The 955,372-nt window shown below is 36.2% G+C and overlaps 1 protein-coding gene across 8 annotated transcripts; it reads left to right on the top strand.

The window, feature by feature from the left end:
- Window positions 1–58,673: 58,673 nt before the first annotated feature.
- SEMA3A (semaphorin 3A) lies at window positions 58,674–619,569 on the top strand. Of its 8 annotated transcripts, none has more exons than XM_055590101.1 (21): window positions 58,674–60,260; window positions 105,192–105,240; window positions 232,767–232,843; window positions 306,490–306,581; window positions 362,682–362,874; window positions 430,534–430,691; window positions 439,063–439,125; window positions 459,116–459,235; window positions 503,087–503,180; window positions 521,128–521,247; window positions 557,905–558,047; window positions 559,786–559,900; window positions 560,000–560,069; window positions 561,647–561,791; window positions 565,542–565,761; window positions 569,685–569,776; window positions 579,151–579,192; window positions 584,328–584,485; window positions 587,067–587,134; window positions 608,395–608,537; window positions 609,909–619,569. In XM_055590101.1, the coding sequence occupies exons 5-21, from the start codon at window positions 362,763–362,765 to the stop codon at window positions 610,362–610,364; spliced, it is 2,319 nt and encodes a 772-aa protein (XP_055446076.1). In that variant the 5' UTR covers window positions 58,674–60,260; window positions 105,192–105,240; window positions 232,767–232,843; window positions 306,490–306,581; window positions 362,682–362,762; the 3' UTR covers window positions 610,365–619,569. The 8 variants fall into 8 exon arrangements, with proteins under 8 accessions (XP_055446076.1, XP_055446075.1, XP_055446073.1 ...); XM_055590100.1 differs by lacking the exon at window positions 105,192–105,240 and adding an exon at window positions 313,675–313,786; XM_055590098.1 differs by lacking the exon at window positions 105,192–105,240.
- The last annotated feature ends 335,803 nt before the right edge of the window (window positions 619,570–955,372 follow it).

The raw sequence follows: 955,372 nt of genomic DNA on the forward strand, positions 1-955,372 counted from the left end.
TTTACCTAAAGAGGGTAGGAAACACAGTAAAAGCCTAATGTTTCAGAAATCTTATATGAGAAATATGTGTGTGGGAGGGAATATTTAACGTGTTTGTCTAAAAGAAAGCAGATGTGTATTTATAGAAGATGCACACCTTTGAAAGCAGTATAAAATTGTATACTTATACATCTTTAGGTAATCAGTCAGTCGGTTCAGTCGGTCAGTCATGTCCAACTCTTTGCAATCCCATAGACTGCAGCATGCCAGGCTTCCCTGTCCATCACCAATTCCCAGAGCTTTATCAAAATCATGTCCATTGAGTCGGTGATGTCATCCAACCATCTCATCCTCTGTCATCTCCTTCTCTTCCTGCCTTCAATCTTTTCCAGCATCAGGGTCTTTCCCAATGAGCCAGTTCTTTGTATCAGGCAGCCAAAGTATATATTCTGTTTAATAAATTGGTTTCTACCCTACCCATATTAGATGGATATTGCCAAAAATATAGAGAAAAAAAATGGTGATTCTATTCATATAGTTAAAAACAAAATTTAAATAAATGATGTATCAGTATTCTGACAAATTACCAACTCTACTTCCAAGTACTTTTATTGATGAAAACTGCATCACTTAACAAAGTAAAGGAATGTAAGATTTCAGTTTTGGATATCAAAACCTTTGTATTTCAAAGTTGAACCAAAGTTTAAAACTATTTACTGTCAATTCATGGAAAGTTAGGTATACAAGGCAATAATACAGGTCAGCACTTTTATCTTTCCTATATAATATTCACTTGAGAATCTAAATACAAGGAAGGTGTGTTTATCTGCATGGCTTTTAAGTTTGCTTTAAAAAAAAATGATTACAGGAACGATGGAAACCTAAATTTACCATAGTCTGTCTCTTTTTTCAGTCCAAGCAGTGTTTTCAAACTAACAAACTACTGATTTAGCTTATGTTCAGCAAAACATAAATAGTAAAAATATTTCTTGTTGTCTTGTTCTTTGACAGCATTCATTGACCCAGAAGTTTTGCCAGTTTAAATGTATTATTGCATTAGTAGATATAAGATACCGGATAAGGCAATGGCACCCCACTCCAGTACCCTTGCCTGGAGAATCCCATGGACGGAGGAACCTTGTAGGCTGCAGTCCATGGAATCGGACACGACTGAGCTACTTCACTTTCAGTCTTCACTTTCATGCATTGGAGAAGGAAATGGCAACCCGCTCCAGTGTTCTTGCCTGGAGAATCCCAGGGACAAAGGAGCCTGGTGGGCTGCCGTCTATGGGATCACACAGAGTCAGACACGACTGAAGTGACTTAGCAGCAGCAGCAGCAGATAGAGATAAGGTACAACTGCTGTCCTAAAATGACATTATTGGGAACAAAATCAAGGTATTTCCAAATACAGAAACTATTTTTGAACCTCTCTCCAATAGCATCAGTTGAAAATTATTTGCCATCTTCAAATTATTCCTTTGAATTATTTTTTAGTGGCATGAAATTTCAACTATATTTCTTCCAGGTCTCTTTCAAGGCTCATTTTACCTATCTAATTTGGGATTTTTTTTTCTTTTGTTATTTTTTACATCTAAATAATTTTTCATTTACATAAGAAGGGTCTAGCGACCACACAGAGCTAGCATATTTTTATACATTAGTTTTCCTTTTCATCTTTACCTTGTAGCTCATATCAAAGCTGTAATTGTTTGCTAGCCAGCAAAATCTAATGGCTCCCTCTGGTCAAAAGCTGTCAACAGCAATCTATCCAGCAGTGGGGGCATTGCCTGAAATAGAAAACATCGCATATGGTCGTATTCCTTGGTGGGCTACAAACAAGGCAGGGCTTAACATTTTCAAATACAAAACCATTACTAACCCCACATAATAAGGCTGGGGCACTAACATATCATTATTAGAGTCTCGTGTATCATTACTAGAGAATATCACTTCTTGCTTCATTACTGTCTATAGGTGAAAGACAAACCAACCCTTTATACTGTTTTCTTCTTTCCTTGATTTAGCAATGTGGCAATAAGTCTGTTTCTTAGATGTTAAATCATGATTTATTAGGTGTCCAAAAGTAAACCCATACTCCACAATGGATAAGGAAAACAGGCCTCAAATGATCAGTCCAGATTTCCTGCTAAGTATAAAGACTGCTAAATTCATTAGGGAATTCAACAAAGACAAACACTATGATACTGGGGGAAAAAAAAAATGTCTCCAAAAGCTGTAAAGCACTGTTTAGGAAATTCTGAGATGGGTGATTTGTTTAACATTTGTGTTATCACAATAGTGTTGTGTGATCCTACTGACACAGTCCAGTATAATGACTCTGAACATCAAAACAACTATTTAGCCTCATGCTGAGTTTCCCATCCAGGCTAATTAGAATCCTTGTCTTCTTAAAACATTTCCACTCATGGAATTCCAATGGCTTTTCCACTTGTAGCCTTTTTGATATTTCTAAATCAGAATGCACTGATTTCTACTACCTTTATACCACTTTTTTACTTTGTCCTCTTATCTGCATGCCAAATTCTTTTACTAATTCCCCAGAATGAACCCCAAGAAAGAGTTCCTATTAGCTTACAGTCTCAAATTTAAGCAGACAAAAAACAAAGTATTCTTCAAGTAGTTTTCATACATTCTACATTTTGTACATTTATACATTCACTTCTCTCCTGTTTTCAAGTTAGAAGTAAAATTTATCATACAATAAGCTATACTGGGCTGGTGTACAGGATAAAATATATGTCTAATCTTAATTCATTGAGTAGATAGATTATCAAAGGTATAGGCTTTAGGGAATAAATTGAAGGAGAAAGCAAAGATAGTGTTAGGTCAGATAGAGGGCTTCCCTGGTGGCTCAGACAGTAAAGATTCTGCCTGCAATACAGGAGACCTGTGTTTGATCCTTGGGTGGGGAGGATCCCCTGGAGAAGGGAATTGCTTTCACGTCTAGTACTCTTGCCTGGAGAATTCCATGGCCAGAGGAATTTTGCGGGCCTCTGGTTCATGGGGTCACTAAGAGCCAGACACAACTGAGCAAACAGCACTGCTACTGTTACTGCTAATTCAGGTAGAAGAGGAACTGCTGCTCATTTGTTCACGTTTAGCATCGTGAAAGCAGAGAACTACGTGAAAGTAGGGTGGTGTTGTGGCCTCCTATAGAGGACATAAGGCGTAGGGAGTTTCTGCAAATAAAGCATGTGATGTGTTTCTACTAATTTCTTTTTAATTCAAAAACTTCCATTAATCACTTGTAGGAAATTCATCCCCCAATATAAAGTTTATACAACTCATTAAGTGCTGTCATGTCCTTTAATGGAAATCTTGAAAAAAAAAGCATGCACGATTCTATTTACGAGACTAAGCTATTGATAATAAATCCTATTGGACCAGCCATTTGTTTAGTCAGAGTAATGCATCTCATAGCTGAACTTAACATGGGAGAAGTCTAAATTCAAATACATGAGATTGGCTTTGGTTTAGTGAAAGGGTGGAAACATAATTGGTATTTTGTCTACTTTCCTGACATATAACTCTAAGGTTCAAGGAATTGGTGGTATGTTTTGTTCATTATAACATCGTCATCACTTCTAAGATATCTGGAGTTTTGGAGACTCCAAAATTATCTTGCCAAGCACATTTTCCATTAACATTTGCACCCATATGTAATTTCAGGGGAACAATCTGAATGTTTCTGATTGTACAGAGCTATTAAATGTGAGAATGGTCCCTTGAATACATTATGATGAGTCACAACTTACTTTTAGGAGATAAATGAAAAGTCATAAAGAATTCAGATTTGCCAATGAACGTCAAATTGAAAATATTTGAATTTTTTTCTAACCTTAAATCAAAATATTTTTAAACCCTGGAGTTGAGTAAACTACATCCTTGTCATACATACCATCCACATAGTTTCTATTCATTTTGCCATCTGTCTAATTTATCAAATCTCATCTAACCCATGACATTTTAAGTACTTTGACAGTATGTCATTTTATTATCAGTGTTTTTCTGATTGCCTGTTAAGTAGTCTGAGTTGGAAGTAACAGAAACAGTTCAAAGAGAAGGTCATAGTTCAGCCTGCCATGAAAACCCCGAAAACAAAAAATTAGGTAGAATTGTATATGGTGTCCCTTAGGAACTAATGTATATTATGTCAAGTAACTTATTAAATATGTACAGTAAAGTATAGGGCTTCCCTGGTGGCTCAGTGGTAAAGAATCTACCTGCCAATGCAGGAGATGTGGGTTCAATCCCTGGGTCACAGGAAGATCCCCTGAAGAAGGAAATGGCAACTCACTTCAGTGTTCTTGCCTGGGAATGGGGTCACAAAACAGTCCATGGGGTCACAAAAGAATCAGACACGACTAAGTGACTAAACAACAACAACAAATAGTAATGAGCAAGTATACATAAACATACCATGGTATTTAAAGCACTGTATTAAGGCATTTCTTGCTAAGTCGCTTCAGTCATGTCTGACTCTTTGCAACCTCGTGGACTGTGACCCTCCAGGCTCCTGTGTCCATGGAATTCTCCAAGCAAGAATACAAGAGTGGTTGCCATGCCATCCTCTAAGGGATCTTCCTGACCCAGGGGTGGAACTCAAGTCTCTTGTGACTCCTACATTGGCAGGAGGATTCTTTACCACTATCACCACCTGGGAAGCCCATATTGAAGAATCAATACTTAGTATATAAAGATACTAATCAGTTCAGTTCAGTCGCTCAGTTGTGTCCGACTCTTTGCATCCCCATGAACTGCAGTACACCAGGCCGCTCTGTCCATCACCAATACTCTGAGTTCACCCAAACTCATGTCCATCGAGTTGGTGATGCCATCCAACCATCTCATCTTCTGTCATCCTCTTTTCCTCCTGCCCTCAATCTTTCCCAGCATCAGGGTCTTTTCAAATGAGTCAGCTCTTTGTATAAGGTGGCCTAAGTATTGGAGTCTCAGCTTCAACATCAGTCCTTACAATGAACACCCAGAGCTGATCTCCTTTAGAATGGACTGGTTGGATCTCCTTGCAGTCCAAGGGACTCTCAAGAGTCTTCTCCAATACCACAGTTCAAAAGCTTCAATTCTTTGGCACTCAGCTTTCTTTATAGTCCAACTCTCACATTCATACATGACTACCAGAAAAACCATAGCCTTGACTAAATGGACCTTTGTTGACAAAGTATGTCTCTGTTTTTAATATGCTGTCTACGTTGGTCATAACTTTTCTTCCAAGGAACAAGTGTCTTTTAATTTCATGGCTGCAATCACCATGTGCAGTGATTTTGGAGCCCTTTGGAGCCATAAAAAAAATAAAGTCAGCCTCTGTTTCCACTGTTTCCCCATCTATTTCCCATGAAGTGATGGGACTGGATGCCATGATCTTAGTTTTCTGAATGTGGAGCTTTAAGCCAACTTTTTCACTCTCCTCTTTCACTTTCATCAAGAGGCTGTTTTGTTCTTCTTCACTTTCTGCCATAAGGGTGATGTCATCTGCACATCTGAGGTTATTGATATTTCTCCCAACAATCTTGATCCCAGCTTGTGATTCATCCAGCCCAGCATTTCTCATGATGTACTCTGCATCTAAGTTAAATAAGCAGGGTGATGTTATACAGCCTTGACATACTCCTTCTCCTATTTGGAAGCAGTCTGTTGTTTCATGTCCAGTTCTAACTGTTGCTTCCTGACTTGCATACAGGTTTCTCAAGAGGCAGGTCAGGTGGTCTGGTATTCCCATCTCTTTCAGAATTTTCCACAGTTTATTGTGATCCACACAGTCAAAGGCTTTGGCATAGTCAATACAGCAGAAATAGATGTTTTTCTGGAACTCTCTTGCTTTTTCCATGATCCAGCAGATGTTGGCAATTTGATCTCTGGTTCCTCTGCCTTTTCTACAACTAGTTTGAACATCTGGAAGGTCACGGTTCACATATTACTGAAGCCTTGATTGGAGAATTTTGAGCATTACTTTACTAGCATGTGAAATGAGTGCAATTGTGTAGTAGATTGAACATTCTTTGGCATCGCCTTTCTTTGGGATTGGTATGAAAACTGACCTTCTCCAGTCCTGTGGCCACTGCTGAGTTTTCCAAATTTGCTAGAATATTGAGTGCAGCACTTTCACAACATCATCTTTTAGGATTTGAAATAGCTCAACAAGGAATTCCATCACCTCCACTAGCTTTGTTCATAGTGATGCTTTCTAAGGCCCACTTGACTTCACGTTCCAGGATATCTGGCTCTAGGTCAGTGATCACATCGTTGTGATTATCCGGGTCATGAAGATCCTTTTTTGTACAGTTCTTCTGTGTATTCTTGCCACCTCTTCTTAATATGTTCTGTTTCTCTTAGGTCCATATCATCTCTGTCCTTTATTGTGCCCATCTTTGCATGAAATGTTCCCTTGGTATCTCTAATTTTCTTGAAGAGATCTCTAGTCTTCCCATTCTATTGTTTTCCTCTATTTCTTTGCACTAATACCTATTAATACTGAATACAATATTTATTAAAATTTATTTCTTTGTCTTGTGCTTTGTGAGGTCTAATTGTTATAACTGGAATAAGCTAATAATGATCAAGTGTCAGTGTAGACACTGAACCTTAAACTTGAAAATCTTTTCATGTGCAAGGCCTGCTATATGGATCAAACTTTGTTCATCTAAGGAACAATAGGTTCCAACCAAATAATTTTAGAGTCTTTTCAGGAAAGAAAGCTTAAAGTCTTCTATAAGATTCAAGAGAATAGTGATATACCAGTTGAAGTGTTAGCTGCTAGGTTAATTTCTTATAACATTTCAGCATCTCTTCTGTCAATATTTTCTTTAAACTCTGTGAGACACAGTACATGACTTTGTTATGATTTATGGAATCTCTCAAATTGAGACACATTTTCCCTAGAAAACATAGTTTCCAAGGGAGAGACAGGCATGGGTGGTGCTAAGGAAATCACTTTCCAGCTCCAATTCTCATTTTTCATAAATACTCCTTGCTAAAATTTATTTACCTGAGGACACACGTGCAGTCAAGATGTTGTGCCAGTTCCCTTTTCTGACCACCTCCCCCATCACCATCCCCTACTTACTCTCGCACATCTTGAATCTTGGTATGGTGTATTTGAACCCATGTATAAAAAAGTCCATGTGAACCAAACAAAGACACCAAAACAGACCATTGCCTGAGTAACCTTTTTTATTATCAAACACTTGTACAAAAACTATGAAACTCAATTCAGTTCAGTTCAGTTCAGTTGCTCAGTTGTGTCCGACTCTGCGACCCCATGAATCACAGCACGCCAGGCCTCCCTGTCCATCACCAACTCCCGGAGTTCACTCAGACTTCTGTCCATCGAGTCGGTGGTGCCATCCAGCCATCTCATCCTCTGTCATCCCCTTCTTCTCCTGCCCCCAATCCCTCCCAGCATCAGAGTCTTTTCCAATGAGTCAACTCTTCGCATGAGGTGGCCAAAGTGCTGGAGTTTCAGCTTTAGCATCATTCCTTCCAAAGAACACCCAGGGCTGATCTCCTTTAGAATGGACTGGTTGGATCTCTTTGCAAACCTATTTTTAGACTTTTCAAAAGTTGAAGATATGCATGACTTTCCTAGTGAAGTGAAACTTGCTCAGTAGTGTCCGCTCTTTTCAACCCCATGGACTATACAGTGCATGGAATTCTCCAGGCCAGAATACTGGAGTGGGTAGCCTTTCTCTTCTCCAGGGGATCTTCTCAACCCAGGGATAGAAACCAGGTCTCCCACATTGCAGGTGGATTCTTTACCAGCTGAGCCCCAAGGAAAACCCATGACTTTCATAACTGGGTAACAAATGCTTTTATAATTCAAGCAGTTTCCAATGTTTGCTTTTGACAAAATTGAAGAAGGACTTAATCGAGATATCAGCTAATAAATCATTAAAAGTAACTTTGGTAAAAGAAATAATTTTGGCATACAACACAGAAGGAGTTTAAATAGTTGAGTGATCTCTCTATACAATAACAAGTTCATTCCCACTTAGTTATTTTTGAAATGTGAAATATGTTGCTTACTCAAACATCTTTAAAAATAAAAAAGAGGAGCAAGATTGAGGCTGCTCTGGGTGATTCTGAAAACGAATTATACTAATCAATGTCTGCTTAGAATAATTAGATGAAAAACACATGCATCTCACTAAAAATGATAAAACTTTTATTTTACAATTATCAAAACTTGATTATTGTAAAACATGGGAAATATAGGCAATGTTTTATGATATTAATTATAAATGGAGTATAACCTTTAAAACTGTGAATCAGTATACTGTACAGCAACCATATTTAAATAAAAGAAAAATTTTATTAAAAATAAAAACCTTATCATTATACTCTTAAACCATTAAGTTTGATTAAAACAGTTAACAACTTAGTTATATTAATTAATTGTATACTACTAATAATACTAATACAACTTAATATAGAAAATCTTTTAAAATCAGAGCTCAAAATCATTAATTTTTTCAGATTACATACACATTTTTATTGAATATAGTTCTAGTTGAGTTTTCTTTGCTTCTCTGTAATAAGGGAACAAGTATAAAGAGTAGAGTGATACATGTGTCCTTAAAATGTCTGATCATATGGTTTTGCATTATTTAGGTTGGATAGGTTAGATCCTACTTTAACAGTGATGTAAGTAAGTTTTAAAAAATAAAATTAGAAGAAAAATGCCAAATTAAAGGTAATTTTTAGAAGAAAATACCTGCAATTCTAGCTACCTTGACAAATACTTTTTCTATTGTTTCAATCCTCTAGTCAATGTATTATTTTTTATCAAATATATCAAACTATTATAAAGAAATTAGTCCCTAATTTTTGTTATATAAAAAAATCTCAAGGGAAAAATGCATGACATAGAGAGAGATTGTCTATGTTAACAAATGTAGTAGGTGATTTTAGCATCATTAATAGTAGGTAACCCTGATACTGCGTAACTTCTGCTGTAATGTAACAGGAAATACGTGATTCCACCAATGATAATTCTAGTCAAAAAATGTCTCATTTGATGCCTCAAGCTTTCACATTTAAAAGAGAATAAACTAAAGGACATGAAAGGGAAGCATGCAGGCAAAATCAGAAGGCAGAGTATCCTTTTGGACAGCTGGCCTATTTCACATCAACAAGTCAGCGTCAATTAAAAACATACCTCATAACAAGACTCTGGAAATGGTCCAAATTGAGAATACAATATTAACAAAAGGTAAAAATGGCATCTCAAATCAGTGAGGAAAAGATACAGGTTTTTAATAAGTGAGATTTTGTAATAAAAGCAATGTAGAAAAATAGTAAATTTGGATCCAGTCCTCACATCACGTGCTGGGGTAACTTCTAAGTAGGTTAGAGTTTAAAAATTTTTTTTTAAATTGGATATACCAGTGCTAGAAGAAAACCTAAGTGAATTTTGCATCAAATCTAAAGTGGATAAAACTGTCCAAACTTAGATTTGATCTATGGACAGAATAATGGAAAATATGGATAAATTCATAGGTTTGTCTACATAAAAATGCAAAGAAAAGTGAACAAAAAATACAAAAAACAAAAGGCCAATGCTTCCAGCATTACAAAAGACAAATAAGAAACTGAAATAAATGCAATATATACTATAAAGGGTAGTATAATAAATATATTAATATCTAAAAGAAAAGCCTCAGCACTATAGAAAAATGGACAAAATATACAGACAGCTCAAAGAGAATTGAAATATACATGTCCTTAAAATATAAAAAGATGTTCTGCTTTGTTCATAATAAAAAAAACTGCAAATTAAAACTACCCTGAGATCCCATTTCTCACATATTGAATTGGCTAAAATCCAAAAATTTGGCAATATCCTCTGTGGGTAAAGATGAATAAAACATTCTCCTATGTTTGTAATGGAAATGCAAAATGTTAAAATCACTTTGGAAAGAAATTTAACAATGTCCATCAATATCTATACATTTGTCCTGTGACCCCATAATCCTACCTCTAGGAACATTCTCAAAGAAACACTGATAAAATATGAAAAATAAAATGTTTTCTACAAGTCTATGTATGGCAGCAATATCTAAATAATAAAGTCTGGGAAAAAAACAAATATGCATCAATATGGAACATGAATTTTTGAATACATTCAATAAAGCAGTACAATAGAGTTATAGGTAATACTAGCATGACAAAAGAAATATGTTTATAAACAATTATGGATTTTTCTCCAGTCTTTTTTGTTAAATAAGACTAGGTGAAGAAAAGTGGGTATATTGCGCTATTGTTTACCTAAGAAGGGGACAGTATAATGCAAAATGTTAAGTACAAAAATAGCAATATGTTAAAATACAATCAACATACATTGACTCTTAGCATATATATATGTATATAACTTGGGTTAAAAGTTGGAAAAATAATTTTAAAATTAAAAGACATGGATACTTAGAGGAATAAGAGAGAAGATAATGAAAAGGATAGAACTGAAATCTCAGAATATGCTTTGTTTTGTAGGTTCTTTTCTAGAACCATGTAAACATTCTGAATAATTATACATCAAAATTTAGTCAAAATTGGAAAAATAACAATTCCTAAAAACTGAAAGCAAATTGAAAGAAACAAAACTATGTACTAAATTGATGGTACAGAGATAAAGGGTGGAATTATTCAAGTGCCCTCTCAATTAAAATTTTTTTGTTCTAGTTCTATGAAAAAAGCCATTGATAGTTTGAGTGATTGCATTGAATCTATAGATTGCCTTGGGTAATATCATCATTTTTACAATATTGATTCTTCCAAACCAAGAACACAGTATATCTTTCCATTTGTTTGTATGATCTTCAGTTCTTTCATCAACGTCTTACAGTTTTTGGAGTACAGGTCTTTTGTCTCATTTGGTAGGTTTATTCCTAGATGTTTTATTCTTTTTGATATGATGGTAAATGGGTTTGTTTTCCTTAATTTTTCTTTCTGATGTTTCATTGTTAGTATATAGAAATGCAACAGATTTCTGCACATTAATTTTGTATCTTGCAACTTTACCTAATTTATTGATGAGCTTTAGCAGTTTTCCAGTAGTGTCTCTAGGATTTCTTATATATAACATCATGTCATCTGTAAGCAGTGATAGTTTTACTTCTTTTCCAGTTTGGATTCCTTTTATTTCTTTCCCTGATTTCTATGTCTAGGACCTCCAAAACTAAGTTGGAAGCATTTTTGTGGATGACATTATGTAACAGAAATAATTCAGTTCTGTTTGGGCAGAGCAAGTATGTCTTTTTGAGCTTCCTTTATGGCTCAGATGGCAAAGACTGTCTACAATGCCAAAGATCCAGGTTCTATCCTTGGGTCAGGAAGATCCCCTGAATAAGGGAATAACTATCCACTCTAGTAAATTCTTCCCTGGAGGATTCCATGGATAGAGGAGTCTGGTGGTTATAGTCCATGGGGTTGCAAAAGATTCATACACCACTGAGCAACTAAACACACAGTATGTCTTTGGGGATACAGCTACAACAGAATTGGCCTGAGTTAATTGTTGAAGTTAGTTGATGAGTACATGGAGAGTTACCCTATCTTCCTATTTTATAAATGCTAGAAATTTTCAGTTATACAAAGGTTGTAAAAAGTGGAGAAGTAGGCAAATCTGATAGATTAAAAGAAGTTTAAGAAAACATCAAATAAAAATGAAAGGAGATGTTAAAGACAACAAAACCGGAAACAATGCTTTATCTGGAATTAGGTACTGATTTTCCTCTATTTCTTTGCATTGATCTCTGAGGAAGGTGTCCTTATCTCTTCTTGCTATTCTTTGGAATTCTGCGTTCAGATGCTTATATCTTTCCATTTCTCCTTTGCTTTTCGTTTCTCTTCTTTTCACAGCTATATGTAAGGCCTCCCCAACAGCCATTTTGCTTTTTTGCACTTCTTTTTCTTGAGGATGGTCTTGATCCCTGTCTCCTGTACAATGTCATGAACCTCAGTACATAGTTCATCAGGCACTGTATCTATCAGATCTAGTCCCTTAAATCTATTTCTCACTCCCACTGTATAGTCATAAGGGATTTGATTTAGGTCATACCTGAATGGTCTAGTGGTTTTCCCTACTTTCTTCAATTTAAGTCTGAATTTGGCAATAAGGAGTTCATGATCTGAGCCACAGTCAGCTCCTGGTCTTGTTTTTGCTGACTGTATAGAGCTTCTCCATCTTTGGCTGCAAAGAATATAATCAATCTGATTTTGGGGTTGACCATCTGGTGATGTCCATGTGTAGAGTCTTCTCTTATGTTGTTGGAAGAGGGCATTTGATATGACCAGTGCATTTTCTTGGCAAAACTCTATTAGCCTTTGCCTTGCTTCATTCTGTATTCCAAGGCCAAATTTGCCTGTTACTCCAGGTGTTTCTTGACTTCCTACTTTTGCATTCCAGTCCCCTATAATGAAAAGGACATCTTTTTTGGGTGTTAGTTCTAAAAGGTCTTGTAGGTCTTCATAGAACCGTTCAATTTCAGCTTCTTCAGTGTTACTGGTTGAGGCATATACACAATGGAGTATTACTCAGCCATTAAAAAGAATACATTTGAATCAGTTCTAATGAGGTGGATGAAACTGGAGCCTATTATACAGAGTGAAGTAAGCCAGAAAGAAAAACACCAATACAGTATACTAACACATATATATGGAATTTAGAAAGATGATAACAATAACCCTGTGTACGAGACAACAAAAGAGACACTGATGTATAGAACAGTCTTATGGACTCTGTGAGAGAGGGAGAGGGTGGGAAGATTTGGGAGAATGGCATTGAAACATGTAAAATATCATGTATGAAACGAGTTGCCAGTCCAGGTTCGATGCACGATACTGGATGCTTGGGGCTGGTGCACTGGGACGACCCAGAGGGATGGAATGGGGAGGGAGGAGGGAGGAGGGTTCAGGATGGGGAACACATGTATACCTGTGGCGGATTCATTTTGATATTTGGCAAAACTAATACAATTATGTAAAGTTTAAAAATAAAATAAAATTAAAAAAAATAGACTTGGATTACTGTGATATTGAATAGTTTGCCTTGGAAATGAACAGAGATCATTCTGTCATTTTTGAGATTGCATCCAAGTACTGCATTTTGGACTCTTTTGTTGACCATGATGGGTACTCCATTTCTTCTAAGGGATTCCTGCCCGCAGTAGTAGATGTAATGGTCATCTGAGTTAAATTCACCCATTGCAGTCCATTTTAGTTTGCTGATTCCTAGAATGTCGACTTTCACTCTTGCCATCTCCTGTTTGACCACTTTCAATTTGCCTTGATTCATGATCTACCATTCCAGGTTCCTATGAAAGTGAAAGAGGAGAGCAAAAAAGTTGGCTTAAAGCTCAACATTCAGAAAACTAAGATCATGGCATCTGGTCCCATCACTTCATGGGAAATAGATGGGGAAACAGTGGAAACAGTGTTAGACATTATTTTTGGGGGCTCCCAAATCACTGCAGATGGTGATTGCAGCCATGAAATTAAAAGATGCTTACTCTTTGGAAGGAAAGTTATGACCAACCTAGATAGCATATTCAAAAGCAGAGACATTACTTTGCCAACAAAGGTCCATCTAGTCAAGGCTATGTTTTTTCCAGTAGTCATGTATGGATGTGAAAGTTGGACTGTGAAGAAAGCTGAGTGCCAAAGAATTGATGCTTTTGAATTGTGGTGCTGGAGAAGACTGTTGAGAGTCCCTTGGACTTCAAGGAGAGCCAACCAGTCCATTCTAAAGGAGATCAGTCCTGGGTGTTCTTTGGAAGGAATGATGCTAAAGCAAAAACTCCAATACTTTGTCCACCTCATGTGAAGAGTTGACTCATTGGAAAAGACTCTGATGCTGGGAGGGATTGGGGGCAGGAGGTGAAGGGGATGACAGAGGATGAGATGGTTGGATGGCATCACCAACTTGATGGACCTGAGTTTGAGTGAACTCTGGGAGTTGGTAATGGACAGGGAGGCCTGGCGTGCTGCGATTCATGGGGTTGCAAAGAGTCGGACGTGACTGAGCAACTGAATTGAACTGAACTGAACTGAGGTACTGATTTAAATTGAGATAATTTAAATATAATCTGTATACTAAAGAGATAGAAGGCAATGGCACCCCACTCCAGTACTCTTGCCTGGAAACTCCCATGGACAGAGGAGCCTGGTGGGCTGCAGTCCATGGGGTCGTGAAGAGTTGGACACAACTGAGCAACTTGACTTTCACTTTTCAGTTTCATGCATTGGAGAAGGAAATGGCAACCCACTCCAGTGTTCTTGCTTGGAGAATCCCAGGGATGGCGGAGCCTGGTGGGCTGCCATCTATGGGGTCACACAGAGTTGGACACGACTGAAGTGACTTAGCAAAAAAAAAAAAAAAAGAGAAAGTACAACAGAAATGGGAAAACATGGAGATAAATGTATAGTACAGGAATGGAGAAATGGACATAAATGATGATAAAAAAGAAACCACAAAAGAGTATCTATAGTAAGATCTCAAGATTTGGAAATCAGTAGTCTCCTGTGCTTTGGATTGGGAGAATATTAATTTTGTTGTTGCATTTACTTTCTAATTTTCTACAATGAATATTTACAGGTCAACATAAATACAGTTATTTTATTTTAGAAATGTAGCACAAATTGTTTTTAACCCTAAAGCCAGTGATATTTCTCTTACATCTTAATGGATGCTTGGGGCTGGTGCACTGGGACGACCCAGAGGGATGGTGTGGGGAGGGAGGATGGAGGAGGGTTCAGGATGGGGAGCGTATGTATACCTGTGGCAGATTCGTTTTGATGTTTGGCAAAACTAATACAGCGTTTCAGGTTTAAAAATAAAATAAAATCTAAAAAAAAAAAATGAGAAGAAAAAAAATCATTCCCTATTTCTCTTGTTACATTTGAGAATGTTAATAACCTATTTTTTAAAAAAGGTCATTTGGAAGCAATAATATAAATCTAATTGCACTGAAATTAAAGTCTTTACCACGTATTCTTTTATTATTTTAAATATCTAAAATTTCTCAAATCACTATTTAAAGACTAGTTTTCCTGAATTAGTTTATTTCTACTACTTATCATTTAAAATATTTTAGTTTTGTAATTGTTGCTATGGTACAAAACTAGTGATAAAAATAGGTCTTTATTTCTACCTGTACTTTTCTTTACAAAAGATAAAAATATATTTTTACCTTTTTATGTAAGTGGTGAAAAAAATCACCATCACTGCTAATTGATTTTTAAAATATATTAAACCAATTATTATTATGAAGACATATTCAGTGATACAGACCACACATTTACTTTTTAGAGCAGTATAGTATGTTACCACAATATATGCTGTAGCTGCTCTGTGTAGTCAGTCATGTCCAACTCTTTGCGACCCCATGGACTGTAGCTTGCCAGGCACCTCTGTTCATGGGGATTCTCCAAGCAAGAGTACTGGAGTGAGTTGCCATTTCCTTCTCCAAGTAATGAAGTCTTAGGCTGTTGAAATCAGATATTGTCCCCGGCCAATAGTGTATGCTAAATGACAAAGTTTGAAACTAGTTGATGAGAATTTTTCACAGCCCAGTGACATAAGTGCTCCCAAAAATGTTTGTTTTTTTTTTTTTGAAGGAAAGAAAGATAAGAATCCCTTTTATGCAATTCCTTCTTGCAATAATTTTTCTTTATTAATATCATTATTTACTATAGATGTTTCCAGACTTAACGATCATTTAACTTACTATTTTTCCACTTCGATGTTGCAAGAGTGCTGTGCATTCAGTACACAACATACTTTGAATTTTTTTTTAAATTTTATTTTATTTTTAAACTTTACATAACTGTATTAGTTTTGCCAAATATCAAAATGAATCCGCCACAGGTATACTTTGAATTTTTATCTTTGCCCACGGTTGTGGTATTTGGTAGAAGTGAGCTGCTCCCGGTCAGCCATGTGACAGTGAGAGCAAACAACTGGTACACTTAGAGCATTCTGTACTGGTGCATCTTTTCTGTTTTTCACTGTCAGTACAGTATTCAGTCATTTGCATGGTATCTATTCAACACTTGATTGTAAAATAGGCCTTGTGGCAGATCATTTTGCCCAACTATAGACTAACATATGTATTCTGAACACATTTAAGATAGGCTAGACTAAGCTATGATGTTTGGTAGGTTAGATGTATTAAACAAATTTTCAACTTAAGACTATTTTCAACGTATAGTGGGTTTATTGGGGTGCAATTCCATCATCAGTCAAGGAAAATTTTAATTTGTTTTGTACCTATTATATTTATTTTTTACATCTCTGTTTCATAGCCCTTTTCTCAAGTCTTTCCTTCATATTATAGTCAAAATTGGAAAAAAAGATATATTTATTATAAGCGATAGTACTAAAATTCCCAGAAGCACAATTTAAAAATGAATTTTAAGCACCAGTCCTTTGGCAGACTGACAAGATATTGAAAGTTAAAAAGAGTAATATATCATGCTCATTCCAGTTCTCACTCTGGTAAGCAATAGCTCTTGGTTCTTTAAGGACTGGCAACATTCGTTGTCAGTAGTTGTAACTTCAGCATACGTTATTGGAATTTCTTTCTGCTTAGGGTTCCTGCATGGTTGGACAACTATTTGGTTTGGGTATTGTGATTAAGATGAATGTCATTTTGGCCATAAATTTTTTATAGAGACTTTGAGGGCCCAGGTTTACTGCTTACTGAACTGTTCTAAAATAAAGTGTGTATCCTTTGTAAGAATCACATCTTAGAAGAAAGTGTGAGTCTTATAAAAATGATGCAAGTGATTTTAATAAAGGAGCTGCAGAAAAGGGAAGCTATAATCTGCTCCCCCTTTTCATGGTGACCCCATCTGTTGTAAATGAATAAAAGCACAAATTGGGTTTTATGCTGAACACTTTAAAGTCAGTAGTAGTTTCAGGTTATAAGAAAATGAAAACCAGAAGGAGACTTGCAAGTTATGCAGACCTATGTGCATGAAGATTTAAATTTTTACCAGGTAACTATAGTGAGAAAAATGGTGAGAATGAAGCTGGCAAGTTAGAGAAAGCCTACTTCAGTATTACCAAGCACTCTGTATTTTGGAGTCAGTCTGTGAAGAAATATGGACCAAATGAAGGCTAAAAGATGATATAAGAAAACTTATAAAGCTAAGTTTATTTTAATGACATTCTTATTCTTTGCTTCAGGAGACTTTCTACATTTTTTGTTATTAAAATGCTCTGTCCTTTGTGAAATGATTATGCTTAGAGTTCATATTGCTGTTTTTTTTTATTCTTACTTGTAACTTCTTATTTATCCAGAATACAAAAGTCAGTAACTGTGTATAGATTAATAGTTATTTTTGACATTATACTGACAAGTGAAATGGCAATTTACTCATATAGAAGGGCTGTAACCAACATGACACTCCTGTTCTGGCATAGCTAACCTGTTTGAGATTGATAGACTAAATGTGAAATACAGAGCATGAAACATTGAATAGCTCAGCCCTGAGACACTCAGGAATAGTAAAGGAAATGCATTTAAGAGCACTATTGCCTCAGCCTGGAAAGCTCCTCAGTAAATCCTTACTCTTTGAAAGGTTCTCTCATTTGATATTTGGGTTCTTTGTTAAGTCTTCTGAGCTATTGCCCTTTAGGGTAAGATCTACCCCATAATACCACTAGAATGTCTTCATAGAAAGCGCAAGTTCTTTAAAAACAGTTTAGCTCAATGTGGACATTTATCAATTCAAGTGTTGGCTGAGTCGGACTGAGTTTCTCTAACTCATTCTGCCTAATTTGGCTCTTGATTACAATTACCGTCGATTTTTCCTATGTCTCATCTCATTTGGGAAAGAAGAAACTGGCCCCTTGTAGTTACTCTGGGCTCTCTTTGTTTGACTTGCTTTCTGCCAAGATAGAAGCAAAGCCTCTAAGTTCAGAAGGTGAACTAGGATATGGTTACTAAATTCTGACCTAATGCTTTTTTCCTAATGACTTAGGAGAATTAAAAAAGAAAAAAAGACTGACTTTATATTATGAAGATTCATGTATTATCACAGCTTTTAAAAGAGCTTCTCTCAAATATAGTAAATAATTTCAAAATTTTAAAAGAGAGTAGTAGGACAGAAAAAAATATTATTTTAAGATATGGAATTTAGAAAGATGGTAACAATAACCCTGTATACGAGACAGAAAAGAGACACTGATGTATAGAACAGTCTTTTGGACTCTATGGGAGAGGGAGAGGGTGGGATGATTGAGAGAATGGCATTGAAATATGTATAATATCATACATGAAATGAGTCGCCAGTCCAGGTTTGATGCATGATACTGGATGGTTGGGGCTGGTGCACCTGGACGACCCAGAGGGATGGTATGGGGAGGGAGGAGGGAGGAGGGTTCAGGATGGGGAACACGTGTATACCTGTGGCAGATTCATTTTGATATATGGCAAAACCAATACAATATTGTAAAGTTAAATAAAATAAAATTTTAAAAAAATAAATAAATAAAATGCTGCATTACACCTGATTAAAAAAAAAAAAAAACGAGTTTATTGGAGGGTTTCTCTAAAAAGATTACTTACTTGTTTGTAAATTACCCAGAGGGGCTGTTTAATATGTGAAAAGACAGCATTCATATATTTGCCTAGACTAAAGAGACTGGCCAAAGGTGAAAAAGAGAAAAGAAAGAGATGGTAAATTTTCCGCTAAGAAATATTCAGATGTCTGGAATATTATAAACTCAAAGAGATGGCTCTGAAGCTGCCAAATCTTTGTTTTTGGGGTTAAAGTAGCAGATGTTAAGCTCTAAGTGATACCTTTCACTGGTCCTCTTAGATTTTTGATATCTTCTTCCTACCTAGCTCCAGGCTCAAGTCCTCCCCAGTGACCAAATCCTTTCTTTCAACTTGCTTGGATGCTTTTTCTTTTTTAAAAATTTGTGTCTAAGTCCTGGAACACTTGTCATATACAGAAGCTGAAAGCAACAGAGTGGTTTCTTCTTTCTTTGAAAGTGATCTTATCTGTGATAGGCCAGCTCTGAAAGGATAAGGCCTTCTTACATTTTAAAGGGCTTCTCTGATAGCTCAGATGTAAAGAATCCACCTACAATGCAGGAGACCTGGGTTCAATTCTTGGGTTGGGAGGATCCCCTGGAAAAGGAATGGCAACCCACTCCAGTATTCTTGCCTGGAGAATCCCATGGACAGAGGAGCCAGAGGGCTACAGTATGTGGGGTTGCAAAGAGTTGGACACAACTGAATGACTAACACTTTCACACTTCTTACATTTTACTAATCACTTAGAGAGAATTTCATAAAGGAATCTTGTTCATAGATGAATTAAGCAAGGAATAAGTATATAAATATATAAAGAAAGAGGTTTGCTAAGAAGAATGAGAATCTATGTGGTAAACTAGGGGACACTGATAAAACAAGACAGTTCAGGGTTTTGAAGTCAGGTAAACATTGGAATGTGTCTTCTGTATCAGGGATGGAGAGCAATGTGCGAATGCAGCAGTTTGTGCTGTTCTGCTCAATATTCTTTAAATATTAGGTTGCATATAAAATGATGTTTGTTGTTTGTATTGCAGTGGAATAAACAGAATAGTTTTGTCATGACTGTAGACATCCTTCTTAGATATTTTAGGCACTACCCAACAGTTTTGAACCTAAAGGATGAATGTGTATATGTGTGTGTCTGTGTGTACATCTCTCTGTGTTTCTGCGTATGGGTACCGGAGTACCATTTTTGGTATGCCAGTTGAAAAAGAGGATAGGCTTCCTGGAGCAGTTTCAGTAGACTCTCAAAGTGGACACATTTTAGGATTCCATAACCTAGAGAAACCTATCTACCTATAGGGTGGCCTTGGATACTTCTGTTTGTGCTTTACCCAGCCTCAGAGACACATTTATGAGAGGCTGCTTAAAATTAAGACAGAAATAAGGTCCTTTTAAAAAGCTAAGTTATAGATTTTTGAGTTAAATTATTAATGTATTAATATAAGTTAAATTATCATCAATTCTGTGAATTAAAGCAGCAGTTGCTTTTGTGGTACTGACAGTCTATAATCAAGTTAATAAATAAAATAATTTCTGAGAATGAAAAGCTCTTGGAATAAAATAAAGCAGAGGCATTAGGAGGCGATGGAGTTTGGGAGGCTGCTTCCGACTGAACCATTGCAACAAGCTTGCCTTAAGGTCTGCTGAGCCCTGCACACTACAGAGAACCTATGCTTCTATCTGGAGAATTGCACTCCAGCTCAGGGCACAGCAGACACTAGGTGGGGGGTAAGCGCCACATATTTGATGAACAGAAAGAAGGTTAATGCAGCCAGCAGGTAATGAGATGGAGAATGAGAGAAAAGAGATGAGATGAGAAAAATAGCTAGGGGCACATCCCCTAGAGTCAAGGTAAAATTTGACTTGTAGCCAGAAATTAGAGGATTTGAAATTGTAAATCAGCATGATATGATTTGCATGTTTAAATGATCATTGTGTGAAAAGTATATTGCAGAGGAACATGGGTAGAATCCAAGTCTAGATAGAAGACTAACAGCAAATTAGGCCAAAAAAAAAAAAAAAAAAGACAGTTTGAACCAACGTGGTAGTACATGAAATGAAGAAAATTAAATTCTAGCTATATGTTGGAGAATATATCTTTCCAGAACCAAAAATTCAAAATTGCTAACATCCAAAGTTGATTATATCTACTTACTTACATCACCAGAGACTGATATATAAAATTAGAATGCTACCTTTTTAAGAAGGAAGATAGCTGTCAAAATAGTCTGTCTTTGTATGAAAAAAAAAAAAAACAAAACTTGGGAAGCAAACAATAATTGGGTTGAATTAAAGGTAGATCAGTACTTGTATAGACTCTGACATTGTTGTGTTTTACATCTTTTCTTAAATGGTTTAAAAATTGACAAGTCCAATTTGGTGGATTTAAAATATACAGTCTGGTCACAATAGTCTTCTCTTTATTTGAGAATTCTTCTTTCTCTTCAAATAGAACTTGTTTCTCTTTTCTAACCCACTTATGATATGATCCATTATGACACAAAGTCCAATTCTGAGAATACACCATTCTCATTATGGACATATTCCTGGTGAATATAGCCTAGTAGAATGCTTCTTAGTATTTTAGCTGAAAATGATATTAGGAAAAAATAAATTTCATTTCCTCAATAAAATAAAACATAGTAAACACCAAAAATATATTCAAAAAAGCCTAGTGTTACATCCCAAATACTCTTGTTTGTGGACCAGTAATACTGATTTCAGATTTCTGGTCTCCAGAGCTGTGAGAAGAAATTTCTGTTGTTTTATGCCACGCAGTTTGTGATAACTTGTCACAGTGGCTACATGAAAATAATACAAGTCCACAGTTAGCATTTTCATAAAGAATCTGAATTTTCAGAAATGGATTTCTGATGTCAAGTAAGTGATGTGATATATGTATTTCCCAGTTTCTTGGATAAAAGCCTCCTTTTGTAGCATATATACCTTTTATGTACCCTATATTGTGATTAAATTTAGCCATAATTGCTTACTCTGCATTCAAAAATGAACCGATACAACTTTCTCTTGTTGTGACCATTTGTTTAAACCTTTGACCTTGTGTTTCTCCAGGCCTCTGATTTTGTTCCTAACCCACTGCCATCTACCACTTAAACTACCTGGCTGGAGGTAGAGGGTGTTATATATTGAAGACCAGAGCTTTAGGATATATAGAAAGAAATCTAGTCACAAATTATCTATGACTTGACAATAAGTCACCTAAAGTTTGATTATTTTTTAACAAACAAAGCATTTATGATGAAGAATTGTCCCATCTTGCTGTAATGTGTTGCCCAAGTATAATTTTCAAAATGTTAAAGACACGATTTTCATGCAAATATAAAATCAGTGCATATCAAAGATATTCCTTGAGTATCACTGTCTTCCCCATTACCCCATGGCCAACTTGGGACCTTCTTCGGTCACACTGGTTTGGAATATGTTGTCTTTCAACCCTGTTTTGGCTTGTCCATATATGTAACTTCCGCTAGTGGCTCCTCTCACTCTGCTGATTCCTCACAGAACAATTGCTACATTTGGAGTTATCTTTTCCACCTAGTGCAGGTCGATTGTATCTCAATCAAACAAAATTAATTTGCGCTGCTGTAGACAGGCATTCTTTGCATTGATTAAAGGTGAAAATCATTTACAGTGTTATCAGTTTTCTACCAGTTAATCTCACTCCACAGAGCTATAAAACAGCCTAGACAATAGTCACACACACCCACAGAATCAGATACTCTCTGAGGGTCAATCCGATAACACCCAATACTTCATGAAAAGGATACTCAGTAATCTCTTCGGTAAATTGTCCCAAGTATTATTGATTTACTGAGCTGTCACCTGTGGTTAAATATGACTCAGAGTATCGCCACTCACTTTTGTCACCACTCTTGGTTTATTTGTTTCTGTCTCATTATGGTGGCCCACCCCCATTATTGGAATAGATCCAGAACGCTCCACCCTCAAAATGTCGGCCCAGTCTCATACTGCATCCAGATAGAGTGGACCCCTCTTCGCCTCAAATCAGAGACCTATAGTATCCTGGACTGTAATTAACCTCTTCCCAGGATTATAAATACTAGGAAAATCCTGTTCTCACAAACTGTGGTATGGCTTTCCCCGTGGACCTGAGAAGGCGGTCACCTTAGCACTGATGCTGATGCAGGGCAGCGCAGCGGTATGCACAGGAGCCCATTCCTCGAGTAGTCAGCATGTAATGCACCAGCTGTAGAAAACTCTGTTCTACACTGCCACTGGGGGGCGGCAAAGAAAGTCAATGTCGATGTTTTGGATGACAGGAGAGCAGAGCTAAACTCCCCTCAAATAGGAATTCTACACTGAAATACTGTAGATGAAAAGGGGTGATTTGTTTTCATGATCGTGGTCTAGTGAGGGTCACAATAAATGGACCATACATTAACAGGAATAAAAATATTTAACAATAGTTCCCCCAAAGAGGGGAATAGAGTGAATGATTTCTTAAACTAATAGATTAAAAAAGAGTAAAAATTGGTTTGTATATTTAAGTGAGTAATAGTATTAATATCCAAATTGACATTACCACTTACCTGCTAGGTGACACTGTGTAAATTATATAATCTTTCTAAGCTTCAGTTACTTCATCTTTGAAATAAGCATTTACTCATAGGATTAGATGATGCCCTTGAAATAGATAGGATGCATTATAGAATATTGCAAACAAACACTGTTTGCTACTGCTGCTACTACTTTTTCTCATCTTCCTCCTCTTATTACTATATCAAACATTTTATATTCTCAAGGTGTTTACTATTAGATGCACTTATTGAATAATGGAATTAGGTGCAAAAGGGAACCCAATTAAGGCAAACCAAGCAATCTAAAAGAATATTTGTTTTATTAGAAATAAGATGTTAGAGCTCTTTAAAAGTGCTAAGACTTAATTATACCATAAACAAATAATTTAAATGACAAAACTTTTAACCTGAAATTGAGATTGCAGTGATGGAGCTGTCAAATTTAAACTTTTGAGACACTAGCACCAGTACATAAAAAACAGTATTATTAAGGAGTCTGTTGAAAACCATTCTTGATATTCTTCTATCATAAATGCCTAAAAAAGAAGCAATTGTCCTTCCTGAGTCATACTAGATACTTGATAGTTGTTAAATGAGTTATCTAAACTTCAGCAATATGTGAACCGTGAACTTCCCGATGTTCAAGCTGGTTTTAGAAAAGGCAGAGGAAACAGAGATCAAATTGCCAACATCCACTGGATCATGGAAAAAGCAAGAGAGTTCCAGAAAAGCATCTATTTCTGCTTTATTGACTATGCCAAAGCCTTTGACTGTGTGGATCACAATAAACTGTGGAAAATTCTGAAAGAGATGGGAATAACAGACCACCTGACCTGCCTCTTGAGAAACTTGTATGCAGGTCAGGAAGCAACAGTTAGAATTGGACATGGAACAACAGACTGGTTCCAAATAGGAAAAGGAGTATGTCAAGGCTGTATATTGTCACCCTGTTTATTTAACTTATATGCAGAGTACATCATGAGAAACGCTGGACTGGAAGAAACACAAGCTGGAATCAAGATTGCCAGGAGAAATATCAATCACCTCAGATATGCAGATGACACCACCCTTATGGCAGAAAGTGAAGAGGAACTCAAAAGCCTCTTGATGAAAGTGAAAGTGGAGAGTGAAAAAGTTGGCTTAAAGCTCAACATTCAGAAGATGAAGATCATGGCATCCAGTCCCATCACTTCATGGGAAATAGATGGGGAAACAGTGGAAACAGTGTCAGACTTTATTTTTCTGGGCTCCAAAATCACTACAGATGGTGACTGCAACCATGAAATTAAAAGACACTTACTCCTTGGAAGGAAAGTTATGACCAACCTAGATAGCATATTCAAAAGCAAAGACATTACTTTGCCAACAAAGATTCATCTAGTCAAGGCTATGGTTTTTCCTGTGGTCATGTATGGATGTGAGAGTTGGACTGTGAAGAAAACTGAGCACTGAAGAATTGATGCTTTTGAAGTGTGGTGTTGGAGAAGACTCTTGAGAGTCCCTTGGACTGCAAGGAGATCCAACCAGTCCATTCTAAAGGAGATCAGCCCTGGGATTTCTTTGGAAGGAATGATGCTAAAGCTGAAACTCCAGTACTTTGGCCACTTCATGCGAAGAGTTGACTCATTGGAAAAGACTCTGATGCTGGGAGGGATTGGGGGCAAGAGGAGAAGGGGACGACAGAGGATGAGACGGCTGGATGGCATCACTGACTTGATGGACGTGAGTCTGGGTGAACTCCGGGAGTTGGTGATGCCAGGGAGGCCTGGCATGCTGCGATTCATGGGGTCACAAAGAGTCGGACATGACTGAGCGACTGATGTGATCTGATCTGAAACTCCTAGAATACCATGGAAGCAATTATTACAAAAGAAAGAAAAGGATCATTTCATTTGCTTTTGAGTTAACAAAAGTCTTTAATCTTGTTCCAAGTACAGTCATTAAGAGCAAGAAAATGTATCAAGGGAGAAAATAGATGCAACATATTAAAGTAATTAGACCATTTGATGGCTTCTATTAATAATTATGCAGTATATGGGAGTATCCATCATCTGGTTTCTAACCCATTAGTAATGACCTAGTTTTGATACTCCCTTTTGCCCTTCTGTTTCCTTCACTTTTTATCACATGGGATTATGCTTATAGCACTGGCAAGGTACCTTCTTTTCAGTTTTTGTACCAGCTAAGTGGAAAATATTTTTGAACTTGAATACTGATACCTACTATGTTCTGACATTCAGGACAAAGTCACAGTATTTAATTTTTTGAAGATATCCTATTTTTTGCTGAACTTTAAAAACTTTTCCAAATTCCCTCAACTGCTTCTGACTTGAACATGTAAATTCATCATTGATTCCCTCATACTAGATTCAGTGTTTAACTTTTACTTAAGTCATTAAATAGGGAAAAAAAATAAGAATGAATACACAAATGTAATTTGATTTTTTAAATCGATGTAACTTTTAAGATTCATTTGAATTTCAGTTTTGCTGGCTACACTGCCATTTGAAGTAATCCAGACTTGTGGTTTCTTTAACCATTTTCCTAATGGTAAGAAATATTATGTGAGATCACAAACAAATTCTACCCACTTAAGGGCCTGGAAAAGACTGATAGTAATTGCTTCTAGAATAGATTTTCTGAGAGCCTACACAATGGAGGAGGGATCTAATATACATTATTTTTTCATTTTAAAGTAATTCTCTAAATTATATAGTTATGATTATTTTAGAAATGAGCATTCCAATTCTTTTGCTAAATCTAAATTCAGAGTCTATTTTAGTTTCATTCCACCAAACTATTCCCTATCATAGAGGCAGGAATAAAGAAGTGCAAATAGAACAAATAAATCATGTGTCAAAAGCCACAAAAAAGAAGGAATATATGGGTACAACAAAAAATGAAATGGATAATGACTAGTATTATCTATTGAGAAGTTTACCTGGAAGGCTACTTCCTTTATGGCAGAAAGTGAAGAACTAAAGAGCCTCTTGATGAAAGTGAAAGAGGAGAGTGAAAAAGTTGGCTTAAAGCTCAACATTCAGAAAGCCAAGATCATGACATGTTGTCCCATCACTTTATGGAAAATAGATGGGGAAACAGTGGAAACAATGGCAGACCTTATTTTGGGGGGCTCCAAAATCACAGCAGATGGTGATTTCAGCCATGAAATTAAAAGACGCTTGCTCTTTGGAAGGAAAGTTATGACCAATATGATGCTGGCTGCTTGGGGCTGGTGCACTGGGATGACCCAGAGGGATGGTACGGGGAGGGGGGAGGGAGGAGGGTTCAGGATGGGGAACACGTGTATACCTGTGGCAGATTCATGTTGATATATGGCAAAACCAATACAATATTGTAAAGTTAAAAAATAAAATAAAATATATTAAAAAAAAAAAAAAAAAAAGCAGAGACATTCCTTTGCCAACAAAGGTCTGTCTAGTCAAGGCTATGGCTTTTCCAGTGGTCATGTATGGATATGAGAGTTGGACTATAAAGAAAGCTGAGCGCCGAAGAATTGATGCTTTTGAATTGTGGTGTTGGAGAAGACTCTTGAGAGTCCCTTGAACAGCAAGGAGATCCAACCAGTCCATCCTAAAGGAAATCAATCCTGAATGTTCATTGGAAGGACTGATGTTGAAGCTGAAACTCCAATACTTTGGCCACATAAGGCAAAGAGCTGACTCATTTGAAAAGACCCTGATGCTGGGAAAGATTGAAGGAGGGAAGAGAAGGGGACAACAGAGGATGAGATGGTTTGATGAAATCACCGACTCAATGGACATTAGTTTGAGTAAACTCTGGGAGATGGTGATGGACAGGGAGGCCTGTTGTACTGCAGTCCATGGATTTGCAAAGAGGCAGACACAACTGAGCAACTGAACTGAACTGAACCTGGAAGACTGTGCTGTGCTTCACCATTCAGTCATGTCCAATTCTTTGAGACCCCATGGACTGCAGCCTGCCAGGCTCCTCTGTTCATGGAATTCTCCAGGCAAGAATACTGGAGTGGGTTGCCAAGCCCTCCTACAGGGTATCTTCCCAAGCCAGGGATCAAACTCATGTCTCCAGCATTGCAGGCAGATTCTTTAAACTTCATGGGAGAGGCAATCTTTTATTTTTGCCAAAGGATCCTGGTAGGCTGCAGTCCATAGGGTCACAAAAGAGCCCAATATGACTTATCAATTAAATAACAACAACAAAACATATGTGTTGTTTGTAATTGTGATGGAACCTCATAAATATACCCTCACAGATTTAAAATATCTTTTAAGATCATATATTTTACTTTTGTTGTATGTTAAAGCCATATTTTAATAATTATTTGAATTTCAATAAATGTTTTACTAATATTACAACAATATCTTAGTAGATAAGGTGAAACTGTTCTTAAAAGATACTACTTCATCTTTCATGGGTTTTACTCTACTATAAGCTGTTCTTTGAACTATCAGTACAATTATTCCAAATAGGATTTAAAATTAGTGACAATTTGTGTCCACTTTTGTAATAAGCATTTGAACATTTAAAAAATAAATCTTTCATACTGTTGTCACTGATGTTTGATTTCATGTAACATTCAGAGGCTTCTCTGTACAGATGTGATAAACTCTCTGAAAACACTAAAGTATGGTTGGGCTGATCTCAACTGTTCTGTGTACTTGAATCTTTTAATCATTTTTTTTTAAATTGTATTATTTATGGCAACCCAAACTCAAATTATACGTTAGGTCTTTCTTGATAAACTTGGTTTTGTATAAAAATAAGCCATTAACTAGATCTCTTTAAGAATATGATAGAAAAATTAGAAATCCTGAATGACCAACTTGCCAGCAAATTCTCACTTTAGTTAATCTTAAAAGTATGTTTTTTTGAATGAATCAGATTTGCATGTATTTGGTTATCATGAGACAGTAAAACTACCTAGTGGTTTGAAACTTAGCTTCTGACCTTAATGAAAAGACGTTGAACTTGGTATAGTTGAAATACACCAAGGCTCCTTGACCATAGATCCCAACAGATAGGTAGCTTCTGAAAAGTTCCTCCATTTTCTGAAGACTTCTTATAAACATTTATATAGCAATCATTCTGGAATTTTAAATGATAAATAGGTAAATAGAATTTCATTTTGCCTTTTAAAATTGTACCATTTTCAACTGTTTTCCTTTTCCCATTTGTTTGGAGCCTTTCATAACCTCATTTATTCCTTCATTAGATATATATTTATTATACCTTTATGACATGCAAGCCATTTACTGTTCTCATGTTCTAGGTGCTGGGCAAAGTGTGGGTTTAAATATAAAATCTGTTTATCTTCTTTTCACAAGCAATGAATTTCTTTAAAAGATTTTCACTCTGTATGTAAAATCATGTTTAAGAATAGGGCTTGAGTCAATATCTTAACTGCAGTTACATTGGAAGAAAGCAGCCAGACAACAGGCTTTGGATTGTATCATTAAATTATGTCTGATTATGCAGTGGTGAGTATAAAATAAACAGTAGTAATCACATATCCAAGCAGGCATCATTTCAAGGCAGAAATATGGCAGAGCTGGGAAAGCGCATAAGGGTAAGAGCAGTAGAGTAGCCTTTATCAGTTTACATCAAGACATGGAAATGTTTATGTGCAGGTGTGGGTGTGTGGGTGTGTGTGTGTGTGTGTGTGAATTTGCATATTGTCCTGGGGGAAATCTGTAAAGAGATTCCATGAGCAAGGTTTCTTCAATGCTGTCTATGAAGGCATCCTCTAAATTTTCAAGAAAATGATTTAAATAATTTGCTCAAATTGCAAGAAAGTTACAGCATCTGGTTTAAACTCATCTATCATGCACAGTAACATGAATAAATGGAGACATTCATCACTAGGCACACAACAGAAATTGTGTTCTCCTATTGATATAATTAAATACTCATAGAAGCCCAAATGCATAATAGCTTCCAGACCCTTTGTTTAATGCCAAAAATCAATGGCTCCGCTTCCAATGAACTTGATAGGCATATGTTCCTAGTCAGAACCATTGTGAACCCTCTCCAGTTTCTAAACATTTATTGCTGGTACTGTAATAATAAACATCTTGCATTTATAAAATGTAATGTTGCTGAGAATTTTTCATTTTTCAAGAATGCAGAGCACACTATCTAATGGCTCTCATATGTCCACCGTGCCCACGGACAATTTGTCTTCCGAGTGGAGTGTTAATCTGACACCTCAAGGACAGACCTGTTTTCAGAGAGACTGAAAGAAAAGCTAGAAACATTCATAGGCTTCAATAACTACTGAAAATCCTAGTGAACTGTGGCTGGGATTACTCAGAGTTCTGGATCACATTACTTCTTCATGCCATATTTTGCTTAAATAAGAGTTATTAAAGATGCTATGAGATTATTTTTTGACTTATTGCCAAATATGTACACTAAACACACATTTAATTTATGTGCATATATATAATATCAAGCTAATGATGACATTTATGGTCCAATTGTTTTGTTTCTCATCTGGACTCAGAGATGGGTGTGTAATAGTAATGTACTTTCCATTTGCTTAAGCCAGTTGCATGTGATAACCCCACAGCAGTGACGGAGGAAGCAAATATATTCTTTGGTCATAAACACTGCAGGGCAGAACAAAATCCCTCCATTAAAGACAAATCCAAGATTTTGATCTCAGGTCAAGGGTAGCACATTAAACATAAGCCTTTTCTATTTTTGTAAATTAATACATTCCCCCCCCCCAAAAAAAAAAAAAAAAAAACACACATACACAAAAACTGGAATTTTCTTAATGACAGTATTCTGCTTGGAGTAAAATCTTATAAACTCATCTCATCAGTGTAATAAAAGATTACTTCCTGTAAGAAAAATTTAATTGGCAGAGAGAGGAAAAATACTGAACTAAAGCTAGAAACAAGACAAACATACTCACACCTGGATCCATACTGTTTGCTTCTCTTATTTGACATGCGTTATTAATCTTAACATTCCCTGTTGGCTTGAGTAAGACTTGAATATTCACACCAATATCTTTAACTATAGCAATGTTTTATACAGGTGTGAGGATAAAATAAAAATTATATCCATCAGGCTCGCATACACATTTTGCTCATTACTTTGTCATGCGTTATACTTAACAATAAGGTGTTTGGTCTCCAAAATTGCCTTCACAGCAATTTTTAACACTCTTTCCATATTTCTTAATCCAAGGAAATACTCAATTCTATGCTTTGAAATAATGACAGCTTCTCAAATGGAAAAAGCAACCATGCTTCTCATATATGTTTATCACAATTATTGTTTTCTGTACTAATACCCTAGGCTATTCACTTCCTACCTACAAGCAAGTAGGCAACAGTTATGATGTGTGATATACAAAATGCCAAAAGAATGTTTAAACTAAAAAACTTCTTTAATATGAGTTTAATATTTTAGACCATGTTACTTTGATTTCAGCTACAAATGTTTTCATACAGGCTAAAATGATTCACCAGACTTCCAAAGTTCATCTTTGTGTTCAAACTCTAATAGTTGAGAATTCAGCATTAATACACAGTAAGCTGGAAATATCTCTGGAATAAATATGTGAAATATGGCATAAGTTCTGTTGTCCCATCATGAGAACAACAATCTTGTCTCCTGCCTTCTTTTTTTTTTTAATTACTAGCATATAACATTATGTGTATTAAGGTACACAACATTATAATTCAATATCTGTACATATTGTGAAATGATTACAGCAATAATTCTAGCTAACAGTCATCACCACACATAGGCTTTGTTATTTTTCTTGTGATGAGAGCTTTTAAGATTTATTCTGTTAACAACTTTCGACTATACAATACAGTATTATTAACTAGTCACCAGACTATATGTTACATCCCGTGACATTTGTTTTATAACTGGAGGTTTATATATTTTGACCACTCTCACCCATTTCATGCTATCCCAACCCCCTGCCTTTGGCAATCACTAACATGTTCTCTGTATCTTTGAGGTTGTTTTTATTGTTGTTGTTGTTTTGCTTTGTTTCATTTTGTCTTTAAGATTCCACATGTAAGTGAGATCGTATGGTATTTGCCTTTTTCTAACTTATTTCCCTCAGCATAATGCCCTCAAACGCCATCCATGTTGTCACAAATGGCAAGATTACCTTCTTTTCCTCTGTTCATAGTCTATACATTTAATCACTTAACATTTAACAGTCTTATGGACTCTGTGGGAGAGGGAGAGGGTGGGAAGATTTGGGAGAATGGCATTGAAACATGTAAAATATCATGTATGAAATGAGTTGCCAGTCCAGGTTCGATGCACGATACTGGATGCTTGGGGCTGGTGCACTGGGACGACCCAGAGGGATGGAATGGGGAGGGAGGAGGGAGGAGGGTTCAGGATGGGGAACACATGTATACCTGTGGCGGATTCATTTTGATATTTGGCAAAACTAATACAGTTATGTAAAGTTTAAAAATAAAATAAAATTTAAAAAAAAAAACAAAAACATTTATAACATTATCTTGTGGGCTTCCCTGATAGTTCAGTTGATAAAGAATCTGCCAGCAATGCAGATGACCTGTGTTAGATACCTGGGTTGGGAAGATCCCCTGGAGAAGCGAAAAGCTATCCACTCCAGTATTCTAGGGCTTCTCTTGTGGCTCAGCTGGAAAAGAATCCACCTGCATTGCAAGATACCTGGGTTTGATCCCTGGGTTAGAAAGATCCCCTGGAGAAGGGAAAGGCTACCCAGTTCAATTTTCTGGCCTGGAGAATTCCATGGCCTGTACAGTCCATGGGTTCACAAAGAGTAAGACACGACTGACAAGACTGGATGACATGATAACCTTTATAACATTATCTTGTGTCTATTAAGTAGAGCGAACAAAGTTGGGCCTGTTTAACTTAACCAAAAAAAAAAAAAAATTACTGTCTGCCAATGAGTACTATACAAAACCAGCCAGCTGCCTGACACTAGGGTGGGAAGATGTGAGAAGACCGGGTACCCCTGGTCAGGGGCTGGGAAAGAGAAGGAAAAGGAGCATCTTAGATGGGAAGGGAATATCTGTCTTAATGAGAGGGGTCAAAAGAGGGGCTTGAGAAGCATGACAGTTCAGCGCTTTCTCCAGGATGGCATAGTGTGTGTGTGTGGGTGGGGTGGGGGAGTGCTAAGTGTCTTTGCCTTTCCTAGGGCCTGCCTGGCCCACCTGCCTCCTCAGATCTTGGGGCCCAACTACTCCTGACTCCAACAAAAAAGAAGAATCTTCAAGGGTTCATGTCCAATTTTTAAAATCTTTCAAAACCATTTTCCTCCAAAACTCAAGTTGATTGGCAGGACAAAATTTAAGGCAACTCCAAACACAACTTCCTATGTTTACTAAGGAAATCATGGTTAATGAAGCAAAACTGAGAAAGAGGTATTTTTTGAGCTAAACATAGCTTCAACATTCTTTTCAAAGTTTTTTTCTTTTTTTTAATAAACCTTGGCAAAGAGTTTTCTAATCAAATGAACAAATCCAGAACGTAGTAAAACGGCCCATATAAGTAGATGTTTATTCTGAAGAAGTTTTCAGTGCTGTGGGTGACCTCTTTGTTGAGTTTCTGATTTTATTTGTTACTCTTTTCATGCCAAGAACTGCTTACTTAAAGCCACATTTATCTGCAATCTTTCTACTGGCGTCATGCAATCTTTTCCGTTAGTAAAGTGATAAAGGCTATGGCTCATGAACATGTATAAATATTTTGTTAATTCAACGTTAACACCCCATAGAAATTAAAGCACTTTGCATTTAACTACCAAGTATTTCTCCTCCAAAAATAGAGTGTATAAAAAGGGTATACAATACAATGCAAGTATACAATATCTGACAATCAAGTTTTATCAGAGTTGTTATCTCTAGTGTTAGACGTCTGATTATTGTTTTTTAAATTAAATTTTTTAATGTTTTTCTAGAAACATTTGAATTCATGTATATTTCATTAAAAGTAAGATTATACTTCACATACTATTTTATAACATTTTATTTGGTTGATATTGTAAGAATGGTGGCTCAGTGTTAAAGAATCACTTGCCAATGCAGGAGACATGGGTTCAACCCCTGGTTCAGGAAGATGCCCTAGAGGAGGAAATGGCAACCCACTCCAGTATTCTTGCCTGGAAAATCCCACAGACAGAGGAGCCTGGCACGCTACAGTCCATGTAGTTGCAAAGAGTCAGACATGACTGAACAACAACAACAAATTATAAGAACGTCTTTCTAGGTAAAGAAATATGTACAACATCATTGTAGGGATCAATTAATGCTTTCTTAATTATTTATCCATTATTCCACAGTTAGGCTGTTGGCAGCTTTTTCCTATCATAAATAGTAACATGATAAAATCTTTATAGCTATTACTTAGAATCTACAGTGCTTACTTCACTCAGTTCCTTTGTATTCATTCTTAGGTGTGAATATAGTGCAGTCAAAGGGAAATATATATTTTGTCAATGTCTTCTATAACTGGTTTACTGAGTTACTTGTGTATAAACAGTTTGACTCAATTTGTTAGGCGATGTTCATAAATGTCGGAAAAGATTAGAAGACCATTTAAAATCTACAAATGATAAATTTTTAAAAATATAATAGCTGCTCATTTTGAATTAAGTCTACAATTAATTTTTATACAATAAAGATATTTAGTATCTCTTTCTGTCTCTATTTTCCTTCTCAATTTTGCTCAGGCAATATCATAAGATTTCATTTAGAAGACAATAAAATAAATTTGTGGAATTGAAACAAATTAAATATGGAAGACAGACAATCCTTTGAGATGAAGTCACCTGCTGTCTTTTTAGACATCTGTATGAAAGTCACCTCAAGGACTTTATCACTCAGACTGAATTTCCACATCTTAATCTCCACAAAGTCTGCAAAGTCTACCCTAATTGTAGATCCTTCAAAAAACTGTCATGCTTCTTTAACAGGGTTAATACATAGCATATATGATTAATTCCTGGGAACTTAACAGTTCTAATATAAGGCAATACCTCAAAAGTGGTGCAAGGGAATCCTGATCAGTTTTTACAGTCAACTATTCTACAGGGGAAAAAAAAAAAAGAGAGATTAACATGCCATCAACATTTTTCCTTTGCTCCCACTGTATGTTAAAATAATTTTTGAGTGAATAAATTAAGGTGGAAACATTATCTTCCCCACTCTCACACACAAAAATCATACCTGCAAGTTGTGTTGGAGTAAACATAAGGGCATGTAAATTGGTGAATACTCCTCTATGAATAAGAAAGATTCTGCACAGTGAGTGTCCTAAACATTGGACAGTGATGCCAAAGCCAACTATTCTACTGTGAAGTTTTCTTATGGCTATAGAGATTGAATAGTAACAGAACATAAACAGTACTTAGACCATATATATGGCATATTACTTAAATTCCACAATATTATTCATGACTCAGACAGGGAAATAGGACATGGATGCTGTGTAAGATAAATGACAAGAATCCCATAGTTCCTAGGTCTTTGGTAATATAGGCATTGCTTTACATCCCTTACATGTAAACGAGGAATTATCATCTCAAATCCCACACAAACAACATGCAAGAGAATGCCATTCAATCATCTCTGTAGCCTTATTGGCCTTAATTGTCATGGGAGACAGATCCAAGGACAGAATAAGATTGCCCTAGGGAAAATAATAGATTTTCCGTTAACTTTACCAAGAATTGCTAGCATAACTTCAGGTGTTGAAAAGTCTTCAAAAACCTCATGTCCCTCTTTCTGGATACATTTTTTTTCTAGCAAAGGAGGGAAATTGATTGCTGGAAAGAATTCTTGACATCTGAATGTTTGGCAAGCTGTCTAGTTCTTTCTTGTCTATTTCTTTGTTTTTTAATTTTGTTGATGAGTTTTTAAGACATCACTGTACACGTTCTGCCATTTGAATCAAAAATACCAAAACCTACATAAAAATGACTCAGCAAAATGCAAGTTTGTTCTAAATTATTATGCTCTTATAAGCCATTGATATTATTAGTAACTTCAAATGAAGTGCATGATGACATAGGCAAAGATCTCCTAAGAATTATTATTTATTTATAGTCATACAGTACTCTAGGCCGTGTTTGATTATACAAGCATGCTTCTAATTGTAGCCTTAAAATAAGTAAAAAACAGAAAAAGATGTAAACCACTAATGAAATTACTACTTTGGGGACAAACACACATTTTTCAGTTTAGTTTTCAAAATGTGCTTATTCAATTAGTGGTTTAACCACATAAAAATTAACAGCAAGTTGTTCCTGTTCTGGCTGGGTAATAATTACTGATACCTATGGAAAAGTACATTTTAAAATATATAATAAAAAGGAAACTAAGAACATTATTGATTTTTTTCACTGCACCCTCAATGGTTCATGAAATATTATTTTAAATGATGTTGTTAGGCAGGGTTATTTACAAATATATTTTCATTATATATCATATATGCCATCAAAGTCTGTGTTTGTCTATAATATATTTAAGTTTAGAATGAAAACTTTTGCCCAAATAGAAATTACTTGGTTTCTATTTATTTGTAACTGATATTCTGAAAGTAGCTTAAAGTATTGTGTTGAGAAAATAAAAATTTGGTAATTTATTGTACTGATATAATAGTTTTCACTTAATTTTAATTAATTTTGTTTCAATTTTATGATGATGAATCATTATAAAGTAATTTAAAATAACATAATATGCAATGATGATTGGAAATCACACTTGGTAACTTTAACTACCAAATAAAAAAAGAAAAAAAAAAACCTTAAATATCTCAAAGTGACTCCAAGATAAATTAGTGTCATGATGAGTTCTTTTAAAAATTAATAGTATCTTCATTTCCAAGGTAAAAAAGGAAAAACATGAAAATTATACACCTTGATGCCTAGATGGATGTGATTTTTTTCATATGTTATCACTTTATGGGCAAAGAGCAGTAATTACACTGTGAAGGCATCATGGTAGAAAAGACAGGTTCTCAATTCCACCTAACAGACATCTGTTATGAACTTACCATATGTCTAGAAGACGTCAGGCGAATGGACCAATATACAACATATATGATATGGCCCTGTTTTCATAGTTTTATAATTTCTGTGTAAGGAAGAACTTCACACAAACCAAGTGTAAAGTAAAATAAAAAGTAATGACAAAATTTAGCAATCATACCGTATGTTAAAGATTCTCAGGGAAGAAACACAAACAAAATTATAAAAACAATTAGCATATTTGGAGGTTAGACACAAGTTGAAAATTCTGCATTCCTAATTTTTTACATGACTGAATTTAATTCTGACTTTCTCAATGGAAAAGCCAAACATTTACAAGCTGAAATTTCTGCACAAAAATGTCAATATATTAACTTGCTTTTATAATAGTTAGAGTAGGCTAAACTGCCATAACAACCAAGCAGTTTATTTCCTGTTCACATAATGATGTAAAGTTGACATTCCTGGATGGAAGGCAGCTCTCTTTCATGTGATGCAACAACCCTCAGGATCTGCCTTTTCCTAAAACCATTTCACCTGCCACCTCCAGTCAGCAGAAAGGGTGAGTCAGGGTGAAGGAGACACATATATATATATACTTTTATAAGCCCAGACTTTTGCGCTATTGAAGAAACTTAGTAATTAGGCCACATCCACCTTCAAGGAGATTGGGGAAGGTAGTTGAGTCCTGTGCTATCTGTTACCACGGAAGATAAAAATGCAATTTTGTGGACAGCTAGTGGTATTTGCCACGGCTTTTATTAAAATACTTGATTGATAAAAACAAGAGATTACTCTGATTTTCTTGACTTTCAGTCTCAGATATCACTGACACAGTTAGGTCCATATTCTGCATATGCTGTTCATTCTGTCTATAACCAAACTGCATCTCTCATATTAAGATCATTTTGGTGAGTGTCGCAAGTGCTATTTATTTAATAAGTGAATAAAGAGTTATATATGGTTTGTAAGTTATTATCTCAATTAATTTTTCATGAACACTTTTTTAATTAAAACTCTATATAGTCATATACTATAAATCCTGTCTTCAGTAAACTTCCTTGGTGGAACATACCTAGTTTTTAATATCAAAATTCTTTAAAACATATATATATCTTTGATGTAGCTTTCTACTGATACTTGTTGAGGGAAAAAATGTATCTATCTTCAAATGTAAAAATTTTAAAAATTATAGGGAGGAAGTTTCATTTTACATTCCAAATATAACTGTAGATTAGCAAAATCGCAGGTAGATGTTTTAAAAAGTATTCTGCGTGCTGATACAGGGGATGTGACCACCAAATGTTGCTACCACTAGAAAGGTCATCATGGAGTCATATTTAGTGTTATTATTTTCTCTCCTTGTACAGATATCCTGAACTAGTTTTAATAATGCCTACTTTTACTTAGCCCATGTTTTTGGCTCATGTTATAAATTGTCTTCAAAAGTTTGAGAGAGCTTTGAAGAAAAATGTGGGGGAGTAAGTAAAGTATGTGTTAAGAGTGCCTACAATAGAAGGAAAAAATGAATATAATATTGTTTGACAATGTAGAGCCACCAAAGACTTCAAGTACACGGTTATTATTTCAGTTACCACCTTACATACGCTAATAACAAGTAGTGGGAAAAAAATAAGCAAAAGGTCATAAAGCATTTGGGGAGTAAAATGTGTAGTAGGACAGAAACACTAACATTTTATGTTAGAAAAGATTTGGGTAAACCTAAAAAAGTGAATGTTAAGCCCCAGTGATCAAGACTTGATCCTGTAATGTGTTGATCAAGAAGTGAATAACGTATTTGAAAAGCTAAAGGTGGTCAAGGATAAACTATTAAAGGAGTAAGTCCTGAATTTTGCTACCTCTTCAAGCCATATTTCTTATTATTAAAATGGTTGAGAAAGCAGCTGCCCTAAACAGTGAGGTGAATGTCATATTCCTGTTTCATTTACAATAAAAGAAAAATTATTGATGAAGAAGGCTCTATACCACTGAGTAATTATTCTGTGTTTAAAAAAAAAACCAAACAACTTTTGTTTTAGAATGCATGCCTTTTTCAACATTTATCTTACAGCAAGAAGAGAAAATATCTGATCACAAAGCCTCTAGGTGAGATTGATTTAATGGCTGGGGCTTAAGGTCAAACCCTTTCTAGTGATCATTCTGTAAGACTCTCTTCCCTCAAGAAATGCTCAGAACATCATCAGCTGTCTAGAACGTCAACATCAATACTTGTTGATGAGACAGTTTTTGTGACTTGTATTCAATGCTAATTGGTGCACACCAAGGAAAATATACACAAAAAATCTCACAAAGAAGGCTTTTCACAATATCAATAATGTTCCTGGATATTCGTGCAGTGTTGTAACACGGTGACAACATTCAAGTGGCTTTCTTCCTTTCACAGCCCACATTTCATCCCGTGGAATAGATGAGTATTACACCCCTTATGACCTATTATATTCATTTTCCTGGGCGATATGTAGTTTAAGTAGGCTATGGATGCCAACCAAGAAACTTCACTGAAAGACCTTTGAAAAAAAACCTTTTACAATAAAAAGAAAGTATTAGAGTTCTCTGATGAGTCATGGCAGAGAGTTTTCAACAAATGATAAACTGTACATGGACCAAATGAATTCCTTCATTTGTGGCCAATTTAAAAAGCTTTGAAAATGTGGTTGATGCCAATGGGGAAATTGTTGCATTTGCAACCGTAACTAACTTGGAGGTGATCAAAGAAAATGATAAGAGCTTTTAGATTTCATCCAGAGAAACAGAAATAGTAGTCAGAAGAAGACCACAATGGTAAAATCATGAAAGAGCAGTAAATGAAAACACTGGAAATCAATTTAAAGAAGTATGGATTATGTGACAAAAAACATCATCTTTGATTGTACCAGGATAGCCTTTCTTTGAAAATGGTCAGATGTTTCTTATAACACCATTCAGAGATGATGTAATACCATTATTAGAGAAAAATGAAGCAAAAAAACAAAAATAGGAGTGTAAGCAAAGCTCCATTTTGTATTAATTTTAAAATTAAAAAGCCTTTCTTAAATCTCAAATATTCTAAAACCTTGTTCAATAAGGCTAACAAAAACATAAAAATAATGGGAAAATCTCAGTTAGATCTCCTGAGTCTAATAGTTTACCTAAAATTGTTTAACTAAAATATCCCTCTTTCACCCAACCCATTGTCTTTCACATCAAGTCACAATTTCTGCTGCCATCCTTTCACACCTTATTTCTGAACTTTTCCCGAAGTTTCAAGGCCCTACCTCAGCTAGCAAGTTTATTGCTGGAAATTTCCACATAAGATAGAAGACTTTTTTCTGATCATAAATATATTTAGATAGTAGATATAATCCCTGTCACAATTACCTAATACTGCCCAACTCAGGTGGCATGGTTGATATTATCTGGGAGCTTGTAGTTTGCCAAATTTCATGATAGATAATGTTCAAATATGGTCAATTACTTCACTTCCTGCATGTGCATACTACCCCTGATACCAAGAGGAAACATCTACTCCCCCTCTCCTTTATTTTGAGCTGGCTTTGGTGAATCACGTATAACTAAGAGAATACAACAGAAATAACACTTTGAGGTTTCTCAGGGCTAAATTACAAATTCTGCCGGGACCTCTTGCAGTGCTTGTTCTTACAGTGTTTCCTATCTGAAGTGAGCCAGGATGCTGTGAGAAGTCCATTGGAGAGACCAGGTATAGGTGCTCCAGGAGACAGTTCCATTCAGCTCCTGGCCAATAGACAGATCAACTGCCAGCTATGTGCATGAACGATCTTGGAATCTTTCAATAACTACAAGGAAGCTGCCATCTAACTGCAATCACATGGGAAACCCTGAGCTATGACACTCAGCTGAGCACAATCAACTAACTACTGGGATTGTAAAAGATAGTAATATGGTTTTAAGCCATTTCTTAGGGAAAAGAGATAGCCAGAACAATCATGTAGTATCTTTTGATCAATAGTTGTAAATCATTGTCTGCAATTTTTCTAAAATATATTCATTACATTGTATTTGACATGTATCATAAATGAATGTTTGTTTTAGGTTGCTTGCAAGCAGTACAGTTCAGTTCATTCGCTCAGCCGTGTCCAACTCTTTGCAACCCCATGAATCGCAGCACGCCAGGCCTCCCTGTCCATCACCAACTCCCAGAGTTTACTCAAACTCATGTCCATCGAGTCATTGATGCCATCCAGCCATCTCATCCTCTGTCGTCCCCTTCTCTTCCTGACCCCAATCCCTCCCAGCATCAGGGTCTTTCCCAATCAGTCAACTCTTCGCATGAGGTGGCATAAGTACTGGAGTTTCAGCTTTAGCATCAGTCCTTCCAAAGAACACCCAGGACTGATTTCCTTTAGAATGGACTGGTTGGATCTCCTTGCAGTCCAAGGGACTCTCAAGAGTCTTCTTTAACATCACAGTTTAAAAGCATCAATTCTTTGGTGCTCAGCTTGCTTCACAGTCCAACTCTCACATCCATACATGACCACTGGAAAAACCATAGCCTTGACTGCTGCTGCTGCTGCTGCTAAGTCACTTCAGTCGTGTCTGACTCTGTGTGACCCCACTAACAGAAGCCCACCAGACTCCCCCATCCCTGGGATTCTCCAGGCAAGAACACTGGAGTGGGTTGCCATTTCCTTCTCCAATGCATGAAAGTGAAAAGTGAAAATGAAGTCGCTCAGTCATATCCAACTCTTAGTGACCCCATGGACTGCAGCCTACCAGGCTTCCCTGTCCATGGGATTTTCCAGGCAAGAGTACCAGAGTAGGGCGCCATCGCCTTCTCCGAGCCTTGACTAGACAGACCTTTGTTGGCAACATAATGTCTCTGCTTTTCAATATGCTATCTAGGTTGGTCATAACTTTCCTTCCAAGGAGTAAGCGTCTTTTAATTTCATGGCTGCAATCACCATCTGCAGGAATTTTGGAGCCCAAAAAAACAAAGTTAGCCACTGTTTCCCCATCTATTTCCCATGAAATGATGGGACCAGATGTCATGATCTTCGTTTTCTGAATGTTGAGCTTTAAGCCAACTTTTTGACTCTCCTCTTTCACTTTCATCAAGAGGCTTTTTAGTTCCTCTTCATTTTCTGCCATAAGAGTGGTGTCATCTGCATATCTGTGGTTATTGATATTTCTCCTGGCAATCTTGATTCCAGCTTGTGCTTCTTCCAGCTCAGCATTTCTCATGATGTACTCTGCATATATGTTAAATAAGCAAGGTGACAATATACAGCCTTGACGTACTCCTTTTCCTATTTGGAACCAGTCCAGCATACTACATTTAGTTCTTATTTTTAAACAAGTCATAACATTTCTGGTCCCATCACTTCATGGGAAATAGATGGGGAGACAGTGGAAACAGTGTCAGACTTTATTTTTTGGGGCTTCAAAATCACTGCAGATGGTGATTGCAGCCATGAAATTAAGACACTTTCCTTGGAAGGAAAGTTATGACCAACCTAGACAGCATATTAAAAAGCAGAGATATTACTTTGCTAACAAAGGTCTGTCTAGTTCAAGGCTATGGTTTCTCCAGTGGTCATGTATGGATGTGAGAGTTGAACTATAAGGAGGGCTGAGCGCGGAAGAATTGATGCTTTTGAACTGTGGTGTTGGAGAAGACTCCTGAGGGTCCCTTGGACTGCAAGGAGATCCAACCAGTCTATCCTAAAGTACACCAGTCCTGGGTGTTCATTGGAAGGACTGATGCTGAGGCTGAAAGTCCAGTACTTTGGCCACCTCATGCGAAGAGTTGACTCATTGCAAAAAGACACTGATGCTGGGAGGGATTGGGGGCAGGAGGAGAAGGGGATGACAGAGGATGAGATGGGTGGATGGCATCACTGACTCGATGGATGTGAGTTTGAGTGAACTCCGGGAGTTGGTGATGGACAGGGAGGCCTGGCGTGCTGCGATTCATGGGGTCGCAAAGAGACATGACTGAGCGACTGAACTGAACTGAACTGAACATTCTTTTGTTGATCAGAAACTAATGTTTCAAAACATATTACATCCTTTCATGGTAGTTTGTCATTTATAGTCTACAGTCATTTTAGAAAATTGGTTGACGTTTTGAGATTGATGAGTAATATAATTTCTCCCATTGAAACAGTAGGGAATGGGCTTTCAGGAATCATTTTCACACAGAACTTTGATTTTCAGAAATGAATTGCTGGCACTGGTGGAGAGTGCCTAAGTAACCTATTTTAGGCTATAATTGTTAGTGAGACAAAGAATATTAAATTTTCCATTATTCAGTCTGCAGACATGGCTCCGTTTAAATACCATATTATTTTGTCCACGTGAATAGTCGCGTGAATGAATTCTGATAAGCTTGTAATCAAATTACATCCACACTATTTGAATTTTAAAGATACTGGTACCAGATTTAAAGATACTGGTACTAGAAATAAACTGAGAAGCTATGTGAGTTATAAGAAAAGTTTCTGTGTCTAGTTTCTTTAGGTTTTTAATAAGAAGTGACAAGTCTGGGAAATGATTATTTACATGCCCAAAAGTCATTTTTCATTGTTCTTATGTCACTTCCTTTTGAGTAGAGGGCTGTGAAAGAGAAAGAAAACAAAAACAAGAAGTGTGTACACTGTTTGGCTTTTAATGAGAAGTGCCTTGACCTAGGCCACTCTTCTGTTTACAGTCATTCAAGATAAAAAGAGAAAGGTGAATATGTGATTCACTTATAGTAATATATAACACTCTGATTGAGAAAAACACAAAATAAAACCTTGGTATAGACCCTCCAGCCTCAGGTGAAATGCAGATTTAGTGAAAACACTTGCTCTTCCCCTGAGCATTACTTTGACCTGAATATTTAAAAAAAAGTCTTTATTCCATTGTAGAGTTCTGAAAAAAACATATGTCAGGCTTGGCTTGTAAAATCAGCGGACACCTCTCTATGCTTGGGCCAAAAACCCCTGAAACAGATCCAGAGAAAGCAATAGTTCTGATGGGAGATTGCAATATGTTTGAACATTTCATATTTCACTGAGAATAAGAAGCGTTCAACTTACCAAAAAAAATAAATAAATAAATAAAATGTGTACCTGTGCTTGAAAAATTTTAAACACCTAAATAGAAGAACAGATGTCATGTATATTTGGATGCACTGTAAACAAAGGAAAAATATCCCAACCTAAAAAAGACATAATTTAATACTATTCCTAAAAAGTAAATAGTTACTTATCAGAGTTAAGACAATCATAAAATAGTCACAAATTCTATGACATATATTTAAACTGGCATGTGTGTAAAATTTGAAGAAAAAGTATGCCACCTATAAGTTGAAAACTTATCCTCAGACTCTATTATCACTGAACTTTGAGAAGTATATTTTGGCAACATTATTGGATCGATGTCCCAAGGGTTGAATTAAAACAAGACTTGCACCATATGTAGTCAAACAAAATCTTGCTTGTGGGATACCACCATAAATAATATACTACATCCATTTCAACCTCTTGCTTCTTTCTCTGGGGCTCCCAATGGTAGGACAAGTATTTTTCACAAAACAGAATTTCTTCCTAAGTTCCAAGACATAGCAAAGGAATAAATAGAACTGTGACACAAGCAGATACCAGATCCCAGATATCAGAAACCATAAAAATGCTGGTGTGCCCATAGCACTGAGGCAGCATTTAATTGGGAGAAACTCTATAGGCAACAGGGAAAGGCTCCTCAAGGCTATAGCTATGACTCAAGGAATTTCTTGAAGCAATATGCTTCTAGGTGAATTTCCACTTCATATTTCATTTTTTTTTTATTTTTTCATAGGGAAAATAGATAAACTCCCAAATTCTAAATGACCACCTCATAAACTTTAAATACAATTGGAACTTTGTTCACAGAAAATATAAATTTAATTTACAGTACAATTAGCTATTTTGGATGTATCATCATTTAATGAAAAACATCTGGATTAGTTTACTTATTAGTACATCTGATGACTGAATTGCCAGAATTGATTAGCTGTTGTGTTATCAAGATTCAGTGTGCTGTAAGGAGAAAATGATGCCTGCAAAAAGGAATTTATATAATCTGGGTTTTATTTACAGTTTCTAATATATTCTTCAGCAGGAAACAGAAAAGACATTGAAAATAGTCCTTTAACACTGAACATTATTCCCCCAAAACTTGTGTCTGACTACTGCCTAATATGTTCTAAGTGAGAGGAAGTGAACTGCAAGTCGCTCAGTTTTGTCCGACTCTTTGCAACCCCATGGACTATAGAGTCCATGGAATTCTCCAAGCCAGAATACTGGAGTGAGTAGCCTTTCCCTTCTTCCCAACCCCAGGGATCGAATCCAGGTCTCCCACATTGCAGGCAGATTCTTTACCAGCTGAGCCACAAGGGAAGCCCTGAGGAAGAGGAAGGGCGCTAAAAAACTGCACTATGTCACTGGCCATGATATAGAATATTTCACACAGGCTAAGGTCTTAGTTGAAGGTCAGCTTGTATTTGTGGTAGTGTTTTTGAGACTCTGAATAAGAAATCTTCAATGTTTCTAGAAAGTATTTTCCCCCATTCTTGTTGACCATTTTTCTTTTTAGAAGCACATATATTAAATGTAGAAACACATGAATATGCTAGATAAGCTATATAATTTTTGTGAGTTTCCAGATTCTGACTATTTCCTAGGATTCCTGGTATTCCTCTCCAACTTTTCACTTAACAACCCCTTAAGTGATATTTTACTTATTTTAGATAGGTAATGTTTGATATTTTAAATTAAAATTTAAAAGTCTCTCAGATTAATTTATCACCACTTGCAATAAATTTCCTTTTAAAATAAAAGAACTAAAATCAAGGTTATAATTTTGAGACTCACTGGAAAAATATATTATTTTTTTTTCTTTTAATGGGACAGATACAGCGATGATGTAGTTGAAGTTCACTTCAACTTTCAAACAGCTTGTATACACTTACATGTGGAAACCTATAGCAACAGGGCAGTAAAACGTTACTGCAGTTCACTTGAGATTTAGCTAGAGCCTTTTACAATATTAGGCAACCTCCTGGAAATGTGATTCTATTCTACCTTTGCTGAGTCTAAGATGCACTGAAAAGAGTTGAGTCCCTGGAGAACTGCATGCTGCCATAAACAAAATTCACCATTGTTTTTTGAAACTTATCCCATCATTCTTGAAAAATGAGGAAAGATTGCTTTTCTTTCCCATATTCCATCATTATATAAATAATGGAATTTGTAGTAGAGTAACAGCGCTCTTTGAATAATATTGGTAAATGCAGTGCTAAAGTGCTACATGCAATATAAATCTTACCAGTTAAAATGAAAATTCAAAAGGAGTTGCTTGAATTTGAATGTGTTTTGTGACAATTTATAACTCAATTATTGATTCATTTTTTTTAGAGTAATGTATATAAAAATGGTAACAGAATACTACATTGATTAAAAGCATTTGCTTTTGGAATCAGAAGAAAACCTCAGTTCCAGAAAGGGCAATGGGACAGATAATTCTAACCTCAAGTTCTGAAAACTAGGTTCCTGAAATAATGAAGGTCATGAAGGAAAAGTAAGGGGCAGCAGGAAATGGAGATAAAGAATGAAACCAACATTAGATGCTTATGTTTACTTAGTTCTCTTCTGTTTCCATTGTATGTCCATAGTCTTACATTTTTATTTTTACATTTTTTAAAAATTTACTTTTTTTAACATTTTGTGATTTGCTAACTTTCTCTAAACCTGTCTTCACACAGTCTTCTCATTATCTCCCTTTTCCCACGAAGCCACAATAAATGGAGGTGCTATTTTCCATCACTACAAATACCCTAATCTAAAAGCTTTAACAACTTCTAGCTCTCCCTAACTTTTAGTTCCAACATCTCTTTGACCCTTATTTCAACCAACTGCTTGGTTCCTGCTTAGAACACACTAGCCTAGAACACTGCCCAGTTCCTGGCCTTTCACCTAACTCTGCTTCCAAGGCTAAGTGGTGACTGCTTCACTACTAAATCCATATCCTATATTTACAAAATATTCTCTGGGCAGCATGAGCATATTATTTATTGAGCCACCTGGGGCAACCAACAGAAGAGGAAACTGTCTGGAGCAACAGACAGAATCAGAGACTGTTCTGGTCACACCTACCTTTAGGGAATATATCCTGTTTAATATGTTTTACTGTTGTCACCTTAGTCCCTTGAGAATATTGTCTCAGGGTTTACATAGGATGTTTTCACCCAGGGCATTTGGAACAGCAGCAGCAGCCAACACTTACTGAAGCAAGGAGTATCAGTCACACGCGGCTAAGCATTTAGCTTTACTCTCGGATATGCACATAATTATATCAATTGGCTTCAAGGTCAGGGAGAAAAGGCAACTGAAACTTCACTTTACATTTATCTAATGACAAATAAAATAAAATAACTGCTATATATAATCTGAGGGCTAAAATTTGTCAATTTCCAGTTGAATTGTTATATATATATACATATAATTTGAAAAAGGAATTACCTTTTTTCTTTTGTCAGTGAAGTTCTGTCAACGTTTTATACAACTACAGGAAAAGCTTCCTTATAGTAATGCAACTGTCTCATAATATCATTCAGCTTAGCATTTTCTGAGACCTACAGTCAATTCTTGTTATTCATGATAGTTATTTTCTGTAAAGTCATTGCAAATATTGAATTAATGAATACTGAACCACTGCTCCTAGGGGAAATACAGGCTTAGGTTCCTATGAACTTCTGGTCACAAAATTGTCATCACATGAACAACACATAATCTTGTCTTAGGTGTATTTCTCTTAAAGACATTTATATAATATAGATTGTGGAGCCATAAACATTGAACTCACAGACAACATTATTACTCATGACTAACAGAGCTTATCTAACACATGTATTTTCCCCTTAAGGCACATCTCAACCTTTTTGAGCTTGGAAACACTAGCCAGCACTTTGGTACTATGCTTGGGGTCCATTTTAAACAGCAAAATCAGCAACATAAAGCTTGAAAATGTGAAAGTGTGGCACTGAATGTACCACAAGAACAGCACACTTATTTACAGTACAAGATCTGAAATAAGTAGACAAACCATCATGTTCAAGAGCAGAGCAAGTACACATCTGGAAGCTCAAATTTTCAGTTTTGTGCACATCTGCAAATGACCAGGAAAGTCCCACAACTTTGACTTGGGAGTTACAAATGTATTTTAGTGAGTAGAAAAGACAGAACCATGAACAATGAGGGTCTACAAATAATAAAGCTCAACTGTAATTTGAATTTTGGCACTTTCCGTTGCTTAAAAATCATGTGTGTGTGTGTGTGTGTGTGTGTGTGTGTGTTTAAGGAACTTTGCATTAGAAAGTAGGATAAAATGAGTCAGGCCCTGAGTGTTGGGGCTGGGGGGTGGGAGAGGGACACGGGACAGTATCCTGCAATTGCTTTATAATATATTTGCAGCAAAACAGCCCATTTAACGTGGCTGGTAAGGCCATGCATCACTATACTGTATCTACTTTTCAAAGTTCCCACTGTATCCAAGCACAGTGATTTTCTATGATTCCCTCCCAAATCTGTCTTTCTTTCCCTCTTACTAAACTCTAAGCCACAGTCTAATGTATTCAATTCCATACTGGAAATCCTGGTTCGGATGCCTGAGAAGCAACTCACACTTAAAGCAAACAGAGCTCGTGACATTTCTTCCCAGTTCTGCTCCTTCCTTACTCTTGCCTTTCACAGTAAATGGCATCAGCGTCCATGAGGCACTCAGACCGCTCCAGCCGTTTTCTGGCTCTACATCCTGCCAGCCTTACTCCAACTCTGAGACTTGGCGTTTGCTCTTTCTTCAGATTGGAATTCTCTTCTGATAGTTTCAAGACTATCTTCATTACATTTAGATCAAATGCCACACACTCACTGACTCCTTCCATGACTCCATTCCCTCCAAGTCATACTATCATATCAGTGTGTTTTATTTTCTTCATAGCATTTCTTACTATCTGAAATATTTGTGTCACTATATGCTTGTAACATTTTTAACTGTGTCATTCCATTGGAGTGTATTACCCTGGAGTCGTGACTTTTTCACTTTTAGGAAAAAGAACAGACCCACCCAGTACACAGTAGGTTCTCTGATATCTATTGCTACCTGGCCTTTTTTATTCTATCTAGTATAATACTAGCTATTGATGAAGTGCTACATAGAAAAGTTTTGTGTGAATATTTTGGAGCCCTAGATTCAAGAGATGTGAGTTTGTTTCTCCTGTGTCCTGCTGGCATACAGGTATCATTCCCCACTCTTTTTGGTAAAGGGTTACTATAGACAGTGTTTCCAGTACTAATTCAAATCACCTTTCCTCTCATTATTATAAATATTTCACCATTGTGAATCCTTTGAGGTTAGCTCTCTGTCTTGCATTGCACCACCTTGAATTTGACCCATCTGAACTTCATTCAGTTCATTTCTCACTGCTTTTCTAATTTGCAAAGTTCATTTTGAACACCGAATCCGTCTTTCATGAGCAGCCCTGTCTTTATTCTCTTCAGAAGATTGAACTCATCTACAAATTTGATGAGCCTATTCACTATTTCATTTTCCAGGTCATTGAAGAAACACTTAAAGTAGCCCTGGAACCCAAGGTGACCTCTTCATGTTTCCCCAGGCTGACACTTACTCATCAGTAATCTCTCTCTGGGTAAAGACAGCCATTCAATCCACTGACTATTGCTTGCTCGAAGTAACAGCAGAAAAAAACAGTGTTTAGGAAAACTATTTTACCTTCTGCTTCCCTAAAATAATGTGGAAATGTGGATGACTGTTTAGAAACTGAATCTCTTTTGTCTACGCAGAATTACATTTTTTGTGCAACTCTGTAGTGCGGCCTTTCATAAACACTGTGATTAGCTGATCATTCTTGTTTTCTCAAGAACAGGCTCATATATATTCAAGTTGTTTTTGTAACTGTATCCTCTGTCTCCTGTATTTGAATAATTACCAAGTCTTGTTCATCATGTTCATCATACACTTCTTGAAATTTTCTTTTGTTCTGCTGTTATAGCCTCAGGTCAAGCCATCACCACCTCTAGCTAACTTACTGGAAAAAAATTAATTAATGATAATCCATCTAGTCAAGGCTATGGTTTTTCCTGTGGTCATGTATAGGTGTGAGAGTTGGACTGTGAAGAAGGCTGAGCACCAAAGAATTGATGCTTTTGAACTGTGGTGTTGGAGAAGACTCTTGAGAGTCCCTTGGACTGCAAGGAGATCCAACCAGTCCATTCTGAAGGAGATCAGCCCTGGGATTTCTTTGGAAGGAATGACGCTAAAGCTGAAACTCCAGTACTTTGGCCACCTCATGCGAAGAGTTGACTCATTGGAAAAGACTCTGATGCTGGGAGGGATTGGGGGCAGGAGGAGAAGGGGATGACAGAGGATGAGATGGCTGGATGGCATCACTGACTCGAAGGACGTGAGTCTGAGTGAACTCCGGGAGTTGGTGATGGACAGGGAGGCCTGGCATGCTGCGATTCATGGGGTTGCAGAGTCAGACATGACTGAGTGACTGAACTGAACTGAACTGAACTGATAATCAACAGCACTGAAAAAAAAAAAAGAGACACTTAAAGATATTTATGTGTTTAAAAATTCAGAAACCCAACATGAAAAAGGAAAATCTTTTTTTAAATACTAATAATTTAAGTGCAATTTAAATTTTATGAATAAAATTAGTAATGTCAATTTTAAATGATACTAACTTTAAGTGTTTACTAATGTTAAACATTACTAATGTTTCAATTTATAGTCACCACACTGCCCTTAATAGATTGCATATAGTAGATTCTCAGTAAAAAAAAGATGTGCTGGAGAATTATTTGAAAGTGTAAGTATATAAAGGTATACATTTAGAACTCCATCTTCCTATATTAGAAATGTATTTGGGGAGCTGAGAGGATAGAGAACAAGGAAAACTTACAGAAATGCTGTTTACATAGCACCCATTAAACACTGCACTCTGACAGTGTAATGGTCATTTTGAGATTCACTAATAAGGGAAAGTAGAAGGATATGTAAAAGTTTGCATAATGACTTCTACAGTTAAAGAACCACTTTGATGGAAAAAATTACTTTCATTTCCTAAGCAACAAAAGAGTACAAGATAAAATTTACATGGGCATTGGTGCTAAAATAGCACATACTAAATATTCAGTGTTTAAAAGTGCTAAACATTGTAAGAACTTGATTTATCAAGACAGACTCTCTGCAAAAGAAACTGAAAAAGAAGATAGAGGGAAAGGCTCATATTTATGGGTAATCTAAGATATTGACAATTCACTTTTTATGAACAAAATAAAGATAGGAGGAAACTTGGATGCATTTCCTACAAAGTTATTAGAAAAAGTTTATAATTGGATAAAAATATATATATATTATAATAAAGATTTAGTTCTTTATTATTGCTCTATGAAAATCTGGATTTACTAAATAGGTTGTACTGCTTTGTACTTTTCCATCACATAAATATAACGACACATGTAACATGTCACTGGGAATGTTAAAGTATTGCACAATGATTATTTGAACAATGAAAACCAGCTTTCACTCCTCTGATACTTCCTGTCTAGAATACTTGTAGCATTTGCTTTAGTGTTTTTCAGATTCCTTAAGTCCCCTTTAAAAAGCAATGTCTAAATATGTATAATCAAAATGTGCTGTAGTAAACGTTCATAAGTCATGCGATGAGCTTTATATCTTGATAGAAAAAAAGTTTTTAATAAAAGCTTAATGAAACATTCTTAAAGTATGGGAATACAGTTAACAATAATTTTCTAATATGTATAAGGCAGGAGGTAGAGATTTAGCAATCATTCTTGGTTGAGAATGAGAAATCTGTATGCAGGTCAAGAAGGAACAGTTACAACAAGACATGGAATGACAAACCGGTTCCAAATAGGAAAAGGAGTACGTCAAGACTGTATATGTCACCCTGCTCATTTAACTTATATGCAGAATTCATCATGAGAAATGCTGGGCTGGAGGAAGCACAAGCTAGAATCAAGATTGTCGGGAGAAATATCAATAACCTCTGATACGCAGATGAAACTACGCTTATGGCAGAAAGCAAAGAAGAACTAAAGAACCTCTTCATCAAAATGAAAGAGGAAAGTGAAAATGTTGGCTTAAAACTCAACATTCAGAAAACCAGGATAATGGCATCTGGTCCCATCACTTCATGGCAAATAGATGGGGAAACAATAGAAACAGTGACAGATTTTATTTTTTTGGACTCCCAAGCCACTGCAGATGGTGATTGCAGCCATTAAATTAAAAGACACTTACTCCTTGGAAGGAAAGTTATGACCAACCTAGACAGCATATTAAAAATCAGGGACATTACTTTGTCAACAAAAGCCCATCTAGTCAAAGCTCTGGTTTTTCCAGTGGTCATGCATGGATGTGAGAGTTGGACTATAAAGAAAGCTGAGCACCAAAGAATTGATGCTTTTGTATTGTGGTATTGGAGAAGACTCTTGAGAGTCCCTTGGACAGCAAGGAGATTCAACCAGTCCATCCTAAAGAAAATTAGTCCTGAATATTCATTGGAAGAATTTATGCTGAAGCTGAAACTGCAATACTTTAGCCAACTGATGTGAAGAACTGAGTCATTGGAAAAGACCCTGATGCTGGAAAAGATTGAAGGCAGGAAGAGAAGGGGACGACAGAGGATGAGATGGTTAGATGGCATCACCAACTCAATGGACATGAGTTTGAGTAAACTTCAGGAGATGGACAGGGAGACCTGGCGTGCTGCAGTCCATGGGGTCGCAAAGAGTAGTAGGACATGACTGAGTGACTGAACTAAACGAACTGAAATTCTCAAACCAGTTGACAGATCTCAAGCAGTCTCTGTCAAGATTCCAATGATGTTTTTTGCATGAATAGAAACATCAATTGTAAATTCTTGTGAATTTCAAGGGGCTTTAGATAAGCAAAACAATTGTTCAAAAGAACTGTGCTGGTGGTCTCACATTTCCTATTTTAAAATCTTTTACAAAGTTACAATAGTCAAAACAAGTGTATACTGGTTTAAAAACAGACATACACCAATGGTGAGCACAGAAATAAATCCTCACATATATCATCAAATGAGTTTCAACATGAGTGTCAAGATCATTCATTGGGGAAAGGATAGTCTTTTCAACAAATGGTGTTGGGGAAACTATGGGCCCTTTTCTCCCCCTTCCAACATTCCTTCAGGTCACCACAAAAAAAAAAAAAAACAATGACCAGAATTCCAGCAGCTACTTTGGGACTTTGAAAATGACATCTATTATCCAAGAATAACAGAGCAAAAAAGAAAGATTCTTGGTTGTCTAATTGCTTGAAAAATGATGCCATATAACTTGGAATGCTATTTCTGGATTTCTCTTATTTTTGTACAAAGAAGAAATATTGAATAAATATTGATTTAGTTAAACCCACTATGATTTTCTGTTACTTGTAGAGTTAATTTTCACTCAATATTTTCCTTCAGTTATGAAGTTTCATTGCTTCTAGCTTTGAAATTTCTTTTGAATTCAAGTGATTTTTGTTCTTTTTAGTATTTAACACTATTATCACTACCAAGTACATTTACTAGTCCTAAAAAATAAGTAGATTTTGTATGTGTTTCTGAGAAATACTTTGAGAAATACAAAGTTTGATAACATATTTGTGACACTGTCACAATTTCATAGAGACAAGGAAGCCCTCCTAAGTGATCAATGCAAGGAAAGAGAGGAAAACAAAAAATGGGAAGGACTAGAGATCTCAAGAAAATTAGAGATACCAAGGGAACACTTCATGCAGAGATGGGCACAATTAAGGACAGAAATGGTGCAGACATAACAGAAGCAGAAAATATTAAGAAGAGGTGGCAAGACTATACAAAAAAAAAAAAAAAAACTATACAAAAAGATCTTAATGACCCAGATAACCAGAATGGCGTGAGAACTCACCTAGAGCCAGACTTCCTGGAGGGCAAAGTCAAGTGGGACTTAGGAAGCATCACTATGAACAGAGCTGGTGGAAGTGATGGAATTTCAGCTGAACTAATTCAAATCCTAAAAGATGATGCTGTGAAAGTGCTACACTCAATATGCCAGCAAATTTGGAAAACTCAGCAGTGGCCACAGGACTTGAAAAGGTCAGTTTTCATGCCAATCCCAAAGAAAGGCAATGCCAAAGAATGCTTAAACTACCACACTATTGCATTCATCTCATGCTAGCAAAGTCATGCTCAAAATTCTTCAAGGTAGGCGTCAATCATACACGAACTGAAAACTCCCAGATGTTCAAGTTGAATTTAGAAAAAGCAGAGGAACCAGAGGTCAAATTGCCAACATCCACTGGATGGTAGAAAAAGCAAGAGAATTCCAGAAAAACATCTACTTCTGCTTCATTGATTATGCCAAAGCTGTTGACTGTGTGGATCACAACAAACTGTGGACAATTCTTAAAGAGATGGGAATACCAGACCACTTTCCCTGTCTCCTGAGAAACCTGTATGCAGGTCAAGAAGCAACAGTTAGAACCAGACATGGAACAATGGACTGGTTCCAAATTGGGAAAGGAGTAAGTCAAAGCTGTATATTGTCACATCACCTTGCTTATCGCCAGCTGGATGAAGCATAAACTGGAATCAAGATTGCTGGGAGAAATATCAATAGCAACAGATATGCAGATGACACCATCCTTATGGCAGAAAATGAATGGAAACTAAAGAGCCTCTTGATGAAAGTGAAAGAAGAGAGTGAAAGGCTGGCAAAAACTCTACATTCAAAATTAATCATGGCATCCATTCCAATCATTTCATGGGAAATAGATTGGGAAACAATGGAGATAGTGACATACTTTATTTTCTCAGCTGCCAAAATCACTGCAGATGGTGACTGCAGCCATGAAATTAAAAGACGCTTGCTCCTTGAAAGAATAGCTATGACCAACCTAGAGAGCATATTAAAAAGCAGAGACATTACTTTGCCAACAAAGGTCCATCTAGTCAAAGCTATGGTTTTTCCTATAGTCACGTATGGATATGAGAGTTGGACCATAAAGAAAGCTGAGCACTGAATAATTGATGCTTTGGAACTGTGGTGTTAGAGAAAACTCTTGAGAGTCCCTTGGACTTCAAGGAGATCAAACCAGTCAATCCTAAAGGAAATCAGTCCTGAATATTCATTGGAAGGACTGATGCTGAAGCTGAAACTCTAGTACTTTGGCCACTGATGCAAAGAACTGACTCAGTGGAAAAGACCATGATGCTGGGAAAGATTGAAGGCATGAGAAGAAGTGGAGGACAGAAGATGAGGTGGTTGGATTGCATCACCAACTCAAAGGAGATGAGTTTGAACAAGCTCTGGGAGATGGTGATGGACAGCAAAGCCTGGTGTGCTGGAGTCCGTGGGGTTGCAAAGAGTCAAACATGACTGGGCAACTGAATTGAACTGAAGTTTGATAAAATATTTATGACATTGTAGTAAACCAAGTTAATATATCAGTAATTGAAGATACAGAGAAAGGCATTGAGTATTTATCTTAAGCTATACTCATCCCTTGTATTAAGCTCTAGTTAGTGATCTCATTATATTTAAATTTTACAAACAGGGATTGGAAAGCCATTTTTTAAAAATGATTTTGGGGACAGTTAATTTGCTATTAAGCAGCAATATGTTAACCGTGAACTTCCTGATGTTCAAGCTGGTTTTAGAAAAAGCAGAGGAACCAGAGATCAAATTGCCAACATCCGCTGGATCATGGAAAAAGCAAGAGAGTTCCAGAAAACATCTATTTCTGCTTTATTGACTATGCCAAAGCCTTTGACTGTGTGGATCACAATAAACTGTGGAAAATTCTTCAAGAGATGGGAATACCAGACCACCTGACCTGCCTCTTGAGAAATCTGTATGCAGGTCAGGAAGCAACAGTTAGAACTGGACATGAAACTACAGACTGCTTCCAAATAGGAAAAGGAGTACGTCAAGGCTGTATATTGTCACCCTGCTTATTTAACTTATATGCAGAGTACATCATGAGAAATGCTGGGCTGGAAGAAGCACAAGCTGGAATCAAGATTGCCAGGAGAAATATCAATAACCTCAGATATGCAGATGAAACCACCCTAATGGCAGAAAGTGAAGAGGAACTAAAAAGCCTCTTGATGAAAGTGAAAGAGGAGAGTGAAAAAGTTGGCTTACAGCTCAACAAGTAGAAAACAAAGATCATGGCATCTGGTCCCATCACTTCATGGGAAATAGATGGGGAAACAGTGTCAGACTTTATTTTTCTGGGCTCCAAAATCACTGCAGATGGTGACTGCAGCCATGAAATTGAAAGACACTTACTCCTTGGAAGGAAAGTTATGACCAACCTGGATAGCACATTCAAGAGCAGAGACATTACTTTGCCAACAAAGGTCCGTCTAGTCAAGGCTATGGTTTTTCCTGTGGTCATGTATGGATGTGAGAGTTGGACTGTGAAGAAGGCTGAGCGCCGAAGAATTGATGCTTTTGAACTGTGGTGTTGGAGAAGACTTGAGAGTCCTTTGGACTGAAAGGAGAACCAACCAGTCCATTCTGAAGGAGATCAGCCCTGGGATTTCTTTGGAAGGAATGATACTAAAGCTGAAACTCCAGTACTTTGGCCACCTCATGCGAAGAGTTGACTCATTGGAAAAGACTCTGATGCTGGGAGGGATTGGGGGCAGGAGGAGAAGGGGACGACAGAGGATGAGATGGCTGGATGGCATCACTGACTCGATGGACGTGAGTCTGAGTGAACTCCGGGAGTTGGTGATGGACAGGGAGGTCTGGCATACTGTGATTCATGGGGTCGCAAAGAGTCAGACACAACTGAGCGACTGAACTGAACTGAACAGAATAGTTATTTACATTGAAAAGCTTTTAAAATTCAGCAGTTTCCATGAAGCACGAGGACATGGCATGAACATAGGAATAGAAATGGGAGTGGAATGTAAGGAGGACTAGAGTATTTCAGTAGTAGGGATAGTCCTACTCAGAGGGAAAAGTGATGATCTAGTGAGAAATATAGGTCAGTGCCTGAGTTATTGCAGCAGACTCCAAGGTTGCCTTGCCTTTTTCTAATCCCTTCCAATTTTCTTTCCAAAACATATTTATCATGCCAGGTGCTTACCAGAAAACTTCCAACAATGTTTCTTTGTTCTACACAATCTCACCCCTCCCAGACATTCTCCTTGATTCCCCAATTCAAACCCTCTATTTGACAGACTGTTTTTGTCATCATTTCCGAACTGCACAGTATCCTTATCTACCTCAGAATCCATGCAGTCCACACTGTTCTCTCATTTTTCTGACCTTTCATTAAATTTATTGTCTGTATCATTCTTTCCAATCATAAACCCTCATTTAATTTATTGTGTATATATATTTTTTCTCAAGTAGTTTGTAAAATGTCTTGAGGTCAGTTGTTGGGTCTTGCTTTGCTTCGCTATGAAGTCTACATTAGTGATAGCTTATAAGAAGCATCTATTATTTGTTTAGCTGAAATAAAAACTGCCTGACACATTTTGAAGAATTATAAACCTAATCATTTTTATTCTATATTTTTAGTGTTTGGATTAATCGACTCACAAATATTTTGTGATAAACTTGCACAGTTTCTAGTATTACCCTAAGTAAAATTATAGGGTTAGTAGAACTACTTTTTTAGATCTCTTTCCTTTAATGTAAATTTCCCCACCCCTCTGTTCCTTACTTCCAAACTTAGACTAACTTTGCCCTTGCCCATACATTTTTTTTTTTTTTTTTTTCAAAATAACTCTCCTTGTTTCGCCTCCTTAGGGGGATTTATAGTATAGGACCTCAGCCAATCTGGAGCCTTTTTGATGACTCCTGTATCTTTTTTAACACAACAGACTATTCATATTCCCCAAGAAAACTCTTTTGTCCTTTGAAGGATGTACTATATACCAGGCTGACGGGGTCAACTAGTTAACATCCTAAAGTAATCCAGAAGATAGAGAACAAATCAAGAAAATGCCCTAGGTAGTAATTTTTACCTTTCCCCTAAATCACCAGTAGGGCTTCCCTGGTGGCTCAGCAATAAAGAATCTGCCTGCAACATGGGAGACCTGGGTTCCAGCCCTGGACTGAGAAGATCCCCTGGAGGAGGCAGGGCAACCCACTCCAGTATTCTTGCCTAGAGAATCCCATGGACAGAAGAGCCTGGCTGGCTGCAGTCCATAGGGTCGCACAAAGTTGGACACAACTAAAGCGACCAAGCAACAGCAGCAAATCACCAGCATTTTTATGAAAATAAAGTTTTTGGTGAGGATGTTTTTGACCTTGATCAGAAGCATCTTTTAAGGACGATATTTTAAGATCTAAGAGGAAGAAAATGAGCAGTGTTGGAAATTGTTTCCCATGCCTCATCTCATAAAAGGAGTTGCTCCTAATTACTTGTTGAATTCTTGATTACACACCCAGTTTACAAATCTCTGTATATTTATTCAAATCTGCTCATAGAAATATTTCCTCTGCTCTAATTTTATGCATCCTAGTCTAGTGATATTTTTTCTATACCATTTTAATAATAGGATAAAGTCAGTAATAGAATACTTACAGTTTGAGACATACATTTCTTTTCCTGCCTAATAGATGATATTGTTGATGAATCAACAAAAACAAAAAATAGAGAGAGAGAAAGAGAAAGCCACCTTTCTCATATTCAAGAGCTGATTTATTAGCAAAAACATAAAATTTTCTGTCCCATCTTTACCTTATATATAATTGCACCCACCTAAACCACATAATTTAATGAGCTCCTTGTGTTTTATCTTCTTAGGTTAACAAGGCCCAATATTGAAATCATGGGGTAGAAAAATTCAAGTATATGAAATATTTTAAAAGATATTCATTTAAAGTGTATTTACATTTAAACATTGATATAGTTTTACAGAAATTCTGACTAGCTGCTAGGGATCAGCACAAGGGTATTTTATTATTATTATTATTATTAACTTAAACTCAGAAATAAATAGCTTGAAATTCAAATTATTTACCATTTGGGCTTTAAAATCTTGACCCGGCTGAGACACATGTTTAAAAATAGAATTAAATTTTGAATCAGATAATTTAAAATGCCATGAATTGGTTTCAATGACAGTTCAGTTCAAATATTTTAAATAGTTGAATATATCAAATAGGAAAATGCGTACACAATTTCTAACAAAATATTTTGTTACTGAGTTGGAAATGGAAAATCACATTTGGAATTTATTATTAATCTTATATAATTAATATAGCAATCTTATTAATAACAAATTCACAGATAATGTAACCATAGTAACTATCAGAGAGGTAACTGAAGCGAGGAATGTGTGTAGAAGGGACAGTGATAAACCCAATGGAAGTGGTGGGGATAAGCGATGAGAGAGTTTGGGAAAATTCTGGTTTCTTACCTTCTTTAAAAAAAAAAAAGCGAACAGCAAGCACTGGATCATTTGTTCATAAATTAGATAACATTTGGTATAAAGGACTCTCTTGAGAATAGGCATATGTGATGGGTTGTTTAAAAAAAAAAAGCTGGAAATAAAGTCTGTATGCTTCTCCAAATCAAACTCAAACTTTGGTGGATAAGTTGGACTGGAAACTCTTAAGAACATTGTTTCTTGGGACATTTCCAGTATATCCCATTTTTAGTCAAGATAGAAAAAAATTCACTGTGAAAGTATTCATAGCATTTTATGTGAAACCATGAAAATATAAAAGTTTTATTTGTTTTTCCAATGAAAAATTTTGAAATCTGCAAATCTTAATTTTTGGCTGAATTTCACGAAAGAAACTAGGTAGTCACAGGTAAACTTAATCTGGCTTACTGAAATACAGTTGTGTTTTTTTTTTTTTTAATAATATGAATTGCTCTCCTATGCACTATTTCTGTAGGCGTTTCTGTACTTTATCAGTAGTATATTTTTTGTTACTTTAATATTCATGTGTGCTTATAATGTCTTTAAGATATCAAAACCCTCACACGTACATACACACCCTCAGTGTGATTACTTACACACTTTTGATGCTCAAAGAGTGTGACACAGACAGCCCTGAAGTTTCCATGGGTTAAATTGCTTGAGATAATATATGGTATGAGACACACCTGCAAGAGGATATTTTCCTAACAATTGGCTTCAGTTACATCTTTAAAAAATGCCCAATTGCAGAATGTCAATCTGTCTGACAGTGTAAATCTCCTTAAAGCAATTTAATTCAGATTTAAAAAGATAACCAGGGCTTATACAGCAGAATGAGGGATCTGTTTCAAATCCATCACATTAACATTATCAGTAACCCACTATGACCCATGATTGAGTAGTTTTAATTAAGTTCAGTTAGAGTGTGTGGGGGAGGGGTGCTTCATTTAATTCTTCATTAATAGTTAAAGTGAATATTATAAATATCTCTATAACTTTTGTTGCTCGAACATCTTTCTTTTTTATTGGATTTATTGTTTTCCATGCTATAGAGCAATGCCATTTGGGGAACTCCAGTTCCCAGGAGCTTTAAGGCTACCCCACTTCCAGCACTATAAAACAGAGGCCTGCTGTTTTAATCACGCCTCTCTCTCTTTCAATGTTGTTTGCGCCCTGGTACAACCCATCTGCCTTGAATCTAGTGCTCCGCTGGGGCTGCACACATCTGCCAGCCAGACTACCTTCGTACACAATTACTCAATCCACCGTAAGGCTCTTTAATAGGAAACAAGTGTGACAACGGCAAGCCTCTTTTTTTTTTTTTTCCTTCTGCCTCTTAAACCACAGAGTCAAATAGCTCTAATAGAGATGAAGCTTGATAGATCCGCCCAGGTGTAGGTGAAATGGTAGAGCCTCAGGGGTAATAGATGCTGTGCTCTCGGGCTGAAGTTTAGCACTTTGTCCTGACCGGCTCTCAGGCAGCAGCGCGATGGGCTGCTCCTTGTACAGTTACAAAGTCAACATGCTTCTCGCCGCTCACGTTTATGCCTAATCCGGAGGGCAACCTGGAGCTAGGTAAGGATCGGCAGAACCACCCTTTCATTTCAGCGTGCGGACAAAGGACAGCAAATGAAGTAAGTGGAAAATTTATCTTTCCTTCTTTTATTTGGGAATTAATTAGGGATGTTTACTCTCAGGGAATCCTCTGAAGACTGTGCAAAAGTGAACTAGCAAAAAAACCTGTGTTGATAACCCTGTGGATTTCCTCCGGTTTCATTTTCCAACAGTGCCTTGGCACTGTCACTGAAGCTTAGACTCCGAAGTAACTTCCTCATTCAGAAAGTCTTGGAACTGAAATGTGGTGCTAATCATATTGCTAATTCAATCCTGTAACCTAGCATACTACCCTCTCTTTCTGGATGAAATGTCCTTTATTGCTGTCAAATGATGATGGGCAAGTGCTTTGTCATAGTTCTAAGAATAGGAAAGTAATTATTTAAGAAGGCACATACTCTTCTTGAAGATGGATTTCAACTTTTACACATAGCTATTCGGTTACATCACTAATCAAACATTAATGGGAGAAATATGCTTGTAATTTTTCTTAAATGCATTCTATAGCTCGGTCCCTTACCAAAGAAGTGATCTTAAAAATTCTAAAAACAGTATTAAGCTGTAGCAGCCATGACAATGATAATGAATTTTTAAAACAAAACAAAACAAAAGGTCATTTGTCTAATAGCATAAGAAAAGATATTAAAACCAGATGTGGCAAATCTCAACTTTGACTTTTTCGTCTTTTGTGCGTGGTTTCAAGCAGCCTTCACATTGAGTTTACTTTGCATTTACAACTTTAGATTCACCATTAAACTATGTTTGAACTTGAAATTCAGATTTGATCTAAGTACAGCCCTGTTCCTTGAGCCTCCTACTCCAAGTTTTACTTGGCTATGGGGAGTCTTTTTACTACTATACCATATATCCTGAATTGTGTTAACAAGCTAACTGTGGTGGACCTTTCAGGTGGAATGTCAACCAATGTGAAAGAATGTGTTTGCTGTTCATATGTATGATGTTCCATGTAGGAAATAAGCACATGGGACATATGCCCTGACAAAGATTCCAGTTATGATTCCCAAATTCAGTCCATCAAATATTGCACAAAGATGATCATATTAAAAGAGGATACAATAAAAACTCTCAGCACATCGTATCTATTTGTAGCCTTTTGAGGTTTTATCTTGTTTTCTTAATTTAGGCATTTTTTATTTAAAAAATTTGTCTGGAATGCATTGTCATCCCAAAAGACATTTCACATACATAAGGTACATGGACAAGTGAAACTAGATAAAACATTGTTGCATTGTTTAAATAATTCCCCACTGGCTGCTGTTTTGTTTTTGTTTTCTAACTATTATAGATGGACATCATAAAATTGATGGTTTAAAAGCCATGACGGTAGAATCCTGATGACTCCTTTGTGTATTTTCAGAAATGATTTAGCTTGGATAAAGTTGCTGCTATGAAAGGTTTAATTAATTACCAATAGTTAAATATATTTCTTTAACAATTGCATTTGACATTACTGATGGTGGAGTAAATGCAGTTAAAAGTCATTCTTCATGAAATACTTTAACCGACAATTGTTGGCATTGAATAGCGGTCAATGTCTACCCCCTACAGGGAGAGAATCTAATTTCACTGTGCCTTCGCCAGAACATGAATACCACAGAGTACAGTTCGCACATGTGAATGCTGTAACCGTGTCAATGACTCCAACAAGTGCCCCTTAATGAAAGGTCAGCTGTGTGATTAATAGGAAGCCAGTTTGAATGGCTGGACCTCACTTCAGCACTGCATTTAGATTTGTTTCTTCTTGATTTACTTCACTTGCTTTTCAAAGTGTAATAAAAATCAAGTGGAACTATACCACACTTTTTAAAAACTTCATAAAAGTGAAAGTGAAGTTGCTCAGTCGTGTCCGACTCTTTGCAACCCTGTGGACTGTAGCACACCAGGCTCCTCCTTCCATGGGATTCTCCAGGCAAGAATACTGGAGTGGGTTGCCATTTCCTTCTCCAGGGGATCTTTCTGACCCAGGGATTGAACCCAGGTCTCCCACAGTGCAGGCAGACGCTTTAACATCTGAGCCACCAGGGAAGCCTTCATAGTTGATATTATATGATAGCAACACAATGGTTAGTATCTTTAGTTCATATAAAAAATAATAATTAAATGAAAAAGTCAGTCAAACCAATTATTGAGGGCATAGGATGATGAATGAGAATTTTATTCATTAAATAGAATATATAACCTTTGCTTCAATTTCAGTTAATTTAATAAACTTTAAGAGGCACTCTGGGGGTGAAGATGAAGTGACAGAGGAGTTTGATATTTTTACCTAAGATTTATTATGTTTCAGTGCTAACTATATGTTAGAAAGTGAATTATAAATGCGTCACTTCTGCTGATAATTTTATGTCACCAATAGTGAAATTTATTGAAGACGATAGCTAAATGGCAGAAAAGGCAATGGCACCCCACTCCAGTACTCTTGCCTGGAAAATCCCATAGATGGAGGAGCCTGGTAGGCTGCAGTCCATGGGGTCCCTGAGGGTTGGACACGACTGAGCAACTTCACTTTCACTTTTCACTTGCAAGCATTGGAGAAGGAAATGGCAACCCACTCCAGCCTTCTTGCCTGGAGAATCCCAGGGACGGGGGAGCCTGGTGGGCTGCGGTCTATGGGGTCACACAGAGTCGGACACGACTGAAGCGACAGCAGCAGCAGCAGTAGTAGTATAGCTAAATGGAATTGAAGATGGTATAAACCTAGTGACATCCTCAGAGAAGTAATTTAGTCATCTAAAGCTTATAATGGTGGCTTAGTTATAACTATTCCAATTAAAATTTGTGCTAGAAAGCATTATGGTTAAGTCCAATTTTTTAAAAAGCTTTTAAAGGGAACTGTGTTTTGCTAATAAATACCATGTTAAAATTTGTGAATTCACAAATTAGATGGTCCTTAAATAAGGACCATTTCTTTTCATTTAACTATGTGTTTTGTGTCCCTGTGGCTTTATCTGAGCATGTTTTCAAGTAAGATTGTAATGAGTAATTAAGTAATACAAATAATGTAAGTATATATAGATATATATTAGATGTGAAAATTCTATATGTTTGGAGGAAATTTTTTAGCAATCATAGGAATATATCAACTTATTCTAAGGGATATTCTCTTTTAAATAACTTTTTTTAACCTTAAATCAGCAATTACAGGATTTAATAACTCCATTTTCACTCATAATAAAGGAACTATATTACATATCAAGGCAGAAATTGTAGGAAAAAATACAGTCCAATTTCAATGATCAATCAAGGAGGAAACAGTGTAGTTGACTTTATAATGGATACAGTACATCCTAGATGTCCTCCTGCCTTATCAATGACAGCAGCTGTATCTTCCAGATACTGTTCTATTCAGGGTTCTATTTTTTGCTCTGAATTGGAAGCCACCTACTTCCAGATAGGGTTCTAATGAATAACATGAGTTAGGGATTCCTCAAGGAACCAGACACTGTTTTGAGCATTTTTTGCACATTATTTATTTAGTTCTTAGAGCGTACCAAAGCAGGTAGTTTCTATTCATGTTTATAAATATAAAAATAGAGTGGTTTAAGGACTTGGCCAGTGTCACACAGCTAATAGGTAGTGGAACTTGGGCTCAAATTAACTTCCTCCAAGGACAAATATCTCCTCCAACCACTGGACTTTACTTCTTCTCTAAAAAGTGACTTCATTTTCAGTACAGCTGATTTCATCTCTGATCACTTTAAAAGGACTGCTCAATGAAAGGGATTTATAAATGGAAATAACATCCAGTCAAACAATTTAAATAATTAAATGCCAATAAACATGACCTCACTTCAAGTTACATCACTCATTCAGCACTTATAGATGCTACTACTTGTCATAGTTTTTTATTATAGGTAAAGAAGGAGTTGCATTTAACCCTAGACATTTGGGGAAGAACTGATCCATTCACTCTTACTCAGTTGCCAAATTTCCATTCCTATTAATACTGAGTCTCTGAGAAGAGTCTGTTTCCTGAGGGTATTTCCAATCACTGTTTCCAACCACTGTTGACTTTCAGAGGTGACTCTAATCACAGGGACCTCCCAAAGAGAGTCACCAAAACACATTCCCCCCTCCAAAGCACTGAAAAATAGCAGCTCTAAGTTACTTACCCTCAGAGATTTTTAGGCCTCAGTTATTCAATAGGAACACCTGGATATTTATTTTTCTTTTTAAAGATAAAATGCTAATTGGATTTTTTCTTATCTGTGGAGAGATATATATATATATATGTATATATATATATATTTGTCATGAGAACACAGCCTGGAAAGCACATATCTGAAAATTTTCACTTCATATACAGATTTTCCAAGGGCCTGCATCTGTGGTTTCTCTATCAGCAAAACACTTTCTCCCTAAGATAGACATTCATCAGTATGATTGAGAGTACTTTGTAGAGAGATCAAAACTAAAATATTTTTGATAAAAATGCTCTATTTCATAACAAAACTTGTATCGTTATAGACTTATGTATTCACTCCCTGATAAAATCAGAATATTCAGTTTAAAAGGATTTTTTCAAGTCCGTATTATTAAATTTTTAAACCAAACATTAGTTTCTTTTATAAACACAAGTAGATTTAGGCAAGGCAAATGAAATGAACATGAGGAAATGCCTTTAAAATGTTAACAACCTCTGCCCATTTTTTTCTGAAAAAGTAGGTAGATATGTTACTATAATTCTAACATATCCTTTTGGTTTTGATGAAAGGTATTTGAAAAAGATTCTTAAATATGATTGGCATATATAAAACCATAGACTATTATATAAAAGAAAAAGAAAAACATCTTTTTTTTTTTCAAATTAATCTTAAGATCTTAGAAAAATTAATCCACGGTGACAAGATCTGAAAGTTCTAAATACCTTGAGGATTAATGATTACTTAAAAAACACTAGTCAAAGACTTCTTCTGTCATTATCATTACTCAAAGAAATCAACAGCCTAGCTCCTTGAAGTTAATCTGATCCTCATAAATCCTTTTTGAATTATCCAGAAGCTGCTTTTATTTGTAGACTCAGCTTGAGTGGGAAAGCCTTCCTTTCCCCTATCCCAACTCTTTACTTGACCCATTCCCAACCTTCCTCTAGGGCACCAGTTCACAATTATTTCTGATGCTGAGTATTACTGGTTCATGTTCTAGGAAATATTAGAAATACTTAGGTCATACTTTGTGCTGGTGGACAGTTCCACCTATATCTGGTGGTTGGCTATTGTTCAGTTACTCAGTCATGCCCAGTACTTTGCGACCCTATGGACTGCAGCATGCTAGGCTTCCCTGTCCTTCACCATCCCCTGGAGTTTGCTCAAATTCACGTTCATTGAGTTGGTGATGCCATCAAACCATCTCATCCCCTTTTGTCCCCTTCTCCTCCTTCCTTCAATCTTTCCCAGCATCAGGGTCTTTTCCAATGAGTTGGCTCTTCGCATCAGGTGGCCAAAGTTTTGGAACTTCATCAGAATCAGTCCCTCCAATAAATGTTTAGGATTGATTTCCTTTAGGTGGTGGTTGGCCATCTCTACTCACTTCCCCAGCTTCATACATCCTGAATCCCAAGACAGCAATCAACTACAACTCAACTCATGATCCTCCCTTTTCTATGAAGGGTTCTCATTCCTAGTTTTCCTACACCTTTCAGACTCCTGGCCACCTTGTTTCTATTTCTGTAGCCAATATCCAAGAGTTCTTGGTTTCTGTTCCTGCTTAGCAATACATATTCTCTTCATTTTAGGCCCATTGAAACCTGTAACCTATTTTGAGCAGGACACGAATTTTTCATTTTGTAATAAAGTACTATTTATCATAGCTCTGTGTTTAAAGTATGTTTTGTTAAAATATTTTAAGTATGTTAAAGCTCTGTCTGTAGGCTTCCTGATAGGCTTATGTTTAAAGTAAAAGTTGCAGGTGTGACTAACTCAAGAATTCAGAGACATCTAATTAGCAGACAACTTCATTTTGTTTTATTCCTTAATATTGTACATTCAAACCTGGATGAATAGCAGAAAGAGATGATTAGTTTTCTATTGGTATTACTATTAGAAGTTTGAGGTTTTTGACTCTGTTTCTGGCCAGATGTGCTGATATGCTTAAATTTTACATGCTAGATAATCATTTTCCCAATAAATAGTATTTTCAATCATTCTAGAGTTTATTTCCCTAGATTAAACCTATGCTATTAATTGTATGTATACATTTTAGCATTTTAATTACACTTGACTCAATTATAAATTTAAAATTCTGCATAAGTGGGTCACTGAATGTGAAGGAAAACACTGGGGTGAGATACTGTTTTTGACAATTTGTAGTTCATTTTCCAAATGTGGAGAATGTGCATGATGTGACATTTTGGTGATTTACATGTGGAAGAATTTTGCAAAGTTCTTTGTAAAGTTTCCAGGAAGAATTTTGAAATTTTATCATATGACAAAAACATATGAAAAGGCACAAATCATATATATGAGGCTTCACACAAGACTACCAGGCTTTTAAAAGGATTTTGTATGTAGTGCAGCACTGTATGTTTGATGTAATTTTTATATCACAGAAAGCTTAATATTTATCTTCTCCCTTAGATTAAAATATATTTCAATGATGTTTAATCAGAAAACTTGTATCTGAATCTGAGTTACACTTAACAGTAAGTTTAAATAAATAACTATTTCCTGGGCCAAACAACAAGCCTTCTCAAACCTTTTCCCAAATTGTAAATTTAATGAAGAATTCATATTCGATTATTGTCATTTCTTAATGTGTCCCTTCCTTGCCCAATTTTGAATAATTTAAGTAATGAAAGAAACTAATACAATTATGTAAAATTTAAAAATAAAATAAAATTAAAAAAAAATAAATAAAAAAAGAAAGTAGATAATTGAAAAAAGTGCTTACAATTGAAGATGGCTCATTTTTACCATGGGCAAAATTTTTCTAGTGATTCTAATTTTTATCAGAAGAATAGAGCTAAACAGTTCATAAAAGATCAAATTGTCATGAAAAAGGGGAAAGCATGTTGTTAGTCCTTTATCCACAGGTAGATAACATGAAGTTTGAGATTAATTTAAGGATCGTATGTGTGCTCAGTTGCTCAGTCATTTCCAACTCTTTGTGACCCCATGAATTGTAACTCACCAGACTCCTCTGTTCATGGAATTTTCCAGGCGAGAATCCTGGAACTGTTTGACATTTCCTACTCCAAGGTATCTTCCCAAAAAGGCATAGACCCTGGGTCTCTTGTATCTTCCTGCATTGGTAGGTGGATTCTTTATCACTTTGCCACCCGGGAAGTCCCCCGTTTAAGGGGTAGTATTGCATACGTCCATCCTGTCTACAAAAGCATACCTCACTTTATGGTTTCAGTTATTGCAGAGACCTGCTGTCTTTTGTTGTTTTGGTTTTGTTTCTAAAACATTTTAAGCATTTCTGCCTTCTCTGTAAACTTTAAAAACCATACACACATATACACCAACCAATTTTGAAGGGTTGAAAAAGGTCTAGATTCATTAATTAAAATATCTGAGGAATTTTTGTGTCCTTTATATTTGACTAAATTAGGTAAAGACTATACTTTAATGGACTAAAACTCAGAGTCAATTATATAGCTGCTTAATATAAACAAGGCTTTATATAAGATAGGCATAGAATTGCTTCCAGAGCTCACTATACTATAATAGTTTTGGAGAAACACTTTGACATGGGAAGAGGCTAATAGCGCCCATCATGGCACATCAGCTGTGGCCACAGTCTTAACGTTATATGTGACCACACATGAGGTAAGCATGCCTTTGGGGAAGGATGTGAAGTGGCAGGAAGGAAGCAGTGTAACGAGCAGATGATATCTTTTGAGTTCCTACAACATAATCATTAGCATTTAAGAATTAACTCCAGCTATTTTTATCTGAAAGGACTATGGGTTGGGCAGTTTTAGAGCATCTTGAGTACTTTTATTACTGTGGTTGTCAGTGTTAATTACTGGATTTTAAAAGTACTACTAAGAAGTTTAAATAGATACTTAAGTAAATGAATGCTAAGAGACTATATGCAATTCAGGTTGAATCCATTAGTTTACTGTTTAGGAACAGATATTAACTATACAGTTATTATAAAATGTGTGCACATTGTCTTATAATGTGCAGAGAATTTACCAAAAGTTCGTAGGTTTTACTTGCCATAAGTTCAAATTAACAGTATGACCATGGTCATGTTATTTAATTACACTACCTCAATATTTTCAACTGTAAAACAAAAAGTTTGAAATAGATGATGTATATAGTTTCTTTTATGACTAATTTTTTAAAATGTTTATATATTACTTCATTTATGATATTTAACATTAATCAATAGTAGTACATAAAACATAATTTAACAGTAAACATTTTGTTAAAAAATTATTCTTACAAAGATATATGTTGATTTTTAAAATTTATTTTTATGATACATTTTAAATGACTTAGTCAATCTTGACTGAATTAATAAAGTCTTGAGTAATTAAATATCCTCAAGTTACTTGAATGTTAAAAAAATGAGGTCATTGATTCAGTTAATTTTGCTAGCTAGCTTCTGTTAAGTGCTCATCATGAATTAAGGAATTCAAATGCATTTCTTAGACTTTAAATAGATGATAATTTGGCTTTTTTCTATTAAAGATAATTTTTTATTCTGTCAAGCCATAGACATAATCAAATGGAGGTGGTAAAATGTAATTAGCTGAAAATAGTGAACTTAATTTATCTTATATTATGTATAATAAGAAAAAAAACATGAAACCATATTAAGGATGCTATTTCTTAAAGAAATATGAAAATGTATTATAATTATATCATATTCCTTTTTGAAATCAAAACTATAAATCTTTAGAAAATTTCTCAGATGTGTACAGAATTTGTTACATATTTTTTCTATTCATTGCATTTTTTATTTGAAATATTAAGTTTTAATATCAACTCTCTTAATTTGGGGCTTCAAAATCTTCAGATTTCCAGTTTCTGCAGAACCTGAACTTGTGCCCAAAGCACAGTTTTCAGTTCAACAATCTCTGTACTCCAAAATAGCCTTTATTCTTTGGCTAGCTATCATTATTCATTGTTGTCCTCCTCCTGGTAACTCCTAAATCAAAGCACTCATTCCATTGGTGTAGTAATGACAGCTAGCCAATTTACACAGACACAGCAGATTGAAAATACAGTTTGGATACCTTTAATTAATAAAATTTCACCCTTTCCGAGGTGTTTACATTTTATTAAAAGCTTGGCTCTAATTCAAAAAGGGTCTCTAATGTCTTAGCTTCAGAAAAATTCACAAATTCTTGAATTTCAGGACAAGGGCTGAGCACCCTTCCATTCCACCTCTGAGTGACCTTCTGCCTCAGGCAGGCCCTGACCCAGGAAGCTGTTTCCTGACCAAAACCCCCACTATCAGGAGATCAAGATCTGCTATAATTCAGTGTCAGTTTTTGGTTCTCCTTTACTTTTGTCTGATTTAAGCTCACACCCTAAACATTTTGGGGCTTCCCTGGTGGCTAAGTCAGTAGAGAATCTGCCTGCAATGCAGGAGACCCAGGTTCAATCTCTGGATTGGGAAAATCCCCTGGAGAAGAGAATGGCTACCCACTCCAGTATTCTTGCCTGGAGAAGTCCATGGATGGAGGAGTCTGGCAGGCTATAATCCATGGGGTCACAAAGAGTTGGAGATGACAGAGTGACTAACACGTTCTAAAATTCTGAAATTAACCAAGGGGGAAGAAACTTATTGAATGAAAATATTCTTTAAGAGAAATCTTCAAATTTACTTTTAATGACTATGCATATGTAAGAGTCTATTTTTCACCTTCTCTACCATTCCAAGGGTTCCTCCTTAGCCCCTAACCCCCACATTCTCCATCCCTAGCATATATTTCAAAATCAGTTGGAAATACAGGGGGAGTGAAAAAAAATTAAAGAAATACAATATACTCTGACTGAATGTTGCTAATTGAGTGAAAGTGAGGCTGCTCAATGTTGCCAGTGGCTACTGCGGAGATGAACATTAATCTTGTTTTAGTAAACTTCATTTATGTAATTAATCATGTTGTCATTCAGAGGTTAGTGATGGAGTTTGCCTTGGATAACTGCCGGATACTTCAGAGCCTTACACTAGCCTAAACTTTTCAGATGTGCCTCATCTAAGTAAGTTTAAATAGAAATCGAAGTTAGTGTGCTGAAGTTATTGTCTCTAGTCATTTTTGTTGTTATTGCTGTCTTGCTTTAAACCGATCTTGAGAGTTTCCATGTGAAAAGAACTGCAAAGCTTTGCCAAATACAAGTCTGTGTGCCTGATGCACAGCGAAATGAAATAAACCAAAAGTTGAAGTTAAGAACTGAGGCTTATTGTAGGGCCAAGCAAGGGGATTGGGTAGCTAAGCTCAAAAGACACAAAATCCCTGATGGTTTTCAGGGAAGCATTTTTTAACATACAAAATTTGAGCTGTGGGCTGCAGTCTGTGACATTCTTCTGATTGGTTGGTGGTGAGGGTAACAGGGCCATGTTCCAGGAAACATGAGCTGAGTCTGAAGTTACCATCCCCACCTGGGTAGGGACTTTTGTTGTTATTCAGTCATTCAGTCATGTTTGATTCTTTGCAACCCCATGGACTGCAGCACACCAGGCTTCCCAGTCCTTCATTATCTCCTGGAATTTGCTCAAACTCCTGTCCATAGTGTTGGTGTTGCCATCCAACTATCTCTGTCATCCCCTTCTCCTCCTGCCTTCAGTCTTTTCCAGATCAGAGTCTTTTCTAATGACTCAACTCTTCACATCAGGTGGCCATAGTATTGGAACTTCAGCTTCAGCATCAGTCCTTTTTTTTAGGATTGATCTTCTTTAGGATTGACTGGTTTGACTCTTTTCTGTCCAAAGGACTTTCAAGGGTTTTCTCAGAGACCACAGTTCAAAAGCATCAGTTCTTCCATCCTCAGCCTTCTTTCAACTCTCACATAAATACATGACAACTGAAAAAACCATAGCTTTGACTATATGGACTTTTGTCGCCAAAGCAGTGTCTCAGCTTTTTAATATGCTGTCTAGGTTTGTCATAGCTTTTCTTCCAAGGAGGAAGCATCTTTTAATTCCATGGCTACAGTTATCATCCACAGTGATTTGGGAGCCTAAGAAAATAGAGTCTGTCACTATTTCCATTGTTTCCCCAAAAGTTTGCTGTGAATGATGGGACCGGATGCCAAAATCTTTGTTTTTTGAATGTTGAGTTTTAAGCCAGCTTTCTTACTCTCCTCTTTCGCCTTCATCAAGAGGCTTTCTGGTCCTGTTTACTTACTGCCATTAGGGTGGTATCATCTGTATATCTGAAGTTATTGATATTTCTCCTGGCAATCTTGATTCCAGCTTGTGCTTCTTTCCTGGCAATCTTGATTCCAGCTTGTGCTTCTTCCAGCCCAGCGTTTCTCATGATGTACTCTGCATATAAGTTAAATAAGTGACAATATACAGCCTTGATGTACTCCTTTCCCAATTTTGAACCAGTCCATTGCTCCATGTCCAGTTCTAACTGTTGCTTCTTGACCTGCACACAGATTTCTCAGGGGGCAGGTCAGGTGGTCTTGTATAGCTATCTCCTGAAGAATTTTCCACAGTTTGTTGTGATCCACATAGTCAAAGGCTTTAGCATAGTCAATGAAGCAGAAGTAGATGCTTTTCTGGAATTCTCTTGCCTTTTCTATGATCCAAAGGATGTTGGCAATTTGATCTCTGGTTCCTCTGCCTTTTCTAAATCCACCTTGAACATCTGAAAGTTCTCAGTTCACACACTATTTAAGTATAGCTTGAAGAATTTTGAGCATTACCTTGCTACCGTGTGAAATGAGTACAATGTACAATAGCTGGCGCATTCTTAGGCATTCCTAGTCTTTGAGATTGAAATGAAAATTGACCTTTTCCAGTTCTATGGCCACTGCTGACTTTTCCAAAATTGCTAGCACATGTAGTGCAGCACTTTCACAGCATCATCTTTTAGGATTTGAAATAGTTCAGCGGGAATTCCATCACCTCCACTAGCTTTGTTTGTACTGATGCTTCCCAAGTACCACTTGAATTTGCACTCCAGGATATCTGGCCCTAGAGGAGTGATCACACCGTCATGGTTATCTGGGTTATTAATCTTTTTTTGTGTAGTTCTGTGTATCTTGCCACCTCTTCTTGTCACTTCCACTGTATAATCATAAGGGATTTGACTTAGATCATATTGAATGGCCTAGTGTTTTCCTTTACTTTCTTCAGTTTAAGTCTGAATTTTGCAATGAGGAATTCATGATCTGAGCCACTGTCAGCCCTCAGTCTTATTTTTGCTGCCTGTATAGAGCTTCTCTATCTTTGGCTGTAAAGAATATAATCAATCTGATTTCGATATTGACCATCTGGTGATGTCCATATGTAGAGTTGTCTCTTGTGTAGTTTGAAGAGGTGGGGGCCTTACTTCCTCAGTAAAGCTCATTGTTACATATATTCCTTGAGGAGGAACCAGGATCCTGTTTTCTTCTTTGCACTGTTTCTTGATTGCTTCTCTTTGTTTTTGCCTTCCCTTACTTCTTACTTAGAAACTGTTTGAATCAGTCCTTTGGTGAAACTCGGGGATGGTCTAGGGTGCGGAAACCTTTTTCCTACAAATAAGAAACAGTGGACAAAGAGGCATTTGTACTCAGGAGGGCCCCCACAGGGTCCTGATCAGTTTCAAAAGGAGTATTTTTATCTATTGAACTTCTTACTTATTAATATTTGTGCTAAATTGTTCATGTACTCTTTATCTTCTGCTCGGTAGTATACCTTCCTGCTTTGAATTTTGTAACATGTATCTTTGTTGTTGTTGTTGTTTAGTTGATAATTCATGTCTGATTCTTTTGCAGTCCCATGGACTACAGCCCACCAGTCTCCTCTGTCCATGGAATTTTTCAGGCAAGAATGCTGGAGTGAGTTGTCATTTCCTTCTCCTGGGGATCTTCCCAACCCAGGGATTGAACCTGCATCTCCCACATTGGCAGATGGGTTTTTTACCACTGTGCCACCAGGGAAGGCCATAACATGTATGACCTGTGTCATTTACTTTATAGCTCTTTGTACTGAGATTTTCATATTTCCATATCTAGTTCCATTCCCTGCTAGAGGCTAAAACTTCATGGACACAGGTCATGGGTTCTACGTGCTACACTGTCATGACAAAGTAGGTGTTCACTAAATTCTTGATAGAGAATTGGCAATTCTGCCCTGTAAATGTAGATTGAAGGGTCTTTACCTTCATTCTCTATGCCTTATTTTCTGTTTAATTGGCTATTAGCTGGAACTGATTGATAGACATGAAGACTTTTTTTTAAGAGAATTGGCAGCTATGTAAATATAGCACTTAACCTTGAGCACTCAACCATTAACCTTAATCTCTGTCCATTAACCTTAAAGCACCCCAGGTTTCTCCCTTTACAATCCCCCAAAGCAGACCCCCTGAATGCATTTTTTAGCATGGAAAAGAATTTTAGTAGAATGCTTTTATTGTTCTGTGAGTGGCTATAAAAACATATTTGAAAGAGAACATTTGACTCCATTTCTTTGCATAGGTAGTAATTTATTTTCCAGGTGTTCAAAGATTCAAAATTGAAAAATTATTTTGAGGAGCTTGTTAGTATATATTTGAGAAAAAGACAAAACAATGCTTTTTTTAAATGAACCACTTATAAGGTTTATAATCACTGCAGTGTCATATCACTTTCTAAAAACCTATAACTTTATGAAAAATAAATAAAATTTTCCTATAGTTCTTGCTAAAATCTTATTTAGTATTAACTCCAGACATGGAAAAATAACCAGTTATTTCAAGAATAATGACTGCCTGAAATATATTCTATCCAATTTCAGATAATAACCAAGAGAAGGCTAAATGGAATTTTTTCTTTAAAAACAATGCTTTAAATTTGTTCTTGGAAGTTTTCTTGTTTATAGATATAACCAATACTGTTGAAATAATAGCACCCATTTTCACAATCCTTTGTAGTCTGCAAAATTTATATTTTCTCTTTTGGGTGTCTCAGGAGAAGTATGTATAATAGCAATAATTGTTATTGGAAAGAAAATGTTGTGTTAATTAATGTATTCCAATTCATTGCATTTGTTTTATACCGTGGCTTTATTTTTGCCAAGATATACATTCACAACCCTTATAAATGTAGTAAAATAATGTTACAAATTTGCAAAAAGTTTTGTATGTAATTTTATATGCAGTTTTGTTTTACAGCTTCAGTCTTAAAAGGAAAACAATAAGTCAGAGAAGTTCTCATTGTATTCTGAACATAATACATCTTAGGATGGTGGCTGGGGCTGAAGGAGGCACAAAGAGCACCTTGCTATATTCAGGAAAGCAACTTGATACTAATGGACTGATTATTTTTAGATTTGCAAAAGTGCTCAGTTTTGCTGCAAGTCCCAGAGGGAACTGATACTAGGATGTGTGAGCAACTGAGGGCAGAGTAGGGTCTCCTTTACAACTGCATTTCAAGGTACATTTTATGAATGTGAAATCTCATTGGAAAAACAAGCCAGTGTAACACTATGACTTCAACTGTAGAAGGATGTTACCTCAACATCAACTGGTTAGCAGTTCAGTTGGAATTTACAGTTACCTGAGAAAGAAGGTGATAGTGAGAGGGAGACTTGGCTGGAGAGTCCGAAGGAGCTCCACAAAGGCAAACCAAATCCAATATTGACCATGTGTTTTGAGAATTAATCAATAGCTTTCATAGAAATTACTCTCTATATGTTTACTTCACTCTGAGCATTTTTGTCATTTGTTCATTCATGACCCAGAGGATGCTCTTACAGGTATAAGATCCTAAGGCTGTAGCAATAAGCTGTTTTGTTTTATATTTAATAGCTTTCATATTCCCATGTCACTATATATAGCTTAGACATATCTGTATACATTAACATTGTTTTGACACAAAGTGATGAAAAATATATGCAGATTTAGCTCTGACCTTGAGCAAATAACTGGAAGTAAATTTTTGTCCATTTTGTAGACCTTTCCAATGCATACATTTATTCTTTTAGTAACATTACTTGAGGAACCTTGTTACTTCAAGTGCATTTTTTGTCATTTCTGTTATTGAATCAGTATTATAAACATATTTGGGATGTATTTTTTAGTTATTCTAATTTTACAAACATGTTGCAGTTACTGTTCTATAATGCTTTTTACTTGCAGAGGGACAACTAGGAATAATACAAGTTTCTTTAAGATGAATTGAATATTAAATGCTGTCATAGAGGCTGGATACTGGAAAACTGACTAAAATGTTCTTAATTTTTCTTCCTATAGAACTTGGTTAGGAATAAGTAGTAATGGTAGCCATGTCCCTAAGTTATAAGAAATAGTTAAGTTTATGATAACACTATTAAGTGCAAATTAAACTATCTGGACATCAAGCAAGTTAATGTCTTAGACTGGGTTCTCAGGGGCAGTTTAAAGTCTGGATTATAAAAAATGTAAATTATTTTCTATGCTTTTAATGTATCACTTTTTGGGGTATTTGTTAGTTTTCATGAGAAACACAAGATTGTAATAATTTAATAGATGAATATTTAAATAGAAAATCAGTTTACCCAGTATTAATAAAAGACAGAATTTTTATATTTGTTATGTTTATCTTTTAACTTGGGCACCTCAATATCTTGCATATATTAGGCATTCATATTATTTGTTGAATAAATTAATTATTCTGATTAAACACTGACTAATTTAATAAAGCTTAACTTCAAAGTTTATCACTCTACTGATGATTAGCTCTAAATGTTAGCTCTACATTTGGGTAGCTGCAACATATTTAAAACATTATTTTTGTAGCTCACTTTTCTCTTTTTCTTATTTTTGAAAAGATTCTTAAATTTTCCGTGAGGTTGACTTTATTTTCATGCTCTTCCAAAATGAATTTTAACCTAGATTTGTATTAAAACTGGAGATATTCTTATCAGGAGAGCAAAGCAGCCAATAAGATTAATGCTGAAGCGTTTTAGGGAAAACTACAAGGGTAGAGGCTATTCTATAAGGAGGAATAGGGAAGAGAGCTGTTTTGCTTTGACCCTTGTGTTTCATGTGAGAACAGGAATGAGTGCCCAGGTAATCAGGAGTTGTGTAAGTAAATCCATATTTCTGTGCATATCACCCATCAGCTAACAAAATATTTGTTCAACTCTAATTACTTATCAAATACTGAGGAAAAGAAAATAAATAGGGATCTGTCCTTCCTACTTCCCAACTAAACCACCAGGTTGCATGTCATGTGAATTTTCTTCCTTAAAACTGTACTTGAAATTCATCTTGATTTTATCTGTAAAAGAGTTAGGTCAGAGTGTCCTGCCCAGCCCAGTGAAGTCTGTTTCAACATCTATGTGACTGCATTTTCTCACTTGATATTTTTTTAAACATTAAGTAGGAAGGAATTTAAGAAAATGGCATCTGTTTCATATGGGTTTTTCAACCTTAAGACAAGAAGTCAACACACCAACCATCACTCTAAAACCAATGACAAGAAACAGTATAACAGCTCATCACATGCACAGACACCCTTGCAGCAAATGAACAAACAAACACACAGCAGATACAAAAAACAAAGCAACTGCAAAAACGATTTCTGCCTCTCTAACAACTCATCGTTGCAAAATGAATCTCAAATTGAATGTGTATTGTCAAAATACACTTTAACCAGGGAGTGTGAAAGGGGCTATACCCCGCTGCCCGCCCCCCACAGCACTCCTGGGACGCAGCACTCCTGGGGGTGGGGGTGAGAACTCTGGCGCCTTGAGCCCATCTGAGGCCTTCTGAAAGAAAAATGATGTCACAGATGTTTCACTGTTTTTTCCTCATCCTCTCTATTTCATTCTCTTGTGCTGTTAAAGATTTTGCCTCTCTTTCCAGTCCCTTTTCATTTTTTTAAACTTCTCACATTCTCCGATGCTCTCTGATTCCTTTAAACAGAGGGACAGTTCTCCTGACCCAGTATAAACATTCATTCCCACTGGCCCTTTGTACTTTTTTCTCAATTTTTGCCGTGGATGGGGCTTTTCCCCCCAGGGTAAATGTGCAGGTGTAGGGATCATCACCTGTACTTGCCCTGCCTAGGGATTTGCTGAAAAACACTGGCTATTAATTAGCATTTTATGATGTGCTTTGCACCCTTCAGAGGAAACTATCTAAGTGCCAAATAGTAATAATTCAGCTCTCTTCTCTCCTTTGGGTTCTGTATGCACCAGTTCTCACCCTCCTGTAGGAGGAAAAAGGTCGTATTCCTTATTATACCTACCTAGAAGATAAAACTATCAAGTGTAAAAGCTGCTACAAAGAGGAATAGTTGTACTCATTTCAAAATGATTTTTAATACTTCTCTGGAAAAAAGAGCAGTCGGCATAACTGTTAGAGGAGGAAAGTACACCACCCACCCACCCCACCAGGCCGAGAATTCTATGCAGTCTGGGCAGGGAGCAGAATTTCTCACCTGTGCTTCCTGTAGTCCTTTCACAATTTGGGAAATCATTTCTATCCTTTATTGTGCTCATCTTTGCATGAAATGTTTCCTTGGTGTCTCTAATTTTCTTGAAGAGATCTCTAGTCTTTCCTATTCTATTATTTTCCTCTATTTCTTTGCATTGATCACTGAGAAGGGCTTACTTATCTCTCCTTGCTATTCTTTGGAACTCTGCGTTCAAATGGGTAAATCTTTCCCTTTCTCCTTTGCCTTTAGCGTTTCTCCTTTTCTCAGCTATTTGTAAGGTCTAGTCAGACAACCATTTTGCCTTTTTGCATTTCTTTTTCTTGGGGATGGTCTTGATTACTGCCTCCTGTACAATGTCCTGAACCTCCATCCATAGTTCTTCAGGCACTCTGTCTATCAGATCTAATCCCTTGAATCTATTTGTCATTTCCATTGTATGATGGTAAGGGATTTGATTTAGGTCATACCTGAATGGTCTAGTGGTTTTCCCTACTTTCTGCAATTTAAGTCTGAATTTGGCAATAAGGACTTCATGATCTGAGCTATAGTCAGTTCCCAGTCTTGTTTTTGCTGACTGTATAGAGCTTCTCCATCTTTGGCTGCAAGGAATAAAATCAATCTGATTTCAGTATTGACCGTCTGGTGATTTCCATATGTAGAGTCTTCTCTTGTGTTGTTAGAAGAGGGTGTTTGCTATGACCAGTGTGTTCTCTTGGCAGAACTCTGCTAACCTTTGACCTGCTTTGTTTTGTACTCCAAAGCCAAATTTGCCTGTTATTCCAGGTAGCTCTTGACTTCCTACTTTTGCATTCCAGTCTTCTATAATGAAGAGGACATCTTTTTTGGGTGTTAGTTCTAGAAGGTCTTGTAGGTCTTCATAGAACCATTCAACTTCAGCTTCTTCAGCATGACTGGTCAGGGCATAGACTTGGATTATGGTGATATGAATGGTTTGCCTTGGAAATGAACAGAGACCATTCTGTCATTTTTGAGATTGCATCCAAGTACTGCATTTTGAACTTTTCTGTTGACTAAGATGGCTACTCCATTTCTTCTAAGGGATTCTTGCCCACATAGTAGATATAATGGTCATCTGAGTTAAATTCATGCATTCGAGTCCATTTTAGTTCACTGATTCCTAAAATGTCATCTCCTGTTTGACTACTTCCAATTTGCCCTGATTCATGGACCTAACATTCCAGGTTCCTATGCAATATTGCTCTTTACAGCATCAGACCTTGCTTCCATCACCCGTCACATCCACAACTGGGTGTTTTTTTGTTTGTTTGTTTTGGCCCCGTCTCTTCATTCTTTCTGGAGTTAAATCTCCATTCTTCTCCAGGAGCATATTGGGCACCTACCGACCTGGGGAGTTCATCTTTCAGTGTCCTATCTGTTTGCCTTTTCATACTGTTCATGAGGTTCTCAAGGCAAGAATACTGAAGTGCTTTGCCATTCCCTTCTACAGTGGACCATGTTTTGTCAGAAATCTAAGATCAACATTCAGAAAACGAAATCATGGCATCCAGTCCCATCACTTCATGGCAAATAGATGGGGAGACAATGGAAACAGTGAGAGACTTTATTTATTTATTTATTTGGCTCCAAAATCACTGCAGATTGTGACTGCACCCATGAAATTAAAAGACGCTTGATCCTTGGGAGAAAAGCTATGACCAGCCTAGACAGCATATTAAAAAGCAGAGACATTGCTTTACCAATAAATGTTCATCTAGTCAAAGCTATGGTTTTTCCAGTAGTCATGTATGGATGTGAGAGTTGGACTATAAAGAAAGCTGCACACTGAAGAACTGATGCTTTTGAACTGTGGTGTTGGAGAAGACTCTTGAAAGTCCCTTGGACTGCAAGGAGATCTAACCAGTCAATCCTACAGGAAATCAGTCATGAATATTCATTGGAAGGACTGATGCTGAAGCTGAAACTCCAAGACTTTGGTCACCTGATTCGAGGAACCAACTCGTTAGAAAAGACCCTGATACTGGGAAAGATTGAAGGTGGGAGGAGAAAGGGACGACAGAGGATGAGATGGTTGGATGGTATCACTGATGTGATGGACATGAATTTGAGTAGGCTCCAGGAGCTGGTGATCAACAGGGAAGTCTGGTGTGCTGCAGTCCAAGGGGTCTCAATGAGTAGGACACAACTGAGCAACTGAAACAGCTTTAGGTTCACTTGTCTCAGTGATCGCCTTCACCATACAGAAAGGCCCTCTTGGTGCAGTTTCTGCATGGTGCTATTTTTGGCATACACACAATTTGTATCTTTCATCTATTTTTTTTCATTTAAAATATGGGAAGGCTGTTTCTGTTAGCAAGGAAAGTTCAGGTTTAGCTCATTTGTTTTTTTCTAATTATATCATTTTTTAATATTATGTTATGGTCAGAGAAATCTGAAAGAAACTTTTTTCCAAGGCTAAGAGGTTCTTTAGAGAGTTAGGACTTTCCCACTTGCTAACAGATGAGACTGAGTGCCATTGCTGCAATGATGTAACATACACAGCTTTGTCGGGTGTTGAACTGTACCAAGTCTTCAATAAGATCAGGAACTGTGAGTCTCAGGCATCTGGATTCTTCCTTCAATATAGGTATGGAAAACAGAAGTATGATTCTTTCTTGCCTTAGTATAGTGTTTTTAATTATATTTTTCTTTTTAATTTTTTTTAATGTAAAAATTTCCTCTTAGAACCAGTGTTTTAAGATAATTCTCATAGTATTAGGGCTCACATTTATTAATTTAAATGCTTTCCTTAGTGTCTTCACTGACTGAATGATTGGATATTTTTATCCATCCATTTTCATGGTAATTACAACATGTATTCCATTTGACAAATATATAATACTAAGATTTATTCATGGATGGCATTTTAATGTTTTCCATTTCTTTTGTTCCTATACTCTTATTCCTTTGTAAGTTAAAATTATGGAAAATAAAGTGATTACACATAGAAATATTAAAACTTTCAAAGGGAGTAAGAGGGAGGAAACATATTTAATAAGCATTGGGTACTCTGTTTAACTCTGTATATAGTTTGTTAATGTAATCTTTGTGTGTATCTGCATAGTTTCTTTTTTGTTGTTGTTTTTGTTTTAAACCCAAGCAGTATCTTCATGAAGAAAACATATGTGATGATTCAAAGAGACTAAGTAAATTATTTAGGTTCGTGTCTAGAGTTAGTGGTAGAGCTGGGATTCAAACCCAGACCTGCCTAACTCCAAAGGCCACTTTTGTAGCACGGATATACCATATACAATATCCTTCTTACTGCCACTCTCACTGTCATTGGATGTGTTACCAAGGATATGTGCGTCACTCAGAACTTACAGCAATTTTAAAAGCTGTTGCTAATTATATTATCTGCCATTTAGGATTGAAGTACTACTTTACTTTGTGAATGTCCATGTTTTACTGTGTTTGAGATTTCCCTTTTCCAGTCTTAAAACCTACTGATATGACTTTATCTGTAGCCTTGGTTTAGTCTGCTGATATTCCCCTGAAATAATGTGGTGAAGTACATTGTGGTAAAAGTTTAAGAGCAGAATACTGCTTTACCCCTTACTATATTATGTGATCTGTTTTGGCACATGGATTTGTTTTTGAAATATTTTTGTTTAGCTCTAAAGAATTTAAATTTATTTTGTTTGACAAACATTGAATGTCTTATCTGGTAAAAATGGAGGGATAGGGGTAGTTTTATCTGAAAAAGATGAGAATTTGATGGGATAAAAGACAAGCAAAATATAGGTTAAAAAAAAAAAAACAAAACACCAGTGGTTAATGACCAGTAAAAATGCAATGAGTTTGAACCATTTTCTCAAATAATTAAGATGTTTCCTAAAATTTCCTCTCCTTTAGTGTCTAGACGTTTACTTTAACTCCTCCTTATCCCACATTCAAATCTCATCTAAGTCCAAAGTCTTCCTCAAATTTCTGCCTGTTCCTGAAACATGTTTGTATAGGGTAATAGGACAGTAAAACTTGTGTTTTTCTTTGTAACTGACTTTTTGACTCTCAGCTACTGTTTCTTCAAATTTGAAATATGTTCCATTTCTCTTAATTTTACTTCCATGGATACATAAGCACACATATATATTCACATATGCCTTTTTTTCTAGTACAGCCATAAATATTATTTTTTTTTTTTTATAGACTGGGCACTCAATTTGAAGTGAAGTAATCCCCAGAGCCATCTACTACTGTTCATTGAGTTAGTCTCTTAAAACTCTATTAAATTTAGTTAGCGATCAGTGTCAAGTCAGTACAATTAATAATGATCCTGGGCATTAACCTAAGCTACTGAGGGAACAAAAATGTGTGAGTCAGATGATTTGAAGGACCAGTATTCCTAATGTGTTGTTCACAATTAGAAGCAGCACATTTTTATTGGAACCAGAGATCTAAAAAAAGGATTTCCCAAGTCAGCTGTAGGTATAAACGCATGTTTCCCTAGAAACCAGGGTGGAAAAAAAAATGCTCGGAAATATGGATGGTTTAGACTATCTCTTTTTGGCTGCGGGAATTGGGGATTTTGTTGCACTCTAGCAATTCCAGGTCTAGGTTTCATAACACTTTCATTCTCTCTCTCCCATGAGGATATAAAGCCTTTGGGGTAAGTTGCTAACACAATCTATTTTTATCCCTCAAAAGACTGGAATTATTGTCCTACAAATCTAAGCTTTGCTTTTTTAACATTACCGTAGATGTCAAGGTCTTTTGATTCTTTCTGCATCTATTTATTCCTTTGTCCTGTGGAAAAATGAGATATAGAGCAACTATTCCAACATTTTATTAAAAATCTCATACAGAAAAAGACACCTAAAGACCCTCCTTTGGGGATTTCCTTGCACTCCTTTAAAACTTTATATATCTGTTTAATAAAAGAGATATAAATATGTTGAGTCAGAAAAATGTTATTATTTTAAAATGATATTGGGTCAAGAAGTCACTCTGATTTCTAAAAAGAAATATTTCCAGGAAAAAAAACACGCACCCATACAGTTTAATATCATTTTGCTTGCAAGGCCACTCACAATTGTTAACATTTTATGGCTCATGGCTTGGGACAGAAAACAAACATCACAAAAGATAGAGAAAATGGTTGCATCCCAGTGTCTGTTGAGCTTAAGGAAGCTTTTTGTGTGTGTCTATTGCTGGTTTTGAACTTCAGAGTTTTTGCTGGAAAACATGACTAGCATATCATAATTCCCCATTTTAGTGTCTCTACTTACTTGTTGAAAGGCCTGGTAAACAAGAGATTTCTCTCTCTCTCTTTTTTTTTTTCTTCCTCTGTCTGCTCTAAGTGTTCCTGTCTTTACTGTTTGCTAGCCAGTAGAGAATCATAATTATTTGTCCCACTGACCCAAATAATGTTATATATGAAATCCAATTATTTAAAAAAAGATATTAAGTACAGTCTTGAAGGAGAAACAATTCAAATCTCACTCAGGCAGCCAAATGGGTGAATGGGGGCAAGATTGGGACAGGCCTACTTTTATCCCCTTGGACTCTTTGTAGAGTTTCTGCTAAGGAATATTGCTAAGAAACATCAAAAATTTAAAAGATAATTGGAGGAGGAGTTCTGGGATTTGTGTATAAACGTGGCTCTGTACATACATAAGTAACTGTTAACTCTTAGCTGTACGGAAGCCTCAGGTTTTTAGCAATAACTGACGGTCTCATTTCTAAATTCATTATACTTTTTCCTTAAGTTAACTCACTGTCTCAGCGCAAGGTGAGGACCACCCACCAAGGCCTAGTATATATTCTTCCATGTTCTCACCTTCTTTAGTGTTTGGTTTTTTAAATTTTTTTATTATTATTTTATTTTCTAGCAATATTTCATAATTCTTACTATCTTCTATTGACTACAAGATCATTTATTTCTCCTCAAATATTTTACCACATAGCCTAGTTATAATATAGAATAAAATGTAGTTTTGATTAGGAACACAAGTTTAGCAAATTAAAGAAAAATAAAAATGAGGATTATTAAGGACCTTGTTTATAAGAAAAGCAATTCTCCTTAGTTAATTTTGACCTTGAAACTTCTGATAACAGAAACAATAGAGGATTTATGAACTCTTTATGAATTATAACCATACAGGAATCCGAAGCACTTAAGGAATCTCTGAATGATTTTTTCCTCTTCTTCCCATTCTTTATTAGATTATCTAGCAGTAAATTTAGTAATTGGTGAATATTTGGTCATTGCACTAGTCTAAAACATAATGAAACATTTTATGCTTTAATTTTTGTTTAAACTATTAAATGTTTTTGTTTCATTTTACTCTTTTTATTTCATTAACAATTTGAAAAGAGTAATAGCACAGATAACTGTTATTTCCAATTATTTTTAAGTTCATATTTTTCTTTAGTCTATATTCTTCATGAATAGAACACATATCAGCATGGTTGGGAAATAAAATTAGTTACTGTGATTATATGAAGAACTTGCTTTATCACTAAGACATCTCATTTTACATAAGTAGTTAAACTACCATATAAAAGCAATGTGGTAAGTCATACAAATTGAACCAAGTTACAGCCATATTTATTAGAAGAATGCTTTTACATCTTTTAAAAGCACTTTTTACACATATCCCATTTAGCACATGTGGGCAATCATTTAGATTAACAACAACAAAAAACTTTCCTAATAATCACCAGGTACCATGTAAAAACACAAAAACCTTCCTTATGTTTGGGGACACAAAAGAAGGAAGTAAGGTAACCTGTACTTTATTATTTTGTATCAGATACAAAGCTCTTTCTAAACTTTAAATCCAACTGAAAGCAGCTGCTGGAGAAATATCATTACCCTGTACCTTAAGCTACAAAAACCAATTTAATGGTGACATTTTATTTTGTTCAGATGGTCTACTCTTTTCTTCTGTTTAAACCAGTAAATCCTATGGAAATTGTATCTGGATGAAATCACTGGAAGGTGAAGGCCCATGACCAAAAACATTCTTTAAAGATTACAGGGATGTAGCAGAATGGGATAGCAGCACTAACAAGAGCAAAGGTCTCCCAAAGACAGGAAGTAATATTACATCATTCAGATACACATCCACATTTTCCTTTTCCTAGAGGGGATAGAAAGTTTACTTTTCAAAATATCAATACATAAACCACGTAATTACTTTTAAGACACATGTGCTGTGCTTTACAGCTCAGCCTATTTGTATTTGAAATTTTATAATAATTACTTCTAACCTGTCCAGGTTAAAGCTTTTTCATAAATATTTCTTCAATTTTGACCATTTATTTGTTTTTACTTAATTAAAATGAAAAAAAAAAGAAAATCACCACTCTCTCTTTACACATGCACATATATATATAGAAAGTCACAATCAAAATTTGAAAAGCAAGCAAAATTTAACACTAAGACTGACCTAGCTTTTTCAAAAATAATATTTTACTACAGAAAGACAGCTTTAGTAAAAAGAAAACAAAAAATACTTGATATGAATCTAATAGTCACCTTTTTAAAAATTTTTTTAGTTGGAGGAAAACTGCTTTACAATATTGTGTTGGTTTCTAATATACAACAGTGTGAATCAGTGATAATTATGCATGTATTTCCACCCTCTTGAGCCTGTCTTTCCCTCCCTCATCCTAGCCCTCTAGGTCATCACAGAACTCCAGGATGGGCTCACTGTCATAAGACTTCATTAGAAAAACCTCAGAACCAGATTATTTAATCTAGTACCAACTTTCACTGAAAATGATAGTGAGCAGTGTCTCTACTTCTTTCACGAATTTTTGTTTTTAATTTTTTCATTCTTCTTAACTGGTAGCATGCGTTTGTTCATTCATTTACTCATTCATAATTCATAGCTTATCCCTGGAAAGCACTTAAAATAAAAGTTGTAGATAACAAAAGGCCTTTGACTTAAATAGTTGATAAAAAAAAAAACAAAGAGAGGGAGCAATTCTGGTTAACACTGTTACATTGATATGAGCATGAAATAAAGATCCGCGTTTCATTGCATATAAGAACCTAGCAAAGTGCCTTTGTAATGACCCTAAATGCAGTACACCAAGCACCTGCTGTGGATTGTAGTTATAACCTTTACATAAGTGAGATAGCTTTGCCACTTCAGAATGACTCCCAGGTGGTCCTGGCACAGCCTGGTCACATCTGCTAGGTCTTAAAAAGATGAGGGTGAGGGTTCTGCATGCTGGCTTTGTGCCATATGACCTTGCTGAAAGTTTTGGGCAAGCAAGGAAAGCAAAAGTTCCCATTATATGGAAGAGAGAGTTCCAAATTAAAAATGCTGTATTTGGTGCCTCCAATGGGTGACGTTTCCTTTCTGGCCCTAAATTTTTCTCTTAAGTGAGTTTGTTGTGATAGATCATTTCCAAGGATATGCTCTTCTCTCAGAGTTCTTAGCAAGAATTTCATTTCACTTGTGGTGACTTGGAGCTTCCCAGGTAGCACAGTGGTAAAGAATCTGCCTGCCAATGCCCAAGAGTTAAGAGACTCATGTTCAATCCCTAGGTTGGAAAGATCCCTTGGAGTAGGAAAAGGCAACTCACTTCAGTATTCTTGCTGGTGAAATTCCATGGACAGATGGAGATGGAGCCTGGTGGGCTACAGTCCATGGGGTCACAACGAGCTGGACATGACTGAGCATGCATGTAGTCATAGTCATAATGGTGGCCTACACTGAGTCTGTCATTTGTTCATTCAACAAACATTTCATATAGGGCTTGATGAATTATGGTTTCTATCTGCTTCAGGCTTAGACTTTTAGCAGGAGAAACAGAAATGTAAACAGATTATTAAAGTATAGAAAACGGTACTATAATATTGTTACTTGCAGTTATGTTAAAGGAAGCATGTAACTCGTCTTTTGAGCTCAAGAAAGCAGCTGTCTTGAATAAGAGTGCAGTATGTAATCACTATCAAGGAAAGAGGGAATGCCATTTCTGGAAGAGAAATGGTCTATGTGAAAGGCAGATGGTGAAAGGTTGAGAAATGAAAAATAATTCTTAGAAGGTCAATGTAGTTGGAATGCACTGGAAATGTGAAAGTGGCTTTAAAAATAGATAGAGGCCAGATCATAAAAGGAATGTCATGAAAATTTTGCGTGGTTCAGTGCTTAGGGTCATGGACCCCGAGTCCAATGCCTGGAATGGATTTCTGACTTAGTCATTATGTGGTCTACATCCTACAAAAATGTATTTAACACCTCTTAACCTCAGTTTCCACATGTGAACATGTGATTAGATTTCTCTCTTATAGAATTATGCTAAGGAATAAATTAACTCATACTAAAACTGAAACTTGAAGTACACAACAAAAACTGAAACATGTAAAATTGCTCACTGAGACACCAAATCACAACATGTAGATTTTTAAAGGGAATTCTTGAGCACTGATAATTCTTTGAAACACCTTTCACTTTCAAACTGTTTATTGGCTGAATACAAAGAGAGAGGAGAAGGGTTCATGAAGAAATTATGATCACAACAAACTGTGGAAAATTCTTAAAGAGATGGGAATTCCAGACCACCTGACCTGCCTCCTGAGAAATCTGTGTGCAGGTCACAAAGCAACAGTTAGAACTGGACATGAAACAACAGATTGGTACCAAATCGGGAAAGGAGTACGTCAAGGCTGTATATTGTCACCCTGCTTATTTAATTTATGTGCAGAGTGCATCATGAGAAACACTGGGCTGGAGGAAGCACAAGCTGGAATCAAGATTGCCGGGAGAAATACCAATAACCTCAGATATGCAGATGACATTAACCTTATGACAGAAAGGGAAGAAGAACTAAAGGGCCTCTTGATGAAAGTGAAAGAGGAGAGTGAAAAAGTTGGTTTAAAACTCAACATTCGGAGAACTAAGATCATGGCATCCAGTCCCATCACTTCATGGCAAATAGATGGGGACACAATGGAAACAGTGAAAGACTTTGTTTTTTGGGGCGGGGCTCCAAAATCACTGTAGATGGTGACTGCAGTCATGAAATTAAAAGATACTTGCTCCTTGGAAGAAAAGTTGTGACCAACCTAGACAGCATATTAAAAAGCAGAGACATTACTTTGCCAACAAAGGTCCATCTAATCAAAGCTATGGTTTTTTCCAGTAGTCATGCAAGGATGTGAGAGTTGGACTGTAAAGAAAGCTGAGTGCCAAAGAATTGATGCTTTTGAACTGTGGTGTTGGAGACGACTCTTGAGAGTCCCTTGGACTGCAAGGAGATCCAACCAGTCAATCCTAAAGGAAATCAGTCATGAATATTCATTGGAAGGGCTGCAATAGCTGCAAAAGCTGAAACTGCAATACTTTGGCCACCTGATGTGAAGAAATGATTCATTGGAAAATACCCTGATGCTGGGAAAATTGAAGGCAGGAGGAGAAGGGGACGAAAGAGGATGAAATAGTTCGATGGCATCACCGACTCAATGGACATGAGTTTGAGCAAGCTCCAGCAGTTGGTGATGGACAGGGAAACCTGGGTATGCTTCAGTGGGGTCACAAAGAGTCAGACATGACTGAGTGTCTGAACAGGACTGTGGGCATCCATTCTCATGGAATAAGGGATGATGTGGTACCACCTGCATCACTTATGACCTAGAGAGCGGAGCTGGAGGTGGGGCGGTCCCAGCTGTGAACATCTGAATCACTCCCAAAGGTGCTTCAGTAAAGGTGGTCACCTTCTACTACCTTCCAGATCCAAAGTACCACCAGTGCTCCAGCCTGAGGCTGACCTAAGCAGGTAGTTGGAAGATCTATTGCTGAGTCAGGTTCATCTTAGTTGGATATGCATGTTCTAATACTATAAGGACACTGACTTAAGGTGATCAAATAGTTATCTTTTATGGGCAGAGAATTTGTGAGCTTGTCAGAGTTTTCTTTCATGGTTTATTTTCGCAGGAAAATAAAACCTTCCTTAACAGTGTTTTTGAAAGGGAGACAAAAATGAAGTTTCATTTTGATATCATAAATGAACTTGTTCTACTTACAGTTTAACATTAAGGCACCAAAATGAGTGATTGGTACATAGTGATTAAGTTTTGTGAGTTAGCAGCTATGCCAAGCTATGAAGTATGTCCTGGATAAACTGGAAAGCCATTATAAGGAGAGAAATATGATTGGAAAGTTTTGAGATAGTTTTGAGCTGAGGTTTGAACAAGTGTGTTGGGGGAGGAGGAAGGAATTAGAGGAGGTCATTTAAGAAACTAATATCTCCCAAAAGAAATGTTAATGCTTACAATGAAAGCAGTAGCCAAAGTGGATGGAGTAGATTTGGTAGATATTTAAGAGGTAGGATATAGGACTCAAGAACATATAATGGAATGTGAAAAATGAGGAATCAATGACTTTTCTGGTTTTCTGACTTGAGTGATAAGACATAAATGAAGAGGAATTGGTATTTTATTTTTAGTTTCTTAAGTTTGGCATCTTTCTGAGAGATTCAGATAAACATATAGTTGGAAATCATCCATGACCATGAGTCAAGGCTGTATTAGAAATAAAAAATAAAAAGTATACTTATCTGTATAGCAATAGCATGCATGAGAACACCTATGAATAATATCTATCAAAGGAGAAAAGAAAGGCAGTGGTAGATCATGATACTGTATCTGAAAGAAACCTCAGAGATAATTTAACAATGATTTGCAATATGCTTTAGTTTTATTCAAGTGAAACAGTACAAATCTAACATATAAAACCAAAAATATGAAGCCAGTTAATTGAGGAGGGAGCCATGGGGAGGGCCTTACCTGTACAGTCAATCTTCACCCATTTAGAAGACCCCTCCATTCCTTCAGGATCAGTCAGGGCTAACAGGAACAACTTGAAAATCACTGGTCTCCAATAATCTTCTCATATTTTTGTGCTATAATTGATATTAACCCCCCCAAAAAACTTGGCACATTTAATGAGTTGGGAATATGCATACAACACCTATTAAACCATTACAACAGTCAAGGTAAGAAAAATATTTACCAATTGCAAAAGTTTTCTTCTGCCTTTTTGGTTCTTTTTTTTAATGTTTATTTTATGGTAAGAGCACTTAACATGAGATCTAGCCTCTTAACAAATATGTATGTCTACAGTACTGAATTGTTAACTATAGACACTATGTTGCACGGTAGATTTCTTGAACTTATTCATCTTTCACAACCCAACATTACACCCATTGAATACAAGCTATGCATTTTCCCTTCCCTTGCCTCATCACCTTTCCATGTAATATACAAGGAACTGATCATAAAATAAACTAGGTGATTTAAAGTTGGACATAATCCAGATGCATTTATATGTGTTATAGAATTCAGTAATGGTAGAGTCAAAAACTTAAGTCTCTATCTCTCAGAACCATACAGTAGATGACTTTCATAAGACACTCTGTGAGTCTCTATGTTTACTCCTCAAATAGCTCAGTTCCATGTTAAAATTTAAGGGGAAATGTCTGTATAATCAGGTAGCTTTGAAAGAGCTCTTCCTACTTCAATCCTCTCTTTATTTTGCGAATAGTAATGCATGCTCCTGCTTCAGAAAATTTTAATGGATTTTTATTGGAGTATAGTTGATTTACAATGTGGCATTAGTTTCTGCTTTACAACAAAGTGAATCAGTTATACATATACATATATCCACTCTTTTTAAGGTTCTTTTCTCATATAGATCATTATAGATTATTGAGTAGATTTCCCTATGCTTTATAACAGGTTCTTATTAGTTATGTATTTTACATATGTGTGTGTGTTCAGCCGCTCAGTCATGTCTGACTCTTTGTGACCCCATGGACAGTAGCCTGCCAGGCTCCTCTGTTCGCGGAATTTTCCAGGCAAGAATCCTGGGTTGAGTTATCATTTCCTACTCCAGGTGATTTTCCCAATCCAGGGATTGAACTCACATCTCTTGAGTCTCCTGCATTGGCAGGTGAATTCTTTACCACTGGGCCACCTGGAAATATATTTATAGTCGTGTGTATATGTCAATCCCAATCTTCTAATTTATTCCTCCTCTTCCTTTCCCCCTTGGTAACTATACATTTGTTTTCTACATATGTGACTCTATTTTTGTTTTGTAAATAAGTTCATTTGTACCTTTTTAAGATTCTACATATAAGTGATATCTTATATTTGTCTTTCCCTGACTTCAGAATTTAAAAATAGGTTTATATAATAAGTCTTCCCCTACCTCTGTGCATCAAAGGCAACTAAAAGAGACTCTCTTCAGTATCATTCTTTTGTAACTTTCCCAATTTTTGCTATCTTTTTTATATTCTAATCTTTATGCATCAATTACAGTGACTTTTTTCAAAATGAAAGATCATATCATCACTCCATACCACCAGTCTATTATAATGAATTCCTATTACAATGAGGCAGAAGCAAATTTTACCCCTGACTCGTAAGGCCCTAAATGGCTTATAGCTGTCTGTTTCTTTGTCATTATTTCAGTTTAAGAGATAATTCACTACTTTTATTAACCCTATCAAAAATACTGTTTTGGCTTAAGACATTGTAGTGATACTACCTTCTTTCTAAATGTTCTTGCCCCTATCTGAGAAGATAAAGATCCTTCAGAAATCGGCTTAAATGTTCACTCTTCAGAGCATAGTTTTTATTTGTTTGTTTGTTTTTCTGTCTTCCCTCCATTGTAACTTTAGTATACAACTTTAGAGAGAGAGATTTGAGTTCTGCTCTGAACTCATACACACTCATTTGCCTCAGGCCCATGACTTTCCTGGTCCTTTTTAAAGATTAAAAATAGGGATATCATTGGTATTATTGTCAGAGTTGTTGTGAGATTAAGAATTCAATAAATTGAAACTCTTATTTATGTTAATCTCTGTCTCTTTTGGGCTTCCCTGGTGGCTCAGAGGTTAAAGTGTCTGCCTGGAATGCAGGAGACCTGGGTTTGATCCCTGGGTCAGGAAGATCCCCTGGAGAAGGAAATGGCAACCCACTCCAGTTACTCTTGCCTGGAGAATCCCATGGAGGGAGGAGCCTGGTAGGCTACAGTCCATGGGGTCACAAAGAGTCGGACACGACTGAATGAGTTCACTTTCACTGTCTCTTTTAACTAGAAAAGAATTTAAGTTGAATTTCTTTTATTAGAGTTTAAAATAAGAAAAACTAGGAATATGAATATCTCAATGGAAAATGATATTAAAAGAAGATTAAACTTAACAGCCATGCCCAGGACTTGGCATTAATTAATTAATTATCCATTAATATTTACTATAAATTATCCATTAATACTTACTAATAGTTACTAACTTTGCTGCTGCTGCTGTTGCTGCTGCTAAGTTGCGTCAGTCGTGTCTGACTCTGTGCGACCTCATAGACGGCAGCCCACCAGGCTCCCCCGTCCCTGGGATTCTCCAGGGAAGAACACTGGAGTGGGTTGCCATTTCCTCCTCCAATGCATGAAAGTGAAGAGTGAAAGTGAGGTAGCTCAGTCGTGTCCGACTCTTAGCGACCCCATGGACTGCCGCCTTCCAGGCTCCTCCATCCATGGGATTTTCCAGGCAAGAGTACTGGAGTTACTGAATTTAGTCCCTGTGAAACAGAAACACACATGCTCTGTAAAAGAAGTAGGTATGCGGTTATGTTGTAATATATTGATACCGTAGTATAGACAAGTGCAATATTTAATCAAAACATAGAGTGAGGAAGATAAAGGTTTATATAAAGGTTTGGTTTGATTTGATTCTCAGATGTTGAAGAGGTGTTCAGCACAGAGGAAACATCATTCCAAGCAGAAAATCATGGGTAGAATCTCAGCCAGTTCTAACCCTTAGGAGAATGCAGTGAGAAGGTTCAGAAGGAATTTTTTTAGGAATAGTTTTAAGGAATAGGAGTCAATGAAGTCTGAAGAAGTCTTAGTGTTAGTCTTAGTCTTCTTAGTCTTAGAAGTCTTAGTCTTCCAATGAAGTCTAATGAAGTTTTAAGGAATAGGAATCAATGAAGTCTAATGAAGTCTAATGCTTCTGTGGTTAAAAAGTTTAAAATTTTTGAAGTCGTTATAAAATTTGAATATGTGGAGATCACTGGTAAATTTTTCAAGAATGATTGCCTCACACTAGTGCAGGCAAAATGCAGATTCTGTGTGTTGAGGAATGAATGAAGTTTAAAATGGAAAACAAAGGGTTAAATTACTGTTTCAAAAAGGTTTATCTATCCAAAGGAGAGATTGAATGACAGTTGTAGGAATTGGAATATTGATGGAAAATGTCTTAAAATGGAGGAAGTTCAAACTATAAGGGAAGAAGAAAAGTTAGTATAGAGAGGACATTTGAAAATAAAAGCAACACGGTTAACCTAGGTAGATGAGCTCAGAGACACTTCTGTCTCTGGAAAGAAAGGAAGATGCCAATTTTAATTTGGGAGGTAATGAATTGAATAGCTCTTATGGAAACATACAAGGAAGACTCACTTTTCTTTTCTCTGGAGCCCTCCTGTCCTTTTTCCTTGGGTCCACTCCGATTGTGTGCTATAAACAGAAACTCTTCTACTCAAGTGAAGTAGGTGTCTACACATGGTAACTTGCTTCTGCATTACAAGAGGCCATAATTATTACAAACCCATTCAAAATAAAGATCTGAGAAACATGAAAAATCAAGAATGCCAGACTGTGAGGAAGAATAAACATGACTTAAAGGAAGCCAGCCAGGCAAAAAAAAACAGACCATAGCTATTCTAACTTCAACAATAAGAGTCTTTAATGATCCTATGGAGCTAGTGTCAGTATCAATGATCATGGAAAATTAGTTCCTCACATTCTTTCAGGGATACTTTGGCTTCTTTACATAAAATTCTTTGGGAAGACTCCAGAAGTCACAGTTGCTATATGTAAAATTTTGTCATTTCCTCTTGCCTGATTAATATGAACCCCTGAATTATATGTTGCACTATAAAATATTGCAGCAGTGGTATCCTGAAAATGTAATACAAGCCAAAAATCAGGCCATACATCTTTTGTTAATTCCTCAGAATGCTTCAGTAATAAGGTATATTTTTGTGAGATAAAAATAATTATTCAGTATGTAACATGTCAATGCTTAATGCTGCATGGGAAAATGGCTTATAAGTTCTAAGGTGCTGCTGCTGCTGCTGCTGCTAAGTTGCTTCAGTCGTGTCCGACTCTGTGCGACCCCATAGACGGCAGCCCACCAGGCCTCCCCGTCCCTGGGATTCTCCAGGCAAGAACACTGGAGTGGGTTGCCATTTCCTTCTCCAGTGCATGAAAGTGAAAAGTGAAAGTGGAGTCACTCAGTCTTGTCCAACTCTAGCGACCCCATGGACTGCAGCCCACCAGGCGCCTCCAATCCATGGGATTTTCTAGGCAAAAATACTGGAGTGGGGTGCCATTGCCTTCTCCGTCTAAGGTGCTAGTCATCATATAAGAGGCATTATATACTAATGGAGAGATAGGCATAGTTCAGATATATCACCAGTACTTTTTTTTTTTTTATTTTATTTTCTTTTTAAACTTTACAATATTGTATTAGCTCTGCCAAACATCGAAATGAATCCGCCACACGTACACCCGTGCCCCCCATCCTGAACCCCCCTCCCTCTCCCCTCCCCAAACCCTACCCCCGGGTTGTCCCAGTGCACCAGCCCCAAGCATCCAGTATCCTGCATCGAACCTGGACTGGCGACTCGTTTCATACATGATGTTATACATGTTTCAATGCCATTCTCCCAACTCTCCCCACCCTCTCCCTCTCCTGCAGAGTCCATAAGACTGATCTATACATCAGTGTACTTTAAAAAAATAAAAGCTCACTTAAAGACAACTTAGCATCAAAAGAAATCCAAATGACTGAACATCACAAAATTTTAACAGTATTGCTAAGGTAATAGAATGTTTAAACCTCTAAATCCTGCCATTGAAGCAATGGTGTCTGTGAGACTGTAAATGTATAAATATGAAAGAATTGAACAACACAGAATTAAATGAGAAATTAGAATAAGAAAAGTAAAATTAATCATAAATTTGTATAAGCATGAAACAAGTTCATTTAATCTATGTGGTTTGGTTTTCTTCCATTTAAATTGATTCCACCCTAAAGATAGTCAAATTAGCTAAGCATTAACAGTTAGGTATTCTAAACTGGATTTAACCCTTCTCAGAATGTCTGTCTGTTTTGGTCCCAAAAGGTCTACACAAAATTTAAGGGAAGATGAAGAAGATACATATCTCCACTATTTGTCCATGGCCTCTGCTTGATTATAATACACAAAATATTATCTCTTCATGCACAAGTGCCCTAAATTATGCATCCAAAGTTTGCCTTATTTAAAAGATGTGAAGACAGCTGTAAAAAAAAGAGCTTTCCAAGTATTTGTGCGTCAAAAATACATATTCATGATGGAAAATTACCCACCCAAAATGTGTTCTTTGCAAGAGGAAATATTATAATTTAGCAAAAGTTAAATTCTGTCTCTTCATAACTCTTTATTTGTGTCACTCCTGGTGTGACACAGCAGCGCATTCAGTGGCGATCCTTGAAATTTTGCTCTGTTTGAATGTTTAAACATATTGAACTTAAGAACCAAATTCTAAGGATATAAATGACTGAAACATAAGGTAGCTTCAGACTGCTCACTAAGAACATTTATCAACATATTTAATCTGCAATTCATTTCACATCCTATGTATAGAACATCATGTCTATTACATGTCATTTATAATGGAATATACTTAAAACACATTATGCTTTCTTAAATTTAAAAAAAAAATGACATATACCCTGTGAATTTTAAGGTTCTATTTAGAATGTGAAAATAATATTACAAAAAGAAAGTTATTTTGAAAGTACAGGAATAAATATGTTTGCTTTTCAATTGCTGTCTTGGGAATTCTTACTTTGAAATGTAAGGCGATTTGAATGTGTGCATGTAGGCCCTGCAATGAAGCTGATGTGACTCAGTTTTGTACTTTGGTATATTTGGGTTTCAGTTGCAGAGTCACAAGTAACACCTGAAACCAGGAGTCTAAAGCCCTGGCCTCTCCACTTCCTACATGTACTTCCTTTTTGCTTTCTTATTCTTGAGGGGAAAATTGATCCATATCTAGTCACAGAGTTTAGTGTGTCTTAAATTAGATAGCATACAATAAAGTTTTGAGTAAACTGTAAAACACTGATCAAATGGGACAGCATATTATAATTCAAATTGCTGGTATTCAAAACAACAAACTGGGAAAAGTGTAAAGGCTATGAGACCTTTAGAAAGTGAAAGTCATTCAGTCATGTCCGACTCTGTGACCCCATGAAATTCTCCAGGCCAGAATACTGGACTGGGTAGCCTTCCCTTCTCCAGGGGATCTTCTCAACCCAGGGATCGAACCCAGATCTCCCACACTGCAGATGGATTTTTTACCAGCTGAGCCACAGGGAAGCCCAAGAATATTGAAGTGGGTAGCCTATCCCTTCTTCAGGAGATCTTCCCAACCCAGGAATCAAACTGGGGTCTCCTGTATGTCAGGTGGATTCTTTATGAACTGAGCTATGAGAACTTTAGATGGCACTGAATGGCTAGATTTGAGGGTGGTGGTGGTTTAGTCTGTCAGTCTTGTTGGACTCTTGCGACTCCATGGACTGTAGCCCACCATGCTCCTCTATCCATAGGATTTTCCAGACAAGAATACTGGAGTGGGTTGCCATTTCCTTCTCCAAGATTTGAGGGTAAATGCATTTATATTCTTTGCTTCATAGCTAGATGAAAGAGGAATAGAGGCTGGAAGTTTTGTTTTTGTTTTTTTTTTTAATGCAACTTTTGCAAGTTGCATAACATTCATCCCAAATGATTAGTACTGTTGTTATTCATCCTCCTCATGTTAATTTTTTCTGATAATTGATTAAAAATTACAGTTTCCTGTGCTTCATTGTATTTTTGAAAAAATTTCCCAAAACTTAAGTTTTGACACAGAGATAGCACTGTATTACTAACTTCTGTACCTGCTGAGTTAAGGAAACAAAGCCAAACTGCTATTCCATTACTTTATTGCCTTTTAATCTGCATTTGTGATTATCATACATTTCTTTAAATTAATTGTAAAATCTCTAATGCCAAGAATTCTTAACATTTTGAAAATGAGAATTCCTAGCATTGTTGAGTTGATGAAAACCCTCTTTGATGCCTCTAAAAAGTTACATGTAACAATGAATGAAATTTTATTAAATTAATTGGAGATTTTTTTCCTTAAGATTTATTGAAGTTATATGAGGAAATTCGAAACCTGATATTTAATGCAAAGATTGTTTTTCAGAGTGTCAAGAGAATCTTTAGAAATTTCCTAATTCAGACCCTAGCTTTCTTTGTATTCCTCTGCTGGCATTGTCATGAATATCCTCACACCGTTGTCTTGAATTATATCTACTTTCATCTTGTCTAGACCTGATAATATTTACTGTCCACCTGCTACAAGGTTACTGAAGTTATTTTTATTTGTTTGAAAAACTACTTGAATTTTTAGAAAGAGTTTTAAGACATTGCAACTCATCATTACTATGCTTGTTTTATCATAAAGAAATAAAGCACAAATGAAGTGTAATGATCAGCATTCTGCAGAGACTTTTTTTTTGTATTAAGATCCAGAGTGAATTCTTGGTCTTATGGTTCAGTAGCTACACTCTTTTTCAATACTTGACAGAGGCTGTTTAGAAATATGAATATGTATTTTTAACTGCAACTAATTTTACATCTTACATGATCTTTTTTTCCCTGAAACCACAACTTTCTACAACATGACAGTGAGTCACATGTTAGAAATACAATGGGTCTTTAGAGGATTTTTATAGAGAGCAAAGATGAAATTGTATATATATATGTATGTGTAAAATTTAAAAAGTAAGTACTGGGAGGATGATGGTGTTAGTGCTACACACTCCAAGAATTTTTTTTTAAGAGCTAGGAGATGTCAAGTGAAAATGTGAGATCTGAGGGACAGCCAACCAGAGAGGTGGGAGGACTTCTGTAACCACAAAGCCCACAGGATAGGCTCTTTCCTCAAGAAAATTCTAGGCAAAAAGCAAAAATTCTGTGCTCTCATGTGGGCAATCACAGTTCACAAATCGAAAAAATGAATAATTTTGTTAGAATATTTTAGAGAATGCAATCAAAATGAACAAGTAAAATGTTTATCCCATTTATTTGTTTCCATGATTTGCATAGCAACAAAGAGCTTGACTAATAACTGTTTTCTCTGAAATAATGGCATCAATATGTTAAATAGTAATTATGTAAAATGTTTCTTTAAATATTCATTTCTTCTCCTTGAAAAATGAAAGTGAAAGTCACTCAGTTGTGTCTGACTCTTTGAGACCCCTTTGGACTCCGTGGAATCCTCCAGGCCAGAATACTGGAGTGGGGAGCCTTTCTCTTCTCCAGGGAATCTTCCCAACCCAGGATTCGAACACCAGGTCCCCTGCATTTCAGTTGGATTTTTTATCAGCCGAGCCACAAGGGAAGCCCAAGAATACAAAATAAAAACCGCTTTGTATGTTAAATGAACAAGTAAGACAAGTTTCTTTTACCAAAAAAGCTGTAGAGAAAAAAACCACTCTCTTGGTATAAATGCAAGGTACTGCTTTCTCATTTCTATGTTGAGAAGATGAATAGTTATTCACATAATTTAAATTGTCATCTTCCAACATTAGTCAATGGAAGAATTAGAACTAAAAGTCAAGTGCCTTTAGGCCTACACCACTCACCAAGATGATTCCCCTCATTGCATTTACATTCCTTTGTATGTATGTATCTATTTATTTCCTATCAATATAGAACATAAGTGGATTATTGACTCAATAATTGTGTTTTCCCCAAATGACTAATTTGCTAATATATTTGAGAAGAAATTGAGAACTAGCTGGAAATATTTTTTTCATATTTATAATCAAATATCTTGGTATTCTCAAGTTGGAACACCTCAAATGGACCTTCAACAGTTTATGATGTTAACTAACACTTCTATCAATCAGTCATTCAAATACAAACACTTGAGATTATTGCTTTATTTAGAAGAAATGACTCATTTAAACAAACTATATTCTACCTTTATTTTTAATGATTGTTGCAAAAACATTGAATTAGCATTTTTTTAGTAATTATGAAAAATCAAAAGTAGCATTTACTTACAAAATTTCAAGTTATTTGAATATGTGTGTGTGTACACCTGCATGTGCATATTTAAATTACTTTAAATTTTGTAAAGTAAACACTACTTTTGATTTTTCATAGTTACTCAAACAAACTAACTATTAAGTATTTCATGATCTCTGAGGCCCAATAACTAATATCAGCATGTGCCCTAGACTTTGCCCTATTCTCAAATTTTGATCACCCATGATAGAACAGAAAAGGTGCAGACCTGAAATTAACAGATTGTCATACATCCTTATGTATGGATATGGAAGGTATTTGTATGTAATGGAAAAAGAATATTATTCTGTACTTAAAGGATAAATGATTCAAGAAAAGATAAAAAATTGCCACTTTTCTATTCTCCAGGCTTTCTAATATTTCATTCCACAGTGGAGTTGGCATTTGTTCATCATATTTATTTAATGATATTAGGTGTTCATTTGTGAAACTGAGATTAGAGCCCACTTGTTTTTATACCAAAATTCAAATTTTTATACCAAAATTATGCCTATTTACATAAGATGCACAGATCAGTATAACTCGTATCTGGAGGCCTGATTTTGATTGTCCCAGTTTTACTCCTTAGAGCTGGCATTAGACAAGTCACTTAGGTTCATTAGCCTCAGATTTTTATCATCATAGTTGGTAGGAAATAAGTCTTTCTAACATACTGTATAAATGGGGATTGTTTGTTTGTATACCTCTACAAAACACTAAAGTGACAATATAGATGTCAAATGTAAGTAAAGCCAAATACATCATGGTTATTTGTATAAGTTGTATGAGAAAACAAATTTTTTGTTTTTAACTGAATTTTATTCCATGAAGTGATTTTTAAAAGCTTTACTATAAAAACACAACTATGCAGGTGTGTGTGTATATATATATATATATATACACACACATACTAGTGTTTATTAAACACTAAGTATTTGGAAAATTTAAATCTTTCTACCTGGTTGTCATTAGGTTCTTAGTTTTCCATGGTACAATTTTTATTATTTTTGTATCCAGCCAAATCAAAGTTAGCCATCATAGTAAACAAAAGAGTCCAATATGCAGTACTTGGATGTAATCTCAAAAACGACAGAATGATCTCTGTTCATATCCAAGGCAAATCATTCAACATCATCATAATCCAAGTCTATGCCCTGACCAGTAATGCTGAAGAAGCTGAAGTTGAACGGTTCTATGAAGACCTACAAGACCTTCTAGAATTAACGCCCAAAAAAGATGTCTTTTTCTTTATAGGGGACTGGAATGCAAAACTAGGAAGTCAAGAAGCACCTGGAGGAACAGGCAAATTTGGCCTTGGAGTACAGAATGAAGCAGAGCAAAGCCTAATACAGTTTTGCCAAGAGGATGCACTGGTCATAGCAAACACCCTCTTCCAACAACACAAGAGAAAACTCTACACATGGACATCACCAGATGGTCAGCACCGAAATCAGATTGGCTATATTCTTTGCAGCCAAAGATGGAGAAGCTCTATAGAGTCAGCAAAAACAAGACCAGGAGCTGACTATGGCTCAGATCATGGACTCCTTATTGCCAAATTCAGAGTTAAATTGAAGAAAGTAGGGAAAACACTAGACCATTCAGGTATGACCTAAATCAAATCCCTAACGATTATACAGTGGAAGTGAGAAATAGATTTAAGGGACTAGATCTGATAGAGTGCCTGATGAACTATGGATGGAGGTTCATGACATTGTATAGGAGACAGGGATCAAGACCGTGCCCAAGAAAAAGAAATGCAAAAAAGTAAAATGGCTGTCTGGGGAGGCCTTACATATAGCTGTGAAAAGAAGAGAAGCGAAAAGCAAAGGAGAAAAGGAAAGATATAAGCATCTGAATATAGAGTTCCAAAGAATAGCAAGTTGAGATAAGAGGCCTTTTTCAGTGATTAGTGCCAATAAATATAGGAAAACAATAGAATGGGAAAGACTAGAGATTTTTCAAGAAAATTAGAGCTACTAAGGGGACATTTCATGCAAAGATTGGCACAATAAAGGACAGAAATAGCATGGATCTAACAGAAGCAGAAGATATTAAGAAGAGGTGGCAACAATACACAGAAGAACAGTACAAAAAAGATCTTCACGACCCTGATAATCACGATGGTGTGATCACTCACCTAGAGTCAGACATCCTGGAATGTGAAATCAAGCGGGCCTTAGGAAGCATCACTACAAACAAAGCTAGTGGAGGTGATGGAATTCCAGTAGAGCTATTTCAAATCCTGAAAGATGATGCTGTGAAAGTGCTGCACTCAATACACCAGCAAATTTGGAAAACTCAGCAGTGACCACAGGACTGGAAAAGGTCAGTTTTCATTCCAATCCCAAAGAAAGGCAATGCCAAAGAATGCTCACACTACCACACAATTGCACTCATCTTACACACTAGTAAAGTAATGCTCAGATTTCTCCAAGCCAGGCTTCAGCAATACGTGAACTGTGAACTTCCAGATGTTCAAGCTGGTTTTAGAAAAGGCAGAGGAACCAGAGATCAAATTGCCAACATCTGCTGGATCATCGAAAAAGCAAGAGAGTTCCAGAAAAACATCTATTTCTGCTTTATTGACTATGCCAAAGTCTTTGACTGTGTGGATCACAATAAGCTGTGGAAAATTCTTCAAGAGATGGGAATACCAGATCACCTGACCTGCCTCTTGAGAAATCTGTATGCAGGTCAGGAAGCAACAGTTAGAACTGGACATGGAACAACAGACTGGCTGTATATTGTCACCCTGCTTATTTAACTTATATGCAGAGTACATCATGAGAAATGCTTGGCTAGAGGAAGCAAAAGTGGGAATCAAGATTGCTGGGAACTATATCAATAACCTCAGATATGCAGATGACACCATCCTTATGGCAGAAAGTGAAGAAGAACTAAAGAGCCTCTTAATGAAAGTGACTAAGGAGAGTGAAAAAGTTGGCTTAAAGCTCAACATTTAGAAAACTAAGGTCATGGCATCTGGTCCCATTACTTCATGGCAAATAGATGGGGAAACGATGGAAACAGTGGTAGACTTTATTTTGAGGGGCTCCAAAATCACTGCAGATGGTGACCGAAGCCATGAAATTAAAGGACTCTTGCTCCTTGGAAGAAAAGGTATGACCAACCTAGACAGCATATTGAGAAGCAGAGACACTACTTTGCCAACAAAGGTCCATCTAGTCAAGGCTATGGTTTTTCTAGTAGTCATGTATGGATGTGAGAACTGGACTATAAAGAAAGCTGAGCACCAAAGAATTGATGCTTTTGAACTGTGGTGTTGGAGAAGACTCTTGAGAGTCCCTTGTACTCCAAGGAGCTCAAACCAGTCCTGAATATTCATTGGAAGGACTGATGCTGAAGTTGAAACTGCAATACTCTGGCCACCTGATGGGAAGAACTGACTCATTTGAAAAGACCCCAATGATGGAAAAGATTGAAGGCAGGAGGACAAGGGGATGACAGAGGATGAGATGGTTGGATGGTGTGTCTGACTCAACGGACATGAGTTTGAGTAAACTCCAGGAGTCAATGATGGACAGGGAAGCCTGGCGTGCTGCAGTCCACGAGGTCACAAAGAGTCGGAGACGTCTGAGCATCTGAACTGTACTGAAATCAAAGTTAAATGATCAAGAGTTGATAGTTATTCCTTAGTCATTTATTTAATCACAGTGTATGGAACATAAATACTAAAAAAAAAATTGATGAATGCCTTCTGTATTAATATCGAACATCTCTTTGGGCTTTCAAAATGGTGTAGTATGATAGATATGTACCATACTGAGAGTTTATCCATGTTCCTGTTCCCAAGTTGACTTGACTCCAAAATCCTAGATGTCTGAGTATCTAATTTACTTTCATAGACATATATTTATAAGCATGAGTAAGTAAATGAAGTTGCTCAGTCGTGTCTGACTCTTTGCAATCCCATGTACTGTACCCTACCAGTTTCCTCCATCCATGGAATTTTCCAGGCAAGAGTACTGGAGTGGGTTGCCATTTCCTTCTCCAGGGGGTCTTCCCGACCCAGGGATCGAACCCAGGTCTCCCACATTGCAGGCAGACACTTTACTGTATGAGCCACCAGGGAGACTTTTATAAGCATAGGTGATTAAAAATAAGAAAGGGGGATATTTTCTGCTTTTTTAACTACTTTTTTTCCCCATAGGAGAACTTAACAAGTTGTGAAGTACATGAAATAATTTTAGAATATCATCTCAAACATCCTTACATTTAAGCATCTCATTCACAAGTGTTAAATCTACTTTAAGACCTGAATTGTCAAGGATCACATGAATTGGGTAGCTGCCAAATTTCCACTTCAGTTTATGCTGTATAGACAGAACATGTATCCAAATGACCTGCATGAATCAGCATTCAGCTGTCTCACAATCTATTTCAGCCATTGCCCATTGCCAATTAGGTAAGAAAGAATACTCATTAGAATGAAAGTTGGAGTATATTTTGGTTATAACAATGGTGCAAATCTTTTTCTAATCCTTCCTTCTCCTATATACAAAAGAGAAGGTTTGGTCTTGGAATTCATAAAAATACAACATAACATTTTAAAGTTGTTTATCGTTATCATTTTTAAAAGCAAATTCTCAAAATTTAGTTCTAAACTCTAAGTAGTAAACTTAAGATTGTTCTTTTAAATTATATGCAGATATACTGATAAGAAGCCTCAGACCAATTTGCAAAGAAAAATGCTCACCGTGCAAGTTCAGAGATTATATCTTTAAAAAAAAAAAAAAAAAGCTGTCCTCCTGTGGGGAGCCTGTCCTCAAGTGGGGAACTGATTTTCTGCTGCTGTCATTGACTCAGATTGCCTAACTGAACTCAGCATTTAGCGTATGAAACCATCTCTTATACCTTGAAGTTTCTGTAAGGAGGTTATAAGACTCTGTTATTTCAAATATATTTGTTCAATAAGATGTAAAATATTAAATGAAATGGCTATTTTAAGATACATTTTGTACTCTCCTTTGAAAGGATTACATTCAAAGTAATTATTGTAGCCAATGTTTATATAAAATTATATTTATTTTTATCTTGAACTTCCTGTTGGAATTTGTAAATATCTTCAGGAAAAGATATTTGTCCCAACCCACCATATACATTTAAGAAATTAAGAATAAAAGTTCTATGTTTCTAGCATACGCTTACATTTTAAATATCTTTCAGTTTTTAATCAAATTTAATTCTCCATCAAAAGGAATTAATATAGTATCATACTGTCCACTAACTTTGTAGTGAATATTCAGTGTGATAAAATGAAAAGTATTATCAACATATGAATATGATGCCAGCTAGATTGTTAATTATTAAGAAAGTCTTATTAACTTTATTGTAATAGTTTCAAAGATCATGTGTTGTTTGTTAATATAATTAAAATCACTTTTTATTTGGTTTATACATATAATTACTCAGTATTGAATAAATTACTGGGATCGTATAAAATTAATTTGAGCATACTCTGACAGTGGTAAAAGATTTAAAGTAAGAGTTCATTGTTTATATGGTGAATATATATTGTCTGAGTTTAGATCTTGCCACCAGATGGCAGGAAAAATCAGAGTCAAATAGTTCTGTTACAGTGTGAGTAAATGATTTTTTTTTTTTCATTGTGGGTGTTTTCTATTATTGATGTTTGGTACAAAACCTAAGACATCTTAAGTACAATGTGAATAAATATGATACCTGACAATTACTGGTGAAAAGTTTTCTGTTTTTTCAATGCAATCATGCTATGAATAATTTTTAGTATAATCATGCTATCATTGATATGATGAGTTTAAAAATTATAATTAATGTTATTATTTTAGGAACATTCAGTTTGCTATAATAGCTGAAGCTGTCAGGCCCTAGAATCCCCAAAGTAAAACAACTGGCTCTTAGTTCCTTTATGCATACATCTTTAAAGAGTGATATGACAATGAAACTTATAATTAATGAATACTCAACAAACAGATGATGATAAAGAAAGCTAAACTCTCACCTGAAAGTTAGTATCTTTCAGATCAAGACCAAATAGAAACTTATCTATGGCTGATATATGTCTGACTATTTCACAGAGTAAACACTTTCAAGTCTTGGTGTAATGGCACTTGACATCTTCTGTAAATAAAACCTAGCTTAAGTATAACACAGAATAAAGGCAGAAAAAGAATGTGTTCCCCAAACTGCAGTAAGTCTCCACAGCTCCCTTTATGCTTGATACAAGTATGCTTTTTACAAGTATGCTTTTTTTGCTTGTATTTTTTCAGAAAAAGTTCAAGATCATCTTCACCTTAAATATATGTGGAGAGAATTGAGGTAAACTTTAGAAAGAATTAAGTCAAATAACTGGTGCACATGTGTTGTGGATACATTTTTCATTGCTCTAATGATCATAACAATTGCTTCAATACATCTGCTTCACTTTTGTTATGGTGGTTTTCTTTATCTTGCCTTACAGTGTCTCTGTTATATCAAGAAGGACAAGTATTGTTTTCTCCCTTTTATTTATTTTTTTAATAATTTTGTTTTAATTATTTGAGCGTACTGGGTCTTTGCTGCTGCACGGGTTTTCTCTAGTTGCGGAGAGCAGGAGCTCCTCTCTAGTTGCAATGCCCAGGCCTCTCATTGCAGTGGCTTCTCTTGGTGCAGAGCACAGGCTCTAGGGCGTGCAGGCTTCAGTAGCTGCAGCACACAGCTCAGTAGTCGTGGCTCCCAGGCTCTTGACCACAGGGTCAATAGTTGTGGCCCATGGGCTGAGTTGCTCTGCAGCACGTGGGATCTTCCTGGATCAGGTATCGAACCCATGTTTCCTGCAGTGGCAGGCGGATTCTTTACCACTGAGTCACCGGGGCAGCCCTCTGTCTTCTAAAAGAAAAATTGTAACTGGAATTGAGTCCTCTAATCAGGTCAAGTTTAATTCATTCCTTTCTTTGACGTATTAGCAAATCCACTATTACACTTTTTTTTTCTTTGCACAGAAAGGCAAACAGCTATTCTTGATAAATTCTAGATTACTCCTTACTGTGATAATGTTAACAATGGAAGACTATTTAATACAGAGACTGTGACCTTTAGGGAAAGATGAATGTTTCTTTCAGGTGGCTCCATCGTATGCCAATTCCTGGCCTTGCACAGAAGATTGTAGCGCTGCAGTGTGGATTAGAATGAGGTCCACCTGTCATTCAAACTGAAACAGTCTCACCAACCCTAATATGCGCTGAAACCAGATCTAGAGGCTCTCTTTCTTCCAGGGTTCTCACTGTGTAATTTGTATAACAGCAGGTATTCAGTGTGTATAAAGGGACATTTTTTTATTTTCTCCCCAGATTTGCTTGTCTTTTATAAAGATAAGGCAAAAATTGGGGAGTTGGGAGAAGGTTAACATAAAGATTTTAAGCTATCACTCATAAAACGATCTGCTACAAATTTTATAAGGATGTTACCATGCAAACTTCCAAAATTAACAAGAGATTGTTAAGAGATAGAAGTGATCTCAACAGTTTATATAGATTTACTTCTGAAAAAAAGACCCCTGTTTACTTGTACAAATGGTCACAGAGAGTGACATGTGACCTAGAATACCTAGTTCAGGCAGGTTGCAAATGAAAAAGAAAAACGACAGCTGTGTCAGTGACAGGTGAACTTTGCATCCCTCATGCTGCTGTAGGGAAAACAGGTAGGTGAATTGCTGTTGTCTGCAAGTCTTTCATCAGCAGCACTCCAAGAAGCAGTGCCAGGGGCAAAATGCATAGTTGCCCTGTGAGTGTCCTACTATGAACTTTGGCTTTTAAAGACTTTTTAAACTAATTCTTAATGAATAGTTACCTAGCATTATTTATGTTTCATGTTGAGGGTCAATTATTGAGTTAACCAAACGGTTCTTTGTTTTTTTCCATACAATGTCATATGGAAAAACCTGAACAAACTTTTTGGCCAACCCAACAAAAAAGGAAGCAAGTAACGGGATAGAGATTATCGTGAAATTTACCTGGGCCAGGAGAACACCAGATTAATATTAAATATGCCACCACAAACTACCTTTATGGAATGCTCCTGGGAATAACACACGAATACTTTCAGATGGCTACAACATATTCACAAGGTGTATGACACCTAGTTGGATTGTAGACATCATCAACTCTCAAACAATAGAATTCATTTCTCTGTAATGATTCTCATGAATTTCTCTTTCATTGTTTTACAAAATAAGTATTATGACAGATCACTAACACAGAGTAACATACATCCTAGTGAATTTGTGTTAGACCATTTTTTCAGTTACTGTCTATTTCTTAAAATCTGGCCTTAAAATAACAATCTTATGTTGACTTAGTAAGTCCTTGTTCTGTTTTGCCAAACATTGAACGTGTAAGCTTTACAAAGGGAAGGAACATAAGTGTGGTCCTAATATGAATCTCTTTATTCAGACTCAAGCCAGACAGTAAAAAAATAAATAAATACATAAAAGGTTAAAAGTAGGTTTAAAACTGTAAAGATAAAAGTAGAAAATTTTAGATAATTTGCAAATGTCAAGTTAAACAAATTCTAAATTTATTTAGAAATTAGGAATATTAAGAAGAGGAACAGAAATTACAAATTTCATGTAAGTACTGCTGTAACTGCTTCTTTATTTTAGAAAAATATAATGGTACTGAATACAGTTGTAGTGCTGGTTGTTTAGTCACTAAGTTGTGTCCAACTCTTGTTGCCCCCATGGACTGTAGTCTACCAGGCTCCTCTGTCTATGAGATTTCCCAGACAAGAATACTGGGGTAGATGGCCATTTCCTTCTCCAAGCATCTTCCCAACCCAGGGACTGAACCCATGTCTCCTACATTGCAGGTAGATTCATTACCACTGAGTCACCAGGGAAGCCCACTGAATATAGTTATGTAAACCAAAAAGTAGGGGGAAACCCCCAAGATTTCCAACTTCTTAATATTGCCTAACTTGGAAGAGAAGAAGTTAGAGGGACAGTGTACATTAAAACTGTATACTTGTTTCTATTTCCAATGAGCTATTTATTGAAATATGAACTCAGCATACAACTGGATCATCAATGATATTTAAACATGAATTTTGCCAAGGCAAATGTGCTCTGATGAATTTGCTTTAAATCTTCAAACCATGTCACTTTTAAAACAGTACTGAATTTCAGAGACTGTGGAGACTTAAACACAAGATCTTAGCTACTTCTGCATTAAATAATTACATATAAAGCACATTTTTATCTATTTTATAATGTATATACTCTATAAAAAATCACTACTACCATTGAAAAGTAGTCTGAATCTCAGGTTAATGTTTTAGTTTCATCTATTCAACAATAATTTATGGCTCTAAACATCTGTAGTCAATTTAAGAGTTATTTGTGATAGCTGGGCAAATTTGTTCCAGAATGATTCAGAATTGATGACAGAGGCTTTTCTTCATGACTTTGATTACCCATGGACCTGATTTTAAATATCACCCAAAGGATATATTTGGCTTTGAGAGGAAAGCAAAATAGTTTCTGCATTGGTCTAGGAGAAATGTTATTTGTGTTGTACAAATTTTTAACCCAGTAATTTTGTTTCTGATAATTTAAGTGTATACTCTAATCAATTAGCAAAAATATATGTACCAGGGTATTCATGCTTAAGGGGCTTCCCTGATGGCTCAGTGGTAAAGAACCTACCTGCCAATGCAGGAAATGGAATGCGGGTTCGATCCCTGGGTCAGGAAGATCCTCTGGAGAAGGAAATGGCAACCCACTCCAGTACTCTTGCCTGGAAAATCCCATGAATAGAAGAGCCCAGCAGGCTACAGTCCGTGGGGTCACAAAAGAGTCAGACATGACTTTGCAACTGAACAACACTCATGTCTAAAACAGATTTTCCATCTACTCCATCCCTGAACCCACTCAGCTTAACAGAAGTAGAGAAGGCTGCACTCATGCTGACTGGTCTCTCTTTAACTTTTTTAAAAATTTTTATTGAAATATAGTTGATTTGCAATGTTGCATTAGTTTCAGGTGTACAGCAAACTGAATCTGTTATACATATATATATACCCACTCTTATTTATTTTTTTTTAAGTGTTTTCCCCGTATAGCTCATTATAGAGTGTAGTTATAGTACCCTGTGCTGTGCTTTACAATAGGTTCTTGTTAGTTATCTATTTTATATATTGTAGTATATATATGTCAATTCCAATCTCCCAATTAATCCCTCTCTCCCTTATCCCCTAGTAACATAAGTAACATCCTCATTCTACTTCTATTTTGTAAATAAGTTCATTTGAACTCTTTTCCTTAGAGTCCACATCTAAGTGACATCATATGATATTTGTCTTTCAATGTTTGACTTCACTCAGTATGACAACCTCTAGGTCCATCCATGTTGCTGCAAATGTTCTTTTTTGTGGCTGAATATTATTCCACTGTATACGTGTACCACATCTTTATTCCTCTGTTGATGGACATTGAGATTGCTTCCACATTAGTCATGTTGAGCATTTTTTCATGTTCTTGTAGGCCATCTGTATGTCTTCTTTAAAGAGATGCTTATTTAGATCTTCTGTCCATTTTGACTAGGTCTTTTTGGGGGGACATAGAGCTGCATGAGATATATATTTATATCTGCCTGATATATATATATTTATATATTTTGGAGATTAATCCCTTTTCAATGGCTTCATTTGCAAATATATTTTTCCCATTCTTTGGGTTGTCTTTCCATTTTGTTTATGGTTTCCTTTCTGTGCCAAAGCTTTAAGCTTAATTAGATCTCATTTGTTTATTTTTGTTTTTATTTTCATTACTCTAGGTGTATCAAGAAACATCTTGCTACTATTTATGACAAACTGTTCTACCTATGTTTTCCTCTGTGGTTTATAGTGTCTGGCCTTATATTTAGGTCTTTAATCTGTTTTGAGTTCATTTTTGTATATGGTACTAGGGAATTTTCTAATTTCATTCTTTTACATGTAGCTGTCCAGTTTTCCCAGTGCTGCTTACTGACGAGGCTGTATTTCCTCCATTGTATATTCTTGCCAGCTTGGTCATAAATTGGGTAACTATAGGCATATGAGTCTCTCTCTAGGCTTTCTATCCTATTCCATTGATTAATATTTCTGTTTTTGTGTCAGGACCATACTGTTTTGATTACTGTAGCTTTGTGTTGTAGTCTGAAGTCATGTAACCTGAGCCTTCCAGCTTTGCCCAATATTGCTTTGCCCAAATGGGGTCTTTTAACAATTTGTATGGAAACGCAAATTTTTTTGTTCTAATTCTGTGATAAGTGTCATTGGTAATTTGATAGAGATTCATTGAGTCTATAGATTGCTTCAGGTAGTATAGTCATTTTGACAATGTTGATTCTTCCAATTCAAGAATATGGTATGCCTCTCCACCTCTTTGTGCCATTTATTATTTATTTCATCAGTATCTTCTAGTTTTCTGAGTACAGGTCTTTTGCCTCCTTCAGTTCAGTCACTCAGTCGTGTCTGACTCTTTGCAATCCCATGAACTGTAGCATGCCAGGACTCCCTGGCCACCACCAACTCTCAGAGTACACCCAAACTCATGTCCATCGAGTCGGTGATGCCATCCAGCCATCTCATCCTCTGTCGTCCCCTTCTCCTCTTGCCCCCAATCCCTCCCAGCATCAGAGTCTTTTCCAGTGAGTCAACTCTTCGCATGAGGTGGCCAAAGTACTGGAGTTTCAGCTTTAGCATCAGTCCTTCCAAAGAAATCCCAGGGCTGGTCTCCTTCAGAATGGACTGGTTGGATCTCCTTGCAGTCCAAGTGTCTCTCAAGAGTCTTCTCCAACACCACAGTTCAAAAGCATCAATTCTTCAGCATTAAGCTTTCTTCACAGTCCAACTCTCACATCCATACATGACTACTGGAAAAACCATAGCCTTGACTAGATGGACCTTTGTTGGCAAAGTACTGTCTCTGCTTTTGAATATGCAATCTAGGTTGGTCATAACTTTCCTTCCAAGGAGTAAGCGTCTTTTAATTTCATGGCTGCAGTCACCATTTGCAGTGATTTTGGAGCCCCCAAAAATCAAGTCTGACACTGTTTCCACTGTTTCCCCATCTATTTGCCATGAAGTGATGGGACCAGATGCCATGATCTTAGTTTTCTGAATGTTGAGCTTTAGGCCAACTTTTTCACTCTGCTCTTTCACTTTACCTCCTTAGATAGATTTATTCCCAGGTGTTTTATTCATTTTGGTGCAATGGTAAATGGATTGTTTCCTTAATTTCTCTTTCTGAATCTTTTGTTGTTAGTGTATAGGAATGCAAGAGATTTTTATGTATTAGTTTTGTATCCTGAAACTTAACCAAATCTATTAATGAGCTCTAATAATTTTCTGATAGCATCTTTAGCATTTTCTGTGTATAGTATCTGCAAAGAGTGACAGTTTTACTTCGTTTCCGATTTGGATTTCTTTTATTTCTTTTTCTCCGCTGATTGCTATGGTTAGGACTTCCAAACTATGTTGAATAATAGTGGTGAAAGTGGGCATCCTTCTCATTTTCCTGATCCTAAAGGAAGTGCTTTCAGTTTTTCACCACTGAGGATATTTGCTGTGGATTTGTCATCTATGACCTTTATTATTTTGAGGTAGTTTCCTCTATGCCCACTTTCTGGAGTTTTTTTTGTTTTTGTTTTTGTTTATCATCAGATCAGATCAGATCAGTCGCTCAGTTGTGTCCGACTCTTTGCGACCCCATGAATCGCAGCATGCCAGGCCACCCTGTCCATCACCAACTCCCAGAGTTCACTCAGACTCACGTCCATCGAGTCAGTGATGCCATCCAGCCATCTCATCCTCTGTCGTCCCCTTCTCCTCCTGCCCCCAATCCCTCCAAGCATCAGAGTCTTTTCCAATGAGTCAACTCTTCACATGAGGTGGCCAAAGTACTGGAGATTCAGCTTTAGCATCATTCCTTCCAAAGAACACCCAGGGCTGATCTCCTTTAGAATGGACTGCTTGGATCTCCTTGCAGTCCAAGGGACTCTCAAGAGTCTTCTCCAACACCAAAAGCATCAATTTCGGCACTCAGCCTTCTTCACAGTCCAACTCTCACATCCATACATGACTACTGGAAAAACCATAGCCTTGACTAGACGAACCTTTGTTGGCAAAGTAATGTCTCTGCTTTTCAATATGCTATATAGGTTGGTCATAACTTTCCTTCCAAGGAGTAAGTGTCTTTTAATGTCATGGCTGCAGTCACCATCTGCAGTGATTATAGAGCCCAGAAAAATCAAGTCTGACACTGTTTCCCCGTCTATTTCCCATGAAGTGATGGGACCGGATGCCATGATCTTTGTTTTCTGAGTGTTGAGCTTTAAGCCAACTTTTTCACTCTCCACTTTCACTTTCATCAAGAGACTCTTGAGTTCCTCTCCACTTTCTGCCATAAGGGTGGTGTCATCTGCATATCTGAGGTGATTGATATTTTCCCCGCAATCTTGATTCCAGCTTGTGTTTCTTCCAGTCCAGCATTTCTCATGATGTACTCTGCATATAAGTTAAATAAGCAGGGTGACAATATACAGCCTTGATGTACTCCTTTTCCTATTTGGAACCAGTCTGTTGTTCCATGGCCAGTTCTAACTGTTGCTTCCTGACCTGCATACAAATTTCGAAACAGGTGTTAAATTTTGTCAAGTTTTTTCTGCATCTATTGAGAAAATCATATGGTTTTTACTCTTTAATTTGTTGATATGGTATACCACATTGATTGATTTGCATATACCAAAGGATCCTTGCATTCCTGGGATAAATCCCACTTTGTCATGGTTTATGATCCTTTTAATGTGAACTGAATGCATTGTTAGATTCTGTTTGCTAATATTTTCTTGAGAATATTTGTGTCTATATTTGATATCACCAGTCTTTTAAAAATTAGCCTTTTTGGTGGATGTATAGCAGTATCTCATTATGTTTTTAAATTGCATTTTCTTGATAATTTTCAATGTTAAACATCACTTCAAATATGCATTGGTTAACCTTACATTTTATTTCACTAAGTGGAACTTCAAGTCATTTTCTCATTTTTATTAAGTTGTCTTTAGTTTATTCCTTAGAACTTACTATGTATATTTATACGTAAATATACATATGTATATTGGATAATACTGTTTTGTCAGATGTTTGTAAATGTTTTCCTTCCAGTGTGTGGCTTGCTTAGTTCTTATTTTTAAATGGTGTATTTTGGATGAACAGAAATTTCAAATTTTGATCAAGTGCATGTAATTAATTTTTTTATGATTCATTTATTTTTTATTTTCTCTAAAAATATTTGTGTCTCAGATTTGCAAATATCTTCCTATATTTTCTAGCTTTTACATTTAGTTGTATCTTATATCTCAAATTATTTATTTTGTATATTCTGAGGTAAGGGTCACGGTTCATTTTTTCAATATAAACTCACCTATTTTAACACAGTATATTAAATAGACTTTGATTTTAACACTGAACTCTCCTGATGCCTTAGTGGACATTTGAACATACACAGTTCCTTAGCTGGAACTCTTTTCTCTCACAAATATGCATTTATCTTGTGTGTGTTCATAACCTTCCACCCTCACCACACTGCACTGATGAGCACAACTTTACATAAGCCTTTTAATCAGATAGTTTAGGTACTTCAAAGTGTTATTCTCTTTTAGAGTCTCATTTTGTTTCTTTTATTTCTGTAAAAATGCCTATTTCTTCAAAAAAGCTTGCTAAGTTTTTGATTTGGAGAACAAGGAAGCCTGACATGTTGCAGTCCATGGGGTCGCAAAGAGTTGGGTATGACTAAATGACTGAACAGCAACAACAGTTAATCTGTAGGTCAGTTTGATGAGATTGGATATTTTAACAACACTGAATTTCAGTTCATTTAGATATCCTTTAATTTTTTTTTTCAGCAATCCTTGGTAGTTTTCAGTGAAGAGGACTTGACAGCTTTAATTAACTGCTAAATAGTTTTATGATTAATGTTGTGGTAATTTTAAAAATGTATTTTTAAATTAGTTTTTGCTAGTATGCAGAGTTTAGTTGATTTTTATATATTGAATTTGAATCCTGCCACTTATGCTAAGTTTATGCGGTGGTCTAGCTGTCCTATTTTAAAGCTTTCATAAAGCTTCCTAACTACACAATCCCATTTCCCGCAAAGAAAATGGTATTCCTAGTTTTTTCCATTTTTTTTTTTACTGTTATTAATACTATTTTTTCTTTGGCTTAAAATCACAATGTAATGTTGTTGGTGAATGGTTGATGATGATAATGATCATGATCACGATGAATGTATTTAAAAAGAGTAGACATCTCTTTATTATTCCTAATCACAGAGGATAAATATTCAATACTTCACTGGTATTTTGATGTGGATTATAGGATTTTCACAAGTGGTCTTTATAATATTAATAAACATTGCTTCTCAGCGTAATTTGAGAGTTTTGATCAACAAGAGTATTACATTTTATCAAAAGCTTTTTAAGTCTCTATAGATATGATCATAAAATGTTCTTCTATTATTATAATAATTGGTGAATTGCATTAATTGGTTTTGGAATGTTTTACAGTTTTGCATAATAGGGTTTGTTGGATTGCGTATACCATTTTACATGTTGTTACCTTAGATTTGTCAATGCCTTTCTTGGGTGTTTTCTATGTTCAGGATATCAGTCTATAGGCAATATTTTTCTTTCTGTCCTTGTCAGGTTTTAATATCTGGTATGTTGACCTCATAAAATAAATTTGATTGTGGTCTGTTTCCTATTTTATGAAAGAGTTTCTATAGATATCATTTCTTCCTTGGTTTGAAAATACTCACTGGTGTATCCATCTGGGCCTGGAATTTTCTTTGTGTGAAGGCTTTTATAATGAAGTCAATTACTTTAGTTGAATTGGGCTATTCAGCTTTCTTCTTTTCTTCTTTTGTCAGTTTTGGTAGATTATGCTTTATACAAATTCACCTATTTCATCTAAGTTGCAAACATGTTAGTATAACCGTCTTCACTAAATCTTCTTACAATACCCCCTTTTTTAATGTGTGATCCATAGCGATGTCTCTTCTTTCAGTCCTGTTGTTTATAATTTGTGACTATTTCTGATCAGTCTAGCTTAGAATTTTAACAACTTTAGTAACTACTCATTAATTATTACTTGTATTAACTTTAGACTTCTTGATTTGTCAGATTTTGCTTCACTGAACTTTTTCCTCTTCTTTCTTCTACTTATTTGGGATGTAATTTACTCTTCTTTCTATAGCCTTCTAAGATGACAGCTTAGGTAAATTGATTTCACCTAAGAAAGTGATTTCATACCTTTCTTCTTATCTATAAAGTTCATTCAAAATCCTGCTTGAGGTCTATTTCACACATCTTGGTATATTGTCTTGATTCCCTGATTGAGGAATTTGGGGAATGCTTGGCTGGGCACTTCTGGATGAGATCTTTTATGCAGTTAGAAGGTAGCAGAAGCTAGGATAGTGAAATGCTAAAACTGAGCCTCTCCCTCTTCTCTCTCTCTGCAATCTCAGAGTCTCTACATGTGGTTTCCCCACCATAGTTTAGAATTGCTCACAGTGTGATGACTTTAAGAGATGCATTCTGCTTATGCAATGGCTCAGAACACCAAAGACAAGTGTCCTAAGCACACCAGGTAGAAGCCATAGCACTTAGCCTTAATGACCTCGCCTTGGATATCACATAGTGTTACTTCAGTTGTAGTTACAAGCCTTCTGAAATTCAACGAATGGGAGACTAGACTTCACCTTTTGATGACAGAAACAGTTATATTTCTGGAAGAAAAAAAGTCGTATTTTAGGAAGAGAATGCCAGGTGAAATATTGTAGTAGGGTTTGGAAAATACAACCTGGTACATCAGCATTTTCATGTCTGCTCCAAATGTTAACTTCCTTATCCCCTTATTAAGCACATGGTACTTCCCGACCCAGGGATTGAACCCAGGTCTCCTGCATTGTAGACAGATGCTTTAACCTTTGGCCCACCAGGGAATCAAGCACGTGGTAGGTGCTCCTAAATATTTGTATATATAAATACTTTTTTAAATTTTGTGTCATACATTACAAATTTCCTAATTTGTGTTTTCTACTTGCAATTTTTCAACTTTTAAATATTCACCTGTGTTGCCATCTCAACCCTCTTTGTATTGACAGATTTAATCCCTTTTACACTTTGTAACAGTTGGTAATTCCACAAGCAAGCTTTATATAGTCTTCATCTAAATCTTCTTTGTAGATGGCTAACCTTTGGCAATCACTGTTTGAAAAGTTTCATCAGAAATATCTATTTTCATGGCTCTGTTTTAATACAGACATAATCCAGAAATTTTCATCTTTGTTGTCAAAATAAAGTAATTAAGACCACTGTCTTATGTATGCTCAAGAGAAACACTACATAAAACCAGCACAGCAGTCAGAAATCTAAATTAACAAAAGAGTTTTGTTTCTTGAAATACAATCTAAAGTTAAGAGAGGCATGAAAATAAGACAAATTTCATCCAAGTTGCCACATGAATTTTCCCTTGTCCAAAACCTTTCCTGTTTTGTGTGTGTGTGTGTGCACGCGCACGCGCTTCCTGTATCCTCTTCACTGATACGTAGTATTCTTGGTTTTAGAAGGAAAGAGGGGAATGGAAAAGGAGGATTTATGTATGTATTATACCATCTCTAATTTCTGACCATTTAAGGACACACAGGAAGAAGAAGAGCCATTTGTAATTCCCTTGAAGTCTTTAAGTCACAACTAAGATACAGGTAGTTAATGTTCATTATTCCAAGTCCATCCTAGAGTCAGCAGGTAAGTTATTAAATGTAGAAGTTGTTTAAGTTTTTGATGCTAAGTATTTAGTTTCCTCATCCTTATTAAAAATAAGCATTTTTCTTATCATTGTCGTTCTGAAGCTTTTTAGTAGGGACCTATAGAAGGAAAATTACCAATGACAAGAGGAACCTGAACAAGTGTGTTCCCATCCTATCTTCCTAGTTTTCACCTTATCAGTGAAGTCTTTCAACTTGGTTACCAGAGCACCATCCTGTTTGTGATACAAACAGTATCTGGAGAAAACCCCCTTTCCTTTAGTTTCCTTTGCACAACTGAGATATATTGATACTTACAAAGTGTTGCTTTATTGCATATTTAAAAAGCATAAATGATAGTAAGGAAGAAACTTCAATGACTATGTTATAATCTGAATTTTTAAAAAAATTAACTTTAGGGGCTTCCCTGGTGGTTCAGTGGTAAAGAATAACCCTGCCAATGCAGGAAACACAGATTTGATATCTGATCCAGAAATATCACACATGCCAAGGAGCAACTAAGCCCACAGACCAAAACTATCGAGCCTGTGCCCTAGAGGGGCATGCCTATGGAGCCCATGTGCCTCAACTACTGAAGCCCACATACACTGGAGCCTGTGCTCCACAACAAGAAAAGCCACCGCAACGAGAAGGCCCCGGGCACCACAACTAGAGAAGAGTCTGTGAAGCAATGAAGACCTGGCACAGCCAAAAATAAAATAAATAAAATTATAAAAATAAACTTTCACCAAAGTTAAATTTTAACCAAATTTAGCAATATAAAGATTACAGGCCTTCAAGGACCATGAAACCCCAAGGTATAGGTCATTACCTTGATGACAATCTTTGGTTTCTCAGACTTTTGACTGTCTCTGATGGGTGCCATCTTATTAAACAGAGACAGTAAAAGAGTTTCATTGAAGGCCCAGATGCCAGGATGTGATGGTTGGACAGCAACACTGACTCAGTGGACTTGAGTTTTAGCAAACTTCAGGAGATAGTGAAGGACAGGGAAGCCTGGCATGCTGTGGTCTATGGGGTCACAAAGATTTGGACATGACTTAATGACTGAACAAAAACAACCATCTTATTACTTGCTGTACAGAAGCAGTATTCAGGAATATGTTCTTTGTCCTTACTCAGACTTGGTAAAATGTACTTGTTACTCAGTTTTTAGTGTGAAAGGCATGCTTTCCCATGGTATGCTGGCAATCTTGATGATACACATAATGAAATAGCCCGTACTTCAGCCTGGCCCCAAAATTCTGTGTAGGGAAAATTTATTTGACCCATTACAGTTCCATGGACCGAACAAATTTTAACTATATGGTAGCCATATTTACCATGGCTGACCTACTATAATTATAGGCTTGATCTTCTATAGATTCCGTTGTGTCAGTAACACATTAGCCTGATGCCTTAAAGTTGGAAAAACTAATTGACTTGGTCAGCCTAACATACAATGTATATTGTTCTGACTATTTTTATCTCGTTTCATACCACACACACATTATCCCAGAGTCATCTCTAACATACTATAAGCTTTTTGAGTGCAGTATTTGTATCCACTTCATTTTAGTTATCCTATTTTATGTCCACAATAGATAGAAGGCCAATACATATTTGTTGACTTCTGTAAGAGTAGCACTTAACCTCCTTTTGATTAACAAAGCAGCCTCCATAGTCTGTGGTTTCTAGAAGTCCCTGAAAATTTGAGGTATTTACATAGATTGCTTGGTTCCCAAAGATTTTCTTCCATTATTCATCTGTTAAAAGTCAACTTTCATTTTATATATATATATATATATATATATATATATATATATATATTTTAATCAGCTGAGTTTAGTAGTGAAGCTGTTAATGCTACATTGGCCTGTGGAAATATCAATACTGGACTGGTATATAATTAGAGAAATTAATTTGAAAAGTAGCATCTTGAGATTTATTGATTATGTCAAATATTTTGGTAGATTCACACATTTTACTCTTTTAATGTTCTATTTGCTTTTATTCTGTCAATCTGATTACTGCATATTTTAAGATACTTTCTTGTTGGCATTTTCTGTTTAAAAATTTTGACTATCTGACATACACTGTTTTCATGTTTCATAATGCAATATCCAGCTTAAAAAATTATTTTCAACTTTTTTAAGCAACTCTCATGTATTAAAATAAAACTGAGCTAGAAACAGAAAATGAATGCTATAAGAGCATCAGTTAATTCTGAAGTTAAATTTATAAATTAAAATAATTGAATATGCTCTACTAAAAGAAAAGTGAAAATTGTATCCAATCCTACAAACATATTGCATAAAACTATCTTAATAGCAATACCAATTTAAGTAGGCTATGTTTAAGCTAGACTTTTAACTGGAAAGAAAGATGCCAAGAAGAATGGCCAAAGTATGGAGTTACTTTGAATACTAGAGATAAAAGCTAACTATTAGCACAAATACTACAAAATCTCACCTTCCATTTCTATTTCAGTTCATCTTATTTTTGTTGGAGCTGGTCTTCCAGGGAAAATTAGCCACTGAATCTTGCTTGTATTTGGCTTACCATGAAGGAAATGGCAGCCCACTCCAGTGTCCTTGCCTGGAGAATCCCAGGGACAGGGGAGCCTGGTGGGCTGCCATCTATGGGGTCACACAGAGTCGGACACGACTGAAGTGACTTAGCATAGCATAGCATAGCATAATATTCTTCATTTGACCCCTTTGGAAATCATCTCAATCTTCCAGAGAATCTGTTGTAAAACTCCTTGTGATCTTTTATTCTGAAGAATAATTCATAAAAGTATATCGAGCTGAGAAGCAGTTTTAGATGACAGTCCCTGGGATTCTGCTTTGTCTATGTTCCTGTCCTGGAATTGAATTATTGGAACTTAACATAAATGCAGTTTAAAACTATTTGGGGAGGCTGAATCACTTTTGGACAAACAATATCAGTTTCAGAAAAAGTAATTTTTTCTTTGTTTCCACATACAATTTCATATTTAGCTCCTCAGAGAAATGGAATAAGTAGATGTTGGAAACTGTGGCTTAAATTCAGTCACAATAAATTGTAAATGTGTTAATATTTTCCCAATTTGCATAAGAGAAGCATTCAGAAATAATCTACCTTCTGATTGACTAAAACGAGTATTTTGTCATGTGGCTCTGTGTTAAGACATTCATTGGCTCCCATTATTATTAAGCTGAATCCAGACTTACTTACATGACCTCTAGGGATCTGGCTTATGTTTCCTCTCTACTAAAATCCACCACTGATATATAGAGTATATTTTTCTTATCTATTAATAGCACTCTCTTCGTCACTGACAGCACCTGCTGATGGCACTTTTTTTGGTGTAATTAATCCATAGTCTTCCTTTTCCTACTTGGAAACTTCTATTCACTGTTTAATGGACAATTACAACTACACATTGTCTTGTATAATCTGCTGACTCTAAAAGAGGCAGTCACTTTCTCCTGTGTTGCTCTCTGCATGTAGTTCAGTCAGTTTACTTGAAATCTATTTTGTGTATATGCATGCTAAGTTGTTTCAGTCGTGTCCATGTCTCTGTGACCCCATGGACTGTAGCCTGCCATGCTCCTCTGTCCATGAGATTCTTCAGGCAAGAATATCGGAGTGGATTGCCATGCCCTTCTCCAGGGGATCTTCCCAACCCAGGGATCCAATCTGGGTCTCATGCCTCCTGTATTTGCAGGCAAGTTCTTTTCCACTAGTGCCACCTGGAAAGCCTAAGTATTTGCTTACGTATATTGCTCTGCTACTCAACTGTAAGTGCTTTGAAGGCAGGATACACATAAGTCTTTGAATCTTTGTAATGTAAATATCAATGAATGCTTGTTAATGCTCCTTTCTGCTAATAATTCCTGAAGTTGGCCTCAGGTATTACTCTGTACTGCTTAGATTAAATCTGTAGAAAAATGATAAACCCACTAATCTTCTTGGCCCGGATAACCATGATGGTATGTCACCTAGAAGAGACATCCTGGAATGCAAAGTCAAGTGGGTCTTAGGAAACATCACTACAAACAAAGCTAGAGGAGGTGATGGAATTCCAGTTGATCTATTTCAAATCCTAAAAGATGTTGTGAAAGTTCTGCACTCAATATGCCAGCAAATTTGGAAACCTCAGTAGTGGCCACAGGACTGGAAAAAGTCAGTTTTCATTCCAATCCCAAAGAAAGGGAATGCCAAAGAATGTTCAAACTACCACACAATTGTACTCATCTCACATGCTAGCAAAGTAATGCTCAAAATTCTTCAAGCCAAGCCTTCAACAGTATGTGAACCATGAATTTCCAGATATTCAAACTGGATCTAGAAATGCAGAGGAACCAAGATCAAATTGCCAACATCCGTTGGATCATCAAAAAAGCGAGAGAGTTCCAGAAAAAACATCTAATTCTACTTTATTTACTGTGCCAAAGCCTTTGACTGTGTGAAACACAACAAACTGTGGAAAATTCTGAAAGAGATGGGAATACCAGACCACCTGACCTGAGAAATCTACATGCAGGTCAAGAAGCAACAGTTAGAACTGGACATGGAACAACAGACTGTTCCAAATCAGGAAAGGAGTACATCAAGGCTGTATATTGTCACCCTGCTTATTTAATTTATATGCAGAGTACATCATGAGAAATGCTGGACTAGATGAAGCACAAGCTGGAATCAAGATTGCTAGGTGAAATATCAGTAACCTCAGCTATGCAGATGACACCACCTTTATGGCAGAAAGTGAAAAAGAACTAAAGAGCCTCTTGATGAAAGTGAAAGAGAAGAGTGAAAACGTTGGCTTAAAGCTCAACCTTCAGAAAACTAAGATCATGGCATCGGGTCCCATCACTTCATGGCAAATAGATGGGGAAACAATGGAAACAGTGACAGACTTTATTTTTCTGGACTCCAAAATCACTGCTAATTGTGACTGCAGCCATGAAATTAAAAGATACTTGCTCTTGTAAGAAAAGTTATGACCAACCTAGACAGCATATTAAAAAGCAAAGACATTATTTTGCCAACAAACGTCCATCTAGTCAAGGCTATGGATTTTCCAGTAGTCATGTATGGAAATGGGAGTTGGACTGTAAAGAAACATGAGCGCAGAAGAATTGATGCTTTTGTACTGTGGTGTTGGAGAAGACTCTTGAGAGTCCCTTGGACTGCAAGGAGATCCAAACAGTCCATCCTAAAGAAAATCAGTCTCTGAATATTAATTGGAAGGACTGATGCTTAAGTTGAATCTGCAATACTTTGGCCACCTGATATAAAGAACTGACTCATTCCCTGATGCTGGGAAAGATTGAAGGCAGGAGGAGAAGGGGACAACAGAGGATGAGATGATTGGATGGCATCACTGGCTCAGTGGACATGAGTTTGAGTAAGGTGTGGGATTTGGTGATGGAGAGGGAAGCCTGGCGTGCTGAAGTCCATGGAATCACAAAGAGTTGGACACAACTGAGTGACTGAACTGAAGTGAACTGATTTCATCCTCATCAAGAGGCTGTTTAGTTCCTCTTCAGTTTTACCATGGTATCATATGCTTATCTGAGGTTGTTGATATTTCTCCCAGCAGTCTTGATTCCAGTTTTTTATTCATCTTGGCATTTCACATGATGTATTCTGCTTATTAATTAAATAAGCAGGGTAACAAGGAGGTTTGACATACTCCTTTCCCAATTTTGAACCAGTCAGTTGTTCCATGTAAAATTCTAACTGCTGCTTCCTGACCAGCATACAGGTTTCTCAGGAGACAGGTAAGGTGGTCTGGTCTCCCATTTCTTAAGCATTTTCCCCTGTTTGTTGTGATCTATACAGTCAAAGATTTTACCATAATTAATGAAGCAGAAGTAGATTTTTTTCCAGAATTCTCTTGTTTTCTCCATGGTCCAACAGATGTTGGCAATTTGATCTCTGGTTCCTCTGCCTTTTCTAAACCCACGTTGTACAACTGGAAGTTCTGGATTCACATACTGCTAAAGCCTAGCATGAAGGCTTTTGAGCATAACCTTGCTAGCATGTGAAATGAGCATAATTGTTCAGTAATATAAACAGTCTTTTTCATTGCTCCTCTTTGGGATCCAAAAATCACTGCAGACAGTGACTCCAGCCCTGAATTTAAAAACACTGACTTTTTCCCATCCTGTGGCCACTGCTGAGTTTTCTAAATTTGCTGGTATATTGAGTACAGCAATTTAATTCAGTTCAGTTCAGTTGCTCAATCATGTCCAACTCTTTGTGACCCCATGGTGTACTGCAGTACACCAGGCCTCCCTGTTCATCACCAACTCCCTGAGTTTACTCAGACTCATGGAGTCGGTGATGCCATCCAACCATCTCATCCTCTGTTGTCCCCTTTTCCTCCCGCCTTCAATCTTTCCCGGCATCAAGGTCTTTTCAAGTGAGTCAGCTCTTTGCATCATGTGGCCGAAGTATTGGAGTTTCAGCCTCAGCATCAGTCCTTCCAATGAACACCCAGGTCTGATCTCCTTTAGGATGGACTGTTTGGATCTCCTTGCAGTCCAAGGGACTCTCAAGAGTCTTTTCCAACACCACAATTCAAAAGCATCAATTCTTTGGTTCTCAGCTTTCTTTACAGTCCAGCTCTCACATCCATACATGACTAGTTTCATGTCCTAATTTCCTTTAATATGGAAGAATAGTCCTTCCATTTCATCCTGCTGGTTTTGTTTCTCACGATATTGATTTTTTTAAAGAATTCTGCCTATTTTATAGGATATTCCACCATCTGGATTTGTCTGTTTAGCTGTTATAAAATTAAGTCTAACCTACTTTGACAAGAATACCACAAGTGATATTGTGTACTTACTGTAATGTCAGATTTGCTTAATGATAGTTTGTCTCTTTTTTCAAGGCGCTAAGTTTGTTCACATGGTGGTTAAGGTGATTTCTGTTGAGATTTCTGCATTATAGCGTTCCATTTTATTGCACATATTTATCAAACTATCTGAGGTATTATTACTCTGAGACTGTAAAGATCAAATTCTCCAAAAACATTGTAACCAGTGACTTAACCTGTTGAGATGATTGTTGCTTGGGCCAATATTACACTGATATTCACCAAACTAATTCTTTATTTTTAAAATGTCAGTATTTTAAAAAATATATTTATTTTTGGCTGTGCTGGTCTTCACTGCTTTAAGGGCTTTCTCTAGCTGTGGCGAGCGGGGTCCACTCTCTAGTTGTGGTGCTCCAGCTTCTCGTTGCAGTGGCTTCTCTTGTTGCTGAGCACAGGCTGTAGGGTGCATGGGCCTCACAGTTGTGGCACACGGGCACAGGAGTTGCGGCTCCCGGGATCTAGAGCTCAGGCTCAGTAGTTGTGGCACATGGGCTTAGTTGCTCTGCAGCATGTGGATCAGGGATCAAACCCGAGTCTCTTGCATTGGCAGGCTCTCTTGCACTGAGCCACCAAGGAAGCAGTAAAATTCAATATTTTTATGAGTGCTAGAATGGTTAAAGGAGCTCAAGACTGGAATCATAGATATACATACTCAGGTGCATAGCTTCCAGATTTCAAAAGTGGTAAACACATGAGTATAAAATATTTAAAAAAATAGAAAACAAATAAACAAGTATCTATTTTACTTCCTTTATAAAATGGTGTCAAAGAAGTTACTCAGGTTAACAATGCAGGGGTTAAGCTATAAATACCATTTTAAGACTCAAAAAAGAGTGGTCAGGGATCAGGAATTCCTACTGAAGCAATATGAGCCTAGTTTGCTTATCTGCTAAGTTTTGAATAATAATATCTACTTCATAGGGTTGTATTGAGGATTAATTGTGATACTAGATGTAAAGCACAGATCATATATTCTAGAATGTGATAATGGTTTTTAAATCTTAGTTATTTCTTCTGTATTACATTGTCCTACCCATCATGTGACTCAAAATTTTTAATTTTTAAAAATTACTGTAGGATACAAATGAATAGAGGGAATAAAATCTAGGCTGCTTCAGGTTTTTTCTCTCTACATATGCAGTTTCATTTGATGGATTTGCTTTCTCCTGTATGCTCTGTTTCTTACCTTAATCCTTTGATCATTGTTTTGAAATGGCCCACATATAATCTTTGAAAAATGTGACATTCATTCTTAAAGACATTTAGATAGGAGGTGGCAATAATAACATTATTGTATGCATGTGGTAATACATTCTGTGATGTCATAAAAGTTTTAGTTATAAACAGTAAGTTCCTAAATGGAAGTCTGCTGTAGAAAGAAAGGAATATAAAAAAGAGTAGTAGTTCCAGGATCATGTTTGACAAATTAATTAAATGAAAACCATTAAAATATTTAATCTATTTGTAAAAAGTGGTATTTGTTTCCAAAGATAGAAAAGTAACATTTGATAATCAGAAATGGAAGTTTGCTTTCTGCATTAGAAATGCAGGTGCACTTACATGGGTGTATGTGAGTGCGTATGTGTGTTGGGTGAAAGCTGTGTGCTATCCTTATGCAGGACAGTTTTTTTTTTTTTTTAATTTATACAGGCTTTATAAACTTTGAATCATTCCTATCTGGAGTATGATTGACTAGGAAAGTGTCAACCATAGTGTTTGCTTTTGTATATTTTTAGTTAAAGTGGAAGAAGTCGTGGTGCAAGTTTAGAAACTTTCCAAATTCCTCATAGACAAATAAATGGGCTTGCTTTTAAAATAACCCATTCAGCCTAATCTTTACACCACTTAGAGCACAACTACGAAGATTGCTCATCAGGAAAGGATAAAAGGAATCTAGTGATGTTTCTTTGTAAATGATCTAGCTCTTATTTTATTTGCCTCTTACTTTGAACCATTTCTATATCAAAGTCATGTCTAGTAATGAAAGAGCTTTGGGGGGATTTCTGACTGACAGGTACCATTACTAATAAATTGCCTCAGAATGTAAAAATGTGACCCCTCAGGTGGTTCAACCACATTGTTTGCAAACTGTGACTAAGTATCAAATTCCAGCTTTTTTGCTAAGCACTCACCATGGAACAATACAGTTACACTCTTTAATGCTTTGACACTGATTGTGTAGGTCATAATTAGAGATTCAGCTGGGGTTGACTGGAGAAGAATACAGCCATGCAATTGAGTGTAACCAATTTTGACCCTGCTTGATCCTCACTCCTTAAAAACCTGTGACCTCCTGTAGCCTCTTGCATGATCCATGTATGTGGTTAGCACTGCCTGCCTAACAGCCTTTTCATCAGTAGGCTTTTCTAGCCATTACTTTGCTTTGTAGCCTTATCAAGGCATTCATTTTGAGCTGTCATAAACAGCATCTAGTGCTTCAAAGTTTGCTCAGCACAGTAAGAAAAGTCACAATGGGTTTCTTAGGAAAGAAAGTGAAAAATGTTGTAGAAATCATGTATATTAAATAAATGCACATTGGAATTAGGAAGGAATTACAAAAGAATGGAATAATGGGGAGAGAGATACATGGTGCCTACTTTATAGAATCCAATCTGTTACCAGGATTCAATTTCACAAGTTTTATTTAATCCATCAAGTTTACAGGTGGTCCATGACCTCTTGGTTAAAGAAAGGAGAAAGAAAATAAGCCTGATCTACAATACTATCTTTCTTAATCCAGCTGTTTCATGTTGACAGGACAGAAAAAAAAATGAGGAAAATGATCAACGTTTTAAGGGAAAATTATGATTTTCAATGGGATTTTTACATATTCTTAATTTTTAAAACTTTGAATTTGAGCCCATCCCACTTTATAACATCATACCCGAATATCAGAATTTTAAGACATGGATGTACATATGTTAGTAGTCTATTATTTCAAGTGGGTTTAATATAAAAGATTGTTTTGATGGGTATTTTGGAAACGCCATAATGGAAGTCACAGTACATTCATCATAATTAGGAAGCAAGCAAGGATAGCATTCTAGTGTCTCTCCAAGATCAGTTATTCCTGACAATAAAATGTCTTAATATGTCCCACTCAAGCTTCTCCTCCAGTGACTATATTTTCTACTTTGTCTCTTAAATATGTTTAGTTGTTAAAATAGAAATTCATAGTCACAATTTCTTACAACATTATAAAACAGACTCCAAGTAATCTGCTACTATTTTTCTCATCTTCTAGAAATCAAGTATAGCTTAGGGAAGAGGCCTGTCTCTCCATCTTTGTTGATGGTTCTGAAATACAGTTAGCTTTTTCTCCTAAACACACACCCACACACAGGCACACAAATGCACATGCATTCAAACATTTTGAATACACTGACTTACTGCAATACATATTCTTCTTAAACCTTAATTAAGGTTTGGGAACAATGAAAAGTTACATCTCCTCAAGAAAATCTGGGAGAAGTTGTAGCTAATAGGTGCCACTGTGTCAATATAGAGCTAGTCTTGTAGATGCAGATATCCTGGGAAAATAGTCAAATGGCTTTTATGAGTCCAAGTGTGGAGAAATATAAATATTTTGAATGCTTCAAAGGCACAGGGTTAAATGCTCCCCCAAGCAATTTGCTATTTCCGTGTTAATTCAGTTTGTAGAAACGTATAATTAGAATCTCTAATACCTGCATTTTTCTTTTCTTTATGAGAAAAACATGTGGTAGTACACAGAGCAGTGGATCCACTGGGACAGAAACCCTTTGTGGGGTGGTTTTATATCTCTTGCTGAAAGGCCACAATTGCTATATTTCCAACAGAAAACAAAGCAAAATAACACTTTTTTCTTTATTGGAAGCTAGCACCTTTCCTTAAAACTAAAATGAATGCTTTCATGTAGTATTAGTAATTTTCTTCTTTACAGGTGTTGAACAAAGTAGCCTGGGGAGTGTGCAATCTGGGCTGGGAATTAAATCCAGGTTTGCTTAATAGTATAATGCATAACCATATAGGCACGGTTTGACAATAAAAGAATGCCTTTTATCTTTAAAATTATAGAAAAAAAGGTGCCCTCTGATGAATAACCACAATCACTACTTGTGAAAGAAAAAATACGTTGTGTATAGTTTATACACACACACACACACACACATATATATATATATGAATTATATGTGTATATATCGGTATATAAAAACACAATGATTCATGTGAATTTATGTTTTCCCATAAATAGTGAATAGTTGATCATATAATACAAGAAGATAACATTTATTTACTTTTGTTTATTCTTGCACAGGACTACAGAAATACCATCTTCTGGTAGTCATTTACTTTGTCTTCCTCAGTATAAAAATTGTCTTGAAGATCAGTTATCATATAACAACTGCTACTTCATAATGTGATCTATATTAATCATTCTTTTCAAGCAGAAAAATTGAAAACTTTTGATAAACAGATAAGTATCAATACTTATATTTCTTTAATGTATTAACACTCTTGAATTTTATACCTCATAAAAGAAGAAACTTGGAAATCACTGCACAATTCCTGAGAAATGAAATTAGGACACAATTTTTAGAGGTTCTATCTAATTTATTTTAAAAGATACCTGTTTTCACAAATCATGTGCTATCATAGCACAGTTTTTCTTACCTAACTTAGTCCAAAAACGTCAGTGATTGAGAAAACACATTAGCTTTCTCTTTCTAATTTGGGAACAATTAAAACAATCACAAATAAGTTAAATTTTGTTTTTTAACTCGAGAATAATTTAAAAGTAAGTTTTTTTCTATTAATGAATAAGTAAATGAATTTCAAGAAAGTCAGCAATCTTCAGCTGTGAATCTCTAATAGATGCTAAGAAAGAAAGTGAAGTCACTCAGTCATGTCCGACTCTTACAATCCCATGGACTGCATCACACCAGGCCTTCCTATCTCTCACCATCTCCCAGAGTTTGCCCAAGTTTATGTCCAGTGCATTGGTAATGCCATCTAGCCATCTCATCCTCTGATGCCCTCTTGTCCTTCTACCCTCAATCCTTCCCATCATCAGAGTCTTTTCCAATGAGTCGGGTGTTCACATCAGGTGAGCAAAATATTGGAGCTTCAGCGTCAGCATCAGTCCTTCCAGTGAATATTCAGGGTTGATTTCCTTTAAGAGTGACTGGTTTGATCTCCTTGTTGTCCAACGAACTCTTCAAGAGTCTTCTTCAGCACCACAGTTCAAAGGCATCAATTCTTCAGTGCTCTACCTTCTTAATGGTCCAGCACTCACAACCATAGGTGACTACTGGAAAGACCATAGCCATGACTAAACAGACCTTTGCTGGCAAAGAGATGTCTTTGATTTTCAACACACTGTCTAGGTTTGTCATAGCTTTCCTGCTATGAAGCAATCATCTTCTGATTTCCTGGACACATTCACCATCAGCAGTGATTTTAGAGCCCGAGAAGAGGAAATCTGTCACTGCTTCCACCTTTTCGCCTTCTATTTGCCCTGAAGTGATGAGGCTGGATTCCATGAAGGGGAGACTTATATTAGCCTACCTCAATTTACTTTCTGTGTCTCATACCACTATTTGATATTTTAACTTCTCTTTGTGGATTGCCTCATGAATATTTTCTTTAGTTTATCATCCAGCTCTTGCTTCCACCTTGATGCACTGAAGTTTTTACTTTACTTTCTCCATTTCTAAAACTTTAAGATTCCTTTTTAAGTCCCTACAGAAACTTTAGAGTCCCTTGCTGTTCATTCAGATTTTCATGCTTGTTTCTAATTTTTGAAACAGGTGAAACATGAATATTTAAGTTATTGTCTTATGCATCTAATACATGATATCTCTGCACATTTACTTCTGCTAGTTTTACATTTTCCACCATGTGTTTCTTGGGTTTTGTCTGTGTATGAGAGTTTCAAATTGAAGGTAAGATTTACTAGTGTAGATTCTGCATTTTTCTTGTTTTGGTTGCTTGGGGGTGCCCCCCCACCCGCCCCGACCACCAGCTAAGTTGTATAAAATTGAGAAAATAATCTGCATGAAAACCAAGTTATGGTTATGAATTCTAAAAGGATATTATTTTTCCTTCACACAATACCAGTGACATAAAGAAGTTTATTTATTGTCCCTTCTGCTGTGGGTTTACTGCAGGTGTAATCCTTTGGGAATTCAGCTTTATAGAGCAATCTCCTATCATTTTCTCTACTTTAATCGTACCTGGGACTTTATCTCTTGTCTTGCACACCCAGAGCAGCCATCAAAATAGAAAATTAAAGTCCCATGGGTTTGGCTCATCAATGTAAAGTAAAAACTAGCTTTTAAGCACACCTAATTCCTAGGTGTGCTTTGTTCCCACTGATTTTAGCCTCTATGGATTTTTAAATCTATTATCATTACAGGAAGGCATCGAAAAGATGCCTGCTGCATTTTATTTGTAAAATGTAAAATCAAATAAAAAGAAACATATTCTCTTACATATGCTTATTGGGATGTCCGTTAAGTTTTGTCTACATGTTTCATTGAAAATCCTATTTTCAAAACTTGAATTATATGTGCCTCTTATTATTATATGCTAAAGTTGTATATTTTAGTTTTTAGAATTTTTGTTTGTTGTTTCAATCAGCTATCAACTATGAATGTTACTAACACTGGGTTCTTTGTTAGAAGTGATACAAAAGACAAATGAATGTTGATATACCATATGTATGAAATCAGCCTCTAGAGAATGAGAATCCTGTGAATTATACCTCAGAAATAACATCCCAGTTTAACCTTAACTATTCTTCGAAGATTAGCAAACAATATACAGAATGCCATTACCTATTGTTTTATATGAAAATCTTTCTTTAAAAGACAGTTTGTAAATTCTTAATTTTTTTAAATCACATGGTACACACTGGGATGAAGTTGATTTAATGATCTGTCAGTATTTATCAGTTAAACTGTGAGTAACAAAATACCTGACCAACAGTGGCCTCAAAATATAATATCATTTATTGTTTGTTTAGAAACTGTCTAGAGGTAGATTGTTTCATAAATGATTTAGTGATTAAAGAACAGTAACACCTGACCTATTTTCTTTCTTTCTTAGCATGCTGATTATTTGTCTTAATCATTCTTTCATCTTGGCTATAAAGATGGTTTCCATAGCTGTAAGAATCACATTAGCAAGGCAGAAACAAAGAGGATGGAGGGATACCAGCAGGCTATTTTCTTTTATTTCTTTGCATTAAATTATCTTTTGAACATAATCCCAGTAAAATTCTTCTTAGGTTACTGTGATTATAACTGAGCCTCATGATTAGTTCTTGCTTCAAGAAAGACTAGAGAAATGAGGATCTTTGGTGAAGCCATAAGGGGAAGGATGCTGGGAATGGATTGCTGGAGGCAAACTAATGCAATCTGATATAATTCCACCCTTGCTATTCAGCATCCATACTCATTGTTCATGAAAGATCCTCCTCTTCCACAAGAGAAACCACCCCAAAGGTCGATCCAATTACTATTTATTGCATATGGCTCCTTTCCTAAAATATGTTGGTGATATGCCTAATCTCTGACAGCTTAGATGCTACTACTCATGATCCAGAAACTGAGTTGAAACAGAACATAATTACCTTTATCATGCACAATATAAAAGAAGAAGAAATGCTATAACTTCAGTTTAGTTTAGTCGCTCAGTCGTGTCCAACTCTTTGTGACCTCATCGACTGTAGTATGCCAGGACTCCCTGTCCCTCATTAACTCCCGGAGTTTACTCAAACTCATGTCCATTGAGTCAGTGAAGCATCCAACCATCTTATCCTCTGTTGTCCCCTTCTCCCACCTTCAGTCTTTCCCATCGTCAGGACATTTTCCAATGAGTCAGTTCTTCATATCAGGTGGCCAAAGTATTGGAGTTTCAGCTTCAACATCAGTACTTCCAGTGAATATTCAGGACTGATATCCCTTAGGATGGACTCTCAAGAGTCTTCTCCAACACCACAGTTCAAAAGCATCAATTCTTTGGTGCTCAACTTTCTTTATAGTCCAACTCTCACATCCATACATGACTACTGGAAAAACCATCAATAACCTCAGATGTGCAGATGACACCACCCTTATAGCAGAAAGTGAAGAGGAACTAAAAAGCCTCTTGATGAAAATGAAAGAGGAGAGTGAAAAAATTGGCTTAAAGCTCCACATTCAGAAAACTAAGATCATGGCATCTGGTCCAAACACTTAATGCGAAATAGATGGGGAAACAGTGGCTGACTTTATTTTTTTGGACTCCAAAATCACTGCAGATGGTGATTGCAGCCATGAAATTAAAAGACGCTTACTCCTTGGAAGGAAAGTTATGACCAACCTAGATAGCATATTCAAAAGCAGAGACACCACTTTGCCAACAAAGGTCCGTCTAGTCAAGGCTATGGTTTTTCCTGTGGTCATGTATGGATGTGAGAGTTGGACTGTGAAGAAGGCTGAGCGACGAAGAACTGATGCTTTTGAACTGTGGTATTGAAGAAGACTCTTGAGAGTCCCTTGGACTGCAAGGAGATCCAACCAGTCCGTTCTGAAGGAGATCAGCTCTGGGATTTCTTTGGAAGGAATGATGCTAAAGCTGAAACTCCAGTACTTTGGCCACCTGATGCGAAGAGTTGACTCATTGGAAAAGACTCTGATGCTGGGAGGGATTGGGAGCAAGAGGAGAAGGGGACGACAGAGGATGAGATGGCTGGATGGCATCACCGACTCAATGGATGTGACTCTGAATGAACTCCGGGAGTTGGTGATGGACAGGGAGGCCTGGCGTGCTGCAATTCATGGGGTCGCAAGGAGCTGGACACGACTGATCGATGAACTGAACTGAACTGACTAGATGTACCTTTGTGGGCAAAGTAATGTCTCTGCTTCAATATGCTGTCTAGGTTGGTCATAACTTTCCTTCTAAGGAGTAAGCGTCTTTTAATTTCATGGCTGCAATCACCATCTGCAGTGACTTTGGAGCCCCCCAAAATAAAGTCAGCCACTGTTTCCCCATCTATTTGCCATGAAATGATGGTACCAGATGCCATGATATTAATTTTCTGAATGTGGAGCTCTAAGCCAACTTTTTCACTCTCCTCTTTCACTTTCATCAAGAAGCTCTTTAGCTCTTCTTCACTATAACTTAGTTTTTCATTTTAACTGTGAACAATTTGAAGCACAATAATTGTTATAGAGAGCATATATCTTACCCTGCTATTTAGTAATGGCAGGAAATCCTATCCTGGCAATGAAGTAATTTTCCTGATTTCCACTTCATTCTGTCTCCAATTCTGTTCTAAAATCTTTAGTTCTATCACCAGGAGAGAACAATTTTCCTTTGTGTCTTCCTTCCCATTCGTATCTGAATTGGCTGCTCCTTCCGGAGGATCCACTTCTTTTAGCATCTCTCTTTGATGCCACCTCAGTGGCCCAGGGATTTTCACAGATGTTTCCTAGCCAGATTTCCTATTTTATTGCTAGTATATTTCCCTCAAATTTTAGTATGTTCAAATTTATTTACTTTTAATCAATTCCATGCTCCTATGTCTATGGTCAAAATGGCTTAAACAAAGTATTGAATCTAGACTAGGTAGACCATAACTTGCAATTGGTCAAGAGGGTGTGACCCCTTGAAGAAAGGTGTTGGGGAGAGTCTGAGGCACCTCCTTATCAAACCTGCTAATAAGGCTGATGTTTCAATGCTGGCGCTTATACTAGCTTCAAGCTGGCAAACAGAAGTTGCTTTTCCTTATCGTTCGAAGTGCTGAATTATGAGATGAACTCTCAGTCAGCCTGGATTACAAACCATAGGCAGAGAATGTCAGGCCTCAAAGAATAACTAAACGCTGGCTACCATTCTGAGTTTCAACTCTTCATTCACCTGCAGTTCAACTTCTGCTACTGTGTTGTCTAGATCCCAAAGTAGTTATGTAACAGATTGAGGAATTGTTTCATCACATCTTAACAAATGTCCCTAAAAAGTAGAAATTGGTGATTTCTAGCTCTTCTTCATCCTATTATCAAGCTGTAGCACATTTAGAGGCAGTTCTAAACAGTCTAAACTGTCAACCCAATTCTCCTACTCTGTTGAGTATATGTACTGGCACTCACTGAAGACTTGGAAATCTTACTGATGATTTGATGCATCTGCATTAGAATGTTTATAGTTAAGTGTAAGCCTAATTGCTAAGTGTGCTAAACAAAGTAGCACTTCAGGGAGAAATGATACAAAAAACAACAGGAAAACTGGATAGTGTGCTCACAGACTGTATTTGTGACCAAAAGGATGATTTCTTATTACTAGTATTAGAAGAGTTAACACTCTCAATATCATTAAAATTGGCCTAGCAATTGGATCCCAGCTGTTAAAATGATAATAATTCTTGGATATCTCCAACTTTTTTTTTTTTTTAGTTAGTTCAATATATTCACTACAAACAAAGCTAGTGGAGCTGATGGAATTCCAGCTGAGCTATTTCAAATCCTAAAAGATGATGCTGTGAAAGTGCTGCATTCAATATGTCAGCAAATTTGGAAAACTTATCATGGCCACAGGACTAGAAAAGGTCAGTTTTCATTCCAATCCCAAAGAAGGGCAATGCCAAAGAATGAGCAAACTACTGCACAGTTGCACTTATTTCACACGCTAAGAAAGTAACTCTCAAAATTCTCCAAGCTAGGCTTCAACAGTACATGAAGCAACAAATTCCAGATGTTCAAGCTGGATTCAAAAAAGGCAGAGATAGCAGAGCTCAAATTGCCAACATGCAATGGATCATAGAAAAAGCAAGAGAATTCCAGAAAAGCATCCACTTCTGCTTCATAGACTACAAGAAAGCCTTTGACTGTGTGGATCGCAACAAACTGCAGAAAATTCTTCAAGAGATGGGAATACCAGACCACATTACCTGCCTCCTGAGAAATCTGTGTGCAGGTCAAGAAGCAACAGTTAGAACCAGACATGGAACAATGGACTGGTTTAAAATTGGGAAAGGGGTACATCAAGGCTGTATATTGTCACCCTGCTTATTTAACTTATTTGCAGAGTACATCATGCAAAATGCTGGGATGGATGAAACACAAGCTGAAATCAAGATTGCCGGGAGAAATATCAGTAACCTCAGATATGCAGATGACACCACCCTTATGGCTGAAACTGAAGAGGATCTAAAGAGCCTCTTGATGAAGGTGAAAGAAGAGAGTGAAAAAGCTGACTTAAATCAACATTCAAAAATCAAAGACCATGGCACCCAGTTCCATCACTTCTTGGCAAATACATGGGGAAACAATGAAAACAGTGACAGGCTTTATTTTCCTGGGCTCTGAAATCACTGCAGATGGTGACTGCAGCCATGAAATTAAAAGATGCTTGCTCCTTGAGAGGAAAGTTATGACAAACCTAGACAGCATATTAAAAAACAGAGACATTGTTTTACCAACAAAGGTTTGTATAGTCATATCTATGGTTCTTCTAGTAGTCATGTATGGATGTGAGAGTTGGACCATAAAGAAGGTTGAGCACTGAATAATTGATGCTTTTGAACTGTGGTTTTGTGAGTCCCTTGGACTTTGTGATATCAAACCAGTCAATCCTAAAGGAAATCAATTCTGAATATCCATTGGAGGGACTGATGCTAAAGCTGAAGCTCCAGTACTTTGGCCACCTGATGGGAACAACTGATTCATTGGAAAAGACCATGATGCTGGGAAAGATTGAAGGCAGGAGGAAAAGGGGACAGCAGAGAACAAGATGGTTGGATAGCATCACCAACTCAATGGACATGAGTTTGAGCAAACTCCGGGAGATGGTGAAGGACAGGGAAGCCTGGTGGGCTGCAGTCCATGGGATCCCAAAGAGTCAGACACAGCTGAGCAACTGAACAATAACAAAAAATTAGAAGTAGAAATAAAAATAATCTTGTACTAGCAGATATGCAGGTGGTTTCCTACCCCACTGGCAATGGATTGAAAGGAACTTTACAAGTCTCAAGAGAGCTTAAAAACAGCCATGGTTGCACTTGCTTTATAAACACAAAAGTGTCTCAGAAATGCAATCATCTATTTTATTGTTATGTTATTTTTTATTTTAGGCAGAGGATACCTGTGCCTTTTACTTTGATACAAAATAATCATGCCAAACTGAGTTTAATATGTCAACATATAGAATGAGATGGACAAAAGGATTAGGAAATTACCTGTATTCTTTTCATCTCAACTTGCATAGGCAAAGTTAAATTATATAAGTTTCTGAGTGCCCTTGAATGTATTCTACATATTTTACAGTCTATAATTTCTCTTTCTCTTCTCTCTCTCTTGTTTTACATGTCTGTAATTTTATATGTTATGTTTCATGTGTAAACATTTATTTATCCTCATTCTGTGTAAGTTTACTCATAAGTTTTATAAAGTAACTGCCAGTATATGGTGGCAAAAAATAGGTGCAATACATTTTAATTCAAATGTGCAATTTCATTCTTTACCATGATGACTACTTTAACGTTTCTAAATAGAATTCCTTAGCTAAACAATGGATCTTATGTTATGTATAGGAAGGATATCTCCGGTCAGTATTCAGCAGATTATGTTTAGGATCTCTGTACAGTTTTATTAAATTTGACATATTAATGTTGCCAGGACTTTAGAGATTTGTGAATTGTTTTCCTACCAGCCTCGGCTAGACTACTCAGAAGCCAGGTGTGTACCGTTGAGTTACACAATTACATACTCAAAAATCAAAAGGGGGAAATGAAACCATAAAAGCCGAGTAGACAGGAAAGCCAAATGCACACTCAGGGTGCATCATTACATACTTCAGACTCAGAAAATAGGCCTTCCTCCTACAAATAGTGGATAGGGAAATCAGAGAGTGCATCCTATTGACAAGTGGGGAGAGATACAGGAGATTAGATTCACTCTAGCAATTTTCTACCTAAAAGGAGCAATTCCAATATACCTGGATGTCAAAGCCAAAACAAACTCTGATTCTATTTTATCTAATCAAGAAAATATCTACTATTCATTTTTTTCTTCACTTGATTGGTACCTGACAGAAACAAGCTTTCTCTGCAGAGAACTTTACTACCAACATTTCTAATCCTCATGATCTGAGACATAGAAAAGTGTTCTTTATCTTTTTCCTTCCCCCTCATATTTCCTTTTCATAAATTGTTCCTTGTAATTTGTTCCTTTGTAATTACAAAAAGCAATTTTGATACCCTAGATTGCTACCTATTATCATAACAGTAAGTAAATACTCCAACTAACTTTCATACTTCTATTTTCCTAATCGTATTAATGAAATTTGTTACTACACAGCCTTTGGGGAAAGCTACACAATCAGGAAATTTTCCTTCGATCATACAGCAGAACTTCAGGGAAAGCGCTTCTGAAAGCTCCTCACATACAGTATCACTCTGATAATTTACTAGCTACTATACAACATATTTATTTTTCTATAATTTGTGCTTTCATTCTAGGTCTTAGTATAGTTTTAGACCCACAGAAATTCTTTAATAAAGAGTATTAAGTTTCCCTTTGTATTTCACATTTTATATAAAGTTGCTTACTCCTTGGAGGGAAAGTTATGACCAACCTAGATAGTATATTGAAAAGCAGAGCCATTACTTTGCCAACAAAGGTTCGTCTAGTCAAGGCTATGGTTTTTCCTGTGGTCATGTATGGATGTGAGAGTTGGACTGTGAAGAAGGCTGAGCGCCGAAGAACTGATGCTTTTGAACTGTGGTGTTGGAGAAGACTCTTGAGAGTCCCTTGGACTGCAAGGAGATCCAACCAGTCCATTCTGAAGGAGATCAGCCCTGGGATTTCTTTGGAAGGAATGATGCTAAAGCTGAAACTCCAGTACTTTGGCCACCTCATGCGAAGAGTTGACTCATTGGAAAAGACTCTGATGCTGGGAGGGATTGGGGGCAGGAGGAGAAGGGGACGACAGAGGATGAGATGGCTGGATGGCATCACTGACTCAATGGATGTGAGTCTGAGTGAACTCCAGGAGTTGGTGATGGACAGGGAGGCCTGGCGTGCTGCAGTTCATGGGGTCACAGAGAGGCCGGACACGACTGAGCGACTGATCTGATTTGATCTGATAAAGTTGTAGGAAGAATTACTAACAATCCTGGTGATAGTTATAGTCCAGTCATCTGGGAATATAAAGAGGGTGGATAAAATTGACATTGAAAATTAAACAAAAAAAATTCTGGGATCCAGTCTATAATGGTTTAACAGTACTCTGAATTACTGTTCCTCCACCCCAAATGAAAAAAAAAAAAAAAAAGTGCTTTAAAAGAATATGAATTCAAGAGAAAATATCCTGTAACTCTTTCAGTCTTCAAAAAGCACATAATTTTCACCCCTGTGGAGATAAGTATAGAAGCAATGAAGTTATAGTTATTTAACTACCAACTTCCCAAAAAGCATTTCTATCCAAGATGGCTTCAAGTAAATGTTTTAGAAAAGCTTTTTAAACTCAGGTTTCTTATATGACCTAAGAACCTACCTCTCAACTAACAGATTTTTCCAGAGACACTGAAACTCAAATGTTTTGAGATTAGGAAAAGTCCTTTTTTGGTTCGTTTTTCCGGTTTAGAGTAAAGATGCACTCTACCACAAAACATCCTTTCTTTTCAGGGTCATATTTCAACATAAGAAATAAATTGAGTTCTATCTTCTATCTGTATTTTTCATGTTTCCTTTAAATAGGTCATTTCCATTGCACACAGGTAGTAAATTTACCTCACGTGGTTTTTATACAACAGCCTAGAAGAGCAAGCTCCAAAGAGGAACATCTAATGGTATCATTAAAATGATTGTAAACATGCCTGTTGTGGCAGATGTGAGCATTCTTTCTGTTGAAATACATTCAAATTGTTTGGTAAGATCAAACAACGTAGAGTTTTAATATGTCAAACATGTCTACATTCTAACAGGTTCTGTTTTTAAAGAGATCTGTTTCTTTAGAAGTCAGGACAGCTATAAAAGAGCCAGACTACAGATCAGATTCAAAGTCGAAACTTATTTTCTCTGATTAGGGCAGAATTCTCTGTATCTGTATCATTTAGCCAACAGTTTTCAAAGAAAAGAGATCAAACAGAATAATATTGCAGATATTAAATTAAGATGGTAGAGGCATGTGGACCTATTAATTAACCTTAATTAGTGTTAGGTTTTGCCCAACACAAAATTAAATATTTTTAGTTATTAAGTCAAATCTGTCCTTTTCCTAATCCTTTCACCTCTCTGCCATCATCCCTCTTCCTCTAATTTATTAATTTACTTAGAATAGTGTCATACTACGTGTTCTAATTTTCAGACTATTTAAAATTAATTCCAGGAAAGTCAGTTCAATTTTATGTTCTCAAGCAACAATTTGGCTTTATTTTTTCCAATAACAACATAATTAGATTTCTCTGGCAGGTTCACTAATATGATATTTTAAAATTTATCAGGAAATTGTGAATTAAATATCTATATTATTAGTATGAGAAAATATACATAGAATGAAGTCTCCAGTTAAAGTTAATAACCATAATATACTTCATAGATGTCTGGTGTTTTATATAAATTATCTCATTTAACCTCACTGGATCCAAAATTACAGAGCTAATTAACCATGATTATCTAAAAAACAAAAAATAAAAAGAGAAACTACACTCTTAAACTTGTTTAAGTTTTCACTTGAGACAGTGTTAGTTACAGAAGCTTTTTTTTTAAATAGGTCAACATATGACAATTTTATCTCTACAAAATATAGGAGATTTTCTCTCTTGTGGCTGACAGTAAGAATCACCAAATATTCTATTTTCTTTGTTATATTCCTATGCTCTATTACAATTATTTTGAACCACAAGAATATTTTCGGAGAATAGAGTGAGAAAAAGTGTCATGTGACATTTCTACGCTAAGATAGTGGATATCTCAGGCGCCATTCTTCATTTTCTCTTTTGCTCTACTATGTACCTAAGGCCTTGTGTTGTGAACCCAAAACATAAAAACAGAATGGATCACTGAGTTACTGCAAGGTGAACAGTGCTCAAAGAATTGCTCAAATATGCATTGAATTCAGAATGAACCTGAAGTAAGCCTTTGTTGTATTGAACATTGTGATGTGGCATTGTTTCTTTCTATCTAATCTATCCTACCTAGTTGTCTGTCTTAGCTAGCCTATCCTGGTTATGGTGGAAGTTGGCAATAGAAGTGAGAGGATGTCTTTAAAAACCTAATCTATTTGGCATTGACCTAGTGATCCAGTAGTGAATGAGCAGAGAGAGAACTGTTATTAGAAGCTTTTGAAAGATGGAGATTTATTTTATACAGTAGCAAAGCATTAGAATAATGTAAGCAGCAGATCATGTGCCTAACAAACGGGATCCTAGTGTGAAGCAGGATGTTAATAATGTGTGTGATTTGCTATTAACTCTATTCAGCAAGGTATATTAAGTAATAAATGAGTTCAGAATAGAATTGGATACTTTGTAAGCAAAGGTGAAATGAGTAGAGAAAGTCAATACAAAGTCTTTCAGTGTTGGTAAAACAATCACTTCATAACCCTGATAAATGATAAGGGTACAAAAGCCTTTACAGATAAATGTCTGGCAGTATAGTTCCAACTGATTAAATTGCCTCAAAGCAAAGAACAGGTTAAGAATGTGCACTCAATAATTTGGTAAAATGATTCAGGGCAAAGATCAGATTAACAGTGTGGCTTTGCCCGGAAATTCAAACAGCTTCTGTGTAACCCTGTTATATAGAGAGAATGAATAATGGAACGAAAGAGTAGATAGGTACAAAATAAAAAAGAGCAGGGCATTTTCTGTGTGCATGGATAAAATTGGAATGAAAGCTTACTGGATTTTTTTTAAGTTCTTCTGGTAAAGAAACTGAGTTTGGAAACCGCCCCCCCCCCCAAAAAAAAAACAAACAAACAACTTTACAGGCTTTAAATAACTCTAAATTACCAAACTTTCTGTGAGAAGAAAGCTGGCTGAGCAAACTCCTCAGATTGCAACTAGGGTATATTCCCCCAAACCCACATCGAATCAGAACAAGGCTAATGGGAAAGAAAAAGCATCCTTAAAGATGCAGCCATGAGGTACAGAGAACAATGGACTTTATAGAGGTTCCCAAAAGAGTCTAGACCTTGGAGGAACATTCTCCAACCCCAGTTTGGGACCTCTCACCAATGCCTGCTTCCCAGGTGGCACAGTGATATAGAAATCACCTGCTGATGAAGGAGACACAAGTTTGATCCCTGGGTCTGGAAGATCCCCTAGAGGAAGAATGGCAACCTACTCCAGTATTCTTGCCTACAAAATCTCATGGACAGAGAAGCCTGGTAGGCTCTATAGTTCATAGGGTCATAAAGTGTAGTCATTTAGTCACTTAGTCGTCATTTAGTCACGTAGTCCATAGTCACTTTTCCTATGGAAAAGTCATTCCATAGGAAATGACTGTGTGACTGAACAGGTACAAATGTTTGCTCATGGGGAGTGAGATATCTATGTATCAGTGACTAAGGCGTGTCTGTCTTTTCCTTTCTTTTCTTTTTTTGGAATATGATTGCTTTACAACGTTGTGTTAGTTTCTGCTATACAGCATCATGAGCCAACTGTGTGTAATACATATATCCACCCCCTCCTGAGCCTCCCTCCTACCCTCCCATTCCACCGCTCTAGATCATCACAGAGCACCAAGCCGAGCTTCCTGTGCTATGCAGCAACTTCCTTCTAGCTATCTGTTTTACCCACAGTAGTATTTACCTAGAGCCTGTCATACAGACTGAAGTAAGTCAGAAGAGAAAAACAAATGTTGTGTATTAGCACATGTATATGGAATCTAGAAAAATGGTATTGATGAACCTATTTCTGCTCTATTTTCAGGGCAGGGATAGAGGCAAAGACATAGAGAATAAACTTGTGGACACAGGAGAGAGGAGGAGTGGGGATGGATTGAGTCTTCTCCTTTCTAAGTAGTATCTGTTCTGTTTCTGTTCCACCATTATTAGTAGTGTTTTTTTATTGTCATTTATCATTGAATGTTCATGTATGTGTATGGGGAGGTTCCCTTAGCTTGTCTTTTTAGTTCATATGTATCACTTGAAAGCACTGACATCTGAAACTGATATAGAGACTTGCATGTCAGCCAGAGTGTTCCACAAGCAGAAACTGGATTGGACCTTTGAGTTATCTCACTTGGAGAGTAATGTTTCTGTGCACATTAATGGGGGAAAAAAAGGATATTGGGTGATGGAAACAGTCCTCAAATAATAATCCCCACATATTCCATTAGTTTTCTATATCCCCTTGCTCCAGAGGTTAGGTGGAGCCAAGAATTATGAAAGCTGATATGGTCAATGAAAGGTGAACAGAATTGACACATAAAAATTCAGTCCAACAGAGTTTGGCTCATATTTCATTTTCCAGTCTCTCTCCCTCGCTAGGCAACAGTAAATACTTGTGTTGAGATAATGGTCATGTGGTTGAAGCAGCCTGGATCACTGAGTTGCTTGCTATAGAGAGAATATGGTCTTGGGATGCTATGCATTCCCATAGTGCATTTGTGGGAAAGAGAAATAAACTTTTGCTGTTTCAGGTCTCTGAGGTATTTTGAACTTGTACGTAACCTCACCTTTCTTATCTAAATACTGCTACTACAACATTTAATGTAAATTTTGGAGAGACATACTGCTTTCTGGTTTCAAACTGAAATACTGTTTGAGTAACATTCTTAACAGATTAATGTTTGTTCATTTTCACTCTTACATATCATAATAATTATGAAATCAATCTGTCTTCTGAAGTCAAAATGTTGGAATTATTTTGTATTTTTAGAGTTCTGTAATACATAGGCCTAAAATAAAACTTAACCCATAATAACAAATCAAAAATAGCATGAAACCTGCAGATGATAATTATTTTCATTCTCTCAATGTCATAGCAAAGTGATCTCTGCCCTAACATCTTAGTGAAAATAAATGGAACAAGGAACCAATGAGTTATTTAAAGGACTCATTAACTTTCACATGACCCTATTTGTAACTGAGACCGTTGTGTCCTAGAAGTACCCTCCAAGAAATGATTAATGAGGTTTTCAAACATTGTAAATTGACTGACATAGAAGGGAGTGATCTCGTTCTTTAGCCAAATCTCTGGGAGATCCAGGTAAGAGAGAAGACTTATCTCAAATAATTCATGATAGTGCCTCATATAAGCATTCAAACATGTAATTATTTTTCCTAAACTTTAAAGAGCTCCATAAACTAGGTCAGTAAGGAGGAACATTTATCAAAGTTTTTCTCTAACTTGATCACAGGTAAAGCAGGTTTAAATATACAAATCTTTTAACTTCACTCATTAGTAACAAACTTTCCACGAATGCATTGAATTGCACATAATAATTTACTAGAAAGTTTTTCTGCCCTTTTGTTCTTTGAACTAGTTAGAATTCCATCTATATCACAGAAGTTTGAATGGCAATTTGATATGTTTGATCATAACATATGGCTCATTTGAATAAATTATAATTAGACCCCTACTTGTATTAAACAGTAGGACCTAAGGACTGAAATTACATGCATCAGTGGTTCAGTTCTCCCTTCCCTAGTGTAAGGTGGTTATAGATGTTAAGTGTGAAGTTAACTGTTAAGGGTGATTGTAAGAAAACATTAATATAGCAGTGTATTGTTGCAAGTGAACCAAGAAATTTTTTTCCAAATTAACTAAACTTTGGAAGTTTCTGGTTAAAAATGAGTTAAGAATTCTATATTTTATCTGTATAACCTGTACTCCTTTTTGAATTTTCCATCTAGTAAAGTATAAACATTAGTTATTGTGTAGTGGGAATATTCAGTTGTATCTTATAGCATTTATTTAATATTCTCTAACAGAAAAGTAAATTGGCCTAACATACTTCTATTTTTTGTTTTTGTTAAATATGTATTATAAATGTAACTTAATTTTTACAGTTTATTATTCAAATTAACAGCTTTCTGTGTAGCACAAGGATTTTTAAACTATTGCTCTTCATATATTCTTACACTAAAAATTTAGAGAGAATTCTTTTTTAAAAGTATATGACAGAAGTGTTTAATATAGATGTTGTAGGAAATTATTCTGGTTCACTTTACATGCATTTCCTTGATTATAAGGAAAATGATTTCACTGTAATCAATAATGCATTTTCTTAAAATAGTTAAATTTTATGATATAGGATATTTGTGCACAATTAAACTGTGACTAACTTTAATAACAAACAATATCTAAAATGGTAAAATTATTACTCATTCATCTCTCTGAGTTTTTTAAGACTATTTCCATTTCACACGTACACATACATCAAAACCAGAACCTAGTCTATAGTTTAATTAAAAGCTGTATATGAATTTTGAAAAGAGAAATACTACCATTAATTTTTTTGTAAATTTCTGAATTAAGCCAATGTTTCTTTCAATTTATACAATTTTGATTTTCTCACCTAATAAATCACATACCTGGTCTCTAATCTGCATCTCCCCATTTCTTGTTTTTGCTTTGCTTTCAGCAGATATATATATATATACAATCTTCCTAAAATATCTTTTAATCACTGAAACTTCCTTATTCATTTTGGACTATCTCATCAAGACAAAATTCTCTCTCTAACATATATAACCCCTCATCAAATAACTTCAAAATAATCAATTGTATTTCCTATTAAGAGTCAAGTTTAACTTTTGTTATTAGGGATATCTTCTTACATTCTTTTGTGAAAATTCTAGCTTGGACAAGAAAAGAGGGGCCATTCTGAGCAGGGCAGGTATTATAGATCACAGCATTTATGAGTATGAAGCCAAATACCCAAATGTAGGTTAGCAAATGAAAGATCAAATTGGGGAATTTTGCAAGACAGGTGGGACCAGGAGAATAGGAGAGAGTGGTAGGCAGAAATCTAATGCTTTTAGCAATTTTTTGAGCATTTAAGTCTCTGTGTGTTTGAGGTCTAAATGAGTGCCAGAGGGACCTATCTGAATTTGACTTTTTTGCAAAAGATATCCACACCTGTTCTTGAGGGAATCTTGATAACCAAGACAACACAAGAGCAGTGTCTTGTCCTATCTGTAAACAACTATCACCAAGGTCATTGTATACTATACTATTATGTGGATCAAGTGGGGGCTGCTAGATGGAATATTCTTATGATCATGGGCTTAACTTCTCTAGGTGCACATCATGACTAACATGAAGCAAAATACAAAAATTATTAAAATTGAGGTCCTTTTTTTTCCCCTCTGCACCTTGACTATGTCCCCAACCTCTATACTCAAACTAGAATCAGCCTATATTTATTGGGTGAAGCTTAGTCTAATATAAAGTTCAATAAACAACACACTAGAAGTTAGAAAACTTCAAGAAAAAGAGAGATTATCCCATCTCATGCCTATGGTATGCTAGGAAAATAATGATTCTCAAAGATGTCCACAATCTAATCTTCAGTTCCAGTGAGTGTATTACCTTACTTGTCAAGAAGACTTTGCTGATTTGAGTAAAAATAAGGGCCTCTCTGGTGGCCCAGATGGTAAATAATCTGCCTGCAATGCAGGAGACCTGGGTTCAATCCCTGGGTCAGGAAGATACCCTGGCAAAAAGAATGGCTACCCACTCCAGTATTTTTACCTGGAGAAGTTCATGGACAGAGTTGCCTGGCAGGCTACAGTCCATGAGGTAGCAAAGAGTCAGACACTGACTGCATGGACTTTGTAATAAGGAGATTATCCTGAATCTAATCTAATCTAATCTAATCATCTGTGTTCTTAAAGCAGAGACCTTTGCTATCTGTGGTCCAAGAGAGATGGCCATATGAGAAGGATTCAGTTCCTGTTGCTCATTCTGAAATGTAGTGGTCTTTAAGCAAGAACCAGAGAGAGACTTTTAGAAGCTGGAAAAATTAAGAGAAAGAATTCTTCCCTGGGGCATCCAGTAAGGAGTTTAGCCAGGCATACACCTAGATTTTAACACATGTCACCAAACATCTGACCTATAAAACTATAGAAGATAATAAATGTGTGCTGTTTTCAGCTACAACTTTTTAAATTAATTTTCCTCAGCAGCAATAGAAAACTAAGCTCATGCCAAATCCATTTCATTTTTCTGAATTTGTTCATGACCTCTGCCACAGCAGCCTCATGCTTTCCTTGCCTATCCAAAGTGCAGACGTGTTCAAAGTTTGGCCTCTGTTACTCCCCTCACTCTAATTTCCACTCTTGAGCAGTGGTACCTGTAGCCCATAGCATCCAATAGAGCCCTGGACTGCCATCTGAAGATTTTGTCCATTTTGCTTTTACTGCCGACTAGACTATAAACATATCACAGATATAATTTAACGTTTTGTTTTGTGTCTTTCAGTGCACCTGGAACAATGCATTTTTATTGCTCAAAATCATTAATAGTAATAAAATTAATCATTTAATCTTTTTCTAATCCAGGGATATATCCTTTTATTTTCATCTAATGTCCTATCTTTTGTGGTATTGTGTGATAAAGTAAATATTTGAAATAAATTTCATTTTTTAAATTTTTTTCTCTTTTTATTTATTTTAATTTATTTTATTATTATTATTATTTTTTTTTTACTTTACAATATTGTCATTGGTTTTGCCATACATCAACATGCATATGCCACAGGTGTACACGTGTTCCCCATCCTGAACCCTGCTCCCACCTCCTTCCCCATACCATCCCTCTGGGTCATCCCAGTGTACCAGCCCCAAGCTTCCTGTATCCTGCATCAAACCTGGACTGGCAATTCATTTCTTATATGATATTATACATGTTTTAATGCCATTCTCCCAAATCATGCCCCCCACACACAGAGTCCAAAAGACTGTTCTATACATCTGTGTCTCTTTTGCTGTCTTGCATACAGGGTTGTCATTACCATCTTTCTAAACTCCATATATATGTATTAGTATACTGTATTGGTGTTTTTCTTTCTGGCTTACTTCACTCTGTATAATTGGCTCCAGTTTCATCCATATCATTAGAACTGATTCAAATGTATTCTTTTTAATGGCTGAGTAATATGCAGATGACACCACCCTTATGGCAGAAAATGAAGAGGAACTAAAAAGCCTCTTGATGAAAGTGAAAGTGGAGAGTGAAAAGGTTGGCTTAATGCTCAACATTCAGAAAACCAGGATCATTGCATCTGGTCCCATCACTTCATGGGAAATAGATGGGGAAACAGTGGAAACAGTGGCTGACTTTATTTTGGGGGGCTCCAAAATCACTGCAGATGGTGACTGCAGCCATGAAATTAAAAGACGCTTACTCCTTGGAAGGAAAGTTATGTCCAACCTAAATAGCATATTCAAAAGCAGAGACATCACTTTGCCAACAAAGGTCCGTCTAGTCAAGGCTATGGTTTTTCCTGTGGTCATGTATGGATGTGAGAGTTGGACTGTGAAGAAGGCTGAGCGCCAAAGAATTGATGCTTTTGAACTGTGGTGTTGGAGAAGACTCTTGAGAGTCCCTTGGACTGCAAGGAGATCCAACCAGTCCATTCTGAAGGAGATCAGCCCTGGGATTTCTTTGGAAGGACTGATGCTAAAGCTGAAACTCCAGTACTTTGGCCACCTGATGCGAAGAGTTGACTCATTGGAAAAGACTCTGATGCTGGGAGGGATTGGGGGCAGGAGGAGAAGGGGACGACAGAGGATGAGATGGCTGGATGGCATGACTGACTCGATGGACGTGAGTCTGAGTGAACTCCAGGAGTTGGTGATGGACAGGGAGGCCTGGCGTGCTGCAATTCATGGGGTCGCAAAGAGTCTGACACGACTGAGTGACTGAACTGAACTGAACTGAATACTCCATTGTGTATATGTACCACAGCTTTCTTATCCATTCATCTGCTGATAGACATCTAGGTTGCTTCCTTGTCCTGGCTATTATAAACAGTGCTGTGATGAACATTGGGGTACATGTGTCTCTTTCAGTTCTGGTTTCCTCGGTGTGTATGCTCAGCAGTGGGATTGCTGGGTCATATGGGAGTTCTATTTCCAGTTTTTTAAGGAATCTCCACACTGTTCTCCATAGTGGCTGTACTAGTTTGCATTCCCACCAACAGTGCAAGAGGGTTCCCTTTTCTCCACATCCCCTCCAACATTTACTGCTTGTAGACTTTTGGATCACAGCCATTCTGACTTGGTGTGAAATGGTACCTCATTGTGGTTTTGATTTGCATTTCTCTGATAATGCATTATGTTGAGCTTCTTTTCATGTGTTTGTTAGCCATCTGTATGTCTTCTTTGGAGAAATGTCTATTTAGTTCTTTAGCCCATTTTTTGATTGGGTCATTTATTTTTCTGGAATTGAGCTGCAGGAGTTCAAAAGATCAATCTCATTTCTTTGATAAATATATGCTACACTCAATATTCTGAATTCATGCAAAACTTGCCATGGAATTTCTCATATTGCCTAATAATTCATTGAAACAGTTTTTCCAAAGTCTAGTATACCAAACTCAGCCTCATTCTGAAATCATAATTTTCACTTACATTTTTTAGCATTTGACAAATTAGTTGCCAAGCAAATCTAATTTATGTTTTTAGCAATTATGTATGAGTCATGCTGCCAGTGTTTTTGTCTTGTTACAAATTGCCCCTAATTGGAAAGTACTGAGCAGTAAAATATGAAAAGAAAAGCCATCGGTACTTTGAAGTTTATTGGTTACAAAAATGGGATGAGTCTTCCCATAATAATTTTGATGAGCATGGAGCTAAGTTTATTGTTTTTTCCTGCTTCAGAGTTGTCAGCTCATTTTAGTTACGGAATAAGCTGGTGGTGTGGAATTTGCAGGAAATTTTTCAAGACCAAACTATTTCCTCAAATAGAAGCTTTGTTCTTATAAATAGATAAAATTATGTTCATATGTTTGTAGATGAATTCAATAGTATGAGTTGTTGAACAGAATTTCTCATGAATAGTTTCCTCAATTCTTTGGAATTTCACTCTTGAATGTGATCAGAAGAGGCAATTCAATCTGAAAAATAATTTTTAATGAAAACAATATTTTTTTCCATGAACACATACTTCATCTTCTATGTATATATTTAATTGTTTTATGCAAGCTCTGTGGACGTTAACCATAGAGTTATAAATTACCTGCATGAACTAATAAATGAATTCTTAATTACTACAAACCTTAATGCTTCTTCCAATTTATTAAAACTTGGTACAAATGCATGAAAATATGGTAATCAGTTTTAATTTTTGCATTCATAAGAACAAATAAAAAATATTCATTTATAATTTTTCCAATTTTTAGCTTTTAAATAAGTACACTGTAAATTCCCTGGTGTTTCAGATGGTAAAGATTCTCCCTGCATGCAGGAGACCTGGGTTTGATCCCTGGATCAGGAATCCCCTGGAGAAGGGAATGACTACCCACTCTAGTATTCTTGCCTGGAGAATTCCATGGACTGAAGAGCCTGGCGGGCTACAGTCCATGGGGTCACAAAGAGCTGGACACAACTGACTGGCTAACACTTTCACTTTTCACTGTAAATTATATAAAAGTATTTTGTACAGCCACTATCCAATCCAGTACTCTTGCCTGGAAAATCCCATGGACAGAGGAGCCTGGTAGGCTGCAGACCATGGGGTCATGAAGAGTCGGACACAACTGAGCGAATTCACTTTCACTTTTCCCTTTCATGCATTGGAGAAGGAAATGGCAACCCACTCCAGTGTTCTTGCCTGGAGAATCCCAGGGATGGGGGAGCCTGGTGGGCTGCCATCTATGGGGTCGCACAGAGTCAGACACGACTGAAGCAACTTAGCAGCAGCAGCAGCAGCATGGAGAATAGTGTGGAGATTCCTTAAAAAACTGGAAATAGAATTGCCTTATGACCCAGCAGTCCCACTACTGGGCATACACACCGAGGAAACCAGAATTGAAAGAGACACGTGTACCCCAATGTTCATCACAGCACTGTTTATAATAGCCAGGACATGGAAGCAACCTAGATGTCCATCAGCAGATGAACGGATAAGAAAGCTGTAGTACATATACACAATGGAGTATTTCAGTTCAGTTCAGTTCAGTCGCTCAGTCGTGTCCGACTCTTTGCGACCCCATGAATTGCAGCACGCCAGGCCTCCCTGTCCATCACCAACTCCCGGAGTTCACTCAGACTCATGTCCATCGAGTCAGTGATGCCATCCAGCCATCTCATCCTCTGTCGTCCCCTTCTCCTCCTGCCCCCAATCCCTCCCAGCATCAGAGTCTTTTCCAATGAGTCAACTCTTCGCATCAGGTGGCCAAAGTACTGGAGTTTCAGCTTTAGCATCAGTCCTTCCAAAGAAATCCCAGGGCTGATCTCCTTCAGAATGGACTGGTTGGATCTCCTTGCAGTCCAAGGGACTCTCAAGAGTCTTCTCCAACACCACAGTTCAAAAGCATCAATTCTTTGGCGCTCAGCCTTCTTCACAGTCCAACTCTCACATCCATACATGACCACAGGAAAAACCATAGCCTTGACTAGACGGACCTTTGTTGGCAAAGTGATGTCTCTGCTTTTGAATATGCTATTTAGGTTGGACATAACTTTCCTTCCAAGGAGTAAGCGTCTTTTAATTTCATGGCTGCAGTCACCATCTGCAGTGATTTTGGAGCCCCCCAAAATAAAGTCAGCCACTGTTTCCACTGTTTCCCCATCTATTTCCCATGAAGTGATGGGACCGGATCCCATGATCTTCGTAGCTCAGCCATTAAAAAGAATACCTGTGTATGAGACAGCAAAAGAGACACTGATGTATAGAACAGTCTTATGGACTCTGTGGGAGAGGGAGAGGGTGGGAAGATTTAGGAGAATGGCATTGAAACATGTAAAATATCATGTATGTAACGAGTTGCCCGTCCAGGTTCGATGCATGATACTGGATGCTTGGGGCTAGTGCACTGGGACGACCCAGAGGGATGGTATGGGGAGGGAGGAGGGAGGAGGGTTCAGGGTGGGACACACATGTATACCTGTGGCGGATTCATTTTGATATTTGGCAAAACTAATACAATTATGTAAAGTTTAAAAATAAAATTAAAAAAAAAGAATACATTTGAATCAGTTCTAATGAGATGGATGAAACTGGAGCGTATTATACAGAGTGAAGTAAGCCAGAAAGAAGAACACCAATACAGTATACTAACACATATATATGGAATTTAGAAAGATGGTAACAATAACCCTATATGCAAGACAGCAAAAGAGACACAGATGTATAGAACAGTCTTTTGGACTCTGTGGGAGAGGGAGAGGGTCGGATGATTTGGGGGAATGTTGTGGAAACATGTATAATATCATATAAGAAATGAATCGCCAGTCCAGGTTCTATATAGGATCCTTGGGGCTGGTGCACTGGGATGACCTGGAGGGATGGTACGGGGAGGGATGTGGGAGGGGGGTTCAGGATGGGGAACACGTGTATGCGTGTGGCAGATTCATGTTGATGTGTGGCAGAACCAATACAATATTGTAAAATAATTAGCCTCCAATTAAAATAAATAAATTTAAATTTAAAAAAATAAATTGATTGAGTATGCATTGTTTAGTTTCTTTGTAAAAATAAGGAACTTCAGATTGCTATGAATTTTGAAAATACAGACTGAGGGGAATTGATATTATGGACAACTCTATTTGCCCAGAAAATATTGGAAAATGAGATTTTATGTTTGCCTATGATGAAGTGTTGTATCATCTACTCTTGCCATTGTGTGATAATGAAATTGCCATTCATGGGATGTTCCCGGGGAACCTTCTGGACCATGGGAAAGGGCTTTGGGGTGTGTGGTTAGATGAGCCTGAGGGGATTTGTATAATTCTATTCCCTAAGAAATTACCACCTATAACTGGAAACATGGCTATGTTCAGGTAAATGCCTTTTGATCAGTGATAGTTGGAAGAGATTCACCAATAAAAATATGAGTCTCTGCCATCCTAAAGGAGGTCATTTGGTGAATCACATCTGGAGTTTAATTAGGGCCTTATTTTGGATGGGAACCTCTCCCTTTGCCCTGAGATGTTTTGCATGTCGGAAAGTTCTGAGTTTGGGTAGTGTAGACCTGGAATAAGAATATCTACCACACTGGGTTGGAATGTGGATTATGTGAAGTAACACCCCCACAGCACTGTATACAGCTCTGATAAAGAAGAAATTTTCAATCAATGGAAAGACATGAAAGACATGCGTGCATGCTAAGTTGCTTCAGTCATGTCCAACCCTTTGCGATCTCATGGACTATGGCTCACCAGGCTTCTCTGTTCATGGGATTCTCCAGGCAAGAATACTGGAATGGGTTGCCATGCCCTCCAGAGGACCTTCCCCAACCAGAGATGAAACCCAAGTCTCCTACACCTCCTGCATGGAAGCTGTCATCATATAGGGTTATTAGAAGGATGAGCAATTTATCTTAAGTACACAATAGAACTTGGTACTTCTCACACTTTATGTCCTCAAAAGTATTACTTTTCCCTTGAAACTGCCTCTTTTAAAGTGCCAGGCCATGTTTCAAGCATCCACATCTCTCCTTAAGCTTGTAAACAAAGCCTTTGCACACACAATTCTGTCATATGTAGATGATATGATGGAATGGTTGGTCCAATTTATCTGTCTCATCAACATATGTAAGGCTCTCTGATTCAAATATATCAAGTATTGCATGTCTAGATAAATACCTGTTACCAGTCCATTAGGCCAATTATTATTGAATGCTTGGTTTTTCAACATTTATGTATAATTCTAATTCTCTAAAATATATTTTTTAATTGTTTAATTGTGATTTTATTCTGGTAATAATAATTCTGGAAGATTATTTTGGCCTAAATGTAAACAGAGATAAATATAAAAATGATAGAATAAGCTGAATGCTTATAAGCCTGAGATATTTTTAAACAGATTGTCCTTTTAAACTTTAAACGTTGTTCAGATGTATATCCACACATACACACACTGTGCATACCATGTTCCACACCTAAGGTCATATTGCATAAAACATAAAAATCATATACTGTTTTTTAATTTTTCCTTAACAACATATTATGTGAAATGTACACGTTGTTATAGAATATGTGTGTAATATGTACATATATAATGTGTGCATATGTACACTAATAATACACATATATACACATACATTCATTAATTATATATGTCGTTAATATGTATGCATCCTTATAGATGCATAGTATTCATATTCTGCAACTTACTTAAATATTACTTTTTTGATAAAGGTGTGTGTTTTCCATTTCCACTATTATTAGCAGTGCCACAGTACACATCCTTATGTAAATGTCTTCGTATACCTATTTATTGCTAGTCTTTGGATGAATTCTTTTTTTTTTTTTTTTTTTTTAATTTTATTTTATTTTTAAACTTTACATAACTGTATTAGATTTGCCAAATATCAAAATGAATCCGCCACAGGTATACATGTGTTCCCCATCCTGAACCCTCCTCCCTCCTCCCTCCCCATTCCATCCCTCTGGGTCGTCCCAGTGCACCAGCCCCAAGCATCCAGTATCGTGCATCGAACCTGGACTGGCAACTCATTTCATACATGATATTTACATGTTTCAATGCCATTCTCCCAAATCTTCCCACCCTCTCCCTCTCCCACAGAGTCCATAAGACTGTTCTATACATCAGTGTCTCTTTTGCTGTCTCGTACACAGGGTTATTGTTACCATCTTTCTAAATTCCATATATATGCGTTAGTATACTGTATTGGTGTTTTTCTTTCTGGCTTACTTCACTCTGTATAATAGGCTCCAGTTTCATCCACCTCATTAGAACTGATTCAAATGTATTCTTTTTAATGGCTGAATAATACTCCATTGTGTATATGTACCACAGCTTTCTTATCCATTCATCTGCTGATGGACATCTAGGTTGCTTCCATGTCCTGGCTATTATAAACAGTGCTGCGATGAACATTGGGGTACTCGTGTCTCTTTCCCTTCTGGTTTTCTCAGTGTGTATGCCCAGCAGTGGGATTGCTGGATCATAAGGCATGTCTATTTCCAGTGGATGAATTCTTTACGATGAAATTGTTGGGCAACAGTTATACACATTAACATTTTTGGTGCACATTGCCTTTGGCAAATCTGTTACCGATTTTTTGCCACCATTGCCAAGGTAATATCCTAAAGTTCGTATGAATTTCATTCTCTGCCCCCACTGATTTTCTCCTTCAGGCTACTGCCCATGAGATGCTGCCTGAGATCCTTTACTCTTTTCCTGATCTCCTGCCAGGTCTTCCTCAATGACGCTTTCCCAGTAACTCTTAGCTGGGTCCTTTCTTCAACACTGAGGACTCTCTTGCTGACCTTCTCCACCTCTTAAGCCAATCTCACCTCCAGGCATATTTTCGACGACTGTTTTTTAAAATAGATAAGAGAAAATAAGGATAAATATTTGGGCTTCCCCAGTGACACAGCAGGTAAATAAATAGTCTGCCCGCAATGCAGGTGACAGAGGAGACTCAGGTTTGATCCCTGGGTCAGGAAGATCCCCTGGAGGAGGAAATGTCAACCTACTCCAGTATTCTTGCCTGAAAAATCCAATGGACAGAGGAGCCTGGTGAGCTACAGTCCAAAGGGTCGCAAAGACTTCGACATGACTGGGTATGCATGCATAATATTAATGAATACAATTTAAATTTTCTTTGAAAATAATAATGCTCATTTTAGTTTGCCGATAGTAAGCTAAATGCTGTATATGCATTATATAAATCATTAAGTACTATTATTCATGTTTTCTTTTGCAATAAAAAACTGAAGTTTGGAAAATCTTTATTACTTTCCAGGTACAAATAACTCATGAGTAGCATGCTGCTGCTACTGCTAAGTCACTTCAGTCGTGTCCGACTCTGTGTGACCTCATAGATGGCAGCCCACCAGGCTCCACCATCCCTGGGATTCTCCAGGCAAGAACACTGGAGTGGGTTGCCATTTCCTTCTCCAATGCATGAAAGTGAAAAGTGAAAGTGATGTTGCTCAGTCATGTCCGACTCTTAGCGACCCCATGGACCACAGCCTACTGGGCTCCTCCATCCATGGGATTTTCCAGGCAAGAGTACTGGAGTGGGTTGCCATTGCCTTCTCCACATGAGTAGCATACATATTCTTATATCCATAATTGTATGATTTCAATTCTACTCTCTCTATCTCTTTTTTAATTGAGCTTCCCTGGTGGCTCAGTGGTAAAGAATCCACCTGCAGTGGAGGAGATGTGGGTTCCATCCCTGGGTTCCCTGGAGAAAGAAATGGCAACCCACTCCAGTATTCTTGCCTGGGAAATCCCATGGACAGAGGAGCCTGTTGGGCTACAGTCTATGGGCTCACAAAAGAATCGAACACAACTTGACAACTAAACAACAACTAAACATTAAAAGAGAACTTAACGAGTTATCCTCTTGCTGCTGCTGCTGCTGCTAAGTCGCTTCAGTCGTGTCCGACTCTGTGCGACCCCAGAGACAGCAGCCCAACCAGGCTTCCCCGTCCCTGGGATTCTTAAGGCAAGAACACTGGAGTGGGTTGCCATTTCCTTCTCCAATGCATGAAAGTGAAAAGTGAAAGTGAAGTCGCTCAGTTGTGTCTGACTCCTAGCAACCCCATGGACTGCAGCCCACCAGGCTCCTCCATCCATGGGATTCTCCAAGCAAGAGTGCTAGAGTGGGGTGCCATTGCCTTCTCCTCTTAGCACAGCTGAAATGTACAATACATTATTGTTAACCATAGGTTCAGTGTTATAGAACAAATCTGTAGAGCTTATTCATCTTATCTTAACAGAAACTTTATGCCTGTTGGTTAATAAGTCCATGTTTCCCTCTCCCCTCAGTCCCTGGAAACCAACATTCTGGTATTTGACTTTATGACCAATTCTGTTCTTAACTACCATGATATATTGCCAGTATTTGGTGATGCAGAAACAAATTAGGGTTTTGCAAGATCTTCAAAGGCAAGATTCTAGAAACTAATTTGACTTATAAATTAGTATGTGATGAAAAATGTAAATTTAGATCAGGATAAATCTAGGCTGATATTATTATTTGAGAAAATGTGCACATATCTGGTATTGGATTTTATTATAAAAGGTTATTGCTCATATATTTTCTTATTATAATTGCATATATTTTCTAAGAGATACCTAGTTAAAATAAATTCACATAATTATGATAAACTTTGGAATTTAGGCGAGCTTGTAAGTAATTCTGTACTTATCTGACAGACTATTCAGTTTGTACTGAATAACTGTTATGGTGTAGTAAGGACTGTAAATTCAGTGCCTTTAACAACCATCTGTTCAGACAGCTGGAGTTTATCTAATGTAAGTTCCTACTAGTTTCTTCAGGTTGGCTCAGGTCATTGATCTAGTCTGGGCAGCCTATCAGGACAGCTCTGTTCTACATGTTTCTTATTACCCTTCTGGGACCAGTGAGTTAGCCCAGGTATACCCTTCTTATACCAGTGACATGAACAAGGGAGGATGTGAAAGCACGTAGCATTTCCTAGGCTTAGAAATGGCACACTATTTCCTTCACTCTGTTCTATTGGCTGAAGCAAGTCTCATAACCAAGTCTTATAACCAAACTCATAGCCAAGGGATAGAAATACAATCACCCCACTTTGTGGAGGAAAAGACTGCAAAGTCATGTGGAAAAGAGCATGATGATAAGGAGGGAGGGAAGACTGGGGACGCTAATGCAACCTACCACCAAAACAATTGCATATTATTTAAAAATGTGTTGTAGTTTCCAACTAAATTAGTTTTTAACTTATATTCTTAACCACTTCATCATGGGATACAATGAAGCTTTCTGATTTCCTGAGGGAAAGAGGAGATGGTGAAAACGTCTTGGGTTTTGGTCAGGCGTTTTCTTTTTACAAAATGATATTGCTCATGTTCTTTAAGAACCCCTTGCGTGTCTCTCCGGGTTCAGTTTTCAGCGCTAAAAACCTCTCAGTGCATGACTCATTGAACGAGTCACCATTATATCCACCCCCTCAACCTCATGCTACAGCCTCCAAATCTGCGGCTGCTGTGTCACATAGCATGAAAACTATAGAATCTGGAATTCAACTGGTGCCAAAAAATAAAGCCTGAAAGTTTGAAAGGAGCATTTGAGGGTAGTTGTCTGTAAGAAAAATAGCTTGATTGCTGGGGAACCTGATCCTAAGGTGACTATTACTCACTCCCAGTGAGTTAAGAGGAAATTGGAGGAGGGAATCATAACCTGGGAGTATCACTGAAGATAGAGAGCCGGAAATGTCTAAAGCAGCTGAAGGGGTGAACACATTTTGTCTAAAAAAGATAAGGCAGCTGAAGAAAGAGTGAAAAGTCATGAGCCAAATTTACACACACAAACAGTGGAAATAATCTTACAGCATCCAGTTTGGGAAGAGGTAAGGAAGATAACAGTGCTCTGAGTGGCTAGTGATGAGAGAACAAAAAGGTTAGTGATGCCTGAGCGAGATCAGCAATGATTCCAAGGTATACAGTAGTTCACTGGCAGTAGGAAAGAAGTATTCTGTTTTGTCTTTTCTCTTTTTTTAAAACCAGCTCACTAAGAAAGTTCAAGTTTTGGTAGAAGTTCAAATATGAAAGACTTTTGCTTGTTTGCCTGCTTGGGTTTTCAGAATATTTTAAAATACGTCAATGGAACAGTCTTTGAGGTAACAAAGGAAAGAATTCATTGAGAAGAGGCATGTTAGCAGGCACTTTCTAAGAGCTCTAGGTCTCTTTGTGTTTGATTCTGCTGCTGCTGCTGCTGCTAAGTCACTTCAGTCGTGTCCGACTCTGTGCGACCCCATGGACGGAAGCCCACCAGGCTCCCCTGTCCCTGGGATTCTCCAGGCAAGAACATGGGAGCGGGTTGCCATTTCCTTCTCCAATGCATGAAAGTGAAAAGTGAAAGGGAAGTCGCTCAGTCGTGTCCGACTCTCGGCGACCCCATGGACTGCAGCCTTCCAGGCTCCTCTGTCCATGGGATTTTCCAGGCAAGAGTACTGGAGTGGGGTGCCATTGCCTTCTCTGATGAATCTGGCTACCACCTATCTTTCTGAGGTTTTATCCTCTACTTCTGTCAATAAGAGTCTCTACTTTAGTCAGATAAGCCTGTTCATGCCACCGGCAGACAGATAGCATTCTCATTTTTATTTTCATAGCTTTCATTCTCACCTAGATGCTACATGTCTTGACCAGAGACTATTCATCATACATCTGTTTACTGATACGTCTAACCTCTACCTACTGGCATTTCTGCATTGTCCTAGCTGATGACTATCACACTGTCATCAGAAAAAGTGATATATATATTACTAATTTTCATTAGTAGAAAATTAAGAATTTACTAATTAGTAATAAAATATGATGTGTTTTCTGCTAATAAAGATAAAGTTTATTGACTAATATAATGAGTGTTATAAAAGGGATTGCTAGGCTATGCAATGCAAATTTTTATAAAGTAATAAGGTATTCTCTGAGTTATATTGTTATTCTTTTTCCACACTAATGTATCTTCCCAACTTATGGAAAATGAAAAGCAGTGTCAGACGACTAGTAAAATACTATTTATTACTTGAGAGAAGGAAGTATTATCATTTCTTCTAACCACAAGTGCCATATCATATCCTCTAAACAGCAGAAACTCAGGAAATAGCTATTTGCTTTCGAAATGCTAATAGTTGAAAATGACTTTTAACTGTATAGCTTTTCTATACAAATTAAGTGTTCCATTTCTCAATACTTCTCTCAGTCTTCTGTGCAGAAGCCATCGTCTCTCACCTCAAGCGGACTCACTGCTTTCACTTTTGCCTCGACCCTGCAGTCTCTCCACAGCAGCTAGAATTAGGATTTTAAATGTCCATATGAAAATGTCATTGTCCAAACATGCCAATGAAGCCCGTTTGCAATTTAAAGTACAATCCAGGCTTGTACTTAATGACTTTCATGCTTTGACTCAGACTTCCCCTCACCATATCTCCTGCTTTTCTTTCCACTTGAACAAGGCTGGCCTCCTTGCTACCCCTTGACCATGACAAAGCAGTGTTGCATCACAGATATGAGCACTGCTCATCCCTCAGCTTTCATCACACATTAGAGAAGCCTTCCCCACCCAGTCTCAAAATACATATCCCTATCATTGAGTATCCAGTCACACTGTTTTATTCGTAGTTATGACACTGATTACTACCTGACATTATATTTTATATTCTCTGTCACCACATTAAAAAAAATGAAATATCTGTGCATGTCGAGTCTTTGTTTTGTCACTTTAGTCACAGCACCCTGGTTACCTTTGGCATATACTATATCTTCAATTAATTAATTTTGAATAAATGAATATTTCCAAATACCTAGAGACATCCATTTGTCCTTTCTAGTTTGCAAAATTAGGGTTTAATAGAATTTTTTAATCATAATAAAATACCATTTAATGTGATATTTCTTAAAAAGATTTCCTGGTCTAAGTATCCAAAGATGAAGCTTTTTTTTTCCCCAGGTCTGCAGCTTATTGTAGATAACATAAACACCCAGTTTCTCTTCATGAAACAATGATGAATATTACTTTTCTTCTTGGTATCCTGAAATTGATGAATGAAGTATTTTAAACCAAAAGACATTTTCAACAGAACATTATTATTAATTCCTGCACATGACTGAATATAATTCTTCTATTTGATTTCCAAAAAAGATGATAATGCACATTTGGTAAAAATCCCCTAGAACTAAGTCCATACAGATACAGGATATTAAAATACATTTTTTTAAAAAGAACTTTCCAGACATATTAAACTGTAAAATGTCTGGCTCCAAGCTGGTTTGAGGTTTTACTTGGACTCCAGATATGTTTGTGTGTTTTGTATGTTCATCTCTATAATTATTGATTTCTCTTAGGATGCAATTTTGGCAAAGTGGGCTTATTGTTTTCAGGCAGAACAACAATAATGTAATTCTAAATGAGATGGATTAATATTGTACTCTAGTGATAACTTCAATTTCAAGGCAGGATGTACATTTGAAAGAATATCTTAACTAAAGATACATCAAGATAAAATCTAGTCACTTTGTAGACACAAATACAAAGAGAGATAAAGAGATAACGTGTGTGTGTGTATATATATATATATGCACATATATATAATATCATATACATATGATATAAGAAGATAAAAGCAATATGTTGTTCATTTGCTCAGTCATATATTATCTTTTGCAACCCATGGACTGCAGCATGCCACACTTCCCTGTCCTTTACCATCTCCTGGAGCTTGCTCAAAATCATGTCCATTGGGTCAGTAATGCCATCCAACTATCTCATTTTCTGTCATCCCTTTCCCCTCATCCCTTCAATCTTTCCCAGCATTAACGTATTTTCTAATGAGTCAGCTCTTCTCATGAAGTGGCCAAAGTATTGGAGCTTCAGCTTCAGCATCAATCCTTCCAATTCAGGATTGATTTCCTTTAGGATTGACTTATTTGATCTCCTTGCAGTCCAAGGGACTCTCAAGAGTCTTCTCCAGCACCACAGTTCAAAAGCATCAATTTTTTGGTGTTCAGCTTTCTTTAGGGTACAACACTCAACACCTATACATGACTTCTGGTAAAACCATAGTTTTGACTAGATGGACCTTTGAAACTGTCTAGGTTTGTTATAGCTTTTCTTCCAAGGAGCATGCATCTTTTAGTTTCATAGCTGCCATCTCCATTGCAGTGATTTTGGAGCCCCCAAAAATAAAGTCTGTCACTGTTTCTATTGTTTTGCCATCTATTTGCCATAAAGTGATGGGACCAGATGCCACGATTTTAGTTTTTGAATGTTGAATCGAAAGCCAGCTTTTTCACTCTCCTCTTTCACTTTCATCAAGAGGCTCTTTAGTTCTTCTTCACTTTCTGCCATAAGGGTGGTGTCATCTGCATCTGCTGAGGTTACTGGTATTTCTCCTGGCAATCTTGATTCCAGATTGTGCTTCATCTAGCCCGACATTTCTCATGATGTACTTTGCATATAAGTTAAATAAGCAGTGTGACAATAAACAGCCTGGATGTACTCCTTTCCAATTTTTGAATGAGTCTGTTGTTCCATGTCTGGTTCTAAGTATTGCTTCTTGACCTTCATACAGGTTTTGCTGCACAGAAATTGATATACCTATCTCTTGAAGAATGTTCCACAGTTTGTTGTGATTCACACAGTCAAAGGCTTTAGCATAATCAATAAAGCAGTAGTAGATGTTTTTTCTGGAACTCTATTGCCTTTTCTATGATCCAACAGATGCTGGCAATTTGATCTCTGGTTCCTCTGCATTTTCTAAGTCGAGCTTGAACATCTGGAAGTTCTTGGGTCACATACTGTTGAAGTCTAGGTTGCAGAATTATGAGAATTACTTTGCTAGCATGTGAAATGAGTGCAATTGTGTGGTAGTTTGAATATTTTTTGTCATTGACCTTCTTTGGGATTGGAATGAATACTAACCTTTTCCCATCCTGTGGCCAAAGCTGAGTTCCAAATTTGCTGGCATATTGAGTGCAGCACTTTCACAGCATCATCTTTTAGGATTTGAAATAGCTCAGCTGGAATTCCATCATCTCCACTGGCTTTTTTGGAGTGATGCTTCCTAAGACCCACTTGACTTTGCACTCCAGGATGCCTGGCTCTAGGTGAATGATCACACCATCATGGTTATCTGGGTCATTAACATCTTTCTTATACAGTTCTGTGTATTCTTGCCACCTCTTAATGTTTTCTACTTATATTAGGTCCATACCATTTCTGTCCTTTATTGAGCCCATCTTTGTATGAAATTTCTGTCCTTTATTGAGGCCATCTTTGTATGAAATTTTCCCTTGGTATCTCTAATTTTCTTGCACAGATCTGTAGTCTTTTCCATTCTATTGTTTATTTTCCTCAACATTTTCACATTGTTCACTTAGGAAGTCTTTCTTATCTCTCCTTGCTATTCTTTAGAACTTTGCATTCAGATAGATATATCTTTCTTCCTTGCCTTTCACTTCTCTTCTTTTCTCAGCTATTTGTAAGGCCTCCTCAGAGAACCATTTTGCCTTTTTGCATTTCTTTTTCTTGGAAATGGTTTTAATCACTGCCTCCTGTGCAATGTCATGAACCTCCGTCGATAGTTCTTCAGGAACTCTGTCTATCAGATGTAATCCCTTGAATCTATTTGTCACTTCGACTGTATAATCATAAGGGATTTGATTTAGGTCATACCTGAATGGTCTAGTGGTTTTCCCTACTTTCTTCAATTTAAGTCTGAGTTTGGCAATAAGGAGCCATAGATCATATCAAGGAGCCATGATCTGAGGTACAGTCAGCTCCCACTCTTGTTTTTGCTGACTGTATAGAGTTTCTCCATCTTTGGCTGCAAACAGTATAATCAATCTGATTTCAGTATTGACCATCTGACGATGTCCATGTGTAGAGTCATCTATTGTGTTGTTGGAAGTGCATGTTTGCTACGACCAGTGAATTCTCTTGGCAAAACTCTGGACATCTTTTTTGGATGTTAGTTCTAAAAAGTTTTATAGATCTTCACAGAACTGTTCCGTTCAGCTTCTTCAGCATTAGTGGTTGGGGCATAGACTTGGGTTACTGTGATACCAAATGATTTGCCCTGGAAACAAACCAACATCATTCTGTCTTTTTTGAGATTACATTCAAGTACTGTATTTAAAATTCCTTTGTTGACTGTGAGGGCTAATCCATTTCTTCTTGCCCATGGTAGTAGATATAATGGTCATCTGAATTAAATTCATCCATTCCAGTCCATTTTAGTTCACTGATTCCTAAAATGTCAGTGTTCACTCTCGACACCTCCTGCTTGACCACTTGCAATTTACCCTGATTCATGAACCTAATACTCCAGGTTCCTATGCAATATTGTTCTTTACAGCATCAGAGTTTACTTTTACCACCAGACATATGCATCACTGAGCATTGTTTCTGCTTTGACTCAGCCTCTTCATTCCTTCTGGAGCTATCTCTCTACTCTTCTCCAGTAGCATATGGGGCACCTGCCAACCTGGAGAGTTCATCTTTCAATGTCATATCTTTTTGCCTTTTCATGCTGTTCATGGGGTTCTCAAAGCAACCATGCTGAAGTGGTTTGCCTTCCCTTCTCCAGTGGACCACATTTTGTCATAACTCTCCACCATGACCCATCTATCTTTGGTGGCCCTACATGGCATGGCTCATAGTTTCATTGAATTAGGCATACCCAGTTTTACTCACTGCTAGTCTCTCCCACCAGGAAGTTTCCCCCTGCCTCATATATTCATCCATCAGAGGCCAGACAGAAAGATCGATATAAAGGAAAGCAAAAGTAAACTTGAACAAAAATAAATGCCTTACCTAAATGTTTAACATAATATTCTCAAAAATGTTTTAATTAACACATTTTTCACTAGAAAAATCACTGTTATCATCTGGCTATACATCTCTGAGATAAGACTAGATTCAGTGTTTTGAGGAATAAAACCTTCAAATATAAAATATCTGGCTTTTCATTTTGTAACAAAATTGTGAAAGTATGATGTGATTTTGACCAAATCAGCAAAAGATGAAACTAATAAATCAAAATTCTGGCATAGCAATATAACATGTAAATGATGTATGAAATAACTGCATTGGTTTTAAAATGATCTTTATCCTTTCAACCCTTATCACAAAGATAAATAACTTGCTTTTAATTACAATTCATCTAGAGAAAACAATGGTTTAACTCCAGAAGTGAGTTTGATGTACAAGTCACCTCTTTTCAATTGCAAAAGGAAAAAAAAAAAAAGATTATATACAATGAGAAATTACTGGCTCCTAGTCAGAAACTTCAATCTATTTGGTGAGCAAGATTCACTAAAAGTACTTTAAATTAATTTTCATTCTATTATTGTAACAAAAAAAAAACAGACTTTTTGAAGTTCCTATTATATTTTTAAAGTCATATATTGTATTATTTATAAGCTTAAATACTCTGTGTGTTACATTTTTCACAGCACCTATAGCATTACATGGAGAAGGCAATGGCACCCCACTCCAGTACTCTTGCCTGGAAAATCCCACGGATGGAGGAGCCTGGTGGGCTGCAGTCCATGGGGTCACTAAGAGTCGGACATGACTGAGCGACTTCACTTTCACGTTTCAGTTTCATGCATTAGAGAAGGCAATGGCAACCCACTCCAGTGTTCTTGCCTGGAGAATCCCAGGGACGGGGGCACCTGGTGGGCTGCCATCTATGGGGTTGCACAGAGTCGGACACAACAGAAGCGACTTAGCAGCAGCAGCAGCAGCATAGCATTACATCATGATTCCACGTTTACTCAATAAAACCATAATATCCTTGGGAGCATTTACTCTGCCTTACTCATGTTTGTATTTGTAGTACTTTCTATAGAGTATGTGTAAAGTTACTATGCATTTGTTGTCATGTTACCAAGAAGGTCTAATATTTTATAAACCTAAGACTTCTTATAGACCATTTAAATAAAAACAAGATCGTAGATTTGGCTAAGGAAAATCATATGGCTCTCAAAGAATCAAGACCAATCTCTAAACTAACCTTTGTATTTCATACTTGGATTTCAGCCTGCTTTTCCAGCCTGATCTCTCTCTACCTGTATGTGTATGGGTCTACTCATTATTCCAAATGTATCCCTTCCCTTCTCACCTGTATGAAAAGGCACTCCATTTTTCCTGTCTAGGAGAGAGGACAGTAGGATTAGTACGTTCACAGATGTATTTAAAACTCCAGGAGATAGTGAAGGATAGGAAAGCCTGGCATGTTACAGTCCATGAAGTCACAAAGAGTTGGATACAACTTAGCCACTGAACAGCAGCAAACAACATTTTCAAGTAAAAAGTTACTTAAATTCTCAGGACTTCATTTTGTATGAAAACTAAACTTGGGATGAGACGAGCCTCCCTTGTAATTTTTCTTTTGTGTCGTCTTTTGTAAATTGAATGAGCTATATGTAAATTATTTAGAACATTGACCTGCTTAATACCTTTAGTAAGTTTCTGCCATCATTAAATGAGACCACAATGAGGAATCCTGTATAACCAATAAAATAAATTGTAATCACCTTTTTAATATGGTTAGCTTTGGAAAAATACCTGCCAGTATGCCTGTCGTCTTATAAAACCTAGAAAATGACAGGTGGATTTTGACTGAACATAAAAGCCTTTTAAGTTGTTGTTTATGACAAACCAAGTAAATCTCTTGAGGGAACCTGAAGTCATTCTGCTTTGGAATACTCATCTATTAAGGCAGAAAAAAATGTATGTTCTTGCTTGATTGGGCATGAGGTACAGTTGTGACCTACAAAGTCATACAAGCCCAAGTAAGAATTGGACAGCAAAGATACATTTTCTACTATGGTGGTTTGCTCAGAAACATAATTGGTTATATTTAAAAATGAGTATTTTACTGTATTACAAAATGAATATTGAGCATGTCATCATAGTTGATGTGTTAGTAACACATTTTTGTATACTTTCTTTCACTAGTAATTGTTTAACGCCTCTATTTCTCCACCGCTGCTGCTGCTGCCGCTGCTAAGTCACTTCAGTCATGTCCAACTATGTGCGACCCCATAGTCGGCAGCCCACCAGGCTCCCCAGTCCCTGGGATTCTCCAGGCAAGAATACTGGAGTGGCTTGCCATTTCTTCCTCCAATGCATGAAAGTGAAAAGTGAAAGTGAAGTTGCTCAGTCGTGTCCGACTCCTAGCGACCCCATGGACTGCTGCCCACCAGGCTCCTCCGTCCGTGGGATTCTCCAGGCAAGAGTACTGCCTTCTCCTTTCTCCACTAGACTATCAAATTTATAAGAGAATAAAAGAATTTTGCTTTACTCAAAACTAAATATGGGCCAACATATGGGTTTGTGGCACCTACTATTCCTTCTTAATAAATATATGATGATGCAAATTTCATTCTTATGGCTCTGTAATGTATTCCTCTGGCTAATTGATCAAATTAGATAATCAGCTACAGTAAAATCAATAATTAAAGAAAAAAGAAAGCAGTTGGCTTCCTTCTCCATCTGTACATGGGGGCATGAGGGATATTATAAACCAAGGACCAGAATATCTCTCTTCTGTTTTCTCAACCACATCATGAAAAAAATAATTATTTTTTTGTTTTTTTTTAACAAATTTGTCTGTGGTGGCTTCAATGTGAGCTTTCAAAAGCAGTGGAGAACCTTCATTTTTCCTCATAAATATAATATTCAGATGATTTAGATGAACAGTAATGGATCCAATTCTGTTAGTTTAAATTTTCTAATCATAATTACTCAAATATAATTCTAATATTACATTTTATCTCTTTCAAGATAAAATATTTCAAATATGAGCTAAAATTCATATTTCTGATCACAGGTATATTATCTATTCACAATCTCTTAGAATTACTTATTAAACTTTTAGAGAAATATTAGCTTATAATGTCTGTATGAATCTTAGTATCATAGAGTAGTTCTGGTTCTGCTTATAGAAGTAAATATGTTAAACGTATAATTCATTTAGGAATATCTTATAGTTATTCTGAAGTTGTTTCCAAAGATAAGGACATAACAAAATGTGAATTTGGTGAGTAGTAAGGGGTAACTTGGAGAAGGCAATGGCAAGCCACTCCAGTACTCTTGCCTAGAAAATCCCATGGACGGAGGAGCCTGGTAGGCTGCAGTCCATGGGGTCGCGAAGAGTCGGACACGACTGAGCGACTTCCCTTTCACTTTTCACTTTCATGCATTGGAAAAGGAAATGGCAACCCACTCCAGCATTCTTGCCTGGAGAATCCCAGGGACAGGGAAGCCTGGTGGGCTGCCGTCTATGGGGTCGCACAGAGTCAGACACAACTGAAGCGACTTAGCAGTAGCAGCAACAAGGGGTAACTAGAAGTCACCACAATAAAAGTGTGGTTACCAAAAAAAATGAGCATATCAATGGAAAAAAATGACAAAAATAGAGTGTCAGATACAACTTAGTTTGGGAAGAAAGAGTCTTCCAAATGCGATGGACTGATTTGAGAAATAATTTTTGGAGACTAAGAGATAAGAGCTTGAAGCGTAGATTCACCCCTAGAGAGCTGTGTGCCTTGGAGCAAGTCAATCTTGTCTCTTTTTCAAGTATAAAATGGGCATACCTATAATGAGTGCAAAGAACACAAAATAAGTGCTCTCATACTAGACTATTCTAACCATAAAGACACCAAAAGAGTAATCGTTCTTTAATTCCAAACCCTAAATATGTGCAGGTTCCCTTCCAATCACGAATATTTCAGTAGCCTGGGTAAGACGGTGTTCTCTCCAGCATGCAGGCTAAAGGGAATATGAGTATAATTCCTTCTTGTCATATCATTTATTTTCCTGTGGCACAAACTCCACCCAAGCATCCCTCAGTTCTCTCTGCAGGGTTGCACTGATTCTCACCTCCATTTCTAATCCTAAATTATTATTATAATATAATTGTCATATATTTTTATTCTCTTTGTAGTGTCATAATCAGAAAGTAATGGTGAAGCAGCATGCTGCTGCTGACTTACTGCACAGCTCAGCTTTGATCAGGGATTGTAACTCTCTTTGGTTGAAGGCTTCTGTGTTTATAACTGCCCTCATTCTTGTGGTTAAAAGAATGCAAACAATTCTACAGTTCCACCTCTTTTTTCCCCCTCTTGTCCTGTTGTTTTTTTTTTCCCTCTCCCTTTTCAAGGTCTCTGTCCTCAGGGCCTGCCTGACCGGAAAGGTCTATTTAGGATTTACTAACTTCTTTTGCTCACAGAAATTACTCTTGGTTCTTTCTTTTCTCCTTCTTAGAGAAAGAATTTTACCTCTCATCTGTAATTATTAATTAACAACAACAACAAAACCCTACAGCACAGTAATGTTAATAGAATATTGGTTTTGCTGTTTAGAAAATGTAAATATTTAGATTCTTTAATCACACAATGAAATACATCTTGGGTTATAAAATACTTTGTTTCTTATTCCATAGAACAATGTTCTTCTTTTGTGAATAAAATAAATACAAAAAATTCAATTAGAATGTTAGAAAAATAAATGAACATAGCTTGAATCCAAAAAGATCATGGATTTCTAATCCTAAATGACAAAAATACATTGTAAGGAAATGAATAAACATTTGATAACACAAAATTAAACTTTCATTTGAAAAAAATTGTATTTATGTGTCTATTTTCGAATATTCATATTTCAATTTCCAATGTTTTCCAATATTCAATATTTATTTAACCAATATTCATGTGCAAACTAAAAATTAAGACAAGGTTTTAAGGACTATGACAAAGGATTATGTTACCATATAAAAGTATTGGTTTCAGGACCTCTTTATATATATATTATATTTATATATATATATACATATATATATATTTAATTATTGAAAATCCTAAGAGGTTTTGTTTACATCTATAAATATGTGCTATAATAGAAATTAAAATACAGACATTTAAAAACACATATTTATTACTTTACTTAGAATTTTAAGAAACTCATCACTTGTTAACACAAATACCTATTTGAATGAAAATGAATCTCCAAAATCAACTAGTGAGAATGTAGCATTGTTTTACATTTTTCCACATTTCCTTAATATCTGGCTTAATAGGTTGGTTCTTATATCAGCATCTGTATTCAATTTGTGGTGACAGCCCTATCTATAACCTCTGGAAAACTGCACTGTACGCTTACCAGAAAATGAGAGCAAAAGAGGCAGATTAGATCTTCATATTATTTTGAAAGTAATTATGAATTTACAAAGCCCCTGAAAATTTATTGAGGAAACTTGGGATTCTCTAGCTCACATTCTGAGAACCATTGTCCTAAATCAATCAGATCCATGCAAGGAGGGATGAATAACAGTGTCACGAAAGCACCATTGTTACTACATAATTAAGCAGGACTATAAGAGGTGTGAAAGTAAGTCACCAAGTTCTCTAAACTGCATGGTTTATTATTATGTAACCATTCAAACTAGGTTAGTCACATTGATTAAATGGAAACATTTATATTATAAAGTTGAATGCAAAAGGATGTGAAATTAAATGTTTTAAGGTGGCCAATTAAAATATCTATCAGATCAGATCAAATCAGTCGCTCAGTCGTGTCCGACTCTTTGCGACCCCATGAATCACAGCATGCCAGGCCTCCCTGTTCATCACCAACTCCCGGAGTTCACTCAGACTCACGTCCATCAGTCAGTGATGCCATCCAGCCATCTCATCCTCTGCCATCCAGCCATCTCATCCTCTGCGTCCCCTTCTCCTCCTGCCCCCAATCCCTCCCAGCATCAGAGTCTTTTCCAATGAGTCAACTCTTCGCATGAGGTGGCCAAAGTACTGGAGTTTCAGCTTTAGCATCATTCCTTCCAAAGAAATCCCAGGGCTGATCTCCTTCAGAATGGACTGGTTGGATCTTCTTGCAGTCCAAGGGACTCTCAAGAGTCTTCTCCAACACCACAGTTCAAAAGCATCAATTCATCGGCGCTCAGCTTTCTTCACAGTCCAACTCTCACATCCATACATGACCACAGGAAAAACCATAGCCTTGACTAGACGAACCTTTGTTGGCAAAGTAATGTCTCTGCTTTTGAATATGCTATCTAGGTGGATATTCCTGTTTTTAAAATGTCTGGAAGTTAGATCTAAATAAAGCTATTTTTTAAAAAACCTTTTTTTAATGGAGTGGGGAAAAAAACAGAAGCAAATACTCTGTCAGTGATGCCTTTGAGACATAGATGTGTATTTCCCAATGTCCAATGGTGAAAAGAGTGAGAATCCAGTCTCCATCTCCTGGGCTCTCATGGAATTTTAGGCCACTGAACTGTTTTCTTTTAGATTCCTATTTCTCTCACCTAATGAATCAGTTCTTTGATTGGTTAGAATTAGACCCAAAGAAGTCATTTTCCAAATAATTCATTTCCTTTATCTTTGATGGATGGAATTTTCAATAAGGTGTGTCAGGAACTTGTCAGATGATGTAACTTCGCTGAAAGAGAATTTCAGCAGATGTCTATAGACTGACTCTCCCATTGCTACTGTGTTTAGCCTGTGAGGCAGCTTGGTGATCTGTGTCAGGACACGTCATCCATTTCCTTCCTCCGGCTGTTGCTCCATGGTACCCTCCCACACTGCTGTTTAATTTGTAATTTTCCCATCTTTTCCTCATCCATTTGATCTGCAGCATGTTTCCCTACCTAGATTAATGAATGGATGTCTCTTTCATGCAGGCACAGTGTGTGTGTCTCTCTCTGCTCATTCCCTGGACTAGCTCAAAGTTTTCAAAGAGTACTCCTCCAACACTTGGTTACCATTGCAGAGTCTGTGGACAGATTGATTGCTTCTGAGAAAACACATGTGAAGCAAATTTGTGAATGTGTAATATACAAAAACAATGTAGAAATGTAATTTTTCACAGAACTCTCATAATAGTCTTAGTTGTTACATTCTTAATATATGTTCAGATATTGAACATATTGAATTGGTTTCTTTGTCTCAGCTAACATTCATTTATGGTATAGTTTATTTCATTAACCCATTTTCATGTACATGAGCAATTACTTTGTTGTTTGAATTATGTTTTCATCATTATTGTGTCACATTGTGATGTGCATCATTAATGTAAAAAAAATAGATAAATATATCAAAGCTGGTTGATGGAAATGTAAAATTACCAGGGAAAATTTTATAGTTCTATGTAAGTATGTAAATACTAATAGTTAACATAATTCTATTAAAAATGTAGTGTAGAAGGAGATTCCATGTGTTTGTCTATGTGAAACTTCAAGGCTGTAAATTTTCAAAAAGCCATGACTGAAAGGTAAGATTAGAAAGTATGATAAGGATGAGCTCTCAGTGATATATTTGCCCTTGGCCACCATCATATTCATTGTTAAACAATTCTGTCAAATAGTTCCTGGATCTTTCTGATATTTTCAGAACAGTTGCTAAAATATGACTTATAACATTATAGATGGACCTATAAAATCCTGGAATAATCAAAATAAAATTAATCTTTTAAAGCATTTATTTTGTGATGGAAAATGAGAATTCTCTGCTTTAATTCTCTCATCATCATTGTGAAAAGAAAAAAATCTGAAAGTGTTAGTCATTCAGTCATGTCCAAATCTTGCCACCCCATGAACTGTAACCCACCAGGCTCCTCTGTCCATGGAGTTTTCCAGTTAAGAATACTGGAGTGGGTAGCTATTCCCTTTTCCAGGGGACCTTGCCAACACAGGAATCAAACCTGGGTCTCCTGCATTGCAGGCAGATTCTTTACTGTTTGAGCCACCAGGGAAGCCTACTATTTTTATTGCCATATTATAAATATGGTAACTGAGTTTGGGGAAATTAAGTAACTTATCCAATGTCATCCAGGTATTTAGTGATGAAGGAAACATATTTATCTCAAAGATGTCTTCAGGCCTCCAATTCTTAACCAGTGAATAAACCATCCAAAACTACATGAGCATCATTAAAAAACAACAGACAAACTATTTTCAAGAACTTACAAAACTATCATAAGGGTGGAGGAAGGGATGGCCTAGAATCACATTCACCTTCAAATTCACTTGTAGGAATGAAGGAATGAAAATGCAGTATTCTCCCAAGTCTTCAGTAAACCTCCCAAGCCTAACCCTAAAGATTCTTCTCTGGCTCCCAAGACCATGTCATTTGTATCCACGTGATTTAGCAATAGGATGTTTTCTGGGAATTTTCCATGCTGTTCAGTGCATGTCATAAAATTCATTATCAGGGCATCATAAGTAGTCAGAAGTTTTTCTTCAACTCTCCTGCTTTACCTTAGTCCTTCCTCCCGATGATGTCCACTTACCGTCTTTGAATATTGACAATTTCTTCACATATAAAAGAGCTAACTCCCATGCTTAGTAAAAATAAATGTATTTATTTGAATACATGCATAAATCCATTGCTCTAGTTGTATAATCTCCTCTATTGTGTGATAGCTCTCAATTTTTACTTTTCTATTCTGTTATTTTCATCTGTTCCTGTCTACCATTTAGGGAATATTATAACCACTAATTTTAATTATGTATAATTTCTGCGATTCATTATAAATATTCTTTCTTTCAAATCGTAAAAGTTTCTCAAGTCCACCTAGCTATACACCTTCAAAACAAACTCTCACAGCACTTCACAAGAATGTGCTCCTAATTTAGTCATCTCGCGATTGGATCATAATCTCCCATAGAACTATGAGCCACTATGATGCTAAAGCTGCAACTCCAGCACTTTGGCCACCTCATGCAAAGAGTTGACACATTGGAAAAGACTCTGATGCTGGGAGGGATTGGGGGCAGGAGGAGAAGGGGACGATAGAGGATGAGATGGCTGGATGGTATCACTGACTCGATGGATGTGAGTTTGAGTGAACTCCGGGAGTTGGTGATGGACAGGGAGGCCTGGCGTGCTGTGATTCATGGGGTCCCAAAGAGTCGGACACGACTGAGTGACTGAACTGACTGACTGACTGACTGATGGTTTTCCTTGGTGATTACTTCAAATATTCAAAAAAATGGTTTAATTTTCCCGCCAAGATCTAGTCATTCCATGTTCCAAGAACTCCTGTTTATTTTTTAGTTTTTTTTTTGTTTGTTTTTAACTAGTTTCTGAGATCCACCAGGAACCAATTAACAGTAATTAACACCAGCCTTTGAAAGTCAATTAGTTGTAAACCACCCAAAAATCAGAACACAAGATCTTTAAGAATTATACAAAATCAATTAAACCCACTTTCTATGGAAAAAAAATAATCTTGGTTCCTACCAAATCTAAGTATTCTGTAGGAGATTTGAGATCTTGTATTTTCTTTCTGCCTTTGTGGCTTGGCCACCCTGCCAAGAAAGGAAATTACATTTAATTTTCTCCTTTTAAAACTACCCATGCTCTCTGAGATGATTAAATAAATTTCTTCCTAATTAACTTCCTGGTTAATTTCTTATACTGCTTGTGAAAAAGTTTCCTGTTTCCTAAAGTTACATGTCTTTCCTGTTGCCTCTGTATGTGGCTAATAGCATATTCACTGAAATAGTATCACAAAAATCTTTTTTACCCTTCTTGACATTGTTATGTGTAGTTACAACTCTTCTGTTGATTTCCCTCCTTTTCATCCTTCTTTTCTTTCTTCCTTTGGTAGACTGCACATTTGTTTACCATGTGTCCTCATGTCTCAGAATTTATTGTCAATTACATTTGATGTGGGAAAGAATGAAGACAACCCAGTTCTAATTTTGTTTTGAACAATTTAATTTTATTCCATTACTACTAGTAGATGACAAGCAATCTAGAATACCCTGTTTTGCTTCATTCCTATATTGTTTCCTTTCTGACTTGTCATAGTTTTATAGCAAAAGTTAAGTATACTTATACAGGTTAATAAGGCCTGCTGAAAACATCTCTCAATAAAATTTGTAATAAGCATATGAAGTTAAAAGACATTTTCAAGAATTCAAGTGAGAAAAAATATAGAAAAACAAACGGTAAACTTTTAATTCCTGATAATAAAGTAATGATATTACAGCTGTACATTCTTAAAATTCAAGTTAGGTTTTAGTTCTTGGTAGCAGAATTTTTAAAGAGTTATTTAAACTTGTATTCCACCCCCCACTCAAGGGCTGTAGATAAGAGTTGCCGATTCAAAAGTGTGATTACTCTATTCCTCTTTAAATTCTATACACATTAGCAAAACCATACTAGTAAACTATATGTTCTAGATTCCATTCTGATGCTATAGCAAATTTAGGCAAGTTAAATATATGCTAATACCTTTGCAATTATAATATATTTCAATGTAACACCTCCAAATATATCAGTGCAAGGATTCTGAAGTCGTTAGTCTGTTTAGGAATTAATTTGTCAACATTAAATAGAGAAAAAGGTGTCATAATGTTCTTATGTGGTTTTCAGATAGACTTAATCAAAACTAAGCTTCTTTGTGATCATTAAAGTTTTCATAGTAATTTTTTCCTTAACCTGGAGCACAGCATCCATACCTGGAATTTTAGAATCTATCATTTTCCAACATCAATAAAAACTTAAATATCAATCTGTAGAATTATCACAACTAAATTTTTAATTGTATTAAAATTGTGTTTCATAATAAAACAATTCTATTTGTATTTACTTAAATTGAAGACATTTCAAAAACTGAAACATATACAGAAGTTAGATGAAATGACCCAAATGAAATCTTTTTATACTTAGACTTACTTGCAGGTGCAAAAATTACTTTATATGAAAAAAAATGCAGACTTTCCAAACTGCATATTTTTCTCATTAAAATGCATGTTGTAAAGGTTCTGATTTCATAGTGATTTAGTTTTACTTTATACAATTCAATTTACATTCATTTAATAGGCTTCTAGTAAATCACTGGTTATAATTAAAAAACACATTTCTGAAACTGTTATGTTTAAAGATATATTTCAGATTAACCTAAAAGGTCCAGGCTATTTTCTTATAATATGGAATAGGTTGAGAATAGAGTGCTGATTATATTTTTGGAATTAGAACAAATTCAAGTGAATAAGATCTGATTTTGAATTTGATCATAAGAATATATTAGAAGTAAAGTTAATTAGCATTGAGGTATGATAAATAAATTGCTATCTTACCTCTAAGTTATCTTTTTATTTTTTATTTTTTTAAAATTTTATTTTATTTTTAAACTTTACATAATTGTATTAGTTTTGCCAAACATCAAAATGAATCCGAGGACAAATTAAACTTATTACATTGCATACACTATAACATCAGTAAGACTCAAATCCTTATGTACTTTTAAAAGATTAATTTAAAAAGAAATATATAATATTTTAATATTCATAGATACATCATTTAATGTACACAGTAATTAAATAAGTTCTGTAAAACAATGCATGAATCAGAAATGTAGAAAAAATTTGTATGGCATTGCCATTTCTTGTTAAAACCATTTTTGGAGACTTTTTCTTAACTGTTTCATTTCATTCTAGAATATTTCCATTTATACCATTATGAAGAGCTATGTCACTTGAGACAAAACAGGTTTTTCATTCACATTTTATTGATCAGGGAATACACATTAAGAAATTACGTTCTCAAGAGCTTACCAATTTGTCCTTTATTCCTGGTTTTAGGAATAAAGGACACTTTAACTTGAGCTCATATATTTTTCAGCTTTCTTCAAAAACCTCCTTAGTTTTGATTATCTGGATTCAACAGACAAACTTTTCAAGTAGAAACAATATGATCATACCCTTGATCAAATAAAACATACCAAAAAATAAATCATAATGAGAAATTATTTAAAAGTTGTTGACTTAGTAAATTCACACTTTTTAAAAAGCATTTATGTAGATTCAGATTATCCAATTATTACAGCATCAACTTATATAAGTGTGGTATATATCTATACTTGAATATAGGTTAAATTTTAGTTTATTGAAGGAATGAAATTTTTATTTCCTATAAAACAGCTGAGAAATTAAGCAGAGCCAAAGACTTCAAAAGCAGCTTTGTTTTTGTTATACTGAACTTGTGAAACACTGGAGCCTTTGTTTCTGGTCAAAACAATTGTTTCTGCCTTCATAATGTGCACATTCTAATTTAGGGAATTCCACTCTGTATACTTAATTTCCCTGAGAATCATAACTGGAAATGATCTGTTATCCTCAGTTGGTCATGAAGGTCTGGTGTGCAGATGCTATATTTCATTCTCATGAAGTTATGGTAGTAGATAAATTGATTTCGTGATTTGGTTGGAGGACTAAAATTTCCTATGATATAAAGAATAATGCCATATTTATCATCATTTTTGGAGGAATGACTTGAATTTAGTGATTCTAAATTATTTATACCTTCTGCATTTTCCTACCAAATACTAACTATATATCTATTTGTTTCTCGTGGTGGTGCACACACAGCGCATGAACTCAGAAAATATGGCATGTGTAAAGAATCATATCTAAAAGGACTAGCACCAAATTCTTTTTTTAGAGAAACATTCTTTTAAAAAGTGATATAATTGAAGAGTAGTTCCTCCCACCTCACCCTGCCCCAAAGGCAGAAAAATTCCAACAGTATTGCTTTGTCTCTCTCTAGGTTTGGCAAGATAAAACCTATTGTGCATATGATTCAACATTCATTTGCTGTTGGAAATGTATATACTGTATTAGAAAAATCTCTTAAGAGAAACTCTGTTCAAAATGCTGGCATCTTAATGGGAGATGTAGGGAAAGAAATATGAATAGGAAGGAAGTGGAAATTGAATGAGTAGGATAATGGTACAGATACATACCTTCATATAGTTAAAAATAAAATCTATTTTTAAATGCTACATTTCTCTTGTATTAAAAAAGGAAATGAAAAATGGTTTGTTTATTAAGGAAATGAGTTCTGAGCCATCATACCACTTAAGGAACTAGCATCAGTTCCGATGAACACAAATCGTTGGTTGAAGTTTTCTTAGCTGTGTAGATCAAGTAAAGATTAAGCAATGACTTCACATGGAGGGAGATACATTGCCAATGCTCTTTAACATATCCCTTTGTGTCCAAGAACTCTATGAATGTGTTATTACATCATTATAGGCTTTGCTTTAAATTTTAAATGTTCATAGTGTCATTTTGATGAAATTTTATTTTCATCTAGAACACAGTGACATTTTTATTTCTCTATTTTTTTCAGAGCATTAAGCTTATAATAAATGACTTGGGAGTAACATTAGTGTGTCGAGATAACATATGTTCTTAATAGGTAACTGACACATAAAAGAAGAAAAAATGTGATTTAATGAAGCAATTTCAGTATTTGTAACTTAACATATGGTTTGAAAAGAGGATAAAATCAATAAACAATGTGGACTTAAAAGCTCACAGACAAAACTACTTCTTCGGTTAGATTCCACGTTTTATGACACTTTAATGTTGTGCTCATCGAGACTTTACTTATGCTTTCTGAAAAATATACAACGGAAGAAAAAAGTAACATTTCAAAATTTTATTTCAGTTCTATAAATAGCATAGCACGTGAGTTTCTACTCTAATATGACAAAGAAAATGAAACACTTTTCTTCCATATTTCATATTAATTCATTCATCTATGTTGAATTATGCTTTACCCATCTGTATCTTTATATCCACTATATATGTTATGTAGATCATGAAAATATATTAGGCATCTGGAAGATATAGAAAGAAATAATTTATCTCATAGAAAAGACTCTCTTGTGTTGAAACTTCTTATTTTTTGATAACTTGTCTTTTTTTGTTTCAAGATATTCTGAGAACTGGTACAGTTGATGAACATGTTTTCCAAATCCTTTTATTTTATTCTAGAAAGGAAGCTATATGTTTATGTATTTGTATGTGCATTTCTGTATTTATATAAAATATGTTGTGTGTAGTATATAATTGTTCCCAGAATCAGGGTCTTTTCCGGTGAGTTGGCTCTTCCCGTTTGGTGGCCAGAGTATTGGAGCTTCAGCTTGAGCATCAGTCCTTTAATAAATATTCAGGGTGATTTCCTTTAGAGTTGACAGTTTTGATTTCCTTACTGTCCAAGAGACTCTAAATAGTCTTCTCCAGCACCACAGTTTGAAAGCATCAATTCTTTGGTTATAATGAATCTAAAAGAATGTAGCAATATGACTCTGATTTGCTTGCTTTCTAATAGTTTCAAACGTGTTTCAGGATGCAATAGCATATTGTTACAGGCATCCAACATCACTGCCGATGGTGACTGCAGCCACAAAATTAGAAGACACTTGTTCCTTGGAAGAATAGCTGTGACAAACCTAGACAGTGTATTAAAAAGCAGAGACATCACTTTGCCAACAAAGGTCCATATAATCAAAGCTATGGTTTTTCTAGTAGTCATGTATGGATGTGAGAGTTGGATGATAAAGGCTGAATGCCAAAGAATTTATGCTTTCAATCTGTGGTGCTGAAGAAGACTCTTGAGAGTCCCTTGGACAGTGAGGAAATCAAACCAGTCAATCTTACAGGAAATCAATCAATCCTGAATATTCACTGGAAGAACTGATGCCGAAGCTGATGCTCTAATACTTTGGCCACCTGATGGGAAGAGCCAACTCATCGGAAAAGACCCTGATGTTGGGAAAGATTAAGGGCAGGAGGAGAAGGAGGTGACAGAGGATGAGATGGTTGGATGGCATCACCAACTCAATGGACATGAGTTTGAACAAACTCTGGGAGATAGTGAAGGACAGGGAAGCCTGGCATGCTGCAGTTGATGGGGTGGCTAAGAGTCAGACATGACTTAGCAACAGAAAAATAACAGCACCAACAGAAATGCATCCTCCTTTTTCTCCAAACCTCTAGCCATGTTACCTAAACATGTTCCTGAGACATTCTACAGACTATGCTCAGTCTTGGCCCTTAGTATACTGTCAACATGACCAGACAGTTTCTTGCCTTATTATAGGAAGGGATAAACTTTAAAAATCTGCTTGAATTTTTGAAGTTCTATTTGTATCTTCTGAACTAGAGAGGTGAAAGTTATCATGCTGGGTTCTCCTAAAGATCAGAAAATTCTCAATTCCTAATAAAGTACTTGGAAAAATGAATTGTGAATCTGGGGAGCTATCTTTCAAAGGCTTATCCAAGATATGATACCACTGGAGGAAAGCAAGCTAGATCAGTCCATGTGTAAATAAGGATATAGGTCTTATGTATGAGAAGAATGGGAAAGAGTTTTGAAGGCCATCTAAATCATTAAGAATGTTGACACTGTCTTTATATAAGTATTGTGAATAAATATTTACCCTCTGCAAACTTCCAATACCTGACTATCCAAAAATGCTTTCTAACGCATTGCTTTAAGACATACCTTTGTGTGTGTGCACACACTTGCACACATGCTTTTATACAACTTTGTATTTATAGTGGAAAATTTTGGTCTGGTTTCCAAGAAGGATCACAGATATGCACACCTCATCTTATCTTCACTCTGTTCAATCACTACTAATTCTCAAAGAATGCCAAGGGTCATGACAGATCAAGATGACTACATTTCAAAGGTTACTTGATTTTTTTGGAAACAATAATTGATAGATAAGAGCAGTTAGGAAATGCAAGTGATGAAAATAAAATAGCAACCATGGTAATTAAGGGGCTTCCCTAGTAGCTCAGCTGGTAAAGAATCCGGCAGCAATGCAGGAGACCCTGGTTCAATTCCTGGGTTGGGAAGGTCCCCTGGAGAAGGGATAGGCCACCCACTCCAGTATTCCTGGGCTTTCCTGGTGGCTCAAATGGTAAAGAATACGCTTGCAATGTGGAGGCTTGGGTTCAATCCCTGGGTTGAGAAGATCCCCTGGGGAAGGGAATGGCTACCCACTCCAGTATTCTGACCTGGAGAATTCAATGGACAGAGGAGCCTGGCAGGCTACAGTCCATGGGAATGCAAAGAGTTGGAAAGGACTGAGTGACTTAGACTTTCACTTTAGGCTTCCCTGGTGGCTCAGGTGGTAAAGAATCTGCCTGCAATGTGGGAGACCTGGATTAGAACCCTGGGTTGAGAAGATCACCTGGAGAAGGGGACATCTACCCCACTCCAGTATTCTGGCCTGGAGAATTCAATGGACAGAGGAGCCTGGCAGGCTACAGACTACGGGATTTTCGAAGAGTCAGACATAACTGAGCAACTTTCAGTTTCATGGTAATTGAGGATTTATGTATTTTTGGCATGATTGTGCTCTGCATCATTCTTTGGTTACAAAGTAGCCTTATTAATGGTGCTTTCTAAGAATTCTAAATTTAGATTTAATAATGGTATATTATTAATATACCATTTAATTAATTAAAATAACTGTATTTTTAAGCGAGATGAATGGAAAATAAAAGTGAGTATATCCACTGTTACTAGTAAACATGTTCAATATAGGGGAAATGAAGAATATAAATAACCCAGTAGCAATATAAGTATAATTTGGACCACTGATATATTACTCTCACAGGATACATGTTTAATTACAAAGAAAATGTTTTTCCAGCTTTAAAAAAGTGTATTGTGTTAAAACATACCTGTTAATACATAAAACTCTATTGTGTTAAAAATATGTGTATTAATTGTTTTCAGTGAAAATTTACTGCTTTATGTATGATGAAAAAGAAATACTATATCACGCCCACCCCTTCACCCCATTCCCTATTCCACAAAGCATTGGATTGGGTTCTGTAATGAGTGATAAGAAGCTACAGACAAGTATGTCAGAGCACAGTGAAGGGATGACATGATATGAACAAAGATTAAGAAAATGAAAAAAGAAATTCACATTGATCTGAGGGACATTTCAGTGATCAGTGCAATAGAGATTGACCTAGATTAACTGAAAGATCATAGAAGTATATTAATGTGGAACATAAAGAAGAAAAAAATGTTAATGTTAAATTCTAAGTGTCCAGCTTTTGTGACAGAGCAGATATAATGCTGAAATAGGGAACACTAGTAGTCAGATCAATTTGGGGTGACTCTGGGCAGCAAGAATGTTATCTCCAATGGACAGGGAGTTGGTGATGGACAGGGAGGCCTGGCATGCTGCGATTCATGGGGTCACAAAGAGTCAGACACGACTGAGCGACTGATCTGATCTGATCTGATATATGGTGGAGATATCAAGAAGGCAGAGAGAGATATAAACCTGGAGCTTAGAAGCAGCCTGGCCTATAGATCACATTGTTAAAAAAATCTTTAAAGTTTCTCATTGAAATCATAGATGCATGTGAGAATATCTGGAGATTATAGTAGAAAAATAAAGGAGAACTTGTAAAAAAAATTCTAGGAGAAAATATCAGTAAAGTCTAATGCTCTTAAGATATTAGATAAATTTAGGCTTGAAAATATACTGTTGAGATTATTAACATAAAGGCCATGGGTAAACAAAGGACATTCAGTTCTGGTGGATCCAGACTGAAGTGGAGGGAAGCTCATTTCTTCATATTGATGATTTTCCTCCAGCCACAGTGTCTATCCAGATGTTCTGTATTATGCAGCCAATATCTTCCTCCCCTCTTCATCTTCCTACACTCACTTTTTCACTAAAACCTTTCTGACCTTACAGCCTAGTTCCAAGCTCTTTATTATATGCTTTTCAGAGCTATTTACTATTCTCCCACTTATCTGAGTGTTTTTTTAAAACTGATATTAGTCTCCTTTCTTAGAATTTAATCTTCATGAGAGTAGGACGATGTCTGTTTTTCAGTTTAGTTCAGTCATTCAGTCGTGTCCAACTCTTTGCGACCCCATGAACTGCAGCACACCAGGCTTCCCTGTCCATCACCAAATCCCAGACCTTACTCAAACTCATGTCCATTGAGTTGGTAATGCCATCCAACCATCTCATCGTCTGTAGTCCCCTTCTCCTCCCGCTTTCAGTCTATCCCAGTATCAGCATCTTTTCAAATGAGCCAGTTCTTCACATCAGGTAGCCAAAGTATTGAAGTTTCAGCTTCAGCATCAGTCCTTCCAATGAATATTTAGGACTGATTTCCTTTAGGATGGGCTGGTTGGATCTCCTTGCTGTCCAAGGGACTCTCAAGAGTCTTCTCTAACACCACAGTTCAAAAACATCAATTCCTCATCTCTCAGCTTTTTTTATAGTCCAACTCTCACAGTGATACATGACTACTGGAAAAATTATAGCTTTGACTAGACAGACCTTTGTTGGTAAAGTAATGTCTTTGCTTTTTAACATGCTGTCTAGGTTGGTCATAGCTTTTCTTCAAAGGAGCAAGCTTCTTTTAATTTCATGGCTGCGGTAACTATCTGCAGTGATTTTGGAGCCCCCAAAAAATAAAGTCTGTCACTGTTTCCCCATCTGTTAGGCATGAAGTGATGGGACCGGTTGCTATGATCTTAGTTTTCTGAATGTTGATCTTAGATTTCTGATAAAACATGGTCCACTGGAGAAGGGAATGGCAAACCACTTCAGTATTCTATTTTTACAGTTCATTTATTCCCCTAGCACCTAGCCCATTTTTGGACATTGTAAGCATTTTAAAATATTTGTTGAGAAAAAGAGGAGATACAGGAAGGAAAAATGAAGATGCTGAAGGAAGGGAAAAGGAAAGACAGAGTTAAAACCAAAAAGTTTTATTCACTAGGGAAGGGAATAAATGAAGAACAAGAAGCCAGGGAGAATTTATAGACTTTCAGAAAAATAATGAGTAGATTATATAACTTCAAAACAGGAAAAAACTATCTCAGAATGTAAGTATAAACTACATGGATCAAGGAAACAGTTCAGTTACACAATTTGATAAATTATATAAGTTGATATACACAAACTCATGTGACTACTACTGAGATAAATTTATGGGATTCTTTCATGTCAGTTTCCAGAAAACATTCCCCAATTAAAGCTAGCATTCTGACTTTTATCACTATATATTAGTTTTTCCTTTAATTGAAATTTATATAAATGGGAACATACATATTTACATGTGGAGTCTGGCTTTTACTCAACATTACGAGATTCATTTTGATGTTTTGATCATTATTTTTCTGTAGAAAGTAATCCACTAAAATCTCAAATCATGACTTCAGAAATTTTAAATTATATTTTTAGAGATATAATTTCTCAGGCAAAAAAGAGAACAGAAAACCCAGATAATTTTGAGTGAATTTACATTTTGTAATCTATGTAAAACTAATTTTTTGCTGAATATATATTCAAAAATATTTAGTATTTTCTCTCATATATAATAGTCCTGCTGCTGCTGCTAAGTCACTTCAGTCATGTCCGACTCTGTGTGAACCCATAGACGTCAGCCCACCAGGCTCCCCGTCCCTGGGATTCTCCAGGCAAGAACACTGGAGTGGGTTGCCATTTCCTTCTCCAGTACATGAAAGTGAAAAGTGAAAGTGAAGTCGATCAGTCGTGTCCGACTCTCAGCGACCCCATGGACTACAGCCCACCAGGCTCCTCCATCCATGGGATTTTCCAGGCAAGAGTACTGGAGTGGGGTGCCATCGCCTTCTCCAATATAATAGCCCTACAAAAACAATAATCTTAATAATCATGTAAATTTTATCTACTTCTCTTATACGAGATAAGCCACATTAATTTTTTATGATGAAATTTACCTTTCATTAATATTTGCTGTTGACTTTGTAAAAATAGATTTTAGTTTTATAGAGAAGTTTTAGGTTCACAGAATAATTAACTGAAATGTACAGAATTCCCATATTTGCGCTTTCCCTCACATGTTGAGCCTCCCCTGCTGGCAACATTTACATTTAATTTTAAAATCACTTTCATTGGATTATAATGTACATATAATAAAATTTACCACTTTTAATTGTAAATATGCTAAGTTTTGACAAATGTATACAGTCACCTAGCCACCATCACAGTCATGGGGGGAACATTGCCATCACTTCTAAGTTCCTTACGCCCTTGGGCAGTCAATTACCTCATTTCACCTCTGGCCATTGGCAGTCACTTATGATAGAGATTTTATGAATCTGAAGCTCTACATGTTCTAGGATTCAAAATAGTATCATCGTAGTGGATATATCCTATTGTGGCTCATTTTCTCTACCTAATGAATTTTTTTAAGAATCATTTTTGTTGCATGTAGTCTGCTCCATTTGATTCTTAAGTAGTTTTTCATTGTATGGATAAACCATAATTTATCTAGTCACTAGTTGATGGAAATTTGTTGTTTTTTAGTTTTAATATAATAATATAATGTTATTAATAATAAAGCTACAATGAGTTTTGAATCCACATCTTTGAGTAAGTATGTTTTCATTTCTTTGGAAAAATTACCTAGCACTTAGACTGCTGGATTATATGGTATGTGATGTGTATAAATTTATAAGAAACCGCTGATTGTATTTCTTTGCTAAGTAGCTATACGATGATGTTGCATTCTCACAATTAACATATGCAAATTCCACATCCTATCCATACTTAGTGTTATCAGCATTTTTCAGCTCAGTTCAGTTCAGTTGCTCAGTCGTGTCCGACTCTTTGTGACCCCATGAATCGCAGCATGCCAGGCATCCCTGTCCATCACCAGACTCCCGGATTTCACCCAAACTCATGTCCATCGAGTCGGTGATGCCATCCAACCATTTCATCCTCTGTTGTCCCCTTCTCCTCCTGCCCCCAATCCCTCCCAGCATCAGAGTCTTTTCCAATGAGTCAACTCTTTACATGAGGTGGCCAAAGTATTGGATTTTCAGCTTTAGCATCAGTCCTTCCAATGAACACCCAGGACTGATCTCCTTTAGGATGGACTGGTTGGATCTCCTTGCAGCCCAAGGGACTCTCAGGAGTCTTCTCTAACACCACAGTTCAAAAGCATCAGTTTTAGTGATAGCCAAAAAATAGTGTGCAGAGGTAGCCCATTGTGTTGATATTTTGTTTTTTTCCTAATGACTAATGGTGAAAGTTGCTCAGTCCTGTCTGACTCTTGGAGACCAACTCTGTATAGTCCATAGAATTCTCCTGGCCAGAATACTGGAGTGGGTAGCCTTTCCCTTCTCCAGGGGATCTTCCCTACCCAGGGATCAAACCCAGGTCTCCTACATTGCAAGTGGATTCTTTACCAGCTGAGCAACTAGGGAAGCCCCATGTGCTAAGCCTCTTGTGCTTATTTGCTACTTGTATTTATTCTTTAGTAAAATGATCTGTGCACATATTGTATATATTGTTAGAGTTATATTAATATTATTGAATTGGAGAAATTCTTTTTACATTCAAGATGCAAGTTCTTTTTCAGACATGTTTTAAAAATACTTTCTCCCACTGTTTTAGTTTAGTCTTGCCTTCAATTTTGAGTAAGTCTAAGGGTATTAACTCGGAGAAGGCAATGGCACCCCACTCCAGTACTCTTGCCTGGAAAATCCCATGGACGGAGGAGCCTGGTAGGCTGCAGTCCATGGGGTCGCTAAGAGTCGGACACGACTGAGCGACTTCACTTTCACTTTTCACTTTCATGCATTGGAGAAGGAAATGGCAACCCACTCCAGTGTTCTTGCCTGGAGAATCCCAGGGACGGGGGAGCCTGGTGGGCTGCCGTCTATGGGGTTGCACAGAGTCGGACACGACTGAAGTGACTTAGCATAGCATAACAAGGGTGTTAACTGATGGTTTATATCCTGCTAGGTCTTTCTATGATGGAGAATAAAAGCATGAACTATGATCCTTTAGCTCCAGATTATTTTTCTGCCTACTGTTTATAAAATGATTCCTTCTAGTTCCTAGAGTAGTCTACTCTCATACATGAAGAGATCAGTAGGTCTGTCTCTTCTACTGTGGAGAATTTTCTTTTCCAGAACTCTGGTCCACAAAGTCTAACTTTCTCAGTTTTTCAGAACTTGGTTCTCTGTATCCTCAACTCAACAAGAACTTTGTTTTATGCTTGAGTCTTCTAAGCCTTTCTGCATTGAAGTCAGGATACTGATTCCGAGCAATATGGTGATGTAACTATAGGGTTCATTTTATTAATTTTCCTTCTCTGAGAGACCACAGTCTTGCACCACCTTTTGTTCAATGTTTTCAAATCATTGTTCTCTGATTTTGTGTTTTCTTTACCTAGTTGTTTAAGGCAGAAGGGTCAGTCTGGTTCCTGTTATTGCACATTGGCCAGAAATGTTAGTCTTTATCTTCCATAATGTTGGTAATATTGTAAAAAGCCCATATTGAGTAGATTGACAAACATTTCCATTTGAATAAATTTTATTGTAAGGAATATCCATATTCAAATAGATTTTAATAAATTCTTTGCAAAAGTATAATGCAAAAGTGTTAAAAAATCATATAGCCAGATTGCTTCTTTAAATAATTTGTATGTTTAGACTTTAATTGTCTTTTTGTATCTTGAGTGACTCTTCCTTTCCTGATGAATATTGTTAACTTTTTTTGACATCTCCACTTGGCTGTTCCATAAGCACATCAGCTACCTCTCAATACTAGATTATCCTCAATGGACAAGTGTTTCCTTAGAGAATTGGTATTTGGCAGATGATGAGGTAGGACTCAATAATCACTCTAGAAGATTTAGTTTGAGTAATACTGAATCAAATTGCTTTTAAGTATCCTAGCCTATCTCAGTTATAGGCAATTTAACACAGTCATAGGCAATTGAATCAATCCACCTTCATTTTCCATATGTTCCACCATAAAATCTTTCTAAAAATTACCTTGGATCCTGTAATCCCCCTCCTTACAGACCTTCCATTGTTTTCCATTGCCTGAAGGACAAAGCTGAAACTGTTAAACACCATATCCAACCTTCTTCACAAATGTGACTCAAGTTTTCAGCTTCATCTCTCTCTACCTCACTCTCCTCAAGAATAGTATAATCTGGTGGTTAAATCTGTGGGCTCCAGAGTTCATGTTTTAATTCCTTACCATACATTCATGCAAAATTTACCAAAATGCTCTAATTCTAAATTTAGAGTACTGATTGTAAATGAATTGAGGTAGTATCAGTAGTTCCTGCTTCACATGCTTGCGAATGAGAATATACTTCTCAAAATACATAATGTGATGTCTGGCACTTGGGAAATGCTCACCACATACATTTTATTTGTATTATTCATCCCCAATTATAAGAATTATATCAGTAACTATTTATAACCATTTTTACTAATCTTACCAGATAGTGTGTTTATTCAATTGATGTGGAAAATCTTAAAGTAATTCTACTGACAAATATTGCAACCCCATGCACTGTAGCCCACCAGACTCTTTTGTCCATGGAATTCTCCAGGCAAGAATACTGGAGAATACATTCCATTCTCCAGGGGATCTTTCTGACCCAGGGATCAAACTCAGGAGGCAGATCCTTTACCATCTGAGCCACCAGGTACATCATGTATATACATACCAGTTCAGTTCGGTTCAGTCGCTCAGTCGTGTCTGACTCCTTGCGACCCTATGAATTGCAGCACACCAGCCCTCCCTGTCCATCACCAACTCCCGGAGATCACTCAGACTCATGTCCATCAAGTTGGTGATGCCATCCAGCCATCTCATCCTCTGTTGTCCCCTTCTCCTCCTGCCCCCAACCCCTCGCAGCATCAGAGTCTTTTCCAATGAGTCAACTCTTCGCATCAGGTGGCCAAAGTACTGGAGTTTCAGCTTTAGCATCATTCCTTCTAAAGAACACCCAGGGCTGATCTCCTTCAGAATGGACTAGTTGGATCTCCTTGCAGTCCAATGGACTCTCAAGAGTCTTCTCCAACACCACAGTTCAAAAGCATCAATTCTTCAGCACTCAGCTTTCTTTACAGTCCAACTCTCACATCCATACATGACCACAGGAAAAACCATAGCCTTGACTAGATGGACCTTTGTTGGCAAAGTAATGTCTCTGCTTTTGCATATGCTATTTAGATTGGTCATAACTTTCCTTACAAGGAGTAAGCGTCTTTTAATTTCATGGCTGCAGTCACCATCTGCAGTGATTTTGGAGCCCCAAAAAATAAAGTCAGCCACTGTTTCCACTGTTTCCCCATCTATTTCCCATGAAGTGATGGGACCAGAGACCATGATCTTCGTTTTCTGAATGTTGAGCTTTAAGCCAACTTTTTCACTCTCCACTTTCACTTTCATCAAGAGGCTTTTTAACTCCTCTCCACTTTCTGCCATAAGGGTGGTGTCATTTGCATATCTGAGGTTATTGGTATTTCTCCCGGCAATCTTGATTCCAGCTTGTGCTTCTTCCAGTCCAGCGTTTCTCATGATGTACTCTGCATATAAGTTAAATAAGCAGGGTGACAATATACAGCCTTGATGTACTCCTTTTCCTATTTGGAACCAGTCTGTTGTTCCATGTCCAGTTCTAACTGTTGCTTCCTAACCTGCATATAGGTTTCTCAAGAGACTGGTCAGGTGGTCTGGTATTCTCACCTCTTTCAGAATTTTCCACAGTTTATTGTGATCCACACAGTCAAAGGCTTTAGCATAGTCAATAAAGCAGAAATAGATGTTTTTCTGGAACTAGCTTGCTTTTTCAGTGATCCATTAGATGTTGGCAATCTGATCTCTGTTTCCTCTGCCTTTTCTAAATCCAACTTGAACATCTGTAAGTTCACGGTTCACGTATTGCTGAGGCCTGGCTTGGAGAATTTTGAGCATTACTTTATAGCATGTGAGATGAGTGCAATTGTGCGGTAGTTTGAGCATTCTTTGGCATTGCCTTTCTTTGGGATTGGAATGAAAGCTGACCTTTTCCAGTCCTGTGGCCACTGCTGAGTTTTCCAATGTGCTGGCATATTGAGTACAGCACTTTCACAGCATCATCTTTCAGGATTTGAAAGAGCTCCACTGGAATTCCATCACCTCCACTAGCTTTATTCATAGTGATGCTTTCTAAGGCCCACTTGACTTCACATTCCAGGATGTCTGGCTCTAGGTGAGTGATCACACCATCATGATTATCTTGGTCATGAAGATCTTTTTTGCACAGTCTTCTGTGTATTATTGCCACCTCTTCTTAATTTATTCTGCTTCTGTTAGGTCCATACCATTTCTAAAAGTCTCTTTTTCCCTGCATTTAAAGCTCTCTTATTTTCCCTAAATGTTTATTTAGTTTAAAAAATGGAATTTGAAGGCCTGTGCTCTTTATAAATTAAAAATTTTTTTTCTTAATTTTCTGTACTTGTTCAGAGAAACAATATTCTTGTGCTCATAGCAATCACAGTGTGGATGTTAAATAAATTATCACAAAAATGCATTTACAACCTTTGATAAGAATTCCAAAGAGAAGTAAAAAAAATGTTTCTAAGACAGCAAAGAACAAATGACTTGAGAGTTTAGGAAAGGTTTCTTTGAGATGGTGAATCATAAGATGACATGTAAAGAATGAATAAAAGTTCATTTTTTTGGGAGTGGGAAAGTAGGAAATGTATAGTAGACAGAGATTCTAAAGTGTGAGGGAACATAAACTTCCAAAATGGCAATAGAAATTTTTCATTAAAAGAACGGTTTCTAGAGTTATACTGCTATTTTCAAATATTTGAAGGGAAGAGGAAGTGGATTGTGTAGGTAGTGTGTCCAGAATAATAATTTAAAAAATAAGTTTTGTGGAAAGCACTGTACATTGCAGAGCAGATAGAGTGAATGGGAGAATAAGGAGGCTGTTTCAGTCATTCAGGTTTGAGATGATCAGGGCTTGGATGAAAGCTATCAGTGAAGATGGAGAAACTTAGAGATAATAAAAACATTTTCAGAAGGTACTATCTGCAGGATCTGCTGATGGGATGAATGTGGGGTGATAAAGAATAAAGAATGACTTCTAGGTTTCAAGCACCTACATTCATGAACTAATCTGAGAATTATAAGTTGTAAGCAACTTGTTCATGTTTTATCCTTTTTAATTCCAAAGAAATTATCTTGGATGATTTGGAATTTAAATGGTGTTTTCTTAAAAAGTAGAAGATATAATCTTACCTTGAAATAGTATTTGAAGATTGATAAAACAAACATACAGACCACTATTTGAAAGCAATAATTAAATATTTATAACACACATTTAGAAATTACTTAATAAATGGGTGTTAGCTGAATATATCATAGTGGACACATGATCATATTAACTGCAGGGAGAGCAGAGAGTATGTGTTTATCATATGAGTGATATTGTGGTAATTTGTGTCTATACAAAGTTAAATGGAGACATTACTGATCAGATTATTCTAATAGGTTCACATCTTTTCAAGTGACCCTTTTATTCTTTTGAAATTGCCTCATTTCTCTATTGTACTTTGTACATGGAGATATAACCACTGTAAAGGTTAAGGAGCTTTGACTTTTAGAATTCTAATTTCCCTTTTATAAATTCAATTTTTTATGGAAAATATTTTTAAAACAATTTTACTATTTTGTTTTTATACATTCAACTGTGAATAAAAATTTAATATTTTCTCCCAAAAGACTACACATTTTCACTAGAAATGCCAAGGCGGTTATAAATGTATTAGTATTATAGTTGACCTGACACAAATATTTCTGATGCATATATACCTTTTAAGTATATCTGCATAAATCTATCTTGAACTTAGTATAATCCTATGACTGAATGTCCTAACTAGGATATAAAATCGCTTGTTGTTGTTGTTGTTCAGTCACTAAGTCATATCTGACTCTTTGCCACTCCATGGGCTATAGAACACCAGGCTTCCCTGTCCTTCACTATATCCCAGAGTTTGTTCAGACTCATGTCCATTGAGTTGGTGATGCCATCCAACCATCTCATCCTTTGTTGCCCCTTCTCCTGCCCTCAATAAAATTGCTAGACCTAAAAAATATTCTTTAATCACAAGTGTTATTATAAATCAAGGAATAGAATTTGTTTGAATTATTAATAAATTTTAATATATTATCTTAAATTTACCTAAAAAATACCACTTTTTCAAATTGCCTCTTAAGAGCATTGAGAATTCATAGCTTATAATTACATTCATATAAATATTCAATTAAATAGACACCTAGATAAATCACTTTAATAATCTCCTATATAGGAATTATAGAAATATATTAAATATTTATTTCTATAAGATTTAAATAATTCAAAAATAAATTTTATTATATCATATCATGGTTGTTTTTGAAAATGTGTTTCTGATATAAAGTTAAAATCACTGAATTTAAAAATTCCTTCCTGCTTTTTTTTCCTCTCTAAAATGTTGAATAATTATCCTAATTGATGATTTGAGTATTAGAATTATTCTTTCCCCAAAACTAATTCTTGTCAGTAAAATACTTTGTCTATGAATGTTGAAGCTTTTTTCAGGAATACCACCATCAATACATTCTTTAAAGATGCTATTAGTGTAAATTATCATGTAAAGGTTTTGAAAACTGTTGTTGAAATTGAGAAAAGGAAACATTCTTTGGATTTAACATCAGATTTTCTCTTGGCTCTATTTATCAAAGAAAAAACAAAATTTAAGCAGCATCTCAGAATATTTTGCCCTCATGGTATGAATGGGACCCAAATGCCCCAATCAAAATAACCACCATTATATTCTTTGACTCCATACCTCATGTGCTCAGGCCACAACTATGGGGAAAAGTTTTACAAACATTTTTAAGTCACCATACCCTTTCCACAGTTCTTGCCAACTTCTACACAGTAGGAACTATGAAAACGAGTGCCAAAACCTCACGTTCCTCATATAGCTTCTAACAGCTGCAAACCCTTAAGCTTCAAGTGCAGCTGCCTTGAGTAGAGCTATTGAAAGAACCCACAAAGGCAGATACACAGATTACATATGTTCAATAATTTTAAAGCAATAATAAGAATATGTGGTTATATTAAGGCCATTAGGCAAGAGGGAAATTACACAAGCAGGCTCTAATTGACCTTGCAGGAAGAGTCTAATATCCTTTATTGTGCCTTCATTAGTCCCCAAATCATCTACTTTTGTTAGGATTATATATCTTTTCAACACACAAACCCACACTAAATACAGTGTAATTACATTGGTTCAGTTAGTGCACGATCTCTGATTTGTAATTTTCCAAGGGAGCACCATTTGGGCAGTTAATTCTTGCCAAGTCTAAACAATCCCTCGTACCAAATTATTACCAGGGACTTGTACATGTGATATGTGTATATATATTTACATACACACACACATACACATACATACATGAACACACACACACACACGCCAACATGGAGAATGGAACCTACCACAGACATCTGAGCTACACCATATAAAAACAAAGAGAACATTCAAGTAAAACTCCAGACCTGATGGAAATAACTTAAAAACGTGGTTTTCTTCCAAACTTTTAAAAAATAGATTTGCCTCGCATTTCTCTTGTTTCCAACAAAGATCAAAATAAGTTCAGTTAATACTTTATTTTTTCCCTTTGCTTTTTAATGATGATAGAAAACTGAACACTTGTGAATTACTCTTCTATTCTTTCAGTTTCTAACTGCCTTTATTCAGTTGAATGAACACTATTAGGTAGGTCCATGTGAAGACAGAAACTGGCATTTAAACATTTTTTTCTTGTGGACACAGGCAAGCTGAATCCCCATAGCTGCCATTTTAAGCCTATTATATTATGTCCAATCTCTGTATTTAAACTTCCCATTTCTTCAAATATTCATCCTTAGAGGCAAAGGTGTATTTCTGAAGTTAGAAATAAGTGAAGTCTAAGAATAATTTAAATGTGAGCTCAGACTAATGTTTCTTTAAACTCTTAGGCATCATGTGTTTCAACTTATAAAATACAAAAGACATCAACATTGTAATGGTCAACTCTTTCTGCCTATTCTAATGCAAGGCACAGACACAACATTAAAATTTGGGAGGGGGAAATAATTCTAAACAGTTACTTAATTTAGAGTTTAACTTCCTTCTCCACCTAAATTTTGCCTGCGTGCTTAACCTGTTCAACTCTTTGAGATCCTGTGGACTGTAGTGCTCCAGGCTCCTCTATCCATGGGATTTCCCAGACAAGAATCCTAGAGTGAGTTGTCATTTCCTCCTCCAGGAGAACTTCCTGACCCAGGGATCAGTCCTGTGTTTCCTGCAGCTCCTGCATTGGCAGGTGGATTCTTTACCACTGAGCCACCTGAAAATCCCTACATGAACTTTAGTTAAAGTCTAAATAAACAGATTTGTGTTACTATAGCTTTTTTTTTTTAACTTTACAATATTGTATTGGTTTTGCCATATATCAACATGAATCCACCACAGGTATATACGTGTTCCCCATCCTGAACCCTTCTCCCTCCTTCGTCCCCGTACCATCCCTCTGGGTCGTACTAGAGCTTTTTTAATGGCTATCTTTTATTCTGTTCTATTTTGTAAGTATTTACTTTTCATATATATTTATATATATATATATATATACATTTATTTACTTTTCATTTATATAGATAGATAGATAGATAGATAGATAAGGTAATGGCAACCCACTCCAGTATTCTTGCCTGGAGAACCCCATGGACACAGGAGCCTGGCAGGCTAGGTCTATCGTGCTGTAAAGAGGCAGATGTAACTCAATCAATTTACCACGTGTGTGTGTGTGTGTGTGTGTGTGTGTGTGCGTGCGTGTGCGTGCGCATGCGCGCGTGCGCGCGTGCGCATGTATGCTAAGTTGCTTCAGTTGTGCCTGACTCTTTGGGACCCCATGGACGGTAGACCGCCAGGCTCCTCTCTCCATGGGATTCTCCAGGGAAGAACACTGGAGTGGGTGGCCGTGCCCTCTTCCTGGGATTCTTCCTGACCCGGGGATCAAACCCAAGTCTGTTAGATCTCCTTCGTTGACAAGTTCTTTACCACTAGCACCACCTGGGAAGCTCATATGTGTATATGTGTTTGTATATATTATACACTTGTATTCAGTCACATCTGACTCTTTGAGGCCCCATGGACTATAGCCCTCAGAATTGTTCTGTCCATAGAATTTTCCAGGCAAGAATACTGGAGTGGGTTGCCATTTCCTATACATATATACATAACATTGTGATGAAAATCTTTGTAAAAACGTTTTGGTGAGGTACAGTGTTTCTGGCACAATGAAATTCTTATTCAACTTCTGCTTGAAATGTTCTCTCAGAAGTCTCATTGCTTCCTGAAATTCATCATTGGAAAATCTGCTAGGTTTTTTTTTTTTTTTTTTTTTTAATTCTTTCTCTCTTTGTGACTGCTTTGGGTGTAACATGTAGATCAAAAGGAAAATGTGCCAGCCCTCCTTCCCCACATTAAATGTAGTGAGAAGTATGACATCAAACTCCAGCTGCACAAGGTATTTAAAGATCTAGAGAGATTCTTTATCAAGGAGTTTCCAATGATTAAGAATGCAAGCTTGCTTCATTCAGATCTCCACACAATTCCTCTCTCTAAATCTTTTTTATATTAAATAGAATTTGAATCCATTCCTCAGTGAACTTTCATCTTGAGCTAATCATGACTCAATGCTCCTCAGTCTCAATAGTCTTCTGTGGTGTAGGATATGCTTTTAATGCAGTGCCCATGAATGCAGCAAAATGTTTCACACATGGAGTACTGGCATAATGACATCTGAGGAAATAAGATGAGCGCTCCCTGTCTTCTTTGAGTATGTCTTTTTTTTTTTTCTCTTTAAAATGCATGTTTTAAGAGATGAAATACATAGATAAAGAAGCAGTCAGAGGTCTGTGTATGTTTTGTGTTTGTGATCACATATATCAACAAAAATGTGCTAGGCCATAAAACAGTTTCAGTATTTTTCTTGACCGCTATTTTGGAATTAAATCAGATATTGCATAAAAATAGTTCATTGAATCAAGGAACAATAGTGTAACTAAAATGTATCCATCCTAACTATGTGCCAGTGATCTTTAATTTCCTAACCCACAGAGCAATCTAGAAAGTGGCACAATCTTATCCCCTCTTCAAAGTGAGTGAACTGAAGTTTAAGAAGTGTAAGTTACTTTTCCCAAGTCACCTGATGAGCCAGAATTCAAACACCGGCTGTCTGCATAACATGTCTTTTTCCTAACCACAACACTGACCCGCTTCTATCGCAAAGATAACTTTAAGTCTAGAGAAGGTGTTGGCATAATAGAGATAATGACCATACTATTCTTAGAAAAATTGTATATAGGCTGGGCTTCCTAAGACAAGTTGAGGTTGTAAATAGTTGCATTTTTTTCCCCCCATAATTTAACTTGGGCAGGCTACTTTAAATGACTGTAAAACACTACTTTGTGTGTGTCTGTGTATGTGTGTGCACATATATAATGGTAGCATTTGTCATCCTTAGATAGGCCTGCTTGGAGATGTTCCTCCCTAGTATGGAACCCAGTTTGTGTGCGGTGTGGATGGCAAGGCCTGCTTGGCGGCTGGTCCCTCCTTCTCAATGCTTTTCTCCCACAGGCGCATAGAACACTGTCCTACTGTATGGAGGTAAAATGGAGGTTGTGAAATGCAGTTCATGTTTTCATTCTTGCTTTGACTGAACATCTGCTCACCCAAGACCAGCTTTTTTTAGTTCCATCTACTCATTACTATGGTTACCATGGTATATACTCTATTTTAAGCCTGTATCTGTTGGCGTGTGGCCATTCTCTCTGGGAGGAAAAAAGAGAAAGTTTTCCAGAGCCTAACCGGCCATCTATTCAGTAAATATGGTAATTTTTGCCTATGTTAAGTTTCCTCCCCTCCCCTTTCCTTTTATGTTTGGTGTTCTTCTGTTTGGAAAAGGATCTTTCCATCCAACTTTTTTGTGTGGATTTAGCTACACATTTTCTACTTAATTACTCCCTCTGTTTTGAAAAGTTTCCCCTTAATTGCACTCATATAGGGTTTGTTTCTATAGTCACTGTGATATTTAAATGTGACAGTTGCTTGCTTATATTCTTCCAAATATGGTATCTAGGAGGAAAAAGTTCTGATATTTCTTGAAGATCATTCTGTTACTTTGTTAGTAGACTTAACCACACTGTAGACCCATGTTGTTCAATAGGATGGATAGCCAGCAGTCTTGTTTGATAACTGAGTTCTTCAGTTGTGCTAGTCAGAGTAGAGTTTTGCAGATTTTGAAGCCCTAATAGGAAAGAAAGAAGATAAAATAGCTCAATAATCTTATATTGATTATATATTGATTGCATGAAATAATATTTTTGTTATACTAGATAAAGTATATTATTAAATTAATTTCACTTATTTTTTCTTTTTTTACATTTGTAGTGATTGCTAGGAGGTTTACAATTAAATAATGACTCAGATTGTAAATACTTCTATTAGACTTTGCTGTTTCAACCACTTCTGAGAGTGGAGATGTCAGGAAGCAAACAAACAGATAACAATAATTAGTATATTCATTATTTGGGTTCATGTTGAATTTTTACTGTCATCTGTAGTAATTACTTTCTTAAATGCATGTCTCTACAATTCATAAATATCTGTCATTTAAAGATAATATGTTTGAATATCCTAAGACAATGTGAATCTCATCATCTTTACTTTCCAGCAGGTAATAAGCAGTGTGTGTGTGTGTATAACTATATGATTGATAGATAATATTATAGATAGATAGATAGATATACAGTTTGTCAATTAAACTAATAAATTATTATCTTCCACAACCATATCTTATATATGCCACTGTAAAAATATCTTCTAGCGGGAGTAAAGCTTCATAGTCAAAATATACATGCAAAAGTCCTGAGGAATAAAGACATAAAATTCTTGTATTTTATTATGAAAAGGGAGTGTGCCATCATATCAAAAAGGATTAAATGTGTATAAAAATATAAGTATGTACATTTTTCAAGCATATTATTTTAGGTTCTACATGCAACCAACATTAATGATAAGTTTATAATAGGGAGAAAAGAATTACAAGGAAATCATAGGAATTTAGAGAATTTATCCTCCCTGTCTCATAGAATAGACCCAGATTATTTCAAGTACTGTAATTGAAGTTTATACAGGTGAATCTGAGTCAGTAAGGACATTTCAAATTACTTAAAATAGGAATTATATACCCAACACTGGAAATTGGCAATACATTTTAGAAATAATTTAACCCCCCAAAAGACAAAATAAAATAAATTTAATGTTATTTTAAACCATTTATTTAAATGTTTCTTATTTAGTTTTCTTATTTTATTATAAATTATAAATAAGCTTTCATTTTCTGGAAATTTTTTTCACCCACAAAGCATGACCTCAGGTTTTAAAAGGTTAAATTTTCTCTAGAATTATTTGTAGAATACTTTTGACATTACTTTGAAATCTATTTCATATATATTAATAAATTTATAAAAATAAACTTTATATAGTAAATGTAAAATTGGCAGACAAATTTGCAATTCCAAAATATTTACTTCTAGGAAAGACCAATCCATACATTTGCAATCATGTACTCCAGTACTCTGGAAAATCCCATGGGCAGAGGAGCCTGGTAGGCTGCAGTCCATGGGGTCGCCAAGAGTCGGAAACTACTGAGCGACTTCACTTTCACTTTTCCCTTTCATGCATTGGAGAAGGAAATGGCAACCCACTCTGGTGTTCTTGCCTGGAGAATTCCAGGGATGGGGCAGCCTGGTGGGCTTCCGTCTATGGGGTCGCACAGAGTCGGACACGACTGAAGCAACTTAGCAGCAGCAGCAGCAGCAGACAGAATTTAAAATAGTAAATTTAGTCTTTGACTGTGCTAGTCACTTCAGTCGTGTCTGACTCTTTGTTACCCTATGGACTATAACCCACTATGTTCCTCTGTCCACAGGGATTCTCCATGCCTGAATACTGGGGTGTGTTGCCATGCCCTCCTCCAGAGGCTCTTTCTGACCCCAGGAATTGAACCGCTGTCTCCTGTGTCTCCTGCATTGCAGGCAGATTCTTTACTGCTGAGAAACTGGGAAAGTCTTTGATTACCTGCTGCTGCTGCTGCGTCGCTTCAGTCGTGTCCGACTCTGTGTGACCCCATAGACGGCAGCCCACCAGGCTCCTCTGTCCGTGGGATTCTCCAGGCAAGAACACTGGAGTGGGTTGCCATTTCCTCCTCCAATGCACGAAAGTGAAAAGTCAAAGTGAAGTCGCTCAGTCATGTCCAACTCTTAGCGACCCCATGGACTGCAGCCTACCAGGCTCCTCTGTCCATGGGATTTTCCAGGCAAGAGTGCTGGAGTGGGGTGCCATTGCTACCTTTTAGTTAACTTTTAAGAACTAATGATTGTTTTTTGGCATTTAGTCAATTGTAAGAAAAGGCGGGCATGGTTAGTTACTCTCTTTGTCTGTTAAACTTGGTAGGCTTTAGTTATATACCAAAATCTGTTAAATACAGGACAGTACACAGTCTAGAATATGAAAATTGTCTAAAAGCTATATAACTTTGAACGTGCCTGATCTCATCAGAATCTGAAAATTACTTCTCTTCAATACATAGTTTAAATTTCTGGCAGTGGTACACAATGTAAATGGGAAATTTTAAAGTTGTTTCCCTTTAAGTTTTAAAAATAACTTCCTTGATGCCCCAAGGCTTAGAATTCATTTAAATTCTAGCAGATACTTAGTCTTTGTATGTATAGCATATGTCTTGGATAAAAGTTTCAAACTGAAAACAAAAGAGAAAAATGTCACTGTTCATAGGCATTATGCCTTTGAAAATTTCCTTTCTCTAAAACATTTCAAATTAGTACATGTAACAAACTGTATCTTCTGACTTTCTAGCCTTGGAGCTATATTTTTTCATCTGAATTTTTTGTTTGTTTTGAAGTGTGGGTTTTTCATGGCAAGCAGAAAGAGTGTGAAATTTTGAAATAATAATGAGAATATTTTGGTTTCTTTCTATTAATTAGAAGCAACTACTTTCCTTAGATTTTTTTTTTCATTTTTTTTGTGGGGAGGGGTTTGTTAATTTATTCTATGAGTTCTGAGGATTTTGATAAAAGGCAAATGAAAGAGTACACAAGAGTATAAATGAATATAAGAGTATAGAATTCTGAAGCATCATCATTTTAAGGTGCAGTGTTTTGAGGGTTACATATAGCCAATAGAGAGTCATTTTCTTGTGTTGCATTTCTGCAATCTGGTGGAAGTATGAACACTAAAGTATGGGCAATGAAGGGAGACTCTAAATGAATTTGTGATGAGGTCCTTGATTATAGCGTCAGCTGAGGATTTTGGAAGATTGTGATTTTACCCACGCATTTCCAAATTGACACTCACATACAGTACGTAGGTACTATTGTCATTTTCCATTTTACATAAGAAACCATCAAAGCTGGATTTTTGTCTCAAAAATAGTATTAATGAAGATAACTAAAGAGCTAATTAATGGACCCCCTAAGCAAGCCTGAAACAGTCTCCAAGGCAGTAGTCTTAGGTTGAATCATGACTTTAAAAAAAAAAGGCATTATTTCTCTTTCTTAATACAATGATTCATAACCCTATGATGTTTAATTGTTGTATCGATAACATGCTTGCTATGAGTAGAGACTTGAAAATAGTTTTTTTGGGTGTAACAAACTTACTAAACTTATTCCATCTTTAAATATGCTCCAGAAATATGAATATTTATTCTGGACTAAAAGCTAATGTACAGTGATCATTTTAAATGTTTTTTTGTTTCTTTCTATAATTTTTTTCTATGACAAAGATCTCTCTAGATACCTGCCTATCCATCTATCTATCTGTATCTCAAGGCATATTAACACCTATGTCATTAGTAGGCCATATGAAAATAGATAAATATTCCAGTTTATCAGTGCCTTAGATTATATGGTAAGCCATGTGTTAAGTTTATAGTCTTTTGACTAGACTGAATCATCACCAAAAACCCAAAAGATTAATTTCTTCTTATGAAGAAAATTTCAGTTAATCTTGTCTTAATTTTGGCACTTACTTTGAATGCTGACTCCAGGTTTGGCCCAGGACCTAATATACTGGAATTCATTCATAGACCTTTACTTAGACATTTACATTCCTACAGATCACTGTCCAAGAGAGGCTAGACTAGAATTATGTACATCTCTCCATTGGCAGTGCATCTGAGATAGGTGACTGCTTAGTTGCTCAGTCGTGTCCAACCCTTTGTGACCCCACAGACTGTAGCCCACCAGGATCCTCTCTCCATGGGGTTTCCCAGGCAAGAATACTGGAGTGGGTTACCATTTCCTCCTCCAGAGAATGTTTCTGACCCAGGGGTCGAACCCAAGTCTCCTGTGTCTTCTTCTCCTGTGGTCTACATTGCAGGTAGATTCTTAACCCACTGAGCCACTAATATGGGTTCTATGAAAAAATAAGAAGAGACAATTATATTTCCCTGAATAGGAATTTGTAATTATTTATAACCATGTTGATCGCATTTTAATGTGCATTGAATATAATGCTTTTTTTTTTTTTTGGTAGGGGGAAATGAGTCATTAGAATTTGGAGTGTTGGGCTTGTTTGTAATATCCTGATAAAAACATCTGGAATGAGCCACTTGTAAAACTCATAATGCCATGCCAGTACTTATATTAGCATGTTGTGTGATTCAGTAACCTATGTAGTCTTTGGCTCCTTTGTTAGAACTCCCTCTGAAAGAGTACCAGTTAAGGAGTAATGAGTAATGGTAAAAACACATTACTGAGTGAAAAAGGAAGGCAACTGAATCCTGCTTATGACAGTTTTGTGAATGAGCTGTAAAGGTACTAGCAGGAGTCAGAGATTTTATTTTTGGTTCTATACTTCACTCAGGCAAATTGTATTCTTCCTAATGTGCCAAAATGTTTTGTTAATAACAGGGAAATACCTCATTGCCAGCAGGTTTGAATAGGCTCTTTTCCACATTCCTATTTTATGTCAGCAGATTGGACTCCCCTTCTTTCCATTTCTCCTCGTTCTGCCACTAAAGGAGCATGCATGCACGCACACAGACTTCATACTCTCTTATTACTTGCCAGCTGTAAGACTGAAATGCCAAACTCTAAAATGTGTTTTTTCAAACAGCAGCAGCAGCAACATCTGGATCTATGCAGCTTTAATCTTGGCTGGTTTCCTTCTTTTCCTTTTTGGCCTTCCAGGCACCTGTGGACGTCCTGTACATACACAATGACATCAAACCATAGTTGGAAATCTGATTCTCTTGGTATAATGAACAATGATTAGTTAGAAGCATATAAAACCACAAACAGCTAGTAATAAAGAACATGTTCAATGCATTGTAGATACTGGGTAATGAAAACTCCACTTAAAGTTAAGTGAATTTAAAACAGTTAATGAAAGCTAGAGTCACCTGAATCATTTATTTTCAAACTTTATTATGAAATTGTTAGCTTGGATTAAAAGCAGAAATGCACCTTTTGTTTAAGGGAGAAGACTCACATAAAATATCAAACTTTGACTTGAAACTAGAAGAACCTGGGAAGGTAGCCAAAAAATTCTTCCAAATACCCCTGGCAGATTTCTTAATCATCTTGATACTTCTGCTTTTTTGATACCCGAAGGCTCCTAATGTCTGTCTTTTTCAACTCCAAGCTAAATGACTGCAAAGTAGGATTTGGAAGTTATTCAGAAAAGCAATCAATAGTTACAAACAGAAAACCAAGTCAGTCATAGGTATTGACTGCTTGAAACTCCATTCATGTGTAAAACCTGAGATAGAGACTTTGTTGTATAAAACCTAGCAGTATGTGAGGCTGGCCTCTCTTTCCATAGTAGGGAGGCGGATTATATTTTCAGTGCTTTGGTTAACTACCTTCAGGTATGATGTCAAAGAGGTAGATATAAGACAAAGTCCATTCCTATACTTATTGATTCTCTGATTTAATAAAATCCAAACCATTCTTACTTCAGAGTATAAAAACAGGATCATTGTCGTTGTTAGCATGAGCTCATAGAAGAGTTGGCTGAAAAGCTGTGCTTATAAAATTCTAAAATACCTAATCATTTAAGTGTGCAATGAATAAATTGAATTTCCCCTACCATGTACCATAGGGGGGAATAAGTTGCGGAAAATAAGTAGTACAATCAATGGCAGATGACTATTTTGGGTGGCAAAGGAAAAATACATTTTGTAATATCCTTTCAATGGTAAAACATATGTAAAAGGACATACTTTTCTCCTTTTATCTCCTTACAAACTTTGACACTGTCTTTAAAATGTCTACATATGGTACTTACCTAAACAGATGATATTCATTGGAAACATTTAAAAATAAGTAGATCTTATTATTTAATGTTTTGTTATATATTGTCTTCATTTTTTTTATTATTTCAAAATTTTGAGTTTGGGTTCCCTCACTGTTTAATAGACACATTTAAAATGTCATTTATCTCATCCATTTTTTTTATTGTTGAGATAGAGATTATTGTCATCCTCATTTCATGGATTATGCTATAAAATATTTAAGAAATTACCTAAATTATATCATAGAGGTTTTTTTCAGACTCATTTTGAATTCCCAGTTAACACAAAATTGGACTATGGAACATATATCTAAGGCATAAAGTATTTACTTCTGCTTATTAGTAGCTACTATTGCCATAAAATTGAATATAACTGACCTAATGTTTCTTTTACTTGACTTCTTATGAGACTCTTTTTTCACCCATATATCATATCTTTGTTCATTGTTCAGTCACCGAATGTGACCTCATAGACTGCAGCATGCCAGGCCTCCCTGTCCTTCACCATCTCCTGGAGTTTGCTCAAACTCATATCCATTGAGTGAGTGATACCATCAAAGCATCTCATCTTCTGTCGCCCCCTTCTCCTCCTATTCACAATATTTCCCAGTATCAGGGTCTTTTCCAATGAGCTGACTCTTTGGAAGTCGCCAAAGTATTGGAGCTTAACCATCAGTTCTCCCAATGAGTACTCAGGGTTGATTTCCTTTAGGATTAACTGGTTTGATCTCCTTATTGTCCAAGGGAATCTCAAGAGTCTTCTTCAGCACCACAATTCAAAGGCATCTATTCTTCAGTACTTAGCCTTCTTTATGGTCCAGCTCTGACATCTATACACGACTACTGGAAAAGCCATAGCTTTGACTATATGACATTTGTTGGCAGAGTGATGTCTTGGCTTTTTAATATATTGTCTAGGTTTATCCTAGTTTTTCTTCCAAGGAGAAAGCATCTTTTCATTTCATACATTTCTTAATCATTATGATTGTTTCAAAATATCTGAATAAATCATATTTGGGGGCCCATCAATTAAATAAGTACAAGCCCTAAATTTGCCAGAGCAATAATACCATAAAGTCATTTTAGTGTAGGTCAGTAATTCATTTAAGGGTCACAGAGGACTCATGTGAAGGCATAAACAGAGAAATACAAATACATGAAATAACATAACTTTTGGAATTGTAAACTATATTCTCTTATTTTTCACTAAAACATATTATGTCTCACTGATATTAATGATTGTTTTTAGATAAATTTAGGGTGAAAGTATATTTTATAGGGGTTTGGTAAACAAAATCATGGTTCCATGTTATTTCAGATTTTCATTGTTGTTCACTTCAACTGTTACAATAGTTGACTGACCTGATGGCAGCTTCTTTCCTTGGTTTCTCAGAGAATATGCCTAGTAAAATTCTGCTACATATAGCTTTCTCAACTCTTTGCCATGGCAACCCCTCAAACTTCATATTTTGCCTACTTATATCATTAAAATGTCTTCTGAGGCACAAAGCTAGATATAATTCCTTGAATATTCCATCTTTTATGCCTCCATGCCTGTATACTTATTATAACCTCTGCCTGGAATGTCCTCCTTGAATCTGACCCTGCGTAGCTACATCCCTCTGTGCCTGGCACAATCTGATTGAAAAATTCCAGGTTAAAATTACTTCCTAAAATTACTTCCTTTAAAATCAGGTACTCTGTGAGCCTGGGTTGGAATTATTCACCCTATACTACCTCTGTATCTTTCCTTTAGTCTTGTTTTTTTTTTTTTTTTTTCTACTCTTCTCTCTAATGAATTTACATTTTCCCTCCTATGGGATTTTGAATTTCTTTAGGGTAGAAATCACATGCTATATACTCTTGGGTATCCTGTGTCTAGTACAGTGCCTACATGCTTAGTAAATTTCTTTTTATGAACAAAAAAAGTGAATGGGTCAAAATTAAGAAGTCTGTTCACTAAAGGGTGTTTTTACTGCATATAAACTTGCCATAGATTGTTGAAATAGATCAGCTATAATCAATTGATTCAGTGTGGATGAAGGTATATCTCATTAGGGGGGGAAAAAAAAGAAACCTTCAAAGATTTTATGTAGAGCAAGTAATGTTTCATCTTTTACAAAGACAGAAATTTTCCATGTATAAAAGCTTCTTATTCTGAAAATTGCCATCCATTTCCTCTCTCTCTCCTTCTTTCCCATATGATTTCTCCTTTCTCTCTCTTTTTCCCAAGAGCTGAACATTTATTATATACCAGAAATATCTCTAGAACATGGTGTTAAAGGGGTCATTAATGTTTATTTATGGTTACCCAACTCTCTTGTGACAGTGTAAATGAGTTTTTGAAGTGTAAAGATGGAGACCCTAAAATATTTTCTACATAGACTGCCATAAAAAATAACTGGCTTCTATTATTTCCAGTCCTTATGCATTTGACACTTTTCTGATTCTCTGAGTAATTTTCCTAAAGATTATATTGGCCCTTATATTTCTTTATAATTAAAAAAAACACTTATTTGTACAAAGGGAATTATATGCAATCCAAAAGAGGCAATCCAAAAGAGTTCTATTTATGTTCTATTTAAACATAAATAGAAACACCCATAAATTAAAGATTTAATTCATAAAACTCAAAACTTTCATCTGCCAACCATCATCCCAACAAATTAGAAAATACTATAAATAACCTTTGTGTTTTATTTATTTTGTAGCAAATGCATACAAATATTATGTGGTTGCCATTAATCTAATATTGAATTTTATCGCAGGCTAAAGGACCTTGCAAAAAGGAAAACAGCCATGAGCACTATCCATTCATCAAAAAGATCTTGTACCATAGCTGCTTTTCTGTAGTTTGCTTTTTCTGTAGTTTGCTGTATGTGCATGCTTTTAGGCTTGAAATTTGTGATTAAATGCTACATTCTTACATTAGCTAGCAGAGTGAAAGTTACAAAACTGGGACTAGTTCAAAACAATGCTGCTTTGAAAAGATAAACTCATATCTATAAAATGATAGTTCTAAGGTACAAATAGTAATTTCATAGATTTTTTAAATGTCTCTTTATAGAATTATTCTAAACTTACAGGATTCAATAATACTTTTACATACTCTCATGCTATCACTGTTAGGAATTACACATGGTCTTTGATACTACATTGAGTATATGTGAACAATCCTAGTATAAGTCTTGGCATATTTGAGAGTTCAGTTTTTCCCTGCTCCTTTTGCCTGCCTGCGTTTCTTTCTCCCTCCTTCTCTTTCACTATCCTTTTCTCTTCCTACTCATCACAACCACTACCTTTACAGGAAGTCTTCCCTGATTGTTCCAGTTAAAACTGACCACTTGCTTCCTAACTGCCGTTCAACATACCTACTGGATTAGAATTAAGTTATGTTATGAATTTTATCTTGAAAGATCTTTGCAAAGTCTCTTATATATAAATTTTCACCTCCCTGGAAATAATGTAAATTGATCAGGGGTCATTTGTTTGGCAGATCTTGCACATTTCAGATTATCGTACTTAAGTGGGCCTATCACAGCCTCCAAAAGTATTTTAAGAACAAACATAAAACATTTAACAGACACATATCATTGATAAATACTGTTTTTTCACAACTTTTACACAGTAAAAATTAATTACTCCATATTTATATCAACCATAGTGTGATTATCGGTTTTACCTATATATCCCAACCTGAAATAAGTCCAAAGTAAAATAATTAAGAACATTTTATTTCTTTATGGTTTTAAAACACTTTAAATTAACTTATAATATATTTTTAAATTATAAAATTGGCCAATTTTGAATTTAGCCATAAAGTTTTGTTTAGCCATTACCTCTATGAATGCCCTTACATAGGTAATCAACATCTCTCCTCTCAAACCTCTTCTAAAGTGCCAGAGTCCTCTTAAGACATGACAGGTCATATCACTGCTTTGCTCAAAATCTTCCAATTACTGGCAAAGCTCCCATGGCCTGTTGAGTCCTTCAAAGTTAACAAGGCTCTTTATGTTCAAGCTCCCTCATACCTTTCTGATTTCGCCCTCCACCATGTCCCTCTCAGGCCACTGCAGCCACACAGGTCTCCCTGCTGTTTCTAAATACTTTGCCTATATACTTTGAATCTCGAAATCTTAGATTCTTCTCTTAGATATCCTTGGCTGACTTTTTCCCTTAATTCAGATCTCTATGCAAATGTGACCTCATTAGAGAAATTTTCCACCTAAAATAGCACCTCTCACCACCCTTTCTCTCTTTTGCTCCACTTTGGTAGTTTGTAGTTTTTAAACATTACTTAATTTATTTATTCATTTATCTCTCTCCTTTCCCTAAAATTCATGTTTCATTAGGGCAAGGACTTTCCTTGTCCATTGCTTTGACTCCAAAGTCTAGTACTGTGCCTGCCCCATAGTTGACATAAAATATTTGTTTTAAAATATGTATATAATATATGCATACTATATGATATATATCTATCTATATACACTTGTGTATTCTTCTTTGTTGTAGAGGTGTAGGCCTATTATGAAAATAAAGAGAAATATAAATGATTGCATATAAACCATTTATTATATTAGCTGCGATACCTCTTTCATTCTCTGTATTACACAGTGAATATCTTTTTCCTTTCTACTCAAATACACTCTTTTAATGAAAGGTTGGTTATATCTACTTACTGTTGGTGTTACCTACAAAACTCAGTACATACCTTATGCATTTTATCAAAAAATAATTGTCTATTTAATGTTAAACCATTATTTTAAAATTATTTTTGTGGCTGAGAATTATTTGCTTACTTTATTGAAGTAGAGTTGATTCATAGTGCTGTGTTTATTTCTACTGTACAACAGAGTGATCAGTTATACTATATATATATATTCTTTTTCATATTCTTTTCAATTTTGGTTTATCACAGGATATTGAATTTGGCTCCTTGCGCTATATAGTAGGATCTTGTTGTTTATCCTTTCTATATATAATAGTTTACATCTGCTAATCCCAAACTCCCCGTTCCTCTCTCCCTCATATCCCCTTACCTTGGCAACCTCAAGTCCGTGCTCTATGTCTGTGAGTCTGTTTCTGTTTTGTAGATAGGCTCATTTGTGTCATATTTAGATGTGTAGTTTATGATTGTAATGTACTCAGGGATGTTGTGACTCTTCTTACCATTTTCACTGAGGTTGCAGTCTATTTAGCGAGACATGATTTTGATGTGTAGAGCTGTCCCCCATTCTCCATGGTTTCCCTTTCCACATTTTCAGCATCCACGGTCCACTGCTGCCCAAAAATATTAAATGAAAAATACCAGAATTAGACAATTCATTAGTTTTAAACTACCTGCCATTCTGAGAAGCATGATGAAATCTTGTGCTGTCCTGCTCCATCCCTGTGTTCATCATATCCTGTCCTTGGGTCACTTAGTAGCCCCCTCCATTCACTGCTGAGATATGAGAGTGCTTGTGTTCAAGTAACCTTTATTTTACTTAATAATGTCCCCAAAGCACAAGGATAGTGATGCTGGCAATTCAGATATGCCAAAGGGAAGCTTTTAAGTGTTTCCTTTTGATGAAAAGGTGAAACTTCTCAACTGTAGATGAAAGAAATAAAATCATTTGCCAAACGATAAGATCTACAGTAAGAATGAGTTTTCTGTCTATGAAATTGTGAAGAAGGAAAAAAAAATTGTGCTAATTTTTCTGTCCCAACTCAAACTGCAAAAATCATGTCCACAGTACATGATAAATGCTTAGGTTAGATGAAAAAGGGAATTAAATTTGTACAAGAAAGTTTAAGAGAGAGAAAGAACATATTCAAATAACTTTTATTTCAGTTTATTGCTAAAATTGTTCTATTTTATTATAATCTTAATATCTCACTGTACCTAATTTATAAATTAAAGCTTATCATATGCATGTATAGGAAAATACATAGGATATAAGTTTCACTACTATCCACTGCTTCAAGCATCCCCTGGGGGTCTTGGAGTATATCCCCTGAAAATAAAGGGGAACTACTGCATTTCATTTTTTATAAGAATAGAGGATGTTTTTAAAAAAAACACTTCATAATAAATTTCAGTCACTTTGAAAAAATGAATTCAGAAGCTATTTTGAAATTTTTGTTAAAGATATTTAAAAATTACATATTTGTTATTTAAAATTCTTATTTGGTAAAATATCAATATGATGGCAATATATATATAATCATCATTTTGCTATTTATCTATCAGCCAAAAACAGCATTTGCTTTGTTTCAACCATATGTTCTTTTCTTTTTGCTGTACAACAATCTTGTTTTTGTTCATTCATTGGAGCTGGCAGATAGCTATAAGGGTTTGAATTCCAAAGTCAATTCAGCATTAACTTTATATCCGTGACCAATGTCAAATCTGAACTCTATCTAATAGAAATATTGAGTAATCTCATGTTAATCTTCTCTGGGTACCAGTTCTGACTAGCACTAATGAACAAAGTTTGATTGGAAACCCTAGTAGATTACTATCATCCTAAGAGTTTACTTTTTAAGAAACCACCCTATGGATTTATCCCACCCACCTAAGTCTGGCTGCTGTGTTCAACAGTATTCAAAAAGTTCTTCATACACCCTCTAATTAAAGAAATCCTTGACTCATGGTGCCAGGAATGTAAGTGGGTTCAACTACCCCACTGGTAAATACCAGTTCTTCAGATAATTTTTTATTTATTTACACATTTTGACATTGCTTTGATTTATCTGTTTTCACAATAGTTAGAAAACGTAATACATAATTTAAGACTTTAAAACAATTTACTTTTAACTGCATTTTTAATAGCTAAAATGTACTTACTCTCTGGAAAGAGAATAAACAGACTTATGCATGATTTTAAAGACACATTTAAAATAGAAATATTTGACATAAATATTTTTATTGTGCAGATGTTGTGTTATAACAAAGAAAAATGCATAGGATATTGCTTTTTTGTCTGTAATAATAACAAAGAAATTAAATGTTGAATTAAAGAATAAAATTCTTAGCCTGTGTTGCATAAACCTTGAATGATGGTAATCGACCATGATGCGTGACTAAGGCACACATCTGTCTATATGATTTATGACAGAATATAATCAGAAAATAAGCTCTCCACTTTTTAAGGGACTATAGTTCATTGTTAGGAAAGATCATGTTTAGCATGGAAGTTTTTTTCATTTATATTCTTTCTGTAAGGTTCTTTTCATATTTTTCCTTTAAATTTACTCTTTTTTCACTCATTGCATACTGCAAGTACCCCATTGTGAACTTCCACTCAGGAAATGACATAATTTCTTCTCATCAGAGAATTGTTTTCTTTTTAAGAAGTGAATAGTACTTATGTTCTGCTTTAGCAGGAGGTGGTCTGTCTGTCATACTTGGCATGTTTGATTATGTAGTGATCAGTGCCAAAAGAGCATATAGAGTAAGAGCCTCACGAAAATGAATCTTAGCAAACTTTCCAGCCATACCGCAGTGAATTGTATCTTCTGAAAAGGGAATCATCCTCCCTTCAAAATTCATGCCTTTGATTGACATAAATATTACAGTATAGAGAAAAATGCACAGTTAATTTAATGTCACTCTGTTGGTAGCTGATCTTCAGAAATTATGAAGAGTCTTAGCCTTGTTGTTAATACTTATTAAGTATTTCTCATGCATTTAATTATATTCAATATTTGATGCATTTGTTTAAAGACTCATTTAATCTTTATTACAAGCCAGTAAGAAGTGTACTATTATTTCCTTCACTTTATGGGTTAGGAAAATGAGGCTACAGCTGTCGTTGCTTGCCTGAGGTTATGCAGTGAGTAAAGTGTTGGCTTCAAGTTTCCGCATCAGTGTGTATATTTTTCTTGAATATAATTGAAATACAAATGATAATGACAGTGGTTTATTTCTGATAGTCATTTGCTTTACGAATACTAACTCACTGATCATCACAACAACACTACTAGGTAGGTAGTATTACTGTTCACATTTTACATGTCAACAAACAAAGGTCACACATTTAGTTACAGACAGAGCAATAATTTGAACACAGGCAGTCTGATTCCCAGATCATGTATCTTAAAAGTGATTATGTTATTATTGCTGGATTGTATTGTGAAGAAAGATGGTGCTTTACTTAGATTCTGGAACACTTTTATAAAGTAGTATCCTGATATTTTAATTTTAGTGATAATTATATCGCATCTTGTTTCAAAAATCGTATAAATATAACTCAGGAAAAAATAATTAGCAAAAATATACAATAAAGAGCACATTTACTAATCAATGAATAGATATTTATTGAATTAAATATGTAATAATATGATTGATTAAGATAACCATTACATAAAAATAAAGATTATGAGATAAAACAAGTTTTATTAATTAGAATCAGCTTTAAAAACTGTTTTCCTCCATTGATTATAACCAAACCACTTCATTTAATCTAAATAAACTGGAATTTAGGAAAATGATAGTAATCACAATTGTTATTGCACTAAAAGTCCTATTTTCTAAAGTCAACAATGAAGAATAAAATTTAGCTAAATACATATTTTACTAATGTTAGGTAATTCACCAGTATTAGTGGCCACTATGTATTTAGCACACTTGGGGTGCTGATATTTTCATATGTCTTATCTTTTAATGTTCACAATAATCTTGAATGACAATCATAGTCGTACTCATTTTGTGGAAGAAGAAAATAGAGGCATAAATAAACAAGTAAACTGCACTAGGGTAGCAGAGCAAGTGAAGGAGAAGTCTATCTCATTTCAAATCTCCTACTTTATTATTACATTGTTTCAACTTTTGTAATAATACTCACAGTTCAGTTCAGTTCAGTTAGTCGCTCAGTCGTGTCTGACTCTTTGCCACCCCATGAATCGCAGCACGCCAGGCCTCCCTGTCCATCACCAACTCCCGGAGTTCACTCAGACTCATGTCCATTGAGTTGGTGATGCCATCTTCTCCAAAAGTTTTCTAGGAATCATATATATTCAGAATAAATAATTTTATATTTAGACTAGGTGATCACATATAGTCAGATGGAGATAAGAATTCCAAAAATTTTGGTGGTACTAAGCACTTGGATTATTTAAAGTTTAATTAAAACATTTCAAAATATGTACAAATCAGCTAAGGATTCTCCATGGAAAGTATGTGTATGTATGTGAGTAAATGCACATGCTTGCCTATGCATATGTGTTTTGCATGCTTAGTTGCTTCAGTCACATCTCTTTGCGACCCTATGGACCACAACCCGCCAGGCTCCTCTGTCCATGAGATTCTTCAGGCAAGAATACTGGAGGGGGTTACTGTGCTCTCCTCCAGGCAGTCTTCCCAACCCAGGGATTGAAACAACATCTCTTATGTCTCCTGCATTGGCAGGCAGCTTCTTTACCACTAGCACCACTTAAGAAGCCCATGTGTTGGACATATGTGTTATATATAATAATGTTTATTTTATAAAGTATATATTAATATAAATTATATCTATATATTAGGAGATATATATATGAATAAACGTTTACAAGATAGAATTATTAACATGAGCAAACTAAGGCATTTAAGCTGCAGGCAATTAGTTTTATAATAGTTCATAGAATTTCTGTTTACTTTATTAGGGGAAAATTGTTTCCAGTGTAATTTTTTAAACACCTTTAAGAATTATCTGTTACCACTGGGGCTCTCTTCATGACCTTTTAATGACCTAAAACTGCCCCAAGAAATTTTTCCAGGCCAATTTAAAGTCTCCTGAAAAGACAAAAAGAAGTTTATTTAAAGAAACAATTATTCTGAAGGGTATTAAACCAAGGGTAAGGACAGATGCTCTAATTTTCTATACTTGGTAATCTCATTGAAAAAAATTTTTTTAAAATGATAAAATTTTAAGCTTCAGGTTTAAATTCTAAATGCAAGATAATCAATGACACTTTGGGGTTTAGAAATTGCTTAGTTAGAGGATACATGGCATGTGATTGTTTTGATCAAATTATATATATATATATACATATATATTCAGCCAGTGTAAGACTGGATAATATGGGCCTATTTTAGGTCCACTGAAACCCTATATGTCATTTATTTGGTTTGGTTACTTCACTCCATAGAATTTCAAATATATTAATTCTACCTTTGTTCCACATTCAGCATCTGCTTTTTAAGAATTTGAGGAGTCTTTATAAATGTGCCCTTTCATTTCATTATCATTTTCTGTGATTTTTTTCCAACAACTATTATGCTTATTTAGAGGTACTAGCAGAGTAAAAGAATCTTAAATATTTTTTAAGTTTTCAATTTAACAATTAATAAGGCTTTAAGAATTGATGCTTTTGAACTGTGGTGTTGAAGAAGACTCTTGAGAGTCCCTTCGACTGCAAGGAAATCCAACCAGTTTAAAGATCAGTCCCGGGTGTTCATTGGAAAGACTGACGTTGAAGCTGAAACTCCAATACTTTGGCCACCTGATGCAAAGAGCTGACTCATTAGAAAAGACCCTGATGCTGGGAAAGATTGAGGGCAGGAGGAGAAGGGGATGACCGAGGTTGGATGGCATCACCAACTCAATGGACATGGGTTTGGGTGGACTCTGGGAGTTGGATGAACAGGGAGGCCTTGCGTGGTGTGGTTCATGGGGTCACAAAGAGTCGGACACGACTGAGTGACTGAACTGAAGGTTAAATTTAACAGAAGTCTACTTAAATATTTTTAATTTCTGATTTGCATCTTTTTTCATGTTATAAAAGCCATTATATTTTTGCAACTTAATCTGGGAACTTGAAAAATGTATGTGTCTTCCCTGAACAGTTCACCTCCTGCCCCCAATCCCTCAATGAAAATCAAAAGATATTACGCTGAGCACAGAATCTGGCATAAAAGCAGCTAATTTATTTATTTATTTATTTTTAATGGTGGTAGCTAAATAGTACTTTTTGGTCATAATCTAGTAGCCCTTACCACAAAATAAATGTTAGCTTGTCATTTCTTATTTTTAGTGATGTCATCTGGCTTCAAAGAATTATCTCATTTTTTGCTAAGTACTTAAACATTATCTAATAATTTGCTTATTTGTTTCTTTCAAAGTTTGACAAGTCTACTGACTCATTTCTTCCTTTAAGAGACAAATACACATCAGTTCAGTTCAGTCGCTCAGTCGTGTCCGACTCTTTGCGACCCCATGAACCGCGGCACACCAGGCCTCCCTGTCCATCACCAACTCCCGGAGTTCACTCAGACTCATGTCCATCGAGTCGGTGATGCCATCCAGCCATCTCATCCTCTGTCGTCCCCTTCTCCTCCTGCCTCCAATCCCTCCCATCATCAGAGTCTTTTCCAATGAGTCAACTCTTCCCATGAGGTGGCCAAAGTACTGGAGTTTCAGCTTTAGCATCATTCCTTCCAAAGAAATCCCAGGGCTGATCTCCTTCAGAATGGACTGGTTGGATCTCCTTGCAGTCCAAGGGACTCTCAAGAGTCTTCTCCAACACCACAGTTCAAAAGCATCAATTCTTCAGCACTCAGCTCTCTTCACAGTCCAACTCTCACATCCATACATGACCACAGGAAAAACCATAGCCTTGACTAGATGAACCTTTGTTGGCAAAGTAATGTCTCTGCTTTTGAATATGCTATTTAGGTTGGTCATAACTTTCCTTCCAAGGAGTAAGCGTCTTTTAATTTCATGGCTGCAGTCACCATCTGCAGTGATTTTGGAGCCCAGAAAAATAAAGTCTGACACTGTTTCCACTGTTTCCCCATGAAGTGATGGGACTGGATGCCATGATCTTCGTTTTCTGAATGTTGAGCTTTAAGCCAACTTTTACACTCTCCACTTTCACTTTCATTAAGAGGCTTTTGAGTTCCTCTTCACTTTCTGCCATAAGGGTGGTGTCATCTGCATATCTGAGGTTATTGATATTTCTCCCGGCAATCTTGATTCCAGCTTGTGTTTCTTCCAGTCCAGCATTTCTCATGATGTACTCTGTATATAAGTTAAATAAGCAGGGTGACGTACTCCTTTTCCTATTTGGAACCAGTCTGTTGTTCCATGTCCAGTTCTAACTGTTGCTTCCTGACCTGCATACAAATTTCTCAAGAGGCAGATCAGGTGGTCTGGTATTCCCATCTCTTTCAGAATTTTCCACAGTTTATTGTGATCCACACAGTCAAAGGCTTTGGCATAGTCAATAAAGCAGAAATAGATGTTTTTCTGGAACTCTCTTGCTTTTTCCATGATCCATTGGATGTTGGCAATTTCATCTCTGGTTCCTCTGCCTTTTCTAAAACCAGCTTGCACATCAGGAAGTTCACGGTTCACAGTTGCTGAAGCCTGGCTTGGAGAATTTTGAGCATTACTTCACTAGCGTGTGAGATGAGTGCAATTGTGCGGTAGTTTGAGCATTCTTTGGCATTGCCTTTCTTTGGGATTGGAATGAAAGCTGACCTTTTCCAGTCCTGTGGCCACTGCTGAGTTTTCCAAATTTGCTGGCATATTGAGTGCAGCACTTTCACAGCATCATCTTTCAGGATTTGAAATAGTCAACTGGAATTCCATCACCTCCACTAGCTTTGTTCGTAGTGATGCTTTCTAAGGCCCACTTGACTTGACATTCCAGGATGTCTGGCTCTAGGTTAGTGATCACACCATCGTGATTATCTGGGTCATGAAGATCTTTTTTGTACAGTTCTTCTGTGTATTCTTGCCACCTCTTCTTAATATCTTCTGCTTCTGTTAGGTCCATACCATTTCTGCCCTTTATCGAGCCCATCTTTGCATGAAATGCTCCCTTGGGATCTCTAATTTTCTTGAAGAGATCTCTGGTCTTTCCCATTGTGTTGTTTTCCTCTATTTCTTTGCATTGATTGCTGAAGAAGGCTTTCTTATCTCTTCTTGTTAGTCTTTGGAACTCTGCATTCAGATCCTTTATCTTTCCTTTTCTCCTTTGCTTTTTGCTTCTCTTCTTTTCACAGCTATTTGTAAGGCCTCCCCAGACAGCCATTTTGCTTTTTTCATTTCTTTTCCATGCAGATGGTCTTGATCCCTGTCTCCTGTACAAAGTCACAAACCTCAGAAGAAGCTGAAGTTGAACGGTTCTATGAAGACCTACAAGACCTTTTAAAACTAACACCCAAAAAAGATGTCCTTTTCATTATAGGGGACTGGAATGCAAAAGTAGGAAGTCAAGAAACACCTGGAGTAAGGCAAATTTGGCCTTGGAATACAGAATGAAGCAGGGCAAAGACTAATAGAGTTTTGCCAAGAAAATGTACTGGTCATAACAAACACCCTCTTCCAACAACACAAGAGAAGACTCTACACATGGACATCACCAGATGGTCAACACTGAAATCAGATTGATTATATTCTTTGCAGCAAAAGATGGAGAAGCTCTATACAGTCAGCAAAAACAAGACCAGGAGCTGACTGTGGCTCAGATCATGAACTCCTTATTGTCAAATTCAGACTTGAATTGAAGAAAGTAGGGAAAACCACTAGACCATTCAGGTATGACCTAAATCAAATATTACTCACAGTTAAGCAATTATACATGGTTTAGCTTTTTACTATGAAATATAATTGTTTTGTGCTCAGGTCTTAGTTTATAAAAGTGAGGGAGGCAGCCTTTAATGGAGTTTTTACAGGAAAGGCATTATTTAAGAGTAAGCCATTTAGAATTGGCTAGTTTACATAATTTGTAATGACTTTGGGCTTTCAGGATAGTTCCAAGTTGTCTGGTAACTGGCTGGCTTTGGGTTCATTTGAGTGAAAGTCACTCAGTCGTGTCCGATTCTTTAAACCCCATGGACTATAGAGACCATGGAATTATCTAGGCCAGAATACTGGAATGGGTAGCCATTAATTGTCTTCTCTAAGGGATCTTCCCAACCCAGGGATTGAACCCAGGTCTCCCGCATTGCAAGCAGATTCTTTACCAGCTGACCCACTAGGGAAGCCCTGGGGTCATTTAGAGCAGGGAAACACTGGTTAAAAAGAATTAAGAAGGTAAGTGGGAGTGTGGCCTTGGATCTACTGCTGTGAGCATGAAAAGTGTGTTCCAGGCTTCTGTCTACCATTCCCAGGAATTAGCTAGTTCTGGGAGATAAGTCTCTCTCTGGGTCTACAACACTCTCAAGAAATGTCAAAACATCTTAAGTTATAGAAAATAATAATAATAAAGTATTATTGTTGTTTAGTTGCTAAGTCTTGTCCATCTCTTTGGGGACCCCATGGACTGTAGCCTGCCAGGCTCCTCTGTCCATGGGATTTCCCAGGCAAGAATACAGGAGTGGGTTGTCATTTCCTCCTCCAGGGGATCTTCCCAACACAAGGATCAAACCCTCAACTCCTGCTTGCACTGGTAGTGGGTTCTTTACCACTGAGCCACATACAAAAAATACTATTATGAGCTTCCTTTTTATGAAGAAAGTGACTTAATAAAGTCCCTAAACTGATTATTGCTGCAATTAAAACATATTTCCTTTAAATTTTTAATAAATAATTTGGTATATCCAACTACATGCATTTAATAAAATAAGTAGCTGATGCTACCAATATGAAATTTGTAATTGTGCTATCAATAGGAAATAAACTTGATTGCTTTAATATACTTACAGCAATTCTTCTTGGGAGAAATTCCTGCTAAAACTTAGGAACTTTTTTTTAGTATATGGAAAGGAGAATATTATTTTTACTATACACAGACAAATTACAAACTCTATAGATAGCAGACAAAGCAGTAATACATCATAATTCTTAGAGACAATTAATCATTTTCTGATAGGAGCAAGAGAATTGAAATGTATGACTCCTATTAAATATTGTTAGGTAGTGGTATAATATTAGTGATTCTATCGTCAATATAATAGTATGAGTTCAGTAAAGAAGAAAGAGAATAGAAATGGGAATGATGTCAGACATAGTAACAGAGATGTTGTTCAGTTGAGCTCTTTGCTGCCAACTGGGCTCTTAATTTGGCTTCACGTACAAGAGAGATTTACTATTTTCATTTCTCTGGCAAGCCGCTTGGACTACGTGAACTGCTTCAAGTAATGATGTTTTTAGTGCAGAAAATAAAGTATATAGCATTACAAGGAAAGACAATTATATAGAGAAACTTGTAAGAATATTAAAAAGAACAATTTTTTAATTTAGTTCAGTTCAGTTCAGACACTCAGTCCTGTCTGACTCTTTGCAACCCCATGGACTACAGCACGCCAGGCCTCCCTGTTCATCACCAACTTCTAGAGTTTACTCAAACTCATATCCACTGAGTAGGTGATACCATCCAACCATCTAATCCTCTGTCATCCCCTTCTCCTCCTGCCTTCAATCTTTCCCAGCATCAGGTCTTTTTAAAAGAGTCAGTTCTTCGCATCAGGTGGCCAAAGTATTGGAGTTTCAGCTTCAGCATCAGTCCTTCCAATGAATTTTCAGAACTGATTTCCTTTAGGATGGACTGGTTGGATCTCCTTGACATCCAAGGGACACTCAAGAGTCTTCTCCAACACCACAGTTCAAAAGCATCAATTCTTCAGCACTCAGCTTTCTTCACAGTCCAACTCTCACATTTCATACATGACCACTGGAAAAACCATAGCCTTGACTAGACGGACCTTTGTTGGCAAAGCAATGTCTCTGCTTTCTAATATGCTGTCTAGGTTGAGTCATAACTTTACTTCCAAGGAGTAAGTGTCTTTTAATTTCATGGCTGCAGTCACCATCTGCAGTGATTTTGGAACCCCAAAAATAAAGTCTGTCACTGTTTCCACTGTTACCCCTGTGTTTGCCATGAATTGATGGGACCAGATGCCATGATCTTAGTTTCCTGAAGGTTGAGCTTTAAGCCAACTTTTTCACTCTCCTCTTTCACTTTCATTAAGAGGCTCTTTAGTTCTTCACTTTCTGCCATAAGGGTGGTTATCTGCATATCTGAGGTTATTGATATTTCTCCTGGCAATCTTGATTCCAGCTTGTGCTTCCTCTAGCCCAGCATTTCTCATGATGTACTCTGCATGTACGTTAAATAAGCTGGGTGACAATATACAGCCTTGACATACTCCCTTCCCAATTTGGAACCAGTCTGTTTTTCCATGTCCAGTTTTAACTTCTGCTTCCTGACCTGCATACAGATTTCTCAAGAGGCAGGTCAGGTGGTCTGGTTTTCCCATCTCTTTAAGAATTCTCCACAGTTTGTGGGATCCACACAGTTAAAGGCTTTGGCATAATCAGTGAAGCAGAAATAGATGTTTTTTTGGAACTTGCTTGCCTTTTCAATAATCCATTGGATGTTGGCAATTTAATCTCTGGTTCCTATTCCTTTTCTAAATCCAGCTTGAACATCTGGAAGTTCACAGTTCATGTACTGTTGAAAACTGGCTTGGAGAATTTTGAGCATTACCTTGCTAGTAGCATGTGAGATGAGTGCAATTGTGCGGTAGTTTGAGCATTCTTTGGCATTCATTGCCTTTCTTTGGGATTGGAATGAAAATTGACCTTTTCAAGTCCTGTGGCCACTGCTGAGTTTTCCAAATTTGCTGGCATATTGAGTGCAGCACTTTCACAGCATCATCTTTCAGGATTTGAAATAGTCAACTGGAATTCCATCACCTCCACTAGCTTTGTTCGTAGTGATGCTTCCTAAGGCCCACCTGACTTTGCATTCCAGGATGCCTGGCTCTAGGTTGATGATCACACCATCGTGATTATCTGGGTCATGAAGATCTTTTTTGTACAGTTCTTCTGTGTATTCTTGCCACCTCTTCTTAATATCTTCTGCTTCTGTTAGGTCCATACCATTTCTGCCCTTTATCGAGCCCATCTTTGCATGAAATGCTCCCTTGGGATCTCTAATTTTCTTGAAGAGATCTCTGGTCTTTCCCATTGTGTTGTTTTCCTCTATTTCTTTGCACTGATCACTGAGGAAGGCTTTCTTATCTCTCCTTGCTATTCTTTGGAACTCTAATTTAGTAATGCTTGCCAATTTAAATTTAAGTGTTAAAGAAGAGGATATAGTGGAATTTTTGAACAGCACCACAATTTGAAAGAGATGATCAGTATAAGTGACACTGTAAGATTTCTGGAAGAAATGTGATTTGAAAATATCTGATCCATTTTTATGGTGAGCCCCCGGCCGCTCAGATAGTAAAGTATCTGCCTGCAATGTGGGCAACCTGGGTTTGATTCCTGGGTCAGGAAGATTCCCTGGAGAAGAAAATGGTAACCCACTCCAGTATTCTTGCCTGAAGAATCCCATGAACAGAGAGCCTGGCAGGCTACAGTCCATGGGATCACAAAGAGTAGGATATGGCTGAAAGATAAACACTTTCACTTTACTTATTATCAGTGAGACCACTGTGCTTTATTATGTACCTTCAAAAAAAATGAAGAAAAAGCTAAATATCAGTTAAAAATTAGTAAAACATTTTTTTCCAGTCCAAGTTCCTTGGAAGAAAAGTTATGACCAACCTAGATAGCATATTCAAAAGCAGAGACATTACTTTGCCAACAAAGGTCCATCTAGTCAAGGCTATGGTTTTTCCAGTGGTCATGTATGAATGTGAGAGTTGAACTGTGAAGAAAGCTGAGTGCCAAAGAATTGATGCTTTTGAACTGTGATGTTGGAGAAGACTCTTGAGAGTCCCTTGGACTTCAAGGAGATCCAACCAGTCCATTCTGAAGGAGATCAGCCCTGGCTGTTCTTTGAAAGGAATGATGCTAAAACTGAAACTCCAGTACTTAGGCTACCTCAAGCGAAGAGTTGACTCATTGGAAAAAACTCTGATGCTGGGAGGGATTGGGGGCAGGAGGAGAGGGGATGACGGAGGATGAGATGGCTGGATGGCATCACCGACTTGATGGATGTGAGTCTGAGTGAACTCCGGGAGTTGGTGATGGACAGGGAGGCCTTTCGTGCTGCAATTCATGGGGTCACGAAGAGTTGGACACAACTGAGCGACTGAACTGAACTGAACTGAACTGAAAACATTTTTTTCCAATCCAAGTTCACTAATCATCTGAATTTTATACCAGATTCTAGGTGGTGTTTGAGTCCTTGGTTAAGAAAATTTGGGGTTCTTAGTAATCTCTTTTCATGAGGTTAAAGAAATGGTTATGTCAGTGAAGTATGTCTTTGACACCATCTGCTTCTTTATTTGCTATCCCCTTCCAGCTCATTGTGCCCCTGCTTATTTATACTCAAAACAACTATTAGATGGGTTGTTTTGTTGTTGTTTTTTTTTTTACAAAAATTGCCAGACACATCACCAGGGTCTAACATCACATGAGCTGAACATTCTGCATTTTATCTAGCCTTCCATCTCCCCCTTTCGCACAAAATGTCCCAGCTGAAATATTGATGCTAAAAGCCACAAAACCAAAGAACTGAGTCTTTGTACTCAATTTTATAGTCTAATATCAATTATGTCACTGATTATCCATGTTCATTGAGCTTTCTCTCTTTCAAGTTTTATTCCTATAAAGTGAATTTAAAATATTGAAACTGGAGTGTATTATAGAGTGAAGTAAACCAGAAAGAATAACACCAATGCAGTATACTAACGCATATATATGGAATTTAGAAAGATGGTAACAATAACCCTGTATACGAGACAGCAAAAGAGACACTGATGTATAGAACAGTCTTTTGACTCTGTGGGAGAGAGAGAGGGTGGGATGATTTGGGAGAATGGCATTGAAATATATATAATATCATATATAAAACACGTCGCCAGTCCAGGTTCAATGCACGATACTAGATGCTTGGGGCTGGTGCACTGGGACGACCCAGAGCGATGGTACGGGGAGGGAGGATGGAGGAGGGTTCAGGATGGGGAACACATGTATACCTGTGGTGGATTCATTTCGATATTTGGCAAAACCAATACAATATTGTAAAGTTTAAAAATAAAATAAAATTAAAAAAAAAATCTGACCCAAGTGTTGACAGAATTAAAATAGCTAGCTAATTGTCCCAAAGTCCTTTGAACAGAATTTATCTTATACTAAATTCCCAGTAATAGGAGCTACTGTTATCCTGACCTCTGATGTGTAATAAATTGCAATACTAATCAGAATCTAGGTGGTAGATGAGGAGACTTGAAATCCCTTCAAATCAGGGTTCATGTTTTATTCAACTTTGTTATTTGCGTTATCTGGTGAGTGTGTAACATCTGTAATAATCTTTTACATAATATATTTAAAGAAATGCATTCCCAAGATGATGCCTAAAAGTATAGTAATCTCTGTGTGGCTACATTTCAAGCAAGTCTGGTGGAAATATATCCTGTCATTCACACATAGGTATGATAAAGTAGCTATATAAAAGAAGTTATTGAATAATGCAATGGTACATAGAAATTATTTTATGCCAGCTGACCAACTTCTACTCTTTTATGTATCTTATTGGATACAAAAATAAAGAAATCATTTATTCACACAATAAATGCTAAGGACAGAGCTTTGAACAATTTCCTTATTTAAACTATGGTTCAAAATTGAGATGTTATTTATTTCTTAACCATAAGTTGTTATCAGTTTGGTTTAAATATCTCATAGCTAAAGAAAGACTAGGACTAAATATTTTTTAAATCCATATTTCTATTTTTAAAGCTGTCAATGCTTAAAAACCTATCAATTTCATACTAAATGCCCCAAAATTACCTATCTATTCTAATGAACGGGAAAAGAAAGCTCATATATGACCTAAAAGTCATTTGATGAATGATTTTGCATATTTTGTCATTCATGCTTTGCATATTTTACTGCATAAAAATGTAGTGAATATCTCTAGATAATTGAATTTTAAGAAACAAATATATCTGTTAAAATGATGCTTGTTTTGAAGCTTATTTAGAAAGTAGGCATTTCTAATACGATTCTACAGTTTCAGGACTTCCCGAAGTAGTTGCATTTCCATGAAGTTTGTCCACCAGAGTAAAGATATTTCAGTTAAATAATTTATTGGCAACTCAGCGACCATAATAACTGATGAAATATGTTGAGACAAGGAGTAGTCAAGTATAGTGAATGTGAAATGTACTGCGAATTTTAGAATAGGAAGAGCATATGCCATGAAAAATGAAGAATAATACCTATAAAATAGTAAGGTTATATTTGCCTTTATATTTTTAAACTGAAGAAGTAGTGATATTTAGATAAAGACAAATTTTGTTAAAATATAAGTTAAAACTAAAAGAAAAAACATAAGCTCTATGACCCCACCCCCCAAATAAAAGTATTGGTCTATTACCTTTAACATCCAGATAGGCTGAGAAGCAAAAATAAATGAATTATGATAACAGTATGTGTCAGTGAATATATAATACCATGGCTAAGTATCATGTAGCCCATATTTAATTTTCTATACACAGCAATCTTATCTCTAGAAAATCATGATAAAACTAAGGAAGTTAAATGAAGAGAAAGAAGCAATAGTGCATTCTTAAGTTTACTGTTTTAACAATCACCATCAGTGACCCAGTTTTGTTTTGTCTTTTTCCCTTCCAGGGAAAGTATCTATACATTACTTCCACAAGTTTTGTATAAAAGTCCCTCAAGGCTACATGTGACTAATGCTTCTTTGGGACAAATGTAGCCCGAGGGATGGAAAGAGTTTTTAGGGTCCAGAAGCTGACTCTCACATTAATATGGAGAAGTGTCTTATTAGGATGATGGGTTCCTGCTAATAGTATAACTTCCTAATGTGTGAAAAAAATTTTTTTTTGCTGGTATCATGAGCTTTGTGCTGGGTGTACTGGTTTATTTGGAGCCCGTTACTTGTGAAAGCTTCACCTTTTCCATTTTTAGAAAATGTGAGGCAGCAAAATGGTTTTTGACAAACTGCAGATCCTGCAGAGTTTAATCAGCTTGATTGTAGGCACCGCATGCCTCTCCTTGTCCCTTCTTTTATTTGACCACTGGCAGTTTGGGAAAATTTTCCTGCTACTGGATTATAGTTTTAAAAGAAAGTAAAAGAAGGTGATTCCTGAAAACAAAGCAAAACAAAAAATTGCTTTATCAAAAATCATCAGCAAACAATAGGAAAAGAAGATTCACAGGAGCTCCAAAATGGTAACTTATTTTCTCTCTGTCTCTCAATGTTTCCAAATATATTTTTAATTTATAGACTTAGAACAGCTCTTTTATCTTGTTAAGGACTAAGATGATACAGTTGTAATATACTCTGTGTGATGCAAAAACAAAGGAGTTTTTTGTATGTACGGTAGTTAGTAGATTTTTTAGTTTGTGTACCTATATTCTTTATGTTACTAAATAAGTCTTTTTCCATGTTTGACTTAAATTATTATAATTTGAAATTATTAACTGACTTGCTACCTACAAGTTTCTTTGCATCAGTTTTAATTTCATTACATTGATACTGAAAGTTAAGAATAGTACATAGAACTTAAGGGAGTGTAGTCTTTTTAGTTCAAATAATTTTATCTTAGTTAATTTCTTTCAAATGGAAGTGAAAAAATATGCAAGAAAATGGCTTAAAAATGATTTGTATGAAAACAGGGAATGCTTTTAAAACAAATAACAAAAGAAAATATATAAAGTTAAAGGAAAAGGACCTCCAATTACAAAAATGAAAATAAAAAAATTAGTAACACAAAAATAGCTAAAACAGAATAACCCCAACAGTTTTAACCAATAAATCTATTTAAACTTGAATAATCAGAATATTGAGTAAATTCATAGTCAAAAATCACTGGCTTCAAAATGGCTCGATGTCATAAGATATAAGTATCAAAGTAAACTATTTGAATGTATTTAAAGTAAGTTTTATATAAAATTTTTGAAAGAATTCTTAACCCTAAACCTGAAATATTAGTTAAATATATTATTGATGACAAGAATATGTAGTGTTTTTTTTTTTTTCATTGTTGTTTGGTTGTTTTAAGTATTATTGGTTTATATTAAGGATGAAATTTGAGAAAAACCTTAGTCACCAAAGATGGCTTACTTAATTGTTTAAGGAGATAAACTATGACAAGACTGGTTTTAACAGAGGCAGTTTAGTTGAATACTTATTGTTTATTTCCATTCTGTGATTTGATGACAATAACCATAACTGGTATTTTAAAAATAGAGGTCAAAATTGTATCTATTATTATTGTGTCAATCATCGAAGAAGAGTAGAAAGTATCTAAACTTTCATTTCTTGAGGTCTTTCTTTACCAGGGCAGTGTCCAGTGTGGAATCATTAATATAACAAGTTCCTCAAAAGTTAAAAATATCTAGTGGAGAATACTTCCTGCTCTTTTCAGCCTAACAGGCTACATTTGCATATTTTACCTGTTTACTGAGCTGACAAATTGACTGATTAAAGTGATATATTTTAAAATTTCAACTTGATACAAAGCTTTGAAGTCTTCTGAAGTTTTATTTTGGTAAAGTTGATTCCCCATTTGGAAATGCATGGCTTGCCAATCCAATATCACCAGCTAGAACAATTACTAGAAAATTATTCACAACAAACCAAAACTTCTCCAGATAATGTTATTTTCAGTTAGTTTATTATTTGCTTATTGTCCATAATTCTACAGCACTGTGAAAGATTTATTATGAGATTAAAACAAATCAAACTACTTTCTCTTTTACTGTTAGAACATTCATTTCTTCTTTTTGTACTCAGGGAAAATTAGCTTTTACTCTGAATAATGGCTCTCTGACCAAGTCTCATCTTCTAGTCCGCTGGAATTCCTGCTGTCCTAAGGCAGACAGGGCATAAAGTGAATTCTTTCTGAAGCAGGTATTGCGTGGCTGAGCAAAACTGACTATTGTCTCTGCTGTGTTTTCTCTACACCTTTTGATTCCGGGCACTTTCTGTTATATTGTTCAGTCAGTGAGGCAACCCTGAATTGTGCTCTGGTAACAGACAATCTCAACATCTAGGTGGCTATATAATTAAAAAAAAATATAGATGCACATTACTACCTGTCATATGCCCATCATGGGACAGTTTAAGCTCAGCTTCATTATTCTAAAATAAGGAAGCCTGCCCTGTCTGAGACATACTCATCTCATAGCAGAAGGAAGAGGACAAAGGCAGAACCATGAGCTGTGTTTTAAAGCTATTGCACAAGTGTTGCACATATTACTTATAGTCACATGTCATTGTACAAAGCAAGTTACTTGACTACATATAAAGTCAATGGTCTTTGAAGTCTAATCCTCCTACAGGGACTGGCCCAGCTGAGAGCAGCATATAGCGACAGCAACAGAACCTACCAAAGTCTGTTCACATATATTCATGTTCCTCTCTTACTTGCACAAAAGGCCTATCTACTCACAGTGTCAAAGTCTGGAACCACATAATAGCACAGATGAGGATCTTAATCTGGAGAATCCTAATTCTGAAATTCTAACTAAAAAGGATCACTTATATACTCAATCCCTCCCCGTTCACCCAGTACCACACACACACACACACGCACACACACATGCATTTCTAATATACTATGGTGGAACAGCAGAACACTTAAACAGAAAAGGGAAGAAGACAGACACAAAGCAGTCACAAGTAGATTAGGCAAGTCTGAAATGCTAGTGGGAACGCCCCTTTCCTGGTGATGGGGAAAGCTTCCTGAGGACCACCAGCTTTGATGCCTCCTTGAGGTTGTCCACCCTGTTATCTCCACAGCTCTTAGCTCTGCCTCTGGCAGATCTTTTCCATTTCTCTGCCCACTCAGCATTATCTGAGGAGGGTATTGTGGAATACCCACCTTGCAGGCCAAGCTCCTTTCTTGGTCTGGTTTTTCTGCCAGTAGAAATTTGGTAGGCCTAAAGTTTATTTTAAATCTTGAATACTCACAGTCTCTTTTATTCCAGGCTGATGGTTCTTTTCGCAGTATAACTTTCTCAAAACACAGCAGGCTTTTTACTTATAGAATTTTGTTTTATTCACAATCATGTATGAATAGCTACCCACATGATATTCCATCTAAACTCTGGTTCCTTGAGCTTACTGGGCTTATAGAAGACTTGTATCCTTTTTTATTCTGTTTTCTCTGAGTCATTCTATCCTGAGGAAAGTATTACTGGCTGTTATAATAAATAACAATACCTGTCTTAATTAGAGGTGGTGACCAGTTGTAGTCACTTCAAAAAAATTTTTTGTAGCTATGTTTAAGAAATAATAGAAAGATTAACAGTTTTCTGCTGCTGCTGCTGCTAAGTCACTTCAGTCATCTCCAACTCTGTGTGACCCAATGGACTGCAGCCTACCTGGCTCCTCCATCCATGGGATTTTCCAGGCAAGAGTACTGGAGTGGGGTGCCATTGACTTCTCCGAAAGTTTTCTAGGAATCATATATATTCAGAATAAATAATTTTATATTTAGACTAGGTGATCACATATAGTCAGATGGAGATAGGAATTCCAAAAATTTTGGTGGTACTAAGCACTTGGATTATTTAAAGTTTAATTAAAACATTTCAAAATATGTACAAATCAGCTAAGGATTCTCCATGGAAAGTATGTGTATGTATGGGAGTAAATGCATGTGCTTGCCTATGCATATGTGTTTTGCATGCTAAGTTGCTTCAGTCACATCTCTTTGTGACCCTATGGACCACAACCCGCCAGGCTCCTCTGTCCATGAGATTCTTCAGGCAAGAATACTGGAGGGGGTTACCGTGCTCTCCTCCAGGCAGTCTTCCCAACCCAGGGATTGAAACAACATCTCTTATGTCTCCTGCATTGGCAGGCAGCTTCTTTACCACTAGCACCACTTAAGAAGCCCATGTGTTGGACATATGTGTTATATATAATAATGTTTATTTTATAAAGTATATATTAATATAAATTATATCTATATATTAGGAGATATATATATGAATAAACGTTTACAAGATAGAATTATTAACATGAGTAAACTAAGGCATTTAAGCTGCAGGCAATTAGTTTTATAATAGTTCATAGAATTTCTGTTTACTTTATTAGGGGAAAATTGTTTCCAGTGTAATTTTTTAAACACCTTTAAGAATTATCTGTTACCGCTGGGGCTCTCTTCATGACCTTTTAATGACCTAAAACTGCCCCAAGAATTTTTTACAGGCCAATTTAAAGTCTCCTGAAAAGACAAAAAGAAGTTTATGTAAAGAAACAATTATTCTGAAGGGTATTAAACCAAGGATAAGGACAGATGCTCTAATTTTCTGTACTTGGTAATCTCATTGAAAAATTTTTTAAAAATGATAAAATTTTAAGCTTCAGATTTAAATTCTAAATGCAATATAATCAATGACACTTTGGGGTTTAGAAATTGCTTAGTTAGAGGATACATGGCATGTGATTGTTTTGATCAAATTATATATATATATATATATATATATTCATATTCAGCCAGTGTAAGACTGGATAATATGGGTCTATTTTAGGTCCACTGAAACCCTATATGTCATTTCTTTGGTTTGGTTACTTCACTCCATAGAATTTCAAATATATTAATTCTACCTTTGTTCCACATTCAGAATCTGCTTTTTAATTTAAGAATTTGAGGAGTCTTTTTAAATGTGCCCTTTCATTTCATTATCATTTTCTGTGATTTTTTTCCAACAACTATTATGCTTATTTAAAGGTACTAGCAGAGTAAAAGAATCTTAAATATTTTTAAAGTTTTCAACTTAACAATTAATAAGGCTTTAAGAATTGATGCTTTTGAACTGTGGTGTTGAAGAAGACTCTTGAGAGTCCCTTCGACTGCAAGGAAATCCAACCAGTTTAAAGATCAGTCCCGGGTGTTCATTGGAAGGACTGACGTTGAAGCTGAAACTCCAATACTTTGGCCACCTGATACAAAGAGCTGACTCATTAGAAAAGACCCTGATGCTGGGAAAGATTGAGGGCAGGAGGAGAAGGGAATGACAGAGGTTGGATGGCATCACCAACTCAATGGACATGGGTTTGGGTGGACTCTGAGAGTTGGATGAACAGGGAGGCCTTGCGTGGTGTGGTTCATGGGGTCACAAAGAGTCGGACACGACTGAGTGACTGAACTGAAGGTTAAATTTAACAGAAGTCTACTTAAATATTTTTAATTTCTGATTTGCATCTTTTTTCATGTTATAAAAGCCATTATATTTTTGCAACTTAATCTGGGAACTTGAAAAATGTATGTGTCTTCCCTGAACAGTTTGCTATATTTTCTAATGATATATTCTCCCCAGATGTGTATATTCTAAGTCTTGAATATGTTTTTAATCCTCTGTTCATAGGCTTGGAGCTCTGAACACTCGTGTAGTCTGACATAGATTCTTATCTCTGTGTTTCCTAAACACATGTGACCATCATTATATTCTTCATACTGAACTACATTATTAATTTAGTTGTCTGAATTTTTTAGTAAAATAAAAGAAGGGCAATAGGAACATATAGTCTTTCATTGACTCAAATATATACATTCATTCAAATATTTACATTCACTTAAAATACATATTTACTTTATGTGTATGTACAAATATAGATATATAGATATAGATATAGATATATATTTGAATGCTCCTTTCTATCAGACATTGTTCGATTCACTGAGGATTAAGTGGCAAATAAAAAGCAAGTCCTTCCCCAGAAGTTATATTTTAGCTTGCATGCCTAACTTAATTTTACACCTAAAACTTTGACAAATTTCATGTTTAATGAGTATTTAAAATGTATTAACAAATAATTAAAATGTGGAGACTGCATAATTAAACATGATAATCTTTGAAGATACTTAAATGTACACATTCTAGACCAATTTAAGTATTCAGAACAAACACATATCTTTAAGTTATTTAAAATATATCTACCAATTCTATTCAGAATCACTTTGAATTCTGTATCATAAAAGAAATTAAACCTCAAATGATTAGTTTTCAATGTTTTCATATCTGTTTCCCACATTACCTAATCATTTCATCCACTCTTGAGAGAGAAAGAGAATTGGAGGGAGGAAATGAGAAAAAATAAAAGATCAAATTTGGAATGAACTTTTCTAGAAATATTAAAGATAATTTTAAGTCTTTGCAGTAAATTTGCTATGCTATTTTTAAAGAAAATGACCAATGCATGTTTCAATTCACCTGACTCCCACTAAATCATTGTCTCAATGAAAACAAGTGCAGCAGAAAGTAGAATGTTGTAGTTGCTCTTAGTACATCCCGGTAGAAACGAGCAGACATCAGATTTATCACTGTCACAACTTCTTTAGAGTTTCTAGGAGAACACCAGGATCAAAGCAAAGAAGTAGATAAGATAAAGAGTAACAATTTCTCTGCAATAGGAGTTTCCCATTTAAGTTTTACTTATTACTATCATTTTAGAGCAAGTTGAAAGTATGCTGGCTAGTAATCTTTACCTGACACTAATGGAAACTCTTCTGACAGATATTTTGTTGAAAAATTACATGATGTGAGTGAAAAAAAATAAAAGAACTGTTAGGTTAGATCAGATGTTCTGTATCTGCAGGTACCTACTTGGCTCATATAATCTTCCCAAAGAGAGTTGGGAAGACTCAATATGCTGGAAGATTTTCTGCCTTATCAGAAAGAGGCATATTTTCATTCTATCAAACAAGTGTATTTTAATCATACTTTAAAAGATATTAATTATGTTTAAACAACATAGTTTAAACAAAATGTAAAATTTTTTCCACCAACATGATGGTTCCATTGTAGTTAATTTGATAAAAAGAGAAATGAAGTACTAAAACTTCCATTGTATAAATAAGAAATTTTAATTATGTTATCCATAGTTGGGGCTTGTTTTTTCTTTGGTTGCTTGTTTTGTTTTACAATATTTTGATTTGAGCAATGTATTGTTATTATCTAGAAAATTGTGTTCATGACATAGATTTCACCTTTTTTATTTTTTTAACCAGTTCAAACTTATATTTTGCCTCTCCACATTTAAGTCATTCTTCCATCACTCTTAACTCTGACTTTATTGGCTTTTCTGGACCATATACAATATTGCCTCAGGACTTTTGTATTTATTTCTCCTTTGGTTGTACATACTCTTTCCCAAGATAGGCACATGTTTTTTTTCCTTCAGACCTAAGGTAAAACATCGCCAACTTAGAGAGGACTTCCCTAACCATCTGAAGCAAACTAATACCCATCTACCTTCTATAGTCTTGCTTTATAACACATATTGCCTGACATTGCATTATAAGTTCACATGTTATTTTTTATTATTTTTATAAGGCCAGACACTTTAATTATTTATCACTACTGTCTAAAATAGTAACTGGCACATAGTAAATGGGCTTCCCAAGTGGTCAGTGGTGAGGAATCTGCCTGCCAATGCAGGAGACTCAAGAGATGCGGATTCAATCCCTGGGTTGGAAAGATCCCCTGTTGTAGGAAATGGCAACCTGCTTCAGTATTCTTGCATGGAAAATTCTGTGGACAGAGAAGCCTGGCAGGCTACAGTCTATGGGATCACAAAAAATCAGACACAACTGAGCACGCACATGCATGCGTAGTAAATACTCAATAAATGTTTATTGAATTAATAATATCTACAAGAGTTATGAACAGTCCAGTTACAGTTTATGTAGCTGTAGTTTATGTAGCTGTTCATGAAATAGTTAAAACATTCATAACATCAGGACAAGAGAAAATTCAAAGATAGAAAAAGCAGAAGCCTTTATATTTGGAACAAAACGAGGCTTCCTTTAGTAAAATTCAGAAATCAGAATGCTGAAATATTCTGACCCGCCCTTCAGCAGGCCTTTAGTCTTCATATGCAGAAGATTCAACCATATGGTAGGTATGGCCACCACAAGCAGGGCTCAAGAGATTGGCTGTGCCCTAAATGTAAGCTGATCTCTAGACTGGCCACTGGGATTTCTTTTGCACAAATCAGAAGGAAGCCTACATGTGGTGTACATTCCTCACCTACAGGCCATTACTGATAGAGGTCAAGGAAGAAATATAGCCCCCATGTTAGTCTAACAGTGTCCATCTGAAATCAAGAGAAATTCACACATGATTTGCTGGATCAGAGAGCACTATTATCAAGAGTCAAGTGGACACCCTAAAGCCTTGAACACACCTGACAAGACCTCACAATTCTTCTGTCCTCATTGACATACACAGCCTCATCTCTGTGGCCTATTTTGGGAAAATGAAGATTTGACTTATCATGCCTATTTTTCTCCTTTTATGTAGTGACCAGAACTTCCATATCATTCGTGATTCTCAAGACTCTATTCCTCATCCTCAAATTCTGTTTAATTGCATTCTTTCTCTATGCTCTGTTTAACTCACCAACCATGCCTCTTTATTTTCAACTGCTTTTTTGTAATTTCTTCTTCTCAGTAAATGAAGCCTAGTTCTTCCCTTATAACCCTGCTTTTCATGCCAGCTTTCCAGAGATGGCTATATTCCTGTCACACCACTTAAATTACTGGGCTTGAGGTGGGGTAATGTTCTGTTGTTTCTCAATGTCACTTCTAGAGCAGTCTCCCTCCTCCCTAAATTCCCTAGCTGTGATCTCATGACACTGGTAGATACCACCTGCTACTCCTCTTTACAGAAGTCTTCCACCAACCTCTGGTCACTTCCTCTCTTCTTTCAAGATTTTAGATTTATCTTACTGTCACTCTTTCCAACTCCATTCTTGACATATAGTATGGTAATTTCAACATCCATAGAAACATCATCAAAAACTATTTGCTCAGTTACTTGATTCCTGTCCTGCAAAGATCTCATTTTCCACCATGAAATAATTTCATCATCTTGTGATGTATGTGAACTGGAAATATTTAATATGCTATTGACATTTGAGTTATGATGTCTGTATATATATCTTTAGGTTAATAAATTTTCTGTTTTCTATCTATACTGCTGCTGCTGCTAAGTCGCTTCAGTCGTGTCCGACTCTGTGCGACCCCATAGACGGCAGCCCACCAGGCTCCCCCGTCCCTGGGATTCTCCAGGCAAGAACACTGGAGTGGGGTGCCATTGCCTTCTCCAATGCATGAAAGTGAAAAGTGAAAGTGAAGTCGCTTAGTCATGTCCGACTCTTGGCGACCCCATGGATGGCAGCCTACCACGCTCCTCCGTCCATGGGATTTTCCAGGCAAGAGTACCGGAGTGGGTTGCCATTGCCTTCTATCTATACACCTAACATAAATTCTTTGCTTACATGAACTTTTTTAAGTTATCTCTAATCTTATCACCTTGGTAAAGCATCCAGAGAAGCATGTTCAGTTCAGTTCAGTTGCTCAGTCGTGTCTGCCTCTTTGCAACCCCGTGAATCGCAGTACTCCAGGCCTCCCTGTCCATCACCAACTCCTGGAGTTCACTCAGACTCATGTCCATCAAGTCAGTGATGCCATCCAGCCATCTCATCCTCTGTCGTCCCCTTCTCCTCCTGCCCCCAATCCCTCCCAGCATCAGAGTCTTTTCCAATGAGTCAACTCTTCGCATGAGGTGGCCAAAGTACTAGAGTTTCAGCTTTAGCATCATTCCTTCCAAAGAAATCCCAGGGCTGATCTCCTTCAGAATGGACTGGTTGGATCTCCTTGCAGTCCAAGGGACTCTCAAGAGTCTTCTCCAACACCATGTAGGATAATATATTCTGTATTTCTCAAAAATATATTAATATAGAAATAATCTATATTTCTCAAAAATGTATAGTAAAAGAAACAGGATTAGAAATAACTGTGAAAAAATGCTACTTCTGTATTACTATAGTTTTTATTAATAAATAATGTTTAATAAGACATACCAGGCTAATAATATTTATACACTCTTTGTTGCTTTGACAAAATGAGACTCTGTACTGTTCAGTTTAGGGCCCAGGTCTGAATTGTCTTTATTTTGTTTTCTATATCTTTGTTTTATTTATTCAAATATGAAATAGTGTGTGATTAATGTTGAAAAGCATCTATTTTAGTAAAGTAAAACTATTCAAAGTATACTTTAAATTTCATTCTTAAAATATTCAGTTATTTAAAAATTTCTATTTACTTTATATATATAGTATATTTTCTTTATTCAGGGGGAAAAAAAGCTTTTGTTAAAATGTAATCCAGTTACTTGCTGGCAGCACCGTGAAATTACTTCTTAGCTATGTTGTCAGTTTGAGCCTTTCATCATCAATTGTGAAAAAAGTTAATGACATCATAGCATTATGGACAAATCAATAGAGTGTGTTAGAGTTTCAACTAATTCTCAAATAAATCAGTTATTCTTTAGCAGAGTCAGAGACTAAATAATGAATTATTTCAAAGCGCCTCAAATCCAATTATAATTACAAATTGTAAGTTGTTTAGAGGAACCAGAGTGAAATGGCTGTCAGATTCAGTGTCTGCCTCCCAGAATACCTTTTTCCTTCTTAAATTACATTTTCCAATGCAAGGAATTAAGATTGTTTGAAGAAATTTATACTGATTTTTAAGCACCTATTATTTAATAGCTAATTATTTGATTTAAATTGAACACTAAGACTGAGCTTATTTATTTTTATAGGGTACTTAATATGCCCAGATACTTAAACAGTTGGATTGAACAAATGTACCTCAGGAATTAATTCTTCCTGGAAAGAGGTAAGAAAATATGCATGTTTAAATGTTAATAAGTTTTAGTGAAAATTTTAGATTTACTAGTACATTTCTTTGGAGAAGGCAATGGCAACCCACTCCAGTACTCTTGCCTGGAAAATCCCATGGACAGAGGAGCCTGGTAGGCTGCAGTCCATGGGGTTGCCAAGAGTCGGACATGACTGAGCAACTTCACTTTCACTTTTCACTTTCATGCATTGGAGAAGGAAATGGCACGCCACTCCAGTGTTCTTGCCTGGAGAATCCCAGGGACAGGGCAGCCTGGTGGGCTGCCGTCTATGGGGTCACACAGAGTTGGACACGACTGAAGAGACTTAGCAGCAGCAGTACATTTCTTTGGCATGTAATTTAGAGTGTAATTTTTAAAAACTAAGGGCACTTTCTATTTTCATTTGTATAATTTCTATTCTGTGGAATGATATGGTTATATGAGAGGGCTCCAACATGTCAGACAAAACCAAAACCAAAAAAAAAAAAAACAGTTTTTAGGGAAGCCTGCCCTGACCTGCTTACTCACTCAGTTATGTCCCACCCCATGCACTGTAGCCCGCCAGGCTCCTCTCTCCATGGGATTTCCCGGGCAAGAATACTGGAGTGGGCTGCCATTTCCTTCTCCATGTAGGGAAGCACATTGCCACTTTAAAATGTCAAGATCTGGATTGCTAATATTTTACTTTTCTTTCTTTCTTTTATTTTTATTTTTTAAAAAATTGCTATACTTAGGATTAGACTGGGTTTGCCGTGTTCCTCTGGAGTCACAGAGCAGAGATAGCTGGTATTGTGGACAGATTACCATCCAGAAAGATCCTTTGGCTAGCCTGCCCTTTTACATTTCCTCGGCCACATATGGTTACTATCAACTAGAATGCATTCTCAGGTTTAAGAGCCAAAACCGGAGGGAGGAGTCAGTTTTTAATGTGTTACACTATCTTAATTTTGACCTAAAATGTGAGATTAAAATATGACCTTTAAAATAAAATATGGTTAGGAAATCTGAATGTATTTATATTGACTTTTTTTAACCCTCTTTAACTCTAATTGTTGCTCAAACTCATTTCATTGTATCAAGAAAAAAGAAAATTTATCAACATTAGATTTATCATTCCCACTGCATTACATATATTGCTATTAGAAGGAATGAAAAAGGAGTGAAAACATATACTTAAAGATCTATGAGTAGTAGTATGAGATTAGTAGGAAAAAATTGAATATTTTAAAAATTATAATAATATAATAATTTATATTATATATTATATATAATTATATAATAATTTAATAAATTAATAAAAATTATTCATTTTTTTCCTTATGGATCTTTGAGTAGAATAAAATGTGTGGCTTATCAATTTTAGTTTGACTTTTATTTTAGTAAAACTAAAGGTTTTCCAATTTTATTGGATCCCTTTAAATTTCAGTTCAGTTCAGTTCAGTCGCTCAGTTGTGTCCAACTCTTTGCGACCCCATGAATCGCAGCACGCCAGGCCTCCCTGTCCATCACCAACTCCAACTAGATGATTATTTCTACGTAATATGAACAACTGCTTTTTTTCCAGATTTTTCATATTTAGTATCAAGAAAAATAAGAGTCTTATGAAAACTGCATTATAATTGATATATGGAAGCTTCCCTTATACATGAAAAACATGTACCGTGTAAGGTAAAAACTCACTGACTTGAGATATACATTGGAATTGTTAAAGTTAGTATCAAGTCAGTATGTTTTTTTTTTTTTTTATACAGGAAAAATCTCATATCTTTAGTATTGGCAGGGCAATAAACACTTTGCCAGTTCTCTAGCACATGCATTTACGTATATACATACATATCAGCATCTGTATACATACATATATATATATGCATTTGGGGCTAGGTTAATTCTTAGCATTTCACAAAACTAATTTCTTGGATTATATTTTTTATTAGTGCATCATATACACAGACAGTAAATATTTGCTGTCTTTTTCAACAAACAAGAACACTGATTTTCCCATTACAATCGTCTCATAAGGCACCAATAAAGGAGGCATGGTTCACAAAGTGAATTTTCTGGGTCCTAATTGAAATCTGTTCCAAATTTATGAAGATCAAAGTCATACATAGTGGTGGTTGTTTAGTTGCTAAGTCATGTCCAACTCTTGCGGCCCCATGCAGTGTAGCCTGCCAGGCTCCTCTGTCCATGGGATTCTCCAGGCAAAAATACTGGACTGGGTTGCCATTTCCTTCTCCAGGGGATCTTCCCTATCCAGGAATCATACATAGATTTCAGTGTCATTGCCATCATTGTCTTAAACGTATACTTGAAAGTCAAGTCAGTTTTCCAAATTTAATTTATAAAAACATCAGCAGTCCATGCAGAAGAGTCTTAAATCACTGGGAACAATTAACTGTACACTTACACATTGCACTGAAGTGAGACAGGAACTGGTAGTCAACTCATGTAGAATTTATAAAAGTCAGAATAGTACATCCAGCTAGCACCTGATCAAATTTACTTCCAAGTATTAGATCTAATAGAACTATTTGCAGAATTGAACTTAAGATTCTAGGCTTTGAGTGATACGTATACAAACTGGGGTAGATAAATATCAGTTTATTTGAAAATGCTATCTGGTTATTTCAAAGTGGAAGCCCCAAGAGCTTTTTTTTTTTTATCAATGTCCGTTTTCGTGACAGTGCTACTTTGTCCTTTATTTATTCATTATTTCTTTCATAGAAGCAACCTGAAGGAGAATTTTTACATGTAAATGTATTAAAATATTTAATATAAATAATTATTTTAAAGAGTAGACAATCAAAATTTTGCTTGTCTTGCTAAATCTATTATTTAATGACTTATTTGCTTAGGGAATTCCAAGATCCATAACACTTTTTCCTTTCCTGAATCTGAGAACAGTTCTGCAAATGTTGACTGTTTCCTCCTCATGGCTTCATACAAGTTTGATTCTAAACGAATTCTAGGTTGAATATATATGAATACTTTACTAGGAAGCTCATGACATAAATTTTAAGCATTCATAAAAAAGTAGAAGACAATTAAAAGAGATTGTAGTTAGGAAAATGATGTACTGATTTTGGAAGAGATGAATATGAGATAAAATTCCACATTAACTAAAAAAGTTGAAAATGTGTGGGTAAGAAAGGAGATACAATCAGAATGCTAAAAAAAAAAATTAAGAGTAGTATATACAATTTATTATTTCATTTGAAGTTCATTCTCTTATGACTGTTGAACAACTTTGGCCTGTTTTATAAGATAGAATGAAATTATACTTCAGACTCACATAGTCTGGATTTTAAGGTGAATTATTGTGTGACCTTGAGAAAATTATTTTACTTTTATCAAATTTTCTTATTTATGTGGGACTAACAATATTTTTTAATTTTGCTTGTTTTTTTTTTACATATTTTACATATTTTGAAATACTTCATGACTTACTTTAAACCTTGAATTTTATAATGTACAGTATAGAATTCCCTTTCTGTGACTACTTTACAAATTACTTTTTTACTTACCTTATCTTTCAAAAGAGTTTTACTCTTTTCATGGATGTTTAAGTATGTATTTTTTTTTACTTGAAAAATTCTTTATTCTATATGTCTCCCCCACCTGCCAATTTAAGGAACAGACAATATTTAGTGAGTGACTAGAGGAAAGAGTAAGAACATTTATATATATATATAAGTTGCTGGTGATTTGAGTCAAAACAGAACCATTTATAGCATTTAAATTCTTTAAAGGATGTCAGTATTTATTAAAGACTTTTTTAAAAAAATGATGAATCCTTTTGACTCAAAATAGTCACCTATTAATTTAGCTGTTATTTAATTTTGATTTTAAAATAAATTATCTTCAGCTTTTAGCATATTAATGTTTCAATATTTAATAGCCACTTCTAAGATTTTTCCAGAAGTTAGAATATCTTTTCCTTATCAGAGAAATCCATAGACATTTTTTCCTTTTTTTTTTTTTCATAAAGGAAGAAGTTGAGCTAAGACATTCATGCTGAACTGAGCTCCTACTTAGCTATAGTGACAAGAACCTTGGTGACCTGGGCAGCTAGGCAAGCACTTACCTTATCATCCTGGCCACATATTAGTTTCCACAGGATCAGAAGGAATGCTTAGAGCATAGCTTTTCTCCTGAGACATTCTAGTACATGCCTACCTTCCTCTGTACTGAGGGTAGGATTGGAATGGCCATGAGTAGAAGAAGAATGTTTCCTACCTCTTAGAAAAACTTAATTGTCTGTAATGTTTGCATAGACTCTACTTCAAATTCAGACTGACTTATTACTTTTTCTGGGCTAATAATTCCTTCTTTCCCTAAACTGATTTTTTTCTTCTATCCTTGTTAATCTATGCGAAATGATTTTAGGTCCACAGAATTTCTGAGCCAGCAGGGATTTAAGAGATCATTTCATTGTTTACATAAGGAAACTAAGGCCAATAAAAATGTAATATAAGTCACAGACAGTAAGAACCTAAATTCTAAACTTTCATTCTCCAATTCTTTCCTTTGTATCATCATATCTTGCTTTCAAAATACTACTTTGCTGGATTTTCTTCCTTTTTCATTTTAGGAGTATCTGTTGATAATTTCCATTATTTATCAGCATTGTTTTCAACTATGCTTTATATCTGTGTGAGCAAAATAAAGAGATAACAGTCTCATCATTCACAGACAGAAGTCTGTCAGTGGATAGAGATAATTGAAAAGAAAAGGCTGGATAATAAGATAAGCACATACGTACTATGCTACCTCAGTGAGTGAGTGAGTGAGTGAAGTCGCTCAGTCGTGTCCGACTCTTTGCGACCCCATGGACTGTAGCCCGCCAGGCTCCTCTATCCATGGGATTCTCCAAGTTCAGTTCAATTCAGTTCAGTCACTCAGCCGTGTCTGACACTTTGCAACCCCATGAACCACAGCATGCCAGGCGTACTGTCCATCACTAACTCCTGGAGTCCACCCAAACCCATATCCATTGTGTCGGTGATGCCATCCTCTGTCGTCCCCTTCTTCTCCTGCCCTCAATCTTTCCCAGCATCAGGACCTTTTCAAATGAGTCAGCTCTCTGCATCAGGTGGCCAAAGTATGGGAGTTTCAGCTTCAACATCAGTCCCTCCAATGAACACCCAGGACTGAGCTCCTTTAGGATGGACTGGTTGAATCTCCTTGCAGTCCAAGGGACTCTCAAGAGTCTTCTCCAACACCACAGTTCAAAAGCATCAGTTCTGCACTCAGCTTTCTTTATAGTCCAACTCTCACATCCATACATGACTACTGGAAAAACCAGAGCCTTGACTAGACAGACCTTTGTTGGCAAAGTAATGTCTCTGCTTTTTAATATGCTGTCTAGGTTGGTCATAACTTTCCTTCCAAGGAGTAAGCGTCTTTTAATTTCATGGCTGCAGTCACCATGTGGAGTGATTTTGGAGCCCTCCAAAATAAAGTCAGCCCCTGTTTCTACTGTTTCCCCATCTATTTGGCATGAAGTGATGGAACTGGATGCCATGATCTTAGTTTTTTTGAATGTTGAGCTTTAAGCCAACTTTTTCACTCTCCTCTCACTTTCTTCAAGAGGCTCTTTAGTTCTTCTTCACTTTCTGCTGTAAGGGTGGTGTCATCTGCATACCTGAGGTTATTGATATTTCTCCTGGCAAACTTGACTCCAGTTTGTGCTTCTTCCGGTCCAGCGTTTCTCATGATGTACTGTGCATATAAGTTAAATAAGCAGGGTGACAATATACAGCCTTGACATACTTCTTTTTCTATTTATTGTTCCATGTCCAGTTCTAACTGTTGCTTCCTGACCTGTATACAGGTTTCTCAAGAGGCAGGGCAGGTGGTCTGGTATTCCCATCTCTTTCCGAATTTTCCACAGTTTATTGTGATCCACACATTCAAGGAACAAACCTTTTTGGGGAATGGCGTTTTATGACTGGCTAAATATTTCTTTTATATACATATCTGCATATATACAGATATATATGTGTGTGTGTGTGTGTGTGAAATGTGTGTGTAGATTACTCCCTCAGTCATGTCCGACTCTCTGAGACCCCATGTACTATAGTCCACCAGGCTCCTCTGTCCATGGAATTCCCCAAATTCTCTAGGCAATAATACTGGAGTGGGTTGTCATACCCTTCTTCAGGGGATCTTACTGACTCAGAAATCAAACCTGGGTCTCCTGCATTGCAGGCAGATTCTTTACTATTTGAGCTCCCCAGGAAGCCCATATATATATATATATATACACATGCTGCTGCTAAGTCACTTCAGTCGTGTCCGACTCTGTGTGACCCCATAGACGGCAGCCCACCAGGCTCCCCGGTCCCTGGGATTCTCCAGGCAAGAACACTGGAGTGGGTTGCCATTTCCTTCTCCAATGCATGAGAGTAAAAAGTGAAAGTGAAGTCGCTCAGTCATGTCCGACCCTCAGCGACCCCATGGACTGCAGCCTACCAGGCTCCTCCATCCACGGATTTTCCAGGCAGGAGTACTGGAGTGGGGTGCCATTGCCTTCTCCGATATATATATATATATATATATATATATATATATATATATATATACACATATAAATGTAAACAACTATAAATTTTGTGTATACATATACATACATATATACATATATATATATATATATATATATATATATATATGGCAAAGTGCTGCATGAAACTTTGCCTTTGTTAAACTCTCTGATATGTGTACAACTTCTTTGGGCGAAGGCTTTCTATTTATTTTCCCTTACTAACATTATTGATAATTTAGGTAATTGGAATTGCATCTTTGTAGAGGTCCAATTCTATGAGTTTTGACAGTACTGTACATACATTAAACCACCCCTATAAGCAAGATTCAGAGCATTTCTTTACCCTGATAAGATTCTTCCTGACTTTTTACTCTTTTTGTATTATGCATCAGTTTGCATTTTGTACAAATGAAATAAGTATACATGTTTGTGTGTGTGTGTGTGTGTGTGTGTGATGCTACTTAGCATAATGATTTAACGATTTATTGGTTTGTATCAGGAGTTCATTCATTTTTTATTGCAAAACAGTATTCCATTGAATAGATATACATTTGTTTATCATTCACTGGGTTGTGGATATATCATCTCTATCTTTTGAGTTTTCCAAATTAATTTTCTCAGCATTTGTGTGCAAGCCTTTTTGTGGACATATGTTTTCATTTCTCCTGGAAAAATACAGAATATTAGATATTACAGTTGGTTGGTAGGTGTATATTCATTTTTTTTTTTTTTTAGAAATGACAGTTTTCCAAAGTGGCTGTACCATTTGTCATTAGCCTGAGCAGTGTATGAGAGTTTCTGTGTCCAGAGTCTGTAAACTATCACTCTTGAACCAAATTCAGCTATACTTATAATAAAGTTGTATTGGAACATAGGCACACTCATTAGTTTATGAATGAGCTGCTTTCATGGTACAAAAGCAGAATTAACTAATTGTGACAAAAACCATATGGCCACCAAAGATTAAAATACTATCTGGTCCTTTAAACAAAAATTTTGCTAATCCTTGCTCTGTATCCTTGCAAACCTTCATGTTTTCAGTCTTTTTAATTTTAGCCATTTTCATGTGTATAGGGTGATATTTCACTGGGGCTTTAATTTGCATTTCCCTGATAAATAATGACATTACATGTTGTTTCATTTATTTGCCATTTGTATGCCTTCTTTTCTAATGTTGATGTTCAGTCACTAAGTTGTGTCTGATCTCATGGGCTGTAGCACACCAGGCTCCTATGTCCTCCACTATCTCCCAGAGTTTGCTCAAACTCATGTCCACTGGGTCGGTGATGCAAAGTAATCATCTCATGCTCTGCCGCCGCCTACTCTTTGGCCTTCAATCTTTCCGAGCACTAGGGTCTTTTCCAATGAGCCAGCTCTTTGCATCAGGTAGAAATATTTTCTAAAATCAAGGTGAAAAGACAGCCTTCAGAATGGGAGAAAATAATAGCAAATGAAGCAACTGACAAACAACTAATCTCAAAAATATACAAGCAATTCCTGCAGCTCAATTCCAGAAAAATAAACGACCCAATCAAAAAATGGGCCAAAGAACTAAATAGACATTTCTCCAAAGAAGACATACAGGTGGCTAACAAACACATGAAAAGGTGCTCAGCATCACTCATTATCAGAGAAATGCAAATCAAAACCACTATGAGGTACCATTTCATGCCAGTCAGAATGGCTGCGATCCAAAAGCCTACAAGCAATAAATACTGGAGAGGGTGTGGAGAAAAGGGAACCCTCTTATACTGTTGGTGGGAATGCAAACTAGTACAGCCACTATGGAGAACAGTGTGGAGATTCCTTAAAAAACTGGAAACAGAACTGCCTTATGACCCAGCAATCCCACTGCTGGACATACACACCAAGGAAACCAGAATTGAAAGAGACACATGTACCCCAATGTTCATCGCAGCACTGTTTATAATAGCCAGGACATGGAAGCAACCTAGATGTCCATCAGCAGATGAATGGATAAGAAAGCTGTGGTACATATACACAATGGAGTATTACTCAGCTATTAAAAAGAATACATTTGAATCAGGTCTAATGAGGTGGATGAAACTGGAGCCTGTTATACAGAGTGAAGTAAGCCAAAAAGAAAAACACCAATACAATATGCTGCTGCTAAGTCACTTCAGTTATGTCCGACTCTGTGTGACCCCATAGATGGCAGCCTCCAGACACCCCCATCCCTGGGATTCTCCAGGCAAGAACACTGGAGTGGGTTGCCATTTCCTTCTCCAATGCATGAAAGTGAAGACCCCATGGACTGTAGCCTACCAGGCTCTAACACATATATATGGAATTTAGAAAGATGGTAACGATAATCCTGTAAGCGAGACAGCAAAAGAGACATAGATGTCTAGAAAAGTCTTTTGGACTCTCTGGGAGAGGGAAAGGGTGGGATGATTAGGGAGAATGGCATTGAAACATGTATAATATCATATATGAAATGAATCGCCAGTCCAGGTTCGATGCACGATACGGGGTGCTTGGGGCTGGTGCACTGGGATGACCCAGAGGGATGGTATGGGGAGGGAGGTGGGAGAGGGGTTCAGGATTGGGAACACGTGTATACCTGTGGCAGATTCATGTTGATGTATGGCAAAACCAATACAATATTGTGAAGTAATTAACCTCCAATTAAAATAAATAAATTTATATTTAAAAAAAACAAAAAACACACACACAAATAAAATTTTAATTTGTTGTAAGTCTTATTAATTTTGATTTTTAAGAGCATTTTTATTGTCTGGATACAGGTCTTTTTGTAGATAAATATGTTTTGTGAATATTTTCCTCCACTTAATAAGTTTCATTTTTTTAAGTTTCTTTTGAATAGCAAAAATTTCAATGGGGAGCAAGTGCAATATTTAATCTTTTTTCTTCTTTTATGATTGTTGGATACTAAGAAATCATGCTTATCCCAAGGTTACATTTTTTCTCCAATATTTCTTCTAAGTTTTATTGTTTTAGTTTTGAAGTACTATGACACATTTTGAGTTGATTTCTACATGTAGGGTAAGTAAGCGTCAAGATTAATCTTTTATTCCATGTCAATGTCTAGTTGTTCTAGCGTCATTTGTTGAAGACATGTTTTTCTCCATTGACTTACCTTAAGAACTTCATGAAAAATCAATAGCTGTTTCTCAATTATCTAATTTTCTCCATTGAACTATGTGTCTACCCTTTGCCAATAATATAGTGACTTGATTTTAGTGACTTGATTTTTGTAGCCTTGAAATTAAATTGTATAAGGTGATGAACTCAGCTACATTTTAAATTTTAAATTTTCTTTGATTCTTCTAGATTGCTTTCCCATAAAACTTCCCTCCCCCTCAAAGAAAGGCTTCATGAAATTTTAATTATGATTTTGTTGAATTTATAAATCAACTTATATTTCTTTAGACATTTCATTACTTACATATAATTCCTTTGTGGCCAGAGAACACACTCTGATATCAATCATTTAAAATCTACTGAGAGTTTTTTTAAGTCCCACCATAGGTACTGCACTTTATATGCCCTGTGTGTTTACTGATTTATTTCTGTCTAGTTATTCTAATAAAATCTCTTACTGTGATTAGGCAATTTTAATTTTCTTACTTTAGTTCTGTCAATTATTGTTTCTCATACTTTGTGGATCCTTCATAAGTTCATACACGTTTATGCTCAGTATATCTTCCTGCTGAATTGATCCTTTAATCATTATGTACTGTTTCTTCTTATCTTTGGTAATGCTTATGCCTTAATGTCTATTTTAGATGATATTCACATAATCAGCACAGCATTCTTATGCTTAATACTTGCATCTGTTTATTTTCAAGTCATCAATTTAATGCTGAAATTGAACATTTAATGCATTCTGATTTCTATTCTTTTACCACGTATATCCCTCAATTTTCTACCAAAAAAAATGGGAAGGCATTTAGGATATGATACGTGTCCCTGGTAATCTGGCATGTAGTTATGTTATGCTTTTCGGGATTTGTTTTATTTTGTGATCTTTGCCGTTAGTAGTAAGCAGACCCTTTTAATATGAAATCCATGTCCTTCAGTTATGGGAAATATATATATATATATAAAGATTTTTATACCTTAATATGGGAATTCCCAGGTGGTGGTAGTGGTAAACAACCCACCTCCAAATGCAGGAGACGTGGAAGACATGGGTTTGATCCCTGGTTGGGAAGATCCCCTAGAGGAGGGCATGGCAACCCACTCTAGTATTCATACCTGGAGAATCCCATGAACAGAGGAGCCTGGTGGACTACACTCCATAGAATCACAAACGGTCAGAGATGACTGAAGTGACTTAGCACACATAGTTTATATCTCTCTCTGCATATAGAAAGATATTAGTAGATGGAGATTGATATATATATATATATATATATAATTATCAAGATATATATATAGATAGATTTGTAAAATATATATAAGAAATTATATATTGTATATATTGCAAATGTGTATGTTTCTTCCCTGATTTTTCTGTCTTTCCATTCTATTAGTCCTAGAAATCTGGTATTTGACTGCTTTAATTGATCCATTCATTTTCGTTTACTTCTCATCTTCCATTTCTTTTTCTAGTTGTCATAATTTTAAGTGCTAAGAGCTCTTTTTGGTTCTCAGTTCCTTTTTTCTTACAGTCTTGTTTGCTTATTTATTTTGAACAGGTTAAGTACATTTTCTTATTTCTGGAGAAGGTTCATTCTAGTTTTGAGATGTTCATGTCTTTCATTGTCTGTTTTTTTCAAATTCCTTCAGTTGCTATTGGAAATTTTTGTTCTCCACTCATGTTGTCAGTTTTCCTCTTGAGTCAGGTAATTCTGAATTGTCCATCAGTAAGATGTCAAACCATTTTTAAAAGCATTGTATGGGTGGGATTTGGGTGGGAGAGATTAGAGGGTATTTTGTGTATCATTAGATTGCACTTTGTATTGGCCAGTAAGCAAATCAGTCTTTTCACAGTGGACCACCAAATGATGATATATGGGATACTTTCTCTAGTGCGGCTTAGCAGGAAAAATTACTGACACTGATTGCTGATATTTTGGGAGAAAAATAGGAGAAATATTGAACTCCTGATTTTTATCCTGGTAAGGTATCCCACTGACCATTGATCATCTTCCCTTTTCTTTAGAGTAAGTGGATTTGCTTTTCTTCAGAGGTCTTCTAGCTCCCCTTTGTCAAGTTTATGTGAATTCCTTATTACCAAATTTCCTTAAAGTCTTATATTGATGTGATCACTTTTATCATTCTTTTTATCCTAGTGGTTGAATATATTTCTTTTTGTCTGTTAATTCTCTTATATCTCTATTCAGGCTAAGGAAGAATGAAGAGGTGAGTTTGTATGTTTAATCCTCTTAACAAATAATCAGATTTGTTTAAATAGATTTATTTAACTTACATATAATTATGAGTGATGATTATGTTTTTCCAGAGGTTTGATAGGCAGAAGAAAGAATTTCTTAAGTTTCTCAGGAAGAAATATCTGTACCAATGATCAATTATGCTTTCTTCCCTTGTGGCCATATCTTGAGAATCACTTTATAACTTATTGTCACCTTTAGTATATGAAGAGAAAAAAAAAACAAAAACTTCACATCTGTCCATTATAATACATTCTAAGACATTTTACTAAGAGATTTGATAGATGAGGGATTCAAAATTATTGACTAAAGTGATGCTTTGAGATTATCTGCAGATTTCATTATTTATGTTATTTCTGGTCTCCTATTACCATAGATAATTGTCTATAGCTTAAATGCAAGTATTGACGAAAATACAGTTATAACTCATCTGGGTTTCATCAAAACTGTATCCCTGTTGGGACAAAAGTGGACTTTGGAACAACTGATGTCCAGAAGTGCTACCCATAGTCATCAGAGATTTGCCTGAGGTCTGAGTTGGTTGCTGTGGAAACTATCACACTTCACTCTTTTTAGTGAAACTTTAACCAATAGCTGTTAGCCAAAACTGAAAATAAGAAATGAAGAAAAAAGCAGAATGATGTGGGTATTAACATTAGTTGAATTTGTAGACTGTTGTACATAGATCCATATAGATTAGTTCTTATGAGTGGAGTTTCTGGAAAAATTAATTTTAATCTACACTATAAACATTAAGATCAGATCCTCACGTTTTTGAGGAATTTAGGTCCACATCATTCCAAATATGTGGTCACAAATTCCTTTGAACTTTCTTTGTTAAGGACAGTTATGTTTTGTTTCTAAAAGTGAAGCTAAAAAATTCAGACTGAAACATAGAATTAATTTTTAATCAAAAAAGTACAGCAGTTCAGATGAAATTATTTAGCAGTTTGTATTTTAAGTAGTGTTTTCCTCAATATTATTAAAAATATCAAAAAATGTATCAAATGTTATTCAGAAAGCCAATTTACTGAATAATGTAACAAAAATGACATGATTTCAAGTGGTGTTAAAGTAGTAAATACACTATCAAATTGCCAAGTTGTAGATGCTTTATGAGGAGGAGTACTTAGGAGTTTTGTAGTGAAAATATATTTTTTTAAATGATGGCATTTAAAGATTTGTAACCTAACAATACTCACGATTCTAAATTCTCCTTGTACAGTGATTAAAAGCTATAAAAGGAGTTCAGTTCAGTCCCACAGTCATGTCCGACTTTGCAACCCCATGGACTGCAGCACGCCAGGCCTCCCTTTTCATTGCCAACTTCCAGAGTTTATTCAAACTCATGTCCATTGAGTCGGTGATGCCATCCAACCATCTCATCCTCTATCATCCCCTTCTCCTCCTGCCTTCAATCGTATCCAGCATCAGGATCTTTTCTAATGAGTCAGCTCTTCGCATTAGGTGACCAAAGTATTGGAGTTTCAGCTTCAGCATCAGTCCTTCCAATGAATATTCAGGACTGATTTCCTTTAGGATGGACTGGTTGAATCTCCTTGCAGTCCAAGGGGCTCTCAAGAGTCTTCTCCAACACAACAGTTCAAAAGCATCAATTCTTTGGCACTCAACTTTCTTTATAGTCCAACTCTCACATCCATACTTGACTCCTGGAAAAACCATAGTTTGACTAGACAGACTTTGTTGGCAAAGCAATGTCTCTGCTTTTTAATATGCTGTCTAGGTTGGTCATAACTTTCCTTCCAAGGAGAAAGCGTCTTTTAATTTCATGGCTGCAGTCACCATCTGCAGTGATTTTGGAGCTCCCAAAAATAAAGTCAGCCACTGTTTCCACTGTTTCCCATCTATTTGCCATGAAGTAATGGGACCACATGCCATGATATTAGTTTTCTGAATTTTGAGTTTTAAGCCAACTTTTTCAATCTCCTCTTTCACTTTCATCAAGAGGCTCTTTAGTTCTTCATTTTCTGCCATAAGGGTGGTGACATCTGCATATCTGAGGTTATTGATATTTCTACTGGCAATCTTGATTCCAGCCTGTGCTTACCCAGCCCAGGGTTTCTCATGATGTAGTCTGCATGTAAGTTAAATAAGAAGGGTGGCGATATACAGCCTTGATGTACTCCTTTCCCAATTTGGAACCAATCTGTTGTTCCATATCCAGCTCTAACTGTTGCTTCCTGATCTTCATACAAGTTTCTCAAGAGGCAGGTCAGGTGGTCAGGTATTCCCATCTCTTGAAGAATTTTTCAGAGTTTGTTGTGATCGACACTGTCAAAGGTGTTGGCATAGTCAATAAAGTGGAAGTATATATTTTTCTGGAACTCTCTTGTTTTTATGATGATCCAACAGATGTGGGCAATTTGATCTCTGGTTCCTCTTCCTTTTCTAAAATGAGCTTTAACATCTGGAAGTTCATGGTTCATGTACTGTTGAAGCCTGGCTTGGAGAATTTTAAGCATTACTTTGCTAGCATGTGAGATGAGTGCAATTGTGTGGTAGTTTGAGCATTCTTTGGCATTACCTTTCTTTGGGATTGGAATGAAAACTGACCTTTTCCAGTCCTGTGGCCACTGCTGAGGTTTCCAAATTTGCTGGCATATTAAGTGCAGCACTGTAACAGCAGCATACTTTAGGATTTGAAATAGCTCAATTGGAATTTCATCACCTCCACTAGCTTTGTTCATAGTGATGCTTTCTAAGGCCCACTTGACTTCACATTCCAGGATGTCTTGCTCTAGGTGAGTGATCACATCATCATGATTATCTGGGTCTTGAAGATCTTTTTTGTATGATTCTTCTGTGTATTCTTGCCACCTCTTCTTAATATATTTTGGTTCTGTTAGATCCATACCATTTCTGTCCTTTATTGTGCCCATCTTTGCACGAAAATTCCCTTGGTATCTCTAATTTCTTGAAGAGATCTCTAGTCTTTCCCATTCTATTGTTTTCCTCTATTTCTTTGCACTGATCACTGAGAAAGGCTTTCTTATCTCTCCTTTCTATTCTTTAGAACTCTACATCAAATGGGTGTATCTTGCCTTTTCTCCTTTGCCTTTCGCTCCTCTTCTATTCACAGCTATTTGTAAGGCCTCCTCAGACATTTTGCCTTTTTGCATTTCTTTACCTTGAGGATGGTCTTGATCCCTATCTCCTGTACAAAGTCATTAACCTCCATCCATAGGATGGACAGAGGTTCTTCAGTTCTTCCTTCAACCACAAAAGGAATATGGAAATACAAAATGAAAAAAATAAAGTCATGTTTAATCACAGAGTATTTCCAGGATATCTAAGATCAGTCACACCGAGAGAAAAATCAGTTGCAGTTCTATAATTAAGAACAACAGTCAAGAAGTCACTCTGTACTTTGACAACTATAGCTGCTATGTAGACTGCCATACTGCCATAGATTCAGCTGGTAAGGAAATGATGGATCAAATCTACTGAAACACATTGTTATTACCAGATAGTATGCAAAACTTATCCATCCTTTACCATGGATCTCATCCAACTTTTATACTAGTTGGTGAATATGATGCTCAAATTCATAATTAAAAAGAAGTTACACATATTAAAGTGGCTATTTTGAAGAAACCACATGAAATGTTTTTATCAATTGCTCTGCCAAAATGCTTAATTTCAATCTCATCCCTTTATCTAACTAATTCCATATAACCTTTCATGTCTCAGCTCAGTATTACTTCCACAAAAAAAACCTTCATGTTTTACAGTATCATCACACTTACAACTTCTTATTCAATGGCTACTTCTATTAATTATATTTTCAATTAAGTTGGAGATTGTGATTCTCTATTTACTCTTTTATTCACCAGAAGTTGCTCAATTAATATGTTTATCGTTTGATTAGTTGAGCATGTATTTAAATATTATATATTTTGTTTAATTACTATCATGATTTCTTGCTGCTTTCAGTAAAATATGAGAATATCTGTGAAAGTGGCTTTGACTTGTGCATTTATGATCATGTTTGAATTATCAAAGCCAACCATGATAATGACTATTTTATCACAAGGTTTTACAAAGCTATCTTTAATGTATTGTTGACTTGTTTTCAGAATCATAATAAAAATCCTTGATTATTATTGAGTTAAATGCAACCAAAGAGGAGTAAGGAGTATACAATATAGTAAAAAAATAAATAATATGTAATACTTTGAGTATCAGACAGTGTAATTTCCTTATTTTACTTCCTAGTTGCTTTGTTTTACCAAAGAAAGCAAAGTTAGAACAGGAAAAGTTTTTAAAATTATTCCGCACAAATTTTTTAGGTATACGAATGAAAAAAATGAGAGAAAAGCAAAATGATTTGTCCCATATAAGGACAGTCAATAGAAAGCATAGATATAGAAATCAAAATTTTGGAAGCTATAAAGATATTTTTTCTACTGCAAACATGTGGACTTCATTTCAGTTATTTCTCTTCTTAGAAACTGTATTCTTTACAAAAGTTGTGCCTCAAGCAAAAAATGAATGATAGCATTCATGTTTTGTGAATGAAGTAAAATCCTTACCTCTACAGCCGAGTCACTTAATGTAAGAATATCCAACAAAAATAGCAAACTTAATGCCACTCATGTAACAAAATGATACTGTCAGCATTTTGATTAAATGATACTGTCATCTATTTTGAATCAAGAGACCATTGTCTTATAGATAAATTCTAGAGCAGTTGCCAGTCTAGACTCTGAAGTTGGATGATTGTGCCTTCTAAATTAAATCCTTTCATATCCCACAGGCTGAGATCATGCACATCTGAGATGTGTTAGTTGAAATTCCACACAATCCTCAGTTGCCAAGTTTGCATGGAATGAACATAATACTAAAAGTAAGGAAACTAAAAAAAAAAAAAAAACATTAAAAATGAATATTATACAACGGTCCAACATACTGCAGTGGGAAGAGAAGAGCCCCTAGCATTCTCCATTCACAGATTTAAACTTGAAGTTGAACTGTCTTTAATTCCAAGAGAAAATTGTGAAGGTGGGGAAAAAAGTTGCAAGATTGAGCAACCAAAAGTGAAATAAGTCAAGACAGGAAAAACAAATGCTGTGTTATCTCACTTATATGTGGAAAGCTGAAACAAAGTAGATTGGTAGTTGCTAGGGATTGGGAGAGCGGAGAAGGCAATGGCACCCCACTCCAATACTCTTGCCTGGAAGATCCCACGGACGGAGGAACCTGGTGGGCTGCAGTCCATGGAGTCGTTAAGAGTCGGACACGACTGAGCAACTTCACTTTCCCTTTTCACTTTCATGCATTGGAGAGGAAATGGCAACCCACTCCAGTGTTCTTGCCTGGAGAATCTCAGGGATGGCGGAGCCTGGTGAGGTGCCATCTACGGGGTCGCACATTGTCGGACACGACTGAAGCGACCTAGCAGCAGCAGCAGCAGCAGGGATTGGGAGTAGGGGAAATAGAAGAATTTGGTTAAAGGATACAGACTTCCAGTTACAAGATGAATAAGTTCTAAAGACCTAATGTGCAGTGTGGTTAATGATACTGTACTGTGTACCTGAAAGTTGTTAAGAGTATATGTTCTCACCATACACACATGCACACACACACACAGAGTTATAATGAGAGGTTCAGTTCAGTCGCTCAGTTGTGTCCAACTCTTCGTGACTCTGTGGACCGTTGCAGCACTCCAGGCTTCTGTGTCCATCACCAACTCCTGGAGCTTGCTCAGACTCATGTCCATTGAGTCCATGATGGCATGTAAGGTTAGAGCTGCGTTAACTAGTTTTATTGTGATTATCATTTCACAATACATATGTGTATCAAATCATCATGTTGCAAACCTCAAACATACACAATGTTATATATCAGTTATATCAAATAAAACTGGAAAATAAAGACTGAGTTACCAGTTGATACATAGTCATTATTTGAACAGATTTCTGCTGGGGACATATAAATACAAGATGTGATTCTTTCCTTAACTATCTGGCAATTTAATTGAAGATGTACTTTTCTCACCATTTTACGTTCAACATTCATTTACGGAATATTTAGAGTATTCCAGATATTATAATAAATTATTGGTACAAGAGAAATAAAAATAAGTGCCTACAATCAGAGCAGTGTCATCATGGAGCGATATAGTAAAACTTTCAGTAAAATATGATAAGTGCTAAGATGGCACAGTGCCCACTTCTCTGTCTTCACTTAGCCTTCGTATACCTCCCATGAGAAGAATATAGGGATCTGATGTATTTAATTATGGTGATAAATATAGACAAATAACCTAATATAAAACTGGGCAAAACATACAAATAGGAAATTAGAGCAGACCAGGCTATAATATGCAGCAAACATAGAAAAGGATGCTAAAGCTTACTAGTAGAACCTGCCAACTGTATAGCAGTAATGAGATGCCATTTTTCTTCCATAAGTTGATGAAAATTAAAAAGAGGAAATCTAGTCAATGATTCTAGGGTGCCAGGAAGTGGGTCTACTCATTGCTGGAGGGAATCCAAATGGACATGAATTCATGAAAACTGATCAAAAAATAGCTACTAAAGTGAAAATGCATCTATTCTAATAAAGTAATAGCTAACAAGTAGGGCAAATCAACAAGGACAACAGGTAAAAACTTGTCCAAGAGTATCCAGATGTTTACTACTGGGGACTAGTTAGGTCATGTGGTTTTAATCTGTACTATTGAATACAACACACTGATTAACAGCACGGTTCAGATATATGCATTTGACTAGAGGCCTATTCATGATTTATGGTTCATGATAAAACAATTTTGCTAAACAGTGTTTACATTATGATGCTGCTTTTGTTAAACTGATCACATAAAACTGAATCTATATGATATATAGGCATATATGTGTTCATCAGTAGAAAGAAAGATATGGAAGAGGCTACTGCTGATCTTGGCAACCTGAAGGAAGGAGGTGATATACGCAATTTAATTTAAATTTTTCCTCTTACATAACTTCTTATATTTCCACTAGTTGAAGTGAATACATGTTGATTTTGTTTGAAAATATTTATTGTATAACAAAACATGGATATTTTGGAAAACATTCAGATGAATGCACTTGAAAAGTTTTTGGATTACTAATTGTAATTTGGGGCTTCCCTGGTGTCTCAGAGGTTAAAGCGTCTGCCTCCAATGTGGGAGACCCGAATTTATAGACGTGTGGTTTTTCCCCATCCATCTGTACAGGTAATCAAGAATTTGATAATATTACTCCTAAAATTAAGATATTGTAAACCAAAATAGAATTGTTAGGGGTTTTTGCATTAATGTGTGAAATAGTTTTCTTTCATCCCACCTACTAGTAAGTATTTTGGAGTAGGTAGTATTGTAACACTTTACAAATTACTTTCTCTAGTCTATACACCAAATGTAAGAAATACCATTGAATAATGTTCAGAAAGAGGCCCTGAAAAATCTACATAAATCAGTATGCAATTGTGAGACAGTAACTCCAGCTCCTTTGAGAAGATATTCTCTCAGTGCCTGACGGGAACTGTGGGTAAAACCGTGACGATGATGCTTCACAGCAGTGATTGGTCCAGATGTTTGAATTTTGATTATGCTTAAGATGGAAACATTACAAATATGTGCTTTAATTATAGATATGGAAATAATTATTTCTCTGCCTCATCCATCACCCTGCCAAGGCAGAGATTTTTGTAACTGCTGCTTTGTCCAGTGCATTTGTAAATAGACATTCCACAATTCTGCTAGAACTGTTTTTAAATTGCTACTTGTAGACGATTTGCCTCAAGAAATATGTAAATAAATACTCCCGTACATACATTAATATATTCACTGATTATTTCTCTACTAGCTGGTCCATGTGAAAAGTTTTCAAAGAACCAGGAAGACATTTTTCATACTAAAATAACCAACTAAACACACTCTAAGCTTTGACTTTTAATATACATCCAAATGTCTTTGTTAATGGCTAATTCCAATTTCCTAATAGACAGAGATACACATTCCTATCACTTAAACATTCTTTTTAAAATTTTATTTATTGATTGATGTATCAGATCAGATCAGATCGGATCAGTCGCTCAGTCGTGTCCGACTGTTTGTGACCCCATGAATCGCAGCACGCCAGGCCTCCCTGTCCATCACCAACTCCCAGAGTTCACTGAGACTCATGTCCATCGAGTCAGTGATGCCATCCAGCCATCTCAAGATACACATAAGTTTCAGGTATACAACATAATGGTTCACCATTTTAAAGGTAATGCTCTATTTATAGTTATTGTAAAGTATTGGCTATTCTCCCTATGCTATACAGTATATCTGTATCAGTTCAATTCAGTCACTCAGTCGTGTCCAACTCTGAGACCCCACGGACTGCAGCATGCCAGGCCTCCCTGTCCATTGCCAACTCCCGGAATTTACTCAAACTATATATCTGTGTAGTTTTCTTGTCTTATACATAGTAGTTTGTATCTCTTAATACCCTACCTCAGTCTTGTGAGTTTTATGCATTCTTTATTTATATATTCTGTCACTACCAACTTTGGGGATCTTAAAGTGACTAATGCTCCCTACCGTGATAAAGTTTGATAGAAGAAATTAAGAATATTTTAATTTGTGTGGTTTTTGCTTCCTACACATGTTTATATGATATTACCTTCAACTAAATAAATTATTGTGCATTGGCTTCATTTTCAGAATAAAAGTTACCAAATATTCTAAGTTTTATCTACTCAGGTGATTATACTGGACCCATGGTTTTCACTAAAAAAAATGCTGCATATCATAGTGATAGACTTTTTTTTTTAATCAAGCATCAATATATGGCAATCTAAATTAATTTAAATACACTCATGAAATTAGCTATAATTTACATCAGCAATTTCTGTATCAAATCTTAAACCGTGTATCATAATATGCACATATTCTACTTTCCCATTTTACCTTCCAAATTAGCACTGACTATTAGGCAGCATTTAACATTTGTCATGCTTCTCTTCACAGCTGCAGTGGCTCTAAAGGTGACTAAGAATGGCAGAAGAGTTTTTTGGAAAGAGTAGAAAATAAAGGAAAATAAGGATGATTCTCCTCTGCTTGTTGAGTGGTTGGAGGTAGATAAGCGGATTTGTAGTGAGGTCATCAGTCACAATTGGATGGTAATTTGAAAATGGATTAGTTTAGAAGTAGCAATTTCTGCTCCATGGGTTTCGGTGAAAAAGTCTGCCTAATTCTGTAAGAGACCTCATAAACTGGCAGAGATCAATGCCTACCTAATGTGCCATTATGCACTGGGCACACTTCAGTGATTACAGCACAGCTGTGGCGGGGTTTTGCTTGATACTCTTTAGCGCTTGCACCGCAGGTGCTCCGCACGATTATTTTGCCCAAAGGAATAAACTCTTTAGGGAATTAAAGTGGACAAGAGAGGCTTTTCTTCCTAAGAAGCTTTTCACTTTTGAACTGAAGAATGAACAGTGTCAGATGTCAGTAATGTCAGCACAGTATCGAATAATGACTAAACAACTTATGAGAAGGAAATCATCCTCTATTATATGTGTGCATGACACTTCCTTATGTTTAAAATTGTATTGCATAAGACTACCTGACGGTGTGGCTTGAAAGAACTTGGTAGTACAAATTCCAAGTTGGAAATGTTTACTGTTATAAAGATTATAGTTTCATAAATAGGTGGACATTTTGAGTTATTTTACCTGCCTTTAATATTTTATCCTTGTTCCTACCCATAATATTTGCAAGCAACAATGAAGAAATCTATGGAACGTAAGAATCTAAAGATTATTAGCAAAGGATCTCATATTCAAATTTTGTTATAAGTTCATTTGACTGAATTCCTTTTCATTCTTCATTGCCAGCTAGTTTACATGGCCTATAAAAAAAGCTAAACAAATGTAAGAGCATTATCACATATTTAAGTTGTTTAGCTTTTCTTACACGCCATGTAAACTACCTGGCAATGAAGAATGAAAGGAATTCAGTCAAATGGACTTATAACAAAATTTGAATATGAGATCCTTTGCTAATAATGCTTAGATTCTTACGCTCCATAGATTTCTTCATTGTTGCTTGCAAATATTATGGGTAGGAACAATGGATAAAATATTAAAGGCAGGTAAAATAACTCAAAATGTCCATCTATTTAGTATAAATGAATAAATTCTGCTTTATACTTTAAACAAAGGAGTATCAATAATATTACTTATATGAAACTTTCCATTTTATATTGCTTTAAATTTGATATGACATGTAATGAAATGGTATGAACAGAATTCCAGAGTAATGCATCACACAGAAAGAAATTTACTGAGAATAAATTGTGATTAATTTCTTGGCACTTGTCGGAATAATATTTGGTATATGTTCTGAACCCTTTCATGTCCTTTTTTCTTCTTCTTTTATATAAGGTAGTTGATGTGTTTATAGTTAATAGCCAAATTTATCAACAACATCAGATTTCATTCTACTGACTGAATTGTTCTAGGGAAAAGAAATAAAATTTGATTAACCAAACAATAACCATTAAGATTTTAGGGGCAAAAAAAGGGTTTCTCATCCAAATTATTACTCAGTCTACTCATGGAAAATCCTTTCAGAAAAGAACATTCATCTAATCCACAGTTAAATATTAATCTCTAAATTAAGTATTCCTCAAAGAGGGAACATACTACCTTGAAATAGTTTAGTTCATATAACAGGGAAGGTGACACTCTATTTAATAGTTTCAAGGAATTATGTTCAAACTTTAAGTGGATAATTAATTTTGAAAAAGGAATTCAGAAGAGAACTGTTGCTGTGGTTAGGGGACTCACCATGCCATTTGGAAAAACAAAACAAAACAAAACTCATTGGGAAAATGGGTGAAAACAGGCATTTTGAAGGCTATCTTGTGAAAGGAAGATGAAGCTTCAGCTGTGTGAATCCACCAAGGAGTACTTAGAACAGTTCATGGCTCTTTAGACATAAAAGATAAATAGAAAGAATAAAAATTCAGCTTATAGAGCAATCTGAAAGCTATAATGAGTGGAATGAGCTATATTGAAATTATTTACAAAAGGTAATCCTCCACCAAGGGTACTGAGTTCAGAGACAAACGCTTTGGGTTCTAAATTAGCCATGGATACAGGCATATTCTTTAATATTTTGTGACATTATTAATTCATAAAATAAATGGGTTAACCCTATCTTAAAATAATAGAGGTTATCTCAAAGGTGCCACTTATTTGGTTGACCTAAATTTAGGATTAATATATACACACTACTATATATAAAATGGGCTTCCAAGGTGGTTCTAGTGGTAAAGAACCCACTTGCCAATGCAGGAGATGCAGGAGACATGGGTTCAATCCCTCGTTTGGGAAGACCCTCTGGAGGAGGCATAGCAACCCTCCATGGCAACTCCAGTATTCTTGTCTGGAGAATCCCATGGACAAAGGAGCCTGGTGGGCTACAGTCCATAGGGTTGCAAAGAGTCGGACACTACTGAGTGACTTAGCACACACATATATAAAATAGATAACAAGAGCATCCTCTATAGCAGAGGGAGCTACACTCAATATTTTGAAATGAACTTTAAAGAAGAGAATCTAAAAAAGAATATTTATATAATCTGTTCACTTTGTTGTACACCTGGGGCTCACACAACATTGTAAATCAACTATACTTCAAAACTTAATAATTTTTGAGTAAAATTTATCTGAAATTTATCTAAAGTTTATCAATGAATAGAGAGATAAATAAATACTTTGTGTATTACATTTTTGAAATGATCAAGATGGAACCACCCATTGCCTGAAGTATAGGAAAATGAGACTCCACATTGTGTTTATCTATGGAGGGAGTGATGATTCTCAAAGACAAATATTGGAATACAGAAAGTAAATTTTTCTTTCCTTCCCATTTTTCTAAAACCAGCATTGATTCTTGTTATTGTTTTTGTATGTTATCATGAGTTTAATGAAATTAATCTAAATTTGTTAAATACTCACTCTCACCATCCTATCATAACTTTCTATGCGAGGCAGACTGCAGAGGCACATGGTGAGCATGCAGATATTGTGGCAGACCTTTACCATCTAAAATCGCTAAAGAGCATTCGAAGTGTCTTGGTGTAACTGCTTTACACGATGGCACACTGGACCAAATATGGAAGTACAAGTTTTTCCAAACTTGCCTCCATTTAATATACATAATGATAAATATGAAAATCACTGGTTTGGCATACTTTTCAAGGTAAAGAAATACATAGAGAAGGATTAAAATAAACGCATTGAAGAAATTGTTGCAGAAATTTAGCAAAGAAGTTAAAGGTTTGCATTGTTTGAGACTACAGTAAGTAGGAGCCTCTGTCAGAATGCTAACTAACAGTTCCTCATAGTTCATTCTTAGCAAACTGATTCAATTAGGCTTCTCAACAACATTTTATAGTTATTGAAAAATGGGAAAGAAATCAAGTGGAATACCACCTTAAAAGAGAGCAAATACTATTACTACTAATAGCAATAGATACAGCAGGCTATGGGTTTTCAGAAATAGATTGGGGGAGTACAGTGAAGAACAGAAAGGAATCAGACCTGGTAGAAGAGGAACAATTTTCCCATGATATTTTTGGCAGAATGAATCTAAAAATACATCTTCTGAGTAGAGTTTGGATTAAGAGAATGGTAGAAGAAAAAGAGAGATGATGATACATTGGAAAACCAAAAGTAGATGATCCTTTTCAGCTTTCAAAATGCTAGGTTTTAGACGGTTTGGCAAGAAAAAATAAGAGAATATAGCAAGTTTATTAATAACAAAGTAAGATAATGCAAACTTTATTGAGTTTTTCTATTCATTGAGATATGAAAATAAGTTAACTCTGGTATAACATAGACAGAGCAAAGCTAGGAAGGTGCTGGTACGTAGTCAGGGAGAGTCATTTTTTAATTGAATTATCCCACTAATTTCAATAGATCCTAAATTAAATACTTAGGGAACTCCTTTGCTCTATGTTTGTGTGTCTTAGAGAAAATACATGTGTTTTCTAAAAATTGTTTAAGTATAGATACAATATGTAAATTATTTACTTTAAATATTAAATATGAATTATTGATATACTGCTACTGCTGCTGCTAAGTCGCTTCAGTCGTGTCCGACTCTGTGTGACCCCATAGACGGCAGCCCACCAGGCTTCCCGTCCCTGGGATTCTCCAGGCAAGAACACTGGAGTGGGTTGCCATTTCCTTCTCCAATGCATGAAAGTGAAAAGTGAAAGTGAAGTCCTTCAGTCGTGTCGGACTCTTCACGACCCCATGGACTGCAGCCTACCAGGTTCCTCCATCCATGGGATTTTCCAGGCAAGAGTACTGGAGTGGGTTGCCAGTGCCTCCTCCTATTGATAATATGAATTGCATCAAACATTAGGATCCTTGGGAATACATTATTATCATCTTCTTAAGTGGTGCAAATGTAAATCCTTGTATTTAGAAAATTGAAACATGTAAAACATAGTCAAGATCCTAAAACAGCAGAGCATAGCATTAACAAATCAGTCTTCGGCACAGAGAGAGGGTAGAAGTAGGGTTCACAATTTGCCTACTTTTTGGTGCTGGGCTGTTTCTTTGAATTCTGTCTGTGATTTTTATTAACTTTTTTTCAAATTCTCTAAGACTTGTTTGTATAGAATGGGAAGAAACCATAGTTCCTACATCATAGAACTATTCTGAGGAAATGAAGTAGTAACAGGTTTCCCCCCCTCCCCAAGAAATGTTAGCTATCATTCAGTCAGTTCAGTTCAGTCACTCAGTCATGTCCGACTCTTTGCGACCCCATGAATCACAGCACACCAGGCCTCCCTGTCCATCACCATCTCCTGGAGTTCACTCAAACTCAAGTCCATCGAGTCAGTGATGCCATCCAGCCATCTCATCCTCTGTCGTCCCCTTTTCCTCCTGCCCCCAATCCCTCCCAGCTATCATTATTTAATAATATAACAATCCTGTTAAACTAAGGTAGGAAATGGAGAGCTTTAAATGCTGTTTTCTTTTTCTTTACTAGACAGTCATATTTGTTATTAATTCTTTGGTTAACCAGGGTCTGTTATTTTAGTTAAAACTCTTTCAGTAGTCCTTGAGTAATTTTTTTTAAAAGAAAGGTAATAACATACATACATACATACATACATCAGAATGAAATTCTAAACTCACTCCTTCCCTTGTCTGCTTTACTTTCTACCTGTTCTACATTCCTTCACTGTCATTGAATTCAATGAGTCTTCAAGATGTGAATGAAAGAGTTTGAATTGGATTAGTGTCAAACCAAAGCTACCACTGTTGCATTGAGGTTCCTTATATTTATTTCCTTTTTCTTCTCTTGATGTAAAAAATCCACTGCCTGGAGGAGGAGGTAAACGAAAATGTTTTTAACAAAACTGAACATGTCAAGACTTCAACAGAATTTGAATCATTATAATTTATGCATATTTACTGAGCCCTAGTTTTTGGCTAATGTAAACTGCTACTTTTTTTCTTTCCCAATAAGTTGTCTGTTACCAAAGAAAACATTGCTTTATGTGCAGCTTCTTTTCTGAGAACCATCTTCCTAGTTAAAGACAAAATGAACAAAATATTCAATGAAATCCTCAGAAAATAAAAATAATTTAGTTTTTTATGCTAGCCTTTATATTAGTTAAATATCTGGCATCACTAGCCTTTGTGTCTAATATTTAGTTGAAAAGAAATATAACTTTACTCTTAAATGATTTGGATTTATTACTTCCTCTTGTCATAATCACATATTTTAGGAATTTCATCACGTGTGTGGATGTTTGTGTGCATGCATATGAACATACATATTTTCTTTCTTAAATACCTTTGTTATATCCATATTGCTTTCATTTCCTGGAAAGACCTTTAGTAGAGCATAATGTCAAAATTCTTTGGATTTCCCTTTTGCTTATTGTCTTCACTGAGGTTGTCAGGCACCTGCTACATTGTCTTCTTATTTAAACGGTAAAGGAGGTAGACTCATTATAGAAGGGAGTTTGATTTTCCTCTCTGAAACCAGCTGGTGAGCGGCAGTAAATAGTATATGTAAGGTGGGAGAAACTTTTTAGGATCACCACAATTACAGCACAAATAATAAAATACGATGAGGTTGTGGTTACATTGTCAAACATAAAAGAGTACAAGAGAATAAATAGCAGAATGTGCCCCACCAAGTACACATTGAGACCTGCTGTTTTCCCTTTGGGTACCCACATGGCTTTGATTTTCATCTAATTGCAAGAAAACAAACATTGGCAATGGCTTTACTGGATGTTTGGTGACCCCTCTGTGTTAAATAGGACTTGAATTTGAGTGCCTAAAGAAAATCTGTGTATGATATGTTTGTTAGGCTTTTATTCCCAGAAACTTAACAGGCCCATCAGTCAAAAGAGAAACATCATCAAGAAAACAGGAAGTGTTTTGATAGTGAGATTAAAAAATAAGCACATTCTCTTTCCTCATAACGTTTGCTATTAATAACTATGAAAAGTCATTCCAATCATAGCACACAGTTGGACTTACTAAAGACGTCCAGCCTTCTGTTTGAATTGCTCAATACTCTTTATAGGATAGGATACTCAAGTTGAAGGTCAAAAGTTGTTTTTGTTTTTTGGTAAATGTGAGGAAATGAAGCAGATTTTTACATCCTACAGTTGACCATCTACCTAGCCTTGTCTCTCTCCCTCTGAAATGTTGTAAGTCTAATGATCTTAGGTGGTGATAAATTGTCAACTAGGATAAATTTAGGGCTGCATCTGCTGTTTTATATTTCAATTTCTCATAGTGTCATTTTCACTTACTTCCTGAGTCATAATACTTGAAAGAAAGGAGAATACAAAACTTAGAGAATGATAAGAGAAGCTAGACTTTGACAACAGAAGAGCCAGGCTAAATATTTCCTTAATAGATAGTCCCTTTGCTCTTCCTGCGAGTCAGTGTCAACTGGCTCTTGGAGAAAACATCTTCTCAGAGACAGGTACACCTAGCATTTACTTTAGAAGAGAGTGTAGGTACTCAATTTCTCGTCAATTTAGACTTTATTATAAAATAGCAATCTGATTTCCTTGTATAATGCAACTATCTAAAATTTTTAAAAGAAAATAAGGCTCATTTTTGCAAGTGGTATTAATCATAACACTCTCAATTAAATATTTTGTATGTACTTCAGCATTAGTTTCCTCTCCTGATCTAAAATAGTGATTTTTTTTTACCATATTCAGTCAGTTGTCAAATTTTATATATTCTCTAAAATATTATATTTTTCTATTGTTTTATTTTCACTGATATTGCCTTTCTTTGGACCTTTTTGACCTTTCAGTTAGTAAAGTAGAGCACTAGGAAGGAATTACATATTATTTTGAGTATTTTCTGGAATTTTAAGCCTGAGAATGTGACATTTAAAGTAATAGTTAAAATAGAAAAGTATAAGAGAAATATGAGCTTAGTTTTGACCAGATTCAGCTTGATACAGTCAATCAGAATTACCAAAAAACACTTTGATGCATGCACATATCTGTATTTGCATGTATCATGGAAAAAGTCTGCATGTGTGTTTTGAAATACTGATTCTAGAATGGTAAAATATGGGTGTTCTGAGAACAAGAATTCAAGGTTTGAAATATTAAATAGGTTTGCAAGCCAATACTCATTATAACCAATGATACTTACACACACAAACATACACACACAGTTTTTGAAGATTAACATCCAAGTTAACCTAGTAAATAATTTACATAATTTTGCTGTTATTTATATAATTTTACTCCCATTTCCAAAATGTATTTCATCGTGATATTAATAGTTTCTTTTTCATTTTTTAAGAGAGAGAATGCAACTGTTACTATATAGAAATATAAACATTTTTCCCTTAGAGAACTCTGATTTACATTATTCAACGAGTAGAGAAGTCTGCAAAAAAGGAATCAGAGAAGAGGTGTCCAAACTTTAAAAACAGTGACAACAGAAAAAAGCAAAAAAAAAAAAAAAAATTCAGTTGGAAATTGAGGGTAAATAAAAGTATTGTTAAAGCAGCTTTCAGAGTCCAACAGTAGTTTAAAAATCTGAAATTCCTTGGAGCTAATTGAAAGTGGTAGATTTATTCCAGTTGAGGGTGATGAGCTGGTATAGTTATGAACAGGTATCTCCGTGTGTCACCTTTGGCAATGCAAGTTTCATGCCTCAAGGTCTCAGATGATTTTGAATGTTATGGAAGAAATCATTTAAAATGGATAATCAAGAAATTCCATTTCAGCCTAACTTCTGGATGGCAGACAAATGGCTACCTTCTTTGTGCTCTTAAACATACGTAAAGATATGAAAGATGAAGAAAATACCTCAGCACTATCAAAAAGCATTGTAATAATAACTGAATATATTGAATTCTTACTGTTTCAACCCAGCATAGTCATATATATTGATACAATTTATCTTGGCAAATAGGTTTGCATAGCTAGGGGACAAGAGTCAGATTTGAACCTAGTGAATGTGGCTACAAAGTCTGTTCTTTTATACATAACTTAATATTGTTTAATTTCAAAACCTGTAAAAAAAATAATAATGATTTTAAGTTGGAACAAGGTGAGAATATTTGAATGAGAGAAACCCAATCTTCTGTTGATGACCTAAATTGTTTCCCCTTTTTACTTGGAGAAAGAAGTAGGTCATCCCTCTCTAATCCTATCTAAGTATAGGGTAACTATACAGTGAAATAATTATATAGTGAAAGTGAAAATTATATTAAATATAAACATATATATTAATATAGTATATTCATGTATAATACAACATAATTATATATAATATATTATTACTATATAAAATATATAGAAATTATTACATAGTGAAAGTGAAAATCAGTCATGTCTGACTCTTTGTGGCCCCATGGACTATACAGTCCATGGAATTCTCCAGGCCAGAATACTGGAGTGGGCAGCTGTTCCCTGCTCCAGGGGATCTTCCCAAACCAGGAATCGAACCCAGGTCTCCCACGTTGCACATTCTTTATCATCTGAGCCACCAGGGAAGCCCATAGTTTATCATGCACTAACTTCAGATATGGGCTAACTGCCACACAGCTTGCCATGTGAATCCATGAGAATCATGCTGGATCATGTACAGAAGTCTGCCCTGGTGCCCTGTTTTCAAGTGGTCACCCTAGGAGCACCATAGATTTCTTCTATGGATTATTGCTATACCAATCTTACCCTCCTCAGTCCAACTCTTACAGTAGTGGAAAAGTAAGGAGGCAAAGAAAATATAATCCTTATATCAAAATTGAGTTTTCCAAGAAAGAAGGCTTAGATCTCAACAATTAGAGAAAATGCTAGTGGTGTCTAAAATGCTTTTGAAAAACTTAAGAGCAATTATTGGGAAATTTTAAGCCTGATGTACATCCTCTTTAATAGCAGTGAATTTAAAATCAAATTGCATGTGGTCCATGTAGCCAAAATATAGGAAATGTCAAGGACACATGAGATTTTTAAAAAAAAATGCAAAGAATAAATACATTAGTTATAGTAGTAAATTAGGAAAATTTTATCTTAAAAGATACATTCTCTCATTTAAGGGGAAAACCAACTTTCAATGATGCACTATTTGAAAGATTGAATGCCTAAAATTTGGTATCATGAAGATTTCTTAAATTTTAACAAAAAAATGAAAATCCAAACACTGGGTGAAAGTCTATCAGGTCATTAAAATTAGAAGAAAAGTGACATTGCAATTTTAATATTTCTATATAGGCATTTCAACAAAAAAGATTAAATGGGACAAAGAGTTACATTGATTAGAAAATACATAATTCATAAAATGGACATAATGTAGCTTTAGCTCTGCCAAGCATTGCAGTGATATAGTCAGTTCAATGGCTCAGTCACATCCTACTCTTTGCAACTCCATGGACTGCAGCATGCCAGGCTTCCCTGTCCATCACCAACTCCGGAAGCTTGCTCAAACTCATGTCCATCAAGTCAGTGATAGCCATCCAACAATCTCATCCTCTTCCATCCCCTTCTCCTGCCTTCAATCTTTCCCAGCATCAGGGAAATTTCCAATGATTCTGTTCTTTGCATCAGGTGGCCAAAGTATTTGAATTTCAGCTTTAGCATCAGTCCTTCCAATGAATATTAAGAACTCATTTCCTTTAGGATTCACTGGTTTGATCTCCTTGCAGTCCAAGGGACTTGGACTTTTTTCCAAAACCACAGTTCAAAAGCATCAATTCTTCAGTGCTCAGCTTTCTTTATAGTCCAACTCTAACATCCATATATGACTACTGGAAAAAAACATGGCTTTGACTAGACAGACATTTGTTGGCAGAATAACGTCTCTGCTTTTTAATATGCTGTCTAGATTGTTCATAGCTTTTCTTCTAAGGAGCCAGCATATTTTAATTTCATGGCTGCAGTCACCATCTGCAGTGATTTTGGAGCCCCAAAAAATAAAGTCTGCCACTGTTTCCCCATCTATTTGCCATGAAGTGATGGGACCGGATGCCATGATCTTAGTTTTCTGAATGTTGAGCTTTAATCCAACTTTTCCACTCTCCTCTTTCACTTCATCAGGAGGCTCTTTAGTTCTTCTTCACTTTCTGCCATAAGGGCGGTGTCATCTGCGTATCTGAGGTTATTGATATTTCTCCCGGCAATCTTGATTTCAGCTTGTGCTTCATCCAGCCTGGCATTTCCCATATACTCTGCATATAAGTTAAATAAGCAGGGTGACAATATACAGCCTTGAAGTACTCCTTTCCCAATTTGGAACCAGTTGTTTCATGTTCAGTTCTAACTGTTGCTTCTTGACCTGCATACCAAATTCTCAGGAGGCAGGTAAGGTGGACCAGAAGTAGATGTTTTTCTGGAACTCTCTTGCTTTTTCTATGATCCAAATTTTGAAGATCTTAATTTTTTAGAGAATTTTAGATTCACAAAAAATTTACTATAAGGTACAGAGATTTCCCATGTACCCCCTACCCTTATATATGCATATCCTTTCTCATTATCAACATTCCCCCACCAGAATGGAACATTTGTTACAATCGATGAGCCTGTATTGACACAACATAATCACCCAGAGTCCATCATTTACTCATACGGTTCTTGACCTTAGTGTTTTATCTAAACGGTCATTACCATAATCAAGAAAATCATCCTGATTCTCTCCTATGTTAGTTTTTAAGGAGTTTCACATTGCATCTCTAATCCATTTTGAGTTAATTTTTATGAAGGGTACAATATTCATGTCTAGATTCAGTTTTTCTTTGTATGGGGATGTTCAGTTCAATTGTTCTAGTACCATTTCTTTAAAAAACTACCTTTTGTCCATTTCATTGCTTTTCACCATTTGTCAAAAAAGAAGTTGACTATATCTATGAGATGGGATTCTATTTCTGGGCTTTTTATTCTGTCCATTGTTCTATTTGTCTTTTTTCCATCAATAGCACTCTGTTCTGATTACTGTATCTTCGAGATTGTAATCTTGAAGTCAGATGGTGTCAGACCTCCAATTTTGTTATTACCCTTCAATATTATATTGGCTGAGCTTCCCTGGTGGCTCAATCATTAAGAATCTGCCTGGCAATGTAGGAAACATGGGTTCAGTCCTTAGATCGGGAAGACATCCTGGAGAAGGAAATGGCAACCATCTCCACTATTTTTGCCTGGAGAATGCTATGGACAGAGGAGCCTGGCTGGCTATAGTCCATGGGGTGGCAAAGAATCAAACATAACCTAGTGACTAAACAATGATAACAACATTGCATTGGCTATTGTGAATCTATATAAACTGTAGAACCAGTTTGTCACTATCAGTAAAATAACTTGCTGGGACTTTGACTAAGATTGCATTGACTTTACAAATCAACTGATATCTTGACAATATTGAGTCTGTGCTGTGCTGTGCTCAGATACTCATTCATGTTTGACTCTCTGCAACCCCATGTACTGTAGTCCACCAGGTTCCTCTGTCCATGCGATTCTCCAAGCAAGAATACCAGAGTGGGTGGTCATTTCTATTCCAGGGGATCTTTCCCAAAGTGAAGTGAAGTCGCTCAGTCGTGTCCAACTCTTTGCGACCCCATGGACTGTAGCCTACCAGGCTCCTCCATCCATGGGATTCTCCAGGCAAGAGTACAGGAGTGGGTTGCCATTTCCTTCTCCAGGGGATCTTCCCAACCCAGGGATCGAACCCGGGTCTCCTGCATTCCAGGTAGACGCTTTAACCGCTGAGCCACCAAGGGAAGCCCCTATGGCTTTCCCAATCCAGGGATCAAACCTGAATGTCCTGTCTCCTGTATTGGCAGATGGATTCTTTATCACTAGCACCACCTGTGAAGCCCCAAATTTGAGTCTGCCTAGCTATAAACACAGACTGTTTCTCCATTTATTTATTTATTTTTTATTTTGTTCATCAGAGTTTTGTAGCTTTCCTCATATAGCTCTTATGCATATTTTGTTACTTATATCTAAGTACTTTATTTTTGTGATGCTAATATGAATGGCATTGTGTTTAATTTCAAATTCCACATGATCATTGCTATAAAAGAAAGCAACTGACTTTTGTATTTTAACATTGTATTCTGCAACATTGCTGCAATCAGTTCCAGTAGGCTTTTATTTTTTTTCTGTTTTTCCTTTTGATTTTTTTTTCTACATGTGCTCAGTTGTTCGTTTGTGTCTGACTCTTTGTGGCCCCATGGACTGTAGCCCACTGGATTCCTCTATCCATGGGATTCTCTAGGCAACTGGAGTGGGTTGCATTCCTCTCCTTCATGGGATCTTCCCAACCTGGAATCAAACCTGCGTCTCATGTATTCCTGCATTGGTAGGCAGATTCTTTATCACTAGCACTACCTAGGAAACCCAATTTTTTTTGCATAGACAAAGTTTTGAGTTTTTCACTACTAACCATAAAGTTAGATTTTATTGGAGATATTCTTTATCAAGTTTAAGAAGATCTTCTCTATTCCTAATTTACTGAGTCTTTCTTATCATGAATGTTGGATTTTTGTCAGATGTTTTTTCTGCTTATGTTGACATGATTATGTTATTTTTTATTCTTTAGCCTGTTGATATGATTGATTACATTACTTGATTTTCAAATGTTGATGCAGCCTTGTATACCTAGGATAAATCTCACTTGACTGTGGTATATAATTCAGTTTATACATTATTGGATTTGGTTTTCTAATACTTTGTTCAGGAATTTCACATCTGCTTTTATGAAAGCTATTGGTCTGTAGTTTTTATTTCTTCTAATGTCTTTGGTTGCATTATTAGGGAAATGTTGACCTCATAGAATGACTTAAGAAATATTTTCCTTTTATCCATTGAAAGAGATTATAGAGAATCAGCATAATTCTCTTTTAACTGTTTATGAGAATTCATAATTGACTCCATCTTGGTCTGGTGCTTTCTATTTTGGAAGATTTAAATTTCTTTAATATGAACCTATTCATATTGTCTGTTTCTTCTCATCTAGATTACAAAATTTGTGGGCACAGAGTTTTTCAAATAGTATTCTTTTATTATTCTTTTTAGTATCCATAGGATCTACAAAATGGATTGAAATTTAACTTATTAGTTATGACTGTGCAATGACTTCTAGACAGAAATCAGATTGAGGGAAGAAAAAAAAAAGAATTAAAAAGGCTTTGTTTTTGCTGATTGTTTTTTAAGGCTTAATTGTCATTTCCTAATAGTCATTGATTTTGGAACAATAGAAGAATTTGGGTTTTTTGGTCTCATCCCCTCATTTATACTAAAAAGATCGAGAGGAAAATGGGACTCCTTGTTAAAGCAGTACATTTAGATAAACGTAAAGTTACACATTTTACTCAGAACATGAAAGTGATTTAATGTCTTACCCACCAAATGTTATTTTATATCTTGTTACTGAAAAGAAAATAAGATAACTAAGACTTACCTAGTTAGATTTCATATTTATTGAGGGACTTCTATAAACCAGGAACTGTTTAATAAATTGAATCTTTCAATCTTTTCAACAAAAACATGCAATAGTAATTAAAAATCCACTTTACTAATGTGGAGACTCATTTAGGATGACTTAATGAATTGCTTAAAGTCAAATAAGATCATCAAGTATGGCTCAAATTTTGCTGAATTGATTCTAAATCTGCTGAGCTTGATAGTACATTACTGAATAAGATGTTTGTAAAAACAGAAAGAGGGCTATAGTGAACCATGCCAAATGGCAATCAAATTAAAATAATCATTGATTTTAAATGAAATTCAATTGTGGAAGTGATTGATGTTTATTATTACCATCTTATTTGTGAAATAATTAGTCTACTCAAAAACTGCTTTAGATAGCACCTACTACGTGCTGGACATCATACTTTTAGTGGACAATTAAATAGTGATTAAATCATACCATCAAAATCTTGACAACACATATGTGGAAATATGAGCCAAATCTATATTAAGCATATATAAGGAATGCTTTATTTGTGAAATATATAAAAAATGCTATAGAAGTTCAGATTAAGGAGACAGTAAGTACTTTTTAAAAAAGAGACGGATGTAAGGAATAATATAATTTTTTCTTTTTATGAAATAAGAAGAGCTAATCAGAGATATGTTTAGTGAAACTGGACCCCATTTATCTTTTTTAACACTCCCATTACCTACTAATGTTATGTGCTTCAGTGTAGACACTCAATAAATACTTAATGAATAAATAAATAAATAAAAGAATAAATATTGAGTGAATATCAAATAGCATTATATAGCTGAAACTTATGGGATGGCAGAAGGCAAATTTGGAAATATTAATTGAGGCACATAGTGAATATTTTCACTGCCACTTTTCATAATCAGGATGTTTATTGTTCTGTGATCTCATGCAGCAGCATCCAAAGTAAATATAATGTGAGCCACGACAATAATTCTAAATTTTCTGGTAGTCACATTAAAAGTTATTACTGCATTCATACTCTGTATTAACTGAAATTTATATATCATAAGGATCCATATTATTCTGACATATCATCAGTGTTAAAATTATTAATGAACTATTTTATATTCTTTTTTGTACTTTTTTGAAATTTGATGAGTATTTTACATTTACAGTAAGTCTCAGCTTGGATTAACCACATGTTAACTGCTCAGTAGCTACATGTGGCAGTGGTTAGTGTACTAAGCAGAACAGGTCTAGGGTTTTTGCTACTTATAGTATGGTCCTTAGATGAGCAACACTTAAAAAGTTGATAGAAATGCAGATTCCTGGGCTGCTCTATAGACCAACTAAATTAGAACGTGAATTTTTCTCAAGAACTTCAGAGAGTTTTATGTGCATCACAGTTGGAAAAACACTAGTCTAGATAACCAGCTCTAAAGGTAAGTGTGTCCATTCCAAGGAGTATAGCAGATACGTGCTATTGGAGTTTAGAAAGTTTAGATCTAGTAGATTTATTATTTATATTAATGTTGTTTTAAAAGTCCAAATTAAGCTATATATATATATATATATATATAATATTGTATTCAAACTGATAACTTTAGTTTATCCAAATGTCAGATGACATTGTTTCTTACCATTAATGTCTGGTAAACTGAGCTAGTAAACTGAGTAATCCCTGGTGGCTCAGAGGATAAAGTGTCTGCCTGCAATGCAGGAGACCTGGGTTCAATCCCTGGGTTGGGAAAATCCCCTGGAGAAGGAAATAGCAACCCACTCCAGTATTCTTGCCTGGAGAATCCCATGGACAGAGGAGCCTGGCAGGCTACAGTCCACGGGGTCGCAAAGAGTCAGACATGACTGAATGATGTCACTTCATTTCACTTCACTTCACTTCAAACTGAGCTAAGAGTTGAAGTTAAACCAAGGGAACAGCTATTGTGTCTGTCATCTTTACTTTTAAATGGATTTGTAAATTTTATTGTCGATTATGTTTCTAGATATTAATTAAACTAATGAAGTGGAAACTGTAAAATATTTTTGTAAATACATTTTTGCAAATATAAGGAAACAAAATAGAAAAGTGGCAGAACTAACTGTTCTCATTCTCAGAGAAAGTCTTCTTTAGTCTCAATTATAAGTAGAAAAAAAATGACGATGATATAAACAGACTCACTAAGCAATGAGTTGAAACCTCTAAAGTTATCAAAATATCTACTTGAAATATAGATTAAAACCCCTACAGTTAATGGTGAACTTAGCCCCCAGTGTGTATTGTACTTTGTGATATTACCTGGTGATAGTAAGAAGCCATAATAATTAGTAAGACATTGAAAAATGCCTTCAGTTTAATCTTTGTTAGGCATGTTCTATATCCAGCTTTGCCTAGGAGGGTTCCAATTCACAACAGTTGTCTCAATATAATTATAAGTAGTGCTATCTTTTGATCTCAAAAGAGGTTCTGTTTGGAAACAAAGGCATTTGGTCACCCTGTTTATTGCACGCACTTAAAATTTGTCTTTGAGTGTCTTATAAAGTATGCAATGTGTAAATATAGTACATAATACATGTACACAATTTTAAGATGACTGATCGTATATCCTGGTAGAAATCTGTTTGTTCATTTTTGTTACATTGACAATCACAGAGTGAAGACCTGACTTGCAAGAAGCTGGACTGTTTCCCAGGTTCACTCCTAACCCCCATGCTTAATTGTTCTCGGCATCCCCTTTCAGGCCAGATATATGTGTTTCCACTCAGACTGATGCAAAGTGACAGTTTAAGCAGAATTGTGTATTTTTCTCTCCTCTCTTTCTTCTAGCTCCTCCCTAATTGTAGAAAGAGAGAGAAATAATTATTAGGCATTTCAGAGGTCTTTCCTGCATAGCCAGTTGTTTAATGACCCAAGAAAAGGCAGAGTTAACAGAAGGCAGCAGCTTAAGCAAGTTGGGTGATGCCCTGTGAAGCTTTGAAGACACATTTGCAGACTGTAAAGGGAATCCATCATCCACACATAGTTCACATGGGATAAGTTAAAAATCTGGGATAAGATTTAAAAAATAACTTGGATATGGAAAATTTTATGTTTAAGCAGAAAAAGTAAAAGATAAAATTTAAATGGTTAAAAATGGATTGTGTCCAAATAAATGGATGTTTATATAATCTGTGGGCTTCCCAACTAGCTCAGTGGTAAAGAATTTGTCTGCCAATGCAGGAACTGCAAGAGACATGGTTCTATTCCTGGGTTGGGAAGATCTCCTAGAGGAGGAAATGGCAACCCATTCCAGTATTCTTGGTTGTGAATTTCCATGGACAGAGGAGCCTGGTGTGCTATAGTCCACAGGGTCCCAACAAGTTGGCCACCACTGAGCATGCAAGCCACTATATAATCTCTGAAAATCTTTTGGTGCTCTATGAGTATATATTAAGAAAATAAGACTTATATATCTGTAGTGTTCCATTATATGTTAATATATTATTGTTTTTTATATAAGCTAAAATGAATGAGATGATTTTGGAAAATGAGAGATACTATTTGAGTGGCCCATATAATAAAACCAGCAAGGCATCTGGGGAGAGGTCAACTGAACCAGCAATTAAATGAATGAAATGTTCACAAATTGTGGAAATCAAAGAAACATAAAGTTACTTGTTAAACATGACTCTTCATAATGAAGAAATTGGAGCAGGACACAAAGCCTAACAAAGCACAGGAGAAATTTGGCAGGGAATGCCATCAAACCCTTAAATTATAGGTACGTGTGTTCTGCAATAGCAGACCCACACTCTTCCCAGGTGGCGTTAGTGATAAAGAACCCGCCTGCCAATGCAGGAGGTGTAAGAGACATGGGTTTGATCCCTGGGCTGGAAAGATCCCCTGGAGGAAGGCATGGCAACATACTCCAGTATTCTTGATTGGAGAATCCCATGGATAGAGGAGCCTGGCAGGCTACAGTTCATCGGATCACACAGAGCTGGACATGACTCAAGCAACTTAGCACGTATTCTACTTAGAGAATATCCAATCATATACAACTGCTTTCTAGCATTTCTGGCACTACAACAGATTTTGGTATTTTTCACATTATGAAGGTTTAGATGGGGCAACTTTTCTCAAGTGTGTTCCTTGGAGCACTAGTTTTTCAAATGTGCCTTAAGGAAACGGTGCAATATTTAAGTAAATGTAGGAAAACTTTCACACTCTATTACTGTCACATTGCACATTCACGTACTTAATAGTGTTAGAGTTAATAGTCTTAACGGTCTTGCAGGGGCTAAATTAGTTGTTCAACTTTGTTCATTCCACATTACCTATGCATCTTAAATTTCAGAAACTAGTGTCCTACAGAAAACATTTTTGGAATTTCTGGGCTGGAGGAATGTTGCTGGTGTACTACTATTACTAGCAAGCTGTTGACCTTGATATGGATATCTAAGTTTTAAAACAATCAAATATAGTATTAGAAAAGCATTTCAAAATATTTTAGCTGAATTTACATTTCTATTGCTCAGTTATTTGAGATTTCTGGTGTGTCTGAAATCGCAGTGCTATTTCACTGCTTTATTAATGTATCAGTAAAGACCCAGTTAATAGGGAACCTGACAAATAATATTAAACTATTCTCAAATGTGAAATGTGATTTTATAAATGTTAGGGTGTGTGTGTGTGTGTGTGTGTGTGTATGAATCTAGTGAAAAATATAGGTATGCATGCATGTGTGTATCTAATTATTTGTTTTAACCAAACTTCATATTTCTGAAATGAGGTAGACATACCCCCAGAGGTACAATGTAGAAAATCATCATTGTTGCTGTTTGGATGATATAATATACTATTAGAAAATTATTGTATTTAAACTTCAGCTCATGTTATATATTTCTTAGGTGAAAAAGAATCTGAGCTAGAAAAACAGAAAATTCCCTAAAGAATTTATTGTTGGTACCTAGAGACCAAATAGTATAAGTTTTCCAGATGCTCAAGAGATAATGGTGTAACCTGACCAGCCTATACAATGGTTACCTTGGTGGAAGTGTGGGGAAATATCTTTCAGCACTGGACTTTGTAATCTAATCTCATTTATAATTAATATACATGATTCAGCTTAAAGAATAATGCCAATATTATTAGGGAAAATTGTGATATTTTAAAATGTCCCAAGATGTCATTACCAATATAGACTTATTTTTGTTGCCTAGTTCATCAGACCCAAGTTCTTTTAGCCAAAATTATTTAATATATTTGAACTCAGAAACAAATATATTTATTTCAAAACTGCTATTTTTCAGCTGAATCTAGTATTAATCAATGATTGTAACAAATATAAATGACCCATTACCTGATAATAAACAGTTAAAAATAATTGAATTAACAAATTAGTAGTGAGACAAGCTCCTAGAAACATAATGTTCTTAATTGTCACCAAAAAAAAATTCCAAATTTTATAAAAATCTGCAACAGGTGCATGTGAAATTACTTCACATATTCATTCTTTTCACAGGTTCTGTATTTTCTATGATTTTAAGGCTTGTTCTATAATTAATTGTAATGGTCCTATTGATATAAATTATGCTATTACTTTTACCAATCTAATAGAATGTTTTGTTTTAGTTTTCTTGTTCATTCCTTCCATCAAGTATTCAAACATGACAGCCAAGGGGCTAGACACTCTGGATGTATCTATAGCAGGACAGACATGGTACATATCTTAAATAAGCTTATAAACTGGTGAGAAAGACAATGACAAGTAAACAGGCTAAGTAATTGCATTTAGTAATTGAAAGGAGTGCAGTGAGATATGACATGTTATCTTGCATCAAGGACAAAGGTTGAATTATGAGGAGCATGTTATGATAAATATATTTGCATTTTGGTAGTGTGTTTTTCTGAATTTCTGAGGATGATTTTCTGACTGAATTTCAGTGGGATGCGACCTTTGTAGAGCATTGACAGATTTGTGCCGACTCTACCAGGCCCTCCTGTATCATTAATGGTTAAGGTTAAAGGTGCAGGTCTTGGTTATAAAATAAAGGACAATTGGTAGCTTGTTAAATGTGCTTGTGATTGTTAGTTTCCATTCCATTTCGAAGTTTGTTAGTATCCATTCAAGTATCCATTGGGCTTCCCTGATAGCTCAGTTGGTAAAGGATCCACCTGCAATGCAAGAGACCCTGGTTCAATACCTGGGTTGGGAAGATCTGCTGGAGAAGGGAAAGGCTACTCACTTGAGTATTCTGGCCTGGAGAATACTATGGACTGTATAGTCCATGGGGTTGCAAAGAGTCAGACACAACTGAACGACTTTCACTTCACTTCACTTTTCATTCAAATATCAGAAATACCTGGACACAAGGAGTTTAATAGTACTCAGAACTAGATAAAATGTTTTTATAAGGCTAATCATCTTGTTTTTCCTTTATTCACATTTATGTTTCTGTAAACAATTTAGTGAACATGATTTCCAGAAGTTGCAATTCTGAGTTAAGAGAAGCAATTCTGACTAAAGTTAAAAACTGATGAGCTACTTTTATTTTGTGTGGCCATTATCTTAGTAGTTTATATGGATGTATATTTGTGTCTTTGAAATTAGTATATTTCATAGAAGGTAACTACAACTAGAGAGAGAAAGAGAAAGAGGAAAAAGGAACTCAGAATTAGGTTAGGAAAAAGATGATATTATTTGCAATATGTGTTTCCTAGAAAAAGTTAGTGATCCTTAAATTTGTCCAATAGGAAACTGCTTCAGAAAGATGAATGAAATTGGGTAATACTTATGACAGATCCCAACATAGTCACCAGGTAAACCAGACAGCCCCAGAGATTTAGAGAAATAATCTACCTGAAAATTTCCATTTTCTAGAGACTGCCCTATTGATAAGACTCATGAAACACAATTTCTGTCTACAAACTGTGTTTCTATTTATTTTAAAGTTTCCTATTAGAGACTGTATTAAAATTTAATATTTGAAACTATTTATTATTCCTCTAAAAACTAACACAATCCTAATATATTCCTGAGAGTTACCAAACAAGAAACCAAGACAAACCAGTAAAAGATGAATGTGTATAAGAATAGAAAAAAAGAAAGCCTTTGGCCCAATGCCAATAAACGTCAAACTAGATCCTAAAGAATAGTCAGAGCTATTCAGACTTGCTGGGAATAAACAGGGGAAGGAGATTTATTTCTCAATTTTGTCATCTTCCCTTAGCTCATCCCCTTCACTTGTAGCCTTTCTCATAGCAGGTCAAATAAAAGACGCTGCAGAGGGCTTCCCAAGTAACACAGTGGTAAAGAAGTCACTTGCCAGTGCAGGAGAAATAGGAGATGCAGGATTGATCCCTGGGTCGGGAAGTTCCCCTTAAATAGGAAATGGCAACCCACTCCAGTGTTCTTGCCAGAAAACCCCATGGACAGAAGAGCCTGGTGCGCTACAGTCTATGGGGTTGAAGAGTCAGACACAGTTGAGCACACATACACACAAATACTGCAGAGATTCTGCAAAACACATAGGTGTTTGCAATGAACACAAAGACATTTAAGTCTTTATTTTCCACCGTGCCAAGAGCAAATTTTTAAAAGAAAATAATTTACAAAGGTTTCTCTACCTGGTTCCCAGAGTTAAGCCCACCCAGGCTGACGAGTAAAATAAGACTTAGTGCCATCTCAGTTCTCATGGTCAGTCAGACAAGCAGGTAAATCACTTGAGATTTCAAGCTTAATCCTTTGAAAATTGATCCCACCTCAGGGGATACCGAATCATATTCTCCATCTAAATGTTTCTGCTGTAAACCACACTTGCTCAACAGGTTTTGTAGGGGAGAAAAATGCTTTTGTTTTTGAACAATATGAATTCATTATAAAGAAAATGCTTTATTCTTATTTTCAGAAATTATGCATTTTAAGTTCATTTTTATTATAAAATGATTACTATAATGTGTTTATATACTCATAAAGAAAAGCATGCATATTTCTGAAACACCAAAGTAAATATCTTAGCCAAATTAATTTCAGCCATGGAGTTGAAGAGCAATGAAATAGCAGAGACCGAGTGTTTTTTAAGAAAGTAAAATGCTACATGAATAGTTGCTTGTGCAAACCTCAATTAATAATAACAATATAATGCTTATCTCCTTAACATTATTTTAGACTAACATAGAACGTGTTACAGACGAAAAATGCTTGACTTGTGAGATAGGTGACCCCGATTTTAATCTGTGCTCTGTCATCAATTAGCTGTTTTATTTTATATAATTCCCTTAACCTCTCTTGGTTAAATTCAATTATCCTTAAAATTGGAGAATCTGACTGTATTATCTCCTAAGTCCCTGGAAGCTCTAAAATCTCTATGATGCTAAAAGGCCAATATAATATAATTTCCACTTTCATCAGTTTAGATGCATCTGTCTGGCCCAGTTTTGATCAGAGTTTGTATGAACTAATGACATGCGTATGGTGTCCTAGGATAAACTACTTCAAAGTTATGTTACGCTTGTTAGGGTATCTTAAAATATGTTTTAAAATATATGTACCAAATAATTAGCATTTTGATTCCAACAATTAAGCCAAATCATATATATTAGAAAGCATCTTCTAGTTCTGTAGGATTATAAGGACTGCTAAACAATCCTCTGTGTGTGTGTGCTTTTTTAAGGCACTTGATAATTTAAGGCTATTAATTTATTTAGAATGCCAGAGAAAGAAGAAAAATTGTTGGGAGTTAGCATAAGGAAGGACAGGAGGGAGGGAGGGAGGAAAAAAGAATGGAGGGAAGGACAGAAGCGGTAGTAAGGGCAAGTCTTCTACTAGTTGTACAGTAAGGTTTATTTTGTTAGCAAGAGGAGTCACTATGAGGATGCTCATTGATCAGCCATATGTGTTAGTAGCAAATTAGAACCATTCGTTTTCCTTGAGTTGGAGTTGTAATTCTCAAGAGGGGTATGGATACACTGATGGGTCATGATTAGCTGGAAGTGAATTTCAAGTAATTTGATATTTGTTAAAGGAGCAAACTTTGCAAATGATTTTCTTTAGAGTAAATCAGAACACATTTAGGTTAAGCCTATAATAATAACCCCTCTGCTTCTATTCTGACATCCTATCTAGAGGAGAGAGAAAGGGTAGAGTCATAGAGGGCTGTAAATCGTTTATAACTCTGATAGTGAGTGCCTCTCAAGCTGAGAGAGTCAAGGAAACTTTTTGGATGAAACTTACACAAACTGAATTTGACTTAGCCTAAAAATTGAGGTAAAATATTGGAAAGGACAGAGTTAGAGGTTTGCCTCAGATTTAATGAAGCAGGCAGTCAGATGCTGAGCCTTTCTTTCTCATTTTCACCTAGGCCCATCTTGGTTTCACTTCTTTGTTAAAGATCATGTATTCCACCAATTTGGAGGTGTGAGGGCAAATCTTGTAATCAGTCTCATCCTAGCTTAGATTCCAAAGAGAAAGCAGAGTTTTGTGTCTAAGCATACATACGAGCATACATACTGAGCATGAATACATCCTGAGCACTTAATAGACAGATGGACAAATAAGGTAGAGAGGGATACATATATCTCAGGGGGGAAAAATCTGTTTCACTCAGTTGGGTAATTTACCAATACTTCTGCCATACAGACAAATCACCATGTCTGTAAAGGAAAGGCCCTGTATCCAGAGGACCACATTACAGTGATACACAGCCTCCCCCTAAAAATAAACAGAGGTGGGGAACAAGATGGTGGAGGAGTAGGTGGATGTGGAGTACATCTCTCTTCATGGATACATCAGGAATACATCTTCAGACACAGAAGTGCATGTTGAAAACCAGCTGAGAGCAAACAGGAGTACCTGACCAGAGGAAAACAATATACAGAAGGCACACAAAACTTGGTAGGATGAAGCAACTAGGGGGGAAACAGGAAAGTTAGTAGGACTGAACCTGCCCTCGGCAGGTAGGGGAACTGAAGCCGGGGTCTGATACCCACATCGCGGCAATTGTCTGAGTCAGAGGAGAAACATTTAAGGCTGAGAGTGAAACACCTGGTCTGTGGCAGCCTAAATAGAATGAGAATCAGGCAGTTCTTGCCACAGCCATACATACCTAGGACAGGGCTACAGGTCCTCTGGAAGGCGAAGCAGCTGCAAGCTGGAGTTTAGGGATCGTGGCGCAATCCCACAGCAAGGGCTGCTGTTGACTGTGGAGAGACGGATCAAGGGGATGTGAGGGAGAAGACTGTGGTGTGAAATGCCTGTGAAGGAAAGCCAGACAGCCATGGAAGCAAGGCAATACCACTGAGTCACACATAGCGGGTGGAGCCATCACCATAGGCTCTCTCTCCCCACAGGCCAGCATCGGCAGCTGAAAAATAGACAGGCTGGCCCATCAAATGCCTGATGAACTGAACTACAGAGCAGTAACCCACCCAAGGTGTTCCTTTAAGTGACTGACACGCAGATCTAGAGTAGGACCCCAGCCAGGGGGGCCCCTCTATGTGCCTGATGTACTGAACAACAGAGAAGGACCTGAAGCAAGGGAGCCCTCTAAGTGCCTGAAGAGACAGAACTGTGGAGAAAGACTGGCCAAAGAGGCCTTCTGATCACCAGTTACAAGAGGCTGGAAAAAAGATTCTCATAGGCCATAACTCCTGCAGTGGAGGCAGTCCATGTCCCTTCACATTTGGTGCCGCCAGGGTCTTCACAAGCCAAGCAGGTGCGGCATCATCACACTCAACTCTCACTGGGGCAGAGCTGCTGCTGCTGCTAAGTCACTTCAGTCATGTGTGACTCTGTGAGACCCCACAGACGGCAGCCCACCAGGCTCCCCCATCCCTGGAATTCTCCAGGCAATAACACTGGAGTGGGTTGCCATTTCCTTCTCCAATGCATGAAAGTGAAAAGTGAAAGTGAAGTCTCTCAGTCATGTTCAACTCTTCATGACCCCATGGACTACAGCCTACCAGGCTCCTCTGCCCATGGGATTTTCCAGGCAAGAGTACTGGAGTGGGGCAGAGCTACCAGAGGCCAAACAAGTCTTGCGTCTATGCATGCAGGGTCACTCAGTAGTGTCTGACTCTTTGTGACCCTGTAGACCATGGCCTGTCAGACTTCTCTGTCAGGGAGGGGGGTTCTTCAGGCAAGAATACTGGAGCATATTGGCCAATACTGGTTGCCATACCCTTCTAGAGCACTATACTTCCTGCTGCCCTAGTTGCCAACTCCCCTGAGTACCTGGTGCTGCCAAAACCCCTGCAATCCAAGCAGCTGCACCACCTCCATACCTGGCCCTCACAGGAGCAACCCAAGTCCTCCAGGGCAGCCTTGGGAGCAAACTCCATTGGACGACCCACATGCAGAGGTGGACATAAAACCACAATTGAAACCCAGGGGCAGTGTGGCTAAGGAAGAAGACCTAAAACCTTCCCACCAGCTGTACAAGCTGCAGATTAAATTCCACATGATCGCCAAGTCAGATTCTGTGTCTCTGGAATATATAAAAGGTCACTGAGAGCTCCCACAAAAGAAAATGCACTAGTTATGATAGCTGTGGACATTGGAGGAAAAAAAACACAGGAGTAGGACCAGGTTAGAATCTGAGCTGCCCCCACAGAAGGTCCAGAGATCAGCCCATTTGGAAGGCATCCTAGGGAGGTAAGGTGGACTGTAACTCCCAGCGAGGGAAAGGACTCTGACAGCAGTCACTCAAGAAAAACACTTATTATTCTTATGTTCTGACTTGTTTTATAGATTCTTTTGGATTTTTCTTTTTTCTTTTCTTATTTTTCCTCCTCTGTTTTAGTTGTCTATTTTATTGGCACTCAGTTCAGTTCAGTCAATCAGTTGAGTCCGACTCTTTGTGACCCCATGAATCACAGCACGCCAGGCCTCCCTGTCCATCGCCAACTCCCGGAGTTCACCCAAACTCATGTCCATCGAGTTGGTGATGCCCTCCAGCCATCTCATCCTCTGTAGTCCCCTTCTCCTCCTGCCCCCGATCCCTCCCAGCATCAGAGTCTTTTCCAATGAGTCAGCTCTTCACATGAGGTGGCCAAAGTATTGGAGTTTCAGCTTTAGCATCAGTCCTTCCAATGAACACCCAGGACTGATCTCCTTCAAAATGGACTGGTTGGATCTCCTTGCAGTCCAAGGGACTCTCAAGAGTCTTCTCCAACACCACAGCTCAAAAGCATCAATTCTTCAGTGCTCAGTTTTCTTCTCAGTCCAACTCTCACATCCATACATGACCACAGGAAAAACCATAGCCTTGACTAGACGAACCTTTGTTGGCAAAGTAATGTCTCTGCTTTTTAATATGCTGTCTAGGTTGATCATAACTTTCCTTCCAAGGAGTAAGCATCTTTTAATTTCATGGCTGCAATCACCATCTGCAGTGATTTTGGAGCCCAAAAAAATGAAGTCTGACACTGTTTCCACTGTTTCCCCATCTATCTAATTAAGCCTTTGAGCCTGGTTTTTTTTTGTTGTTGTTTTTTTTTCCCCCCTCAGTCACATTTTTTATTGTTGTTATAAACCTCTGCCTCTACTTTGGGATTTTGCAGTTCTTTGGAGTTTTCCTTTTTTTTCTCTCTCTTTTTTTAAATTATATATTTTAAAACCTATTATTATTTTTCTACATTTATTCCTTTATTTGCATTTCCTACTGTTCTTTTCCCCTTGCAGTTAATCTTTAACATATAAATCTTTTTCATCTACCTCTGTTTAACTTTGCATATATATTCTTTCTTTCTTTCTTTTCTTTCCTTTCTTTTCAACATTTTGTTAGTTTTATTTTCATTGCTTTATTCCCCACTTGGCGCCTTGCTTTAGTTTTATTTTCCAGTTTGTGCTTTAGTTAGTTTTGTTCTGGTAGATATGATTTTTGGTTTCCTTTGTTCACTGGGTCCAACTATTGTACTTTATTTTTGTTAGACTGTTTTGACTTTTCTCATGGGTGTATATGTATATATTCCATTATTTTAATTATTATTTGTCTGATTTTGTAATTGCCATTTGTCTGGCATTCATCTTTGGTTTCTCATTTTTTGATATTTGTTTTAATCTCACTTAATGCCATAACAAACCATTTGTGGAATCTTCGTTCCTGACCAGAACTCAAGCCCTGAGCTTTTGGAATGGGAATACTGACTCCAAGTTCCTAGACTACCAGAGAACTAGCCCTAAGGAGAATTAAATAGTGAGAACTCACAAGAAGGAAACCACTTGATACAAGACCCAGCATCACCCAACCACCAGTAGCACCTTGTGCAGGATGCCTCAACTAAACAACAAACAAAGCAAAAATACAAACCCAATCATCAGCAGACAGGATTACCACCACACTCAGCCTTGCCCATCAGAGGAAAAACAAACACACAAACAAAAACTGAGCACAAATCTCACCCTACACAAACCACTGGACCAACCTTAGGAGGGCAGAAACCAAAAGGAAAAAAAAAAATCAACCTTGAAGCCTGGCAAAAGGAAACCTCAAACACAATAAGTTAAAAAAAATAATGAAAAAGCAGAGAAATACCACACAAATGAAGGAACAAACTAGAAACACTGTAGTCCAAATAGATGAAGACAAAATAGGCAAACTACCTGAAAAAGAATTCAGAATAATGATAGTCAATATGATCAAAAGTCTTGAAAACAAAATGGAGAAAATGCAAGAATCAATTAACAAAGACCTAGAAGAATTAAAGAATAAACATACAGAGACAACACAATTATTGAAATTAAAAATACTCTAGAAGGAATCAATAGCAGAATATCTGAAGCAGAGGAACAAATTAATGAGCTGGAAGATAAAATGGTGGAAATAACTTCTGAAGAGCAGAATAAAGTAAAAAGAACGAAAAGAACTGAGGATAGTCTCAGATACCTCTGGGACAATATCAAATGCACCAGCATTTGAATTATAGGGATCTCAGAAGAAAAGAAAAAGAAAGGGTATGAGAAACTTTTTAAGAGATTATAGTTGAAAATTTCCCCAACATGGAAAAGGAAATAGTCAATCAAGTCCACAAGGCACATAGAGTCCCATGCAGGATAAATCCAAGGAGAAACACTCCAAGACACATACTATCATACTAATGAAGTCTAAACACAAAGAAAGAATATTAAAAGCAGCAAGGGAGAAGCAAAAAGTAACATACAAGGGAAACCCCATATGCTTAACAGCTATCTTTCAGGAGAAACTCTGCAGGCCAGAAGGGAATGGCAGGATATATTTAAAGTACAGAAAGGGAAAAACCTACAACCAAGATTTCTGTACCCAGCAAGGATCTCATTCAAAATTAATGGAGAGATAACAAGCTTTTCAGAAAGGCAAAGTTAGGAGAATTCAGTACCACCAAACCAGCTTTACAACAACAGTTAAAGGGACTTATATAATCAAGAAATAACAAGAGAAGAAAAAAGATCTACAAAATCAACCCCAAGCAATTAAGAAAATGGCAAAAGGGACATATATATCAATAATTACTTGAAATGTAAATGGATTAAATGCTCCAACCAAAAGACACAGACTGGCTGAATAGATACAAAAACAAGACCCATATATATGCTGTCTAAGAGAAACCCACTTCAGACCTTGAGACACATATAGGCTGAAAGTGAGAGGATGGAAAAATATATTCCATAAAAATGGGAAGCAAAATAAAGCTGGAGTAACAATCCTCATATCAGACAAAATAGACTTTAAAATAAAAACTATAAGATAAGGAAGAACACTACATAATGATCAAGGGATCAATCCAAGAGGAAGACATAACAATTGTAAATATCAATGCACCCAACATAGGGGCACCCCAATACATAAGACAAACCCTCACAGACATAAAAGGAGAAATTGACAGTAGCACAATAATAATATGAGACTTTAACACCCCACTCACACCAGTGGACAGATCATCAAAACAGAAAATTAATAAGGAAACACAAGTCTTAAATGATACATTAGATAAGATGAATCTTATTGATATCTTCAGGACTTACCATCAAAATGTAGAAAAATACACCTTCTTCTCAAGTGCACATGGAACATTGTCCAGGATAGATCACATCTGGGGTCACAAACCAAACCTCAGTAAATTAACAAAAAATTTAAATCATATCAAGCATCTTCTCCGACCACAACACTCTGAGACTAGATATCAATTACAAGGGAAAAAACTGTAAGAAACACAAACACATGGAGATTAAACAATGCATTTCTAAAAAACCAACATGTTACTGAAGTAATTAAACAGAAAATTTAAAAATTTCTAAAAAAATAATGACAATGAAAACATGACAGTTCAAAACCTATGGGATACAGCAAAAGCAGTTCTAGGAGGGAAGTTTATAGCAATACAATCCTATCTCAAGAAACAAGAAAAACATCAAATAGACAATGTAACTTTACACGTAAAACAACTAGAAAAAGAAGAACAAACCCCCCAAAGTTAGTAGAAGGAAAGAAATCATAATGATATGAGCAGAAGTAAATGATAAAGAAATGAAAGAAACAATAGTAAAGATTAATAAAACTAAAAGCAGGTTCTTTGAGAAGGTAAAACAAATTGACAAGCCTTTAGCCACATTCATCAAGGAAAAGAGAGAAGAATCAAATCAACAAAATTAGAAATGAAAAGGGAGAGGTTACAACAGACAATGCAGAAATACAAAGGATTATAAGAGACTATTATGAACAACTAAATGGCAATAAAATGGATAACCTGGAAGTAACAGACAGAATCTTAGAAAAGTTCAATCTTCCAAGACTGAACCAGGAAGAAATAGAAATTTTGAACACCCAATTACGAGCACTGAAATTGAAGCTGTGATCAAAATTCTCCCCAAAAACAAATGCCCAGTACCAGATGGTTTCACAGGAGAATTCTATCAAACATTTAGAAAAGAGCTAATGCCTCTCCTTCTAAAACTCTTTCAAAATATTGCAGAGGAAAGAACACTTCCAAACTCATTCTACAAGGCCACCATCACCCTGATACCAAAACCAGACAAAGACAACACAAAAAAAAGAAACTACAGGCCAATATAACTGATGAACATAGATGCAAAAATCCTCAACAAAATTTTAGCAAACAGAATTCAGCAACACATCAAAAAGCTCATACTCCATGATCAAGTTGGGTTTATTCCAAGGATGCAAGTATTCTTCAATACATGGAAATCAATGTGATATACCATATTAACAAATGGAAAGATAAAAACCATACTATATTCTCAATAGATGCCTAAACAGCCTTTGGCAAAATTCAGCACCCATTTATGATTAGAACTCTTCAAAAAATGGGCATAGAAGGAACCTACCTCAACATAGTAAAGACCATATATGATAAGCTTGCAGCAAACATTATTCTCAATAGTGAAAACCGAAAGTATTCCCCCTAATATCCTGAACCAGATAAGGGTGCCCGCTTTCCCCACTATTATTCAACATAGTTCTGAAAGTCCTAGCTATAGCAATAAGAGAAGGAAAAGACATAAAAGTAATCCAGATCAGAAAAGAAGAAGTAAAGCTCTCATTATTTGCAGATGACATGATACTGTACATAGAAAACCCTAAAGATAGTATTAGAAAATTACTAGAGCTAATCAGTGAATTTAGCAAAGTTGCAGGATACAAAATCAATACACAGAAATCACTTGCATTTCTATATACTAACAATGAAAAACGAGAAAGAGAACTTAAGGAGTCAATCCCATTCACCATTGAAACAACAAGAATTAAATATCTAGGAATAAACTTACCGAAGGAGATGAAAGAACTATACACAGAAAATTATAAGACTCTAATGAATGAAATCAAAGATGATGTAAACAGATGGAGAGATATTCCATGTTCCTGGGTAGGAAGAATCAATATTGTGAAAATGACTATACTACCAAATGCAATCTACAGATTCAATGCGATCCCTATCAAATTACCAATGACAATTTTCAGAGAACTAGAGCAAAAAAATTTCACAATTCATATGGAAACACAGAAGACCCTGAATAGCCAAAGCATTATTGAAAAAGAAGAATGGAGTTGGAGGAATCAACTTTCCTGAGTTCAGATTAAACTACAAACTACGGTCATCAAGAGCCTATGGTACTGGCACAAAAACAGAAATATAGACCAATGGAACAAGATAGAAACCCCATAAATAAACACATCCACCTTTGGGTACCTTATTTTTGACAAAAGAGGCAAGAATATACAATGGGGGCAAAGACAGCCTCTTCAATAAATGGTGCTGGGAGAATTGGACAGCTACATATAAAATAATGAAATTAGAGTACTTCCTAACACCATACACAAAGATAAACTCAAAATGGATTAAAGACCTAAATGTAAGCCTAGAAACTATAAACTCTTAGAGAAAAACATAAGCAGAACACTCAATTACATAAATCAAAGCAAGATCCTCTATGACCCACATCTTGGAGTAGCAGAAATAAAATCCAAAGTAAACAAGTGGGACTTGATTAAACTTCAGAGCTTTTGCACAGCAAAGGAAACTATAAGAAAGGTGAAAAGACAAACTCGGAATGGAAGAAAATAATAGCAAATGAAACAACTGACAAAGGATTAATTTCCAATATATACAAGCAGCTTATACAACTCAATGCCAGAAAAACAACCCAATCAAAAAGTGGGAAAAAGACCTAAACAGACATTTCTCCAAAGAAGACATACAGATGGCTAACAAGCACATGAAAAGATGCTCAACATCGCTCATTATTAGAGATATGCCAATCAAAACTACAATGAGATATCACTTCACACCAGTCAAAATGGCCATCATCAAAAAGTCTACAAACAATAAATGCTAGCGAGGATGTGGAGAAAAGGGAACATTTTTGCACTCTTGGTGGGAATGTAAATTGATACAGCCACTATGGAAGACAGCATAGGAATTCCTTTTAAAACTAGGAATACCTGTGGCAGATTCATTTTGATATTTGGCAAAACTAATACAGTTATGTAAAGTTTAAAAATAAAATAAAATTAAAAAAAAAAAAAAAACTAGGAATAAAACCACCATGTGACCCAGAAATCCCACTCCTAGGCATATACCCTGAGAAAAGCAAAATTGAAAAAGACACGTGTATCCCATTGTTCACTGCAGCACTAATTACAATAGCTAGAACTTGGAAGCAACCTCAATGTCCATCAACAGATGAATGGATAAACAAGTTGTGGTACCTATACACAATGGAGTATTACTCAGCCATATAAAGGAACACATTTGAGTCAATTCTGATGAGGTGGATGAACCTAGAACCTATTATATAGAGTGAAGTGAGTCAGAAAGAGAAAGATAAGTTATATTCTAACACATGTGTACGGAATCTAGAAAATGGTGCTGAAGAATTTATTTACAGGGCAGCAATGGAGAAAGAGACATAGAGAATAAACTTATGGACATGGGGAGAGGGGAGGAGAGGGTGAGATAGATGGAAAGAGTAACATGGAAATTTACATTGCCATGTGTAAAATAGACAGCCAATGGGAATTTACTGTATGGTTCAGGAAACTCAAACAGGGCTCTGTATCAATGTAGAGGGGTGGTATGGGGTGGGAGATGGGAGGGATGTTCAGAAGAGAGGGGATATATGTGTATGCTGCTAAGTCGCTTCAGTCGTGTCCGACTCTGTGTGACCTCATAGATGGCAGCCCACCAGGCTCCACCATCCCTGGGAATCTCCAGGCAAGAACACTGGAGTGGGTTGCCATTGCCTTCTCCAATGCATGAAAGTGAAAAGTGAAAGTGAAGTCGCTCAGTCGTGTCCGACTCTTCGCGACCCCATGAATTGCAACCCACCAGGCTCCTCTGTCCATGGGATTTTCTAGGCAAGAGTACTGGAGTGGGTTGCCATTGCCTTCCCTGATATATGTGTATACCTATGGCTTATTCATGTTCATATTTGACAGAAAACAACAAAATTCTCTAAAGCAATTATCCTTCAATAAAAAAATTAAGTAAAAAGAAAAATAAGTAAACAGAATACTAATAAAGGAAGGAGTGTCCAAAAGCACTGGTTCTCTGCTGAGTTGAATACATAGAAGTTTTTTATGTTTAATTAGTTGTATTATTACCTTCAATAATGGTTAGAAAGTAGAAATAGAGTTACATAGTCACCATCTCATTTTTATAGCTGCCCCCATACAATTCAAATATAGTTTGCATATATATTGCTATAAAAGAATCAGACTCTTTACAAACAAAAATACAAATTAATACACCAATCAGCACTTCATAGCTATGACTTAAGCAAATACTGATTTAATTTGGATAGTCTACCTGTATGTTTGTATGTGTGTATGTTGAAGAATATTTGGTGATTTTGGTTAATATTTTAGATAACTAAATGACTGCAGAATCACTTTTAGCTTTGGTTTTCAAATTGTTTGGTACAGTCATAGTCACAAAGCTGAAGGTAATCTTCTTTAAGCAACAAGAATAAATCATACAGAGTGGGATAAATATCAATAACCTCAGATATGCAGATGACACCATCCTTATGGCAGAAAGTGAAGAACTAAAGAGCCTCTTGATGAAAGTGAAAGAAGATAGTGAAAAAGTTGGCTTAAAGCTCAACGTTCAGGAAACTAAGATCATGGCATCTGGTCCCATTTGATCATGGCAAATAGATGGGGAAACAGTGGAAACAATGGCTGACTTTATTTTTAGGGGCTCCAAAATCAAAGCAGATGGTGACTTCAGCCATGAAATTAAAAGACGCTTACTCCTTGGAAGGAAAGTTATGACCAACCTAGATAGCATATTCAAAAGCAGAGACATTACTTTGCTAATAGAGGTCTGTCTAGTCAAAGCTATGGTTTTCCCAGTATTCATGTATAGATGTGAGAATTGGACTATAAAGAAAGCTGAGCGTCGAAGAATTGATGCTTTTGAACTGTGGTGTTGGAGAAGACTCCTGAGAGTCCCTTGGACAGCAAGGAGATCCAACCAGTCCATCCCAAAGGAAATCAGTCCTGAATATTCATTGGAAGGACTGATGCTGAAGCTGAAATTCCAATACTTTGGCCACCTGATGCGAAGAGCTGACTCCTTGGAGAATACCCTGATGCTGGGAAAGATTGAAGCCAGGAGAAAATGGGGACAACAGAAGATGAGATGGTTGGATGACATCACCGACTCAATGGACATGAGTCTGAGCAAGCTCAGGGAGTTGGTGATGGACAGGGAAGCCTGGCATGCTGTAGTCCATGGGGTTGCAAAGAGTTGGACACAACTGAGCAACTGAACTGAACCTATATAGCACAGGAATTACAAGCTATGATGGAGTACAGTCTGCAAACAAATGGCATGACTTTGTTATATACCTGTAAATTATCTATACTTCAATAAAAAATAAAGATCATCTTGTTAGCTGGAACATTATAATGTCTTCATATTTTATTAAGGACTTAGCAAGTAAAAGTATAAGTCTTTCTACATGGAGATACTTAGAGGAAAATGTTTCATTTTTAAAGACCCAAGAACTGTTGCTTATAAACCGTATTTATGCATTTGGGGGATAAGGTAAGGGATGTAGTTTGGGGCTTCCCAGGTGGTACGAGTAGTAGTGAATCTGCCTGCCAATGCAGGAGATAAAGAGACTTGTATTTGATGCCTGAGTCAGAGAGATCCCCTGGAGGAGGGCTTGACAGCCCATTCCTGTATGCTTGCTTAGAAAATCCCATGGGCAGAGGAGCCTGATGGGCTACAGTCCAGAGTGTCCTACAGAGTCTGACACAACTGAAGTGACTTAGCATGCACGCACGCAACAGATGTAGTTTATTACTATTTTCTGACAAATGTAACCAGTGTTAGGCAAAATAATTAGGTTCTTAGAATTAAAATTAATGATTCCTACCATGAGAATGAGATAATTGTGCATTTCGTGTGTGCATGCACATTTGTAGGGTAGTTACATAGAGATAAATGTCTCAAGAACATATTTTTAAATAATATACTTAGATGTGTAGATATTTTAAAAGATGTCATATCTTCTCTAAGATTGATGAAATTCACATGACAGGTATTCTTACCCAAAATACTGAAAATTAAATAAAGTAATATGAAACGATGTTCATAAATTTGTCTATATTTTATTTCTAATCTCTATTATATCAGTGTGCATGGTAAATAATCTGTAACTGTGATTTGATAGATGCATCAATGACTAGGTAATGCTTACACGTAAGGTTGTAAATATTCTTAATAAGCTCTTGTATTAATATTCACAGCATTCTTGAAATGTTCTAGCAAGTCCTGTGGTGACCAAACCTCAGCTAATTCATCATCCCTATTTTCTCACTCACCAACTTGAGCAATTTCCTCCCATTTGTGTGCCAGTTGGCACTTCAAGTTTCTTTTCAATTATGTTTTTAATTTTTTTGAGTTGTATTTGGCCTCCACTTTTATTGCAATTTTAGGTAGTACCTTTTCTCACTAGATGACTCATAAGTCATTTTTTCTTTTTAATTCTTAAAAATGTAAGTTCCCTAAATTTGCCAAAGGATAATAAATTCATATTCTACAGTTACAGACTCACACCAAAGCTGTTTAATTTTCAAAGTTACTTTCTTGTATCCATTCCCACTTACACTGTCTAAGGTTGAAGTGGCCACTTGTCTTTTCTGCTACTTTGATACTGTTAAAAAAACCTTCTCTAAAACACCACTTTGACCTATCCAAAAATGAGTCGACCCTCATTTCATACTAAAGTATGTCCAAATTCTTAGGCTAGCAATGAAGAGAAATCATTCAGGCTGTGATCCTAATAATTGTATACCAGTGTTTTTACTGTTTATTTTACGTAGCCCATATATCAATTATATCACATGTGCTCTAAAACATATTTTGGGCTTCCTCTAAGCAAGATGCTTGCTTACAGGAGGCAAAGTATTGAGGTCCTGGGGGAGGTGGCCAGAATGATATCTATTATTCATTTTTTCTACTAGGCTGAACTGAGTAGAGCGGACAGAGGTATGTAAGGGGAGATTTTTCAAATAGACAGGCATGATGGACATAGCAGAACATAAATATTTAGTTCTGGTTCATTCAAATTATTTCTTAACTGAGTCGTCTAGACCTCTGAATACCCAAAAAGAAGAGCGGAACAGAGTTGCAATGGGTTCATGCTAAGTACTGCTTCTTTGGTGAGGCATTAGACAGTGTCTAAAGGGCCATGACGCTTACTCCTTGGAAGGAAAGTTATGACCAACCTAGACAGCATATTCAAAAGTAGAGACATTACTTGCCAATAAAGGTTCTTCTAGTAAAGGCTATGGTTTTTCCTGTGGTCATGTATGGATGTGAGAGTTGGACTGTGAAGAAGGCTGAGCGCCGAAGAATTGATGCTTTTGAACTATGGTGTTGGAGAAGACTCTTGGGAGTCCCTTGGACTGCAAGGAGATCCAACCAGTCCATTCTGAAAGAGATCAGCCCTGGGATTTCTTTGGAAGGAATGATGGTAAAGCTGAAACTCCAGTACTTTGGCCACCTCATGCGAAGAGTTGACTCATTGGAAAAGACTCTGATGCTGGGAGGGATTGGGGACAGGAGGAGAAGGGGACGACAGAGGATGAGATGGCTGGGTGGCATCACTGACTTGATGGACGTGAGTCTGGGTGAACTCTGGGAGTTGGTGATGGACAGGGAGGCCTGGCGTGCTACGATTCATGGGGTCGCAGAGAGTTGGACACGACTGAGCGACTGAACTGAACTGAACTGAAAGGGCCATTACTTGCAAGTTTCCATTCTGGAATTAGGTTCAGAGGACTATTTCCTTGTATTTACAGAAAAAAGATAAACGAGCTCAAGCAAATGCAGCAGCTTAGAGAATATGCTCATGAGCTTTGGAATCAAAAGAATATGATTATATGTAACTATAAAATCAGCCTTACCATTTATTAGCCCTCATTCCTGAGGTAGTTCACTAAGTTTCGAAGCCCTAGTTACAGTTTTGGAAACTTCAAAACAAAACTGAAGTATAAGTCTTTCTTTTTTGTACTTTAGTGCCCTTTTCCTTTTTTTTTAAGAAGTGTTAAACGATGACATAGGCTACTGTTTGATTGGAAATTGGTGGCGAACCTTAGGTTGCTAGGGAAAGGGGCACATAAGATGACCACTGGGATAGGAACTCAGAAACCAGGCAAGAAACCTGGTTCAGAAAATTGGGCAAGAAGCTTGGAAATCTTCAATTCTTACAAGAACCTGGAAAAGAGCTAGTCGATATTGAGATACCGTAACCCAGGACAACTTACCAGAGACAATGACTTGGCCTCTTAATTTTTACTGCAGTGCCAAGGAAAGATCTAGAAGAAGAAATATGTCTTAGCTCAAGTAAGCTTTAAACAGACTGAAAAAGAGCTCCCAAACTCTCCTCACTCCAAATTAAAAGCTGAAGTTTGTTTTTTGAGGTATGGATGTGGCTCATTCTCAGGATGAATAATGCTCCAATGCGCTAGAGATCAGTTTGGTTATGACAAGCATCTCAGATCTGTATATATGAATGTGGTTTATCTGAACCACATGGATATACAATTGGGATAGAAATCTAATGAAAATGTGTTATCTTAATATATCTGGTATCTCTGAATTTATTGCTGTTACAGAAGCCAAAAAAAGAAAAAAACCGAGGAAAAATTTTTCTTATTGAATTTTGGCTCTTCTACTGCCATGCTTAGCCAGAAGCAAAATGCATAAATATTCTGGAAGAGTAAAAAGAACCAGGGGAAAGAGTTACCCACATTACTGTAGGCCCCCCAAGTAGTCGGCTTCAGGTTACTATTTATTTTCCTCAAATATTTACATTCTCTCCTAACACATTCTGGAATCATCACATTGAATTGTCTAAAATATTCCATTTTGTAAAGAGCTGAGACCATATCTGTAAACTTGTATTAACAGGAAGACAGACTGATGAACATGTAAAATATTTATTATCTGATAAAAACAAAAATAAAGACTAAATACAAGGAAAAGGAAAAACAACATAATATCATAAACAGTAATCATATGTCTCTCTTTGATGGAAGCAGTGGCAATGCTAACTCATTCATAATTTGTTTGCAAATTTCATTTAAAAAGAAATTAGTTTATGCTATGTTGTACACCTAACAGTTTCATGTATGCCAGAATACAATTTTCCCCATTATTTAACTGTCAATTCTAACACTCTAAAGAAAAGTTTCACTAATCATTAGTACAGTTTGTATTGAAATATATTGAAATATATTATTCCCATTTGGGACCAAAAGTCATGTATATCTAATTTGTTGTTTTCAGCTGCTAGGTCGTGTCCAACCCTTTGTGACCCCATGAACTGCAGCTTGCCTGGCTTCCCTGACCTTCACTATCTCCCAGAATTTGTTCAAACTCAAGTCCATTGAGCTGGTGAAGCCATCCAACCATCTCATCCTCTGTCACTGCCTTCTCCTCCTGCCCTCAATCTTTCCCAGCATCAGGGTCTTTCTGATGAGTCATCTCTTCCCACCAGGTGGCCAAAGTATTGGAGCTTCAGTTTTAGCATTAGTCCTTCAGTTTCAGCTTCAGTCCTTCCAGTGAACATTCAGGGTCGATTTCCTTTAGGAATGACAGGTTTGACCTCCTTGCTATCCAAGGACTCTGATGAGTCTTCAACATCACAGTTCGAAAGCATCAATTCTTCCGTAGTCAGTTTTCCTTATGGTCCAACTCTCACTCCGTACAAGACTACTGGAAAAAAATGTGCCTTTGACTATATGGATCTTTGTCAGTAAAGTGGTATCTCTGCTTTTTAATATACTGTCTAGGAGAAGGCAATGGCACCCCACTCCAGTACTTTTGCCTGGAAAATCCCATGGATGGAGGAGCCTGGGAGGCTGCAGTCCATGGGGTCGCTAAGAGTCGGACACGACTGAGCGACTTCCCTTTCCATTTTCACTTTCATGCATTGGAGAAGGAAATGGCAACCTACTTCAGTGTTCTTGCCTGGAGAATCCCAGGGATGGGGGAGCCTGGTGGGCTGCCGTCTATGGGGTCGCACAGAGTCGGACACGACTGAAGCAACTTAGCAGCAACAGCAGGTTTGTCACCACTTTTCTTCTAAGGAACAAGTGTCTTTTAATTCTGTGGCTTCAGTCACTTTCCGCAGCCCAAGAAAATAAAATCTTCCACTGTTTCCATTTCTTCCCCATTTATTTGCCATGGATGATAGGACCAGATGCCATGATATTAGGATTTTTCAAATTTATTTTTAATTGAAGTATAATTGCTTACAATATTGTGTTGGTTTCTGCCATACATTAGCATGAATCAGCCATAGGTATACACATGTGCCCTCTCACTTGAAACTCCCTCCTACCTCCCACCCCTCTGCTGAAGCCCAAGTTTGATTTCCTTGAGTCATACAGCAAATTAACATTGGCTATCTATTTTATATATGGTAATGTATGTTTCCAAGGTACTCTTTCCATACATCCCACCCTCTGTTTCCTCCCCCGCCCTCATGTCCATAAGTCTGTTCTCTATGTCTGTGCCTCCATTGCTGCCCTGCAAATAATTTCATCAATACCATCTTTCTGGATTCCATGTGTATGTGATAATATATGACATTTGTTTTTCTCTTTCTGATTTACTTCACTCTGTATAATAGGCTCTAGGTTCATCCACTTCATTAGCACTGATTTAAATGTGTTCCTTTTTATGGCTGAGTAATATTCCATTCTATATGTGTGCCACAGATGCTTTTTCCATTCATCTGTTGATCAACATCTAGGTTGCTTCTATGTCCTAGCTACTGTAAATAATGTTCTAGTGAACATTGGGTGCATGTGTCTCTTTCAATTTTGGTTTCCTCAGGGTATATGCCTAGGAGTGGGATTGCTGGGTCATATGGTGGTTTTATTCCTAGTTTTTTTAAGGAATCTCCATACTGTCTTCCATAGTGGCGGTATCAATTTACATTCCCCCTAACAATTACCTTCCCACTAACAGTGTAAGAGGATACCCTTTTCTCCACATCCTTGCCAGCATTTATTATCTGTAGATTTTTTGATGATATGGCCATTCTGACTGGTATGAGGTGATATCTCATTGCAGTTTTGATTTGCATTTCTCTAATGAGCGATGTTGAGCATCTTTTCATGTGTTTGTTGGCCATCTCTATGTCCTCTTTGGAGAAATGTCTGTTTAGGTCTTTTTCCCACATTTTGATTGGGTTGTTTGTTTTTTGTGGGTTTTTTGTTTTTGTTTTTGGTATTGACTTGTATGAGCTGCTTATATGTTTTGGAAGTTAATCCTTTGTCAGTTGTTTCATTTGATATTATTTACTCCCATTTTGAGGGTTATCTTTTCACCATGTTTATAGTTTCCTTTGCTGTGCAAAAGCTTTTAAGTTTAATTAGGTCCCACTTATTAATTTTTGTTTTCATTTCCATTACTCTAGGAGCTGGGTCATAGAGATCTTGCTGTGATTTCTGTCATAGAGTGTTCTGTTTATGTTTTCCTTTAAGAGTTTTATACTTTCTGGTCTTACATTTTGGTCTTTAATCCATTTTGAGTTTATCTTTGTGTATGGTATTAGGAAGTGTTCTAATTTCATTCTTTTATACATAGTGGCCCAGTTTTCCCAGCAGCGCTTATTGAAGAGACTTTCTTAGTACCATTGTATACTCTTGCCAGCTTTTTCAAAAATAATGTATATATTGTATACATACATTATATACATTATTTCAATATATATACATATGTATATGTATATATACATATGTATATGTATATATACATATGTATGTACATATGTACATGTATACATTATGCATAATATATACATATACACAAAATATATACATACAAAATATATACATTATTTCAAAAATAATGTGTAATGCATAGGTGTGTGGGTATATTTCTGGGCTTTATATCTTACTCCCTTGGTCCACATTTCTGTTTCTGTGCCAGTACCATACTTTCTTGATGACTCTAAGTTTGTAGCATAGTCTAAAGTCAGGAAGATTGATTACTCCAGCTCCATTCTTTCTTCTCAAGATTGCTTTGGCTATTCAGAGTCTTTTGTATTTACATATGAATTGTGATATTTTTTCTTGTAGTTTGGTGAAAAATGCCATTGGTAATTTGGTTAGGATCATGTTGTATCTGCAGATTGCATTTGGTAGTATAGTCATTTCCATAACATTGATTTTTCCAACCCAGGAACACGGAATTCTCTCCATCTGTATATGTTATCTATAATTTCTTTCATCAATGTCTTACAGTTTTCTTATACAACTTTTTTGTCTCCTTACATAGATTTGTTTCTAGATATTTTATTATTTGTGTTGCAATGGTGAATCGGATTGATTCCAAATTATTCATTTTGATTTTTTATTGTTAGTATGTGAGAATACATATACTTATGTGTATGTGACTTTGTGTATTGATTTTGCATCCTGAAAATTTGCTAAATTCACTGATTAGCTCTATTAATATTCTGATAGCATCTTTAGAGTACTATGTATAGTATGTATTCTATGTATAGATTTTCAAAAGATGGAGAGCTCTATAGTCAGCAAAAACAAGACCAGGACCTGAGTGTGGCTCAGAACATGAACTCCTTATTACAAAATTCAGACATAAATTGAAGAAAGTAGGGGAAAACATTAGATCATTCAGGTATGACCTAAGTCAAATCTCTTACAATTGTACAATGAAAGTGACAAATACATTCAAGGGGTTAGATCTGATAGAATGCCTTGAAGAACTATAAATGGAGGTTTGTAACACTATACAGGAGGCAGTGATCAAAACCATCCCCAAGAAAAAGAAATTTAAAAGGCAAAATGGTTATCTGAGGAGGCCTTACAAATATCTGAGAAAGAAGAGAAGCAAAAGGCAAAGGAGAAAAAGAAAGATATACCCATCTAAATTCAGAGTTATTTGGAAGGAGAGATAAGAAAGCCTTCCTCAGTGATCAGTGCAAAGAAATAGAGGAAAACAATAGAATGGGAAAAACTAGAGATATCTTCAAGAAAATTAAAGATGCCAAGGGATGTGAGAGTTGGACTATAAAGAAAGCTGAGCACAGAAGAACTGATGCTTTTGAACTGTGGTGTTGGAGAAGACTCTTGAGAGTCCCTTGGACTGCAAGGAGATCCAACCAGTCCATCCTAAAGGAGATCAGACCTGGGTGTTCATTGGAAGGACTGATGTTGAAGCTGAAACTCCAATACTTTGGCCACCTGATGCAATGAGCTGACTCATTTGAAAAGACCCTGATGCTGGGAAAGAGGGCAGGAGAAGGGATGACGGATGACGAGATGGTTGGATGGCATCACTGACTCAATGGACATGAATTTGGGTAAACTCTATGAGTTGGTGATGGACAGGAAGGCCTATGAGGTCACAAAGAGTCAGACACGACTGAGCGGCTGGGCTGAACTGAACTGAACTTAAGGCAACATTTCAAGCAAAGATGGGCATGATAAAGGACAGACATGGTATAGACCTAACAGAAGCAGAATATATTAAGAAGAGGTGGCAAGAATATACAGAAGAACTATACAAAAGAAACTTAATGACCCAGATAACCATGACGGTGTGATCATTCACCTAGAACTAGACATCTTGGAGTGCAAAGTCAAGTGAGCTTTAAGAAGCGTCACTAGGAACAAAGCTAGTGGAGGTGATGGAATTCCAGCTGAACTATTATAGATACAAAAAGAAGATTCTGTGAAAGTGCTGCACTCAGAATGCCAGAAAATTTGGAAAACTCAGCAGTGGCCACAAGACTGGAAAAGTCAGTTTTCATTCCAATCCCAAAGAGTGTTGGGCAGTGCCAAAGAATGTACAAACTACCAGACAATTGCACTCATCTCACATGTTAGTAAAGTAAAGCTCAAAATTCTCCAAGCTAGTCTGCAACAGTGTGTGAACCGAGAACATCCAGATGTTCAAGCTGGATTTAGAAAAGGCAGAGGAACCAGGGATCAAATTGCCAACATCTGTTGGATCACAGAAAAAGCTAGAGAATTCCAGAAAAACTTCTGCTTCATTGACTACGCTAAAGCCTTTGACTGGGTGGATCACAACAAATTGGTAAAATTCTTAAAGAGATGGCAATGCCTGAGCACTTTACCTGCCTCCTGAGAACCTTTCTGTATCCAGGTCAAGAAGCAGCAGTTAGAACCAGACATGGAACAATGGACTGTTTCCAAATTGGAAAAGGAGTACATCAAGGCCGTTTATTGTCACCCTGCTAATTTAAATGCCATGCAGTGTACATCATGAGAAATGCCAGGCTGGATGAAGCACAAGCTGAAATTAAGATTGCTGGGAGAAAAATCAGTCATCTCAGATATGCAGATGACAACCATTCTTATGGCAGAAAGCAAAGAGGAACTGAAGAGCCTCTGAATAAAGGTGAAGGAGGAGATTGAAAAAGCTGGCTTAAAACTCAACATTCAAAAAATGAAGATAATGACATCCAGTCCCATCACTTCATGCAAATACTTGGGGAAACAATGGGAACAGTGGCAGACTTTATTTTGGGGGGCTCCATAATCACTGCAGATGGTAACTGCCACCATGAAAGTAAAAGACATTTGCTCCTTGGAAGAAAAGCTATGACCAACCTAAACAACATATTAGAAAGCCAGGACATTACTTGGCCAACAGTGGTCTGTATAGTGAAAGCTATGGTTTTTCCACTTGGCATATATGGATATAAGAGTTGCACCATAAAGAAGGCTAAGGGCCAAAGAATTGATGCTTTTAAACTGTGATGTTGAAGAAGACTCTTGAGAATCCCTTGGACTGCAAGGAGATAAAACCAGTTAATCCTAAAAGAAATCAGCCCTGAATATTCATTGGAAGAACTGATGCTGAAGCTGAAATTCCAATACTTTGGCTACCTGATGCGAAGAACAGAATCATTGGTAAAGACCCTGATGCTTGGAAAGATTGAAGGCAGGAGAAGGGGATGGCAGAGGACAAGATGATTGGATGGCATCACCAACTCACAGGACATAAGTTTGAGCAAGCTCCAGGAGATGGTACAGGACAGGAAAGCCTGGCATGCTGCAGTCCATGGGATTGCAAAGACTCAGACATGACTGAGTGACTGAACAAGAACAAATGTATGGTATCATGTCATCTGCAAACAGTAAGAGTTTTACTTCTTTTCCAACCTGGATTACTTTTATTTCTTTTACTTCTCTGATTGCCATAGCTAGGACTTCCAAATTTATATTGAATTATAGTGGTGAGAGTGGGCACACTTGTCTTGTTCCTGTCTTGGAATGCTTTCAGTTTTTCACCAATAGGAATCATATTTGCTGTGGTATTATCATATAGTCCTTTTATTATGTTGAGTAGTTTCCTTCTGTGCCCATTTTTTTGAAGAGTTTTTATTTTAAATGTATGCTGAGTTTTGTCAAAAGCTTTTTCTGCATCTATTGAGATTATCATATCTTTTTTTGGTTTGAATTTCTTAATAAGGTGTATCACATTGATTGATTTTCTTACATTGAAAAATGTATGCATCCTTGAGATAAACCCGAATTGATCATGGTGTATGATCTTTTTCATGTGGTGTTTAATTCTGTTTGCTAGAATTTTGTTAATGATTTTTGTATCTATGTTTATTTAGTGATATTGACCTTAAATTTCTTCTTTTGTATTGTCTTTGGTTTTGGTATCAGGGTGATGATGGTGGCCTCATACAATGAGTTTTCAAGTGTTCCTTTCTTGGAATTTTTGCTAACATTTTAGAAGTGCCTGGCTGGCACTTGCTCAGTGTGTCAGGCACTTAAGTGGCCACTGTCTCTGGAGTCTTTATTGTTCAGCTGGTGTGTAGGGAAAGAGAGAGGCTACAGTGATGTTCCCACCCCCTGTGCTAGACTGAGCAGTATTGCCTTGCCTCTACGGCTGCCTAGTTTTCTTCCACAGGCATTTCCTACCACAGTCACCTCCCTCATGTTCCCTTGGTCATCTCCCCTGCAGTCAACAGCAGACCTCACCCTGGGATCGTTCTCCATCTCTAAGTTCCAGCTCCCAGCCACTGTGCTTTCTAAAGGACTTATGTCCCTGTCCGTGGTACATATGGCTATTGCAATGATTGTCTGTGTGATTCTCATTCCATTCAGAGTGTCACAGGTCAGCTGCTTCACTCTCCAACAGCCTCAAATGCTTCTCTGTCCCAAACAATTGCCCCAATGTGAAGATTTGACCCCTGCTTTAGTTCCCTCACCCTCCAGATACAAGTCCAGTCCTGCTCACTGTCCTCTTTCCCCACCTACTTGCTTTGTCCTGCCAAGTTTTGCATGGTTCTATATGTTCTTTTCTGGTGGTCAGGTACTCCTGCCCACTCTCAGCTGGTGTTCTGCAAGATTTTCTGTGTCTGAAAGTTGTATTCCTGATGCATATGTAGAGAGAGATGTACTCCATGTCCACCTACTCCTCTGCCATCGTGTTCTCTGATCTTAGTTTTTTGAATGTTGAGTTTTAAGCCAGCTTTTTCCCTCTCCTCTTTCACATTCATCAAAAGGCTCTTTAGTTCCTCTTTGCTTTCTGCCTCTAAGGTGGTATCATCTACATATCTGAAGCTGTTGCTATATCTAATATGCACTTTCTTTTTAATAAAAACTGGAGAGACGTAAGATTAATCTCCCGCTTTCAAATGCTGTACAAACTTGATGCAGCAAATGATGTGTATGAAACATCATTTCTAGAGATAGCTATTAAAGACATTGTGTGCATGTGCATCTGTGTGTGTAAGAAAGAATGATAACAACACTTATATATCAATAGCATTGATATATAAGTGTGCTAGACATGCACAAGTGCTTCATGTATATGTACAATTTAATAGTAATTTACTACTATAACAAACTACATGTTACATACTTCTAGTAAACCCAAGGAAATAACACCCCACTCCAGTACTCTTGCCTGGAAAATCCCATGGACAGAGGAGCCTGGTAGGCTGCAGTCCATGGGTCACAGAGTCAGACACGACTGAGCGACTTCACTTACAGACACAGAAGGACAGACATACAGTATAACATATCCTAATGAGGAAACCAGAAAAGCATGTAAAGACAAGCTAAGAAAAAGATACCATATGTCCTGTTGCCAACATTAAAATTATAAAAAATGTATAAAAGTTCTAGAAGATGGGGATTTTCTAGTTCTGAGGCAAGCATCACTGACCTTGAACTCTGCATTGCCTACAGTATTTTCCAAGTGAGAGTGACTAGGACTTCCAGATCGTGAGTGTTTCTGCCTGCACATGCCTAGTTTGGTCTGTAAAATTAGACAGGAGCACAAATGCCAACACAGAACTATATAAAGAAATATGTTTTAGAATTTGAAGATTTATAAAAATTTAATCAACAGGAAAATATATTGCACAAGTGCTAAGAAAAAGGAAAGATACCATAAATAAATGAAAACTTTCCATTTGTTAAAGTGTGTGAGTGACATAATTTATTTTTAATTATGCCAAATTTTAAAAGACCTATAAATTTATAATTTATACCCAACATTATAGCTTCTTAAAGAAAACCCCTTCCACTTCCTCCACAAATAAAACACGTTTTCTTCTTCCCGTGGATCATCCTTGAGATATCTACACTCTCTGTAATCTTGTGCTTGACACTCTGAATAAACCCTGGCAGAGTTTTCACAAGCTCTTAGTCTACACTTTGTGAAATACTTATCTGACCTGTAAGGCTGACAGAACATAAACAGGAAAAATAAGCATTAAATGTTTGTTATACATTGGGCCAGTACTAGTGAATTAAAATTTTGTTTAAATGTAAATGTTTATTTTGGTTACATTTTTTAAAAAGTCATTTTACCACCCATATACTTGTAGATAAATTTATAGATTTAGCTATAGTCAGGAGTATGGATATAGATTTTAACTCTTCCTCTTATGGGAAATAATTTAATGCAGAAGAGTTACCATCTTTTAAAAAAGTTGACTGTATTTTATTGAATACGTACATTAGTATGATTATGTATTGAACAATATAGCAATCCTGAGAGGTGAGATGGCCATTATGTAAAAGGTATAATTGCTATGGTTTCTTGATTGATATAAAGCAGCGGTGTGCTCAAAGTAGCATTAAAGCTAGAGATGTTAGTGTGCAAAGTCCTCACAGACAAGGCCCAAAACATATAATCTTGCTTTTATAGACATTGTTAGTTCAAAGGACTCTGAATATCTGTGAAAATAAGGTCTTTCCTGTTAAATAAGATAACAATATTCAGTTTAATGAATGACTGTGAGAGTTATAAGTAGTATCGGTGCTATATCACTGTACCCATTACAGTGTCTAGAGCATGCATGCTCAGTCACTAAGTCATGTTCAAGTCTTTGCAACCCTGTGGACTGTAGCCCTCCAGACTCCTCTGTCCATGGGATTCTCCAGGCAAAACTACTGGAGTGGGTTGCCATGTCCTTCTCCATGGGATCGTCCCAATCCAGGGATTGAAACTGTGTCTCTTATGTCTCCTGTATTGGCAGGCAGGATCTTTACTACTAACCACCTGGGAAACCTACAGTGTTAGTACAGATTATTTATTAAGCAAATGTGAGTATTATTATGGTGGAGAGAGTTATATTTTATTTATATTGTTCTCCCATAAAGCTCTCAAAGATATACCGATTTATAACTTTCAGTCATTCTCATATCATTTTATTCATTCATTCATTTATTTATAAACTTGTTAACTCAACATGCATTTATTGACTAACAACTAAATGTTAGGCCCCATCCTTCTAGTAAATATGATGAGATAAAGAACATGACTCTTGCTGTTATTGGTATCCTCAGTGGCCCCTGCCCTAGATCACTGCCTTTCCACCAGAAACAGCAGGAGGCCTTGCCCTAGATTTATGGCACAGTATACTTCTAACCATTCGGCTTCCTATTTTACTGGGCTAATCTCCCAGTTCTTGGGCTTACATCTTTTTTTAATGTCTTATCCTAACTAATGTCTTCTCCTAACTAAACTAACTAATTTATAGCATATGCATCCCTCCTGGGTAACATTTGATCTTAGCAAGGAAAGATTCTACTTCTGTCTCAGTACCATAAATATTCCTGTTTTCTTTTCTAAAATAAGTACCTAGGATTTATTGTAGGATAATTAAATAATAGTCCATTCCCATTCTCTTTTTTCTCAACAGCATATTCAGGTCACACTTTCCCCAGATCTTTCACCAGATGCTTCCCCACCCATTCCAACAACATACATACACAGATATAGATATAGATATATAGATATATAACTTAAATATATTTCACCTGAAACATCAGTCTTGAAAGACTTTAGAGAACCAATTTCTGTTCTCAGAATGAATGAGGTAGTGTAGAAAATTTACTCATCTCCTTGGTGGTAATTTATCCTGATGTTGGTAGCCAGATGAAGGAGATAAGAAATAAGCTGACTCAAAAAATTGTACAAGTTACATAGAATTAATTGGAAAATAGCGTTCTGTACAACTTATCTTCTGCGGTATAAACTGAGTACAAAAAGTTGTTGATAATCATCACTGATTAGTTAAAAATACAATATAGATTTTTAAGTGTTCAAATGCTTTATTTTAATCTTCTTAGAGAAACTAATTTATATGAAATATGTAGAATTCAAATATGATATTGAAGTTATTTACACATACTGGTCTCTAAAATAGCAGATCATCATAAGATATCCTGTTTCTTTGCCAGAATTTTATTTTCTTGGTCATAAAAACCAATTTTGTGCAGCAAGGGAAATATAACAGATGGCAAAGCCACAGCTCAGAAAAGAAGAAAAAAAATCATCCCTTCTAGTTCAGATAATCCCCAGAGTTTTGCCTTTGGAGTAAGTCTAGTTTCCTGTAGCAATACCTTAAAGAGAAGAATGAGGTTTTGTGGTTGGAATTTGGCTGCAAGTGAGGAATCCTAGTTTGTAATTTTGGTTGCACCATTTATTCATTGTCTCTTGGAGCAGTAAAGTAGCAATGATTAATAAATAAATATTGACAGACTGTTTCTAGGGCTCTGTGAAACTGCACAAGGCAAATATTCATTGTCACCAGAAGTATTTAAAATATTATTATTTAAATATCAGGTGGTAAGAAAAATGAAGCAGGAGAGATTATTTTTACCAGTCTCAAAATATGTAAATTCCTACAGAAACTGAGTAGATTGTTGTTGTTGTTGTTTTGAAAGAATTATATTGAAAAGGGTAGAATTATATTCTCAACATACAGAATATTTTTAGATTGCAATGTTACATTTTCTCTTTCCTCTGAACTCTTACACAGTGAAAAAGAGTTCCTCAAGAGTTCAGTGGAGATCTCACATCCATCTATGAATGTACATTGTCATAGGAAGTGAAGTGAATTTGATAAACGACTCCCAACTAAGCAAGGGTAACATCTGAGCTTTGGAAATAGGAGCTTAAAACTAGACTACTAGTTCTTAAGTAAACCTGAAGTTCTCATCCATCCACTGACCCCCCAGGAAAGAACAAACTAAGTAAATGAAGTGCTGGATATAAGTCTACATGATGAAGGAGGTGGAACCCACCGTACTCTGATGCCACAGAAGAAAGTGCTGTCAGATGAAAGGCAGAGGATGAGGCTTTGAACACAAAGAGTTGATTTCAGCACTTCAAAGTGAGATGTGGTTCTCTTATAGTAGAAAAAGTATGAGTCTTTGCAATAGGTTTTTAATTATCACAGGAAAGATATGAACACAAGACGTGAAATACCATTCTATTTAATATGTCTAAAACAGGACAAGAAATTTTCATCATCTTTTTTTCTGATTTTGGTCCACATGCTTTTCTTTCACTGGTTTATTAAGTTATTTGACTCATGACATTTATTCTATCCAAACCATACTCCTTACATTTATGAATGTAAACACACCAATTTTGCCACAATTAAGCACTGGCAAAAATTAGGGTCTTTATAAAATTTTGTTTCAAGTCTTTTTTGCTTTTCATTTTCATTTATGGAGAGACAGTGCACACACTGCTGATGAATCAGATCAGGGAAAATCACAGCAGGCCCCATCTAATTTCTACTGGGAGGCCTTAGCTGGTCCCTGTGAGGATTTCTGTTTCAGAATAGGCACACATTCTTACCCTAAAACAAACGACTTGAGTGTTATGCCAGTGCCCACATGTATATACATCTTAATACTTTAAATGTTACCTGATTATACTGAGTGAAATTCTAAACATATACTGAGGAAAATTAAAGAGAATTGAGGTCTCTATTTCAGAATATAGTATAGCAGGGCCCATTTTCCTAATGTCCTGGGGGTAAGGACGTTAAATTTTAAAACAGGTAGCGTGGCAAACCTGTTTACAGTAGATTTGAACTGCAGATGGGTTACTTGTTACAACTTCAAAGAACTCCGGTAGAGGCTAACATAAAATTAAAAAAAAATGAAAGTGCCCAATCTGCTTTTGATGAGTGTTTGACATTTATTACTTCCTTTGGCTTTTTTTCCTTAAAAAATCTTGTGTGATTTAGGAGGACCAATCCACTAGCTGCCATAGAGTCAGAAATTGTTAGTCAGAAAAGGATATTCCCTTGTTATCAAGTGACTCATGGGAAACTGGAGACACTCTCTTTTCCCAAATGATTTTTGACAGTTTTTTAAATATCCCTTTCATCTATCTTAGTGCTCTATGTCTAGAATACCTATGCCATGGGAAAGCTCAGAGGGGAATATAGAAGAGCAGGAATATAAATATATCACCTGTTTCAATTTCTCCAGCATCTATTCCTGCTTCTCCAGTGAAGAGAAAAGTTGTCCGCTAGGCAAACTGGGAGAGGTACTGCCTTGCCCATCACAACTCAAGGAGTTTCCATTCAGGGAGAAAAGTCATTATAGGGTTCGGAATATTTTTATTTATATCTCATAAACAAGTTTAAAAATAACACCAAAAAAGGATGTTAACCATATGCTGTTTCACAGTTTGTGACTAAAGGAGATCAAGTTACCAAAGTTTCCCCCAGCCCTTTGAACTTGAGAGCCAGTGTGCATTTTCCATTCCATTGTACAATATGCTAAACAGTAACCCCTTCAGTGCTACTCTCCAATGTTTGGTAAGCTCCTTTGTTCAGCAAACCCAGTACCTCTTCTCATCATTTTTATTATTGTAGTTAACGAGAGGACTTCCAAACAGATGCTTACATTCACTAGGCTTTTGTTTTCCTTATTTGCCTTAAAAAATACTTTAAGATAAAATCATGATGAAAGATCATAGGTTAAAAAAATATTCAAAGAATCCCTCAGCCTCAGAGCAGTGACCTCTTATAATGAATTTTAATAGGATTTTAAGAATATATTTCATCATTCAATACAAAAGAGTTAAAGATAAATAATCACTTGCAGGTACTGATAATAACTTTTAGCATTGTTTAATATGACCTATAGTATAGCCGCATGAAATAACTTCATTTCACAAATCCATGTACTATTTCCAGTCATGTGTGAGTACTAAGTTGCTTCAGTTGTGTCTGACTCTTTGCAACCCTATAGACTATAGCCTGCCAGGCTCCTCTGTTCTAGTGATTCTCCAGGCAAGAAAACTGGAGTGGGTTCAAATTTATTGAGTCCTAAATATGACAAAGCAATATCCTTCAAGTTAACCTTAACATGTCACTTCTTGTAAAAGAAAGTCAGTTTTGTAGTTTTTTCTCTACATTGTGTATACATATGTACATGTCTGCACTTAGTCGCTCAGTCATGTCTGACTCTTTGTGACCCCATGGACTGTAGTCTGTCAGGTTTCTTTGTCCATGGGGTTCTCCAAGCCCTCCTCCGGGATCTGCCCAACCTAGGGCTCAAACCCAGGTCTCCCACATTGCAGGCAGATTCGTTACCAGCTGAGCACCAGGGAAGCCTAAAAATACTGGAGTGAGTGGCCTATCCCTTCTTCAGGGGATCTTCCCTACCCAAGAATCAAACTGGGGTCTCTTGCACTGTAGGCTGATTCTTTACCAGGTGAGCTACCAGGGAAGCCCATTTATGTACATGTATTTATACAAATAAAGGGACTGCCTGTGAGCAAAAGCAACTATACAGAGAGTCAAGTCTGGAAGCGATGTCACCTTCATCACATCATCTTTCTCACCCCCATCACCCATATTATGTTCTAAAAACTCCAAATGCTAATTGCACAGTATTTTATTCTTTTGCTTTGGGAACATATTATAAATCTCTAGATACCCAATAAAGTTGAATAAAAAGTGACAGAAACAGAATGGGTTCATCTGTCATCACAGTGAAAGAAGACATTACAATTTGAAGACTTGCCTAGATGGCGATTGTTTAAAGGATCAGAAAACATCAGTACAGTGTTGCAGAATTTTTCTGTTCTTATTTTTGAAAGTGATTTTGCTTTAGCTGCTAACCTCTATGCCATCTTTATTTTTCTCATTATCAGTAACAGTTCTCCTAATGAGACTGATAATGAACGTGATCTCAGAATAAAATCATAGAAGTTTGGTAAACAATGGAAATAATACAAGGACACAGGAGAGATAAACCTCCGAAGTTTTCTAGGTTAGACCAAAGAGAAGGGAGAATGTAGACTCCAGAGTTATTTACCAAAAACTATAAATTTGAATATTTCTTCAGGTTTTCAGTTTCAGCAGAGTTACTGTGGTGTAGCAGATGTGTTCCCATATATTTCTAGATGGAATTCTACAATCTTTGTAAGAGGGTCAAGGCTCAGTGTGGAAAGAGCCTTGCCTTGAGAGTATGTTGCCTTTGATTGCAGGTAGCCTGAATGGAAAACCTAGGTGGAGACGGGAGCAAACTTACCAAAATCTCACTTCTTTACACCTCAGTTTAGTCACCTATAACCAGCAGGTAAGAATAGCAACCATACAAAATGTTTGTGACAAGATAATGTTTCTGCAGCTATTAGAAGAATATCTTTATTATGATCACTGTTCAAAAATCTTCATTGTTATTTCTATTTGTTATATTGTTTTTCAACTTTGAGCCAAGGCCTGCTCAGGCCAGATTTTTAATGTTCCTGGGTACTTCACTCCATTATGGTTATCTGCTTTGAAGTTAAGTTTTGAATCCTCATCTTAATTCTGTCTTTCACTCAGACTTTGTCTCCAGCAGTCAAAAATGGAGCTTGACAAGACACACAAGCTTCTCAGTTCAGTTCAGTTCAGTCACTCAGTCATGTCCAACTCTTTGCGACCCCTGAATTGCAGCTCGCCAGGCCTCCCTGTCCATCACCAACTCCCGGAGTTCACTGAGACTCACGTCCATCGAGTCAGTGATGCCATCCAGCCATCTCATCCTCTGTTATCCCCTTCTCCTCCTGCTTCTAGTACTCACCAATTTTTACTCCACTAAAATTTGAAGAAGGTGATTAGGAATAGTGCTATCACGAACCTCTTATAAATGTCTTTGGTATACATATGTAGGCCCACAGACATACAAAACTGTTGATAGTAACATGCAAAACAGATAAAACTGATTCACGATGATAAAAGCCTAATTAAGTAATTGCATGTTGAGATGTGTGGGTAGTGATGGGGAGGGAGCAGAAGGTGAATTTCTGGGATAGTGGTGATCATGGGGTGATGGTTACATGGTATGTAAAGGTTAATCAGCTGGTACTTAAAATGTGTGCACTTTACGTAGTCAAAGTAAAATAAAAATGACAGCTACATGCAAAAGAATGAAATTAGGACACTACCTAGTGCCATACACAAAGATAAAATCAAAATGGATTAAAGACCAAAAGGTAAGACCACAAACTATTAAACTCTTAGAGGAAAACACAGGCAGAACACTTGATGACATAAATCAAAGCAAGATCTTCTATGACCCACCTCCTAGAGTAACAGAAATAACAAAAATAAACAAGTGGGATCTAATTAAAATTAAAGCTTTTGCACAGAAAAGGAAACTACAAACAAGGTGAAAAGACAACCCTGAGAATGTGAGACAATAATAGCAAATCAAACAACTGACAATTTTCAAAATGTACAAGCAGCTCATACAACTCAATACCATAAAAGCAAACAACCCAATTAAAAAGTGGGAAAGGGACCTGAAGAGGCATTTCTCCAAAGAAGACATACAGATGGCTAACAAGCACATGAAAAGATGTTCATTATTAGAGAAATGCACATCAAAATTACAATGAGATACCACCTCACACCGCTCAGAAGGGCCATCATCAAAAAGTCTACAAACAATACATGCTGGAGAGGGTGTGGAGAAAAGGGAAAACTCTTACATTTCTGGTGGGAATGTAAACTGACACAGCCACTATGGGTGATGGTATGGTGATTCCTTAAAAAGCTAGGAATAAAGCACCATATGACCCAGCAATCCCACTCCTAGGCATATACTCTGAGGAAAGCAACATTAAAAAAGACACATGTACCCCATTGTTCATTGCAGCACTATTTACAATAGCTAGAACATAGAAGAAACCTAGATGCCCATCTATAGATGAATGGATAAAGAAGCTGTAGTGCATATATACAATGGGATACTGCTGCTTCTGCTGCTGCTGCTGCTAACTCGCTTCAGTCATGTCCGACTCTGTGCGACCCCATAGAGGGCAGCCCACCAGGCTCCCCCGTCCCTGGGATTCTCCAGGCAAGAACACTGGAGTGGGTTGCCATTTCCTTCTCCAATGCATGAAAGTGAAAAGTGAAAGTGAAGTCGTTCAGTTGTATCCGACTCTTAGCGACCTCATGGACTGCAGCCTACCAGGCTCCTCCGTCCATGGGATTTTCCAGGCAAGAGTGCTGGAGTGGGGTGCCATTGCCTTCTCTGACAATGGAATACTACTCAGCCATAAAAAAGAACACTTTTGAATCCGTTCTAATAAGGTGGACGAACCTAGAGCCTATTATACACAGTGAAGTAAGTTGGAAAGAGAAAGATAAATATTGTAATAGTTCAGTTCAGTCGCTCAGTCATGTCCAACTCTTTGCGATCCCATGAATCACAGCATGCCAGGCCTCCCTGTCCATCACCAACTCCCAGAGTTCACTCAAACTCATGTCCATTGAGTCAGTGATGCCATCCAGCCATCTCATCCTCTGTCATCCCCTTCTCCTCCTGCTCCCAGTCGTATACTGACACACATATATGGAATCTAAAGAGATGGCACTGATGAATTTATTTTCAGGGCAACAAAGGAGGAACAGACATAGAGAACAGACCTATGGACACAGGGGGAGGAGAGGAGGGAGAAGGGGAGATGTATGGAGAGAGTAACCCAGAAATTTACAATACCATGTGCAAAACAGATAGCCAACGGGAATTTACTGTATGACTCAGGGAACTCAAACAGGGGCTCTGTGACAGGCTGAAGGGTGGGATGGGGAGTGAAATCGGAGGGAGGTCCAGAGGGAGGGGCCATGGATGTACCTGTGGCTGATTCTTGTTGGTATATGACAGAAAACCACAAAATTCTGTAAAGTAATTATCCTTCAATTTAAATTTAAAAAAAAAAAGAGAAAATGGGGGGAAATGTCTGAAGAAAAGATACTAAAAGTAATGATTTTCATGAATTTCATGTTATTTAAAATTTATGTTGGAGTGTTATGGTTCATTGTCCTCTGATTTCATTCTCAAAGAAGTATTCAAATCATAACACCTCAACTCTTAGGTAAAAGCCCTTCTAATTTTAGACTATGTATTCAACTCTGTCTCCCTTCATTTTTCTTCCCACTTAGTTTCACTGACCTCCAACACATTTCTTGTTTTTTGCTGAACTTCAGTACCTGACTCAAGTGATTTTTCCCCAACCATGTATTATTGCTTCCTTACACACAGAGTCTGGAGAAGGCAATGGCACCCCACTCCAGTACTCTTGCCTGGAAAATCCCATGGATGGAGCAGCCTGGTAGGCTGCAGTCCATAGGGTCGTGAAGAGTCGGACATGACTGAGCGACTTCACTTTCACTTTTCACTTCCATGCATTGGAGAAGGAAATGGCAAACCACTCCAGTGTTCTTGCCTGGAGAATCCCAGGAACGGCGGAGCCTGTTGGGCTGCCATCTATGGGGTCGCACAGAGTCAGACACTACTGAAGCAACTTAGCAGCAGCTGCAGCAATGCACAGAGTCAGACATGACTGAGTGACCTTCACTTTCACTTTCTAGGCAAATTCACTGTCTTCAGTTTTTGCTCAGCTGACAATTTGCCATTTCATTTCCTTGGTCTCATCTCCATTTAACTCAACTTCAGTGACTAAATATGATAGTCACATCTGCAACTTATCATCACCTTGAGGGGTTTGGAATAAAAGATTGAGACAACTCAGTCTTCACAGCCTCATTTTTGGCACTCTCTTTCCCAGTAAAGGAGATCAGTACTTCATCTCATCCAAACATCCAATAGCCTGATGTTTCTATTTTCTCAAGTGTTACTATTTTTCATTTCTTTATAATCTTACAAGCTTAGATTATATTTCACTATCAGGATAATATCTCACTTCCTCAAGCCAGTTTAACGTCTTTGCACCTTTCTGCTAAACCCCAGTGTTGAATCATTTGAATAACCTGTCATCTTCATACTTCCACCAGAACTGCTAGAAAAAAAATAAAACAGTGAAGTTTAGTAACAGTACACATTCATGATGACAAGCATCAACCAGGCCCTAATGTTGCCCAGTGTTTCTTAGTTTTCCTCATCAACTCTCCACAGTTTTCCACAGAAATCATGTCAAGATTTATCTTCCTCACATATAGCCTTTCCCTTCCTCCATCCCATCCTCTGAGAGATAACTTAGCCACCAAAACTGTAATGGAGAAAATAACCATCAAATGAGAACTATCCCAACTTTTGCTAGCTGATAAATGTAGCTGTCTCATTGCTTATAATTTTCTTATATCCTCTCAATACAGTGGATGTTTCCTTCCTTCTATTCAATTTGTGTTCTGGACTTCATTCTCTATTTCCTTCTTGGAGCTTTCACTCTATCTTATATTGCTTCAATCCAGAAACTTCAACTTTTGCTTCTTTACTAGACATTTCTTTACTGGATAATTCTTATCATGATTTTACAATAAGATGTCTTTCACCTACAGCTTCTCTCTTCCCACACCCCTCTCTAGCTGCTACTCTCTTTTTTCTTTTCTTTCTTTCACAGATAAATATCCAGATCTATGTAGATATATACATGTATTAATATGTAAAACACATATAATACGTACATGTATAACAATACATTACATACCTACGTGTAACTATAGTGTATAATATACATACATGAATATATAACACATAAATTGTATATCTATATCTATTTTACATACATTTAATCGCTACCAAACTGATCTCATTAAAGTTGAAAATAAGTGATGACTTTCACTTAATCAAACAGACACTTTGAAAATATTATCACAGATTTTGTCTTTTGGACTTTCCATTAGATTAGAAACTCTTGGTGGGGGCGGGAGGGCGGGGGGTCGGTGCTGGGGCTAAATCTGTCTTGCTAAACTTTTAGCAAGTTCTCCACACAACTCCCAGGAAATATTTGCTGTGTGATTTAATTAATATTATCAAAAGTCATATAATATTTTTTTAATCAGAACTTGCATTCAGCAGAACATTGACCTCTGTAGAAAGAATGATTTTGTTACTCAAGCACAAAGGAAATGCTTTCTAAAGCTTTCAGAGTTGGGCTCTCCTATTCAACTTTATTTACGTTCACATTTTTAACATTTTAAATTGATGAATTTATAGAATGCAATTTCTGTTCATGAATAGGAGAGTAAAATAATGTATTTTATATTATATCATTCAATGTATCTTGATTCTTCACTGTAGAACAGAGACTCAATTTTTGTATGTAATCCTGAATTACTCTATAGGTGAGAACTTGTTTTTCTAATGTATGTGTACATGGAAGTTTGGTTTTCATAGATGATAACTATTCTTTGAGGATTACAGAAATGTCTTAGTAAGCAGTAATAGTTCTGACAGGTTTGTAACTTATGAAGAGATTTTCAACAACAGATCTTACATGTATAGTCCATTTTGTTGTATATGCTGCAGCAGATTCAATATCACATCTGGAAAGAAAATCTCATTCTTCCTGTGTTATGTTGTGGTTTGCCTTTTTAGGAAATTAGTATTCTTCTATTTGAGTATGAATGGCTTTTCCATCTTTAATCTTTCATAAATGATTATCAACCCTATTCTGCATGGCTATTAAATTATGTGATACTACATTTTAATAGCTTCTCAGAATCACTGCCTACCTGGTACCAGTCAAGTGGTCTAAGACTGATCTTCTTCTTTCTCAACACCTACCAACATCCCTCCAGAGAAAAATAACATCCAGGGAAAGGGACTGTTTGGAGCATTTGCTTTCCATTCAGTCTAGTGCATACTTGAGTATTTTTTGATTGATCTGAATATTCAAAAAATTGTATATCATTTTGTCTCTGATTCATTTTTCTTGAATTGTAGAATATTATTTCTAAAAACCATATTATTCTTGTAGTTGTATTTATTGTAAGAAGGTGTGATATCAAATTTCTCAGGACCCTAAAAGTAAATTTCTCTAGTCTTCCATACCAGGAATAGGTATATGAGAAGTTCTCTGCAACTGGTGTGTTTGGTTTTTGTGGACCTGGAATCACATGCTTGGTTTTACTAACCCTCTTATCAAAGTAGAGCAGCTGCTTAGATGGAAGAAAAAAGGTCTGTGTTTTCTTGTTGTTCCAAGTTAGTCTGAAGAGACCTCCTAATACTCATGAGAATCCTGTAGATTTAGTGACCAGGAAATCCTAACACTTGATCTGAAGATGAAACTACTTTTGTTGCTCAGGGGATGCCCAGTATGTGGTGAGGCAGGATGAGTCACGTAATAATATGTTCTGTGTAAAGAGTGCCAGGTCAGTCACTAGACATGTAGCATGGATTCTGCAGGACCTCTGCTCCATGGGTAGCCTTTCAAGCTGTAAAGACATATAGTTTACTTGAGTCAGCCCTCTTGCTCAAAAATAGTCTGCCTGTCTTCACTTAAGCATAGATGTCATCACTACAGGATAAATGAGAATATGCTGCTTATCCTGGAGGCAGTTCTTCTGACCATGTGCACCGGCTTCAAGTCCTCCTGTCCACTTGGAAGCAGATTCTTCGCTCCCACTCATGTAAATCAGTCCTCCTGGCTTCTAACCTGCTGTTTCTCAGTCAGAAATTCCAACGCAGATGGTCTCCTGATCATTTACCAAAGCATAGCACCTTAGATTAGCAAATGATACTTTTCATTTTAACCAGTGTTCCTGAAAACTCAAAACACTGCAACACTGATAGAATTAAGGGCAGCCAATTGCACAGAATAAAGAAACTAATAGTGTTATTAAGGCTATACTTTGCTGAGTTTTGAAAAACACTTTTCTTGTTGCATAAAGTATTTAAAAGGCATGGATTATATTTAAACCTGAAATTTTTATGGTAAGAAAAGTCTTATAGGAAGAGTACATTTTATGAATTTTATCACTACTGTCTCATCTCCATTTAATACAAAATAATTAACTCTTCAGGAGGTTATGTACTTGCTGGACATGGACATTTTTGCCAAATTGAACGGAAAACAAGAGTAAAAATTAAATATTCCATAACTGACAAGAGTTTATTCTTAATAGGTTTTGTAGGAAATAAGGAAATCAGAATAAAATACTGTAAGTCTGGAGTTTTTCCTTCATCGTTTACTTTTTTAGATAATGTATTGATAAAGGCGGCCACCTGAAGAAAGTTTCCACTACTTAAGAAATACTGGACTGTCAAGTTACATTGAATTGTGAAAACAGATTAAAATGAAAATGTAAAGTGCCAAGCTTGTTTTAGAGTTAAGAAAAAAAAACACACTGGCATATGGCCAAAATATTTGCCTCCCAAATGTCATCTTTAGAACGATTTTTTAAACCCACTGTGATTGCTTCTCCCTCCTCTCAACTCCCAGCAGGCTAAAGCAGACCTCACATAAGTCCCACACAGATGTAGACAGAGAAACTGCTCATTATCAATCAACGAACACAAACAAGTTGAAGACTGCTCAGTTTCCCCTGTTAAAGGTAAAGAGGCTTAAAGCCCCCAAAGAGTTTATTATTCTGGTGCTAGGATCGTCAAAGTCATTTGACTTTGACTTGCACGGTAGCCACAGAGGTTAAATTAAGGTTAAGTTTCCCAAACAAAATGGAAGCAATTAAACAGTTAAATAATGTTGCTTTATTCTGTTTGTTTGTTTTTAACCCAGAGACCCCAAAATATATAAAAATGTAAATTTTTATATATTTTTAAGTAACAAAAATTATATATAAGAAATTGCCTTCTATGCTTAATTATATGCTTTCACGTGATATTTTTCCTCTAAAACCATCACACCAGAATAGTATTATAAATCCAACCAGTAACTGATTATAAGATATCTCCCTTTGCAAGAGGATGTATAAGGACTTTTAAAGTTTATAAATTTTGATTAGGCAGGAAAAAATCAAGCTTCTTGAAATGGGATAATATTTTTGTTTGAGTATGGTCAATTAGAAAGAAAACTGGTCACAGAGTCTAAAGACCTGGATGTAGCTGTTTTTCTTTCCTGAGAGCATTATGCAAGCATAACCTACTTTATCTTTTACAAAACATTTATATATTTATTAGCTCACTTGAATTCTAAAATAGCTTTATAAAATAGAAGGACATTTGACAAATTTTTAAAAATCAATAAAAATAAAACTTATTATGTATATGACTTGCCTAAGATCACGTTTAGTAAGAGTTGGAGCTAGACACTGCTGCTGCTGCTAAGTTGTTTCAGTCGTGTCTGACTCTGTGCGACCCCATAGACGGCAGTCCACCAGGCTCCCCTGTCCCTGGGGTTCTCCAGGCAAGAACACTGGAGTGGGTTGCCATTTCCTTCTCCAATGCATGAAAGTGAAAAGTGAAAGTGAAGTCGCTCAGTCATGTCTGACTCCCAGTGACCCCATGGACTGCAGCCTACCAGGCTCCCCTGTCCATGGGATTTTCCAGGCAAGAGTACTGGAGTGGGGTGCCATTGCCTTCTCTGGAGCTAGACACTAATTCACCACTAATTCCGTATGTTACATTACATCTAGTTGGAATCATGTCTCTTTAAGTATAGTGAAGTATTTTGTTTATTTCTAATTAAAAAAAATATTTTGGTGGTATTCTTAAAGAATAACGTTTTAGCACTGTAAATAATATTTGACATACTATTTACTGAATCTATATGTCTGAAAAAATATCTTAACCCACCACCATGGGGAATAGGAGACCTGAATGTGTTGACTGCATCTGCATATGTCAGCAAAAAGAAGTTAAAAACAATTTGGACTGTGACCAACACATGTCCTTTTCTTACTAAAATCTTTTCCAGCTTGGTCTTAATTGCTATGCTGAGAACAAACACTCCCCTGCCATAATTTAGTCAAAAAGAGTTTCAGTAGCAGGGTTAATAAAAGAGGAAGGGTGGATTTGAAGAATGGCCCTTTCAGAGATTCTCTAGATCCTGGGCAATCTTTAGGTACAGAAGCCGTAGGGTTGGGGCAGAACATGATCCTCTTAGGAACGAGAGGCCTGGTATCCAACAAGGTATAGAGAAGCACTTTATTCCTCAGAAACAGGCAAGGGAAGAAACTGAGCTGCATGAAATATTGCACTGGTTTGCCAAGTATAGACACACCCAGGTTTCCTGTTCCACATGAGGTTAGAGCTTGGATCACAGATGTCCAGCCAAATGTGGCCTTGCTCTGACCCAGATCATGCCACCAGAGAAACCAGTCACTCTGAGGAGCAGTTCTTTCTTTGTTCCTTGAAGCCCTGCACTCCCTTGTAGTGGGAACCTTGAGCTATTAAAAGGCTTAAAAAAACTTTTTGTTGTGTCTCTTAGACGGAGTCCCTCCCAACACACAGAGTGTAATTTAAAAAAAAAAAAAAAAAAGAGTGGAACTTTTTTAGGTGCTATGCGTAGAGAAAACCTTTTAGCACTAAAAACAATCATTGATATGCTGTTTATTGAATCATGTTTCTGAAAAAATATGTTAACTCTTCATAGATAACTGGGCGAAAGGATGCAGTTTTTACCTTTTGGCAGAATAAGTAGAGACAAATTCTAGAGGAATCTCAGTGTATATATGCTGATTCCCAAGAAAGACAAGTATTCAGTTTACAGTAAAATATTTTCTTAACCATATGTTACAACTTCCCAGCAAAAAGTTATACTGTTCATGGTTCCCTTTTGCTGTCATGGAGTGTTTACTTGCTAGAGCATGCCACACGCAGGCATGAATGATACACAAAGCATCGTGGTTATGTGTCAGGATGGTGTTGTCAAAAACTTGAAGTACTTTTTAATTTTCTTTTGGTAATTTTCTCTCAGGTAAAATATTAGCAGCCTTTAAGGAACAAGTTAGGATTTGAAGAGAAAGCAGAGGATTGGTGAGGGAAAAAATTTGTACGTGAAAAGAAACTAAGATTTATTGTATATCTTAAGTGTTAGTTTCATCTGTCATTACCAGAAAAGAAACCACAAATTCCAGTTTCTATCTTGAAGTAATAAAGGCAGGTTGTATGTATGGTTATCTACCTATCAGCTATGGGATGGTGGGTGACAAGAGAATGACTGCTTTATTCTGCCTAACGCAAAGCAGAAAGTAGTTCAGTGTTTTTTGTTTTTTTTTTTTTTTCAACTATAAAAGAGCCTAGTCAGTTGTCCTAACGTAATCCAGAACATAAATCTAACCTAAAAGCTTTTGAAGAAATAATTTAAGCTCAACATGTATTTTACCTTCTAAGCACTGCATGGATCAATAGCTGTAGTTCTTAAGGTCTTCTAAGCCCCATGCTGTCTGAGCAGCAGCACTCTCTTCTGAACAGCTACCTGGTGGGAGTAGTTTTGGTGGTGGTGGTTGAAGTGATCAGGAATGTGGTTGTTCCTTGACTTTATTCAAAGTATTTTGGAGGCAGAATAGCTGATATCTTGCAGATATTTCCCCTTTATTCTTCCTTTTTTTATGGGCCAGTCAAAATGTTTTGTTGTATATTGGAAATTTTATCACTCTTTATTTACTTACCTCTTCTTAACTGAAGTGTTTTGTTATTGAAATTTATTTCGGTTAAAAATTGGATAACTTTTTCCAAATGCAAATGTTGGAAAGGACACCAACTTTGGGATATCAGTTAACTCTAAAAACAGAAGGAGAGAGAGATAGTTTGCTATATTTTTATATTGCTGCCTTTTTCATTTCCTAAAATATAAAATACAATGGAGAGATAAGGAACAAATATATCAATATGTGAATGTTGGTTTAACAGTGATGGTGGATATCAGAGTGAACACTATATGACATTTTTCTGAAAAGTTGAAATAGTTATATTTAAAAATTTTTAAAGCTACCCAAAACCTCAATGTGGAACCACTAGAGATTAAAACTAAGACAGTTAATTCATTTCTACTGCTACACTCAGAATTAATTATTTCAAAACTTGAGAATAAGTCTTTCTAGAGATTTACTTTTTAAATAAATGTTCTCATACTATTTTCTTGGTTTGTTTTACTTTCTGCAAATTTTTTTTCATACATTTTACAGCTTGATATTTTAGTTTTGCTCTTCGGCATTCATATTTCACCAATTTTACAACTAAAAGCATTTCCAATTTCAATAATTATACTTAAGAATCATGGTATACAATCATATCATCATATTGTACTATATCATTTTACAGTAATGTCTTCTCCAGTTATTAAACATTTTTATTGTTTTCAACTATTTTCTGCTGAAATAGCACTTTTATAAGTAACTCATTTTGATGACTTCCTTAAAACTAATTTTTAGTACTTAAATTACAGTGTCAAATACAATACATAATTACAGTTCTTATACATATATACACATCAAGCCTTTTTCTAGGATGGTATTGTTTCTTTTTTAGGAAGAGTATGCTAGTGCTTATCACACCTTTAACCTGAAAAATATAAACAAAATCTTGGATTTTTGTCAAGTTAGGAGAAAATATATTAGCTCACTTTGATGCTTTTCAATTTGAGTATTAAATATATATGTACATAATAGTCCTCTGAATTTCTCATTTTAGAGATAGCTTTTCTATAACTTAGGATGTTAGTAATTTATTAGTTGTTATTATATATATATATTTATATTACTAATCCTATGTTATATCTGTGACAAACAATAGCAACAGTTTGTATTTTGTTTTGGCATAAATAGTTTAAAATTTTATATCATCAAGTCACTGGGCTGAAATCAAGGTCAACAGTCCCATCCTTCTTCTAGAGGCTCTAGGAAAGAATCCATTCCTTGCCTTTTTCCATTTCTGGAGCTGTCTGCCTTGGCTCATGGCCCTTTGTCCCATTTCTCTCTATCTCTCTCTTAACAGGACCCTTGTGATGGAATTTAGGGCCTGCCTGGGGTGACGCAGGAAATCTTACTTCAAGGGCCTTAGCTTAATCACATCTGCAAAACTTTTGCACTTAAGGTAACATATACGGGTTCCATAGACTGGGACCTGTCATGTTTTGATGGCCATTACTTGTTCCACTGCAATTCTATTTAAAAACATTTATAGTAAGTTACATGTTCACTTCTACTTTTTTTCAGTCCTCTTATAATTCTCCGTCTCTTGCTCCACATTTGGATCTGATATGTCTAGACTAGCCTTGGTGTTTTTCTGATAATATTTGCAATAAATAATACTCTTTATTTTAGGATGCTGAATATCTAGTTCATTTAGGTGGAAAATGGTGATTTAAAGCACTTGAGACTATATATGTATGATATTTTAAAATTGTACTCTATACTTACTGATTTTGATTAAAGCACTCATTATTTAGACTGATGATGCTGGAAGAAAACATGGGTTCTCCCTATAAAATAATAGAAAAAATAACTATCCTACTACATTATATCATATCTTAAAATTTAGTTGGTGATGGTAGCTTTTTATTAGAGATGTAAACTCCAGTATTCTTGCCTGGAAAATCCATAATCAGTGGAACCTGCTGGGCTACAGTCCATGGGGCCTCAAAAGAGTCAGATATGACTTAGAAACTAAACAACATTTTTTTAACGACTGCTATTTTTTTAAAAAACACAATAGTTTTTACGTAGACTAAAGGTAGTGATTGTGTATAAAACTCTGTCGTTTGTGAAAGCAATTTCATCCAAAGACGGCCTCCAAAAATAATTAAACTCAGTAATGTGATTTTGATTTTAAGTTGAACTCCTCAGATTTAGTGCCTCGGATCTCATTATGTTTCTCAAAATACGCAAAAAATATTATAACCACAGTCGTTTTCCTTTTATGATCCAATTTTTAGACTGTAAAAAGAAATTGCTACCTATAAAATATAATTGGCATTGCATTTTTAGTCAGAGAGATAACCAGATGCTTTAAAAAAATGAATTCATTATACAAGATTCTAAAAACTTGTTCTGTGAGTAATTATTTCATCAAATAACAGTTCAGATATTTTTCTAAAATATTACCTGTATTATATCTTCCATTTTTCTTTGATATTTGAGTATAAAATGAATATGCCACATGGCTACACAAAGAGGATTACTTATAAAGTGTTTAGTGGGTGCAAATGCCTGTGGACAAACAAGTTAGTTTATCCACAAAAAATTTTTGCTCAAATATTTTAGATAAAATGTCTACTATTTTAAAAATTGAAAAATAATTTCTAGGGTAATTAGATTTTTGATTATGTATATCCCTAATAAACTGTTAATATATTTTTTGTTTTCTCTATAGCACTTATGCTTAGCTTCACAGTTCTCGGAATCTTGCAAACTATTCTAAAATCTTTCATTAAAATAAAAAAAATCATATTTTAGTATTACTATTATAGTACACTTTTCTTATAGTCTTAGAAAACATTCTTAATGTTTTTGAATTTGAAACGGCTTTAAATCATTGTGGTTTTCATAGATACAGTCAAACTAGGAAATGACAATATGTGCATTTTCATAATATATGGAGTGAAACACTTAAATTTTTCTAGGAAAAAATTAACATAGAAAAACTTTACAATTCTATTTTACTTGTAAAAAATTATGCTTTTAATATTATGTGTGAGTGGTTATGAATAACCTATTCATAAGCTACCATTCCCCCTTTCTCCAAATGAAGGGAGTTAAGGCAGCTGACTGAGATACATAGATACAAATTAAATGGAGGACAGAGTTCAAAGTGTTTCAGTTTGAAGTGTTTACTTATATGCAAGTTTTTACTTTGATCCTACAGTTACTTTTTTGAATAGTATGCTGATGATGACAGTTTATCAGAAATGTGAAATGGAGGTATTATTACAAAGCCAACCAGTTTAAAAATCTCAAGATGCTAAGGTTGACTGCTATATTAATAACTACTGATATACTTACACAGATTGGCAAATAGATAAATGATACATGGAAATAAAAAGATCTGTATATCTAAAAATAGGTATATTGATATATATCAATAACTACTATTGTATAAGCCAAAATGATATGTATGTTACTGCTGTTGTCCAATCTGATAGCATATTTTTAACCAAGCATAATTCATAGAGTTGTTAATTTTACTCAGTGTGATGTGAATAGTTGATTTTTACAAATTTTTCCTACAGAAGTAGCTATTGCATTTCAAATACTCTTTTAAAATATACTTTAAAGCATTTATAGTGTTCAGATTTCTAATAATAATTTTAAATATATTAGAATGTTACACTTCGGAAACATCTTCCCTTATCAGGATACTATTAATATAAAGTAAAGATATAAGGTCTATTTTCTGTTTTATTTATTTATTTTTACTGACATATAGTTGATTTAAAATATTACATTAAATATAATATTAGTTTCAGGAATACAGCATAGTAATTAAAAATTTTTATAGATTATAGTTCATGTACATTTATTGTAAAATATTGGCTCTATTCCCCGTACTGTGCAATATGTCCTTGTAGCATGTTTGTTTAATAGACAATAGTTTGTACCTCTTAAGCTTTTACCCCTATCTTGCCCCTCCTACCTTCCCTTTCCTCACTGGTATGTTCTTTATATCTGTAAGTATAAGTCTTTTTGGTTATATTCAGTACTTTCTTTTATTTGTTAGATTCCATGTATAAATGATAACATACAGTATTTCTCTTTCTCTATATGACTTACTCCCTACATCCATCATGTTGTTGAAAATGGTAAAATACCAATCCTTATTATGGCTGAGTCATTTTCTGTTGTATAAATATATCACATCTTCTTTATCCATTTGTCTATTGATGGAGACTCAGGTTTCTTCCATATCTTGACAATTGTAAACAATGTTGCTATGAACATTGAAATGCATGTATCTTTTTGAACTGGTGTTTCTGTTTTCTTCAGATATACATACCCAGGAGTGAAATTACAAAATCTTAAGACAGTTTTATTTTTTAGTTTTTTTGAAACATCTGTGCTAATTTCCACAGTGGTTAGATCAGTATTCATTCCCACAAACACTATACTAGGGTTCCATTTTATATACATCCTAGGCAATATTTGTTAATTGTGTTCCTTTCTTTCTCTTGAAACATAGTTGAGTTACAACACTATGTTAGTTTTAGCTATACAGCAGACAAATTCAGATAGATAGATAGATAGATACACACACACACACACACACACACACACACATACATAGGGTGTATGTATATATAATCTTACATGGGCTTCCCAGGTGGCTAGGGGTAAAGAATCACCTCCAGTGCAGGAGATGTGGGTTCCATCCCTGAGTCAGAAAGATCCCCTGGGGAAGGAAATGGCAACCCACTCTAGTATTCTTGCCTGGAAAATCCCATGGAATATGTTAGAGCATTTGCCATTATAGGTTTTCATAAGATATTGAATATAGTGTTGTGTAGTAAATCCTTATTGCTTATCTGTTGTATGTGTAGTAGTTTTTATTTGAACTTTTCTAATAATTATCAATGTTGATCATCTTTTCTTGTGCCTTTTGGCCATCTGTATATCTTTTTTGGAGAAAGAAAGTACTTCTACCTTTTGTCCTAGAGCGTGGGAATTTTTCTGTGTGTTTTAGGAGTGGAGTCTCTATTTCCCACAGCCCTCCTGAAAGTAAGACTTATTGGCCTTCAAAGCCAAATATTCTAAGGTCTTCCCAGAGGAAGACCGCCAGGCTGGGAAGCCTAATGTGAGGCTTACACCCCTTACTCCTTGGGGATAAAACTCTTCAGTTGTAATTATTCTCCTGTTTGTGGATCACCTACCTGGGAGATATGGGTCCTTTTTTAAAATCATTAATTGTGTAAGATCTTCTCTGGTAAGCTTCAGTCTTTTCCATCCATAGATATTCTGTAAATAGTTGTAATTTGAATCTCCCCTCCAAGAAAGAAGGTGAACTCAGGCTCTTTCTACTCTGCCATCTTGGCTGATCTCTCTATTAGGTTTATTTTCAACTCAGTTATTGCTCCACTAAAACATTTACTTCACTGAGCATTCCCTCTTACTTTTAACAGGTTCTTATTATTGAAGTAGTACATTGTTCCAGTATTTCATATTTTTCCAATATGAATAACATTATTTTGGATATCTTATTTTTCCATCAAAGAGGAAAATGATGCTTGCTTATTCTCCAGAGTAGAGTTTAACAGGCTACACCTGTTAAACTAATGAAACCTTCCTCCAAAATAAAAAGATGATAATTGACTCATCATTTATCACATAGCCAGTTAAGAGTTATGAAAAGCTGGAACCCGCATCTCTTGTCTTTTAGGTCACACATATAGTAAGTAGTGAGCCAGTTTAAATTCTTGTCAGTTGATTTGAAAACCATACTACTTAGTCTCTGATATAGCCTTGTTACTAGTATTTGTTGAAAATCTGATTGCCAGAAAGCATCAAGCTTTAAGATCTTCCATCTCTGGAGGAACTGTACTAACATTTCTTGAACCATATTTGAATATGCAATTTGAAGACATAAGGCCCTCAAGGTTACTCCTTAGAAGGAAAGTTATGACCAACCTAGACAGCATATTAAAAAGCAGAGACATTACTTTGTCAAAAAAGGTCCATCTATTCAAGGCTATGATTTTTCCAGTGGTCATGTATGGATGTGAGAGTTGGACTATAAAGACAGCTGAGCACTGAAGAATTGATGCTTTTGAACTGTGGTGTTGGAGAAGACTCTTGAGAGTCCCTTGAACTGCAAGGAGGTCCAACCAGTCCATCCTAAAAGAGATCAGTCCTGGGTGTTCATTGGAAGGATTGATTTTGAAGCTGAAACTCCAATATTTTGGCCACCTGATGCAAAGAACTGACTCATTTTAAAAGACCTTGATGCTTGGAAAGATTGAGGGCAGGAGAAGAAGGGGACAACAGGGGATGAGATGGTTGGATGGCATCACCAACACTACTGGTGTTATGTATGGACATAGGTTTGAGTGGGCTCTGAGAGTTGGTGATGGACAGGGAGGCCTGGTGTGCTACAGTTCATGGGGTCACAAAGAGTCGAACACGACTGAGCAACTGAACTGAACTGAAGACCCTCAATTTGGGCTGTGCTTATTTTTAGCCATTATTTCATTTTCCTTAATCACAATGTTCAGTTCGGTTCAGTCGCTCAGTCGTGTCTGACTCTTTGCGACCCCATGAATCGCAGCACACCAGGCCTCCCTGTCCATCACCAACTCCCGGAGTTCACTGAGACTCACGTCCATCGAGTCAGTGATGCCATCCAGCCATCTCATCCTCTGTCGTCCCCTTCTCCTCCTGCCCCCAATCCCTCCCAGCATCAAAGTCTTTTCCAGTGAGTCAACTCTTAGTATGAGGTGGCCAAAGTACTGGAGTTTCAGCTTTAGCATCATTCCTTCCAAAGAAATCCCAGGGCTGATCTCTTTTAGGATGGACTGGTTGGACCTCCTTGCAGTCCAAGGGACTCTCACGAGTCTTCTCCAACACCACAGTTCAAAAGCATCAATTCTTCGGTGCTCAGCCTTCTTCACAGCCCAACTCTCACATCCATACATGATTACTGGAAAAACCATAGCCTTGAGTAGACGGACCTTTGTGGACAAAGTAATGTCTCTGCTTTTGAATATGCTTTCTAGGCTGGTCATAACTTTCCTTCCAAGGAGTAAGCGTCTTTTAATTTCATGGCTGCAGTTACCATCTGCAGTGATTTTGGAGCCCCAAAAAATAAAGTCTGACACTGTTTCCACTGTTTCCCCATCTATTTCCCATGAAGTGATGTAGATATGTAAATATATATATCTATATATATATTATAACATAAATATATAAATAACATCAAAATTGAGATTTTAATAATTATGGGCATGGACTCTGCTAAAGAATCTGCCTGCCAAGCAGGAGACACAACTTCAATCCCTGGGTCAGGAAGATTCTCTGGAGAAGGAAATGGCAACCCATTCCAGTATTCTTGCCTGGGAAATCCCATGGATAGAAGAGCCTGGCAGGCTACAGTCCATTGTCACAAAACAATCAGACACAGCTGAACACACACACTGTATATACTTTAAATTATAATGTAGTTGTCTGTAAAATCTTTGTTCCTTTTCTCAGTAATCAGCTTTCAGAAAAGCATGCTCACTGAAATCTGGCAAATCATTTCCTCCTTACTTCTTCTAGAACTCTTGTTCCTGTTCTTAGCTGTCTCTGTGGTGTAGATGTTCACTGTGCCCACTACCATCTTGTAGTCAGGTTCAACTGAAAATGCAATCAACATCCCTCTGAGGCATTCTTCATCTACTATTCCCCACAAAATAACCAATATGCCACCAAATCTGGCTCCCTCAGTATTTTCCATATAGCCTTGCTATTAGTCCATCAAGTAGCCCATGATACTACTGTCTTTGTTTTTAATAGATGAGCTTTCTGATAGCACTTCAGTCAGCAATAATTCCCCCTCTCATCTGCATTGTCATAGAGTTTGTTTTTTTTTTTAATTCTCTGAAACATGTTTCTTTGAATTGATTGTATGTGCATCTCATTGCTGTTATTTTAATTACAGTACACCATAGTGACTAAAGGCACAGACTTTGGAAAATGATAATCAAGGGAATTGTGAAAAAAATTAATAATTAGCTGTATTCCAGGTGAATGCCAAACTCTTTTCTTGATCAAATTAATGTCATAGATGGAGAAATTCAGGTATTTTAGAAGAACGTGGCTATTCATTTGTGCGTAGTAGATTATAATTTGTGATTGCAAAAAGAGCCATCAGACTTGCAGCAGCTTGCTGTTAATGATTACATGACTGAAGGAAACAAAAGCTAGATAGCACCTCATCCAAAATGTTGTTTCTTCTGCCCACTGACAAATATGTAATAAGCGCATAATCAATACAGATACAGTGCATAGCTACAAGGCACAAGAGAGAGAAAGTTTAGGAAGTTTGGAGTTTTAAGTCCAAGCAAAGGAAAGAATAGTGATGCATTTAAAATTGAAGGCATAAGAGCATGAAAATTTAGAAGGAAAGTTAATAAATTCTCATCTACTCAAACGAAGTTCAGGTAACTTCAGGCTTGTTTTGCGTAGTAAACAGAAGGCTGTTAGATGTGTGGCTTTGATGTTTAGATAATTTGAGATTCATCCAGTAACAGTGATATTTGAAGCTGTGGGAGGGAAGTCAATTAATGAAGAATATGTATAGTGAAAAGGAATGCACTTTGAACTTGGAATCTAGAAAATGGATTTAGAGGACTTTGAATAAGCTGATAAAAGATCTTAAGATGAAGTAGTATAAAATGTGATTTAAAGTAGCCATGCTGTTAATAAAGATAGCATACTTAACTATGTCATATGCCTCAGATTGTTGTTCAAGAATAAGGATCGGTAGATTTGATGATTAGTTCATTGGTGGCTAATCTTTGTAAGAATCATTTTATTAAAATAGTTGGGGTCAAGAAACTGGATTCCATTTTGTTTAGAAATAAAAAGGAGATGCAGAATTAAACAATTATATCTAACTACTATTTTCCTCAAATTAATATAGCTTAATTGTGTTATTTTTCTTACTACAGTAACATAGATTCATGTAGGAATTTCAAGTAATAGTGAAAAGCTTGAAGATGGAAATAAAGGTGTCAAAGTCATAAAAAATTTCAAAAAATCAACCATTGATAATTCAGCAAGCATTTATTCAAACTTGTGAGTAGTTACATACAACACAAGACATACATATATGATTGCATGTAATATTAGATATATACTCATATATATATATGATTGAATGTAATTACCCAGTTTATAATATTTAATCCATTCCATAATATAGTAAAAATTTTACCATGTTGGGCATCACCTGGTAGCTAAGATGGTAAAGAATCTGTCTGCAATGTGGGAGACTCAGGTTCAATCCCTGAGTCGGAAAGATCCACTGGAGAAGGGAATGGCAACCCACTACGGTAATTCCATGGACAGAGGAACCTGCTGTGTTACGGTCCATGGAGTCATAAAGAGTCAGACACAAATGAGTGACTAACACCCATATACATTGCCATATTAATATAAAATACATTTAATGGATGTATGCTAGTCCACTATACTTGTATAAAATAAGTTACTTAACCAACTCATTATATACAGACAATAACATATATTTGTTTGCTCTTGTCTAATAATCACCTTAGAATAAATGGTAATAATGACATTCCTGTTTTGAGGATTATACAATTTTAAATCACCTTCATATAGATTATTAAATGCTTCTCCAGAATATTTTTAGCATATTCCATTCTCAGCAAGTTGAAGTATTAATAGTTTTCCCATGTACCTTATGTAGACAAAAATGATGGCAAATCAGAGATGTTAACTGATATTTGTCTGTAACACAAAACAACTACTTTTGTTACTTGACCTTTTTAAGCATCACTTAAAACTCAGGAACAAAAATGAAGAAGATTATCCTAGATCTGAAAACTGAAATGGCACACAGGGAAGGCAGAAAATCAGAATGAGTAAGGCGCAGATCTACAGATACGTGAAAGTAATAATGGAACTGCTAGCAGTTCTGTCTAAAGTGGGTAAGGATGCAGTGAGGACTGGGAGTGAAATGGAAGGGATAAAGTTCACAAGACGAAGACATGTTTGGATAAAGAAATGCATGTGTCTAATGAAAACAGAGATTGTTTGGAGTTGAAGAGATCTAGGATTATGTGAGTATAGTTAAAAGGCTCATTAACTTGAATGTTAAGAACCAGACCAGAGGAGAGTAGTCAAATAACATAATGAACAAAGTAAGTTTAAGTCAGTGGTGAAAAGAAAAGAGCCTAATGAAGTCTGAGGTATGTATCACAAGTGAGTGGCACAGGTATCAAAAGCAGAGCAGTTACTGAATGATGATGGCAAGGCAATAATATCAGTACAGCCGTGAGGAGAAAGGAGAACACTGGGCCCTCCTTGTTCATCATGGGTGTGAGTTGGGTGAGGTTTCGGGGTAGGTAGCATTATCAGGGTTAGGCTCAGTTTCAGTTCAGGGGAGGAAATGGACACACAGTTCTAGAAAAAGTTTAGATGTTAGGGGTTTTGTTTTTGTTTTTTTTAGTTTTCTAAAAGATCTAGAAAGCAAATCCAGTTTACTAGTGTCCAGAGAACAGAAACAATATGATTTATCACCACAGCCTTCCCCAAGTCAGTGTATTTGCTTTTTGTTCAGCTTTTTATTAATTTCTTATGTGGCATTATAGCAATAAGGTCATCACTAAAATAAATGAACAAGCAAGACCAAAGATTATGGCTCTATAATGTTTTAAATGTTTTATAAAAACAAGACTTTTAATACAGAGTACTTGATACCACAATATTTCATATTTATTATTTAAATATCTCATGCATATGCACACAATGTTAAGTTCCTACCAGGGCCAAGCTTCACTACATACACTGTTGTGCCCCTGCACGGCAGAATTTCCCAGACAGACCATCAGGTGACTTAGAAAATGCAGCAAAATATATGATTTTTTAAAAAATGTTTTACTTCTTGATTTAGTGTAATGTAAGTAAATCTAAGAGAAAATAGAAAAATCTATTCTGCTTACTACAATTATTCAGGGAATGAGACAGTATTATGGTATTATTGAATACATCATTCTATGATTGAAATATTTCTCAAGGATTTTAGATGTTCTTGGCTTACTTTTAAATGATCATTTATGTGAAAACTCCCTCATTAGTTTAAATCATATTCATTGACAAAAAGGTAATTTTCATTTTTTGTCATGTGCAAAAAAATTCACACTAATGAGTTTGTCTGTGAATTTTTATCAAACAGACTATGCCACCCTATGAAGCAATTATTATTTTCCTTCTGTTTTTTAAATGAGAAAATGAATACAGAGAGGTTAAGTAAGAACCAAAAATAAAATACATAAAATCAGGTTGGTTTGGGGTTTAAAACATGTTTAAGAGCATTTCTGATTTGTAAGAGTATTCACCAGAAATGACTCTTACACAGAGAATAAATGTATGCAAGAAGCATTTGTTTTTGACCAGTGAGTGTAGCAATAATAAAAAAGCATCAATTAATTAAAATCAAATTATATATGATTGAGAAATTTCATGTTGCCCCAACTATTATCTTTGATCAGACCAAATCTTTAGGTCTGCAAATGAGATATAGAAAATCTACCAAGTTACTGAGATAACCTGAAAAAAAAAAAAAAAAAAAAAGAATAACCCCAAAAGTAATTCCACCTTAATCACCTATCATTTTCCTAAATCTAAAATAATATTCTTCATTAAATTAATTATTTGTTGCTCAGTGCATACTAGGAAGGGACTTGACAATACTGAAGACCTCATGGCTGTCCTAAGGAAAAGCCTGACCCTTGGTTCAGACTCCCGGAAAGAATGTGGGGTGGTACTAGGAAAGGAAAGTACCTAGAACAGAAAAGATGACTAAATGTTTGTGAAATATGAATCTGTGTTTCTATAAAGCATTCTTTTGCATTCAAACAGAACTTGGAGGCATTTCAAGGCAATGGATGAAAATACAAACATCAACTGAGTTTTGAAAGACAATTAGAAGGGAAAGATTGGAAGGGAAATTTGTCTCTTAGTCAAGTTCTATTCTATTGAATGTAGTTTCCCTAGATGCTGGGGTCAAAAAGGAGAGAACACGTCAAAAGAAGGGCAGTTAAGAAAGAAGGTGTGGCATTGCTCTTAACATGCAATATCCCTTTGGATCATTGGTCTGCACAAGTTTATTAATTTCGTTGTTCAAATCTATGTCTACTGATTCGTGTGTTTGTGTGTGTGTGTGTGTGTGTATGTATCTGAATGAAAAATATCACTGAGTGATATGTTCAAATCTGCTACTCTGGCTACAAATTTCTACATTTGTTTGGAAAATGGATAATTTTGCTTTCTGTGTTTTGAAACTTGCTTTTAGTTGTAGGCCGCTTTAAAAATATTATATTTATTGAACTATTTTCTCATATTCATGGAACCTCTTTATTTAAGTAGTGATTTTTATTACTGTGTTTTGTGAGATATTATAACAAAGCTATACCAGCTTTCTTTTAATCAATATTTAATGATATCTTTATATATATATATATATATATATATAGTAAGAACCAAGGCTACAAATTCCATTGTACCACTGTATCTCCTGGAGCGGGGGTACTTTTCTATTTTCCAAAGTGATAGGGCCACTTTTTAGACTCTAAGAAGACTTCCTACCCAATTTGGCTTTGTCTTTGTCTCTGGGCCCCCACACTTCCCCATTAAAATTCATGCTCCTGCTTAGTAAGGATAGGCTGATGTCTTCAGGATGCTAACTTATCTAATAAGATTCAGATTTTCCAGTCCTTTCTGGACTCAGATGTTTTCTCATTCTTCCCAGGACATTTTTTTTTTATAGTTATGTAATACTGGAAACTTTCCTGTAGATATCGGATATGCCATGCCAACCTGCATTTAAAGAGTGTATTAGGGCTCTTTTTAAAAACTAATTGGGGAAAATGCAATCTCATCCTATCTTAGAGTTTTAAGATGCTGGAATCATCTTGTTTATGATCTCTACTCCCAGAAAAATGATTATATAAAAGTTTGTCCTCCTTCTTATTGTCTTCTTTTTGATGGTAACTCATGGTCTTTTGTACAGATTGTTACTCCTGGTCTACAATATATACCATTATGAGATTATAATGTATCTCCTTTCTCCTATACTCATGCCCTATGGATACACACACATTTATTGGCTACTTACTGTGATCTAGACCCTGTGATTACACCTGAGATATTAAGACAACTAAGATACATTTCCTGTAGGCACAAAGGCCAAATAATAATGAACCATTTCAATACAGTGAGATATGTACAAATAAATATGTGTTGTATGCACCAGGCTTCGTGTGATTCAGTATATCTGTAGGATTCAGGAATGGCCTCAGAGAAGAACTGGATAAAGAGATTTTTAAACCATAATTAGGACTCCTCAGTCAGAAAAAAAGTAGCAAGGCAATCTTGTCCAATGATTAGATTGTACATATGTATACTTCACTGTGATACTCTGTGATTTTGGGTAATTTGTAAATACATCAAAATAACTGGAACAGATGACTAACAGAGAGATGATAGAAGATAACATTAGAAATACTGACAAGGAGCTAGATTATTAAAAGCCTTTTTTAGAATGCTAAGGAAAGAGAAGGCATTGAAAGATCTTGTATAAGAGCATAATACTAAGAGTTTTCTTTTTTAATTAGGTAACTGTATAATTAAGGCTATAAGTTTTGAAATTTTATAAAAGTATTATCAAAAGATATTTAAGCCTCAAACCGGGCAATGATAGCAGGTATAACAGCAGAACCAGAAGAGGTAATGTTGAACAGTGAAATTAGAAGAATATGGTGATTAATTAGATAAAAAATATTGAAAGATGCAAGAGCTAAGGTAGCTGAAAAGACCTGGTTGACTTTGAGATTTCTGGATTATTATATGCATTATTTGTTGTTGTTCAGTCATTAAGTCATGTCTGATTCTTTGTGATCCCATGGACTGCAGCATGAGTGGTCCATGGGGTCCATAGGGTCACAAAGAGGAGTGATTTTCAACTTTGTTCCTTCTGAAGTTGAGTTCAACAGAGTATATCCATGTGGCTATGTCTCCAAATCAGACCGAAATTTGAGTTTGGGGGTTTGAAGAGAGTCTTAGGTTAGAGACATTGATTTGGAAAATATCAAAATATACATAATTGCTAAAGCTATGATAATTATAGCTTATCATTAATGAAGTAATTAAGTAAGATATCATTTAAAAAGTGGTTAGGCTAAAAAGATAAGAGAGACAGGGATAAAACTCTGAGAAAGAATGAGGATATGAGGAGGTGACTGAGTCAATGAAGATGATGGGTTGGGGGTGAGGGGTAGGTAATAGACCTATGAATTAGGAGAGTTCAGAGGGCTCTGTGATGAAAAACAAAGGAGGTGTCTCAAACAAATTTGAATTGATCAAGAGTATTAAATGCTAGAGATTTGAAATAAGATGGTAACTGGATAATTAGGTGATGTTAGTGACCTACTTAGAGAATTCTGTTCACTATGGAGAGCTGAGTAATGAGTGAGGGTGAGACTGGAGACAGTCCCAGTTGACTTCTCTTGTAAGAAGAGAAGGGAAATGGAAATTGCTTCATAGCAAAAGGGAGACATTTTAAATTGGGGAAGTTGTTCTTCATGGCCTTTATTTATTTATTTATTCTTCCCATAATATGAGGAAATTGAGCATGTTTCTTGACTGAAAAGAAAAGAAATAACAGAAAGGAGTTCATATGACTTTATTCTAAAGGTATACTTTAGGGGCTAGAGACTAGTAATGTTATACTGCAAAATTCAAAATAAAAATTTATTATTTTGTTTCCATGTTACAAGTAACCTTCAATTAAGGCCTAACATTGATATGATCCTAGAAATATAGGACTTGAAGATATTGAAAAATTATAATTGCCACAAAACTTGGTTATATATTGGTTATATTGAATTAACCAGAAAGTAAAAAATATTTTTTAAGGCTTTATCTGGGAAACCATATTCTACTGAATAACATGTTGCACTTAATCAGCAATCCAAGAATAAGTTGGATTGATAACAAAACTAGAAAGAAAAAGAGTATGTTATATGTATGGTACTCTAGTAACTTGTTTCATATGTATAAAAGAAAATTACTAATAGAGAGTACTTTTGTGAATTACATTTGTGATTTTAGTAGTATTAAAATTTTAAAAATGTTTGGCAGTTGTCTATGACCAATAAATGTCTGAATTATTTGGGCTTATTATTAAGTGAAACTGCTTTGCACTTTAGAAAAATACAATACCCTTTGTTGGTCAAATTTAATCCACTATTTTAAAGTAACTTTGTGACTTGGTAAACATGGGTTGCACCAGCCATCTTTAGGGTTATCCCTATCGTGTTAGTTACAAATGACAAAAACCAAACTGTGATATAAAAGACAATTCCAAAAGTGTCAGAACTAAGTTATGTAGAGCACATCTACTATATTAAGAGTCAGGGTACTAGACGAAACAACTGGCACACTTAAAGTAAGTAATTAGAAGAAAGTTTAATAAAGGGACAATTTACAAAGATGTGGGCAGGGTATAGGGAAACTATAAAGGATAATGCTCTTATTCCAGGCCTTTAATTGTTACAACAAAAGGACTAAAAGGAGGGAGGAAGGTTGGAAAAAGAGACAGGAAATATGCAGCCACCCTGGGAAATCCTTCAGGGAGAAAGTCAGGGAAATAAACATGGGACTTTTGTTTCCTTAATCCCTTTTCCCACCCATTCTGTTCTCATGCTGGTAATTCCTATTTGCAAACCAAAGTAGAAGCCAGAGGACACAAGAGTCATTTGATTGACTTTATGCCTCTATTGCTTAAGCTCCTCGGGCACAAAGAAGAGAGGATAAATTGAAAGAAGATTTGGAGGAGCATGTAGATATCTAGTGGAGATGGCAACGGCACCCCACTCCAGTACTCTTGCCTGGAAAATCCCATGGATGGAGGAGCCTGGTGCGCTGCAGTCCATGGGGTGGCTAAAAGTCAGAAATGACTGAGTGACTTCACTTTCACTTTCATACATTGGAGGAAGAAATGGCAACCCATTCCAGTGTTCTTGCTTGGAGAATCCCGGGGACAGGGGAGCCTGGTAGGCTGCCATCTGTGGGGTTGCACAGAGTTGGACACGACTGAAGCAACTTAGCAGTAGCAGCAGTAGATATCTAGCACAGCTTTATAATTTATATTTAATATGAGTAATGATGTAGGATTTTATTAAAGAAAGTCAGTTTCTTATCACTCCCAATCAATAAATGCTAAATAAATACAGTTTATCAGGTCCATGGAGTATGATACTTATAGGCTGCTTGTGGTCTCCAAATCTTGGTCCAGCATCAGTTAAAATAATTTCCATTTTCTCAGTAGGAAGATGTTTCACTTTACAGTTTACAACCTACCCATCACCTGGGCCTCTGTTTATTCCTGGGTGTGCAGCCCATGGGGTCGCAGAGTCAGACACCGCTGAGCGACTGAATTGAACTGAACTGAACAGCCAGGTCCTTGTACTCAGATGCAAGCCCATTGTATGCTGGTGCCTTCATCACCCTGTTATAGAACACCTCTATGCTCCCATCTCTCTGCATTCCAACAACCTCAGCTGTATGTTGTCCTCCACATAGGTAGAGCAGAAGGTCTTCTCAAAGTATTAAAGTGACATTTAATTGATTTTTTTCCTCTGTGTCTCATTATCTGTTCTCTTTTTGTACAAGTTCCAGATGAGCTTTCAACTGCCATCCCTCCTAAACATCACCTACTATCCCCCAATAGCTAAGGAAGAGGAAATTACTCAGTGATGAGAATTTCAAACCAAGAAGAAGGGCAAATTTCTATTGCAGTCTGGTGATAAAATTACTTTGCAGAAGCAGGGTCTTTCCATTCCATTCAAATTATACCACACAGGTGGCCCTACTCATTAAAGAAATAACCCACTCCCCTAGGTACTAGGGCTTTAAATACCTTTAAATAGAATGCATGTGAGTATGCTTACTCAGAGTTATTGGAAAAACAGTTATGACTGTAGAGTCCTGTTTTCAATGTAAAATTAATTTAATAATAAAATGGCTTTGATTTAAATGAGTTTAATTGAAGAAATTGAGGGGATAGATACAATGACTTTTCCATTCAGCTGTTTCATTAAAATGAATTTTGTTTTTTCAGCCACCAAAGAGATATAATTATTGAAAGCAAAAATATATTTTTAGTTTTGCTGTTGTTTCAGTATAAAGGAGGTAGCAAATAAATGATGGAATATCCAAGTTAGAATAACAAAATTTGCTTGCTTGGAGATTGAAAATACCTTGATGAACTCTTTAATCTCTCTCTAGAAAGACTTTGCACAGCAATCATTTATATTTTCTTCTGTACTATTGAATCTTCTCTTTAAAGAAATAAAATAAAACCCCAAATGAACAGAAAAAACTGGTTTTCTGCCAAGTCCTGTCTAAATTGTAACCTATGTAGTTCATTTTAAAGCATTCATTTATCATTCACAAATTAACCTTGTACAGGATTGCTGCTCTCATTTCCATTGCCTTTCTGTCCTAGGAAGTATAAACCTCAAGCATTAACAAATAATGAGTTGAATCTGTGAGGCATATTTAATTCAGGGAGGGTTTTTAATAACATCTCTATAATTATAGGCATTGATAACTGACAATAAATCTTCATTTCCCAAATGCCACAGTCATTACGGATAGAATGATATGTAATTTGTACTAGATGCTTTTAAGAACCTTATGCCAAAATCACCATGCTTTTTTTTTTTTAGCTTCAAATTTTGGTTACTGTGGAGAGAGTATTAGATATTTATTATGAACATAGTTATAAATATACTATGCAGAATGATTCTGAGTGTATGAGTCTTTGCTTTTTAATTGGAAAATGATATCACCACCATGATATTGACTGTAAATCTTAGCTCAATTCTTGGGTGGCACTTTAAAAGTCACACTTATTTTAAATAATAATCTTGGTTACTTTAATGAGCAACAAGCTACACTGAAACATTTCTTGATGTGCTATTTACTATATGAAGTTTTATTCTTGTCAGCTATGCCTTAGAACTTTATTATAGACAAATTTTTTTTTAAGTGCTTCAAAAATTATATGGAACATTTTCAAGTCTGAGTTCTCCCAGCCCCTGTTTTCTGTAAAGCTTTATGAGCTCAGCTTGTCCATTGAAAGACATTTTCCTTAAAGACTTTCTTATAGGGGAGTCCATGGCAAAATGTGTGATTTCTGACACCTTTCCTGTTCCCAACAGCACCATTCTGAATTTATGTTCCCTGTCCTGAATCCTGTTCTCTAGGGATAGAGACAACAGAATGTATCATTTAAGAGTTAATTTCTAATTTGCTACCCCTGGGATACTAAACATTCTCAAATATTTGGAAAGACATCGTTTCACCCTTAGACTTACTCAAGGTGATTTACTATCTTTCTAAATGCTCTTGTGCAATTAAAATCTACCTTACATACAATATGTATATTGAAGTTGAATAAGAAGATACATTTTTATATGGCTTTCAGTTGTGCTCTCAGGGGAAATTTACCACATAGCCAACTAATAAATAATATTGTTTAAACTTGGCATCCATGACTGTTTAAGTGCTTCTCAGAAATTAGCCCATTAATCTTCATGTGGCTGCTTGTAAAAGAGACAGCAAGTTATCTTATTCTTCACACTTTCCTCTGTTATCCCACTCCAGCTGCCTAGATATCTACACTGTTGTGCCCACGTCATTAAAGACAGTTTCCTCTAGTGTTTCTCTGCAGACCAAAGCACTCATGGTGTGAGAATGTCTGTCCTCCCTTCCGTGAGATGATCCAGGAAGTTCACACCAGGCCCCTACGGTTCTATTTAGACGGTAAGGCACATGATTGGTACAGGCAAACACACAGAATAAATTGCATGATCTATGTGTCACTGAAAATCATCTCTCTAGTTTGTAAATAGGGCCTTGTTTCTCTTAAGCAAAGCCCTGACACCTCTTCTGTATTCATTCTTTGCTTGTTGTGAAAGGGTTGTTTCATTAAAAGTAGAACAGCAGTCCTTAAAGAATGGCTTCATTGCTTTCTTACCGGTCATTCAAAAATAAACTTGTTCTTTTCAAACAGATAAGGTTGTTTGGAGATTTTTAATTTTTTACTACCACTCTCAATGTATTCTTCTTGTTTTCCAGAAGTAAAGCCTACATCATATCAAGATCAAGTACAGAGTTAAATATGAAAAAGTGTTTAATTATTTACTTATGTGTTCATATCGTACAGAACTATGAACACAAACCCAGATCTCATGGCTTATCTCTCCTTACAGAGAGATGATGCTTTTCACAAATTATATTAAATCTGAATCTGAGAATGATAAAGTATAAAATTAGCAGTTCAATCAGTGACTATAAATCAGAAAAAAATAATTGGAACTTTTCCATGAAGCACAATAAATACTATTTTTAAATATTACCTTTTAAGCCCAAAAGACACTCATTCTCATTCTAAACTTCCTGATCATTTTCTTCCCAAAATTTCTTCCTTCTAATGACTTATAGTTCGTTTCATATACCTGAGTAGAATAGAAAGCAAGCTCATCTTATTTTCATTATAGGAATTGGACTCTTACCTTATGCAGTATTAATGGCTCACAATCCCCAAACATTCACACATTTAAAGAGAAACCAATGACTCAATTAACTTCTAGTTGAGTAGTTACCAATTGTTGGGAAAAGGTCTATGTGCTAAGAAAGGCATCATTCAATTGGAGAGTGACAAATGAATGAGCATGAAGTCACATCCACCACCCTGTGAGTGATGTGACACCAAATATTATTTATTTCATTAGTGGTACTTGAAAGGGGACTCAAGGTATCCTAAATCTTTTTCTCAATACTTGCAGCTGCCTAAGAAGGGACTAGAATGGAATGGACTTCGTCTTATTTAATGGATTGTATATAGTTCATAATGTATGTTTTCATGGGAATGTTTTAGTTCTGTGTCAATGCTCATTCATCATGATGTTACTTGTTTTTTAAAACCTAAATAGACCAAAAGATTAAGTGACCTTTTGGTCTTTGGTATATTTATCAGACAATTTTTTTTTTTTGTATAAATAATTAAACCTGGAGAATTTGAGGGGTTGTAAAAATCAGCTAAAATTCCTTTCAGTCATAAAGAGAATATAGTTAGTACTACAATACTGAAATTTTAAAATTTTTCTACAATTTACGAGGTAGCACAGTATCAGTATACAGAGCTCATGTATTTTGAGTTAAACCTTCAGACAGAAAAATCAACAATAATTGATTCAGAGGTATTACTTCTTACAAAGGTCACATTTATGTTCTCCTCTATCCTTTGGTATTAGTCACCTTTAATTTAATGCTAAATAGAACATGAAGAATAGAAAGTAAATGTTATCTTCAAATGAGTGATTGTGTTAAAAATGGGGAGAAGTACAGAAGAAAATTAGAATCCATTTTGTTTATGATTAACATCTGAACATATGTATAGTTGTGGTAAACTTTTCTATTGCTAGCATATATGCTTTTACTTTTTATATAGTTCTATTTAAACTTTTTAAGATATTTCTTTGCTGTGTACTTTTATTCACATATTGATCCTTATTTTGACAAGAGTTCATTCTTATAATTAGTTTTATGTATACCTGGCCATTTATTTCAACAGAAAAATGCAATGCAAATCTCAAAATTTTCTACTGGTAAATTGTACTACCGGGTCCAGTTAAGATAAGATTTTTACTTTATTTCTAAACTATGATATCAACTTATCTTCCCTAAAGTTCAGGAGGTCTGAAATTCTCTAGATGTTAATTTTATTATCTTTTCCCCCCTATTGGTTTCATATTGCAAAGCCTTAAGTTTTCTCATAGATATAGAGTGTTCCCCTTTAGAGCCTGGGCTATGTGGTTTTTAAAATCCATATTCTAATTGGCTTACTCTTACATATTTAAACACAATGTATGTTGAGTTGAATTTTGAAACCTAAATAACTAAAATTTTTGGTTTTGTTATACAGTTATATGCGATCCCATCAAATGAGTTTATTTTTCTTGAAAATATGAAGATACCTTGATATTTGGAAACAGATTGGTAGTAAGATATGAACTCCATCAGTGGATTAACCTCTATATTGGTCAATAGAGGGAACAGTTTACAGATCAGTGTTAGCTGGACAAGTGTGTACACACACAGACACACACATTTCCCTATGTATATAAAAATGACAAACCAGTTTTCTTCAATACGCTAATGGTTTCTCTTCCTACACTAGTTCCAAAAACATTGTTTGCTATCAGTTCAGTTCAGTCGCTAAGTTGTGTCTGACTCTTTGTGACCCCATGAACCGCAGCACGCCAGCCTGTCCATCACCAACTCCTCGAGTCCACCCAAACCAATGTCCATTGAGTCGGTGATGGCATCCAACCATCTTGTCCTTTGTCGTCCCCTTCTCCTCCTGCCCTCAATCTTTCCCAGCATCAGGGTCTTTTCAAGTGAGTCAGCTCTTCGCATCAGGTGGCCAAAGTATTGGAGTTTCAGCTTCAGCATCAGTCCTTCCAATGAACACCCAGGACTGATCTCTTTTAGGATGGACTGGTTGGATCTCCTTGCAGACCAAGGGACACTCAAGAGTCTTCTCCAACACCACAGTTCAAAAGCATCAATTCTTCGGTGCTCAGCTTTCTTCACAGTCCAACTCTCACATCCATACATGACTACTGGAAAAACCATAGCCTTGACTAGACAGACCTTTGTAGACAAAGTAATGTCTCTGCTTTTCAATATGCTGCCTAGGTTGGTCATAACTTTCCTTCCAAGGAGTAAGTGCTTTTTAATTTCTTGGCTGCAGTCACCATCTGCAGTGATTTTGGAGCCCAGAAAAATAAAGTCAGCCACTGTTTCCCCTGTTTCCCCATCTATTAGCCATGAAGTGATTGGACCGGATGCCATGATCTTCGTTTTCTGAATGTTGAGTTTTAAGCCAACTTTTTCACTCTCCTCTTTCACTTTCATCAAGAGGCCCTTTAGTTCTTCTTCACTTTCTGCCATGAGGGTGGTGTCATCTGCATATCTGAAGTTATTGATATTTCTCCTGACAATCTTGATTCCAGCTTGTGCTTCCTCCAGCCCAGCATTTCTCATGATGTACTCTGCATAGAAGTTAAATAAGCAGGGTGACAATATACAGCCTTGAGGTACTCCTTTTCCTATTTGCTATGAGTATGACAGTTTTCTTATTGTTAGCATTCCATTTTCCCTCCCCTGTCTTTACATCTCCACCTTAATGAAGGTGCAAATCTCTTACCACAATACATCTGCTTCCTAGATTGCCCTGGTGAGTCTGTTCTGAAATATTTATTTCATAGTGTGTAAAGATTTTGTTATGACAGTATCTTGTTTTCAGAAACATTTTCAATTTATTTAATGATTATTTCTGGCATAAGAATCATCTTAAAACTGTGTTGAATGCAGAGATGATTATGTTCTACTCCTTTGAATCCCAAATCAGAAAGTTTGGAGTAATTTCTACATATTTATATGTTGAGCAATTTTCTCCACTGATGCCAGTACACAGCCAATTTGAAAACCATGACCCTAGCACAGGTGTCACACATGGTAGATATTTTGTAGTTAAAGAAGGATTTAATGGATAAATGAATAAGACTGAAAATATTAATTTAGAGCCAATAAACCTCTCTATACTGAATGTAATGCAATTTATAAAAAATGGCTGTTATATAAAAATTTTACATTATTCTTTGGAAAAATCTGCCCTGTGCTCACAGTTCATATTAAAATTTGAAATAAAAGTAAAACTAATTACTTTGCTGTTGCTTTGTCAGCAATTGTCATTCCCAACCCTTTCAGTTATGCGAAATTGCCAAAGGCAATATGAGACTTTAATTTTTTTCCTGACATCCTATCCCATCCACTTATTATATTATAACTGAATCATTGTCCTACTTGGATCTATTCTTATATGTCTAGACATCCATATTTTACTTCAATGTGTATAAGTTAAGTCTTGGTAAGCTAATTTGCATTGTATTATTTATTATTGGTGATATGTCCTTTTACTTGAACTATAAGAATATATGGAAATACGATGTGATAGTCATAGTTTAGAGCTTATATCCAGTGTCACAGGTACAAGACTTGAAGTCTAACTCCCTTTACATATCTCAGTTTAATTTTTTGATCACTTTATCATTGAACTATATAGGACTTAAGTATCAGAATCAATAGCCTACAGTTCTTTTTTGACATATATCTTGTTATCTTGAAAAGGTTCTCAGTAATATAAAAATGAATTTTGACAGAAATGACTAGATTGCATTAGTAAGTAACACTGAAGAAAATCATATCATCATGGCAAAGTTTTGTAGTATGGACATGCATGATGAAGGAAGTTCTGTGACTTGTTCTTTGTATGCCTCTGTGGGAACTATGGTTATTGTGCTTTGAACTTTCATAGTATCTCTATACATATTCAACATATATTCACAAAATTCACACTCTTTAAACCACACTGATGATTTGTTTTAGGGACCTTCAACAGACGTCAGAAAAGACTTATTATCTCTTGCCAGGCCCTACATAATTAATTCATTTTATTAGGAAGTAGATGAGAATATAGGATTCTTAGAGGCAAGAAATAAATATCTTCAGCAAAGGTTCTTTTAGTTTCCATTGAAGATAATCAAATGTCACCCTCTGCGGCTTGTCAGTTTTCTGTTAGTGTGGAGCCACTAGAAGAGCCCAGAGGGAACTGATCATGTAGAGTCAGTCTTTTTGAGTGGAGCATTGAGTGCTTTGTGGGTCCTCTATATCAACATTTTTAAAAAATAGTTCTTTTGTAAGTAAAAGATCAAAATATGTATCTTATTTTGATTAGGACATTAATTGTTGAGATCGTAGGAAAAGGAGGCATGACAAAAGTGAAAATAGGTGGGTGAATAGCAAATATAAAATGTAGTATTTCTTCATCTCTTAAAGTTGGTTCTTCTAAATTATGAAAAAGGACTAAATTACAGGAAATTGAGATCATACTAAATGTGGCAATTATATTACTATATACTATATGCTATATTACTATATGCTATTTGAATCTGTAAACACACTAATGCTTCATTTATTTTTAATTTTATCTTATTTCTTTTTAAGAAATTAAATTAAATTCATCTCCATGATTTAATGAAGGCCAACTGATTAGTTTTGGGCTTCCCTGGTGGTTCAGATGGTAAAGACTATGCCTTCAATGCAGGAGACCTAGGTTCACCCTCTGGGTTGGAAAGATCGCCTGAAGAAAGGAACAGCTACACACTCCAGTGTTCTTGCCGGAAGAATTCCATGGTCAGAGGAGCCTGGCAGGCTACAGTCCCTAGGGTCCCAGAGCGCCGGACATGACTGAATCACTTTCACTTTCAAGTGATGACTATAAATTCAAATTGAATGATTTCATTAAGGCCACAAAATAATTAGTAGATTTGGAGTTTTCAATATCAATTGGATTTTCTAAAAATATCTACAAATTATATAGTTTGAAATTTACAAAAAGTTAAATGACTTCCTCTCCTTAAAAAGTTAAGCAATTTTTCCTATTTTATCTCTGGTATACATCAGTTTGAATTGGGAAGCAAGAGAACTATTGATTATTAATAATAATCCTTAACCCATTTGAATGCAGAAGGCATGATCATATAATCCCATACAAATTTTTACCAGATCTAAGAATACTAATTCTCTTTATTTAGCATTGTAGATTGAAGTAATAGATATAACTTAGTTGTTGGCACAACTCTTCTTCAATGATAAAGCAACTTAAATTTTCTACTCAGTATTAGAAAATCTTCTTAGTGACGAGCAAAGATCTTAAATCTGCAGATCTAGGAATCATACCACAAATATTTCAAATTATGGGGATTTTGAATGGAAATAACTTAAGAATAGGAATTAAGAACAATAAGATGGTCCTCAGGGTAGGATGGCAAGCAACAGTATGTCAGTTATCTTAGGCTTAAGAATGCTTCTGTAGACACAGCACCAAATCTCAAGATTTATTGCTTGCTCACTAAATACCTTTTTGCAAGTTTTCTCTGTCTCTGATCCAAGTCTTCACTTGGGCTACAAGTTGAAGGAGTAACCTCCTCTGAAACAAAATAGAAAGAAACATGGGAGAACTATAAGATGGTTCTAAAAGTTCTGTTCGGAGGTTACAGCAGCATTGTTCATTTTTCACGGTCAAAACAAATCATATGACTAAGCTTAAGGTCAATTCTAATCCTTCCAAAGAAAGAGGTAGCTAATAATTAGAAACCAAATTTCAGTTTTCTTTTCGAAAATATTTTTCCTGTTGGTATTCTGAAATACGCAGTTTATCTATGGCTCTGTTTTAAAAATACATTTCAGAAAAAAATTTAAGTAAAAATTATAAATTAAATGACAACTGGATATTTTGATATAAATATAAATGCAGTAAATTAACATTGTATGAGATAAATGCTTTTCCCTAACCTGATATAGGAAAAATATCTGTATTATATTTTACAACTTCATAAATAAATGTACAAGTATCTGAGCTTAATGAATTACCTTTATCTCAGTTTATTCACACTGAGATAAAGTGGAAATACAATGCTCTTCTGAAAGGTACAATTACTAATATAGCATGGCACAAACATCCTTAATAATAATATGCATAAATGGAGACAACTTTAATAAAAATATATCAGTATTTTATATATTTAAATCTCAGATTTGGTATTGGGGTAAATTTGCCTGTGTCATTTTTTTTTATTTTAGAGATAAAACTATAATCATATTAGTTTGTAGAAAATAATATTTTTCATTATTAACATTTCTCTAAGATTAAATTTAAATTCCTTAGAGCTCTATCAAGAAAATTTACTGTACAATAATCCCTCTTTCTTCATTTTCCATCATAAATAAATACTCATCACCAAATATTTCATTATTAACCAGAATGGGGCTATAAAATCTTCAGCATATTTCAAAAGTTCTTTATAAAAATAATTTTTAAATAGTTTAGTATTTTAATGTTAAACTATTTGCATAGCCCATATAAATGGGAAATATGTTATTTCTATTAAATAATAGTAACTGATGATGAGTAGGTAGGGAAATTAGAAGCTTTATTCAAAATAGTACAATTAGGTGTGAATTTATTCATAAATCTCTTCTTACTGGCAGAAGAATGAGTGCTTGAAAAAGTTAAAGGGTAGATCTAAGCATCCAGAGGAAGATATTTAGAAGGAAAGATTTTAAACCTTGCTTTGTTTGATTTCTTCATTCTTCCCCCTCTCCTTCCCTTCTCTTTCCCTCCTTGGCTCCCCCTCGTTCTCTCCCTTATCTTTTAAAAAAGAATTGTATTTAAACACTGTAGAACGTGGTAGAACTAGCAAGCACTATTATTATAACAAAATTTTAAATGGAAGCTAAATTTCTTACATACATTTTTTATGTGTGTTTATTACCATAAAAACATGCCTGAAATTTAGAAATAACTTTGTTCCCTTTTAATGATAGGAGACAAAGCGCATCTCAACACATGATCAACATATATTTGAGCATTGTCTTTTTATTGCTAACTTCTTATCTGGACATAGTTTGGTGTTTTTAAGTTATTAGGGAGGAGAGAATTATAGTACAAATAATTAATTTTTGCTTGAAGTACTTATGAATGAAATCTAAATTCTCCTCTATCAAAGAGCAGTATTCGTTTCACTACATTGAATATTGGTTTCAGGAGGACAGAGAATACACATTGAAAACACATTACAGCTGTGCCAATCTTTTTGCAATTATTTTGAATAGTTGGCTATTTGCCCCATTTGACAGTTTGTGAACATGGTGAATAATTTAGTATTCATGCTGCTGCTGTTTTGGCACAATTAACATGAATCACATATCCGCTGCTATTCAAACTGATTGCAATATGGGGGGGAAGCCTTAATGTTCAGTTCTTTGTACTCTGTTTTTCCAAATAAAACCCAATGAAGACCACTTTGTGTGATGACCTAAAAGCCTCTGAGGACATCCCTTTTTATTAAATTCCTGATACCAATTTAGATCTGGTATCTAATTTTAGAATTTTCTTGGAGAGTCTGTCAACTGGACGTCCATGTATTCCAAGCATGTGCAAAATATTTATGGGCCTCTGTGCAAAGCCAAAGACTGCCATGTCATTATGTGTATTATCGCCCATTTGTCATTCTGCCTAACATGACTCAGAGGCATTGGCTGTTACACAATTTCTTATTCTCAGTGGCAGAACTTGAATTTAGTCTTCTGTTGTGCTATTTTCTTCTCACAAAAAATTGTCCATATAATATATTTCCATAGATTCTTATATTATTAATAGAGAGAGCTACTTTTCCAACTGCTCTTATATCTATTAGAAAATTCTTAGAGCTACTTTTCCAACTGCTCTTATATCTATTAGAAAATCTGAAGGTATATTATCTTTTACTACCTGCATCATTTTTAAATAAAGGGCAAAAAGGATTGTCAGTAAGTATTTGCTCAATGAATATTAATGTTTAATAGTTCATCTGTAGGTGTAAAGTAGTAGTAATAATAGTATACTTTAAAAAAACTGACACCACGATCTTGTCAGCCCTATTATAAAACATTGAATGTTTTCTATATGGTCCTGAAAAATATATATTTGTTTCTGAGCATTAGTTTTTCAAGCTCTACTTCTGGGTGTGTTATAAATTCATTCATTTAATAAACAATTAATAACACTTACCATGTACCAGGTACTATTCCTGATGTTAGAGAATAAAGCATACTAGACCTGGAGATTATCTTCTAAAAGGAGGAAGACAATCAAAATCCTTGTAATTAAAATGTATACTATGTCAGGTGGTGATAAGGGCATCTGGCTTATTGTGCACAATCAAAAACCAAATGCATGTTATTACTGTGTAATCAATCAGAATATTTATTGTCAAGTTACAAAAAGAAACTTAAGTCTCACAACACCCATAATGCTCATATTATCATGCCAATCACATTCTCTCCTTATAAGCATGCTGCTTGAAACCAGAGAAAGGAAAGACAGTTTGTTGTTGAAGCACATCATGTTGAGAGCGTAGGTGGATGCATGCGTTTTCATGATAGTGTTGGGACAATCTCCCCTTTTCAAATGATGGAAGTCCAGTGTACAGTCTGAGTGCTGAACACTGCCACGAGCTGGCTTGGAGTCTTTTTCCTCTGTGCCTTCATGGATTCGACTTCCTTGTGATGTGTACCTTTCTATGCTCACTGTGCTCATACTGTCGGGCATGTTCAATTCAAGCTTTTTTGTTCTGAGAGTCAAGTGATGTCTTAGCAGTAATTTTGCGTCACAACTCCAGGTCACTGCGTTGATTTAACTGTGACTTCATAGAGACAGTTTTATTTTCCAACATTTTCAAATTCTTATTAGGACTCTTATTCTTGCTACCTTATGTCAGCAGTAGAAATGTCACCGTTTCTATAATCATCTTGACTATCTAGAAAGTGACATTTAAATTCGAGAGCAATGCCTCATTATTCTCCAGTTTCACTCTTATGTCTGCCTCCTGCCTCCACCCTTCATTCATATATTTTAGGTTTCAAAACCAGGCTTTCCTAAGTGCCCTTTACTCACTGCTTAGGTTATAAGGCAAAGAAGGTATAATTCCTCTCTGTGAAGAGAGGAAGGAAGCTGAACTTTAAACAAATCATTACAGTGTATTTTGAGATTCCATTATAATTGTTGAGAACAGAATGTCAGGAATCCAAAAATGGGCACTGATAACTGTGTAGAATTTTAGGGAAGGGCTGAGATAAAGTGACATTTGAGATGGGTCATGAGGATGCGGAGGGATTTATCTTGTAAAGAATATTTGGGGACTTCTTATAAAAAGAAGGAGATTTTGCTAGTTTTAATATCAATTTCACTTCTACAATTCTCCTGCCTACACTCAAACTGTAAAAGTCCATAGCTGGTATTCCTTATTTCATAATTTATATTCATTATTTGCACCTACCAGTCTTCACACTGTTCTTAGAAAATGCTGTTTAGAGACAATGAAGCATAAGGGCAACACACTGAAAGTATTCTATTAAAAGAGAATACTATTTTGAAAATCAGTTTGAAATAATTACAATCTCAAGTATTTCTAAATGCAGCTAAATGTCTTGTAAGAAAAATCACCACTGATATTTGTTCTAGGCTAAAGATTATATAATTAAAAATGATAAGCATAGTAAATTAATAGGCAATGTTCCTCAAGCTAGAATTGAGTTTTGTTGTATTGCTTTCCTTGAAATTAAGTATATGAAAAAAGAAGGAAATGGTTGACTTTAAATACTCAAGAAATTTAGCTTTAATAAAATAATACCCAAAATATACTTTTCTTCTAACATGTGCTTTTGTGGGAGGGAAAAGAAATTTCAAAAGGAAAGAATAGAAAATGAAATAAAATGTTGATCAAATTCCTCATTACCATTATTTTATTGTTGCTAATTAATCTTTTTTAATCACATTTGAAGAGGACTTCAGTAAATAGACATACATATATATATATATATATGACTAAAATAGTACAGAATAAGAAAACTCAAAAAGAAAAGGTGCTCTCCAGGAATTAACTAGGAAACTGGAAAAACTTGGTTTTTACCTGTGAGCATTAAATTTCATTTTGAAATTCCTATCAACCAAGGTTAAAAAGAAATAAGTTCTCATTGACTGATCAAAAAGTAATATATCAGTGCTTCATCAGAGAAAAGCTTCCTGGCATTAAATTCTTGGAGGAATTTATCATGTGTATCATTATTTGAGATGTTGACTGGTATAATGAATAGTGGTTTTGCAGACATTGGAAGAGTATTCCTCCTGAGATCATTTGTTATATCATCCTACCATAAAAACTAAGGGCATAATATTACACTGTAATCAGTGAATCAACTTCTATGAGGAGCCTGTAATAACACTTGGGGAAAAATTTTAAAAAAAGATAAATTAAATCAAGTCATTTGGAAAAAAGATAATCAAATTCCCCAGGGCAGTGATGATAAATGAAAACTGTTATGTGTTTTAAATTGTTTCCATTTTCAGAGTAGATGTTTCAAATCTTATTGTGAATTCAAGATACTAGGAAGGTAAAGAATTTTTATGTGTCATTTTATATTTGAGAAAGGCAGAAAGCTGATTAAACAAAATCAGATAACTATTAATTCTCTTGTAGTTGATTTTCATAAATCCCACTGCAATCTGGCTTCTGCTCCCACCTCTGACTCAGTTCTTATAGGGACTAAGAATGATTTTCAAACCACCTTTTCAAATAGAATTTGCATAGGACAGCTTCCACATCCCTCTCCCACATTTGGCTGACTTACTTACGTTTCTGACTAGATATCCATGATGTTGCTTTTCCTATCCTTCCATGCTTAGTTGTCATATCCCCTGTTTGGGGCTCCCTTCTTGTGCCTGTTCCTTAAGGTCATCCAGAGTCCTGTCCTCGGCCCACTTTTTCTCTCTGTATTGACCCTAATCCCTAGATAGACTCCAATCTTTGACATTTGAGCTTTCAACTAATTTACTAAACTGCTTATATGAACCTAAAATATATACTTAGTAATCTTCTTAAAACCAGTAAGTTCACAACTGAACTCTTTGCTCAAGCATATCTGCTCACCTTCTTTTCTTGCTGATTTCAATTAATAACTATTCATCCTTGCCAAAAGCATGAGAATTACTGTAAATAACTGCATTGTGTACAACATTTACAATATTGTAATAACAGCACAAGAAATTTAAAATTCCATTTTGCCATCCTCTCTATCAAATATTTCATCAGGACTAGCATGCGTCCTTCGTATTTCTATTTGATTTCTCTCTCCTTTGCATATTCTACTGCCATGATTAGATGCCTTGTCACCTCGCCTTGTCACCTTTGCTCTAGACTGTTACAAGAGAAACCTACTTGGCCTTCTTACCTTCAGGCTTGTTGCTAGTCATTACAGTATTCACAATGCAACCAGGCTCATTTATCTAAAAAGAAAATATTTTCTCCATGGCTTTCTCCTCTAGGAGGTCTTCTGTGTCTTTTCATCACCCATATTAGAGTTACAAGCATGGCTATATAGACACTTCTTTGCTTGGCCCCTGCTGATTTCTCCTTTCTCTTCTCTTTGCAATTTATACCCTGTTAATGGCAAAATTGCTCCCATTTCCTGCACTCACACATGTTCTCCTATTTTGTGGCTTTGTGCTTTGATTGAAGTCCTAGCAGGACCACCTCATCTTTCTTCACCTGCTCTTACTCATCATTTAAGACTTGGTTCAGGCACAATCTCCCACAGGAAGCCTCTATAAAATCCCAGCTGGGCTAAATGCCTGTCATCTGCTCCATCTGAGCAATTCGCATTTTGTGTTTCTGTCTTCTTTTGTTGTAACTGTCCCTACTAGACTGTGACCTCCTCAAGGGCAGGAATCACATCTAATTCATTTCCTTTCTTCCCCATAGCAACTATTTCAGTATCTGTAAATGATTGATAGATAGCCATTAAAATAAGTGGAATTAAAATTATTATCATTATTTGTGTTTTCCCTTCTATGAAATGCATATCTTAATATAACCAAATGAGAGAAATATAAATTGAATTTGTGCACTACAATCTCTTTTAACTCTCTCTGAAGAAGATATTTAACTTTTCCTACCCAAATGATAGAAACAGTAAACACTCTCCAGAAACCTTCAGTTCAGTTCAGTTCAGTTCAGTCGCTCAGTCGTGCCCGACTCTTTGCGACCCCATGAATCGCAGCATGCCAGGCCTCCCTGTCCATCACCAACTCCCAGAGTTCACCCAAACTCATGTCCATCGAGTTGGTGATGCTATCCAGACATCTCATCCTCTGTTGTCCCCTTTTCCTCCTGCTCCCAATCCCTCCCAGCATCAGGGTCTTTTCCAATGAGTCAGGTCTTTGCATGAGGTGGCCAAAGTATTGGAGTTTCAGCCTCAGCATCAGTCCTTCCAATGAACACCCAGGACTGGTCTCCTTTCAGTTCAGTTCAACCTCAGCTAAACTGTTCTGCGTCATGCCAACTACATTTAACATCAGACCGACACAAATGACTTTCATCCCAAATACCTACTTCAGAAACTAGTATAGAAGATATTTTTATAACTAAGTTTTATTTAATAAAGTAATAATTTGACATTGGAATTATCATAAGTATTTTCATGACACAGTATAATATATTAGATTTACTACTCCCCAACTGATATTACAGTTATGCATGGAATAATATGAATTATCAAATTTTACTCCTAACTAAAATAATTAAATATTGCTAAAATGTTAAGTGATACACTTCAGACTATGGCTTGGAAATATACTACAGAATATAGTGTTTTCAGCACTAGCTGGAATCAAAAGTGGAATATATCTCATTTGGTTAACTCATTTATAGAGAAGGCATTGAGGCCCCAAGAAGTTCATTATCTAATAACACATAACTCATTAGTGCCCAAGCTGATAATGGGACTCAGGCCAGGTTTCTTTCATCACACTGTACTGCCTCCTTATTTGCTATTTAAAAAAACAATTCAGGTACTTGTGTCAAACTTGAGCTTACATACAGCTCCCCCACTACTAACACACATACACACACACATACACACACACACACACACACACACACACACACACACACAAACACACCTTTACATGAAATGGTTAAATAATGGAGTCTTTTGTTGTCATTTCTACTTGAACCACTGAGCAATGTGCAAGACTCATTTCAAAATTTAACAGGATCAATGAGAAGGTGTTACAGAATTCATCTCTGTTTTTCAGTTCATTCTAGATTCTTTCCAGGTATATATAACAAAACGTAAGTCTGAAAAGTGGTTTTTCATCTCCAGTAAATACTAAGTAAAACACTCAGAAGCAAAACAAAAACAATTTTAAAATGCAAGTATTAGTCACCAAGAAAATAATTTTTTATATTTAAAATTGAATGAAGGTGTATAAGCCACTATCCCATTAGTTTTATCAAGCATACTGTTTAGAACTTGAACATTATTTTCAGAATATTAAATATACATGGGCTTCCCTCATGGCTCGGATGGTAAAGAGTCTGCCCACAGTGCGGGAGACCTGGGTTCGATCCCTGGGTTGGGAAGATGCCCTTGAGAAAGAAATGGCAACCCACTGCAGTACTCTTGCCTGGAAAATTCCATGGACTGAGGAGCTTGGTAGGCTACAGTCCCTGATGGTATTTACCTTTAGACCCATTTAAAATGCACTAATCAGAAACCTGAAGTTTTCTACATCCTGAATCTGATTTCAGAAAATACCCTTTATCGCTTTTTCCAAGATTAAAATCTGAGAGCAGTAATTTTTCAGGATAAGGATATATGTCAAAGACAACTGTTTTACTTGTACTTAAAATGCAGACATCACACATGGATTTGTATCATTCAAGAAAAAAGAAAAATATTTTATTACACATTATTGAAAAATTACCTCAGTACCTAAAAATACCTAAGCACTCTTTTAAAAGTACCTAAGCACTTTTTTAAAAGTACCTAAACACTTTTTTTAGAAGTACCTAAGTACTTTTTAAAAATAAGATTAATTATCTTTTGTATATGGTTTAACATTTATAATTGAATGGCATCTAGGAGATTGTTGGTATGTATTTCTAAGAGGCTAGTCTTACATTGCCTCTCCAGCTCAATTGTGAATCCATCATGGTAGGGTTGTATTCATTTGTCTTTGAATTTTTACAATTTTAGCACAGAATGACTGACACAGAAATTCAATCAATTCTTGTTGAATTATATTCAGCATGTATATGTGTATATATATATGTGTGTGTGTGTGTGTATATATATATATAGATATATACATATAATTATATATAAACACATATAGACAGGTTCTCATATATACTTGCATACATGCACATATAAAAAACATTAGACTAAAATGCTTTAAAATCTTGGTGGAAAACATGTTCACTTAACTTCAAACTCCTCACTGTCTCACTGTTTTATGACCCTCCTTACATATATAGCCTTATTCTTTGATAGTGCTACTTCTGTAGCATAGAACAATTGAAAGGAAACCTGCGTGCCCCACCAAGCAGCACCACCGATCTCCCAGGAAAAGGGTGGCACATTTTTCCCACATCTACCTGCACCGGAAGAATACTTACTTTTTAAATGTTATAACACATGATATTTAGTTTATGGGGAGAGCTGGGCAAGACGAAAGCCATTTGTGTCAAACCCATACCTAATGAAATTCTATTATTTAAGGTATTTCATCACTCAACTACAAAATACATTTCTGCATATCCCACACTAAGGCATAGTAAATCTCTTCAGTTAAATGTAATTTTAAACCATCATAGTTTTTACTCTTTTTTTTTCTTTATTACTGAAGTAAATTAGTCGACCAGTTTCTTGAAATCTGGGATTTGTTTTTCAAACCAATCTTCCTGAGTTCAGGATACATACAATTCTTTCAATCAGTTTTTGACAGAATAGGCAGAGTGCTTCTGAAAACTTTAAGATCTCTTTCAACATTTTGCTGTTCATCTGAATATAACAGTTTTGACAGCCAGCTTTGTCTCTTGCTGCCAACCCCATCCTGCATCTCCCCGGATCCATAACAATAGTCAGGAAGTCATTCACTTACATTTATTGAGGACCCATTGTGGGAAAGAAATTGCCCTAGGAACTTCACAGGAAGTAATCCATATGACCATCACCACTGAAGATGTCCTATAATTAAAGTGCTATTGAAGACAAATATATTCATGATATGTGCACTATACTGACAGAATGAATACATAAAAACATGCCCCAAAACAATACATATGTATAGAGATTTAGCTCATAATGCATAATGAGTGTTGGAATGACTAGAGTTAAAATAATTTATTTTGCAAGATTTTCTAGAGAATTGAATTTAAAGAGGAGAATAACCAAATTAGAGATAGAATGAACTAGGAAAGGGGACACTTACTATAATGATAATGTATATAGAAAAAGATACCTTACTCATATTTTTTTTTACAGTACCCAGTCACTCATATTTACAGCTGACAGAAAGGACTGTGGAAAGTATCCCAAAATGCATTTAATGAAAACACACACCAAAAAAAAATAAATAAATAAAATAAATAGAAAGAAAGAAAAGTAAGAGCAATTTGGGAAAACCTTTAGAGTAAATAAAAGGTCATCTGAATTTGTACAATAAAATTCACCTAAGTGAAACTGCTGTCTTATTTCACTTTCTTTTCTGGTATTTTTAAAGGATTCCAATGCATTATGAAGATATTGACATTTAAATACATAGGAATGGGAAGAAAGCTATAGTGTCAGTCATGTAATTTTTATGAAACTATTCTGAAATCATTTGAGGCAAAGGAAACCCGATCTAGCTGCTGGGGTGGCATGCAGCCCGCCAGTGTTAGATCCCTCAAGTGCCACATCCTGCGTCTTGTTAAATGTAACTCAATAGTCTCTATTTCAGCCGAAGGGTCTTTATTTTCATCCTGGCACTCCAGTCTTAAAGTAGACTGAAGCTTAAGTTTGTTTAAAGCTACAATATGATTATTCTTATAAAACAATTAGTGATATTTGAACCACTTTCTGATAGACTCAATTTAGTAGGAGTCTAAGTGACTTTCGACATTTATTGAATTCACATTTGAAAATGCTGCTAAATACATTTGAAACACAGCATTTTTTGAGGGAATACAACTGGACAGATTTTTAAAATTCCATAGAGGTTTATAAAACATGAGTCTCTCTTTAAAAATCTGCTTAACATATCCCACTGCTTATGGCTTATAAATCTAGAAAGCTTTGCAATGGACTGATCCTTATACAAAAATAAAAATTGGAATTCTATTCAGATTTTTATAATTGTATTTTCATATTTCTTAATGTTTTAATATCTGGCAATTAGAGTGAAAAATACATACAAAATGGACTTATTTTATAATTTAATATATCCATAACAATTTATTTTGTGAATCTAAGTGATATATTGTGGGTATCCATTTGTTAATTCAAGAAACTATTCAAAGATAGTTGTATAATATCAATCATTGTCCTGTTTTTGCCATTGTGTTAAAACAGTAATGATAAAGGTAAAAGAGAAAATGTTCCTGTTGAAACTATTATAGTAAAACATTCCACTAGAATGGAAAATTAACTTATTTACCAGCCAATCAAGATTCCCTAGTGTTCTGAAAACAGCATGAAACAAAATTTGAACAGTTAAAATACTAAAGAGTGCTGATGACCTATAAGATGTAATGTCTTAAAATACAAAGAGTAGCAGGAAATATTCCCATAATAGTTGTACAGGTGTTTCACCTGTTGACCTAAACTTCTCTGCTTCCAAAGTTAAGCATGACACTTGTCTGGGAAAATAATTTGCTCTGAAATGTAAATACGGATTCATGAAGTTTGCAACTTAGATTATGAAAAAAAAAAAAACTTGTATATTGAGGATTTAGTGCTAGTAATGGGTCTTTTACTAATTTAAAGCTTGAGTTACCATAAAAGATACAATTCTTTCTGTACTGTATAAGCTGTGAAAGGTGGAGGATCTCAAACCCACATCTGGCCAAGTGAGTCACCAGTAATTTATTAAGATGTGAAATGCTGCTCTCCTTCAATTTGCAGCTGCCTATGGGTGGAAGGCTGATTAGCGAAGGCAACCACATGCTTGTTAATCTAAGGCAGAGGTTCTCTATTTGCTGCTGCCTTCTCTAGTCTTCATATTTTAATTTAGCTATCTTATTCTTGAAATGTAAATATGGTGCATTTAAAATCTAGCATGTAATATTTAATGTATAATGTTTCAACACCCCAAAGTAATAACAGTCTATATGCACCTTTCTTCTTTTTCCATCTAGCTTTTGCAATGATTTCAAAGAATTGTCTTTTCTTTCTCCAAAGGGCATTAGAATTGCTATATTTTACCAACAATATTTACTTGTCACCTTGGCCGTCCGTATTCAGTTCTCATGCTCAGAGGTTTTGGTCAAACTCTGTGATTGCAGAGTCTGATGACATGCTCTGTTATGGTGGGAACTCTACCTTGAATGCCATTAGGTAGCAGGAGATGACCAATATCTTTTCTAGCTAAAGAAACTAAAATTTCAATCATATTGCTAGAAATTGTGATCTTGTGATTTAAATCCAGATGTCCTATCTCATATGCATTATGGTGGCTTTCACAATTTTGGTGACTTTCTTTCTGGGAGTTTTATAAACATCTCTAAATTTTTAAAATAAAAAAAAAAGTGAGAACTTACTGCCATTTGAAAACACTATATATTTGCTAACTCTGTAGAATTTTCATTTTGATTAATGTCCATACTAGCAACATACTTTAATAGTTTTAGGGCTATAGGAAATCTGAAGAGAGGTCTTAATTATGAGAAGAAATATATATTGAATAAAAATTATAATAACAAAGTAGCAAAATTTTCCACGCTTTGAAGAAAAGACCAAAAGATATTTTATGGACTATAATATGGTTTCTTCAGCAGCATTTTAAATGAACAATTTAGAAATCTCAGTGTCTGCATTCCAATCCATGTTTAATATAGGAACATGGAAAACTAGTATAATTGTATCTGCAAAGAAACCATTTCTACCAAACTATTTATTAAAATTGTGAGATTCCTGGGCCCATCTAGCATATATTTCCCCTGACTCTTTAATTAATTAATTAATCTGTTAATTAATAGATTTTTTACTCTGTGCCAGAAGTTATGCTGAGCAATGAAAATAAAATAATGAGAAAAAGTTTCTGTTCTCTTTGCAATTAGAGTCTGTTGAGGAAATTTATTATAATGCAAAGTAATAAGAACTAAAATAGATGTATGCACCTAGCACCATAGAATCATAGGGGAGAAAGCTTCCAGAACAATCACAAAGCATTGTGAAAATTTATGCAAGTCTTTTTTTCTTAAAGCAACCTTGTACCCTGAGTTCCTACTGTGAAATCCTAATATAAGCATATTAATTTTAGGAGACTACAGTAGCCTATGATCAGAATTAATCCAGCAAAATGTGCAGACATTCTGTCATCAGGTAGCATCTTCCACAATAATAGAGAAATATTTCTAGAAGGAATGAAAACGGACACAGGATTTGATGAAAAGAAAATAGCAGTAGAAAAGTATTATAAGTAAATAAATAAATCTCTCTCCAGCCCCAAAGAAGTACAGAAAACTTTGTAGATTTTTTAATATTTATGGTAGAGAAGTTTTTTACAAAGATAAATAGGCATTAGTTATCAGGAATACATATCACTAATTCTCAAAAAATATGTAATTTGTTTTACAAGACAAAATGATTGACACCTAGGCAATTCTCAAAATCTTGTTGAACAAATGGGTACATATAAAAGAAACAATGCAAGAAATATGAAACCTGAAATTGTTTCAAAAGTGACTGGATTTGAGAGTAAAGAAAGAATATATATATATCTATATCTAAAATTGTGTCTCTAAAACCATTTTAGCTGTGCTGGGTTACACACAGTGGCAAAAATCTACAAACTCATGTTGTCAGTCTAAGAAATAGATTACCACTTTTAGCTTAATTCACTCAAATTTAGTTTTATTATTTCTCTTTAGTGTTTTGATTTTAGTTTAAGGAAATTTAAATAGGTTTCACAGCATTATTAAATTGGCAGTAACTATTTAATATGTCAAAGCAAGACTACCAAACTATGTGATTCTATCAAAAACCATCAAATGCTATTTCTACAAAGTTACACAATGAGAATTACACTTGTTTAAAATTTTAAGTTAAATTTTTAAGTTTATAAATTAACTAATGGGTTTTTTTCTTATGTATCATCAGCAAATTATTACTGTTAATTGCTAAACTTTAAGATAAGAGAGTTAAAATTTTGTGAGAACATGGCTTGTCATAGTGAACATTATTTTTATGCTGCAAAGAGTGTCTTATAATATTCTATTAGGTATTTGAGGTATTTGAGGGGCATTTAAGTGCTTTAAGTTACTAAAGTTATACATCAACTTTGAAAAAACAAGCAAGAGTGTAATCACATTTGCCATTTAAGTCCGCTAGTCAAACCATTTTCAATTTGGATCTGTAATTTAAAAAGATTCAAGGCTGGACGTATTGATGTTATTTTCCCTTTTCATTGGTGTGGTAGAAATGAGAAAATGAATTTTTGTTAATTGATTTTCAAGGAGGCTTATTCTTTGAATACTTCCAGAGGAAAATGGGGAAGACTTGAATGTTCTATATAAATAACTTGTAGATAATAATAATAATGGGTAACTAATAAACAAGGCATTTCCTAGTCTCTCCCATAAGGTGACAGCTGCTTCTGTAGCCAAGACAGTGAAATGAAACCGGGCATATAATTCTACCACCACCCCCACATCACAAAGGAAGAAAATGGAGGGCGTAGACTAGACCAAATGATACTTAACACTTGAAACAATGCAGATAGGGAAGATTGAAGTCTTTCCTAACTCTTGCAATTTGGAGAAATCTGTGCCCTTGAAAAGCAGAATGCTCTGTAGTTTTTGAGTCACCATCCAACAAACACTTGGTTTTGCCTTTATAATAAACCCTTTTAAGGAGCTTTAATTCTAGGCTTCAGCATTTCTGTTCCCTATCCTTATCAGTTTCAAACTCTTTAAAAACATTTTTTAAAAAATAAAAGAAAGGAAAAAAAATGTTCCCTTCCTAGAACATACAGATTTTAGTCAAGTTAATCTGAGGTGCCACATTCTTTTCAGTGCTAACAAAGGGAAGCTATGCGTCTACTTTGCCTGAGTCAGATGTAAAGTAATCCTTTAAACAATACTGCGCAGTTTCTTCACTTTGTTTGCTTAGTACAGATCTGCTTATTTATTTATTCAGTGAGAAGCTGTGTGCTATGCTTTTGCTGAAAGCAAATAACTAATAACTTCATATCCTGCCACACTCAACAGCCAACCTGCTCATTTCATTTGTATTCCACGGACGCCTCATTTTTTCCTCCTCACTGCCTACCCTGTACTGATCAGTATTAACAATGGGATTTTTGTCTCACTTGAAAACTTTCTTGTTCCATTTGAGTTGAGGTGGAGACACTCTCACTTAAAAACAAAACAAAACAACAACCACAGTAGCAAAAACCTACACAGGTATTTCCGTGTCATATTATTTCAATATATTAATATTCAGGAAAACTGCATTCACTTATCAGATAATCGAATAAAGAAGCTGTAGTGATTCTGCTCCTTAACTAGGTGAAAAAGGAAAACTCCCATGTGCAAAACATTTTGAAATGTTGAAAAATATGATTGATTTAAGAAGTTGAAAGAAAATAGAGACTGTGGAAATGATAAATCCCATTCCTGTAACTAGATTTTAGCCACTTTTGGCTGCATAGACACTAAACATAAACAAAATTTTATACATCTTTTTTTTTTTTTTTGGGTCACTCTCTTCTGTTCCCCACACAAGTGAAATAAAACTTGCCTGCTAGCCCTGTGATTCAAATCCTCAAGGAAAGAGAAGCTATCGTTTTACCTGAACACTGAAGAGCCTCCTCCTGCAATTTCTGATACCCCTTAATTGTTTAAACTTTTTTTAAACCTAGAGTCACAAATAATGTGACTGGCCAGTTTCTGAACTCCTGAGTTGATTTAACATCTATCATGTTAATTCATTGGAAAAACAAAAGGGCCTTTATCTCGAGTCCCTATTTACCTTAAATATAATTAACGTTGATGTCACAAGAAAAAACATAAAACCGTTTTTTGCTTACACTGATGAAAATTCAGTTTGGAGGAACTACTCGATTCTTTTACTGAGATCTGTGTTCATGGGTGTGTAGGAGGGGAAGGGAGGAGTTAATGCTTCCCTTGAGATTGAATTCCCTTTGCTTCTTACCAGTCTCTCCTCTCAACTCATGCTTTCACATGTGGCTTATACTAAAAGCATTCATAAGGGTCAGATTATAAAAAGTTTAATTTAATTTCTTAAATATTGCTTTTAACCTGCCACCCCCAGTTCTCAGCGACTACCACAGTAGTCCTTAAATAACTTTTTTTTTTTTTGCTAGAATGAATAATACATCAACTATTTAGTTTTCCCAATTAATAAGATGTCTTCTGATCTTCTAAAGAATGTTTTCACCCACACATTTCTGTTTTAGAAAAAAAAAAAAGGAGAGAGATTCAAATTCCCTTACCAGAAAAACCCTCATTAAAAATGAATTTCCAGCATGAGATGTCAAAGCAAGGGCAAATGTTCTACTCTGACATTTGCTATAATTCTGTTGATCATAGGCCTTTCTCATATACTAACGAAGCATTCCTTTGAAGAAAAAAAAAGGAAATAGCAGATGTTGAATAGAAACTAATACAGTTTTTTTTTTTTTTCCTTGACTCAATTGAATAGCACCTTGGGAAGAATATGGAAATTTTTATTTGTTTTTTAGTATTTGTTTTCCTTCTTGGTGTTGTTTTGTAGGAGAGCTGGTTATCCAATGCGTTTTGAAATTCTTAACTCAGTAGTTTCTCTTAAAGAGGCATCTAGTTCTGTGGGTGGCACACATTTTGAGAGTGTTTCTAGATCTAACCATGGTGGAGTGGGATTGCAGGGAGAGACAGGTGTGTTTAATGATGTACACCATAACTTCAAGTACATTTACTCCACTCAATCTTTTAATTATATCTGAACAACGTTTCTCCTTATATTCTTTTATGTACAAATATAGCAAGTATTTTTGCCTACCACTCACAGAAAGTATCAGGGTATCTATAAACTGGAGAAGCACTTGAAATACCATCTCACAAATTAGAACAATTTCTGCTATTAAATCACAATGTTTATTGCCATCTCAGTGTGTTTTATAATAAATAATAAACTATATGAAGTAGACATTTAAAATGTACACATTGCTTTTAGCTAATAAACGAAAAGATCAAAAATACATTTCCTATGGGAAATTGCTTTAACATGTATCTTCTATGACTATACCAATCTTAATTGAGAAAGAAGAGATAACCAACCTGTAGTGAAGTTGGAAGAGTTGCTTCTCTAGAAAATCAAGCGCACCACCCAGAAAACTGCCTGTCAGAGTTTTATACTTGGAAGTCTCTGTAATCCATCTCAATATGGAGTGAGGCGAGATTAAAAACTACAGATTTATTTGACAGAAATGTATACAACAGCATGATCACCATATTAAACACCTGCTCAGATTTGACTCTGTAGCAGAACTTAGTCACATCTGAAAACTTGAAATTTAAGAAGATATTAGGAGCTCAGTTGCAAGTAGAGTTAATTATAGCATATGATGTAGATTGTGGGTTAGAAAATAATTGAAAATAGAGATATTGCTTTAAGAGAAACAAAATAAGATTTTTCACTTGTACCTTAAAAATACAGTGTTAAAAGGTCAATATATTATTTCTGACTTTTAAAAATGTAAGTAATGCAGTAAGATCAATGGTTAATGTGGTAAATACAGCAGGCTTGACTGTGTCAGGGCTGAGTTCACATATTCTCAGAGTAGGGAGTGATGTTTCTTAGGAGGTGAATCAAAGTCCACATTTCAAGCATGCAGATGTTGATAGATTCTGATAAACACCCATCCAAGTCCACCTCAACTTTGCATCTACTTCAACTGAGAAATACACCTATGGTGTAATACACCTATGGCACAGTGGTAAAGAATACACCTGCCAATGCAGGAGATGAGGGTTCAATCCCTAGATCAGGAAGATCCTCTGCAGATGAAAATGGCAACCTTCTCCAGTATTCTTATCTGGAGAATCCCAAGGACAGTCTTGGGATTGTGGGCTACAGTCCATAGGGTGACAGAGTCAGACACGACTGAGCATTTACACACCCTGTGTACAACTGGGAAATAGGTTTAACCTTGATTGTCCCTCACATGTTTGGGTGTATAAGGAAAACATGGAAAACAACTTTATTTATCCCCAATGTCAATTGAGAAATCAGTAGAAATATAATATAACAAATACTTTGGTAAATATTTTTCAGGCACGTAAAATTCCTTCCTTCCTCCCTGCCCTCCTTTTCTTTCTTTCTTTCTACATTAAAAAAAAAAGTCTATCTGTGGTCACACTTTTCTATTTTTATAATGTAATCAGTCTAGAACAGTTATACTTACATAAAGAACTTCCTATTTTACATTTTTTAAATTAAAAAATCTACAGAGAAGTAAATGTGAATTCATTAAACTTTCAAATATTTGAAAAGACCTAAAGATCATAAAAATTTCAAAGAAAAATATCAAATGTAAATAAATACATTAGAGTTTTTAAAAAAAGAAACCTGTGTTTGGATATAAACATGGGGGTGTCTATGGTACCCAATTCTGACTTCAATTTTAAATTATTTATTTTAGAAAATGAAATAATTCCATCCTGATTTTGTGGTCCAAAATATAGATTGTCTTTCTTCTCCATGGAATCAATTCTCACCCTCTTTTATCTGAATTTTACCTACAATCTTTTATTTTTCCTGGAACACATCAAAATGTTTCAGGATTAGACATTACACAAGTGAAATGGATACATTTCTAAATTTGCTTATCCTGTTTAGTTTTGACAAATATAAACTTGCTCTCCTACTTGAGGTAACAAGAGCAGGAGAAAAATAAATATTTGAAATACATATTAGTGAAAATGGCACAACTATTTAAAGTATTTAAAATAATCATATGTGATATTTCGATAGAATAATCCATTAGTCCAATCTCCTAAATAATCCCAAAGTGACATGAATTCCTCCACAGAATGAATGTCTATAGAGAGTAATCCATGGAAGACAGACAAGCCTCTTGTCATTTGTAGCCTTAATCCATTGCCTAGAGCATGAAAAGTGCTCAGGATAACAAGTGTGGGAATCAGTAAAATCAACATTATTTTTGGATTTTATTTTCTTAACAATACTGACTGATCAATGGGCTTGTGGGAAGTGACAAATACAATACGGTCTATTTGATGAATCAATCTAATGGAGTAGACACGGAATTCCTCCTCCCCTTCACCCATTCTCCCCCCTTTAAATCCTTTTCATTCTCCTCCTCCTCCTCCGCCTACTCTCAGGCAAACACAGACACACACTCACAGACACACACCCACACACACTTGCGCACAGAGAGAGAGCTGCTCTTTCTCTATTGGTCTGTAGACATTAAGTAATGAAAGCTATAGTAACAATGCTCAGGTCATTTTTTTTTTTTAACATATGAATTCTAAACCATTTTCAATGAGTGTTCATATTTGTAATTGCAAACTCACCTTCTCCTTTCAGCCAAGTAATTTCCATATTATTGGAACAGTCCTCTCCTCTGTATTTCTAACCTGTGTGTTGTACCTGGGGTGGGGGGAGGGTGCAAAGTAGAGAGAGTTGGGGAATATAAAGGGAAAATTCTTTGATTTTTATGCATCCTTCCTACACACACAATCCTATATAGATATCAGCTCTGAGAAAAACTGAAAGAAAAATAGAAAAGGAAATTTAAACACCTCAGACATACCCATTTAGGAAAGAATTAGTGGTATTTGTATGACTGCATAAATACACGCGTGTCCACAGGAAATTTAGTAACCCTTCACCAGCTCATGAAGACACAGAGATACTCTTTTTATGTTGGTCTTTGACACTCAGCAGGGACTTTTGTGAACTTTGTCATCCTCTGCTCTTTAAACCAAAACTAGGGAAGTGGCTTTAATTAATGAGATGTGATGCATTAAAAACGTTAGCCAGAGCATTCCAGAAGCTGAAAAACCGTAGATGTTTTTAAATTCTGAGTATCCTTTTGAGAATCCCTTGTTGTAATTTATAATTCTCAGTGGACCTATATTTGTCTCAAACTGATTGTTGAAATGGGCTTTACTAGGAATTTCTTCCCTGAAATTGCAGTGGGGCGGGGGAGGGGGTGGTTGATCCAAGGGGGTTTGTTGGGAGAAGGGAACAATCGCTAACAAGGCTTTAAAACCTTCAGTGGTTAAAGTTATACTGATGAAAAGGACAGACATATATATGCATATCTACATATGTATACAGGCATAAACATACATATACACATACACCACACAAGTTCAAGCAGAATTATATAATGAGCGTGAGTTGTAAATTATGTAGGTAGCAGAATTCAGATTGTTTTCTCAAAATTGCACCTAAAAATGGCTATAAAACAACGCTTGCCTTGGGGAAGTAAATTTATAGCTACATGCCTTTCACAGGCACGCCGGAGGGTTCTGCTCCCGGCTCTAATCTCTACGAGATGTTTTTTGCATGTGTTGTGTGACACGAGGGAAGGGGAGTGGGTTGAGCTTGCCTGTTCTCCCATTGTCAGCCAGTCTAGTGAGTGTTGGGAAAACCTGTCTGTGGGATCTTGTGTCATCTCTCCCTACATGTGTACAGGAAAAGTCCGCGCTGCTCACGGTTCCTCTCTCTCTCTCTCTCTCTCTTTCTCTCTCTCTCTCTGTTTCCCTTTCATTCTGCTTCCCCGGAGCCGGAGCCGAATGAAGCAGGGAACAGGATTAGAGTCCGCCAGCTATCAGAAGAACCTAGATAAAAGGAACTGCTTCTTAAGCACCACTGCAGCAGCCCTTGTTTTTTTTTTTTTTTCCACACAACAGTTGTGCCTCATTATCCGGTGCCTGGCTCGATTTTTTTTTTTTTTTTTTTTTGGAGGGTTTGAAGTTTCTGTGCTTCAGTGACTGTTACAGAAGAAGAGGTGTTAGTGTTGCCTGGAGGTCTTGATTGTCTGCATTTATGAATGAAACTGACCTAAATCACCTGTTACCTCCAGTTTCCAGATTGTTTGAACTTCTCTGGCCGCACAATACAGGACGGGAGACTGAAGCAGCATAGGACCCACAGCGTCTGCAGCATGGGCTGGTTCGCTAGGATTGTCTGTCTTTTCTGGGGAGTATTACTTACAGCAAGAGCAAACTATCAAAATGGGAAAAACAATGTGCCAAGACTGAAATTATCCTACAAAGGTAAGTTTTTCTTTTCCTTTTATTTGGCTAGCTTTCTAATGCCCCGCTGCCCCCTGCCTTTTTATTCCTTGAACTCCCTCCCAACCTAAACCTTAAAACCTTGAGTTTAACCTGAGAAACCTTTGTGATTGTGTGGGTCTTTTGGAGATGATTGAAACACTTTTTTTTTCTTTATAAAATCATGCCTTCTGTTGGATATATGACAATTTAAATGCAAACAAAGAGCATTTAATCACATTTGCAGAAAAGAGCTGAATGCCTGGTAAATACAGATCCGTATATGTGATCATATATCCTGTTAATTTTTCTCACTCTACTTAAAATATTTTTTAAAACCACTGTTGCAACAATGGTCTCTTTGTAGATGTGAATGCCTCACATATAATAATTGTTACGATAAATTATATTTTCTTAGTTTTAGACAGTAAATGGTTAATTGTTGTCATGAATATTCAGTTTGTTCAAATCTGACAATCAGATGCTTAACATAAGCAGTAGATCATGGTTTGCCAAGAGAATATAAACTGGAAAGAACAGACTAGTTTTTCTACAGTGTTATGATTGTACAAAAGACTGTGTATTTGGCTAATTGGTGTAAAGCTAAAACCTTTGAAATATAATGTTATTTGACTCATGTACTTGAGTGAGAACTGAAGAGATACTACTTTCTAGTCGTACAGCTAGTTGTGTGAACTTCTTTTCAAAACAAAGTCTAAATTTAAGAGGGGGAATAAAAAGCCTTATCACATGGTTGGTCTGGTTACAGTTTAATGTATATGCTTGTTTTTTAATGAGGATTTTAAAGAAAATATTTGTTCTACAGTTGTTTAGATTTTATAGACAGATGTGTAAAATCATGCTAATGTAAATTCTAACATGATGTATATAAATTTAATGGAAGAAAATATTTATATAGTGAGATATTATTAAAATGGAATTGAAGATTAAACTGTTTTAACTCAAGTAGTTTTACTCCCTAAGGTGTTGCTTTCTTATGATTCTCAAATTTCTACAATTGGGGGTGGGGCAGTGAGAAGCTTCAATTATATTCTGTTTTTAGCCTGTAATATGAAAGAAAATTATTGAACCTCTCTGTAGAGATGCCTGTCTGCTGTACATTACCTGATGCCAGAAAACATATTCTTTAATTTTCACATGATGGGAAACATCTCTTTCTGAATACTCTAGGGTGAATGAGGACCACAAATAAGAAAGACAGATGTAATTTTCACACTTTTGGATTAGAAAATTAAACACCTATTAATGTGTTTATTTAGATTTATTACATAAATAAAACACATTGAATTGGGAGACTATATTTTGGTATAATTTTTTGGTTGTTAAAATGAGAATGAATTTTAAACATTAGCAAGCAAAATTGCAATTGTATTTATATAAGATTTTTAAAAATAATCAAATAGTAAGCATTAAATATTTAATTAAATCCCAGGTATATCTTTATATAGTAGCTGTCTTTAAATTATTTACCTAGTATATGATATTATGATATCTCTGTTTTTGTCAGTTTTTGCTTTCTATTTTTATCCTCTGAGAGTAGTCCATCCAGTAATTCTTAGGTTGATGGTCTAGTTTCTCCAAGTTTATATTTCTTATGAGTGAGTTTTACATACAAGTTTAGTTCCTGAAAATGTAAATAAGTATATGCTATAATTTTGGAATAAGTTTTAGACATAACATGCCTTTTTAAAATCTACTGTACTTTAAGATACTTGTCTAAGTGCTAAATAAATTATAAAATTGAGAATTATGTTTATTTATTTTGTAATAATTTTATTTCCATGTTAATGGATTACTCTCCATTAATAGAAGAGGCACCAGTTTTTCCACATATTAGAAGATAGCATTTCATTAGAATAGTCTTTTGTTATACACAAATGCTTTAAACTTGTCTAAATGAAGTGAGCTGTATATATTGACAAGATGTGTACATTTGACACTGTGTTTATGAGCTCTTCTTAGTAATGGTATCCATTAGACTTATTCTGCTTTCCTTTAAACCAAAAGCTGCCTTACAACTACATAACAATCTATTGATGTACCTAGAGCTTGACAATTTGGTAAAACAAGCTGTGAAATGAACAGCAAAAAGAGTAAAAGGGATTGCCCAAGCAATTTTCTTCTATCATTTTATTGATACATCATTACCTTTTTTCTCTGTATGTAGACTTGTTTTGCCAAAACAACTGTCTGGTAACCAATTGTCAGTACTTTGTTACTAAACTATAATAGAGATTTTTTTTTTAGCTCCTTCTTTTTCCTCCTTAATTAGATGTCAAACATGGTTAAAACATTCACTGCTTTGCCCTTAAAAATATTCTAGCATGATTCATGAAGAGTTAAATCCCTGCCAACTCTAATTTCCCATGGTCACTTGTTTTCAAAGATCCACCATTAAGTTAACTCTCTCACTGCTCAGGTTGCCAAGACAAAAAGTTTCAGGCAATCACTGTGCTTACTTTCTACTTGTCATCTTGTCTGATAGGAGATAAAAGAGATTTGATATGTTAAGTGAGAGAGAAAAAGAAGTAAAAAACAAGAAGTCAGACTTTGTAGTAGATGTATACACATATCTAATAAGGTACCTCTTTATTTTCTAGGGAAAAGTAATAGAATAGATGTTTTCAGGACCATGTGGAGAAGTGATAATATTAGAAAAATGGGGTATGCTCACTTTTCCTCTGAACCAATCTGATTTAGAATCCTTGTGGGGGAAGCAAATGTGAGAACTCTATAAATCTCAGCAGTCACATACAAATTATCCTCAAGAAACACTCGGTCAGAGATAGTTTTCCCTTCCTTAAATTCCTAGAACATAGCTAAATGTTAAAATTCTTATTTTACAATCAATGTATAACTGTTTATTTCCCCTACAAAACTACTGACATTTCACTTTTCTCATGAAATACCAGAATATCATAAACTTTTCCTTTTGGAGTGTGTGGTACAATGAAGACTTCAGAAAAACCTATGGAAATCATACACAAAGAAATTAGGTTTGGGGTTTTAAACAAATGACAAATGTTCCATCACTCAATGCAATGAGCTTTTCCAGGACATTGTGCTTGAGTTTTAGTAGAAATCAAAGACATATGCCAGTCTGAATATGATAGTGATCATGTGACTCCAAAGATTAAATCAGTTCCTTTAACTTTATCTTCAATAGAAGACTTAATAAATAGTACTTAAATAAATAGTAGATTTTTCAGAGGCTTTCTTCTCATATTTTGTAAAAGTTTCTTTTCACAGTCAAATTGTATAATTATTGTAAGAAAGGGGTTATTAGATAAGTCAAAATTCTCAAACATATATTTCAGATATATGATGATGTTAAACTAAACATTATGACTCAGAATTTGCAAAGCATTTTTTATTTGCCATTATTCAATACATTGTGACCACTTCAAAATTTAGTTAGTATGAATAATGATTTACTAATTAAACTTGTTGACTTTTCAGAGATTTTGATTACTACTAACAAAGCACAAACATATATGCACATATACATATATGCATATATATGTATATGTGAATAGATAAATATATATTCAGGGCAAAATTTATATTAATATTTTAGTGTTAATAAAAGCAATCTTGGTAAGTTGTAATAAAATGCTTTATAAATAAAATTTATATTGGTTTAAAAGACAGTCACACATTAAATTAAATGTATATGTATTTTAGTGGGCATAAACTTCTTGAGTCTCAGGAAAACCTTTCAGAAGGATCTCAAGTATTCAAATAATAGTATAAGATGGAATTTGCCTTGTATTGGAAATCTCCTCAGAGATAAAATGGAATGTGTCTATGAAAAGTAAGGGTAATATATAAATATTTTCACAGAGCAAAGATGTTATAAATTCTTTGCAATACCTTTTCTCCAATAGTCACTGCATATTTGGCATCAGGTCTCTTTTTTGCTGATTCTCATTTAGCATGGTCTTTTCTTCCCAAATTCTATTATCTGTACAAATCATCTTTTGATTCTGACATCTTCAATTTAAGCACATGGAAAAGTTGAACTTTTTATTTATCTACTCAACAAGTATATCCATGCAGAATGATAAAAAATCAAAATAACATGCTCAGTCTCACATCTTGTGATTCAGTGTTGATCAGGTCATATGAGAGCTAGTGAAAGTCTCAAGTTGAGGCTTCCCTGTTTATAGCACCAACCAGATTCAGTGTAACTTTAGCAAGTAAGAAAATGACCGAGACCACAAATCCATCCCATGTAAGACTAACCCACCAACTTCTGATGATGAGAGGCAGTCTTTAATAACTTAAGGAAACCTGAATACTGAAGAGATGAATTCTCCAATTCTAACTTTTTTAGGTTGTTGTTTCTTTTTATATAAACTATATTTCCTAAACTCAATTATTGTCAGTGATATGAAGTACCTAAATATTTAGGTAACTAGATAGAAGTATAGCTATAACTATAACTGATTTTTCTCTTATTTTTAATTAACATACATCAGTCACACATGATTTAAAAATATGTTGTGATTTTCAGTCAATTATATTTAAATTCTATATTTAAGAATGAATGCTACTGAAAGATTTGTCAGGAATAAATTTAATTTGAATCAATTCATACAATTGCATATGTTCCCAGTAACAAAATAAAAGTTAAACTGTTGGTTACAGAGCATAATCCATTTATGTTTAGTGTGAGTATATAATTGTATTTCAGATGTGATCTTTGATAACATAAAGTTATCAAAAATTTAAAGTCAGCTGTAAAAAATTTTGTGGCTTAATTTCTTATCCTGATTATTCTCATTTAAACTTCAGCTACACACCTATGTATCACAGTTCCCAAAATCATAATATCATACACACCTTTACATCTTTTTGATGAGTTGTAAAATCTATTTTCAGGCTATTTTAAATGAAATTTATATTTGAGCATGTTCCAGTCTTCCAGTAATGAAGTAAAATTTTAATTAATATTTATCTAGCAATGTTCATTTATAAAGTCATGATATTATATCATAGAGACATATATTAATTGATGAAGACATTGTACTTCATCATTAAAAAAAAAAAAACTATGATAAAATGATCCGTTAATGCAAAGATGTAAGTAAAATCTCCAAAATATATGACATATCTAAGTTCATGCAATGAAAGCTTATTTTAAAAAGGCCAGCAGTTGTAAACGTAAATTAGAATCAGTGAGTCTTGGGATGAATTTTACCCATCAACACTTCTAAGGTGCTGTTTAAAGGAATTACCATGCTTTGCAGTTCTATGCTTCTGCTAATAGGTGGCACTAGCAATTTGTGACAGTTCTTTCATTTAGTTTGGAGAATGGGAAGGCTGCTAAGACAAGTACACACAGAGCATGTGGGGAGGCCAAACTTGGAAAAGCTGGAGTGAGAGTCAAGCATGCACAAAGTAGAAGCATTAGTTAAAATAGGATTTGCTACAGAGTTTGATGTGCTGTTTGCATTTGTTGGTACATGAGTGAGTGAGTAACTGAAAGCCACTCAGTTGTGTCCGACTCTTTGTGACCCCATGGACTATACAGTCCATGGAATTCTCCAGGCCAGAATACTGGAGTGGGTAGCCTTTCCCTTCTCCAGGAGATCTTCCCAACCCAGGGATCAAACCCAGGTCTCCCACATTGCAGGCAGATTCTTTACCAGCTGAGCCATTCTAACCCTCAAAAAGTAAATTTTTATAACCAGTAAATAAATAAATAAATAATGTAATTTAACTTAAATGAGAATTTACATGTGAAATTGATCTGTAAAGTGTAAACAATCATGAGTTAAGTAGTGGTATGAGCAATCAGAATAATGAAAGGACAGTGTCCTGTGGATATACATAATATATGTGTGTGTGTGTGTGTGTATGTGTGTATACATATATATATAATTATTTTAAGCCGGAATTATAAAATGGGCTTAACAGGAATGAGCCTGCCTGCCTGTGGCCCACTATTGCCTTCATTTACAATTGGAGAGTAGCTAGTTGAGAAAGTAAAATAATGTTTAGAAAATTATAATCAGTGTATTTTAAAAGAATGACTCCTCTAGATTTGTAGGTTGTTTTAAATTGTTATCATAATTAAACATACCAAAGAATCAATAAATTCTCTCTGACCCAAATAAGTCTAAATGTCTCCAGTTACTATCTCTTCTATTGCCAAGACATAAACATCAGTATAAATAGAGAAATTGCCCACTATTTCCAAACAGTAACAAAGCTGGACTCTGTCAAACCAAGGATAAGAGGATATACAATTTATACTTGAATTAGGGAATGAAGATAAGCAAAAATAAAATTCTGTTGATACATATGAAGAATGAATTGGTCTTAGTATTTAATACAAGCTTAGAGTAAAACTGAAAGGAACCACAAATTTAGGGAGTTTTGTCATCCCCTGAATGAGTCATTAAACCTACATTTCCAGGTTTCCTTTGCTTGAAGAGATATGGCATGACAAACAATGTTGACCAAACCTTTACAGTAACTTGTCGCCGCAATCATAAACATGTCTTTGGATAAAATATAACATCACCCCCTTGAGTCTTCATCAGCAAGCTAAATGAAGCTTAGTTCTATTGACTATGTCCAATGAGTTCTTTAGTCTGTAAAACTACTTATGTGGATCATCTTTGTTGTGTCAGTTTGAGAATTTCTCACAGGCAGATTGTTTATCATTATAGTCTCAAACACTGGCACAGTCATTCATTGAATTAACTTGTTCTTCATCATGTGTACCTTGTTTCTAAACACAAAATATACCTGTTTATAAATGAGTACAAAAAATTTTAATAAATCAATTCATTATAAGTGAATTATAATTGTAACATGGTAGAGAAAGTAAATTCAGTGCCAGATACTAGAATAGGATATCAGAGGAGGCATTCAAATGTGCACAAAGAGCAGCTGCTGCTGTTGCTGCTGCTGTTGCTGCTGCTGCTGCTGCTGCTGCTGCTGCTGCTAAGTCGCTTCAGTCGTGTCCGACTCTGTGCGACCCCATAGACAGCAGCCCACCAGGCTCCACTGTCCCTGGGATTCTCCAGGCAAGAACACTGGAGTGGGTTGCCATTTCCTTCTCCAATGGATGAAAGTGAAAAGTGAAAGTGAAGTCACTCAGTCGTGTCCGACTCTTTGCAACCCCATGGACTGCAGCCCACCAGGTTCCTCTGTCCACAGGGTTTTCCAGGTAAGAATACTGGAGTGGGTTGCCACTGTCTTCTCCAACAAAGAACAGTGGTATCTCCATAAACAACATCTCCCCTGAGCCAAGCATCAGGAAGACCGCTGGAGAAGTGCATGGGAACCTCCTCCAGTATTCTTGCCTGGAGAATCCTATAGACAGAGGAGCCTGGCAGTCTACAGTCAATAGGGTCGTAGAGTCAGACACAACCAAAGCGACTGAGCACAATGAGCCAAGCATATTTCAGCAATGAATCAGAAAGTGTCTAGGGCAATCTTTGTTTTCCTGCAAGTAGGAGATAGATAGTATTTAATAATACATGCATCTTTGACCATTCTAGGAGGAAAATTATTTCATTTCTTTCAACAAATACCTCTTTTTCCTTATTATTGTTTCTCAGTATACACAGCCAGTAAACAAAGTGAGTGAGGTGATTCTAAAACCAAAAGTGGTCAAAGATAAAATGTCTCATTATCACTCTCACTGTGACTGAGTCTGAAACTTTGTGTAGAACAAACCAGTCCTACCAAACAAAGTTGAAAATATAATCATTTAAAAGTTTAAATTGACTATATTTCACCATCCATACTTTTGGGGCAATCCTGGCTTTGCTCTTGACAGTTTGCTAAGATTAGTGTTGCAGAGTCTTCCTTATAAGTTTCTTCTTATCCTTGATTTCACTCAACCAGAGCTGCAGTTACTCATTGCCCCTTGCTTTTCATCTCCAACTCAGCCTCTGGCTTTGTGTTCTGTAGCCTGAGACCACTGCCGACTTCCACCCCCAGCCCTTGCTCCCAAGCCCCTCCTGCCCACAAGAGTAGACATGAAAGGAAAGAGCCACAGGAGTCTTTGTTGAAGTGTGAATGTACAAAATATATGTTGAGTCAATTGTTTAAGATCCCAATCTTATATAATTGACAGCATGAGAGAGAATAGTAGGCTACTTTCCTTAGTCAACAGTTAGAACTGGACATGGAACAACAGACTGGTTCCAAATAGGAAAAGGAGTACGTCAAGGCTGTATATTGCCACCCTGCTTATTTAACTTATATGCAGAGTACATCATGAGAAACGCTGGGCTGGAAGAAGCACAAACTGGAACCAAGATTGCCGGGAGAAATATCAATAACCTCAGATATGCAGATGACACCACCCTTATGGCAGAAAGTGAAGAGGAACTGAAGAGCCTCTTGATGAAAGTGAAAGAGGAGAGTGAAAAAGTTGGCTTAAAGCTCAACATTCAGAAAACTAAGATCATGGCATCTGGTCCCATCACTTCATGGCAGATAGATAGGGAAACAGTGGAAAGTGTCAGACTATTTTTTTGGGCTCCAAAATCACTGCAGATGGTGATTCCAGCCATGAAATTAAAAAACGCTTACTCCTTGCAAGGAAAGTTATGACCAACCTAGACAGCCTATTGAAAAGCAGAGATATTATTTTGCCAACAAAGGTCCGTCTAGTCAAGGCTATGGTTTTTCCAGTGGTCATGTATGGATGCGAGAGTTGAACTGTGAAGAAAGCTGAGCGCCGAAGAATTGATGCTTTTGAACTGTGGTGTTGGAGAAGACTCTTGAGAGTCCCTTGGACTGCAAGGAGATCCAACCAGTCCATCCTAAAGGAGATCAGTCCTGGGTGTTCATTGGAAGGATTGATGCTGAAGCTGAAACTCCAATACTTTGGCCACCTGATGCGAAGATTTGACTCATTGGAAAAGACCCTGATGCTGGGAGGGATTGGGGGCAGGAGGAGAAGGGGACGACAGAGGATGAGATGGCTGGATGGCATCACTGATTCGATGGACATGAGTTTGAGTGAACTCCGGGAGTTGGTGATGGACAGGGAGGCCTGGCATGCCGTGATTCATGGTGTTGCAAAGAGTCGGACACGACTGAGCAACTGAACTGAACTGAACTTCCTTAGTCCACTTGAACGTCTATAATGAGACCTAGAGTATACAATAATGTACAGTGCTTGACTTTACAGTCTTAAAAATATATGTTAGTCTTGTGACAAGGTAGACATATCAATAGGAAAGGAAATAATACGACTACTCAGAGTGCTGTTACATACAATCATAATAATTCATGTTTAAAAATGATTGAGTCCTAGTCCAGATCCTTCAGGACTATATTTGGGGAAAGCCAAAACAAAGTTCTTTATGCCTGACATAAAATCAAAACTTTACAAGCACTTACAAGTCTTCATAATATGTGCACAAATTTAAATTTCTATCTTCAAATTTGAAATGTCAAGAGAATGAACTCGGCTCTGTTGTAATCATCCTTTAAGAATCAGTTTAAATGAATGTAAGTTTTCATGGCAACCCACTCCAATACTCTTGCCTGGAAAAGCCCATGGACAGAGGAGCCTGGTGGGCTGCAGTCCATGGGGTCCCGAAGAGTCGGACATGATTGAGCGACTTCACTTTCAGTTTTCACTTTCATGCATTGGAGAAGGAAATGGCAACCCACTCCAGTGTTCTTGCCTGGAGAATCCCAGGGATGGGGGAGCCTGGTGGGCTGCCGTCTATGGGGTCACACAGAGTCAGACACGACTGAAGCAACTTAGCAACAGCAGCAGGTTTTCATTAACGGTGAAAACTTCGATTATTTACCAAAATGTTATTATAAATAATAAGCATTTCTTACTTGTATTTTATATGTAAGACAAACACAGAAAACCATGTGAGGCATGGAACAGATTTCTTCATAAATAACTAGATTCTTGGATTAAAGTGAGTATAATGGGACTTCAGAGAAAGGTGGTATCACACCTAGCTAAAAGCTTCAGGGAGTTTTGTAAAATAAGGCATAAGGAAGGTGGACCTTAAAAATCAAGAAGTTTGTGAGAATACAGAGGTAAAGAAAAGTGATAATTACCACTATCTAAAAGTATTTGGGGGTGTTGTTTTTTAGGAAAGCAATATATTTTATATAGTATGTAATAATACAGTTTTATACATATTAATTCAAATGTTATATGGAAACAAGTTTGTCCTTTAACAAGGGGAACTTAAAGCTGCAGCATGTCAAGCCAGGAATGTCAAGGAGTTAACAGGTGTTTGCCAATGTTTGACTGAAAATGATAGCAAGACGGACAAGTACACATCCTTGAAAGACTTTTCCATGGTGGTCACAGTGGTAATTTGGGCCCATCCATCTCTCCTTTGAGATTTATCTATAAAGTATATGAGATAAACTTGTTTTTAGCCAGTGGGGGAAAAAATTGTGTTGAAAACACAGTATAGAAAACACCATGACTATAGTTTCTTGAAATTATAAAATATACTGGGTTAGAATGCAGGTTTCTTCTTGTTCTCCTAGTTAATTCCTATTTTTTTTTTTCTGTTTTGCTCTATTATTTGTATAATCAATCCACCAACAAGTTTTGAAAAGAGCATGGGTGCTAAGTCACTTCAGTCACATTTTTGCTCAGTTGTTAAGTTGTGTCCAGCTCTTTGAGACCCTATGGACTATAGCCTGCCAGGCTCCTCTGTCCGTGGGATTCTCCAGGCAAGAGTACTGAAGTGAATACCGTGCCCTCCTCCAGGGGATCTTCCTAACGTAGGGATCGAACCCATATCTTTTGTCTCCTGTACTGACAGGAAGATTATTTACCACTAGTGCCACCTGGGAAGCCCTTGAAAAGAGCAATTGCTATCCTATAAATCATATTTGTTTTTAATATCAAGACATCCATATCATCTATATGATGAACCTCAGCTATTAAATTGTTCCCTTTATTGTGTATTCCTGTTATGTGCCATATAACTTTAAATCTCAAGTCATATACTGCATACATTTTAATTTGCTTAGTCCTTTTATTGTTCAGGATATATCTCTGACTCATTTAAGAAAAAAACAGTTTCAAAACAAAACAGGCTAGTAAAATCTTGGCACCATTCATAATATATTAGAAAAAAGTTGTAGATTCGTGGTGTTTTGCAACAGAAAATGCAGAAAGTGTTATTATGGAATTTTGGTCATAATAGAATAATCCCTTGTACTTGCAGAATTATGTATTGATGAAGTGCTATACAAATCACTGCGTTTATATACAGTCATATGTATGTGTATCCATAACAAATACAAGAAAAGTTAAACCAAATGATTATTTTTCTTTTTTTTTTAATTTTATTTTATTTTTAAACTTTACATAATTGTATTAGTTTTGCCAAATATCAAAATGAATCCGCCACAGGAATACATGTGTTCCCCATCCTGAACCCCCCTCCCTCCTCCCTCCCCATACCATCGCTCTGGGTCGTCCCAGCGCACCAGCCCCAAGCATCCAGTATCGTGCATCGAACCTGGACTGGCAACTCGTTTCATACATGATATTTTACATGTTTCAATGCCATTCTCCCAAATCTTCCCACCCTCTCCCTCTCCCACAGAGTCCATAAGACTGTTCTATACATCAGTGTCTTTTTTGCTGTCTCGTACACAGGGTTATTGTTACCATCTTTCTAAATTCCATATATATGCGTTAGTATACTGTATTGGTGTTTTTCTTTCTGGATTTTTCTAAATAATGGTTTAGAAATTCTCAACATCATGGTTGAGAATTATGAAAAATGAAATGCCAATCACTAGAACACAGATTGAGACAAAAGGCATGGGAGACCCTCTCCCTTTGCTCAGTGTCTGGTCTTGAGTGGTTCAGAATTGGCCATGATCTTCTTTTTTTTCTTTAAGTTTTTATTTTATATCAGAGTAGAGTTGATTAACAATGTTGTGATAGTTCCAGGTGGACACCAAAGTGAGTCAGTTATATGTATGCTATGCTAAGTCACTTCAGTCATGTCCGACTCTGTGTGACCCCATAGACGGTAGCCTACCAGGCTCCCCCGTCCCTGGGATTCTCCAGGCAAGAACACTGGAGTGGGTTGCCATTTCCTTCTCCAATGCATGAAAGTGAAAAGTGAAAGTGAAGTCGCCTAGTCGTGTCTGACTCTTAGCAACCCCATGGACTGCAGCCTACCAGGCCCCTCCGTCCGTGGGATTTTCCAGGCAAGAGTACTGGAGTGGGGTGCCATTGCCTTCTCTGAGTTATATGTATACCTGTATCTATTCTTCTTCAAATTTCTTTTCCCCTTAGGTTGTTAAATAACATTGAACAGAGTTCTCTGTGCTGTACAGTAGGTCCTTGTTGGTTATTCATTTTAAATACAACAGTGTATACATGCCAGTCCCAAACTCCCTCACTCTCTCTTCCCTCCACCTGGCCATGATCTTCTGTCCTTTAATAGTTGACCTTACCTGAGCGTCTTCTGCTGTGCAATGCTGCTGTTCTCTATTCTCTCTTAAGCACTAGTACATTGGGAAGTCGCCAAGGTGCCCCTTTCAATAGTCCTTCCATTGAGGCTTCTCAGCATCTTGGCTCCAGGTCATGTAGTGTCTGTGCTGTAAAAGCAGGCACACAGTGTTTTCATTCTCAGTTCTTTCTACCTCCAGAGTTCAGTGTGAGCAGAACACACATCCTGCTAGTAAAATAGTCTTTCATCTTTCCAGATCTGAAATCATCTTTTAAACTGATTCTGGCCACCTCACTCTACCCTTTTTCTCTGAAAAGTACAAAGTCTTCAGAACTTTTTTATCCTATCTAAGTAAATGTCCTATATCATTTTGCAAACAAAATCTGTTAATTTTCCCCTAGGAGTATAGAGAAAGTTTTTAAGCCTTAAAAATTAAAAACCTTTATATCACTCTTGGGAAGAGGGTAGGAACTTTTCATTTTAGCAGGCTAATCTACAGAAAATAAATGACAATTTCTTAATTAACTAATCTTGTCACTTTAATATTTCACTCCTGTACACATTGCTGTTGGTCAGTTGTTAAGTCGTGTCCAATTCTCTGTGACCCCATGGGCTATAGCCTGCCAGGCTCCTCTGTGCATTCGATTTCTCAGGCAAGAATAGTGGAATGGGTGGCCCTTTCCTTCTCCAGGGGATTTTCCTAACGCAGGGATCAAACCCACATCTCCTGCAATAGCAGGCAGCTTTACCACTGAGCCACCTGGGAAGCCCTCTCCTCAACAGACACATACGCCTGAATCTAGACATTGTGCTTAAACAGAGAGTGTGGATCTCATATATTTTAGTCAAAATGTCTCAACTTTCCATCAATAAAATATGCTAATTTAAGGACAAATTAATTTTCTTGACCCTTGAGCTGCAGAAGTGTCTTCCAAGTGATGACTGGGAGGGGAAGCCCAGCAGAAAGCTGTCAACTGGAGAAAAGGAGCCAGTGTTACACAGGGAGCTCTTCCCAAGGCTGCCCAAGCACCTGCCTGGGAAAATTACTTTCCCAGATGCTGTGAGTTCAGGGAACCAGTTGCTGAGCCAGCTTGGGGCTTTTGCATGTACCCCTTCCACATAGCAAATGCCATAGAATATCTGCACTAGGACTTCTCACAGGGAACTCCAACTCAACTGGTTTGTTCAAAACTGTACTCACTGTCCTCCCTGCAGAGTTACTTGTTCTCAGTTTCAGGGAATGTTGTCATTTTGTCCTAGTTATCTGTACCATTATCATCTTTGCTTTTCCCTTGCTGATTCTCCTCATATCTACCAGCTTCAGTGTTTTACGGAGTCTCCCTCTTTAGTTCATCCCTCCAGTCTTTCCTATTCTCTCCTGCAGGTTAGGTCAGGCTCTTATTACTTGCCCTATTTTGGCAACTGCTTCTGCTGCTGCTAAGTCGCTTCAGTCGTGTCCGACTCATCTCTTCTTTCTTTCGTTACTGAATACAATTATTTCTGAAATTCAAATCTAATTATCCCATTCCATTTTTAAAAGTTCCTTCTGATTAAAGCCCGTACTTCCTAGTTTGACCTACAAGAATGATTAACCTAAAGTAGTCTGGGTCATAGAGGGAGCTATTTGGAGTTCCTGCAATGATTCACACATGAAGAAATAAATTCATGCTATAATAATAATCATGATAATGAAAATGAAAAAGAAAGGCTGGAGATGGGATACACTGAACACATAGAAAAATTGGGTTTGGTGATTGGTTGTGTGTAGGAGAATCTGGATAATCTGAGAACTGCTGCTGCTGCTGCTAAGTTGCTTCAGTCGTGTCCGACTCTGTGAGATCCCATAGACGGCAGCCTACCAGGCTCCCCCATCCCTGGGATTCTCCAGGCAAGAATACTGGAGTGGGTTGCCATTTCCTTCTCCAATGCAGGAAAGTGAAAAGTGAAAGTGAAGTCGCTCAGTTGTGTCTGACTCTTTGCGACCCCATGGACTGCAGCCCACCAGGCTCCTTGGTCCATGGGATTTTCCAGGCAAGAGTACTGGAGTGGGGTGCCATTGCATTCTCCGAATCTGAGAACAGTACATTTTAAATTCCAGCAGCTAGCAATGTGGTACAACAATTGATAGTATCTGGAAAGTGAAACTGTCTTCACCTTGCAGCCCAATAATGCCCCAGTATACTACTCCCCCCTCCACGTCACACCTGTGACCTTTCTGGTGGACATCGTCCCACCCTCTAAACTGTTTACTGACCCTGCCCTCTCAAACAAACATCACCTTTGTCAAGGCTTTTGAAGAGGCAGAGAAGTAGGAAACACAATATGGCCCCTGTCCTGAAGAAACTTCACTTTCAGAAGGGGAAAGGACACAGACTTCCAGCTTTGTAGGATCTCACCTGCTGTCTATCCATCTTATACTGCCAGTCAAGTACAGAGTCTTGTACATGACTGCTCCCACTAAATACTCCTGGAATGAGGTGGTTGAAGGAATACGTGAGGAGGTGGCTGGTGATCATTCCAGGTGAGAGAGCCAAGGAGCAGAGGTGAGATCACACAAACAGTGGATTTGAGAACAAAATGTAGCCTAGTTTAAGTTAAAGGGCTGTAAAATTGAGTAGTAAAATACTTGATTGGAAGAAAAAGCATTTAAGGCTGAAGATTCAGTCCAAATACTAATAAATAGTAGGGAATTTTGAAACAAGAGTTTGCAGAATTTAAACTTTAGATTTGTATAACAAGTGATAAAATTATTTAGAGTTTATAAATGAATGGCATGTGCAAGGCATCACTTTAGCTTTCCTGAAACCTGAGAGTTGGTCTTCAGTTCATAATTATGGAGTCATCATCTGAGAAGTGGAAATAAGATTCTATAATGTGACTATAGCTCAGATTGGGCTTCACAGCCTTGCTTTCCTGATGAAGACTTCATATGTGGGGATGTAGCTCAACTTATCTACATAGAGCAATATAGTTTCACATGTTCAGTATAAATGCAAGTTTTATGTAAGAAAAATTCAGATATTTATGATTGCATGTAAAATTTTAAATTACATTAAAAATATTCTATGTTACATACTAATTCCTTCGAACTTTCTTAGGTTTTTGGCAAAGTGTACATCTAGAACTTCTGACAATGAATGGTGCATGCGTTTTACTCTGTCATGATGTCACTATTTAGGCAAAGCAAGATATCAAAGGTGATTTTTTTTTATTCCAGATCACTATATTATATGAGTTTATTATTCTTTTGATCACTTTTTCTCTTTTCTCCTGGGCTGGCAAGCAGAGGTTCACCATCTTTGCATTTGATTCTAACTAGATAAAATTAGAAGCTGTGCTGTAACAGAGCAAGTGCTCCTGAGACTCAAATCCCCCATTAGGCTCTCACACACTGACCTGGAGCCATGGGGTCTGCTTACTTGCACTCCTTGTTCCCCATGGTCAAGAGAGTCTCAGCCTTCTTTTTCTTCGTGAGGCACCTATTCAGAACAGAATTAAGGTCCCCTTTGCTCACTCTAACAGAACAGATGTTCTCTTTCTACTATTCAACCCTATAATCCAGACAGCTTCTTGAGAAAGATTTCTAGCATAATAACAAATGAGACTCAGTGACTCAAACAGTTTCTTTCTGGTGCATGTGAAATCTCTTTGCAAGACAGAGTCAATGTCCCTTGTGCCCATTGTTTCATCAAAAATGAGATTAATACTTATCTGATTGGCTTTGTTCTTTAGCTGTCAAATGATAAAACTGTCTACTCTATGACAGTACCTCTGTTCACATCTATATGAACATTGCACACTAATTCTGAAAGAATCTGTTTAGTCTGTTCTAAGCAGATGCCATATAAGGGAATGAAATGAATGATGGTATAGCAATTTTCTTCTGTATTACAGATCTCAGTCTATAATATTGAAATGTACCATAAGTAACATATACTAAGGGTCATAGTCTCCTGAATGGATTCTACATTGTACATATTACATCATCTTTTTCTTACAATTTAGTTTTCTTTATAGAGCTAATATTTTTTGCATTTTCATATTTCCTAAAGAATAAAATTTTACGTCCTTGGAATATACAAAATGACAGCACATACTCAATTAAAAATTCCATACATTTGATCATATATGTTGTCATTATTTAGTATTACTGAATAGCAAGTCATGTATGTTTAAAGAGTTCAGGCAACTATTTGTTGGCCTTTTGAAAATTAACAGTCTTTTCAGATTTAGCTGCTAGAATAAAAATTTTACCAGTACAAGAAGAATCAGAGCATAGCAAAGAAAGTAGTGAATTGACTCTGGCATTTTCTAGATGAGGACTCTGGCATGCTTTTTAGCCTCAGCTTGCTCTTTTCTAGCTTGGAGAGAATAGCTGCTTTACAGTAGCTGTTACTGGTATATTGACAATATATGTATAAGGTATTCAGTCAGTGCTAGGTACATAGAAGATATTCATGAACAACTAATTCCTTGAGGCAGATTAATAATTGCATAGGTTCTAGATTACAGTGTTTTGCTCATTCAGACTAGGTATACATGCATGTATTCTCTAGCTATTATACAGTTTGTGAGCAAAATTTGTGTATGATAATGACACAAAGAAAATCATAATTGTATTTGTAATATGCATCTTTCAAAGACATGTAGCATTAACGGTGTGAATTTTGAAAAACGTGAAGTTTCGCAATGTCAACTGGCTGGTCAGTGTAGGGGAAGGTTGTGTGAAAAGCTACTGTTGCAAGTAAACAATTGTAAAAATAAATTGTAAAAAGTGATGTTTAACGTTAGGCCTTTCAGTCTTACATAGGTGACGCTAAATATATTGGTGTTGATCTATCGCCTGTCACGGTTTTAAAAGTGGACTCTCTCTGAAGTTATACATAACACTAATGATGGGGATGAAGGTAGACCTGATTTTTAGATCTTCTGGCTCTGAGTACTTAGTGAGCCATGCTGAGCAAGGAAGCACCTGTTTCTAAAGTAAGGAGTTGTCTGCATCTCACAGACTATAAGTTCCAATTTCTGTTTTCAACATGAACCAACGTGAACCAACATGAACCAATATTAAATCATTCATTTAATATTCAGTAAAATAACCAGGAAATGACTAGTTTTATTAGCTCTTGTACTTACAGCATATCCTCTCAAATGGCGTAATGCTTGTCTTGAATATTATTTTGTTATGACTTAGACCATGAAGACACAACATCTTTCATGACAACTTAAAAAGTATTGAATCCACATAGGAATTAACACAATATTTCCATTTAATATGTCCCTGAGTCTGAATGAAGCATTGTAGATATAAAGTCTTTTGGACCAATTCTGTGAACCACCTGTGATGGCAAATAACCCATTTATTTGGAAAGAGGATATGCAGTCACTCAAGAAAATAAACTTGCAGTCTGAAGCTAGTAAACAGAATGAAGAACATGTTGAGAGTAACTTAAAGGGGCTTTTGTCTAACAGAAGACACTGGGAAGCCAGACTGGGAAATATAGACGTTATTAGAAGGGGAGGTGACACTAACCGCAGTTGGCTTTTAAAGGATTTTTCTGGAAGGCAGAATTCCTTTGGAAAACATTTTATGTCCCAACATGAATAAATTTCTGAGTTACTCTAGACAAAGATGAATTTTATTTCTTTGTGGCTTTAGCCATATTACAATGCTCATAAACTATTTTACCTCATGCCAGACATGTGGAAGCAATCAGTATATGTAAATGATATGTGAAGGTGAGGTACAGTTTTAGCTTAAAAACTTAGACTGTCTGTGGTCATAAATTATAATCACATCACAAGGAGCTACTTACCTTTTAATGGTAACTTAAATGTAAAAATAATCAGTGATAAATTCTTTAAACTGCTTGTGTTTTCTTAGTTAAGTACAATAAATGTAAAATACAGTGCTACTTTGTGCTGTTACATTATTTTTAGGACACAACATTTAAAGGCAAATATTTTTTACCTTAAGTAATTGTTAAAATGTAAGTAGCTGTAATTAGACATAATTACGTCTATCCCTGAAAAACTACTTTTTGCTAAGGGTTACATTTAGATTAACTGCAGTTGTCCTTTATTAATATCAATCCCCCCTTTTTCTGTTAACATGATATCAATTTGTTTTTTGCCTATAATATATTTTATATACATATTCATATGCTTCATAACATTTCATAAATTTTGAACATATAAACCTGAATCAAATCTTGTTGCAAAGGAAATAGATATCATTAAAATAAATGTTTCCCTTTCTTTGAATTCAAAACAATGAAACTCTTAGTTTCAGTATGATGGTACTGTGCCTCTTTAAAAATATTTTTACCATCTGCTCTATATAAAGCTGGATATTAAAATAACAGGAATTCAAAGTAGTGTTACTAGACACACATATACAATGAGCAGAGGGAAATAAAATAAAGTAAAATAAAATAAATCAAAGATCAGTATTAAACATTATCATTTTTTCAATGAAAAAAACCACAAGATCATATTTTATTAGACTGAAATCAGGTCGATATGCTCCTAATTTACTCATAATAAAGCAAACAAAACTCATCCTAACATAGTTCTTGAGTGAACCAAGAAACAGTCATTATACAAAGTATTTAAATATAATTCACTGATGTAAGCAAGAAACAGTCTCCAAACCTTGGCTTTATATGTCATCCTTCATTCAGCAGGCATGCATGTTCTGAGCCAGGTTCTCTGACAAACTAAGAAAGAGATAAAAGACACACTTCCATGCAAAAGGATCCTACCCTTCTGTATCAACACAGATTACTTAGAGTTTACTATATCATTGAGCTAATTAAAAAAAAATGTGGAAATTTTACAAAACAGAATCAATTCCACAGAGTACATGGCAAATGCCAGTTGCTAGTTGAAGTTTATTTCCTAGTGGAATAGTAATATGAGGAGAGGAGGAATGACTAGGAATGGAGAAGCATTGACTAAGATGCTGGATGTGAAAATTCTAAAAAAAAAAAGACAAATTCCTTAACTCAGATGCATGTGCACATGTGCTGTTGTTGTTGCAGTTTGGTCTAGGGTTTTTACTGTAACTCTGATTACTCAGTACATATTTCCATGTTATTATGCTCTTGTTTCTTTAAATAGTATTCTTTTTCTCATCTAAAGAATGTTCTTTCAAAACAAACTCATTTCAGATGATCAAGAATTTGTAAGTATGCACCAATCACTATAATGACTACTATGTAAAGAAAAACATAGAAAGTTAACCCTGATTCTCAAGAACCTGACAATATAGTGCTCACTAGTATACCAAGCAATGATCAGGCAATTGGTCCATCATTTAAATATAAGTCAAATGCTATGAAGTTTAGGGGGGACAGTGGTTTCTTGATTATCTATGGTATACTATTGAGTAGGGTTTCCCAGGTGACACAGTGGTAAAGAATCCGCCTGCCAATGCAGGAGATACAAGAGATGCAGGTTCGATCCATGGGTTGGAAAGATTCCCTAGAGTAGGAAATGGCAATCTCCTCCAGTATTCTTCCCTGGAAAATTCCATGGACTTCAGGCTACAGTCCATGGGGGTCACAAAGAGTTGGACACACACACACACACACACACACACACTTGCTATTGAGCATGGAGAAAATATTATTCCACAGGGAGTTAAAATTAAGCTATACTTGTAAGGATGAAGAAAAATTTTGTAAGAAAGAATGAGGAAGGCCTTTCTGTTAGAAGTGCAATTTGGAGATATAAGGCATTAATGTGTATAGTTTATCTAAGAAGCCACAAAATAAATTCAAAATTAATTTAATCTTTATGGAAAGGAGTATTGGGTCGTGAGGCAATGAGGGATAATCCTGAATTTCTGATTATGTAAGTTATCAATGATGCTATATAACCTTTGATCATTTATCGAATAAGTATTAATATGGTATGCAATGAATCACACTCTGGGACATGCACAAAGATGACATGCGTTCTGCCTACGGAGTCTCATTTCGTGGAGAAGGTAGGCAAGTTGGTCAAAACACACATTATGAGGCAGATATGCAAAAAGTAATATATCCCAGCAAAGAACTGTGAGAATTCAAAAATTTAAGGTATCAAAGAGGCAAAGGATCTGGAAAGTCCTCATGTGAAAACAAGCATTTGAGGTGGACCTCAAAGAACCTTTAATAGAAAACATTCTAAGCAATGGACGTCAATAAATAATGAATAGGAGAGAAAGTGTCCGGGGTAGGTCATGATCTGTATATTATTTTAGTTTGCTTAAGCATATATTTTGGGCTTCCCTGGTGGCTCAGTGGTAAAGAATCCGCCTGCACTCAGGAGCTGCGGGAGATGAAGTTTCAATCCCTGGGTCAAGAATTTACCCTGGAAGAGGAAATGGCAACCCACTGCAGTATTCTTGTCTGGGAAATTCCTTGGGTTGAGGAGCCTTGGGTTGAGGTGGGCTACAGTCCATAGGGTCACAAAGAGTTGGACACAACTGAGAATACACCCTAAGTATAATTTTAAAAAATCATATGAGGTATGTTCAGGTTGTTGTTGCTCAGTCACTCAGTCATATCCGACTCTTTGTGACTCCATGGACTGCAGCAAGCCAGGCTTCCCTGTCCTTCACCATCTCCCAGAGCTTGCTCAGACTCATATCCATTGAATAGGTGATGCCATCCAACCATCTCATCCTCTGTCATCCCCTTCTCCTCCTGTCTTCAATCTTTCCCAGCATCAAGGTCTTTTCTAATCTTTTCTAGGTTCCAGGTACTAATTGAGTAATCATAGGCCACTAACTTGATTTTTCTGATCATACAACACATGACACAAAAGAATTATTCAGGAACTGTTTCATCTTTTATCCTTCAATTTCCAATGGAAATGTTTAAATATCCAGTATTTTTAATTCATATGTTAGTACATTATAGGTGCATAGCACCAAGCCCAGAACCATAATCTAGTTAGATTTGGTAGAACACAGTAGTTAAGAATGTGGTATTAGTAATGAGGAAATTGGGGCTAACATCTGATACATGAACACTAGCAAAGTGATTGGCATGGTAAGTGCCCAGTGGTTTTGCATTTTAATAGAAAATATAGGAATGGCTCACCAAAGGAGTTATCAGGTCAAGTGATAAAAGTATATAAAAAATAAATGTGATGGAGAACAGAGGAGACATTCCTTATAAAGTGAGATAAGGACTGAGGAGTCAAGGAAAGGTATAAATAAGATAAGTCAGGAGTGGAGATAGTGCTGTGAGCAATTAGGTAAAACATAAGTTGTATTTGGGGAAAGAAAGGCAATTTGTTTGACTTTTCCCTCTTTTGTATTAAACATTGGTTTAAATAAGCTGTTTGAATCAATGTAGCTACCCTTCGTGATGTAGATGCTAATTACTGTGATTGATTTTCTGTTATTATCCCTGTCTTCTGAAAAGATTGATAAGCAATGACTCAGTCAAGATGTATAAAAGAGAAAAGAATTAAAAGAGCAAGATGAGTCAACATCTCAATATTTGTAGCTCTCAAGAGTTGTTTGATACAATGATCTAGCCAAAAGTTTATCAAAACAGTTAAAGGGTTAGACGTAAATAAAATGAGTGGAATCCAAAAGAGGAAATAGATTCTGTGAGGTGAATTTGGGGAAGAGGAAACTTACTTAAAATTATATTAGTTGATGCTTTATTTTTTTACATCTCTCATTCAAGACAGGAAACAACTATAACTAACAAAAGTATTCAAACTATTGTAAACAATATTGAATTGTTTACCCATAATAACTACATAGAGACTTCTGAAGGTAATTTATAAAAAATGAACATAATATATATCATACATGAAACAAAATGTATAAAATTTGTTGTTACTCAACAATAGCTTGTTTTCATAATCTCATTAAATTTACTTTGTTATTAAACTTGTGTCTAACAGTCTGTGATTCCTTTTAGTTCAGGAAAATAACAGAAAGTTTTACCTTATGTGACAATAATGGGCCGGTGCCATGGCGAAATAACTGAGACATTAGATCATAATCATTTAAAAGAACAAAATGTATGGCCTATCAGGGGAACTAAAGACAGGTAACCTACAAGTAGCTTGTTTAGTATATATATAATGTGTCTTCCAGTAGGATACGGATCAAAATATGCTTTATAAAGCATGACAGTTACACACAGGAAAGACTGTTGTGTGCCCTTTAGTTCTGCTATCACAATTGTAACGGCATTCCACTGGATTACAGCTCTATTCTTTTAACTATTTTCTCTTAAATAACTCTTACAGAAGAATGAGTTTTATTTGAATGTACATGTTTCATCATGTTCTTTTAACTTTTTGAAGCAGCATTTTCTTAACTTTTCCCCTGTGTGTTCCTAATAATAGAAATACAATTCCAAAAATATCTTCAAGAAACTTGATCGTATTACTGAAGTTGTCCAGTATTATGACTCAAGGCTAGACATTATTATGCAACAATGAAGAAGGCTTAGGTGGTGCCATTTTCCACCGTCAGTTATCTTCACTACGGGAACTGAATATTGCACACTCTAAACTTAATGCTTGCTACTAGGAATTATGACTCCAGACTGAATTATCTGAATAATTTCTTAAAGTAAATCTAAATCATTGCTTTCATTTCATAAACATTGTCAGAGAGACTAGGAAATGCGAGTAAATAGGAGATACTATTATTGCTCTCTGTCAGGTTGAAAATGTCTTTTAAATGCTTAAAGAAATATTTAAGCATTCTTAAACAAGCATTCTTAAACACTTCCCTTAAGTCTTAGATTAAGCAATAGGAAGACCAGCTGTTTGCTTGGTCTACAAATACTGATTTTTCTATCATTGTCTTTCAGGAAAAAGAGTTCATTTTAAGCCATTGTTCCAGACTCTTTTGGACAGTAATCTGGCTTCCTAGTGGTTTTCCATGCCACCTTTCATAAATAAATAAGCTCATACATCTTAGAAGATAATAGATGACTTTTTCTTTTTAATAGGTATACATCAAACTCATGGTATGTTTTCTATTAAACACAGGAAGTGAGAACCATTTGTGGTAGAAATTCCAATAGGAAACATATTTACACCCCTCTGATCTTTATTCCAGTCTGGATAATAATTTTTTGATTTGTCTGCTCTTTTTTTTTCAAAGTTCTTATTATTCATACTAATTGGGACCTTTATTTAAACGGCTTCAGCAATCTGCAACACACCACAGAATAACCTCTTAATGTGCATTTAGTAACAAGATTTGTATCTACTGAAATATAAGAACTGCATTGTAAATGATTTATAAATTCAATGAAGTAAGATATTGTATGTATTAAAAAGGGAGCAACAAAATAGAAATAATCATTCTTAGAAAAAAATACCAACTCTTAATTCATAATTTCATTTTAGACTGTCACAGATTTACCATTTTCCATACCAAATAAAGTGATAGGAGTGTTGTGAAATTTTAATGCTTGTTAGTATTGGTGAATCACTGTGACCATAAATAAAAACTGCTATAAAACTTCAGAGCATTCTTTTGTGGGGCAGGCAAGGTTCACGTGGAGTCTGCTCCTAGGCCCATTTCCAGACATTTAGAATTCACATATCAAGCTTCTAATAGTATGTGCATCTACTTGATGGAATGTTTATCATATTATTTTATTCAAAACAATGCATGTAATAACAAGGAAAAAGTAAAAAAGACTGATGTAGGTTTGTAATCAAAACATTTGTTAACTATCATTTAAATAACCAAAACCATTTATCGATCTGTTTCATGCTTTGCCCTTAAGTCATCCAGATGACTCTGAAACGGGGACTGGAATTAGATCTCAAGAAAATTCTAGTTTACAACCCTAGCAGCAGTGTCCCAAATAATACAGAACGTGGATTACCAGGCTTGCCTATGTACCTCCAAATGATGAACCCTCATAATTTTAACCAAGGAGAAGCTGATACATGGGATACTCAGCATAGGTAATACAGTGAGGTGTTGGTTTGATATCAGTCTTTCTCTTTCTTTTTACTGAGGATGATAGGCATTCCCTGATGTTTGAAATAAGATTAGCTACAAAACAGTTGTTTTTTAAAGTTACTTAAAATATAGCAGGGGAAGAAGTGGGATAAATTGAGAATGCAGTATTGACATATATACACTACCATGGTTTCCCCGGTGGCTCAGTGATAAAGAATCTGCCTGCAATGCAGGAGGCACATGAGGGAGACATGGACTTGATCCCTGAGTCAGGAGGATCCCCTGGAGGAGGAAATGGCAACCCACCCCAATATTCTTGCCTGTAAAATTCCGTGAACAGTGGACCCCGGCAAGCTACAGTACATGAGGGTCGCAAAGAGTCAGACACGACTGAGCGACTGAACACACAAGTATAAAATAGGTAGCTTAGAGGGAAGCTGCTGTACAGCACAGGAAGCCCTGCCTGACACTCTGTGACAACCTAGAGCTGTGGAATGGAGGCTCAGGAAGGAGAAGATATATATAGATATAGATTTGGTATACCTATATCTATATATATAGTTATGACTGATTTGCGTTGTATGGCAGAAACCAACACAACAATAAAGCAATTATCCTCCAATTTAAAAAGTAACAATTGAAAAAAATTTACTTGAAAAACCCTGTTAGAAGTAAATAAAGCTGTGGTGATGATAAAATTAATATCAAAAGTCACTACTTAATGAATATTTATTATTGACTAGAAACAGTGCTAAGATTTTTGTGTAAATCATATTGTGTAATCATTACAGCCATTCTAGTCAGTGGACATTTTACATCCTTTTATGGATGAGGAAACCAAGGCCCAAAGTACAAGTAGTAGGGTCAAAAGTATTTTAATGTCTGTCTGATACCAAAGCCTTTACATTTAAAAAAATTTTTATAAGTATTTGGTATTTTTATTTTGTTTCACATTTATGTTTTATTTCTAACATGAAACCTGCCCTCTTAATAAATTTTTAAGTGTATAATACATTTTTGTTAATTACAGATATAATGTTGTGCTGCAGATCTCTAGAGCACATTAATCTTACTTAATTGAAACTTTATGCCAGTTGATTTGTTACCTTTCATTTCTCCCACTCCCTGACTCTAGTAACCACCACTCCAATTTTTGATTCTATATTTTATATAAATGGAAGCATTATTTTTAATCATTGGCTCTTCATCGAAGAAGATGTGATTCTAGGTGATTGGGAAAAAATCACTGTTCAGAGGATAAAAGCGTGATATTTTACATGATCATTATGGTCTAGAAAGTGACTTGAAAATAATGTCAAAATCACAGAGTTTTAAAATTTGTGATATAAATTATTGCTTCTAGGTTTGAGGGCAAAACATTTCAGAGACTATTACATTTCCAAGAAGTTAACTAGAGATTGTTTATCTTTTTCTAACTTAAAATATATACTACCTAAAATCTTTGGGAGAAAAATGAAATTTTTTCTCTAAGCATATGGGCTACTGAACACTTCATTCTATAAGAAGAATTATTCCAGTCTTAGATATTCATTCATTCTACATCTTTATTTGGAAAATAATACATATTTCCATAAAATCTTTCATTTTTTAGAAGTGAATCATAACGTATAGTTTTCCAGTAATGCATAGCTAATCATATACCATTATGTAATTAAGTTTACTGAAATAAAAAAAAAAGATTATATATAAAGTAGCTTTTGGAATAGCAAACAGTTCTAGCCTCTTTCATTGATGCTTCAGATGTTTCAGCATACAAACCATTATTACAGATTTCAAGAAAAGTTTAAGCAAAACTCAAGTGAAACGTCTATAACATGCCTGGTTGAGGCTGAAATAATGCAAAACTGCGTTCCACAGGATTTACTCTCTAAACCATAAATCCCATTCTAACATCCAAATATTACCCTAGCATTGCTGGCATGTTGAACCTGGTTCATATAAAGGTTCTTAAGTTTTGCCAAACTTTTTGACAAATGAGTGAAATCAGAGACTAAAGTCAATTGTCACGTTCTATTGTGGATGCTTTATTGGAAGCATTACTTCTCAGAATTAATGAAGCAGGAAGATTTATGAAATGTTAAGAAGGTCATCAGTCTTTTAAGAAGAAAGAGAACAGTGTTTACATAATGTGGCTGCTTTAGTTTTATAGTAAGTACTGAGTTCTTCTGTTTAGAGATAATAACAACAGTGACAACTATGAACCCCACGGGTTATTTTTCTTGGTTTAATTTTTTTTAATTTTTATTTCTAATTGAAGGATAACTGCTTTACAGTGTTGTGGTGGTTTCTGCCATACAACAACATGAATCAGTTATCCTTTCCCTGTTGAGCCTCCCTCCACCCTGCCATCTCATCCCTCTCAGTTCAGTTCAGTTCAGTTCACTCTTTCAGTCGTGTCTGACTCTTTGCAACCCCATGGACTGCAGCACGCCAGGCTTCCCTGTCCATCACCAACTCCTGGAGTTTACTCAAACTCATGTCCATTGAGTTGGTGATGCCATCCAAGCATCTCATCCTCTGTTGTCCCCTTTTCCTTCTGCCTTCAATCTTGCCCAGCATCGGGGTCTTTTTAAGTGAGTCAGTTCTTTGCATCATGTGGCCCAAGTATTGGAGTTTCAGCTTCAGTCCTACCCATGAATATTCAGGGTTGATTTCTTTTAGGATGGACTGGTTGGACCTCCTTGCAGTCCAAGGGCCTCTCAAGAGTCTACTCCAACAGCACAGTTCGAAAGTATCAATTCTTTGGCTCTCATCCCTCTAGGTCATCACAGAGCACCAGGCTGAGCTCCCTGCCTAATACAGCAACTTCTCACTCTTTTACACATGGCAATGTATCATTGAAATATATGTTTTTATTTTTAATTTAGCTCTTTCACTTAAAAACTATTGCCAGTGTTTTTCAGGTGAACAATTGGAATGCTTAATTATAAACATTAAAACATTTGTCTTGACTGTCATGAACCTGGAAATTTACAAAGGATTAGTAAAGGGACCAATTATGCATTATCTCAGGATTTCTGCACCTTGGAGTTTGATTTCTTGTTCATATTTGTGCTTGTGAATTTCAAATTCAACTATCTCTGGATCTTGGGTCTGACCTTCTGGGATGTCCCAATCTAACTTCATGTCAACTTGTGTTCATCGGGTCCTCTTCTTCTCAGACTCCTCTTATCCTCCACTCTCAGGGTATGGCACCATTATCTGTTCAGCTGAGTTGAAAACTTGGATTATTCTGGGTTTCTCGATGATAGTAAATGGATTTTATTACATATTTCCAATAAGTAAATAGCAATTTTGCAAGAGTTTTAAAAGCTAGATCAGATGGTTCAATAGAAGTTTCTCCCTTTTTTTATGCTTGGTAGTGATACCTTGAAAGATGGTATGACAAAAATAGGCCGGGTATCCTATCAAAATGGAGACGTCCAAAGTGAATATATTGGTTGTTAAACTCCCAAAATATAGATACATTCTGATTCAAAACTTTATAAAATTTGTTTGAGATTTGAAAAAAAGTGCATTGAAATCTTGATTTTGATTATTTTCATTCCACTAACACTGAACATGTTATTTAATATCTACTTTTTAATTTTTGATTCTTGTTTGAGGCAGCCTCATGGCTTATATTATTATCCTCTTGGTGCAACAAATGCAGAAAAGTAAAAACAATCATGTTTCCATGTAAATGAGATAAATATATTATTTGGTTAAAAACATTTAAAGTGTTTAGTATTAAACTAATTTGGTTCTCTCTTATAATAATTTTTTCTTATCAAAGTGAAATATAATTACATTTTATTAGTATTTTTGTTTACTTTTGTTTCATTTTGTTTTCTACAAACCTTACGTGTTGCCACTGTTTAGTTATTAAGCTATTATTTATATAGATTTATATCATAAAAAATAGAGAACAATAAAGGGTATACCAATATCAACATTAATTAGCCATTAAAGATAATTAATGACCTGTTGATATCTCTATATTATTATTTTGAAAAGAATGAATTTTCTTGTGATTTTGTGTAAAGTTAGAACTGTTTCTAATCTTTGGCAAACATGTTAATTTACATTTTACATGCAATTTACATATGTTAAAAAGCTGCACCTATTTGAAAGTAGTATAAATCCCTCAGATCTGCACACTCAAATTGTCAATGAATTAAGTGCAAATGTCTCCCCACTCTCCAGCTGAGACAAGAAAATGTAATTTATCTGTTTCATTAAACCAACTGCAGAAGAAAACTTTCTCCTTCTTGTGATGTCATATTTTCACACTGCATCATCATAATTGAAACTGAACTCTATGTTCACTTTTGTTGAAAATTTTTTCTTGCTTCAGAAATAGGCAGTATGTGTTGATTTTGTACCCTAATTGAAATAAGTATTCAGGAGATTGAAGCACCATTCTTTATAATTCAGTGTGAGAGTGTATTCCATCACCAGGCAGCTCAATTTCTTTCTTTCACCATCTGTTCTTTCTTTCTATTCTCTCTGCCAAAAATCGATAGAACTCAATGAGCAAAATTGAGCTGTTCCATAACCCAACCATATTGAGATTATTTTGTTCACAATACATTGACCTAGTTCTTACACTGGTCCAGTTTAATTAGGTAAGCCCTCTGTTTATAAAAATGCATATTTACTAAACTGTAAACATTAAATGAGTGTTATAAAAGCAGCCAAAACGTTATTGTTTCAACAGTCAAGATTTTAAGTTGGCAACACATGGCAAACATAAAGCCACACACTGTCTGTTTTCAGCTTGGAAATCCATGCAGCAAGAGCTTTTCATGAGGATCAAATGCACACATTCAAGGAGATTAGATAATGACAATTTTAAATGCAAAGAACCATGAAACTATTATCAGAGATTTTAACATATATATGAGTATGCTGCCAAAGATATCTATCATAATACTCAAAATCATAGAATAATTTCCGGCTGTTCTATTCCATTTGAAAATACCATATAAAGTTTTATGCATACGTATCAAATTCATCTCATATGATTATCACAAATATAAATACAGCAAAGAGCAGGAAAAACATCTGATGACATTTTCTAATAATCCAAAATTGTCACAGCATTTGCTGCTGTGCAGCTTATTAGCATAAAAAACATCACAGCAAAAGACTCATAAATTCCGTTTAGAAGCCACTGCAATGCTAAGCACCTTGAGAAATTGCAAAAAGTTGCGATCTTTATAGACTTTAATTCTGTGTACTTTATATATTACAAAAAAGTCATTTTAATTTTTAAATGAAATGTTTTTATAAGTAGGAAGATGTCAAACAATGCATATATAAAAACGTTTTTATGACTTGTAAGGCAGTGACTCATAGAAACTGAGAGTACCAAGATGTGTCCGCCTTCCGTAACTTATGTCAGGGTTGTCTAACAGAGCTGTTTTCCTCTGATATCTCATTCATCTTTGCAACCTGAAAACTGAAATTGCATTGTGCTTGGTGACATTTGTCATTTTCTTTCTTTTGATTTTTCTCTTTAACTTTTTTTTTTAGCTCTTCTTGCTGGAACTTTCATTAGTTACAGATACTTACAAAGTAGCCTGCAAGAAAAACAGAGCTTTAGGCCTTAAGAGCTGTTAAATGTGAAGCTATTTAATGAGATGAATGATATCTTCTCTACAGAAAAGCTTTTAATATTCATACAGAGGAATTTTTAATAGATAGTATCTTAATTTTAAAAATGATTTCATCTTTATTATGTGTATTATTAATAACATTGTACTTTGTGTTAGCATTATTTAATGTTACCTCTTAAGAAAGTGTCATTCTTTTTGCAAAAGATGGCTTTTTTTTAAAGCAAAGAAGAAAATTCTGGAACATATCTTCTTTCTTAATATTTATGAATCTTAGTTCCAATATCTGAAGAATAGAAATTACAATAATTTCTATTTCTATAAGAGCAATAAACTAATTATAATTAACTTAGAAAATCTTCACAACTGCTTATATTTTGTTGCAGTAAACAAAGATTACAGTCAAGAGCATTTAATAGATATATCAACAATAATGAGTATCTGCAATGCCCAAACTTTATAATAGTAATCCAATGATACCAGATATCCATAGGCCAACTTGTTAATTTTATTAATTACACAATTGAATCCTAAAATAACTCATTGGATTATGTTCTTGAAGATTTGTGGCAGAAAGAGGACTAGGGCCCATGGCTTGTATCTACGTAAAGTTTTTTGAACATTTTATGATAGTTCATTAGTTTCACAGATAATGTAATTAGCTGGAAAACTTAATACCCCTATGTTCTTCTACATATTCAGAAATGTTTTTATTTAATAGGAATGTAATTTACAATTTACCATAGTTGTTAATTTTATCACAATACTTAAAGTATTTGAGGACAGTTTGGCTTTCAAAGTGTTGATTACACATTAGAATCACCTGGTAAGATTTATTAAAAATAAATTAATGACATCTGACCTCAATACAGGATCAATAATAACTGTCTCAGTATTTTTTAAGCATTTCAGGTGATATTAATGCATGGTCAGGTTTGAGATCACTGGTTTAGCTGTATATGCTGCTGCAGCTGCTAAGTTGCTTCAGTTGTGTCTGACTCTGTGTGCCCACCAGCCTCCCCCGTCCCTGGGATTCTCCAGGCAAGAACACTGGAGTGGGTTGCCATTTCCTTCTCCAATGCAGGAAAATGAAAAGTGAACGTGAAGTCGCTCAGTCGTGTCCGACTCTTCGCGACCCCATGGACTGCAGCCTACCAGGCTCCTCCATCCATGGGATTTTCCAGGCAAGAGTACTGCAGTGGGGTGCCATTTCCTTCTCCGTAGCTGCATATAGTTCAATATAAATTTGACCTTCAAGAAATTAAGGTTGTGTATTAAAGCCAACCAAAGAACTGGACATGACTGAGCAACTGAGCACACACATACACACACAGTAAGCCAAGTAGAAAAGAAGTTTAAACCATTCTCTGACAAATTTAGATAATGAAGATAATCTTTAAAATGTGTATTAAAAGATTAACTCATGGTAGAAAAGCTCATATATGTTGTGAACAAGTAGATATTATCTTAGATATCCTAATTGGCTCTCTTTATATTCTGAAATATCATCCATTTTGTAAATCATCTAATTTGCTTATGAAATGATTAGTTTAATAAAGGATATGATTTGCATAACCAGAGCCATAATTTATTTCCCTCTATATATACCACAATGTGCTACTCTTATTGCTTCAGCATACATTTATTTCTTCTGTCAGTTGTTTGTAGAACGTCACTTCTTTCCTTTGAAAACGCACATGTATTTGTAATAGTGTTATCTTTATATGTTATCTTATGACACTACAGAAACTTTACTGTTTTGTGTTAGAAACAAAGACAACAGAATATAAATTGTTCTATCAGCATGTGAGCTGCAAACAGAACAAAAGAGTTTGTAAATACACTATACACTGAGTGAAGGGAGTGAATATACACATTAACTTAGTTTGATTTTTGTAGAAGTCATTTGAATGGAGGGAAAAACAACCCAGGATATTTTGTCTTACTATCTCTTGATTTATTCTTCATTGTCCTTTTTCAAAAGCAGTGTCTTCTAACTGAGTATCAGTCAGAAACATGGAATTCCCAAATTTTATTGCACTTACATGTGAATTATCCTTGACCTTAAACCATGGTGATTTTATTTATTATTAAGTAATAACTTACTTATTGAGTGAGATATGATTGTATAATCTGTGGGAATAAAAATAGTGTTGTGCTGTGCTGTGCTTAGTCGCTCAGTCATGTCCAACTCTTTGCTACCCTATGGACTATAGCCCGCCAGGATCCTCTGTTCATGAGGATTCTGCCGGCAAGAACACTGGAGTGAGTTGCCTTGCCCTCTTCAATGAAAATAGTAAATGTAGTCAAACAAATACAAGTGAACTCTGTGACCTATTTCCTCTAGTAACTCAGAGCCACTAGTTGCTGGTTTACCCTCTGACCTACTTTTCTATTTCATTCAGCTTCAAAATACTGCAGTCATCATCGTAATGCAAAATTAAGGCATTTCAGCAAATAATCTCAATTTGTATAGTTCTCTTTCAAGGACTGTTTCATTTGTTTCTTCCACTTGTATTTGAGAAAGAATATTATGGTATTTGAGAAGGGATATTATGTTAACTTTTATTTTTACCCTCTTGGAGTGATGTTAAACTTGAACTAAGAAATGAGGACCTTGGAAATTCTCAAACTATATATCTAAATAACAGAAAAATTTGTACCAGATGATTGTCATTCTCTCTGTTTTGTTCTATTAACACCACCTACAAATTCTTCTCTACTCTACTTTCCACCTTATAGTTTTGCTGTTCAAAGTCTTTTATCGTTTTATGAGTTCTTACAACCTTTTCTCCCTGTGTCTGAGTATTTGCCGTACTCAGTTCTCCATGTCTCTAATATTCAAACTTCTAAAGTAAGTGCATTTTAATCTTTTTGGTTAGGATTCCATAACAAAATGTTCCTACTGGAACATTTATTACTGGAAAGAGTTATTGTGCCAGGTATATCAAAAGCACCCTCTGATATGCACTCTGATACAGGCAGAGATCTTTAATCCATTAAATTGTGGTTGCATGGTATAAACCATGACAGGAAACAACTGTTCCTGTTTTTCAAAGGGAGGCTTTGGGTGTGGTGGACACTCAGTTTTAATTACTTCAATCCATATTCAGGTGCTATCTGGACACCCAAGCACATGTTCCATAGGTAGCTTGAGGACCAAATTTGCCACCTATGTCCTTTCCACAGTTCAATCCTGATTGGATCATTGGCCTTCTGTTTCCTCTTTAATGATTCCCTTTCATCATCCAGATAAATTCTTTATTTCTTACCATGTCTTACAAGATGTATTATGTTTTCAAATCTGCCTGTTTTTTTCATGATCAAAATCATCCCCATGATCCAGAAAATCTGATTTGCTTTTGCAGTGTTTTTTCACTCAGCAAAATTTATGGGGCACCTATTGTGTGACAGGACTGTTCACAGTAATAAACAAACTAGACCAAAAATGTTCACAGAATACATTGTCTGTTCGTTAACTCAATAATGCTACTACCCACCTTATCTTTGTTGTCCTAACTTTTTATTTTCCATATTTCATATACCCACAAATCACATATACTCTTGTTTACTAGAAGTATAGACTAAACTGGAAGATCTTGATATGAATATGCATTTAAAATATAATAAAATGAAAATTCTATGCCACCTGGGCTAAAAACCATGGGAAAAAGGAATGTCTTCAGAATTAAGAACTTTGTTTTTTGATTTATTGTTTCAAGGCATGAAGACAGTGCAGGATAATGAACAAGTGCAGAGATTGTTAAGCCAAGCTGTCCATATTCTGTTTTTAAGTTATTTACTATAGATAAGTTATTTATGAGTTTTCTCATGATAAATTAGACATAATAATAGAATCTGCCTCTTTGGGTCATTGCTAGGAAGGACTGAATGTGAGAGTACCTGGTCTATATAAAAATGATACAAACTGAAGCAGCTGTAGTTATTAGATATTGTCAGCAAATATAGAAAATTAACCTTTCTTCAATATAGGCAGAAGCCCAAAGCACCAAAGAGGAATATTTACTTAGCCATTGAATATAGTACAGTATTCTAAATACAATTCTAAATTTCACAATTGTGTGAAAATTTTTTAAGATAAAAATATCAAATATATTCTAGGAATTTTATTGCAAAATCTTTCTATTTTAATAGCAATTCAGATTAAATCATGACAATGGATTTATCAATGAATTAGGATATAAGCAAAATTACTAGAAATAGTTCCCAAGCTTCATTCAAGTATCTTTTGTACATATTTACTCTTGCTTTTCTGATTTAAGATTCTGTTAAAGTAGCATTATATAAAATTGCCATTTTTCCATATAAAATTTTTTTTTTTCAAAAGCATAAAGATAGGCTGTTGGGAAAGGTGATTCAATTAGAAGGTGATCAGACAAACAGTTAAATTTTATGATAAAGTTTCTATCAAATACTGGTCAAAAGGAATTTTAAAAATTTAAGGATTTCTAAATATATTTATGCTATTGATTTTATTAATTGTGTCATTTCTTTAAAATTACCTGAGAAATATATTGAGGGATTATGCTGTTTTTCAATCTCACTTTATGAAAATATTTTGCTTGAAGTATTTTCATGTATTTTTGGTTATCAGTATGCTCAACATTATTTAAGCTGAATTTGAAGTCACCAAGTTCAGCATTTTAACTTTCCTTTCCTTGAAAATTATAAGGCCAATCAAAAAATGCTCATATAAAATAAGGACAGTTAATATTTTTGGCCTTTTGGTATATATGTTCTTTCACCATGTACTCACTACATTGCTTCTTTAAGTATGCTTTAAAAGGTATAGGTATATAACATAAATACATATGAACATACATATATATGCACAGTACATGCATATATATATATAAATCTATAAGTTTATATCTCCAAGTATAATTTATAGGATTTAATAGAATTCTATACAAAGCATATGAATACAGAAGAGCCTGGATTTTGGAATCAATAACTTTAGGTAAAAACACAGCTCGAACAACTTGTGTGGTTTTTGCCAAGTTACTTTATCATTAATAACCTCTCTTTGCTTGCCGATTTAGTAAAGTTTAATGGTCCTTATCTTGCAAAGTACTCGGAACTTGAGTTTCTAAAGAGCGTACCAGCAGTTACATTAATTAATCACTTGTAGTTCTTTGACTTGGTGTATAATTTCAAATTCAAGATCTCAGCCTCTGTGTAGCCACTCTCTCCCTAAGTATTATCAGGAGTTCTCAGAGGCTGTCACATTGCATTTCAGTAACAAATCTAACCCAGCTAGCTTGAACGATCAACCAAGAAATGCTATTACTTAGCTCTATAGCTCTGTTCTCTTTGGTCCTTGTGGCTTTTGGTAGACATAGCTACAACTTTGCTAAACTACCAAGTACTGAGACCATGTTTTTAAAACTCCTTGATGGTGGTGGTTCAGTCATTCACTCATGTCCAGCTCTTGCGACTCCATGGACTGCAACCCGCCAGGCTCCTCTGTCCGTGGGATTCTCCAGGCAAGAATACTGGAGTGGGTTGCCATTTCCTTCTCCATTTAAACTCCTTAGCAAGGTCTTATCTCTAAGACCCTGAGGTGCCCAGGCTCTTTGTCTGTTTGTAGGTACACTGAATGTGGTGGTCCCCCTCCACTTCTAACATTCTGCTACAGAAGAAGCTCAGCTTATACCTGGATTTTGAAAAGCATTTTAAATTAAACACATCTCTCAAACTTTCCTTTAAACTCTTTTTGTAAGAAAAAACAAAACAATTTCAGTACAGAAGGATATGGGTCAAAAGACAAATTGAATACTATTTACCATACTTAGAATCATATTCAATTTTTATCCATGAGATTTGTTGTGAATTTTATCTCTGTCTCCTTTTTCCCAGGTCCTAAAACACATGAGGGGTCCCCAACTCCAGTCCCTGAAATTTAGCCAAGTTTGGATTTCATGTTTGGCTCCAGTGGGGTGCCCTGCTTTACCCCACATGCCTTCCCACCCACCTCACACCTACATTTATGAAATCCTACTAGAATATACATATAGCTTTAACTCTACTAGCCGCTCACAGATAGTAGTAGCATCTAATTGTTCTGATAGTGACTCTTATTAGGGAAAAATGAACTGAAGAAATGACATTTTGGAGTAAATTCCATGTATGCAGGAGCTTCTGCACACTACTACAGAATCAGTTATTAAGCTATTACATGTTTAGTGTCCGGTATGCATTATATGAAGCTGAATATTCTTGTTCTGTCAGTAACATGAAACTCAAAATATAAACATTTTATTCTGAGTAAATCCAATAAGACCATATGTTAAATGCTGTATACTTAAGCAGGCTAAAGTTTTAGGACCAGAATTAGGGTCAGGATTAAAATGAGTACTGAGCCAAGCAGTTTTGTGAGTATATTGTTGCCATTTTTAATGATAAGCTTATATAAATGTGCTAGAAAAATGAAGCATTAGTAGCATTAAGTTAATTTAAATATTAATTCTTCTATAGTATTTAAAAATAGAATATGCTATTCATATTCTCTTGACAGTTGGCTTGTCAACATGTTAAATATCTATTCGTTTTTGATCTTAAGTCAATATGCAAGAGTATTTCAAAAAAAAAAAAAAAAGAGTATTTCATATGTGAATGAGCCTGCCTGTCCTGCATCTGCTCTGTACCAGTTCCAAAATTAGACCATGGAGATCTAGCCATTCTCTCCATAAATCAAGGTATTTCTGCAACCTCCAAAGCAGGGAAAGTTATATACTACACAGTGAAATCATTTCACACATCACTTCAAACCACCTATTTCATGAGCTTGCCAACTACTTTTTATAGTTTCGTGGAGTAAAAACCTTCCATGATTGGTTTTCCCTGTGTATTGGACCTGGGACTCTCAGAGTCCCATGAGTGTGCTCGGTATGATTTGTTCTGTACGCCGTGTTTGTAGTGCAAAGAGCGTGTGTTCCACATTTTAATTTCTGGATTGAATTAAAAAATACTTTAAGAAAAGCTTTTTCTTCTTCTACTCATACCAAAGAACAATCTTTTGTCCTAATTCTGGTAGGTAATTCTGTTGCATTAAGCAGAAAGAAGAGTCATGATAAGGGCCTGTGGGGACTTTAAATTCAGATAGCCTTGGCACTTGCTAGCTCCAAGGTCTCAGCTGCCTTTCTTTACTTCTTTGAACAGTAGTGTTCTCATCTGTAAAACTGAAATAAGAGTGCCTACCTCATGAATTTATTAAAATGATAATGTATGTAAATGTGTGAGAGTAACTTACACAGGCTATAATTAAATAAATATTAACCTTTTTACTCCACAAAATGTTCAAGGCTTAAAAATACTTCAGTACCAATATTGTGTGCAATTTTGTTAATGAGAATAAATAGGATCACTATTCCTTAAGATTGTATTTTTAATCTAAGTTTACAGTACCTCAGATTTTATTAAGACCCCTCATAGCTGTCTCCTGAGGTTTTAAAAACTCATAAATATTTCAAAATAAAATTGTATCATGAATCAATATATTTTAAGAATCAAAAATAATTTCATGCTTATTTTTATTCTTTCATGTGTGAAAATTGATGGTCTTTATTATGGGACTCTTGTTTTTATGGTTTCAGTGTTTCTTTTCTGGCTTTCAAACAGCAAAAGGCCCAAATTATGTAGCTCCCAATATTAAACCCATTAGGAACAATTGTCCACACCCAGCTTGCACGTTAAGTCATTATCTATAGCTAATGGTAAAATTGGGCCTTTCCAGCCCTCAAATTACTAGAAGCATTAATGCTCAGATTACATCAAGAGCTAAAATAGCCTAACCATATTTTTTGACAGTTTATTCTGTGATTGAATTACAGTATCGCTAAGTAACACACTTTTCAAGCTGCAAATTGCCTTAATGTTGGAATGCTTTTCTCTAACTGGTATGAAGAGGTGGTATTCTAATTTTATTTCCCCCACAATTACTATGTCAACTCCCTGGGAAATATACCAAAGGTAGACTGATAGAGCTTTGTGTAGGAGTTTTGCATCTAGTGTTTTACTATTTAACAGAATCTAAATGGTGTAATATTTGCTAGGGAAAAAAAAAATTTGTAAAGATGAGTACTTCCAAAAAACTTTACCCTATTTCTTTTAAATTAGTGTAAAGGTACTATAAAAGACATTTTTATTTTCAAATTTGCTCCTAGTGTAAGATGCAGAAACAGTGAATGGATTGACTACAATTGTGGGTGTAGAAACATTCCTTTAATATTACCATAACTGTATCAAGCAATAAAATATAAATTAGAATTTTATGAATATTGTACTCTTGGAACCTTGGTAAATACTTGAGTTGTCTGACATTATACTAATGGGTTTCTATAAGAGGGGAAGGCAGGCAAAAGATATAGTCTCTTTCTTTGGAAAGAAAAGCTGAAAAAGTAAAACATTTTAAGTTCTTCATAATATAAAGAGTCATTGCTTACCAGGTCCAAGTCAAATGAAGATTGTTTTTAAAATGGCAAACTCTTACACAATTGTTGCTTTTTTTTTTAATTTTTAAAAATTACTAAATTTTAAAGCTTGCTTTAAAAATTAGTTCATAAAATTTAGTTTAAGATTGAACTGTGACCTCTCATATATATGGGAAGATCCCCTGGAGGAGGGCATGACAACCCACTCCAGTATTCTTGCCTGTAGAATCCCATGGACAAAGGAGCCTCATGGGCTACAGTCCATGAGGTTGCAAAGTCTGACATGGCTGAAGCGACTTAGCACGTGACCTCATATAAATTTTGGAATCACTTGTCATCTACAGAAATGAGTAACTATGATTTCCTACTTTACTGTTATCTTATACAATTACTATATTCTGTAGAGACCATAAAACTAAAAACTCTAGAAAAAGCACATAAAATTCAGGACATCACAACAATATGCAAATAATCAATGGAGGAAAGACTATCAAGGGAATTGTATATAATTTTTATTCATAATTTATTCAGTCAATGTTTTCAAGTACCTACTCTGTACTACACATTTTGTATTATGTTTGTTTAGTCACTAAGTCATGTCTGACTTTTTTCCAACCCCATGGATTACAGCCCACCAGGCTCCTCTATCCATGGGATTTCTCAGGCAAGAATACTAGAGTGGGTTGCCATTTCCATCTACAGGGGATCTCCCTGACCCAGGTATCAAGCCCGCATCTCCTGTATTTGTAGGCAGATTTTCTACTGCTGAGCTACCAGGGAAGCCTGTTCTGTTTGTAGAGAGGTTACAAAGAAGCACAAACATATGTGGTGCTACCCCGAATGGCACTGTCTAGCTGGGGAGGTATAGTAAACTGCTGCTGCTGCTAAGTCGCTTCAGTTGTGTCCGACTCCATGTGACCCCATAGACGGCAGCCCACCAGGCTCCCCCATCCCTGGGATTCTCCAGGCAAGAACACTGGAGTGGGTTGCCATTTCCTTCTCCAATGCATGAAAGTGAAAAGTGAAAGGGAAGTCGCTCAGTCGTGTCCGACTCTTAGCGACCCCATGGACTATAGCCTACCAGGCTCCTCCATCCATGGGATTTTCCAGGCAAGAGTACTGGAGTGGGGTGCCATTGCCTTCTCCCCATAGTAAACTAGAGTATGGTAAAAGTAAATGTATATAGTTTTATCCCATGACAAATGCCATGAAGCAAACAATATTATGAACAATTTAATAGTGAGATCTATTGTAGGTTTTCACATCAAGAAAGACATTTAAAACATAGATTCTCACATTAAAGAAGACACTCAAGTTGAAATATAAGATTCATCAGAAAAGCAAGAGAGTTCCAGAAAAACATCTATTTCTGCTTTATTGACTATGCCAAAGCCTTTGACTGTGTGGATCACAATAAACTGTGGAAAATTCTTCAAGAGATGGGAATACCAGACCTGCCTCTTGAGAAACTTGTATGCAGGTCAGGAAGCAACAGTTAGAACTGGACATGGAACAGCAGACTGGTTCCAAATAGGAAAAGGAGTACGTCAAGGCTGTATATTGTCACCCTGCTTATTTAACTTATATGCAGAGTACATCATGAGAAATGCTGGGCTGGATGAAGCACAAGCTGGAATCAAGATTGCCGGGAGAAATATCAATAACTTCAGATATGCAGATGACACCACCTTTATGGCAGAAAGTGAAGAGGAACTAAAGAGCCTCTTGATGAAAGTGAAAGAGGAGAGTGAAAAAGTTGGCTTAAAGCTCAACATTCAGAAAACGAAGATCATGGCATCTGGTCCTATCACTTCATGGGAAATAGATGAGGAAACAGTGGAAACAATGGCTGACTTTCTTTTTCTGGGCTCCAAAATCACTGCAGATGGTGATTGCAGCCATGAAATTAAAAGACACTTACTCCTTGGAAGGAACGTTATGACCAACCTAGACAGCATATTAAAAAGCAGAGAGATTACTTTGTCAACAAAGATCTATCTAGTCAAGGCTATGGTTTTTCCAGTGGTCATGTATGGATGTGAGAGTTGGACTATAAAGAAAGCTGAGTGCCAAAGAATTGATGCTTTTGAACTGTGGTGTTGGAGAAGACTCTTGTAAGTCCCTTGGACTCCAAGGAGATCCAACCAGTCCTTCCTAAAGGAGATCAGTCCTGGGTGTTCATTGGAAGGACTGATGTTGAAGCTGAGACTCCAATACTTTGGCCACGTGATGTGACGAGCTGACTCATTTGAAAAGACCCTGATGCTGGGAAAGATTGAGGGCAGGAGGAGAAGGGGACGACAGAGGATGAGGTGGTTGGATGGCATCACCGACTTGATGGACATGGGTTTGGGTGGACTCCGGGAGTTGATGATAGACAGGGAGGCCTGATGTGCTGTGGTTCATGGGTTAGCAAAGAGTTAGACACAACTGAGTGACTGAACTGAACTGAAATGAACACTCTGTCACTTCATGGTGGACAGGGAGGCCTGGCGTGCTGTGGTTCATGGGGTCACAAACAGTCATACAGGACTGAGCAACTGAACTGGTAAGATTCAGGTTTACCAAGTGGAAGAGGAAGAAGGGATTAGATAATTACAAACCAAGTGATAATATCTGCTAAAGACCTCAGACAAAAGAGCACTAAATGAGTCAGTGTGGTAAGGGAGGAATAAGTTATTGGGACTGTTGTGGCAGGGGCTTGAGCAAAGGAGTTGAATGATACAGTCCTCTATTTTCAGAAGATTCTCCTGATTATTCTCTGTCCAATGCATTGAATACTAGAGTCAAACTTTTTTAGAATTCTGTTGCATTAGTCCAGAGAGAAGAATATATTCAACTAGGTTGGTAGTGGTTGCCATTGAAAGGTGTGTGGCTGTTTGAGATGTATTTAAGGGCAGAGTTGACTGTGACTTTCTCAGTTTGGGTAATTGGAACAACTATGTATTTTTGTATCAATTTCCCTAGTAGTTAAAATTGTGAATATATCTTAGTTACAACATAAATTGCTTGAACAGACTATAAGCCACAGATCCTCAGAAAGGACTGTTAATGCTATTTTCTCTCTCACACACACGCACTTGATTAAAGTACGTAAGAATGCAAAATCCACCTTTTAACTTTTTCCTAGCAGATCTGCCCTCTAAAATCCCCTTAACCTTGTTAGATATCAGTCAGTGTGTGGTTATCAACAAAGTATTATGTGTGAGTTCTCAGATTATCATGAAAAGTGAAAGTGTTAGTCACTCAGTCATGTCCCACTCTTTGTGACTCCATGGACTATAGCCTGCCAGGCTCCACTGTTCATGGGATTTTCCAGGCAAAAATATTGGAATGGGCTGCCATTTCCTTCTCCAGGGATCTTCCTGATCCAGGAATGGAACCCTGGTCGCCCACATTGCAGGCAGATTCTTTACTGTCTGAGCCACCAGGGAAGCCCCAAATTATCATCCAAAGATCTTAAACACAAGACTTTTGAGATCCCCTCAGATGTTGTTCATCTTTTAGTAATGAAGTATGTTGTTTTAACTGATGTAGATATTTAGCAGTATGGAAAACAATTAACAACTAATAGTTATTCCTGCATTTTTGTAAGTAAACATATATAATGTGAAATTTTACAAGGATTTTGGAGAATTAGAGGTATCAGTGTGAAGGAAAAATAGAGAATTTTAATACTGAAATGAATCTCAAAGATCAACTTCCCTTCTAATACCATTCAAAAGAGTAAACTTTTATCAATTTTGAGAAATTGATAGAGCCTCCAATCACTTGCTCAAAATGTACTAATCTTTAAAATTACAGTGTCGATTGAAAATTATTCAGGAATTTAAAGAAAACTAAAAGCATTCTTTACAAGTATTTTAAATAAGTGCTAGCATTTCTAACAGACATTTCAAGTCCACCTGTCCACCTTTTGGTGGAAAGTTTAGTTAAAAATTTGGGCTTGATAATGTTATATAGAGTTCTTTTAACAAAATAAATAGAGACATTCTTCAAAGGATTAATATTTTATGAGTCAGGATAGAGGACTATGACTTTCATTCAAATAAATATATAGGGGGGAAAATCATATGGATGGAAAACACAGCTGGCGAAAAACATAATATTCCCACATACATTTCATCTCTTTTTGACATGTGTATCTTCACTGTATACAGACTTATATACATACAAACTTTCCCACAGAAACTTGCCACATACATAGAACTGGAATGTGTATTTTACAAATAATTCCTCCACAGACAATCCAGGCAATAAATACTAAGTGATAAAACTATCATTTCCTGTGGCTCACTCAATTGTGCAACATTAATCTAAATCTTTTCTTATTAGATTATTTTGAAGGTACTTTCAAGTCATAGAATGACCCAAGAATGAATGCTTTATAGTTCTCCCAATAGCATTTTATTTTGTCACATTTTCAAGGGTTTATGATTGCTTGTCATTACTACTTTTCTGCTGTCAGGTGGAGACTTCAAGCATGGACTAAATATAAATAACTAAGTAGTTCTAGCATGAGCAAAAATGGTTTATTTACCCTTGGAAGTCAGAAAGTATAAATTTCACCATTTCTTTTTTCTTCCTGGTGCATCATATAAATATTAGTAGCCTTTGATTCCAAAGGATGATAAAAAATAATAAGATAAAACAATAAAAATTTTACTTATAATTTACAAAATTCCAATTGGGAAGAATTATATTTAAAAATACCTTTAAAAACTGGAATCACTATAACATCTTCAGAAAGAGAAAGCATTAAAGATATTCAGACATTACATCATTCTTTTACTTTCTATGTTTTCCTGAGAAGTATTTAGGGACAGGTATTTTACATGTGGTCTAACAGAGGCAAAGAATATTTCCAAGAGTTCCATCATAAATCAGATGTAGCATTAAGTACAGTATTCCAAAAAAAACTCTAAGATTTCTGGATACTCCTTAACTGTACAGTTAATTTAGATATATTTGAAAGTAAGTATAATATTATGTTGCTTGAAGATAAGAACAATGTTATTAATATAACTTTACCTAAATCTGAACAGATCTCATCATAGAATACATACTTTAAAAACTGTTTTATTGGAGAAGTTGTAGTAGACATAGAAATATTTAAAACATTTTGATTTTGCCTTTCCTTCCTCATTCTCCCTTACATAATTAAAATAAGCTAATGAGTATAAAGAAGAAGCAAGTATTGAAGCCAAGAAGTCTGCATTTGGTAACCCCTCTAGGCAGTATTTGATACAAGTTGACACAATTTTCAATCCCCTATCTCAGAGAAATTCCCCAAATGGAAAAGATGGCCTACTTGAGGCCCCGTGTTTTTGTCAAATTGTTTAGGAAGAGCAAGGCACACCTGCCCAAAGTACATAAACTTCTTAAAAACTAGGAGCTCTGTGCTGGGACAGCACAGAGCTGATGAAAGCTAAAATATTTCCAAATTCTCCCCTCCCAGAAACTTTGGAGTAACTTAAAACACACACACACACACACACACACACACCAGCTATGAAAATCTAATGGGAATTGAGCACATTTGAGTCTAATTAAAAGAGACACTATTTTATGTAGTCTTGGATATGCTGATCTAATCATAGGAAAAATCCTGCATAACGAAAATCTTGCATGGGAAGAGTGTTGATAGATAGGTCTTGAGTTGGAAGTATGAGGTCACTGGTTTATATCCTGAGGAGAAAACCTGGACATATTCCATGAAAAACAGCTGCTTTTGTAAAATGTAATGTCTTTCACACAAGTGGAATTAAACTAGCTACTGTCATTTTAAGGATTCCATATCTCTCTGAGAGAGGTGGACATTTGGACTCAAGCCTTTCAGATTTGCTGCTTCAGCATGAAAGTATAATTTTCCTTGTAATAAATCAATAACAGAAAAAAATACATTTCAGTCAGAGTGTATACTTTATGACTTGAATTATTTACATTTACTGAGACATGCTTTATGGCCCAGAATATGGGTTATCTTGAGTTTACTGGAAAAGAATGTATATTGTATTCATGTTTGGTGGAGAGTTCTGCAAATGTCAACTAGGTCAAAATGGTTGATAATGTTACCTAAATTTTCAGCATCATATATATGTATGTGTATATATATACATATATATGTATATATATGTTCCATCAATTATTTGAAAAGGATTGTTGACATCTCTGAATACAAAAATGTTTCTTTATGTAGTTCTGTCAATTTTTGCTTTGGGTTTTTGAATCCTTCTTATTAGGTGATTAAACATTTACTATTATCATATGCATTTATTTTTTCAAAAAGTAGATTTTTTCACCCCTGCCAAGAGAACTCCCAAGAGCCTCCAAGATCAGATCTAGCTTCTGCTGGGAAGTGTGGTCCTGATTGCAGGGGAGTTGGGCTTGATTCTGCTGTTCTCTGAACCTCAGCACACCCAACACGGGCTCATCCTTCCCCTCCTTTTTTTTTTTTTTTTATTTTAAATACCAATCTGTATTATTGTTTTAACATTTTTACAAGAATAGATTATCATTTTGTCAAAAAGTAGTATTTAAACATGAAAACATTACTCTTTTCCCCAATTTTAGATCCTTAAAAGTTGTGTTTTGTAGCCACATTGTTACTGACTGCTGGGCTGCATCCCACAGGCCTGCAAGCCTTGTAGCTGCCCAGCCTCCAGATCAAAGAAGGATCCTGGAGACACTAACAAGAGACAGCAATGGTTTATTAAGGGGGGAATTTTAAGCAAAAAAGTCCTGGAGGATCACGCCACCATTTACAGCAGATGGCAGGAAGAACATGTGAACAATCTTCTCTGACACGGGGAGAAAGAGGCTACCATTTACAGGGAGAAGTAACGTCAGGTTGGCTCATCAGTTACCAGGAAAACCAGGAGCTGGGGCACGTCAGGCACAGCCCTTTAGGTTAATGACCATCACCAGGGCAGATGTTTTCCTTCAACAAACTAGCAGGTGGAGCCATTCTGGCCTAAAGGGCACTGGCAGGCACATTCATAGGAGTAGGGACCATAGATCAGTAGATGAAGCAGGGACCATAAAGAAGGGACGTACAAAGAGGGAGAGAATAGTCATCTTGGGACTTCCCCTGGAGATCCAGTGGCTAAGACTCTATGCTTCCAATGCAGAGGGTCCAGGTTCAATTCCTGGTCAGGGCACTAGATATCACATGCTGCAACTAAGAGTTTTCATGACTTAACTAAGGAGCCTGCCTGCAGCAACTGAAAAAGACATTCCGCAAGCAGCAAAGAAGATCAAAGATCCCACATGCTGCAACATGCCACAGCTAAGACCTGGTGCAGCCAAATAAATACAATAAATATTTAAAAGGGAGAGAGAAATAGAAGAGTTTTATTGTGTGGTTGACCATATACCAACCCCCTGGAACTGCATGGAGCCCGGCTGGATCCTTTCCTTGCCTGGTGCCACTCACGTCAATTGAAGGAGACTGGTTTGGCAAACAGAGCAATAACTTTATTGATGAAGGCATAGGGAGGAAAAGCTAGTGCTGGAAAGACTCCCTTCAATCCAGGGGATAGAGGTGAGAAACATTTAAGGGGTGAATGCGGTATCAGAGGGCTTCCCAGGTGGCCCTAGAGGTAAAAAACCCACAAGCAATTGCAGGAGACATAAGAGAGGTGGATTCCATCCCTGGGTTGGGAAGATCTCCTGGAGGAGGGCATGGCAACTTACTGCAGTATTCTTGCCTGAAAAATTCTATGGACAGAGAGGAGCCTGGATGGCTGCAGTCCACAGGGCCACAAAGAGTCAGACAGGACTGAAGCGACTTAGCATGTTCCATCAAAATTGGGGAAAGGGGACAGCGATGTCCAGAAACAGCTGGAGAAGGTGCAGTCCTTTGCACTCAGAAGACATTAGTATTGTGCCTAGCAATGCGCAGGTCCTGGTTTGGGCAGGGATCTCAGCCTGCGAAGAAGACAAATGAAACTGGCAAATCCTTTGGGTCTTGTCTGCGCTGGCGCTGCCCTCACGGTCTGGCTGGAACCGGTTCAGGGCCATTGGCTGTCGCCATTTGGTCCTTTCTGCCTGCTGGTGGTTCTGCAGCTTTGGTTCTGGCATGGGTAGCTTCTGTTAAACTGGCACAGCCTCAGGAATAGACTGTCCGATGGTGGCCTGAGGGAAAGAAAGGTTAGTCTCGGTACAGGGATGGTCTTTATCTCGGAAGAGAGGACACACTCCGAGAGCCATGGACAATTTCCTGGTGGCTAAGTCAGCCCCCCCTGCTGGACGCATGCAGGCCATGCACTGTCTGCACCCACGGCTCTAGGGCCTGGCCTGGCGGGGACCCCTGACTCCCAGGATTGGCCAAACCACTGTACAGGCTGCATGGAAGTGAAACGGATAAGTTGCCCTGAAGCTAGGCTGTGGTGATGCCAGCTCGAGCATACAGCAGGTGCTCACAATGTGCCTAGGGCCTTGGGAGCTTTGCCCCAAGCAAGCCTCACTGGAGGTTGTGTACAGTAAATCTTTTTCATGCCAGGGGCAACACTATTTAAATAAAGAGTATATGGTGGACCAGCTAGCATCCCTATAGTTAAGACTAGGGGTCCCGGACTTGGTCTTGGTTTCAAGGGGCCGAAAGCAGAAGCTGGGCAGGAAGCAGCACCCAAATATGAGTTCTAGGGCTTCCTGGACAACTGCCTGCTTTTGCAACCCAGGCATAGCCCTCTTAGCTTGGGGTGGGGGTGTGGGAAGTGGGGCGGCTGGCTATCAGTCCGTGCTGCCCGTGGCTCCCTTCCCCCGCTGGGTGGCCTATCTGATGATAATCCTTCAAGAAAGGCCTGCCTGACAGGAGTATTCTGAATGCTGTGATCAATTAGCCCCATTGTCCATGGATGCAAGAGTGTGGAAAGGTTGCAAGTGTGCCAATAATTTATCATCACTCATCTAAGTACCTGATCAAAGTCCCCAGAGATTCTGCCCACCCAAGAAAGCTTCATAGGACAGAGGTGCCATGAAGACCCAGCTGGCCTCAGTGCACAAGAGCAGGTATACTCATACACTGGGCCACCTCCAGAAAGTCTCACACCCCCACCAGGATAGATGGAAACCGTCTCTGCCCTAAGGCCTGTATATGAGTACTGACACATATACATGCATATATCTGATATACATTACAATATCAGTTCAGTTGCTCTGTCCTGTCCAACTCTTTGCGGCCCTATGGACTGCAGCATTGCCAGGTTTCCCTGTCCTTCCCTGACCCTGTCCTTCCCGGAGTTTACTCAGACTCATGCCTGTTGAGTTGGTGATGGCATACAACCGTCTCTTCCTCTGTGGTCCCCACTCATCCTGCCCTCAATCTTTCCCAGAACCAGAGTTTTTCCCATGAGTTGCTCTTTACATCAGGTGGCCAGAGTAGTAGAGTTTCAGCTTCAGCGTTAGTCCTTTCAGTGAATATTCAGGATTGATTTCCTTTAGGATTGACTGATTTGATCTAATGGTTATACAAAATACTCCCATTTTATACAAAAAAAAAAAAAAAGGTTGGCCAATATGTACAGATATATATTTAAAAACAAAAGCAAAAAATTATCACTTGCAACTTACAGAAAACATACAGTGACTTTTATGTCAATTCTAGACATATGACTGAAATTCTAGGAAATCACTGAAATGTTTTATTTGTACAATGGACGCTTATCATTATTAGCTGAATTCTAGGAAATCACTGAGATGTTTTATTTGGACAATGGATGCTTAACATTTTTAGCTGAATCTGATATTAAATATTTTTATACCAATTTTATAATCTTTCTAAGGATTCTTATATTTATAAATATATTTAATAAATCTTCTTGTATATATAGAATTATGATTTTTATAATTCTTTCCAAGGATTTCTAAGGTTTACCTTCAGTTTAGTCGCTCAGTCATGTCCGACTCTTTGCAACACCATGAATCACAGCACACCAGGCCTCCCTGTCCATCACCAACTCCTGGAGTTCACTCAGACTGATGTCCATCAAGTCAGTGATGCCATCCAGCCATCTCATCCTCTGTCGTGCCCTTCTCCTCCTGCCCCCAATCCCTCCCAGCATCAGGGTCTTTTCCAATGAGTCAACTCTTCGTATAAGGTGGCCAAAGTATTGGAGTTTCGGCTTCAGCATCAGTCCTTCTACCGAATATTCAGGACTGATTCCCTTTAGGACTGATGGGTTGGATCTCCTTGCAGTCCAAGGGACTCTCAAGAGTCTTCGCCAACACCACAGTTCAAAAGCATCAATTCTTCGGCGGTCAGCTCTCTTCACAGTCCAAATCTCACATCCATACATGACCACTGGAAAAACCATAGCCTTGACTAGACGGACCTTTGTTGGCAAAGTAAATAGATCATTTTCCTTTAATTTGGAAAGGCATTTTTTTTTCCCTAAAAAAGTTAAATTCTCTTAGGGGATCTACCAAAAACATGTGCATTGTTATTATAATACTGTTACCTGCCAATAATTAAAGAAATTGAAGACAAGACTACTCACAAAGAAAGAAATCTATCTGTATTCTGTTTTTCAGAATAATTCCCCTAGTTGGATAATGTCTGATTTCAAAATAATTGCCACCAAAATTTTTTGCAAATATTTTAACATCCTATTATTTATAAACTATATTTTAATAATCAAGGTCTTCCATTAATATTAGCATCTCCCAGAATATTTTTAACAATGAGTTCTTTTATATTAAAAAAAAAAAGAGAAGATTCGATGTCATACAAGGTTGATAAACATTGGATTTAATAGATTTTCCTTAAGCAAATTTCCTTACTTCGAAAAATCTCTGATGTCTTAATTTGAAGTATAATATAATGATATGTTGGAGAAGGAAATGGCACTTCAGTATTCTTGCCTGGGGAGTCCCATGGATGGAGGAGCCTAGTGGGCTGCTGTCCGTGGGGGTCGCACAGAGTCAAACAGGACTGAAGCGACTTTGAATGCATACATGCGTTGGAGAAGGAAATGGCCACCCACTCCAGTATTCTTGCCTGGAGAATCCCAGGGACAGAGGAGCCTGATGGGCTGCCGTCTATGGGGTTGCACAGAGTCAGACATGACTGAAGCTATTTAGCAGCAGCAGCAGTAGCATAATGATATGTGTAGTATTCTGTCAGTCTCTTTTTTTTCATGGGGTCCTTCATCCCATGAAACATCAAAATAAACTGATATACTCTGTATACTTTATAGAATATATCAGTGTAGGATTGTTCATTCATCAGTATGTGCATTTTATTAGGCAAAGAGACAGGATCAGCAGTTTTTAAAAAATTATTTATTTGGCTATGCTAGGTCTTAGTTATGGCACAGGGGATCTTTGTTAAGGCATATGAAATCTTTTATTTGTGCCGTGTGAACCCTTAGTTGTGGTATGCGGGATCTAGTTCCCTAAGCAGGGATTGAACCTGGGTCCCTTGTGTTGGGAGCATGGAATCTTAGCCACTGGACCATCAGGAAGTCCCTCAACAGCTTTTAACATGTAGATAATGTTACGTAAATGTCACAGAAAATATTTTCTAACTTTTGTTTGGAATATTTAAGATTTTACACCCGCATGTTTTTCCTGTTTAGTTTTCTGTTTACTAGCCATAAAAAATATAGTCGAAGGTAGAAAGAAACTGAGACTTTATGATTAAAGTTAAATATCACTAAAGTGATGTATTTAACCTTAACTGGAGTATTTAAAGGGAAAGTTTGTGATAAAATTTTTTAATGAAAAAAATACATCTAAGAAAAGATTGGTTGCAAAAACAGTATAAGGCCAAATATAAGAATACTATTGCAGAGATTAAAGCATGCACAATTTTATTTTATTTTGTTTAGTCCTTCTTTGTTTAGCTTTTTTTCCCCACATTTTTCCCTCAAGTGAATAGAAGGTAAGAGTTCTAAGGTTGATGATAACTCTGCTGCAGTGTATATTAAATCAATGTGTGCACTTTTGCGGAATGTTACAAGTTGACTACTGATAGTTCAAATGCTCTCTCTTTCTTTGATGTCAACAAAGATGATAACCAACTGTATAGATATAGATGATGTGCTTTTCCTGATAGACTCTCTTTTAACTTAAAGTCTGTTGATAATTGCTGCTTTTGCAATAAGAGCATTTTCAACTACCTGAATCAAGACTTTCATAGCAATATCACTTACTGGTTCTTGACAGCTAATGAAGTGGCAGAGCAGGGCTGATAAACTCCAGAGCCTATCAAGAGGGCTGAGTGTAGCATTTTTTTAGATTCTGATTTTCTAAATGAGGTGGAAGTCATTATGTTCATCAAACAAACTCAACTATGAACTTTTAAACTGATTTCTTGATTTTTTTAAAGAAGTAATTTCTTCTCACTGAGCGCTTAGAAATGATAAAGCAACAGCTATATTTGGGAAAAGCTAGAAAATCTCTCTCAATTTTGTAATTATACTGGTTTCTATTACTTTTTGAGTTTTATCAGTAGTGGCATTTAGCCTAATAAAAAACAAGTGCCTATTTTACATAAGGTCATTATAAGATTAGTATAAAATTAAATTTAAAAAATCTTGGAAGCCTTGTTGAAAATACATTGCTGCTTAGAGACACAATAAAATACATAACCCTTTAAAGCTAGGTTTGTGAGGTGTAGGTACATAGGTTGTTATTTTCATAACAATTTATTAATTTGAGTAGAAAAAATATAATGTTTTTAAGGAATAAACATGCTCCAATTTTAGTTTATATAATTATTTTCTATCATTTAATCAAAAATTTAATAATAACAGTATTGTTGTAAAGACATGGCCTTCTCTGATAGCTCAGTTGGTAAAGAATCCACCTGCCAATGCAGGAGACCCTGGTTCAGTTCCTCATTTGGGAAGATCTGTTGGAGAAGGGTAGGCTACCCACTCCAGTATTCTTGGGTTTACCTTGTGGCCCTGCTGGTAAAGAATCTGCCTGCAATGCGGGAGACCTGGGTTTGATCCCTGGGTTGGGAACAGCGCCTGGAGAGGGGAAAGGCTACCCACTCCAGTGTTCTGGCCTAGAGAATTCCATGGACTATACAGTCCATGGAGTCGCAAAGAGTCGGACATGACTTTTATTACTAAAAGTTTAGCAATAACAGTATTATTATAAAGACATGATCAACGAAGAAAATCATCTATTAACTATTTACATGCAAAATTAACAAGTATCAGGAAAATGAAAGAATCAAGATATCAGGGATCTTTTCATTGCTCACCTTGATCTACCCCTAGGGTTATATTAGGACTGAACAGCTCTCACACACACTTTGTCTCACTGCAGGTCTAAAGGCAAATTTTACTCCTGCTATTCTCTGCATTCAGACTCATTTTGAGTCTCATTTTGCATGTGTGTTGTGGTCAGCATGGATTAAAGGGATATCGAGTTTCGCTCTAAACAGTGTTTATAACTTATCATTGTAACATTGATATTAGTGCCTTGTTTTGTTTTTTCTTTTCTTATTTTTAAAGAGGAAAACAGCTGCAGTTTTGGGGCAAGTATAGAAGGAAGTTTAAAGAAGACATAAGCTACTTTTTTTGTTTGCCTACTCTTAAAAAAAGAAGCAAATCTGGTTCTGAATTAGTTGTTTGTCTTTGTGGGGATAAATATCTGTGTGTCCTGTGTTGGTCTAGATAATCTTTAGTGTGTGCTGTCCTGTCCAGCCCAGAGATGATCTTGATTTAATGGGCCCTGGGAGAGCAAGAATTTTCCATAAACAAACTAGAGTTTTAGCTTCATCCTAGGGAACCACTTAGTTGTCCTTTTAGCTCTTAAACCAAACCTGGCTCACATTATATTTAATTTTAATCCTAGACTAGTTATAACCATGACCCAATCTTAGAGTATATTTACAGCAGGGTGTGTTTGGAAAAGAGAGTAGAATAATTTAAACTCATCAATTTATCTCCTTTTTATTTGTGTATGTAGAGAGATTATAAAATGTCAATGAATTATTATGAACCAACTTGATTAGGGCATCTGACTTCCATTGCTTATTAATTAGTTCTGAAATGTGTTAACTCCAAAACTAAATACATCATTAGGGGAAAAATACTTGTGGCGTTCCATCATAAGTAGTACGTTATTGTCACTATGATAAGGAAGTCCCCAGAATGCATTGTGTGGCTTCATCTAAAGACTCTGAGTTCACTGGTTTCCAACACCGTCCTCTCCCCTCTCCCGCCTACCCTTCTGCAGGGAAATCTGATTCAAACAAAATCCTGTTTTAAGGAATCCATAAGCCTTCATAATCAGAATCTATATTTATCCTAGTTATAGAAGTGGGATATGTCATTTGAGGGCTTCTGAGGAGACTCAATTGTGAACAATCCACCTGCCAATACAGACAACGCAGTTTCCTTCCCTGGGTCAGGGAGATCTCCTTGAGAAGGAAACAGCAACCCCCTGCAGTATTCTTGCCTGGGAAATCCCATGAATAGAGGAACCTGGCAGGCTACGGTCCATGGAGCCACAGAGTTGGACACAACTTAATGGCTGAACAACAGCAGCAAAATATCCTATGAACACCTTCCCTCCTCTCCCATCCCCCCCCCAAAAAACAAAAAAGCATCTCGGGTGAACAATCTCTACTTTTCAGCTGACAAACTTATATTGCATTTGTTTGTGGTACTCAGATACTATGTAGTTTAGAGATAGAAAAAACTAGAAATAGTAAGGATAACAGGATAAATTATGAGTTATTTGACTCACATGCACTATTACACATGATGAACATATCTATTTTATCCACCTAATCAGAAATCCATCATTCATTGATAAGCATAGCAAACACTTCTGTTAGCCACATCTAGGGTTTAGGTAATTCCTGCTCACAGCCACACACAACTGATTCTCTGATTTATTCATTTTATTGACCCTTGATAAAATTCACATCATCTCCTGGTCTTCCTTATGACTTTCTCTTTTCCTCCAAACCCTAAGAATTAAATAAAGTTTTGTCTCAGCTTCAAAGGGTCACCCACAAACATTGAATTACATATATTCTCCAGTAAGTTCACACTTAGCCATACCAATTTTTATCAGTGAGTAAGGAAAATTTTTTTGTTGTCATAAATGTGTCTTGGGATGGAAATAATGGAAAATACTAATTACTCAATTTATTTCTTAAAAACTCATTTGCTCTGTATTAAGGTAATTCAAATCATTCTTAAACAGTTAAAAAAAAATTCTTAGAGTGTGCATACACATCAAATAATAGGTGGCTAAGCAATTTTATAAGTATTTAATACTCCATATGTGACTATATTACACAATTTTCTTACAGGAAAATGAAATATTTAATGTTTAAGTGTCAGAATAAGTTTGCTTTCATATAGTCATGTAGGGAAATGCTAATTACTTGAAGAACACACTGATACATATGTTGTGGTATACGTAAATAAGACAGCCTGAAAAACCAAACTTTTGATGATATTTATCAAATTAAACCTCCTGTTTTTTAACTTTGCTAATGTTGCATTGCTTACTCATAGGCATTTAAGGAACACTTTCTGGTGAGCTGATTAATAATGGAAACCTGCCTGTAGAGGAGCCTTACAAATAAGACAAAAGACAGATTAGAGAACAATAATTATATTCCTCGATTACTAGCCCATCACTCAAGAGCACCAAGTTACACTGATGTGAGTTGTAAAAGAAGTATCTGCATTTCAGTTCTAAATCTTTTCTAATGATCTTGCACAGAAATGAGTGATCAATTATTATGTATCTTTGTATTAAAATTTTTTTGTCCACATTGAGACATTTAGTTAATGTAATAATAACATTTAAACTTTTTTTCATTTTTCCAAGGAGAAGTAAAAGTTAAAATTATGCATTAGTTATTTTGTAAATTATTTGCAACATTTTTTAAGCATATCATTGTGCCCAAAATGTACTGACATCAGAGATCAGGCAGCAAAAATAAAGCAAAACAACTGAAGTCACAGTTTTTCTAGAAATTTATTTAAAAAGAGCATTGAACTGAGAGCTTGGAGATCTGAATTTAAACTTGGCCTCTGCAACTGTTAATGGTAAAATCACTCATGACTTTTTGTAAATGGAGGCAATCAGACTATAATCAAAAGATCCTTCTAAATATCTAACTCACTAACTATTCAGATAATTAGACACATATGCCACCATGCTAACTTGACATCTAAAAGAACTAAAAACATATTCTACTCCCCATCCATACAAATGGCACACAATTAATGCATTAGTGTGTATTATGTTTAAAATGTATGGAACATCAGAGGAGGAGTAATACCTGCTAAGTCTCAAGGCCTTTATGGGAGAGATGGCTACTAACTGTACCTTGAAGCATAAGAACCTGAAAAGTAAACTAGAAAAAGGAGAGGGCAGCCTCGATTTAGAGAAGAGTAAATTGGCCATTTCTGATAGAACTGTGGCTTAAAACAAGGTTGCAAAGGAACATTAGGAACTGTGACTTTTATTAGGGAGACTGGGCAAATGTAATGGTGGTGGGTGTAGGTACTTTAAAAAAAAAAAGAAATATTATATTTTTGAAATTGGCTCTGGTCAATTTTATAATGATGCCTTGAAGAATATATTAAAATGAGGAGTTTAATATACAGGATCAGTTAAATTATTGGCATAAACTGTAGCAATAAACTATTGCTATTGTAATCGTTACTGTGTTTAATATTACTGATTAAATACAACTCCGAAATCAAATTGTAGTCATGATTTTTATATGTCAAATGACCATAACAGTGCTTGACACATAGAATTTTTTAAAATAGCCATTTTATAGCCATGTTATAAACAGTTCAGGGTTTAGATGGCATGATTTTATTGGTTATTTGAATGTAATTAGAAAAGCCAGTGTATACTCCAACATAAAATATATACTGCTCATTCCTAGAAATTTGTTATTACATTTACTTTTTCTGTGTTTTTGCTGCATTTGTAAAAGCTGTTGCAAATACTATTTATTGAGACAAATATTTCTATGTGCCAACACTAGGTATATACCAGGGAAAGATTCTAGGACTAGGAACACAAAGATAAGAAAAAGCAGAATGTTTTAACTCTAGAAATAGAGCTAAAAAGATAAAGCAGTGATTAACCTACATTATTACATGATACTCTTTCACAAAGGAAGGCATGGTATACTGTCCCTTAGAAGGCTGGAGAACTCACAGGAGAGAATTAACCTAGATCCTGGAATCTGAGTAGATTCACATGGTAAGTTCAGGTGGAAGATGGCAACCACTGGGAGACAGAAGACATTCTAAGCAGTGGTGACTATAGAGAGTAGACCACTGGGGTGACTGGTAGCCATTCTGTTAATACATATGCATGTATGTGTGTAAAATATAGGATACATACACTTACCCACAATCTATTGGTAAATGAGCCCCAAAATATGTGGAAAACGCTAAGGGCTCAAATCATGTGTTGGAAATTTCTAAGCAGGTTTTAAAGAGATAAATGATCTAATATCTGTGCTTTTAAATTTGATTCATTCCTTGTTTGAATGAATATATCACTAAGAAATTGTTGTTGCTGTAGTCTCTTGAGTGAGTGGATGGTCTGTCTCCTTAAATCTTGCATGTTTGAGAATGTCTGATACTGTCTTTCTTACTGGGTATAAACTTATTGAGTCACATATGTTTTCAATTGGATATTTGCACAAATTCCTTTTTTGATTTCTGGTAAACAATGTTGTTTTTAATAAGGATACAGCCTACTTGATAACTTCAATAGATGACTGAGTTTTATTCATGGATTTCACATATATTCTTCCTTTGTTTAGTAAGTTCCATAATTGATCTGCTAATAGATTAGATTTTCCTGGAAAATGGTAACATTTCAGTCTGCAGATATGTTTATTTTTAGGATTTTAAGGTTTTATTTCCTATCATCCATTCTTATTATCTTCTCATTAATAAATTTTACCTCTTTTAATGAAAATTTGATTTTGTTATTAGTGTGGAGCTTTGGCAACAAAACTTAGTCTAACTCTCTTTTCCATGTCAATTCCTCTTTCCAATGCTTTTTGGTTGCATTTTGGTCAACTTTCTATCTCTTTATAACAGTGAGAGTGAGCTCGAGGAGTTCACAGTATACAATTGTTATTTTTACTTGAAAACAAGCTTCAAATTTTTAAATACATTTTCTTCTAGGAAAATATATTCTTTATTCTTTCATATTTTGCAGTTGGTGTGTGTCTTATGAACCCCATCAAAGACACTGTGGAGTAGTCTAGTGCTCACACTTTCCATGCCTACCTTCACTGTAGTTTATCCACAGTGATTTCTTGAGTGGGAGGGTAATACACACACAATAAGTACTGTGTACAGTGTGTTATTATAACAGTACTCGGCATACAAATATTAGTTATGATGATGTTTTGTGTGTTAGCTGTACTTTCAATTTTTATGGATATTTTCCAATAATTTTATAGCCACATATACCCCTACAACTTGATTATATAATAAGGCATTTATGGATAGAAGGTTTGTGATTTGTTAATACTTTGGTTACTAATTATGTGTAGTTATTGCTGTAGTTCAGCATTTTATCTCAAAATATTTCATGCTTCACTATTCTGGATGTATTCTCTTAACTACTCATGGTTTGATATTCTATGAGTGCATTTCCTCTGAATATTTTCCCCTCTATTTTCTTCTTTTTGTAAAATGAGATTCAAGGGAAGGGGATAAAGTTAAGAGTGACTTTTTCTCAACTTGACCAGGAGCATGTCGTATTTATTTTGTATAAAGATTATTCTAGAGGCAATGCATAACATGAATGTTGTAACCTTACAAAGGAAGTTCTGTTAGAAGATAATTAGTGTAATCAAAAGATGAAATTATAAGGAATTAAACTGTGACAGTGAGGATATAAGCAGAGGAAACTATAGGAGATATTATAGCACTGAACCAAACTGAAGTGATGGAAACGGTCTGTGGATGATGAAGAGGCTCTGGTTTGTACGATTGCTTGGATGAGTGACACTTGTATCCAGTTTTAAAATGAACCAAAAAGTGATGATATCAATGGAAGAAAGAAAAAGGAGTGAGTTCTAACCAAGTCATGCAAACTCTGAGATCTTTGTGCAATAACTAAATAGAGGTTACTAGTAAACCTTTGAGGGAGAAGGCAATGGCACCCCACTCCAGTACTCTTGCCTGGAAAATCCCATGGACGGAGGAGCCTGGTAGGCTGCAGTCCATGGGGTCGCTAAGAGTCAGACATGACTGAGTGACTTCACTTTCACTTTTCACTTTCATGCATTGGAGGAGGAAATGGCAACCCACTCCAGTGTTCTTGCCTAGAGAATCCCAGGGATGGCGGGGCCTGGTGGGCTGCTGTCTATGGGGTCGCACAGAGTCGGACACGACTGAGGCAACAGCAGCAGCAGCAGCAGTAAACCTTTGGAGAAGGCAATGGCACCCCACTCCAGTACTCCTGCCTGGAAAATCCCATGGGCAGAGGAGCGTGGTAGGCTGCAGTCCATGGGGTCGCAAAGGGTCAGACACGACTGAGCGACTTCACTTTCCCTTTTAACTTTCATGCATTGGAGAAGGAAATGGCAACCCACTTCAGTGTTCATGCCTGGAGAATCCCAGGGATGGGGGAGCCTGATGGGCTGCCTTCTATGGGGTCGCAGAGAGTCAGACACGACTGAAGCGACTTAGCAGCAGCAGTAAACCTTTGTTTGGCTTTTGGGGGGAAATCTGTCTTGGAAGATATACATATGAGACATATCAAAATACTGCTTGTGATGAAAGCCATACTTGTAGATAAGATTATAAACAGAGTTATTATTGTATAAAAAGACCAAGTACAGAGTAAATAAAATAATGTAAATATTTAAGAAACTATTAACTAAGGTGAATTATGTGATACTGAGAGGTAACCAAACTTCTTAACAATCAGTTCTAAGTATTTTCCAAAGTGTATTCTTATATTTCTCTCTTTTCTTTTTAATGATCAGTTCTTAGTATTCTCAAAAATTCCTCCTTCTTAGAGGTGGTGCAGAGTAAGACAGTCTGGCCTCTGGTGTTGGGAACTGAAATCTTGACTCCATCTCATGAACTCTATGACCTAAGATATTCCCAATATCTATCTGAATCAATTTCTTCATGAGAAAAAATGGAAATAAAAGTTTCCACCTTAAAATGTTTCAGGGCTTGAATTAGTATATTAATAAATCATTCAACAGCTTTTTGGCACATAGTAGACACTGAAAATTTATTTCTTTTGTATTTCCTCTTCTTTCTCCTGGCTGTTTTTCATGTCCTCTGAATGAAATGTTCCATTGCACCCCTTTCTGCTGCCCTGTACATTTTTAAGGCCAGGCTTAATTGCCAAACTTTCTCTAAGTATTACCCACTGGAGTGGGGTGGGGTGCCATTGCCTTCAGTACTTCCCAAACAGAAGTCTGGAGAAAGCTACCACCCTTCTCCACATTAAGTTCTAAAAACTAGTCCTCGATGAAACAAAGTAAAAAAAAAAAGATGACTTTTTGTACAATATAACTTTATTAATCTCTAAAATTTATTCTTTGTGTGTTTTTGGTCCTTCCTAAACTTTTTGTTAGTTAAATAAAATTCCATATCTTCTTTGTATAAATGAAAATAATAGTAAATAGCACTTATTCTATTGTTCTGTTTTTATAGGGCAACAAAAAGTTGTCATCTTTCATTTCAGCCCTCATCTCTTTTGGAAATTTTTTTTTTTTATTTTTATTTTATTTTTTAAACTTTACATAATTGTATTAGTTTTGCCAAATATCAAAATGAATCTGCCACAGGTATACATGTGTTCCCCATCCTGAACCCTCCTCCCTCCTCACTCCCCATTCCATCCCTCTGGGTCGTCCCAGTGCACCAGCCCTAAGCATCCAGTATCGTGCATCGAACCTGGACTGGCAACTTGTTTCATACATGATATTTTACATGTTTCAATGCCATTCTCCCAAATCTTCCCACCCTCTCCCTCTCTCTCAGAGTCCATAAGACTGTTCTATACATCAGAGTCTCTTTTGCTGTCTCGTACACAGGGTTATTGTTACCATCTTTCTAAATTCCATATATATGCGTTAGTATACTGTATTGGTGTTTTTCTTTCTGGCTTACTTCACTCTGTATAATAGGCTCCAGTTTCATCCACCTCATTAGAACTGATTCAAATGTATTCTTTTTAATGGCTGAGTAATACTCCATTGTGTATATGTACCACAGCTTTCTTATCCATTCATCTGCTGATGGACATCTAGGTTGCTTCCATGTCCTGGCTATTATAAACAGTGCTGCGATGAACATTGGGGTACACGTGTCTCTTTCCCTTCTGGTTTCCTCGGTGTTATGCCCAGCAGTGGGATTGCTGGATCATAAGGCAGTTCTATTTCCAGTTTTTTAAGGAATCTCCACACTGTTCTCCATAGTGGCTGTACTAGTTTGCATTCCCACCAACAGTGTAAGAGGGTTCCCTTTTCTCCACACCCTCTCCAGCATTTATTACTTGTAGACTTTTGGATCGCAGCCATTCTGACTGGCGTGAAATGGTACCTCATAGTGGTTTTGATTTGCATTTCTCTGATAATGAGTGATGTTGAGCATCTTTTCTTATGTTTGTTAGCCATCTGTATGTCTTCTTCGGAGAAATGTCTGTTTAGTTCTTTGGCCCATTTTTTGATTGGGTCATTTATTTTTCTGGAGTTGAGCTGTAGGAGTTGCTTGTATATTCTCGAGATTAGTTGTTTGTCAGTTGCTTCATTTGCTATTATCTTCTCCCATTCTGAAGGCTGTCTTTTCACCTTGCTAATAGTTTCCTTTGATGTGCAGAAGCCTTTAATTTTAATTAGGTCCCATTTGTTTATTTTTGCTTTTATTTCCAATATTCTGGGAGGTGGGTCATAGAGGATCCTGCTGTGATGTATGTCAGAGAGTGTTTTGCCTATGTTCTCCTCTAGGAGTTTTATAGTTTCTGGTCTTACGTTTAGATCTTTAATCCATTTTGAGTTTATTTTTGTGTATGGTGTTATCTTTTGGAAATTTAAATACTCTAGGAAGCACCGAAATAAAGACTCAAATTTGGGACCTCAGTGAACTTCCCCATATTTACAAATATCTGAATGTGCCACCATTTAGTCAAAATATTTTGGCATTGTACAGACCCAAATTTTGACTGCTTTAAATAGGATCTTTGTTCTGTGCAAAGGATAAGTTCAAGCCATGGAAACAGGACATAAGCCTAAAGCCGTCAGTGAATACAGGCAATTCATTAGAGAACAGCAACTGGTGGGGTCCCATTACCTTTCATGCTATAAAATTAAGAGAAGGGTGGGTTTTGGAAGGAAGGAAGAAAGGGAGGAGGAGAGAAATAGAAATAGAAATGTCATAGAAGTCAGAAGTATAGAGAACAAGGTGACTATTGTTTCAATATGAAGGTCAAGTGTACAGCAGTTCTCTTTCCAGTTATAAAAACTCTAGTTCTGGATAATCTTGCATTAGGAAATCAGTATTCATTTCACTGTGTTTTTGAAATTTGATCTGGTCATTGTAATGCAGTCATCTATGTAAATCGGTGCTTATCCTAAAGATAATCAGGACAGCACAGGAACTATACAACTTTATTATGTAGAGCTGAATCGACAGATGTGATTTTGATGTAAATTTTCTCACCTTTTTTCTTTTCATATGTTACATATACAAGAAGAACACTAACTTATAAAATAATTTTTTAGTATTTTAAATAATGTACTGATAGTGACATCTAAATTTGTTTTTTCCTGTATTAGAGTTACATTAGATATCCTGATGGATTCAAGGGGAAAAGGCAAATCTAAAAATTTATAAATAAATAAGTTGAATGAAAATGAGAATTTACTCATTAGGAAAAAAATCATGGGTCTTCACTCATGATTATTTTGATAGGATATTCTGACTGAAGGACAGAACAAGAAAAATTTCTTCTCTCCTTTTGCTGCATAATGTTAGATTTTTAAAAATCTTATCACTTGGACTTTATTTGTGTCTTGAATTTCAGAAGATCCATAAGATTTTTAGTAATACATCACAGAGAATGCAGTCTATTTATAGTTGAAAATCATGCTGCTTGAAGTTATATGAATCAATTCTCCTTCCAGAACATGTGTAAACTTATGCTTATTGTCTATATTGCCTTATATATAGCATGTCTTAGGTAGCAATTATTGAACACAAACTATTTGCTTATAGTTTTATGACCAGTTTACCTTTCATTTGTCATTAAACAAAGTATATAAACACCAAGTCATTTGTTGAATCTGGAAAAAACAGAATGTTTTCTTAATTATCTTAAAAATTTAAGAATACATAGTTTATTAAGAGTGCTTGTCTGAAATAGCACTTTTGATTACAGTCCTACATTTGCTTTCTTTATGGTCGACATGGTATGTAGAAGGTGAAATAATGTTTCAATGAGGGAAAAAATTGAATTGTACCCAAGATGAATTAGTGCCTTTATATGCTTTGTCTACTAGGATTCACTGAAGTCAAGTTGATTCTATAGAAATTTATGTTTTTCTATAATGAATAGCTGTTGTTGACAAAATGTGAACATAGGCAAGATGTAAGAACATAGTAGGGTATTAAATGTCTCATATTACTGTATATTAATTTCAAAGCTAGTTTGTGTAATGGTAAATGTACATTAAAGTGGCTGAAAAGAAACATCTAAAGTTCTTTGATTCTAAAAGAGTAAAGTCAAAATTGAAGTTAAAATCAACTGCAACTTAATTGTCAACATATATAAAAAATAAAATCATAAGCTTATAATTTAAAAACCATAAATGAGAACAGACCGTTTTATTTTTTTATTTTTTTTTAGTATTCAATCCTTTTAAAGTCATTAATTTTATTTATTTATTTTTTTAAATTTTATTTTATTTTTAAACTTTACATAATTGTATTAGTTTTTCCAAATCCAAGAACAGACTGTTTTAAAATGTGAAATATAGACTTAAGGAAAGAGTCTCTAATTTTAACCTAGATTTTTTTCACCCTGAGAAGAGGTGAGATAATCTAAGCAATCCAGAATTTGCCCTGGCTCAATGCCAAGAAGGTCTCAGAAAGATTCTTCTCTGTTATGAAGTGATGGATAAAATCCCTGATACACAGGAACGTGTAAGGAATTAGCAGCAAAAGAAATGATGAGGCAAAATTAAGTACCTTCAAATAATGTAAAACAGCTGCCAACCTGTACTCCAGGAGAATATTGTCTTTTTGTTTAATTAAATGATCCAGCAGAAACATTTTTTAAGTGTAGTTTGTTTACAGAGTGATTTCACACATAAATGACTAAAGTCTTTTCTCTTAAGTTGTCAGTGCATAGAAACCACTAATTCTCCCTAAGCTTAATTTATAAAATTCAACATGTAACATTTTTCAGTTGTATGAATATTTTCATTATTTGGAATTATGGTATTGCCAAATTCAGACTTAAATTGAAGAAAGTAGGGAAAAACACTAGGCCATTCAGGTATTACCTAAATCAAATTCCTTACGATTATATAGTGGAAGTGACAAATAGATTCAAGGGATTAGATCTGATAGACAAGAGTACCTGAAGAACTGTGAATGGAGTTCGTAACATTGTACAGGAGGCAATGATCAAAACCACTCCCAAGGAAAAGAAATGTAAGACGGCAAAATGGTTGTCTGAGGAGGCCTTACAAATAGCTGAGAAAAGAAGCAAAACTAAAGGTAAAGGAGGAAAGGAAAGATATACCCATCTGAATGCAGAGTTCAAAAGAATAGCAAGGAGATATAAGAAAGCCTTGCTAAGTCAACAATGCAAAGAAATATAGGAAAAGAACAGAATGTGAAAGACTAGAGATCTCTTCCAGAAAATTAGAAATACTGAGGGAACATTTCATACAAAGATGGGAAAAATGAAGGACAAAAAAAAGTATGAACCTAACAGAAGAAGAAGATATTAAGAAGAGGTGGCAAGAATATACAGAACTATACCAAAAAAAAAAAAAAGAAAAACCCTTAATGATGCAGATAACCATGATGGTGTGATCACTCACCTAGAGCCAACATCCTGAATTGTAAAGTCAAATGGGCCTTAAGAAGCATCACTATGAGCAAAGCTAACGGAGATGATGGAATTCCAGCTGAACTATTTCAAATCCTAAAAGATGATGCTGTGAAAGTGCTGCACTCAATATGCCAGCAAATATTGAAAACTAGCAGTGGCCTGAGGACTGGAAAAGGTCAGTTTTCATTCCAATCTCAAAGAAAGGCAATGCCAAAGAATGTTTAAACTACCACACAATTGCACTCATTTCATACATTGGCAAAGTGATTCTCAAAATTCTTCAAGCCAGGCTTCAACAGTACATGAACTGAGAACTCCCAGATGTTCAAGCTGGATTTAGAAAAGGCAGAGGAATCAGAGGTCAAATTGCCAACATTGATTGGATTATAGAAAAACCAAGAGATTTCCATAAAAACATCTGCTACATGGACTATACAAATCCTTTAACTGTGGATCACAACAAACAGTGGAAAATTCTTCAAGAGATGGGAATACCAGACCACTTTATCTGACTCCAGAGAAACCTGTATGCAAGTCAAGAAGCAACAGTTAGAACCAATCATGAAACAATCAACTGGTTCCAACATGGGAAAGGAGTACTTCAAGGCTGTATATTGTCATCTTGCTTATTTAACTTATATGCAGAGTACATCATGTGAAATGCTGGGCTGCATGAAGCACAAGCTGCAATCAAGATTGCTGGGAGAAATATCAATAACCTCAGAAATGCAAATGACACTGTCCTTATGGCAGAAAGCAAAGAGGAATTAAAGAACCTCTTGAAGAAAGTGAAAGAAGAGAGTGAAAAAGTTGGCTTAAAACTCAACATTCAAAAAACTACAATCATGGCTTCTGGTCCCTCATTTCATCTCAAATAGATGGGAAAACAAGGCAAAGAGTGAGAGCTTGTATTTTCTTGGGCTCTAAAATCACTGCAGATGGTGACTACAGACATGAAATTAAAAGATACTTGCTCCTTAGAAGAAAATCTATGAGAAAGCTAGATAGCATGTTAAAAAGCAGAGATATTACTTTGCCAACAAAAGTCCATATAGTCAAAGCTATGGTTTTTCCAGTAGTCACGTATGGATGTGAGAATTGGACCATAAAGAAGGCTGAGCACTGGATAATTGATGCTTTTGAACTGTGGTGTTTGAGAAGACTCTTGAGAGTCCCTTGGACTGCAAGAAGATCAAACCAGTCAATCGTAAAGGAAATCAATCCTGAGTATTCATTGGAAGGACTGATGCTGAAGTTGTAGCTCTAGTACTCCAGTACTTTCCAGTCAGCTGGTGTGAAGAGCTGACTCATTAGAAAAGACCCTGATGCTGGGAAAGATCGAAGGCAGGAGGAGAAGGGGACGACAGAGAATGAGATGATTGGATGGCATCACCGCCTCAATAGACTTAAGTTTGAGCAAGCTCTGGGAGCTGGTGAAGGACAGGGAAGCCTGCCGTGTGGGAGTCCATGGGGTCACAAAGATTCAGACATGACAGAGTGACTGAACAACAACAATAAATGATATAGAAAGTCATTATTTTTATTATTTAAAGTGCAGCCAACATACAGAAATTGGCAAACAAAAACCAAGGTAAACCAAGGAGTTACTGCTCTTCTTATTTATTCCTTAACCATACACAGTTACTGACACTAACAAATTAGTACACTTGATGAGATAGTGGAAAAGTACTTCTTTCAGTCAGCTCCATCTTCCCTGATTTCCTACTTGTAGTCAAGAAGAATTATTTAATTTCACCTTTGTAATAACTCTTGGGAGATTTATTATTAACCCCTTGTTTCTAAACCCTGAGGCCTAAGTAATGTAAGGAACTCATCTAAGTTTACACACCCTGTAAGTGCTGACGTAGTGCTTGTGTTTTCACCTATGGCTATGACTCCATATTCTATAGCTGTATCAGTTGTCTTTCCGCTACTTTTCCACTTCATGTTTAGAGGTCTCTTACATGGTTTCTATGCGTGTCCAATTAAAATCAGTCAGTCTCTTAAATGACCATCTTGATGATTAATATCTATGTAATTGTCTTGATTTAGACTCAGCAGGCTTTTAAAACTTTTTTCAGTTTGCCTAGCTACCTGTAGTTTGGTCTCTCTGGTGTTAGGATAGAATTAGAGATTAGACTTGGAAAGAAGAGTGAAGGTAATCTATTCTGTTTGATAAACAGAGCTCTGTGTATAGTCAATCAGTACATGAGCATATCCAGTGATACAGCCCATGTCTCTGGTATAGGTCTTTCCATCCTCACACAGCTTGGAGTGCCTGAATTTCTGTCTTATATTGACTTATATTTACATTCATATACTGCGTGGTGGATTCTTTGTTCTTTCTCTTTGGAGACTAATAACACTCATTTATTTCAGGTATGCCTCACATGAATGAGTCTCTTTCCCTTGATCTGTTTCTTCTTTTCCTCCGGACTTCTATTCTTCTTTCCTTCCTTTTTTTTTTTTTTTTTTTTTGGTCATAAGTTGAGGACGAAATAAGATAAACCCAGTAGTGTACTGTTTCTCATGAAGAAATTTGAAAAGCATCTTTTAACAATTTATTAACAATTATTACAGTTTTGCATGCAAGATGGGTAGTTAGATAGGTAGATATAGATAGACATTCCATTTAATATGTATTGACCCAGTACTATATAAAAGAAACCATGTGATTTGTGGATAATAAGCAATTAACTATATGTTTTCTTATTAATTCTGGTATGTAATTCATTTATATGAATGATGGTAATAATTGACACTGTGATGCAGGCTATAAGTAATTAAAGGAAAATATTACAAAGAAATTAATTCTGTGTGAATCTGTTAGGGGTTTCATTTGAACTAGCTTGGAAGAGTGGTGCTCTTTTCTCTAGGTAGCATATAGTTGTAGGTGTCAGGAACAATGTCAGGAAAGGCTAATAAGTGGATGACTATGGAGTGTGTTTTCCTGCCCTGTGGTGGGCATGAGAAGGAGTACTGAGGTGGGGTTTAAACTCAAATGGTGTTTATCTGAACTTTGATGCTAAGTTAAGAATTTTGAACTTTCTTCTCTATTAAAGTATTCTTTTGATGAGATGGAAAAGGAAGTAAAAACATAAAACACGGCAAATTATTGAATGACTAATGTCCTGGGATAGGTCTGGGACAGAGGAAAGGTCTTCATTTCTGCTTTCATTCCTTGGAAGGCACATTCTACATTTTATGGGTGCTGATGAAAATTTCTACTATGCATGCATGGTAAAAATCTGAATCACTGATTCAGAACACATCTCGAAGAGTCCCCGACATTTGTATTTGGGGACTGTGGTGGCGGCGGTGGCGGTGGCGGCGGTATTGGTGGTGGTGGGTGTATTTATATAAACCCTATATATAACATTTCAGTTGAAACAGATAAAGGAAACCTCTTTGGTGATGATCAGCAATTACCTTTCTAGTGCAAAGACAATTTACTGTTCTTTCTATTTGAAAATATTTTTCTTAAGGTATCTGAAGGTTCAGTGTTTGCCTGTTCACAGCAAAAGTAAATTGGAAATCAATAAACTGAAAAATTGGGATCACAGAGCAAATTAATTTAACTCAATGTTTTCATAAAAAATAACTCATCCACATGCCAGTTACAAAATATTACAAAATTAGTGATTTAATTATCAAAAAAGGCATACTAAAATTCTTTATTAAAGAGAGACCTGAAACAACCTAGGAGATTGTTTTCCCCACAGTACCTCTGCTCTGTTGGTCCTTAAGCTTATCCTTCTAGCAATGACTTGGAGCAGATGAAAACCACTTAAACAAATTTTAATAGAGTTAAAGATGTTTTAATACAAACTGACCATTCTAATTTATTGCCACATGCAAGGAGATTCCACCAGACCAATCATTTGGACAAGGTATTTCTCTCCCTTGTTCTGTAGGAGTATGTCATCTTGAACATGAACTCAGCACACTAATGGGAGCACAACTTCCATTTCATTGAAAGGTGAAGAGTCCTGGGAAGATTTACTATCACAAAGAATAACCCCTGATTGATAACACAGCAGGCAGTAGCCAGATTACCATGTGCCAATCGTCTGTACTCATACCGAACCTCACATTAACGCTCAATGTCTTGCTTTGTTACCTTGCAGAAATGTTGGAATCCAACAATGTGATTACTTTCAATGGCTTGGCCAACAGCTCCAGTTACCATACCTTCCTTTTGGATGAGGAGCGGAGTAGACTGTATGTTGGAGCAAAGGATCATATATTTTCATTCAACCTGGTTAATATCAAGGATTTTCAAAAGGTACCTTTATTCTGATATATGGACTATAATTTTAGTGAAACAATTTAAGTTATACAGAATTTTCTAGCTATTTAATTATGTGACAACTGAAAAACTTATTCACATTAATATTTTGTATTTTCAGACACATAAAATTAAAGCACTGATTTGACCCTCATAAATCAATATATATAGTAAACCATAAAATTCATCAAGAAGGAAATTGTAGTATTTTCGGTGATCATTATAAAAAATGCTAACTTTAGCTTGTTTTTCTACAGTTGTATCATTTTTCCTGCATACAATTAAATATATAAACCATTTTAGAAATGTATAATAATTGATTTCATATACTAGGTATATGTGTATATATATTTATATATAATTTATGCATCTGTCTGTATTGCCAAAAAATACAGACTTCATTAATCATTAAATACATCTGATGTGTCACTCATGTTTGTAAAGTTTATTATTAATGGAACACAGTTACTCTCAATTCATTTACATATTGTCCGTGTCTGATTTTATTCTACAATGTCAGAGCTGAGTAGCTGTGATAGAAATCATCTGGATCAGAAAGCCTGGAATATTTACTATCTGGCCCTTTAAACAAAAAGTTTGCCAAACCTTGATCTGGAAGATTGGTTTTCAGTTTTCGATTTTTGCAAATGTGGTCATTTAGATGCTAGTCTTTTATCAGTTTTTAATACACATAAAAAGTATTATTAATACTTCTGGTATTTATTACTTATTTAACTAATACACTATATAGGTTGGAAAATAAACATGGGATGACAAATTAATGGAAATTGTGCTACTGAGTCTATATGCTGTATTCTAAGTCAAACATTTATTTTTTCAGTTAGTATTTGCAGTCTAAATTTTCTGAGAAACAAAGATCTTTCTGCAAGCTTTCCCAGGAGTGTGAATGTAACATGATTTTTAGGATGCATGCATGCATGCATGCTTAGTCGCTCAGTCGCGTCTGACTCTTTGTGACCCCATGGACTGCAGCCCGCCAGGCTCCTCTGTCCATGGAATTTTCCAGGCAAGAATATTGGAGTGAGTTGTAATTTTCTACTCCAGGGCATCTTCCTGACCTGACCCAGCAATCAATCTCTTATCTCCTGAGTCTCCTGTTTTGGCAAGTGGAGTCTTTGCCACTAACCCACCTAGGAAGGCCTTTTAGGGTGCATTGCTGTTGTTCTTTAGTGGCTAAGTCCTATCCTACTCTTTTGTGACCCCATGGACTATAGCCCACAAGGCTGCTCTGTTCATGGGATTTTTCCAGACAAGAATATTAGAGTGGGTTGTCATTTCTTTCTGGGTCAGGATATCTTCCTGACCGAGGGATCCAACCCACATCTCCTGCATTGGCAGGTGGATTATTCACTGGTGAGCCACCAGCGAAGCCCCTTTAGGGTATATACACTTCAGCACTTATACATGTATTTATACACTTCAGTATCATACATAGTTTTACTTCTTAATACTGGGGGTTTTAAAGTGGTGTGTCTCAACTTCTTATAAACTGTAATGGACCGGACAATAATTTTTTAAAAATAACAGAATTGTAAAAAGCTTTTGTTCTGTTTGCAGAATGTTGCCTACGATACACTAAAGATTTAATTTCAGGGCTGATTTATTTCTAATAGAGTATACCAGTAAACCTATAACTTTTATTCTGTTACCCAAACCCTAAAATTCCGACTGTGAATTACGAAATTTGATTTTTGACATACAGTCATAAAATGGCAGTGCCCTTACTGATATATTTTGAAATTAAAATATGGCATTTAATAATCACCTTGATTTCTTCAGTCTATTTCCTTTATATATATATATTATATATATATATATATTTATATCAGTCTATTTGATTTTGAAGCCTCCTCAGATGATAGCAATATCCCTAAAGTTATCAATTATCTAAAGAAATGAGTTATCCATTTGTTTTTCTGAAATGATAAAAATACTTTACATCTTTTGTAAAGGTCACAAAATAAGCAGGTTTTTGTTGCTTTAGTGAAAGAAAACCACTCTATAAAATGAAGGAAAATCTAAGATGATTAGGAAGACTACATATTTTGGTAATAAGAGACTATACAGTTCACATTTTAAATGTTTATAGAATTTTCATAATTCTATAAAATCCATATATATCAATATAAATATATGTGATATATATCTACATAGACAATATATGAGCAGGTGTCACTTCAAAATATGTTTATTGTATTGATTCTGTTTCTTCTGAAGGAATATTCTTAATTTGATATACATATACATTAAGTTCTAATATTGAAAAGAACTAAATTGTCATGTAAAACAATTTACTATTCTATAATTGAGAAAAATCCTGGAGACATTTTTATGCCTGGGATATATCATTTATAGCAAATATTTGCTGAAAAATGGATTCAGTAAAAGTTCGGTGACTTGCCCAATATCATAGTCTTCTTACTATAACTCCTACTCTTGATTCAAATCATTATTCTGTAATATGAGACATATTTCTAATTTTAAACATCAGTTTCAAAAATATTTAATTTTAATTGTCACACTGTTTATAAGATAAATATAGTTTTCTTAAGGATTTACTTCTGCTTGTTTATATTTGTCTATTAATGCTCTTTTAACATATGTATAATGTTATTCAATAACTTTTTTCCTAAACCTCTACTTAGGAATAAAATCTGTATAAAATAAACTCAGTATAAAATCTGTAGGGGGTACAAATAATTCTTGAGGCACTTACAAGATAATATTAAAGTTGAGATATATGAATTTAAAGGTGAATATTAGGCCAACCCTTGTTAGAGAGAAAAACACAGTCTCAGGTTTCAGTTCAGTTCAGTCGCTCAGTCGTGTCTTATTCTTTGTGACCCCATGAACTGCAGCACTCCATGCCTCCCTGTTCATCACCAACTCCCGGAGTTCACTCAAACTCACGTCCATTGAGTCGGTGATGCCATCCAGCCATCTCATCCTCTATCGTCCCCTTCTCCTCCTGCCCCTAATCCCTCCCAGCATCAGAGTCTTTTCCAATGAGTCAATTCTTCGCATGCGGTGGCCAAAAAATTGGAATTTCAGCTTTAGCATCATTCCTTCCAAAGAACACCCAGGACTGATCTCCTTTAGGATGGACTGGTTGGATCTCCTTTCAGTCCAAGGGACTCTCAGGAGTCTTCTCCAACACCACAGTTCAAAAGCATCAATTCTTCGGCACTCAGCCTTCTTCACAGTCCAACTCTCACATCCATTCATGACCACAGGAAAAACCATAGCCTTGACTAGACGGACCTTTGTTGGCAAAGTAATGTCTCTGCTTTTGAATATGCTATCTAGGTTGGTCATAACTTTCCTTCCAAGAAATAAGCGTCTTTTAATTCATGGCTGAAATCACCATCTGCACTCAGGTTTAGATGGACCATAAAGAACATATTTGGCCTTAATAAAGGGTTACATTTCTTTAAGGTGAAAATGCTTATTCAATAATGAGTAAGAGGAGCTACCATGGATAAATGTATAGAAACATAAAGAAAGGAAAGTGAAATATCATCATGAAGCACTTTGAATATGAGGGTAAGAAATATAAGCACTATTAACAAGATTAATTAATGGGCTTCCCTGGTGGCTCAGTGGAAAAGAAACTACCTGCCAACACAGAAGACACAGGATCGATCCCTGAGTTGGGAACACCCCCAGGAGAAGGAAATGTCAACTCTGTAATTCTTGCCTGGGATATCCCAGGGGCAGAGGAGCCTCGTGGGATACTATCCATCAGTTCACAAAAAGACCGGGGCATGACTTAGAGACTAAACAACAATTAAAGTAATAAGAAATTGTAGAGCAAGGAAAAGAAAATATCAACAGGTTAATAAATCTAACCAAAAGTTAGGAATTATCCTTCATGGAAATAAATGCTATTAGAAAGACAATTTATATATTTGCTCTATTATTTTATAGTTATTCTCATTAAATTGCTTTCCAAAAGAGCACTTTCTACACCAGAATTTATTTATGTATTTTTCATGTTAGATATTTAAGCCATTTTTGTTCACCCTGGTCTGTAATAAGTTGAGACTACACACCCCTTGGGAATGCAAAAGTAGGAAGTCAAGAGATACCTGGAGTAACTAACAGGCAAATTGGTGTTGGAGTACAAAATGAGGCAGGGAAAAGGCTAACAAAGTTTTGCCAAGAGCACGCACTGCTCATAGCAAACACCCTCTTCCAACAACACAAGGGATGACTCTACAAATGGACACCACCAGACAGTCAATACCGAAATCAGATTATATTCTTTGCAGCCAAATTAGAGAAGCTCAATACAGTCAGCAAAAACAAGACTAGAAGCTGACTGTGGCTCAGACCATGAACTCCTTATTGCAAAATCCAGGCTTAAATTGAAGAAAAAGTGAAAAGCACAGGAAAAGCAAATGTTTAATTTGACCTAAATCAAATCTCTTGTGATTATACAGTGGAAGTAACAAATAGATTCAAGGGATTAGGTCCGATAGAGTGCCTGAAGAACAATGGACAGAGGTTCATGACATTGTACAGGAGGCAGTGACCAAGACCATCCCCAAGAAAAAGAAATGCAAAAAGTTAAAATGGCTTTCTGAGGAGGCCTTACAAATAACTGAGAAAAGAGGAGAAGCTAAAGGCAAAGGAGAAAAGGAAAGATATACCCATCTGAATGCAGAGTTCCAAAGAATAGCAAGAAGAGATAAGAAAGCCTTCCTCGGTGATTAAAGGAAAGAAATACAGGAAAGCAATAGAATATGAAAGACTAGAGATCCCTTCAAAAAAATTAGAGATACCAAGGGAGCGTGTCATGCAAAGATGGGCACAATAAAATACAGAAACAGTAAGCACCTAACAGAAACAGAAGAGATTAAGAAGAGGAGGCATAAATACCCAGAAGAAATAGGCAAAAAAGATCTTAATGACCCAGATAACCATGATGGTGTGATCACTCACCTAGAGCCAGACAACCTGGAATGTGAAGTCAAGTGGGCCTTAGAAAGCATCACTACGAACAAAGCTAGTGGAGGTAATGGAATTCCAGTTGAGCTATTTCAAATCCTAAAAGATGCTGCTGCAAAAGTGCTGCACTCACTATGCCAGCAAATTTGGAAAACTGAGCAGTGGCCACAGGACTGGAAAAGGTCAGTTTTCATTCCAATCCCAAAGAAAGGCAATGCCAAAGAATGCTCAAACTACCACACAATTGCACTCATCTCACATGCTAGCAAAGTACTGCTCAAAATTCTCCAAGCCAGTCTTGGACAGTATGTGAACTGTGAAATTTCAGATGTTGAAGGTGGATTTAGAAAAGACACAGGAACCAGAGATCAAATTGGTAACATCTGTTGGATCATAGAAAAAGCACAAGAGTTCCAGAAAAACATCTACTACTTTACTGACTATCCCAAAGCCTTTGACTGTGTGGATCACAAAAACTGTGAAAAAATTCTTCAAGAGATGGGAATACCAGACCACCTGACCTGCCTCCTGAGAAATCTGTATGCAGGTCAAGAAACAATAGTTAGAACCGGACATGGAACAACAAACTGGTTCCAAATTGGAAGAGGAGTATGTCAAGGCTGCATCATATTGTCACCCTGCTTATTTAACATATATGCAGAGTACATCATGTGAAATGCCAGGCTGCATGCAGCACAAGCTGGAATCAAGATTGCTGGGAGAAATATCAATAACTTCTGAACGCTGATGGCACCACCCTTATGCAGAAAGGGATGAAGAACTAAAGAGCCTCTTGAAGAAAGTGAAAGAGGAGAGTGAAAAAGCTGGCTTAAAACTCAAAATTTAAAAAACTAAGATCATGGCAAACGATACCATCACTTCATGGCAAATAGATGGGGAAACAGTGGCTGACTTTATTTTTCTGGGCTCCAAAATCACTGCAGATGGTAACCGCAGCCATGACATTAAAAGACACTTGCTCCTTGGAAGAAAAGCTATGACCAACCTAGACAGCATATTAAAAAGCAGAGACCTTACTTTTCCAACAAATATATGTCTAGTTAAAGCTATGGATTTTCCAGTAGTCATGTATGGATGTGAGAATTGAACCATAAAGAAAGCTGAGTGCGGAAGAATTGATGCTTTTGAAATGTGCTGTTGGAAAAGACTCTTGAGAGTCCCTTGGACTGTAAGGAGACCCAGCAGTCAGTCCTAAAGGAAATCCATCCTGAATATTCATTGGAAGGACTGATGCTGAAGCTGAAGCTCCCAATACTTTGGCCACCTGATGTGGAGCACTGACTCATTGGAAAAGACTCTGATGCTGGGAGAGATTGAAAGCAGGAGGAGAATGGGATGACAGAGGATGAGATGGTTGGATGGCATCACCGTCTCGATGGACATAAGTTTGAGCAAGCTCCAGGAGTTGGTGATGTACAGAGAAGCCTGGCATGCTGCAGTCCATGGGGTTGCAAAGAGTCGGACATGACTTAGTGAATGAACTGAACTGAACTGAATACACCCCTCTAAATTATAAGAAAATTTAGCATGAATGTTAGCATAATTACTTTTTTGTTAATAATGACATAAGAGAGAAATCTAAAAACAAGTCCTATGTTGTGTCAATGATATCTATGAAAAACCAGGAAACTGCAAGAAAACAACCTGCCTTTTTGAATTAAAAAAAGGTATCTATTTTAATAATACATGACTTTTGCACAATCTGTCTGAAAAGCTGAATATGAAAGTCAAATCTTAGCTCTGCTATTTATTATCTCTGTGTTCCAGAGAAAATTTATATTTGATCTTCCTCCATTGTTAACTTTTAAGGAAGAATAGCTCACTTGGCTTTTCCATATTCAGTGAGAAGACAGGGCTGTGGAGCCTGTTGATTGGAGGTGCAAGCCCTTATTCAGGAATCAGGGTAATGTTAATTGTAAGAATGTAAGGCTTGTTAATTAAAATCATGGTAACTATAATTCTTCCTTTGTAAAAAATTTATGAAACTCCTTTGTGAAAAATAAAACTTATGACGCAAGTCATATTATAGTATTTTACATACACAGACATACATGAGAAGTATATGAAAATGAAAGGATTACATAAATTAAGTGCTTTAAATGGTAAAAAATAAATGCATATAAAAAAAATCTTTAGAGTTTTTCATTGTGACATGGACCTGAAATCCACTTGCCATGTCAACATAATTTATTTCAATAAGTCCTAAATTCTTATTTATAAATGCATTGCACTTTGCCTTTATTCCCTAGATTATCACAGCCTTTGCTTAAGTTTATGACCATTTATATTGAATTATCTAGAGGTTCCCAAATGAATGATAATCATTCATTTTGAGACTAAAAGCTTTCTAGCATACATGAATGACTAACTGCCATCATCTCTGAAATTTTCTTTTACATATGACTTTTTTCCCCCCTGAAATTAACTGTTGTTACCAGACAAGAAAGAGGAGTTTAAAAAAATTAAAATTGCTATGCCCAAAAAGATAGGAGTCATTGAAATTGCTCAGGGGAACCGAAAAAGTTTGTGTTAAACTTTAGATGAGGATATTTTAATTAATATTATTGAGGGAAATGCATCTACAATCCTTTAAGCCAAGAGTTGAATTGATTTACCTCCCAGTGTCCCTGTATTCAAATTATACAGGAAACTTTGGAAAGATGATGACCACATATTAGGGATGAAAATGCAAAGTTATTACTCAGTTAGTCTGAGTTTTACCCACAGTGAGGTGGGTGATTTTTATTTTTTTAAGAGTATCTGTTTTCCTCATTTCCTCCTTTATCTCTTGAACGTATGCAGTGCTACTGTTCACCTATTTTCCTTTCAAAAAAAAAAGACAAGAAAGATTCCTTTCTAAAGTGGATTTCTCTAACCCTATCAGTTGCTCATTCAAGAATGTCATGCATGCTGAGATCTGACTTATGGAAATGGATCCAGAGCACCTGATGTTTAAATTTCAAAATCAAAATCACTATTTTATGATAAAAACTGATTCATTGAAAAGAATGCAAGCTGCATTCTATGCCTGTTTCTGTCTCTCTTCACTAGATTCTCATGTGGTCTCAAGAAGATCTTCCACCCCCAAACTGTCTTACAGTTCTTTCCATCACACACTGTTTAGATCTATTGACTACATAAATTTCTGTGTTGCTCAAATTTCATTTATACAGCAAAACCTAACAGGTAGAGAGTATATGATTCAAGTTCATGCTAATTATCTAATGCCACTTTAAAGTCTACACTCAAAGTTTCTCACCACATAATGCTTTCTGGAACTTTCTTTGTCTCAGTTGCCCTACTTGATCTAACAGACTGTAATGTTGGACTTAGAAAACTCAATTGGCAGAAAATAATGTTTCTTCTCTGCCCTTAGATTGTGTGGCCAGTATCTTACACCAGAAGAGATGAATGCAAGTGGGCTGGAAAAGATATTCTGGTAAGTATCAATCTAGTAAGTTATTTTAGTAATTGCATAAGGAATTTATTATTCTAGCATCATTTTTGCTCATTGTTATATGAAACATCATGCTTTGTGGACTTAATCACTCTTTCAAAACAAATTAATGATACATAACTTTGAATATTTTGACATTTTTATGTAAAACATTGAAAGTTTAATGCAAAGCAAGTGGGTAAAATTGACAATATATCTAATAAAGCAAAAATGTGTTCCTTTTGATGATTTATATATGCAAAAGGTAATTAACAAAATGCATTTTTTAGCATATATACTTACAGCCAGTGAAACAACTTATTTGTACAGATTGGTTTTCAATGTTAATTCTTCTTAATTCCTTTTGAATGAATTGAAATTTTTCTTCTTCTGAGTCACTGTGATTAAATTACACCTTCTTTCCATTTCATTCTATTTCTTTTCTTTCTTTTCTCTCCCCTGATTTCCTTTCTTCCTTATGCTTCTCTTCTCCTTTCTTCCTTAGAATTTTCATCTTTCCTTTCCTCCTTACTTCCTATATTTCATGTACTCATTCCTTAAGTAAATATTAATTGAGAAATGACTATGTAATAGACATTGTCTTTGGTACTCCGGACAAAAGATGAAATGAATGGTAAGCAATCCCTACAATGATTTTACCACTCTTAATAGGTGGAGAAGGCAATGGCATCCCACTCCAGTACTCTTGCCTGGAAAATCCCATGGATGGAGGAGCCTGGTGGGCTACAGTCCATGAGGTCGCTAAGAGTTGGACACAGTTGAGTGACTTCACTTTCACTTTTCCCTTTCATGCATTAGAGAAGGAAATGGCAACCCACTCCAGTGTTCTTGCCTGGAGAATCCCAGGGACAGGGGAGCCTGGCGGGCTGCTCTCTATGGGGTCGCACAGAGTCGGACATGACTGAAGCAACTTAGCAGCAATAGGTAGAGAGGCCATTTTTCTTTTTTTTTTTTCTCCATTTTTCTTGAGGTAAGCTTTGTCAGTGAGCCGTAGGTTTGAAGCATAGCCATGTATCTGCACAGATCATGAAAGGCAGTTATAGTCATTTAAATCAGTGCTTTAAAATAAATTCAGAATTTTAAATATGATTTTTTTTATGTTTTATCAGATATTTTTGGATCCAAAACAAAAGGAAATAAGTTTAAATGTTTTGTCTCTGGATTAGCATTAAGAAGAAATTTATCCTAAGTGCATTAAGTCATAAATCAACTTGTATGTATGTATGTATATATGTATGTATGTAGATAGACAGGTAGATAGATATTTTCAAGGGACAATCTGATTGATTGGTAGCAGCTGCCTACGGTGTATGTATTTAGAATGATTTGAAGTGAAATCTGAGTTCATGGAAAAGGATGGCAGCAGTGTTGGCTACCAGTGAAAGCAGATGGAGGCGCACAGAGCACAGGCATCTTCTGCCCATGATTAAGACATATGAGCAAACATGGGAAATTTATCCTTAAAAATTTAAGTTTAGGGACACATAGTTTTTTGAGACAGGAGCTCACTGTGTCCTTCTTTGCCTGGCAAAGCAATAAAGCTATCCTTTTCTGCTTTACCCCCCTCCAAAAAAAAAAATTCATTTTAAATATAAAGATTGTACCTCATATTACACCTTCAGAAGTATAAACATTTTTCTAATTACGTGAAAGTAGACAAAAATTCTGTTCTATCAAACTTTATACTATCCTAAATTAATACATAGTTTAGGGTGATTGAAAAGGGGTAAGTTGAAAAATTAAATAAGACTTCAAAAAAGCCAAGAATTTTATGTTGATTCCCACTGACTCATTAACTTTACTTGAGCAAGTACCTTAACTGGTGGAGTGGATTTATAGTATCTTATCCGTTAAATAGGACATACATATTTTGCAATTATGAGTTTAATGGTTTTTGTGAAAATTATTTATACTACTGCATAAGTGTGGGCAAAATATATGACTGAATAAGTAAATATTTATTAATATCAAAATGCTATATTTAACACTAACAAATTTGAAAGAGTGCCATGTGATAATAACTAAGAATGAAGAGAAATGGAGGCTTTACCTGTATATAGTTATCACTTTTAAAAACACATTTTTTTCTCTTTCTATTAAAATATAACAGGCAAAGACATAGGCACTTAAAATTATTGAGAATCCCTCCTTTGCCAAGCCCTATGATAATTTAAATAGTATTTTATATGTAGTTTTTTAATAATAAATTTACCAAATGGCTATCATTAGCACCATTTTCTTAATCAGAAAATATAATGATTCAGAATATTCATTCAAAATGTTCTCATTCAAAAATTTTGAAACTTTTTGAGTACACTACTCAAAGCTGAGATAAAAAATTTTGTGTCTCTGCTGATACTTTTGGTGTTATGTGGCATATATGGATTTGAATTTGTGCATTAACACACAGATAATGAACAATAGAAATTGAAAGAAATATCTTACATGTTATGGTCTTTTTAAGGGTGTCTTTGTGTGTGTGCTCAGTCACTCAGTCATGTCCAATTTTGTGACCCCATGGACTGCAGTCTGCCCAGCTACTCTGTCCATAGGATTTTTCTGGCAAAGAATACTGGAGTGGGTTGCCGTTTTCTCCTCTAGGGGATCTTGGTGTGGACATAATAATAACCCACTTGTAACATATTTGTAAGACTCAATCACAAATAAAACTATTACCTAGACTGTAATGCATGATACAAACATTAACTATTATTCAGTTCAGTCACTCAGTTGTGTCCGACTCTTTGCGACCCCATGAATCACAGCACGCCAGGCCTCCCCATCCATCACCAACTTCCGGAGTTCACTCAAACTCACGTCCATCGAGTCAGTGATGCCACCCAGCCATCTCATCCTCTGTCGTCCCCTTCTCCTCCTGCCCCCAATCCCTCCCAGCATCAGAGTCTTTTCCAATGAGTCAATTCTTCGCATGAGGTGGCCAAAGGACTGGAGTTTCAGCTTTAGCATCATTCTTTCCAAAGAAATCCCAGGGCTGATCTCCTTCAGAATGGACTGGTTGGATCTCCTTGCAGTCCAAGGGACTCTCAAGAGTCTTCTCCAACACCACAGTTCAAAAGCATCAATTCTTTGGTGCTCAGCCTTCTTCACAGTCCAACTCTCACATCCATACATGACCACTGGAAAAACCATAGTGTATGTAATAGAGTTGCTTAGACAATTTCTAAGTGTAAACATTGTTAATGAAATATGTTTTGGTCCTTGTTAATGATCACGATCACTGTAGTGTAGCACTGTTCTGAATTCAGTAACATTTGAAAATTGAAGATAATAACCATACTTAACTGACAGATTATCTGGATTTTATAAAAAACATTGAGCCAAGCACTGACCGTATCTGGTCCAATGATTAAATTAGCTCATTCAGTTTCTTAGATAGCAGATATTCTTTTTTGTCTGTGGTTTCCAAAATTCATCTCAGTCCGTTTCCCTTATCTTTCATGCCTCTGGCCTTGCCTCATCTCCCCTCCCCTAACCTCTCATCTTCTTCCCTCCTCTCCCACTCCTACTCCTCAATCAGTACCAAACACTGAGGGATTCTGGTGTTAGCCTAGATACAGTTAGATCAGCAGTTGCAGTAAAGTCAGGATCCCCAGAGTTCCAAGGAATAACCTTAATGATGACCTCAGTGGTTTCCTCTCCAAGACAAGCAACTTTATTATATTTTCCAGGCTTGCTAAATATGCTTATGGTCTTGATAGAAGTAAATTAAAAGGAGCTAAACCATATGGTGTCTGTGAAGTCTGATACATGGTATTAATGGCACCTGATTATTTCATAACACTTTGTAATAAGGATTCTGAAAACTTGTAAATTATGTCTCATACATTATGGTAGAGATAGGTAATTATGTATTCACTGAGAGATATAAACATTTGAAAGTTTATTGGTATGGCAGTATTAGTCATACAAATCTTAAGTCATATAATTGATATAACCTGGTAAAATGCACATGGTTTTGTTTTTCCTCTACATTCTGCATCAAATCAGTTCAGGCATTGTGGATTTTTCTTTTTTAACACTTAATTAAAGGAGAACAAAGCAATTTTCATGTATTTTAGTTTAAGGAAAAATGTATTTTTTCCTTTAGCTCTTAACCAATCACTACAGTATATTTAAATAATGAAATATATTTCATACTATTTTTCTCATGACCCATCTCATTACTTTAGTATTGTTTTTAATTGACCTATTATTAAAAATACATTTTGGACATTTGGAATGAATTTTATTAAAATTAATTTTACTTCTCAGGTGACCTCATTTATGTACCTCAATTACATAACTATTTAAATAGGATACATGGCATTTATCATTTTGGGACTTTAATATGCAGGTGCATTCTTTTTTCATTTCTGTCTTAAGTATCATTTTAGAAAATAGCAAATAGTTGACTTATTGGTATTGTAGCATTTCTTCCTTGATAAGCATAAAAAAATAGCATCAGTATCTTTACCAAAATTTTCTCAGCCACTTACATTGTTTTTTCTTTTTTAAAAAATTTTCATTCAGGGCCATACCTGTGCAGTGATACACAGACAGTTTGAAGGAAATTCTAGGCTCTATCTTGAGTAAATAATAGTCAGCTGTGACTGATGGACAATAATTCCTTTTAAAGACCTCTTGTAATTCTGAAAACCACATGAAGGAGGCTTGAGTGATTTTTGCATGATTTTTGCATGAAGGAGTGCTTTGAGTGATTTCCATTTGGACTCCAAGATACAATTGTAACCAAAATAGGAATTGACCTGAACATTTATACAAAGATAAACTTACCACCTTCTTGAGTGCTCTCCATGGTTTCTCGAACTTAAGTTTATCCTTTTCCCACTGGTTTTAGTATTTTCTCTAAAGGTCCTCTGGAAATAAAGCTGCTTTAAACAAACCATCCTGGAGGAAATGCTATCTTCTTAGTATTAGAGTCAGATGCAAGACTACAGTAGGAAAAGCAAGACAAAGGCACTGGTTAATTTTATGTATTTTGAAAGGAGGTCATTCTTAAGTCTGTTTAAGGTGGTTTACATGGCACAACCACCTGGGAAATCAGGATATGCCACTTGATTAAACCTATATGGTTCCTGTGTCAGTGAGTGTAGCACTGTATAGAAAGTTGAAACCTTTCTCCATTCTCCTGGGAAGCTGGAAAGACACAAACCATTGTTTCTCACGGCTCAATTTTGCAATGCAATGTATATATTAAGTCAGTAGTTGGGATTTGAACAGCTAATTCACAAAAAACGAACTTTGTGCTAAGAGGGAATCTCTAGTCTAAGACAGTTACAGTCTCTCTCTTTCTCCATGTATACATAGATAGACAGAGAAGGAAGAAATATAAACGTGCCGTAGGCTGCTGATAATTGCATTTCTAACAATAACATTAATTTAAATATATTTTTTCCAGAAGTGAATATGCAGTATATATATATATACTACTATACCTTCTTTTCTTGGTGTTGTCAGTTCTAAATATTTACACTGTTATTGTATATCTGCACTAGAGGAGTGAAATGTTCATGAACCTTTTCTATTATTGTCACTTGAGAGTTGTAATTTGAAAAAAATTACATATATGTAATATTACTGTACAGATACCCTCAATAAGGACGTAAATGCAATCCAGATATCTCTATTCTCACTTCTATTAGCCACCTTTACTATTATTTTAGATATTTTCCTGGTGCTTAAAATCCACTTTGTATTCACAATAACATTTCTATTGAGGGATTAACTTCCTTGACCCTGTTTTGCAAATGAAAAAGGAATACCTGCTAAGCTGGAAAAAGAATCTGTTTCGAATCAATAGCTCTCTGAATCTTCTTTGTTTATCCTACTAAACATCTCTCTTTGTACTAAGCTTCAGTAAAACCAAATGGCAACCTTATGACTATTGGAAATATTTTGAACATCATTGGAAACCACAATTTCAGCCATCTGAGATGAACAAAAAAATAACAGATTCTCCTAACATCACTGTTTTTGGATACATTTCAAAATTCAGTATCATGCACCTGAATTTGGGGAAATTTTTGCAACTCTTGAGAGACTTATTTTTATATTCTTGTCCTTGGTGGTTATTCATTTTTAACATATGCTATATTATAGCTTGTCTATCAAATTTATCATGACTCAAATTGCAGGACCTCAACAGCACTAAGTTTTGCCAAGTGCATGCAACTGAGAATTTGAAGCTACACATTCATCTTAAGTTTTGTACAATCTAAATGCAAGTTAGTCCTTGAATTTTGCTTACTTTTTCCAAGGTCAAAGCTGATATCAACTTCATTTTTAACATTTTATTTTAGGGACTTCAAGGTATGTTAAAACTTTAAATGGATAGTTAGAATTACCTTCTAATTCTGTAAAGATCATAATGTTTCACTAAGTCTCAAAACCCTGATGTATAATTGGAGAGCATTTTTCATGGATCTCTCACATTTCTGAACATAGAAAGAATGAAGGAATTCTTAAGCAAAAGGCTAGTTTTCATATAACCTTGAAGCAGAGATATTGTATCTCTTAGAGCAAAGGGCAGTTGTGCTTATCTGCAAGTACAGTGAACATAACCTCTTTCTCAAAATGTAATGACCAGCATGCTTCTGCCTGCTATAAAATGTTGAGGTTACCTCAACCAAGAGTTCTGCTGTACTGCGCCTCACTGCGTGTGCAGGTGTCATTTGGTCCTCTTCTCACTGCACAGTGGAAATGGGAGCTTGGGGAACTGACATGAGAAATGCTGACTCTGACTACTGCTATTCCTGTGAATAATAAAGTTTTTCATCTCTGATTCAGGAGCTGTATAACTTTTGTCAGCATTTGTAAAACGGCCATGGTAGCTTGTTATCTTTTCAGTAGAGTGGAATCATAGACCCTTTACTATTCTTGATATTATTGATTATAAATTTTTGTGGGCACCCTAGATGACCTCACATGAAAGACTCTGATCAGTTTATTAGTTTTAGATGTGATTCCATAATGAAATTTGATGACAGATGAGGTATACAGACAACTGATTGCTTATGAAAGCAAATGAAAAACTTTTTATTAAATGCCATAGAAATAAGCATAGATTTTCCTGTGCATGCATTGTGTGTACATTTATTTCTGTTTGGAGGTAAATATCAGGTAAACTGATAGTTCAAATTCTGTATTCAAAGAATACTGGTAATAATCATAGCTAACATCAATTGTAGCTTACTATATATACTAGGGATTGTTCTGTATACATTTTTTATTAACTCATTTATGTAACTCATATTTGGTTATAAGATAAACATTTCCTTTCAAAGAATGTAGTTCCGGCTTACCTAAGTAGATACAGCACAATTCTGCCACAACTATTCACAAACAGTTGCTATATTTGCTGTTTCACTGTGACGCTGGTTCATACCATCTACCTCTTTGATAAAATGTTTATAAATTTATAATTTATCATCCTTACTCTTGGAGAACTGGAATTTCATGAAAATTCTAATGAACAACCTTACATCATCTTTTTAACAAGACTGGACTCAGATTAATATTCAAAACAAATTTTATTAAGTCCACCTTTCATTTGTGCCAACTATGGTCATAATCGTTTTTAACTCTACTTATAAGAAATGAACAATTCATTATAGCCTTCTTGCCTGCATCATGTCACCATGTGTGGAATGTCCTGAGAGTTTTAAGCAGAAAATATTATATGAAAATATTACAAGTAATAAATAGATGGTTGACTAATTAAAGAATAAGATGAGTTTCCCTTCAGTTAATAAGTGCTAGGCAAGAATACACAAAAGAACTATACAAAAAATGATCTTAAAGACCCGCATATAACCATGATGGTGTGGTCACTCACCCAGAGCCAGAAATGCTGGAGTCTAAAGTCAAGTGGGCCTTAGGAAGCATTATTGCAAATAAAGCTAGAGGAGGTAATGGAATTTCAGCTGAGCTATTTCAGATCCTAAAAGATGATGCTGTTAAAGTGCTGCACTGAGTGTGTCAGCAAATTTGGAAAACTCAGCAGTGGCCACAGGATTGGCAAAGGTCAATTTTCATTCCAGTCCTAAAGAAGGGCAATGCCAAAGAATGTTCAAACTCCTGCACAACTGTGCGCATTTCACATGCTAGCAAGGTAACGCTCAAAATCCTTCAAGCTAAGCTTCAGTAATATGTGAACTAAGAACTTCCAGATGTACATGCTGGATTTAGAAAAGGCATAGGACCAGAGATCAATATACCATCATTCATTGGATCATAGAAAAAGCAAAGGGATTCCAGAAAAACATCTGCTTCTGCTTTGTTGACTACGCTAAAGCCTTTGACTTTGTGGATCACAACAAAATGTGGAAAATTCTTAAAGAGATGGGACCACCACTAGACCACCTTAACTGTCTGTTGAGAAATCTGTACACCAATCAAGAAACAATTAGAAATGGACATGGAACAATGGACTAGTTCCAAATTGGAAAGGAATACAACAAGGCTGTATATTGTCACCCTGCTTATTTAATTCATATGCAGTGTACATCCTGCAAAATGTCAGGCTAGATGATTCACAAGCTGGAATCAAGATTGTCAGGAAAATTATCAACAATCTCAGATATGCAAGCGATTCAGTTCAGATCAGCCGCTCAGTTGTGTCTGACTCTTTGCAACCCCATGGACTACAGCACGCCAGGCTTCCCTGTCTTTCACCAACTCCCAGAGCTTTCTCAAACTCATGTCCATCGAGTCAGTGATGCCATCCAACTACCTCATCCTCTGTCATCCCCTTCTCCTGCCTTAAATCTTTCCCAGAATCAGGGTCTTTTTCAATACTTTGCATCAGGTGGCCAAACTATTGGAGTTTCAGCTTCAGCATCAGTCCTTCCAATAAATATTCAGGACTGATTTCATTTAGGATAGACTGGTTGGATCTCTTTGCAGTCCAAGAGACTCTCAAGAGTCTTCTCCAACACCACAGTTCAAAAGCATGAATTCTTCAGTGCTCAGCTTTCTTTATAGTCCAACTCTCATATCCATACCTGACTACTGGAAACCATAGCTTTGACTAGACAGACATTTGTCGGCAAAGTAATGTCTCTGGGTTTTAATATGCTGTCTAGGTTGGTCATAGCTTTTCTTTAAAGGAGCAAGTGTCTTTTAATTTCATGACTCCAGTGATACCACACTAATGGCAGAGAGTAAAGAGGAACTTAAGAGCTTCTTGCTGAAAGTGAAAGAGGAGAAAGCTGGCTGAAAGTGAAAAAGCTGGCCTATAAATCCACATTCGAAAAACTATGATCATAGCTCCAGTCCCATCACTTCATGGCAAGTAGAAGGGCAAAAAGTGGAATCAGTGACATATTTTATTTTCTTGGGCTCCAAAATCAGTGCAGATGATCAGTGCAGCCATGAAATTAAAAGACACTTGCTCCTTCAAGGAGAGCTATGACAAACCTAGGCAGTGTATCCAAAAGCAGAGACATCAGTTTGCTGACAAAGGTCAGTATAGCTAAATCTATGTTTTTTTCTGGTAGTCATGTGCAGATGTGAGTTGGACCATAAATAAGGCTGAGCACTGAAGAAGTGATGCTTTCAAACTGTGGTACTGGAGAATATTCTTGAGAATCTCTTGGACTGGGAGGAGATCAAACCAGTCAATCCTAAAGAAAAAAACAACTCTGAATTTTCATTGATTCAGCTTACTGGAAATGACCCTGATGCTTGGAAGGATTGAAGGCAGGAGGAGATGGGGATGACAGAGGATGAGATGGCTGGATGGCATCACTGACTCAATGGAGATGAGTTAGAGTCAACTCCGGGAATAGTGGAGGATAATACGTAGCCTGGCTTGCTACAGTCCCTGGGGTTTCAAGGAGTTGGACATGACTTAGCGACTGAACTACGATAACAACAGACATCATACTATGTACTTTGCACAGATATGTTATTAATAGCATTTTGACTTGGGGAAACTGAAGCTCAGAAATCCCGAATAACTCTCTTATATTCACACAGAGAATATAATTCTTTATTAATTCTAACCCGTCTGATAAAGCATCAGATGAGTACAGGTAACTACTTTGGTGGTGTTTCTCTTTCATCATTTTGATATTAATTAGTTTTATTCTATATGTTTTTCTTAAATTCTTCAAGAATACCTTCAAATGTAAATACATGCTCAAGAATAAATAACCATTTTCATTAAATAATAAATATAAGCAGATTTTAAATTCTAAAGTTTAAAACATTTAATTGTATTCAGAAATAATTTCTGAAATTAATATATGTTTATACATAATATATATGCCTATATATGTATGTCCATTTATTATAAACATGGATATGTTATAAATGGATAAAGAGTTATAAATGGTTAAAGAGGTTCCATTTATTAGAATATAAATTAAGATAATATTTTATATTATTAATATTATAATAGCATTTAATATTTTGCATATTAAAGACTCCAACTGAATATTTTAACTTTTGATATTAGATAAGACAGAGGGTAGAAAAGGGGTATATATATATATGAATTATAAAAAAGCATTCCTTTACAGTCTGAATTTCATTTTGTATCTCCTTCCTTAAAACTACATTTCATATGTATTAAAGAGTCAAATCTCCTTTATTTGAGTGTTAAATTCATAATAAATGCATATGTGTTGGAATTAATATGCCAACTAATTGTATCTACAGTAAATCTCTTTGGATTGTAACTCTACCTGCTTGGTGTAAATCATTGACTTAATTCCTTTAAGGCATGAGCACTAAGTATACAAGAACCTTGCATAAAATTGGAAAAAACAGAATATCATTATTGAAATCAGAGTAAGGTTTTTGACTAAATATTTCTCCTGGTTTGGCAGGAAAACATAGTTGAGTCAGTTTCACATTCATTGTGTGAATTCATTTGCATATGGGATGGCAAACGGTTATGCTAAATACATATTATATAGACCACCCATAATCATATCTCCAATGAGTGGTACAAATGTAAATAATTGGATCGCTATTACAATGTAAAATGCAATGTAAGCCATAAGTATGTATTAATCAGCTTCTCTAGTCCACATGACATTTCAAAGTGAAATTGCTCAAAACTCCTTTAAGTAGAAGAGAATCACATTGGCTGACTTTTGTTCCTGCCTTTGTCTATAATGACTATATGTATATTTTTGACCAATTTTGAAGCTTTTGAGTAATTTGAAATAAAAATATTTATGGAATCTTAGATCAGTATTTCTAGAACTTAAAAACAAAATTTTTTTCTGAAACAAAACAAAACATTAAAATGGAAAGGTCCATTGGTTTTCTTATACATGATGCTTCTTAGTTAGGGAAAGTAAAAATGTCTCCCAAAATGGACAGAACAGGCTACTCACCATTTTGTCGGGTGGATGTTAAAAAATTCCAAGTCACAAAGTCAGCATTCAATTGCTAATATTATAAACAGAACACAGTTAAGTCTTAGTTCTATTTGATATTCCTCTTTGAAGAAGAGGTTTCTAATATCCTTTAATGAATGCTGAGGTATTAAGAAGACATGCTTATGGATGATCTGATCACAGCTGTAATAGAATTAAAAGGAAAAAAAAGAACATTATTGCTAGGTAAGTATGGAACAGCTTAAATAGAGAAAGGGATGAGTGAGTGACAGGAACAATCTCATGGATTACTGCTTTGGCATGAAGATTCTAGTGTTCAGCCAGCTTGCCAAATAAATTGACCAGAGAAAAAGAAAGTCAACAGATTAACTTCAGGAATTAAGCTTATTAATGGATTTTCATGCAGAGATGTATCCACCCACCATGATAGGAAAGGGCTTCCTTTGCTTTCCCAGCTGCTGTGTTATACATTAAAATATTTCAACATAAATTGTTGATGGGATAGAGACTTTTTTTTGCTTTTTAAATGAATGTTCACTGACCTGAGCCAATGTTGTACTATATTCATTCATGTTGAGCTGATTTATATTTGAACCTGAATAAGTTGTTTGATTTAATATGAACTAAATATATTTAAATGTAGATTGTTCATGTTCACAGCCTTCTCTTTTATTTAGAGTTAAATTTCACTGCTCAGTCCTTAATTTAAGAACATGTAAGGAGGTAATTGGGATTGGTGGTAAATTACATTCTTTTGTAGAAAGTGTAATGATCAGAAGTTAGTTAAAAACACCTCTATTCTGTTTTAATTTTCATGCATGGAGCAGTTGTTTTGACAGATGGATGGACTTTATTTTTGTAACCGTCCGGGAAAAGTCTGCTTAACACAGTCTAATCAGTGCTACATATTTGTAATGTTTGTTTTTGAATCACTGTGCATTTGGCTTCTATATCTTTTTCTGAGGGTAGACATTTTCTTTCTAATTTATTTTTCCAGGCTAATATCTCTGTGTGTAATTCCTCTCTACATTTGACCTTAAGACACTAGAAATTCTTAAAAAAAATAAGTGTAAATGGTTTGTCACTAAGGATGATGAATCATTGCTCCTCAGGTGTGGCCTAGGGCTTTACTGGTTTATGACTGCCTTTACTTTTACCATGAGGCTAAGTTAACAATTTATAATACTCTTGTTCTGGAGTACATTTCAGTGAAATAAGAGGTCAGTATGGTTGCCTGACTCTCGGGAAGCCAGCTTGTTGCTAACTTGTCTGTGTGTATCAACTTAAATTCCAAAAAGATCCAGGTTTGAAAAATGAATTCATTTTGAACTGATTACATTCCCTTTATTACGTTGTAAATCCACCAGTGCTGAGCAAAGCAGCACAGTAGTTGAATGCCAAAAAGTACATTACATTCTGAGTTTTAAGAATCGTCATGGTTCAAGAAAAGGTCAGAAACACTCTTCTTCTGTCTCCCTAGAGCAGAAATGTGTGAAGTGTGTTTCCTTTTTCTGCCACGCTTCCTTCTTTTTTAGAGGAATGTCCAGGCTGCTTCCAAATAAAATGAATATCCTGTTTTGGAACACTCAAAAGCCTTGGCAACAACAAGCAGGAGAATGAAGACAAATGAATGACAGGATTGATACTCTTTTGTGTTGGTTTTCTGTTTAAAAAAAAATCCTTACTTCACTATGTCTCTTTCAAGTTTTGGTTTCTTCTCTGTTCAGTTCTTTTAATTCACTGTTTCCTTGTATATGGTTATTGATGAGTTTTCTTGCAGCTAATTTAAACCAATTTTGAAAGTATTTCATTCAATTTCTTTGTTTCCGTTCAAGTGTCTTAACACACTATATAAATCCAAGAAATTTCTCTCCATTCTATTTGCATTAACCTTCACATCAAAATAATATTGAGTTAGCCCCCAGGCATGGTACAATACAGCCTTCTGCCAACTGGGAGAGTTCACTGGGTAAATCATTCAGGCCTCAGGCCAATAGGGTGGGTCTAGCTGCTTTGTAGTACAGATAAAATCCATTATCAGCATCCTCAGTAGAACCCTTTGCCAGGTTTCACAGCTTCAGTCCTGTGATTTTTTTCCAGCAGCTCTGTAGAAGAATACTTGTCATATTATAGTGGTGCTTCTTTGACAGTTAATAGAGAACAACAACCATAATAACAACAACAAAATTGGAGGAGGAAATGCTCCAAAAGAATGCTCCAGCATTCTTGCCTGGAGAATCCCATGGACAGAGGAACTGAACTTTCAAGGTCAGTCCATAGGGTTGCACAGAATCAGACAGGACTGAAGCAACTTATCACAGTACAACACAGCACACAGAGAACAAAAAAAAATTAGGATATTCAGGGTAGCTCAGTTACATAGTTCTCAAGAACCTTGAGAATTTTTCAGTCAATAATTATTGCTAATCAGTTACCCAACTGATTAATAGATAAGAGCCCACAGATTCTGTGACCTTAGAATTTATAACAATTGCAAAAGTGACATAGCCTTCACGTGTATGCACAGGTATCTATACTTATAAAATTTTCCTTCCTTTCTTTATCATGGAGATCTAGGGTCTCCTCTCAAACTTCTATAATGCCCTTATGTGTTACTACTGGGATTAAAGAACTTGATTTGTATTTAAAATTGCATGTGTATCTTTATGGGCCTGGTGGGCAAAGTAAAACCCTGTTCTTTTCTAGAATGAGTAAGACATCCATCTGGGTCTGCCACTGCTATTTATTAGAATATTCGTTTGCTTATCAATATGTGTATACACAGCCAGTTTCTTAATTTCAACATATGGTGCTGGAAATGGTTGTTTATAATCTTGAATGCTGTAATATTGAGTCCACAATCAGGGTTGGCTGTCTTTATGTAAAAGCAGAGTATGTGGCCACCTACATGTTTCATAAAACATTTTCCTGAAAATAATTCATTTTCAAATGACTGCATTTTCTTAAGAGTACAAGTAAATCCTTTGGGTAAGACTCATGAATGTCTTATTTGTAAATGAGTTTATCAGATGTTTCCCTGTCCACAGCCTCTTTCCTCTGGCCAAGAATTCATGCCCTATCCTCTTTCTCAAAGAGGAGAAACTGTTATAGAATGGGGAGTTTGTGGCTAAGAGCCTTGAAAGTTGGGTTATGTCTTAGCTTATCTAAGCTTTTGTCTAAAATGTGTCATGTTCAAAGTGGTACATGGATAAGATGCATATACTTTTTAAGCTAGGAAAATTTTCTTTATAGAAACTTGCAAAATTAGTTTCAAAGTTAGTTGATTTCAGTGCTTAATTTTCTTTGTTATAATGCCTTTCCAGACAAAGGAAAGACTCAGGATGTAAGTAACAAAACAGTGAGACAAATCAGATGTGTATTTTAGCTACTTTCTGAAACTGCTCAGCATTTGATAAGAAGGAGTGATGAGTCCTAACAGTCAAGTTTCATATTTTCCCTTATAGAGGTATAACTTACTTTTGGGATGATATGTTTATAGGACATCCTCGGATTTCATCCTGGATAAATCAGTGATGATGGAAAGCAAGTATTTGAATTTAAATAACAATTATTCTGCTCAGGTTTAGTCTGCTCTTTATTTTATGGGAGGCATTAAATTAAAACCAAAATCATCAGTTACAAACACAGAATACAAATGTCACTTGGGAATGTACTTAAATTATCTAACATCTCAGTTATAAATTCCAACTAACTACATAAGTCCAAACACATTCTGAGCTTCTCCAGTTTCATCCACTTCATTAGAACTGATTCAAATGTATTCTTTTTAATGGCTGAGTAATATTCCATTGTGTATATGTACCACAGCTTTCTTATTCATTCGTCTGCTGACGGACATCTAGGTTGCTTCCATGTCCTGGCTATTATAAACAGTCCTGCGATGAACATTGGGGTACACGTGTCTCTTTCAATTCTGGTTTCCTCAGTGTGTATGCCCAGCAGTGGGATTGCTGGGTCATATGGCAGTTCTATTTCCAGTTTTTTAAGGAATCTCCACACTGTTCTCCATAGTGGCTGTACTAGTTTGCATTCCCACCAACAGTGTAAGAGGGTTCCCTTTTCTCCACACCCTCTCCAGCATTTATTGCTTGGAGACTTTTGGATCGCAGCCATTCTGACTGGCGTGAAATGGTACCTTATTGTGGTTTTGATTTGCATTTCTCTAATAATGAGTTCTATTGAGCATCTTTTCATATGTTTGTTAGCCATCTATATGTCTTCTTTGGAGAAATGTCTGTTTAGTTCTTTGGCCCATTTTTTGCTTGGGTTGTTCGTTTTCCTGGAATTGAGCTGCAGGAGTTGCTTGTATATTTTTGAGATTAATTCTTTGTCAGCTGCTTTGTTTGCTATTGTTTTCTCCCATTCTGAAGGCTCTCTTTTCACCTTGCTTATATTCCTTTGTTGTGCAGAAGCCTTTAATTTTAATTAGGTCCCATTTGTTTATTTTTGCTTTTATTTCCAATATTCTGGGAGGTGGGTCATAGAGGATCCTGCTGTGATTTATGTCAGAATGTGTTTTGCCTATGTCTTCCTCTAGGAGTTTTATAGTTTCTGGCCTTATGTTTAGATCTTTAATCAATTTTGAGTTTATTTTTGTGTAGGATGTTAGAAAGTGTTCTAATTTTTTTTACAAGTGGTTGACCAGTTTTCCCAGCACTACTTGTTAAAGAGATTGTCCTTTCTCCATTGATATTCTTGCCTTATTTGTTGAAGATAAGGTGACCATAGGTGTGTGGATTTATCTCTGGGCTTTCTATTTCATTCCATTGATCTATATTTCTGTCTTTGTGCCATACCGTCTTGATGACTGTGGCTTTGAGGTAGAGCCTGAAGTCAGGCAGGTTGATTTCTCCAGTTCCATTCTTTTTTCTCAAGATTGCTTTGGCTATTCGAGGTTTTTTGTATTTCCATACAAATTGTGAAATTATTTGATCTAGTTCTGTGAAAAATATCCTTGGTAGCTTGATAGGGATTGCATTGAATCTATAGATTGCTTTGGGTAGTATACTCATTTTCACTATATTGATTCTTCCAATCCATGAACACAGTATATTTCTCCGTCTATTTGTCCTCTTTGATTTCTTTCACCAGTGTTTTATAGTTTTCTATTTATAGGTCTTTTGTTTCTTTCAGTTCAGTTCAGTTCAGTTCAGTCGCTCCGTTGTGTCCGACTCCTTGCAGTGTGCCAGGCCTCCCTGTCCATCACCAACCCTCAGAGTTCACTCAAACTCATGTCCATTGAGTTGGTGATGCCATCCAGCCATCTCATCCTTTGTCATCCCCTTCTCCTCCTGGCCTCAATCCCTCACAGAATTAGAGTCTTTTCCAATGAGTCAACTCTTTGCATGACGTGGCCAAGATATTGGAGTTTCAGCTTTAGCATCTGTCCTTCCAAAGAACACCCAGGACTGATCTCTTTTAGAATGGACTGGTTGGATCTCCTTGCAGTCCAAGGGACTCTCAAGAGTCTTCTCCAACACCACAGTTCAAAAGCATAAATTCTTTGGCTCTCAGCTTTCTTCACAGTCCAACTTTCACATCCATACATGACCACTGGAAAAACCGTAGCCTTAACTAGATGGACCTTTGTTGGCAAAGTAATGTCTCTGCTTTTCAATATGCGATCTAGGTTGGTCAATACTTTCCTTCCAAGGAATAAGTGTCTCTTAATTTCATGGCCACAATCACCATCTGCAGTGATTTTGGAGCCCCCCAAAATAAAGTCTGACACTGTTTCCCCATCTATTTCCCATGAAGTGATGGGACCGCATGCCATGATCTTGGTTTTCTGAATGTTGAGCTTTAAGCCAACTTTTTCACTCTCCACTTTCACTTTCATCAAAAGGCTTTTTAGTTCCTCTTCACTTTCTGCCATAAGGGTGGTGTCATCTGCATTTCTGAGGTTATTGACATTTGTCCCAGCAATCTTGATTCCAGCTTGTGCTTCTTCCAGCCCAGCATTTCTCATGATGTACTCTGCATATAAGTTAAATAAGCAGGGTGACAATATATAGCCTTGACGTACTCCTTTTCCTATTTGGAACCAGTCTGTTGTTCCATGTCCAGTTCTAACTGTTGCTTCCTGACCTGCATACAGATTTCTCAAGAGGCAGGTCAGGTGGTCTGGTATACCCATCTCTTTCAGAATTTTCCACAGTTTATGGTGATCCACACAGTCAAAGGCTTTGGCATAGTCAATAAAGCAGAAATAGATGTTTTTCTGGAACTCTCTTGTTTTTCGATGATCCAGTGGATGTTGACAATTTGACCTCTGCTTCCATTGCCTTTTCTAAAACCAGCTTGAACATCTCGAAGTTCACGGTTCACATATTGCTGAAGCGTGGCTTGGAGAATTTTGAGCATTACTTTACTAGCATGTGAGATGAGTGCAATTGTGCAGTAATTTGAACATTCTTTGGCATTGGCTTTCTTTGGGATTGGAATGATAACTGACCATTTCCAGTCCTGTGGCCACTGCTGAGTTTTCCAAATATGCTGGCATATTGAGTGCAGCACTTTCACAGCATAATTGTTGTTTCTTTAGGTAGATATATTCCTTAATATTTTATTCTTTTCATTGCAATGGTAAATGGAATTGTTTCCTTAATTTCTCTTTCTGTTTTGTCATTGTTAGTGTATAGGAATGTAAGGGACTTCTGTGAGTTGATTTTATATCCTGCAACTTTACTATATGCATTAATTAACTCTAGTAATATTCTGGTGGAGTCTTTAGGGTTTTCTATGTAGAGGATCATGTCATCTGCAAACAGTGAGAGTTTTACTTTTTCTTTTCCAATCTGAATTCCTTTTATTTCTTTTTATTCTCTGATTGTTGTGGCCAAAACTTCCAAAACTATATTAAATAGTAGTGGTGAGAATTTTATGTTATAAAACCATAAAATGTCAGTGCAATTATTAATATTCAGTTGGATATGTAAAAATAGATCATGTATGTCCCATGACAAATTCATATTTTCTACTTATATGTATTTAATTTTAAGATTTTTTTATATGGTTATAGACCATAACATTTATTTGAAGATTTTTAAAAATAAATTTATTTATTTTCACTTGGAGGATAATTACTTTACAATATTGTGCTATTTCTGCCATACATCAACATGAATCAGCCATAGGTATACATATGTCCCCCTACCTCTTGAGTTTACCTCCCACCTCCCACCCCATCCCACCCCTCTAGGTTGTCACAGAGCACCAAGTTTGAATTTCTCTTTTCACTGTTTTCTTTTTACAGTATTGATAGCAACTCATTTATTTAAAAATATTTTGCAAAAAGTATACCTTTTCAACTCAGGGTTAATTTGGCAATAAAATTATCCAGTTTATACTTCATCTAATTTTTTTTTCCCCCTGAATCTTCCCTTAGCAGGAACAGAAGGCTAAGATTCCTATTTGTTTGTAGAAACACATTTTCTTTCATAGGGTCTACAGATAGAATATATAGAAAAATATAAATAGCTCTATCATATTTATTAGGTGACATTTGGATAATGAAATGGAAGGAATGTCTAAACTTCTATACATAATAAGATATGACTATAATCCCCTCTTATAAAGTAGCTGTTCTTTACCTGGAAGATCCATGACTCATTGGTAAGGGTATCCATGTATCGGTTTATGATGTACATGTACTCATGAAGATATTTATTAAATATAGCCACTCTAATAAAGACCCTCAGTCTATAGACTTTCTAAACTCTAATGTCTTCTCTGTCTCATCTTATACACAAACCATCTTTGAGGTTTCAGTGACTTTTTTCAAGAGGAGGTGGTTTTATCTTCTTAAGTCTGTAAAGCTCACTAGTAAGCATCAGTGTGTGTGTGTGTGTGTGTGTGTGTGTGTGTGTGTATGTGTGTGTGTGCATGTTAGTCATTCAGTCATGTTCGACTCTTTGTCTATGGAATTCTCCAGGCAAGAATACTGGAGTGGATTGCCATTCCCTTCTCCAGGGGATCTTCCCAACCCAGTGATCAAACCTGGGTCTCCTGCATTGCAGGTGGATTCTATACCATCCGAGTCACCAGGGCAGCCCAGTAATAAGTAGCACTGCTAAAGTTCAAAGTTAGTTGCCAATCATTATGAGTTACTGATGATGTTTCAAATTTATGTTTAGTAGAAGGTTTTATTACCTTTTATTTTTTATTTACTTTTCCAAATTTAAAGCTGACTTTTGCAAATAAATTTTCATCATTATTATGATTTAACTAATTGACTAAATAATTTTCTGTTTCCTTCATTTCCAGAAAAGTCACCTATGATAATTGGTTATCTATAACTTTATTCCACTTTTTAATAAATAAATTATAGTTTTAATAAAAACATTAAAGGGAATATTATATTTTACCCCCCAAAATAAGAACTTCTTTGTTTCATGTAACAATGAGAGCAAACCCTGTCTGTGTCTCACATAATAATGTGAACAATCAATAGAATAATAAGCTATAAAAACTAATGTGAAAGGACACAAAAGAAATCTGCTCAAACATGCCTAGCACACTAAAGGATACCTCAGCCATGCTCACTGCTAGAACTCACTGGTTTTCCTTTTGTTTTACAGAAAGAATGTGCTAATTTCATCAAGGTGCTTAAGGCTTATAATCAGACTCATTTGTATGCCTGTGGAACGGGGGCTTTTCATCCAGTTTGCACCTACATTGAAATTGGACATCATCCTGAGGTAAAGCTCGCTTTTTAAAAATGGTGTTTGTCCATGACCCCTTCCTTTTCAAATACTTTATTACTAATTTCTTTACTTCATTGAAGAAATTGCTGTTTGCTAGGTCCTACTTGGGATTCAGATGTTATTATTAATTTTAATCTGTGAATGCAAAAAGAATTGAGACCATCACTCAACAATAACTGAAACAGGGAGAAGGAAGGAAGAAAGCATTTGCTTTTCCTCTCTATTGAGTCCAATCCATTTTGCATGTGCAGCAGATGTCAGCAGGCTGCATGTGTACTGTTTTCTCCTTCATTTGTATATTGCCAGCTTTCCCCACCATTTCCCTTCTCAGCCAGAAGTGTCTGCCCCCACAGTTGTTTTCTTCTGCCCAGGGATTAAGAAAGGATGCCATACATGTGCTCAATGCTCTGATCATATGTTTGACCTAAATTGCTCACAGTTGTGTTCTTGCTTAGCTAGGCATTATATTTATATTTTGGACTATAATATTGTCAGGATAAAAAAGATAAAAAATGTTAATTTGTCTCTTGCTCCTGAAAGATGTTTTAGTGAGAAAATTAAGTTGGGTAAATTTAAGCAAAACTTGAAATTAGGGATGTATTTAAAGGAAAAGTTTCTAGTTTGAAAGCAATTCCATGGGTTGGATTTATCAATAGCATTTAATTATAAGCCCTTTATAATTTTTGGCACAAAATCCTATGAAAAACAAAAGTGTTCATGTGGTGAAAAAATCTTGTGACAGAATTTTCTTCCAATTGGAATCCAGAATTACTCATCAGATAAAAGGTTTGTTCCCAGAATGTTTCTGGAATCCTAAATGTTAAATATAATTTACATGTTAGCCACTTCTTTATAACTTTAAATCTTTTCTCTATATTTTCTTATGGAATCCAAAAGTGATACAAATATGTTCTTACAACCCAAACACTGAATAATCGAAACATTTTTGTGTTTTACCTTCTTTGTATAAGAAGACACCTTTAAGGCTATGTGGTTTCTAGACTAAACATGATTATTATGACTTTCCTGATGATCCTGAGAAGATTAAAACCCTTTCCCAAGTTCTCACAAGTTTAGACATTTGCCCTCATAAACCTCTTCCTCCAGTGCATCCTCCTCCTTTTTTTTTTTTACCAGCTCGCATTCTGTACCTGATGACATACCCAGGAGTTTTAAGTAAATTAAATTAAGGAAAGGCAGTTCTACTTAAGTTACTTGTTTTGTATTGATGAAATTAGGAATAATTTCTTGCATATAGTCCTGCAGATTTTGCATAATTAACTTTTTAGCAACTTCTGGATAAATCTTTCCTTCTTCACCTGCTTCTAGGCTATTTTCAATAGTCAGGCACCCTAAAACTTGGGTCCCACTTTTATGTTTATTGGAGATATCTCTGGAGAACATTCTGCATGTTGTCTTGGACTTTTCACATCTGTCTGGCACCATGCTATATGGGACAGTGGGACCCAGATAACTGAGCTCCAAACACAGGGTTAGTGGAAAATAGGTGGGCTTTAGGGTCATTTCTGGCTTCTAATCATGTTCTACAACTTACTATCTGTGGAGTCCAGGAAAATTGCTTAACCTCTCAGATTCTGTCTCATAATATGTAAAAACAAAGCAAACCTCTATGACCCTCAGAGTCCTTATATTTAAGTGAGAAATCAACTTACTACCTCCAACTGTCTCCCAATTCTCCAACCATGGCATGGCCCACTGACATTTTTTTGCTATAGAAACTCAAGGAGTTGTAATCCCTTCATTATTAAACTCATGTCCTCTAGCCTTTCATTGGAGAGCTTTTGTCCAACCTTAGTTCAATGCTTGATACTTAATCTGCAGTAAGCTACTAATTTCCTTTGTGTCTTTGTTTCTAATCTAGAAAATGGTGACAAGAATGGTCTCTACCTCATGCAGTTATAAGAGTTTGACATTGCTTAATGGGTAGTAGGTTCTTAAAAAAATGCAGATTGTAATTTTTAAAATATGAATGTGTATTGCAGGATGAAAGCCATTGGAGCTTTTATGGTAATAACTGTCACTTTGCTATTAAATGTACCTCATTCATCAGAGTTTATAAGTTACTGCACTGGGCTCTCATTCTTGCCAGGTCATTTTGTATTTAGCTTAATTCCTCTACTTTTAATTTTGAAGCTTAGATGATCTTGATGGCCATTTAAATTAAAATATCACATATGGTTTCTGTATTTTTACAATTTTCCCCAAATATAAATTTTTCATTCTGAAGTTGTTCTTTAGCAGAGTTCCCTCTTTCTCAACTCATCAACTACTCATTGCTGGTTTAAGAGTGGATGGGAGGATGAAGAGGTACAGGAGCCAGGCCATTTACCCAGCAAAATGGAGGAAGCCTTTTCCTCCACTGAAATAAATAAATAAAGCTTCCCATCCAATCACGTTATGGTAGGATATTGACGAACAAGTGTTTTATTGAAATTCTAAAACTCAGAACCTTTGAGAAAAGTCCTCCCTCAGAAGCTCAGTGGTCTTGAATTGCATGCCAACTGTGTTATGGGGAGATGCTGTTCCAGACTATTTAGGGGTCAGAGGGAAGATGATTATGCAATTATCTGGGGGAATTGGGAGCGGTCTAGACAGTCAATCTAGGAAATTCTGGAAAAGATATTATCAAGATGGCTTGTCTAGACAACATAAAATTCAATTTTCAATGCTAAACTGCCTTAAAAGAGAATCTGCTTTAAATTGATCTCTATTGGTACTTAAAATACTACACTTGTATTTAAACAGTTATACTGTTTTTGAATTTGAGACAATGAGACAATATGTGTTTCATGCAGTTAGGAGAGTCATGATGGTAATGGAAGGATTGGCAGAATAAGAAATAAAATAGCAAGCAGGACTGAGGCCAGGCTTGTTGGATTAGAGTTCATAAGATCTCCTGAAGTTTGAATTTAGTAACTTTTATTTACAGGGATGGGCTTTCAGACAGAACTAAGACAAACCTTTTCCTATATTCTGGTTGAAAAAGTAACAAGTATACACTGCTGTTTCCTGTCCTCATTACATAAAACAATGAAATAGTTTCTTTTTTAAAGTACTTTACATATTATAAATAATTTTATGACACAAAAAAGACATTTTGCTTTTATCATGACTTCATGGAGTTTTTAACATCCAGTTTTTTCTTTGCAGTGTCTTTAAAATAACTGTCTTATATTGAGTCCCCAAGATTGTTAAAATCCATTGTTAGAAACTATAGATTTAACCCTTTCAAGATGGCTGGAAGCCACAGAAATAAAGATATCACTTTTGAAACAAAGCAAAACTTCCTTCATCATTTAATAGCTTCAGATCTAATATGAAGAAATTAAAAACTCCTTTTAATTGTATTAGTTTTGCCAAATTTCAAAATGAATCCGCCACAGGTATATTTGGCAAAACTAATACAATTATGTAAAGTTTAAAAATAAAATTAAATTAAAAAAAAAAACTCCTTTTAAATAATAATAAGCAGTTTGCAAAGAAATCCTTGTTTAGTCTTCTGATTGTGAATAATCTTACTTTACTCTTCCTGCACTTTAATAGCAATATTTAAACTCCTGAATACTATATTCTGAAATCTCCTCTTGCTGTATAGTGAATGCCTTATGACCATACAGAGTATGTCATTGATTGCTGTATTAAGCAGATTTTGTGTTTCCTGTAGTGCAGTTGGGAATTGGTAGACCTATTAATTAACTCCAGTTCTGTAAGATATGTGTCAGTCAATTCTTGGTTATCCTCCAACAGTACTTGACCCTGAAGATAACTGCCTATGAAGTCACATGCTTCATACACATGTGTGTGTTTATTATAAAAATTCATGCAGAGTTCGCAGGAGGAATGATTCAGAGCTAGAGTACAGATGATTTTTTAGTTTAAGCTCTCAATATCATGCCATTCAAATGAAAAGTGTAAGCCATCCTTACGCAACAGAATATTCCCCAAAGACTTTTATTATATGGTATTTCCCTCTCAAATTTACATTTGTTAATAAAAAATGTATGAATTTAGGAGGGGCATAGCCGAAGAAGTCTCTGGTTGTTTTCTCAAATTCCAAAACGGCCTCCTCTGTGTACTGGGAGGAAATCTAAAGAAAGATGAACCCAGATGAGACCTGGAAAATATTAACTCTATAAATACTCTCATAATGCCATGATCTCAATTTATGATAGAACCAAAGGGACACTAAGAAATGCAGTAAAGCTTAATGGCTATCTCTAAGGTCATTTCTACAATGACAACTAATATATCAAGATATAAAATAAAATATTTTGTCTGTTTTTTTCTCTTCCACCAAGAATAAGAGTTTGCTTCTATGTAAAACTTTGAATCAAATGCTCTTTGTAACAGTCTCCAGGGCCAAAATTCTACTTAAGTGGTAGCTGGAGTTCAGTTGACTAATTTATACATCTAACTAACTTTTTCTAATTGAGTTATCTCTCTCAAATTATTTTGTCATTGAGTCCAATAGAATAAAAGTTTATTTCTTGTACTGTAGAAAGAGTACAAGAAGAGATGCCCAAGTTAAGAAATTTAGATATTTTGGTAAAACAATGAGGCATTCTTTTAGGGTGGTTATATCTTTCCATCTTGCTTAGATCATGCGTTGGAGTCTGACTTTTCCCACTTACGTTAGCAGAATAACATAAATTAGTAGGTTAGTAGACTAACAGAAGTCAGGATTCTTGGTGACTTCTTCTTGGCTTCATTATTTCCACCAGAGGCAGTACATCCCACATTTGCACTGCGAATCTGAGCCAAATGTGGTTGGAGTAAGACCATTATGGTTTCTAGGGGTTTTTTTTTCCCCCCTAATCTTTCAATACTTGAATTGTGTTGGACAGGAAACCATACAAATTACAATGCTGAAGAAACAGTACCACCAGTTATATTGCAAATTAAATTTTAAAATGCTCTTGTGTTTGTATTTGAGGAAAAAAATCACAGTTCATAAATTCTGTGACTTTAGCAATTCACCAGTGTATTTTCTATGAGCTATTAACATTCTAAACTCTAGATATTATCAAGAAGTCTGTTTCTCAAAATTAAAAGAACTAGTGGCCAAGTGAGGTAGTAGGAAAACCTAAATTATTAGAAACAAGTTTAGGGGGAAAAAAAATGTTAAAAGAGAGAAAGAGAACCGAAAATCCAAAGCAACATCCCTTTTATTGTGTTTAAAATGTTTCAAATGACCATTTTATATTTTGACTTGTTTGCTCTAAATATTTGATATGAAAACACCATAGTTAATGAGATAAATACACTTTTACTCTCTATACTTATTTGGTTTAATGGTGAAGTGTTTGGGTTTCTTTTTTTTCCCCCTACACCATATTTTGCCACCTGTTATTCCTAAAAACAATGACAGAAAAAATAGAAATGTTAACATTCAGTTCTTAACTTGCTGGGTATTTCATTCCATGTTTTGTCAGATCTAGTTCACATAGTACCAGAAAAATAATTTGGACAAAATTAAAAATTTTCTAAGGCCATATTGGTGCATGATGTCATTATCAATTACTTATTAAAAGACTTTATTATCTGTAGTACTCAATTCCTAAATGCATCTTTATTCACAGTCAACCCAGACATGAGAACTAAAAGATAAACAGTACTTTAACCAATGTATTTTTTCTTTTCCTCATGAACTATGAATGCTGGTTTGGAACAAAGACCTTTGATTTCCTGGAGTAATTTGTCACTGATAATGTGAACTCCAACTTAATTCTCTTCTACTGTACCCTCTTGACTGGTTGCTTTGCACTCATTCCATATATAATGTATTTTGAGAGGAGATTTCTGTTCATAAAAACTCTTGTTATCAATATTATATTTTTCCCAAAACAAACAAAAAATAGAGTAGTGCTAAACCCCAGCACCTGCTCACCTGTTTAGGCTGTTTTCCTCTCCTTCCTCTTCAGGACCTTTTCTTTATCCTTGGACTCACATTCTGTTTTTCCTCATTTATCTCTTTGTCTTCTTGCCTAAAGTAGTTCATTTGGAACCAAAGGTTAAGGTTGTAAAAATACAACTTGGATATATGTGTGAGAAGGAAGGTATTAGTTTCATATATTTGAAACTTTGGAAACACAGCAAAAAAAATTTAAACTGAATTTACACAAATCAGAATACATTCACCTCCTCTTGGTGTGTGTTCCAAATAGCCCTCAGCAAGTTATCTTGTAGATTTGTTTTAAATCATAATGGTTCACTTTGATGATAACCTGAGGAAAATTATATAAGTCCATTCTAAACTAGTTGGATAACTACCTCATAATCATGTAAAATCTTAAGATTTTAGTGCCCTTGTTCGCTTAAGGCTTATAAACATGTGAGTGCCAAGGATATACCTGTAATATCTTGGGCTAATGAGAAGGAAACAAGAGTTGACTTGATAGGCAAACACTGTCTTCCTGCCAAGTGAAGGCCAAGTGGAGGTCAGAATGGGCCGTATGAAAGATCTTGCTGTGCTTCAGAGGAAAGTAAATTACCCCAGAGCACAAAGGAGAGTTCTGACTGTAACTCCTGGTCACTAGAATCACCTTCATATTGTAAGAAGGTATTTACTTTTCAAGATTTACAAAGATATTGTTTGCTAATTCTGATTTCAATTGTATTTGTTCTCTAGTCAGTACTTAATTTTAACCATGAAGAACCTATACTTAGCTTTATAATCTTATTAATGTAGTTACTATTAGAAAATATACAATGTAAGGTAATTGGAAGCCCACTAAGGAGCTACCTTTTAAGCAGACAGTGTCCCCTGTTCCCTGTGTTCACATCTGAGGACGCTCCCCTTGCTCTAGTGTGTTGACTTCTCTTCTAGGCTCCTTGTGGTTCTCAGTTGCTCCAGTCTTACCACATGTGGTCTGTTTGGAAGTTGGAGGATCTGGGGAAATAGAAATAGCAAAGACTGATGCTGAGAATCAGTGTGAGGTAATATGAATAGCATTGAGGTGAAAAGGAAAGGTATAATGAGAAAACCAGAAGTTTTGGTATAAAAGTTTTATTAAATAGATTTGAGAGAATCAGATCAGTTCAGTTGCTCAGTCGTGTCCGACTCTTTGCGACCCCATGAACCGCAGCACGCCAGGCCTCCCTGTCCATCACCAGCTCCCAGAGTTCACCCAAACTCATGTCCATTGAGTTGGTGATGCCAGCCAGCCATCTCATCCTCTGTCATCCCCTTCTCCTCCTGCCCCCAATCCCTCCCAGCATCAGAGTCTTTTCCAATAAGTCAGCTCTTCGCTTGAGGTGGCCAAAGTATTGGAGTTTCAGCTTTAGCATCAGTCCTTCCAAAGAACACTCAGGACTGCTCTCCTTTAGAATGTACTGGTTGGATCTCCTTGCAGTCCAGGAGACTCTCAAGAGTCTTCTCCAACATCACATTTTAAAAGCATGAATTCTTCGACGCTCAGCTTTCTTCACAGTCCAACTTTCACATCCATACATGACCACCGGAAAAACCATAGCCTTCACTAGACGGACCTTTGTTGGCAATACTAGAAGATAATAGAGGCTTAGCATTTATAATCTAGGATTCTTCAGATTTGTAGCTACAATTCTGTTCTGCTGCTACAATCAATGCCTTTGTATTATTGGAAGCAATTTGTATTCCAAAGCAATTTATAGTCATTAAGATAAAATTGACATTAATAAAAACATAGGAAACATTTTTCCTAAGTAAGGTTCTAATAATAATGGTGAGGAATATAAAGATGAATGTCTGCCCCCAAAGATTGAACACATACATAGATATATAACTTCAACATTGGTGAAAACATGAGCAATGATAATGATAATCCCAACAACTAGTATTTACCAGCAATAATTATGCTCTGTACTGGCAGCATTGAGTACGTTACCTTAGTCTTCACAAAATCTGATGAAGTACGTACTCATCACATCCTCATTTTATTGATGAGAAAATTAAGGTTTCCATGGGTATTTTGTAATGGGCCTGAAGCAATCATGCTATTCAGTGCTTTATGTCTGAGTCGAGAATCTGCTCCTTTAAAAGAAAGTACCGGTTGGTGCAGGGGGAGAGGAGGATTAAAATCATTAATTCTTATTTAAATTATTAAAGATTTTGTCATGTATTTATATTTTATATTTCAGAACTTCTTAATGTATGCCTAGTCTGAACAAAGTGATAACTGTAATTAAGGGATAGCTTGATGAAGTGAACAGAAGCCATCATGTTTAAGCTGGGCTTTGAAAACTGGATCAAATACTGATGGATGTGGAGGATCCTTTAGTAAGACTAGAAGGATAGAATAGAAGGACAGAGACATGAAAGGCATTGGTAAGTGGCACATGTCTCAGCATGCATAGAGTACAGTGATTTTCAAAAGGAGCTGGAAAATTAGAATCAAATTGATTTTGGGAATCTAGTCAAGAGCTATACAAAGCCATAGAAGGTTACTACTAGTATTGCTATGATTGGTTCTGAAACATATTTTTAGTATCGGTGTGTTCATGGTAGGGGATGGACATATAGGAATATCCATTTTGAGACTATGGCAAAAGTTCAGAAATGTCACATAATGAGAACTTGGACTGATACTGAGGAAAAAGATACTGAGTAATGTTTCAAATTCTCACAACAAACAATAATAATATAGCATCTAAATATCATAAATCATGATGTATATTGACATGATGATACTCTTTAAACTCTCCAGTGAAAAAGTGGTTTCCCAATTCTTTTGTGACAATTAGATAAAACATGCTTTATAGCATATTGTGGCTTACTTCACTTCTGAGTCTACAAATAAGCTGACTTTATGTTGTGCATAAAACATTAAGCTACCATATGCAAAGTTATGTGAATTTCTCACCCATGGCGTATAACAAAAACATGGTTTCTCCACACTTGTAAATCCAGAGAATGCTATTTTGTGTAATGCATCTGTGAAAGCAATTCAAACACACTTTGTTTTAAAAAAAATAACAAAAAGAAACAAGATGCATTGTACTTAGAAATAGCTATTTTTAAATGAAAACCATGCTTTAATTTTAATTTCATTATTATATTTTAGCTTATACTGATTTTGTGAGATTTTTGTGAGACTAATATATCCAGTTTATCCCTTGTTTTTCTGCCCAGTTTTCCTCCTGCTATAAATACTCTGTGGCTTTTAAATTAATTTTATTACTATTAATGACTGTCATGGCTGGCATATTTGATGGTTTTATGAATATTATAGCATTTTATATTCATTACCCAGGGACTGAAATGCTATCCCCACTTTTCACTTTTGGAAACTCTCAGAAAAATTCAGCAGCCTCCCTATCATCATACAGCTAGTCAGTTTGTCATGTGACTTTTCTAGTGACGTCAATATTATGTCTCATACTGCACTGATGTCGTACCATCCCCACTGGTAGGATGCTGTCCTATGTGTGTTTTTTTAATTATATATATTTTTGGTGTAGTAAGAATGCTTAACATAAATCTACTCTCTTAACTTTTTAAGTGCACGATTCACTATTGTTAACTATAGGCACCATGCTGTGCAGCTGCTCTCTAGGACTTACTCATCTTGTGTAACTGAAACTTTATACCCATTGAGCAGCAACTCCCCATTTTTCTACCTGCAGCCCCTGACAACCACTGCTCTATTCTCTCATTCTATTCTCTCAATCTATGAGTTTAACTGTTTTAGATTTCTCACATAACTAAAATCATGCAGCATTTGCCCTTCTGCTCCTGGCTTATTTTACCTAGCTTAATATCCTTTAGACACCGCACAAAAGAAATCACTTTCTTTTCTACTAATTCCCTCTCTATGTAATAAATGTGTTTAGCAAAAATAAAACTTGCCTGTGGTACTTCCACTTAGACACACAAAAAAATGCTAATATGTTTTACACTCAGTCATGTCTGACTCTCTGCAACCCCACGGACTGTAGCCCAACAGGCTCCTCTGTCTATGGGCTTCTCCAGGCAAGAATATTGGAGTAGGTTGCCATTTCCTTCTCCAGGGGATCTTCCCGACACAGGGATTGACTACAATCAGAGAGTTGTAATTTTTTTTTTTATGCAAAAGGAAAAATCAGATTCTGTAGCATTAATAGACATATAATTGAGATAGATTTCTTAAAATATTTTAAAAATTAATGAGTTTCCCACTTCTTATTCAAAATAAGTTTAGCAATGAAATGTATCTTACTATTTCTTGGTATTTTGATCATGTCATAATTCAAGAACACAAAGTCTGGATATTATTTTATGTAGAATTTTAGATTCTCTAATAAACAGAAAATATGTAATTTTATATGGCACACAGACTATCAAATAACAGAGAATTGACATTGTCTTTATTTCATTTTCCTTAACGTAAATGGGCCTTATCAAGCTATCTCTGCTGATGAAAATATTAGCATATCTGAAAGCAGAAATAATTTTACTCAAAAATAATTTTGTACTTATGAATCTTTAGAATTTCCAGCTAGAACAAATGTATCTTGATAAATATATATTCACATGAATAGACATTTTTTAATCACTGCCTCAGAAATTGAATTGTGTAGGCTTTCATCTTCCACTTAATACTGTTATTTCTATTTTTGCCTATTTTACTCATATATTTCAGTAATTTAAATCCATTTCTATATAAATGATAGAAAATTTGATATTAATGCCTGAATACAGCTTGAGATTTGTATATTTATATGTCAGAAATCAATCCGCATGGAACAACTACTTTCCATTTTATTTTATTTTTATTTTCCAGTCTGCTGTTTTAATTTGATTGTGCATCTCTGGCCACTGAAAGCAATCTCAGGAATTGCTGAGCGGTTAAAAAGGGAGTCTAATGGGATCTAAAAATCAATTCACAGGTCTGTCACTGATTCATTGTGTGACTTTTGCTGCCACTGAAATGACATTAAACTGGTCTCCTCAACAATTTTATACATCAGAATTTCTCTTATAATAAATAAATACCTATCTAATATGCCTTATGGATATATACTTTAAAAAGTAGCTTGATGATTAAGAACTTCAAGACTAGCTTCTATTTTAAGATACCTCACTTGAGATTAATACACAGCTTTATACAGAGGCTGAAAGTCTGGATCTTTCTAATGTTGCAAATGGGGTTTTGTATACACGCCAGGGTTCAAGCTCCTCTTAAGTGCTTTTATCCTGGCAAACTTTTCTTCTTTTGATTTATATTTTGTTGGCATTTAATAGCTGTCTTACCTCATATTTAAATTACTCAACCTGGAAAGGATGGATGTTTAGTATCCCACATCGACTTGCCCTTTGCTGGCCTAAATCTTGGACGCAAATGGAAGATTTGTAGGAAGGGAAACCTATTCTTTGTATTATATCATGCTAGAGAGCAGACCTAGCTACTACCTTGACACTGTTAAATTTTTGCAAATTTTCTTAACAGTGTGGAATTTTAAAAAATTCATGGCTATGATTGCACAATCTCTTAGACACATATAATTTTTTTCTAGAATAAAATGCAATGACTTATCTGAGAGAGGAATAGGAAAATATCATGCCATTGATAAGCAAAATATTTCCATTTTAACAATGTAAATATCCATAAAGATAGAAGTGAACTAACATCCCTTTGTTCATAAAATGCATAAGGCAGTCAGTTGTTTTCAGTCTCTTGATTAAAATCAACTTCAGGTGAAATGATATGACAAAACCAAATGATGTGTTTGCCACAGGGATGACAAAAAAATTTAATCCATTCACTTTTCTACCTTATACTAATAAAAGTCTGAAAAATGTAACAAGCTTCTAAGAAATAAATGAAAAGTATTTTTCAACTATGCTACTAAGAAAAATATTTTGACCTGAAATTTTTACTACAAAATATTCAGTTGCAAAATTTGATATACACAAGACTACTGAAGCCTAGCAACATCCTAAGCACAAAGCTCAGCAATATCTGATATCTTACTTTTAAAAAATGATGTGTCCAGAGTTAAACTGTGACCACAATTTCCATAAATTTTTGCACAAAAGTGCTTGTTTATAATACTATAGCTTATAGTTACTGCATAACGCCTCTAATTCCTATCCTCCATTTCATAATATAGAAAATTTAAACTCAAATTGCTTAAATAGTATCTTCAAATCCCCTGGCTACTTGGTGGTTAAAAGTTGAACTTAAACTCAGCTCTTCTGACAGCTAATTAAGAGTTCTTTCCATTATACTACATGGCCTCATTCTCACTATCACACGTGGAAAAGGACATGAAAGGCACAATATTTCATTTGTATCAAGTTGTTTATATAAGTTTTTAAAAATAAAATGTATAAGTAATATTAAATAATTACTTTTGAAAAGTTCTTTTCTTGTACTTCCTCCATGCATTCAGAGTCTGATTATAAACTATGTTGTGAGGGAAAAATTGTGTGATTTCTTTTACAAAAGTACTATTTCCTTTTCCAAAATAAGTCAATCGTCTCTTAAAAATAGATAAAATTTGAATATTGTTTCAATACTTTACACTATTTTCCTTTATTCTCATGAAACTAACTAGGTTAAAGATGATTTCTATTAGTTGTAGCAGTCAACACATATCAGATATTATCAACGAAAGTAACTGAAACATTAGGAAGGCAACCTGAACACTGTGAACAGCAGAATCATACAGAATTTCACCCACACACCTCTGCATACAATGGACAAGAATGACTAAACTCTTTGATCTCTCTTGGATAACATGAAAGAGTAAAAGGGAAAAAAGCAACATCTGTTAGAAAAAGGGTTTAATGAACAGGGTGGGGACCCAGTTGAGTGTTAACACAGAGCATGAGAAAAGAAAAAGAATTCAGGAACAAATTTATTTATACTCATAGACCTCAACATGTCCTAAGAAAATCTGATTTAGAAAAAGGATATTAAAATTATTACAGTTTGATTTATATTTAAATTATTTATAATTCCTGCAGTGAGTTCTCTACAAATGTTTTCAACAGGAAAAATATATATGTATATATGCAGTATATATCTATATAACTTTTTACATATTATATATATATGTATGTTTATGTCCATAGTGATAGCAACATCTTAGACAAATAGTGAAGGTGTAATATAAGGAACATATGTCAGTTTAGATTGCCTGAATATATATTTGTAAATATAGATTTTAATCTACTTTCCATGTATCTTAGGGAAGCTGTGGGAAAAATGATTGTTTTGAAATGGATCAGTTGTATATAGGGGTAGATATTGCCTGGGCATTGTCCATCATTCAGCTATTGCAAATATCCAAAGCAAAAATATTTTATCTGTACTTTATAAATTTGGGTAACTTTAAGGTTTGTGAGTTTTTGTATCCTAAAGGGTGGTGATGGTGACTTTTCTTTTTTATTATTTGTATCATATCTATTGTAAGTATAGATTCTGCTGTCATATGATTTAGTCTTTTCTAGGACTCTGACCATTAACAATAGCTCTTCCCAGCTTTATGTCTGGTGGATGACATCTACATATATGACATTCTGTCCTAGGCACACCCATTATATATATGTAAGAATATTTGAAATATGAGTGGGTAAAAGAATGACTTTAGAGCCTGAAATTTGAAAAAATAATGACATTAGAGTATTAACCTTGAATTTGCCCTAGTTTCTTTAAAATAAAGTAAAAAGAAAACTGTTAAATATATACATATATAAGTTCAAGGACGCAAACCATGTTTGAGGTCAGAAAAAGTGAATCATGGTCAAAAATGGCAAGAATCCATGATTTTAGATTAGTGAGAAAGTATTTAGGAAATACAAAAGGAAAGATATTTGCCTCTAAGATCATTCCTATATGTAATAGACTAAGTAGACTCTTCTGCTGGATGCCAGACAAGCTGTGTAAAGATCACCCATAACCTCTGGTTCCGTTTAATGGAATAATACTAACTCAGATCCTGCTCTGTCCCTACTGCTGACCAGCACCACTTGGCCTGACCAGTCAGGTTATCACACTGAAGCCAGAGCAGTCTTCTCTGAGAGCAAACAGTAGCCTGTCTCTTCTGTTTAAAGATATTGCTTTGCTTCCTTTTAACCTTAGCAACTAGGGAAGTCTACTTTTTGATCTCAGTCCTTCCTATCTTAGCATCCTTTTTTGGGCCACACTCCCCTTACTTTGTCCTAGCACCCTGGAGTTCCTTTTTCTTCTTTTGTTGCCTTTACATTCCCCATCTCTCTTCTTTTAGGCCTTCCATTTTTCTTTTCAGCATCTGCCTGTTTCTTGGATGGATCTTCCTTTGGATTTTTAATTAATTTATTTTAATTGGAGGCTAATTACTTTACAATATTGTAGTGGGTTTTGCCATACATTGGCATGAATCAGCCATGGGTGTACATGTGTTCCCCATCCTGAACCCCCCTCCCACCTCCCTCCCAATCCATCTCATCCCTCTGATCTCAATTCAATCATTACTTCCTTAGAGCAAGTTCCTTGTCTCCTCTTGTATTGTAGATTAATACTATTCTTGTGTGTACTCTCAAAGCAACATAGGTGAAAAGGCAGACAAATAAATAGATGCATATATTGTGATAAGTCTTATGATTAGAGAAATTTATCTGAAATAGGATATATATTTGCAAAAGGAATTCACATAAACTCTGAACTGTTAAGCATCATTTCTTCATATCTCAAGGGTTAATTATTCTTGTTTCTTCTGTGTAAAAAGCCACATCATGCAAATCAGAATGAGGACTTGAAATAAAGATTCCTTGAATAACACCAAGTATTCTCTTTTAATGGATGCTCCATATTTTAATATAATCCATTTTATAAATTTGATTTATATCACCATTTTCATGTCAGGAATAATCCATGTTGATTAACATAAAACTATGCTTAAATTTTAGCACTTCTGATTTTTTTTATGTTATTGTTGATATAATTGTTTTATCCCTCATATGCATATGGCTCTAAGTAGAGAACAGTAAAATTTTCATTATAACATTTGATCTACAATTGAAAGTTATTCTGCTCTCAGGGCCCTTATGTAGCAAGTCAGAAAAATAGTTGAAGAATATACATGACTAAACCTAAAGGAAGGAAGGGAGAGGGGCTAAGAGAAGAAAGGAATGAAGTAATATGCCTCAAATCCATTTAAAATAGAAACTATAATAATAATAATGTATCTACTAATTTTTTTTTGTAGCCCTTTATTAAAGTTGAACAGAAATTCTTTGCAGAGTAAATCCAGTATGACACTTAAGATTCTGTGAGTGCTGTCAACTCATAACATAACATTGATGTTGACATATACATTTCTCCTAACCGAAGACTAACACAAAGGAAGCAATAAATATAATTAGTAATGTAATGTTCAGCAGCAGCTTTTGCTGATGGTGTAGGTAAGTGGGAGCTTTAAAGAGAGAGGATCCAGGAGACAAGGGGAGGGCAAAGGCAGAAATATGTCCACACTAACATTAAAAAGGTAAAAATACTGGAGGCAGTATTACCGGAAAACTATACTCCATTGCTTGAGTTTCGAATTAAAGCTCACTGGGGATGAAGGCAAATTCTGTTTTGGTCAAGGAATTGCCTTCATCTTCCCCGTTAGGATGTCATTGGCAAGAGATGACACAACTTGCTTAACAATCGGGTATTTCAGAGGTTTGCAGTTTGACAGGGAGCAAGATTCCCTTGACTCTCCTTAAATGCTTTTTTCCCTGTTTGTGAACAGCATGTATTTGACATGTGTAAAACATTATTTCACTAATATTCTTAGAGAGTAGACTATGGGTTGACTAGAATTCCAACGTTAGAATTTAAGCAGACTGTACAAAGTTGTGAAATATGCAACCTGCATGTCTCTCTATTGGGAAAAATGAGACATTGTGATATTATGGCATTTAACTGTGTTCATAATGTACTTGTTTAAATTCTAGAGAAATCATCTCAGAATTCTACAGTGCTTGGAAGGTTAGAAAAAAGAGCATTATAATAAAAATCCCTGCCTATTTTTGACAAACCAAAATTGACTTAATTAAACTCTTTTCTTATGAGTTATTAATAGATCAATAAATTTCTGGATATTCATTGTGAGGAAAGTATAAAGATATTGCCCAAAACATGGAGTCAAATTAAAAAAAAAGTTTTCCCTAATCCTGTTTGAGTTTTTAAAAACCACTTTGGCTTAATAATAGTGTTACCTAGATTGAGGTTTGATTTTTATCATTTTACCTCAAAAGGGATTTGTGATCAAATGTGTTTTACCTAGGAAGTTGTTCCGTTTAAAAGATTCTGAATTGTAACACTAAATACAGCTTACTCTAATTCTCCTCCCAATTCCCTGAAGCCGCACTCAAATGATAAGGTTGTGCTTTCAATTTGGAGATTTTTTTATACAGATTAGTCTTGCAATATAAATATATTATATGAAAGCATACTCTTTTTTTCATTCTACACAGTTTCGTTTAGCACATGGTGTGACACATTTTAGACAGTTGATAATATTTGTTAAGTAAATGAATAACCACGAGTAGCATAATTATTATGATTTTAAAAGTATTAAGTTTAAAGATTCTTATTTTTATATTTAATGGGAATATTTAATAGTTTCCTATTTTTATAGGAAAATAATTAATATCATACTTTCATTCCCACTTTGACTTATTTTCTTGGCTTCTAGGTGTAAGCTTAAATTCCATTTTGCATTTATTTGTTCAACTCCATGCTGTATGTTTACTTTTCTTTGCACTTGGGTTATGTCTTTCCTCCTTGCAGAGAAAACACATTATTGCCATGCTGTAGGCTATATCTGCACAAATTTAGGTAAACCATCTGCAAACATCATGTTCCTTGTCCATTGTTTAAAGAGCGAATAATAAAGAATACATGTTTCAAGAGTGGAGTGGAGGGTACCTCATGATTTAACAGCCATTAGTACTCTGATTGTCCTAAATTCTTATTAAATAAATATGTAGATTTTTTCCTATGAGATAGTCTACTTATTCCCTGAACTTCCATGGTTTTACTTATAAGGTTTTTCTTACCAAGATCTTTCCAAATCAGACTTTAAGAATTGTATGTACTCACATCTCTACTGTAATCTAAAAAGTAATAACATTCTTTTACAATATTTGTATTATTATTCAGAGAATGTATGGGATCAAACTTCAAAAATCTTACAGATATTCACAAACCTAATTCTCTACTAGTTTATTTCTTATAATAGGACAGATCTAACTTTAAAGCCTTCTTAAAGATAATGAGTTTTACAGATAAATTGTCCTAAGAATGAATGTTTTAAATGTCTTATTTATTTAGTCTTATATATCTGTTAAATATTTCTCATTTATACAGCAATTTTGCATCATCAGTATGTTTCATAATCTTTAAACTTAGTTTGATAGCACAGGTTTCTTTTCTAGTTCATAAATCTAGTATTTAAAATAATACTCCGTATAATTAAACTATGAGTTGTTTGTATATAATAGTTTTATGTATATATAAATATATATACACTCTTCAGAAGCTGCATAATTATTTTTTTAAAGCATTCATTTGTAAAATGAGCCCTGTAATGAATTTACCATAAGAAATGTTAATAACTACTCTGAAGGAATGACTATATTTCATGTGATTTCTAGGTAATTCAAAATTATAACTTTATGCAATTTAGATATGAATTATTTCTGTCAAGTGATTACAGGTTTGTTGTTGGTGTTTATTCACTAAGTTATGTCTTGACTCTTTGCGATGCCATGGACGGTAACCCACCAGGCCCTTCTGTTCATGGGATTTTCCAGGCAAGAATACTGTAGTGGGTTGCCATTTTACTTCTCCAGAGGATCTTCCCAACTCAGGGATCACACTCATGTCTCTTACTTGGTAGGCGGATTCTTTACCACTGAACCACCTGGGAGCCCCAATTAAAGGTTACAGACTGTTAAGTGTTTATATTCAAAACTACAGTTGCACTGAACCAATAATTTTAACCTTCTCTATTTTATCTGTGAAATAATATTTGCAGTCTGATATATGTCAAAATATTAATAGTTGATCAGTGTTTGTAGATTTTATCTATAAAGTTAAAAATATTCTTGTTGAAGAACTTATAATCAATAAGGATTTCATTTATTTTTAAAATGGAAAAATTTATATCATACTGATATCTATATGTGTAACATATATTCTTATGCCAGTGGAGAACCAAACTGATAGCTGAACTGAGATCTTAACATTTTTGTTCCTATATAAGGGGAAGTATTTTACACTACTCATAAAACATGCTACAAAGTGGTGCTTGACATGAATGTTTATGTATAATTTTTAACCAAATGGCATTTTCTTCCCCTAACAGCTCTAAATTGACTCATCATCATGTCTTAGGAGAATTATTACTTCAGTGTCTTTTTTTACTCTTTGTCAAGCTCAAATAACTTAGGCAAATAACTTTAAATAATTTTCAAAACAACCTTTCCTTTGTTTCAAATCCTGAAAAAAAAAAATAACATTTAGAGTAGCATGAAAGGTTTCTCAACTAAAACAAGAAAAACTTTATTTATTTTTCATCTCAAGCTAATATTTTATATTCTAGTGGTTTTCATCTTGTTGGACAGGACTTTCAGAAAAATGAATAGGATAATGCATTTTATGTCATTTTTCTAATTATATCAAATTTCATAGTCAAAGACTAATAAAATATTCTGTTTTATTTAAATAGATATGAAAAATATCTTCATAATCAGTCAGCATAAAACTCACATAGAATACCATTTGTGCTATATTATGATAGTGGTAAATAAAATTGAACTAAGACAGGAATCCTGCCTTAACTAACTTAGAATTTACTTAGAGACATGAACTAAAACTGTCAAAGTCACAATATTATTTTCAACAAACAATTTTTGGTACTCTTTTTATGATGATACCAACTTTATGGATTTAAGTTGAAAGATATATTTAACATGTTTTCTGCCCAAAAGACTGCATGGGCATTTGAGAAAGAAATTTTAAAAAAATAGAAATCATTTGTAACATAAAGCAGTGGACAGTTATAATATGGTTATGTATACAGTGCCAGAGAATCCCTGATATTGGAGTATCCAGTTTTGCCTAAGAGTATTTAAGCTAGTTCCAAGCAGGTCAAAACAGAATAGGGTCATTTCAGAAAATGGGGAGAAATTGCAAGGCGCAGAGGAACAAGAGTAAAACAAAATGCAGAAGCATAGAGGAAACGTGATGCTGATCAAGGAATGTAATACAGTGCGATAGATTTTCAGAGAATGCATGTCAGTGAGAATGAAGTATTCATGGCAAGAGGATAGTAACAACAGCAGTAACATTAAAACAATAATAATAAACTGCTATTTTTGAGATACTCCTAAACACTTTTAGATATGACTTCTGTTTATCTCTCATATTTCCACTGAGATGCCCCTCTGTAAGGAAAGCCTTTGCTGACTATTTCATTCCTAGCTCCCACCTAAGTCAAGTCACCATTGTATTTTGAATATGATATTGTCCTTTAGAAACATACATTAAAATTGCGTATATATTATATGTGTGTGTGTTAGCCTCTCAGTCATGTCAAACTCTCTGCAACCCTGTGGATTATAGCCTGCCAGGCACCTCTGTCCATGGAATTCCCAGGCAAGAATGCTGGAGAATACTGTCCATTCCTTTCTCCAAGGGATGTTCCCAACCCAGGGATCAAACTCGGGTCTCCTGCATTGCAGGTGGATTCCTTACCATCTGAGCCACTAGAGAAGCCCTTGTATATATCTATATATGTATGTGTATCCCCTATATATGTATATAGACACTTATTTGTTGAATGTCTGTATTCTCTATAACACTGTCAATGCCAGAATACCGATAGTGTCTTGTCTTATCTGGCTTTGCAATCCCACCCCTGGCATGAGGTGAGATCATTAAAGATTAATGATTGCATGTCTAAGCACTATGCCAAGTAGTTATCTTGGTTTATCACTTCACTATTTTAAATAGATAGAAAAATTTTTGCATTTTATAATGAGAAAAATGAGAATTAGAGTGGTTCATTGATTAGGGAATTCCAGAGTCACATTTTGAGCCAAAGTCTTTATTACTACTAACCTCTTAGTACAGTAACTAGGTTAAGTTAATTGGAAGTGAATTCTGGTAATGGCCTGTTTAAGAGATGGGATAAATGTATTGAGCAGGGTAAATCAAGGTAGAGCATCAAAGAGATCTAGGAAGCTAAGTAGAAATCTAGTCTTGATATGACCAGAATTTCCCTCATGGCTCAGATGGTAAAGAATCTGCCATCAATGTGGGAGATCTGAGTTCGATCCCTGAGTTGGAAACATCCCCTGGGGAAGAGAATGGCAACCCACTCCAGTATTCTGGTCTAGAGAATGCCATGGAAAGTGGAGCTTTGTGGGCTACTGTCCATGGGGTTGCAAAGAGTTGGACATGGCTGAGTGACTAACACACACACATACACCCACTCCAGTATTCTTGCCTGAAGAATTCCATGGACAGAGAAATCTGGCAGGGCTACAGTCCATGGCGTTGCAAAGAGTCGTACAGGACTGAGCCACTACCACTTGACTGGTAAAGGCAGAAGAAAAAAACATAGAACTTTTTTGGTTAAAAAAATCAGTAGTTGATAGTTAATAAATCATAAATGAAACTGATAAACCAAAGGGATGTTCTGAGCTCTGAACATGTACCATAATGATGGTTTATTTCATTTGTAAGATTTGGAGCATCATCAAGAGAATTGACTTGATTATAGGATCCTGGTGTTCAGAGGATTGGTCTCAAGTCTCTGAGGTTATGATTGGGATGACATATCCAAGCAGTATATCACTTAGGCAAATGTTAAGCTGAAGGGGAAAAAAAGGGGTAGAAATGTAGGTAAAGGAGTCCAGCTGTGAAGTTCTGAGTGATAATTAGGGGAAAATGAAATATTAAAAATAAATAAATAAAGACTAATAAACCTGAGCAGAAATACTTCTGGTAGAGCTAGGTAAGAAATGATGGAGAAAGAGGAATTAGACAGGGGTAGAACAAACAAGGGCTTCCCAGGTGGCTCAGTGGGTAAAAAAATCTGCCTGCAATGCAGGAGATATGGGGTCGATCCCCAGGTCTGAAAGATCCCCTGGAGGAGGGCATGGCAACCCTTTCTAGTATTCTTACCTGGAGAATCCCATGGACAGAAGAGCCTGGTGGGCTACAATCCATGGGGTTGCAAAGATGACTGAAGTGACTGAGAACACAGAACAAACACAGAATAGAGTTAAAACAGAAAATCTTGCCTTGTGTTAATAATAGGCACTCAGAATTTCCATAGTTAATAAAAATGCCAAGGAATACTAACAACAAAAAGCCTTAGGAAAACTCCAGTGGAGTTGGAACAAGAAAGTCACTGGTGTTTATGGCCCTGTAAGTAGAAGGGTGGGAATGGAATTCAGAATAAAATGTTAATGCGGAAGGGATCATTGAGGGCAAGTAAAAGGAATAAAACAATTTATATATGAGATTTGGAATAATCTGAAAGCAATCAAATTTAAGGAGTGTCAGTCAATAAGAAAAACAAATTGTTCAGGTAGCCACATTTATCTTTATGTGTCTAAAATATATTTCCCAGTTAATCTTTGGGAAAAAAAAACACAACTTATCTCGGTTCTCAGGTCTGTCGTGTGTTAAACAGGCCTCTTGTTATCATTTTGAGCATGTGAAGAAACAAGTTAAGACAACTTGTGGTAAAACAAGATTAGAAATAATAGTTCCTTGTTCCCAGAAACTTGTATTAGTACACAAACCACAATATTTTGGGTATGAATTTTTATATCACATGTTTTATGTAGTAAAACCTGAAGCCTACTCTCTTCTATTATAATACCTTGGCCGTGCACAAGAATTATTGTGAATTCCAACTCTGTTAATTATTAGTTGTACCCCCTGGAGCATAGACAGTCTTCTTAACTGTCAAATGAATAAAATAATATCTACCTCCTAGCACATTTGTGGGGAATATATTTTAAATATAATTTGACAGTACATGAACTGTGAACTTGCAGATGTTCAGGCTGGATTTAGAAAAGGCAGAGAAACCAGAGATGAAATTGCCAGCATCCACAGGATCATCAAAAATACAAGAGAGTTCCAGAAAAACATTTACTTTTGCTTTATTGACTACACGAAAGCCTTTGACTGTGTGGATCCCAACAAACTGAAAAATTCTTACAGAGATGGGAATACCAGACCACCTGACCTGCCTCCTGAGAAATCTGTATGCAGGTCAAGAAGCAACAGTTAGAACTGGACATGGAACAACAGACTAGTTCCAAATCAGGAAAGGAGTGCATCAAGGCTGTATGTTGTCACCCTGCTTATTTAACTTATATGCAGAGTACGGCAGGAGAAGGCAATGGCACCCCACACCAGTACTCTTGCCGGGAAAATCCCGTGGATGGAGGAGCCTGGTAGGCTGCAGTCCATGGGGTCACTAAGAGTTGAACACGACTGAAGCGACCTAGCAGCAGCACCAGCAACAGAGCACATCATGCAAAATGCTGGGTTGGATGAAGCACAAGCTGGAATCAAGATTGCCGGGAGAAATATCAATAACCTCAGATATACAGATAACACCACCCTTATGGCAGAAAGTGAAGAACTAAAGAGGCTCTTGATGAAAGTGAAAGAGGAGAGTGAAAAAGTTGGCTTAAAAATTCAACATTCAGAAAACGAAGATAATGGCATCTGGTCCCATCACTTCATGGCAAATAGATGGGGAAACAATGGAAATGGTGAGAGACTTTATTTTTTGGGCTCCAAAATCACTGCAGATGGTGATTGCAGCCATGAAATTAAAAGACGCTTGCTCCTTGGAAGAAAAGTTATGACCAACCTAGACAGCATATATAAAGCAGAGACATTACCTTGACAACAAAGGTCTGTCTAGTCAAAGCCATTGTTTTTCCAGAGTTGGACTATAAAGAAAGCTGAGCACCGAAGAATTGATGCTTTTGAACTGTGGTGTTGGAGAAAACTCTTGACAGTCCCTTGGACTGCAAGGAGATCCAATCAGTCCTTCCTAAAGGAAATCAGTTCTGAATATTCATTGGAAGGACTGATGCTGAAACTGAAACTCCAATACTTTGGGCACCTGATGCAAAGAACTGACTCATTGGAAAATACCCTGACGCTGGGAAAGATTGAAGGTGGGAGGAGAAGAGGATAACAGAGGATAAGATGGTTGGATGGCATCGCCGACATGATGGACATGAGTTTGAGTAGGCTCTGGGAGTTGGTGATGGACAGGGAAGCCTGGCGTGCTGCACTCCATGGGGTCTCAAAGAGTTGGACATGACTGTGTGACTGAACTGAACTGGATTGAAAATAGCAATAATAGAATCAATTGCAAAGAGTTTATATGTTTTGGTCACAAGGAGAAAAAAGCCTGAGATGAAAGTCAGAGTCACACAACTACAAAGCACCAGAACCTGAGTTTAAACTCTGGTGCTCTGATTCCAGAGGCTGTGAAAGTGGCCAACATAGGACTAATATCTGTGTTCTCAACTTGTGCTTCTGTAAATTAATGCTGGCTCAGACAGAGCCAGGGCAAAGTGGACAGTGGTAATAGTGATTGTAGTAGCCACATCAGTAGCAGCAGGTTTTATGTCTTGTGGTTCTGCAAAGTGATCACACAAAGTACCTACCATTTATACAGCTATAGGGGTAGGAAAACAGGAAAAAAATACTGCATTGGCCTCTCTCCTGATTCTGTGTGGCAGCCTATGTTTGGACATTGAAGCAATTATAAAGTACCAAACAATGACAAGATGAGAAAAATAAAACCAAAAAATTAGTGGAAGGTGAGCAGTCTGGCTTGATTATACATTTAAGGTTCAGTGATTCCTGAATCAGGATGATCCCCTGGAGGAGCAAATGGCAACCCACTCCAGTGTTCTTGCCTGGAGAATCCTATGGACAGAGGAGACTGTCAAGTTATTGCCCTTGAGGTTGCAAAGAGTCGGACATGACTGAAGTGACTTAACACATTGTACTTCCCCTCTTCAAAGAACAAAGTTCTTTGTCAAAATTTCTGACTCAAACAGCCATGTCTTCATGATAATCCATGCATATGCTTTTTTTTTTCCCATTTTTCCTGGTTATTTTTAGCAATAAAAGTGCAAGAGGAATGCAGAATAGAGAAGGCTGATGGCTTCATTTACTTTTAAAAGGTTAAAGAAGATATAAAAATTAGAGTAATAATAAGGGGATTGTTGTAGTTGCTAAGTCCTGTCCTCCTCTTTTGTAACCCCATAGGACTGTAGCCACTAGATGCCTTGGTCCATGGGATTCTCCAGGCAAAAATACTGGAGTAGATTGCCGTTCCCTTCTCCAGGGGATCTTCACAACCCAGGGAATGAACCTGTCGCCTTCTTGGCAGGCAAATTCTTTATCACTGAGCCACCAGGGAAGCCCATTTAAGGAGACACTACAGATGAAATTAATTTTATGGTATAAACTCAGGCCTTCCCTAATGGCTCAGCTGGTAAAGAATCCACTTGCGATGCAGTAGACTCCAGTTCAGTTCCTGGGTTGGGAAGATCCACTGGAGGAGGGATAGGCTACCTACTCCAGTATTCTGGCATGGAGAACTTCATGGACAATACAGCTGAATGCAGTTTTCATTCTCACTTTTCATGGTATAAACTCAACAAATTTATATTATTTTCTAATTGCTTTTTCTCTAGTAAATGTTACTGGATTTTTATCTGCAAAAACTATCAAATTGCAAATTTTCCAGTTGCGAGCACATGGTTAAGGATATTCCTCAACTTAGTTCCTATTATATTTTATCCTTTCCTGATCTTGGAGCAGTTTTCCATTTCCATATGTGTTCACTCACTGTCCTCATCTCAGCCCACCAGTTACTTTTTTCCTCCAGAATAGTGTCTTAAGATTTTACAATCAGTTCCAAAGCTCTGTGTAATATGTTATCTTCCTACATTTATGTTCTCATTTCCTAGACACCACCCTTTTCTTCTCCTAAGCTTCAATACAGTTCATTTGTGCAGTTACCCACCCCCCAAAAAAATCATTCCAAATGTAACATCCTTCCTCACTAATAATGACATATTTGTATCCTTTATTCTTAACATCCCTTGAGAGACCCACATGGTTAGGTATCACATTATATAGGCATTTTTAGATTTTTAAAATACTGTAACTTAATTTTTCCTAATGGCATTATCTTTGACAATGAATGACATCAGGAAATAATTGGCTCACAAGTAGATTTTCGGAATTAAGAACAGTCTAAATCTATAAAGTCAAAGCTAACCTCACTACTGTTGAGGACAGATTCCTCCTTTATTTTGCTCACATTCAGAAATTTTGACTTAAGATTTGGGTTATGTGAGGCAAATGAGTGTTGTGACTTTTTATTAACAAACTTGGAAGCTGCTTTATTTTCCTTACATGTACTGCCTTGGCATTAGCAAAATTTGAGTGTCTTCAGATGAGGATCTATATTTCTAATAAGTTCATATCTGGGAGTATAAGTGATAGGAGATTATGTTCAGATTCCAGAAATGTTTAAAAACTACAAAATAAAACAACTCTCTAAAAAAAGTATTTTGCCTCTTTTGGGAGGACTTTTTATAATACCACGTAGAGCAGTAGCATTTGTACTGCTATTTAAGATACTAAATGAATTTTGACCCTGTATCCTTGATACTCTAAATTAGCTATGAGGCATTCTAAGCAAAATGAGTTTAGAGGATTATTTTATGATATGTAGAAACTTGGGATAACTAGATCATGCCATAAGCAATTTCATCTGAGTTTTTATGTTTATTCTCAACTCACTGTCCTAATCCAACTATGCAGAGAACTCCTTTATGATTCAGATTTTCTGAGTGACAGTTTATAAAGAAACAGGTACAGAATTACAATTCATTAGTTGGAAAGAATCTTCCTACTGTATTATTATCTAACCAAATTTTATAATTATTTTCAGAGTATGAATATCACTTATCATGTAGCTACTTGATCATTTATTCAGAAATGTACAGTAATTTCAAAAACTATTCTGAAATAATAACCAGGTCATCATTTTATTGGCCTTTATGATTTGTTTTTTAAAGTATTATTATGAAAATAAAGAAATAACCCTTATGGACTTGAAAGATATAAGAACTGTAGCAAAACTATGAATGATTCTATAAAATTAAACTAACTCTAAAATCAAGCTATTAAATGTATAGTCAGCTAGAATTTCATTGAAATGCTTGGTTGGTTGGTAGTTCTTCACCTACTATATACCCACCACTTGTATGATCACTGATGTTCAACAAAGCAGAAATCAGAATTTGAAACAGGGCAGCAAAAATAAACATAAGGCAATTAGTAATGACACTTGAAATGTAGCTTATATTGTATACAGAGTGATGTCTTTTACAGAGTTAACTATTAATTTAAAAATAAATGTAACAGTAACCCACAAAGATAGCTGTGGAAAGAGGCAGAATTATTTGGTGGAAGAGATTCTAAAACTGAGATATTGACTACTCAGTCATAAATAGTAATATTAATAAATCTAAACTATTTAGAAGCCATGGTTATCCATGGTTATTTCAGTTGATCATCATTTGGGTTTTATTTATAGTTATGACATACAATATTAAAGAAGTATGTATTTTAAATAAATGTTTCAATTATTTTTCATTTAATTAATTTGTATTTAGTTGAGTATATTAGTAAATATCAGTAAAAACACACATATAGTAAATACAGATGAAGAACCATCACTTTTAAGGTCATCATAATCTAATGTCCTTTAATATAAATTTAAAGATAAAAATATTATCAATAGTTGGTTTATTTACCAAAATATTTTGAATTGATTAGATTCCAATCATATTTGGACCTTGTTTGCATTTTGACATTCTTTTAAGAATGTTTTTCTATGTTTCTGTGAAATCATATTCTGATTAAATTCTAGCATCAAATACTGAGGATGAAACCTCTCTTTTGTATTATAACTGTAATCACACAGTAATGAATGCCACCAGTAATAGGCATTATATATTATTTAACTGATCCTATAAAATTCAGACATGATATGACTATGTACTTTTTTAGGTATAGATGAGTACTCTAAGACCGTATTTCCAATGATGTTTTAATACAGCCAAAATTTAGTTTTTCTGTCCACGTGCAGATTTTGGATGGCTTGAATTTCTTGTTAAACTTTGAGCTCAGGTCTTTGCCCAAAGAATTTTTTATATTCTGGATGCTCCTAAATTTCCCTTGGTCATCTCTTAAAAAGGACCTCAGAACTGAATTCTCTCAAGATTTAATACAGTATAACTTTTTCTTTTAAAATTAAGAAACACCATTTGTATGCAAGATTAAAAATAAAGATGACTTAAAATATTTTGTTTTCAAATAGTCTTTTATTTACTTAGTGATAGGGGTTTCTTCGATGATGACAATAATTTTAGGAATTACCTAAATTTCTGATGATTTAACTACTCCGCTGTGTACCAACTGCCTCTTTCATCATGTTTTCCACTCTTGTGTTACCACCTTGAGTTCCTTCCGCTTTTCCCTTCCTGCTGCTTATCCTTGTTATTTAGCTTTGTATCTAGAATTCAGCCCAAATCAATAATTCACAGTTTTAAAATGAGTGAAACATATATAATATATTCTAGTCTTTCAAGAGTGTTTGCTTCTTGTCTCTGTGTGTACTGGCATACAACAGTAACGTGGATAATGAGATGATGATAAAACAACTTTAAGGAAACAGTGTTAAGCCAAAATTACAAGGCAAACTGTAAAGCTACCCAAACTGAAAAGACAGAATCCTTTTTTAAGTGTTTTTATTCTACCACTATGGGGAAAGCCATCCTCAACCTTGTTCTCAGTGTTAGAAAGAAAAAAAATAAGGAAGAGGACAAAAATTGAAACAGAGAATCTTTAGTCAATCTCATAATCAATAATTAAAAAAGTGTTTTGTTTTCTTGATCTTTAAAATATGTAGTAGAGTTTGTGTGCATGTATATGTTTAAATAATATAAACCTGACATCATGGTTAGGATGTATTTTAAAATATATGTAATATTGTTATAAACATATTTATAGATTATATACAAATGCATATATATGCACTCATATTTAAAACTATATATGCATATAGATAACTTTTTATGCTATTTGCATATTTCCAATTTTTCCATAGGTATATGTAAACATATGTATGAACATTGTTATATGTATATGTTTGCTGCTAAGTCACTTCAGTCGTGTCCGACTCTGTGCAACCCCATAGACAGAAGCCCACCAGGCTCCCCGGTCCCTGAGATTCTCCAGGCAAGAACATGGGAGCGGGTTGCCATTTCCTTCTCTAATGCATGAAAGTGAAAAGTGAAAGTGAAGTCGCTCAGTCATGTCTGACTCTTAGCGACCCCATGGACTGCAGCCCACCAGGCTCCTCCATCCACGAGATTTTCCAGGCAAGAGTACTGGAGTGGGGTGCCATTGCCTTCTCCGATATGTATATGTTTAGGGGCTTTCTAATTATAATGTATATTACCTGTCAACACTGATCAAATATAGATTTGGAAAATATTGACAATTTTAAAAAAAATTGACACCTAGAAAATACAATTTTGCTAAATTTTTCTTTCCTGTTGTTCCCATATCAGTTCATTGCTCTCATTGCTTCATTCTGGTGGAGCTAGTGGTAAAAAACCCACCTGCCAATACAGGAGACATAAGGGACCTGAGTTTGATCCCTGGGTCTGAAAGATCCCCTGAAGGAGGGCATGTCAATCTACTCTGTTCTTACTTGGACAATCCCATGGACAGAGGAGTCTGATTGGCTACAGTCTGTAGGGTCACAAAGAGTCAGACACAACTGAAGCAACTTAGCATAGCATATAAGTGGTGTAATATATTATGTGCTTTCTTTAACTTATTAATTCATTTTGAATTTGCATACTACAAACTATGTGGGAATGTATGTCAAAACTTTCAGTATTCAATTTTTATACTACCTTCAGTCTTTATGAGTCTTTATGAGTTAATAGTCTCTTCACATCTAACATTTTGCAACTCGTAATGACAGGGACTAAAATATATATTTTTTAAGAGTAATACATGGACATCAGCAAGCTGAGCAAGATACTATTTGAGCTTTCAACTGCTCTTAATTTAATTTATAATGAAGATTTATTATGTTCTCTGAAACTGAAAATGCCATTTAGAATGATATAAATGTCTTATCCATGCAAATGGTAATTTTGGTATAATTTTCAACACCAAACATTTTAGTTAATCAAATAAATATGTAATTGCAGTTATTTATTTGATAACAAAAAGTCTTGTTTTATAGATAGTGAATTCTGCCAGTTAGAGAGATACATTTATAAATACTACAAGTGTACACTGTACTAGATTAGCAATAATGACGCAGAAGTCAGCTTAACATGTGACACAGAATGCCTTCATAGTCATTAATTTGAAATCAAAAAAGCTGGCCAATATCTGAATATTCCTCAGGATTGCTCTGCCTGTGTTTTGCAGTGATTAACCACATAGCCTTAAAGATTAAGTCTTATGTATTCTGGCTAATTTATTGAGATATAAATATTTTAAATACTTATTTTTATCAAAATAAAAGAGAAACTGTTAAACAGCAGTGCAGGTATATAATTGTTTATTCAAATAGAATTATCAAAGAGCTTTAGAGAATTATGATACATGACAGAATTTCAGATCACTTTGAAGTTCCCATTAATTCTTATGTATAGCCATGATTAATTGCTAAACCTTTAGTAAATCTGAAAGATGGAGACAATTAGATGGTGATGCAATGTAGTTTTTGGTAAATAAGTCACAATGCTCTATAGGAGTTGCAAACATAAATACCTAAAGTACCTTGCAGGTGACATAAAAAGATGAAAATGGAAACAAAAGAATGTGGAGCAATGCAAACATTGAATTGTCCAATGAAAAGTGCTAAATCCATGAAAAGGCTTTCAAATTCAAGATTTCAGAAGACCATATCATCTAAATAAAGTGTGTGTCTGGGCCAGATTCAGTTCATGCGCTGTCAGTTTAAAAATTCATTTATGATATAGTGAGCCTGGTTTTTTGGGAGGAGAGTGTTTGTTTTTAATACATGGGGTGCATGATAATTGTATATAATGTTAACGGTAGATAAAAACAGTAGAAATAGAAAAAAAATTAATATCTAAATAACAAAAACTAGATAGTATCTTAATGCATTTCCTTCATTTCTTTCCATGTATCTTGAATAGTTGTTGTGTTACCATATAATGCTTCCACAATGACTTAACAGAGCTATTGATTCTAGGTATTACAACAAATTTAATATAAACATTTGTTTTAATATTTACTATCCTCCTACTGGCATTTATATGTTTTTCAATCTTCTAAATACCATGTTGAAACTCTTCTCGCTTAAGTTTTTAATGTTTTTCCACCTGTGTACTTTTTGAAAAGTAAAATAATCAAGTTAATGTATATGGACATTTTAAAAGAGCTTTCTAATTGCCAAACAATTCTCTAAAATTTATGATCTCCCCAAGAATTGCCAGGCTTATCACCTTCCTAAAATACTTTTGCCAAAAATATATACTATTTTGGTAAACGTTGCTAATTTGCTAGCAGAAAATCATTTATTTATGTCATATGATTATAACAACACTTGAATGATAAGGCTTTGCTAAAACAAAACTTGGTATAAATAAAATGTTATTTCTTTTGGCATTAGTACTTCCCAGATGGTATCTATGAAAAACTCTTGAAATGTAAAGAAATCATATGAATAGATTCCAATACTTCTTAACAGTACATATGCTGCTTTCTATTGACATATTTACATTTAGGTTGATAAAATTCCCCTCTGGTGTCTATTCATGGATGTGACAAACACATTTACAAAAAAAAAGTGGTGAAAAATAATAGCTGTACTTTCACAATTTAGGATAAAAACACTGATGGTTTGTGAAATTATAAGATGACAAATGCAAAATAGCTGTATTTTGGACATAGAACTTAAAATGCACATAGAAAGATCAAGTTAATTGTTCCATTATTTCATATTTTTGTGAACTATTGATTTGCTCTTTGACTGAGCTCACTTTACCAGGTCTCACTGGGGCAAAGCATTTTAGAGTAAATTGTTCATGTTCTGGAATTTCTCATTCTAGCCAAGATAAAATTTACCCTTTCATTGTTATATACCTTGGGAGTTAATAGGCATTCATAGCTGAATAATTATACCATGACAGGTATGAGATATCTGCATAAACTCAAATTAAGCTCCTATTAAAATCATAATCTGCATGAAGTATGAATGCATATGCTTTCTGTTTTCTTTGGTTTATACCATTAATTTTAAAGATGACAAAAAACAGATGAATTATGTCATTGATGCTTGTATGAGGAACCCAGACAAATTCATATCCCTTAAATTTAAAGGGCAAATCCTATTTAATCTGGCTGTAAGAGGTATATGTTGTTACTGGGCAGACAATGAATAAAGCAATGCTAAGGTTTTAGAAAAGGCAGAGGAACCAGAGATCAAATTGCCAACGTCCGCTGGATCATCGAAAAAGCAAGAAAGTTCCAGAAAAACATCTACTTCTGCTTTATTGACTTTGCCAAAGCCTTTGACTGTGTGGATCACAATAAACTGTGGAAAATTCTGAAAGAGATGGGAATACTAGACTACCTGACCTGCCTCTTGAGAAACCTGTATGCAGGTCAGGAAGCAACAGTTAGAACTGGACATGGAACAACAGACTGGTTCCAAATAGGAAAAGGAGTACGTCAAGGCTGTATATTGTCACCCTGCTTATTTAACTTATATGCAGAGTACATCATGAGAAACGCTGGGCTGGAAGAAGCACAAGCTGGAATCAAGATTGCCGGGAGAAATATCAATAACCTCTGATATGCAGATGACACCACTCTTATGGCAGAAAGTGAAGAGGAACTAAAAAGTCTCTTGATGAAAGTGAAAGAGGAGAGTGAAAAAGTTGGCTTAAAGCTCAACATTCAGAAAACTAAGATCATGGCATCCGGTCCCATCACTTCATGGGAAATAGATGGGGAAACAGTGGAAACAGTGTCAGACTTTCTTTTTCTGGGCTCCAAAATCACTGCAGATGGTGATTGCAGCCATGAAATTAAAAGATGCTTACTCCTTGGAAGGAAAGTTATGACCAACCTAGACAGCATATTGAAAAGCAGAGACATTACTTCGCCAACAAAGGTCCATCTAGTCAAGGCTATGGTTTTTCCAGTGGTCCTCTATGGATGTGAGAGTTGGACTGTGAAGAAAGCTGAGTGCTGAAGAATTGATGCTTTTGAACTGTGGTATTGGAGAAGACTCTTGAGAGTCCCTTGGACTGCAAGGAGATCCAACCAGTCCATCCTAAAGGAGATCAGTCCTGGGTGTTCATTGGAAGGACTGATGCTGAAGCTGAAACTCCAGTACTTTGGCCACCTCATGTGAAGAGCTGACTCATTGGAAAAGACTTTGATGCTGGGAGGGATTGAGGGCAGGGGGAGAAGGGGACGACAGAGGATGAGATGGTTGGATGGCATCACTGATTCAATGGACATGAGTTTGGGTGAACTCCAGGAGTTGGTAATGGACAGGGAGGCCCGGCGTGCTGTGATTCATGGGGTTGCAAAGAGTCGGACACAAGTGAGCTACCGAATTGAACTGAATTTTTCACAAACGTGGAAGCAAAGTAATTTCATATATTTTTCTGCAAAGCTAGAATTATGTTAGTTTTCTCTACTTGACTCTACTGTTTTAGAGTATAATGTGGGTCTATATTAAATACAGTGTTATATGTCATGGTCAATTCATTCAAGATTAATTCAGGACCTAACTATGCTCAAATTACAAGGAATACACAGTTGAATTAAGGAATATTATTATTATAACAGTACTTTATATATATATGTATTCATAAAGTAACATGGTGTGCAAATCAAATACAAAAAAATATCATGTATAAAACGAGTCGCCAGTCCAGGTTTGATGCACAATACTGGATGCTTGGGGCTGGTGCACTGGGACGACCCAGAGGGAGGGTATGGGGAGGGAGGAGGAAGGAGGGTTCAGGATGGGGAACACAGGTATACCTGTGGCAGATTCATTTCGATATTTGGCAAAACTAATACAATACTGTAAAGTTTAAAAATAAAATAAAATTAAAAAAATAAAATACAAAAAAATATATATATTTTTATAATCCTTCCATTTATTACTGGTTCCAGAAGTTCTTTAGTTGGCTCTTCTGCATACTATGTGACCTAAGACAAGTCTTTTATTTCTCTTTGTTATTTCATTTACAAAATTAGTGTTATTACACTGTGTACTTCAAGGGATATGCTAATGTTAAAAAAGTAAATACCTACAAAGCACTTGGGAGAGTGCACTTGGCTAATATTTGCTTAATACATTTTAGCTATTACATTATCACAGATAGTGAGTTATCAACATGCTGTCATAGTAAAGATGTACCATTAATAGTGAATTTAGAATAATTAAAATTATGAATAACTAAATTTCTATATGGTTTATGCATACTTCCCTGTATAAAATACGCATTATATCTCATTGAATCCTTGAGGCAATTATGTGTAGTATTTCCATTTCATAGACAAATGTTGACACATCAAAAGAGATGTAAAAAACTTATTTTTGAGCTTGCAATCAACATTTAGCACAATGTATTAGAGAATCTAGATTTTTACCACATACACCATCAAAGTCAAATTGCAGAATAAAATGTGGGTTGCAGAAAGACCATATAATCTCTGGAGACTAATTTTAGAAGTAAAATTTCCACTTTACTAAAGCATTGCTTAAACTGACTGTGGAAATAGAAATCAATGATTTTAAAACATTCCTACTTATATTCAGTCTAGAGATGAACTTAGTAGATGTTATGTACCCTGATGATACTATCCTTCCCTCTGTTTGGATCCTAAGAATTCCTCAGGGTCAGAAATTAAATTCAGTAAAAAGTCTGTATAGGTGTAACTAGAGATTGATCACATATCATGAATATTAAACTGAACTATATTTATATAAATGGAATATTTTTATTATTTAATTTGATAAATAGAATACTTTTTGTCAAAACAATTATCATAAACTGGCTCTATCGCTTTCCTTGCTAAGAAAAACTTTACTATCCAAGATGTATATTTGAAAAAGTATTAGATATTATTCAATAATTACAGTTATTGACTCTAAATATTTTAGCATCAAATGACTGAATTTTGGATTCAGAACCAAATCTTGTAGATATTATACATCTAAAACTACTCCAAAAATTAATATTAAAAAGTATTAGTATATTCATTTCTAAAAATCCTTACAGATATAAAGCTTTTTCTTAAACTTATCTTTTACTGAGCTTTGTTTTTCAATAATAGTCATTTACATGCAACAATGTTTTCTTTATTTAATTGTAGAGAAAAATAAAATTCTAACATATATGGCTGAAATCATAGTGAAATCAAAGGCAGAACTAGTACAATCAGGGCAGAAAATTATACTTACTTTATTCACATAGCATTACTTTAAAATTTCCCAGCACTCAGTGACAGATACCAGTGTTACATTTCTTTTGTATCTTCCCACAATGTATATTGTTAAATAACTCTTTCTGACAGGCTAATTCTTATGAAGTTTATTATTCATAATTGCTCTTATATTCTTTTGAAGAGCCAAGGACTCTTAATAGCTCTCAATTTTGAAATAACCATGGAAAATAGGAGATTTCATACAGGCCAGGAAACCAAGTTTGAATGATTAGAATAGCAGAGGGATTGGGGCTGAAGTTCAATAGCTGAATTTATAAAAATAAATGAATACCAAGTAACAGTATATAGAAAACGAAAAAGAAAATGAGTTTTTAAAAGTCTGGATAATCCCTGTATTATGTTCAAGGACAGGGCCAAAAAACAACAGAAGCAGATGTCCAAGGTCAGAGGGATAGGATGAAAGAATCACACCAAGTTAGAAACAGAAAGGTGTCTTTGATGAATAGCTGATTTGGAAGCTCTTACCATGACTACATAAGGTCAGTAAACCCTAAAGATTGCTTACAAAATATATGTATGCTTAGCTTCAGTTTTCTAGAGCAAAGAATCCATAACTTTGCTAGAATATCAAAGGGAATTCTGATGCAACATAACTTAAGAAACATGAACTTCAAAGGAGCTAGGTGACTTCACATGCTGCTGCTGCTGCTAAGTCACTTCAGTCGTGTCCGACTCTGTGTGACCCCATAGATGGCAGCCCACCAGGCTCCCCCGTCCCTGGGATTCTCCAGGTAAGAACAATGGTGTGGGTTGCCATTCCCTTCTCCAATCCATGAAAGTGAAAAGTGAAAGTGAAGATGCTCAGTCATATCTGACCTTCAGCGACCCCATGGACTGCAGCCTTCCTACATCCATGGGATTTTCCAGGCAAGAGTACCAGAGTGGGGTGCCATTGCCTTCTCCAGGTGACTTCACTTAACAACACACAAAATTAAAAAAAAAATTCCTTTAAACTACTGTGATGTGTAAGAAGAGTTAGTTTTCCCCTCCCCAGGTTATGAGGACAGGTTCTTTTTCTGTCACCAGGCTCATATATCTTAAATCGTCTTACACATCACTGTCAGATTCATCATAATATTGCACCACTTTGATGTTATTGTTCTCCAACTAAAATTATCACTGTGTAACTTGATATAGAGCAAATTGCTTATTCTGGCACAGAAAACTTTCCACAGTTTGATTCCAACTTTATATATCTACCTTATCTTTGAATATATGTATACAGTCTTCATTATATAAACTCAACTTTATGTTACTTATCATACAAATTTTGTTTATTTTGAGGGAATTTTGTTCATGCTGTTACGTGTAGATGGACTAATTTGCACCTGTACTTTACCCTGCCCTCTCTCTATAAGCTCCTTTTGCCCTCTGCACTAATAACCAATAAACATACAAACGCACAAATGCATACTCTCAGACGCATTCACCTCCCCACCAAAATACATTTCTAAAGGACCCAATTAAATTTTTTCTTTCTATACTGGAACGTAAAATTACCTATCCCATTTTGAACTCCTGTGGTTTCCAGTTTCTACTATCTTAGGGTATGTCTCAGATATTTTTTTGCATAATATTTTCCTGAAGCCCAATTTTTAAATAGTGGTTAAAAACAAGGACTTGGAAAGAGACAGTTCTTTTATCAAATTTTAATCCATCTCTATAACTTTGAGTATTATAAGAAAACACCCCTGTTTCTCTTCTGTAAAACTGGCACAATAATAGTAGGGTTGTTTGAAGATTAAGTGAAAAAATATAGATGAAATATAGGATATTATGAACACTTAGTATGTTTCCATGTTAAGTGAAATAGCCACCAAATACTTATAAACACTATAGTATCATATATATGTAATTTTTTATTGTTATGTCATTTTTGTTGTAATTTCTTGTATGCTAATTGAGTTAAATAATTAAACCTTTCACCTTCATATTCCAAACATAATTCTTACATAGTCACAGTTCAGTTTATATTTTTTGCACATATTAATGTTATATGTTTTAGGAAGCATATAAATTATAAAGTTTTGAAAATAAATATAAAAGTATAAATCCTAAGAAATTATTTATTTTTATAAGTATAAAATTATATTTAGCAAAATCCCAAACAGCTTCTCTTATTTGATGTTCTACTTGCCAGCATCTGAGATACTTGGAGTAATTTCTGTTAATTAAAAAAAAAATCAGATAAAACAGTTACCCTGAAATTATGGAGGTATTACATTAATAAGAACGATTTTTGAAGTTCTGCAAAGAAATATTTGATGACTTTTCACCTGAAGCTGGTTCTACTGAGAGGAGTAACTATTTATTAACAAGCTTAATAATAATAATAATAACAAGAATCGCAAAGCCCAATGAAAATGAAACAGAAACAGTTTTAAAAGCAAAAGGACTGTAAGGTTATACTCTTTTTCATTAAATTTTATTTTTATGCTTTTGCAGTAAGAATAAACTCATTTGAAGTATGTAACAAATATCAAACTCTGTTAATAGTGATATATATACACAAAACAGTTAAAGACTATTACCTTTCTTAAAACTCACTTTAAAGCTAGGTTTAATATTTGAATTCTGTAATTTGGCCTCTGCTGCACAGTTGTTTCCATATCTGAGTCATATCCTTAAAACATTAGCTCTTATTGGTCAGGGCTATGTTCCTGGTATACCTTGGATGCAGTTTTTCTGTAGCACCTCTTCTACTCAGTCACATGGTCACTTATTTATTCATTATTTCATTGAGCTTTAACTCAGTGAAAAGTTCTATCTTAGTATTTTGGAGAAACATAGTAAAATTTTTCCTTCACCTCATAAGTATTAAGAGAATCAAATGCATTATTGAACAGCACAGTTGAAGGTAAGAAATGGCACAAAAAGACTATGAATAGATACTTATACAAGTTCCAGGGAGAAAATATTTTTTTCTGCTGGGTAAAATTAATGAAAATTTAATAGACTGGTATTATGATTTAAAATTTAAATAATGAGTAAGTTTTGTTACTGGATCACAATAAACTGTGGAAAATTCTTCAAGAGATGGGAATACCAGACCACTTGACCTGCCTCTTGAGAAACCTGTATGCAGGTCAGGAAGAAACAGTTAGAACTGGACATGGAACAACAGACTGGTTCCAAATAGGAAAAGGAATATGTCAAGGCTGTATATTGTCACCCTGCCTATTTAACTTATATGCAGAGTACATCATGAGAAACGCTGGACTGGAAGAAGCACAAGCTGGAATCAAGATTGCCAGGAGAAATATCAATAACATCAGATAGGCAGATGACACCACCCTTATGGCAGAAAGTGAAGAAGAACTAAAGAGCCTCTTGATGAAAGTGAAAGAGGAGAGTGAAAAAGTTGGCTTAAAGCTCAACATTCAGGAAACTAAGATCATGGCATCTGGTCCCATCACTTCATGGGAAATAGATGGGGAAACAGTGGAAACAGTGGCAGACTTTATTTTTGGGGGGGCTCCAAAATCACTACAGATGGTGACTGTAGCCATGAAATTAAAAGATGCTTACTCCTTGGAAGGAAACTTATGACCAACCTAGATAGCATATTCAAAAGCAGAGACATTACTTTGCCAACAAAGGTCAATCTAGTCAAGGCTATGGGCTATGGTTTTTCCAGTGGTCATGTATGGATGTGAGAGTTGGATTATAAAGAAAGCTGAGCACCGAAGAATTGATGCTTTTGAACTGTGGTGTTGGAGAAGACTCTTGAGAGTCCCTTGGAGTTGCAAGGAGATCCAACCAGTCCATCCTAAAGGAGATCATTCCTGGGTGTTCATTGGAAGGACTGATGTTGAAGCTGCAACTCCAGTATTTTGGCCACCTGATGCGAAGATCTGACTCATTTGAAAAGACCCTGATGTTGGGAAACGTTGAGGACAGAAGGAGAAGGGGATGACAGAGGATGAGATGGTTGGATGGCATCACCGACTCAATGGACATGAGTTTGGGTGGACTCTGGGAGTTGGTGATGGACAGGGAGGCCTGGCATGCTGCGGTTCATGGGGTTGCAGGGAGTCGGACACAACTGAGCAACTGAACTGAACTGAACTGAATTTAAATGGAAGAATGATGGCATATGAAAAAATACAGGGCATGTATTTATTCATCTGCTCTACCATTTAATGTTACTTAGGGCAACCCCTTGATAATAAAAATCAAAATTAATATTTTTAGTATAATCTTTCCTTGTAGATTTCATGGACTTTTTCATCTACAATTGTGATTTGAAGACAAATTTTCTTTTTCTGGAGACCCTCTAATTTTCAATTCTACTCTTTGCTGCTAATAGGATGGTGTCCAGTAGAACTTCTATGACAGTGGAAATGTTTGGATCTGCAGTACTGTATTCACAAGTCTCATGTGACTATCGAACACTTAAACTGCAGCTAGTGCAATTGAGGAATAGGTTTATTAATTTTCATTAAATTAAATTGCTACATGTAGAGCTCATGGCTATTAGAATTGCACAACAAGGACCTAGAGTCACCTTTTTAAGAGAAGTAAATTCCAAATGAATTTTAGCCACAAATGGATCTCCTTCGGTAAAATATAGTATGCCACAATGTTTCTTGTGAAATCCTCTTATGTCCCTTCATGGCTGAAGCCAGTAGCTTTACCCAATATTGTTATTGCCTGTGTATTATTGTTAATTAGGATATACACAAAGGAAACTAACAAATTACGTCTCCAGGAAGCTCTGAAGACTTTTCCCAGAAAGTAACTTTTGAATTTAGTTAAAGGAAAGGAAGTTCACAGTGATTTTGAGGAAGGGTGAGCTGGGAGTAGTTTAGACAGAAATAAGAAAAAACTGGTACAACCAGGGAATACCTGATAATTCATTATAACTGGCAAACAAAGTATCTTTGTAAAAAGCAGGAAAGGCAATTGAGCATTTTGAAAAAATAGAATAGTTGATGTTTTAAAATAATGTTAAAATGGTGCCCAAATATTGGGTTTAAATTTATATAGCTTCATACCCAACATGGTTATTCTATCACATATACTATTATTTTCTTTCATTTCTTTTCCTTTTTACAAGCATCATTTATGTTTTAATCATTAACTAAAGCAACTAAAATTGCGGCTTTGTTACTTAAATTTATTATTTGGACAAGATTGAGATTTTGGAAATTTATTGCCATGATGTCACCAATGGTTTATAATTTATAAAACTTTGCATTAGACATTAGCACAGTTATTATTTCCTCTAATGCCTTACCTCACCACAGTCTTAATAACATTCAGGAAATCCAAAAGACAAAGGGGAAAGAGTGGACTTGAAAGCTAAAAATAGTTGCTGAAAACTGATGCAATCATGTAATAAAATATGGTACAATAACATATGATATATTCATAGTATCTGCTAAAGCAATTAGAATCCATGCAGCTAGATTTCTGTTCGTGTATTACTAAAAATGAAAACTATTTCAGCCCAAGTTAGACATATAAGCTATTCAGTTTTAATTGTATACATTGGTCTTAATATTTCTGGTCTTATTACTTGCATATGTGATCTATTTAACACTCTCTAAAACAGAGAATCATTGAATAGCAATCAGGTTTCAAAAAGCCTGCCAAGTACAGCCAGACAGTTGTCTGTGTGTTTTGCTACATATGACAACATAGAATGTACAATTATATTAACAAAGGCTTCTTTTCCAAGGAGTCAATATTTTCACACATATACTAGGTCTCGCTCATAAGATAACAGAAACAGCAGTATTGGTGTCTCTCAACATGAATCACATTAAGTTTATCAGATATATTAAAAGACTAGTCTTTTTTTAAATTGAGAAATTTTATACATATTATATTTAATGCTTTGTTTGTCAAAAAGCTTTGAATGGACTCTGGTCTAGCTCTAGGAAAAAATAATTTTCAGTGCATTTTGGGAGTCCAAAGTATTAACATATTTTTAAACACAGGTCTTAATTTCCACTGATAAAAATATAGGCAGACATTTCCATTATAGCATGAAAGATATTAATCACTATAGGAAAGAATGATTTTATTTTGGTAACTACAAACAATGAAAAAAATAAACTAATAAATATATTTCGGGCATTCTAAGTGTTTTATATACATTGTTACAATAAATATTCATAATCAATCCTATGAGATTTTCCTATTCTCCTTATAAAAGGAATCTGAATTTGAGAATGGTTTAGGGATTCCCTGAGACCCAGATAATAAAAGGCATGGCCAGGGATAATATCTGATTTCAACAGCTTTAGACTTCATTACTTGGAAAAGGAAATGGCAACCCACTCCAGTATTCTTGCCTGGAGAATCCCCATGAATAGAGGTGGCCGGCAGGCTACAGTCCATGGGGTCGCAAAGAGTCGCACACGACTGAGTGACTATGCAGACTTCATTATTATGTGTAATAGGTATGGATTTTACACTACAAATATTTGTATATAAGAAATATATTTTACTTTACTACTCAGAAATCAAATTATAATTATTCCAAGCCTCCATATCACTAGGCTGGAAAAGAAATTCAGTGTTACCCTTCAATAGAATCATATAAAAATATAGAATAATTACATGGTAGAAACACAGAAATTTGGGGAAGAGTTCCATTTAAAGGAAGAAGGAAGGAAAGGAAAAGGGAGCTGGCTTTGAACACATTACCTGATACCATGGCAAAGTATAGTTTTTCCTCTCTTAAACCATAACTGACATACTTAACCCTTCTCCCTATGAACTCTAATCCTTTAGCTTGTAAATCAAATGTTAAACACGAGGCTGCAAGTACTTCTCATATACCTTGGCATTGTCCTATTATTTTGGACACATGACCCCAGTCATCAGGTGTCTCATATTTTGAAGGATAGCTCCTCTATCATAGTCAGTATAATAAAATGTCTTATGAGGATAAGAAATTTATATGTATATTTATAACAATATTTTTAGTCACACTGTCACTTCCACCTGCTGCTTCCTCTAACCTTTGAGGATTAGTAACAGACAGATTTTAATATTTTCTATCATTGTGGCAGTAGAGTATATATCAGTTACTGAGTATATTTCTTTTGTATTGTTTCCTAATTTTTATTAAAATGAATCTAAATATTTGTTAAACTTCTATGCTTTTTCTTAGTGTATCGCAAGAAATTTCATACCATAATTTTAATATTCAAGTGCCTGTGACAAATGTGTTTTTGTAAATAAGTTTATAATTTGGTGACTTATATAACATTTTAGATAATATTTCTTTTAAGTTCTGCTAGGAAAGTTTGCCCACAATGGTAAAAACTTGTATTAAATTTTCATATTTTTGTTGTTTTAATATGAGCAATATTAATAGAATAAGAATAAATTGTGCCTTTTTATTTTGCTGCTTTAAAAATGTTTTATTCCAGTTCTTTAATCATCACAATAAGCATTTGAGATTAAATATCCTTATCAACATTAACTTTTAGAAACCTAAGGTTCAGAGATATTGGTCGACCATCAAAGAACAAGAGCTCACCTCACTGGCCCAACTGGGCCTGACTCCTAACTCACTGCCATCCCTATTGTGTGTATGCATGCATACTCAGATGCTCAGTTGTATCTGACTCTTTGTGACCCGATGGACTGTATATAGCCTGGCAGGCTCCTCTGTCTATGGGATTTCTTAGGCAAGAATACTGGAGTGGGTTGCCATTTCCTTCCACAACTTAATGCAGTTCTGAGAAATCCCATAAAATTTTCACATTGTAAATTTTAGAACTCAGCTAAAGAACCAACCAGTGGGCTTCTCTGGTGGCTCAGTGGTGTAGAATCCACCTGCCAATACAGGAGACGAGTTCAATTCCTGGGTCAGGAAGATCCCCTGGAGAAGAAAAGGGCAACCCATTCTTGGCTGGGGGAACCCATGTACAGAGGAAACTGGCAGACTACAGTCCATGGGGCTGCAGAAGAGTCAGATGGGACTTAGTGACAGTCATTGCTAGGGGATAGCTATTTATCAAGTACAGTGTAAGGAATGCATAGATATGGTAATTCTCACACTTACAGTAATAAAAATGGAGAATACTTTTGGCTTACTTCCTTTTTCACTCTTCTTCCCTAATTCAAATGAGTTTTAAGGGTCATAATTTGAAACTCTGCCATTAGCTCCATCAGAAATATTAAATGTTAAATAAAGTGATGTGTATTGGCTATAAAACGAGCACCATTTATTATTCTAAGAATATAGAAAATGCTTTTATGTGAACAGTAGAGAAATTGCCAAAAAAGCTATCTTATTTCAGTCTGTAGACAAGTTAATGTGCTACTGGAAAATGCATACATATTCTGACCTAATTAGTTTCCAGAGCATTTATTTGCTTCTGAAAAGAGTGCTCAGAAAACCTCCCAATTAATTCCACTGTCATACAGAAGTCTCACATTCTGAGGACAGGGTCTTAGGCCTGAGTTAGTTTGTTACCTCATTATTAAGGCTTCTGTTGTAGTGCTTTCTGGCATACTTCCTACCATAGTCAAATGTTCGCTTCAATTTCTGGGTGCTTGAGCCTCAACTGAGCAGACTTCCTTGTGATAAAATCTGTCACCTTTGTGCTTATTGTCCTAAGGACACTATCTCCAGGCATACCTGTCTTAATAAATAATTTGATATTTCTGACTTAGAGAAATTGATAAGGATAGTTTCAGGTACCTTCCACCTTCCATGGTGACTAATTTAAAAATGCTTGAGAAGCTTGTAAGCATAAAGTTTTAGGAATGACAGAGTGGAGAATGTGGCTGCCATGACTACTTCCTTCTGGAAAGTACATTCAGAAATGTGAGACAGTGTATCTTGTTACAGACATCTAATATAGTGAGTTGCTGTTTTTCCTCTATGTGAAGGAAGTAAAGGAGTCATTTTGTCTAAATTTAACATTCTTTCAAGAGCCATTAGGGTAGCTCTTGGCATAATTATGTGATAAAATGATCACTCTACTCTTGTCACATCATGCTTTGTCCTTTAGGATTTATTTATACACTTACTTGCAACATGGTAAATGCCACTAAAAATCACCAAGCTAAATAGACATTTGTCTAATAATATCTAGTTTTTAACCCACTTAAGTTATTTTGCCATCTCTAAAGATTACACAAATAATAATATACCTTGATAGTGCAGAAGAATGCTCAACCTCTCTATGATTAACTGGCATGTTAAAATGCTTTTATTATAAATAAACTGAATTCTTTTTCTTTTCTACAGGATAACATTTTTAAGCTGCAAGACTCACATTTTGAAAATGGCCGTGGGAAGAGCCCATATGACCCTAAACTGCTGACGGCATCTCTTTTAATAGGTACTTAATCAGCAATCAATTAAACAGTAAATTTTCTGTAGATAATGGTCAGATTTCATGTTCCTTCTTAGATATCAACATTTTCCTTTATTAATCATAAAATATTCAGAGTATGTCAGTTGAGATATTTTCACTTATTTTGAAAACGAATAAGAAATACTAAATGCTGCTTTGATTTTTGTACTATCTAGTCTATGATTCTTTTTAATCAAAGTGATTTAAAGTATCTTTAGAACTGACTGCTCAATCATATATATCCCCACGATTGTTGTTGTTCAGTTACTAAGTCGCATTTTACTCTTTGCGACCCTTTGGACTGTAGCCCAGAAGACTCCTCTGTTCATGGGATTTCCCTGGCAAGAATACTGCAGTGGTTGCCATTTCTTTCTCCAGAGAATCTTCCCGATCCAGGGACTGAACCTGTGTCTCCTGCATTGGCAGGCCAATTCTTCAGTGCTGAGCCACCAGGGAAGCCCCATATCTCCACTAGACATTTACAGATTTTGTGTTGTAAAAATATGGTTTTGATTTTCTTTATTTGAAAGAGATGTTTCAAAGGGGGAATTTTGACAAGTCAGAAAGAAAGATTGAGATTCATTCTCTATTGTTAATTGTAGTCCCAAGATTTGTAGCACTTTTAACACTTGGATAACTTAATCAGCACAATACAACTAAATGGTAATACAATTGATAGATTCCCCCTTATGTTACTTTGATTTGATTAAGTTCTTTTTTTTTTTTTTTTTTTTAATTTTATTTTATTTTTAAACTTTACATAACTGTATTAGATTTGCCAAATATCAAAATGAATCCGCCACAGGTTTACATGTGTTCCCCATCCTGAACCCTCCTCCCTCCTCCCTCCCCATTCCATCCCTCTGGGTCGTCCCAGTGCACCAGCCCCAAGCATCCAGTATCGTGCATCGAACCTGGACTGGCAACTCATTTCATACATGATATTTTACATGTTTCAATGCCATTCTCCCAAATCTTCCCACCCTCTCCCTCTCCCACAGAGTCCATAAGACTGTTCTATACATCAGTGTCTCTTTTGCTGTCTCGTACACAGGGTTATTGTTACCATCTTTCTAAATTCCATATATATGCGTTAGTATACTGTATTGGTGTTTTTCTTTCTGGCTTACTTCACTCTGTATAATAGGCTCCAGTTTCATCCACCTCATTAGAACTGATTCAAATGTATTCTTTTTAATGGCTGAATAATACTCCATTGTGTATATGTACCACAGCTTTCTTATCCATTCATCTGCTGATGGACATCTAGGTTGCTTCCATGTCCTGGCTATTATAAACAGTGCTGCGATGAACATTGGGGTACTCGTGTCTCTTTCCCTTCTGGTTTTCTCAGTGTGTATGCCCAGCAGTGGGATTGCTGGATCATAAGGCATGTCTATTTCCAGTTTTTTAAGGAATCTCCACACTGTTCTCCATAGTGGCTGTACTAGTTTGCATTCCCACCAACAGTGTAAGAGGGTTCCCTTTTCTCCACACCCTCTCCAGCATTTATTACTTGTAGACTTTTGGATTGCAGCCATTCTGACTGGTGTGAAATGGTACCTCATAGTGGTTTTGATTTGCATTTCTCTGATAATGAGTGATGTTGAGCATCTTTTCATGTGTTTGTTAGCCATCTGTATGTCTTCTTTGGAGAAATGTCTATTTAGTTCTTTGGCCCATTTTTTGATTGGGTCATTTATTTTTCTGGAGTTGAGCTGTAGGAGTTGCTTGTATATTCTGGAGATTAGTTGTTTGTCAGTTGCTTCATTTGCTATTATCTTCTCCCATTCTGAAGGCTGTCTTTTCACCTTGCTAATAGTTTCCTTTGATGTGCAGAAGCTTTTAAGGTTAATTAGGTCCCATTTGTTTATTTTTGCTTTTATTTCCAATATTCTGGGAGGTGGGTCATAGAGGATCCTGCTGTGATGTATGTCAGAGAGTGTTTTGCCTATGTTCTCCTCTAGGAGTTTTATAGTTTCTGGTCTTACATTTAGATCTTTAATCCATTTTGAGTTTATTTTTGTGTATGGTGTTAGAAAGTGTTCTAGTTTCATTCTTTTACAAGTGGTTGACCAGAGTTCCCAGCACCACTTGTTAAAGAGATTGTCTTTAATCCATTGTATATTCTTGCCTCCTTTGTCGAAGATAAGGTGTCCATATGTGCGTGGATTTATCTCTGGGCTTTCTATTTTGTTCCATTGATCTATATTTCTGTCTTTGTGCCAGTACCATACTGTCTTGATAACTGTGGCTCTGTAGTAGAGCCTGAAGTCAGGTAGGTTGATTCCTCCTGTTCCATTCTTCTTTCTCAAGATCGCTTTGGCTATTCGAGGTTTTTTGTTTTTCCATACAAATTGTGAAATTATTTGTTCTAGCTCTGTGAAGAATGCTGTTGGTAGCTTGATAGGGATTGCATTGAATCTATAGATTGCTTTGGGTAGTATACTCATTTTCACTACATTGATTCTTCCAATCCATGAACATGGTATATTTCTCCATCTGTTAGTGTCCTCTTTGATTTCTTTCACCAGTGTTTTATAGTTTTCTATATATAGGTCTTTAGTTTCTTTAGGTAGATATATTCCTAAGTATTTTATTCTTTCCGTTGCAATGGTGAATGGAATTGTTTCCTTAATTTCTCTTTCTGTTTTCTCATTATTAGTGTATAGGAATGCAAGGGATTTCTGGGTGTTGATTTTATATCCTGCAACTTTACTATAGTCTTTGATTAGTTCTAGTAATTTTCTGGTGGAGTCTTTAGGGTTTTCTATGTAGAGGATCATGTCATCTGCAAACAGTGAGAGCTTTACTTCTTCTTTTCCAATTTGGATTCCTTTTATTTCTTTTTCTGCTCTGATTGCTGTGGCCAAAACTTCCAAAACTATGTTGAATAGTAATGGTGAAAGTGGGCACCCTTGTCTTGTTCCTGACTTTAGAGGAAATGCTTTCAATTTTTCACCATTGAGGATAATGTTTGCTGTGGGTTTGTCATATATAGCTTTGATTATGTTGAGGTAGGTTCCTTCTATTCCTGCTTTCTGGAGAGTTTTGATCATAAATGGATGTTGAATTTTGTCAAAGGCTTTCTCTGCATCTATTGAGATAATCATATGGTTTTTATTTTTCAATTTGTTAATGTGGTGTATTACATTGATTGATTTGCGGATATTGAAGAATCCTTGCATCCCTGGGATAAAGCCCACTTGGTCATGGTGTATGATCTTTTTAATGTGTTGTTGGATTCTGATTGCTAGAATTTTGTTAAGGATTTTTGCATCTATGTTCATCAGTGATATTGGCCTGTAGTTTTCTTTTTTTGTGGGATCTTTGTCAGGTTTTGGTATTAGGGTGATGGTGGCCTCATAGAATGAGTTTGGAAGTTTACCATCCTCTGCAATTTTCTGGAAGAGTTTGAGCAGGATAGGTGTTAGCTCTTCTCTAAATTTTTGGTAGAATTCAGCTGTGAAGCCGTCTGGACCTGGGCTTTTGTTTGCTGGAAGATTTTTTATTACAGTTTCAATTTCCGTGCTTGTGATGGGTCTGTTAAGATTTTCTATTTCTTCCTGATCGAGTTTTGGAAAGTTGTACTTTTCTAAGAATTTGTCCATTTCTTCCTCGTTGTCCATTTTATTGGCATATAATTGTTGATAGTAGTCTCTTATGATCCTTTGTATTTCTGTGTTGTCTGTTGTGATCTCTCCATTTTCATTTCTAATTTTATTGATTTGATTTTTCTCCCTTTGTTTCTTGATGAGTCTGGCTAATGGTTTGTCAATTTTATTTATCCTTTCAAAAAACCAGCTTTTGGTTTTGTTGATTTTTGCTATGGTCTCTTTTGTTTCTTTTGCATTTATTTCTGCTCTAATTTTTAAGATTTCTTTCCTTCTACTAACCCTGGGGTTCTTCATTTCTTCCTTTTCTAGTTGCTTTAGGTGTAGAGTTAGGTTATTTATTTGACTTTTTTCTTGTTTCTTGAGGTGTGCCTGTATTGCTATGAACTTTCCCCTTAGGACTGCTTTTACCGTGTCCCACAGGTTTTGGGTTGTTGTGTTTTCATTTTCATTCGTTTCTATGCAAATTTTGATTTCTTTTTTGATTTCTTCTGTGATTTGTTGGTTATTCAGCAGCGTGTTGTTCAGCCTCCATATGTTGGATTTTTTAATAGTTTTTCTCCTGTAATTGAGATCTAATCTTACTGCATTGTGGTCAGAAAAGATGCTTGGAATGATTTCTATTTTTTTGAATTTACCAAGGCTAGCTTTATGGCCCAGGATGTGATCTATCCTGGAGAAGGTTCCATGTGCGCTTGAGAAGAAGGTGAAATTCATTGTTTTGGGATGAAATGTCCTATAGATATCAATTAGGTCTAACTGGTCTATTGTATCGTTTAAAGTTTGTGTTTCCTTGTTAATTTTCTGTTTAGTTGATCTATCCATAGGTGTGAGTGGGGTATTAAAGTCTCCCACTATTATTGTGTTATTGTTAATTTCTTCTTTCATACTTGTTAGCATTTGTCTTACATACTGCGGTGCTCCCGTGTTGGGTGCATATATATTTATAATTGTTATATCTTCTTCTTGGATTGATCCTTTGATCATTATGTAGTGACCATCTTTGTCTCTTTTCACAGTCTTTGTTTTAAAGTCTATTTTATCTGATATGAGTATTGCTACTCCTGCTTTCTTTTGGTCCCTATTCGCATGGAAAATCTTTTTCCAGCCCTTCACTTTCAGTCTGTATGTGTCCCCTGTTTTGAGGTGGGTCTCTTGTAGACAACATATGCAGGGGTCTTGTTTTTGTATCCATTCAGCCAGTCTTTGTCTTTTGGTTGGGGCATTCAACCCATTTACGTTTAAGGTAATTACTGATAAGTATGACCCCGTTGCCATTTACTTTATTGTTTTGGGTTCGAATTTATACACCATTTTTGTGTTTCCTGTCTAGAGAATATCCTTTAGTATTTGTTGGAGAGCTGGTTTGGTGGTGCAGAATTCTCTCAGCTTTTGCTTGTCTGAAAAGCTTTTGATTTCTCCTTCATACTTGAATGAGATCCTTGCTGGGTACAATAATCTGGGCTGTAGGTTATTTTCTTTCATCATTTTAAGTATGTCTTGCCATTCCCTCCTGGCTTGAAGAGTTTCTATTGAAAGATCAGCTGTTATCCTTATGGGAATTCCCTTGTGTGTTATTTGTTGTTTTTCCCTTGCTGCTTTTAATATTTGTTCTTTGTGTTTGATCTTTGTTAATTTGATTACTATGTGTCTTGGGGTGTTTCGCCTTGGGTTTATCCTGTTTGGGACTCTCTGGGTTTCTTGGACTTGGGTGATTATTTCCTTCCCCATTTTAGGGAAGTTTTCAACTATTATCTCCTCAAGTATTTTCTCATGGTCTTTCTTTTTGTCTTCTTCTTCTGGGACCCCTATGATTCGAATGTTGTAGCGTTTAATATTGTCCTGGAGGTCTCTGAGATTGTCCTCATTTCTTCTAATTCGTTTTTCTTTTATCCTCTCTGATTCATTTATTTCTACCATTCTATCTTCTAATTCACTAATCCTATCTTCTGCCTCTGTTATTCTACTATTTGTTGCCTCCAGAGTGTTTTTAATTTCACTTATTGCATTATTCATTATATATTGACTCTTTTTTATTTCTTCTAAGTCCTTGTTAAACCTTTCTTGCATCTTCTCAATCCTTGCCTCCAGGCTATTTATCTGTGATTCCATTTTAATTTCAAGATTTTGGATCAATTTCACTATCATTATTCGGAATTCTTTATCAGGTAGATTCCCTATCTCTTCCTCTTTTGTTTGGTTTGGTGGGCATTTATCCTGTTCCTTTATCTGCTGGCTATTCCTCTGTCTCTTCATCTTGTTTGAATTGCTGAGTTTGGGGTGTCCTTTCTGTATTCTGGCAGTTTGTGGAGTTCTCTTTATTGTGGCGTTTCCTCGCTGTGTATGGGTTTGTACCGGTGGCTTGTCAAGGTTTCCTGGTTAGGGAAGCTTGTGTTGATGTTCTGGTGGATGGAGCTGTATTTCTTCTCTCTGGAGTGTAATGAAATGTCCAGTAATGAGTTATGAGATGTCTATGGTTTTGGGGTGACTTTGGGCAGCCTGTATCTTGAAGCTCAGGGCTGTGTTCCTTTGTTGCTGGAGAATTTGCTTGTTATGTCTTTCCCTGGAACTTGTTGGCCCTTGTGTGGTGCTTGGTTTCAGTGTCGGTATGGAGGCGTTTGATGAGCTCCTGTCAATTAATGTTCCTTGGAGTCAGGAGTTCCCTGGAGTCAGGGATTGGACTTAAGCCTCCTACTTCCAGTTATCGGTCTTAATTTTACAGTAGTTTCAAAACTTCTCCTTCTATACAGCACCACTGATAAAACATCTACGTTAAAGATGAAAAGTTTCTCTATTGTGAGGGTCACTCAGAGAGGTTCACAGCGTTACATGGAGAAGAGAAGAGGGAGGAGGGAGTTAGAGGTGACCCAAATGAGATGAGGTGGAATCAATAGTGGAGAGAGTGGGCTAGCCAGTAGTCACTTCCTTATGTGCACTCCACAACTGGACCACTCAGAGATGTTCACGGAGTTATACAGGGAAGAGAAGAAGGAGGCAGGAGACAGAGGTGGCCAGAAGGATAAAAGGGGGAAATGAAAAGGCGGGAGACAGATCCAGCCAGTAATCAGTTCCTTAAGTGTTCTCCACCGTCTGGAACACACAGAAATTCACAGAGTTGGGTAGAGTAGAGAGGGGTTAGGGAGGAGATACAGGTGACCTGGTGGAGAAAATGGAGAGTCCAAAGGGAGAGAGAGCAGTCAAGCCAGTAATCTCGTACACTAGTGAAAAATGGGTCCTGAAGATTGGGTTCTTAAAGGTACAAAATTGGTAACAAATACATAAAAACAAAAATTAGAAATCTAGAGTAGAGTTTGGAATTTCAAAAAAGCGATGTTAATGAAAAGGAGAAGGAAAAGAAAGAGAGAAAAAACGAACAAAGAAAAACAAACAAGGTCGTGAAAGTAATAAAGAAACTACAGGTACAAAATTGATAACTAATACCAAACAGCAAAAATTAAAAATCTAGAGTAGAGTTTGGAATTTCAACAATACAACGTTAAAAAAAAAAAAAAAAGAAGAAGAAGAAGAAAAATAAAGAGAGAAAACAAACAAACCAACAAAAACAATGTCGCAAAAATTATAAAGAAAATACAGGTACAAAATTGATATCAAATACCAAAAAGCATAAATTAAAAATCTTGAGTAGAGTTTGGAATTGCAGATATACAATGTTATATAAAAGAAGAAGAGAAAGAAACAGAGGAAAAAAAAAAGTCACAGCAATTATGAAAAAAACTATAGGTACAAAATTGATAACATATATCAAAAGGCTAAAATTAAAAATCTAGAGTAGAGTTTGGAATTTCAAAAATGCAATGTTAAAGAAAAGAAGAAAAAGAAGAAGAAAAAAAAAAAAAAAAAAACCACGGTCAAAAAATTATAAAATATATATATGAAGTTTGCTGAAGAAGAAAAAAAAAAAAAAATAGGGTCTTTTTTTTTTTTTTTTGCAAAGTAATAGTTATAAAAGTGAAAATTAAAGGACAATAGAGGACTTAAAAAAAATTTTTTTTAATTAAAAAAAAAAAGAAAGAAAGAAAGATTGATGGTAAAAATAGTAAAAATATATCTAGGTCTTTCTCTGGTTTTGTTGTGAGTATTGTGGGTTCAGTTCATTTTTGGCAGTTCCTTAGTCCGCCTTATATTTCTCAAGATCTATAGGCCCCTTCCTATGTAATCCGTAGTAACCACAGGGTTTTAATCTATGGCCTGTAGCTTCCAAGGCGTTTCCCTCTGTTATAGCTTCTTCTGTTTGCTGGTCTCTTCAGTGTCTGGTTCCCGCCGACACAAAGGGGACGGTGGAGGACCCTATTTTTTTTTTTTTTTTAATTTAGGCTCACTTGTTCAGCCGCGCTGTGGGGAGGGAGGGAGGGATGCTGCAAACAGATAACACTGGCGTGCGCTCGAAGTGCCTCGGCCACACTGGGTCTGCCCCCCGCTCACGGCGCGTGTAACCTCCCTGCCCACACTGCTTGGGCTCTAGGTTGTTCCGCCGGGAACAATCAGAGGCCGGCCCTGGACTGAGCTCCCAGGTCCAAGCCGCTCAGGTTCAGGCACTCGGGTAGTCCTCAGAGGCGCAGACTCGGTTGAGCCTGCGTTTTGTGTTCTTCCCAGGTCGAGCAGCTCAGGTGATGAGGTGTTTGGCGGGCGCCAATGCTGCGACTTATCGCCTCCCCGCCACTCGGTTATCTGGGTGTAAAACCGGCGCACCTTCTCAGGCAGATATTGACCGTCCAGACCCCCAAGAAGTTTTAGTTAGCAAAGAAGCCTGCTTACAGTTTTATAGATAGTGTCTCTCTGGGGCTGCGATTGCCCCCTTCCGGCTCTGGCTGCCTGTCACCGGAGGGGGAAGGTCTGCAGCCGGCTATCTCTGTTCAGTCCTTTGTTCTGTGCGCGGGCCTGGCGGTGTCTTAGGTTAGGGCTGGCTTTTCGCGTGGTAGATATCCCACAGTCTGGTTTGCTAGCCCAAATTATTTCGCTCAGATAGCGCTCAGGACATTCGGCCCGATTCTTACTCTAAGGGACACAGCCCGTGCCGCACTTCCCTGCCCAGCCCCCGCTTGCTAATGCCGTGTGCAGGCGTCTGCGCTGCTTCTCCGCTGGGGGAGATACCGTAGGGCTCACAATCCGCGATTTTTAATTGTTTATTATTTTTTTTTTTTCCCCTCCCTTTTATGTTGCCCTCTGTGCTTCCAAAGCTTGGCACAGATTCGGCAGCGAGAGGGTTTCCTTGTGTTTGGAAACTTCTCTCTTTTTAAGACTCCCTTCCTGGGACGGAACTCCGTCCCTCCCTCTTTTGTCTCTTTTTTTGTCTTTTATATTTTTTCCTACCTCCTTTCGAAGAGTTGGGCTGCTTTTCTGGGTGCCTGATGTCCTCTGCCGGCATTCAGAAGTTGTTTTGTGGAATTTACTCGACGTTTAAATGCTCTTTTGATGAATTTGTGGGGGAGAAAGTGTTCTCCCCGTCCTACTCCTCCGCCATCTTGGCTCCTCCCTGATTAAGTTCTTGTGTGTTCATCTTTTTTGACTTTAGGGCTTTTCTCTCTTCCTTTTTCTTAAATCAAAACATTCTATGTATTTCCTGTATACTTTTCTTTGACCTCTTCCTTTCTAATTTTATTCTTTCCTTTTTTCCTTAAATATTGCAGATAAGTGGTGAATGTTTAGCCATAGTTCAAAAGGATAGATTTAGAAAGATAGAAGTAGAAAAAGGAATAAGTTTTAGTTTGTATTGAAAGAGAATTTTTCCACATTCTTTTTACCACTCTGTACTGGAATTAAATAATACACAAAAAGTGTATCATCATTAAACAATTTTTTTCTTTTTTTCTCTTTTAATTGTTGAGTATGCCAGCAACCTGAAACAGAAGATTCTGTTTTTAAATAATCATGTAGAAATTATGTAACTTTTTGTTTCCTTTTCCTTTTTTTATGAAATATAGAAATTATTTGATAACACAACAACAATAATAGTAAAACTTTTCAGGTATAAACTTTCTATTTAAATTTTTAAAAGGTAAATTTAGGATATTATTTGTTGTATCAGATCAGATCAGATCAGTCGCTCAGTCGTGTCCGACTCTTTGAGACCCCATCAATCACAGCACGCCAGGCCTCCCTGTCCATCACCAACTCCCGGAGTTAGTAGGTCCATAAAATTTTTCCTCTTTTTCTTTTAAAAGATAACCTTTTTCCTCTGTTCAACAAAACAAGACTCTGGTCATACCGTCCACAGCATTAACTATGAAAATATATTTTTCCAGTATTCTCTAGTGTTTATCATCCTTTCACTGATCCCTTTTTTATTAAGAATAAAACCTTTACAGTATGAGTTATCTCTTCTACTGCTTTCGAAATGCAGACAATTTCAGTCCATTTGCTCCATTTATGGAGCACTTTAACAGAAGTTTAAGACCTGAAGGAATGCAGCAGATGTAACACACTTATAATTTCCTTTTCACAGATGGCCTAGTGATTACGTGTGAATAACTTCCTTAAGTACACACACAGAAATTTGAAAAGTGTCTTAAACAAAGGAGAGGCATCCTATTTTGTTTGAACTTGTAGCCTATACTTGTTTAAATTGCACACTGAAAGCGAAGAAAGAGAGAAATTTCTCAGAAAGCAGTATATAAAATTGTACCTAGAACAGCTTTAATTTGTGGCATGTTTCTCAGTAGGGATCTTCTTGATTATTTATTTTAATATTCCACTGAGTAAGGATGATGACAAGTAAGTATTACATAGTTCATATGGTATGCAACCACACAATGTCCACAAAGAATATGAAACGCCACAGTCTGGTGTTGTATTAGAACTTCTTTGAAAAAGTTGAATGGGTTTGTGAAAAAGAAGAGTGACAGAAGTTGCATGAATCCTGAAGAGGAGGTATGACTAAAAAGAGAAGCAGCTTTTAAACGGAAGCCCAGATCTGACCTAGCCAGTATTGTACAGTGATTGAATAATTTTTGGAGATATTTACTGCCTATTGACAAAGAAGATGATTCAAGCCAATGTAAGTTAATTTCTGAATCAGTTGAATAGCAGGATGCAGAAAAATGAGCAGGGCATACGATACATAGTAAAATCCCTCAAAATATTTGCAACACCATGTTAATTCAAAAGCTGTGATTTCCTTTATTGAGGTTATTTGCTTCTTTTAAAACTATGCTATAAATTCTTCCTCTCACAGTAAATTTAATTCTCCTTGTTGGGTTCCTCTTGGCATTTTTTATTTTGCTGCTTTAAAAATATTGTTTAGTAATTTAATGGAGTTCTTTTAACATAAATATTTTCTACAACACTTCCCAGACTTTTACATAAAAGTCATTGAAATATACAGATTGTACAATGTACATTTAAAAAATGGTTTGGGGGAAAGCTTTCCAGCCAAAAGATTTTAAATATGCTCTCCTCATTTTTGCACACAGAAGAAATTTTCAAGGTAGTTCTAGGATGCTTCTTTCCCCAATACTGGGAAGAAGAATTGTACTTTTAGCTCAAAACACTTGTAAACTGACTAGATGGATCTTAACAGCAGATATTTTTACATCCCCAATCCTTCTTTTAAGCAGTTTTAACCTGTTGTAAGCTTTAGAACCAGATTACTACTTAAAAACTTTGGTTTATGAAATCTGTAAGGGTTTAATATAAGCTCTTTCCAAACGGCCTTGCATTTTAAGCTGATAACTATAGAAAATATGAATTTTTCCTGAGCAATGCATAGTTTCCCATACAAAGTTACCCCAGTCCTATAATATGTCCCAAAGTTTTAAAATCACTTTAGAAAAGTAAATTTTTCAAATCTACTTTAATAAAGGGCTTTCCAGGTGACTCAGTGGTAATGAATCCTCCTTCCAATACAGGAGATGTGGGTTCGATCCCTGGGTTCGAAAGATCTCCTGGAAAAGGGAATGGCTACGTACTTCATTATTCTTGCCTTGAGAGTTCCAGGACAGAGGATCCTGGTGGGCTACAATCCATGGGGTCTGAAAGAGTGGAACATGACTGAACAGCTAAAACACATAGATGCACACACACACACACACACACACACACTTTCATGATATGAAAGAAACAGTCAACTTGAAAGCAGTTTTATGTTTCTGAAATCTTCATCAGTCATTCCATCATTAACAGATATTATGAGGACCAGCTTCAAGTGTTTGGGACTTTTATGAATGGTTTATTTCCCTAAGCTAGCATTCTGCCATGCCTCAGCAAAGAACATAATTTGACATTAGACTATTCTCTCACTTGGTATTAGAGTAAACGAGGTACTCCCCAAATTAATTAACTAAAATTGAGAAAATTATTTGAAGTCTCTGTTTCTTTGTATAAAATGGCATGGCCATGCAAGTTCCACTAGTTTGTTGTAAGATTTAAATAAGACAATGTAATAGCATACTACATTTGGGTATGTACATATTTCTGGCATATAAATGTAGGTAGAAACTAAAAAAAAAAGAAACTGGTAATAGTGGTTGCCTGTTGGGATAAATTTTATATTTTTAAGTTTACAGCATTTACATTTATAACTATTTAAAGAATGATGTTAATTTAAAGGACAATATGAGTAACAAAGCCAGTATATTCATTAGTATAGAAAAGGTGCTTAATAAATGTGAAAATGTAAAAGCATTCCCATACCCTTTCACTTTCAAGAAGTAGATTTCATCCATGCCATGTGGTGTGGGTGTGTATGTGTGTGCGTGAGTGTGTGTGTAAGAAGAGAGACAGACATTTTTTCCTGCCTCTGTTTCTAATTACTCTGCTATTCTGTAAGTAGAATTTGCTTAAGGTGTTAACAACATAATGACTTGGTCTTTAGGTTTGTTTGATTTTTGCTCACATGCATGTCACACTTTACACCTGTGTTAGTAATGCTGTTATTTCATCAGGAAATTTTTTTTTTCCCACCTTCTGTTTCTTCTCACCACACCCTTCTTAGGAATTGTAATCCAATACATTAACTGATCTAAGCCACATTTTTACTTCATTTTGAGCTGTGAACACAAAATACAGAGTATGCATGAACTTTTGTTTTTTAACACTGCTTCTCAGGTAACGCTGCCATGGTGGGAATACAGTTCACTAAACTTTTTGTTCATCTCAGAAAAGAATGCTTTCTTTAGAGATAGGTAAGAAAGCTTACAGTTAAGAAAGAATGGCATATACTCAAATAGCAACTTTCATATTTGAAAATTTCTAGCATGTTGTTTATATCCATAAGCACTAATTTATCTTAGTCTGATATATTTTTTGAGACATCTAATCGTCTATATGGTATTTTTGTAGAAAAACTTAAACATTTTTTGGACAGAGCATCCACAACCACTTTTGTAATGTGTATCAAAATTCCTTGCATGTATTATTCTACCATCAATTTAATAAAATTGGACAAATATATTTTCTTTCAGTGGTAATTTAGTACATTTGGAAAACCCAAAGTATCTTAGCCATAATGCAATTTGAACCATTGTAGGCTAACTTATATTTAAGGTCATAAAATTGAAAAATTATACATATATTTTGATAACTTAATAGATTACATCAAACATACAAAAAAAAGCTTGGCAAATGGGCTTTTTAAATTAAAAAGAAAAACAAACACATTGTTTTCCAAATATAAGCCAGCTAAGGTATAGTAGATTTATTCAACTCAGATATTTTGTTAGATAATTTCAGATAGCTGGAGAGTATAATGTCTTTAATATAAGGTGGTAATACACAGTTACATTAAATGAGATATACTCTGAGCTGATATATATCTTCTTAAAGAGAATGCAAGAGTACGATATGCTACCATCTATACACTTGGGCCAAATAACAAAGGGGGATTTGTTCCCCTATGTTCCCCAAGGATGAAGAATCAGCATTGACAAGAATCCTATAGACTTCTGAGCAGAAAATCTGACCTGAGGCCTGGTGTTAAGGAATAGTTACTGACACTAAGCACTGACAGTATTAGAATGTGCCCTCATGGCCACCTAATCATCTGGTGACCTCCAGCTCTAACATATTATGTTGACTCAAAAATAGTGTTTGAGTAGGAGGTAACTTCCTATGACTGGAGACAACTGGTGCTTTAGCTGCAACCTTTCTTTGGTTTCTAAGTCAACTCTTCATAAATTATATTCTTGATAATAAATTGAGCTCTTCTACTGATGAACCCTCTACGTTCTCTAAGGAGCCTACTTATCTCTTGTCAAAAGAGAAATAAAATCAGTCTTTCTGCCTTTGCACTCATTTATATTTTTTGCCTTCCTTATGTAGGAATAGATTAAAAGATAATCATAAGTTTTAACAAAGCTAAAGAAATGAATATGAGAAACAAACACCTGTCATATTCAAATAATATTTATTTGGTTGTAGTTTTTGTTATTTCATCTCTCTGGAATAGAGTTTACATATAATAGCAATCATAATTATGAATTTTACTCACATTGAAAAAGCTATATGAAAAAAAACATTAACTCATGATATTCTTTACTCTTCCATTTCTGATTACACCTCTTATTAGGCATGGTCTGACAACTCTCTAACATATAATCACTCAGTTTTCACCTTTTTCACCTTTCCTTATTTTCATTATCTCACATATGGCTGAGAGGGCAATGAGGTTCAACAAACGATTTAATGCTTTTGATTTTTTAAGGTAAAGAAGACACAGATCTTCATGTGAAAGGTGTTCCAACATGAAAATGTTTGAAATTGACTTGAACATTTGAGGTTGATTTCACAATACATTTTAAATTAACATTCTTTTATTCATATAGATAAAAAATCACCTGAAGTTTAAAAATTCATCACATCTGTCAGTCAGTTATTTGTAAAAAGATTGTGTCAGCCTTAACTAAAGTGTTAAGCTTATTGAATATAGGTGATATTAAGAAGACCATCTACATTAAAATATTGCACAGTACCTTTGAAACTTGTAAATAATTTAATAGTGTTTCTGTACTTTTCAAAAAGGATTATTTCTTTACCTTATGGGCAGATAAAACATTATTGCAGTATATTATTGTGAGAGCAAGTCAGTTTTGAACTTCATTTAATTAAGTAAAGAGAAGACAAGATGTTTTTGAATCCCAAAGATACCACAATATGCAATATGTCAATTTATGATGTCCCATGAGTACTGTTCATAGAGCTGGTGAATTTTATTTAATATATTGTCAGACTATCACTTTTGACTTGATTCACAACAGTTCAGAATAAGTGATAATTTTTTAAAAACTCAGTCTCTAAGAGAAGCTATCTTTTTGTTAATATTTAAAGTTTTAACTTAGAGTTACTCAGTGATTCTGTCCATGTAGCTGTCCTGTACTGCTTTGGACATTTTCCAAAGCCTGGTGCGTTCAAACACATCAAAGAACCAGAGGTTCTACCAGAGGAATTAATTTACTTTAAGCTCAGTCGTGTCCAACTCTTTGTGACCCATGGACTATAGCCCACCAGGCTCCTCTGTCCATGAAATTCTCCATGCAAAAATACTGGAGTAGGTTGCCATTCCCATTTCCAGCTGATCTTCCCAATCCAGGGTAGAATCCAGGTCTTCTGAATTGCTGGCAGATTCTTCACTGTCTGAGCCACCAGGGAAGCCAAATTTAGTGTGGACCCCTGAAAATGTCCATTTTCGTTTCAAATACCTTTATTTTTAAGTGAGAATTGTAGGTGTAAACCAAGGATATCACATAAAAGATCAGATTAATAAGACTTTGCAAAAGGTATTGATAACTGAAGATGTACTGAAAGTTTCTGATTGATACATACAAAAGTCCATTGAAAATTAGTGGTATACCAATGTTTAACTTATAATTTGTGTATGCCTACACACAATTGCACTCATTTCACACACTAGTAAAGTAATGCTCAAAATTCTCCAAGCCAGGCTTCAGCAATAGGTGAACCATGAACTTCCAGATGTTCAAGCTGGTTTTAGAAAAGGCAGAGGAACCAGAGATCAAATTGCCAACATCCACTGGATCATTGAAAAAGCAGAAGAGTTCCACTAAAACATCTATTTCTGCTTTATTGACGATGACAAAGCCTTTGACTGTGTGGGTCACAGTAAACTGTGGAAAATTCTTACAGAGATGGGAATACCAAACCACCTGACCTGCCTCTTGAGAAATTTGTATGCAGGTCAGGAAGCAACAGTTAGAAATGGACATGGAACAACAGACTGGTTCCAAATAGGAAAAGGAGTATGTCAAGGCTGTATATTGTCACCCTGCTTATTTAACTTCTATGCAGAGTACATCATGAGAAACGCTGGACTGGAAGAAGCACAAGCTGGAATAAAGATTGCCGGGAGAAATATCAATAACCTCAGATATGCAGATGACACCACCCTTATGGCAGAAAGTGGAGAGGAACTAAAAAGCCTCTTGATGAAAGTGAAAGTAGAGAGTGAAAAGTTGGCTTAAAGCTCAACATTCAGAAAACGAAGATCATGGCATCTGGTCCCATCACTTCATGGCAAATATATGGGGAAACAGTGGAAACAGTGTCAGACTTTAGTTTTTCAGGCTCCAAAATCACTGCAGATGGTGACTGCAGCCATGAAATTAAAAGACGCTTACTCCTTGAAAGAAAAGTTATGATCAACCTAGATCGCACATTGAAAAGCAGAGACATTACTTCTCCAACAAAGGTCCGTCTAGTCAAGGCTATGGTTTTTCCTGTGGTCATGTATGGATGTGAGAGTTGGACTGTAAAGAAAGCTGAGTGCTGAAGAATTGATGCTTTTGACCTGTGGTGTTGGAGAAGACTCTCGAGAGTCCCTTGGACTGCAAGGAGATCCAACCAGTCCATTCTGAAGGAGATCAACCCTGGGATTTCTTTGGAAGGAATGATGCTAAAGCTGAAACTCCAGTACTTTGGCTACCTCATGCAAAGAGTTGACTCATTGGAAAAGACTCTGATGCTGGAAGGGACTGGGGGCATGAGGAGAAAGGGACGACAGAGGATGAGATGGCTGGATGGCATCACCGACTCGATGGTCGTGAGTTTGAGTGAACTCCAGGAGATGGTGATGGACAGGGAGCCCTTGCGTGCTGCAGTTCATGGCGTTGCAAAGAGTCGGACACGACTGAGTGACTGAACTTAACTGAACTGAACTGACTTTGTTTTCTGAGTATTTCTCAAGTCAGTGATTTAGAAACATTAACCTGTCCAAATAATCAACAAGATAATATTAGTTTTTACTGTCATTATGGTAGATTATTTGGAGAAAATATTTATTGTTTTTCTGTTGATAATTTACATAAGCAAGCAGGCAATAATGCATTTTCTGGGTGGAATAATATGAGGCATTTTTTGTTTAAAGGAAAGAAAATGCCAATTTTACAAACCAGTTTATTAAAAGGCGATATGATATATATTTAATATAAGAAACTTGGGGTTAAACAGACTTGAGTTTGAACTTTCATCTTGACTTGATAGTCATTCAGCTGAGATAACTTGGGTTTCTTGAAGTATAAAATAAGGATAACATGTACATCATGGGGTTGTTGACAGAAGTAAATGAGATAATTTGAAAGTGTCAAGCCAGAACCTGACTGCCCCACAAGCACAAATGGTATGCAGTAAATATTAAGTTGTCTTTCTCCTTGTTTCTTGTTCCTTTCTGTTCCAACCTGCTCATTATGATTCTTCCATTATTAAATTCTGTCCTAGAGTTAATTCAGTTTAAGTAGAAATGAATCAAGGCACAACAGAATCTTGAGCTATAGTGATTATGGCCTGTGTTTATCAAAATCCCCCCTCTTCAAATACATTTCTGTTATATTTGAGACTCTGTGGTGGACTTGTTTTATGATTATATGACAGCTCATATCAAATTAGAATACTTTTCCCACTTGATATATTAAAAAATGGAAGGCAAGAAAAGTATTAGTCTTTTGTCAATTATAGCAAAATTTCATTAAGTCCCACTAAAAAGGAAATATATTAGAAATTTAATTTTTTGATTAAAGCCAAAAGTATAAGTAATATTTTACAATGAGACTGTAAAAAATAAAGATATTCGAATCATAGTAGCTTTAAACATATAAAAGCAGACAATGTGGTACATATAATTTTTGTTTCCATTCGTAATGTCCACTGAATCATATTTTACTCAATTTTTCAAAGTTAGTGCTAAATGAGTAGTGAGATATTCCCTTCTACAAAGATATAGGATAAATTTTAGTAGCTTTGCATAATGATGCCAAGGGTGTTAGGATGGTCTTAACATGAAACCTGTACTTAGTTTTGGTTTAAGTTGCCTTAATTAAAGTACGTGTATGTGGTTTTATTTTATCACGACACAGATGGAGAATTATACTCGGGAACAGCAGCTGATTTTATGGGGCGAGACTTTGCTATCTTCCGAACTCTTGGGCACCATCATCCAATCAGGACGGAGCAGCACGATTCCAGGTGGCTCAACGGTAGGTGCTACTGCTTGAGAGCACAGGCAGGTAACATGGCATCTGTAGTAAGTCAGCAGAGAGGTTTCCTCCTGTTGTGCAGGCAATACAAGCTGAGATTCAGTGTGCAGTTAAATTCATAGTGATGACTTCATGGCTGTGGGTGTGAGAAAGTGGGGCAAAAAGAGAACAGAGATTAAAAATTCTGGAAAGTATTTGCTTTGTGCCAAAAGTAAAGTTTCTCAGAAGTTAACAATGGAAAAAAAATAGATTTGGTCTAGAGCTACGGAAGGGAGACTGGAAAAAGATAAGATGCCTTACCAATCTTGTCTTCCAGGGACACCACCACAAATCTCATGTAGTATTTTTTTCCTCCACACCTCTCATGTTGCCTTTAGAGCATCATATAAATTATTAAATGCTTAAAAAATTGTGCTAAACACATTACACTGAAAATATTTTTGAAACATTTGTATCATATCGTTTGATTCTCCTTTAATCTTTCTAAAATTCTTTTTTCTACTTTACAGATTGGGAAATTAAGACTAATATGTTAATCTAAGATTACATCTACCCAGTAGATAGATTTTGGAAAAGAACCTAGTTTTTTGAACTTCAGGTACTGGTGTCACTTCTGGATCAAGCAGATACTTTTTTAAAAATTTTATTTTTTGAAGTGTAGTTGACTTACAATATTGTGGTAATTTCTGCTGTACACCAAAGCAATTTGGTTATACATATAGAAATATATTCTTTTTCATATTATTATTTTCAATTATGGTTTATCACAAAATATTGAATGTAGTTCTGTGTTCTACAGAGTAGTTCTTTGTTGTTTATCCATTCACTGTATGCTGGTTTGCAAAGCAGATACTTTTAAAATTCTTTTTCTTTTTAATATATAAATAAATTTACAATTGAAAATGATAAAATTTATATGCCTAAAATAAGTAAACACTACTTTCACTCAAATTTTAAACCAAATAATCCTTATGTAAGTCTTCTATGTAGAGTTTTTTTTTTGTAATTATGTATTCATCAGTGATTTTTATACTGGTCATTCAAATATGTTCATAGATGTTTTTATTATTAAATAAGGATCTCCATTTATATCTGCCCTCAATCCTATAAAATAAAGATTCCCAGTCCCTAATCTCATTTTCATGAATTCTCCTTTGGTTTCATATACCTTATTAAGAAGGATGAATTTCATAGCTTACAATCCATCTATGTACTCAGTAAGGTACTTGATTATCTCAGTATTTGAACTTCTGCCACATTTGTTTCTCCTGCTCTTCTAGGGTTACTTCAAATTAATTTCATCTCTGTCTTGTTTGTTAGAGAAAAATCAAAATCTGCTTCTGAACCTCTGAAATTTCAGGAGAGCACGAGTTGTGGGCTTTTGTTCTCTGTGCTCATGCTCAGTTGCTCAGTCGGGTCCGACTCTTTGTGACCCCATGAACTGTAGCCCACCAGGCTCCTCTGTTCATGGGATTTTCCAGACAGGAATACTGGAGTGGATTGCCATTTCCTTCTCCATTGTTCTCTGTATCCCAACTCTAAACTGACTATTTAAACCATAAAATATACCTCAAATTACCTCAGTCAGCATTCATTTCTCCTATAGCAACGTTTCTGATTGTCCTGTTATTTTTCATGTATTAATGAAAATGATGTGCCTCTTACCTTCCACCTTTGACCCTACTGCCTTTGCTCTTAATTGCACTGATTTTTTTTTCATAAATTTACCCAGTTTACTTTTTTTCCTGACTTTATTGGTTCTTCACCTCTGATTTCTTCCCTGACCTGAAAACGTACTCATGTACCCTATCTAAATTCTCCATTTAATGATGTTGAACCACAAGGTCCGTAGATGCCTTAAGTCCATAGTCTGGTTAAGGAACTTGTTTACTCAACATTTTCACTACATTTAGCTGTTTTCATCCTGACTTTGCTCCCATGAAACTGCTCTTCCACTAATGACTTTCTGTGATTTTTTTTTTAATAAATCTCCATTTCGACTATCCCTCCACAGTATTTGTCACTAGCCTTTTCTCTTTAAGGGTCTCTTCTATGTTTCCTATATTTCCTGCTCTCCAAGTATACAATAAATATGATATTACTTGCCAGTTGCTGTCCTTTAAATTAATTTGATGCCTAACTAAGATAATTCATGATTCAGTACAAACACAGTGGTAATCAAAAGGGACTGGGCATATAGCTAGATACCCGCTGTCTGGGAATAGAGGAGGTAGAATGGTACCAGGTAATCATCTGAGAAATTAGAAGCCTCACCAAGGAACAGAAAAGATGCTGAGATTGTGATAAGACTCTCTGTGTAAAGTCATAAAAGACCCAAAGTCTAAAATCCCAGGACAGTTTTGGAATATCCACTGTCAATTATTTAACCTCTGCTCTGTCAGTCAGTTCAGTCTCTCAGTCATGTCCAACTCTTTGCGACCCCATGAATTGCAGCACGCCAGGCCTCCCGGTCCATCACCATCTCCCGAAGTTCACCCAAACTCATGTCCATCAAGTCGATGATGCCATCCAGTCATCTCATCCTCTGTCGTCCCCTTCTCCTCCTGCCCCCAATCCCTCCCAGCATCAGAGTCTTTTCCAATGAGTCAACTCTTCTCATGAGGTGGCCAAACTATTGGAGTTTCAGCTTTAGCATCATTCCTTCCAAAGAACACCCAGGGCTGATCTCCTCTAGGATGGACTGGTTGGATCTCCTTGCAGTCCAAGGGACTCTCAAGAGTCTTCTCCAACACCACAGTTCAAAAGCATCAATTCTTCGGCGCTCAGCCTTCTTCACAGTTCAACTCTCACATCCATACATGACCACGGGAAAAACCATAGCCTTAACTAGACGAACCTTGTTGGCAAAGTAATGTCTCTGCTTTTCAATATGCTATCTAGGTTGGTGATAACTTTCCTTCCAAGGAGTAAGCGTCTTTTAATTTCACGGCTGCAGTCACCATCTGCAGTGATTTTGGAGCCCTCAAAAATAAAGTCTGACACTGTTTCCACTATTTCCCCATCTATTTGCCATGAAGTGATGGGACCAGATGCCATGATCTTTGTTTTCTGAATGTTGAGCTTTAAGCCAACTTTTCCCTCTCCTCTTTCTGTAGGGACTGAAAATTAGTAGGAACGAACTTCTTTAAACATGGCTATCTGGTCAGTTCTCAAACTGAAATATTTATGTAGTAGGAGAATTTTTTTTTTTTAATTCAGCAAGGATACTTTGATCTACTAAGAACTCTAAAGGGCATACAGGCTTTCACTGTCCATGAGAAAGAAAATCTCATTAGAAGATGGAATAACATAAAGGAGAGTGTAGTATACATTTCATTTTTATGGCTTTGGTGGAAAAAAGTCATCAAGTTAAAACTGCTTTTGTGCTACAAACTCACATGTTGACAGCTGAGTCTGAAGAATTTAAACTGTGGGAAAACAGTCCACATTTCTGTACTTCATCTCTGCAAATGTGCAGTTCATTTGAGAATTCAGTTATCAGTCTCTCAGCACTAAATGTGAGAACTGATTTTGCCAAATTAGCACAAAGGTTACATTTGACAGGGTGCAAAAACCAGAACTGCTGCAAGATGGAGGATGCAGACCTATCTGACTTAGAACCAAGGGGCTGTGTGATCACAACCTCATGAAATTAAATACCACTGAAGGACAAAATTAGAAACATAATGTTTATACATACATGCATAAAATAAATGAGTTTTGAGGCTTTGGCATAGACTACACAATCAGTTGTGCTGCCAGAAGTAATAAATTACCCTGCAAGGTACTTTTTGAATGGTCTTCCAGGCTATTCAAATTAATTTTGGTATAGGAATTACTTTACTTTTATCAAATAAGTTCAAACCAATTCAATTATTTTGGAAGAATTAGTTGGCCTACTTTAGATGACTTTTAATTTGTGTTTTTTGCTAAACTGAAATTAGAAAAGAAAAACTGCTGTCTAGAATTAGATCTTGAAATGTCTCAGTTTTTATGGAATTTAACTATTTTCATAATTAAAACTCACTAAAGTTTCCATTTTTGTAATAGGAGAAATAATGGCTTAAGTTCAGTTTCACTTTACCAAGAAATAAATCACTTTGATGGCAAAACATGAGAGAGATGGAATCTATTGATTTTTTACATAACTAAAAAAAATCATTTATTCTAGCCTCTTGTTTAAGATTGCTAGGTATTAGGACAACATTTGATTTCAGAAAATGTACTGGTATGAGTTTGACCTGATGTGCCAAAATTCACTATTTTTTTTTTTTTTGCTTTATAAATTCTATATTATATAGGTTTAAACTTCAATTCTAATTTTGGTTTACTAACAGTGTGAAAATTAGGTAAAATTGCCCTCTTCATAGTAAAAAGAATAAAAGCTTTAATAGTAAAAAGAAAAAAGTTCACCATGCTGTAATAATAATTATTTTTAATATTTATTATGTAAATATTATCACCTAGTATTCTTGTTCTTATTAGCATGAACAAGAAGATGGAGCAGACGGATGGCTAACCCACATTTATTTTTCTATTTAATGGGCTAATATTTGATTGCTAATATTGTTTATGTCTTGAACTAATGTTGGAATACTATATGATAGAATAAAAGACTATTATCTTCTTATAGTTAAAAAAAAAGAAAGAAAAAGGACTACATATATAATGTACTAAGCAAGTGATTGGTATGCAGTAAGCACTTAATAAATGTAAGTTTTTCTCTATGCATTATCCCAAATTGGGTAGAGCATGCTTAGTAAGCATTTTTAGACTCATTCTCTGAGTATAACATCTGAGTCAGGACAGTCAGAGTTGGGTTTAATGTATGAAACCACATGGATCCTTGAGAGAGCCAAAGCCTAGTACACCCAAACAGACCTAAATGCAGTGCCCAGAGTGTGAGGCTTTCCCACTTATATCAGGAAGACCTGTTTTCTTTTAGTGGAATTTCCTAAAAGGATTGTGCCTGTGGATAAAGCAACTCATTTGCTTTTTTTTTTTTTTTTTTTTCCTTTTCTGTAATTGAAATGGTATGTGAGTCATCATTCTACTTCCTCTCACTTGTAACATAGTCAGACCAGGGTAGCCTGCACTTACTTGAATCAGCATGGCTTCCTCTGTGGTCATGCACTAGGATATTTCATATTCTCTAATGATTCAAATTTCTCTACCAGATATATATATATATTTTTAAATGGAACCAAGAAATATAACCACAAATATCTGAGGGCACAAATTAATACTTCATGGTACCAGATACCTAATCTCAGATCACTTGTACAGCTCTTTTGATACACTATTTTAATTCTACCATCTTTAAAGGCATGAACTGTAACAGAGTTATCCAACTGGATTTTTTAATAAATAAAATTAATCACCTAGTATGGCATAATGTCAGACTTATTAATGATGTCATTTTGAACTATTTCTCAGATGAAAGTAATAATATTTTGCTGACTTGGGGGAGGAAGTCCACTGGAAGCCTTATTTTATGGTTATGTGAGCGCATGGTATTATAGATGCTTTAACTGACCATTCAGTTAAAGCAATAAGAATGACAACTAAACATCCTCTATGAAAGAAGCAACAAAGATAGTCTCTTTTAACTTTTTAATTACATATTCTGTGAATTATATACTGTATTACATTAGTTAACAGTTATGAAGTATCAATGCTTAGAATCACAAAAGTGTTAATAATTTTGGTGAAATTATGCTGAAACATGGATATGTAATAGTTTAAAATAAGTATTCATATCTGGATCTAAACACAGTCTGGTAGCTGTGTTTTTTCTTCATGAATCTATTACCAGGAAAAAATTTCATCCTAATAAAGGATGTACACCTGCCAGAAATGCAATTTTTCCAAAAAATAAATACATAAATTTTTTCTGAAATTATTCTCTCTAAATGATGATAAATTTAATATACTCACTTTTAATATACTCCATTTTTCATAAAGAGCAAAAGTTAGTAAAATACATCTTTACTTAATTGTCTTTCCTGAGGATCGATTTTTTATGTCACATTTTATCTAAGAACCATAATCACTTTTAACTTTTTTTTTTAATTACCTATACTAATGAGAAAAAATGGAATAAAACCTTGGAAGAAAAATTAACTCAGAAGTAATGTTTGGAAAGTCATTTGTTTTCAGGCTTCTGAGAAAATGTAGCTGAAGAAAATTGTTAGAATTTGCTATTTTACCATTTTTTAATAATGGACTAAAAAGTACAACCCTCAAGTATGGTACATTAATCACAAAGCTTGAACCACTTATTTCAGCAGTTGAACGGTGAGAGTAGAAAATAACATTTTGCTGTATGATTACATTAACTGGAAAGAAATTCTACTTTTTAAAAATTAAAATTTAAGACAATGTATAAAAGTAAAGCAAAATCTTAGAAAATTCTATAAGTTAAAGGCAGTTCCCTTTTTTCTCTTGGTTCTTAACATGATTTTTCTCTCATCTCACCATCGGCTTAATGAATACAGAGCCTGTCTATACCAATTTCCTCTTCCAGAGTCACTACATTCAGAGCTTGGTGAGTAGTCTCAATAGGGATTTACTGCTGACTGAGTAATCTGGGTTCATGTGTGCAGTGACATCTAGCAAGAGACTTACCCTGAGAAGTGGATACCATGACAATGCGTGTAACCATGGTGTGACTGGCCTCTCTGACATGGCTCTCAAAAGCTTTCCCTCTGTGAAAACAGAAGCCTGTTTGCAAATTAATTAGTTTCTGGCGGCAGCTTGATTGTTGACCCAGAGTTTGTAGAGTGGAAAAACAATCAGATTAGTGTGCTCAGGGTAAAAGACCAGTGTGCAGTTGCGTGTGGCTTGCTCAACTATTGAAACCATGAATGGACTGAAACAAATTCTTTTCTGAGAAGCCTAGGCAGAGGTTAAGTGTGATGAGCCTAGAGCTCCCAACAGCAGGAGTGGGGAAATTAAAGGATTTTAGTCAGATAAAGCTGAATGATGGCAAGCAATGCCATTGAATTTTAATAGCATGGACAGTTTTGATGGGAGGGTGGCGACCTGTTAGGTTCTAATGACTGAGTAGAATAAGTTCACATTATTATTAAATGTAGGCTTGACACAAATACTTTCATAGTAGAAATTTTCAGAAACTTTCCGATGGGGAAGTTTTCATTAAATTTGTCTCAAAGGCTGATACGATGATATCTAAATGAAAAACTGTTATGAAGTAACCTGTCTTTTTATATTGATAAAATTTTGTTGGTGTATTTACCCCAACTATTTTCTAAGATGCAATCCTCATGTGCCGAATGTAATTAATCATGAGTCAAAGAGAGATCTTGACTCATGAAATTGAATATTTTGCTATCTATTTTTGCCAGTATCAAATTAGGTTAATTGTGCTAGAGAATGATGTGCCAGAAGCTTAGGACAAAAAAAAATTCTGCATACAGTTTTTGATGATTAAAATTAGTCAATAGATTATTGTTTATGCTAACTTTTTAAAAATTACCTGACACAATAAGCCATATATACTCTTCCTTCTTAGATACCACTGGCAGATGTCTCCTTAAATATAGCTCTGAGGGCTATCATGATACTTTCCCATTCAAAAATCATTTATATCTTTCAATTTACAAGTGAATTGAATCCAGATTTTGCTGCCTGTTAAGTTCTTTGTCATCCAATCCTAAATGACCTCTCCAATATTAAGCACTAACAAACTGAAATTAAATTGTGTCCAAAACCTTACTATTATTTTCATTTAGCCATAGCATTCTCTAAAAGGATTTTAATCTTTCCCACCTTGGAATCCCAGACCACATAAATGCATGTTTGGATTTAGCACAGAGCCTACCACTTTGCCTTACAGTTTAGGATATACCAAATAAAAAACAATTCAATGAATCTGCTTTGCAGGCTCCATAGTCAGATTGTCTGAGTTTGTATCCCAGGTCCTCTATCCCTTGTGACTTTGGTGTTAATTTACCTTACTTATTTTTATCATCCATTTATGATTTGTAAAATATAAGTTAAACTAATGTATTATTTTTCTGAAGATGCATGAGACAGCCCTTATAAGGTAATAAGAACAGTGTCTGATAATATGGTCAGTGCTCATTATGACTGTGGCTGCTGCTGCTGCTATTTGCATACCAGCTCTATATCTAGAATATAGAGCACATTTTGCAAATTAATACAGTGAGCCAGTTGCAGATTTTTTGCCTTTCTTAATCTGTTCTCAGGTTGCTTTTTCTTAATTTAATTGATTGTTGTCAATGTATGTATGGGCAGTTAATATATCAAAAATATTTGTCTTTAGTATTAAAATAATATATAAATATTGTAATAAAATTGGGCTTAACAAAACTAGCAGATGAAACAAATGATGAACCAAGGGTAAATGTTAATAAAATGTATTTTTCTAAGTATTAATTTAGCTCTATTGAGTGCAATACTTACCACTGAAATCATTAGGTTAATATTTTAGTTTTTCCAATATATACTTTTTTTAAAAAACATTGACTGAATTGAATCTAGGATATTTCTTTATCTTGCCATATCACAGCTTAACTTTTAATTTTATTTTTCTTGTGAAGACATCATCTATAACATTTGGGGTGAGAGTTAAAAGCATGGAGTCTATGGAACTTGACTGCTTGAATTGTACAGTAGCTAAGCAGCTACAGACAGCTAACGTGAGCTCTCTGTACTCAACATCCCTTTTTTCAAGAGGAAATATTAATAGTTCCTTCCTTATTGGATTGTCATGAGGATCATGCATAAGTAAATTTCTATAAAGCCCTTGGAAAGTAGACTACTTTTACCAAAAACAAACCTAACAAGCAAACAGAACAACTATTGATGTTAATTGGTTTCATAGCATTATGTAAGAAATTTAAATAATAGAAAAATAAAAATACCTAACTATGTCAAATCACTAAAGATGTAGTAGAATGCACACACAGTCTTACTAAACTGAACAGCCATGCATTTCTGAGAAAGCAATGAAAATGACTTAAAAGGAAAACCAAGCAAGATGAATAGTGATCTATGCCCTTTCCTTAGGTTAAGTCTATGCATAGAGAATTTCTTGTGGTCAGTACATTTTGATAAAAATAGATATGCTACTCTTTTGCTTTAATAAAGTGGAGGAGTTTTTTCTAGGCTTAATTATATACTTATTACTAAGTTACTTACATATAACATTGGTGGTGGTGGTGGTTTAGTTGCTAAGCTGTATCCAACTCAGTGATTCCGTCTGTGTAGCTATTTGGCATTGCCTTGAAAGTTTCCCAAAGCCTGGCACATTCAAACACATCAGAGAACCAAAGGTTCTACCAGAGAAATTAATCTTAAGCTCATTTGTGTCCAACTCTTTGTGACCCCATAGACTGTAGCCCACCAGGCTCCTCTGTCCACGAAATTCTCCAGGCAAGAATACTGAAGTGGGTTGCCATTTCCTTCTCCAGAGGACCTTCCCAAACCAGAGATCAAATCTATGTCTCCTGCAATACAGGGGAATTCTTTACTGATGAGCCACCAGGGAAACCCCCAAAATGACATTGAAATGCTATAAGCTTCATATAGTCAACCAAACATAAATCACAAAACATTATGTAAGAGAAGAGTATTTAAAATATTTTCCTGGTAATGTTAGTAAGGAAGATTTAAGTGTGTTTACATGCCCTTAGAAGGAATATTTTCAACAGAAATGTTTCTGTCATTATATGATTTAGGTAAACTAGACAAGAGAAAATCATATCCCTTCATTCCCACTCCAGCCTCCCACAACTTCCTTCAGCAATCTGTCAATTTCCTGTGGTAATTTTGGATCAACACATAAATTCTCTATGACATTTTACATATGGTACTATTATTATGTTAAAATATATTGATTCAAAAATAAAGATATGCATTTGAAAACTATAATTTATTATTAGTAATTTTCATACATTAAGTATTTTATTCATTATAGAAGTATAATTTTATTTTATGATGATTTACTAAATCATAATATTTTGGCATTTAATGTAGGCTGTTAGCATAAAAGATGCATCAAAATGTATCTCTTCAGTATATTTATAAATCTCTCTTCTTCTTGTTATTCAGTCGTTCAGTCATGTCAGACCCTGTGACCCGTAGACTGCAGCATGCAGCGATTCCCTGTCCTTCACCGTCTCCTGGAGTTTGCTCAACCTCACGTCCATTGGGTCGATAAGGCCATCCAACCATCTCATCTTCTATCGTCCTCTTCTCCCCCTGCCTTCAATCTTTCCCAGCATCAGAGTCTTTCTAAAGAGTCTGCTCTTCACATCAGATGGCCAAACTATTGGAGCCTCAGTTGTAGCATCAGTTCTTTCAATGAATATTCAGGATTGTTTTCGTTTCAAATTGAATGGTTTGATCTCCTTGCAGTACAACGGACTCTCAAGAGTCTTCTCAAACACCACAGTTGAAAAGCATCAATTCTTTGGCACTCAGCCTTCTTTATGGTCCAACTCTTACCTCCAAACATGACTACTGGAAAACTCATAGCTTTGACTATATGGACCTTTGTCTGCAAAGTAATGTGTCTGATTTTAATACGCTGTCTAGGTTCATCAGAGCATTTCCTCCAAGGAGTAGGTGTCTTTTAATTTCATGATTATAGTAGCCATCTGCAGTGATATTAGAGCCCAAGAAAATAAAGTTTGTCACTGCTTCCCTTGTTTCTTCATTGTTTGCCATGAAGTGATGGGACCAGATGCCGTGATCTTTGCTTTTTTGAGTGTTGAGTTTTAAGCCAGCTTTTCCCCTCTCCTCTTTCACCTTCATCAAGAGGCTCTTTAGTTCCTCTTCACTTTCTGCCATAAGGGTGGTGTCATCTGCATATCTGAGGTTATTGATATTTCTCCTGGCACTTTTGATTCTAGCTTGTGCTTCATTCAGTCAAGGATTTCTCGTGATGTATACTGCATATAAGTTAAATGAGCAGGGTGACATTATACAACCCTCACATACTGCTTTCCTAATCTGGAACCAGTCCGTTGTTCCCTGTCTAGTTCTAACTGTTACTTCTTGACCTGCATACAGGTTTCTCAGGAGACAAGGAAGGTGGTCTGGTATTCCTGTCTCTTTAAGATTTGCCCACAGTTTGTTGTGATCCACACAGTCAACAGCTTTAGTGTCATCAATGAAGCAGAAAAGTAGATGTTTTTCTGGAATTCTCTTACTTTGACCAGTGATCCAATGGTTGTTGGCAATTTGATCTCTGGTTCTTCTGCCTTTTCTAAATCCAGCTTAAACATCTGGAACTTCTCGGTTCACATACTGTTAAAGCCTAACTTGGAGAATTTTGAGCATTACCTTGCTAGCATGTGAAATAAGTGCAATTGTGTAGTGGTTTGAATATTCTGTGGCATTGCCCTTCTTTGGGATTGGAATGAAAATTGGCCTTTTCCAGTCCTGAGGCCACTGCTGAGTTTTCCAAATTTGTTGGCATATTGAGTGTAGCACTTTCACTTTTAGTGAAAAGTGCATCATCTTTTAGTATTGAAATAGCTCAGCTGGAATTCTATCATCTCCACTAGCTTTGTTCGTAGTGATGCTTCCTAAGGCCCACTTGACGTCACACTCCAAGATGTCTGGCTCTAGGTTAGTGATCACACCATCGTGTTTATATGGGTATCAAGATCTTTTTTGTTCTTTTATAGTTCTTCTGTGTATTCTTGCCACCTCTTCTTTATATCTTCTGCTTTTGTTAGGTCCATACCGTTTTTGTACTTTCTTGTGCCCATCTTTGCATGGAATGTTCCCTTGGTATCTCTAATTTTCCTGAAGAGATATGTCAATTCAGGTCATTTGCTCAGTTGTGTCTGACTCTTTGCAACCCCATGGACTGCAGCACACCAGGCCTCCTTGTCCATCACCAACTCCCGGAACCTACTCAAACTCATGTCCATTGCGTTGGTGATGCCGTCCAACCATCTCATCCTCTGTCATTCCCTTCTCCTCCTGCTTTAAATTTTTCCCAGTATCAGGGTCTGTAGTCTTTCCATTCTATTGTTTTCCTGTATTTTTTTTGCATTTCTATAACTACAAATAATCTCTTCCATTCACTTAATACAGAGTTTAAAAAATGTCAGGGTTTCAATGTCAGAGTGTCATCCCTTTTATACATTTATAAAATCCTATGTGAAGTTGGTAGATTTATTTTTCCTTTGAAACCTCCATTGCCTTTTTCTGTTTGGCATACATACAGCAGGATTTCAGTGACAATTAGTAAGCTTGAATCTCAGTGATCCTGAAAATTAATAATGCCAAGATTGATATCAAATGATGATTGCCACTAACTACTTAACACCTATAGAGTTCATCAACACATATTAGAATAAATAAACACATTATACCCATGGTTTGCAGGACTAGAAGACAATCCTCTAAGTCAAACAAAAATGACAGTATTCTGAAAAAAGAAAACAAAACAGAAATTACCACTAAGTCTTACTCATTTTTGGATGAATTAAAGAGACATCTAGTCATATTAATAATTAAAATTATAAAATTTTGGCTTATAATACTAGGGTGAACTGGTAAGTTATAAAATATCTTTGATCAGAGATTTTCTTGTATTTTCAACAATCATATTATATATTTGAAGAGAAATTATTGAAGTTGTAGGATATTGCTGTTCCCCATAAGAAAGCTAATGACTATTGTACTTCTGATGGTTTATTTTAAATAAATTAAAGGGGAAAAAATCACATTCTTTATAAATATTAAAGTAATAAAGTCAACTCTGATCAAACAATCAGTGCCCTAATGGAGAAAAGTATACTGTAATTGGATTTGAGAGACCTTAAGATATTGTATGTTGAATCTTAAAATGTAAACTGGTTTTACACTTTTTTTTTCCTTAGCCAGAACTACTTTTACTTCCTTTCTTGTCCATTTCAAATTCCTGAGTAAGAGCAACTTGCAGAACGGAATTGAAAAGACTGGCTGGAGATAGGGGTATGGTGGCAGGAAAGAGAACAGGAATGGCAGAGAGGCAGAGGATACAGTTTTAATGGCCTACAGTGTTGAAATCATTTGGTAGTGATAGAGCTGAGGCAGCAACAAAAAAGAGGGTAGCCATGTCATAAAGATATGCCAAATCTCTACTCAGTTTAATAGTTTTGATAGTTTAATAGTTTTGATTTTGTATAAATGTGCTGCAAATACATTTATCAATTCTGTCTGTAAGCTACTCATGAATTCCCAAACTTTTCATCTTTGAAAAGATCATACTTTGTTAGTAGATTATGTCACAAATATTTAGTATAGAATATTTTTATATTAGTAACAAAATGATGCTCCCTTTAATACACTGTAGTGCAACTAAGGAAGCTGAGTATGTCATTGCTATTAAGATGGATTACTTGGAACTACAACGTATTTTCTAGGATGAGAAAACATAGGAGATTAAAATCATTAAGAGGGAGAAAAGTTTTCAGAAAACTTAACCTATCCACTGTTTGGATATAGTCTGAAAAGAAAGATGAAAATTATAGAGAAATAAATAACAGATTAATTCCTAATGGTTAATAGTAGCTTCCTAAATAGATTGTCATTATCACTTAACCACAGTAATAATATCTGTCACTATAATAAAATTTATGATATCACTTGTTGAAATTAAGATTCTTAAACTATGCTCTTGAGTGTCCCATCTAAAAGTCTAACCCTGAAGTTTACCATGTAAATTAGAAGTGATACATATTAAATAATTTTTCACAGTCTTGGAACAGTACAAAGTATTATTGGAACATATGTTGATTCATGAGCCATTTTACATCTTATCATACTAAACAAATACTATGTAATATGACATGATGGGGTAAAATAGATGTTATTAATGAGACATTAAGAATAAATCACTTTTAGATAAACTAAACTGTCATATTTAATTACTATCTACAGTGTGCTTATATTCTGCTTTCTAACGAATGTCTTTACTTTCCCCAAGTCTAGTCCTTTCTCATCTCATTCAACACTGTCTCTCTTTGTATAGAACTTTAGTTTATCAGTCGACACAATTATTAAAGTAGAATTCTACTGTTTCCTCTGTACCCAGCACTTCTATTCAGCATGCTCCTAGATCACTGATAATACTACAGTGAATACCTAGCTACATTTGCTAGCTATAACGTATTATTCTGGACAACTTCCATTTTTTGGGTGCACATTAAGCCCTCTCTTGGTATCAAGAACTATTATAAGGAAACAGCTGAGTAAGAGAGATCTCTGCCCTCCAGGATAATACTAATAGAATTCTTTATCAAATGGAAAACTCTGGAGGTTTTAGCATGTCTATGGGATTACATGCATATATGTCCAAGGAGTCTTAATATATTAAATCCATTGTTTAACCCATTTTTTTTAATTTTAGTTTATTTTTTAACTTTACAATATTGTATTGGTTTTGCCATATATCAAAATGAATCCACCACAGGTATACATGTGTATACATGTATTTCCCATCCTGAACCCTCTTCCCTCCTCCCTCCCCATACCATCCCTCTGGGTCGTCCCAGTGCACCAGCCCCAAGCATCCAGTATCATGCATCGAACCTGGACTGGCAACTCATTTCATATGATATTATACATGTTTCAATGCCATTCTCCCAAATCATCCCACCATTGTTTAACCCATAAATTAAAAGAACAAGTATATCCATTTTTCTTTCAGTGAAACATGAACTTTTTGACTCAGTTGATTTCCACGCTTTGTTTAACTCAGTATCAGAACCACAGTGTCTGAGCCTTTTACTTATAAAATGATACCAAGATTTGACAACTTATGAGGGAGGCTGCTTTTTGTCCTTATATCTACAGTTGTCTCTTATAAAATATGTGTTTAAGAGAGTTCAAAATCCAAGAAATTGGCAACCCCCTTTTCTAAGTTTTGTGGAAAAAAGATGGGAATCAGTTGGTATAAAAAAAAAAAAAACTGTACATAATATGACTGTCAATTTTTAGGAGATACTATTTTAGTGGAATATGTCCCTAATTATACATAAATTTTTAAGTAAAGTCATCCCAAAAATAATGAGACAAAAAGAGATAATGGTTAGAGAGAATTTGTTAAGGAGTAGAGAAAAACCAGAAACAATATTATTTTATATAAAGCAATTTAGCAGAAATTCTAAACGCTTTTAGATAGATATTCTAGAAGTTCTGGGCTGCTTTCCAAAAAGTAAGTAAATAAGATCATTTCAACTAGTCTCTGAGATTTAAAAAAAATATGTAAAAATAATGAATTCATCATTAACAATAAGCATGATTCTTGACCCATTCTCTAAGAGTAAAAATATTTCATTTGTTTAAAATTTTTAATTTCTCATTTAATTATATAAAGCAGTGGTTAAATAATCTCCCTATTTCTTTGGATTTTATTATATTAATCTATAAATTATATTGTTGCCATATTTTAACAGCCTTTATTTTATAGCTTCTCTATAAATATTTGAGGGGCACAGTAACAAATTGAAGGATAATATTTTGAAAGATGAGGAAATCTACTTTTACTCAGTTTTTTAAACTAATTAATATACATAAGCATGTCTTGTTATATGGTCTAAGAAATTTATTCCAACATGTAATTATATAAGGCTCAGAACATTGCCCAGGTAATGGTTGTATGTATATTATAATTTTTATTCCATGGAAAAATATAGAAATCATAGGTCCACTAGAAAATAAAACGAATTTAATCTATATTAAAGTTAGAAAATATTTCTTTGTTACTAAAATAAAAAGAAGCAAGCCCTGTACTTATTAAAAACAAAGTTGAAAATACCTTTATTAGTCCTTAGGTTTAGAAAATACCTTTATTAGTCCTGACTAGGTGTTGAAAGGTGGAATATAGGTGGAAGCTATTCCATATTAGTACTCAAGATCTTATAGAATCAATATTAGAGCAGAAGCAATGGGGAAGAGTTGCAAGGAAAGAAATAGGAAATGGAGTGCTTGCACTGAACAAAAACACAAATTGACTTAAACAGCACCGATTCTAAATTGCATCCACTGTACTGCAAATGCATGACGTTTAGTGTTATTATCCTAAATATTTGAAAGTTTTAATAATGAACATATTAATTTGTAAAATTGATGTTTTTACATAAAGACATAATTGAAATAATTATCAACTGAAATCCTGTGATCATATAGTGTTTTATATTATTCAAAGTGCTTCCTATAAAGTCACTTCATCTTCCCCAAAACCTTGTGAAACAGAAAACTATAAGTAAGAAAATTTAAGTAACCTACAAGAGGTAAGTAGTAATCTTGTATGAACTGAAAACAACATGAAATATACCTTCTGAACTCTGTTGTCTTTCTAACATGTTCATTTTATTATTACAATTGTATACTTTTTAAAAAGCCAAGATTTGCCACACTTAAAGGATTCTATCCACCAGTGGTTCACATAATTACATCATTTATACATAGCTCAAATCATTGAAAACTTAGCTGATATAAATCCTTATTTCCAGGAGTTTGGCCCTGGGAGTAGTAACATATGCATCTCCCTGGGAATTTGTTAGAAATCAAAAATCTCAGAGCCCACTCACACCTACTTAATCAGAATCTTCTCTCTGTCAAAATCCTACATTAGACCTGAGGACCAAACTATCAAAATATACCACACCTTTGAATGTTAAAGAAGAAACAGAACAGTTTTGTTACATTCTACGAGTAAACAATCCTATACCTCATCTAAATTGACATTGGCATACAAGAATGTTTGTGTGGTATGTGTGTATGTGTTTGGTGTTTAGACTCTACTGTGATGTGGTCTAATCTAAACTTTGTCGTTGTTCTAATATTGGCTTTTTTAAAAAATAACTATACTTATTCTGTGCTGCTTGGACCTTTCTCTAGTTGTGACTGCTGGGGCCTACTATCCAGTTGCAGTGTATGGGCTTCTCATTGCAGTGGCTTCTCATTGTGGACCGCAGAATCTAGAGTGCTTAGGCACAGAAGTTGCAGTTTCTGGCTTCTGGAGCACAGGCTTAATAATTGCGGCACACTGGCTTAGATGCTCTGTGGCATGTGGGATCTTCCAGGATGAGGGATCTAACCCGTGTCTCCTGCAATGGCAGGTAGATTCTTCGCCACTGAGCCACGAGGGAAGCCTTAGCCTTATTAAATTAGTAAATTTTGGTTCTGTTTCAATTGGAGAATTATAAATACCTAGTAAGTATATCCTTTGAATGGGTTGATTGGAATTTTAAGCAACAATCACTGGTAAGACCTTTGTGTAAGTCTAGTAAGACCCAAAGTAGACAGCACATTAAAAAACAGAGACATTAAAGGTCCATCTAGTCAAAGCTATGGTTTTTCCAGTAGTCAGGTATGGATGTGAGAGTTGGACCATAAAGAAAGCTGAGTGTTGAAGAATTGATGCTTTTGAAGTGTGGTGTTGGAGGAGACTCTTGAGAGTCCCTTGGACTGCAAGGATATCCAACCAGTCCATCCTAAAGAAAATCAGTCCTGAAAATTGATTGAAAGGACTGGTGCTGAAGCTGAAACTCCAATACTTTTGCCACCTGATGTGAAGAACTGACTCATTTGAAAAGACCCTGATGCTGGGAAAGATTGAAGGCAGGAGAAAGGGATGGTAGATGGTTGGATGGTATCACCGACTCGATGGACATGAGTTTGAGTAAACTCTGGGAGTTGGTTGGTGATGGACAGGGAGGCCTGGTGTGCTGCAGTCCATGGGGTCGCAAAAGTCGGACATGACTGAGTGACTGAACTGAATTGAGTAAGACCCACCCTACCCTGCTTGAATCATCTACCAAGACAGTGTTGGGTGAATACAACTGTATCCGTGGGCTGGGAAGATTCCTTGGAGAAGGAAAGGGCAACCCACTCCAGTATTCTTGCCTGAGAATCCCATGGACAGAGAAGCCTGGTGAGCTACAGTCCGTGGGGTCACTAAAGTGTCAGACATGACTTAGGGACTAAACAGTAACAACAAAGCACCTTTATGATACCCATAAAATCTCCCACAACTACATTTCCTGCTAAATGTTAGGAATTTTTTTTTAAAGTAGTAGTAGAGATGGGGACTTCTAGGTTCAGAAAAGCCTCAGATAGTTTCTAAAGAGTTGTTTCTAGTATAGGTTTATATGAATTAACTTCTTTACACTTGAACTAAACTAGGACTAATAATGTTTTATTTTAAATAATAAACTGGATGATAAAACAGCAACATAGTATTTAAAGTACATGATAACTTATTATTTCCCTGTAAACTTCCCTGATGGCTCAGTCAGTTAAGATTCTGCCTGTAAGGCAAGGCACCTAGGTTTGATCCCTGGGTCAGGAAGATGCCCTGGAGAAGGAAATGGCAACCCACTCTAGTATTCTTGCCTGGAGAATTCCATGGACAGAGAGGACTCTGGTGGGCTACAGTCCTTGAGATCGCAGAGTTGGACACAACTGAGTGACTAATCCAAATACCCTTTTGTCAAAAGCATCCAGTTTAAAAAAGAAAAACTAGAAAGATTTATAGTGCAAATATACAGATAAAATCCAAACATAAAACCAAAAATTACGCATTTTATGTTACAACTTTAAAATTTGTATTGAGACATTAAATTTTAAGTATTAGGGATGTGATATAATTTATATATATAATACAGCATGTCAGATATTAAAAATCTCTAGTATCCAGTGTACATAGATGTAATCCTTAGATGTAAATCCATAGATGTAAAAAAAAAAAATCTCAAAATAAGTGCAAGTTGTTTTGTTAAAGTAACAGTAATTGTTAGTTTCCAATATGTTGAGATTAAAAGAAAGTACAAAAAAGGTGGCTAATGTTAAATTTGAATTATTAGTTCTTAAGGGATAATAAAATCTTGAAGATTAAACAGAGTATGTAGTAAGAATTGTTTTCTGCAAATTCTAATCACTTTGAAAACTATTCTATAAATTACCTTCTTTAGTGCTTTAAATTTCCTTCTCCACATAATTAAACATTTTCAAGAATCAAAACTATTATTGTCTCTAAAGAACAAAAGCCATGGAAACTGCTAATTATATCACAGTTGAACATGTTTTTCTTTGAAGAGGTCCTGAATTTTCAGCATTTTTGAGACCATATTCTGATCAGAATGTGATAGAGTTAATTCTAAAACTTTGCTGATTTTGCAATCAAGATAATTAGTTTCTTCTTACAAACTCTGTTATTAAAAAGTTTCCAAGGTCTGTGTCAAATAAAAATTGACCTAAATCCTCCCTGGTTCCTAAATCATTATTTTAAGAATCAGTCTACAATGTGGAAATATATATTTCCTTTCCCTGGAATTCAGGGGCCTAATGAGAGGGAACTCAGAGGTAAGCCTCTATGGATGCAGACCTTGAAAAAGGGCTTGAGCTTTTACTAAGTCCTAGGAAATGGGCAGATTAGAGAGAAGAAACTTTTTCCATTTCCCTTACAACATTAACTTTTTATTTCACAGAGGAAAATTTTTTTGTTTGATTACATATTCAGAAATGTTTTGGCAAAGTAAATTTTTATGATAAAACTGGCTTGTTTTTTAATACAACTATTACTAAAATTCACAAATACCAGTTTTGCTATGTAGATTCTGAGCTACTTTTCAGAGAGAGAAAAAAAAAGTAAGCGGAAATTGTGTATACACCTGGATTTTAAGAACATTCCAAAGAAATAAATTGGTAGTACATGTTTGTTTTTATTTTTGTGTTACTTAAGTGGTTCGGTTCTTTTCTTGACAAAGTTTCAATGTATCAATTTAACTTCCAGTCATATAAAATATGTGGATGAGATAATTGTATGAAATCTCTAAGAAATACCTGAGAGAATAGACAAGAATAAATAGGCTTTCAGGCCATTCAAGTCAGCTAGAACTATAGTATCACCTATATCAATATCAGATGAAAAGGTAAACTAGAAACATGTATTTATGAGTATCCAGATATTCTAAATAAATGCATAAAGTCAATTCTAGTGTTACAAGAATGATTCAGTAAGTAGAAACCTCTCAATTCATTACCTTTATATTTTAAAAATAAAATCTATTACCTTTTTAATGTTGAAAAATTAATCAGAATTTCTGATTAAAATTTGTTAGCACAGGGTAGGAGAATATGTCCTTAATGTGATAAGAAAGAATTGAACTACAATTAAAGTTCTTACTGCCCAGAAGCATACCAATAATGTATATGTTATTATAATTATTTTAAAATAATAGACATTGTATTTTAGAGCATTTTTTTGTAAAATTTACAGTAAAATTGAATGAAGGGGACAGAGATTTTCCACATAATTCTACTCCCCATATGCTTAGCCTCCCCATTATCAACATCCCCTACCAGAATGTACATCTGTTACAGTTGATGTATTAATACCTATACTGACACACACATTATCACCCAAAGTCTTATATTTATATTAGGGCTCCCTCTTGGCATTTGAACCAATGTGTAATGACATATATCTGTGCTTACAGTAATTGTACAAAGTATGTCAGTCTAGCACTGTGAAACCACTCACCCTAAAAGCCCCTACGTTCAATCTCTTCATTCTTTCCTTTCCCTTAATCCCAGCAACTCCTGATCTTTTTACTGTCTCTATATTTTTATCTTTTCCAGAATGTCGTGTTATGAAATCATACCATATGGTATGTAACCTTTTTCAGATTGGCATCCTTCACTTACTAATATACATTTGTTTCCCCTATGTCTTTTCCTGGCTTGATAATCCATTTCTTTTTAGCTCCAAATAATATTGCATTGTCTAGATTCACCTACTGAAGCACGTCTTGGTTACTTGCAAGTTTTGGCAATTTTAAATAAAGTTTCTGTAAACATAATGTGCAGGGTTTTGTGTGGATATAACTTTTTAACTCCTTTGAGTGTATAGCAGGGAGCATGATTTTGGGGCCATGTGGTAAGGGTATGTTTAGTTTTGTAAAAACCACCAGCTGTCTTCTACGGTGGCTGTATCATTTGAAATACCCTGCAATAAATGAGAGTTCCTATTGCTCCAAATCTTTGCCAGCATTTAGTGTTCTGGATTTTGGCCATTCTAATAGATGTGCCATGGTATCTCGTTGTTTTAATTTGCATTTTCCTAAAGATATGGAATATCTTTTTCTGTGCTTATTTGCCCTCTTCATATCTTCTTTAATGAGATGTCAAAGTCTTTGGCCCATTTTTTTAATCTGATTGTTTATTTTGAAATCAAGTTTTAAGAGTTCTTTGTATATTTTGTATAACAGTTTTTTATTAGATGTGTCTTTTGCAGATAGTTCCTCATAGTCTGAGACTTGTGTTCTCATTCTCTTTATATAATTGTTTTTCAAAAGATGTATTTATTTCTATGAAGTGTATCTTAAACTTACATTTTTCCTTTTATTTTAAATGTTACCAAGTGAATGAGATACGACTATAAATTGGAGAAAGAGTGGAAAAGAGTTACTGCTATGTTTTTCTTCCTTCTCCGAGAAATTTAAATCACTCCTGTACTATATCTCTTTGGTGTGTTTTCTTTTTTTAGCTCTTTGCTTAAACACTGAAAATTTTAAAAAATAAATCACGTTCACTGAAATGTACTTTTTCATCTTGTTTAATAAAGCAGAGTAAGCACATTGTATAAAAAAATTTGATGAACTTTCTGGCAAAGGGAAGGAAAACGTGCTCTAATTTAAAATGAGGTAAGTTAGGAAATAGCATGATTTTTGAACCTCTACCAATTTTCTCTCTAAGGGAAAGTTTTAGTGTGAAGTCATCGATTAAGTAAGAGCATATAAATTATTTGTTATCATGGAGCAGTGGCTTTTCTAAACAAAACAAGTTCTATTTTCTTTGGATGTAGACAATGAAAGTTTGCTACCTTGGCCCTTCATCCAAGCTCAAAATTTATTTTTAATTTATATTATATGCAAAATATTGTCATTACTTTATGAACATGGAATCCATTGATAGCTTGATTATGTTTTTAGAGAGCAGGGTTTACATTATACATATTCCATTTAATGTTAATATCTGTAATGACAAAATATTTTTAAAAATTGCCTTTTTCCCAAACCTTTTCAATTTTGTAGAAATCCATTGGGGGAAAAAGTCTATATTAAGTCCTTGAGGTTTAAATATAATCAAAATAAATAATGCAACTTATTTTTATCTCATGAATGTGTACATTATATATGTATGTGTATCCATTTGTAACCATTATTAGATAATGAAAATTCTTCCATGAAATTTCTCTGATCTTCTCAAGTAACAAGTCATCTAATCTAAACTTGTGCTCAGCCATGGCCAACTCTTTTTGTGCTCAGTTGTATCTGCCTCCTTGTGATCCTGTAGACTGTAGCCCACTGGCTCCTCCGTCCATGGAATTTTCCACCCAAGAATACTGGAGCAGGTTGCTGTTTCCTACTCCAGGGGATCTTTATGACCCAGAGATTGAACCCAAGTCTCTTACATGTCATGCATTGGCGGGCAGGTTCTTTACCACTAGTGCCACCTGGGACATAATTCAAAAACATAATGTAAATGATAAAAGGACACTTTATGACGATGCATAGATATGAATTTATTTATTTAGGACCTAATCCAAGAAATAATTTATAGATATTACAACTTTCTGTATTTAAGAAGGAACAAATAGTCAAAAATTATAGAAATGCCTAAAAATATTATAGTTGAGGTAACTGTATTAAATCTAAAGACATGAACTATTTCTAATCCATATCTATCATGATATAAAACAGATCTACAGGTCATTATTCATAATGTGCCTATAAATAAAAAGAACATCATTATGCAACTCCTAAATTCTGCAATGGAGAAAAATCACTCAACTTATAAAGAATAAGGTATATAATTATATCATTCCCATATTTAAATATTGAAGAATTGCTTCTTTTACAACAATCAATAAAAAAGACAGCATGCTTACAAGGTAAAAGGGTGAAACCAGACCACATTTATTAGATAAGTATCAGATCATAAGAAGTGAGAAGTAGTCCTATGAACTGATAGATCCATTTAATTTAAATTGGATTAATATTCCAGTCACTCATCTTAAAATCTGCTTTGTGCTCAATACTGTTTATCTTTAATTTGAGAAATTCAATAAAATAGAGAAACGATTGTATAATATACATGATAAATATAAATCAACCAGCAGGACAGAAAGATGAAAAAATACAGCAACATGTTGTTTCTTTAAAAAAAAAAAGAAAAAAAAACACAGAAACTAAACATTTATTACCAATTTACTTTTCAAACATTTCTACAGCATATAGGCAATTACAATATGAAAATATTCCTATTTGAATGTAAAATGTTAAAAATCACAATATTTAAGTAAAAATATACATGCTATCTAGATATAGAAAATCAACCATACACGGAAGATTTTATCAGACAAATGTACATCTCTGTGAAAATCTAAGTGATATTTTCAGTGCAGGCTCAGTTATACGGCTTGAATTTCTTGATTTTTCTGCAGTTTGAATTTAAGACTAAGTTATAAAGATAAGTATCAGTAAAGAAAAGAAAGTAAGTGATTTTCTTACCACCCATAATGATAAGTATTTACAGGCTATGTTTTCTTAATTTATCTTAATCCTTATATGTGTCTTAGCACACCTTAACAGAAAGTTAATATAAACATATTACGTTTTGTTTCAGAGACATAGAAGTAATTTTAAATTATTTTTCTAAGAAAAATTTTCATATACAGGAAATTTGAAAGAATTTGATAGTGATGCACATTTGTTCTCAGCCTGTATTCTACAAATTTACAGTTTTCTGTAATTTATCACATATCTATCTATCCATTTTTCTTCATCAACCATCTTTTTTTTTGTCAATTCAAAATAGATTTCAGACATCAGCACACAATTCTCAAATGATTAACAGTGATTCAAGTTCAATATTGTTTATTTTTTCTATTGAGGTGAAACCTATATAGAATGAAATACACTAATAACAAGTGTAGTATACAATGAGTTGTGACACATGAAATACTTCTGTACCATAAGTGCCAACTAAGGTTAGAAACACCCCAGAAAGTTTTCTCTTGCCCTTTCCTAATCAATCCCCATACCTTTGTCCTCAGCTGTGAAACTGCTGCGAAGTCGCTTCAGTCGTGTCCGACTCTGTTCGACCCCAGAGACGGCTGCCCACCAGGCTCCCCCCGTCCCTGGGATTCTCCAGGCAAGAACACTGGAGTGGGTTGCCATCTCCTTCTCCAATGCATGAAAGTGAAAAGTGAAAGGGAAGTCGCTCAGTTATGTCCAACTCTTAGCCATCCCATGGACTGCAGCCCACCAGGCTCCTCCCTCCATGGGATTTTCCAGGCAAGAGTACTGGAGTAGGGTGTCATTGCCTTCTCCTTGTCCCCAGAGGAATCCACTATTCTGAATTTTTTACAATAATTATTCTTGCCTAGTTGAGAAACTCATAAATGGAATTACACAATACATGTTCCTCTGTTTTAATATTTTTGAAATTCATCCATATCATTACATATATCAGTATTTTGTTTCTTATTATTTCTGGGAAATTCAGTGCAGTTCAGTCGCTCAGTCGTGTCCAACTCTGTAACCCCATGGACTGCAGCACACCAGGCCTCCCTGTCCATCACCAACTCCCGGAGTTTACTCAAACTCATGTCCATTGAGTGAGTGATGCCATCCAACTATCTTATCCTCTGTCATCCCCTTCTCTTCCCACATTCAATCTTTCCCAGCATCAGGGTCTTTTCAAATGATTCTGGGAAAATTTACCTGTTTGGGCTACACCACATCCTGTTATCTGTTCTACTAATAGACACCTCAGCTTAATGACACTGCCATAACCATTCTTGTTCAAGTCTAGTTGTGAGCATATAAGTTTTCATTTCTCTCAGTTAAAAAGCAAGGAATTGAATGACTGGATCATGGGGTAGGTAAGCCTGTGTGCTCAGTCGCTCAGTCGTGTCTAAATCTTTGTGATCACCTGGACTGTAGCCCACCAAGCTCCTCTGTCCATGGAATTTTCCAGGCAAGAATACTGGTGTGGGTTGCCATTTCCTCCTCCAGGGGATCTTCCTGACCTAGAGATTGAACCCACATCTCCTGTGTCTCTTGCCTTGGCAGGTTAGATTCTTTACCACTGAGCCACCTGGGAAGTCATAGGGTAGGTATATGTGTGGCTTTATAAAAAATGGCCAGAACAATTTATATTCCAACCAAAACTGTATCAAGGAGAATGTCAAACAATGGATTGACAAAAACAAACTGAATGTTGATGAAGCCGCTTGGCTTTGTATAGAAGAAAAAAATGTAGCAAGGTAAGACTGATAACCAGAAACTCAGAAAGCTATTAAAGGGTGGGAAAACTTTAAGGACCTAAATTAAGACATGAAGAATAAAGATAGATATAAAAATATTTAGGAGAGAGACGGAAATAAAACCTGATGCCTGACTAAATATTGATGAAGAGTAAGGAGAAAGAAATGGGGTGGCATTGAGAAAGATGAGCTTCCAGTTGGAACAAGTGTGGACATGATGGAGATAGTGAGTTATTCTGAGAAGCTGAATGTGCAATACTAATAAACATGGTCAAAAGTCAGCCCAAAAGTGCTGCTCAGGCACAAAAGAATATCCTGTTAATTAGGGAATCAAACTGATTAAGATGGGGATATATATATATATGAATGAAAGTGAAAGGCAGCAACTATGGGAGTGATACGTTTCTGAATATTTCCTTACTCTACTTAAAGAAATTCTTTTAGCAGAAAAAGTTTTAATTACCTCATAATGATTATACACACCTGTAATCTTACCTATATATAATGTGATTAAAAACGCTAATCATTCAGTAATTGCAAAGGTGATGAGTACACTCATGGTATAAATTTATTGACAGAAAGTACAAGGGAGAACCTAAAAATGTTGCAGCACATCCAGTTTTGCTTGATGAGGAATATAGCTGTTTAAGTCCCAACATTGAGAATCAAACCTCCTTTTGAATTTTTTGGATTCATGTGTCTTTATCTAAGTTTGTATGGAGAAACATGTGGCTGCTGATATTTTAGTGTCTGACTCATTTTGTCTCTTTCATTATGACCAAGTGATGTGGGGGGAAAAAAAACGGAGCTGTTGATTTGCCCTTTGTGCCCTTTATTTTCCACTTTTGTATTTTTTAAAGATACTCTTTTTTTTTTTTTTTTTTTTCACTTCAATGGTGCTCTTCTTAAATGATTTCTGAAGAACAGCACATGGCTAACTTTGAAGCAGGGGTAACCAATACTTGGAAAACAATGATAGCTCTTATTTCACATGGCATGTTGTTCTATGTCCATGCGTTTTAATGCCATTAAGGTCATTTGAGCTTTATAGCCTCACCATATTCTCACCTTATGATGCGAACTTGAAACAGATATGTGAAATAATGTTTGAAGGGTCACACAGTTAGTGGTAAAGCTTAGCCAAATGTGACAGCCCCTTACTGTATCCTCGTGCAGTTCCTCTGCTATCACCTGTGTGAAGGCAGTTTACAAACTGTAAAACGGTTATAAAAATAGAATGGTGTTCAACTGAGTTCAAATTAGCAAGAATTTAAATGGTAATATATACTATCTTAAGAATTAGGATTTGAAGATAAATGACAGAGCCCTGCCTTTAAAAAACTTTAGGAAGAAATTGTAAAGAATATCTAGGGCAGGTGAGATGGTTTAACAATTTTTTTTTTAATTTTATTTTAAACTTTACATAACTGTATTAGTTTTGCCAAATATCAAAATGAATCCGCCACAGGTATACATGTGTTCCCCATCCTGAACCCTCCTCCCTCCTCCCTCCCCATTCCATCCCTCTGGGTCATCCCAGTGCACCAGCCCCAAGCATGCAGTATCGTGCATCGAACCTGGACTGGCAACTCATTTCATACATGATATTTTACATGTTTCAATGCCATTCCCCCAAATCTTCCCACCCTCTCCCTCTCCCACAGAGTCCATAAGACTGTTCTATACATCAGTGTCTCTTTTGCTGTCTCGTACACAGGGTTATTGTTACCATCTTTCTAAATTCCATATATATGCGTTAGTATACTGTATTGGTGTTTTTCTTTCTGGCTTACTTCACTCTGTATAATAGGCTCCAGTTTCATCCACCTCATTAGAACTGATTCAAATGTATTCTTTTTAATGGCTGAGTAATACTCCATTGTGTATATGTACCATAGCTTGCTTATCCATTCATCTGCTGATGAATTAACAATTTTAACTGAAATCTAAGCAAAATATTGTGAGAACCCAGAAGACAAATTTCCACGTGAAGAATTTAAAGAAAGTACTTTTGGAAAATATTAGGAAAAGATCTTGAAAAATTGGCATGATTCTTCATATAGAATTTGCATAAAGACAGTCATTTAAGAGTGAAAGTTTCAAGAATGCAGAATGATAACAGGAGGTTACAGATGAAAATGCAGTGTGAGGTGAGCCATGAATTATATAGCAAGGGGGCTGAATAGGAGGACCCTGAATGTCTTTATGGAGTCTGAAGTAGTAGAAAGCATCAAGCTTTTATACCAATTTTTAATTAACAAAGCTGGTATCTTTATTTAAATAGTAAACAGTAACCAAATCGTGTATGTGCATAGGCAACTTAGATACATATTACAAAATACATTGGTATAAATATTTGATGCTGCTTGGTACAGTAAAAACTCGGGTCTTGTTCACATCCTAGCTTTGCCAGTTTCTAGTTTGCATTTTGAACATTTGTTGGGTCTTAATGTCAGATTTCTTTCTGGGATGATTGTGGCTTAGAACAATGTATAAAAATGACGAGGAAGGATCAAAGTAACTAGAACCTTTTGTTTTCACTTACTGTTTGTGCTCATCTTCCCATCCGAATCAGCTCTTCTCGGTTTCCTGGCATGACTCATTTTGAACCATTCTTTGGGTTAAACTATCCCAAGGGCTGTTCATATTTTTCCAGCCAACTAAGCATCAAAAGTTTTTCCAGGCCTATTTCTTGGCAGCCAGAGGTTTTTCTATTCCATAGCCAAAAATGATATATCCATTCTGCTTAGGCTGTTAGCTAAGAATGTGAGATGACCTTACGCTGCATTCCCTGCATTCTCAATGTGCTAGACATTCCCATTCACGGTCTTCTGATTCTTTGGGGGCCTCCCCCCTGCCCCATGCTGCATCAGAGCTGAAAGGGAAAGAAACCAGTCACTTTGGGTGCCATCCTGGTGTGCTGGCCTTCATCTGGTGAGACTTTTTCTCTGTCAGCAACTTCCCTGCTAGTTAGCTTGTAAGTATTTTGAAGTCCAAGGTTGTGACATTGGAAATACTTTTTCTTAATTGTAAAAATTTTTAAATTTACATAATTTACAACTGCTGTTTGTTCTTCTCAGTTGTCTATAACAGGTTTATAGCTTCCTTATCATCCAGCTTCTGTTTCTGTTTGCTTTCATTAGCAATCTGAGTTTTTGTTACCATTAACTTTTAAACATATATTTACACAGTATATTTCTAAACTTTTATGTTCTATAATTATACAAGCTAGCAGTTTTTGAAGGCCTGTGATACAGCAATATAAATAGGTTAAGTAGGTAAGTAGATAGATAGATACACACACAGAGACATATATATATATATGTAGATGTATATATGTATATATATATATATGTAGATGTAGATGTATATATGTATATATTCTAATGTAATTCTTTCATCACCCCTCAAAGATATGTGCCTCTGACAGATAAGAAAGTTGAGACTAGTTGACATTTATTAATTTTTTGATGTTACAAGTCCAGTGAGTGGGAAAAGCCTCATTTTACCCAGTTTTTATTTGACTCCTATCACAGGAGAGTTTTTATATAAGTACAGTGAGGTAAGAATTTATTTTTATGTTGTTAATTCAAGGTATATATTTAGTAAGGATTTTCCTTCATACATAAATCATAATGTCAGTGAAGTCACATTTCAAATGTGAAGAAAACAAGAGTCTATGTTTATTTGTGAACTAGGTGAATTTTCAAGCCTTCCTGTCCTGTCATAAATGGTGTCAGGACTGATTCAGAGAGTTAGGTAATTGGCACTGTTTTTCTACAGTGGGCTTTTGTTCCTTCTGTTCTGCTCTAGAACCCCCTAACATACTTTACAAGAGGATCGTCTGTTTCATGGTGTGAAACTATTCCTCTTAAAGTTGCATAAGAGAGTTTATAATCATTAATTCCATCCTCTATCCAAATGAACTGTGTGTAATTTATGTCCTAGAAAACCAATGTATGTTATACCATTTGAAGTGTAGATACTCCAAAACCTTAAATCATCCAGTAGGTTTGATTCATTTTCAGAAAAAATATTCCTATGGTTTTGCTTGAATGTTCTTGTTCTTTGGGGACTTGTGGGTACAAGGGAGAAGTCCAGCCAAATGCTGGTCAAAATGTGCCCATCCTAGCAAATCAGACTGATCCTAATCCTGAGTGCAGCAAAATGTGTTCATAATTTAAGTAAACTCAAGATGCCAAATGAATCATAAAGGGAGCCGCATGTCCTATAACAAGGTGTCATTTCCATTAAGTGTGAGATCGCACCTGAAGGACAGTTTAATTTGCAGCTGCTAAAAATATTTCGACAGAGTGGTACTGTTATAAGTGGCAGGTGGTGCCCAAACGTGAATTTTGCAAGAAATGCCATGTGTGGGATGAGGTGTGGAAGAATGTCAAGGGGTGCTAAAGGAGATAAAGGGGAAAAGAGAAGAGAAGTGTATTTACTCAGCATTTATTGCTATTATCATGATTAAAGACCCCATGCTTCACATGATAGCATTGGCCCAAGATTATTAAATGTGACTCTTTGTTCAGCGTCTATCCCAAGCTCAGGGGCATTGCAAAGGTAGCACAGTACCTGTAAAGGCAAAGTTTCTTCCCCAAAGGCATACCATTTATAAGCTATTCAGATGAGAGAATCTTTCCAACTCTATTTACCCTTCATCGTGTTTACATTGCAGTTGTATGCTGGCAAGATGAATGCACTTTGATCTTGCTTAAATGGATTTTGCCCCTTTCTTTTGATGTTCAGCTTTTACTATATATCCACATGAACTTCCTGCTTCACATGGCAAGAAATATTTTCAAATTGTACAAGCTCAAAGGTTTTGTTAAATCATTCTCACTTGGGATTTTGTGAACTTTACAGAGTAGAGCAATTTACAGAGTTGCAATGTGGAAAAGTATCTAGGGGCATTGTAACTGTTTACATTATTAAAAATCCTGTATGTGCATGTCTGTTATTTTCAATGGACTTGAACATATTAAAATCAGGAATTTGTATCTGGAAATAGGCAATCACTGATTTAATGGGTTACAGAACACAAATTTTAGAAGAAAAAGTAACTAGTGGGTTTGGGTTTTTCATTTCTGCTTGCCGTTTGCTGGGAGTAACTGGAAGTAGAATAACTTCCTCTGTAAATGCCAGGAATTTTCTTAGATTCCTAAAGAGAACTAATAAAATAGGTCAATCTAAATGAATTTTGGTAAAACTTTTCCATGCAGTGTTTTTGATGACAGGGCAAGTTATTGAATACTTGAAGTTTCGCAGGACAGTGGTAATCTCTGACTTCTAATATATGCATTATTCTTAGCTTCATAAAATGAAGAGGCATGCTTTCTGATATTTTAATCCTACTGATGAAATCTAATTTTGAAAAATTGCAAACAGATAATCTATTTTACTACATTAGTTACCTAATACAAAGGGATGCAATCAAAAACAAAAAGCTTCTTCTCAATTAAAAGAACATTTATAACATTTCAGTAGAACCTTTTGAAAAACCACTATGGTATAATAACTCTTAGAAATAGTTGCAGTTTAAATAAACACATCTAAACATTTCTTTAACCAAGAACTTAAACATTGTCAAAGCTATGATGAGTTCTGTTCATTCCCAAGCTTTAACAAACTACTTCCAAAAGCAATAAAATGTGATATATCTTAAAAAAAAAAAAAAAAAAAAAACCCTGCACACTTTAGTTCAGCAAACTCATTCATCTATTTCTTCATTTATTCATTCAGGAGCAATGTTCTGTTTGAGAAATTATGCTTAGACTGGAAGAAATAGGGAAAAAAATAGGGAGATCAGCTTACAAGAATAAAGAGGAAAGAAAATACATCATTAAATAGAGTTTTATGGATTCTGATTGAGGAATATGCACCAGGTGCCAGGAAAGAGTTTATATGTTAAACGGAGGTAGAATATACAAGGTGGATTGAAGAAGGTAAGGCCACAGGCAGGGAAAACATGAATGTGGGTGCCAGGGCAGAAGAGATAAGGGCATGCATTTAGGTAGCTGCAGTGAGATAGATTCACAATATGCTTAGGGGAATTTTTGGTCTATTAGAAGCTGAAGGTACGAGAGGGAGAAATAATGGACAAACGATTGTCATAAAAAATGAAGGTGAGCATCATAAAAAAAAAAAGAATTAAATGATTTAGAAGAGATAGAAGCAAATTTCCCTCCATGTTATGTGAACTAAATGACTGTGAAGATGGTAGATGTGGTGTTTTCTGGAATGATATGTGGGTTTGCTAAGGAGTTAATAAAGGGAAACTGTGGTTGGTTCTACTGAAAGATAAGTCAGAGGTTTTAGTCCATGGATGGTGTGGCTTTCCTTTAGTTTATCGTCTATATTAGAGACTGTGAATAACGCAACTGACAAGGTTTCCCACTTCCTCTTATTGCTAGAAAGCTCTGAGCCAAAATCATGGTCCATCTTGAGCATATGTATTGATAAATGTAGTCTCTACTTTTAACCCTGTTACTGACCTGGAATAGTATCAGCCCTATAGCCCTTTCTGGTTGCGACAACTTGATTTATGGTGGTCATATCCTATGACATTTGAAATCTGTTATGGAAAAATACATGGTATAAATGCATTTGTACTTATTTCTGTAGCACTGTATGGATAGATGCCTTAGAAGAAATAGATAATACATGTATAAGTTAGATTATTCCAAAAATATAACTCTAAAGTGAAAAGACTGAGTTTTGCTTGCTGGCAAAGTTAATGCTATAAAACAGGGAAAAGAAGTGAAAATTATAGCAAGAATACGTTTGAAAATAAATTTAGACTACAAAACAGAAGTCCTGCAGGAGATGGAGGCAATTTAAGGTAAACTAGCATTTATATCTAGGTACTGATCTTCACATTAACCAAAATGGAAAAGTATGAGCAGAAACAGTTTATAAAGAAAAGTTGACAAGTTCTTTTGCTGGGCGTAATGAATTTAAGTTGCAATAAAATATCTAAGTAGACTATTGTAGCCAAAATTTTGAAATGCAGAATTGAATATAGGAAGAAAAGAAAGGCTGATGTAGTCTGGTGATACTTCAAGCTACAAAAGTGAATAAACTCCCAAAGGAAAAAACTTTAAAAATATAATAAAATTAAGAATATTAAAATAGTAGAAGAAATACTAGGAGAGGCTTTATTTATGGGAATAGAAGGAAATAAGTGTCTAAAAAGAAATTTAAGGAACATATATATTTAGGGTTTTAGGAAAAATAGTCCCAAAGGAAATTGTGAAGATTAGATTATTAACAATTGAGGTTCAAAGTCCAAAAAAAAAAAAAAATAAAAGGCACAAACCAGAGAAGCAATAAAAATTTTTGGAAAAATGTGACTGCTTTATTGTGCCAATGGCTGATGACAACCAAAGGAGGATGAGGAATCAGTTGGCTGATGAGGTGGTTCCTGTTGACTCACACTAAGAACACTACCAATGGGGAAAGAACTCTTGTATCTCCTGGTCTAAGGGATAACTTCAAAAGCATCTCCCACCAAAGATGCACTAAACTGGGCTAGGCTTCCTTCTCCACTCTCAAATCTATTCTTCTTCAGTTGTTCCATCTCAGTGCTGCTAAGTCACTTCAGTCGTGTACAACCCCATAGACGGCAGCCCACCAGGCTGCCCCGTCCCTGGGATTCTCCAGGCAAGAACACTGGAGTGGGTTGCCGTTTCCTTCTCCAATGCATGAAAGTGAAAAGTAAAAGTGAAGTCGCTCAGTTGTGTCTGACTCTTAGCGATCCCATGGACTGCAGCCTACCTGGCACCTCCATCCATGGGATTTTCCAGGCGAGAGTACTGGAGTGGGGTGCCATTGCCTTCTCCGTCCATCTCAGTAAATGATCCTTATCCAACCAGATGTTTAAATCAACTGTTTATTTAATTTGTCCATGATTTTTCTTACTACTTCTCATATCCAATGTCTTATCAGTGAATGTAATCCATTTTTTCTACTTTCACAGAGTCTCTGCATTTGTCTTCTCTGTGATACAAGTCCACATCACCATAATTTCTCACCAGCCTTCAAAGTAATCTTCTTGCCTTCATTCTTGCCTCAGTATATATGTATTTTTTCCTACAGAAGCCAGTGATCTTCTAAAAATAGAAACCTGATAATGTCATTACTAGGTTTAAAATACTTTACTGGTTTCCCTTTTAGCCATTAGGAAAATAAACTACTGAACAATAAACGTCCTTCTTACTGTGGCCTTGGCTTAACTTTCTGTCATCATCTCTGACCACCTCCCTCCTCTGTTGCGTAAAATTCTCTGTGGTTTCTCTAACCTCACACCTGTGTTCCTTCTACCTGGGAAACTCCTAGATATTCTTCAGGTCTTGAATTGTATGTCATTTCTTCTGAGAAAAACTTTCCCTAATTCCATCAAAGCAAGATCAGTTTTCCCTTCATTTTTCATTACAGTCATTTCAAACTCTCTATTTTTCCAAATTATGTGCAATTTAGTCATTTCTGTGTTTAATTGTTGGTATTCTCTCACAGACAGTAAGCACCATGTAGGCAGAAAACATTTCCCCTGATCCTCCACAATTCAGAGCACGGAGCAAGTGCTTAGGAAATATTTGATAAATAAAATACAAATGGTGAGAGATTGTATGAAGAAGGGAGATTGTTTATTGGAGCAACCAACCGTCTGTAGATTACTGGATTGAGAGCAAATAGAGAGAGGCCTTAGACATATAAAGGAAGAGAAATCATTCTTCCACAGAATGGAAATAAAGAAAGATTGGGTGGGGAAGGAAGCAAAAGAAGGGAGTTCTTACTAGATGGCTTTGGTCTCAGTGGTATAGCAGATAAATAATCCATCTTTGGAGGATAAATTGAGAGATGATCCATTAGTTATTTTGAAGACAGTGAGAATGATTTTAAACAGCAGCAGATAATAAGTCTAAAGTGAGTCACTAAAAGTAAATAAAATAATTCCTTAGCAACATCAGCATTTAGGATAAACAGTTTGAATGTATGTAAATGAATATTTACAAAGACTATATTATTTTCTTCATCCTTGCTTAGGTATGAAGACAGAGAGAGGAAAGTTCTGGGGTTGTATAGGCAGGTAACTGGAGGTTTAGGAGGCCAAGAAGTTCTAGGATGATAAGGAAGACAATTAGAATGTCTGGATTAGATAAAGAGGAGGATTTACCAGAAAGGAGAGAAATAGACTGAGAGAATGACAGAGAAGGGCAAGGACGAGAAAGGCAAATTTTGGGCTCCTGAGAAACAGAAAATGAATAGTGAGCAAAGGTTTGGGCCAAAAAAATAAATATATATAAGATTTTCTAAATTCAATATATTAAAAGAATGGCTTCTTTTAAATTTTTGGAAAACATCAACTAAAGACCTGATTTATTTTGAAATTAGAGTGGATATTTTGTTCAAGATAATGATATAAATTTCTTATAGCCAAGTCACATTAAATTGACTTTGTTTTTCTTCGATATTCTCTTTTTCTATTTTAATATGTTTATTATTTTCTGTGCATAGCGGTACTTTTTGTCATATCTGAAGTTATGTCAGATTTAATTTGGCTACCAAATCCTCTGCGTATAGTGTCAGGTACTAAAGAGATACTCGGATTGAAGGCCTTTTAACAATGTATTACATGATAACGTGCTTGATTTCCCACTAGAATCCACTTGTGTAAGATGATAATTATCCTCACATATTTTAGAGACAGACCATGATGCTTGATAAAGTCTTCTTTTTTTATTTACTCTTCTTTATTTTGAGCTGGAGGATAATTGCTTTATACTAGTATATTGGTTTCTGCCATATGTCAACATGATTCAACATGGAGCCTCCCTCCCACCCCCAGCCCACCCCACCCTTCTAGGTTGTCACAGAGCACCAGGTTGAGCACCCTGAGATGCTTGATAATGCCTTCTTTCATGCCCAAATACCAGCTTAAAAGAATATCTATAAGTATAAAATACTGTTTGCTTTGTTTTTATTTATTCTTCTATCATCACTTTTGCTTGATTGTAACTTTCTGGAAGAAAATCTATGACCAACCTAGACAGCATATGAAAAAGCAGAAACATTACTTTGCTGACAAAGGTCCATATAGTCAAAGCTGTGGTTTTTTCCCATAGTCATGTATGGATGTGAGATTTTGACATTAAAGAAAGCTGAGCACCAAAGAACTGATGCTTTTGAACTGTGGTGTTGAAGACTCTTGAGAGTCCCTTGAACTGCAAGGAGATCAAACCAGTCAATCCTAAAGGAAATCAGTCCTGAATATTTACTGGAAGGACTGATGCTGAAACTGAAGCTCCAATACTTTGGCCACCTGATGCAAATAATTGACTCGTTGGAAAAGACCCTGATGCTGGGAAAGTTTGAAGGCAGGAGAAGAAGCGGACGACAAAGGATGAGATAGTTGGATAGCGTCACCAACTTGATGGACATGAGTTTGAGCAAGCTCCAGGAGTTGGTGATGGACAGGGAAGCCTGGCATACTGCAGTCCATGGGGCTGCAAAGAGTCGGATATGACTGAGCAACTGAACTGAACTGAACCTACTTGAGAACCAGGAAGGGATTGGTATACTTGGCTAGGAGTAAGGTACGGAAGGAAGGGTAGGTAGAAGAGAAGGCATGAAGAGTAGCAGGGACCAGTCATAGATGGCTTCGTTACTGTAAGGAGTTTGTGTTTTACTGCCAGTGATTCGAAAAGATATAGGAGGGTTTAGAGAAGTAGTGATATATCAGAGGTACACCCTGACCTATTCGGTGGAGACACAGCAAACTCAAGAGTGACATCAGGGTTTGGAGCTTGAGTATCTAGTAAATGGCGTTCCCATTTAATGAGATGGGGTACAACTTGAGAGAACTTGTTTTGCTTTGTTTTATAGGAATCTCACCTCTCCCTTCCCACCCAGTTTTTACTGGAAAGTGGAATAGACCAATTGGTAGTGTGATTTAAACTATTTTATGCTTGAAAAAAAGAATAACAATGATGATGGCAATAAGTAATGCTTGGTAACTCTTACAGTTTACAAAATATTTTAATATCCAATAATGCATCTGCATTATCTGGTCACACTGAGGGTTTCTGTATCTATTCCTGATTTTTATTGGAAAAAAATAACTTTTTGAAACATAAGTGATTTGTAACATACTTTAAAATGCATAAAGAACAGTTTGCATCTGCTAAAAAGGAGTGAAACAAGGAAAATTAGCTCTTGAAATATGTCAAATAGGAGTTAAAAGAAAATTGAAAATAGACTATAATGAATGATCTTATTTACCCAATTGTGAATTAATATATATGCTATAATTTGTCTCTCAGATCCAAGGTTCATTAGTGCCCACCTCATCCCAGAGAGTGACAACCCTGAAGATGACAAAGTGTACTTTTTCTTCCGTGAAAATGCAATAGATGGAGAACACACTGGAAAAGCCACTCATGCTAGAATAGGTCAGATATGCAAGGTGAGGTAAAGAAAAAAATGAGAGTATAATTGTCTAATCACAGTTTTTTTCTCCTTTCCCATCTTTGTACAAATATAATAAAAATATGGCTAAAAAGCCTGCCTGATCATTATAAATATTTAAATGGCAAAAACTATTGAAAACATATTACAGTTGCTTATGTATAACTTCATAGTCAAATATGCAAGTGGAGGTTGTCACATACTATTTCACAAGTACATTAAATAATACTAGTTTGAAATTCAAGAGAAATAATTTTTTATATTACTTTGGAAAATAGTTTTTGTATTCTCAGACCTAGTAAAGTTTCCTACAGTGTGTAGGTTTTCAATGAATATATTTTGTTGGAAATAACTAAAGTATGAATATAAAAGAAAAAACATTATAGCTTATTTTTATAAATTTATTGCATTCAGTGTGCACGTACAAAGCACACATACATAATTTTGAAGCTGTGAGCTTTCATATACTGTGTGGCACAAAATTGGATGTGAGATGCATTATAATGTTAGATAGAATAAAAAATTCGTCAGTAAATACTTAGGGCTAAATAGTGTAAACGTATGATAAGAATACTGTTCTTACCCTCTGTACTGTAAAATGTAGTATATATGCAATATGATTAAAGCCAACTGTTATTGTGTTATTAAGGCACCTTTCATCTCAAGAAAATCATAAGGACAAAAGTCACTTATTGTCTTCAAATTAAAGTATTTTTTTAAAAATAATGAAATTTTACAAATCCCTGTCTTAGAAGAGGGGCGTAACCTCTTTTCTTCCCCAGTCATGATTTAATTATTTATCTGTAGTATGTTAAATTACTGGAAAATTATAAGTTTTAATGATCTGGAAACATACAAATGATATATGAATATATGAGAATCTTTTCTCCATAAAATATAGAGCATCATTAAAAGCATTACTTACAAGGGTTAAAAAAAAATCTTTATACTAATAAAATCATATAAACAAAATATAAATCAGTGTTATAATTTTGAGGAAAAGTTATATTTCTTCAAAAATATGCAAATAAATACTATTTTAAGTCTAGAAGTTGCCAGTAAAAGCATATCATCATAATAGAATTTATTGCTACATTGGGTTACAGTTAATTTTCATTTTCAATGAGCAGTTACTTTTTAATATGTTACTCTGGAATGAGTTCTTTACTAAAATTTTTCTGATATTTTTTTCAACATGCTATTTGTAAAGTCAGAATTGTTTCAACTGTTTGAACTTATAAAAATACTTAATGCTTAGCATGCTTTTGTGTTGTATTTTGAGTATGGGTTATGAGGCATGCAGTTATTCTTTCATTCAAGAAATACTCATTAAGTGCTACTATGTGCAAATGTGCTTATTTCCATGAACCAGCTTACTTAGATGGATAAAATCTTACTACATAAGAGAGAGAGACTTAAAGCAGACAAAACAGACACAAGAGTAATATTGTCCATTGCTAAGTGGTAACAGAATGGAAAAAGTACAGTGACTAAGGCAAAGGGATATTTATTATAAGTCACTCCTTGAATCAGGTTTGAATGACTAGATTGTACCAACAGTAGGATAAGAATGCAGTTACTTATATCTAGTCATTTAAAATTCATTTATCAATTTGAAAAATGAGGAATTGCGTTTTGTGTATGTTTCATATACAAAAGATAAGAGACGATAAAACTAATATTTTAAATTATCACTTGCATGCACAGTTTTTAAAACCATTATTCTTTCCATTCAGAATGACTTTGGGGGCCACAGAAGTCTGGTGAATAAATGGACAACATTCCTCAAAGCTCGTCTCATTTGCTCAGTGCCAGGCCCAAATGGCATCGACACTCATTTTGATGAATTGCGTAAGTAGCTAATGATGTTGGTGTTGCACAGAGTATACTTGTTCAGGCTTTGCCATAACCTTCAGAAATGCAAATTTCCCTAATTTTATTTTTAAACAGAGGATGTATTCCTGATGAATTCTAAAGATCCTAAAAATCCAGTTGTATATGGAGTGTTTACAACTTCCAGGTAAATAGCATTTTACTCTCTTATTTTCATAGAAAATCCATGTCCTTTAGACACTGTTTTAAGTGTCCATATTTGTGAAAATATGTTTTTGAAAGAACAATGTTGGCTTAACCTTTGAGCTCTTGTGCATTCTTGGGTGCTTGAAATAGGTCATGATGTAAATCATTTTATACATAAATTTTAGCAAAGAAGTTCATTACTATAAATTTAACAATGAAATGCATTCTATGCCCTATGTATAGCTTTGACTTGAAAAATTTGAATGAAATATAAAATATTATAGAAATCTGTGTTTTGTTAACAGTTTATAGTAATATAAACTAAGGGTGAAAAATCTTTTTTTCCTCTTCTCTCCTTTCTCTTCTCTCTTGTCCTTACCCTCCTTCTCCCTCACCTCCTCCATCTTCCTCCTTCTTCACCTCCCCCTCTCTTCCTCTCCTCCTTTCCTCATTTTCATCTCCCTCAAAGCTCTTACTGTCAATCAAATAGCATATTTTCTGACTGTACATTACCTGGAGTTGCTGAATTAAATATATATTTGCTGCTGCACTAAGTTGCTTCAGTCATGTCCGACTCTGTGCAACCCCATAGACGCAGCCCACTAGGCTCCCCCGTCCCTGGGATTCTCCAGGCAAGAATACTGGAGTGGGTTGCCATTTCCTTCTCCAGTGCATGAAAGTGAAAAGTGAAAGTGAAGTCGCTCAGTGGTTCCCAACTCTTAGCGACCCCATGAACTGCAGCCTACCAGGCTCCTCCATCCATGGGATTTTCCAGGCAAGAGTACTGGAGTCAGGTGCCATTGCCTTCTCCAAATATATATTTACATGCATATAAATAGTGTTATGTATTTGGATATGTATAAATGTTTAAAAGGGAAATAATTTAAAATCAAAAGTCAGGAAAACTGCTGCAAAGGACTGTGATAACATAAAGAAAGATTAAACTATAATGTCCAATACTGATTTATTCTATAAGTATTAAAGCCATTAAAATTTGATTGGACATATTCATTTAATTTTTTAAAGTAACATGATATGAATGTATATATTTGTATCATATATTGTCTATTTATGATATGAATACATATATTCTATGAGTACTTAGGGGCTTCCCAGGTGGCGCTGGTGGTAAAGAACCTGCCTGCCAATGCAGGAGATGTAAGAGATGCAAGTTGGATCCCTGTGTCGGGAAGATCCCCTGGAGGAAGACATGGCAACCCACTCCAGTATTCTGGCCTGGAGAATCCCATGGACAGAGGAGCCTGGAAGACTACAGTCCATAGTGTCACACAGAGTCAGACATGACTGAAGCAACTTAGCAGGCACACATTAGTACTAAAGATGGTTTCATCCAAGTGCTAAAGATGGTTTCATCCATGCCTTCTAATTTTGAGCAATGATTATTTGTTCTCTTATGTCTTATTAAAATATATATACATGCAGCTTTAAAAATACTAAACACTATTTGAAAATTTATGCTCAGGTATTGATAATTGCTATCTGAAATTTAAGACATCTGCGTAAATAGCTCTGTCACTGTATAAAAACGAAATTCTGTTTTTGTTCTCTCTTTTTTAGTAACATCTTCAAGGGGTCAGCCGTGTGCATGTATAGCATGAGTGATGTGAGAAGGGTATTCCTTGGACCATATGCTCACAGGGATGGTCCCAACTACCAGTGGGTGCCTTATCAAGGAAGAGTCCCCTACCCACGACCAGGAACTGTAAGTGACCTAGGTGTTCAAGATAGGAAATGAGTACATTTATGCTGAAGACTCAACAAAAAAGCAGCTATGCACATATTTAATGCAGATTATGTAAAAGAATGATTCCAAGACTATAAATGAAAGCAAGATGAGGATTTTGTCTGATACCTTGAAATTCCACATTTAACAACGTGTTCTTCAGAGGCATCAGTGCTTAAGTTCAGTGCCTACCAGTAGCTATTACCCATAATTTCTAAAAAATAGAAACTGAAAAGATAGCTTTATTTATTTTCTTTTCTGAAAGGGATATAGTAAAAATGGCTTTCATGGAGAGCTGAGACAGTTAAGATACACCTGGACTTATTCTCTTTGATCATGGTGAAGGCTCAAGAATTGCCATTAAATAGGAGGAAAACGTTTTTGACCAGTATTTTCTTCCTGTGAAAATCCCTCAAATAGGTAAAGAAGATATGCAAGAAATAAAAATACCTCATGGAACAGGGCCCCCATATTTTAACAGATGCTGTCTACTCTCACTGGCCCCTCTCCTCTAGCAATCCTAGGCACACTCCAGCTCAAAAAAATTGGACAGAGCTCATAATAAAACCAGCTTTAAGCCTACAGTTTAAAGTAGGGAGAAAACAAAGAAAAGATCAATATGGTCAAAAGTCTTGCCTGGAGAATCCCAGGGACGGGGGAGCCTGCTGGGCTGCCATCTATGTGGTCGCATAGAGTCGGACACGACTGAAGTGACTTAGCAGCAGCAGCAAGTAAAGTCATCAATATGATGTCAGAAGTTCTAAAATATGTGGATGGATTCATCCAGTGCAACATTTTCTAACCCTAAAAATCTTTAAGGAAATAATTTCATATGATGACTAAACTTGTTCTTTAAATTTGTTTAATTTCACATGAGTTTTATTGTTTAATTCAAATGCTGTTTTTATATGATTTTATTGGACATAGAATGCTTTTAATCTTGTTTTCTGTATTACTAGACTTAGGATTTCATAAAGATTACTTCTAGTTGATGGATTTTGTAAATAAAAAATTAAATAGACTTTCAGCGGAATAAATGAACAAGATAGAATATCCATTGATTGTAAGAAGCCAAATGGTTTTATAAAAATGCATATGATATTTACTCCATTTCTTAATGATCAACTGTTTTACTTTGTTGATGGACAGTGTTATAACTTATGGCTGTTTTTAATCTCTATGACTAATTAATGTCAGTGTATTCTAATTATAAACTTGCTCTGGGCTTACTTCAACAAACTTGGTGAAAGTCTTTCATTAGATACTGTGCTGTTATTTGGAGCTACAAAGTATTTGATCTGAAGATGTCTACAGTGTGTTTAGAATTAATAGCAATTAAAATTTTATTTTATGTCAGGCCTATTTATATGTATATGTATATTATATTCAGTAGCCCAATTATTGTCCCCATCTTACAGATCAAGACTCTGAGGCAAAGAAAGGAGCCAGGACTAATTCTGGCAGTTTTGTTCTAGAGCCTGAATTCTCACCCATTATTCACAGATAGTTGTTATAACATGGGGAATCATGGCAGCAATTTGCACCAAGTGCTGGAGGCAAAAGGCAGAAGGCCTTAATTCCTTCTCTAAGCCAGGAGTTAGAGAAGGGCTTCCAAGAGGAGATAGCACCTTGCCCTGTGAATAAAATTCACTTAGATGAATCCATTAATTTCAAATGTGGGCTTCTCAGAGTATGTCATTCCATCTACACTACTGGAGAAAAACACTGCTGTTGCTGCTGCTGAGTCACGTCAGTCGTGTCTGACTCTGTGCAACTCCATAGACGGCAGCCCACCAGGCTCACCGTCCATGGGATTCTCCAGGCAAGAACACTGGAGTGGGTTGCCATTTCCTTCTCCAGTGCATGAAAGTGAAAAGTGAAAGTGAAGTCACTCAGTCGTGTCTGACTCTTAGCGACCCCATGGATTGCAGCCCACCAGGCTCCTCCATACATGGGATTGTCCAGGCAAAAGTACTGGAGTGGGGTGCCATTGCCTTCTCCGGGAGAAAAACACAGTAAGTGGCCTTCAAACAGTGTGTCAATAGAATGGCATTTTCAAACAAAAACCTACAGCTTAAGTAGTACTAAATACAATGATAAAAGCTAGGCAAGAGAATGAGACAAATTATAAGATAAAAATCTAAAATAAATAAATCTCTTAATATGCAATCTTACATTTCTAAATTTTTGCAGGTTATTTCTAAATGGTGGTAGAAAAGCAAAAAAAAAAATTAATGTCATAAAATATGTTTTATTGTTTCTTTTAGGAGTTTATACTGGAGAAGGCAATGGCAACCCACTCCAGTACCCTTGCCTGGAAAATCCCATGGATGGAGGAGCCTAGGAGGCTGCAGTCCATGGGGTCACTAAGAGTCAGGCATGACTGAGTGACTTCACTTTCACTTTTCACTTTCACACATTGGAGAAGGAAATGGCAGCCCACTCCAGTGTTCTTGCCTGGAGAATCCCAGGGACGGGGGAGCCTGGTGGGCTGCCGTCTGTGGAGTCGCACAGAGTCGAACACGACTGAAGCAACTTAGCAGCAGCAGGAGTTTATACAGCTATACAGCTACTTGATATTTCATTAAATAAATTTTTTTTTAATTTACTAAAACAGAAATAATTCCCTAAATCCCTTAACTGATATATTAATGTGTTATTGTGTGTATCTGGTTACTATATACATATATATTCATAGATAGATAGACACTCTTCCCATTTCAAAACAAGTTTTATTTATTTCATTTCTCATGAATTATTAATGATCTGTATCAAGGTAATGACAAAGACAATTGATTTCTCCTTCTAAGCCTCTTGCAAGATCAGGAACCACTTAATTACATTTCAGCTTTCAAACTCTTAAACTAAATGGCAGAAATTACCTAAGTGTAAGGCAAAAAAGCAAGAAACGGTGATAGTGTACTCTAAAAGCTTTTACCATATAACTAAATGCAATGAAAAAGAGACAGACTAAAATCAGAATTTTCTTGTTTTTGTTTTATTGCCTTAAATGGAGCATTTAAATCAGAGGTGATGTTATGGCAGTATACAACACTGCATTCTGTCTGGCTTTCTATGGCTATCATCTTTTCTGCTTGGTCCAGCGTGTTTGGTCAGTTTCTGTGCCATACAAGTTGGTAAACACTTTGAATAATACATCTTCTTTTCCTCAAAGTTACTGTAATTATTAATGAAATAATATTTTTGGTACTTTTGTAGTATTTTTTCAGGGTTATATTAAAGCAATAAAGAAAATAGTTTATATTTTCTTAATTTGAAAGGAACATATTTATGTTTATCATGATATCATAGGGAAATATGAATGTATCCAAGAAAATTATTGACTTTTTCTCAACTAATGATTAATTGCATGCAGTGATAACATATTTCATTCGCTATTTCAAATTCTTCATTGATAACATACTGTAGATGGTATTGTCACTAATAAAAGGCACCAGACTTCTGTACCCTGCATTCATTAGATACATTTATAGTTCTTGATGAGAAATGATGACATCCCATTGAGACTTAGGATATGTTTAGAAAATATATACTACATATTATATCTACTAATTTAAGTAACATTATTTTATTTTTGAGTTTAACAGTTACTTAAATGTTAAAAAATTGCAGATTTAAATTCTAGACAATTGAGGCCATATAATATATAAATTATAATCCTATTCATTATATTGTAATCAAAAGATATTATTCTCTTTATTTTAATAGTGTCCCAGTAAAACATTTGGTGGATTTGACTCTACAAAAGACCTTCCTGATGATGTTATAACATTTGCAAGAAGTCATCCAGCCATGTACAATCCAGTATTTCCTATCAATAACCGGCCAATAATGATCAAAACAGATGTAAATTATCAGTTTACACAAATTGTGGTAGATCGAGTGGATGCAGAAGATGGGCAGTATGATGTCATGTTTATTGGAACAGGTAAATGTTTTAACTTCAGCTCTAAATGTTCTTCCAGAACATTGCATTTAGCTAATTAAGTATACTAAAAACTGAGGGAATGTTTTATAGTCACTGTCAAGGTATGCTGTGCTGTGCTTAGTCACTCACTCATGTTTGACTCTTTGCGACCCCATGGACTGTAGCCCGTCAAGCTCCTCTGTCCATGGGGATTCTCTCAGCAACAATACTGGAGTGAGTTGCCATGCCCTCTTCCATAGGATCTTGCCAAACAGGGATGCAACCCAGGTCTCCCACATTTCAGGCAGATTCTTTACCATCTGAGCCACCAGGGAAGCCCAGAATACTGGACTGGGTAGATGATCCTTTCTCCAGGGGATCTTCCCAACCCAGGAATCGAACTGGGGCTCAAGGTATAGTTAACCTCTAATAAATAACTATAAAAATCCTGAACATTGTCCCATTCTAATGTGTCATGATTTTAGACAAGTTGACATTATTAACTCAAATCCCCTTTTCAATCAAAAGTTGATAAGTTTAATCAGGCAAAGATAATGATTAGGTGAACAATCAGTGTCTATAATTGAGTCATAACTCTTTTTTGACCAGTGGTTTTTCAGGACAAAGATATTGCTCAAACCATGCATAAAATTCCCAAGACAGTCAATAGATGTTCTATAATATATTGATGCAAAACTATCTGAACTTTAAAATTATCGTAGTGTGCAAAAAACTTCCAGAAAAAAAATTTTGGCAACACAATTTATTTAGTGTGTTTACCATACAATGAGAAACAAAACAAAGCAAAACCAAACTTCATCAGAAAAGCAACAAAGTGGGCATAAGAAATCAGCATATACATTTTAGATTCATTGCTATATAAATTTAACAGTATATCTTACCAATTATGTGGCTAGAAACAAGAATTTTGTAGGTAGGTATATTTTCAGAATGAATTCCATTACTGTTATAACATATTACTCTGTCTCCCCCCCCCCCCACTTTCTTTAATAATACTATTTTGAAAGCACCGGTTACAAATCTGAATCTTGCTACTTAGGGTCAGATTCCAAGGTAATAAATTCCTGGTCTCCATTAACGTTAACGGACATAAATCAGTGGGAAAACAGAGTGAGTGCTCCACTGAAACCTTGTGTAATAACATTTATTTTCCCTTGGTGAGAAACAGAGAAAAAAATTGCATTAACTATAGAGGAATGGCACCTGTGCAATAAGTGCTTTGAAGACTTAAAGTTTTATAACAAAATTGTGAAATACTTAATGTTATCAGGTGTAACAGTGTCAGGTTCTGAGCAATACTTTATAGTTTCCTTTTATGGGGGAGAAAGTTTCTCTATCAAATTAAAGAATCCCAGTGAGACTTGGAGTTCAGTAAGTCAATGAATTGCAAGTATCAACTTCTGGTTATAAATATCTTGAGAAATTATAAGATGATAGGATTTCTCTTCAATAAATATTAGTTTGTCATTTAATGTCAAATTATAATTAGATCTCTCTACAGAGTAGTTAAGCTTGTTCGATAAAGTCACACTTGCCTTTTTCTTCACCTCTGGCCTTTAATGTTGAAAAGTCCCCCACTCATTGTCACTGCAACAAAAGCTTGCTTCTGGCAGTTTGACCAAAGAAATCCAAGCTTGAATTTTCAATTCTTCTTGGGACGTGAGCTGTCTTTAAAGGAACCAATTTTATGAGCATGTTGAACATCTGATGTTGTGGATGGCTATTGGTCAGCACAGAGCAGGGTCATCTGTCAGCAAAGTAAATTGATTACAGTAATTTTACCTTTTAACTAAGTTGCACATTGATCCTGGTTGAGTAATCTGATTCAATTTGTGTGAAATTGTTTGAAATACTACTCAGTAAAACTTGATCTGGAACACAGATAAGGTTATGTTTGGATACTGGAGACCGATCAGAGGCACAGAGTAGATTAACCTAATTTACCTTTAATCTTTGGTGTTATGAGTAGTCTAAGGTCCTGTAAACATAGAAAGACCCTCTTAAAAGAGGGCTTTAAAAAAAAACTTTACAAGGGATACACTAGCAGCCTTTCTTGAGCTCACATACCACATCATATTGATCTCCTGAAAATGGTTATCTGTGGTATGAATAGTTTGAATTATTTTTATGGTGTAATGTTTTTTACAGACAAGATTTTTCTTCTCAAATAATTTGTCTGTTAAATTTGATTAAAATGAGCCATCCATAGCTAAAAATAATTTATCATCTGATGAAATGGAATGTCAAAGAGTCAAATTTTTGAATTTCATAAACCGCTGTTCTTTCTTCTATCAAATAGAAACGTACCTCTAAATACTGGAAAATTAGTAGGCTTCCCAGGTGGTGTAGTTGGTAAGGTTGGTAAAGAATATGTGTGCCAATGCAGGAGATCCAAGATATGTGGGTTAGATCCCTGGGTTGGGAAGAGACCCTGGAGTTGGAAATGGTAATCCACTCCAGTATTTGTGCCTGGAAACTTCCATGGACAGAAATGCTGGTGGGGGTTGCAAGAGTCAGACACAACTGAGCATATACACAAGTAGCTTCTTAACCCAACTTAGAGTAAAAATGGCAACTCTTATCATTAAAACACTTTGTATCTTGTGCAATGAATAAACAATACTTGAAATCTCTATTAAAATGTATTCACTTTAAGAGTTACTTTATTATTTATAATGATGAATTTAAATTTTTTTAGCACTCTAATATGTTAATTAAACCAAAGCCAAAATTGATTAGGCCAATTATTGAAAAACCACTCTAATAAGTAATCTAGTATTTATTATGAGAAGTCAGATTATTATTATTTAGCACTAAATGGTCATTGAGCTGTCTTTTTAGGGACCTCTAAGCACTAAAGGCTTCCTCATGGGAAGATGATGAGCAGTCGGGCTCTGAAGTTCAACTACTTTTGTTGCTCGGCAACATTGCTTCCATTTTGCTTGAATATTAAATATTGATAGTAGTTCCTGATTTCATGACAAGAATGAGAAAAACTTGTCATGTCAAAGTGTAATTTTTCTTCTTTTTTATTTCTTATTGGATGAAAGATTCTTCAATTCTATAGTGCTTTAATATTTTCAAAAGTTTCACACATGATTCCATATAACCCCATAATAATCCTTTTTGGCTCCCACCCCTATATTGTCCCTCCCCCATTCTCTCTTCCCACTGTTAACCACTCATTTTGTTCTCTATGTCTGTGAGTCTGCTTATTCTTTTGTTATATTCTAGTTTGTTGTATTTTTTAGATTCCACATATAAGATAGATAGTGTTTGTCTGACTCATTTTACTTAGCATAATGCCCTCCAAGTCCATCAATATTGCTATAAATGCAAAATTTCTTTCTTTTTATGGCTGAGTAGTATTCCATCGTGTATACACGTACATCTTCTTTATCCATTCATCTGTTGACAGACACCTAGGTTATGTGCATACCTTGGTAGGTGTAAATAATACTGCTGTGAATATGGGAGCGCATGTATCTTTTTAAGCTAGTGTTCTTGGTTCTTTTATGATATGTACCCAGCAGTATGGTTGTTCTGATTTTAGTTTTTTGAGAAGCCTCCATACTGTCAAACTGATACTATTTTTAATTTAGTTTTTTTTTTGAGACATCTGATAATTGAGATTAAAAATAAAAATAATCCAATCTAATGATTATTTTATATATATACATTTTTAAATTACACAAGTTTAGAATAAAACCACCTTCAAGGCTTATTCCATAGCTACATTTATATTTTATCTAGTTTCATGAAATGCATTTGAATATATATTACTAATGCTATAACAATAAAATAAATTTCAAAAGGCTGACATCAAAATGCCATTCTTTCTATTCAATTACTAATATAATTTATTAACACTAAACTCTCTTTAGATCTGTTTAAATTGTGGTGTTCTCTACTTTCTTTCAAAGATGTTGGAACTGTTCTTAAAGTAGTTTCAATTCCTAAGGAGACCTGGCATGATTTAGAAGAAGTTCTGCTTGAAGAAATGACAGTTTTTCGGGTGAGTGCTGTTTAATTTCAAGTGTCGACAAGGTCACTTGTATGTCCTTCCCCTAGGACAGCTGCACACTGATCTTGGTATGGACAAGTAGTCTGGCATACCCTTCTAATTAGCTTGTCAATTAAAAAGCCAGACACTAGTCAAAATAAACCTTGAAACTTTCAATGCTAGTTAAATCTAAAAATGTAAAGAAATATATCCTTGGCTCATATTTTGTTTTCTCAGTGATAAATTATATGATTTACATTTTATACTATTAATGTAAGTTACCTCACTGAACAAACTCTGCGTGCCTCCCGCCTCCCAAATCCCTTCTTTCACACTTTATGGTGTAACTGGGGTGATAGATGACTTCCGTGAATGTATTAAAGAAATACATTCAGAATGAAGGAATGAAGACATTTCAGTAATTTTTAAAATCTTATTTGTGAGTTGTTTTATCACATTTTTCTAAAGAAATCATTTGTTAGCGAAAGAAAATGTTCACGATTTTTATATCACTGGTGGAAAATTTGTTATGAATTCCTAGTCTTTACAAATGGCACCCTACTCCAGTACTCTTGCCTGGAAATTCCCATGGACGGAGGAGCCTGGAGGGCTGCAGTCCATGGGGTTTAGGAGTCGGACACGACCAAGCGACTTCAGTTTCACTTTTCCCTTTCATGCATTGGAGAAGGAAATGGCAGCCCACTCCAGTGTTCTTGCCTGGAGAATCCCAGGGATGGGGGAGCCTGGTGGGCTGCCGTCTATGGGGTCACACAGAGTCGGACACGACTGAAGCGACTTAGCAGCAGCAGCAGCACAAGTAAGAAAGGAACTGGTAGTTGTCCCTTTGCCGTGAATCAATCACTTCTGGCTCAGCTAAGTTTATACAAGATTGGGGATAGAGGCATCAGTTTATGTGTTGCAGTGAGAGTAGAAAACTAAAGTAATTTAACATATACCACAGTCTTTTTTTCCTTTTAGAAAATCAGCTAGGAGGAAGTTTGAATTGACACACCTTGATATGAATTATTTATGAAACATAACAGAGAAATGATGCCTATCAAAGGTGTTATTTCAGTTTTTGATAGAAGAAGGTAAAAACAATCAAACATTTATTTACTAAAAATAAATTGAATTATTAGTGGACAGAAAATGAGAAATGTCGCATCTAGTCTCACAACTAAAAATTACCTCATTTAGTCTCCAGGAATTTCAGACACTTTATCTATAAAGTGAAGTGCCTGTATTGAAGTTTTCAGTTGATTAAATATTTTGATTGTAAGCAAAATCTTCCCAGGACTTCTTTTAACCCTGTACTTATTAACTCAATAGGGTTCTTGCTCCCTATTTCAGTAATTGTTTGAAAAGAAAATAAAGTAAAATATGGCAAGTTCCTAATTGATATTGTTTCAGGTAAAATTGTAATTAGCTTTGAAACATGTAACTGAAAAATCATGACACAGACACCTAGTAGTAACTAAGAAATGTTCTACTGGGAAGGTCTTAGGTTCTTGAATCATACCTACATAATAGTTCTGTTTGGACCACAAAGAGTTCATCTGAGCTTTCCCATCAGTATAGACAGGGAAAATAATACCTATCTCACAAGGAAGCTAGAAGAATTAGAGACAGTATCTGTGGAATATCCAGGACAGTGCTAGTCACTGTGCTTAGAATCTTATCGTCAATATAATTTTACTTGTTTTAGTTTGTCTACAGTGAATATAAGCTGCATTTACAGTAGCTTTCTCTGCTAATCCTTGGTTTAAGTCTTAAAATCACACAATCATTATAATTCTACTATGATTTTTAAAAATTAAGCACTTGGACCTTATTTTGTCTGTTATAGAATGATGACTAATTCCTATCTTCCACTGCCTCCCATTTCAGAATTTACACATTGATACTTTAGCCCACAAATTCAAAAATCAGTCCAGTTCAGTTCAGTTCAGTCGCTCAGTCGTGTCTGACTCTTTGAGACCCCATGAATCGCAGCACGCCAGGCCTCCCTGTCCATCACCATCTCCTGGAGTTCACTCAAACTCACATCCATTGAGTCGGTGATGCCGTCCAGCCATCTCATCCTCTGTCATCCCCTTTTCCTCCTGCCCCCAATCCCTCCCAGCATCAGAGTCTTTTCCAATGAGTCAACTCGTCACATGAGGTGGCCAAAGTACTGGAGTTTCAGCTTTAGCATCATTCCTTCCAAAGAACACCCAGGGCTGATCTCCGTTAGAATGGACTGGTTGGATCTCCTTGCAGTCTAAGGGACTCTCAAGAGTCTTCTCCAACACCACAGTTCAAGAGCATCAATTCTTTGGCACTCAGCTTTCTTCATAGTTCAACTCTCACGACCACTGGAAAAACCATAGCCTTGACTAGATGGACCTTTGTTGGCAAAGTAATGTCTTTGCTTTTGAATATGCTATCTAGGTTGGTCATAATTTTTCTTCCAGGGAGTAAACTACAGTTTTCCAAATGGACTGTGTCAGTCGTATAGGGTCCATTTAGATTTAGCAAACAAATTATAGGCACTAAGAGGCAGATATATAAATTTCTGTCTTAAATCCATTATTGTGTCTCCAGAGCCTAAAATATGTTTTCAACCAGCATTTGTTAAATGAACAAAGAAATCAGTATTTATGCAAAAAATGAAATATGAAAAATTAAGGAGTTTAAAGTCTTGTCTAGGGAGACCCTCCTTAAAGTGAGGTGCCAGAGTATGAGGAAGATAAACCAAGAACAGCATCAAGTTATCCTGCTTGATTATGTCCCATGTTATTTTCTAGTAGAAAAAAATTTTACCAATTATTTTTTTTTTTGGAAATCTATATTGCCACCACCATGCCAATGAAGTTATAGGAGCTACTAAAATATTATGTTATCTTTAGAATTTCTTAATTATTTCCAGAATGTTTTACTTTTGGATTTGTCATGGTTCCTCTGCATATTCCCCTTCAGTTACTGTATATTATTATAACAAGTTTCGTTTACTAATTCAGCTCTAAACAAACATGTCCACCATTGTTCTGGCACAGTGCTAAGTTCTAATGAATCAGGGATGGACACTATAAACATGGGCTCTGACCTTACCTAGCTTAGAGACTCTTTCTAACATGTCTTCCCTCATAGTTTCAAGTACTTGATTTATTAGTAGTACAATGAAGTTTTATCTTGTAGAATTGTATTGCTATGCCATGCCATTAAATAAGGTTCTTTTTTCTATCATTTAATCGGAATATATATAATTTTGAAGTAATGCTGTATTCTATCTAATTTTCATTCCTTGTATCTCTTGGATTTTAAGTTTATATTTCACATCTTATCTAGATTTGTTTTAGTAAATCAAAACAAGTTTTAGTTTAAAAATGCTACTTGAAACTGTTAAATGACTTTCAGCAAAATCTTCAGAGATGGGAAGCCAGCAATCTTGCAAGCACAAATACTTAATGTCTACTAGATTTTATTAGTGTTTTGCAATTTCCAAAGGATAACACAATCTAATTATACCTGTAATAATTAGTGAATGATTTCTGCATGGTTTAAGATGTCATGAGAGAGGTTCTTTGTCAGGTTTTAACAATTAGGTATAAATAAGTAATAATATGCTTTCATGGAAATGATTGTTTATGAGTTTATGATTTTATGAAAAGATTGTTTGCCACATAAGGATGCATCATCCTCAGATAAATATTCCATTTCTCTCCCATATTCTCTGCCATGCATTGTTGTCATTATTATTTCTTTGGCACTCAAGTAGACAAAATGTATTTGGGCAGAGTTTAAAGAAATATTTACTTTCCCCATTCTATTCTATCAGGCAAAGTTCATACATATATTGTGGTCTAGCAATTGGAATATTTCACTGTCAAACTTTGTTTAATTTTGCAGAAGGAGGGCAAAACACACAACACATTAAAGCAATTTCTATATACACTGATACTAGCAGAGAAATGTTATAGTTTCCTTATTTTTATTTGAGCCTTGCAAGTTACTCCATTTAACATAAAATTTAAAAAGGGTTAACTGAAGCACCATGTTGATTTGACAAGGTGAATAGACAAGGAACAGGTTTAGGGTCCTGGTGCTATCTGATACTCTTGGATTTTAAAAAGAAAGACATTAATGTCAACCAAACAGTTAATTTTACCATAATATCATCTCCAGGAGACCCTATTCATTATGTATCTTTGCTAGACTGAATAACCAACCTCATATAAAATTCTAATTAAAGCCAGTACTGTGTCCATTGCCATTTTGAGGTTGGTTTTAGGAAAACACCCTGGCTAATCACAGGACGACATTCCAGTGGTTCTAGTTACATCTAAGATACTTCTATTCTGGGTGAAATCAAATCCCAATCAGAGTATAGTAAGAAGACTATTCCTCAGTGATAAAATTTCCATTTTAGAGTAAAATTTTATTGGGAAATAAGAGATGAAATAAATTGGCTTCCCAGGTAGCTCAGACAGTAAGGAATCTGCCAGCAACGCAGGAGTTGCAGGTTTGATCCCTGAGTTGGGAAGATCCCCCAGTGGCTACCCACTTCAGTATTCTTTGGAGAATTTCATGGACAAAAAGTCAGACACAATTGAGCAGTTAACACTTTCATTTTCATAGGACTCTGGAAATTACTTTAAATGGCTATCATATATTCAAAATGGTATTAAAGTACTAAGACACAAACCTATTTCAAATATTATTTGTAACATTAACTTGTGTTTGAATCTCAATTACTGTGATATTCCAAACAAATTGGTTAAAGTCAGTTGAGCCTCAACTTCTTCATCAGTTTTTTTGTTTTTCTAATTAAGGTTACTAGTCAATTGTAGCTGTTATTAACTAGTTAAATAAATGACAATCTCATTTAAAATAATTGCTTGAAAATTCTAAATCTATACCTTGTTAAAAATATTCAAAAGCTATGAAAACCAGAAGTATGCTGATTTTTACTTTATGCACTTGAGATTTTTTTTTTTCCCAGTCCAAGGAGGGTTTTACTTCTGATATAGTGGCTGGTTATATCACGTTGCAATGCATTTAGTACAGCGGGTTTTATTTATACTGCTATTGACTGCAAAGGATTGCAAGGCATTTACATAGATGATGCATTCATTTTAAACCCAATTTATGCAGTATTCCATGAACAGCTGAGTAAACAAATGAAAGAGTTTAATTTTCATTCAAATGTAAAACATAATTGATGCTTTCCAAAACCTAGTCGGTTAACTCATTCTAAAGGAGGTTCAGCATGCTTAGCATCCAGGGAACGCTGTCTGATTCTCCTGGGATCAGCAGGTTGAAAAGCTCTGCAAGTGTGAAAGTTTAATAAGGACTAGATTTAAAATATCTGAAAAAAATATATATAGCAAATTAGAGTCATAGAAAATCTTAAAAAGATGCTAAGTTTTTAATTTCATTTTTACTCAAACTCCAGTTAAATTTGCAATTAAAACCAGATTCATGAAAAAATGCTTATAAAGCTACATCTGTTTTAAATGGAAGTCATATTCACTACCAACTAGGCTCAGAAAAAATCATAGCTTATTTAAATGGATGTCATCTTAATATATTGTCTGTTAAAATTCAACCACAGGCAGCATGTAGCACATCCTATTCCAAACTGTTTCATGATCTAAAATATAAGTAAGCTGCTTTTAATAGAGAGAGTCTACGATCTTAATTTAAGAACTTTGAAATCATTATATGGCACAGTGGAGTTTCTTGTATATTGAGGTTTGTTTTGTTTTACAATTTATATATAAAGTGATCATTTTAGTCTGCCTTACAGGCATTTTAATTTTGTATTGTCAGTGTATGTGAAATGTGTGAAAATTCACCAGCTTCATTTATAGATAGTTTCACTGAAGTTGTTTGAAAAGAACCTAGACATAGCTAACTTTCATTTTAATTATACTACCTGTTAATTCGCTAAGAAATACTTTCCTTGCACCTTGGCTATAAAATTTATTTCACAAAAGTCTCCATGAAGTTAGCTGCTTATATACATAACAACATAACCATTTTCCCTGTGAAACTGTTGGAATGGAAGAAGCTGCTGTGGAATATTTTTCTGCTTTAAATTCTTTGTTTGGATTCACTGATTCCAATATTATATAAACCTAAATATAACAATCAGTTTTGTCTTTTAAAACGAAAAATCTATGATGACTTGGTCCCTTGATTTTTGTGATTTGATGGAATAAATTTCAAAAATCTTATTTCTATATAGAGAAAATTGATAGATATTCCTTTCATCATAGTTGTCTTTATGATTGATAGTTCCTATAGAAAATTGTTATCTTTAATATCATTAAGCTATGAAAATGGGTAACTATGGGACAATTCTAAATTATCCTATCAAATAAATTTACATCCTAAATCATTTGTCTCATTTATGTCTCAGGCATATAGTCTTAAATCTGTTAAGAAAATTCTATGCTCAGTTTAGATATCAGGGTTCGAAGTGGAAGTCTGCAATTCTATAGCACATAGGAGGTAATTAAAACCACAAGCCCATCAGGAAAAGAATGGAGCATCCAAGGAGGAGTGGATAGGACTCAGTAAGGAAAGGCAAACATATGAAGAATGACTAGAGATAGAAAAAACTCGAAAAAATTAAGAATAGTTAATAAAGAGTTCTAAGGCATAATGAAATCTAAATAGAGGAAGCAGTCAAGAATTGACTAGTCACTAGTGCTGTATCAAACAGGAAGTCCAATAATCACAGTAGACTGAAGCTTCCACTCAGCACTACAGGTTATCAGTGATCCCTCCTTCTGAAAATGATAGGCCTTCTCTCTAGAGTAAGGCCTAGAGTCAGTGGGCTGAGGGATGCGCGGCACCAAATGAGACATGAACGAGTAAAGATGGAAAGTATAGAATAATCAGATTATTTTCAAATAAAATACAGATAAACTTGAAGGGTTGAGGAAAAACTTTTTTAAAAAGATGGCTCCCTGTGTCTCATACAAATTCAGTGGAAGGAATAGAGTATAATGGAGAGAGTAAAAGAGATATGAGAGAATGGGGGAAATTTGTAGGGAATTCATTTGCTTATTCCATTATTTAATAAATAATTACCAAAAACTTGTAAATATAGTTGACCTGTGAACAACTTTGGGGGTTAGAGGCCCCAACCTGCTGTGCAGGGGAATATCTGAGTGTAATTTTGCAGCTGGCCCTCCATATCTCTGGTTTTGCATGTGTGGATTCATCCAACTGTTGATGGTGTAATACTGCAGTGTTAACTATTGAAAAAAATCCATGTCTTTGTGGACCCACACAGTTCAAACCCCTTTATTCAAGGGACAACTGTAGGATAAGCAATCCCAAGTATATGGCAGTGAACTAAACAGCCAAAAATGCCTGTGCTGAATTAGCATTGGGTGGTAGGCGATTGGGGAAGGCTTGGGGCAAAGAAGATAGACGGTTAAGAAAATGTGACATGCCTCTTCCGCTGTCCTCACATCCTGTCAGCCTAACCTCGAATTCCCACTGTGTATCTTTCACTTTTTCCCCCCATACTTCTCTGACAGGCAAAAGGGCAAGCAAGAGTCACAGCTGACTGGAAGATTTAACAGCCCTGTGGGCATGCAATGAGTAACTTTTCTTGGTACTAACCTCAGTGGATAGCTTTGAGAGAGTCATTGTCTACTATCCTAAAGATTTTCTCTCAGTGTTGACTTATATGACCTGCCTTTTTATTGGCTTTTTCCTCCTTCCTCTCAGTCCTCTCTACCTTCAGATAAGAACTTTGAGGTATAGGAAGAAACGTGTACGACACAAGATAAATATCACCTATAAATCATATACATACAACAAATGTCATATCTATGTATTTCTAGATAGTGATAAGCACTGAAGAGAAAACCTGAAGCCAAGGAAGGATATGAATGTGTGTGTGTGTGTGTGTGTTGAGTGTATGCGTGTGCATGTGAGAGACAGGAGAGATCTGAATAAACACTATGTGACAAACATGTTTGTGAAGTATTTTACATTTATTAATTAATTTGATCATTATAGCAATCCTATGCAGAAGATACCATTGTATGTATTTTTCAGATGAGAAAGTTAAATTAGAAATAGTTTCTATACCACACCTAATATCAACCTTCTGACAAGACTTGTATTACTACCATTTGAATTCATACAGTTTGACTCCTGAGTCCAACTCTTTACACTTTCTTCAGGGCATGACTTCAGGCACTTGGAGAGAGAGAACTTTCAGCATTGTGTTCATCCCGTCTAAGCCTCCTTCTCGTTACCTTTCTATAAACCCCCCCAAGTTATCTCTTGTTAGTGTTGTGATTGTCACTGATGAAACAGGATGGATCGGAGTTCAGTGAAAGTGAATCGGAGAGAACATACTCAAATATGTTTAGGTAAATAGTAATTTGGTGGTCTGAGTTCGTTAGAGAACAGCGTTTATTTATGCAGCCTACACATGCTTATAATAGGCTTTAACAGAATACTTTAATAAGGGTGCTGGTGATTATTTCTTCTCTAGTCATGACTTCTCTAAATTAGTCTGTTGATAGAAATTAAAGAGATTATGTTCTTCAGCAGAGACCTGATTGTAGACCTTTGCACCTTAAATAGTCATTTTAATAATAATGAAGTAATATCATCTCAACCAAGCTCTTACAGTTCTTGCCAGCTGGACACCAGCTCTATACCCTCAGCTCATCCTTGGTGCTATTAGGAGCTGGTCTGACATTCTCACCTCAGCCACAGTGTTCTCCAGTTGAACATACAAATTTTCACAGAGCCCCAACATCAGACGGGGCTATTCTCAGACCATGATAAACCAAAACAGTAACAAGTCCATTCTGTAATCATGTCTGACACAGAAGAGAACATAACCATTGTCCAAACCATAAAAATGAACAATCTCTCTATCTGCCCTAGTGAGTGATTGCTACTTTCCCAATAATTGCTCTAGTTTCACTGTTTTTTCCTCCTTCTAAATAAAACTTACGAAGATACCTAATCATGGAATTACCTTTGCTTTGTGACAGCATCCAATATAAAGCGAAATCCTGCTTCCTGGAACTCCCTCAAATCACCTAAACACAAGTCCAAAACATATTAAGTCCTTCCCATCTCACTCTTACTGAGTCCCCCCAGTCTCCTTTATCATAGTGAGCAGTCCCCCCAACTTGATCCACAGGTATGTTCTTGATGGTCTTTAACTGGAAGATCCACTTATTGTCTGCTCCACACATAGAATACTTGTCTATGTAATTTCTTTCACATGTTTTTTTTTTTTTTTTCCCCAATTACATTGCTTCTTGTAGGCACTGAAGTTATCTTTCTGAAAGTTTATGTTGGCATTCTGTAACTTTTCTAATTGGCTGAACATTTCACATTTTCTTTTTCTTCTTTAGGAACCAACTACTATTTCAGCAATGGAGCTTTCCACTAAGCAGGTAATAACATTATACATTACAATTGGTAATCTATATTTTGTTAACAGTGTTTCAAATAGATAAATATATTTATGTTCCATCAAATTTTTTTCTTTTTTTTTTAAATTTTATTTTATTTTTAAACTTTACATAACTGTATTAGTTTTGCCAAATATCAAAATTTTATAGGTTTATTAACAGTTGTTCAAAACACAAGAGGAAAAATAAGCATTCTTATTATAAATAGCAGAATGAAAACTAAAGATAATTTCATTGCCCTCATGCTTTTGACCAGTCTCATATATGTCCTATGGGCTTCCCAGGTGGTGAGAGTGGTAAAGAATCCACCTACCAATGCAGGAGCCATAAGAGAGGCAGGGTGGATCCTTAGGTCAGGAAGATCCCCTGGAGGAGGGCATGGCAACCCACTCCAATATTCTTGCCTGGAGAATTCATGGACTGAGTAGATTGGTAGGCTATGGTCCATAGGGTCACAGAGAGTTGGGCACGACTGAAGCAACTTAGTACCCTGCACACATATATGTCCTATAAATATATTTATTAGATCATACACATGCAATGTCACTTCAGTTGTCTCCGACTCTTTGTGACCCTATGTACTAGAGCCCACCAGACTCCTCTGCCCGTGGGATTTTCCAGGCAAGAATACTAGGGTAGGTTGTCATTTCCTTCTCCAGGGAATATTCCCAATCCAGGGATTGAATCTAGATCTCCTGAGGCTCCTGCATTGCTGACGGAGTCTTTAGCGCTGAGCCACCAGGGAAGCCCTCTTAGATCACTATTTGTTGTAGATTTTCATTTATAGTATTTCCTTCTTGGCCATTGTAACATAATTTCCTCAGTAATAACTCATATTTTCATCTGTATATCCTCTGAAATAACATGGGTGAATGTTTTGGAATATAAATAAATGTATAATTTAATTTACATGTACAAACAAACTGTATTATCCAGGCTAATAAAATCATGCACTTGACAGTATATTTTTGGAGAATTTTGACTTAGTTAATTTTACATTTTCAGTAGTATCATGTGCTAGAGAAAACATTTAGTTTGGCTAAATAAAAAGGGAAACAGCAAAACAGTCCCTGCAAATGATAAATTATTAAACTCCTTGAATTCAAAGCTTGAGGACAGCATGTTAATAGTCTTCTCATTCCTGTTGAATGAATGCTTTGGCAGGACTCTTAAAATGCTCAATGATAATGGCAAAGCAAATATGATTTTAACTTCTAATGAATTATCTTTTCTGCAAAAATGTTACCTAGCCTTTCTATGAGTATATCAAATTTAACTTTAAAAAAATGACTTGTATCCTGAGTTGAAATTATTAAATAACCTAGGAGAAATAGTCAAAAAGTAGTCAGGAGCTTCTCACTCTCTGAAGTGAAAACTTACATACAAAATTGTTTAATATGAGACTGATTTGGCAGATCTTATTTCTGATGGCAGATCTTACTTACATGTTTTGTCTCTAACCATGCCATTTTTTGTCATACAAGATGCTAAAATACTGTGCTAGTAAAACTTAGTAGATACCTTTTCAACACATTTGTATCAAAATACATTGATAATCTCCAAGATATTTAGAGAAATCCAGAGTGCAGATATTATTGACCTGATACTGTCATCTTATACTTCATAAGTATGTGTTCACCTGTTCTTGTAATCTAAAAATTGTCAAATGTTGGCAAGGAAATCCGGGGAGTTCCAGGATGGTAGCTAGACTGGGATATTGTTTCCTATAATGATTTTTAAAACTATTTATTTATTCTCTGCTGGACTTCGTCAGTCTTAATTACATTGCATTCAGTTTTGTAAACTATCTCTTTCTGTTTTAACATTTTTAAACCTACCTTAAGAATGGCGCATTAAACGCAACACATTTTACCAAAAAACAAAAACAATTTATCAACCTAAAATACTAGGTTAGAAGACAGTAACTCTAGCCTTCATTTTCCATTACCGGAGTTTGACTTCATTCAGATGTGAGTCAATTTCATTTATGCTCGTGGAAATTTTAAAAGTGAGGCAGTAGTATCAAGAGGGACAAACGTGTTGCAACTAATTTTCTGGATAAATGGACTCATATCCTGCTTATGACCTGCAACTTATTAAGAAGGATAGTGAGAAAGCCTGTGGTGATGTTAAATTGGGCAGAAAAAGCACATCAGGTTATTTGCTGGTGACTGGATTATGCTCAATGGTGCCTGCAAGCCTCCCCTACATTTCATTTAGATGGCATAATTTATTTGCAAATCATTAATAGTACAGCAGAATAATTATAAAATGAAAACTACATTGATTGTATTAATTTTTTTCCATTTTATCACACTTTAGGTTTTCATTACAATGATTTCAGTTGCCATATTTTTCATTTCATATTTTTCTCAGGTATTACTTCTCCAATTTTCTGCCAAAGGGATCTGACAGATGTAGAATTTATTATTTGGATAACAACTCCTTTATTACTCAATGCCATATTCTTAGAAATCTATAAGTATGAAGTTTTCTCATGCTTCTTAAAAGTTATTGGTCAAACATAGAAATCTTTTTCTTATGTATGACCAACTTGTTCAATCGCTTTTTAAATAGTTATGTCCACAGTATATAGTTTGGCATATCTAATATTCACCAATGCCAGACATGCTTCTAGATACTGCTACCTCATTTTAACTAATTTATCATTTAAATATTATGGTTGTTTCATTTTTTTATCACATTGAGATTTCTTGCCTTCTTTTTTTTGCCACTTAATTTTTTTTTTAACTGAGGGATAATTGCTTTACAGAATTTTTTGGTTTTCTGTCAAACATCAACAAGAATCAGCCATAGGTCCACCATGTCCACTCCCTCCTGAACCTCCCTTTCGCCTCCCTCCCCATCCCACCCTACTAGATTGTCACAGAGCCCCTGTTTGAGTTCCCTGAAGCATATAGGAGGTTCCCAGTGGCTGTCTATTTTACATATGATATTGTAAGTTTCCATGTTACTCTCTCCATACATCTCACACTCTCCCTCCTCCCTATACAATCTAAGTTCATTTTTTTAATTTTATTTTTAAACTTTACAATATTGTATTGGTTTTGCCAAATATTTTTAAAGGTGCTTTTGGAAGAGAGAAATAATAGGAGGGAAAAAAGTTCTTTGCATTAGTTAAGTTCTCTGTTAACAGTTAATCATTATTTGAGAAATATTATCACATGCAGGTTCTGTAGGTGCTATAAGAGGGGTACAAATCAGTCTCATTTTCTCTCAACAAAAAGGCTTAATAATATTTCATCTTTTACTCCCAGAGACTTTAACTATCATTTCTTAATTTGCTGTGGTTTGTAGCATCTTTCAACATAAAAATACAAGGTGAATATACTGAGAAATTGAACATCTGTAATGTATACAATATTCCATATACTATATTGGAATATTATATAAAATATTCATTTTACTGAAATGGAATAAGTAATATTTATCAGGATTACTACCTCCATATTAGTTTAGTTTTTATTGTATTATTTCTTCCCCCTTTCTTTTCCCTGTTTTGTGTTAACATATAAGTAAGTTGGTTAGCTTTAAGCATATAATTATTCTCTATAAAATGCTCCTTACCATCAATAATTTCTTAGATTCTAATAGATACTTTATCTTCATTCAAACATATCTGCTATATGTAGTCCATCTTTGAAAGCCAACTAGAAATGCAATTTTAATTATATCCATTGCTTACTAATAGGCAACTTGTAATACTAAAAGAGCCTGACTCTTAGCGACCCCATGGACTGCAGCCTACCAGGCTCCTCCGTCCATGGGATTTTCCAGGCAAGAGTACTGGAGTGGGTTGCCATTGCCTTCTCCGAATACTAAAAGAGCACGCCATGGTTCCAAGATGGGCTTTTCTTTAACTATTCTTTTTTATAGTGGAGAAATTAAAATACACTTCTGGGGTCTTTTTTATATGTACTATTATGTTTAAGTACATAAAATTTTTCACATTTATTTAATATTTATTATAATTATGCAGTCATCTAGTACAAGAAAAGGGAGCTAGTATAGTATATAGTTTACTATATTTTGATAGTAAAATGTAGAACCATCACAAAACAGTTTTATTTGTATTTAATTTTTTGTTTACATAAAGTTGCAACTGATATGCTACATTGGGCAACTTTGTTAAAGGTATTTTTTAACTTGTATCGAAAACCTAAATCAATCACTGCTACAAAGCTTTTTTCCCTCCAATTCTGGCTCCTTTGATAACTTCAAATTAATTGAGAATAACGCCAGCATAGATGTTTTATTTGCCTGCATACTTTGAAGCTCTAGTTAAACATGCTTATTTTATGAATAAGGAAGTTCAGTCTTAAGAAAATTATATGAACGGCCCAAGATCAACAGAGAGTTAATGTCAGGCAAGACCTAGAATCCAGATATGTTGATGCCCGATATCCCACTTGTTTGACATTTGAGCTTTTTGTTCAAGCCCATGGCACCAACCTCTGTGTACTCGATTCCCCTACATGATGATCTTTGAGTGAGAAGTTAATGGAGTACTTGTGTTTAAAGTAGTCTTCTGAAGGTAGTACAAAAGCAAGATGATTAAAATTGAGCAAAGCTTCTTACCAACACAAGCACCAAAACTTCACCCTTTCCCTGCTTATAGGAGGGCAAACCTAAAGTGAAAGTCCCCAAGAGTCAAAAGCGAAAGATCCCTGCCTCAAAACCAATCAGAATACATGGCAGGGTAGGTAATCTGGTTAATCAAAATTATAAACAGCAGAATTTTAAAATGCAAGCTAAGAGCAAACTGAAGGTTTGGACTTTTCATTGCTCACTAATGTCATTTAAAATTTTTTTATTTTCATGAGATTTAATTGACATGTAACTACTACTGTCTTCCTTCATCTTCCCTTATAAAATATACCTGTTTCAGTCAAATATATGGATTTCGACCTTGCTGTATTTTAGATGGTCACATTTTCTGCCAGGCCTTTGAAAAAATTACCAGAAATGAAATATTTTAAACCCACAAAGATAAATGTATGCTTGGTAAAGTATAACATTTTCTTCTTTTTTTCTTAAGGAAAAAGATATTTTAAAAACAAGGTAATTTTTGTCATAACAGTAAATTCTTTCCACAGCAACAACTATATATTGGCTCTACCACGGGGGTCACACAACTCCCTTTGCACAGATGCGACATTTACGGGAAAGCCTGTGCAGAGTGCTGCCTGGCCCGAGACCCTTACTGTGCCTGGGATGGCTCCTCATGCTCTCGCTATTTTCCTACTGCAAAGAGGTAGGAGGTCTATTAGAAATAAACACACTGTTTGACATTTATCCTATCAGATTTCATTTTTGGAACAGCTTCTTCATATAAGTACATCATCTCTTTATTTCTGTGTATAAAGCAAGGTGTTACAATTCAGGGAACTCTTAGATATATCCTGGACTTCTACACAAACTTGGTTTACTTTTGTTTTAGAAAACAAAAACACAACCTTAATTTGGCAAAATAATCATTTCAATGTATTCTTTACTCCTCACTCAATGCTACCTATTCCCCTTGATATTCACCAGTATTTAAGAAACAAGCAATGATAGATAAAAGTAATATACAATACTTACTAATATAAACCTAAAGATTAATGGTATGCATACAACCTATTGAAAAATTTAATAGAAATTAGTATCATTACACTGATGCATTCATTACAGGGGCAGTAAACTTTGCTTTGTTTTTTATTGTAGCTAATGTTTTACAAGAAGCTGTGACCATGACATTTTTCATTGCTAATGAGATATGTTCTACAACATTTGGATCATTTAAAATGTTTTAGAAAATATTAGAGAAAAGAAATAACCCAAATATCTAATTAAATATTTTGATTACACATTAGATATTATTGACTGTAGTATTATCTACAACTTAAAACTTTCATATATTCAGTCCATATAGGTTAAAACACAGTTACCTTGTTCATAATAATATTAAATACAAATGTATTAACCTATTCCATTCACTAAATACTGGATTTTCTTGAGCCTTCAGTATTCAGGATTGAAACAATGTATTTGTATTACTTTCATGTATCTATCAACTTCGTTGGAAGTTTAAATTTAAAACAAAAACTTAGTGTGGAGATAATATGTTACTGATAAAGAAACCCTGAATATACTAATAAATAGCAATATGATCTTGTTACAGCAATAAAATTAAATTAATTAAGATAAAGGTTTTATGCTTCTTAAATCATTTAGCTATAGCGGGCTTTGTATACAGACTAAATGTTGCTTCAAAGTGTGGAATTCATGTTTTAACTAAAAATGTGTATTAATTTCATTCCATTGCCTAATTTAGTAATAATTCATTTGAATTTTAAGCTTTTCTTAATAAAAAATAATATAAAAATAACATCATAACTAAATCTGTAATAAGTTAAAACCTGGATATTATTATATATTTGGAATGTTTACCACATACCTAGAATCCAAGATTGAAGGAATTACAATTAACACATTTTTGTTGTGCCTTGCAGATGTTACCTAATCCAATTTCATGTGTCTTTGAAAAGGATGTTTAGAGGCCTTACAATTTATATATTCTTTGTGATGGCATTTTTCAAAAGCTTAAATGGCAGTAAAAAACAATTCCGTCCCAAATGCTTTGTGGTTCGTGTTTCACAAGTTCTTTTGTTGGCGCAATTTTGAAATGTGCACCATCTGTTTGATAGTGTCACCAATACTACAAATAGAAATTTATAAATACTTGGGACTTCTAAATTTATGAATACAGTAACCAATTCCATGTTTGCAGTGCTCAGTGGCGTTTGTGAGAACTTTTTTCAGTGTTGGTAACTAACTTTGCAGCAAGACAACGCCCATTAAAATAGATGCAGTATGCAGTTGGGCAAGTGGCCCCCATCTTTTCCCCAGTTACACATAAGCAGGCTCCATTTTTAGCCTTTTACTTGAACTACACACCTTGTTTGCACCACAATGGCTGGAGACAACCTCCTTACTCCCAGTTAACCTTTAGCAAATTGTAGAGAGAAGCTGCCCAGAATGTACTATAACAAACATTATCTGAGCAGTAGAATGCAGGAGAATTTAATTTCAGTTTTATAGCAAATTTGTTTTTCTTTTAGAGATAAGTTCTCCTTCTCGCTCACCTTCCTCTTATAAAAGGAGACTTGCTCCTTAATATTTGTTGTTGTTTTGTCCTTTTATTCACTTCATAAGTAAATTGGTTTGCAATCATTTTAACTATGCAATCATAAAAGAAATGTTTTATTAAAAAAGGTTGATATAGCAACAAAAAATAAAAATAACAGACTAAATTACAATATAATTATTTGTCTTAATACCTATAGTTTAACAAAAATTAATTTAAGGAATTATGTATAAATATTAAGACAAAAATTCATGATTTTTAATTTTCAGTCTTACTCCTTCATTAGTGATTAGGGGAAAAAATGTTGAATTCTACTTGTTGAATAAATGGGTTGCTATTCTATATTTTGTGTTTTTTCCTTAGAATTTAAGGTATTAAGAATTTTGCATTTTTTAGATGTTAGGTTCTTATTGATTGACAGTCACTAGCAAAAGAACCCATGAATTTCCTGTTATCAATACCTTGAAAGACTTTTAATGCTTTGTTTTTTATTTAGTGTTTTTATATGCTATTTTCCATTTTGATCATCTTGGAGACTTCTCTTAGAGGTATAATGAACTGCTTTAAAAACTCTTTTAGTCATATATAGATTCATCTCTTCTAATAAACTCCTGGGATCTTTGATTTCGATTCTTCTTGATTCTTACAACAAATCCCCAAGATGGAACAGAGATACAGTAATACCTTTTAAATATAATTGTTTTAGACGCACAAGACGACAAGATATAAGAAATGGAGATCCACTGACCCACTGTTCAGACTTACAACACCATGGTAAGTTACATTTTTACTCTTTCAACCTGCTAGTACTAGGATAAAACCAAAAGCAGTAATACATATGCTTACAAGTTATACACCTCTGCCAGAATACTCAGAGAAGTGCAACTGAAGAGAAAGAACATCTTGTGGAATAAAATTATAATGAGCGCAAAGCACTGAATTATGTTTTATTATTGTAGGCATGATAAGTTCAAGATATTAGACCCTTATGAGACTTTATGCTCAATTTTCAAATGTTAACCAAAAGAAGTCAGGTTTAAGTATATAATTATAATGAGCGCAAAGCACTGAATTATGTTTTATTATTGTAGGCATGATAAGTTCAAGATATTAGACCCTTATGAGACTTTATGCTCAATTTTCAAATGTTAACCAAAAGAAGTCAGGTTTAAGTATATGCTTTTATATGTAGTTGCAACCTGAGTAGTAGGCAGCAAATATGTTCATTTAAATATATCCAAGAAGAAAGTGCAGTCTTAAACTAAGCCATACAAATTTTTCATTTATATGCTGATAGTATAGACCCAGTACATTATTACTGAGTATCCTACTCAAGTAAAAGTTAGTTTGGATGTCTTCACACTGATTTACCAGTAGGATATTCCCCTGAATCGGGGGATTTTAGATCAAGTTCATTTTTTGCTTTCTAAAAGATGTCAAGTTGCTTATTTAATGATGAAATATCAACCAATCTTTATTTAAAATGAAGTAAAATTGTAGTATATCCCATTCCTCCCACTTCAACCCTTTACAGAAAACAAAATTAATTAGGTCATGCTTCCCTCTGCTGGGAAAACTGAGCAATGACATCCCTGCTTATGAACAGCTCAGTTAAAAATGGCTAAAATATCAACTGTAAACATATTATGTGTGCTGCTGCTGCTAAGTCGCTTCAGTTGTGTCCGACTCTGTGCAACCCCAGAGAGGGCAGCTCACCAGGCTCCCCTGTCCCTGGGATTCTCCAGGCAAGAACACTGGAGTGGGTTGCCATTTCCTTCTCCAATGCATGAAAGTGAAAGTGAAGTCACTCAGTGGTGTCCGACTCCTAGCAACCCCATGGACTGCAGCCTACCAGGCTCCTCAGTCCATGGGATTTTCCAGGCAAGAGTACTGGAGTGGGGTGCCACTGATTAATATCCTATAATCCATAATTATCCTATTGACTTTTTTGATACCTTTGACATTAATCTTAAAAGAAGGTATACTGTTTTTATCAATTACTTGAACTTGATCTACTAATTCTGTATAAAGAATATTCATGGGTAATTCAGTTCAGTTCAGTTCAGTTGCTCAGTCGTGTCTGACTCATTGTGACCCCATGGACTGCAGCATGCCAAGACTCCCTGTCCATCACCAACTCCCAGAGCTTACACAAACTCATGTCCATTGAGTCGGTGATGCCATCCACCCATCTCATCCTCTGTTGTCCCATTCTCCTCCGGCCTTCAATCTTTCCCAGCAACAGGGTCTTTTCAAATGAATCAGTTCTTCACATAGGGTGGCAAAAGTATTGGAGTTTCAGCTTCAACATCAGTCCTTCCAATGAATATTCAGGACTGATTTCCTTTAGGATGGACTGGTTGGATCTCCTTAGTCTTCTCCAACACCACAGTTCAAAACTATCAATTCTTCAGCCCTCAGCTTTCTTTATAGTCCAACTCTCACATCCATATATGACTACTGGAAAAACCATAGCCTTGACTAGACAGACTTTGTTGGCAGAGTAATGTCTCTGCTTTTTAATATGCTGTCTAGGTTGGTCATAACTTTTCTTCCAAGGAGCAAGCGTCTTTTAATTTCATGGCTGCAGTCACCATCTGCAGTGATTTTAGAGCCCGAAAAATAGTCTGTCACTGTTTCCACTGATTCCCCCATCTATTTGCTATGAAGTGATGGGACCAGATGCCATAATCTTAGTTTTCTGAATGTTGAGTTTTAAGCCCACTTTTTCACTGTCCTCTTTCATTTTGATCAAGAGGTTCTTTAGTTCTTTTTGCTTTCTGCAATAAGAGTGGTGTCATCTGCATATCTGAGGTTAATGATATTTCTTCCAGTAATCTGGATTCCAGCTTCTGCTTCAACCAGCCCAACATTTCTCATGTACACTGTCGGATATACTCTGCATATAAGTTAAATAAGCAGGGTGACAATAACCAGCCTTGACATTTTTGGAACTAGTCTATTGTTCCATGTCCAGTTCTAACTGTTCCTTCCTGACCTGTATACACATTTCTCAAGAGGCAGGTCAGGTGGTCTAGTATTCCCATCTCTTTAAGAATTTTCCACAGCTTATTGTGATCCACACAGTCAAACGCTTTGGCATAGTCAATAAAGCAGAAATAGATGTTTTTCTGAAACTCTCTTGCTTTTTCCATGATCCAGTGGATATTGGCAATTTGATCTCTGGTTCCTCTGCCTTTTCTAAATCCAGCTTGAATGTCTGGAAGTTCCCAGTTCACATAGTCTTGAAGCCTGGCTTGAAGAACTTTGAGCATTACTTTGTGAGCATGTGAGATGAGTACACTTGTGCGGTAGTTTGAGCATTCTTTGGCATTGCCTTTCTTTGGGATTGGAATGAAAACTGACCTTTTCCAGTCCTGTGGCCACTGCTGAGTTTTCCAGATTTGCTGGCATGTTGAGTGCAGCCCTTTCACAGCATCATCTTTTAGGATTTGGAATAGCTCAACTGGAATTCCATCACCTCCACTAGTTTCCTAAGTAGTGATGCTTTCTAAGGCCCACTTGACTTCACATTCCAGGATGTCTGGCTCTAGGTGAGTGATCAAACCATCATGATTATCTGGGTCATGAAGATCTTTTTTGTATAGTCTTCTGTGTATTCTTGTCACCTCTTCTTAATATCTTCTGCTTCTGTTAGGTCCATATCATTTCTGTCTTTTATTGAGCCCATCTTTGCATGAAATGTTCCCTTGGTATCTCTAATTTTCTTGAAGAGATCTCTAGTCTTTCCCATTCTATTTTTTTCCTCCATTTTTTTGCACTAATCACCGAGGAAGGCTTTCTTATCTCTCCTTGCTATTCTTGGAACTCTGCATTCAGATGCTTATATCTTTCCTTTTCTCCTTTGCTTTTTGCTACTCTTCTTTTCACAGCTATTTGTAAGGCCTCCCCAGACAGCCATTTTGCTTTTTCCATTTCTTTTTCTTGGGAATGGTCTTGACCCCTGTCTCCTGTACAATGTCACGAACCTCTGTCCATAGTTCTTCAGGCACTCTATCACATCTAATTCTTTGAATCTATTTCTCACTTCCACTGTATAATCATAAGGGATTTGATTTAGGTCATACCTGAATGGTCTAGTGGTTTTCCCTACTTTCTTCAATTTAAGTCTAAATTTGGCAATAAGGAGTTCATGATCTGAGCCACAGTCAGCTCCCAGTCTTGTTTTTGCTGAATATATAGAGCTTTTCCATCTTTGGCTTCAGGGAATATAATTAATCTGATTTTGCTGTTGACCATCTGGTGATGTCCATGTGTAGAGTCTTCTATTGTGTTGTTGGAAGAGGGTGTTTGCTATGACTCTGTTAGCCTTTGCCCTGCTTCATTCTTTACTCCAAGGCCAAATTTGCCTGTTACTCCAGGTATTTCTTGACTTCCTACTTTTGCATTCCAGTCCCCTATAATGAAAAGGACATATTTTTTAGGTGTTAGTTCTAGAAATTCTTGTAGGTCTTCATGGAATCGTTCAACTTCAGCTTCTTCAGCATTACTGGTCAAGGCATAGACTTGGAATAACTATGATATTGAATGATTTGCCTTGGAAACAAACAGATATCTTTCTGTCATTTTTGAAACTGCATCCAAGTACTGCATTTTGGACTCTTGTTGACTATGATGGCTACTCCATTTCTTCTTAGGGATTCACAGTAGTAGATATAATGGTCATCTGAGTTAAATTCATCCATTCCAGTCCATTTTAGTTCTCTGATGCCTAGAATGTTGACATTCACTCTTGCCATCTCCTGTTTGACCACTTCCAATTTGCCTTGATTCATAGACCTAACATTCCAGGTTCCTATGCAATATTGCTCTTTACAGCATCAGACTTTGCTTCTATCACCAGTCACATCCACAACTGGGTGTTGTTTTTGATATGACTCCATATTTTCATTCTTTCTGGAGTTATTTCTTCACGGATCTCCAGTAGTATATTGGGCACCTACTGACCTGGGGAGTTCCTCTTTCAGTGTCCCATCTTTTTGCCTTCTCATGGTGTTCTCAAGGCAAGAATCCTGAAGTGCTTTGCCATTCCCTTCTCCAGTGGACCTGTTCTTTCAGAACTCTCCACCATGACCAGTTCGTCTTGAGTGGCCCTACACTGCATGGCTCTTAGTCTCATTGAGTTAGACAAGGCTGTGGTCCATGTGATCAGATTGGTTAGTTTTCTGTGATTGTGGTTTTCAGTCTGTCTGCCCTCTGATGGAGAAGGATAAGAGGCTTATAGAAGCTTCCTGATGGGAGAGACTCAGGGGGAAACTGGGTCTTGTTCTGATGCGCAGGGCCAAGCTCAGTACCAGGCTTCTCCGTCCATGGGATTCTCCAGGCAAGAATACTGGAGTGGGTTACTGTTGCCTTCTCCAGGGGATCTTCCCGACCCAGGGATCGAACCCGTGTCTCCCACACTGGAGGCAGACGCTTTAACCTCTGGGCCATCGGGGAAGCTTCCTGATGGGAGAGACTGAGGGGCAAACTGGGTCTTGTTCTGATGGGCAGGGCCATGCTCAGTAAATCTTTAATCCAATTTTCTGTTGATGGGTGGAGCTGTGTTCCCTCCCTGTTATTTACCTGGGCCCAAACTATGGTGGAAGTAATGAAGAAAATGGTGACCTCCTTCAAAGGTCCCATGCATGCACTTCTGCACTCAGTGCCCCCAACCCTGGGGTAGGCCACCACCAACCCATGCTTCTGCTGGAGACTTCTGGACACTCCTGGGAAAGTCTGGTTCAGTCTCTTAGGGGGTCACTGCTCCTTTTTCCTGGGTCCTGGTGCATACAAGCTTCTGTTTGTGCCCTCTAAGAGTCTAATTCCCAGTCCTATTTAAGTTCTGGCAGCTGTATGGTGGGGTTAATGGTGACCTCCTCCAAGAGGGCCCATGCCATACCCAAGTCTGCTGCTCCCAGTTTTCCTGCCCCTGCAGCAGTCCACTGCTGACCCTTCCTCCACAGGAAACGCTCAAACACAGCTCTGTCACAGTCTCTGTGGGGTCTCTGGGTCCATTCATGGGACATAATTGTTAAGAAAGAAAACACATTGTACAAAGAGCACCCAGCAACATTCAAAAGCCTGGTTGCCTTTCTGAAGGTCCTTGTTGTGTATCCTACATGTGTTGCTGTATGATTTGCAAATGCCTACAAGGTCATTTGGCGATGCCAATACTAGGAGATAGGTAGCCTCATATTGAACCTATATTTTGAATCCATTTTGCTTATAAAATTTTCTTCTCTGTTTATTTGCTTTTCTATCTGTTACTGTTCTCATTAGGAATAAAAAATGCCACTAGATAAGAGCAAGAATTTTTGTGTTTATACAGATTTAGTACATTGTTGATGCACATTCTCATTAAATTGTTCAGAATGTCAGGTCAGTTTATTTATCTTCCTTGGTTCTTCTCTTCTCGGTTCTTTGTTGTGTTTCATCACAACAAAAATTTTGAGCATTGGACTAAAGGGTTAAAAACAACTTACCAGTTAGAGCTCAGTCAGCTCAAGCAGACAGACACTTTATTAGACAGACACTCCTAAGACATGTGAGCAGCCTTACCCCAAAAGGAGCTCTCTTCATCCTTCCTGTCCATTCCTCTCGGCTTCCCCCTTTTGTACATCCAGTCTGCTCCTTTTGGTTATGCCCAGTGCAAAGTAGGGCTTATACTCACCACCAGTCAATGAAAGGGAATGCAGAGGGCATATGCTCAGGGCCAATTGACAATTCCAAGTTACAACACAGCAGGCTCTGTTGTTTATGTCTCCCATATGTCTTCACATAATTCAGTCTGTTACAATTAGATGTAAAATATTCATAACCCATTATGGGCTCCAAACTGCCTTCTTTAAGGTTACTTAAGCTCCTTTGATTATTTTGTATCCACTGTGTGCCTAAGGCACCTGTTCAGGAGTTGAAAAGTGTCTGTAATTATCTTGTAGGCTGTGAGCTCTCCTGGGTGAGTCTGGGATGGAGTTTAGAGGTCAGTTTTCAGCCAGGCCTCCCCTTGTTGCTCATCCTACCTAACAAGTTTTTCTCTTTCTATGGATTTAGTACATTGTTGGCACACCCTCATTAAATTTTTCAGATGGCATATTTCAGTTAAACAACAAAATATTCCCTCATCTTCCATTTATCTATTTCACATAGAAATATTGAATCATGATAATCAGCTTTTCTGCAATGCAGTACTATGAAATATTAATTCCTTATATTAAAGAGTTTATGTCCTTAGATATGGGCTTCCCTCGTTATTCACACAGTAAAGAACCTACCAGCAATGTAGGAGACCCAGGTTCGATCCCTGGGTTGGGAAGATCCCCTGGAGAAAGGGAATGGCAACCCACTCTAGTATTCTTGCCTGAAGAATTCCATGGACAAAGGAGCCTTGTGTTTCACAGTCCCAGGGGGTTGCGAAGAGTTGGACACTACCGAATGACTAAGGGACTAACGCTTTCACTTTTTCACTTTTCTTAAATATGGAAAGACTAATGATACTAACTAGAAGTGAACGAAACAAGATGATATAACTAGAGCTCATTTCCTATCAGATTTAGTCTCCATAGCAATATAAACTTGCTATTTTGCTCAGTTTTTTATCTCTAGCTATAACAGATGCAATATTGTGACTGTTGTAGATATTCATTGAACAAATATTTGTTGAATGAATGATCTAAACATTTCAAACTATAGAATAGTATTGTTTTTGTCAATCAGTAGAGATTTGATCTAAATAGCATTTGTTATTTATTGTGAAAATGATTTGTAATACATTGTTAGTAGCAGCATTGTATTCAGAAGTAGAATCTTTCTTAAGAAATATTGTAAACCAAACAATTAACTAATAAATTATAATTACAAACCACTTTACATAGGATACCAGGCTATGTTTGAAGATTGTTAAAGAAAAAAATATATATATGTATGTATATATATATATATATATACGCACATATATCTTACCAATATATTCATTTGTTTAGCAATTCAGTCCCTTCATGACTCAGTTAAGTGTTTTTTCAAAATGATATGCATTCTGGAATTATGAATGTACATATATACAAGGAAAAGCTGACCAAAGTCATATTTATTTAAATGAGGCAATGGATAAATAAATATTGTTGACTGTTGAGTGTATGGACTTTGGAAAGTGCTTCAGATTTTAAGGTTACATTTTCATGAAATTGGAGTGGCAGCCTATAAACTTTGGCAATATGAAATTGCTTAGCGATAGAAAGTTAAAATGAATGTGAATAATTTTTCTCCTGATTCTTCAGTTGAAATGCATACTATAGGGAGAGAAACATAATTGCTGAGTTTCAATGTTATCTGGGGTGTGTGTGTGTGTGTATGTGTGTGTGTGTGTGTGTGTGTGTGTATAAAAACAATTCCAAGTAGATGCTTGTGATATATGGGAGGAAATGGCAAAATAGTTTAAGAAGCTCTACAGCAATAAAAACATTCCTTTTTTGAAGGCCTCTTTATTCCTTGTCTGCTTCTCTTACTAATTGACCAAACATAAAAAATATACACCATAGATTACAGTGAATTTCAAATGTTTGGAAACTTAAGTCAGACAGTCCCATATGGTCAGATTGGGTCTTACCATTAGGAATCAGTGAATTATCTTAGAATAGGTGATGTCAATCTTCGAAAGTAAAATGGCAGAAATCCAGAGCTCAGCCCTGTTAAATCATGTATGTTGTCTTGCTAATGTCACATCTCACATTGAGTAAAATATATGTGGTCATGTGGAAACATATAAAGATATGATATATCTTTTCAAGAAAACTGCTAAGTGACCTGAAGCCAAATTATACACTTCAGGACGATTAGTTCCAGCTGTAATGGTAAACATATTCTGTAACACTCTATATTTTACATATCCTGGAGATTTTCATAGAGAGACTATATAAAACAGCTCAGAATTAAGGTGGAAGAAATTTCACTCTTGATGAAACCTTTGACACTCAGTGCTCTGTTCCCTCTCTTGTAAAGAAGCACTAACGATGAGCTGGCCTGGCTGACAGAATAATCCAGCTCCACTTCCCTTTGGTCCAGCACACTCTTCCCCCATCAGCGGTGGCCTTTCGCCTAGGGAAATTTCAGTACAAAACCCTAAATATAGCTGTGCCGGCAGATCTTCTTGTCTTCCCACTCACACCTCATACACAATGCTAACGAGAAACCTCCAATATGTTCCCTTCCCTAAAATAACTATTGTGCACAAAATTGGAGTTTGATTTTGCATTCAAGAACATGAGTGGTTGAGTCAATTTACTTTTAAGGTACCTCTCATTCTTCCTTCTTTATTAAACAAGCTATACTATGATCTACATGTCCAGAAAGGGAAAAGTTATACCAGCAGAAACAATTTTAAAAATTAACATCATCTTAAATTTTTGAATCTTTGAAATACTTTATGTTCTAACTTCTATATAATGCCATCATTGAATTAGTTCTCTTGACTGTTCTCGTACATGCATTTCCATTCCAATAACCCACAGAAGAATGTTCTTTGAGTCCAATCTTCTTCATTATTTCTACAGCTACTTCATATCAATTTACATCTTAGTTGGATTCAAAATGGTTCTAAAATTTCGTAAAATATCTTTGGCAGTGTCATCTTTATGGTCTGTAAAGCTGTAAATTTAGTATTTTGTAGCACTGCTAATCTGGTCTATGCTTTAGCTTCTTTTAAACATATAGAAAATCCAACTATGAATCTGAACATTTGGCCCAAAAAGAAACCTTAAGATTTGATAAATGAGCTGATGTCAGTCCTAAAAAAAAATAAAAATCCCTAACTTTGATAAATTATCAAATTGTATCAAGCCTGAGATGTCACAGAATATAGAAGGCACCGTTCTGTTATGTACTGCTCAGAAAAACTGCCCAAAATGAACAATAATATAGGGTCCCAGCATCAAACCAGAACTTTTCTGTGTGGGCACAAAGGACAAATAAATTCCAAACCAGAAAATAGCAAAGAAACTTCCCTGTTTTACTCCTTGAACCACAAAGTTGATCCTCCTGAAGGTTTACTTTCTGAATTCACAGCATCAGATCAGATCAGATCAGTCGCTCAGTCGTGTCCGACTCTTTGCGACCCCATGAGTCGCAGCACGCCAGGCCTCCCTGTCCATCACCAACTCCCGGAGTTCACTCAGACTCACATCCATCGAGTCAGTGATGCCATCCAATGAAAACTTCAGACAAAATTTTGAGGAGGTATCAGCTTAGTAGGGACTCATGTGTCTGGCAGAGGTTAAGAACAAATTCTTTTCGAAAGAAAGCAACTTCAACTCAGAGAGCAATCGTAAAACATTCTGATGTCATAGATGTTAAAATATAAAGAAGTATGCATCCTAGAATAAAATTATTGTAGTGTCACCTTCTATAACTTTGTAAACCCTTTTTGAAACTTTTCACTGGAAAAAACCGTTAACACAGCCATCTTCTGATATTACATTAGGCAAATAATCCAATTATTCATAGTATATGTATGCAAGGCCTACACACACAACCTGAATAAGAAGAGATTTGAAATATTTTGTGCTATCAATATTCCTTATTAAAGTCTTTAAATATGTCATCAGGTCACCCAATTGTTTCAGTTCAATTAAGTCATGTCCAACTCTTTGTGACCCCATGAACTGCAGCATGCCAGGCCTCCCTGTCCATCACCAACTCCTGAAGTTTACTCAAACTCATGTTCATTGAGTCAGTGAGGCCATCCAACCATCTCATCCTCTGTTGTCCCCTTCTCCTCCCTTCAATCTTTCCCAGCATGAGGGTCTTTTCAAATGAGTCAGCTCTTTGCATCAGGTGGCAAAATTATTGGAGTTTCAGTTTCAACATCAGCCCTTCCAGTGAATATTCAGGACTGATCTCCTTTAGGATGGACTGGTTGGATTTCCTTGCCGTCCAAGGGACTCTCAAGAGTCTTCTCCAACACCACAGTTCAAAAGCATCAATTCTTTGGTGCTCAGCCTTCTTCACAGCCCAACTCTCACATCCATGCATGAATACTAGAAAAACCATAGCTTTGACTAGATGGACCTTTGTTGGCAAAGTAATGTCTCTGCTTTTTAATATGCTGTCTAGGTTGGTCATAACTTTCATTCCAAGGAGTAAGTGTCTTTTAATTTCATGGCTGCAGTCACCATCTGCAGTGATTTTGGAGCCCAGAAAAATAAAGTCTGCCACTGTTTCCACTGTTTCCCCATCTATTTGCCATGAAGTGATGGGACCAGATGCCATGATCTTAGTTTTCTGAATGTTGAGCTTTAAGTCAACTTTTTCACTCTCCTCTTTCACTTTCATCAAGAGGTTCTTCAGTTCTTCTTCACTTTCTGCCATAAGGGTGGTGTCATCTGCATATCTGAGGTTATTGATATTTCTCTCAGCAATCTTGATTCCAGCTTGTGCTTCCTCCAGCCCAGCATTTCTCATGATGTACTCTGCATATAAGTTAAATAAACAGGGTGACAATATACGGCCTTGACATACTCCTTTTCCTATTTGGAACCAGTCTGTTGTTCCATGTCCAGTTCTAACTGTTGCTTCCTGATCTGTTTACAGATTTCTCAAGAGGCAGGTCAGGTGGTCTGGTATTCCCATCTCTCTCAGAATTTTCCACAGTTTATTGTGATCCACACAGTCAAATGCTTTGGTATAGTGAATAAAGCAGAAATAGATGTTTTTCTGGAACTTTCTCACTTTTTCAATGATCCAGTGGATATTGGCAATTTGATCTCTGGTTCTTCTTCCCTTTCTAAATCCAGCTTGAACAGCTGGAAGTTCACGGTTCACGTATTGTTGAAGCCTCCAAGTTAAGTACTACTTTACTAGTGGTTGTTTACACACCTATAATTTAAATATGTTGTTGTTGTTCAGTCTCTCAATCATGACCGAATGAACTGCGGCAAGCCAGGATTCCCTATCCTTAACCATCTTCTGGAGTTTGCTCAGACTCAAGTCCATTGAGTTAATGATGCCACCCAACCATCTCATCCTTGTCCCCCTGTGCTCAGTCTTTCCCAGCATCAGGGTCTTTTCCAATGAGTTGGCATTTCACATCAGGTGGCCAAAGTTTTGAAGCTTCAGCATCAGTCCTTTCAATGAATATTCAAGGTTGATTCCCCATAGGATTGACTGGTTTGATCTCTTTGCTGTCCAAGGAACTCTCAAGAGCTTCTCCAGCAGCACAGTTCAAAAGCATCAATTCCTCAGCCTTCTTTATGGTCCAACTCTCACATCCATACATGACTACTGGAAAAACCATGCCTTTGACTAGACAGACCTTTTCTGGAAATGTGACATCTCTGCTTTTTAATACACTGTATACGTTTGTCATAGCTTTTCTTCCAAGGAGCAAACATCTTTTAATTCATGGCTGCAGTCACTGTCAGTGATTTGGGGCCCAAGAAATAGTCTGTCACTTTACATTGTTTCCCCATCTATTTGCCATGAACTGATGGAACTGTATGCTGTGATATTAGTTTTTTGAATGTTGAATTTTAAGCCATCTTTTTCAGTCTCCTCTTTCACCCTCATCAAAAGGCTCTGTAGTTCCTCTTCACTTTCTCCCATTAGGGTTGTATCATCTGCATATCTGAGGTTATTGATATTTCTACCAGCAAAATTGAATTTAGCTTGTGCTTCATGCAGCCTGGCATTTTGCATCATGTATTCTGCATATTAGTTAATTAATTAGGGTGACAGTATATACAGCCTTGTCATACTCCTTTCCAAATTTTGAGCCAGTCTATTGTTCCATGTCTGGTTCTAACTGTTGCTTCTTGAACTGCAAACATGTTTCTCAGGAGGCAGGTATGGTGGCCTGGTATTCCCATGTCTTGAAGAATTTTCCACAGTTTGTTGTGATCCACAGTCAAAAGCTTTAGTCTAGTCAATGAGGTAGAAGTAGATGTTTTGCTATAATTCCCTTGCTTTATCTCTGATCCAGCAGATGTTAGCAGTTTGATCTCTGACTCCTCTGCCTTTTCTAAATCTAGCTGTACATCTGGAAATTCTTGGTTCACTAACTGTTGAACCCTCACTTTAAGGATTTTGAGCATTACCTTGCTAGCATGTGAATTGAGAGCAATTGTGCTGTAGTTTGGACATTCTTTGCCATTGCTCTTCTTTGGGATTGGAATGAAAAAGGACATTTTCCAGGCCCGTGGCCACTGCTGAATTTTCCATATTTGTTGGCATATTGAGTGCAGCACTTTAACAGCATTGTCCTTTAAGATTTGAAATAGCTCAGCTGGAATTCCATCACCTCCAATAGCTTTTTTTATAGTAATGCTTCCTAAGGCCCACTTGACTTCACCTTCCAGGATGTCTGGCTCTAGGTAAGTGATCACATCATTGTGGTTATCCAGATCATTAAGACATTTTTTGTACAGCTCTCTATATTCTTGCCACCTCTTCTTCATATCTTCTGCTCCTGTAAGATTCATACTGCTTCTGTACTTTATTGTGCCCATTTTTGCATGAAATATTCCCTTGGTATCTCTAATTTTCTAGAGGAGAGCTCTAGTCTTTCCATTCTATTGTTTTCCTCTATTTCTTTGCATTGTTCACTTAAGAAGGCTTTCTTATCTCTCCTTGCTATTCTTTGGAACTCTGCATTTAGATTGTAAACAAAAAGTTGTTAAACACGCAGTATTTTTTAAATTCCAAATGTTATAAGCAAAAAATATTAATTAAAATACAAAGTAGTATTCTCATTATTTGTGGAAGGTTTCTGCTTCAGCAGATGGATTTTTCATCATCTTCTATCATATGTCTTTGAAAACTGTAAATTAAACATTTAAAATTCAGGTCTCTGGATTTCTAAATATATAAATTCCTGTTGTAATTTTATGGCATATAAATTACATGGCTTTCTTGGTAAAGAATTTTCTATATAATCATGAAAAATAAAACATATCAGAAATTCAATATAGACTATATATTCCAGTAGATAGCTTCATATTGGTGATGCTTTATAAATAATTGAGTTTCAGCCCTCCTTATACTAAGAAGCATTGAATCCTCTGATGTCACAAGATTATTAAGCACATTATTAAAATGACTTCATAGTTAACTTCAGAGCATTTCAATTTCACTTTTATATTTTAAAGTAATAAATATCTTAAAAATGAGACACTGGCAACTCTTTAATACAATAATTTTCCATGAATAATAAAACTAAAATACCCTAGTCATGTCTCTGTTTATCTATCTACCTGTCTATACACTCACAAGAGCATTCAAACACAAATCCACAGGTATCTGTGAAATTAAAAGAAAACTGTAAAAGTTGAACTGTAAAGTTTTAAGTGTTGTATTCTGGTAGATAATTATTTTCCAGCATCAGTGACAGATAGTAATTAGGGCATAAAACAATTTACCATTTAAATTTATTTTAGCAATTTGATAAATTAGAAGTTTTAAGTTTCTCTAGGGTTCCATTAATTAAATATTTTTTGTACTTAAGAAATACATATATTAAGTGCATGAACTTTAATATACATGCACACACTTCTAGGTGCAATTTGCATGCTACAAACATTTACTAAAAAGCTAGTTTCTCATCATAAAAACAGTGGAGAAACATTATACTAAGTATTATCTTTATAAACAAATGAATAGTACCCTTGTTACGTAGCTTATATATACTATAAATTTGTGTTAAGTGCACTGCAGTATATGAAATTATTGAATCAGTTGTTAACCATCTTAATATTATTAGGTCCAAAATATACACAAATGTTAAGGCTGAATACATTTTTGTCTTTTATTTTAAAATATTTAATGCCTTTCCAAGAGTTACTGATTCATCCATGAAATGCCTTTTCTGCTACTGCTACTTTAGAAAATATTATTCATCTGCTTGGAGTCGAATTAATAGTCTTTTCTGTTGATAAAGTGCTGGTTGTATTTTCTGGAGAAAATAATCTAGAATCCAGTAAGAAAAATCTAAGTAATGTTGTTTTTACATAAGAAGTGCATAGCTGTGTCACCAGGAATTGGGGGACAACATTTCCTTTTCTGCTTTGCTTGACCTTTACATTGAATATGTTTAGTTGCTCACTTGCGCCTGACTCTTTGCAACCCCGTGGACTGCGGGCCATCAGGCTCCTCTGTCAGTGGGTTTTCTCCAGGCAGGAATACTAAAGTGGGTTGCCATGCCCTCCTCTAGGGGATCTTCCCAACCCAGAGATTGAACCCAGGTCTCCTGCATTTCAGGTGAATTCTTTACCATCTGAGCTACCAGGAAAGCCCCTACATTGAATAATATTGTGGGAAAATTGACAGTGTAAAATATTAAAATTATAATGTGATGAATACAAGTAGAATTATATTTCTCTTTGCATAGTTTGGCAACTAACTGAAATTGCTAAATATTTTAAATAGCTTGCAACCAATTTCCCTCTGGCAAATTATTTTATTTTTATACTCCTTATTTATGAAATCCAACTTTTTAATAACCTAAAAGGGAGAACATAAAAAAATGACAGCAGAGGGCAAATTGTTGAATACATATATAGTTCACTACCTAACCTTTATCTGTGTTTTCTACATGAAATCAAATTTCCTAAGATTCTTATATTATTAGCATTTCAATCGTGGGAGACATGTGTGGGGTTAAAATGGAAAGTGAAATAAATGGAAAGCTGAAATGTGATGCCTTCTGTTTCTGCAATATTGGAAGAGAATCAAATACTAAATAAGGCCTTTAGCAACATCATGTTTCTGGACAAATGATGGATATCATGACTTTTTGTTGTTACAACAGGAAGCAATTTATTTAACTTCTTTCTTTCCTCCCATTCTTTCTGGTTTATTAGCCTCATTTCATTTCCATAAATTATCCAACTAAAAGAGGAAATGATTAATTGAAGATTGCTTCCTTAAAAACATTATTTCTTGTCATTAACAGCTGCAGTATATTGTAATATGTGCTATTCAAACACACCGATGCATTTAAAATAAATTTAATGTTTGTTGCTCTCAATATTTTGCTCTATTAAGTTCAACCCACAAGGAATTTTTGTGCCAATTTGACAACTACACCCTTCTTATCTACTGCTAATATTCATGACAAAAGTTTGTATTCAAAACAGTTGCTCAGTGTGAAAAGTTTTTTTTTTAATGGATTAAAATGAGATTGCTTTCTTTCTGGAAAGATTACTCATTGGTATGGACATCCTTTAGAGATAGAGGTGACCCTAGAGATGTGAGGATTTATGCATATAATTTGTGAAATCTCTGTTAATATCCCATATTTGGATTTTTGATTTTGGAATACACTTGACTCATCATCATCTTCTCCTACCATATCTCAAATCAACTCATGTAACATTATAAAATTTAACAAATTTAGAAGACTTGAGATGTTTTCAGTTCAATCATTTATTCTGTCATATTGAGGGTATACACCCTATGCCATTTTAATTGACTGAACTCTTAATGATCTATGTAACTATGATAACTCTGTGTCTTGAGGATGTCAAAGTTATATGAGATTTCGGCTTTTTTTAAATTTTATTTTATTTTTCAACTTTACATAATTGTATTAGTTTTGCCAAATATCAAAATAAATCTGCCACAGGTATACATGTGTTCCCCATCCTGAACCCTCCTCCCTCCTCCCTCCCCATACCATCCCTCTGGGTCGTCCCAGTGCGCTAGCCCCAAGCATTCAGTATCGTGCATTGAACCTGGACTGGCAACTCGTTTCATACATGATATTTTACATGTTTCAATGCCATTCTCCCAAATCTTCCCACCCTCTCCCTCTCCCACAGAGTCCACAAGACTGTTCTATACATCAGTGTCTCTTTTGCTGTCTCGTACACTGGGTTATTGTTACCATCTTTCTAAATTCCATATATATGCGTTAGTATACTGTATTGGTGTTTTTCCTTCTGGCTTACTTCACTCTGTATAATAGGCTCCAGTTTCATCCACCTCATTAGAACTGATTCAAATGTATTCTTTTTAATGGCTGAGTAATACTCCATTGTGTGTATGTACCATAGCTTTCTCACCCATTCATCTGCTGATGGACATCTAGGTTGCTTCCATGTCCTGGCTATTATAAACAGTGCTGCAATGAACATTGGGGTACACATGTCTCCTTCCCTTCTGGTTTCCTCAGTGTGTATGCCCAGCAGTGGGATTGCTGGATCATAAGGCAGTTCTATTTTAAATGCAGAGTAAATCATTACCTCGTTTTCCTTTTAGCAAACATCATTTAAGGGTTTATGACACCCTTGTGCCAGAATTGTGGAAAACAAAAAAATGGAAGGAGATAACTAGACTGATAAATAATTGTAGCTTTAAGACTACATGTGCTCTAAAAGTACGTGTAAAAAGAGGATTTTTGAAAGCATAAAAGAGGAAATACCTTCTTTAATGGGGATGAGAGAGCAGGATTGATGTTGGGAAGGAGTTCTTAATTTGTCTTATTATAGATTCTCAATAAAGTATTTTGAGTTCTGGCATCTAAAATATTGAACAGTTAGTAAGTTTAGAAGTCAAGAATCAAAATGTTGTTCCTGTTTGTAATTACTCTTGGAGAGAAGGAGAAGGAAAGAGAGACAGCAATAAGGGTAAAGGGAAGAAAGGAGGGAAAAATGAGAGAGAGAAAATCGTATAGTTATTAGACCCCGATGTTTCCTGTGTTGTACAAAATTTACTCAAGTAGTTGGGGTAGAAGGGTCAGAAAAGGGAATGGGTATTTACTGAGTGCCTTCCAGTAGTCTATTTGGTATAAGTTCAGCTACAAGCATATATTGAACAACACGGGGAATATAGCCAATGTTTGGTAATAATTGTTAATGGAGTGTAACTTGTAACATTATATAAAAAATAAGTTAAAACTTTAAAAAAACATATTTATTGAGTATCTATTTGTAAGGTGTCAGGTGTGGCGAGATTAACAGAAAAAAATGTTTATGGGTTGTGACATGTAAATACCCAAATATAAGAACTTATCTGAGGCCACTTTAAATGAAAGTTGTGACCCACAATTAAAAGTTGCAGGTGACAGAAACATTCTGTTGCAGAGGAATTAAAAGAAACAAATGTATTCAGTGGAAATTTCGTCTGTTTAGTGTTTGGCGATTGGCAACAGAACTTCAAAAAACATAGAATAGGAGATAGTACTGTCATCTACATACTCAGTAGCGCCTTTGAATATGACTGTGACTGATAGTTAATATGACAGGACTTTTAGCTTTACTGCTTACTAACTAGATTTTCTTTTGCTTTTAATTTTGACAGAGGAGAAAAAGAAAGAGCCAACTTAGAGGGAAATGAAACCTTAAGGTATTGGCAAGAGTAGTTATTAAAGGCCTCAAGCCAATGAACCGGTTTCACCAGTTGTGGTTCTTAGCTTATTCAGGTGGGAAAGTGCCTGAAGGTCATTATATTTTTTGAAGAAACCCATGGTCTATTCCTATATTAAACCATAAATCACTTGGTATAACTCCTTGGCTAAATCAAATAACATATTAGATTCTACTATGGACAAATAACAGACTTCCCTTGTAGCTCAGATGGTAAAGAATCTGCCTGCCATAAGGGAGACCTGGGTTTGATCCCTGAGTCAGGAAGATCCCCTGGAGAACGGAATCGCAATCCACTCCAGTACTCTTGCCTAGAGAATTCCACTGACAAAGGAGCCTGGAGGGCTACAGTTCATGGGGTTGCAGAGTCAGACAGGACTGAGTAACTACACTTTCACTTTCTTTTCGTAGACAAGTAACAGGTGAATTTTTTTTTTTTTTTAATCAGGAAACTTTTAAGAGAATTATTTTCTTTAAGGTACATTGGGAAATATTTGCTGTCACCAGAAGAGATTTTGGAGAGAACATAAAGACTAAGTAGGTTTTCTAGGACTAGGTAAAGTTAACAGAACATGGGGTTCCCTGGTGGTTCACTGGGTAAAGCGTCTGCTACAATGTGGGAGACCGGGGTTCGATCCCTGGGTCAGGAAGATGCCCTGGAGAAGGAAATGGCAACCCACTCCAGTACTCTTTCCTGGAAAATCCCATGGACTGAGAAGCCTGTTAGGCTACAATCCGTGGGGTCGCAAAGAGTTGGACATGACTGAGCAACTTCACTTCACTTCATGGATCAGTAAGGATGATTAAATTAACTCAGAAGACAAACTGACTTTTTGATAATGTGCCTAATAGATGTTTCACTTATATTAAGCTCTGTTATTTCTTATTGCACAAGTTACATTGATTTTCTTAACTGAATGTCCACTAATGTACTGAAGGATTTAAACAGATTTCTATGTTTGAGAGCAATAATTTATTTATACCTTAGATTTCTATAGTTATCTACATTAATTTAGACAGATTAGATGAGAGACAAGTCAAGTATTATAAATTTCTTCAAGAAAAAGACCTGGTAAGCATGGCTGGTAAGAGAGAAGATACTGGTGGATCACTATGTTGTTTTTTTTTAAATCCAACTGATTTTTTTTTTCTGTTTTATCATGCTGTTGTATATCTTATGATTCATTAGTGTTTAGAGATTGAATGAAAAGTGTCTTCCTAAAAGTAAAAGGATTTCTTTTTTTAATTGAAAAAAAATCTTTTTGATTTTTTTTTTTTTTTTTAGTTTCACTGGAGTAAGAACACTGAACATGAGATCCAATGAGATACAAATTTAAAGTGTACAATACAGTATTGTTCAGTATAGGCATACTATTATATAGCAGATCTCATTTATTTGGCATAACATTTTATACCCGTTGTCTAGCAATTCCTCATTTCCTTTTCTCCCAATCCCTGGCAACCATTATTCTACTATCTGCTTCTAGGATATTTTACTACTTTAGATACCTCATCTAAGTGAGATCATGCAGTTTATGTTTTTCTGTGACTGACATTTCATTTAGTATGTTCTGTTTCATTCCAGAGAAGGCAATGGCACCCCACTCCAGTACTCCTGCCTGGAAAATCCCATGGGCAGAGCAGCCTGGTTGGCTGCAGTCCATGGGGTCACTGAGGGTCGGACACGACTGAGCGACTTCACTTTCACTTTTCACTTTCATGCATTGGAGAAGGAAATGGCAACCCACTCCAGTGTTCTTGCCTGGAGAATCCCAGGGACGGGGGAGCCTGGTGGGCTGCCGTCTATGGGGTCACACAGAGTCGGACACAACTGAAGTGACTTAGCAGCAGCAGCATGTTTCATTCATGTTGTTGCATGTCGCAGATATCTACCTTTCTTATAATATTATAAGTAATTTATAAATAAGCATAATATAAGGAAAATAATTTAAATATCAAAAAAAGTTTAAACTGTACAACAGTTAGCAGGAAAAAATGCATTCTGGGTAAACTCTCATGACCTCTGTGACAAGGCATTCTAATTATTCATGGTAGCTCCTGAGTCACAGATCATCCAGCTCATGTTGGACAAGAGATTCAATTTATCTCTATCCAAAGAAGTAGGTGTCTTGCAAACTAGCACAGCAACATGTATCATATTTTTTCAATAAAAATATACTAATAATTTCAGGGGGAAAAAACCAACACTGCCATAGTCAAAGTATACATTGATAGATACACATATCTCCAACATGAAATGAAATGTGACTTGAAATCAGTTAAATATTATTTCTTTACATTTCAGTCATTTCATGGTTTTTTTTAATTATTATTTCCAGGGACTTGATCTTTTAAATAAGAAGGGACAGATACTTCCCAATATTAGAAGAGTTTTGTTTCAGACCTGAAACAATAAAGGAAAGGACACTGGGATAGACATCCCTGGAGACAGCAAATGCAGACAGAAAGTCGACCATAGGCAGGGTGAGAACAGGAGATGATGGCCATAGGCTGTGTACAGGGATTGGCGGAAGCAGGATTTTTGAAAGCTTTAAACTTAGAGCAGATCATACTGTCTATGACAGACAAAAGTACTCAGATAGTTATAATGAGAGTAAAACTGTCAAAGTAATGCAAAAAAGGGTCAAACATTTTTTAAATTAAAAATCTAGCTGAGTTTGAAAGAATAAGCAAAAATTTTTCATGTCTACACTGTCAGTCCTCTGTGCATGTGAAAATATATTTATTATTTTCTAAATGAATTTAATAAGTTCCAGATTGTACAGGATATCATAATGGAAACAGGATTATACAAGATAATAAGGAGTTTTTTTTCTCTAAATGAGTTTTACCTAGACTCCCTGTGTCGTAGTTTTGATCTTAACTGTGTTTCATTTACCACATTGAAGGAGGTTACATAAAGGGTAAAATAATAGAAACTTAATCAGGAAACAGGCTTTCTTATTGCTGTATTTTATTATATACTCTTGCCATATTCTTTAGCCTAATTCTTGAAAATAATAAAAGATGTGTCATTTTAAAATAAAGACAATTGAAACCACATTGCATTATACTTGTGCATCTTTCTTCTGAGCCATCCCAAACATTTCACATCAATTGATCTTCAGAACAAACTTGTGGATTATTTAAGGGTAGGGAATATAAACTTCCTGAACTCGTAACTTCTGTAAAATACTAGACAAATATTATTGGTTGGTGAATTTAATTTTAAAGATGAAAAACAAAGAGGCAATATTAAGTTCTCAAAGAAAACCTTGTGTTTTCAAAAACACAATCGAATTACTTTTTCTGCTGGAAAATAGTGCAATATAAACTGGCACAATTAGACCAGTTTTACAATGAAAAAAAATTTCTTGGAAAGTATTATCATGGCATATAAAGATGTATAGTCACACTGCACGTATGACTAATTTTGTTAATGTAATGCTATTTTCTGGTAGACAAATCTCTGTATATGCCTTATATAACCCATAACAAAATAACTAGTCTGTTTAGGTAGACACTTGAGTTCTGAAACATTGACATTTCTGCCATCCTCAATAAAATTGGAAAAGATTTCCAACTCGGCAACAAGTCCATCTCCTGAATTTCCAAATAAATACTCTGGAAAGTTGAGTTTACTTCTCTAACATTTTCTCATTTCATTTCCTCATCACGGGCCAGATAATCACCATGGCCACAGCTTTGAAGAAAGAATCATCTATGGAGTAGAAAATAGTAGCACGTTCCTGGAATGCAGTCCGAAATCACAGCGAACTCTGGTCTATTGGCAATTCCAGAGGCGAAATGAAGAGCGAAAAGAAGAGGTATAGGAAAGAAACTGGATTCACTCTATCTAACATATACTGTTAAGTGACCCCAGCGTGGTTGACTTAGGGGGAAAAAGAAGTACTGTGAATATTTATTCTTTTCTTAATCTACCAGTACCTGTTCATTAAATAAATATTAACTGAAGATGATTTTATGGCAGGTTTTGTGCTAGGAATTAAAGGAACAAAGTTGAACTGTAAGAATTTTGTCCTAGAAGCTGTTTGCGGCAAGGGTTTGCGGGGGGCAGGGATGGCAGTACCTTTTAGAGATTTTTTTTTTTTTGCCTGGAGTTATCTATTATGTTATATTCATTAGTATACAAGAAAAAGAAAAATCCTCCTAACTAATTTTAACTTTTGTTCAATTGATTCTGCTATCCAAACAAGTTTCCCTTTCTTCACTAACTTCTTCCTCAAATGGGAAGAGGAAGTTAAGAGAAAGGAGTAGTAGATTCAGGAGGAAAGATCTTAGGTCCCAGTATTGAATTCTGATGTGAATTATGCATGTAGTTTCATACAAATATTCCTCCTCAATGAATCCATTAATTCCTCTGTAAAATTAAAAAATTATACACAGAAAATCTCAGTGAATACTCTTTTAAACTTTTTTTAAAGCTTTAAATAAGGGTAACCATACAGTGTACATGATTTATGAATGTACATTTTGCAGACAATTTTACATACTCTGAATGTAGATGTGAAAGTACCCCATTATCTCTTTTGACAGTTGAAGCAGTCTTTAAACATGTAATCATGTCATATACATGTTAAGATTGATTTTATATGTTACCAGCTTAGGCTTTCAGAGATCTCTTTTGTAAACCTCATTCAGAGTAAAAGTGCAGTTAGACATATTAAATAACATGTCTTCATGTCGCATCTAAGACAGGAAATTGAATAAATAAGTAAGCATGTAATCCCATAATTTTTCTGCTTGCTCAACTACTGAATTTATTTCATTTTTTCAAACCTTGTTATAAATTCATTCTAATGCTGCACTGTTTTCTAGTATTATGTTTCTGTATTCCAATCCCAATACTCACTTTCTCCTATATTTATACACTTTATTTCAAAGTTTTAAAATATAATACATCTTTGTCCTTTCATCCTCTTATATTAATTATTTTAAATTATTATGAGAAATTTTATTAAAACAATAAACAACCAGTATTTTGCAATACGTCTTGAAGACAGGAGAAATTTATAACTCTTTTTTCTGATGGGGAAATTATATCATTTCTCTTAAACTAGAAATTTTACTGTTAAAATGTGCCTCAGTATACAATACAAATTTTTACTGAGACAGAGTTTTGGAGCTTATATTTCTTGTAAATATATATGATTTCACTGCTTATTTTCTTTTGCTAGATCAGAGTGGATGATCATATCATCAGAACAGAACAAGGCCTTCTACTGCGTAGTCTGCAGCGGAAGGATTCAGGCAATTACCTCTGTCATGCGGTGGAACACGGATTCATGCAAACTCTTCTTAAAGTGACCCTAGAAGTCATTGACACAGAGCATTTGGAAGAACTTCTTCATAAAGATGATGATGGAGATGGGTCTAAGACCAAAGAAATGTCCAACAGCATGACGCCTAGCCAGAAGGTCTGGTACAGAGACTTCATGCAGCTCATCAACCATCCCAACCTGAACACAATGGATGAGTTCTGTGAACAAGTTTGGAAAAGGGACCGAAAACAGCGTAGGCAAAGGCCAGGACATACCCAAGGGAACAGTAACAAATGGAAGCACTTACAGGAAAATAAGAAAGGCAGAAACAGGAGGACCCACGAATTTGAGAGGGCACCCAGGAGTGTCTGAGCTGCATTACCTCTAGAAACCTCAAACAAGTAGAAACTTGCCTAGACAATAACTGGAAAAAATGCAATATACATGAACTTTTTCATGGCATTATGTGGATGTTTACAATGGTGGGAAATGCAACTGAGTTCCACCAACTATAAATTAAGTCCATGAGTAATATTACTAACAGGCATTCTTCTGAATACCAACACCTGTTAATAGAGGTCAGATGAACACAGATGTTCACACTAGTGACTTAATGTTTCCTATGAGATTTCACTATACAGGTTTCACTTTCTTCTTTGCCTGAGAAATAAAAATGTCATTTGCCATAGTGCCATCTAAAGAATAAAAATGGCATCAGCAAAGCCATTTTCTTGAACTAGAAGTTTAAGATAAACTGCATGGATTTACTAAGCTGATGAATATTCCAAAACATTGTTGGATTCAAGGATATCTTTTGGCTACCAACACTCATGTTTATGTGTACTGGAGGAGTAAAATGATACTGAATGAAATGGTCTATGGAAATTAAAAACAAACAAACAAACAAACATAAACCATTCATCATCCAGAAGAAAAATGGAATACACTGATCTACTACTGATGTCTTTCTTCCAGCTTTGATCTAAAGATGTATTTTATTAAAACTATAATTTAAATGTACCATGACAAATATGCAGAAAAAATTAGCTCTTTTCTAAGCTAGAGTAAGTTTTTGTCTTACAGTTATTGTGGTATATAGTTTTTGTTTTTAAAAAACTCCAGTTGTGTGCTGCTTTTTTAAAACATTTTCAGTTTTGCAAGAATAACCAATATTGTCCTAAAGCATATATACATCATTAACAACTAATTCCTAAAGTCTGGATATAAAGTATGCTTTATTTCTCTGAGGAATTAAGAAATTAACATCTCCTTTTCTTCAAATATTACCTAAATTAATTAGAAACTGCATAAATATTCTTAGAAAAACAGAGCACTTATCTGGAAAGAAAAACAAAGATAGAAATCAATTTGCAAATGCATTTTTTTGTACCTAATGAATCAACAAAGAGAAAAAGGATCATATATTTCACAAAAATAGTAAGCATTGGTTTAATTTAATGTTAATAGAAAATGTCTTAACTCTTCACTTGAATCCCTGTCTGATATTTACAATATAAAAACTCTCTCTTGACTCCATTAGGTTTTTTATCTGTGTCACTTAATTTTTTTGAGAAGAGGGAGGTCAAGGATATTCAGAACAGCATCCTAAAAGCAAATTTCCCAGCTCTGTTCACATTTTTATCAGCTATTTCTTATCTCACCTTAAGACAATTATCTGTCTAAAGAACTCATGATTCCTTTCAAGTCAGTGGGAGTGACTTTTATACAAACTATTTTCCAGGACACAACCCAGCCTTAAAACATGTAAAGCTCATTGTCTTCTGCAACAACTTATAAAATAAGATAATTATTAATTAAGGGCTTGTCTGCTTCATTGTCCTAAGATGATTCCTTAAGAATAATTGACTTCAAGATGTAAAAAACCTTCAGCATTGAGATGCAGTTTCTTTTGTACTGCACTCAACTTTCCAAGAATTCCTCTCTGGGTCCTTCATCATGCACAAAAATGCAAAGGAAACATATTATTGCTAATTAATGAAAGCAGCATTGAAATTCTGACTATAGCTGTATTGGGATTCTAAATAACTCAGAATTAATTTCTCACCTCAGACTATAGTGAATTTGCAAAAAATCCTCTTTATCAGCTGAAATATTTCACAGATGAAAGCTCATGTTTCAACTTTAATGATTACATTGAATAAATAGTTTTTTGACATTTGTTTCAAATGGGAGCCTAGAAGTACCCTATATTCAGTTTTAGGCTCCATTGATTAATACAGTGTTACTCTTAGAAGTACATCCTCAAATGGCAGCTGAATTTTAAATTATTTGAAGAACAGAGTCCTATAGAGAAGAAGTGTTTGAGATATAAATCAAAGAACAAAAAGTGCTTCAAAAATAGGTCATTTTAAAATGTTTTCATAGAGTATCTTAACTGTACTGCAATTCAGTATTGCATTTTATTCTAAATTTGCAGCTGAAACACATTTATTGGCAATAACAAAAGTATCTTATTTCTTATTAGTCCTCAAAAATAAAGGATTTGAAAGGACAGAGATTATGTAACTTTAGGGATGCCATATAATATCTGAATGCATTTTGTTCAGCACTATGAAATACCCATAGAAATAAAGTCTAGATTTCAGTTAAAAGAAACAAAACAAACAAATCCACCAGCATGTCTTAATAAATCATCAGGTCTACATTTTTGAAGAAAATTATAGATGTAACTTACACATAAATAACTCTTATTCCAGTCTTAATCTTCTGTCAGTGTGAACAGGGCAATTTGCACAAAAAATAATTAATATCCCATTTATTCAGTTTTAATAGACTTTGGCTCATGCTTGTATCATCAGAGTTGAAACTTTTTTAAGAGACTCATGTGACCTTGAACAGATTATGACAACAATCTTAAAATAGGAAAAAGTACATAACAGAAGAGAAATTATGACCCACTTGAAATCAAATGTAAAGTGTAAATGCATGTAAATGCACACTTAATGCTACTTTTTATGTATTATTTAGTGATTTTCAATGGTATGTGTTTAATATTTTTGCTACCTACACATTAGGGAAAAGAGATGTAAATAATTTTGGAAAGAAAAGGAAGGACAGTGTAAAATGCAACTTTTTGTAGGTACCCCATTACAGTGTGTTCAACATCATCCTAAAATGCAAGATTTTCCCACATAGGTGACAAAGTGGCTCATGTGCTATTTAAGGGAAGAAGCTGTGTGCCCATTCAATAAGCATGTTTTTTGCCAGGTAGTAAATATGTTCCATATCTGTATTTATCATTGGATTTCAGATGGGAACTAGAAAACTGGAGAGAAAAATGTAATGAAACTGCTGCTGTAAATTACTCCTGTTAGCATGTATTCAGTTGCTAAATACACATTTCTTCAAAATATTCGAATTCAGATGTCTTTACTATTCCATGTAGCATATAGTGTCGAGGAACGTAAGGGTAGAAGAGGTTGAGAACCAGAGTCAACTTGCTAGCATATTTATTCACTGTAGTCATCCGTAAGCTGAGCTCTGTACTTCTGGTGATAAATGTGAATGTTACGCCTTTAAATTAAATATTGTTATTTTATGCCATACTTACAAAGCAAATATGGGGAGGAAACTCTATAGTGTGTCATTATCATAGTCAGTTTCATTCAAGATCTACAAAGAAGCCTGAAAATTGTTATTGAAATTGCCTATCCTGAAGGTCATAAGCAAGCATTTTATTAATTTATTAATATGGAGTGATTAGTACAACATTTTGAAATCTTTGTTTTAAGAATTCATTTTTAAACACAATTTTCTTTCACTTTAATGGAAATCTGTCAAGTTTCATGGCGTCAAATACACACTTAACAAATAGGATTCAACATTAATGTAACAGTGTATAGAGATAAATGAGCCTAATGCCAAAGACATCCATGCTTTGTATTTTAACTTTGTAATAACTATAAAGTCAATGTTAATGTTTGCAAAATACATATGTCCATCAATAAGAAAGCATTTTTCAAAACTCTGCAGAACCGCTTAGTTTTACTTCTAACAGTTTATATACTAATTAATTAAAGAAACATACTTTTTAAAATTAAAATAGTAAGAGGTCCTATAGATGAAAGAGAGAATGAACCCTTGGAGATGTTGCCTCATATAATATGGTCATTTTCACCGTCAACCTGACCAAAGAAGACAGCTTGGTTTTCATTTCAAACATGCAAGTATACATAGACAGAGGCAGAGGTATCAAATCAAATTAAACCAATAATAATAATAATTTTGAATATAAACAAATCAGGCTTTTAGACATTTTGTTCTTTAGAACCAGATTCCTACCCATTGTATGAGATTCTGCTTGTAAGTCTTACTACATGCAATGTGCTAGGCACTGGTAGATAATGAGGATACTAACATAAATGAGGCATAGACTCAAGAGCTCACAATGAAATAAAGAAAATAGATTGTAATATGACTTGGCATCATCTTATCTGGCCAATTTTCCTGATCCTCCCATCCCTAGATTGTACTAACCATCTTCTCTGCCCTAAATCTGTGCCTTGTATATAATTTCACTATCACACTTATCACAAAAGTGTAATTTCTTTGTTTACAGCCCAGTCTCCTTTTCTAGACTGTGAGTGAGCTCCTTGAGGGCAAGGTTTGTATCTATTTTATTTCTGTCCTAGCCTGATGACTGACACAAGAAAGGAGCTCTTTAAATTGTTGCAGGAAAGAACCAGGTTACACTGTGATGAGTGCCAAGAGCAAACTCAAAATAAAAGTGCTATGGGGATGTCCAGGCTGTCCAGTTTTCCCAGCACCACTTGCTGAAGAGGATTTTTTTCTCCTTTGTATATTCTTGCCTCCTTTGTCAAAGATTACTTGACCATAGGTGTATAGGTTTATTACTGGACTTTCTATTCTGTTCCATTGATATATATATCAGTTGTTGTGCCAATATCATGCTGTTTTGATTACTGTAGCTTTGTAGTATTGTCTGAAGTCTGGGGCAGTTATGCCTCCAGCTTTTTTTTTTTTTTAATCCCCCTCAGGAATGCTTTTGCAATTCTAGGTCTTTTATGGTTCTATATAAGTCTTAACGATTATTTGTTGTAGTTCTCTAAAATATATCATGGATAATTGATAGGGATTGCATTAAATCTGTAGATTTCTTTGGGTAGTATGCTCATTTTAACAATATGAATTCTTCCAAGAGCATGGGATATCTTTCCACTTGTTTGAATCACCATTTGTTTGTTTCAGTTTCTTTTATGAGTGTTTTTAGAGTTCTCAACATATGGGTCTTTCACCTACTTGGTTTAGGTTTATTCCTAGGTATTTTATTTATTTATTTTTGACCTGAATTTTAAATGGGATTGTTTTACTTTTTATTTCTGGTATTTAATTGTAAGTGTAAAAAAATGCAGCAGATTTCTGTATATTAATCTTGTATCCTACTACCTTGCTAAATTCATTTATTATTTCTAAGTTTTTGCATAGTCTTTAGGATTTACTATATAGTGTGCCATTCAACTGCATATAATGAAAACTTGAACCTCTTCCTTTCCAATTTGGATGCCTTTTATTTGTTTTTCTATAACACTCCCTCATAACATATCCAAAAATAAACTCAGAATGTGAAGGCCTAAATATAAGACATGACACCAAAAAACTGCAGAAGCAGAGAACATAGGCAGAACATTTTGTGACATATATCATAGCAATATATGCTTAGATCAATGCAAAAGAATTAAAAGCAAAAATAAACAAATGGGACCTAATCACATTTAATATTTTGCACAGCAAAGAAGACTATCAGCAAAATGAAAAAAAAAAAAAGTATGGAATGGAAGAAAATGTTTGCGAGCAGTATAACTAAGAAGGGAAAATATGAATATAGCTCATACAACTCAATATTTAAAGAACAAAACAACCCAGTCAATAGGCAGAAGTTCTAAATAGACATTTCCTGAAAGAAGGATACAGATAGCCAACAGTTACATGAAAAGATGTTCAATATCACTAATTATTAGAGAGATACAAATCAAAACCACAATGAGGTACCACCTCATACTGATCTGAATGGCTATCATCAAAAAGTCTATGGATAATAAATACTAGAGAGCGTGTGGGGGAAAGAGAACCCTCCTACACTGTTGATGCAAATGAAAATTGCTACAGCCACTGTGGAGAACGTATGGAAATTCCTTAAGGAAACTAAAAATAGCATTACCATAGGATGCAGCAATCCAACTCCTTGTCATATATCCAAAAAAGATGAAAACTCTAATTCAAAAATATCCATGCACCTCAGTGTTCATAACAGCACTATCTGCAATAGCAAGGACATGGAACCAGCCCAAGTGCCTATCAACAGATGATTGGTTTAAGAAGATACAGCATATATATACATAATGCAATATTACTCAGCCATAAAAAGAGAAAAAATAATACCATTTACAGTAACATGGATGGACCTAGAGATGATCATACTAGGTAAAGTAAATCAGAGAAAGAGAAATGTTGTATCGCTTATATGTGTAATCTCATAATACAAATGAATTTATTTACAAACCAGAAACAGATTCACAGACATAGAAAACAAACTTACGGTTACTAAAGGGTAAAGGGACTAAAAGGACTAAAGGGTAAAGGGTAAAGGGACACAGATAAATTTGGAGTATGGGATTAACAGATACACACTATACAAAAATAGAAAAACAACAAGGATTTACTGTATAGCACTGAAAACTATGTTAATAATGTATAATGGAAGAGAATCTGAAATATATAAAACTGAATCACTTTACTGTGTATCTGAAAACTAAGACAATATTGTAAATCAATGATACTTCAATTTAAAAAAAATGCTGTGAAATCAAAAAGGAATCAAGAATATGGTGGGAGATATCATAGAAAGCTTTAGAAAAGAAGTGACCCATACACTATGGAATGAAATATGACAGATTTGTACAAATGAAGTAAAAGAAGGCATTCTGGGAAGACAGAATGAGGAGAAAGGAAGAAAGGTATGAAAATACTTTTGAGAACAAGCATCCCAAATGAGAAGAGCATGGACTTCATAATGAAAAGTTAAATGTCCCCTCTCTTATGAGTCAAATGGTGTATTTGTTTGGTTTTTACTGTATTTTGACTTATTGCACTCTATTTGCAGCCCATATTCTCATCACTGGTACATAATGTCATTCACTCTGCTTCTTTATATCCTTTGCACCCTTTGCTCTCCTTGTCTTTCCTCTAAATGTTAACCTCTTTGATATTTACTCAGCTGGAGTCACAGCAGTGGGCAGTATTCCCACAATCACTTTCAAATTAATCTTGATGCCATAATCTCTTTGCTAGTTCAAGTGACCACAGGTCAGCTGGAATTTGGAATTCCACAGATGAGTAGCTGAGAGAAGATGGCTTCTTCAGGTTAGCCCCACTCCTCTTGTCTTTTACATACCTTCACCGTTATCTCACCCATCTAGTACTAGACAGCCATGTCATGGGTTCCAACATTGCCTAGCAAGGTGACCCACAAACAAGACTTCACCAAAGATCAGATCAGAGATCAGATCAGATCAGTCGCTCAGTTGTGTCGGACTCCTTGCGACCCCATGAACCGCACGCAGCACGCCAAAGATAGCATTGAAATAAGTAGCGTGTGTTTGCTCAGTGGATGCCCTAGATGGAGTCCTCCACAGCTAAACAATAACACAAGTGAAGTTAGCACACACAGTTGACAGGCAAAGATTCCTATTTTCTGTTTTTAACTGAAAAACTTTTTTTTTTAAGTGAGAGCCATATCTTGAGTCTGTCAACTCCATTGCACCATTATGTCAAATTTTCTCTCCTATAACAAAAAAAATATATTTTATTTCTCTTAACCTAAACATTATACTTGTATCTGCAGTATTTACTTATACAGTACCTAAGCAAAATGTTTCATAAATGTGTTCAAATCATTACAGTTTGGGTGATTTTGAAGTTTTAACTTCCATTTTTTCTGTAAACCTCATTGAAGCATTAGATCTCAAGTAAAAACATTTTTTAAAAAATCCATGTTATTTGTGTAGCCCAATTCTTAAAGTTTCGATTGTTTGGTTGATAACTAAGTCCAGAGAGGCTTAAACTTTTTCAGCAAAGTTTTGTGTCTGAAAATCAAATAGCTTTTCCACTTTACAATTTATTTACTACACTTCAGTTTTTAGTGGGTTTGCACCTTTGAATTTCAAAATAAAGAATGAATTTTGTTAGTCCTCAAATATTCTTATTTGAATTAAATCACTGGTAAATATCAAGAAATTAATACATATCTCCATGTACCATTTAATAAATTCTACTTGAATTTAGATACTGACTAAAAATGATTCATCTATACTGTATTATTGGCATGTACAAATTTCAGAAAAAAATGTTCCTTTTCTTCTTTGTATTACTTTTGATTCTCAGTATATATTTGTTGAAATTAACTTTTACTATATTTGGTTCGAGAAGCAGTTTAAATTTATTACCTAGTGAATAGTATACAGCATGATAAATAAAATCTGGCATCCATATGAAAAAGTGTACTGTTAAAAAGTATATTAAATTCTTAACATTACAAAATCCGTCCACTCAGAAAAGCATAAGTAAATTCTCATCCCAAGATTATTATATTTTGACCGAATCTATTGTCTAGTCACTAACTTTAGAAACATGCCATTATTAAGACTTCTCCTTTAATTTCTTCATAAGTTTAAAATTAAAAAAAAAAAACAAAATCACATACCCTAGATTACAAAATCCATAATCCATTCATAAAAATAAGATATTCTATTCCCTTTGGAGATTGGAATATAACTTGCAATTATTCCTATACTGGTCTCTTTCTAAGCTCCTCTTAGATATTAGACAGTGTTTATTAAAATTGTGTAATATCACGTGGCTCTCTATTCACTATTGAGAAGTAATATGCTTGAACTTCTTTAAAGGAAATACTTATGTATTTTTATAAAATTATCTGACTGATATCAGTACATACTAAATCTAAGAAGAAACTTTATGATATATTGCATTATGTTGTATTTACTATTATAATATTAAATAAAATCAATATATGCAAAGTATAAAAGCAATAATAAAGCCTTACTAAAGCTACTCCTTGACAATAGCAATATTACATTTTTTATATCACTTTATAATAATCCAGGTATTTTTGTGATCTCATTTGACCCTCTTTATATGAAGTAGGGCAGTCTTATTATCGTAACTTTGTAGGAAAGAACAGTAATAAGTGATTTGTCTTAGATCTTAAATTTAGACTTATTAATCAGTAATTTAGGTCTAATGTGGAAACATTAACCTTTTAAACCCCAGATTACAATCTTGTTATTTTATCTAATTTGAACAGAAACTTTTATCACCACATTTCATCATATAGTAAAAAAAAAAAGTCTATTAAACTTTTAATAAATTGCCACTGCAAAGGTGTTATTTTTGTTTCAGTCATCTAAAAATAATGTACATTCCAGGAAACAACTTATTGACTTGGGTACTTGATAAAATATTAATATGAAAGATGAAAGGTCCAATGAAAATTTCATCAGTCTTCAGTTATAAAATACTTAATGTCTATACTTTCTCAAAGAAAAAAATTTGAAGAAAAAATATTGGTTACTTCATGACTTGTTCTTAAGCAATTGAAGCAAAAAAAGAAAACTTTTATATTAAATGAGCTTTTTATTTTGGAATAATAAATGCATTCTTAAAGTCTGTGTTTATAGATGAAAATTATTTTGTTAGAAAATACCTTAATTTTTAATAACAATTTGAAGTGTATACTTTTGTGTGGAATAATATCCTTACACAATTTAACATATCAAGGACACCATTCCATGAGCAAACTTTAAAAATATACAGTATTTTCATAAAAATACATAGCAAGAAAACTTTATACTTCTTATTCAATTGCTACTTTCAAATATGTCATAATTATCAGTGCCTTATGTCAATAAATGCCAAAAGAAATTCTATACATATTCCCATTCTTCAACAGTAGTAATTATAAACATTCTATGTACATACATTCAACTTAAATATCTATCGTTTTTGAAATAAATTATGTTTTTACTTGATATATATGCCTAGATAATATAACTTTAAAATATTAAAGAAGTATGATAGACAATTGCAAGAATCCTAAATCGTATGAATGATAAATTTTGTTGAAATCCTAAATTCTTCAATATGTCACTTGGTTTTAAAATTCTCCAGTCCCACCCATTAAATGAGTGTCTCAATGGAAATGAACTCTAGCAGACACCAACTTCCTTAGGAAATATGCATCAAGATACGTTAACTTCCAATTAAATATGGTACCCCAGAATGTCAGATTTGTTCTTAGCATTCACTAGGTTGTCTGAACCATTTGAAGATTATTTCAAAATCCAAGATTCAGTATTAAATGGAGATTAAACTTGTCAATTCCATGTGGATGTCTTTCATCTCCACTTGCATTATTGTGTCACTTCTGTTATGGTGTCTCACAGTTGAGTGTTTTGAAAACTGGGTCAATATAGTAATGTTTTAAAGCAGTATTTCTATATTATTATAAGCCTGTGTTCTCAGGAAAAATTATCCTTCAGTGAATAAAAGCATTCTTATTGCCTCATACACTTCCAAAATTTATGCTGAAATCAAAACTTCAAAACAAAGCAAAACCTCATTGTGTTTTGAAGATCTTGCCATCTTCTCATTGTTTGTTTAACCCTTTAAAAATTAAATACTAATTTCCCTGATTCTCTTCCATCTTCTGCAGTTTCTGGCACATCTTTCCTACCAGTTAGCAATCCAGCTTAAAAAATTCAGTATCCTCTAAAGAATGTGGTATATATGAAAAATGGAATATTACTCAGCCATAAAACAGACAAAACTGGGTCATTTGTAGAGACATGGATAGACCACTGTCACACAGAGTAAAATAAGTCAGAGAAAAACATATTACCACATATAACTGGAACCAGGAAAACTGGTACAGATGAACCTGTTTACAAGGCAGAAATAGAGACACAGATGTAGAAAACAAATATGTGGACACCAAATAGGGGAAGAGGGTGTGAATTGTGAGACTGTGATTGACATATATACACTAATATGTGTGAAATAATAACTAATGAGAACCTGCTGTATACCACAGGGAACTCTACTTGATGCTCTGTGGTGACCTAAATGGGAAGGCAATCCAAAAAAAAAAAAAAAAAAGAAGAGATGTATATATACATACAACTGTTTCCCTTTGCTCTACAGCAGAAACGAATACAACATTGTAAAGCAACTATACCCCGATTGAAAATTAAAAAAAAAGTCAGTACCCTCACTGATGATCCATCTAACATTTTGCACAGTTAATTGACCTATTTCTCCAATCCACCTTCAGTCATCAACAAGAGACCAGGAAGACTTCAATGGCATGTAAAACAAAAATGAGAATAAGGACATGAGCTATGGTTAGAGCAAGGAAAGTAGAGCACAGTTTCCAGAAAAGGAAGATGTAGGCCTCAGGCCATTTATTTTGCATGTGCTGAGTGCACCCTAAGTAACAGGCACAATATGGGGTGTCAAGGAAGAGGAAAAATGTGTCTCTTATTTTGAGAAACACACAAAATCAAATGCCAAACACCAGAAGAGAACATGTCAAATACCATAGATGTGATATACTAGTATTAAATAATCATAGTTATAGTAGTACTGGTAGTAGTGATACTGTTTATAACATGCTGTTTGTTTTAACGAAGTACTTTATTTGTATTGCTTTATTTAATTAATACAACAGCTCCAGAAACCTTGTTATTTAGTACCTATTTAATCAATAAAGAAACTGGCACACAGTGGTTAAATAACTAATTAAATAAAATTCCTGGCTATGTTTCTAGAAAAATAAGTAGTTATTGTAAATATTATTTTTAAAAATGCTGTACAGAAAAGAAAGAAAAAGTATGTCAAGAAATTTTAGAAAATGAAGGAGAGGACAGGATCCGGATCGACTAAGGAAGCAGAGAACACTTTTTCATAAAGCAAGGTAGACACTCAAAGGGCTTTCTTCTCTATTTTTTCTGATAATGGTGAAAAAAATGTTTTCCCTTTTTAAAAAATGAATAAACAAAAGGTTCTTAATTATGTCTATTGCCACCGTCTTTAGTCATTCATCCCTCCATGTCTTCTCAGTCTCATGTACCTACAATTCCTCTTTCTACCATTCTAAAGCCATAAGTATAACAAAAATAATTTCCTTTATTTATACTATTCATCTGAGTACTTTTCTACTTGTCTTTTCCCATAAGAATTCTCAAAAGAAATTATAAATATTCCCAATAAAAGATAAATAAGTGTTTGACATTTATCCTCTTGTAAAACCTCATTAAATGAAGATAGCAGCAGATTTTTCTTAATTTCCATCTAGGTCAATTTGTAATTTTTAGGGCTACTCTCTGTCTGCCATCATCATCCCAAAGGATGTGTTCTGAAAGTGACTCACCCAGTTGTTCTGTACTAAGTAATCACTTGCATGTGTATAGAGTTTCCACAGTTAACATTTTCAAGCCTGGAAAGAAGACATTTCTCTATACATTATTTCTATCTTCCAGAAAACAAAATAATCCTTTTTTATACAGTCTCAAACAAATCCCATTGCATTGTGTGCTTTTGCATATGAAATCTTGAGAGAGTCTGAGCAATTGCAAATTCTGGTAAACAACTTTCAAAAATAGAATCAGAGTTGAAAAATATAAAAAATTATATTTCTTGTAAGGTATAATTTACAGGCATAAAATATAAGAACATGCATTTACTCATAGTCTCTAAAGAACACATGAAAAAGACCACTACCATAAATCACACCTAGAAAGATAATAATTTATGCAAAATCACTCCCTTTAAAAAGTAGAGATGAAAAGAGACATGACACCTCAAAACCCTGCCAAAATAAGGATAAACACAAGAAATAAACCATATGTGTTGTGGGAGGCAAATCACAAAGAAACTGCTAGGCAAAAATAAGATCAAACTATGACATGATCCACATGTTCACTAGTATGAAGGTCTCAGCAAAATCTGACGGACATCAAGGTCTGGTTGGAAGGGATAAAAATTTCAGAAGTGTGAATAATGATCGGCTTCAATTACTTGGTAATTCTTTTTTAAATAATTGCTTTTTGTTTGAAGTATTATCATCTTTCAGCTGTATCTTGGTAACATAAAATGAAGCATTAAGAGATCAAATAATGATTGCAGGCTTGAAGTAGAATTATTCTATTTATATGAACTTCACGATACCATTTGAGCTGGTGTCTAGAAAAGACTACTGTATATAATAGACAAGCTAGAAGGGGAAAAAGAATAAGACTATACAAAAAGTATTTTATACTGTCCCTAAGTAAAAAGAGCATTAAGTTCAAAACTCAATGGGCAGTATATTGAAAATCATCTTCAGTATATACTTACTTCAGTATATACTGAAGATGATTTTCAGAGAAAACTGAACTAGAGTTTCTTTCATACCTTGAGTCTAGGTCTATTCTCTGGATACATCTCCAGGCTCTGTGTTCCTCAGTGTTTCTGATCAGTCTTGCTACGTTTAAATGTCTTTTACTGAATACAACATAACTCACCTTTTATGTTCAGCTTTCTTTTATTGACCAGATGATATAACATATTTAACACAACATTAAGGGATGGGAAGATACTGCTCAAAAAGAAGTTGTTTTAAGAGCATAGAATCAGGAAAAAACAGACATTGTAAGAGCATGATGAAAGAATGGAAGCTGGGAAGGCAAGGGAAGAAAGTGCATTGATCTTTAAAGGAAGTAAAATCCTAAAGGAACACAGCTATCATCTCTTTTATTAACAGTTTAAGTGCTTGGGTTCCTATGTACTTCCTCTTTATCCTTATGGAGATCCCTGTCTTACATACTATTGATCTATCTTTAACTTGTCTACTTTGGTCAACTATTTAATTTACTAAGTCCAGTTACTCAGAACATGTAGTCAAATGTGGACTATCAGTATTGGTATCACCTGGGAGTTTATGAGAATTACAGCTACCCATGGACATCACCAGATGGTCAACACCGAAATCAGATTGATTGTATTCTTTGCAGCCAAAGATGGAGAAGCTCTATACAGTCAGCAAAAACAAGCCCAGGAGCTGACTGTGGCTCAGATCATGAACTCCTTATTGCTAATTCAGACTTAAATTGAATAAAATATGAAAAACCACTAGGCCATTCAGTATGACCTAAATCAAATCCCTTATGATTATACAGTAGAAGTGAGAAATAGATTTAAGGGACTAGATCTGATAGATAGAATGCCTGAAGAACTATGGACTGAGGTCCATGACATTGTACAGGAGACAAGGATCAAGACCATCCCCATGGAAAAGAAATGCAAAAAAGCAAAATGGCTATCTGGGGAGGCCTTACAAATAGCTGTGAAAAGAAGAGAAGTGAAAAGCAAAGGAGAAAAGGAAAGATATAAACATCTGAATGCAGAGTCCCAAGAATAGCCAGGAGAGATAAGAAAGCCTTCCTCAGCGTTCAATACAAAGAAATAGAAAAAAACAACAAAATGTGAAAGACTAGAGATCTCTTCAAGAAAATGAGAGATACCAAGGGAACATTTCATGCAAAGATAGGCTCGATAAAGGACAGAAATGGTATGGACCTAACAGAAGCAGAAAATATTAAGAGGTGGCAAGAATACACAGACTAACTGTACAAAAAAAGAGCTTCATGACCCAGATAATCATGATGGTGTGATCACTCACCTAGAGCCAGACATCCTGGAATGTGAAGTCAAGTGGGCCTTAGAAAGCATCACTATGAACAAAGCTAGTGGAAGTGATGGAATTCCAGTTGAGCTATTTCAAATCCTGAAAGATGATACTGTGAAAGTGCTGCACTCAATATGCCAGCAAATTTGGAAAAGTCAGCAGTGGCCACAGGACTGGAAAAGGTCATTTTTCATTCCAATCCCAAAGAAAGGCAAAGCCAAAGAATGTTCAAACTACCGCATAATTGCACTCATCTCACACGCTAGTAAAGTAATGCTCAAAATTCTCCAAGCCAGGCTTCAGTAGTATGTGAACCATGAACTTCCAGATATTCAAACTGGATTTAGAAAAGGCAGAGGAACCAGAGGCCAAAGGCTTTGACTATGTAGATCACAATAAACTGTGGAAAATTCTGAAAGAGATGGGAATACCAGACCACCTGACCTGCCTCTTGAGAAACCTATATGCAGGTCAGGAAGCAACAGTTAGAACTGGCCATGGAACAACAGACTGGTTCCTAATAGGAAAAGGAGTACGTCAAGGCTATATATTGTCACCCTTCTTATTTAACTTATATGCAGAGGACATCATGAGAAACACTAGGCTGGAAGAAGCACAAGCTGGAATCAAGATTGCCAGGAGAAATATCAATAACCTCAGATATGCAGATAACATCACTTTATGGCAGAAAGTGAAAAGGAAGTAAAAAGCCTCTTGATGAAAGTGAAAGAGGAGAGTGAAAAAGTTGGCTTAAAGCTCAACATTCAGAAAACGAAGATCATGGCATCTGGTCCCATCACTTCATGGCAAATAGATGGGGAAACAGTGGAAACAGTGTCAGGCTTTATTTTTTTGGACTCCAAAATCACTGCAGATGGTGACTGCAACCATGAAATTAAAAGACGCTTACTCCTTGGAAGGAAAGTTATAACCAACCTAGATAGCATATTGAAAAGCAGAGACAATGCTTTGTGAACAAAGTATTGCCAACAAAGTATCCATCTAGTCAAGGCTATGGGTTTTGCAGTAGTCATGTACGGATGTGAGAGTTGGACTGTGAAGAAAGCTGAGCGCCAAAGATATGATGCTTTTGAACTGTGGTGTTGGAGAAGACTCTTGAGAGTCCCTTGGACTGCAAGGAGATCCAACCAGTCCACTCTGAAGGATATCAGTACTGGGTGTTCTTTGGAAGGAATGATGCTAAAGCTGAAACTCCAGTACTTTGGCCACCTCATGCGAAGAGTTGACTTATTGGAAAAGACTCTGATGCTGGGAGGGATTGGGGGCAGGAGGAGAAGGGGATGACAGAGGATAAATGGCTGGATGGCATCACCGACTCGATGGACGTGAGTTTGAGTGAACTCCGGGAGTTGGTGATGGACAGGGAGGCCTGGCGTGCTGCAATTCATGGGGTGCAAAGAGTTGGACACGACTGAGCGACTGAACTGAACATGACAGCTACCCAAGACCCTCCCTAAATCTACTAAATCAGAACTAAAAAGCATTTTAGCTCAATCCCCTGATAATGTTTGAGCAGCAGTTCTCTGACTCATTCTTATAGATTTGAATCTCGTTCTCTTTCAGGCACACACATTTAGCCAGCCGTTCCTGGTTTTCTCAGGATTTCACTGCCCCCCCCCCCCCCCCATGGCTCCATACAGGCTTTTGCCTGTTTGTCCTATGAAGGCTAATCTGCTTCCGGGATCTACAGGCACTTAGAGGCCTGAGACCAGTCACTAAGATGTCTGGGCCCTTGGATGTCAGGTAAAAATTACTTACCCCATTTGTTTAGAGAAACTGTTGTATATTTCAAGAATGATTGTGATGGAAATTGACAGAAAGTTGTGTTTCAAGTAATGTTTGCTCATCAATGATAATAGGCTAAACTGCAGGTGGGAGACTCTTAGAAGATAATTCTACTATTCAGGTGTTTTAAAGTTTCATTTCCTGTGTTTAGTTTTGGGGTGTTTCTAGATAAAAAAAGTACAGAAAAGTTCAGCTGTAAAAGTAGATTAATCTAGTTTTTGAATAATATTCTTATGAGAGGGAGCATAGCACAATAAGAGAATATATTTTATCAACAATATTGTCATCTCGTTTCCTTAGATTTCCTGGGATAATGAAATTAGATTTTCCTGGAGGATCTCAATTATTAGACTTCCTAAAATTTAGCAGCAGTATGAATGACTGCATTTCTCAACCATTTTTTTTCTAGTAATTTTATAACATGTCTACAAGTAATAAATGCTGGAGAGGGTGTGGAGAAAAGGGAACCCTCTTACACTGCTGGTGGGAATGCAAACTAGTACAGCCACTATGGAGAACAGTGTGGAGATTCCTTAAAAAACTGGAAATAGAACTGCCTTATGATCCAGCAATCCCACTGCTGGGCATACACACCGAGGAAACCAGAAGGGAAAGAGACACGTGTACCCCAATGTTCATCGCAGCACTGTTTATAATAGCCAGGACATGGAAGCAACCTAGATGTCCATCAGCAGATGAATGGATAAGAAAGCTGTGGTACATATACACAATGGAGTATTACTCGGCCATTAAAAAGAATACATTTGAATCAGTTCTAATGAGGTGGATGAAACTGGAGCCTATTATACAGAGTGAAGTAAGCCAGAAAGAAAAACACCAATACAGTATACTAATGCATATATATGGAATTTAGAAAGATGGTAACAATAACCCTGTGTACGAGACAGCAAGAGAGACATTGATGTATAGAACCGTCTTTTGGACTCTGTGGGAGAGGGAGAGGGTGGGAAGATTTGGGAGAATGGCTTTGAAACATGTATAATATCATGTATGAAACGAGTTGCCAATCCAGGTTCGATGCACGATACTGGATGCTTGGGTCTAGTGCACTGGGACGACCCAGAGGGATGGTATGGGGAAGGAGGAGGGAGGAGGGTTCAGGATGGGGAACACATGTATACCTGTGGCGGATTCACTTTGATATTTGGCAAAACTAATACAATTTTGTAAAGTTTAAAAATAAAAATAAATAAATAAATTCTATGAAGAAAATATAGTAATTTAAATACTTCCTATAAATAGAACTACTTGAATTTCCACCAGAAAGTCTTTTAAAAATTAAATACGCAATTTAGCAAAACAATAATCAAAGTCTATTTCTTTAGAATTTTTTGGTGCCATTAAATCTCAATAATGTGTAAAGCTAATACTTAAAAGCATGAGCAGCTTTAACAGTGTATGCATGTATACATGGCATAGATTTCTAAGATTGATTTTTCACTTCTTCCTGGGTGGTCTCTACTACTGCCTTTTACACTACAACCAACTGATCCCAAAGTTCAGGGTTATTGAAAAGCATCGTAAATAAAATCCATGTGTGCGTTGTTTAAGTACCAGATGATATTTACAAAGGTTTCAGCAACTTTGTCAGTTCACTGCCAGCAAAAATTACCAATGTCTGCCATTAGTGGTACAATCACAAATGTTTTTGTAAGGTTGAATTTACCCTGATAATCTTCCCTGGAAAATTCTAGTAGAACTGTAAAGGAATGATATTATTTATGTTGCACTCACTGTTGCATGTCAAAGCAACAGATACTGTCTGTTCAAAGCAGCCCTTGAGCTTCTTGTTGGACTCCCCATTGTCACAGATCTATACCTTCTTGAGGAAAGAATATCTGTCCTTAAGAGAAAGTCTCTATGCTATTTCTTTCTATGAAAATGGTTTTCTGATTAGCAGAAATATGTGAGCCTATTAAAATCACTTCCAAAAAAAAACCCAGTTAGTACTGAAGTATTGGATGTTTTATGTCAATGAGATTTCAGGAAGTGGGGACTTTAAATTTAAGCTCAAGAGGGTTTCCAGTCATGGAGTTTAAAAAGTGCAGTTTTCTTTTAATCTCTCTGTAAATCATCTTAAAATACTGTTGATTTGCTAATGTGTAACACAGACTTCTAGATTTTTTGTTGAGGAAAAAGGATAAATTGAGATCAATGGGAATGGGAGCCTGGGGGCAATTGAGGTACAGGAAATTTCCAAAGCAGTTTTTGAATAGTTGTGAGGACAAAATGAGGTGTCATTGGTGGCTCAGATGGTAAAGAATCTGCCTGCAATGCAGGAGACCAGGATCCAATCCCTGGGTCAGGAAGGGAAGCCCACTCCAATATTCTCGCCTAGAGAATTCCATGGACAGAAGAGCCTGGCAGGCTACAGTCCATGGAGTTGTAAAGAGTAGAATATGACTGAGCAACTAACAATTCACTTCAAGGACAAAATGAAGTCACTACCAAAGAGGTTCTGGTTTCCTGTCCCACAGTCATGAAACATAAGCATTTCATGTTGTACCATTGAGTATCAGCTTTTAGATATGACTTAAAGCAGATTGTATTTTATATTTTTAGCATAAAAGGGTAACCTTGGATAAAATATCATGTAGCATCAACAGCTATGTCATTAGTCAAAACCCAATATTAAAGAATTTAAAACCCCAAATCTACATTTATAACAAATAACCCACTCTAGTCTTAGGTCACTTTGGCAAATTGTGACGGTTTCTTTGAGCATTTAGAAGTTGTTTCCATGGCCAAGTACAGTGAACAATCCATATTTTTTACTGGTCAGTTCCTGTGCTGATCACCATAGGATAGTGGCCAGTAGCTTAAGACATATAAATGTTATACAGGGTGGTCAAGGTTTTAATCAATCAGGAGTGTTTGCAAATCAGAAGAACTCCACTTTACAGGATCCCTGTTATCTTTTACAGCTTGAGGCTGAATAGAGGACCACACAGGACAAGGGTACAGGACTCTGACCACTTTCAGAGAAAAAGGATATCTTCTGAAGCCAAAGCAAAAGAAGTACCTGTGGGTGAGAGGTCACAGGAGATACTAGAACTAAGTGGAAAAAAATGAAGTGAGTAAAAGGTAACAGGAAACTGCAACTTAAACCTTCCTTCCTTTAGAAAACATGACTTTTCAAAAGGAAAGAAAAATAAGGAAGATCATTTTAGAATTTGGGTTCATCTGTAAAAGGACATGATTAAAAAGATTGATTCTGGGAGTTGCTTATTTAGCTGGAAATACTCAAGTCTTGGGTTGTTTCATCTAAGTTCTAAAGAGCTGTGTGTATGTGCTTATGTTCTTGTGTTTGGTTGTGTGTGTGTCAGTTCAGGCATGTATAAACTAATAACCCTCTTTGTATTCAAATTTTAAAGCTGGTAACTTGTAGAACCCTTATTTTCACAGCTAAAATTGCTTGTTGGGAATCTACAGTGTTTAGATCTCAAGCACCTATTCACTTTCCCCATCTGTGCTTTCTAAACACCATTAGCTAGTAGAATAGATTATAGCTTCTCTTTCCCTAGAGATGTACATTTCAGTGAGGAGAAATTCAGTGGCCCCACCTTATCTCCAAATCCACAGGCAACTCATTTGGAAAATAAAATGAGATACAGCAAATCACAGTTGTAGGTTCCTCCTATAAAACATTCCCTACAAACTCTTGTCTGTTGCCCCTGCTGCAACCCACCTTCAGTGCCCACTGCTCTTCTACATCCACCCCAACTCTTTGCCTCTAGTCTTCACGTCTACACTCAGCCCAAGCCGACCGTGACACTATTATCTGATCTCCTTTGAGCACATCTCTGTGGATACTCACACATCCAGCAGCAGACACTCTCAGAAACCACAGCAGCCCCTGGTGCCAGTTACTGATGCCATCCCAAATCCTTTACTACCCCAGTCTTGCTACACCTGACATAAACTGGTTCCTGTTATATTCTATAGAATTGAGCAATAGAAGAAATACATCTACACAGATTTTTAAAATTTCCTCCATAATCTCTTTTAAAAGAGTGTTAAGATGATGGCAAGATGAAGGCTTATGACTAAGACTTTCTTCTGTCTCACATGAGAATACTCAAAAGTAACTATTCTTTACTTCTAGAAGTGTAGTTTTTAAAGGAAAAGGTAAAAGGAGGCCTGAAAATCTTTCATCAAGCTCCCTCCATTGATTACAGTGGAAAGAAGGTAAACCAATTAAGTCCCTTAGGATATGCTACAAATATTGTAAGACTGTTCCAGAAAGATTTGAAAATATGACTCTATCAACCTCCCAGATTGTACTTAGTAACATAATAAAACTGCTATAAGTGAGGGCAGTTCAACAATCTAAGTGACAATAGTAAATATTGAAAGGGAAGCATTTGGGGGCCAACAAGGCTCTGCCCTGAATCTCATCCAGATTATTCCTCTTCTGCCTGCCTGGCTGCTAAGTTCACTTCCAGTTTCTCTGTCCATGAGAGACCTCTTCAGTTTCACTCATAATTGTGGATACTGAGGCTCTTGTATTATGGGTATAATCTGAGCCTACTTAAAAAAATCATCCCATTTTCTATAATATATTATTCTATGACCATACTCTGATTATGTTAACCTTGAGTTCTATTAATTATAAACAAATGCATATGACAAACATCTATCACAAGCTTAGAACACATAAAAATTCATACTAAAATTACATTATACAAGAGTCAACACTGGGCTCAGGAAGACCAGAAAAGATTGATATATCTTACTTATTCTCTTATAAATATTTATCAGGTCTTTACTATGTGACAGACATAAGATATATAAATCTGACTTCTGTGAGGTTACAACCTATAAGTTGAGCGTTAACACTGATATATATAGTAGAAAGCAACAAACATATTAAGGAAAATAAGAGATTTACCTACTACTGCAATTCACAGATTATTATATTAAAAAAAAAGAATCTCAGATGTATTTCTGGAACAACTTCCCTCTCTCAGGGAGATTCAACATTCTTAACCCTATTAAACAGAGACACGGACAAATAGTGGAAGGCTTTGATGCTAAAGTTTATGCCTCTCTATATATTGCTTTCATACTGATTATCACTGTTTTTTATGGATACAAAGTTGACATAAACATTTCTATGTGGTAACTGAAATATTTATCTGAATTCATGCAGATAAAATGTTTTGTATAAATATGTTTGAAATTTGAGGAATAAATATTTCAGTTTGGTAACTTTCTGCTTTATCAGTTTGCCTACTGGTAGCCTCTATGACTTCATACCTAGTAATCTCTCCTTGATAATTGTTTTGTTTTTAATGAAGAAAGACCCTAGGAGTTTAGATTACTCATTTCACATAACTCTGATTTATGCACAATTTATATATATATATATGTGTGTGTGTGTGTGTGTGTGTGTGCTCACTTTTAAAAACGTGGTGAAAGAGTTCAGTCTTGAGAATGGGTTTATGCTAAGGGAAAGAACCATCAGGCTGTCAGCTTTTCAAGCAAAGACCAGTCAGAACATGAGTATCTAGGGATTTTGCAAAGGCCGTTTTCACATCGTGAAGTGTCTTAGTCTAAATTTCTTGGCAACATTTGTTTTTGACATTTTATTTTTCAATTCAAAGCCATTTCAATGTGTCATTATCTTGAACAATGTAATATGAGCTGTTTCCAGATAAGTATAGAAACTTAACAAAAGTTCCATGATTTTAGCCAACCTGCACCTGCCACCTTCCCTGGAGACCCAGTCCTGTGTGGTTTCCTTACATGAAGTAAAAGCACTTTACAGATCACACCTCAATAATTCACAAATGCTGTGGAGTTGTAAAGCCCTCTCATTATGTGATTTTTGCCTTCCATCTATAGCATTTTGGAAAAATTTGGAGGAATCTCAAGTTAATCTAATCTTTCTGAAAGCCAAAGTGATAAAATTACATAATGAGATGGAGAGGAGATTATAAAGTAATTATTATTTCTACTTTTTGGATTGGGCTGGCATTCCGGGTAAAGAATTGTTTCAACACATGATGTTTCTTTCTTACCCCTGGTTCATTTATAATCATTCCAAGAGAACACTTTTCTGCTTTTATTCATTCATTCATTCTTTCATTCATTCTGTAACTATTTGATGAACGCTAATGAATGCCAGGCATTGTTCTTGTTGTTCAATAACTAATCATGTCCAATTCTTTGAGACCCCATGGACTGCAGCACAAAAGGCTTCCCTGTCCATCACTGCTTTCTGGAGTTTTCTCAAATTCATGTCCATTGAATTGGTGATCCTACCCAACCCTCTCATCCTCTGCTGCCCTCTTCTAATCCTGCCTCAATGTCCCCCAGCATCAGGGTCTTTTCCAGTGAGTTGGCTATTCACATCAGGTGGTAAGGTATTGGAGCTTCAGCTGTAGCATCTTCCAATGACTATTCAGGGTTGATTAGGGTTGACTGGATTGACAGGATTGATTAGGATTCAGAGTCCTTTAGGATTGACTGGTTTGATCTCTTTGCTGTCCAAGGGACTCTCAAGAGTCTTTAGCACCACAGTTTAAAAGCATCAAGGCACTCAGCCTTCTTTATGGTTCAAATTTCACATCTGCACAGGACTACTGGGAAAACCATAGCTTTGAATATCTGGATTTTTGTTGGCAAAGTGATGTCTCTGCTTTTTAATACGCTGTCTAGGTTTGGGATAGCTTTGCTTCCAAGGAGCAAGCATCTTTTAATTATATGGCTGCAGTCACTGTCCACAGTGATTTTGGAGCCCAAGAAAATAAAATCTGTCAAGCTTCTACTTTTCCCCCTTCTATTTGCCATAAAGTGATGGGACTGGATGCCATGATCTTCATTTTATGAATGTTGAGTTTTAAGCCTGCTTTTTCACTCTTCTCTTTCATCCTCATCAAGAGGCTCTTTAGTTCCCCTTCACTTTCTGCCATTGGAGTGGTATCATCTGCTCTGAGGTTATTGATATTTCTCCTGGCAGTCTTAATTCCAGTTTGTGCTTCATCTAGTCCAGCATTTCTCATGATGTACTCTGCATATAAATTAAATAAGCAGCGTGACAATATATAGCCTTGTCGCACTCCTTTCCCAATTATGAACCCTTTTGTTCCATATCCTATTCTAACTGTTGCTTCTTGACCCGCACACAGATTTCTTAGGAGACAGGTAAGATGGTCCGGTATTCCCATCTCTTTAAGAATTTTCCACAGTTTGTTGTGATCCACACAGTCAAAGGCTGTAGAGCAGTCAATGAAGCAGAAGTAGATGTTTTTCTGGAATTTCCTTGCTTTCTCTATGATCCATTGGATGTTGGCAATTTGATCTCTGGTTCCTCTGCCTTTTATAAATCCAGCTTGTACATCTGGAAGTTCTCAGTTCATGTACTTCTAAGTTTAACTTGAAGTATTTTGACCTTCAAGCATGTGAAATGAGAGCAATTGTGTGGTACTTTGAACATTCTTTGGTATTGGCCTTCTTTGGGATTGGAATAAAAACTGACCTTTTCCAGTCCTGTGGCCACTGCTGAGTTGAGTACAGCACTTTGAAGCATCATCTTTCAGAATTTGAAATAGCTCAGCTGGAATTCCATCACCTGCATTAGCTTTGTTCATAGAAATGCTTCCTGAGGCCTACTCGACTTCATACTCCAGGATGTCTGGCTCTAGGTGAGTGACCACACCATTGTGGTTATCTATGTCATTAAGACCTTTTGTTGTATAGTTCTCTGTGTATTCTTTCCACATTTTCTTGATCTCTTCTGCTTTTCTTAGGTCCTTACCATTTCTGTCCTTTATCATGCCCATCCTTGCATGAAATGTTCCCTTGACATATTCAATTTTCTTGAAGAGATCTGTAGTCTTTCCCTTTCTATTGCTTTCCTCTATTTCTTTGCAGTGTTCACTTTGTGTTGTTCACTTAAGGCATGGTCCTATGCCCTGAATATTTAGTGGTTACAAAAGATAAAATTCCTAAAGGCTCTTAACATTTCAGTCTGTGAAACAATAAAACATTAAACAAATAGAACTTTAGTACATAGTAGTGAACAAAATTTTTTTTAGCACCAAGCAAAGTATTTAGTATAAAATAAGTATTTAGTAAGTATTTCCTAAGTGAAAGATATAACCTGGCTTTCTTACTTACTGGCAAGCTACTTATACTTGCTAAATGAGAACAGGTATCTTCTGGGTTTCTGTAAAGATTAAATAATATAGTTATTTAATATGTGGGTCATGGTGCCTTGCATATAGCAAATGGTGGTAAGTATCAGCTCACAAAATTATGCACAATATATTAGAAACATTATGGAAATTGAAGACAAGGAGTTAGTGATATTCTGGTAGGTAGTTGATTAGTGAGGTTGGCTGGATGTGAATATATCATAAAGAATGGAAATAAAGACATGCTATCATGCTATTCCTTCTTCCCCTTCAAGACACTGATGTATAGAACAGTCTTATGGACTCTGTGGGAGAGGAAGAGGGTGGGAAGATTTGGGAGAATGGCATTGAAACATGCAAAATATCATGTATGAAATGAGTTGCCAGTCCAGGTTCGATGCACGATACTGGATGCTTGGGGCTGGTGCACTGGGATGACCCAGAGGGATGGTATGGGGAGGGAGAGGGGAGGAGGGTTCAGGATGGGGAACACATGTATACCTGTGGCAGATTCATTTGGATGTTTGGCAAAACTAATACAATTATGTAAAGTTTAAAAATAAAATAAAATTAAAAAAAAAAAGAATGGTACCTGATAATTTATAACTGAAAAAAAAGATATAAAGAAATAAAAGAGATTTCAATTAATAATTTATATCAGCCTGACTAGTGATGGCAATAGCATTGTTAAATGAGAAATTGGTTGGTATGTATGTGAAGACCGTAATTGTTAACCAGGGAGTTCCACAGCTGTGGCTGAAAATTAGTATTTTCCATGTGACTTTACAGATTATCTACTTAGGGGCTTCCCTGGTGGCTCAATTGGTAAAGAATCTGCCTGCAAAGCAGGAGACCCAGGTTAAATCCCTGGGTCGAGAAGATCTCCTGAAGAAGAGCATGGCAACCCTTTGCAGTATTCTTGCCTCAAGAATTCCATGGACAGAGAAGCCTGGTTGGCTACAGTCCAAGAGGTCACAAAGAGTCAGACATGAGTGAATGACTAACATAGATTATTATGTGGCTTTAATATATAAACTGAAGTGGCGAAAGTACTCAGAATGACAGATGTATCAACTTGGAGAATAAAAATGTATTACAAGTACTAACAAGTGATAATTATAATATTTAATAATGTACTATTTACATGATGTCCCTTCCCTTTTATCAGTATTAACAATTAAATTTTATCATTATTAATAATTAATATTTATTATAATATTAATATATACCACAGTTTATTAATTCAATAAATATTCCATATTTTTATTTTAAACTAGAATATCACACAGAAATCCTTTAATATGAAACAAACTTCTCCATATGATTATCATAATATAAATTCTCAGCTAACTGACCCTTAAAATCCTTCCACTTAAATTCATTCCTGTTGTCCAACCATATAAGAGCTTTCACTTGCACATTTTGTGCCATGAACATGAAATTCAGTGGGAATCACTTAAAGGAGGACTGGCACCACTCAGTTTGAATCTAAACATCTGTCCTTCAAAGTAAAAAAACTCGGAGTTAGGAGGGATGACACATTATAAATCTATGATAGTTTCAATCAATACCAGTTAGTAGAATGTAATTAATACTATTTGAAGTTCCAATTGCATGAATGGAGTCAAAGTGTTGGACACGTGTAGATTTCAAACACGAACTTAGTTCGTGCAGTAAATTCATCCATTTTTATTAAAAGGTAAGAAGGTGCCATAAATCACAAAATTATAATCCTTCACTGATGGAGAACCAAAATAAACAAGTGGATATTTGCAAACAGTGAATAATTAAACCTGCATGCCAGCATTCTTTCTTTAGCCTCCAAGTCTTTCTTGTTAGAAACCATACCATGAGATAGTATGCTTTTCTTTCTAAACTTTCTCATAAGCTATAGAGAATAAAACCTGATTGGAAAAGGGGAAAGAAGTAATGTAAAATCCAATGAATACATGGAATAGATTAACATGGAGAAATGTGGACAGTCTTTTTATTCAGGAATATTAACAACAGCTCTTTTCTGCCACTATCTCTTAACTCTGAAATCCCAATGGATTTAAATATTATATTTTCTTATTTGGATTGACTCTCCAAATTCTTTTTAATTGAGAAAGCTGATATTGTATGAATTCTCCAAATGATTGTGGTTTCAAATGAGAAGTACATTTATAAAAGAACTTTTAATTCCTATATTTTTAAAATGAGAAGACTCTTAAGTACATATTATTGTAGCACCTAGGATTTTAAAACTGGGGAGTAACTTCAAAAGAGTAAAATTAAACTTTTTAAAAAAGACCTTCCTGTTTGAATGCAACAAAATTAAGTTTTAAATACAACAAATTTTTCTCCAAAGTATTTCAGACTTATTTTATTTAAAAAACATTGACTTCATATTCATTGCTAAGTAATTCAGCTCTGAAAGCTACCCAGCTTTATATCTGGAGTCAGCTACATAATAAAAATATTGACTATCTGAAACACTTGAGCAAAAGCTGAACCTGGAATTAAACTATGTGGATAAATTTCAATTCACAGTACTTCAACTATCTCTGTTTTATCAGTACTTTCTACTTAATTCAATATTTTTTATTACTTTGATCACATTTGTAGCATATTGAATGCAAATATGAAATAACAGGAAAATGGAGGAATATTAAAATATTTGTGCAAAACTGCAGAAAATAATCTCAAGTATTATAGATTAGCAAATAGAATTTTTAGAAAGATGTAAAATGCCAAGAAACATATTAATCTACAGTGATGTTATATAGAATAATTTCCGTTTTTCTAAAAGTTGCTAGCTAATGAATACCCTAAATTATCCAATAGATAAAAAAGGAAACTTCAACTTACTGTTTTATATAATTGTATGAATCTTTTAAAATTTATTTTTCTTCTCTTAAAAAAAAACAGAAGCATGATAAATCTATGCCATATATGAGAAAACAGAAACAATTGTCTTCAATAAGGTCTGGCTGAATAAAACCCATTTTAGCTCTATCTAATTAGGATTCTTGCTTAGGTTATTTTGGGCCAAGTGTTTGTGAAGAATACCAGTAGCAGGATGGTTTCTAAAATCAAATATAGTGAACCCAGGCAGAAAAGAATATGATAAAGTTGTTGCAGAAATGCACCTGCCACATAGATTTGTCTCCAGCAAAACAAAGGCAACAGACAGGGTAGTCTGACACTGAGCTAAGATAGAGTGATATTTTTTAAGCAAGACTTCACACAGATCACAAGACAAAGAGATGAAGTCAATAGCAGTTGTACAAAGAATGAAAAAACAGCATAGAGGCCTGTATGCTCAGATAACCATAACCATAGGAAGCCAGAAGACTCAGACATGAAGCCTTAACCAAAGCAACACTGTCCTCCCAGTAAGAGTCCTTGAACTCAGATAAAGAACAGACAGTGAACAAAAGGCAAAAAAAGCAGAGGCAGCTACTGAATCTTGATTCTTCAAAGGCATAGGTCATATTACTTATTTTTAATCGTTTTTAATCCTCAAAGAAACTTCCTGATGTGCTTTTATTCTAGCACTCATTATATTATATATCTATATAGAGATACACTCTATATTTTTATCTGAATGACATATTAGCCAGATGTTGAGCTTTTTGAAAGGAAAAAATCATGTCCTAGGTATCTTTATATCTGCAGTTTCTAGCTTAGTTCCAAACATATAATCGTAAGTACTCAATAGATGCTTAATTGATTGATTTGTAATCAATGTACTATTAGAAGGAGATCAAGCCAGTTAATCCTAAAGGAAATCAACCCTGAATGTTTATTGGAAGGCCTGTTGCTGAAGCTCCAATACTTTGGTCACCCAATGCAAAGGTCCGACTTACGGGAAAAGACCCTGATGCTGGGAAAGATGGAATGAAATAGGAGAAGGGGACAGTAGAAGATGAGGTTGTTAGATAGCATCACCGACTCAGTGGACATGAATTTGAGCAAACTTGGGGAGATAGTGGAGGACAGAGGAGTCTGGTGTGCTGTAGTCCATGGGGTTGCAAAGAGTCAGACATGACTCAGCGACTGAACAACAAAGCAGTGCCATCTTTGAATTTGAGTGAGAAATGTGGTATGTGTTTGTATAGATATAGCATCAAGTGTTGGAGAAGGCAATGGCACCCCACTCCAGTACTCTTGCCTGGAAAACCCATGGACAGAGGAGCCTGGTAGGCTGCAGTCTGTGGGGTTGCGAAGAGTTGGACACGAATGAGTGACTTCACTTTCCCTTTTCACTTTCATGCATTGGAGAAGGAAATGGCAACCCACTCCAGTGTTCTTGCCTGGAGAATCCCAGGGACGGGGGAGCCTAGTGGGCTGCTGTCTATGGGGTCGCACAGAGTCGGACACGACTGAAGCGACTTAGCAGCAGCAGCAGCATCAAGTGTATGTAACAATATACCATAGCATTGGATAGAAAGGCATACTGAATACACATTATAGTCCTTTTATCTCACAGTCCATCTTAGAACTGCTTTTATATATGTGTATATATATATATTTCTTTTTAATTGCACAAATGTAGAGCTATACTCAGAAATAAGGAAAGTTTTAGAAGATCAAAACTGAGTTATTCCTGAGAGACTGAAAAAACACAAATTTTGAACAGATAGAAGAATGTGAGCTCAATAAACTTTTGAAAGAGTATGATTTTTCAAACTTGATAGGAGCGAAGCCACAGAAATTCCATGGTGATGCCTGAAGCAGGAGGGAGCTGAAACAACTATAGCAGAGAAATTAGGGTAACTCCGAGGTAATAGTTGTCTGGCAGCTCTAACACATTTCCTGCCTCTGCCATTGCACACAGCATGCTCCTCTCCACCAAGATAACCTGTGGCATTAGTGTTTATCTCAAAGTAGACTTGCAGGTTGGGTACAAAGGACAATGCTCTAGGTAGCTGGCAATGCTAGAGAAAAATTGGAGGGGAAAGCACCAAACAGAAGGACAGAAACATCTCTAAGGCTAATCTTACCCTTGTACCAGAGTCACTGAAAACTGAGTAGTGAAAGAGCCAGCTGTAGTTTGAGTGCTCTACCCCAGAAAGACTTCATAAAGTAAGAGAGTCACACATCTGAAAGGGAAACTGACTACAGATAAGAACATTTTCAGAGATCACAAGGCACCTTAGAAGAACCAGCCCCAGGAAAGAGAAACAACAATTAGGAGAACTTAAACCAGAGGGAAGGGAATCAGAGCAGGGATTTTCTACCACTGCTGCACTGGAATCTCTTTAAAAAGTGTTGAGACCTAAATATCTGATGGTCAGATATTGTGGTGTGCTTGATCCAGAGTGTTACCTAAGGGTTAGGTTTTTTAAAAAGTCCCCCAAGTGATATCAGTGTGCAGCTAAGGATGAGGTCGTTTGTCATGGAGCATCAAATACAGGAATTTAAAACACATATCACCCTCATAGAGTTAAAGGAGAAATTGCATTTATGATGTCTATTATATTTAAAGATGCTTTTAGGATTTATGATATTATCTTTAACCTCTGCTTGTTTTCCTCTGTTACCACTGACTGCTATTGGGGAAGAGAGAGAGTTGAATAAAGAGATGTCGTGTTGACTTAGGGCATCTCCAAGGGATTTCCTAGAGATTAACCAAACAAAGGCCACATAAAGTAGAATTTACCTGCTTGTATTCAATAAGGTCCAATGTCTGGTCCTTCCATATTCAGAAACCTTATCTGCCAGGTTTCAAGACCCAGTATGTTCAGGGCTATTGACTCCAGACTACAAAATACAACTCAGAAAGAAAATGGACTGTCTATTAATTTACAACAAGAAATACATTAATATTTCTTGTTGAGATAGAAATGAGATAGAAAAGCATACAGAGGAACACATTTATTTAGCATGATTTCAGAAAAGGAATTAGTCATATGTCTAAAATGTCTGAGGTTCTCAGCTATAATTATTGAAAGCACTTCCTCATGTGATAGAAAGTTAGTGAATGACTCTGATTCTGTGATTTAAATGAGAATAAAGAACTAGCCACCAACAAATGGTAGTAATAGTGCTCAAAGTAGAAGAAATGGCTATAGCGAATATTCTAAGGCTGTAAAAAGCATGCTACATTCCAGAAACCAAAATCAGGCCAGTGCAGCTAGAGTTGAATGGGCTGAGGGCAGAAAAGTGGGAGATCAGGTTAGAGACTAGGAATTCAAAAAGCATGCAGCATAAAGACTCATATAGATTTTAACTTTAAGTGCAATATAAAACTGTTGGAAAATCTTAAAATAAGCAGAAAATAGACTCAATATGATGGAGGGTTTTAAAACATCCTTCTGGCTGCTTTGTTCAGTTAACCCTTCAACAGCAAGCATGTGGTTCTAGTGAGGGATACCTTGGGATATGGACAATGTATCCTTTCTAGATCTAGCTCTTTATCCAGTCACTAGTAGATGTTTTAGTATCAACAAAATGGCAGTCGGAAAGCTGAAGAATATTAAAGGAGAAAGATCACAACACTGAATAATTGTCAGGAGTAGCGGGCCTCTTTTGCATTTGCTTTTCATTAACTCTCATTAGAATACATGTATATGCTGTTACTGCTGCTGCTGCTGCTGCTGCTGCTGCTGCTAAGTCGCTTCAGTCGTGTCCGACTCGGTGCGACACCATAGACGGCAGCCCACCAGATTCCCCAGTCCCTGGGATTCTCCAGGCAAGAACACTGGAGTGGGTTGCCATTTCCTTCTCCAATGTATGAAAGTGAAAACTGAAAGTGAAATTACTCAGTCGTGTCCGACTCTTAGCGACCTCATGGACTGCAGCTTACCAGGCTCCTCTGCCCATGGGATTTTCCAGGCAAGAGTACTGGAGTGGGGTGCCATTGCCTTCTGCAACATGTATATGCTAGGGGTTCTAATATTTATAAATAATTCTGAAAGTTTTCAGTGTATAGTTTTGGTGTTTATACAGTCACTAAAAGGGAGATGAATAGCAGGTAAGTACTTTGTTCTACTAATAAGAAGCAGTGTAGAGATTCAGACAGATAATATGGTGTGCCCCAGTGAATTTCCCAGTACATAAAGTTGAGAATAACAGCTAGCGATGGCATAGTTCTTCGGTCACCTACTTCAGCACACACACACACACACACACACACACACACAAAGCAAAAAATCTGGGGAACTTGTGCTCACCTGGGGAACTTGCTCTCATCAGCTAATTTTGAACAGGAAAAAGGAAATTGCATCCCAGGCAGCCTGACGTGAGACAACGGGGCAGTCTCCTTATTGCTTAAACATACAGCATTGTGCAGAGCCGTTCTGCACGTTCCTCCTCACAAAAAGCAAAATCGGCCTCAAAGACCAGGGAAGATATTGCAAAAGGGGATTTATTGAGCTTCATTACATCTTGAAAGGATTAGTTGCACCTGCAGGTAAAGAATCTCGGTCAGTTCAGATAAACAGGCAGGAGGCGCCTGCTTTATTACACTGCTTTCTGGGGCAAATCTGTGGCTGGGGCTCCTGAAGCAGTCGGAAGCCTCTCGGTCACCGCCGAGGAGCAAGAGAGCCATCTTCTGGTACATGACATAGAGAACACAGGGAAGGTTTTTCTGCGACTTGTTATGAGAGAAAGTTATTAAACAACGAATTTTCATTTCTTTGAAGCTGAATTACCAAAGTGTTGAACATACCATTTCCTCCTCAAGATTTTATTCCACTCTCAGTTGCATAAAACTAAGTAAAAATATACTCTAAAAAGTAAAGTGGGAAGGAGGAGGAAAAAATTAAAAAGCTATCTTTTGTCAGAGGACATTAAGAGACAAGTTCTAGGTTTAGGGTTGAGAGTCATCGTCCTCCCCCTAAGAAGTTATTTTTTTCTTATAAATGCCTTCAGGTAAATTAGCTATTATATAATTTGGAAATTCTTGAGAGTTAAAACATAATTATCTCTGCTCAAGACATTACTATCAATATTTAGAATTAGAACAAGCATGTATCAAATAATAACAAAGCATAATAACTTTATTAATGTTAAATTATTAAAATAGTTTTTATGTTCCAATTAAAACCTCCCTCACTTATGTGAGGTAAATTAATGATTTTCTCTCAATTTTTGACCTATTTTAAACCATATGCTATAAACATCCATATATTAATCTTTATTTGAATCATTACATTGAAACAATATTTGGTCCGTAAAATGTACTTTGTTACTCACTACATTTAACAGTTCTAGAGTCCTTACTTAACTAGCAGTTTATATGAATTTTCCTTAAATTTAAGCTGTGATAGACATTCCCAGGTCGTCCCAGTGGTTAAAAACAAAAACAAAAGCAAACAAAAAACCTAGCCTGCAAATTCAGAAGACATAAGAGATTCCAGTTCAGTCCTTGGGTCAAGAAAAATCCCCTGGAGAAGAAATGGCAACCCATTTCAGTATTCTTGCCTGGAAAATCCTATGGACAGAGGAGCCTGTTGGGCCACAGTCCAGGAGTCATAAAGAGTCAGACATGATTGATCACACGCACACTAGACATAACCAAGCACCTCCCAGATTGCATTTCAAAGAGGGCTTGTTATCCCAGACTTTAGCTTCCAGCCTCTTTAGAGCTTCCTCAGTTGCACCTACTTACTCTTCTGATGGCTCCAGGTCCCTGGTGGCCAACATCCAATGACAGGTGACTACAAGAATATCAAGGCCTGCCATTTTGGCCTAACTTTCGATCATTCTAATGGACCACCTTGGCCCCAGAGCAACTTGTAATGTTGATATCTATCAAACTTCCAGTATGAATTCAGAATTCAGCCTCTTCCCAGTCCTGCTTCCTTAACCTTCCTTTCACAAGTGCTCATCCCAGTGGCATTTGCTAATGAGCAATTTCTTTGCAGGCTTACTCCATCAGTGTCTGCTTCCAGGAGAATTCTCTCTAGGTGGTACAGTGTTAAAGAACATGCCTGTCAATACAGGAGATGTAGGAGATGTGGGTTTGGTCCCTGGGTGGGGAAGATCCCCTGGAGGAGGAAATGGCAATCCACTCCAGTATTCTTGCTTGGAGAATCCCACAGGCAGAGGAGCCTGGCAGGCTATAGTCCATAGGGTCACAAAGAGTCGGACATGACTGAGTACACACATACACAAGTCACATGGAGAAAGATGTTATTTTTACCTTAATTTTTTTAAATCAAATCTTATCAAATACTTGAGATGCATGGGTTTTGGCCATTTTATCTATTTTATATAACTAAAATATTTTACATAATCCTATATGTGTATTGTGTATGTATATGTGTGTATTGGTAATATTGACCTAAATTTAAGCTCCTGAACAATTTATTGGATTAATGTTTTAAATTCTAGCTAATTTAACTCTAGATGGTGGATGCTTCAAATGTATCTTAACATAATATGTGCCATAAAGACTTCGTAATTTGAAATGATAGGTTGACCTGAAATATTTTATCTTTACAAATTAATAAAGCATGCTGAATACCTTGGATTTAAAAAAAAAATCAAGGACTAGAATAAGGATTTTAAAATGGAAGGAAAATGCCCTCTAGTGGTAAATACTAATAAACTTTCTCTTTTTTTTTTTTTTTTAATTTTATTTTATTTTTAAACTTTACATAACTGTATTAGATTTGCCAAATATCAAAATGAATCCGCCACAGGTATACATGTGTTCCCCATCCTGAACCCTCCTCCCTCCTCCCTCCCCATTCCATCCCTCTGGGTCGTCCCAGTGCACCAGCCCCAAGCATAAACTTTCTCTTTAAAGCGTTAAGCTCAGTGCCCTGTTTATCGCATAGTTAAGGGTCTACTATGAGCAAAGCCCAGGATATAATTATGAATAAAGTAGAAAGAGTAAAAAACCTCTTCTAATGTACATTCTAGCAAGAAAGACAAATTTTAAAACAAAGTAAAATAACTGCATATTTAATGAACATGATAAAGGGAACATAGGATTTTGAGATAGAGAACAGTTAAGGGGAAACTTGCTTTATTGTCAAATACTACTGACTCCATTTCTAGGAAGCTACAATCCTCTCATTTATATTTTGGAGTAAGGATGGTTGTCTTTGTTGTTTTTGCTTTGTTTTATATATTTGAGGTGTAAGAGTGTTTGAAGCTAGAATCTCAAATTGGAAAGCGAACCCAGAGCTAAATTGGTTGTCTAGAGACACCCTGAACTACTAATTCATATATACATCTAAAATGTTATGTAGCAATTTTAGCTGGTTTGCAGAATAACAATGATGAGGAAACCCATTTTATTTCCCATAGAAGGGTTTCACAAATATATAATAATTCAGCACCTTCTTCTCACTACAAGTATATAGTCTCATTGATATGAAGAAATAACTTAAGGAAATTATTATAATTATATCAGTTATATGAGCATTGAGCAAAAGAAAAATGAACTTCTTGAAATCCTACAAGATCCCACTGCCTTCATTATTGATGTTCCCTGGTCTCTTTCAAAGTTTGTTTTAGAATTAGACCCAACATGCTGCTCATGAATTGCTCCCTGACAGTTTCAGTCTCCCCAACCACACTTCCACTGTGATGTGTGCTATTAGCTTCTGCCTTACTAACAAGTACCTAGCTGATGCCAGCATTGCTGGTCCAGAGAACACACTTTAAGTAACAGAAAGAACATGCCTACCTACATGTCCTTAAAAAAAAAAAAAAAAAAAAACTGGAGAGGCAAGAATCAGTATTCACAGGATGTCAGTTCTTCAATTTAATCTGTAGATTCCAATAGATCTGTGAAAAAAGCCATAGATTTGTGAAAGAAGCCAATCTGAAAAAGCTACATACTGTGTAATTCCAAATATATGACATTCTAGAAAGGGCAAAACTATTGTGATGGTAAAAGAACATTAGTTTCCATGGGTTGAGGGGTGGAGAGGAGAGATGCAAAACAGAGCACACAGTATTTTTAGGGCATTGAAACTATGCTATGTGAGTACTGGGAACATACGAAATTACACATTTCCCCCAAAGCTACAGGAGATCCTCCGGAGGAGGGCATGGCAACCCACTGGTATTCTTGCCTGGAGAACCCCCATGGACAAAGGAGCCTGGCAGACTACAGTCCACAGGGACACAAAAAGTCAGACATGACTGAGCAGTTAAGCGCAGCACATAGAATGTATAGCCCCATGAGTGAATTCTAGTGTAAACTATGGACCTCAGGTGATAATGATGTATGAGTATACATTCATCAATACAATAAATGTACCACTGGAGGCTCCATGTGTTTTGGGCCCAGGATATATGGGATGTATACATGTATTTTTCTCTCAATATTGCTGTTAAACTAAAACTAATCTGGACTCTGTGGGAGAGGGAGAGGGTGGGAAGATTTGGGAGAATGGCATTGAAACATGTAAAATATCATGTATGAAATGAGTTGCCAGTCCAGGTTCGATGCACGATACTGGATGCTTGGGGCTGGTGCACTGGGACGACCCAGAGGGATGGAATGGGGAGGGAGGAGGGAGGAGGGTTCAGGATGGGGAACACATGTAAACCTGTGGCGGATTCATTTTGATATTTGGCAAATCTAATACAGTTATGTAAAGTTTAAAAATAAAATAAAATTAAAAAAAAAAAAAAAAACAAAAAAAAAAAAAAAAAAAAAAAAAAAAATAAAACTAATCTGGAAAAGTAAAATATTTTTAAAAACTAATAAAAACAAAGCAATCTGTTTTAGAATGTCTTTAGATTTCCGTTGAATACTAACCTTCTTTCATCAAGTTTCAGTTAGCACAACCTAATTGTATGTCTTCTCACAAATGTAATCTCAGTGCTAGTGCTATGCTCAGCGCCCGATGCAGAACGGAACGCTATTAATAAATAAGTAAAGGAGGATGATTCAGTGAAAATGAATGGGGGAAGGAGTTTCTTATAGCACTGGAAGAGTAATCAATATCCTTTATTTTTAGAACACATTTTGTCCAACCTCATGTGCTGTATCTGTGCACATTTCTTCATAAGTACTGCTCTTTTTCCATCTCTTCTCAGTGAGAGCATCAGTGTTTTTTTTTGTTTGTTTGTTTGTTTTTTTATGATGTAAAAAAGATGCCAGGAAACTTCAAGTTTTCCAGTATATAAAGCATTCAATTAAACACAGAATTCTGGTGTTAGCTCAGGTAAATAAATAACTCACAACACAATTTTTTATAGCTGAAGATAAAAGAAAATTGTGAAGTACAAGGCATGGCAAAATAATATGAGTACAAAATCATTGAATAAAACACATATGGGAATCACATTTTTTTACAGCAGATATTTCATTTATTTAATAAAATAAACATTTTTGTACAAATGTATAGGGAAACATGTTTTTAAAATCAAATTTTTCCTCTTAGAATTTAGAGTAATCATATGCAGGAACTAAATACTCAAACTGAACAACTGGATTCTGACTAACAGAGCTTAGGGCAGAGACCATTTTGTCAGTGATCATGAAGAAAATTAACATACACACTCACTGAAATATCATGTCTAATCACCCAGTATATGTCCTTTGCTTATGCAGAGAAAAAAGGAAATGACCCTAACTTTTTAAAACAAAACTGATGAAAAACTTTAAAAGTAGAAGGTAGATGGCAGCTTGAACCAGTCATTAATGGGAAAATCTGTTATTATGAATTTTGTGAGAAACAAATTTTTAAACAAGCTTGAGAACCTAAAACATCAATATTTCCAGACTACAGGTTAGAAACCTAAACAATAAATTGCTAAAACCCAAGGGAATGAAATCTTGATGCATTTCCTCACACAACTGCTGCTGCTACTGCTGCTGCTGCTGCTCACACAACTACTTGTTAAAATATTAGAATCTATTAAACTTACTCTATAGTAAATTAACATGCTTGAGTTTATTATTCTTTCCTCTCATGTCCAGAACTGGGAAGGATAGCTTAACATTGAGAATGATGGCCTCCATAAAGTAATAATCTGACTCAGTCAGTTCAGTTCAGTCACTCAGTCGTGTCCCACTCTTTGCGACCCCATGAATCACAGCTTGCAAGGCCTCCCTGTCCATCATCAACTCTGGAGTTTACTCAGACTCACGTCCATATGGCTACTTAATTACAAATGAACATTTTCTATCACTCTCTTCCATACGTGTCAGTCTGTTACATAATCTTTTTGGTTGTTCACTAGAACAGTGGTTCCCAAAGTGTTTAACTGTGAACTCCTGGGGAACCTGAGCCCCATTCAAGAGATCCACAAGATGAAAATAATAATGTTATTTGCCTTTCATTCTGGGTAGTTCATAAGTGTATAGTGGACTTTTTTAGAGGCAGATAGGAGAATCTAGCCATTTTCTACTGTTAGACATTTCAGAAATTTGATAAAATCTAAAACAACACAAATATTATTAAATCTGCAAACCTGAATAAGTTTGCATGTGGACTCATTACTTGACCCTCCATGAAGGAAAACAGTCTTGCTGACACATTGATGTTGCCCTTGTGAAGCCCAGGATAAAGAAGCAGCTGAGCTATATGGTGCCTGAGCTTCCAACACACTGAAATTGAGAGAGATTATATGGGTTTTATTTTAAGCCACTAACTTTTGGTAATTTGCTACAGTGACAATAAGAAACTAATATGGGAGATAAGTAGTCCCATATTTTTATTTATAAAAAATAAATATTCCACAAATATTTACAAGAGTAGTAGTGAGACATTTGGAGGTAAAAAAATTTCTATTATTCTAGGTAAAGAAAGCATATGCTCTTTGGTAAAATATGTGCAGTTATATAGATTGATATTTTATAAATAACATTTTTGGCATTGGAGATAGAAAGATGATGGTCATTTACAGACTTAGATTTTGGTTTGATTACGTAAGTCATCACAGAATTAGGGCTATCACTGAGGTGATTAAGCCATCACCTCAGTCTGGCAATCTCCTTGTTTAGTTAATTTAACAATTCCCCCACTTGTTCATCCTTTCATACATGAGAGAAAGTGTGAAAGTGACAGTTATTCTCTCAGTCGTATCTGATTCTTTATAATCCTATGGACTGTAGCCTGCCTGGTTCCTCTGTCCCTGAAATTCTCCAGGCAAGAATACTGGAGTGAGTACCCATTCCCTTCTCCAGGGGATCTTCCCAACCCAGGGACTGAACCTTGATCACCTGCATTGCAGGCAGATTCTTTACCTTTTGAGCATGCTGCTGCTGCTGCTGCTAAATTGCTTCAGTTGTGTCCGACTCAGTGTGACCGCATAGATGGCAGCTCACCAGGCTCCTCCGCCCATGGGATTTTCCAGGCAAGAGTACTGGAGTGGGGTGCCATTGCCTTCTCCACCTTTTGAGCATACATGAGAGATTAACCAACAAATTTGGTATCAACCCCACTCTCAGTCACCATCAGAGTTAAGTTGTTCTTGTCTCAGTGTGGAACTCTCAGATTATGAGGTCAGATTACTGGAGGCATTATATTTGCTGTCTGTGTTTCATGTTACTTCTTTTTCTCTAAGAACAATGAGACCATCTGAAGTACTGTTGATTTCTATTGGTGGCTATTTCTATTTCTACCGATGGCTGTGAACAGGCACTTGAGACCTTTGAGCAAACACAGGACAACAAGGAGACTGCAATGATGACCATTAGGAGGATATCACCAAGAGATTGAAGTAAGCCCCCATAAACCAAATCAGTCAGTGTCAAAGAATTCAAAGCAAGGGGGATTAAACTGTTTAGCCAAGTGCCTTTTGTTTGCTAGCTTCTTGTATTTGCTACAATACCAGAGGTTTTCAGCCAGGTACAGCAAGATTTATGCTATGGAGACATTCCTTATTGATCAGTCAATAAGTTATCTAAAGCAATGATGTTGTTGAAATCCACCTTAGCAAAAAAGTCTAGAAAGTTTTGTTGTACAGGTGTTAATGGTCTGACATACATCTAATAACACCTTTTTCTTATAGTTTTGGTTGCAAATATTTTGATTGCCTCTTAAATTTACAATAATATCTACTGCTGCTGCTGCTGCTAAGTCGCTTCAGTTGTGTCCAACTCTGTGCGACCCCATAGATGGCAGCCCACCAGGCTCCTCTGTCCCTGGGATTCTCCAGAGAAGAATACTGGAGTGGGTTGCCATTTCCTTCTCCAATACATGCGTGCATGTATGCTAAGTTGCTTCAGTCATGTCCGACTCTGTGCAATGCTATGGACAGCATCCCACCAGGCTCCTCTGTCCACAGGATTCTCTAGGCAAGAATACTGGAGTGGGTTGCCAGGTCCTTCTCCAATAATATCTACTATAACTTATTATAAAGGTAATAGAAAATACACTTTTGTTGGAAGTATTTCAACCTCGTAATTCTTATCACTTAATATCATGTATGTTTTTAGAATTGATGTCAAATTGGGGGAAATGTATCAAGTCTCTTCCCACATAAGCCATAGTATTGTAGGAGTCTTTATCATAGTAGTGTATTATAGGTTTTATATTAGTTTCATTAAAGGTATTTTCAGCTGTGTTCATACAATTCATTTCTTTTCAATAACTTGATTATCATATAATCAAAGACCCTATTCATTATTTACACTCTTTCTCTTAAATGACTGATTTTACTATTGACCTAAAAATTTTTGTTACAGTTCACTTCTAAATAGCAGAATGACTTATGCTGATGTTGTACATTTCTAAAATTTTATTTTCTATTTCATTTGTATATGAATTTTCTCTTGTGTGTGTGCATGTCAAGTTGTTTCAGTCACGTCTGACTCTTTGAGACGCTATGGACTGTTGCCTCCCAGGCTCCTTTGTCCACGGGATTTTCTAGGCAAGAATGCTGAGTGAGTTGCCATGTCCTCCACAAATTTTCTCTTGGGTTTTAATAAATATATTTTAAAGTGACAAAAGAAGGTACACTTCAAATGTGTCCAAGTCAAGAATCTATAATTTCTTTCTGACTTAATTAAGCATTCCAAACCATTTTTCAAATTGCAATTAAAATCATTTAAGCTTTTCAACTTTTAAATACATTTTTTTCTGCATTCATTTGTGTTTGGGTTTCACTTTCAAATATTCAAAAATACATTTATAACTTTATAATAAGGAGCAGACTTTCCCTTTAGAGAAAAATCCAAGTTGTCAAATGTGTTTAGGACAAACTAAAGAGAAAACTTTGTGGAAATTAATTGTGGAAAAATACCAAAGCAGTAGTTTTGGTACCATGGCAGTAGCTTTTTTGTTTAATGACATCAAGGTTAGGAGCTGTTTATGGCACTTTTTCTATGTACTTAGTGATGTTTTTATGGAATGCTTACAGCTTTTAAAAGTAACATTGTCAAATAACAGACTATGAATATTATTCAAAAGTAGGTTACAATCATGCTGGTTTTCTAGTGATAAAATGGTTTAAAAAATCATGCAGAAGATTTTCTCTTGAGGCAGTAGGACTCAATAATTGGTAATTATTAGTATTTATTACATGATGCAAACTCTACAGCTATGAGTGATAATTGTTTTGGGGTTGTTTAGTTAAGCCATTATTATATATAATCTTTCTCGTGATTTCTGGTTTTTAAAATATTTTCCAAGTACTCATACAAAGATGAATCATATTCAGCATTAATTCAATATTAGTTTATAATTCACTAATTCATATAAAGTTTTATTTTTTTGTAAAACATCACTTTTCATCTTGACTACTGAAGGCAAATACATTTTGCCTAAAAAATATGTAACCAAAACTCTTTTTTCACCTATAAAAAAAAAATCAAAGGTTTCTTGTTCTGAATGTAAGGAACTTGAAAGTCACCACTTTATCCTAACAAGTAAAAAGCTGAACAGACTGAAAAATCACCAACTTTATTTGGGAAGAGAAGTGGGTCACAGGATAAACTGTTGCCTCCAAGACTGGAGAGACAGGCAAATACAGAGTCACAGCTCATCACTAGAGCAGAGACTCAAAGCGGGAACTGCAGCAGAAACCAGTGCCAGGATATAGAACCCAAACTCTAATTGATGAACTGGTGAAGGCTCATGTAGACACATCTGAGAGTTAGAAATTTTGGGAGACCTAACCATAAAGGACCCCCCATAATATTGAGGTTTACTTCTAGGTAAATCTTACCATAAAGCTGAGCAATCCTGTTTCTTGATATTTACCCAAAGGTGCTGAGAGCTATATTCACACAAAACACCTGCTCATGACTGTTTTAGCCACTTTATTCATAATTGCTAAAACTTTGAAGCAATCAGGATGTCTTTCAGTAGGTGATGGATAAATCAACTGTGGTACATCCAGACAAAGGAATGTTATTCAGGATAAAAAGAAATGAACTAATGAGCTATCAAGCCATGAAAAGACATGGTAAAATGTCAAATGCATATTACTAAGTGAGAGAAGCCAATTTGAAAAGAAACAATATACTGTGTGGTTTCAACGGTAAACATTATGGAAAAAACAACAAAACTGCGGAGACATTATAGCTAGTAGTTTTAACTATCTTCTTCTTCTATTCTGGGTTCTTTTTGTTCCAAGTGAATACCTAAACTGGTTGGTTTTGTTTTTTTTTTTGGTCTAGTGTGATGACCCAAGTGTTTATTCCTGGAGGCTCTGGGATCTTGGCAGCCCGTCATGAGTTACAGTGGCTGTAGTCAGATTGGCCTTGGTGAGTAGAAGCCCATGCTTTTGACCCAGGTATAACCTCTGTCCTTGCCACCATCACCACTTTGTTCATGAGCCCACTGGATAATGACAAGAGTGACTTAGGAAGGAGGCTGATTAATATTCACAAAATAGGTCATCCTATCCTCTTGCTCATTAAACTCTTCCTTACATGGCTCTCAAATATCTTCATTTTGTCTGTCCTTTCAGAAAGATCTGTCCCCAGACCTTTTCCTCAGGCTTCTTCACTAGTTTTCTAGTCATACTACCCCCATGTCCCTGACCATTTAGCCAGCTCCCTGGCCACAGTTAAGAACTGGTATACAGTCACACATCTGGCCATTTCTCCTTCCAGACAAAATAAGCAAGCAAGAGCACTGCTTAAAGTTCTGCTCACTGTGTGAGTTTCCCTTTACCATTGCCCTTCAGGGATGACCCAGGAGGGACTGTACAGCTAATGATGTCTAGTCTGGGGTGGTGGCTGCATATCTCTCAGTACAAGATGCAAACCAAGACTGAGGTTTCTCTTCCTTAGTCCAGGGATTGTAGGGGACTCCCTGTTATGTCATAGACACAGACTGGAAGAGAAAAAGTAGTATGACAGGAGTGGGGACAATAGGCAACTGGGCCTCTTTCTTCTGTAACCAAGTTGTATCTTCACAACCAAATCTGATACATTTCCATTTGATAAAGGAAAGTTGCTGTTGTGCACACCCACCCTTATAGCTTGATGAGTCAGCCACGCCCTGTTCATAATGGGCAACTCAGGTCACATAGTAACTTGATCTTTTCTAAGGCCTAATGGTGTGCCTGAAGGAGTTTCTGAAAGGAGAATAGTTATCTACAAGACTGTCAGCGCATTGCTCCAGAATCATCAGTCTTTGATGTGATCACCTACAGAGCCCTGTTAAAGATTCCAGACAGCATCCCGGTTTATCTCTGACACTTCAGGCACCACTGGATCTGGTCCAAAGAGCAGAACAGCTGTATAACAGCCTGGACTTGTTACAGAGCTTCTCTCTTATACTGGACTCTACTCAAAACTAGCACCTTTGGTGTTACTCAGTGGGTTAGAGTAGTACATGTAAATGAGGAACATATTGTCTCCAAATCTAAAGAGGCCCACTAGGCATTATGCCTCTTAGTTGGTTACAGGATGATTCAAATGCCGCGATTTGTCCTTTAACTCAGAGGGGATATCATGACATGCCTGAACCCCTAGAAATTTTGCTGAGGTAGAGGCCACTGATATTTTTGTTTAATTTATTTTTCACCCTTTGACACATAAATGTCTTACCAATGAGCCTAAAGCAGTTGCTATTTCTTGTTCACTATGTCCAATCAGCATAATATCATCAGTGTAATTATTGTAGTCTCTTGGGGAAGGGAAGGCAATCAAGATCCCCAATGTGAACTAAATTGTAACACAGACCTGAAGAGTTGGGATACTCCTGACATAGGACTGTGAGGGTATTTTTCTGCCTTGCCAGCTGAAAGCAAATGGTTCTGGTGATCTGTACTAGTAGACATAGAGAAAACAGTGTGTGCTCAGTCAACAACTGCATACCACCTGATGAAACTTACAATACTCCACGGTCATTCTCCAAGATACATTTTCTGCAAAAGCCAAATAGATGAGTTGAATGAGGATGTGGTAGGAATCACCAGCTGTGCTTCCATCAAGTCCCTGATGATGGCAGTATTCTCTGCAGTCCCTCTATGAATGTGGTGTAACTTTTGGCTTCTTAGATAATGCAATTCAAGTGGCTTCCACCTAGCCTCCCCTACCATAATAGTCCTTATTCCACAGACCAGGGAACCAGTGTGGGGATTCTGTTAGTTTTTATGTATGTCTATTCCAGAACTGGAGAAATGACAAGACAGTGGATTTGCAGACCCAATGGAACCACTTAGAGACAGACCTGAGCAACAACTCCATTGATCGCCTGACCTCTAGTGGTGGAACACAGTGACATTTGGGGTTCCCTGGGATTATTGTCAATTCAGAGCAAGTGTATAGAAATCCCCCTAAATCTGCTTATTTCTGTTTCACCAGTGCTTTCAAGGTGGAAAATTCTGCAGTTCCCATTTTGGAAGATTGAGTGAAAGATGGAGAGTCTAAATGTTGGCAGTGTAGCCTCATTCTTCCTCAAGGTGACCTGGCCTCCCTTTCACTCAAGAGGTTCTGAATCTGTAAACTGGCTCAAATCTGAGAAGCATTTGACAGACTATAACTCTTCCTCCCTGTCTCCTGGAACAGGGACCAAGGTAAGAAAGGAAACACAGGAAGGAATGGAGGGAGGGAGAAAGGAAGGAAGGAAAGGGAGAAAATCAAACCAGGCAGACATAGTTGGGGTGCTTAGACCACTACTGAAGAATAGTGAAATCTGGTACAAACCAAATATGTAGCCCATGGTTAGTCCATTAAAATGGGGCTGGAATTTATCTAAGAATACCACATTTCAAGATATCAGTATTTTTCTGAATACACACACACATATGAGCATGCATTATCTTTAAGTAAAAGGGGCTACAACAGTTAATGATGATTGTGAAAGATATTCACATAAATAAAAGTAATAAAAGTTTCAAAAAGATTAGAAATAACAGAAATATTTAAAGACTGAATGTGGTAACTAGGTCATTTTAAGAAGAATATTATATACTTTAATAGATTTTTATGACAAAATAAATAATATAAAGACAAAATTATAGAAATTAATTATATAGTTATTTTAATCATTATAGAATTATATTTTTAAATTTATAACATTATTACTTTATTTAATTTAGGCCATGATCATTTCAGGGCTTCCCTGGTAGTTCAGTTGGTAAAGATATTGCTCTAATGCACAAGACCTAGATTCAGTCCTTGAGTTGAGAAGATGCCCTGGACAAGGGACTGGCTACCCACCCTAGTACTCTTGCCTGGAGAATTCCATGGACACAGGAACTTGGCAGGGTGCAGTCCATGGTCGCAAAGAGTTGGACACAACTGAATGACTAACACTTTCACTTTCACATGATCATTTCAAGAAAAAAAACTGTAAACCTTTTAGTTGCCAATATAGACATAAAAATTCAGTAGGAAGAAAAAAAATCCAGAGTCATATCCATGAAATCTTTGAGAAATCAACTTGAGTGTCAACATGATAAAGAATATAATGTGTGAAAAAACAAAGAAATGCAAGAGATAAGCATGCATGAGCATGTTTTGTTCTTTTCTCATAAAAGTTCAGAATGATATATTAATAATTACAAGAAATATTTAAGAGGAAAATTCCTTATACTTTACTGTCTGTGATGGCTAACATATTAAACCAAAAAACTGGTCAAATTATTACTATAGTCTGCCCAACCATTTTCAGCATTTCAAGTATGTGTTCTTGAGATTTCCTCTAGTCTGACTCCTTGGTTTAAGATTCCTCTGGAAAACATGCTACTGAAAAACATTTTCCTGAATTACATTCTACAGTGTAAAAAAATCTTAGTGGTATTTTTAAATGTACTGTGTGAAAGTGATTGCCTGTTTAACATTTTCGTATTAACACATGACTCAGGCATTTTATAGAAGTTAAAATTTTTACAAAACTTTATGTTCCTGAAGTATAGTGGAAAACTTTATAAAATATGTTTCTATATATTTAATAATAAAATTTAATGAGTATTATATTCCTTTACATAAAAAGCAGAATTTCTTTTTATATAGCATAAACTCATTTTGTAAGTTGAATTTTTTTATTCCCACTTTCAGCCAAATGTAATTTTAAGTAACTTAATCATTTAACAATGAGTAATCTGTGTGTGTTTGTGCCCTTCAGAGTATCTTTCAATTTACAAAAGTGTCATATAATCCAGAATATGCTGTTTATTGCATGTGGCCAGAACTTAAACAGGAAATCCAAGAACAAGAGTGTAGTACTTTCCATGTTATCAGAATTGGGAGTTTATTGGAATTATGACCAGTTTTGAACCACTGAAAAGTAATTAATAGCTTCAGACATGGAAAGTTACTCTAATAAAAAAGCATACTGATACTTTGAGTTAATATATAGGAATCACACATGTGTATATTAAAGGACATTATGAAAAAAAATTAACTGGGGCTTAACTACAACAAAGAGACTTTGAGTAGTCATATGGAAAAACGTCTTGAAATATTATACCTTAAAACCTTCACCAAAGAAGATGGTTCAGTTCAGTCACTCAGTCGTGTCCAACTCTTTGTGACCCCATGAACTGCAGCACACCAGGCCTCCCTGTCTATCACCAACTCAGGGAGTCCACCCAAACCCAGGTCCATTGAGTCGGTGATGGCATCCAACCATCTTATCCTCTGTTGTCCCCTTCTCCTCCTGCCTTCAATCTTTCCCAGCATCAGGGTCTTTTCCAATGAGTCAGCTCTTTGCATCAGGTGGCCAAAGTATTGGAGTTTCAGCTTCACCATCAGTCCTTCCAATGAACACCCAAGACTGATCTCCTTTAGGATGGACTGGTTGGATCTCCTTGCAGTCCAAGGGACTCTCAAGAGTCTTCTCCAATACCACAGTTCAAAAGCATCAATTCCAAAAAGGTAGAACCTCCTTTCTGGAGAAAGGTTGACTGGATTTTATCTTTCAGACTTAAAACCCATGTAGTGTCAGGAACCCAAAGAGACAAACTTTTTTTTCCTATGATTCCATTATTTGAAAGGTTTGAGAAATCTCAAACCTTCAGTTGCTTTCTGGGGCTTGTCTCCTATTGAGTCCCACAAAGGAATCAAAGATCAAATTGCCAACATCTGCTGGATCATTGAAAAACTGACACAGTTTCAGAAAAACATGTACTTCTGCTTAATTGACTATGCCAAACCATTTGACTGTGTAGATCACAACAAACTGGAAAATTCTTACAGAGATGGGAGTACCAGACCACCTGACCTGGCTCCTGAGAAATCTGTATGCAGGTCAGGAAGCAACAGTTGGAACTGGACATGGAACAACAGACTATTTCCAAATCGTGAAAGGAGTACATCAAGGCTGTATATTGTCACCCTGCTTATTTAACTTATATACAGAGTACATCATGAAAAATTCTGGACTGGATGAAGCACAAGCTGGAATTAAGATTTCTGGGAGAAATATCAATAACCTCAGATATGCAGATGATACCACCCTTATGGCAGAAAGCAAAGAAGAACTAAAGAGCCTCTTGGTGAAAGAGAAAGAGGAAAGAGAAAAAGTTGGCTCAAAACTCAACATTCAGAAAACTAAGATCATGGCATTTGGTACCATCACTTCATGGCAAATAGATGGGGAAACAATGGAAACAGTGACAGACTTTATTTTTAGGGGCTCCAAAATCACTGCAGATGGTGACTGCAGCCATGAAATTAAAACACACTTGCTCATTGGAAGAAAACCTATGACCAACCTAGACAGCATATTAAAAAGCAGAGGCATTACTTTGCCAACAACAGTCCATAAAATTAAAGCTTTGGTTTTTCCAGTAGTCATGTATGGATGTGAGAGTTGGACTATAAAGAAAGCTGGGTGCCGAAGAATTGATGCCTTTGAACTGTGGTGTTGAGAAGACTCTTGAGAGTCCTTTGGACAGCAAGGAGATCCAACCAGTCTATCCTAAAGGAAATCAGTCCTGAATATTCATTGGAAGGACTGATGCTGAAGCTGAAACTCCAATACTTTGGCCACTTGATGTGAAGAACTGACTCATTTGAAAAGACACTGATGCTGGGAAAGATTGAAGGTGGACAAAGAAGGGGACAACAGAGGATGAGATGGTTGGATGGCATCACCAACTCAATGGACAAGAGTTTGAATAAGCTCCGGGAGTTGGTGATGGACAGGGAGGCCTGGCATGCTGCAGTCCATGGGGTCGCAAAGAGTCAGACATGACTGAGCGACTGAACTAAACTGGTAAATTTTCTTCCCAGGCACCAACCCACTTAAAACACAGCAGTCACTGGAGTTGCCAACTCATCAAAAGCAGGGTCTAGCCCAGCATTAACCTAATTCTATGCTACAGCCACTTTCTTGTGCATTTGGAAGTAACTCTCTGGCTTCCAGCCAGCATCTCTTGGATCTGATTTTCAAGTGACATAAACAGTTACTTTAAAATGTTTACCTCCTGCATGCTGGAGATGGAATGCCATCATTACAAAGAAGCAAATTTACAATCAGATCGAAAGCCTCTGATCATGGCTTTGCCAGTGGATTTGAGCCCTGGTTTCTGCTTTCTCTAGACTCATATTTCCTCAATAATGATGCAGTACCTTGGTCATTATGACTCACTCTGAGATGATGAAGTCATTATGTGCCTTCCTTTTTCTTTTGCAGAGCATTGGTAAGCACTTTAGGGAAAATTTTATACAAATCTTTGAAATCTCTGGCAAGGAAAATAGGCAGACATCTGGAAAAGAAGCAGCATCACGTATCGCCATCCAAAGTGTATTTTTACTTCATGTCTATACTTTTCCCAAAAGCTTATAATACAAGTTCCTTTAGCCATGAGCCTTCCTTGAACACAAGTACCTGAATAATATATGTTATCTTCCGTAATTTAGAGAAAGAAGTCTCTGTTTATATCCCATCCCTCTATTTCAGAGGGCTGCAGTGTGGTGTAGGGCTGTCACATGCATTAAATCAATAGCATTTACGTTGGCAGGAAAATATAATCGGCACCCAATAAGTAGAAACATAAATACAGCCTTACAAGGAAGTTAGTCAATAAGTGCATTTCTTCTCCATCTGCTGCTGCTGAATTTGGCTATAGTTTTCCTTTCTGGTGGTTTGTAGTCTCTGTCTTCTGATATGTTCTCCTTGGTAGAGGCTTTATGAGGTGATTTCCTGAGCTGTTATAAGATTCTTTTCCACACTCATTGAGTGGCTGCTTTGATTGAACTTAACAGTACCTTCAGAAATTCTGGTGGAAATCTTTTCTTAGTTGAGATTTTTAGATATTGGCTATATAACTAAATAAGGAGTTCCATATTTCAAAGTAGTGTGTTTGGAAGGCTGCCCAGAGTAAAGAAAGCATTAATAGGCATAAAAAGCTAGCATATGGATGCTATAAGAAGTATAATGGAAAATGTCCAAATAGAAGAGTGGAACCTTCCAATCAAGGGTGTGAGGGGCAGTGAGGAAAATATGTTCTCTCTTATGTTTCTGCCAAAATGTAAGGACAATACAACCTATACAGTAAATCCAGCAGATGCTGGAAACTGAAAAAAAAAAAAAAAAAAAAGAACATTAGTTGCAGCCAGCTTAGTTTAAAATAATGTACTATTTATGTCTGAATTTGATTGCAACTGTATTCCATATTACTTGACCTATTTTATTTATTTTATTGTCTATTAAGACCACCTTAAATTAATGTAATTAGATTGTCCTTTATTGTTCACACAGAAAAAATAAAAGATGAAGAATTATTTCCTTGGAAAGGCCAACCCAAAAAAGAAGAACTCAGTCTGTTGGTAATCGTCTTTACATTCCTATTATGCATCTAGGTATGTGTAAGGTGTATAAGCAGGGAATAAGGCAAAACTGCTTCTTTTAAGAAGCAGGGTTTAAAAACTAGCAAAAATGATAGTTGTCAACATTTTCTTTGTCCATGTTAGGGCAGTTATTTCAAGATTTTTGATTATAATTTTTTTTGTTCTCAAATTTTAAGGAACACTTCTCATCTGGAGTCCTAAATATAACTGTTAATTGAATTGTTTTTATACTGATGCACATTGATTTTTAGGTAAGGGTTTTTATATCCTTTATAAGACTTAAAAATTCTTCTAATGGTAGGGTATCATAACACACTACACTTGGATAGATGAAAGGTAGAATTTTTTGTTATTTACAGCTCCAAACTAGAAAAGGCTGTCAGGCAAGGGCAAAGAGGTTGCACCCAGGGGCAGAATTAAAGCAAAGTGTAGTAGTAAGAGGCAGCTTAGGTATGGCAAGCAGCGTGGGTTCCCTCAAGCCTAGGATCCTACAAAATCACTCAGTTTAGCAGATCTTTAGCCTGAGGCTGTCTCTAGTCTCTTCCTGGCTTTGGGGTCATTAGGGCTGATACATTGTTGCTTAGAATGAGAGCCCAGTAAGGGAAGTCATCTATTGGATATGAACTTAATTAGCTACTCAAGAAAAAAACTGATCAACCTCAAGTCAGGACTTCAAAACTGTGTTAAGATAGCACAATTATATATATATATATATATATATATATATATATATATATATATATATATATAAACACACACACACACATATATAAAGTGATGCAAACTCAAAATATTATTTATAATTTTTTCAGGCATTCACTCATTCATTCATACTTGCAATAAGTATTTGATGAATGCACATTAGAAGCTGATGCCATGATGAGCACAGAGAAAGATGAATCAGCAGCTTTCAGTTCAGCAAGAGACAAAACAATGACAACACAGTAGACATTGTAAGAGATTCGTAACAGGTGCTATTGGAACACAAATGTGATTGTCAGTTGACAGTCCAAAGCACTCAGGAAAAGCTTCCAGACATAGAATTCATCATGAAGAAAGATACAGAGTCTAGATAAAATTTAATAAGCAGAAATCTTAGAAAAAGTCAAGAATAAATTAACTTTATAAGTTAAAAAAAAAAGAGAGAGAGAGACTCAGAAAGATAAATTTGGTTCATGTCACAGATGTGGAAAACACCTATTATTTATCTGTATGTTCCCTTGCATGATCAACATCAACTTTGCTTAATCACACATTGTGTGAATGTGACCATCTAGGCATGATATATGAGCACTGTAATAATCTGGCCAGAAGGACCTAGCATAGTAAAGAATAGACTTAGATTTTCATTCTTCCAAAATAGATGCACAATCTCTTCCACGGAACTGATAAACATCTGGGTCCTCATCTGATCCAGAAACCTTAGACCAGAGCTTTATGGTGGCTATAACTGGGGTTGAGTTTTACATGAGGCAAATGCAAGGAGTAAAATAAAGGTGGAGTCTCATGCAGAGACATAAATGAGTTCTCAAAATGTTAAATGTTAAAGCCAAAGGAAAAGGCAGGAAGAAAATTTACGGTTTAGTGATAGATAGGAGGAGTGTGCTGGATCCTGGAATCCAGCCTAGAAATACACTCAGAACAAGCGATGGGAGGAAAGTTGTAATGAATGTTGGTGATTTAACCTGTAAGTAAGGAGGGAGCCCACAAGGACACAGTGTGTTGATGGTGGAGTTTTATAAAATCAAGGCTTTTTGTTTGTATTTTATGACATCAAAATAACTCTATGCTGGAGGAAATATATTGGGCCAGTTGATTTTTCAGTTCAGTTCAGTTCAATCACTCAGCTGTGTCCGACTCTTTGCGATCCCATGAATCACAGCATGCCAGGCCTCCCTGTCTATCACCAACTCCCAGAGTATACCCAAACTCATGTCCATTGAGTCAGCGATGCCATCCAACCATCTCATCCTCTGTCATCCCCTTCTCCTCCTACCTTCAATCTTTCCCAACATGAGGGTCTTTTCAAGTGAGTCAGCACTTCACATGAGTTGGCCAAAGTATTGGAGTTTCAGCTTCAAGATCAGTCCCTCCAATGAACACCCAGGACTGATCTCCTTTAGGATGGACTGGTTGGATCTCCTTGGAGTCCAAGGGACTCTCAAGAGTCTTCTCCAACACCACAGTTCAAAACCATCAATTCTTCGGTGCTCAGCTTTCTTTATAGTCCAACTCTTACATCCATACATGACTACTGGAAAAACCATAGCCTTGACTAGACGGACTTTTGTTGACAAAGTAACGTCTCTGCTTTGATTTTTAGGTAATAGTAAATTGGAGTCTGACATGACTGAAGTGACTTAGGATGCACACAAGTGGAAGCCAGCATGCAAATTAGATTATACTTTCTCATTTTAATAATAAAGTTACTATATTATATAGATTCAGAGCCCATATACAATTAAACCTTGATTTTTAAAAAGAATTATTGATCATCAGAATCTGATAAAATTTATTAGGTGTGGCTCTAGAGCTCCCTCTAGAGAGCCCTCTGTGGGAGGGCTCATAATGTAGAAAAATATATAATCTACTTATTGTCTCATTGAGAAATGACAAATCAAATAGGGTCAAAGAAGCATAAAAATGTTTCAATTGTACATACCAGTTATATGAAAGAGTTAACCTCTTGGGTTATGATCCCTTTGCCTCTCATTGAAGATGCAGACTGTAATTTGTACCCTAAATGCATAAACTCCATTTCTGAGTCATCTCCCAAATCTTCTGAAAACCCAAGTTTCAAATTTTAACTTGTCAAATTCAAACAAACTTCACTCTTATTCTCCTGTTCAAATTTCCCCTTATTGCCTAAAATATGTCTCTTTACAGTTGGTTCATCTAAGTCATGATTGAAACAAAATACAGTTACTGAGTTTAGTCATACATCTCAGAAGATACACATAAATAGATTTTATTCACACTCTGATCTTTTCCACTCCAACTTCACTACTATTTTGACAGCATTGACTTGTGGACAGTTGTCCTTGGAATGTCCAGTACTCTGACATTGACTACTTCTTAGTTTTGCCATTGAAAATGTTTCTGTATCTCCAATACTGTTCTTATACAGGTGTTATACACATAGACGGGTTTTATCATTTTTCTCTTTGATAGCTTCTGTCTATTTTTCAAGCTTAGTCTGTTATATCTATCTACTGTGATTATTGTACATTATGGACTCATTTATGCCATTTTAATTTTATTTCTATCACCATTGTTTACTATTCTTAATGTGTCATTTGTCTGTTCCCATTTTTCTTATATTTTACTTTTTTGGCATACTGATTGTTTCTTCCTGTTAAAACTGGAAATACTTTGAAATTTTATCACATATATATTTAGTTTAGCAGTTTTCTGTTCAATATCTCAATCACCTACCAAATAATATAACACTTTAATTCTGAGATCTCCTTTCCTGATTCATGAGTTATTGTTTCACATTGAATAGAATATTATTTGTATTTATTGTTAAACATATAATTAGACTCCACTATTGTTATTTAGACAATATCTATTTCAGTTTACTTATGTATTTACTTGTTTCCTTACCCATTATTCCTACAGCTTAGTTCCTTTTCCCTCTTCCTTAAGTGTATCTGATAGAAATTCCTTTTCTGAGGGTCTGTGAATATAAATTTTTTAATTTGAAATTTATTCAATTTGGTTTCTATTTTCTTTTTCTTTTCATTGTTTTTGTTTCTGTTGATTGTTTTGTTTTATTTGTCACTAAAAATTTCTTGAGTTTTCTTATGAGCCCAGTAATGAATTAAAAGTATGTGTTTTCCCTGATTTAAAGTCTCATTGTTTTGTTTCCAGAGGCCTATTCAGATATTCATACCATGTGCTTCAGAGGAAGGATATCACAGAATGTTTTGATTTGGATGACTGGTAGGAGAAATGGGAGAAGACTGTTTACAGACCTGAAATGAGACCTAGAAGGGGAAGTCCCCACAGGAGACAGAGCAAGACAAGGAGTAAGTGCGTCAAAAGGAGGTGGGGAATTGGGAGGAAAATCTTGTGAATGTTTTTATGCTATAATAAGGAATTTGGTTCAAGCTCACTGATACTGACAGGTCAAGACTAACTTTTACTATGACTTGATGAATAATCAAGCTAGTATGTTACAATGTTTTTATATAAATGGAGTTCTGTAACTTCGGTTAATAAAAGTCTACAACTAGTAGCCCTTTGAAACTAACCCTTTTAAGTTTTAAAGATTCTACTTGGAAAGTAGACACAACAATCATGGCTTAGTAAAGACACACCAGAATTCTAGCCTTTCTAAAACACAAAGAATAAAAGTGTGTTTGTGTGTATATGTTTAAAAATCCCTTTCCATCTGACTTACCCACCTTCTTTTAGATCTGTTACCTCTGGTCATCGAGGGAGGAGGGTTCAGGATGGGGAGCACATGTATACCTGTGGCAGATTCGTTTTGATGTTTGGCAAAACTAATACAGTGTTTCAGGTTTAAAAATAAAATAAAATTAAAAAAAATTAAAAAAAGTCACCGCACCATCTGGCAGTCTTTCTCGCCTTGCTTTTGACATGAGACTTCAGGGAAGCTCATACTACAGCAACAATGTGATACTCTGAGGCTGCCTGTTTCACCATGGCTCATTACTCACAATGTTTCTCACAACTCATCTCTGTCTAGTCCTTTATACTAATCATGCAAATAAGTGTTCTCTCCTCTGTAATTCAAATGACTAAAAGGGAGGTGTACCTTTTACTTGCTGTTTTCACTCCAGCTATATCAGATAAGACTTAAACATGGTGTTTTGCAAAGACATTGAATGAATAAATCAGTAAGTTGATAACTTGATTCCTATTTTCTGAAAATACCACTTATAAGCCTTTCTCTTAGCCATAATTTCTTGTCCTCTGAGCCTCAAATTAAAAGCCAACTCCTAACCAGTATTAGAGGCTTTGGGACTTATCATCCCAGAAAAATCCCACATCAGAAAAATGTGTCTGAAATATGCTTTCTGTCAGGTGTGGCAAGACAAATGCAAATATGATATTCTCCTTTTTTGGTAAATAAGTTGAGTGCCATGTAAGTGGCATTCATTATAATCTATGTAATTCTACTTTTATTAAGCTCTCATTTTTCTTTATATTACCATGAAGAGTACACTCTGTCAGAAGTCAAATTTATAATGAACATGAGGTATCAAGACAATCAATTGCTTAGTTTTAGAAATCACTCACTTGCAAAAAAATGACATATTTCCAGTGTGAAAACATCAGATCAGATCAGATCAGTTGCTCAGTCATGTCCGACTCTTTGCGACCCCATGAATCGCAGCACACCAGGCCTCCCTGTCCATCACCAACTCCCAGAGTTCATTGAGACTCACGTCCATCAAGTCAGTGATGCCCTCCAGCCATCTCATCCTCTGTCGTCCCCTTCTCCTCTTGCCGCCAACCCCTCCCAGCATCAGAGTCTTTTCCAATGAGTCAACTCTTCACATGAGGTGGCCAAAGTACTGGAGTTTCAGCTTTAGCATCATTCCTTCCAAAGAAATCCCAGGGCTGATCTCCTTCAGAATGGACTGGTTGGATCTCCTTGCAGTCCAAGGGACTCTCAAGAGTCTTCTCCAACACCACAGTTCAAAAGCATCCATTCTTCGGCGCTCAGCCTTCTTCACAGTCCAACTCTCAAATCCATACATGACCACAGGAAAAACCATAGCCTTGACTAGACGAACCTTTGTTGGCAAAGTAATGTCTCTGCTTTTGAATATTCTGTCTAGGTTGGTCATAACTTTCCTTCCAAGGAGTAAGCGTCTTTTAATTACATGGCTGCAGTCACCATCTGTAGTGATTTTGGAGCTCAGAAAAATAAAGTCTGACACTGTTTCCACTGTTTCCCCATCTATTTCCCATGAAGTGGTGGGACTGGATGCCATGATCTTCGTTTTCTAAAATGTTGAGCGTTAAGCCAACTTTTTCACTCTCCTCTTTCACTTTTATCAAGAGGCTTTTGAGTTCCTCTTCACTTTCTGCCATAAGGGTGGTATCATCTGCATATCTGAGGTTATTGATATTTCTCCCGGAAATCTTGATTCCAGCTTGTGTTTCTTCCAGCCCAGCGTTTCTCATGATGTACTCTGCATATAAGTTAAATAAGCAGGGTGACAACATACAGCCTTGATGAACTCCTTTTCCTATTTGGAACCAGTCTGTTGTTCCATGTCCAGTTCTAACTGTTGCTTCCTTACCTGCATACAGGTTTCTCAAGAGGCAGGTTAGGTGGTCTAGTATTCCCATCTCTTTCAGAATCTTCCACAGTGTATTGTGATCCACACAGTCAAAGGCTTTGGCATAGTCAATAAAGCAGAAATAGATGTTTCTCTTGCTTTTTCCATGATCCAGCGGATGTTGGCAATTTGATCTCTGGTTCCTCTGCCTTTTCTAAAACCAGCTTGAACATCAGGAAGTTCACGGTTCACATATTGCTAAAGCCTAGCTTGGAGAATTTTGAGCATTACTTTACTAGCATGTGAGATGAGTGCAATTGTGCAGTAGTTTGAGCATTCTTTGGCATTGCCTTTCTTTGGGATTGGAATGAAAACTGACCATTTCCAGTCCTGTGACCACTGCTGAGTTTTCCAAATTTGCTGGCATATTGAGTGCAGTACTTTCACAGCATCATCTTTCAGGATTTGGAATAGCTCAACTGGAATTCCATCACCTCCACTAGCTTTGTTCGTAGTGATGCTTTCTAAGGCCCACTTGACTTCACATTCCAGGATGTCTGGCTCTAGGTCAGTGATCCCACCATCGTGATTATCTGGGTCGTGAAGATCTTTTTTGTACAGTACTTCTGTGTATTCTTGCCATCTCTTCTTAATATCTTCTGCTTCTGTTAGGTCCATACCATTTCTGTCCTTTATCGAGCTCATCTTTGCATGAAATGTTCCTTTGGTATCTCTGATTTTCTTGAAGAGATCCCTAGTCTTTCCCATTATGTTGTTTTCCTCTATCTTTGCATTGATCGCTGAAGAAGGCTTTCTTATCTCTTCTTGCTATTCTTTGGAACTCTGCATTCAGATGTTTATATCTTTCCTTTTCTCCTTTGCTTTTTGCTTCTCTTCTTTTCACAGCTATTTGTAAGGCCTCCCCAGACAGCCATTTTGCTTTTTGGCATTTCTTTTCTATGGGAATGGTCTTGATCCCTGTCTCTGTACAATATCACGAACCTCATTCCATAGTTCATCAAGCACTCTATCTATCAGATCTAGGCCCTTAAATCTATTTCTCACTTCCAGTGTATAATCATAAGGGGTTTGATTTAGCTCATACCTGAATGGTCTAGTGGTTTTCCCTACTTTCTTCAATTTAAGTCTGAATTTGGCAATAAGGAGTTCATGGTCTGAGCCACAGTCAGCTCCCAGTCTTGTTTTTGCTGACTGTATAAAGCTTCTCCATCTTTGGCTGCAAAGAATATAATCAATCTGGTTTCAGTGTTGACCATTTGGTGATGTCCATGTGTAGAGTCTTCTCTTGTGTTGTTGGAAGAGGGTGTTTGTTATAACCAGTGCATTTTCTTGGCAAAACTCTGTCAGTCTTTGCCCTGCTTCATTCCGTATTCCAAGGCCAAATTTGCCTGTTACTCCAGGTGTTTCTTGACTTCCTACTTTTGCATTCCAGTCCCCTATAATGAAAAGGACACCTTTTTTGGGTGTTAGTTCTAAAAGGTCTTGTAGGTCTTCATAGAACCATTCAACTTCAGCTTCTTCAGTGTTACTGGTTGGGGCATAGACTTGGATTACTGTGATATTGAATGGTTTGCCTTGGAAACGAACAGAGATCATTTTGTCGTTTTTGAGATTGCATCCAAGTACTGCATTTCGGACTCTTTTGTTGACCATGATGGCCACTCCATTTCTTCTGAGGGATTCCTGCCCGCAGTAGTAGATATAATGGTCATCTGAGTTAAATTCACACATTCCAGTCCATTTCAGTTCACTGATTCCCAGAATGTCGACATTCACTCTTGCCATCTCTTGTTTGACCACTTCCAATTTGCCTTGATTCATGGACCTGACATTCCAGGTTCCTATGCAATATTGCTCTTTACAGCATTGGACCTTGCTTCTATCACCAGTCACATCCACAGCTGGGTATTGTTTTTGCTTTGGCTCCATCCCTTCATTCTTTCTGGAGTTATTTCTCCACTGATCTCCAGTAGCATATTGGGCACCTACTGACCTGGGGAGTTTCTCTTTCAGTATCCTATCATTTTGCCTTTTTATACTGTTCATGGGGTTCTCAAGGCAAGAATACTGAAGTGGTTTGCCATTCCCTTCTCCAGTGGACCACATTCTGTCAAATCTCTCCACCATGACCTGCCCGTCTTGGGTTGCCCCACGGGCATGGCTTAGTTTCATTGAGTTAGACAAGGCTGTGGTCCTAGGGTGATTAGGTTGACTAGTTTTCTGTGAGCATGGTTTCAGTGTGTTTGCCCTCTGATGCCCTCTTGCAACACCTACTGTCTTACTTGGGTTTAAAACACAGTTGGATTTCGGGATGGCTTTTTTTTTTTTTTGGTCAAAGACACTTAATTCATGATATAAGCCTCATTGACCAGAGAAGTAAAACAAGAGATTAAAATAATTTATCTGGAATAAAAGGAAAAAGTTATTCATTTTCAATTATTTTGAAATATCCAAATATTTTTAATTGGTGAATTTTATTTTATTGATTTCAAGCAATGTACAGTTGTTTCAGTTACATAATTTAGGCTTTCATAAAGGTGAAACAAAGGTCTAATCTCTACCATCTCCACATGAATTACTAACATCACATATAAATATAGGATTTCCTGTACATCTGTTTCATAATCCTCCTCCCAGGATGACTAGCTGGAGAATTTAAATGTTGTGAAGGCTCTATACCAGCTGCCATGCTCAAAGAGCCCTTCCTCGAAAAAGTCTAGTGAATAGGCATAAAGAATGCCATTCTTGAAAGTAAGACTGGAGGCACCAGAAAAGTGTTCTTTTGCAGCAATTGAACTGTTATGTATCCTCAAATTTAACTCTAATCTAAAAAAAGATCTTTCCCTTGATTTGCATTTGTGATATAAACATTTACATAAAACCAAGAATTTAGGCAAATCAAAGGTTGCCACAATATGAATTATCTCAGAGGAAAAGATTACATTTATGATTTATGTATATGGTTGATTCATGTTTTTCTCATGTCTACTATTTTAATGAAATAGACGACTCAGGTTTTAGGAGAAATTGATGTGTGCTTTCCTTTAAACATTGTCCAGTATCCACCCCCTTCATTCGTACTTTCTTTCTACTAGAATACAAATAGTGCAATAAGAAATGTAGAACCTGTAATACACATGGACCTAGGATAGCAGAATTCATGTTGAAAGTTTACCCACCTAAAAAGCTTCATTTCCTAGACTACAGTAAAATATTTAATTAATAAAAGCACACAATTTTCACTCAAGTTGAATGTTATCTATTCAATTGCTTAATAGTCTTCTTATGTAAGATAGTTGAAAAAATTTTAATTTAAGTAAAAATGAAAGTTGTAAAAAAATACAGATAATTTAATCTCCTCCCTTAAAAGTCTAGATGTATTCTAAAATATCAATCAAGATTAGAATGAAGCATTAGAAGGGAATATTTAGAGGGTAAATTCAATGATATAGCCCCCAAAATGACAAATTTCATGTGATGCACAGAGCAAAAACTTTTGAGGATATTTCAGTTTAACAGAATTTTCCCAGTGTACAAGTATTCAGGAAAGACAAAATTAACAGAAAGTTATTGACAAGGTTTAGTTACAATTTTATATGTTCTTCTTTGTAGAAGAGTCTCAAAAGTGTGATTGAATGTGTGTTTAATTTGAAAAATCTAAGGAACTAATAAACTTTAAAGATAATTTACTTCTACAAATAGTAGTAGTTGTATTAACAGTTATAGTAGTAACGAGTACTAGTACTAATGGTAGTAGTAATAGTTGGTATTTGACCAGTGTGTGTTTGGGGAAGGCAATGGCAACCCACTCCAGTACTCTTGCCTGGAAAATCCAGGAGGAGGAGCCTAGTAGGCTGCAGTCCGTGAGGTCACTAAGAGTCAGACACAACTGAGCAACTTCACTTTGAGTTTTCACTTTCATGCATTGGAGAAGGAAATGGCAACCCACTCCAGTATTCTTGCCTGGAGAATCCCAGGGATGGGGGAGTCTGGTGGGCTGCCGTCTGTGGGGTCTCACAGAGTCAGACACGACTGAAGCGACTTAGCAGCAGCAGCAGCAGCTACAGCAAAGAGATGTAAGAAATGGAAAAATCTTGCTTTATGGAAATCATTCTGTTACGAATGGACAGATTTAGGGGAGATTGCTTTCCCAGTAGCTCAGTTGGTAAAGACTCCACCTGCAATGCAGGAGATGCTGGTTCAATTCATGGATTGGGAAGATACCCTGAAGAAGGGACAGGCAACCCACTCCAGTATTCTTGGGCTTCCCTGGTGGCTCAGTTGGTAAAGAATCTGCCTACAATGAGGGAGACCTGGGTTCAGATCTGATTTAGGAAGATCCCCTGGAGGAGGGTATGGTAATCTACTCCAGTATCCTTGCCTAGGGAATCCCCATGGTCAGAGGTGCCTGGTGGGCTGCAGTCCATGGGGTCACAAAGATTGGGACATGACTGCACAACTTTCACTTCACTTGACTCCATGGAGCTAACTTTCTGATGTGATTAGTCACTAAACCAGGTCCCTTGCTCAGTAGCAAAAACCTAGAAGGAGTCTCAGCTTATAATAAAAAGAACAACTGGACAGAAGACGAGGTGAAAGTCATTCATTGTGTCTGACTCTTTGCAACCCCATGGATTGTACAGTCCATGGAATTCTCCAGGCCAGAGTACTGGAGTGGATAGCCTTTCCCTTCTCCAGGGGATCTTCTCAACCCAGGGATCGAACCCAGGTCTCCCACATTGCAGTCGGATTCTTGACCAGCTGAGCCACCAGGGAAGCCCAAGAATACTGGAGTGGGTAGCCTATCACTTCTCCAGTGGATCTTCGCGTCCCAGGAATCAAACCTGGGTTGGAAGACGAGGTAATGGAGAGATTTTCAGTATTCACAATAAGGAAAGCTTACACTGAAATTAAATACATGCATTCAGGTTATTTGGTTTATTTAAGTAATGCCCCATTCAAGGTTTTTAATTTCTATCATTGAAAAAATTTTAGATTGGTGATATTACAAACCTGAATGGTCTAGTGGTTTTCTCCACTTTCTTCAATTTCAGTCTGAATTTGGCAATAAGGAGTTCATGATCTGAGCCACCGTCAGCTCCTGGTCTTATTTTTGCTGACTGTATAGAGCTTCTCCATCTTTGGTTGCAAAGAATATAATCAATCTGATTTCGGTGTCGACCATCTGGTGATGTCAGTGTGTAGAGTCTTCTCTTGTGTTGTTGGAAGAGGGTGTTTGCTATGACCAGTGTGCTCTCTTGGCAGAACTCCATTAACCTTTGCCCTGCTTCATTCTGTACTCCAAGGTCAAATTTCCCTGATATTCCAGATGTTTCTTGACTTCCTACAATTGTATTCCAGTCCTTTATAATGAAAAGGACATCTTTTTTGGGAGTTAGTTCTAGAAGGTCTTATAGGTGTTCAAGAACTGTTCAACTTCAGGTTCTTCAGTATTACTGGTTGGGGCATAGACTTGGATTACTGTGATATTGAATGGTTTGCCTTGGAAACGAACAGAGATCGTTCTGTCGTTTTTAAGATTGCATCCAAGTACTGCATTTCAGACTCTTTTGTTGACTATAATGGCTACTCCATTTCTTCTGAGGGATTCTTGCCCGCAGTAGTAGATATAATGGTCATCTGAGTTAAATTCACCTATTCCAGTGTGTTTTAGTTCACTGATTCTTAGAATGTCAGTTTTCATTCTTGTCATCTCCTGTTTGACCACTTCCAATTTGCCTTGATTCATGGACCTGACATTCCAGGTTCCTATGCAATATTGCTCTTTACAGCATCAGACCTTGCTTCTATCACCAGTCCCATCCACAACTGGGTGCTATTTTTGCTTTGGCACCATTCCATCATTCTTTCTGGAGTTATTTCTCCACCGATCTCCACTAGCATATTGGGCATCTACGGAACTGGGGAGTCCACCTTTCAATATCTTATCTTTTTGCCTTTTCATACTGTTCATGGGTTTTCAAGGCAAGAATACTGAAGGCTTTGCCATTCCCTTCCCAGTGGACCACATTCTGTAAGACCTCTCTACCATGACCCGTCCATCTTGGGTTGCCCCACACAGCATGGCTTAGTTTCATTGAAATAGTTTCAAGAAATAGAGGAAAACAATAGAATGGGAAAGACTAGAGATCGCTTCAAGAAAACTAGAAATACTAAGGGAACATTTCATGCACAGATGGGCTTGATAAAGAACAGAAATGGTATGGACCTAACAGAAGCAGAAGATATTATGAAGAGGTGGCAAGAATACACAGAAGAACTGTACAAAAAAGATCTTCACAACCCAGATAATCATGATGGTGTGATCACTCACCTAGAGTCAGACATTCTGGAATGTGAAGTCAAGTGGGCCTTAGAAAGCATCACTATGAACAAAGCTAGTGGAAGTGATGGAATTCTAGTTGAGCTATTTCAAATCCTGAAAGATGATGCTGTGAAAGTGCTGCACTCAATATGCCAGCAAATTTGGAAAACTCAGCAGTGGCCACAGGATTGGAAAAGGTCAGTTTCATTCCAATCCCAAAGAAAGGCAATGCCAGAGAATGCTCAAACTATTGCACAATTGCACTCATCTCACACCCTAGTAAAATAATACTTAAAATTCTCCAAGCCAGGCTTCAGCAATATGTGAACCATCAACTTCCAGATGTTCAAGCTGGTTTTAGAAAGGGCAGAGGAACCAGAAATCAAATTTCCAACATCTTCTGGGTCATTGAAAAATCAAGAGAGTTCCAGAAAAACATCTATTTCTGCTTTATTGACTATACCAAAGCCTTTGACTGTGTGGATCACAATAAACTGTTGAGAATTCTGAAAGAGATGGGAATACCAGACCACCTGACCTGCCTCTTGAGAAATCTGTATGCAGGTCAGGAAGCAACAGTTAGAACTGGACATGGAACAACAGACTGGTTCCAAATAGGAAAAGGAGTACGTCAAGGCTGTATATTGTCGCCCTGCTTATTAACTTCTATGCAGAGTACATCATGAGAAACGCTGGACTGGAAGAAGCACAAGCTGGAATCAAGATTGCCGGGAGAAATATCAATAACCTCAGATATGCAGATGACACCACCCTTATGGCAGAAAGTGAAGAGGAACTCAAAAGCCTTTTGATGAAAATGTAAGAGGAAACTGAAAAAGTTGACTTAAAGCTCAACATTCAGAAAACAAAGATCATGGCATCCAGTCCCATCACTTCATGACATATAGATGGGGAAACAGTGGAAACAGTGGCTGACTTTATTTTGGGGGGCTCCAAAATCACTGCAGATTGTGCAGCCATGAAATTAAAAGACGCTTACTCCTTGGAAGGAAAGTTATGACCAACCTAGATAGCATATTCAAAAGCAGAGACATTACTTTGACAACAAAAGTTCATCTAGTCAAGGCTATGGTTTTTCCAGTGGTCATGTATGGGTGTGAGAGTTGGACTGTGAAGATAGCTGATTGCCAAAGAATTGATGCTTTTGAACTGTGGTGTTGGAGAAGACTTTTGAGAGAGCCTTGGACTGCAAGGAGATCCAACCAGTCCATCCTAAAGGAGATCAGTCCTGGGTGTTCATTGGAAGGACTGATGTTGAAGCTGAAACTCCAGTACTTTGGCCACTTGATGCAAACAGCTGACTCATTTGAAAATACCTGGATGCTTGGAAAGGTTGAGGGCAGGAGGAGAAGCGGACCACAGAGGGTGAGATGGTTGGATGGCATCACCAACTCAATGACATGGGTTTGGGTGAACTCTGGGAGTTGGTGATGGACAAGGAGGCCTGGCGTGCTGTGGTTCATGAGGTTGCAAAGAGTCAGACACGACTGAGCGACTGAATTTGCCAACTGACTGATATTATAAACAATAATATTCTTGTCATTAATTTCCAGAAAGAAATTATATTACATTTTTTTACTCATACAATTAGTATTTATTAAATGTCTAACTTTTGCTTGGTGCCAGGATTTCAAATCAAAATAAGTTATATTCTCAGTGTAAAAGTAGCTTACAGTTTAGTGGGGAGAATACTGATTCTGAAGTATGAAAAAGATATTAAACTTTTAAATGATATTTTAAAAATTGATAATAACTTATCAATATTTCCTAAGGATTAGATTAAGAGTTTTAAGCAAAATGAAAAATGTCATCTATTCAAATGAAATGTATCTATTTATATTAAAAATTTCTTTGTGAAATATACTATCCAAAGAACATTAAATTAAAAACAAACCTGCCTAATGATTTTATCAGGCACTTAATGAAATTCAATTATGTCATAAAAATTTTCTGACAAAAATAAGGTTTAGCACATTATTCTCCAATGGCTTCTTATAGATTAACTTGTAAAATACAAACTTTAGGATTCTTTGCTTAAAACTAATGAATTGCATGTCAAACTATGTTGCATAAAATTAAACACCTAGCATTATTTTAACACAGAAAAGTAATTAGGCATTTACCAATCCTCTCTGCATTCCTAAACTCACCATGTTACATATAATAGGTGCTTAATAGAAAAAATGTTGAATAAGTAAATAAGACAAGAAGCATTTTAATCTATTCTGTATGCTAAATAATATACAAATTGAAAAAAAGAAAGTTTCTTAGGGGTTAATTACATATTTGGAAAAGGTATAGCAACATAAATATTCTATTTTTAATTTTCTACTTTCTTATTTTGCTTTAGGAAAGTAATAGTTAATATATCTCCAACTACAAGGAAGCTAGGTAATTTAATATAAATATATAATTTGGTGTTGTAGCATATGAAACTGTTTCATGGATGACCCTGGTAAAACTTTTAGACTCAGTAAATAAAGAATAAATATGCCTTTCTCTCTCTCTCAACCCAATTCAAAATAGAAAGACATGGGTATTTTGTAAAGGAAAATCAAGCAAACTTATGTAGATGTACTTAATAACAAACAAATAGTTTAAGTTGTTTCAAAAGGGAAATCCTTAATTTTCAGACATGGAGGAGACAATCAGGGGACGTAATTAAAGCTAACTGCAAAGAAATTCATTATACTTTCTGAAATATGTAGGTTGTTTATGTGTGTGAGCAGAGAGAGAGGAACCCCGCTCCAGTACTCTTGCCTGGAAAATCCCATGGACGGAGGAGCCTGGAAGGCTGCAGCCCATGGGGTCGCTAAGAGTTGGACATGACTGAGTGACTTCACTTTCACTTTTCACTTTTCACTTTCATGCATTGGAGAAGGAAATGGCAACCCACTCCAGTGTTCTTGCCTGGAGAATCCCAGGGACGGGGGAGCCTGGTGGGCTGCTGTCTATTGGGTCGCACAGAGTCGGACATGACTGAAGTAACTTAGCAGCAGCAGTAGCAGCAGCAGAGAGAGGAAAGCATATAGATAATGGATAGTATTTCACACAGGTGAATTTAATTCATTACACTTAAATATAAAACTAAACTGACAAAGTCTACTGATAATTTCCTCAAATTTGTAAAGTTCATTGCCATTTTATAACATTTTCTGTCTTAATAAAATGTACTGTTTTGAAGATCATAAATATAATTAATGTTCACTGCAAATAGAACATAAATATCCCCATATCATACTTCCATATTTTCTAACATCAGTAACTTGAACTTGTATATGAAGTGATACAGTTCTCACATGCCCTTTGCATTCTTAACTTTCGTTGGGTGTGAGGATAAAATATAAAACTTTCAATCTAGAAAATAATTTAAAAGCAATTGAAATCATAACTTGAAACCTTCCAAAAAAGAGAACTTCAGGCCAAGATGTCCTCACTACTAAACTTTTAAGAACATTAAAGGAATAAGTGATACAATATTTATACCAACTATTCTAGAGAATAGAAAAGGAGGAACTACTTCCAGATAAGTTTTTGAAACCAGCATAATCACTATACCATGTGTGGTGTGACCATTGCAAGAATGGAAAATTGTAACATTTCTCATGTGTAAAACCACATACAAAATATTTACAATCCTATACATATACATATAGATAGATAGATAGATACCTATATATATGGGCAGCACCATATTTTAGGTAGCAATTACTTTGTAAATTTGAAATTATGTCCCAAGCAATTGATAAAATGTATTATATTAATAATATATGACCATATCCAGAAAAAGCATTTAAAGTATTCAATAACCATTCAATAATGCATTTAAATAAGCATTTAAAATAATCAATTCATTTAAAAATTCATTGTTTATTAATGATAAACATTCTCCTAAAACTGGAAATTGAAGGGGCCTTTGTTAATCTCATAAAGGATACCTACCAAGAAATTTATAGGTATGATTCTAAAAGGTAGGTTACAATGCTTTCTTATTTAAATGGAAAAAGGATAAGGATGTTCAGTCTCCCTACTTCTTTTCAATTTTGTACTGAAAGTACTTGCCAAGGAGAAGAGAAGATAATTAAACTTATAAATATTAGAGAAAAGAGATAAAATTATTTTTTCACAGATGGCAGAAGTATGTTTAGAAAATTCAAAAGAATCTATATAATATAGATATTAATAAGTAAATTTAGAAAGCACTCAATACATGATCAATATGTTTCTATCTACTAGAAACAAACTACTGGAAATATTTTTGAATATTATTTACAATATTATTAAAACCAAATGTATTAGGGCTTTTCCAACAACAAAAAAAATGTATCAGATCTTTGCTGAGAGGATTTTTAAAAAATCTAAATAAATAATGTGCTTTTCCTGCTCATGGACTAGAAACTCAATATTGTTCTCCCAGTTTGATCTACAGTTTCAATGAAATAACAATCCAAATCTCTGAATGCTTTATTTTTTTGCAGTAATAGAGAAACTTTTAAAAACATATGGAAATACAAAGGGTTTATATTGGCACAATACAAGCTTTTAAAAAGAAAAATTGGAGGATATATACAGCCAGAATGAAGACAGTTGAATGTTCGTGCAAGGATAGGCTCTGGACTTATGACATCAGCACTCTTCAATTTAGGGGGAAAGGTGAGCTTTTCAATATCATGCTAGAACAATTTCTTATCCATTTAAAAAAATAAGAAAAAAACTTGACTTTTTCTGCATGCCATGTTTCAAATGTGAAAAAAAAGTGAATATATCTTCTTGAAGAAAACATCTTCATGGCCTTGTGGTAGGTAGAACATATCTTATGCTGCTGCTGCTAAGTCGCTTCAGTCGTGGCCGACTCTGTGCGACCCCATAGACAGCAGCCCAACAGGCTCCCCCGTCCCTGGGATTCTCCAGGCAAGGATACTGGAGTGGGTTGCCATTTCCTTCTCCAATGCATGAAAGTGAAAAGTCAAAGTGAAGTCACTCAGTCGTGTCCGACTCTTAGCGACCCCATGGATTGCAGCCCACCAGGCTCCTCCGTCCATGGGATTTGCCAGGCAAGAGAATTGGAGTGGGGTGCCATTGCCTTCTCCGAGAACATCTCTTATATAGGATGCCAAAACCAAAAACTACGCTTGGGAAGCCAGTAACATGCAAAACAAGGAAACAGGTAAAACAATATTCAGTGTCCTTATATATCAAATTATTCTACAGTCCAGCTGTAAGTATCTACATTTGAATTGTTCACCAGGAATAATGAGTCTTTTTCTTAAATTTGGATAGCTTAAACATCATAGTTCAGAAGAACACATTTCACCTTTCACTGTTAATATAAAAATTGCACATTTAAAAAAATGCAGTTTAACACCACAATATAGAGAACATGGGGAATGTAGAATGTACAGAGTTTTGTTTTTTGTTGTTCACTTGCTAAGTTGCATCTGACTCTTTGTGACCACATGGACTGCAGCATGCCAGGCTTTCCTTTCCTTCACCATCTCCTGGAGTTTCCTCAAATTCATTCCTACTGAGTCAATGATGCTATCTAAAATCTCATCCTCTGCCACCCCTTCTCCTCTTGCCCTCAATTTTTCCCAGTGTCAGGGTCTTTTCTAGTGAGTCAGCTCTTCGCTTTAGCTGGCCAAAGTATTAGAGCTTCAGCTTCAGTATCAGTGTTCCAGTGAATATCCAGGGTTGATTTCCTTGAAGTTCACAGGACTCAACAAAAGTCTTCTCCAGCACCATAGTTCAAAAGTACCAATTTTTCGGCACTCAGCCTTTACCGTGTATGAAGTGGTAGCCCTTAAATATCCTGTTAGCCTGCAATAAACACTGATTGCATTTGTATGCCTAACCTTGGTGCCCACACACACACACACACACACATACTCACACTGATTCTATATGATAAAAAATTTTTCTGAATCATGCTACGTATGTAATTTATATAGAAGAGGTGAGTTAAAAATGGAATGAAATAATATAAAAGTTTCAATTCAAAATGTATACATTTTCACCCTAAATCTCAGATGATTTGATCCCCAATATTGCTTCTGGCAAAATTTGATCCAAATATTATTTTATTTTTTAAATTTGTTTTATATGGGAGTATAGTTGATTTACAATATTATTTTAGTTTCAGGTGTACAGCAAAGTGATTTAGTTATTCCTATACATATATCTATTCTTTTCCCATATAGGTTATTTGATCAATTTCTTTATTATATATTTTTATTGGCTGTTCTGGGTCTTTGTTGCTGCACAGGCTTTTTCTGTAGTTGCAGCGAGTAGGGCTACTCTCTAGTTGCAGTGCCCAGTCTTGTCATTGCTGTGGTTTCTCCTGTTGCAGAGCATGGGCTCTAGGGTGCACAGGCTTCAGTAGTTGTGGCCCTAGGGCTCTAGAGTGCAGGTTTGATAGTTCTGACCCATGGGCTTCATTGCTCCATGGCATATGGGATCTTCCCAGATAAGGGATTGAGTCTGTCTCCTGCATTGGCAAGCAGATTCTTTACCACAGAGCCACCAGGAAAGCCTTTCCATTTAGGTTATTGTATTCAGTAGAGTTCCCCTAGTTGTTTATCTGGGAGTCCCTGTGGCTCAACTGGTACAGAATCTGCCCGCAATGTGGGAGACCTAGGTTCGATCCCAGATTTGGGAAGATCCCCTGGAGAAGGGAAAAGCTACTCACTCCAGTATTTTTGCTGTTTTATAGTAGTGTGTATATGTTAATTCCAACCTCCTGATTTACCTCTCCACCACCTTTCCCCTTTGGTAAATGTAAATTTGTTCTCTGAGTCTGTGAGTCTGTTTCTGTTTTGTAAATAAGTTCATTTACATCATTTCTTAGGTTCCCCATGTAAGTGATATCATATGATCTTTGTCTTTATCTGTCTGACTTCTTTTTTTTTTTCTCGTGAATCAGAAGTCACAGTTCAGTTTATTTTGTGATGATGTAAACTTCACAATTCTTCTGGCCAGATTAAAAAAAAAAAAAAAAATATATATATATATATATATGAATCTACTGCTATATCTGAGAAATCTCAAATATTGTAGTCCCACCCTGCCTAAAGTCTAGGGAGATGGAGACAGTGCCACTGGGGTCTTTGTGACTGTCTGTCTCCCTGGGGTTGGGCACTACCTTCCCTGCACACAAGGGGAAGGTGTTCAGGGAAGCACAGCTCACTGGTGAGAGGGGAAGAGCTACCTGGGAGGGGAGGAATATGAAGTGAGCCCAGTGATACAGACAGGATTTGATGACATGAAGATGCAGTCGGCGATCTCCCTTGGTGTTGGGCCAATGAGAACTAGGGATAGGTGTTGGATTCTGTCCTGTCCTAGCCCAGCCTGGATTTTTTTTTAAATTTATTTATTTTAATTGGAGGCTAATTACTTTACAATATTGTAGTGGTTTTTGCCATACATTTACATGAATCAGCCATGGGTGTATATATGTTCCCCATCCTAAACCCCCCTCCCACGTCCCTCCCCATCCCATCCCTCAGGGTCATCCCAGGGCACCAGCCCTGAGGACCCTGTCTCATGCATCAAACCTGGACTGGCAATCTGTTACACATATGATAATATACATGTTTCAATGCTATTCTCTCAAATTATCCCACCCTTGCCTTCTCCCACAGAGTCCAAAAGACTGTACATCTGTGTCTCTTTTGCTATCTTGCATACAGCATGGTTATTGTTACCATCTTTCTAAATTCCATATATATTCATTAGTATACTGTATTGTTGTTTTTCTTTCTGGCTTACTTCACTCTGTAAAATAGGCTCCAGTTTCATCCACCTCATGAGAACTGATTCAAATGTATTCTTTTTAATGGCTGAGTATTATTCCATTGTGTATATATACCACAGCTTTCTTATCCATTTGTCTGCTGATGGACATCTAAGTTGCTTCCATGTCCAGGCTATTACAAACAGTGCTGCAATGAACATTGGGGTACACGTGTCTCGTTCAATTCTAGTTTCCTTGGTGTGTATGCCCAGCAGTGGGATTGCTGGATCATAAGGCAGTTCTATTCCCAGTTTTCTTTTTTTTTTTTTTTTCTCAGTTTTTAAAGGAATCTCCACACTGTTCTCCATAGTGGCTGTACTAGTTTGCATTCCCACCAACAGTGTAAGAGGGTTCCCTTTTCTCCACACCCTCTCCAGCATTTATTGCTTGTAGCCTTTTGGATAGCAGCCATTCTGACCGACGTGAGATGGTATCTCATTGTGGTTTTGATTTACATTTCTCTGATAATGAGTGATGTTGAGCATCTTTTCATGTGTTTATTAGCCATTTTATGTCTTCTTTGGAGAAATGTCTATTTAGTTCTTTGGCCCATTTTTTTTTATTTTATTTTTAAACTTTACAATATTGTATTGGTTTTGCCAAATATCGAAATGAATCAGCTACAGGCATACATGTGTTCCCCATCCTGAACCCTCCTCCCTCCTCCCTCCCCATACCATCCCTCTGGGTTGTCCCAGTGCACCAGCCCCAAGCATCCAGTATCGTGCATCGAACCTGGACTGGCGACTCGTTCCATATATGATATTATATGTATTTCAATGCCATTCTCCCAAATCATCCCACCCTCTCCCTCTCCCACAGAGTCCAAAAGACTGTTCTATACATCAGTGTCTCCTTTGCTGTCTCATATACAGGGTTATTGTTACCATCTTTCTAAATTGTATATATATGCGTTAGTATACTCTATTGGTGTTTTTCTTTCTGGCTTACTTCACTCTGTATAATAGGCTCCAGTTTCATCCACCTCATGAGAACTGATTCAAATGTATTCTTTTTAATGGCTGAGTAATACTCCATTGTGTATATGTACCACAGCTTTCTTATCCATTCATCTGCTGATGGACATCTAGGTGGCTTCCATGTCCTGGCTATTATAAACAGTGCTGCGATGAACATTGGGGTACACGTGTCTCTTTCAATTCTGGTTTCCTCAGTGTGTATGCCCAGCAGTGGGATTGCTAGATCATAAGGCAGTTCTATTTCCAGTTTTTTAAGGAATCTCCACACTGTTCTCCATAGTGGCTGTACTAGTTTACATTCTCACCAACAGTGTAAGAGGGTTCCCTTTTCTCCACATCCTCTCCAGCATTTATTGCTTGTAGACTTTTGGATCACAGCCATTCTGACTGGCCCATTTTTTTTGATTGGGTTGTTTGGTTTCCTGGAATTGAGCTGCAGGAGTTGCTTGTATATTTTTGAGATTAATTCTTTGTCAGTTGCTTCGCTTGCTACTAAATTCTCCCATCCTGAAGACTGTCTTTTCACCTTGCTTATAGTTTCCTTTGTTGTGCAAAAGCTTTTAAGTTTAATTAGGTCCCATTTGTTTATTTTTGCTTTTATTTCCATTACTCTGGGAGGTGGGTCATAGAGGATCCTGCTGTGACTTATGTCAGAGAGTGTTTTGCCTATGTTTTCCTCTAGGAGTTTGATAGTTTCTGGTCTTATGTTTAGATCTTTAATCCATTTTGAGTTTATTTTTGTGTATGGTGTTAGAAAGTGTTCTAGTTTCATTCTTTTACAAGTGGTTGACCAGTTTTCCCAGCACCACTTGTTAAAGAGATTTTCTTTTCTCCATTGTATATTCTTGCCTCCTTTGTCAAAGATAAGGTGTCCATAGGTGCATGATTTATCTCTGGGCTTTCTATTTTGACCATTGATCTAAATTTCTGTCTTTGTGCCAGTACCATACTGTCTTGATGACTGTAGCTTTGTAGTATAGCCAGAAGTCAGGCAGGTTGATTCCTTCAGTTCCATTCTTCTTTCTCAAGATTGCTTTGGCTATTTGAGTTTTTTTTTTGTATTTCCATACAAATTGTGAAATTATTTGTTCTAGTTCTCTGAAAAATACCGTTGGTAGCTTGATAGGGATTGCATTAATCTATAGATTGCTTTGAGTAGCATACTCATTTTCACTATATTGATTCTTCCAATCCATGAACATGGTATATTTCTCCATCTATTTGTGTCCTCTTTGATTTCATCATTGTTTTATAGTTTTCTATATGTAGGTCTTTTGTTTCTTTAGGTAGATATATTCCTAAGTATTTTATTCTTTTTGTTTCAATGGTGAATGGAATTGTTCCTTAATTTCTCTTTCTGTTTTCTCATTGTTAGTGTATAGGAATGCAAGGGATTTCTGTGTGTTAATTTTATATCCTGCAACTTTACTATATTCATTAATTAGCTCTAGTAATTTTCTGATGGAGTCTTTAGGGTTTTCTATGTAGAGGATCATGTCATCTGCAAACAATGAGAGTTTTACTTCTTCTTTTCCAACCTAGATTTCTTTTATTTCTTTTTCTGCTCTAATTGCTGTGGCTAAAACTTCCAAAACTATGTTGAATAGTAATGGTGAGAGTGGGCACCCTTGTCTTGTTCCTGACTTTAGGGGAAATGCTTTCAATTTTTCACCATTGAGGATAATGTTTGCTGTGGGTTTGTCATATATAGCTTTTATTATGTTGAGGTATGTTCCTTCTATTCCAGCTTTCTGAAGGGTTTTTATCTGACTTACTTCTTTTAATATGATAATTTCTGGATCTATTCATGCTGCTGCAAATGGCAATATTTCATTCTTTTTATGGCTGAGTAATGTTTCTTTGTGTGTGTGTGTGTGCCTGCATGCTCAGTTGCTAAGTCATCTTGGACCCTTTGTGACACCATAAACTGTAGCCCGCCAGGCTCCTCTGTCCATGGAATTTTCCAAGCAATAATATTGGAGTGGGTTGCAATTTCCTACTCCGTGGGATCTTCCTGACCCAGGGATCAAAGCTGTGTCTCCTGCATCTCCTGCATTGGCAGGTGGATTCTTAACCACTGAGCCACCTGGGAAGCCCTTGTATTTATTGTAGCACTATTTGCAATAACCAAGACATGGAAGTAACTTAAATGTCCAACAGATGAATGGATAGATAAGATGTGGTATATTTTCTTTATCCATTCATCTGCTGATGGACACTTAAGTTCCATATCTTGGCTATTGTAAATAGTGCTACAATGAATATTGAGATGCATGTATCTTTTCAAAGTGTGGTTTTCCCTGAATATATGCCCAGGAGTGAGATTACTGGATCATATGATAGTTCTGCATTTATTTTTTTAAGGAACTTTCATACTGTTGTCCATGGTGACTATAGCAGTTTACATTATCACCAAGTGGGTAGGAGGATTCCCTTTTCTCCATATCCTCATCAGCATTTATTGTAGATTTATATATAATGGCCATTCTGACCAGCGTGAGGTGATACCACATTGTTGTTTTGATTTGTATTTCTCTAATAGTTAGTGATGCTGAGTAAATATTATCTTAATAAGGCCATATTTCAGGTATTTGAAATATTTTTCTATTTGCTCTATCTCAAAATGTTACTTTTCCAACATTTGTTTTTAACAGAAATAGTATTTGAATTTACTTAGCAACAATCTCAGTCATTAACATTTGATCCATTTAATTACATGGCAGTGGTTATTAGAAATTTTCTGAGTCTGCTTTTACACCTGCACACATGTTTCTTCAAATTTAAAAGTGAAAATGGCAGAAACTAATGGAGCATATAGGGAATTAATTGATGTTGTTTCACTCAGCAGAAGATTTGACTACTGTGAAGGAGGACTGAAAAATTTTAAACTACAAGGTGATGGTGAGAATGCTAGATATCAGGAGAGCAGATGTCACACAAGTAAGCTAAAATGTTATTTATGTATATAAAATGTTATGTGCACTGTGCTTAGTCACTTCAGTTGTGTCCGACTCTTTGCAACCCCATGGACTGTAGCCCACCAGCCTCTGACGGTGGGGATTCTCCAGGCAAGAATACTGGAGTGGGTTGCCATGCCCTCCTTCAGGGGATCTTCCCAATCCAGGGATCAAACCCACGTCTGCTGCATTGCAGGCAGATTCTTTACCATCTGAGCCACCAGGGAAGCCCATAAAATGTAATATATTATATCAAATCCATCAGTTATGCTATATCAATGAACACAGTAAATTACTGACCTTGGCCAACTTATTTCTGGGAATTCTTTTAATATTTATTATCATGAGATATGTGAATCAATATTTAGAGATAACTTTACCTTGTTTTTATGAATTAATTTTTTTACAAAATTGTATTCTCTTTCAGAAGTAAATTTTATATATAGATCAAATATATCCCATATCTTTATTTTATGGGCCACAAAAAATTGATGTGTGATTACAAAACATGATATAAACTACAACTTCTAAATTTTCTAGTCATTCAATTTTTTAAAGAAGTGAACTTCCTTTTCCTAACCCCTAGCATTCTGCTCTCCACACGTTGTTTAAAACCCTTCTGTCTGAAGGAATGTCTTTCCCTATGCCTGTCCTTTTGTACTTCATTTTGTCAGCAGTGCATTTCCTCATTTCTGAGACATTCCTTTAAAAGTAACACCAGAGCTGGTTTGCAGAAAAACATGCATAATATTGTTAGAAACATGGAATGTCTAAGTGTAGGGCATGTGGCTGCTGTTAGTTTCCCCATGAAGCCCAGTGAGGGCTTATAGCTCTTGATTGAAGGAGGTTTATTTAAATATTTTCCTTTCACTGGGAGGTGTAAGCACATCTGTTTATTATTCTGACTATCCAGAGCCTAGATTTTGGACCAAACACACATATGCAATACACAAATGCATATACATCTTTTCCAAGACAAAAAAAAATACTACTTTTTAGGTATAATATAATTTTAATACATGAGAAGGAAGAAAATAGATTTCCTAACATTTTCATTATTTACCCTCTGCTTCTTTACCAGTAAAGTTAGTTATTTATTTTTCAGAACTGAGCTTACTGTGCTTTCTCAGACTCAAGAAAACAAGATAGTAGACAGTTGTGGAAGTGAGCTTTTCTTAGTGATGTCCGCTGAGTATAAAGAGAAAGACTTTGAGAAAGTCATCCTAATTATGACTAAACTGTAGTTTTAACTCAGTCTTCATTTTTAAAAATTTCTATCCTGGAAAAGTCAAAGGAATAGTTTTATTCTCCCAGTTAAATATATCAAGATTGATATAATTCTTAGTTGATTTTAGCAATGTTAGAAAAATGATGTTACTACTAGTTGTTTTGAAAATATAAGTAAAAGATACACTCATTCAGTATCTGTTGGTAATAATTCTTAATCAGCAATTGAAATTTACAATTCTTGGGAGTAATTTTTCTATGCTACATGCTATTCATATTGTTTTATTTGTAAAATATTTATTGAACAAGTATAATGCTGAGAGATGTTGATTCAAATTAAATCACAATATTCTACTCAAAGCTGTTCACAATAAAATTTAAGGGATTCTGTGTACATAAATTTTTAAAATATAATACAAAATGTTTCTTAAACTATAATGTACATATAAATCTGGAAATATTGTCCAATGTGATTTTAATTTAGTATATCTGAATCATTTATATTCTAACAAGTTCACAGGTGATGCAGCTTTAACTGGTATGGGGACCAGTTACATGCGTATGCTTTACGGCATCAGATAGGAGCGGCACAACTCCCAAACCTGAGCTGTGATTCAAAGGATTGGTAAGAATTTACCACATACAGAACATAGAGAAAGGTGTTTTTACACGGGAAAAGAAAAAGCACATTAAGAGCCTTAGAAACTCCAAAAGCCAAGGAATTTCTAGAGCAAATACTCTAAGTGTGGCTCAACTTTATTACACAAGACAGAGTGTGGGGCAGCTGCCTTAAACTAGGGTGCCACATTGGCAGCTATACCGAGGCACACTTGAGAAATGGGAGAATTGTTCCAGCATTTCTTCCTTTTCTATATGCTCTACCTGACCTTTATCCCCACTCTTATTTTGTGCCCTGTTCTTTCTTACCAACAGTTGCTGTCATCCTATTAGGAGAACTTAGGTACTTCATTAAGTTTTATATTTTCCCCTAACCCAGTATTTTCCTAGAGGACTTTCTAGAGACTGACACACTAGCTGCAATTGAAAGGAAACAGCTATCCTGAAAGAATGATACATGAGAAGTATAGAGTACAGAAAAACCTCAGAGATTTTCTGTATTTAAAAAGTGAATGTACCAGTACTCCTTCTGTTAAACTTTGCTTTGTTTTCCAGGAAAATAAGTGACTACACAGTTTGTGGCAGACTATGTATTCTGAGGTGAAAATTGGGGAAAGGATAGGGAATAGACAAGTGTCTGCATTGTTTGTTTTAAAGGTATGATCCAGACTGGAGAGAAAAAAGTTTAGGAGAATATTTCATGATGCTGAGGGGTGGGATGGGGGTTCAGGATGGGAACACATGTACACCCATGGCTGATTCATGTCAATATATGGCAAAAACCACTACAATATTGTAATTAGCCTCCAATTAAAATAAATAAATTTTAAAATAAATAAAATATATCATTGTGAATGAAAACTAGATTCAGTTCAAGACTTATGGACAAGGGTGTGGGAGAAGAGGGAGAGGGTGAGATGAATGGAGAGAGAGCATGGATGCATACACACTAACATATGTGAATACAGAGCCAATTTGCTGTATGACTCACAGAACTCAAACGGGGGCCCTGTAATAACCTAGAGGGGTGGAAATGGGCTGGAGGTGGGAAGGAAATTCAAGAGAGAGGGGACATATGTACACCTATGGTTAATTCATGTTGATGTATGATGGAAATCAAACTAATATTGTAAACCAATCATCAATCAATTAAAAATGAATATTTTTTTAAAAACTAGGTGCAATTCAAAATTGGACTCAAATAACAGTACTTTTATCTCTGTGACCAATTGTTTGATATTCCAATATATATTCTTCTCTTCCTTTTTGTAACAAAAAACTTGATTTCAGGTCACAGCTTTCCTTGAAGCTTGGTGTGACTATGGGACTAATTCTAGCCAACAAATTAGACCCTATGAATGGTGGAGGATTGAGTCAAAGAGAATTGGTTGGAGCTGTCATTCTAGTCTAGCATATCCCTTTCTGATACTTTTTCAATACAAATATTTGAGTCTTTACTGTGTGTTAAGAACTGTCCTTTTGTTTTATGTTTCTTATCCAGTTTAAGTCTATTATTCTTTGAGATGAGTGCTACAATAAACTTCATTTTAACAGTGAACTGTTATGGATTTTTGAGGAGGATAACAAGTAATGAGTAGACTTGAATTTATGCTGAGTGTTAATGTAATTACATTTAATATGTTTTTAATATTCTGTAATATTTTATCTGTTACACATACTAATGACATTGTCATTAGATATTTGTATATTTATTTGAGCTTTTTCAGTCTGCTTACAAGAAGTTTTCAGTAATGTGTCTGCTTCCTTAATGTTTAGTTGCCTCTATAGTTTTCTTCCTAAGAAGATCAAATGTTCTTTTGGTTCACTTTATTCCTACTGTTTTTGCTTTTCATATGGTATGTTTCTGGATGATCACTTGAACAGATAATGCCTCATCAGTGGACAAGGTTTTGAGGTGATACCACAAAAGCATGTGTGTGATGCAAGATGGGGAGAATGGATGAAGGAAAACAGGGATTAACACTCATAAAATCATGAATACAGGTAATTGCCAATGCCTTTATTGTTAAAAACAGCTAAAACCTTCCATTCCTTATCTGAAAAAGAAATACACTTATCCTTTCATAACATTCAATCTCATCTAGTAAATGTAATAAGTAAAATTGTTTGAATTCTGAGACTGGATTTCTGGTTCATGAGTCTGTTGTCTCACTGTTCATGGCAGCACCCACTCTGTACACCAGATGGCATGGTCGGTTGGCTCTAGCTACAGAAGCCTGAATCATCAGAACTAATATTCAAGAAGAAAATAGCATTCATTATTAATTTATCACATCCGAATCACATTATTTGCATGGGAAATTACTGTGAATTTAACATTTTCTTTTGCCATAAACACATTTATTTAATAGAATATATTTGTGCTTGTGTATGCCAAATTGAAATATATTTATGCATATATTTTGGTTACATAAGGCCCATCAAACATTTGTCATTGGAATTATTGTATTAAATACTTTTCAACCGTGTCAAGAAGCAATAATAAGGAAACTATAGACAGTTTACCAGACGAATAGCTGTATGATGCAGGTGTATTGTGAAAAGAGACAGTTGGCTACTATGAATAAGGTATGTTTGACAACATCAAAATGTAGTGTTCCTCTGCCTCTGGAATTCACCAGAATGTGTAGGTGCTTCTGGTGTCTTCTTGGGTAAATATTATTTATTCATTAAGAGCATGACTGCTGCTGCTGCTGCTAAGTCACTTCAGTCGTGTCCAACTCTGTGCAACCCCATGGACGGCAGCCCACCAGGCTCCCTCGTCCCTGGGATTCTCCAGGCAAGACTACTGGAGTAGGTTGCCATTTCCTTCTCCAATGCACAAAAGTGAAAAGTGAAAGTGAAGTCGCTCAGTCGTGTCCGACTCTTCATGACCCCAGGGACTGCAGCCTACCAGGCTCCTCCATCCATGGCATTTTCCAGGCAAGAGTACTGGAGTGGGGTGCCATTGTTTCATCCAGATCATAACTCCAACATTTAGTCTATGTATGTCACATGAAGTAAGTTATTTATCCCTTATTCCAGATAAGTAAGTGAATAACTCACTTATCTGGAAAATGGGTTTGATAACAATTGTACCTCCTTGATAGATTTATCCTAAGAAATCAGTGACCTAGCACATACAAGTTTTAGAATATAAAAAATTCAATAAATATTAGCTAGTAGTAGTAGCAATAGTAGTAATAGCCATAGCATTAATAGCAGCAATAGTGGTATGGTTTCTTAGGATAATAAATTTTTAATAAGAAGTTTTAGGAAACTAAATATTCAACTGATTCTCTATTCATACATGGGGATTTCCACTTTTGCCTTCACTCTCTCTCTCTCTCTGATATACATGCAAACATACACAAACACACACACACATATCCTTTCACACGATATCATCTGTTCATTGGTTTGGCTTGCTAATTCTCTCCCCGCAACATCCTATTTCCTGTTTTACTCACTGAAGTCTTACTATACACTTTTGAACAGACTGTCACCAGCCATTGCTGTACCTCTGCAAGATATTTCTTTCCTGTACCTGGTATTTGTGAGGATTCTTCAGTTGCAAAATAGAGCAATCAAATAAACCTGACCTAAACAAGAAAAAAGAGATTTATTGGTGCTTTTTATCAAAGAATCCCAAGTTTTAATGGTGTTCTCAGGTCCCTAGTCATCTGTCTCTCTCCTGGACTTCTCCCTGTAAATTGCCTTCATTCCTCCTGCTTCTGCAGAAAGACTTACTTCATACCCCAGGAGTCCATGGCCTCCAACAAATCCAGGTTTGCATCAGTTCAGGTAGTCATCCTGGAGGAAAGAAAGATTGTCTCTTTCAAAATATTTTGTGTTAAAAAGCGAAGATTTTATCTAGTCCTTGTGCCAATAACTGTGGCTTGAAGAATAACGTAATTTTATTGGCTGAGCTTGAGTTAAATTCTCACTTTAAAATTTAAAACAGAATTCAGCACTTTGGATCCCATTACAGCCACATGGATGGAGGAGGCCAATTCTCTTATTTTGAGTCTGGGTGTTATTTCCAGAGGAATGATGAAGGGGAAGTCTAGCAAAATAAAAATAGGAGATGTTATACACAGCTATAGGAGTGAATGTATTTAAAATTTTCAGTCTCTAGCTTAATATTCTTTTTTATTTTGTGCAAATGTTGCTATTTTAACAGAGTAAGTTTGCATTTTATGGAGTAGAAAGCTAGAATAATAATGTAGAAAATAATTTTGCTTCATTTGAGCATTTATTCTTTTTTTGCTATTCTAGTGAGGTTTGGCAGATTTATACAATCATAATAACTCTAGAATAACAAAGCAAATCTCACTTTTGTTGTGCACTTTAATAAACTTTGAGTTAACTAGGTTGAAGTTCTAAATAATAATATTATCACAAAAACTGGTTAAAATAACATTGCCACAAGGCAACACACAATAAAAAGTCAAAATCTAGAGCAGTTTGTACAAAATACACTATGGCAAAATATATTGTTCCTTTCTACACAAAGACATTTGCAAATGATATCCAATTTTATCACAAGTTCCTGTGTATCTGGAAGAAAATTCAACTTCCTACAAGCTAATTTTGAATAGTCATTTTGTGAAGGGGTACTATTCCAACATGACTGAAAGTGAATCTTGGCTTTTAGAATATTTTAGATATATGCCGGTACAAATTTAATTTCTATAGAACTTAGACCTGACTCTAAAATAAAGCAGATTTAAAAGCATAAATCATAGTTTTAGTTTTACCTCTGCTTAGAATTGTAAAATCCCATTCACCATAGCCTAGGTTTTACATAATACTAACTTTTACATAATGGAAACCAGGATGCATGAAAGCAAAAATGTAAACTGATTTTTAAAGTAACTGCAGTAACAACTTTTCTTCTTTTAAAATTTGTTTTATTATTTTACAGACTTTCAGTTTGTTCACTACAAAAGTGAGTTCATTGTTTCACCTGGTATCTATAAGAACATTAAATGAAAGATTAGGTTATGATGATGGTAAGGAGGTGACCTAATTAAATCTAATTATCTGATTCCATTATTTTTAAAGCTCATCCATCTTGCCTTTTTTCTTGCAATTTCCTCAGGGATTTCACCCTGGAATCCAAAAGAATTTGAAGAAGCTAAACCCCTCCTTCTTCTTTGATTCTCATAAAAAGTCTTGTTTTTTAAAACAGTCAAGGAAATAAAAACTCCTGCCCTCTCTCCAAACATTCTTCCTTTAGGCAAGACTTAATGAAACCCAGCCTGCATTGAAAGCCACAGTAGCGAGATATTTAATTTTAAAAGAAAGTTATATTAGTATACATTTAAATACAATTATGTGGCTAAGACTTGAGGACAAGAGGCATGAGAGTTGTCTTTAATATTAAAGTGCTACCACATGGAAAAAAGGATTGAAACAGTTTTGAGCTACTTCTCAGAGTATAAATTAAACCAGTGGGTGAGATGGACATAGCCTATACAATGAAGATGTTCTCTAACAATTAGAGTTATTCCTGACCCAAGCTGTTTTCTAGAGGGATGCATGGGAAAAAAATTAAACTGGATGATCTCTAAGCTCACTTTAGATCTGAGATACTGGTGATTAAGCCTTTAGTAGTGTTAGTGTTAGTCGCTCAGTTGGGTCCGACTCTTTGCGACCCCATGGACTTTGGCCTGCCAGGCTCCTCTGTCCATGGGATTTTCCAGGCAAGCGTACTGGAGTGGATTGCCATTCCCTTCTCCAAAACCTTTAGTGAGCTTAAAAAAAAAATGTCTTACATTTCTTCAGAAAACCATATTATATAGCACAGGACCCAGTATTTTATTAGTATTTAACATTTGATGATATTGAGTATTAAGCCATAACTCTGAGGCTATTGACACCAGAAAAAAAAAAAATGTTATATTATCCTCTAATAACCTTGACTTTTGACATAGCTATTCTTAGTTTTAGCTTATGTTACTGACTTCTTTCATTCTGTTTTCTTCTGAAAAAAGTAAGAAGACATCAACAAGTGTGCAATCAGTAAATCAGCATCTCTCTCGTAGGAGAGGAGAGATATTATATGTTTTGGCAATAAATTATAAACATTTCCCTAGGAAATACAAAAAGAAAGCCAATTTAATAAACATATAGCATTTATAATATTCAGCAACTAAAAAATTTAGTAGAAAGATGAAAATATGGACAAAGACCATAGTTTTATAACTTCTTAGATTCAATATCACAGATATAAAAGCACCAAAATTCACCTTTTTAACTTAATTTTATCTCTTGGATATGCTTTGTGGTAAGTTCGGTGTACTGTGTACTTACTTATCTTAAGTGATAGAAAAAAGAAAATTCTGTATTTTCATAAAATTTCGATTTCAGTATTTCAGAAGCAGGCTTGAAGAGCCACATGGGTTAATGGACTCTTGATGAGTGATTTTTATGACTCTCTTTTTGTTAACAGATAACAAGAAATCTCATCAACAGAAGCATTTTCAAGTATGTGAACATGAACGCATCCAAAGAAGTGAGCAGTGTCTTTGATATTCATTCAATTAGACATTGATTTACTATTCAGACCAAGTCAGACAATTTAATTCCAACAATGACTTTATTTATTCATTTATAAATCAACAGAATTTCATTTAAAAAAGAAAAGCCAAAACCCAAATAAATCATTCTTTGTTATTGACCTCAAGGTCCTTTCTGACTGAGAATTTTATTAACAATTTTAAAATTTGTAAAGAAATGAAAGATTAAAATAGGGTGCAAGTCAAATTGTGATTCCTCTTCATCCTGTCATTATCTGAAGGTTTTTGTGGTGAAAGTAAAAGAAAGATAATTTGCTGTATTGTAGAACTGAATTCTGGAAATACATGAAGGTATGATGCAAACAATTCTAGGTAGAAAATAGATATTTTGGTTTTAGTCTTGGTTGTAAAACAGCTAACTATATGACTTTGGAATGCTATTTCATTTAGTTATTAAATTTAATAATCTATAAAATGAAGTAGTTACTAGATATATTATTTGCAAACAGTTTTTGCACATGAAATTCTCTGCAGCCATGAAGATGCACCACCCAGATCTTTCTTCAAAAGAACTTTCTCCAATGTAATTAGCTGACAAGCCCCAACTGCTGTGCCTTTAAAATCTGGTGCACTGTTTATGCCAAGGCCACTTTCTTCCTGGGCTTCCAGTGACTGAGAAGGATATGACTTAAGAACTGTGTCATTTGTGCCTTTATGAAGGTAATTTCTTCTATCATGAAGTCTTTACTCAGAGTCTCTCCATCAGGCTGGTGGGAGTGTCTCAGAGTTGAACTGTAGTCTGAGGCTCTTAACCACTCAATCCTACCACCTTCCTTCTCTTTCTTCACAGGTATCAAGTCAACATCGTGGTCTGGTGGTCTGGAGCTCTCCCGTGTGGCAGCTCTGAGAATGAACTTCACACACTTCCAACTGCAGGGAGAATAATGGACCAAGGGCTCCATCTGCTGTGCTCTGACATCCATTGCCAAGTTTGCAAGGAGACTACACTTTCTGTGGGATGTTTCCTGCCAATGACTGAGAGATGTTAAAGCATGCCCATTCCTAGAAGCCACAGGATGTCTCTGAAGACCAACTTTAGCTCGCAGACTCCATGAAGACCTTGTCAACCTTCTCTTAATGATTGCACATCTGTCTGAGATGCCTCCATTCAACTTTCCCTCTCACTTTCCCTTGCTGTATGTGCTGTGCTCAATCACTTCAGTTGTGTCCAACTCTTTGTTACGCTATGGGCTATAGCCCACCAGGCTCCTCTGCCCATGGGATTCTCCAGGCCAGAATACTGGAGTGAGTAGCCTTTCCCTCCTCCAGGGGATCTTCCCAACCCAGGGATCAAACCTGCACCTCCTGCATCTCTTGCATTGGCAGGCAGGTTCTTTACCACTAGCACAATTTGGGAGGCCCCTCCTTCCCTTAAGACAGAACTTTCATTATGGTCTGAAGGCTCTTCCAGCCCTCTCTAGATCCTTGCCCATTTTCTTCCAGGCCACAATTTCCACTGTAAAATCATGATATTTTTAATTCAAGCTTGGCATCTGCTTCTCTGAGGATTCAGAGACCTCATGCCATCTATTCCTGTTTCTCCCACATTTATCTTTTACAGGTGTTTTGCCCAATCAGTATTTTACATTCTTAGTTCCGTACTAGTATATTCTTTCTAGAGATCCAAAACTGACACACATTCTTTCTTTGGATGAAATTCAACAGGAAAGCTCAATGTTGGAAGTCATAAAATGGGTCTTTTCTTTTGAGGCAAAAGTTGAGGTCCAGAGAGTTCCTTATGCCCTGTCACTTTCACCCCTTCTTTGCCTGCAGTGGAAACTCCTGAAACATCTTTGAGACAAGTTTTAGGTTGTGGGAAGACAGTTTAGAAACTCCTGAATAAAATGGCCTAACACATTAAATATCATAATTTTGTAACATCTGAATGTCTTAATTGGAGTGCATATATAAAGCCTTGCTAGTGCTCCCCCAAATCTGAAATTTTACCACCAAAGCCAGGCCATGGTAAAGTGTCGCCTGACAGCAGCCACAAAAATTGGGGCACCAGACAAGAGTATAAACTCCTTTCTAGGAGACACTAGCAAGCTGGAATGAGATTGAAGGAGAGCACAAAAATGGTGTCCATCAGCCTTGTTTCTGGAGAGCCATTCTGTAGGCCCCTATGTGTATGCCAAACCAGAACCCTGGCCCTCAGGCCAAAACCTAGATAAGCAAATAGGCTTTTTGCACAAAAAGACTGGGCTGTGTTTCAGCTGGCCACCTGTACAGTGTCCTGGAGGTGGTAGGTAGCCTGCTAAGAGCAAATTTTCCCATTGTTATAGTTCCTTGGGACCCAGGAACACAAACTCGCTGGTCACCAGGGCCAGGCCATTGAGGAGTGTCCCCTGGGAAGCAGCTGCAGAACCTAGGGACCAGACATGTATGAAAGCTCCCTTCTAGGAAATACAGGACCTCTGCAGCATGACACAGGGAGAAGGGGAGGATGGTGCTTACAGGAAGGTGGCCAGGAGAAGAAGAAAAGACAGACCTAAAAACAAACAAACAAACAAAACCTTTAGAGATGCCCATGACTGGGTGGGAGTAGGGGAAGATGTGTCCTTGGGGAAAAAAGAAAAAAAAAAGTAAAGTACCTGCAGGTGGTGTGGAGGTGAAGGAAAAAAAGAAAAAGAGACACAGGACTGGATTTATTTATTTGGTTGCATGAGGTCTTTGAGGCTCATGAGATCTGGATCTTCCTTGCCCCACGCAGGATCTTTACTTGCGACTTGTGAACTCTTAGTTGCCATGTGTGGGACGTTGTTCCCCGACCAGGAATCAAACATGGCTCCCTGCGTTGGGAGTTCTGAGTCTTGGCCACTGGACTACCGGGGAAGTCTCAGGCCTGGAATTTATTAAATAAATTAATCAAATATTTTACAAATTTAAGACACCTGTGGGGAGGAGGAAAAAAAAAACAAAAACAGAGAAAACGATGGCACCCCAGAGCTAGAGCAAGCAGAGGGAGACGCCAAAGATGGCGCCCCGGTGTCCTCTCTGGTGGGCATCCAGAAGCCCTTGGAAGTACGTGTTAAGTTGACACCTGCCGCTCAGGCTGCTTATATATCAGTAAATGAGTCTCTTTTCTCCTGATGCCTGGTTGCATGAGCCGCTACAACTGTGCTGGACATGAGGCGGGTGAATCTGAGCCTGCGGGCAGTTTGCGAGTCCCTTCTCAGCCTGTTACTACCTGGGGGATGTCTTGGACACAAACCCCATCGATTTTCAAAGCTAGAGGTTTGGGGCGGGGGTTGTCTCTCAGGTGCTGGTCTTACAAGCGAAGGTGCCCAGTGTGGGGTTCAAATCCTTTGCTCCTTAGGGACGAAATCCCCTGTTTGAGCACCGTCTTGAGTTGCTACATACTCCAGGAATGGGGATTTCGGGGAGACTGTGTCCCAGCCTCTCCTACATGCCTGAACATAATGTTTCTTGTTTGCCTAGTTTGAACTTGTCGTGCTTCCAGCCTTTGGATTTCATTTTAGAGAAATTAAACCAGAGCTGCCTCTTGTCACTAGAGAATTTTCATTTGATTTAATCTCATATTTTTTTGTTAGACTTGTCTCTAATTCTCTGTGGTTTGGGATATCAGGCAGATTTGTTAAAAATTCTATGCATGGCATAGAAGGAAAAGAGAAAAAAAAGTTATATGAATTTAGTGTAAAAATCATTCATTTGGAGTCAGCTGTGGGCAAATACTTTTTGAAACTTTAAGGGAATTGAACAGAGATCATTTCACCTTATGACTTAGTGTCTTTTTGTTCATACTTCCATGAGAAGCATTATGTTCAATATCTGAAGTGATTCTCACTGGTTGATGGGAACCTGAGGCTTACCTTAGGCTATTAAAAGGAAATTGATATTAATTCCTATTAAGAGGAAAATGATAGTATTTTATTTGTTCATCTGTTGCTGTGATGTACAACGGCGTGTGTATATGTATGGACGTGTAGTTGAGACTGAACAGAGGCCGGAACAGAGAGGAAGAAAGAAAAGACATAAATTAGGTGAAAAAGACGGTGTAGTGAAGAAATCACCCGGCAAATAGATTTGGGTGGAACATACAATAAGCAGTTCCTAATGAGAACTGTCCTGTTTATGTAATCCATGAGATTTAATAAAAAAGATGGCAACATAATACAGCCTGAGACTAAGGAACTTTCAGATCCTTTGAATAATAAGGATCAAATTCAAAGTTATATTGATGTCACTGATCCCTGCAGCTTTTGATTAGTTTCCTTTCTAGTTTGATCTGGGTTGCAAATTGCTCAGACCCATTCACTATTGTAAGCATTAAAAGGACTTCTTGTTCACATTATTCCAATATGTCATCACTTTTGGGGGTTCATTAGAAAGATAAACATGGTTTATACCTGTGAGTTATAGTCGACTCAGCAGGCATTTAAAACATTAAAGGTATATGTTCCTCTTCAAAAGAAAAGCTGTGCAAGCAGTAACTTTTTATGTCTAGAGTAAGTAGGAATTTATTATGCCTTTGTGGTAGTCGATTAATCACCTGGAGTTTTACATATGATCCTGACTAGGGTAGAAAGGTTTATTCATAAATATTCATTCTTTCTTCTAATTATTTCAGCCTTGTATAGTTAAAATGCTATTAATTTCTTAAGTTGGCTTTAATTTTGGATAATTGAGGAGAATGTTTCTATTTCATTTCCAACATAGACACTATCCTCCCCCCTCAATGAAGCCTTTTCTGACTGCAATCTGTCTTCTCTGATCAGAGTTTAACTTGCTTTCTCTACTATTAATTTGTCACTTTCTACCTTGCACTGTAATTTTCTCAGCCTCTGCATGTATTATCTCCCATATCTTTTGGTATTCACCAGTTCTTCAAGAGTCTTTCATTCATTAACTCTTGGTAAAGTTCTGCAGCATAAATTTCCTCAGCACATCACATGATTTTTTTTTCCTCTGTAAATATCTTGCTTTGTATTTTAACTTGTGACGTATTCTGATAGTGCAAATACGATACTCAATACAACTGAAAATTTCCCACATCTTTCATGATCTTACAAGTCAAATACCACAAACATTAGAGATGAAGGTCAATTATTTGCATATTTATATGTAATTTATCCAAATAAGGACATTACATGTACATAAAATATTATTCATCATCTAGATGAAAAACCTGGAGAAGGCGATGGCACCCCACTCCAGTACTCTTGCCTGGCAAATTCCATGGACGGAGGAGCCTGGTAGGCTACAGTCCATGGGGTCGAGAAGAGTCGGACATGACTGAGCGACTTCACTTTCATTTTTCACTTTCATGCATTGGAGAAGGAAATGGCAACCCACTCCAGTGTTCTTGCCTGGAGAATCCCAGGGACGGCGGAGCCTGGTGGGCTGCTGTCTATGGGGTCGCACAGAGTCGAACACGACTGAAGTGACTTAGCAGCAGCAGCAGATGAAAAACCTACCTGGAAACCTACTTGGCATTCAGTCTGCCAGGTGTATAATATCACTGATCCAATTATTCAAATTCTTCAACTAAATAACTAAAAGAATGTATTCAGAATGCCCAGAAAAATGAATTCCAGAAGATCTCAAGTTTTACACCTTAAAAAGTCATTTCTAGTGATTTTTTATTGCCATACTGCTTGTGCTTCTAATCAGTATTTATTAAATATATACTATAGTAATTTTATAAGTACATGGGATACCACAGTGAAAATAAAAGGTCCTTAGAGTTTACATTCCTGTGAGTGTGGGCTTGTGTGTTGGAGCACAGGTCAGTAGTGAATATGTTAGATGTCGAATTGTTACAAGTAAGAAAAGCAAAATAAGTAAGGCGGTAGCGAGTATCAGATACAGGCACTAATTCACACATGTGGGCAGAAAAGGACCCTATGATGAGGTCACATTGAAGAGAGTGAAGTGAAGTAAGCATTTGCTATTCAAGAGAACAAAGTTCTAAGAACTATAAACAGCAAGTGCAAAAACCTTGAGCATAGACCCTGCTTGGGATGATTAAGGAATCATAGGTGACCTGATACGGTTAACACTAGATTATATTCTGAGTATGATGATAAGCCTTTGATATTATAAACAGACTCAACAGAGTCTATTTGAGACATAATCTGACTTATGAAAAGCTTATAATGTTTAAAGCAGCCTTTCAAAATTACTGCACTGATAAAACATCTTTTACACTGTGAAAGTGAACTCAGTAAGTATTTAAAACATTAAATATATGTGCTTTTTTCCAAAGTAACATATGTGTATTATCACATCTAAGACCATGAATGTTAGGGATTAATTAAAAACTGCAAAGATTGTTGATTTGCTATTTTTTGTCACTGTCTTCTTTAAGTGATGGTAACACTGGAGCTGAGGACTGTGGAATTTCAAAAGGCTTTGGCAACCTCCAGGTCACCAAGAGGTTGGTGCTAGGAGTGACTGCTGCTGCTTCTGCTGCTGCTAAGTCGCTTCAGTCATGTCCGACTCTGTGCAACCCCATAGATGGCAGCCCACCAGGCTCCGCCTTCCCTGGGATTCTCCAGGCAAGAGTACTGGAGGGGGGTGCCATTGCCTTCTCCAGGAGTGACTGCTAAGTGATGCTAAGTGAGTTAAGAGTTCATTTTGAATCATTTACTTGGCATAAGTCAGCTATACAACCACAGGCAATCTTTTGTCTCCTGTATGCAACCAAAAACTCTGAAAACCATGTGCTATCTGCAGTTAAGAGACATTACTGCCAAATGAAATTTGCGCTACCAAATGATATGAACAAAAATATTAGAGGAATTCATTTGGCGCTGTTGGACCAGTTGTTCCCTCCTCCAGCAGAAGTCATGAGGCAGAGCTCTGGTCCCGTGCATTTTGGTCTTTTCCAACTGATGTGGGAGAAAATTTTTATCAAGGCAGCCACTAACTTCTTTAGTTACAATGACAAAGACTGAGGCACATAGCAAAAGACATGAATAAAGAGATGAAACTCTTGTAACTCTGGCCACAAATAAGAGATTCTCGGGACACAAGATTGGAGCCAAAGTAACCATAGTAGCTACATGCATTCATTTATCTATCCAAGATATATTTCAATTCAAAGTATATTTCAGTTCAGTTCGGTTCAGTCGCTCAGTCGTGTCTTTGCGACCCCATGAGCCACAGCACGGCAGGCTTATTAAGTGGCTGATGTGTTAGTACCTGAAGACACTGTAAGGTGCAGTGATCACCAAGACGGAGCAGGCACTCGTGCACCTACATTCCATAGTGTTTTTCATCCCCACTTTCCTCATTCAAACTGCCGTCAAGACAGTCGCAGAGGAAAATACGTCTTTATGAGGGGGTTAGGAGCTCTTGTTTTGGAAGGAGGTATACAAACACTATGAAACAGAGGCCAGCTGGTGTGTTTGTTTAAAATCAAAACATTAGGTAATCGTATTAGCTCAATAGTTGCTCATTTTTAGGTGTATGTTTGAATCACCTGTGAAACTGAAAAAAATCTCAGTGCTGAACTCCAAATTAGTGAAATCAGCATGCCTGGGTTGGGTGGGGCACAAGCATCGATAATTTTAAGGGCGATCCAGGTGATCTGAATGTGTGTCCAAGACTGAAAACCGATGCAGTAGCTTCAAATCTGTCTTGTGTTGTCCTGGGTATTTTCCTGGGCAAGTGTATACTCCAGAACATGTGTCTACATGTATATCTGTATGCACCACAGAGGTATATATGTATGTGTATCTGTATGTAAATGATACCGTAGGATATTTTGTAGGATTTTCCTTTACTAAATACATCCAAGCTCTTCTGTAAGATGTGGTAATTTGGTATAATTAACATCGTATTTGATGTTACTTCAGAGAAGAATCTACCTGAAGCTACATACACTCTACAGTAATAAAAAAAAATGCCAGCGTTAGTTTATAACTGCATGTGCACTCAGTCATTCAGTTGTGTCCAGCTCTTTGTGACCCCATGGACTGTAGCCCACCAGGCTCCTCTGTTTATAGGATTTTCCAGGCAAATATACCAGAGTGGGTTGTCATTTCCTTCTGTAGGAGATCTTCCTGACCCAGGGATTGAGCCCTCCTCTATTGCATCCCCTGCATTGGGAGGCAGATTCGTTACTACTGTGTCACCTGGGAAGGCCTAGTTTCTGACTAGAAGTTATTATCTCTGCATTAAATCCATGATCAGATGATTTATTTTCCTATTAAAAAAATAGCATCACTTCTCAAAAGTTAGACTTACTCTTCAAATAACATGAAATTGTTTTTGTTATTATAACTGTTTCCCATTCAATTATTAGATGTTGATGTTACTATTTCTTATCAAGCAAACATTATTTGCTATAGTACTTATCTATTGAAAGCCTCATTCTTGCCTGTGATTAATAGATGTGTAAAAACAGTGTACACAAGTATTACTAACACCATCCGTTAACCAGCACTGCTGTCTCTATTTGTCTCTTTTTCTCGAGTAGAAGGGCTTCCCTGGTGGCTCAGATAGTAAAGAATCCGCCTGCAATGCGGGAGACCTGGGTTTGATCCCTGGATTGGGAAGATCCCCTGGAGAAGGAAATTGCAACCCACTTCAGTATTCTTGCCTGAAGAATCCGCATGGACAGAGGAGCCTGGCAGGCTACAGTCCATGGGATCACAAAGAGTCAGACATGATTGAGCGACTAAGAACCTTAAAGTTCAGAGAGACGTCTCAAAAAATAGTTTCCACGTTTCTCTGTCTTCTGCCAAAGTGCTGGCATGATGACCCCTTTAGTCTCTCCCAGCTCTCACAGTAATGGCTACAAGCACAGCCAAACATCAGGAAGCAGCTTCTTCAGGAGCTTGAAAAAAATCAGGTCTCATTAAACAATAAGGGAATGGGCCACACAGCTCACTTATTTCCTCTGCCCTTGGAAAAATGCAGATTCCTTGGTGTAAAGTAGAGAAGCAAATCAAAACTAAATTACCTCTGTGTAAATAAACCATGTGACACCAATAATTAGGAAGCTTGAGTGTAAGAACATGGCCTGCTATATGAAAAGACCAAGATTTACTTCCAGATCAGCTGAGAAACATCTCTAAACTCTTTGATGATACAAACAAAACCTTTAAGCAGTTTGATCCTAAGCCTTCTCTTCATCCTTCCACCAGGACTCCAGCTGTGATTTGTCAGATTTTATGGTGTTATTATCAGATCTGGACTGATGGTGCTAATTATTCCCCTAAGGATGCCAGGATTTAATCATGCAGAAACAATATTTTACTTCTATTAAAAGGATTTTTAGAAATTTGTTTCATCATACTGTCTCTATAACTTACTGTTTTTTTTATTTATTGTATTAGAAAATGCAGTTAATTGTGTTGATACTATTTTTGGATTCATGACAAACAAGTATTTAAATGGGGTGGTATGTATAAGCATGAATAGACCATACATGGGTTGTTGCTGAAAAAAGTCTGTTGCTTTTTGTTTCTTTCTTTCTTTATTTTTACATTTGTAGGGTAAAAACCTACAAAGAACCTCCAACCTATAAAGAACCTCCAACCAGCTTGATTTTGTTGCTGCTACCACTGCCAGATATAGCAGAGCTGACATGTTGCTCTGAGTTATGTCCTAGCAATTTTTGCTCATGTTGTAACTTAGCTTCACCACATTAGTTCAGTCAAGCAGTTCTGTGGCCTTCTTGATGTGTTCCATATTTACACAGTTGTAAATATTCTGTAAAGAATTGTGTACAATAGTTATTGCTTCTGAGGTTATGACATAGGTTCATTCTAGGGCTAAGACTTTTTTATTGGTAAACAGTTCCCAAAACTTAACTATGCATGGTTATCTTGATAAAACAATGTATAAACTAAATATGTTTAAGGCACGTGAACCAAATCAAAACAAAAAATGATGTCAAGCCTTCCCTGAAATTTCCATCAGTAGGTTAACAAAGTTGGGTATTTACTAGGCAATGTAGACCAGTGTGTCTGAATTATAATGTGTCCATAAAATACCTGGGAATATTACTAAAATTCAGATTCTGATTCAGAAGGTTTAGAGTGGGACTGAGATGCTGAGCATGTTTCAAAGCTCTCCAGTGATACTCATGTTGCTTGTCGAAGAACCACACTTGGAATAGAATGGAACTAGGGAACTGATTTCACAACCAGATTTTTAGGCTCTGTACCTCACTTTGTAAATCAGAATTTCCACAGAAATCTGATTCTTCCTTAATTCCTCTATTAATTCTGATGAGTCCCTATGTTATAGACTGCAAACCATGAGACCCAATGTAAAGAACTCAATGGGAAAAGTCAGCATGTAATTCCTAATTTATTTCTCTAATATCTAATTTCCTCTTAAACCTTGGTGGAAGTTCATCAAATTAAGCACTCCTGAGAATTAGGCTTTTAAAATCAAAGGCTGCTTGGGAATGCAGTGCTCAGTCAGGAAACACCTTAATTTCTAAACTGTACCCCAGAGCCAAGGTAGAAAACTGCTCAGAACAAGGCTCTGGAAGCACATGGATACTGTGATGCCAGAAGACTCTGAAAATGCTCTTCCTGACTCCCTATCCATTTTTCTTCTCACAGCAGTTTAGAGCAGCCTTGGGTCTGAGGCTGAATTCCCAGGGCAACTAACTCTATCATGTACTATGTTTCTTAATGTAAGATATTAATCTATGTTCAAAGTACTATTTGAATTCGAAAAATCTTACAGTTTAGTTTCAATATTATGCCATATCATTTTACTCAAAGACAGTGTGAATAGAGAAATAAAGACATAATCCTATGGCCCAAATAAATACTTTTCTAGGTATTCTTTTATTATTTAATATGTACATATATCTTAAAATAAAATTTTGATAGTATCTTAAGTAATTAGTTTTAAATTCTAGATATGACAATAGTGTTTAGTTCAGTTCAGTCACTCAGTTGTATCCAACTCTTTGTGACTCCATGGACTGCAGCATGCCAGGGCTTCCTGTCCATTGCCAACTCCCCGAGTTTACTCAAACTCATGTCCATAGAGTTGATGATGCCAACCAACTATCTCATCCTCTGTCGTCCCCTTCTCCTCCTGCCTTCAATCTTTCCCATCAGGGTCTTTTCAAATGAGTCAGCTCTTCGCATCAGGTGGCCAAAATACTGGAGTTTCAGCTTCAACATCAGTCCTAACAACGAACACCCAGGACTGATCTACTTTAGGATGGACTGGTTGGATCTCCTTGCAGTCCAAGGGACTCTCAAGAGTCTTCTCCAACACCACAGTTCAAAAGCATCAATTCTTCGGTGCTCAGCTTTCTTTATAGTCCAACTCTCATCCATACATGACTACTGGAAAAACCATAACTTTGGCTAGACATACCTTTGTTGGCAAAGCAATGTCTCTGCTTTTTAATATGCTGTCTAGGTTGGTCATAACTTTTCTTCCAAGGAGCAAGCATAAATAGTATTATGGTTATATTTTTAATAGAGTCCTTTCATTTTAGAAATACATACTGAAATATAAATGGAATGATATCTGGAACTTATCTAAAAATATGGGAAATTAAGCAGTAGGAATAGAAATGAAACAAAATTGACCATGAATTATGAACTATTGAAGATGTATAAAGGACATGTGAGGTGTCATTATATTCTTCTATCTACCTTTGTACATGTTTAAATTTTTCTTCAATAAAATGTAAAAAAAAACTTAGCTCACACTGTATCTATACAGCCAGAGAAATCTTTCTGAAGGAAGACCCAGTCATATTTTTTCCTTTCTCATATTCTTTTGTAGTTCCATTTCTCTCAAACTTTAAACAAGTTAATTAAGCTCATATGCCCTGTAGATTCTTGCCCTTGTTCAGGTCTTCAGCTTTGTGTTACACCATGTCTCCCTTTTTCTAAGTTGATTTACTTGCACATTCTATGACATGTTTTTTGGCTCTGAAGCCACATTTTAGTTTTTGTCTGATACACCTTTCTTTAAACTCTAATCCCAGTTTTTTTATAATTTTTTTAAATTTATGGTTTCCCTTTGATTACTTTTTTTTTTGTAACTTGGTGACTGTATTTGGTTGACACATTTTTAATCTTCTCACATAACTTTTATCTCCCTTCTTCTACCCTTGTTTTCTTTCAAAACTTTTTGATATATTACTATCACCAATTAAGCATAAAGCAGTTGAATTTTGCTTTCAGTATTAATGGTATTGTTAATTCTGCTATTACTGTTTAGTAATAGCATTACTGTTACTGCATGCAGTCATTAATGCATGACTGCATTTTTTTCTTATGTCAGTCATCCCTTTGTTCAGCTTATTGTGATATTTGGTATCAAGCCTATGTATTTTTTTTTAATTTTATTGACAGTGAAAATGAGATTTTAAAATTTCTGTTTTATCTACTACATTATTTTTACATGTTCCTCTTAAATGTGCATTTTTAGGGCAATGCTTTTCTCATCTTAATTGCAGAACCTTTTCATTGATTCTGACTTGGATTGGGTTCCTGCAAATGGAGTCTGAGATGGGAATTTTCATTGAGTTTCATTGAAGAGCATTCTTAGGAACACCACTTCTGAGATGTGAAGAAAGCAGAATTGGGCAGGGGTAAAAAATGTTACAGTGTAGTTGCAAAAGTGACTTCAGCTGTGCCACAGTTTACCTTGAGAGTAGTCTAATGTGGAGGCAAGGGTGCCAGGTCCTGTATACCCACCCCTGCACTAGTAAGAAAGAGCTATTCAGGGAGTGGATGGAGCTTTGAGAACTCAGCAGCTGAAGACCTATCAGGTGGGAGATTAAGCATCTTACACATTAAGGATAGTGCATCGGAATATCGCTACTGTCCACTCGGATCCAGTTGCTTCTTTTTGTAATTTCAGACTTCCTGGGACAACTATCTGAGGATTCTGGTTTGTCTCATTTTCTGGGGAAACTTAAAAGTTGAAGATTAGTAAGATGGATGACAATCTTGATTGCTGCAACTGACCTAAAACCTCATCATCCTCTTCCTTTAGATTCCCCATTCTTATGGATAGCACGTGTGCCGCTCTCAGAGGCATACCTGGTAAAGTGACCCAGACCTAACCCCCCCGGTCACCATGTCCTTATGGGGCCATGGCTACTGTATATTTTTTCGTTTGTCACTATACTTGGTCAGCAGAAAACCAAAAGTGCCAACTGAGTGCCTCCCTGTTCTGTGATAGAGCAGCAGCCTCTTCTTGACCCAGTCACGTATTCTGGCCAGAGTCTTCTTTCTTTGTACGCTTTACTTTCAGCAAGGGATCCTGAGGAGGTTGGGTGGCACCCACAGCTTAATGTTCAAGAGAACTCTTCCTCTGTCCCATGTTGGGAGCATTTTCTTCTCTGGGAGCCAGGACGTGTGGATCAGCATTCCTCAACCTTGATACTATTCACATTTGGGCCAGATACTGTGTTCTGGCGGACTTTCTGGTACAATGCAGGAGATTAAGTAGCATCCCTATTCTCTAACCTCTAGGCACCAGTAGCATTTTCCAATTATGACAACAGAAAATATTTGTAGACATTGCCAAATGCACCACCGGCCCATCCCAGCAGAGGCAACAAAATCATCTCCAATTGTTCTAGGCCCTCAGAGCCTAAATTTGAGGGAATGAGGAACACAAATTGCCCAGCTGCCTTACTGGGAGTGACAACACTTGGCTGTAACTTGGTTCCAGTAGCCATGCACCCTAGCATTTTAGTAGAAAATAAAATTCATTAATTTAAGGTATATACTGTGTCCTCATAGAAAATGGCACAGCATAATGTCTCTAAATTGGCCTTGCAGCTGAACCTTAAGAAAACCACCCTTCACTCTATTTCTGAATACAGAGCCTCACGGCAGTGCAGGGACCAGTGGGAGAATTCACACGGTGGTTCTATGGACCTTGTAGACACATTGTGAGCAAGATCTTGGCACAGACTTCATTTAATACCAAGTCCTGATACACCTGTCTAACAGTGGCACCATGATGACATTTTGGGACCTGGGTTATCAATTCAGACCCTGTATCCTAGGTCTAAAATCCCTACTCCTCTCTCCCAGTTCATAGTTTCCAAGTAGATGGTCGTGAGTTTCTTTAGAAAAGTACTGAAGATGCCATTGCCATACAAACTTGGTAACTGTAGAATTCTTCTTTATGGTGGGCATGTGGTGCCTCTCCCTCTATCCCAGTTGTAGAGCTGGTTCATGTCTAGAAATGGGACCTGAGAATGTGACATTTTATTCAGGGGTGGGGGTCTGCCCTTAGATTCCTCATCATCCATCTTCAATTTTTTTTTTTTTTGATTGTATATTTTAAGCAATGTGCTTGTTGGCTTACCTGTTATCCTGTGCCTCAGAACATTGTGTTCTATTTTTTCAATAGCTCTCTAGGTCCGGATCATAGCTGCCACTCAGACCTTGCTACTCATCATGGTAATTGCTCCCACCTGAATTCTTGAATGCTGATAGTTAAGTGCTGCCAGATGGACTCTATTATTTCAGGATACTTATTACTTTCAGGGACCTCTGTTCTGAATCAGCATTTTCTACAGGAGCCTAGCCTATGGAGGACAAACACCAGGGAGCTTCTCAATGTTTCTGACTCACTAATAAACTCCTATCTGCTTTGATAGAGTTATTTTTTGGCACTTGCATTCAACATACTTGCTGGTGTGCTTTTCAGCCTTACCTATTTTAGCCATGGCATTGTACACAGCTGTTTGAGTGTTTGGAGACTGATATGGAACAAATGTTTGTGTCCTCTCGAAATTTATATGATCAAGACTTTAATTCTCAATGTGATATTATATGGAGGCGGGGCCTCTAGGAGGTGATTAAGTTTAGGTGAGGGTATGAGGGTCGAGTCCTCAAAATGGGATTAATGTCCTTACAAGAAGAGGAAGAGATGTTACAGCTTCCTCCCTCTGCCCTGTGAGGATACAGGCAGGAAGGCTGCCATCTGCAAACCAGCAAGAGCGCTTCAGCAAAAATCATTCTGCCTTCACCTTGATACTGGATTTTCCACCTTCTGAAACGGTGAGAAAAGTTTGTTAATTCAGTCACTCAGCCTGTGATGTTTTCTAATAGCAGCCCTAGCAAACTAAGCCCTTTCTCTAGCATGTAGAATAAATCACCACTTTCTCCAAACATCCAAGGCTATCCTAATAGTCTGTTAGAACTGTTACATGGGGTCCCTGTCAAAATACCAAATGTCACATTCTTGCAGAATATTATCCAACTTTATGCCTCTCTCATTGATTCTGCAGCCATAGATGTTCTCTTATCTTTCTCTGATCTGTATGTTACTTGGATTCTACATCTTTGGAGTGTGTTCCTTTTCCTCCCTTAGCAGGTGAATTCGGATAGAATTTTTTATGCTAGGAGAGAAAATCAGACATTGCTAAACATTGCTAAAGATAGACTACTTACATTAAATAAGGTTGTGATACCAGACACTAATTTGAGAAAATCAGCCAGGTAGGTGAGCTGTCCTGGGAAGCCCAAGTGTAGGCTTCTTATCAGAAATCCCCTGGGGATGTTTTCAGCGTCCTTTTTCTCATCCTTCCAGGCTCTCTGGTAAGCTGCTTTAGCACCTTGCTGGACTCACCCAAGGTTTTCTTTTATGATTTATTTACTGATCCAAAGGCAGCTCTCTTTCTTAATGGAAATACATTGAGGAGAAAAGGGGAACATGTCTATAGTATGGAGGACCATTCCAAATAATTTGAAAATTAAGCCTATGTACAAACTTTCCCTAGTGAATTGCACCATCATTCCACACAAAACAAGTATTGCTCCATACTTGATATACTGCATTTGCACTAATTCTAGCAATAGATTATAAAAATATACCGCTTAAAAATAATGGAAGCATTCATTACAAAAAGCTTGATTATTTAGATATCAGCTCTAAACACCTTAGAAATTATGATGCATATTGGATTGAATCAAAGTCTAAAGATAAACATTCTGGAACAAAATTTCCACTCAAATCCTGTCAGGTATTTCATGTATATGATTATTTTTCCAAAGGTGCTGAAATTGGGATAACCTAAAGAATTTTATAAAATGACAATTACTAGATTTTCCATTTTAAACAAAGCAGTCTGACTCTATGTAGCTATACTTTGAGAAAAAAAATGATACACTTACTTATCTATAATCTCAAATTCAATAAGTAATCTCAAATTCAGTAAGTAACAATGAGCAGTTCAGACTGAGTCTTAGAAAGATGGTTGAGGAAATTCATCAGAGATCTGTTATTATTTACAAAAGTAGGCATTTCTATATCATGTTTACTTTTTTAAACTTCTTATACAAGCGGGAAGACTAGTACTAGGCCCTCAAAGGAAGAGAGAAAGTCAATTCAGAATAAAAAACAGAAATTCTGTTTGAATGCCCCCTTTCTTTACTTAGATATAAATTATATCCTCTCCCCTAGCATACATTAGTCAAGTCTATACATAGAAATATTTTTCTCTTTTGCTCTATATTAAGATTTTATTTAATGAAACATTGCTGTAACTGAGATTTTTAGTCGATACATATTGTCATTTTCTTTCACAAACACAAACAGTGCTAATTACGATATAATCAAGGTACTGTTCTAAGTGCTTTACTAATATTATGTCATTTAATCCTCAGTACTCTGAAATAGAGGTATCCCTGGTAGCTCAGCTGGTAAAGAATCCTCCTATAATGCAGGAGACCCTGGTTCAAATCCTGGATTGGGAAGATCCCTTGGATAAGGGATAGGCTACCCACTCCAGTGTTCTTCAGCTTCCCTGGTGGCTCAGATGGTAAAGAATCCATTTGCAATGTGGGAGACCTGGGTTTGATCCCTGGGTTGGGAAGATGCCCTGGAGGAGAGCATGGCAACCCACTCCAGTATTCTTGCCTGGAGAATCCCCATGGACAGAGGAGCCTGGCGGGCCACAGTCCATGGGGTCCCAGAGAGTCGGACACAACTGAGTGACTCAGTACAGCACAGAACACTAAAATAGGCACTATGTGATACCCGTAAATTACAGAGAAGGAAACAGGCACAGAGCAGTTAAATAATTTTCTGCAGGTCACACAACTAGTAATTGGCAAAACTAGAATTTAATCCAGGAATTCTCTCTCTGGAGTCCATACTCCTAACCATTGGACATGCTAGTGGAAGGATAAATTATAAAGCTAGAAATTCTTAAATTTTATTTTTCAAATTTATAGCAGAAGTAAAAATCAATCTAAAGAAACCATACCTGGTTCACTGTTGCTCTCTCTCCACTTGTTCTATAGTCACTCAAAATGTCTCCAGCATGTACATGCTGAACCCATATAATGCCGCATCCTGATGCCCAGTATGTTAACCTTCTCTTTATCATGCAGTAAAGCTGCGGTTTTTCAAGGAAGGAGAGTCCAGGAGCTGTGCTTTTTGAGTTCACATCCTGGTTTTGCCATTTACAAACCTCGTAACTTTATGCAAGATTTTCCCAGTATTTTAATCAGTACTGCAGATTAATTCTATTTCAGTCTAAATTTGAATTATACTATATCACATACAGAGTACATTTGTTCATGTTAAGGAGGCATTTGCTGTCCTGTGTACTATGGCCCTCACTTCCTTTTCCTGCCTCTCATCCCCACTCTTTCTCATGTACACACATACTGGTCCTGTCACACCAGCGAAGTTATTTATCCAAAGACATTCTGATACTTCTGTGCTGGTAATCATGCCTTTCTTGGTGCTTGGATGCCCTCTTGAGTAACTACTCTTGGCCTAGGCTGCATTTAAAACTTCTCTGTGAAGCCTATTCAGTTCTCTGGAGACAATTTATTATTCCTTCATCTGTGTTTCAAAGGCATACCACTTACAATCTTCCAATAGTTCTAATTACCCTCCATTGTGTTTGATAATTAGTTGTGTACCTATTTGTGTCACTGTGTAGGAAGTGAAGGCCTTGTACTCTCCTCTATACCAAGAACAATGCCTTGTGTGTTAAGTTCTCAATAAATATCACATGTACAAAATATGAATTGAACACATAATGACTCCTCAAGGACAATTTTAAAAAGGTAGCTGTGTCAGAAATACAGAAGGGAAACAAAACCTTAATATTTACATTGGAAAATTGGTTGGCATTCAACTTCTAAAAACAATTCTGGAAAAAAAAATAATATGAAGCAGATACTCAGTTAATAGGAGCAAGATGGAAAATGCTATTGCCAAGCCATATTGAAGAGTAATCAAGCTCTTTAATTTGAGCAGAAGTCTGAAGCATGATTAAGTTAACCAAAAAGAAAAGACCAGTGTTATTTTGACTGAATTGAAAACAGAGTGTGGGGAAATTTGTGTTTTCCCCTTGGAGAACCGGCTGCCTTTATTCCCTCCATTAAGCCAATTTTGTGCCAAAACTTAGCTGATGTTTCAGATCTTTATCGGTACCTCTGTCCCCATTCAGTTTTATCTATCCCTGGCATCATTACTGTCTTGCTCTATTCTTTGCAAAGTAGTTGCTTACTCACCTCAAATTTTGTGTTGATAAATGTTAGTATAATATTTTCCCTTATATTAAATGCATATTGCATAGAGCTTTCTGGATTTAGCCGCTCAATTCAAGATAAACTAAGGGTTGGATTTCTCTTAGACTGACCATCTTGTATGGTCAGTCATCAAATTCAGTGTCTTCTCTATGTCAGCCACCATGGGGCACAGCATTGTCAAAGTAAAGCCCTAATCAGTATCCACCTGTAATTCACAATGGAGTAAGGAAGGCAAACGTGAGTGTAGATGAGATACAAGTTATAGAATAATGCTTTGTGTTTGCAATAGAGTTTACAGCCTATTTGTAGGAATAGAAGTATTGTTTTAAAAGGGATGTTTCAGTTCAGCTGCTCAGTCATGTCCGACTTTTGCAACCCCATAAATCGCAGCACGCCAGACCTCCCCATCCATCACCAACTCCCTGAGTTCACTCAGACTCATGTCCATCGAGTCAGTGATGCCATCTAGCCATCTCATCCTCTGTCATCCCCTTCTCCTCCTGCCCCCAACCCCTCCCAGCATCAGAGTCTTTTCCAATGAGTCAACTCTTCGCATGAGGTGGCCAAAGTACTGGAGTTTCAGCTTTAGCATCATTCCTTCCAAAGAAATCCCAGGGCTGATCTCCTTCAGAATGGACTGATTGGATCTCCTTGCAGTCCAAGGGACTCTCAAGAGTCTTCTCCAACACCACAGCTCAAAGGCATCAATTCTTCAGCACTCAGCCTTCTTCACAGTCCAACTCTCACATCCATACATGACCACAGGAAAAACCATAGCCTTGACTAGATGGACCTTTGTTGGCAAAGTAATGTCTCTGCTTTTGAATATGCTATCTAGGTTGGTCCTAACTTTCCTTCCAAGGAGTAAGCATCTTTTAATTTCATGGCTGCAGTCACCATCTGCAGTGATTTTGGAGCCCAGAAAAATAAAGTCTGACAATGTTTCCACTGTTTCCCCATCTATTTCCCATGAAGTGATGGGACCAGATGCCGTGATCTTCCTTTTCTGAATGTTGAGCTTTAAGCCAACTTTTTCAGTCTCCACTTTCACTTTCATCAAGAGGCTTTTAGTTCCTCTCCACTTTCTGCCATAAGGGTGGTGTCATCTGCATATCTGAGGTTATTGATATTTCTCCCGGCAATCTTGATTCCAGCTTGTGTTTCTTCCAGTCCAGCGTTTCTCATGATGTACTCTGCATATAAGTTAAATAAGCAGGGTGACAATATACAGCCTTGACGTACTCCTTTTCCTATAAGTATAGTCTTAAAACACAAATTATAATTAGCTTAAGAGTAATAATGGTGGAGGGAGGTATTTTTGGATGACAGAGTGGTTGAGGTAGAGGGAATAGCAGCCTATCTGTAAACTTTAGAAGCCTATACATCTGTCTGAGGGACTATAGAAGAAATTAAAACAAGTCTGCACTTTTGCAGAGGAGACACTCAAAGAAAAAATAGGATAATAAAGCTAGTGATAATGGCAAAATAATTTGAGGTCTTCTAATTGACTTCAGAATTTTGACTTGATCCTAAAAGCTATACCTTCTTTCCTCCTACAAAGGCTGGATTCTCCCTGCAGTTATCAAAAGCCATCTCATCTAGCATTTCAAAGACTTTGTTCTTGCAGTCAACACTCTCTCTCCTGAATTATTTTTTTTTTTGTTTTCCCTACTGAGTCATGGGCTTCCCTGGTGACTTAGTGGTAAAGAATCCACCTGCCATTGCAGGAAATGTGGGTTCAATCCCTGGTTTAGGAATATCCCTTGGAGAAGGAAATGGCAACCCACTCCAGTATTCTTGCCTGGGAAATCCCATGGACAGAGGAGCCTGGTGGGCTTCAGTCCATGGGGTCACGAAAGAGTTGGTCACGACTTAGTAACTAAACAACAACTGGATCATTTCTACAAAAATGTGAATGTAACATGAGAGATCACATATTAAAAAATAAAAATTTAATCCCCCCCGACCATTTTCTCTGCACCCCTTATGGACATTCGTCTATACTATCTGTCTACATATTCTCACCAATCCATACCACGTCAGCATAATTTTATCTGGATTTTGTCCCCATACTACACTAAAACCACTTTGAAAAAGCAATCAGTGACCTTCCTCATATACATGCCTCCTAATCCAGTAGCACTTAACCAGCCTGCAACTCTGCATCATTTATACATTTCTGATGGATGTCAGACTTTGGTCCACCACTGTGTTCCTAACTTGATTGAGTCCATACCTGACTCTGCAGGCAGTTTCATTTGGCCATTGTCACTAGTCTTTGTGAGGTGAAGAGAGTGATGTGGTTCATAGCACACCAACAGCTTTCTTTAAAAATTCTTTTCTGTAGGGGGTGCGATGAATTGGAACATTGGGATTGGTATATATACACCATCAGTATTATGTATAAAACAGATAACTAATGAGAATATACTGTATAGCTCAGGGAACTCTACTCGATGCTTTTGACTTATATGGGAAAGAAATCCAAAAAAGAGGGGATATATTTATACATATAGCTGATTCACTTTACTTAACAGTAGAAAGCAGCACAACATTGTAGAGAGCTATACTCCAATAAAGATTAATTAAAAAATTTTTTTCAATACTCTTCCTGATCTTCCACTCCTAATGTTTGATACACTAAAAATAAGTTTGAGTTGTTAAATAAGTTTTCACCCATGTATATTTGATACTTTTGTATCATTTTCTCACTTTGGGATGTACAATCTCTAGTCTGAATGCCTCACTTAAGCTGAGATGAGAAGATTTCATTTTAATAATTGTTAGACTTTTTTTTTGAGATGGATCACAAATTTTTATTTAAAGTAAAGAATCAGTGTACTTTGGGACCTTCAGTTCAAAACTCCTTAGGAACTCTTTCCTCTCTAATCATAAAGTTGCTGGGTAGTTAGTAGTGAGAAAATGCCAACACGCCCTAGTGTCCCAGTGAGGACACTTATTAACAGGTGAGTTCCACATATAGGCTCACAGAAAGCAGCATGCTTGCCCTACTCCAAATCTCTTTATATAGAGTAGAAACATATGATGAAAAAACAGGGGAAAATATGGCTGTTCTGCTAATGCACATGAGAGAACCATTTCAGCCACATGGTTAAGGCCATAGTGGACTGAACTTCCTAACTACAGACAAGCCTGCTTTCTGTCAGAGTCAGGCCGTGGTGTGTCATCTTGGGGAAAAAAAAAAAACAAAACACCCTGCAGAGGAAATTTTAAAAACTTAAAATATTGGGACTGGTGCTGAAGCTGAAATTCTAATACTTTGGCCACCTGATGCGAAGAACTGACTCATCTGAAAAGACCCTGATGCTGGGAAAGATTGAAGGCGGGAAGAGAAGGGGACGACAGAGGATGAGATGGTTGGATGGCATCACCAACTCGGTGGACGTGAGTTTGAGTGAACTCCGGGAGTTGGTGATGGACAGGGAGGCCTGGTGTGCTGCGATTCATGGGGTCGCAAAGAGTCGGACACGACTGAGTGACTGATCTGAACTGAAAATATTTGGAAGGAAAATAAATAAGGGAAAGGAAGAGAGATGGCTCAACTGAGTGATTTTCAATTGTTTTTCTTAATAGCAGAACCCAATGTAAACTGCAATATGATTTAGCATTTCTGATAGAAGAAATAAACATATATGTGAATTTATATAGTAAGATATATATTTTACATGAAAAGCATAATTATTTTATATGTTAGAAGATAAACTTTATTTTTAAAAGGACGTCATTTTTGGCACAGTTATAAAGGAGGGAATAACTAGAAACAGCACTGTTATTAGTAGCGCTGCAAACGGCCACAGACTTTGAAAGTTTGCATATCGTTTGAAATGGACTATGTCAAAATCACTTAAGAAAAATATAGATTATAAAATGTCACATAAGAATTCTTTAATATTCACTTATGATATTTCTCACTTATATTCATAGTTGGGCTTCCCGGTTAGCTCAGCTGGTAAAGAACCCTCCTGCAAAGTAGGAGACCCTGGTTTGATTCCTGGGTTGGGAAGTTCCCCTGGAGAAGGGATAGGCTACCCACTCCAGTATTCTTGGGCTTCACTGGTGGCTCAGATGGTAAAGAATCTGCCTGCAATGCCAGAGACCTGGGTTCGATCCCTGGGTTGGGAAGATCCCCAGATGAGGGCATGGCAACCCATTCCAGTATTGTAGCCTGGAGAATCTGCATGGACAGAAGATCCTAGAGGGCTAGCTACAGTCAGTCCATGGGCTCCCAAAGAATTGGACACAAGTGAGAGATGAAGGACACATGTATTCATAGTTAAATGTTGCCAAATTTCATTCTAAACCTCAGGAATACTGCCTGAATAAGAATAAAAACTTATTACTGAATAAATTTTGGATATGATACATAGAGGGGTTTGATTGATACTCTCTATCCATTACATAATTAGATGCCTATTATTTAATGTTGCAAACCTACCATTACTTAAATAAAAAGTAATGAGTTTTCCTATTAATATTTCATTCTATTTTTTTATCAGATGCACTTACCTTGAGTGTATTTTATAACTTAATTGTTTGCAATGACCAAGACATAAACAAAACAATGCAATTTAACTAGATAATTTTATTTACATCCTAACCCCATACCCATTTAGTTGAAGTGGCTGTCATACTATTGACATTTTGACATGTTGCAGGTATGCCTATACACCAGTGCATCTAACAATATTGCATATATCTATTAATCAAAAGCAATATCCATGCAAGCTCTGTTCCTGCAATTACCCTTTCTTGGACTAATTTATAGAGAAAAATAATGAAAAACTTGGTGAGCTACAGGGATGGAATATGAGTAATGGATTAAATACAAGCAAAGGAAAAGTGAATGCATATATTGTATCCTGCAGTACATCTTGATTTATACTTTGTAATTAATTAGTCAAGTATCTATGATTGTAACATGTCCTACTTTATCTAATGGCACAGCGTACTTCACCTCTGTTGGATCTTTATTACTTTCTTTTTGTTGATTGTTTCCCTGCTAAACTGTATTTCCCTCTTTATACTTGGCATTTAGTACTATGGGAATAGAACACAGGATAAAAATAATGGCTTTGAACTGTATTAAAATAAACAAAATTATAGCATTAAATATTCTTTTCAATTAAGATAGTATCCAAAATAAATCTTCTTATTCCAGTAGTATAAAGCATTATTGCCTATAAAATACTGATGATAGATAAGTTAATACAATCTTTAGCTGTGGATGAATAGAGTCAAGGAAAAAGAACAGTTTCCCCATTCCAATTGCTCTTTGTCCAATTGCTCATTTCTCCAGTTGGTACTGGAGAAAATAGATTTTGTTTTAAACTTTTAAGAACACATGGGGGGAAATACAAGAATTTGAAATTTCTAACTGGAAACCTAACCATTAGGTGTTTGTCTTTGTTTATTCATGGCAAAATGCAATCCTAGTTTAGCAGTAAAAAGAGTTCACTGGGCTACTAAAAATCTCCTTGTACTTCAAAGAGCTCTTAAATGAACATTTTCACAATTTAAATATGAATAAATGAAACCATGTGGGTTACTTTCCTTTAAATTATACATAAATTTATAAATTAAGGGAAACCATGCACAAAAAAATAAGTTATAGATTTCTTCATAATCTATTTTGAGGGGTCAATAATGCCATAATGTGTCTATAACTAGTTTAAATATATCTGAAGCAGCAAAACAGTTATTTGCTAGATTGGAATTAAAAAACAACAACAACAACAACAAACTTTACCTTAAAACAAATCCTCAGGGTAACAAAAGCTGGTTACTGACGGTACATGATAGTGTACCATAAAATGCTACCCAGATCCAGTTTCTCCTTTCTGGGAGTTGATAATGACTCATAGACATTATAAAGAATGTTGATAGTATTTATAGCTTGTACAATGTACCACAAAGTGTGTTTTTTCTTTTCAAGACTGCATACATGACTGGAGAAGAGTCCTAGACACACCAAGTTAAAATCTGTAATGAGAGAGAGGTCCTGTCACATCTGAAAGAGAAATCTGTGAGATTTACTTTTAAATAATGACATGATAGTGGCTTGTAAAGCTAGAGTTTGGAGGGACATTCTAAGTACATGGTGCGCTAATCAAATCAATTCAGTCCACTTCATTGAACACTGGCTATTTTCTGGTGCTACAAGCAAATAGTCCCCACAAAGGGAATGACTGGGGACTCTTTTTAAGAGTCATCTAATGAAGCACTGAATCTTGAAAAGAAACAGAATCAGTTGTATCTTTTTGCGCCTGAGCCATTTTATGTTCTTCAAATTGAGATAGGAGACAAAATACAATGTGAAGAAGTTTCTAAACAGCAGGAACCATGTCCCAGATAAACTTAGAGAAATGAAGCCCCCATAGACATGTGGCCAACTATAATTATTATATGCGTTTATCCGCACTTCCTTCCCAGCCAGGGTTTTCCTCTGGGTTATTGGTGAAGGTTATCGATACAGGCTTCCAGGATTGTTTTGTGGACTCTGCTTTTTCTCTCATCCGGAATCATATTCTCAAGCTATTTCTTACAACCATTGCCTTAATTCTTTTTTGAACACACTGCTTGGCATTGATGCATGCGTGTACATGCTTGGTTACTCAGGTGTGTCTGACTGTTTGTGACCCTGTGGACTGTAGCCCGCCAGTCTCCTCTGTCCATGGGATTCTCCAGGAAAGAATACTGAAATGGGTAGCCTATCCCTTCTACAAGGGATCTTCCCAACTCAGAGATCAAACTTGGGTCTCCTGTATTACAGGCAGATTCCTTACCATCTGAGCCACCAGGGAAGCCTTGGTACCTCAGTTCAAAATTCAATACCTCAGTTTTTACAGACATCATAAATATCTTTTTATTATAACTAAGTATAAATCAATTAAATTGAGAAAGCATATTTGGTTTTGACATTTCAATCTCAATACAACCAGTTTCCTATTTCTCCTACATTTGTCTAAATGGGATACATTTCCCAAGACTAAGTGTTCTAAAATGAGTTTATAGTCATAGTTTTTGATATATGGGTTCCCCTGACAGGGGAACAGGTCTGTCTTTTAGGAACTCAGAGTCAATTCGCAACCATCAACTTTGTCATCTTTTTCAGAAAAGCACAGGCAAACAATGATAGTTCTTTCTTCAAACACATCAAATAAACTTGTTACCAGGGCCAAACCTAACTGATCTCTAAGGCTTGAAACTTGACCCAGATTCTGATCTCACTGGGAAGGATTGACATATCCAATTTAGACCCAAGCACAAAGCCTCTATTTTAACCACAAATAGCAGTATTCTGGTGTCAGTTGAGGCCCTATGGGTCTCACGATTCTCAACAATGAAAAAACATGAAGTTTTGAAAAAAGAAGCTTCATTCTATGTATATTGTTTCCCAGAAGGCATCACTCATTGTTGACTGATGCTGGTATTTGGAAGTGAAAGAGGTATTCATGACCTCTAGTTCTGAGTGAAATATTCTCTTCCCAAAGGAAGCCTTTCAACTCAGTATGAGTACCTGTTTATTGCACTGAGTTTTAAAGAAAGCAGAATAAATGAGACAAGCAGACCTTGGTACATAGTCTTTTTTGCCATCATTATCAAAGTATGTTTGATATCAAGTAACTGAAACCTGCTGGAGCAGGTCTCAACAGGATTTTCTGCAAGGTCATGTGGGGTATCTCATGAAACCCAAAACAAATAAGCACAGCTGGGCTGTCTTAGGATAAGAAATGTTTGCTGGAAAGTCAACAGGGATCGAGGAAGTTACTCTTGAGTTAGTATGGGATTTTATAGTGGTTAAGAGCATAGAATCTGGAACCAGTCCTCTTGAGTTCAAGTCTCAGTTCCTCCGTTTGCTTGCAATAAATATTTGAAACATATAATCTCTCTGTCTCTAATTTCTTCAGCTATGAAGATTGTTGTAAGATTTAAGAAATACAAAAGTTTTATAGTGCCTGGTACATATAATTGCATTCAATAAAGAGGTACTGCTACTAATAAACTATTTATTGACGATGTAACATTTATTTTATTACCCGTGAGCAATTATCCCTTCAATAATTTCTCTTAGAAAAAGCTATCCCTTAACATGGGAAAGATCCCCTGAAGGAGGGCAGAGCAAACCACTCCAGGATGCTTGCCTGGAGAATCCCCATGGACAGAGGAGTCTGGCAGAATGTAGTCCGTAAGGTCGCACAGAGTCAGACATTACTGAAGTGACTTAGCATGCTAGCACACACATCTCTTAACATAAAATATTAATAAACTGACTCAGTCAAAAAAGATCTGGGGCAATGAGCAGCTAAATAAATTAAAAGAGTAACATTTAAAAAAAGGTATGTGGTACAGAATATCCATGAAATAATGTTTGTATAAGATCAAATACATACACATACGTGGCTTATTTTATGTGGCACAAAAATTCTATGTGAAGTTTTCATTTCTGTGACTTTAATCTGTGTCAGCTACAACTCAGCAAGGTATTATTTGTCCTTTGTCCTTTTAAAAAGTTTTAAAATGTTTATATCAAATAAAAGCCTGTTATATATAAAAATAAGTAAAGTAGTAAAAAAAATTCCAAATATTGGGAAATCCATTGATTTTATGTATATATGCATGTAATGAAAAGAAGAGAAGCAAAAAGCAAAGGAAAAAAGGAAAGATATACCCATTTGAATGCTGAGTTCCAAGAATAGAAAGGAGAGATAAGAAAGCCTTCCTCAGTGATCAGTGCAAAGAAATAAGAGGATAACAATAGAATGGGAAAGACTAGAGATCTCTTCAACAAAATTAGAGATACCAAGGGAACATTTCATGCAAAGATGGGCTCAATAATGGACAGAAATTGCATGGACCTAACAGAAACAGAAGATATTAAGAAGAGGTGGCAAGAATACACAGAAGAGCTATACAAAAAAGATCTTCACGACCCAGATAATCACAATGGTATGATCACTCACCTAGAGCCAGATATCTGGAGTGTGAAGTCAAGTGGGCCTTAGGAAGCATCACTATGAACAAAGCTAGTGGAAATGATGGAATTACAGTTTAGCTATTTCAAATCCTGAAAGATGATGCTGTGAAAGTGCTGTACTCAATATGCCAACAAATTTGGAAAACTCAGCAGTGGCCACAGGACTGGAAAAGGTCAGTTTTCATTCGAATTCCAAAGAAAGGCAATGCCAAAGAATGCTCAAACTACCACACAATTGCACTCATCTTACATGCTAGCAAAGTAATGGTCAAAATTCTCCAAGCCAGGCTTCAACAATTTGTGAACCATGAACTTCGAGATATTCAAGCTGATTTTAGAAAAGGCAGAGGAACCAGAGACCAACATCGGCTAGATCATGGAAAAAGGAAGAGAGTTCCAGAAAAACATCTATTTCTGCTATATTGACTATGCCAAAGCCTTCGACTGTGTGGATCACAATAAACTGTGGAAAATTCTGAAAGAGATGGGAATACCAGACCACCTGATCTGCCTCTTGAGAAATCTATATGCAGGTCAGGAAGCAACAGTTAGAACTGGACATGGAACAGACTGGTTTCAAATAGGAAAAGGAGTACGTCAAGGATGTATACTGTCACCCTGCTTATTTAACTTTTATGCAGAGTACATCATGAGAAATGCTGGGCTGAATGAAGCACAAGCTGGGATCAAGATTGCCGGGAGAAATATCAATAACCTCAGATATGCAGATGACACCCCCTTATGGCAGAAAGTGAAGAACTAAAGAGCCTCTTGATGAAAGTGAAAGAAGAGAGTGAAAAGGTTGGCTTAAAGCTCAGCATTCAGAAAGCGAAGATCATGGCATCCAGTCCCATCATTTCATGGCAAATAGATGGGGAAACAGTGGCTGACTTTATTTTTGAGGGGGCTCCAAAATCAAGCAGATGGTGACTGCAGCCATGAAATTAAAAGATGCTTACTCCTTGGAAGGAAAGTTATAACCAATCTAGACAGCATATTAAAAAGCAGAGACATTACTTTGCCAACTAAGGTCCATCTAGTCAAAGCTATGGTTTTTCCAGTAGACATATATGGATGTGAGAGTTGAACTATAAAGAAAGCTGATTGCCAAAGAATTGATGCTTTTGGACTGTGGTCTTGGGGAAGACTCTTGGGAGTCCCTTGGACAGCAAGGAGATCCAACCAGTTCATCCTAATTGAAATCAATCCTGAATATTCATTGGAAGGACTGATGTTGAAGCTGAAACTCCAATACTTTGGCCACCTGATGCAAAGAACAGACTCATTTGAAAAGACCTTGATGCTGGGAAAGATTGAAGGCAGGAGGAAAAGGGGACAACAGAGGATGAGATGGTTACATGGCATCACCAACTCAATAGGCATGAGCTTGAGTATACTCTGGGAGTTGGTGATGGACAGGGAGGCTTGGCATGCTGCAGTCCTTGGGTTTGCAAAGAGTTGGACATGACTGAGTAACTGAACTGAACTGAACTAATGTGTGCATACGAATCAAATATAGGCCCACAAAGATGTAACAGTATATTCAATTCAGTTCAGTTCAGTCGCTCAGTCGTGTCTGACTCTTTGTGACCCCATGAATTGCAGCACACCAGGCCTCCCTGTCCATCACCAACTCCCGGAGTTCACTCAAACTCACATCCATCGAGTTGCTGATGCCATCCAGCCATCTCATCCTTTGTCTTCCCCTTCTCCTCCTGCCCCCAATCCCTCCCAGCATCAGAGTCTTTTCCAATGAGTCACTCTTCGCATGAGGTAGCCAAAGTACTGGATTTTCAGCTTTAGCATCAGTCCTTCCAAATAACACCCAGGACTTATCTCCTTTAGAATGGACTGATTGGATCTCCTTATGGTCCAAAGGACTCTCAAGAGTCTTCTCCAACACCACAGTTCAAAAGCATCAATTCTTCTGTGCTCAGCTTTCTTCACAGTCCAATTCTCACATCCATACATGACCAATGGAAAAACCATAGCCTTGACTAGACAGACCTTTGTTGGCAAAGTAATGTCTCTGCTTTTGAATAAATTAGCCCTTGAACTCAAACCTAAAACTAGGGACTTGAGGGAGAAGAAATTGCCTGAGTTAACTGAGGTATCCTGACTTGACTGAGTTAGCCTACAGTGACTGAATTTTCTCTGTGATGCAGAATGCAGACTTGGGAACAAGTTCAGTTTTTATCACTTTTTTTTTGCATAAACTTCTTCATAGCAAAGAACATAATAATGACAAAAGGCCATAAATGCTTATTTAATTTGACTATATATAATTATCACTTCTGTAATTATATCATTAACAAAGGCAAAGTAGAAACAATACTTTTTTGCAAAAAGAAAAGGTTTTGCAATGTGTTTTACAGAAAAAATTAATCTTCTCAATATATAAAGAACTCATGAAAAATCAGAAAGAATAAAGATACACAACTCAAAGAAATATGATTCAAGATTAGTTATAGAAAAGAACATTGGATAATTTACCAGCCTTATTATATAAATTTTATTCTTATGTCAAAGTCATCTAACTACATGATATGTTTACGAGTCTATGGAGAATTACAGACTATCATATATTATGGGTGGAAGTGTAGGTTTTTTTTTTTTTAACAAACTCCATGGAAAATTAAACAATGCTTCTAAAAAATACAAATGTATATAAATTTGATCCTGCATTTCATTCAAATTTATTTACATGTATGTTTAATGAATGTGTTTTGTTATTATAGTATCTCATTTTTTATAATAACAAATTATTGAAAAAAATTCAAAATCTATCAACAAAGAGCTAGTAAAATAAACAGAATGAAAAAATATTTTATGTATTTGTTCTATATTAAACTATGTAGAACAATGTAAAAATATTATATGAAAAGATCTCTTTAAGTGAAAAATATTTACTACATATCTTTTTATACATTTTGAATTTGCAACCATGTTAATTCATCACCTATTCAGAAAATTATGTTTTAAATATCAGAGGAATTACAATAGTACTCACATATAATGAAATCCAATTAAATAGTTTTCCCATTATTGCAGGAGCATTGAAGTAATATGTTTGTTCAACCTTTTATTATAAAAAAGCTTCAAGTTAAAATGATCCCATTTTTCATTTATCAGTCAAGGAAAATTTAAGCAATTCATAGTATTGATGAGGCTCTCTGGAAATAGACACTGTTATGCATAGCTGGCAGAAGTATGAGCTGTCTGCCAAAGATATAGCATCATCCTCCCTACTTCTTTTTTCCCAGCTGAGCCTGTCTTCCACTGTAATAGCTGAATATGGGCTACTTGCTTTCCCAGCAAAGTGTAGTTAAAGCATGAGCATACAAGCTAGTAGAGACAAAGAGAACCTGAGAGAATGTTTGGGATTTGTTTTTGCTTTGTTTTGTCTTGTTTTTTTTTTTTTTTTTTTTTCTTTTCTTTCTAAAAGAATGAAGCTCACAGATGGTAAATATTCTCCTCTCCAAAAGACACCTTTGACTGTGGTAACCATCTTGGACCACAGGGAAGAAGCCAAAAATGCCTTGCTCTCAGACTTTGTGTTAGAAGTAAAGGATATCTCTATTTTCTAGCCACTTTAAATTGGGTCTTCTTATTTATGGTGGTAAGAATCCTGATACCTGAAGTTTCTCAGAAAACAAACAGATCAAATGCTAATCAATAGAGCAACTTCAAATTATATTTGTAATTATTCTCCACAAGTCAAAAGTGGAAATATAGAAGAAAGGGAGGAGGAGAGAGGATTAGAAGGAGCAAATATTGCAATTTTCTACAGATATGCATTGCTTTGCTTTAGCACCAACGTTCCTTACTTGTGTGATTTAAAAACATATGGTTTTAATCTCACCATCAAATATAGTTTGTGAGCATAACAAATGCTAATATAATTTACCAAATGAATGTGGAATTCAAGAAAATAGCTTTTCAGTGAACAATGATAACACCAAATTTTACATCTTTGCTGATTTTATCTATTTCAGATGTCAGCACCTTTTGATCATTTAGACCCCTAAAAAATAGTGATTAGTCAAGTCAAAATAACTTTGGTGGTCTCTCCTGAGCTACTCAATAGCTAGCAATTAACTTACGAAAATTCATCTATGATCCTATGAAACACTTGAAAAATTACTGCTGCCTTATAGACTCAATAGATTTAAACTCTAACCAAATGTTTTAGGCTTTCAATTTTATATAAAAAAAAAATTCCAACAATTTTGTTTTTCTCTAAATCAAGTCATATTATCAACTGACACATTGTTAAAGTATTTGTATGTAGCATACAAATTAACTGTAGAATACAAAGAGAAACTTGAGTAAAGATTTCTGTTTTAGGAATGCCTGAATCAACTGTAATCAACAGACAACTGATTAAAATGATTAATTTGCTAGATTATGAATTACTTCTCTAGCTCTAATTTTCTGTACTAAAAATATTCATTTGCAATGAAATCAGTAATATAAGTCTGAAACTGGAAAATTCTGTCAACCTATATCCAAATATATATGTGTGTGTATATATATATATATATATTATGTGCATATATATATAATATATATATAATATGTGCATACACATATTAAAATTGTGAGTGCTAAGGATGTATCGATTCCTTCATTTTGCCACTTCATATATGGTCAAATCATACTTCTCATATAAATTTATTTTCATACAACTAAAGTTTGAGAGAAATTTTTCTAAAACCTTCTAAATTCTAAGTCAAATTTGAAACTATTATATTTTCAATGGAAATGGCATCTAAAAAATTTTGAAATTTCACAAATATTGAGGGTCTCATTTTCCCAAATACATGAACTATTTAAAGTAGAATTTAATAAAATAATTATATTATTTGTTAAATATTAAATTCTATATTGATCATTCAAAATATGTCACTCTGTTGATTATAATGAGATATATATATATATACATATATCTTTTTATACATAGATGCTTTAATCTCTGTGAAATCCATATGCATCTTTAGGAGAAACAGAAGTATATAAAATTATGTAGCTAATTTAGTTGATTTCCTCTACCTTAAGGAAACAAATTATTCATTGTCTCAAGGAGGCAATTTAAGATGTAAGACATGCTGTGAGGCGAAGAGGAAGAATGAGGCATAGTAAAAGCCACTTGTAATTTTTTAAGCAACCTATGGTTATGTCTGAGAAAAAGAAAATCACACATTCAGCACCCAAAGCATTAAAAGGTATGGTTGATTTCTCTGAATGGGAAGTATGCAGGGAGTATGGGAGAATGGGAGTATGCAGGTTTGGCATCACATATCACAAATGAAACTTCTCCCAAACCCTCCTTGGGCATCCCTGCTTCTTACAAGTTCTTGTCCCTAAGGCAGATGTTACCTATCTTGTTCTCCTTCTTAGGCTCCTCCCAGCAAATTCCCTTTCTCTCCCACCTCAGTTTCTTATTTTTCTGCTATCCTATTCTACCAAGCAAAAAATGGCCCAGTTTAGAAAGTGTTTTTCCTCTAACATGGCTCTTGAGGCACTGAATGGTTTTGGGGTTGTAGAGGAAAGTCTCAATTCTTCTGCTGCATATAAGGTGTAACATTTGTCTAAGAATGTATTTCTTACATCCATCCAGTGTGCCTAGAATTGTGCTCAACAATGGTGATTCACAGATAGATCTATAGATAGCTATATAAATATAAGGGACTCCCTGGTGGCTCAGACGGTAAAGAATCTGCTTGCAGTGAGGGAGAACTGGGTTCGATCCCTGGTTTGGGAAGATCCCCTGGAGGAGCGCATGACAACCTGCTCCAGTATTCTCATTTGGAGAAGCCCCATGGACAGAGGAGCCTGGTGGGCTATACTCCATGGGGTCCCAAAGAGTCAGAAACGACTGAGAGACTATACGCAGCACAATATATAAACATAAATAGGTATATATATATATATACACATTCATACATACATCTACATATAAATACACACATATACATATGTGTGTATATTACATAATTTTCCTATTTGTTTCATATAGAACTTTTTTTACAATTAAGGCTTGCATTCAAACATATACTATATGCTTTCCTAAGTTATTTCACCTTCCTTTTGAGAATGCTTTGATATGACAATATTTTTAAAGTAATTTTATTAGTCTCACAACTTGCAGACTGATCATTATTCTCTTACTTTCTCTGGTTTCATCTTGTTCCATCTTCTTGGACCCTCACAGTGGTTCATCCTGGAATGAGCTTCACAGAATGAATTTTGTGCAAAGGTGTAGAACTCCAGAAGGAATGTATTAAAAATCATATTCAAAACAAGCTTCCAGCTTTAACCCAAATATTCTCATTTTATTGAGCTCTTTGTTTGTGTTTCATGATAAGCATAATTTCTCTTCTGCTACGACAAGAACCCCAGACTGCACAACTTTATCATCATTTCGTTCCAGCTGCCCAACCAGTTCAACTTTCTGCACATATAAACTAATGCTGGTTTTACAAACCAAATGGAGGAAAAGTTAAATTTAGTTTTCTCAGATTTTCCCCATGTTTTACTTGTATCCCCCACTTTACTGTTCAATTCAGTTCAGTTCAGTCACTCAATCATTTCCGACTCTTCACCACCCCATGGACTGCAGCACTCCAGGCCTCCCTGTCCATCACCAACTCCCAGAGTATACTCAAACTCATCTCCACTGAGTCAGTGATGCCATCCAACCATCTCATCCTCTGTTGTCCCCTTCTCCTCCTGCCTTCAATCTTTCTCAGCATCAGGATCTTTTCAAATGAGTCAGCTCTTCACATCAGGTGGCCAAAGATTTGGAGTTTCAGCTTCAACATCAGTCCTTCCAATGAATATTCAGGACTGATTTCATTTAGGATGAACTGGTTGGATCTCCTTGAAGTCCAAGGGGCTCTCAAGAGTCTTCTCCAACACCACAGTTCAAAAACATCAATTCTTGGGCGCTCAGCTTTCTTTATGGTCCAACTCTCACATCCATACATGACCACTGGAAAAACCATAGCCTGGACTAGATGGACCTTTGTTGGCAAAGTAATGTCTCTGCTTTTCAATATACTGTCCAGGTTGGTCATAACTTTTCTTCCAAGGAGTAAGCATCTTTTAATTTCATGGCTGCAGTCACCATCTGCAGTGATTTTGGAGCCCCCCCCAAAAATAAAGTCAGCCACTGTTTCCCCATCTATTTGCCATGACATGATGGGACTAGATGCCATGATCTTCGTTTTCTGAATGTTGAGCTTTAAGCCAACTTTTTCACTCTTCTCTTTCACTTTCATCAAGAGGCTCTTGAGTTCTTCTTCACTTTCTGCCATAAGGGTGGTGTCATCTGCATATCTGAGGTTATTGATATTTCTCCCGGCAATCTTGATTCCAGCTTGTGCTTCCTCCAGTCCAGCATTTCTCAGGATAACCCAACTCATTTTTTTCTTGTCCTATTCTTAATAAGAATAAAGAATAATTGGTCATATTTCAATCATCTCCCTTTTATTTGAAGGCTATTATACAGTCATATTTTCTATCCTATTTAATTGTATCCCAAACACTTTCTCATTTTTAAGAGCATACCAAAACTAAGGAACACAGGTTATTACTCAATATGTTATTACATTATGATTTATTGCCTTTTCTTTCAATGTTGTCTATATTTTAAAGATAAACATTATAGAACTTTTGAAAATGTATCCGATTTTAAGTGACTATCAAGATTCATGGGCATTTAACCAATGTCTTCACACGTTCTGAAATACCCTCAAATATCTCTAAGGAGTGTGTTTTCATGGAATGTTTTTCACTTCCACGTACAAAGCAGCAGTGTGAGTATAATTGGCAGAGAACCTTAACAGAACAAAGCTTTGTTTCATTTAACCAATAAGAACACTAGGCTTTCTCAATTTTTTTTTTAATATCACTGCTGCTGCTAAGTCGCTTCAGTTGTGTCCGACTCTGTGCGACCCCATAGACGGCAGCCCACCAGGCTCCCCCGTCCCTGGGATTCTCCAGGCAAGAACACTGGAGTGAGTTGTCATTTCCTTCTCCAACGCATGAAAGTGAAAAGTGAAAGTGAAGTTGCTCAGTCATGTCTGACTCCTAGCAACCCCATGGACTGCAGCCTACCAGGCTCCTCCATCCATGGGATTTTCCAGGCAAGAGTACTGGAGTGGGCTGCCATTGCCTTCTCCTTAACTATCACTCATCCACTTCAATTAGATACATTAGGAAAATATTGTATTCATTCTCTTTGGGCTCTACAGTTCTAAGTAAGTCTTTAAGCTTGCAGTAATCAATGAAATAACCAGAAAGAAATATATTTCTTTACACATTGGTGAAAATATTTGTCTGAAAAATTTTAAGTGAATTTGTGTAGAGCTACATCTAATTATGTTATTTGTGTCACAAGGAATGGGTAATACCACTAACAACTACTATTACTTTAGGTCATTTACATCATTAGCCTTATTGCACTTGAATGGTACATGCGTCTTAGTGCATGAGTGCATGCTAGGTAAGAAATTCAAATGAGCATCAATTTAAAACAAAATTGCTTAGGGTAAGTGAGTTTCCTTTACCAAATAATTTTATTTCAGTGTTAAGGAAGAAGGAACCCATTAGAAGTCATGGAACATTCACTGTCAAGCCATTTCCATTTTCAGAAGGTAGAAAAAGGTCATTAAAAAACCATTATGGGTAATGGTAGACTGGCAACAGAGGATGTTGTCTCACAGCCCATGAGAGCATGGGAGGAAAGGAGCACCACAATAATTAGAAATTGTTTAAAGCAGCTTTCTTGTGACGAAAGAGAAAAAGAAAGAACAAATGAAAGAAAAGAGAAGAAAGAATAGCGGACAGCATCTTACGAGACATGCCTTTACCTCTGTGGTGCTTACATTACCCTGCTCCTGCTACACACTCACCCTTCATTATACAAGTCTATCCTAGTTGAATGTTGCAAATAATTCTTGTCATGTGTTTCTTTCCTTTACTTTTCCACATAAAGGCTTCTTATTCACAAATTTAAGAAAAATTAAAAAAAAAAAGTTTTCGAATGCTATTGTGACACTGGACTTAGAAAATGAAAGCCTTTTATTCTTTCATTCATTCCCCTCCCCTTTTTTCCATCTCTCCCTTCTTTCCTTCCTGTCAATCATCTATTGATCTATAACATAAATTCTTCATTTCATTATAGTATGTGATTCAATTCAGTTACATAAACATTTACTGAGTATATTATGTAAAAGACATTTACCATTCTTAAGATAAAGTCTTAGACTTTTTAAGGCCAAAGATGAAAGAATCCACAGTCAAGCATAAAAGACAGCCAAAGCACGTTACTTATCTGTGAAGCAGAAGTTTGTATGAGTCCTTGTAAGCACACACTCTCGTTTTTCCATGGTTTTCACATGGTTTAACACTTAGGGCCCTTATTTTGAATATCTCTGTGACTGTGGTTATGTGTCCAAATTTTACTTACATTGATTGCTTGATTCCCCTACTGACCCAGTTAGGACAGTGCATTTATTCTTTCTACCTCCATTAAAGTTTATTAAAGCCCTTCTATTTCAAGTGATAGGATTTAAAATACTCATTAAACTTGGATTATATTATTGCTATCCAAAAGCATTATAGTACAATCTAGAATTATTATATACAATAACCCATTACAGGTAGATTAAAGCCTTAAATGTGAAAGGCAAAAACAAAAAACTTTGGTGAGCATATGTAGAAAGATACTTTAATGGCCTTGGGATAGAATAAGATTTTTCAAACAAAGAGAAAAATGATAACCATAAAAGAAAATATTAATAAGCTACAAAATTAAATTAAGAACTTCCATTCTTCAAAAGACACCATAAAACAGTGAAAAGACAAGCCAGACACTCTGAAATATATGACTGTTCAGAAAGAACCCATACCAATCAGTAGACAAGTACACTGAATTCATAAAAATCAAGGTGTTGATAGTGGGAGAGTCTGCCCATTTGTGGGGGCACAGAGTATATAAAAAATCTTTGTACCTTCTGAGTTTTGCTGTGAACCTGAAGATGCTCTAAAAAATAGTCTGTTTTAAAAAATCATGAACAAGCATTTCACTGAGAAGGAAACATTAAAGATCTTAACTATAGGAAAACTGATAATGGTAAGGAATGTTCATATTCATTTATGTACGTTTATATCTCCAAATTAGAAAAATTAAGATATCTGATGATGCTGAGGGCTGTTGTGCATGGGAACCAATGGGACTCTTTTGTACAGTTGGAGGTATATTTGTTGCACAACCACTTTGAAGGATAGTTTACCGTTGCCCTGTGGAGATAAGCATATGCATTTTCCACAACCCAGTGTTCTACTCTTGCAAGATGTGCCAGGATACAGGTACTTAGATACTGCAATAGATAAAACTGGAAACAACTCACATGTCCTTGGAGAAAACAATATAGAAGCAGATTATAGTATATAAAAAAATGAAGCATTATATAGCCATTATTGAAATGATTAATGAAAAAATGAAACATATATTCAGCAATAGAATAACATTAGAGATAAATATTTGAGGAAAGATATTAATTACAGTGGTAAGATAACATTTTTATTGAACTCAAAAGCAAACAAAATCTAACAATGTGTAAGTTGTCTATACACATATAAGGGCTTCTGGGGTGGTGCTAGTAGTAAAGAACCTCTGCCAATGCAAGAGAGGAAGAGGCATGGTTTTGATCCCTGGGTTGGGAAGATCCCTTGGAGAAGGGAATAGCTACCCAGTCCAGTATTCTTGCCTGGAGAGTCCCATGGACTGAGGAGCCTGGCAGGCAACAGTCATAGGGTCGCAAAGAGTCAGACATGACTGAAGTGACTTAGCACTTATGCACATACATACATAAAGTGATAAGATAATTTAAACAGAACAAAAGGCAAATAAATGGCCAGCTCAAAATTCAAAATCAGGAGGGAGTTTGCAGGTGAGACAATGAGATGGGTTGAGAAGCATACACAGGTGGACTTAAGGTACTGTCAGTAACCTAGATCCAAAGTTGGGTAGTGACAATAAAAGATGTGCACTTTGTTATTCTGTTTCCTAACTGCTGTGAATACTACATTTTTTTTTTCTTGAGGGATTACACTTAGTGTGGATACATTTTCACAATTTCCATTTATTTCAGTGGTTATCAGTAAAACATAGCAAGTATTTATAAAATTGAAGGGAATGGCAGATTCAGAGAACATATTAGTCACCTTGCAGCTTTACCTCTTCTAAAGATGACAAAGACAAGTGTAGCCAAGCAAATAAATAATTTATTTTTCAAAACATTAAGTCACAGGGAACAAAATTCAACTCTAAAGCTTATTCTATCCAAATATAGAAATAAAAATCAGGATTGATTCTCAACTTTAAACTTTATAGAAAAATACATAATAGTTATCAGCAGAAGCTCTGTTCAAACGTACAACAGAGCAGTGGGATCTCACCATTAGGCCTTAATGCAAACTTTGATCCATTTCATTCCAATGATGTGAGTCAATGCATATAATTCTAGTTGATTTTATCATAGACTTGTATCTACTCTGTCATGGGTAGATGACTTGTGCAGTCTTGGAGTCTTCTGGTTCTCTGGCCCAGTTATGATAAAAGCTGGAAGATCCAACTACATTCTACTGATTGATGAGAAAAATAGACTTTGGAAGACAGTCATAAATGTCATGCCAGCCCTGCTCTGGCTAGGTCTTCCCAGAGAATACTGCCAATTATAAAATTGCTATTTTGGAAACTCCCTCATTGTGCTAGGAATTGAAGCTCAGACAGTTTGGTCTAAGTCAACTGAGATGTGGGTTTAACATATAACTAATCTATATGTGCATCTCTATACTAGACCATTTTTCCAAGACACAGGAATACTTTTTACCATTTATTAAAAATAAAGTAAATGATTCAAAGCTGAGCTAGTTTTCACCAGTGACTCAGTGGTAAAGAATACAGCTGCTAATTCAGGAGACACAGGAGATGTGGGTTCAATCTTTGGGTTAGGAAAATCCTCTGGAGATGGAAACAGCGACTCCAGTATTCTTGACTGGATAATCCCATGGACAGAGGAACCTCACAAACTTCAGTCCTTGCGTTTGAATCAGACATGACCAAGCACGCACATACACATCGCACATTTGCAATATATGTTTTTACAAAGCCAGCAGGAGAAAATACAAAATAAATCCATTTTGAGATAGCTTTAAATAATGTCAACATTTCCTTTGAATTATAGGAAATGTAATCCTTACTTACAGAGAGAAAAAGTACCTCTATGACTATAGCCTAAATTACTCCTTTTATAACACTTCATTTCAGGGAAAGTTCCTGCTGTTTAGAATGGGCAATCTTGCAACTCCATAGGAGGAATTGTCAGTTATAAAAATAAGTGTTTTCTACAAAAGCCACCTAACCAGAAGTGTAGACAATGTCACAGCAGTAGGTTGAACCACCCTCCTCCTCATCTGTGGGCATGGGAACACAATGTTTAAGCTATAGACAAGGAAATTGTCTGTAACCAGGTGTGGAGCTATAATGTTTACATATTCAGATAATTCTTCCTTGTCAACAGAGCCCAGTGATAGATATATAATAAAGTAGTATTAGTACAGCAAGTACAATAGATTACTTAAGTAAAATAAGAACTCATTGAGCGTAATCTTATTAATTTAGAATATGCCACATCATAGACATTATATATAAATCAGGCAAACTCAACTTGCCCTGACGCAGTTATAAATGCAAATATCTGAAAAGTCAGTTAAGCACTAACAACTATAAAAAAGCAAAATAAAACAACCAAAAAAACCAGTAGTTTTGTCCAAACTATAAATTCTTATAAAAAGCAAAATTCTTAAATATTTTATCATTCCAAAATATTTTTAAAGAAAAAATACTTGCTTTCTACGTGTCTTAATTTTTCCTCATAGCTATTAGATTCATGCCTGAATCTAATAGAAACGTGAAACCTGTTTGCTTTCTCTATGATTGAGGTTAATGGTCATTTAATATTTCAACGTTACAACTAAGGCCACACTGACTCCTAAAGCAGCTCCGACTCCAGACTCTTGTCACTGCCCTTTTGTTCTTTTGTCCTTGCCAAATTTCATTCCAAAAACACAGCTGTCTTGTCTTAGAAACACCTGGTAGCACTTTCAAACTATGCTTGGGGACAATTTTATAAATACATAAATTTATTTAATTAAAATTTTATTTTACATTGCAGCATGGTTGATTAACAATGTTGTGTTAGTGTCAGGTGCACAGCAAAGTGATTCAGTTGTTTATCAGTTTATCTATTGTTTATCAAGTTTCAGTTCAGTTCAGTTCAGTCGCTCAGTTGTGTCTGACTTTTTGCGACCCCATGAATTGCAGCACACCAGGTCTCCCTGTCCATCATCAACTCCCAGAGTTCACCCAAACTCATGTCCATCGAGTCGGTGATGCCATACAGCCATCTCATCCTCTGTCATCCCCTTCTCCTCCTGCCCCCAACCCCTCCCAGCATCAGAGTCTTTTCCAATGAGTCAACTCTTCGCATGAGGTGGCCAAAGTACTGGAGTTTCAGCTTTAGCATCATGCCTTCCAAAGAACACCCAGGGCTGAACTCCTTCAGAATGGACTGGTTGGATCTCCTTGCAGTCCAAGGGACTCTCAAAAGTCTTCTCCAACACCACAGTTCAAAAGCATCAATTCTTTAGTGCTCAGCTTTCTTTACAGTCCAACTCTCACATCCATACACGACCACAGGAAAAACCATAGCCTTGACTAGATGGACCTTTGTTGGCAAAGTAATGTCTCTGCTTTTCAATATGCTATCTAGGTTGGTCATAACTTTCCTTCCAAGGAGTGAGCGCCTTTTAATTTCATGGCTGCAGTCACCATCTGCAGTGATTTTAGAGCCCCCCAAAATAAAGTCTGACACTGTTTCCACTGTTTCCCCATCTATTTCCCATGAAGTGATGGGACCAGATGCCATGATCTTAGTTTTCTGAATGTTGAGCTTTAAGCCAACTTTTTCACCCTCTTCTTTCACTTTCATCAAAAGGCTTTTGAGTTCCTCTTCACTTTCTGCCATAAGGGTGGTGTCATCTGCATATCTGAGGTTATTGATATTTCTCCTGCAATCTTGATTCCAGCCTGTGCTTCTTCTAGCCCAGCGTTTCTCATGATGTATTCTGCATATAAATTAAATAAGCGGGGTGACAATATACAGTCTTGACATACTCCTTTTCCTATTTGGAACCAGTCTGTTGTTCCATGTTCAGTTCTAACTGTTCCTTCCTGATCTGCATATAGGTTTCTCAAGAGGCAGGTCAGGTGGTCTGGTATTCCCATCTCTTTGAGAATTTTCCACAGTTTATTGTGATCCACACAGTCAAAGGCTTTGGCATAGTCAATAAGCAGAAATAGATGTTTTTCTGGAACTCTCTTGCTTTTTCCATGATCCAACGGATGTTGGCAATTTGATCTCTGGTTCCTCTGCCTTTTCTAAAACCAGCTTGAACATCAGGAAGTTCACGGTTCACATATTGCTGAAGCCTGGTTTGGAGAATTTTGACCATTACTTTACTTGCATGTGAGATGAGTGCAATTGTGGGGTAGTTTGAGCATTCTTTGGCATTGCCTTTCTTTGGGATTGGAATGAAAACTGACCTTTTCCAGTCCTGTGGCCACTGCTGAGTTTTCCAAATTTGCTGGCATATTGAGTGCAGCACTTTATCAAGTTTATCTATCAGTTTATCTATTGTTTATCAAGTTCTTTTTCCATTTAGGTTATTACAGAATATTGGGTAGAGTTTCCTTGCTATAAAACAAGTCTGTGTACATGTCAGTCCAAAACTCCCAATGTATTCCTCCCCCAGCCCTTTCCCCCTCATTACCATGAGCTCCTTCTCTAAGTCTGTTTCTGTTTTGTAAATAAGTTACTTTGTATCATTGTTTTTAGATTCTGCATATAAGCAATTTTATATGATATTTGTCTTTCTCTGTCTCACTTACTTCACTTAGCATGATAATCTCCAGGCCAATCCATGTTTCTGCCAATTTTAAACAGCAAAGCGACAAGAAAAAAAAAAAAAAAGCACAAAAATGTGGATGTGATGGGGGGAGAGAAGGTAGTAACTAGACAGTGAAAAGGACATTTTTTGATAGTATAAAAGCTGAAACAAGGCAGAGCTTTGCCTTGTTTAGCCTCAGTGGGGAATATGCACAATGGGTGACACATATTTTGCCACTCAGAACATGTCTGCCTGTACTAAGAGGCTCACCCTAGTATTAATTTTGAGTTTATAAATAAATTTTAGTGAGTGGGCAAATTAGCAAATACCAAGCTCTTAAACACTGAAGATTGACAGAATTTATCCTAATTCCACCTCTCAAACAGAACAAGCCTATCATTTCTTGTATTAGCCCTTCTCAGCTTTGAGGATAAAGTAACAGTTATGCATTCTCTGATGGATGCCAGGCTCCTTTCACAGGACTTAACTTGTGTTTACTCCTTCTAGTCTCACAACAGGTTTATGAAGTAGAAATACCATGATCCCCCAAGGAGTACAGGGGGCTTTGACTGTTTGTTCACGTTATACAGGTAATAAGTAGCACAGGTAGAATTAAATGCAAGCAGCCTGGCCCCAGGCACAAATACTGGGGGAAACAGATAAACAAATACTCAGTTGTACAGCTCATACAACTTCCTCCACTCTCCTTCCCCACCACCAAAATGTCCTCAACAAGCCCAGTGTCTTGGTCTGAAGTCATCCATATTTTGATAGGTTTTATCTCTGAATCAAATTAATGTGCAGAAAATTCTGTGTATGTGTAACATGGTCTTGGCTCCTTGAAGGAATGCTCTCCACCGTATTCCGTCCTGGGCTTACACTATGGGATACTGTAAGTGCCATATGGAACCTGTTACTTTATTTATTGGAGAAATGTTGTTGAGGACATTGCCTTTGACATTACTCAGTGTTCCCAGTATAAAGAACCACATGAGTCATTTTTCTCAGGCCTAGTGCCAGGAAGAACCTGAGTAATACACATGCGTTTTTTCCTCTTTTGAAACAATGTGAGTCAGATTAATAACCATATTTCTTAAGTGAATTTTAGGAAACTCTAGAACTCCAAAGGAGGCCATGTGTCCACAACATCCTACATGGTTATTAAAACTTACGTTACTATGTAATCATTGCATGTTTTAATTTTGCTCTTGCTCTTGACAATTCATTCTTTTTGAATTTCTACCTACATATATCTACCTCAAAACAATTGTGGAATAAAACAAGGGTGTGTGTGCTTAGCCACTCCGTCGTGTCCAACTCTTTGTGACCACATGGGCTGTAGCCTGCCAGGGATTATCCCAGCAAGAATACTGGAGTGAGTTGCCATATCCTTCTCCAGGGGATCTTCCTGACCCAGGGATTGAACGTTAGTCTCATGTGTCTCCTGCATTGCAGACAGATTCTTTATCTACCCAGCCACTGGGGAAGCCCACAACAAGGGGAAAGTATATAAAGAAATTAATATACAAATTCATTTGATTTGGAGTCCTTATTTTCCCTGTCACTGTCTTCTAATGCTTTCTAGCTTATAAACACAGCTTTAAAAGGAGCATCTAACACTGAATATGAAATTCTAGATGTACTCTAACCAACATTCCTAGTTTTATTTTCATCTGCCTTGATCAGCTTTGTTTAAAAGATAGCATGTACTTTGTGTCTAAGTTTCCTTAATTCACTGTTATAAATTTTTAATAGTTTAGGTAATTTAGATAATCTATAAGGTTCTTTCTGGTAAATTCCTATTTAGATTTGCAAGCAAATGTTTTTAAATAAAAACCTTGTGCATTTTTTCTACAAACATTTAAGTTATATTGAAGCACTGCAATTTATTTTTAAAACTTCTGCAGATAAATCCAAACTAAGCCAGAGTGACTACATTTCTTACAAGTGAGTAGACAAACCTGTGTGGGTGTGAGCAGAGTTACACCTGCATAGATGATGCACCAAAGCAAGGAAGCACTCCTAGTTTCGTAAATGTTATGTCAGCCTAGCAACATGATCACATCAACTTCAATTCTAGGAATACATCCATTGATCACAGTTATGGTGTGATCGTACTCTTAGGTTGTGATCATTTTTTTCTAAAAAGGTAATGAAGTTACCTTTACAACCTGTAAACCTGTAATGTGGGTTACAGACTGACATCAAATTTGTTTTTAACTAATGTGATGAGATTGAAAAGGTGAAAATATTCTATTAGCCTGTATATATTAGAACTTTAAAAATAATCTTTAAAGAGTCATAAAGGAGCAAGAATAAAGAGGAGACTGCTAGCTCACAGGAGGGATAAGTTTAGCATGTTATAAAGTAAAATATGGTTTGGTTAATACAAGTTAACTCCATTTTATTAGGGATAATTTACCCCAAAAGATAATTTATCCCCGAAGATATAGTCCATGCAGAAACTTTTAGGAAGCTTAAAATTTTATGTTTAGGATGCTTTTATTTTATGTTAAGAGAAGTGGTTTCTGTTTATTTTCCAAGAAATAATAATCCACATTTTGTTTCCCTCTGATATGATATTGAATATAGTTAAAGAGTACATTCTGGATTGATTTTTTTTTTTTTTTTTGCTTTGGAAAGTACCAGATATAAGTAGATATAAACACACACACACACACACACATACATTAGGTAGATGTGATTAATAGATCAATAATGTAAAAAGCAGAATCCTCACTTTTCCAGAGAACAAAAAGGGCAGGCTTGCCTAAAAGTAAAATAAAAAAATATAGACTGTTTTCTCCAAAATTTGTTGAATTTTAAACATTTATTTTAAGCTTTTTTTCCCCCATACAATTCTGAATTTTAAACATCCAAATTTAAGCAGAGAAGTATAGGAGGTAACTAAACTTGATAAAAATCAATAAAGAAGAAAAAACGCACTATAACAACTAATATGCATTATTCTATAGCATAGATCATTACAGACCATTATTGAAAAGCTCTTATTTTGGTAAAAGGTACACATTTTGTGACCTAATAATTCTGAGATTTGTAAGTGTATCCCTAAAGCAGTTCTTAATGCTATCACACAGAGAAAAGAGTTTTTCCATGAATTAACTATATCAGTGAATGAACTAACAGAATCTTCCTTAGGTATTTACTATTTGCTTTTCTTTTAGGCAGTCAACAAGCAAAGTTTTAAAGACAAGTACTTTTTTATATATAGCTTTTATTCTGGCAGATATCCCTTAAAGTAAAATGTATCATACTTAACCAACAGAAAACTTTAGGAAACTTAGATCCTTCTAAGTACTAGAAATTAATATATTGGCATAGCCACAGGAAGTAATAAGTTCCATTGACAGCAATATTTTTGTTAGAGAAAATGCATTTTATCTGTAATATATCTGAGACTTGCCGCTACTGCTGCTAAGTCGCTTCAGTAGTGTCCGACTCTGTGCGACCCCAGAGACGGCAGCCCACCAGGCTCTGCCGTCCCTGGGATTCTCCAGGCAAGAACACTGGAGTGGGTTGCTGTTTCCTTCTCCAATGCATGAAATTGAAAAGTGAAAGTGAAGTCGCTCAGTCCTGTCCGACCCTCAGCGACCCCATGGACCGCAGCCTACCAGGCTCCCCCATCCATGGGATTTTCCAGGCAAGAGTACTGGAGTGGGTTGCCATTGCCTTCTTGGATCTGAGACTTACGATCATCTAAATAATATATAAAGAAACTTGGTCCCTCTCCAATGATTGAAAACACATTCTCTGTCTGATTGTGGATAATTTCAATCCCAAAAGTCAGCAGCAAATAACTTTATCACGTAAACCACATCTTACTTTGTAAACAAAGGGTTGCATGTTAAGAAAATAATAAGGAACATAAAACCACCTAAAACATTTTTGTGAATCATGATAAAGAATGATGGTATTTTTCTAAGGTGTGACATAAAACATTAATTCTTTGGATTTGAAAATAGTAGAAACAAAAGAGAAACCACACACACACAAAAATACAAAAAGCATACATAATCTTAATGTGTCTAATGGTCTACTAATTGAAGGCATAACATATAAAACCATTAATGGCAACATTCACTCAGTATAAACTTAGTACTTATTCTGTGCCAAGCATGTGCAACATATACATGAGCCTAGCACTCAAGGATCCTTTTGCATTCTCTTCGTCTTGACAGGTTTATATTCTTTCTTCTTTCCTGTCTTACTTTCTTTTATATATATTTGCTATTATTATTAGTTATTTTCCCCTGATACTTAATGTTTATAATTTTAGTAGTTAGTCTAGATCTGTGGTAATATGGCAGTTATCAGTCATAGGTGACTATTAATTTAATTTACTTCCCTGGTGGCTCAGATGGTAAAGCATCTGTCTACAATGTGGGAGACCAGGGTTCGATCCCTGGGTTGGGAAGATCCCCTGGATAAGGAAATGGCAATCCACTCCAGGACTATTGCCTGGAAAATCCCATGGACAGTGGAGCCTGGTAGGCTACAGCCCATTAAAATTAAGTAACATTTAAAGTTCAGTTTCTTAGCCACACTAAGTTTCTCACTCATTAATGTTCAGTGTCTTAGCCACATTTTAGCAGAGGTAAAGGTAGGGTTTGATGATGGACTGAATGAGGGATGAAGACAAAGAAAGTCATCGATGAGGATCCTGTATTTTCCCTGAGCACTGCTAGGGAAAAATTTGCTAACTACCGAGAGGAGAAATTCTGTAGATAGAGATCATAATTGAAAATTAATGTAACTTATCTATCTGACCTCTAAGTGGAGGTGTTAAGAGAGTGTGTGTTTGGCTATACAAATCTAGTGTTCAACAGAGAGATTTGGCTTGAAGATTTTAATTTGGAAATTAACAGCATAGAGGTGATGTTAAAATCTGCATAAGATCACCAAAATAGCAAGTATAGATAGAGAGAAGATGAAGGACTATGGGATTTACATACTCCAAAATTAAGAGATCAGGTAGAAGCTAAGGAAACAGCATAGGAAAGCAGTGTCCTGGAAGCCAAGAAAAGGTATGCATCTGTTAGGTAGTTAGAATAGGAAAAAGGATTCCAGAATGGCGGTGGCTAAAAGACAAGGAAGGGAAAAGCCCGCGAAAATAGAACAAAGGAAGGTCCGAAGACCAGAGTGAGGACCTCAGGTAGAACAAACAGCACTCCTGGCTAGCCCAATTTACATAGGGCTGGCCCAGAGGGAGGAGAAAAAACATATAAAAAGAGGAGTCAAAGGGTCGGGGGTCTCTCTCTCTTCTCTTTGCGTCTTTTGGGTCGTCATGCCCTCAGGCCTCAAGGATGTATTTTCCTTTATTTTCTAAATAAAACTGAGCTGTAACACGGAGCTCTAACACTGGTCCATCTGAGAGCTGTGACGCTGGTCTGTCCATGAGCTGGAATGCTGATCCATCACTTCAAATTTTTGTTGTGATGAGACAGAACTGAGGAAATGACACACTCCCTTGACACATCCAAAGGGAAAAGGTAATCAATTGTGTCAAATACTTTGATAAGTCAACTGTAGGGAGAACTGGAAACTAACTATTGGTTTTGGCAACTGACAGAAGCAGTTTCTGAGACAATAGGGGGAAAAGCTTGATTAGAGTATGTTAAGAATGAATTGAAAAGTGAATTTGGAAAAAGGGCTTATATGTGACTTTTTGAACATTTTTACTACATAAGTAGCTACATGTAAATGGGATCAACAGAAAGAACTTAGCAGCTTGTGTTGATGTTGATGAGAAAGAGCCAAAAAAGAAGAATATTGATGATGTCAAAGGGAAAGGGAAGAATTATTGGGGTAGAGGAGAGAGGATAGTATCTCTGCTCCCACAGAACCATTGACTTTAGACAGGCTTGTGGAGTGCTCTTCCATAGTCTTTGATAGCAGCAGAGATTACATATGAATAGATAAATGCTGAAGGAGGTACAGTAGCTGGTGTGAGTCTGTGGACGTTCCCTGAATGCTTGCCTTCATCAATGAGGTTGGAGGTTGTTGATTGAGAGTGCACATAAGGGAAGGAATTTGGAGAGTTAAGGATTAAACTGTGGTGTTGGAGAAGACTCTTGAGAGTCTCTTGGACTGCAAGGAGATCCAACCAGTCAATCCTAAAGGAAATCAGTCCTGAATATTCATTGGAAGGACTCATGCTGAAGCTGAAACTCCAATGCTTTGGCCACACGATGTGGAAAACAGACTCATTGGAAAAGACACTGATGTTGGGAAAGATTGAAGGCAGGAGAATAAGGGGACAACAGAGGATGAGATGATTGAATGGCATCACCGACTCGATGGACACGAGTTTGAGTAAGCTCCGGGAGTTTGTGATGGGCAGGGAAGCCTGGCCTGCTCCATTCCATGGGTTCGCAAAGAGTTGGACATGACTGAGTGACTGAACTGAACTGAAGGGTTAAAGGAGAAACTAGCAAATAGACATTTAAGAGTTTCTGTTGCATAGTATTAGTATCTGGCAATACTGAGAGTCCTTTTGAGATTAAAGGGCATGAAATGAGATCAGTCCACATGATCAAGTATATTCTCCCCAGCTTTAATCTCCACAGAAGCAGCTGTGGAATAGGGCAGAAAAGTATTTAGCCACGGTTGTCGCTAAAACCAGCATGATAAAGAAATCTAGGTAATAAAATTATTTTTGTATATAAAGGAGTATTAAACTGGCTAAAAGGGGATAGAGGACCTCATGCAGTAAGGAACAAGGAAAAGATGGTAGCATCTTGAATGGTAGTTCTCAGTGTGTGGTTTGGACACCCTTGGAGGTACTCCAAGATCTTTTCAAGGAATCTCAACTGTTTTCATTATACTATTAACATGCTACTTGCCTTTCACTCTTTTTTTTTTAATTTTATTTTATTTTTAAACTTTACATAATTGTATTAGTTTTGCCAAATATCAAAATGAATCCGCCACAGGTATACATGTGTTCCCCATCCTGAACCCTCCTCCCTCCTCCCTCCCCATACCATCCCTCTGGGTCATCCCAGTGCACCAGCCCCTAGCACCCAGTATCGTGCATCGAACCTGGACTGGCAACTCATTTCATACATGATATTTTACATGTTTCAATGCCATTCTCCCAAATCTTCCCACCCTCTCCCTCTCCCACAGAGTCCATAAGACTGTTCTATACATCAGTGTCTCTTTTGCTGTCTCATACACAGGGTTATTGTTACCATCTTTCTAAATTCCATATATATGCGTTAGTATACTGTATTGGTGTTTTTCTTTCTGGCTTACTTCACTCTGTATAATGTTCTCATAAATCTACAGTAGAGTTTTATAGAAGTTCCTGATGTATATGTCGAAACCTAATGACAGAAACATAGGAGAATCCATCTGCATTCTTTTAAAGAGATTTTCAAAATATAGAACTGTGTTACTTTTCTCTTAAAGTTTATTTTTGCTTGGGAAATACAACAATTTTCCCATGATGTTAAAAGTTATATTTATATTGTTAAACATTTAAATTATTTTAATTTTTTACTTGCTGCTGCTGCTGCTAAGTTGCTTCAGTCGTGTCCGACTCTGTGCGACCCCGTAGATGGCAGCCCACCAGGCTGCTCCATCCCTGGGATTCTCCAGGCAAGAATACTGGAGTGGGTTGCCATTTATTTCTCCAATGCATGAAAGTGAAAAGTGAAAGTGAAGTCACTCAGTCGTGCCCAACTCTTAGCGACCCCATGAACTGGAGCCTACCAGGCTCCTCCGTCCGTGGGATTTTCCAGGCAAGAGTACTGGAGTGGGGTGCCATTGCCTTCTCTGAATTTTTTACTTATGCTACAACAAAAAACAGTAGACAGCAACATAAAGAAAAGCTTTCTGGCACCCTCAGAAATGTTTTTAAAGTATAAGGTGTTCCTGAGATTTAAAAGTTTGGAAATTAATGAATTAGAGTAACTGATAGAATTAAAATATTTTTGAAGTCATAATAAAACAAAGAGTGAGCAGAAAATATGGGCGGTGTTGATAAAAGTATAATGCATGCAGTTGAGCATGGGGCAAGATTATAATTACTGAATGCAATGTCTATAGCAGTACTAGCCAGTGAAATTTTCTGTGATGATAGAAATATTCTATATATGAGCTGTACAATATGATGGCCATTAGTCACACATAGATATTAAGCCCTTGAAATGTGTTTAGTGCAACTGAGGAATGAAATTTTAATTGTACATTGTATTCAATTTTAATTAAATATGAATATCCATGTGTCTACCATGTTGAACACTGCAGTATCACTGTGATAATGTACAGCTGAAATAGGTTGGAAGATAAGATTACTGCAGAAAAAGAATTCAGCACACTGAGAGGCCAAAGTGTGGGAGAAATTATCTTCCTGAAGGGCATTATGCACATTGAGTCCAGCTTCAGAGTCCACTCAGTGAATTATACTGCTCTTCTTATTTGAAGCTGCTACTTTTTTATAGTTTTCTCTAAATATTGCAGGTAGTGGATTTTAAACCAGGTAGTCCACGCTAATTACTAAGACAGAAATCCTACTCAAAAGGCTTATGATACAACTCAAAACTTAAGGACATAAAATATATAGATAATTGACAGATGTGGCCTGGCAAATGTTCAATACATTTTTGAGGCTCATCACTTGTAATGATGACTAAAATTTAGTTTACAAAGGAGCTTATCATTCTTTCTGAATTTACATTTTCCAAATAAGCTAATTAGCCCTCGGCTATTTCCATAATGCTGATAACTGTAAATGCTGAACTAGTTATTTGTGATGATAACATGGAAACACTGAAGAGACTTTTTATTCAGGGTACATTTAAATATCTCTAGGGCAGGAGTGACATTTCTTTGTCAAGACAAGAGGTAATGTTACATTAACTTTACCAAATCCTTTTCAATACCAATGATAATAGATTTAGAAGACAGCATTTTGCTTATAAACATAGTGGAATTAATAATTAATTATAGATAATCTTTAAACAACTCCAGCAACAGAATAAAATAGCAGTTTATAAAAGACAAACTCCCCTTTACTAAAGTGTTACTTAAGCTAAGAAAAAGGCAGACATATTAATTACTTTGAAGGTAATATTTTATTTACTTTTACTCCTATCTTTTATTAAGCATTTAATATCTAAAGCTTATTTAATCAGAGGGGGAGACGGCTTGGCAAAACCATGCCAACCACAAAACATGGCAGTCCTCTAAACAAAATGATGTAGATAGGTATTATTGCTATAAAAGAGTGCTAATATTAAAAAGTAGTATTCTTGAAAGTTCAAGTCAGTGGCAGAGGACAACATGCACGCATTCATAACTACTGCTCAAGTGTTTGCAGTGTCCTGGCTTCAATCCTAACTGATGGGAATCCAGCAGTGAACAACAGACATTGTCTCTGCTTCCAAGTCCCAACATACAGCTTTAGAACAGTGATGGAACCTGAAATAGTCAAACCTCTATGGAAACCAAAATATTTGATCCTCAAGAAGAGTTATGAAAATAAATACAAATACCATGATTACCACTATACAATATCATGAACACCCAACTTTTTTAAAAAATACACTTCATTTTGGGGGAGTTCTTTCATTTTTATTTTTTAAATTATGGAAGTATGCTAACACATTTACAGGGGACTTAGAAAATACAGGACAAAGATAAATATAGTTCTACTATATATTGCAATTATTTTTATGTAGATAAATTAAGATTTTTAGTTGGAGTTTCAATATCTAACTCTCAAAAATTAATGGAATGAATAGACAGAAAGTTAGAAGGATATAGTAGACCTGAAAAGCACTGTGAACCAATTCAACATAATTGAGATTTATACTATTTCACACAACAGCAGGATACAAATTCTATTCAAGTTCCCATAGACTATAAACCAGGAAACATAACTTTTTATTTATTTTTTTTTATTTATTTTTTTAAATTTTATTTTATTTTTAAACTTTACATAATTGTATTAGTTTTGCCAAATATCAAAATGAATCCGCCACAGGTATACATGTGAAAATTAGAGTAGTCTGGGAGAAGTTGGTCAAAAATCTATGAGGTCTGTATGTATAGTAAACAGTCTGTAATGCACTAATAAGTGATCTATATTTTCAGTGTCTCTAGAGTGACATCAGGAATGACTATATCTCTGAGTCTTTTATTTTTCCATCTGTCAAATTTTCATAATGACTCATATCAGTTAACAGTTCTCAAAGAGTATAATGAGCCATGCATACTTTCAAAAGAGCTTTGAAAAACATTTTTATTACCATTACAATTTGATGTTGCTACATATTTGGAAAACTTTATTGATACAATGTATTTATTATAATTCACAACATATAGAACAAGGATTATTATCTATGGTTTAAATAGATGTTTCCTGCTATAACATTTATTTAGAAGTAAGAATTCTAACCTGTTGCTATGTAAATATCACTAGTTTTTTAAGCTGCCTGTTTACATGACACTCTTCTGGTTACTAAAACAAATGATGCACCATATTTGTGCAATATACTTGTTTTATTTCCTATGCAATATATAGCCTGATGAAACATTATGTACATATTTCATTCAATAAATATGTATTTGATACTAGATGTACAGCTGATGTTTGGCTCATGTGAATAATACAAACAAATACACAAATGATTCCTATGATCCAGCAATTAAAATTTTAACTGAAGAAGCAATAAAAATGAAATAAGAGGCATAATATAATCATACAGTGCTATGCTATGCTATGCTAAGTCACTTCAGTCGTGTCTGACTCTGTGCGACCCCATGGATTGCAGCCTAACAGGCTCCTCTGTCCATGGGATTTTCCAAGCAAGAGTACTGGAGTGGGGTGCCATTGCCTTCTCCGAATCATACAGTATGGTATAATAAATATATTAAAATTAACATCCCAATGTTAGAAAATAAGACATTTAATTATGGATTTTCATAAGTAGAAGACTGGTTGTTTGCTATAATTTTTAGATCTATCAATTATGTTCTAGTTCTATTCATTTTGTTGTGACTATGTCCTGAAATATACTTAGCCCATACGTTGATTAGTTCTTTTTTGTTTTAGAATTCCATGATACAAATGATATTTTGCTCTAAAAGTAGAATGTTTTCCTTTGGTCATGTAGATTTTGCCTTCTTATTTGAAAGTTTCCTAATTGTGTGTGTGTGTGTGTGTGTGCTCATGTATGTGTACTTTATTTATTATTTGGAGCTCGTGGCAATCAAATCCTGAAAGGGTTTTATTATGATGATATTTATTTACATTGCCAATCAGCCTAAAATCTTTATGTTGTTTGATTAGCTGATCTCCTCTCAATAGGAATGCTTATGTGAGAGAGTAACATATTATCTTGTGATAGTAGATCAAAACAAAAGGGTCTTAAGCATAAGGTTTTCAAGTTATGATGCAGTTCACCCTTCTCCATATAGGCACACATCTTCCTAACTTATCATAACATCAGTGTTGGCATTTCCCAGTCACAACACAATCAAGAAAAGAAAGAAAACATTCTAACTAACCTGTGCCTGTGACCTAAAATCTATAAGGGTCTCAGTTTTTGTATTTTAATGAATGTTAAATTTTAAAAGTTACAGTGTATTTTGTCTTAGTTTTATTTTATGACAAATTCGTCTTATTAAAAGATTGTCATCAATAAGTAATCTCTTTAAAATTATAAGTGGATGATTTAATTTTTGGAAAATAAAACTATAAATCTATTTTTTGTGTATTAAACTTCTTGCATCTTTTCTCTGTTTTAGAATTTATTTAGTTTTTTATCTCTAGAGTTAAAAAAAAATCCTAATATTGAAGCATTTCTTTTTAATAGTCAGATAACTTACTTTTTACATATTTATTATGTTGTAGTATGAAATACACATTATAGTTAATACATTTTAAAGGAATATTGTGACATTCATTATAAAATAAAAATATTAATTAATATGTACTCTATTTTGTTATGTAATTGTACTAATTATAGCTAATCATGAGTGCATTATTTATTTAAAATACTTTTAATATCATCACATTAATATTATTGCATTAAAAGCCCTGTTGAGTACTTGTTACTTGCTAACCTTTGGGTTAAGCACCGTTGTTATTGTTCAGTTGCCCAGTCCTGTCCCACTCTTTGTGACCCCATGGACTGCAGCACGCCAGGCTTCCCTGTCCTTCACCACTCCCAGAGTTTGCCAAGTTCATGTTCTTTGCGTCAGTGACGCCATCCAGCCATCTCATCCTCTGATGCTCTCTTATCCTTCTGTCCTCAATCTTTCCCAGCATCTGGGACTTTTCCCATGAGTCATCTATTCGCATGAGAGGACAAAAATACTGAAGCTTCAGCTTTAGCTTCAGTCCTTCCAGTGAATAATCAGGGTTGATCTCCTTTAAGATTGACTGGTTTGATCTTCTTGCCATCCAAGGGACTTGCAGGAGTCTTCTCCAGCATCACAGTTCAAAGGCATCAGTTCTTTGGCATTCTGCCAATACTCTGACATTCCACTGGAGGAGAGAATGGTAAACCACCCCAGTGTACTTGCCATGAGAATCTCATGAACTGTGTAAAAGGGTTAAGCACTACACAGCACCTAATTGAATCCTCAAAACAACCTCTGATTTATCATTCCCGTTTTACAAAGAAGGAAAATGAGACATTAATTTGCTTGCCTGGGGAGTGGAGAAACTGGAATCTAAAACTGAAGTCTGCTAATGCTAAAATAATCTCAGTGGACACCTCTCTATCTCATCTACCCAAATATTACATCCTTCTTAGAAATAGCAAGCACTGTACAAATCGAATGTTTAAAGATTATATTTAGACTTCCACATGAATCCACTCAGGATGTCACCTACCACATCAAAGTTCCTATCTTCTGGCATCACCAATATAATTATTTCAGATGACACATGCATACTTTCCATGCAAAAAAAAAGTTATGCTGTATTAATAATAATGAAACTGCTTCCAACAGCTCAGTTCACCAAGGAGAAAAACAGACGGATGCTAACATGGCTCGTTATTATTTCTCTTAAATTCCAAATTTCACTTGATATTAGAATAGGGAAAGCAAACTAATTAAAGTAAAAAAGCAGTTGATTATTTTAATGCCCAAATGACAGCACATGGTTTGTTACCAACTGTCACTCTAACACTTGGGAGTTTCTAAAACTATTATATTTAATGTTAGAGGATGTGAGAATGTGTAACAGGTGCTGCCAACTCTGTCCAATCATAATGCTCATCTTTGCACTCAGATGTTTGAGCATGGAGGAATCAAAGAATATGAAGGCCTGAATCTTTCCTTCTGTTGAAAATGGAGCCCATAACTAAAGCCTGGAGGTGCATTAATTAGCTCAGTGGGAATACATTGTATCGAACACCTTGTATCTGTGCCTTCTGTCAATCAGTATGTCACCAATATTAGCTAGCTATAATTAGTGAGTAAATTATGTCCCAACTTTTTTCAATGCTTATTTTTCTCTTGCCACAGTATTCTGAATACACTGCAAATTCTCTTTTTTATTCTTTCTGTTTCTGTGATTAAAAAGCCTCACTTTTTTGGCAGAAGCAGGGAAAGATTACTTTCTAAGTTTGTATTTATTTCTCCTAGATAGGGATCTGATTTCCTAAATCCTTTTGTTCATCTGCGACTGTAAACACTTGCCAGATTCTGCTCTATCTGAAGGAGGCATTAAATTTTAAATTTATTTCCTATTTTCTGAATCCTCAAAATAATGTCCACCAATTATTCATTTGGATGCCAGGAAACCATAAGTATAAATATCTAATTCATGTAATTAGCTCACTGGCAGTATTCTTTCAAAAAATGACATGTAAGTTCTTTATAAAAAAGATTTAAGTAATTTAAATGTAAAAATCCCTAATATAGGTAATTAAGATTTTTAACTTTTAAAAGTTTTTTTTTTTAATTATGTGTTTAAATTTAATTTAAACTGAGATATGAAGATGAAAATTCCCATTAAGGAAAGATAAGAATCATATCCACAAGGACACTAAAGAAAGACTTGCTTAAAGGAAGTATCATTTATCTTCTGTTTTTCAGTGAGTATTGATAATCTAATGACATCCCCGAAAATAATAGAAAAACAACCTCAAGATGTCAGACACATTTCTTTACATTCTGGAAAAATCACCAATGAACATCCTTCTATAACAAGTTGTTACCATAAGAGAATAGATGCATTGTAACTGAAAATTTCTAGAGAATAAAAAAGCCCTTCACATAGCTTAATACAAATTTAGAAAACTTATAAGAATGAAGCACTTTCCAACTCAGTTGAAAAATTTTAAATTGGCATAAAAAGTGTTCAGTTCTGATTCTGATTTAGTAAGATTACCATCCTGAGATGGTGTCAAATGTCAATGGGTAAAGATAATAAGGTATAAAATGATCAGTAAGATAAATGATCTCTCTATACATAGGTACTTGGTGGGACAAAATATAGGTATGATTTTAGTTATTTTTTATCTGAAATCTAAATGTTTGCAGTGGAGCTGAGTCTGTGTTCTCTTTTTAAGATGAAGAAGTTCAGTGACTTTGACCAAATAGAGCTAGTCACACTAGTGTAACTCCAAAGGAATAGAACTCAGAGGCCTCCAGGGGATGGGGCAACTATTTTTGATCTGCACATAGACCCACTAGTCCTTAAATCTGCAAGAATAGTGGCTAAGGAATAAGTGAACTTATAAATCAACATTTTACAGTTATGTTTTATAAAGCTAATTGGCAATGAATAAAAAATAGCTTTTACTAGATTGGCTTAAATTAATAAATATGAAGATTTTTGCTGTGGAATTTCTTTTCTGCTCCATTAAATTAAAAAAATAAATTGATGTCATCAATTAATGAAGAATGTATTATCCAGATATATGTGACATTATTAATAATAAGATTTTCCTTTATGCATTAAGATAGCTATTATATAAGAGTAAAGGATGGCGAACTTTAAGGAAAATAAAATAGAATGTACAGCAATTTAATTGTTCCATCTGAATACATAAGCCTGCCAAGTTTTAAAGTACGCATATACACATTCACAAAATCTAACAAAATGTAAAATAAGGGATAAATGAGACTAAAAAAATTTAGGCAAATCCAAGAACTCTTAGATAGAATAAAGGCTCCAAAACAGAAAATAATCCCAATACATTTCAAGATATCAAATCAACATATTTGATATTTCAATATGTCTTCTGAGGTTTGATGTTATAAAATAAATAAAACTTCACAGTAAATAATACTCCATGAAGGACTGGGAAGTCTGGGGCTGCAAAGAGTCAGATGCACCTTAGCAACTGATCACAAATACACAAAGATAAGAAGTTTGATTATGAGAAAATATATAAATTCCAAATTATGACTCCATTTTACTGTCCTCTTATACATACACAAAACATAGCCTATAAGGTTCTTCAATTCTACAGCAGTACTGTTGCAGAAAGGCAAGGTTTTTAGCATAAGAAAATGGAGCAAAACTTTTGTTTTACCACTGTCATAGACTTCAGTAAGGAGTAAAACTAAGTTAAAACAGCAAGTAGCTCAAATTTTGTTAATAAGAGTAAAATGAGTAGCTAAAGTTCATAAAAAATTGAAAGCAAAATTTGCTAAATGAGGCTTGACTTTAAAATACATCTAAATGGTTTTATATAAGTATTTTTTAAATGCTATGTAATATAAACAATAAGTATTCTGTAGTGGTAGTTAAGATAGTAATTTCTACTTTTGCCATGAATTTTATTTTGAAGCCACTAGATGGCTAGCAAGCATTGTTGTATAGATTTGTATATGTGTGTTTGTTTACGTGCATATGCATATATTTTCCAAACTATGTGCTATAGCATATTTGTATGAAAATTGCAAATAGGATAGATAAGTTAAAACATTTTAAATTTTAGGTTGTGTGCCTTAATCTGAAAAAATATAAAAGTCAAAAAGATGGTCTGCTATTTTTTTGTTGCCAATGAGATTCTTTTGCAAAACATCTTTTCCAGAAGTATTTAAGCTGAAAATGGAAGAGGTCTAATCAAGGAGTTCAACACAAAGGAAGTAAATTAAGTATTCTTGATCCCAACTGCGATCTTAATTTTTATCATAATTTTGCTTAAATTAAATATAGCATTCTGTAATTCAATTTCTTTAGCTTTGAAAAGGTCATACTAATTTTACCAATTGCCACTTAAAAGGATCATTTTGTCACATGAAATCAAAAGTGTTTTGATATAAATCTTGAAAGTTCAATATAAAGCTTAATAGTTTTATTGCCTGTATCCATTTCATATTTTATATACAAATTTTAGTCTAGAACTACATTGTATTTAATAACAATAGTTATATGTCCATATAATTTTTTAAAAACTTTAGTTGTTTTTTGGAATTCAGGGTTTGAAAATTTTAAAAAGTTAAATGGCACATATACTGTATCTTGTGCCATGTATCCTCTAAACTCGGGTTGCTGCTGCTGCTACTGCTAAGTCGCTTCAGTCGTGTCCAACTCTGTGCAACCCCATAGACGGCAGCCCACCAGACTCCCCTGTTCCTGGGATTCTCCAGGCAAGAACACTGGAGTGGGTTGCCATTTCCTTCTCCAATGCATGAAAGTGAAAAGTGAAAGTGAAGTCGTTCAGTCGTGTCCGACTCTTCGCAACCCCATGGACTGCAGCCTACCAGGCTCCTCCATCCATGGGATTTTCCAGGCAAGAGTGCTGGAGTGGGGTGCCATTGCCTTCTCCGAGACTCTGGGGCTACAATATGTAATTAATCAAAATGCCTACAATGAAAAATAAATTACTCATTCTGTAAGCAGCCTTATATCAAATCAGGTTAAATATTGTTGTCGAATGAATTCCAAAAGTCTACAAAAACTTTGAAAGTGTTCAAAGTGTTTTTGATTTTGAAATTGTGAACCTGTGATATTTATCATCATCGCATATTGTGTGTGTGTGTGTGTGTGTACTTAGTCGCTCAGTCGTTTCTGACTCTGCAATGCTATGGACTCTCACCCACCAGGCTTCTCTGTCCATGGGATTTTTTCAACAAAGAATACTGGAGTGGGTTGCCCATTCTTCCTCCCGGGGATCTTTCTGACCCACGGATTGAACTCATGTCCCCTTCATTGGCAGGTGGGTTCTTTACCACTGAGCCACCTGGGAAGTCTCTTTTTATATACTACTATTTGTCTAATCTGCAGTGAATATTCAATACAATCCTTAATGCTTGCATTACTCATCGCACTCTATAGACAGTGAAATTAAGATACAGAGAGTATAACCACATTTGACTGACTCCAACCATGTGATGTTTCTGAAGACATATTGCCTCCTAAAAGGAAGTGAGGTGATAATGTGGATGTGAGAAGGGAGATTTTTGCAACTTTTCAACCTGAGGGAAGAGACTCCCCAAGCCTCTCCCCATATTTAGAAATTTTTAGGAAAGACAGAAGCTAAATTTGTATGAAATAATGATATTGTGATTTGTGATAAAAGTGCAAAATGTTTCTTGATCTTAGGCAACTGGGAGTTCAGTCACTGAAAAATCTGACATCAGTATTTCCAGTTAGGCATCTAGTCTCCTACTGTTGACGGTGTATATTCTGTTCTTTTTAAACCAAATCTTGCATTTTCTATCTCAACTTTCTTAATAAAATACTTGAAATCTTGGTAATAAAATGCATAACAGGGAAAGTTGTAATGAAAATTTGGCAATATATCCTGAATCATAGGATATGCTATCCAATTCAGTTGAGGAAAAAAAAAAAAAAAAGATGAGTAAAAGATAATTTGTTCCTTAAGGATATGAATTATATCCTTTTCATTTTATTTTTTCATAAAAAGCACAGAACTATGTTAATACTTACCTCAGAGTCTCTCAAGAGTTTTCAGTCTCTCCAAAGCACTAAGGATATAAATGCTAATTAATAATGGTAGATCTGAGCCCTACTCCCATGTAATATAGTGTAGAAATTCTAAAGAATAGATCATCCTATGTAATTCATGACTTACATGACCATGTCCAAGTTGTGAGGATGTGTGGTTTCTAGAAAGAGTGAACTGTAGACACAAACTCTATAAAGAGACTTGCTACCTATACCCTGTTCAGTTGCTAAGTCATGTCTGACTCTTTGTGACCCCATGAACTGCAGCACACCAGGCTTCCCTATCCTTCACAATCTCCCAGAGTTTGCTCAAACTCATGTCCATTGAGTCAATGATGTTATCTAACCATCTCGTCCTCTGCCACCATCTTCTCCTTGCTTTCAATCTTTCCCAGCATCAGGGTCTTTTCCAATGAGTCCACTCTGGCCAAAGTATTGGGACTTCAGTTTCAGCATCAGTCCTTCCAATGAATATTCAAGATGGATCTTCCTTAGGATTGACTGGTTTGATCTCCTTGCTGTCCAAGGGACTTTCAAGAGTCTTTCCCAGCACCACATTTTGAAAGCATTAGTTCTTTGGTGCTCAGCCTTCTTTATGGTCTGACTCTCACATCCATACATGACTGCTAGAAAAACCATAGCTTAGACTATACAGACCTTTGTCAGCAAAATGATATATTTCCTTTCAATATGTTTTCTAGGTTTGTCATAGCTTTCCTTCTGAGAAGCAAGTATCTTTTAATTTCATGGCTGCTGTCACAGTCCTCTGTGATTTTAGAGACCAAGAAAATAAAATCTGTCACTGCTTCCACTTTTCCCCCTTCTATTTGCCATTAAGTGATGGAACTTAATTCCATGATCTTAGCTATTTGAATGTTGCATTTTAAGCATGTTTTTTCACTCTCCTCTTTCACTGACCTCATAAAGAGTCTTTTTAGTTCCTCCTCACTTTCTGCCAGTAGAGTGGTGTCATCTACTTATCTGAGGTTGTTGATGTTTCTTGATTTCAGCTTGTGCTGAAATTTCAGCCCGGCATTTTGCATCATGTACTCTGCATATAAATTAAATAAGCAGGCTGACAATATACAGCCTTGTCATATTCCTTTCTGAATTTTGAACCAGTCAGTTGTTCCATATAACGTTCTCACTGCTGTTTCTTGACCTGGATACAGGTTTCTCAGGGAACAGTTAAGGTAGTCCGATATTCTCATCTCTTTAAGAATTTTCCACAGTTGTTTGTGATCCACACAGTCAAAGGTTTTCACCTAGTCAATGAAGCAGAAGTGTAACAGATGTTTTTCTGAAATTCCTTTGCATTCTCTATGATCCAGCGAAAGTTGGCAATTTGATCTTTCCTCTGCCTTTTCTAAACCCAGCTTGTACATCTGTAGGTTTTCAGTTCACATAATGCTGAAGACTAGCTTGAAGGATTTTTGGGATAACCTTGCTAACATGTGAAATGAGTGCAATTGTACGGTAGTTTAAACATTCTTTGTCACTGCCCTTCTTTGGGATTGGAATGAAAACTGACCTTTTCCAGTCCTATGTCCACTGCTGAGTTTTCCAAATTTGCTGACATATTGAGGCAGCACTTTAACAGCATCATCTTTTAGAATTTGAAATAGATCGGCTGGAATTCCATCACCTTCACTAGCTACTAGCTTTGTTTGCAGTAATGCTTCCTAAGGCCTACCTGACTTCACACTCCCAGATATTTGACTCTAGGTAAGTGACCACACCATTGTGGCTATCTGGGTCATTAAGACTTTTTTGTATAGTTCTGTGTATTCTTGCAACCTCTTCTTAATCTCTTCTGCTTCTGTTAGGTCCTTACTGTTTCTGTCCTTTATTGTGCTCATCCTTGCATGTAATGTTCCCTTGATCGTTCCAATTTTCTTGAAAAGATCTCTAGTCTTTCCCATTCTATTGTTTTCCTCTACTTTTTTGCATTGTTCATTGAATAAGTCATTCTTATCTCTATTTGGTCTTCTTGGAACTCTGCATTCAGTTGAGTATTTCTCCTTGCCTTTTGCTTCTCTTCTTTTCTCAGTTATTTGTAAGGCCTCCTCAGACAATCACTTTGCCTTCTTGCATTTCTTTTTCATGGGATTGCTTTGGTCATTGCCTCCTGTACAATGCTACAAACCTCTGTCCATAGTTCTTCAGGCACTCTCTCTATCAAACCTAATCCCTTAAACCTATTCATCACCTCCACTTTATAATCATAAGGGATATGGTCAGGTCATACCTGAATGGCCTAGTTGTTTCCCCTACTTTCTTCAATTTAAGTCTCAATTTCATAATAAGCAGAGGATAATCCCATGGACAGAGGAATCTGTCAGGATATGGTTCATAGGATTGCAGAGTCAGGCCTGACTGACGTAACTTAGCATGATCTGAGCCGCAGTCAGCACCAGATCTTGTTGATGCTATAGAGGTTTTTCATTTTTGGCTGCAAAGAATATAATCAAAATGATTTTGATATTTACCATCTGGTGATGTTCATGTATAGAGTTGTCTTTTGTGTTGTTGGAAAATGGTGTTTGCTATGACCAGTGCATTCTCTTGACAAAACTCCATTAGCCTTTTCCCTGCTTCACTTTGTACTCCAAGGCCAAACTTGCCTGTTACTCAAGCTATCTCTTGACTTCCTACTTTTGCATTCCAATCCACTATAATGAAAAGGACATCTTTTTTAGTGTTAGGTCTAGAAGGTCTTGTAGGTCTTCATGGAACCATTTGACTTCAGCTTCTTCGGCATCAGTAATTGAGACATAGACTTGGATTACTGTGATGTGAATGGTTTGCCTTGAAAATGAACCAAGATCATTCTGTCATTTTTGAGATTGCACCCAAGTGCTGCATTTCAGGCTCTTTTGTTGACTATAAGGGCTACTTCATTTCTTCTAAGGGATTTGTTCCCACAGTAATAGATATAATGGTCATCTGAATTAAATTTGCCCATTCCTGTCCATTTTATGTCACTGATTCCTAAGATGTCTATGTTCACTCTTGGCATCTCCTGTTTGACCACATCCAATTTACCCTGATTCATGGACCTAACCTTCCAAGTTCCTATGGAGTATTGTTCTCTATAGCACTAGACTTTACTTTCACCACCAGACACATCCACAGCTGAGCGTGGTTTCTGCTTTGGTCCAGCTGCTTTATTCTTTCTGGAGCTATCAGTAATTGCCTTCTGTTCATCCCCAGTAGCTTATGGGACATCTTCCAATCTGGCAGGCTCATCTTCCAGTATCATATCTTTTTGCCTTTTCATACAATTCTCACGGCAAGATTACTGGAGTGGTTTACCATTCTCCACTCCAGCAAAATAATTAGCTCAAGTGCTTATTTGAATTGGTTTTGAACAAGTACATTATTTAAAGTGAGTGGAATTTTCTTGCTCCCAGCAGGGAACCCAATTAAAATTTGACGGTACAAGGGGAAAAATGCCCGATTCTGAGTAATGCTGAATGATACAATAAAATTATTTATACTCAGAGGCTTGTTTTCCTACTGCTTTTTTTTTTTTTTTACTTGCTAGTCGAATTACAGGGAGAAGAAATTTACTAAGTTAGTTGACTATGTTGGGCTTTGGACTGATCCCTTATTTAATTGCAAAAACATTATGATGAGTTATGCCTATGACTACTTTATGAATAAGGAAGATTGGGCTCCAAGATATTAGGAAATTTGCCTGAGATTACATAGTAATTGAAGGAAGCCAGTTTACTCTGACTTCAAACCCTATGTTTTGAATTTATATACATGTCTATATTCCTGGCTATTTGAAATTTGTTGATTATCAAAATGTATTTTGCTTGAATCCAGCTCACTGTCTGATTCTCATTAAGAAAATGAATTTGAAGCGGGTCATTGTAGTATATTCTATAAAACAATGCAAAAGAATTATATATTTTTAAAAATAATAATATTTACTCATCATGTTTATATTCCCATAAAAAATGTAGTATTTAACTAGCTGAAAGATTTTTTCAAAGTTCACAGATTTTTCATAGCACAGGAATTCATAACTCATAATTTGGCAATTTTCCATACTAAGAATTTATATGCAGAAGTGAACTGATTTTATTCTTCAAGGGAATAAAAATGATTGATCAACCAAATGATCTTTCTTCTAGTAAAACATCTGGCATAGTATAAATATAATAAACATTACAAGTAGCTTGGCTGCTGTTAGCTTTGATAAATCATTCTGAGATACTTCTCTATTCTAAATATGAAATTTAACAAAAAATTTCTCTTACTGAATGGTTCTGGATTAACATTACTATGTATACTGCTCATTGATCTTGTTCCCAAGCGAGACATATTCTTCATCAAATTGTAGACTCTACTCTCCTGTGGTACATATAGTTAACCTGTTGAAATTTGGATGCTATAAAGAACATGGAACTATTTCTTATGAAAACCAAAATGATAGCCATGTAATAGAATAATGCATCTAGGAAATTTAGAGTTGGCAAACTTTTATGAGATCAGAATTGGTTACTGGATAAAATAGTCTGTGATAATTCAGAGACAAGATTTATATCACCATTTATTAACAACTTTTATTAGCATAATTTAAATAACTATATTATATAACATTAAAATGTATTTTAATTTCTTATTAATAATTAAAATGGAAATAAAGTTTGATCACTAATTAAGCTTCATTTATTTTAAATACTGAGTAATTGAAAAACTATATAATTTAATGAAACACTGCTTTTAACAACCAAACTTTAAAAAACATAGTGTAATTTTCTTAAACTTACAAATATTATTTCGCAAAGTTTAAATTATAGACTAAGTTATATTTTACTTTATCAAATTCACCATTTCTCACATTATTAAGTTGTCCCACCATTGTCAAATTTTTAAAATGTTTTGCACCAAGTAACAAAATTCAAAACATAAAGGCATTTTTAGGTGCTAAATAAGTGTTTCAAACTTAATAACTTAATTTTGCCCATTTTTAGTGTAATTCTTTTTCTTAGCCAAAAACATTCCCTGATATTAAGTTTAATTTTGATATCACTGAATAAATACAGCTGAAGAAAATATTGGCCTTATTATTGTCATCATTTCTTTCAAAATTGTTCGTTAGCACGCTTTTGTAACTGTGTAACTATGTATATATCATATACTCAAATGGACTTTCCACATAAGGAGAAGGTACAATGTTATCTTTTGGAAATTTATAGGCTATCCTCAAAAAACTACATAAAACTTCATACTTGTTAAGTATAACAATAACCAGAAGTCAAAAACATATTTTCTGATTATTAAGCCGTCATAGTGAAGTAAAATCACCTAGTATTTTGCTGGATGATTTTACTAGAAGTAGAATGTAGCTATTTACTATGTATTTTCATTTTTCAAGGTTTATTGTTGATAGTAAGAATTATAGAAGTGAGTTAAAATCATTTTAAAATTAATTTTGAGGGAAAAGTTTTCAGAGATTTGTTTATCTAAATATGCTGCAAGGAGCTCAATTCCAGAAAAATAAATGACCCAATCAAAAAATGGGCCAAAGAACTAAATAGACATTTCTCCAAAGAAGACATACAGAGGGCTAACAAACACATGAAGAGATGCTCAGCATCACTCATTATCAGAGAAATGCAAATCAAAACCACTATGAGGTACCATTTCACGCCAGTCAGAATGGCTGCTATCCAAAAGTCTACAAGCAATAAATGCTGGAGAGGGTGTGGAGAAAAGGGAACCCTCTTACACTGTTGGTGGGAATGCAAACTAGTACAGCCACTATGGAGAACAGTGTGGAGATTCCTTAAAAAACTGGAAATAGAACTGCCTTATGATCCAGCAATCCCACTGCTGGGCATACACACTGAGGAAACCAGAAGGGAAAGAGACACGTGTACCCCAATGTTCATCGCAGCACTGTTTATAATAGCCAGGACATGGAAGTAACCTAGATGCCCATCAGCAGATGAATGGATAAGAAAGCTGTGGTACATATACACAATGGAGTATTACTCAGCCATTAAAAAGAATGCATTTGAGTCAGTTCTAATGAGGTGGATGAAACTGGAGCCTATTATACAGAGTGAAGTAAGCCAGAAAGAAAAACACCAATACAGTATACTAACGCATATATATGGAATTTAGAAAGATGGTAACAATAACCCTGTATACGAGACAGCAAAAGAGACACTGATGTATAGAACAGTCTTTTGGACTCTGTGGGAGAGGGAAAGGGTGGGATGATTTGGGAGAATGGCATTGAAACATGTAAAATATCATATATGAAACGAGTCGCCAGTCCAGGTTCGATGCACGATACTGGATGCTTGGGGCTGGTGCACAGGGATGACCCAGAGGGATGGAATGGGGAGGGAGGAGGGAGGAGGGTTCAGGATGGGGAACACATGTGTACCTGTGGTGGATTCATTTTGATGTATGGCAGAACCAATACAATATTGTAAAGTTAAATAAAATAAAATTTTAAAAAAATTTCTTCATAAATTTAGAGTATAATAAATATTTACATTTGAAATAAATGATTGCATAGTTTATATAACACAATACATACACAATGTCTAAAACTTTCTTTAAATTATTCCAGGAAAAAAGGAATGCTAGATATTTGGTACAATATTGGCAAAATGTTAATGTCAAAGCAGGATGAGAGCTACAGGAGGGTTTTTACACCACTGTCTGCATTTTTCTGAATGTTTAAAATTTTCTACATTAAATGTTAAAATGAAAAAGTAAAGTGCATTCAGCTTTAAATATTTTTTAAAATATCAATGTCTTTAGGCAGAGCGATCAATCCATAAAGAATGTATCAAAGTAAATTCTGAATATGAATAACACTTTTATAGAAAAAAAATTGAATACAACTAAAAATTCCCAATGATAAATAAATAAATAAATAAATACACTGCAAGGAAAGAATCTGAGGAAAACAAATATTAGACTATGACATAGAAATGAATAATTGTTTGTAAGAATGAATAATTGCATTCTCATAGGTCCATTCTTTGAGACATTATTTCTGGTAAGAGCAAATTTAAATTGGTTGAAGTATAATTTTTGAAAATTGAAATAATCTATGAAAACAAATCATTTTTCATATTCTCAAATAACAACACTTAGAATTTATTGAATGCTTACTTGTGAGCTCCTTCATTCATTACTTCATTACCTTTTGTAGTCTTCTCAACAGCATGAAGTAGGGTGTTTTATTATCTGTATTTTAGAGATGAGGAAACTGAGACCTAGAGAAATTATGAAACTTGCCCAGATGTAAGCCCAGAATAAAGGCAGAGAAAGAATGACCACTAAAATAACCTAGATGGAAGCTGATGGAAGTCTAAATAAGTTGTAATAATAGAGAAAAGAATGAGGGAAAATATTCAAAAAATATTTATGGGATAAAATTGGTGGAACATTTTGGTTCATAAATTTGAATATTAGAAGAGGCAATAGTTGACAGTAATTCCGATTGTTTTGAGTTATTGAATGGATGATTTATTATTGATTATATCTGAGTGTTTTGCTTAAATATGAATTACCTTATCCATATACACAAATTGAAATAGAATTTTCATGTAAGTTCCAAACAAAAGTTAATGAACTTACAAAAACTTTTAATGTTTTCTTAAATAAAGCTTCTCATCTCATTGTTCAGTCTATGTTTTGGACTGAACACTTGTGTCTGCTAAAATTTATCCCCCCTCAGTGTGATATATTAGGAGATGAGGTCTTTGTGAGGTAATTAGGATTATGTGAGATAATAAGTGTGGAGCCCTCATAAATGGGATTAGTGCCCTTATTAGACTCACCAGAGAGCTTGTTTTCTCTCTGCTCTTCCCACCACGTGAGAATAAAAATAGATGTAGCCAGTCTATAACCCAGAAAGGTTTGTCACCAGAACTTGACAATGCTGGCTGGTGCTTGATTTTGGACTTCCCAGCCCCCAAAACTGTGAGAAGTAAGTGTTGATTGTTTAAGCCACCTAGTCTATGGTACTTTGTTATAGCAGCCCAAGCTGACTATGACGGTCTATCTTCTTTACATTGCTGGATTACAAGTCAATGTGAATGTAAAAAGTATTCCTTTTAAACATTCTAAGTTTAATTATCATATCTCCAGTTCAAAAGGTGTATTTACAAACTAATCTGTATTGCTTTTTGCACTGTATACAATTTTTTTTATAACTTTGCCTTATAGTAGAATATTTACACATTCACTGTTAGAGTTAAGTAAGGTTTGTGCAAAAAATGGACATTGAGTAATTACATAGATTGCTGCCCATGTCACGAATTTTTGTTTTGTTTGTTTTTGGATCCTCATCATCTGTATTAGAAATCTCCAGAGAAATATAACCACTAAGATGTATACATAGAGAGGGAAAGAAAGATTTATTTGGGGGAATTGGCCCTCAGAGTTGAGCTGGCAAAATCAAAGTTCCAAAGAAGTGTTGAAGTTGAGACTAAGGGTGGAATTACTTCCTTCTCAGGAGGTCAATCTCTTATCTTAAAGTCTTCAGCTGATTGGATGAGGGTTATACTCACACATTAGGGAGTATAATCTGCTTTACTCAAGGTCTACTGATTTTTAAAAACTGTTTTTTGAAAATGAGTGAAACATTTTTTTTTTTTGGAAGTAGAGTTGATTAACAATGTATTAGTTTCAGGTATACAGCAGAGAAGGCAATGGCAACCCACTCCAGTACTATTGCCTGGAAAATCCCATGGATGGAGGAGCCTGGTAGGCTGCAGTCCATGGGGTCACTAAGAGTCGGACACGACTGAGCGTCTTCACTTTCACTTTTCACTTTCATACATTGGAGAAGGAAGTGGCAACCCACTCCAGTGTTCTTGCCTGGAGAATCCCAGGGACGGGGGAGCCTAGTGGGCTGCCATCTATGGGGTCGCACAGAGTCGGACACGACTAAAGCAACTTAGCAGCAGCATACAGCAAAATGATTTGGTTACATATACACATGTATCTATTGTTTTTCAAATTATTTTCCCATTTAGATTATCACAGTGTATTGAGCAAGATTCCCTGTACTAATACAGTAGGCCCTTGTTAGTTATCTATTTTAAACATAGCAAAGTGTACATACGGATCCCAAACGCCCAACACCCTTTACATACCCTTCTCCCTTTACATACCTTTCCTCCACCACCCAGTAACAATAAGCTCATTCTAAGTGCTTGAGTCTATTTCTGTTTTGTAAATAAGTTCATTTGCATACTGATTTAAGTATTAATTACACCTAAAAATACAGCAACATCTAGACTGATATATGACTAAACAAGTGGGCATCATGCCCTCATCAAGTGGATACATAAAATTAACTATTACATCATCTTTCTTAACTCCGCCATTACTTTACTGACATTTGTTTGCCTTTCACTCAAAGAGCAAATGATTAGTTGTTCAATTGCTCTGCTTCATATGCCCTTTTAACAAACTGCTACCAAAGTAATAACTTAGTACACTGCATTCTTTCTGATCAGAGACCAATGCACCAAGTCAAAACTGTTAGAACAAATTCATAATTAGTATTTTCTATTTGCATAGATGTTATGCCAATGTTTTCCTGAGATTCAAAAGAATTCGATTTTAAGCTAAATATTTACATGAGAATCATGAATTATATAAAACATGTTGGTCAAGGTATTATAATTTTAGGAATGTATACAAATAGCAGTTATCTGGGATAGAGAACCTAAAAATAACAGGGTTTTTAAAATAGGAAATAGTTATCTTTCTTACATAGTAATTCTTGGGCAAGAAAATATGATTACTTTTATTATATCTGAGAACTCAAATCAATTTTATTATCAAATAAAGACTGAGATGCTTATAAACTGTAACTAACACTGAAATTATATAATCAGATTCTAGTCTTCATAGAATTCTGTCACATCTGTGATAGCATTAATATCTAATTATTTTTCAATTATTTAAAGCAAGGAAAGTATAATTTCATTAAAAATCCTGAAGAAACAGTTTAAAAATTAATATACACATTTTTCCAGGATTATTTGTGTATTGTGAAAATTTATAAGCATTTATATAAATAAAAAATATTGTTAGAGTTGTTGTTATTCAGTTGCTCAGTCATGTCCGACTCTTTGCAACCCCATGGACAGCAACACACCAGGTCCTTGTCCTTCACTGTCTCCCAGGGTTTGCTCAAACTCATGTCCATTGAGTTGATGATGCCATCCAGACATCTCACCTTCTGTGAGCCCCTTCTTTCTTCTGCCTTCAATCTTTCCCAGCATCAGGATCTTTTCCAATGAATCCGCTCTTCGCATCAGGTGACCAAAGTATTGGAGCTTCAGCATTAGTCCTTCCAATGAACTGTCAGGGCTGATCTCCCTTAGGATTGACTGCTTTGATCTCCTTACTGTCCAAGGGGCTCTCAAGAGTCTTCTCCAACACTGCAGTTTGAAAGCACCAATTCTTTGGCACTCATACTTCTTTATGGTTCAATTTTAACATCTATACATGATTACTGGAGAAATCATAGCTTTGACTATATGGACCTTTGTCAGCAAAGTGATGTCTCTGCTTTTAATACACTGTCTTTGATTGTCATAGCCTACCTTCCAAGAATCAAGTGTCTAATTTCATGGCTGTAGTCACTGTCTGCAGTGATTTATGAGCCCAAGAAAAAAAAGCCTATCGTTGTTTCCATTTTTCCCCATCTATTTGCCATGAAGTGTTTGAACCAGGTGACATGATCTTAGTTTTCTGAATGTTGAGTTTTAAGCAAGCTTATATTTAATATTACTTAAGTTTAAATAACTCAACTCTTATAAATAATAATTTTTTTATTTCTTAATAACATTGGTTAAGGATAACATAAGAATAATATATATACACATTATTTGTTTCTTTGTTAGTTTTAATATCATCTTTAGTAACATTTTCAAGCCACGCCTCACCAAAAAATAAATTTTGTGACCGTCATAACAGTTAATGCTCTTTTGTCTAAGGCCTCTCTCACTCAGATTTCTTGGGAAATTTTTGTGCATGTATTTGTGGATGTACATATTTTCTGCTGGGTTTTGGCATTTGATAAGTATATTTTCATGATTCCCAATATACACATGATAAAAATACCATGCATTGACTTACCTAGTAATTTTGAGCATCTACAGTAGATAAATAAGGATCTTACTTTTTAAATGTATTCAATGGTTATGTATTTGGGAGTCTGCCATTTAGTTGGAAAAAAACTCTGATAATCAGAATGCCCATTCAGTTTGATAAAGTTAAACACAAACCGCTATCAGAGCCAAAAATATATAATTAACCTAAAGGATCATAGCTGACTACCTCTGTTGTAAAGTGTAAATAATGAATTGTTCTACTTCTTAATAACATTGATTAAGGGTAACATAATAAAAATATATAAACACATTCTTTGTTTCTTCATTAGTTTTAATAATTTCTTTAGTAATCTTTTCAGGACACACTTCACCAAAAACTAAATTTTAAGAACATCATTAATTTTAGGTAAATTTTTAAAGGATTAAAAAAAAGCAGTTGTAAATCCTACATCATTTTCACTTTTTTATAAAATGAGTAATTAGTTTTCCTTCCACAGGGTAAATACCTGACTCTAGTACATTTTAACCAGAGCCAAGAAATATTTTCAGAAAAGATTATATTTAAAATGATGACTAAGAAGTTAATTTCCATGGTAGTCAATCTGTTACAAAGTAACAGCAGTTGCTATGATAAGGGCATATCACAGCCTTATCACACTGAGAGAGATTAGGACAATATTTATTTACAACCACAAAATAAGTAATAAGGTTCTATTTAAAGATATAGCAGTTTTATGTTTTTAAAACTAATGTATGTTTGAGACAATTATTTTTAATTTTATACCAAGTGGTAAAGGCAAAAATGGTTTGACATGTGATTTTAAGAAATCAAAACATGTACAGGACTGCAAATCACCAGGGCTGACAGAACTGTCAAGCTGGAAGCAGCATGTAACAGATTGCATGCATCTTTCACTTTTCTCTAAGAATTGCTAATAATTTCAGGCACAGAGAACAAGTATGTGACAAAAACAAACATCAGAAAGCTTTCTTAAAGAAAATACATATGTTGCTTAAAATGTAAAGAAAATACAAATGTTGCATAAAATGTAAATAGCATTCACATATTGAAACATTAACTATAGGAGTGAAACACCCAACAAGTATTTGCTCAAAAATTAAAGAATCTTTATATAATTTTAAAAATCTTTTAGTCAGTATACCTAGATTTGATCAATGCAATTCTTATGGCCTATGTACAATCTACAAGATACCACTCGTTAATTCTTTGACTGAGCGACTTCACTTTCACTTTTCACTTTCATGCATTGGAGAAGGAAATGGCAACCCACTCCAGTGTTCTTGCCTGGAGAATCCCAGGAACGGGGGAGCCTGGTGGGCTGCCGTCCGTGGGGTTGCACAGAGTCGGACACGACTGAAGCGACTTAGCAGTAGCAGCAGCAGCAGCAGCAGCAGCATCTACTCTACATAAGGGATCACATTGGATGCCTGAAATATATTGACAAACATATAGAACTTGCATTTATCAATCAGGGGGTAACTGATAATAAAATAAAACATCTATGAGTAAATTATATGGCATATTAAAAAGTTGTGAGGAATGTCAGGAGGGATGTTGAGGGATCACATGCAATTTTTTAATTAATTTATTTATTTTAATTGGAGACTAATTAGTTTACAATATTGTAGGTTTTTTTTTTTTTTTTTTTTAAGGGGTTGTTGTTCTCCTTGAGAGGATATCAATGGGTCAACAAGAACTCATTCAGTAAACCTTTCTGTTTTTGAGAGAGTGAACTAAAAAGATCTAGAAGATATGGTAGACAATGGAGCAAAGATGCTAAGGCAAGGAAATCATGGCAGCTGGGGCAATCTGAGTGGGCAAAAGAAAGGTAAGAAACACAGTAGAAACGTGAAGGAAGCCTGAATATATGTCGTATAAGTCGTGTTTAAGATTTTGGCTTTGACTTTGAATGAAATTGGGAGACAATTGGCACAGAAGAGTGAGAATTGGAGAAGAATTGAATGGTGGCTGTTTAAGAGAAAGAAAGGAGTCAAAGGTGACTCCAAGGCGGTTTCTCTGTTGGTTTGTGTGCTTGTTTATTTTAACCTGAGTATTTCTTGGGTGGCTCTACATTCCAGATTCTTCCATCTCAATTTGTGCCTGTAATCCAATATAGTACAGCTTTTACTCTGAAAGTAATTAGTTTGAATGATAAGTTATATGGTTTTCCTCTGGTCACTGAAATACTGGCAGGAAGCAGAATTTTGAGGAAAGGTCAGTAGTTAAGTTTTGAAACTGTTCAGTTTGATTTGTCTACAGGAGATGTGGAAAGAAGTTTGAGTAGACAATTAGATACAAGTCTTTTCTTTCTGCTAGCTGTATTGAGATATAATATAATTGATATACAGAACTGTATAATTTTAAGGCTTAGAGCATAATGTTGTGGCTTATGTATACTGTGAAATAATGACTACAGTAAGTTTGATTACATCCATGTAGCTCTCATATAGCTAAAAAGAGAAAAACTTTTCCATTTTCCTTTGTGATAAAAACTCTTAGGATGTACTCTCATACAGCTGTGTAAATTACAGTCATGTGGTACATCATATCCCCAGTTTTTATTTATCTTATCCCTGGAAGACTGTACCTATTGAAAAGCTGGTTTTTAACATATTCTTGTGAAAAATGCTGCACATCTTTCCTCTCAGTCTAATTCAATAGTTCCTTGCTTTTTGACTCTGTGGTAGTATTTGCATACTTCAAGGGATTTTTCTTTAAAAATAACTCATAAATAAATAAATAAAAATGATTTTGAAATTTTGTAGCATGTGCTATGACACTGCCTCATATTTAACATAATTTTAAGTGATTTTTTTACACTCAAATCTAGAAAACTTCAGAGTTAAGGTCATTAGCATCACTGGTGGAACATAAGACAAACTGTCAAAATATTTTGTCAAAACCTCCCAGTATCTTTCCAGTTAGAACAATATCTATGTTCCTTCCACTGCCCTATGGGGCCCTCCAAGTTGTGAGACCAGTTACCTCTCTGACCAAAATCCTGCTGGTCTACGCCTCACTCACTCCTGTCCAGTTTGCACAACCTCTCACTGCTCCTTAAACACAGAGTCTTGAATCTTTGCACTTGATTTTCCGTTTAGTCTTAAATATTATTCTTCTGGGTGGTGCAATGGTAAAGAATCTGCCTACCAATACAGGAGACACAAGAGACATAGGTTGGATCCCTGCATCAGGAAGATACTCTGGAGTAGGAAATGGCAACCCACTCCAGTGTTCTTGCCTAGGAAACCCCATGGACAGAGAAGCCTGGTGGACTGCAGTCCATGAGGTGGCAAAGCAGTCAGACATGACTGAGCAAATGAGCACACCAACTATCTGCATGGGGTAGAAGAATGACTTCTTTCCAGTCTTTTAGTGTCATCTTCTCAGTGATTCTGCTGCTAAGTCGCTTCAGTCGTGTCTGACTCTGTGCAACCCCATAGATGGCAGCCCACCAGGCTCCCCCATCCCTGGGATTCTCTAGGCAATAATACTGGAGTGGGTTGCCATTTCCTTCTCCCCCATTCTATTTAAAATGGCCTCTCAGGCAAGGATTGAGAAGATGCAAGAAAGGTTTAACAAGGACTTAGAAGAAATAAAAGAGTCAATATATAATGAATAATGCAATAAGTGAAATTAAAAACACTCTGGAGGCAACAAATAGTAGAATAACAGAGGCAGAAGATAGGATTAGTGAACTAGAAGATAGAATGGTAGAAATAAATGAATCAGAGAGGATAAAAGAAAAACGAATTAAAAGAAATGAGGACAATCTCAGAGACCTCCAGGACAATATTAAATGCTACAACATTCGAATCATAGGGGTCCCAGAAGAAGAAGACAAAAAGAAAGAGGAGATAATAGTTGAAAACTTTCCTAAAATGGGGAAGGAAATAATCACCCAAGTCCAAGAAACCCAGAGAGTCCCAAACAGGATAAACCCAAGGCGAAACACCCCAAGACACATATTAATCAAATTAACAAAGATCAAACACAAAGAACAAATATTAAAAGCAGCAAGGGAAAAACAACAAATATCACACAAGGGAATTCCCATAAGGATAACAGCTGATCTTTCAATAGAAACTCTTCAAGCCAGGAGGGAATGGCAAGACATACTTAAAATGATGAAAGAAAATCACCTACAGCCCAGATTATTGTACCCAGCAAGGATCTCATTCAAGTATGAAGGAGAAATCAAAAGCTTTTCAGACAAGCAAAAGCTGAGAGAATTCTGCACCACCAAACCAGCTCTCCAACAAATACTAAAGGATATTCTCTAGACAGGAAACACAAAAACGGTGTATAAATTCGAACCCAAAACAATAAAGTAAATGGCAATGGGATCATACTTATCAGTAATTACCTTAAACGTAAATGGGTTGAATGCCCCAACCAAAAGACAAAGACTGGCTGAATGGATACAAAAACAAGACCCCTACATATGTTGTCTACAAGAGACCCACCTCAAAACAGGGGACACATACAGACTGAAAGTGAAGGGATGGAAAAAGATTTTCCATGCAAATAGGGACCAAAAGAAAGCAGGAGTAGCAATACTCATATCAGATAAAATAGACTTTAAAACAAAGGCTGTGAAAAGAGACAAAGAAGGTCAATCCAAGAAGAAGATATAACAATTATAAATATATATGCACCCAACACAGGAGCACTGCAGTATGTAAGACAAATGCTAACAAGTATGAAAGGAGAAATTAACAATAACACAATAATAGTGGGAGACTTTAATACCCCACTCACACCTATGGATAGATCAACTAAACAGAAAATTAACAAGGAAACACAAACTTTAAATGATACAATAGACCAGTTAGACCTAATTGATATCTATAGGACATTTCATCCCAAAACAATGAATTTCACCTTTTTCTCAAGCGCACATGGAACCTTCTCCAGGATAGATCACATCCTGGGCCATAAAGCTAGCCTTGGTAAATTCAAAAAAATAGAAATCATTCCAAGCATCTTTTCTGATCACAATGCAGTAAGATTAGATCTCAATTACAAGAGAAAAACCATTAAAAATTCCAACATATGGAGGCTGAACAACATGCTGCTGAATAACCAACAAATCACAGAAGAAATCAAAAAAGAAATCAAAATTTGCATAGAAATGAATGAAAATGAAAACACAACAACCCAAAACCTGTGGGACACGGTAAAAGCAGTCCTAAGGGGAAAGTTCATAGCAATACAGGCACACCTCAAGAAACAAGAAAAAAGTCAAATAAATAACCTAACTCTACACCTAAAGCACCTAGAAAAGGAAGAAATGAAGAACCCCAGGGTTAGTAGAAGGAAAGAAATCTTAATACTTAGAGCAGAAATAAATGCAAAAGAAACAAAAGAGACCATAGCAAAAATCAACAAAACCAAAAGCTGGTTTTTTGAAAGGATAAATAAAATTGACAAACCATTAGCCAGACTCATCAAGAAACAAAGGGAGAAAAATCAAATCAATAAAATTAGAAATGAAAATGGAGAGATCACAACAGACAACACAGAAATAAAAAGGATCATAAGAGAGTACTATCAACAATTATATGCCAATAAAATGGACAACGAGGAAGAAATGGACAAATTCTTAGAAAAGTACAACTTTCCAAAACTCGATCAGGAAGAAATAGAAAATCTTAACAGACCCATCACAAGCACGGAAATTGAAACTGTAATCAAAAATCTTCCAGCAAACAAAAGCCCAGGTCCAGACGGTTTCACAGCTGAATTCTACCAAAAATTTAGAGAAGAGCTAACACCTATCCTGCTCAAACTCTTCCAGAAAATTGCAGAGGATGGTAAACTTCCAAACTCATTCTAGGAGGCCACCATCACCCTAATACCAAAACCTGACAAAGATCCCACAAAAAAAGAAAACTACAGGCCAATATCACTGATGAACATAGATGCAAAAATCCTTAACAAAATTCTAGCAATCAGAATCCAACAACACATTAAAAAGATCATACACCATGACCAAGTGGGCTTTATCCCAGGGATGCAAGGATTCTTCAATATCCGCAAATCAATCAATGTAATACACCACGTTAACAAATTGAAAAATAAAAACCATATGATTATCTCAATAGATGCAGAGAAAGCCTTTGACAAAATTCAACATCCATTTATGATCAAAACTCTCCAGAAAGCAGGAATAGAAGGAACATATCTCAACATAATAAAAGCTATATATGACAAACCCACAGCACACATTATCCTCAATGGTGAAAAATTGAAAGCATTTCCTCTAAAGTCAGGAACAAGACAAGGGTGCCCACTTTCACCATTACTATTCAACATAGTTTTGGAAGTTTTGGCCACAGCAATCAGAGCAGAAAAAGAAATAAAAGGAATCCAAATTGGAAAAGAAGAAGTAAAGCTCTCACTGTTTGCAGATGACATGATCCTCTACATAGAAAACCCTAAAGACTCCACCAGAAAATTACTAGAACTAATCAATGACTATAGTAAAGTTGCAGGATATAAAATCAACACACAGAAAACACTTGCATTCCTATACACTAATAATGAGAAAACAGAAAGAGAAATTAAGGAAACAATTCCATTCACCATTGCAACGGAAAGAATAAAATACTTAGGAATATATCTACCTAAAGAAACTAAAGACCTATATATAGAAAACCATAAAACACTGGTGAAAGAAATCAAAGAGGACACTAACAGATGGAGAAATATACCATGTTCATGGATTGGAAGAATCAATATAGTGAAAATGAGTACACTACCCAAAGCAATCTATAGATTCAATGCAATCCCTATCAAGCTACCAACAGCATTCTTCACAGAGCTAGAACAAATAATTTCACAATTTGTTTGGAAATACAAAAAACCTCGAATAGCTAAATCGATCTTGAGAAAGAAGAATGGAACTGGAGGAATCAACCTACCTGACTTCAGGCTCTACTACAAAGCCACAGTTATCAAGACAGTATGGTACTGGCACAAAGACAGAAATATAGATCAATGGAACAAAATAGAAAGCCCAGAGATAAATCCACGCACATATGGACACCTTATCTCTGACAAAGGAGGCAAGAATATACAATGGATTAAAGACAATCTCTTTAACAAGTGGTGCTGGGAAATCTGGTCAACCACTTGTAAAAGAATGAAACTAGAACACTTTCTAACACCATACACAAAAATAAACTCAAAATGGATTAAAGATCTAAACGTAAGACCAGAAACTATAAAACTCCTAGAGGAGAACATAGGCAAAACACTCTCTGACATACATCACAGCAGGATCCTCTATGACCCACCTCCCAGAATATTGGAAATAAAAGCAAAAATAAACAAATGGGACCTAATTAACCTTAAAAGCTTCTGCACATCAAAGGAAACTATTAGCAAGGTGAAAAGACAGCCTTCAGAATGGGAGAAGATAATAGCTAATGAAGCAACTGACAAACAACTAATCTTGAGAATATACAAGCAACTCCTACAGCTCAACTCCAGAAAAATAAATGACCCAGTCAAAAAATGGGCCAAAGAACTAAATAGACATTTCTCCAAAGAAGACATACAGATGCCTAACAAACACATGAAAAGATGCTCAACATCACTCATTATTGGAGAAATGCAAATCAAAACCACTATGAGGTACCATTTCACGCCAGTCAGAATGGCTGCTATCCAAAAGTCTACAAGCAATAAATGCTGGAGAGGGTGTGGAGAAAAGGGAACCCTCTTACACTGTTGGTGGGAATGCAAACTAGTACAGCCACTATGGAGAACAGTGTGGAGATTCCTTAAAAAACTGGAAATAGAACTGCCTTATGATCCAGCAATCCCACTGCTGGGCATACACACTGAGGAAACCAGAAGGGAAAGAGACACGTGTACCCCAATGTTCATCGCAGCACTGTTTATAATAGCCAGGACATGGAAGCAACCTAGATGTCCATCAGCAGATGCATGGATAAGAAAGCTGTGGTACATATACACAATGGAGTATTACTCGGCCATTAAAAAGAATACATTTGAATCAGTTCTAATGAGGTGGATGAACCTGGAGCCTATTATACAGAGTGAAGTAAGCCAGAAAGAAAAATACCAATACAGTATACTAACGCATATATATGGAATTTAGAAAGATGGTAACAATAACCCTGCATACAAGACAGCAAAAGAGACACTGGTGAATGGAACAGTCTTATGGACTCTGTGGGAGAGGGAGAGGGTGGGAAGATTTGGGAGAATGGCATTGAAACATGTAAAATATCATGTATGAAACGAGTTGCCAGTCCAGGTTCGATGCACGATACTGGATGCTTGGGGCTAGTGCACTGGGACGACCCAGAGGGATGGTATGGGGAGGGAGGAGGGAGGAGGGTTCAGGATGGGGAACACATGTATACCTGTGGTGGATTCATTTTGATATTTGGCAAAACTAATACAATTATGTAAAGTTTAAAAATAAAATAAAATTAAAAAAATAAAAATAATTTTATAAATACATGTTTTATAATTGAAGATTTTTATAGAAATATGTGTGCTTAAAAAATTATCTGAGAGCTACACAAAGCTGGGAAGCAAGCACAAATAACTTCCAATAATTGCTACCCTCATTAACCTATATAAAATAATTAGACTATAGAATAACATATAGAATTCATGTTCAAAAGATTTATGAATTGTTGTTAATATTTACTTGCAGACTGACATTGACAAAAATGTTGAAACAAACCAAGTTATTCATGTCTTCTTTAGCTATTCCTCTTGTCATCTTTACTCCCTATGAACCCTTTTCCTACTACCAACCTTTATAGCTACTGCAAAACACTTTTGCCTTCTACACTCCTTTCAGTTCATCTGTTCTTAATATTTCCCTAACTCTGTAGAACCTTCCTTCATGTAAAATGTCTAATAGTCTGTTCGATTTTTCACATGTCCTTCTTTTAGTTGGTAATCAAATTGAAAAGGGATAGGTAATCTTATTTACACCAAAATGTTAGTTGCTTGGTGAATACTTATAGCTTAATAGCTACCATCAGTATTAACAACTATATATTGTAGCTTGAAAATGATGATGCTGTACAACATGAGAAGCAAATATTTGTTTCTTTTGTTTTGTGTATACCTTATTATTAGTGTCCAGGGAACAGAGAGATGTCCATGGAAAAGCTACTGTTCTCAGGGAATGGGAAATCTTTATAGTCTAAGCAGACTGTTTTAGTCAGGGTCCTCTGGAGAATCAGAACCAAAATTTTATACACACACACATGCTAAGTCACTTCAGTCATGTCCGACTCTGTGCGACCCCATAGACGGAAGCCCACCAAGGCTCCCCAGTCCCTGGGATTCTCCAGGCAAGAACACTGGAGTGGGTTGCCATTTCCTTCTCCAATGCATGAAAGGGAAAAGTGAAAGTGAAGTCGCTCAGTCGAGTCCGACTCTCAGCGACCCCATGGACTGCAGCCCACCAGGCTCCTCCATCCATGGGATTTTCCAGGCAAAAGTACTGGAGTGGGGTGCCATTGCCTACTCTGCACACACACACATACATACATACAAAAATGTGTATATGGGCTTCCTAAATGGCATTAGAGGTAAAGAACCTGTCTGCCAATGCAAGAGACAGACACAGGTTTGATCCCTGGGTCAGGAAGATTGCCTGGTGGAGGGCACAGCAAACCACTCCAGTATTCTTGCCTGGAGAATCCCAAGCACAGAGGAGTTTGGTGGGCTATGGTCAAACAGTCACAAAGAGTGAGACACAACTGAAACAATGAGGAGATTTATTGTGGAAATTGGCTCATGAGATTTTAAAGTCCTCAAGGTCTGACAGTACACTTTCTGCAAGCTGGAGAACCAGGAAAGCTGGTGGTGTAATGAAGTCCAGGTTCAGAGGCTAGGAGCTCTAATGTCAAAGGACAGGAGATGGTAGACAACCCAGTTTAAGAAGAGATATTAAATGCATGCTTCCTCCATCCTTTTGCTCTATTTGGGCCTTCAACAGATTGTATGATGCCTGCCCACATTGGTAAGGGTAGATCTTCTTCACTCACTCTATTGATTCAAGTGCTGATCTTTTCCAGAAAGACCCTCACAGATACACCCAGAAATAATGTTTTACCAGTTATCTGAACTCTCCTAGGTCCAATCAAGTTGACACATAAAATGCCATCATGTTTTCAAAACTAATATAATTTGTAGTCATGAGTTTTCCCATATCAGCAAATCACATGTACTATTATTTAGTTACCTTTTAAATTTTAAGCCAACTCATTATTTGACTTTAATAAATTTATTTAGTATAGGAAACATATATCACAGTGGTAAATGATAATCAGTCATTTGCAAAATAGTAGACAAAGATTAAAATCCATTAAAATAAGGTAGTAAATATGAAAATTGAAAATTTTATCCATGCACTACCTAAAATATGACAGACACTGAAAAAATGAAATAGGAATCCATCTACCCTCTCTCATTTAAAATATAAGCAGTCTTATGACAGTCTGAAATAGCAAATTAAAAGATCCTTTGATATGAATGCTTTTTAAAAACTTGTATTATCTCTCTCTCTGTAAATCTTACAGAAAAATAGCAAATTAAAAGATCCTTTGATATGAATGCTTTTTAAAAACTTGTATTATCTCTCTCTCTGTAAATCTTACAGAAAAAAATGATAGTAAATTAAAAATTAACCAGAAGAGTAATTGGAGAGAGAGATAATGACAGATACCAATGAAGTTTGTAATATTAAAACAAATCATTGAGTGAAAATCCTTAAAATCGACTAAAGAAGGAACTCAAATATGAACAAAAGTCTACAAAGAAGCAAATAGTTTGTATTGATTTGTACTTTAGAAATTTCAGGAGTTGAAAGCCTTGAATGAATTGTTCTTGCTCCTGTCTAAAGCTAATCCTTCCTCACATGGATTGGGTGTTATCGCTATTCTGCTCAAGAATAGCAATCCAGGATTTTTCTCCTAAATCATCAATGCCTTCTAATCTACTGAATTTGTTTCATCAACATTCCAATATACTGTGATCACTACTATCTGAAAATGTAATAAAACAAAATTTAAAATCTTCTCTTGTTCTAATTCTTTATTACCATCTATCATTCAATTTCTTTGTTTTTAGAAGAGTTGTCCAATCTTCCCATTCTCTTAAACTCACTTCAGTGAGAGTTTTGTTCTCCTTGGTCCATAGAAACTAGTTAAAATCACCAATGACTTCCATTCTGCAAAGTCCAGTAGCCAATTCTCAGCACATACCACACTTAACACAAAACCTTGTGGACACCAGGACCCTGGAGAAAGGAGCAGTGACCCCACAAGAGACTGACCCAGACTTGCCTGTGAGTTTCCAAGAGTCTCCAGCAGAGGCATGGGTCGGCAGTGGCCTGCTGCAGGGTCAGCAGCAATGGATGCAACAGTGTGTGCACAGGGCCTTTAGAAGGAGGTCGTCATTATCTTCATGACCTCCATGACCAGACCACAGTTTGGTCTCAGGTCAAACAACAGGGAGGGAATACAGCCCAGCCCATTGACAGAAAATTGGATTAAAGATTTACTGAGCATGGCCCCACCCATCAGAACAAGACCCAGTTTCCCCTTCTGTCAGTCTCTCACATCAGGAAGCTTCCACTTCCATTAGCCTCTTATCCTTATTACCTGAAAGGGCAGACAGAATGAAAACCACAATCACAGAAAACTAACCAAACTGATCACATGCACCACAGCCTTGTCTAATTCAATGAAACTATGAGCCATGCAGTGTAGGGCCACCCAAGATGGATGGGTCATGGTGGAGAGTTCTGACAAAATGTGGTCCTCTGGAGAAGGGAAGGCAAACCATTTCAGTATTCTTGCCTTGAGAACCCCATGAACAGTATGAAAAGGCAAAAAGATATGACACTGAAAGATGAACTCCCCAGGTCTGTAGGTGCCCAATATGCTACTGGAGATCAGTGGAGAAATAACTCCAGAAAGACTAAAGAAATGGTGCCAAAGCAAAAACAGCACCCACTTTGGGATGTGACTGGAGATGGAAGTAAAGTCCAATGCTGTATGAACAATATTGCATAGGAACCTGGAATGTTAGGTCCATGAATCAAGGTAAATGGGAAGTGGTCAAACAGGAGATGGCAAGACAACATTTTAGCAATCAGTGAACTAAAATGGACTGGAATGGGCAAATTCAACTCAGATGGCCATTATATCTACTACTGTGGGCAGGAACCCCTTAGAAGAAATGGAGTAGCCCTCATGGTCAACCAGAGTCTGAAATGCAGTACTTGGGTGCAATCTCAAAAACAACAAAAAAAATGATCTCGGTTTGTTTCCAAGGCAAACCATTCAATATCACTGTAATCCAAGTCTATGTTCCAACCAGTAATGCTGAAGAAGCTGAAGTTGAAAGGTTCTATGAAGAGCTACAAGATCTTCTAGAACCAACACCTAAAAAAAGACGTCCTTTTCATTGTAGGGGACTAGAATCCAAAAGTAGGAAGTCAAGAGATACCTGAAGTAACAGGCAAATTTGGCCTTGGAGTACAGAATGAAGCAGGGCAGAGGCTAACAGAGTTTTGCCAAGAGAACGCATTGTCATAGCAAACACCCTCTTCCAACAACACAAGAGAAGACTCTACACATGGACATCACCAGATGGTCAATATCGAAATCAGACTGATTATATTCTTTGCAGCCAAAGATGGAGAAGCTCTATACAGTCAGCAAAAACAAGACCAGAAGCTGACTGTGGCTCAGATTATGAGCTCCTTATGGCCAAATTCAGACTTAAATTGAAGAAAGTAGAGAAAACCACTACACCATTCAGGTATGACCTAAATCAAATCCCTTATGATTATACAGTGGAAGTAAGAAATAGATTCAAGGGATTAGCTCTGATAACAAAGTGCATGAAGAACTATGGACAGAGGTTCATGACATTGTACAGGAAGCAGGGATCAAGACTATCCCCAAGAAAAAGAAATGCAAAAAGGCTAAACGGCTGTCTGAGGAGGCCTTACAAATAGCTGAGAAAAGAAGAGAAGCAAAAGGCAAAGGAGAAAAGGAAAGATATACTCATTTGAAAGCAGAGTTCCAAAGAATAACAGAAAGAGATAATAAAGTCTTCCTCAGTGATCAATGTAAAGAAATAGAGGAAAACAATAGAATGGGAAACTAGAGATCTCTTCAAGAAAATTAGTGATACCAAGGGAACATTTCATGCAAAGATGGGGACAATAAAGGAAAGAAATGGCATTGACCTAACAGAAGCAGAATATATTAAGAAGAGGTTGCAACATACACAGAAGAACTATACAAATAAAGATCTTCATGACCCAGATAACCATGATTGTGTGATCACTCACCTAGAGCCAGATATCCTGGAATGTGAAGTCAAGGATATGATGCTGTTGAAGTGCTGCACTCAATATGCCAGCAAATTTGGAATACTCATCAGTGGCCACAGGACCAGAAAAGGTCAGTTTTCATTTCAATATCAAAAAAAGGCAATGCCAAAGAAGTTCAAACTACCACACAATTGAACTCATCTCACATGCTAGTAAAGTAATGCTCAGAATTCTCCAAGCCAGGCTTCAACCATATGTGAACTGTGAACTTCCAGATGTTCAAGCTGGTTTTAGAAAAGGCAGAGGAACCAGAGATCAAATTGCCAACATCCATTGGATCATTAAAAGAGAAAGAGAGTTCCCAAAAAACATCTACTTCTGCTTTATTAACTACACCAAAGTCTTTGACTGTGTGGATCACAATAAACTGTGGGAAATTCTTAAAGAAATGGGAATACCAGACCTCCTGACCTGCCTCTTGAGAAATCTGTATGAAGGTCAAGAAGAAACAGTTAGAACCGGACATGGAAAAACAGACTGGTTCCAAATCATGAAAGGAGTATGTCAAGGCTGTATATTGTCACTCTACTTATTCAACTTATATGCAGAGTACATCATGTGAAATGGAGGGCTGGATGAAGCACAGACTGGAATCAAGATTTCTGGGAGAAATATCAATAACCTCAGATACGCAGATGACACCAACCTTATGGCAGAAAGCAAAGAACTATAAAGCCTCTTGATGAAAGTGAAAGAGGAGAGTGAAAAAGTTGGCTTAAAACTCAACATTCAGAAAACTTAAATCATGCCATCTGGTCCCATCACTTCATGGCAAATAGATGGGGGAACAGTGGAAACAGTGAGAGACTTTATGTTTTGGGGCTCCAAAATCACTGCAGATGGTGACTGCAGCCATGAAATTAAACAATGCTTCCTCCTTGGAAGAAATGCTCTGACCCATTACTTTGCCAACAATGTCCTTCTAGTCAAGCTATGATTTTTCCAGTAGTCATGTATGGATGTGAGAGTTGGACTGTGAAGAAAGCTGAGCGCCGAAGAATTGATGCTTTTGAACTGTGGTGTTGAAGAAGACTCTTGAGAGTCCCTTGGACTGCAAGGAGATCCAACCCATCAGTCCTAAAGGGAATCAGTCCTGAATATTCGTTAGAAGGACTGATGCTAAAGCTGAAATTCCAATACTTGGACCACCTGATGTGAAGAACTGACTCAGTGAAAATGACCCTGATGTTGGGAAAGATCTAAGGCAGAAGACAGGGATGACAGGGGATGAGATGGATGGATGGCCTCACCATTTTGATGGACATAAGTTTGAGTAAGCTCAGCAGTTGGTTATCAACAGGGAAGCCTGGTGTGCTGCAGTCCACGGAGTTGCAAATGGTTGGACATTACTGAGGGACTGAAGTGAGCTGAGCCACATTTAATGCATGAGAAGTATTTGACACTGTTGCACAATGTTTCCTTTGGAACTGTTTTTCATTTGGTTTACAAAACACCTCTTTTTTTCCAGTCTCCCTTAACAGCCTTGTCAATTCTCCTCTCCTCAATCCTGATCTCTTAATGTTGGTGTGGACCGGTCTAAGGCGTACTCTTCCTTTCTTTTCTGGGTATATTCCTTTAGTGATACTATCAGATCTCCTGGTTTAAATACCATATTTACTCTAGGAATTTTCTGATTTGTATCCCTACCCATATCTGTTTTTCTTCCTCTCTCAAACTCCAAATTCATATATTCAAATGCTTATTTGACATCTCTATTTGGATATCTAATTGCAACATCTCAAACATCCTGTCCAAAACTAAATACATTTTCTTTCCCCAAGTTTCATACTTCTGGTTACTAAAAATTATAGGATTTTCTTGATTTGCTTTCTCTGAGATTCTACAAATAATTACTTAGGAACTCTTTCAAAATATATCTTATTTCTAAAGAAACTGAGTTCCGGATTACCATTGTCTCTTTCCAGGGTTACTACAATCTTCTCTTTGGTAGTTTTCTCACTGGTCAACCTGTATTGATTCAGTTCTCTTTTTACAAGGAAAAAGAAATTTAATTTCACAAAAATGGAGCTTTGCTTTCAATTCATGTTCCTTATTTAATCTGACTCTGTAGTGTACTCAAGAATTTCAAGGTCAACATAGTATTAGCCTCTTCTAATTTAGGTAGAATGAGACCACAGTACTCTTGCTATTTTTGTGTATCTCTTTGTCCTCAGTTTGGGAAATATTAAAAATGTATTTCTAATTTGGGAAATTTCTAATTTTGAATTTGGGAAATATTAAAAATGTATTTATTAATAATAAATGTATTATTTATAGTGATTTTCCATAAGACATGCTTATCTAAAGAAAACTATTTGTCCTATATAGTTCATACCTTCTTGTGTATCTAAGAACCTTAAGGTATAGGTCATATTGCAACAAAATGTAAGTTTAATATTTCAGAATATAAGTTAATCTGTTAAAGATATATGTAGCATTTGGTGACCTATGGGACAAATTGGGAGGCCCTATTGTTCTAGCACTATTAATAATATACAAATGCAATATAAATAAGCTCTTTAATTATGTAACACTTGATTTCTCCAGACTTATTTTTTGTCTCCTCCACTCAGGTCTGGGAAAACTGAAGAAAATGTTTAGAGCTGTTTCTTGGTTTCTGAATGTAGTTGGCCAAAGCACATAAAATATTCAAAATACAGCTTTATTTAAAAGTAAGGATGTATTAGGGATGTGATTTTTCATTTTATTTCTCTCGCCAAATGTTTCACATCAAATTACAGTTCTTTCACAGAGTCTCAATTTAGTTCCTTCCTTCCTACCTCCTTCTTATGAACAGAGTACTATAACTTCAAGTCCTTCCATAGCCTCCAAAATGGAAAGAAAAAATTTACATTGTGGATATAAAAATACTTTATGACCAAGTGTGAAATATTTTAGCCAATTTAAATATTGTGTCATTTTCCTGAAAGCAATTGTTGATGAGGAAGCATAGCAAAGTGGTGAGAACTTGGGCTCTGAACCCTGTCCTCATGCAGAACCATTGCATACTGCTCTGTGCTCCACCTCAAGGTCAGTCTGCTTTAGTCTCTCCACTGAATATGATAAATATTACCTCATAGCCAACTAATTATGCCCTTAACATTTAACTTTAGGTGAACAGAGATAAAAGAAATAAAAATGTACCTTTCAGAAATCTCACTATGGTGGCTTAGATGATAAAGAATCTGCCCACAATGCAGGAGACATGGGTTCAATACCTGGGTCAGGAAGATTCCTCTGGAGAAGAGAATGGCAACTCATTCCAGTATTCTTTCCTGGAGAATTCCACAGACAGAGGAGCCTGGTGGACTATGGTCCATGGGGTCGCATAAAGTTGGACAGGACTGAGTGACTAACACTATGAATACACCTAAAGTCCAAAAGAAATGCAAAGTGCTTGTTTTTTCTTTTGCCTTTCAGTAATTTTGCAGTCCAATCCATGCAGAGATTTTCTTTTGCACAATTCCTATCCTATTCTTTCTCCACTTGTGTTTATTTCCATCATTTTTATCTCTCAGTCTTCCCAACCATATGCAGATCCTTGATCATTTGGTTCCATGCAGTTTTCTGTAAACATAGAGAGGGAGATAGCAGATCATTTCAGACTGAAAACACAATCTCTGACATCCTCCTATCTGAGTAGAACTAGTAGTTTGCTTGGTTAATTAACATATTTCAAGTGTGGAATTTTAAAATAAATGTATAAAAAATATATGCATCTTATTTATATGTATTCATTTACCAATTTTGTGATGTATAACCAGATCTATTTTTTGAAAATGTGTTCATTAAATGAAGTTTTTCATAGTATTTAATATAAAGTACACTCATAATCATCTATGATTTTCACTTCAAAATTTGTTAAAGAGACTAAGAACTTAAAAATACTTACATAGCTGTTTGAGTGAATAGTATTTCTAGATTTTGAAACTTTTTCTCCCAATTTTTAATAGTCGTTTCAACAGTACTAAATTTGACATCAATTTTTTGATTGGCTTGTCTTTATCAAGATTTTCCAAAGTGTTCCATTAGTGGAAACTATATCTTTTATTTCTGTTCCATTTGCATTCGTATTTCATTGCTCTGCATATTAGTTGAATTCTGTTATTATGTTAACAAGTAAAATTAGCATAAACAACCTTGAGAAGTTAATACCTGACTTGCAGTATGAATATAGCTCTACAAGTGAGAAGAAATGGTCAGATTCTTTAATGAACAGACTAATACCCTAGACCATTCAGCATATTGTAAACCTCAGTGAAAAAATAGACCCTGCAGACTGTCAATCAATTTCATGAGGTGAATAAGATGAGGTAAATTACAGTAGATTTTTTGGAATTTAACTGGATCATGATATCACTAGTCTCTTTCTCCATTCTCATCTTACCTAAAGACCCTTTCTTCCAGTAAATTGTTGGAACAAAAAGAAGGGACAATGTGAAGAAACTCCATCCTGCAAAGCTCATTGTACACTAAGGTTAGACATGAGTCTTTTGTTTCAGCTAGTTTTATTGAGATATAGTTTACATATAGTGATATTTCTGTAACTCCAGTGACACAGATGTTATTCTCTGTTCTGCAAATTTTTATCTCTATATTCAGTTCAGTTCAGTCACTCAGTCGTGTCCGACTTTTTGCGACCCCATGAATTGCAGCACGCCAGGCCTCCCTGTCCATCACCAACTCCCGGAGATTACTCAGACTCCAAGATGGACATCAAGTCAGTGATGCCATCCAGCCATCTCATCCTCTGTCGTCCCCTTCTCCTCTTGCCCCCAATCCCTCCCAGCATCAGAGTCTTTTCCAATGAGTCAACTCTTCGCATGAGGTGGCCAAAGTACTGGAGTTTCAGCTTTAGCATCATTCCTTCCAAAGAAATCCCAGGGCTGATCTCCTTCAGAATGGACTGGTTGGATCTTCTTGCAGTCCAAGGGACTCTCAAGAGTCTTCCCCAACACCACAGTTCAAAAGCATCAATTCTTCGGTGCTCAGCTTTCTTCACAGTCCAACTCTCACATCCATACATGACCACTGGAAAAACCATAGCCTTGACTAGACGAACCTTTGTTGGCAAAGTAATGTCTTTGCTTTTCAATATGTTATCTAGGTTGGTCATGACTCTTAAAAGTCAGAGTCCTGAGAAAAGCTATTCTGTATCTGTCAGACTACAGGCATTCTTTTACAAAACATGACTGAACACAGGCAGCAGAACAGGTATAATATGGGGTCCGATCTATCCTTCCTATTATGCAGGAAAAAAGAATTCTTACCACAGCACTGGGCCTTATTCATGTCATTAATTTATGCTTTGGTTTATATCCACTTGAATTGTTTAAATTGTACTCTTCTACTTCTTGGCACTATAACTCATACTTTCTCTGCTCTAAACTTATTGATTTACTCTGTACTGTGTGTTTCTATTGGTTTTAACTGCATTCCAGAAAAAATGGGATTAAAGGATACTTATTTATATTAGTTTGCTGGGGCTGCTATAGCAAAGTACCACAAATTGCATGGCTTAAACATCAGAACCATATTATCTAGCAGTTCTGGAGGCTAAGATTATGATGTTGACAGGCTTAGTTCCTTCAGAGGGCTATGAAAAGGAGTAAGTCACATGGTTCTTCATCCAGCTTCTGGTGGTTTGATGAAAATCGTTACAGCTCTTGGCTTGTATAAACTCAAATCTCCACCTTCATCTCTTTGTGTGTATATCTGTCTCTTTACATGGCATTCTTTTATAAGGATACCAGTCACACTGGATTCGGGGCACACCCTGCTCCAATATGACTTCATTCTAGTTTAAATGATTATATCTACAAAAACCTATTTCCAAATAAGGTCACATTTGGCAGTACTTCTGAGGATTTCAGTATCTAAATTTTTGCAGTACATAACTCTACCCATATTTGCATTATCTTTGCTTACAAGACTATGTAGAGAAATTAAATAAATGTATAATTTAAACTAGGAGAAATTGTCATACATTTATCTGACACGTTCACTGTAAATCCCATAAATGAGGCTAGGGCTTACATTGCTAGGACATAAGAATGAAATTCAAAACAACACCATGACCTAACAGATTTATACTTGGCAGATTTTTAAAAAATCTAAATTCCTCATTTACAGGAAAAACTGCAAGTCTTCCTTCTGGTTTATTTCATTTAGGATGTTTTATTTAGAGATATATTCCCGAGTTATAAACTTGAATGAAAATATACTATTATCAGTACCTTTAAATTATACATTCATAATATGAATTATCCAGTTTTCATAGTTTATACTTTCATCCTATGTAGATCTACACAAATAATTGTAAAATTATTTTCTAAAGTTCAATCTTGTATATATATATAAAGTTTCCTTTCCCCTCTTCAACAATGTTTGTACAAAACTGACATTATCCTTTTAAAGCACAAAATACTTTAGTGATCATTTTGGTTGTTACTATTTACCATGCTAGAATTTGCTATGTTTCTTTTTCATGTCTCAGCTTATTTTACGTATTTGCTTCCTTCCTCTTCTATTAGCATTTGAAACTTCATTTTTCAAGAGCTTTATATGTCAGTTACTCATTTTCGTTATTTCAATAGGCTTGCTTATTATTCATTTTATAGTGTGTTATCTAACTACATTTTCCCAAATTACAGTACATGCAATTTTTATCTATTGAAGTTACAATACACTGTATTTTTTAGACTTGTATAAATTTTAAAAGTAAAGAGGCAATGATGAAAAGCAATGTAAACAAATATTGTATCAAATAATATAATGTGGACTCCTTTGAAAATCAATTACAACTTTTCAAATCACATAAACATAAATCACAACTTTATTATTTTAAATATCTCCTTTTAGTATTAACAGAATTACAGCTAATAAAAGAGTCCCAATGAGCACTGATTTGCATCTTTACCCCCTTTAAAGATCAGCTCTTGTCATTATAAGTCAATCAAAAATCAACTTAAGCCTCTTGACATAATTGGAAGTTTCAAAGTGATCTGAAGAACACAATTTTCTGTTGCATATGTCAGAGCTGGATGGAAAAATGCCATGGGAACAGAAAGGTCAAGGGCTAATCCACTCCAAAGTCATTAAAGATCATATTTAAATTGCTTCGGAAGCTTCAAGGTTTTTAGAGCCATCATCACATTCCCTACCCGGACAAGGTGCCTCTGACATGACAGCTGCCCTGTACAGGAAAGGAAGCAAGTTTGTTTCTCTGTCAGGCTGAAATGGATCTTTTGGCTTTCCAAGTTTATTTTGTTATGCATATTTGTGTATCACACAACTTAAGTTAAATTTTAAAGCAGAAATATATTCTGTGTTATAAAAGGATTTTTTTTTTTTGGCTAAATGAGCCTACTTCAAATTGCATTTGACAAAACTGTATTTGAAAAATTAATTGTGGCAGTGTGACAGTTTATACCATGCCATCATATTAAATATTGAAGGAAAGGTGTTCCCCATTTATCTTGAGTATACCACCAGCTTTTGAAGACCTAGGACAGCAAAGTCATTACCTAGAGAATTAAGGCTACAATATGAACATTTTTTTCATAAATCATCCAGATAAGATAATTACTTCATTTTCACTTAATTTTGGCAATGGAAACCTGTTTTATTATAAGCATTGAATCATAATCATTTAAACTTGCTACATGACTACTGTGCTGCTGCTGCTGCTAAGTCACTCAGGCGTGTCCGACTCTGTGCGACCCCATAGACGGCAGCCCACCAGGCACCCCTGTCCCTGGGATTCTCCAGGCAAGAACACTGGAGTGGGTTGCCATTTCCTTCTCCAATGCATGAAAGTGAAAAGTGAAAGTGAAGTCGCTCAGTCGTGTCTGACTCTTCGTGACCCCATGGACTGTAGCCCACCAGGCTCCTCCGTCCATGGGGTTTTCCAGGCAAGAGTGCTGGAGTGGTGTGCCATCGCCTTCTCCGAAAGTTTGCTAATATATACTTTTATAAAGATATTTGGTAGCTCTGGTAAAATGTGAACTATGCACCCATTTGACAAAGCAATCCTACTTGATTTTCCCCTTCTGAAACAAATGCAACAGTAAATAAGACTACATTATAATAGTATTTATTACATCATTATTTAGAGTGAAACAGTATTGATCATTATTATACAAACTGAGTAAATTATTTAATATCTAGCATTTTTAAAAACATGAGTTAGATCTGTAGATACTGACCTGAAAAGCAAGTAATTACAAGATGTTTAGAGGAGAAAAATGCAAATTGTGTTTTCATGTGTCTAGTTAGATGCCATTTTCTAACAACAAGGTGGGGTTGCGGCAGGCAGTGGCAATATGTAATGGTGTGTATAGCTACAATTTAAGAACAAATTTATGCTATCTAAGTTTTAAGTCAAATCACATATAAAAATACCTAAACATCTGGCTTGGTTTAACACTCTATATTGCTGTCACGCAGACATTTTGTTTAAGTATTTAATGTTTCAGACAGAAGAAACACAGGAGTAAATTATTCACTTTGAGTTTACTGATTTTAAAAAGGAAAATTCAAGTTCTAAAATAAGTAATAGGTGACCAGAAGTACTTCCTAAATTTCAACTCCCCTGCTAATATCCAGAAAAATTAATATACTTCCCTTCACCAATATCTCTGATCAGAAAGGAAACAGTGAAATAAGAAAGAATTTGATGCACAGTCCAGATACAAATTGATAGTATGATTCCTGTTTGTGAAGTTATCATTTTATCATTTCTAGAGTCATTAAATGGGATATATTCATAAGCAAATTCATGGTAACTATATACGCTATTTTTCAAATAAATAAAATGGACTGAATGTTCCCCTCAAAATCCATGTATTGAAGGCCTAAGCCCCTAATATGACTGTATATGGAGATAGAGCCTTTAAGGAAGTCATTAAGGTTAAATGAGGTCATAAGGTTAGGCTGAAATCCAGCATAACTGATGACTTTATAAGAAGAGAAAGAAAGAGACAGCAGCGATGTACATAAACAGAACAAAGGCCATATGAGGACAAAAGGAGAAGCCAAGGAGAGAGACCTCCAGAGAAATTAAACCTTCCACCACCTGCTTATAGTAATTATAGTACATACAATTTTTATCTATTGAAGTTATGATACAATATCGTACAATACTTACAATACTTAGACTTTTAGCCTTCAAAACAGTGAGAAAATTAATATCTGTTATTTAAGCCACCCACTCTGTGGGATTTTGTTATGGCAGCCCTAACAGATATGTATACATATATAATAAAACCTGTTACATATGTTATACAATAAACAATTGTTATACACACACACACACACACACACACACACACACATACATCTGCTGCTGCTGCTGGTAAGTCGCTTCAGTCATGTCCAACTCTGTGCAACCCCATAGAAGCAGCCCATAAGGCTCCCCTGCCCCTGGGATTCTCCAGGCAAGAACACTGGAGTGGGTTGCCATTTCCTTCTCCAATGCAGGAAAGTGAAAAGTGAAAGTGAAGTCGCTCAGTCGTGTATGACTCTTCACGACCCCATGGACTGCAGCCTACCAGACTCCTCCATCCATGGGATTTTCCAGGCAAGAGTACTAGAGTGGGTTGCCATTGCCTTCTCCATACATCTGCTAGGATTGCCTTAATGAAATACCAAGGTAGCCTAAAGAAATTTATTTTGTCACCATTTTGGAGACTGCAAAGTATAAGATCAAGCTAATATGTTTTATATTTATATAAAAACTCAGAAATGTGTAAGGTTACATAAAACCATCTAACCATATTTGTTAAAAGGCACAGTGTGATATTCAGTTGGAAATTTGTACCCTAACCCATAACATCAAGAAAATGTTAAGATGCATTGTACATAGAATTTGGATGTTCATGCCATGAAAGAGGCCAACATTATACAATTATTTTCCTTATCTTCCTTCATCCACATCATGTTCTTCCAGCCACATCTGTTGTGAATGGAGAGAATGTTTGCTACAAATGATCACAAATTTATAGTCCTAGAAAAACTGAGAGGTCTACCAGGAGGCCAAGTCATTTAACCAGCTGTTCCTGGATCATGTTTTATTATTTAGGATTAGACCATGATGATACAAAGCCATTTAACAAGTCGCTGGATCCTCAAGGAAAGTGGAAACTAGCTTAAATGATCATGAATCAACCACTCTAATCAAGAATTAAATTGCTTTGGAAAATCTACTTGGAAATCCTCACTGGGGATAGTTATAAGGAAAAAAAACACATGGCAGAATGACATTTTTGACAAGGACACATGACAGATCATTTTTCCTGAAGAAATATTTTAGAAAGCAGTAAGTTTACCTAGAGCAAGAAAACATGATTATAATAAAAAGAACACTAGACACAGAAATTCAGCATGTAAAAACTTGTATCTCTAGATCATGCAAGCTTCGTAAGGGTGATATCACCCCTGGTGTAGGAGTGGGAGCCGTTGATTCTTGGGGAAAGTGAAAAAAATTTAGAAACTGTAGTGGTTTGTGGCCCTCCAAAGGACCATAGTATATGAACAGACTTATACAGTATTATCTGTAGTATTACAATTTCATGGTGGTAGGGGGAGAAGCAATTAGGAAAAAGTAGGCTACAAATGTTCCTTAGAGAAGTGATTGTTTAAAAAAAAAAATCAGTTAAGAAATGTTGCTCTAAGTAAATTGTACCATGTATGTATGAAGATAAAGACTGAAAGGGCTGGACCTGTCAGCTCCCAGCCCTTTGAAAAGGAACCTTGACTACCCTGAACTCACAGCTCACCAAATTCCCAACCTGACATCTCCAAACACTCCTGAATCTTTCAGAGTTATAGAAGGCATATATTCTCTTGGTTTCCTCTACCTCCTTAGTTGTTGCTTCTCTTAGTCACTGTTCACTCCTATATCAACCAAAATGTGGATAGAGCTGCCTCACAAGATTCTGCAAAATAGTATGAACATATTTTTAATATGCACAAGCGTTTGTGAGTCTGGTAGATTTTAGTCCAAAGCTGGTCATAATAGACAAGATCACAGAGTTTAGTGGATAGCAAACCACATTAATATGTATATCCTATTAGTTTGTTTCTTTGGAGGACTCTAATACATCATCACTTGTTCCAAAATGACTTCTGTAACATTTCTAGGTGACTTCAATATCCATATAGGTTATGCTTTTATTTCTTCCGATTTTGAGTCCCGTCATCTTTTTCTCTCCAGATAATCTTCCTCAAGCAACTTCAGTCACTTACTTCAACAGTCATAAACTGGGCTTGTAATTACCAGTAGCTGTATCCTTTCTATAGTTTTAATTCCAAGTATTTTCAGTTTCTGACCATCTTCTCTTTCCATTTCTCTTCTAATATCCTGACTGCAAAAATACTGAGATCTCCATCTCACTGATACTCTTACCATTTCACTTTCCCTCACCCCTCTCCATGCCTTCTCTGGCCTTCTAATCCAATTTATATTCCATGGCAATCATTGTCATATTTTCCTGGCAGAAAAATTTTTACTCCTTCTCATCTCATGTTTGTAAAAGACAAACAGAAACCTCATTAAAATAGAGTTGGGAGACCAGAAGGGGGAGCTCTCATGCCCTGTGAGATAGCAGAGCCCAACAGGAAGGGGAAAGTTTCTTAGTAAGAACTTAGTGGAAAACCATGAACTCTTTGTTTGCTTTCTTGTTTATAAAAGTATTCTCCTTCCCTTGCTGTGGACAGACTTACTGTGCCTCACTGTGGCTGCAGACCCTGTATTGCAATTTCCTATTGATTCTAAAAAAATTATCTTTCCTGGAAAAATAACTGGAAGTCTGTTTTTTTCAGATCAATAGGTCCTACCATCCCTATTAACAAGGAAAAGTACAAGCCTGGTTAAAGATAACTTTCTTCTTTCTCTATGCTTGTACTAGCACAGCTAAATATGACTGTAAAAAACACACAACTAATGATAAATCATCTCATTTTAAATTGATGACCATTATCCTGGAGAAGGCCTTTTTCCTGCCTGTTAATTCCACTTTTTTTTTTTTTTCCATTTCGTTACATTATCTGTTCTGTTACAACTTACACTTCCTTTCCATTTACCATCCTCTGATGATGATCTTGCTTTCTACTGAGAATGCTGAAATTCAAGAGGGAAATTTCTTTGTTTTTTACCCCCAAATCTAGCCCTTTACTCTACATGTGTATCCCTGTATTTTGCCTTTCTTTGATTACCGTGGGTAGTTTATCTTCATCTTTGAGGATGAATTTTCTTCATTTCTATACTCTTATTGCTTTCCATCCACAAAGGATGTGACCCAAAATGAAGGACTGTAATTTTCATGAGTATTTCTTTTTTTATGAATGTATTAGTGTGTAAATATATATACAAATATTAAGCAAATATGTTTGTTTCTTTTCCTCTTTTCCTCCTAAATCATGTATATTGACTTTATAACATCTGTAAGTATTGTTAATCTTACATCAGACTTCAAACTATGCACTATCAAGATATGAGTAAACCTTATTCAAGGACTTTACGTCCCCTTCTAGGGAAGGGATTAGTGCATTTTCAGTTGTAAGCAGGATAGTTGTATCATGTTAGATGGAATTATGACTTTGTTAATGTCTTTATTTCAGGACCATGTATGGTTTAAGGAGGTGCATACAGTCAATATGTTGACAGGGATGGACTTGTGATTTTATGTGTTGACCGAGGGATGATCAGATGGCCCATAAAATATTATTTATCTGTGTGTCTGTATTTCTGAAAGAGAGCATTTGAATCAGTGAACATAGTAAAGGAGATCCACTCACTGACGTGAGCAGGCATTATTCAATCCACTGAAGGCCTAAAAGAAAAAAAAAGGGGGGGGGTGGAGGAAGGGTAAATTATCCTTCTTGAGCTGTGATGTCCATTTCCTTCTGCCTTTGGACATCAGAGCTCCTGGTTCTTGTATTAAATACTTCTGGACTCCAGAACTTATACCAGCTGTCCTTACTTTGTTCTTAGAATATTGAACTTGAACTAAGTTTTATCACCATCTTTCTCGGTTCTCCAGCTTGCAGATGACAGAGTCTGGAACTTCTTAGCTTCCATAACTGTGTGAATCAATTTCTAAAATAAATCTTCATCTGTCCTTATCTCTTTCTCCTCTCAGATAGACAGATAGATAAATCTGTATACGGAGAAGGAAGGTTTATTATATATACTGTAAATATACTATACTATATATAAATATTTATATTTTATATAAATATTTAACATTTATATTGTTGTTGCTGCATATACATTGTTGTTGTTCCGTTGCCCAGTCCTGTCTGACTCTTTGCAACCCTATGGACTGCAGCATGCCAGGCCTCTCTGACCCTCACCATCTCCCAGAGTTTGCTCAAGTTCATATTCATTGCATCAGTGATGGCATCCATCCTCTGATGCCCTCTTCTCTCTGCCCTCGATCTTTCCCAGCATCAGGGACTTTTCCAATGAGTCATCTCTTCATATCAGATGACCTAAATATTAGAGCTTCAGCATCAGTCCTTCCAGTGAAATATTCAGGGTTGGTCTCCCTTAACATTGAGTGGTTTGATCTCTTGGCCATCCAATGGACTTGCAAGAGTCTTCTCCAGTACCATAGTTCAAAGGCATCAATTCTTTGGTGTTCTGCCTTCTTTACGGTCCAGCTCTCACAACCATACATGACCATACAGAACTTCTAGTCCCGTGGAATTTCTTGAGTGAGAAGAGCATCTTTTGTTCTAACAAGGAGACTCTTTGCAGACTTCTAAACAGACAGCTTTGAGATGAGGGTTGGTCACTAGAAAGACCAAACCTTGATTAGAAGTCTAGAATTTTCAGCCCCATCTTCCCAAGAGGGCAAAAGATTGAGTTAATAATTAATCATGCCTGCATAATGAAACCTCTGTAAAACAAAAAACAAAACCCTGAACAATGGAGTTTGGAGACCCTCTGGGTTGGTGAACTTGCCGAGATGCTGAGAGAGTAGAATGCTAGGAAGAGCATGAAGAACCACACCCCTTACCCATACCTTGCTCTATGAATCTCTTTATTCACTGTTCCTGAATTGTATCCTTTATAATAAACCAATAATAAAATCTAAAGTGATTTCCTAAGCTCTGTGAGCCATTCTAGAAAATTTTTGCACCTGAGAAGGGGTCATGGAATTACCCATTTGTAGCCAGTTGATTAGAAGTACAGAAGTTCCAGATCTTATGAATGGTGGCTGAAGTCAGTAGCAGCCTTGTGGGACTGAACCCCTAATTATGGGGTCTGTACAAACTCTGCGTAGTTAGTGTCAGAATTGAATCAAATTGTTGGACACTCAGTTCTTGTGTGAAGAATTGGAGAACTGGTTGTTGATGATGAAAAGCACTGCAGAGTGTGTGTGTATCTATATGTGTATACATATATACATACACATATATATACACATATAAAATTGTACTTGAAAAATATTTAGGAATCATTTTGAACATTCTCTTTCTACAGTATCAACAATAGATAAATTTCCCAGTCAGATGGTAAAGAATCTGCCTGCAACGTGGGAGATCCCTGGGTTGGGAAGATCCCCTGGAGGAGGGCATGGCAACCCACTCCAGTATTCTTGCCTGGAGAATCTCATAGACAGAGGAGCCTGGCGGGCTACGGTCCATGGGGTCACAAAGAGTTGGACACGACTGAGTGACTAAGCACACAACCACAGAGCTTTATTTGGAGATTTCTCAATTATTATAAAGGTATTTCTCAACATGAATGACTTCTTTACCAGAAAGGTATTCCAAACTAGCTTCCAAAATTGGAAATTAGCCAAGTGACAGCTACCATATCCTTTTACTCAATTTATTTTAACAAGATTAACATTTCCAGTTCTCTAATCTATAGGTCTTCTGCTATGGTTACCCTCTTCAACTGCCCCCTCTGGACCTATCCAGATTTAACCCAAAACTTACTACGATGGTACAGACATGGTTTGACCAGAGTCTGCCATGTGACTGAACCTCTGTAAATGGGTTGAATGACTGCTATCTGATTTAATACTTAGAGCAATTTTTGAGGTATGTTGTATTATCTTCATTTTATAGATGAAAAGGAGCACATATTTAATCTTATTATACTTTAGTTAGTGAGAGCCAAAGTAGACCCCAGTGCTGTCTTAATTTTCTATAAAACCATGATGCCTATCCCTCAGGCTAATTTTGCAGCTGTCCTCCACTCTTATTACTGAGGGGCAACTTGTCACTGATCTGTGAAGCATCAAGATTCTGATGCCTTCTTGAGTCTGTGGTATTTTCCTTGCTTTGTCCAATGACACATAGCCATGGTTTTCAAAAAACTTAAAAGTGTGGGTAATCAATAGCCAAATCCATTTCACCTGCCTCTACTAGTCAAGATTGTTTTCTTTGCTGCTGCAAAAGACTTGCATATCCTCCAAGCAGCTTGTTGTTACAATAAGACAAGACCTTTGCCCAAGTTGTTTTCCAGGAGCTTGGAGTCAGTTGTGAGTAGTTTAAGCTGAGTTAGGGCAGTACAGGACCAAATTTATAATTTAAAGGACAGTACAGCACACCCAATGGGGTGTGCAGATGTTCACTCAGTGACCTTTTAACATCAGAGGGCCAAGAACTCCAAGCTCAGTTCAGTTCAGTCACTCAGTTGTGTCCGACTCTTTGCAACCCCATGAACCGCAGCACACCAGGCCTCCCTGTCCATCACCAACTCCCGGAGTTTACCCAAACTCACGTCCATTGAGTCAGTGATGCCATCCAACCATCTCATCCTCTGTCGTCCCCTTCTCCTCCTGCCCCCAATCCCAAAGCATCAGGATCTTTTCCAATGAGTCAACTCTTCTCATGAGGTGGCCAAAGTACTGGAGTTTCAGGTTTAGCATCAGTCCTTCCAAAGAACACCCAGGACTGATCTCCTTGCTCCATGCTTAGGTGCTGCTAAATGTCTCCAAGTTTTAATGTGCAGAGAACTGTAGCTTAATAATGCCTGCAATCACTGTACCTTTGTCCAGTTTTCCCCACATTCCTTATGCCTCAGACTACCCTGATCCTTTATTCTTTATCCCATAAATGCCCTGAGCCCCTTGTCTTTAGGATGGCCGACCTGAGACTTATCTTCCCATCTCCTTTTCGCCTAAAATTTTGGCATCTCAGATTTTTGGCTTGCTGTTTATTAAGCAAAAACAAAACAAAACAAAAACTGTTTGGGTAACAAACTATTGGGATGAACATTAGAACAATCTACAGTAGGAACAGAATGATAGATCACCACCACGTTTGGGAATAGAAAGTCATAGTTGGTGCACTTGGATCAAGGTGCTTAACAATGTATTAGGTTTAAAATTATTAGAGAATTAGGTAATTATATGGCAAAAGAAAAGAAACTATCCATTTAGAACCAAAAAAAAAAAAAAAAAAAAAAAAAAAGGAGGAGAGGGGTGAATTACCAAAATTGAAATTCCCCAAATTAGGCTCATCACCAGAGTAAGAGTTAATTGAATGTGACAGACATTTAGTTCATACTGTGGGATAGTTATAGAGAAGAAAAGGTGCTGTGTTCCTTCTATGATCATAATACTTAATCATAAAATAAGTAAAAATATAGCTATAACTGAAGGCAAAATAAGATAAGTGCTGTAATAGAGGCATATGTAAAGTGCTGTGGGGAGTTGAAAGAAAGGTCAATGCCAAATAAGTCACCAGAATAGAAACTAGATTGACAAAATAATATAGCAAATTTTGTTAACCAAAGAGCAGACATTTCTTCCTGACTCTGGGGGAACTGTTCATTTGTAGCACGGCCCTCAAGAGCAGCTTAACACTAAACAGAAGCAAGGCCAATATTAAATGAATTTGAGGGATGAAACAGTTTTCTGCTCCAAGGCTTATAATATAAAGTCATTATTGGGCCTTTGAGGCTAATCCCGCTAGAACAAGTTCAGGAGCTATGAGGAGAAGACACATGGAGAGGGGGTATAGTAGCAGCAGCAATTTCTGATAAACAAATTCTGAAACTTAGTATTTAGGTAATGTCTTGGGACCAAATTCCAACCATCAGAGGTATTTTATGACTGTAATATATTAAATTTACTTACATGAGTAGCAGCACAGGTGTGTCTTGAACTATAAAAAAGGAAAACAACCTCCTAATAGTCATAAGGGGGTGGAAGAATGCATTTTTTTTTTCCTCTCAAATAATGGAAATGTGCCTAAGGCCTGGAAACCCTTAGAATAGGAATGAGGTAGCAAAATTGACAAACTTGATTGTGTTATTTATTTGCTAAGTAGAGCTTAAGTTTTATGGGTATATGTTGTTTTCTTCTGTATTACGTCTTTAGTTTGAGCAACTAATCTGATGTTTTAAGATATTTCATTCTGTAAACCTTAGTTATTTAAATATTATTTTGAATAAGAGACAGATATGTAACAAGTTTTATGGAACATAGGATCTTTTAATCATAAAGCTTTAATAAGGGCAGCCTCAATTGACTTTCCTAGTTGAGAAATAAAGTAGCCCCTTCAACCTATTAATCATTTTAAGGTTGATCCTTGTTTTGTTTTTCTAGGAAAAGATGAAAGCCTGGTCATTCCAGGCATGTGACATTGTCGACAGACTTTTCAGCACTTCTCCTGATTTATGGCTATTCAGTGGGAACTGAGAAATACTCAGGTGGCTGATGGTAGACTTCCCAGTGATTTACTCACAACATCTGCCATCTGCTCACATAGGCTCCATTCAGCAGCCAACATCTCCTAAACGATGTCCTCTGGATTTCCTTCTCTTGGGCAAGTCAGTATTAACTGACACTGCCCCTCAGATAAGTACTGAAAGAGTCTGTCTCCCAAGATAATTATAATGAATAAATTCACTTTTCTGAATCATATTTAGCCAGGTAGCTAATAGAAAAGGGAGTGGCTTAGGGGTAAAGGAATGATAAAAGAAAAACACACACACACACACACACACACACACACAAAAACCCTACTGCAGAATCTTAACACTTTGGATTTCATATCCACTTGTGAAATCCAATAGTGTTCTTTCTTTTTTTTTTTTTTTTAAAGAGGGCAATCTTCCAGCAAAATATCTGTGAGCATGAACTTGAAGTTCTGATGTTTATTTGTTAGAGAAGATTTCAGGGAACTGAGTGTAATTTCTTTCATTGTATTACCTCTAGAGAAAGTAAAAAGGTAAGTGTGAGCGCATACAAATTTGTGTGCCAGACTCAATGAGCTAATTTTGGTTTCATAAAAGAAAAGAAAGAAGCTCAGATGTTCATCTATTGTAAGGATTAAAATCAGTAAAGCCACAATTTATAAATAAAGATTTTAGCAACTGGCCTGCACTAAATACAATTAGTTCCCAATTCATTTATAACCAACTATAAGCTTGTTTAATAATACAATAGAATACAATAAGAATGATTGGTTTCCAACTTTACATTAAGTTGGCAGTCTTAAAAGTTGTGTCTGCTCAGATATGTGCATATTTCAGATACCCTATGAGTTTTTCAAAGGCATACCATAATGAAACCAAAAGCGAGTTTATAGCTGTTTAGAAGAAACAATGCTTTGATTGTTTTTGAGGTTACAGCAAACCTTTTGGCACAGAATTAACCTTCTTAAACAAGTGAAACACAAAGAACTCATCTATAAATCTTTCCTTTATATTAGTATGTACTTAACCCCACGATAATCTAGGGACAGGAGACCGGCCTCTAATTCTATCTTGTGCCAACCTTGTAGCAGCATGGTTTTCCTCTTTCCCCAAAGGAAAATGCAGTACAGCATTGAGGTCAGAACCACTAATTCCAGAACCTGGGTTGGGATCCTAGCTTTGCAATTTGCTTGCTGAATGATATCAGGCAAATCAGTTAACCTCTTGATCCTCAGTTTCCTCACCTGTAAAACAGAAATAATTTACTGATTTCATAGGTTTATTGAGACAAATAACTAAATAGATGTGAAGTCTCTGGACAGAGCTTGGCACATAATTAGTGCTACACAAGCTATTATTACTCTTATGTCTGACGTGAGGGAAAACTCACATCACACAATCTTTGCATCATGTACACACATCGTACACACATCTCCTTCAAACACCTCTCTTACTTCTTTTTTGGGCTCTTCTCTTGCAGCTTCTTTTGAGTGTCCCTAAAACCGCTGACCTCAGATGGGGACTCTAACCCATGGGGCTGGGACTCAAACCCAGCCAAAACACATGGTCTTCCAACTGAGATCTCAGACCTGGTTTCAGGACCTAATGAACCTCAGAATCTTGATGTTTCATTGCAGAAAGAATTCAGTGAGAGATAAAGTGATAGGTAAGAAGTGGATTTATGTACATAGAAACACACTCCACAGACAGAGTATGGGCCATTGCAGAGGGTGAGTGCAGCAGTCGCGAAATGTGGCGTGGTTAGTTTTTACGGGCTGGATAATTTCATAGACCTAATGTGTGGGAGGATTATTCCAACTATATTGGAGAAAGGGTGAAGCCACCATCCACTTTTTGGTCTTTTGATGGTGCATTGGAACTGTCATGGCACCTCTGGGCATTTCATTTAGCTTGCTGATTGAGGATCAAGGTCTAGTGGAAGTTGTCTGTCATCTTGGACCCCATTTGATTCTAATCAGTGCATGTTTTATCCTTGGGCTATGTCATTCTTTCATAAGTTGTTCCCTGCCCCCTTCCTTCCTGTTTCACCCCCACTGTTTGGTCCTTACTAGGCTCACTTGCTTTACCCCCCTTTGTCCAAAATTGCATCCCACACCAGTGACCTCTTTCCATCACTCCGCTTCTCACACAGACCTTAGCTTTGTCTCAGCTTCTCCAAACTTGGATCCTCTCACTTTTACTTAATTTTGTACCTGAAAGTATGTTTACTTTAAACCCAAATTTGCTTCCTCTCTATAAATAAAAGACCTTCTATAAATCGGTATCCAGTATTCCAGAAATGTGAGTTAGGATTAATAAATAAGATTTTTTTTTGGATAATTCAGGCAATATGAACTACCATTAATGTGATATATGATTTATTTTCATAAATATATTTCACCATCCAGTAATTTGATACCATTGAAAAGACATTAAATATATGAATACATTAGCAAGTGTGTGTTCAGTATATACAGTCTAGCAACTTAGCATAGAACACTGAAAGTGCTCTTATACGCCTGTTCAGGCTACTTAGTGCATAAAAGTCATGACTATAATCTGCAGTTAACTTCAGTATTTGGGTATAATAGGTAAAAATACATGAACAGGTTTTCTTTAATGAAAACTTTTCAAAAACGAAAACAAGATTACAGGTATAACCCACTCCAGTGTTTCTTGCCTGGAGAATCCCAGGGACTGGGGAGCCTGGTGGGCTGCTGTCTATGGGGTCGCACAGAGTCGGACATGACTGAAGCGACTTAGCAGCAGCAGCAGCAGCATTCAGACAATTGTATTTGGTGGGGTTTTCATGTAGATAGAGATATAGATAATGTGTTTGTCTGCTCAGTCACTTCAGTTACATCTGACTCTTGGTGACTATATGAACTGTAGCTTTGCAGGCCCCTTTGTCCACGGAATCCTCTAGGCAAGAACATTGCAGTGGTAGCCATACCTCCTTCAGGGGATCTTCCCAGCCCAGGAATTCAACCTGTGTCTTCTGCATTGCAGGTGGATTCCTTACCCACTGAGCCATCCAGGAAGCCCATAGATAAGATAAACTAGAAAAAAAATAATAAAGTCATTCTCACATAAGTTTTCGATGCTTCCCAATTCAGGAAATAGTGAAAATTCAGAATACTTAACTAGGTGAATAAAAAGAAAATAATTATCTTTTTTCATTTTGCCTTTTTTTTTTTTTTTTTTTTTGGTCTGAATGAGATGGTAAGCTATTTAGTACTGAAACATTTAAAACCAGCTGTAAAAACAACCCTCAGTCATTCTCTACACACACCACTCCAAACCCCCACACCCTCCCACTCAGCCACAAACACAATCAGTTCAGATTTAATTTGTAAGTTTCCATCACCTGGATTTTTATTATTCTAGTAATCTTTGCATTTGCTTACACAGATCTGAGGTTTTCTGTTTCCAATATAGTCTGAAAAATGTCAGTGCAAGTAACCAGTTTCTAAAACCAAACTGTCTAGAGCTATATGAAGCTGTCTTGCATTTTTCTCTTTTCTGAAGGCTTGTTCTACTGCTGCTGCTAAGTCGCTTCAGTTGTGTCCGACTCTGTGTGACCTCATAGACGGCAGCCCACTAGGCTCCCCCGTCCCTGGGATTCTCCAGGCAAGAACACTGGAGTGGGCTGCCATTTCCTCTCCGTCTACTACTTGTGTACTTACTGAAATATCATGAACCAGAGGTAGGAAGAGGATATCATTTTACAAGGAGAGGGTAGTTGGCAAAAATGAGACAAACTCTCATTAATTCTATGATTATTTATATCATATTCAAACATCCTGGTCCTTCAGCTACAGAGGTTTAATTATTTAATTTGTAGTAGGAGTCCCGGAGAAGGCAATGGCACCCCACTCCAGTACTCTTGCCTGGAATATCCCATGGAAGGAGGAGCCTGGTAGGCTGCAGTCCATGGGGGTTGCTACGAATCGAACATGACTGAGCGACTTCACTTTCACTTTTCACTTTCATGTATTGGAGAAGGAAATAGCAACCCACTCCAGTGTTCTTGCCTGGAGAATCCCAGGGATGGGGGAGCCTGGCCGGCTGCCGTCTTCTGGGGTCGCATAGAGTCGGACATGACTGAAGCGACTTAGCCGCATCAGCAGGAGTCCAGGCTTGAAAGACAAAACTAAATGATCACAGGTGCCAGAGATCACTGTGTGCCTCAAAAGGATTATCTTGAGGTCTGCTAGAATTCAGTTGGCATGAAGGAATGTGGGACTTCCTATGAAGCAGAGGAGGGAAGATTCCTACCCTCAATAAAGAGTCATGGACATGGGGATGGTGTGGGTGAGAGAATTCTGTTGCTCAAAATTTCTTCTTGTCTCATCTTCATGGTATATTCCTGAAGGATAGCTAAACGTGGGTAAGATAACAGAACAGAGAAAAACAACTGGCAGCATTTTTGTACTTTATTCTCTGAGTGACTCTCCTGGGATGAGGTGGTGGTATAAATCTCTGATGGTTTCACCGCTGGTGGAATGTGGCATTTACAGTCTGAGGTGTGTCCCTGCAGTCCAAGCACGATCGGTGGGGACAACTGCGGCCTCTGAGGACAGTATCACCACAGGAAGCCAGACAGGTGGAGTGGAAACTGTCAGATGCTGCATTGCTCATGAGTATGAAAGAAAAGACTGGTGGAGGGAGAGAGGAAAGAAAGGAAGAAGAAGAAGAAAGAAAATACAGACACAACAGAAAATGCTATACAAAAATCAGTATTGCTACTTGCAGAAAGATATAATCCTATTGCTTTTTAAAGGGTTTTAGTAATAATTTACAGTTACTACTTTCCCTTCTGTGCAAGATTTTGCCCTAAAAGTTAAATTTGAAGGTCACCAAATAAGGAAAAAGAATGTAAATTACTTCAGCTTATGTCCCCCTTTTTCCTTCTAAAAATTAACTCATTTTCTTGACTCACTCACTCTTTTATAGCTATGTCTTAAAAAGGGATGAAAAGCTATGAAAAAGACAGGGAAAAATGTCTCTCCCCCCTCCACCCTGCTTCATTTTCCTTCTTTCCAGAAGGGAATCACTATTTTCAGGAGCATTTTCCTATGAGAGTCATGAATCATTCTGGTCTACTTTGAAGAGGGTTTTCATGATATTCTTTATGCCCTAGCAATGATATTATAAATATTTGTTGCATATTTTATAACATGTACAAATATTTGTAACAAACATTTGATATTATAAATATGCAACTAATTTAGTATCCTAAAGTCTTCCAGTTTAATCCATCCATACCTTGATGTATTTCATAACCTTATTTGAATATAATTTAAGTATATCATATTTGCTAAAAATTGAAGTTAAAAAGAGTAATAAAAATAACTGTATGTTTTAAAATGCACTAGATTTAAAATTAAAACCAAAAGTATCAGTTTCCTCTAGTGATAACAATGTGAGTTTTAAGATTTTTTTAAAATCCAAGTTTTATGACATGTTAAAAATATTACTATAACAAATTTAAAATATTTATAAAACTGACAAATTAAGCATTTAGCAAATAATGAAAGCCCTTTAAATATAAACTGTAGTCTTTATCAAAACTCTATTTTTCTATAATATAAAATAAATCATATAACATAATTTCAAGTCTGACTAAACTGTCACTTCAATTTAAAAATGACATAGTTCATATGTATTTTAATATTAATCACTCAGAGAAAACAGTGTTGTACTTTTTATATTATCTAGAAAGAACACAACCAAGTAGCCTTTGTTAACTATAAGGAAAAATCCCCCCAGATATTTGGTTCCCATTTTTAAGTTAAACCAGCACTCTGTGGAGTTGGTTCTTTTTTACCTGCAGGCATTATTTCTTGATTAAAGGGATGAATTGGGGGGTCCCATTCTATTTCTCTCACAATATGAGAGAAAATTGTGAATGTCACAATTTCAAGCTTGTAATGGTCATAAACGAAGTTCAGTAAAAATACTTATTGAGAAGCATCTGTCTGCTTCTCAGTGATATATAGCACAAATGCCTAAGAATAAATACAACAGATCCCCAGCTTCTAAAGAAGAATCAGACAGATACTAAATTAACTATAATAGAAAAAATAACCATTCAAGAGTTGTAATAGAATTACTAAAGCCAGGTCAGGGGCTCTGAGTATGAATACAGTTGCATTAATTTTTAATCTGACTCAGTAGATTTTTTTCCGTTTCCCTCTATTCTTCCATTTTGTTCTCATCCTCTTTTTATCAAAGAAACTAAAAATGCAATATCTGGTTTTCATTTCAACTGATGAAAGTTTGGGCAAGATCTTTAAAGGGAATATAAAGAAAACTGAAAACTTGGGTCTATTATTGAGGTATGTGTAATACACTGTGTTCTTTAGTTTCTTAATAATGTGATATTGACAAATTAAAAAGACAATGCTTACTGTTTTACATGTTCAGCTTCTAAGTGGAAATGGCTCTACATATAGCAATAATCTTAAAGCCTAATTTTTTTGCCCAAGTGCTTTAAAATGTGCGCACTATACTAACATGATTATTCAGCATGGAATGCACTTACCTACTCCATGAATTTTTAAAATGCCCCTTTCTTTCAGAATGCACTTATGCACATGAAACACAGTTTGTAGAGACTTATGGATCTCAAGGGATAAACACTATATGCTCAAGAAGAGTCCTGGATGGCTGTGGCATAGAATCCCTGATCATTTGTTTTCAGTTACTCAAAGAGAAAAGATAATTTTAGCAATTCTTGATGAAAAAAAACCCAGATAATTTTAGTTAAATTTATTTTACAATATGTGAAAAAAATATATGTATCACCCCAGATTTCCAAAAAGCACAAAATTCTTTGAAAAGTGAACATGTTATTCGCTCAATTATGTCTGACTCTTTGTGACCCTATGGACTCTAGACCACTAGTCTCGTTTGTCCAAGGTACACTTCAGGCAAGAAATTCCCAAACAAAATCAGTTGGGAATTTGTTACAAGATAAAGAATTATTATCTACTTCATAAGCAGGAGAGCCTTGGTATGGTGTGTTTTTGTATGAGTGAGGGTTTATTGTGCTCAAAGACTTTCTTCCCTATGTCTAAGTTAGAAAATCCAAATATCCTTTTCACATCCATGTGTGGTCTAGAAAATTATATAGACTGGATTGTGCAAATATTGCTATAGCTATTAAGTTCTTGCCTTATTTACCCCATCTGATTTTTATGAAGACCTAATTTTTGAAAGAATATGAAAATTGAAAAAAAAATATATAGTTTAAATTATAAAGCTTAAACCTTTGATGAATAGCAATTTAAAAAATTTTATTAAGTATCATTATATAGCAACATCTCTAGAATTAAGAAAGCAAGAATACTGGAGTGGGTTGTCATTTCCTACTCCAGGGGATCTTCCTGACTCAGGGGTCAAACACTTGTCTCTTGCAGCTCCTGCATTAGCAGGCAGATTCTTTACTGCTGCACCACCTGGGAAGCCAGAATTAAGAAAACAGTATATCAAAAAAGTTAGCAAAGCTAGAACTGAATTTTTTTTTAAATCTCCACTTTTCAGTGTGAATACATATTCCATCCAATTGTATTTAATGTGGATAATGTATAATAGTGTACACATCATAACCTAAAACTGGCATCTTTACCTCAAAAACATTCCTTTTTTTCCAATAAATTCTGTAAAGTAAATATGTAAACAAAAACAGAGAACAACTTAACTCAATGGCCTTACACAGCTGAAGGGAGGGGAGAAGAGGTGAAAGGGAAACCTTACCAAAGATAAGGAAAAACAGAGATACATGGTAAAAGGGGTATTTTGCATCCTTTTCTCCTGCAAAATTTATGTTCCTGAGGAAAATATCAGAAAGAGAAAAGAAATTGAGATTGCAGAATAAGTATGAGTTAAAAATATTTGGATTGAGCAGAAAGAGAAATGGATTCCGATGTGACTCTGCCATTACCCTCTATGACACTCACTTCCTAGTGGTTCTTTGCTTGTGTCATCAGGTATTTCATTCTGGTCTTTTCCCTGAACTCCTAAATCTGTAACACTGGTCATTTCATTTTGCTTCTATATAGAGCACATCATAGCCTTTCAATTATAACTCACTAATTAATAAATACTAAAAACTTACTGTGGGCAAGGCATCAAAACATATAAAACAGACATAGTCTCTGCCCTGTGATTTGTGATTTTACAACTTGTGAGGGGGAGAACACAGCCCTAAAATAAATAATATCAAAGATAATAGATGGCCTCACAAAGGTAGCATAGATGTTCTGGTATGCTTCACAGAGCAGCCTGACTTATTCTGATGCATCGAAATAAGACTTCTCTAAGTATTGATAGTTAATCTGCGTCCTAAATGAGAAGTGCCTGTTAATTGAGTTATTCATGACGGGGAAGAAGAGAGGAGATTGTATCCAAAGGTTTAGAAGGGGAGAAAACAGTATGTTCAATAAATTAAACAAAACTGTAAGTAAGAGAATAAGCAAGTAGACAGCTTGAAATAAGTAAGGGGAGAGAAGTAGACAGGAAATGGAGGACCTTGTAAGTTTTGCCAAGAATCCAGCTGAAAAGCATCAGCAAGCAATCATCCTGGTGTTTTAAGATGGGGAAAAATATAGTCAGATATGCATATTTAACAAAAAATTCTGGAAACCATGTGAGAACCAAGTGGAGGTAGATTCAGAGAAACCATTTAGGTGACTAATATAGCCATTTATGAAGATGTTAGAGCTTTCAGCAAGGATTGTGATAGTATAGTTGCAAACTGGAGACGAGATAAGAGATATATTTAGGATCTGATTAGATGAGATCAGAAGAGGGAAGTCCAGGGTTACTTAGAGATGGGAATATTCAATTTGACATGCCTGTGAAATGTCTAACTGAATATGTTCAATGGGCAGTGGATTGATGGGCTGAAGCTCAGGAGATATGGGTCAGAGAGATATTCCTTTGAGAGAAACATTACAGCGACAGTAATTGAAGCCACCAGAATGAATAAGATTGTCGAAGGAAAGCATGTGGAAGAAGAGAAAAGAGAGTAAGATTCATGATGAGCTCTTCTATACAAGGATTACATGTAAGAGGAAATGCTAGGAAATGAGAATTTTATTTTGCAACGGTCAAAAACTTTTGCAGCTGAGTAGTATATGAGAAGAGTATTTGACAAAGTGGTTATTCTGGTTTATAAAGATCAGTGGGAAAATGAGAATGTTTAAAAGTAGGACAAATGCTGCAGTTGTGTCATGAATGTCCAAGAAAGAGGCAGTTTAGAGGGAAAAAAAAATGACAGAAAAAACATAATAATACTGACAATCAATAACTAACATTTCAAAATGCTGCCCACTCTAATCAGGACTACCCCAAATTTTCTTGTCAAGGCACACACTGCAAATGATAAGATCAGTGTGGCACACTTTGATCAAGGAAGCCGGACTGGGAGCCAAGAGATTTGAGAGAGAGGAGCAGAAGTGTTTTGTTCCTTGCATGCCGCCCAGAAATTCAGCCTAAATAAAAAATATTAGTTTCTCTAATTTTAACCCACTCTGCCACCAAGCCCACTCTGATGTACTTTTGTTACCTGAAAAACTAGATTTGCCTCTTGGTAAGTGTAGAGCAAAAAGACACAACCAAGCCAAAGAAAGGGAGAAGGGAGGATGTATTACTTGCAACAAGTAAGGAGAACACCAAGGAGTCTCCCAAAAGCTATGTCTCCCCCAACTGCGCAATTAAGGAGGTTTTAAACTAAGGGTACGTGCATATTCATAAGGTGGCTTGAGTGGTATATGCATATTCATGAAGGGGCTTGAGTAGAGGAGAAATCAGCATAGAATTGGGGCAAAGGTCTACAGAGTCCAAGCTGTGATTGATTGAAGTCACAAGGGTCAGAAAAAATCAACATCATTATCCCTTAGGTTCCAGTTGAATTAGTGGTTGAGTGCTTCAGGCTAATCTTTACCCTTGAAACAAAACTGGGAGTCTTTACAACTGATCTACTTTTCTTTGCTATTGTTACTTCTTTTGACTGATAAAAGTCCTTTATTCATGTGTTTTTTCATTCCCCAAGATCATTAGTTATAGAGACTTGTTCAAAGACAAGCATGGCTTAGGCCAAAAATGACTTCTCATATGTCAATAAAGTCAGACCTGATTCTCTGGGGACCCTATTTGCTTACACTTTTGTTCATTCTTTGCACAGGCATGACTTGTCCAAAGCCCTGGATGAAAAAAGAGCAGAAACTTGTATTCCTGTAAATCCCCAGGCATATTTAAAATACTTCCCTATTTTAATTGTCTCCTCTTCATCCAGTTGGTAAGGAAGGGATTCTCTTCCTCAGGCCATGGGGATGACTGAACACAGGACACCCACCACTGGGCAGATGAAATGGGCAACAGTTGATTAGCCCCATGTACTCATAGCCTGGGAGAGACTGTGTCACACCACTCAGGGCCAAGTGGGTTTGTACCCTGTACCATGGGAGGTAGGTTTATATTAAGAGTATTAGGATCAGTTCAGTTCAGTCACTCAGTTGTGTCCAACTATTTGCGACCGCATGGACTGCAGCAAACCAGGCTTCCCTGTCCTTCACCAATTCCCTGAGCTTGCTCAGACTCATGTCCATCAAGTTGGTGATGTTATCTAACCATCTCTTCCTCCTTTTGTCCCCTTCTCCTCCTGCCTTCAATCTTTCCCAGCATCAGGGTCTTTTCCAAGGAGTCAGCTCTTCACATCAGGTGGCTAAATTATTGGAATTTCAGCTTCAGCATCAGTCCTTCCAATGAATATTCAGGACTGATTTCCTTTAGGATGGACTGATTTGATCTCCTTTCAGTCCAGGGGACTCTCAAGAGTCTTTTCCAACACCACAGTTCAAAAGCATCAATTCTTCAGCGCTCAGCTTTCTTTGTAGTCCAACCCTCACATCCATACATGACTACTGGAAAAATCATAGCTTTGACTAGATGGACTTTTGTTGGCAAAGTAATGTCTCTGCTTTTTAATATACTATCTAGGTTGGTCACAGCTTTTCTTCTGTCAGGGAAGTTTGTAATATCCTCAGTTCTGTATCACCGCAGCAGTGTTTTAGCTCAGTTTTAATGGCAAGCAAAGGAAAATACATTCTCGAGGTGTGAGGGCAGGCTGACCCAAAAGACATAAAGAGAAGAGAAGCCCCAATCCTTCTAGGCTTCCTCTTTCATACATTTGTCTCCTCCCCTCGAGCCTGCCCTATGTAAATTGGGCTAACCAGGAGGGCTGTTTGTTTGACCTGAGGTCCTCACTCCGGTCCTTGGACCTTCCTTTGTTCTATTTCCGTGGGCTTTTCCCTTCTTTGTCTTTTAGCCACCACCATTTTGGACTCCTTTTTCCTATTCTAACTACCTGACACTTCCAAGGAGCAAGCAGCTTTTAATTTCATGGCTGCAGTTGCCATCTGCAGTGACCAAAAAGAGTCTGTCTCTGTTTCCATTGTTTCCCCATCTATTTGACATAAGGTGATGGGACCGGATGCCCTGATCTTCATTTTTAAATATTACGATATGATACCCCATTCCCTACAGAAGAATGGTTGGTTTGTTTGAATAATTCCAGCAGTTTACAAGGAATTGAAGCCCACTACTCAGAGGTAAGTATAAACTTGATCTGGTCACTCTGATAAGGAGGTTGTTTGGCTAGTGGCTCTTATTCACAGGAGCAGAGTAGGGAGGGGAACTTGTGGTTAGGCCATTGAAGTCCCTCTCAGTTTTCCCCAGATATCAAGGCAAACATAATATTGTACCTAAATTTTAGGCTTTATGCCACATTCTTCTGAAAGTCCAGAGAATAAAATTTGGCTACATGGATTTGAACACTGAATATCTCTGAGTATTCTGAACTCTGAACACTGAGGAGGGAACTCCCTTTGTCTCTCTCACACCTATTTTCCTCCCCAATTTCCATGACTATTTTTCAGGATAGAACAGAATGCCTTAGACTCAATTGTTTCTTTTCCATAATGTGAAAGACTGTTTTGAGCTGAGCCCTTCAGGCGTAGTTCTGGAAATGCTGAAAGAGAAGAAGGATTTAGAAAATTCTCTCAGAAGATAGAAGCCTTGCTTAAAGACCTTTTGTTGAGCCCAAAAGGTCAAGTGCCCATCAGACCCTGCCCTGTGAAGGCAAATATTAGAGTATTTATTGGAGTGAGGATTTGCAAAAACAGATTTTGGGTGGGAATTAAAATGTATTTGCTTGATATTTGTCAGCTTTAGAATCATTTGCCAGTTAGAATTACTGTATTAGTAAAGAATCTGCCTGCCAGTATAAGAGACAAAGGTTCAATCCCTTGTTTGGGAAGATCCCCTGGAGAAGGAAATGGCAACCCACTCCAGTATTCTTGCCTGAAGAATGTCATGGTGAGAGGAACCTGGCAGGCTAGACTCTATGGGGTTGCAAAGAGGCAGACACAACTTAGCAACTAAAAACAACAACAGCAATACTTTGTTATATGTTTAGAATATCTGCTCTGTCCATAAGTTTTAAACACTTTACATATAAATACAATACATCTCTATTATCCATACCAATAATCACTTTTTTTTTTATGTCTATAACCTTGGACTATTTTCCCCACTGAACGAGTTCCAGGTCTTAAGTGACTGTGTAGATGGCTCTGCTGCCCTCAGGGCTGGAGCTTATAGGAGGAGCAGGAACGTGAATGGTGTGAAGTATTAGGTTTGGTAAGAAGCAGAGGTGGGCATAAAGAATTCAGTTTGGGGCATATTAATGTTGAAGTATGATGAGACACCAAAGAAAAGGCCTCACTTGAAGTTCAAGAAATGCTCAATCTTGGAAGAAAGGATCAAAAGTCATCAGTTTGCAAACAATCGTGAAAACCACAAGTAAATCTTAGTTCTCACCAGAGTGCATACAAAAGGGAAGGATGCTGTAGCCCTGGGAACGTGGGAGGTAAACTGCCTGGCTCTGTATTACTGAGAGAGAATACACTAATCACTTGGCACACTTTGCAGAATAATCCTAGGTGAATACCCGGTCTCAAGTTGCTTACATTCATTTGCCCTTGCTACTTTGATGTTACCTTTTGGTCACCATCTGTCTGGAGTTTACCAAAGGAAATTATTTTTTTGTATGTGCCTCTGAACAAGTGTTAGAAAATGATCATAAACTCTCATAGTGTTCTACTCTTCAATCACAACCCAAACCTCCCAGCCTCTCACCAAACTCATATCTCTACTTTGATATTGGATAATCAGTGATAGTTATATTCTCACAATATTCATTACAAAAACAATTTATACTCAGTATGATACATAATCATTCATTCCAATCCCAAGGAAAGGCTATGGCCAAGAATGTTCAAACTACTGCACAATTGCACTCATCTCACATGCTAGCAAAGTAATGTTCAAAATTCCCCAAGCCAGGCTTCAACAGTACATGAACTGTGAACTTCCAGATGTTCAAGCTGGATTTAGAAAAGGCAGAGGAACCGCAGATCAAATTGCCAAAATTCGTTGGATCATTGAAATAGCAAGAGAGTTCCAGAAAAACGTCTATTTCTGCCTAATTGACTATGCCAAAGCCTTTGACCGTGTGGATCACAACAAACTGTGGAAAATTCTTCAAGAGATGGGAATACCAGATCACCTAACCCGCCTCCTGAGAACTCTGTATGCAGGTCAGGAAGCAACAGTTAGAACTGGACATGAAACAGACTGGATCCAAATCGGGAAAGGAGTATGTCAAGGAGTATTGTCACCTTGCTTATTTAACTTATATGCAGAGTACATCATGAGAAATGCTGGGCAGGATGAAACACAAGCTGGAATCAAGTTTGCTGGGAGAAATATCAATAACCTCAGATATGCAGATGACACCACCCTTATGGCAGAAAGTGAAGAAGAACTAAAGAGCCTCTTGATCAAAATGAAAGAGGAGCATGAAAATGTTGGCTTAAAACTCAACATTCAGAAAACCAAGAACAAGATCATGGCATCTGGTCCCATCACTTCATGGCAAATGGAGAAACAGTGGAAACAGTGGCAGATTTTATTTTATTCTGCACCTGCAGTTGCAAATCCTGTTTACTTGCAAGATCCCAGGCACAGTCCCAGACTCAGGGATTTAATTTCTTCTGGTGGCACAGTGCAGAGATTTGAACCTGCCCAAATGTAGTTGCCCTTAAAGTCTTCCCTTTGGCCCCACCTCAAAGGACTTGATTTTGTAAGAAACTGAATTTCTGGAGATGTGTACAAAAAAATCCAAACTTTGTTTTACAAAGTGTTTTTAGAAAACTTCGAACTAATGGACCCTTAATTTTGAAGTGCTTTGATATACAATGGAGAAGGAAATGGCAACCCACTCCAGTATCCATGCCTGGAAAATCCCATGGACCGAGGAGCCTGGTGGGCTACAATCCATGGGGTCGCAAAGAGTCGGACATGACTGAGCGACTTCTGTGTGTGTGTGTTGATATAAAACTGTTCTTAAACATTCCATTTCACCAGATTAGAAACTTCAATTTAGGTGTCATCCACGCAGTCTCTTTGGCTTTCTTGTGCTAGTCCAAGAGTTGTGATGACTTATTATTATTTGTTAATGAGTCATATTTTTTTCTCAACAGATTCCCTACCTCGCCAAAAGATTAGAAAATGTAGTAAAAATATACTCTCAGTTTAAGTCTAAAATTATGATTTTAATCCTAGGCCCTAAATTCTAAATGGTAACTCTCAAAATATAAGTTATAAACCAAAGATCTCTGAGATCAAGTTCTTCAATATGACAAAGAAATATTCTAACAAATAAGTAATTTGAAACAGTAAAATTTTTTACTTATTTTTCTGTTTTTAAATAAATAAAAGAAAAGGCCATACTACCTGGGTCTAAGAGAATACATTGAATATTTGGGTATATGATTAGGTATTCATCAAAAATGAAAAGTCATAAGGTTTTTATTTTTTAATTTTAAAGTAGAGGGTTTTGATTTTCTTTTATGTTTTCACATCTGACTTTTACAACTCAACTCATGTGACGTATTTCATTACATCATTTTATAGTATAGGTAACTGACAAGTGTATTCTGAGACTATGAAAACTTTTAAACCAAGTTTTATTAGAGAACACAATATGCTTAGAGATCTCAAATCTTACATAGGAAAGAAGAATCCATAATCTTTTTTAATAGCAAAGTACATAGTGACTTTTTCAAATTCCACCACGTGTATTAATGTGTCTGTTAAAACTGGAGTGAAAAAAATAGTGAGAAACCTCCTGTTGTTAATATCCACTTTGCTAGATTAAAACCAACAGTGCTGAAATAGCACATTAGTCATACAATTCTGAGGCTTTCTGCCTCTTTGAATTGAATGGCCATAATCAACGACATGGCATTAAACAAGACTTCTTTCCATACCAATGAACTTAATACTGAGTTCTCTATATTACTACAGAGAAAAGTAAATTGAAATTATTTAAATTGAAAAGTAAATGAAAAGATACTGAAAATTATTTTCAATGGTCACATGGCTGTACATTTAGAAGAATATTGATGTTGAAAACAGCTTATTTCTTAAAGAAATACCTTTCACTGGGCAAGTGTAGGCATGGCCTAAGAGTCAATGATAATATTATTCTTTCAAGTGTTTTTAACGTATATAAACATGACCTTTTATTGACTCATTTAAGACTCTTAGTGGAAATCTTATAGTTCATGTTACAATAACTGATCTTTAGGGATTCAAGTGGGCAATTACTCAACTAAATAAAGGGAATGCTTTTCTAATTTGCTCTTGTAGTGTTTAGTTAACATGTTCAAAACAAAGCACGTGGTGATACTATTTCTTGTTTCCTATTTCTTATGAGTCATATGGGATTATCGATGAACTCCATTATAAACTAGATTCTAGAAGCACATTATGTTAAAAGTTCTATACAAATCTCACAAATGTGAAGCAGACAAAAAAATGTGGAAAGTTATTTTACGATTCCGATTGGCAGAGCAAATTTTTCAAGACTCTGAGAGGGAGCATATTATATTTCCCCCATGACTTTAAGCTTATAATTAAAAGCCATGCTTCCACTTTTAGTCCAAAAAAGCATAAAATGTTCAATTTCAGAACAAAGGTACTTTAGATGTTCTTCATGTTTATCTGAGAGATACATTCTGCGCACTTTGTATATCATAAGTTCAGTTCAGTCACTCAGTCATGTCCAACTCTTTGAGACCCCATGGACTGTAGTTCCTGATTTGGAACCATATTCCTGCCATAATAAAGACCTAAAATATTTGTTAAAAGATTTAGAGATCAGGGGAAATGACACTGAAATTTAGAAACATGATGATCCCTGTTATGTAGAGGCAAACCTTTGGTAAAACTGTTGTGTGCAGTAACTTGAAAGGCAGACTAGACTGTGCGCCTGTTCAGTCAGAAACTCTAGAGGATGTGATTAGAGGGGGAAAAAATCACAGAAACTAGTATATTTTGAACATAATTGACTACTTTCAACAAGATATTAACAATAAAGAGAGGAACTCAGAATTACATTGACTATTTTGCAGGCAGAAATAAAAATGAATACAGAGTCCTGAAATTCTATGCCTAGCTACTGTGAGCAGTTGATGATGGTATTTTTAAAGGATTGAACAAAAAATATCCAGTCAAATGTGTCAAATGAATAAAATAAACCAAGGTTAAAATCAATAAAGTGTATGTACAGGCTTCCCACCCTAAATAGGTGGTCCCAATTAAGAAAGAAACAAGTTGGTAAAAAGCAATAAAATAAAGATATTTGAGAACTACATCTGGAAACAAACTTAGGGTATATGATATATGTAAAATTATTTTAAAAAAAAACACATCAGCAGTCTATTGGTTTGAGAGAATTTCATTGCCAAAAATCACAAATTTGAACTAAGGAAGTGTTTGACTGTTTCCGATTTAAACAAATAAGTAACAATAATAAAACCCTGAACTCCTAATTTTCCACCAGAATCAGGCAAACTTTGAAGGCTGTATAGCCCCAGAGGTATCCTATCACTCACTTCCAACATAGTCATGGAGAGTAATGGGTTGAGAGGAGTTTCCAAATGGGAGGACCAAGAGGCTTGGGGAAAATAGATGAAATAATTCCTTCTAGAGAGATGAATTAGAAATTAATCCAGGTACTCCCTCAACCTTAGTGGCTTCCCTGATATCTCAGTTGGTAAAGAATCCACCTGCAGTGCAGGAGACCTTGGTTCGATTCCTGGGTTGGGACGATCCACTGGAGCAGGGATAGGCTACCCATTCCAGTATTCTTGGGCTTCCCTTGTGGCTCAGCTGGTCAAGAATCTGCCTGCAATGTGGGAGACGTGGTTTGATCCCTGGGTTGGGAAGATCTCCTGGAGAAGGAAAAGTCTACCCATTCCAGTATTCTGGTCTGGAGAATTCCATGGACTGTATAGCCCATGGGGTCACAGATTCGGACATAACTGAGCGACTTTCACTTTTATAATTCTTTCCTCAACCTCATGCTCAAGGTAGGGACCTTCACAAAATATTCCCAGCAGGATTTCAGAATGGCAATGGGCAAGCCCACTGTCTTCTGTTCTTCCCTTTTCTAATTAAGAAATTCCATTCTATGTTCCACCATTGGGTATAAGGAGTGTGTGTGTGAGAGAGAGAGAGAAAGAGAGACAGGCAGACAGAAAGAGAGAGAAAAAAGGTAGCTAAAGAACTTTTCTTTGATTCCTAGGTTCTGATACAAAACAAGCCATCTGTGGACTACTGGAAAGGACTACATCTCACTCAAAGGTACAGCACTTTTAGTTTAATGCAGCCACTGGAAAAAACTTGATTTTCCCCTATGGGGAGGATTTCATATGAAAAGAGACAAGTATATTTGGTAGTCAATGATCAAAAGACTAGGCTGTGTTAGAAAATAGTTAGATATTCATCAAACCTGTTTTATCTTCCTTGGCACAGAGGACACATGTATCTGCAAGCCTTTGCAATTAACTTTCACATGAACAGTTTTCTTAGATGGAAAGTGGGATAAAATGAGAAAATGATGAACACTTGACTGTTAATATTTCTTCTGAGAGTGTCATGTAGTTCTCCTTTGTCTTTTGGCTGTGATCTGTGGTGATGTTTTCAAAATTCAGTTCAGTTGTCCAGTTATGTCTGACTCTTTGCGACCCCATGGACTACAGAACACCAGGCCTCGCTGTCCATCACCAACTCCCGGAGTTTACTCAAACTCATGTCCATAAAGTCGGTGATGCCATCCAACCATCTCATCCTTTGTCATCCCCGTATCCTCCTGCCTTCAATCTTTTCCAGCATCGGGGTCTTTTCCAATGAGTCAGTTCTTCACATCAGGTGGCCAAAGTATTGGAGTTCCAGCTTCAACATCAGTCTTTCCAATGAATATTCAGGACTGATTTCATTTAGGATGGACTGGTTGGAACTCCTTGAAGTCCAAGGAACTCTCAAAAGTCTTCTCCAACACCACAGTTCAAACTCATCAATACTTTGGCGCTCAGCTTTCTTTGTAGTCCAACTCTCAAATCCATACATGACTACTGGAAAAACCATAGCCTTGACTAGACGGATCTTTTTTGGCAAAGTAATGTCTCTGTTTTTTAATAGGTCATAGCTATTCTTCCAAGGAGCAAACATCCTTTAATTTCATGGCTGCAGTCACCATCTGCAGAGATTTTGAAGCCCCACAAAATGAAATCTGTCACTGTTTCCACCGTTTCTCCATCTATTTGCCATGAAGTGATGGGACGAGATGCCATGATCTTGGTTTTCTGAATGTTGAGCTTTAAGCCAACATTTCACTCTCCTCTTTCACTTTGATCAAGAGGCTCTTTAGTTCTTCTCTTTCTGCCATAAGGGTGGTGTCTTCTGCATATCTGAGGTTATTGATATTTCTCCCAGCAATCTTAATTCCAGCTTGTGCTTCATCCAGCCCGGCATTTCTCATGATGTACTCTGCATATGAGTTAAATAAGCAGGGTGACAATATACAGCCTTGATGTACTCCTTTCCCAATTTGGAACCAGTCTGTTATTCCATGTCCAGTTCTAACTGTTGCTTCCTGACCTGCATACAGAGTTCTCAGGAGGCAGGTCAGGTGATCTGGTATTCCCATCTGTTTCAGAATTTTCCATAGTTTGTTGTGATCCACCTAGTCAAAGGCTTTGGCATAGTCAATAAAGCAGAAGTAGATGTTTTTCTGGAACTCTCTTGCTTTTTCAATGATCCAACAGATGTTGGCAATTTGATCTCTGGTTCCTCTGCCTTTTCTAAAACCAACTTGAACATCTGGAGGTTCATGGCTCATGTACTGTTGAAGTTTGGCTTGGAGAATTTTGAGCATTACTTTACCAGTGTGTGAGATGAGTGCAGTTGTGTGGTAGTTTGAGCATTCTCTGCCATTGCCTTTCTTTGGGATTGGAATGAACACTGACCTTTTCCAGTCCTGTGGCCACTGCTGACTATTCCAAATTTGCTGGCATATTGAGTGCAGCACTTTCACAGCATCATCTTTCAGGATTTGAAATAGCTCAACTGGAATTCCATCACCTCCACTAGCTTTGTTCATAGTGATGTTTCCTAAGTTCCACTTGACTTCGCATTCCAGGATGTCTGGCTCTAGGTGAGTGAACACACCATTGTGATTATCTGGGTCATGAAGATCTTTTTTTGTATAGCTCTTTTGTGTATTCTTGCCACCTCTTCTTTATATCTTCTGCTTCTGTTAGGTCCACGCCATTTCTGTCCTGTATTGAGCCCATCTTTGCATGAAATGTTCCCTTGGCATCTCTAATTTTGTTGAAGAGATCTCTAGTTTTTCCCCATTCTATTGTTTCCTCTATTTCTTTGCACTGATCATGGAGGAAAGCTTTCTTATCTCTCCTTGCTATTCTTTGGAACTCTGCATTCAAATGGGTATATATTTCCTTTTCTCGTTTGCTTTTTGTTCTTTTCTTTTCACAGCTATTTGTAAGACCTCCTCAGACAACCATTTTGCTTTTTTTTTCATTTCTTTTTGGGGATGGTCTTCATCCCTGTTTTCTGTACAATGTCACAAACCTCTGTCCATAGTTCATCAGGCACTCTATCAGATCTAGTCCCTTAAATCTATTTCTTGCTTCTACTGTATAAACATAAGGGTCATACCTGAATGGTCTAGTGGTTTTCCCTATTTTGTTCAATTTAAGTCTGAATTTGGCAATAAGGATTTCATGATTTGAGCCACAGTCAGCTCCTGATCTTGTTTTTGCTGACTGTATAGAGCTTCTCCATCTTTGGCTACAAGAATATAATCAGTCTGATTACATTTAAGATAGAGGTAGCAGAAATGGAAGCATCTCCATATCCCCTCTTATAGGGAAGCCACAAGAGGAAGCCATGAGAAATCAAGCATCATTGAATATATGGGTCATAGTACCTAGCATTCTAAGAAATATACCACTGATCCAAATTTCCTCCATCGTTACTATTCCATTCAGTCCGCATAATCTCTTCATTCGAAAACATTATCCACACAAATCACAGAGTAATATTATAGGTACAATTGGATTTCTTTGTTTATAAATATTCTATAAAATTTCACTGACTGTGGCATCATCTTCTGCCGGGAGCCGGCATATTGCATATTGAGTGCATATTGAATATTGAGTGCAGCACTTTCCACAGCATCATCTTTCAGGATCTGGAATAGCTCAACTGGAATTCTATCACTGCCGAGAGCCAGCGTGAGGAACTCCGCCCATGACAAAGGTCATGAGGAAGGAGGCTCGGCATACGCAAAGGCGGGATCGAGCCTCAGGAGTCCCCCTGGAAATTCTCGAGCATCTACCCCCAAAACCAGAGTCTGCCTACTTTCTGCTTTGTGCTTTCACCTACACCTCTGACTTTACGGGGGGCTGTCTCCCACTACCTCTCTCTGAAAAGAGAGTTAGCTTACAGCTCCAGTTAATAATTCCTGGGTGTGACAGAGTTTAACCTACAAACTCCTTTGGAAATCCTCTAGCCTGCCTGAATGGGTTTTTCCGGCCACATGTGATTGTTCAGAGCCTCCCAACTGTGAGAGGCAGGAGATGTTCTAAACTGCCTAAACACAGATTCCTTTGAGTAGTTAAAAGATTGATTAGAAAATGTATTGGTGAAGGGTTTTTCACTTGTTGGGCCAATGTTTGCTGCTAAGTCTCCATACTCCTTACCTACTGTGTCCTTGACAGTGTATTGATTGATATAATGGGTGTATAGAAATGTAAAATGCCGCTTTGTCCAATGCTTTTTGGAAGGCTGGCGCCTGACTTTGGAATAATCACCTTTAGAGAAAGATAAGTTTCTTAAAATGTTAACAGGCCTCCGGGCCAGAAGATGATGTCAATCACCTGAACTTTTGCATATGATAAGTTTGCAGGAAGAAAGCCTGGCTTGCTGCAATCTTCCAATTAGTTACATAGAATATAAGGATTCAAACTGCCTTTTATTGACTCATATTTTTCTAATGTCTTTGAATCACTTGCTAATTTCATTTCTGTGGAAATTTTCTATTCATTTCTCAAGGCTTCTTATAAGTGAAGATTTGCCAGTCATGTTTGGGTGTTGGTTGTTTTTTCTGCCCTGCCTCCATTCCTCAGTGCATGTTACATATAGCTTTTATCATAAATATTTGCTATGTCTGTCTTTAATTGTGGGTATCTCCTGAAAAAAAGTCAATTTACCTTCATATTACCCTTTTGCAGTATAATTCCTAGCATATATTAAAGTCTTACTTAAATAATAAATATAATACATGTAGAAGTACCAATAGAAAGGTTATTCGTGCAGGCCAGTTTATTCAGCCCGTTCACTGACAAAGGTAGATTTTAGTTGAAGAACATACTTAGGGAATTTCTTGTATCATGTATTTACCTATCTTATATTTTCCTAACTTCTTATTCATTATTGTTGCACTTCCCACCTAAAAACTATTCAGCACAAAACTTCTGTACTCTATTTTATTATACTTTCTTCATGGTAGTTTTATTAATTGTATTTAAAACAGTCTGAGAAGCTATCACTCTGAAAGGGAAAAATACCAGTTATTTCATCCTTCTCGCTCAGACAAAGCTAGAATGAGTCTTTAATGTAGACTATTAATACAAAGCTAAATTGGTAGTCTAAACTGCACTCAACATCAATCAAATCACATAATTAATTTTATAGAAGACATCAGGCTTAGAATTATAAACCTATGTCTATTTTTCCTTTTTCTTACTGAAATTTGACTTCTGATTACATTATTAAATGCCTTGAATTACACTATAAAAATTAAGGCATTTATACTTTATAATTATTCTATAAAAATTAATTTGATAAAAATTAACTTCCAACTCATTGTCATTATGCAATGAGATGAGATTAAGTCGTTTATAAACTACTACTTTGCCAGCAAGTGATATCTCTTAGACATTATCAAGAAAAAAAATTTTAAAAAGCTCACTTTCTTAGAACTCAAGTTTTTTAACACTATATTTACTTCCTTGTCAGTGTCAGAGACTTACCTTGAACATTTTTGTGTATGACCCAGTATTCATAGCAGTGACAGTTGAAGTCAAAGTTTTCTTTCACATTTCCTCTTTTTATTTATGGTCCAATATATTTTGCCACCAAATACATTTACAGCTTCCTGTGATAAGTCAGCAAATGAAAGCTGTGGACCTATGATATAAGCACTATGCTAAAAGCTCACAGAAGGCAAAGAGCTACAGTGCAGCACAATTCACAAACCAACTACTGTCCTGGGACTTTTGTGTTGAGTTAGAGCAAAAGTAACAAAATAAGCCAATGCATTCGAGGTGATAAATGAATAATAAAGACAAAAAAATGTGTTTCTATAATTATTTAAAGTATCTTTTTAAAAATTGAATTATAGTTGATTGACAATGTTGCATTTGTTTCTGGGTATATGGCAAAGGGATTCAGTTATACATAGATATATACATATTACTTTTCATATTATTTTCCATTATGGTTTATTACAGGTTATTGAGCATATTTTCCTGTGCTATACAGTGAGGACCTATTGTTTATCTAGTTTATTTATAGTAGTTTGTATCTGCTAATTCAAAACTCCTTATTTATCCCCCTCCGCTCATAATTTCTTTTCTATGTCTGTGAGTCTGTTTCAGTTTCATAAATAAGTTTTACTGAACAATCACATATAAATGATACCATATGGTATGTGTCTGTCTCTTTCTGGTTTACTTCACTTATTACAGTAAAGTATGTATTTTTATATGTATTGTATCAATTGGTTGTCATTGAATCTATACAAGGTAGAATATAGGAACATAGATTAGAAATATACCTTTCTCTTTTTACAGATCCATTACTGTTTGAGTTCAATACAGGAGTGCTCTCCATTTTCTTGGTTCAGGGAGAAATATTGAACAGACTTCTCTAGTATTACTCGAGTGGGGAAGTTGGCAATAGGCTTTTCTTTCCATCTACTTAGGGGTCCCGAGTCTACTTTCAAATTCTCCAGGGCCTATGACTATATTGAAATGATAGAAGTATTATCTATAAGAGACTAAATCTTGTGAGGACTGAGCAAAATCTTGGGAAATGTAGCAGGCAACACCTATTAACTTTGTTAAGACTCAGTTTTCTAGAAAACCTGATTTTATTTGTTGTTCGGTCACCAAGTCATGTCCAACTCTTTGCAGCCCCATGGACTGCAGCACTCCAGGCTTTTCTGTCCCCCATCATTTCCTGGAGTTTGCCCAGGTCCATGTCCATTTTGTCAGTGATGCCATCCAAGCATCTCATCCTCTGTTGCCCTCTTCTCCTTCTGCCTTCAATCTTTCCTAGCATCAAGGTCTTTTTCAGTGAATCAGCTGTTCACAACAGGTGGCCAATATACTGGAGCTTCACCTTCAGTCTTAGTCCCTACAGTGAATATTCAGGGTTGATTTCATTTAGGAATGACTGGCTTGATCCCCTTGCTGTCCAAGGGGCTCTCAAAAGTCTTCGTCAGCACCATGATTTGAAAGCATCAATTCTTTGGCACTCTGTCTTCTTTATGGTCCAACTCTGACAACTGTACGTGACTACTATAAACATTATAGCCTTGACTATACTGACCTTGGTTGGCAAAATGATGTTTTTGCTTTTTAGCACTGTCTATGTTTATGCTTTCCTGCCAAGAACCAATCATTTTCTAATTTCATGGCGGCAGTCACCATCCACGGTGATTTTAGAGCCCAAGAAGAGGAAATCTGTCACTGCTTCCACCTTTTCCCCTTCTATTTACCATGAAGTGATGGGACCAGATGCCATGATTTTAGTGTTTTGTTTTTTTTTTAATATTGAGTTTTAAGCCAGCTTTTTCACTCTTCTCCTTCACCCTTATCAAGAGGTTCTTTAGTTCCTCTTCACTTTCTGCCATTAGTGATATTATCTGTACATCTGATAAGTTAAAAAGCTGATTTTACTTTAATATCTAAATTCAGAAATTATTTTGTGTGTGTTGTGCTTTTTAAAAGACACAATCTTTACAAAGTACCTAACAAATACCAGAGAATGATAAGTATTCAATGATACAATGATAAATGTTATAACTGTTAGATGGTTTGTGCCTCTTTCAAATGGGAAAATTGGTAGAAAAGCAGATATGCTCTATTTCATTGCTCCAGTAATCCTGGCAATTCTGAAATGCCCTTGTCACAAGGGCATGGCTGCCTTGGTAAGCATGGATGTCTATCACATACAGAGGGAACACTGAAGCGATAATGTTACCTGGTCCAAACTCATTCCCACCACAGGACGGTCCAGTGAATTGGGAGATGCTTTGTCAGGGCAAGGAATAATGACTTTATTCCAAAAGTCAGCAGACCCAGAAAAATGCAGACAAATGTCCTAGAGAACCATCTTACCTGATTTAGAATTCAGGCTTCTTTTACACTAAAAGCTGAGAGACTGGACTGTGGTTGGTTGTTGCAAATTTATTGTTAGAATTCTTTGTTCTTGCATCTGCCCACATAGGTTAGGTCATGATGTTTCAGTAAACCTCCAATAAGACAAATGGGATTCTTCATTCTGCAACATTTTAACTCTATTTGTATTAAAGAGTGTTATATCTATAAAGGTCAGAGTTCTGAGAATGGGTTGTCCTATCTATTTCAGATTATAGGCAACATTCTTTTACGAAAAGTACAGAGCCAGCATGACTAAGCACAGGCAGCACAGCACAAAAGTTAAAGTAAAAGAAAGATCCAACCTGGGAGTCAGATTTATTCTTCACTATTACACTAACTGTAGTTGAGAACCACAGCTCTAGATGCAAGGTATCTGGAAGTCAAGAGCACTTTTAATTATTTTGAATCTTCATAAGTGTGGATAATTTTTTGTGTAAAACAGATGTCTCAAAATTTTTAGTGGACCTAAACTGAAATTTAAATAAAATCGTTCACCTCAAACTTGCAAATTTTCCATTTTAAATATCTGCTAGAAGAGTACTTTATGACTATTAATTTTTCAGTCTTGTGTCTCAGTTAATTGATTACCCTGTGATTAAACTGTCATCTATATTTAATCATCATTTTTTTTATGTGAAACAAACTGTTAGGTTAGTATTTATATAATTGTATGGGTTCATGAGTTAGTATTTCCATAATAGCTATTACTGTAATTTATATTTACCTTTTAATATATTGAAAAAAATATTGGTGACTTGGGCTTACTATGCAGTGACCAAATGATATATATTGGACTACATTACATAATATATGTGTTTCATTAAAATACATGTGATTTCAGTATTTTGTGGGCCAGAACATGAATTATATTTTCAATATCACCTCATAAATTTATAAACAAGAGCATAGTATATACCCAGATGCTCTCTTATTCAGAATGTAGAAATTCACTAACAATACACTTCTTTTAGTATATATATATTTAAAATTTTGACAATGTAGTGGTCCTCAAAGTACACTGAGGATAATCGATTAATAATGTGCATATTTTTTAGTTTAACAAAATTAAGGCCCTTTTAGAATACATTTTTGGGAAAATCCATATATGATTATCGATAAAACTCATTCTCTAAAATGAACTCTACATATTCATGATCAAAATTTGAAATACTCAGATTCAGTATTAATAAAAGAATAGCATCTCTGCCAAGGAAATATGTAGCTCAATCAAGTATTTATTATATTTATATTTAATTTTCCTATTCATTATTGATTATTGATATAATACATGCATGCGTGTGTATCAGTTGCTCAGTCATGTCTGACTCTTTGCAACCCCATGGACTGTAGCTCTCTGGGCTTCTCTGTCCATGGAATTCTCCAGGCAAGAATACTGGAGTGGGTTGCCATTCCCTTTTCTGAGGCATCTTCCTGACCCACAGATCAAACCCAGGTCTCCCACATTGCAGGCAGGTTCTTTACTGTCTGAGCCACCAGGGTATATTTATATTTAAAGCATATGTATGTTCATATATGTATATATTTCTTTAACTCTTTCTGAAAGCAAAGAATAGTGAAATAAGTATTAATATTTTAAGAAAGGACTTTCAAATGTTGAAAAATTGATGCCAGATTGCCTATTAGAAATATTACCAACTTAAAATATATTGAGAAATGTATTAAAGTGCCTATTTTACCTCATGTTCTCTTCCAATAATAATAGTATAGATTTTTTAAATCATTGCTGGTAGTTCCCTGGTATTCTAGTGGTTAGGATTTGGGGCTTTCACTGCCATGGCCTAGGCTCAATCCCTGGCTGGGAACTGAGGTCCTGCAAGCAGAGTGGTGCAGCAAATAAATAAATAAGTAAGTAAAAACAAACAAACCAAAAAACACATTGCTGATTTGGTAGATAGAGGACACCTTCAATATTTCATTAGTTTACAATGATGTGATTACTAGTGCATATTTCTGTCTTTTATCTATTTATGGTTATTTTTCTCCTTCTTTTTTGTGACTTCTCTCTTTGAATGTATATTAAATGATATACATCTAAAGGCCCAACATCCTGTCCACCTTTAGAGTAAACCAAGGACTCAAGCCCTAGAACCTAGTGTTCAACCTAGTGCAGCAGTAATTCCCTTACACGGTAGTAGGTAAACCTAAGAGTGTTGACGTGTCTCCTGCACCAGGATAATAATATAATTTTGGCAGAGCACTTGAAACTCACAGTCACTCTGGCAGGTTGCCACACTTGTAGCATTATATACGGGCATGCCTTCAGTCATGGCTGTGCAAGGAACTCAGGAGGCATTAGGGAGTTTCTTTCATCCTTTGAGAATTTTTACCCTAGTTCTGTTATAAATCAAAGTGAAGAAAATTTCAACTCAGTTGTCATTCTTGTCCATATTCGAACTTGAATCAGTTCTTTGTAGGCTGGCCTACCCATCACTTTTCAGGAACAAAACTTATTTTCTATGAGAAATTATCTCCCTGCTATATTCTACTTAGCTTAAGTGAGCTGATCCCATATAAAACGAGTCATGTGACCAAAGCTGATCAATCACAGAACTTATCTCTGACTTCCTGATTGGTCCAGAATGAGGACATGTCCCAGTAAGAGCAAATTTGAGTTTAACTTAAATTTTGCTGGAGGGAAGCCTTTCTTGTTTGGGGTAGCTGAAAAAGTAGGATGTAACCCTGAAACTGCTCAAGGTCTCCTTGCCATCAGAAGAAAAAGGGCTTATGTGAAGCTGAAGCCAACAGGTAGAACAAAACTCAGTTGGGGAAACTTCAGATGCCACAGCTTAAACAGTTGAATCTAGCTTTACATACGTTTTCCAGCTAAATGAACAGATATACACTGTTTTCTTTTCAAGCCAATTGTTTTGGGCTTTTAATATCAATACTGAAAGATTCTTGACTGATAGAAATTCATGTTATTTGTCCCTTTTTCTTTTAGAGTATACTTTTTTATTGATTGGTAAGAATTATCTTTACTTTTAATCATGTTTATGGTGCTTTTTCAGAGAAGGCGATGGCACCCCACTCCAGTACTCTTGCCTGGAAAATCCCATGGATGGAGGAGCCTGGTAGGCTGCAGTCCATGGGGTCACTAGGAGTCGGACACGACTGAGTGACTTCACTTTCACTTTTCACTTTCATGCATTGGAGAAGGAAATGGCAACCCACTCCAGTGTTCTTGCCTGGAGAATCCCAGGGATGGGGGAGCCTGTTGGGCTGCCTTCTATGGGGTCGCACAGAGTCGGACATGACTGAAGCGACTTAGTAGCAGCATGGTGCTTTTTAACAGAGTTTTAATGATCTTACTTTCTTACATTTTTACTCAGTTAAGTTTAACCTTTACTTTCTTCCTGGCTTGACTGCATGTTTATAAAATCATAATACACCTACTTATTTCACCTATTTTTTTAATTTTAATTCTCACCTGCAATACACAGTGAATTCCCATATTTTTGCTGGTCTATCTTTGTTTCATTGCTTTACTTATCTTTTAAAATAGTACCATACTCATTTTGATCACATTATCTTTCAACATGTCTTAAACATTTTGTCCCTCAATAATTTTTCATACTGTTCTTATAGTATCTGAATAAAATTTAAGAATCATTTTACCATGTTCCTTATATTTGTATTTTGATTTAAATTGTATTAAATATGCAAATTAATTGATAGTAATTTCCATTTTTATAACATTAAACTTTTCTACTTAAGAGTATAGCATATCTCAGGTGTTATTTAAATTTCCTCAGTTATATTTTGCAGTATTTTCCAAAGAGACATATTTTCTTTTAATTTTTCCCCAAGGAACTCTATAGTGTTTAATCTTATAAATTAATTTTTTGCTTTATAATATATTACTATGTATTGTGAATATATTAGAAAACTATGGGTTCTGGCATATCTTTTTATAAGGTATATTAATAATATATTCGTCTTATATAATTAACTAAATTGATTGGGGTAAATTGGTAGTGAGTTGTACATCTGTAAGCCTTAATCATTTGCCTCATCTTTTCCAGTATAGATAACTTTTTTCCCTTAATGAACTGGCTAATATTTCTGATAAGATGTTATATATTGCTGGTAATTAATATACCTGTTTTACTTCTGAAATTAATGGAAATACTTCAAGACTGTCTGATAATGTTGTGAAGACTGTAGGTGTATATGTACACATATAATTTATATATTGTTAAAAGTTAAATCGATGCATATTACAATTTTTAAAAGTTTATATGAACAAACATTAATTCCAGTCAGGCAATGCCAAAGAGAAAGTGGTTAGGAATATTCCAATGACAAGAGCTAGGAGCAAGGTGTTTATAGGGAAGACATGAAAGGAAAGCAAAGAAATTAGTTGATTGGCTGTAGCTTAAGCAATTGGATTATTTGGGAAGGCCTAATTTGGTGTTTGCTCTTCCTAACCTTGAGGCATTTGCGGGAATTGACTTTGGCTTAGGTTTCAGTTTGCTTGCATGGGCTACCAAGATATTAGAGAAACTTCAGTCTAATGGCCTCCTTGTTTGATTACTTTAACAATATATGCATCCATTTTAAATTCACATCATATGCAGCATGGTTGGACTGACAGGAAATGTTTTACTTAAGTCAGAGCAGCAAACATGATTTTCTACACGGGATAGATATCTAACCCAAAGTTATGTGGGTACTTAAGTAAACTGGATCACGCCCTGTTTACCTAAAGAAGCCACAGCTATTCAGTATTGAAATTGTCAGATATTCTGGCTAAATCAGGAATCCCAGCTTTTGTGTATAAAAGTTGGCAAATGTTTAAAAATAGGCAAGATTATGTTGTGGTGATGAACAACTGAAAATTCTAATGACTTAAAACAAAGTTTATTTCCTGCCCATTCAGCATGGCATCACAGGTTCACTGCAGCAATGCTACATGTCTGCTACAGTTCCTGCTCACTTGAGGCTGACTGAGTTGCAGCAGAGATCAAGAATATGGCCAAGTATCTAGTAGTCCTAAAAGCTTCACATACTATCGTACAATCATACAGCCAAGACTAATATCTCTGAAGGTAGGAATTATAATTCTTCCCACAATGGGTCAGAGAATAGCAACTAATTCAGTCTATAGTAACTACTTCATAAAGTATGTGAATACACGTGGTACAAACAAAACTTGTCAGTAAATGACATTTGTGGCCATCTAGTAAACTTTATTTTACACTCCTCAGTTTTAAATTCTGGTTCTAAATCTGTGTGACTGATTGTCTTCAATTCCCGATCTCCAAAATACAGTTGATTCAGTGAATTAGAGCTATAAGCCTTCCAATATTCACTGAAAAACTGGAGAAGCAGAATTCCACAATAGGTCTTGGTGGTCTTACATAAGAATCATTGAACCATAAAACTTGAGTAATCATTTAACAAAAACTAGAATTAAAATTCTTTTCTGAATATTAAGACAAACACAATTTCATGTTTTATCCTACAAATTCTTAAACTTGCCTAAAAATCTAAACAGTTAGTCTTCTGAGGTATATTTATATCTAGCTGTTATATAAGCTAGCTACATAAACTTAAAAATCCATTTCTTTAATCAAACAATAACCTGCAAAAATAACAAACACATTTCAAAAAAATTTCATTAATTTCATCACTAGTCAGCATCTCTTATTAAATGTTCAATAAGGTATTCCACTTTGTCTGAAAATGTTTCTTGAACTAATATAGATTTTCCCCAAAAATTATTTAAACCACTATGATGGACAAAGAAATCCTCTATCTTTATGAAAGTGAAAGTTTCTCAGTCATGTCTGACTCTTGGCGATGCCATGGACTATAGAGTCCATGGGATTCTTCAGGCCAAAATACTGGAGTGGGTAGTCTTTCCCTTCTCCAGGAGATGTTCCCAACCCAAGGACTGAACCCAGGTCTACCGCGTTGCAGGTGGATTCTTTACCAGCTTCCCCACAAGGGAAGCCCAAGAATACTGGAATGGGTAGCCTATCCCTTCTCCAGCAGATCTTCCCAACCAGGAATTGAACCGGGGTCTCCTGCATTGCAGGTGGATACTTTACCAATTGAGCTATGAGGGAAGCCTGCTCTGTCTATATATCCCTTTTCAAAGAAAGACTTCTCAGAGCTGCAGGAGTGCGGTCAGTGGACTGCATTCAGCTGCAAGCTTCTTCAGGGTTGCTTCGACTGCAGTGGACCACTTGCCCAAGGTTACGTTCCTTCCACAGCTATCTATCTCCAATGACTGATTGATTTGGGAATATGTCAATCAGCCTGGATGCGGAAGATAGAAGAAACTCACATCTTGGCCCAACTCAGTACAACTCTAGCATGTTAGTTCCAGAGTTCCCTCTGGAATTAGCTAAGATACATTACTGAATGCACAGCCTCTGCTTTTGCCAAATTCAACTGGTATCCCTCCCTTCTTCCCTTTCAAAGCTCTAGATACAGAAAGAATTCTCCAGTAAGCCTCCTATAGGCTAAAATCTGCTTCAGAGTTTGCCATCAAGACAACCCAACCAAAGATTGTCTTTGAATATCCTTTCATTGCCTGTTGTTATAGTATAGAAAATAGGAGAAAAAGTCAGAAATTTTAAATATCTGGAATGTAATATTCACAGAATAAAAATTCTAATTAAATTTTAAAATTAAAGTACAATCTTTCTATAAAATGAAAGAAAAACAATCTTAAAGTACTATGATAGTATTAGTAAATATTTTAATCATATATGTCTATTATATTAACTTTATTTTTAAATATTTTATTTTTAAATATTGCTTACAATGCAATTATTATTTTGTGATTAAGTCTGGCATTAATGAATAATTCCTATATTGTTCCATGAGCAAATATTCTCTGTAATATTGGCCACATCTCCCTAATATATGCCATTGATCATTAGAATAGTCAAATGATTGCATTTGAGGAGAGGAATGAGCAGGCTGAATTAGAATGCAGACAAGGCAAGGTAATTTTGTTCTAAAATTGTCATAAATCTTTCAATTTTTAAAAAATCATTGCATTAAATATTTGGATAAAAACAGAAAAAAAAAAAAAAAAAAAACCAGACAGTGGAAATAACGGGGTTGGGGTGGGGGGAAGTTTTCTGTTTCCTGAGCCTTTTTTAATGTTGTAGTCATTTACTTGTATATCTATCTCATCTAGTTTTCCCTGCATGCATGCATGCTATGCACACTAAGTCTCATCAATCATGTCTGACTCTGTGCAACCTCATGGCCTATAGCCCTCCAGGTTCTGTGTCCAAGGGATTCTTCAGGCAAGAATACTGTAGTGGACTGGCATGCCCCTCTCCAGGGCATCTTCCAGACCTGGGAATCAAACTCACATCTGCCTGCATCTCCTGCACTGCAGGCAGATTCTTTACCCACTGAGCCAATGGGAAGCATTTCAGTCATTTGTTCCAGGTGTCTTATTTAGCAAAATAAAACTCAATTTTGAACCCAAGCAGTCCATCTCCAGAGAGTTTAACCTGGATCACAGCATAGTGTACTTAAGGCTATCTGTAACTCAAATGATTGGTACAGAGAACAATTGCTACAGAAATTCAGGTGCGAGATGGATTGGGAGGAGTGGCAAGAGGGATTAAGGATTTGACCTCTGTCTTAAAGTACTGATATGAATTTGAAATGAGAAGGGACGTTGAGGGGTTTTCAAAACTGCATGTAAGTATATGTGTGTGTCTACAGACATCAGAATAGTGAACAAAGCCATGGAGATGAAATAATACAAGGCAAACATTTTCCCTTAAATTATTGATTTATTTTAATATGCATTGTTAATTTATTAAAAACATAGAATTCTCCCTGGAAAATGCATGAACAGAACTATCAATAGTAAGATACCACAAATTTGACATATCAAAAGCAATTAATACTTGGCTTGTAGAGCTCAAAACTTAATAGGAAAATTCATGGTTCCCTGGCAACATTCTTAAGTCACTGAGAGTGTCATACACTGATTCATCTAACCACTGATTTTTTATGTCAGTTTCAGTTCAGTTGCTCAGTCATGTCCAAATCATTGCAACCCCATAGACTGCAGCATGCCAGTCTTCCCTGTCCTTCACCAACTCCCAGGGCTTGCTCAGACTCATGTCCATTGAGTCGGTGATATCATCCAACCATCTCATCATCTGTCGTCCCCTTCTCCTCCTGCCTTAAATCTTTCCCAGCATCAAGGTATTCTGCAAGGAGTCTGCTCTTCCCATCAGGTGGCCAAAATTGGAATTTCAACTTCAACATCAGTCCTTCCAATGAATACTTAGGACTGATTTCCTTTGGGATGGACTGGTTGGATCTCCTTGCTGTCCAAGGGACTCTCATCTTCTCCAACACCACAGTTGAAAAGCATCAATTCTTTGGCCCTCGGCTTTCATTGTAGTCCAACTCTCACATTCATATGTGACTACTGGAAAACCCATAGCTTTGACTAGATGGACCTTTGTTGACAAAGTAATGTCTCTGCTTATGAATATTCTGTTTAGGTTGGTCATAACTTTTCTTCCAAGGAGCATGTGTCTTTTAATTTCATGGCTGCAAGTCACCATCTTCAGTAATTCTGGAGCCCCCCAAAATAAAGTCTGTCACTATTTCCACTGTTTCCCCATCTATTTGCCATGAAGTAATGGGACCAGATGCCATGATCTTTGTACTTTGCATGTAGAGTTTTAAGCCAGCTTTTTCACTCTCCTCTTTCACTTTCATCAAGAGTCTCTTTAGTTCCTCTTCACTTTCTGCCATAAGGGTGGTGTAATCTGCGTATCTGAGATTATTGATATTTCTCCCAGCAATCTTGATTCCAGCTTGTGCTTCATTCAGCCTGGCATTTCTCATGATGTACTCTGCATATAAGTTAAATAAGCAGGGTGACAATATACAGCCTTGACGTACTCTTTTTCCAATTTAGAACTAGTCTGTTGTTCCATGACTGGTTCTAACTGTTGCTTCTTGATCTGCATACAGATTTCTCAGGAGGCATGTCAGGTGATCTGGTATTCCCATCTCTTGAAGAATTTTCCACAGTTTGTGGTGACCCACACAGTCAAAGGCTTTGGTGTAGTCAATAAAGCAGAAGTAGATGTTTTTCTGGAACTCTCTTGATTTCTCGATGATCCAACAAATGTTGGCAATTTGATCTCTGGTTCCTCTGCCTTTTCTAAATCCAGCTTGAACATCTGGAGGTTCACGGTTCATGCACTGTTGAAGGCTGGCTTGGAGAATTTTGAGCATCACTTTGCTAGCCTGTGAGATGAATGGAGTTGTGTGGTAGTTTGAGCATTCTTTGTCATTGCCTTTCTTTGGGATTGGAATCAAAACTGACTTTTCCAGTCCTGTGGCCACTGCTAAGTTTTCCAAATTTGCTGGCATATTGAGTGCAGCACTTTCACAGCATCATCTTTTAGGATTTGAAATAGCTCAACTGGAACTCTATCGCCTCCACTAGCTTTGTTCATAGTGATGCTTCCTAAGGCCCACTTGACTCTGCATTCCAGGATGTCTGGCTCTAGATGGGTGATCAGACCATCATGGTTATCTGGGTCACGAAGATCTTTTTTGTACATTTCTTCTGTATATTCTTGCCACCTCTTCTTAATATCTTCTGCTTCTGTTAAGTCCATACCATTCCTGTCCTTTATTGTGCCTATCTTTGCGTGAAGTATTCCCTTGGTATCTCCAATTTTCTTGAAGTCTTTCTCTAGTCTTTCCCATTCTATTGTTTCCCACTATTTCTTTGCATTGACCACTGATTTTTCTATTTAGGTTATTGTAAATATACTTGGATTAATCTTACATAAAGATACACAGTTATAAATTTGAAGACCCTGATGCTGGGAAAAATTGAAGGTATAAGGAGAAGGGGCAAACAGGATGAGATGGTTGGATGGCATCACCGACTCAATAGACATGAGTCTGAACAAACTCAGGGAGATAGTGATGGACAGAGAAGCCTGGCATGCTGCTGTTCATGGGGTTGCAAAGATTCAGACACCACTTAGCAACTGAACAGCAACATTAGTTCGAATGCCATCTGTTCCTTAACTAATCATTGCTAATCATGCTCAATAAGGGGGGGAAAAGTAAGAGCTGATACTTGCTCATTGATAAGCATACTCACTCTACCTTTCTCAAAGGGAAAAAATGAATAAAAACCTTCGCTGCAAAACAACCCTATGTGGCAGGTGTCAAGTCAAATGCCAAGTGTTCTTTGACATATTCCTGAATTATTGATCTAACTCTTTGTTTATGCTATCCTTGGTGAACAAAAATGTTTGGATACCACTCCCACATGTTTTCAACCTGTGTGATCATGTGCCCACTATCAGGCAAAGACTGTCTCCCTTTTTCCCCCTAAACAATGAATCTCCACTGTGTAACCAATACAAACTATCACAAAAAGGTGCTTAGTAAGTATTCACTGAATTAATAAATGGTTATTTGATGTCATACTTAGAAATTTTTTCTCCATTACATATTTGCTGATAGACCCTATTGGGGAATATTGCTAATATAGTTTAGAAGCAGTTTCAGAGATGGCAAATGAGAGTTGAAATGGCATATGCCAATGAAGAATTGTAATTATGTCAGAACCTTCTTCATGAACAAACTATTGTGTATACAGAAATTTCTCCTGAAAATCTTAAGTGATTTTATTCTTTCTATGAATGACCTTGGTTTTTAATATTATTGACTGTAATATTATTTGCATTTAATTTTAATTTCAAACTGAATTTATAGTAAAGTTCATTTTTTGTTTGGGATATAATATAAACTGGTACTCTTTTATAAATGTTCAGTTTAAAGTAGAAACTATAAATATGTCCTATTTTGTTTTCTTTCAACTTCTAAAAAATTATTTTTATTTATTCCTTTTTATAAGTAATTGGCATGATTCTTTAGGAATTTTTCAACCAAATAAGAGGCTATTTTTTTCAAGTTAATTGCATGGTTTCTATTAATATACCATTCTCCACAAAATGTATAAAATGGCTTTAAAGCCAAGAATACAAAGATAGAATGATATGCTTTTTGGTAAAAGTGCCAGTTGGATATAAAATACATGGTAAAACAAAAACTCATCACATTGATTTTAAGACCAGGACTTTTTGTTTAAAAAAAAAATTATGAGGTACAGAGATTAAAAGAAAATACTGCTGAATATTTTTTTAATTGCCAGGGTCCTCTGATAATCTCGTTATAAAAGGTCTGATTTTAGCCTCCCATGATTTCCATTTGGTTTCTAAAATAGTCAGTCTGGAAATATCAGTGAGTACTAACTTCCAAATGTAAGTTTTGGAGAATTAAACTATAGAAATTGGCCCAATAGCATATTCATTTTCTACTGATGTAAAATTAAATGATTACTTTAAAGCTTTATAATCTATGCCTTCATATCTCCCTGCCTGGGAAATTTATATATATATATATATGTTATACACTGTAATATATTCAAATGAGATATGTATTTATTTTCCAAACCCATTTAGTTCTACTAATTTTATATTTCTCCACTATCTATAAAATATTCACCATTCTTTCCTGCGTATGTACCTCGGTATTACATCCACAGTATTTCTATTAAAAAAACAAAAAAACAAAAAAAAAAATCTTACTGACCAAACACACTTGAAGAATATGACTAAACTTTAATAAATGGAGGAGAAATGAATACTATCCCTTTAATAATTGCACAGCACATTACTCTTAGAAATTTGGAAGTTAATTTATCTGGAATATACACACTAATTCTGAGAAAGGAGTTGAAATCTATTATCCCTAGAACGTAGATGGCAACATACATGACAGAGTGAGTTTTAAAGCAGCCACAGCTATGGAACTTTGCACAACTTCCTAGCCCTTAACTGTAGTTCTTTTATCAAGAAAATGGGCTCTAATGATGAAACCTACCAGAATGGGTTACTATTAAGTTTAAACTTACTAGGACATGCACCTGGGCATATTAGCCCTGCAAAACTGTTGGTTTATATGCTTTTCCTTTCTTTCCCTTCCTCTTTTTTCCTTGATAATATGTTGGTACTTCAGAATGTGATCTCTCTAGAATATTTACAGATAAATGTAGCTCTGTCATTTAATAGCTCTAATAACTGAGAAAAGATATTCAACTCCTCTTTTTTTCAGTTTTCTCATATTTAAATTGGGGATGACAATATCAGTACTTACTTCATAAGGCTTTCCTGCATATTAAAGGAGTTAAAACATGAATGAGTAATGTCTACTGCTACTGCTAAGTCATGTCTGTCTGTCAGTCGTGTCTGATTCTGTGCAACCCCATAGACGGAAGCCCACCAGGCTTCCCCGTCCCTGGGATTCTCCAGGCAATTCTCCAGGAGTGGGTTGCCATTTCCTTCTCCAATGCGTGAAAGTGAAAAGTGAAAGGGAAGTCACTCAGTCGTGTCCGACTCTTCGCGACCCCATGGCCTGCAGCCTACCAGGCTCCTCCGCCCATGGGATTTTCCAGGCAAGAGTACTCGAATGGGGTGCCATTGCCTTCTCCAAGTAATGTCTGGCTCATAGTAAAGTTTCTGCAGTTATAAATATTCTTTACTGTGGCTCAGATCATGAACTCCTTATTGCCAAATTTAGACTTAAATTGAAGAAAGTACGGAAAACCACTAGACCACTCAGGTATGACCTAAATCAAGTCCCTTATGATTATACAGTGGAAGTGAGAAATAGATTCAGGGGATAGATATGATAGGCAGAGTGCCTGAAGAACTATGGAAGGAAGCTCATGACATTGTATAGGAGGCAGGAATCAAGACCACCCCCAAAGAAAAAGAAATGGCAAAAAGGCAAAACAGTTGTCTGAGGAAGCTTTACAAATAGATGACAAAATAAGAGAAGTGAAATGCAAAGGAGAAAAGGAAAGATATACCCATTTAAATGCAGAGTTCCAAAGAATAGCAAGGAGCGATAAGAAAGCCTTCCTCAGTAATCAATACAAAGAGATTGAGCAAAACAATAGAATGGGAAAGGCTAGAGGTCTCTTCAAGAAAATTAGATACCAAGGCAACATTTCATGCAAAGATGGGCACAATAAAAGACAGAAATGGTATGGACCTAACAGAAGCAGAAGATGTAAAGAAGAGGTGGCAAGAATACACAGAAGAAATATACAAAAAAGACCTTCATGACCCAGATAATCATGATGGTATGATCACTCACCTAGAGCCAGACATCCTGGAATTCACAGTCAAGTGGGCCTTAGGAAGCATCACTACGAACATCACTACAAACAAAGCTAGTGGAGGGGATGGAATTCCAGTTGATCTATTTCAAATTCTAAAAGACGATGCTGTGAAAGTGCTGCACTCAATATGCCAGCAAATTTGGAAAATTCAGCAGTGGCCACAGGACTGGAAAAATCAGTTTTCATTCCAGTGCCAAAGAAAGGCAATGCCAAAGAATATTCAAACTACGGCACAATTGCATTCCTCTCACAGGCTAGCAAAGTGATGCTCAAAATTCTCTAAGCCAGCCTTCAACAGTACATGAACTGTGAACTTCCAGATGTTCAAGTTGGATTTAGAAAGGCAGAGGAACCAGAGATCAAATTGCCAACATCTGCTGGATCATCGAGAAATCAAGACAGTTCCAGAAAAACAACTACTTCTGCTTTATTGACTACGCAAAAGCCTTTGACTGTGTGGATCACCACAAACTGTGGAAAATTCTTCAAGAGATGGGAATACCAGATCACCTGACATGCCTCCTGAGAAATCTGTATGCAGGTCAAGAATCAACAGATAGAACTGGACATGGAATAACAGACTGATTCCAAATTGGAAAAAGAGTACGTCAAGGCTGTATATTGTCACCCTGCTTATTTAACTTATATGCAGAGTACATCATGAGAAATGCCAGGCTGAATGAAGCACAAGCTGGAATCAAGATTGCTGGGAGAAATATCAATAACCTCAGATACACAGATGACACCATCCTTATGGCAGAAAGTGAAGAACTAAAGAGCCTCTTACTGAAAGTGAAAGAGGAGAGTGAAAAAGTTGACTTAAAACTCAACATTTAGAAAATTAAGATCATGGTGTCTGGTCCCATCACTTCATGGCAAATAGATGGGGAAACAGTGGCAGAGTTTATTTTGGGGGACTCCAAAGTCACTGCAGATGGTGACTGCAGCCATGAAATTAAAAGACACATGCTCCTTGGAAGAAAAGTTATGACCAAGCTAGACAGCATATTAAAAAGCAGAGACATTACTTTGCCAACAAAGGTCTGTCTAGTCAAAGCTATGGGTTTTCCAGTAGTCATGTATGGATGTGAGAGTTGGACTATAAAGAAAGCTGAGTACCAAAAAATTGATGCTTTTGAACTGTGGTGTTGGAGAAGACTCTTGAGAGTCCCTTGGACAGCAAGGAGATCCAACCAGTCCATCCCAGAGGAAATCAGTCCTGAATATTCACTGGAAGAACTGATGCTGAAGCTGAAATCCAATACTTTGGCCACCTGATGTGAAGAACTGACTCATTGGAAAAGACCCTGATGCTTGGAATGATTGACTGCGGGAAGAGAAGGGAACTACAGAGGATGAGATTGTTGGATGGCATCAATGACTTTATGGACATGAGTTTGAGCAAACTCTGGGAGTTGGTGATGAACAGGGAGGCCTGGTGTGCTGCAGTCCATAGGGTTGCAAAGAGTTGGACATGACTGAGTGACTGAACTGAACTGAATATCTAGAAATAGAAGATATGATTTTCAATAATATTTACCAATGGTCTCATTTTTTTCATACCTGTAGTGGGTTAGAGAATGTGATTCAAAAAATTTCGTGTCAAATTGGAACCTCATAATGTGATCTTATTTGGAAAGAGGGTCTTTACTAATGTAACTAAGTTAATATTCAAGATCAGATCACACTGGTTTAGGATGTGCCCAAAATCCAAGAGAATGTTCTTAAAGGAGACAAAAAGGATACACATGAACAGAGTGAAGAAGGTGATACTAACAGAGAAACAGAGATTGTAGTGATGTGTCTACAAGTCAAGGAATGTAAAGATCACTGGCAACTTCCAGAAACTAGAAGAGAGACATGGAATGGTTTCTGCACATCAGTGATGTAAAATATGAAGTATACTCTGTGAGAAGTTCAAATACTTGTCACTGTCATGCCCTTGGTTTTTTTTTTTTGTTTAGTTGCTAAGTCATGTCTCACTCTTTTGAAACCCCATGGTCTGTAGTCTGCCAGGCTCCTCTGTCTATGGGATTCTCCAGGCAAGAATACTGGAGTGGGTTGCCATTTCCTTCTCCAGGGAACCTTCCTGAACCAGGGATAGGACCCACAGTTCCTGCCTCATCTCCTGCATTGCAGGCAGATTCTTTACCACTGGGTCCACTAGGGAAGCACCTTTATGTCCTTTGACTAAGCCCTATAAGCTTTGGAGACTAGTGTAGAATCAACTTCAAAGCATTAATCATCTCCCTTGGAATACTCAGATTATCATTTATGGAGAAGTGTAATATTGCTGCTGGATGCATTGAGTCAAGATGACTGACTATTTAGAAGATTATATTTCCTACATCTGGAAATGTATCTATCTAGAAGAATTTCAATAAATCTAATCTGAATCCCACTGATTTTTGTCACATTATTAGAAATAAGCGGAAACAACACTCAGTTGTAGATGTGTCTGGTGATGAAAGTAAAATCTGATGCTGTTAAGGAACAGTATTGCATAGGAATCTGGAATGTTAGGTCCATGAATCAAGGTAAATTGGACGTGGTCAAGCAGGAAATGGCAAGAGATGACAAGTTGATTCCATTGACATCTTAGGAATCAGTGAATTAAAATGGACAGGAATGGGTGAATTTAATTTAGGTCACCATTATATCTACTACTGTGGGCAAGAACCTCTTAGAAGAAATGGAATAGCCCTCATAATCAGTCTGAAATGCACTATTTGGGTACCACCTCAAAAATGACAGAATGATCTTGATTCGTTTCCAAGACAAATCGTTCAACATCACAGTAATTCAAGTCTGTACCCCAACCACTGATGCCAAAGAAGCTGAAATTGATCAGTTCTGTGAAGACCTACAAAACCTACAAGACCTACTAGATCTAACAGCAAAAAAGATATCCTATTCATCATAGGGGATTGAAATGTAAAAGTCGTAAGTCAAGAGGTACCTGGAGTCAGAGGCAAGTTTGGCTCTGGAGTACAAAATGAAGAAGTCTTACTCTATAAGACTGCAAGAAAAAGAAAAAGCTCTGAAACTTCATCATAAAGTAGGTGGAGACTAGTGTTAGAATCAATTTCAAAGCAGTTGGCTAGATTTCTCAGTGGTTATTACATTTAGTGGGAAATTAGTGTTGCAGGATTGGAACTTGTTAAAATTATGTCAATTAGTTTTCATCTTAATTATAGCATGGCTAGGGGAAGAAATTCAGAAATCATTTGATGACAGCTGAATCTTTATAATAGAGATTTGGATTTATTTTAGAGGTCATTTGATGCCTTTGTTTCTGTTACATCTGCTCAGTTGCATTTGGTTGCTAATTTGAAAAATCAGCAAATTGCTTGCTTGACTGCAGTATTGTTCAAAACAATGTGAAAAATACATCACCAAATTATAGCTCTAATAACTGTCAGCAATAACTGGCATAAACCCGTTATTCATTGTAACTATTTCAGAACATTTGTTTATTTACAGATCAGTTCAAAATATAGGTGATTAACAGTGAAATGAACTATGTGAGAAATAGTCTTCTGCTCATTAAACAAAATAAATTGTGTCATAAATAAACCTTAAAATATGAAATATACCATATCAAAACTTTAAAGGAAATGAAAATTTAAAATGATTTAAGTAAATTGTGATCTCCTTATCATCTAATTCTAGATTGAATTGGTTACATGCATGAATCTTCCTAATGTGCAAAATTCTAATTAAACAGATCATTTAGAAATCACCATTTATGCAAGGAGTACAACCCAAGAAACAGTTGTATTATTAATAAATATCTACGGGGATAAGATTCCAGTTGTCTTGGGTAATTCTGGTGATATACACACAAAATCAGACTTTGTGAAAGAAATACAAACTTTGTGAAAGAGCTATTATATTCTCCATGTGATACTGAAAAACCACAACTCCAAAACACTATTCTGAATGATACCATAACATCAATAAATTGTGGGTCCAGACTAAGGAATTCTGCAAAAGCTGGAGTTTATATCTGATCTGTTTAATGTAATTTTGCCTGTGATAGCCACAAATAATAACTTATCCACAGTTCAAGATTAATACATTATGAAAAAGGAAGTATGTATATTAGTATCTGTTTCTGAGAAGTATCTAATGAGGTTAATTTGAACATACACATACATTCTTCATAATCTTAACTTATTTTAGGGGGCAGGAGGAGAAGGGGAAGACAGAGGATGAGATGGCTGGATGGCATCACTGACTCGATGAACGTGAGAGTCAGTGAACTCCGGGAGTTGGTGATGGACAGGGAGGCCTGGCGTGCTGCGATTCATGGGGTCGCAAAGAGTCGGACACGACTGAGCGACTGATCTGATCTGATCTGATCTGATACCAAAAAAATAATCATGCAATACATTTCTTTGCATTAAATATAACAATCTGATAGTCAATGTTTCCCAGAGAAGTGAGTTGCTTTATCATTTTAAATTTTAAAATGTTTTAATCTACTATTCTAAAAATTAGATGAAATAGTTAAAAATTTCTGATATTTACATGAAGATGGTATTGAATAACTCGTATGACATCTGGACACTTAGCTGGCAGGAAAATCACAGATTGCAGGCCAGTACTCACACTCACATGACAGAACACCCGGCTAAGAGACTTGTCAGCAACCCTGAGGTCAGTCATCTGATCTAGCACAGCTCCTGGGCTCTAGCCCCTGTCACCATAAATGGCTCTACTCTCAGAAAAAGACTCAAAAATCCATGGACAGAGGAGCTTGGCTGGCTACAATCCATGGAGTCTCAAAGAGTCAGACACGACTGAACAAGATGGTAACAACGAACTCTTCATATTCTCTAGGTCTCATGTCCTTTTTTTTTTTTATCCTCACCTCAACCCATTGTCTGTTCTGAAAATGAAACAACTTTCATTTTACAAAAAAAAAATTTTAGTATCATCCTCATTAAATTCTAGAACTGAACACCTATGCTGATGTTTGGTATGATATTAGAATTTCTCATTAATATTATAAGACAACAAATGGTAGATTTATGAATTGGAAGAGAGAGATGATACTGCCATTCTTTCATAGAGTCACCTACACAAAAACACCCCCTCATAAGTAGTTAATAAGAGTATCCAAAAATGACAACCAGTACCAGACCAACTTACAAAAATTAATAAATCTCCTCTAGATTAGCAACAACATATGTGAGATTATTAAATAGAAAAATTCACAATGGCAGTGGAAAACTTTTAAGTATTTAGAAATCACCCTAACAAGAGGCAGAAAATCATTATACTCTATACATGAAAAACTGGCAAAAATTAGAAAAAGGTTAATATCAAGTGTTACCAAGGATTTATGGAATATAGTTGTCAGTGTTTAGCAAAATTATGAGTGCAATTACCCAATGATTCTGTGATCTTATTTAGGTATATATGATTTTATCAGTTTTAGGTTAGAACGCTGGGCTGGAAGAAGCACAAGCTTGCATCAAGATTTCCAGGAGAAATATCAATAACCTCAGATAGGCAGATGACACCACCCTTAGGGCAGAAAGTGAAGAGGAACTAAAAAGCCTCTTGATGCAAGTGAAAAGGAGAGTGAAAAAGTTGGCTTAAAGCTCAACATTCAGAAAACGAAGATCATGGCATCAGGTCCCATCACTTCATGGGAAATAGATGGGGAAACAGTGGAAACAGTGTCAGACTTTATTTTTGGGGGCTCCAAAATCACTACAGATGGTGACTGCAGCCATGAAATTAAAAGACACTTACTCCTTGGAAGGAACGTTAAAACCAACCTGCTGCTGCTGCTGCTGCTAAGTCACTTCAGTCATGTCCAACTCTGTGCGACCCCATAGATGGAAGCTCACCAGGGTCCCCCGTCCCTGGGATTCTCCAGACAAGAACACTGGAGTGGGTTGCCATTCCTTCTCCAATGCGTTAAAGTGAAAAGTGAAAGGGAAGTCGCTCAGTCGTGTCCAACTCTTTGTGACCCCATGGACTGCAGCCTACCAGGCTCTGCCATCCATGGGATTTTCCAGGCAAGAATACTGGAGTGGGGGCCATTGCCTTCTCCGTATAACCAACCTAGATAGCATAATAAAAACCAGAGATATTACTTTGCCAACAAAGGTCTGTCTAGTCAAGGCTATGGTTTTTCTAGTAGTCATGTATGAATGTGAGAGTTGGATTGTGAAGAAAGCTGAGCGTCGAAGAATTGATGCTTTTGAACTGTGGTGTTGGAGAAGACTCTTGAGTGTCCCTTGGACTGCAAGGAGATCCAACCAGTCCATCCTAAAGGAGATCAGTCCTGGGTATTCATTGGAAGGACTGATGCTGAAGCTGAAGCTCCAATACTTTGGCCACCTCATGAGAAGAGTTGACTCATTGGAAAGGACCCTGATGCTGGGAGAGATTGGGGGTAGGAGGAAAAGGGGACGACAGAGAATGAGACAGTTGGATGGCATCATTGACTCAATGCACATGAGTTTGGGTGAACTCCAGGAGTTGTTGAGGGACATGGAGGCCTGGTATGCTGCGATTCATGGGGTCGCAAAGATTCAGACACGACTGAGTGACTGAACTGAACTGAACTGAATGCTCTGATAACAAATACTTTCAAAATATCAAACCAACATTAATTTATTCTTATATTATGTGTCCATTATAGATTTTGTGGAGGGTTTTCTAGATATTATCCTCATGTCTGGATACAGATTGACCAAGAAATAAAATCTGCAATATTACTGGTTGATGTAGCAGATGAAAAAAGTGTCTTGGAGGGATTCAATGGTTGGGCCAGAATTGACATGTCACTGTGTCGTATTGTCCCCCTCCATTATTTGCCCCAAGGGTAGAGAGCCAGAAATATTTCATGAGCAGTATTATAGTAATCACAACTTGCCCTTCTGGTCATTTGGCCCACTCTTCTTACTGGCAAGCTACACTCAATCCAAATTTGCATCTACTCATGGGCATCAAGCTCAAAGTTCAGGATCTCTGGTGATGTGTGATCAAGCCCACATGTGTCTCTTCTCAACTGGGAGACATAAAAATATTTTCTGCCTCCCACACTGCCAATATACTCAGATAGAACAAATAGTCACACGAAATGCTCTTATTCACAAAGGGGGAGGCGGGCGGAGGGTGGGGAATGAAACAGACATAGTAGCTTTTATTGGTCCATTGCAGTTCTGAAATATATAAGGTGAGCAATTAAAGGCGAATGTGCTCCTTTGGTAGTAAAATTCTCACATGGTATCACATGGGCGCTTTGTTCAGTAAGCCTATCATGGCATTGTTTGTGGTTGTGGCGGTTGGAATAACCTAGAGGAAATTGTTGGGGAAATGAAAAAGTAACATAATGATTGATGTCCAGTATAGAATGCAGCTCTGCAGTAGAAGTAAGAAACTAAATGCGGACAAGAGCACAGACATAGCTCAAAAAGTGCTGCATGAATAAAGTAGCTAAATACTTATGTAAATTTTAAAGAACCAGAAATTTTAAAATTATTTTCCAATAATTTGTTAATTTTAGGGACATATAGCAAACATATCAAAGAAAATGCCTAAGTAGAAACTAGAATAAGAGTGGAGATCAGAGAGAAGGAGAAAAATGAAATGAGATAAAATGAAACCAGAGCAGCCTTGCACTAATTGCTAATAACAGTGGTCAGTGTTCTGCCATGCTGCTTCACCTCTACTCTTAGCAACAAAAGGTAAAATTAACAAAGAATACGTGAACAACGCAGTTGTACATAATAGGAGGTTGCAGTTTACTCATAGCAAAGAGCAAAACAATTTAAACAGATATAATGGATTGCATATACCAACCACACTACTGCATAACTACAGCTACTACACTAAAAGGAAACGTTATACAGAAAAATTGTCTTTAATTTTGTGGAAATTTGATGCAAGAGTAAAGTTTTTTTTGTCAAATAGTTTTCATTACACTTCATATTCAATATTGAGTGATAATATCTAGGATTTCCTTTCCTGAAACTGAGTCCTATAATTCAACACACTAATTGCTTTAAGACCACAGCCTATATTGGGTTGTCCGTATTTGTCAGTTTGGGGCTTTGTTTTGTTTTCCTCAAAAAAGCAGTGAAGCCTCCATGGCTTGGCCAGGCAGCTGGATGGTTTTGGAAATACGCTTGCTTCTGTAATGAAAGTCTAACTTTACTGACCAGGTCTAGTCCCACAACACAAGAGGCATTTATTTAAAGAAGATAGAACATAATTATACACAGGAGAACTTGGGTTTCAGTGCTATGGTTAGAAATGTCTGCTGGAAAATTTGACACTAATGTGAGAGTAGAAAGCATACAAAGATGGGGAAATTGTCTATAAATTATGATTATTTATATTTATGATTTTTCTGCCTCCCTCTCGCTCTCCCTCTCCACTCTCTCCACTCTCCTTTTTACTTGCAATTATGTGATAATGTTCTGTAGAAGTCAGTAGTCTAAGGAGAACTCAGTTATTGGGCTATATACCTATGAGTAGAATTACTGAATCAAATGGCAAATTTCATGTTTAAATGTTGAGAATAATGATTTTTTAGCACTCTGACCTCATAGCCACTCTGTGTGTGAGGGTGGATAGAGATGTAACAAAAGGTAGCATCTAAGAAACTATCTGATCATTTAGAGCAAATAATCTTTACCTTTTCTCTATTACTCAAAAACTTTCTTGGTATATTTAAAAGTGGAGTGAGGGAAAAAATTGTTATTTTAAATCCTAATTTAGTTTTCATTAAGCAGCTTGAAAATGGTTTCTATTTTTCAATTTGAAAAATTTGAGGTCTAATTTTTACTTTTAGCTTCATTTGATATTCTGAAATGTATCTTTATGCACTTAATGATTTATTAAAGGTTTATTTACTCTTTTAGAATGGTTTTAAAGCAATTTATAAAATAATAGGTTTATTTAAGCATAAACCACTACACCATACAGGTATCAGATCAGATCAGATCAGATCAGTCGCTCAGTCCTGTCCGACTCCTTGCGACCCCATGAATCGCAGCACGCCAGGCCTTCCTGTCCATCACCAACTCCCGGAGTTCACTCAGACTCACGTCCATTGAGTCAGTGATGCCATCCAGCCATCTCATCCTCCGTCATCCCCTTCTCCTCTTGCCCCCAGTCCCTCCCAGCATCAGAGTCTTTTCCAATGAGTCAACTCTTCCCATCAGGTGGCCAAAGTACTGGAGTTTCAGCTTTAGCATCATTCCTTCCAAAGAAATCCCAGGGCTGATCTCCTTCAGAATGGACTGGTTGGATCTCCTTGCAGTCCAAGGGACTCTCAAGAGTCTTCTCCAACACCACAGTTCAAAAGCATCAATTCTTCGGCACTCGGCCTTCTTCACAGTCCAACTCTCACATCCATACATGACCACAGGAAAAATCATAGCCCTGACTAGAAGAACCTTTGTTGGCAAAGTAATGTCTCTGCTTTTGAATATGCTATCTAGGTTGGTCATAACTTTCCTTCCAAGGAGTGAGCGTCTTTTAATTTCATGGCTGCAGTCACCATCTGCAGTGATTTTGGAGCCCCCCAAAATAAAGTCTGACACTGTTTCCACTGTTTCCCCATCTATTTCCCATGAAGTGATGGGACCGGATGCCATGATCTTCGTTTTCTGAATGTTGAGCTTGAAGCCAACTTTTTCACTCTCCACTTTCACTTTCATCAAATGGCTTTTGAGTTCCTCTTCACTTTCTTCCATAAGGGTGGTGTCATCTGCATATCTGAGGTTATTGATATTTCTCCTGGCAATCTTGATTCCAGCCTATGTTTCTTCCAGTCCAGTGTTTCTCATGAAGTACTCTGCATATAAGTTAAATAAACAGGGTGACATACAGGTATGACCTAAATCAAATCCCTTATGACTATACAGTAGAAGTGAGAAATAGATTTAAGTGACTAGCTCTGACAGACAGAGTGCCTGATGAACTATGGACAGAGGTTCATGACATTGTACAGGAGACAGGAATCAAGACCATCCCCAAGAAAAAGAAGTGCCAAAAAGCAAAATGGCTGTCTGAGGAGGCCTTAAAAATAGCTGTGAAAAGAAGGGAAGTGAAAAGCAAAGGAGAAAAGGAAAGATATACCCATCTGAATGCAAAGTTCCAAAGAATATCAAGGAGAGATAAGAAAGCCTTCCTCAGTGATCAATACAAAGAAATAGAGGAAAACAATAGAATAGTAAAGACTAGAGATCTCTTCAAGAAAATTAGAGATACCAAGGGAACATTTCATGCAAAGATGAGCTCAATAAAGGACAGAAATGGTATGGACCTAACAGAAGCAGAAGATACTAAGAAGAGGTGGCAAGAATACACAGAAGAACTGTACAAAAAAGATCTTTATGACCCAGATAATCACGATAGTGTGATCACTCACCTAGAGCCAGACATCCTGGAATGTGAAGTCAAGTGGACCTTAGAAAGCATCACTATGAACAAAGCTAGTGGAGGTGATGGAATTCCAATTGAGCTATTTCAAATCCTAGAAGATGATGCTGTGAAATTGCTGCACTCAATATGCCAGCAAATTTGGAATATTCAGCAGTGGTCACAGGACTGGAAAAGGTCAGTTTTCATTCCAATCCCAAAGAAAGGCAATGCCAAAGAATGCTCAAACTACCACACAATTGCATTCATCTCACACGCTAGTAAAGTAATGCTCAATATTCTCCAAGCCAGGCTTCAACAATATGTGAACCTGATCTTCCAGATGTTCAAGCTGGTTTTAGAAAAGGCAGAGGAACCAGAGATCAAATTGCCAATGTCTGCTGGATCATGGAAAAAGCAAGAGAGTTCCAGAAAAACATCTATTTCTGCTTTATTGACTATGCCAAAGCCTTTGACTGTGTGGATCACAATAAACAGTGGAAAATTCTTCAAGAGATGGAAATACCAGACCACCTGACCAGCTTCTTGAGAAATCTGTATGCAGGTCAGGAAGCAACAGTTAGAACTGGACATTAAATAACAGACTGGTTCCAAATAGGAAAAGGAGTTCATCAAGGCTGTATTTTGTCACCTGCTTATTTAACTTCTATGCAGAGTACATCATGAGAAACGCTGGGCTGGAGGAAGCATAAGCTGGATTCAAGACTTCCGGGAGAAGTATCAATAACGTCAGATATGCAGATGACACCACCTTTATGGCAGAAAGTGAAGAAGAACTAAAGAGCCTCTGGATGAAAGTGAAAGAGGAGAGTGAAAGAGTTGGCTTAAAGCTCAACATTCAGAAAACTAATATCATGGCATCCGGTCCCATCACTTCATGGCAAACAGATGTGGAAACAGTGGCTGACTATATTTTTCTGGGCTCCAGAATCACTGCAGATGGTGATTGCAGCCTTGAAATTAAAAGACGCTTACTCCTTGGAAGGAAAGTTATGACCAACCTGGACAGCATATTAAAAAGCAGAGACATTTCTTTGTCAACAAAGGTCCGTCTGGTCAAGGCTATGGTTTTTCCAGTGGTCATGTACGGATGTGAGATTTGGACTATAAAGAAAGCTGATTGCGAAAGAGTTGATGCTTTTGAACTGTGGTGTTGGGGAAGACTCTTGAGTGTCCCTTGGACTGCAAGGAGATCCAACCAGTCCATCCTAAAGGAGATCAGTCCTGGGTGTTAATTGGAAGGACTGATGTTGAAGCTGAAATTCTATTATTTTGGCCACCTGATGCAAAGAGCTGACTCATTGGAAAAGACCCTGATGCTGGGAAAGATTGAGGGCAGGAGGAGAAGGGGACGACAGAGGATGAGATGGTTGGATGGCATCACCGACTCAATGGGCATGAGTTTTGGTGGACTCCGGGAGTTGGTGATGGACAGGGAGGCCTGGTGTGCTGCGATTCATGGGATCACAAAGAGTTGGAGATGACTGAGCGACTGAACTGAACTGAAACAGCAAAACTTTGGAGGTATATTCTTTAAGAATAAACATATAACTGCTTTCTTAAATTCTGCTTCTTTTCATTACAGATTGTAAAAATACACATGGTAAAAATAAAATACAACATATTAAGCATTTGTTCAAAATAATGACTTACTTAAATAATGATTATCCTTTAATGAGTTTCATTAGGAAGAACTTGATTCCCTTTATTTTTAGATCTAGTTGTTCAGAGATTCCTATTCTGCATGACATATCTATGAAAAGCCTTCCCATTCTCTTACTTTATATGATAATTACCTTAAAAAATAGAGAATATTAACTATTTAAAAGTTAAGTTTATGATACAATTAAATTGCTTCAAAACACAATTTTCTTATTAATTAGCATTATTATTAATTTATGATTAAATTTTTATGATAGCACCATAAAATAGAGAGAAATCTATGTTTATATTACACTTTGTTAAATCTAAATATAACAGACAATTCTATTTGCCTGGGGGTTATAATTTAAGTATCACATCTATATTGCCCAGAATTTATCTTAATTTCTCTCTAGTCACAGTGCTACTTTTTGTATTTAATGAGTTTGCATTAAGGTCCACAAGTAAGGTACAGCATGATGACTATATTTAATAATACTAGAATATTAATATAGTTTCCATATTGGAAATTTGCTAAGGAATAGATCTTAAAAGTCTTCATCACAAGAAAAAAACATCCTGTAACAATGTGGTGTCTATGCATGTGCTCAGTTGTGTGCAGCTCTTTGTGACCCCATGGACTATAACTGCCAGGCTCCTCTGTCCATGGAAATTTCCGGGCAAGAATACTGGAGTGGGTTGCCATTTCCTCCTCCAGGGTATCTTCCCAATTCAGGGATTAAATGTGTGTCTTCTATATTGGCAGGCAGATTCTTTACTACTGAGAAAATCCCATGGATGGAGGAGCCTGGTAGCCTGCAGTCCATGGGGTCGCAAAGAGTCAGACACGACTGAGCGACTTCCCTTTCACTTTTCACTTTCATGCATTGGAGAAGGAAATGGCAACCCACTCCAGTGTTCTTGCCTGGAGAATCCCAGAGACGGGGGAGCCTGGTGGGCTGCCGTCTATGGGGTCGCACAGAGTCGGACACGACTGAAGTGACTTAGCAGCAGCAGCAGCAGCACCTGAGAAGCCCCATATGTGGTGACAGATCTTAGCATTATGGTGATCATCTTACAATATATACAAATACTGAAGCATTCTTCTGTACACCTGAAACTAATATAGTACTATATTGCAATTATACCCCCATTTTTTTAAAAAGTTCCACGAATAGACTGATGATAAAAGTCTCCAATATATTAAAGGAAAAATTAGTGCTTAAAATAATATGTATACTAAACTTTCTGTAAAAATGGGACAAATAATATATGTACATAAAGAAACAGGAAGGATATAATTATGAATTATACAGAAGTTACTAGGAGCAGTTATGTGTAGGAGTTGGGTAGATAGTGTTCAGATGGAGGGAGGACACGGTTGAATGGAAAAATTTTCACTGTTCATCTTTTTATAGTTTATTGGTTTTGAACCCTGTGAATATATTGCCTAGTCAAAAGTATCTTTCATTTGTTGTAAGCTGTTCAAAAAGTCCACATTTTCAAAGTCAGACTTTATTCCAGATAATGTAATTATGAAAAGGTCATTCTTAAAGAGAGTATCTATTAAAAAATATATAGGAATTATACAGGAAAACTTATAAACCTTACATTTTCATTGGTTTTCTTCTCCCCCAAATTCCCTAATAAAAGCTCATTTTATTCACTTCATGATTGTGTCTTGTGTAATTTTAGCATAAGCTGGGTTTTCCATATGACATTAACATAAACTTTTAGGTTGACTAGGAAACCCAAACACAGATCTGAATTACAAACCTCAGTCATTTTCTAAGCAGGAAAGACAAGGTGTGCCACATTCTAGAAACAGAAAGGCTGAGTTTACTATAAACGAAATGACTCATTCTTCCCTGTTGCTTTTGTCCTTTTGAGTAATTTGGATGACTCACTAAAAGGAGATCAAAGTTGGATTTTGTAGGCTTACCACACAGTATTGTCATTTACTATACTGGGACAATGGCTATCAATAAGTAAGCAAGGGAACTCCCTCTCTGCCATACACATGCACACACATATACACAAACAGAGCAGCATTCAGGCTTTCTTCCTTTCAGCATACTTTGCTTCACTGCACTTCACAAATACTAAGTATTTTACAAATTGAAGGTTTGGAGCAACCCTGTGCAGCGCAAGTCTATGGGGGCCATTTTTTCCAACTGCATCTGCTCCTTTGGTGTCTCTATTTCACATTCTGGTAATTCTCATCATATTTTAAGCTTTAAAAAAAATATTCATTCATTTTTATCTGTGTTGGGTCTTCATTGCTGTGTGGACTGTTCTCAAGTTGCAGCAAGCAGGGGCTACTGTTCGTTGCAGTACACAGGCTTCTCATTGAAGTGGCTTCTCTTGTGCAGCGCAGGCTCTAGGGAACGTGGGCTATAATGGTTGTAGTACATGAGCTCAGTAGATGCACTTCCTGGGTCTAGAGCTCAGGCTTAATAGTTGTGGCACATGGACTTGGGTATTCCGTGGCATGTGGGATCTTCCCAGACCAGAAATAAAACCCATGTCCCCTGCATGGGCAGGCGGATTCTTTACCACCGAGTCTAGGAAAACCCTCAGACTTTTTCATTATTTTTATATTTGTTATGGTGACCTGTGACCAGTGATCTTTGATGTTACAATTGCAAAAAGATTACAACTATTTGAAGGCTCAAATGATGGTTAAAACACTTTTAAGATATATATACTTTTCTTCAGACATAATGCTATCACACACTTACTGAAAGTGAAAGAGAAGTCGCTCAGTCGTGCTAGACTCTTTGTGACCCCATGGACTGTAGCCTACCAGGCTCCTCCATCCATGGGATTTTCAAGGCAAAAATACTGGAGTGGGTTGCCATTGCCTTCTCCAGGGGATCTTCCCAAGGGATCAAACTTGGGTCTCCTGAGTTGTAGACAGACATTTTTACCATCTGAGCCACCAGGGAAATCACTAGTGGTTATCACACACTTACTAGACTATGGCATAATGGAACCATAATTTATATGTACTGAGAAATGTAAAAATTCATGTGTGACTCACTTTACTACAGTGGTCTGGAAACAAACTTGTAACAGCTCCCAGGTCTGCCTTTATGCACTTACTTTGAATTGCATAGGAAGGAACCATTTTTTTCTTGAAATTGATGCCAAAAACTCAGTTTCTCTAGATAGGTGCCAGATCAAATATCAGAGATAAAGTTTTGGGTGAAGATGTTGTTGTTGTTCAGTTGCTAAGCCATGTTTGACTCTTTGTGACCCCATGGACTGCAGTGCTCAAGACTTCCCTGTCCTTCACTGTCAACCAGAGTTTGTCCAAACTTACACCCATTGAGTTAGTGATGCCATCCAAATCTCATCATCTGTCATCTGTCATCCCCTTCTCCTGACCTCAGTCTTTCCCAGCATCAGGGTCTTTTTCCAGTGAGTCAGCTCTTCACATCAGGTGACCAAAGTATTGGAGCTTCAGCTTCAGCATCAGTCCTTCCAATGAATATTTAGTGTTGATTTCCTTTAGGATTAACTGGTTTGATATCCTTGCTGTTCAAGGGACTCTCAAGAATCTTCTCCAGCACAATTCAAAAGCATCAGTTCTTCAGTGCTCAGCCTTCGTTATAGTCCAACACTTAACATCTGTACATGACTCCTGGAAAAACCATAGCTTTGATTATGCAGACATCTGTTGGCAAAGTGATGTCTCTGCTTTTTACAATGATGTCTAGTTTTGGCACAGCTTTCCTCCCAAGAAACAAGTATCTTTTCATATCATGGCTGCAGTTACAGTCTGCAGTGATTTGGGAGACCAAGAAAAAACATCTGCCACTCTTTCCATTTTTCCTCATTTATTTGCCATGAAGTGATGGGACCAGATTTCATGATCCTGGTTTTTTGAATGTTGTTTTAAGCCAGCTTTTTTACTCTTCTTTTTAATGTTCATCAAGAGGCTCTTTAATTCCTCTTCTCTTTCCGCCATGAGGGTGGTATCATTTGCACATTTGAGGTTATTGATATTTTTCTTAGCAATCTTGATTCCATCTTGTACTTCACCCAATCTGGCATTTTGCATGATGTACTCTGCATATAAGTTAAATAAACAGGATGACAATATATAGCCTTGACATACTCCTTTCCCAATTTGGAACCAGTCTGTTGTTCCATGTCCGGTTCCATCTGTTGCTTCTTGACCTGCATATAGATTTCTCAGGAGACAGGTAAGGTGGTCTGCTATTCTCATCTCTTGAAGAATTTTCCAGTTTGTTGTGATCTACACAAAGTCTTCACTATAGTCAACAAAGTAGAGGTAGAGGTATTTCTGGAATTCTCTTGCTTTTTCTATGATCCAAAGGATGTTGGCAATTTGATTTCTTGTGCCTCTGCCTTTCCTAAATCCAGCTTGCACATCTGGAAGTTCTCAGTTCACGTACTGTTGAAGCCTAGTTTGAGACTTTTGAGCATTACCTTGCTAGCATGTGAAATGAGTGCAGTTGTATTGTAGTTTGTACATTCTTGGCATTGCCCTTCTTTGTGATTGGAATGAAAACAACTTTTCCAGTCCTATGGCTACTGCTGAGTTTTCCAGATTTGCTGGCATATCCATTGGCATATCTGGCATATTTGTGTAGCATTTTTATAGCATCATCTTTTAGGATTTGAAAAAGCTCAGCTGGAATTCCATCACCTTGACTAGCTTCATTTGTAGTAATGCTTCTTAAGGCCCTCTTGACTTCACACTCCAGGATGTTTGGCTCTCAGTGAGTGACCGCACCATCATGGTTATCCAGGTCATTAAGACCTTTCTTTTACAGTTTTTTCTGTGTGTTCTTGCTACCTCTTCTCAATCTCTTCTGCTTCTGCTAGATCTTTTCTGGTTCTGTCCTTTATTGTGCCCATGTTGGAGAAGACTGTTGAGAGTCCCTTGGACTGCAAGGAGATCCAACCAGTCCCTCCTAAAGGAGATCAGTCCTGGGTGTTCATTGGAAGGACTGATGCTAAAGCTGAAACTCCAATACTTTGGCCAACTCATGTGAAGAGTTGACTCATTGGAAAAGACTCTGATGGCTGGAAGGCATCACTGACTCAATGGACATGAGTTTGAGTAAACTCCAGGAATTGGTAATGGACAGGGAGGCCTGGCATGCTGCAATTCATGGGGTTGCAAAGAGTTGGACACGACTGAGCGACTGAACTGAACTGAACTTGCATGAAATGTTTCCTTGATATCTCCAATTTTCTTGAAGAGATTTCCATTCTTTCCTATTCTGTTGTTTTCCTCTATTTCTTTGCATTGTTCAGTTAAGAAGGCTTTCTTACCTCTCTTTGTTATTCTTTGGAACTCTGCTTTCAGTTGGGTATATCTTTCCCTTCCTCCTTTGCCTTTTGCTTTCTTCTTTTCTTAGCTGTTTGTAAGGCCTCCTTAGACAACCGTTTTGTCTTCTTGCATTTCTTCCTCTTTGGAATGGTTTTGGTCACTGCCTCCTGTACAGTGTCATGCATAGTTCTTCAGGCATCCTATTAACACTAATCCCTTGAATCTATTCATCACCTCTACTGTATAATCATAAGATTTAGGTCATACCTGAATGTCCTAGTGGTTTTTCCCTAATTTTTTCAATTTAAATCTGCATTTTGCAATACAGAGCTCATGATCTGAGCAACAGTTAGCTCCAAGTCTTGTTTTTGCTGACAGTACAGGGCTTCTCCTTCTTCAACTGCAAAGAATATAATTAATCTGATGTCAATATAGACCGTCTGGTGATCTCCATGTGTAGAGTCATTTTTTATGGGAAGAGAGTGTTTTCTATGACCAGTGTGTTCTCTTGGCAAAACTCGGTTAGCCTTTTCCTTGTTTTATTTTGTACTCTAAGGCCAGACTTGCCTGTTACTCCTGGTGTCTCTTGACTTCCTACTTTTGCATTCCAATCCCCTATGATGAAAAGGACATCTTTTTGTAGTGTTAGTCTAGAACATCTTCTAGGTCTTCATAGAATCATTCACCTTCTTTGACACCTGTGGTTGGGTCATAAACTTGGGTTGCTGTGATGCTGAATGGCTCACCTAGGAAATAAACTGAGATCATTCTGTTATTTTTGAGATTGCACCCAAGTACTGCATTTTGGTGGAGAAGGCAATGGCACCCCACTCCAGCACTCTTGCCTGGAAAATCCCATGGACGGAGGAGCCTGGTGGGCTACAGTCCACGGGGTCGCTAGGAGTCGGACACGACTGAGTGACTTCACTTTCACTTTTCACTTTCATGCATTGGAGAAGGAAATGGCAACCCACTCCAGTGTTCTTGCCTGGAGAATCCCAGGGACGGGGGAGCCTGGTGGGCTGCCGTCTATGGGGTCGCACAGAGTCAGACACGACTGAAGCGACTTAGCAGTAGCAGCAGCAACTGCATTTTGGACTCTATTTTTTAATACAAGGGCTATTCCATTTTTTCTAAGGATTTCTTGCCCACAATAGTACATTTAATGGTCATGTGAATTGAGTTCACACATTCTTGCCCATTTGAGTTCACTGAATGCTAAAATGTTGATGTTCACTCCTGCCATCTCCTAATTGACCATGTCCAATTTACCTTGATTCTTGGACCCAACATTCCAGGTTCCTATGCAATATTGTTCTTTAGAGGATTGGACTTGATTGCTTTGCCAGGCAAAAGGAGAGAGAGTGGACTCCTGCCAAGAAAAATTGTGTCCCAACTATGGAGGAATTGATGAGGGTTTTTCTTAGTGTCTCTGACAAGCTTAGACTGTGTGCAGGCCTTGAACTCCCTTAATCTCATCTCCTAATCTTCATGAGATTCTCCAGTCCCTCTAATCTTGCCTCAAATGATTTCCTGGCTGTTCCTCCCTTGACTAGGATCTGTTCAAATCTTCCCTTTGGAACTCAGGAAAGGTCATGGAGACTGGAATCTCACCTACAAAAAATGGGAGACAAAAGTGTCTCCCTCCCCACAGGACCCCACTTGGTTTCAGAATTAAATAAATTATGTATAGTTATTGCTACAATAAGCACAAACATCTATACCAAACTACTTTAATGTGGAGATCCCACTACAATGAGTTTAGGTTACCTAACCGTGAATTGTGGTTTTCAAAACAAAAGTGGAGTTTAAGCACTTTCAGATGTCAGTCATGAAACTCAGAAAATTAAAGCAATCAATAGTTTTCTTTGTCTAGTTTTAGTTATGCTGCTGCTAAGTCACTTCAGTAGTGTCCGACTCTGTGCGACCCCATAGACGGCAGCCCATTAGGCTCCTCTGTCCCTGGGATTCTCCAGGCAAGAATACTGGAGTGGGTTGCCATTTCCTTATAGATACAATTATGAAACATATTGAAAACTTGAGGATTAATCTGATTCTGTATTTCAGCCACAAAATTTTAAGTGTTATATGACTTAAACTGTTCACCAAATTTTGAAGATGAATGTGTCTCTACTTCAAATCTGAATACAAAATAGTAAATAGTAACTTAAATATTTACCCCTAGTTCTTCAATATTGAGAGTTGCTTTACTGTAAATTTAGTATTGAATATTTTATTACTTACACAAGTGCTTTACTGGTGACACCTTCTATATAATCTGGACATAAACTATAAGACAGAAAATGTTGTTAAGGATTGTGTCTTTGCTACAGTAGAGTGTTCTATCTACTTTTAAGCGAGCACTGCAGTAACTATAGAAAACTACTGAAATCAATGAAACTTCAAGTTTAAAACATTACTTCTAAATAGAATATAAGTTGTATAATAAAACAGTACATATCTATATACCATTCAAAAGAAATAGAGTTCATATTTTAACTAAAACACTCAATGATTAACAATAAACCAGGAAAAGGGTTTACTAAAACTTTGCTCTTTAATTACAAAGATTGAATTTTGCTTAAGTATACGCAAAAATAGAATGATCCTCAGACAGTTATCATTAACAGATGTTGTGTGAACAATTTGTTTTTAACAGGCATCAGCAGGAAGGAGAAACTATTAATTCTACCAAAACTAACATTTATTTCACTCCAGAACACACACAACTGGATTTTTAAGCCTCATCTATGTACAGAATATCAAACACCTGCTGCTGCTGCTGCTAAGTCACTTCAGTCATGTCCGACTCTGCGCGACCCTATAGACGGCAGCCCACCAGGCTCCCCTGTCCCTGGGATTCTCCAGGCAAGAACATTGGAGTGGGTTGCCATTTCCTTCTCCAATGCATGAAAGTGAAAAGTGAAAATGAAGTCGCTCAGTCATATCCGACTCTTAGCAACCCCATAGACCCCAGCCTAACAGGCTCCTCCATCCATGGGATTTTCCAGGCAAGAGTACTGTAGTGGGGTGCCATTGCCTTCTCCCAAACACCTGCTAGTTATCCTAAATAGGAAAAAAAAAATCAGACATTTTTCTGGAAAAACATTAAAAAAAAAGAAATGATTCGTAAAGAAAAAAAATGAATTAACTATGTTGAAAATAATAATGTATAAACTTTCTTTGCTTAACATCCATCATTCCCCAGTCCTTTTCTTTCTCTTTTTCCCTATTCAAACTACTGAACTTGAAAATTAAGGTCCTCTTAATTTTTGCTACAATCCTACAGAACCCCAGTCTTGTTTGTGGCAGCAGTGGACCCAGATAAAAATGATCAATTTCCCAAACACTCTTGTATATAACAGTCTACATAGTTCTGGTCAATGAGATATAAGAAGTCTATTGAATGGCAACTCTGAGAGAAGTATCTTGTGTAAGTTTGTAATGAAAGGATTAAAACGTGTTTCTTTTTTTCTCTGAATGAAATGTTAGAGTCTAACAGTTCTTTAAAAGCAAACCTTAAGATGATAAAGCAGTGAGTTGAAAAGAGATAGGCAGTCCTCCTGTTAACCCTGTACTTCCTAGCTCTAGCCTTCTCTTATCTCATGTAATGTTGTGTTGTTTTCTGTTCAGTTCAGTCCAGTTCAGTCGCTCAGCAGTGTCCGACTCTTTGAGACCCCATGAATTGCAGCACGCCAGACCTCCCTGTCCATCACCAACTCCCGGAGTTCACTCAGACTCACATCCATCGAGTCAGTGATGCCATCCAGCCATCTCATCCTCTGCCATCCCCTTCTCCTCCTGCCCCCAATCCCTCCCAGCATCAGAGTCTTTTCCAATGAGTCAACTCTTTGCATGAGGTAGCTAAAGTACTGGAGTTTCAGCTTTAGCATCATTCCTTCCAAAGAAATCCCAGGGCTGATCTCTTGGATGTGGCTAAATCTGACATTAATACAGAGTTCCTGTGCTTATCCATAATGCCTGCGCCTTTATCATGGCACATTTGTCAGTTATAATTACCAATTCATTCCATTATACCAGATTTACAATTTCTTGGTGTAGCATTTTTTCTATAATAAATCAGGCAGTAAAAATATTCTAACATCAGGTTTACTCCTAAGCATCATTTCATGAATGAAATATACGGTATTTTAACACCAAAAAGGTAGAAATGCCTACATGTATAAACATATACATATATATGTGCATATATATATATATGTATGTATATATTTAGCTCCAAAAAACATTCTCACCTTTGTCTTCCCAGACTGTTTAAAATATTTTCATAAAAACGCATGCACCTGTCCACATAACATTTTGGGGGACATCACTGTACTGAGATATGCATTTCTTAGTGAAGGCCCACTGTATCCTTGTCTTTAACAAAATATCTGTGCTTAAGTTTATTTGCTGAATGATTGAATCACCCAAACAAAAAATCCACACCCAAAGAGAAAAAAAAAAAAAGAAAGAAAGAAAGATAATGTCATCTCTTTTCCTTTACTGGGCCCATGTGAAAATAATTTAAAATGTTCTCTGCTGATTAGTGCAACAATGAAAATGATAATTTTTCTGTTGGATTGTTTGTAAAATCTTGTCATTCTGAGAAGGAAAGCCCTTTGTCTGTTGGTAATCCTTTCCCAAATCTATCCTCCTTCACTGACAGAAGGCTGAGTCCTTGAAGACCACAGGTTTTAGCCTGCTGCTGACAATATAACTTTACACATTGAGCCTCCCTCTGTGGGCTTTAGTTTCCTCCTCTCTGAAAGAGAGAGGACTCACCAGATGATTTGATAGTTTTTTTCACTCTGGCCTGCTATGATTATATATCCAACTTAATCCTCCTAGGCTGTGGTTTAAGTCTCCTCTTTCCTTTTCTAACCTCTGGGGAGATGGAGATCACAGTCTGTGTGCTTGAAAATCATTGCTAAATTTATCCTTCAATATTCCTAGGCAACCTGAATTACCTCATTTCCTCTATTTTTTTTTTTTCTCATGTTCCCTTAATTTTAAAGCTAAGTTGAATATAGTAACTTAAGAGTTTATGAATAACATAATGGAAGGTGGGTAAGGGTGACTCCTATATTTTACATGTCCTGGTGCTACGATTGTGGATAATATGGATAGCAGAGACAGTTAGTAGTCACTATAAAAAAAAATGGTCCTGTATATGAAAAAAAAAATGCAGAAAATATGGTCCTTAAGAAGAATCTTAACTATTTACTTTTCTACTCTCCATTAAACTTTAAAATACTGCATGAGAATATGGATTTGTGTATTTCTCTCACTTATTTTGAAAAGAGAGTGAGAAATATGAGGATGACTGCAATGTTGTTCTCTAATTCTGCTTTAGAAAAATAGTATATTCTAAAATTATTAGGGAATAATATTTGTGGAAGTTTGTAATAACATATAAAGGCAGAGAGAGAACAAGAAAAGCTCAAGAACAAAGTTTATCTTACTGTTCCCTTAGACTATTTCCCATCTCTACTGAACAATTGAAGAAACTTTATTTCTAAGCTTTTGGACAAAGGCCCTTTATTCAACAATAAAGCTCTCAAAGTATGAAGATAATTAGTCCAACTAAAACTCATTTAGAAATATCAGCAAGATCAGAGAACAATAGAAAATTAATTGGAGTGAAGAGAGGCTTTGCAGATGAAGGGCTCTGGGCTTTGTCGTATCTCAAATCTGTGGAGGCAGAACAAACATTCATATTAATGAATCCAAGATAGATCAAATATGCCTTAGAATACATATTTCTCTGGGGCTGTTTTTCTTGGTTGATTGTGTCTTTCTTCTGTGTGTTTATACACACACAGACACTGAAGGTGCTAAATTCCACCCCTGTGCCTCTTTTCCCTCAGGCTCCTTCCCTAGATCAAAGGACAACATTGTAGTTAAAGGGAACTAAATTATTTTCAAGGCAGAGAAAAAGGTAGTGCTGGTGTGCACCTGTGAAACTGTTGCTCAACAGTCCATGTCGTTCCTTCACTCCTAACACATTACAAATGGTCTCCCAACAGGTATTTCGACTTCAGATTGCCAGCATCTAGCCTGATGCCAGGACTAATATGGTTCTATTACTATATTTACATTGTGATCTTCAGTATTTCTATTTATGTAAATCAGAGAAGGTCAGAAATAGAAGGGATTTGAAAGCCATTAATATAAAGTTCCCTTTCCACATGTATAAAATGGGAATAATATTTTATACATAGATAGATAGCTGCTGAGGAAAACAACTGAGCCTACAGAAGAGTACCTATCCCATAGTTCAAAGGAATAGCATTCTATTTGTAAAAGGCATTTTAAAATGACCTTCTATTTATAAATAAAATAAAACATTAGTCAGCACTCAACAAATATTGCCTAATATTTTCATGATGATGCTACACTGATGTTTTTCCTAATGTTGATAACAGCCTGTACTTTTAAGGCATTTTTAAGACTACACACACACACACAGATTATTTTAGAATAATGACGTAGTTTGAGGACTTGAGATATGAATGGAGCATTAGGAATCCCTACACAGGTACACTCATACTTTTGGCTTGCTCTGGGCTATTTTAAAAAGAGAAGTCAGTTAAGAGTCAAATTGTTGGATCATGTAACCATTGTCTTCTTGCATGTTTCTGCATCTTTTTGTCTTGAAAAGACTGAACTGGCAAAGTAACTAGAGTTTATGAGAGAAGCACAGTATTAGCTGCATTGCTACTAAATATGAAGAGGCAGTGGTAATAATGAAACTGTCAAGAGATTATAGGCATGAGAAACACAAGGCTTGGTAACAAAAATTCATGCAGGTGTATTGCCTTAGGCAAAGGAAGGAAGCATATTTAACCCCTTCCTAAAGGTGAAACATAGGTGCAACACAGAGAAACAAGATTAGTGTTTAAGAAGACAGCTGGTGTTATCCTTGACACTACAAACTTTCAAGCCAGACTTACTTCTTAGAAGTTGTTCTTGTTCAGCAATGGCCAGGAGTTTGTTGGGTCCCAAAGTTAGCAAAAGTGAAGCTTTCACATGGCCTCAGCAATTGGGAAATAGTACTGTGAGTCCTTGGTGTCAGTCAGGGCCTCCTTGAAACATTTGTCATTTTTTCAAAGGTTCCTCACGTTCCCTAGGTTTTCTCTAAGAAAAGATCAATTTCAAGTGAAAACATGAAACTTTGGAATGAAAATCACACTGCTGGGTCCTTTCTTAGACATAGGGATTAGAATTGTTAAGAATTAGAGACGTGATACGTAAATTTATATTTTTAACAAGTTCTTCCAGGAAATCTTGATGCTTTGCCAAATGTAGCCATGGTTGCAAATTCATACTATGTAGTTACTGCCTCTCTGATGCATTAAAAAGACATAAATTGGAAGGACAGTCAGAAAGTGACAATAACTTATTTACCTAAATTTTTAGAGAAAAAAAATGTTGATTAAATTTAAAAATCACTTAGAAATTACTTTGAAACCACAATTAAAACTCTTCCAACTAAAAAGAAATCAGTAGATATACAAATTCTATTCAACTTCATTATAAACAGCTTTAGGTATGACAATAATATCAAGAAAGATCCACATAAGTGAGTTCTTTATGGCAAATTAATCTTTAGTTGTAGAGTATCCATTTAATACTGTAAGCACATTAAGCAAAGTCAAATGTAAGATAATCTCTTTGGGCTTAATTTCCCTTAATGGATTTTGATGAAAAGCCTTAGAGTAATTCTGATTCATATTTAATTCTCAAAGGACACAGATAGCCCAGAGAGTTATCAAGTTAAATGCAAGTAATCCTAAAATAGTTTTAGTATTGGAAACTGATGTGATATTGAAATTTGTATCTCAATTTAAAGGACATGTTTAAATTTCTTATCAAATATCCATTTACTATTAATTTCCTAAATGTCAAATACCACTTTAATTTTGAAGGCTAATATATTTTTATAAATATATGTGTGTGTGTGTAAGTATAAATGTATGTATATATATATGTATATATGTATGTTACCTTGTATTTTAGAATGCTTTTTGAAATTATAATGACATAAAATCCTGTTGGTGATGTTTCACATCAAGAGTTAAGTAATTGGTTTAATTTTTGGTATCAACACTGTTCAACATACTAAGTGAATTCTGATTCTAATATTCAAAATATACAGTACTTAAGGCAAAAACCACATGTTTTTCTACCCTTAAGTTAGTTTTTTGCAATGGTACCATAAAAAATAATATCTTCATTAATTTAGAAAGCAGTGATATATTCTCATAGAGTCCACTCATATATTCCACTCACTCTTGCAAAGGATTTTAATAATGTCAACTTTAACCTACACCAGTGATTCTCAAAGCATGGTTCCCAGACCAGCAATATCAATATCATCAAAGACCTTGTTAGAAATGTACATTCTTCAAGTCCTCTCAGAATTAATTAGAAAGTCTGGGTTCTAGCAGTCCACATTTCATATCATCTAATGTAGATACGAAATTAAAGAAATAGAAGAATTTTTCCCTTGTAATAAGAATTTAAAATTTGCTCTCTTAACAACTTTCATATATGACATGCTGCTGCTGCTGCTGCTAAGTCGCTTCAGTTGTGTCCAACTCTGTGCGACCCCATAGATGGCAGCCCACCAGGTTCCCCCATCCTGGGATTCTCCAGGCAAGAACACTGGAGTGGGTTGCCATTTCCCTCTCCAACAGACTTCCCTGGTGGCTCAGGCGGTACAGAGTCTGTCTACAATGCAGGAGACATGGGTTCGAGCCCTGGGCTGGGAAGATCCCCTGGAAAAGGAAATGACAATCCACTCCAGTGTTCTAAGTGAAAGTGAAGTCTCTCAGTCGTGTCCGACTCTCCGTGACCCCATGGACTGAAGCCTACCAGGCTCCTCTGCCCATGGGATTTTCCAGGCAAGAGTACTGGAGTGGGTTGTCATTGCCTTCTCCGGTGACATATAGCAGTGTTAATTACATTTATCAAGCTATGCATCACATCCCTAGTAGTTAATATCCTGTAACTGGAAGTTTGTACCTTTAATTGCCTTCATTCAGTTTCCCCTACCTGATTCCTGCCTCTGGTAACCACAAACCTGACTTTCTTAGTATTTTTTGAAGTGTAACTGACCTGTGTTTTCATTTTTTGTACATTCAACTTTCACACGCACTTCAAAGGACACAGTTGATGCAAAAGTAGGAGAGTGCTTATATATGTAGCCCTGAAAAACTAGCTTAACATAAAATGAACACATTAAACTGTTTTTCTAGTTATGGAACTTAGAACTCATCCTGAAAAAAATAAGAGGAAACAATTGGAAGTCAGTAAAGATGTTGACAAATAACTTATCACTACTAGGGCAGCAAACCTCCATGACCAACCAATAGGCAAAATTTAACTTTTTTGGGAGGGGGAGGGAGGGGGGAAACTGCAGCAAGTTTCCCAACCAGGGATTGAATCTGTGGCCTCTGCAGTGTAAGCATGACGTCTTCTGGATGAAACAGTAAGTCCCAAGCCAAAATTTTACTTTAGGGCAGTTCCATATTAGTTTATTAGGTGATACGATGTCTGTGGTTGTTTCAAAATACTGGGGGGAGTGGACAGATGACAGAAGAGTCGATCAGAGAAGATTGGTTATGAATTGATAATAGAAGTTGAATGAGAGGAGGTACACTCATCCTTCTGCTTTGATATATATTTTAAATGTTTCATTGTATAAAATTTAAATAGGAATGATGATAAGAAAAAGAAAAGATCTCTCTGCCTGCTGTCTGGAGAGCCACGCAGAAAAGGGAATGAATTTGGAGACTGTCTCAGTGGCTCAGTCATGAAACTGCGGCAGTGCAGTTAAAGCACAGAGTTGGAAACAAAAGGACTCACAAGTAGACTGGATGGAGTTCAGTGAGGGTGGAGGAAAGAGAATCATCAGAGATGACTATGGTTTACCCTCCCAGGAAGACATATCACTTTTTTCTGTGTTAAATATTTTAAATAATCTATAAAAATTATAAATATAAAATCTGTTTGAAGTATACATGCAGTGCTACCACAAATGCAACTCTAGAAGTCACAAATCTATATTTCCTTTATATAAACTCACCCCCTAAAGCTGTGTACTCCACGTCCTAGCCACCTGTGGCAACCTCTCTAGACATTGCTAAGTGCTCATATTAAACTTATCTAAAATAGTGTCCTTCACCATTATACTTTTCATTAAAAGTATTTTAGCTAATTTTTGACCTTTAATATTCCATACAAGTATTCCAGACTTAAAAATGACTTCACTTTTTATTAGAATGTTTATAGATTTTTGTATTGTTTAGATCAATATGGGGAGTATTGTTATGTTTATTACACTGCATATCCCTACATTTCTTCATCTATTTAGGTCTTTGCACTTTCCAATAAAGTTTCCCCCCCATCAGCCTGCATGGTATTAATTGGATGTCATTGTAGTATGGTTTCTGAGTTGGCTTACCCATGTATTATGAAGATATGTAGTTGACTGAATCCTAGAGGCAGCTTTTGGCAAAACTGAGGTATAAGGTGAGAAAGCCAGGCAAATCACATGTCCTTTCAGCCTTTTTATTTATCTATTTATCTTGGTCTTTATCTTTATCTATCTATGTCAGGATGCTCTGACATAACCAGGGATATTATAAAGAAATTTTATCCGGACCCACCTAAGCATGAATAGTCTTTGCTTCAGATGCACATACACACGCGCACACACACATACACACATACACACACATATACACATTTTTTTTTTACTACAAATCACCTCATTGTTTAACCATCAAGGTGAACTTTCTCCAAGACTTCTTTTTGTAGGAAAAGTTAAATTGAAAACTGGGCTGAATTTGAAGAAAGTTTAGCTATGTGGTGATAATGCCATGTAGATCACCACTTTCTATTACCTACAGAATAAGAAATTTTGAATTTAGACCTAAAAGAAACCATATGCTATAAGTCTACACCTTCTACAGTTTAAAAGCAAGGCAAAGAAATAAATGAAACCCCCCTGACCTCTGGGGCTTCCCCAGTGGCTCAGTGGTAAAGACTCCACCTGCAATGCAGGAGCCATAGGAGACATGGGTTTGATCCCTGGGTCGGGATGATCCCTGGAGAAGGGCATGGCAACCCATTCCGGTATAACTGCCTGGAGAATCCCATGGACAGAGGAGCCTGGGATACTGGGCTACAGTTCATAGGGTCCCAAAGAGTTGATCATGACTGAAGTGAGTTAGCCTACATGCATGCCCCTTACTCCTAGTCATAAATACTGTAATACTTATAAAGGACATGAGTTGGTAATAAAGAAGCCCTCTGCAAAAACTCAAAGAAGGTGGGATATTGATGGGCATGGAATAGTTTGGTTTTAGTTTTCTATTTTCACCCAGAAACTCCTGGCTTCCAAGCTAGCTATATTAATAATATTCTCTTAGGAAGCTCAAGGTAGAGTAAAATCAAGTTCTAGGACTTTACTGTTTGTGCTACTTCACTCACAAGTAGGGCAAAACTGTTTCTTCCTAAGAGCCCTAAAATACTGCATTTGTACAAAGTACTTTTCTCAGCTAAGTTCTTTAAGTTTGCAGGATTTTTTTTCTCAACTTACATATTGGTGATTAACTGCTCATATAGTTCTAGTCTGGATGGGGAAAGTATAAAAATTCTCCTTTTTCTTTCTTTTTTTTTTTTTTCTCACACTCTGGTTATTTTAATACTAATGCAGATGTTAAATTAAGGAAATATAGGATAACTATTTCTTTGACAATTAACTCAAAAATGCTCATATTCTAAAATATTTACTTGGATAGAGTCTTTAAAATTTTAGTTACATTAGCAACTTCATGAATGCAATGAAATAGAGGAAAGATATATTCCTATTTCCCCAATATAGTCTCCTGGAGACTGATTCAAGTATAAACTTAAGATGAAATTGAAAACAATTCCCTCTTTAAATAACATTTTATTCTATTTATCAATTCCTTATTACATGAATCATAAATAATTTATTTAATTTAAAATAAAGAGAAAAATGTTGATGGAAGATGTTAGAAGTGCAATACATCAAAACAATATTTCAAAAAGCTTTGAAATCACTGATCTAAAAGTTTTGAAATTACTGACCTCATTAGTCATAATAATCACATACTTAAGGAAATGGCTACATTTTTGTTTTCACTCTAGACAAGCTTTATTCAACACAAAGGTAAGGACTTTGTTTTCTAAATGGAACATATTACATCCTTATTCTCTTCACTGGAACAGAATATGTTAATTTTCTCTTGCCTGTTTTAGTTATCACTATATTTATATAAACAAATTCCAACTTAATGTTTTTCCAAGTAGTCTTCCTTAGAGTTCAGACAATATTTGAAAAGTAAAAGTAGAAATTTACTTTTACAAATGTTGGGGAAAACAAAGACATAAATACAAAAGGAGCTATTCCCACAAAAGTATTTAAGTAATAATTTTAAATAGTCACAGAAGAACAAAACCAAAAAGTTTTGTATACAATTAAAGCAGTAAGTTTCATTGAACCCATGACCTTTGATATATACAACCCAGAGTTTATCTGTGGTGTGCATATTGAAGATGGGAGAGGACAAAAAGGAAAGGTATATCAACTAAAGAAACACAAAATAAATATATAGTGGTTTAAAAATATGTCCCCAGATTCTTTGATATTCCTTCCATCAAGAAGGAAACTTTTAACAAATAGAACATAACACACGTGACATGGCAGTGCTGTGGCTCCTGAGGCTTGGATAGAAAAGGCCATGTGGCTGCAGCTGGCATCTCTGGAGACACATGCTCTGAGAACCTTCACTTAACATGTAGAAAGACCATGTTCAAAGTCCATCACAGGAGAGACAGAGATGCCCACAAAGCTTTTTGAATCTTCGTAGCTCAGGTACCAGACACTTGAAGAACACAAAGATGACCCCACCACTATCTGACTGTAAGTCAGTGAGAGACCCTGAGCAAACTGAGCCCAAACCCTAGATTTGCAAATCGAATGAATGGTGGTTATTCCTGTATGCCACTGTTTAGGATGGCTTGTTACATGGCAATATAATGATGAATATGTATAGCCATACTCCAATACTTTGGCCACCTGATGCAAAGAACTGACTCATTGGAAAAGACCCTGATGCTGGGAGATATTGAGGACGGGAGGAAAAGGGGATGACAGAGGATGAGATGGTTGGATGGCATCACCGACTCAATGAACATGAGTTTGAGTAAACTCCAGGAGTTAGTGATGGACAGGGAGGCCTGGTGTGCTGCAATCCATGGGGTTGCAAAGAGTCGGACACGACTGAGTGACTGAACTGAACTGTTGTATAGCCATTGTGTGGGCATACTGAGTTGTTTCAGTTGTGTCTGACTGTTTGTGACCCCATGGGATTGTAGCCCACCATGCTCCTCTGTCTATGGGATTCTCCAGGCAAGAATACTGGAGTCATTGCCATGCCCATCTCCAGAGAATCTTCCCAACCCAGGGATCGAACCCACGTTCTCTTCCATCTCCTGCATTGGGAGGTGGATTCTTCACCACTAGTGCCATCTGGGAAGACCGTAACCATTGCAGGTAAATGTAAAACAATGACTTTTCCACACTCCTAAGCAGAATTACCATATAACATTATATAAATTAGATGTCAACCTAACAATAAAAACATTCAAGGTAGATGTTGACATAATTTATTTTCCAACAGTGGAAAAATTATCAATTGTTTCCTTGTTATTAGTATGACTAATCGCTATGATTTCAAGGTTACTATTTCTCTATTTTTATGCCATATTTTTTGAATAGCACTACTACTTGTGATCAGAATGTATGAATATGATTTATTCTATATTTTTCTTTCTGGAAATAAGTAGCTCTTCATTAATCTGTCAAAGTTCTTCCCTAAGAAAATTGTCTTGTTTCCTTATTAAAATTTCCATTAACCTATTCTATGTAATGTTCCTTCTTGATTGAATTATTGGTGCATAAAGTGTCTCCATCTTCTTTTAATAACTGCTGCCTTCCATGATCATAGTTCTGTTTTTCTAAATCAGGTGCAATGTAAAATTAGGACTCGATTTTGTAATATTTCAGTATAGATTCCCTGTCATCCTCCTTTAGGTTTTTATGTGTGTGATAGTCAACCCTTATTTCTAATTCCAGTAAAATGCAAAATTAAAAATCCAGATGCTCTCTCATTATTCTTTTGTTTAAATTACTCTTGTTCTGTCATTTATTTCTTTTTTAAAATTTTCATGGGATTATAATTGATTTACAATGTTGCATTAGTTTTAGGTGTACACTAGTGAATCAGTTATACATACACATATTATTGTTGTTCAGCTGCTCAGTCGTGTTTGACTCTTTGCCACCCCGTGGACTACAGCATTGCAGCCTTCCTTGTCCTTCAGTATCTTCTGGAGTTTTCTCAAACTCATGTCCATTGAATTGATGATGCCATCCAACCATCTCATCTTCTGTTGCCTACTTCTCCTGCCCTCACTCTTTCCCAGAATTCAGGGTCTTTTCCAATGAGCTGGCTCTTTACAACAAGTGGTCAAAGTATTGGAGCTTTAGCATCAGTCCTTCCAATGAATATTCAGAGTTGATTTACTTTAGGACTGACTGGTTTGATCTCCTTGCTGTCCAAGGGACTCTCAAGAGTCTTCTCTTAAAAAAGATCAATTCTTTGGCTCTCAGCCTTCTTTATGGTCCAACTCTCATGTCCATACATGACTACTGGAAAAACTATGGCTTTGACTATACAGACTTTTGTTGGGAAAGTGATGTCTCTGCTTTTTAACATGCTAAGTTTGTCATAGCTTTCCTTTCAAGGAGAAAGCATCTTTTAATTTCATAGTCTGCAATGATTTTGGAACCCAAGAAAATAAAATCAGTCACCATTTCCACTTTTCCTCCATATATTTGCTGCGATAGCGCCAGATGCTATAATCTTAGTTGTTTGAATGTTGAGCTTTAAGCCAACTTTTTCACTCTCCTCTTTTACCTTCATCAAGAGGTTCTTTATTTCCTCTTCACTTTCTGCCCTTAAAGTAGTATCATCTGCATATCTGAGATTGTTTATATTTTTCCTGGCAATCTTGATTTTTGTCTTGTTATTCATCCAGCCTGGCCTTTGGCATGAGGTACTCTGCATATAAGTTAAATAAGCTGGATGACAATGTACAGCCTTGGCATACTCCTTTCCCTATTTTGAACCATTCCTTTGTTCTATGACTGGTTCTAATTGCTGCTTCTTGACCTGTATACAGGTTTCTCAGGAGACAAGGAAGGTGGTCTGGTATTCCCTTCTCTTTATAAATTTTCCAGTTTGTTGTGATTCACACAAGCAAAGGCTTTAGTGTAGTCAGTGAGGCAGAAGTAGATGTTTTCCTGGAATTCACATTATCCACTACCTTTTGTGTTTTTTTCTCATATAGGTCATTACAGAGTATAGAGTATAGTTCCCTGTGCTATACAGTAGGTCCTGATTATCTGTTTTATATATTATATATATATATATATATATATATATATATATATATACATTGACTGTGTGGATCACAATAAACTGTGGAAAATTCTGAAAGAGATGGGAATACCAGACCACCTGATCTGCCCGTTGAGAAATTTTTATGCAGGTCAGGAAGCAACAGTTAGAACTGGACATGAAACAACAGACTGGTTCCAAATAGGAAAAGGAGTACATCAAGGCTGTATATTGTCACCCTGCTTATTTAACTTATATGCGGAGTACACCATGAGAAACGCTGGACTGGAAGAAGCACAAGCTGGAATCAAGATTGCAGGGAAAAATCTCAATAACCTCAGATATGCAGATGATACCACCCTTATGGAAGAAAGTGAAGAGGAACTCAAAAGCCTCTTGATGAAAGTGAAAGTGGAGAGTGAAAAAGTTGGCTTAAAGCTCAACATTCAGAAAACGAAGATCAGGGCATCTGGTCCCATCACTTCATGGGAAATAGATGGGGAAACAGTGGAAACAGTGTCAGACTTTATTTTTTTGGGCTCCAAAATCACTGCAGATGGTGACTGCAGCCATGAAATTAAAAGATGCTTACTCCTTGGAAGGAAAGTTATGACCAACCTAGATAACATATTCAAAAGCAGAGACATTACTTTGCCAACAAAGATTTGTCTAGTCAAGGCTATGGTTTTTCCTGTGGTCATGTATGGATGTGAGAGTTGGACTGTGAAGAAGGCTGAGCGCCAAAGAATTGATGCTTTTGAACTGTGGTGTTAGAGAAGACTCTTGAGAGTCCCTTGGACTGCAAGGAGATCCAACCAGTCCATTGTGAAGGAGATCAGCCCTGGGATTTCTTTGGAAGGAATGATGCTAAAGCTGAAACTCCAGTACTTTGGCCACCTCATGTGAAGAGTTGACTCATTGGAAAAGACTCTGATGCTGGGAGGGTTTGGAGGCAGGAGGAGAAGGGGACGACAGAGGATGAGATGGCTGGATGGCATCACTGACTTGATGGATGTGAGTCTGAGTGAACTCCGGGAGTTGGTGATGGTCAGGGAGGCCTGGCGTGCTGCAATTCATGGGCTCGCAGAGTTGGACACAACTGAGTGACTGATCTGATCTGATATATATATATATATTTATGTCAATCCCAAATTCTCCATTTATCCCCCCTCCTTCCTTTCCCTTTGGTAACCACATTTGTTTTCTACACCAGTGGCTCTATTTCTGTTTTGTAAATAAGATCATTTGTACCATTTTTTAAACATTCCATATTTGTCTTTCTCTATACGACTTACTTCACTCAGTATGACAATCTTTAGATCCATCCATGTTGCTGCAAATGGAATTATTTCATTCTTTTTAATGACTGGGTAATATTCCATTGTGTATATATACCACACCTTCTTTATCCATTCCTTTGTCAATAGACATTAGAGTTGCTTCTGTGTCCTGGCTATTGTAAATAGTGCTGCAGTGAACATTGGAATGCATGTATCTTTTTAAATTACAGTTTTCTCTGGATACATGCCCAGGAATGGGATTCCTAGATCATATGTTTGCTTTATTTTTAGATTTTAAGGAACCTCCATACTATTCTCCAAAGTGTCTCTACCAATTTACATTCCCACCAACAGGGTAGGAGGGTTCCTTTTTCTCCACACACTCTTCAACATCATTTGTAATTTTTTGATGATGGCCATTCTGACCAGTGTGAGGTGATACCTCATTATAGTTTCATATGGATTTCTCTAATAATTAGTGATTTTGAGCAGCTTTTCATGTTTTTTTTTGACCATCTATATGTCTTCTTTGGAGAAATTTCTATTTAGATTTTCCACCCATATTTTGTGGATTTTTTTTTCTTTTTTTTGATATTGAGCTGCATGAGCTGTTTGTATATTTTGGAAATTAATCCCAAATTAATATAAATGTCACCCTTGTTGGTTGCTTTGTTTGCAAATATTTTCTCCCTTTCTGTGGGTTGTGTTTTAAGTTTGCTTATGGTTTCCTTTGTTGTGCAAAAGCTTCTAAGTTTACTTCAGTTCAGTTCAGTTTAGTCGCTCAGTCCTGTCCAACTCTGCGACCCCATGAATGGCAGCACACCAGGCCTGCCTGTCCATCACCAACTCCCGGAGTTCACTCAGACTCACATCCATCAAGTCAGTGATTGCCATCCAGCCATCTCATCCTCTGTTGTCCCCTTCTCCTTCTGTCCCCAATCCCTCCCAGCATCAGGTTTTTTCCAATGAGTCAACTCTTCGCATGAGGTGGCCAAAGTACAAAAGCATCAATTCTTTGGTGCTCAGCTTTCTTCACAGTCCAACTCTCACATCCATACATGACCACTGGAAAAACCATAACCTTGACTAGATGGACCTTTGTTGGCAAGGTAATATCTCTGCTTTTCAATATACTATCTAGGTTGGTCATAACTTTCCTTCCAAGGAGTAAGTGCCTTTTAATTTCATGGCTGCAATCACCATCTGCAGTGATTTTGGAGCCCCCAAAAATAAAGTCTGACACTGTCTCCCCATTTATTTCCCATGAAGTGATGGGACCAGATGCCCTGATCTTAGTTTTCTGAGTGTTGAGCTTTAAGCCAACTTTTTCACTCTCCTCTTTCACTTTCATCAAGAGGCTTTTGAGTTCCTCTTCACTTTCTGCCATAAGGGTGGTGTCATCTTCATATCTGAGGTTATTGATATTTCTCCCAGCAATCTTGATTCCAGCTTGTGCTTCTTCCAGCCCAGCATTTCTCATGATGTCCTCTGCATATAAGTTAAATAAGCAGGGTGACAATATACAGCCTTGACGTACTCCTTTTCCTATTTGGAACCAGTCTGTTGTTCCATGTCCAGTTCTAACTCTTGCTCCTGACCAGCATATAGGTTTCTCAAGAGGCAGGTCAGGTGGTCTGGTATTCCCATCTCTTTCAGAATTTTCCACAGTTTATTGTGATCCACATAGTCAAAGGCTTTGGTGTAGTCAATAAAGCAGAAATAGATGTTTTCCTGGTCTCATTTATTAATTTTTGCTTTTATATCCATTAATCTAGGAGGTAGAACCAAAAACATATTGCTGCAATTTATGTCAGTGTTCTGCCTATGTTTTCCTATAGAGTTTTATATTATCCTGCCTTATATTTATGTCATGAGTCGATTTTCAGTTTATGTTTGTGTATGGTGTTAGAGTGTTCAAATGTCATTCTTTTACACATAGCTGTCCAGTACCACTTACTGAAGACACTGTCTTCTCCATTGTGTCTCTGTATTCTTGTCTCCTTTGTCATAGATTAGTTGACTATGGGTGCGTGGGTTTATCTCTGAACTTTCTATCCTGTACCATTGACCTATATTTCTGTTTTTGTGCCACTATCAAACTATTTTGGTTAGTGTATCTTTGTAGTATAGGCTGAGGTCAGGGAGTCTAATTCCACCAGCTTTCTTTTTCTTTCTCAAGATTGCTTCGGTTAATTTAGAGTCTTTTGTGTTCCAAGCTAATTGTAAAAGTTTTTGTTCTAATTCTGTGAAAAATGCTTTTGGTAATTGATAGGTATTGCATTGAATCTATAGATCCCTTTGGGTAGTATAGTCATTTTCACAATTTTGAATTTTCCAGTTCAAGAACATGGTATATCTTCTCCATCTGTTTATGTCATCTTTAAGTTCTTTCATCAATACCTCATAGTTTTCTGAGTACTGGTCTTTTGCCTCCTTCTGTAGGTTTATTCCTAGATATTTTATTCTTTTTGATACAATGATAAATGGGATTTTTTTGTGTGTGCTTAGTCTCTCTGATCTTTTGTTGTTAGTGTAGAGAAATGCAAGGGATTGCTGTGTATTAATTTTATATCCTATGTTTACTATCATGTCATCTGCAAACAGTGACGATTTTATATCTTCTTTTCCTATTTGGATTCCTTTTATATCTCTTTCTTCTCTAATTGCCATGGCTAGAACTTTAAAAATTATGTTGAATAAAAGGAGTGAAAGTGGACATCCTTGTCTTGTTTCTGATTTTAGAGGAAATGCTTTTATTTTGTCACCATTGAGAATGATAGCTGTGGGTTTGTCATATATGGCCTATACTGTGTTGAGGTAGGTTTCCTCTATGCCCACTTTTTTGAGAACTTTTATTATGAAAAGTATTATTTGTTTCTTACTTGTGTAAGTTAAAATATTGTGAGGATTTCACTTGCTTCCAGGCATTTGAGCAGATCAGACATTTAATTGACTCTATGGGTCTGAAATCAACCAAGTTAAGTTTAAGTCTTGTAGTAGTTAGCTTCTACAGAGTAACTAACACATCAGGGACTTAAAACAACTATTGTTTAGCTCCTGATTGTGTGGTTGGTTAATTTGGGTTGCCTGAGCTAGACAGTTTTTTGGTCTGGGCTGATTTCTCAGACATGCAAACTAGTAGAATTACATGTTTTATACAAAATTGGTGTTTTATCAAACACCTAATTCCTTTCATTTTCAGCTTTTGATTTCCACTTATTTGCAAAGATAAGGAAAAGAAATTTTCACAATTATTATAAATGTGAATTGATAACTTGAGACAGTTATCTGAGCAAACACAATAATCCTTCAAAAACACCATAGTTGTTAATAAAGGAGAAATGTTCATTGATAAACCATCCCTAGTCTAGATTAAAAAAAAAAATTAAACAGACACAAGAAAAATAAATCACTGCCTTAAGACTCATTAAATTCTTAAGAGTTTCTTCTTTTAGAAGCTTCTTTCTATCCTCTAAATCTTTTTCGTAGAATATTTTCTTCTTTGATGCTTAACTACCAACTTGTGCTGTACAGAAAGATTCTACTATGATTTGGCCATAGAGAGAGAACTTTCTATTAGTTAGAATATATTCTGTGTTGTGAATTTCTGAGACAGCAAAACTCATTGGAAAAAAGATCTGTGTAAAAATTAAATAAGCTAGAATGATGTTCCCTCATACAAAATAAAAAATTCTTTTGCTCCAATCATTCACTGCTTTTAAGAGAAAATAATATATTTCTATCTCACATGTAGATTATAATTAAAAGAAGAGAACTATCATTTTGAATTTCACTTATTCATATGTTACCTTATAAGAAGATCAACTGTACTAACACAATATTTTTCTATAAAATGATTCACTTCTTAAAATCAGTTCTACATTAATCTCATCCTAAATAATAATGTTTATGAAATCACAAATGAACTGCATTACTCATTATTTTCTAATATACATGATCTTTAAGACATGATATCTAATAGAAAATCATTCTATAAATCATCTCAGATTTATATAACACTATATAACACCCTTTTATATAACATTACATAACACCCTTAGGATATTATATCTTGGAAAACAGTAATCAAAATGTTTACAATTGAGATTTAAGAGCAAGATTTTCCTTTACTTGGTGCTATATTCAGTAAGAAGAGTTGTGGTAATGACAGTGAATATTGATGGCAAATTCATAGTATTGAAAGTGATGTGGAATAATTAGTTCAGTTCTCAGAATTATATATTTAAAGCATTATGAATAAACTAAGCATATTTCTAATCAAAGTGTTAAAAATTAGACCAGGTTTGGAGCAACAGATTTTCCTGCAATTGAAGATATTCACACAAAGGTAGAATGAGTAATTGCCAAAGAAGTGTGCATGGACTACAAGCATTAGTACACAAGTTCTAGGGCTCCTTGTAAGATTCATATTCTATCATTTTCTCATTGCTTTGAGCCACTGAAAAATACCTTTGATTTTTAATATAGGTATTAAAATTCATTTTTGATTATTTCATAGGAAAGAAAATTTCAGAAATCTATTGAGGTTGTTTCTTAGAATGTTTAATAATAATATAACAATTTCATAAATACAAACTTTCAATGATACAAATATTTGTTTTTCATACTGTAAATGAGAATTTTTGAGTTAAGTACATTACATCAACACAATTATTTGCAGTATATACTTTTTTTTTTGGTGAATTCATTTTAGCTGACAAGCCAGATGCTAGAAAACAGATGGATTATAAAACCATTTTGACATTCCAGTAGTAGTTGAAATTTTATGAATCACTTGATGATTAACTTGATAATCTATGCAAGCAATACAGCCATATCTGTATTTCAACAAGATTTGATTCAAATGAAGAATGATGAATCATATGAGAATGATACACTCAAAGAGAATCTCAGATCTCAAAAATTTGTTTTCAAATTCACATTATTTATTATTTCAATTTTAGCTAAAGTACAATTCAGTTTCTCTCTTCCTCCAAAGTTTAATTCTGTACTTCAATTCTCAACAAAAGGGAAGGGTGTGGGGTAAGATTTATATCAATATGTTAAGTTTGATGTGAGCTAGGTATAATTTCCCAAATTTGTATTGGACTATAGAAGTAAAATATATCTATACTGGGCTTATAGCATTTACTTTTTACATCAGATAATGAGAGCACTGGTAAAAAAAAAAAAAAGTAAGTTGATTGAATATTGTGTGTGTTTGTGTGAAATCTGTGCTTCAAATCAGTAGAATTTAAATTTAGCTCTTATATAACAAGCATAGAAACGTCTAATTTAAGTCAGAATAACATACAAAAGAAAACGTCTTTGAATTTTGAATATTAACAGTCTAATAAAATATTTTAATTAACTAGTAAATAACTGATCATTGTTAGGTAAACTTTTGGCTTTGAAGTGAATTTGATATTATGTTGCATATCTCATAATAAATACCTCATTTTTCTTCTAAAAATGAATTCACAAAATATAGGCCTGTAAAAATTTATTATATTTTAATTATTGTTACCTCACTTTATTCCATTTTTATCAGAAGTGACACGAAATGTTACTAAAGCTGAAAAACTGTTCTTTTTAAGTCGATCTATCTGGTCAGTATTAATCCAAAGGAGAATAAATTTCATGTATCATTTATAGTTGTTTTTGAAACATGCCAAGTAATTCATAATAGTGATTTTAGGCAGTCACCCAAACTATAATGTGTTTGTTCTAAATTGCAAATTATTTAAATTTCAAATATTTATAATATATGTTGTAATGTCTTTCAGTAAGTATATCTTTCAGTGTTTTAAAATTAGAATAAAACGATGGTTGTATAATGTGATACATACACAACAAAAAATCCAATTTTACACTTTAAATGGGTAAATTGTAAGGTGTATGAATTTTGTCTCAGTAAAGTTGTTTACTTTGGAAATGTAATATCTATTAGAAAGTAATATGTATGGAAAGTAATATCTATTGGAAAAGACCCTGATGCTGGGAAAGATTGAGGGCGGGAGAAGGGGACAACAGAAGATGAGATGGTTGGATGGCATCACCGACTCAATGGACATGAGTCTGAGTAAACTCCAGGAGTTGGTGATGGACAGGGAGGCCTGGAGAGCTGCAGTCCTTGGGGTTGCAAAGAGTCGGACATGACTGAGCAACTGAACTGAACTGAAAGTTGTTTATACTTCTTTTTCTTGCATCTGATGTATGATACCAAACTGTATGGTTTATCATACAGTTCTCTATATTCCCTTGCTATTTCTCATGGCTATGATTTTATTCTCTCCCACTCAGGTACTGTGCTTTGTACATCTCTTTATTATGAATAGCCATATAGATTTTTTGACTTATTTATGTTTAATTGAAGGATAATTGCTTTAAAATATTGTGTGGGCTTCTGCCATACAACAACATGAATCAGCCATAGGTGTACACATGTACCCTCCCTCTTGAACCTCCTCTCACCCTATCCCACCCCTATAGATTCTCACAGAGCCCTGGTTTGAGTTCTCTGATCATTCAGGAAATTCCCACTGGCTATCTCTTTTACTTCTGATAGTGTATACATTTCCATGCTACTCTCTCCATTTGTCCCACCCTCACCTTCTCTACCCTGTATCCTTGGGTCTTTTCTCTTTGTCTGCATCTCCATTGCTTCCCTGCAAATAAGTTCATCAGTATCATCTTTCTAGATAGATTTTTAAATAATTATTTAATATCTATTTTCTTTACTAAAGTGCATGTGATCATTTGACAATAGAACTTGTGGTTTCTTTTTATATCATTAATACTTAACATGGTAAATAATGCATGATAATAAATGTTTGCTATAAAAATTAATTAGCTCATATTAAGGAGTTAATCGAGCTTCCTCCCTGGCACTAGTAGTAAAGAATCCACCTGCCAGTGCAGGAGACACACGAGATGTGAATTTGATCCCTGGGTCAGGAATATCCCCTGGAGGAGGAAATGGCAACTCATTCCATTATTCTTGCTGGGAGAATCTCATGGACAGAGGAGCCTGGCATGCTATACAGTCCATTGGGGTTGCAAACAGCTGGACATGGCTGAACATCTGAGCAATAACAAAGAGTTAATTATTATTAATAGCCTCATAGTATTTAATATTTATTAAATATTTATTAAATACAAATAGTATTTAATAACACTAAAAGTGAAAATACACAGTTTTTACATATACTATGAAAAAAAACAGAAACCAAATGTTGAATATATGGATAGGTTTCAAGTTACATGGATATAAACATACACATTCCACATGAAAATGATTCAAAGTTTCAACATCCTCTCTGTACCAAGCTTACTCCAAAATATGCCTGATCAATTTTCTGGAAAGCCTGCTCTTGTTGCAATGAAAACCTGCTTTAAAAAAAAAAAAAATCACAGCAATCAAAATTATATTTGGAGCCCTGCCAGCTTGCTTTTGGTTTCTACCATGAGAAACTCTTCTTGAGTATATTTGATAATTTCTCTATATCACCACCCAAAGTTTGGCAGATTTCCTAGACAGGCAGTAACATACCTGAACATCCAAATCAAAGAAAAAGAATTAGTGAAGCTTTAAAGCAAATAAATGGGATAATATTCTGTTAATAGGCTAACAGTTGAATAAAATTTCACTTTTTCTTTATAATATGACCTAAGTATTTAACATACAGTATGGATTATGAGGGGGTTCCCTGATGGCTCAGACAGTAAAGAATCTGCCTGCAATGCAGCACACTGTTGTTCCATCCCTATGTCGGGAAGATTCCTTGGAGAAGGGAATACCCACTGCAGTTTTCTTGCCTGGAGAAGCTCATGGACAGAGGAGACTGGTGTGCTACAACCCATGGGGTTGCAAAGAGTTGGATATGACTAAGCAACTAACATTTTCACCTTCACATGGATTATGAGATATCTGATGTGCTGTTGTTATATTCATGAAAGTGTTTTACAGAAATGCACCAGTGTAATTGACAAATTTAATAATTTTTTGAAAGAAAATACATTTAATTTTAAATTTAGTTATTTTAAAGAAATCATTACTTTGGACTACTGCAGTTTCAGAAATTTCCAAGTTTGTTGATTCCATCTGGTAGATTTATATATCTCTTTTTTTAACAATCACCTAAATGTCACTCTCTTTCATTTGAAATCCAGCCATCTCCCAAGCAAGAAATGGAAATTGAAACCTAGTGCAAAGTGGCTATAAAACAGTGGAACCCAGTTATATAAGTAGTTATTAAACAAATTTTATTATTCCGTAATTTAAAATGTAAAAACATGATTATGTGCATTTAAATCTACTCATATAATTATGATTCATGATTTTCTGTTGTATAGCACAGCTATTCTATATCTATGGAATTATACATAGTGCCTACCCTAATTATGATCATGATGAATTCAGTTCTCCCAAAGAAAAAAGACTCAACTAAATAAAAGAAAACTTTATTTTGCTAGAGAGCAAGTGTAAAATTTTTAAGACTCAGATAAAAGAAAATCTCATTGCAGGGCTTCCTTAGTGGCTTGGTGGTGAAAAATCCTCCTGTCAATGCAAGAGGGTTCGACCCCTGGTCTAGGAAGATCCCACATGCTTCAGGGCAACTAAGCCCCTGTGCCACAACTACTGAGCCTGTGCTCTAGAGTCTGAGAACCACAACTGTTGAGCCCACGTGCCACAATTACTGAAGCCCGAAGACTCTGGAGACTGTGTTCCAGAACAAGAGAAACCACTGCAATGAGAAGCCTGTAGATGGCAGCTAGAGAGTAGCACGGGCTTGGTTGCCACAATTTCAAAAAGCCTGTGCAGCCATGAAGACTCGGAACAGAGAAAGAAAGAAAAGGAAATCTCGGTGTAGACACTTGGAATATTAATTGCTTGACACTGAATTGATAACTGAAGTGAAAGTCACTCAGTCCTGTCTGACTCTTTGCGATCCCATGGACTGTAGCCTGCCAGGCTCCTCTGTCCATGGAACTCTTCAGGCAAGAAAACGTGAGTGGGTAGCTGTTCTCTTCTCCAGGGGATCTTCCAAACTCAGGGATCGAACCCAGGTCTCCCACACTGCAGGCAGCCCAAATGAAATGATAATTAGGTACAAATAAAACATTTTTACTGATATCATTATAGAAGCCAATGCATTCATAAATACTTCTGTGAAAAAAATCACATGTTCCTAAAATATCTGCTTACATTCTAGTTTATCAATGATTTTGAAATTAATGAAAAAAAATTAAGAGGAACTCATTTCTTTTTAAACAATTTGTAGTCCATATTAAATGCTATTACTTAAAATGTCACGTTGGATCTGTTTCAATAAACACGTTATACAAAATTTGTGTAACCTTTTCCATTTTATCAGCAAGAAAGAAATTCTCAGCAAAAACTTTGCTTGGGGTGGCAGGGAGATTGTGACTGAATCATTGGCAAGTGCTAATTAGCAAAAGAGAACGCAGTTTGCAGTAAACACCTTTTTCCATAGAGAAAGTGTTGGGCAGAAAAACCCAAGTTCTTTGAACTTTATTGGCTGTTCAGTAAATAGTCTTTTCATGGTAACACATACTTGGCTTTACATTAGCATTAAACAAATTATTTGTAACTGAGTATGTGATAAGTTTCACGGGTTTAGTTTCACAATTAGTCTTATTGCTTATACAAAAAATAATCTAAACAATTCCATAGTTTAAGCTGTTAGAGTTTTTTTTTTTTTTTTATTGAGACAATTATTCTCTCACTGAAGTGCAGAAGGATCCAAGTTACTGATATGATTTTATATTTATATTTATTATACAGTGAAAAAATGCATCCTGTGTAGAGAATTACAAGGCTCTAATTTCATTGAAAGTTTCTGTGATGTCATAAACCAAAAGACTGGAAAAATCTTTAAAATTCTAATATGAAAAGTTAAGAACATGTGTTCCTTGAATGTGCTCTGTAACATTATATATTACTTGTTTCTTAATGGCCCATTTTCTATTTGCATATCAAAATTTGTAAATTATAAAATATTCAGAAAACGTTTACTATTCCACTTAACAATCAGTAATAACAGTTGAAAACATTCCAGTAGGAAATTATTTTATTGCCCTAGAAATAGGCAAAATCATATTAAAATTTATGACATCAATGAAAGCATCTATTAAAATGCACGTATAGTTTAGAACAATTTAATCAGGACCTACGTTTTGCAAAATGTTAGTCAATCATGATGGCAATAAGTCCCAAAGTTACCCCAAAGTAATAAGAATGTCTCTGTTTAGAGCTATAAACCCTGGGTAGTTTAATATATTTTATAGGGAACAGTCACTTATAAAGAAATGTTACTATCATTCCTTATTAGTTGGGGTGAAGCTTGTGCTTAACTGTATAAGTTGTCTCCATGAATTTAATTTTCACCAGATAGAGAGACTTGATCAATGGAGTACAGTATCCTAGGAAGCAGTCATAACTCTGAATATAAGGCACTAATATTTGCAGTAGTTTGTATCTTATTCCAAGCCTCCCATAGATTTGCATGTTGTATTTTAAGGTCAGATGAGCTATAAATAAAAAGATTTAAGAATTATTTTCAAACAAAACTCAGTGTGAGTTATCTGGAAACTTCACAGAAGGCACTGAGAGTTGGAGCCTCCTGTGATGAATAATGCAGTGTGTCTTTTACATATGGGTGTCACAGCACAGCGTTATTACAGCACACACTCCAGAATATTTCCCTAGCCTGTGGTCGGTAACCTCAGTCTCTTCTTCGGCAGCCAGTCTGAAGCAGTAGCGCAGTAGTGGCACTTAGGCAACTGCATCTAAAGCAGCGGGAGACTGGCACTGCGGTGGTAACCACAAGCACAAACGTCAGTCCTCATCCACAGCGAGTGAATGCCAGGAGCACAGTTGATGGAGAACAATTTTAAATGTGCGTGCATGAAATGCCCCACAAGGATGCTTAGAAAAGAGGTGAAGAGATCTTAAGGGACCAGAGATTCCCTAGAAATAGAAGAGAAGAGGAAATGTGCTTATTACTTATAATATGCAACCCCATAATGTAAGCAGTGGACTCTGGTGCTTATGATGAGTCAGTGTAAGTTCATCTGTTGCAACAAATGTAGGGCTCTGATGGGGGATGTTGATAATTGAGGAGGCTATGCATGTGTGTGACAGAGGGTATGGGAAATCTCTATACCTTTCCCTCAATTTTGCTATGAACCTAAAATTGCTCTAAAAAAATAAAGTCTTAATTAAAAAAAAAAAAGAAAAAAAATGCCACATTTTCAAAATCATAGATTCCTTACATGTTTTCTTTAAAGTACATATATTGATATTACTCGGGGGAATATTGAGGGAAAACAAAATGAAAATATACTTCCAAAACTAACCTAAAAGTCCAGTAGTTAAGGCTCTGTGCTTCTACTGCAGAGGGGCATGGGTTTGATCCCTGGTCAGGGAATTAAGATCCTGAATGTCGTGGGGTGTGGCCAAAAAAAGAAAATATACTTCCACCTGTGAAATTAATTACTCTCATTATCCCTAAACATTTAGGAAACATCTGTTGTTTGCTCTTGAAAGTGATATTTCAGTTTATTGAATAAAATAGCCTAGGTAAAACTTGCTTTAGTTTCTTGTTGACAACAGGCAGAACTCATTGGCACAAATGAAAGAGTAAATATCCTGACTGTGTGAGTCTTGGAAAACTTTTTTACATGGTATTATGCTCCAAAAAGATACTTTCAGCTGCAGTAATAAAATAATTTTTCTGTAATTGTTTTCAACTAGTTAAAATCAGCTATATTAAAGAATTATATAAGATAGTATTGTCCTGGGTAATATAAAACATTAAGTTCATAGGAACTTCATAGCTTTTTTCCAAAGTACTAATGCAGATACATGTATATAGGTAATATAATTTTATAGAAATGTGATCATAGCATGCTAACTCTTTTATGGTATTGTAGTCTTCTATTTTTCTTTTACTTTCCTTTCTTTTCTTTTTCTACTTGACTCTATTCTTTTCTTTCTCAGATAACCTGTCTCCTTTGTTTAATGGTAACACCCCATAAGAATATCATATGCCCATATTTTTGAATAACAATGCTTTCATTTTTATAGAAGATGTGCCTAGAAGTTAGATAATATATAAGATGTCTGGATTAAAAGTTTAAATATAGATGCTTAGATTGATAGATAATTGATATATTTTGAATATATTAGTTTGATAGATATTGCCAGATAATTCTTATGAGTGTAATTTACATCTTTTTCTTCATCTTCCTCTTTAAAAGCATCCTGACTCATTTAAATATGTGCAATCTTACGAGCAGTTTCATTATTATCAGTGAGTTTGAAGTTTATTTTCATGTTTATCAGCCCTTCAGGTTTACATTTCTTTCTCCTTGTATTCCTATTTTATAGTCTTTGCCTATTCTCTTTTTGAGTTGCATTCATTTTTGTATAATATAGATGATATTCATGTGGAATTGTAGGAATATCCGTGACATATTAAAAATGGAAATAAAATTAAGAAAGTGCAGAGTAAGATATATTGTATAATTATTAATTTTAAAAGTCAGATAAACATCTCTCTGTATATGCATATATGCCTATAAACACTGAGTGAACAAGGAGAAAGGTGTTGAAGAGGGTCACAGCAGGCTTCTCACATTGGTTATGTGGGGGGGTGTGTGTAATTTCCTTGGTTCTGTCTTGCCGAGCAAAACTTTGAAGCAATGGATGGACCAGTGTTACAGCTCATTACAGCTCAGTTTTATTTGGCAAGCAAAAGAAAATATATCCTTAAGGCATGAGAGTGGGCCGACTCAAAAGAAGTGAAGAGAAGTGAATAGACAGGCTCAATTTTGGATCCTCTTTTTGTATGTGTTTTCTCCTCCCCCTGAGCCTGCCCTATGCAAATTGGACTAGCCAGTAAGGCTGTTTGTTTCACCTGAGGTTCTCACTCCAGTCCTCAGACCTTCCTTTGTTCTATTTCCGTGGGCTTTTCCCTTCTTTGTCTTTTAGCCACCGCCATTCTGGACTCCTGTTTCCTATTCTAACTACCTGGCAGCTGTACCTGGGTGTGAAGCTGGAGGTGTGTGGGATGGTCATCTTGCATGTATACATTTTTTACATTGTACTGATTCACTTATGTCACAAAGCACATTATGACGTTTGTACTTTAAAATCCTAAGAAGTTTTTAAAATAATAAAAGTTCTCTAATTTCATTGATAAATATTTCTCAGAAGATAAAAAGCATGTAATCTATTTCTCATAAAAATAATCATTGTAATAATTCTAAACACAAATTTAGGAGAGAGAGCAAGACAGAGAGATTAATACAAACCTAATGTTCTTAGGTTTGTATATTAATATCTTTATAACATTTTGAAATTGTCCTTTAGTACCAAAACATCATGGGCATGTATTTATATTTTGGTCAGTGAATTTAATGGGAAAATATCATACCGTTGAAAAAGTCTTCTAGGTGTAAATTAAATAATTTTCTCATGTGTTTGAGTTCTCATATAAAATGGATTTTCAGCTATGAATCACTGTACTGAGATTAAAAAAAAATAAGACAATCACACCACAAATTATAAATATCAAGTTGTAACATCTTCGTATTAGCAAAGACCTTGATTCAAAATACATTTATTGAGAAATCTCTCCATTGTAAAGACAGAAAAAGATTATACGATTTTTTAAATTCAGTTATACACATACACATATATTATTTTTGAGATTATGTTCCACTATAGCTTTTTACAAGATATTGACTATAGTTCCCTGTGATAAGATTATATGAAATTTGAACAGAATATGGTGAATTGTAAGGAAGGTTCAAGAAGGAAGGGACGTATGTATACCTATGGCTGATTCATTTGATATATGGCAGAAACCAACACAATATTGTAAAATAATTATGCTCCAATTAAAAATAATTATTTTTATTAAAAATTAAAATATAGGGAAATAAATATCATTTATTTGATCCAATTTGAGAGAGGTCATGATATGCCCTCCTGATAAGGGAACTGCTAAGGGGTATGAATTCTGACATTCTTCTCCTTAGAGAACGTGTCGTCATTACAGTAAAAGTATTACCTGTTTTATCTTTAACCCAGTAGTTCAAACTTTAAAATAGTAATCAGTCAACCAGCGGTGTGATTGGGTTGCTTTACATCACTTACTTGCTCATGCTTAGTCACTTCAGTCACGTCCAACTCTTTGCAACCCTTTGGACCGTAACCCTGTAGGTTCCTCTGTCCATGGAATTTTCCAGGCAAGAATACTGGAGTGGGTTGCCATGCCCTCTTCCAGGGGATCTTCCCAACCCAAGAATAGAACCTGCATCTCCTTCATCTCTGACATTGCAGGTGGATTTTTTACCTACTGAGCCACGTGGGAAGTCCCTTTACATCACTAGGGGACTGGAAAGACTGTGGAGAAACATGTATTGACCTGAAGGATTAGGCATGCTTGAAGCAATGTGGCCATTTACTGAGGTGAAAACGCAGTGATTTCCAGTGACCTAGAGACTGGGCTTGGGTAGAACTAAGTGAAACTCACCTCTCTGGCTTCCTGGGCTTTTCAGTTTCTCATGCTTGTCCCATAAACATAATCACTCAGTGTCATTGCTCCCTAGGGTTTTACCCACCACGTTCTCCTGTTTTCTCTTCTAAGTAATCTCTTTGAGTTATGTCCATAATGTTCTGTTTTTGATAGATGACTGATGGTTCATATGTGTTGAATTAATGTAAGAATATAAAAACAAGTACGATGTAGGTAGGTATAGCTTAAACTTTTAAAGGTCCAAGGCGCCTCCAAACTGTGTATTTGAACTTATTATTTTTAGAAACTTTTAAAAGATTATATATATATAGATAGATATATATAGATATATAAATTATTTCCTATATATTCTGTATTTTTGAGAAATAAAAATTATTTTCTTCCTTTCCTATTGTAAAGGATATGTCAGCATATTCCCACTGAGGAAAAAAAAGTAAAAAATTAGGCAATAAATAGTTTAATAAAGAAAAATGCAGGATAAAAATGCAAATGGATTAGATATTGATAGATCTGAATGGAAGATGAATATATAAAAACCACTGAAAAATATTTGTAGACCATCTGGACCAAATAAGCATACTCATGGTATTATATTGAAATTCCACTTAACCTATTTCATGACATAACCTTGAATGAGAATATATTACAACCATGATAAAGAACAAAGTAGAAATAATAAAGAATAATTCTAGATAAGTTAATGGAAAAAGCAAAACATCCTTATCACAAATGTTTTGCTCATTTCTAAAAAGTCTGCAACTTTCCCCGTGTCATATACAATTTTAACAATAGTCAAATCTGCTACCCTATTTGCAATTACCTTTATGGTGTCCAAGAATAACAAATCTTGCCCTCTCCATGTTTGAAAATAAATATTTGTGTGTGTGTGTGTGTTAAAAACAAATCCATGGCTCAGTATAGACTGGATAGTATGCTGCTATTGATATCAACTGTTTTTAAAGAGTTAACTTGTGACTGAAGTGACTTAGCAGCAGCAGAGCCTTATGAGACTGAAACTTTTTGGAAAGCAAGAAATTAGAAGAGAATTTTTATGAGGAGGACAATTGAGGGGTTGGTGGTCAGAAATATAAAGAGAATTATTCGGACTCTAGAATGTATGCTATTTTTTTAACCAAATACAGGCATTTCTTCAAAATCAATTTTAGTTTTTAAAAAATTATTTTACTGTATTGTTTATATTTCTTCACCATTTTATCTGCCTATACAGTTAACAGGTATTACTCTTTTAAAATTAATAACAAAAGTTTAGAAATCATAATAAATAAGACAGTACAGTGGAGAACTGATCATTGATTCAGTTCATAAATATTATCATGGGTAGCACAAAATGTGGAGTACAATGCAAGAGTGAGTGTTTATAAAAATAGAGTCTTTTATCCTTGCTAACCCTTATAATGTTTCCTTTTTAATTATGACCATCTTAGTTTATGTGAAGTGGCATTTTATGTGGTTTTAATTTCCATTGCACTAGTGAATTATGATATTGAATCATTTTCATGTGCTTATTGGCAATTTGTATTTCTTCCTTTGATAAATGTCTCTTCAGACCCTTTCATACAATGGTGTAGCTCTTTGGCAAACAGTCTTGCATTCTTCCAAAAGTTAAATATAGAATTACCAAAGAAACCAGCAATCCACCTCTAGGTTCCCAAGAAACATAAAATCACTTGAATATTCATAGCATCATCATTCATAATAGCCAAAGGTAGAGATAATCCAAATGTCCATCAACTGATGAATGAATAGATAAAATATGGTATATCCTTATAATAGAAAAAGATTCAGGCATAAAAAGAATGATTACTAATGCATGCTATAAACATACATAAACCTTGGAAACATTATGTCATGTGGAAGTAACCAGCCACAAAATAGCACGTATTTTATTATTCCTCTTATATGAAAGTGCCAGAATTGCTAAGTTCATAGAGACTGAAGGAATACTGGTGGTTTTTTAGGTCTATGAGAATAAAGGGAAATGAGAAGTGATTGCTAAAGAGAACAGGGTTTGTTTAGGAGATGATGAAAATGTTATAAAATTGTGGTGATGGTGGTACAACTCTGAACTTAGAAAAATCATTGAATTATAACCTTTAAAGGGCTTTTAAAGGATCTACCTGCAATGCAGGATACCCAGGTTTGATCCCTGGGTCAGGAAGACCCCCCTGGAGAAAGGAATGGCAACCCACTCCGGTATTCTTGCCTGGGAAATCCTATAAACAGGAGTCTGGAGGGCTACAGCCCATGAGGTGACAAAGAGATGGACACAACTGAATGGCTAACATTTTCACTTCAATTTTCATACCCTTTAAAAGGGAAAATTACGTTATATACAAACTGTGTCTCAATTGTTGTTGTTCAGTCACTCTATTGTGTCTTGACTCTTTGCAACCCCATGGACTGCAGCATGTCAGGCCTCCCTGTCCTTCACCACCTCCTGAAGCTTGCTCAAACTCTTGTCCATTGAGTGGGTGATGCCCCTCCAACCATCTCATCCTCTGTAATCCCCTTACCCTCCTGCCTTCAATCTTTCCTAGGTCTTTTCTAATGAGTCAGCTCTTCGCACCAGGTGGCTGAAGTATTAGAGCTTCAGCTTCAGCATCAGTCCTTGCAATAAATATTCAGGATGGATTTCCTTTAGGATTGATTGGTTTGATCTCCTTGTAGTCCTAGAGACTCTCAAGAGTCCTCTCCAACACCACAGTTCAAAATCTTTTTCATCTTCATCAATTCTTCAGTGCTCAACCTTCTTTATGGTCCAACCCTCAATTCCATACATGACTACTGTATCTCAATAAAGTTGTCTTTTGAAACAAGAGAGAGGATAGAATCCAATGTCTTTAAAAACCTTTGACACTATATATTTCCAAATCATTTATGTTTCTTATGAGACTGCTATGGGTTCTGGGAATGCAAGCTAAGAACTGTGGTCCAGTTTGAATCTTTATTTGATATATTTATATGTATATATATATATATTTATATGTATAAAGATATTAATATATCTTTATATGATATATTTATTCAATAGACAATTTGAGGTGTTTGCCATGGAATAATTAATACAAAGCAGGATTAGAGATATGAAATTTAAAAACAAAGTGTCTGTACAGTGGGTGAGAGAGACAAGATGACAGCTGTGTTATTAATGGCGCCAAGTACTATGAATGCATTTCCTGATGTGGCGGCAGTAAGCGGGGAGGGGTAGAAGAATTTTACCAGAAAAGAGACACAAGAATTAGGCCTTGATGGTTGCATAAGAAATTAGCCAAGTAAAAGTTACCATATATTCTGAGAACTGCCCTCCCCTTCCTCACACCCTTCATCAGGGATTTGCCCTTGACAGTCATACTATTATTATTAGATCCTTTTTGTAGGCCGCAATTGACTAGACCATAAACAACCCCCTGACCCAAACTGTTCCAGATCTTCTCTCCTAGGAATTAGGAATTTGGACTTAATCAGTGTAGATAGGTATAACTGGAACTGAAGGATATAAATTCAGGAATTATGAGCCTGCCATTCTCTGTTATCTATAGGTAGGGACTGAGAAAGCCAGACTGGGAAGATGGATAAAAAGAAAATGATACCCAGAGAGAAGCAGAGATAAGAAATGAGAAGCTTATGCTACTGGATTACTGATGACTTTTTCATGCCTGCCACCAGGCCTAGCAGTCCTGCATTTTGTAAGATACTTTAGTATCCTTCCAATAAAATTTCCCTTTTGGCTTTAGTGAAAACAAACAAACAAAAGGGATAGAGGGATGTAAGAGAGATGGGAATGGATAGTCCAGTCAGGAGCTGCCATGTGCAAGAGTATTTGAGATTTAGGTAGTGCTTTATTTCTTTTACTATAAATTGATGATTTTTATATTATATTATTTATTTACTATAGTATTGGAGTCATGTGGATTCATTATCAAGTACATGTTGGATTCATTATCAAGTGTATATTCTCTTTAGATAAATCTGATGAAATCACTTGAAATGTAGCAACAATACAGCACCCTCCAAGCATCAATAGGTAAAATGAGAAATCAGTGGGAAGAAATGAGAGGTCCCACTGGTAATTCATTTTCCTTTCTCTTTCCTAAAAATTCAAGCTTTCATGGAATACTGGCTACTTTCCAATTTGTTTCTGTAATAGCTTTGACATAGGAGACACATTTGTAATTAGAAGATAATCAATAGCAGAACTTAATCCGTTGAACTACAAATGTGAACCAAAAACACATTTAAAATTGAAATTCAGAATTTTTTTTTCAAAATCCAGAACAAAGAACACACTAAATACTTAACTCATATACATATATTAAAATTTTTAATTAAAAAATTTCAAAGAACTGATAAACAGTTCAAGTAAAACACTGAACTAAAACAAGAGTTAAAAATTTATTTTACATGGAGATATAAAAAAGTTATAAAGATTTTAATATTTTGAATTGAATTATGTAAATGAAAAGAAACAGAAAATCACTAACTTCCTTATAATTTGTTTACCGTTCTCTATAGACTTTTAGCCAAGGATGAAAATCTCTCAGTTTATTTTATTCATCTGACACTTTTCTAACATTTCTTTGCCTGGATTGATCCATATGCATTTCAATATTCAGCAGTATCCTCCTATTATCATGATAAAAGAATTTAGTAAAAGACATTACTGTTTTCATTGTCACATCCAGATATGGTTCCCTCAAATCCTTATTATAAGGCAGCCTCACTTCGGCATACACAATGCCATTAAAGCTAGTGTAGTTCCCACAGTTCGCATATTGCAGTTAAAAAAAAAAATAAGGATGGCATTTTAAATTCTTAAGCCAAGTCATTTATGCTTTACATATATAATTCACACATAATTTTGAGTAATGTGTTGGAAGAAGGATTAAATGTGTCAACCTAGTTATGTTTCCAAATAGGCTCATTTCATTATCTTGGGCTAGGCTGGTAGATGCTGAAGGTTTAGTGCCTCATTTTCTTCTTCAAATAGCTGTTTTATATCATTATAATTCTAAATGAAATAGTGCTAATGTCAGTTCACTCTTCTATAAGTATCTCTATTGAAAATAATTTCTATATTTTGTATATCAATGTGATTCTATATATCAGACACTGTTGTGTTAGAGGTACAGTTATGAAGTTCTTTACCATAAAAATATTATGTCAAACTGGATGTCATTTAAGAAAGCATATATAAGTGTTAATGGGAAACTTTGAATAAAAAAATGTCACATAGAGTATAAACCAATTTTATCTAATTATATTCCTACTGCATACCCTATATCTTCTAAACATTTCCTCATTCTACTGGCAATTTAGTTGCCAGCAATCTATGTCCTATTCATTGTTTGGTCTCCAGAATCTGGCACAGGGCCTATATAGAATAGACCCTATTCATGGATGTTTATTCACTTCATCCAGTTCCTGAGTTCCATTCATTGCCTGGCCCTGCTCTAGGTCATGTGTTATAGCAGTGTATAAAAATAAAAGATCTTTAGCCTCATGGAATTTGCATTCTAGAATGGTGAAACTTATAATAAACATTAAAACAGATGATATAGTATCCTAGATGTTAGTAAATTCTATGGGAAAAAACAGATCTGTGAACAGGAATAGTAAATGGTGCCATAGAGACAGCTACAGTTTCAAAAAGGGTAGTCACATAGGTTCCCACTGAGGTTCTAGCTCAGTGAAGTCCTGAAAGAGTGAGAGAACAGCTGTGTGGAAATAGGGAGGAGGAGCATTTCAAGAGAGGGTGGAGCACAGACAAAGATCTTGAAACAAAAGACTAAGTATTCAAAAGGATTCCAGTGCAGTTGCTGTATGAGGGCAAAGGGGAGTCCAACAGGAGATGAAATTGGAAAGGTAACAGGGAGCTGCATCCTGTGTGTGTAACATCTAGCTCACGGTAAAGACCTGAACTTTTAGAGTAATCAACTTGGGAAACACTGAAGGATTAAAGCAGAGCATGACATAATTTAACTTGTATATTTTACAAAATCTCTTTGGTCTTTGTGTTGAGACTAAAAAGAGAAAGCCCAAAGCAGGGAGACATGGCCATGAAAAAGCAAGCAGAGGTACCTGCACCAACAGATAGATTTTTTTTTTTTTAAGATGCAAACATAAACTAGATCAGGGAGAGAGAATTCCCTGCAAGAAAATGGTGACTACAACTTGCTGGGCTCTCAGTTATGTCACAGAGAGGAGAGTGGATTTGTCTGGCTTCCCACAGGTATGTGATTAGAATTGGAGAAGTTACTTTTCAGGACAACTAATAGCAGATAGGTGCTTCTTTGTCACTACACCAGAGGTCAATTAACTCCAGTCTTTTTAACATTAGTTGTAGTAAGGAATATGAAGCCATATCAACCAACATTTTATGCTCTGTTACGTTAAGTCCATTGGTCAACCTTGCACTTTGACTGAATGTTTTATTCATGGATGATCTTATAATGCCATGTTTTGGTCATTTGGAAAATACCAGTTCATTGTGCTATGCAAATATTCCAAATGTTGATATATTTTAAAATAGCATTTTCATTTGTATCATGTCCATTTTATCAAAAAAAAAAAAAAACAAAACACCTTAAGTATCAGGAAGCACAAGATGATGAATACAAATCCTTCATAATCATAATTTTCACTTGAAAGCTCAAAATATATCACTAGCAACAAATTGTCCGTTGTTTTTCTTGAAATGACTCACTTTCTGCATTTGGGAGAAAATGTCTGCCAGACACTCAGTTAAGGATCACAACAATGTGTCAGTTGTTCTTTCAAATAAAAAGTGTATTCCATGAAAAAGGCATAAATGCTTTTTCTGGGGACAACTATCATATTTTAGTATGCAATAGTAATCCTTCATGTCACATAGAATATTAAAAAAGACACACAAGAGTTGAGATTTAATATTAATTATATTAATATTACATATAATTATGATATTTTTACTGTTTCCTCTAGGACATTCTTAAATATCATTTAAGAAACGGACTTTTTCTTGTAACTGAAGGTGCTTGTTGATGACTTCTACAATAGTTTGGTGCCAGTACCTTAGCTATGCTAAGACACCAACAATTTTACCCTCTATTGCTTTTGTATCTTTGGAGCTAATGTCGAGAACATGGTAAAACAGACAAACAACATGTCAATATTTTTATGAGAATAGTTTTGATTTCTCAACCCCCCTAAAAAGGTCATGGAGGCTTCTAGGAAACTGTGGACCAAACTTTGTAAACCATTGATCCAGGAGACTGGTAGAGTGAATGTACTGGGGAAATAAAACATGATCATCAGGTAGCTTCCATGTTCTTGGCATGAGCTTCAAGTGAAAACTGAAAGTCTGATTGTGTGTTCTTCCCTAGCCTTGTTCAACTTAGTGCATATTGGCTAAGCTTAGACAAATGGTGGAATTAACCATTTTTGTAGTTTGGTTGAGCAAACACTTGGAAGGGAGAAGTTCAACAGAATTGAGTGTGCATACCAAAGAGTGATAAGGATCGAGTCTAAAATTTAAGCTGTAATAGGAGGAAAGTACAGAAATAATGGAAGAAGAAATTTAAAAGGTGGCTGCTGCTGCTAAGTCGCTTCAGTCGTGTCCAACTCTGTGCGACCCCATAGACGGCAGCCCACCAGGCTCCTCTGTCCCTGGGATTCTCCAGGCAAGAATACTGGAGTGGGTTGCCATTTCCTTCTCCAATTCATGAAAGTGAAAAGTGAAAGTGAAGTCACTCAGTCGTGCCCAACTCTTAGCGACCCCATGGACTGGAGTCTACCAGGCTCCTCCGTCCATGGGATTTTCCAGGCAAGAGTACTGGAGTGGGGTGCCATTGCCTTCTCCGTTAAAAGGTGGCAGGATTAATAAAAGCTATGTCTGAAGGAGGGCCTAATAATTGTTTAATTTGGTTCTAATTTGGAGCTAGAAAGTTGGTAGGAATCAGTTGGACATGAAATATTTGCAAATGAGGTTGAAGATATTTAAACTTATAAAGGATTTTAGAGGTATGACCAGAAGAGTGGTCCTCTATATAAACCCAGTGAACTGTGAATTCCTATCACTGTTGAAATTAATGATTGTATAATTATGCCATTCAGGATGATTGTTCTCTTGCTTTCTGTACCTGTCCTGCTCAACCAGTCACTTACATGACTGACTATTCAATCCTTTACATTATAGGGCTTAATCCATAACTGTCTACATGCTTGCCCACATGCTTGCCCCTGTCCAGCTACCACTTTCAGTGGCAACGATGAGGATGAGCCAACCTGATGGTAATTCTCCCTATAAATGGTAGCCTCCCTCTCCCATGAGTACTAACAATGGCTTTCATGTCCTGCCTTTTATATCACTCCAGGACCTTTTGCTTCAGACATGTAAGGTCCCCTATCCTATAAACCATTGGTGTCTCTGTCACTGTATTTGGGCTTTTTCTTAAGTCTCCTGGTTGGACAACTACAAGGCTTGTAGGCCTACAGGTGCAGCCCAACAAGGACTAAAAGAGTTACTACCATGATGCTGCTCCCTGATCAGGGCTGAACAGTGGAGCTAAGACCTGCCTTCCTGGTAGTCTGGGCAGTGATAATAGATGCTTCAGTAATAGTTCTATAAGCAAGGTCCTGGGCACTGGAGTTAAATATATTCTGCATTATGTTCAAGAGAACTCTCTTCCTGCCTCTTCCCATCCCTCTCTAAGAAAGTCAAGAGCTAAAGTGGGAGGCTCTTCCCACTCATTTAGTTACAATGTGACGAAGAGTGTAACAGGTGGGCTTCTCTTAGCAATTGTGCTCTCATCTTCTGGCACTTTATAAATAATTAGTGTAGGCCAGATCCAGTGTTTATCCTTAGATAGCTGAAAGCTCTGAGTGGGCTTAGCATTTCCTTACTTGTGACCTCAAGGAATGTCTTATGTTAATTTCACCTTATGAGGAAAAGAATTCAGAGTATACATTATTTTTCTCATTCTGCTAAGAAGATAGGCATTGAAGGAAAAAGAAAATGATATTTGAACTCTAACATTAGTATTAGTTGCTTAGTCATATACAACTCTTCACAATCCCATGGAGAGACCAGAAAAATTGAGTAACTCTGAATGGTCCAAGCCACCACCTTAAACAACATCTTCAGCTAAAAACAAAAGAAAGATGTTAGAGGGAGGAAAGACCAGTTGTGGGAGGTTACCAGGAAAAGCATAGTAAACAAGTGTATAATTGTCATGCAGATTTAAGTCCAAGCTTTCATCATTGATAAGTTTCTAGAGATTTGATTTTCTTCCTCTTCCTGGTATCGAGTGGGAGACATTCTCACAAAGGAAGATTTGTCTTACAAATGTAAATAGATCTTACAAAGAAAATTTTTCATGGTTTTACTGCAATTTTCAGCACTTCTCCTGCGTCTGCAGTTTCTTAAAAATAACTAGTCTAAAATAAACCTTATGCTGAATAGACATAATCTGGGGATGGCAAATTCTGTTCCCCTTGCCCCCACATTTCTCTCCAATTAGATTTGTAAGAAGGAAATTTTTAGACCAAATAAGAACCTTCAGAGGCATCACATTAAACACGAAAAAATAGAATGGGATTAGACCATAAATAGAGTATCTAGACAGAGTAATTAAAATTGGATCCCTCTAAAGGAGGTTCATGAGATGGGAGAATCTATAACTGAAATAGGATCTATTTAACATATACATAAGACCTGTATTTCACTTACTTCCACACTAACATGACTATAATTTCTGCTTATCATGATTCTGCTATGATTTTTCTGTCTTCAATGGCTTTGCCAACCAATTCCAGGATTTTTTGTAATTCAGAATGTGGAGAGTAGTTGAGATAGACTACTCAACTTGTTCAGAGAAAGTAGGGAAGGATTTAGCATGAAAGATTAAAGGGAAGAAAGCTGGGAGCATTGTGGGGGCAAAGGGTGGCGAGAAGGTTCAGAGAAGTACTGCTGTAAGTAATGAATTGAATCTCTTGTTCTTTCTTTAGAAGATGGAATTAAATACAGTAATGCACCCTTATCTGAGGGAAATACACTGCAAGACCCCCAGTGGATACCTCAATTGAGGATAGTACTGAATTCTATATATACTAATAGGTAGACACATAAAGAGTGTGGATATGATGGAGAAAGATGATTCATGTCCTGAGTAGGATGAGCCGTATAGGGAGATATTTCATTCACCCAACTCAGAATGGTACATAATTTAGAATTTATGAATTATTTATGTCTAAAACATCTCATTTAATATTTTTGGACAATGGTTAACCATGTAGAACTAAAAACCATGGCAAGTGAAACCTAGGATAAAGGAGGACAATGTACTGGAAATTTTTTTAATTCTAATTTTTAGTTTACATGGTAGTCCATAAATAGACTGGACCACACAGCCCTGCTTCTATTAAGATTTCACAGTGTTTACATGCAGTTCACACTGTAAAAAACTCTTCTGCCATTTCCTGTGTACACTATAACCAAATACACTATAACCATGGTTCTTAAACATTTAACCAAGGTACCATGGAGAACTGGAGTAAATTCTCAGAGACACTGTAAGCTCTTTTACATATCCAAAAGAAATACAATGATATTTGTTGCATAATGTATGAACTACTACTGTAATTTGTATGGACTTATACTACCTAATTTCTTAAACTACAGTAATCCAAGTCTATGCCCCAACTACTGATGCTGATGAAGCTGAAGTTGAATGGTTTTATGAAGAAATATCAATAACCTCAGATATGCAGATGACACCACCCTTATGGAAGAAAGTGAAGAGGAACTAAAAAGTCTCTTGATGAAAGCAAAAGTGGAGAGTGAAAAAATTGGCTTAAAGCTCAACATTCAGAAAACGAAGATCATGGCATCCGGTCCCATCACTTCATGGGAAATAGATGGGGAAACAGTGGAAACAGTGTCAGACTTTATTTTTCGGGGCTCCAAAATCACTGCAGATGGTGACTGTGGCCATGAAATTAAAAGACGCTTACTCCTTGGAAGGAAAGTTATGACCAACCTAGATAGCATATTCAAAAGCAGAGACATTACTTTGCAAACAAAGGTTCGTCTAGTCAAGGCTATGGTTTTTCCTGTGGTCATGTATGGATGTGAGAGTTGGACTGTGAAGAAGGCTGAGCGCCGAAGAATTGATACTTTTGAAATGTGGTATTGGAAAAGATTCTTGAGAGTCCCTTGGAATGCAAGGAGATCCAACCAGTCCATTCTGAAGGAGATCAGCCCTGGGATTTCTTTGGAAGGAATGATGCTAAAGCTGAAACTCCAGTACTTTGGCCACCTCATGAGAAGAGTTGACTCATTGGAAAAGACTCTGATGCTAGGAGGGATTGGGGGCAGGAGGAGAAGGGGACAACGGAGAATGAGATGGCTGGATGGCATCACTGACTCGATGGACATGAGTCTGAGTGAACTCCGGGAGTTGGTGATGGACAGGGAGGCCTGGCGTGCTGCGATTCATGGGGTTGCAAAGAGTCGGACACAACTGAGCGACTGAACTGAACTGAACTGACAAGATCTTCTAGAACTAACACCAAAAAAAAAAAAAAAAGAGCTTTTTATCAAAAGGGATTGGAACTCAAAAGTAGGAAGTCAACAGATACCTAGAGTAACAGGCAAATTTGGTCTTGGCGTACAAAATGAAGCAGGGCAAAAGCTAACAGGGTTTTGTCAAGAGAATACACTAGTCATAGCAAACACCCTTTTCCAAGACACAACAGATGATTCTACACATGGACATCACCAAAATGGTCAATATCAAAATCAGACTGATTACACTTTCTGCAGCTGAAGATGGGGAAACTATACAGTCAGCAAAAATAAGACCTGGAGTTGACTATGCCCAAGATCATCAGCTCCTTATTGTAAGATTCAGGCTTAAATTGAAGATAGTAAGGAAAACTAGGCCATTGAGGTATGACCTAAATCAAGTCCTTTATGATTATACAGTGGAGGGGATGAATAGATTCAAGAGATTAAATCTGGTAGACAGAGTGCCTGAAGAACTATGGGCAGAGGTTTGTAACATTGTATAGGAGGCAATGACCAAAACTATGCCTAAGAAAAAGAAATGCAAAAGGTAAAGTGGTTGTCTGAGGAGGATTTACAGATAGCTGAGGAAAGAAGAAAAGCAAAAAGCAAGGAAGAAAGGGAAAGATATACCCAACTGAATGCAGAGTTCCAGAGAATAGCAAGGAGAAATAAGAAGACCTTCTTAAAGGAACAGTGCAAAGAAGTAGAGGGAAACAACAGAATGGGAAAGACTAGAGATCTTTTCAAGAAAATTGGAGATATCAAGGGAACATTTCATGCAAGGATGGGCATGATAAAGGACAGAAACAGTAAGAACCTAAGAGAAGTTGAAGAGATTTTAAGGTACACAGAAGAACTATACAAAATACACAGAATGCACGGAAGAACCATACAAAAAATCTTAATGACCCAGATAACCATGATGGTGTGGTGGCTCACCTAGAGCCTGACATCCTGGAGTCTGAACTCAAGTGGACCTTAGGAAGCATTACCACACACATGGCTAGTGAAGGTGATGGAATTCCAGTGGAGCTATTTCAAATCCTAAAAGACAATGCTGTTAAAGTGCTTCACTCAATATGTTCAGTAAATTTGGAAAACTCAGTAGTGACTACAGGACTGGAAAAAATCAGTTTTCATTCCAATCACAAAGAAAGGCAATGCCAAAGAATGTACAAATTATTCTACCAGGGTGCTTATTTCTCATGCTCATAAGGTAATGCTCAAATCCTTCAAGCTAGGCTTGAACAGTAGGTGAACTGAGAAATTCCAGATGTACAAGCTGCGTTTAGAAGTCAGAGGAACCAGAGATCAAATTGCCAACATTTGTTGGATCAGAGAGAAAGCAAGGGTATTAAAAAAAAAAAAAATCTACTTCTGCTCATTGACTACACTAAAGCCTTTGACTGTGTGGATCACAACAAACTGTGGAAAATTCTTAAAAAGATGGGAATACCAGACTGCATTACCTGTCTCCTGAGAAAACGGTATGTGGGTCAAGAAGCAACGGTTAGAACCTTACATGGAACGACTGGTTCAAAGTGGGGAAGGAGAACAACAAGGCTGTAAATTTTCACCCTGCTTATATAACTTAGTACATCATGTGAAATGCCAGGCTGGATGAATCACAAGCTGGAATCAAGATTGCTGAGAGAAATATCAATAACTCAGACATGCAGATGATACCACTCAATGGCAGAAATTAAAGATGGACTAAAGAGCCTCTTGAGGGTAAAAGAGGAGAGTGAGAAAGCTGGCTAAAAACTCAGTATTAAAAAAAAGCAAAGATCATGGCATCCAGTCCCATCACTTCATGGCAAATAGATGGGGAAAAGTGGAAACAGTGACAGATTTTATTTTCTTGGGCTCCAAAATTACTGCAGATGGTGACTGCAGCCATGAAATGAAAGACACTTGTTCCTTGGAAGAAATGCTCTGACGAATCTACACATTTACACATGTATTAAAAAACTAAGACATTACTCTACTGACAAAGATCAGTATAGTCAAAGCTATGATTTTTCCAGTAGTCATGTGTGGATGTGAGAGCTGGATCATAAGAAGGCTGAGCACTGAAGAACTGATCCCTTCAGACTGTGGTGCTGGAGAAAACTCTTGAGAATCCCTTGAACAGCAAGATCAAACTAGTCAATCCTAAAGAAAATAAACCCTGAATATTTATTGGAAGGACTGATGCTAAAGTTGAAGGTCCAATACTTTGGCCACTTGATATATAAGCTGACTCATTAGAAAAGACCCTTATTCTGGGAAAAATTGAGAGCAAAAGGAGAAGAAGGCAACAGAGGATGAGATGGTTAAATAGCATCACCAACTTTATGGACATGAATCTGAACAAACTCTGGGAGATAGCGAAGGACAGGAAAGCCTGGTGGGCTGCAATCCTGAAGTTGCAAACAGTGGGACATGACTTAATAACCGAAAACCAACAACAATAAACTGGCTAACAAATGGATCCATCATATCTTTTGACCAACAGGTTATATGAAAAAAATTACTGAGACACTAAGGGTCATGAAACAAAAAGTTGTAAAAGCTTTCTAAATTTTATTCCTTCTTCCATTGCTTTCAGTCCACCTAAAATAATTTATTCCTGTGTCTTTATTTAAAATATTATTCCCTATTTCTTTTCAGATTCAGTTTCATATGCTTCCTCCTCCAGTTGGACTTCCCTTTTACCTACTGACCTCCTGCCTTCACTCTTTGAGCTTTTGGTCTGATACAAAGGGGAGCAGAATTGCCACCCCAAAATATACTTTTTTGGCATAAGACTTACATTAGGTTATTTTTAAGAAATAGCAGACATAGGACAAGCCTTGAAAACTGAGTAGGTTACTATTCTGTAAGAGACGTTTACATTTATAAGGGAAATCTCCATTTATGAGGGTCACTAAAGGATTTCTTTGTATTAGGAAAAGGAGAATGACTAACTCTCTAGAAACTTATTGATGAAGAAGACCTGGACTTAAATCTGTGTGACAATTATACCCTTGGTTACTGTACTTTGCCCATTGAACTCCCATAACTGGCTCTCCCCCACCCAACTTTTTTTGTCTTTAGTTGGAAATGATATTTAAAGTGTAAATTGCGGCCACTGAGGGAGTCATTCTGTCTTCCTAGGGTCTCTCCTGGTCTTCCAAGGTGAGACCTGGGAAAGTGGTAAAGAACCCACCTGCCAATGCAGAAGGCCTGGATTTGATCCTGGGTCAGGAAGATCCCCTGGAGAAGGAAATGGCAACCCCTCCAGTATTCTTTCCTGGAAAATCCCATGGACAGAGCAGCCTGGTGGGCTATAGCCCATGGGGTTGCAAAGAGTGGGACATTACTTAACGACTGAAGAGACAGCAGATCTCTCCTATGTATACAGGAGCTATGTATGTTATTAATTTTGTTTGTTTTTCTCCCATTAACCTCTTTTATTATGGGGTGTGGTATCTTAATCAAGAACCTAGAAGGATAAAAGGAAAAGATTTTTCTCCCCCCTATGATTAGAACTCTAGAAACATTCTCTACTCCTTTGTGTTCTCCTACAATACTATAAACTCCTTAAAAGTAGAAACCATATCTCATTTGTAGACTGAGATTTTTAGAGGTAGCTGGAACTTGAGAAATTACTTACTCCTATCTATCTTTTACACAAATGAAAGCATTGAAGTAGAGAAAGAGTAGAGGTAGCATGATAACTAAGTGGCAGAACTAAGGCTGAAACCCATACCTTCTGACTCTTTGTAGCATTCATTTGTACAGAGAGCTTCAAGTAATAGATGTCTAAAAATATTTGATGAATATACTATTAAATTAATGATGGACTTAAATTATCTTTTATAATCAAGATAATTGAAATTTTCAAGATATAGTCTCCTAAGAAAAAATTAGGTCTAAAGTACCACTTATATTACATTGAGATTAGCATTAAGATAATTGAGTAATTTCTATTCACATGTATTTGCTGAGTGAAAATCTGGACATTAAGAATTCCCCATATATTTCTACTTTAATAGTGTCAGAAGCCTGGCAATAAATAGTCAATTCATTATAGTCACTTAAATATATATATATATATATATATATTCCATCCATATATATATGGAACATGTGATGGTGTGAAATTTTGTAGCCATATGGGAATTGGTAATTTTATGCTATAGTTAGAAATGTTATTACATGTTGTTACAAGCAATGTTATTTTTTGCTATATGTAATTTTAACTTACAATCAATGAGTTTGGGGATTTTTATCAAGTAATTACACTAGCTACTATTAATCTTTCATAGTAATCATATATTTGCCTTTATTTCCTTTGGAAAAGAATATACTGAAAGTTGTTGCTTTGGTAAGTGATAATAATTTGGTAAGTGATCAAAATTTACCAAATCAATAATGTGGTAAGTGATCAAAATTTACTTTTACCTGACATTTATAAAGCTTAACACTGATTTTCAACTTACAAATGTTAAGATCCAAGATTACATATTTATAATTTTTTTAATATGAATGCCATATCCTCTGCATAAAAAGGACTTTTTTTTAAAGCAGATATTTTCTTTAGATTCAATAGACCCTAAAGTTGCCAGATCTAATCATAAGCTATAGAAGTGTTCATATGTAAACTTAATGTACAAGTGAATTCTTAGAAAAGTGCATACACACATGCAAATGTATATTATATAAATTTTGATCTCTAAAATTATGGAGCTACCAGATTTCTTGAGAAACTCCATTTTATAAAACTGACTTTTAACATGTTCTTGTTTCCAGAATTTCATAGTGATCACTGCTATGAAATGAGGGTCAAGAAAGGATGAGTTTTAGGACAAGTTGCTCTAAAATGAATTAATGCTTAAAATGATTTTATCAACCTTCGTACTAATATGTATATATATTTTTTTCTTTGTATGTATACACATGCACATATATATGTACATATATAGAGATCTTTTTTAAAAAACATTATTTAAATTAATTTGGTTCCTGATCTTGAGTATCTGAATGTATGACATATTTCTTTTTCAGTCTTTACTCAAAAGACTTTTTCAAATATTAAGGTGTCACATTAAAGGATCAGGTTTTCTCATTGGTTTGTTTTTTGGCCATGCAACCACCTGGCATGTGGGATCTTAGTTTCCCAACGAAGGATCAGAAATTGAACCCGTGCCCCTTTCAGTGGAACCACAGAGTCTTAACCACTGAACTGCCAGAGAAATCCCAGGGATCAGGTTTTAATGGAAGAATCAGTTACATGTGTTAATTTCTCAGAATGAGATTGATTTCTCTTCTATACTAAATAAATTTCATAAAGCTTTCATTAAGAATTTTTTAATATTATATTAACTTGTAAATATTTCAACGTATGACCAATTTTATTTTTGTATTTTATTTATTTTGTATTTGATTTTGTTTTACATTTTACCTGCCAGCTAACACTCTAGGACCAAAAAGTATGGGAATTCAAGTAACAAATACCACACATAGCTCAGCTCTTGAATTTCTGTTTGGATGATATGTGTATCTTAGACTTTCAGGCAACCAAATTATTTGCTTTAATGAAGAGGAATTGAGACTATTTTTACAATAGTAGCAAGATTTCACCCTGTGAGCCACAGTTATGCTTAACACAAAACACACCACTTATCATCTCTCTAACTCCTTAATGTTTCTTCAAAATGTTTACTTTTGGTAAAGAAAGCTTCTTAAATATTTCTGGCACTAACCATTTAAACAAAGAGTATACACAGTACACTGTGGAATGAATATTACAGACACAGAATCATCATTTCAACAAGCAGACCAGCACAAAGTAAAGGCTAACCAACTTTTTTAACCCTACACTAAAACTGAGAAGTAAACTATCAGGAGATAAAGAGCAATCAAGATAAAAAGATCAAAATGGCTTACTCAAGGAGATTTCTCAAAGTCTTTCTCTGTTACACTTTCTTCATTGTACTTGCTCCATAACATTGAACAGAACTAAATAGATGTAATCCCGTATGTGACTCTTATTTACCTAAAAACTCAAAATGCTTTTAGATATCTACCTGCCCTTGGTTGAAAATAAAACAGCTTCATTGGTTGTTTAGCATATATTTCATAGTTTTAAGCTGTTACGCTGGTTTTTTTAAAGCTTCTTCAGCTTCATTTTTTAAAAAGTACTCCCTTGTTTTAATTGAAGCTGATTTGAACAAAACTCTGCAATTTTGCAGCTGGTGTTCTAAATGACCTTGGGGCAGTCATATAATATACTTCTGTGATTCCATTTCTCTTAACTACTTAAAGAGGGAAAATTAATCCATATGTCATAGAGAGGTTATACAGGCTCCATAAATATTATTAAGATTTACATGATGGAAGACATTTTCTATATGTGCATCTTTTATAAAACAAAAGTAAAATCTTATTTAATAGTTCCTTAAATCTCCAATCAGCTTTAAGAAAAATGTTACTGATCACTAACAATGTCGAGATATACTTTGTGTTCTTAGGAGAAAGGGCTTATTGGTTACATAATTAGTAAAGACAAATTTTTTTACAAATTTTTAATATATAAAATAAAATAGTAAACAAAATAATTTAATTTATAAAATAAAATAGCAAAATAGTAAAGAAAAAAAAAAAAATTCCCCTCCCCCCAAAAAAAGAACTCCCCAAACTCCACATAACTGAATTAAGAGTGAGATAGATAATGTTACTTTATTTGAGAAAGCAGGAAACTGGGGAAGGGGAAAAATAACAAGTTAGAGTAACTTATCCATCCTTAGTTTTGTAGAAGAAAGGGTTGGAAACAGAATTTACACCAAAACTTGTTTTTATCACCAGCATGTGGGAGACAGAAACAAACATGTGAAGTGCAAGAATGTAACTATTTTCTCTCCTGTGGTAAAATGATGAGCTTCAGTGTTTGTGTTGAGATGAATTTATGATGCTCAGTAAATCTGCTAAAAATAAAGCATGATCTAAGAAAAATAATCAGAGAAGGCAGTGACACCCCAGTCCAGTACTCTTGCCTGGAAAATCCCATGGACGGAGGAGCCTGGTAGGCTGCAGTCCTTGGGGTCGCTGAGGGTCGGACACGACTGAGCGACTTCACTTTCACTTTTCACTTTCATGCATTGGAGAAGGAAATGGCAACCCACTCCAGTGTTCTTGCCTGGAGAATCCCAGGGACAGGGGAGCCTGGTGGGCTGCCGTCTATGGGGTCGCACAGAGTCGGACACGACTGAAGCGTCTTAGCAGCAAGAAAAATGATGGGATAAAGAATGGAAGTGCTTCAAACCCTAGTTTCAGTTCTCTATGTACTACTTTTTGACCTGGGAATGTTATTTAACAATCCTATGCCAAAGAATTGATGCTTTTGAACTCTGGTGTTGGAGAAGACTCTTGAGAGTCCCTTGGACTGCAAGGAGATCCAACCAGTCCATCCTAAAGGAGAGCAGTCCTGAGTGTGTGTTGGAAGAACTGATGTTGAAGCTGAAACTCCAGTACTTTAGCCACCTGATGCAAAGAGCTGACTCATTTGAAAAGACCCTGATGCTGGGAAAGATTGTAGACAGGAAGAGAAGGGGACGACAGAGGATGAGATAGCTGGATGGCATCACCGACTCAATGGACTTGAGTTTGTGTAAACTCCGGGTGTTGGTGATGGACAAGGAGGCCTGGCGTGCTGAGGGGTCAAAGGGAGTCAGACATGGCTGAGTGACTGAACTGAACTGATGCTTTAATTGCCTCACCTTCACACAGGTATGATAGACCTAAATTACAGCACTCATTTTTTCTTCCTCTGGATTAGTGAAAATGCATTTAAGGTACAGAGCATTATGTCTCATAAAAGGTTGTTTAAAAATAGTACTTTTGACTCATTTGTAGCTAAGTAGACATTTCTAGGTTGGTACAAATCAAAATTATAAAATAATTAGATGGATTCTACAACTTTAGGCTATTAAAGTGGTCTAGCATCACTTACTCACACCTTGTGAAAAGAAAGAGAAGCAAATTCACATGGGCTCAGAGGGGCAGCAGGGGCTTCTCTGGTACAGGAGCCCAGGTTCAATCCCTGGGTCAGGAAGATCCCTTGGAGAAGGGAATGGCAACTCCAGCATTCTTGCCTGGAGAATTCCATGGACAGAGGAGTCTGGCTGTCTACAGTCCATAGAGTTGCAAAGAGTTGAACACAACTGAGCAACTAACACACACACACACATACTCACACACACAGAGGCAGCAACCCAGAGCTCTTCATGGCCAACTGCAGCTAGTGTCCAGAATGAAGCTCAGTGCATGTCTCTCTGCTAATTGACCTGTGAGAAGCCCAGGGCCAGAGAATTTATAGCTTGGGTTTTAGTACTTACTCCATTCTCCAAACCTCTGTGGAGGTGAAAACATACTGTTACTTTCAGAATGTATTCTTGCTAAGTATTTAAATTCAGCCATATTATAAAATATATTCATAGAAAAATCACTTAATGAAAATTCAACAAAACATTAACCAAAATTATGACTAATTATGATTTTTATATATTGTACAAATATTTTAATAAGGTCTTTAAAAAATAACTATCAAATTATAACACATTTTATAGCACAAATTATAGCATACTCTCATTGATATAACAGTTCTACTTGAAATTTATCATAGAGAAATATTATCATAGGGAAAGTGTATATATACCTATTGACACATAAAAATAAATAGCAGAAAGAAGCAGTTGTTCATCGATAGATGATGTTGACTACTATCAGTATATAATGGTTCACATTAAGATGATTTCTTAAATGAATGATGGTACATATATATAAAATGTACACACAATAAAATATGCAACTATTAAAAATAAAGAGAACTAATATAGTCATCGAAAACATACACAATATATTTTAAGACAAATAGGAATAGTAAAAAGGCACATTTTGTGTGCTGTATAATCCCAATTTATTATAATTTTATATATATATTTTATAAGAAGTTTGTACTTAGAAACACAAAAACATGTATTTTAGATTTCTCAGGGCGATGAGTTTATAGGTTTTCTTAATTTTTAAATAGCTCTCTGATTTTTGTTTTTCATTAAGCACAAATGATTTTCTACTTTGAAAAAATTAAAATTAAAATGACAATTTACGAATCATGCAATATTTAAAACAGACCAATTTTTAAAATTTTAAAATCAAGAACTTGAGATAATAGGATTTTAGATAGCTAGTCAAAAGTCTTTATTTTTCAGATAAAGTGAAGCCTAAAGATGTAAAATTATCATCTTTATGCAGCTCATTAAGTACCCAATGCATGCCAATCTTTGATTCTATAATGCTTTTAAGTCTGCTTTCTTCATTCCAAATAATTAGGTATATGTACACATGCTTATATTATTTATATGCTGAAAGATTACACCACAATTTTGTGCAATACCATAATCTGATTCAAAGACCTGGCTATGCCAAGTCTGTAATATGGGGTTTTAGATAATGTACTCTTTTACCTCCTCTCCATTTCTCAACTTGTTTGTTTGCTTTCATTTTAAAATATATATTGAAATAATGCCAGGAATATGTGATCACTGAGGTTATGAAAGTGCAGTCTTCACTCTGATTTGTGGAGGAATCCTGGACCCTCTCCCCATGAGTCCTGAATGCCTTCAGCAGGCTGAGGTCTTCGAAATGGTAAAGAGCTCCCTGCAGCTTCAGAGCCCAAGGTAAAGTGGAGAACACACATTCCATCCATTCCGCCCCAGGAGGAAGCTCGTCAGGCCTGTAGTACAGAGCACAGAGGCGATTCCCGCAGCCCTAGGCCTTACCAGTCCAGGAGCTCTGCCCCAGGATTCCACCCAGGATCTCACCTCTGCACCTGCTCCTTTTCCTCTACCCTTCTTCCTGTGAGTCAGATAAAAACTCAGAGAGCTTAGTGAGCATGTTTCTCACAGCCACTGAAGCAAATGAATATTCCTCACCTCATTTCTTATTTCAGGTGTGTCATGTCCCCAAATTTGATATCAAGTAGTAGTAAAGTCAGAATGCTGGCATAAGGTCTAATTTCCTATTTTCTTAAAGAAGTCCTTGAGATTTTTTTATAAAGATAGGCACTAATTCACACTATGGCTAAAAATTAGAATTTTAAATAATTCAACAGCTAAAGCCAATTTAATTTTTCTTTGAGAAAATATACAAACAGGCACTTATTCCTAACAAATCTATTTAAAATGCACAGATGAGCGCATCCTAACACTCTATTGACTGAAAAAATAGAAAACTTCTTGAAATATAATTCTTTAGTTCAGTGACATGTCGTAGCAATATTACATAATCTTGTAGTGTCAGTAAGTACTCTACTCTTCTTAATGATGATCTTCAAAATGTTTGTATAAGTATAAAACTGTGATACAATTATTTATAGTTTCTAAATGTTTTCATCAAATAGGAAATTCTAGCTAAAATAACCACCTTGGTTTTACATTTTTCCTCTTTTCTTGAAGATGTATGTACTTACATTGAGTTTACTAATTATTAAAAATGATGGTAAGGGACTAAACATTCTTCAGGGCCTTCTTGAAAAAGGAAATTGATGTTATATAACACAGAGCTCTTACTAGGTAAGACATTCTAATGACTTTTTACCCCTGGACTTTCAGTCTCTAAAGACCCAAGAAGACTGAATTTTGAGCTGGAAATTTTCCTAATAGGAACCATAAAAATCATCCTTGAAAGATTTTGATTTCTCCCTTTAAATGTTCATAATGCTTATCAGAGTATGCAAATAATCACATTCACAGATTATAAAATAAAGGTGGACAGTTATTGAATGAAATAATGACAACTGCACAGATTTGGTTTTCTAAGAATAAAAATTGTAGAGCCTGGCATAATCACCTCCTTTAAATTGTAAAGGAGTAAAAAAATTATAAGCCTACCTTTTTTAAATAGTAGAAATGATTTTATAATATCTTTATTATTATATATTAATAAACAACCCAATAATTAAGTATAAGGTATAACTTCTTTTCCTCCTAGTGGTAGAAATTATAGACCAAGATTCAATGCACAATTTTGTATTAAAAGATAACTATTTCTAAGAATATCATAATTTACTACCAACTGATAAATTACCACATTACATTTATAACATAATGTTGTGTTTCCTGTGCTGTGCTGTGCTTAGTCACGCAGTCATGTCTAACTCTTTGCAACCTCAGGGACTGAGCTGAGCAGGCTCCTCTGTCCAAGGGGATTCTCCAGGCAGGAATACTGGAGTGGGTTGCCATGTCCTTCTCCAAGCAATCTTCCCAACCCAGGGATCGAATCCAGGTCTCCCACATTGCCGGCGGATTCTTTACTGTCTGAGCCACCAGGGAAGGCCTAAGTTCTAAAGCTTTGGTTGTGAAACTGCTACGAGTAATGATACAAATCATGAACCTCCTTTCCACCACTGAAGCCAGAGACAGTCATCTGCCTGGTAGGATCAAGGTGAGAAACATTGAGGGAAATGTGGAATTCTGAAATGTGGGATTCTTGCATCCCAAGTTTTCCATGCCCTCTTCAGGCAGCTATGATCTGGCTTCTGTGTCTACAGAGAGTAATTGCACCAGGAAGCAAACCACTGACCAGACTCAACAGTCCCATTGTTGAAGCCAGTTTCTTGTTTTACTTAGAGTTTGTATTTCAAGTGAGTTTCCCCTTCCTTATTAAAATTCTTCCCTTGGATCTTCTACACCTTACCTTTAGTTTATAGTTTATTTCCCCTGGACTTGTCTTTCTCTTTCTGAAAGTTAAATGTTACTGTTCTCTTGAGTTATCCCTAATCCAACTTCTGTTTTGAATTATCTCTTGCTGAGCATTCACATCCATTCTCACAACTCTGAAATTCTAATCTGCTGTTCTACCTGGAATCCAGAGACTGTTTACAGCCAAACAAGTCTTTTCAGCCCATCCTTCCTGGCCTATTCCAACGCATCCTATTTTCTGCCTCATATCTTCACCATATGGACCACAGGAACCTCAAATTCAACTTGCCTAGAATTCATTGCATCATTTTGCACTTCCCGTTGTGCTTTCTATCTTATTTTTGATGCCAGTGTGCACCCACAATCCAGGCAAGAAAACCTGGAGATGATTCATTCCTCCTTTACTCTTCTCCAAATAATAACCAAGACTTACTGTTTTCACCTTTTACATGTTTGTACTTATGTCTGCTTTTCCCAAAAACCCCTTAAAATCATGTATTCTTTTTCCTAGATCATTGTAGCAATTTTCTAATACCAATTCTCCCCTTCTCAAATACATTCTCCTCTAAGCTGCCAAAGTGATTTATATAAAACTTGAAACCAAACATATTGTGCCTCTGCTTCAAATCAAGAAAAGCCTCCTATTATATAGAGGATAAAGATAAAGCTTTTTGGCAGACTATCCAAGGCCTCCCTAATCTTAGCCTTTCCTGGATCTCCACCCTCATCCTTCCCTTCTTCCCCTTCCACCCTAAACCCGTCTGCTCATCCCACTCCCTTGGCCTAGACTGGCCCCAGCCTCCACCCTTTCATCTTTTAGAAAAGTTCCTACTTGCCTTTTAAGTTCAAAAAGGTCTTATTTCCACTTGAAAACCTCTGATGCATCCCCCACTTCCTTTCCAGGCAGGGATTGATATCCTTAGCAATCAATAAATTTTATTATTGCCTGTCACTTTACTAAAATAAATGTTTTCACATTCTTACTTCATTCCCTAACCCATCCAAATCTGGCTTTTACTACTTCATCCCACTGAAGCTAATAGGCAAAGCCAACTGACAATTTTTAGACTTGTTAAAAATGGACTATCTAAGGCATCTGACCGTGTTGGCACCTTCACAATATATTCCTATTACATGTGAATGCCAGCCGAGTTTCTTGCTTATTGTACAATTTTCAGCAAGTCATTTGACAGTTCTCTTATATTCCTCATCTATAAACTGTATAATAATGGAATCCATGTGAAAGTTTATATAATGTATTAATACATGGAAACTGCTTATAACAGTTTCTGGCCCATTATTATTATCCCCAAAAGTTGATATACTTAGTAAATGTGTCTGTACAGGTTTACAAGTTTATTTTTTCAGAATAAGCGTGCTATCTTGAAGAATTGGCCCTGATGGAGATACAAAGCCAGATATACATTTGTCATTTATTAAGCCAGTATGCCTAAAGAATGACAATATAATAATAATTTTGAAATATAATACAATAATAGAGATAAACATATATGTCCCTAGTTTTTTCTCTAGACACAAGGAAATTCTTCAATTTAAAATATATATTTTCTTGCCTGTCTTAAATCATTTTATAGATAGATAACACAATAACTATGAAATAACATTTTTACACATAATAGCAAGTTTTATTGGCCTTTACACTGCATTCCCAATTCATAAAATTAATTTGCATGCTGTTCTCCCTAAAAAAGTAATTTTTTATTTTATAAAAAAAAAAATCACTTACATTGTCACAGAAATAGAAATCACCTAACCTCTACCTATACATATTATTGTAGGTATTATATAATAAATAAAAAACAAAAGATCTTAATCATATAATGAAAAGGCTATCTGCTGTGTTTTAATCAAAAACAATACTCCAGTATCAGTGTTTGGTTAATTAAAAATTTTTTAGTCTTTTGTTGTTGCTGTTTTGTACTTAGTTGTTGAAGTGGAAAAGTTGTCTTCCTTTCTTTCTTATAAATGAGTACTTCAGCTGATAAGATGCAAACCACCAGCCTATCATCCCTTTGTCACCTCACCTGGACCTATGTCCCTTAGGTCCAACCCCTTCCTCGAGATCATTTCCCTTCCATATTGTCCAGGAAAGAATACCTGATCATTGTCTATTCTCACCATGACTTTCTGCTTTTATGAATGAATACTGACAATGTAAAGTAACTTCTGAGTCAGTACCTTAAACCTCAAAAGTAATGTATATTGTTAGGGTAGGGATCTTCAAACACACAATAGAAATGGACATAATGGCAAGTCTTTCAATGGGTAGCAAAGGTCATATTTTGGAAATGTAAGCTATGTGGTAGCTTGGATTTGAACATATATGCTGCTGCTGCTAAGTCGCTTCAGTCGTGTCCGACTCTGTGCGACCGCATAGATGGCAGCCCACCAGGCTCCCCCATTCCTGGGATTCTCCAGGCAAGAACACTGGAGTGGGTTGCCATTTCCTTCTCCAATGCATGAAAGTGAAAAGTGAAAGTGAAGTCGCTCAGTCGTGTCCGACTTTTGGCGACCCCATGGACTGCAGCCCACCAGGCTCCTCCATCCATGGGATTTTCCAGGCAAGAGTACTGGAGTGGGGTGCCATCGCCTTCTCCAATATATGGAGGTAGACAAATCAATTTCTCTGTCTTCCCAACATGACAATAATTTTGTTAATACAAAATGTTCTGTTATCTTTCATAATAATGGGGAAAAGATTAAATTTCTTTTACATTTGACTGAAAAATCATAAACAGTATAGTTTTTATGAGTAACCTCTACCTTTATGGATAGATATTTCTAGAAACTGTGTAATGGGATAGATGTTCACAACATAGAGAACACTTTCTGCTATTCAAATGTACTCCATCATCAGTAAGCTGGTAGGGTGGTAAAGGTGAAATCATTTTGATAGTAAGAGTAAAATATTAGCCAATAATAAATAGCAATAATTGTCCTAAAAATTCTTACTGGCCATACAAATTCTATTTTATAATTAATTAGCACTGTAAAAAGTGTTTTGGGGTGCACTCACTCTTTTTTGCAATGAAGACCTATTTATATTATAAGTAGGTCTTATAAGACCTACTCAAAAGTGCAGGAATGAAGCATACAAATGTTTACAGAAAATAAAATCACCTCCCTGAAGAATGCATTACCAGGTATTTTCCAAACTCCACAAATTGTAAAATCTCAAACATGGGAATCTATCATGTAGAATTTTTATTTAAACAGGGAATGTCACATTTACTTATAAGACATCAAGGAATGAAATAATTTGTATGACCAAAATTGTAGCTAGTAACATTTTTCTACTTTTAAAAAAATCTTCTAAGAAAATATAATTTTATTATAGTCTATATTTTAAGGATTAAATATTATTTATAAAATGACTGCATAAAATTTTGCCAATCATTTGATTAATATTAAAGCTTTAAATATTGAAAATCAGTTCATTTTATTTTTTTATTTTTATTTTTTTAATTTTATTTTATTTTTAAACTTTACATAATTGTATTAGTTTTGCCAAATATCAAAATGAATCCGCCACAGGTATACATGTGTTCCCCATCCTGAACCCTCCTCCCTCCTCCCTCCCCATTCCACCCCTCTGGGTCGTCCCAGTGCACCAGCCCCAAGCATCCAGTATCATGCATCGAACCTGGACTGGCAACTCGTTTCATACATGATATTTTACAAGTTTCAATGCCATTCTCCCAAATCTTCCCACCCTCTCCCTCTCTCACAGAGTCCATAAGACTGTTCTATACATCAGTGTCTCTTTTGCTGTCTCATACACAGGGTTATTGTTACCATCTTTCTAAATTCCATATATATGCGTTAGTATGCTGTATTGGTGTTTTTCTTTCTGGCTTACTTCACTCTGTATAATAGGCTCCAGCTTCATCCACCTCATGAGAACTGATTCAAATGTATTCTTTTTAATGGCTGAGTAATACTCCATTGTGTATATGTAGCAAAGCTTTCTTATCCATTCATCTGCTGATGGACATCTAGGTTGCTTCCATGTCCTGGCTATTATAAACAGTGCTGCGATGAACATTGGGGTACACGATGAACATTGGGGTACAAACATCTTTCCCTTCTGGTTTCCTCAGTGTGTATGCCCAGCAGTGGGATTGCTGGATCATAAGGCAGTTCTATTTCCAGTTTTTTAAGGAATCTCCACACTGTTCTCCATAGTGGCTGTACTAGTTTGCATTCCCACCAACAGTGTAAGAGGGTTCCCTTTTCTCCACACCCTCTCCAGCATTTATTACTTGTAGACTTTTGGATCGCAGCCATTCTGACTGGCATGAAATGGTACCTCATAGTGGTTTTGATTTGCATTTCTCTGATAATGAGTGATGTTGAGCATCTTTTCATGTGTTTGTTAGCCATCTGTATGTCTTCTTTGGAGAAATGTCTATTTAGTTCTTTGGCCCATTTTTTGATTGGGTCATTTATTTTTCTGGAGTTGAGCTGTAGGAGTTGCTTGTATATTCTCGAGATTAGTTGTTTGTCAGTTGCTTCATTTGCTATTATCTTCTCCCATTCTGAAGGCTGTCTTTTCACCTTGCTAATAGTTTCCTTTGATGTGCAGAAGCTTTTAAGGTTAATTAGGTTCCATTTGTTTATTTTTGCTTTTATTTCCAATATTCTGGGAGGTGGGTCATAGAGGATCCTGCTGTGATGTATGTCAGAGACTGTTTTGCCTATGTTCTCCTCTAGGAGTTTTATAGTTTCTGGTCTTATGTTTAGGTCTTTAATCCATTTTGAGTTTATTTTTGTGTATGGTGTTAGAAAGTGTTCTAGTTTCATTCTTTTACAAGTGGTTGACCAGATTTCCCAGCACCACTTGTTAAAGAGATTGTCTTTAATCCATTGTATATTCTTGCCTCCTTTGTCAAAGATAAGGTGTCCATATGTGCGTGGATTTATCTCTGGGCTTTCTATTTTGTTCCATTGATCTAGATTTCTGTCTTTGTGCCAGTACCATACTGTCTTGATAACTGTGGCTTTGTAGTAGAGCCTGAAGTCAGGTAGGTTGATTCCTCCAGCTCCATTCTTCTTTCTCAAGATTGCTTTGGCTATTCGAGGTTTTTTGTATTTCCATACAAATTGTGAAATTATTTGTTCTAGCTCTGTGAAGAATGCTGTTGGTAGCTTGATAGGGATTGCATTGAATCTATAGATTGCTTTGGGTAGTATACTCATTTTCACTATATTGATTCTTCAAATCCAAGAACATGGTATATTTCTCCATCTGTTAGTGTCCTCTTTGATGTCTTTCACCAGTGTTTTATGGTTTTCTATATATAGGTCTTTAGTTTCTTTAGGTAGATATATTCCTAAGTATTTTATTCTTTCCATTGCAATGGTGAATGGAATTGTTTCCTTAATTTCTCTTTCTGTTTTCTCATTATTAGTGTATAGGAATGCAAGGGATTTCTGGGTGTTGATTTTATATCCTGCAACTTTACTATAGTCATTGATTAGTTATAGTAATTTTCTGGTGGAGTCTTTAGGGTTTTCTATGTAGAGGATCATGTCATCTGCAAACAGTGAGAGCTTTACTTCTACTTTTCCAATTTGGATTCCTTTTATTTCTTTTTCTGCTCTGATTGCTGTGGCCCAAACTTCCAAAACTATGTTGAATAGTAATGGTGAAAGTTAGGTTATTTATTTGACTTTTTTCTTGTTTCTTGAGGTGTGCCTGTATTGCTATGAACTTTCCCCTTAGGACTGCTTTTACCATGTCCCACAGGTTTTGGGTTGTTGTGTTTTCATTTTCATTCATTTCTATGCAAATTTTGATTTCTTTTTTGATTTCTTCTGTGATTTGTTGGTTATTCAGCAGCGTGTTGTTCAGCCTCCATATGTTGGAATTTTTAATAGTTTTTCTCTTGTAATTGAGATCTAATCTTACTGCATTGTGGTCAGACAAGATGCTTGGAATGATTTCTATTTTTTTGAATTTACCAAGGCTAGCTTTATGGCCCAGGATGTGATCTATCCTGGAGAAGGTTCCATGTGCGCTTGAGAAAAAGGTGAAATTCATTGTTTTGGGATGAAATGTCCTATAGATATCAATTAGGTCTAACTGGTCTATTGTATCATTTAAAGTTTGTGTTTCCTTGTTAATTTTCTGTTTAGTTGATCTATCCATAAGTGTGAGTGGGGTATTAAAGTCTCCCACTATTATTGTGTTATTGTTAATTTCTCCTTTCATACTTTTTAGCATTTGTCTTACGTACTGCGGTGCTCCCGTGTTGGGTGCATATATATTTATAATTGTTATATCTTCTTCTTGGATTGATCCTTTGATCATTATTTAGTGACCATCTTTGTCTCTTTTCACAGCCTTTGTTTTAAAGTCTATTTTATCTGATATGAGTATTGCTACTCCTGCTTTCTTTTGGTCCCTATTTGCATGGAAAATCTTTTTCCAGCCCTTCACTTTCAGTCTGTATGTGTCCCCTGTTTTGAGGTGGGTCTCTTGTAGACAACATATGTAGGGGTCTTGTTTTTGTATCCATTCAGCCAGTCTTTGTCTTTTGGTTGGGGCATTCAACCCATTTACGTTTAAGGTAATTGCTGATAAGTATGATCCCGTTGCCATTTACTTTATTGTTTTGGGTTTGAGTTTATACACCATTTTTGTGTTTCCTGTCTAGAGAATATCCTTTAGTATTTGTTGGAGAGCTGGTTTGGTGGTGCAGAATTCTCTCAGCTTTTGCTTGTCTGAAAAGCTTTTGATTTCTCCTTCATACTTGAATGAGATCCTTGCTGGGTACAATAATCTGGGCTGTAGGTTATTTTCTTTCATCATTTTAAGTATGTCTTGCCATTCCCTCCTGGCTTGAAGAGTTTCTATTGAAAGATCAGCTGTTATCCTTATGGGTATTCCCTTGTGTGTTATTTGCTGTTTTTCCCTTGCTGCTTTTAATATTTGTTCTTTGTGTTTGATCTTTGTTAATTTGATTTATATGTGTCTTGGGGTGTTTTGCCTTGGGTTTATCCTGTTTGGGACTCTCTGGGTTTCTTGGACTTGGGTGATTATTTCCTTCCCCATTTTAGGGAAGTTTTCAACTATTATCTCCTCAAGTATTTTCTCATGGTCTTTCTTTTTGTCTTCTTCTTCTGGGACCCCTATGATTCGAATGTTGTAGCGTTTAATATTGTCCTGGAGGTCTCTGAGATTGTCCTCATTTCTTTTAATTCGTTTTTCTTTTATCCTCTCTGATTCATTAATTTCTACCATTTTATCTTCTAATTCACTAATCCTATCTTCTGCCTCTGTTATTCTACTATTTGTTGCCTCCAGAGTGTTTTTAATTTCACTTATTGCATTATTCATTATATATTGACTCTTTTTTATTTCTTCTAAGTCCTTGTTAAACCTTTCTTGCATCTTCTCAATCCTTGCCTCCAGGCTATTTATCTGTGATTCCATTTTAATTTCAAGATCTTGGATCAATTTCACTATCATTATTTGGATTTCTTTATCAGGTAGATTCCCTATCTCTTCCTCTTTTGTTTGGTTTGGTGGGCATTTATCCTGTTCCTTTACCTGCTGGGTATTCCTCTATCTCTTCATCTTGTTTAAATTGCTGAGTTTGGGGTGTCCTTCCTGTATTCTGGCAGTTTGTGGAGTTCTCTTTATTGTGGTGTTTCCTCACTGTGTGTGGGTTTGTACAGGCGGCTTGTCAAGGTTTCCTGGTTAGGGAAGCTTGTGTCCATGTTCTGGTGGATGGAGCTGTATTTCTTCTCTCTGGAGTGTAATGAAATGTCCAGATGAGTTATGAGATGTCTATGGATTTGGGGTGACTTTGGGCAGCCTGTATCTTGAAGCTCAGGGCTGTGTTCCTTTGTTGCTGGAGAATTTGCTTGGTATGTCTTGCCCTGGAACTTGTTGGCCCTTGTGTGGTGCTTGGTTTCAGTGTCGGTATGGAGGCGTTTGATGAGCTCCTGTCAATTAATGTTCCTTGAAGTCAGGAGTTCCCTGGAGTCAGGGTTTGGACTTAAGCCTCCTACTTCCAGTTATCGGTCTTATTTTTACAGTAGTTTCAAAACTTCTCCTTCTATACAGCACCATTGATAAAACATCTACGTTAAAGATGAAAAGTTTCTCTACTGTGAGGGTCACTCAGAGAGGTTCACAGCGTTACATGGAGAAGAGAAGTGGAAGGAGGGAGTTAGAGGTGACCCAAATGAGATGAGGTGGAATCAGTAGTGGAGAGAGTGGGCTAGCCAGTAGTGACTTCCTTATGTGCACTCCACAACTGGACCGCTCAGAGATGTTCACGGAGTTATACAGAGAAGAGAAGAAGGAGGCAGGAGACAGAGGTGGCCAGAAGGATAAAAGGGGGAAATGAAAAGGAGGGAGACAGATCCAGCCAGTAATCAGTTCCCTAAGTGTTCTCCACCGTCTGGAACACACAGAAATTCACAGAGTTGGGTAGAGTAGAGAGGGGTTAGGGAGGAGATACAGGCGACCTGGTGGAGAAAACGGAGAGTCCAAAGGGAGAGAGAGCAGTCAAGCCAGTAATCTCGTTCCCTAGTGAAAAATGGGTCCTGAAGATTGGGTTCTTAAAGGTACAAAATTGGTAACAAATACATAAAAGCAAAAATTAAAAATCTAGAGTAGAGTTTGGAATTTCAAAAATGCGATGTTAATGAAAAGAAGAAGGAAAAGAAAGAGAAAAAACGAACAAAGAAAAACAAACAAGGTCACGAAAATTATAAAGAAACTACAGGTACAAAATTGATAACTAATACCAAAAAGCAAAAATTAAAAATCTAGAGTAGAGTTTGGAATTTCAAAAATACAATGTTAAAAAAAAAAAAGAAGAAAAATAAAGAGAGAAAACAAACAAACCAACAAAAACAATGTCGCAAAAATTATAAAGAAAATACAGGTACAAAATTGATATCAAATACCAAAAAGCATAAATTAAAAATCTTGAGTAGAATTTGGAATTGCAGATATATGATGTTATATAAAAGAAGAAGAGAAAGAGTGGGGAAAAAAAGAAAAAAAAAAAGTCACAGAAATTATAAAAAAAACTATAGGTACAAAATTGATAACATATACCAAAAGGCTAAAATTAAAAATCTAGAGTAGAGTTTGGAATTTCAAAAATACAATGTTAAAGAAAAGAAGAAGGAAAAGAAAGAGAAAAAATGAACAAAGAAAAACAAACAAGGTCGTGAAAATTATAAAGAAACTACAGGTACAAAATTGATAACTAATACCAAAAAGCTAAAGTTAAAAATCTAGAGTAGAGTTTGGAATTTCACAAATACAATGTTAAAAAAAAGAAGAAGAAAAATAAAGAGAGAAAACAAACAAACCAACAAAAAAAATGTTGCAAAAATTATAAAGAAAATACAGGTACAAAATTGATATCAAATACCAAAAAGCATATATTAAAAATCTTGAGTAGAGTTTGGAATTGCAGATATACGATGTTATACAAAAGAGGAAGAGAAAGAAACAGAGGAAAAAAAAAGTCACAGAAATTATAAAAAAAACTATAGGTACAAAATTGATAACATATACCAAAAGGCTAAAATTAAAAATCTAGAGTAGAGTTTGGAATTTCAAAAATACAATGTTAAAGAAAAGAAGAAAAAGAAAGAAAGAAAAAAAAACACGGTCAAAAAAGTATAAAATATATATATGAAATTTGCTGAAGAAGAAAAAAAAATAGGGTCTTTTTTTTTTTTTTGCTAAGTAATAGTTATAAAAGTGAAAATTAAAGGACAATAGAGGACTTAAAATTTTTTTTTAAAAAATTTAAAAAAAAAGAAAAAAAAGAAAGAAAGATTGATCATAAAAATAGTAATAATATATCTAGGTCTTTCTCTGGTTTTGTTGTGAGTATTGTGGGTTCAGTTCATTTTTGGCTAGTTCCTTGGTCCAACTTATATTTCTCAAGATCTATAGGCCCCTTCCTATGTAATCCGTAGTAACCACAGGGTTTTAATCTATGGCCTGTAGCTTCCAAGGCGTTTCCCTCTGTTATAGCTTCTTCTGTTTGCTGGTCTCTTCAGTATCTGGTTCCCGCCCTGACACAAAGGGGACGGTGGAGGACACAATTTTTTTTAATTTTATTTAGGCTCACTTGTTCAGCCGGGCTGTGGGGAGGGAGGGAGGGATGCTGCAAACAGATAACACTGGCGTGCGCTCGCAGTGCCTCAGCCACACTGGGTCTGCCCCCGCTCACGGCGTGTGTAGCCTCCCTGCCCACACTGCTCGGGCTCTAGGTTGTTTTGCCGGGAACAATCAGAGGCCGGCCCTGGGCTGAGCTCCCAGGTCCAAGCCGCTCAGGTTCAGGCACTCGGGTAGTCCTCAGAGGCGCAGACTCGGTTGGGCCTGCGTTTTGTGCTCTTCCCAGATCCGAGCAGCTCAGGTGATGAGGTGTTTGGCGGGCGCCAATGCTGTGACTTATTGCCTCCCCACCACTCGGTTATCTGGGTGTAAAACCGGCACACCTTCTCAGGCAGATGTTGACCGTCCAGACCTCCAAGAAGTTTTAGTTAGCAAAGAAGCCTGCTTACAGTTTTATAGATAGTGTCTCTCTTGGGCTGCGATTGCCCTCTTCTGGAGAGGGAAGGTCTGCAGCCAGCTATCTCTGTTCAGTCCTTTGTTCTGTGCGCAGGCCTGGCGGTGTCTTAGGTTAGGGCTGGCTTTTCGCGTGGTAGATATCCCACAGTCTGGTTTGCTAGCCCAAATTATTTCGCTCAGATAGCGCTCAGGACATTCGGCCCGATTCTTACTCTAAGGGACACAGCCCGCGCCGCGCTTCCTTGCCCAGCCCCTGCTTGCTAATGCCCTGTGCAGGCGTCTGGGCTGCTTCTCTGCTGGGGGAGTTACCGTAGGGCTCACAATCTGCAGTTTTTAATTGTTTATTTATTTTTTTTTCTCCCTGTTATGTTGCCCTCTGTGCTTCCAAAGCTCAGCACAGATTCGGCAGTGAGAAGGTTTCCTGGTGTTTGGAAACTTCTCTCTTTTAAAGACTCCCTTCCCGGGATGGAACTCCGTCCCTCCCTCTTTTGTCTCTTTTTTGGTCTTTTATATTTTTTCCTACCTCCTTTCGATGAGTTGGGTTGCTTTTCTGGGTGCCTGATGTCCTCTGCCGGCATTCAGAAGTTGTTTTGTGGAATTTACTCGATGTTTAAATGCTCTTTTGATGAATTTGTGGGGGAGAAAGTGTTCTCCCCGTCCTACTCCTCAGCCATCTTGGCTCCTCCCCTGAAAATCAGTTCATTTTAAATGAATGGGATTCATACTGAAACTTTAGATCTCTATACTAATATATTTCATTTAATTCTTTTTATGATGCAATGACTTATGGCCCAGATGTGTTTTGACTGCTAATGAAGAACAATCTCTTTTATTCCAGGAATTTTAAAATATATCCTAAACACCCAAATTGTATAAGTACTCAAATACTGAGTGTTGAGAGATCTTGATTTATAAATAATTGGAAAACTATTCAGTTCTTCAATGTTTTAAAGAATCTAGGTTTTCTGAAGTTAATATGGAAATGGAATATAGAAGAGTCCCAGGAACTGGCCTCCACTAGGGACTCTGGCTGGGCTTCCCTGGTTGCTCAGCTGGTAAAGAATCTGGCTGCAATGCAAGACACCCTGGTTCAATTCCTGAGTCAGGAAGATCCCCTGGAAAAGGGATAAGCTACCCAGTCCAGTATTCATGGGCTTCCCTGGTGGCTCAGACAGTAAAGAATCCACCTGTGATGTGGGAGACCTAGGTTCAATTCCTGGGTTGGGAAGATCCCCTGGAGGAGGGCATGGCAAACCCCTCCAGTATTCCTGCCTGGAGAATCCATGTGGACAGAGGAGCCTGTTGGGCTACAGTCCACGGGATTGCAAAGTATCAGACACAACTAAGCACTCTGGCTAGGGCACATTTTAATAAATTTTTGATTTGAGGGAGCCATGATTTATGCTGATTAATCACCTGTCCAGTATAGACTCCAACAATTCTACAGCCTCACTAGAGTCTACAGTCCTTGATCCTACCATCTCTGCAATGTCCTTTCCAACCCACCTTCATTTTATCATTCTTCCTTGTCCTAATTACAGCCTGTGGTTAGTTGTTATGATCATTCTGCATACTGTTTCAGCTCTCTTGTCTCTTCCTCTCTTCATTGTATTTGCCTCAGGGCCTTTGAACTTGTCCCCAAGGATGGAAAAGGGCTTGTTTCCTCACCTCCTTCAAGTTTTTAATTATGTTTAATTATCACCTCAGGAGGTCATCACTGAGCACAGGATTTAAATTTTAATGTCACCATAATCCAGTCTTCTTTCCTGTTTTTTTTTTTTTTTATTGCATTTATTATCCACCACAATACAATCTGCTTGTTTATTTAGGTCATTTGTCTTTTATTCACTGTTTATTTTTTTTTAGTAACTGGAACAGTGCTTGCATATTTTTTTGCTTAATATATGCTTGTTATCTAGATTATGACTCTTCTATAGTGATCATGCTTCTTTCTTAAAATTTCAATTATTTATCCAGAAAAGAAAGTACAGTTGGTTTTTAACTCTCATAATAAGAGCTTATGCTCTAGGATCAAAGATCTTGTGTTCACTTTTGGCCCCACAATTACCCAATGTGTAGTTAATAATGTTACTGAGTCCAAGCTTGCTCTGCTTCCTGCATGACAGGTCAATGAATCCTAGAGACAAGGGGTTGAGGCCAGGAAGAATCTGTATTCAGGGAGCCAGCTGACTGAGAAGATGGCAGGCTAGTGCCTCAAAATAATCATCTAATTGAGATCTCAATGTTGAGTTCTTTTATAGATCAGAGGTGAGGGGAGGTGAGGAAGCAAAGTAAAAAGGCCATTAGTTTTGCCAGCATCTCCTAGAATGGCTAGCCTCAGACGGGGGGGGTATATTAATTTCTTCCCTTTTGCCATCCACAGATGGACAGGGTTCTGAACAAAGGCACTCAGTTTAATAGTTATGCAGAGGGGCAGAAATCTCTGAGGCAAACCATTCTGTATGATTATAATAACAAAAGCATCAAAAGTAAGTCAAAGAAACAGTTCCAACATGGAGTCAGAATTGACCTCTTCTCCGCAACAATTTCCAGCTGTCAAAGTTCATTCCATAATTTTCTGGAAAAAAAGGGTGTGATGATTTCAGAGTTTCCTTGGGTTCACCACAGGGAGTGGCTGGAGTGGTTGCAGTCTGATGACTGCTAGGTAGCAGGTATTTCCCTTCCTTGGGTCTCACGTTGAAGGGTTGTAGTCACTGATTCTATTTATAAGGCCTTTCCCTCTTGGTCATGAATCTGACCATTATCTGGGAAACATTTCATGATTAACTTTTATCCCATGGTGCTGGGAGGCTCATCCCAGCCTGGTCTAAAATTCTTGGTATGCCACTCCAGTTGTTAAGTTTTGGACCATGTCCCATTAATAATTAAAAATTCTCTGGATTCTGTCTAACTATAATCCAGGAGGCTTTTACCCTTGTTGATTTTTCCCATACCTAGAAGTGGCACTGGAGCAACTGTGAGGAGATATCCCACATCCATGAGTAGAAAACCCCCAGCAAGACAATAGGTGCTGGAGTGGTGGATGCACAGCGCTGGAGCAAATTTGAAGAGATACCTCACATCCAAGGTCAAAGGAGAAGCCCCAGCAAGATGGCAGGAGGGGCAAAATCATGTTTAGAATCAAACCCCATACCCGCCAGAGATGCTCAGAGTTCTCAAACAAACTTTGTGTGCACCAGGACCTAGAGACCCCCACTATGTCTGAGACAGAACTGTGGTTGGGTGTCTACTGTGGAAGTACAGGTCAGCAGTGGACTGCCACGGGGTCAGGGGCTCTGGGTGCAGCAGACTTGGGTATGGCATAAGCCCTCTTGGAGAAGGTTGCCATTAACCCAACCATAGAGCTGCCAGAACTCATACAGGACTGGGGAAATAGACTCTTGGAGGGCACAAAAAATCTTGTGCACACCAGGACCCAGGAGATAGGAGCAGTGATCCCATAAGAGACTGACCTAGACTTGCCCCTGAGTGTCCTGGAGTCTCCAGCAGAAGCGTGGCTTGGCGGTGGCCTGCAGCAGGTTTGGGGGCACTGAGTGTAGCAGCACATGTATGGGACCTTTTGAAGGAGGTTGTCATTATCTTCATTACCTCCACCATAGTTTGACCACAGGTAAATAACAGGGAGGGAACACAGCTCCACCCATCAACAGAAAATTGGATTAAATATTTACTGAGCCCCACCTATCAGAACAAGACCCAGTTTCCCCCTTAGTCAGTCTCTCCCATCAGGAAGCTCCCATAAGCCTCTTATCCTTCTCCATCAGAGGGCAGACTGATTAAAAACCACTATCACAGAAAACTAACCAATCTGATCACATGGACCACAGCCCTGTCTAACTCGATGAAACTACAAGCCATGCTGTGTAGGGCCACCCAAGACGGATGGGTCGTGGTGGGCAGTTCTGATGAAACATGGTCCACTGGAGAAGGGAATGGAATACTATTTCAGTATTCTTGCCTTGAGACTGCATAAACAGCATGAAAAGGCAAAAAGATAGAACACTGAAAGATGAACTCCCCAGGTCAGTAGGTACCCAATATGTTACTGGAGATCAGTGGAGAAATAACTCCATAAAGAATGAAGAGTCAGACTAAAGCAAAAACAGCAACCAGTTGTGGATATGACTGGTAATAGAAGTAAAGTCCAATGCTGTAAAAAGCAATATTACATAGGAACCTGGAATGTTAGGTCCATGAATCAAGACAAATTGTTAAGTGGTCAAAGAGGAGATGGCAAGAGTGAACATCAACATTTTAGGAATCAGCAAACTAAAATGGACTGGAATGGGTGAATTTAACTCAGCTGACCATTATATCTACTACTGTGGGCAAGAATCCCTTAGAAGAAATGGAGTAGCCATCATAGTCAACAAAAGAGCCGAAATGCAGTACTTGGATGCAGTCTCAAAAATGACAGAATGACCTCTTTTCATTTCCAAGGCAAGCTATTCAACATCACAGTAATCCAAGTCTATGCCCCAACCAGTAATGTTGAAGAAGCTGAAGTTGAATGATTCTATGAAGACCTACAAGACCTTCCAGAACTAACACCCAAAAAAGATGTCCTTTTCATTATAGGGGACTGGAATGCAAAAGTAGGAAGTCAAGAAACACCTGGAGTAACAGGCAAATTTGGCCTTGGTGTACAGAGGAAGCAGGGGAAAGGCTAATAGAGATTTTCCTAGAGAATGTGCTGGTCATGGCAAAAACCCTCTTTCAACAACACTAGAGAAGTTTCTACACATGGATGTCACTAGATGGTCAATACGGAAATCAGATTGATTATATTCCTTGCAGACAAGATGGAGAAACTCTATACAGTAAGCAAAAACAAACCGGGAGTTGACTGTGGCTCAGATCATGAACTCCTTATTGCCAAATTCAGACTTAAATTTAAGAAAGTAAGGAAAACCACTACACCATTCAGGTATGACCTAAATTAAATCCCTTACGATTATGCAGTAGAAGTGAGAAATAGAGTCAAGGGCTTGAACATCTGATGTTCAGGCACTCTGATTGACAGAGTGCCTGAAGAACTATGGATGGAGGTTCATGACATGGTACAGGAGGCAGGGGAAAAGACCATCCCCAAGAAAAAGAAGGGCAAAATGGTTGTCTGAGGAGACCTTACAAATAGCTGTGAAAAGAATTGAAATGCAAAGGAGAAAAGGAAAGATATACCCAGAGTTCCAAAGCAAGGAGAGATAAGAAAGCCTTCCTCAGTGATCAATGCAAAGTAAGTTGAATGGGAAAGACTAGAGATCTCTTCAAGAAAACTAGAGATACCAAGGGAACATTTCATGCAAAGATGGGCACAATAAAGGACAGAAATGATGTGGACCTAACAGAAGCAGAAGATATTAAGAAGAGCTGGCAAGAATAAACAGAAGAACTATACAAAAAAGATCTTCACGACCCAGATAATCACTATAGTATGATCACTCACCTAGAGCCAGACATCCTGGAGTGTGAAGTCAAGTGGACCTTAGGAAGCATCCCTATGAACAAAGTTAGTGGAGGTGATGGAATTCCAGTTGAGCTATTTCAAATCCTAAAAGATGATGGTGTGAAAGTGCTACACTCAATATGCCAACAAATATGGAAAACTCAGCAGTGGCCACAGGACTAGAAAAGGTCAGTTTTCAATCCATTCCAAAGAAAAGCAATGCCAAAGAATGCTCTAACTACCACACAATTGCACTCATCTCACACGCTAGTAAAGTAATGCTCAAAATTCTCCAAGCCAGGATTCAACAGTATATGAACGATGCACCTCCAGATGTTCAAGCTGTATTTTGAAAAGGTAGAGGAACCAGAGATCAAATTGCCAACATCCGTTGGTTCATCAAAAAAGCGAGAGAGTTCCAGAAAAACATCTACGTCTGCTTTATTGACTATTCCAAAGCATAGTCAGTAATTTGATTGTGTGGATCACAACAGACTGTGGAAAATTCTGAAAGAGACGGGAATACCGGAAGGCCTTAACTGCTTCCTGAGACATATGTATGTAGGTCAGGAAGCAAGTTAGAACTGAGCATGGAACAACAGACTGGTTCCAAATAGGAAAAGGAGTATGTCAAGGCTGTATATTGTCACCCTGCTTATTTAACTTACGAGCAGAGTACATCATAAGAAATGCTGGGCTGGATGAAGCACAAGCTGGAATCAAGATTTCAGGAAGAAATATCAATAACCTCAGATACGCAGATGACACTGCACTTATGGCAGAAATTGAAGAAGAACTAAAGAGACTCTTGATGAAAGTGAAAGAGAGTGAAAAAGTTGGCTTAAAGCTCAACATTCAGAAGATGAAGATCATGGCATCTGGTCCCATCACTTCATGGCAAATAGATGGGGAAACAGTGAAAACAGGAAAAGACTATTTTGGGGGGCTCCAAAATCACTGCATATGGTGACCGCAGCCATGAAATTAAAAGACGCCTGCTCCTTGGAAGAAAAGTTATGCCCAGTCTAGATAGCATATTAAAACGCAGAGACATTACTTTGCTGACAAAGGTCCATCTAGTCAAAGCTATGGTTTTTCCAGTAGTCGTATATGGACTACAAAGAAAGCTGAGTGCCGAAGAACTGTTGCTTTTGAACTGTGGTGTTGGAGAAGACTTGTGAGAGTCCCTTGGACTGCAAAGACATCCAACCAGTCCATCCTAAAGGAGATCAGTTCTGAATATTCATTGGAAGGACTGATGCTGAAGTTGAAACTCCAGTACTGTGGCCACCTGATGCAAAGAACTGACTCATCTGAAAAGTCCCTGATGCTGGGAAAGATTAAAGGCAGGAGGAGAAGGGGACAACAGAGGATGAGATGGTTGGATGGCATCACCAACTCAATGGACATCATTTTGATTAAGAACTGGGAGTTGCTGATGGACAGGGAAGCCTGGTGTCTGCAGTTCATGATGTCACCAAGAGCTGGACACAACTGAGTGACTGAACTGAAATGAACTGAGAATCACACTATTACAATTATTTTATTTTGTAAACCTGATTTTCTCAAAATATTTAGCCACAGAATCTTTGTGGGAGGCCTGATTACACATTGGTTATTGTAAGAGACAACAATTTTATAAATTAAATGGATATAAGTAATGGACACAAATATGCAAAGAAATAGAGGAAAACAACAGAATGGGAAAGACTATAGATTTCTTCAAGAAAATTAGAGATACCAAGGGAACATTTCATGAAAAGATGGACTCGATAAAGGACAGAAATGGTATGGACCTAACAGAAGCAGAAGATATTAAGAAGAGGTGGCAAGAATACACAGAAGAACTGTACAAAAAAGAGCTTCACGACCAAGATAATCACGATGGTGTAATCACTCTAGAGCCAGACATCCTGGAATGTGAAGTCAAGTGGGCCTTAGAAAGCATCACTACGAACAAAGCTAGTGGTGGTGATGGAATTCCAGTTGAGCAATTTCAAATTCTGAAATATGATGCTGTGAAAGCGCTGCACTCAATATGCCAGCAAATTTGGAAAACTCAGCAGTGGCCACAGGACTGGAAAAGGTCGGTTTTCATTCCAGTCCCAAAGAAAGGCAATGCCAAAGAATGTTAAAACTACTGCACAATTGCACTTATCTCACACGCTAGTAAAGTAATGCTCAAAATTCTCCAAGCCAGGCTTCAGCAATACATGAACCATGAACATCCTGATGTTTAAGCTGGTTTTAGAAAAGGCAAAGGAACCAGAGATCAAATTGCCAACATCTGCTGGATCATGGAAAAAGCAAGAGAGTTCCAGAAAAGCATCTATTTCTGTTTTGTTGTCTATACCAAAGCCTTTGACTGTGTGGATCACAATAAACTGTGGGAAATTCTGAAAGAGATGGGAATACCAGACCACCTGACCTGCCTCTTGAGAAATCTGTATGCAGGTCAGGAAGCAACAGTTCGAACTGGACATGGAACAACAGACTGGTTCCAAATAGGAAAAGGAGTATGTCAAGGCTGTATATTGTCACCCCGCTTATTTAACTTATATGCAGAGTACATCATGAGAAATGCTGGACTGGAAGAAACACAAGGTGGAATCTAGATTGCCGGGTGAAATATTAATAACCTCAGATATGCAGATGACACCACCCTTATGGCAGAAAGTGAAGAGGATCTAAAAACCCTCTTGATGAAAGTGAAAGTGGAGAGTGAAAAAGTTGGCTTAAAGCTCAACATTCAGAAAACGAAGATCATGGCATCCGGTCCTGTCACTTCATGGGAAATAGATGGGGAAACAGTGGAAACAGTGTCAGACTTTATTTTTTTGGGCTCCAAAATGACTACAGATGGTGACTGCAGCCATGAAATTAAAAGATGCTTACTCCTTGGAAGGAAAGTTATGTCCAAACTAGATAGAATATTCAAAAGCAGAGACATTACTTTGTCCACAAAGGTCCATCTAGTCAAGGCTATGGTTTTTCCTGTGGTCATGTATGGATGTGAAAGTTGAACTATGAAGAAAGCTGAGCACCGAAGAATCGATGCTTTTGAACTGTGGTGTTGGAGAAGACTCTTGAGAGTCCCTTGGACTGCAAGGAGATCCAACCAGTCCATTCTGAAGGAGATCAGCCCTGGGATTTCTTTGGAAGGAATGATGCTAAAGCTGAAACTCCAGTACTTTGGTCACCTCATGCGAAGGTTGACTCCTTGGAAAAGACTCTAATGCTGGGAAGGATTGGGGCCAGGAGGAGAAGGGGATGAGAGAGGATGAGATGGCTGGATGGCATCACTGACTTGATGGATGTGAGTCTGAGTGAACTCAGGGAGTTGGTGATGGACAGGGAGGCCTGGTGTGCTGCGATTCATGGGGTCGCAAATAGTCGGATGCGACTGAACTGAATTGAACTGAATGCAGACAATAATATAGTACAGCAGGGTTACACAAAACACAATTTGAAAACAAAGAACAAATTTAAACAACGATTAGTATAACTAGTTGTAATCCAGTTGTAATAATCAAATGACCAAAGGAGCCATAACTGGTTTAATGAGCTATCTACATTTCATTGTATTGGCCACCCAAACTTATGGATGGTCTAATCTTGAGACCAGTATATATTACTGGCAGTTCAACCAGGTAGAGAGAAAAAGATTTATGTTCCAAAAGGCATAAATTTATCAAACTATTGGAAGTCATAATTAATTGAAGAGCTTTTTCTTACAACTGGAAAACAAAGATTTAGACCAGTAATCTTTTTAGGTAGAAATTATAAAAATTACAACCATATTTACCAGTTTACTTAGTTTTATGTTAATAATCCTTTTTGTTAACTGCTTTATTAAGTTATCGAGTTTCTCATTAGAATTTTTCAATTTTTCACTCAGTTTAGTATTATGTTCTGAAAGTCAGAAACTTGTATTTATCTGAAAGTCCTTTTTATAATTCTTCTTAAACAAGAGGCATTTTTGTAAAAGTATCAGAGTGAAACCATAAAAAGACTTAAAGATGGCAAGTTTAAATTTGATTACAGCTGTGACCTATAACACCTTCACATAATTAAAATTGTGACATAATATTTTACCAAGACAGATTTACCAAGACAGATTTTTAGGAACTCCATATAATTTCTAGAGTATCTGTACCATTTACCACATAATTAACTTAAAATGCATTACTCATTTGACAACACCTCCCTTATAGTTTAACATGCTAAATGAATCTGATTGGTTTAATATCTCCCTTTGGGGTACTTCAGGGGCTCTTTGAAGCATCTCAAAATTAACTAGATGTCAGTGGAACTTTATTATAATTTGATTTTGGGAAGCCCTGTTTAAAGAAATATCCCCCCAATTTAAAAAATTTTTTTAATATAGCAAGACTATAGATCGCTCTGAAACCTAGCCAAGGTGACAAAAGATTTCAAAGGTAAATAAACTTGAAGTCTGTTACCAAAGGCAGTTTAGCTTCTTCAGAAAAGTTGTCTAACGGAGAGAAAAACCAAATTTATATTTTGCATGAGCTTAAAAGTTCATTTACTCAATTAAACTTATTTTAGACTTAGTTTATGCTGACTGATCATTTACAAAACCCTTTTCAGTATTTTGTTCCTCATATCTTATACTGAAAACACATATCGTAGTTTCCTTAAAGTTTTTTCCACATTGAGATACTTCTTTTTTTTTTTTTTTTTTTTGGCTTACCAATTTATAATAAATGTAATACTATATTTATGTTAAACCTAGGCACAATAAAGTATTTTACTTAATATTATATTTAATATGTTGATGACCCAGACATGTCTATATTATTATTAGATCAACAATCTTAAACATTAACATCAGGTACTAATTTAATATTACATGTTTCCCAGTTCATGTGAACCTGAAACTCATTCAACTTGATTTCTCTTGTATTTAGAATTTTTTTATTATTGCTTATTACTGTTACTTAAGTCAATTAAATAGAGCTCTTTTTACAAATCAACCAAAGCAATGTTATTCAGATATATATATATATATATATAAAATTAGCCACTCAGTCATGTCTGACTCTTTGCGACCCCACGGACTGTATGGATTGAACCCAGGTCTCCTGCATTGCAGGCAAATTCTTTACCAGCTGAGCCACCAGGGAATCCCAAGAATACTAGAGTGGGTAGCCTATCCCTTCCTCCAGCGGATCTTCCCAACCCAGGAATCCAACTGGGATCTCTTGCATTGCAGGCAGATTCTTTACCAACTGAGCTATCAGGGAAGCCCCATAGGGGTATATATATGTACACATACATAACATGGTTATATGTGTGTGTGTGTGTGTGTGTGTGTATGCACACAAAAGAGTTCTTACTTCAAGATTTCAGTTTTGAGTCAGGTACAGGACTGTAAACCCCAGAATGTAAATGTCAGGAATGTAAAGCCCATCAGTTTGCAAAAGAGGTTGGGATTAAAATTGGGATTCTCACAAATGAAATGTCAGGCTTCCTTGACTACATGGCTAAATATTAATATTTGAAAAAAAGCAACTTTTAATCACCCTGAACAAGCCAACTTGAAATTATTTTACACTTTCTAACCAGTGAATTTGCTCAGTCATGTCTATTTTACACTAAAATTTACATTAAAAAAACAGCAGTGGTAAGAGTTTTCTGAGAAGAACAGAGAGGCAAGTTATTTCTAGGATAACTTTGTTTAATATTTACAACTTCATAATATGAACAGGGAAGGTTTGGGAAGTGCTGAAAGGATTTTTGGAACCACCCTTCTGACCTGTAAACCAGTGAAGTTGCTCAGTTTTGTCTGACTCTTTGCAACCCCCTGGACTGTAGCCTACCAGGCTCCTCCATCCATAGAATTTTCCAGGCAAGAGTATTGGAGTGGGTTGCCATTTCCTTCTACAGGGGATCTTCCCGAACCAGGGATCGAAGCCAGGTCTCCCGCATTACAGGCAGACACTTTACCATCTGAGCCACCAGAAGCCACCAGATCAGGGAAGCCTGACCTGTAAAGGCTACATTTGTAAACCAAGGACAGTTTTGTTTTTCCCTCCTTTCCCAAAAGACATGGGTGGCCCTCCCAACAATGACTGACACATCTATCCGCCTGTGTTGGAAAGTTTCACTTTTCTTCCTGTAGCCTAAGGGAGAAGGCTAATAAGAAGGCCCTGAGGCAAGAGCCAGGCTCCCTCCAAAGGGAAAACAGGCAAAGGCAACAAGGAAGAGGAATCCATCCTTTAATCCCATAGGTTTGGTCCTCAGCTTAAGGGAGGAAGGGGAAAGGAGAGCCTTCATGCCCTTGGGTGGCAGCTACTGGGGCACAGTGGACTGTGGGCCTTTGGAACACACCAGAGGGTAACCTTGGAGTAAGTTCCTCAATTGTTTCCACAGCCACTTACCTGTAAGAGAGGGTTCAAGGAGAAAGAAATGAGAAAACTATAGAAGAAGACTTAGAGGAAGCAGTTAGTACCAGATGTCTTCACATTGGAAAGTGAATATGCATTCAAGGTGAATATATATCATACAGTCAGCAAAAACAAGATCAGTAGCTGACTGTGGCTCAGATCATGAACTCCTTACTGCAAAATTCAGACTTAAATTGAAGAAAGTAGGGGAAACCACTAGACCATTCAGGTATGACCTAAATCAAATCTCTTATGATTATACAGTAAAGAAAAGAAAGAAAGTGAAGTCGCTCAGTCGTGTCTGACTCTTTGCGACCCCATGGACTGTAGCCTACCAGGCTCCTCTGTCCATGGGATTTTCCAGGCAATAGTCCTGGAGTGGATTGCCATTTCCTTCTCCAGGGGATCTTCCCAACTCAGGGATCGAACCCGGGTCTCCTGCATTGTAGACAGACGCTTTACTGTCTGAGCCACCAGTAAAAGGGACAAATAGATTCACGGGATTAGATTTGATAGACAGATGGATGGAGGTTTGTGACATCATATCGGAGGCGATGATCAAGATCATCCCCCCAAAAAGAAATGCAAAAAGGCAAAATGGTTGTCTGAGGAGACACAGCTGAGAAAAGAAGAGAAGCTAAAGGCAAAGGAGAAAAGGAAAGATATACCTATTTGAATGCAGAGTTCCAAAGAATAGCAAGGAGAGATAAGAAAACCTTCCTAAGTGTTCCTACAAAGAGAGGAAAACAGTAGAATGGGCAAGACAAGAGATCTCCAAGAAAATTAGGGATACCAAGGGAACATTTCATGCAAAGATGTGTACTATAAAGGACAATCCCAGGGACGGGGAAGCCTGGTGGGCTGCTGTCTATGGGGTCGCACAGAGTCGGACACGACTGAAACGACTTAGCAGCAGCAGCAGCAACAGAAGCAGAAGATATTAAGAAGAGCTGGCAAGAATACACAGAAGAACTGTACAAAAAAGATCTTCATAACCCAGATAACCCCGATGGTGTGATCACTCACCTAGAGCCAGACATCCTGGAATGGGAAGTCAAGTGGGCCTTAGGAATAATCACTATGAACAAAACTAGTGGAGGTGATGGAATTCCAGTTGAACTATTTCAAATCCTAAAAGATGATGCTGTGAAAGTGCTGCACTCAATATGCCAGCAAATTTGGAAAACTCAGCAGTGGCCACAGAACTGGAAAAGGTCAGTTTTCATTCCAATCCCAAAGAAAGGCAATGCCAAAGAATGCTCAAATTATTGTACAGTTGCACTTGTTTTACATGCTAGCAAATTAATGCTCAAAATTCTCCAAGCAAGGCTCTCGATTCAACAGTATGTGAATCAAGAATTTCCAGTTGTTCACGCTGGATGTAGAAAAGGCAGAGGAACCAGAGATCAAATTGCCAACATCTGCCGGATCATAGAAAAGGCAAAAGAATTCCAGAAAAACATCTACTTCTGCTTTATTGACTACACAAAATCCACTGACTGTGTGGATCACAACAAACTGTGGAAAATTCTTAAAGAGATGGAAATATTAGACCATCTTACTTGCCTCCTGAGAAATCTGTAAGCGGGTCAAGAAGCAATAGTTAGAACCGGACATGGAACAATGGACTGGTTCCAAATAGGGAAAGGAGGACATGGAGGTTGTATACTGTCACCCTGCTAATTGAACTGCTATGCACAGTACACCTTGCAAAATACTGGGCTGGATGAAGCACAAGCTGGAATCAAGATTGCAGGGAGAAATATCAATAGCTTCAGATATGCAGATGACACCACCCTTATGGCAGAAAGTGAAGAGGAACTAAAGAGACTCTTGATGAAAGTGCAGGAGGAGAGTGAAAAAGTTGGCTTAAGACTCAACATTCAGAAAACTAAGATCGTGGCATCATGTCCCATCAGTTCATGAGAAATAGATGGGGAAAAAGTGGGAACAGTGTCAGACTTTGCATTCTTGGGCTCCAAAATCACTGCAGATGGTTACTGCAAACATGAAATGAAAAGACATTTGTTCCTTGGAAGAAAAGCTATGACCAATCTAGACAGCATATTAAAAGCAGAGACATCACTTTCCTGACAAAGGTCCATCTGGCCAAAGATATGGCTTTTCCAGTAGTCATGTATGGTTGTGAGAGTTGGACCATAAAGAAAGCTGAGCACTGAAGAATTGGTGCTTTTGAACTGTGGTGTTGGAGAAGACATTTAAGAGTCCCTTGGACTGCAAGGAGATCCAATCAGTTCATCCTAAAGGAAATCAGTCTTGAATATTCATTGGAAGGACTGATGCTGAAGCTGAATACTTTGGACTTGATGTGAAGAACTGCCTCATTGGAAAAGATCCTGACGCTTGGAAAGGTTGAAGACAGGAGGAGAAGCAGATGACAGAGAGTGAGATGGTTGGATGGCATCACTAACTCAATGGACATGAGTATGAGTAAGCTCCGAGAGTTGGTGATGGACAGGGAAGCCTGGCATGCTGCAGTCCATGGGGTCACAAAGAGCTGCACACGACTGAGTGAGCTGATACTGTCTTCACATTACCAAAAAGAAAGTGAAAGTGAAAGTCGCTCAGTTCAGTCCAGTCACTCAGTCATGTCTGACTCCCTGCCACCCCATGAACTGCAGTACGCCAGGCTTCCCTGTCCATCACTAACTCCCGGATTCCACCCAAACCCATGTCCATTGAGTCGATGATACCATCCAACCATCTCATCCTCTATTGTCCCTTTCTCCTCCTGCCTTCAATCCTTCCCAGCATCAGAGTCTTTTCAAATGAGTCAGTTCTTCGCGTCAGGTGGCCAACATTTTGGAGTTTCAGCTTCAACATCAGTCCTTCCAATGAACACCCAGGACTGATCTCCTTTAGGATGGACTGGTTGGATCTCCTTGCAGTCCAAGGAACACTCAAGAGTCTTCTCCAACACCATAGTTCAAAAGCATCAATTCTTCTGCACTCAGTTTATTTCATACTCCAACTCTCACATCCATACACGACCACTGGAAAAACCATAGCCTTGACTAGACAGACCTTTGTGGACAAAGTAATGTCTCTGCTTTTTAATATGCTATCTAATTTGGTCATAACTTTCCTTCCAAGGAGTAAGGGTCTTTTAATTTCATGGCTGCAATCACTATCTGCAGTGATTTTGGAGCCCCCCAAAATAAAGTCTGTCACTGTTTCCCATCTATTTGCCATGAAGTGATGGGACAGCTCAGTCGTGTCCAACTCTTTTTGACCCCATGGACTATATAGTCCACAGAATTCTCCAGGCCAGAATACTGGAGTGAGTAGCCTTTCCCATCTCCAGGGGATCTTCCCAACCCAGGGATCAAACAATGTGACCAGAATTAACCAACACCTAGCCAGCTGGGAAGTCACATTAATGTCCCGTTAAACCAGTGACCTTTCTCCAAAGCACCTATAAATGGAGTTTCCCTTCACTGGGAGAACACCCCAAGTTGGAGTCAAAGCCCCCCAGATGGGAACTGAAGCTCCCCAAATTGGACAAAGTCAAAAAGGCCCCAGTGGGACCAAGATGTCAAGCTGTTCTGAGAACAAGTTTATTTGAGTATTTAATTTAAACGAGAGTAAATAGAATCTATTAGAGAGTCAATCAACTTGTTCTCCACTGTCAAAGTTACCTGTGGCACCCATAGGGGAAATTAGAACTGGATGCCTCAAGTCCAAGCGGGCCCCTGGGCCTGTTCATAATCAAAGTGTTCCTCTCCTTTGTGAAGTACTTCTGACTACCATTGTATAATTGTGAGCCATTCAGTGGCTATTGCTCTTCTGATTTTAGCATATCTAATATGTACCCCAAAGATCTTTTCTTCGGGATAGATGAAATATTTCCCATTTTTATAAGGTTTATAACACAAAAGATGCAGACAAATTTCAATAACAAAACAGCATAAATTTCAGCACTGATGCACAATTAGGTAAATAAATGTACCCTACAACTGATTTCCAATCAGGTAAATTGATTCTCCAATTAAGTAAATAAATGTTTCCTACAAAACAAATGAACTATTTCCAACTAGGATACCCATTCCCACAAGAACTACTTCCCCAATTGAATGGTTCCAACCGAGCCAAATTCCAAATAAATTTACCCTACAAAATAAATGAGCTAATTCCAACTAGGGTGGGCTTGCCCCATAAGAACTAGTTCCCCAATGAACCAGTTTGGGGTAGAGTCCAACAATTTCCCTTTCCAACAGGGTACCCCAAACAAATTGGCTTGTCCCATAAAGTGAAAGTCTCTCGGTCGTGTCCACTCTTTGTGACCCCATTGACTGTACAGTCCATGGAATTCTCCAGGCCAGAATAGTGGAGTGGATAGCCTTTCCCTTCTCCAGGTGTGCCATAAAGGAAAAGCCCAAATTGAGGGGAAAAAAATTGTTGCTGATGTGCACACCAGAGCAACTTACCCTCCAAAATCAAGCCCGTTGGCTCATAACACAAAAGGGCATACAAAACAAGCAAACTGACTAAACCGGCTATTGAATTGGGTACACTTACCCTACAAATGAAATGGTGTCTGTGGACTCATAGATGTTTGTCGGTTCCTTATCTCAACTGCCAAGTACTAGGGGAAGTCAGTGCTGCTTCAGGGAATCTTGAAGGAAAGAACCTCAGGACAGATCGTCCCAGCAGCTGCTAAGGTCTTGCCCCAATATTCCCTGATCAGGGTCAGTTAGCCACGAGCAGCAAGGCTCCTGGCTAGCTAAGCCATATTGTTACAGAGTACAAGCTCACTCTGCTCTCCGCATGATAGGCCAATGTATCTGATAGATGAGGGATTGAGGTAAGGAAGAGACTGTTTGGGGAGCTGGCTGACCAAGAAGATGGTAGGCTAATACCTCAAAATAACCACCTTTTTGAGATCTTGCTGCTGGGTTCTTTCATAGATCAGAGATGGGGGGAGGTGAAGAAGCAGCAGTGTAAAAAGGACACAAATTTTGCAAATATCTCCTAGAATGGCAAGCCTTAGGCAAGGGATGTCTTAATTTCTTCCTTCCTGCCATAGACAGGTGGACAGGGTTCTGAACAAAGGCTCTTTAGTTTAACAATCAGGCATAGGGGCAGAATTCTCTGAGGCAGGCCATTCTATATGATTATAATGACAAAAGAAATGAAAAGCTAGTCAAAGAAACAGTTCCAACATGGAGTCAGAATTGGCTTCTTCTCTGCAACAGTCATAATGTCTACTTCAGAGAGTAGTTGTGATCTGTTATTGGAGTTCAAGGATGTAGAGTGTTTTGTAGAGTTTCTGGCCAGATTAAATACTGGTAATTTTTAGCTATTGTTTTAATTAGAATGGGAGAGGAGGGCAGGGAGATAGTACTATAAATCCTGTATGCTATATCTCATTAAATCTGTTTGCCCAAATGTTAGCCATGAAGTGCTAATGCCTCTGGAGCTCCAGAAATTTGGTTTCCTTCAGCCTATAGGAGGGTATGGGCAGGCTGATGCCTGGGCTGTGTCCTGTCAACTGTGCACTGAATGTATCTTAATTTATTCTGCAATTGTTTACTCAACAGTACTTATTGAAAGTGAAATTCACATAGTTGTGTCTGACTCTTTGAGACCCCATGGACTATACAGTCCATGGAATTCTGCAGGTCAGAATACTGGAGTGGGTAGCCTTTCCCTTCTCCAGGGGATCTACTCAACCCAGGAATAGAACGGGGGTCTCTTGCATTGCTGGTGGATTCTTTACTAACTGAGCTGTCAGGGAAGCATTTTACTTATTAGAAATGTAAATAGAGAATCTTATAAATTATAATGAATAGGATGGGGGACCATACAAAAATTAAAGGAGTTAGAAATACTCTCTGAAACCTGCACCAATCCAGACACAATGATAGGTCTCAGAGGGGATCCCCTAAAACCTTGAGGGTTTGCCTTTTCCATCTGGGTGTGGGCTTGTGACTCAGGCTGATTCATCACCACGTAACCAGTCCAGCTGTTTCCATTTCCAGATCTGTGAGTACCTCCTTGGCCTCCAGGTTGTCAAAGGTAGTCATTTACAGTGCTTTTGAAATTGTTGAAGTGACTTCTGCTTAAGAAAAGCAAAAAATAAATTCTGTCCTGTTTTTAGATTTATGAATCAACCTGGAAGCCCATTCCTAAATTACAAAAAGGAAATAAATTACTCTAACTCTCCATTCAGAAACCACTCTAGCACTGAAACTCTTTTGATTTAATAGCACATTTACCTGGAGTGAAAAGAAAAGAGGAAAAACATTAAACTCAGTAAAAATAGTAATTTTTCATAAAAACCTTTGGTCACAATTTAGGTCTTGAAAGAAAGGAATTAAAATTCTTATTCTAACAGTCCTATAAGGTTGTTAGTAAATGCATATAAATGGTAATCAATTTATTTTGGAAGAATATATTTTATAACTGTTGTAGAAGATTTTGCAAGGCAATACATGGTAAAGTATTCAAAGCTGAAAGTGCTAGAGATGAATTAGATCAGACTCTGGCTTATTTCCCAGAAAATATAGTATTCTATAAAGGAAAGCATTATAATCGGTTTCTTATGCTACTCATTCAGGTGTCTTGTGTTTAGCAGAAATTTAAAACAGATCTCCAAGGAGAAATTGACTTAAAATATAAAGGCATAAGACCAGATACCAACAGTAGGTGAAAGGATTTCCTGTGTAGATGAATTTTAGATGCATAAAATTTATAATTTTCATAGATTCAGTGGAAACAAACTATAAAATGATATTGATACATTTATAGGATTTGAACATAGTAAGGAATAAAAGGGCTTAATTTCACCCTCACAGATAACTTAATCAGAGATCCTGTTCTGATTTAAAGGCTAGACCAGAATAAGAAAATATTAATCACTGTGATGAGCATGGGCATGTGCTTGGTAGATACAAAATAAATAAAGGAAACTAGCTGTTAACCAAACTCAGAATGAGATAGGCAAAGAAAATTGAGAAGCTTACCAAAGTGTCTGAAATTAATTTAATAGGTTAGGTAAGCTGATATTAATAATATGCAAATGATATATAATGATTTTTTTTAATGTGCAAGCCCAGTTTCTTTTTCTTTTTCTCTCTTGCAACTACAGTGTAGACAAATGTACAGATTTATGTGTTTATTTATTTGCTTTTATTAGCAGGGCTCTAACCCTAAAATACTCTGGGAATATCACTATTTCTCTAGTTTAAGGTCTAGACTAGAATTAGGCTCAATGGACTTTTTCCTGATCGTGTTCTTTAGAGCATCCTTCCCTATTGACAAAGAGGCAAAGAATCTCAACCCAATTAAAAGAATATTTCTCCTTAAGGTTTAGAGAAGAGCTGCCATAAATTGGCCACCCCAGGTGTCCTTTTCCTGGTTTTGCTAGATCTTTCAAGGACAAAGGGACCTCCAAAGAAGAGATAATCACAATCTCATCTTTGCCACACCAGCCTAGGGGAAAGGAAGCAATTTAGAAAGAAGGGAGAATCCAAACAGAGACCACTCCACACATCAGAGCTTGTAACCCCTTAGCTCCTCCCTGGGAAAGTTCTTCCAACACAATGGCCTACTTTGTCCCTGCTAAGAAAGACAGGCTTAGGGCCATTTCTATGGTGTAGAGCCAATCCTTAAAGTAATTTACCAGAGCTACTTTCTTTGAGGTAATTTTCTCAAGAAGGGGAAATAACTAAGAAATTATAAGCTAAAAATTATTATAGGCTTTATATGTGCATTTATTGCTAGTATAGTAGAACTGAACATTTTGATATCTCTGTAGAAATGTAGCATGTTTAATTCTTCTTTTATTACATGAATTATTATATTAGAAAATATAGTCTACTGGTATATGTCAGTGTATTGAATTCTTTATATATGCTAGAACATTTAAATTGTTTTCACTAAAAGTTTACTGTACATCAATGTTCTATAACTATTTTATTAGTTTTTTTCTCTATCCTTACTTGTCATCTGTCCACATCCATTTTCATTGGTTTTCAGTAGAAGGATGACCTAAGGTCCCACACACATGTACAATGGAAATGCCCTGGAAATAATGTATATTTTTCCTTTTTTATTTTAATATAACTAGTACATTTCACATATTACATTGTAGTGGCAATCCAGAGCTTTACAACTCAGAGCATGGTTCATGGACCAGCAACATTAACATCACTTGGAACTTATTTAAAATGCAGAGTTCCAGGTTCCAGAATAAAAATCTGTACTAAAAGAAGGTCTTCTTTGTGATTTGTATGCATATAAAATTTGAGAGGTCAAAATCTTGATCAAGGGTTAGCAAATTTTCTATAAATGGTGTAACTGTGTATATTTTAGGCTTTGCGGGCCATTTAGTTTGTGTTGTAATTGTTCATTGTAAGAGCAGTCATATACAGAAACATGTGAATGGCTGTGTTCCAATAGTACTGTATTTATGAACACTAAAATTTTAATTGAGTTTTCAGATGTCAAAAAATATTATTCTTATTTTGATTATCCCCCTTCCATTTAAAATCATTTATAGCTTACTTTGGGCTCCCTTTACCCATGGGCTATGTTTCCGTGACCCCTGTTCGACAACACGGGCTTCCCAGATGGTACATTGGTAAAGAATTCACCTGCCTATGCCCTAGTGGAGGAAGTGGCAACCCACTCCAGTATTCTTCCCTAGAGAATCTCATGGACAGCAGAGCCTGGAAAGCTGCAGTCCACAGGGTTGTAAACAGTTGGACAGGACTGAAGGGACTGAACACGCATGCTTGCTAATGCAGGAGATGCGGGGCATGAGTTCGATCCCTGGGTTGGCAAGGTGCCCTGGAGTAGGAAATGGCAATCCACTCCAGTATTCTTGCCTGGAAAATTCCATGGACAGAGGAGCCTGATGGGCTACAATCCATGGGGTTGCAAAGATTCATTCATTGCTGAGAGTGAGCACTGCGCATGACTCTACAGCACAGTAGACTTCCATAAGGTGACTTTTGATGCCAAAGTAATAGGATATATGAAACCAAAGTGGAGAATTGCAAATAGGATAGGTCTAGTCTCAAACACCTGCAAATCATATTAAAGATAATTTAAAAAGTAATAAAATAAGACAGTCATGAAAAGAAAATGCCCTTTGTTATGTATATAGTATATGCTTATAGAATGTATTGAAAATTATAAAGGAGAAATTTTAAATCATGGAAACTATTTCCATCAGGAACAGACACTGTTAAACTCTCAAGTTTAGCCTGATATTTTTGTATACCTACAAATATTTTGTGCTATTTTATATTCCAAATTTCCCACCAAATGCTAATTCATAAGCCTTTTATGTGTTACTAAATGGGCTTCCGAAACACATACTTTCAAATAGCAGTCTAATATTCTAGCATTAGACCATCCCATTTCATAAGGCCTTGGTATCTTAAGAGACTAGTGGAAAACATAATAAGGATGAGAATGAGTACTCATTGGAGAATGAGTAATGATTACTCAGCTTAACAACCTAAACCTAAAATAAGAAGGGCTGCAGGCATAGCAAATTATAGATTTCAGAAGATGAATAAGCACCTCAATTGAGGAGTCACCTCAAGGAAGTGTGTGCGCTTGGATATACAAAATGAAGGCACTGGGGTATATTTTTTCAGTGTAAAGTTAATGCTTATTTAGAAAGATATTTGAGTAACTATGTTTTATGAGATTGCACTGCCCATATTGTTGGATCTCTTTCTCCTATGCTCACTTTGAGGAAGCTACTGACTGTTGGGGGATCCCACATGACTAGAACTTACAGGGCACCGTTAGGACTGAGGGCAGCCCTCAGGAACAGACTGTGAGAAACTGAACCTTGTGATCCTACAGTCACAAGAAACTGAATTCTACCAACAGCCGGAATGAATTTGGAAGTGGATCCTTCCCCAGTGAAATCTGAGCTGAGACCTCAGCCCTGGCAGAAACTATGATTGTAGCCTTGTGAGACCCTAAGCAGAGGACCCATACCAGAATCTTCCCACAGAAACTGTGAGATAAGCAATGTGTTGTTTTAAACACTTGACTTTGTGGTAATATTGTTCCTCAGCGGTAGATAATGTACCGTGGTGTGTGTCCCTATTTCTAAGGATGATGTGAAAGGAATACTGATAATGATTTTTAAAAATGCATGCTCAGGACATTTTTTATTGAAAATTAAATGTTTATAAAATAGGTGATTGAGAAAGTAGGTCTTTAAATGGAAGAAGGAAATGGTTAGAGACTGTAACAAATCTTGATATGAGTTATATGACCATTGTTTCTTAGTTTTGTTTGCTGTTGTTTTTTTTTTTTTTATTTGCTTAATTTTTTAAAGTAAGAGTTGGAAAATGAGCAATGATTTAGTGGCATAGACAACATCACTCTGCTTTGGTAATGGGAGGGGTGGCCTGACTACAGGTAGCAATTGAAAAAAAAAAATGTACGGGAAAAAGGAGTAAAGGAGACTGAAAATAATTGCTGCATCAAGAAAGAGAAGGATGAAGCAATGAGGAAATGACGTTTCTGAAGGAAGATTAATCTGTCTGTGTGTGTGTTTAAGGTGGAGAGACTTGTGTGCCTGCATGCTCATTCGCTCCAGTCATGTCCAACTCTTTGCAACCCGATTAACTGTAGCCCGCCAGGCTCTTCTGTCCATGGGATTCTCCAGGCAAAAATACTGGAATGGGTTGCTGTGTCCTCTACAGGGGATCTTCCTCAACCAGGGATCCAACCCACATCTCCTGCATTGCAGGCACATTCTCTACCGCTGAGCCACCAGGGAAGCCCAAGGTGGACATATTTAAACATTAACTTTAAGAACAGGAGTGAGAGAAAGAACAACTGATTATGTAAAATTCAAAAGGAGTGAAAGAGTCCAATGTACAGATGGATATCTGAAGGCAGGTGAAGGAAGGACACCACATCTAATTTAAGCAAACAGAAAAAGGAAACTGTATGTGCAGTAAGGTTCTAGCTTTTTCTGTGAATTAAGCATCCAGATAATCTGCTATGACTATGGAGAGATTTGAAGGAAGGGTTGATTACACCTTTGAGAAGAAAGTCTTTGGAAGAAGGTACTGAGAAGAATAGGACTGTGAGTTTACAGGAAAACTTCCTAAGACTGCCATGGAGTATAGCAAGCCCAACTGAGTTAGCTTTTTTATCTTTTAAGGAACATCTTTCCTTCTTTCCCTGATTTTCTGTAGCAGTGTCCAACAACCTTGGGTTTAGTCATTAAGAAAACAGATAATCAAGCTAATCCAAGGCAGGAGTTTTGCCAGATGGTTGAATAATAAGAGAGGAACTAAGGAATTAACTTATTGGCAATAGTATTAAAATAGCACAATCTTAGAATCAAATCAGGATAAAAAGGGAAATAAAGACATTAGAGAGCTGACGAATTAGAAGAAAGTCAAAAGGTGAATAATCTAAAGGTCCTGATGAGATGTAGTCAAATCTAAACCTGTTTTTGAACAACCTATAGTAAAAAATAAAAAGGGTTTTTACATTGTAAAATGACTGAGAAATTATCAAAGGCGGATATTTTGAGGCATGTAAAAATGTAGTAAGTAAGTGCGAGGCCAGAAAGATCAGGAATTGAAAAATTAAACTTGGGGTAGAGGAATTTTTATTCAAAAGATAACTACTGAATTGATACATTTGAAAATAGAGATTTTTTCATAGTGAAAATACCCAGGTTGAAACCATGAGATTTTTGCTTAGAGAGAAGCAAATCACTGGTGATTAGAAGGTCAATTCTTTGGAGGCATGATGAGGTTGTAGTGGCATTGGTAGGGAGAAAGTGGTTAGCTCAAAAGGTGCAAGCGCCAAAATAGTGGAGCTTTCAAAACAATAAGCAGTTGCCTTTTGGGAGGATAGGAAGTGAATATGAACAGTCTGTGCTGCTTCCTCAGCTTCTATACCAGAGTGGTGGGAAACCCAAACTATCCTGTTGGGAGAGGAAGAGATGAGCTTTGAGGCTTTATAAATCTCATCAAATCAAAGTCTTGGTCACAGCCAGAAGGAGCCAAAGAATATTTTTTAGACAAACTCTATCATGTGAGGAGTTTATGTTAGTGCCAAATAGAATTTTAAATGATCATCTTACTTATATTTAGAACAGAGCATGATGAGTTAAGATGTTTTTCAAAATATCTGTATACTAGACTAATCTTGAATGACTATATTCTAAAAAATTTTATAAGTTCAAAAATTTATACCTAATATTTTAATTGTTAATTTTTAAACTTCTTTATTGAGGTAAACTGACATATAAGAAAATATTTAAGATGTATGATTCAGTACATTTTGAAACATGTATATGCTCATGAAACTATCACTAAAATCAAGATACTGAATGTATCCATCACCCCCAAAAGTTTGTTTTTAGTTATTACTATATTATTCTAATATAATGTCTTATATTATGAAGTTAATCCTAATTTAACTTGAAGTATTTGATACATTTTATTTCATTCATTTGTTCTTTCATTCTTCAGTAATGAATAAATGAGAACACTGAGATTAACACTGAGATGAGTACATGCAAGGGTTTTAAGGATACTGTCATCTAAGCAAGGAGTATAAATCTGGTTAGAATAAATATCCAATATATAAGTAATGAATATTTCTTTTTAAATCTCTGGATAAGAGATTTTTACAAAAAATATTTTAATTTTTACAAAGAAACACATCCCTAAAATAAATTATTCTAAGATACAGATTTTATAAAATATTTTGCTCTGCAGATTCAGTTATCCAGCATAGTTTTTAAAAGCATTTTATACTCTGTTAAATTCTGACCTTGTTGAAATGTGTTAAAGACACATATATATTCCTATATTGATTGTAGGATATTAGTTCTCTTTTATTCTGAGGTTAGATTGTCTTTCTGCAAAGTCATCCATTTCACTAGTGAGAATGGAGAAGTATTGGGTTGCCTAGTACCCATATCTCTTAGAGTATGCAGGAGACAGTCTATATCTATAGGACTGCCTCTGAATGCATGGAACATTAGAAATGATACAAGAGTTAAGTTATTTAAATCCTGAAAAATCAGGGATTCATTTGTAATGCTACTTCTAGAAGTACCTGATAGGAGATAGTTCTTAAAAAGAAAAAAAAAATTATTCAAATATTCAGTCAGTTCAGTCGCTCAGTCGTGTCCGACTCTTTGTGACCCCATGAATTGCAGCATGCCAGGCCTCCCTGTCCATCACCAACTCCCGGAGTTCACTCAGACTCACGTCCATCGAGTCAGTGATGCCATCCAGCCATCTCATCCTCTGTCGTCCCCTTCTCCTCCTGCCCCCAAACCCTCCCAGCATCAGAGTCTTTTCCAATAAGTCAACTCTTAGCATGAGGTGGCCAAAGTACTGGAGTTTCAGCTTTAGCATCATTCCTTCCAAAGAAATCCCAGGGCTGATCTCCTTCAGAATGGACTGGTTGGATCTCCTTGCAGTCCAAGGGACTCTCAAGAGTCTTCTCTAACACCACAGTTCAAAAGCATCAATTCTTCGGCGCTCAGCCTTCTTCACAGTCCAACTCTCACATCCATACATGACCACAGGAAAAACCATAGCCTTGACTAGACAGAACTTTGTTGGCAAAGTAATGTCTCTGCTTTTGAATATGCTATCTAGGTTGGTCATAACTTTCCTTCCAAGGAGCCAGCGTCTTTTAATTTCATGGCTGCAGTCACCATCTGCAGGGATTTTGGAGCCCAAAAAAATAAAGTCTGACACTGTTTCCACTGTTTCCCCATCTATTTCCTATGAAGTGATGGGGCCTGATGCCATAATCTTCGTTTTCTGAATGTTGAGCTTTAAGCCAACTTTTTCACTCTCCTCTTTCACTTTCATCAAGAGGCTTTTGAGTTCCTCTTCACTTTCTGCCATAAGGGTGGTGTCATCTGCATATCTGAGGTTATTGATGTTTCTCCCGGAAATCTTGATCCCAGCTTTAGGAGAAAAAAAAAAAACTAACATTTTTTTGACCTTGATGCAGATCTTTTCATGCTCTCAAAATTGAAATAGAACTTACTCTACAATGTTAATATAAAACAATATAGAGAAATACGGAAATGTTTATATATTAAGGCTTTGAATATAATCATATCTGTTTCAAAATACTTATTCTACTTAAGCTTCAGTTCAGTTCAGTTGCTCAGTCATGTCCAACTCTTCGTGACCCCATAGACTGCAGCACGCCAGGCTTCCCTGTCCATCACCAATTCCTGGAACTTGCTCAAACTCATGTCCATCAAGTCAGAGATGCCATCCAACCATCTCATCCTCTGTCGTCCCCTTCTCCTGCCTTCAATCTTTCCCAGCATCAGGGTCTTTTCCAGTGAGTCAGTTCTTTGTATCTGGTGTCCAAAGTATTAGAACTTCAGCTTCAGCATCAGTCATTTCAATGAATATTCGGACTTATTTCCTTCAGGATTGACTGGTTTGATCTCCTTGCAGTCCAAGGGACTCTCAAGAGTCTTCCACAAAACCACAGTTCAAAAGCATCAAATCTTAAGTGCTCAGCTTTCTTTATGGTCCAACTCTCAACATCTATACATGACTACGGAAAAACCATAGCTTTGACTATACAGACCTTTGTCAGTAAAGTAATATCTCTGATTTTTAATATGCTATCTAGGTTTGTCACAGGCTTCCCTGGTGGCTCAGACAGTAAAGAATCATCCTGCAATGTGGGAGACCCAGGTTTGATCCCTGGGTTGGGAAGATCCCTGGAGGAAGGAATGGCAACCCACTCCAATATTCTTATTTGGAGAATTCCATAAACAGAGGAGCCTGGTGAGCTACAATCCATGGGATCGCAAACAGTCAGACATGACTGAACCACTAACACACAGGTTGTCATAGCTTTTCTTCCAAGGAGCAAGCATCTTTTAATTTATGGTTGCAGGCGTCATCTGCAGTGATTTTGGAGCCCAAGAAAATAAAGTTTGTCACTGTTTCCATTGTTTTCCCATCTATTTACTATGAAGTGATGGGACCAGATGCCATGATCTTAGTTTTTTGAATGTTGAGTTTTAAGCCAACTATTCCACTCTCCTCTTTCACTTTGATCAAAATGTTCTTTAGTTCCTCTTCACTTTCTGCCATAAGGGTGGTGTCATCTGCATATGTGAGGTTATTGATATTTCTCCTGACAGTTTTGATTCCATATTGTGCTTCATCCAGCCCAACATTTCGCATGATGTATTCTGCATATAAGTTAAATAAGCAAGGTGACAATATACAGCCTTGATGTACTCTTTTCCCAATTTGGAACCAGTCCGTTGTTCCATGTCCGGTTCTAATTATTGCTTCTTGACCTGCATACAGATTTCTCAGGAGGCAAGTAAGGTGGTTTGGTATTCCCATTTCTGGAAGAATTTTCCAGTTTGTTTTGATCCATACAAAGGCCTTAGTGTAGTCAATGAAGCAGAAGTAGACGTTTTTCTGAAATTCTCTCGCTTTTTCTATGATCTAACAGATGTTGGCAAATTGATCTCTTATTATAATTTCTCCATTACAGATGCTAGAAAATGATGCTCAGAAAAAATGTTTAGGTTAAGGGCACCCAGTACCATAGTATTAAAGCAGGATTTAAAATATGCCTTTTTACTCTAAATATAGATCTGAAAAAAATTTCTTTCACTTGCAAATATGATAGATATTTATAGATAGTTGATATATAAAAAATTGGTGCTTAACATTTGACATTATAATTTAATTATGTTCAGCATTTATTTCTTAGTAATTACATCTTCTTAGGTTTGATTTGTTAGAAAAATTTAGAGCTATTATAGGGTAAGACATGGATTTCTGAAGTGAAAGCTGTAGAGGCAGAGGAAACAGCAACTGCAGAGGCTCTGAAGTGGGAGTGTGCTTAGCCAGGTTGGAAGCTGTCCATGAATTCAGTGTGGTTCCAGTGGCCTGAGAGAGGAATGGTATGTAAAGTGAATGACACAGCAGGGGCCAGATCAAAAAGGACCTTAGAGACCACAATAAAGATCTGACTTTTATTCTAATTGACATAGAGCAGAAAAGCACTGATGGGAGGGGACCTAGACATTTCCATTTACTGGGATGGGGGAAGCAGGTTTGCAAACTGAGGAGGTAAAAGGCAAGTAGAAATCAACAATTCTATTTTAACAAGTTAAGGTTAAAATATTTATTAGACACACAAGTGGAAATCTCTGGAAGACAATCAAATATACAAATCTGTTTGAGTTTCATGGAGGGAATGAGAAGCTGGCTTTGAGATATTCAGTGCATAGATGTTCTGAAAAATCATGGTCTTGGGTGAGAGGATTAGGGAATGTACCAGTGGAAATAGGAGAACCTCTAGAGCATACTCATAGATTTGTTACAGAAATTTAACCTTATGCATTTGTGGAACTGCTTAGTAAGTCTCTTTAAAGTTGTTGCACTCATGTCTGATGCTGGGCTTTGAAGTCCACAGGGCAGGCAGTAAGAAGAGAAGAAGGGTGTAAAATGGGAGAGGAATTACTACCTGGAACCTACAAGTATGAACTGGAACCCAAGGAGGGAAGACTGAAACCCCTGATAGCAGTTGTTGCCTCTGACCTTGATGTTGTGGGTGTATAGCAAAAGCCAGGGCCCTTAGTCATGGAGTTAAACACGTACACCTAACCCAGGAGACAGATAAGCAGAAGCAGGTTCTTGGAAAGGTGGAGCAGTTGCAGAGACAAATATAAGAAACTATGTATGTTACAAAATCAGAGAAGGCAATGGCACCCCACTCCGGTACTCTTGCCTGGAAAATCCCATGGATGGAGGGGCCTGGTAGGCTGCAGTCCATGGGGTCTCTGAGGGTTGGACACGAATGACTGAGCGACTTCACTTTCACTTTTCACTACGACTGAGCGACTTCACTTTCACTTTTCACTTTCATGCCTTGGAGAAGGAAATGGCAACCCACTCCAGTGTTCTTGCCTGGAGAATCCCAGGGACAGGGGAGCCTGGTGGGCTGCCGTCTATGGGGTCGCACAGAGTTGGACACAACTGAAGTGACTTAGCAGCAGCAGCAGCAGCATGTTACAAAATGATTGTTGTTTCTCTTCTACCCTCCAAATCTCCCAAGAATTTCCCCTTTGGCTCAACCTAAATGGAAACAGGCCAGAAAGGGAGTCCTGGGGAAGGTAGCCAAGTTGACCTGCTGCAAATCCACAAGACTCGGTGACTGTAGGTAGAGAAGAGATGAAGTTGTAGGTTTGAATCATGTGGCACTCAAAAGTAGAGCTCAGGAATATGAAGTTGTTTGTTTTTTTTGTTTGTTTGTTTTTTTAGCAAATGTCCTTAAATGCAGAGGGCACATCCTTCTTCATTAATTCTTTTTTTTTTTAATTTTATTTTATTTTTAACTTTACATAATTGTATTAGTTTTGCCAAATATCAAAATGAATCCGCCACAGGTATACATGTGTGTATTCATTAATTCTTAAATGTCTTTGGCTGCAAAGAGGATGTGATGGCTGGAGCTTGGACTGTAAGATGGAGGCCACCTATTGTGAATGAATAAGCAACAAGACAGGACTTCCCATGTGGTGCTAGTGGTAAAGAACCCACCTGCCAATGCAGGAGACATAAGAGATGTGGGTTCAAAACTTGGGTTGGGAAGATCGCCTGGAGAAGGGCATGGCAACCTTCTTCAGTACTCTTGCCTGGAGAATACCATGGACAGATGAGATTGGTGGGCTACAGTCCATGGGTTGCAAAGGGTTGGACAAGACTGAAATGACTTTGCACGCATGCAGTAGTAACAAGACAGAAAATGCTCCTGTTAGTTATGCACTAGTTAGCTCTCTATTTTGTGACAGCAGCCCTGGTCTCACCTTCAAACCATGTTAACAAAAGGGAGAAGTAAAATTTGTCACATTTAAATCACTATTGATTGGTGTTTTCTGCCACCTGCAATCAAACCTAATTCAAACTTACAGAGTGGATTCAGTAGAAAATACGAGGTCAATACATGAAGACAGATTATAGCCAATATTTTGAAGGATTTTATCTATAAATTGGTCCCTAGTTGGAGGATTAGTTAAAATAGAGATTTTTTTTATGATGGGACATGTTACTACATTTTTCTGTAAGATTGGGGATTATCTAATGGAGAGTTATTATTTACCTTATGGGGCTTCCCAGGTAGCTCAAAGAGTAAAGAATCTGTCTGCAATGTGGGAGACCTGGGTTCAATCCCTGGGTTGGGAAGATCCCCTGGAGGAGGGAATGGCAACCCATTTCAGTATTCCTGCAGGGAGAATTCCATGGTCAGAGAAGCCTGGCAGGACTCCAGTCCATGGGGTCTCAAAGAGTCGGACACAACAGAGCAACTAACACTTTCACATTTATCCTATAGAAAAGGACTAAATTGATACAAGGAATTGTGAGCTGAAAAATAGGAATAATAGAATTCTTGGAGAAATATTTACTTGTCTGATTGTTCAGAATGGGAGAAATTATATTTGAATTATCCTCTTATATAGATGTTAATATTATGGTTGAAAACTATAAAACCAGTATTCTTGGGATTCAAGCAACTTTGTATAATTTTCAACCAGGCTTTAAGGAAAAAATGTACTATATTTTTAATATTGTAAAGCTTGCTTTGTTGAAAATGACTGGTAAAGTAGACTTTTCATTTTAAAACATACATCAATCAGGAAATGTTTGATTCTCACCTTTATTTGTAACATACATTGTTTCTTGTATTTTAGTTCTGAATAAAGCTTATCAAGTTTATTGTGAGAATATGATGTACCAATTAGCTTTTCATGCTTAGCTATTAAAATTTCATTCAAAGTGTACAGTTTTTATTGAAATTCAACTTTTATACCTTTCTTGCAATAAGTGATCCACCTTCGGGTCGTTAAGCAATTTGTTTAAATTCTCCTGCAATTAATTTTAGGCAGAGGTCAATGCACATATACTAATTTATTCTTGAAAACATGTTAATTTATTAGTCAAATCTAATACAAAGTGAACTTCTAGATTGAAATATTCTTTCCATTTAGATCTCTGGGGAAAGACATTATTTTATGTGGTTATATTTTTTGGCAAGCAAACAGAGTGAGGTTGGGATGTACTTGATATTTTGTTCATATTTTTCTTTATTTATTACCTAGTATAAACATGGGATTATATAAAGACATATTTACATGCAATTATATCATTGTGTTGGAGAAGGCAGTGGCACCCCACTCCAGTACTCTTGCCTGGAAAATCCCATGGATGGAGTCTGGTAGGCTGCAGTCCATGGGGTTGCTAAGAGTTGGACACGACTGAGCGACTTCACTTTCACTTTTCACTTTCATGCGCTGGAGACGGAAATGGCAACCCACTCCAGTGTTCTTGCCTGGAGAATCCCAGGGACAGGGGAGCCTGGTGGGCTGCCATCTATGGGGTCGCACAGACTCGGACATGACTGAAGCAACTTAGCAGCAGCAGCAGCATATCATTGTGTAATGGTAATATTAGACATGTTTCAAGTATAAGACACAATAGTGTCCTAGTGTCTTATACTTAAAGCACATTTTCACAGGAGATATTTTCCTATTTAATATGTTTATTTCTGACATATTTATGGTCATCTCTTCAAAATTCTCAGCCTCTTGTTAAGAAATAGTTTCTGAACAGAAATTTTGGTGTTTTTTTAAATTAAATGTTCTATAAAGTACATTTAAATTATTTTTCCTTAACTACCAAGACCCATCTATCAGCTGCATAAAGTGGTCATGCTCAGAATATAAAGGGTTACACCATCATTGGATAAAGCATGTTCTTTATTTTGTAGTAGGAGACAAATTGTGAGCACAAATAGGCTTGCAATGTGGTTTCCTTTACAATTGAAAGCATGTAGTACCAGTCTTGGCCTCCACATGGTGCTAGTGTTATGTACTGGGACATCACAAGCCAGAACTACCTGGTCACGCCAAATAACCACTCATACAGCCCATCAAATATAATCGCAGTAATGAAACAACGGATTCAAATGAAAAGACACTACACCTGAAATCCTGCCTTCTTTAAAATCTGGCTCATAAGCAATAACAATTTTGCCAAATCATTTGTGGAAATTATAGCAATGCTGAACAAAAGGTGAAATGAAATAATGAGTTTAGATTTCTTCTTTCATCTTTGGGATCTCACCAGTGGGTTCAACATCATGTTCTTTTTTCTATGGACTGTTTTCGCTCTTCCATAGATGGTTATTTGGAATGGTGTTAAAGAAAGGAAGTCCTTGGGGGGAAAGAGTCTTCACAGGACTTCTGCCAGGTTTTTCTTTGGTCGTTGTGATTCCTTTGAAGTCTAAGATTCACTCTCATAGCCAAAATGTGATTTATTTTGAATATTCTTATTTTCTGTCAGATTCTTCACAACTTTAAAGTTAGTGTTTGTTTCCATTTATGTTAATGTGAAACAGGTACATTCATTGAGTTGACGGCAGCTTTATGTGATATATAAAAGTTTATATCTATCTGCCAACTGTATGACAGTTGAAGATACTATAAAATATTACAAAATATTTGGCCTTTTTCCTTAGTTTCTTGCCAACTGACTAATGGATAATTGCATTGGCTTTATGTAAATCCTTTTCTTCTTTCATAATGGAATACAATTGCTTTCTTCATTTTATATATTGGCCATTGTCCTCTGTAGAGTCAAAGTGAACAACTGAAAAAATGATCCAAATAATTAACAGAAAGAAATTAATCTCTGATTTCTAGATAGTTTAAGCTATATGAGTGCCTTGCTTCTATCACACAAATATTTATTGAATAAACTACCCTATGCCAGCTTGTTTGGGTCTGGTTTAACCAGTGATAGTTAAAAGACAGTGGAGATCATAGAGAAAATGAAAGAGGATTCAAGACTTGAAATAAAAGAAAGTTGAAAAAATATTACATTAAATTATCACATACTTTCTTCCCTTCTTCCTTCCTTTTTTTAATGTAAATAATCCATAAACTGACCTTGAAAAAATTAGATCACTTCTTACCAGAAAGACAAAAAAATACAGGTGGTCTTAAATTCTAGAATGAGATTAAAGAAGCCCATGGATGGATAACTTCTTTATTGCAGTTTATGGCATTTATTGTTGGCCTCATACTGAGTCCCTCTCTTAAGTGGACTGACTATAAATTGTTTTATTTCCTTTAGGTATATTAGTGGTAACATTTTTTTGAAAATGTTGGAATCTTTTGGACAAAATAATATAAACATCAGTAACTATTGGTAAGTGAATTATTAGCCTTAAATCCTTTCTTGGAAACTTCTTTCTTTCCACGCAACCATAACTAAAGATGTGTTTGTGTGTGTATGTATGCCTATAAGTGTGTGTATATATATATATTTCCACAAATAGTCACTATTATTTTCTGACAGATTCTTCTTTTAATACCTATTTGTTGCACAATTACTGCATGTTGCAATATGGAATAATGATTATTAATAGAAAAAAAATTATTTCTTGGGTGCCTTTGATATTAGATCTTTAGTAATTTTGCCTACTGTATTTAGCTCCAGTGTTGTGCCTGACTACCAGTCTCCAAAGACTGTAGTCAAACCTAACAGCTTACAGAATGATATTAACGGAGTATATACTGCCATCTAACATGACCTTGGATGGAGGCTTTTATGTGGTGAGTTTAATCTCAGTCATTGAGGCTGGTTGTTGATTAAAGTACAAACTGCCTTGAAAGGTTTTTATTGTAAGACTATACTATTTCCTGTTGGAGAAGGAAATGGCAACCTGCTCCAGTATTCTTGCCTGGAAAATCCCATGGACAGAGGAGCCTGTCAGGCTACAGTCCATGGGGTGGCAAGAGTCAGACATGACTTAGTGACTAAACCATGTTACGTCCTTATTAATACTTAATAAAGATAAGTTCCAGATAGTGTAATAATTTGGAAGAGTCAATATAAAGTCTTTAAATAGTATTCTCCAAGAAGGCAAGTGTAATGGTTGGAACTCAGGCCCTGGAGTTTGGGTGTGAGAGTCCAGATCTGTTGCTTTATCAGTACTTCACAGGCTGTAAAAAAAATCTGCCTGCAATGCAGGAGACCCTGTTCAATCCCTGGGTCAGAAGATCCTCTGGAGAAGAGTATGGCAACACACTCTAGTATTCTTGCCTGGAGAATCCCATGGACAGAGGAGCCTGGGGACTTACTGTCCAGGGGGGTCACAAAGAATTGGACAGAACTAACACTTCCAGCTTCACCTCAGGCAAGTAGTTATTTAACACCTGTGTCCCAGATTCTTCTTCTGTGTAAACGGTGGTAAAAATGGTGTCATTGAATACGGCTGTTGTCCGGATTAAACTGGATTATATGTGAATGTGCCCTGCATGGGGTCTAGCATGTAGGAAGCAAATGAACATTTGTGTTATTATTATAGTAGTCTTTTTTATTCTACTGAAATGGAATCAATTTGAAGTTCAGGGCTAGGTGCTGAAGACACTTATCATGGATCAAGAACAAGCCACCATCAGTGCCACCAGTAGCTCAAAAATATGTGTTAAAACAGGCATCAGTTCAGTCAGTCAGTTCAGTCGCTCAGTCGTGTCCGACTCTTTGTGACCCCATGAATCGCAGCACACCAGGCCTCCCTGTCCATCACCAACTCCTGGAGTTCACTCAGACTCACGTCCATGGAGTCGGTGATGCCATCCAGCCATCTCATCCTCTGTCATCCCCTTCTCCTCCTGCCCCCAATCCCTCCCAGCATCAGGGTCTTTTCCAATGAGTCAACTTTTCGCATGAGGTGGCCAAAGTATTGGAGCTTCAGCTTTAGCATCAGTCCTTCCAATGAACATGCAGGACTGATCTCCTTTAGAATGGACTGGTTGGATCTCCTTGCAGTCCAAGGGACTCTCAAGAGTCTTCTCCAACACCACAGTTCAAAAGCATCAATTCTTCTGTGCTCAGCTTTCTTCACAGTCCAACTCTCACATCCATACATGACCACTGGGAAAACCATGGCCTTGACTAGATGGACCTTTGTTGGCAAAGTAATATCTCTGCTTTTTAATATGCCATCTAGGTTGGTCAAAAAAACAGTAAACTATAATGTATTATTATGGAAGTTTCTGTTACATTTTTAAAGGTAACTAATTGGATCTCTGCCTTTATAAGGAATTCTCTATTACCTGTAAGGAAGAGTATGTAGGGAAACCTCCCAGGATCTATAAATTAAAGATTTCTAGAGTTAGTGGCACACGCAATTTCATTTTGCATAAAAAGGGCATTAAAAAGTCACTGTTCTTTGATTTAAATCAATTAAAGATGATACCTATCTCAAAATGCTTATGGTTTTCTTTATTATCAAGGACATAGAAGAAAATTAGAATAAATCTAGTATGAGTCAGAAACAAAGAAGTCAAGATTCTACCAAATGTAAATTTTGTTCAAATTTTGTCTTTTTTTAATAATAGATGATCAAAGTGGAAAAATAAAAGTTCAGTGTTTTAAAATAATTAACTATGTTGATGACATCAGAATGGAATCAGCCAAATCTCTTTCACGCAAGCAACTAGATTGGATCCCAGCTGGTAGTGAACTACTCTCAATAACATACAAATCAGGGATAATTTAGTTTTCCCTTTTCCATCATCCTCTTGAATTGTTGAATGTGGGAAAAAGTGAGTCCAGACTTCTGGAATCCTGACCAATAAACACATCAACAGTCTTAGTTATAAAACGCATCAGCCTTGATGCTGTAGTGGCAGCAGTAGCTGGCCGTATTGGTGAGTGATTTGAGATGCTCCAGGCTGCAGTCCCTGGGGTTGCAGAGAGTCGGACACGACTGCACGACTTCACTTTCACTCTTCACTTTCATGCATTGGAGAAGGAAATGGCAACCCACTCCAGTGTTCTTGCCTGGAGAATCCCAGGGACGGGGGAGCCTGGTGGGCTGCCGTCTATGGGGTCGTACAGAGTCGGACACGACTGAAGCGACTTAGCAGCAGCAGCAGCAGTATGTAGGGCTAGCAAAAGTGGAGGAAGGTTTAGTGATCCTGGAAGGTCATGACCACTAAAGAGAAAGTTTATCTTTAGTTCACAAAGGATCATCATCATTGCTGTCGTGACATGTGGTTACTAATGGTTTAATCATGGTGTTCTTGAGATGCAGCACTATTTGTTCACCTATAAATACTGTTCATGACATTTTTGTGTGCAGTGCTCAACTGGAAAAGCTAAGGGCATAGCCATCCCATTCTAAAAGGAACATAGGGATTCATGTTACTTCTCATTCAATCCTCAACTATCCACATCTCTCTCTAGCTGTATTAGTATAATAACTTCTACTGAAATGTTTTAATAGGAGATAGGAAGAAATACAATATTAGCGACTTATTTATGCTATATGTTTGTCCATGAGCCTGTTTCCCAAAGCACAGTAAGTGGGTGCATTTAGTTAGGAGAGACTATGTATGCTAATGGTAACAAGTAAACCAAAAGGCTTAACATAGCATATGTTTAGTTCTTGCTTATATAAAGTTTTCTGTGGGCTGGATAACTTTCCAGGGCAACTGTCCCTACTATGATGATACAGTAATTGAAGATGCCTCAATCTTGTACCTTCACATTTTGACATATGGCCTCCTCCTTTTCTTCAACCTTTGTTGCAGAAAGTATTTGAGAGAGAAAGAATTGCTTAGTAGTATTTCACTACCTCAGCCTAGATGTGATACATGTCACTTCTGCTCATTTATTTGGTCATAAATTTTCACATGTGGTGACATATATATACAATGGAATACTACTCAGCCATAAAAAGGAACACATTTGAGTCAGTTCTAATGAGGTGAATGAACCTAGAGCCTATTATACAGAGTGAAGTAAGTCAGAAAGAGAAAAACAAATATTGTTATGTTAATGCGTATATATGGAATCTAGAAGGATGTACTGACAAATCTGTTCACAGAGCAGCAATGGAGACACAGACATAGAGAACAGTCTTATGGACAAGGGTGGGGGAAAAGAGGGAGAGGGTGAGATAAATGGACAGAGTAGCATGGATGCATATACACTAGCATATGTAAATAGAGAGCCAATGGGAATTTGCTGTACAATTCAGAGAACTCAGACTGGGGCCCTGTAATAATCTAGAGGGGTGGGACTAGGTGGGAGGTGGGAGGGAAATTCAAGAGGCAGGGGACTTATGTACACCTATGGTTGATTCATGTTGATATATGACAGAAATCAAACCAATATTGTAAACCAATCATCAATTACAAATAAATAAATATTAAAAAAAAAGAAATTGTCACATGGCTTAGCATAACTGCCAAGGGGTTGAGAAATGTAGGCTCCTGTATTTATATCTTATTTTCTTGGGGAGGAAGAAAAGAAAGAATGGTTATTCTCAAGGGTATTAGTAAGTAGAGAGTCCCATCCCACAATATGTGAAATAATTTTAAGTGGTACAGAGAAGCTTTTTACAATTTTTGCTTGTTTTCAACATGTATTTGAAAAATGTAAGTACACGCTGTAGCTGTGGCTTCATTTTATATAAATTTAAACTTAAATTGCAGATACTGTAGTGGCAAACAGATATCTAATATTTTAATAACACTGACCTAAAAGAACCACTGTGAAACTGAAATATTAGTATGTAAAACTTTAAGTAAACTGGGAGTACAAGGTGGGGCAGTAGAATCTGCTCTTAGCCAATACCCTATGTGATTCAGCAGCAGACTGTCTTGGACCACATGCTGGGAGGATTGTTTCAGAGGCCAGTTGCTCTTCTGCTGTTAAAACTGGGGAACCAGGGACAGGGGAGCCCGGAACTGCTGATAAGTTCTCAGTTCTGGCCTTTTTCCTCACTGCCTTGTTGCAACAGTTAACAACAAAGGGTTTGGACAGAAACATTTGACCTGGTAGGGAATACCTTCAGGACTACCATTTTCCTTCTTACTTGGTTTTTATTTTTGTCTCAGATTGTTCAAACTGGCAGTCCCACTCCTCTCAGATCAAATGTAATAATATCAATAGATATTACTTCTAGTTCCAAAAGCCTTTCCATTTACTTAAGCTCTTCATTCACTGTTGGAGCTGTCAGTTTTATTATTATTATTTCTATTTACATGTTTTCTCAGGGTGCCTAGAAATCTCTCCCAAGGAAGGTGGCTTTGATGTCCTAAATTTGTCTATAACATTCTTTCTCCATGATGATTAATCGAAAACTCTTTTACTAAAAAAAAAAAAAAGTTTGGTTTGGATGATAAGTTGTATGACCCTGCTCCTGAGAATTCTTTTATTTTATGATGTGAATGACTGATTTGGTTCTAATGACTCTTCATTCCTTTGCTTGTGGCTAGAAGGCAATGGCAATCCACTCCAGTGTTCTTGCCTGGAGAATCCCAGGGACGGGGGATCCTCGTGGGCTGCCGTCTATGGGGTCGCACAGAGTCGGACACGACTGAAGCGACTTAGCAGCAGTAGCAGTATCAGAGCCACACAGAGGTAGCCGAGGCTATGGTTAGTATTTTTAATAGTCATTTTGGGGGGACATCATCTGTATGCTTTGTATAGACTAGAAAAAAGGATAAAAGGACATAGAGAGAAGTTAAAGGGAGTAAGCAATGACATTGATGACTGAAGGATAAACCAAAGCACATTTTTGAGACACCCAAAGGAGTTCATGAATCTGGCACAGACTTCAAAATGCTCTAACCTTATTTAAAGGAGGACATATAAACACTGAAGATGAATCTGGGTGTATAGCGGTATGTATGTAACTAGCATCCATAATATTTATTTAGTTAATGGTGTGAATTCTATATCCTAATGAAATGGTTCTGAAATGTTACATTGCTTTAGTTTCATAATAGGGTTAGGACAGGCCCTGTACAAGCTTAAATGGAATTTCATTTGCATGAGTGTAGGCATGCATTTGTAATAAAAGTTATATCCATCATATTTACTTTTTCTGGAATCCTACTGTTAGATAACACATCTAAAAGCTGCTATTTACTTTCTAGTTATTTCAATTCTGGATGAAAGTAAGAGAGGATTCCAAAGGTATGTTATAGCACACTTAGAACAACTTTTAGGTCTATAGCTCATCAGACTGGCTCTTAAAATATGCAAGTGCCTACAGAGACCACCCCAGCTTAAAAGTATCTAAATACTTCTTGTTACTTTACTGTTAAATAATGGTTAGAGTTTGTTATCTTTTGTAGACCTTGGAAATCTAATTAATTATAATATCCAGTGACATTTACATTTTGCTGAATATACTTTGCTTGTAGTAGAACATATCATGCTTAGGAAAATGGGTAAAGAATGCTTGGTTCTACATTTGTTTATATATAATGCAAAATAACTGTTATCTTTTTGTTATAAATGCATTATTTTAAAACCATAATTCTCAAGAAGTGTTCTTAATCATTACCTTTTAAAATGCAGAATGAAACTGGAGCCTATTATACAGAGTGAAGTAAGCCAGAAAGAAAAACACC

The sequence above is a fragment of the Bubalus kerabau genome, chromosome 8 (genome assembly GCF_029407905.1).
Source record: "Bubalus kerabau isolate K-KA32 ecotype Philippines breed swamp buffalo chromosome 8, PCC_UOA_SB_1v2, whole genome shotgun sequence".
Classification (NCBI taxonomy): domain Eukaryota; kingdom Metazoa; phylum Chordata; class Mammalia; order Artiodactyla; family Bovidae; genus Bubalus; species Bubalus kerabau.

Coding starts and splice junctions, on each gene's coding strand:
- SEMA3A (XM_055590097.1), top strand. CDS start 60,171: ATGCCTAATCCGGAGGGCAACCTGGAGCTAGGTAAGGATCGGCAGAAC. Junction 521,248..557,904: donor CGATTCCAGGTGGCTCAACG/GTAGGTGCTACT, acceptor TTTGTCTCTCAG/ATCCAAGGTTCATTAGTGCC. Junction 565,762..569,684: donor TGTCATGTTTATTGGAACAG/GTAAATGTTTTA, acceptor TTTCTTTCAAAG/ATGTTGGAACTGTTCTTAAA.